At 35.3% G+C, this 1,153,433-nt stretch overlaps 2 non-coding genes and 2 pseudogenes across 2 annotated transcripts; 3 read left to right on the top strand and 1 right to left on the bottom strand.

Annotated features, from left to right (window-relative positions):
• Positions 1 to 39,893: 39,893 nt before the first annotated feature.
• On the bottom strand, positions 39,894 to 40,936 carry LOC150020064 (activator of 90 kDa heat shock protein ATPase homolog 1 pseudogene; annotated as a pseudogene).
• Positions 40,937 to 193,396: 152,460 nt separating this feature from the next.
• On the top strand, positions 193,397 to 193,490 carry LOC150020063 (U6 spliceosomal RNA; annotated as a pseudogene).
• Positions 193,491 to 581,270: 387,780 nt separating this feature from the next.
• LOC150020062 (small nucleolar RNA ACA64) lies at positions 581,271 to 581,394 on the top strand. Its single transcript, XR_016509367.1, has one exon. It is a non-coding gene; the product is annotated as a small nucleolar RNA ACA64 (small nucleolar RNA).
• Positions 581,395 to 813,083: 231,689 nt separating this feature from the next.
• On the top strand, positions 813,084 to 813,193 carry LOC150020061 (U6 spliceosomal RNA). Its single transcript, XR_016509443.1, has one exon. It is a non-coding gene; the product is annotated as a U6 spliceosomal RNA (small nuclear RNA).
• The last annotated feature ends 340,240 nt before the right edge of the window (positions 813,194 to 1,153,433 follow it).

Raw genomic sequence — 1,153,433 nt, 5'->3', positions numbered from 1 at the left:
TATAACATTTTGAAGATCCTTATGAGCAAATGGTACTTAAATATATGTTCATACTTCTCATGTAGAAAACATTATAATAATTTAAAGTTGTTTACTTATGTTCTGACTCTGTCAATATCCAGTAAATTACTGGCAGGACAAAAGCTGTTTGTAAACAGAATTTTCAAGATATCCTCTGCTTTTGAATACATCAGCAACATAAACAAACTTTGACTGGCTTTTTGCTTATCTTTGTCAATTCGTAGGACTGTCTTTATAACTGAAGGAGTATCTGAATGAGCCTTAAGTATGTGGAAATCCCACAATGCCTGTGTTTATCAACCCAGCAAGACCAGTGTTCTTCTGCACCACACCAGCACCCTCAGGTGCTGCCTCTGCTCTGTGCCGCGCCACCAGCTACATCCCACCAGTATGTCCATCATTATCATAGTGAGTAACATTATTCTGTTCCTCTCTGTGGAGTATTTGTCTGCTAGTGAACACCAAACCCAGAGAATGGGAAATCTGAGCACTGATCTGAAGAAAGCAAGAAAATGGTCCTGCTCATGTTATGTGAATGACTTGCCTTTTCTGGCCACATGCTTTTGTACATTTCAGTGATACATCTCTTGATTTAGCCCACAGCATGTCCAGGGCGAGATCCAGGGAGGCTGAAATTTGCTTTGAAGTGCTTTGATAGACATATGTGCACCACACATCTTACACTTATATTGCTTCGATAGTTGGTTAACATTTAAACCACTGTAAACTAACTAGGAGCTCACATTCCAGAAGGAACTACAAAAGGATCTCAGCAATTTTTATCTCTGAACCAGCAGAGGTTTTCTTAATTAGCATAATGATGTTACAAAATGTTTTTATAGGTTTAAAGATTGATTTTTTTAAATGTAGAACGTGGCTGTAACTATTGCACTTTGCACAGAATGAAATGGACAATGTTCTTTGGAATGAGTCTCCTAAATTAGAATTTAATTCAGTTCTGTGTACAGATAGACACTTACCAGAGAATTCTGTTGCCTGACTCTGGCTATATGTTTAGGTGATCGTGCCTGTAGAATATTGATGTATCTGCCTCTAGTGAAACTTTCTAGATACTCTCAGAACACCTAAAAGAACAGAGAGTTGAAATTACAGAACAGGTTGTTTGACTGTTTGTGTACCTGCCTACTAATAGATATTTGTATTCATAGCACAATTTAGTCTGTGACTTGGTTCCATTCTATATAACTGGAAAAGGGGAGGGAATGGGAAAATAAGGAGAGATCATGTGGTCCGTGTGTACGTCTTACTGTTCAAGGTTAATAATTTTTTTTCCCAACAAGAATTCTAAAAACCCTTACTATTGGCAATGGCTCAGGTGAATTTGTACAATGTAACCACCAACAAACACAGCACAAAATCTCTTGAGAGCTGTGTTGCTGGATCTCACTATTTGCACCTATTTCTTATACCCCTGGGATGAATTTTCTGCTGTACCTGGTATATTAAACAGAATTTGACCAATTCAGAAATATATGCTTCAACACATGCCCAGTTTATATGTGCATTCCCCATGGAACAAAGCGTTATCTCATTTCCCTAGCACTTCTGTACTATTTAAATGTTCCTTATAGAGCTCACCAGTTTTCCATATAGGCTCATGCATGACCAAAACCCTAACAGCAGACCCAGCATAAGTAATGTCTTCAACATATAAGAAAATATATAAGTACTATACTCTGTTATGTGTGATTTCTGGTTTAGTATTTATTTAATGTGATATTAAGCTACACAAAATTTGGTGGATTATAAAATTTTAAAGAGAATATATGTTCAATCAGATTCTCAAAAATATTGCTAGTCAGTGATTAGATTCTATACTTGAGGATCTGAGCTAATTTCTGTTAACAGTTTAATTGAAAATAATGCCTTTTTGAAGTCTTTTTTTTTCCACTCTGCTTTTAACTTAGTGCTAGCTCTTAAGCTTGCCATACAGCCCAGACATCAGTAATTATCCTTTGTGGAAAACCAGCTGTGCTTATGAAACCCCTCCAGTTTACAACGCCCCTTCTATCACTGTATCACACACTGCCACTCAGACTCTGTTGGTTTTACTTGGCCCCATCAGATACCCTCTACTGGGCAAAGATCAATCCTCAGCCCATGCTCAGTCAGCAAATTACTATGGGTATAAGATGGACCGTGATCTCAGTTAACCTTGGACAACTTCACCTTCTCTCATTGAGTCCTGGCTGCTGCCACAGTTCTATTACATCTAAAAATAAGATGCCATCCTCAGAATCCATTCTGACCTCAGACCAACTCTTACTCTGTTAGATCCCTGGATTGTCAAATTCCTTTCTCCCAGATATCTTAAGTCTAGCTCACTCTCCCAGACAACATATAAGAACAGCTTGCTAATTGAGGGAGAAAAAGAAATAGCATCTTCATGTTAACACATGTTCCTTTTTATGGATACATCAAAAGACCCAAAACATTAAAAATATCTTGAGCCTGTCCCCTGACATTCAGAAATAGTTTTCTGAGATCCTGTTGAATGTAACACTCATCCCACTACCCAATCCCAACATCTAAATTGTAATTGTGACCCAGAACTATTGTAATTGCTAACAAAAATCCCTGACATCAAGAACTAAATTTGGGCTGTATTTCACAGTTTTGAGGATCATTAGGCCCAGATCCAGATTGGCAGGTCTGCAGTCATCTTTGTGGCTTTCATGGGTTCAATAATCTTTTTTTCTATTTAATAATTTTATTGTATTTTCATTACCATTTAGTCCCCTTATATTCCCCCTGCAGTCACCACACTGTTGTCCATGTCCTTGAGTCCTTTCTCCTTTTTGCTCAGTCCCTTCACTCCCTACCAACCTTGTTAGCTGCCATCCTGCTCTCTATGAGTCTGTTGTCTCTTTGGAGTCTCTGCTTCTTAATAAGCATTTATGTTAATTACAAATAAATAAACATCTTTTTTTCCATAAAGTTTAATTTCTTTCTTTTTACAAAATCACTAGGAAGTGCTGTTTCCTAACATCCATGCCAAGGCTCCATGTTAGGGTGTCAAGTAATACAGGATACCAAATGAATTTGGATTTCAAATAATGTATTATTATAAGTATGTCCCACACAATAGTTGAAACATACTTATATTAAAAAAATTGTAACATCAAAAAATCAAATTTAAGTGAGTATCCTGTATTCTTATTTGTCAAATCTGGCATCCCTACTCTGAATAAAGTTGATAAAATTTATATGAGGAATGGGGTAGTATTATGGGGTTGATTTATTTCAGTAGCAAGCTACCATATGTTTATAATACACATATATTTTTATCTTATATAAATATATATAATACATATGTATAAATACACATATATACAGGGGGTTGGAAAAAGTAGGTTTATAGTTGTGAGTATTCAAAACACAGAGTTTATTTTTGTATTATTATTTAGTAATTAATTATTGTATTTTCCATATGAACAACTGCAAACCTGCCTTTGTTCACCTCTGCATATTAATAGTTTTGGGCAATTTAGGCATAAAATAAACTACATCCACGTTGAAGCAAGTGTCTTTTATATATTTTTCCAATCTATGCAATCTGAAAGCCTGGCTCTCTGCCTGAAAGTGTTGACTATTGCCCCAATGTTGAAGATAAACAGCATACATACCCCTTACCCAATCCCACTCTCCTGGGGTCTTCTAGGTTAACAATACTTTCGCTTCAGAAGCCAGGGTAAAGCTCAAACTAAATCCTTCTCCTGGGCACAGTTGTGAACTAAACTCTAAGCTACCTGGTTTGGAGAGCTCAGCTTGCTATCAGCTAACAAGTCTTCGCTTTCCATTTCATCCTTTCTTCACTTGCTGTATGCTGTATGCTGTATTTTAGGTCCTCGGCTCTCAAATTTGCTAGCTTAGTTCCCAAGAACTGATTTTCCATTTTCCTTTTCTGGATTTTTCTGTGAGATTTCTGGGTCTAACTCCAAATATAGACTGCCCCTAAAATAAAATGTTCTCTGTATTAGATTCCATTTTTTTCTAGTGCTTCTCTACTCACTTTCTTTGGCTTATGTGAGATACTCTATATCCCCATCAATTGTGTTAGGGACCAAAAGAGTCTCAGTGCACTTGTTTTTACTGTGTTGCATTCTGAGAACTTTCTCTAAGGAGCTCAGTGTTTGCAACTAAGATTTTCTATTTAGTTGTCACCACATCTTTGTGAGACTTTGGCTTTCTGCTCTTGTAACTTCCCAAAGATGACATGACCAGAAGGTCACATAGCAAATTTTGAAAACCTCTCCAATCATTGAAAGGAGTACATACAACTTTCTATCATTCCTCTATCCCCCCTTTCACTGTAAGTCCAGATACGCCCCTTTTCTCTCAGCTCCTCCCCCACGTTTCCTGTCTCATTGTCCTAGTTCACACCACCACGTTATTTCACTTTTCAATGTACCTATCTTTGTGATGGCAAGTACTGTGCTTAATTTATAGATTCAAATGTCTGCTCATCAGTTAACTGTGCTACTATGGGCAAGTTATTCAAACATTTTGAGCCTGGCTTTTTCAAATGTGAAAAATACCTTTTTTCAGTTATTATAAGAATATGAAGTAGTGAACATAAAACATCTGACATGTTGCTCAGCATTTAGAAGACATTTAGAAGCAGCCTTTTTGTTGTTCCTAGAATAATTAGATTGGAGCCTGGGTAAACAGTTGCTGTATAGGAAAGCCTTACGGAACTTTTAATAGAAACTCAATGTTGGACTTTCCTCAGTTATTTCCTTAAAAATAACTAAAACGGTAATCCATACTCTACACTTGTAAGAATTAAATGAAAGAAAAATTGAGATGTGCCCAGAATATTATTGGTACATAAGAGGCAACAAACTGTAAGTGAAAATATTAAGAAGAAAATTATTTTTATGGAATTTATTGGGGTGACATTGGTTTGTAAAACCATACAGATTTCAAGTATACAACTCAACAAAACATCATCTGCACACTGCATTCTGTGTCCATTGCCCCAAGAGGGAGAATATCTTTATGAAATTTTAATGGCAGGTTCTCATTTAAAGCTCTTACTGATCTCCATGCCTACTTGTAGATATTAAGGGCACTAATCAGTAAACATTAACAAAAATGTGTTAAGATTCCTTAATTATATAATCCATGTAATTTTAAATGATAACAATTTGTTACAAAATTCAGTTCTCTGGATAATCTTGAGCGCCTAGAGAGATGTGTCTTCATCCAACACAAAAAAATTCCAAAGTGAAATGTGTTCATGCTTTTATCAAAGTTTTCTTCAGTCTGTTAGGTCATTTGGAAATGAATCTGGGTGATCACCTAACAATGAAGCTGGCACTAAGTACAAGTTTAATAATATTAGTTTCCTCTGCTGACTGCAGGGGTCATCTTTAATATATCATTTCTCCTGCTTGTTTTAATGTTCACTACAACATTTAGAGAACTCTAGTGTGCATATTTCATATAAAGCCCATGGATACCAACTTCATTTTGACCTGTCACCTAAGAATTGACATTTTAGTTCATTTTTGTCTTTTAAAGTGACATATGTAAACTAAATATTAATATAAAAATGAAAGGATTTATAGGGCACTTTAATCCTCTATATGTTCCACCTGTCATTTTAAACACTCTAATCTCCTGGTATACTTCAGTAGAATATTTATGCCTAAGGAAACTTTATTAAAGTTTTATTTTTGAATAGCACCCGCTATAAATTACATTGACCCAACGAAATGATTTTGCATCATAAGCATGAAAGATAAAGTCTTTGCTCAACATAAATATACACAAAATGTTTTTAATCACACTCTTCACTGAAGTTATTGGTAAACCTTAAACTCAACCATAAAAATGATGAAAAAATAGGCTGAATTCTGCCCTCAGAATTTCATACAAAAGCCCTATTGAAATTAATTATTAGAGTTTTGTGTGATTTTCTGATGGTAGAAATGGGCTTAACCCTGTTTAAATCACTCCAATATTAGCATGGAATGTGATAGGAAAATTTGTACCTTCACTGGGGAATATAAACGGGAAAACTAGTCCAAAATGGAAAAAATCTATCTTTACTCTCTTACATATTCTTGTTGGACATATAAATGACTTTTTCTGCACTAACTTACATTCATAGCAAATATCTTAATTAAAATTTTCCACTTCTGGTTTGAAGTTCTCTAAATAAAGAACATTCTGCTCTAGGCCATAGACAGACCATCTGTAAACCAGATGACACAGTAAAAATTGAAAATTGTGTAACTCTGGGTGGACCTTTTCTCATATGGTATAAAAGTTAGAAAACTAATGTCTTTATATCCTCTAACTTGACAACTCCCTTACAATTACTACAGAATTCAAACTTCAGGGTATTCACAAAGACAGAGATGCTCCATGTCTTTTTATTGATTCTATATTGTTTTCAGCTAGTATTCATTTTTATTATAGAATTGTTTCTGTGTTTCTCCTCCTCTTTGTTCTTCAAACTCAAGTAAATGCATTAATTCTTATTCTCATTTGTTCCCTTTTCCAATTCTCCAGCTGACTCAGGATAGAAAGAAGGTAGGGGAAACTCATGACAAGTGGAATGAGGAAGAATTGTAGAAACAGATATCACATACCTATAAGCCACTAGGTCTTCTCATAAGAGCCCCCACCTCTATGCATTATTGAAGAGAAACGGTTTATGGTAGGAAACTCCTGGGGGTCGCAGGAGTCAAAAACAGGGACTAGCTAAAACTAAGATAGAAGAAAAAATGATCAGAGATTGACCCCAATGCTCACTATACCATCATTATAATGAAAACTGACTTTACAAGTAGAAGGGGGTCTATAACAAGATGCATCCAAAACAATAAGAGAATTCAGAATTCGATGCTGATGCTGGTAGCCTGGCTAATGCCAGGAGTTCAAGTAGGTGCAGAGAGGAGAGGCCAAGAAGGCAATCCCTCAAGATAGGGGCAGCATTGCCTTGCCCCAGTGAGGATAAATTCCCTCAACCATCCACACCTCCAGCAAGAGGCAAGGTAGGGGTGGAGTGGCCTTTCACAGAGCATGTGCAAGGTTAGTGAGAGTAATTGATTAAGAGAAAATCCCACTTACACCCTTCTGCCCCCATTCGGGTCCCTGGGTGAGGGAGAGAACAGAGAACGCAGCATGAAAGTCAACAAGGCAGAAGGGAAAGATGTTATTCCAGAAAAAAATATTGTCAGTCTAGCCTGGGATAAGGATGGGATTGGCTGTGGGGGCTGGACCCTCCCAGACCACAGGTAATGTTGGTCAGGGAAACTGAAGGGGGGGAGAAATGTCCTGTCTTCTGGACCCACTCAAGGATGTGGAGGCCAGTGCTTGTGAAACAACTGTCCCTGGAAGCCACATGACCAATGGTGGCTCTAAAAAGGAGGGACCCTGAGGAGAGTGGCTGGAATGTGCATGCTTGAACAATGATGACTTCACTGTACTAGCCAGTGGTGCGGTAGACACTTTGAGTGAGTATGTGTTCTGTGTGGCTGCCACACTGAAAAGACTGGGTGAGTAGAGACACAAACCTGCATCAAGTTTTGTGTTAAGCTTGAACATTCCTCTATGGAAACTATTTAGATGATTCAGAAGGCCATAGCTATGGGCAACTGGTGATTGGCAGCTTCATCACAACAACATACCTGCTCACACATCATGTCTCGTGCAGTGTTTTTTGGTGAAACATCAAATCATCCATGTGACTCAGCCCTCTACAGCCCAGATTTGGTGCCCTATGATTTCTGGCTTTTTCCAAAACTAAAATCACCTTTGAAAGGGAAGAGATTTCAGATCACTGAGTAGATTCAGGAAAATTTGATGAGGCAGCTGTTGGCGACTGAGGAAACTGTGTGAGGTCCCAAGATGCCTACTTTGAAGGAGACTAAGGTATCATTGTCCTCTGTACAACATTTCTTGTATCTTGTATGTTTTTCAATAAATGTCTCTTTTTCATAGCACATGGCTGGATACCTTCTGAACAGGCACCATATGTCACAATAATTCTCTGTATAATTGGGCTTGCTTTAACAATCAGAGAATTTATGAAATTAATAATCAATGAATATCACTACTTTCTGGCCAAGCACTGTTTCAGGACCTGAAAGAATAACTAAAAGAATAGTTATTCAAGAAAGATACTCACTTTTGAGCAGTGAAAGAATAAAATTATATAACCTTGTTAACACTTTTGCAATTGGAAAAGCTACTAGTGCTATGAAAACACAAATATGACCTGTATGATCAAGCTGGGTTACTGTGCAGAGTTGTATTCTTTCCTTCGAAAAATAATACTGATTATCTGCTTACATGTCATGTACTGTCTTTGGTTGCTGGAGTACAAAGATAAATGAAGCAGGTTTCCTGTACTTCCATTCTTCATCATCTAAAATCCAAAGGGAATAAATACGTAGAAAAATAAGCGAGTGTTATAATAGGAGGTCTCATAGAAATGTTTGGACCAAAAATGAATATTAAAGCAGAAGTTTAACAAAATAATGTGTGGGGTAATAGAAAAAAGAATATATGTGAAAAATCAAAGTATAAAATACTTGTTCCAGTAGAGCATACCTGCACGGATTGACAACTGGAAAACTAGAGGCATTGACAAGGTTAATTAAGTCAAGCGCAGTAAAAAAATCTAAGAAATTTGGATTTTTTTTTCTTTACACCATTAATGTTTTTTACATCATTTATTCTGAAATGTTCATTTGCATAGGAAGAAATATTCTATTTTTTGGCTTAAGTTATACCTTTGAGAAACATTGACTAAATGATGGGAAGAACTGAAATTAGGTTAGTATTTAAACCAATATATGAAATGATAGAAATCTGAGCCATGACAGTAGGCAGGAGAATCAAATACATAGAATTATTTGAAATAATAAATGTTATTAAAAATTTAGTTTTAAATAAACTGGTGAGGGAGAAAAAAATTAAAATTTAAAAAACAGTTTTAATTACTTTTTCACTACACTTGTGCACAACTATAGTCATGTTGATTTTCCTACGGGTTCCTATGCACAGATACCCTAGGGGTAAATCACAGCTTCTGACCTGCTGTGTGACCCATGTTATGGATTATTTTTTATAGAAAAAAAATGCTTTATGACAATAGATAAATAGTCTCAGGGCAAATTGCACTTTCTCACTTAATGTATGACCCACGTTAGAGATTATTTTATGCAAAACAATGTGCTTTGAGGCATCTGATAAATTTTATTAATTGTTTGTATTGTGTAGGAGAAGCAAAATTTACATTTTCACTGTATTCTTCGCTTTGAGTTTGGATTAAAAGCTTTGAAACACATTTGTAATATTTTTCCAGCTATTAACAATACATGTCTATTTCATTCATTGCTAGTGGAAAGGCACAATATTACCGCCACTTTAGAAAAAAATTTGACAATTTCTTACAAATTATACATGCTCTCACCATATTTCTACCAATTGCAATTCTTGTTTTTTACCCAAAGGAGCTGAAAACCCGCACACAAATTTTCTCTCCAACTGAAATGAAGTACAACTGACAAATACAATTATACAAACTTAAAGTGTACCACATGATGATATGCTATATGTAAGAATTGTGTAATGGTTAACACAATTAAGTTAATACATCCATTAGCTCAAAAAAAAAAAATAAGTGTATAGCTTACTGCTGAATTTGGAGCATATCTTCAAATGTCATTATGATGCACTAGGTCAGGATCACAATAGTGTAATGTTATTAGCAATGGCATTAATGTAGATTAGACATATAACTGAATTTATATTTTTTGTTTAAAATATCCTGATATTTTGCTCTCTTCTGCCATTCCTCCTTGTGTTATTCTATACTCCCTATCACTTATTTTTGCATAAACCTGATAAGTAACCTACTAGTTAAAGATGTCCATGATCAAGAGTATGTGAAGTATATGAAAGAAAATAGAAAACAACATTAATTACTTCACTCAATTCATTTAGTGTATGTGTCAAGTTACTTATTATTTAATAAAATTCAGAATTTAAATGAACCCCAATAGAGTCATTCTGGCTCTGGTACTTGAATGTGATTTATATAGTTCATATTTTCACTTGTTGCTTATTTCTGAGCACATTACAGTCATTCATAATTAAACAAAGAGAAAAATGTCAACATTTCATCACTTAAAAAGTTAAACTTTTGCCTTGGGAAAAAAATTTTTGAAGTGGTTGGTCTAGGACTAAACTTTTCAATTAAATTGGCTCCTGTTTTCTTTCTTTTCTTCCATATGTTTGACTTATATTAACATTTGACACTTTAATCATGAGTGAACTCCAAATGAGATCTGTACCCCATGTACTGAAGTGGTAAAATATAAGAAAAACATCACTTTTTTTCTTCTCAAATTTCAAAAATTCCTTATTTACTACTTCCAGTCTTCATAAACAGCTTGAAGACATGAGATTGGAATCATGTATAATTTAAAATTAGTTCAGCAGTTCTGTGTGATATGGTTTTTAAACAATACACTTTTTTAAATTTATTTTTTAAGTTGCAATACATTCTAGTTGTGAGATATTTTCACATATTACATTACCAAAGTTGAATGACACACACACACAATTCCATCAGTCAACATGTGATCTCCTCAACAAGGAATTTAAGCATTCTTTATTACAACTCTAGTAAATGTCTGGTATGTTTTTTCTCTACCTCATAATGTGTAGCTTACACTGTAACTATATTTGACTTGTTATTCTTTCCCGTATATGCCTAGGACTCTGCTTTCTATCTCCAGTCATACTGTTTCACTGACTGCCATGTTTTCCTCTCCCTCAATTCCTTCTTTCAACCATGTTTCAGCATCTAACCTAGATTTTAAAATTATCCTCTCCCTCTTGAACCACCATAGCATTATATACATTTAAATTATATAGTATTTTAATGACAAAGATTTTTATATGCCTAACTATTTTTAAGTCTCATTGTCAGTTTTTTGTAGTAGTCTGTAAGCTAAACAATGATAATGAAAATGTGTTACTCTTCTTTTAATCTACTTTTACAGTTAAAACACTGGATAAAAATTTTCCATAAATAAATGTTGGAATTGAAATATTCTTCTCTGATAACTTTAATTTTTGTTTTTAATTTGTTGTTTTTATTCTGAGTCTCTTCTCTCCTTTAATATATTATTTATCACTCATTTAACTCTTTTTATACATTGATAATAGTGAGTGTTATGAAATCTGATAATATATCATATATTTTTGGATTCACACCAATGCATAGCACATTACTGAGCATATAATAAATGCTATATAAAATACTGTGGCATACTGGATTTAATTCCTTTGGTCACTATAATTTTATTTAGCACATAAGAAAGCCTATCTGAAATTTAAAAAATTAAATTAAATTAAGACAAATAAAAAGGAAAAGAAAAGCCCATCTGATGCAGAATCAAAGTTCCCTTTGGTATTTTTAAGAGAATGAGAGATTAGTCAAATCATAGACTATCAAAGGATTTAAGAGTAGAATGGCTAAAGGTAAAATTTACATATACAAATTCTGCAATTGTTATAACCAAATTATTAATACAATGCATTTATTCTACTAGGGATTGAATGTTAAGGCTAATAACATGTTTATTAAAGTTATGTGCAATGAAATGTTGTATAGAAAAGATCAAAGTAATTCTGCATCATCCAAGCAAACTCGGTAAAGTGCTAAATTGCTACCATTCCACTGATGGATTTTGAGTTCAAAGTGACAAAATATAATTCATTTAGTTGACTACTGACCACTTTTTTTTTTTAACTTTGGTAAAAGAGAATGAAGAGAGAATAACAATTTAATATTCCTGTGAGCTCCAGAAAGCAAGCAAACTATGAATCCAAATAGTTTCAGGAAGCAACAGGCCTACATTTTTTTGTTGTTGTTGCTGAGGCAAGCTCTTGATTTCTTTGTTTTGAAGCAATGCATTTATGACCTATGGCTTGCCAGCTTAAAAGTAACAGCCTTTTTATTCTTTTTTAACCCGTAGTGTCCTTACTTCTGCAGCATTATGGCTTATTCACACGAGCCTTGCTATAAAACTACAATGAGTCCAACAACATTCCTGCTCAAAAAAAAAAAAAGTGCTATGACTTCTGTGGCTGAGCCTTAAGACATTTTAGAAGCTCTTCTTCTCATGAGAAGAAAGGCACCAAGCCACTATTCACATGCATAAATCTGTCAGTTTTCTAGAATCTGGCACTCAGTTTATGTCACTTAAGGGAAAAAATATGCTGAGAGATTTCAGTTCCAGCACAGAAATTGCTATTTGGTTTCTTCTTGAGGTGTGGGTGGGGGTGGTTTTGTATGTATGAAGTTTGCAATTGAGTCTTTCAAATGGATATGCAAGCATGAAAATCATTCACCTAATATTAATGTGAAAGGAAGCTTTTTAGGGACAGATTATTATCTCCTGAACATGTGAAAAATAAAGTTGAATTCTCAACTATGAATGATGTCTATGAATTGTGCAGTAGATGAAAGCCAACAGTAGTGGATTGGACCTCCACTCTCTTGAACGTTCTCAGCAGTTATTTTCTTCTTTGGAGGCTATTGTCATTTTTAATAAACCTAGGGGTGATTTTGCTAATTAAATAAGGAATGCGTATGTAGGTGGAGGATATAGCTATGGAAGGAGGGGAAGCTAGAGCAGAAGAAATCAGAGCAAGTAAGCTTTAGTATGTAAAATAGTGGATGGAGTGCTATTATTGACGTCAATTGTAACTAAAACTAAAGTTGATCACGTTCTAATTTAGTTACATTTAATCTGACAGGTAGCAACAACCTGCACTGTGAAAGACCCCAACATTCGATCACCGCAGAACATTTTATTCTGTTGTCTCAGTGCTCAGTTGTGTACCTGCATTCCAAATTCAGAGCTCAGTACTTTATATAAATGTAGCTCTTGAGAGTGCTGAAAGATAAAGGCGGCTCAGGCTGCTCAAATGAAGAGAAAAACAAATGTTTCTAAAACAATTACAGCAAATAGAGTTAGCATGGAATGATCAAGATAGACTTTTCAAAACTTTTAGGTGCAAATCAAACCTCCTTAAAGAGCAAGTTAGCAAACTATTCAGAATAAGACTTGGGAGAGTGTAGTCCTAAAGTTGAAATTTAAGATATTTTTCTGCCAACTTCTTCCTGATTTTATCTAGTTTACTTAAATTGCTAGACTGTTAGTGATTTATCCTTGGGTATTTGATCTTAGCAAAACTCCTAACTTTAAAGTAATTTCAAAAGTAAGAATAAAAGCATAATACTGAATTCTCAAGTTCTTTACTAGAAAACATACAAAATGAAATTTAATTCAAATTAAGGTGCTTCTTACCATCCAACACAATGAGGAAGTGATTATGTCAATTTCTTCAACTTCTACCTATGTTTTAATAAACTATTCTAGACTCAAATACACTTTAAAAAAATTTATTATCTACCTTTAGAGCTTTTTCATGCTTTGAACATTTAAGTTAAACCAAATAAGTGATACAGATTATTATCATGACAAAAATATAAAACAAAGAGATATATTAACAATAATTGAAAAAATCAAATCAAGTTTTGATTCATAAAGCAATATCATATATTCTTTATCCAATTTCTACCCATGGTAACATCTTGCACAACTATAGTACAACATCACAATCAGGCTATTAACTGTGATTCTGTAAAGATAAACATGATTTTTATTACCAGGTAATTTCTCATGTTTCTTGTTTATAGCCACACACACTATCACTTCCCATATTATAAAAAACTGCTAAATTGTAGTTTATTTTTATAACATTGTATTTCAAGAATGTAACATATATATATATGCCCCATGGATGCTTGAAAAGAATGTGTATTCTGCTGTTGCTGGATGACAGTGTTATATAAATGTCAGTTATATCCTGTGCATTGACAGGGTGGTTCAGGTCTATATCGTTATTGATTTTCTGTCTAGTTGTTCAATTATTTAGATAGAAATGTAAAATATACAATTATAGTTGTGCATATATCTGTTTTTTTCAATTCTAACAGTTTATGCTTCACATATTATGTACCTCTGTTGCTTGATGCATACATATTTAGGATTGCTATGATTTCTAGATGGATTAATATTTTATTATGTGGTCTCCTCTATCTGTTTTCTCTGCTCTAAAGTATACTTTATCTGACATTAATCTAGCAATTCTTGCTTTCTTTTCATAGTTGCATGATATAAGTTTTTCCATCATTTCACACTTAATGTAGCTATGCATTACATTTGAAGTAAATTTCCTATAAATTGCAAATAATTGGGTCATGTTATTTAAAGTCACTTCTCTTCAAAAGTTTATTTAGACCATTTAGATTAAATGTAGTTATTGGTAAGTTAGGGCTAAAGTCTCCCATTTAATTTTTCATTTTCTGTGTTAAGATTTTTTCCTTCTCTCTCTTTTCTTTTTACTAGCCTTCCTTCAGGTTGTTGAATACTTTTAAGTATTCTTTTTTGGTACATTCTTAGTGTTTTGAACCATATCTCTTTATAGAGATTTTGTAGTGATCACTCTAGGTATTATGTGAGAGATTCAAAACTTATTACAGTCTTCTGGTGTTGATATTTTATCATTCAAGTGAAATGTCAAAACCTTACCTACTTTAATGCTTCCTTACCCTCTTATTTGTAGTATACATATCTAAATGATCAGAGAAGGAAAACTCTGACTCCAAAAAACCTCCACTGCCTTGCAGCATACCTCTTCAGGGGAAAGGCTAAGGGAGTAAACCCCGACAGAAAATCCGGAGCCGGAGTCCCTAAGGCGGTTTGACGTTGTAGTCAATACCGGCAACTCTTGCGGCGCACCTGAGGCCAAGCTGTATTGACTCTGTCTTTCCCTTGGACCCTTCAGCTGCGAAGAGAGGGGGGGTCTGCTGCATGGGCAACAGCAGTCCCTCCATATCACCCTGCCCAGGCTCTGTAGCTTCAGCTTCACTGGAGAGGACACTCCAGCGTCATCGCAAGATGTCGATTCAACACGGGAGGAGACAGATACCGTGTCACTCCCGAGTCGGACTGCACAGCCATTCTCGGCGGTGCAGATAGACTCTTAAGAAGCTACACCATCGTCTCTTGAGACGGACGGCTGCCGACATATCTAAATATTTCTTTCATATATATTTGGAATCATATCAGGCATTTTTATAATTGTTATTATCACTGGAGAAGAATAGCGCTTTTCATTAATGCTGAGTGGAGGTGGGATTTCTGAATGTAGTTACTGCTCCTTAGACCTCCACTGACACCACACGGGAGGGGATAACTTCATTAGTTCTAGGTGGTGGTGAAAGTCTTGACTCTTCACAGCCTTCCACGGACAATACTCTAATAGGCAATGAGAGAGTTGCTTTGTTACTTCCTGGTTGCTGGAAGTTTAGGTTCCCCATGTTGTCTTCAGTGATATGACAAGTTGGTGGGGTATCTCCTTTTAATTCCTTGGGTGTGGAATTCTGTGCTCCCCAGTCAGCCTTTGCTAATGTAAGTGGGAATGGGGCTGCCATTTAGCTCTTGTCTAAATATTTTCTCTCTTGGTAGGCTGTTTATCCCTGGTCTTTTGTGACTTTAAGTCTTTGCTTATTAACATCTCAAGCTCCAAGTCCAGTATGAATGTACTAAAAAGAAAAATCAAGACACTCACTCAACCTGCTACCCCTTGGTACCCAAGTTCCCCATCCTGCTTTCCTCTTCTTCTCGCCTTTCAAAATGTTGTGCTTCTTTTATAATGCTTAGAATTTTTAGTTGTATACAGATGAGGGAATAGAGAAAAGTACATTTACTCCATCTTCCTGGAAGCATAAATCTGATTGAAATGTTTCATTTGTGTTTTTTTCATAAATTCTTTTGAAAATGTAACAGTTATAGTAATTTGTAAGAAAAATACATAGGCCACACACATACACAAAATACTACACTGAATTCAATAGCACCAAAGACACCAACATTTTTTACATAGGCTCCCTGTCAGATTAAGGCTTTCAGTTTTAAATTTTACCCTCATTTAAAAAAATTCACTAACCAGCTGTAACAATTATATTGGACTGTCAACTCTTTTCTAGTCCTTCTGTTCATGTGTTACTGTTATTTCAGTATATCATTCAAATAAAATTTTAAGAGGCAATTATCTTAATTTTAGATGCAAAATGCTTGAGACTTAGATTATGCAGGTTTTCTAAAGAACTGAGAGTGATTCAGAATCTAAATATTAGTATAAAATAATCGAGTTACAACTAATCTAACTAGTATGTCATCTTGGCCATGAAAGTGTACAGCTTTGGAAAGCCATTCTCACGGTTGTCACAGAATACAGTGTGTATACTGTCTTCTGGGGTTACATAACACTAAAGCCTTCTCAAGCATTTATTAGCTGTGTCAAAGCATTCCAGATTTATTATTACTTTTTATACAGTAGACAACACATTTTTACATTTAAGTTTCTTATACTTTTTTATTTAAAGTAGAGCAGATTTTTACAGTCACATATAAAAAAATATGGATTATGTACTGTGTTTTCTTTGAAGAGAAAGGGCATTAGAATTAACACTAGAAGAAATAAAGATGCAGTACCATGAATGTTACCTTTGAATACCTTATCTCTTCTTGGCTCCATTAAGGATGCATTTACAACCTTCATTTCTTTTTAGTTATTATATTCGTAGCTTGTGGGATTACTAATAAAGTAGTTAGAATCAATTGGAAGAAAGGTGTAAGTCTTTTAGGCTCTAGTTACCATAATAATTTGAGATGTTCTGGGCTTCTTGTACTTAATAAATTTTAAATATCTGAGCAATATTAAAATAGTTTGAAGTACTTGCTGCAATTAATTGTGTCATACAATAATTTAATAGCACTTTTATAGCATGTAAAAGAGCAGTCTTAAGAACCATAGAGATCTGAGATTGATAGTTAGCTATATATCACACTACTTACATGAGTTAAAGCAGATCATTAAACAAGCTAAAAAATAAAAACTTTTTGATCTCAGCTCTCATAGAAATTTTTAGCTTTTATGTCACAGAGATTTCCTAAAGATTAAACTGATATATCATTGCTACAGATTATGAAGTACATAAACTCAGAAAATCATATATAGTAGTAGCATAGTAACAATATAAATTGGAGCACTAATGTAACTATACATTAAAACTGTCTCACTTATGTATTATAAATAGTTTAGTTTTTTATTCTCCACTGTGAATGGAACTTTTTGCATCTATTTCATCTAAATACAATAACAAATGATTAAGAAGTAAGTAAAACTTGTACAAATTCTAGAAAGTACCCTATTTTATTTAAATGGAAGTTTTAACAACTCTACAGGAAGAGTACATATCTCAGATTCTCTGTCTAAGAAACAGGACCTATATAAGTGATTCTCAATTCAGTATTGCATTGTAATGCAGATTCCTGGGTCATGCTCCAGGAGATAGTGAATTAACTTATCTGCGATACAATGTGAGTGTTGCAATTTTTAAAATATTATCCAATGATTTTAATGTGATTTCTAGGTTGAAAATCACTGGTCTACAGTACTGCTTCTCAAACTTCAATGTGTGTGTATATCATTGGGAGGGTCTTGTTAAAATGTACAATGTGACAACAGAACTAGGATGGAGCCTAAGATACTGCATTTATACCCAGCTCTTAGATGTTGCTTATGCTGCTGGGTCACACTTTTTAAGTATCATTGACTTAGTCGATTTTAGCTTATTAATTCTTTTAAGTTGTCCAAACTTTGTTCCAAAATATGAAATCGTTTACACACTTAAAAAATCAAAAGAAAGATCACTGAATTTGAAAATGTGTTTTTAAAAAATGAACCTAATTCCATGCTGAGTACATGATCACAAAGTATTCTTTCATATGATTTTTAACACAGTACTTTTACTGTATATCTTTGTGAGATTTGCTCTAAAGATAATGAAACTGCAAAAAATCTTAAACTTCACTCAGCAGCTATATTTTAGGAATACTATTGTCATTTTGAAACTACACAAACTGTATTGTAGGAAAAGCTAACAATTATGTGAATGCTATTAGAAAAAAATGTTTAGTGTAAACAAAATGACACAATATAAAATCAAAGGAGTCTAACAAAACGTAATATTTAACATTGCAATATTAAAGGTGAATCAGAAATATCAGCGTAAACTCATGTTATATATGAGAGGACAATAAAGACAAGGCTGCCACAGCACCAATGAACAAACACTCTTGGTGCCCAGAGTTTGGTTCCTATAGTATCATCACTCATTAAGTCTTCTTAGACACAAAAAGTAACTAAGCCTAATTTCGTGTATGGAGAAGGAAAGTTCAAGGTGAGCAGCCACCAATGAAAGGACATGAGGTATAAGATTTCATTGTACTATCCTGTCAACTTACTATCTTTGAATTTTTCATAGTAAATTTAAATACAAAAGAATATAAAATCAAAAAGAATAACAGAGTGGATAAAGAAAAAGAAAAAAAGACTTACTATTGTTATCACTTGGCCCCTCAGCAAGCTCTGGCTATTACTTGCACATTCTCTGCTTATCACATTTCCTTCTCCCTTGTACTTAGATATCATAGTTCAGTAAGGATGGTGGATTTTAAATGTATACTTCCAAAGATAAGGACAGAACAATATAAAATCTTAACCAAAGACATTTTAGGTAAACCATAGGTGTTATTTCTAATATACATTTGGTAGAATTAATTGTTGAATTTTCCAAGTTTCTTTAACCCAGTTTTTGTTTGTGGCTCTGATATCATGCTGACTGTACTCTTTAGATGTGCCGTTCACCTACACCCTGATTCATATCAATGAAAGAAAATAATAAGTTCTATCAAATACTGGTTCACAGTAATCGCCCCAAAAAACACAGGCTTATGTTTGAATCTTCATTATTTTTCTTTCAAGTTTTGTGACTACAGAGGAGTTATTTAAGTTATACAACTTTCTAGTTCTAAATCTATAAAAATAAGGAAAAGAGTTACTGATAATTTGACAAAATGATGTATGTATTGCTTTTGGTATAATGCTCGGCTTATAATAGTTACTCAATAAAAATTAAATAAACTAAAGAGGTATGGTGACATATAATCTATTCCCAAACTGTGCTCATAATTTGCTGAATGATTCCTAATACTTAACTTTTTGAACAATGACAGAGCAAGCCATCCTATTCATTTATTTTAATGGAACATACATAAATGTGTATACATATTACACTTTATATTCCATGTATGTATTGGTGTTTATGTGCATGTGTTTATATTGGAGGTTATATATCAGAACTGGCCATAGCTCTAAATGATAACTTTTATTAAAAGTTTTTTGGCCTAAGTGAACATAGATGCTTTACTCTTGTTTCCATTTTTCATGGAATAGAAATTCAGATACTTAAATGATTATTTATTTTGTGATTTAACAGATAAAAATCAATTCTGAGATGAGTCTTGATCTTGTTGCTGGTAATCTTTTAGTTTTTTTCTTCGAGTATCCCTCCCCTGTTTTCATAGTATGAATGTGTATTCACCTGCCAATAGACTACTTCACATTAAGGCATTTGTCAAGGAGTAAATCATTTTTAGTTTTTCTTGAATTTAATTGTGGTAAATGCACATACCCTAAACTATACTATCTTAGGCATTTTTAAATATGCATTTCAATAGTATTGCATACATTCATTTGTTATACAATATAATACCATTTCTCTCCAGAACTACTCTTTGCATACAAATAAAACCTTCACACTATTATATGATTCCCAATTTATCCCCCACCTTTTCCAGGCCCATACAAAACCCATTCTGGTTTTTGCCTTTTTGAATCTGACTGTACTAGGTACCGCATATAATTGGATTTATACAGTATTTGTCTTTTTGTGACTGACTAATTTCAACCAGAATAATGACCTCAGTGTCCATCCATATTGCACCAAGTGTCATATTTTTCTCTTTATAAAGACTGTAAAATATGTCATCCTGTGCCTATATTGTATTTTGTTTATCCATTCATCTGTCAGTGAATGTTTGAATTTCTTCCGTTTTATGATTATTGTGAATAATGCTGTTATGAACATTTGTGTACAAATATTCTTTTGAGACACCACTTTCATTTTGGGGGGTTTTATACTGAGAAGTAGAGTTACTAGATTATACAGTAATTCTATTTTTAATTTTTCAAGGAACTGTCTTATTGTTTTCCATAGCAGCTGAACCATTTGGTCTACATATCTGTCTTTATGCCAGTACAGTGTTTTGATTACTATAGTTTTGTCACAAGTTTGAAATCAGAAAATGTAAGACTTTCAACTCTGTTTTTTTCATAATTATTTTGGTTATATGGAGTCTTTTGAAATTTCATAAAAAGTTTAGGATGGATTTTTCTACTTAGGCAAAAAAAAAAAAAAAAAAAGCCATTGAATTTTTTATAGGGATTACATTGAATCTGTCGATGATTGCTGAAGAGTATTTCTTGAGCTCAATGTGGTTCCACAGTCACTAAAAACTCCCCTGAGAAATAAAATACAAATATTAAGCAAGGATTGCTCAAATTATTTTTCATGACATTGCTAGACTGTGCTATATTGCCTTTTCTCCCTTAATTTCTTATTTTCCTCAGCCCAAATCAATTACTGCATCACCTCACTCCTACAAGGGAGTTTTACTCATATATTTGTTGACATTAGGTTGGCTTTTGTGTTGTAACAGCATTAGCTAGAAACCATGCTCTAATGTATTTTTTTTTTACCTAAAATAAGGATATCTCAAATGAATCTCTCAAACACAACCCCCTTTTAGAGTTAAATATAACTGCATATACAAATTTGTTCTCTTTTTGAGCTTTTATATTTGTGTTTGTTCTTCAGTTAACTTTAAAAACACTGCCATAGTTAAATAATAACTATTCTTGAGAGTAATTTTGCATATATGAAATCCATCAAAATGATTTCTGATAGATTCACCACTAATGGAACATTGAACAATGTGTATGCAACTACGTTTATCCATTTTACATGGTTTTGTGTCCTTTTGTTGTATTTATTCAATTTTTGTTTAGAGTTAATAACAACTAAGTAATTAATATGATAATAAGAGAAAACTAAGTTTTCATTTATATACACAGTAATATCCTGGTATAGATTGATAAGGTTTCTTTTTAATTTTTTATTTATTTATTGAATTTAGAGAACAAGGAAGGGAGAGAAACATCGATTTGTTGTTCCACTTACTTTTATGCATTCATTGGTTGGTTCCTGTACTCGGCTTGACCAAAAATCAAACCTACAACCTTGGCATATTGGAACGATGATCTGACCAACAGAGCTACTTGGCAAGTGCTTAATAAAGATTCTCAAATGGACTTGTCACTTACTTACATTAAAGCTTCAATATTCTTGCCTTTTCTTCATAATTCTAAAATGGAAAAAAAAAAGAAACTATAAAGCATTTTTCTTACTTAAGTGTCTTGAAGTGCATGTTGCTCTAAAACTATTGAACACTACCAAAAAAAAGGCGTCTCTGCTTAACATTTTAACATCCTTAGTGACATATGATAACTGTACATGTTTAAATGAGTAATTATACAGTCTTTGTCATATGTGGATCACTATAAAAATCATCATAATAATCAAGAAAATTAATATATCTACCACCCCTAAAATTTACCAGCTGCTGTGCATAGATTCCTATTTCCAGCTGATATAATTCTCTTCTGCTTGAAGGTATTCCTTTAATATTTCTTGTAATATGGTTCTGCAAATACATTTTTTAAGTTATTGTATATATGAGCCACCTTTATTTAATCTTGTTTTTGAGATTTTTTTTTTTTTTTTGCTGGATATATAATTATAAATTTTTTTCTCCATTCAATACTGTCTTTTTGACTTGGGTTGTTTGTAAAAAGAGGTCTGATGTCATTCTATCTTTATTCTTCAACATAAATTTTTTTAAGTTTGTTTTTTTGAAATCTCTATTTAACATGTTATAAGAAATTTAATTACTTTCTGCCTTGGTGCATATTTTTGTCTATAACTTTTCCTAGGTAATTTTTAAACTCTGTGAACTGTAGATTTACATTTTTCTATAAACTTGGAAATTTTTTTATCACCTTTAACTTCTTCAAATATATTTTATTTTCTGTCCACCATTTAATCTATTCTTTAGAATGCTTAAAGTTTCTCCAGTAGGCTGATGTTCTGTTTTGCTTTTGTTTAGTTTTTCAGGCTCTTTTCTTTGGATAGTTTGTTTTCTTTTGCCTTCAAACATTAGTTTACTTTTCCTGAAATGTCTTTAATGTATTTACTCCTACCATAGGCAATATAGTTTTTATTTCTATGAACTTGATATTGTATAGTACCATAGATACCATGTAATTGCTTAACACACTGTATCATCTAGCTATGGAATGGAGCTATAATAACATACCCTGTCTCCTTTTCTGAGTTCAATATTTTGGTATTATTAAGTTGGTTTCAGTTAATTGATTTTTCTAATTTGGGTTTTTTTCATTGCTCTTAGGCATACTTAGTAATTTTGATTAGTCAGGATTATAATAGTAGTCAGCCTTGGACTTATTTCCACTACCATTAAAAATTAATCCTTTTAAAATCTCAACGCAATAGCCTCACTCTCACAAATGAGATTAGGAAATATTACCAGTCCTATGAGAATTTGGAGCAATCTACCTGCTAATCCTTTGGGCTAATTCTTTCACTGGCCTCAGTTAATTTCCTCAAACATATGAGGTCTGTCTAGAAAAAGTTCAGCCAATGTTAATATAATGAGAACAGTTTGCGCAACATCGATGTAACCTGGCAGCCAAGGAGTGTGGACTGGAATGTGCATGTGTGAACAATGACAACATAGATCACTGTGCTAGTCATTGGGGATGGCAAACACCTTTTGTGAGCACAAGTACTGTGTGACCATCACATTCAAAATGACTGAGCAAGTAGAGCAACAAATTTGCATCAAATTTAGTGTTAAGTTTGAACATTTCTCCACGGAAACTATTCAGATGATTCAGAACACTTTCGGGGATGATGCAATGAGTGCAGCACAAATAAAAGTGTGACATAAACACTTCAAAGATGGTTGAGAATCTGTCGAAAGGGACCCACATTCTGGAATGCCTGCAACAAGCAGAACACCTGAGGGTGTTGAACATGTACAGGCTGCAATCAACAAAGATCAGCAACTGACAGTGCAAGAACCAGAAGCTGACCTTAGGATTCCAAAAGCTACTATGTCCAAGATTTTGATGCAGGATCTTTGCATGAAATGTGTTGTGGCAAAATTTGTTTCATGGCTTCTGCTACCAGAGCAGAAGAAACCTTGTGCTCCAGTTGCTAATAATTTGATTCAAATCGTTACCAATGAACCAGATTTCCTAAAGGAGGTCATAATCGGAGATGAAACATGGGTCAACAGGTCTGGTCTGGAAATGAAGACCCAGTGGTCCCAATGGAAGTCACCTGGTTCTCCATGCCCAAAGAAGGCACAGCAAAGTCACAGCAAGATCAAGACCGTGCATGTGTGTGCGCGCGTGCGCGTGTGTTTGATTGGGAAGGTGTTGTTACTCATAAGTATGGCCCTCTAGGCCAAACAATTTAAATAGTACTACCTCAATGTTCTCTGTCAGTTGAGAGATGCAATACAACAAAACGGCCACAGCTATGGGCAACTGGTGAATGGCAATTTTATCACAACAATGTGCCTGCTCATGCATCATGTCTCATGCAGAGATCTTTGGCAAAACATCAAATTACCCAGGTGACTCAGCCCCCTACAGCCCATGTTTGGCACCCTATGACTTCTAGCTTTTCTCCAAACTAAAAATCATATTTGCAAGGGAAGAGATTTCTGACCATCAAACAATCAGGAAAATACATCAAAGCAGCTGATGGCAGTTCCAACAGAGGATTTTGGAGAGTGTTTGAACAATGAAAGTGACACTGGGAGAACTATGTGAGATCCCAATGTGCCTACTTTGAAGGGGGCTGAGACATCATTGTCCTGTGTACAATGTTTCTTGTATCTTCTATCTTCTTCAAGAAATGTCTATTTTTCATAGTATATGGTTGGACATTTCCTGGACAGACCTCATATTCTCCTGTCAGTACTTAGTTGAATGAAGGTTTGGAAGAGATCCTGTAAAGATGCCCAAATATTCACTCACCACCCCCCACCCTGCTCTCTCTCCCAATATCTTTTTCAATCTCTAATATAGCTCCCTATATGTCTCTCTGTCTTCTTCAAACCTTTAGGTTTTTCTCCTCAACTCAAGAAGACTATGAAGTTTTGCCTGTCACCCTCTTTGTGCTCCTGTACAAAGACCCACTCTCCTGACAGTAAGCTAGGGTAATCACAGGGCAGACATCTCATTTGTTCCTACTCCTTTCAGTAGTATGATCCATTATTGTCAGAGTCCAATATCTTTAAAACCACCATTGCATATATTTTGTGTGGAATTTTAGTTGTTTCAGATGGGGGGGGTAAATCCAGTCTTTGTTACTCTATCTTTCCCAGTTCCTTTGCATTTATACTTGTTTATTTTCTATTATTTATATATAATTAATTTGATTTTTATCGCCTTTTTAAAAAACAGAATCATTTAAAGGTAGGGAATTACTATTTATTTTCATAACATTGGCACACAGTGTGCTGAGTAAATCTAATTAAACAGGAAGAAATATGGACTCACAGCAATAATTTGGAGATTATGTACAGGGCAATAGAGGGAGTAAAATATTTTTTCAAATTAAATAAATGTATTCAAAATTATTAAAAAAATGGAATTCAAAAAAATTGTAATGAATGTGGGCAAATATGCCAAACATTGTGTGGTATAATTTAAACATTTTAAATTTAACTTAATTTAATGAAAAGGAAGATGTTATTCAGAAAAAAATATTATCTAAGAATATGTAAAATGTGTTTATTATATTATTTACCATTGGGCCACTGTGATCCCTGAAAACATTCCAAAAGGACAATTTACCTGTATGTAGATTATTTTTAAAATTCATGAAAGTTTACTTTTGAGGGTCAAGAGAGAATACTATTGGTGTTATGGCACATGGAAAGGTGTCTTTTTTTACACACTGGATTTGGCTATCATTTATAATAATTAGAACACTTGAAGGATTACAAAGAGTCATTATAAGGCAATCCTACACATTTCCTCTTACATTTTACCAGAAAGAACTATAAAAACTAAGAGGCATAAGTACATAACTTAAATAATATGCACACGCAGAAAATATTTTTTCTAAATATATCTAGAGTGACAAGAAACATCCATGATAACTTCCAATAATATTATGCCATCATCATTCTACATTTCAAACATTTAAATATTTAAAAAGTTAAAAATCCTGCTCCCACTCTTTTAAAATGAAGTACCTACTTGTTCTGATGGCCTTGATAATGATAGGACATTTCAGTTTTTAACCAGTAGCATTGCTCTGTGTACTAGTTGAAAGCTCTTTGAACTGACAATCCTTTGTGCACTCAAATCCTCAATAGTGAAACCACTGGTAATACCCATACTTAACTACATGGAGAACAAAAAGAAGATAATAATAAGATTTCCTTTGTATAATAATTGGAATGTAGAGAATAAAAATACTGTATTGACAAGAGACTTAGGGCATTTTTCATACTTTCATGTATTGTAAGGCAAATCTATTAAGAAGTACATGTATTTGTGCAAACTAAATGGTTTTGTAATTATACACAGGGCATTTTATTTGATGATAACCATAAAATTAAGTATGGGAAATATACTTTCTTCTTTGTAGCAGAAGAGGTGTTGATTAGTTAAATACCTTATGTAAACATGAATAGTAACAAGTGATTTTTATTTACACACTCTGAAGTTTTAGGTAACATTGTGTCTATAAGCTACATATTTTTTTTTTACTTTATAAAGCTGTGATATCAATTTTTGTTTTTAAATTATGATATTGTCACAGGTTGCATAATTTAAATTATTTTGAAGAGCAACCAATATCTGTATAATTGATAGAGATCTTATGTGCTCCAACTTATACTTTTCACATAAGAATAAAATTATATTTACATTCACACAGAGTATCAATATCTGATGAACCACTTTTGTCATACTATATGCTCTTGAGTCTCAAAAAGATGGTCCATCACTTTGCTGCAACTGATGCTATATATATTTAAAACCTGACTGACGCTAAATCTAACATCTAAGGAAATTCTGCTCCTAGTTACTGTCAGAACTAGAAAAAAATGTGCAACTGAACAGTGACCATCTGTCAAACAAAACTGTACTAAAGTAGTGTGTGGTACCCACATGATAGAATCTCATTTACTGAAATTGAACTGGGAACACTGCATGCATTTCACATAAGGAAAGGTTTCTATATGACCTTGCAGAGATATATAAAAAGAAAAACTCACTCTTCTTGCATCGCTTGTATTGTCCTCATTATCCTACCAAGATGTTTAATGAAAAAAAAAAAAAAAAGAGAGAGAGAGAGAGAGAGATGCAGGCAATCATACAGACAAACCTTAATGCATATAAACACAGTTCTTTAAATATATATAGGGCTTACTGAAATATTTCATATGCGATAAGCTGGAAGGAACACATAATAGTGAGGTTTACTATAAAAGACAGTAAATTCAATATTGTAAAAAATTCTTTGAAACCAATAAGACCACTTCAAGTTTCCTCCCATTTCAATGGTACAATACTATATTGGCTGATTTTTTTTACCACTTCAGTTTAATCTTCAGACTCTGTCAGTTGCATCATTTAGATGAATTCAATGCCCTCTCCATGCCAGATCTATTCTGGTCATTCTGTTATTTAACATTGGCATCCTGCAGAGAAAGTATTAGAAGTCTTAATGTTTTTCCCATTTGTATACATAAAACAAAATCTGTTTTGTTTTTATTTATCCAAATATAGAAGTGGTTAAATAATTTTATTCTTCCTAAATTAATGTTACATAAATCAAAATTGTTTATAGGCAAGGCTAAGCAAAAGTAAGTTAAAAACAAATTATATGCTAGCAACTATCTTATATAACAGTTTTCTACGCATGCTGTATCTATTTAATGTAGCAACCCCAATATTTTGCCTTACATGTTGTTTCTTATTTAGAATTCATGACTGTTATTTTGCCAGAGTGTTTATGACAAAAAGATGAAATATTATTTGATTACATTTCTTTGACATTATGTTTTGACCCCTGCACATACAAAACCCACACATTCTTTGGTACTTCTACTTGGATCACTGACATTTCAATTCCATTTTTCTGAGTTTTTTGTAGTGACTCCATGTTATTCAGAATATTAATTTTACTATCATTCTTGATGTTCATCCTAAAAAGTATAACTCACTCATTCTCCATATGGAAATGCGTTGTTTTTTCTTATCCTATTGCTCAACACTTGTTATGGGTGACTTGTCACCACACTTCAAAACAGTCCCTCCCTTGAGTAAAACTTAAGTCCTTGATATAACTCTCATTCATATATCAACCTGATGTCTGTCCAGCATCATTTCTGGCACAATGTGGACAGCTAATGAATGTTTGTTGAATTAATAAAGTTACAAATAAGCTCATGAGGTGAATGTTACCTTTACTTATCTTTTAATAACTCAATGAAAAATGCCTCATTAGAGCTACTGCTGATCACCTCAGCTTTACCTGCCTCTTGCTCCAGCTTGGAGGGAGGACTGACTGATCTCACCTGACAGCTTGCTAAAATCCTGAAAGGTGAGTGCATCCATTTAAAGTCAGAATAGCCACCCAGCCTGAGAGCTGAACCACAGTCTCATGAGATAAATAAATGATCATTGGTTTATGCCACTAATTTTTGGAGTAATTTGTTGTATGCCATTATTGTGGTGGTTGATAACAGATGTAGGAATTGGTTCAAGTAGTGGGATGCTGCCCTATTAGAAACCTAAAATATGTATGTGGTTTTGCTTTTAGGGCCAGATGAAAGAAGAAAAGAGGTGTTAGTCGAGACTTGGAAGATAGTGAGGATATTGTTAAAGAAGGCTAGAAAAAATAACAAGGAAATTTTTAAGGGGGGTCTGAAAAATGGCCACTTTTGTTATTTTTCTGTAATCATCTGGTAAAAAATATTGCTTCGGGTAACCTGACTTTTTAATATTCTTAGAAAGCTTTTGGATTTGGGAAGAGTTGACTAAGAAAAATATTGAGAGAATATATTAACTTATTTTAGCTGTTTTTAGAAATGTATGAAATAGGTGAACACTTTGGAATTAAAATTATAACAGAATACAGAACTATCAGGACTTGCTAGGTTGCAAAATAAAGATATTTTTGTATCTACCAAGTCAAAGATTCTAAAGTAAGACATAGTGTCAGAATAAAGATAAAATCAATATTGTAGCTATGAAATCCTTCATTAAAATCTCTCAAAGAATTAAGATGGTATCTAGTAAATATTCTTTGCTGGACAAAAGTGCTTTAGGGAACTCAGTCACGAGCCTTAAAATGTCTGAGCTAAGGGACAGCCTGCTGTTGAGAGGTATTTATCATACACTACAATTTGTATGACTTTTGGAACATGGTAAAATGTAGTCAGATACACAGAAAGCCCATAAAGATTTTAGGGGAGTTGTATTTATAAAATCACAGCCTGCCTAAAACTGATACTGTTGAAATTGTAAAATTGTCTGGGAGCTTCTGATTTTCTATGGGAAGCTAGATTAAGAAAACTGTCTTGGATAGGTATTTTACTTATTAAATTGTTTTTCCACAAAGCTATACTGGAATGAGGATAAATTTATCTGGTTTTGTTTTTTCAAAATCTGAATGTGTAACTTCTCTTTTGACTCAGTGTCTATCTGTATAAAGTTTGTGTCTTGGATTCAGTGACTATCCATTTGTGTAAGGTTTGTTGGTAATTTCAAGAAAGGCTATAAGTTAAGGCTAACACTCTCAGATGCAAGGAAGAGGTAAGTGCAATGACTTATACCAGTAACAGAAATTTTTTTCTCTTAAGAGTCAGAGGCATAGGGTCTCTGTCATCACTACTTAACTCTACCTTATATCTGAATTTGTCATAGACACTATGTAAATGAGTAAGACTGTCTATGTTTCTATATAACTTTATTTACTGTCTTATGATCTATAGTTGGCCAAATTCTGATCTATCAGAAGATATGGAAATTGAGAATAAAAGCACATTTGTCCTATAATAGTATTCTATTACATTGAAATAAAATACTCATATAACTTGAATGAAAGTAAATATAATTCTGAGCAATCTTACATTTGAGTATTTGTAGAATTTCTCTGTAAATTCTTAATCTTATATAGATTTATATTTAAACTCATGACTCATGTTGTAAGACCTATGAGGCTTTCATCTAATGTGGCTATTGAATTCCAAGAAAATTACAATATCCCTAAATGCACTCTTACCTATATTTGCCTGCTACATTTTTCTTTTGAAGTTTCTATTTTTCTAAATGGAATGTGTCCCTAAGTATGCATCTGTATGACCACAAAACTAAATTATGGAGATTCAAATCTCCAAATGTATAGTATTGAGACAAGAAATCTTTTGTTCATCTTAAGAAATAATATGTGTGTAATAGATAGAAAAGCTAACTAGTTTTCAAGTTGGTACTAATTTTAATTCTTCCAAACACAATTTATTCTGTTTCAAGTAGGAAAACAAGCCATCTGTCAAATGTGTTTCTCATTCTAATAACATTAACATTGTAATTAGAGGAGCTTAATATAGATACTAAATGTATATTAATGAATGACTTTTTTGGTATAAATGCGAATTTCATTTTCACTGGGTTTTCATTTTCAAAAAAGTTGTAAGAAAGATTTAAAAAGGATTATGAGTAGAACACTGTTTTAGACTAAAACTTCCCTTTTTGTCTTGATTACAAGAATAATTATTTTATAAAAGATTTGTCTTATAATTTTTAGCCATACACTTTTAAAATTATAATTTTTCTATTAATTTGAGCAAAATTTGAACAATAAAAAATTTCTCACCAAAATCAATTAATTGCAGTTTGAAATAAAAGGAGAAAGTTAGATATTTAGAGACACAAATATCCTATAATCAACTGTCAGTTTTCCCTTATTTAGTTTTGTCTTATCTGAATTGATTACCCATTCAATCATATAACTTAATCTTACTTGTGAATTTACCATGAGTGACAATATTGTGCCATTTCCAAGATAGATTTATTAAACTCAAAGATTGCAAATGTATCCAGTGAGAAAAATTGTAAACAAATAAATGTACATGGCATGAAGGAAAATACTATATACAATAAAAACATAAGAATGGGGACCAAAATATCTATAGTCAGCAAAGGAAAGCTCTTCTAAGTAAATTAGTTTGCTGCCTAGATCTGACGAATGAGCAGAAATAAGGCAGTTGAAAGGTTGTGTGAACATCGTTTAAGCAAAAGAAAGAACATAATGCAAAGGATCTCTGGAAAATAAATTTAATTATACTTCAGGTACTGAAAGGAGGTCACTGTGGTTAAAACATGATAATACAGAGCTTACAAAGTAAGTCCAAAAACTTAAATTGCAATTAATTAATGTGGGGCTTGTCACATTTTAAGTATTTTAGTGTTCAATGAGTGAATATTGATATCCATCAAAGGGTTTTAATCAATAAAAGGATGTAATTAGTCTTCTTTTTAGTTTGAGTAATATTCCATTGTGTGGATGTAGCACAGTTTATTTATTCACTCACCTTCTTAAGGACATCTTGGTTGTTTTCAAGTGTTTGCAATTATGAATAAAATGCTATAAATATGTACATACAGGTTTCTGTGTGAACCTAAAGTTTTAATTCCTTTGGATAAATACCAAGGACCATGATTGCTGTATCATACAGCAAGCTTATATTTAGCTTCTGGTGAGAAACTACCATATTATCTTCCAAAGTAACTATCATTTTTTATTCCCACCAGCAATGAATGAGAGTCCCCATTGTTCGATATCCTTGCAAAAATTTGGTGGTGTTAGTGTTCTATATATTGTCCATTATAATTGGTAATAGTGGTATTTCATAGTTTTGATCTGCATTTCCTTGATGGCATATGATATAGAGCATCTTACATATATTTATTTTCATTTTGTATTATCTTATTTGATCAGATGTCTGCTAAAAGTCTTTGGCCCTTTTTGAATTGAATTTTTTTCTTGTTGAGTTTTAAGAGTTATTTGTATTCAACAGTTGCTTATTAAAAACACTTTATGGTTTAACTTTATATTCTTTGGTAATGCAAGTGAGATAATTATACATTTTTGAGAAATACATGATATAATAGATCAGAATTTGTATTTTGAGTGACACAGTGCATGGTGAGAAACAGGAAGATTATTGACAGCCACAACTTAATGCTATTTACTGAATAAAAACATCTAAATTCATGACAATGAAGCAAGATTTATTTCCTTTCCTTTGGGTATAAAACAAAGTGTCCTCGCTATCCAAATTTTTCCTTTCACATACACATGCTGAACTTCCATTTAACAGAGAATGTGACCCTGTTTCTCTGGGTCTGTAACAGGGTGTCATTATAGTATGGAAGATCATCCCTATCCACCGACCATATCAGCTTCACAAAGAGTGGTGTCCTCAGTTGTAATTGGATCCTCTGAGCTATGGCAGTGGCAAGTTGTGACAGAGCATTCTTCTGTTTCTTCCCTTCTTCAGTCATTTATTAATAACAACACAATCTCAAAAGTGTTGCACAATTTCTTTCTTTCTTTTTTCTTTCCTAATCCAGACTATGGAAACCATGATCACAGTGCTTAAGTCACTACATATATGTGAAATGAGAGGAACGAAGTCATCCATTTTACATATACAGATTTATCTTTTCATGGTCTAAGTAGATTTTAAAGAAAGTATTTTATAAATAAATATGGGATACTCAGTCATTTATATTAGTGAATAAAGGGCTAAAAAGAGCCCTAAGATGTTTACCATGAATTCTAATGTAATGCTTTTAAAATTATTAATAATAATTCTTCACAGACGCTAAATGAAAGAACAGAAGTTGTTATATTTACAAAGGAAAATGCTCATCATCTATATTTGAATAATTTAAGAGTGAACATTTCTTTATAGGACATTTTTTAGATCAAAGCAGTGAAAGAAGTAAAAAAAAAAAGTGATTTTAAAAATTGGAATGACATATTGAAAGAAAATTCAGACAATCAAAAGATAGCTGTTATAAGTTTAAAATATCAGCACAAATTAAGAAAAGTAACTATATATAGAAGAATAATATGATAAAATAATGTCCTCAGAAATATGAACAGAAAGACAATAAAATAGAAAATAATTAAATTTTAATTAAAAGGACAGTGCAGAAAGTCCAGCATAATTGGTGTTTAACAAATGGAGAAAAGAAAGCTATCAAAAAAGTTTTAAAAAAATTTTTTGACACAATTAAAGGATATGTTTTTTCCAAAATTAAGGTATCCAGAACAATGAATTAAACAACTACTATGAAATTTCATAACAATATTAATAAAGAAAATATTTTAAGAGCTTTCAAAAAAAACAATAAGAATCTGAATAGCTTTGGTCTTCTAGCAAGGTAATATGGAAAAAAAGGCCTCTACAATTTATTAATAATTAGGAACCTACAAATATTTATTCAGCCACATTTTAGTAATGATAAAGGATAAGAAATATACATATGTATGGATATATACACATACACACATGTGTATATGTGTAGTATATCATAATGTGTCCTCAGGTACACCCCCTTTTGAGAACTGCTAGAAAATATGTTCCACTACATGAGAAAGGAAAGAAAGAAAGTAGAATCCTTGTATCCAGGAAACAAATCAAGGTAAATCTCTTGGATGGCAGTAGAAGATCTTCCAGGATGAAAGCTAGCTCTCTAAAGGTGGAGGGGCAAGATAAGTGTTTTTTTGAGGGTTATATAGAAGCATATAAAAGGAACTGATCAAATAGCTGTTAATTTTAAATATTCTGCAAGAATTTGGGGAAAATGTATATGGTTCTGGTAGAAATTAAGACAAAGGTAATTAACTCAAAGAAACAAAAAACTGTGAGAGCAGCACACTACAGTGGGGGTATCACAAACATCATTTGGTAATGAACACCCTCTATTTACACAAACCAAAACTGACATGGAGAGGAAGGGCACTGGGAGTTTGAGTCTGTGTTGAGATGAGGATGGCGATAAGCCTTTGGTTGTGGAAAACTATAACAAATTAAATCCTTAGCTTATATTACTGGAAGTCAACAAATAATATCTAAAACTAAAGAAAACAATAATAGTTGTAATTTAGACTGAGAATAAGGAATAAAGTACCAGGAGAAAAGACAAGTACAGCTAAAGGTAAAACCTTTTGAACAGGAGTTCATAGATGGGAATTTGGTAACAGAAAATGTTGTTTGTTAGCCTTGTAGAACTTGTTGACATTTAAAAATATGTACATGCGGAGGTGAAGATGGCGGCAGAGTAGGTAGCAGTGTTATCTGCTTGCTCCTATCGCGGAAAGACTTAAAGTACAAACACGGAGATGACTGAGTGAGTGCGAATTTCGGACAATGCAAGCAGGGAAGGGAGTGCGAGAGCAGAGTGGAAAACGGCAAAAGGCTCGCCCATGCTCTCAAGGGGAGTCTCTGGGCGCCCCCAGTCCAGTCGCTGGGCCCACCGAGCCCAGTGCCGCTGCCACACTGCACCCCAGAGGGGCAGCTGCAGACTGGCTCATTGGCCGGGATCTGCCTGGAAACTGTTGCTTGCCATAGGTGCTGGGACCAGTGGAATCCTGTAGGGAGACAATAGGAAGGTCTCCTTGAAACAGCGGGAGGTGCGGGAGGTGCGGGAGGATGGCGAGCAGCCCAGACTGTGGGAAGCTGTGTGAACTAAGTCTGGGTGGGGAACCCCTGGACTGGCAGGCCTGAGCTGGAGGCCCCATGCCCCGGGTGCATATCTCATGGTGCCACTGATTAGAAGGGAGTGGAGCTGGGCTGGGAGAGCTGCGACACAAACACAGGCTTGGTGGGGACCCCAGGCGGGCAGGCAGTGCGCACAGAGGAATGGTGAGACACTATCCACCAGGGACAGACACAGCCCAGTGCTGTGGCTTGGAGCACAGAGACGTCTTGGGAGGAGGAGCTAAGGCAGGATCCAAAGCAGGGCAGGGACTAGGAACATGCACACTGGCTTGCCAATAGAACAGCATTGCTAGAGAAGCCTGAGGACTGCTGAAGGGTGCTGCAGGACAAGTGGGGAGAGACTCAACTCACAGCAGAAGTTACAGCAGGCCTACAAGTGAGAGAAAAGCAGCCACAGACACCAGCCAGATCTCCTCACAGCCAGCCAACCAGCCAGAAAAAATTTGAAACTCATGGAATTTTGACCAGGTATGGATCCAGAAAAAGAAGACAGCACACAAAGGCTGAACTGAGTAAAATCTTTGTTTCTTTATATATATATATATATATATATATATATATATATATATATATATATAATTATTATTTTTTATTTTATTTTATATATATTTTTATTTTATTACTATTACATTTTCTTTTATTTTTATTTTTTTATTTTATTTGATTTTTTTTAAAAAGCTATCTCTTTAATCTGTTTCATACCTTCTCTCCCTCCCATTCTTCCTCAATTTTTGTTTGTTTGTTTATTTTGTTTAGCCTCCCTTTCACACTAAATATATAGCACATAACTGCTATATAAACCTAAAACTATACACTGCCACTTTCGTACCTTATTCTGCATTCTTCCCTCTCTTTTTTTAACATACAATGTAAATATTACTTACTGTCTTGTATAGCCTTGATCCTACTTCCTACTATTATTATATCACCCCCCTCAAAAATCATCTTTTTTTTCATTTAAAACAACTCATATATTTCTCCTATAGTATAACAGTCTTATCCTCACTACATTTATATTAATACTGGTTCATTTGCTGCTGATAGTGGGATAAAGGGTGGGGGATATTTTTGAGGGTGGGGGTTTCTTGCCTGGGCTGTGTTTATGTTTTAACAGCATCTCCACAAAAGAACTCAAGACAAGGTGGGCAGAGTGACTCTCAATCAACTAGCCAGAGGAAAGATCCCACCAAAGAGTAACTGAAATATAACCAGACAGCATAAACAAATGAATTAAAGGGTATCCCAAGCACGTCAGGCTCAGAAGATCAAAAGAGATTGCACCATTGAAACCCCCAGGTCTTCTATAAAGAATCTCACACCACAAAGGCAGGAAATCAAAACAGACAAATCTAATAAACAAAAATGAACAAGAAGAATACAACATGGGAAGACACAGAAACAACCTCCCAATGAAAGGAAAAGAGGAATCCCCAGAAAGAGAGGTAGATGGAATATACATAAGCCAACTATCAGACATGGAATTCAAAATAATGGTGATGAAGAAGCTCAATGTACTTGACAACCTCAAAGATAACTACGACAAACTCCAAAGAAATTACCAAGAGCTCCAAGAAAACTACAGAGAACTTACAGAGAACTACACCAGCATAAAAAAAGACATAGACACTATTAACACAAAAAACTGAAAGTATTTGCCCTGAGATTAGGAACAAAACAAGGATGTCCACTCTCTCCACTCCTATTCAACATAGTGTTGGAAGTTCTATCCACAGCAATCAGACAAGAAAAAGAAATAGAAGGCATCCAAATTGGAAAAGAAGAAATACACTGTCACTATTTGCAGATGATATGCTAGTGTACATAGAAAACCATATAGTCTCCACTAAAAAGCTACTTGGCATAATAAGTGAATTTGGCAAAATAGCAGGGTACAAAGTCAATATTCAGAAATCTAAGATATTTCTGTACACCAACAATAAAAAATCAGAGATAGAAACTAGAAAAAAAATCCCATTTACTATAGCAACAACAACAACAACAACAACAACAACAAAATAAATAAAGTTCCTAGGAATAAACTTAACCAAGGAGGTAAAATACCTGTACTCAGAAACCTACATAACACTGAAGAAAGAAATTAAGGAAGATACAAATAAATGGAAGCATATATCATGTTCATGGATGGGAAGAATCAACATCATCAGAATGTCTATACAACCCAAAGCAATTACAGATTCAATGCAATACCTATTAAAATACCAGTGACATATTTCACAGACCTTGAACAAATACTTCAAAAATTTATATAGAACCAAAATAGACCCCAAATAGCCAAAGCAATCTTGAGACAGAAGAACACAGTATGAGGAATCACAACACCTGATATCAAACTATAATGCAAGGCCACGGTAATCAAAACAGTCTGGTGCTGGCATAAGAACAGACATATAGATCAATGGAACAGAATAGAGAGCCCAGAAATAAACCCATGTCTATATGGTCAACTAATATTTGACAAAAGGGGAAGGAACATCAAATTGAGTGAAAAGAGCCTCTTCAACAAATGGTGTTGGGAAAACTGGACAGGGACATGCAAAAAAATGAAACAAGACCACCAACTTACACCATACACCAGAATAAACTCAAAATGGATCAAAGACTTAAATGTAAGCCATGACACCATAAAAGTCCTAGAGGAAAACACAGGCAGGAAAATTTCAGATATCCCACATAGCAACATTTTCACTGATATATCTCCTAAGGCAAGAAAAATAAAGGAAAGAACAAACAAATGGGACTACATCAAACTAAAAAGTTTCTGCTCAGCTAAAGAAAACATCAGCAAGATGAAAAGGAAACCAACCATATGGGAAAATATATTTGCCAATGATATCTCAGACAAGGGATTGATCTCCAAAATATATAAAGAACTCATATGACTCAACACCAAGAAGACAGACAATCCAATTAAAAAATGGTCAAAGGACCTGAACAAACACCTCTCCAAAGAGGACATACAGAGGGTCCATAGACATATGAAAGAATGCTCAACATCACTAGCCGTCAGAGAGATGCAAATAAAAACCACAATGAGATACCACCTCACACCAGTCAGAATGACCATCATCAACAAATCAACAAACAACTTGTTCTGGAGAGGATGCAGAGAAATGGGAACCCTGGTGCACTGCTGGTGGGAATGCAGATTGGTGCAGCCACTATGGAAAACAGTTTGGAATTTCCTCAAAAAACTAAAAATGGAACTGCCCCTTTTGAACCAGCAATTTCATTGCTAGGATTATATCCAAAAAATCCTGAAACACCAATTCAAAAGAACCTATGCGCTCCAATGTTCATAGCAGCACTATTTACAATAGCCAAGTGCTGGAAACAACCTAAGTGCCCATCTGTAGATGAGTGTATCAAAAAACTGTGGTACATTTACACAATGGAGTACTATGTAGCAGAAAGAAAGAAGGAACTCCTCCCATTTGTGATAACATGGATGGAACTAGAGAGAATTATGCTTAGCGAAATAAGCCAGGCAATGAAAGAAAAATACCTTATGCTATCACCTATTACAGGAAACTAATGAACAACACAAACAAATGAGCAAAATTGAACCAGAGGTATGTAAACAAGAAGTAGACTAACAGTAACAAGGGGGGGGGGGGGCGGGAGGCAGAGAAGGGGGTAAGAAAGGGAAGAATCTAGTCAAATAATATGTATAAATGACCCACAGACATGGGCAACTGAGTGGGGACTGAATGTGGGGGAAGGGAGGAACAGGGTGCAGGGAAGCAAGAGGGGGAAAAAAGTGGGACAACTGTGATGGAAAAAAGAATTTTAGTGGGGGAAAAATAAAAATATGAAGAATGGAAATGCCAGTTCAGTGAATATTAGAAGAACAAGGATTTTCCTTCACGTTGTATATTTTTCTCCCTATCTGATCCCTCCAGAGTTTGGAATTCTGAAGAAGTAAGTAATGACATAAGTTTCTTTGCATAAAACTAATAAGACAGAAAAAAAAATTCATATGGAACCAAAAAAAAAAGACCCCAAATAGCCAAAGCAATCTTGAGACAGAAGAACACAGCAGGAGGAACAAAACTATACTACAAAGCCACTGTGATCAAAACAGTCTGGTACTGGCATAAGAACAGACATATAGATCAATGGAACCGAATAGAGTGTCCAGAAATAAACCCAGGACTATATGGTCAACTAATACTTGACAAAGAGGGAAGGAGAATCAAATGGAGTGAAAAGAGTCTCTTCAACAAATGGTGCTGGGAGAACTGGACAGGGACATGCAAAAAAAATGAAACTAGACCACCAACTTACACCATACACCAGAATAAACTCAAGATGGATAAAATACCTAAATGTAAGCCGTGACACCATAAAAGTCCTGGAGGAAAACATAGGCAGGAAAATCTCATATATCCCACGTAGCAATATTTCCACTGATACGTCTCCTAAGGCAAGAGAAATAAAATAAATAAATAAACAAATGGGACTACATCAAACTACAGAGTTTCTGCTCAGCAAAATAAAACATTAGCAAGATGAAAAAGAAACCAACCACATGGGAAAACATATTTGCCAATGATATCTCAGACAACGGATTGATCTCCAAAATATATAAAGAACTTACATGTCTCAACACCAAGAAGACAGCCCAATTAAAAATGGGCAAAAGACCTGAAAAAACACTTCTCCAAGGAGGATACACAGAAGATCCATAGACACATGAAAGAATGCTCAACATCATTAGCCATCAAGAGATGCAAATTAAAACCACAGTGAGATGCCACTTTACACCTTTCAGAATAGCCATCATCAACAAATCAACAAACAACAAGTGCTGGCGAGGATGTGGAGAAACGGGAACCCTACTGCACTGTTGGTGGGAATGCAGACTGGTGCAGCCGCTATGGAAAACAGTATGAAATTACCTCAAAAAACTAAAAATGGAACTGCCTTTTGAACCAGCGATTCCACTGCTAAGATTATACCCCAAAAATCCTAAAACCCTAATTCAAAAGAACTTATGCACCCCTATGTTCATAGCAGCACTGTTTACAATAGCTAAGTGCTGGAAACAGCCTAAGTGCCCATCTGTAGATGAGTGGATCAAAAAACTGTGGTACATTTACACAATGGAATACTATGCAGCGGAGAGAAAGAAGGAATTCCTGCCATTTGCGACAACATGGACGGAACTAGAGAGAATTATGCTTAGTGAAATAAGCCAGGCAAAGAAAGAAAAATACCATATTATCTCACCTAATACAGGACTCTAAGAAACAACACAAACAAATGAACTAAATAGAACAATGAACAAAATAACAGTTATTAGGGGGGAAGGGGGAGGGAGAGAAGGAGGATAAGTAAGGGAAGGGTTTAGTTAAATAATCTGTATAAATGACTCATGGACATGGACAATGGGGGGATATGATTGAGGGAGAAGAGGTGGGCTGGGTTGGGGGGAAGCAATGGGGGAAAATGGGACAACTGTAATTGAAAAAACAAAACTAATATTTTTTTGTCAAAAAATTAATTAATTAAAAAAAATATGTACATGCATTGCTTAGATGCAAGTAACAATTACACTTAATTTGGCATTAATATTTCCTCATATATTTTTGACCTAAAAAATCTGGAAAAATTAGGTTTCTTTTTTCTTCTTTTTTTTTAAATTACGTTTATTTAGCATATGTACACATAAAAGAGAAATTGCCCTCTAACCCCACCCAGCAGAAAATATGCACAAACCCAAGGTATACGTGGAGGAAAGGGCCCTGGCCCCAAGTTAGTGGTTGGGATGGTGCAATTCTGTGAGTCAAGCCTCAGTCAGGAGAGGGCTGGACTGACGTTTTGGGCTGGCTGAAGTTCCAGCTGCTGGCCCTAAAGTAAGCGGGTGCCATAGCCGAAGGTCTGTTTGATAGCCTCAAAGTAGTAGGGCTTCCAACCCTGCCCTGTCCTCTCCTCCTCAGGGGCAGGGATGCCTCGGCCTTCCATGCACAGTTCTGTCTCTCCGTTCTTGTCAATGAAGATCAAGGTGATGGTGGCAAAGTGCCCTTCCGGCCAAGTTTTAAACATCCACTTTATCACAATATGTTTCTCGGGGACCAGGTCACTGAATTCCCCAGTGACGTTGCCATCCACCAAGTGAAACTTCCCACCTTTGTCTGCTTCTAACACTGCAGGAGCATGGGTAAAGGTCTGAATCAGCTCTTGGGTGGTCAACACTCGATAGAGCTCCTCTGGAGACGTTATAAAGGTGTCTCTAAGGGTGATCTTACAGGTGGGGATTTTGACACCAACAGGTGTGGCCTGGGTTTTGGAAGGGGCAGATTTAGCTTTGTGCTCCTCAGCTTTCAGTGCTGGCCGAGCGGTTGCATCTACTGACTCTCCATTCATTGTGGGCAAGATCTTACCCTGCGTGAACTCTGTTTTGAGGGTGCTGATGTACATTCCCATCGCTTCTCTGAGAAGTTTAACCCCTTCTTTCATTAAGCCCACGAGATTTGAGTCAGGCTCATCTTTGGCAAGGCTCACACTAATCTCTACTTCATCCACGCTGTTTTCATCAGACAAATTGGGGATCTTCACCTGCCCCTTGTACTGCACTCCTGACTTAGGTACCTGTCCAGTTTAGTTTGACACTCCACTCATAAAAGAAGATCAGTTTGCCTTTGCGATTTTTAATGGATGCCTCTCCATCAAGCTTGTTCACCTCTGTCACCTCACACTTGCCTTCCTCATTCTGCACCCGCACTTCCAGGAACAGTGTTTTCAGTTTATCCGTGGACCAATTTGAAGCATCCCTCTCTGTCCAGTGCCAGTTGTTGACGTTGGTGGCATCCGCCCGCTCTCCCACGATCCAGCGTGGGTCACCCTCACCCCACTTGGCCATCGGCTTTCCAATCGCACCGTCAGCAGGTCCCGAGCAGCTACCTCAGTACCGCCTGGTCCCAGTCGCCTTGTCACCAGGTCCGGAGCAACTAAAGCAACCAACTAAGCGCTGCCTGCTTCCAGCCACCCAGCAGCACCTGGAAACTACTAGAAGCAGCTGCAGAACCTTCTGGCTCGCTTTTCTGTCACCCCCACCCCCTCCCCACCTTCAAAAAGAGGTTTCTTTTCTTTCTTTTTTTTTTTTAACTAGTGAGCTTGCCCACAAAAATAGGCCTGTTTTTGTCACTTACATTTTAAATATATCTTTTCCCACTAGGTTAAAATCAATGATGATGGTAGGCCTGAGTTCCAGTTAAATAAAAACATTCATTATTATATCAATAGATGCACCTGCATGTACAACTATTGGATTTAGATGATGTGTACATTTTCTTGTGTATTATAAACTTTTAAAAACATTATTTGTGAATTTTAACCAAACCTTATAAAAATGGTACAGTTTTTGAATGGCCAAAATGTAATCATTTTATTATATATAATTTTATTTCAATATTTATAACTAGGCTATTCTTTCTGCTATTTTTAGAAGAAAAGGAAAGTCTGAAATAGAGAAGACTGGTGAGCTACAAAATGAAAGTACTGACTTTTCCAGACAGATATTAATTAATGGGATCACTTTTTACTTTGTAATAAGCACTATATTTAATTTCAAGCAGTCTTCCATATTTGTAGAGTATTAATTATTTTTCAAGCCAATTCTAGCTCATTTTTTGTTTTCAATAATATTTTTATTTTAATTAAATTTATTGGGATGACATAGGTTAATCAGATCATATAGATTTCAAGTGTACATTTCCATGATACATGATCTGTATATTGCATTGTGTGCCCCCCGCCCAAAGTCAAATCATCGTCTGTCACTGTATGTTTGACCCTCTTCACCCTTTACTACCAGACCACACTATTGTCTGTGTCAATGACTTTTTATTTGTTTTTCTTGTTTGTTCATTTGTTACTTTGTTTTATGTCCCATATATGAGTAAAGTCATGTGGTTCTTAACTTTTTCTGTCTGACATATTTTGCTTAGCATATTTTCAAAATCTATGTTGTCGCAGGTGGCAGTATTTCATTTTCTTACAGCTAAGTAGTATTCCATTGTATATATTACCACATCTTTATCCAGTCATCTGTTGAAGGAAACTTCAGTACTGTTTTTCATATCTAACTCTTTTATTCAAGCCAATTTTATGTAAATTTGTTTTAACTGATGATAGAATTTGAAACAAATAAAAGCAAAGGAAAATCAAGTAGGGTCCTTTAATTTTCTAAAAATTTTGGTACATAATTATTCTGGAGTTATTTGCCATATTTGTTGTATAAAGTGACTTTAAACCAGTAATTCAGTGATCCAAGCATTTGTGACAATGCGTGAATAAATACACACAGTTGAAGGCCTAAACATTACTATAAGTTAAATTTTTGCAGAAACAGAAAGCAATTATTGAGGAAATATTGAAAACAGAGTGATTCTTGACCTTCTTATTTAGTGATTAAAATTTTTGACTGTGTTTTTCTTGACTCAGAAATTAAGGAAAAGAGAATGATTGATAACTTTATTCTCAATCACAGTCTTCAAAGTAACAACTCTTTCTATATTCATGCTTGAATTAACCACAGAAATCTAGTCTCTATTTTACAAAAACATTTCCTTAAGCAAGTAAATCATTGACAGTCATGATGAAAGGCTCATTCTAAGTGTTAATTCATCAGCGAAAGAAACATTAATTCCTATTCCCACATTAACAGTCTTTTAAGGATACAAATCTGTGAAGTACACAATTCCACTCCTCTTATCCGCAATAAAAGAGAAACAGAATGAAGATACTGACTATTGGCCAGCAAGGTGTGACTGCTGTTACACATATTCTAAGCTAAGGAAGTCAGTTTTAGGTCTAGTATGTTGCTGCAGATTTCCACATAAGAAAAGCACTTTGGGAGAGAGCCACCATAACTGAACTTTGCAAAACAGCATTTATGATAGTAACATATATCCTAAGGGAGAAGAGTGGAAAGTAAGATCTTGCTCTCTCAGAGAGACCTAGAAGGGATGGAGCCCCACTACTTCCTATCCTCTTAAAATAACAGCTGGTCAATTCAAGTTTTAATGAATGATTTGACAACTGAAGTGCCTTTTCTTTTCTTTCTTCCTTTAATTTTTCTAGCTAGCTCAGTGAATGCCACATCTGTTCATCTCTTAACACCTAAGCAGCCCAATCTGAAAATTTTGGTCATTTATAATGCATTGCATTTTTTAAATGATTATGAGAGAATCGGAGAAAGTAAGTGTTGGTAATAATTAATTTGTAACAGACTATGGTGGGAAAATTTTGAAATTCAAAATAATTTAGTATGAGAACATTTGCATTACATATTGGCAGACAGTTGTTTGGTTTTATAAAATATCATTAATACTGCCAGGAATCTCAAACTGTAAGGGTGAACTAAGGACAAAAATAAGATCTGTGGCTGGTGATCATAAAATTAAGGCGCTAGCCATTCCAAAATAAGTTGCAACACCTGTGTGTGTCAGTGGCTGAGAAATCAATACTTGTTAGCATTCTCAGCAGAGAAAAAGGCTTTCCTACTATTCATCTGTGAACACATATTGTACAATCATCAGTCACAGGACGGAATCTAATATATGCATGCTGGAGATTCAGCTCTGTATCTGTATTTCTGCATTAGTTCTAGCATGACTGAAAGCAATCCTGCTATTTTGGGGTAAGAAGAAAATTAATGTAGGTGGCATAAACACTATCAGAGGAAAAGCCTATATATCTTTTCTCTCTAATGAGGGGGCAAAACAACAAGATTTTAACTACACCGTGCATTTGCCTATTTTATTTATTTTTCCCTTTAAGGACCATTGGGTGGTGCGGATGAGCAACAGTAGCTGTAACTGCAGAGATGTTCCAGTCCTCACAGCTGTCAGTAAAGCCTTCACTAATGTGTCCTGAAAGAGTGATTAATAGGTTTTGACAATATCATTGCATTGCATATTTAATCAGATTATACATCTGTTAGAAATGGTTTGCTTCTAACATCTGCAGTCAAAATCCACAATCGGTATTCAGATCATCGCTTTAACAGAAGCATGAAAGGATCTATGTCAGTCTTACTGTTGACAAGTTAAAACTGCATGCCAGGAGCAGATGAATCGTGACATTTTCTTGATTCATTTAAGTATTTTCCCAAAAATTTTCTAGAAGTTTATCTGTGTCTAAATTAATGTTCACTGACAAAGACGGAAAAAAACACAGGGTGGGGCAAAAAATAGGTTTACTGTCATTTGTATAAAGAATAATACAATAATTAATAAATAATAATACAAGAATAAATTGTTTCACCACTGACGACTGGAAACCTGCTTTTACCCACCTCGGTGTGTGTGTGTGTATACACACATATATGTGTAAGAAACACTGTCAAGAAATAGATATACAGTGACTTAATGTCATCCTAAAGCTGGTAGTACTTGGTTAAAATTTCAAAAACATTTTAAATGATAATGCTAGTCTAAGAATATAGATATTATGAGATAGAATTCTAGATTAAAAAATTCACAAACCCAAATGAGCACTCTCTAGGTCTCATCTTTCTTGATCTCATTGTACTATTTAGCGATGTTGCTTGCTCCATTGTTGAAATTTCATTTTTTCCACTCTGTGATCTATGCATACCAAATTTTCTTTCAAAATCTCTGGGCATTTCTTCTTGGTTTCTTCCTTATCATCCTCTTTCTCTGACATCCTTAAATATGGTATTCCAAGTACTTTCACTTATCACCTTTTTATTATAAATAAAACTGCTACAAACATATCTGTACACAGTTTCAGGAGAACATATATTTACTTTGATAAATGCATAGGATTGGAATTGTTGGTTCATGGTACTTGCATATATTTTTGAATTATTAGAAACTGAAACTATTGTTTAAAATGTTATACAATTTTACTTTCCAAATAGAAGTGCATTAAATACCCTAGTAACTCTACAATGTCACTAAAATTAGTATTTTTAGTTTTTAAAATTTAAACCTCAGTCTTCCTAGTTTGTGAGTAGTGGTTTCTGGTAGCTCATTTTTTTCTTTTCTAATATAAATTTTTTTAATTTCTAATATTTCCTTTAAGCACTGCTTTAACAGCAAACAAAAATATTGGGTATGTTGTTTTAATTTTCAGTTAATACAAAAATTTTCTAAAATCTCTTCTGAATTTTTAAACCATATATTTTCAAAATGTGTTAATTTTTAAATGAATTTCTGGACTTTATAATGTTATTCCATTTACTAAGAGAAAATATTCTGTACTACTACAGTCATTTTAAATATATTGAGACAATTACTGGTACAACAAATTATCTTTTTTGTGAATGTTCCATTTAAACTTGGAAAAAATGTTATATATGGATGTTATGTTCTATAAATATTATTTATATTTAATTTATATCTTCTATATCTCATTCACTTTCTATCTCCTTTTCTATAGTTGACAGAGAGATATATTGAAACTGCCAAAGTACTTGTAGATTTCTCTATTTCTTATTTGTTTCTGTTTTGGCCTTGTTATTAGATAGGAGTATATGGTAAGGACTGCTATTTCTTCTTGATAAACTGTCCCCCTTTTCAATATGAAATATTCCTCATTATTCTTAAAAATATTTCTTACTCTGAAATCTAAATATTTAAATGTTAAATTAGTCATTCCAACCATATTCATAGTGTTTGCATTGTATATCTTTCTCTCTTTTTTACCTCCCTTTTTCTTGTTATATAAAGTAGTGTTTCTATAAACAATATTCAGTTTTTTTATTACTATTAACCCAGTCTGTTAAGTTTTCTCTTTTAATTGGAGTATTCAGGTAATTTCTATTTAATGCAATTATTTGATTGAAGTCAAATCCTCATAACACTATTTTGTCACATCTGTTGTTGATTCTTACTTTCTTATTTTCCTGCCTTCTTCTGAGCTGAGCACTTCTAGCATTTCAAATTCTCTATTATTAGTTTATTTAGCTATACTCTTTTGACCTGTTTGAATGGATGCTCTATGGTTAAAAAAATGCATCTTTCCATTATCATTGCTTACCTTCAAATAATTTCCAATATAATTTAACTAATTTATCAGAGTATGTACAATAAACCATAGTTTATTATTCTTTCCAATCCTATTGTTGTCATACCTGTTCTTCTGAATATATTACAAACATCACAATACAAATTAGAATTGTTTTACAAAGTCAGAATGTCCCTTATTTACTCACATATTTTCCATTCCATTTTTCTTTAATTCACTGTGCAGATCCAATTTTCCACCTGGTAATTTCTTCCTGCATGAAAAACTGCCTTTAATATTATTTGTACTAAGTGTTTGCTTGCAATAAGTTATCTTTTATTTTTCTTGCTGATATATGCTTATGTACCATTTTGTCTTTTAAAATATTTTTGCTTAGTTTAGATTTTAGTTTTATAGTTTTTATCTTAACATTTTCAAGTTGGTCTATTGCCCTCTTACTTGCACTGTGAGTGAAAGTACAAAGTTGTTTCTTTTCTGTTTATTTGTTTCTCTGTACATATTCCCTGGCCCTCTCCCACCTGGCAACTTTAAAGAGTTTATTTTTTATCAGTGGTTTTCAGCAATATTTTAAAAATTTACTTTGATGTGATTCTCTTTGTGTTTATCTGCATGAGAATGGTTGAGATTATTAGGTCTTTGAATTTATACTATTCATTAAATTTAATGCATTTTAAGCATTATTTATTCAATTTTTTTAAAATGTTATCTCCCTGATGTCTCTCCATTCTTCCTTTGAGTCTAATAGCATATATAATATAATTTGTATCTCAAGGACATTTATGCTATTTTCATTGGTTTTAGTATCTTCTTTTTCTGTATCTTTCATTTTATTGTTATTTTAATATTTAGTGACTTCTTTTTCTCTTCCCATGCATGTCTAGTCAAATGTTACTCCATCAGGTGAAAATTTCAAATTCAATATTGTATTATTAAATTAAGACATTATTTTTGGAGAAGTTTTTAATTCATAGCAAAATTAAGGGTTAGGTATAGAACTTTTTCCATATACCTCCTATCCCCATACATGTATAACCTCCATCATTATTAATATTCCCCCACAAGGTTGGGATGTTTACTACACATCATTATCACTCAAAGTTCATAGTTTCCATTAGAATTCATTCTTGGTGCTGTACATTCTATGGGTATAGATAAATGTATAATGGCATATATCTATTATTATTGTATTATACAGAGTATTTTCACCGCCCTAAAATTCTCCATACTCCACCTAGTCATCTCTTTCCAATTCCCCCAACCCCTGTTAACAACTGGTCTTTTTAATTTCTCCATAGGTTTGGAAACATAGAATGTAGCCTTTCCAGATTGGATTCTTTCATTTAGTAATATGAATTTAAGTTTTCTCCATGACTTTTTATGACTTGATAGCTTATTTCTTTTTAGCACAGAATAATATTCCATTGTCTGAATGCACCGTAGTTTATTTATCTGTTCACCTTCTAAATGACGTCTTGATTGCTTCCAAGTTTTAGCAATTATAAATAAAGCTACCATAAACATCTGTGTTCAGGTTTTGTATGGATATAACTTTTCAAATTCTTTGGGTAAATACCAAGAGGAAATTTCTTCATTTTCTAAGAATACATTTAGTCTCATAAGAAACCAACAAACTGCCATTCAAATTAACTTTTCATGTTTGGATGTTAGATATTGTAAATGCATTCTCTTGAGGAATGCATGTTATGTTACTATAAAGGGCATTGAGTTTTGCTTTGCCTACAGGCTAAATTACATGTAGTTCAGCTAGGTTAATTTGAGGCATTCTTTCAGAATATCTTTATATATATATTTATATATATACATATGCATATATACAAATGCATCTTGTTGGTCTACACATATGTATGCATCTTGAGGGGCTTCATGTGAAACAAAGTGTATCCAGAAAATATCCAGCCATGTGATATGAAAAATAAAGATATTTTTTGAAGAAGATACAAGATGCAAGACATAGGACAATGACGCCTCAGTTTCCTTCAAAGTTGGCACCTTGGGACCTCACACAGTTCTCCCAGTCACCGTCAGCTGCCCTGTCATATTTTCCTGAATCTCATCGACCATCTGAAATCTCTTCCCTTTCAAGGTGATTTTAGTTTCGGGAAAAGTCAGAAGTCATGGGGCATCAAATGGAGCTAAGGAGGGGTTGAGTCATCTGTGTGATTTGATGTCTCATTAAAATCTCTTCATGAGACATGGTGATGCATAAGCAAGCACATTATTGTGATGAAGCTGCCAATCACCAGTTGCCCAGAGCTGTGGTCTTTTGAATCATCTGAATAGTTTCCGTGGAAGAATGTTCAGGCTTAACACAAAATTTGATCCAGATTTATTGCTCTACTTACTCAGTCATTTTGAATGCACTAGCCACACAGTACACATGCTCACTCAACAGCATCCACTGCCCACAGACTAGTAAAGTGAAGTCTTCATTGTTCACATATATGCATTCCAGTCCACTCTCCTTGGCTGCCAGGTTACATTAATGTCACAAAAACTGTTCTCATTATATTAACAATGGCTGGAGTTTTTCTGGACAGACCTTGTATATCTGTTCATATTTTAAAGAGTTATTGGCTATTTCTTGGTGTTGACACATTTTTTAATCTATTTTTATATGATATTTAATGTAAGGAGATTCTTAGTTCTAACAATTTATCAAGTTTTATTTATGTTTATCTTTGTTCTTTTAATAAATTATTTTCTTTGAAAGATAGTCATGGTTACAATCTATGTAATCTTCTCAAAGTATTACTATTTTTGCTACTTGCACTTAGATCAGCATTCTACCTGAACTCACTTTTGTGAATACTGTGATGAAGTAGGGTCATGATGATTTCTATGTCTTTCCATCTGACACCATTAATTAAAAAGAACACTGCTCTGAACTACCTCCTTTGCTATGAACCAAGTGCTCATAAATATATAGACTTGTTTCTTGGCTTTCTGTATTGCACTACTGATTCAGTTGTCTGTTCTTTTATCAAAACAATATATTCATTACTATATTTGTGTAATTGGTAATGTAAGACCTCCCACCTTGTCTTATTTTTTATCATCATCAAACTAAGCTATATTTAACTTTATCTTTTCATATATATATATATATATAATTTAATTAGTTTTAATTATATATAGAAAATGTATAATATTTTGATTGAGATTGTATTGCATCTATATAGCTTAATAAATTATTTTTAGAAAATATATATTTTTACATTTTTGAGTTTTCCAATCCATGTTCACATTGTACTGCTCCAGTTGTTTTGGGACCCTTTTAAACTATCTTAATACTTACTTCGTAGATATATTTCCAGACACGTTACATTTCTTGACTATTCTTTGTAAAACATATGATGAGTCTACAGGAAATATTTGTCACCAGCATTTCATAGTTAATGTTTGAGAAGCATTGTTAAGTAGCTCATTGGTCTTTAAATTGTGCTCCTAGGTGTTTCCTCTGCAGGGAAAGAGAAATAATTTGTGGTGATGTCACGTAAGTCTTCCTTCCTTCACTGAAATCTTAGAACTATCCCGATTTTATGAGCAGTTTTTCACACATCAGCTTCCACATAAGAATCTTTTGAAACAAGTCTAGTTTTTAAAAGCCTAGACAGCATAAAGTTTATTAGCTTTTCAGTCTAGTAAGCCTGAACTTGAATTTCATTTTTTTATTTACTAGTATTTTGTTGCTGAGCCATTGTGCACTTCACCCTTTCAAACTTTAGTTTACTTATACATAAAATGGAGACCATAAAACTACTTGTAAGTTTATTATAAGTGTTAAGTATGAAAGTAGACAAAAACAAAGTAAGTAAAGAAAGTAAGCATGCAGTATACATTCAGTGTGAATGGTAGCTACTTTACTTTTATGATGAGGTATGAAGAGTAGGGACTCCAGAAACCACCTAGTGTGACATTCACTCTATAGATCAAAAACTGAAAACTCATTCAGACATTCACCTAAAAAAATATTCCTGGGCTACTTACTAAATGCTAATGGGGATAAAGAGTGACAGGTAGTGAAGGAGCCATTATAGAAATGGTGCTGAGAGAAGAACCTTAAAAGAAAGAAATATATTAGCAGTGACATCAGTGAAATGCTACAATGAGTCATGCAAATGACAGAAGAAAAATTGGAAAGACAAAGAACCAAGTGTGAAAATATGCTGGGGAAGGAATAAGCTTTATAAGTCTGAGAAACAAGAAAGTAGTGAGCCAATACTGACGTAAGCTGTGTTATGTGGATAGTGGTATAAAATGAATAGGGGGTAGTAAAGGGACAAAACAGTTAAATATATGACAGAAGATAATTTGACTTTGGGTGTTAGGTACACAACACAATATACAGATCATATATCATAAAAATGTACACTTGAAACCTATATTATTAACCAATGTCGCCCCAATAATTTTAATAAAAATAAAATTAAAAAACAAAAAATAAATTTAGATATATAAACTGAGGCCATATAATGAAGTGGAATAGGTTGTGTAGTGGAAGTTATTTTATGTTTAATCAAATAAATTAATGTTCTTACCTCTCCTTTAAAATGTAATGTATAAAATTTATCAAGCCTAAATATGTGGATTTTAATACTAACAACCTTATTTCTTTTAAAAAGGATTTGAATATGAGTTTGTTCAGTGCATTGAAATGACACTTAGACTCCCTAAAATCAACTTTATTAACAATATGTAAAATAATGAACTTGCTTATAAGATCAGCATATTTTCTTTGACTGATATCATAGTTAAAATTTACCTAATTTTCTAATTTCTTATAATTTATCTGAAAAGATGAGCTTAAAATCGTTTTTCATTATGTTTTTCCCCTTAATCAGTATTTCATAGTGTTGGTATATATTGGTACTATTCAGTATTTTCTTTTATTAATTTTATTTTATTTTTGCTTCAAAATTACTATTTTCATCTAAGTAAAATTAATGAGTTTACACTGATGATGTACAGTAATAAAATTGATAGAAATTTTATAATAGATTTAGAACATTGTTAGTTTCCGTACTAGCTAAATTTTGACTAGTCTCACAATAACCTTTAGCTCAGTCTCTACTCAGCGTAATAGTTAATGAAAATATCTAGCTTCAAACATCCTCTATACCAATAATGTATTAAAAGTTATAATGGTAAAGTATGCTTTAAAAACTATAATCTAAAATACTTACTAAAGTCCAAATATTGAAGATAAAGCCTATTCACAACATGCCATAATTTTATAATTAACAATGAATCAAAAGAAACTATTAAGCTTCTGTGGCATATCTATTCTTAATAAACTTCATGCTGTTTAATGCTCAAAATTCCATTGTTCTTAATACATTTATAGATTTTATAAGATCAAATATAATAGTATGTATGAAATGTAATTATTTTCATAAACATTTATAACATTTTTTCAACATTTTTATCTTTTCCTTTCCCATTATAACTATTTAACTTTCTGAGTTCCCGACATGTTATCACAGAAGTGAAGTGTTGTCCAGCAATCAAAAAATAACGCCAGTGTGTATCGTTTTTCCCAATATGCTAATCTACTCGGCATATGTTCAGTTTTCCCAGGTGTTTCTTCACAGGAATGCCTGGTCAATACTTAATTTTGGCAAACTTCATTAGTATTTTTTTTCTATAAAGAATGTCTACATTTACAGGGTAAGCATTTTTCAATCATGCAAAGAAAATATGACTCTATTAAATTTATCCTAATGCTAACAAGTTATTTAAATGCAAATGCTGACACTGTCATCATGCAGTAAAATTTTCTTGGTAAGAAAATAATAGATATTAGAATAGAGTATTTGACTTAAAAGATATAAACAAATGATTATGTCCATTTCTTTGTGCACAAAATTAAGGAAAAGAACATGATAACTCTAAATGTGTGGCATGCTGTGCTTAGATTGTTACATTCTTATACTCTTCATGAGTTTTAAGAACGTTACAAAAACAGAAAAGCAATATGAAACTCATAGATATAATCATTTAGATAGCTTTATTATCTGACCCAGAAATCTCACCTTTGAAAATGTAAGTTAAAAGAATAATTGAACCAAAGTTGAAACAAAAAGGAAATTAAAAAAAAAAAAAAAAGAAAGAGAAGAAAATTTTCTACTCATAGAAAACATGTGGCATTTTTTCTATTGACTAAAATAATGGAAAAAGGGAATGGTTTGTGAAGCACAGATACATGTGAGATTCCATTGGCCAGCCATTGAATTTGTGATTAGACTATATTGTCAGTAACTCTAGTAATATGGATTGAAGGAAAATTAATTAGAAAAAGACATGCTTAATAATGAGCTCAAATACCTTTAACCGAGCATCTATATAGATTCAGATCATATGCTAAAGTATGAAAACTAGAGATAGATGTTTAACATTGAAGATTATTATTGTTTTAAATTATTTAAAAATATTTATTAATATCTGATATAGTATTAATTTAAGTAGTTAAATAGAGTTTCCATGAAAATACTGACAATAATTTGAAATGTTAATAATGTACTTGCTGTATATTTTAACAAGAGAAGTAAAATATATTTTTTTGATGTGGCAAATTGTCATTATCACATAACAAAATGTTATAAATCAATTGTCAAATTAATAAAAAATATGTTCCATTTTATACTTTTACAATCTATAAAAGGTTTTGAGTAAAATTAAGGCAATTTAAAATATAAAATCTATTTATGAGAACAAATTATTTTATAAATGGAAATATAACACTATAGTTTTATGATATGCATACTTCTAATCTGTTTTCCATTTGGACTTCCAATATTTAATGTTATTCTAACTAGCTCAAGATTTCTATTTTTCCTAAAACTTTTTCATTTAAAAAAGATGTTTGCAGCATTAATCACAATAGGAATATGGAAACAAACCAATATAATGTAATATAACTTATAATATTATAGTCGTCGGCAGCCGTCCGTCTCGAGAGACGATGGTGTAGTTTCTTAAGAGTCTATCTGCACCACCGAGAATGGCTGTGCAGTCCGACTCGGGAGTGACATGGTATCTGTCTCCTCCCGTGTTGAATCGACATCTTGCGATGACGCTGAAGCTACAGAGCCTGGGCAGGGTAATATGGAGGGTCTGCTGTTGCCCATGCAGCAGACCCCCCCTCTCTTCGCAGCTGAAGGGTCCAAGGGAAAGACGGAGTCGATACAGCTTGGGTTCAGGTGCGCCGCAGGAGTTCCCGGTGTTGACTACAACGTCAAACCGCCTTAGGGACTCCGGCTCCGGATTTTCTGTCGGGGTTTACTCCCTTAGCCTTTCCCCTGAAAAGGTATGCCGCAAGGCAGCGGAGGTTTTTTGGAGTCAGAGTTTTCCTTCTCTGATGTACCCTGACTGGAAGATCGAACCAGCGACACTTAGCTCGCAGGCCGACGCTCAATCCACTGAGCTAAACCAGCCAGGGCGGAATATTATAGTAATACAATATAATTAACATAATATAATATAACATAACATAATATAATAAATATGCCATATAGAATTCAGACATATCTTAACCCTTAATTCATACTATATTAGATTAAGAAAGCCACAAAAAATAACAGGGAAAATCTACCTATTTAGCTTATCACATACTCAACAAATCTGACCAATTTTTAGATCCAAATGAACCAATAACAAACAGCAAAGCTATAGCCAGGGCAGAATACTTGAATTCACGGGTAGACTGAAGAAACACACTCCAGTCTGATCTTCTAAGAAAAATGCCCAAACTCACAGTGCAGTTCTGTGCTGTCAGGGTTTTGACTGCCTCTTGAACTTCTAGGAAGTGATAGAATCAGGAAGTTACCGCCCTGGCACCATACTGCTTCTGCCACTACTGGGAAACCTTGTGCTAAAATCATGATGTAGTTGCTAGCTCCCAAGCTATGCCTATGCTGCTTTATCATGCAGCAGCAACACAAATGCTCCACTCTGCCTCCTGATGCCCTCACAACCAGAGAATGGACACTAAGACCTCTAAAATAGCTGCAGGATAATAAAGGGGAGAAGGGAAAGGAGGCAAGCGCTGCCACTGATGCAATTGCCGGAGAAGCAAAAGCAACAGATGTGAGCCAGGCTTCTACCTCACTGTTCTATTTCTGCTTCCCAAGTATTTTGCAGATGAAATTAATAGGTGAGACTTCAAATATATCTGTAAATTAAGTCGCATGCTTTCTAGCGTCTGGTGTCTGAGCTATAGAAATGCATGTTAGGAAGAGGTTAGAGTGGATGCTGAATCAGCAGATCGACAGCATCTGTCAAGAAAGAACATACCTCAGGCATTTGCATACTCTGACAGAATTTGTTGAAACATAGTTGAAATTTTTGTATTTATACCAAGCACAGAAGATGCCTAACTGGTTTCATCACCTAAGAATTATCCATCACTCTATGAATGTCTCAGTGAAATATGATTATTGGTTACTTTGCATTATCCAGACATGATAAAAAATTGATATTTTTTTGTATAACACCTTGGCAAATATACTAAATGAATGTCAAATATAAAAAATATTCTATTTAAACAATACTAAACAAGTGAATGTATCTTTGAAGGGTCCATAGTTTACTCCTTCATTATAAACATATTATTATTTCCCATAATCTCAGAATGTCGTTAGTGATATGATAAAGAGAAAGGGAATTAGAGTAATTAAAACATATTTCATATTTCAAGAAACTCATTTTTCACTTTAACATCCCTGTAATTGGTATGCAACTTAAATGCACTTCATGCAAGCAGCATTTATGATATAGATGTCTAAAGACAGTTATTTAAACTATTATTTTTACCTCATTTGAGTTTTATGGACTACTATACTATTAGAATTTTTAAATTTAATTGGCATATACTATGTTTGATAGTATTAGAAGCATATTAATATTTTAGTTGTAATAGTTGTATTATTATGAACTAAATAACAAATATATATTTTAGATATATACATTGAAATACATATATACTGAGCTATAAATAAATTACATGATTTACTTTAAGTATTCCAATGAAAAAGAAAATGAATGAGGGTATAAATTACTTCACAATTATTAAAGCTGAGTGAAAGGTACATTGAGATTCATTATATTTATCTCTCTATTTTTATGTACATCCAAAATTTTCCATATTGGAAAAAATTAAAGTCTTCAAAATTTAGAGGCATGTTTGACATTGAAAGCAAAGTATATTGTGTGCAAAAATTAGAACAAATATAATGGTAAGTCATATGGTAAAAATTAACGTCTACGTAATTGTAAATGTCTTAATAAGTAAAGATAGAAACAAATAAAACAGTAAAATAAATTTGAAGTTATAAGAAATTGTGTCATTTTAACTGGCAACATTTTATTTTTTCCAAATGTTTCTAAAATAATGGTGTTTTACATTATATAAAATAAAGTATATGAACATCATTTCCATGTATTATGTGGCTTTTACCAAGAAGCACAATACTTCACTACCTATCTAGATTTAAATTTACCATAATTAATTAGTACAATAAAAATGTAATGTTAATATATTATCCTTTTATGTTATTAGACATATTTAGTTTATAGACTTTATCAACCTCAAAATATAATCTGGAATTATTACCCTCATTTTATGCATATCAAGGGGACAAATTGCAAACTCAATGACTTCTTAGAGGTTACACAATAAATTTGAGATGGAATTGGATTAAGATATTTTAATTTAGACACCCAAGTCAGCTAAGCTTGAAGGATTTTACTTAACTATTTAGAACAGACTTACTCTACATTTGTATTTTCTTACAGATTAATTTAATTCACATTTTTAACCTTTTTACTACCTTATGAAGTACTAAAACGTCAGTTTCTTTAGAAGAAAAAGCAGTTGCTTTCTTTGGTTTTTATGAATTAATTCACCATAACATCAGCTGTCATCTTAATATAGTTATGTAATAAGCAGAACAAACATATCAACAAATAATTGTATTGCTTTTGAAAAATCCTATTATAGAGTCTTGTTAAAGACTTTTTTTAAAAAAGTACTTTGCAGATGGTAAAGTTTGAAAAAAAATTCTTAAACCAGAAAAATTTGTGATAAAGTATATTTTTCTCTATACATATATTTTCAACTATATAAATGTTATATTTAAGTCATATGAATGTCCTCATAGGAAAACAGATCAATGTCTCATCTTCATTTAGAAAGGACTAGTCTTAGTATTCCAAATAAAGTAAGTATTTTTGGTCATGTGCTCACTGCCCCTTATTAATATTTGGTACTAAATTATTGATGGCTCCATGTATATAGTTTATATTATTTTGTAGTTTCACATGTTTCATAACCTTCATCTGAGGCCACTAACTGACCTTTACTAGAAAATGGCATTTAGTTATGCTTTTTATTTTTTATGTACTCTTTAGCAAATTAATTACATTTTTATATTACCTAAAATATTTCATAAGTTACATGAGAGAAAAACTCATGTGGGTAAGTGTGAAACAACCCACAAGCTGTTCAGAACGAAGCAGAACCTATGGGCTACTCAGTTATGCGGGTCTCTATTGCCTGCCACCAAAAAGCATAACTCCCAATAACAGAGTTTGGTGAAAAAGGGAATTGTTTATTTAAGGTTATACAGATTTAGATTAATGGAGGGTGTCTGCTGTTAAAACATCCACAAACATATAGTTCTGACTCCCCCTGCCAAACAAGGCTAGTTTTAGAATACAAAAGTCAGAGGTACCATTTCTCTTTAGGAAAACGAAGATGTCTGTGATGCAGGCACAGCTTCTTGTAAAATTTTACACAGGCCCTGTAAGCTTTTCATCATCATTCTATGGTCAATGCCCCTCCCATATTCTTGGCATGTGGAATAGCCATAGCTAGTTACATATTAAGAAACTTATGTATTTCTTAGGAAAATGGCTGTGCTACACTAAGTCCCATGCCTCATCCCCAAGCGGCGGGCCCTATGGCATTTTGGGGACCCCACTCTGTAACAAGTGCACACAGCATTCTTTGGCTTGTCACTAGGCTAGAAAAACTCCTGTAGAGACATGAAAACACATGACTAGGAGGGATTCAGGAGATCATATCATCATTTTCTCAGGGAATGGAAAAGCCATTAAAAGTAAACAAGTTAAACATGAATAGCTTTACCAGTGGAATGCATCCCTTTGGTAAACAAGTCAAAATTGTTGTGACTCTTATTTTAAACTTAAGAAAACTGCCTGCTCTCTAAACTAAATCTTATATAGCACTTCAATTGAATTCTCTTTTCACTAGAATTAAACAATTGTTTAGTATCATCTGTCATAAAATGATCTTCCTTTATATATAAGATAACTCTTTCTTATCTGATTCTTTTTCTTCTCTTCAGTCATTCTGAAATTATGTTAGTTATGTTCTGTTGGACCTGTGTTTTCCAATTTAGTTTAACATTCTTCTCTTCATCTTTTAATTCTTCAACAGTAAAACATACAGGTCAGAAAATTTTAAAACTTTAAAATCTATCACAGTAATAAAATAGTTGCCTTACAAACTCAATAAACTTCTACCCAGTTTTTCAGGTCAGGCTATGCAGTTTAGATGATTGTATTCTTTTCAGAGTCAACATTCCTTTTTCATTGTTTCTAATTATCTCTTTTTTTTTTTCTAAATGCTAAAATTAGATTGAGATTAAGATCTCTTAAATAACACAGTACTATTAAAAAGATTATATTCTGAGTCTTAAATTGGAGATTTGTAATATAAAAGAGTTTATATCATAAATTACCTTCTTATCATAAAAAAGACACATACATTATAAGGCCAATAAGGCTCAACTGTAATCTCATTTAATGCATTAATAAACTGCAGATTTAAAATGAAACTCTAGTTAGTCCCAAAGGTATTAATAATTTTCATACAAACATTGTCCAAGAAAATAGTGGCTCTTTTTCAAAGTGAATTTGACTCTTTTATCCCATTGACTAGGAGACTAGGACATGGCCATTGAGAAGCACTATGTGACTTTAAACCTCTAGAATTTTACATAAGCGATTTGGAAAAGGCTTGTCTTTCATAGTTTTTCTTAATCATGTGTATGTTTGAACACATTTTTTATAAAACACTTTGTTGATATCCCTTTCTTGGGTTAGATTTGCATATGTTGTCCCATAATGCCTCAGCCTCTTTGGTCAACACGTTTATTAAAAGATGTTAAGTTTGTATATCTGCCTTTCTTTCAACATAATAGATAGTTCAAAAACTTAACTTTTCTGACTTGATCATTATTCATTCTGTGTTGTGCCATGTGCCATTTCTGAAACACACATAGTGCTGGTCAAATACCTTAATATTTGCTGAAAGAAAACTTTTGTTTATAAACGTACACAGGGCTATTACATGATCTGCTCCTGAGAAAAATTGACGCATGATAGAAAAAGTAAAAGAGGGACAGGAGATTACCAGTCAATAAGGCTGAGATCAAAACCATAAACCATGGTGCATTCACCTAAGCAATGAGGCCATCTTGGGAGAGTACAGAGCCCTTTACCTTGTTCAACACACTAATCACTATGAAGCCATAACAACAACCATTTTTAGACTCTTCATGGAACAATGGATTGTTCTTATTTGTCTTAAATATTTAGGTTTTGAAATTAAGTTAGTGTTATAAACTTTTATAAGTTCATAAATAGTTTAGAAAGTTGTAACAAAGCTTTAGAAATTGTTTAAAGCTTGAGATCCAGAGAATCACAAAGAGACTCAGTGGCAATGATCTTTGCTTACATATATACATTTTGAAATTTTAAGTAAAATGGTATACATACTTTTACTTGTTTATATTTTTTCATACTAACCTAATTTAACATTTTAGAGGGTAAATATATGGACAGATAATGCAAGAGTAAAAAGAAATTATAAAATTTTAAATTAAACAAAGATGTTAACTAAGTAAATCTAGTCTCAAGAAAACTATATTCTTAAAAGTTTAGGGCATGACTAAAAAATGTTTTTACTTATGTTTGTTTGAAATTTGAGATATTTGGATGACATAGTCTCTATTATCCTATCTGCTTTCAAAATAGTCACATATTAGGTTAAGTCTTATATGTTTTACTATTACAAAAGAGAGGATAATAAAAGTGTATGATTCAGAAATTCAAATTCAGAAAGATTATGTCTGTTCTGAATTATATAATAATTTTCCAAGATGCTTTTATTATTAATTTTTTTAAATTACTCAACTAGTTAATAAGCTGGAAATTTTTGAAAAACTATGGAATTGATTTTAAATTAAAGAGGAAAATAATTAATTATAGTTCTGTTCAAATACTCAATTTAACATAATGCTTAAGATGATTTATTAAATTTATTATTTATTGTGTTTATTTATTAGTGATGGATATCAATTGGTCCAGTCAGATTCTCTCATTCAGAGTTTAAGACTGAATGACAAAGAATATATCAGTGGAGAAGTTGGAAGAAAGTTTTAGATTCCATTAAAGGAGGAATGATCATATTTTGGAGCTTATTTTTCCCTTGAGTTCTGGGTTTTCAGACTTTCTTGTTTCATTTTTAGAGCTCATCACAATATCGGACACCTGACTCCTTGTTTTTTCACCAAAAAAATATGAGTGCAGATTATAAAGAAATTGATACCATTAATGATTCAACAAGGTATAGAGCTTTAGCTGGAACATGGAACATTTCAACATGGTTATAATGCACTGAAAGAGTAAGGACCATGAGGATTTCATTCTAGTGAAGAGTTACATAACCTAGTCTCTGGGGCCCATTAGGAACACAGATCATGTGCACATAAGGTGAGGATATCTGGATACATGGTAATATGTGAGATCAGTGCAATGGGCTAGGTGATTGTTCCTGCAGCCTTAAATAGAGTGAAAAAGACACACTTCGATACTGTATATTCTAGCTGTATGCACATAAGCTGTGAAGTTATGACAACCCTACTGAAAGATGGACTTCAGTACCCTCAGACTGATGAAAACCAGATCTCAAAAAGCATTCCATGTGTTCCCAAATTCAACACCAACTGGATTAATTTCCATCAATAAAACTGTACCTCTTGTTATAAAAATTAGAACTATGTATAAGTGAGATCACATACTATGCATCTATCTGTCTGATTTACTTCACTTGGCATTTTAAAAAAGGAAAAAGATGCAAAACTAATAGAAAAAGAGATCAGACTTATGGTTACCAGAGAGAGAAGATGGGGAAGGGGGAATTGGAGGAAGGTGGGTAAAAGATACAAACTTCCAGTTATAAGAAAAATAAGTACTAAGAATGTTATGTACAACATAAGGTCCATAGCTACCATTGCTATAAAATATAATATACAGGAGAGTTGTTGAGAGATTTGTCATCATAAAGGGAGATTATTTTCTTTTTAATTTTATTTTTATCCTATCTATATGAGATGATGGATGTTAGCTAAATTTATTGTGGCCATCATTTCATAATAAATATAAATCAAACTACATGCTATATACCTTAAAATTATACAGAGATGCATATCAATTATTCCTCATTAAAACTTGAAAAAAGTAAATATTGGAAATATATGTAAATATATATTCATATATAAATTTATTGGAATTTAGTAATCAAAAGGGAGCATATATAGGAAATCTAAACAGCTCATCATTGCACTCACACTCTTATTGTATTCATTATGCTTATTTTCTGAAATTATAGAAGAGATAGGTAGATGGTAGGTAGAAACATAGATGCATAGATAGAAAATTTTATGCTGAGAGAGGTAGATGGTAGGTAGATAGGTAGATAGATAAGTGACAGATAGATGAAAAGAAGAAACAAGGAAAGGAAGAAAGAAAGAAAGAAAGAAAGAAAGAAAGAAAGAAAGAAAGAAAGAAAGAAAGAAAGAAAATAAAGAAAAAGATTTCTGCTTATTTTACTATATCCACAGCAGTGCTACATTACAGCAACAAGAACCATGCCTAAAACCTGGCAAAAAACTTAAATGGACATTAAATAAATAGATAATAGATTAAAATTAATCAAGTTGTTGCTGTGGAAAGTACAGAACAATCATCCTACTGGAAAAAGCTTCTCACCATTTTTTAAAATAAACTGAATTTTTAAAAGTTTGCCCCATGACCCATGATTTGGATTCATACAAGATATGTCCAGGAATTATCCAGCCACGTAATATGAAAAATAGAGACATTTATTGAAAAGGATATAAGAAACGTTGCATACAGTACAATGGTACCCCCATCTCCTTCAAAGTAGGCACCTTGGGATCTCACACAGTTCTCCTAATTGCCATCAGTTGCCCCACCATATTTTGCTGAATCTCATCAATGATCTGAAAGCTCTTCCCTTTCAAAGGTGATTTTAGTTTTGGGAATAGCCAGAAGTCATAGGGCACCAAATCTGAGCTCTAGAGGGGCTGAGTCACCTGGGTGATTTGATGTTTCCCCAAAAATCTCTGCACAAGACATGATGTTCAAGTGGATAAATTGTCATGATGAAGCTGTCAGTTACCAATTGCTCATAGCTGTGGGCTTCTAAATCATCCAAGTAGCTTCTGCAGAGGAATGTCCAAGCTTAGCACAAAATTCAATGCAGATTTGCTGCTCTACTTGCTCAGTCATTTTGAATGCAAAGGCTAGAGTACACACGCTCACTCAATGGCATCCATTCCCCCCACAGACTAGTACAGTGAAGTCATCATTGTTCATGCATGCACATTCCAGTTGGTTCTCCTTGGCTACCAGGTTAAATCAATGTCACACAAACAGTTTTTCTTATATTAACAATGGCTGGACTTTTTCCAGACATACACAATGAGCTTGATGGAACTAAGTAAAATTAATTTACATTCAAAATTACAATAACTGCCTAGATGACAGTAGGTATCATAGAATTTAAATTTATATATGTTTGCCTATAAGACACAAGGCATAATTTTTATGCTTGCCATATTGGTTGCCTAGGGAGCATCACATAATTACTAATATATTTTTTAAAAATATGTGGGTTTCAGACTCTGATTCTAGTGGTTAACTGAGTAGGCTGATGCAAACTTGGATCCAGGATTCACATTCAAGTTAATATTATAGAATGTATAGGAAAAGCATTCAAAACAGTGTACAAAAATATTAGTCAAGTTATATTTCGTATGTTCAGATTTTGTTTCTGATAATATTTCTGTCAGTACTCACAGGCACATTTATTTAATGATTGTTGATTAGGAAAGTTTTATATGTGACAAATTTGGCCATACTGCACTTTCCAGAAAGAGATAAGGTCCTCCTTTCCCAAAAAAAGAAGAAGCCAAGAATGGTCTAGCACTGGTTCAAGATTGAGGATACTGACAGATACTCTACACAATTGATATTCATTTTACATGTCAGTAATGTTCTTAGATGATACAGACAAACTAATAACTCCTCCAGATTCTAGTTTATGACCAGAATACGAATGTTAAAATTAGTTAAATTGTTCAAGACATTAATATGTACTATGCCCTTGTATCAAAAAGCCACCATTTATGTAAAATATTGCAATTGGTAATGACATGTTAATGTGTGATCCACATTATCCTGAAAATGAAAAAAAAGAAACCAAAGTCTTATCAAGACACTATATTGGTCATTGTTCAACCAATATTAAAAAATGCAGAGGATTTTCATGTGTATTGTGTAAAGAGGTTAGTGGTAAAATATGATTGGCTCTGGAATAAACCTTTCTCAAATATATCTCTTTCACTTATGCCTACCACTCAGTAAGCAAATATTTATTTCTGAATCCTACATATTGCCTTTTTTCTTACCAAATAGTGTATGCACTGTACTGCTTACACCTGGTATCCTCTTCAGAGAGGTGAATCAAGTTAAATAGTATCAGAATCAACTGGCATGATGTAAAAACAAAAGTATACAGGACTGCCTGTCGAAACTATGTGTGTTATAGTCATGATAATTTTACCCTGGATAAGGGCACTAGCAATATACAACTAGACATCTGAAGACACTATGTACTGATGGAAGGAAGGGCAGAGGACACATGGAGTGATGTCACTGAGGGTGCACCAACATTTGTCTCACCATTGCACGACATTACATTTTGTCTAAAGATGGCAGAGGAGTAAGTGGAAGCTACATTAACCTCCTCCTGGAACCAATATGGAATTACAACTTAATTGTGGAGAAATCATCTGGAAGAACCAACTGAACACTAGCTGGAAATAAGTCTTATAACCACGGAGAGATAGAGAAGGCCACTTCATCACAATGTGACTGGTAGGAAGTGAGGAGTTGTGAAAGGGCTGGCTGGGCTCCCATGAATAGCAGCTGAAGGGACTGAGAAACAGCTCAGTAGCTGGGGGTTTCTGCTGAGAAGGGCAAGGTCTAAACCCCCAGCTGGGCTTCCCAGCCTACAGCAATAGAACAGAAAGTAAAATAGCATCCAGCTGTGAAAAATGAAAAGCCACAGGTTTTTTTTTGTTTGTTTGTTTTTTGTTTTTGCTGACCTGAAATAAACAGCTGGAGACAAAGAACTCTTAAACAGATCACATACAAAAATATTTTGGCACCCACTTACCCTGAGCTCCAGCAGATGGAGGTCAGAGAGGACTAGAGGTCCTTGGGGAGTTGGGGCAGTGGCTTTGAGGAGAGAACTGAGGGAGTACCCAATGGGGTCCTAGTGCTGCCTTATTCCCCATACTGCAGGCAGACCATTTCTCTCCAAGTGGCATCAGCCTGAGGGGAAGCAAAAGCCCCGCCTGCATAAATTAATCTGCCCCACCCATGGAGTTTAAGCCTGATGAATGATCACAGATTGAAATGATTAACAACTAAAGAAGACAGACAAAGGCAGTAGATCCCTGGTAGTCTCCAACGACTTCCTGGGCCCAGACTGGCACACGATCTGACACCATCAGGGGCAGATCCAGGAAGTGGAGATCAATCTAAGTAGCAGCAACAAACAAGGAGAGTCACAAAAGTGGAGAGACAGAGAAACAACCCCCCATCGAAAGGAAAGGAGAAATGCCCAAAGAGAGTAATAAACGAAATAGAGGAAAGCAAACTATCAGACATGGAATTCAAAACATAGATTGTGGGGAAGCTCAATGAGCTCAGGAAGCTCAAAGAAAACTACAAAGACCTCCAAGGAAACTACAAGGAACTTACTGAGAATTACACCAGCATGAAAGAGAACACAGAAGCTATCAATAAGAGCCAGGAGGAAATGAAGAATACAATTTCTGAACGGAAAAACACAATAGAAGGAATTAAAAGCAGGCTAGAGGAAGCAGAAGTTTGGATCAGCAAGCTGGTGGACAATGTAGGGAAACAAACAAACAAACAAACAAACAAACAAACAAAAAAAACCTAGACAGTGCAACAAAACAAATAAAGACTGGAAAAGGAATGAAGAGGTTTTAAGAGCGCTGCAAGACAACATAAAATGTAATAATATACATATCACAGGAATACCAGGAGAAGAAGAAGAGCAAGGGATAGGAAACCTGTTTGAAAAACTAATGACAGAAAACTTCCCTAACTTGATGAGAGAAAAAGCCATACAAGTCCAGGAAGCACAGAGGGTCCCAATGAAGATGAACCTAAACAGGCCCACTCTAAGACATATCATAATTAAAATGGCAACATTCAAAGACAAAGAAAGAATCCTAAAAGCAGCAAGAGAGAAACAGCTAATAACATACAAGGGAGCTCTGATAAGGCTATCGACCGATTTCTCAACAGAAACACTACAAACCAGAAGGAAATGGCAAAAAATATTCCAAGCAATGAAAAACAAAGGCCTACAACCAAGACTACTCTACCCAGCAAGGCTTTCATTCACAATGGAAGGTGAAATAAGGAGTTTCCCAGATAAAAGAAGGCTGAAAGAATACATCTCCACCAAACCAGCATTGCAAGAGACACTAACGGGCGTAAGAAGATTAAGAAACAAAAGAGAGACAGAGATGAACACAGGTACAAAGGGGAAAAATGACAATGAATAAGTGCCTATCAATAATAACAAAAACATTTATGCACCTCTGTGTTCATAGCAGCACTATTTACAATAGCCAAGTGCTGCAAACAACCTAAGTGCCCATCTGTATATGAGTGGATCAAAAAAATGTGGTACTTCTATTCAATGGAGCACTATGTAGCTGAAAGAAAGAAGGAACTACTACCATTTGTGACAACATGGATGGAACTAGAGATAATTATGTTTAGCGAAATAAGCCAGGCAACAAAAGACAAATACCATATGATATCACCTAATACAGAAAACTAATGAACAACACAAACAAATAAGCAAAACTGAACCAGAGGCATGTAAACAAGGAGCAGACTAACAGTGACAAGGGAGGAGGGGGGAGGGAGAGAAGGAGAATAAGAAGGGGAAGGATCTAGTCAAAGAACATGTATAAATGAGCCATGGACATGGACAACTGGATGGGGACTGATTGTAGGAGAAGGGGGCAGGGTGGGAGGGAGAGCAATGGGGAAAAAAGTGGGACAACTGTAATAGAAAAACAAACAAAAAATTTACTGGAAAAATAACGAAAGCAAAATAAATAAATTAACGAGTCAGCAAATACCCCGCACCCCCCCCCCAAAAAAAAAAAACTTCACATGTAGGAAAGTGAACAAAATAAAATGTAAAGTATGGAAACGTAATTTTAGTGAATATTAGAAGAACAAGGATTTTCCTTCACACTGTATATTTTTCTCCCTACCTGATCCCTCCAGAATTTGGCATTCTGAAGAAGTAAGTAATGACATAAGGTTCTTTGCATAAAACTAATAAGACCAGTTGTTAATAGAGGTTTTGTTAACAAAGATTTTGACTGGAATGTCAGCCTAAAGAAGGCATGCCTGGGCTCTGATTGTTATCAAAAAGCCCTGAGGAACTGGGATTGACTTTTGAAGGTAATAAAAGCCCACAAGAAAAAAGCCCTGGTACTTTAGTTGGTTGTGCGGTGAATGGTAATCTTTCCAGGGAAGGAATGAAGGTTGCTTTTCTTAAAGATGGCTAGAAGGAACTTTTAGGCACAATGGAAAACTGGAAGGACTTGGAAAAGACAGGTGTTTACAGGCAAAGCTGAATGGCAGGTATGTAGCTCAGCTTCTGTGCCCTGAAGGGCAAACTGAAGGTCAACCTAAAGGTTCCTTGTGTAAGTTCCAGCAAAGCAGACTTAAAGATCATATGTGATCATTTACTGCTCTTTTGTGTATGCAAACAAACAGGATAAATTAAAACTGGACTTAATGCTATCCCTTTAATGACAAGGAGAGTAATCTTAAGGAGAAAAATCGTGATTCAAGGAAAATCACAATGCTCAGTGGTTGACTATAAACTATTGCAGATAACTGTCTATAAAGTTTATTTTCATTTAGTTTGTTTTCATTTGAAAGTTAAACTAGGTCTGTGACATCATCAAAGATGTTTAATTTACAGGCAAAAAGAATGTCAAATGTCTTACAACTGGATGTCTTCCCAATAACACAGTCTCGCAGATCTAGAGACTAGTTTTGGGTTATATTGTGTAAATTAACATGTGTGTTATTTTTTCATAGGGCATAAGCCTTTGGTCTCATTACCTGAGTGATTGTCTGTACTTATAGTCCTCACTTAATCCTGTCTGCATAGCTGCCTCCTGAGACTCAACAGTTTTGCTGTACTAAGTGTCTGGGTCGGTGAAGAATGGGGTGGTCTGTGGGCTTCACTTTAAAACCAGTTTCTCTTTTCTATCCTAATGGCTTGGACAGAAAGAGCCCAGAGGTCTGAGGGGGGGGAGGGGGACCTAAAATATTCCCCTCAGCCTACACTAAGTATAGTGGGCAAAGGAGCTTTGGACAGGTGTGATGTGCCTTGCACACCTTCCTCCAAAGAAGCCTTTTTTTTTCCCTAATGTGGGACATTGAAAAATTAATCCCTGCCTTTTGTCATCAAGTGATTATGGTTTTAATGACGCCTTTTAACCCTGTTGCCAAATCTGTTGCCTCCAGAACACAACAAGGATGCCAACTTGTTAAATCAAACATGCTGTTGCCTGGGGACCATCAACTGACCTGGAGTCTGCAAGATCCTTTCCCATGTGGGAAGGCTACTCTTCCCTCCACACCCCCACATTTATTAGGGATTTCTTGGCCCTAATTTCATGGTAGGTAGGACAAAAACCATGTCCACCTTGAAGCAGCTAGAGGATCATGAGACCTTTGCCCATTATCCTTTATAAGAATATAAAGTGTCTTAAGACTGAGAGGGGGGAATTATTATAGAGTGAGGGATCCCCAAAAAATGAATAATTAATTAATTTAAAAATTTTTGCCAATTTGGAGTCTCATCAGAAACAATTTAAAAGTAGAGCTATCTGTGTTTATACCAGAAGTGAATTGGGTGAAAGAGAACTGAAATAAAAAATGTAAGTGTTCAAGATATGACATGTATTTATAAAAATGTTATAAGCACATTCTGAAATTAATTTTACTGAAAAGAATTGACAGGATTCTAATTACAAATAGATGCCTCAATTACTGGAGAAATCTCTTTTTCCTGATGTTTGGGAATTTGGAGGCAGATTCCGCAAATCTCATATACTGTCTTTCAAAAGAACCAAAAGGCTTGAAATAAAAACTTCCTCCTAAGTATAGTTCTTATAATCATGTGCATGACATTTGTAATCAATGTCAGTTAGAAATCACAATACATATTTACAGCTGATTTGGAGATCAAACTGTATCTATTGGTGATGTTCCTTGCTAACAGCAGGTATATGATTGAAATAATCTAGTTGTGGTACACAGCATACATTTGATGTTTTATTACAATAAAAAATGAACCAGACTTTCACCCTAAAAAATTGGGGGACAGTTCTCAAATATCAATCTTACAGAGGAAATTGTATCTGAAAACTTTGGATATGTTCAGAGCTCCATTTAAAATTTGGAAGATGATTATTATTATGTTTTTTTCTTGAGTTGCAAATAAAACAAAAATTAACTGTGTAGAAATTATAATATGATTAGAATGACTTCTGTTTAATATTTTAATCTGACATTGTCCTGGAAAGAGACTATCAGTCTGTTATTGATCCAGTTGCATTTAGGTTTATTGTGGAGTTCTCCCATAAAACACACCTGGGAAGGTGTAAAAGCAGAATGAAAGAAAGAGAAGGTGATTCATAATCAAGTGCAAACTGAACCCTCAGCCAGTGCTGTCATCTGGAGAATCCTATTGCCAGCAGCTCATTCCCACTCTGAAGAATGACAAGGAGGGATATATTTGTAACACAAGAAATCACCAGGTGGCTTTTGGGGCTGCCAGTTTAAAGAATAAATAGGGATAGGTGGCAGCCATGGTTTGAGAAAGACATGATAACCAGTTGCTCCTTGATCTTGGCCATCCTATCAGTTCCTAGCCAAGCATGAAGGGATTCTGGAAATGATGGTGAACAATGAGAATGAAGAGAATCTGTTTAAGCATTTAGGCCAAACTGCAGCACAGTTTAATCCATTCCATTAGCCTTTTACTTGTACATTTCCCCAAGAAACAAGAATAGACAAATTTTTAAAGAGGCCAGAATTCTACTACTGCAAGCAAGTTAATCTGAGTAATACAGGGAAGATATCAAAAGACTTTAGTGGATTTTCTGGCATTCAACCAGGACCTAAAATGCATATGTCTATATCCAGTTCATAATCACATCCAAGCTCTTCTTTCTGCATGAGATCCTGTTTGGAGTATATAACAAGGACAAGTTTTATGTAGCAATGGAAATATCATGCTAGTCTGTTGATGATGTAGCTGGAATCTTGTCATCTCTTGCTTTGGCTTGGGAAGTACCAGTTCTCTCTCTCTCTCTCTCTCTCTCTCTCTCTCTCTCTCTCTCTGTATGTATATATATATATGTATATATGTGTGTGTATGTGTATATATACATATACATATATATTATTTTTGCTGTTACAGTTCCCATTTCTCTCCCTTTCCCCACTTCTACCCAGCTCCACCATCTCCCCTTCCAAAGCCAATTGCTATATTTTCGTCCATGTCCATGGGTTGTGCATAAGTGTTCTTTAGTTAATCCTTGCACCATCTTTTATTCTGTACCCATTCTGCCTTCTTTCCTGCAGCTGTCAGTTGGATTTATGTATCTAAGTTTATATTACTATTGTATTAATTGATTTATTGTGTTCATTAGATATGCACCCCTATGTTTACAGCAGCACTAGTTATAATAGCCAAATTTCGAGACAACCTAAATGCCCATCAGTAGATGAGTGGATTAAAAAGCTATGGTACATTCACACATGATGGAAATATTATGCAGTAGTAAAAAAGAATAAATTCTTACATTTTGCAACAGCATGAATGAACCTGAAGAAAATTATGCTAAGTGAATTTAGTCAGTGAAAGTTCTTTCACTTTTTATTGAATAAGTAATGAATTTCTTTTAATTGATGTGATAAGAGGTTGAGATTGTTTCTTTCCCTTTCACAACTGATAAAAATTAAAAATTGTCATACATGTTTCAGGAAGGAGGCAAATATGCCAGATACAAAAAACAGTAACCAATTTTTTACAGATATGTAGGAATTGTCAGATGAGACTAGATTTGAATTTCATCCATCCAAAGTATTTTGAATATATGCAAGCTGTCATAGATTATTTGCTATATGGCAAGTTCTATATTTGCACTGTAAGTATGTTAGATTGAAATAGTCTCATAGCACACTTATGTAGAAGATACAGAAAGTTGTGTATCTCCAAAATGCTGAATAGGTAAGAAATATGAGAAGTCACTCAAATAATTGCCACAGAGACAAGTTTAGCATCAATGTCTTTGATACCAACCCCCATAATTTCTACTGTGTTTCAAGGTTTTATTGTTTATCTTTTGTTGAATTGAAAATTTAGTATTTTTTCTATTAAAATAGTTCAGCTTCTTAAAACATTGTTTTATGAGGAAGTAAAAATAAATACTCTCAATGAAGGAAATGAAATAGTGTTAGAATAAGAACTTGATTATATTAAACATTTTGGTAAATAGAGGAGCAAAAGAAATTTGTATGTTTATATGATTCAACCCTTTTCTTTAAAAAAAAAAAAAAAAACTAAACCCCCAAAAAAACTCAGTGACAAAGATATACTTTATAATAATTGCAGAATTTAGACAAAAATCCAGGTTCTTTGATACTTAATCTAAGTTTCTCTTCTCCAGATTTCCCCAAGAAGGACATTGTTTCAAAATGATGAAGACCTCTGTAATGGTAACATTTTAAAGAAAGCAAATCAAGTTAGGTATGTACTAACATGTATAACCTTCTATATTTTTCTTTTGTTTCTTACAACTTCAATGAACCTATTTTATTTCCTTGTTTATTTTCTTTGGAGTATGGTCATGATAGCACATGTGCATTTTCATAATATAAAAACGACATGTAGAACTCATTCTTTTTATATTATGTAGGTGGAATATGTTGGACAGTATTAAAAAATACTTTTAATTTCTTAAAAATCACTATCAACCTCTATAGCTACAGTGACAAGCTATAGTTTTTATTCAAAATTTACATTTAATAATATGTCCTTATAGAAACGTAAGCAAGTTAAATCAAAACATAAAGAAAGAAAACAATTGGGTTTTGTAATATGTTAAATTATAAGACATGGCATGATCTTCTCTGAGCTCTTCATTCCCAATGCTAACTCAGATCTGCACAGTGAAATATTTTTCTTGGCTCTCTTAGGAGCACATTTTATAATTTCTAAAAATTTGTTGTGGTTTTTGAAAAATTGAGTTACTGCAAGCAACAGAAGACATATGCACCCTTGTTTTCTCTCTGTATCCAAATCTTTGTACATAGAGGCTGCCTTACAACTTACTTACAAGATTTACCAAGTCATCCACTTTGTTATTGCATTATTTCAGGGCTGTGCTTTGCTTCTCATATTTTAATAATTGAAAGCTGGCTAGTTATTTGTTAAGTTATAGATCAATACTATAAGTTAGAATTCAGAACTAAACTACCTTTTAAAAGTGCTACTCAGTTTATTTTTTGATCAGCTTGTTAAGAAATCCAAGGTAGTTGCACTGTTCAAGAGGGAAGTTCTTACTCAGGATTCGACATCCTAAATCACCAAATTTTCTGTTGTTTAGGAGACCAAAAAGGTGAAAATAGAGATTCAATGCCTGCTCTTTATCAACTAACAAGGGTGTCAATACATGTTGTTGAGAGAGAAGAAGACTAAGAGAGTTTAAACAAAAGAAATATTTATGCCACTTTATAATCAATGTAAGAAAGGTTTGAGATATCCCCAGAGTAGTATTTGCATTATATCACTTTTTGAGGTATGTTGTGTAAAACAATAATGCAACATGTAGATATTCCTAAGGTTAACTGCTCTCTGTGTGTCTGTGCAGAAAGTATGTTTTCCTCCTGAGTTTTTACAAATAAAAACAAATTCTCTTTGCCAGCAGAGAAACAACTACAATCAATTTCTCTTTAAGCCTGAGTAAGGGATCCTGATTAAAATAAGGATGATCCAGAGATGGAACATGAAACACACTGTTCCCCCTGGATATTAAAGAACAAACAAAAAGATTCTCTTCAGACATCAATTTTTTTGTTAGAATGATCAGAGAATGTTAACTGAATGACATCTATTAGGGAGAACTCAATGCCAACCACGGCAATAGGTTTCAGTAACTCCCTGAGAGTATCTCACGGGAACTGTGAGATTGACAAAACAAGACTTTTCCTGTCATGTCAGACCTCTGAATGGCGGCCTTTATTTAAGACTGATATTTAGGCAATTAACTATATTTTGAACTTTTGTACTTTCTTTTGCTATGTTCTTATTCTTAGTCAAAGAGAAGTAACACCTTACCTCCTTGATGTAGTATGCAGCATTTTAACATCTGTTCAGGACTTTCTCCTTGACTGTACTTGTCTCTAGGTCAGCGAACATACTAGAGATTTTGTCCAAATTCTGTCTTTTACTATAAATCAAGTGCCAAATCTTAATCACTACTTCTCTAAACATCTCAAGTCTCTCTGTACCTTTTCTTCTCTCCCCTCTTCTATCTCTCTCTTACATTTCCATTGATTTATTCTAGTGCCTAATAACATGTGACGTGAATTTATGCCAAGAGCCTTCTTTCTATCTGGTCTCTCTGCTTCAGGCTGACTCACTTTCAAGAAGTTTGCACACTCTGATCACAATGGTCACTCAAAATGTCAGCTTTAGTTTTGTAACCCCACTGTTTGAGATACTTCAAAGATATTGCATTATTTTTAGTTTCAAATATATTAAAATGATATAAAATTCTTTCTGTTACACCTTTATCTTTATCTCTCACTAATCTTCCTGTACTACCTCTTGCCCTGATTACTGACCTCAATTTCAACAAATGCAACACATCCTCTCTCACCGCTCCTCATGTAGGTATGACGGTCCCTCTACTTGTAAGTGCTTTCTGCTTGGAAACCTCTTATCTACTTCATATTTCTTTTTACATATTATTTCCTGAGGGATAGTTTTTTTTTTTATTTCTGTAAAACTAGTTGGGGTGGCTCTCAAATGGCTACCCAAGCCTGTGTTCTCTGTTTACGCTTATAAAAGTAGCACATATCAAGTTGTACTATAATTGCTTACATTCTTGCTCTCTCATATCTTATCCAATAAATTCCTTCAGAGAAGAAACCTAAGATTGTTAACTCTTACCTACTTAAATCCTTAAAAATTTGGTAGATACATAATAAACATTTATTGGACAAATAGATTTATAAAATTAACATGGTTTTATTTATATGTGTTGAGATTATATTTTCTAATAAATGGCTATTTTCCTTAGCGTATTTGACATTTCTAAGCCAACATGAACTTAGAAGCAACCACAAGAAAACTGACTGGAACAGTCAGAATACATTTTTCCAATCCTTAAAGAAGGCACTATAATATGGAAAATATATTAAACTATAAGAAAAATTAAGCTTTTTGTACAAAAATGAGAAAAGTAAAAATAAGTGACAGTAAGTGTTCTAATTCTATTCAATTTGTTTCTGGCAGAATTCAGAAATAGGTATTCATAGAAACTCAGAGAATTTTATGTCTTTAGAGCTTCTTCAAGCAGGTACTTATGGAATCCTTTCTTAAAGTATATTCCTGTAACCCACTAGTTAACTTGTTTAGGAGAAATTACAGCAGTTACTCTGTAAGCTACACTTCTACACTAAGACCAACCTCTTTACATTTGAGGGAAAAGGAAATGTAACAGGAAAAGGAAAAATTACTCCCGTGACTTATGTTTTCCAGTAAATATTAAAATCCTGTGAAAGTATTGAAAGACATCCATACTTGTATTGGGAATGTTTGATTCCTAACACAAAATCTGCTATTTAGCTGTTATTCTTTAACTAAAGTCAAGTCACAGAAAAGAATTATTAAAAAATTGTGGAAGTTAACATTTTGACCACTGAATTTTAAAATAAGTAATTTATCAGATGAGCAGCAGAATAGAAAAAGGCATAATGACAATTTAATAGTGTGCTAGATCAGTTCTAAAAGCCATCTTTGTAGAAAAAATTCCAGCTGACAATAGAAATCATGTAGAATAGAGAATTACTTGAAAATAATTGATGAACTTCCTCTAATCTAACTTAGACATAACTGTTCAGAACTAAAAGCCAAGAAATCATCAAGTATTCTTTGTCAAATGCTATAGACTGTGATATAATTGTGGATTTAGAAAGCAAAGCAAAGCAAAACAAAACAAAACAAAACAGAAAATGTTGCTCCATTACAGAACTCACAGCCCAGAAGAAATTCACAAATCAGGGTACATGTTTCATACAAAAACTCTTCCTTATACTGTAACTGGCATTTTACATTTCTCATGTGTCCCAGGGAACAATGCAAGCGATTAACCTAATGTTGAATGCTCTTGCAGCAGAGTCAAGGATTTGTTAATCCTCACCTATTGAGGGGAGATACTAGCTCATGTCGGATTAACTCAGGTAGGACTGTTGGCTCATGTGGTTTGGGTCCTACAGGCTGGCAAGTAGTAAAAGAAGAATATTTTGTGAGATCTTTGGAAATTCCATTCACCTATTCATTCAAAAAATAACAAGATTGTATGCTTGCTATTTGCTAAGACCTCTTTTAGGCTAGAGGAATAGTCAAGGAGCAAAATATCACATTCTTGTAGGGACATCAAATAACAGTGTTAAGAAAAAATGGGGAGGGGAATGTTTGTAATAAATTATTTATACCTGCTGATTACACATAGGGATTAGTTTTATGTATATTCTTACATAAAGGACATGAAACCCAGAGTTCACAGAAATTGAAAGCAAAAGAAAGTAATAGAAGATCATGTGAACAAATGGAAGATTGGTCTTTCTGAATAAAAGGGCCTAGCAGGGGTTTTCTTGTATTCTGAATCCTTCTGTGAGAATTATGGCAGACCAATTCCAACTAAAAAACCACAAATAAGATGACAGGTATGTAAGTGCCACTCATGAAGACTAGATGCAAGCATGCTATCTCAGGTACTCACATATATGTATGTGAGTTTGAAATAATCAAATCATCACATCACAGGTAAAAAAGCATTTTGTCCTCAAAAATTTCCTTATAATTTCACCTTCTAAGAATCCAAAGTACTTGACTAAGGAAAATAATAAATATATATGGCTTTTCTGAGACAGCTTCTGAGCAATAAGTCAAACTTTCATAGAAAATTGAGGTTAAATATATTATAATTTTTCTGTAAAAGTTATAATTATTAAATATATAAATAATTTTTTAGTAAATTTCTGTAAGGTAGTCATAAAATTCCAGCAAGAAAAATGCTTACATATCATTAAGACTGAATATTCTAAATTTGTAGAATTTTCACAGATTTAAGTAAAATGCACAGACACTACTAACTATTAGGATATCAAGGAAGTCTGTAAAATTTAGACAGGAAGTCTTTATAGTCTGAATATTCAGTGTTAATTTATCTACAGAGACTGAGTTCTGCTGTTGTCACAACCTGAGTGACAGAATTTGGAATATGAAATGCATACTAAAAGACTTGACCTTCATTCTATAGGCTACGAAATGTTGCAAGCAAGTAGACAACATGATCAGATTTACATTTTGAAAGATCACTATGTTAGCAGTAGAAAGTTAGCAGTGACAAGACTACAGATTAGGACAGATGTCAAATGGGGTCTTGAACCACAATCAGTACATAACAATATCAAATGGGGTCTTGAGCTAAGACACAAATAATTAAGGTAGAATGATTAGAGAGGTAACAAGAAAATATTAAAAAAATAAAATCAATGAAAGTTGCAAATGCAAGACTCAGTCATCATTTGTATTTGGCAGGGGATTGTGTTTGACACCCAGTGGTGGTCTTCTCATTAATAAAACAAGCCTTTGCTTTTTTTAGTAGTAATAATATCCTTTACATTCACATACACACACACACACACACACACACACACACACACACACACACTACATATATATTTGAAAAGTAGAAATGCAAGCATATTGATGGTCACTTTTTTTGACCTTGTCAGAGGGTGACAATGAGAAGTAGTGGGGACTGTGGTCAGTTGCACAGGTTATGACATATCTAAAGGTAGTAACAAGCACTTACCTCCAGCCTATTGTTGTCAGAGAGAAATCATCTAATGCAGGCACTGACAGTATGAAATCTGTAATCAGATGACCTGTCTAGACACCTATTCCTATCCTTTTTTCAGACAGTAAACTCTGGAAAGTCACTGAAACCTTCCAACTCAATTTATCTGTAAAATAGAGATAATAATACTATTTCTTACTCCACAGTGCTTTTATCACTCTCATATTTCTTCATTTAAATATGGTGAAATGAACCTCGCACATAGTGGGCACGCGTTAAAGAAATACCTGATTTTTTGACAAATGATTTTCTTCTTGGTAACCAACACTGAAATGCTGGTTACTGGTAGTGGTTGCTTGGATCGCTGTACTGGCAAGAGCTGGACACTAGCACGGTGTTTGAAGACTAATCATATAAAATTTCAGAACTTGAAGTTTTATGCGTATACAACAGTTCAGATTATGGCCAGTAGAATGATTTTGTGAAGTTAATTATAAGTAAAATGACAAGGAATTTTGGAACTAAATTTTATTTGTCTTCTATTTAGAATCATAAGTCACTCATGATAATAAGTGATGTTTTCTATCAGCAAGTTGGCATGTGGTGTGTATATGTGTGTGCATGTGTGCATGCATAGGTATATGGGTAATAAAAAAAGACAATCAAATAAAAAATAAATAGATATAATTTCTAGAATAATGCAAATTAAAGTTTTAAAAAATATTGAGTGATATATTAGATTGTTTATTAAATGAGACGATTTATTTTCCCAGATTATAAACAAATTCTTAAGAGAAAAGAAGCATAAAAATTCAACTGCAACTCAAACTGTAATTTCACATATGACTCAAAGATAGGTATATGTTCTGACAAAAGTTTCATTAAGCAATTACCTTATTTTGCAAACATCATAGAGTGTACTTACACAAATCTAGATGACATACCCTACTAAAAAGCGTGGCTAAAAGATATAGCCTATTGCTTCTAAGCTATAAGCCTGTACAAGTAATTAAAGTAAGTACAGGAGAAAATAATGCAATGAAGTAACTTAGAAAACATGAGATGTTTGAGGTTATTGCTGGCATAACCCAGCATACCGTTTTACAGCAAGATCTTTAATAAATAAAGAGAATATACCCTAAAATAATGATAAAAAGTATAGTCCAGTGAATATATAAACTACTAACATAGTTAATTGTCATCATTATCAAGCATTATGTACTGTACATAAGCATACATGTTATACATTATTGGACTGGCTATAATAGCCTAACTACAATACATCAGCAATGCATTGTGTAATGACTTTATAGTGGCTATGATGTCAACAGGTAAGAATTTTTCAGCTTCATTATAATCTTATAGAACCACTGTAATATACGATGTTTTATTGACCACAGCATTATTATGCAGCTCATAATGCTGTATCATAGAAACAATGACTTCTTGATATCAAAGTGGTTGAGACTGGTATGGAAATTGAGAGGAAAAAAAGACTTTGGTTTGTCATTCACATTATTGATGCATGTACCACTCTACTATGATGACAAACAATGATCATATTGCCAATGATCTTTGGAAAGATTCATCCTATCCAAGTAATAAATTAATATGAAGTCATACTACAAAAATCCTGGAACAAATAAGTTATGTAATTTCAGAGAAGATTAGCTAAGACTTAGAATATAGCTGAGTTCAAAGAGACTCATGATTGTCCAGGTTTATTTGAAGTAGTTTTAACTTTCTCTGAATATTAATCTCAATTTTTATGAATTTCATTAGTTGACAAGTATAATATTAAATATTGCAATTACAATGTTCCAGAATCAAAGGTAATTCACAAAATGGTTTTAATCTACTCAAAATGATATTCCTCTTTAATTAAATATTTTAGTCTGTTTATTTAACATGTATTTTTAAATATATATTTTTCTAACATAGTCTAGCAAAATGGTTAAAGCATTATAGGATTTTGAAGATTAATGTGCTATATACCCTTAACTGGCCATATTTAGTGAAAGACTGAGTATTGAAATATTTTGTTAAGTTAAATATGCAATCACTACTGGCTACTAACCAGTCTTGAAGCAATGATATAATCATAGCTATTTTGTATTTTCTTGTACTTTAAATTTTAATACAGAGTATAAAATCTTGTTAACTGGCACTTAAACAACATTTGTTGTGGCATTTATTTTTCTCACAAAATTATATACATAAAAACACCTTCTGAAATTTCTTTTGTTTGGTAGATGAAATTCATTATATTAACTGAGCTTCTCAACAAAACTAGTCTCTCCTGAAATTTGTAATTACTTGTCAAATTTAAATGAGCAATCTTCACAATTGAATAATTCTTAGGAAGCAACCTGAACATATCAGAAAAATCTAAATATGAAAATAATAAAAATAATATTTATACCAAAACAGTCTGATAGATGTTAAAACTATGTGTGTGTATATATACATATATATGTATATATATTATATATGTGGGTGTGTGAGTACATATATACATATATAATTATTATTTGTGGAGTATAGAATTGTCTGAGCCTTTTCTTCTCTATGTGTTTCAAAATGCTAGAGTAAATAATACCTCATTTCTATTATGGAGGAATTTAGTGAGGTGTCAAAAAAATTCTGTTTATGGTAAAGGTAAAGCTTTCCACAAAACAAACATGTTTTCTGTGTACCTAGGGTCAGGCAGAAATTGCAGTACTGATTTATGTGAGATTTGTTCATGAAATACTTTCATGAGTAATAGATATGTGGGAAAGTACGTTGCAAAAAACGACAGGATCAAAATATATGTATATTATTTATTTATTTATTATTATTATTATTTCTTTTTACCTCTTTTTTGAAAAAATGGACCAAAAAATTATAGTCTTAATAACCACAGGCCATTGCACAAAGTGTAATTCAAAACTATTAACAGCTAATCTGTAGCAATTGCCTTTTAAAGGGAGCCTGCCTTTTTAACCTATTCAATCTATATGATTTGGTAAGAATTCCATCTTTGGGTCTGTCAGTTGTAACACTAAACTGACCCCATCAGTGCTGACCTGATGCTATGTGGTCCTGGAAGTTGCAAGATTTGTACTATAAAGATCAGAAGGCCATTTATTCCAGGAAGAAGGGTAGACACAGAAAGGTTGGCAGGAGATACCAAGGGTAAGAAGGCTGACAATGTTTCCAAACTCTCCTTCTGGTCATGAATAGATCCCCCTCAAATCCCAATCACAGCACTCTTCTATCGTTCTGACTCCAATCAGTTGGGAGAACTGGTTTTTCTGCTCATGTTCCAGTGGTTACCACAACATCCAAGCTCTCATACTGTGACTAGATCAAGGACGACCTCTGGAACAAGTCTTCACTCATTCATTTCCTATGCTATTTTCTCTGTCATCTTGTTTGCTTTGGTTTTTGACTCCAAATTTAATATGTGAAAAAAATAGATCTGATAAATTTTCAATTATTTGAATCATAGACATTTATTTAAATTGTTAGAAAGAGAGAGTCTTTTCTCTACCATAATTAAACATGGAAATATGCCAGCTGGAATCTACTAGGTAATTTTCAATAAGGAAATCTTGCATGAATCAAACCAATACCAAAAATAGAAAAACCACAGTATAGAGAATGATTTTCTTGAACCACACTGGTTACAGGGAAATTTCTCAAACAGATAAAATTTTCTTCTGGAATGATTACACAATAACATGAGGTGGAACCTGTAAATTTGTGTAAGATGTATATTTTTGAGCTATATTCTCAAAATATGCTAGATTGTGCAAATGTAAAGATTTATTCTCCAACTCCAATGACATCTCTCTTCTCTGCAATGACATAAGAATGCAGGGCAATTCTATCTACTTTGCAACCTCAGCCAATTTTCCCTACTCTTTCCTTACTGGTTTACAATTCTCAACATGAATTGTCACATGCTATTTCTGTTCACATTTAATTGGCTAGAACTGGTAACATGGTTCATCTGGATTTTCAGATGTTGAGATGTCTGCATTTCCTATAAGGATAAGGATAAGGATAAATTGTATTAGTTTGTGTAAGAGTAATTAATGAATGGTTTTTTGATTTACTTACTCTTGGAGAGAAGAAAATAATTCCAAAGTGAAAGCCAATATAGCTCTCTCATTACTCTGACATAAGACCCTTCCACAGTTGAGGTCAAGGTGGAAATTTTGCAAGTTGATTGTGAATACATAAATAAATAAATATATATATATATATATATATATATATATATATATATATATTAGAATAAAAATAAATGCCTCTTTGACTTTAATGTATATAAAAAACACATTTTTCATCAATGAGGAAAAGCCTATTTTTTTGAATGCCTTTAGTATTATAGAAATATATCAATCATATATGAATTTTATTACTGTATATTTAGAAAAAATACATTTAAAATATAATTAACATGTGGACTTATTAATCACTTATGTGAACTTATCACTTTAGAAAAATTTCACATTTAAAATTATGCCTGTTTCTCATATCTTTTTTGACTCCAGTATTGATGAGCTAATTTATTAAAGTAAGACATATTTTGAAATACTAATAATTGTATATTTTTATGAAAAATATTGTTCTTATATTTGGGGATGCTTAGTATGGCATATAATCTATAATTGGGCTAATGATATCCTGGAGAAAATTGGGCCACTAGAATTATTAAGTTTCTTTTAAAATATATATTAAATGGATTGCAAAGAGAATATATGTATATGTATGAAAGCAAATATGCATTAGTGTATGCACATGAACACACACAAACACATATATTTTAATAACTCAGACTGTGCTGCATTCTTCTGTACTGACAATGTGGTTAAATTTATAGATTTAATACATTACCCAGGGGAAAACTTTTAACATAATTCTTGTTGAGTTTGATTTTTTAGCTGCTTTAGACATAAATAGGCATGCTGATTTCAACACTGCACTTAGTTTTCTTCTATCACATCAAGGTTTTTCTGTATAGCTTATCTTAATTCGACCACTCTAGGCTGAATCGAGCCTGGATAGAGGGAAGTACTAGTGCTCTCCAATTGGCTGAGAGCAAACCTCCCTCGAGTGGGGAGGGGTGGGAGATGACCTTGGAAACCAGCGACAGGTTCATACTTGTCTAGGCTATTCAGTTACACATGAGACAGTGTGGTGAGAGGTTGTATGTCGCTCTATAGAGTAAATCGTATTCCAAAATGTAGTCCAAGTTCTTGCCTGCATACAAGGAGTTAGCAGAATTTACTTGTTTATTTACATATGTACTTATTTCCCTTCCTTCAGATAATGTCTGCCTCTGCTATTTCTCATCATAAGTGCCTAAACAACCCTGATTCATTTTGTTATATGTGTGGCAGTTTCACCATTCCCAGTCAAAGGACGAACATCAGCTCATTTGTCAGGCAAGCCTATTTTGCATATTTTAAAGTAAAACTTGGTGATCAAGATAAGTCTTGGGCCCCTCATAAGGTGTGCAAGCAGTGTGTCCACAGTTTACGGATGTGAATGAAGGGAACACATGATAAATTGGCATTTGGTATACCTATGGTTTGGTGAGAGACCAGAGATCATTCAAGTGACTGTTACTTTTGTATAGTGAAAATGTAAGGATATAACAAGAAAAATAAATGTAAAATAGAGTATCCTAGTCTACCATCAGCTATATGCCCAGTGCCTCATTCAGCTGAAATCCCAGTGCCAGTTTTCATTGAACTACCTTATTTTGAAAAACAGGAGTATGATGAAGAACTAAGTGACAGAAATGATGAAGATTTTGAAATTGAAGATTACTCGGTTCATAAGAGATTTGATCAGCATGAGTTGAATGATTTGGCATGAGATTTGAGACTATCCAAAAAAGCTTCAGAACTCCTAGCATCAAGACTGCATGAGAAAAAACTTGCTTGAAAAAGGAGCGAAGGTATCCTACTTTTGATCAAGAGAAAGTGCATTTCTGCAGTACTCTCGAAGTGATGGTGGCTTTGTGTATTGCCATAACATACATGGTTTAGTGGAGGAATTGGGAATTCCAATCTAGAATTTAACTGAATGGTGACTGTTCATCAATAGCTCAAAGCAGAGCTTGAAGTGTGTCCTCCACATTGGCAAATTATTTGGTGCACTCCCAATTAGCCATTCAGTTTGTTTTCATGAAGAATATGAAGATATAAAGAGAGACATTGATCTGTTGCAATATCACAAGCACAATTGGATCACCTGTGTTGACCTTAAAATGGTCTGCTTCCTTCTTGGTCAGCAATGTGGATACACCAAGTATCCCTGTTTTCTGTGTATGTGGGACAGCAGAGCTTGTGAGAAGCACTGGGTGGAGTTGAATTGGCCTCAAAGATCTGACCTCAAACCTGGTGATCCAAACATTCTACATGAACCACTTGTTGACAGAAAGAACATTATATTCCCACCTCTGCATGTAAAACTGGGTCTCATGAAGCAATTTGTTAAAGCTTTGCCAACTGAAGGAGACTGTTTCAAGTATCTCATTTTGGCATTCCATAACCTGTTGTTTGAAAAGATAAAATGCCTTAATATGTATGTTTGGCAGCAGAACTTCACTACTTGTACACAATTTGACTTACAGTAACAATACATAGCCTTTACATGAATAAAATAACTCTAAATAAACATTATAGTTAGGTAGTTTTTTTCTTTATTTTCCTTTGTATGTACATTTTGTATTATTTTGGGGACAAATGGAGGGTATCCTGTATCTTAAAAAGTTGATGTGATGGAGAAAAACTGCAGTCATTTTTGGATTCAGATGCCAAAAGTTAGTCAAAAACAAGTGTCAGATCTAACTCAATGAAAATCGTGTTCCCCAGTGTTATATAGTTGTGTTCCACATTCATGGATTCAACCAACCAAGGACTGAAAATATTTGGAACAAAAATGTTACATGTTGCTAACTATGAAGTTAGGCTTACCATAGTTGCACCTATCCTCAACATGTACATACTATTTTTTGTCATTATTCACTAAACAAAACAATATAACTATTTATATAGTATTTATATTGTATTAAATGTTATAAGCAATCTACAGATAATTTTAAATATACTGAAAGATGTATATTAGTTATATGCAAATTTTATATAAGAGACTTGAGCATCTACAAAGTTGGTACCTGCAAGAGATCCTGGAAGCAATCCCTCCACAGATACAGAGGGATGACTATGTATCCACACACATACATGTGCTTATGTAGTTTTATATATTCTTTTTATAATCCATATATATATATTAATACTGACTTTAGAAAAATCTTGGAATTAGTGGTCTTTAACCTGAATGGTTAAAGATCATTTAGGAGATCAGGAAATCATGTACATTTAATGGCTTTTCACTACTAATATAATATTTAAACTTGTTCAAATAAGTTAAAATAGCGATAAAAAGAGAAGCAAGAATAGAAAAAGTAAATACACAAAAACATTGTAGAAAATGAAGGCTAATATAACTATTTTAAAGAACATGAAGATGTGATATATATATTTATAAAAAATAAATTAGATTTTATATTGGTTTCTGTTACTTCCTAATAATTTACATTCATTAACTTTTGTGTATGTGAAAAGAGTTTTTGTTTGAAGATTAAAATTGATGGAATGATTGCAGAATGACTCATCAATTAATTTTAGAAACAGATTTTTGAAAGTTGACTACTTCTAAGGATTTCTCAAAATGTCCAGATATAAATGAACTCTTGTACAGAAGTTGGAGCTCATTACAGATTGTGCATCACAAGATTTAATACTAAGTCAAAATATATTTAAAATTTTAAGAGTTACAGGAAAGAAATGCTGAAATTACAAAGATAAAGAAAGACCTCCTTAAAACACTTAAACCAATAAGTGGTATAGGGAGAATGCATAAACAAACCTGACCACAAACTTCCAGGAATTGGAATAATTAAAATAAATGGACATCAATAATGTCATTTAATATTTTAACTAAACTTACAGAAATAAATTAGCATAATGTGATGACATACTTCTGATTACATATAATGTAAATATCAGACTAAAATAATTCAAAACTAGGTCCGGTCTCTTGTGACTTGCTCCTATACTTAGTGTTGAATATATATATTTTTTAATTGTATATACATCATTTACCCATTGATAAATTATATTCTGGTATTTTACTTAATTATTTTTGTAAAATGTACTCATAATGTAGTATAATGATATGGGAGATGAAAACTACATAAATTAGCATTATTGTTTTCTCTTTATCCATCACCAATTTAGTCTTTTATAAGCTGAAGAAAAATAAGGAAAATAGGGAGAAAGCTCTTAAGCTTCCCAGGATTAATTGCACAGCCTGTGTTGTTAAGCTCCCCCTATTCAAAAGAGTACAAAAAGAAAGCCCCTAAAACAAAGTTATATAAAAATATAGTCAAAACTCCAAAAACTACTGATAAAGTTATTGATAAAGCCCTAATATTCACTATTCAGTGACAGTTTATAAACAGTTAAACCTCAGAGTATCCCGAGAGGAGGCATTTTTGGAAGCAAGTTTTGGACATCTGGAATCAGTGTTTTGAACTAACAGTGTTAGGTGAAGTGTGGGTGGATGTTAGCATCTCTTTTCTTTAGAAATGTTTTGGACCACTACTGTACAATACCTGGCAGAACAGGCAGATTCCTGTAATTATGCTACATAGCCCTGCCCATTGTAGGCAATAGAAATTGTGCACACAGAGCAAGTGAAAGGCTGTATTTTCAGAAACCATTTCTTTAGTGAGTAACAAGAGTGGTAAAATAATAGGCTCTTTTATTTATAGAGTTCCTTAGTTCAAAGAGCTAAAAGGAAGCAGTAGTCATGATCTCATTAGAAAGCAAAGCAAGCAACTCTGTAAGAAAACATAGAACCAGTAATAATATTCTGAATATAGGGATATTTGGGCTTAGAAAGTTGTAATATCAAATTATGTTTATTTCTTTATGTAATGGGAATACAACACTTTTTCCCTGAACAAAGCAACATTCAACACCTCCCAAGCAGCTGGCTGCTTGATTACACAGAATGGTTGTGAATTGCCTTAGTTTTTCTTTTCCTAGCTTATCTCCTAATCCTCACAAACCCATAGAAGTCCCTTTATATAAACCCTGTCTGGTATGACTCAGTGGATTGAGTGCTGGCCTGCAAACCAAAGGGTTGCTGGTTTGATTCCCAGTCAGGGCACATGCTTGAGTTGCAGGCCAGGTTCCGGGTTGGGGGTGTGTGAGAGGCAACCACACACTGATGTTTCCCTCCCTCTTTTTCTTTTTCCCTTCTGCTGTCTCTAAAAATAAAGAAAATATCCTCTAAAAATTTATCTATGTAAAAATAACACAATCATAATCATAATAACTTTACTAAAAGCGGTTTTCATAAGGGCTTAATTATGATATTTCCATCAAGGTGATGTTTTAGTTTCATATATGCTAACAGAGATGAGTTGATGCCGTGATTTTGACTGGATCAACAAATGGTAGCAGTATTTTGCTGTGGTTATAAGAAATATCAGCTTATGTTAAAGTCAACTACAGCATGCATTTTATTGAGAAAGTCCAGGTTCATTCACTTTCTGAGTACTTAGGAAAATAATTTTGAAATTCCAAGTTAGTGGTATCCATTAGTCCTAAAGATAAAGATTGAAGATGAAGACTATTGATAAGCAATTACATTCCACTACTCTTGGAGAATTATTGAAAAGTGAGTAGATTAACCCATGCTAAATGTTTAATATTTTTTTACATACATTCTCCTGAACTCAATTTTTACTGAGGACTCTTCTTTCAACATCCATCAATATCCTTCCTGGAAAATAGTGAACTATGTAATTATTTAAACATTTCAAAAGGCCAATTCTTATACTTAAGAGATATATGTAATAACAATTGTTTCCATCACTTGAATAAATTGAGAATAATTCTCATATTCATGGTTCAATAGTCAGTATTGATTAAAACATGTTTTGCTAAGGTAAGAGCACTTGAATTTATAGTAAACACATGTCATCAACCAAGACACTTAGATGCTACAGATGAGATTAAGCACTAATTTTAGGGTTCTTTTTCCCTTGAAAACTCACAGCATTCTCCTTTTTTCCTTAAGTTATAGATGGAAATATTTAATAATATTGCTTTATCAATAAGTCAAAATGATTTGAGTAGTTATAAAATACTGACATTTTATGCCTCAGTAATTTCTAATTTTCATAGGTAAAGTCAAGTAATGATTGAGTGACATAAAAAATGATAAAGAATGTTTAAGTAAAAACCTAGTGATGTGAATAAAATTTGGTTCATCAGTTAAATGATGTTCATCTCAAAATAGCCCTTTTTCTTCTACTTTAAAGCCATTGACCAGATACCAGAGCACCACGGCACAGAGGTTAAATGCTTTGTTCATATCAAATGAGGAATCTGATTCCATCCTCTGTAATATTCATCTAGAACTCCATAGTTAACATTCCACTTACAGGTGCAGAAAGTTATTTAAATTTTATTGCAAATAGCATCTCAAACATTACTTTCTGGAATCTCATTTTTTCCTTCATGAGGTGTCAAAATTGTCCTTTCCTTTGTTTTTCACCAAAAAAAAAAAAAAAAAAAAAAAAAAAAACTGAAAATAATTTAAGTTCTATATTTTTATTATGTAATTTTTCTACCAATTACTGTCTATTATTATTTTTTTACAGATGTGAAAATCTTATTGAAATTTCTATTGAGAGGCTTTTTGTATCGAGCAGCCCTATAGGAGCTCCCCCAGTATGTATGGCCTCCATGATCTTCCTCTTATTCTAGTAAGCCAAACCATTCAGTTTAGGATTTTAAAAAATGGGTAATACAGATCTTGCCTGTGTGGCTCAGTTGGTTGGAGCATTGTCCATTACACCAAAAGATTACAGGTTTGATTTCCAATCAGGGCTCATACCTAAGTTGCAGGTTTGATCCCTGGTCTGAGTGTAGTCTGGATGCATACAGGAGGCAACTAATCAATATTTCTCTATCACATTAATGTCTCTCGCTCTCACTCTCTCTTTTCTTATCTTTATAAAAGCAATGAAAAAAATGTCCTCAGTGAGGATTAAAAACAAAAACCAAAACTGAGTAATAAATACAATGTATCCTTTACATTCAAAGTTACTTTTTCTTAAAGGATGTTGTTAATATTAAATAAAACGATATATATACATGTATAAATTGTCTAACACAGCACAGATGTCAATAAATTTTATTTCCCCTCTCCTATTATTTGTAAGAAAAACTGGCACAGTAAATTTTAGTCTAAACAGGTTCATCTTGGATATAAAAGCAAATAAACTACTGTTGTTTATTTAATGTGAAAATCCCCATAAAATAACAAGTGCAAATATTAAATTTATTTCATACATAACTTGTACTAAAACCAAAGTTATGTTTAGAAAATAAGAATAAAGGTATGATGTATGATTTCATCTAAAGTACAAACTGATATCTACTGTATGCCATATTATTTCAAGTAAAATGTAATTTAAAATCTGTACTATCCCAAATTATTATATTTTGAATAAAATTAATGTATGTAAATATATATTTATTTGAATAAGTTTTGTATTGATTATCTGTGGCTGTGTAACAAATTGACACAAAACTTAATCATTTAAAGCAAGACGTATTAATTATCTAGTATTTTCTTTCTGTTGGTTAGAAATCCAGACAGTACTTAGCTACGCCTGTTGCTTTATAGTCACTTGCAAGGCTGTTAATAGAGGTGTAGGCCAAGGATAGGTACATTCATCTGGAGCATTAGTGGGAGGAGAATGTGCTTCCAAACTCACTCAGAAGTTGTTTTCAGCATTCAGTTCCTCAGGATTCTTTGCAGTATGACCTTTCCAAAGTGGCAGTCAAAAGCCAGTAAGAAGGAGTCTTCCAGCAAAATATAAGTCATAACAGTTTGCAACCTAATCATAGAAGATACATTCAATTATCTTTACTATATTTTGTTGGTTACATGTCATTAGGTTTAGCCCCCCCACACACACACACAAAAAAAAAATTTCAGAAGGGAATACTTCTTTGAAGTGATACTTTAAACATTTTCTTAGTATTCAAAAAGTTAAATAAAAATTTAATAATCTGTGTTACATCTAAGAATTATTGTACAAAATGGAGGCATAATCTAGAAAACTAAATGTCAGTGAAACAAATGAGTGGCCAAGACAATTATGACTTGATTCAGACTCATATGAAATAAAAACCATCTAAATCTAGTAGACAGCATAAGATTTAATTGAGATGCCAGAGGATCTGTTGAAGTTTACACATTAAGGATGATCTTTTCCCAGGATGTATGTATGCTTTTTAATCAATTTTTTTTCTGATTGCTGTAAATAAATCCTTGAATTTTTCCATATCTGTGTGTGCATGCTCTGATACCTTCTTCACTTCATATTATATTTTGTCTCCCCTATTCAATAGATACACAGATATTACAACTTCTTTACCTCAATTTCCTCATTATTAAATTATAAGAATGTTTAAAACTCAGTTATTACATGAAATACATATTCAGTACATGATAATAACTATTATAATATACCTGTCCTATACCTGAGATATTCTCATAGATGCTGAACTGATTCATTTATATACTCATCCAATTGATAGCAAAGATTTATTAAGTGCTAACATAGTACATTAGTTGATTATATGCTGTTTTGCACTGTGGGTACAAAGGATGACATAACATTAACATTTTTAACATTATGGTGATTACCATTCTAAAGGCAAAGATAGGATGCACAGACAAGGGCAGCTGGCTTAGTTTAGGGGCTTAGTAAAGGTACTCCTGAACCATATCTAAAATGAAGAGGAATCCAGCCAGTGAGGGGGAAATGGTATTCTTGATAGATAAAATGGCACAGGAATGTATGACCCATTCAGGGAAAATAATTTGCTTCTTATAACTGGTGAATAAGTACTTTTGGAGACCCCATAGCAGGTAAGTGTAGAAGGGTAGAAGAAATGGAACTCATGAAAGGTTTTATGTGCTTATCAAATAATTGTATATTTTATCAAAAAAGACAAAGATAGGAAAAATATATGAGCTTTCATTCAGAAGAAAAAAAAGACATCACTATGTTTAATTAATTTGAATACATGAACTCTGTAGATTGTACCTAATAGGATTTTTCCAATGTTAAAAGAAATATTAAACTACTCTGAATTGGACTTGGTTCTAGTTAGCCTGACCTCTGTATATCTCAAGTAGAAGTTTTAGCTATAATAGGAGGCTAGTTTATAGGATTGGAAATAAGAAATAATTGTATGGGATACTTTCGACCTTAATACAATTTTTGAATATATGTTCAGCTACTCTTCAATCTATGAAAAGTAAAGAGTAAGAAACTTAAAAAAGAGAAATTCTATATTTTAAAATTATTTTAAGTATTAAGTAGATTTATTATCAAGCTAAATTTATAAATGAATGAAAGAAATTATGAACTCTAATTTTAACAATGAATGATAAACTAATATGAATTGGAAGAAAAAGAATTCTAATTCATATTTAAGAAATAAGTAAATATACAAAAATTACCAGTTTTGTAATTAAAGTTGAGATCAAAGCTTTTTAATAAGTATAATCTCTACATGAAATAGAGTATTCAGCAGTTATGTGGGAATTCAGGCAATTAAATGATCAAATTAGTAAATTTTGTTGTAAGTTTGTAGTAGGCAGTCAGACAAGCATGAGCTGACCAGTAAGAATAATATACCAGGCATGGAAAGTCACCAGTGTGGAAAGCTCCAGGTACTTAGCAGCAGGAAAAAACTGGGAAAATGAGGATTTGCTCCCAGAGTGATCTTTATTCTCCTAGCATATCTCTGGTCTTCTGGTTTAGCCCCCCTGATCTTTTATATACCTGGGCATGTGGTTCAGACCCTCCCCTGATTTCTCCTCCCTTGGTATGTCCTAGTCATGTGGTTTAAGACCTCATAGAGGAGGAACAAGGGGCCAGAGAATAGCCTCATATGAATCCCATGCAAGCCCTTGCATGACCACTCACGTAAGCATTGAGCCCTCAAGACAATGAAGTTCTGATGCATCAAATAATCTGAGGAATAAAGCCTTAGCTCTGTTGATCACAGAGACTGAGTTTTGCTCAAACTAGAGATAATATCTAGGCCTCAGTTGTGCTTCAGCTCCAGGTCCAGAAAAGCAGCAAGGTCAGATGGGTGACGTCAAGGCTAACATCAGGACCAGAGTCAGTGGCTAATGACTCCCTCCCCTAGCACTGACCAATCAGTGGAGACCACAGCCCTGAAAAGACTCACCTGAAAAAGCTGATGAATATTCTATTGAGATCCTCTCCTTGGATCTCCCTTCAGATTTTTTGGTTTAGAGAGGGGATAAAAACCTTCAGGGCAGGGAACCCAGCATGGCTTTCCCTATGGAGCAAAGGCATGCCTTTCCCCACCCCCTTTCACCAGGTGTATTCCCCTTGCCTCTCTCTTTCTCCTAAGTTCCAAAGGCCCTTATTTTGCCTCTATAACTTGTTTCCTGAGCCCATTTCTTCTACAGCTCACTTTTTCTACTTCTGTGACTTTCAAAATAAACCTTTCTTACAGTTTTAGTCTTGGCTATGAATTCTTTCTTAGAATTCTTTCTTAGAACCTCAAAGTAGGGAGGTTGTTGGACCAAGGTGCAATGGCTGGTAACATTCTGGTGCCATTTTGCCACCAACATGTTAATTATACCTTAATAAATGTGTTTAAAAATACGTTAAAAGTAAATAAAGCACACCAGTTTTCTCTCAAATTCCCAAAAGACAGGGGAAATAATTTTATCAGGAAGCTAGAAACTTAAAAAAATGAGGAAGGTTTTTCTCTTAACCAATCCCTATGAGATTATGAAATGTCTGAATTTTGGGAAAACAGGGAGAACAACAGAGGGAGATAACAAGAGATAAAGAGAGAAAACTTAAAGACTCATTTACTTTTTTCTGACATCGATTTTAGTTCAGAAATGTATACACCTTTTCTTTTAACTACTCATTTTTCCTACTTTTTGTCTACAGTCTTCTGATGTACTACATTTCAAATTCTCTATTTTTTTTTTGCAAAGGAGCTGAAGCTCTTCTAAGATAATTATACCTAAAATATACTATTCATAAGCAAATGTGTCTATAATAGAGAACATCTATGTAGGGCATGATGGGTAACTGAAAACCGAGAAAATAAAATATTGTTGCAAACTATTTTAGTCAAATTCATGGTGAAATTGCTTTCTATCATGCCATAGAGACCTCATCAGAAAAGAAAATTATTCAGTACTAAAGCAATAAATAAATAAATAAATATATAAATTTGAATATATAAATTTGAAACACTCCTCCCTTTAGAATTAATGTCTTACAAGACAAACTAAACAAAGATGGCTGAAGAAATACCCTTACATTTTGTATTATGATAAATTCATGTGTACACAAAGATAAATCAAACTAAAATGATTAGATTTTATTCTGGAAACTTATTTAATGATTAAAATAACAAATTTTAATGAAGCAAATGTCCTATTAAGATAGAGAATCCATTGTCAGTCCATGGTCAAAATAGTAATAATTCATTATTTCCATAGATGTCTCTGGATATTTGATACCAGCAATACTGGGTAACTATGGGTAGTAAAGCTAAGTCCATTTATGAAATAAGTTTCTTGTCTTCATAAATCTACAACTACTGAAATTATTTCAAAAAATTAGTTAAGGAAGAGAGGAGTTAAAATGTGAGCAAATGAAATCAATCCTAATGTTCCCTGAGTTGTATAGTTAGATAAAAGATGAGGGAACAGACTCAGAAGAAAGACCCTAGTTTGCATGCTATACTAGATCTTCCATAATGTGCTACATGAGTATTACAAGCCACAAGCTTCTATGCAACTTGAAGTCCTCAACTAAAACTCAGGATATTTTCCTACTACCCAATCTCAGCAGACTAGCAGGAAAAATACAGAATAAAAGTAATTGTATTGCAAATGCAATTGTTCATGTAAAACAGTAACCTAAAATATTGGTATACATCATAAGAACAATCCACTTTAAAGGACAATTTAGCTTATCTTCAACTTCCCTGAAGCTCTAGCAAACTTCAAATTCAATGTTAGGTTCTAATATCTTTAAATAGAAAAAGTTCTTTGTAAAATGTGAACTTTAAAACAGAATACTTTTATTATATAGTCCTAGGCCAAGTAGGAGACAGGGACTAATTTCCTGGTATATTTTACTGAATGCACTAAGAATAATAAGTGACCACCATGAGATTTAAAAATCCACTCAGAGCCTCTTCATCAAAGGCCAGAGGAGCAGAAATCAAGATTTTCCAGACATAACCTCCTAAATAAACTTTCCATTAATTAGGAGCCCATGATGAGAACACTACATTGGGGAATAATAAGGGCAGAGGCAGAAAGTGCGTATAAACTTGCCCTAAATTTTAACCAATACTATGGGCAAAAAGAATTTAATGCTCATGAAAGTATGTTTTTCCATTTATGTTAAATCTTTCAAGTCACATATTTAGAATGTGACACAATGCATTTATATTACCATTTAACAACATAATTTAATATAGTTTATGAATATGGTAAAATATTTGTGATAAATAAATAAGTTTGACAGATAGATATGCAGTATTATTTGAGTGCTGGTAGTTTTAGCAAAAGGAAAATAACACTTTTCTTTTTTTTTAATTTCGAAAGCTCTTTTTATAATCTCTGCATTTCTCCAAACTCACACTGTGTTTACATCAATGATAATATGTCTTTACCCTTAATTCAAGTTATGTTTTAAAGAAAGCAATATTTTTTTAAAAAATGACTTACAAAGCATTGTGAGTATTTGTGTGGCAGAGAGTTATTTCAGCCTCTAAATGATCCCAGCTGCAGGAGAGTGGTTGCTGACAAATTCCAACAATCTATGCCGGGTCTGCCTCAGTTTCCTAGTAGATGAGCTTCACTTCTATGGAAACCCCAGACACTGCCTAGCCCTTTTCCCCAACATGGTGTTCCTCTAGTGAACAATCTCTACTATAGAGCTCCTCTCTGGGTTGGTATGTCTGCATAAGTTCCCTACAGACAGATTTTTTTTTAAATCTAAGGGAAATTAACAGACAAATAAAATAACATGTGAGAGTCAGAGAACCTCTTTAGTAACTTAACAAGAAACTCATTTTATGAAGTGGGTAAGGAGAAAATGTGGTATATCAACTCAAGGGTTTAATAGTCATAGTGAACTTAGAAGATAATTAATCCTCAGCCCAAGCAAGTTTATGCCAAGATAAGGTTTCCAACTCAGAAAACCTAATCTGCTAACAAATAGGACAGGCATAACTTTGTGATGGGCCTTTCTCTATGTGGAAAGATAATAAAGAAATCTTTTCACAAAAAGGTAACAAATGTTCCTTTCATGAGCCACTGATACCTTATTTTTGGACTTATGAGCAGAGTTAATTCACATTTCAAAGAAATCTGCATAATCTAGATGTCACGTGAAACAACACATATATACACTATGGCAATGGCATCATGTTGATTGCATAAAATAAGCGAGATGTAGCTACAATACTGGAGGACTTGTGAGACTTGTGTGATTTAAAGAGTGGGGTTAAGCCTTATTGCAGAAGTGCTTCCACTCAGCTCATACCTAGGACATGGCTTAATTGGTGGTTCCAGATGGTCAGATGCATAGAAGAAAACCAGAGCTTGTTTTATGGATTGGTTTCTCAGTAAGTGGATATAAACTAAAAATGGAGAATGACTACATTATATTACTACATATAAATGGACTTGAAAGACAAGATTGGAGTAAAAGTTTTTTCAGTGAGTAGAGAGTTTTGAAAGGTGCACCTGCTCTTCCATATTGAATAGGAGGCAAAGTAGCCTAAGAAAATAATATATAGGGACAAATGGGCAGTGATGAGTAGCCTGGCCATATAGAAGCCTGGAAAGGTCAATATTAAAAAAACAGGGGAAAGAAGGTTCATGTTAGAAGCATGTCATAAATATGTGAAATGGACACAGAGTGTGAAGAATTTTAAATCATATGTTAACACTAACACTACCAGAAAGCATCTACCACATGCAAGTAGAAAAAATGACTTAGCCAGCTGATATTAACCAGCATGTTTCAGTGATCACTCTAGTGCTTAAACAATGGGCACACAAACAAAGGGGTGAGAGTGACAATGATTGAGGGTACATATTGGCCTCCTAGCATGGATTCCAAAATAGTAAGGCCAATTTAGCACCCGTTGTCTCTAATTATCCTGCAACAGGTTACTGATTGCTCATTAAGATAGTATTGCTTATAAAGGCTAACTAGCCACTTGGTGGCAAGATAACTTCATAAAGATTCATCTATCATGAAAGGGACACTGGATTGCTCTCAAAGATATGACCACATATTCTTCAAATGTATAGGTTTGATTTTACTGCCTTCAAGATCCCAGGATACCTTTCTCAGGATGTTCAGAATTCCTGACCCACATAAATGGAACATCCTGCAACATACCTTCTCGTGAGAGAAGCAACTTTAAAGAGGTCTAGATCCATTACTGTGGATCTGACTACAATTTACGATAGTGAGACCAACTCCAGTAATGAACACTAAAGTTTATCCTAATTATCTCCCCTTTCTAAATCTTCCCATATGAAGAATAACTCACCCTGGAAGGACTGGTTTTATAATGTGCATAGAAACATGGATCTGTGTTGTATAATTGAAGTCTCATTTCTCAGCTCTTAGGAATATGCTTAGCTGACAAACTCTAGTTCTTAGTTTCATCAAGAGGTGCTTCAGTATTAAATATCAGGCCAGGCTCTTCCAGGAGCAACCTCTGGCCAATGACCAATCGAGTCAATGGCAGCCAAAGTCAGTCTCTTCTTAGAACAGCACCTATGCAATGCCTGAGCAAGGAGGTGGTGCAGTGCATTGACCATTCCACCTGACACAAAAGTACTCCAATAGGCTCTTTGTTTTTGGAGCTCACAGTAGGGTTGGTAGAGACCCTGGTAGGTGTATAGCTTGGCCTGACAGTCCTTCTATTTGCTGTTGCTGCCTTCTCATTCTTGTTTCATAAGAAACCTTTTGCCCTACTAACTTCATCTCAACATTAGCTTCTCAAAACCTTAACCTCAATGGCCTACTATAATTAACTGAGGTCAACTTTCAGTATCTCTTACAGAGAGCTTTTGATGGTATTTATTTATTCATTCATTGTTTTCTATAAATTATTATTATTATTATTATTATTATTATTATTTTACAATTTAAAGCATGGAGCTAGATTCTGTCTATGAAAGTATGTTAGACACATTGGTTATTTTCAAAAGAATATAGACCTCAAGAAATTAACAGAACAGTACAAGTGATAAAACAGATTCATAAATAAAAATGTGATGGTTATCACCGATAAACATTTAATGAAAAGTTACTGTGAGCATTCAGACAGGCAAGCCATTGTTTTCTGTTGAGAAATAAGAGCAGGTGTCCTAAAGGACTGGGCACCTGATCTGAGCCAGAAAGAAGGAATAAGGTATATTCTGCATACAGTTATGGCAGGATAAAGGTAGGTGAAAGACTCAAGTGTGGTTTCTATTTTTTCACATATCTAGACCAGTTATTTCAACCATTTTCATCTCATGGCATTCATGAACTAATTACTAAAGTTCTGCAGCACACCAAAAATATACATTTTTTGTCAATCTGATTTAAAAAATTAGGTGCGATTTAGATTTACTCACACTGGACAGCAATTGCTTTAATTTTTTATTTGGCAACTGAGGGAAAAGAGGTATGTGCCCCTGACTAAATAGTCAGGTATTGAATTGCATGTTTTAAAAACTGTTGTGTCACATTGGTTGAAAATCACTCATCTAGATGCATAACATTAAATACAATTGGTGTATGGTTTTATTGACTTGAAAATAAAACATAAATTATGTCTTTTAGTATATACAGAGTAATAATTTATTGTTCAAAATAAAAATAAAAATTGAAGGAAGATGTAGAGGAGAGAGTGAAAATATCATGTAAGTCAGACATAGTTGGATTTAAAGCAGGACACCCCGCCTTACATTGTCCAATATCCTCCCATTTGGTCTCCTTCACTACGGTCTGCTTCCTATCATGCTTGTCTTACAGGGCGGCCACAATATCCTTCATGTATCCTGAACACTTTACAGTGTCGAAGAAGGCCTACGCTGCCACCATGTTGCAAACGTTTAGTGTTCTTGCCATAATTATATTGTAATTATTAAATTATACCAGTGTCTGACATTTTACCAACCACTTTTTTTATAGTGTTAATTTCTTAAGGACTAGACTAGTGTTAGAAAAAAGATCACCTGTATTGCCTTTTTCACTTTGCTAACTCTAATTAGCCTTCTAGATTTGCTTTAGTATTATCTTTCTTGAATGAGTCGCCCTTCTCTGTACTTCCATAGTCCTTGCCATACACATAACAATGAACATTACTTATTCTGAAAATTGTATTTTTTTGTCTTCCTGTCATTCTAAGTGACAGAGACTACTTTTCCTCTAATCTTACATGTATTTATTTAAAGGTTTGTAGACTGACATATGTATGCAGCAGAAGCTGTTAGAATCAGTGCTGTAGAGTTTTTAGAATGTCCACATTATAAGTCACAAATGTGCATAAGAAAAAAAGATGAAGAAGAAAAAGAGATACAATCTAAAATTGATTCCTTGACAAATAACATTATTTAAATCTCAGCTATCAGCTGTGGAGCATCTGAAACCTTTCCTATCACTGGAAAATGTTTCAACATGAGTCATGCAAGGCAAACTCCATATCTCATTGTAGAATTTAGAAAGGCCAGATACAAACGTTGTTCACCATTCATCAAAGCAAGGCAAAAGTATAAGACCTGGAGTCAGCTGGTCAGATTTCCATGCCCCCATCCTATTTTCAAACTTGAATCAGGAGCCAGTTCAAGGGAAAGGGGACAATAGAGAAAGCAACCTGGAGGTGATGGCAGAAAAGTGGGAACATCCAGATTCCAGGTTGAGAAGCACAGGAAGCATTTCTTCTCTGGCAGCAGCAGCTACAGCAGCACAAATAGCGGGGTCTTCATGGGCCTAGTTCTCGATTCTAATTTCTATCGGTCTAACAGCTGCTTTGCATGTCGTGTTTTATATCATTCCCGAAGTTGGTTCTTCACCTTTCTAGTGATGGTGTTAGCCACCAAATACTCACTCAATATATTTATATTCTGTGTAAATGGGGCAGAGCTATTTTTTTGCTACTTGCATCAAAGAACACTGACTGATATGGAGAGATGATGTATGAGCAGACACAAATGAATGAGGGAAAATAAAGTGGGTGGCTTTAGAAAAATCAAAAACTTAAGTGGAACCCTGCATTCTTCTCTTGGCTTCACCCTTCACATCCAAACGTCTAGCTAGTCCTACTGTCTTATTTGCTAAAACAAAGACCCCAAATATATTTTGTTTTCCATCTCTATTATGATGGCCTTGCTCCAAGCCATGTCACTCTCTTATTTTAACAAAATGTTTGTGTAAATGCTTTCTCTAGGTCCAAATTAATTAAAAACTTTTAATAAGTCAGTGGCTAAAAGGTTTGAAAATCCAAGAGAGAGATATTAATTAGAAAGTTTTGTCAAAAGCTTTATTGTCTCCTTAAAGTGGTGTTAACTATTTTAGCAGATATTAACTGAAATGGATTTTTGGCCCTCTTTTTTTCAGGCCTGGAAGTTGTAGTTGAATTGCTAAAGCTTCTCCATCCCCCATTCTCATCTATGGAAAGCTAATTATAAATAAGTTAACCTGTTGTCAAATTCTCCAGAAAAAGTTTGGTTATTAATTTTTTCCTCTCCTTAAATTGCATGGTTCACAAAGATATCTTATTAAATTTTTTCTTTATTACTTAGAGCATGTAAAGACTGGCTTCCTATAGTTCTTGGAGAACAGACTGCAATGTAGCAAGCCTGGAAAATTCTCATAACACAGATGAATATATAAAAACTACAGAATACTTCCTATCCTGGTTATTACTTACATAGCTGGTTTACAAGCACAGAAAGTAAGCAACTTAAACTCTTCTCCTATTGCTGTGAGAAAACTTGGACAGTTCACTAGTTTGGAAGAAGCTACAATTGAATCCATATGTGCCTGTGAATTTCAATTTCTTTTTGTTTTCTTTATTTTTATTACACTTTTGTGGAAGATTTTTATAGCAGATTTGATTCTTTTAATAAGGATCAGATATTTCTAATTTTCCATTTCTTCTCCTGTCATCTTTACTAAGTTGTACTTATCTAGAAATTTGTCTTTTTATTCACATTGTTAAATTTTAGCCATGCAATTATTCCTAATGTACTTTCTAGATATTTTTTTGATGTCTGAAAATCTGTAATGATATTATAGTAATATTGTCCCTTATACTAAGACATTTATCTTTTATTCTCTTATTGTATCAATCTTGGTAAATATTCATCAATTTTAATATTGTAATTTCAAATTATCAACATTCAGCTTCTCTCATTTGATGTAGTTCTACTTTTATTTTATTAATTTTTACTTCTATATTTATTTCTTTAGATTTTCCACTTTTATAAAAAGCAAAGGAAAATGCTAATACCCAAACATTAATTTTGAATTCAAGTCTACAAGACAATTGAGTATATCTGTTCTCATTACAAAGACTTCTCTGAATTAACACATACATTTCTGCATACATCTCAGGGGCCAGATATTTATTAAATGACCTTCCCTATGAAGGACAAGTTATAAAATGTGGTCTTTATTTTTTTGGCAATTGGTCCAACTAAACTTAAACTAAAAGATGTTGAGAACACATACTAGAGTAAGCAGTATCTTTGTCAGACATCAAAAGAACATGAAAAATAGTTTAAAAAGATGACCCCTGGGGTAAGGAGTGTATGGGTTGGAGGCAATTGAAGTCATTTACTTTTAATTACAACTTATAACAAATGCTGTATGAAAACATTCAATAACTATTATGTACAATAAGTATATATAACACACTGATAACATGTAGATTTGTAAAATAAAAGCTGTACAGAACAACCAACATAATACTATTAATTTTAAAACTTACATATATGCTGTACATGTATATACATTAATATAAACAGGCAAACATATAAAACCTTTAGAATAAAATATATCAGATGTCTCCTGTGTTTGAGTTTTTTTGCTTATCTGTTCTAAAATATTGTTCATTTTACATATCAGTTTAAAAGTGTGTGTTTGTATTCTATAATCTAATTAGATCATCTAAACTTAATATATAATCTAATATTAATTCTAATTTATGTAAATTTATATAATTTAAGCCAATTATTTGAAAACTTAATGTTCATTGGCATGACTTGAATTCAGATAAAGGATTCTAAGCTGCTATCATTGAAGAATCCTCTACTATTATGCATAATACAGAGATATTACAAACTCATGAAATACAGTTGGAATGACAATAATAGTGAGTGGTTAAGTTTACTATTCAAGAAAACCTTACAAATAAAAAGAATTTTAGTCTCTTTTTGTTATTATTACATCATTAACTCCACCATATCCAAATGGTAATAATTAAAGTATAATAAAAATGATTAATTACCTGTGTTAGTTTTATAGGGAATAATGATTGACTAGATAGGCTAGTGAGGAATAAACCTGGTGAATGGACATTTGTATTTCTGTCCAATGTTTCAAAAGTATTTCTCTTGGCGTCATTATCACAGTGTGTAATAACATGTAACAGAAGCTTTATCATCTATATATCATGTGAGTATTTTAGGCTCTCTTGATGTGCATCTGTTGCCTCTTAAAACTTTCCAGAGCTGTCTTTATTAAGCGTATTTCCATATATACATGTGACCCACAACATGGATTTTTACAAATCTCTGAAAAGTCCAAAACCAAGTCATATATCTAAAAAGCAATAAATAAAAAAATACTGAAATCAATGTTGTTCTCAATATCAAATCAACAATTAATTTGATTGTATTTAAATAGTTTATTATTTGATTCTTAGATGTTTTATGTATTATTATTGAATTATTTCACTTTGTAAGGTCAATCTATTTCAAAAGATTACTTATCTATTAAATGTTTAATATAATAAACCTTGTCAGGTAGCTATTTGCAATTTCAATGATAATTAATGTTTTGCCAATTTTCTCTCCTTCATCTAATTATTTCATTTGTTGATGCTATCCATTACTAGAAGATGTATGTTAAAATATTCCATAAGACTGTAGAGATCTAAATCTGCCAAGTCTAGTTGTACATATTATAGTCTCTTTAATGAATAGCAGAAAGTTTAGAATTGCTTTATCTCCCTAGAAAATTTTTTCTTCTGTTATTCTGTAAAGATCATTTAAACAAATCACAAGTAATACAAATATATTCTGGATAGATAGTTATAAAATAGATTATGATATTAATGTTGCCATTAAATCAGCAATCTAATAATATTCTGGTAGACCTGTTATTTTATTGGAATGACTTGTTTTATCTTTTGAAGTTTAACAGTGTGGCGATTGCTGGGGGGAGGAGTATATAAGAAGACTAATTGGTAATGGGAAAAATACAATAAAGATTAAATTAATAAAAAGTATTTGAGACTTTATATTTTAGTTGTGTAATTTTAAATAGTTTATATTATTATTTATAATTTGTTCTCATCTATAAATTTAAACTTCTAAATTAGTTAAATTAGTTCACATTGTTATTATGATCGCCATTGTATTAAGATTTATTTTTAACACATTTTTGTACTTTCCTTTCATTTAAACTTTGTTTTTCTTTTTCTCCTTTTTACTTTTTCTTGAGGGGGCAGAAGTAAAATTTTTTAAAATTTTTATTCCTTCCTATTTACTGATTATGTGTATACACACACACACACACACACATATACACATATATATTTAATAAATATACTTATTTAAAATTTTTTCAAGATAAAGCTGATATCACCAACCCATCCTGGTCAGGTTCATATTTTATACTGCCTTTACTTCTCTTTGGCTACTTTGAGTGAGACTTTAAAGTCATTTGGTATTTGTTCAATCCTAGTCCACCGCAACTGAAATTTCTAGCTATTGCTCAAAATCATTACCCTTTGGACACTCTTTGCTTTTTTCTTGACTACATTCAAGTCCAAATACTTGTCCTGAAATATAGTATAAAAGAATCTTGCATTTGCATTTAAGACCCTATATAAATTGTTCTTAATTTACATTTTCATATTGATCATCTAGCTTCACCTATAATCACTTTGATTCATGGTAAATACAACATCTAGGTCTCTGTTCCTTTTTTGCTTAAGTCTTTTATTTTATTAATCTGGGATTATAAGATCCATACTGAGGTGTGGTTACGATAGTTTAAAGAATTTAGAACTTTGCTATAAGCAAGGGTAGAAATTCAAGTGTACAGAAGACAAACTTGATTCCTAAGGCAATGGAACTACAACTGAGATGTTTTAATTAAGGAAAGTAATAAAAGACCATATTGTGAAAATTATTCTGAAAAATACTATTCACAATTGGTGTATAAAAAAAATGAGCAGAACAGAGGGATGAAGTTGGGATACTTCAATCAACTGAATGTACAAAGTGACAGAGTCCTGAGCTAAACCTGTAGCACTAGGAATTAAGAGGCAAAAATTATTGTGAGTGATAAAAAAAGATTATTGTCTGGTTCCTGATATCTTCTTTACTATGGGAGATAAAGAAGAGTTAATGATTAAGGAACTATTTAAAGTTTTCTTGTCTGAATGACTGACTAAAATGTGTTGCACTTGAAATAACAGAAAGATAGATATGAATTGGGGAGTAGATGATGAGTTTCATTTTAGACATACCATATTGTACCTCAAAGTTCTAGAAAAACATTCTTATGAACATGTCTTATAGTCAGTTAAAAACGAAATGAAAATTTAGGTTAGAAGTCGACTTTAAAATGTAAGTTTTGAAACTCATGTACATAAATGTCCTGAGAGTGGGAGACAAGAATGAACAGAGTAAAGGTAATGCCTACCCCAAGGAGCTATTTTTGGATGTCTTGTACTTTCATGTAGACACTTCGAGCACATTAGTTAGAAATTTAAATACTATACATGGACATGGCTGACATATTGTCGTAGCCATTTAAGACACAGGCTGAAAGAAAAGGAAGGTACTTAAGAGAGTTAGAAATAGAAACAAGACCATGTGAATCCAAAGGGAGACAATTTCCATGAGTGGACACCTACATTGAAAATTCTGGTGAGAGAATGGTATGAAAAAATAAAAGAGAAAATATTTACTATGGCAATGAGAATTGCATTAGTGACATTTTGACACCAGAGTATAAACATACAAGGTTGGACAAAAGTGAGTTCACAATTGTGAGTATACAAAACCGAGTTTAGTTTTTTGGGGGGTCAGAAAGCAGGCTATATTTATTCAAAAACCATAAAAGGTTACATAATATATCAAATTAAATTAGTTTTTAAAAGTTAAGTAACTCAATAGTGTCAATAATGAAAAAAAATAAAAATAAATAAATGTAAAAAATAAATAAATTTAAGTGACTCATAGTTATATAAATTCTGACCAAATCAAGGCAATAATTCAATGTACAGAAATGTTATTATATAGCCCAAACAGCAAAAGGCAATAAACAGAAACACTTTATCAATATAAGCACTTCAAGAATATACAAATCTACAGTTTTAACATAACATGAACAAATACAAAGTACATTTGTTGGCTCCTTTTTTTTTACATTAAAGTAGTAAATTTTTTATGCTTGGTAAAATCATACAGTGTACAAAACCTATAATGAGGTTTAACATTGTGAACCAAGTAGAACACGACGTTTTCTTATATGAAGATGGACCTTTCAGGAAGAACCCAACTAAAGTAAATCCATTATCACGTGTATTGCAAAAATGGCCCACAAAAACCCTTATCCTTTGCAACTGCACACAGAGAACAAACTGCCTTAAAATTAATATCAGAATTTTACTATGAAGGGTATTATAGTGACCTGGCTGAAAAGACAAATTACTTATTTGGGAACTTAAATAGCAGTGGTCAATGTGAATTAAATAACATCTGAGCTCAATATATATACAATTTACAATTACCAGAGTTTAGAAAATTGAAAAGAACCTGTATAAATGACTCATGGACATGGACAACAGGGAGGGATATAATTGCGGGAGATGGTGTGGGTTGGGTCGGGGAGAGAAATTTGGGGAAAAGGGAACAACTGTAATTGAAAAACCAAAAAGAAAAAAAAAAAAGAAAAAGAAAATTGAGTACTGTGGGAAAGATTCATTAGTTTGTACAAGTTGGTTTTAATGACTACTTGTTACAGTAAATTACCAAGATTTTCATTGCATCAATATTTTCCCACACAAAGTCAGGGGTTTATTCTTTCTTTTTTTATTTTTTTCATTTATTTTATAGTGGGTGGAAGCAGTAGAGTCAGGGAAGCATTGATTTGTTGTTCCACTTATTTATGCATTTATTGATTGTCTTTTGTATGTGCCCTGACCAGGATCAAATCCACAATCTTGGCATATCAGGAAGACACTCTAACCAACTCAGCTATCCTGCCAGGGCCTGCAGTTTATTCTTGTGTCATTATTATTTATTAATTATTGTATTATATTTATACAAACATCTTTAAGCCCCCTTTGCTCCACCCTGTACTTATGCAATATAAACACTAAATGCAACAAAATACTAAAATACTATTTCTAAAATAGTATTTCTAGAATTTGCATCTGTACTTCCAAAAAGTTTATTCCTCTGTTACATTTAAAATTTGGTATGGCATATGTCATTAATTTTTAACCTCTTTTGCTAATAAACTGAGGAAGAGGATCAGGAGACACGTTTTGCAAATGTTGGGTTAAAGACTAGAGTTTTAAACTTGGATTACTGTTCAATGGATATCAAACTTCATGTTCTTTTACTGGCACCATGGTAAACATTTTTTCTTTATGATGTGATCAATTCATGCATGTAGTTAAATGGTATATAAACAGCAATCAATTCCAATTAAATAATTCCATTTTTAAATGTAAAACCTACCAAGGCATATCATAGCCCATAACTGTATAATTCACTTTAATTACATTATTTTTATGTAGTGCTTAAAAATTCATAGGATAACTTAAAAGCCAAGTGACTTAAACATGTCTTAATTTAAAATTCAATGATCACATTACTAATAATAAAATTAGTGCTAAATATTGGAATTGTATTCCCTGGGAAATTTATGAGTTTTCCCTCAAACTACTTTAACAACATTCAGAGGAAACCCCAAGAGGAAATACATTAACAAAATGTTTCTCTGTTAGTCACATAGTTTAATATTTTCTGATTAAATTTATTTTATTTCCAGCATGTTGAGATTATAAGTATATTTGGTCATAAATAACAACAACCTACTTTATAATTAGCCTCATCTTTAATGATTTATATAGTAATAAAATAAGCCAGATTCTGGAACTTTGATCACTTCTTAGGGAGTGAAATCTTGCATTCCAAAGGCTTGAGACTGAATGAAAAAAGTCCAAAGTCCTGCTATCCTGATGCTGCATGTATTACAACTAGTCAGAGGGGACTTTCTAATTAAGTTATAATCCTAAGACTTCAAGGCATGAGTATGACAACTTTGGCTGGCCCACAATATTTTCAAAATAGGTTTTTATTAAAAAAAGAGTTTGAAATGATTGCCTTTCAATACGGAACATAAAGGATTTATTCAAAGAAAAATTGCCCGCAAGACATATGCCTGAAAACAAGGCAGCCAGCCTCTTTAAGAAAGTAAAAGTTATGCCAGCTAGGTTTGTTCACTGAGGAAATTATGTGTGGGGATCAGACAGAGAGCAGTCCTCAAACCCATTGGGGAGCAGTGTACCAACTGGGAATGAAACCAGCAGTAGTGCAAGATTATCATTTTTTTTTAATTGAGAAGTTTCCCACAGATATAACCGCTACATTTTTTCAAGAGATTTTATGTTTTTGTCATAAGAAACAAAAATATATTTTATCTTAAGATTAAATTTAAATATCAACTAAAAAAATTACCTTACTTGATTTGATTTTTTTTTATAGTAAACCTCAAAACCTTAATCATTTCTGGACTCACTATATTTTTATCACCAATAAATGTATCAGTCCCTTGCAAAATTTTTCATTTCTTTCAAATTATCTGAATTCACTCTGTCTCCAAATCTTATTTTTCTTATTTTTTCTACTTACATTATAGAAAATTTCACCTGCATACAAAATCAATATGCAAGTATAATTAATCCTGATTAATCCATTTTATTTTATATAAATAAAAACATCTATCTCTAACATCCTCAGATTTTTTTCTAGGTAAATTTAAGATAGTATATAATTTTTTTCATAAATATTGAAGCATGCATCTGTAAAAATCACTATTTAAAAATATAACCACATGTTAACAACATTGTTAATAAAACACCCAGTTAGTTTTTATTTTTCTTAACCATTTGTTTATATAAATCAGAAAAAAACATTAAGGCTCATGCATTAAAATTTATTCATATTTATTTTAAATATTTAATTTATGTAGTTTTTATTTCCATCTTTCCACATTCCTTCCCTCACCCCACCCCAAATGATCTTCTTCTAACTAGAAATTTAGCTGATTGTGCTGGGGGATTTTCTCAAGCCTAGATTTACTGATTTTATCCTTTTGACTTCACTATTTAATGTTTTCCTTGCTCTTCTCTATTTTCTATAAATAGGTGGGTAGATCAAGAAACTCAATCAGATATGAGTTCAATTTTGTGATGTTTATTTTAAAAGTTATTGTTTATGTCCACTAGCATGTGCATTAGGACTAAATTTACTTTGCGTATGCATTCATTTATTTAGTTTTAAGATGAAGTTTAAAATATGTGAACTAAAATCTTTGGCATAAAGGTAAAACCTGTACTGTTAGTGCTAAACTATTTTATCAGGAAATTTATCCATTATTTCCCTAGAAATGCCCAAATTAGACAACTGGTTTCTAAATATATAGCAAAAAAGTAATTTCATCCTGGTTTTCCTCTAAAAACTGCTTTTATGGTTCTATATTTCTCCCTTTCTACTCCTGCAATATTTTTTGAAAACCTGCAAACCCTAATAAATCTAACAGCTATGGAAGGAAAGTATGAGGAGGCATGAGTGACCCTAGTTTTACCTACAACAGAACGGTGATTGCTGAGCGGGCAGGAGTTTGGGTGGAGGTGGAACAGTATATAGGAGGAATACATGGTAATGGAAAAAATACAATAAAAATAATGTAAAATTTTAAAAGTGTATCTAAAGAAACTTAGTTAATAAACTAAAAATTATAATTTATAATATATAAGTAGATATATCTAAATAAAAAATATTTTATTTTTTCACTGACCAGTGTGGCTCAGTTGGTTGAAGCATTATCTGGTGACCAAAAGGTTGATGGTTTGATTCCTGGTCAGAGCACATACCTAGGTTTCAGGTTCCATCCATGGTCTGGGTCCATTTAGGAGGCCCCCCAGTCAATGCTCTTTGTCACATCAATGTTTCTCTCTCTTCTTCTCTCCCTTCCTCTCTCTAAAAGCAACTTAAAAAAATGTCAATGGTTAAGGAAAAAATAATATTTTAATTTTTGTTCAATATATTTTATACAATTTCAAGAGTCAAACCACCCATAAAAAATGTTAATTTTTCTGTAGAAATTCATGGGTTAAAGAATTTTGAGGCATATGGTTTTATTTATTATTTTTTTATTTTTATAATTTATTTATTTACTTGTTTGTTTGTTTATTTATTTATTTTAGAGAGAGGGGAAAGGAGAAAGAGACGGAGAGTGACATCACTGTGTGGTTGCCTCTCACTCGCGCCCCCAACGGGGGACCTGATGTGTAACCTAGTCATGTGCCCTTACTGGGAATCAAACCAGGGACACTTGGCTCGCAGGCCGATGCTCAATCCACTGAGCCACAGAAGCCAGGCAGGAATATGGTTTTATAACATTTACTTGGATTGAAATTTTGTACTGAATCCTATGACAAAGTATTTCCTGTATATTTGATACTACCTATCATTTTAATGATTGATATATATATATATGGATCAATATATCTATATCCATATCTATAACTGTATTTATATATCCCACAATATGATTCATTCAATGATGTAGATGCAGCTCTCAATCAATAGTTAAATAGTTCTCCTTGACTTACCAGCAATTTTGGGGTTTTGTTTAGAAAAATTTATGACACTAGTGACACTCCTCCTAATACAGCTCGCTAACTACACATACCACAACAGTATTCTGTTTTCATTGCTATTACTGACCAAAACATATCTTTGGAAATTGCCATTCTCTTTCATAAGTGCACATTTCCTACTTACAAATCTTGTATTAGTCATTCATATTTGTAAGGTATTTATAATTCTTAAATATTTGTTAATGTGTAGCAATGCAATGGGAAATCTTAATGATTTACAAAAAGAGAGAAAGTTCAATATAACCTCAGGCAGTGCTTCTTAAACTGTGGAATGCAATGATTTGTCAGGGAATACACCAGACCAAAGGCTAAAAATGATGCATGTACATGCAGTTACATGACTCAAGTGATTGAAAAGTTATGTGTATGTGTCGTTGGTGTTGTTGTTATTTGAAAACTTAAAATTTGGTAATCTTAGTGGGGAGGGATAAATTAGTAAATCACAAGAAAAAATTATTCCATTGTCACCAGTGTGTCCTTAACTGTCATTCTTTGTGAATACAATTAAACATCAAACTGTACACTGTGATATCAAATATTAGGTTTAAACAAATGCTTATGTAAACTATGTAGGATGAGAATATGTAACCAAGACCATTTGGGGCAAAAGTAGATTTACAGTTGTTTGTATGGAAAATAATAAAATAATTAATAAATAAGAATATAAGAATAAACTTTGTGTTTTGTGTACTCGCAATTGTAAATCTACTTGTGCTCCACTGTTTTTAGAATAATAATATCTGTGAAGACAAGTAAATAGCACAATATTTAATATTAAACTAAACGATAAGAATACTTTCAACCAAGTGTTAAAGTTTCGTTTTTTCAAAAGCAACTTATTTTCTTGGTAACATGTCTCTATAATCAGATTACAGAAATGGAAGAAAAACTGCTAGTGTCTTTGAGATGAAAATGATAAAATATGTAGTTAAATTTATTTTATTAACAGTTAACTTCCAACTTGGATAACATTTTTAAGGAACTAGTTCCATGACCCCTAGTTGTAAATGAGAGGCCCTTTGACCTCATAGAAGGAAAACACATTTTTTTATATTTCCTTCAAGAATAAAATCAAAGTGTGCTCTGTATCAATTCTTCAATATCTTTTTGTGCACCTCATTTTAAAAATATCTTAATATAGATCAAAAAATAGGGAGAAATATTTGTCATTTGTATCCACTGAAATCAGGCTCAGGGAATCTCATTCTGGAAAGTAGAGTAGTAGATAAATAAGAATTATATACAATTGTAGAGATTATGCACTCTTTATTATTATAGTAATTAAGTCAATCAGAAATAATATTACAGAGAATATTCGTATTTTGGCCAGGAATTGTTTTTTCTCAAAAAAGTTAAATTATTTGTATGGCTACTTACATTATTAAATATTAATTGCCAAATATGTATTAGTAGCAACAGTTAGTCTGGAAATATTTAAATGAATTTCTGAAATTATAAGTAAATGCCTAGACATTAGTAGACTTAACAATATAATATATCCTTTAAGCATAAGGGATCAAACTACAACTAAGGGGTAATAATAATGCAACCAGTGATCAGACTCACAAAAATTACCAGGTGTTACCAAAGTGTCATCTTGATACCGATAGAGAGTCTGTCTGGACTACTGGGTGTGGGCTGAGGGTGGGGAACAGGAGGAACTGCCAGGAGCGATCCCAACCCACCCAGGGTCATGGCAAGACAGTGCCAGCCAGGTCTCGCGGTCAGTGTCACATCGATCTGTTAACTGAGTACATGCTCCCTCACCCAGGGCAAGATGGAGGCAAGAGGAAGTTGTTGCACTGGGACCACACAAGACTAGCAGGATAATTGGGTGAGAGGGAAAAGGCTCTCCATTACCTTCCAGTACGTGACTAGGGTTGGAATTCATCGCACTTGCTACAATTTGTACAAGTCACGACACTGCCCCACAAGAGAAAATGCTTCATCATTGGGTACCTGGTTTTAGAACTCCTCACAAGTTACCCAGCAAATTAATGATGAATACCAAGGTACCACTGTATAAACCCAGGGGAACAAAAAAATCTCCCTCTGGCTTGTGGCTCACTGCTTCAGACCTGCACTCAAACAGTACACCAGCTTTAGCAGTCACATGGCCCATAGCCTCCAGGACAGAATCTCTCTCTGTGTGTAGCTGTAGCATTCAAAATGACTGGGTGAGTAGAGCAATGAGTCTGCATCAAATTTTGTGTAAAGCTTGAACATTCTTCCACAGAAACTATCTGGATGATTCAGAAGGCTGCAGCTATGGGCAACTGGTAATTGGCAGCTTCACTATGACAATGAACCCACTCATGCATCACATCTTGTGCAGGATTTTTTTGCAAAACATCAAATCACCCAGGTGATTCAGCCCCCCTACAACCCAGATTTGGTGCCCTGCAACTTCTGGCTTTTCCCAAAACTAAAATAATCTTTGAAAGGGAAGAGATTTCAGACCATCAATGAGATTCAGGAAAATACTAGGGGACAGCTGATGGTGATTGGGAGAACTGTGTGAGGTCCCAAGATGCCTATGTTGAATGGGACAGAGGCATCATTGTCCTAAGTACAATGTTTCTTCTATCTTGTATCTTCTTCAATACTGTCTCTATTTTTCATAGTACATGGCGGGATACCTTCTGAAAAGATCTTGTATTTTAAATCTCTCTCTCTCTCTCTCTCTCTCTCTCTCTCTCTCTCTCTCTCTCTCTCTCTCTCTCTCTCTCTCTCTCCTCTCTCTCTCTCTCTCTCTCTCTCTCCTGACAAAACATTCACCAGTGCTTTCCCACACTCTGGGAGACCGAAGTATGGGGACTTCTGGACCTAGAAAACAATAGATGATGGTGGTGCAGGCACCACACCCAGCCTTCAGGAGAGAGCCCAAAGCTGGACTGCAGCTGGGAGAAAATTTAGCTACCTGGATGACCACTCAGTAGCCACCTCAGATTCCAAAGGACGGTGCTTTAAAATGGAGAAGGAATTTTGGGCACTGCCTGTGCTTTTCTTGTTGCAGTAAACAGCTGGATTTTGTCTGGGTTTTTTTCTGAACAGATGGGCTTTGACATTCTCCCAGATTGTGCAGTATCTGAATAAAAAACCTCTTTCCTTTTTCACCAACATCTGGCTATCGAGTTTGCCTTTTCGTGGCAGTGGGAAGCTGAACTCCACTTTGGTTCAGTGACAATTTCATAGAAACCGTTGCCACATTTTGCATATCTGAGGGTCCTCACACTCATTGTCTGTCTGTCTCCCCCTCTCTCTTTGTTGTTCTCCCTGTTTCTCTCTCAACAGTAACAACCCACGTTTAAGAACCAAAAACTATTTTAGAATATGAATGATTTTGAACTTTTGACATAAAGATTTGATAGATATTGTGGTAAACTTATTATGCTTTACTAATATCTGGTAATGATAGTTTAGAATATAAGTATTATTTTACTTTTTGTCATTGGTCAAATTATTTAATATTACTACTAAACAACAATTTGAAACTTTGTGTTTCTTGCTTCTCTTAAATGTTATTTTGTGAACAAATTGAAAACTTTGTTTAAAAAGCTGGCTTGGTTTACTAGTCAAAAGTTTATTTTCTAGAGTAATAATGCAAGAAGAAAATAAACCTTTTATTCAATGATACATTTGTGAAAGTATATAATAAGAATAGAATGGCATAAATCTTTAACATTGAAAAACACTTAGCTAAACAAATATTGAGGCTAAACTTTAAAATATGAATTAAAAACTATAGACACATAAGAATACTGCATTTTGGATATTTTTAGATCTAATGTTGGTGAAACTACAACTAAATCTTGGTAAGACGAGTAAGCAAAGATGGAGTTAGAAGAGGAATCAAAGGAAATTAGCTCACCTTCCAAATGTAGCTACTAGCCAAGAATACAGATAGCTTCCCTCATTTTAGGTGGAGCCAGAATGCTGCAAAAATGTCCCTTTCTTAGGTATAGCTTTTAGACAAGTACATTTCACTAGAAACTGCATTTATATAAATGGGTTTCCCATTGTTCTTCTGAAATTTGAAAGATCACAAAATAATTGTCACTTTTGAGAAAAGTACTTTTATCTTGCTTTATAGGCTTTTCATGATGGTTTTTGTTTTAAATTAACTGAGCTCTGCACATGAGATTTATAGAGTCTAGAGATAGTGGGTATAGTGTCAAATTAATCTGTGTGATTTATTACAAAACTGAGAATGGCCCCTGATCTTGCAGGGTCTGAGAGCATGGCCTTAATGGTTTATGTGCCACTACTTGACTCACTGAACTTTCACCCTTGAGGTTTTAAAATTATTTTGTGGAACTCTTGAGGATGCCATGAACTCTAACCAGCACTGAATTCCTTGCCTTTGGCTTTTATCTTCAGCTGCCTTTTTAAAAAATATTCACACAACTCATGATGCCTAATGAAAACACCTGATGAATAAACAGATTATCTGGAATTTAGTCAAATAAAATAGTTTATACAGAAAATATTAGACTTTAATTATTGTTCAATGGGTAAAGTTACAATAATACAACAGTAAGGGCCAAGATATGCTGTATAAAATAGTGCTTATAGTTAATAAGTATTTTGTACTTAAAATTGGTTAAGAAGGCAGATCTCACATTGTCTTCTTACCACTACCTCCTTAAAACAAAACAAAACAAAACAAAAAAAAAACACCAAACACAAGGAAACTTTTGAAGGTCATAGGTATGTTTATTATCTGAATTGTGGTGATAAGCATACATGTATATGCATATGGCCAATCTCACCAAAGTGTAGAGATTAATTATGTGTAGGACTTTATATACCAATCATACCTTAATAAAGCTAGAGAGAAAAAGAAACAATACTTACAGGTAAAATGCAATCTTTATTGCTTTTTTAGAAAAAAAAAAGTAGGAGCAAAAAGATGTAGAGGATGAAGAAGAGAAAGGGGAAAAGGAGGAAGGGGAGAAAGAGGAAGAGGAGAAAATATTTACAACTTGGGGTCATTATATACAAAGAAACTGAATATTCATAAAACCAAATTACTGTTAGTCAAAGCTCCAAGAGCTGGAACTATCAAACTAGTTATTTAGCATCATATTCATAAAAGAAATATATTTGATTGAATTTTTACATATGTCAGTGCAAAAGACCACTGGAACTATACTTTTAGTCGAACAAGCTGGGCTTATCACTACTGGGTGCAGTGAGAGATGGTGCACCATGGGCAATCATGAAACACTGCAGTAAGAGGTCACTCAAAAGAACTTTCGATATAATATGGGCTTGTGTTACTGAGATTTTGGGGAGGATTTAAGGGAGCAAGGATTTGCATTTGATGTTGCCAAGAATTGGGGGCAATTCTGTGATGGGGTATCTTAATAAATCATATCTAGAAGGAGGGAAAACTAAGCATAAGCTAAAATATTTGAGGATTCAATGAGATAATGGATGCAGCATGATCAATTCTTGCATAATTTAATTTGATTATGATAATTATTATTATAATTATTTACTTTAGCATTCCTAGAATGTTGAAAAGTATCTAATTATTAGTATGTCTCTGCAACTTGTATTTTTAATGTTTTTATATCCTGTTAGTGTATTAATACAATTTATTAATCTTTGTTAATTTTATGTCTCAAATTTGATTCACTTCATAGTATGTTTTTCAAGTTTTTTTAAGAATGGCAGTATATGAACTGACTATAATGATTTAAATTGTCACTGTATTCTTCCCATAAGATATTTTCTATGGCATATAACATACCAAACAAATATGTCATTCTAGAGGTGAAATATAAACTTAGATCCTGAAGCATATCTCAGGGGAATTTTGTATACAGTGCACACATTATTCTTTGGTGGTGCAAAGATCACTTTTAATTTAACCAGTTGTGAAAGTTTAGCTTAGCCATTTACCACGTTTGAGATCTAAAGGAATTATTTCATTCACTAACCTTTATTCCCTGACCTAAAATTAGCATTTTTATAATCTTAGTAATATTTTCTAAGGAATAAATGTATCAGACATTTTCATGTTACTGTTATTTTATTAATAAGGTATTTAACATCAACTGTTTCATAAAGTTAAGATGGTATAGGAAAATGATGGAGATAAGGTTGTGATTTTTCTGTTTCTTTGCTGTGCAGAGATAATACCCTGTCTTGATGGAAGTAGAAATGCATTCTAAGAATTTGACTCAAAGCCACATTAAATCAATGATGGCTCACATTTTAGATTTAAGTTGTTTCATGTTTCACCAAAACTAGAAATTAAATCACAGAAGGAGTAACTTGGTATATCTCATGGTGACTTTTAAAGTAAGCAAATTATACCCATACAACAACAGCCTTAGAGAAGTAATTCAGTAATATAGCTTTAAGTGTAATATTAATAACAAGTATTCTATTTTAATAATAAAGTAGGAAAGAACAAATAACAGATAAATTCATAAAGTTATTTCTTTTTTAGCTTTAGATTAAAATCTGGGATAAAGTTATAAACACACTTATTATAATTAAAATATTTCCTTCTCTATACTTTTAATATTTATTCATTTATTTATCTACATTTTATAAATATACTTGAAAACCTAGTATGTAAAAATAATTAATGTGGGAGTTTCATTTAAGCAAAACTCATGGAGTTCTCACTTAGTAGCCTCAAACCTTATTTGACAACATTGAAAAACTGTTTTATGCTGTGGTGGCTGATTTACAAAGAAAACTAAAATATATACATATATATATATATACACACACAAAAAAAAATTGTAAAGAGTTTCAACTTTATTATGCCCTTTTTTCTTTTTTACTTAAAGTATTTTTTAAAATAATGTATGTTTGTTTTTAAATTACCAGCCTAATCTCATTGGGTTTTCTCAATCTTTGTGTCCATATACATCGTACAGAACTGTAGAGATAGGCCAACATCAGCTGCATCTATTTAAATTATCATCAAAAGTTAACATCATTTTATATACTTACAAGGAGCATATATATTTGAAAATTCTCTAAGAGAATACAATTCTATAGACCACTGTCTTAGATAAGGCCTTCATCTATTATTATTATTATTATCTGCATTATTACAACAATCTATTAATCATTCTCCCTGACACTTATTGAGTTTATCTTCATCCAATCAAATTTTAATGGAAAAAAAAACCAATATCATTGAAATAAGCATGATTGTGTCAACTCCTGCATGAAATTCTACATGAGCTTCCTTAAATTTTCTGAATAATTCAAACATTTTTACCATTTAATTATGCCTTGTCATTTTGCTTTCTCACTCTTTAAGTTCCAATCAGATAGAACTGCTTGAAAGATCAAGCTTTGCTGGATTATCCTTATCTAGTCCTCCACACCCAAGATTTGATCTGACTAAATCCAATTAATGCATATGACCCAATTTAAATTTCAGCTCTACCAAGATAAGTTCCCTGCTTGGAAGATTACAAGGGGCCTCCTCATCATCCATCCCATCTCACATGCTGGGTTAAGTGCTTTCTAAAACTTTCATGATTTCTGTCTAGTACTTGCCATAGTTAAACACACTTCTAATTATATATATGACGGGGGATCCAAAAAAAACTGGAATTATCTTCTGGAAGGTGGGCCCCTAATAGTGCAGGCTTTCCCCACTAGATAAGTGTTCTAGGAACCCACCTGTATCAGCGTAACAGCTGGTGTTGTTGTGAGAGGCTGCATTCTGCTTCAGTGAATTTATTATTTTTTTTTTTTGGAAGACTCAATGCATTTGCCCATTTCATTGTGGGTTATTTACAAGCATACTTTCCCATACCATGATAAGTGTTCAGCAGTTTTTGACCAAAACATCATGACCCTTTTGTCTTCCTCTGCCCCACCCTCACTATTCACCAAATCTTGCCCCAAGCTACTTTTTTTTTGCTTGTTTCCCCAGATAAAAAATGTTCTCAAAGGGAAACACTGTACCAATGTGGAAGAAGTGAAACAAAAAACAGTAGAAGCACTAAAAGGCATCAAAATGGACAAGTTCAAAAACTGTTTTGATCAGTAGAAAAAAACATCTTGATAGGTGTAGCACATCAAATGTGGAGTATTTTGAATGTGATTAAAGTTTAAACATGTAAGAATAAATATACAATTACTTATAAGTAAATTTTGGGAGGGGGATCTCCCCTAGTATTTTCCATTAGCCTCTAAGCTACTTGAAAGCTATCTGTGTTCCGGTGCCTAAACCAGTTTTTGGAATTCAGTTTATATAAAATAAATATTTGTTGAATAAATGAAAAAAAATGACTGAAACAACAAAAACAAATACTATTGTATAATACCACTAACACTGTACAGGTCTATGAGCATATTTTTGAAACCCATATAATCAGAAGTGTTTCAGAATTCAGATCTTTTTAGACAGAAAGGAATATGGTACAGATAGTACAGACTATGAAACAACCCAATGGATAATGGGACAACAATTAAGTAAAAAAAATAGGTTAATATATTTGTTACAAAACTTGAATATTTATACTAAGCAAGGATAAATGAATACCAGTGAATAACCTTATGCCAAAGTGGGATAAATAAATACAAGTAAATAGTCACATTCAGTTGAAGTCAGATTTTACTACCAAGACATTTTAAGAAGTACACAATACAATATACAGGTGATGTATTATATTATACAGTTGTATACCTTAAACTTATAGAATGTTCCTTCAATAAGTTTATTTGTTTTTTAAATGTGTCCTTCCCTAAAGAGTTTATGTTAGATAACTTTGGTTGCCAAATGAGTTACCAAATTTAAAAATATAAATAAATAAGAAAAAGGAAAGAAAGAAAAAAAAAAAAAAGGAAGAAAGGAAGGAAGGAAGAAAGGAAGGAAGGAAGGAAGGAAGGAAGGAAGGAAGAAAGAAAGAAAGAAAGAAAGAAAGAAAGAAAGAAAGAAAGAAAGAAAGAAAGAAAGAAAGAGAAAAAGAAAGAAAGAAAAAAGGAAAGAAATCATTGGTTTCCAAGCCTTTCTGGATTTTAGAATACAGGTTAGGAATTGTAGATCTTCGTGAGCATATAAATTTTAGCAATACTAGGTTGTATGTTCTACATACATTCATTTTCTGGGTATAAAAATGTATCTCAAAATTTCAGACTTTGTATATATTGCTAAGAGATGCATTTTGCTATGAATTACAGGACTAACTGAATTCTTTTCCTAGTTATCCAATAGTAAATTTATATTTTTCCTCAAAATTAAAATGAATTTTCTGTATGTGGTAGAAGAATTAACCACTTTGCATATTAGACAAAAATAGTTTAAATATGTTCTTCTCTCATTTATTGTTATTTTATATGTATATATTTAATAATTTTTATCTCAAAATTTTTATTCTTTTAAAGTCATGTTTCGGTGAGACATTTAAGTAGATTATCTTTCCTTTTTTTTTCGGAAGCCAGTATTTCAAAACCAGACTCTGAATTGCTTTTGGAATAGATCTCTAATTTGTCTAAACCATGTAACTCTTCTTTTCTTCCTTTTATTCATTTATTCACTCATAATTAAAATAAAAGGTAATTTGTCAGACAGATCAATGGGCTTGACATATGCCATTCACTTGGAGTAGTTTGTCTTTACGTAATGTGTTCACAGTGCAACTGTTAACCAGGTTTCCATCACCATACTTATTAAAATTGAATTTAGTCACTAGAGTCATAACTTGCAGATAGGACAAATTTTGTGTGTCTACAGTTTTTGTAAGTTACTTCACTGCTATGTGACATGGTCTTTAACACTTTTTATTATAGTTAAAGATATAAAGTAGATTGCAGTCCATGTCAAACCCTTTCAACAAGAGACTGAAGGAAAGGACTTATATAAGCTGATTCTGCTCACCTCCAATATGGAGTTTCAGACTGCCAGTGTAATAGCTCGGCTTTGTACATGTTGCAATTTGATATAGTAGTTGAAAAGCAGCCAGCTAACAGGGAATTGCAGTAATCAAGTTGTTGGGGGAAAAAAATCAATATACTGAACAGACTTTCAATCTTATTATAAGACCAACTCAAGTAAAGACAGGCAATGGTCCTCTTGTGCCAGCAGCAATGTGGATAGAGAGAACAGGAAAAAAACAACATCACACACACACACACACACACACACACACACATATTTCAAAAGGCCACTAAGCATCTAAATAAATCTTAAATTCATGAAATTGTAATTTGATCAAAAGCTATTTATGTCAAATATCAAATGAAATAACTATGAAATCACTTAAATGAGCTGATATAATTTTATTTATTATTTGTGTGAGCTAAATTATAAGAAATTTTATTATAACTGGTGTTACAAAATTACACAAAAATCAGGGAAAGTAGTATAGTGTATCAGTGCTTTAATATAAGTAAATTCTAGTGAGTTACAGTACATGGCTCAGTCACATAAACCTTTTCAAATGTGAGTATGTGGAGTAGCTTGGATATTGCAAATTAGAACGAACCAGATTTGGAATTTTTCTTTAATTCACTGGCACACTTTGTTTCTAGGAAGAACTCAAGGAGGAGAATTTAAGTAAGGAAAGATCAGAAGACAGAAGAAGAAGGGAGAGAAGGTAAAAAGAATTATACACAAAATGGTGTTGATTACTTTCTTGGGCAGCTAAGGCCTAAATCAATCCGAGGCTGCTCTGCAAATGCAGGCATACATTTTCAAGCATTATATTGAAATTTCATGACCAATAATACTAAAAGCTGCAGAACATATAAGCAAAATAAGTGCAGACAACTCACCAGCATCCAAATTTAATAAAATGTCATTCTCCAGCCTCAGCAATAGTGGCAGGAGGAGATGGCAATCCTGATTAGAATGTGTCAAAGAATCTCCATTTGTCCAGTAATAATAAAATTAGAATAATACCTTTTGTTCTAGGTTGTGTTTACTTCAAAATACAGCAGTCAATTTGTAGTCAAATATAATGTCCCTGTTTTCAACACTGAGTCAACAAATCAAGCAAAGACCTTGATTGTGTGTGTGTGTGTGTGTGTGTGTACCTGGGGGGGAGGAATCCAATATTATTTCCTACTTTGATATTATATGTAGATAATATCTAGATTGCAGGATTAGTCCTTTCTCGGTCTAGCAGGTTTCGTTTCAGGGTCTCTGCAAATGTATTCATTCCCAGACCACTCATCTAGTTTGCCGTGTAGTTTCATCATCTTTGGAGTCTTAACTTGTTACTTGTTAAGAACATGGAAAATATTGTCTTCCATATTTACTAGAAAAGTCAATATTCTGCACGGATTCAGGCACTGAGAGGTAGTTACCTCTTTAGAAAAATCATCAGCTTTCTTTAAGGAAATTCCTATCCATGTGATGCGTGATTCACAATGCCGTATTAAAGCTGAAAGCACCATGGCGATCCAGGATACAAACCACCTAGTCAGCGTGTTAATCCGGACTTTCCTATCTTCCCCCCTAGGGAAATTGCTATCTTCTCTTTCTTTAGAAAATTGATATTTCCCAAGCCTTCAAATTGTAAAGTATTAATAAATTCTTTGTCAAAAAGTGGTCAAACTTGTTAGAAAATATATTACCAGTTCAAGACGGCAATTTATGAAGATTCTGAACTCACTCCATTCCCTGGACACACTGAATCTACAGCTTCTATGCAATAATTTCTTCTTCAAAAGCCTACACGCTGGCTAAATGATGGCCGTATATTGAGCAAACAGAAAGAAAACCACATCCGAGCTGAAGCTGATAGGAAAGGCTGGGGCAGTCACTATAAACCCACTCTTAGTGTGGGTCCCACAACGGGGAGGGAACTCAGAAATCCGGAGCCCCAACCTCAGGAGTGAAGGGTTTTAACCTCACATCAGGCACCCCAACTCCTAAGACACAGCGTTGAGAGATATCTCCCCAAACACCATACTTTGAAAACAGAGGGGCTCACGTCCTGAGGCCGACCTGCTGTAGCTATCTGACAAACAAGTCCTAAAGGGCTCGCATGCTCAGAATCACTCACTCGGGGAGAAGCTCGCTTTAAGTCAATGACACCCAGACTTAAAGTGAAGGAGGACACTTGCTCATATGAAAGTGTTGGCCTTCGCAGCAGGCATCCAAGTTAACACAGACATCGAGGAGCCTGCTGAAACTCTCCTGGGACGGATGCTGGTGGGTACTATCTTGCTCTGCCTTTGCTATGCTGAGAGCACCAATATCTCCAGGAAGGGTGCTTTTACATACGTCAAAGACTAAAAGCTTCAGTAATATACGCTTTTATAGTACTATAAAAATGTTTTCATAATGACAAAACTGTAGAAAAATTCTCCTTCTTCTTAGGGTTTATAGTAGATGTTGTCAAATCACACCATGGAATCAGTTTTTGTTTCTTAATCCAGGCATGCAACTGGATATTTATTTAGTGAAATACCTATTTCAGTTGTAATAGTAAGTTATAGGCTTTATTTGTATACTATCTAATACTGAAGAAAAATAATTAAAGTTTCAAAGGCTAGCAAGAAAGCAACACCCTGTTCTACTTTATTAGCACAACTTTGCTATTGCAATATGCATTTTTCCTAAGGGATAAATCTTAATGGAAATCAAATAGGAAAACCCTTTTCAAATTTCCTCAGCTTCAATTGCAGCTAAGTAAGGCTGGACACATGATGCACATCAGGCTAGTGTGGTTAAACAGGAACCCACTCTGGGGAACTTACGGGAACTGGAAAACAAAATGCTTCAGGAAAAACATTTACATCCTCAAAAAAAAGGAAGGAAGGAAGGAAAGAAGGAAGGAAGGAAGGAAGAAAGGAAGGAAGGAAGGAAAGAGAAAACAGAGAGACATTACTGACCATCTACAGTTTGTGTGCTTTAGCAGCTACGCATGTATTTATTGACTTTTTAATAATTATTTATTGCATGTCAATATGTGCCAAGTACTATGTAACATATTGGTCATAAAAGATGGAAAAGACATTAGACTATACCTTCAAAAAATATATGAGGGAAAAGGGGAGCTTATGCAGTACAGAAGGGACATAGGAAACAAAAAAGAAAAAGATTACATGATAAAACATGATTGACTAGCCCTGGCTGGTATGGCTCAGTTGGTTGGAGCATAGCCCTGAAACTAGAAGGTTGTGAGTTTGACTCCCAGTCAGGGTAGATACCTAGGTTGAGGGTTCCATCCCCTGTCTGAGCACCCATGACCCCCTGTCCAAGTGTATATGGGAAGCAAATAAATCAGTCCTCTCTCTCTTCCCCTTCTTCTCTCTCTAGAAGTACTACAATTGTTTGTTTCTAGTGGATGATGTATGAAGTAAAAAAAAGAAAGGAAGAAGGAAAAAAGAGAGGGAAGGAGGGAGAGACAGAGAGTGAGGAAAAAAGGAAGGAAGAAAAAAGAAACATCATAACTCATTGGAGAGCTGTAAAGAGGCCACGACTACTGCGATACATTTCCAAAATTCCTCCTTTTACATACTTCATTATGCTAACTCAAAAGTGTGCCATGGTCAGGGAAATACTACATGTTATATAATTCTTTTGGAGGCTAACAATGTAAACAAGCAAATTAAAAATTCTAAATTTTACCAGTTGAACCTGTTTAATCAATATTTTTATATTTATGAATCATGAAGCACTTTATTTTGTAATAACACTTGTTTATATGGAACACTAGACTATCAAAGATAGTTGTATTTTATAAAATGCATTTTGATATCAGTTTGAAGGAAGGACTGAAGAAAGGACTGGGGACAAATAGTTCGTTAATAAATGATGCTCTGGTTAAAATTAATTGTAATGTAATAAATTAGAACACTATCTGAGAAGACCATCTAAAGCCAAATGAGGTTGAGATGGAAACTAATTTTAAAAGGTAGAAATATGCATATAAGAGAAGAATATATTAAAATATTAAAATAAAGAATATGGTTTTTATTTTTCCTCTTGTCTGCTTTATTTCATATTATGTTAACATAAGCTGGTTTTCAAGTAAGAAAAAGTAATTCAATATATTTTTGAAAATGAAAGATACTCATTTGAAACAATCGTTTGAGACAAATAAAATAGTAAACATAGGAAACAAATATTATAGATCAATCTTTTTTTATAAATAGGTCAAATATACCAAAATTGAGTGCCAGAAAATAGACATCTTATTAATAATTGAACAATTAAAAATAATAAATTACTGTTTATTGAGAAAAATAAGTGAGAAATAATGTCCCAAAATAACTCAGTGTGGTATCTAGAGATGGAGAAGAGATATCTGAGAAAAGAGAGGAAACACGGGATTAGAAGAATGGATGACATTATCTAGATAATTTCTTCAAAGATCTTTTTGAAAATTATATTGAAGCAAGAAAGACATGTACATCTAGTAGTTATGTTTACTTAAAATAGAACATTAAGATAAATAAATAGTTACCATTGCTTGGCTACTCAATGGAACAAAGGAGTATTTGTCAACGTAAATGATAGAAATGAGCTACATCTATGTAACATCTAATATATAAATATTGTTCAAACTTGACTCAATTAAAATCTAAAAGAGATGATGTATATATGATCACCATCAATAAGAATGATTATCAGGCAATAAGAATGATTGATTATTTACCTAGTGCCTAATAACTTATAGAAAAATTTATAAAATGATTGAAGGAAAATATTATAGAAATGAGAATTTTTTAATTTATTTGAGGAAAATTAACAAGAGCATATCAAATTACACCAAGGGTAAATGAATATTAATAGTATATGAATTAAGTGGAGATAAATTTAATTATTTCAGAACAATAGCTTAACATACATCTGACTGAGGAAAAATCTTATAACTATGTCCTTATGCTTTACTATAGAATATTCAAAACTACTTTTAATATGGTTAATAACTCCATAGTTAGCAGATTGTAATAAGTTCTAAGATTGTTCTTTAGTTTCAAGCTCTCTAAGACATTGCAAAGGTGGCCAGAGTGAAGGGGGTACCAGGGCTGGGGCTGGGTGGGGGGTGAGCAAAGAGGGTTATCAGTAATAGTGTTAACAATAAAAATAAAGATAAAAAGATTAAATGAAGCCATTGCAAAAGGTTCACCACAAAATGAATTAGTGAGACCGTGAGACCTCCCTTGTCTTCTGACTAATGAGAATATTTCTCTGAAACTCTTGGTGAGCTCAGTATCCAATCTCTGCAATATTTACACAAGTCAAGCCTACTATTCTTTTGTCTTTCCAGTACCTATAATAGTAATCAGCACTGCAGCACTTACACAGCTTTTGCTCTTATAAGTAAAAGCTCAATACATAGTTCAAGAAAGTGTCATAGTCTTCAGTGGGCACAAGAGCTGTGCTTCTTTTCACTACTGTGACTATAGCTGGAGTAAAGGAATAAACGGTAGCTCAAGAACAAATGTTCTATTATTAAGTTATAATTTATAAAGGCCATCAATAATCATTTAAATTTGTTGTAATTTTAGTTTTAATGATGCATTTACAAAGTTAAAACATAGGAGACACATCTTAACACTTTTATAGAATTTTACAGTTATTACTATTATTATTATTATTAAATAGTACTTCTTGTGTCTTCATTTTGTTCCTGACCATATGCAATATAACTTACCTGAAAAACTTATTTAATCCTTTCAATAACTCTGTGAGGTAAATAATATTTCCATTATTATTTGGAATTACCAGCTATTATTGTCAAGAAAAAAAAAAAGAAACCACGAGATTTTATAACATGCTGTGTCAAAAACATTAGTGATAGAGCAATAAATAAATGTAAGTTTGACTGATATATCAAAATAAGACCAAAATAATCTATGCTATTGAAGAAGAGGGAGGGAGTAGAAAAATGATTTAAAAAATCAAGATCAAGTCTGCTTTTACATTGTACTGTGAAAAAATAGCCCATTTTTTATAAAACAAATATGCTACAACTTTTTTGGCTTCCATTACTTGTACTTGATTTTGAGCAGAAATTTTGAGATAAAAGAACAATGTTCTTAAGTTGAGCTGCTTCAGATAAAATCAATCATCTATAATCTCTATACATTTTCTAGCAAAACATTTATGCAGTGAAATAAAGTGGTTTAATACTTTAATTTCAACCCTTTATAATTTAAATGAACTTGGAAAAGAAACTAAAATATATTCAAAGCTTATTTAGAAATTTATAAATAGAAATATAGGCAATATGTAAACTGGATTCTGGAGTGAGATTAACAGGGCTCAAAGCACATTTCTGTCACTTCCAGCTGTGTGACCTTAGGCAAGATATTTAACCTCTCTAAAACCAGTGCCCTCATTTGTAATATAGATACCGTCTTATAAGTACTGAGAGTATTACATGAGTGAACACTTATAATGCACCTACAACAGTGCATGACATATAGTAAGCCCTCAAATGAGCATTAACTATTATCATTGTCATATATGTCACTGAAAGTAAGACATGTTTGGAGACCTTTAAATATAAATGTACTCAAATAATTTATCTAATGCACAAATCAACACTTTATCCTTGATTGAAATATAAGCAATTAATACAGGAGAAATATTTTACAGAAGTGATACATGAAGGGTCTAAAGTCACTTAGAAACCCATAGGCAACATTTAGCAGTTTTATGTGTAATATAAAGGCATTTATTTAATATAAAACTTGTATATTTTATACACAAAACACACACATTACAGGAAAAACAAAACCTCAAGTAGCAGATGTCTACCCCTTCTGACCTGAATGGAATGGACCACTAAAAGAATCTGTTGGCCCTTCAGAAGTACATCTACGTCCACTATCACTAAACAGGTACCTGGAGTGGTACTTAACTGCAATTTACTTACTTTCTATGAATGGTTATTAAAAAAAGTATTTTATAATATGTCATTCCCTCTACACTGACTATTTGATAAATGAAGATTGAATACTAATAATAAATTATTAACTTCTAGGCGATTAAGTAGCTCAAATGCTGTTGAATTCTTATAAGCAAGGCTATGGTCTATGTGATTGCTTAATCAGATCTCAGGGGATCATTGAGAATGCCAAGGAAATGGAAATTAACTATGTGTTATATCTTCAAATATACAGCAGTTTCTTCTTAGTGGGACCATTTCAGGCAGAGGTGATTTGTGACTATTAATTAGATAATTGAATATAAATCAGGCCTTATTCCTCCAAAGAGAAAGGCTTATCTTCTAGATATTCAAGGTCTGTTAGCCATTTATTGTATCTGTAGTTTGAGTTGAATTTCCTTCCAATTAGCTGTGTTATCCTTTAATGAAACAACCACTCAAATAGGAGAAAGAAATCAACTAATCACTATCCTTCACAAACTCACAAAACCTTGAAGACCAAAGAGGAGATTTTCATGGTCCTCCATGAAAGTAGCACTCATCTTTTCTCCTCAAATATATTATTCTGAATTCAATCATTAGACCACATCTGCAGTGGTGCCCGGAAAATATAGTAGGGCTGTGTAACCTGACAGTAAAAGACACAGATTTTGATGAAGCACTAGATGGCATTGCTGGCGAATGTACTTATCAAGCAAAATATGCCTATTAAAGAAAGGTAGCATATTGATAAAAAGGATAAAATAAATTCAGGTAAAAGATTGAAGGAGGCATAGTTAGAGGAAGATACACATATTATCATCACCTGGATGTACTTCCCCCTGGCAGGGTCTATAAGTATTTTCTTAATGTCTTAACCTCTACTGTTTTTCTTCTATCACCAAGCTTTATCCAAGTGTAAAAACCAGTAAAAGCAGAATAGGTATTGAACTTTATATAGATACAACCACATTCACTTTGAAATTCTCCATATGCCAAGCATAAATTCAGCTCAGAACCTTACTTTTAATTCTCTGGAAAGTATTTCCTATATTAGAACATAAGAAATATTTATTAAACACACTATGATTACCAGTAAATAACAGGTTTCATGGAAATGTACTGACTTTGAACTCTCATGTAAAGATAAATCCAGACCATCCATCTATGGAAAGAGTCAAGAGACCTCTGATGGGAAAATAAGTTTAATTATAGTTATCTTGAGGAGACTTTGAGTACCATTATGCATGTGTATGTATATGTGTATGTTTGTATATTTAAGATTAAACAAGTGTCTTTATGTTATACATAAAACTCTTTAAATTCCAACTGGCTTGAAACACTTCATTTATCACTCTGTAGAACATTTCTTTTCCATAAATTGTTTGTATTGCAATCAAGGATAAAATGTCAATTTGCTCATTGGATAAATTATTTGAGTATATTTATATATAAAATCTACAGACTTTAGTAAAAGATGAGGGGATAAAAATTTGAATGTTTTCCTTAGACATATATTAGATTAATAACTGATGTTTGGGAGAGCAATGCTCAATTCCTTGAAGTCAATAACAAGAGTGAGCAGAAAAAATTTAAAAATACTCTAAATGAGCTTGCAAAGTAAAATTCTACTCTATGTAAAAATATCAACAAAATCAATAAACATTCTTAGACAAGATGAAGATAATGAAACAATCTGAAAATAGATGAATATCAAGAACCAATTTACAATTAGTTTCTAGTTACCTTATTATTATTACTCTATATCCTATAATGATAGTTTTGTGGACTAGATGAATTTTGAAAACATTTGGGGGGATTGGTATATGTTCATATGGAGGCATTATTTGTTTTTGTCTCATTGAGTATTTCTTCATTTTGCTCTGAAATAATCTTACTTTGTTTTTCTCCAATAAAAATCGGTAACTTTTCTTGATACCAACTGAAGAATTAAGTATTACATGCAATGTCAGGAAATTTGTTACTAAATATGTAACTGAGCAAACAGGGGCTGGGTCACATGGTGACTTAACACACGACCCAACAATGAATGGTGAAAGAAACAGGTTTTTATTTATAGCCTTCCAACCTCAGGGGGTAGGGGAGCAGCTGAGAGCATTCCTGCTCAGAACCTTACTTTCCCCCAAGACTCAGCACTTCCCTTGCTCCCCCGAAAGCTATAAGCCAAAAACCATGCCCAGAAGTTCCCCATATTCTTAACTAAACTCAAGCCTGCGGTTCAAACAGGTCTCTATCCCCTCTGTAATGGGCACTTGTGTATTTCAGATTCGCCATCCTCTCACAGCAGCTCTCCCCTTCAGGATCTGGAGTAACGTTCTCAGCCTCCATGCAGTGTTTTAGGAAAACATGTGCCATGTTACACTGGACCATGATGGAGTCCAGGGAGGCACACATCCCAAGAGAGTGGCTTCTCCATACATCCTTCAGAGAAGCAGAAGGCTGTAGCTCAGCATTCCTGGGCACAGTTCAGCTCCAGGCATCTCCCACAAATCCATGCTTGGTTAGGCAGGTCCCCACATAACTCCATTAGCTTTGCCATGGTCTTCTTTTTCTTTCTCCAGACCTGATAGCTAACTCCTGTCTACACCCTTTCAGGCTGCGTTACTCCTTCTTACACACCAGACCTCATACGCAGCTCCTCCTATGATGTGTTGTTTTGCCAGTTCCCACATATCTTTTACCTTCTTTTGGCTGCCATATTTAGTCAGGGCAAGAGTTCCCTGTGAGGCAGGGAAACCCAGGGTGGACATCCACCTCTCCAGACTATTTTAGGAGTCACTATACGTGCTTAGTCACACACACACCTTTTTGTTTTTAATATGCTTTATTGATTATGCTGTTGCAGTTGTCCCAATTTTCTTTCTTTTTGTTCCCCTCCACCCTGTGACGCCTCTCCCTCTAACTGACCCCTTAGTTCATGCCCATTGGTTGTGCATATAGTTCTCTCAGTATATTCCTGTCCACTCCACTCCCTCCTGCTATGCTTCTAATTCCTGTATCATTTCCCACCCTTTCCCCCTTGCCCCTCCCTGCTGACCTCCCCCCAGAATGTTCCCCATACCTATAATTCTTTTCCCACTCTCGTTGCCTACTTAGTTAGCCTTTGTTTCAGTTCCCTAGCTTCTGTTGTTGGTTGTTGTGATACAGTTTTCATTTTAATTTCATAGTTTTGATCCTCTTTCTCCTAAATAAGTCCCTTTAACATTTCATATAACAGTGGTTTGCATCTGATGAACTCCTTCAGTTTTACTTTGTCCTGGAAGCATTTTCTCTGCCCTTCTATTCTGACAGAAAGCTGTGCAGAATAGAGTAATTGTGGTTGTAGGTTTTGTTTTTTGTTTTTCATTACTTTGAATGTTTCTTGCCAGTCCCTTCTTGCCTGCAGAGTTTCCTTTGAGAAATCAGCTTATAGTCTTATTGGGACCCCTTTGTACACAATTCTCTTCTCTCTTGCTGCCTTTAGGATTTTCTCTTTATCCTTAATTTTTGACATTTTGATTATAATGTGTCTTGGTGTGATTCTCCCTGGGTCCAGTTTTTGGGAACCCTCTGTGCTTCCTGCACCTGTAAGTCTATTTCTTTCCCTAAGTTAGGGAAGTTCTGCTTCATTATTTTTTCACATAATTTTTCAATTTCTAATTCTTCTTCTTCACCTTCTGGCAACCCTATGATTCAGATGTTGACCTGCTTATAGCTGTCCCATAGGTTTCTGAGCCTCTCCTCATATTCCTCACTTTTCATTTCCTCTTTCTGCACTGATTGACTGTTTGTTCCTTCCCTATGTTCTGATTTGTTGATTTGATCCCTGATTTTATTTCCCTCGGCACTAGTTTTGTATGTGTTTTTGTTCATTTCAGCAAAACTAGCCTTCATTCCTTCCCGGTCTTGTTTAAGATATGCTGTTAGGTCTGTAAGCATTTTTATAACCAAAGCTCTGAACTGTGCCTCAGAAAGATTTTCTATCTGCTGCTTCATTAGATTAGATATTTGCTGCCTGGTCAGCTGTTTCACCGGGATCATCTCTATCATGATCTGTGCCATCCTGACAGTTTTGTGTTTACCTTTGCTTCCTGGGCGGGGCTGTCACATCTATGCTATAGGGGGTGGAGCTCCATGCACTAGTCACAACCGGGAGACCATTCTCACCACGTTGTGGCATTTTCTGTGGGGGTTGGAGTCCAAGATGGATTCTTGCCATTCACTCTCTGCTGAGAGACCAGGAGCCTCCTCCTCCATCCCCACTGGCTTCAGACCTCACAGTCCAAGGCAATGAGGGTCTGCCTTCTCCAGTGTTGGGATCGCAAGCTGATGGGTCTGGTCTGCAGCTAGGGGTGCTCCCCAGGCACTTCTCACTTCCCCTTAAATATGTGTATCTGTGCTTACCACTGTCCCACCGCATCGCTGCCGCCACCACCAGCACAGCTTGACCTCTCTGCCCTGGATTTGCTCCTCCCACCTGCCCGAACAAGCACCACTTCTTTATAACTTCATACGTTGGACTTCCAATTATTTTCTGGAGCTTCCGGTTATCCCTGACCCTGTGGCAGCTGTACTCCTTCCTAGCCATGGAGGGAGATAGAGTGTGTAAGTCTAGGCCTCCATCTTGGCCAGAAGTCAGTCACATACATCTTTTTCCCTGTGTGGTCGTCCCCTTCCCTTCAAGAATGGAATGGCTATTAACTTGCCATTCTTATGCAAAGTATCTTAAACACCATATTACCCACTTCCCCCTTTCCCCAACCAAGGGATGTAGGGAATATTTCAGGGGACGCCACCCCTCCACTCTGTACCCTTTACAAATGTACAATTCATTATATTTGGATAGATTGTGATTAATGCTACTGAATTTACTCAAGGAAAATTACTTTTTAATGACATTAAATGAAAATTACAGTCAGTGAATCAAACATATTGAATATCAGTTGCAGCTTGCATTTACAGTGTTAATATAGATGTTACTTATGTAATTAAAGGGATCGGCGGCGGCGGCAGCCGTCCGTCTCGAGAGACGATGGTGTAGCTTCTTAAGAGTCTATCTGCACCACCGAGAATGGTTGTGCAGTCCGACTCGGGAGTGACACGGTATCTGTCTCCTCCCGTGTTGAATCGACATCTTACGATGACGCTGGAGTGTCCTCTCCAGTGAAGCTGAAGCTACAGAGCCTGGGCAGGGTGATATGGAGGGTCTGCTGTTGCCCATGCAGCAGACCCCCCCTCTCTTCGCAGCTGAAGGGTCCAAGGGAAAGACGGAGTCAATACAGCTTGGCTTCAGGTGCGCCGCAGGAGTTGCCGGTGTTGACTACAACGTCAAACCGCCTTAGGGACTCCGGCTCCGGATTTTCTGTCGGGGTTTACTCCCTTAGCCTTTCCCCTGAAGAGGTATGCCGCAAGGCAGCGGAGGTTTATGTAATTAAAGGGATCATGAATAGTGAAAAATACTTTTGTTTGAACATTTAATAAACACGATATCAAATCTTAGTGCTTTAAGATAATCATGTGATTGAACAAATTCTTAAATCTTCTTGTATGTTACTTAAAAAATAAATTTGTCACCTATAAGGTATAAGTGGGGATTGCATGAGATAATTTGTCTTACATGCTTCTTACATTGCCTGGTATTTCTTGGCTGCTTACTAAATAGTTGTATTGATTGTGGTTATTTCATTATCTTTTTGGTAATTATCTTATCTACCACCTCCTTAAATATGTATGTAATTTTATTCTTGGTTTGTTTTTAATATTAAATTATAAATATCTTTAAAAATATGTTTAGTAACCTGTATTCCTCTGAGCATTGACAAAATTTTGAGAGTGTATGTTAGGTAAAGGTGTTGACTACCCCCATATGGCCTGCACTATTTTTTGAAGAAGTGCGTATGTGTGTATGTGTTGGTTGTTATATATACCAGCAGGCACTGGTCTCAAAATGCAGGGCTCACAGTGTTTTTCCCACATGGTAATTTCATATATGCTAGATTTCTTAGTACTGAAGTAGTTTGATATAAGACATATGCTTTCAAATGGGTCTATACCCATAAACAGTAGGTGGATCAATATAATGTCTATCATTGGCTTATTATTAAGAAACATTCATTTAAGAAACATGTAAAATTTTCAAATGCTCCTAAGACCTGTTTACTTATCATTGAAATCTATTCACCTATTGGTACAGTCACATTACTCCAGAAATCTCTGCTCCAATTAAATAGATTTTGGGAGTTATTACTTATTCAAAAACATTATCAGGGCTTATTCTTTATATTAAAACATTTACTTCATAGTAAAACATTGCAGTGATGACAGAGTTATAGTTCTTGTCCTCATGGAGTTTACAGTCCAGAAGGAGAACATGTGAATATAAGGATAATATATTTCAAAAGATAAATTTAGTATGATATGGAACTAGAGCAGGAGAATCTGAATCATATTCTGCAACTTCTCATTTCAAAAGAGTAACATTATTTTCATGTTGTATTCTTTTGGTTACATTTCATTGCAATACATATTTTAAATATTTTATTATTGCCAAAACATTTTTATATTACAGTAGTGCATGGAAAGAAACTTATTGTCTTAGAAATTGACACCAACGAAAATTACTGAATGTGTTTAGGATATATTAAGGGAATATACACCAGTAAGTCTGTACAATTTGTTTATATATCTTACAATTTTAGGTTGGCACAATGGAGCTATTAGGCATGCCTCTGACCAAAATCTGTAAATAGTAATTTCACAAATTTATACTTTGCATGAAAATGATGTCTCAACTATTATAACTTTACTAAAGTTATTGATGATGAGTCCTGACATTTTTACCCATGTTAGGAAACTGAATGACAGGTATTTAACTGTTGTCTGAAATCACCAACTAAAGAAGTCTAGTTGATACCATGTTTCTGAAGCTGGGTCAGTTGGCTCATCCTGAAATTCCAATGGGCTTTTCTAGGTTGGTATGGAGTTATGAAAATCTAGTTAGAATATGTAATATTCAGAGGGAATGAAAATACTTCATAGAACTTCGCAAAGAAAGGCCCATTCTACAATTGCTCTTAAAACACTGATTTCCAGGCAAATCAAGACAAAGCTTTGGGTAATTGCTAGAGTATCTAAAATTCTTTCTTTTAGCACTCAATTGAGCACATTTTACATGGTTTAGTCATTATAATGCAAACTTTTCTAAATATTCCTGATAATTAAAAACAATAGAAACTATTCGTTAGTAGCTTTTGTCTTTGTACTCTTAAACTCACTTCTTATAATTTGCTGAACACTAGCACTGAAAAGAACATTCCTGGTTTGTATGCAAAATTGACTGTTTCAAATTTAACCTGAATTGGGAAGTTTAAAAAATTGGAGATTGTAAATGTGAATCAAAAATTAATGTGTCCACATTTATTTTGACTTCAAATATTAATTACTCTTTCTATGTTCTAAGCAAAAGCCATCAATACCAAAAAATAAATTTAAAGAAAAATACTTTCTTTATGGTTGGAGTTGAGCAGAAGGTGACACTTTCTAAAATAATATGGTATAGAAAATTGCCCAGGTTTCTTCAGTGTTATATGCCTTTATCCATACTATTTATTTATGTACAAAGTCAAATTAAATGCATATTAAATAACAAGATTTTTCAGATTTCTGAGTTATAAATGTGAAAAATACATATAAAAACATAATTTAGTATGAGTAAAATAAAGTTAATTTTTTTCTTCTGGCAGTTTTAAGTGATAAAAACAAAAACAAATACAACAAAACAAAAACAACCTTTTCTACCACCTGGGCAGGTTTCTGAAAGTGTACAGTATTGCTGCTCTTCACATGCTCCACTACTATCACAATAAATCCATTAGAGAGGTTGACTCCTCATTCTTTTAGCAATTAACACAATTTATCACATCATGAATATTCAACAAATAACCTTGGACAGATTTTGCTTCAACCTGGTTCTGAAACCACGCTTCATTTTTCCATATGGCATTCCAACTGCTGGCAAAATTGTTTTATTTCACTTAGCATTGACTGGCTTATTACTGTCTTCCATTGTCTTTTTTATCAGTGTGTGTCCAAATTAACCATTTCTGCCATTTGAAGAAGAATTATTCAATTATTAAATTTTTGAATGACAAGAATTTTTCCGCAATTGGGTTAGTTTTAAATGAAGAACTGAAATTACATGTGGATGTCATTGCATGAAAATTCAACTGAAGCATCATTCTACATTTAATGCCTAATGTACGAGCCCTTTTTTATTGCTACAGCCTCCATCTTGTATTATTAACATACAAAATGAAGTTGAAAGTAAAGAACAAGAAAATTGCAAAAGGAGGTGTACATTTATCCTTAGTACTGTTAAAAGCCTGCCCTCTAAACAGTGATAAGACACACAGCCCCATGTTCCAGTTAATTTAGTCTACAAGGAATGTGTGATGTCTGCTCTTTGTGTACTTACAGCAGAGGAATGAGAAAATCCTGTGAAAACTGCCATGTGAAATACTTCTGACTTCTTGGACACTTGGAATAGCAAAAGCCAGGGATGCTGTGATTATTAGTTTGGTAATGTTTTGATGATAAAAGACCTTCACTATGCTGTTTCTTTTTATTTAGTTTATAACTTAAATTTAAAAGTTAGTACAACTTTAGGGAAAATATAACTGAATCAATTTTTAATCTATTTAAAAGCTCAACCATTCTAATTCTCTCTTCAAGTATTTTAAAGTCATTTTAGGGCATGTTTGCTATCCTGAGGTGGATGACTTTTTGAAATTTTGTTTTATCAACTTTTGGAATATTATTTAATAGTCTTGGCCACAAATTACAAAGGAATATGACATGGGAACTAATTGAAAAAATTAAATAAAAAACTAATGATTGTCCAAAATCTACATATGCATAACACAAATATGTCACAGCTATGGCATAAATATAATACACATGTAAAAAACACATTTAAGAGAGGATATTATGAAAGAAAACAGTATAATCTTAAAATTGGAACATCTCAGTCTTTTGTAGTATTCCCCTGAAATGGCTGTTAAAGCTACTCACTTTGTGCACTAAAGGTTTAGTATACAGAGATACACTCTGTCCACTGAGCCCTGTAACCAGTGAAGATGTGCAAATATTATGCAAGAAGCTGCAACAGAACTTAACTAATATTAAATTGTATAATAAACCACACCTAAAAGTCACTGTCCTTTCTACAGCGTTGTATTCTACATTCACTTGGTATCTGACTTGCTAGCTGCTAAATAGCCATGTTATTTATCACAGCACACAGCAAAGCATGGAATAGTAAATAGTTGGCGTCTGATGGTTCCATGGTACATACAGTTTTCCTAAGTGCTTCCAAATGCCACATTTTGCTTATACTTATTGTGGGTGTTTATTTTGTTCTTTATGTCACACCAGGGTGTGCCCTCCTGAATAAAGATTTACTTTGAAAGGGAGATAAATAGAAAAGGCTCCTACTTTCTTGACAACTTTGCCTCTTTCAGAAAATATAGCCATCTTGAATGTTCTCTCTTGCCTTTTTTTTTTTTTGGTCTCCTTCCCTGCTTGGGTAAAAAGCACCAGGAAAGCAGTTGAGAATGTGACAGACCCACAATAAGTGCTCTCTCCTTACAGCCACTGATGGTTTCCGATATCCCAGACTAAGCTGGAAGCAGCATATCCTCACCTAATTTAAATATTTCCTCCATATTCTCAAACTTAACATTTCCATTAACTAATTGCTTAATTATATTATTTCTTACGATTGCTTAGACTGCCAATCATAATAAATAAATAAACTAAAAAAAATGGGAGAAGGATAAGAGGAATAAATTAATCAGTTAATGATTTGATGGTAACATATATTACTTTAACAAATTCATATGACCTTCATTTTCTTATCTCAAATATAAAATTTGACAGTCTCTTTTTGGTTTAAGAAAAATACTCTTTAATAATTTATCTTTTATTGAATTTATGGGGTTATATTGGTTAATAAATTTATACAAGTTTCAAGTGTACAATTCTATAATACATCATAGGTATACTGTGTGCTCACATCTAAAGCCTAGTCTTCTTCTGTCACCATATATTTATTTTTTAAAAACAACTAATAATGTTAGGACTTAACTATCAAATATTCAAATGAAATTTAGTTTAAAAAGCAAACAAACCGTGTGATGATTTAATAAATCATAAGCACAAAATCTCAGTGTAGTTACAGTCTTAGAGAAACGGATTGGACATTGAACCACAAGCCCACTTGGAAACTGTGAGAATGGGGTCTCCTGAGCTATGTATACGGAAGAGGTGAGGTGAGTTAATTGGAGCAAACTGCAAGCACACCCTTGCTTCAGCATAATTCATAAATCTAATTTGAAATTTCAGCATAGTTCCAATAAAGAGAGAAAAGACCCCATTATCCCATGAAAACATGGATTACATTACAACACATCCCCTACCAAAGGAAAAATTTGTTTCATTACTTAATACTAAAGTGCTGAAACCATTAGCACACTCTCTCAGACTTAAAATACACACGTGTACTATGTGCCTGTACCTCCCAACGGAGATCACAAGTGGTGTCACGTTTCACTGCAGATCCATTAGTAACATAATGGCATCCAACCCCTGGTCTAATGCTTTACATTGGAAAGCAGTTGTTCTTTCTTATTTAAATTAAAAAAATTAGAAAATAAAAGAGAAAGGGAAAAGGAAGGAAGGTAGAGAGAAAGAGAGGAAGGGAGGAAGGAGGGAGAGAGGGAGGTTTATAGGGAAAGAAAAAAAAAAGAAAAGGGAAAGAAAGAGAAAGAAAAATTTCTCTTGCTCTTTTTAAGTATATAATCAGCTTAAAACTGTGTTTCTGTTCTGGAATTCAGGATGAGACACTTCAAACAAATTAATCAATCAGGTGATCCAGTACTTTCAAAAAGCTGTTTAGAATATGCGATAATTAATAAAGGATGTGGCTCATGTAAATTAATTCAACAAGATGTTTTCCTTCCAAGTCAAAGGAGAACTGTAACATTTGAAAGTTGGTCCATGTAACCTAATTTGGGATAGATATCTCAGAACATGCTAAAGCTTGTTTGCATAAATCATGTACACAGATAAGTTAATCAGCACCTCAGTGTGACTTACAATGGAATCCTTATAGCAATATTGCCTCAATTACTAGAAAAAATAGCAGCAGAAAATTTGTAGTCATGAAAGTTTTCAACAACATAATTATTAGAAAAAAAATTTAAATTCTATGGCAAAATTACAAATACTAAAATAACTTGTATTATGAATACTTTTTTCTATGTTTTGGGAGGATATGAAAAATAAGAAGACAGGACACTTGATTAACATGAGTCACACTGTAACTAAAGCATAACTCTCTCTGACTGCTAATATGACAGATGGGATACTTAAAAGGGAATTTGTTGGAGAGATATCTGACTCACAGACTCACAGATATTGTTTATTATTGTAGAAGCCAGAGTTTTTCCAATAAATCTAGCTGTCCTTTTGGTTACTGAATAGTGAGTGTCCTAAGGCCACTAAGCTTTATTAACTATCTCTCTGTCTCTCTGTCTGTCTGTCTCTCTCTCTCTCAGACCCTTGAGAGCATAGTGAGTCTAATCACTTTTTCTCTCTAAGGAAAATACAGGCATATGTTCACTCATTCTGACATGTTGCACTTAAGTGATTAAAAATTCATGTTCCAAGTAAAAAGCTGTTAAGTAGCTAATTATTTATTCTATTTACAAGATATGACCCAACTGGTTAGGGAAAAAGCATTCTGGAGGCTGAAGAAAGCATTCAATTTATTTAGGGTGAGAAGGCCAACCTGCCTCCTGGTGGGTATATTACCAAGTGGTACACATTAAAGGAGTGCCTAAAGAAAACAAACCAACCACTAAATAAATAGAGTATTTACTTTAGAAAGACACGGACTATCTTTTACCTTTTAATAATACCACACACAAAATCTATTTGAAATTCATTGTTAGAGAACTCAGCTCATTATATATCCTAAACTAGCTTGTTGATTATATATCATAGAAATGAGTTTTTCAAAAAAAAGAAGGAACAGAAAAAAAAAATAACTAGACTTAAAAAAAGTGAAATAAATATTATGTTTTACAAATTCTATGCCAAAAATATGTACACTGGGCTATTAAAGAATATAATTAGAATGAAATTAAAGATGGTCACTAAAACACTAATAAAAGACATTTTTATAAGCCCTTAAAATTTGTAATATGGCTATAACTGGGATACTTGACATACACAATATCAAGGAACAAATTTATATTCTGTAAAATTAATTCAGTAACAGTCTGAATTGTCATAGTGCCCTTATAATTTGCATAAAGAATATACAAGCTGTGGAAATAATTATAACAAAAGTGCTGTGGAATACACATGAATACAATATGTTGTGGAAAGTTCGTCACTGGGTTTTCAAGAAACGTGTTCTGTAACAAAAAGTTTCTGAATGGAAATAAGAACTGAAAATGTGATGACCAACAGAATCTGGAAAGACCTGAATTACCATTTTATGGGCTTTCAAATTTTCTTTAAACTTCTTTTAGAATGTTGAATGCTACTGAACTAAGATTTCTTCTCCTATTATGTAGAATTAATATATTAAATGTTTATTGAGAAAATTTAGGGAACAGGTCATTCTTAATAATCAAACTGAATTAATAAACACTTGATTAACAATTTTACAGAGTTTTGTACACTTGCAGAAACTATTTAATAAAACCAAACCTTGATTATATTTTTGATAATTCAAAACATTGTTTCAGGTCAAAATTATGAGCATTAAGTAGCATGAAAACTACATTATCTTTTTTCAGTCAATAGAATAATACAGAAAAGACTGTCACATCTGGTTTTCTTTTGGGTCCTATAAATTAAGGCTGTCGTCTTTTATTATTTCTGAAAATATAATAAATGTCTGTCTAGAAGGTATCCAGCCATGTAATATGAAAAATAGAAACACTTTTTGAAGAAGATACAAGAAACTTTGTACATAAGACAATGGCGCCTCAGTCCCCTTCAAAGTAGGCACCTTGGAACCTTACATAGTTTACCCAGTTGACATTAATGGCCCCATTGTATTTTCCTGAAACCCATTGACAGTCTGAAATATCTTTCCTCTCAAAGGTGATTTTAGTTTTGGGAAAAACCAGAAGTCACAGGGCATCAGTTCTGGGCTTCAATAGAGATGAGTCACCTGGGTGACTTGATATTTCACTAAAAAACTCTGCATGAGACATGATGTATGTGTGGGCATGTTGTTGTGTTGAAGCTGCTAATTACCAGTTACCTATAACTGTGGCCTTCTGAATAGTTTCTGCAGAGCAATGTTTAAGCTTAATGCAAAACTTGATGCAGATTTGTTATTCTACTCTTTCAGTCAATTTTAATGTGATGGCCACATAGTACACATACTCACTCAGTGGCATCTACGGCCCCCACTGACTAGTACAGTGAAGTTGTCATTGTTCATGCATGTACATTCCAGTCCACTCTCCTTGGCTGCCAGTTTACATCAATGCTGTACAAACCATATTAACAATGGCTGGACTTGTTTTGGGACAGATGTCATCATATATATTTTGTTCTTATATGAGTATGGCTCAAAGCATCTGGCACTGGATAGTGGAGGTGATACAGAGTTGGAATTTTACAGAGCCTGAAACTAGTCTATGGGAACTTCCCCAATATTCAGATATTCAAACTTACAAGTGAAGAATTTGGTTCTCATAATAGCCTAGTAAAATGGAAGTTCTTCCTTGTTAGAAATATACTTGATAATTCAGCATATGTAATTATAAATGCTTGATACACTAGTTAATGAATAGTGAATAGATCTAGAAGATTTTACTTTTCCTTTATTGTTTACAAAATTTTAAATTTAATATTGTCGGCAGCCGTCCGTCTCGAGAGACGATGGTGTAGCTTCTTAAGAGTCTATCTGCACCGCCGAGAATGGTTGTGCAGTCCAACTCGGGAGTGACACGGTATCTGTCTCCTCCCGTGTTGAATCGACAACTTGTGATGACGCTGGAGTGTCCTCTCCAGTGAAGCTGAAGCTACAGAGCCTGGGCAGGGTGATATGGAGGGTCTGCTGTTGCCCATGCAGCAGACCCCCCCTCTCTTCGCAGCTGAAGGGTCCAAGGGAAAGACGGAGTCAATACAGCTTGGCTTCAGGTGCGCCGCAGGAGTTGCCGGTGTTGACTACAACGTCAAACCGCCTTAGGGACTCCGGCTCCGGATTTTCTGTCGGGGTTTACTCCCTTAGCCTTTCCCCTGAAGAGGTATGCCGCAAGGCAGCGGAGGTTTTTTGGAGTCAGAGTTTTCCTTCTCTGATGTGCCCTGACTGGAAGATCGAACCAGCAACACTTAGCTCCAAATTTAATATATAAACTGTACATTATATAAGTTGTTGGTTGCATTGTCAGATATTTGGAAGAAGGAGAAGAAGCCATCTCTGTGAGGTTGGCAGAATAAAGAAATACCTGCATGGTGAGAACAGTGTTACTAAAATTAAGCAATCATATATTCACTCATTTGGGTAAGCTCTTCTCCTGCAGTTTTTTTTAAATAGCAGATCTCCCAGGAATAAATGAAAATTTATCATCCATGTCTTGATTTAAATTCTTTTATCAAACCATTTGTTTTATTTATTCACTTATATTTGCTTCTTATGCCAGAAGAAAAAATAGGGCACTGTTAGATCAGTAAGGAAGGAATTGTTAGGAAATAGTGAAAAAGAACAGGTGGAGTGTACTCATCAAAAAAAATAAATTTTACTTGCATAATTGAGCCTAAATTCATTCTTCAGCTTTAGAATGCTGAAACACTTTGACAATATTTTAAATAGCAACCTTTTAAATGGAAAAATATTTACCTATTCTATGCAAAATAACATGTCTTGTATTTCCCTATAGTCATCTCTAATAAAGTCAAATAAATTTGCATCAGTAAAAATCCTATGATTTCAATCAGTTCTTCTTACTTTTACAAATAAAAATTTTGAAGTAAATTAAGTATTTTACTTAGGTTCTTATAGCAAACTGGGGCAGAGCAAGGATAAGAGCTGAAATCTTTCAGTTCTGGGGCTTGAGCTGCAACACTTGGGCTTGGGGCAGGGGTCCTCAACTATTAAATTTACCTAAGACTTAACCTCAATTATATCATACTTTTTCATTTTTTCTCCTTTCACTAAACTGGCACCAACATTTCTCTAAAATTTCTTACACCAATTATTTCTTACATAGTAAAAGTACAAAAAAAAATCTTACTTGCTTTAGACTTATTTTTAACTTTGAACATTAGTAGTGTAGACAAAAAGTTGATGTGGGTTATTGCTATGGACATGGACTTTTTTTTAGGGTAAAAACTGCAGAGTTTATAAGTTCCCTGGAGACATAATAAAAATAGATCAAATTACTTTCCAAGTATCCTAAGGAGAACATCTTTTTCTTTAAAAACTTGTGTTTTTACTTCAATTGTTAAAGGAGAATTTTTGCTTATTAGTTGACACCAGAACCTAGAAAATATTAAAGTGAAGCCTATAATTTTGGTTGAAGAATAATTGCACACATATTCATATGTTACTCTATATTATGGTATCATAAGAATGTCAAACACATCAATGTATTATAAAAACAGAATACTAATCAAGTTATTTTAAGAAGTTGAGTTGGGAAATGATATAGAGAAAAGTAACACTTAAAAATGATTATTTTACATGCATTCCAAAGCAAAACTACATAAAATGTTCTTAGTTTTTAAAATGTTTTTGTTTGAGAGTCTATATTCTTATTCAGAATAATCTTGCTCCACTCAAAAGTGTTCATAAAGTTCCTACAACACTTTTTTTTTAATTTCAAAAATCTATTCTTTTGACCATCCTTAGTGATGAATACTCTACATTCATCAATAATGAATAAGTTTTAGAAGTCATTATAAGAATTTAGAGTCAAGTCAAATGAATGTTTGCTTATTGGGTCTGTAAGACTGAAAAGTTGCTACATTAAAGCAAGATTTTAATGTCAGCTTGGCTGAGAAACAGAACAAACAAAAAGTGATTACATTACAAACATATTTATTTAATAATGCCTATGAATGTCATGGGTCTTATTGTGCCAGTACATGTTGTTCATCCTGTTCATACTATGTATATTTTATTTATACTATATTCCCAACTGAAAACAGAAATATTTACTTTTCCTCACCTTTATAATATACTCACTAAACTTTAGGCATCTAATACAGAAAAAAAATGTAAACAACAAAAATACCAAAAAAAGAAAAGAGAGAGAGGAAATTAATCAAAAATACTATGAACACTACTTATTGAATAGCTTTTTGTTTATTTAATACTAATCAGTCAAAACTAAAATGTGCATAATTATATGTATAGAAATGTTGTATGTGTGGGTAAAAATTATATATGTACACACATACACACACACACACACACACACATATATATATATATATATATATATATATATATATATATATATATATATATATTTTAGTAAATTACTTTAATGGGAGAAATTCATTTATAGACTATTAATAATGTCAGAGATATACACCAAGAATTTAGGTTATTTTCATCTGATGGATCAAATGCTTTACTATGGTCTATTCTTGTTTCCTCACACCTTAGTATATTTGCAGAACTCTTTAAGTGTCTGCAATGTCTTAGCTATAGGTGTCTGCTATTTCTGATATATTTACAGTTCTCTCCAACTGGAGGAGCCTCTTTATCAAAATCATTAGTTAAAATTTTTAAGCAAAGAGAAATAATTCTCATGTTAAAGAGATATACTGAAAAGGAATGTAATGATAGCAAGTTATGTATATTTCAATTAATGGTGAAATGTCTAAGAAACCAATAATTGAGCTAATGTTGCTTACTTTTATATCCTCTAGGATGACTTTCATACCTTGCCTTGTGATTTCATGTGCATGCATGCATTTGTGTTTGTATAATATGTGCATGTGCATTTTTGTTTCTCTTAAAATAGGCATTACTTAAACACTAGTTTATTTATCCTTGACACCCATGCTACATGAATGTCATTGAAGTGGGAGGTGTATGACTTTATTATTCTAGTTAATTCTCATGGGTCAAGATATAGCCAAGAAATTTGACTATTAAAAGTAGATACTCCCCTAGTTTGAACATAGAAAGGAAATAGATGCTTTATTGCAAATGGAAGGTTGGGAGGTGTGGTAATGAATCTTTTTCAGAAGAATGTCATTTAAATATCTTTCTTGCAGTCTGAAACATTATTGCATATACCAGACACATAATAATAATTATTTAATATGACCAGATAGAAACATGGAAAAACCTATTTCGATCTCCCATAATTCTCTATAAGCCACATGAGTAAAAAAGCATTATAAAACAATGAGAAAAAATAACTCAATATTATGGTCTTCACTACAGAATGAATCATACGTTTTCAGAGAGATTTATTGGGTTGCTAATGCATACTAATTTAATTAATTTATTATTAGATTTTTTTCCAAGTTGCCCCACCTTAAAGAGGATTATAACAGTTGATACTGAGTACATACAACGGAATAGTCAGGAAAAAGAAGTGCTAAGTACATGTAATGTTTAACTTTGTTTTTTAACAAAGCCTACAAATTTCATTTTCTTAGCATTTTTTTATTTGCTTCTTTCTTTGTTTAAGTTTTTGCTTTAAGTATTGTTCTGTGTGTGTTTGTGTGTATGTGAGAGAGAAAGAGAGAGAGAATGCGGTTATTTACCTTTTTTATTTTAATTAAGCATCCATCCTAATGATGTGACTTCAGGATGATATATAACATTTTCTCTCTAGCAAACTACTTACTTCTAGTCTTCTGTCATTTTCTTAATGTCCTTAACACTCTCATAGGAAGGCTTATAGGGAGAGACTATCTGCAGATGAGACCTTATTTTTAAAGTTTAATAATAAATTAAACTTTTTAACACAATTTGATTGCCAATAGGGGTTCATTGATTGATTAGTGCACTTTAGAATAGATAGGCAATTATAACCTATGCAATTACCTTTAATTCCTGGTTATTATCAACCTGCTTTTATATATGAAAAAGTAGAAAGAAGACAGAGATGGACACAAAATTTGAAAACAAAATTAGGGTCTCGAATTGCCACTAAGAAAATAATATCTCACATGTTACAGAATTAAAATTCAAGTGTATGGAATTGATCACTTGTACTAGTATGTTACTTAGTTTAACTTGGTGAAAATATTCCATTTAAATAATGCCTCACAGGACTTTTCTGAGCGACACCCTGTTATTGTTAAGGTATTATATGAATAAAAATAATTCTGTGCCTAATTTCTACTTTTAAAGGTTTTACAAATTAACTAAGAAATATGTCCAATCAAAAAATGGTTAAGGAAAAAAGTTAATAAGTACTTTATAAAGTGTAAGAAAACAAGATGATCATAGAGGACATGCAACTCACTGAACAATAAGTAATATCGATGAGGCTACATACTAACTGTGTCTTCTATCTCACTTTCTATGGTATTTTCTCAGTGCCTTTCTCATTATAGATGATAAATAAATATTTAAAAATTGGTTTACTGTCTTAGGATAAATTTGATGATTAGAAGCTAAACTGTATACAATAGTCCCTCTCTATATTGTGGTTCACTTATCACAGCCTCACTATATGACAGGATTTTAAAAAATATTATATTTAATTATTTATCACAGATTTTTTTGCTATATCGTGGGATTTTGCGGTACTGTATATGTCTGTTGTTAAAGTTATGTAGGTTTAAGAGTGTAGAATAAGTGTAAGGTTCCTATTTCATGGGGGGGGGGTGGTCTGGAACGTAATACCTGCAATAAGCGAGGGAATACTGTAATTATTTAAGTGATTGTAGTCTTAAATTGAACTCATTTTCTATTACAATGGAAGCCTGGAGATCATCAACATCAAATCACAAAATGAGTTATGAAAAGATCATTTTGGAATATTTGAAAAATAGTATTTACCCCAAAATTGTATATACCACTCATGAAATTATCCAAATAGACTTTACAAAAGATTAGTGATGGTTTATTTCATGTGTCAATTTGACCAAACCAGTCAATGAATGCCCAGATAGCTGGTTAAATATTATTTTGGGGTGTGTCTGTGAGGGTGTTTCAGGAAGAGGTCAGCATTTAAATTGGTGGGCATGAGTAAAGCAGATGACTCTCCCCAGTGTGGGTAGGCATCATCCTATATATTTAGGGTCTGGATGGAACAAAAAGGCCAAGAAAAAATGGCTTCACTCTCTGCCTGACTTATTCAGCTGAAGCATGGATCTACGCCTGTCCTCACTGATCATAGTTCTTAGGCTTTGAGATCCAAACTAAATTCTACAGTACTCTCTCTCTGGCTCTCAAGCCTTGGAATTACACCACTAGCTTTCCTGGATTTCCAACTTACAGATGGTAAATAATAGAACTTCTCAGCCTCCATAGTTGGATGAGATAATAACTTAATAACAAATTTCTTTATAAATATATATATTCTATTGGTCCCACTTCTCTGGAGAAACCCAACACAAGACTTAAAAGAAAAAGTGATGGAGAGGAATTTATGTTTATATTTTTATTTTATTTTGTTTTGAGTAGAATCCTCTTTTATTTTCTGTTCATGGTATTTTATATTGATGAACCTAAGTAAGGAGGAAAATATATTCATCCCTCCATCATCCCAGGTCTGAACAGTGAAGCTGAAAAGGGGAGTACTTGTAGAACTTATTTGAGTTCTTCGCAGTTAGAGGGGCATGGGGTCAGAAGTTTAATTAACTTGTGTCTGCAGAACCTACTGAATAAGAGAGACATGGCTCACTTGAATAACTAGAATTCCTCAGGTTTATTAGGCTAAAGATTTTTCTAAGGTTCAAACATGCACTACAGGGGCTAGAGGGGCAATGAAGTTGCAAGAAACAGTCTATGCCAAGATACTACCTGACAAATTTATGTCTCTAAATATCTCACCCATTGTTTTTAGTGTTCTAACAAAACTGTCAAGTTACTCATGAAGGTTTTAAGAGCATGCCAAATGTTGACTCTGAGATGCAGGTTTTATCAGTCAGAATGAAAACAAATGCAAGAAAATATTATTTTTACTGAAATTTTTATAAATAACATAATTTCTTCTAGGAAAATATTGGAATTTTCAGTAAGCAACCTAATATCCAGTTTTATAAATGTGGAAATCAATGGCAAATATTGTACTATCTTCTCTTAAATTATTCTAAGAGTGGCCACAGTGTTTTTGTTCAGGTGGACTGGAATACTGGTAGTTGTTTGTATTCTTCAATTTAAAAAAATATTTTAAGCACATGTATGTATTTTTCTAAACATCTATGTAATTAAATATAACAAAAATTATGTTATAATATTTTATTTTAGTATACATCACTTAAATAATTTTATTTTCAATTTACCATAACATTATATAAAAATTTTCAAATATTTTCTAGTAAATTAATTTTAAATGTCTCTTGGAGGACAACTGACAGCAATATATTCAGCTTTACGATTTCTCTAAAGGTATCTGGTTCTTTTGTGACTTTCTGTGTGGTAGCATATTATAAAATCCAATTGATAAGCTAGGAAGGATCACAAACTTCATTCAGACTCCAACATTCTGTTGTTCCAGTTGACAGAAGCATACACCAGCTCCTCCATAGTGACATTGGTCACTGTTTCACTTTTGATGCCTTCCAGGCTGACCACGAGTGCCACGGATCCACATACATGTAACACCATATGACGTTTCTTGCATTTCTGCACACTTTGCAATCAGAGACACTTATTAAATCATAGGCTAATTATTTATTCTAAAAAGTAGGTACTTGTTCCCTAGAAACTTCATATGATTAGCATGAAGACATTGTGATAAATGACAACCACTTTATTAGACCATTCAAACCATCTGTTTTTATCTCTTGAGGAAAACAACGTTTCCAATAGCACAGAATTATAATGTACTAGTTATGAAACAAATTTCACATAAATACCAAGTCACTATATATTTTTTAATATTTCTTGGAAAGTAATGATAATATTATACTTTTGGTTTTTACCATGGCCAGGTTTCCATAATATTCAGTTACATTATTTGAATTACCCATTCATATTTAAAGTTTTCCATGTGGTCAGTGAGAGAGGCGAGGGGAGAGAGAATGAGAATTAAATAAGTAATTGTCTAATAAGTTTTCTCTGTTCCAGATTTTTCTAATAAAGCCTGAAGTCATCACAAGGTTTAGGTGTAAATCTACCTCTCTCCTGTGTGACTTGGTGTTTAATCAACTTCTGCCCAGCACATACAGAAAGAAAGAAAAGAGTAGAACTCCTGGACCTCTAGTGATAATTGACATCAATTATCTATGAATTTTTGGAAAAGAATGAGAAGAGAACCAAAAAATTAGGTGAAGTTGGGGTTTCGCCACTTATGACATGGTGATATGTCTCCTAATATCTCTGTCCTAACCAACATCTGAGATTTTAAGAAAGAACATTAGTATGTTTGTGAAAAGAAGAAGAAACACATTATTTTTCCTGCAAATGGTAAATGGCAAAAAAAAAAAAAAAAGACAAATGGTAAATAATTTATTACTCCTCTGTGATACAAACTTACTGCCATTGGACTCTAAACAAATGTACCTTTTACAATTTCATGATGATGGTTAACCCAACACTTTGTGACCCTAATCTGATATTCTTGAGAAATGAGTAACCTGTATAAGAATTCTTTCTTTTTGTCAATAGTCTTCAAAGAAAGTATACTTTATGTAGTAATGCTGCTCCTTTTTGCCTATAACTTGACTGTAAAGCATCAGGATTCATGTAAAATCCTTGTATGTTGTCATACCCACTTTAGTGATTAAACACACACACACAAGCATTCACATAGACACAATGAAATGTGTTCTCTCTTAACCAAAACAAGAATCGGGTCTTGGCTTAACTCTTTTTCATAACATGGAAATTATATTGTAGTAGATACTGTTCTTAAATATGGAATCGATATTTTTAAATTATGAAGATAACTCTATAAATTAAAAATATAAAATATCTAGCCTAAAACCATATGTTTGGGCTACAATAAACTTTTTGAATCTCCAAACTTTTTAACTATTAAAAAATCTCATAACCTTGCACATTGCCTATTGACACCGTGTTATTTACCCAGAGCATTTTGCAAATTAGCCAACAAACTAGAAAAACAAAATGGAAGCTCATGTTAATGAATGAAAATAGAAAATGGGTTAATAATGTCATTTGTAGCTTATTCATAAATAGACTCAGAGTCATTTGAAATGTGCACAGAAACATTACTATTAGAAATATTTACATTCTCATGTTAAGTGAAAAGTCAGAATATCGAATTACATAATCAAAATACTCTCAGTGATGTAAAATATAGTACAAAGAAAGAGGGAAATTTGCCAGAAGTCAGTTAATTTTGGTCACTGAGTTTGTTGCTTTGGATGGATTTAATGTCTTTAATAAACTTTCCTGTATTTTATAATGTGCATATTTTACTCGTAAAATCAATTGTTTCAAAACTGGTGTTGTAACTATGTTTTGAAAATCAATTTAACTACATGGTTTTCATAAAAAATTACAGGTTAAATAATTAAGCTCTTATAATTTAAATTGATTGTTTTAGGTAACAGTTTACAGTTTTAACAAATTAAACTAACAGAAAAGGGTGAGTGTGAAAACTTTGAAAGAACATTTTAAATTTCTACAAAATTTTGTACAATTTTCTGGCATTTATTCCAGTCTTTCAGTTTGATTTAGCACCTTGTTTTTTTCTAGCTTTTTAGCTAATCAAACAATTGATGGAAAACAGTATAGCCTTTTAAAAAAATGATACTTGATGTATAGATTTGTCAGGGCTACAGCTGTATGGAAGTAAACTCTCTCTTATTAACCATTCTGAAATCTACAGCATCTAGAAATAAGGTTCAGTTCATAACCTTATGATATTTAAGATAAAACTGGAAGTTGCTATATATGCATGTAAAAATCTATTAAAATAAGTGAACAAGGATTAATTTGACAAAACTTAAACAAGTAGATTTGTACTCAAGCTATTGCAGAGGCATGACTGTATCTATTGGTTATAAAAATTTTCCATTAAAAAAAATAAACTGTCATTCAAGTTACCCTCAGTATATGTTTTATTAGATAATTTTTCTGTGATCTGCAACTATATTATTAAATATATACTTATGAAAGTATTACATATTTTGCCACTATATCTCACATATATTTGGGCTTAAGTTCATAGCAAATTGAAAACCACAAGTAACTATAAAAGACTATGTTTTACAAGATCCTCAGGAAAATATATATGAACACAAAGACATCAATTGAGCTTTGATATTGATCAAGTTCAACTTAGAAAGGTATTTAAAACATCTTAAGTAATTGGTGTCTCAGGACAAATATTTTGAATATTTAGCATATTTAAGCACCTGTTGCTTAAAGTAACTGTGAAACAGCCAAGGAGAACTTAAGGTAAACAAATGTATTAGCCAGCATTTTTCTTCATGTGCAAATATGTTATTTAGTATTTGTTTAATGAATATTAATTATGTGCATATATGCTAAGAGCTGGAGAAGCAAAGATCCTGCCTTCCCACTAAGTAAAGTGGTTCTCAAACACAGAACAAAATTTAATGAAAATACTACTATATAGGCTTTTGTGTGAGCAAAAGAGATCATTGCTTAGACTTGTTGAAGATTAAAAGGCATGTTTAAGGAAATGTCTACTTTCAATCACAGAGACTATGTAGAATTGACTTGCAGTCAGAAATAGGACAATTAAACAATTGCTTAAAAATTTCCCTTAGAAGAAAAAGCATAGATGGAGATAGAGGTGAGTTTCATGGAACTCAAAATAGTTAGAAATGCCCAAAATATAGCATAAAAGAAAAATAGTGAGAATTGAATCATCAATTTGTCAATATCGCCTACATGTATGAAGTTGCAAAATATTCAATAATTTAATGTTCTAACATTTACTAAGTTACTTCTCAAAATACACTATTCAACATTTATTTTGTGTTTGTATTAAATACTAAGCAGGATGCTGTATTGCTTCATTTGCTTATAAGATAATTGAAGTTCAGGGAAGGTAACCTCTCATTCTTCACTGGCCCCATATAATTATGCCTAGTAGGTATTTAAACCAGAATTTGAAACCAGATCATCTGACTAAACTGAGCATTGTAACATTAAAATGTCTTCTCTGCCTCAGAAACAAAACAAAACCCAAAATAACACACACACACACAGAACTCTTCATATTCCACCTGAATTAGAGGAACTCAGTATCTTTGTATTAGGTTTAAATTACATATAGTCAAACACTGGAGTCTCCAAAGGCCTAACTCTCTTCACTTCTATAACTGAACCCAACTCAACTTTCAGGCTTTAAGTTCTTTATGAAGTCATGAAACTTATTATTTCCAATTCAAGGTCCTTTGTCATTTCTAGTTTAAATCACAGGATCCCTTGGTTAATATTAATGTTTAAGTTTTACAAAAATATACCTTCCTTTCTTGAATCATGGACACCTAAGCCCAGGGAGGGCTTTACTTATAAACCTGACAAGTGAGGCAATGTTTCTAGAATATGTAGCACCACATGGGCCAGGTGGCCTGCACTGTGGAGTGGAGTCTCTCCTATTTGGAATCGGTTTGTCTAACTCTGAAGCTATTTGCACCCGTAGTTGACACCAAATTTCCACTATGAGCTCTGGTTTTCCTTAACAGGCTTGGAATATTTTTAATATTAAAAGATAAGTTGAGGAATATTAAAATTTTTAAGCATTTATTTGAGCAAAAAATGATTATAATCAGTCAGTGCCAAAGAGGAAGTTTATGGAAGATGACAGAAACAAGGGGAAAGATCTATGCAGAGAACTACAGAAGCAAAGAAAAATTATTTGATTGGCTATTAAAGCCTAGTTGGCTGTTTCTGAATGGTTCTCCTTAGGTCTCAATTTCATAACCTTGAGGTATTTACAGATAGATTTTGGTTTGCTTATATAGGCTGCCAAGGCATTAGAGTCTCCTCAGTCTAATGGCCTTCTTGTTTAATTAATATAACAGGTATGTGGCCTCCCAGTTATTCTTCCCAAAAGTTTCCAAATACCCTCAACATTTTTCAGATGGTGGATATCTTTCAATAGCCTCCAATCCTATAAGTGTAGGTATATCACTCACCTTGTGTACTAACGAACATGAAACCCTGCTAAATAGTTTTCTGTCTCCCTTTCCTATAACCTGGGAAATGAGTTAAATTTGCCCTAAACTTTGGGATTACATCAAATTACCTTTATGGCTTCTGTTGTTCCTAATTCACTGTGGATAAGACCTGAGAGGGTAAAGGGACTGAAAGTCCCCATCAGCGAATACATTTTCTTTTTGCCTCTTTCTTTTTTTAAACTCTTACCCCAAATCCAGAAATGGTTAACATTTTTTTATATCCATTTGGAAGTTAAAAAACAAGCTCTGTTGCAATCATGAATGCATCTTCAATCTGTGTATTAACTGTGTTTTTCATTTCCTAGGATACATGCTCTTGCTATTGAAAATCAAGATTTTTAGATTTTAAATCACTATTTTTATTTGCTCATGAACCTAATTCTTAACATTAAAATGTTAGCCTTTGTAGAGTTTGTCTCAGCAAGGTATTTAAAAAATTCATTTATATATTCAAGTAACTGTTCTAGGTTGGTTGCATCTGACAAACTTCACAGAGCTTCGACATTATTGAATTATTAAGTATAAGGATGAGAGCAACAGGAAAAAGTTTAGGAATAGAAAAATATTATTAGTTAAAAATAGTCTACTCACATGCTTCATCAACATTATAATACATTTTCAATGATTATACCATTATAGAATGTGTGTGCTAAATTACAAAACTATGAAAATTTAAATAATCAATTAACTGTTGTAATGACTGACTAGTCAAGGACATTAGATAAAATATAAAAATACACACAAACACATATGTAAGATATTTTGTATAAAAATAATATAATATAGTTTTAAAAAACAGGCATTTTTCCTATGCCAATAGCTAATCTGAGACATTACAATAAGCAATGCACAATTTTTAAAAATTGGCATAACAAAAATAAGTCAAATAAATTAAGAAAAAGTTCATAGCTTAGAGAAAAATTGGTTCTATATATGGACAGGCAATTTAGGTTAGAGCGAACATAAAATGGAAGTTAAATTAATTGTAAAAATAGCTGGAAGAGGAAGCTGGCTCTGGTCCATTTGATGATAAATTTCTTCATCCTTTATTTCTTTCTTTGTTGATCAATATAGTAATTAAAAACTGCTAGAATCCTAGGAAGAGATGGGGTATTTAACAAATAGGGTTGAATTTAAACATTCTTTAATTAATTTAAGTAATAGTAAGTTAATTTATTCTTCGCTGTTTTATTTTCAAGGTGTTTTCACACACAACAGTGTATGAGCTAGACTGTATAGGGTGATAACTAACAGAAACCCAAGGTTGTCTTTAGTAGACCATCCCTGGCATGGATTTAGAGGTCTACGGATGTTAGGGTAAGTATCTCTTAAATTGTCTTAGCCTGTCTTTATCAGCTATAACCACATGGTTACAGGATATTCACTATTGTTCTAAAAATTACATTTATATTAAATGGCATGCTTATGTGTGATAAAAATATGACTAAGTAAATGCAAACAACATCTCTCTTAAATATCACTAATATTTCAAAACTTTAAAATATTAAAAGTCAACATTTACTTCATAAAGCTAACTAGATTAATAACCCAAGATTATAATTTTATAACTTGACTGAAATAGAATCTTAAATCCACTTAGCATTTATTGAATTTTCTAATACAATTCAACTTATAGTATTATTTTGGCTTCGATAGTAATCCCTGAGTAATTAAGTTAGCATACTTATTTTTGCTTAAGTCTTTCAAAAATCTTTGTAAATTAATTCTCAAGGTCTCCAATTCTTTATTTCCTTTCCAGTGATTCCCTAATCTAGTATTCTTTAGTGATGCAGTTAAAATTATAAGATGCCCTGTATAAACACTGAGTACTATTTGGCTTCATCCACTACAATCCTCACCCAAATCCTAACCTATGTCAGGCCTTTCAAAGGATTAGACCTGTATTTTGCTGGTGTTATTCACTGCAACAAATAGTTCAGTGGTTCGTCCTTAGTGAGGCTTTTTATAAAATCTTAATAAATCACATTTTAATGCTTGCTTTTTTACTCTTCACCATATGTTAGTAAAGTAAGTTAAAATTATATTTAGTACAGTTATCAAATTATAGAAATTATATGCTTTGCTATTTAAATTACATTATATTGCAATAGAAAGCAGACTTTTGAAGACTGTGGTATAACAATGAGTATATATAAATTTGTCATTGGCTCTTATTTCTATCTTCATTAAAAAGAATTTCAAATGAGTAGATTTAGAATTTTTTAATTTATGAATTAATTTCCAAAGTGGAGCTATTAGGAAAGTCTCCCATTCAAGTTCAATTAAAATTAAATTAAACCTATTAAATGTGGCAATTTTTAATGATTAATATAAAACATTTATTTTATGTTTGTTGAGTGCTTTAAAAGGAGAAGCAAGTAGTACACACTGAATCTATTTATCTTCCTTAAGGGTGAAAAAGCTAGAAGCAGAAGGATCAGGTAGCAAAATCACTAAATTAAAATGGGGATACATTAGATCCAAGAAGAAAAAAAAATCAAAAATTGAATTCTGTTACTAAAGAATTTATTAAAGCAGTCTTAGGTAACTAATACGAGGAGTAATATATGCTATCTTGTGACCATTGGCTTTTCAGAGCAACAGGATAGTCTGAGTAATAACAGGTTAATGCCTAAATTGGGAACATCTCGGAAAGGCCCGCATTGGGTGGCCTGAGGCCTTTGTGCAACTGCATCACAATTCAAGTCTTGTCTCTTCACTATCCTACTTCACTACTATCTTACTGATGTTGTGCCTGAGAACATTACTAAGTACACCTTGTGCATCCAAATCTTAATGTCTGTTTCCCAGGTAACCTAGACATTGGGGATTGGTAGAAGTCTTGTTTCTAGGAAGCAGAATCTAAAATGAAAATGTGGAGCTGGATTTCCTGCAGGTAAACTAGTAATGAGGACCCTATCCCTGTGGAAAGTTAAGCATCATAGTCATTCTTCATCTTTTAGTTTTTCATCTGGTTCTCTGTTGGATCACAACTGCTAAAATGTTCAACGGGGATAACTGAGGATTGAATTACTGTGGAAAGGACTACACTGGTGATTATATTATCTCAGGCTTTGAGAGGTGGGGACTGTAATAATTTTAAGGCTATCACATGTAGAATAGTGAATGGTTTTGCTGATTAGTCAGGGGAAGGTAGAAGAAAGATTAAAAATTTGGGACCTAGATCATTGGTAAAGAGGCATTTGTGCAGTAGGTATAACCTTTTGATGGTGCTATGTCCCTAACAGGTAGAATACATATGTCTAGAACTAAAAATGGTGACCATAGGAATTGCCTGATTAGCCTCACTTCCAGTGACTTCTCTGGGTTAGTTGTGCTCCCTGGCCCTGAAACTCTAATTTCTACAGGTCTAGCTGTTGTAGTTTTCGGTTCACAGATAAAAAGTAGGTTTCAAAGGCTTTTGGATTCCTGCTACTGCTTGCATTATTTTTACTGGTTGTGGGTCTACAGTTGCCACAACATATTGTAGTAATGTTAGTAATTAAAAAAATAATAAGAAACCTTTACACAGAGAAAAAATAGTACAGGAAGCAAATAATGAATAAACAATTGCAGCCTTGACATCAGCTTTGGTGATGAGCACATTTTTGTTCACCTTTAGAAAAAAACCAGCCAGAATCTGAGAATATATTCCCAAATGGTGTGAAGTTATTTTACAAAGCAAATAGATCCTAACTGTTCAAAAGGTGTTTCATATAGGATGTTGCAGATTCATCCCAGATCCACCTTCAAGATCAAAACAATCAATACTCTACCTGCCAGAACTGATGGCTGTAATATGACCCAAAACTGAGACTCAGATAATTTTCCAAGGTCAAAGGTAACAGCTTCCCCCACAGTTACAATCTCTCTCAGGAGTAGGTCAGTTCTAAAAATTGTTTCATGCTGGGATAAAGGCCCCAATTTCTTATCTTCATCTAGGATATCACTAAAGTGTTATCAGCTAAGGCCTTTGTGGCAATTGCATTGAAGTTCAAATTCTACCTCAGCCTAATTCTGTTTATTTCGCTCATAAATGGGATGACTAAATGATAGAATGACAGTTTTCAAAGGGTACCTTTTGACCTGAAGCTAGTCTTCATTAGAAATTTGCATGTTCTTTAAATCTATCTTTTCCAGACTATTCCTTAGAAAAATCTTCATGTATTCCCAGGTGTACACATGTCCAGTTTCAAGAAAATGATATATTTCACCCACCACTAAATGTTCTTTACATTTATACTTCTCACTATAACTCATTTATGAAAAATAAGTTAAAACACTAGATAGAATTAGTCCTAGAATAAATACTGCTTATACTTCTTTTAAATATTTTATCAGATATAACCATTTCTTTAGTTGCCTAAGTCTTCCATTAAATGTTAGACATTTGCATTTTATTCAAGGTTTATATTAAAGTATCCCAACACCTGCACTCTAATAATCTGTCAATATGCATTTTAAAATGAACATATGAAAAAAATGTGTATAAAAATACATACTATTAAACTATATGCTCTTTGAAATAAAAATATCCAGAAAAGAATAAAAAGGTGGTATGATTCAATAAACTGACTTTCATAAACTAACTTCTTTGTTCTTGCTTCAGGGGAAAGAGTAAAGTTGTTTTCAACTCAAGCAACAAAGTGATATTATTACTGGAATCTCACTAGGCAGATGTGCAGTCACTGTAAATGCTGCTAATGTTCTTTTTAGTACAGAATGTTTATAATTTCTTGTGTAATCAATGACAACATGTGACAGATTTCTTGCAAATAAAGGTCAAGTTTTGTTCAAGCCTGTCATAATTGATCTTTACACAAAAAGAGAAACAAGAAAGTCCCAAAAAATTCTGAAGAAATATCTTTCAAGACTCTTTCTTTTCTACAAAATGTATTTTACATATAGGTTAAGTATTTAATATTCTCTTATTCTTTCCTAATGCTAAAACAACATCTTTTCAAAATAAGTAATGTTTGTAAGTAAATTTGGCAGAGACATTTTATAGCATCATTTTAGTGAAGATAACTAATGTTTCTGGAGAGTTAATACACAACGAATTGTCATCCAGCTCTGGAAAAAAGTCATAGTTGTAAGAACGGTGTCACTCAGAGAACCGTGAGGAGGCAGCAAGCAGAAGAAAAGAAGTTTATTTGAGGGAACTAGCAAACAGGGAGGAAGCCATGCCGCATGGCCCAACTCCGCGGTCCTAGGGAAGGAGGGGCTGTTTTATAGGGGGAAGGGAAAAGAAACTATTGAAGTCAGTCATTATCTCACAGCTGGGAGTCTAGGGCTGATCAAGGACAGAAGGAGCTCAGGTTGATGTACCCCACTATCATGGGAAACTCCCAGACAGCTGTAGGTGGGCAGGGGGAGAGGGGATGGCGTGGGAAGTGAGGCTGTCAATAATTGTCCTCAAAATTGTAATAATAAATGATTATAGATTACCTGGTATAGCTGTTCATAACTGGGGACAATCCCTGGTAGAGGCAGAGATTCTGTTAAACATCCTACAATGCATATGAGAGTCCCCCACAATGGAGAATCATCCAACTCAAAATGTCAATAGCATCCTGGTTGAGAAACCCTAATCTAGTATAATTTCAGCGTAATAGGTATTATTCAGATACATTTTCAGAAAGATTATTTATGCTTTCAAGTGATTCAGAGATGGGGTTCTAAGGTAACTTTAAAGAGAGTTTCATTACATTTCTCTCCTTAGGGATAAAGAATTTGGGTGGTATATAAATTTTTCATCATTGTTTTAGAAAATAAATTAGAATAAATTTATGATTTTTAAGTTATTTACCTATGTCATTTAATTTGGAAAGAAAAGTAATACAAATATATATATATATATATATATATATATATATATATATATATATATAAAAATGATCTAGCTAGTAACTTAGGAGGCTATTTTTTTTCTAATTCCCTCACAAATTATGCAGATTTATAGTTATCTTCCCATATCTATTCAACCTAAAAAGAGAAATGTAGGATTCTTATGAATTTCTTGATGTCATTATCAATTCTTTTATTTTAAAAAATGTAATTATACTCTAAAATGTTTATTTTCCTTTTTAAACACCTATTACTTTCTTATATTTTAGTATTTACAGTTTTTATGAAAAACATACATGTATGTAGTTTATTTTATAGCCCTCATATTGTCTTCTGTGAACCTCTCTATTTTATAATCCTTTTGTATCTTGTCTAGGTTGTCTTCAGATTTTTTAACTAATTTATAGAATTATTTTCCCTCTACTATATATATATATTCTGTCCAGAAGGTATCCAGCCATGTAATCATTTAATATGAAAAAATAAAGATATTTATTGAACAGGATACATGATATAAGAAACACTGCACATAGGATAATGAAACCTCAGTCCCCTTCAAAAGGTACCTTGGGACCTGACAGTTCTCCCAATCAGCATAATCTGCTTCGTATTTTCCTGAATCTCATCAACGATGTGAAATCTCTTCCCTTTCAAACGTGATTTTAGTTTTGGGAAAAGGCAGAAGTCATAGGGCACCAAATCTAGGCTGTAGTGGGGCTAAGTCACCTGGATGGTTTGATATTTCACCAAAAACTTCTGCATGAGATGTGATGCATGAGTGGGTGCATTGTCACGATGAAGCTGACAATCACCAGTTGCCCATAGCTGCAGCCTTCTGAATCATTCAAATAGTTTCCGTGGAGGAATGGTCAAGCTTAACGCAACATTTGATGCAGATTTAATGTTCTACTTGCTCAGTCATTTTGAATGCGACAGCCACACAGTACACATACTCACTCAATGGCGTCTATGGCCCCCGCTGACTAGCATGGTGAAGTTGTCATTGTTCATGCATGTACATTCCAGTCCACTCTCCTTGGCTGCCAGGTTACATCAATGTCATATGCAAACTGTTTTCATTATATTAACAATGGCTGGACTTCTTTTGGACAGTCCTTTATATGTAGATAGGTAGATAGATGATAGATAGGTCTGATAATATAGATTAGATATAGATATACACAAATATACATATATACACACACACATATGTATATATTTACTATTACCTGATTGAAACTTTTACCTAATTCAGTTTAACAGATTGTTAAATTTTTACTAATACTACCAGAAACTTAGACCATTTGACTCCACTTACTCCTCACTATATTTTGAATTATTATTCTAACAAGTTTTAAAGTTACAAAAAGCTCTTACTTATACCTTCATTTACTTTCCCACTGTTAAGTTATATTCACCCTTTACTTGTGTGTGTGTATGTGTGTGTGTGTGTGTGTGTGTGTGTGTTATGTTCTTTCCTGAACATATGTGTTTCCACATGGGCTCATTTGTCCTCAGTCTTAACAAGTCACCTTACAGTTAATCTTAGTCCAAGTTGTATTGTAAAAAATGCTATCAGATTTTTGTCTGCACCATTTTTATTTCACTTCATTTTGAAGAATCTTTCCTTGTGTATAGAATTCTATTTAGATATTTATTTCCTTTTAGCACTTAAAAAATACCATTCCATTGTACTCAGGTTTCATAATTTCTGTTGTAAGGATTTTTACTCTCTTAATAATATTTCTTTGAAAATAGAGTACATTTTTCTCTGGTTGTTTTTAAAATGCTCAAAGAAAGGAGACAAATTTGACTTGTTAACTCCTACTTCTGTTTCATATTCAGCTTATGAAAGCAATATGATTTCACATCAATTTAATAATCTTGTTCAAAGTCTTCTAAATATAGATGGGCAAACTGAAAACATGACACTAAAGGCACATTACTAAGGATATTTAGTGGTGACATTAATTGTTGGTTCCCATTACACTTGGTTGGTATCATTTTTTTATTGTATTTTTAGAAAAACCTTTAAATCAAGGTAATTACAAGAACATTCTCCTATGTCAGTAACAAAAGTTTTCTGGGATAAACTCTTCCTTGATATTTTTATTTATACAAAGGAGAGTGCTTGTTCTCATATCACTCCCAGGATCTCAATGCCTTATCCATTTCTGGGGACAAATCAGAGAAAAATAGAAGGTCATCTTCAGGTCACTGCTATTCAGTTTGCTGTGCCAAGCTGCAGACCCAGGCCATTAAATATGAAAATCCTCTCATTGTCTCAGGCCTGATTATATCCTGTCTTTCAGCTCAGAGTCACCATAGTCACAGCAACAGTAATGGGTGGCTGTGCATCAAACCACATCATTTGCAGGGTGTCTCTAACTGAGAAAAGTTTTGTTGAAAGTATGTGTAAATAATGCCTTCAAACAGTATCTCTAATTGAACAGACATGAAAGGGACGGTCACTTCATTATCAAAAGCATATTCAATCTTGCTTCTTGTCTTTGGTAACCATAAAATGTTGTTGGAAGGACGTGCAAAATTTGAGTAACTGAAACCACAGCTCCAGTAATCTTCTAGACATGGGTCTAAGACAAAAGGGAAAAGAGGTTAAGTGCTGTGTGGTTTGCATTAGTATTAAGCAGTGGCACTTTATTTTAATGTGTTTATATCAGAGCGATGCATCACCTTAAAATCAGCTGCTACTCAGCAAGATCCATGGAGTTCTTGTATCCATAATATAACAAAAAAGAGAAGATCAATAGAGAGATTCAAACTTTGTTTTATGGCCATGTTCATAAGTGATGTGTTTTCATATTTCTTTCCTGTGATCTTGTAGCCTGGGTTTGGTATAAGGTAACACTGGATTAATAGAGTGAGTTAGAAAGTGCTCCTTTAGTCCCTATTTTCAGGTTTTGATCTTCTCCAAAATATTCCTTTATTATTATTTAAATGTGCTTATTCTTAACTCTGGTCATGTCCTTTCTCTCATTTCTGATATTGATAATGATTTTCTTCTCTCTTTTTTCCCCTTATTTGGGTTAGATTTTTTTTTTTTTCTTATTTTATTGGTCTTTTCAAATACTCAAACTTTGGTTTATTGTTTATCTTTATTTTAATTGTTTTCAGTTTTATGAACTTCTGCAGATTTGTTTCTTTTTTCCTACTTACAATGGTTTTAATTTTATTCTAATTCTTAGAAGCTAATTGGTTTGTTATTGTAACGTTAATATTCAACACATAAATTTCTCCCCGGATGTGTCTTTAACCTCTTTCCACAAACTTTGATGAATGTTTTAATATTTTTCTATTCAAATATTTTCAAATTTTTATGTTATTTATTTTTTAATCCATGGATAATTACTTAAACCTGTGGTTAAATATTCATATATTATTTCCTTTATTTCTTTCTGATTTTTGTGTCTAAATCTGGTGTGGTTAGAGAACAAGTATTATATGATTCAGTCTTTTTAACCTATTGAGAATTATTGGATTGATCAAAAAGTCCATATGGTTTTCTCAGTAAAATAAAAGACACATTTTTTAATTTTCACAAATAACTTTATTGATTTGGATATTTTGAGTATGTCAGCTATCTCCCATGTGGTATAACATTGATTGTTCTCAATTAATGTCGCAGTTTGGTTGCTATCAACTTCATCTACCCAACCATGGAGCATCAGTCCTGTGAGAAATCTCCAGCATGAAACTTCATAAACCACTTTTGACATGTTTGATCAGTCACAGCACCTTCTCCATACACTGTACAAATATTTTTTTTTTTGCATTTCAGTAGCACTTTTACCTTGCTTGAAATAATAAGGCATACTGTGCTAAAAATGTTGCATATTTCTTCCATTTTTAATATTAACATGGCAACTTACCAAAAATTCACCAATTTTGGTGAGTTTTTTTTTTTTTAATGCACAATGATATGACTGCTGTCACAATGCAATCTAACAAAATTATTCCAAATGATGTTAAAGACAACTAAGTGCTAATAGAGCCGTCTTATAGAGAAAACTAAATCAACTTTTTGGCCAATCTAATATTTCTTTACCCAGCATTTTTCTGACTTGGTAAATGTTCAATGTTCTCTCTCAAAACATGTATATGGGTGTAATGTTCTAAAGTTATTGATTTATCAAAGTTGATAACATTTTTCAAGACTTTTACATTCTTACAGATATACTATCTGCTTGCTATATCAATTAGTGAGAGAAGAATATTGAACTATCTAGTTATAATAGTTCCTATTTTTCTTTTCACTTTTATCTGTTTTTGTTTCAGGTATTGTGAAATTTTCTCTTTTTAATTGACCCTATATTTATATTTCTTATATCTTCTTGCTCTCCTAACCCTTTAATCATAATGAAAATATTCTTCTTTGTAGAATATTTCTTTCTTAAAGTCTATTGTGTCTGACATTAGTAGAATCAGTTTAGTTTTCTTATGTTTCCATTTTACATGCTCTATCATCTCCCTTTCATTTTGCTTCCAATCTATTTGCATTTTTAATTTAAATGTTTTCTTTTATGGGCCACTTATGGCTGTATATTTAGTCAGATTAATTCTGATTTATGATCCCAGGGTTCAATCTATTCGCATTTAATATAATTATGCATGTTGGTGATTAGGTTTTACCATTTAACCATTTTCTGTTTGCCTCATTTTTTTCTTTTCTTTTTTTGCATGTTTTAATGATTATGCTGTTACAGTTGTCCCAATTTCATTTCCCTTTGCTACCCTCCACCCAGCAACCTCCTCCCTCCAGCAGTCCACCCCAACCTTAGTCCATGTCCATAGGTTGTGCATATAAGTTTTTTGACTTTACCCTTTACTGTGCTATTCTTAGCACACCCTTGTCTATTCTTCACCCCCCTACTATGCTTCTTGAGTCTGCACAATTTCCCTCCTTCCCCCTCCTTCCCCCTCCCAGCTGACACACCTCCACATGCTCCCCCTACCTATGATTCTGTTCCCATTCTGGTTGTCTGCTTAGTTTGTTTTTATTTTTACTTTTTAGCTTCTGTTGTTGGTAGGTGTGATTTTGTTGTCATTTTAATGTCATAATTTTTATCTTCTCTTTCTTAATTAAGTACCTTTAACGTTTCTTATAATGATGGCTTGGTGATAATTAAGTTCTTCAACTTTGCTTTGTCTGGGAAGCACTTTATCAGCCCTTCCATTATGAATGAAAGCTTTGCTGGATAAAGTAATCTTGGTTTTAGGTCTTTGCTTTTCATCACCTTGAATACTTCTTGCCAGTCCCTTCTAGCCTGCAAATTTTCTTTTGAGAAATCAGTTTATAGTCTTATAGGTACCCCTTTGTAGGTAATTCTTTGCTTTTCTCTTGATGCTTTTAAGATTCTCTCTTTATCCTTAACCTTTAGCATTTTAATTATGATGTGTCTTGGTGTTTTTCTCCCTAGGTCTAGTTCGTTTGGGACTCTTTGTTTCCTGGAATTGTATGTCTCTTTCCTTCCCCAAATTAGGGAAGTTTTCCTTCATTACTTTTTCACATAATTTTTCAATTTCTTGCTCTTCCTCTTCTTCTGGCACCCCTATGATTCAGATGTTGGCATGTTTAAAGCTGTCCCAGAAGTCTCTAAGCCTCTCCTCATTTTTTTCAACTCTTGTTTCCTCCTTCTGTACTGGTTACTTTTTGTTTTGTTTTGTTTTGTTTTCTTTTCTTTTCTTTTTACTTTTGAAGTGGTTCTAAATTCCTTCTTAGTTGTGAGGGAGATGCAGTGTGTCTACTAATGTCTCCATATTGATCTATCTCATGTTATTTTTGTTTCCTTATTTCTACTCTATTGACATCTGTTGTATTAAGTATTTTAGTAAATTATTTTAATACTTATGCTATAATTTAATTTTATGTTGTGCTATTTTGGTACTTGTTCTAAGAATTTTAATGTGCGTATTTTTCTTACCACAATTTATTTTGTTAATTAGGACTTCGTCTTACTTATTTTCCACCTATATGGTTCCATTTTCCCCTTCCTTTGTACTAATGCTGTCATATATATTACATGTATATGTGTTGTAAACTCAACAATACAATGTTGTACATGTTCTTTTAGGCAGTCATATGTTCTCTACAGAAATTAAAACTATATAACATATATCAAATTGAACACTTTAAGCTTTTTATATCTATCCACATTTTTACTATTTACATTGCTATGTTTTGCTTTCTAGAGATCTGAGTTGGTATCTGGTCTCATTTCCCTTCAGACTAAAGGTTTCTTTTTGCATTTCTTATAGCATAATCTGTTAACAATAGATTCTTTCAGTTTTTATGTAATCATATCTATATTTTACATTTAATTTAAAAGATAATCGGCTGATTTTTATCATCAGCACTTTCAATATACCATTCCATGTCTTTTGACATCAATATTTTTGATAAAATAGTTATTAAATATATCACTGCTTACCTGTTGTCATTTTTCTCTTTCTGCTTTCAATATTCTCTCTATTTTTGGTATTCAGAATTTTGGTACATGTGAGGACAGTGGAATCTAGTCAGACTTTCTCACCCAGGATTCCCAGGTGTGGGCTATCTAGAAATAACACTAGATTCGCTTGTGCAGTGCACTCGCAGTTATATAAGCATTGATGTCATCTTTTAGTTAGTGGCCGGCTTTGTTTATACATAATATAAAAGAGGTGGAACTCCCAAAGGAGGGTTTGTTCGCGTTTGGGTTCATGTTCGGGTGCAGTAAGGAGTAAGGTGTGGGCACAGTGAGCCAGTGAGCGGGGCCACCCAGCCCGGGAGCATGGCCAGTGGCCCGCTGATGGTCTAGCGCAAGCCCAAGGGCAGAGGGCAAGAGAGAATACTGCAGTGTCTCCAATAAAGGAACTGTCAGAGATTTCAACCTTGCCTCATATATTTTATCTGACTGCAGAATACAAGGAATCTGCATTCGTTGGCATGACAGTATAATAGAAGTATGTGTGAATTTCTTTGAACTAATCTTACTTGTGTACTTGTGCTTGTAGCTCCCTAGAATTGTACCTTTTTTCAACATTGTGGCCATGTTTTGGGTAAAGATTTTGATCAAACACCATGGGGTTGTATGACATTCACTCTCTGTTGCTTAAGCCACATGTGTGTTAAGCATCGCATTTAAAGGAGCAGCAAATTTAAACTCTTTTTCTTTACATTTTAACTGGACTTCCTAGGGTGTATGCATATCTTAGTAGTAAGCTGGGGTTGTGTGGCATGTAAATATCACAGTGCTTCTATAGTTCTCTCATTTCCAGAATATCTACACCAAATGTCTAGATGTTCTGCCATATGCCCCTAAATTTATCACTTCTGTCTGTATGTTTTACCTCCATTCTCAGGTAAGAAGGCTACAAACTCATAAATCTTTCACAACACAATAGCAGACTTTTATAAATAGATGCAGTCAGTCCTCAATATTCACTGATTACATATTTGTGAGTTTTCTCATTCACTAGAATTTATTTGTAACCCCAAAATCAATACTCATGGGCTTCAGTCCTCATCCACATACATGTGCGAATAGGAAAAGTTTTAATGGCACACATCCCCAACTTAGCTTGAACAAAGTAATGTTTTGCTCTCTTGTTTAGCTTTCAACTATGAACAAGTGTACTTTTCAACATCTCTTCAGTGCCATATTTGTCACATTTTTGTGCTTTCTGTTTGTGATTTAACTGCTTAAAATGTGCCCCAAGAATAGTGCTGAAGTGCTCTCTAGTTTTACTGAGCATGACAAGCTGTAATATATCTTAAGGAGAAAAATACACATGTAGTTAAATAAGCTTCATTCAGGCACATTATAATTCTGTTGGCCATGAGCCCAATGTTAATGAATCAATAATATGTAATAAATAAAAGTATATTTAAACAGAAACAAATAAAATAAGGTTATGTATTGATCAGTTACTGAAACTTGTGATGAGATAATAGCTGGGATCTAACCCCGTATTTCCCCGAAGGACAATGAATGATTCAGTATTTACAAATTCAGTGCTCATGGCAACTTCCTAGAACATAACTACCATGAATAAGAAGAATCAACTATGGTTCACAAGTTCTTGTCTATCTTCAATCATTTTCAGTGTTCTGAAACCACTGTTTATGATCATTTTGTCCAGATATAACTTCTTTTCTGTAGAGTAAATTTACTCAACCTCTCACGTTGCCATTTCTGAAAGTAGAGTCTACTGCTCATTATTTTTAATGTTAATATATGCTTTATTTTACTATATTATTAGCTATGAAAATTTTTATTGAAAATAATGATTCTTGACAGGCTCTGTATACTTAATAATGTGTCAATTAAATATGTATATATTTTTCTTTTAGCTACTTAAAAAATAACCCTAAAATATTTGAGAGTTTCACATTAAAATATTAACATCTCATATCATGTTCTTTAAAATATGATATGTATATGAAGTAAATAGAACATATATTTCCAGTGTAAATAAAATTAATAAAATGAATAATTTTATTTTGGTACATGGAAATATAGAACACTATCAATATTTCAGAACTATTTTCAGAGTAAATTGTTTCATCTATTCCTTTTATGACTAAGTGTCTTGATTATTATTTTCTTTTAGAATCGACTGTCTTTTAATTGTATTCTGGAAAATAATAATCCTACATATATTTTAAGTAGTATTGCATTTAACCCATCATGAATCTTGGAAAAATTTGAAATTTTTACCATATTGAGTTTTCCAGTCAATTTACATGATATATTTCCCCATTTATTTAGTGCTAATTTATATTTTATCTATAAATGTATATAGTTTTGTCTGAGAAATCTCTGTGTAACCTTGAAATTTACTCCATGCCCTCCATTTGTTCATATCAGATAAGTGTACTTTATTCTGTTTGTATATCATGATGTTTATATCTGTATCTTATCATTTCCTACAATAAATGGAAAGTTTTTTTTTTTTTTTAGATTTGTTTATGTCTCACACTAGATTTATAGTCAACTCAGAAGTAGGAATCTGCCACATTCATTTTTGAGTCTAACATAGTTTCTCACATTGGATGCTCAGTAAACATATGTTTATTAAAATGTGGCAAGTCTTAAACCATATGGGAATGATTATGATAATTATGATAAAACCACTCAGCATATTATTTAACAAATGATTATACAAATGGTCAAATTTGGAAAAATATTCATGGAATTTTAAATACAAAAGTTGGAATCATCCTCATCTTTCCTGATTCTCGCATCTCTCATCTATTCCATCAGTAGATCATGTGGCTCAATTCTTAAACTACACATGGAATCCTACCCTTTACCTCCAACTTCCACACTATTGTCCTAATCCAAGCTTCAATTATGGCAACAACCTGTTTAACTTAACCAGTCTATTTTAAGAGCTATAGTAGTAATCATTTAACAAAACAAATCAAACCAAAGAAAACTCTGCTTAAAAATGCTCTACAATACTTTTCACCCCAATCTAAGATATAGAAGTCCAAGTCTTTGCAACAGTCTACAAAGCTCTGCGTGGCCTGGCCTTATCTCCAAGTCCATCTACAGCTTGTGGCATCCCTTAGTATTTTTCATCTGTACGGACCCCCAGATATTCCTTGAACACACTTCTGTTTCAAGTTTTTGTGATTACTCTTCCCTCTAAATTAGATCCTTCCCAGAACATTCAAATAGATTTGTTATGTGTTTCCACTAAGTTTTTGCCTAAATGCTGTATTTTCAGCAAGGCTTTCCGTGACAAGCCTGTGCAAAATGGCATTGTTTCGTCTCCGTCCACATTAACTTTAGTCTTTATGCGAATTTCTTGTTCTACTTTTTTTCACAACTCATAACTATCAAACATCTAATGTGTCTTAGCATCCAACATGTAAAAGATTGTATAAACATTTTGCATGTAATATAATCATTTATATTACTTATTGTCAGTCTTCCCTACTCAAGAATGTAAGTTCCAATAATAGAGAGTTTTTTTTCTCAATTTTGTTCACTTTTTATGACTCTGGTGTTTAGAATAGTTATCTGGCATATGATGGAAATACTAAAATTATGTTGGATAATTTAAACAAAATTATGTAAATGAACAGTATTTAAAAATTATTTTTAAGTGATTTAATATAAAATTATAGAGAGAATGTATCTATGTGTTCTTAAATAATATCCTTGAGATAGAACAGTTTTAATATCCATACTTATTCTATGAGCTATTGAATGGGGTATCTTACAAAATTTCGATTACAAAAAATGTAATAAAAGTTATTGATTTATAAAAATATTATTAATAATGATTCTCACATTGATGTTTCTCTCTCTTTCCCCTTCCCTAAAAAATAAATGAAAACACATCCTTTGGTGAGGATTAAAAAATAAAATGCAAGTGGAGGTAAAGCCAAAGTTTACTTATATACTGAATATATCATAAGTTCAACTGAGCTTTAGTGTGTTGATTAATGAGCAGGATATCGGTGTATAAAGCATAATCACTGCTCACACCGATTTTCTTATCCTTAAGGGAAGGCAATATACAGATAAAAGAAATGGCTCAAACTTACTTTTTAGATGCATAGTGTCATGCTACTAACAGTGCAGCAACCAGAGGATTAGTTACTAGCATTAGCACTCTTATTATATCAGAGACAAGATAAGATATTGTTATTGATAAATACTTAAAATGCTGCTATTTCCACTTTTTTTCCAGTCAATTTTATTTTCTTTAGTTTAGATTATCAGTGTCATCTTGGTACTCTATTTGTCCAGGAAATCTTACAAGGGATAAGATTATTCTTGCCTGATAGTTTCCTTCTTTTTTTAACTTTTTTTTTCTTCTCTTTTCCCTTCTCCTACCACTTTTCTCTTCTTTTGGAAGTTACCAAAAGGGTACAGAAAAATTCTACATAAGTCTACATAAAAAATACTTTCCTTTTACAATAGTGTAAAAGATTTTGTTAAACTATATGTATGTAAGGACATGTGATTATTACCAGATATAATTCAATATACAGATCCTACTTAGATAAACATATTTGTCATTAATACGCTAAGCATTCAAGAATATATTTATAAAGAGAAGATAATTCACTGGGAAAGTATGCTGTTTCCCTTGTTAAAACATGGTAAATAGTTTCATTAATACTGTATTTGAACATATAATTATATGCATTTGTACTATTAAGAAGCATAATATTTATCTATTTCCATTTGAGTCTCCAGTCACTTATAGGTTATGCTTTACTTTGAGTACTTACTCTGTTTTTTTTCTTTTTGAATTCTTAATTAAAACTTCCATTATAGACAGAAATTATTACAAAATTTTTATTTAGCTTATTGTTTTGGCTTCTGCATTCATATAAATAGTTATTTTTTAGAAAATGGTTAATTTTACATAATAACTATTAAAGATAGTATTCAAGCTGGCTGTTAGTTATTTTTTTCATATATGTAATTTGATGAACCATTTCAACAGTTGAAAAAGCTTACAACTCAATGGCATAATCAGGAAATTAATTTTACAACATATAATTAATTTTAAACTTTTAAATATTTGGGACAATGTGCCAGTAGAAGGAATTGTCTTGCTCAGTACAATAATTCAAGAATTTGAAAAATATAGGAAAAGCAGGGCGCATTGCATACAAGGGAAATAAAATTGGTTGGTTGATACTAAGTTGCTTTGACATTCTACAGTGAATGAGAAGCAGAAATGTTAATAAAAAATTGGAAACTAAGTGTGAATATCAAGGGCCTTTTGGTAGCTTATAAAGAGACCCTTATGTGCTTCTGAGGAGAGCAAGAAAATGTGAAACTAAACTCAGAATTTAATGATAATTAAAATCCCTGAACTTCAAAGACTCGTTGCATGCACAGCTGATGAAGTTCCACTGTGCTCAAGTTTGATCCTGGCTCAAAAAGCCAGGAATGGACACATAGAATGGGCCCATCTGAATGGATAGCATCCAACATTTTGATTCCCAGCCTTTTAAAACCTAAGCTTACAGAGGTAACCACCTTTTCTTAATAAGAATTGTCACTTTCCTCAAACAGAAAACCATGGAAGAGGCCTCTCTCCCACACATATGAGGATCTGCTCCAATAGATATTTTCTCAACTCTTTGGCTGCTGCTAATTGTGGCATAATCTAGACAGGCACACGCTAGCCCTAATGAAAAGCAAAACACTCAATACCCTAAAGAAGCTAAAGAATGCTTCTTAAGGAGTTAGGAGAGTGCCAGTGTTACTAGAATAAAAGGGGACTAAAACAGTGTTACTAGCTTAATTAAGGGCACAGAAACATAAGACAGCAAAAGAGATAGAATTTGCTGATTTGGGGACACTTTGAGATTCAGTATATAATACCTTGATAAGGAACCAGGAAAAGTTGTTTATAAGCCCTGGCTGGTGTGGCTCAGTAGATTGAGTATTGACCTGTGAACCAAAAGCTTGCTGGTTCAATTTACTACCAGGGCACATGCCTGGGTTGCGGGCCAGGTCATGCAAAAGGCAACCGATCAATGTTTCTCTCTCACATTGATGTTTCTCTTTCTTTCTCTTTCCTTTCTCCTCTCTCTAAAAATAAAAAGTAAATAAAATATTTAAAAAGATGAGCTGTTTGAATGACTCCTGAAAATCTGGGACTATAGAGTATTATGCTAAGTAAAATAAGCCAGGCAGTAAAATACAAATACTATATGATCTCACTTAAAAGTGGAACCTAATGAACAAAACAAACAAATGAGCAAAATAGAACCAGAGACATGGAAATAAGGAACATACTGACAGCTACTAGAGGGGAGAGGAGAGGCGGTTAATGGAGGAAAGAAGGGGGAGATTCTAGTCAAGGAACTGGGATTTCACAGAGCTAAAAATTTAAAAAAATAAATAATAAAAAATAAATTAAATAAATAAACTGTGACTCAGTGCCACCTACTGGGAAATAAGAGAAATACTTCTTCATGTTAGTCTTCTAGAGATGTAACATACACACTGATGCCTACACAGAGAAGGAATCCATCAAATACCATGGATAACTAAGGTAGCAAGGCAGCTCAAAAAGAAAATGGAAAATCTTCACAAAACAAACAAATCATGGAAATATGTGACATAAGCGACAGGGAATTTAAGAAACACAGTTCTGAAAATACTCAATGAGATGCAAGAAAATATAGACAGGTAATTTAGTGACCTCAGAAAATGACAAATAAAATGAACACTTCACTGAAGAGATTGAAACTTTTAAAAAGGACCAAACAGAAATTCTGGAGATAAAGATTTCATCTAAAGAGATGAAAAATGACCTTGCAAGCATAGGAAACATAGCAAACCAAATGGAGGAAAGGGTTGGTAATATCAAAGATAGAAATTTAAAAATGATGCAGAGATAAGAAGAGATAGACTTGAGTATTAAAAAAATAGAAAAAACTCCACAAGAATTATCAACTATGATAAGCATAATAGGCATACCAGGATATGAAGGTAGGGAGAAGGGGATGGAGAGCATATTCAAACAAATAGTTAATGAGAACTTCCCAAACCTAGGAGAAGAACTAGAACCTGAAATCCAAGAAGCAAACAGAACACCTAGTTATCTCAATCCAAATAGGTCCTCACCAAGGCACATTTTATTAAAACTGTCAAAAATTAATGACAAAGAAAGCATCCTCAAAGCAGCCAGAGAAAAAGAGAAAGTAAAGTATAAAGGATAGTTCATTAGGTTATCATTAAACTTTTTAGCAGAAACTTTACAAGCTAGAAGAGAATGGAACAAAATATTCAAACTACTGAAAGAGAGAAATTACGAGCAAAGGAAAAAATATATATCAAAGTTATCCTTTAAGTATGGAGAAATAAAGACTTTTCTATACACACAGAATCTGAGGGAATTTATCACCAGAAGACCTCCATTGCAGAAAATACTCAAGGAGGTTTTTCTACACCAAACAAAAAACAGAGAGTTACAAATCTACAAGTCAGATCACCAACAAACTTACAGCATAAACAAGGATAATTTGTCACAACCGAAACATAAAAGGGGAGGTGGAAAGGTCTGAATTGACAAAGGAGGATGGAGGCCAGATGCATTCAAAAGAAAAAGGACTACCACAAATATGAAACTTCATTTTTCATAAATCTAATGGTAACCACACACAAAAATAAATTTCTAAAACTGAGAACTTTAGCATAGAAAAATAAAAACAGAGGAAAGAAGTATGAGATATCACCAAACAAAAACAAAACACAAAAACACAATGGAAAAGAACCAATGGAGACCTGAGCTACCAGAAAACAAAGGATGTAATGTCTATAGAAAATAGTTATACATGAATAATTACTTTAAATGTAAATAAACATAATTCACTAGTAAAGAGGCACAGAGTAGCAGTCTGGATTAAAAAGCAAAACTCAACAATATGATGTCTTCAGGAGACTCACCTAAGGTGCAAAGGCTAAGGCAGATTCAAAGGAAAGAGTGGAAAATGATTCTCCAAACAAACGGCATCTACAGAATAGCAGGTATAGCCATACTTATCTCTGGCAAAGTAGATTTCAAGATAACAAAGGTAACAAGAGACAAAGGTGGGCATTTTATAATGATAAAAGGAATACTACAGCAAGAAGACATAACACTTCTTACTATATATGCACCCAATCAGTCAGCACTAAAATATATAAAGCAACTACTAACAGAATTAAAGATAGAAACAGACCAAAACACAATCATAGTTGGGGACCTTATACTCCATTGACAGCTCTAGATGGATTATCTAAAAATAAAATCAACAAAGAAATATTGGCCTTAAATAATATATTAGACCAAGTGGAAATAATTGACATCTATAGAGCCTTTCATTCCAGAACATCAGATCATACATTCTTCTGCAACATACATACAAACAATATTCTCAAGGAGAGACTACATGTTGGGTCACAAATCTGTCCTCAACAAATTTAAGAAGATCAAAATTTTACTAAGGATATTTTAACCATAATGCTTTGAAATTAGAAATCAGTTGCCAAAAGGAATTAAAGAAACCCACAAATATATGGAGACTAAACAACATACTACTAAAAGTGATTGGGTCAAAGAAGAAATAATAGGTGAAATCATAAGATAGATAGAGACTAATGAAAATGACAATATGGTATATAAAAATTTATGGGATACAGGGAAAGCAGTAATAAGAGAGGGGTTTATATCATTTCAGGCTCATCTCAAGAAACAAGAGCTATTTTAAGTTAACAACTTAACATTACATCATAAAGTACTAGGAATAAAAAAGCAACCCAAAGTCAGAAGAAATGATATAATAAATACTAGAGCAGAATTGAATGCAATAGAGGAAAAAAAGACTATACAAAATATTAATACAACAAAAGACCAGTTATTTGAAAAGATTAATAAAATTGACAAACCTCTGGCTAGACTTTAAGGAAAAATAGAGAAAAGACTCACATAAACAAAATAATAAATGAAAGAGAAGTTAGCACAGACACCGTGGATATACAAAAAAAGCATACTAGAATACTACGAAAGACTATATGCCACCAAATTCAATAACCTAAAAGAAATGGATAAGTTCCCAGAAATATATAACCTTGCTAGAGTAAATCATGAAGAAATGGAAACTCTAAATAGACTGATAAACAGTGAGGGAATTGAAAAAATAATCAAAAACCTCCCCCCAAAATAAAGTTTAGAACCAAATGGTTTTATTAGTGAATTTACTAATTGTTCAAAGAAGTCTTGATACCTACTGTTCTCAAACTCTTCTAAAAAAATGAAAAAGAGCCAATATTTACAAACATTTTTTATGAGGGCAACATAACCTGATACTAAAATCTGGGTAGGATAACCATAAAAAAGAAAACTATAGGCCAATATCTCTGATAAATATGGGGGCAAAATTTCTAAGCATGATACCAGCAAATAAATTACAACACATTAAAAAATAAAACATTATGATCATGTCAGGATTATTCAAGGGGCACAAGGATGGTTCAGCATACAGAAATCAATCAATGTAATACACCAGATTAACAAAGCAAAGAATAAAAATATAAATATAATCTTATCAGTAGATGCAGAAAAAGCGTTGATATAATACGGTATCTATTTATGATCAAAATATTCAATAAAATGTATATATAAGGAGACTACCTAACATAATAAAGGCCATAAATGACAACACTCAGGCAACATCATACTCAATGGTGAAAAACTGAAAGCTTTCTCTCTAATATTAGAAACAGAACAAGAATGCCCACTGTCACCACTCTTATTCAACATAGTTCTGAAAATCTTAGCTGGAGCAATCAAGCAAGAGAAAGAAATAAAAGAAATCAAAATTGGGAAAGAAGAAGTAAAAGTATCACTTTTTGCAGATGACATGATTCTGTATACAGAATACCCTAAAGACTCCATCAGAAAACAATTAGAAACAATAAACAAATACAATAAAATTGAAGAATATGAAATCAATGTACAAAAATTTACTGCTTTCCTATATCCTAACAATGAAGTGTCAGAATAAATGAAAAAAATTTATTTTGTAATTGCAACAAAAAGAATAAAATACTTAGGAATAAACTTAACAAAGTATGTGAAAGATCTATACATGAAAAACTACAAAGCATTACTGAAAGAGATTGAAACAGACATGATGATGTGGAAAGATATTTTGTGTTCATGGATTGGAAGAATCAACATAGTTAAAATTGCCAAATTGCCCCAAGCAATATACAAATTTAATGCAATCCCCATCAAAATTCCAATTTTATGTCTTTAAAGAAATAAAACAAAAAATCACCAAATTTGAATGGAACCACAAAAGACCTAATTGCCAAAGCAATCCTGAGAAAAAAAGAACAAAGCTGGAAGTATCACAGTACTTGGCTTTAAATTATACTACAAAGTTATGATAATGAAACAGCATGGTATTGATGGAAGAACAGATGCACAGACCAATAGACATAACTGTGAGCTCAGAAATAAAACCACAGACATATGGGCAAGTAATATTTGACAAAGGAACCAAAAACACATAATGGAGAAAGGAAAGCCTCTTCAATCAATGGTGCTGGGAAAATTGAAAAGTCACCTGCAAAAGAATGAAACTAGGTTACAGTTGATTGCCATTGACACAAATTAACTCAAAAATGTTCAAAGGACTAAATATAAGATCTGAAACAATGAATTACATTAAAGTAAACATATGGACCTTCATCATAGAGAATATTTTATTAATTTGACCTCAAAGTCAAGGTAAGTAAAGACAAAAATGAATAAATGGACTATATCAAGCTAAAAAGCATCTATATAACAAAATTAAATAAATAGATAACTGACAACAAAATGAAAAGACAACCAACCAAATGGGAGATATTATTTGCAAACAACAGCTCAGACAAGGAGCTAATATCTATTTTAGAAAGATCTCATACAACTCAACACCAAACAAACAAACAAAGAATCTTTTTAAAAATAGACAGAGGACCTGAAAAGATACTTTTAAGAAGACATATAAATGGCCAGCTAATGTTTTATGAAAAGGTGTTCAACTTCACTAAGTATAGTATTAGGGAAATGTAAATCACAACTTTAATGAAATACCACCTCTCACCTGTTAGAAAGGCAATTATCAACAAAACAGGTAATAACCGGTGGGATATAAAACAAACTCAGAGACACTGACATAAGTAAAGTGGTTAACAGAGGGACAGGGGTGGGAAGTGGTAGAGGGAAAAGAGGGCCAAAGATGATTTGACTTTGGGTGGTAGGTACACAACATAATATATAGATCATGTATCATAGTAACGTACACTTGAAACCTATATGACCCCATGAACCTCAATAAAGTTAATAAATTTAAAAAAATAAATAATACTTTGTTGCTAAAAATTGCCAACCATCATCTGAGCCTCCAGTGAGCTGTAATCTTTTTGATGGTTGAGGGTCTTATCTTTAATTTGTAAAAAATGCAGAATCTGCCAAGTGCAATAAAACAAGATATGTATACTGATTCCCTAATCTTTCCTCAATGAACCCTAAAGCCATTTGCTCATGTGTACTGAATGTCGAGGAAGGGGGAATAACAGACATTTTAATAAATACTGGAAACGGAGTCTGCGATAGCATTAAAACCCAATATATATTTTACTTATTTTTAAGTAATTAAGATTCAAATTACTATATATATATATTAAGGAGTGAATAGGAAAACATGCAAATATTATAAGGATAAAATGTGAGTCTAAAAGAGGTGTTTTTTTTTTTTTTTCCATCAAAATATTCTGAGCTTTAGGCAATATCCTCAGAGGCGATGTTTTTTATATTATCTCAGCTTACCCATAAGAGGTACTTTAGTTGAGGTGTTTGAAAATATGAGCCCAAAATATAGGTAAAATTTAAAAACTTCAGTTGGCTACAGAAAAACCCCATCCTTAATCCTGAAGGTGCTCACCTCCTACCATATATTGCAGTAACCTAAATTTTATCAAATGTTTTCTAATGTCTAATTTTGTACATTTTTTTTCTGCTTAGAATATTATTCTGTACTAGGTCTTGGTGGAAAAGTGCTTTTCATGATTGTGACATGATTCTCTAAGACTTGCATGAATTCAAAGAATAAATTTGTAGCAGAAAATCTGCAAGTGTTAATTGGCCTGAGATGGGGCAGGATCTCTAAGGACAAGAGATCTTTCTAAAATCTATGCGACCAATAAGCCCCAGGTTGATCCTAAGTGTTTGAAGGGCATTTAGGGGAAAAAAAGTATGAAGGCCAATTTTTGAGTCAGCTTCACTCAGTTCCCAGGTATTCTGAACAATAGATCCTTCTTATCCCCCAAAATTCATGCTTTCTTTAATTATTTTCTTCTATCTTTGAGGTCTCCTCTCTCATATTTATAACTGTATCTAATTTATTTTAATGTAAACCTCACTGTGCCAATATGTACTTCTTTGTTACTGCAATTGGTAACTCATTTTTAGTTGTTCTATGGCTATGGGGAGGAAGAAGAGAGAAACCCGTGGGACTATGAAATAATTCAGAAAATACTACAGAGAAGGAGGTGGGGAAAGAAATACCCAGGTGAATACTTAGACATATTATCATTGGTTCTTTTCTATTCCTGGCATGTTCTCACTTTCTTTCATCCTATCATTACTTCATCCAGTAAAACATATTACCTCCTTGTTAACATCCAGTCTTGTTCGTTATCCTTCATAATCTCTGGTAGCATATGTAGCCTGTCTTCTTTAAAAAACAAGTCAAACTACATCAAATTTTTAGTTGTCTGTCTTTACAGAAAGACTTGAGTTTTTTTGGAGGGAAGTGACTTGACACATTTTCTTATCCTTGGTGTTTAGCACAGCATTTGTCATTTAGTAGATGTACAATAAATATGTAATTGAATAAGAAAATATATTTTACCGCTTCAAAACTACTGAATTGTTACTGTTATTTAAGAAAAGGAAAAATATATTAACCTTAAAAAATTAAATAAAGGCAAACCACAAAATAAAACTTGATACTGATACTTGTCTGAGAAAGCAGTTAACCTACTATATTGAGTCAAGTATTATATAATTCACAGTTACTTTCACCTGAAGATTAATGGAACATTTAAAGTACAGAACTAAACGTCATGTCTCAAGTGTTTTAGTGTATTTTTAAATATGGGAATTATTCAAAGAGAACACAAGAGGAGGAGAAGTTACTGTTGAATGAAAGAGACATAAATCTTAACCATAAAACAAAGACTAATTCAATTGTGGCAAAACTTCTTGTGAGTTATTTCTTTGGATAGCAATCTTGGATATATCTAAATGCTAAGTTTTATGTCAAAATCCATTACATTATGTTTAGCTTTCTTTTTCATAGGGCAATCAAAGTTTCTGTTATGAAAGTGATGAAGGAATGTTGGAAAAAGCCTGCAATATATTAGTCTAGCGAGGATTTTCAGAGCTGAGTTTAGCTTCTAGGGTTGCTCTCTCTTCCAGGATGAAAGAAAAAAATAAAGGGTGTGGTAAAAAGTAGGTTTACAGTTGTGAGTGCGTGAAACAGTTTATTTTTATATTATTAAATATTGTATTATTTTCCATACAAACAACTGTATACCTACTTATGCTCCATCCTGTAAACATATATACATTATTGTAATACCCAAAGGTGGTTAAAAAGGTATTATTAACCAGTTGATTTTTAACAAACAGCTTTTAATGTATTTTGGAAATTTTTTCTTTTATTATTGTCATAGTCAATTTAGGATTTCTTGTATCCTACTTTCAAAATATATGTAAAGTTGAGAGATTAAAAGGGACGTAATGGTGACAGTTACTACAGTTTAGAGTAGTGTAATGACTTGAAAAGTATACTAGTACTCAGCCACTGGTGGAAACTTGGCAAAGAGAGCCCAGGAATTTATGCAGATATAGAATAAATATAAATATAAATATAATGTGAGTATATAAATTAAATTTATGAATTGAAATTCTGAGAATAGTTGGGTAACAATAAGTAACTCAAATTTCCAGTACATGTATTTTTAAAGCATTGCATGTCAATTGATTGATTTCTGGCTGTCTTATACTAAAACTCCACTTATGCACAGAGGGTGTACAGAAAATTTCAACAGAATGCCATATATGAAGATTGTTTCTTTTTGAAACTTTTGAGGAATTTGAAGTGAAAGTGTTAGTAATTGTCACATGCGGGAAAATCTAGCGGTCTGAAAAAAAAAAGAGTAAAAAATATGAGTGTGAAAAATTGACATTTGGACTGAGTGTTTTAGCATAAGGCTTCAACAATCTAGTAGTTATAGGCCTTAAATTCCTTCCATGTAGAATTTCAGATATTAAGGAAGTTTGAGTCTCTCTATATATCATGAAGTCTGTCCAAAAAATGTCCAATCACTGTTAATATAACAAGAATGGTTAGCACATTTTAACGTAACCTGGCAGCCAAGGAGAGTGGACTGTGTGAACAACGACGACTTCACTGTACTACTCAGTGAGGGGAGCAGACACCATTGAGTGAGCATGTGTACTATGTGGCTGTTGCATTCAAAATGACTGAGTAGAGCAATGAATCTGCAACAAATTTTGCATTAAGCTTTAACATTCCTCCATGGAAACTATTTGGATGGTTCAGAAGGCTGCAGCTATGGACAATGGTAATTGGCAGCTTCATCACGACAATGTGTCTGCTCGTACATCACATCTCATGCAGTTTTTAGGTGAAGCATCAAATCACCCAGGTGACTCAGCCCCCCTTCAGCACAGATTTGGTGCCCTTTGACTTCTGGCTTTTCCCAAAACTAAAATCACCTTCAAAAGTGAAGTGATTCCAGACCATTGATGAAATTCAGGAAAATACAACGGGACAGCTGATGGTGATTGGGAGAACTGTGGGAGGTCCCAAGGTTCCTACGTTGAGGGGCGACTGAGGCGTCATTGTTCCATGTACAATGTTTCTTGTATCTTGTGCAGTTCTTCAATAGATGTATAACTGGATACTTTCTGGACAGGCCTCATGTTATTACAAATACAAGTGTGTCTATCCATATTTAAATAGATTTTACATATTATAGAATGTTTATTAAAACTATTGCATACTATAGAATATTTTGTTAAAAATTTTGTCATCTTAATTTAGAAAGGAAAAGATAGTAGTCATGATTCAAACAGAAGATTTATTTTATCTTTGCAATGCCTTTCTCATCATTCCTTTCCCCTCCATTCTCCTCACTATCTCCTTAGCTCAGACCATTAGCATCAGTTGAATATTGCAATATTCTAGTAGCTACTCTCCCTACCCAGGTTTGTAAGAGGTAACTCAGAGACTTTATATACATTGCTATGAGGTCAGAATCACCATACATAAATAGGAATCTGAAACATCAAATCAAGTAACAGAACACGTTTGGATGTAATGTCTGTTCTTTCAAAAGCTACCTACTCCACATCCAATTTTTACTCTCCAAATATCCTTTTCCTTGAGTTTTGTTAGAATAATACCCAGTTTACTCTCTCATGAAATAGACTGCCATGTTTCCATTTATTATTTTTAAAAAAATTCAATTCATTATTTTTTAAATCACAGAATTAAGAACAAATAAACAATAATTTATTTACAACATGCAGATCCCTTTTTATTTTAACTGGGCTCCATCTGCTCCCAGACATTGGATCTGTCTCACCTGCTAAACCCACACTGATTCCTGATTCACAGACTGGCCTTCACTTTACTCAGGCCATTCAAAGAGCCCTGGAATTTGTAAGCATTCTGTTCCTATTACTTAGCCTATATGCAGCTTTTTCCCCCCTAAATTATAGTAGTGATTATGTCACTATCAATCACTCAGCAATATCAACATTGTCAACAACAGCAACATTAAAAAAATCCAAAACAAATTTTCTATGGTGACCATATCTGTAGAAGAAAGTGTGTTAGACCATTACATGGCAGGACAGATCTGAAACCTTCAAGTCAGAGGTGGCAATTCAAATATGCTTCACTGTGAAACCACTTTACTATGGGGATCTGATTTATACACTAAATCCACTTCCTTCTCTTGATGTGTGAGGAATCAGATGAAGTTGACATGAGTTTTGAAAAATAATATACAAACTGGGTTTCTCAAGGTAAACTGCCAAGGGGTCTAAAGAGAGTCACATTAAAACACATTTATGTGGTTCTTGTTACAACATGATATTACAGGTCATTGATTCATGATACAGTATTCACATTTTCTGCAAGGGACCCTTTAGTAAAATGTTCTTTTTCTGTGTTCATAAATTATGCTTTTTCTGAGTCTGTAATTCTTTCTCTCTTTCTCATCCCAATGTAAATTATTCTGCCCCTAGCACTGATCCAAGGCTTCTAGCTTCTGCTAAAGTTTATAAAGATGCCTTGATAGATTTCTTTGGTGCCCACTGAAAAGTCACTTTCACTCAACATTCATTAGTATCTGCTGCCACCTAGTCTAAATATAAGTATTTCCTCCAGGCATCACTGCCACTTCTATCCATAGAGCCACGCTCACTGAGCAGTGACTGCTCCCTGCACTGAATTTTACCACTTGTTTCTGTTTGACCCAGGCTTATCTCCAAGCTATGTCCACCGGGGAATTAAACCCATGTGGCTAACTTGTAGGGTAGAACATCAAGAAGTTTATTTCCACAGGGTATTGACGGACATTCTTCCTTCTATACAATGCCATGTGTCTTCTGAAGTACGCTACTTCTTACAGTAAATGAAGTCTCTTTTTATTACTAACACTAGTTCCATTTTTGATTTCTATATCAGTTTAGATTCCCTTAGAATTATATATCTATATAGATTAGATATGCAAATGTTTTATTGGGGGAAATGCTGTGAAGGGTAAAGTAGAAGGGTGCTAGAGTTGGCAATGAGAACCTTCTGCCCACAAAGCATACTAACTCCTATGAAAGGAGGGAGAGGAGGAAAGATTCGATAGGCAGACTATCCGACTATAGCACAGTTTGAGAAAACCTGGGACAAGCCAATGTGAAGTCCATGAGAGTCCTGAGTTTGGCCTGAGTGAGCCAACTCTAACTCTTCCCACCATGGTCAGTCATTAGCTGAAAGTAGCCCCAAAAGTGTAGCCTCACTGTGACCATTCTAGATGATTCAAAGGGATGGTAGATGGTGGATATAAATGAACTGTTTTCTTAGCATCAGGATGTTTTGAAGGAGATTTGAGCAGGGCTCCTTCATGGCCATGGCTCTTATTAACCTCAGGGGCCATAGCTCTATAGGATTCTACATCAAGTAGAATCCTATAACACGTACATAGTGACTTATCTCCCAATCCCATGTCAAAGTTCATATCAAAATTTTATACTTCCACCTACTACCCTCTCCTTTCTGCAAAACCCAGTCATAAGTCTATGCAGACCTATGTTGAGCACAAATTTGTCTCTACCAACATGGAATACTTATTCCTGATGATATCTGAATCTTATCTGAGGCTAAAAATTCCTGGCCAATTTCATTTCATTTGGAATTAATGCCTTCCTACTTTGCTCCTCAACACCTACTGGAAATAAATTTCTTGATCCTTTACCCTGTACATTAGTCCTACATGCTTAAACTCACCTGATAGAAGTAGTTTGGGGATCAATCTGGGTCCCCTACTATATTATCATAAAGTAGTATAGGGTAAAAATAAAAGAAAAAAAAGCCACCTTTTACATGGATATTGAAGGCCACTCACTTCTTATGTTATATAAATTAATAGTTCTGTTTCAGTATAGGGAATTTGCAAAGCAACTCATTGGATTGCTTTGGTCTCTATTCTAATGACTGTTCTAGTAAATTATTGCTTAGCATATATTCACCCTGCTTCCCCCTCAACTCTGTCTTCAGTTCACATTAGTATTGGCTTTCACAGTGTGGCCAGCTTTGTCCAAAACAATGGGTGAAAATGACAGAGTGGCAGTTCCCAATCTAAATTTTATTGGTCACTCATGCTTTCACTCATCACTCTGAGATTTTTAAGCTTCAGAGAAAAATAAACCTTGGTGGATGCTGTCCCACCATGAGATCTGTACAATTCACCTGATGTCAACAAAAACCTGAAGAAGTGCCACACAGGGTAACCCAGATAAATAACTGCCTACTTTTTCATGATAGTCCAGTTTTATAACATACCAAAAGCTACTCAAGTAAGTATACTATTATCCCCAGTTTCATGAATAAAGGAGCTGATGTTTTTTGTGTGTGACCTTTCCTTTTAGACCCTGAGAACCAATATCTGAACTTTTTTTTTTTAATGAAAAGTAGCTATCCGATTGCCCATTACAGCCTTTTCCGTTTGAGCTGCCACCCTCATTTTGTTGTGATTAGAATGGGTCATAAGAAATACATTAAATAAATTGAAAAAAAAAGATAAAATTAATAAAAGAAAGTGGTATTAGTTTTCAATTTCAAGTGATAAAATTTGGTGTGAAAGAGTTAACCTTTCTCATATAAATATGTGCCATTAAGGTAGAAAGATATCCTAAAACGTAGTATACATAGGGATGAGAGAGCTAACGCATGGCAAATAGCAATTGTCTACTTCTGAGTGCAACATCACTCTCACTTATAGATATTCATTGAACATTTTGTATGGAATTTATAAAAATAGGCAGATTGTTAATGTAGGAAATTAACCAAGCAGGATTAGAAGAGCATAGTTACATTAATTTTTGTTTGCTTTTATTGAAAAAAATACACAAGCTTTAGTAAATATTATCAATTCTTCTGATGCTACCTAGCAAAATGTAAATTATAGGAAACTACAGTGATTTTTGAAGATTGGTAAAATCAATACTAGAGAGAGGTTAGAAGCCTTAGACTGAATCTAATACTTTGTTGATGAACAAACACTTTGTAGCTTAGATATGACCCTTTTCGAGAGCAACTTCAGTGCACCAAGTAATTCTGATCCCAAAGTCGTGTTTAAATGTATAATAGTGGGGCAAAAGTAGGTTTACAGTTGGGAGTATAGGAAAGTTTATTCTTATATTATTATTTATTACTTATTATATTTTTCTTACAAACAACTGTAAACCTACTTTTGCCTCACTATATATATATATATATATATATATATATACACACACACACACACACACACACACACACACATATATGTATGTGTATATACTTTCATTCTGGTGGCAACATGGATCCACCTTAAACATTCCTGTAGTAAAGGTATTCTAGAAATTTTTTTCTACACATCTTATATTAGTTAATTTTTAATTTCATTGGATCACTAATAGTTTAAATTGTAAATTGCTTAGAGAGTTTATGTTTATATCTTTCTACTCACATTCCTTTTCTTTTTTCTCTAGTATTTCCCAGGCCCACACCCTGCATGACTATTGCAAATCTTTTGGTGAGTGGTTAGCCAAGCTGATAAAAACAGCAGACATTTTAGTTGATCTTTTGACTTGAAATCAAATAAATGTTCGAATATATACAAAGAGAAGAAATTATTATGCTAATAACTAAAACTAAGTAAATTATTTGAATACATGAAAATATTTTATTTCTCAGATAGGCAGAATGAACATATGTATGTATTTGTAAAGAAAAAGATCTATTGCTAATTATGTGTTGTATTTCTTTATTAAAAAAATAATATTAAAGCTAAAGATAGATATGGATTTTTATTGACTTATCTCAATATTAGAATTCTTAAGATGTAAATTGGTATTTGATTGCAATCTTTATGAAAGACAAGCTTTGTTTTGGGATTTAAATTTCAAACATTGTCAGTAGAAATTATTTTAAAACAGCATTCTTTTCAGTCTTTTGAAAACATTTAAAAATTAAAATAAAACAGGGCAAACAATGCACATTTTATGTTTAGAATATATTATGTTTAATATTCTGAATTCAAGTTAGAGCTTACATTAGGTATAAAAACACTGTAGTTTTATCTCAGAAACCAGAATTGCCACTTGGGCAAAAAGAAAAGGCATTTACTATTAATTAATACACTTGATCATTTTTTAACAGAGGAAGATTACTTTTCAGACAATATCTTTTAGCCAAATCAAAGAATGTGTAATGTTTGCACAGAAGAAGTATAAAGACACACTTATATACTATTATTTATGTAAAAATACAATCTTATGCAGGGAAAACTTATTTTTTAACCTGTAAATTCCTCCCTATGTCATTTTTTTAAATGTTAAAGTTGACTTGAGTTATACATAATTATGATTATTAAATACATATTATAATTCAGATTTTCTTCCAGAATGAATAACTTGCATTGTGTACATTGATTTAAATAAAATACAGCACAATGTGCTATGAAAAATGGACTTGAATCCCTCTCTTACTTTTTAGAAATTCAGTTGAGTTGTTATTATTTATCATTATTAGTAGTAATTAGAGTAGTAGTATTCAAAAGGAGTTATAAAGCAATTTTATCTGGTCAACAGTAAGAATTTTTAAAGTGAATAATCAAAATCAAGAATATAGGTTTTCCCTTTCCTTCCCTCCCTCCTTCCTTTCTTTCTTTCTTTCTTTCTTTCTTTCTTTCTTTCTTTCTTTCTTTCTTTCTTTCTTCCTTCCTTCCTTCCTTCCTTCCTTCCTTCCTTCCTTCCTTCCTTCCTTCCTTCCTTCCTTCCTTTCTTTCTTTCTTTCTTTCTTTCTTTCTTTCTTTCTTTCTTTCTTTCTTTCTTTCTTTCTTTCTTTCTTTCTTTCTTGTTTTCTTTATTCCTCCTTCAACCTGCCCTCCCATTCTTGTATTTTTCACTTTCAATATCTCTCTTACCTTCTTCCTTTCTGTCTTTTATTTTTCCCCTTTGAAAACTTACTGATTTAATTGGTATAAAATAGTAACTTAATATTATCTTTGTCACAGCAATCATAGAAGTCAAATCCACATTAAATCTTGTGGTTTATTTCATCTTTACTTTAAAACTTATTTTTAAACAATGTAATTTATATTTTGTATGAAGAGACAAAATATACTTAATGATAATAAAGTAATAATATCAATAATAAATTATGATATATCTAACTACCCCCAACTGCACTAGTGTTATATGATACCTATTGCCAGTTTTGTATGTCTTTCCCTATGCATGCATCAGCATATAAATAGATTTATGTTACACTATTCATTAATTTCAGCACCTTTATTTTATCATGTTATGTTTTATCTTTGAACTTTGTACAGAAGGATTTTGTTTTCCAAGAAATAGAGTTGATTTTACGGCTATACCGTAATTGCTGAAACAGTTCCCCTGTTGATGAACTTTTGGATTTTTTAATGTTTTTTAACATTTTTTGTATGTTTCTAGTTACTTAAACATTTTCAGACTGATGGAAACATAAGTTGCCTCCATTTTTCTTTAACTCTAAATAATATTGAAATGAATATGTTCAAATATAGGGTCTACCACAGTTTTGTGCATAAAAGCATGGGCAAATTCTGATACTAGAATTGGTTTGACAAGAGTCATGCATATTTGTAAATTTGATAGATAGTATCATTTAAAACTCTAAATATTTGTATGAAGGTCTCACCTCCCCCACAGTATTAAAAGTATTAAATTGTCAAACTTGAAAATATTTTTGCAGTTCTCAAAAATGAAAAATGCTTTGTCATTGTTTTGTTTTATATTTCTTCTACTATTAGTATCCATGAAGGGCACTAGACATTTTAAATTATTTTTCTGTGAAATGCCATTTATAACAATTTTAGGCTTTTTAAAATTAAAATATGCATTCTAGATTAAACAAATATAGCAATAGAGCAGGCACTAAAATTGAGAAAAAAATATTTAGATTAATTAGAATTTAGATGCACTGGTGAGATAATGCTATAAAACCTAGACATTTTGAGTTCTAAAGAAAGTCTCACTTCCCTTATATTTAGAAAATTCAGTTGAAGAATGATCTAAACAATAATCAACTCCAATAGATATAGTTACTAAAAATCCTTTAAACAAATACATTTAAAGATATAAATATTTTCCTTAAAAGGAGAGAATGCCAAAATTATATAATTACTATCATTCTTTAAATATATTGTTGAATGCATTTTTCCCATTTCAAATAATACAGTCTACTTAAGGAAAACTAGATCCTAACTAAAATAAATCTATTTTTGGAATGTATACACTTTTATATATTAAAATTGATTTCTTTAGTATCAGGTATTTATGGAAGAAATTTTAGATGAAATCTTTCTAGTGCGATACAATGGAGGAATGGATTATAGAACTTTTCCCTTTTAAGTGTCATGGAAGCTATTTCACTGAATAAAGAATGATAGCAACAACCACAAGAACAACACATATCACCTATTATTTCCTCTATTTAATAACTGTGAAGATTATGTGAATTTTAGAAAAATTAAAAATTGAAATGAAAAAAATAAATTCTACACTGTTCTTGTTCCTGATTTATACAAATGAAAGTACTTTTCATGAAGAACTTTAAGCAAAACCTTAGATATTCTGAGGTTTTATAGAGGAATAAGCTCTAGTGCCCAGGCAAAGGATTGCCTTCAGCAGTAACAATAAAAGGTAGGAAAAAAAAAAAGTCCAAAAGGAAGATGAAAGATAATTTGTTCAATAATTTATATTTTCACTGTGAAACAAATATCTGTGGATGTTCATATGATATACTTTCTTTTAAAATAAATTTAGAAGTTTTTCCTCATTATATATTCTTTGGACGAAGGGGGAAAAGGGAAGGGGCAATGGTGTCAACAATAAAAATAAATAAAATTAATATGATTGCGGGAGAGGGGGTGGGCTGGGTGGGGGAGAGAAATTGGGGGAAAAGGGGACAACTGTAATTGAAAAACCAAAATAAAAAAAAAAAAAAAAAAAAAAAAAGGCAAAAAGAGAAAAAAAAAAAAAAAAAAAAAAAAAAAAAAAAAGAAAGCAATAGCAAAATGTAGATGTAAAAATCTAAATTAGTTGCCTTCAAAAAGCAATCCACAGACTATTTCCAGCCCACCACATTTTTTTTCAAATAAAGTTTTATTGCAACAGTCAAAAAAAAAAAAATAATAAATAAATAAAATTAAAAATTAAAATTAAATTAGATTAAAAATAAAAGTTTAGTTCAGTTTTCCTGTGAAAGTATCTGGAGTTGGTGGGTTTGTGGGCCATTTCTTGATAGTCTTCTCTATTTGTTCTAATAAAATTAATGTATTTTAGTTTATTATTTCTATTGTGGTCAAACTGGTAAATTGTGTTTTTTAAATACATTTTTTCTTTTTCACCTGTTTCAACATGTGTTCACATATAATTCTATAACATAGAGACTATGGGAATTTTGTCTTCTCTTCTAATAGTTATTTTTTTCTTTGCCAGTTCTTACATACCTGTGATTTCTACCTCATTAAATGAATTAAATTAGTTGTCAGTTCATTAATCTTGTTAATTTTCCCCTAGAACCAGGATTATGGTTTTTTAGTAGATTTTTTTGCTTACTTCCTATACCATTAACTTTGTCTTCACTATTTTAGTGCTGTCATTCTCAGGCCAGAACCACTGAGGACAATATCCATGATAATAACCTATATGGTGAAGTCATAGCATAAATTTACTTCACTGAGGTTTAAGATGTCTGTGCCCAAGGTTATGGTCCTTATTAGTCTATATTATAGATCTTGGTAATTGGAAAGGGCTTAACTGAAAAGCAATCAGGAAAACTTTATTGTTGGCTTAAGTTTGTATTTTAAAAAATCCCCATTGTGTCTCATACCCTGATATTATTTGAGTTATTATGTAAATTGGATATAAAATATCACTGATCGTAAAGAAACCCTGATCTAGAAAAATTGAGAATGCCAGGAGAAAATATGTGTATAAATTTGGAGTCAGCATGATCAAGAATGACAAAGTATAAAATATCAAATAAATGCCAATAAATTAGCCATCTTTGAGGGAATATATCTAGTTTAGAAATGAGATACACATTCAATGATATGCTCTGAAGTACTAATAGAGCATCTTAAAATATTGAATTTTATTTTTATTATATTTTGTAATGAAGACTAGTGTTTCAATAATATTCCCCACTTTCATAAAGTTATACATTCTTATTTGATTATAGACTTTGATTTTTACATTTTTTTATTTAGATATATTTAACTATATATTCATACTTAAAGTACTCTGACTAAAAAAATGAGAAAGCAATGTTTTGAGAATAATATTTATGCTTTTCCTTGTTTAGTTGTCAGAAGATTTTAAGAGAATTTTTAAAAAATAAGTTGGACACCCATCCCACAATCAAATCCATAGGAATCTTTACATGACTGTATAGAATAGGTTCATTATGATCAATGTGAGTCTTTCTTACACTGAAAAAGTCAAATAAAGTGAATTCAAAGAGAACAACATGAAGGCTTATTCTTTTTTTTTCTTTTTTTTTTTTTTGAACATTAAGCTTTTGTCTTCCACGAAACTAAAATTTCTTACTTATTTAATCTCTCTATTTTCAGCAGAATAATATGAATAAAAAGTAAACTCATTTTAAAGATTTTATTTATTTATTTTTATAGAAAGGGGAGGGGAGGGAGAAAGAGAGAGAGAGAGAGAAACATCAAGGTGTGGTTGCCTTTTGTGTGCCCCCAACTGGAGAACTGGCCCACAACCTAGGCATGAGCCATGACTGGGAGTTGAACAGGTGACCCCTTGGTTCACAGGCCAGTGTTCAATCCACTGAGCCACACTAGCCAGGGCAGAAACTCATTTGAATAAAATTACATATTTAGATACATTTATGGCTGTCCAATATCCAAAAAAACCTCTTTAGTTGTATTTTTTTCAACATCAAATTTTACTCTTTAAATAGAGATAGGGATTTCAATAATGTTTTTAATAATGTCTGTACATTAAAATAAATATTCTCTAACGTTGTACTGATAAATATGTAACCACAAACAATAATAATTTGATTAAACATTTACATAATTACTATCTGCAAAACAGATTATAATGTCCTAAAAGACCTCACCTTACCTAATACTAATCCTCATTAAAAATAAATTATTTCTTAAGCTGGGAATTGGTTTATATTCACAGAGGAGTTAAGTAGCCTGTCATAAGAAGAACTTCTAAGAGACTGAGATTTGAGACATTTATTTATATTTGTTAAACATTTTTTGAGAAGCTAATATGCCTGTGTTAGAGTTTTGCCAAAGTTGGTGGCACAAGATTAATAAATAGCTTATAGTACATTATAGTTTAGTAACACACAAACTAGAAATTAGGAATTAGAAAAGATTTCTTGAGGTGAAGTTTAAACTTGGTGCTAAAGAAATGGTAAGAGATTACCAATGAATTGTGAGAAACAGAAGTAGTCACTAGGCAGAAGAAACAGAAAATATAAAGAGAATAACTTACAAGAAAATAGAAGATAATATAAATAACTGATAATAATACTAATAAACTCAACAAATGTCAGTAATTAGGAGAATTGCAATGTTTCAGCAAAACAAGATACAGTGAATTAGCAAGCAATGAGGACAGAGTTTTAGACAGGATTAGAGAAGGCCTTATCTTTAACAGAGCCGGTAGGACCCACCAGGACATTTTCTTGAGTTTCCTGGTAAGCATACCAGAAGAAAGAGCATCTCCCAAGTAGGCCTATTTTCTTAAGATTGACTGCTATGTTTCGACATCAGGAATAGCCACTGGAAAGATAAGAGGTACCATTCACATTCCTCACTCCCAGGTCAGATGTCTTCTGCTCTACAGGATAACTTACCTGCATGTACCTAAGGCTCTTTGTGACATTCTAGCTCTGTTCATTCTCTTGAACCTTGACTGACCTTTCCCCAGCCTGAGCTGAAGACCCAGAATCCCACCAGAATATACCCTGTCTGATCAGAGGATACGACTGCCTACTGTTTATGGGATTTCACAGGAAAGAGTTTGACTAATATGGAGCTGGAAACTGTAAGTGTGGCTGAGGTCTTTAATTCCAAGGAGATATGTACTCTGGTTAAGGAGGGAAAAAAACCCACTGTTAAAAAGTTGCTTCCCAAACAAATTAACTCTCCTTTAGAATTTTACTAGTGATCATTCATTAAGGGCCTTCTTTTAATGGCCCTCAGGACATGTCTCAAAATGACTCTCTTTCTCAGGGATCCATGCTGGCATCCAGCTTGTGTAGTGGAGTGGTTGAGTGAAATTTCTCACTTAGAGCTTCATGATAAGGGATTCCATCTCACACAGCTTTTTTGTGCTCTTAGAATTTTACTCTCTAATATGGAACTCAGAGAATATGAACTATAATTTAAAATTTATCTAAGGTGTGAAAGAAAGGAAGATTTTGTCTGCTACAAGTAAAAACAAAACAAAAAAAAAAAAAAAACAAGCAAAAGAAACTGTTGTTTTCTGTGCGGGCTCCCAGATTATCAGTGCTGTGTTTGGACCAACCCTTGTGCTTCTTATTGTAATTTCAAGGTGACCTTCAGCAATAACCATCAGGAAACTCTGAAAAAAATAAAGGTTTACTACTTCCAGGACCTGGAAATAAATAGCACACCTGAGGCCACAGAGCGAGGTGGGAGGTAGGAAGGAAAGTAGAGAAAGAAAGAAAATGCACAAGCCCCTGAAGTTCAGCTTTTGTTGGAGTTGAGAACAGGGACCTAGGGTTTTGGAGGCTCCCTCTTTATTGGTGGATTTAAAATATAAGAGTAGGAATTTAAAATGTGAGAAGAGAAAAAAAAAAACAAGTTGCACAAAGGTCAGTTATCGAAATAAACTAAAACCTCTAAAACAAAAGGAATCTCTCTTTATCTAGTCATGTGACTGGCAATGCCTTTATTCTAGAAAGCCATCTTTGAAGTAAATGCCTCTTTGAAAGTGGATGACTTAGCAATCAAAGCTGAAGTCAGGCACTTGGGTTACAAAACACAAACAAAAACTGCCAGGGTTTTTATACACCAGTATATTTGAAAGTTGCTAAGAGAGTAGATCTCATTCCTTAAAAAAAAAAAAAAAAATTGTAACTATGTGTGGTAATGGTTGTTAATGTTGTACACTAGAAACTAATATAATGTTACATGTCAATTATATCTCTTTTAAAAAAAATTAAAAAGTAGAATGCCAGTAGAAGATTTTGATCTTGGAGTTGGTAACATCAACTTTCTTTTTGTCATTTAAGAAGATACTCATTTAACCAATTTACCAGACCAGGGAAAACCTACTCTCAGGGAAAACCATTAGGACTCTTTTGCAACAAACTATAAAGGCATGAGACCCTGAAGTAAGGCAAAATTACTGAATGTAAAGGAGACAGTCAGTAACTGAGACATAGTTCTGAGGTATAATCAGTATACTGTTCTGACTTACTGAAAGTGAAGATCAGTAAAGGAGAACCTAAGGCTGTCTTCAAGATTTCTTGTATTCAGACTAAGTTCTTGGTGCTGTCATCATCCAAGGCTTTAAAAAATGGCAGAAATTGTGGTACGAGAGAAAAAGGCTGTTCTACATATTTTATAGTTAAAATATCTGTAGGAAATCTGAAAGTATATACTACAGAATTAAATACAGGGTTTGGCTTGGGAAGATGGACAAGGCTAGTGATACATATGTATTAGAGCAGTGGTTGAATTTATCTGAGGAAAACACAACAAAATAAAATGAGACTGGACCCTGCTGATTCTAGAATTTAAGAGACATTCAGATTAGGAAACATGGTCTTTAGACGTGAGGAAACATCCACCAGTTATAATGATGGATATGATCTATATACATTTGAAAGATGCAATGTCAACCTTGAAGCATCTTTTATTGTATATTTTTATCAGTTTGCACACAAATCTTAAATTGGGATTGTTAAAAGTGTTTCCTATATGTGCATTTGATTTAGTTCATAATCTTTCTATGTAAATATATTACAATCAAATGAAATTGCCAATATCAAAAGTTTTGACCTAGAAAACATGGCAGTTTCATATGTTTAATCTAATGACTTTAAAGTATAAAATTCTAATTTATCAGTTTTAAATGGGGATTAGGTCAATATTGGTACATGGCTTGACATTTTAAAAAGCCTTGATCAAAAAAAGAATTAAAAATTTCTGAAATGCTAATACATGACACAACAGATTATTGAAATAATGTATTTTTACTGTGCAAACATCTTATTATTTCATAATTTCTCTAGATTGTAAATTTAGCTATTTGTACTGAAAGGCTTGGAATAGAACTAGACTTTTGTACAGATATGTGTTTGATAGGTTATTTCCAGAAGGGCTTAAAAACTATGCTGGAGAACAGGCAAATACAATAATGCCTTTACTTCTCAGTTGGAATAAAAGAAGTTGACAATGCCACTGAGTAACTCATTTGGGCTAAACTACTATAGAAAAGTCTCAAAGATCTCACTTCATTTTCTATAGGCTACTGCTAGCAGGAGGATATAGAGTGGTTAACTCTAATGTAAAATAAAGATAGATACAAAGTTAGACTAAGTAGTATGACTCCAATGTCTGATTTTTCTTTGGAGAAAACTGAGAACCTCCTTTAAACTGAAATTCTTGTCTTTAGGGAAATATTTAATTTGTATAACTCTTTGTCATCTCTAAGAGGTTCTGAGAAAATTGTTGTAGTGTAAGTATTTCATTGGGCTCTAATCTAGATAAACCAGCAAGAAAAAAAAAAGATTTATTTGTAAGACATTAAACTATTTGAAACTAAAGAAAGACAAGACAGATTGATAAAAAAGAAAAGAAAAGAAAACAGTACCTTAGTTCTAGCTACGATCTTGCCTATGGTGGATTTCTGCATTAGCATTCTAGCTTATCGCTCTGCTTCTGGTCTTACCCTCTACACATTATAGACAATTCTTCATACATTTAAAGGCAAAGCTTGATATTTTAAAATATAAATCAAATCAGGAATCTCTTCTGCTCAAAATTCTATAAATATTTTCCCTCCCACTAAGAATAAACCTTAAATTCTGAACCATAGTTTAAAAGGCTTTTTGTGATGCTCTGACTGGTGTGATTCAGTGGGCTGGACATCATCCTGCAAATCAAAAGGTCACCAGTTTGATTCCAGTTGGGGCACATGCCTGGGTTGCAGGCCAGGTCCCAGGTTGGGGATGTGGATGAGGCAACCGATCGACGTTTCTCTCACACATTGACGTTTTTCTCCTTCTCTTCCTCCCTTCCCCTCTTCCTAAAAATAAATAAATAAATAATCTTTAAAAAATTTTAAAAAAGGCATTTTGTGATCTAAAACTTACTAATGATTATTAATATTTTTCCTAATAATTTATATGTTAATTGATATTTTTTTCTAATTATGTGTGATATTTGTCTGTGCTCTCTCTGAACTAGCAAGGTTACAAAAGTTCATTTCTCACTTTAAGGAAAGGAATTCTAAGAAGTTATCTTAAAGCTTATCTATAATATGAACAAAAAATTCAAGTTTTTAGAGGAGAAAAATTGAATGAGAAACATAGAATTAAAGAGGAGACAAAGAGATGAGAGATAGAAAGAGAACAGAGAAAGAAAGTGAAACAGGGAGAGAGAAACACAGAGAGAAAGAGATCTGAATAAGCACAAATAGAAGACTGGAGTGGGAGAATATTTCTTGTATCCATTCAGAAATGTGTGCCTGGTAGAATCATTTAGTGGAGCTGCTAAACAGCTTTGTTAAGGTGTGTATCCTCTTGGTCATAGTGGTGCTTTATTCAGAAATATAAAAACAAATCCAGAATATGCCAAGCACATAAGACAAGGGTTCCTAAGCTGACACAGTGTTGTGACTCACCTGCATAATCTCACCCCACTCAAGAAGAGGAAAGAAAGAGCCATGAATACTGGGAAGTCAGCCCTGACAGCTTTATTACACAGAAGGAGCCACTAGACTACTATACATTCTGGCATCCTTACTTCTAGGCATATTAGATGAACCAAATTAAGAGGATATTTGGGTTAGCTGTTAATTTATTTTTCTCTAAGGTACAAAGGAGAGAGAGTTGAAGATGATCTAGGAACTCACAGGTTCAATTTCCTATTTCTTTTGGTTACCCAAGTCTATGGCAGAAAATGAGATAGAGAAGAATGGACTTTTCTTTTTCTATTTACCATAATCCCCATCACTGCTACTTATCAATACACACTCTGATACTATCAGTACTACTGTGCTTTTTCCTCTCCATGCCCTTCTCTCTCCTTGCCCCCCTTTCTCCTGTCTCCATGCTCCATGGGAAAAATGTTAGACCATTGCCACTTTATTACAAATATAGTTTATATTATAGTAATACAGTCAACCTAAGTTTCTTTCTTCCTTCCTTCCTTCCTTTCTTTCTTCCTTCCTTCCTTCCTTCCTTCCTTCTTTCCTTCCTTCCTTCCTTCCTTCCTTCCTTCTTTCTTTCTTTCTTTCTTTCTTTCTTTCTTTCTTTCTTTCTTTCTTTCTTCCTTTCTTCCTTTCTTTCCTCTCTTTCTTTTATCTTTCTACCTTTCTGTATGTCTATAGTATTTCCACATTAAGAAATAAGTATGTTGGTGTTTTAGTTGAAGAATTTACCTAGGCTTTCTTTTTTTTTTTTTTCCTGAGCCAGAAGTGGGACTAGAAAAAAAAAAAGAAAAACAAGGACATTAAATGCAATTAATTATTATGAATTTTAAAACTCTGAAAAGTGTATGACTAAAAACTAGGGGATTTTTTAATCTATTTTGAAATATGTTTCAAGATTTTATTTTCAGATTAGCTTGTAATCCTCAGTGTTAGGATAGATTAGATCTTTTAGGTTTATGTGAGAGTTTCCAATCCTGCAGATCCCATGGCGTGGATGAAAGAAGTGACCCAGAGATGAATTATCTGGGGAGAGAGAAGGGTGAGTGTCTCTCGGAGGAGATCACTGATCACTATTCTTTCAGTCAGAGTTTTTATTGAGTTGGCTACATGAAGAAATGCATGGGGTAAGCAAGCAATCCTTTACCCAATATCAAAGAAGAATGACAAAAAAGAAATATAAATCAAACATAGGGAGACAGTGAGCCAGACTTTGTGGTGCCAAGGCATATCATAGAAGTCCAGGTGTCTCTTTTTACTTAAACATTCTGTTTCTACATTCTACTGATAAGGATTTGGATCTACACAGAGCAGAGCAGGCTTCATTATCTTCAAAGAGTACATTGCATTCCTATTTACTTCTAAAACCCTCAGGAGCATGGGACCAGCAGTATGGTATGTGAGGCACGTTCACCAGCTGGTCAAGGCTTCTGGGCCCATGCTTTGGCCCTGGCTCACCCAGAGGTCACAGCATCCTGTACCATACATACCAGTCTCCCACAGGTCTACATTATATTAATCGAAGAAGAATATGGTAAGAAAAGTAGACAACTGTCAGAATTAAAATTTTATTGAAAATAGGGTAGAAAATATTGCAGAATATTAACAGAGGAGTGACAAGTTTTAATGTGTTTTTAATAAATATTTAACCGGCTCTGTTAAAGGGAACTATTGTAGAGGTGGGGAGGGGGCCTAACTCAAGTGATCATTATAATAATCCAATTAAATAATGATGGAAGCTTAGACAGAAGTTTCACAGTGGAACCCTGACGTAATTATATTTTAGGTACAGTTTGAAATAAAGTGATCAAGGCTTTCTGATTAATTGACTTGGGACTGTGGTAAAAGGAGGGAAAAAAAAAAGAATAGTAAGGTTGTATTTCAGATAATGTAAATGACTGGTGTTGTTATTTAACGAGACCATAAATAAATAAATGATAAATAAATAAATAAATAAATAAATAAATAAATAAATAACTGGCCGAGTGCTCACTTTGACAGCACATATACTAAAATGGGAATCATATAGAGAAGATTAGCATGGCCTCTGTGCAATTTCACGAAGTGTTCCATATTTTTAGGGTTCACAGTACAGAAGCAGGCTGCTGGAAAGGCCATGCAGCCACTAGCAGCATCTTTGAGGGGCTTTTTATTTTCTGGGGAGACTTTGGGTGGAAACCTGACAGTGACTTAACTAAGCGGCTTGGGAAAGAGGACTGGTCTCCCCCTTCTCTAGCACACAGGCGGTGCCCTGCCCCCACCGTTGGGCCCCTCCTGATGCTGAGTTTGGAGGCACAGCGGAGCCACATGGAACTGGGAATTTTGGGCGCATCATGCAGGATTTGCAGCTGGGACTTTGAATCCCCCCGGCTGAGAGCAGCTGAGTGGGGAAACAAGGGTGCTGAGCAAGGTGGAGACGTTGGGCCCCACTCAGCTTCATTTGGCACAGAGCCAGGGGCCGCACTGAGCCAATAGTTTCAGACTGTGTCTCTTGGAGAGGCTATTGTTAGGAGTTAGATGGGCAAGGGTAGAAATGCTTAGATACTTCGCAGGGAGGAAAAATCAGCCTCAGTCCACTACCCTTGGAAGGGGAAGAAGTGCCCACCCCACTCCTAAAGGTTTGCACCACCCCCAGTGTGAAACTGTTTAAATTATCCATACCAAGTCCTGGATTTTCCCACTGGGTACATTTCTGCAGGGGGAAGGAAGAGCACCTCGGACAGAGCCTTTCAAAGTGTGAGAGCATTTGAGACTATTGCCTGGAGATGGGGTAGAGAGCTTCGCCTCCTTCTGAGGTCTGGGGATGAGACAGAGAGCTTAGCCTCCTCCTGTAGGCTGGTCCAGCAACAACCCAGTTCATATGGGAGATTCTTTTGATTTATCCCCTGGAGTTCGAGGCTGCTGAGCTCATGACTGCAAAGGGGACAGCTGACTGTACCCATTGGGAATTGGTGGTGAGCACCTTCCTCTCTCCTCCTCTCCCCCACCCCACCCACCATACTCCTTTCTTTTAAATCTGTTTCTTTTGCATTCTTTATTATGTCTAAAATTTCTTCTCGGTTACATAAAATTCTGATTATACCAGCGCCATTTGTTGAATTAATATGTTCTGTCCTCATTAATGGTGAAATCTGTCATGTACTAACTGATCTATATATGACCTCTAATACTTATAAAATACATATCTACACAATAGTAAACTTTTGATTATTAGAGCCCTAAAGTAAGTCTTGTTTTAAAGTAAATTAACCACTCTGATTTTCCTCACCAACATTTTACAATTTTTGGCTTTATTGATGTATAGTTGATGAAATTGTACACATGTACTTAAAGTGTACCACATGATTTTTTAATATGCATATACATTGTATTATTAACTATAGTCACCTGTTATATATTAGATCTTCAGGACTTATTGATGTTATAACTGAAAGTTTGTACCTTTTGACCAACATCTCCTCATTTCTCCTAGCTCTGCCTTTGGCAACCAGCACTCTACTCTCCATTTCTATGAATTCACCTTCTTTTATTTCTTATTTTTTTCACTTTCCAAATGCAATATTTATCATTGTCTGGCTTATTTCACTTAGCATAATGCCCACCAGGTTTATATGTTTTGTCACAAGTAGAACGAATTCCTTCTTTTTTATGACTGAATACTGTTTCATTGTATATATACAGCATATTTTCTTTATCTGCTCACTCACATACAGACATTTAGGTTGTTTTCACATTTTGATTATTATAAATAATGCTGCAATGAATGTGGGAGCACGTATAGCTCTTTGAAATTCTGATTCCATTTCCTTTGGATATATAACAGAAGTGAAATGGCTGGATCATATGGTAGTTCTATTTTTAATTTTTAAAATATCTTCCATACTGTTTACCATAATGTTTGGATCAATTTACATCCCTACTAATAGTGTACAAGCATATTCTTTTTTCTATATCAACACCACCATTGATCTTTGTCTTTTTTCTGATAGATGTTCTAACAGGTGTGAGGTGGTATTTCATTGTGGTTTTGATTAGCATTTACCTGATGATTAGCGATGTTGACAACCATTCATGTAATTGTTGAGCATTTATGTGCTTTCTTTAGAAAAATAACTATTGATGTGCTCTATGTATTCTTTAACTGAGTTACTTGTGTTTTACTATCAAGCTCCTAATATATTTTGAATATTAATTTCTTATTAGATATATAATCTACAAAATTATTCTGTAGATTATTTTTTGTTTTTGTTGATTTTTATGTTTTGCTATGCAGAACATTTTACTTTGAAATAGCTCTCAGCTTATTTATTTCTGCTTTTGTTGCCTTTGCCTTATGGGTCAGATCCAAAAAGATCATAGATAAGACCAATGTCAAAAATCCTAAATTTTTTTCTATGATTTTTATGGTTTCAGGTCTTACATTCAAAGATTTTATTTATTTTTAGTTGAGTTGTATGTATACTGTGAGATGAGTCTAATCTCATCATTTTATGTTTAGATATTCAATTTTTCCAGCATCATTTATTGGAGAGATTCCTTTCCCCATTGTATATTCTTGGATCCTTTGTTGTAAATTAATTGATCATATATGCATGGGTTTAATCTGTGTTCTCTATTTTCTTCTATATACATATATATACGCCAATACCATAGTATTTTGAGTACAATAGCTTTATAATATAGTTTGAAATCAGACAGCATGCCATCCCCAGTTTGTTCTCTTTTCTCAAGATTGTTTTGGCTATGTGAGGTCTTTTGTGGTTCTATGCAATTTTTTTTTTAATTCTGTAAAAATGCCATTGTACTTTTGATAGTGATTGTATTGAATCTGTAGATTTCTTTGGGTATATTGGACATATTAATGATATTGCTTCTTTTAATCACAAGCACAGAATATCTATTCATTTATTTGTGTCTTCTTTAATTTCTTTCACCAGTGTTTTATTTTTATCAGTGTACAGTTTACCTCTTGCTAAATTTATTTCTGAGCATTTTATTATTTTTGATGCTGTTATAAATGGGGATGTTTTCTTCATTTTTTATTTAGTTAATTCATTATTAGTGTACAGAAATGCTACTGAGTTTTGTATGTTGATTTTATACTCTGCAACTTGGCTCAATTTATTAGTTCTAACAGTTTTTTGGTACAGTCCTTAGGGTTTTCAGTCTATAGGACCATGTCATTTGCAAATTGATACAATTTTACTCCTTCCTCTAATATTTAAATGCATTTTATTTCTTTTTCTTGCCCACCTGCTTTACCTATGACTTCTAGTACTATATTAAATAGAAGTGATAAAAGAGGGCACTATTGCCATGTTCCTGATTTTAGAGAAAAAGCTTTTAGTTTTTCATCCATGAGTAAGATGTTAGCTGTAGGCTTGACATATATGGCTTTTAAGATATTGAATTACATTTTTTCTAAACATGATTTTTTGAAAGTTTTTATCATGAAAGGATGTTGAAATTTGTGAAATACTTCTGTTTATCTTATTAATGTGATATATGTATTGATATGCATATATATGGAATCACCCTTGCATTGCCGGGATGATTTTATCATGGTTTATTATTCCTTTAATATACTGTTGAATTTGCTTGCTAATATTTTGTCAAGATATTTTTAGTCTTTGTTTATCAGGAATAATTGCCTGTAATCTTCTTTTCTTTCTGACTTTGGTGTCAAGATAGTTCTGACCTTTTTAACATTTTTGAAAAAGTTTGAGACGTATTTGTATTAATTCTTTTGTGTTTGGTACAATTCACCAGTAAAGAATTATACTGAAATAACTAAGCTTAGGCAAATGAACAGAAAATACCTGGTAGGAAAGAAATCCTTAAAATAAAAACATAAGTGAACATATTGCCCAAACTGCCCATAACATTAAGCCTGGAATTTTTAATAATGCTAATTAGAAAATTATCTCTTTGGGGAATTCTTGTACTAGAAATAAAATATCATTTTTGACTCACAGACCTCCAGTTTTATAAGCCTAATCAAAAATTGCAGATAAGAAATGGATATGTTTCTTTATATAAATTATATTTTTTCTGTATTCTCAATAATTATTTAAATATTCAATTTGGTGTAGTTATCAAAATCTGTTTTAAATATGCATAGTTTAATGTTTAATCCTCTGTTCCCTGATAATGCAAACATTCACATTCTCTACTAACTTCTTTTCTAAAACAGAGTTAGGATCATCTCTATTTCAATGCAATGTTTTATTGTACTAATTTATTTTTAAGAAGTTATAAGAAGCTGAATATATGCTCAAAATTAAAACATACTTTCTTATCAGAAAAAAGCAGTAGCCTATTAAAGCACAACAGTGAGACTAAGTTGGGGGTCACAATAAATTTTTAAGAGATTGGACAATTTGAAAGGTATAGTCCAAAGTAGGAGACATAAAAAAAAAAACTTCTTGTGTTAAGATTCAAATAAAGGTATCAGGATAAATGCCATTTTAGTTGTGTGATATTGGGCAAATTGTTCAACTATCTGAACCTGAATTTCTTTAATTCCCCCAGTTGCTTTGAATATCTTTTTTTTTTTTTTTAATGCATAGTATAGTACATGGTACATTTTAGGTATCTACCAATTGTTAATTATCAATATTCTAATACTGTCATTGTACTGCCAAAAATAAAGTCACAAGAGCTGAAACAGAAGGTATACGAATGGCCAACAGCAATAAAGAAGTCTCATTTGTTTGGAGTGGCAGTTCTGGAGATTTTATAGACTTATTAAAAACATAAGACCCTTACTTTATTTTTAAGACATTGATGATTTTCTGTCTAAATTACTGTATCCTAGTCACTAACCTTCAGTCACATATAGTGAGTGCCTACCCATTTCCCACACTGAAAGATTTCTTTCCATGTCCTTGCTTCCTCCTTCCCTAAAGGCTCTGAGGACACCACGAGTCAGGACTACGCCACATTACACCCACGACGTACTGTTTAAATGCATCCAGTTGAAACAACAGAAAGTGTAAGTTTATGAAAATCACTTTATCTTAGCAGGCTACAAACTTCGTTTTGGAACTTTCAATTGTTTTGTGTTAAAATTCTAAAGGTACGGTGTAGGGACTTTTAAATTTTGTCATATAAAGTTAAAAAAAGAGACCTTATGTCAGGTGATGAGAAATTTTCCCCTTGACATTAAAGCTTTTTCAGAAAACAAAATAAAACAACAAAGACAAAACCTTTTACAGAGGTGACCAAATACAATGGCTTTGGTTTTTTTTTCTCTCATTCCTCATGCACAAGATGCTGATAGAAATTAACATAAAATATTTCAAAATTAAATTATATATATACACATACATGTGTGTATATATACAGATATACCTAGATCTCTATATCTATATACTTATAGATATACAGATATATCATTATTGCCATATTGCTTGTGTGTACATTTGCAATTATTGACACATTGTTTAAATAAGTGTTTTTTGGGAGCCTATCAAGTGCCAAGACGGCTCAATATAATTGCCAGGGATATAGAGCTAAAACAGGTTCCTGCTCTCAAGTTCATAGGCAAGTGGGTCAGGGTAGGCATTTCAAAAAATTATGAATGTAAATTACATACAAAAACATAATGAGCACATACCAAAAATTTAAGTCTCTAAGCAGAATCACAAAGCCAGTTTAAAAGAGAACTTGAGTGTCCTGAACAAGTGGCTCATTTGGTTGGAGTGTCATTCCGTACACCGAAAGGTCATGGGTTTGATTCCTGGTTGGGGCTCATCATACAGAAGGCAACCAATCAATGTTTCTCTCACATCAATGTTTCTCTCTCTCTCTCCCTCCCTTTCCCTCTCTCTAAAACATATCCTCAGGTGAGGATTAAGAAAAACAAATGTTGCTTCTTTACGGAAGCTTTCCCTGACTCTTCAACTAGACCAAATTTCTAAAAGTAAATAAGTAAATAAAAATATATAGGGAATTTAAGTGACTGACTTATATAGTCAATAGAGAATATTAAAGTTACTTTGTATAATTGTAAAATATAGTTGCAAAATTGTTTATAAACTATTTTTGAGATTACCTTGCCTACAAATAGAAATTACTAGAATTTCTACCAGACAAAAAAATAATACTTGGAAATTATCAATATTCTTCAAAGTAACATCTAACATTATAGATTTTAGGCTATCATAACAGCAAAAAAAGTTAAGAAGAAATATCTTTGGCTTGAGGTTACTTTAGGCAGACTTTTTAGATGATGTTCTAGTTTGGCTTAGCAATACACAGTGAACCTTTGCCATATTCCTAACTGGATAATTTTTATAAACAGTTGTATGAAGAAGATGAGTAACTAGAGATTTTAAACAGAATCTTGGAATGATTTGAAATTCAGGAAATACTTGCTCAAGATTTTCTTTACCAATGTTTCAAGTTAAAATATGAACTGAGTAAAATAATTTCCAAACATCAACTTTCATCAAGCAGCCAATTTCTTAAAAAATACCATATATGATGCTCTAAAGTTCTTTTGACATAATCTATTGTGGTGAATGCTTGGGATGACTTTCTTGACTATCCTGGTGGCCCTCAGTAATTAACTTTTATTTACATTATAGCTATAATTTTAATCTTCCTAAAAGCCTTTTGAAAGTGGTCAGTTATAACTGCTGATTCCCAAAGTCTTCAAAGCTTGATGTGGCTGTATACCCCTTATCTAATCCATGTGAATAGGGACATTTCCAGTTTCCATGGTTATTATCTCAGCCTACCCTAGAATCAATCAGAAATCTCTAAAGTAAAATCCTCTGCTGAGCCATCTGTTAAAATAGGACAAGTTAAAATATTATTTGCATTTACCTTATCCAGGAAGCCACAGGAAAATTCCCTCTTGGCTAAATCTGTGACATAGATATTAACAATAAATTTTTAAAGCCAATATTTAAAAAAATAACAGAAGACAATGTAACAACCATTAATTCAATTGGGAATATAATTCAGCCCCTAAATCCCCCATCAACTTCTCATCTCCATGAGCAGATGTTAATATAAAAATTAAAATTACAAGACAAAAATCACAAATTATCACTTGAATTAGTGGGCACGTACCTTTACGTTTAAACACACCATCTCCCTTTTCATTTTGAGGTTCTTTGTTGGCAGTTTCCAAAGAAAGTCAGCAGGCTCACATAGCTCCAGATAATAACTTTCCTTAATTGATGGTAGATCTTTATAAATCATTATTTGTTGAATGTCTACTATTTGTGGACACTGTAAATGGATTTCCATCTACTGGGACTTGTATATGTACTGGTGAGTAGTCCTATAGTCCTGGAATAATTAAACAATTACTTTGGGATCTTAACTGTTGGTCTCCTCCCTCTCCTCTCCCATTTTTGTGGCTTATAAATGTACTTCATTATTTAAGAACTTTACTATATGAATCTCTACTCTATTATTTTACTTGTTACTTTATTTAGTCCAATCATTACTTCAATCACTCAAGAGAATGAAAAAGATGCCTCATCTCCTTAAAGGTGTGGAGTCTATACAACTATATATCACTGTATACTGATAGAACAAATGACAATGTGTTAAGAAGCTCCCACATCTGTACCTCCATTTATGTCTATGCATATATATATATATATATATATATAGAGAGAGAGAGAGAGAGAGAGAGAGAGAAAGAGAGAGAGAGAGAGAGAGATATACACTTACATCTACATGTACATCTATATCTACATCTGTTGCTGGTGGAAATTATGTTCTTCCACAGGATAATGGGAAAACATTTCACAGACTCACATAGGAGAGACTGTGATGTGATGAGGTTGATTCAGATGGAAATAGAAGCTGCTATCCTGGGTTTTCAGTGCCCCATCTCTGTGTGCCCTGCCATGGAAAAGGTCTAACCTTTTCTTCAACAAGGCCCAAATGAAGGTCAGTGTCCAGAGTTTTTGTTTCATATTAAAGCTTAGTCCTTTGGAACCACATGGTCTGCTGTGGGCCTACATGGCTGCTAGACCCACATGGTTGTGTGTGTTCCCAGCCAAAAGAGAGAATGCATGACTGAATGGCTGAGTGCAGGTCACTAGTGAGAGAGAGAGCTTCGTTGTTAATCTGGGATTATATCATCTTGGGTTTAGGGAGGACCAGGTTATTTTTCAAAATAATGAATCAACTCCCCAAGCTTCTGCAGGCTTCTGAAAGGTCCAGTCCATAGGTGGACAGGCTTCTGTGGTCCAACACCTCACCCAGCACCCTTCAACAATCTGATACCAAAATAGGGAAGGGAGGGAATATTAATCCACTTGGTGGAGAAATGCTGTAATTCTATGAAGTGTGTGAAGCTGTAGCTTCCTGGCTAAGCAAACAAGGTTATGCTTCCCAATTTATTAAGTTCAATGTCCAATTCCCTTTACTCTATTTCTTATTAATAATTAACTAACTAGCTATGGTAACACATCCATGTTATTTGTGTGATATGGGCTGAATTAAAAATGGGTAATGAGAGCAAATTTTTTTTTTACAAAGAAACTTTATACAGGAAAGTTATATTGCTTCTGCATTCATGTATTTTACAAGACATATGAGAAGCATTAAACTAGATACTGTAACAATATTGAGATTTATTGTTTATACTAAACCACACCATACCCTCTATAATGTCAGCCCCCTCTTTTTTACTACTTTTTGTAGCATGTGAACTTTTACATATATTTATTATTTCATTTTATTTGTTATGCATTATATGTCTGTCCTTGCCAGAATATAACTTAAAAAAATTCAGATTTTTGCTATGTTTACTGATATTTCCTAACCATGTAAAAGAATGCCTGGCATGTATTAAGCTCTCAATAAATATATGTGGAAATAAATTAGATTTCTATGATGTGATTCATTCACTGAAAGCTTATGAGAGATAGTTCAATGGAGTGAGTCAGAGTAATTCCTAGGAAAATAAAAGGCATGGCCAATAATGTCAACTATAACTGAGGGATCAAAGAAGATGTAAAGTAAAATAAGTTTTTGGTTTTAGGATCAGACCATTTGGACAAGTCAAAAAGAGAAGCAGAATCAAGGTTTTAAAAAAAAATTCATAACAGCAAGTATTATTAAGTCCTTATAAAAAATATTTATGAAAATAAAAGAAGAGAAGGGAATGTGGTGACACTGAATGATGTATGTATGGGACAATTCTTAAACTGTTGACAAAAATGTGATATATTTAATGAGCAAAGGTAGAAATTCATAGCCTTTACCTAGTAGAAATAGTATACTTGTACATGTACCTGTTAAGTGGGATGACAATTCACTATTCTTCAGGCTTTGTACAGCTAAAGAGAGAACTTAATGACAAAAAAAATTAAAATGAAATAAAAATGAATCAGTGATAATTTAAAAAATAGATAAACTTCAGTGGACTTCAAATTCACTTCCTTCTGCATAAAAGAAAACAACTCTGCTCACTAGTGACTCTGCCAGAGTTTTAACATTCAGCAATATTCCACCAGTGCACACTAAAGAAAATGGAAAGCAAATGTCATGCCAAGATTAGACGTTTGCAATTCTGTCTGCTTTTCCAACTCTCATCAATCTCAGATATGAGGGGCTGAAACAAAATCATTTTAAACTTAAAAGTAAATTTTGTCATGTGAAAATTACAGATGAAATAACTCCTATGTAATCATGCCCTTCTCTCTCAGGAAAAAAAAAAAAGTTAGGATTATCAGGATCAAATTACCCCACTGCTTTGAGATATGTTCAAATATTCAGTTATGCACTGTGCATGTGCAACCAATGCATTCTTATTACACTCTTGCTTTTGTATGTGATAATGCTGTGTAAACAGATTTCCTGCAAAATTAACTCTACTTAAGAGATGTTAATATTAAGACACATGCATATGAAAGCCAAAAGATGCAAATTAAAGTTGCCTCCTGGTGCTTACTGCCCTGCTTGAGTAAGAAAACACTTTCCCAAATTGAGGAAATGAGATTAAAACTAAAAGTATGCCTAGAAAACTGTCTTTTTCTCATGTTTGCAAAAATTAGAAACATCAACTTCAGTTTGATTTTTTTAGAAAAAATATCTAGTTCTAAACACCCAAATATCAATAGTGAAATACACAAAAGTATATTTTATATGTTTAATTAAAAATACTAAGTAGCCACTATTTTTTTGTGATTTGAAAGTGGTTTTTGCTTTAAAAATGACAGGATGACAATAATGGTAACGCCATTCTATTTTATGTTTCGTTTTTTTGAGAATTACGAAACATGATCAATTCTAAATGTTTTTTTCTGTAGCTGGCTTATTGAAATATAATTCACAGACCATATAATTTATCCATTTAAAATCACAATTCAATATTTTAGTATTAATTTAGAGTTTAGCTTAGCATTAGAATTCAGAACAGTCATAGTTATGCATCCATCAGCACAATTTTAAAATATTTCCATCATCCCAACATCAAACACTGTAGCCTTTAACAATCAACCCCCAGCCATACATAACCACTAATCTACTTCTTGTCTTTATTGATTTCACTCTTCTGGACATTTCAAGTAAATAGAATCCTATGTGTTCTTTGGTGACTGGCTTCATCCTCACTCATGCTGTATTATGCATAGACATTTCATTCTTCATGGTCAAATAACATTATTCTCTATGTATAAACCACATTTTGTTTATAATTTCATTAGTTGCAGGGTATTTGATTTGTTTGTAACTTTTGTGTATTATGAGTAATGTTGCAATGAATATTAGTATACACATTTTTGTGTAGACATATGTTTTTATTTCTCTTGGGTATATGCCAATGAGTGGAATTGCTGAGCCAAACAATAACTATATTTAATATTTTGAGGAACACAAGACTTTGACAAAGCTTTTGCTTCATTTTACATTCACATCAGCAGTGTTTGAAAGTTCTAGTCTTTTTACATACTCACCAATACATTTTGCTATGTAGATTAACAGTCTCCATCAAATTCAGAAGTGTTCAGCCATGAATTCTTTGAATATTTTTGCTTCTGTTTTCTCTTTGACCTCTTCTTTTGGTACTCCTGTTAAGTATATGTTGGTGCATTTAATGGTGCCCCATATTTCTGTTTTTCAGATTACATAATCTCTACCAGTCTATATCCAAGTTCATTCACTATTCTTTCTCCTGTGAGTCCAAATCAATTATTTATGTGCTATAGTAATTTTTTTAATATTAATTATGTAACTTTGAACTGCAGTATTTCCACATGGTCCTTTCTTTTCTTCGATAATTTTTATCTCTTTATTGATAGTCTCTATTAAATAAATCTTTGCCATCATATTTCGCTTTACTTCTTTAAACACCATTTCCTATAGACTTTAAAAGTATTTTTAATGTCTGCTTTGAAGTCCTATTAAATCTGGCTTCTGGTTGCTCTCAAGGCAATTTCTTTTGTTTGATTCCCTCCCAGGTCAGAATTTTCTATTTCTTTGCATGCCTCCCAAATATTTGTTTTAGAAAACATATTGTAGCAAAGCTAAGTACTAGTCACCCTTCACATAGGCTAGTTATTTTTGTTTCCCTATTCTTTTATTTAGTGGCTGGCTGGATTACTGCAGTGCACCATATTTCCCCAGCACCATGGAGCCTCTGATGTTGTTTCTCAAGATGCAACGTTGAACATGCACAGTCTCCTGGGATAACAGTAGTTTTTCCAGAACTTTCCTTGTATCTTTCCCGAATCCTATGAGGCTTGTCTGGAAGTTATCCAGCCATGAAATATGAAAAATAGAGACATTTTTCGGAGAAGATACAAGATACAAGAAACATTGTACATAGGACAATGATGCCTCAGTCCCCTTCAAAGTAGGTACCTTGGGACCTCACACAGTTCTTCCAGTCACCATCTGCTGCCCTGTTATATTTTCCTAAATCTCACTAATGGTCTGAAATCTCTTCTCTTTCAAAGGTTTTATTAGTGCTGGGAAAGCTAGAAGTCATAGGACACCAAATATGGGCTGTACTGGAGCTGAGTTACCTAGGTGATTTGATGTTTTGCCAAAAAATCTCTGCATGAGACATGATGCATGAGAGGGTATGTTGTCATGATGAAGCTGTTAATCATCAGCTGCCCATAGCTACGGCATCGTCAATCACCTGCAAGGTTTCCATGGAGGAATGTTCAAAGTTAACACAAAATGTGATGCAGATTTGTTGCTCTACTCAGTCATTTTGAATGTGATGGCCACATTGTACACATGCTCACTCGTTGCCATCTACTGCCCCAACTGACTAATACAGTGAAGTCATCATTGTTCACACATGTGCATTCCTGTCCACTCTCCTTGGTGCCAGGTTACATCCATGTTGTGTAAATAGGTTTTCTTATAACAACAATGGCTGGTGTTTTTCCAGACAGACCTTGTATTAATATTGATATTTAACTAATTATTAATAAAAGGAGGCACAAAGACTTAGTCACTTAGTTTAATAAACTGGGAAATAGAAGCCTGTTTTCTTCACCAAGGGGATTAACACTCCTCCCTTCCCCCTCTAGTACTAGATTGTTGGGGGCCACCGGGTTAGATCCTGGGCCATAGAGACTTGACAGTCTGACTAGCAGGCGGACCTAACAAAGGCCACAAAAGCCTGGGAAATTGATTGGTCATTTTGAAAAAAGCTTCTGGTCTTTTCCAAACTCAAGCTTCTGGATCCAATCCCAGAGGAACAAAGAAGTGTTCTCTCTCTCTCCCTCTCCCTTTCTTGGGAAACTGCATTCACCCCATGTATTTGCATGTTCTCTCTCTGTAGCCATGTGGCCTTTGTAGCTGCATGGCCAGCAGCAATGTGGACTCCACCACTGAAGCAACTGGGAACAAGCTAGGCTACCTGGATGGGGACTGGGAGCTTAGCAACCACCTGCAGGCTCCAAAAGGACTAAGCTCTCTTTCTACCTCTCTTTGCTCTGAACTGCACTCACCCCATATACTCACGCATCCTTTCTCCATAGCCACATAGCCTTAGCAGCTGTGTGGCAAATGTCCATGTGGACTGTGCACAGGCTTCAGTAGGGAGCCTGAATACTGCAGCACAGCAATGGACTGCAGCTGGAAACACACGCTAAGCTAGCTGGATGCTACACTGGACTGGACTGTAATATGGAGCAGCAATTCTCGCTGGTCACCTTTATCCTGGCCTTACTGAAAACAAGAGTCGACTTTTTTCCATGGTGAGACAGATGGAGATGGGACATTGAGAAGTCAGGACAGAAAACCCCTTCATTTTACATCAGCAATAAAATTTACCACTGAGCCCTATCCTCCCATATGTGTATCAGAAAATTATTTTCCTTGCGATACTGGAAGAATTCATTTTCCACTGATAATATTCTCACACAGAAAATAACCATCATTAATTGCCAGTTAATTGCTCTGTCTTCAACAAGATTCTTGGGCTAAATTGTTCCAAGGACTTATCCGATTTAAATCAGGATCATTTTTAAAGATAGTTTTTGAGATTTGTTCTGACCTCTGGCAGAACTCTACTTAGCTGTCTTTCTCCCTGGTTCTCTTATGAACTAGCTAATCTATGTTTTAGCTTATATCTCCAATACAACAACCCATGTCTTCCTAAATACTCCTCCTCACACCCTCCATTGATTTTGAGAGCATCCTTAAGCTTAAGGTCTTCACAATTTGTTTCCAATAAAGCTATTTTTACTTGGAAAGAGATTTATGCTCTACTACAACCTGCCTCTCTGCCTGGGCAATACCTCTGAGCCATAGCTCTGGAACTGGGAATAGGAATAGTGTTGTACTTCTTTTAGAGTACCATGTCTGCTTTAGGACTTGGGTACCCAATAGAGGGATGGGTAGTAGCCAATACCTCTGGCCTTCTCGGGTTTCTTGTATTGACTTGGAACCTCCATTTCATGAATAAGACAGTGAAGGTGAAAAGGGCTTCTGTATTCTCAGCACATCAAGCACATGCTTAAGCTTCAATCTCCTAAATGGGAGCTGGAGAGAAGGGAGCCCCTGACACTTGACTGGGCCCATTAGGATTTAGCCACTGTGGCAGGTAACTGAGTAACAGACTATGAAATGTTAATGATGCCCTGTGCTCCTGTCTTCTGTCTGGGTTGGAGTTTCCATCACACTAGGCTGGAAGCAGCAGAGAAAGAATACGAAGGCTGTGGTTTAAATTCCACAGACTCACGCTGTCCTTAGAGAGTTTTAGTAGACTTTATTGAATAACTATTTCTTTATTTGTTGCATATGCTTGGGACCATTTCCATATTTTATTTTTTTAATGATTTCATTAGTTTTTTGGGGGAATGTAACCCACATAGCTCCTCATGTTGACATTCTGAAAATGAAAACCTCAATCTTTTTTTATAGAAATGAAAATCATTTCAAACTTTAGTGTTTATAAATTATTAGAGATTTCCAATGATCTTTCTAAAAGCAAAAATACTAAGCTCTAATTTGAAACATATTGATGATCACAGATGGGTCACATATCCAAAGTTATAAACTAACCACAAGGAAGAGTAGCTCTGAAATTGCTGGGTTTCTTCTAGTAATAACAGTAACAACTTTCACCGCATGATGGTTTTCAAAGCCCAGCACATTGTTTTAAATTAAACCTGACAGTAAATGTTTGAGATGCTTATTATAAGTCCTGTTTTACAAATGAAAAAACTTTGGTGATACTGACTGTACATCTCCCTCATAGCTCTCCGTTGCCTTTCTCCTGCACTCTCCTGTATTACAGAGGATGACCTGCCCACTACACTGTCAGCTGGGTTCTTGGTGGGATCAGGCAATGGGATAATAGTGAGAATCGCAGGGGTGGAGAAAAGAGAGTAGCAAGTTATTCCTCCCCTGGTTCTCCACCTCCCCATCCCTTTCCACTGCCTGCTTCATTTCTTATATAGTTCCAACTACCACTGAATAGGCCACTCCGCTGGGACATTTTCTGAGTGATCTGGAACCTGCACTCTAGCAGCAGTTCTCCATCTCTCAGACATTCTGGCCTTGGGTTTCTAGTAGCTTTCTGATGGGTTTCATCCATAAGTTACCTCGCTTTTCTCTTCCTGGCCCCAAATCTCCTTCATCATTCATGTATCCAGGTTCCCAAATTAAAAACCCCTTTGTTTTAAATGCTTATATGACTTCAATTGTGGGTGAAATACTTATTCAAACAGTTATATATTAATAAGGAAAAATGAAACTTGAACCCAGAATATATTAATTTAATCACAAGACTGTTTCCACTCTGTACTAAAAAAGGCTTTCCTGATTAGGAAGGGGGCATTATATTTGATGGAAAGAGACAAAAATCATAACATTTTATGGAATGACAATTCTTAGGAATCTGTATGCTATGAATATCATGAATATTTTTTATTGTCCTGTGATTACTCTGGGGATATTATTAAATATTCACATATGTTTTCTTTATTATTATCAAGTTTAAGTAGCAAATGAGATAATATTAAATTTAATAGAATATGACATATTTGATAAAATATTACTTAATAAAATGTCAAATCAAAAGTATTTAGCCACCTTTGTACCTATATAACCTTGGATTTGTTTCAAATAGATTGACAAGTAAGTTTTTTTAAATTCATTATCACAATTCGTGCATAAGGCATAAAACAAGTCACAAAAAACCTATTTGGAATTAAAAACAATGTTTTCTGTTTATCTTAAAATATACTATACTTTAAAAAAACCATTAACATCCTTTCCCAGCTAAGAAAATCAAATTAAAATCTATATATACAACTGGAGCAAACTGTGAGATAGTGAATAAAATACATATCCCACAAACACAGAGGTGTGCGTAAACACCCACACACTCGCCCACATTAGAAATAAGCAAACATGACAAAAGTCCTAGAAAGTGTACTCAAATGTGTATGCTCAGTATCCCGGAAAAGCAGGCTAAATAAGCGATGACTTCTTATTATAGATTTCCCAATTTAAATAGCTACAATAAAGCCATCTGGGCATATCCACAGAGGCACAGCTTGGCAGCTAGCACAGCAGTTTACAGAAGGTCATATGCTAAGTTTGGACAACCTGGCATTCCCTTCGCACTAAATTTTCAAAGCCAGATTATGAAGAAAAGAGTTATGAATTCAATGCACATGTATAGCTAGCAACATTTTTGCATTTCACATAGTTGAAATCGATTTCAGTTTAAGGACGCAGTTATGCACTTTCTAACCCCATTCTGAACACAGCATGGGAAGTCATTTCAGAGTAATTACTTCCTAAGACATAGTTCTGTAAGTCAAGTTTGTTCCTTAAATATATACTTCAAACTTGCACCTTGACTAATTTTATGATTCAATCTATGATTAGATTTTATTTCTCTTGTTTTTTAAAATAAAGTATTTCCCTTGTGAATATAAAGTTATAAATAGAAGTAAATTAAGTAAAACAAGTTACTATGTTGCGGTGCTCAAACAAGGGTGATTTTATCCCCAGGGGACATTTGATAAGGGAGGGGTTGCTGCAGACATCTAGCACACAGAGGTCAGGTGAGCTGCTAAACTTAACACAATTGCACAGGACAGTCCTCTTGTGACCCAGCCAAAAATATCTATAATACTGAGATGAAATGCTGTGATTGTATAACTTTTTACAATAGCATTTTATTGTCATATCACTATTTCACAAATACATGCATGGCCAATTTCGTGTGTGGTATGCAAGAGCAAGGAGATATCACAGGCCAAAAAAGTATTGGAGAAGGCAAAATAGTCAGTGAACCTGGAGTCTGACTGCCAGAAATTATTCAATTTGAAGAACTGAGGCCAAAATAAAATACGATTAGCAGATAAGTGGCATGTGGGACAATATAAGAAGATCTCACAAATATTCCCAGGTTAAGGGGATGGGTCAGAAAAAATAACTTAAAGATTATAATGGTAAAAATTTTTTTTCCAAATTTGGCGACAGTGATGCACATCAATCTCAAATTTTGAGAAGTTCGCTGAATCTCAATTTTTTTTTCTAAAAAAAAGCATCTAGAAATAGTATAGTCAAACCTTTAAAGTAAAAGTAAATAGAAAAATACTGAAGAACAGGGACAAAAAGAAATTGTAGAGGCCAGAAAGTTAAATAAAATGACACCTTTGAAAATATTTTTTTTTAATTTTAATTTCCCCAAATTCTATAGCCAGTGAAAATATCATTCAAGACTACAGCTGAAATTAAGACATTTTTAGTTACATGAAGGCTAAGATAATTTGTTGATAGCAAATTACCAGAAATTAAAAAAGAACTTAATGAGGTTGAATGTAAATTGTACAAAAATACCTAGAGTAAAACTAGATTAAAAAATAAAGTAAAATTTTGAAATATTTGTCCTATTTCTGTAAAATAAAAGTCCCCACATAGCAACAATGATCCTGAGAAAGAAGAACAAAGCTGAAAGAATCATAATACCTAATATCAAACTATACTATACAGCCATAGTAATCAAAACAGCATGGTACTGGAATAAAAACAGAAACATAGACCAATGGAACAGAATAGAGGGCCCAGAAATAAACCCCCACCTTTATAGTCAATTAATATTCAACAGAGGAAGCAAGCACATACAATGGACTAACAATAGTTTATTTAATAAGTTGTGTTGGGAAAATTGGACAGATATGTGCAGAAAAATGAAATGACCACCTTCTTACACCACACACAATAATAAATTCAAAATGGATTAAATACTTAAATGTTAGACCAGAAACCATAAAATTCCTAGAAGAAAACATAGGAAGTAAAATCCTGGACATTGCTCATAGCAATATTTTATCTGATATTCTCCTCAGGGTGGAAAACAAAAGAAAAACAAAAACAAATGGAACTACATACATCAAACTAAAAACTTTTTGCACAGCAAAGGAGACCATCAATAAAGTAAAGACAACCTACAGAATGGGAGAACAGATTCACTGATACATCTGATAAAGGGTTAATATCCAAAATTTATAAAGAACTTATAAAACTCAGCACCAAAATACAACCCAATTAAAAATGAGCAATGAACCTGCAGAGACACTTCTCCAAAGAGGACATACAGACATATGAAAAGACGCTCAACACCACTAATTATGAGAGAAAGCAAGTTAAAACCACATTGAGATATTACCTCACATTTATCAGAATGACTATCATTAATAAGTCAACAAATAAAAAGGCCTGGGGAGGAAGTATAGAAAGGAGAATGCTTTTGCATTCTTGATGGGAATATAGATTGGTGCAAAATAATCTACCTTTTGACCCAGCAATCCCACTTCTGGAAATATATCTGAAGAAACCCAAAATACTCAATTGAAAGAACATAAGCACCCTTATGTTCATTGCAGCGTTATTTACAGTCACCAAGATATTGAAGCAACCTAAGTGTCCATCAGTAGGCAAGTGGATAAAACAACTATGGGACATTAACACAATGAAATACAACTCAGACATAAAAATGAAGAAAATTTCACACTTTGCAACAGCATAGATGGATCTAAAGAACATTATGCTAAGTGAAATAAACCAATCAGAGAAAGATAAATACCATATAATTTCACTCATACATGGAATGTAATGAACAAACTGAACTAAGATGCAAAATAGGGACTGACTCATAGATAGAGATCAGGATGGCAGCTATGGGTGGGAGGGGTGGGGGTTGGAGGGACTGAGCAAAAAGGAAAAAGGACCAATGGACACGGACTACAGTGTGGTGTTTGCAGGGGTGAGGTAGGTATAACAGGGATAAATGGTAATGGAAAAAAATACAATAAAAAAGGAGTTAATACCAAACATGGACTATAAGCAGTAAATAATATAAGACTACATTTTTCTGTTAAATAACGTAAAAACAAATTACTGTTTAAATCAGAAAATAATGCCATTGTAATTTGAGTTTATATTGCTTGTAAAAGTGAAATACATGACATTAATACTCAATGGTTGGGAAATGATGAATGTAATTATATTATTGCAATGTTCAAATATTTTTAAACTGTGACTATGAAGTAATATAACTTTACATTGGGATAAATAAAAGATGAAATTTATAATTCCTAGAACAACCAATAAAGTGTAATCAAAATATATTTGACTAAAAATCCATATGGAGAATAAAATTTATCCAAAAATATTAGAATAACCCAAAAGATGGCAAGAATAAGCAGGAACAAAAATGAGATGGGTAAAAACACACAAAGTTTATATTTAGACTTCAATACAAGACATTAATAGTTATGCTAAATGGAACAAACAACATTTTGATTTAAAAAAATCACACACAATAAAATAACAAGACCATAGAATTTCTGAAAAAATGCACTTTAAATATAAAGACAGAGTGTAGATAAATGTGTAAAAAAAGATATATTATGCCAATAATAACCCCAAAATATCTACTGTAGCAATATTAATATTAAAGAAATTATATGATAAGAAATATCACAGTTAAAAGAAAGATTTTATATTTATAAAAGTTTTCATTTAACAGGAAAACATGAAATCCCAAATATATCTACATCTAAGAAGATAACTTCAAAATAAATTAAGAAAAACTGACAGCACTAAAGCTCTGCATTTAGTTATCATCATATTGTATCAACCAATTGGTAACAATGATAGAGGTTCAGTGAATATATATCACTTTTATTATTGTACTAATGTAAGCAGAGGAACAGATAAACACAAGAGGACAATCTCAAAACGAACACATTTCTACTTGGTATTTTACCCAGGAAATTAATCCAATTCAAATTATTTGGATCATGTTAAGGACATAAACAATATAAAATGAATTGGCATTCTCTGAACACACAGTGAATGATAGAGGAAAAGAAAAATTTGTTTAGGCCAGTGGTAACTAGAAACCAGCTGGAATTAACCAATCTGCTATGGATAAATCAAAACATTTTATGATACACATAGAGGTCATAGTTAACTGAATTAAAGTGGCCACACAGACTTAGAGCAGAACAATCTGTGTTGTGCTGTTTTTAACCTCAATAACAACTCTGTGTTTTTAACTGTAATTTACATAGCACAAAAATATTGTTTCTGATCTACTATTTTTACAAGACTAACAACAATGAATCTTAGTGCCTTCCAATTTTTTTTGTATGATGTCCCACTGTAATTCACAAACACACACACACGAATCACTCATACAAAAACTAGAATTAAAAAAATGTTTTATAAAATAATATACCTATACTCCCTTACAAAGCACAATGGCAATCTGCTACATTCTGCTCTACCCCACCAGTATTCTATTTTATCCCATTCTAGTCTATTAACTTATACTGGGATAACCCATTACAGTGATATTGATGATATACCAATGAGCCATGAACCACAATTTGAAAATTAACAGATTATGATGAACATATTTTGTTAAATTAAGTCACTGAAATATACTATATAATAAAATGTGAAGTGCACGCAATCATTAGAGTATGTTAAACTATTTAGACAATCATATTGTGAATAGAAGTATTTAACTAGGTTCTATTTAATTAAAAAATTAATAATGTGATTCTTATATTGTTCATAAATGGGGTAATCGTGATTTGTAGTGTTTTACTTAATATCTGTGACCTCTTTTCTTCCTCACATAAATGGGATACACACACACACACATATATGTATACATATATATGGTTTCTTCAGTGAGTCTTGAGATGTCAGTATATAATGAGGTGTGTAAAAGGAAGGAAAAATAAAAATATTAATTAAAGGATTTGGAGTATAATCAAATGAAGAGAAGTAAATCATACAGAAGAATGTAAGCAGAAAAGGAAAAGATAAAATATATATGTCTTACACACATACACACACATATACAGAGGCAGGCAAAAGTAGGTTTACATTTGTTTGTATATAAAATACAATAATTAATTAATAATAATACAAGGATAAACTATTTCATTACTTATAACTGTAAACCTACTTTTGCCCACACATGTATATGCACAGATATCTTAACAAACCACTAAAGGATAAGAAGGTAAGCTGCGATGCTACTGCTGTAAAATGTAGAACATGTAATACCAAGACTCTTTCAAGAGTACCAGTTAATAAAAATGTACTGAGCTCTTCTTACTTGTAAGGTCCTTTTCTAGGTTCTGAACACATGCTGATTTGTTGTCTCATAACAACCCTAGAGGGCAAGTACAATTATTATTCCCATTTCATAGATGTGAAATCCCAGCTAAGGCTTTCAAGATCAAATATTATCTATCCACAAAGTGCCCTGGCTGGTATGGCTCAGTTGGATGAAGCGCTCTCTTGTAGACCAATATGTCGAGGGTTCGATTCCCAAGCACTGTGCATACCTAGGTTGTGGTTCCATCCGACTGGGGCCCGGGGTGTGTATGAGAGGACAGCTGATTGATGTTTCCCTCTTGCACAGATGTTTCTCTCTCTCTCTCCCCCTTCCTCTCTCTCTAAAATGTCCTTGGGTGAGGATTAAATATATACATATATCCCCAAAGCCCACAATAACAATTACCCCCTTCTCCTCCGTTTCTACAATAGATTGTGAGCTAGACAAAACTATATTCATGTTGTAAATTAGGAGCTTTCTTAAATTCACACAATCCAGTAAATGGCAGAACCTCAACAGGGATTTCTACATAATGTTATATTTGCAGTACAGTATTTAAAATCATAGGTATGACATTTTATGGAAACATTTTCAAATGGAGAGAATTAAGGATTATCATAGGGAGGAAAAGTCCCATGCTTGCTGGAGGATCTTTGTATATATTGCATTTAGTAGTGAAAAAAAGAAATGAGGGACATTTAAGTCCCAGTAAGAGTTGTACTAAGTACAATAAAGACCTGCGAGCATAGTTTTGAAGGAGGTTTTTATACATATTAACAGAGAAGACTGGTTATGGGAGATAGTAAAAACCCTCTAAATTTCTCACTTCATACCAAAGAACAAGATAAATCCTGACATATTTCATAGTTAATAAAGAAAATTAATAAAAACAAGAATAATAAAAGAATGAATTTATATTTATGTCTAAGGTATTTTGGAGGCATAGAAGACAGTAAAACTCATTTTTAAATCAATAAAAATATGTAAGTTATAAAAGAACATCTTACTATAGTCAAAAGCAATCAAGTGGAAAGACCTGAAAAAAAACACTAAAATATTTTTGAATTTATGACAAAGAAAGTGTTGCTAAGCTTAATTAATAGAATGGTCATAAAAATCAATATGAAATACACTTAAAATCTGAGTAGGAAAATTTACTACACAAGGAAAAAGAGAAAATAGTACTTTGTGAGTAGGCATAATGACTTTTGATTATGAAAGGACATAATTCAGAAAAGAATGGAGTCCATTATGTGGTTTCAAAGTAATTAAATTTTGGACTTTGAAATCTGACAGACTTGGATTTGAACCCAAGTTCACTCAACCTCACAGAAACTCCTCAGAAACATGACTACTTTCAACAACAGTCCTAGTTATTAAATTGGATATTGTTTGTATCTCTTAGAGAAATAGTTTATGGCAATTTCTGTATGGTTTTCTTACATTACTTTTTATCCATGTGGGTTTGGCTCATATGTTTTTTAATAAGTACCTTGTGTTTCTTCTTACATTCTTCTGTTCTTTTGTCAATCTTTTCCTCTTTTATTGACCTACCCCTGTATCCTGAATATCGTTTAATGGAGAAATAATAGAAAATTAGTGTAATTAATACATATAAAAACAATATAGTGAATAGGAGGGAGAGTTAATTTAAGAAATTTTTGGAGATAGTTTTGAGGAAGATAGGGTTTCCATATAGAATACCAACAATCAGGTAATTTGAATATCAGAAAAATAAGATATTTGGGACATGGTTATAGTTAAAAAATGTTTTTTAGTAAATAAAATGATCATAAAAAAAGGGCATGTACCAAATAAAACCAGTCTAACACTGGAAAATTTATTTTAAAACTGACCTATTTTTGAAGTTGTCTAAAATGACAACCTAGGAGTGTAGGGAGAAATGAAACTTAAGAAAATGCTACAATAAATCAGGCTGCTAAAAGCAGAAGAATATAATATAAAGCATGGAACTAGACTTAGAACTCTTCTTAGGTGAGAAGTTATGAAAATGCCATACAAAGCGGGCAGTTTTGTTTAGTTCAGGTGAAATGGCTGATGCTAAGATATAGCAGAGATATATCAGATGTGTCTTGGAGGATCTGTTGTAAGGATGAGTCACCAAGGGAAAAAAAGATTGGAGTCATAATTACATAAAATTCAGAAATAGAGTTCTAGAAAAATAGTTTTTATGAATGGAACTATATGATGCAATATATCAAGTCAAAGGTATGTCAAATGTATTAGTCAAAATGGATGTATTCTAAAATTCTTTTAGAAGGACAATGTCAGCTATGTGGAAAAGTGGTTTTATCGATTTTTATTAAAACCCATGATGTATCAGGCTTTCTTTTTGTAGGCATAAGAATATTTTTTCCTTTAAAATTGTATGCACAAAATTAATATGTAAAACAAACAACAATGAAACTGCAGTGATGAAAGCAGTTAAGAGGTTCATATTTCCAATAGGACCAGATTAGAAATTTAGCAATCGTAAACACTGAAATAATGATGGCTTTCCTCCTTATGGAATTAACTCATGCATATGTATATTTAAAACTGTAAAATAATTTGAAATCTCAGAGTACTGATTCTAATTGATTCTTATTTTCAAATATAAATTAAATTATTTTTCACATTTTAGAATACTTGTTTTACTAGTAGTTTATAGAAGAGCATAGTATACATCCTGGATAACTCAGCAATAATATAGGTTATGGTATTTCTTCTGTTTCCTCCAAAGGGGGTTTCAAGAACAAGGGGAGATCAATAATATATTTGAGGCAAAGACATGTAAGTTCAGTAAAAATGACAGGAACTATGAGCACAAAGCAATGAAATTTGTGAATTGTTAAGTCAAAGATGCCAGCTTTCTTGAATGTGTAGTGTCATAAGGAAAAATTTATTTTTCCAAAGCTAGAAATCGTACATGGAAATAATCTAGTTATTATAGGAAATTATTATAGAAGAGATAAATAGAGTAATGAGAGGAACCTCATTTCTATTTCAAAGTGGCAATGTATGGGTATTATTTAAATAGAATATAGGCACCTCTCAAATAAAGGAATTATAAAGCTCTGGGATTTAAAGAGCCTAAGTAGATATTTCCAGTTGCAAAATCATTTAACGGAGTTCAAAATCAGAGCGTAGAAATTGACAAAACAATAGGCAATAGAAATATTTCATCTGTGTAAGCCTTTCTAAATATTCTGGTCACAGGCTTTTATTTATTATACTCTCTTCCTGGGCAGTCCCACCTGCTCCCAGGATATAAGGCATCACCTGTATATTGTTAGTGTTCACATTAAACAGATATTTCAACATTTCACAGCAGTTGTACAGAATGTATTTGGTGGTTGGTTGATAGGTTGATTGATAGATTGATAAATAGATAGATGAATGATGAATGACAGGAGATCAACAATTGCAACCCAGAAGCAGCCACCTTGTTCTGAAACATGTAAATGTTTCAGTCTTCACATTTGGTCCTTAATTTGGGGGTAGTTAGTCTGTAAAACAGGAATACCATTTCAGTTTATGTTTTGGAAACCTGGGCTCTTGATCAGGCTGTAATGTTTGCTGTGGTGTGAGCAACTTTGGCAGAGGGAAGTGGAGAGGATTATCTCTCATTCAAGGCACTTAGATCTCATGTAGCAGTTGTCATGACTCAATGGTGAATCGAGAGCTCACCAGTGTACTGTGAAGTATGCGATGACAAGGCAGGAAAGACACTGTCTCTCCTGAGCCAGCAAACACTGAGGGAAACTGCCTGCCTGTGGTTTTTTCTTGTTGGGGATGTAGAGTCAAAAGGCATTTAAGTCAGCTTGAGAGTATTAATGGGTCCTGTCCAATCCAAGAAATATTAATTCACTAGCTATACAAAGCTGAGATCGCAACACTAAAGATGAGCAAAGAACCAGGGACCAGAGGATGCTGAGGACAATGCCAAAGCCCAGTAATGACATCATCTCCCTGTTGCTGCCCCATCTTCACCCTGTCTTTGCCCTTACCCCGACCCATGCCACGGTTTGGAAAGTTATACTCATCCACTACATACATTATGAAAATCAAAAATTTTTAAGTGAGATTGAGCACCACTTAAATAGCCCCTTTACATTCTTACACAGGATTATATTCAATGTTTGTAACTAAAGTTCTTTTTTTTTCACATAAAACAAGGAATGTGAATTCTCATGAAGAGTAATAAATAAAATAAACAAAATTAGGTGATTTAAACTAAGATTACAAAGCAATATATTCTCAACCCATAAGAGTTATGTTATAGATGGATTTTGCCAATTCACCACTAACAATGCTATTCATATTGCTGCATTTGTTAATATTTAATAACAATCACACTAAGTATCTTTTGGTAATGGAGAACTGTAAAGGAGGCAATACTGTAGAAAGGAGGGCTGGGGTCCTATCTTGAAAATCTCTTTGCTCTGAAGACATTCTTTTCACCCAGTGTGAATTATTATTTAGTGTGGTTTTGATGAGATGGTAAGACTTATTCAGTCTTTTCTTTCCCATGTCTGAGTGCCTATCTGAAACTGTTTATTATGCTTTTAGAGCAGATAAATGCAGAAGTTATCACTGGCAGTTATATGTGAAATTTTATTTATCTAGGCAATATGCAAGTTCAGTCTCTGTAAGTTTAAACATATGGGTGTGCATTACCAACTCTTTATATTCAGATTCAAATTATATTTACTGATTGCCACTTACAGACCAGAACTAGTGCTAAGCTCTATATAAACATTTTATCATTGAAAACCCCTGAAAAATCTGTGAGGTAAATATTATTACACCCAGTTTATAGATGAGAAAACTGACTAATGTGGTTTATTAACTTCCCAAGAATAAATAGCTATAAAAATAATAAATCCAAAATTTGAAGTTTGTTTGTACATAAATGTTATTTAGATACCAATGCTTTTGTTGTTGATGCTGCTGCCTTTTTTTTTTTTTTTTTTTTTCTTGTTTTTGTGCATTTCTATTCTGCCTCTCCTAGACACCTTTAGAAAATCAACTTATGTTCTGGGGAGATTCTGATATTCAAACATCTTTCCCTGCTCCCAAACCCCTTCAAATTAAACAGATTGGGGATTTTAAAATAATGTTTCAAAATAAAAGCCAAAGCAAACCCAGTTTAGCTTCATGACAGATGTTCTAGTTCTAGGCTGAATTAGTCATCAAATCTGTCTCTGCTTTGTATGTTTTTATTGTTGTTGATTTTGGAGAATAACACCAAATTAATGAATTGCCTTTCAAATCCCCCTTGAAAATGTGCTTATAGCCAGAGATGGTAGGCCCAGGTGTGGTAGCAGAGTTAATTAGAATGTGCACATTAGATGCATCTCAAAAGGCTGCATATCCAATGCAAATTTTCTACTGCTTAATGTCCATTCAGATGTGTGTAGTGATTGCAGGATTACAGAAGATGAAGCTAGGATGATTTGAGTTTATGAGCTTGGACAGAGCTTTCTCTATGAGCTCAGGAGAAAACTGAATGAGGCAAGGTGGCAAAATATTTTACCAATTCCTTTGAAATTGATTCTTATTCCATTAGTCAGTATGATGCACATCTTGCACAATCATAATTACATCGCTGTAATAGGACATTTATTTTGGCTTGATTCAGAGCATAATACTCAGTGTATGTTTACTGGTCCCTTTTAAGGTACACACTGTCAAATAAAATACTCGTATTATTTGACAAAGATGTCTAACACTCTTGTTTGCCATATAGTGATTACAGTTTATCTTTTAAAAGTCCTATAATTTCTTTTAGGCTTTTATGAATTGGTAAATTATATATTTTTGATACAAATTTGTAAAAAACTGAGTGACATAAGAGTCTCTATCAGACAGATGGGTATCAAAATAGTATTAGTCTTACAGAGTAAGCCAGTTAGAAAGTGGTGCTTTAGATTTATGACAAAATGACTCATTGGTGGCAGAATTAGGTTTGAATTAGGTCGTTACAAGCAGCACTGGACAACTTCAGACTTCCTCTGTCAGGAAGAGGTCTCTTAGTGCACAGAAGAGAAAGTGCAGAATGAATGCATTTTTCAGATAAGAGTTTCCAAAAACTGAATCAAAACAGAGCCAAGCCACGCTTATTTAGTTTGTCTTCCAAATTCACCAATCAAGTAAATATGTTACCGTTTGAAAATGTCAAATGCTCTACCCCATAGCAAAATAAAATCTTGCTTTCTTAAAACAAAACATGAAGAATAAAAACATGCCACCAAATTGTTCCAGGACACTAATTGGAAACTTGAGCAAACAACGAGGAAAGGCTGCTGGTCTATGCATCAGTCAAGCACACAAAGCATTATAAGGATTTAATGTTGGCCATATAAGAAGCCATCACAGTTCTCAACAGGGATGGCCCAAGAGAGTTAAAAATTGTGATAAAAAACATTTTCATGGGTCTGCACTTTTAAGCCGAGATTACCTAAACTATGTCTTAAGCATCTTATGTTTTCATTCTATTCTAATACATTCGTTTCCCATTGTTGCTGTAGGGAATTACCACAAATTTAGTGGCTTGAAAGAACACATATTTGTTATTGATCTGGAGGTAAAAAGTACAAAATGAGTTTCACTCGGCTAAAATCATTGTCAGCAGAGCCCCATTCTATCTGGAGGTCATAAGGGAGAATTTATCCCCTTTCATCTTACAGGGCCTGGAAGCTACCTGCATCTCCTGCCTTCTGTTCCCTGCTTCCATCCTCAAAGCCAGCAGTTTCAATTCAGGAATATAGTCTTTCACTCACTTGCTTGGGTGTTCTTTACTTTCCCTTAATGTCTTTTTCTTGCATTGTTTTCTCAGTAGAAGTGTTATATAACTTAAAATTTCCCAAAATATGTTAGGATTGTGTTGCTATTTTAAATGACATTTTAAAAATTTCTGCAACTACTCATAGTTTAGAATTTTCTTTTCCAATTTGAATTATTCTAATTTATTTGTCTTCCTTATTTTCATTAGCTAGTAACTTCAAGACCTATCAGATGGAGGTGATAATACTGGGTTTTTTTCTGATTCCCAGTCTGTGGGGAAAAACTTTCAGTTCTTGACCATTGTTCAAGGGCTGAAGCTCTTTGCAGATTGTTCTTTGTTACCTATTAATAATTTTATCTTCTAATTTTAATTTGCTAAGATTCCTATTTTGTCATAAGTACTGTTGAATTTATCAAATAATTTTCATTTACTTTGAGAATATAATTTTTATCTCTTATTATTTTAATATGGTGCTATCAATTTTAATATGATAGCCTTAGCTACAGTTTTCTTTGTATTTATCTTGACTGAGATATTCAGGGCTTTTTTATCTATCTTTATCTGTACTTATAAACAGATTTCAAAAATTATTGTATATTATCCATTATAATATTGTTTCTTTCCCATTCTCTCTTTCTGCCTTATATGGGGATCTAATTACATCTGTGTTTCTAACTTTTTTTATTTTTTTATTACAGTTGTCCCAATATTCCCCGTTGTTCTCCCCTCCCCATCCCCCCCCCATAGTCAATCCCCACACACATGGACAACAGGGTGGGAATTAGGGGATCGACTGTGGCAGCGGGGCTGGGGAGTGGATAGCCGGTAGGGCAGGGAAGAGCAATGGGGGAAAAATTGGGACAACTATAATTTAACTCTTTTGTGCATGTCTCTTCTGCACTTGTCCATATTTAGTTTAGTATTTTCCTCTCCATCTTTCAATTCACACATTCCTTCTTGTGAAATTCTCAAGAAGACAAGAGGGACTGAGTTCACTAGAAGCTGGCTTACAGTTTTGTGGAAGTGCATACACTTTTAATGGTATCACCCACCTCTATTTCCAAATAAAATCTGGGCTATTTCTTAGGCTCTTTTCTTTTTGGAAATTTCTGGCAATTTTCTTTCTTTACTTCAGTGCTATGAGACTGTGAAAAACTCCACTGTGTGAGCAGTGGTTCATCATCCACTTTCTGATCCTACTTCCATGTGCATCTCAAGAATCTGGCATGCTTCTGATTGAAAACTGACAGAGATTCAGCATTAGTTTGCTGGGCTTCCCTTCTTACATGGTGAATGAAAATTTCTGTCCTTTCATTCTTGAGAAATTGCCAAAACTTCTGCTTCTTAGAAAAAAGCTCTCTGCCTCCACTTATTCTCTAGACTCTTGGCCTTTCCATGTAGCAATAATAATAGAGGTACTGAGAGGGAAAGGGACTATCGAATTTTACATCATCTCTCTGCAGTTCCTTTGTCTCTGAAATTCAACCCCTCAAGTCTTGTTTGATTCTAGAGTTCTCCAATTCCCCAAACAAACAAACAAACAAAAGCATCTGGTTTTCCTAGTTTGAAGTAATATTGATATTCTACTGCAAAGTACTCCATCATGGGCAGAGGAAGTCATCTTATATGATTTTATTTAAAATTTAAATTATTCGATAACTATCCTCAAGCTAAATGTCAGACTATAGTTCTATATACTACTCAGAAAAGTGATATAAATAAATGAAAATTCTCTACCATTATTCATGTGAGTGAGTGGTGTTTAAAGGGAAGCAATAATATAGTAATGTCTTTATCAGTAACATGCTAGAAATTAGCAATCTGGTTCAGTTCTGACATCACTACTCCACCTGCTTCTCCACACTTCCATACAACAAGTATAAATAAGACTTCTACATGCAAAACCCAGTAGCACTGGCCCAATGGTCATAGCAGAGAAATATATGGAAAGGACTTTTTGTTTCTACTAATATAGTTCTAAGATTAGCATTGTATTTTCCAGTTTTTAAAGTCATGTGAAAATTTGAAATGACAGATAACATACTATTCATTTTTCATGTAGCCTAACTCCATTTATTTTACATAAAAGAGTGTTTTTACATGAATGACAGTGCTATCGAAGATTTAGTAGGTTCATGACATAACTTGGAATTTTGTCTTTTTTTCTTTATTCCCTGCAATCCTTGTGCAAATATGGTCATATTTTTTATTTGTTTAGGAATTTAACTTGTCCTCTTGGAAGACAGTTAAGTCAGATTCAATTGATTCAATAAACATAAGGTTATTCAGATATACTATATTCTTTTGTTATAATTTTAGTAAGTTTTATATTTAAGATGTGTACATTCCATCTTTTTGTTTAGTTTCTGTTATTTTTTTTACATTTTATTCTTGAGGCTCTTTTAGAAAAATGCTGTATTTTAGATTTCATTATATTACCCACTAAATCTGGAAGTTGGGGAGATTCTAGTGTTCCTGGTACATTTTAAATTTGAAGAGACTCATCATACTAGGGGGAAAAAAGTAAAGCAGTAAACCTCTCTAACAAATTTCTGAGCAGTTGACCCCATATCCTTTAAAACTGTTACACTCAATCATCATCGCATAATCAGAACAGCATGAAGTGCTCACATTTTTCTCTGAATAGCCTAACGTGAGTAAATTCTAGTATAGAAGATACAAACAGAATTATGAGAACAGAGAAATAAATGTCCAATTAAGATAAGAAACATTTACATCACTATTTAGGGTACACAAAAGAACAATTATATTTCCTAAAACAGAATTTAAAACATTTAATATCTTAATATTAACCAATAGCATTTGCTCAGTCAGAAAAAAATTTTCTGTATTTATAAGATAGCAGTCGATGTTCTTATTTGTGGGAGTATATAAAGAAGGTGTCATGGTAGGCATAAAAAGTAAAATACTGCCCAGTCATTAATTATTGAAGACGTGTCTCTTAGAAACCATTTGTATGATGTCAGCAAAAAAAAAAGAGGTAAGGAAAAAAACAAGATACAGGGGTATTGAGAGTTCAAAGCTTAAGGAAAAGCTAAGGGAAATTTTTAGATGGAATTATAATTATTAGGAAACGAGGAATTTGAATATATTTTCCAAGAGGAATAGACAGAGCAATCAGAGGATAACAGGTAAAATGGAAAACAAAGAACTGTGTTCAAACGAGGAGAAAATACAATAGATAGCATGGCAGTAACAGCAGCTCCTCATAATCAAACCCATACGTGTGTTCATTCTAATTAGAAGTTTACAAACTTGGTCTGAAAACCTCTCTCTCCCTTTCTCTCTCTCTCTCTCTCTCTCTCTCTCTCTCTCTCTCTCTCTCTCTCTCTCTCTCTCTCTCTCTCTCTCTCTCTTCTCTCTTAGAAAAATTAGGAAAAGTAAAAACTAAGAAACAATAGAATTCTTTTTTGACTTTGGTCCCTATTTGTTTTGGCCTCTAACTTTAATCAGGGCTGTGGGTAACAGAGCTTATAGTAGGGAAAGGAGGCTCGTGAGTCCTTTAGAATACACAATATCTTCCCTGAATACTGCCCATGCAGTTACTGATTTCCAGAAGTAAGGTTGTTTTATTTGAAGACTTGTTAGGGAGAAAAGGGCATGGTTCTGGGATCTCATAAGAAAGCATGTACCCTGGAAATTTTCAGCTCAGTTTTGTAGCTGTGCCATATAATGTCTGTGTAAGGTTGAAGAGTTTATCTGAAATGAGCTCTGAAGCTTTCAAGGTTTCTAACGTAGTTTTGGTACAAAACACATTTTCCTTTGTCACAATCTGGGATGTGAAAATACCCTCTCAGTGAACCAATATCAAATGTGACAGTCAGTCTGGTATTAGCAAAACATTTGTTTTATTTTTTTCTAAAAATCCATCAGTCAAACAAATAAAAGTTAGGGGATTTGATAGACTATACATATATGCCAGTGTGCTAATGGATTTTGTCAATAAGAAATAGAATCATGAATCACTGCATGATATATATACATATAGATATATTCTTTGTAAAGCAAAATTATTTAACTCTTAAATAAAGATGCCCCATGTTTTATTAATTTCATGTTTCCCCTCTTATCAATTAATAATGTTATTTTCCTTAAAGTGAACAAAATATTAGTTTATTTAAAGTCAATTTCATGTTGAAATTATATATTATATTGGAAGATGTGGGTGAAGAATAACTTAATACATAAGAACTATTTTTCCAGTCACCATATATGAGTTATTTATATATTTTCAATATTAACTTCTTAGCCAGTATATGGTTTGCAAATATTTTCTCCCATTCTGTAGGTTGCTTTTTCATTCTGTTGTTTTTTCTTCTGCTCTGCATATGCTTTTTAGTTTTCTATACTACCACCTCTTTGTCTTTGTTATTGTTGTTTGTGCTTTTGGTGTCATATTCAAAAAAAATATTGCCAAGGCTAATGTGAAGGAGCTTCTTCTTACTTCGTGTTTCAGGGTCATGTTGTATTTTCTTTGCCCCAAGCCTTAATTCATTTTAATGGAGAACAGTACTTTGACATCAGTCTGGGGATGGACATGCCCGTTTTTACTATGGCGCCACTGCTTCTTGACCCTCGCAGCTGACAGAGAAACAAATATAAGCATGTATACTAATATACACACACATACATCTACATATACCTGTGGCTATCTATATATCTATCTGTCCATCATCCTTTTTCCATCTATCTATCAACTAACATTCTATGACTCTATAATGATATATCATCTATCCATACGAAAATAAGTATGAGTTAATGTAGCTGCTCTACTCTAACCCAGTACCATGAGGTTTATTTTAGCCTTTTCTACCCACTTGTTTATTTGTAATTCTTTCTCAGACAGTGAAAAACCTGGATCCCATGATCTATAATTTATATAATTATTTGTTTAACCTTGAAAAAATATATATATATACACAAATATATATGCATATATATAATTATTTTTTCAAACTGCGTAACCCATACTGCTATGTGGAAAACAAAGTAGAAACTAGGTAGGGGCTGGTAAATGTTTATTGTAAAGAGCTAGATTGTGTTTTACATTTTAAAATATAGAACTGGTATTAGCTTCCTCATCATATGAAAACAGTTGTGGCCAGATTTTTCTCACAAGCTGATTGTTAACCTTGTTAACCTCCAAAGTAGAGTTATAGAATTTATGTATAATTCTTTTCTTGTTCGTTAAAGACAAAATTTTCTCATAATTAGGCCAGCTTTTTTACCTTATGCTTTCATGGAGATAAAAACATACATTTCCATTAATTTATTTTTAAGAGATCCAATTAGATTTTGTAGTTTAAGTTTGCATTTCAGACAAAAATCAGCAACAGTTCCTTTTTATCAGTGATTTAGACCTGTGAGTATTTTACATATATTTTTCTGATATCCTCAAACTTCTTGAGACATATTACCATTTCTATTTTATAGATGAGTAAAGGAGATGACATATTTTATGTAACTTTTTCAACATTACAATTCTAGTTATAGAGTTTGATCTGTTTCTAAATCCATTGTTTTGGGGTATATCTCTATCACAATTAGATCACATATTCCAAATTTCTACTAATTCCTATTTTTTTTATCTTTTTTTATCTTTGCATGATGGGAGTGGGGTATGGGGGAATGGGTGAAGAGGGGAGGGGATTAAGAAGTACAAATAGTAGTTACAGAATAGCCATTGGGATGTAAAGTACAGTATAGGAAATGGAGAAGCCAAAGAACTTATACACATGACCCATGGACATGAACAACGGTGGGCAGATTGCCCAAGGGAATGGGGGCTGCTGGGTGGAGGGCGGCAAAGCCAGAAAAATCAGGACAGCTGTAATAGTATAATCAATAAAATGTAATTAAAAAGAATCATGTAATTAAAATGCAGATCTCTTTATAAGGCCCTGAGTAGATAAGAGAACCTAAATGACTCATCTCTTTTTTTCTTCTACTCTTTTGTCTTCTATAAAGATTTTTTATTAGTTCCTTCTTATCTCCCTGACCTCTAACCTTGGGCTCAGCCCTGGACATCATCCCTCTACTTTTTAAAAAAAAATGTATAATGCAAACCCTTGCATTGCAATCCAAATTTATTGAGATACTGATGCTATGTTATACAAAATTGCACCCTTTTAATTAAGGTTTTAGTTCATATTTGGCCACCTCTAAGTAGCTGTAACATTAGGTTCGTCAATGTAAATACTAAGGCTCCCTGATAAACACACAAACTTTACACCCACATATTAATGCATATAAAGCAACAAGGCATTGTTAAGGCATTGTTAAATGGAACAGCAATAGTTGATGTAACTTAGACCTTGTGACCAATTACACATGATTAAAATTGTAATACTTCCCACATTCACATCCAGAGGACTCATCCACCACTTGACACATGACATTTTTTTAATTGATGACTTTGAGAAAATCTGATAAGATAGTTCATTGAATGTTCTTCAGTTATGGTTTATCTGATATGTTTCTCAGGGCTAGACTGGAGTGAATGCATTTTTAGAAGGAATACCAGAGAAGTGTCATTCACATCATTACATTAATGGTATAAGCTATTAATGTGATGTATCACTAATTATATTAATCTAGAGCATCTGCTGAGGTAGTGTTTGTCAGGTGACTGTACTGAAATGTTTCTTTCGCTCCCTTCTTCCTCCCTTAATTAGAAAGTAACTATGTAATCTGAAATTAAAGGATGGGGAATAATTCTGCACCTTCTTGAGAAGTAAGTATCTATATCAATAGTTTGAAAATCTTTCATGCTGAAGATCAGTCATTTATTTCCCTCTTATTTATTTAATCATAGATTTATTTAAATAACAATTCATGAATATTTATTTTATATTTTCAATTATGTAATACTTTGTTATTTCTTTAATTTCCCAAATTGTTTCAGATTGGGTTATTGGGAGCCCTTGCAGATGATCCTGTGTCCATTTGACACACCCACATCATTTTGTTTACAGTTCTAGAATCAGCAATTTTTCCCAGGGGGTTCTGCTACTATTGAGTGGCGAATATTATAAACCAATAACGGAGCATTGGGTGTATTTGTTGCTACCAGGGAATCATTTCCTACAGTCTTTCTCAGAGGAAAGCCAGGGAATACTTGAGTATGATAATTCAAGTGCACACACATATGTTCCCAAAACATATATCATAGAGCTATGCAGATTTTGGACATTTTAACCTATACTCCCATATGAAATAATGAGTTAGAATACAGGATATATGTACATTTCCTTTAATCTGTATGTAGTCTTATAGTTACTATTCATTACCTAATTTACTTAGGTCAGCGTCATTGCCCTCATCCTCTTTAGTAAATTTATGCCCAAAATGTGTTATATAGTTACAACTTACATACTTAGTTTAGAATAATGAATGTTAATTAGAATTATTGTTAATGATTATTTTCTAGTATATACAAATATCAAATCATTATGTTGCACACGGCTGGTTTGGCTCAGTGGATTGAGCGTCGGCCTGCGAGCTAAGTGTCGCTGGTTCGATCTTCCAGTCAGGGCACATCAGAGAAGGAAAACTCTGACTCCAAAAAACCTCCGCTGCCTTGCGGCATACCTCTTCAGGGGAAAGGCTAAGGGAGTAAACCCCGACAGAAAATCCGGAGCCGGAGTCCCTAAGGCGGTTTGACGTTGTAGTCAACACCGGCAACTTCTGCGGCGCACCTGAAGCCAAGCTGTATTGACTCCGTCTTTCCCTTGGACCCTTCAGCTGCGAAGAGAGGGGGGGTCTGCTGCATGGGCAACAGCAGACCCTCCATATCACCCTGCCCAGGCTCTGTAGCTTCAGCTTCACTGGAGAGGACACTCCAGCGTCATCGCAAGATGTCGATTCAACACGGGAGGAGACAGATACCGTGTCACTCCCGAGTCGGACTGCACAGCCATTCTCGGCGGTGCAGATAGACTCTTAAGAAGCTACACCATCGTCTCTCGAGACGGACGGCTGCCGACGACGACTTTAAGGTCTATGGGTTTTGAAAAATGCAAGGTGTTGTACATCTGCCAAGACAGTAGTATACCTAATAGTTTCACTAGCCAAAATGTTCCCTGTGCTTCACCTATTCAGCTTGCCCACCTGGACTTCTGAACCCTTGGAAAGTACTAATGGTTTCTATAGTCTGTATTATTTTACCTTTTTCAGGACATCATAAAAATAAATTATATATTATGTTGATTCATCAAGCTGGCTTCTTTCACATTTAAGATTCACCTGCTTCTTTCATAGCGTGATATTTTGTTTCTTTTTATTGATGAGTAATATTCCACTGTATAGATGTACTACTTGTTTTGTTTGTTTGTTTAATCATTCACTTATTGAAGAAGTACTTGGCTGCTTGCTTCTAGTGTGTGGTGATTATGAAAAAGTTTATATTACATTCTTGGGTAGGTTTTTATGTAGACATAAGTGTTTAAATCTGTTGGATAAATACTTGTCTATAATCTTTTTTCTTGTAATGCCTTTATCTGGTTTTGGTACCAGAGTAATACTTGTCTTATAAAATGGTTTTGGAAGTTTTCTCTCTTTTGTTTTCTGAAATAGATTGTACAGAAAGGGCATTTCGTCTAACTTAAATGTTTGGTAGAACTTACCAGTAAACCATCTGGGTCTGATGTTTTCTTTCTGAAGGATAATGTATTTTATCTAAAGAGCTATTCAGGTTATCTATTTTTTCATGAGTGAATTTTGATAGATTTTGTTTTTTAACTAATTTATCCACTTCATAAAGTTATCAAATTTGTTGATAAAGGTGTTCATAATACCTTTAGTATCCTTTTCTTGTCTATGGGAAGAGTAGCAATTTACTGTGTTTCATTTTTTGATATTAAAATTTGTGTCCTCTTTTTTCTTAGTAAACCTGGCTAGAGTTTTATCAGCTTTATTTATTTAGTTTATATTTTATTTTCCTTTTGTCTGCTAGTGTAAGTTTGATTTACATTTATATAATTTCTTTAGGAAAAGGTTAAATTATTGATTTTATTATTTGTTTTCTAATATACACTTTTAAACATAAATATGTCTACACAAAGCTCTCAGTGAATCCCATTTTCATTTAATTTAAAGTTTTTAATGATATTTAATTTTTTATTTGATCTATGAATTATTTTGATGTATGTTGTTTAATTTCCAAATATTTGGGAATTTCCAAAGTATTTTTTGGTTGTTTATTTATACTTGAATTTTGTTGTGGACTATCAACATATCCTGCATGAATTCCATTCTTTTACATTTGTTAAGGTATGATTTTTAACACTATGTTTTATTTTGGTGGACGTTCCATGTGACCTTTAGAAGAACGAGGATTCTGCTGTTGAATGGAATATTCTATAAACATCAATTAAATCAAGTTGACTGGTAATAAATCATCTTTATTCTTATTCTAGTCCACAAAATCTGTTGATTATTATAAGGGAGTGTTGAACTATTATAGTAAATTTATCTATTTCCCTTTCCATTTCTGTCGGTTTGGCCTCATGCATTTTGCCTTATTTTCTTAGGTACATAAACATTTACAGTTGTTTTTATTCCTTTATTTTTATCTTTTTAATAACTATGTAATGTCCCTCTTTATTCCTGATAATCTTTCTTCTGAATGAATGAAGTCTCCTTTGTCAGAAATTGGCATACCTCCTTCAGTTCTCTTATATTGTCTCTCAATATTACACTATTTGAATCTTTATATTTAATACAGGTTTCTGGTAAATAGTATATAATGGGGTCTTTTTTTAATCCAATCTGAAAATCCTTGCCTTTAATTGTTGTATTTAATCCTTTAACATGCTAAGTGGTTATGGGTATATTTAGATTACGAGTCTACGATCTTTGTCACTTTTCTAGTTGTTTCTGGTATCCCATCCCCATTTTTCCTCATTCTCTGTCTTTAACTGAGCATTTTATATGATCTAGTTGTCTCTCCTCTCTTGGAATAATATCCTTAATACTTCTTTTAGAAAAACACTTTTAGTAATTTCTCTAGTGTTTATAATATACATTTTTTAATAATCTAAATCCATCTTCAAATACACTATCTTACTTCATATATAGTGCAGTTATTTTAGAGTATTCCTTAATCCTCCTTCTTGTCCCTTATAATATTGTTGTCATTTATTTCAGTTATTCACATGCTATAATCACGCAATACAATGATATTCATATTGCCTACAGTTCTCTTTTAGAACAGAAACTTCCACCCTTTTTCATTTTATGGAACACATAAAATAATTACTAAAATTCTGTGGTACATCAAAAATATATTTTTTGTTGATCTGACAAAAACAAAGGTCAATTTTTTATTCATTCATACTAAACAGCTATTGTTATGTTGGTTGTTGCAATTTTTTTAAATTTGATTAAATGTCTGGTATTACATGTTTAAAATTTATTGCAGTACACCAGAGTGCTTCTTGCAGCACACCTGTTGAAAATTGTTGATTTATATAAATTAAGAATAAAAAAATGTTTTATGTTTCTTCTTTTGATATTTTTTTGCAGGGAAAGTTTGCTGATGATAAATTCTCTCGGGTTTTGTGTTCCTGAGAAAGTCTGTAGATTAAGGGCCTGGATATTAAACTTGGCTCTGACAGCTTCTATTTATATAATTTTGAGCAAGGCAGTTCATCTCTCTAAGATTTAATTAACTCGTCTGTAAAATGAAGACGCATGCGAAGAATACATGAGTGAATATGGATATGTCACACAGTAAGCATTCAAATGAGAATTATCACCATTATTATTACTATCACATTAAGAAGTGTAAGTTTTTAAAAATGTGAAATGTTAAAATTCCTTATTGGTGTTTTATGTTAAATGTAATTCTACAAAATTGCTCACCAAATTTAAACAAATTTTGTTAACAATAATAGCTCATACATTCTGGGCACTCAATATTTGCCAAACATCTTTAAGCAAGTATTAAACAATGTGATCATCCTCGATGGGTAGGCATGATTCTCTATGAGGTAAGACATGTCATTATTCTCATTTTATAGATGAAGAAATAGAACCAACCATGCAGTAGTAAAGTGACAGTCTCAGAGTTGGGTTACAAACTCAAGCAGTGTAAACACAGAGCCTATTTCTCTCTTAACCACTTTCACTGTATTAACTTGTTTATGTACTGAATAGAGTAAGGTATGTAGATGTGTATATGTAGATATATCATACATATATGTGTATATATGTATATATGTATATATGTGTATATATGTATATATGTGTGTATATGTATATATATACATATATATGTATATATATATGTATATATATATATACATATATATATAGGTTTATATGCATATATCAGCTTTCAGGCTCCAAATTTAATATATCTTTATTCTTTGAGCAGACCTTTTTCCATTCTCACTCCCCAAAGACTAAATATAAGTCAAAGTATTTGAAAATGGAATGGACCTATTTCTGCTAATGTGTCTTCATATACATCTATGTCCTATGTGAAGGAGTACAATAAATATGCTAAAAGTGCAAAGATTATATAATGATAAAGATAGGAAGAGGTTACTCCTTTATTTTATCTCACAAGTTCACTAATCTTTCCTTGGCCATACTGTGTCTACCAAGCTTTTCAAATATTTTCTTGATTTCTATTGCCATGATTTTTTATTTCCCAATTTTTCTTTTTATCCTTTTTCATAGTTTTTATTTCTCTGCTGATATTATCCATTTGATACTATATGTATTCTACTTTTCCATTTTAACCTTAATATATTACCCAAAATTATTTTAAATTCCTGGAATGATAATTCTAACACCTGTGTCATATCTGAACCTAGTTCTGATGCCTGCTTTACCACTTTGGATTGTGCTCCTTCTTGACTTCATTGCATGCCTTGCAATGTTGTCTTGAAAGTGTGAAAGGTGTGTTGGGAAATAGGCACTTAGGTAAATAGGCTTCCAATGACCTGATTTGTATTACTCTGAATATGAATAAGACTGAGTTTATTCTTTGTTTTAGGTACAGGTATAAGAGGCTTCAAATTCCTTTAGAATCCATGTTTTGTTTCCCCTCTCATCTTTCTTGCTTAAACTTTGTACTGCTGCTCTGGGAAGTTGTGTATTAAAGCTCTTCAGCTACACTCCACTGTTCCAGTACTGGAGGCTTGTTAGAGTGGTGGTAGGGAATGGGGGACACATAGCTTCTCCAGTGTTCTGTTCAAGTCTCCATCCATAAGGGGAGTTTGGAGGCCCCCCAGTGACTATAGCCTCTCTGGGAATTTCTCACTCTCATATTATTGTGCACTCAATTTCTAGTAGGTGAACATGAGCATATAAGTAGGCAATTTTGGGGAACTGTATATCTCTAGATTTCTGGGTTTTTTTTTTTTCAAATTTGGAGTGACCGTTTGCCCTGCAGTTTTAGTTCTCTGAGTGCTTCAAGAAGAGTTGTTGGTCTTTCGTTTGCACATTTTGTGTTTTTTTATTTATTTTATTTTTATTATTTTTCTATTATAATTGTCCCACTTTTTCCCTCATTCCTACCCCCCACCCAACCCACACTTTCTCTCACAGTCAACCTCCACGCCGTTGACTCTGTTCATGGGTTATTTAGTTCCTTTATTAAACCTTTTCCCTACTTACCCCATTCCCTTCCTTCGAACTGCCTCCTGATAACTGTTACTGTGTTCCTTGTTCAATTATGTTCACTTGTTTGTGTTGTTCATTAGTCTCCTGTATCAGGTGATATGGTATTTTTCTTTCATTGCCTGGCTTATTTCTCTAAGAATAATTCTCTTAAGTTTCATCCATGTTGTCACAAATGGCAGGAGTTCCTTCTTTCTTTCTGCCGCATAGTATTCCATTTCAGCTGCATAGTATGCCACAGTTTTTTAATTCACTCATCTAAAGATGGGCACTTAGGCTGTTTTCAGCAGTTGGCTATTGTAAACAACACTGTTATGAACATATTGGGGCATAGGTTCTTTTAAATTGGTGTTTCAGGATTCTTCAGCTATAATCCTAGCAGTGGAATCGCTGGTTCAAAAGGCAGTTCCATTTTTAGTTTTTTGAGGTAATTCCATACTGTTTTCCATAGTGGCTGCAGCAGTCTGCATTCCCACCAACAGTGCAGTAGGGTTCGCATTTCTCCACATCCTCATCAGCAATTGTTGTTTGTTGATTTGTTGATGATGGCCATTCTGACTGGTGTAAAGTGATTATCTCTTTGGGGTTATTATTTGCATCTCTCTGGTGACTAGTGATGTTGAGCATTCTTTCATATGCCTATGGACCCTCTGTATATCCTCCTTGGAGAAGTGTGTGTTCAAGTCCTTTGCCCATTTTTTAATTGGGCTGTCTGTCTTCTTTGTTGAGATATATAAGCTTTTTATATATTTTGAAGAACAATCCCTTATCTGAGGTATCATTGGAAAATATGTTTTCCCATATGGTTGGTTGCCTTTTCATCTTGCTGATATTTTCTTTTGCTGAGCAGAAACTATTTAGTTTGATGTAGTCCTATTTATTTATTTTTTTCCTTTATTTCCTTTTCTTAGGAGATGTATCAGTAAAAATATTGTTGTGTGGGATATCTGAAATTTTCCTACCTATGTTTTCCTCTAGGATTTTTATGGTGTCGTTCTTATATTTAAGTCTTTGATCCATCTTGAGTTTATTCTAGTGTGTGGTGTAAGTTGGTGGTCTAATTTCAATTTTTGGCACGTCCCTGTCCAGTTTCCCCAGCACCATTTGTTGAAGAGGTTCTTCTCATACCATTTTATGTTCCTTCCCCCTTTGTCAAATATTAGTTGACCATAGAGGCCTGGGTTTATTTCTGGGTTCTTAATTCTGTTCCATTGATCTTTATGTCTGTTCTTATGCCAGTACTAGGCTGTTTTGATTACAGTGGCCTTGTAGTATAGTTTGATGTCAGGTATTGTAATTCCTCATATCGTGTTCTTCTATATCAAGATTGCTGTGGCTATTTGGGGTGTTTTTGGTTCCATATAAATTTTTGAGGTATTTTTTCTAGGCCTGTGAAATATGTCATTAGTATTTTAATAGAGATTGCATTGAATCTATAAATTTCTTTGGGTAGTATGGACGTTTTAATGATGTTGATTCTTCCCATCCATGAACATGGTACATGTTTCCATTTATTTGTATCTTCCTTAGTTTCTTTCTTCAGGGTTATGTAGTCTTCCAAGTACTAATCTTTTATATCTTTGGTTAAATTTATTCCTAGGTACTTTATTTTTCTTGTTGCTATAGTAATTGGGAATTTTTTCTAGTTTCTATCTCTGATATTTTATTGTTGGTGTAAAGAAATGCCTTCAGTTTCTGAATACTGACTCTGTACCCTGCTATTTTGCCAAATTCGCTTATTAGGTTGAGTGGTTTTTTCATGGATTCTATAGGGTTTTCTATGTATATTATCATGTCATCTGTAAATAATGACAGTTTTACTTATTCTTTTCCAATTTGGATGCCTTATTTCTTTTTCTTATGTGATTGCTGTGGCTAGAACTTCCAAGAATATGTTGAATAGGAATAGAGAGAGCAGACATCCTTGTCTTGTTCCTGATCTCAGGGGGAATGCTTTCAGTTTTTGTCCATTGAGTATGATGTTGGCTTCAGGTTTCTCATACACAGTCTTAATTATGTTGAAGTATGCCCCCTCTATTCCCAGTTTGCTGAGTGTTTTCATCAAATGCCTTTTCCACATCTATTGATATAATCATGTGGTTTTTGTCTTTCATTTTGTTTATGTGGTGTATTACATTATTGATTTGTGAATATTAAACCATCCTTGCATCTATGGGATGAATCCCACTTGATCATGATGTATGATCTTTTTAATGTATTGCTGGATCTGGTTTGCCAATATTTTGTTGAGGATTTTAGCATCTATGTTCATCAGCAATATTGGCCTGTAGTTTTCTTTCTTTGGTGTGTCTTGACCTGGTTTTAGAATTAGGGTAATACTGGTACATAGAAAAAGTTTGGGAGTCTTCCCTCTTCTTGGATTTTTTGGAATAGTTTGAGAGGGGAGGATGTTAATTCTTCCCTAAATGTTTTGTAAAACTCACCTGTGAATCCATCTGGTCCAGGGCTTTTGTGTGCTGGGAGTTTTTTGATTACTATTTCAATTTCATTCTTTGTTATTGGTCTGTTCAGGCTTTCTGCTTCTTCTTGATTTAGTTTTGGAAGATTATATATTTCTAGAAATTTGTCCATTTCATCTAGGTTTTCAAGTTTCTTGCCATGTAATTAATTGTAGTAATTTCTTACAATCCTTTGTATTTCTATGATATCAGTTTGATTTCTCCTCTGTAGTTTCTGATTTTGTGTATTTGGGTCTTCTCTCTTTTTTTCTTGATGAGCCTGGCTAAAGGCTTTTCAACTTTGTTTATCTTTTCAAACAACCAGCTCCTACTTTTGTTGATCTTTTGAATTGTTTGTTTAGTCTCTATGTCATTTAATTCTTCTTTGATCTTGATGATTTCCTTCCTTCTTCTCACTCGGGGCTTTGTTTGTTGTTCTTGTTCTTGTTCTTGTAGCTGTAGGGCTATGTATATATTTTTTGAGGTTCTATTTTTTTTAGGTAGGCCTCTATTGCTATGAACTTTCCTCTCAGGACTGCTTTTGCTGTATCCTATGGGTTTTGGGCTGTTGTGTGCTCATTATCATTTGTTTCCAGAAACTTCTTGATTTCTTCCTTAATGTCATTGTTAACCCATTTATTATTTCATAGCATGTTATTCATTCTTCATGAGTTTGAATATCTTTGAGGTTTTTTCTTGAGGTTGATTTCTAGTTTCAAGCCATTGTGATCTGAGAAGTTGCTTAATATAATTTTAATTTTCTTGAATTTGTTGAGGCTTGTTTTGTGTCTTACCATGTGGTCTATCTTTAGAAATGTCCCATGTGCACTTGAAAAAGAATAATATTTTGCTTCTTTAGGGTAAAAAGCTCTCTCTCTCTCTCTCTCTCTCTCTCTCTCTCTCTCTCTCTCTCTCTCTATCTATATATATATATATATATATATATATATATATATATATATATATATATCATCGTCGGCAGCCGTCCGTCTCGAGAGACGATGGTGTAGCTTCTTAAGAGTCTATCTGCACCGCCGAGAATGGTTGTGCAGTCTGACTCGGGAGTGACAGGGTATCTGTCTCCTCCCGTGTTGAATCGACATCTTGCGATGATGCTGGAGTGTCCTCTCCAGTGAAGCTGAAGCTACAGAGCCTGGGCAGGGTGATATGGAGGGTCTGCTGTTGCCCATGCAGCAGAACCCTCCTCTCTTCGCAGCTGAAGGGTCCAAGGGAAAGACGGAGTCAATACAGCTTGGCTTCAGGTGCGCCGCAGGAGTTGCCGGTGTTGACTACAACGTCAAACCGCCTTAGGGACTCCAGCTCCCGATTTTCTGTCGGGGTTTACTCCCTTAGCCTTTCCATTTGATCTAGAGTGTTGTTCAATGCCTCAATATCCTTGGTGTTTCTTTGCTTTGAAGATCTATCCATTGTTGACAATGGGTTGTTAAAGTCCCTTACTATGAGTGTGTTGCTGTTGATATCTTTTTTGTAGCCTTCCAATATTTTCCTTATATATTTCAGTGCACCTATGTTGGGTGCATATATGTTTATCAGGGTTATATTTTCCTGATGGATTGTTCCCTTAAGTATTATAAAATGTCTTTCTTTGTCTCTTTTTATGGCCTTTGCTGTGAAAACTGTTTTGTCTGTTATAAGTATTGCTAAACCAGCTTTTTTTTCATGTCCATTTGCTTGGAATACTTTTTTCCATCCCTTTATTTTGAGTCTGTGTAAATCTTTTGTTTTGAGGTGTCTCTCTTGTAGACAGCATATATGTGGGTCATGTTTTCATATCCATTCCACTACCCTGTGTCTTTTGATTGAAGCATTTAATCCATTTACATTTAATGTTATTATTGACAGGTATTTATTCATTTCTCTTTGTACCTGTGTTCCTCTCCCTCTCTCTTTTTCTTCTTTTTCTTCCAGAATTCCCTTTAGCATCTCTTGCAATGCTGGTTTGGTGGAGATGTATTCTTTTAGTCTTCCTTTGTCTGGGAAAACTCCTTATTTTACCTTCCATTCTGAAAGACAGCCTTGCTACATAGAGTAGTCTTGATTGCAGGTCTTTGATTTTCATTGCTTGAAATATTTTTGCCATTCCCTTCTGGCTTGTGGTGTTCCTGTTAAGAAATCAGTTGATTGTTTTATCAGAGCTCCCTTATATATTATTTTCTGTTTTCTTCTTGCTCCCTTTAGGATTCTCTCTTTGTCTTTAAATGTTGCCATTTTAATTGTGATGTGCTTTGGAGTAGGCCATTTTGAGTTCATCTTCATTGGAACCCTTGGGCTTGCTGGACTTGCATGACTTTTTCTTTCATCAAGTTAGGAAAATTTCCTGTCATTACTTTTTCAATCAGGTTTTCTGTCCCATGCTCCTCTTATTCTCCTTTTATCCCTATGATATGGATATTGTTTCATTTCATGTTGTCCTACAGTTGTCTTAAACCCTCTTCATTCTTTTGAAGTCTTTTTTCATTTTGTTGCATTAAGAACTTTTTTCTACGTTGTCCTCTAACTCAGTGATCTGATCTTCTGCTTCATTTAGCCTGCTTTTGATTAATTCTTTTGTGTTCTTCAGTTAAGAAATTGTATTCTTCATTTCTTCCTGGTTCTTATTGGTAGTTTCTATGTCCTTTTTTATGCTGGTGTAGTTCTCAGGAAGTTCCTTATAACTTCCCTGCAGTACTTTGTAGTGTCCCTGGAGTTCTTTGTAGTTCCTCTGGAGTTTGTTGTAGTTTTCTTTGAGTTTGTTGAGTTCATTAAGCTTTTGCATTCCTATTGATTTGGATTCCATGTCTTATAGCTTGCTTGCTTCTATTTCATCTATCCCTCCTTTGGGAATTCCTCCTTTCCTTTTGGTGTGGTGTTGTTTCTGTTTGGTGGAGTGTTATTCGGCCTCCCCATTTGGGGCACTGGTCTTGTTTCTGCTTCTTAGATTGATCTGCTTTTATTTTCTGCTTCTGTGGTGTGACCTTCTTGTATACAGTTGTTGAGGTGCTGCCTCCAGCTGACACCACTTGGAGGGGAGCAGTCTGCTTAAGTGATTCTCCCACAGCACTTGGGATGATTCTGTACAGGGACCTATTCCGCTGCCCTCCTAGCTCTTTCTCGGGAGCCAGTACCCAAAACTTATTACAAAGTGCCTCTAGTTCATTTCACCATCCTTTGGCCTCAGCCAGAGGCAAGTGCATTCCCTAGTGCAGGCCAGGGGCGGTTGACCCATTGCACACCTGGGCAGGAGGGTCCAAGGCCGACTGGTTGCTCTCCTGCTCTGGCCTCTGTGTGCTGGCAGCCACCACGTTGGTTTTATACCTGTTGGGGTGTGCCCAGGTAGTGCCTGTGCACGGTGGCTGGCCAGTTGGCCTTGCGCCCATTGGGGCGGGGCCATGGACATGTGTGAGCGGCGGCAGAGGGTGCCCATGTGCAGCGGCTAGCCGCTGGTTTTGCGCCCACTGGAGCATGCCCTGGTGGTGCCTGGGCACAGTGGCTGGGGTGTTGGTTTTGCGCCTATTGGGGTGGGCTGGGGGTGCCTGGGCACAGTGGCAGCATGCGCCTGTGCATGGCGGTTGGCATGCTAGCATCGCACACACTAGGGTGCGCCCAGGTGGCACCCATGCATGGCGGCCAGCTAGTTGGTTGCACGCCTGGGCAAGTAGACTAGGGCACTTTCATGTGCATGCTGGTATGACCCATGGGGAGGGTTGGGGAGTGGGCGAGTAAGCTTCTGTGCCTGTGTTCCTCAAGAATCTCCTCCCACCGCTAGCCTCTCCTCCCCTCTCTGCAAAAAACAAAAGAGAAAAAAAAAAAAAGAAAAACACATTCATACACACACAACAGTACGCTGTTTCTTGCCTCTCAGAGCCAGATGCCACCTGGCCTACTCCTGGCTCTGCCAGTGGGCAGAGCCTTGCTCTCCTCCCAATTCCTCTCTGAGGAAACTTAGGGTCATTAAAAAATCTTTGTGTACTGCCAGCTGCAGCTCGGGGAGCCAACCCAGTCAGAAATCCCACCTTGTCCCTTTCTCCTCCACTATCCTCACCAGACAGGTTGCACCCAGGTGGTCTTCTCTGATCCAGCAGCACCAAGGCTGAACTCCTGCCAGTGTCCAGATATCAACTGAGATGTTCTGTCCGCAATTAGTCTAAACTACAGACAGGTCTTGGGAGCAAGCAATCATTGCCTCCCCTCACGCCTCAGCCATCTTCTCTTTCCTGTGCAGCATTTTCTTGATGTGGGAATTAGGAGTGAGGAGTTCTAGGTTTTTTATATGTTGGAGCTAAATCCAAAATTTCTCATGAATTCATTTTGGTGAAAATAGAGTATTTATGTGAATATGAATTGACAAGACCTCTGTCACTAAAAATTATAACCAGTCATTAGTCTGGTTGCCCTTTATGAGTCATTGCAGGAAGGTATGACACAGGGGGATCAGTATGGGGATCAGTGGATAGAACAATGATAGCCTCAGGGGTGACCATGATCCAGGCACTGAGCCTAGTCAGCAGAATATAGCAATGCCACAGGAGGCTTCAAAATTAGAAAGTGGAGCTTTGTAGGTTCAGTAGTCCAGAGGTAGCAGAGAAACTCATCACTGGAAATAGACTGTGGAAGTTAATATTCAGGTTAATACTCAACATTTTTAAAGAGTTAAAAAAATATTCAGGTTTAGGTCTTTCCATCTCTGAAATTTTTATTTTAAAGAGACCACAATATTATACAATTTGAAGACAGGTCAGTGTAGATGGTTTTTCTCATTTCATAGCATATGCATAAGGCTATGTTATTTGGTTATTAAAAGTATTAACTTTATGGCATATATTTGAGATACAAATCTCTAGGTGTTTTGAAATTTCTCTCTCTATAAGATATACTAATTATCAAAATGAGCTAATTCAGGAATGTTGATTCTCACTTACTTAAAAATGTTACATGTTAACATCTTTGTGTCTTCAAATTTGCCTACATGGGAGACCCATCATAGTTCTATAAACTGCCTGATTAACTTCATTAAAATACAAAATATTTGGGGCCATTGAGTAAGAGAGTGGACAAAAGACTCAGAATTTGGGGGATGGGACTCAGTGGACACTGTCATTTTCCTGAGATATGTCTCTGCATATGTATGGCTGGTAGCTAGTTTCTTAGCTATAAGAATTGTATGGCCAGATGTGGGAGGGGCTTTGACCATAGAATGGTAACAAAAAAGATTACAGGGCCTGTGCAAGATTCTGCAAGTAGCCAGGACTGGTCACCACACTGACTGCATCACATGCCATGGTCAGGATTTAAAAATAAGTCATCAGCCCTGTGGTGCGCTGGACCATGTGGTTTGAAAGACTGCAGAGGGACTCAACGGCCATGAGGGGTGTAAGAAGGTGCCATGCAGTTCTGGATTAAGACCGTGGAGAACACTGCAACACTGGCAAGATCTCCCTCAACCAGGCATGGATGGATGGGAGCTACTGGGAACACTGAACTGTAACTGGGAAATACTGAGCCACAGGCTTCTATTTTCCTAGAGGGAAATGGTACCTCTTACCTGTATAGTCTGACACTGGCCTTGCTTGGCAAAAAGGAAAGCAGGACTGTATACTTGTGGGTGTTTTAAAGGGAGTAGGACTTACCAGCAGAATTTGGCCATTAATCTAAATCTGTATAACCTTTAAATAAACAATTCCTTTCCTTTTCCATCAAACTTTTGTACTTAGAATCACGCTTCTTGGCAGCAGGTAATTGGACCCCATAGCTGTTCCAGTACAGCATAGGTTGGGGTTCTGTAACAATCATTCACTTACATTGTACTTACTTAATTCTTTCCTCAGATTTCTTCTGGTTCAAATTACTCTAAGCTAAATAGTGACTAATACTGAATTGAAAGCAGTATTATTGAAACAAGCAATTTTTACTAGATCTTTTGGAAAAGTACTCCTTGACAACCACTTTGGAAATTAACTTGATTTTCAAAAAAGGAAACAATTTTCAGTAACTGGGAAATACTAAAAATATCATCAAAGTTAGTAAGAAAGTGTGACTAGAAATATAAGTAGATATGTATTAGCTATCATACTCCAAAAGAACATAAAAGAGCAAAAATGCCTAATCAATATTAATCTGATATGAATATCAGATTTTAGCAGCATTTTAGAGCTCTTTTTGGATCTCATTTTTAACAGATAAAGTAGTTTGATATAATTACAAACAAAATTGGTAGAGAAAGTATAACTGAAAAGTGGCAAATGTTTAGTGTCAGCCCTCCACCAATCTTTTGCTATAGACTAATTGGTTTTGTATTATTCCCTAATCAATGTTATTGCTATAATATCCATCTTAATTGAAAAACTGCCTACCTTCTCTTATTCCAGTATAAATCTCACCATTCATTTAAGGCCAAATATCTGCATATTTGGTATGAAAATTCTCTAATGGTCTTTACACAACCTACAGCTATTGCTTACTTCTCTCAGCTATATAACCCTTGTAATATGCTACCTTTTATATGATATATTCTTAGTTGCATGTTTATTAATTCCATGTCCCCTCAAATAGAACTTTTTCAAATATTAAGATTTATTGTACATTTAGGGCTATTAAATACTCATCTGTATATACTCAATAAAGTTATTCCTACTGGTGATGCAATTTATATTTTGTTAAATTTTCTTCCTTTGAATTGTGGCAGTCATTATTTCAGAATTCATTTTTTTATGGGGATATAAAATAAATTCATTCCACCACAGATCTTCAAATATGGAAGAGACGGAAACTTCTAGATGTGAGAAACAACCACAGGAAACAGAACAATTCATCCAGCTGTGAATGTAAATAAACTGTATTTGCCACTTCTTTAATTTCCGTACTCCATTCTACTCCCAAATTCAGTTGCACCTTAGCATTACATGATATAATTTTTATATATTCTTCCTTTTACGATACCCAGAAATGAAGAATTACAGAATCAGTTAAGAATTAATATAGTAATCATCTCATAAAAATAACAAAATAAATGATGTTATCCTTTTCTTTTTCTTTTTGTATTGAATTCAGCCCTACTTTCATTCAGCTTTTCCTTTAATCAGGATATTATCTTCTTTTACTAGTTATTACCACTTGAGAAATCAAGAAAATATTTTCAAATTAATCAAGGAAAATTTTGGAGAGAAACTTTTTTGTGAGGTTAGTATAGGGTTTTGAACAAACATCTATAATTTCTTTATCCACGGGGAAATTTTACACAGCAGTTGCTATTATTACATTATCATCACCCTGTTTTAGAATAAACCCCAAAGTTCTGAATTTATAAAAGAGAATTTTATTCAGGAAACTCAAAAAGTATGTATATGTGAAGTGGAAAGTAAGCTGAATAAACAGAGGAAGTTGAACTCTAACCCAGCCTGTCCAGTCTACAATTTTAAATACAGGCTTTAGTTATGGGCCTCATTTCATAGTGGAATGTGTTTTCATTGGACATTGATTACTATTATTGTGGAGGTAGTTTGGATCAAATCTCACTTCCCACAACCCATTTCCTATCAGAGCTAATAGGTTTGCAGCTCATTTATAATGATCATATTGGCAGGGATTTAGCTGATGTTTTAAAATACTCAATAGGAGAGGTTTTTTCCACTCTCTTGAGTGCCTCTCAGCTGCAGGTAAAGAATGTTACAGCTGGATGAGAGCTAATTAGAGCCAATTATAGCCTAAGTGACCAGCATTGGCATTAAAATGTCTGGCAGAATCTACCTGTCCTTGCAACACAGAGGTTTTGAATCTCCACAAATACCTGTCTTGGAACATTAACATTTTATAGAATAGCAGGTAATGAGCACTTAAATTTAATAATCAAAAGAGCCATTGCCAAATGAATCCTGAAAGTAGGACTTCACTAGACATGATTTTATGCTGACTGACAAAGGCATCTCAAAATTAATAGTAAATATTAGATACTTAATGGGAAACATCGAGGATCTACAATTAAATTGGACTTCATATATGCAGTGACCTATATTTAATTCAACATATACACTCCTTTTTTCTTCTATGAAGTACATCAGATCAGCATTTTAAAAGAACCATTTGCAGACAAACATCACTTTATTTTTATATTATTTTTCTCACTTTGTACAATGCAATTCACAGATCCTTTAGTGAGTGGTATTGTTTGTGTTCAACATCTCCATTCCTATCTACTCTAGTCATAAGACTGTAGGTCCTCAACTGTCCCTTAAAAAGTAGAGAAAAGTTTGTATAGGCAGAAATAGAGACATATAATCACTTTTTTTTTTTTTGCTAGCCTTTAAAAATGTTTGTTTGACAAACAAAATTGTATGACTGAGGAATAGAGTGAAGTAGAATTCTCATCACTAAATGTTAAAGTTTGGAAGAGATCTTAAAGAAATATTTATCTCTCCAACATCTATCTAGTTATCTATCCATCCATTCATCTGTCATGAATATAACTATTTGCCTCAGAAACTATAGTACAATATTCTAAAATATACAGCTGCTTCAAACAATGTTTAGAGGTAAATATAATAAATAATTTTGAAATATTTTTACATGGGTTAAGGATGTAAAATATTATAAGGGGAAACTGTTTTAAAACAATTCATTAAAATGCTTTATGCTTGACAGGCAATTGCTAGTTGTAGGATATTATATGAGAAGTTTCTACTGCTTAATCAGTTTTTAATTTTAAACACATAGCCTACATTTATTACATAATTATGTACATTTATAATGTACTGTTTTCTAATATCTACAGCTACAAAATGTAGCTATAATTTATAAGGGAGTGATCAATAATTTCTGATAGGTTGAACACAACAAAATCAATTAACATCTAATAAAAACAAAAATTGTTCTTCTGGTATGCACTTCTAAACAGCTATAAAAACTATCTGATGAAACCATAGTTCATGGAATTACTTGTCCTTACTCAAATTCAATTCCAGTTATGACCCTGAGATATGATTAGTAAACGTGACCTTTTTAATTAGCATTTTGCATAATTCATTGAAATATTAATGCACTCATGCATTTGATTGTCAAGATGCAGATGGACTAATATGAAGCTATGATTTTCTCATTTAAATAACTCTTTTAGTAACACTAATTTCTTATAATTCTACTGTTTAGGACCTATTATTGTTCATTTAAAAAAATGAGTTCAGAAGTGGATTTTGAAGTCAGCTTGTATCGTTATAATAGATTGTTCCAGATAGTAGGAACCAAAGAAAACCAACATTATTTAAAAGTTTATTTTACTTTAGTGAAATAAACTTGATCATAGTTAAAGTAACTTTTGACTGTAATAAAAAAGGCTTTCTTTTTCAAACCACCCTAAATTGCAGTGCAATAGAACCAGATAGAAATTATCAAATCAAAAAAATGAAGAGAAGGTTTTTTGTGTGTGTGTTTCATTGCACAGAATGCACAGGGACACAAAAATCAGACCGTTTACAAGATGTTCAGGTGACATTGTTAGTGAACATAAAATAAGGGCCTGTATTTGATACTAGGTTTAATGAGATGAGCCTAGGTACTTGAAAAAAATTATGAAAACTAAAAACTAATCTATTGGTATCTCTGTTAAATAGATTTCCAGACTTCCCTCCAAAATATATGCTTCTATTGAAGATTAGTATTTGTTTCCATATAACTGACAAGCTCCTATCAACCAGACAGTTCAACTTGAACTCTGAAAAAAATGAAGGAAAAAGGGAGTAAAATATGGAATGTGATTGCTCAAAAGAAGTGGCAGTGTACAGCATGTTTTTATTTAAAAACTCCCTGTGACTTTGTTTTCCTGTCTATACACTGGAGGGACTGTTAGAGCGAAACAAATGTTTCCAAATGAGGTGCGAGAACTTGGGAACTAGGATTCTTGGCCGTTGGTCCTATTTACAAGTGAGGTAAACGGCAGGGAATCAAACACCCACACACGTGGATAGTTGCTACCTACTTCACCAAAATAGATTTTTGTGCTCTTGTTGCTGAGATCATTGGCCAGTAAAACTGCTATTATTGCAAACATGTGTGGCAAAGCTGAATGAGATTTCTAGGGAGCATTGTGATAGAATCAATATTAGTATTGGGGGCAAAATCTTCCTTAGGACAAAATATAAGAAGCACTGCCTACATTTCCAAGCTCTGCTGTACAGAATTCTTATTACATGAATAACAGCATGAAAAGACCTCTATGTTGCTCCTGGCATAGCCTACTTGGGTCCCTGGTAGGTAATCCCTCCCAGCAATTTTATAGCATCTGGCTCTAAGTGCTCATAAAACAAAGTGAAGCATTGCATTTGTGGCAATGCTGATGAGCTGAGATTGACTCCTTTTGAATTCCACTGTTATGTTTCTAGGTAGCATGACACTGTGTTGTATGACTCTTTCATGCTAAGATACTATTTCCCCTTCACTTACAAATGATTGTATAAAAAATGAAATAACAGGTTCATTTCATAATATATTAACATATATTGAAATGTGAGGATTAAGGTTTGAAAGATCTCAGAAATTGCCAAATATTTGGAAATAATCATGTTAGAATGGTAATGTGGAATTTTATTTTCAGAGGCAAGAATGGTGATTTCCAAATGAGAAAGCAATTAGTAAAAAGTTATGTTTCACTAAGATCTTAAGAGTCAACTTCCAATCCTAAATATTATGTTAGAAGGGCTTTCTAATTGTATTCTTCGTGATTTTCATGTCCATATTGCTTGCACAGGCTGTTACTCAGTGGTCTTTATTTTTAATAATGATATAGAATTCATTAACCCTTAACAGTAAACTATCAAATAATGAAGCTCCTGGAATTCCAAATATATTTAAAGAAAAGCTTTCTGAATACCATACCAATGAAAATATAAAGCCGACCACTTATATGGCCACTTAAAAATTAGGCCCAATGTTATAGACTATTATAGTAATCTTCTTAATACTAATGTTCCCAGAAAGTTTTCAGGGTGATTTAAGAGGTGATTTAATTTTACAGGCAACCTGGCAAAGAAAGAACAGTGAGGAGAAAGTGAAATACACTTGTAGCATTTGTGTTGTAGTGCATATATCATATTTTTAGACATTTCCTACTTTGATAACACTGTCCCTGCTCCCTTATGTTATTATTAACCCAAAATGTTTGAATCATTTTGGTTGCTTGACTACAATATTTCTAAGAAAATTCAACTGCTTTACAGATAAAATCTCACTAGGCATATGGCCCTGGTTGGTGTGGCTCAGTGGACTGAGAGAGTCAGAGCACATGCCTGAGTTTCAGGCCAGGTCCCCATTTGGGAGCGCACGAGAGGCAGGCAACCACACATTGATTTTCCCTTCTCTTTCTCCTTCCCTTCCCCTTGCTCTAAAAATAAATAAATAAATAAGTAATCTTAAAAAAAAAAAAAAGTGAAGATGAAGAAAAGGCATATGTATGCACTAGATTCCACTGGGAGTGTGGCAAGCCTGAGACATTAAGAAGTGAATTACATCGCAGAATCTCAACTTCAATGCTTTTGTGAGGCTGTGCGTAGCAAAGTGGCATTCAGACTGACTTGTGTGTACCTTACCTAATTGTATCAGCTCTGTTCTTAAATTGCAGTTCAGATTTTATTGAAATAAAGAGATGAGGTGATAGCATAATGTTTTTCACTTCGCATGTTGTTTTAGTCTTAGCCGTATCTCATTGAAAGAGACCAATTTTTAGCTCATTTCTTAGACAATTTCAGCAATTTAAAATGAAATAAGAGAATGAACAAAAATTTACAGGAAAATAGATGGAAAATCTTATTACAGAAAGTAATCCTTCATAGAAAGAACTATGTCCAGGAGTCATTGAAGCACTTTACAGGGGAAAGTATTTGGAAGTTATCCTTGAGTAGGTAGAATCACAAAAGTCTCTAAAGCATTGCTTACTAAACCAGGTGATAGATGAGGTTAGTAGGTATTCTATTCATCTATACCAGCATTACCACCACCATCAGTCACATAATTTTTAAAGAATATTTTTTTGAAAATAGCTGATTTAAACACCTCTACCGAGAAAATCAAATATTGGGATAAGATACAGCATAAAAAATCCATATTTAATGTTTAAAGAAATAACATTTAAGAAGAAGATTAGTAAATTAAAACATAGTCCCAAAAAACTTTAGGAAAATAGAAATAAAAATGAAAAACTTGAAAAAAATTAAAAATAGATAACAATGATAATATACATCCAATTAGATGTCTCAGAAGACAAGAAAAGAACATAGTAGAGGCAAGTGTCTTGAGAAATAATATTGATTAATAATTTTCTGAAGTGTTGAAATACATGAATTTATAGTTATATGAAGTATGTTATATACCATGATACAGCAAAACAACAAGAAAAATAAATTCAGAAATAAAAGTATGTAATTACTATGCCATTAAAGGCATTTTCAACAAATTCTAAAAAATTTCTATAGTACAAATCATGTTACCCAACCACAGGAAATGTATTTTGTTTCCTGTGCTGTTTTGAAATGTGTATGCTGAATTACTATTACCTTATAATTCATTTAATGTTTAAAAGATAAATATTAAACTATAACTTTTTCTAGTAAGTGTATTCATTCTTTTGAACTATTGCCTTAGAATACCTATTACACAACTGTCCATTCCAAAAACTGTATCATTTTGTTATGCATTTTTAAACACAATTAAGAAAAATATTACTTTATATTTAATGTTTAGTCAAATTTATTGACTATATATATCAGCATTTGCACTCAGCACTGGTTTTATGCTACACTTTGTGTCATTGTGCAACTTTTTTTCTTTGTGAAATAAATTCTTTAAAATTATTACTATTGAGGGTGGTATACCATACACTCATAGTTATTGTACACATAACATCTTTTGTATATGCTCAACTGTAAATAAAAGAATGGTTAGATATTAAATTATAGGTAAAGAGTTATTTATTTAATATTTTGATCTCCCCTATGCTGGTTTTGCTGATGAAGGCCGAAAGTAACTTTTCACTTGTAAAATTTGTTTCATTATATGGTTTTACTAAGATTATTATCTTTGATTTTTTTGAAATTTTATTGTTATGTCTATATATTGATTTATTTTTAACTTACCCCACACTTGAAGAGTACTTTGTACCTGAGATATCCTATTTTCCTAATTTTCAAAATTTGTCAACAATGTTTTCTGTAAACATGGATTCACAGTAAATCCTTCTGTTTTGTCCATAAGAAACTGCTATTGTATTACTGTGGAAACTTCTTGATTTATTTTCAATGTTTCAAATGTTGCTTCCTATTTTTATACCATTGTCTTTCTGTTCTGATACAGGTATGGTCCTTTCTGTAACCTCTCATTCATGTTTATGTCTTGTTTTTCTATTTATCTCATTTTTATCTCACTGTTTATTTTTAAAATTTATACAGTTCAATTTAATAGACACTTGAGTTTCATTTTTATTTTTCTTTCATAATATCATGTTCTTTAAAAATGTAGTTATATTGTATTTATTGTTTGATACATATATTAACTGTATGTGATATGATACATATATCCAGAGAAGGAAAACTCTGACTCCAAAAAACCTCCGCTGCCTTGCGGCATACCTCTTCAGGGGAAAGGCTAAGGGAGTAAACCCCGACAGAAAATCCGGAGCCGGAGTCCCTAAGGCGGTTTGACGTTGTAGTCAACACCGGCAACTCCTGCGGCGCACCTGAAGCCAAGCTGTATTGACTCCGTCTTTCCCTTGGACCCTTCAGCTGCGAAGAGAGGGGGGGTCTACTGCATGGGCAACAGCAGACCCTCCATATCACCCTGCCCAGGCTCTGTAGCTTCAGCTCCACTGGAGAGGACACTCCAGCGTCATCACAAGATGTCGATTCAACACGGGAGGAGACAGATACCGTGTCACTCCCGAGTCGGACTGCACAGCCATTCTCGGCGGTGCAGATAGACTCTTAAGAAGCTACACCATCGTCTCTCGAGACGGACGGCTGCCGATGATGATGTTGAATAAACTGTTAAATGATTTTCATATCAGAAAATTTCCACTCATTATAAATTATGTTGATAATTTGGGACTGTTGATTTCTTTATATGTCTTTGAATGGTTTGCAGACTTAGATTTGCAAGGTTATTTTGTATGTTTTCTCTCTCTCATTTGCAACTTTTGTGTTAACCTGTGACTGTCTAATTATTTTGTGAATATCTATATCTGAATTCAAGGCTTATATCTTAAAATGTATGTTTATTGATTATACAGAAGGTCATAGTTAGCAAGTGGGTGACTTAAGTCTGTTTTGTTTTATTTTTTAATTACAGCTGACAATCAATAATATTTTATATTAGTTTCAGGTATACAGCATAGTGGTTTGACAATCATATAATTTATCAGTGATCCTCTGATACTTCAAGCACCGCCCTGGCACCATACTTAGTTATTACAATATTATTGACTATATTCCCTAAACAGTACTTAACATTCCCATAACTACCAATTTATCCTTCTTAATTCCTTCACCATGTTTAACCAGTTCCCTAAGGCCCCTCCCCTCTGTCAACCATCAATTTGTTCTCTATATCTTTGTGTCTTTTTCTGTTTTGTTTGTTTATTTTGTTCTTTAGATTCCTCATATAAGTGAAATCATTTGATATGCCATTATCTGTTGTACTTATTCACTTAACATGATACTCTCTAGGTTCATTCATACTGTCATAAATGGTAAGATTTCATTCTTTTTATGGCTGAGTAATATTCCATTGTATACATGTTTTACAATATTTTTATCCATTCATCTGTTGATGAGTACTTGTGTTGCTTCCATATTTTGGCTATTTTTCTTAATAAAGCTACGCTCTTGCCTATCACATACATTATCATTCATTTGAAACTGTGCCTGACTGGTGGCTTAAGACAATACCTCATTGTTGTTTTATCTGATTTCTGGTGAGACTAAGCAACTTTGCGTGCATTTTTTATCCAGTTTAGCTCACTCCTATGTTGATTCCATGTTAAGCTAGTTTGCCTCAAACACTCTTCTCTTAATTTTTACCTAAATAACAGTTGTAACTACCATTTTTACCCCAAGCAACCACATGTTTGATGCTAGCCATCACCATTTTGCTCCCTAAGATTCCAGCCTCCAAGGTCAACTAATACTTTTCCAACATCAATGCTAAAGAAACTCCAGGCTTTTAAATTAAGAATAATGCATGGAAATAAACACTATCAAATGATAAAACAATATGAACGTTTACAGTAATTAAACAGTGTGGTCCTGGTATAAAATTAGAAATATAAAAGGAAGGTTTTAAAAATCCATAAGAATCTTTATACATACAATAATATACACATACATGCTCATCATGCATTCACTCACACAAGGTAAAGAAGCATTGCAAATTAGTGGAGAAGAAAGACTATTTCAAGATTAAAATTAAAACTTAAATTAGGACCCCTAAATCTTACCTTCATTTTTATAACAAAATATATTCCATATATATTTTGAAAAGTCCCTTACAAAAATGATGCATAAAATAAAAAATTATATATTACATACACACACACACACACAGTGAAGCAAAAGTAGGTTTACAGTTGTTCATATGGAAAATAATACAATAATTAACAAATAATATAAGAATAAACTCTGTGTTTTAAGTATTCACAACTATAAACCTACTTTTGCTCCACCCTGTATATATGTGTATATAAACTTAGAATGAGTAAGCATTGTTCAGTGTAACCCTAACCCAAAAATTATAACAAAAACTATAACATTTAAATAAATAAAAATGAAATATTGATTATCAAAATTCATTCTTATTTATACTTAACCAACCACCTGAGTAACAGATTCTTATTTCAATCTCATAATTTCCAGAAAACAATAATTATGAATGTTTAGAAAATAGTAAACTACATATTAGGAAATGTAACATTTTTAATATAGGAAACCCCAAGATAATCAGTTAAAATTCTCTTAGAAATGGTAAAATTGTACACTATACCTGTCAGGTACAAAATATATAAATAACAACAGAATAAATATCTGTTATAATTATTATTACTTAAAAATGAGAAACTTAATATGTTTTACACAAATATATAAAACATTTAAGTAAACATTAGTAGTTTCCATGTCTTTATTAGTAAACTATAAAATATGAAATTGCTAAAATTGTCAAACTTCACAGAATAACATAAAAGAAGTCTTGAATAAATAGATTTGTTTTTGATATCTCTAATGAAAAATTGACATTAAAAATATGTCTGTTCTCCCAAAATTATTATATAAATTTAATGTTTTTGTAATTGATAATGTTGTTGTTGTTATTACTCATTGTTCAGCAGAGAAAAAATAATCATTCTGAAGTTCATTTGAAATAAATATAGCTATAGCAAATTTCTTACACAGGTAATTTCTATCATTGAATATTTATGTGTTATTTAATCAGATAGAGCTTTCTAAATATAATACAAATGGCACAATCCATAAAAGAGAGCAATTATAGGCTTGACTATGCAAATAATAAAAAGTTATGTATGTAAAAATTACTGTGAACAAAATAAAATTGGTTACCACAATGAGGTGAAAAATTCAATATAATTGCCATGCTGTTTTCATATTTTATATTAGCACAACTGGTATGAGGGTAACATGTAATGTTCACTCTGTTATGAGGAAATATCTATTTTAATGCATTGCTGACCAGAGGCAAATTGATACCAACTGTTGAAATATTTGCACTAGGTGACATTGTCACCTAATAATTTTACTTTTAGAAATGTATTATTTCTTAAAGTATATTTTATTAATTATGCTGTTACAGTTGTTCCAATTTATTTTCCTTTTATGCCCCTCTGCCCAATCCCCCCCTCCAACAATCCCACACCCCCTTGGTTCATGTCCATGGGTCATGCATATAATTTCTTTGGCTTTACCCTTTCTTATATTATTCTTAACACCCCCCTGTCTATTTTGTACCAACCAATTATGCTTCTTAGTCCCTGCACCATTTCTCCCCTTTTCTGCTCCCACCTGATAACCCTCCAGATGATCCCCATACCTAAAATTCTGTTCCTATTCTGATTGTTTGTTTAGTTTGTTTTTTTTTTGTTTTTTTTTTTTTGTTTGTTTGTTTTTATTTTTAGGTTCTCTTGTTGCTAGTTGTGAGTTTGTTGTCATTTTAATGATCATAATTCTTATTCTATTTTTTTTACATAAGTCCCTTTACCATTTTGTGTAATAAGAACTTGGTGATGATGAACTCCTTTAGCTTTATGTACCTATAAAGCACTTTATCTGCACTTCCATTCTAAACGATAGCTTTGCTGGATAGAGTAATCTTGGTTGTAGGCTCTTGCTTTTCATCACATTGAATACTTCTTGCCAGTCCCTTCTTGCCTCCAAAGTTTCTTTTGATAAATCAACTGATAGTCTTATAGGAACCCCTTTGTAGGTAACTCTCTTCTTTTCTCTTGATGCTTTTAAGATTCTCTCCTTATCTTTAATCTTTGGCATTTTAATTATGTTGTGTCTTGGTGTGGTCCTCTTTGGGTTTAGCTTGTTTGGGACTCTGTGCTTCCTGGACTTGTATGTTTATTTCCTTTGCTAGATTTGGGAAGTTTTCCTTCATTTTTTTTTTTTTCACATAAGATTTCAATTTATTGCTCTTCCTCTTCTTCTTCTGGAATCCCTATGATTCAGATGTTGGCACGCATTTAGAGTTGTCCAAAGGTTCCTAAGCCTCTCCTCATTTTTTTCAATTATTGTTTCTTCATTCTGTACTGTTTATTTTTTCTTTATGTTCCACATCACTGATTGAACTCCAGTTTCCTTCCCTGCATCATTGGTTTAGTGTGTATTTTCCTTCATTTTGCTTATTCTAGCCTTTACTTCCTCCCTTCTGCATTTGCTGTACTCAAGCATATCTGTTAAGTCTATGAGCATCTTTATCACCAGTGTTTTGAACTTTTCATCTGCTAGGTTGGCTATTTCCTTATTACTTAGTTTTCCCACTATAACCTTAATCTGTTCCCTCTTTTAGGCCATATTTCTCTGTCTCTTCAACTTGACAGGCTCCTGTGCTTGCCTCTGTGTCTTAGGTAGAACTGTTGCACCTTTTATATTGTAAGTGGCAGAGCCTTAGGTATTTATCAATACATGGTGACCCGCTTCACCATCTCGTAGTACTCTATGTGGGGGAGGGGTCTGAAAGGGAAGAATGCTATGTGTTCAGAACTCACCCCTTTTCCAGGCACTTCTCGTGCTTGCCGTATGGAACTGGCACCTCCCTAGCTGTTGCCCAGCCTGTGGTTCCCAGAGTAGGTGGGTCTGCAGACATTCTAGAACTGTGGGGGCCCCTTAAGCTAGCAGACTCTGTCAAGAGACTGGTAGTTTCTTCCTCTGCTCCAGTCCTCACTGGTTTTCAGTCAGAAGCAATGTGGCTTTATTTTCTTCTGTGCTGGAACTGTGAGCTGCATAGTCTGGTCTAGTGTTGGGATCCCTCTCCCGGTGTCCTTCCTGACATTTTTAAATGTGTGACTGCACTTTCTGTGACCTGCCGTTGCTTCCACTGCTGCTGAAACTACACTGCATTCTCTCTGCCCCGGCTCCGACCCTCCTGCCTGTCTGAATGAGTATTTCTTCTTCATATCTTTGTGGAACTTCTGCACAGCTAGATTTTCTGGGTCTTCTGGTTGTCTCTAGTTTTGAGGTAGTTGTATTCCTTCTTAGTTGTGGTGGGAGAGGCAGCGTGTCTACCTATGTCTCCATCTTAGCAAGAAGTCCAGGAATTTATTTTTAAAAAGTGAAAAAAATGGAAAAAAAAAAAAAAAAAGAAAAGAAACCCCACAAGGGTATATGCAAAGATTTAACTGAGATAATGTTTACCCTACAAAGTCATTTTTAAAAAACAAAGTAAAAATTATAGTATATGCCTAAATTATATTTTTGGCAGTAATAATTATTGGATAGTAAAGAATTTTTACAATATTTGTTTAGTGATAACACCAACTTTCATATGTCATGGATAGCGTGATCCCATTTTGTTTAAAAAAAAATTTATAACAGAAAATATAAAGATATGCTGCAAAATGTTTCAAAATAGTTATCTTTGGAGAAGGAATTGTAAGTATTTTTGTTTATTTGTTTAATAAATTTTTATTTGAAATTACTGTTCAATCTGGTAAGTGCATAACTGTGTCAGAATATATTTATATAAAGTTTTACAATGGCTAACCTCTTAATAAAACAGCAAGCAAGATCAAGGAACATAACATTAAGACTAGCATCTCAGAAATCACAATTGTGCTTTCAGTCACTATTCAATGCAAAGGAGCACCCACAATCCTGACTTTTAATAGCAGAAATTAGTGTTGTATGTTTTTGATCTTCATATAAATATAAAAATGAAGTGTATGTTTTTGATTTTTCAGTATTACATGTTGAGATTCACATATGTTGCGGATGTGTTTGGGGTCATGCATCCTCACTGTTCCATAATGACCAGTGCACAATATATTAAAAAATAATCATCCATTCTACAGTTAATTAACATTTAGGCAAATTTTCTTAGCGGATATTATGAATGGTGCTGCAATTAAGTGTCTTATAAATGAGTTTTGTCAAATAGATACATATTTTATATTTATATGTATATACATACATATATAATTCTATTTATTTATATTCATAGATATACATGTGATTTTGCAAATCTAGAGGTAAAATTTTGGTGTTCAGAACAAAAGTATGCATGTTCAGCTCTGTTAAACAAAACTAAATCAGTTTTCACTGTGATGGTAGGTAGTACTTGTATCCATTTTTATGTTCACCATTAGAATATGAGAATTCTGGTTGTGCACTAAAACTCACTATTGTCTCTTCATTTTTAATCATTTTGCAAGTGCCTTTTTTTGTTTTTCTGTTTGGTTTTACCAGTCATGTGGTTTTAAAATACATTTCTTTAATTTTGTGTTATAAAATGTTAAATATTTTTATATGTTTATTGGCCATAAAGGTATTCTCTCCTTTTATGTGTTTTTTTAATTATCTTGCTCAGTTTATATTAGTTTTCTGAATTTTCTTACTGATTTGTAGAAATTACTTTTATAGTATATATTTGAGTTTTTTGTTGAATGCATTGCAAATATCCACTTATGTTTCAAGGCATGTATTTTTTAACTCTCTTATGAATTTCTTTTATAATAGACACTGAAGTCCATGTAACAATGTTTTGTTTTTGCTTATTATTTTTTGTGTCCTATATATGAAATCCATGTTTCCCAGTGTCACTAAATTATACATATTTTAAAGCTGAACTTAGATTCACAATCTATGTGGAGTTCAGTCATGTGAATGTTGTGAGATAGTACATTCAGATTCATTACTATATGTAACTAACCCTAAAGCGTGAAGGGAGACCCCCCAAAATGGAATTATCTTGTAGTACAGGCTTCCCCTGTTAGGTGCATGTTTTAGGAACCCATCTGTATCAGTGTACCATCTGGCATTGTTGTGAGAGATTGTGTGGCTTCAGTAAATTTTTTTGAAGACTCTTTTCAAAGCATTTGTTCATGTCATGATGTGTAATTTATGAGTGCCCCTGACAACACTGCACTGAGTGTTCAGAAGTTTTTGGCTAAAAACTGCATGACCCAGGGCCCCTCCCTCCCAGTTTACCTGATCTCATCCTGAGCCACTTCTTTTTGTTTCACCCAGGTGAAAAATGTCCTCAAGGGAAATGTTTTGCCAATGTGGAAGAGGGGAAACAAAAACAGCAGAAGCAGTAAAAGGCATCAAACTCAGAGTTCAAAACTGTTTTGAGCAGTGGAAAAAATCTCAATGGGTGTATTGCATCAAATGGAGAGTACTTTGAAGGCAACTGAAGTTTAATCATGTAAGAATAAATATACAATTTTTATAAATAAATTATGGGTTTTGGGGGGATCCATCCTCATAAATGATAGAACTACCTTGACAAAATGATTTATTATACTTAAAGAAGTAGACGTGTTAAAATGTTTATATTATGTAATGCTGGGAAACTTGATGAATATATGCACCAAGAGGACTTCAGAAACACTCCACTTAGCATAGACATCAGGAATGTCTTGATGAGAGGGCACTAGCATTACTAAGAAGCTGAGTGGTAGACATCTTTTGTAGTCCAAATCTGTATTACACCACATGTCCATCAGCTCTCTGATTCTCAGACCTTGGAATTATACCATTGACCCTCTTAAGTCTTCCACTTGTAGAAGACAGATTGTGGAACTTCTTAGTCTCCATAATCATGAGAGCAAGTGATTTATAATAACTACATGCATATAATAAATCTTTATATATCTCCTATTGGTTCCGTTTCTCTGTAGAACTCTAATACACTGAGATTGGGCATAAAGAAATTGAAATCAGTATCAAGCCGTTTTTTATACAGCCATCCAATTTTTTTCATTAACATTTTATTCAAACGTATGGAGATTCTCCTTTGGACAATACAATATTCCCTTACTTATTGTGGGTATTACGTTCTAGACCCCCCCCCATGAAGTAAGAACCTTACATTTATTCTACACTCTTAAACCTACGTAACTTTAACAACATATGTACACAGTACCGCAAAATCCTGCGATATAGTGAAAAATCCATGATAAATAATTAAATATAATACTTTTTAAAATTCCACAATACAGTGAGGCTGTGATAAGTGAACCATGATATAGAGAGTGACTACTATAACTATATTTAGCTATTGGACTTTCAAAGTCTTTATATATGACAACATCCGATTATTTTCTTTAGTTTTAATGGTATAATATATACTCCTTGATCCTAAGACAATTTATAATAATGTGTTGTGGATGGTGGAGAATAAATACACAGAAATTTTTTTTGTTTTGCTACATTTTTATAATAAATATTTTTTATTTAATTTGTTTAAATTAATAATAAAAAGGTTTACCTAGTTTTCCTACCTGCTAGATGTCACCTGTAACAACCACTAATCTATTCTCTGTATCAATGAGCTTGTTTTTTTTAAATTCTACATATGAGACATTACACAGTATTTGTTTTTCTCTGTCTTATTTCACATGTCATAATGCCCTTGAGGTCACTCATGTTGTTGCAAATGGCAAGATCTCATTACTTTTTATGGCTGACTGATATTTAATTTTACATGTAGATACGTGTAACACATTTTCTTTTATCCATTCATCTATCAATGGCGCTTGAGTTGTTTCCATATCTTGGCTATTGTAAATAATGCTCCAACACAAAGGGGAGTGCATATATATTTTCAAGTTAGCAGTTTCATTTCCTTTGGATGAAAAAATACTCAGGAATGAATGGAATTACTGGATCAAATGGCACTTCTACATTTCATTTTTTTGAGAAACCTTCATATGTTTTCCATAGTGGCTGCACCAAGTTACATTTCCACCATGAATGCATAAGGCATCCTTTCTCTCCATATCTTACCCCTACTTACTATATTTTGTATTTTTTATGATAGCCATTCTAACATGTGTGAGGTAGTATCTCATTGTGGTTTTGATTTGCATTTCCCTAATTACTAGTGATGTTGAATGTCTTTTCATGTACATGTTGGCCATATCTATGTTAGTTGTTTCTTTGCTATTGAATTGTATCACTATGAATATATATTATAGAACTAGCCTCTTAACTTAGTTATATGATTTGCAACTATTTTCTCTCATTCAATAGGTTGCATTTTCATTGCACTGACATTTTCCTTTACTGTGTAGACTTTTTAGTTTGATGTAGTCCCACTTCTTTATTTTTGCTTGTTTCTTTTGTTTTTTGTGTTAGATTCACAAATTATAGCCAAAAGTTATGTTAATAAGTTTACTGCCTATGTTTTCTTACTGAACTTTTACGGTTTTAGATCTTATGTTTAAGTCTTTTGAGTTAATTTTTGTATATAAGTGTAAGATAGTGGTCCAGTTTCTTTTTTCTTTCTTTCTTTCTCTCTTTCTTTCTTTCTTTCTTTCTTTCTTTCTTCTTTCTTTCTTTCTCTCTCTCTCTTTCTTTATTTCTTTCTTTCTTTCTTCTTTCTTTCTTTCTTTCTTTCTTTCTTTCTTTTTCTTTCTTTCTTTCTCTTTCTTTCTTTCTTTCTTTCTTTCTTTCTTTCTTTCTTTCTTTCTTTCTTTCTTTTTTGTTTTTTTCTGCATGTGGCTGTCCAATTATTTTCCAGCACTGTTATTGGAAAGCCTGTCCTTTCCTGTTTTATATTTTTATCTTTTTTTGTCACAGATTAATTGATCATCTATGTGTAGATTTATTTATGTGTTCTCTATTCATTTTCATTTATTTATGTTTCTGCTTTTATGCCAATACCATATTTTTTTTGTTACAATAGCTTGATAATATAGTTTGAATACAGGAAGCATATTATATTGGCTCAAACTTTGTTATTCTTGTTCAAGATTGCTTTGGTTATTTGGTGTCTTCGGTGGCTTCATAACAATTTTAGAAGTTTGTTCTATTTCTGTGAAAAATACTATTGGAATTTTGATAGGCGTTACATTGACACTTTAATAGTATTAATTCTTCCTATTCATGAGCATGGGTTATATTTCTATTTTTTTGTGTCTTTTTCAATTTCTTTCATCAATGTCTTATGGTTTTTAGTGTGTAGATCATTCCTTCACTTCCTTGGTTATATTTATTCCTAGGTATTTTATTCTTTTTGTTGCAATTATGAAATTGATTTCTTAATTCCTCTAATAGTTTGTTATTAGTGTATAAGTAACACAACAGATTTTTTTGTATATTGATTTTGTAACCTGCAACTTTACTGAATATGCTGATTAGTTTTAACAGTTTTTCTCCTCATAGAATTATTACGGTTTTTTTTTAATATAATCTCATGGTACCTGCAAATAGTGATAGTTTCATTTTTTCTTTTTAAATATGGATTTTTTAATTTCTCTTTCTTGATTGATTGTTCTCTCTAGGTATTCCAGTACTATGCTAAATAAAAGTGGCAAGATTAGGCATTCTTGTCTTGTTCCTGCTTCAGCTTTCAGCAATGAGTATGATATTGGTGGTGGGCTTGTCAAATATGTCCTTTATGTGTTGAGGTACAATCCTACTATACCCACATTTTTTAGAGTTTTTATCATAAATGCAGGTTGAATTTTATCAAATGCTTTATTTTTTTATCAAGATGGTCATATTATTTTTATTTTTCATTATGTTAGTGGGATGTATCACATAGATTGACTTTAGAATGCTGAACTATTCTCGCATCCCTGGAATAAATTTCACTGAATCATGGTGTATGATCCTTCCAACATATTGTTAAATGTGGTTTGCTAACATTTTGTTGAGTATTTTTGCACTCATCTTCATCAGGTATATTGACCTATAATTTTATTTTGTTGTAACATCTTTTTCTGGTTTTAGCATCATGTAATGCTGACCTTGTAAAATGGGTTTGGAAGTGTTCCCTCCTATTCTATTTTTGGGAAGAGTTTGAGATGTATTGGTATTAATTTTTCTATATCTATTTGGTATAATATAATAGTGAAGACTTATGGCCTTCAGCTTTTATTTGTTGGGAGGTTTTGATAAAGAAAAAATTTAAAAGTAAAGTGTAGCTAATTTGTAAATATCATAATCAACTAAAGATTAAGATATGGCACTGTGCAAGACAGAAACAACTGAACTTAAATAACAAGAAGTTTTACTAAGTGCCATAGTTACAGTAATTATTTTTTGTCAGTACAAGTCACCATAGAGAGGACGCAAAGGTTTATTTCTCTATAAAATTAAAATGTGATTGAATGTTTGATGTGATCAAATGTGCTTTGACATTTTTGAGAAATGTATATTTAGCAATTATTGTTTTAAAATCATGAATATGGACTTCTGGCTAAGATGGAGGAATAGGTAGACATACTTCGCCTCCTTGTCCAACCATAACAATTACAACTACATCAAATAAAAATGACAAAAAACCCTGAAATACCAGAAAATTAAACTATATGGAACTCTGACAATTAAATACTTAAAGAAGAAATATTCACCCAATAAGTGGGAGTGACAGAGACAGGGGCTTGGGACAAAGAGGACATACTGTGGTGGAGGTAAGGTGGCGGTGGCAAAGCGGTGGCGGTGGCAAAGCAGCAGCTGTGGCCAGGGGAATAAGCATTTCCAAATTCATGTGTGGAAAATAAAAGCCATGAGGGACACTTAGGGGGGGGCAATCCCAGTCCCAGGCTGGACCATGCAGACCACTGTTCCAGTGCTGGGAAAATAAAGCCTCACTGTTTCTGGCTGTGTAAACCACTGGGGGTTGGAGCAGCAGAAGAAACTGCCTGTCAGGAGAGTCCATTTAGAGGGCCACCATCATCCTAGAACACATGCAAACCCACCCACTCTGGGAACCATCACCAAGGCAACAGCTATAGGGGCACCAGTTGCATATGGGAAGGGTGTGAAATGACTGGAAAATGGGAGAGTCAGAGCAAGTAACATTGCTCCCTTTCCAACCCCTCCCCACATACAGTGCTGCCAAGTGATGAAATGGGTTGCCCACACTGACAAATACCTGAGGCTTTGCGTTTTACAATATAACAGATGTGGCAGCTCTACCTAGTACACAAAGGCAAACACAGGGAGGCTGTCAACTTGAGGAGACAGATCAAAACTTCAGAAAAGGCAAAAAGGAGATCGCCAATCTATCAGATGCAGAGTTCAAAACACTAGTGAAAACAATGATCAGATAAATGACTGAGTAGGGCAAAAGTATAAGGGAAGAAGTGAAGGCTATACTAGCTGAAATAAAGAGAAAAACCACATGGAACCAACAGTGAAGGGAAGTAAGTCAAAGTTCAAATTAAGGAATTCGAACATAAGGAAGAAATAAACAGTCAACCAGTACAAAATGAAGAAACAAGAATTCAAAAAAATGAGGAAAGAATAAGAAGACTGGGACATCTCCAAAAGTGCCAACATCTGAATCATAGAGATGCTAGTATAAAAAGAGAAAAAGTATGAATCTGAAAACTTATTTGAAAAAATAATAAAGGAAAACTTTCTTAAATTGGAGAAGGAAATAGAGATAAAAGTCCACGAAGCATAGGGAGTCCCAAACAAGATGGACCCAAAGAGGACCACACCAATACACATCAAAATTAAAATGCCAAAGGTTAAAGATAAAGAGAGAATCTTAAAAGTAGCAAGAGAAGAGCAGAGAGTTACTTACAAAGGAGTTTCCATGAGACTGTTAGCTGATGTCTCAAAAGAAATTATGAAGGCTAGAAAGGACTGGCAAGAAGTATTCAAAGTGATGAAAAGCAAGTGCCTACAACCAAGATTATTCTATCCTGGAAAGCTATCATTTAGAATGAAAGGGCAGATAAAATACTTCCCAGACAAGATAAAGCTAAAGAAGTTCATTATAACTAAGCCTTTATTATATGAAATGGTAAAGGGATTTATTTAAGAAAAGGAAGATCAAAACTATGAGCAATAAAATGACAACAAACTCATCTATCAACAAATGAATCTAAAAAGCAAATACAAATTAAGCAAACAATTAGAAAGGAAACAGAATTATAGACATGGAGATCGTATGGAGGGTTACTAGCAGGGAGGGGGAAAGGGTGAATGGGAGAAAAGGTACAGGGGTTAAGAGGCATAATGATAGGTATGAAATAGACAAGGGGATGTTAAGAACAGTAAAGGAAATGGAGAAGCCAAAGAACTTATATGCATGGCCCAACCCATGGACATGAACTAAGGGGGTAGATTGCTGGAGGGAAGAGGGATACTGGGTGGAGGAGGGCAAAGGGAAAACAATTGGGACAACTGTAATAGCATAATCAATAAAACATACTTAAAAAAAACTCATGAGTATTTCAATAATAAGTCAGCACTAAGAATAAACATAAAGTAGAATACTTAAAACATAATAAATTAGTCAAATAAATTACTCCAATATTGTTTTCCCCTCTTTCTCTTATAGATATAAATTTTAATTTATATAGGGGGGGTAAAGTTTATATATTTGTGGCAAGAATCCAGATATAAAATGGCAGAGATTTAGAAGTTGTTTAACTTCTCTCATTAACCTAAAGTTACCTGGAGATTCCTACAATAATCTCACTGTCAGTCTATTCATCTTGGCCAAACAATAAGTTTCACTAAACCCAGAATCTCCTGGAAAGAGAATCAAGCACAGTTGGGCAAGTATTAACTATAGAGAATATTTATGTGGATCAGTTGAACAAAAGTATATCTCATATATATTTATGGCCTATATAAAAGATGAGTGAATAAACAAACAGATAAAAAGCAATGCATGGTAAGGGATGTCTTAAAGCAAAAAATACAGAAGTTAAATAGGCATATGATAGATAAATCCACTACAGAGTGGTAAATAAAAAGGAATATTATCGCTGGAAAAGATACATATGTAAATGTAAGTGCCTTTTGACTGTCAATTCTCCATGGGAAATATAAAAGACCTTAATATTTATAAAAGATATCTAGAAATTATTATTTCCTTTTCTTCATTGAAACATTGGCCAACAATATATTGTTTTTCTCCATGGATTTTATAGGGAAATCTGAAACAAAAGTACATTATAGGGTATATACCCACATACATGTTCATATACCTTGCATCTATATATTCATTTATTCATATATTTTGCAATTTTACATTTAGATTGCTCTTAGTGTATACTGATGAACAAATATTGCTTTAAAAATGTAGGTAAGATCACTTATTGGAAAACAAGTTGTTCTGAAAAAAATTAAACTATATTTAAAAGTATATTTCTATGATGTGTTGATAATCAATGCATATAGTCTATAGAATGACTCTTAGATGTTCCTTAAGCATGTGGAGAACTAAAAAGAAAGGGAAGTTATTTGAACGGTATTAATTTGTAGAGTCTAAAAGATAGTTAGGCAGTTAAATAAATAGACATATCTTAAATAAGTAGACAGAATATATTAAGACATATTTGTAAAAACATTTTTTAAAGGTAGAACAGGGAAACAATAATGTAAATATTATTTCAAGTATCAAAGTTATTTTCCTCTCTTCCTCTGCTGTTAGGGGCTTTATATAGTCCACAAGTGGGTGTGGTGATTCTTTCTTGGCAAACAAAGAGCAAATCAAAATGTAAATTTTCCACTGATCCTCTAAGGGAATAAAAGTCAAGTTTCTTTTGCATGCATAAGGAATTACCTCCTTAAGAGTAAAAGAAAAGAGGAAGAAGAGCAAGATTTGCATGTAGTATTTGCTAAAATAGCATTACCTAAACTTTGAATTTTCAGTTTTCCTCAAGAAGCTATTATCCATTTCAAGTTTAAATATACTGCTAAAAATTATAAGTTGTCTGCCACTTTTCATTAAAATCCAGGTGTGCTAGCTGTTATAACCAGAAAATTCAGCACCTTGGAGGTTGTATATTCCTGGGTTCTAAATGCCCTTAAAAATATACATGCTGATCACTTTCTTGATTTAAAATTTTTAAACATCAATACAAGGAAAGAATAATTTATTCCTATTTTTTTAAATTTCAACCATATAATATCTCATCAATTTTTTTGACATAACTTTATAAAAATTGTTTTTTTAATTTATCAAAAACCTATAGTGGGAATGTTCTTGAGTAACTCAAGTCTTGTCCCCGTGGTACAAATAACCAACATTATATTCAGTTTCATTGAATGTAAATTCATTTTGTTCACTTTTATGAAGTTTTTATAAGCACACTCTGATGAACAAATAATTGCTTACCAGAATGGAAAGACTGTTTAGAGGGAATCTAAGAATAATATTATTTGGAGGCATATTTTAAAAATTTTTCCAATAATAAATCTGAAGAACCTAAATACATTGGTTCTTAATGAACCACTGAAAAGAAAGCAAGTTTATTTGGAGCAAAATTAGTTTCAAAAGACTTGAGGCCTCAAGTTTTAATTGAATGTTAATGGTGCATTTAGTATGCAAGTCACCGTCATTTGAACAATCTTGAAAAAGATAAAAAGAAGTCTCTCTGTTCAAGAAATAGCACATTAAAAAGCTGTGTGTAGCCTAGTTATGTCAGTAAACCAGTATTATGTGTGTGTTAGCAGACCACCTTAGTGGTTGCGATGTATTCTAATCAGGATGTTTATCATACATAATTACCAAACAGGAGCTGTGTTATATGGTACCAACAAGCAAGGATCTATAGTTCTGGATTTATGTCCTTTTAGGTTCCTAAGCAGAGCTTGTTATGTATAAACCAGCAGAAGCAGATGGACTTCTCTCCAGAGTACAATAGAACAATGTAAGATTTTACAGAGGAGAAAGATTCCTGTAGTAAAACCACAGAAATACAGGCAGCTAGAGAGGCAAAGCCCACAAATGACCGAAAAGAGCTACTGGTCACACTTAAAATCGAATTGATATATATCAAACCTGACAAGCAGACTACTTAAGGAGGGAGAAAGAGAACATTTTGTTTAAGGACTGGCACAAACCTGTCCATATCGAATGAAAATTGAGAGCACAGAATCAAAAGCCACTTTTTAGTAGATGTGCAACTGTGAAAACATTTGTTTACTAATCTCTTTTCCATTTTTTTTTCCATGAAATAGAAATGATAACTGCACTGCCCACAGAGTCTCCATAAGTATTAAATATGGTGAGGATTAAATAGTAACCTTTATGCAGTTGTTGGCTGTAACTATTATCCTCATTTTGTTCATGAGAAAAATTCTTATAGTTTAAGAGTTTTGCCCAATATTTCCCAGCTAATGAGTAACAGAAAAGAAGGCAAATGAGTGCCTAATTTATCTGTTGTTACATAACACATCACCCCAATATTTAGTGACTTAAAATGAGTACAACATATTATTTCTGATGATTCTGCTGGTCTCACTTGGGCTCACTGTGTAGCTGCATTTCCCTGGGTCAGCTGGGAGCTAGGCTCAGCCAAAGCAAGTGAGATGTGAGACCCTTTCTTCTCAATACTTTCATCCATGTTTTTCTCAGGTTTTCGAGATGCAAGCCATCAGTCTACAAAGACCTTAACACCTCTGCTTGCCTGAGATATATTGAAACGACATCGACAAGCCACAGAAGCAAGACCATAGTCAATACAGGAGAGCACTGCCCAAGAGTATAGACATCACAAGGTGTGATTTATAGGAGGCCATTATCTGTGGATCTGAAATCCTTTGATTTTTATGTGGTATTTTATTAGTTAACTGCAGACAATGAAATTTGTAAAATATAGGATAATTCTTTATATACACTTTTAGAGTGAACAAACTCATTGTTACATGGGGATATTGCTGAAAATCTTTGAAACAGAATAATCCACAAAGAATTGTAAAAATCTGAATAAGTGCTGTTCTAAAAGTTGGTGGCAAACCACATCATCAGAATAATAAACCTGTTAAAGTGTGAATTTATTTAGAAAGCAGGTGCATGGATGTTGAATCTTGTCTGTGCCACCAATTCAATAATCCGTTGCCTATTGATAGATATTTGCTCACATAAGTATGTAAGGCAACAGATGTTAGCTATCATATTGAACATTTTACACCATGGGAAAAATAATCATGAAATAATGTGCATTTTTAGTAAAATATGCCTGTAATAAGTCATGTATATATTTCTCTAGTAAATTCACTTTGGTGTGATGATAACTCCTCATTTACACTGTTAAGTGTTTTGGTGACCACCTCTTCATAAATGCAGATAATGATACCTATAATACCGTTTTCCCCTATTTTTAGAATTAGAGATAAGGCACATCAAAAATCTGCCTTAGTGTTTGGCACTTTGTAGGCACTAAGTAAATCCTAGCAGTTACTCATTTGTTTTGCTACTGACGTGCCTCCTCTTCTGGTGTTCCTTCTTTTTTACCTTCTCTTACCCTTCCTTACATGCCTCCCTTTTTTCTGCTCCTTTCCCCTCTCCTTCCTCTTTTGTTTCTGTTTATTCTGGTTTTCTTCTTCCTTCTTTTAAATTTCTAGTGCCTAATAAACTGCAGCCCCCCATAAGTGTTCAATAAATAGTTGCTTATTGAATAAAAGACTTTATAGAATTTGTGGCGTTTGCATTAATTAAATGCCTTGTTCAAATAACCTTGACAGTGATAATTACATTAGGGGCATGTGCACACCATATTGGCACTACACATACATTTGAAATAAAAGGATTTTATATGGTACCCTTTTTACTTTTTTTCCAAGGACATGCTTATTGATTTTTAGAGAGAGGGGAAGGGAAGGAGAGAAAGAAAGAAACATCAATTAGTTGCCTTGTACACACCCTGACTGGGGACAGAACTGGCAACCCAGGCAGGTGCTCTGACCAGGAATTGAAACCTTGCATTTCAGTTTACTGGACAATACTCCAACCAAACCACATTGGCCAGGGCATAATTTTTTCCTTTTCAATGATAAAGATAAGCATAGTCTCTCTCAGGCTAGACATAATATCTTATGTCTTATATCAGTTAATCAGAGAAGGAAAACTCTGACTCCAAAAAAAAAAAACCTCCGCTGCCTTGCGGCATACCTCTTCAGGGGAAAGGCTAAGGGAGTAAACCCCGACAGAAAATCCGGAGCCGGAGTCCCTAAGGCGGTTTGACGTTGTAGTCAACACCGGCAACTCCTGCGGCGCACCTGAAGCCAAGCTGTATTGACTCCGTCTTTCCCTTGGGCCCTTCAGCTGTGAAGAGAGGGGGGGTCTGCTGCATGGGCAACAGCAGACCCTCCATATCACCCTGCCCAGGCTCTGTAGCTTCAGCTTCACTGGAGAGGACACTCCAGCGTCATCGCAAGATGTCGACTCAACACAGGAGGAGACAGATACCGTGTCACTCCCGAGTCGGACTGCACAACCATTCTCGGCGGTGCAGATAGACTCTTAAGAAGCTACACCATCGTCTCTCGAGACGGACGGCTGCCGATACGATATCAGTTAATACTTCCAAATGTAATAATGTGTCATTGATTAGTCTTTATTCATGACTACACCTAGCAATACTAAGATTTTCAACATTTATAATCCCAAATAATAAAATACTAGACAGTAGATTTAACATTTGGTACATAAATATTTACACCTGGTATTCCATTAAATTCTACTTTATAAGTGAGTATTTATTGTACATGATACTGAGGAAACTCACTCTTTAATTTAATGGGGTCCTATCAGATCATGATTTTTTTCATAACTTGGAGCCAGCTGATGAGAGAATAAAAGCAGAATATTTAAATCAAACTCTGTGGTGGTGATGGTACGTGTGTGTATGTGGTATGTGTATATGGCTCTGTGCATGGATACTTTTATTCCCTCCTTCCTTCTTATCTTCTTTCCTTCCTTCCTTTTAAAATCTTATTGCTGATTTCCTTTGTTATGCATTACTTAAATATTTGTTTAGTAAAATATAGTTATATTTGCTTTTATGACTTCTGGGTTACAACATGCTTGGTAAGTATACAGCCATAAGTTTTCTCATATTTTTAAGTTGTGTATATTTTAAACTCATCATGAATGTTTATGCATATGGTTGGGCATGTCTATTTTAAAGTCAAGCTCTATACCTTTTGTTCTACAAATATGTAGCTAATTATCATACAGCCACTAATTTAATATTGTATTTATCATATACTACTTTAACATTTATACATGCTTTTCTGTCTAGACCTAATCTGTTCCATAAATGCATTTTACTATTCTTACACTGAAAGCACACATTTTTAATTACTATAACTTTGTCATGTTATGACATCTGGTAGGGCATATTTACTTTCTCTAACTCAAGGTACTTACTTCTTAAAATATTCTTGGATATTTTTCTGCATTTTATTTTACATGTAAAATTTAAAATCTTTTTACTTCTTTTCTATTAACTTTAATTATTTGCACCTTCTGTAATTCCAATTAGACACATGTTAAAGTTTTTAACTTCTCAATTTTACATAACCTTTTTCTTATGTTTTCCTTTTTTTATACTTTGTGTATTATATTTTGAGTTATTTTCTTAACTCAAATTCCATATGTTTTTATTTTATTACATGGTACTTTACCAATGAAAAATGTTAGAAATCGTATTTATCAATATATAATCAAATTATATAATCTTTCTTATTCCTTCATATGTTCTAAGCAAAGCTGACTTTCTATTTCCTTTACCTTTTAAAATACTTCTGAAGATACTAAATAAATATTTTTAAGCTTTTTTCTGTTTTCTAATTTGTATGCAATAGATTTGGATTAGTGTTTTTGTTTTTTCATCTTGGTCTTTTTCTCTCATTCTCTTTGTTTACCATCAATGCCTGATAATCCTTGATTGAGTGTTTATAGTTATTAATGAGGAACTTGAATAATTTTCAAAAGTTGTTATTAAAAATAATAATAGCTAATACTTTTATTGCTCTCACTACACCTTAGGTTTTCATAAATATTAGCTTATTTAATTCTATCAAGAATCCTAGTAGGTTGGTACCTTATTATCACCTTTTCTTATATTAGCAAAATTATACAAAGGGCCCAAGACCATGTGACTAGCAGCAGACCCTAGATTTGAATTGATGCATCTGGTTTAAGAATTGAGCTTACCCTGGCCAGCATGGCTTAGTTTTTTGGAGTAGAGCCCATAACCTGAAAGGTCATGGGTTTGATCCCCAGTCAGGGCACATACCTAGGTTGTGGGTTTGATCCCTGGTCAGAGCAAGTACAAGAGGTAGCTGATGGATATTTCTCTCTTACATCTATGTTCCTCTCCCTCCCTCTCTCTCCCTTCCTTCCCCTCTCTAAGCATGTCCTCAGGTGAGGATTCAAGAAAGATCTTAACCATTACACTAATTTCTTCAGTAAGTACTTATCTATTTCTTAAGCAGAGAATGCCAGCTGACCAGCCATTATGTAGGACAATTGTGTAGAAGTCAGACAAGTAGATGGGGATTCCCAACTCTATTCTAACAATGAAAAGCTTTACTGTGGAAGTCAAGTGCGTTTGTCTATTTCTCCACTTGAATTAGTTGCTATATTTTCTTTTTTCTTATATACAAATTATTTCCTTATATCCAATAAGATAGTTTGGGTTATTTTGTGTTTACCCTCATCATCTCTCTAGAGGAGCTCTTTCTAAGAACATGTTACATTTTGCAATACCTGGGGCTTTATTATTATGAAGACAAACATATAAGTACCTGCTTATGTTGAAATATGTCTTTTCTATATTCACTTTGCTGAGATTTTCTATCATAAAAGGATGTTGAATTTTGTCAAGTGTTCTTTCTGCATCTGTTGAGATAATGGTATGGTTTTTTCCTTTTATTTTATTAAAGTATTGTGTTTATTGGTTTATTGATGTTAAACCATCCTTGCATTTGTGGAATGAATCCATATAGTCATGTTATATAATCTAACATATTGTTGAATCTGGTTTGCTAATATTTTGTTGAGAATATTTGAATCTATGTTAATCAAGAATAATGAGCTGTAACTTTCCTACCGATAATATCTTTGTCTAATTTTGGTATCAGGGAATGTTGGCTTTGTGGAATGGGTTTGAAGGCATTCATTTCTCCAGGTTTTTTAAATAACTTAATGATAGGTATTAAATCTTCTTTAGATATTTGGTAATATTCACCAGTAAAGCTGTCTAGTCCTGGACTTTTATTTGTTTGAAGTTTTTTATTACTGCTTCAATTTCATTGTTAGATAAAAGTCTGTTTAGATGTTATATTTCTTCCTGGTTCAGTTCTGGAAGATTATATACTTCTACAAATGTATTAGTTTCTTCTGGATTGTCAAATTTGTTGGCCTTTAATTGTTCATAGTGTGCTTTAATTATTCTTTATATTTCTGTGGTGTGAGTTGTAATTTCTCTTTCACTTATTATTTTATTTATAGGGCTCTCTCTCTTTTACTTGATGAATATGGCTTAAGGTTGGTCAATTTTGTTTATATGTTCAAAGAATCAGCTCATAGTTTTATTTATCTTTTCTATTGCTTTTTAAATTTCTATTTTGTTTATTTCTGCTCATATCTTAACTATTTTCTTCCTCCTGTTTACTTTGGGTTTTGTTTCTTCTTCTTCTAGTTCTTTAGTAGCAGAGTTATACTTCTTTATTTTGGATTTCCTTTTTTTTTTGGCAGTAGGCCTGCCTGTATAGCCCTGAACTTCTGTCTTAGAACTGTAGTCTTTCTTTGACATTTAGCCCTCTCTTTCTTAACCTTCATCTTCCCATTACTACCTGCCCTTCCATGTTCACCGAAAGATATATTGTCCTTACTAGAAGTCTCCATTCTCAGATCTTTTTGTCCAGTTAAATCTTCAGAAAACATGTACTGTTCTCATGAGTATGCCATGTACTAAAGAGAGCCAAAATAAGGGAGAGATAATTATGTCAGTTTCTGTTCTTAAAAAGTTAGGATCATGGAAGAGTTCCCATCACCAACTACACAAGATGAATTTGGCAATCTTTCCAATTCATTTTTTTCAGTATAGTGAAGCTTGTCTATTTGAATTTTTGACCTGGTGTAAAGCATCCCACAGTGAATAAAAACAGTGTCATGCTGTACTACTGAGAAAATGTCCAAGATTTTTTTTTTTAATCTTACTAATGAACCATCAGTAGTTATTAATTTAACAGAAGACTCAAATTTAATAAAACATTATATTTAACTATCCAATAGCCTACAAGAGTACCGGAATTAGATCCAAATATTATATATCCCAAATAACGTTGAATTAATTACAGACAATCATTCAACCACAGATAACCATTTCCTCATCTAGAAGAACAGTGAAATAAGTAGAAAGCATCCTTAACCTAGGAGTATTTTGTGAAGGAAGGTGAGGGTAGGACATCTCATATTGTAAAATGGCTTTCTGATTGGGGTATGAGATAACAGAGCATGCTGGCAGACAAACTTGCTAAACAAAACCATTAAGCAATTCAATAAAAATTTTTACTTTCCCTCAAACATGAATGACAGTAGAGACTGTGAAATAAATTGACTGTAATATGCAGTTGAGGGTGAAGCCCCCGAGACAAGTCTAGTCATTTGGGTGGAGACACATGCCTGGCAACAGCTAGCCTAATGGACACTTCTCCAAGAAAGAATTCAATATGAATTAGAAAAGAGAGAGGGAAAAGACTCAAGAAAGAGAAAAATATGTCTACTGTTCTCATATTTATATTTTTTTCTTTCTGCAAGGCTTCATTTTTTAAAATTTCTGTAAGAAAAACAAATTTTCAAAATACAAAATAGCAAACGGTGCTCTGTGGGTCTCAGCCTGAAGGTTTCTCCGATTGCAGCATCTCACAAAATGGTTAACTTGTAAGACAGGGTAACTTCTTTTGTTGATTTGATTTGATATACCAAGAAATGGAGGAGTAAATAAAATGTTAACAAAAAGTTTTTCTTCCTATATCATTAATTTTCCAAGTTTTTATTAATCCTGAAAGAAGAAAATTGTATATTCTACAAAGTTAAGAACTTGAGAACATTTTCAATCTATTTCTAGATTTAAGAAATCTTCATCCCTCATTTCTCTATCCTCTCATTTTATGCTCTGTCCTTTCATGGAATTCAAGCTCCATGCGTGACAAGATCTGTCTGTTTTATACATTCTTCTGTTGTGAATTTTTAGACCAATAACTGACACAAATATTGTGTTCAGTAATTTTTAGTGAGGATCTTATTATGACTTTAGTAGGGATGTTATTATGAGTTTATTTGCAATATTGTGCAAATATTGGTGTAGAACCAAAAGGTGCACAATTTTTATACTGGGGGAAAAAAAAGACATTCCCCAAGTTAGTTATACAGTCCAGCTATAATAAAAATATTTACAAATTAAAGGATTTTTACTGTCAGAGTTTAATCTTGTTGTCAAGCACATATATTTAATTTTTGTATTTTTAGTTTTGTCTTTGAATAATATGACTTTTTCCTTAATAAAATGATATTTTATCAAGATAAAGAGGAGATTAAATATCAGATATATGGTTAGATTAGATGTGGTTTAGGGTCTTTAACTCTGAGATTTCAAGTTTATTTTGATTTCTTAACAAATCAGAGATATTGAGAACAGACTTGCCAATATGTAATTGCCTAAAACTAGATAGCATATAATTTATTTCACATACTGTGACAATTTTAAAAGTGAAATAACATGCTTTTAATAATTACACCAAGAAAATAGGCATAAAGAATACTGTTTAGGAGGAACTGAAATTTGATTTCACGCTATCTACATGATGGTATTAAGACAGTCAATTAATATAAACTCCCAGAAAGAGCTAAAAAAGTCTTAATGAGTCTGAAGATAAATACATTCTCTCCCTCTCTCTCTCTCTGCCTCCCCCTCTCCTTCTCCTTCTCTCTCTCTTTCTTTCTCTCTCTTACATACAAATGAACAAACATACAGAAATGCTGATGAAAGCTGGAGCTTCCTCAGTAACTGGAGAAATTCTGAGCAAAACACAGTGCTCTTTACTAGCAAAAAAAAAAAAAAAAAAAAAAAATGGGCCGGCCAGAAATGTAGGAAGGAGGCTTAATGACAATATTATATTGATCATCCTACTTTTACCTACCACTTTTTGCCAAAGACTTCAGTGTATTTGTTTTCAGAAAATTATTCAGTAGAACTGAATCTTACCATCACAGAGCCAAGTTCACAGTGTTCAGAAGATTGGCCAAATGAAAAAAGTTCATTTAAAAAACACTGATAACCTAATAAAAGGCAGGAGGGATCAGTAGAAATTGCAACTCAATCCAGACTAAAGAGTAGCAAATGATAATGATAATTGCCTTGTAAACTTGTGACCAAGATAAGATTATCCAAATATTTGTCTTTTGTGTCTGGATTTACTCTCCTAATCCCAGAAGAGTTGGTTTAAATTATGCTTCCTAAAGTAGCTCTGTTTTTTATCTTTGAAATAAGTGTGGTTTGCATCTGGCCACTAATTATACATAACATATTTGCTGTAATGTTACCCAGGTTCGACAGTTGTTTCTACCATAGAGTTGCAGTAATTGAGCTCATAATCCTGTAGTACTATCTGGACGTGCTCTTTCAAAATGGAAAGAACAGATATTGTAAACTTCTCTTTAAGAGTGACACAAATCATGTGAATAACTTCAAGACCAGAGTAAGAGACAGAGAAGGAAAACTCTGACTCCAAAAAACCTCCGCTGCCTTGCGGCATACCTCTTCAGGGGAAAGGCTAAGGGAGTAAACCCCGACAGAAAATCCGGAGCCGGAGTCCCTAAGGCGGTTTGACGTTGTAGTCAACACCGGCAACTCCTGCGGCGCACCTGAAGCCAAGCTGTATTGACTCCGTCTTTCCCTTGGACCCTTCAGCTGCGAAGAGAGGGGGGGTCTGCTGCATGGGCAACAGCAGACCCTCCATATCACCCTGCCCAGGCTCTGTAGCTTCAGCTTCACTGGAGAGGACACTCCAGCGTCATCACAAGATGTCGATTCAACACGGGAGGAGACAGATACCGTGTCACTCCCGAGTCGGACTGCACAACCATTCTCGGCGGTGCAGATAGACTCTTAAGAAGCTACATCATCGTCTCTCGAGACGGACGGCTGCCGACAAGAGTAAGAGAAATGCATTTCTAAGAAATTAGAACTCAGGCTGAAACCTTTAAAATTTTGTTTACCAGTGTCACCCAAAAAAATTCAATAAAAAGGAAAAAGTGAACTTCTCTTTGATAAATATAAAATATCTCAAAGTTTCCCTATCATGAATTCTTAAAAATACCTTTTATATAGTGATGAATAAAAAAGAAGAAAATAAAAAAGAACTCAGGCTACTTCCTGGAAATGCTCAATATAAAAATATTGCTTGTCACAGACTCCAATGTGGATTAACTAGAAGGAGTCTGATAGCCATGATGCCACAAGGAGTGTAAAGATTAGCTGAAAGATTATGTTTGTATGACATCTGCAAGTTTTCCTAAGAGAATAAACAGGTCTTCCAAACAGTAAGTGTTGATATGTTTACACATTTTTTCATGGATAATATTTTACCATTTGTTTTGTGTTCCTTCTGCTTCATACATACTTCTGGTGTAAGAATGTCTATATTCAATATTGAAAATAGTTATTTTTTATGTAGCTTGATTTTGTGAACACAGTGTGCATAAAGGAAAAAATAAGACTTTTGAAAAAAATTATTTTACATCAAAAAATAAATAATGGGATGTAAGAATGTCAGAAACATCCAGGATGGTATCTGGAATGAGTGATGATGGGTCATTTTCTCCCTGCTGCTTGACCCATAATGTGGTATTCAAAAATTATATTCTTAAATTAAATAGCTTAGATAATCAGAAAAAAAGTAACAAAAAAGCCTACAAATTTAAGAAATTGATTTAGTTCCAAATCAATGACCTGGTTATACCTTTAAAAATTTTTAGTATGCTTTTATTTTTATTTTTAAATTTCAAAATGAAAAAAGTTTAGAATTGATTTATTTCATAAGTGATGTAAAAATTAGCTTGTTTTAATAACATTTTATAAAGTGTTTTTAAACAAGCAATAGTCCTTATATTCATATTTGTGATTGTAATAAAGAGGTAAAACAAAAATAAATATTAACAGTAACATATTTACCTATACCCAGGTCATATCAAATAACTATAAAAAATCACAAGGCAAAAACAAAGTTAAACCAAAACAAATATTCTAAATAAAGCTGGGAATATAAAAATAAATCATTAAAAAACAATCTGTTATATTTGAAAATAATATTGGCATTAAAATGTAATAATTATACATTTCAATATGAATGACTAGATATAATTAAACCATCTTTTATAAAGTCAGATGGCAAATGTGGGATATATGAGATTCAAACCCAGGTTTTTCAAATGTATTACCAAACAACTAGGTTTGTTCTCTGTCCTCAACAATTACATATACTAGAAATAGGCAATTTAAAATATAATACAGAAGAACAACTTTCAACGTTTTTCATCTCAAAGCACACATAAATTACTAAAAATCTGCAGCATACCAAAAATATATTTATTGCCAATCTGACAAAAAATAGGAATAATTTTGATTCATTCACAGTGAACAGTTATTGTTGTATTGGCTGTTGTCATTTTTTTATTTTAAAAACTAAGGGAAAAGATGTCAGCATCCCTGACTAAATAGCCAGGTATTGCATGTTTTAAAGATTCTTGTGACACATCAGTTGATATAGAAGGAATAAAACTGAAATCCAGTTGTAATGTCTGATCAGTAAAATACTAATAATCATTTAGCTATATCCTCACAAGAATTTGTTATTTTTATATCTACATGTCTATATATAGTATCTATCTTTAGTTCTTCATATAGAGCTATTTGAACTTTTATAAAGAATTCAAAATAGAATTTGATTTTTTTAATGTGGCTTGTAAAAATGTTCCCTCACCTAATTATATGGTAGACCCAAAGAGAGCAGGGATTACGTCTTTAGATTTTTTTTGTGTTGGTTTCTATGCATTAGGTAAGAGTCACTTCTTCCAGTCTTGCTGGAGTGGTCTTATGTAGTAGATGAAGTTCAACTATTTCCTAGTTTTTTATTGTATCTCAAACATTTGTGATTGTCCAAATAGTCTGTTTTGTTTTTAATGGATCCCAAGAGTTGAGAGTGTGCCAAGACCTGTCAGTGTCTCAAGGAGAAGGACCTCAGTCAGCACCTAAATTAGACTGCTTAGAAGTCAAAGCTTCAGGAAGAGCTTATAATGAATGCAAATATATATAATGTTATATATTTATATATAAATATATATATATATATATATTACACACACACACAGAGTGTTTGGAACTACAAGCATAAGTTCTGCTGGCCACCAGAGCAGAGGCTTCTAGAAGTACCCTCTTGGTGTCAGTTGTAAAAATTGAACCATATTAATGTACGAACCCATTTCTGGGATATGCCATTCACCTGTAGAGACAGAGCTAAAAAATGACATCCACCAGGTCCTGTCCCTGAAGTACACTTCAGCAGCCCTCTAGATGTGTGCTAATCTGAAAATCTGCCCCTTAGGCCAAAGCTGCAGGACAAGCAAATGAACCTTTTTCCCAGACACTTGGGAATAGGAGGTCCGGAAGATGGCAGTCAAGTAGGTGGGCACTGAGTTCTCTTGCTCTTGCACCCAACTTGGATACTTGGCTGATCTTCAGAAAAATAAACTGAACATTCAATGGAATCTTAGCTCATATGAAGTTTGGAAGTTAAGATATCATACTTCACAATGGGCAGTAGGGCTATTTTAGAGGTGGAAGGGGAAATAACTTGGGCATGGTGACTGCAGCCACAGAGAGCCTGGGCAGAGATCACAGCTGTGCAGCTCCCTTCCCTCACGAATTGGGCAACCCCAAGACCCTGGCTGGGAGCAAATTGGGTGCACAGGGTCGGGGAGATCCAGGCTGCATGCACACACAGCGAGCAGCACACCCACAGGTGCAGTGGCAAATGTCAACTGGGAGAGTGCCAGAGAGAGGGGGGAGGGGATTCTATCTGTGTCTGGGTCGGGTGGAGGAGGCAGGCCATGGCCAGCCGTAACTGTGAGAAACTCTTGACTTTATAGAGAGGTGGTGTGTATGGAAAGCCAGACAGTGACTCAGTACTGCAATGGGAGTGTCCAGAGAGACTTTAAAAGGGGAGCTGAGTTGTGCTGGGCAGAGACCCCACACACAGCCGCCCTGCCAGCAAGGGGAACGAATTGAGGGTGCGGTTGGCTCCCTTTCAGTGCCACTGGACAAATTGATCAGAAAGTTGCACCCCAAGGGGATTTCCCGGTCCCAGCTCAGTGAGCTGGCAGGGCCAAGGCTTCACAGAATGGAGAGTGTGGGACCCTGTCTGCTGCAAGGACAGTGGGCTGGGAACTGGGAGGGCAGGAGGTGAGCACCTGAGATTATTTAAAACCATACAGAGCTACCTTCCCTGGCAGAGATCAAACCTCCTGGAAAGGAAGGAGCACCCATCCCCCACATCCTGCAGGATCAAAAACACCTCCAAATTGGAGGATTTTCGAGACAGGCAGGTCAGACTCAAGAACCCCCTGTAGGGTGCATTTTTGCAAGAGAAAGACAGCAAGAGGAACACCTAAAGGGCCCATTTGAACTTCTCCCAAGGAGACAAAATAAACTGGTGCCTAAGGCCCTATTTCATTGAGGCCAACAAAGCAGGGAGATCAGAAATCAGTGCAGCAAGGGAGAAGGAGGGCCCCACCCAGCCTCAGCTGGCACGGGAGCTGTCATCGGCACCAGGCAGGAGAGAGCTGACCCTTTTACACAGATTGGCTTCTCCGATAAAACAGACAGCTAATCCATCAGAAACTATACATTATTTGAAATAAGCTGGGGCAGACCAAGATGGAGGGGGGGGGTGCAAGGAAAGAGAGGGGAACACACCCATAGTTTTCCCAGCAGACTGAACAGTGCCTCCCAGGGGAGACCTAGGGGTCCCACCCTCTGATTGCAACAGGAGCTTCCTCTGGAGGCAGGTGAAGGTGATACAGGAGGTGCTGTCAGAAGTTGAATGACCCACCCCGGGACCTTGAGCTGATAAAAAACCAGAGGTGAATCCACAAAGAGAAGTCAGAAAAAATGAACACCAAACTGCTGAGATGAAGTCCACTTCATTCTTCTTCAAAATTTGCATTTTTCTTCCTTTCACATAGCCTTTTCATATCTTTTGTTTTGTTTCACTTGTATTCCAACTAATTCACTATTGTCTTTTATTTTTATTCTTTTAATTTAGATTTCATATTATTTTTATTTTATTGTTATTTCAAATCTCACATTGTATCCTTCCCCTTATCTTATTTCATGTTGCCTTCTTCCTACCCTTTCTTATTTTCATTTAAAATTTTTTCCCCCGTGTTATACCTTGTTCCTATTCCTCACTTTTATTATTTCCCCTCCCTCTATCTTCTCTAAAGCATTCTTCCTTCTTTTAGTCAGCTCACGTTCTTTGTGATAACCTATTCAATAAATCATATCGGGAGAACTGGACTGGTACATTCCAAAAGAAAAAAAAAAAAAAAAAGAAAAGAATTTAGACCACCAAATTACACCATACACCAGAATAAACTCAAGATGGATAAAAGACTTAAATGTAAGTTGTGACACCATAAAATTCATAGAGGAAAACACAGATAGGAAAATTTCGCATATCCCGTGTAGCAATAATTTTTCCAATATATCTCATAGGGCAGGGGAAATAAAAAAAAGATAAACAAATGGGACCCAATCAAACTAAAAATATTCTGCACGTCTAAAGAAACCATCATCAAAATGAAAAGGGAACTGACTGTATGGGAGAACATATTTGCCAATGATACATCAGAACTCAGATGATACAACACCAGGAAGATAAACAATCCAATTAAAAAATGGGCAAAGGATCTGTACAGACACTTCTCGAGGAGGACATACAAGGGTTCATAAACATATGAAAAGATGCTCAACATCACTAGCCACAAGCGATGAGATACCATCTCACACTTGTCTGAATGGCCATCATTAACAAATCAACAAACAACAACTGCTAGCCAGGATGTGGAGAGGCGGGAACCCTAGTGAACTGTTGGTGGTAATGCAGACTGATACAGCCACTGTGGAAAACAGTATAGAATTTCCTTAAAAAACTGAAGATGGAACTCCTTTTGACCCAGTGATTCTGCTCCTCTGAATATACCCTAAGCATCCTGAAACACCAGTTCAAAAGAACTTATACACCCCTATGTTCATAGTGGCACTATATGCAATAGCCAAGTAATGGAAACATCCTAAAACCCATCAGTTAATGAGTGGATCAAAAAACTGTGGTACATTTACACAGTAGAATACTATGCAGCAGAAAGTAAGAAGGAACTCCCAACTTTTGCCACAGCATGGATGGAACTGGAGAATATCATGCTAAATGAAATAAGCCGGTCAGTGAAAGACCAATACTATATGATCTCATCTGTAAGAGAAATCTAATGAACAAAATAAACTCACAAACAAAATAGAACCAGAGGCATGGAAACATGGAACAGACTAAACATGACCAGAGGGGAAAGGGCAGGGTAATAATGGTGGAAAGAAGGGGAAGGAACTAAACAAAGAATATGTGTGTATGACCCATTGGCATGGACAATAGTGTGGGAATTGACTGGGAGAGGGGACGGGATGGGCAGAGGAGGGCAAAGGAGGAAAAATTGGAACAACTGTAATAAAATAACAATATAAAGTGATTTAATAAAAAAACTTGGGAATGTGTTTAAGTCTACTATATGCATGTTGCATTGGGTATATTAGCCACACGAGAACTGTCACTCCATTTGTTACCACCCCATGGGACTCAGAAATGCAAATCTTGTCTGCCATCAAAACGAGGTGATCAAGAGGTGTCCCTGGGAAGTACCTGCAAAAACTGGGGCACCAAACATGTATAAAAGTGACCCTCTGGGAGATACTTGCACTCTGGAGTGTGGCAGAGAAAGTGCTTAATGATAGCACCAGCCCTCTGAGGTTTCCGGGAAAGATTGCAGCTAGCCCTTAGATGTATGTTTAATTAGAAGCTCGACCCTCCTGCCACAGCTATGAAGATAAACTAATAAGTTTCTTTCACAAGAAGCTAATCTCCTGAGTCCATTGCCTCTCACTGTGCCCTGGGGCTGATAGCTGTGTAAGAACTCAGTGTTCAGTGGTACAGTCCTGTGAGATCTCATGCAATCTGACAGTGTAACCTGGGCAGCCGATGACAAAATCCAGGATGCCTGAGGAGGGCGTAAGCTCCTTTACCAGAAATACCAGCAAGCTGGAATGCAGCAGAGGAAGAGTGCAAAGAAAGTACTCCACCCCCAAAGAGATATTGAGTAGGCCTAGATCCCTGCCCCCCAGGCAGATGCTCAAGGGTAAAAACAATTAGACTCTTTCACATAAAGTCTGAACACCTTTCAATTGGCTGTCTCTGCCCTAAGCCCTGACTGGGGTGGAGGTTTCTGAGTGCATGAGCGCTTTGGTAGCTGTTTCTCAGTTGGTTATAGCCTTGTGGGCCTTGTGAATATTAGCCCTGTTGATTTTCAAAGCTAGATGTTTTGTAGAGTCATCTCTCAGGTGCAGGTCTTAAAAGGTCAGTTGCTCAATATAGGGTTTAAACTTTTCACTCCTTAGGGAAAAGCTCCAAGTTCTGAGTTCTCTCCCAACTGTAGGTCACCACGCCAGGTGGAGGTTTATGGTGACAGTGTGTATCAGCCTCTCTTACCTGCTATATATTGTGTGTGTGTGTGTGTGCATGTGTGTGTGTCTTGTTTGCTCAATATGTAAGAGTCCTTCAGCTTGTTTTTAGATTTTTTTTCAGAGAAAATTGTTCCATATGTAGCTGTAGATTTAGTGTGTCCATGGGTGGATATGAGTTCAGAAGCCTTCTACATTGCCATCTTGAACTGGAACCCCCTTTTTTTTATTGTTTATGTAATGAAGTACTTCCATTTGTATAAATATGAATTATAAACAAAAGTAAAGCAAAAAGTGATTTTCTTAAGTTTTATTTTCAGTCCTAATAACTACAGTTATAGAAGGGTGTGATTTGGTTTTTCTGTGAATATTTTAGAGACACATTCAATACAGTATAATTAGAAATTTAACAGGTCAGTGGAGTGTAAGCCATTATAGATGTAGTACAGTTCCTGAGGCAATAGAATATTATGTAGAAATGTACACTTATTACCTTATTGAGAATATTCAGGTTTGCAGTTTACCAAAATGTAAATAGCCAATGGCTTTTATAAGCTGTGTGTAACTAGATTAGTCAATAATCTATACTAAAGTACACAATAATCCATTTACCACATACAGTTACCCATTCAAGCCCACCATCCATTGAGCTGTGCATAAAAAGATGTTTCCAAGATAGTGTATCCACTTCTTTATTGCAGTATACAAAATTTAGTAATTAGAAATGGGTCTCAGTTCATTTAATGAGAATGAGCAAGATCTCAACTGTACTATATTCTCTTCGGGTATAATAGCTCTTTTGACCTCTACCTAGGAACAAGGCATTTCATGCTCCACCAAGGGACAACGAAAGTGGCAGTGGCTCTTTTTCTCTTCATGGAAATGCAAAGTACCTTTTATATCAAGTTATATTAATGAATGAAGAAAATGTGAAATTACTTTTACTTATCAGACCCAGACTGTAGTAACCATTGTATGAATGCGCATTTTTGGTGGTCCGAGCCACAAACTGAAGTCAACAATAACATTTTTGCCTTTTCTTTATGAATAGAAACTTCAAACATAAAATAAACATTTTAAATTGCTTTTCTCAACATGCAGGAAGAGAAACAATTTTGTGAAGTTAATAACATTTCTGCAAAGGCTGTGGGGAAATCATGCAAAGCTAAACTATATAGCATGGAAGGCTGCTGAATAAAAAACTTTTCAGAACTTCTATAACATTTTGTTCTTTGTTTGGTGAGATTTAGCTGTTTTTTAGAAACTGGATGTCTTATACATCTTGGAAAAGGAAACATTTAAACAATTAGTCACTTTTATGTCTATCACATTTATGCAAGTTATGACTTACTTAGATATGTTTTCTTTGACGATTCTAAAAACATATAAAAGTCCTGTTATTTTTCTATTTAATTTTATTGTATTTTTTTCATTATCATTTGTTGCCTTTATGCCCCCTCCCTCCACAATCACCACACTATTATCCATGTCCATGAGCCCTTCATACTTTTTGCTCAAACTCTCCACCCCTAACCCCATCTCCCAGAGCTGTCAGCCTGCTCTGTCCATGAATCTGTCCCTGTTTTGCTTGTTAGTTCAGTTAGTTCATTAGATTTCATATATAAATGAAATCATATGGTATTTGTCTTTCTCTGACTGGCTTATTTCACTTAGCATAATGTTCTCCAGATCCATCCATGCTGTAACAAAGGGTAAACTTTTCTTCTTTTTTACAGCCAAGTAGAATTCCAGTGTGTAAATGTCCCATAGTTGTTTTATCCACTCATCTACTGATGGGCACTTGGGCTCCTTTCATATCTCGGCAATTATAAATAACACTATAACAAACGTAAGAGTGCTTAGGTTCTTTCAAATTAGATTTAGTATGTCCATGGGTGGATGTGAGTTTCTTCAGATAAATTCCCATAAGTAGAATCACTGGGTCATAAGGCAGTTCCATTTTTAATTTTTTGAGGTATCTCCATACTGCTTTCTACAGTGGCTGTACCAGTCTGCATTCCCACCAAGGGTTCTCCTTTCTCTACATCGTCTCAAACACTTGTTTTTTGATGATAGTCGTTCTGTTATTTTTAATACATTCTTAATACATGAGGAAAATATTGTTTTAATGGGTTACAACTTTTTAAAGATATTAGCTTTCTAAATTATGGCTTGATATGACTATAATTTTACATAATGAAATGGGTATAACACTTTAAAAAATATTTGATACTCAACAATGGAAACTCCTTGGAAAAATATGATGTGGGATTTTAATGTGTTATAAACTACAGAATCATATGCCCAAACTTGCCTTGTTCTTTACTCTCACTATAGCCAGAAATCACACTGTAGTTGATAGCTACCTTGCTAAGTCTAGCATCTTTTATTGATAGAACTAAACATTAAAAACTCTACTATGGCCTCATAGGCTAAAGAGAGAAGTCAGCAAAGTTTTCTTAAAGGGCCAACGAGTAAATACTTTAGACTTGGTAGGCAATATAGTCTCTGTAGCAATCTTCAAGTCTACTTTTATAATGTAAAAACAACCATAGATGATACATAAATAAATGATCATGGCTTTTTACCAATAACATATTTCTTTTGGACACTGAAATTTGAATTTTATATAATTTTCACATGACATCAGGTATTCTTATTTTTTTCAATCATTTAAAACCATAAAATCATTCTAACTTGCAGGTCATTCAAAGACAAGCAATGGATCGATCCAGTTTGGCTTTTATGTCATACTTGGCTGACTTCTGGTTTAAGATGTACCTCTTGTGTGCTGGCTAAAATACTTGTTTGCATTTATGAGATCATGTTTTTCAATTTTCTTGCTTTAATTTTTGATTAGTCCTACCAATCTCAGGCATTCAACATATTGACACATATGTAATCCTTCCTGGATCCTTTAAGCTTTCCTAACTGCCCAGTCTCCTTCTGTATTTCTTTAATTTACTTCTCCTTCATATTGTTACCTTTCATAAATTAGAAAATACAATGCTAACATAATTTTATAGGTTTATAGTACGGTGTGGTTATTTCTCTAGCTTATTTTTTTCAATTCTACCTATTGGATTTTGTTTTTCAAGGTCCAACTTATCATGAATACAATGATGAAAGAAACAAAGGAAACAGCAATGAGTAAATCATTAAAACCTTTGCTCCCACAGAACTGATGAAAAAAAAGAAAAAATGTCATGGTCAAAATTAAGTCCTGACTGGTGTGGCTTAGTTGGAGTATCCTTCCATAAACCAAAAAGTTTTGTGGCTAGGGTGTGTATAGGCAGGGAGTGGGGGAGGACAACCTATAGATGTTTCCCTTCCCCTCTCTCTCCCTCCTCCCCTCCCTTTCCCCTCTCTTTCTCTCTCTTTAGAAGCAATAAAAAAATACCCTTGGTGAGGATTTTTAGAAGTGCTTCAAGTATTTTCCACTTAAATAATGCCACTTGTTGTGGGCCCCAGTGTCAACACACATGGACTGATGTTGTTAGGATTCTTATTAATGATAATACATATACAAAACTTTAAAAAATAGATTCTACAGAATCCACATACTCTATCTGCTATACTTTGACAGTTTGACAATGTTTCATCCTTCTGTGTGTGCATAATTTCAACTTGCTTCACCCCAACTAACTCTCATCTAAGCAACTTTGTACCAGAAGTACTATATCATTTCATGCTATACTTGCATGTTAAAGATTGAAGACAAAATAAATATCCTACATTTTAGTTTTCCTGTTAATTATTTATTTGAATCTCAGATTTCTTAGGAATTTAATGGAAAGCTACAATAGATTGTTTAGTTTTCAATGCATGTATATACGTACAGAGAAATGCCATGAATCAAATTTCAAGGAGAAGCATTTAAAGTGGTCCATGACAATATCAGTTTCTATGCTCTCTCCTTAGAAAATTACAGCAAATGAATATTTTTGTTATATAAAATTCTGACTTTTGAATTATGTAGATTTATTTACTGCTAAAATATATCTTTTAAAACTTCTCAATCCAAATTCATGTTAACATCTTTCTTATTGGCAGTTACTTAAATATTCCATTTTCTCAACCATTGCATGTCAGACAGAATCAATCATTAAGTGAAATTTAATCGTGTAAAACAACATAAATAGGTGCCGAGGAAAAGTGTATTAAACATGACTGATAGTATATGAGTCTAACTGGAACCTATTTCATCATAAATAATTAGGTCATAAATATAATTGAAAAGTATAGAATTGTTATTTAAAATTCTAATTTCTTATAGAAATTTAATAGTACAAATGTGTCATGGAAAGCTAGGATAAATGTTCCTTTACAGTTCAGTTCTGCAAAGTATTATATCTATAATTTCTTGAAAAGGTGCATAAAACTATTGCATTTCAAGAAAATACTTTTTCTGTTAAGTGTAAAGAAATTATTCAAAAACAGACAGTTTTCGCTCAGAAAGTTTACTTAAAAAAAAAAAAAAAAAGAGAGAGAAAATGTGAGCAAGTGAAGTCTAAACCAAATACAGAGAAAAATTAATTCTGGAAAAATATTCTAATTTTAAAACCCAAAAGCTTCTTCAGGCCAAGTTTTTCACTCTGTAAATATATCAGAAGTTCTTAAGTAATCTTTACTTTCTGTAATTTTTACAAAAAAAAAAAAATAGTAATATTTTCTAGATTATTCATATGTGGTTTAGCTACCTACAGAGGCAGAATGGAGGCACTCACAAAATTTGGTCCAGATGTTGAGACTCGTGGTGTCACAAACACAATAAATAGGTATAAAAGGATATGTTACTTACATAATGGGGTATTTTCTGGGGACGGAATGGCAGGTCTTCATGCTGTGTGAATATGGCTTGAAAAAGTGGGAAAAGGGGACTGTACATGGAGTTCTATTATGTTTAGGACATGTGGACAGTGTCAGGGTTTCTGGACACAGCCAAGGGCTTATATGGTTTCAATCTCCCAGCAACATCTGATGACGTAGCATTCAGGCTTTTTATTAGGTTGTCCAAATGTGGGACAGAAAGACAAGGAAATAGAGATGAAGCTTAAAAGATAATGGCAGGGAAACATCAAGAAATGGGGTCAGACTCTTTATTACAATTTTTCTACTTAATGTAGAAAATAAAATTAGAAAAAATTGCAAATCATTTTAGTGCTGTTATTTTAGAAACAGAATCTCACCATGGCAATAAGTCTCTAAGAAGTCAAATTAACAGCAGACAATTATATAATGCCTACTATGTGTAAGACACAGTTCTTCAAATTTTACATACTTAATAATTAAATTTCAAAAGAATATGTGAAGAAGTATTATTATTTTTGTTTTTTTCTAAGAGAAAACAAGTATAGAAAACTCAGTAACACTTCAAATGAGAAGTGCTTAGTTAGAAATTGGTGAAGTAAGGATTTATACCGAGACAGACAAGTGCCAGAATATGTTCTTTACCCATATATCTTGACTCTTGATGATAAGACTGTGTAAGTCAGCAGATTCAGGAAACTTTTTTCTTTTTTCCTCTGTTTTTGATAAATTTAAAAATTATTTTATAAATTTATATCTTAGAAAATACGAGTTATTTTAGATAGCTTTAAAGTTTTACTTGTATATCTATGGTCTTATTACTGGATATTCTTGTGTTATGACCATTACAGTAAACACTAGCTGTAACATTCACTATTTATTTAAAATGGAAAAAAAAAAAACAAACCTTAAGAGTTCTTATTGCATTTATTTAATAAAGATTCATTTTAGTACAGTCTTAACTTTTATGCAAAGCAATTGTAATTTAGGGTGTTTTTCCTGGCAATATAAAAAATAAAATTCTCAAAGATATTTCTATTTTACCTTATCTTTTTAAAATTTTTTCAATTACAATTGACATTTAATATTAATTGAAGATACAAATAAATGCAAGCATTTTTATCTTTAAGAATTTTTATTTTTAAATTACAGTTGACATACAATATTATATTAGTTTTGGCACAGAACAAAGATGAGGCATTTACATAATTTATGAAATGGTCACCTCAATGAGTCGAGTAACCACCTGGCACCACACGTAGTTATTACAATATTATTGGCTATATTTCTTATGCTGTACTTTATATACCTGTGACTATATTTATAATTAGCAATTCATACTTCTTAATCCCTTCACCTTCATCACCCATTCCCAATAACCTCCCTCCCATCTGGCAACCTTCAATGTGTTCTCTGTATCTATAAATGTGTTTCTGTTTTGTCTGTTAATTCTTTTTTTAGATTCCACATATAAGTGAAGTCATGTGGTACTTGTCTTTCTCTATCTGATTTATTCACTAACATAATACCCTCTATGTCCACCCATGTTGTTTCAAATGACAATATTTCATTCTTTTTTATGGTTGAGTAATATTCCATTGTATATGTGTACCACTTCTTTATCTATTTGTCTATTGATAGACACTTAGGTTGCTCCCATAACATGGCTATTTTAAATAATGTCGCAATAAACATAGAAGTGCATATATCTTTTCAAGTGTTTTGGATGTCTTCAGATAAATACCGAGAAGTGGAATTGCTGGGTCATATGGTAGTTCTATCTTTATTTATTTAGTTATTTATTTGAGGAACCTCCATACGGTTTTCCATAGTGACTGAACCAACTTACAATCCTATCATATGAAAATTTTATTTTCTCCACATTCACACTTGTTTGTTTATTTGTTAATGACAGCAATTCCTATAGGTGTGAGGTATTATCTTATTGTGGTTTTAATTTGCATTTCCTTGAAGATTAAAGATGTTGAGTATCTTTTGGAATGTCTAATCGCCAGCTGTATGTCCTCGTTTGATAAGTGTCTATTCAAGTTCTCTGCCCATTTTTTAATAGTGTGTGTGTGTGTGTGTGTGTGTGTGTGTGTTAAATCGTATGATTTTTTTTTTGTTTTAGATATTGGTCCCTTATGGTATGTATCACCAGACAATATTTTCTTCCATTCATTAGGGTTTGTTTTTGGTTGTTGTTGGTGGTGGTGGTTTCCTTTGGTGTGCAAAAAACTTTTCAGTTTGATGTAATCTCATCTGTTTATTTTTTCTTTTGTTTCCCTTGCAGGAGGAGATATACCCCAATATATATAATTACTAAGAGTGATGTCAAAAAGTTTGCCGCCTCTGTTTTTTCTTTTCTTTTGGGGGTTTTATGGTTTTGGGTATTATATTTGTCTTTAATTGATTTTGAGCTTATTCTTGTATATGATGTAAGAAGGTGTCTAGTTTTATTTTTGGCATGGACCCTTCTAATTTTCCTTGCACCATTTGTAGAAAAGGCTATCTTTAACCCATTGTATGTTCTTGCCTCTTTAGTCATACAATGAGTATCCATATAAGCATGGGTTTATTTCTGTTCCACTGATGGTTTGTCTCTTTATGCCAGCACCATGCATGCTATTTTGATTATTATAGACATGTAGTATAGTATAATATCAGGTAGTGAAATGGCTTTAACTTTGTTCTTTTTACTTAAGGTTGCTTTGGGTATTTGGAGGTCTTTTGTGGTTCCATATTAATTTTAGGATTATTTGTTCTATTTCAGTAAAAAATACCATTAGTATTTTGATCAGGATTGCATTAAATCCATGAATTATTTTGGGTAGTATAGACATTTCAAAGAGGTTAATTCTTCCTGTCAACAAGCATAGTATATGCTTCCATTTATTTGTATCTTCAATGTCTTCCTTTAATGTCTTATGATTTTACAAGTACAAATCTTTTACCTCCTTGGTTAAGTTTAGCTCTAGGTATTTTGTTCTTATTGATGCAATTATAAATGGAAATGTTGTCTATTTTCTTTTCCTAATTATGTTTATCGGCATGTTAAAAAGTAACCAATTTCTAAATATTCATTTTGCATCATGTTACTTTTCTGAATTCATATGTTAGTTCTAATAGTATTTTGGTAGATTCTTTAGGATTCTTTATATATAGTATCATGTCATCTTCAATTAATGATGGTTTTTCTTATTAATTTCCAATTTGGATGCCTTTTATATCTTTTTCTTGTATGATTGCTGTGGCTAGAACATCCAATGCTATTTTGAAGAAAAGTGGTGAAACTTGATATTCTTGTCTTGTTCCTGGTGTTTAAAAAAAGTAAATAAACTTTCAGCTTTATATCATTGAGTATGATGTTAGCTATGGGTTGTCATATATAGCCTTTATTTTGTTGTGATTTGTTCCCTGTGTTTCCAGTTTGCTGAGAGTTTTGGAAGAAAGAGTAAAATTATCTTGGGTTGTGTTGCTGTTGACTTCAAAATGGCTTTTAGTAATGGTATCTATTTCCACTTGGAATTTATAAATTCTCTGTACTCTAACCTGGCCAAAACATGTACTCAGCATTTGCATAATACTCATTTGTACATAGCTTTTAAACAAATAGGCATTAACTCATCTATAGTTTTATCTTTTCAACAAAATTGTATTTTAGATACTTTTACAGGCATTAGAGAATATGAAATTAAATAAGCCTCCCTGACTGCCCTAAAGGAGTTAGACTTAGTGTTTTTTTTATCTTTATGGTAAAACCCAATTTCTTCTTTTGATGTGGCAGTGAATCATTATATTTTAGAAGTGCCATTTTCATCATGTTTATTTCTATATGTGCAAATTTCTATATTTTAGTAGTTTCTAGAGGAGTTTATCAGTAAGCAATATCTAACCAAGTTGCCTCTGAATTCCTTCATTGCTGAGCAATCAATGATTCATTAGCAAATTATAAGAAAAATCAAGCTGCTTCAAAATTAAAATAAGAACAATTTTTAAGATGATTTTTTAACTTACGTAACATGTTTCTGTGATAGTTATCATTTATTATGTGCCTACTATGCAACGGGAATTTTAAACGAGTGTATATAATTCTCACAATAACTCTACAAGGGAGATATCATTGTCCAAAGATTATAAAGGTCAGAAATATTGAGTAACTGGCATAATTTCTTATTGCTGGTAACTGGTACCATCATGATGTGTATTTGACTACATAGTGTATTGCTATTACAGATGTCACAATTTTTCACCTTTGTCCCTTTTGTCTCCCTGTACCTAGTAACTCCACTACCTCTAGCAATCTCCCCTCTTAGTTCATGTCCATGGGTCATACATGTAAATTCTTTGACTTCTCCATTTCCTATACTATTCTTAACATTTCCTGTCTATTCTGTACCTACCAATTATGCTTCTTGATCCCTGCACCATTATCCCCCTTCCCCTACCCAGCTGATAATCCTCCAAATGATCTCCATACCTATGATTCTATTTCTGTTCTGGTTGTTTACTTAAGATTGTTTTTTAGATTAAGTTGCTGATAGTTGTGAATTTGTTGCCATCTTAATGTTCATACTTTTGATTTTCTTTTTCTTAAATAAGTCCTTTTAACATTTCATGTAATAATGGTTTAGTAGTGATGAACTCCTTTAGCTTTACTTTGTTTGGAAAGCACTTCACCTGCCCTTCAATTCTAAATAATAGCTTTGCTGGGTAGAATAATCTAGATTGTAGGTCCTTGTTTCTCATCACATTGAATACTTTTTTTTTTAAGTATATTTTATTAATTATGTTGTTACAGTAGTTTCAGTTTTCCTCCCATTTGCTCCCCTCTGCCCCCCTGTGTCCAGTACCCCCCTCTCCTTCCAGCAGTCCCACCCCCCTTAGTTCATATCCATGAGTTGTGCATACAAGTTCTTTGACTTCACCCTTTCCTATATTATTCTTAACTCCCCCCCTGTCTATTTTGTACCAATCAATTATGTTTCTTAATCCCTGCATCATACTCTGTATCCCCATTTATCCCCCTTCCCCATCCCAGCTGATAACTCTCCAAATGATCCCCATACCTATGATTCTGTTCCTATTCTGGTTTGCTTAGTTGGATTTTGTTTTTATTTTTTAGATTCAGTTGTTGATAGTTGTGAATTTGTTGTCATTTTAGTGTTTATAGTTTTGATCTTCTTTTTCTTAAGTCCTTTTGACATTTCATATAATAATGACTTGGTGATGATGAACTCCTTTAGCTTTACCTTGTCTGGAAAGCACTTCATCTGCCCTTCCATTCCAAATGATAACCTTGCTGGAAGGAGTAGTTCTGGTTGCAGGTTGCCTTTCATCACATTGAATACTTCTTGCCAGTCGCTTCTTGCCTGCAAAGTGTCCTCTGAGAAATCAGCTGATAGTCCTATAGGCACCCCCCTGTAGGCAACTCGCCACCTCTCTCTTGTTGCCCCCAGGCCTCTCTCTTTATTGTTCACCTTTAGCATCTCACTCATGATGCGTCCTGGTGTGGTCCCCTCTGGGTCCAGCTTGCCCAGGACCCTCCATGCTTCTGAGACCTGTATGTTCATCTCCTTCACAAAATTTGGGAAGTTTTCCTCATTTTTTTCAATTCTTGCTTCCTCATTCTGTACTGGTTGACTGTTTTTTTCTTCCTTATGTTCCAAATCATTGATTTGAACCCCAGTTTCCTTCCCTTTACCATTGGTTTTCTGTGGATTTTCCTTCATTTCACTTAGCATAGCCTTCACTTCTCTTATGCATTTGCCACACTCAAGCATATCTGTCAAGCCTGTTAGCATCTTTGTATCACCAGTGTTTTTAATTCTACATCTGTTACATCATCTATCTCCTCATCTGTTAGGTTGACTGTCTCCTTATCGCTTAGCGGTCTCCCACTGGAACCTTGATTTGTTCCCTCTTTTGGGCTATACTTCTCTATCTCCTCATTCTGACAGGCTCCTGTGTTTGTTTGCCTCCGTGTCCCAAGTAGAGCTACATTGTAAGGGGCAGAGCCTTAGTGATTCGTCAGTTCGGGGCAACCTGTTTCTCCACGTTGTGGCGCTGTGTGTGGGGAGGGGTCCGAAAGGTATCAATGCCACCTTCCCAGCATGTACCCCTTTTCCAGTCACCTCTCTCACTTCCGCACTGGAGTGGCACCCCTCTAGTGGCTGCCCTGGCCATCGTTACCAGAGTGGGTACCCACCCCCTGGGTACCCCAGGGGCCCTTTAAACAGCGGACTCTGCTGAGAGACCAGCATTTCTGCCTCCACCCCAACCCCCACTGGTCTGCAGAGTCAGAAGCAATGAGGCTGGGTTTTTCCCTGGTGCTGGGACTGTGAGCTGCTAGGTCTGGCGAGGAGCTGGGAATGCTCCTCAGGTGTCTCTCCTGACTTTAAAACATGTGACTGCACTTTGACTGCAGTTTGATTTTCTGGAACTTCTGATTGTTTCTAGTTTTGAGGTAGTTGTATTCCTTCTTAGTTGTGGAGGGAGATGCAGTGTGTCTGTCTACGCTTCCATCTTGGCTGGAAGTCTCCTGAATACTTCTTGCCTGCAAAGTTTCTTTTGAGAAATCAGCTGATAGTCTTATAGGAATCCCTTTGTAGGTAACTCTCCTCTTTTCTCTTGCTGCTTTTAAGATTATCTCTTTATCTTTAACCTTTGGCATTTTAATTATGATATGTGGTCTTCTTTGGATCCAACTTGTTTGGGACTCTCTGTGCTCCCTAGACTTCTATGTCTATTTCCTTGACCAAATTGGGCAAGTTTTCCTTCATTATTTTTTCAAATAAGTTTTCAATATCTTGCTCTTTCTCTTCTTCTGGAATCCCCATGATTCGGATGTTGGTATGTTTGGAGATGTCCCAGAGGCACCTTATACTATCCTCATTTTTTTTTTAATTCTTTTTTCTTCTTTCTGTTCTGGTGGAATGTTTATTTCTTCCTTATGTTTCAAATTGTTGATTTGAATCCAGGCCTCATCTGCTCCATTGATAGTTCTGTGTAGATTTTTCTTTATCTAACTTAGTATAACCTTAATATCTTCTTGGGTCTTTTTAATTTGTTGCCATACTCAATGAGTTCTTTGAGCATCTTTATTACCAGTGTTTTGAATTCTTCATCTGATAGGTGGTTATCTCCATTTCATTTTGTTCTTTTTCTGGGGTTTTGTTCTGTTCTTTCATTTGGGCCATATTTCTTTGTCCCCTCAATTTGTCCACCTCCCTGTGTTAGGTTCTGTATATTAGGTACAGCTCTTTTTTATAAAAGGCACCTGTTAATTATGTGGAGCAGAGCTTTAGGCAATCACCAGAGCAGGGAAAACTGTTTCAGTTCTTTGCAGCTCTGTGTGAGGGGAAGGGATCAGAGATGGGTCAATTCCACTGCCTGGCTTCTGAAGGTTTTTCTGGCACTCAGCCTGTGTGACTGGTCCCTTCCAGCTGTTGCCTGGTGCTGAATCCCAAAGAGGTCTGGATACATGAGCCCTTTAAATGGAGTCTTCTGAAAATCCAGCTGTTTCTTCCAATGCCCCAACTCCCACTGGTTTTTACAGCCAGAAGTTATGGATATTATCTTCCTGGCACTGTACCTCTGGGTTGTCTGATCTGGCCTAGGGCTGAGATCACTTTCTCCTAAGGTATCCTTCCCTATTTTTATCCATCACGTGTGAATGTGAGACCTCTCATTCTTCTGCCACAGCCTTTCTATGGCACACTGCATCTCTGCTCCTCTCTACCCTACCCATCACCAATTCTCCACCCCTCCTCCCCCATCTGGATGAATGTGGCTTCTTTAAATCCTCAGTTGTTGGACTTCCGTACTGCTCGATTTTCTGATGGTTCTGGGTATTATTTGTTTTGTGGTCTAGTTGTAATTCTTTCTGTGGCTGTGTGAGGAAGCAAAGTGTGTTTACCTACACCTTCATCATGACTGGAAGTGCCAGACAATTATCTCTAGAAGCAATTTGAATATTTTAGAGCAAGTAGTATAATGTGAGTTGGAAATATTTGCTTGCATCAAAGAATTCCTTGCAAGAAGGTGTATTTTATGAAACAGGCACCATTACTATAGTACTTAGCTTACTGAAGTTAAAAACCTTAAATTTTATCATGGTGTTCTGAAAGAGCTAATATAGTTCCAAAATGTTCTACATGATTTCCATTGAATCATTTATCTATTGCAGAAATATATTGATGACCAAATTGGTTTATTGTAACTGATGGTGACTCCCAGATTTCATCTTTCCAATCACTGTAATGTACAGATATTTCTGATCCTATTATTTGGGCATATACTAACAAGCAGCAGAATGTGGAAACACATGATTATTGATCACTTGACTCAGCTCTGTAAGTATTCAATAGGGATGATCTATTAGAGTTTTAAAATTATAAGAATGAACTCTCAACAGTAATTCACTAAATTTTCATCTTATCTGGAATCCTAACCTGGAAATCCAGAATATACTGTTTTAGGAGCTGACATTAATATAGTAATTTTTGAACCAGTTATTTCAGCTCTCAGCTCCCTCAAGTTCATCCTTGGTATTTCTAAAGAGTTTAGTAGTTTATTTCTCTTCTTTGTATTTAATAGGAAGAATCATATAATGGTATTAATTATATATATTTTAATGGTGAAACATGCCAAATTCAGTGTAAGAAATTGGATTTTGTGAGTTAAATTTACCTTTTAAATATGCACTTCCCTTATAAGGCTTACTATTCTAGCCTCAACTGCACATTATAATATTTGATTAGACTGCTTCTTGACTAAGATTAAGCAGTTTATAAGAATTTAAATTTTTTGTGATTGCCCATATTGACTTTATTCCGGTTCAGTTTTGTTAGGCTGAGTACTTCCTCCATTTGTCTGTTTTAGATAAATTTTATGGGTGGCATACATTCTGAGACTGCAACTTTGGAAAAGTCTTTCATTTAAACATGAAATAGATATTGGCAGAGTTAATCACACTTATGTTTTTTGTCCTTACTGACAGAGTTCATCACATTTAGGTTTTTGTCCTCTATCCAAGAATATATATCTTTAAGAAGTTAAAATTTTAAAAATAAAAAAGGTCAGATTGTTTCTTCTTAACCTTTTTTCTCTTCATAAGCTTATAAATATTCACTTTGTTCTTATATACAGAAATTTCAGAAGGAATAACAGAAATTATTTAGATGTGTACTTTTCAAAAATTCCTGCTTGGCCTGAGTAAGCTTCTCTGTTGCCAGTGGGCTTCTGTCAACTCCTTCCAGTGTAAAAGAAAGGAATTGGCTCAAGAAGCTGGATTACTGAAAGGTGGTTATTAATTCCCACAGAGCACTTGAGCTAGCACAGTAATCATACCGGTGTTGTTGCATTTTTTCAGAATCTTCCTTGCTTTATACTAGAATCTGATGACTGATTATGGCCTGGAGGTAGGACCCTTTTCTGATTTGCAATAGTATAATTCTGTTTCTAATATGAAAAGAGATCTTACAAAGTATCTTTCTCCCATGTATGCCTCACTTTAGGTACCATGTGCATGCTTTCTTATGTAGCTCAAAAATAAACATGTCTTTAAATTTATAACATATAATGAAGAGTTTCAGTAAAAAAAAAAAAAAAAAAAAAAAAAAAAAGATAACTTTTGTTTCAGTGTACCTTCAGCCAGGAAATGTTACCAAAGATCTCATGTTGGATAAAATATAAAGGCAACATATACGTATCAAGCTAAGATTAAAAAGAAAGAAGAAACAGTAAAGATATTTCAAAGAAAATGATTGAATACAGAAAATTGTTTACACAGGTATTAGAAAACCCAAAGAGGATAAAAAGAATGATGGGGTTCCTAAGAAATTAGCAACTGTAAAAAGAGGCTATCACCCCTAAAACTGAGGAGACTAAAGGGATGAATGGGTTTGTCAGAACCAGAGAGCACAGAGGATGGGTTCCTTATGGCCAGTGCTTGGACTTATGGAGAAAGACTCTATGGAGGGCATATCATGCATTTAACATTCAGACCTATGACCTGTAACTCCAAGCACCAAGGGCAAGATGCTAGTATCTTTGAGGGGCCTCTTTGTGGCTGGTGGCAGGACACACAAAAGAATCTGAATGCTGGAGTTGGCTGCTCTCTTTTGATGACAGGTACTGGCAGAAACTATATGCAGGAAGCAGTCTCTTGTTTCTTTCCCTTAACAACAATGCTAAAAATAACATTGCGTAGGGCAGCAGAGAAGGTAAAATTTGCTAAAGATATTTTATTTTTGTATAGCAGTAGATGTAAGTACATTTATAGCTGAATCTTTATATATTGATAATGAAATAGAAAAGTTCATTATTACTACTAGTAGAATAAAAATTCAATTCTCTAGGTAAAATGAAAATGAGAAATATGATATGAATGCAAATACATATTCATCCTATGAAAATGAATGTTTCTTTTTTTATTTTTTAATTTTTTTTTATTTTTGGTTTTTCAATTACAGTTGTACCCTTTCCCCCCCATTTCTCTCCCCCACCCAATCCACCCCCTCTCCCGCAATCATATCCCTCCCCGTTGTCCATGTCCATGAGTCATTTATACAGGTTCTTTGACTAAACCCTTCCCTTACTTATCCCCCTTTTCTGAATGTTTCTTTTAAACACATAAAATACTAAAAATATTGATTATATGATAGTCTCCACCCCACACACATACTTTTTTAAAGAACAAATCTAACTTTTTAATTATATTTTATTGATTATGCTATTAGAGTTGTCCCAATTTCCCCCCTTTGACCCCTTCACCCAGCACTCTCAGGCAATCCCCACACCATTGTTCATGTACATGAGTCATGCATATAAGTTCTTTGGCTACTCCATTTGCTATACTGTACTTTACATTCACATGGCTATTTGGTAACTACCTGTTTGTATTTCTTAATCCCCTTCCCGCTTCACCCATTCCCACACACCCCCCTCTCATGTGGAAACCATCAAAATGCTCTCCATATCCATGATTCTCTCTCTGTTCTTGTTTGTTTAGTTTGTTCTTTAGATTCAATTGTTGATAGATAGGTATTTATTACCAATTTATTGTTCATAGTTTTGATCTCCTTTGTCTTAAGTTCCCTTAACATTTCATGTAATTGTTTGGTTATGATAAACTCCTTCAGTTTTTTTCTTATTTGGGGAGCCCTTTATCTGCCCTTTGATTCTAAATGATATTGCTCCTGGGTAAAGTAGTCCTTGTTTTTCATGACTTTGAATATTTCTTGCCAATCCCTTCTAGCCTGCAAAGCTTCTTTTGAGAAATCAGTTGACAGCCTTATGGAAACTTCCCTGATGGTAACTAACTTCTTTTCTCTAGCTGTTTTAAGATTCTCTGTTTATCTTTAACCTTTGGCATTTTAATTATGATGTGACTTGGAGTGGGCCTCTTTGTGTTCATCTTATTTGCAACTTTCTGTGCTTCCTGGACTTGTATGCCTATTTCCTACACCAAATCAGGGAACTTTTCTTTCATTATTTTTTCAAATAGATTTCCAGTTCCTCGCTTTTCCTCTTCTCTTTCTGGCAATGTTATGATGTGAATGATGGACTGCTTGAAGTTGTCCAAGAGGCTTCTTATATTATCTTCATTGTTTTTTAATTCTTTTTTTGTGTGTTCTGATTGGTTGGTTTTTGCTTCCTTATGTACGAAATCATTGATGGGATTCTTGGCTTTATTTACTCTATTGTTGTTTCTTTGTAAATTGTTCTTTTTTTAAATTAGTGGATCTTTTGATTCTGATTGGATCTCTTTTATGGTATTGAGGTCCTCACTAAGTTCCTTGAGCATCCTCATAACAAGTGTTTTGAACTCTGCATCTGATAGATTGCTTATATCCATTTTGCTTAGGTTTTTTTTTTTTTTTTTTTTTTTTTTTGGCGTTTTGATCTGCTCTTTCATTTGGCCATGCTTCTTTGTCTCCTCATTTTGGTATCCTCCCTCTGTTTGTTCCTACGTACTAGGTAGAGCTACTATGGCTCCCTGTCTTAGTAGCATGGCCTAATGTTGTAGGTATCCTGTAAGGTCCAGTGTCACAGCCTCTCTTATCATCCAAGCAGAATACTTGAGATGGACCCTTTGTGTGGACTGAGTACACTCTTCTTTTGTATTTGAGCCTTAAGTGCTATTGGCACATCAATGGGAAATACTTACCAAGGCTAGTAAACTGCAAAGACTGGCTGTGACCACTGACCACCAACCTCCACCCACCTTGGAGGATCATTTGTAAAGGGGAAAGGTGGTACCCCAACATGGTCTGTGGCTGTCCACTGAGTGCACATGCTCTGGGGTATCCCAGGGGATGCAGGCTAAGTTCATCACCACCTATGTTCTGCTTGGGGCTAACCAGTATGAGATATAAAGCAATCTGAGATTGCTTGTGCTGGGCTTTGAGATTCCCAGGCAAAGTCAAGATGTGAATCTAGGCTGACTGCTGCAAGTTCTTGGCCTGAGCCTTTTAGCAAGAGGTTTGGGGGCTAAGGGCTCTTGCTTGTTTGATAGGATTTAGGTAGTTGTGAATAATGAGCCTGAACCAGCCATTCATATGGAAAAGTCAAGGTTAAGAGTTGAGTTGTCATAAAAGAAGGATGATGGAGTCTCAGGGGATCTACAGTGTGGTGCAAACATTGTTACCCAGGTTCATGGAGTCTCAGATATGGCTCCTTCATGCCAGCTCTGTGGCTCTGTGGGGAATAGGTCTCAGAAAGGGACAATGGCTTCTGCCTTCCTTTCTGTCTGGGAGAAAGCTATTCCTCAGCTCCTGCCTTGATACCGGACAATTTAGTTCCTCCCTGTATGCCACTGGTGTCTTTCAAGCTAATACCCCAGTAGAGTAGCTCAGAAGGACTGAGTCTGAGTAAGTCCATGTGTGGGTTCTTTAAGAGGTCTGCTTGGGACTCCAGAAGTTTCTTCCACTGACTCAATCACTGCTGGTTTTTGTAGGCAGAAGTTATAGGGACTTATCTCCCTGGCCATGGAACCCTGGGCTGGAGAGCTGGTATGGAGCTGGGATCCCTCACTGGTGACAAGTCCTTCCCAAATTTTTATCCACCACACATGGATATGGGACCAGCCCATTCCCCATACCAACCCCTCTACTCCCGCCTTCTACCAGTCTGGATGGATTTGGTTTCTTTAATTCTGTAGTTGTCAGAGTTCCATTCAACTCAGTTTTTGACAGTTCTGAGTGATAGATGTTCTATATTTTAGTTGTAATTTTAATGTGGTTATATGAGGAGGTGAGCTGTATTTACCCATGCTGCCATCTTGATAAGAAGTAGAAATTTAATTGATTGGGTTCATCTAACATCAACATGATAAAACCTGATGTTATCAAAACAAAATTAAGTTAACAAAATTTTCTGTATATTAATAATCTTTAGATCAAGGCAGAAATGGAAGCATAAATTACTGGCTATTTACAGACATAAAAAAAATCTAAGGGATGCTGTTTAAGCAGTATTCTAAGAAGCTTTCATAGCTTAAATCATACTGAATACAAATATACCTTTTACTCAAAAATTTTGAAAAAATATACTAAAGAAAGTTAATGATCTTAAAAAACTAGCTTAGAAAAGTACAATTATTAGTTATTAGATTTTTTAATATAAGGAAGTAGCCCACCATCATTTTTCAGCAGATGAAGTACATAAGTACAAAACATGCACCTATGATACTGCAAAAAATAAAGGCAATAAGCCACAAATTCAAATGGAATATATCCTAAATAAGAATATAATTTTTGATAAAATGTTTTTGATAATGGTTATGAAAAGATTCCCCACCCCTGTGAAAAAAGGTTAAAAATTGTTATAATTTTCTCAACAATAGTTAGATATACAGACTAATTGCCATGATGAAATTAAAAACTTTATCAATGATATACATCATAGAGTCTAATGATCTCACAGATAGATTATAGCAAAATGTAAGAAGATATTGAAATATTTTGTACAATATAAAAACATAATTATTCTAAATTCAATTCATAAGGGGAACATACAATTCATCAGGTTAGGGATAGATTTAAACTAGGCTTATAGCAACCAAACTGGCAAATGATCCCAACTAAGAGGGGAAAAAATATATCTATATAAACCCATATGTGTATTACATATACAGATGGAGAAGCCCTACAAGAGATCATTGTTAACCAAATCAAATGGTGATGAATATAGATTATGGCCAATTAGGTTTCAATCTAAAAATAGAAGAATGGTTCCACATTAAGAATTTCATTTACAGAGCTCAGTCCATTCATGTGTTATGCTAAGAAGTATAAGGATATCAATAAGTACTATAATGCATTAAATAATAACTATTATTTAAAACAGTCATTTTTGCTTTAAGAAAAAGGACAAAATTCTTATGTGATGCTCCAATTGGATTTACAATATCAAAATTAATTACGTAATTTCCATAAAAACCAAAAATGCCACATTAAACAACTCCACACAATTCTTAGTGGGAAACAAAACAAATTCCTTCAACTATTCAAATTCCTTTGAAAATTTTATCTAGTGCAAGAGAAGGAAAAAGTTGAATAGCACTTCTGGAGAAAAATATCACATAGACACTGGTGCTTGTGCTAGTAAAAGGCACATTATACTCCCATCTGGCTTGTTCTTCAATTCATCTTGAAAATCCTACAATATAACCCAAAATCTTTTGTCACATTATGCTCAGAAGATACCACAGCTCTTTAGTGTTGTTCTGAACCTCCTCTCATGAGCTTCAAGGAAAAATTTTACTACATTTCATCAAAGAAGAAAAGGTAATGATGTGGAAACTGCCTCAACTCACTTTCCTTCCGCACAATTTACTTTTATCCAAGATCATTTCTTTCATCTTTCCTCTGTCACGGTGAAAGAGATCTTTTTATATTCAAAGTTAATATGTTTCTGGAGTGGTGCCTGGAATAGTTGTTTTAAGATGGGAAAAAATTGAATATGTTTATGCACCAGATAGAGAATGTGATTGATTGAGCAAGTATGACAAGGTAGCTGAAGAGGGTGGTATAGAGTCAAGAGACAAGTGTCCTTTTCAAAACTTCATAGAAGCCACCAAACTTAGAGCTCTAAGCTTCACTACTGTTCTCATATAGCACCATGTACTATTTTTATCATATATTGGGTAATATTTGTAGTAGTTATATCTATAATGTATTAGTGGATTAACCTTTTCTCTACTATGTTTTAATTTCTGTCCAAATAAATAACTTCAATTAAAATTAAAGGGAGCTAAATAAAGCTGAAACACTGAGCAGCCTCCCAACTCTGACACATACTTGCTTCTTCATTGATTGTCTCCAGGCTGGAGGCATTCATTTGAGAATGTACCATTCCTCATACAGATAGAAAGCCCATGTCTTCTCTCTCTTGTCTTTTTGGCTTACACAGGTCCCGCAGTGAGGACACAAATGTGGCCTATGGAAAGCCTCCCTCCTTGGAATAGAGACTGCATAAAGGAATCAAATTAAATCTCAACCAAAGATAATCTAAGTGATTTTTTAAGAATATGTATATATTTAATTTTATCAAAAACTTAAGGAAACATCTGCATCTGCCAGATATAAAATATGAGAGAGGGAGCATGCTGATTACAATCATACATTAACTTTATGATGAAACTCAGCAAATATACCGTGGTGTGGTGAGTAATGGGTTGTCACAGCAGATCCAATTTAGATGATATAAACCTCTATTAATTAGCCATAGCAGTAGCCCCTTCCATGTCCCCCCACCAACACTTACTCAGTTATTCTTCAGAGGAGGAGCAAGCTCTGATAAGGTGTAAGCCAATACAGTATAGAGGGCACAAGCTCATTCACACTTTATTGCATTAGGTTTTAAACCCAGCTAATGAGCTATTTGGTGATTTCCACTGACAGTGGCAAACAAAAGAAGCAGCTGCACCTCTAATCTTGCTAGGAACAGTAGTGTCAGAACATAGCCACTGAAAAAATCCTATCATCTTAACTTCAAATTCATATTTTGTCAGTTAAAATTCGTACTTCTAATCCCCTGGCTGTATCACTGCTTCGTTGAAAAGTAGCATCATTTACAATCCTGACAGCAGGGGACTGGGGTGCCGGGGACTGCAGATGAATTATCATCTGACTTCAATAGTAGTTTATAAACCTAAACAATATTGGAACATATTTTCAACAAGAAAAACTTCCTTGAAAAGATAAAACCTCTGCTAAATAGATTTTCATTTGTCCTTTCATATATATTTTTTTCTGATTCTTTCACCAATAAGATTTTAATTGTTTTCTTCCCCTCCATTACAATAGCTATTTTTGTCAAATCTGCAATGACAATATAAGCCTTCAAATAAAAATTCATTAAGCATTTTGCTTAAATTGAGTACTTTTAACTCTTTGTTATTCTAAAGTTTTATTTGTTTTTTAAATGGGAATAGTCTGTTTAAGAAAAATGGTGGGAGACTCAGAAACCCAAACCTGCTATGTTCTGCAGAGCTACACATAAAGTCAATGTATTAATTCATCGATTCTTAAAAGTATAGATGGAGATAGGAATTCTAGACCTTATCTCTTATGTGCATAAGGATGAGAAAAGGCATTCAGATCTTTCCCCTTAACTCTCTTCCAGGACCTTACTATCTGGCCTTTTCTTAAATCGGCTTCTGAACTCATATTTTTCTTTCATCCCACCACCTGTCCAAAAACCAGGGGTTTATATTTAATCTACTATAGGATGGTCTCTCATTCTTAAAATACTATTTCTCCTATGCATTTTGGTTATATCCTAAATTGCCTTTGATACGCTAAATGCTTATGTATTTGTAAACCATGCCATTCTTTTTCTAAAGACAGCCCATACAAAAGTTCCAAATACTTGAGTTAAAGGTGAGGTGCTGTGGGGGAGAAGAAGAGAAAGAACCAAGAAAGAGGGAAATAGTTGATGTTTAAAAAATGTCTTTCCAGCTCTAGCTGATGTCCCTCAGTGGTTGAGTGCCAGTGTGCAGACCAAAAGGTTGCCAGTTTGATTCCCGGTCAGGGTATATGCCTGGGTTTCGGGCCAGTCCTGGATTGGGGGTGTGTGATCTCACACATCGATGTTTCTCTCCTTCTCTTTCTCCCTTCCTCCCCTCTCTCTAAAAATACATAAATAACATTTTTTTAATATTAAAAAAATAAAAATATCTTCCCATGTATTTGGCTATGATTCAAGCAAAAGCTATTCAAGTTGAGGAGAAACAAGATGGCGGAGGAGTAAGTGGAAGCTACACTAACTTCCTCCTAGAACTAGTCTGGATTTACAATGTAATTTTGGAGAAATCATCTGGAATAACGAACCGAACACCAGCTGGAGAGAAGTCTTATAACCACGGAGAGACAGAAAAGGCCGCTACATCACAACGTGACCGGTAGGGAGTGCGGAGACGTGGAAGGGCTGGCTGGGCTCCCACGGGTGGCAGCTGAAGGGGCTGAGAAACAGCTCAGCAGCCGGGGATTCCCCCTGAGAAGGGCAGGGTCTAAACCCCCAGCTGGGCTTCCCAGCCTACAGCGACAGAGTGGAAAGTAAAATAGTATCAGCTGTGAAAAGCGAAAAGCCACAGGCTTTCTTGCTAGCCGGAGAGAAACAGCAGGAGAAAAAGAGCTCTTAAGTGGATCACATACGAAAATATTTTGGCCACCACTTACCCTGGGCTCAAGCAGAGGGAAGGCAGAGAGGACTGGAGACACTTGGGGAGAATTTGGCACGGTGGCTTTGAGGGGAGAACTGGAGGAGCAGCTGACTGGGTCCCAGTGCTGACTCATCCCCAGTACTGCGGGTAGACCATTCCCCTCCAAGTGGCGTCAGCCTGAGGGGAAGCAAAAGCCCTGCCTACAGGAATTAAGCTGCCACACCCACAGTCCTTAAGCCTGACAGCTAATCACAGATTGAATAGATTAACAATCAAAGAAGACAGACAACAGCAGTAGATCCCTGGAAGTCTCCAACAGGCTGCCTAGGGCCAGACTGGTACATGATCTGACGCCACCAGAGGCAGATCCAGGAAGTGCAGATCATTCCAAGAAGCACCAACAAACAATAGGAGTCAAAAAAATGGGGAGACAGAGAAACAACCTCCCATCAAAAGGAAAGGTAGAATCCCCAGAAAGAGTGCTAAATGAAATAGAGGGGAGCGAACTATCAGATATGGAATTCAAAACATGGATTATGGAGAAGCTGAATGAGCTCAGCGGAAACTTCAAAGAACTCCAGAAAAACTACAAGGAACTCACAGAAAATTACGTGAGCATGAAAAAGGACATAGAAGCTATCAATAAGAGCCAGGAGGAAATGAAAAATACGATCTCTGAATTGAAGAACACAGTAGAAGGAATTAAAAGCAGGCTAGAGGAAGCAGAAGATCGGATCAGCGAGCTGGAGGACAACCTACACAAAAACTCCCAGACAATGCAACAAAATGAAAAAAGACTGAACAAGACTGAAGAGGTTCTAAGACAGCTGCAGGACAACATGAAACGTAATAATATCCGTATCATAGGAATTCCAGAAGGAGAAGAAGAAGAGCAAGGGATAGAAAACCTCTTTGAAAAACTAATGACAGAAAACTTTCCTAACATGACGAGAGAAAGAGTCACGCAAGTCCAGGAAGCACAGAGGGTCCCAATGAAGATGAACCCCAACAGGCCCACTTCAAGACACATCATAATTAAAATGCCAACATTCAAAGACAAAGAGAGAATCCTAAAAGCAGCAAGAGAGAAACAACTAATAACATACAAGGGAGCTCCAATAAGGCTATCATCAGATTTCTCAGCAGAAACACTACAAGCCAGAAGGGAATGGCAAAAAATATTCCAAGCAATGAAAAACAAAGGCCTACAACCAAGAATACTCTACCCAGCAAGGCTTTCATTCAAAATGGAAGGTGAAATAAGGAGTTTCCAAGACAAAAGAAGGCTAAAAGAATACATCTCCACCAAACCAGCATTGCAAGAGATGCTAAAGGGTCTGCTTTAAGAAGATGAAGAAACAGAGAGACAGAGAGGAACACGAGTACAAAGGGGGAAAATGACAATGAATAAGTACTGAAAGAAAGAAGGAACTTCTACCATTTGCAACAACATGATTGGAACTAGAGAGAATTATGCTTAGCGAAATAAGCCAGGCAACAAAAGAAAATTACCTTATGCTGTCACCTGTTACAGGAAACTAATGAACAACACAAACAAATGAGCAAAATTGAACCAGAGGTATGTAAACAAGGAATAAACTAACAGTAACAAAGGGGGAGATGGGAGGGAGAGAAGGGGTAAGAAGGGGAAGGGTCTAGTCAAAGAACATGTATGAATGACCCATGGACATGGACAACTGGGTGGGGACTGACTGTGGGGGGGGGCAGGGTGCAGGGAAGCAAGAGGGGGAAAAAAAGTGAGACAACTGTAGTGGAAAAACAAACAAACAGAAAATTTTTTAGTGGGGGGGGAATAAAAATATAAAGAATAGAAATGCAAGTTCAGTGAATATTAGAAGGACAAGGATTTTCCTTCCGATAAGACAGTCCTACAGATTTAGAGACTTGTATGTGGGTTATGTTACATAAATTAACATGTGTTTTCTGTTTTCAAAGGGCATAAGCCTACAATCTCATTACCTGAGTGATTATCTGTATGCATAGGCCTCACTTAATCCTGTCTGCATTGCTGCCTCCTGAGACTCAATGGTTTGGCTGAACTAAGTGGCTGGGTTGGTGAAGAACGGGGTGGTCTGTGGGCTTCACTTTAAAACTGGTTTCTCTTTTCTATCCTAATGGCTTGGACAGAAAAAGCCCAGAGGCCTGAGATGGGGGAAACCTAAAATATTTCCCTCAGTCCAAAATAAGTATAATGGGCAAAAGGGTTTTGGACAGGTGAGATGTACCTGGCACACCTTCCTCCAAAGAAGCCCTTCTTTTCCCTAATGTGGGACATTGAAAAATTAATACCTGTCTTTTGTCATCTAGTGGTTACGGATTAAATGATGTCCTTTAACCCTGTTGCCCCCAGAATACAACAAGGATGCCAGCCTGTCAAACCAAGCATGCCGTTGTCCAGAGACAGCCAACCAACCTGGAGTCTGCACGATCCTTCCCCTTGTGGGAAGGCCACCCTCCCCTCCACATCCCCACTCTTATTAGGGATTTCTTGACCCACGGGTAGGTAGGACGACGACCATGTCCAGCTTGAAGCAGCTAGAGGAGCTCGAGACCTTCATCCATTGTCCTTTATAAGATTGTAAAGGGTCTTAAGTCTGAGAGGGAGGAATTGTTATTTTTTATTGTTAAAATATTTAACTAATTAATTAATTAATTTTGAAAAAAGAAGAAGAAGAATATATGAAAGGGTGAGGCGGGAGAGCTTGTATGTACGACCCATGGGCATGGACTTGGAGAGGGGATTGTTGGGGAAGGGCGGTGCTGGGCGGAGGGGAGCAAAGGGGAAAAAAAATTGGAACTATTGTAACAATATAATCAATAAAATATACTTAAAAAAAAAAAAAAAGCTATTCAAGTTGAGAAAGGGGGAAGTCAGTGCAATGTTTACTTATTTTGTAAAAATGAAATATTTTGCTTACTTACCCTCCTTATTCTCTTTTAACTTTTCTGATATGTCTACTTTTCACTAAACTCAGAATGTTATTTCTGAAATCCTTACCTGACCAACTTTTGGTTAGAGAGTTTTAACCTGGACTCTGTGGATAGAAGTCAGGAAGTCCATGAATTAGGATAGCAAAATATCAGTTATATCTATACTTCCCCTAACCTTTAATTGAAAATTAATATTTTCCTCCATTAAAAATATCGATAAGACTATAGTACTATTACTATCTGTGAAGTTTTAACCAATATAAATTATAGGCATTTTCATGTAACATTTCAGTTTACACAACACTTTAAAATATATTTGCACTTATTACTATAAATTTTAATACATTGATAAAGAAGCATGCCTTGGCCAGTGTGGCTCAGTTGGTTGAAGGGTTCTCCCATAATCCAGAAGGTTGTGGGTTGATGACCTAGGTTGTGGGGTCCTCTTGGTCAAGGCACATATGAGAGTCAACCAATCAATGTTTCTCTCTCACATGATGTTTCTCACCCTCTCTCTCTCCCTTCCTCCTCCCTATCTAAAATCAATAAGCATGTCCTCTGGTGAGGATAAAAAAAGAGAGAGAAGAAGAAATCAATAAGCATGTCCTCTGGTGAGGATAAAAAAAGAGAGAGAAGAAGAAGAAATATTACCCTTTACATCTGTTTTAGTTGTAAGTATTTTGATAACTAAATTTCAATATAACTAATTTTCTTTATAATTACATGCATTTTATTGTTTTCATTTAAAACATTACTTGAAGAAGGGTACAGAATCATCACCAGATGACCAAATGAATACATGGCGCACACACGAAAGTTTATGAACCCATGTGTGACTATGGTTTCTGATGGAATCAGATCTATTTCTGTATTACCCACGTCCCAGTAGAGCAGAATTATGAGGATTTTTAGTTAGACTTGATGTTTTCTGATCCTTGATTTGAAACTTCCTTGTGTATAAACACGATTAAACACACACAAAAAACTGTAAAGCCTATGTATATTTATTTGACCAAAAACAAACAAGCCAAGTACATGGATGGAGTGACACTGGCACTCTTACCAGGTCCATATATTAGATATTCATGTGACAGCGATGTGGAGAATTCCTTAAGGAAGGCTGTGTGATTACAAAGGGTGGAAAGTCATGGGTTCATTTTCTTTCACTGGCAGAATGTTACCCTATATTGCCGGTATTAGGCTATAAGATGTCCCGAATGTTGTTAAATAAATAATACCTTTGTATAGTCAATTCTACAATAATTTGTCATGTGATGGAATTGAGTTTAAAGAAGAGTCACTACTTTTCCACTTTTTTTTCTCTCATTTTTCTCATTTTACAAAGAGATAAGAAAACATTTCAAATTTTCTGACCTTATCTGTAATATGTCAGTAGTTTATAATAAATAAAGATATTAAAAATGACACAATCTGTCATTTCAATATAAAGGTAGCATTAAGGGGAGAAAAGTGACTACTGTTCCAGGTAAAGTTTTCATAAAGAGAGAATAGTTTAAAAAGAGATGCTAGGAAGATTGTCATCTTTATGTGATCTTGTTGCCAAAACTGCTATGTGCCATATATGTTTGACAGTTCAAGACTGTGAAACAAGATATAGAAGCTAAATAGATTCAAAATTAAAAATTTCAGTGGTTTTAACTTGTTTAGTAAAAACATAAAAATACAACATCTTAATCTGTAAGAACTCTCTAGGATCATGAGAAAGGAAAATTTTCTATCTGTATTTCAACAAAAATCTGTATATAATTAGAAAATGAGACATAATCATTATTATAATGGTTTAATAAGTGCTATCAACAAAGTCTTTTTTACATTATTATATTTTTGTAAGGCATTTTTCTTAATATATGAGTAATATTAAAAATATTATAAAAAATAAACTGAACTTTGCAAAAGATTCCCAAATTGGTAGACTTAAAGTTTTAAAAATCATGAAGATATTAATAATTTGCTCTCAACAGAAATATTAATATTAATTTTAGAGAAGCCAAATGTTTTGTACTAGTAGGAAGAGTACTAGATATTTTATATCACATAAATCTTACTCATTCACTTTATATATTTTATACGTATTTTACAATATAAATATTCTACTAGTTCAGTGGTATGTGCATACAAGTTAACAAGGTTAATAAACATACATTAAGATACAAATTTTAAAATGTTTTTACTAATAAGGTACATAATCCCAAAATTTGGCAATTATTATAATAAACATATAAGAATTTCCATGAATGAATGATACTGATTTAATCCTTTGTCAACAGATATTTAAAAAAATTAATTTACTGTTATATTGACTGTTTTGTTTTTAATACCCCAAGTGGTCATTTGAAAACCATTTTCTCTTGAAGGTCACTTGAAATGGCTTGTACTAGCAAGGCTATTTGTTTTATGTTTCGATTAATTCCAGAGTTCTTATAATTATGGGCATATTTTACATGCTCCATGTTCCATAACATGGACGTTCTCTCTTGCATTAGTGTAGTCTCCTGAGTAAATATTTTAGCTGCATGTGGAGTTTTTATTAACCTTTGTTGCTGTCCCATCCTCTCCCCAATATCAATCAATGCCTTACAGTGTGATTGGTGATTCAGATCTCCTGCCCAGACTACTGCAAAAATCTCCTAACAGTCTCCCTATCCTTGCTGCAGGCTGTTGAATGTTGCTGCCAAAATTATATTTCCAAAATTAACCCCACACTTGAAACTCTGCAATGGCTTGCCTCCAGCCTCAAAATAAAACCCCAATTCCTAAGCCTTTTAACAAAGCTTCTGCTTGATTAGACCCCCATCAATCAGCTTCTTTTAGACCACCTGCTCCTCTAGCTGTTGGTCCACTTGTCACCACACTATTGCACATGCAGTTTGTGCTGCAGAAAACCCCTTTTTCTCACACTTAACGCATTCTCCCTTAATTTTGGTATCTTCTTTCCTAGTACGACTGATGTACACCACTCCTCTATTCCATTTCATTTGATTTAACTTCCCTGGTCTGTACTTCCCTTGGTCCCACATCAATGGTATCTATTTATTTATATATTTTAAAATAAGTTATATAAGTAAGGTTTACAAAAAGTACATTTGTTTATTTTTCCTAATTGAACAGTAATTTAGAAGTTTCTTGTCTAAAAAGCCTATGGATTCCTCTTTAAAACTCTCAAAATACTGAAAGTACTTCAAGGACCTGCTTATATGCTATTAGAATATATTTTTGAGATTTTCACAAACCAGGTAGTGGTAATATATAGAAAAGATGCCTTTTCCTGTACTTTAGAAAACACTATTCTAGCAAAATACTTCATACATTTGGGAAAACAGACATTTTGGAACTTCCTTCACATTGTTTTAAAATTATTTTTAAGAAGGGCTATAAAAATTTCATATAGGTTTAAAGATCTGTACCCAAGATTACCAAAAGTAGATTAAAATGTTTTACAGTTTGGAAAAACATATACATCTAACTAGAGATTACTGGTGCTAGAATGATAACTGTATTACTTTTATTTTACTTGCTTTAACATTTTAATTTAACTAGTTTATTTTCTTTAAAAGTGAAATATTCATGGGAAGCATTAAAGATTATTCAGTTAGGCTATAATAATTGAAATGCATTTAAGTCAATTGATAAAAATATATCAATAAATAAACATAATAAAGGTAATACAAGAATATGTCAATAACATGGAAGGTATTACATAAATAACTATAAATTAGAAAATACATTCAATGCCATATGAAATAAAGAAAGTTATTAATATATTTTCTGATTTACAAAGTTCATCTTACTAGTACTTCTCCTCTAACCCAAGTAATCTAATTTACTCTTTTCACAACACATTTTAGAATCATTTTCCTTACCCTTGAGTCTCCATTTTTATTATAATTCCTCTTGTCCCTTCTTCTTTTTTACTATGGAAATAAATATAAAACAAATATACATTTTCTGTCCCTGTTTCTTCAGAAACCACTTCAACTTGCAGAAGCCACTATTTTAAAATACATCAGTGACTTTGTAATAGAATTATGAATACTCATTTAAGTAATTTTGAATTATTCTTTAATCTCCTCCATTCTTCACATATTTATCTCATATCCTGAAGTGGAAACTATAGTGCTTATTAAGTAAATACTGTATTTCCATAATGCACAGAATACTGAATTAGAGTATGTGATCTTAAATTTTAGTCATTGCTTTGCTATTCACTCATGAATAAGTAAATCACCTACTATAGTTATCAATGTCCTTTCCTTCAAAATAAGAGAATTAAATTGTCTCTAATATTATTTTCAGATCTCTACTAGAAGGATATATCTCATTAAAATATTAGCATTATCTAATTTATGCATAATCATTTTACAGGTTCAGGAATTTTCAGCTTAAACCTCCTAATTAGTTTTTGTCTGCCATTTTTTACCCACACTATTTTTATCAGGAATTAGTCAGAAAAATCACTAATAAATATCTGAATCTTGAGGCTTATATATTAGAATCCAAACTTTTTCATAAGTTTGATGCACTTCTCTATCTTCCCAACTAAACTTGGGAGTACCTTAAGGGCATAATCCTTGACTAATTAATAATTGCTATTTTATAGCACATAAAACAAACTATCTTGCATGTTAGATCTTAAAAGTGCTTATTGAATAAAAGAAACAAAACAATTGTTTAGGTTTCTAACACTGTTCACATTGAAAGGCCACATTTTCTGGAGTCCTAAATTCAGAAATATAGTTCAGTTTCATGACAGGTACTGTGAAAAATAATATAAATGCAGCCACTTCAGAGTGGAATTGGAGCTGCCATCCCAGAGGAATTGCCTTGCGCATTTTACTCATCAAAATTTTGGAATATTTGAATGGGACAAAATAATCTTAGGACTGGACCAACCCAACATTTTTTTACAAACAGATGTTTGCCAAGCTTACAGGAAAGCAGACATCCTGACTATAAGACCTGAAAATATAAAAAAGTTCTTCAGAAGTAGCACTACCATGTAGAGCTAAATAATAACTTTGTTTATTTGCAGCCATACAACTTCTTCCCTTCTATTTATGTAAATTATTTCCCTTCCCTGTCTCATAAATACCCCTCGCCTTCATCTAATTGGAACAGTATTTGGGTTTCTGCCTGAATCAGTTCTTTCAGAATAGCTATGCTTTGATCTCAAACTCTTTTTGCCTCTCGCTTTGGCTTTTATTTTTATGTTAATATATATTGAAATTAAAATTGAAAAAATAATTTATAATTTCAACTTTTAGTCTTATTTTCATCAGGTAAAGCCAGACTCTACATTTAGAGAAGGGGAGAACATTTTTTTTTTTTTTAATGGAAAAACACAGGTATTAGAGGTAGGAGGTGATCTAGTTGACACAAGATACTGAACATTTCACTCAGCCACTAAATGATAGAGATTTTTATATTATCTTAGGAATTTTTTCCTATTTCTATAGCAAGTTATTGTTCATGTAGATGATAATTTCAGGTATCCTTATGAAATCGCAGTCCAAGAGTCACTACATATTTCCAGACCCCCTTTCCCACTGCTGCTTCTGTTTTGAATGTGACTGATGTTGGGAGCTTTCACAGCATCATTGCCTCATGTAGTTTGTGTGCATGAAGCCGACATAATCTCAGATGATCAGGTATCTGTCCCTCCTATGAGGAAGTATCTACAACAGGCGATTAATTATGTTACAGATCCCACTTAGTCATTTATAGATGATTAAACAGTACTGTTCATAGACATTCTATTGATCAGGATGTGTGCCTAATTTATCTTCCCTTCCCTATGACTGAAGATAATGTAAAGCACATTTTCTTTTTTCTTGCAACAAAGTTTCACGTACAAGAGGTTTATTTTTCCTACTTAAAATGTGACTGGATTTATTTATAAAATCCAGCATTTATATTATGTGAAAGTCTTGATTCTTACCACATAACGATATTTACAAAAACACAGAAGTGAACCTTATTTAATAAAATAAACAAGTAAAAACAAGCTCCAGTGTCCTTCAAGTTCTCTATGTGCTCAGAGTTGCCCCTCGTGACACAAAGCACAAAGGCTTCAAAGAAAAGCAGCTTTCCCCGCCTTTGCTTTGTGCTCAATACACATAAATACACGCACGAAGGTGCTGCAGAAGATGAAGACTGTGCACTGCTGAGTAGAACAGTGCCTTTCTAGCATTTATCACGGTTTTAGATTATTTTGTGACCAAGAAAAGTAGGGCTACCAAAAGAGGGTAGAGAAGGGGACTGAAGCAGTTATTAACTTTTTTTTCCAAATATATTTACCCTACTTAGAAAATGATGAACAGCCTAAGGGTGAGGGAATCACGAGTTTGCATAAATCCTCTTAAGACTTTTCCTCCAATGGCTGTGGAGAGTATATACATAGAATAGAAACCTCCAGAAAGCAAACATGATCTCCACTATGTAGGAATCATACTTAAAATTTAACTAATTTTTGGAGCATCTGCCAAAATGCATCTTTCTAGTTTTCCTGTGGAATTGTACTCTTCTTAATATACATCACACCAAGTTTTAAAAATAAATACTAATGTATACATATTCATGATAAGAGCAGAAAAAAACAAACAAACAAACAAAAAACCCAGCTTACTTCCCAATTAAGTTATAACTTACATTTTTTGGAGTTTTATGTTATATTCCTCTCTTTTTCCTTATCTTAAAATATACTCCATCTTATTCCAGAAGAACTCAAAGATTTGCATATAAATTTAATTGTATGGTTTCATGCAACACGTTTCAATTGATGACAAGCTATCCACAGATATTAAAATTAATTTGTGAGGAAAGAGCCATTGTGTTCAGAGGAAGAAAGTGTTAAGCCTCCGGCTACTCCTCATTTTATTGCCGCTTGCTGTCCACAGTTTGGATATGTGAACTGCTCAACGTTTACCCAAGAAAAGAGCTCTGTGTCTGAGAAAGGTGTATAAATATACTTGGTCCTGTGTACCTCTGTACTTTTGCATATGTACTTGCTGATTTCATTATTATTGAAGGTAAATGTAAGGCTTTACATAAAATTGAGAGGAGACTGATCTAAATAAGTCACTAAACCTTGTGACAATTGGAAGTTATTTTTATCACTTGCATCATATAGTAAGCCACAAAGCTTTTCAGCAATAGACTAGCTAGTTATTTATTTACTCTGTGTAAATCAATTTTTCTGGCTAAAAAAAAGAACATTGCATTCTTTGATTTTTAAATTAAAAATTTAACTAGCTTGAATTCAGTAGATATATTTATTCATTCAGTTATGTCTTATCATAGGTGTATTGCTTGCTTTCCTACTGATGTCAGTCACAGAGCTCTTGATACATTATGGAAACAGAATATGATATTTTTAGTAAATTTAATGGAACCTTAATATTTTAACAGTGACTTCTTCACTTCCAACTAGCTTTTTCTGATTTTGAAATTCCAAGGCTCAGTGTTTACTTCTTTTGTAGTCTACTGATAATATAGAGAACCATAACATCAAAATTGGAAGAAGAAACTTTTCTAATAAACACATAGGATAAAAAATGTCAAGGCCATCAGTTCTTCTACTCAGAGCTTTCTTGAAGCTATATTTAGGTCCAGATTTTTATCATGATGAAAAAAGAGAGAATTTTAAGACCACAATCCTGTCCATAGCTTAATAGTAGAAGTAATATAATTGATAGCATATTATAATCTTTCCCAACTTCTTCTTAGAGATTTTACAGAATGTGGGCTTATGTCATTCAGTATACCCTATAGGACATACATGATTGTATCCAGTATAATGTAGTTGACACCATAAACAAGGGGGGTAAAAAGAAGAGAGAGTTAGCTTAAAAGTTCAAGTAAAAATTTTAAAAACATCAGTTGACCTTAGAGAAAATCCAACTGTTTAAAAACACTTGACCTTGTCAATTCAAATAGAACTTTAAGAATTTAAAAACTATTTTTAAAAAGCCAGAAAATTTATATCTTGGCATTTCTCTTTCACAGTTAGTCACTTAGAAAAATTACCACAAATCTGAGTCTAAAATAATTATCTGTTATCAAATAAAATTTGGATAGTTTGAAAAGACCCAGAGGAGATATAACACTTGTTACCTAATGAAAATTGCTTTTCAAACTTAAATAGGAACATAGAGGTCTTTGTTACTAACAAAATATATAAATTATAAAAATGTAGAGAAAATGAAATTAATGGATGGCTATAATACACACATAGGCAACTAAAAGCACTGTGTTTATTTCATTCAAACATCCTACTTACAAACTGATAATAACAAATATCAAATCTTCTTTTTTTAAAAAAATTCAGTGAATTGTCTGAAATCAATAGAGTTTTCACATTTCCATTCAAGAATAAAATTTAGTGTTTTGAAATTCAGGATGATAGCCACTTCTTAAATGCTACTTTTACAGATAAAATCTCACTGTGACAGTTACACTGCCACTAAATTTTCTGCTATTGGAGTCACTGAGGGTTCTGTTCACAGAAATGTGACCACAACTGACTTACTCTGACACTATAGATCTTATTACTTAGCTATGAGGCCTCTCTTACTGGCATTAGTAATTGACAAAAGTTTGTGGATGGGAGAATAAATATGTCATATAGATTCCATAATAATTTATGTTATCTTTCTATTCTTCTTTATTTGATGTCTGATGGAAACTTTATGTCTACACTAATTGAGATTTGCATATTAAATCACACTTTTATTTCAAGTGACAAAGCACAGGATTTTAACATATACAGTATTCCCTCACTTATTGTGGGTATTATGTTCTAGACCCCCGTGATAGGTGAAAATCCATTAAGTATGAACCTTACATTTATTTTAGTATTTATATATATTTTAAGGCTTTATAACCCCCTCCCACACACTTATAAATCATTCCCAGTCCCTTATTAACCTTTTCCACACTTTTATAAACACTACTTATGTTCTTAAACATATTCTACACACTTAAACCTACGTAACTTTAACAACATATGTATACAGTACCGCAAAATCCCACAATATCGTGAAAAATCTGCTTTAAATAATTAAATATAATATTTTTAAAAATCCCATGATACAGTGAGGCCACCATAAGTGAACCACAATACAGAGAGGGACTACTGTAGGTCTGTGAAAGGAAATGTATTTTAATACATATTGTACCATGAGGGATTAAGGGAGTATTATAACATAATATTCATCCAAGAAGTAAACCCTAATAGTCATTAAAATAAGAAACCATATAATAGCCAAGAACATTACTTGACTAGTCAGAATTTCAAAAGGTATTGAAGTTCATGTATATACAATTGGATTACCCTAAAATTGGGGGGGTTTTGTTGTTTTTTGTTTTTTGGTATTGTTTGTTTTTTGTTTGTTTTGTTTTTTGTATGGTTGCTTGTTTTGGAAACAAGATAAATATTCAATAAATCAGAGTTTTTATACCCTATATAAAATTTTCAAAAAGTCTTAATGAAAATGCATTAAGACCTAAGCCAAATAATAAAAGAAAAATCTACCTCTTTGTTTTATTCTGGACTGAAACACACAGGAAAAACACATGCAAGTCCACAGATTCATAAAGAGGAAAACAACATACATTATACACCACTGCTAAGAACTGAATCCTTAAAATAAAACTATAAAATAATTCTAATTTACTTCAATTTAGCTGGAAATAACACCAGGGTTTTAATTTCATTAAAGAAACATATTTAGATGATTGCAATGTATAAAAACAACTACAACAAAGCTTGTTTTACTGTAGTTAATAGCGTAATGACAAATATTCAAGTCTTGCCCTTGAGGAATTTGTAGTCTAGAAGATAAGAAAGATATACATAACATAATAGAAGAAATTATATAGCAGTAATAAAAGAAAGAGGACAATGTAGAAAAGTCCTGTGAAGATCAGAGTCACCCATCCCTAGAAACTAAGTAGTAGTAAAAACCCAGGAATTACAAATGAATAGACTTCTCCAAGAGAAATTACTTGAAAGTCCTCCTTTAGAGTTACAAGACTATTCTGCTCCTGACAAAAGTAACTTCCCTGAGAAGGTAAAAAAAAAAAAAAGTTGTTTTTCAGCCACACTAAAAATCAGAATAAATCTGAAAGCGCAGAATGTGCATTTGAAAGTAACAGTGACTGGTATAGTACATTGAAAGTAATTTTAACTTGTATGGACAGGAATTTTGTCTGTGTGTAGGAAGACTGTGTTAAATTCCTAGACTTTTAATTTGCCTGTTTCTAGAATTGTTCAAAAGAAATGAGACGTGACCTGAGGAAACTTATAGTTAAGCAAGATATGTGACAGGAATAAGAACAATTGTTAAAAGGATACTAATTGAATGTCATTAATTTTAATTGAACATAGTTAATACATGATAAAATGTAATACCACACATTCTCATTCAAAACGGTTCCACACAAAAATTTACTTGTGGTAAAAGATAAAAGATATTAGAATAGACATATCTATTGACCTTACTATTAAACTATCACATTAAATTAGAAAAATAAAACACAATAATTTGAGTAAAATATATGGATAAAATGTGATATTGTTCTTTTCATGGAATTAACTGTTTTGTTGCCCTATTGACATGATTGTAAATAAATAAGTCAACATTTTTATAGTAAGAATATTTAAACATTATCCAATATTTCAGTAGATTTCATTCAAGAACTAGTCAGGAAGACTTTTCTCTTCAAAGGAGAAAAGAAAAGAAAGGAAAGAAAAGGAAGGAAGGAAGAGAGAACAAAAGAAAAGAAAAGGAACAAAGAATTTAACATGAAAAGTACTTCATAATATAAATATAAAGTTACTATTAACATGTTGTTCTTTCAGGTTTTTGTACTCCATGTCTATTTAGTAAATAATAGTGAAAATTTCTAGACATATTTGCTAAAAGTGAATGATTTCAGATTCAGTTTTTTTGTTTTGTTTTGTTTTGTTATCTGCTGCCTGAACTGTAAAAGACGTAGGATGCAATTTATTATATTTGAACAAAATTGATATTATAAGGAAATTTGGGGGGAACATGTCTATATTCATCGTCATCGGCAGCCGTCCGTCTCGAGAGACGATGGCGTAGCTTCCTGAGAGTCTATCTGCACCGCCGAGAATGGCTGTGCAGTCCAATTCAGGAGTGACAATCCCTGCCGCACTTGGTACAGGTGAAGGCAGATGGCTGTTGTTGCTGCTGCTGACGCTGCTTCCGCCTCGATCTTTTCTGGATTGCCTCCTCGTTGCGCGCAGCCTCTGCGCGTGACGTACCTTGCCTGACTGCGAGCCTCCAGGCTAGGCGGTCGTCTGCTTGAACTTCCCATGTGTTGAGATTGATGGAGCATTGTGTCATGTCCTTTGTGCAGATGTCTTTGAACCGCAGTTTTGGGCGCCCTGTCATCCTCTGGCCTTCTGCTAGCTCGCCGTAGAGGAGGTCTTTGGGAATACGGCCTGCATCCATTCTTTTGACATGGCCGAGCCACCTGAAGCGTCTCTCACTAAGAACTGCATGCAAACTGCTCATGTTGGCTTGCTTCAGCACCTCGGTGTTGGGGACCTTATCCTGCCAGGCGACATGCAGGACGCGTCGCAGGCACCTCATGTGGAAGCTGTTGAGTTTCCTTTCGTGCCTTGCGTAGGTGGTCCACGTCTCGCTGCCATAGAGGAGAGTGCTGAGTACACAGGCTTGGTAGATGCGCAGTCTGGTTTTCTCAGTGAGGCTGGAATTGTTCCACGCTCGCCGGTTCAGTTTGGCCATAACTGTGGCTGCCCTGGCGATTCTCCGGTTGACCTCCAAGTCAACTGACAGAGAGCTCGATATGGTGGACCCGAGGTAAGTGAAGTCGTTGACAACCTCCAGGGTGTATCCGTCGATGGTGATGCATGGGGGAGTCCCCGTGCCTTGAGCCATAACGTTCGTCTTCGTCAGGCTGATGGCTAGTCCAAACTCCTTGCATGCGTGGGAAAGGCAAGTGACTAGCTGCTGGAGTCCCTCTTTGGAGTGTGATGTCAAGGCTGCATCGTCGGCGAAGAGCATCTCATGGATGAGCACCTCTTTGACTTTGGTTTTGGCTCGTAGACGGGCCAGGTTGTAGAGCTTGCCATCGGATCTGGTGTGAATGAAGACACCCTCGCTGCAGTCCTTAAAGGCGTATTGGAGGAGCATGGAGAAGAAGATTCCGAACAGTGTAGGCGCGAGGACGCAGCCCTGCTTTACTCCGCTGCTGACTGGGAAGGCCTCAGAGGTTGCGCCGTTGTAGGACACCGTGCTGTGCATGTTGTCGTGAAAGGACATGACCACAGCAAGCAGATGTGGTGGACAGCCAATCTTCCGTAGCAAGCTGAAGAGTCCGCTTCGACTGACCAGATCAAACGCCTTCGTGAGGTCGATAAAGGCGAGGTAGAGTGGTTTATGCTGCTCATGACACTTCTCCTGCAGCTGGCGTAGGGAGAAGATCATGTCCACTGTTGATCGGCCAGCTCTGAAGCCACACTGGGACTCTGGGTAGACGCGGGAAGCAAGGGTCTGCAGGCGGGCAAGAGCGACCCGGGCGAATACTTTGCTGACGACGCTGAGGAGAGAGATGCCCCGGTAGTTGTTGCAGTCGCTGCGGTCTCCTTTGTTCTTGTACATGGTGATAATGTTGGCGTCTCTCATATCCTGGGGGATGTAACCCTCCTTCCAGCAGAGACAGAGTAGATGGTGGAGCGGCTGTAGCAGGACTGGTTTCCCGCTCTTTAACATTTCTGGAGGGATTCCGTCGCTTCCTGGTGCTTTCCCGCAAGCAAGGCGGTCGATGGCTTTGCTGAGCTCTGCCGCAGTAGGTGGGGTGTCTAGCTCCTCCATGACTGGTAGGTCTGGGATGGCGTTAAGAGCAGTGTCTGTTACGGTGTTCCTCGTCGCGTACAGCTCGAGGTAGTGCTCAGTCCACCGCCGCATTTGCTGTTCCTGGTCAGTGATGACCTCACCTGTCTTGGACTTAAGGGGGGCGATCTTGGAGGGGATTGGGCCTGTTGCCTTCTTGATACCCTCATACATTCCTCGTGCGTTGCCTATATTGGCGGCTTCCTGGATGGTTCTGCACAGGTTTAGCCAATAGGTGTTGGCACAGTGGCGGGCGGTCTTCTGGACTTTGTTCCTGGCAGCCCGTAGAGCTTGAAGTGTACTGGGAGTGGGCGTGGCCTTGTAAGCCAGTAGGGCCTTCCTCTTAGCCTCGATCACGGGTTCCATTTCTTCCCAGTGAGCCTCATACCAGTCAGCGTTCTTCCGCTCTTTCTTCCCGTAAGCAATAATGGCGGAGTTGTATATGGCGTCGCGGAGACGTGACCAATTGGATTCGATAATGTCGTCTGCCGCCATTCCCTCGCCGAGTGCATCTTCCATCCTGTTGATGAATTGCTGGGTCTTAACTGGGTTGCTGGCACAACTGGTGTTGATGCGTGGGCGACCCTTCATCTTGGAGTGGTGCAACCTCTTCGGCATTATGCGCACCTTGCTTACCACGAGGGCATGGTCCGTGTCGCAGTCTGCACTGTGGTAGCTGCGGGTGAGGAGGGTGCTGCCAATATCCGTTCTTCTGGTGATGACGAGGTCAAGCTGGTGCCAGTGGCGGGAGCGGGGGTGCCTCCATGACACCTGGTGGATCTCTTTGCACTTGAAGAATGTGTTTGTCATGCACAGGCCGTGGTGACACAAAAGCTCAAGCAGTCGCTGACCATTCTCATTGATCTTTCCTCTCCCAAAGTTTCCGAGGCAGGTGGGCCAGGCCATGTGGCCGGCTCCTACTCTTGCGTTGAAGTCTCCAAGGAGATAAAGAGCGTTACTTCTGGGGATCTTGGATAATGCTTCATCCAGTGCATGGTAGAACTGTTCTTTCTCTTCAGTGGTGGCGCAGAGGGTTGGGGCATACGCGCTAAGAATGCTGACTGGGCCAAAAGTTGTTGACAATCGGAGGGTAAGTAATCTCTCTGTGCCTCCTGTGTGTGGCTCTATGGAGTTAACAAGCGTGTTCTTCACAGCGAACCCAACACCGTGCTGTCTTGGTTGGTCCGGAGACTTCCCTTGCCAGTAGAAGGTGTAGTTGGTTTCTCTGATAGTTCCGTTGTCGGCCAACCGGGTCTCCTGTAGAGCTGCAATGTCGATGTTTAGTCGTGCCAGTTCCCTATCGATGACGGCGGTTTTCCTGGCACCATTGATCCACGGAAGGTCTGCAGTAAGTCCTGGACACATGGTCCTGATGTTCCAGCTAGCGAGGCGAAGAGCTGGAGGCTTCTTTCTTGTTGTTTGCTTGGAATTGCCTGGTGCGAGTGTTTTGTGGCCCACTTTTCAAGAGACGCCTCTCTGATCCCCACGCACCCAGTGGGGCAGGTGAGCCATGGCGAGACGGCACCTAATTGGCTGGGGGCTGCCCAGCTTGAGGCGGGCGGTAGCTGTCCAGTGAGGTGCGATGACCTCTCCCACCGTCAGAGGAAACCCCTGGCACTCGTTTCCTTCGGCAATCGGATGAGCTTATAACCGGTAACTGTCTCCTCCCGTGTTAAGTCGACATCTTGCGATGACGCTGGAGTGTCCTCTCCAGTGAAGTTACAAAGCCTGGGCAGGGTGATATGGAGGGCCAGCTGTTGCCCATGCAGCAGACCCCCCCTCTCTTCGCAGCTGAAGGATCCAAGGGGAAAGACAGAGTCAATACAGAGTCATTATGACAGCTGTCATAACAGCTTGCATTAAAAAAAAGACATCAAATTTGGTGAATTTCTGTGTAGCCATTTTAATATTGAAGATGGAAGAAAATACACAACATTTTTGCCATATTATGCTTTATTATTTGAAGAAAGCTAAAAACACAACTGAAATGCAAATATATATATATATATATATATATATATATATATATATATATATATATATATTTGTGCAGTGTGTGGAGAAGGGGCTGTGACTGATCGAATGTGTCTAAAGTGGTTTGCGAGGTTTCATGTTAGAGATTTCCCACTGGATGATGCTCCATGGTTGGGTACACCACTTGAAGTTGATAGCGATGAAATGAAGACATTAACTGAGAACAATTAAAGTTTTACCACAGGAGATAGCTAACATACTCAAAGTATCTGAGTCAATCAAGTTATTGGTGAAAATTTAAAATGTTTCTTCTATTTTTCAGAAAAAAACTAAAAGGACCTTTTGTCCAACCCAATATTTTCTATATTTTATCCTCCAACCAATATGGATAATTATTTCTGAGCTTTCTATTATATAGTATCATAAAAATCAGTAGGACTTAGTTAACATTTTATAGCTACTGAGCTTAGATTTTAGAAAGCCGCAATTATTTTTGACAAAAGTTGATACACATAAAAGGAAAAAAAAGGCCAGTTTTTCATTTACTGCATGGAAGACATTCTCCTATGACAAATACCAACTATTTAATGACTTATAGTTAAATTTATTTATAATTTAGCTTCTATAATTATTTTTGTGTCCTTGAATAACTGGTAAAAGCTTCTCTCCCTCTCTCTACCTCTTTCTCTCTTATATATAATATTATAATATGTATTTATTATATAATGTATATTTAACATATATTATATACTTAAAAATTTGTTTTCACCAGATAGTGTAATGTGACTTTTAACATACATATTACTTTTTTTTAAGCTATCTGTACACACAGGTTGCTAATACATACATTTTTTTGACCTATAACCCATAGAAAGTATCAAAATAAATTGTTCTTTGAAAAACTCCAGATGCATTTTAAAAATCAAAGTCCATGCAAGCAATGTATTGGCAACTATTTTCATTGTCCTCATTCTTTATGTAAAATATGCAACAAAATCAGTTTTAAATTATTATTTTGATTAAAGGATTTCTACTCTTCTATAAGTATTATATAATTGCAAACCACTTCTCTGTAAATATTTTATTGAAAGGGCTCAATTTTCTTGAATATGTTTGAATTCTTTTAAAACAAATAATGGTAATCTCTTTAATGTGCTTGAGATGAGTGAGAATTTACTAGATATACTAAAGAACAGCACTTAGCTACTCTATAAAAATAATGTTTATTAAAAAAAGAATATCCCTGGCTGTGGTGGCTCAGTGGATTGAGTGACAGCCTGAAGACTGAAAGGTCACCAGTTTGATTACTGGTCAGGGTACATGCCTGGGTTTTGCTACAGATTTTCCCCAGTTGGGGGCATGCAAAAGGCAACTAATACATCTTTCTCTCCCTCTCTTTCTTCCTCCTTTCCTTTTTTATAAATAAATAAATACATAAAGATATAAATAAAATATTTTAAAAATATATCATCATTATAAAGTGATCTTTAAGAAAGAATAGAGGGAGAATTTATTTAATAAAAGAAATAAAAATATAGAACTCTGCCTATTTTTAGTTATCATTATTTGACTTTTTGTGTCTATTAATAGACAACACTGAATAGAATTTTGTTGCTTAACAGAATAAAGTGGAAAATAAAACATGAAATGAAAAGTTATAATTTAGATAGAGAAACAAAAGTTTTGATTTAAAAGATAAATATTAACAATGGTAGTTTAACACTCTTGGATGCTTACTTATACCTGAAACTATTCTAAGAACTTTATGTGCATTGACTCACTAAAAACATTAATAACCTAATGAGAAGGTACTATTTAATGCCTATTTTTTAATTAGGTGACTTATACAAAAGAGATTAATAAAATTGCGTAAGGTAACACAGAAGTGGTGGAGCTATGACAGGAATTCAGCCATTTCTACTTTACTGCCCACACTCTTACACTGATCCATACTATCCATACTGAAGAAATTTTGTTTATATAAAATTAGTAAAAATAATATCTTAAAACAGCCCAAAGTCAGCATTGACACCCCAGATTAAAACCTTCCATTTTCTGTTATATATGATAAATAGTTTAGTCTATCACATTTTTACCATTAATTCTGAAATAGAAAGTGTAATTAGACATACTAATATACCTAAAGCTTATAATTAGTTCAAGAAAATATTCATGCATATGAAAATAAATCCTTATAGTAATCAAACTATTCACAAATATTAATAAAAATTGAAAACCTATGCCTATGGCTAACATGTTTAAGAAAAACATTATACAGGAGGAAAGCATCATGCTAAAATTAATTATACCAGAGGAAACAGATAATTAAGGAAACAAACGGGAATTTTAAAATTAGCTTTTTGGCAGTTGACCAGACAGCAAATATCTAATCAATGAAGCAGCAGATAGGAAATCTTTCTGAGGCACAGTTCAGAGCTTTGCTTATAAAAGTGCTTTCAGACCTAACAACAGATCTTAAACAAGACAGGAAAGGAATGAAGCCTAGTCCTACTGAAATGAACAAAAACGCATATGAAACTAGTGGTGAGGGAAAGAAAACCATGGATCAAATCAACAAATCAGAACATAGGGAAGGAACAAACAGTCAACCAGTGCAGAAAGAGGAAACGAGAAGCGAGGAAAATGAGGAGAGGCTCAGAAACTTATCAGACAGCTATAAGCAGGCCAACATCTGAATCATAGAGTTGCCAGAAGGTGAAGAAGAACTAGAGATTGAAAAATTATGTGAAAAAATAATGAAGCAGAACTCCCCTAACTTGGGGAAGGAAATAGATTCACAGGTCCAGGAAGCACAGAGAGTTCCAAAAAAACTGGACCCAGGAAGAACCACACCAAGACACATTATAATCAAAATATCAAAAATTAAGGATAAAGAGAGAATCTTAAAAGCACCAAGAGAGAAGAAGAGAATTACGTACAAAGGTGTCCCAATAAGACTATCAGCTGATTTCTCAAAAGAAACTCTGCAGGCAAGAAGGGACTGGCAAGAAATATTCAAAGTAATGAAAAGCAAAAACCTACGACCACAATTGCTCTATTCAGGGAAGCTGTCATTCAGAATACGAAGCAGAGAAAGTGCTTCCAGGACAAAGGAAAACTGAAGGAGTTCATCAGATGCAAACCACTGTTATATGAAATGTTAAAGGGCCTTGTTTAGAAGAAGAAGGATCAAAACCATGAACATTAAAATAAAAACTGTATCACAGTAACCAACAACAGAAGCTAGGGAACTGGAACAAAGGCAAACTAGGCAGCGAGAGAGGGAAAAGAATTATAGGTATGGGGGACATTCTGGGGGGAGGTCAACAGGGAGGGGGAAGAGGAGAAAGGGAGGGATAGAGTACAGGAATTAAGAAGCATAGTAGGAGGGAGTGGAGTAGACAGGAAGATGTTGAGAAGAACTACATGCACAACCAATGGGCATGGACTAAGGGAGGGGACAACTGGAGGGAAAGGGGTCATTGGGTGGAGGGGAAAAAGGGAAAAGAAATTGGGACAACTGTAACAGCGTAATCAATAAAGCATATTGAAAATGCCTCAGGGATTACTAATTTTTTTCTTCTATATTTACATTATTGAACACATTTATGAATTTGCTATAATAAAAATTATATTGAAACATCTGTAGACAGTCTTTCATAAAGTATAACAGAACAATAAGCCAAGATATTTAAAATGTTGAGAATCATAATGTCCACTGAGTTAGATTTATTTTTGAATAAAAATGGTACTAACTAAAATATGTTAAATTCATACAAACAAATGTTAAAACTTTACATTTGTATGATGTTATTTAATAAATCTTCTAAATCGTACATTTAATGTATTGAATTTTTTTGTGTTTGAATTTGAACTTCAGGTATACATTTTAGAGAAAGTGGTAGGTTCTGGAATTTTTTAAATTCTTTTTTCACTTTATGTTTCTGAGAAATATTAAAATAATTGACCTGGTCAACAAGGTACATGGTAGGTATGAAAGGACATACCTAGATACAAGAAGGTTTTCATGTTAAAAGAAAAAAATACTGTCAAGTCTCTGCTCTCAGCAAATGACATCAACACATTTTTATTTGCAACATGCAATACATTCCCTGACCTCCTCCAGGTACCTTGATTTGTTATAAATGTTCTAATTCCTAGTGAGGACTATTAATGTCACAGGCCTTCTAAGAGCACCAAAGGCAAATATATTAGTTTTAATTTATGTTAATTTCACTCATGATAAAGCATGATGAGATAGTTTGGTGCACCTGGTCTCTATAATAAAATTAAAGTGAGAGAAAGGCAGCTCTGTACCATCATCAGGATAGTACTGATATAAATTGCTAGTGTTAATCCTGTGAATTTTATGGTTAAACACAAACAATGTGCCAAAAGCATAGGAAGTCCATCCAGAAGGTATCCAGCCATGGAACATGAGAAATAGAGACATTTATTTAACAAGGTACAAGAAACATTGTACAGAGGACAATGATACCCCAGTCTCCTTCAAAGTAGGCACCTTGGGACCTCACACAGTTCTCCCAGTCACCATCAGCTACCCCATTATATTTTCCTGAATCTCATCAGTGGTCTGAAATCTTTTCCCTTTAAAAGGTAATTTTAGCTTTGGAAAAAGCCAGAAGTCTCAGGGCACTAAATCTGGGGGCATTGAATCACCTGAGTGATTTGATGTTTCACTAAAAAATTCTGCAGGAGATGAGATGCACAAGCAGGTGCATTGTCATGATGAAGCTGCCAATCACCCGTTGCCCATAGCTGCGTCTGTTTTTGTTGTATTGCATTTGTCAACCAATGAAGAACATTGAGGTAGTGCTCCTTATTAATTATTTGTCCATACTCATGATGGACAACACTTTCCAAATCAAAAAACACAGTTAACATTTAACATTTTCTTGATCTTGCTGTGACATTGCTGTGCCTTCTTTGAGCTTGGAGAACCAGGTGACTGGGCCTTAATTTCCAGATCATAGCTGTAAACCCACAATTCATCTCCAATTATGGCCTTCTGGAGGAAATCTGGTTCATTGGTAGCAGTTTGAATCAAATCATTAGCAACTGTAGCACAATGTTCTTTGTGCTCTGGTAGCAGAAGCCACAGAATGAATTTTGCCATGACACATTTCATACCAAGATCTTGCATCAAAATCTCAGGCACAGTAGTTTTTGGAATCCCCAGATCAGCTTCTAGTTCTCACACTGTCAGTTGCCAATCTTTGTTGGTTACAGCGCATACACATTCAACATTCTCAGGTGTTCTGCTTGTTGCAGGCCTTCCTGAATGTGGATCACTTTCAACAGATTTTTGACCACCTTCGAAGCATTTGTGTCACACTTTTATTTGCGCTGCACTCATTGCATTGTCCCCAAAAACCTTCTGAACCATCTGAATAGTTTCCACTGAGGAATGTTCAAGCTTAATGCAAAATTTGATGCAGATTCATTGCTCTAATCACTCAGTCATTTTCAATGTGATGACCACACAGTACACATGCTCACTGAATGGCATCTACTGCCCCACTGACTAGTGAAGTCATCATTGTTCATGCGTGCCTATTCCATTCGATTCTACTTGGCTGCCAGTTTACACTGATATTATGCAAACTGTTCTTGTTATAGTAACAGTGGCTAGACTTCTTCCAGACAGACCTCATATATTTAAGTCCAAACTTTTGATAAAGTAACAAATACCTTAAAAACACTGGATGTGTTTTACAGACTAGTTCTTGTAAATAATAATATTTCATTAGGTAAAAAGAAAAATTGGCAAAATGGCACTCTTCTAGTACCATTCTGGCAATAGCTGTACAGTGATATATTATTTGTTTTACAGAAAGTGCTGTAAAAGTATAGAAGTAAAAGGTAGAGTCATTTTTTTTTTTTATCTTTTCATTTAGTAAAGTAGGGTAAGTATCTCTCAACATATTTCAAGCCTCTGGCATTTTTAGTTGATTTATTTGCCTAGCACATTTCAGCTTAAAAGCAATATCTGCTTGCTTTCTTGTTTTATTATAATGTTGAGAGGTGAAGAAAAAAATTATTATAAGGCTATCTACCCATATTTCTATATGTCATTTGAGGTATAAAATTTACCTAAAACATGGACTGTATAGATAAAGTTAAAAGAAAAAAGTTCAAAAGTGTGAACATACATAATTGATGCATATATCCATGGAATTAAGCAACAAGATTGTTCGGTAACCAATCTGGGATCTAATATTTCTGCGTTTCAATTGAGTGGAAGAAAAGAAGGGATAGAAAATTGATTAACATACTGAATTCTTTGATGCTGAACCCTAGTAAGAAAATTTAACACATCTAATTTATATGTGTATAAAGATAATTCTGAAATGGACATTCACTTAACCAATACAGACAAACTGTATGCAGGCAATGTTCTAGACAAAACAGACAAAAATCTCTATTATTATGGAGCTAATTGAGATAATATATTGTTTTTCCAAAGGCAATAAGTATTTGAGAAGAAAGGAAAACACAAAAGGGAGGAAATATTGAGTGCAGGCTGAAGCCAAGATGTGTGTAGGGGAGTTATTACAATATTGTGGATGATATTTTAGAAAGACTTTAAAAAGATCTTTAAAAATTTTACAAAAGAATCTGACAGGAATACTCTTGTCCCATGTGTCCTCAAGCCTGCCTTCTTTACCTCCAGATATTTTCATAAATGTCACTTTCTTGGTATTCTTTTCAGACTTCTGTCCTCTTTCCACTCTTTGCCAACTTTTACCTTCTCAATGTGGTTTTCCTCGACTCTCTTATTTAAAATTACAATTCTCCACTCTTACCTTTAACTCTACTTTCCCCATATCTTTTCTTGAATTTATTTTTCTCCATTTTTCACCATCTGAACAAATATATATGTTAATAGTTTATTGTCTGCTTCCCCAAGTATATTCCATGAGGCAGGAATAATTTTTTCTTTTCTTTTTCCATTATTATAGCTCTAGCCTTTGAATAGTGCTCAAATTAAAAAGGCATTCAATAAATATTTATTAAATATATATTTAATTAATCAAGCTATCATCTTTGACACATCCATTCCCTTTTCTTTTTATATCTAACCAAGTATTGTGTCCTATTTACTCTTCCTATTAAATATCTCCTCAATCTTCATGATATATTTTTCCACTTTTATCGGCATTAAGGTGCCTTTATCTCAATGGCTACACCTTCCTCTCTTCTCAAGTTCCACTTTTGCATTTTTCAAATCTAGTATCTTCATTTTGTTAGAAAGAACATGCTAAAATGAATAACTAATGAACATATTTCCACTTCAGAAATCCCTCAGTAGAGTCTCAAATCCGTCAAAGGTGGTTGTGACAACACCTCTGGACTCTTGTTTTGTCAATTTCCCATTCTTTCCTGATATCGGGATCATATTGCCCTTTTCCAGTTGATCAAAGTCATAATTTTTTTTTTCTTTCTCTAGAGTAAGGAACATAAAAAGCCCATTCCCAGAATAGATTCACATGTCTATTGCCCCTTCACCCATTCTTTGCTTTGGGGTCAATTTATTTTCTCAGGAATGCTATTTTTTTCTAACTGCTAATTTTAGGCAGGATAGATAGCAAACCAAGGCAGAGAGGAGGAGGGGAGCCATTGAAATTCTGTATGTATCTTTTCTACTGCCTAGGAAAAAAAGCCTTTGAAACTATATATTAATCCCAAGACCTGGAGAGGTAAAGAGGAAATAAAACCTAGAAGCTGGCTACAAGTATAAAACCCCTAAAATTCCAATAGTTGGGGCCCTTGGACTAGCTAGGTGCCTGCTTGAAGCTTCACTGTATTTTGCAAATAAGCTTACTGTCTCCTTTCCACTGTGTGGTCTTTCACCCAAATTAAGTTCTCGTGAGCAAGACAAGAACTGAGGAGGGGAAGCCCCCTAACTCAGGTCTCCCCAGTAACACTAAAACTTTGGTTTGCATATTATATAGATCTCTAAACTTTTCTTTCATAGTCCCGTCAGCTTGTAAACATATCTTTCAGGGGCTGTTTTATTAATCTCTGTCTCCACTAGGTTGTATGCTTTGTGAAAACAGACACCTTTTTTCTATATTCACTATGGTGTCCCTGTAAACTTGCACACAATAGATGACCAAAAATAAAACCAGAAAAACCAACAAAAATGGATGAATAAAAATGAGTTATCATGAAGACCTCTCACATATAGTGACCTATAATAAAGGAAAAAATGTGATTTAATTGAGAGTGGCCGACTTAAGAATAAATATCCAGCTGAGTCAGTACCTTTTGATATTTTTTCAGTGTGCTGATTCATGCTTTATATAGACTAGCTGAACAAGGCTAGAACACTAAGATCATTTGAAATAAACCAGAAGTAAAGTGTGTGGAACTTATGTAAGTATAAACACAAAGACTTTATACAATAAATCTAATTGAGGACCTATGTATTTCTGTTATTTTTGTTCCATTTTTCATTATGTTTGACATTTTCGAAACTGAGTTTTGCTACAGTTCATTAGACGATTGCTATGTGCTAGTATAATGAGATTGCACTGGAATGCATAACATAACATTTTAGCATGGGTAATTGAAATTACAAGCTTTTTCAGATAGCGTGTTGTGGAGATTGTTTCAGCTTGGCCTGCATGCTGAGTTTGTGAGCAGGTAGCTTGTTGTGATGGAGTAAGACCAAACTGGTGCCTAATCATTGGAGAAAGTTGTAATGATGTATGAAATGAAAATCTCTGCCTGCTCAGTGCAAAGAGAACACAAACCCTCCTTTGCAATCACCGCTGTGTTATTTTTTTAATGTGTCATGTGATTCCAAAGAGTAGAATGCCCATGGCAGAGCCAAAACTTGCAGTTTATTAGAGAAAGTGAGAAATAGGATTCTTTGGGGGATTTGGATAAATGAAGAATTACAAAGCTTCCAATTTTGAGCAATTATTTTTTTGGAATATATATATTTTCTCACATATACAAATAAGCTTTAATATCCTAAACACAACATGCACACATACATCATAGAAAACAGACATTTTAAGCAATTTTTATGTTATTCTCATTCTAATGTTCTAGAAGAGCCTATGATAAGATTCGTTCGTTCATTCATTCATTCAGCAATTATTTAGTGAAAATTATGTGTCATTCACAGTACTTATGACTGGAGATACAGAGTGAGCAAAACACAAACATCTCTGCTTTACTGAAATTTACATTCTCATTCAGACAATCAGGAGAATAAGGAAGGAAAGTAGGTAATGTGTTTACAGTAAGTGCTATTATGGAGAAAAATGAAGTGGAGAGAAAATCAAAAGAGTAGAGTGAAGGTTTCTATTGTAGATAAGTTGGAGAAAGAAAGTCTCACATGTCTTTGAGAACAGTCCTGAAGGAAGCATGGAAGCAAGTATATTTGGAGAGGGTACTAAAAACAAAAGCAAGGATGGAGGTTGGGATAAACCTGATGGTATTGGATTAAAATAGATGTATGACTATAAACTTAAAAAAAAAAAATATATATATATATATTAAAATTGATACATATAAACATACACATACATATTTCCTAGTTTTGTTTTCTTTCCCCTATGAGAAGACATAGAAACAATTACCTCCCTCAGTAACAATGAGCACCCCTTGTGCATAGATGTTGGTATTTAAGTACCACTCTACTCAAAAAAAAAAAAAAAAAAAAAAATCAGGGCTCTGTGGAGAAATGATTCTAAGGCTAGGCAATTAAAGGGAAATGTTGAAGGACTAATGGGAACATGTTGAATGGGTTCCTTCTGACCATTCAAGTTGATCTGAACATCAGACTAAATAATGATAGTAATGCACAAAATTATTTTATTAGTGCACAATAACATAAATATGAAATTAAATAATTTATTAATGGAGAAAAAGAAAAACCATTTCTGTATGATAAACTTCCAATATATAAAATCAGAATATAATTAATTAATCATCACTTGGCAATTATCAAAGTTATAACTAATTCAATCAGGAATCATCAATGCGTGTTAAAAATAGTAAATGAAAGTTTAATGAGGAACGGTGTGTTTACATAGTCTCAGAATATATCCCTACCAATTACTTACTAATTGTGATGGGGAAACGAGTAACTTTATAATGGAGAAACCAGATGACACAATCTTAACCCAGTGACCCACAACATGACCAGTAATAGGACAAACTAACATTATGTACCTCCTTATACCATGCATTGCTAAATTTACAACATCAGAAAATGCTCTATGAGGTATTTCCTGATTTTAAAATTTTATTATACTGTGAAGAAGAGTATAAATTTTAAATGTTTGCATCTGTAAAAGGGTTTATAAAAGGTCTATGTACCACTCTTATAACGTTTCTGGTTTGAAATTAATAAAAATAAAAGTTTTTAAAGCTTTATTAAAATGTTTTCATTTAGAAAGAAATAATATATTTGCAATGTTGAATCTCCTAGTGTAATGATATCTATTTACTATCTTTTCTCTTTTTAAAAATAACCTTTCTCACTCAGTAAATTTTATTTAATTTTTCAGAAAAAATTTTGTTCGTACCACACAAAATTAATTTCTAGTAGGGTTTAGTTGTTAATGCCTTTGTAAATGGAGTTTTTATCAAAAGCTGGGTTTTTATAGCTATTCAATCAAAATATATCATATTCGTTCTAATAGTTTGTCAGTTAACATTTTGATGAGTATACAACAAGGCCTGTCTAGAAAAAGTCCAGCCATTGTCAATTTAATGACAATGGTTTGTGTGACATCGATGTAACCTGGCAGCCAACGAGAATGGATTGGAATGCGCATGTATGAACAATGACTACTTCACTGTACTAGTCAGTGGGGGTCGTAGACACTGTTGAATGAGCATGTGTACTGTGTGGCTGTCACATTCAAAGTGGCTGAGTGAGTAGAACAATGAATCTGCATCAAATTTGTGTTAAGCTTGAACATTCCTCCATGGAAACAATTTGGATGATTCAGAGGCTTTCACAGATGACACAATGAGTGCAGCACAAATAAAAGTGAGGTCTCAAGATTCCTACTTTGAAGGGGACTGAGGTGTCATTGTCCTATGTACAATGCTTCTTGTATCTTGTATGTTCTTTAATAAATGTCTCCATTTTTAAAATATTATATGGCTGGATACTTTTTGGACAAACCTCATATAATCATATTATATAAATATAGAAGAATATTCCATATTTTCTTCTCTTATTCATATATTAACAAAAAATAATCCATAATAATTTATCACAGGAGGATCATACTGCCATTGATTTTAATTGTGGAATATCTAATACTTCTTATAATCACATAGTCACACATAGATGTAGATAATGAAGAACTGAAGTGTCATGAATGTTTTCAGAATTATTGCTATAGTTTCTTTTCCTTAGAAGAAAAACATGGGGATAAATATTCCAGTTTTGATATTTAGTTTATTTTGTTATAGAATATACAGAAATTTGAGTTAACTAAAAAAAAAAAAAATTAGCACTACTTAGCCATATAAACTTTTTAATTCATAATCAGTATAACTATCTTTGTTATTTTATGGAAGATAAAGCAGTTGAACTACAAATTATGAAGTCTTCTGCTTCTTTGAATAGGTGCTAGAATTAAATAAGCCAATGTTTCTGTTGACACCACCATGGAAGAGGTGGGCCAGAGTGTAACTGCTCTTGTTCTGACAAGAACAGGCAGAAGAATCACAATAAAGGCGTTGAGGCTTAATCCAGCTGAGAGGCTCCTAGGGCTGGCACATCCTCCCTTTGGAAAGAAACCCTGATAAACATGGTTGGGTTTTCTCGGCAAGACTTTTTCTTCCCAATAAAAATCACATAAAAAGAAAACTTTTAACCTAATCCCCTGACATCCTTCTCTATTGCTTAGGATTTCTTCATTTTGTGAGGATATTCTTTTAAAAGCTGCTGCAGCCACCTTGGATCCCTGAATGGAATGACAAACCAATCTAGCACTCTGACACCTCAGAACTGCTGCCTAACCACCTCCAGGTTCAGAGGTGATATGACTAAGCCTTCATTAACTAGAAGCACTCCTACTAGAAGCTGACTGCAACCTACCTGATATATACTGTTAATAGTAAAGGTGGAAGAGACCCAGAGCAGTGAAATCACAAACAAATATAGTCATCAACACGGTAGTTACCTTTTACCCACATCCATCCTGAGTAGGAAACTACTAAGATCATGAGAATATTTATTGCTTGAACTGGAAAAACATATGGGAAATGGCATGTCAGAAAACTGATGCATCTTCTTTTATCAACTATTTTATATTTTCTTTTTTAACGATAAGTATATCATTTTGATTTTAAGTGTTTATGTATCTGGAGTGTATGGTTCAAGTTCAACTGATACAACTTGATAGATTAAATAACATGCTGTATTTAATTAATTGTTCTAGCCATATTATGAGGCATCTGTCACAGGAATTGAACTGATTCAGTTATTAAAAGTATCTGATATTGTTACGAGGGAGAAGAAGAGCAAATCTAAGCAAAAAGTAAACAAGAATATCTATATTTTGTTTACTGTAGCACTATCACAGCAATGTGAACAGATTAAGAAAAGAAAGATATTGAGCTACATTTTATCCAGTTATAATTTCATTTAATACTCAAACTAGTTCTAATATAGACATAAGCTTTGTATATTTTATGGATGGGAGAAATCAAGGATTGAGAAGTCATAGAAATGTTTCCAGGCCATACAACTAACAGCTCCTGGAATCAGGACCAGGGACATGATCTCCACAGCATAACTGTCTGCCACACCACAAACAATTACATTTTTTGTTTTCTGATTCCTGGAAAATCCACAAAAAATATTTTCCATGATTTTATTTTACATTGCAGAATTTTCAAATTGAAGGTTGTCTGCTTTGACAATATCTTTGAACTGGTTTATTAAATAAACCTGTTTAAAGTTTTTAGAACTCTAATTCTCAGTTACTTTTAGACTTAATGTCTGTGATTTAATAATAAAATCAGTTTATTGTAGCTATGATTTGTTGTCATTCTTTGGATGAAAGAGACAGACAATAATTATTCTGCAAAATGGTTTTGTCGTTAGGCCTAAAATACCACATGCATGTATAGCAAAATGGACAAGAAGACCAGGACAGAAGATGGAATTTGTCTTTAGGTGAAAATTTAAAAAAAGGGGGGGGGGGTTAAAACTGAGTGTCAGAATATAGAAATGATACGGTATTTTTTAAATCAAAAGTTATTGATGCGATCAAACTCAAGAAAAAAAACAGCTGATCTTTTAGGTTGGCATGAGTTCCATATGAATAAGTGTGGTAGAGCTACTGTTTGATTGAAATAATGTGTATATATATAACATTTCATGATTTTGTTTTTAAAAATTTTGTAAAATTCACTATACAACCCAGAGTACAGGAAACTAGATGGGACTGTACACATACAAAGGTTCTGGATTAAAGGCTCTGACTTTGTACATAATAGATTCAAAATAAAAATCAATCACAGAATTCTAAGAAAAAGAGATCCTAATCTGTTGCAAAACTTGAACCAAGCAGTTAAGAAGTTTAATAAAAGTTTGTGTTGATTTAAAGAGTGATATTCAGAAAAACAAAATAGCTAGTCTAAAATTGTGTGTAACATAAATAACAAAACAGCAACAAAAGATAATTTACAGACCTCCAGCCAAGATGGAGGCATAGACAGACATGCTGCATCTCCCTTCACAACTAAGAGGAAATACAACTACCTCAAAACTATAAACAATCAGAAGTTCCAGAAAATCAAACTGCATGGAAGTCCAGCAAACAAAGATATAAAGAAGAAATATTCATCCAGACAGGTAGGAGGGGCAGAGCCGGGGTGGAGAGGCCATGGTGTGGTGGCGGCAGCAGCGTTGGCAGTGGCAGGCTGGCGGAAAGCACAGTTACACATTTTAAAAAGTCAGGATAGACACCTGGGGGACATTCCCAGCTCCTCATCACACATTGCAGCTCACTGTCCCAGCACCAGAGAAAATCAAGCCTCATTGCTACTGACTGTGCAAACCAGTAGGGGTTAGGGTGGAGGCAAAAACTGCCAGTCTCAGCAGAGTCCGCTTGTTTAAAGGGCCCCCCGCGGTCCTAGAATGACTACAGACCCACCCACTATGGGAACGACGACCAGGGAAGCAGCTAGAGGGGTGCCAGTCCAGTGCAGAAGTGGGAGATATGCCTGGAAAAGGGGCGAGTGCTGGGCACGTGGCATTGTTCCCTCTTGGACCCCTCCCCCACATACAGTGCCACAACATGGTGAAACAAGTCACCCTGTACTGATGAATCCCTAAGACTCCGCCCCTTACAACTTAACAGTAGCAACAACTCTACATAGGATGCCGAGAAAAACAAGCACAGAAGCCTGTCAGAAATAGAAGACAGAGAAGTAGGGCCCAAAAGGGGGAACTAAGTGATGAGAAGATAGCCAACCTCGCAGATGAGTGGATAGACAACCTAACAGATGCAGAATTCAAAACACTGGTGATTAAGATGCTCACAGGCTTGACAGATATGCATGAGTATGGCAGAAGCATAAGAGAAGTGAAGACTATGCTAAGTGAAACGAAAAAAAATCCACACAAAACCAATGGTGAAGGGAAGAAAACCAGGGTTCAAATCAATGACTTGGAACATAAGGAAGAAAAAATAGAGTCATCAATATGGGGATCATTTGGAGGGTTATCAGCTGGGAGGGCGGAGGGGGAGAAATGGGGAAATGGTGCAGGGACTAAGAAGCATAATCAGTTGGTACAAAATAGACAGGGGGGTGTTAAGAATAATATAGGAAAGGGTGAAGCCAAAGAACTTATATGCATGACCTATGGACATGAACTAAGGGCGGTGGGATTGCTGGAGGGGAGGGGGGTACTGGGCAGAGGGGAGCAAAGGGGAAAAAATTGGAACTACTATAACAACATAATCAATAAAATATACTTTAAGAAAAAATAATTTATATACAATTTGAGATATGTAAAAAGATACAGATGGTGACACTGATTTAATATAATCTATGTGAAAGAGGACCCTGGCTGGTTTGGCTCAGTGGATTGAGCGTCGGCCTGTGAGCTAAGTGTCGCTGGTTCGATCTTCCAGTCAGGGCACATCAGAGAAGGAAAACTCTGACTCCAAAAAACCTCCGCTGCCTTGCGGCATACCTCTTCAGGGGAAAGGCTAAGGGAGTAAACCCCGACAGAAAATCCGGAGCCGGAGTCCCTAAGGCGGTTTGACGTTGTAGTCAACACCGGCAACTCCTGCGGCGCACCTGAAGCCAAGCTGTATTGACTCCGTCTTTCCCTTGGACCCTTCAGCTGCGAAGAGAGGGGGGGTCTGCTGCATGGGCAACAGCAGACCCTCCATATCACCCTGCCCAGGCTCTGTAGCTTCAGCTTCACTGGAGAGGACACTCCAGCGTCATCACAAGATGTCGATTCAACACGGGAGGAGACAGATACCGTGTCACTCCCGAGTCGGACTGCACAGCCATTCTCGGCGGTGCAGATAGACTCTTAAGAAGCTACACCATCATCTCTCGAGACGGACGGCTGCCGACGAATGTGAAAGAGGCAAAGGGATTTCAAATATTATATCAAAGTATATCAATATCATAAGCTTTCTCTGCTTTCTATCCAAGTGCCATTGCTCATAATTAAGAGGTCAATGGTACCCTCTTAATTATCAAATTGGTGGGCCTCTTCCCTTCCCTGCAGAGCCCTACATAAATATGGGCGAGATGAAACATTTTTTGTGAGAAATAGGAGAAGGCAAATGCTATATTCTCTGTGTGCTTGGAAGGCCATTGTAGACCACCAGGGAATGATGCAGGTCATATGTATTGTCACTTAATGGTGGAACAGCAGCCAGACTTATGGCTTCTCCAGCTCCTGCTAGATTTCAGATGCCAGTTTCTCCTTCTCTTGGGCCCAGCATGAAAGGCACTATTGTCTCCTTCAAGTCAGTGACATCCTAGAACTCAGTTACTCCAAGGCAGTAAGTAACCAACATGAGTTCCAAAACAAACAAGTGGGCTCCAGATTGTCCTCTCAGGTTCCAATAAACATCTCTTCCCAATTAACAACTATTCTTTCTTACTGACTGCCTGCTCCTCTGACTCTAAACCCCAGGATCATAAGCAGAAAAATCTGATGTACATAGACAGTTTCCCTGGACTAAACATCTTCCAAATGGTGTAAAGGCAAATACATATATATTTACTCTTTGGCTCTTCCCAATGTGTTATTAAGAATATTTATTTGTTTTAATTCTTTAGTACATTTCCAAACACTCAAATTGCTGTTTTAAATTATTATTTTTTTAATCTTTCCTGTATTTTTTCCCATTACCATTAGTCCTCTTACCCTCCTTTCCCCAGCCATCACCGCACTGTTGTCCATGTCCATGAGTCCTTTTTCCCTTTTGCTGGATCCCTCCACCCCTTCAACTTCCCACTCCCCACTAGCTGTCAAATTGCTTTTTTAAAATAGAAATCTTTTTCCAACTCATGGATGCATCATTCTCTGCTATTCTTCTGAGAATTAATTATGCCTGATATACATTATCTTCCATCTAATACTGTTGTGTCTTTGCACCATATTATGAAATTGGTGCTGCATATTCTTTTTTTTTAATTTTTTATTATTGATTAGGCTATTACAGTTATCCCAATTCCCTTCCCCCTTGCTCCCTTCAGTTGTCTCCCCCCTTAGTCCATGCCCATTGTTCCAGTGTATAGTTCTTTTCAACATCTTTCTGTCCACTCCACTCCCTCCCACTATGCTTCCCAATTCCTGCACCATCTCCCTCCCTCTCCCCCTCCCCCTCCCTGCTGACCCCTCCCCTCCATGCTCTCCTTACCTATAATTCTTTTTCCCTTCTCGTTGCCTACTTAAGATTGCCCTTGCCTCAGTTCCCTAGCTTCTGCTGTTGGTTGTTGTGATACAGTTTTCATCTTAATGTTCATTGTCCTGATCTTCCTTCTTCTAAACCAGTCCCTTTAACATCTCATATAACAGTGGTTTGGACCTAACAAACTCCTTCAGTTTTACCTTGTCCTGGAAACACTTTCTCGGTCCTTCTATCCTGAATGAGAGCTTTGCTGGATAGAGTAATCATGGTTGTAGGTTTTTGATTTTCATTACTTTGAATATTTCTTGCCAGTCCCTTCTTGCCTGTAAAGTCTCCCTTGAGAAATCTGCTGATAATCTAATTGGGACCCCTTTGTACATGATTCTTCTCTTCTCTCTTGCTGCTTTTAAGATTCTCTCTTTATCTTTAATTTTTGACATTTTGATGATAATGTGTCTTGGTGTGGTCCTCCCTGGGTCCAGTCTATCTGGAACTCTCTGTGCTTCTTGGACCTGTAAGTTCACCTCCTTCCCCACGTTAGGAAAGTTCTGCTTCATTATTTTTTCACATAATTTTTCTAATTCTTCTTCTTCACCCTCTGGCAGTCCGATAACCCAAATGTTCATTCTCTTATAGCTGTCCCAGAGCTTTCTGAGCCTCTTGTCATATTCCTCACTCATCGTTTCCTCTGTCTGCACTGGTTGACTGTTTGTTCCCTCCTTATGTTCTGATTTGTTGATTTGACCCATGGCTTTCCCTTCCTCACCACTTGTCCTGTACGTATTTTTGTTCATTTCAGCAGGGCTAGCCTCTATTCCTTCCCTGTCTTTATTTAGCCCCACTGTTAGCTCTGTAAACTGTCTTATAACTATGGCTCTAAACTGAGTTTCCGAAATATTTGCTATTTGTTCCTCAGTCAAGGCTTTAATTTGTTTTTTTGTTAGCTGTGTGGTTGGTATTTCAGTCATTAATTCTGCCATTCTGACCATTTTGTTTATCTTTCCCTCTTGGGCGGGGCGCTGTCACACCTCCTACACTATATTGGGCGGAGCCCCATGTGCTCGTCACAACCTGGCGACCTTTCTCACCACCCTGTGGCGCTTTGCGTGGGGGCGGGGGTCCAAGATGGATTCCTGCTGTTACTCTCTGCTGGGGAACAGGGCTGCTTCCCAACAGGGTCTGCCCTCTCTGCTGTTGGAATTGCGAGCCAAAGGTTTTGGTCAGCAGCCAGGGCGGCCCCCAGGCACCTCTCTCCTCCCCCCAAACACAGGCGTCTGCTCACCAGGTCCTGCCCTTTGCCACTGCAGCTCCTGCCTCCAGCATAGTTTGATCTTTCTCAGCTGTGGGCTCGCACTTCCTACACATCTGGATGAGCACCACTTGTTTATGACTGCATACGTTGGACTTCCATGTAGCTTTATTTTCTGGAACTTCTTATTATTTTTAGTTTTGCATTAGCTGTAATCCTTCTTAGTTGTAGAGGGAGACAGAGTGTGTCAGTCTATGCCTCTATCTTGGCCGGAAGTGCATATTCATTTTGATTGCCTATTTATTTTCATTGGTTTCCCTAAATATTTGGTGATTTGTAGTTTTATGTTAGAAATTGTACGTGCATTTCCTATATGCCTAATTGAAGATCCTTTGCGGATGCTTTTTTTTCTTCTTAAATGGTTTTAAAAAAAAAAGGATGGACAGGCTCTGGGCAGGAAATGTGACTATCCTGTTTCCCATGAGGCCTATAGTCTTAACAGTTCATCTCAGCCATGTCTTCTCAGTGACCACTTCAAGCTTTGGCAAATATGTCTCTACCTAATTTTCTATAAAGGGTGGCAATGTGAAGGCAGTTCACCCAGTTGCTCCAAATTATCTCCTCATTGTACCCCCTTTATTTTAGCCACAGGTCTGTCATCCGTTTCTCTACCACCCTCAGACTTGGAACACAGATGCTTTCCACACAGGTTTTGTGCTATAGGGTTTTCCCCAATCCTCTTGCAACTACTTTCTTTCTCTGGGGGTTTTCAATAATTTCTGGACCTTTGATAACATTCTTCTCACTTTTTAGATTTTTGTTTATTTCTTTCCATGTGTTTTAAGGTAAATGATCAATGCCCTGTTTACTTCTTTTATATATATATTTTAAAATATTTTATTTGTTTTTAGAGAGAGGGGAAGGGGGAAGAAACAGAGAGAAAGAGAAACATTGACATGAGAGATAAATATCAATCGATTTACCTTTTGATGGTGCCCCAACTGGGGATGGAACCTGCAACCCAGGCATGTGCTCTGACCAGGAATCAACCCAGCCAGCCACCTTTGCTTTGTGGGATGATGCTCAACCAACTGAGCCATGTTGTCAGGGCTATACATTTTTGTAATTAAGTTATTTCCATAAACCTCCTATCCTGATTGTGGAATAGATCTTTCACTTTTCAGTGCCTTTCGGTGCTTCTCCGGGGCCTGATGCATAACAGATGAAGCACAGCAGAGGCTCATGGAATCATTGGAAGTGCCAGGCAGACCCTGGCTGAGCAGACCCTGGCTGAACATACAACACACTCTGCAGAATGGGTTTCTAAGCTGGGGGAGGATTTAAGTGTCTTGATTCCTCAAGGTCCTTTCAATGGTTGAAGTTTTGATTTGAATCACTCTCTGCATTTCTCAGTATGTAGTGCTTTCAGCTGTCAAGGCAACATCTTCTTTCCTGCTTTGTCTCTTTAAACTTCCTTGATAATTAAATAAAAAAGAAGAACATAAATAAAGAAATACGCCCCCAGACCTTTTCATTATTAATGTTCTATAACTAAATTGGAAATCTGCTACTGTACCTCAAGGGAGTGATTAATATAGCAGAGTAGGAGTTTTGATTTAAAAGGAATGAAATGTCTCACAAGAGTTCTATCAGTTATTATGATATTAAAGCACTCTAATCATTGTGGTGTCTAAATTAAGACTTCACAGCCTAAACACCACTTTATTTTGCTTCTTCTGATTTGGTGATGTTTCATGAGCTTATTATCTATAAATGTGTATACAACTGTGCAAGTGAGTGGCACACATTCTCAGTGATCATTGAAGGAAAATAATGCAGCAAGAAAGCTTCTGGCCTCTAGCTGTGTTCCCTATTTCCCCATGTTCATGAAACATGAGGGCTACATAAAGAAACTTAAAATTTTTAAATTAGCTGGTCTTTCTCCAAATTAAAATGAATTGGTATTAAGCAGACAAAATTTTCATTTATTAGAATTTATAATTTAAGATTTTGTTTCAATAAGAAATTGACTCCACTGGACCCAAATATTAAAATTAAAAGTTAAAAGCCCTGGCTGCTATGGTTCAGTGGATTGAGCGTCGGCCTGCGAGCCACGTGTCACTGGTTCAATTCCCAGTCAGGGCACATGACTAGGTTGCACGTCAGGTCCCCAGTTGGTGACATGAGTGAGAGACAACCACACAGTGATATTTTTCTCCCTCCCTTTCTCCTTTCCCCTTTCTCTAAAAATAAATAAACAAACAAATAAATAAATTATTTTTAAATAATCAGGATAGTATAATGTTAAAAAAATTGAAAGTTAAATGACACCATTGATTCAAATATCACCTCTACTTACGAAATAAACAACATAGAAAAAAAGGAATACAGATTTCTTTTCAGCTAGCATAACTTTAATTATTTTAATCCCATAGAATGTGCAAAAAATTTTATGAGCTAGTAAATGCATAAGATAAATAGTATAATATAATCTGCAATGTTGGTTTTTCTATTTATTAAAATGTTTACCTATTTAAACCTCTTTCTTCCCTTCTTTCCAGATAATTTCACCCCATTCCCATTTGGAAAATTATGTCAAAAATATTTCCTTCACCTCTTTCTCTTCTCTCTCTCTCTCTCTTCTCTCTCTCTCTCTCTCTCTCTCTCTCTCTCTCTCTCTCTCTCTCTCTCTCTCTCTCTCTCTCTCTCTCTCTCTCTCTCTCTCTCTCTCTCTCTCTCTCTCTCTCTCTCTCTCTCTCTCTCTCTTCTCTCCCTTCCTTCTTCCTTGCCTCCCCAGCATGAAGCTACATCCAGTCTTTTTTAAAAACTTAATCTATGCAACTTTCAAAACATGACCTAAGTGAGAGTATTTGATGGGGTTAGTCTTTCTCAATCTTATCTCTATACCATTCTTTAAAGTTTTATTGGCCTCAGACCTGGGACAAGCAGGTTACACTTGGATAAATAATGATCCAGTTTTCTCCCCTCCTTTCTACTCCAATCCATATTAAAAAAAAATAATTAATATCTTGAGCTGAAGAAAGAAAGCAGTGAGACCCTAGAATAGAAATAAGATAATCACAAAAGGACCTCTTAGCCTGAAACTCTATTCAACCCTTTACTGACCCAAATTTCCAAGGTCACTCAAAATGCTCAAGTGAAAAATAAAGCTAAGCTGTATACCCCATCAGATCTTGGTGCTGTAAGAGGGAAAATACCCCAACCCTGAAAACTGTCAAAAGATAACTACACAAAAAACAACCAAGACCTCTGAACAATTCAGGACAGAGATGGAAACATCTTCCAATTCCCTTTCTACCCGATGAAATAAAGTTCATTTGGATTTTTCACTTTGAAAACTAAATAAAATTATATTACATCTATATACCACATATTAAAAATTCATTCATCCATCAATAAACTTTTAGGTTTTTTCTATATCTTAGGTATTGCAAATAATGCTGCAATGAAGAAAGACATACAGATAGCTCTTAGAGATCCTGATTTCAGTTTTTTTTTTTTTATATATATACTTATATCTGAGGTTGTTGGGTCATATAGCAATTGTATTTATAATTTTTTGAGGAAACTACATGCTGTCCTCTAGAGTAGCTGTAATATTTTATATTTTTGCCAACAGTATACAGTGTCCCGATTTATCTATCTCTTTGCCAACATTTGGTATTGTTTTTATTTATTTATTTTTATTTTTTATGATAGCTATTCTAATATGTGGGAGGTGATATCTCATTGTGATTTTGATTTTCATCTTCCTTGATGATCAGTGGTGTTGAGCACCTTTTCCTGTACCTGTTGGTCATTTACATGTGTTCTTTGGAAAAATATCTATTCACATCCTTTCCCCTTTCATATACAACATGAATGCACCTGGAGGACATTACGCTAAGAGAAATAAGTCAGTTACAAAAGCATGAATACTATGAGTCCAGTTTATATGAGGTATATAAATTATTCAAATTCATAAAAGGGAGTAGAAAGATACTTGCCAGGCACTAAGGGGATGGAAAAATGGGGAGATGTTCAACAGGTATAATGTTTCAGTTATGCAAGATGAGTAAGTTCTATAGATCTGTTTCACAACATTGCACTTACAACTAACAATTCAATATGGTACTTAAAAGTTAAGAGGGTATAGCTCATGTTAAGTGTTCTAACATATCGTCAAAGTGGGGTGACACGGGAGACTTTTGGAGATGATGGATATATTTATTAGTTTGTGATAATGTTTTCATAGGTGTATAAATGTCTCCAAATTAATCAAATTATACACATTACATATGTCCAGCATTTTTTTTTGAATATTGATAATATCTCAGTAAAGCTATTTAAAATAAGTCATTTGGGGAACAACAAAAATTTTGAAAATTACAATAATATAGCAATCAGGATCAATTAATATATCACTGTACTATATGAGGCACAATAATAAACACTTTATACTTTTTTATTATCAAATTTTAAAAACATTCTTAAGGTAGAAAATGTCACTGCCTTAATTTTATATTGTATTTTGGTTTTATACACTATCCTGGATTAGAAAACTAGTAAGTGGAAGAGTTTGAGGTCCTACCACCAACACCCAGGTTCTTAATTGCTACAGAAAATGATATGCTGAATACTAGTAGCTGCAATTTGACTCTATATGTAGAATTCTCTCAAGTATTTGTTCAAAATGTGCTGCTACTATTCTGAGATTGATCCATAACACAAAAATCATAGACTACATAGCAGATAAAAGATTTATTCCTCATAACAGATATCTCACATCTGCCTTGCTTGCCTTCCCTCTATTCACTTGTCAGAGATGGACTCTTGATTAATGTAGCATGAGGGTGGCAAGAGGACAAACTTTGGAGTTCTATAAACCTGAGGATGAATCACTTCATTCACACAAATTAGCTACTTGAGACTTCACCCAGTCACTTAAGCCTTCTTTGAGTTTAGTTTCCTTTTATCCAAAAAAAAGAATGTAAGGTAACTGTTTTTTGGGTTGATCTGTGAACATATGAGATAATGAATGTAAGAAGGCTGGTACTGATTCATTACGACAATGTCATCAAGACAGTAGGTACTTTACTAAGATTTCCAGTTTCTGAGTTATTGATGGGAATATCAGCCCCTTAACTTGCTCTGCTTCTTTAACTCTGATTCTAGCTAAAATCTTAGTCTAGCTACATTGACATGTTTTCACTTTTAAAGTTCACAAGAGGATGAGAATGATGTTAGATAAAGAGAAAGATGAGGCTTAAAGAACTTGTGTGATTAAGTTAAAAATTAAAAGCCCTCAGATCTGTTTCATGTGTACCCCGTTTGTACTTCAGAGTGTCTGCCGGTGTTCATTGGCCTTATGCCACTCCACACTGAAAATCTTCATCAGCATTCCAAGACAGTCCTAGCTCATTAGCTCTCTCAATAGCTGCTGAGTTGCTCATGATAGAAAGAGGTTTAAAAACTGCAGACTTGGACACTGAGTATCCTAAAAGCAATCTCAATTCTTGGCTCCAATTTCAACATCACTCCCCCCTTCCCCAGCAGATAGGAAAAAAAGCCTTCATTGACCCAAGATAGGTCATTTACCTTTAATTTAGCATGTATTAAATTTGTATTTAGTCCTTGTCACTGGACAACTTAAGTGTGGTTATATAGCAGACCTTGTCACATCAAGTAAAATTCATTTGGAATTAGGTGTTTCTATTTTTTTCCTCCTAATTTTTCTTTTTTAAAAAAGCCTGTGACAATTTCTCACCATAGTAAGTATTAGGTTGGCCAAAAGGTTCATTTAGTTTTAACATCATTCAAAATAATTTTGTTAGATAGTTTTGTCACAGATGTAATACCATGATGCACTTTAAAAATGTCAAAATTGGTGAGTTTCTGTGTAGCCATTTAATACTGAAGATGGAAGAAAATATACAACATTTTTGGTATATTATGCTTTATTATTTTAAGAAAGGTATAAGTGCAACTGAAATGCAAAAAAAAAAAAAAAAAAAAGATGTGTGCTGTATATAGAGAAGGTGTTGTGACTGATTAAATATTGAAAGTGGTTTGCTAAGTTTCCTGCTAGAGACTTCTCACTGGATGGTGCTCCTCCATCAGTAGACTAGTTGAAATTGACAGCAATCAAATTGAGACATCAATTGAGAACAACCAATATTATACCACGTGGGAGATAGCTGACATGCTCAAAATATCCAAATCAATAATTATTGGTGAAAATAAAAAATGTGTCCTTTAGTTTACAGAAAAAAAAACTTAAACTTTTTGGCCAGCGCAATAAAACTAATTAGTTTACACACACACACACACACACACAACATAGGTGGTGCTGAAAAACATTTAATGTGTTACAACCATATCTAGAACAAATAAAAGAAGAAATTTTGCAATAGTTAAGGGAAAAAGAGAAGCAGTGTCATTCTGTATTATTGCCAGATTCTGGATTTCAGAAGTAAGCCTAAATGGCCCAATCTTGGGAGATACATTTTTAAGTAGAATTGCAGAGAGCTGGTTCAAAGTAAACCAGACCGAGAACATTCTCTTGACCCCAGGGAGGAAGTATAGTACATAAAGCGTGAAGGCTGGGGGAGGTAATCTGTAAAGATTATTTATTTGAAAAGGAAGGAACTCTGATTTGAGAATACCTACCATGGACAGGCAGAGGCTAACTGTGGTTCCAAAGTGGGCTTTCTGTTTTAAAACTATAATAATTATTTTCAGGGAATTCTGAGTTCTTCCCACTTTAAGGGTCCCCTGGGTTTATTTGCATCATTAATTGAAACCATAAAGTTAAGGCAGTAATTCAAAGTGTATGTTATTCTCCAAAGAAATGAGAGAGAGAGAGAGAGAGAGAGAGAGAGAGAAAGAGACCAGTTACCCTCCTTGCCCTTTTTCTTTCACCCTCATTGGGGTCAGCAGAATGGGCATGGATTGCTTGTGGTCTTCTTGCATTTCTGTGCCTGCTAGATCAGAATGTGTAGTGAAGCCAAGAGTGACAATAGTCTTGCATTGAAATTGACCAGGGATTTAACTCCTACAAGCATATTGCCATTTCACGTTCATTCAACACACAGAGAGTTTGGCACTTCGAGTTAGTGTTGGAATAGTGTGGTAAGGATCATGTTAACAAACACCAGGTTTTCAGCTACTTATATATGAATGAGACATTAAACCACCCCAATTGTGGATTTTATGCTTAGACAATTTTTTTTTAAGTTTCTTTTCCTCATTCTCATTTTTCTCTTTGCTAAGAGCAATGTTGCAGGGAAGAGGAACATACATATCCTCAAAACAAATTAGTGAACATTTGATGGGATATGCAGTTGGAACAAAATGAAAGTGAAGTCACTTATTGTATGTGGCTAGAAAAAAGTAGACAAGTATAACACACAAAAGTAAGTATGATAGCACTAATGGGAAATAGGAGAAAGGATGTCAAGAATAATCAGAAAAATAAAGTTGTTTCTGGCTAAAAATTGAATTATGATCATTTGAGTATTTGAAGACAGAAACGATGTTGAATTGGATAGCACTAATAGTATGTCTCCTGTTCTAACTCCACCCGTAACAGCTTACCCTGTTTTGTAAACAGGGTGTTTGGTTCCCCGTGGAATAGACATGAGCAGACAATAGTGCTTTCTGTAAAATTGTTTTACTGTCATCATATTGCTTTTTATGAAGCATGCTGTCCCTTCTCTGGACTACTCTGGAGAAAAGTACTAGGAGATTACAGTAATCTCTGTTGACAGGGGCAGCAGGAGCACCTGCAATGGTTTGTCTTTCTCCTACCTATTTAAATTTGATGTTACTAGGTAAAAATCTATAGCATTGGCTATATATATATTCCCTTACATAATGATCACTCAATTTTTATAATTAATGTTAACAATCATTTTTAGCAATTTGTGGATGTTGAGCCTTTTTCTCCATTCTAACTTAATCTAAGGCTCAAGTCCCAAACCAGTTGTGTCTCTGCCTTCATTCCGAGCATGCCTGGACCAGAGTTTGCATTTTTCTCAACATTTGTAATATTTCAGCATTCTAATGTCATACATGTCTGTATTTTTGTGTGTGATTCTGAAAAAACACCAGCCCTTCACTTATCCAGGAAATGAAATCAACAGAAAAAATTAAAGCAGTGGATTAAGTATCAGTGATAAATTTATTTCAAGGTTTCTTGCAAACCTTTCCTCTATTTCTTCAAATCTGGCAATTTATGTAGCTATATTTTCCTTGGATATCATATTCACTGTAAGATTCTTAATGGATAAGCATTTATGTATTTCAAGGGTTTGTTCTATTTTTCCCCAGAATCATTTTATTTGTGTTTTAATTTATGTAATAAATGGAATAAAAATTCTGAGATAGAGTTCTTATGTTGATAACAATATCATAGCAAGCAATAATCAGCTCTGTCTCTGGCATGTGAGTTAGAAACAGACTCACAAAGCTCATGGAGATGGACATCTGTGGAAAGTTTTTTAAGAGATAAATATTTCCCTTTGCCATGATTCACACTGATGCTACTAAACAGATCTGCATTTTGCCCAACTGCCAATACAGCTGTAACATTTGATGTGGGATCCTGACTTCAAGTGACAATGTAATTAATATACCAGATTAATTCCAAATGCACAATTACAGCCTTCATTGAGTTATTCTGCTTCTTAGGTGACCCTGAAAGCAATTTTAAATCTGCGTGAATTTGTGCCTATTGTCCAGTGGATCCAAGTGGGTATATCTCCATTTGAACCAGGCTCTCAAATTTAATAGGGAGTTTTTGAGACACATAAAGGAATGTTTTCATTTTCCTCATACACAAAAATGGGAAATAATAATTAAAAGTATTTATTACATAAGGTCTTCTACATATATACACCTCATAATTTAGAGGCATCCTAGATGAATGAATAGATTTATTATAGATACACAGAGAGATGTATACATAGAGAAACACATACATGGATAAATATATGGAAATATAAACATGTAGAGAAACACTGAAATAGATGCATAGATGATACATATAGATAGTATATAGATACATGACTGACACACACATATATACACAAGGATAAATAGATGTAGATATACACAAACACAATATCAAAAACATTATGCAGCTCCTTCTATACTTATTAAGAAATATGTTATGTGCTTAAAACTACTCAATGGCTACACACAACTAATTACCAGTCCCAAAAGAGAATACATTATTTTCTTTTTAACCAATAAAAAAGTGATTTTAAGATATCCCCATTACACCCTTATATCTGTCCTTCCATTCTACACTCAGAGAATTCTTTGCATTTGCCCTTGAGTGACACAGTGCTATTTCAACTGCCAGCTAATACATTCAGTTTTAAATACACCAGTGGTCTTATACATGTATTACTCTTTGAAAGTTTTTTTTTTACTTATTTGAAATGCTATACTGTATGTTCTCTGTTTAGTGTGCCTTTGTCTTTTTACTTTCTAGTAGGTAATGACAGCTTCTGCCCTCTCCTTATTTTACACATACTCATATTAAGTCACAGCGGCCAACTCAAACCAAATTTTAAAAGCAGACCTTGTTTAAACCAGGGAACGGCTATGTGATACTGCTTATACTTTCCCTTGTGTTTTACTACCAGCTGTTTTATAATTTGAGTTCTGCTCATAGGGAGTAAACTTTGATTAAACACCATAAATTTCTGTCCAGGTATACCTTAGGACAAGCAGGTGTGGGACCAGTAAGTCATTTGTCTTTTTCTGTGCAAACAGATCCTCAATACAATTTTTGGTATACATTTCTTCTGACCAAGAAGAGCTTACAAATATATTTGCCTTGTTTATTATGATTCTTCACTAAACAGGTTCATAAGAATTTTACTCAACACACAGGGTCTTGTTGTAAAATTAGACTCACATGAATCAGGCATCTTACCCAGTATCAAGCTTTAGAAATTAATTCAAGAAGACAGTCAATGGAAAGATTTAGATTAAGTAGAGTGAGGCCTGTAGCTTTAGGAAGCTCTCTAGGTCCTTCCTTTTTACATTGGACATGCATCACCCAGTCCAGAACAGATGAGGCCTTTATATTGTGTTTGTGGGGTTCTTCACAGAATATAAGCACTTAAAGTATGAAACATCTTTATTTCGTATATCAGTGAGTTGTATGACTTAAGTGACATTCTTTAAGTAGCCAACTTTTATGTGATTTTATTTACTGTAAGTAATCTTTAGCCAGGGATATTCTACTGAGGACATTGTAGAGATAAAATCTCTTCCCTTGAGAAAATATTATTAGTTTATTAATACTAAGATCCAGTTGGTGAAGAAATTAAAAGAGATCAATTGTCTTGTTTCCCCACTATGAATGTCAGTTGGGTGTGTTCAACAGGTGAAATGGAATAAACAAATTTTAGGCAAGTTACCTTAACCCCACCTTCCCAAGGTACCACAGGAAAGATTCAGTATTACCAAAGGCCAGTTTTGCACTTAAGGGCATGTTTTATTATCAAAAGCTTGAGTATTGTATGATGAAAGAATTACAGGTAATCACAACCTTTTAATCAATTGAGAAGATTTTTAGAATTAGCAGAATATTATAGGCAATAGATCCCAGAATTTTCAACCCTTTCTAAACCCTTTATGACTGCATCAAGTTAATTGTTCTTATATATAACCATGAAATTCAGAAGTAGAAAATGTTTTTATATCCCACAAGTAAGCTTGGCATAAATATTCTTATGATTTTTTTGACTTGCATGCACACAGAAACAGAAACCACGCATTAGTAGCACTTCTGCAATGACATGGTCACACTACATCAGATAGCATAACCTCCAAAACCTTTCTTTAGACCCTGTAACTACAGTACATCTTCTCTCTTTCAAAGATGCTGTTAAAAAAGTAATGGCATCATTGAATGTAATTTTAGGTAACCCCTTTGCTTGATAATGCCTTCCATGGTATAATATGATAGTAACTTTTCTATCATTTCTCTACTCATTATCCAATCCACCATGAAATTTTGCATTCATGTACAATGGCCCATTGCTGCAACACCCACCTCCATACCAGCGCATTATTCCAACTGGAGAAAAGAAACTCACAAGTTAATAATTATCAGCGACACTAACCAATGTTTTAGTTTCAGCACTTGAATATCCACATTTAATTTATTTTTTAAAATTTATTTTTTTCATGTTTATTGTATTTTTTTCCATTACCCTTAAACTCCCCTACCATCAGCAATCACCACACTGCTGTCCATGTCAATGAGTCCTTGAGTCCTTTTTCCTTTGATGGCTTGTATTTAAAGACTGAACTAGGAGTCTTTAATGCAAGATACCAAGGGTGGGGGAGGCAAAAAACAAAACAAAACAGACTTTATTTATTAAAAAATTGTGCACTGATTCTAACATGTTTAAACTCCAGTCACCTTCAAAGTACTCTTCATTTGATGCAATACAGCTATTGAGATGTTTTTCCACTGTTCAAAACAGTTTTTGAACTCATTGATTTTGATGCCTTTTAGTGATTCTGCTATTTTTTGTTTCACCTCTTCCACATCAGCAAAATGTCTTTCTTTGAGGACACTTTTCATCCAGAGAAGTAAACAAAGAAGTCACTTGCAATGAGATTGGGTGAACAGAGAGGGTGGGGTACAAGGGTCATGCCATTTTTACTCAAAAACTGCTGAACACTCAACATGGTGTGGGTCAGTGCACTCACAAATCACCCATCATGAAATGGGCAAATGCATTGAAAGAATCTTCAAGAAAAATTTACTGAAGCCTAATGCAGCCTCGCACAACAATGCCAGATAGCACGCTGTTATAGATGGGCTCCTGAAACACACACGTGGTGGCGGAAGCCTGTAGTATAAAGGGCCCACCCTCCAGAAGATAATTCCATTTGGGGGAGGGTTCCTCTCGTATCTTTTTCTCACCAATGTTTTTGATAGAACCTACTTCTATGTTAAGTCATTTTAGCCAAGAGCATGCCAGAAAATTCAAAATAATATAAGCAATAATTATACAACTGGTAAATATGCTTGTTATGTATTATAAGAAATTTAAAATGCTATGAAAATTAACATGCAAGCAAACCAATTCTCCTATGAAAAGTTAACCAATCCTCCCCCTTGCCTTCATGCTTCATCTCTATGTCATCCCATGCTATGCTAAAGAAATAAAGTGCAAGCCACAAACTTAAAGCCTCATATGTAGCTGCATTATAAAAGTGAAATAAATCAAGTAGAACCATATATCTCATTTACTCTAATGTATCCAACATATTTTCAATATGCAATCATATAAAATTATAAATGAGATATTTTACATTATTTTGTTCTTACTAAGCTTTCAAAATCTACTGTGTATTTTACACTTACTAAACATCTTAATTAAAACAAGCCACATTGAAAGTGCTCAATAGCCACTTGTAGCTAGTAGCTGCTGTATTATTCTATATTGCATAATTGCTTAATTATCGCAGGTCATTTTCTTAAGCCATCAACTAAGAATGAAAATAGCTGCTATACTAGTAAACAGGAATAAATGTACCATAATGATATTTTGAAACCTCACTACAAAAAAATAAATAAATAACAACTTCCAGAAATAAAACAACTATCCTCTGAAACCATATTCTGTGGTAAAAAAAAAAAAAAAAAAAAAAAAAAAAAACTCCCTGATGGCATAATTAAGATTACAAAAATCAACTGCACTTTAATTCAGTAAGTATTGAGTTCCTGTGGGGTATAAATGGAAAGTATTAATTAATTAATTAAGGGACTATATCTTGAAGACCTATTAAGTAGAATGTACTTTTCTGTTGTGAGAATTTAAACAATGAACAAGGGACAAAATTCACCCCTATAAGAAGTTTTGGCAACATAAAGGCAATTATGCCATGGGAATTGCAAAAGAAATGAGATATTATGCAAGCATGCAAAAAGTTAGTATCTATTTAAAGAAAAGCACAACATGAGGTTCTACAGGATGGTGTAAAAATGTCATAGTAAGAGTACACTGAGATAACAGATTGAAAATAAAATGTCAGCTAGATAATAAAAAGTGCAATGAAAAAATTAAAAGTGGATGGTTTGTTAGATAATAGTGTGATAAAAGGGTATAACCTATTTTAAACAGCGTAATCAGAAGAGTCAATTTTGATAAAACTACATAAATAAATAAAGGATAAGTAATGCAAATATTTGAGGGAAGGACGCTTTAGGCCAAGGAAAATGCAAATGTCAACTAATTTCCTCTGCAGAGGAAATGACACCCTCTCCATATTTTTAAGGTATTCGGGGCCTGATCATTCAGATATATCATGGTAACAACTTTGGCTTTTTTTTTTTTTTTTTCTGACTATGATGAAAGCTACTGGAGCATTTTGAATTCTAAAAAAATGATGTGTTCCTACAGTTACTTGTGAAAATTAGAAAATAAGGGAGAATATTGAGTTGGGACAATACTGAGAAAATAGTGAATATTAAGTTGAATGCAGGGGCAGTTGTTTATAATCTACTTTGGTTGTCCACAGAAATATGATAGCTGCTTTTCTAGGGTGATGGAGATAACAAAATGGTATAGAGTTGAGATACATTTAGAAACTGGATAAAATAGGGTACTTTTAATGGCTTGATATGGATTGCTTAATAAACAGGAAAGTAAAAGTTGGAAAAGCAGTGATACAAAGAAAACAAATTACAGACAGAAGTATTTCAAAATTGAGCATGGAGCCAAAGTATTGAGTTAGCTAAAAAGTCTGTATGGTTTTCTTTCCATAAAATAAGAGACACATTTTTCATTTTCACCAATAACTATTGATTTGGATGTCTTGAGTATGTCAGCTATCTCCCGAGTGGTAGAAGGTTGATTGTTCTCAATTAATGTCTCAATTTCATCGCTATCAACTTCAAATGGTCTACCCCACCATGGAACATTGTCCAGTGAGAAATCTCTAGCACAAAACTTCACAAACCACTTTTGACACATTTGATCAGTCATAGCACTTTCCCCATACACTGCACAAATCTTTTTTTTTTTTTTTTGCATTTCAGTCGTGTTTTTACCTTTTTTGAAATAATAAAGCATAATGTGCCAAAAATGTTGTGTATTTTCTTCCATCTTCAATATTAAAATGGCTACACAAAAATTCACCAATTTTGATGTTTTTTTTAATGCATGCTGATATGACAGCTGTCATAATGAAATCTAACAAAATTGTTTTGAATGAAGTTAAAGATAACTAAGTACTACTGGAGCCATCTTACGGGGAAAAAAAAACATAGAAGACTCTTTGGCCAAACCGATAGCATCCATACCTGGATGTGAGGACCTAGTACAATTGAAATAGCAGAGCAGTTAGTTGGCCTAACAAAGATTTTACAGGGTCATGAGAAAATTGAAAAATTCGTTTATGACAGGATAAGTGAAAGGATAGGCTAGAATTGGGAAGACTCTAAATATAAAATTATTTAGTTCTATAAAACATCCTTTCCCCACACCAGAATTTCATGAGTAAGCAAAATGGAGTTTTTAAAAGTAGAGAATTCATAAAATCTTGAACATTCTTACAGGATTGCATTCTGATTCTGCAAAACTATAAATAAGGCAATATCTGAAACCAAATTACCTCCTTGCTCAACCAATAACTTGATAAGAACCTCACCCCTTTGTAATGGTAGTGCAAAAATTGGCAGCTAAATTATCCAAGAGTGATCTCAACCTTATTAAATCCATAACTTCTTCACCTCAAACTTCTACACAATAGAAAGAGTGTGCATTTTCTGGAAAATACAAAACAAAGCAAATAATGAGATTTTATATTTATGTATTATGTATATCACATACATACACATATATGTGTGTATATACTTCAGTATATGTATTATTTTAAATAGTTACATTTATCTGTCATTAGTGTATTATATAAATAATATATATATTTATATTATATAGATTATTTTATATATTTATGTTATATATAAAATGAGAATAGAAGTCATACAAATAGCCAGAAAAATGTAACACAATTAAAGTACAGATGAATCAGTGGAAGTATACTTACTGATAACTTAGATATTATACTTAGCAAACAAGAACCTCCCTCCCAAAAGCTTTCATTACAAATATGACATTTTTGGATGGCATTACAGGAATTAACGGCACAGAAATATAAATAAAGAATAATATAAATAACTTTAAGCCAACCAATACATACAACTTAAGTGAGTATATAATTCTATGATGCCAGCATTGTTCTGAGATAATAAGTCCAAATGTGCCATTATTTTGAGGTTGTTTTGAGTACTATAGGTCATTTGAAATTCTACACAAATATAGAATCAGCTTGGAATATTTACAACATGTCAGCAGAAATTTGGTTTATAATTGCATTAAATTTACAGACCAATTTTTAGACAATTTTCATTTTATATTTTGAGCTCTTCTAGCCATACATATGGTCCATCTCTCCATTTACTTATACATTCCTTAATTTTTCTCTGCCTTGTTTTCTATTTTTAGTATGTGGGTATTACAGATTTTTGTAAGACAACTCCAAATTATTTTGTTTTATTTTATTCTGTTACACATTATATTTATAAATTTTATTTTCTAATTATTATTTATCGAGTACAGAAAAAATTATTTTATATACAGTACACTTTATCCATTCACTAATTATTTTAGTATTTTTTAAAAATTAATACAATTTTCTACATGTAAATCAAGTAACTTGCAAATAAGGTCATCTCTTTTTCAAAACCGTATGGCTTTATTTAGTATTTTCTTTCATTATGATAGTGCTTGGCCCTCTAATTAAATGTTGAATAAAAGTGGTAAGAAAGGAAATTATTGCCATGTCGACTTCTTTCTGAGCCTAAAAAATAATGTCTTGTATTGTGGTGAATATAATTTTAACCTGTAGCTTTTTCAAAAGTTAAACCTTGTATTTGTGGGATAAGTTCCTCTTGGTCATAATACATGTCTTTTTTTTTTTTTTTTTTTTACATATTGCTGAATTCTATTTACTGATATATTCTCCACACTTTTGAAGCTATATTAATGAGCTCTGCAACAGATTCAGGTTGCTGTGCAAATTAGTTTGACATTTAGGCCTTATGATCTAGCAGAATGAATGTTATTTGAAGTATTATATTTGTGGCAGATAAGGAGGCTCTATGGAAACTTTGACCCATTCTTAATGGAAAATGACAGAACAGACCCTTATGATATTAAAGCAAAGATATGCCATCTATTGTGGCTAACTATTCTCCATTGAAAAATAGTTTCTGGTTTGCTAATGATCTCTAAGTAGAGACTGAAAATTAAGCATATGAATATAGAGTTATGTAAGCCAACAAGCAATACATTTGGGCATTTGCAGTAGTACTCATCAAGGGAAATTCAATATGGAGATTGAATCGGGTTTGAGCATGTCTTGAAGGCAAAGCTAGCATGAAAAAATGGCACAGTCTCATGAGCCTCTATACCCTCTGCATTAGTCAGTTTTCCTTTAATCCAAACATAAAGCCACTTGAGAAAATTGTCTATAATGAGTTGACTTGACTAAGGAAGAACAAATAGGGGAATGGTTTAGGGAAGATCACATATAACTATATCATAAAATCTGAAACAACTGATACTGATTTTCCAGAGGAAACAAGGCTGTTACTAAACACTGTTTATGCTGCAATCATGGGAAATTTCAGATTAGCATATTAGTATACCTTTGTCCCACTGCATAATTTAATGGAAAGCTACAATAACAAAAGGTCATTTATAAGACAGACCTGTAATAGAGGTTTGGGTTACAGATTCAAGTCAATAGTCATATAAACATTTGTTTGGGTATTCTTTGTTCCTTTAAAATAATTATGTTCTCTAATTCTGGTTATAAACATGCTTAGGAACTTTAAATTTATCAGATCATTTTGTATCCTGGTGACCTTTTATGGAGTGTCTTAGAAATGAAGACTTTTTTAAACTTTGGAGTAAGCACAAAAATCCTCTGGGTGGATAATGACCAAATTCAATGAAAACAAAAAATAATTGTTAAAAACGTGAAAATTTTCGGTAGGATAGTTGGTGGAGCGCATGCAAATCTAGGCACCAACAAAGGGAAAACACATTTTTTGGGTACTGAGAACTGTGACAGTAAGTATCATCTGACATTCCTATCACTCTCCTTGGCATGAAGGGTAAAGTGTATCATAATATCAAATGAAAATATTCTAAATACCTCCCTTGTTATTATCAGTAATAGATCATCCTTTAAACAAAGAATTCTGAAGACCAAAGAGAGTGAGAGAGAAAATCCTATGTGCTAAATTAACTTTGTTTCTCCTGAATTAATTTTCCAGTTTTCTTTATTTTTAAAGTAGATCTGATAAGGTAGATTTTTATTTTCTAGGTTCACAGAATTTTGATGGGAAATTTATCTAAATTATGTTTTTATATATTCACAATACTAAAATGCATGAAAATAAAACACAAATGAAAGTGAGTGGGAAGATTTTGATATTACTTATAGAAATATCTACTACATATGCAGCCTTCTGTTATGAATGATTCAACTCTGAAACATGTAACAAAATAGGAAATGCTGGTGTTAGAAAATGTGCATTTCCCCAATAGGGACACCTCTGGTTTGGTTTTGTTTTTTAACATAAATATTTCATTTTATTCAATTCTATTTTATTTTTTATCCCCACCCAAGGACATGCTTATTGATTTTTAGAGAAAGGGGAAGGAAGGGAGAGAGAGAAGGAGAAAACCTCAATGTGAGACAGAAACATCAATCTGTTGCCTCTCAGACATGCCCCAACCAGGTACTGAACCTGTAATATAGGTATGTGTCCTGACCTGGAATTGAACCAGAGGCCTTTCTAATTATAGGATAATGCTCCAACCAACTAAGCCATACCCGCTAAGGTTATTCTATTTCATTATTTGAATATATGTAAAGTGTAATTTTATAGATTGAGGATTAAAGACTGTTTAGATTTCTTAGGACATTTTAGTTAGATTTAATAATTCCTTCTGTTCATTTTCAGTCTATTATTCATCACTTCATTTATTCAGATTTCTATTCTAATTAATATATTTTTAACATTTGAAAACAGGATTAAATAAAAGTATTTTGAACTTCATGAGTAGCAATGCCCAATATGAACGGTTTTAAACTTAAGTTTATCCCTGCTTTCAGATGAGCATATCTATTGCTTTCTATTTATGACATACTCAAGACTGGAGGTAAAAGAATCTAGAGAATTAAAATGTAAGGTGGTGGAAAAAGACTAGCAGGAATTTAAGAGACCTAGTTTCTAAGATTAGTTGTGTTTTCATTTAGTTAAATTCTACAGACTTCAATTTTTTCATAGAAACTTGGGAAAAATGGAATATTTTTAATCCTCAGCCTTTTTCAATTCTGAATTTATTTGTTACTGATTCTATTTCATGTAGTGGAGATAATCCAGGAAAGCTACTGAGGAATACAGAGTAGTATTAAATAAAGTTGGCACAGGAAAGAACACCTTAGGTGATTGGCTCAAATTGGGAAGCTACTTTAGTTGTTAAACCTTCAAGTAAATTATAGATATTTTGAACATAAACTGTTATTTTTCTGAGAGCCACAGCTGAAAAAAGATGTGTCACTTGTGTGTGTGTTTTGTTGTTGTTATTTGTTTGTTTTTAACACAAAATCTGAACTTCTCAATTTAAAAAGCCTGCATGCTACATTTTCTCAAAATGTCGTCGGCAGCCGTCCGTCTCGAGAGACGATGGTGTAGCTTCTTAAGAGTCTATCTGCACCGCCGAGAATGGCTGTGCAGTCTGACTCGGGAGTGACACGGTATCTGTCTCCTCCCGTGTTGAATCGACATCTTGCGATGACGCTGGAGTGTCCTCTCCAGTGGAGCTGAAGCTACAGAGCCTGGGCAGGGTGATATGGAGGGTCTGCTGTTGCCCATGCAGCAGACCCCCCCTCTCTTCGCAGCTGAAGGGTCCAAGGGAAAGACGGAGTCAATACAGCTTGGCTTCAGGTGCGCCGCAGGAGTTGCCGGTGTTGACTACAACGTCAAACCGCCTTAGGGACTCCAGCTCCAGATTTTCTGTCGGGGTTTACTCCCTTAGCCTTTCCCCTGAAGAGGTATGCCGCAAGGCAGCGGAGGTTTTTTGGAGTCAGAGTTTTCCTTCTCTGATGTACCCTGACTGGAAGATCGAACCAGCGACACTTAGCTCGCAGGCCGATGCTCAATCCACTGAGCTAAACCAGCCAGGGCCCTTCTCAAAATGTACAGTTTAGGAAATTAAAGTAAGAGTTGAACCCTTTATGGATATTGAATTCAGTTTATATAGAGAGATTAAAATCAAACATCTTAAATGTATTCAGCTTAAAGGAAAGAGAAAAATGTCTTGGTGTTTGAGGTTTTTAAAAACAGTGAACAGACCTACTTCAGATATTTTTCCATCTCTATGCATACACACACTCACTATACACACCCAAGTAGCAAGTATTGTGCATGAAATGGACATCGCTTATGTAACAAGGCCAGTGTAAAAGCAACATAACATAAACTAAGTGTGATAAGACTAAGCTATACTTAGTAAAGGAAAAGTAAATTCCTTAGAAGTATCTAAAACAAAGATAAAAATAAGGAATGTGTTCAATACCAAACAGTTGTTATTTTAATACCATAAACTGATAATATTGTCCTTCACATAAAAAAAAAAAAAAAAAAATCAGGACCTGCTGTTTTATGAAGTGGTACTTGGACTTCCAGCCACTAGCTTTCTCCTTTAAACACAGTAGGGGGCTTTTTCTATTATTAGTAAATGAAACAAGACTCACATGAATAAGCAAACAGAGAAGTGTCTTAGAAGTAGTTTCTAATAACTTAATATAACATATTTATTCAAAGTACTTCATCTTCTTTGTGTATGTTTGTACTTTTGAGTAACTAGGAGGGAGGCAGAAAGACAAGATAATGGACTTCACTATTCCCACCCTTTATATTCTCTCTAATGTATGGCTTTCAGTAGACTCCTGGTACATAATGTGTTTGTAGGACAAAGTGGTATACCAAACAAAGATTTCTCTTAACAGACTTTTTCCATTTTGTTTTGGAGTCTGTTGGTGGGAATCATACTCTTGGCAGTGGATTATAGTTATTTGGAAAGTACTACAGAAGAAAATAAGCCATGTCTCATAAAAAATTACATGTAGTATATTGTTTTAAATATGATGTAATAAGTAGTGTCAAAAATGGTCATCCTGGATGTAGTATTTCTTGAAGAATCATAGAAATACAAACACTATGGATTTGCAAGAACCTTAGATATTGTATCATGACCTAAATTACCAACACATCAGAAACTGAACATGCAGAAATCTCTGGCTTGGATTGGACAGGGAAATACATGCTGGCAAAATGTCATCTACAAGTGGAATTATTAAAATTCAATCTTACAGTTTTCCTGTAAGTTTAGAGTTCTTTCCAGATGTTTGTATTTTGGCTTTTTAAAAACTATAGGCTATAAAATGTGGATATTGGACTTAACTGTATTGTAACTATTATATATTAGAGTATTATACAAATCTGTTCTTTAATCATTTTTGTTCTTTCATATATGTGCAAACTCATACAAATAAAAGAGAAATTTTAGGTAACTGTTGATAAGACATCATATAATTTTATTAATAACAAATAGACTTCCGGCCAAGATGAAGGTGTAGATAAACACGCTGTGTCTCCCTCCACAAGTAAGAAGGAATACAACTATCTCAAAACTAGAAACTACCAGAAGTTCCAGAAAACCAAACTGCATTGAATCCAGCAAACGGAGATATAAAGAAGAAACACTCATCCAGACAGGTAGAAGGGGTGGAGCCGGGGCTGAGAGGATGTGGTGTGGTGTCCGAAGCAGTGGCAGCAGCGTCAGGTTGGCAGAAAGCACAGTCACACATTTTGAAAATTCAGGAGGGACTCCTGGGGAGTGTTCCCAGCTCCTCATCAGACCTCACAGCTCACAATCCCAGCACTGGGGAAAACCAAGCCTCCTTGTTTCTAACTGTGCAGACTAGTGGGGGGTGGGGTGGAGGAAAAAACTGCCAGTCTCAGCTGAGTCTGCTTGTTTAAAGGGCCCCCACAGTCCTAGAATGTCAGCAGACCCACCCACTCTGGGAATGATGACCAGGGCAGAAGCTAGAGGGGCACCAGTCTGGTGCAAAAGTGGGAAAGGTTACTTGAAAAGGGGCGAGTGCTGTGCAGGTGGCATTGTTTCCTCTCGGACACCTCCCCCACATACAGCACCACAACGTGGTGAAACAGGTCGCCCTGTACTGATGAATCCCTAAAAGTCTTCCCCTTACAATGTAACAGGAATGACAGCTCTACCTGGGACTGGGACACAGAGGCAAACAAACACAGGAGCCTGTCAAAATGAGGAGACAGAGAAGTATGGCCCAAAAGGGGGAATGGATCAAGGTTCCAGTGGGAGAACTAAGTGACGAAGAGATAGCTAACCTCACAGATGAGAAGATAGACAACCTAACAGATGCAGAGTTCAAAACACTGGTGATTAAGATGCTCACAGGCTTGACAGATATTCTTGAGCATGGCGAACACATAAGAGAAGAAGTGAAGGCTATGCTGAGTGAAATGAAGGAAAACCCACACAAAACCAATGGTGAAGGGAAGGAAACCAGGGTTCAAATAAATGATTTGGAACATAAGAAAGAAAAAAAAAACAGTCAACCAGTGCAGAATGAGGAAGCAAGAATTGAAAAAAATGAGAAAAACTTCCCAAATTTTACAAAGGAAATGGACATACAGGTTCGGGAAGCACGGAGGGTCCCGGGTGAGCTGGACCCACAGGGGACCACACACCAGGATGCATCATGAGTGAGATGCTAAAGGTGAAAGATAAAGACAGAATCCTGGGGGCAGCAAGACAGAGATAGAGAGCTGCCTACAGTGGGGTGCGTATAGGACTATCAGCTGATTTCTCAGAGGACACTTTGCAAGCATGAAGGGACTGGCAAGAAGTATCCAATGTGATGAAAAGCAACCTACAACCAAGATTACTCTATCCAGCAAAGCTATCATTTGGAATGGAAGGGCAGATGAAGTGCTTCTCAGACAAGGTGAAGCTAAAGGAGTTCATCATTACCAAGCCATTATTGTATGAAATGTCAAAGGGACTTATTTAAGAAAAAGAAGATCAAAACTATGAACACTAAAATGACAACAAACTCACAACTATCAACAACTGAATCTAAAAAATAAAAACAAAATCCAACTAAGCAAACCAGAATAGGAACAGAATCATAGGTATGAGGATCATTTGGAGGATTATCAGCTGGGAGGGGGGAGGGGGAGAAATGGGGAAATGATCCAGGGACTCAGAAGCATAATTGGTTAGGACAAAAGAGACAGGGGGAAGTTAATAATATAGGAAAGGGTGAAGCCAAATAACTTATATGCACTACCCATGGACATGAACTAATGGGGGTGGGATTGCTGGAGGGAAGGGGGTACTGGGCAGAGGGGAGCAAAGGGGAAAAAATTGGAACTACTGTAACAACATAATCAATAAAATATACTAAAAAAAAGAGAGAGAAATATACCAAAGTAACTAAAAACAAATGTTCACATATGCATAATGATTCAGTACTGATTTTGAAAGAACTGGTACTTCTTTTTCTAATTTTCTTGAGATGCACATATATTTGATCTTATCTCTTCATTTAAACTGGTCTTTTGTCATAACTAAGTATATTTATTGTCTTTTCTTTAGCTCTTTTAGATCCTTAATGTCTGACTCTAGTTATTATTGTTATTGGTCACGGCCCTGATTATCACAATATATGTGAAATGTAAGGAAAATGTTTTGCTTAACTGTAAAAACACTGGTATATTGTCTTTAAAAATGTCTGCTTTTATAAAACAATATTTGCAGATAAACATCATTCTGCTTGAAAACATCCATTATACCAAAGAGCCAGCTGGAAAGAAAACTAATCAACATAAGTGATTATGACCATTAAACTAATCTGCTTTCTACAGAATTAAAGAAAATATAACAATATAACATGATTAAAATTTCCTCATAAGGCTCAAAACCCTACATCTACAATCAGCCTGTCATATACTATCAAGTTTTTCTTTTCAGGTGTCATTGTAACACTTATCAGTATGTATCATCTAAAGTTCTAATATCTACACTTATTAGTAATAACATCTTTTCTTGGGAGGAATTTAAAAAATTTTTATTATGCCATCCCCTTAGTTGTTCTTCTTTCACTCTCCCCTTTACAATGTTGAAGAACATAAAGTATATTTTTAAAGGTAAAGAGGCATATAGGCTTTCTACTGAAAAGTGTTACAAATAAAAATGCTGGAAGTGTTAAGAATAGAAATATATCTATATCTATCTATCTATCTGTTAGATAAGAAAGGGAGATAAGAAAGCCATTTTATTGGAAGATAAAAAAGGGATTTTACTGTAAATATCATTTTTCAAGTCTCTATGAGAACCAAGTGTATATTTTCAGGTATTACATCTAAAATTAAAATAAAATTCCTTATAGATAAGCATTCTTTCATATATAAAGTTTTAGTTCAGACTCAGTTATTTTTTGTTTGGGGGGAGATAGAGTATCAACAGTAAATAAAGTAGACAAACATTTTGGTCTGACAGATTTTTCTTTTTCAGTACAGCAAGACAGATAATAAACAGAGATGTTAGTTATTACCACCAGTGTAAGAAAAATATTAGATAAGAGTTTTTCAAATAATAGTTTGCTATATACTGACTAAGAGACTATACTGGAGTAATATAAGGGAAGCCTCTATGAAAAGGTGACAGGTATTCTCAGATCTGAATGACAAGAAAGGTCCACAATGTAAATATTAGAGGAAAGAGTTCCCAAGCAACTAGAACAGGGTGAAGATGCTCTATAACAGGAAGAGGCTTGGCAGATTCAAGAGAAAGTGACTGGCAGGTGGATAGCAAAGAGGAGAGAAGCTGGAGATATAGGTAGTTTTAGATCATGGAAAATTTTTGGCGGTAAAGAAACATTAAGAATTTACTGAAGTTTAACCAAGAAATTCTAAATAAATGGAAAATAAATCAAGTTTACGGAGGAGAAAAATTACATGATATGAAGTTTTAATCTTACTCATATTAGTTAATTCAATAAAATCTCAGTTTTTAAAATTTTGAACAGTCTTTTGGGGACTTGTCTCAAAATCTAAAAATTAATTTGCGATAATATGTATGCACAGATGGCCAAGACAATGTTAAAAAAATGAGAACAATAATAAGAACAAAGATGAAATTTGCCTCTTCTGATTAAATATATTACAAAGCTACATTATGAAAAATAAGTGGTACTGGCAGAAGAATATGAAAGTTTAGTGGCATAAACATATATTCTAAAATAGATTCTATAATATGTGGTAATAATAGAGATGACTGATGATAAAATTATTCTTTCATTAGATGGTTTGTAATGTAATTCAAATTATGTATTTGCTAGGTAGAGTTGAAAAATTAATGCAATAAGATTACTAGCTTAACATTTTCATGAAAGTATTAAGCAGCATAAAAATTAAAACATATATAATTTCCACAGAAGTGTTGGCTAACTCCTTTTGATAAAAGTTAAGACCTATTACCCTGGCTGCTGTGGCTCAGTGGATTGAGCATCAGCCTGTGAACCAAGTGTTGCTGGTTCAATTCCCAGTCAGGGCACATTACTAGGTTGCACGTCAGGTTCCCAGTTGGGTGCATGTGAGAGGCAACCACACAGTAATGTTTCTCTCCCTCTCTTTCTCCTTCCCCCTCTCTCTAAAAACAAACAAATAAATAAATAAAATTGTTTTAAAAAAAGGTAAGGCCTCTTCATCATAAAAATGCTTGATAAAATAGGATTTGACTATATGTATATGTATGTATTGATTAATATGCATACATGTAACACATGTATGTATATACATGTATATATAAAAAAAGAACCAATGAAAAAAGACTACTATAGATAAGATACTTTAATAAATTAAAATTACCATATTGCAATTTAAGAAAATTAACGTTTAGATGCCACATATAAAAAATAAGCATTTAGGTTATATAACAAAATGAAGATCCCATTTGCAATAGCAACAACACAGCTAAAATATCTAGGCATAAAGTTAACAAGAAATTAGTAAAAACTCTATGATTCTGTGAGGTCAAACTTTAAAATACTTCTAAAGCACACAAAAGAAGAGATAAACAAATGAAAGAGATACCACATACTTGGACAAGACACCTTACATCTTAAAAATTTCATTTTCTCTTGTTAGTTTGTAAAAGTACCATGATCACATAAAAAATAGTCACTTTAGGAAAATAAGAAAAATAAGATTATAAATTTTGATGGCAATTTAAACCATTTTGATTAACCAGAAAAGCTGAGGAAAAAAACAATAATAGGGAGTAGGTATATCAGAGATTGAAACATTTTACAAAGCCTCCATTATTAAGCTCACATGGAATTTGTGTATAGATAAATGGAACACCTAATAAAACAGAATGGGAACTCCAAAAAGATACCCAAGATTTATAGAAATTTAATACTTAATAAAAGTAGAATGTCAAATTATTAGTGAAAATATGGATGATGTAGCAATAATTAATTAGCCTTGGAAGAAAAAGACTATTGGTCTATTTTTGAAGGCAAAGTAAAATGTTATCACAAACTAAGTCAAAGTGACATAACAAAATAGTAAAAATTATTGCAAGCTATAATAATTAAAATGAAATCTCTGTAAAAAATTGAAATAAAATGCCAAAAAAATAAAAATAAAAATGGTTAAAATGTATGAACAATCAAGCTACAGTAATGGAAATTCAGATAAAATAAATATATAATTAGGCACTTTAAATCTTTCATAGAAAAAAACTTCAACTTAAAACTAAACTGAAATATCATCCTTCACCTATTATATTTGTAAAAATCCAACATCGTGATGAGATACCTGCTAGCAAGGCTGTGAGGATACAGATTCTCATACATTGCAGTGGAGGCCAAAATGGTCATTATCCATAAGGAGGAAAAATTATCAAAATATAACCAACTACATATTGACTATATTACATGACCACCAAATTTCTAGTAATCGATATCAAATGTAAACTTGGAAAAATATGAAATTATGTAACTGTAACATTGTTGATGACGATGATAATTATTAAAATTAAAATTAGAAATAATCCAAATTCCCATCCATAAGCTCTACGGAGTAGCTGATGGTGAATCAACACACTCTAGTATTGTGCAGATTTATAGAAGTGAAGTGATTCCTAGACAAAGAGTGTAAAATGTTATTAAAAAGCAAACAAACTGAAAAAATAAAGAGGTGTACTATGTTCATAGATGGGAAAATAAGTATGATAAATATATCAATTTTTAAAGTAACTAAGAATTGTTTATATCAATAATAATCAACAAAATTTCCCACAAAAATTTGCAGAATATTGATTCTAAATTTTATATGACTGAATAAAGTCACAGAATAGACAATAAGATTTTAAAAACCAAACAAGAAGGGATAGTTCCCTTTTATAATGCTATAAAAATATAACATACAAAGAAACACAGTTATTAATTAAAACATTGCTTGAATGGACATTTAATAGTTTATATGACACTAAAATAAAAGTAATGTTATACAAGTAATTGCTTTTCCATATAAAAATATAAAATAACTACATCACATGTAGGTAATAATCAATTATTGGTAAAGAACATACCTAAAAGGAAAAAGTTTAAAACAAAATTTAGGATATAATTTTTATAATTCTGTCATAAACTGGATAGGTTCTTTTTCAATAATATATTAAAAAATAAAATATTTAAATAAAATGTTAGGAAATTGGACTTTTGTAAAATAAAAAAAACATAAACATTGTGCAAATAAAGGCATTTTAAAATTAGAAGATACCAAAATACTGGAAGAAGACATTTTCTATATATGTAAAATGAAGATTTGTATCCAGGTTATTAAAATATTCATACAGATTGAGAAAAATGTAAAAGTTCAATAGAAAGGATGGACTGACAAACAGATATAATCTTGAAAGAATTATGAAGTGCTTGCATATTTTTATTTTCAAAAATATTAAAGAAGTTTATATCTTAGTTCTATCTTAGTAAAGCAATTGCCTCAGCTTTGGAAAGTCATTAAGGTTGCCTGAATCTTCCCATTTTTCAATTATCAGTAGTTTAACCAAGAAAGTTTACAACTTCCATAATGGTGACTCTAGGACCCTGACCACAAAAAGTTATCTCATTCGTATGATAAAAAAAAAAAAAAAAATCTTCCACATACTCCACCCATGGAAAAAAATTCTTTTCTTTTAAAATGTCCCAAGAGTGTGTTCTTTTTCTTTTATATAAAGGTTGAAAATTATGTTTCCTTAATTGGAACAAATGTTTCATGGCTATCCTCTTGAAAACCAATGACTCGTGTGATATAGGAATATATCATATTCTATAACTATATCTTGAAAAATGTTTTTAAAATATGATTAACAAATTTGTTTGTGATAAGGTTGATATTTTTTATAGCTGTTAAAATTTCTTTTAGAGCCACTGTAAATTAAAAAGCCTTGAGTGATGGTTGACTAAAGCAATGACAGATATATTACCAAGCATCAAAAATCAAAACCATTCATGCAAAGAAAAGAATATAAAATATTTCTTTCCAGCTGTTTCATTTTCTTATAACTAACTATACTAATTACAAAAATTTAGTCACTTAAAACCACAAAAATGTATTTTCTTATAGTTCTAACAGCCAAAATCCTGAAATTAGCATCACCATGCTAAAATCAAAGCAGTAGCAAGAACACACTCCCTCCAGAGCAGCGGTTCTCAACCTGTAGGTCACGACCCCTTTGGGGGTCGAACGATCCTTTCACAGGGGTTGCCTAAGACCATCGGAAAACACATATATAATTACATATTGTTTTTGTGATTAATCACTATGCTTTAATTATGTTCAATTTGTAACAATGAAAATACACCCTGCATATCAGATATTTACATTACGATTCATAACAGTAGCAAAATTACAGTTATGAAGTAGCAACAAAAATAATTTTATGGTTGGGGGTCACCACAACATGAGGAACTGTATTAAAAGCTCGCGGCACTGGGAAGGTTGAGAACCACTGCTCCAGAGGCTCTGGGTAGAATTTATACCTTGTTATCGCTTCCAGTTTTTAGTGGTCTCAGCCTACCTTGGCCTTGACTGTGTTATTCTGATTTTCAAAGCCAAGAAATTGATATTTCTTTTTGCTCTATCTTTACGTTGCCTTCTCTGTGTACATGCCAAATCTCCCTGTTCTGATCTCTTATAAGAACAGGTGATTTCATGTAGAGCCCTCCAGACAACCCAAGGTATTTTCCTCATATGTCAATCCTTACATTAATCATATCTGCAAAGACCTTTTTTTCTTTAGAGATTAGACCTAATATCTTTGTAGTGGAGTTCAGAGGAGGGTTATTATTATTCAATTATTCTGCCTACCACACATCATCCATATACTTATTTGGAAGAAAAAGAACCTTTTCTATTTCTTAAATAATAACTTTTTTTTTAGTTTAGTTTTCAAAAGTGATTCACAATCACAACTTAATTCGTTCTTCTTTGATTGTCACTACAGGATAAGAGGTAGGTATTTATTCCTTCTTTAGCTTAACTCAAGCAAGAGATTTAAGATAAAAACTAGGATAGATTAATTACTGTCTCTTGAAATTATAGGGGCTCAGTGGACAGGCATATGACTCCTCTCTAAAAACTCTCAAGAACAAGCAACTCAAAGAGGAAAGTGAAGAAGTTGTTTGCTACTAGGTAGTATTATCAGGCACAGTCAGAGTATTTAAGGAAGACAATGAAGAAAGAGTTTTTCACTCACAAAATAGCTTTCCATGTGGACCTTATCTACAGGATGGCTGACTGATGGCACCCCAAGAACCAGAGACCAAAGGACAACTCCTAAGGTCTCATAAAGAAGAATGCATCACTTATCTCAAGTAGGGGTGGTGAGGGAGTTATGTTAGAAGAATTTACAATAATATTTCTTCAGAAAAAGAGTCAAAATTTAACAACACTCAAGACCAGAAAGTGCAACATCAGCTCCTGAAAGCCTAAACTTGGAAGGGATTTCTATGTTCCTTTAGTTGCTTTCCTTTCCTTCAAACTCCAACCCAGGAAAGGTTGGAATTTGAGGGCAACAGGAGTACAGGGAAAAAATAAATGAAAAAATAAAAACCCAAACAGTTCACAAAAGATAAGCTAATTGAGTAAGTAATTTGGCTGACTTCTATGACACTAAAGAGAAAACTAAACAATTAGATTTAATACATACTTTCCACTTTCTAGTGAGAGAAAAACACATTTGTAGGCATGGATGATGTATTTTTAAGAAAAAGAACTTGTTAATAGGTTAAATTCTGAGTAAAAGGAAGATATGTTTGTGTTAAAAAGCAGTCTTTTTATAACGGTCGATATATTATTATTTTCATTATCATGGCAACTAATCCCTTAAAAATCAGCATTTTTCTTCACATGTATTGTTTCCTATGCCTCTTTCATTCTCTACAGTATCCAATTAATAAAAATATCACTGTTTGCATTTTTGACTAGCCATTTTTAATCAGCTAGGAATACCAGAATTATACAGCTTAGAGCTGTGAAGTAAATTTGAACACTGATGCATTTGAAATTTTCATAAAACTAATACATACACTCTTCAAGATGAAAAGTTTGTTAATTTCTGAGCAAAAGTTGTTGTAGTTACTTTACAAATAAGATCATAGACGAACATGACCAAGTGCTTTTCTATTTGTATTCCTTCTCAAAGACATCATGTATTTCCATAAATAACCATGTGAAAATAATACCACAGCACATCACTGTGTTAACCATCACACACCCAGAGGCTCAGGCTCTTTAACTCAGTGGCTGCCCAGATGCTAATTTGAAAATCCATAATGTATCTATATATCTATATCTATATCTATATATTGGAGATCTCAAAATGCAGTTACTATTGGTGGTAATTTTTCTTTTTTTTTGGCACTGTATTATATAGAATAGCTCTTGTTTTGTACTTAAGAAGGTGCAGCGACATTCCATTATCAAAGACATATTTTTTAAAACATACATACAAAAGGATTTGTAATTGAAGCACAGCTTTGATATATTTAATAGTATGTAAAACTGCCATCCTATTTTAATAGGCAATATTTTATGTGCATTAGCAGTAATATAATAATGCCTCTTCCATGTGCTTTTGTCATTAGCACCTTTCCCCTCCCTTTCTTTTAGTTATTCTTAATACTTTAATGTAATCCAAACACATTAACATATTTTTCTCCCCTTACCAGTTAGGAACAAGAGGGAGTTTTGGAATGAACTTTCCTTAACTGAAGGATAGTAACTATACAACTTGATCTTCAGTATTTTTTCTTCAATTTTGCCTGCTCATTGATTCATGTACGCACAAACTTTCTAGTCTTGAAAACTTTTTTGGTCATTGAAAGAGATCAAGGTGAGTTAAAGAGATGAAAATAAACAGGGAATGAATTTTACGTATTTAAAAAACAACTGCATTCTCTTACATGCTATTAGGCCATGCTACTTCTAATGGCCTTGAATTAAAATGAGGAAATAGTGAGTGAACCATTTATGACTTAAGGATGGCAGAGTTATTGGCATTATTACAAAAACCCACTGGTATTATCTCACATTTTTAAAAAATTGTCTCTGATTCACAAGATTCAGACTGTATTATTTTTATTATGGTATCTAAGTATGATTCTTAATATTGTCCTTGAAGAATGTGGCATGTAGGAATATGTCAAGAAAAATTAATCGAACTAATGGAAATTACCTAACTAAATTTCAAGGCAGGTTTATCTGGATTGCAGCTAATTATACACACACCCAGCTCAGTAGCAGCAGTACAGAAGGAAGCAGCAGGAGAAATCTGTGTGTCTAACTGTTACAGTTGAATGAGCAGCAGAGGGGAAATAAAGGCAGGACGCTCACCACTGCAATCTGAAAAAGAACTTCACAGAGGAGGCTAGAAGCAGGGGGAGACATGTTTCACCCACTAACTCAACATCCCTGGGCCTGATCTGATAATATGGCCAGGTGTTCCTACATCACAAGAAACACTATGTTAGCATAGGAGGAGGGAAGTCCTTGGAATTCTATGTATGCTTTCCATTACCTGGGAAGGAAAACCTTTGAAACTGTGCTTTTATCTCAAGGCAGGAAAGGCAGAAGAGGGTCCATGGTGTCCAAAGGGAAGAGACCCATAAACCAACTTTGGTTAATTGCCTACCTCTGGTCACTATCTGTTTTACAGAGAGTCCCTAATGCTTACAGAAAGAGCATATAAATAACTTTGGGTAGCTGCCCCAACTTCAATTAATCACCAACCCTTCACTTATGTGTTTTACAACAAGATGAACAAATGGAGTCTGGAGCAAGATAAGAATTTAGGCTAAGAGACCCCCACACATACCTAAGTTTGGGTAGTCACATCCCCCCAAGAAAAGCTGGTACCACGTTTATCTGCCAATCAAGATGTTAACTTCTTCACCCCATTCTACCAACTATATATGTCCTCATAATGAAGGACTTGCTCTCTTGGCATTCTTTCCCTTCTGGCTGTAGGGCCTCTGGACATACTAGGATGAGCTTGCCACCCCAGCCTTTGGAACTCATACTTTTGCTCTCTCATTCACTAATAAACTTTGCATGCATGCTGATAGGTTCACTGATCTGTAATTCTTTATGAGATCGTGAAAAGAACCAGGGTTTTGCCAATAACATAACAGTCTTGTACTGTTAACTTTAACATACTGTATTTCAAATTTAATACTTTCACATCCTTTCAGCAGTAATTTTTGATGTGTATTCAATTATTTTCAGTTTATAGAAACTGGATATGCTGAACTCAAAAACAATTGGGTGGGTTCTCCTATTCAACTTCATCAAAGCTTTGGTGGCTTGGAGATTCTGGGACAAGATTAGGTTAATCTAAAATTCTTACAGAAGTTAGACAAGATCTCGCACCTCAGTATTGAGACTGTTTAAGGGGACCTAATAATATACTTGAAAATACCAAAGACACTTGAGTGTTTTTGCTACTCTAGAAGTTTCCTGTATCAGGAACTTAGTAAAGTATAAGGCAACATTTCAACCTAGCCAGTTGCCTCTTGAATTTTCTATTAAGTTGCAGTTGCTTATATAAGATTAAGTTGTTAATAATCAGTATCACCCAAAAATTGAAAGTTAGAAGCTACTTAATCTAGATCTTACATAAGTGAGCTTTATGGAATGAATGTCTAACTTCATTAATTAAATGAATTTTGAGTGTCTATTACATAGATGTATATTTCTCACAGTCATATTTTAGACAGAGATATAATTAAAGAGCTGTCTTAATTCTCTTTAGAATGTTGCAGGTTTGTATCTTTTAAAGTACATATCACAAACCTTTCACAAGACTAACATTGGCTTTTAATCAAAAGATACCTCTCCGATGCATTGACCTCATTTCAGGGGTTAATCACTTAATTCACTTGTTTCAATGTCCTGGGTATAAACAATGTCTCGTGCATTTGCCATTCTATAGTCTCTTATTAATAGTTTGTGGATGCTCATAAAGAATTACAAGAAACTTCTTTTGCTATGAAAATTGTACTTTACCTACACTGGTGATATTTCAGTGATTGCCTGGGGCTCTTTTCAAGGAGTAATATTTAGGGACAACCTGTCAAATGGTTTTAAATCCCATTTTGTTGACAAACATGCATATTCTCTTCTATACTTAAGCCAGCCTGAATAATAGATACATACTACTTGATAGTCGTTATATCAAAGGTCTAAGTTGCAGATGTTAATAAAAATCTTATAAATAAATAACATTATTATTAAAATGATTAGGCTGTGATTGTTTCCTATTTCTCAAAAACTTGCCAGAAAAACAATTCAAATTCATGAAATATCTGTGAGCTTTAGCAATTTGGAAAGTTATATCTTTCAAGTAATCAGACTATGCTAATTCTATGACTGTGTTACTTTCCTGTGTGACAGATATTATGAAAGTGCTGAACAGAATAGATTGCAATTAGGGCAACAATGACTTTAATGGGAATAAGGTCAGCAGCCGAATAAATAGAACAATGCCAGATGAGGCAATGAGGCCAGAGGTGATACACCTTCGAGCATGAGGATAGTTTGTCTAATGATGGGGCCAGACAAGATGAAGCAGGGTGCTCTGGCCCAGGTCCTCCACCCATCTTTGCTATTACCTGAAGAAGGCAATATTCAACTGCCACACTGCTTTAGTGCTCAATTATAAAAATTAAGTAATTAACTGTCTAGAGTATCAACTCATGCCTGAATCACACTACAAGCTTTACAAGCCACCCTTCCTTTCCTGAGATTCCACACCCCTAAGGCATTATGTTTAGGTTTCATTCAATTTGTAAATTTGCAGGGGAAAAAAAAAACTCAAGAGACACTATTATCTCTGAGACCTTGTGTCTCTCATGAAACTACTGCTTGCCTTCCCTGGCACTTCTGTCTCCTCTAGCTCCCAGATAAACGTAACCACAAAGATGCTCTTTGTTTTCTTTCACATATTGTTGCAATCTCTTCCTTTCTATAACCCTGAAAGTATTCCTTCTGAAAGCACTGACTTTCAATGCTTTGTAGATATCCCATAATATGGATGAAGAGCATAGTCATATTTTCTTAATTCTATTCATACATTTCACCTAGAGTTTTCTATATGCCTCCATATCAAGACTTCCAAATTTATAACTGTAACATATTAAAAAATAGGTTTTATTATTTTCCTTTTCATACATATCTGTAAGTCACTTTACCAATTTCTTGTCATTGTAGGTCAAGTCCTTGATTTTTTCTCTCTTGCTACATTCAGTGAACTGATATGTTCTTTCAATGTGATTTCCTCCATCACTGTTGCAATTGTATTATCTCTCCATTCTGACAATGGCCACACTGTTAATGATGTATAAAAACCTCTCTCTAATATTGTTCAGAGTTCCTAAGATAATCTTCATTAAACACAAATCTTCTTGTCATTTAGTTACATATATATTTTCAACACCATCTATTGCCTACAAGCTTTAGAGTAAAGCACACACTCTATGCTAATGCCATAGTCAAATTTTTTTTTGTTTTAAAACTTAGTACCCACAGATCCTCTTGAGTACTTATTATTTTCCAGTTTTCATTACTTCTCTACGTTTCTCTTCTTTTGTTTTCTAGGACAACCCTCTTTGCACATACCAAATCTTGTTCCTTCCACATTTGCCACTAACAGATTAATGCCATTTTATATTCCTCAGATTGGTCTAATCCCTTTGAATGATAACTCATCAAAGCATTTTACCTATGAACCTCTTTTGGCATGGTTACCATTTTTTGGATACTTCTGGAAACCCCTTAGACAAGTACAAGTATGTTTCATCCTTCAGTGAGTTTTAGAAACATATAGTAATTTCTCAACTACGTTTAAACATAGAAAAATCTGTTGTGCCTCAGTAGATATCCTGTGCCCTTAACAACAACAAAAAGAACTAACAAAAACTGTCTCTGTGTCAAACCATTTAAGGAAACTGCTGGGAGAATTACTTCCATGTCTGCCATCAGTTTTTAGTCCTTTGTTCTTACAGAAACCTACTTCCTGGAGAGTTTAGAATAAGCAAACAAATAACCAGTATGGCTGCTAGTCTAGAAGGTAGGACTGAGCACAGGCACTGCCTGGCCTCTCCTCTCTGAACCCCACTGATACGATCGCAATGAGTGCTGGTGATGTGAAGAAGTGAGAACATTACTAGATAATATACTTTGAAAAATTGGGGAAGAAAGAAATGGATGAAATCTTACTTATATGTAGATCTAATGAGCAAAATAAACTGATGAACAAAATAGAAACAGAATCATGGACACATAGAACAGAGTGACATCTGTCAGAGGGGAGGGAGCGGGAGACTAGATGAAAGAAGGTGGAGGGATTAGCCAAAGAACATATATGCATAATGTATGTGTTACAGAGCAGGGACTCAAGGAGACAGGAGGGACTTTGACTGTAGAATGGTGGGGAAAAGCTTATGGGGTCTGTATGAGATGTCGTGGGTGGCTGCAATTGGTCGCTCTGCCTGCTGTGTCACAGGCCACAATAGGGATTTAAAAATAAGGTAGCAGAGAGAGAACCATTTGGTTTTTAAAGGGAAAAGGGAACTCCACACAGTTTGCAAGAAGGTAGAAAGGAGAACCACACAGTTCTGCATTAAAATCTGGAGAACACCGCAACATGGGCAAAACCTCCCCAATCAGCCTCGAATGATTGGGAGCTGCTGGTAAAGCTGAACTGTGTCTGGGAAGTAGGGAAATGTTTTCTCTGACTTTTCTAAAACTAGCCTGGTTTGGCAGGGGGAGGCAGAACTATGTGTTTGTGGATATTTTAAAGAAAATAAGACTTAACAGCAGAAATCTTCCAATAATCTAAATCTGTATAACCTTTAAATAAATTATTCCTTTTCTTTTCACCAAACTCTGGTATTAGGAGTTATGCTTTTTGGCGGTGGGCAATCAGGCCCCTCATAACTGAACAACCCTTGGGTTCTGCTTCAATGGGGCAGCCATGGGTTCTGTTTCACAGGGACAGGGACAACAGTGTGGCGATGGCTGAGGGGAAGGGGAGACGAGCGCATGGGGGAGGTGGGCAAAGGGTGGAAATTGGGGACATCTGTAATAGTGTAAACAATAAAAATAGTCAAAATATGTATTTTAGGGAAAAAAAGAATACACAGAGGAGAAAGCAGTAGTAAAAGCAGACATCATTTTTCTAAGAGAAGTTTTTGAGAGAATTCTAATGCAGAATCTTTAGTATCACAGTACTGAAAAGGGGAGTGAAGCAAAATCCATGTGAATAATTGAAGGACAGCTATAAAGAGAACATTTTCAATTGGATTCCTCAGTCTCCTTCACCTCCCACATTCGTAAACCTGGCAACTATGACATTTGCATCAAGCTAAACTTTAAATTATTTTTTAAAGATTTCATAATTATGGTGGTGATATAATTTAAAGGTGTTACAAAGAAGGCATAAGCTTCCTGCCTTGTGAAAAATATATCAAAGCTACTTGAAATTTCAGAAAAACTTATAATATACCTTAGAAAACCCATTTACATCATTCAGCTATTGCTCTTACTTTAATTACCGAAAACTTACATATGAAAACAAGCCAAAATTATGAGCCATTCAAAGAAAAAACATACCAGGAAAGGAGAGAACCACAAAAGGAACAAAAGAAAATACATTCTTCATTTTTTCAATTACAAAGAACACAGGGGAAAAAGAACATTTGGACATTAAAATTGAGAACACATTTCAGAAAGTTGATGAAAACAAAAAAAAAAAGTTAAAAACCACGGGATTAATCTAAACAGCCCAATATTTTCATAATAGGAGATTCTGAAAAAATAAGTTAAATAGTGGGAGAAAAGTTACCAAAGAAGTACAATATCATTCCACAGAACCAAAACAACATGTCTTCTAGATTAACAATATCTGCTGAGTGTTCAGTTTAATGAATTTTAAAATTCTCATGCTGAGACAGACTGTAGCAATAAGTAAAATCTTATAGAAAAAAAAATCAAGTTTCATCAAAATATTCAGAATCAGGTGCATCAGACTCCTGAGCTGCAATACTGGACTAATGTCTATGACAGAGCAAAGCACTGGAAAACTGACCAAAGGTAATTTTCAAGAAACAATTCTATGCCCAGTCAAAAGGCATAAGGATAAAATTATTGATTTCTAATATGAAAGGTCTTAATACTTTTACCATCATGCACCCATTATTAAAAAGCTAAACCTACATCCATGTTTTATAAAGTACAAAAAGATAAAGGAAATTGTAGCAGAATATAAGTTGAGCAACTAGTAACAAAATCTTGATCATATTTGGAATTCCAAATACTAACCTAATACACATGTTCCAGTTGCCTATTGTGTAATAATAAACCACTCTAAAACTTAGTGGCATGAAACAATCATTTTATTGGGCTCATGGATTCTGAAAGCCATTAATCTCAATAAAGTACAGTGAAGCAGTCCTGTCTGTTCTGTGTGATCTGGTGCCTCACCTAGGCTGGAGGCTGTTATTACCTGGAGACATTTTACTCACATGTCTGATGTTTAATACTGGCTTTCAACTGAAACATCAGCAAGGGCTACTGTCTGAATATCTAGCCATGTTCTTTTAGTACAGCTTGGGATTTTCCATAGCAAACCTACCAAAGGACATGTAATGACATTATGTTGCCATTTACAAGCTAGATTTAAACTTTTCAAAATAGCACTTCTGCTGTAATGACAAGATTCCTTAACTTCAAGGAGGAGAGTCATCGATGTTGTTTATAGATAGAAGGAGTGACCATGATATGAAAGTGCATGCTTTTCAGTTAAATATTTTGGAGAGTTCCTTTAAATAAGAACAGTCATTGTGCAAAGGCCTATATTTCATTCCTTTTTTTTAATTCTTGTTCTTTTTCAAGTCTAGCATATGAATGTGATGATTTGAGCAATAACAGCTATTTTACACCACAAGGCAACCTGAAGATGCACGTGAAACTTGCATTCATTTACATAACAAAAACAAATGAAGCACTCATTATGTGCAAAACACTGCTCTAGCCCCTGGAGAGAACAAGAGAAGCAAGCAAAGGATTGACATAATATACATGATCTTTTAAGAAAAATGTTATTAGCTTTCATATTGAGAATAGGCTATGGGGGGAAGAAAATCTGGAGGAAGGGAAAACAGTAAAGAATTGGTAGGTGGTGATAATGTTAGAATTAGTATTAGTAGTAGTGGAGGTAGCAAGAATGTTATAATTCTGTATATAATTTTGAAGGCAAAGCAAAGAAACTTGTTGAAAAATCTAACATAGATGTAGGAAAGCAATAAAAAAGTTAAAGATGACTTCGAACAAACACTTCTCTAAAGAGGACATACAGAGGGTCCATAGGCATATGAAAGAAGGCTCAACATCACTAGTCATCTGAGAGATGCAAATAAAAACCACAATGAGATACCACTTCATTCCTTCAGAATGGCCATCATCAGCAAATCAATAAACAACGAGTGTTGGTGAGGATGTAGAGAAATGGGAACCATAGTGCACTGTTGGTGGGAATGCAGATTCGTGTAGCCACTATGGAAAACAGTATGGAATTTCCTCAAAAAAACTAAAAATGCCTTTTGAACCAGCGATTCCACTGCTAGGACTATAACCGAAGAATCCTGAAACTCCAAATCAAAATAACCTATGCACCCCTATGTTCATAGCAGCACTTTTTATAATAGTCAAGGGCAGGAAACAGCCTAAGTGCCCATCTGTAGATGAGTGAATCAAAAAACTGTGGTATATTTATGCAATGGAGTACTATGCAGAAGAAAGAAAGAAGGAACTCCTACCATTTGCAATAACATGGATGGAACAAGAGAGAATTATGCTTAGCAATATAAGCCAGGCAATGAAAGACAAATACCAAATAAACAACACAAACAAATGAGTGAAATTGAACCAGAGGCATGTAAACAAAGAACAGACTAACAGTTACAAGGGGGGAGGGTGGAAGGAAGAGAAGTTGGGTAAGTATGCGAAGGGTTTAATAAGGAACTAGTATGAATAACCCATAAACATGGACAATGAGGTGGAAATTGACTGTGGGAGAAGGGGTGGTCTGGGTGGGTGGGGGACCAATGGGGGAAAAATGAGACAACTGTAATAGAAAAACAATATGTAAATCAAAAATTTTTTTAAATATTTTTGATTTAAGCAACTAAGAATATAAGGATTGCCATTTCTACAATGGAGAAGATTATAGGAGGAGCAGAGCATTTCCTTACTAGAAAACATATATTAGAAAGAAAAGTTTATGTTAAAAAGAAAAATTGAGGACTTCCCGCCAAGATGGAGGCATAGACAGACACGCTATGTCTCCCTCAACAACTAGGAAGGAATATGACTGCCTCAAAACTAGAAACAACCAGAAGTTCCAGAAAATCAAACTGCATGGAAATCCAGCAAACAGAGATATAAAAAAGAAACACTCATCCAGACAGGTAGGAGGGGCAGAGAGGATGCAGTGTGGTGGTGGTGGCAGCAGCAGCGGCAGCAGCGGGCTGGCAGAAAGTGCAGTCACACATTTTAAAAAGTTCAGGAGGGACTCCTGGGGAGCGTTCCAAGCTCCTCACCAGATCTAAGAGCCCATGGTCCCAGGACCAGGAAAAATCAAGCCTCATTGCTTCCCACTATGCAGACCAGTGGGGGTTGGGGTGGAAGAAGAAACTGCTGGTCCCAGCAGAGTCCGCTTGTTTAAAGGACCCCCACGGTCCCGGAATGTCCACAGCCTCACCCACCCTGGGAACAACGGCCAGAAGAGTAGCTAGGGGGGCACCAGTCCAGTGAAAAAGTGGGAAAGGTACCTGGAAAAAGGGCGAGTGCTGGGCAGGCGGCACTGTTTCCTCTCAGACCCCTCCCCCACATACAGTGCCACAAGGTGGTGAAACAGGTCTCCTTGTACTGACGAATCCCTAAGGCTCTGCCCCTTACAACTTAACAAGAGCAACAGCTCTACCTGGGACATGGAGGCAAACAAACACAGGAGCCTGTCAGAATGAGGAGGCAGAGAAGTATGGCCCAAAAGGGGAAACGGATCAAGGTCCCAGTGGGAGAACTAAGCGATGAGGAGATATCCAACCTAAGAGATGAGGAGCTAGACAACCTAACAGATGCAGAATTCAAAATATTGGTGATAAAGATGCTCATAGGCTTAACAGATATGCTTGAGTATGGCAAATGCATAAGAGAAGTGAAGGCTATGCTAAGTGAAATGAAGGAAAATCCACACAAAACCAATGGTGAAGGGAAGGAAACCAGGGTTCAAATAAATGATTTGGAACATAAGGAAGAAAAAAACAGTCAACCAGTGCAGAATGAGGAAGCAAGAATTGAAAAAAATGAGAAAAACTTTCCAAATTTTGCGAAGGAGATGGACATACAGGTCTGGGAAACACAGAAGATTCTGGGTGATCTGGACCCAGAGGAGACCACACCAGGATGCATCATGATTGAGATGCCAATGATGAAAGATAAAGACAGAGTCCTGGGGGCAGCAAGAAAGAGGTGGAGAGTTGCCTACAGGGGGGTGCCTACAGGACTATCAGCTGATTTCTCAGAGGACACTTTGCAAGCATGAAGGCACTGGCAAGAAGTATTCAATGTGATGAAAAGCAACCTACAACCAAGATTACTCTATCCAGCAAAGCTAGCATTTGGAATGGAAGGGCAGATGAAGTGCTTCTCAGACAAGGTAAAGCTAAAGGAGTTCATCATCACCAAGCCATTATTATATGAAATGTCAAAGGGACTTAAGAAAAAGATCAAAACTATGAACACTAAAATGACAACAAACTCACAACTATCAACAACTGATTCTAAAAAATAAAAGCAGAATCCAACTAAGCAAACCAGAACAGGAACAGAATCATAGGTATGAGGATCATTTGAAGGGTTATCAGCTGGGAGTGGGGAGGGGGAGAAATGGGAAAATGGTGCAGGTATTAAGAAGCATAATTGGTTGGTACAAAATAGACAGGGGGAAGTTAAGAATAATATAGGAAAGGGTGTAGCCAAAGAACTTATATGCACGACTTATATGAACATGAACTAAAGGGGGTGGGATTGCTGGAGGGAAGGGGGATACTGGGCAGAGGGAAGCAAATGGGAAAAAAGTGGAACTACTGTAACAACATAATCCATAAATATACCTAAAAAAAATAAGAAAAATATATGTTAGAAAGGAAATTTTCTAACAATTTTTATATTAGAACTTTTAAATTTGAAAGGCTTATTAGATTTCAGGAGAGACTAATTTATTCTTGGGTATATTAATCAGGTTTTAAGAGAGGGAGTTGTAAATAAGGAATTCACCAGTTATATGTTATTTAAATGTAAGAAATAGAATAAGTTATTAAGGAACTGAACGTCAATAGAGAAGAGTGTATCTCAGTTTATTCCAACATTCAGAAGTTGGGATAATGAGAAAAACAAGCAAAGAAGACTGAAGAAGTGTAGCATGTAAAGTTGAAGAAAATTGTTGTATCCTTGAAGCCAAGTAAAGAATATATTTCAAGAAGGAGGAAGTAACAAAGTTTGTCCAATATTAATGATTCCTTAGGAAAATGAAGAGAGTTTTTCATTGTGTTAAGTAATGCTAAAAGATCATTAGAGATAAAATCGATTCCAGTGAAATGATAAAGGCCAGAGCCAGATTGGAGACAACAGGTATAGGAAAACTTTTCAAAACTTTTACTGTCGTGGGAATGCAGATTGGTGCGACCACTGTAGAAAGCAGTATGGAGCTACCTCAAAAAATTAAAAATGGAACTACATCATGACCCAGAGAGTCCACTTGTGGGAATTTATCTGGAGAAATCCAAAACATTGATTCAAAAGAATATCTGCAACCTTATGTTCACTGCAACATTATTTACAATAGCCAACATTGGGAAGCAGCCCAAGTGCCCATCAGTAGGTGACTGGATAAAACAACTATGGTACACACAATGGGATACTCAGCCACACACACACACACACACACACACACACAAATTTATCCTTTGCAACAACATGAATGGACATGGAGAACATTATATTAAGTGAAATAAGTCAGTTAGAGAAAAACAAATACTATATGATTTCACTCATATAGTGAATTCATATGTGGAATCTAATGAGCAAACTAAACTAACAAGCAAAATAGAGACAGACTCATAAACAGAGAGCAGGCTGACAGCTCTGGGGAGGGGGTTAAGGGGTGGTGGGACTGAGTTAAAAAGGAAAAAGAATTTATGGACATGGACAACAGTGTGGTGATTGGGGGGGTGGAAGTGGAAGAGGGTATAATGGGAAAAATACAATAAAAATAAACTATTAAAATATTTTTTTTAATAGTGATTCAGAGAGATTTTTTAAAAGTAACAGAAAAAGGTGGTGTCCTGAGGATTCTTCTATAATGGGAAATTACAAACTGTTTCTATGCTGAATGGAATAACTGACTAAAAAAGTAAAAAGTAATTATGTAGGAGATAGTACAACTATTGTACACTATGCATAAGTATGTTAGGAAGTGATGGGATTAATAAAAGAGGAAACAGTCAGCCTCGAGAGCATGAAAAGTTCATCCATAGTAACAAAAGGAAGACAGGATATGTGTGAATGTTGTTGAGTAGGTGGTGGTATATATGTACTGTGGAACATCTCTTTTATCTCAGGAAAATAAAAACTAGTCATTAACTGAGTGTGAGGTAGTGTAACAGAACCCATGGGCTGTTCAGTTATGCGGGGCCTGATTGCCCACTGACAGAAGCATAACGCTCAATACCAGAGTTTGGTGAAAAGAAAAGAAATTGTTTATTTAAAGGTTATACAGATTTAGATTATTGGCGGATTTCTGCCATTAAGTCTTATTTTCTTTAAAACACCCACAAACACATAGTTCTGCCTCCCCCTGACAAAGCAGGCTAGTTTTAGAAAAGTCAGAGATACAGTTTTCCTACTTCCCAGACACAGTTCAACTTTACCAGCAGCTCCCAATCATTGGAAGCTGATTGGGGAGGTTTTGCCTGTGTTGCTGTGCCCTCCAGCTCTTAATGAAAAACCATTTGGAGTTCCCAGCCTCCTTGTAAACTGCTTGGAGTTTTCCCTTTTCTTTCAAAGCCACATGGTATTCCATCTCCAAAATAACTGATGCCTTATTTTTAAATCCCTGACTTCGTCCTGTGATGCAGTGGGCAAGGTGACTAATTGCAGCCACTATTTTATGGTTAAAGTCCCTTCCATTTCATTGGGGACCCTGCTCTGTAACAATAGGAGAAGAAATTGGGAGAAGAATGAAAACAAAAATGGAAGTATGAATTATACATCTATAAGGGCAGAGGAGTGCAAGGACCAACAAGATATGATAGAATGGGGGCAGTACCACACTCCACATTGAGGTTCAAAATAAAAAATTTTAAGTGAGAAAAGTCCCATGAGTTGTTGTTTTTTATCCTTGTTCAGCAGCATGGGTACTATCAAAGAGCTGAATTTAACCAGTTAGAGCTTTGCATGTAATAGAGTAAAGAGAAAGGGAGTTGAACAATGAGGTTGGTATGGCAGATGATCTTGAGCATTATTTTATTATCAATGGAAACTTTCTGATATTGATGGAGCTGAAAAGTTAAAAACTATATTCCGCAGATGCCCTTGGCTCAAAGTTACAGATGCAAATTAGGATCTAAATTGCAGCTTTCTATCTGCTCCTTTTTTTCTGTTCATTTTTGGCAGAATAAGGTTGTGGAGTATGGAGATTTTCAGCAACAATATTCTAGGGTTCAGTAAGGACTGTGTGAGGAAGTTTCAGCAGATCTGGTGGCCAGCTTTGTGTTAATGCATCCACTTAACAAATGTGTATATGTGTTGAGAGATATGTGCAAGAGCAGAAGAGGTTTTCTGATTCTGGATTTCTAAACTTTTGTTCACAATTATAAATCACAGTTTTGTTCTTTTTTATTTTAAACACAGAATTGTCATTGATTTTTTCCCCATATTGTTTTGTTTTTTGTTGTTTTTTTAAATTTTATTTACTTATTAGTTTATTTATTTATTTATTTTTAGAAAGAAGGAAAAGGAGAAAAAGACAGAGAGAAACATCACTGTGTGGTTGCCTCTCACGTGCCCCCAACTGGGGACCTGACATGCAACCTAGTCATGTGCCCTGACTGGGAATCAAACCAGCAACACTTGGCTCGCAGGCTGATGCTCAATCCACTGAGCCACAGCAGCCAGGGCACAGTTTTGTTCTAGAACTACACAGTACAATATTGCCTCCTAATTCCCTTCTTTCCTAATCGCAGAAATGTTAGCAGCTCTCCAGTTGATCAGTCAGTTGTTACTTTCTAATATGAGCCACTGTGTAGTAGTGCCTGTGACCAGTCAGGGAGCACCGTCCAGAAGAGTTCTATTGTAGATTATTTTCTTGTTTATTACTAGCATCTCAGTTTACTCTCAAAGTATTTTGATACAGATGATACATTTTATAGTCAGCCCAGTTCTAGACAATATGAATAATGTCTTAATCAATGCCTCAATCAAGAATATGAAGATCCATTTTAGATCTAAAATACAATAAAAATAATATTGAAATCATTTTTCCAATATTGCTGCAATTTTCTCATTGATTTTGTAAACCTCTTGAGTAAAAAATAATATATAAATTTATGTTCTATATAATGCCATGATTGATAAGATAATACTGGCAATTTTTAGTTACATAGCACATTTGAATACCTTTACTATATTTTGGGTTTACTTCATTTAGGAACCTCAGTGGACTACAGAAATTGTGATCAGAAGAAAGACAGCTTTCCCAGCCTCCTTGTTTCTAAGGTGAATTTGTCAGGCTCCACTAATCGGCAGTATTTATCTAATATCTTTAAATCTTTGGTAATTGAGTAACAAACAAGTAACTCATGAAATCAGTTTCAGGGAGAATGCACCCACATTGAAGGTTTGCAGAAGCACTGGTGACATTCCACTGGACTGCACTGGCTTTAGGGGTCCATTCCTAGCTCTAGCTGTCCATTTAGGTTTGTATCAACTTCAAGAGCGTAAAAATTAAACCCTATTTTTTATTTATGTTTACATGTTAAGATATTTAATTTTTTTAATTTCAAATAATTTTAGTTTATATAAATGGTCTTCCTTAAATTGTTTATCAACTATTTAAACTACATGCATGTGACAAGTTACCTCTTGTTATCAGATGCCTCACATAAGCAAATCTGGACCTGGCTATTTGAACATACATACTCAGTTAAGTTAAAGAGAAGAAAGAAGTCTTTATGGATCTATTTCACATTTTGAACTTTTCCCTCCCCTTTCTCCTTCTACAGAATGTTATAAATTGAAGAAAATACACCAAAAATATAATTAAATGTTAGATTTTTTCCCGAATAACAAGTTAACTCATCAATTCATAATGCTATTTCCTCAACTCAAAATAACTGTTTCTGGTTAAATTCATCAAATGCATATAGGTAGATTTCAAATACAAATGTACTTATATTGTGATTTTCAACTAAACTTGTTCAGTTTAATTTTAGTTATATGAACACATTCAAGGGACTTTGTGATCATGTGTGTGGTGAATTTTAAATATGAAAGTAATCTGAATTTAAGGCATTATAGCTTGAGCATTTATCTATTAAAATATTGAATATAATTAAAAGATTGTAAGGTTTAATAAGTAAATCAGGCAATTAGAATTTTGTAGATTAAATTTGAGAAAAGCAATTTTTCCTAAAAATTAATTTCATAAGCCAATTTTTAAAGATTAATCACTAGATAATTTTTTTAAGCACAAAGTCTAAAATCTCAAGTAAAAGAAACTTGATGCAAGAAATAGATACATAGGCAACTGTTCCAGCACCAGCCAATTTGAGACGTAACAACACAGAATATGAATAGACTCTACTTCCAAAGCCCTCAGAAAATGGAGGAAGATTAAACCAGAAATATTCTGTAATTCTTACTGGATAAGATTCATTACCAATGTCTGAGTAATGAAGTAAGAATCCTTTTTATTTCTTCTGAGGTTTATTTTATGCAATTATTCATAGCAAACTGTATGAAACTCTAATGAGAGTATGTGTTCATTCATTCTTAACACATTCACTAAGGACTTTACAAAGTCTCCAATTAGATACATCTCCACTCTTTAAGTACATATGAAATCTGGTAGAAACCGGGTGTGACAGATTTCAGGGGGCTTTTGGTCATTCTAGACTGTGCTGGGATGCAAACATCCATTTAGAGGCAAACATCCATTTAGAACTGCAGATCCATTTAGAATTGGCATATGTCCATGTTTAAAGTTCAGTACAGACTAAGTATCATTTGAAAATTATGGAAGTTTGTTTCCCTATAGTAGTCAAATAAGTGGGTTTTTTTTTTCCCTCATTTGTGTCCTGTTACAGTTCTTTTGAATTTTATCTCCTGTTGCTCTTTGTCTTATGCAGTATTCTGCAACTTAATATTCTAAGTGCTATGAATATTCCCATAAGAAAGTACTATTGTATCCCTCTTCTTTACAGAAACAGCAATTTCCAAAATAGGGAAAAATCTATGAATGGAGCTGACTTATCTGACTGTGTTGAAACACAGATCTTGACTTTCTTCTACAAAACTATCATTCTTTGGGGAGTAGCATTTCTTTTTTCTCTAATTCTCTTATGGCTACATTGTTCATCGCTCAGAGAGAATGCATTCATTTAGTACTTTTATCTGTATCAGTTTCCTCATCTACAAATTGGGTAGAATAATGTATTCAATGAATTGAACATACTTTAATTGTAAGATGCATCCTTATGTAACACAGAGAAAGAAGAATGATGAATTAGATTATTACATTACCCATCAGCAACAGTACTAGATAACATGTTAACCAATCCCACAATCTACAGTTGTTACAGAATTTTTTGAAACGCTCAAGGCTTTTGGCAATTTCTCCAGCCTTCGGTAGTATTGCTTTATTCTTTATAGGAATCCTTATGTATGTGTTTTAGGAATGTAGTGATTCTCAAATTTTAAGCATAAAAGTATCCCAGGGAGCTTGTTAAAAGTAGACTCTAATATAATAGATCTGGAATGAAGCCTAGGACTCCTCGTTTCTAATAAGCATCCAGCTCTTCAGGACCACACTTTGAGTAGAAAAGGCTTACAACACTCGGTTGAGGCTTCTAAGGAAATATGAAACTGTGTCATTTTTCAAATGGCAGATTCTTGCTTCACTGTTATCCACAAATTGTTTTATTTCTGTACCTTTCTGGATATAAAGTAACTTTCTGTCTCAACATTAAACCAAAGGTTATTGTTTATAGAGACACTTTAAATAAATAGAGTACTGATAACATACTTAGCTCAATTAAAATGAAGACACTTTGAAGAAAGTTGTTCATGGAAAAACAATGTTGAACTGAACTTGAGCCTTGTGTGCCTTGAAAGCAGTGACAGTTGAAAATTCCCTGACCTATTTGTGTTCTAAAAATCATGCTAATGATAAGGGACCAGTCTACCCTCTCTTATTCCAGGATGAAACCTGCCTCCATTCTTCCCCAGGACTCCTTTGTTTCCCTGCCTCTGTAAGACACCAAGCCCTCTTCCTTTACTTTGAGGCTTTCCTCAATAATGAATATTTTCTCTTATTGCACTAGGTGGAATAAAATAATATGCTTAATCATTCAGATCATACTGCCTTTCACAGTAGGCAGTGTCTATATTCAAGGTATAACATAGTGGATAAATAAATGTATGGACCTTAGCTCTTCTCTTATAAGCTATGTGATCTTAGAAAAGAAATTAAAATTTCCAGATCCTCCAATCCTTCATTTCAACATAACTAAAATTAGGTATAGTAAGTATTTTTATACAATTATATCACTTCCCTTTCCAAAAACTTGGGCATTTCCTTCCCACTGAGCTGACAATTGAAAACCTATTCCTAGGGCTTCCCTGCTCCTTGAAATTAGCCCTCTCCCCTACTCTTTCCTCCCCCCACCCCCTCTTCTATCAGTCTGCTACTGCTTACCCTGCTCAGGCCACAATAAACTTTTTGTTTTGCTTTTTGTTATTTTGTCTTTTCATCATTTCTGGAACTCATGAAGCTGGTTCCCATATCTAGGCTTTTCCTTATGCTGTGGCCTCCTTCCTAGGTTTTCCACAGTATTACCATGTCTGACTCCTTTCCTTTATGCAGGTCTCTGTAGTAATGTCACCTTCTCAAAAAGGTGAAATCCCTTTCCTGGAATCCTTATCTGAAATACCCCTTCCCTTCACCACTATCTTTTTCCTTTCTTGTTAGAACACTTCAACATCTCTCACATTAATGGTTTGTTTACTGTCCGTTTCCACATGAGAATGTAAGTTACATAAAGGGCAAGCTACAAAATGTACAGGCCCAGTGAAAAATGAAAATGTGAGGCTCTTTGTTCAAAAACAGGTATAAAAGATAAAGCATTTTTCTCCTGGGGTCTCTCTCGCTCTCAACTTGTCATGGTGGGTTTTTTTTTTTTTTTTTTTTTACTAATTAATGTAATTGTAAGTAAAAAGAAAAAAAATAATTTTAAAGTATTAGCAATGGCTTTGACCATGCCCCTTTTTATTATGCAATGTATTTAAATAAAAATGTGAGAGAATTTAACTTAAGCAAAAATCACAGAAATTATACAATTTATGCACATCGTCCTAATCAGAACTGTTGGAACCGGTGCAAATTCCACTTTTTGTTTGACTCCTTGATATATGCACTCCTACCAATACTCTCTACCTTTGGATTTCTGATGAGTAAGGAAGAGCTGAAAGAAAAAGGAACTATGGTTTACCTACCTTCTTCTGTCCATCTATGTAATGATTTTCTGTATAGGTGATTGGCAGCTTCCATAAGTTATTTATCTTGTATTTGCTTTGAGTGTCACTGAATTCTCATGCATCAATGGCCCAACAGAATTCTGTGGTCCTGGAGGACCATAAATGAAGAAAACAGCCATATTGTATGTACCTCTTTTGGTCATGCTCTTTTGCTATTATCTCAACAGCCTTTACATACAAAACAAAAGTTTAAAATAAAATTTAAAAATCAAGACAGTAAATGCAGAGTATTAATCCAAGAAAGGAACTCTAAGTATGGGACACAGATCACATGACCATGAAGTGAACCTGGCTCTTTCAGCTCAGAAATTCTAAGACTGGTTCATTTATGTACTACTAATGATCAGAACAAAACCTGAGCATGCAGAAAATGAGAGATTATTCTTTAATAAATAGAAGAATACATGAATATTTATGATGAGAGTTACATATTATATGAATCACTTGCAAAATACATAATACACAGAAAGTTATCCAGTAATAGTGGTATTATTATTATTAACATTATTACATGTTAATAATTTTGAAGTTACTTATGAAGAATTAACACTATTTTGTGGGCCCAATTTCTACTTGTGCATTCATTTTAATTATAGTTAGTTAATGTGGACTAAATGAGGAAAAATACAAATGAATTAATTTGTCTTCCGCTTAGCTTCTCAAATAAAAGTTTTAATTAAGTAGTAGGTTGAATTTAATGGTAAAAATAACTTTAACTTTTGGGTTAAACACAATTCAATTATCTATATCTACATTGTATTCAATGGCCATAAATAAATGTGATAGTTTAGGTATATTTGGTTTCTGAAAAATGCTACCATTTCTATTTTACTACATAATTCATGGCTTAGAATAAGCAATGGTAGCTTATTGCCAGATCATCTTCCAGCTCTTTTCCCAAATGGCTTTTGCTCTGAAGAGACATCAAAAATCTTCTTATGGAAATTTCTGAAAATTCAAAGCACTAGTGTAGTTAGTGTTAGCATTGGATCAAGACGAGTTAGGCTGGCATCTTCTATTTTTAAATAATTCAAGAACCTAGATTCCTTTATAAGTGTATTCCATAGAAGATGGAGTTAAGTATGTATCTAGATCTCCCTGGTCAGTCTTTTTTTTTTTCCTTAGAATAATGTCAAATTAGGTTCTAAGTAATAGATCTACAAATATTTGCCAAATGTCTCTATGGATGAGTCAGAGTAATTGTAGTGAGGAGTAAAGAAGAAATAAGACATTTTAACTTTGTTAACATATTTTAAAGGACTTCAATGAGATATTTCAAGACAGTATATATTAAATAACCAGTGAATAGTATTTAGCTTGAGATTGGCCATTGCACAAAGTTATATACTGTAGAAATAATGAAAAAAAGATGTTCCCATGGAAAATTATACACTATCTATATATAGTTCATCCTTTAGAGCTATCTGATTTTAAATCTGTGGGAGCTATTTTGTAACTGTTAATTATAGATAATTGATATCAATGCAAAATTATATATATATATATATATATATATATATATATATATATATATATATAAATGAATTCAGCATCAAGAGACAAACCTGACTCTCCCACTTTGACTCTATTTTCACATTCACCACAAAAGTCTGGATCCATAAATATTCTGTTTTTCAAATTCTCCTTTGAACTGATCATTAACACCTTATCAATTTCCTTCATTAATGATTAAGATAAAATATTTAACACATGCTAATTTTTATACCTGTAGGAGAGCCATAATTTTACCCTTAAAAATATTAGCTTTTAACAGGACTCAGGACCTTGCTATCATTTAACAACATGCCTTCCACAACATGCAACTTCCATGTTGTAATTTAAGATGTCTACTCTAACCCCTGCTATCTAGTCTGCATTCCATCTAGTAGGGCATGAACAAGGCAAAGTGGAGACCAAGCCTCTTTCTTTTCTGAAGTTAGCACACTTCAAGTCCACTCACTTCTCATCATCCACAATTATGTCAAATGCCTATTTACTGGCAATAGAGGCTGGGATATGTTATATTTACCAAGTCAGTCATGTGCCTAGCATCAAACTTTGAATTCTAACTTATAAAGTAAAAAGGGATCAATAGACACTGACCAATAACCAGCAGTCTCTGTCACAACTGCCTTATTCTTCCCCTCAGCTTGATTAAATTTTAGACAGTTTTCTTCCTAACTCTAAGCACCTGATCTCCCTTTTATTAGAGTATTTACTTTGGAAAACTTACCATTGTAAATTATTTCTCTGCCCCTTTGAGATGTGAGCCTGTTTAGAAGCATCTTGGCTGATTTACAACCCAGAACTGTCTTTCTCAATGGGCCAGTGCCAATGGCCAAACATAGACAACCTAAGCATGGAGCAAAACATTGGCAAACCGAGAAATAACTCAATGGGATTCACATGACCCATTGATCAATCTTTCTCCCCTATTATTCTCCAGTAGCTTTGCACTAGCTCAACCTCTCTCTTGTTTAGTGGAGATGAGCTCACGATGGTGTTCTGGTCTTTTCCCACTATTGCAATAGCCTTGAATAAAGTCTTCCTTTACTGTTTAACATCGTCCAATGTAAATTTTGCTTTGATAAGAGATGTGGAGACAGCAAACATAACAATGTGCTACAATTATATGGGAAGACATTTGCATGGGGAAGGGACTGATTTGTGTCACAGAAGATTTCATTTCACAAATAGAGGGGCACAGAGATTCGTGTTCCAGTTAAAAGAATTAGTGTGCAATCCAGTGAAGAGAAAATCTGATCACAGAGATTGAACTAGATAATAAGTTGCACGTTTATCTCTGGTCAGGGCGCAGAGGAGAGGCAACAGATCCATGTGTCTCTCTCACAATGATGTTTCTCCCACATCTCTTCCCCTCCATTCCCCTCTCTCTAAAATCAATAAGCATGTCCTTGGGTGAGAATTACATAGATAGATAGATAGGTAGAAAGAAAGATGATAGATAGATAGATAGATAGACACACTAGGTAAGATTCAGCTGGACTCAGCTGCAGACAAGTTAATGAGTAATGTAGTCCTACTGTAAAATAAATGGAATGGTGGGAACTGTAAACAAAACAGCACATGTCCCTTCTGAGGAGGCAGCCCCATTCAGGTCCACCTGGTTGCTACTGTATGGTCAGATTTCTTAATTTTTCTACATAAAATGGAATGTGGAATTTCATTTTAAACTTCAATTTCATCTACATATAACCAATTGAAAGTTAGAAAAATATGTGGAACTACAACAAACCACTGGTTTACACAACATTTTTTAGGCATTAAGTAATAGAAAGAGTGGTGGGTTTAGTTGGGAAGTGAATTACTTCCTAATTTTGACATTGTGACAAATTAATTTTCTGAATCTTGGTTTCCTCATCTGAAATACTAATAATACCTATTATGTAGGATTTTTTTATAATACTGAGACAATGTACATAAAAGTGTTTGGAGAATGGTAAAATGTAATACAAAGTATGAGATACAGAAGAGTTTATATCATAGAAATTAAACATGGAGGCATAGCCACTTGTCCAATGGCCTTACAAAAGCCACATAACATCCTATTTGCAAAATGAATTTAAAATACTGATTATTTCATAAGACTATGCTGAAATTAAACAAGTAACCCATAGAAGGTTTTCAGCATTGTTTGTATTATGTACATAATAAAAACCTGTGATTATCAGTGTGAATAGGAGTAGAACATATCATAAGCCCTGATCCCTCTCAGTCAACCAGGAATAATAGCACCTTCTTGAGAATAGCTAAAGTAGGAGAAAAAACAAACAAACAAAAAAATCACACCACAAAGGTTGCCAATTATCCTGTGGAATATTAATGCTCATTTTATGCTGATGCTGCTTTAATGTTAATTGGAAATTCAGAGCCTTCCCTTATGTGCATAATGAATATTCTTTCTCATGCTCTACTTATCCATCCCTGACAATTACTAAATTAATTACTTCAAATCTAAGCTCATACCAGTTTTTAACCCTTTCAATCTCGATACACTGTGGAATTTAAATGTGGTCCTTCAAAGTAATTTCATTATTGACTTAAGTACATAAATAAAATGTCTATAAAATATTATTAAATATATTTTGAACATAATTATGTAGCAGAGATAGGAAGATCTGAAAATGCAGGTCCTACCAAAAGCTTAGTTTAATCAAAAGCTGTTAATGTGATTTACTTGATATTGACATCATTTAGCCTCTGTATGCACACACCATACACACTTGAAATAAAATATAACTCTGAGGAATATTAAATCTACAATTTATTTGACTGAAAACTAGTAGGAATTGATTAAATTAATATAAAGATATAAAACAATATGCAGACATATATTTTGGCATTACTTAGTGACTCTCATCTTGGGTATCAACTGAGCAGAAAGAAATATATGTAAGAACACATAAATGGCAATTAAAGTAAAATACCAGAAGTTTTGATGGTTAATAGTAAAATCAGCAGAAAATTTTAATAACCTTGTTAAAAAATAAAAATCAAACAATATCTCCAAAATAGTTAGGTTAATAATTTTTTTACTCTCCAACTAAATATGTTGATGCTGACTATAAATATTAAATATTACTTTTTTACTTATTGATGCTTAGTGATTTTATTTATGTTTTGGAGTAAAACAGTTTCTGCTTTTGTGCTTTGATGTTGTTACAGACTGGGATAAATATATTTTACTTGGTAAATTACTACATTGAATCTCTGTTTTGCTGACGTAGAGAGCATAATTACAGGCATTAACAACACAGCATCACAAAAGGCTATGCACCACCATGAGTGCTAAACAAAAACATAGAGAAGTTAGCTATTTAAAAAAACACATTTCATACAATGGAATATTATTTAGTTTAAAACGGAGTAAAAGCCTGACACATCTACAACAGATGAATCTTAAAGACATTATGTTAAGTGAAGTAAGATAGACACAAAAGGACAAAAAGGATGTATGAATTTATTTTCCTGTGGTATCCACAGTAATCAAATCCACAGAGACAGAAAGTAGAATGGTGGTTGCCAGGGGGTGGGATGGAGAAATGGGAAGTGGTTTAGTGAGTACAGAATTTCATTTTTGGGGTTATGAAAATTTTCTACATTTTCTAAGTGAGGAAATAAACTCCCTAACTTGAAACAACTTTTTTAAATTGGGAAAAATAAGTAAATATAAAGCCAAATATAAAATTCCTAAAGGAACTTTAGTACTCACACAAATTCCATTTAAATGTGGTGATATTGGAAAAGCTGTGTAAGAACAACTTAGATTTTATTAAAAATTTGTTCATTGATGTAATGGTCTTCAAAGAATCAAGATTATCATCTGAAGTTTCTTTGGTCTCTAGTAGAAACACAATGCATTTTCAGAATCACCAGATTATATTGTACTTATGTGTATGATATCTAGCAGCAATGTATGCTAATTTTTGGTATTTTTCTTCTCATTGTCACAATTATATTGATTCAAAAAACAAATTAATATGACTAGCCAATATCTAGAGGACTTTGATAACACACATAAGACTAGAATAAAAATCTAACTTTTGGCCTGTGCTTTCCTCACTATAATACTAAATATTTTCTTAATTATTTTTCATCCCAGATCTACTCAGCAAACATTTATTTAATTATATAAGATAGCTTTAATATTACATATCCAGCCAAGTAATATAAAAATAGAGACATTTATTGAAGAAGATACAAGATACAAGAAACATTGTACATAGGACAATGATGCCTCAGTCCCCTTTAAAGTAGGTACCTTGGGACCTCACACAGTTCCCCCAGTTGCCATCAGCTGCCCAGTCATATTTTCCTGAATCTCATCAATGGTCTGAAATCTCTTGTCTTTCAAAGGTGATTTTAGTTTTTGGAAAAGCTAAAAGTCACAGGGCGCCAAATCTGGGCTGAAAGGGGCTGAGTCACCTGAGTGATTGGATGTTTTGCGAAAAAAACACAAGATGTGATGCATGAATGGGTGCATTGTTGTGATGAAGCTGCCAATCACCAGTTGTCCATAGGTATGACCTTCTGCATCATCCAAGTAGTTTCCATGGAGGAATGTTCAAGCTTATCGCAAAATTTGATACAGATTTGTTGCTCTACTCAGTCATTTTGAATGGGGCTGCCCATAGTACACATGCTCACTCAACAGTGTCTACTGTCCCCACTGACTAGTAATGTGGGTGCAGTTGTCATTGTTCACACATACTCATTGTGTATATTAAACTAAATTGAGTTTTTAAATACTTTATCAACAATTCCATTAAAAAATCTCTGAAAATCAAGTTTCTTTTCAGATGTTTACAATAAAGTTTTTGTTGCCAAATCCTGATATGAAATGAAAAGAAGCTATTTATAATCTCACATATTGCACTTATTTATATCTTTCACTGCATAAATATGATTATGGGGTGCTGCTCCGGATTCTGATTGGAGTGTTATGTAAGAAAGATATACACCATTTTATCTTTCTCAAAGAAAAATGGAATTTTGAAATACATTTAATTCTATGTGTTTTGAATAAAGAATTTTGGATATGTACTAAAACCAATTTCTAAATATCAGTGGTTATCAAAAAAAAATTACATTCATAGGAGTAGAGCCACACAAGTTGTAACTGAGTATATAATCATTTATTTTAGCTGAGAGATGAAATTATGTTCTGTTTATTGTATAAACAATGTATTATTTCTAGATTGTTGTGCTTTTTATGTAAGTATTTATTTTGTTTTTTATTTTAGTACTGGTTTTGTTTTGACAATGTGAGGAAATTCAATTTCTTAGTTCATTTGTATTCTCAAATGGCTATACGCACACACACACACACACACACACACACACATATATTACAGAAGTGTAGTCTAGTCTAAATGAAAAGAAAGAACTAGCTTGTTGTTCCAACTACAATCAAGACAATAGATTAAAATTAAAAGTGTTATGAAAATATAGCATGGTATTAACAAAAGACTGTAATAGTCCTCATTTCCCAGTTACTTGAATAAAAAGACAGGAGTAACTAAAGTTAATAGGACCATTATAGAACATCATTTTTTTTTCATTTTTTAAAGTACTTTCTCATGTTTTACATCTCTCAAAAGAATACCATCTTTATTATGTTCCACGAAGATATCGAACAGGTAAATAAACGGAATCATGTGTTCAGGTTCACAGAGCCATCCTGAGACCTCTTGGGGAAATGTGCCCTTGTAATAGATATCCTTCCTCCCATTTACAGACAGGCCATCAATTTTCTAAAATTGATTAAATTAAAGAAGTATGTTCCCACATGATGACTACTGAAATATAATCAAGGAAAACCCACTTGGATATATTAATTATGAATGTTTCCCACATTAAAGAAGCAGTAGAATGGACAATATACTAGCAGTAATCTCTCTGATTTTGAGGAAAACATTTGTTCTCTTACACAAACCTATTGATTTACCAGGACAGCACTGGGGTAGAAGGAGCAGGGACCTATTGAAATGGATGGGAAATAGGCTCATGTGGATATAGACAATGTCAATAAAAGGATTAAAGAGCAAGCAAACAACCTTTGTTTCCCTTCCCCCTCCTCCCAAAAATCTTGAGAGCAGAGGACATCTAAGGAGAAGAGGCAGTTTTAGGTAGAACCATCTTTGCTATTATTTGACTTTGAAAAACACCTTAAAAAAAGAAACGTACAAAACAATCAAATTAAATAAAAATATTGGTTATATGTTCATATTGCCATTTTATATTTAAATTTTACATGTACAGTTTTTTTTTTTAATTTAGGTAATTTCTCCCAATTGTTTTATAAGAAATTAATTGACAGAATTTAACACTTAACACTTAAAATGTTTTTGTGTATCATGATGTTTTAAATAGGAATAATCAGGAAATCCCCCTTAAAAGCAGCTACAACACCAAGAAAATATATTTTCTTACCTGAAGTTCCCAAATTTATCATGATTCCCAAATGTAATTTGATCAGCAATTTAGTAATTTGATCAAAGACCAAGATCCTTTTTATCTCCCTATTTTAAAAGTCTCATCATCATCCATTTCTTTCTTTCTAAGACTTTTCCTTCATGGTTGACCATCTGCCATAGTTCTGGGGGTAACAATCAGATAAATGCAGCAGGTATCCTAATAGTGCAGAAGCCATCCCTTCCTGTGTTTTTGTATTAAGAATTTAAAAAATGTATGCAAACATCACGCATATTTTAATTTATGATGCCTTGGACATAACTAGAACACACATCCATTTCTACCACAGTCGACTATCAAGAAATTTGTCACTGGAAAACAAAAATAGTCCAGGATTTACATTTTATGTTTCTATATTCTTATTCAGCTGAATCATTTTGTTTTTTCTGTTTTTAATCAACACTTAACTCTATGATAGCCTCTGTGCTGACACAGTAAGCATTTTTTAGTCTGACAGTTTTCTTTGCAATTCTATACTCCAATTTGACTTTTTCTTTATGTAACCCCAATTCTTCCTACATTTTTAACTTTGCAGAATCACGTCTATAAGGACTTTTTAAACTTATACCCAAAAAGTAAAGCATTCTATATAAAAACTACATTCTTTATAAAAATCATTTTGTATGTATACCAAGAATGTATTCCAAATGAAGCTACAGGAAAGTTCAGAAAGTACAGATTTAGTATTATAATATTTTCCCTAATTAGTCCTACTTACATTTACTCTTTCTGATATTTTGGAGAAATAAAATGTTTTGCATCTGCAGATTTAGCTATTATCAATGATTAACAAGAGAAATTGCCTTACAATTGCAACTATCCTTCCTACTTTCTATGTACTTTTATGGGGATCCCTGATTTTTCATTTGTTTCTAAAAAGTAATGCTTTGGGGGCCTCACATAACATACAGCATACTCATTATGTACTTTATGTGAATTTATTAAAGTTATCATTTACTTCAAAAAAAGTAAGAATTTCCCTATAAAAATAGAGAATCTGGGATTAGCACTGAATAATTCTTGACATCTAGACATATGCTTTTGGGTCTGGTTTTTCAGTGTCTCTTGTGAAGACAGTAAAGCTGCTATTCAATCTTGTGTCCTTACTTAATGCAAGGCTGATATAGGAAGAGCTACTATTAAATTATAAAGCAGTATACCAGGTAAAGGATCTATGAATCTTACTGAGGTCTGTCAAAACTGAGCAGCTAATAATCCCATAGACAGTCTGGAAAGCATAGTGTATGTGAGCCCAGGGTGAAGAGTTTATCTTTATTATCTTTTTTAAAGTACCTCTGTATCTTGTTGAATTGTACAAGTCAGATAACCCTGTGGCTACATGATCTATGCTCAGGATAGAGAAAAATAAGTAGAATTTGTGAGAATATATGTTGCTGTTGACAAAGCTAAACTTCCCATGACAGCAGTTATTTTAGTGTAAAGAACACAGAAGTAGGAATCAAAATGCCTGAATTTTGAGAACAGTCTTTCCATTTGCACACTTTGTGACTGTGTTATGTATATTGGCCAGATATTAATTGGTTTCAAAGAATAGAAACTTAGGCAGATAAGCTTAGGAAGAGAAAAGTCTATTAGTGGAAACAAGATGTAGCCAAGCCTTCTAAATTATTGGCATTATTCTTTTTCTTAATACCTAAAAAACATAACTCCAGTTTCCTTCTCAAGTCCTGTGGGAAGCCCAACACTAAAGCCACAAATAGAGCATATGGATTCATGGGCAAAGTTGTTTTTGTTTGTGTGCGTGTGTGTGTGGGGGGGGGGGCTTATTATTTATCATCAAGTATGCTGTTCCTGGATAATTTCACACCTCTCATTATAAGGAAAAGGTAGCAAGGTTGTTGTGATTTACAGTGGCATGGCTCCTTGAAACCTGTTTATAATGAAACAATATAGATCTTCTTGCCTCTAAAATATCCTAATTTTATGCGTTCATGCTGGTTACATTACTGCTTCATCCATCATCATGAATCTTGACTTTGACTGATGACTTCAAAGGCTGTTACTGGGCTTCATTAATGATAACCTCAAATACAAATCTTCAGAGCAGGCAAAAAAAAAAAAAAAAAAAAAAAGTAAAAAATAATCTGTTTCTGGTCACCTTGTATTTACCATTTCAAATTTTGTAGTATAAACAGTGAACCATGCATCTTCCAACCATGTTCCTCTTGAACTTGTTAAACTTGTTTTGTTTTTGTTTCTTTCAGATTTAAGCTCTTACACTACTATTTAGTTGTTTGGAGAAAATATTAAATTCAAACTAACATGTTATTTAATCTGAAGAACAAAGAGAATAATAATCTTATTGTGTTTAGTATAGTCATTGCTTTTTTAGAACTACATCTAAATTTAACTCTTATGAGATAATACTTTATGACATAGGAATTTTATTCCCATTTTCTAAAGGATAAACTGGAGGTTAGAGATTCTTAAGGAAAAAATGATTTCATAAAAATAGAATGACCTTAATTTTTCTAATAATAATTTATATGAAGGTAATTTAAGGTAAAGTATATGATACTGAATTTCAAAATTTGTCTTGAAAATATCAGATGCCAATATCTATGATTTAAAAATTCAGCATATTTCACCAAATACTATATAACATTGGTAGTTGAGAAGAAACATGTTAAATCTGACAATGTTAATAACTGAAATGTTTCTTCTAAAATTTCAAATAGTGAAGCTCTAACCCCCATTGTGACCCTTTTTGGAGACAGGTTCTTAAAGAAAGTCGTCAAGGTTAAATAGGGTCATAAGAGTTTGGCCCTAATCTAGTATGAATACTATTCATATAAGAAAAAGAAAGGTCATGTGAGGACACAACAAGAAGGCAGTCAGGAAGAAAGATTTCATCATAAACCAACCCTGTGAGCATTTTGATGTTGGACTTCTAGACTCCAGAACTATGAGAAAAAAAATTTCTGTTGTTTAAGCCACCCAGTTTGTGGTATTTTGTTATGCAGCCTGAGCAAATACAAACAATAAAATTATGTTACAATATTTATTAAAGACCATATATAAATAAATTTAAGGTTTCAATTTTTAGTGAACTATTTCAAATTTATTGTACTTATTAATGAGTTCAATATTCATGGTAATTATGAGCTATATGTTGACAATAAAACTACTATGATCTCTGGCCAGGAACCTCAGTTGGTTAAAGTGTTGTCCCAGTTTGCCGGGGTTATGGGTTCCATTTCTGGTCAAGCACATAGAGGAATCAACCAATGAATGCACAAGTAAGTGGAGCAACAAATTGGAATTTCCCTCTCTCTCTCTCTCACTCTCTCTCTCTCTCTCTCTCTCTCTCTCTCTCCCCACCTCCCCCCAGATCAATAAATAAAAAATAATAATATGAGTAAAAACAGATGAAAACAATATTCTTATTTTTTAGAATATTTTTAATATCTTACTATGTCTAAATAAAATCATGCTTTCTCTAATTCTGTACTGTTTGTTATAGTTATTGATTTGAAATAGCTTTAGAGATATCTAGTCAATCTGGCTAATTAGTTATTTTATAATTTTTTAAATTTATCAATTTGAGAGTCAGAGGGAGGGAGGAGGAGAGAGAGAGACATCGACCTGTTTTTCCACCTACCCATGTACCCATTGCTTGATTCCTGTATGCACCCTGACTGGGGATCAACCCACAACCTTGGTGTATCAGGAGGATGCTCCAACCATCTGAGTTACCAGCCAGTGCAATCTGGTCAACATTTATGTTGACCAGAGAAAGGTTCAGAGAAATTAAGTGATTTATTAAAGGTCACACTTAAGTCCTGGCAAATATGGGATCATTGCCTGTCTGCTATAACCAGTTAGTATTTCTTCCTGAAACTTTCTTAAATACTTTATCCCATATAGAATGTATTTTATGCAAGAACTGAGAAAACTTAGCTAATATTTATGTAGATTCAAAAGAAGAAGAAAACCAAATACGGCTTTTAAGATGATTAATGGTTAAATTAGCAAATATCAATGTTATTACATTTTTATCATGCAATGTGTTGCACTGTAAATGATATTTACTCACCCCTTCCTCCAATTTGAACTACATCATTTGAAATATGTGGCCTCTGAGTTCACCACAGCAGGATAAAAGAGATTAGAGAAAAAAACAATAGCTCTTAATCACCTTGACCCACATATCACTTTTAATCTCAGTATATTGACAAGAATCAGTCAAACAACTCCAACCTAATCATAAAGGTGTCTGTTGTAGGTGCCCATAGGCAGATACTATAGACTGAATTGTATCACCCAGAATCCATCTGTTGAAAACCTGACTCCCAATGTGTCTGTAATTGGATATAAGGTCTATAAGAAGGTAATTAAGGTTAAATAAAGTCATAAAGGTAGGGCCTTGATTCAATAGGAATGGTGTTCTTATAAGACAAACACCAGACTTCCGGCCAAGATGGAGACTTAGCAGGACACGCTCGGTCTCCCTCTACAACTAGAGAGGAATACAACTACTTCAAAACAAAGGATAACTAGAAATTCCAGAAAATAAAACTACACAGAAGCCCAACGTACGAAGTTATAAACCAGCGGCGCCCTTTGGGCAGGTAAGGGGAGTGAAAGGGGGCTGGAGCTGCTTGAGGTAGCACCAGGGACAGCGGCAGGGAGAACAATCCCAGCGGCAGGGAGAACAATCCCGGCTGCAGTCAAACCCCGGCAGCTTGCAACCCCAACGCTGGGGAAAGCAGCCACCACATCACCTTGAACAGTGAGGCCCAGAGGGAGGGAGGACGGATCCCAGTCTCCTAGCGGAATAACTGTGTGAATCCATCTTGGACCCCCGCCCCCACAGAAAGTGCCACAGGGCTGCGAAATGGGTTGCAGATTGGCGCCGGTCACTGGGTTGTGATGAGTACACAGGCACCGCCCCCTATAGCTGGCCCAAGAAAACAAAACGCATCTGTCAAAATGAGGCAGACAACTATAGAAATCCCGGTGGCACAGCTCACCAGGCAACAGATGAAGAACCTGACAGATGAACAAATAAGAAACCTGTCAGAGGCTCAGTTCAGGGCCATTATTATCAGGTGGCTTACAGAATTAACAAAAGATCTGGAAAAAGATGAGAAGGAATCGAAAAACACTCATAATGAAAGGAACAAAACCACATACGAGACAGATGGTGAGGAAAAAAAATCCAGAGTTCAAACCAACAAACCAGAACATAGAGAAGGAACAAACAGTCAACCAGTGCAGAGAGAGGAAACGGGAAGCAAGGATGGAGAGGATCAGAAACCTCTGGGACAGCTATAAAAGGCCCAACATAAGAATCATTGGTTTGCCAGAAGGCGAAGAGGATGAAATAGAAATTGAGAAATTGAGTGAAAATATAATAAAGCAGAACTTCCCAAATTTGGGAAAGGAAATAGACTTACAGGTCCAGGAAGCACAGAGAGTTCCAAAAAAACTGGACCCAGGGAGAACCACTCCAAGACACATTATAATCAAAATGTCAAAAGTTAAAGACAAAGAGAGAATCTTAAAAGCAGCAAGAGAGAAGAAAAGAATCATGTACAAAGGGGGTCCCAATTAGACTATCAGCTGACTTCTCAAGGGAGACCCTGCAGGCAAGAAGGGACTGGCAAGAAATATTCAAAGTAATGAAAAGCAAAAACCTACAACCACGAATTCTCTATCCAGCGAAATTGTCATTCAGAATAGAAGGGCAGAGAAAGTGTTTCCAGGACAAAACAAAACTGAAAGAGTTCATTAGATCCAAACCACTGTTATATGAGATGTTAAAGGGACTGGTTTAGAAAAAGGAGGATCAAAACTATGAACACTGAAATGAAAACTGCATCACAAGAAACAACAACAGAAGCTAGGGAATTGAAACAAAGGCAAACTAAACAGGCAACGAGAGTGGAAAAAGAACTATAGGTATGGGGAACATATTGGGGGGAGGTCAACAGGGAGGGGGAACGGGGAGAGGGAGGGAGATGATATAGGAATTAAGGATCATGGTAGGAGGGAATGGAATAGACAGAGAGAGGTTGAGAAGAACTATATACACAACTAATGGACATGGTCTAAAAGGTGGGGGGACAACTGGAGGGAGGGGGGCCACCGGGTGGAGGGGAGCAGAGGGAAGGGAAATTGGGACAAATGTAACATTATAATCAATAAAACACATTAAAATAAAAAAAAAGACAAACACCAGACAGCTTGTTCTTTCAGTCTCTCTCTCAGTCTCTCTCTCTCTCTCTCTCTCTCTCTCTCTCTCTCTCTCTCTCTCTCTCTCTCTCTCTCTCTCTCTCTCTCTCTCTCTCTCTCTCTCTCTCTCACTCTCTCTCTCTCTCCTCTCTCTCTCTCTCTCTCTCTCTCTCTCTCTCCTCTCTCTCTCTCTCTCTCTCCTCTCTCTCTCTCTCTCTCCTCTCTCAAAATGAGATGATGGATGCCTACAAGCCAACAGGAGAGGCTTCAGAATAAGACTTACTGTGCAGCACCTTGATCTTTGACTTTCCAGCCTCCACAACTGTGAGAAATAAATTTCTGCTGTTAGCCAGGTAATTTGTGGTATCCTGTTACAGCAGCCAGAACTGACTAATACAGGTAAAAATGAACACTTGGATAAGTTCTCATTCTTTTTTTAAAAAAATTATTATTGTTGTTATTATTGATTTGGTTTACAGTGTCCTCCATCTTGGAAATCAGAAACAAAGTAGACCATACTTGTGATTAGAAGTTTCATTTCCTTTGTTAAGAGCAAAAGTGTCAGAGATAAGCACACTTTCACATTAGAGACATTTTGCATCTCATGAATTTGATATTGAGTCGGAAGAGCCAGTACAGCTTACTGGTTAAGATAATAAACTCTGACAGCAATTTGTCTGGATGTGGATTCTAGCATTATGATCTTGTAGCTGAATGAATTGGAAAAATCAACTTCTTAGTTGCATCAGTTCTCTCATGTTGTAAAATATGGATAAAAATTCACCAAAGTCATAAGACTATCATGCAAGTTAAATAAGTTAATATTTTAAAAGCATGTAGAACAAGGCCCAGCACAGATTGCTATTTATGTATTAGCTACTGAATAACAATTAATAAATAATGGATATGTATGAAATTTAGAGTTAGAACTGCTTTATAGATTGACTAAAAATACAAAGGCAACTCATATTTTAATATTAAAGTCTTATTAACTTGATTTTTAATTTCATTTTCCTGAATGTTTATGACACCTTAGAGAACAGTCAAGTCCCATAATGTGCTCCACATAAACACCTGTTTGACAGCCTAGTGAGCTTGAGAAATTCTGCATATTAATCAGTTGACAAGTCATTCAGAGGAGAAGCTGTTTAAATTTGTTTATCTGAGACTTTCTAACTTATTTTAAATATGGATACATTTATCAACACTCTTGAATATCCTGATAAATTAATGCTCTATGGAAACACAATGGGAAATCTTGTCATACAAAAATCCTAGCCTTTTACAAAAAACAATGAAACATGATCCAGTTAACTGGAATGACGTAAAGTAAACAGTAAATTCCTGGGACCTGAAGCTATACTATCACTGTGTCTAGAGTTGTGTGCGTAAAAGCAGTAGAAGTAAGTCCTTACTAGTGACAGATGTTTAGAGAAATCTCATTCTGTAACTTATCATAACTGAAGCATGTTGTCAGAAGTCAGATTAGATATAAAGGTGAATTAAGATATTGAGTTGGAAGGTTGGGTTACTGTATTTTAAATACAGCCTGCATGAAGTGAATAGTGCCCTAGGAATCAGAATAAGACCACAAATGGAGCTTCGAGACCTTGAGCACTAGCACAGTTCATGGCAAACTTTTTTCATGGGTCAGATACTAAACACTGTTGGCTTTGTGGCTATACAGTTTTTGTCACAACTGCCCCAAATTGCTGTTGTAGCAGTGAAAGCAGTCATAGATAATAAATACATAAACAAATGAGAAAGACTGTGTTTGAATAAAATTTTATTTATGATCACTGAAGTTTGAATTGCATGTAATTTCCCATGTAACAAAGCATTATACCTTTTTGAATTTTTTTCCTAAAAATTATAAGTATAAAAAAAATCCTTATCTCTCAGAATGTACAAAAAAAGAAAGAAAAAAAAAAGAATGGCCAAGATTTATCACATAATTTGCTTACCTCTCTTTTTAGAAGTTAAATTTGTTTTGACATTATGGAATAGTTTTGTTTTTTAACCAGAAACTAATTTTAATATTAAAGGGGCTCTAGCCCTGGCTGGTGTATCTCAGTTGGGGTGTCATCCATAAACCTAAAGGTTGTGGGTTCAGGGCACAAGCTGAGGTGTGGATTCAGTCCATGGCTGGGGCATGTACAAAAGATAACCAGTCAGTATTTCTTTTTCTCCCCCCCTTCCCCTCTCTCTAAATCAATAAGCATATCCTGGGGTGAGGATAAAAAGAAAGGAAGGAAGGGAGGGAGGGATAGAGGGAGGGAGGGAAGGAGGGAGGGAAGGTGGGAGAGAGAAAGGGGATCTACTTTGAAGTGAACAATGTAACTGGCTTAAGATCAGGTTACTGAAAGCTTGGCTTCACAGCATGAATATCAGATACAATTCAGTTATTTTTTGAAGAGGAGAAAGCTCTTATGTATGAGAACTGTATTCATACTCATACAACTAATGGCTAAATTAAAAATAAATTTAAGAAGATAATGAGGTATATGGAATGTAATACGAAAAGAACACTCTAGTTCCTGTATGTATAAAGTTTACTGGAATTTCCAGAAGACAATATGCCAATTGGGAAAAACTTATCCCATAAAAAGAGTTGTTTATGATTGAAAAGTGCTCTGTAAATATCCCTTGGGACCACTAAACATGAACTTGAAATATGCATGGCTGTTGTGCATCTTAATGGGCTTAATTGAAAAAGTTTAATAAATTTAGATCCTGCAGAAGTAATTTAAAAAGTGATTGATAATGCTAATAGTATGTCAAAAGCATTAAAGATCTTGAAGTAGCTAATTCTATGGATATCTTGGGAGGTTGTAAGTAATTATGACAGTGGTTATGCCAGCTCAAAGCAAAACATCTGAATACAGAGAGAAAAGTTTAGCCAATTATTCCAAAGCTTTCACATTCATGGCAAATATCAGAGTGATTCAGTGAATACTCACTTTCTACTTGAATTAGTAATACCTATGAATTACATTACAATGGAGGCCCTACTAAAGGTACAAAAATGAGTTAGATTTTTCTTCCCTGCCTTTTGTGATATAAATAAATCAATTTCATCCTAAAAACATAGTAGTTTGTATATTAATAACAATGATGAATATAATATAAACTAGAAGTAGCAACATTGATGAAACAAATTGACACACTAAACTGCATGTCCTGCTCTGTGTTCTCCAACCCACAACCTTGATCTAGGTGGGTCAACATTGCAAGTTGAAAACTGATCCATCAAGTAGTTCTTTCAATGTCACACTAAATAAGAGGCAGAGGAAGAATTAGTCTTTAATTTTCTGTTGCCTACATGCAGCATATTCTCTCAATATTTGCATTGATATCATGGCTTGGAGAATAACATTATATTATCAACTGTTATTTTACAGAATTTTTGATACCAAATGACAGATGAGGGAATTTAGAGAAACTGAGTAATTCAATGTTACAGAACTAGTAAATGACAGGTGTTAGACTCAAACCAGGTTTTTATGACCCTTATTTAAAATGCCATTTTATGTAAAATATTTGAAGAAAGTATGTGACCAGAATAGATGTGCTTAATCTGTATTTAAATAAAACTCTGAATTCAAACATAAAAACAATAAAACTTTATAACAATTAATATATTCAATAACTCCACAAATGACTGAATATAAAGACATAAAGTTATATATGGCCTATATTTAGAAACAATGAAAACACTATAAAATGTTAAACGTAAATAGTTTTCAATCAATGTATGATTTCCAATCATTAGAGCAACATTTATGTTTTCAAAAGAATATTATCTTGAACACTGGTACAGTTATTCTATCAGTCAAATATCTGTAAGAACTTTTATTTAAATTTGAGTTTATATTTAACATTTAGCAAGTCATCTGGTATAGTGTAGGTCTTTAATACATGCTTATTGAAATCAACCAGTAATAAGTCATTCAGGGAAATCCGTCATTTTTTAAGGAATATTGTTCTTTATCTTTATAAATATATATTTATCACTTTTGTAGAACAAATATTTTAATCTAATTTTTCAATCTTACCTTATTTAATTTAAAATAGTAACCAAATTAGATTAACTAGTATATTAATCAGAAAAAAAAACTCAGTCTCTAAAATCAATTCCATCTTCACACAAGTATTTGCCACCATCAAAAAGATGTGACTCTTGCAGATCAAGAGACTATGTCATCTATGATGATTAGATGATTACTCTGATATAAAAAAGAAAAAAACACTTTGTCACTTTCAAGAATATTGTTAGAAAAATACCTGTAGGACCACTACATTTTTCTCTTGAACCATGAATAGATGTATAGACAATAAATGAAAAGAGAAGACTATCCTCGTAAAGGATACATCAACTGCATAAACTCTGTACTAAAAATTAGTATGAAAATGTCTTTGTTTAAGATTTATTTATTGATTTATATTTTAGTTTAGATTGATAAGTAAAGATTATTGGTATTTTTGTAACTTTTTAAATCACACATACAAGGATTTACTTTAAAAAATTAAACATGAAATCAAAATAAAAATAAGAAATATATGTTAAACATCTCTTGCATAATCTGCTGAGATATTAATAGTCTATTTAATGTAGTTCTCAGTCCTCATCTTAACTGACCTTTCAGAACCATATGAGACTGTTGATTGCTCACTTCTCACAGATCCATATTCTTCAATTGGCTCAAAGGACATAACTTTCTCTTGTCCCCCGCAACGCCTTTTATATATAACTGATTGCTACTAATCAGTATCTTCTGCAGCTTCCTCCTTTTCCCTAAACCTCTTAATGCTGAACTGTCCCGACTCAATCTTTTTTTCCTTCTCCTCCCTTTCTGCATTAATTCTATTAGTGATCTAATGCAATCCCGTATCTTTAAAAATCATTAATATGATAATGCTCTCAACTTCATTTCTCCACAGACTTCTTTCCCAAATTTTTATTTTTATACATCCAGCTGCCATAACAGGTATTATAATTTTCATATACACAATGTTGAACAATTAATATCAACCCAAACATTCTCCTCCAAGAGTTTACCTCACCTTAATTAATGGGCCCTGTATTCTTCCAGTTACCAAATCTAAAAACCTATGGTCATCTTTGATTTCTTTTATTATTTCACATGTTACAGTTAATTCATCAGTAAATCCAATTAGATCTATTTTCAGAATAGGATTGAACTATTTCTCTTTAAATGAATGCTTACAACTCTTATCTGAGCTATCACTACTCCTCACATAGGCCAACATTTTAGCCTTCTAAAGGTCTGCTTTTTTTTATTTTCTACCACTACAGTCCAACTTCAACCAAAATGATCTCTCAGGATAATGGAGTAAACAATAGCAAAGGATTTTTGTACCTGAGATGGTCAAACAAAACAGCACATTGAAATATTTCAATTTAACCCTGTAACATGTTATCGTTAATCCTGAGATCAATGATTAATGATAAGACATTGTGCTATAAGCTATGATGGAAAACCACTTATGAGTAACAGAAAACCTGCCAAGAACAGAAAATGGGAATCAGATTATGCATAAGACAAAAATGGACAACCTGGAAGAATCCCATTGACATCCCAAATATTGATCTGCTGATATTATGGCAAGTTAATAAATTGTGGTTTTATTGTAATTTTTAAAATATCATTGGGAGAATGAAAAATAATAAGGCAATCACTCTCTTTTTCCACCTTCAACCACTGTGAAAGAAATTCTTTATTAAGCAGGGGTTTGGGTCCCACAGAACTGGGATTCCTAAAGTTCCCAGGGTAAAAATAGAAGGCTTTCTTTCCTAAAAGAGGAGGAAAGCTAAGCATTTGTATATCATGGTTGGACTTGGATAGTATTATGCTGAGTGAAACAAGCCAGTGGAGAGACACAAATGCCATATGATTTCACTTATATGTGAAATCTAATTAACAAAATAAACAAACAAACAAAATAGAAACAGACTCATAAATACAAAGAAGAAACTGAAAGCTGTTAGAAGGGAGAAGGTTTGAGCACTGGGGGAAAAAATGAAGGGATTAAGCAAAAAAAATAAAAATAAAAAAATAAAAACAACTCATAGACACAGCCAACAGTATGGTGATTACCAAAGGAAAAGAAGGTGAGGAAAGGTAAAAGAAGGTAAAGTGGGGATAAATAGTGATAGAAGGAGACTTGACTTTGGGTCTCTATTCCTTTTAGGGGAACTCTGAAGACTTGGATAAAAAATATATGTGGCCCATTAAATATAGAAATTTAGATTCCCATTCACACGTGAAGTGGAGATTCAAGATAATTTAAATTTGTTTTAAAATAATAAAATAAATACAGCTTTTCCTTCACCTCAATATTATAGTAAAAGATTATAAAAACTTCCATAGAGCCAGGCTATGCAGAAAAGATTAACATCCAAAGGACTGCATCAGTTTTGGACATATGAAATGGGACCCATCATAAATAAATAAATAAATAAAGTAAGTAAGTAAGAATGTGCTCAAGATCTAAGAATTTGCTTTCTCAATGACTATCTCTGCAACCACAATATCCATAGCAATGTTTTAGTACAAGTTTCAGTGGGAAAATGTAAGGAAAGCAAGCAAGCAAGTATATATAGCTATCAGAAAAATGACACCAGCCTTTAATTAGAGAATTGTCATTAGAATAAAAAAAAAAATAATCGTGGAATCTTAGTTGTTGAGTTTCTAACCATTTTGTACAAGTGTGTTTCATGGAAAATTTCATTCCAATTTAGAAATAAATATTTCAATTGATATAAAATTCAAGTTAAATGAAGCTAAATACCCATTTTCAGCATACTTGAAAATATTTCCATTGATATAAAAGTCAAGTTAAATGAAGCTAAATAAATAACCATTTTCAGCATACTTGACAGTATTCATGTTAAAAAGATACAATTTATCTGAATAGTTAAATGGACTTCAAACTACTGTTTTAATTATCAAGGAATTAGTTTAAAAACACACTTGCTCAGATTGAATAGTATCCTATGAAGCATCCATGCAAGATAGTTTTGTTTGTGTGTTTTATCCAATTTTCTGCAGTAATGCCATAATGTAAAGCTTTATTAGCAAAGCTTTTTTCATTGTGGAAGTTTTAGTTGTTTGTCATATCATGAATCCAAAACACAATAAATCTAATCCTGTATTACATTGTTTTCCAATTAGCCTCAAACTGGTGTAAATGTAAAAATGGTACCAAAGAGGAAAACTTTTTATTTATTTATTATTAATAAAACTAATTTTGGTAACATCAGAAAGATAGCAGAATGAGAAGTCCTGGCCTTAATTCTTTCACAAAGAAACCATCTTAACAATTATATATGGTCCAAAAAAACCCTTAGAAGAACTCCAGAAACAAGTTAAGTTGTAGTACTCTAGGCAAGTTGAAAGCTAAGAACACGTGCATTGAGACAGCTAAGAAAAATCCTTTCATCACAACTGTGATAGACCTTCCCACAAGATAGCACAGATTGGTGCAATTGGAAAGAAAAACTCAAATCACAGCTCCTCCCCTGGAAGGAAACAATGAGAACAGTGAAATGTACATCCAATGTTACTGCTTTTGGAAGGAGCCCCCATGGGATCCGTCTCTGTGATCCTGCTCTGGAGTGCTGATGCGGAACTGGCATGCTTTTGATGTATGGGGGCCCCTGAGAATAAGAGAGAGCTCAGTTTATTCAGTGCTTTAGAACTGCAGCAAGGTAGACAGATACTAGAAGTTGCAAAAGGTTACAAATTATTCAAAAAGATACTGGCAAGCCTCTCTAATTAGGAAATTACATACACACATCCAGGGAAGACACTGCCTCAGAAAAGGTTTGAGAGTACATGAGAATACTTAGCTGGGCTGATTGGTGAAGGTCTTTTCCTATAAAAAGCCATCTTGTAAAGACTGGGAGGGGTTGTCTGTTTTTCAAATGTACATTTCAAAGCACAAAATAAAGCTCATGAGGAAATTGAGAAATATGGCCCCCCAAAAAACAAAATAAATCTCCAGAAACTAACCCTAAATATACAAAGATCTATATATTGCCTTACAAATAATTAAAAATGATTTTTAACTTTATTTTTTAAATTTTTGTGAGTTTAATTTGTAATGATATTTTATTGATTATGCTATTATAGTTGTTCCAGTTTTTCCCCTTCCCCCTTCCCTCTCCTCCCCCCCATACCCAGCGGCCACTCCTCAGGCAATTCCTACACCATTGTTAATGTCCATGGGTCATGTATATAAGTTCTTTAACTACTCCATTTCCTATACTGTACTTTACATTCCCATGGCTCTTCTGTAACTACCTATTTGTACTTCTTAATCCCTTCACTTCTTCACCCATTCCCACACACACCCCCTCCCATCTGGCAACCATCAAAAGGCTCACTCTAACCACAGTTCTGTCTGTGTTCTTGTTTGCTTAGTTTGCTTTCAGGTTCAATTGTTGATTTATTTTTATTTTTTGCTATTTTATTGTTTATAGTTTTTATCTTCTTTTTCTTAAATAAGTTATTTTATCATTTCATATAATAATGGTTTGGTGATGATGAACTCCTTTAATTATTTCATGTCTTTATCTGCCCTTCAATTCTAAGTAATATCTTTGCTAGGTAGAGCAATTTTGGCTGTAGGTCCCTGCTATTCATGACTTTGAATATTTTTTGCCAATTCCTTCTAGCCTGCAAAGTTTCATTTGAGAAATTAGCTGACAGTCTTATAGGAACTCCCCTGGAGGTAATAAACTGCTTTTCTCTTGCTGCTTTTAAGATTCTCCCTTTATCTTTAACCTCTGATATTTTAATTATGATATGTCTTGGAGTGGGCCTCTTTGTGTCCATCTTGCTTGGGACGCTCTGTACTTCCTAGACTTGCATGTGTGTTTCTTCACTAAATTGGGGGGAGGGGGGAGTCTTTCATTATTTTTTCAAATAGATTTCCAATTTCTTGTTTTTTCTCTTCTCCTCTTGCCAACCCTATGATGCAAATATTAGAATGCTTGTAGTTGTCCCAGAGGATCCTTACACTGTCCTCATTTTTTTGTATTTTATTTCCTTCTCGTTGTTCTGATTGGTTGTTTTTTGCTTCCTTATGTTCCAAATCATTGCTCTGATTCACTCTACTGTTGCTTCCTATAAATTGTTCTTTATTTCACTTAGTGTATCCTTTGTTTCTGACTGGATTTGTTTTATGCTGTTAAGGTTCTCACTAAGTTCTTGAGCATCCTTATAACCAGTGTTTTTGAACTCTGCATCTGATATATTACTTATCTCCATTTGTTTAGTTATTTTCTTGGAGTTTCAATCTGTTCTCTCATTTGGGTCATGTTTCTTTGTCTCCTTATTTTTGAAGCATCTCTGTGTTTGTCTCTATGTATTAGGTAGAGCTTCCATGACACCCTGTCTTGGTAGCATGGCCTTATGTATTAAGTGTCCTGTAGGGTCCAGTGCCACAGCCTCCCCTAACACCCAAACTGGGTATTTAAGGCATGCCTACCATGTGAGCTGAGTACACCCTCCTCTTGTAGTTCAGCCTTGATAGTTGTTGACAGGTCAATGGGAGGGATTTACCCAGGCCTGTCAGTTGCAAGCCTGCCTGTGATCACTGACCACCAATCTCCACTTTCCATGGAGGATCAGCTATGCAGAGGCAGGGTGGTTTTGCTCCAACATGGTCTGTAGCTATCATTGGGTGTGAAGACTCTGGGATATGCTGTGTCATCCAGGCCAAGGTCAGTACCTACCTGTGTTTTATGTGGACCAACCTGCAAGAGCCATAAAACAATGTGAAAAGGCCATTACTTGTGCTGGGCTTGTAGATTTCCGGTGAAGCCAAGCTGTGAATTTAGTCTGTCTGTCTGCTGCTGCTGGGCCAGGGGTCTTTTAGCAAGAGGTATGTGGCTGGGGGCTGATTGAGGCTGGCTCTTGCTTGTTTCATAGGAGTTAGGGAGTTGTAGCGTGAGCTAAGACCAGCCATTCATATGGAAAAGTCATGGTTAACAGTTTGAGTGGGCCCATAAGTTGTGTGGGAAGAAGTCTCAGGGGAAATCCAGGGCAAGGCAAACAGTATTAGCCAAATTGATGGAGTCTCAGATATGGCACCTGCCTGCTGGCTCTGTTGGGGGCAGGCTTAGAAAAGGGATAATGGCCTCTCTCTTCCTTTCTGTCTGGGAGAATGCTGTCCCTCAGCTCCCATCTTGATGTCAGATACTTCAGTTCCTCCATGGATGCCACTGTTGCCTTTCAAGCAGCTACATTAGTGCTGGAGCTCAAGGGATCAAGTCTAAGTAAGTCCATGTGTGGGTTCTCTAAGGGGAACTGCTTGGGACTCCAGAAGTTTCTTCCACTAAAACAATCCCCGCTGTTTTTTTTTTTTTCAGTTAGAAGTTATGGAGACTTATCTTTCTGGTCTTGGAACCCTAGGCTGGGAGCCTTGTGAGGGTCTTGGACTCCTTGCTCCTACTATATCCTTCTCAAAATTTTATTCACCACATATGGATGTGGGACCAGCCTGTTCCATATCTCTTTCTCTCCTACCAGTCTGGATGGTTGTGGTTTCTTAAATTCCATAGTTTTCTGGCTTCCATTCAAGTCAGTTTCTGATGGTTGTGCATGATGATTGGTCTACATTTTAGCTGTAATTTTGATGTGGTTGTGCAAGGAGGTGTGTGGTGGTGCTGTGTTTACTTATGCTGCCCTGTTGCCTAAAAGTTCCCAAATGTTTTCTTAAGCCTTACTCAAGGATATGTTCATTGATTTGAAAGATAGAGAAAGAGAGAGAGAGAGAGAGAGAGAGAGAGAGAGAGAGAGAGAGAGAGAGAGAGAGAGAGAGAGAGAGAGAAACATCAATTGGTTGTCTCAGTTACGTGCCCTGACTATGGATCAAAACAACAACCTAGTTATGTGCCCTGACTGGGACTCAAACTTGCAACTCTTTCAGTGTATGGCACAATGTTTCAGCCAACTGCAGCACTTGGCCAGGGTTAAAAATAGTTTTAAATAAACTCAGTGTACTAAAGAAAACACAGAGAGAAAACCCAAATAAAATTAGGAAAATAATGCATGAGCAAAATGAGAATAACAAGAAAAGGATAGAAACTATAAAGAAGACAAATTCTAGAGCTGATGAACATAGTAAATGAATTGAATAATTCACTAGAGGGGTTCAATAGCAGACTCAATAAATCGAAAGTAAGAATCAACAAATTTCAAGACAATTTATTTGCAAGTACTCAGTCAGAGGAGTATTTTTTTTTTTTTTTTTTTTTTTTTTTAATGAAGAGAAGTGAAGAAGGCCTCAGGGTGGATTATCATGCAGACCAATAGTCACATTATGGGAGTTCCAGAAGGATAAAAAAGAGAAAAGGTCAAGGAGTTTATCTGAAGAAATACGGCCCCCAAATCCCCAAATATGAGGAAGAAAATGGACTTCCAAAGTCAAAAAGTTCAAAGGATTACTATTAAGGTAACCTATATAGGCCCACACTGAGACACATCAAAACCAAACTGTCAAAAATCTAAGACAAAGAGAGTATCTTAAAATCACCAGAAAGAGAGCAAATCATTATATATAAGTAAGTTTCCATATGTTATAATCATCAGTGGATTTCTCAGAAGAAATATTTCAGACAAAAATAGAGTTGAAGAATATATTCAAAATGCTGAAACAGAAAAACAAACAAACAAGGATACGATATCTGGCAAAGCTACTCTCCAATGTGAAGAAAAAGTAAATGCCTTCCCAGGTAAACAAAACTGGGAGTTGTTACCATTAGAACTGCTTTACAAAAAATTATTACAGAGCATTTTCCAATTGAAGCTAAAAGAGGCTAGACATCAAAATGAAGCATATGAAAATGTAAAGTTCTGGTAAAGTTAAAATAGACAAATACAGAATCCTATAATAATGTAATGATGATACACAAATCAATCATCATATAGGCTTTTAAAAATAAAAGCATTAATATATAACTGTAAAATTATATTAATAGATACAAAATATAAAAAGTTATAATGTGTAACTAGACATAAAGTTGGGGAGGGGGAGATGTAATGGGATATAATTTTTTATATAAGATCTAAGATAAGTTGTTATCAGTTTACAATAGTTATAGTAGAGTCACATGAGCAAAGTGATAAAGTAGGAGAAGCCCAGCCTCCATCCCCCCCCAAAGACAACAATAATTAGACATATACCTACTGACAAAAATAACTCAAGAAGAGTTCAAAAATCCACTTAAGAAGCTTCAGCAACATAGTGACGCAAAAACCCTGAGAATAACTCCACAAAATAAGCAAAAAGAACAGTTTTATTTTGCTTATATCATTTCATCCCTCAGACCAGCAGCTCAGTGACAAGAGGAAATTTCCCAACCCAAGAGAATTCCTCTCACTGGGAAAAGGCGAGCTAGGTAAATGACCAGCTTCTCCAGTCTTTCAGGGTGCTGCGTGAAAATCCCACCTCAGTTTCACCCCCACACAGAGGCTGGTATGGCTGAGATGTCTGTAAGTATCTAGAATATGAAAAAGGAGAAGGGTCACCAATATTAGCTACACAGCAGAAAAGAGTGCCATTCCCAGTGGCCTGATCTGCAGCGGATTCCAACAGCCTTCACTGCCAAAGACCGCAACAGCCCTTGCAGACATCACAGAGCATCTGCGACTTTTCACAGAGGACCCTGTCATGAACCTCAACACACTACTCCTGAGAGGACTGTCTTCACCACTGAGGAAACCAGTGGCCAACACAGCCACCATGGACCACCTGCAGCTTTTGCTGTGGAGAGCTGCATAAATTTTTGATTACAGACTCCAGCTGCCTCAGTTCTTCCCTGTCCCCCACCCACTGGAGCTACACTAGCTAGTGCCACTAGACATCCCGGGCCCCAGGATCCAGTGTGACACCATGCCTGAAGCCAGGCTTAGCCTCCGTGGCAGTGCGTGTCAATGATGCCTGCCAGACCCACATAGCTGACTCCCACTACCCTGTGCACGCCCACTGCTAGTCCCAGCAGCTGCACAAATGCATTCTAACAGCTCAGACTCCTGCAGATGCTTGGGACCCTGGAGAAAGCCTCAACTCCAATCACTGGCCTTCAGTGCTGTTTACAGCCACAACTAGACCCAGCCGTGCACATGTACTCTTTTATCCCTGACTCCAATAATCAGCACTGTTACCATGTGGGTGCATATGATTAGCCAGCCCCAGCAATTGCTCATGTACCACAGCAGCCCTAGCCCTGACCACTGTGTGTGTGCCTATAGAAGGTCCATGACATCGGCATGTGCAAACCACTGGCCTTGATACCACTGCTACCTGTGCTGGTCCCTTGTCACTGGAACTTGCAGTGCTTCTGAGGACCACAAAGGCCCTAGCAGCCACTGTGGACCCCCATCACCTCTTGTCACCAAGGACCACACAGCTGTCAATGTGATGGAACACAGCAGCCTCTGCTAAGACATTATACCCCCAAACCTGGAGCCATCACACAATCCCTCCAATTGGTATAGCACACCACTAGTCCCAGGGACACAGATGCTCCAATGTGTCCCACCTACAGGTAAATATTTGCTTCCTAAAAGGTGCAAATACTTATGAAGGGCTACAGGGATGTTGATGAAGCAGGAAAACATGACCCCACCAGTGGAATACAATAAACTTCTAGTATCTGACCCCAAAGAAATGGACATTTACAGAAAATGTTCTAAAGTTGATCAGAGAGATACAAGAAAACAAAGATAAATAATTGAACAGAATCAGAAAACTCTCAAGAACCAAGTGAGAAATTCAGGAAAGAGAATGAAAACATTAAAAAAGGAGGAACAAGAAATTCTGGAACTGAAAAATACAATGATAACTAAACAATGCAATGGATTTTCATGCTTTGAATTTTGTCTGCCTCTTCTTCTATCTTCACAGCTCTCTGAATCACTCTTCTGCTTTTGACCCAACATGTTTGAAATGGACCCACCCAAATAACATGGAATAATCTCCTCTTAATCACATCTACAATACCCCTTTTCCATGTAAAGCAACATACTCACAAATTCTGGAGATTAGGACATGGACATCTTTGGGATCATTACTTTACCTATAACACCATGTTAGTAAATTTGAACTTTATATATCATAAAAGCAAAGGGAAGTTACTAAAGATTTTCAGTAGGAAAATTGGGTGATCAACTCTATGTCTTTAAAAAGTCCCTCTGGATGGTTTATGGAAACTGGGTTAGAAAGAAACTATTGTCATCTAGGAGAGATGTAATGTTAGTACAGACCAGAGACATGTCTATACTAAATGAGATGAAGGATGGATAGACTTGGGAATCATTTAGGAGACTGTAAACCTCAGGCTTCCATGGTTGGTTATACCTGGGAGATAAGCACAGGTGATACAGGAAAAGACAAGAGACACCCACTTCTCTAGTTAGGGTAAAATGGAAGATCTGTTTATTGAGATTGAGAATGCCAAGGGGAGAAACAGCTTTTAGGAAAGAGGAAAAATAAAGAATTTGTTTGAGATGCATTGAGTTCTATGAGCCACAAAGACATTCTAGTGCAGATGTCAAATTGGGAGTTATATCCCCAAGTTTAAAATTCGGAAAAGATGTCTGGACTGCAGACTTATCTCTGGGTGATATTAACATTAAAAAAATAAATGGAGCAGAAACAATCAGAGTAAAGCAATCAGAAAAAAAAGTCTTCTCCCTGAGTGAACTAAAAGGTGGGTGATTTGAAATTATCTAGTAGGAGGAGAGAAAATATTCTTCAGAATCAAAGAAAATGTAAAAATATTCTCAGATAAACAAAAGCTGAAGGAATTCAGTAACATTAGACCTGCCTTACAAGAAATGTTAAAAGGAGCTCTAAAGCTGAAACTAAAGAATACTGGCTAGGACTTTAGGCCAAGATGGAGGCCTAGACTGACACTGTCCATCTCCCTCCACAACTAAGAAGGAATACACTACTGCAAAACCAGGAATAACCAGAAGTTCCAGAAAATAAAGCCACATAGAAGTCCAACACATAAAGTTATAAATAAGTGGTGTTCGTCTGGACGAGTAGGATGGGTGAAGCTGGGGTGGAGAGGTCAAGCTGTGCTGGAAGTGGCAGCTGCAGAGATGAGCGACGGGACCTGGTAAGCACGGACACCCTTATTTAAGGGGAGGAGAGAAGCACCTGGGAACCAACCCTGGCTGCAGACTAAACCTGTCAGCTTGCGATTCCAACACCAGGGAAGGCAGACTCCCATTGCCTCGAACTGTGAGGCCCAGAGGGCATGGGGATGGAGGAGGAGGCTCCTGGTCTCTCAGCAGAGAGTGAATGGCAGGAATCCATCTTGGACCTCTGCCCCTACACAAAATGCTAAGTATGGTGAGAAGGGTCACCCGGTAGTGACGAGTGCACAGGGCTCTTCCCCCAATAGCATAAGAGGGGTGACAGCCCCACCCAAGAAGGAAAGATAAATGAAAACAGCCAGGATGACAGGAATCATGATTGAAATACCAACCACGCAGCTAACCAAAAAGCAAATATGTGAATTAACCAATGAACAAATAGAAAATCTTTCTGAGGCTTAGTTCAGAGCTATAGTCATAAGGCAGCTTACAGAATTAACAAAAGATATTGAACAAGATGGGGAAGGAATGAAGGCTAGTTCTGCTGAAATGAATGAAAACACATACAAAACTAGTGGTGAGAGAAAGAAAACCAGGGATCAAATCAACAAATCAGAACATAGGGAAGGAACAAAGTCAACCAGTGCAGAAAGAGGAAAAAAAGTGAGAACTATGAGGAGAGGCTCAGAAATCTCTGGAACAGCTATAAGTGAGTGAACATTCAAATTATAGGGCTGCCAGAGGGTGAAGAAGAAGAACTCGAAATTGAAAAAGTATGTGAAAAAATAATAAAGCAGAATTTCCCTAACTTGGGAAAGGAAAAAGACTTACAGGTCCAGGAAGCACAGAGAGTTTTAGATAAACTGGACCCAGGGAGAACCACACCAAGACACATTATAATCAAAATGTCAAAAATTAAAGATAAAGAGAGGATCTTAAAAGCAGCAAGAGAGAAGAAAAGAATTATATACTAAAGGGCCAAATTAGACTATAAGCTGATTTCTCAAAGGAGACTTTACAGGCAAGAAGGGACTGGCAAGAAATATTCAAAGTAATAAAAATCAAAAACCTACAACCACGATTACTCTATCCAGCAGAGCTGTCATTCATAATAGAAGGGCAGAGGAAGTGCTTCCAGGACAAAGTAAAACTGAAAGAGTTCATTAGATCCAAACCACTGTTATATGAGATGTTAAAGGGACATGTTTAGAAGAAGGAGGATCAAAACTATGAACATTAAAACAAAAAGTGTATCACAACAACCAACAACAGAGCTAGGGAATTGAAACAAAGGCAAACTAAGTAGGCAACGAGAGGGGAAAAAGAATTATAGGTATGGGGAACAAATTGGGGGGAGGTCAGCGGGGAGGGGGAAGGGTGAAAAGGGAGGGAGATGATGCAGGAATTAAGAAGCATAGTAGGAGGGAATGGAGTAGACAGGAAGATGCTGAGAAGAACTATATGTACAACCAATGGACATGGACTAAGAGGGGGACAAATGGAGGGAGAGAGTGTCACAGGGTGGAGGGAGCAGAGGGAAAATAAATTTGGACAACTCTAAGAGCATAATCAATAAAATATATTTTTTAAAAAAGAACACTGACTAGTAAAATGAACTCATATGAAACTATAAATTCACTTATAAAGTCAAATATTTAGCCGAATTTAAAATACTCTAATATTGTAATGGTGGTATATAAATCACTTATAAAGGTTAAAAACTGAAACAATTAAAAATAATTATAGAAAAAATAATTTGCTTATAGACATACAATACAAAATAAAAAATTTGGTGGAGATATTAAAAATGAGCTTTTCTATGTGAACGACATTATGTGGTTATCTGCTTAAAATATAGTTATAATGATAAGATGTGTTATGTAGGCCTCAAGGTCCCACAAAGCAAAACCTATAATAAATACACAAAATAATAAAGAAAAAGAAATCAAAGCATAGTACTATGAAAAGCACCCCTTCAAAAAGGAAGACAGCAAAAGAATAAGCAATGACTTTACAAAACATTCAGAAAAAAAATTAACAAAATGGCAATAGTAAGCTCTTATGTACCAATAATTACTTTAAATGTAAATATACTAAATTCTCTAATGAAAAGACATAGAATGGCTAAATAGATAAAACAAAACAAAACCCAACTACATGCTGCCCACAAAGATTTCACTGTAGTTTTAAACTCACACTTAGGTTGAAAGTGTAGTGATAGATAAAGATAGTCCATGTAAGTGAAAACCAAAAGAGAGCAGAGGAAGCATACTTATTATATCAGACAAAATAGACATTAAGTCAAAACTGTAATAAGAAAAAAAGGAAGTCACTATATAATGATAAAAGGGTCAATTCATCAAGAGGAAATATCAGTAATGAAAAAATATGCACCCAACATGGAGCACCTAAATATATCAGGCAAATATTAACAGGTAAAAAGGGAGAAATAGCATACAATAATAGTAGGAGAATTCCATATCTCACTTCCAACAAGGAATAATCATCTAGACAGAAATCAGTGAGCAAACATTGCACCTGAACTAACTTTAGACCAAATGGACCTAACAGACACACATAAAACATTCCACCCCAGAGCAGCAGCACATACATTCTCCTCAAATGCACAGAAAATATTTTCTAGGATAGGTCATATGTTAGAAGACAAAACAGGCCTTAATAATAAATTTAAGGAGATTAAAATCATATGAAGCATCTTTTCTGACCACAACAGTATGAAACTATATATCAGTAATAGGAGGAAACATGGAAATTTTACAAATATGTGGAAATTGAACAATACTGTACATTTCTGGAATAGTCAAAGGCTTAAAGAAGATATCAAAGGGGAAATAAAAATATCTTAAATAAAAATAAATAAAAACATAACATATCAAAACTTATGGTATTCAAAACTTATACAAACGCAGTTCAAGAGGAAAGTTTGGTGATAAATGCCTACATCAAGTAAAAGAAAGATCTCAAATGAACAACATAACTTTATACCTTACGGAATTAAGTATAAGAACAAATGAAGGAAGGACACAAATATCACAGTAAAAATATATGAAATAGAGATTAAGAAGACAATGGAAAAAGTCAACCAATGAAACTGTGTTTTATTTTTTTGTAAAGAGAAAACAATAGACAAACCTTTAGTTACTCTTGCCAAGAAAAAAAAGAGAAGACTCAAATAAACAATATCATAAATAAATGAGAGTCATGAAAACTGATACCACAGAAATAAATTATGATTATCCTAAACAATTACATGCCAATGAATTGAATAACCTAGAAGAAACTGCTATTAGAATCATGCCACCTACCAATACTTAAACATGAATAAATAAAAATTTTGAACAGAAAAATAACAAATAAAAAGATTGAATTATTAATTAAAATCTCCTACATAAGGTTTAAGACTAAAGGGCTTTATTGGTGAACTCAACTAAATATTTAAAAATGAATTAATACCAATATTTTTCAAACTCTTTGGAAATATTAAATAGGAGGGGATAATTTCAAACTAATTTACTAATTAGCCCTGATACTGAAGCCAGATAAGGACACTACAGGAAGAAAAAACCACAGGCAATATCCTCCGTGAATACCGATTCTAGCAAATTGAATTCAACAACTCATTAAAATGATTACACACCATGATCGAATGGGATTTATCTCTGGATCACAAGGATGATTTAACATACAAAAATTAATCAACATGATGCACCAAAATTAACTGAAAAGAAGACACAGAAACATTTTTTATACCACATTTGATGCAAAAAAAAAAAAAAAATAGGTACCTCGATAAAATTCAACAACCTTTCATGTTTAAAACCCTCTACAAACTAGAATAAAAGGAAATTACTCAACATAATACAAACTATATATTAAAAGCCAATCCATTACACTTTTTCTTGAAAAGTATTCTTTCTAAGATTAGGAAGAAGGCAAGACTGAGCTCTCTCACACTTCTATTCAATATAGCAGTGGAAGTACTATCCAGAGCAATTAGTCAAGAAAAAGTTACAAGAAGGGAAGAAGTAAAATTATCTCTGCAGTTTATATTATCTTATATGTAGAAAAACCTGAAAATTCCACACAAAAAGTATTAGAACTACTTTAAAAAATCAGCAAAATGGCTCTATAAAATCAACACACAAAATAAGTCATATTTTCCTATACTAACAATGAACAATCTGAAAAAGATGTTAAGATAATGATCTCATTTACAATAGCATTACAAAGAATAACATACTTCAGAATAAACTTAATGAAGATTTATGTTAAGAATTGAGCTAACTACTCCATAATATTGCTGACTTGGCATTCATTTTGTGTGGCTAAGAGTCTTGTGGGGACTTTGAAATGACACTAGCCCCTCCCTGAAATACCTGATCTAGATAAGAGCATTTAGAGTCATAGTAAATATAGGTGCTTGATATGATTTTCTCAACAACTTTGTAATAAAGTGTCTTTAGCCTTCCACCTTCTCCCCTTGTGCACATCTTAGATAAGACCTCTGTGGAGCTTACTAAAACCCACTATTTTTGGTCTGAATTTACCAATCCAGCCTTAGCCCAGGAATCCCACTAAAGCACTACTCCTGAGCACCATAGCAAAGGCATATGCCTCAGGCCCTGCTGCTCACTCTCTGTGTGCACCTTGCCTTGACGTCCTTATGCGGCTCCTTGAGAGATGTTTATACCCCTTCCAGGACCTGTGAGTAATGAACTTTTCTATTTCACTTTCCCTTGTGATGTTTTTTTGAACCATGGTTCACCATCAAACACTCTGAGGCTCTATTTGACAGATGCTAATTTAACAACAAAAATCACAAGGCAAAAAACTTGTACATTGAAAACTAAAAAATTTTTTCTGAAAGAAATTAAAGAAGATAACAACAAATACAAAGGCATCTAGTGTCCATGAATTGGAATACTTAATGTTAAAATATTCACATTACCCAAAGTGATATAGATACAATGTATATAACCCTTATCAAAAACTCAATGGCAGTTGTTCTGCAGAAATTGAAATAAAATTCTAAAATTCATATGTAATCCCAAAGGATTCCAAATAACAAAAAATAAATCTTGAGAAAAGACACACAAAATCAGGCATACTATAAATCTACAGTAATTAAAACATTATAGTACTGGTATAAAGACAGATAGACATATAGACCTATGCAACAGACTAGAAAACCTTCACTTATATGATCAAAATATCTTTGACAAGGTTGCCAAAAATGAGTATAGGATATTCTCTTGAACAAATGGTATTTGGGAAATGGAATGTCCACATGCAATAAAACAAAGTTGTACCCTATGTTATACCATACATAAAAAAAGTAAGTGAAATAGATGAGTGAACTAAACATAATATTTAAAACCATAACATTTCTAGAAAAAAAATACGGGGAAAGCTCCCTGACATTTGATTTGGAAAATATTTCTTGGCTATTACACTAAGAGCACAGACAACAAAAGCAATTATACACTAGTGAGACTATATCAATTTTAAAAACTTCTGTGAAGCAAAGGAAATAACAAACAAAGTGAAAAGGCAACTGATTGAATAAAAGGAAATATATGCAAACCATAAAGCTGCTAAAAAGTTACTATCGAGACTATATTATTCAACTCAACAACAAAAATAATGTCATTTAAAAATGGGCAAAGAACTTGAGTGGACATTTCTCCAAGTAAGATATAAAAATTGCCAAAAAAGCTATGAAAGATGTTCAACATGACTATATATATATATATATATATATATATATATATATATATATATATCTGGGCAATGCAAATCAAGCCACAGTGAGATGCCACCTCAAAATTGTTATGACAGCCACTATTCCATAAATAGAAAATAAAAGTGTTGGCAACATCATAGAAAAAGTGGAACTCTTGTGTCCTGTTGGTAGGTATGTAAAATGGTGAAGCAACCAAGGAAATTAATATTTTCCTTCAAAGAATTAAAATTAAAACTATTATGACTCACCAATCCTAATTCTGGGTGTATATATAAAAAGAAACTGAAATCAATATCTCGAAGAAAAAATTTTACTCCCATGTTTATTGCAACATTATTCACAATAGCTAAGACACGAAAGCAACCGAAATGTCTTTTTATAGACAAATGGGTAAAAAAAATGTGGTACAAATACACAGTGGAAAATTATTCAGTCTTAAAAATATAAGGAAATAATTTCATACTATATAACATAGATGAACTTTGACTATGTGAGGTATGTCTGGAAAAAGTCTAGCCATTGTCAATATAACAAGAATGGTTTACACAACATACATGTGTACTCTGTGGCCACCGTATTCAAAATGACTGGATTAGTAGAGCAATGGATCTGCAACAAATTTTACATTAGGCTTGAACATGCCTGTATGGAAACTATTCAGATGATTCAGAAGACCACAGCTATGGGCAGCTGGTGACTGGCAGCTTCATCATGACAATGTGCCCACCCATGTATTGCATCTCATGCAGTTTTTTTGTGAAACATTAAATTATCCAGGTGACTCAACTGCCCCTGCAGCACAGATTTTATACCCTACAATTTCTGGCTTTTTCTAAAACTAAGGTCATCTTCGAAAAGCAAGAGATTTTAGACTGTCTATGGGATTCAGGAAAATACAACGGAGTAGCTGATGGTGATTCCAACAAAGGATTTTAGAGAGTGTTTTGAACACTGGAAGAGAGCCTAGGAGACCTGTGTGAGGTCCCAAGGTGCCTACATTGAAGGAGAGTGAGGCATCATTGTCCTATGTACAATGTTTCTTGCATCTTTTATCTTCTTCAATAAATGTTTCTATTTTTCATATTATATGGCTGAATGCATTCTGGACAGACCCCATATAATATTAAGTGAAATAAACTAATCTCAAAAAGGTAAATGTTGCATGATTTTACTTATGTGGGTTATCTAAAATAGTCCAGTCCTTGGGAATAGAAAGTAGGATGTTTGCCATGAGCTAATGGAAGAGGGAAAAGGGGAGTTGATATTCAATGGGTATGGAGTTTCAATTTTAAAAAATAAAAAAGTTCTAAGAATTTATTTCACCACAAGGTATATACACTAAACATACTGTTCTGTATGCTCAAGAATTGTAAAGATGATAAATTTCAGGCTACCTGTTTTTTTTTACCACAAGAAAACAAAGAATGAAAGAGCCCTGTATGTAACCATTTGGAATATTTTCCAACATGTATACTTTAAGTGAATGTGAAAAAGAATAGAACATGCTATTCTTCAAGTTAAAGATCAGGGAAAGATCATGAATTACCTTTGTATGTATATACATTGAGAAAATATCTAAAGGATTTAAAAAGATGAAAAATATTTCCCTGGATAGGAAATAAAATTGTTACTTATTATATTGAAATGAAAAGGTTTAGGGAAACAAATATTTTGGCACAAGCTACAAAGCTTCTTATGCATGAGAATAAGATAATATTTCTTTCTTCACGAGAGAAATGGAAAAAGAAAAAGCTGGGGTCTGGAGATCACAGAAAAACGAAACAGTATCAGTTACATGAGTATTAGTAACAAAGAAGCAGCAAAAATACAACTATTGAGGTGAGTTATTTTTGTCTCTTTTAAGCTGAGTCTCTATTCACTTCACCTTTTAGTCACATTTCCCTAAATCATCTGTAATGAAGTTGGCAGTCACGGCATTTTGAAAAAAGTATATGAAGGGGCACATCAGGCTTACTTGGTCTTCTTTCCTACAGTTTTTATTCTCTGTGAATGTATCTCTCAAATATTGCTTTAGTTATAGCACTAAAAACATCACAGAAAGACTGGCTTGGTAAAATATCTGCTTTTTGTTCCAGACAAAAATGGAAAGATCAGGTGGTCATAAATCTGTGAATACAATTTAGTGAATACATTTTTCAAGTCACTGCAGTGAGGCAGACCAAATTGAAATGAGTCTATATGCATGTCTGTTTTATTCTATTTTATGTGAAAAGGGCTTGCCCTGAACTGGGTCCAAATTGACAGAAGAGCTTTAGAAGAGTGATAAATTTTAATACATCTTTTCCCTGATAATGATTAATGGCCATTTCTCAACCTCTTTAAGAAGTTTGAGATTTAAAGTGTCTCACCACTTTGAGTAGATTTATCAGAGACTGTTAGCTGATGTTTCCACAAGGAAAATTACCAATACTAAAGACTTCCTGTGAGAAGTAGACTAGAGACATAACTAGCAGAATAAAGATTTTTCTCATTATCCAGTGCTTAAGGAAAACACTAGTTTACATGAAATATAATTTTATTAGTTTAACATAATGATCAAGGTAATAAAAATTAATTTAATTTAATTGGCAAACTTATTAAATTGTGTAATTCAGATTTATTTTATCTGGTGAGGTTAGTAGAGAAGTATTGACTTTCTGAAAGTCACCACTGTAGCTTTAAGAAAGTTTTACATTTAACCCGACCTTCTCCAAAGTAATGGTATATCTGCAGACCAAAATCTCCAATAACAAATAAAGGTATATAGATTAATGTTACTTCTGTAGAATGATAGATACCATCATAATTTATGTTAAATGCTTTTCCTCAAGCTATCTTTGTAGTAGTGGGCAGTTACTAAGTTTTGTAAAAATAATGTATGATTACAAACAAGATTAACTTGTATTCAACTTGAAATGTTAGTAAACATAGAATAACTTAAACATGATAGCATTATTTAATCTACAATTTTATATGCCCATAGCTATTTATAATAAGTTCCCTTGAGTGTAGGAACTTTCCTAAACACCAGTTATAATCTTGATCAATCAATATTTTCATCTTGGAAGCACCTGCCAAGTACTTTACATTTCACTGATTATAATCATGTTGATTTTTTCCACTTAAAAATGTAGTTAGGATGATAAGGTAACTTTTTGCTAAAGATGTTAAAATAACACAATGGCAAAAAAAAGAGTCTGTTTAGAAAAAAAAAATGCCTTGATTCTAACAAAAATCCACTATTCTGAATTTAATTCAGAATTATCAAATATTTTCTCAGGCCATATAATAACTAATATCCCCAGTATTTATGAACATGTTAAGGTTATTTTCAATGTAAAACTATTGAGAATCATATTAAAATTCTTATCAGTGTATTACCAAATAAATAGAAAATATCTCTCTCCCTTCAGCTTACTGGACACTGTTCTCTTTATTTTTGTCTAATTTTTTGTCTCATTTTTTTCTCTTAGTCCCCCAAAGCCTTGACTTTCTTTTTTTCTCTATTCACCTGCCCCATCAAAAGATTTACCCTTTCATAACTTTCATTATCTTCTCTCTACTGAGAAATTTGAAGCTAAATAATTAATGTCAAGATTGGTAATTTTTGCCGGTTCAGACAAAAACTTGACAAAAATTCAGGGGCTTATTTTAGAATAGTAAATATTATTAAATGTAAAAGATTAAAAAATCATCTAATAGAAATGTGTATGTGTTGAATCAATAATTTGATTTAACAACAGTATGCAAAAGATGTCAAAGTAAATTAGGTTTGTCTTTGAAGAACTATTTCTAATTGAACACAATATTGTGAAGACACTGCACTGCTATTAACATGTTCAATATAGCAATAACATTCACTATTGTGAAAAAGTATATTTTAAATAATTTTAGGAAAGAAATGAAACTTGGTTATTATTAAAATCTTAGTATGGCTGTCTTAAGATGCAGTGCAACGTCAAAAAATACTATTATCATAATGATAGATCTAATAATACAAACTTGAATTTTAAATTTATTCTGCATGTTTATAATCATAAGGCTCTTTTAGAAGAGAACAAAAAAAGGAGTGAAGTAAATTGAGGTTGAAAATAACCCAAAGCAATAGTTCCCAAAACATAATCAAAATTTCTTACTTTGTCCAAATATTTGCCTATCTCTATTTGTAACTGAAAGCAAAGTATTAGTCACAACATATATACCCTAGGCATAGAAAGTACAATAAAATAAAGCTCTTGATCATTCTTATGCGGAGGGAATCATGAATTCAAAAGACTTAATCTCTAAGGTAGAAAGGGAGTGATTATTATTACATTTATTTATCTGATGCATAAGAACATAATATAGATTTTTATAAACTAGACCAGTGACATCAGAAGTATTACATGCTATAGAATGTTTGGTATATAAGAAGAATGAAGAATAGTCTAGGTTATAAGAAATAAATTATAAGTTTTATATTAAAAATGAAAATAAATGTCCACCTTAGTTCATTCATAAATGTCAAAAATTATTTGTAGAAAGTCAATAAAATTATTTTTGACACTTAAAATATGGTAAATTACAAGATAAAATGTTAAAGGCAAAATAGTGTTTGTTATTTGAGGGATGTGTGTGTGAGAAAGAGAGAGAAAGAGAGGGAGGAATCTAAAGAAATGAGAAGTGCAGAAAAAGTCTAACCTCAACAATTTAATTTTTTCCTATACTATTAGAGAAAGAAATAGGATGGAAAATTGAGCTAAATCTGTAACTCAAAAATTCAAATAAAACATTAAATAAAAACAGAGATCTTAGGGTAGCAATTACTTTTCTTGTTCATGTGTTACAGGACAGGAATTGGCCGAGGCAGGTCAGCCTCAGGCTGGCTTGTAGTGTGTGGCTTCTTGACTTCATGCAGGAAGGATTTTACAGATGAGTCCAGGTGATTTTGAGAGTATGGGTCAGGGTCAGTGAAATGAAGAAAAGACTTAGGGTGGAAGAAATAATAGGAGAGAGCCTAGGCAGTGCTCTTCTTTAGTTGCCTTGAAAAGTTATAGAAAAGGAGTGAGCCAAGTCAGAGCTGCTCTCAGCTCACTGAGACATCAGAAAAAGGGGGCCCTAGAGACAGGATCAGGGGGTAGCCCAGGTCAAGCTGCTGTTGCCCGCTGCTCCCCTGGCTGCAAGTCACCTTGGGAACTTTAGAGTTTAGGAGGAAATAAAAGTTTCATGTCCAGGAAGGGGCATGGGTGTGCTCTAGAGCTTTTTATCTTTCTGATGAGGATCAATATCCTAGGGGAGTATTTCAGCAGAATATTCATCAACTTTCCAGGTGCATTTTTAATATGCTATTGTGTCAAAATGAGCAAGTAGGGCATTTGGGAATATTCTTTGGTCTGTTATACTGTTTTACTTTTATCTTGGGTCTATCTAGCTTTTAATGTTTTTTGTTTGTTTGTTTTTGCTATTTGTTCCCTTGACTTCATCTGTCCTTGGCTTTAGCTGGCACAAATGACATTAATTGGGTCTCTGTTATATATTTCCCAGACCAGAAATATTTAAGTTATGTATTCTCTGATTAGGGAGGAGGGGTATGAACCATTTGCTCTCAAGTGTCCTTGGTTAGGAATGATAACATCCTGTAGTTCACCAGCTGGCTGTAAGTTGCTCAAACTGTTTGGCCTTATTTAGTGTTCTTGTCTCCATTTCCTCATTCCACTTTCCCAGGAATTTTCCTAGCTTCTTACTATTCTGTCACATATGCATACCGAATCTTCTAAAAATTCAAAATTTATCTCTTACGTAGTCTCCTAATGCTATTTCAACACTTCAGGTTAAGTTGCTAATGAACTATAAAATGAATAGTTAGTCCCAGAGATAAATAAAACTCATGAAATGTCCCAAACTGGAATAATCAGCTATCAAAATCACTGAGATGATTTTACATAATAAAGAGGTAGAAAAATTCTATGTTAAGATTACAAGCTTAGGAACAGAATGAAAATGATTCAGATATTGGTTTTAAAATTATTTGTTATAAATAAGAGATAATATATAAATATAATCATTTAATAACATTTTTATGGATTTTACAAAAGAATTTCAGAAAGGGATACTAAAGTAGGTTTCTTTTTAATGATATGGAATAATATATGCAATGTTCCTAGCGTAGATCTAGTATATAGTAAGTATTCAAGGAAAATTTTTATTAGACATGCACATTTATGTTACATTTATAGCTCAGAATCACAAGCTCTTTATAATACAGTATCATTTTACCATTATATAAAATCCCAGAACTTACTTTTCCTTTTCATCATTTTCTTTATCTTACTTTTATTGTTTCTCATCGAAAAGTATCTTATTGAGCAAGAAGAATCAATAGTGGAGGGAGAATGAGTCATATTACAAAAGTAATTTACTTTCCATTCAATATTTTGATCTAGTGGATATTACAGTGTTATTAATCATTACAGGATTTCCTAACACTTGTTAGACTCATAGGCTTATATTAGAGCTCACAAAATTTGTCATTACATTTTGAAATTTGCATTATTAAATCAGATCAACAAAGACTCATCTCACCTTAGCTCTATATAGATTTTTTTTTAAGTCTACAGTTTGAGAGAAGTAATTCAGAAGCACCAAAATCTTTACTTTTCATGTTTCAGCTTGCTCAATCTTTCTTTTTTCACAAGCAGAAAAAATGTTTCCATAATCACCTACAATTATACTTTAAATACTTTAAAATAAAAATGTTAGTGTGATGCATGAAAACATTTTTGGTGCTGACAAAAAAATAGGGAAGTATAAATAGAGTGTAAGCAAATTAATATTTAATAAAAATATTTTTTTATATTTTAAAGATTTTACTTAATTATAGAAGAGGGGAAGGGAGGGAGAAAGAGAAGGAAACATCAATATGTGGTTGCCTCTCATGCACCCCCAACTGGGGGCCTGGACCACAACCCAGGCATGTGCCCTTACTAGGACCGGAAACAATAACCCTTGGGTTCTCAGGCCAGTAATCAACCCACTGAGCCAAAACAGCATGGCAGAAACATTATATATTTTAAAAACACATGCCAAGGACATTGGTTATCCTCATTACTTTAAGAGTGAATGTTGTATGCTATTCATTTTTAGATTGGCATCGTTAGCATCAGTGGTTTAACTTTGAATTTTAAATAAAATCATAAAGATAATTCAGTAAAAAATATAACGTCCAAAACTTTGAAGAAAAACTTTTGTCTACCATGAATTTCCTAGGGAAAAAAATAAAGTCCAAAGTAAATAAAGTCCAAACATCTTCTAAATCTTGTCTATTAAAGTTGTTTCTTTTTCTTCTCCTTTCTTCTTCTCCTTCTTCTCCTTCTCCTGCTTTTCATTCTCCTTCTTCTTCTTTTAAAGCTGGGCATTCACCATCCTTACATCTTACCCTGTTTGGTCAGACTTAGTTATAGGAGTCCCTTGATGACCAGAATAGGTCTAGGCAGGAAAATAAATAAATTTACTTTAAGGTCACTCTACAGTTTTTTAGTTCCATTAGATTTCCAGTCAGTCTACAGTGAACAAAGGAAAGCCTACTCCATTGATGGGGTATTTTTCCCATTTAATTATAGATCATCACATGCTATCTGTGTTTTTTTTTTTTTTCTTCTTTCCATTCTAGCACATTGGAAAGCTTGAATTTTATTTGAAAGTAAGTGTGCTTCTTGTTGCTGAAGCTGAGAGTCAGACACTTTGGTTCACTGTATTAGTTTCCCAGGGCTGCCATAAAAAGGTGCCACAAACTGGGTGGCTTCAAACAATGGAAATACGTGGTCTCTCACTCTGGGGGTCAGAAATCTAACGTCAGTATGTGGTGGGGCATGTTCCCTCAGAGATCTCTAGATCTCTAGAGAATGGTTGATTCCATGCCTCTCTCCTACCTTCAGAAGTCCCAGAAGTTCCTTGGTCTGTAGATATAGCCTTCCAATCTTCCACTTTCACTTGATAGTGTATCTGTGTGTCTCTCTATCCTTTGTGTATCTGTCTCTGTACCTAACTTTCTCTTTTCATAAGAACATCACTCATACTGAAGTAGGGCCCACCCCAATGACCTCATTTTAACTTGATTATCTCTGTAAAGACCCCATTTCCAAATAAGATCACATTCTGAGGTATTAAGGTGGTAAGGACCTCAACATCTTTGTTTTCAGGGGATACAGTTCAACTCCTATCCTCATCCATCAGAAGTAATACTGAAATATCATATATAAAACTTGGATGATAGAAAACAGAACATATACAGATAGAATGTGTTAGGTTAGTTCCTAAAGCAGAAATGAGTAAGAGGCTGGGATATACTCTTCTTCCCTGTGTAGTAAGGATTTGGGCAAAATACCAAAAATGTTTATTTAAATTAAACTTTTTCTATGTTTCTATGATGTAGAAACATCCCACTAATTACTATCTGAAATGTTTTTTACTTCTTTACTTTTCTGAAGCTTTTCTAACACACAAAAAGATTTCATATTACCTGTCTTGCTGCTGCACTTCCAGTCTTTAGCACATAATATATACTCAATAAACAGTTGCCAGTTATTGGATGAATCTTTATGTCTGAATGATGGGGCATTGAGAACTTTAAAGCTATTTTATATAATTTAACATTTTTATCTATTCTATTCACTGAAAACATAACACATAGCTAAATTATGGATTTTTGCATGTAGAGATGTTTGAAAATATTAAGCCATTAACCGCCTCAACATGTCATGTATTTTAAAGAAAATTATAATGTTGACAATTAATTGAGACTGAGCTGTCTTCAATGTCCCAGCTCGGATGGAAACTTCTCTGTCCAGCAGAGGTTTCAGGACCACAGTGGAACAAATTTATCCAGGACATTGTACTTTGTCTGGGTGGAATGGGAGGTGGCTCTTCCCTCTAATGGAGAAAACGCAAGATCTCCATTCCCCATGCCTTTTATTGAGAAAGGTAAGTGTGGGAGATACAAGATTAAAATTAATAAATCATCAATTAGCTTTTAGGTGCCTGGATTATAGTTGACAATTACTGATTATAGATATCAATATAGAGGACACAGTGACCAGGCTGTGTCAGGGTCTACTAAACATTTTAATGCCACACTGGCATTAGGTACAAGGTTTCATACATTCTTTGCTACAAATTGTTTATAGGTAACTAAGAGATAAGAAAAACAGAGCAAGCTCTAAAAGCATAGTAGACATTATTTAAACCCAATTCCCATGGGAACCCTCTGACTGGGCCTTCAGTCCTGTCTGCCATAAAGCTTTTCGGTTTTCTGCTGAGACTTAGAGGCTTCAGGGGAACCTGCCTGGCTCACAGCTTGGGCTACAATTTCCAAAACCACAAGGAGCAGTCCCCCAAAATTAAGATTTCTGGAAACTGAGCTGTGAATGTAAAGTACACTTAACTGATAAAAAATCATCTTTTATCAAAAAGGGATAAAAAAACCTTATTTATAAAATAAAAAGTTATGCTCTGAAAATCCAACCCTTAAATAATTTGCACACTTAAACTATGCCAAATATTAAAAATTACCAAAGATTTCTCCATTATATTGGGAAAGAGCATAAAAGAGGAAACTAATAATATTCACCTGGGTTTATCACATTAAATAATTCACCTAAATTCTAAATAGTACACATTTTCAGAATTAGAAGTTGTTGGCTTTAATTTCAAAAGTTCTACTAAAGTGTTTTAAAGTTTTAAAGATTTATTTGTCTTATTAAAAAAAAAAAAAGTCTGAATGTAGGTATCCAGGGTTGGCACCATCGTTTATCAGGATACCTTTTTGTTCTAGCAGAGGTTTTCAATCTTTTCTTTTTCAATGTATTCATTTATATGTTTTCAATTACAGATTACACTCAATGTTTTTCTGTATTAGTTTCAGATGTATAGAAAAGTGGTTAGAAAATCATGTACTTTTCAGAGTGGTGGCCCCACTGCTTCCGGTAACCACCTGGCCTCATACACAGTTATCATAATATTATTGACTATGTGTAATTTTTAATCTTATGCTTGTAAACATGAAGATCTATGAGCGCTGCAAGTCGAACTATAAAGGGGAAAGAAGAAAAGGACAAGGAGCAAACGGAAGATAGGTAAAAGACCTTTTTTAAAAGTGAATCTCTGCATTTTTATTAGGAAGAAACACATTCTCTATGAATATTAAAATGTTATTTTAAAAACCAACGCACCAGACGCCGTGCACAGGCACCACCCAGGCCCGCCCCAACAATCGCAAAACCAACCTGCCGGCCGCCCCAACAGGCACACAACAAACCTGCCTACTGGTGTGCAGATGCCACCCCCTCCACCAGAAGAGGCGGGCAACCAGTCTGCCTTGGATCCATTTGCCCTGGTGTGCAATGGGTCAACCCTGCCCCAGCCTGTGCTAGGGAGTGCAATCATCCCTGGCTCAGACCAAAGGATGATAAAGTGAACTGGAGGCCCTTTGTAATAAGTTTTGGGTTCTGCGAGAGCGGCAGACTAGGTCCAGTACAGAATCATCCCAAGTGCTACTGGAGAAATCACTTAAGAAGACTGCTCCCCTCCAAGTCGTGTAAGCTAGAGGCAGCAGCTCAACAACTGTATACAAGACGGTCACACCATAAAGGCAGAAAATAAAACCAGATCAATCTAAGAAGCAGAAACAAGACCAATGCCCGAAAAGGGGAGGCGGACTATAATACCCCACCAAACAGAAACAACGCCCCACCAAAAGGAAAGGAGAAATTCCCAGAAGTAGGGATAGATTAAATAGAAGCAAGCAAACTATCAGACATGGAATTCAAAACAAGTAATGAGGAAGCTCAATGAACTCCACAAACTCAAAGAAAACTACAGTGAACTCCAGGGAAATTATAAAGAACTATAGGGAAGCGACGAGGAACTTCCTGAGAACTATACCAGCATAAAAAAGGACATACAAACTATCAATAAGAAACAGGAAGAAATGAAGGATACAATTTCTGAACTGAAGACGACAGTAGAATCAATCAAGAGCAGGCTAAATGAAGCAGAGGATCAGATCAGTGAGTTAGAGGACAACATAGAAAAAAATTCCCAAACAATGCAACGAAATAAAAAAAGACTTCAAAAGAATGAAGAGGGTTTTAGAAGAAGTGCAGGACAACATGAAGCAAAATATATCCATATCATAGGGATAAAAGAAGGAGAAGAAGAGAGGCATGGGATAGAAAACCTGACTGAAAAAGTAATGACAGAAAATGTTCCCAACTTATTGAGAGAAAAAGTCATGCAAATCCAGCAAGCACAGAGGGTCCCAATGAAGATGAACTCAAAAAGGCCTACTCCAAGGCACATCATAATTAAAATGGCAACATTCAAAGACAAAGAGAGAATCCTAAAAGCAGCAAGAGAAAAACAGCAAATAACATACAAGGGAGCTCCGATAAAACAGTCAACTGACTTATTAACAGAAACACTATAAGCCAGAAGAGAATGGCAAAAAATATTTCAAAGAATTAAAAACTAAAGCCTACAACCAAGACTACTCTATCCATCAAGGCTGTCTTTCAAAATGGAAGGTGAAATAAGGAGTTTCCCCAGACAAAGGAAGACTAACAGAATACATCTCCACCAAACCAGCATTGCAAGAGATGCTAAAGGGAATGTTGTAAGAAAAAAAAGAAAAAGAGAGAGGGAAAGAAACACAGGTACAAAGGGAAATGAATAAATACCTGTCAATAATAACCTCAAATGTAAATGGATTAAATGCTCCAATCAAAAGACATAGGGTAGCAGAATGTATACAAAAACATGACCCACATTAATGCTGTCTACAAGAGACACACATCAAAACAAAAGATTTACACAGACTAAAAGTGAAGGGATGGAAAAAAGTATTCCAAGCACATGGACATGAAAAAAAAAGCTGGAGTAGCAATACTTATATCAGACAAAACAGATTCCATAGCAAAGGCCAAAAAAAGAGACAAAGAAGGACATTTCATAATACTTAAGGGAAAAATCCATCAAGAACATATAACTCTGGTAAACATATATGCACCCAAAATAGGTGCACCCAAATATATAAGGAAAATCTTGGAAGACTACAAGAAGGACATTAACGGCAACTCACTCATAGCAGCGGACTTTAACACTCCATTATCAACAATAGACAGATCTTCGGAGCAAAGAAACACCAAGGATATTGAAGCATTGAACAACACTCTAGATCAAATGGACTTATTTTATATATATATATAGAACTTTTCTCCCCCCAAAAGCAAAATATACACTATTTTCAAATGCACATCAGACATTTTGAAAGATAGACCACATGGTAGAACATAAAACAAGCCTTGACAAATTCAAGAAAATTGAAATTATATCAAGCATCTTTTCAGATCACAATGCCTTGAAACTAGAAATAAACCTCAAGGAAAAAAATAAAAGACATCCAAACTCATGGAGAATGAATAACATGCTATGAGATAATGAATGGGTTAACAATGACATCAAGGAAGAAATCAAAAAGTTTCTGGAAACAAATGATAATGAGCACACAACAGCCCAAAACCTGTAGGACACAGCAAAAGTAGTCCTGAGAGGAAAGTTCATAGCAATAGAGGCCTACCTAAAAAGGACAGAAGAATCTCAAATAAAAAATATAACCCTACAGCTACAAGAACTAGAATAATAAGAACAAACAAAGCCCAGATCAAGTAGAAGGAAGGAAATCATCAAGATCAGAGCAGAATTAAATGACAGGGACTAAACAAACAATTCAAAAGATCAACAAAAATAGGATCTGGTTCTTTGAAAAGATAAACAAAATTGATGAGCCTTTAGCCAGGCTCATCAAGAAAAAAACCCAGAGGACCCAAATAAACAAAATCAGAAATGAAAGAGGAGAAATCACATGCAATAACAAAGAAATACAAAGATTATAAGAAATTACTATGTAAAACTGTATCACAAGAAATTTGACAACTTAGATGAAATGGACAAATTTCTAGAAATATATAATCTTCCAAAACTAAATCAATAAAAAACAGAAAGTCTGAACAGCCCAATAACAGAGTGAACTTGAAACAGTAATCAAAAAACTCCTGGCACACAAAGACCCTGGACTGGATGGCTTCACAGGGAAATTTTACAAAACATTTAGGGAAGAACTAATGCCTACCCTTCTCAAACTATTCCAAAAATTCCAAGAAGAGGAAAGACTCCCAAACTCTTTCTATGAAGCCAGTATTACCCTAATTCCAAAACCAGGTCAAGACACAACAAAGAAAGAAAACTACAGGCCAATATCACTGATGAACATAGATACTAAAATCCTCAACAAAATATTGGCAAACCAAATCCAGCAACACGTTAAAAAGATTATACATCCTGATCAAGTGGGATACATCCCAGGGATGCAAGGATGGTTTAATATTTGCAAATCAATAAATTTAATACACCACATAAACAAAATGAAAGACAAAAACCACATGACCATATCAATAGATGCTAAAAAGGCATTTGATAAAGTGCAACACTCATTTATGATGAAAATACCACCAAAATGGAAATAGAGGGAGCACACCTCAACATAATAAAGGACATATAAGAGAAATCCAAAGCCAACATCATACTCAATGAACAAAAACTGAAAACATTCCCCCTGAGATCAGGAACAAGACAAGGATGTCCACTCTCTCCACTCCTATTCAACATAGTATTGGAAGTTCTAGCCACAACAATCAGACAAGAAAAAGAAATAAAAAGCATCTAAATTGGAAAAGAAGAAGTAAAACTGTCATTATTTGTAGATGACATGAAAGTGTACATAGAAAACCCTATAGACTCCATGAGAAAAATACTCGACCTAATAAGTGATTTGGCAAAATAGCAGGGTACAAAGTCAATATTCAAAAATAAAGGCATTTCGATTCTAAGAAGTACCAACAAACAATAGGAGTCACAAAAATGGTGAGACAGAGAAACAACCCCCCATCGAAAGGAAAGGTAGAGTCCCCGGATAGAATGCTAAATGAAATAGAGGGGAGCCAACTATCAGATATGGAATTGAAAGCATGTATTATGGAGAAGCTCAATGAGCTCGGCGGAAACTACAAAGAACTCCAGAAAAACTACAGTGAACTCCAGAAGAACTATAAGGAACTTACTGAGAATTATACCAGCATCAAAAAGGACATGGAAGCTATCAATAAGAGCCAGGAGGAAATGAAGAATACGATCTCTGAACTGAAGAACACAGTAGAAGGAATTAAAAACAGGCTAGAGGAAGCAGAAAGTCAGATCAGCGAGCTGGAGGACAATGTAGACAAAAACTCACAGACAGTGCAACAAAATGAAAAAAGGCTGAACAAGACTGAAGAGGCTCTAAGACAGCTGCAGGACAACATGAAACGTAATAATATCCGTATCATAGGAATTCCAGAAGGAGAAGAAGAAGAGCAAGGGATAGAAAACCTCTTTGAAAAACTAATGACAGAAAACTTCCCTAACATGAAGAGAGAAAGAATCATGCAAGTCCAGGAAGCACAGAGGGTCCCAATGAAGATGAACCCCAACAGGCTCACTTCAAGACACATCATAATTAAAATGGCAACATTCAAAGACAAAGAGAGAATCCTAAAAGCAGCAAGAGAGAAACAACTAACAACATACAAGGGAGCTCCAATAAGGCTATCATCAGACTTCTCAGCAGAAACACTACAAGCCAGAAGGGAATGGCAAAATATATTCCAAGTAATGAAAAAGAAAGGCCTACAACCAAGAATACTCTACCCAGCAAGGCTCTCATTCAAAATGGAAGGTGAAATAAGGAGTTTCCAAGACAAAAGAAGGTTAAAAGAATACATCTCCACCAAACCAGTATTGCAAGAGATGCTAAAGGGTCTGCTTTAAGAAGATGAAGAAACAGAGAGAGACAGAGAGGAACACGAGTACAAAGGGGGAAAAATGACAATGAATAAGTACTGAAAGAAAGAAGGAACTTCTACCATTTGCAACAACATGATTGGAACTAGAGAGAATTACGCTCAGCGAAATAAGCCAGGCAACAAAAGAAAATTACCTTATGATATCACCTGTTAAAGGAAACTAATGAACAACACAAACAAATGAGCAAAATAGAACCAGAGGTATGTAAACGAGGAATAAACTAACAGTAACAAAGGGGGAGATGGGAGGGAGAGAAGTGGTAAGAAGGGGAAGGGTCTAGTCAAAGAACATGTATAAATGACCCATGGACATGGACAACTGGGTGGGGACTGAATGTGGGAGAAGGGAGGGACAGGGTGCAGAGAAGCAAGAAGGGGAAAAAAGTGAGACAACTATAATGGAAAAACAAACAAACAGAAAAATTTTTAGTGGGGGGAAAAAATAAAAATAAAAAGAATAGAAATGCAAGTTCAGTGAATATTAGAAGGACAAGGATTTTCCTTCACACTGTATATATTTTCTCCCTATCTGATCCCTCCAGAATTTGGCATTCTAAAGAAGTAAGTAATGACCTAAGTTTCTTTGCATAAAACTAATAAGACCAGTTGTTAATAACGATTTTTTTGACTAAGACTTTGACTGGAATGTCATGCCTAAAGGAGACATGCTTGGGCTTTGGTTGTTACCAAAAAGCCCTGAGCAACTGGGACTGACCTTCAAAGGTAATAAAAGTCCATGAGATAAAAGGCCTGGTACCTTGGATGGATGAGCGGTCCATAGCAATCTTTCCAGGGAAGGAACAAAGGTTGTTTTCCTGAAAGATGGCTAGAAGGGACCTTTAAGGCACAATGGAAAACCAGAAGGACCTGGAAAAGACAGGTGTTTACAGGCAAGGCTGAATGCCAGGTATGTGGCTCAGCTTCTGTGTCCTGAAGGGCAGACTGAAGGTCACCCTAAATGTTCCTTGCGTAAGTTCCAGCAAAGCAGAACTAAAGATCATAAGTGATCATTTGCTGCTCTTGTTGTGTTTATGCAAATGAACAGGATAAATTAAAAATGAACTTAATGCAGTCCTTTTAATGACAAGGAGGGTAATCTTAGGGAGAAAAATCAAGATTCAAGGAAGATCACAATGCCCAGTGGTAGACTATAAAGTAGTGCAGCTAACCGTCTTTAAAGTTTCTTTTCATTTAAAATTTGTTTTCATTTGAAAGTTAAACTATGTCTGTGGCATTATCAAAGATGTTTAATTTACAGGCAAGAAGAACGTCAAATGCCTTGCAACTGGATGTCTTTCCGATAAGACAATCCTACAGATCTATAAACTTGTGTGGGGGTTATGTTACATAAATTAACATGTGTTTTCTGTTTTCAAAGGGCATAAGCCTACAATCTCATTACCTGAGTGATTGTCTGTACGTATAGGCCTCACTTAATCCTGTCTGCATTGCTGCCTCCTGAGACTCAATGGTTTGGCTGAACTAAGTGGCTGGGTTGGTGAAGAATGGGGTGGTCTGTGGGCTTCACTTTAAAACTGGTTTCTCTTTTCTATCCTAATGGCTTGGACAGAAAGAGCCCAGAGGCCTGAGAGGGGGGATACCTAAAATATTTCCCTCAGTCCAAACTAAGTATAATGGGCAAAAGGGTTTTGGACAGGTGAGATGTACCTGGCATACCTTCCTCCAAAGAAACCCTTCTTTTCCCTAATGTGGGACATTGAAAAATTAATACCTGTCTTTTGTCATCTAGTGGTTACGGATTGAATGATGTCCTTTAACCCTGTTGCCCCCAGAATACAACAAGGATGCCAGCCTGTTAAACCAAGCATGCCGTTGTCCAGAGACAGCCAACCAACCTGGAGTCTGCACGATCCTTCCCCTTGTGGGAAGGCCACCCTCCCCTCCACACCCCCACTCTTATTAGGGATTTCTTGACCCAAGGGTAGGTAGGACGATGACCATGTTCAGCTTGAAGCAGCTAGAGGAGCTCGAGACCTTCGTCATTGTCCTTTATAAGATTGTAAAGGGTCTCAAGTCTTAGAGGGAGGGATTGTTTTTTTTATTGTTAAAATATTTAACTAATTAATTAATTATTTTTTTTAAGAAAAGAAGAAGAATATATGAAAGGGTGAGCCATGGGCATGGACTTGAGGAGGGGATTGTCGGGGAAGGGGGGTGCTGGGTGGAGGGGAGCAAAGGGGAAAACATTGGAACTATTGTAACAATATAATCAATAAAATATACTTTAAAAAAATAAAGGCATTTCTGTACACAAACAATAAAATATCAGAGCTAGAAACAAGAAAAAATTCTATTTACTATAGCAACAAGAAAAATAAAGTACCTAGGAATAAATTTAACTGAAGTGGTAAAAGAGCTATACTCGGAAAACTACATAACACTGAAGAAAGAAATTAAGAAAGACACAAATAAATGGAAGCATATACCACGTTTATGGATGGGAAGAATCAACATCATTAAAATGTCCCTACTACCCAAAGCAATTTATAGATTCAATGCAATCCCTATTAAAATACCAGCGACATATTTCACAATCCTAGAACAAATACTTCAAAAATTTATATGGAACCAAAAAAGATCCTGAATAGTCACAGCAATCTTGAGACAGAAGAGTACAATAGGAGGAATCACAATACCTGACAAGACCACTGTAATCAAAACATCCTGGTACTGGCACAAGAACAGACATATAGATCAATGTAACAAAATAGAGAGCCCAGAAATAAACCCAGGTCTATTTGATTAACTAATATTTGACAAAGGGAGAAGGAACATAAGATGAAATGAGAAGAGCCTCTTCAAGAAATGGTGCTGGGAGAACTGGACAGGGATGTGCAAAAAAAATGAAACTAGACCACCAACTTACACCACACACCAGAATAAACTCAAGATGGATCAGAAAGACTTAAATGTAAGACATGACACCATAAAAGTCCTAGAGGAAAACATAAGAAGGAAAATTTCAGATATCCCACATAGCAACATTTTCAGTGATACATCTCCTAAGGCAAGGGAAATAAAGGAAAGAATAAACAAATGGGACTACATCAAACTAAAGTGTTTCTTCTCAGCAAAAGAAAACATTAGCAATATGAAAAGGGAACCAACCATATGGGAAAACATATTTGCCAATGATACCTCAGACAAGGGTTTGATCTCCAAAATATATAAAGAACTTATATATCTCAACACAAAGCAGACAGCCCAATTAAAAAATGGGCAAAGGACCTGAACAAACACTTCTCCAAGGAGGATATACAGAGGGTCCACAGGCATATGAAATAATACTCAACATCACTAGCCATCAGAGAAATGCAAATAAAAACCACAAGGAGACACCACTTTGCACCAGTCAGAATGGCCATCATCAACAAATCAACAAACAACAGGTGCTGGCGTGGATATGGAGAAAAGGGAACCCTAGTGCACTGGTGCAGTCACTATGGAAAACAGTATGGAATTTCCTCAAAAAACTAAAAATGCAACTGCCTTTTGAACCAGTGATTCACTGCTAGGATTGTATCAGTAGAATCCTGAAACATCGATTCAAAAGAACGTAAGCATCCCTATGTTAATAGCAGTGCTGTTCACAATAGCTAAGTGCTGGAAACAGCCTAAGTGCTCATCAGTGGATGAGTGGACTAAAAAACTGTGGTACATTTACACAATGGAGTACTCTGCAGCAGAGAGAAAGAAGGAACTCCTGCCATTTATGACAACATGAATGGAACTAAAGAGAATTATGCTTAGTGAAATAAACCAGGCAAAGAAAGAAAAATACCATATGATGCCACCTGATACAGGAGACTAATGAACAACACAAACAAATGAACAAAATTGAAAAAGGGATAGAATAACAGTTATCAGGGGGGAGGGGGGAGAGAGGGAAGGGGGTAAGTAGTGGAAGAGTTTAGTAAAGGAGCTAGTATAAATAACCCATGAACACAGACAACTAGGTAGGGATCGACTGTGGGAAAAGGGGTGGGCTGGGTGGTGGGTAGCAATGAGGGAAAAAGTGGGACAATTATAATAGAAAAACAATCAAAATAAATAAATAAATAAATAAACAAATGAAAATACTCAAAAAATGTTATTTTAAAAGAATAGTGTTACATATGGACACCTGGTAGCAAAGGTTTTGGGGGCACTGATGTAAAAGCACTTAAAGGAAAAAGATACTGGGAATGAAGTTTGGGCCAACCATCAGAGAAAGTCAGAAATATGTTAATAATTAATGATTCAAAATAGAATTGATGTGCTGTCAAAGCAGTTATGTTTCTGACAGAAGATCTTTGCTGTGCAAAAATGTTTTAAAAATCTCTACTTTAAAACTTAAAGAGTGAAATTATAAAAAGCATAGATAACAAGGCAATTTTGAATTAGCCAAATAGAAAAAGCAGATTATTTTCAAAAAAGCAGCCATTATTCAACACCTGACTTCTCAGTAGCCACAAAGAAAACCTAAAGACAGTGGGAAATATCTTCAAAATATTGAGAAACATGTGTGTCTTATAAGTTAGATACAATGAGAAAATATTTCAGGAATTAGAGTAATGTAAGAAAACTTCAAGACAAAAAAAGCATTTGTAATTAATGAATCCTCTCTAGGAAAATTTCTAAGGAAGGTAAAAGGATAGCTTTCTGAGGTGCAAGTTCATTGGTGGAACAGAAAATAATGAAAGAAGTAGATATTAGAAAAAAAATTAGTTGAGGGGGAAAAGTGAAATGAAAATGAAATCTCTATTTAAAAGAAAAAATTGAAGGGAAAAGAATAGGATCAACAAAACCAAATAAAGTCATAGAAATTAATCCAAATATACCAGTAGTAATGATAAATGGAAATAATGTACATACTCTAGTCAAAGAAAATGTTACACTGGATGAAATACAAAATTCAGCTTGATGTTGCTTACATGAAACAGAATAAAAATGTAAGTAAACAGAAAGAATGAAAGAAAAACAGTGGGGAAAATACCAAGTAAATTGCAATAGTTACATTAATTTTAAATAAAATAAATGTTATAAAACATTTCTAGAAATAAAGAGGGTATTTCCCTAATGAAAACTGCTTATTTCATCATATTATACAATAATTTCTTAACATGTACACTCTCTAAGAAATTTTACACACACATCACAACTTTGAGGAGCAAGAATAAAATTCATATAATATTAAAAGATTTTTAAAATATATTATCTTTAAAATATGACAGATTAGGCAGCTAAAATTTTTCAGTAAGTATATAGACTATTTGGACAAGCCTACGAATATAAGCTTCATCTATTAGACACACTAGAACACTCTACTGTCTATCAGTTGTGGGTAATGATTTTGGACAGTGGAATGTGGAGATGATTTATTTTTGCTCCAAAAGGTTTGAGGCCTCACCTAGAAGATCAACCCTACACAACCATCCCAATGTTCTGTTCTTTCCCTGGTATGGTCTTTCCCGGCAGGAAGAAACCTGGGGGCTGAAATTATTTGAATGCTCTTCACTCAAATCTTGACATTGATTTTATCTTGAGGTCCAGTGGCACCTCTCAGAGGGAAGACCCACATATGTCATCTCCATGTAGTTAGTTTTGTTAAAACATGGTGGTTGGGTTAAAGATAAATTGCAGAGAGAGAGAGAGACAGAGACAGAGACAGAGGCAGAGAGAGATGGGTTGTCTTTTATGATCTAGCCTAAGCATTGTTTTTACCAAACAAAGACTGCCTAGATTCAAGGAGATGGAACATAAAGCCAGCTTTGATGAAAGAATGCCAATATTACATGAATTATATGTCATATATATATATATATATATATATATATATATATATATAGAGAGAGAGAGAGAGAGAGAGAGAGAGAGAGAGAGAGAGAGAGAGTCTGTCCAGTAGGATCTAGCCATGTAATATGGAAAATAGAGACATTTATTAAAGAAGATACAAGAAATATTGTACATAGGACAATGATGCCTCAGTCCCCTTCAGAGTAGGCACCTTGGAAGCTCACACAGTTTTCCCAGCATCTCTTCCATTGTTCAAAACATTCTAAAAAATCCTTTGTTGTAACCACAATCAGCTGCCCCATCATATTTTTCTGAATCTCGTCAATGGTCTGAAATCACTTCCCTTTCAAAAGTGATTTTAGTTTTAGGAAAGGCCAGAAATTGCAGAGTACCAAATCTGGGTTGTTTGGGGGCTGAGTCACCTGGGTGATTTGATGTTTTGACAAAAAACTTTGCAGGCCTTCCAGAAATGGATCACTTTCAATAGATTCTTGACCATCTTTGGAGTATCTGTGCCCACTCTTTTATTTGTGGTGCACTAATTGCATCATCCCCAAAAGCCTTCTGAATCATCTGAATAGTTTCCATGGAGCACTGTTCAAATTTAACACAAAAGTTGATGAAGATTCAATGCTGTACTCAGTCATTTTGAATGCAATGGCCACACAGTCTACAGCACCTGCTGTCTAGTACAGTGAAGTCATCATTGTTCACACATGTACATTCCAGTTCATTCTCCTTGGTTGCCAGATTACATCGATGTCTTTCAAACTGTTCTCATTATATTAACAATGATTGGACTTTTTCTGGACAGACCTAATACATACATACATACATGCATACATATATATATATCAGTGTGGTTGATAACAAGGGAAAATTAAAAAGAAAAAAACTAATGAAACCACAAGTTTTGAATATAAGTAAAATAATTTCAAATATTTTTATGGGAAGAAGTAATCATTTTTAATGTAAGAAACTTTGTAGACTTGATTTACAATAAAATATTACCTCTTGGTATAACTGTACAATAAACACAGCAATACCCTCCCTAGACATATCTGTTTTTTATGTCACTCTAATTCAGTTTTCAGTGGTTTCCATGCCTAGGAAAAAAAATGAAACCTCTATTTCTCATCAAAATCAAGTATTTCATAATTTTGACTTAACCTCTTTTTTAAAACATGATTTCTCTCCCACTCCCACAGGTCAAACTTTCTTATTGTTAAGTTTCTGCTCACACCCTTCTGTCTATGGAATATCTATATATCTATATATCTCTCCACCATATACATCTACTGAATCTGTATCTCCTGCAAGGTCTTTCTCAAATAGCATCTCTTTGATAAAATGCTCTATGTTTCCTCCAACCTTCAGAAAAAAAATTATTTTATTCTTCCTTTTACATAAACAAAAATACATAATTTGAAAAACAAGTTCAATAGCATATATCACTTTCTACCTGGTTTTATTGTTGTTGTTTGTCTTTGATGTCACTGTTTCAAGATCAGAGAACATGTGCTATTCAATTTACATTTTCATAACATATATCATCCATTAGAAGTTCAGGTATATAAGACAGGATCAATTAATATTTGTTAAATTAAACTTAGTTTACTTTATACTCAATATGTACTCTCAGAACTTATAAATAAAAGCAATGCTTTTTACAAGGTACAATTCGCACTTCCCCAAGAACAGAACATAATAGATCTATTTAGCTTGAAGAATTTATCACTCTCCCTTCTCCTTTTTTCTTCCATTATGAAACAATTTGAGAAATAGCATATTCACTGTTGTCTTTTGATGTTGTTACTGTACATTAATGTATAATGTAACACCATAACAGGCCTAAGCAACATTTGTAACATATTGTGTATGTAACTTATGAGTAGTTTACAGAAATATATGATACATCTTATAGGGTCAATAACTGTCTCTGATACACAAAACTTATAAGAATGGTAAAACTGGAAGGGTTCAGGTTTGACCAATTAAATTTATAATTAGCACTTAAGTGACTCACTCATGTCCATCTTTTGAAACTCTGTACCTGTTGCTGCTAGATTATTTCCTGCAGTGGCATATGAAACTACATAGAATAAGTGATGAAGAATATTAAACAATGCAAAAGTTTCAGCCATATTCTTTGTAAAAATGTTCTGCAACATTCAATTTTCCTCTAGGAAGGAAAGTTATATTTAGCCCTACACAGACATCCTAATGTTTTGCTCTTTGCCTAGTATGGTCTCTTTCAGCAGGCAGAAAAAACTGCGATGTCTAGTAGGAGGCATTAATTTCAGAAGTTTCCAGTAGGATTCCCACAGTAACTGGAAGAAAGAAACCCATTTGTTTTCTATAGGCATGATCCAATCTCAGACTCTGTGAGGTGCAGCATCTGAGGGTGTCAAGTCAGATGAAAGGACTTGAACACTATGTATCTTTTTATACAAATACAGAGTACAATTATTCCCTTAGGTTAAAAGATCTCTTTTTATTTTAACCTTCATTGATTCAGCATTAGCTGTGGAAATCCAAAGCAGGATATATGGCTGCCTGTTTTTAAAGCAATGCATTCTCAGTTTCCATTATGCTGTTTTTAAAAAGTTATTCTCTAGTGTGCTGTTGTCTTTAAGGATGTGCAAAAACATATAAGTTAATACCCCATATTAGTATTGAACCACACTTAGTGCAATTACATTATAGTGCGCTGCTGAATTTGGTATATTCTATTATTGTGATTATTTACAATGTAAAATAACACATTGCATAAACAATAGTTATATATTTATTATCAGTTATTTTATCAACTATTAAATGGGATGCACATAAGAAAAGGAAGTGGCAGGCAGTTGGGCCTACAACTCAGATGACAGAAATCTTACATGTTTTTTCTGACTTTTGGTAGAAGCAACTATTATTCATTTTATCAATAAATACATAAGTGTAAGTTGTGTGTATAAATGGAATACAAAGGATAACCTAAAATTATTTTTTTCAAGTCTCCATTCTAAGGAATTTACACATATTAATTAATTCATAGAAATGTTAGAATATAGGGGTTATCACCAATGTCTCCATCATCATTTCCAGATGAGAAAATGAAATGATATAATTGTTAAGCAATTTCCCCAAAATTCATACATATAATAGGTGGGTAGCAACTAAGATGCAAACCCAGTTGATCTATCTCTAGAGCTGATGCTCTTGACCTCTGCCTTCTCCTGAGTCCTTCTGTCTCTTCCTCTCATGTTTCACTTAACTACATAGTTGGGTAAACCTTTTCTTATCATTTTCAGTGATGCCTCCATATGAAAAATTATAAACTGATTAGTTTCACTGACTGGTAAGAATTCTATAACTTGACTACATGGAGCAAAGAATCATTAGAATAGGAACCTGTTATATCTTTGAATATATATATATTCAATATATATATATTCAGAGAAGGAAAACTCTGACTCCAAAAAACCTCCGCTGCCTTGCGGCATACCTCTTCAGGGGAAAGGCTAAGGGAGTAAACCCTGACAGAAAATCTGGAGCCGGAGTCCCTAAGGCGGTTTGACGTTGTAGTCAACACCGGCAACTCCTGCGGCGCACCTGAAGCCAAGCTGTATTGACTCCGTCTTTCCCTTGGACCCTTCAGCTGCGAAGAGAGGGGGGGTCTGCTGCATGGGCAACAGCAGACCCTCCATATCACCCTGCCCAGGCTCTGTAGCTTCAGCGTCATCGCAAGATGTCGATTCAACACGGGAGGAGACAGATACGATGTCACTCCCGAGTCGGACTGCACAGCCATTCTCGGCGGTGCAGATAGACTCTTAAGAAGCTACACCATCGTCTCTCGAGACGGACGGCTGCCGACGACGACGATATATATATATACTGAAGTCAAGAATAAAATTTTATGGACTGAAACATGAAATATCTTTACTCAGAAAATCATATTTGTTTACCAGTAATACAAATGGAAAAGCTTTTGTGGTAGATAGCAATGTGCACATCACAATATAGATATTGAACTACTTGAACCTGATACTAGATCAATTTATTTTTCTTTAATTTACTTTAAGGTGAGATTCATCTTTATTCACAATTACTGTAATATATATATATATATATATATATATATATATATATATTCCTACATATTTGTATGGCATATATTTGTCTGGCAATGTTTTTTTATTAAAATAGTTTTCTTTTTATAGACTTAATTGATAATACACTATTAGGAAGCACAAGAAAAAATGATAAGCTCAAAAATTAGGATTAATCTCCATTGATTGTTGTTGTTGTTTTAATTGTTGGGTGGAAAAACTTAGGAAATTAGTGTGCAGCAGGAACCTCTCATTTTTGTTGCTGGGAAACAGTCATTTGTGATTATTTCAAGGCATTGCCACCCAGAGTAGAAAATACCTTTCTGTGCCAAGATGCCAGATTAGACAGATCACATCATTTCAAGTCCAAACATCTGCTAAGACAAGGTTGAGTGTACTATAAATTCTATTGGCTGCATTTTCAAGAACATGCATTTTCAAGAACATGCATTTCAAAATTTCATGTTCCAATTTATCTATAAAGTATTTATTGAGTCTCTAATATATTCAGAACACTGTAATTTTCACTGTGGGCAAGCAAAATGTAATAGATAGTTTACCATCTTTCTACCTCTCTAAAGAGTTATTTATAATCTGAGGCTAGAAATAGTTTCAAACATAAACCAGATGTGACCTTGTCCCTAAGGCACTTACAAGATAGGTGCTTCAGAGGCAGAGGCTGAGTAAAGTACAGAATGACAGATCCAATGGTGTTGTTCCTTCTGCAATGTTATTTAAATTCTGCTTGAATAAACTCAATAATATCTATCTATCTATCATCTATCTATGCAGCAACTGTCTTATTAATTTTAAGAGGTCTAATTATTACGAATTATTTATACCATCTGCCCTGATTGGTCCAATCATAGCAAGAAAGAAGAGAGAACATCTCTTCAAACATATGAAGAGTCAGAGTCCTTGTTCCTAAAAATGTGCCATTTATCTATTCTGTAAGCCCAGCTACCTAATTCTATCATATAACCCTTTGACGTGGCTTTTCAGTTCATCTTGATTTTACTTTTATTCAATTCTCTTCAAACCATTAGGCCAATTAATGCTCAATCTATCTAACACATATCATGTATATTTTACCTCTCCAGCTTTCTCACTTTTAGAGAGATAAATTCAAGATTCATGAGTCAACTAGAATTCACTTTGTTGAATATTTTTCTTCCTGAGATGTGTTTTCCGAATTAGGATACTTTATATAAATAAACCTGGAGGCACACACAAAGATTTTGCTCAATTCTCAAAAAAGAGAATAGGAGCCACTAAGCTTCTTAAAATAATTTGAAGTCAAATAAACCTTCCTTGTGGAAAAGCTAGGAGAATGAAGTAAACTTGGGCTTGCAAGAAAATTAGAACTAACAAGCCATGATCAAGTTTTTGATAGTTTTGGCCATGCTGTGGCTTGAGATGCTGCTTTAAAAAAGAAGCAGGGATTACAAGTGGTGGGTAAGATGCGAAGTTAACTAAAATAAAAGAATTCAGCTAATGTAATTCAGGCTATTTTTTGCACCTTACCTTATAGATTAAGTTACAGTTTAGTAGGATTGATGACCACCACCATACTCACGAGGAACAGTCTCAAAGAATTAGACAGCTTGCTTAGACAGAATAGGAGGCTATTATTCCTCTCTAACTTGCAATGAACAAGTGTAAACAACTCTTGGTGCTCTGAAAAATCATTGTTCCAATGATCAATTGCTTTCTGATGCAGCTTGTCATTGCCCTATACAGATATGAGAAAAAATATATATAAGGCTTAGATCTGTAAATTCATTTTTCTATGATGAAATGCTTAACAGTTATTGATGTGATTTTCAAAGACTCACAGCATCAACAAATTTTTAAGTGATTTCTTTTTTATTGAATTCTACTGCTTTCCACTTCAATATTTAACTGCTACCATTTAATATTATGAATTACATTTTCTGAAAGTCACTACTTCATCACTGATTCCTAACTTTAAATATGTTTTCAACTTTTAGCATTTTATCATACTTTTTCTTAAGTTTTGTGATGTCATTTTTTCACTTTTAGAAAGAACAAAATATGTTATCATCATAAAAATTTATTAAGTTTCTTATGGTTTCATTCAGCTTAAGAATGATAGACAATACCTCATGATATAGGAAACAAAAGATACAGTATTTTGATCTGAATCTATATCTGAAAATCTGATACTGTTTTTATTCTCTCTGAATGTTTTCTTCTTGAGAAAAGAGACTGACAGTGCCATTTAATCTTTTATATTGGTCACAGAGGAAACTTCCTTTTAAATATTTTATATTGTTTTACTGATAAAGAACATAAAATGTTATGCAAAACTTGGCTCAAACATGATATAGGAGTGCATCTACTGAAAAATAAAACATTTGAGAGCTTGTGCTCCTGAGAAGACAAGCCAGACAACCCATGTATTCGGGGATGTCACTGTGGGTTTCTGTAATGATATTCTGCTCTTATCCTTATAGCGAAACTTTGTGTCTCGGCTGCTGGGAGATGCTAGAGTGATATGGCAAATTGCCCACAAATCTGTCCTAAGGACATTGTTGCATTTATAGCTACTAATAAATAGATAAATAGTTTCTCATACTTAGTCTCAGGACATCAAAGGAAATCAACTTTTAAATGTTTATCAAGCACTCTCATAACAGGTCTAACACATCATATTTCTATTATAGTGGAACAAAATTAATTGGGAAAAAATTATCTTGCTGCATAAATGTGATTTTCACCCACACTAAAATATAGTCTTTGAAATAAGTTAGACATTCATAAAGGCGTCACTTCTACCTGAAGATCCAAAAACTACTTCATGATGATTCTTCATCATTCGGAGATGGCAAAAGTTAATGAGCTGAGTGTTTGGTTTAAAAACTGAAAATTACATTGCAAATCTCTTGTAGTACATTGTCGTCTTCTAAATTTGTTTTTTATAGAGCCTTTTACAGGTTCCTTTATTAGAGAAAACCTTCATTTAAGGTGAGCTGAGCTCATTCTTCTGGTACAATATCTTCCTCTTTATGAACACATGATAATAAAGTTACCTTTTCCCTTAAAAATTTTGAGGTAGGCATAGTCTAAATATTAATTTGGTCAGTTTTTCTCATTAAACTAGGAAATCATAAAATGGACAAAAAATATTGAACACAGACTATGATGCAATAAAATGTGCTCCATAAAGAAAAATGTAAGTTAAGTATGGAAACAACCAATTACCAGAATGAGAATAAAAAAGAATAGTGTGTTGAAATTAAAAATTTTCACATAGATGGAACAAACTTGATACTTATTAAAGTTGAGATAGATTTCTAGAGAGAGTACACATGTAAGAGGATTATACTTATTATTCAGGGATACACTCAAAATAGAGGGTAAGAGAAAGTTTCAATTCTTTAAAGATCCACTTAGTAATTTTATATATAATACATATAAAAACAAATACAGGTTAAAAGAAAATTTTCATCTGATTTACCAAAGAAAAATAATGATCAGTTAACCAAATAATGTTTCTTATATATTCAATAAAGCTTAGACTTAGGCACTGAATATATTGTTAGCATCTTCAATGCCTCCAAAATTACCTCACAGACCATGTGCTGTGCAATCAGACAGCCCTGCCTCTTCCTCAGAGTGCAGTTTTACCTAATGGGAATTCAATTTCCTTACCTGCAAAATGACAAAAATTATATAGAGCAATATGCTTGACAATTTTTTTTCCAATGCACTCTATTTAGTGCCAAAGTAGGTGACTATAAATTATCATAATTAAATGATCATGAATTTCATGGTGTTTTACATATTTCAACATGTACTTCTGGCTATCAGCTTTGTCTGTATTTCTACTTAAATATGTACAAATATAATATTTTTTTATATATGCAAAGGTTGAAATAATGATTTATAGTGATACTATTTCAGTGGAATTTTAAAATTATTAACTCCTCATAGCTTTTCACAAAATCCATTTCACAGCTTAAATTTCTTGGAAATAAATAAAACTGGTTTTAATAAGAAGAAAAATATATATACTATAATTATCAGCATTTTCTGTCTAAAGAGTAGGTAGATGAAATTAGCAACCTCAACTTATTAAACGAAATCAACTAAACCAAGTGTTGGTCTCTAATGAGAACTGGGCTGAGTAAATCTTGGCTTTATATCTTAGAATTTAAATAAATATATGTATATATATATATATATTTATACATCAACAGATTTCTATTTTCAGATGTCTTGAATTTATTATACATTTTAATAAAGGTTATCAATTTTAATCACCCCAATTGTCATTTAACCTTGAATGTGTGAATTCATTTTATCTATAAAGAAATAAAGAGGACTAAGACTTTATAATGTGAAGAACAAATTTTACTGTTAGTTTAGATTGAGTAAATATTCAGTGAAATTTTTATGGACCAAGAGGCTAAGAAATAAATTAATGAGGCTTGTGCTTACAAAACTCTGTTCTGGGAATTATGTTTTCATAAATAATCAATGATCAGTTCATAGGAAAATAAAAAACTTGAAATGGTGAGAAAACAGGAAAAAATAACAAAGAAATGCATACTGATGATGATGGACAATAAGAAGGATTCCCTAAAGTCGAAAACTTTGAGGCCTACCCTGATAGATATGAAGGAGAAATAGATGTAACACGACCAACAGCGCTTTTAAATGGGACCAGATAATGGGGAAATAGTCATTTCTGGGCCATAAAGGACTACAGTAAATTAAATTGAACAGAAGGAGATAACAGAACTCTCAAAAACAAAACAGAAATGAATTTTTTTAGGACAAAACCCAGGTACAAGAAACAGGTGAAAGCCCTCCTCTTACAATGACAGGTAAACAGTCAATAAATATTTTGGAACCACCCACTAAAGACTAGGACAGCTTAGTTAATTAACATGTAATTAAGTTTGATGATAAGGATGAGGAGAGTGAGTGGAGCAGCAGAGTTTAATTCAAGCATTATCAGAGGAGTTTCAATATGACAGTGGAATTGGGGTGTTGCAGGTTGTCTATGAAGTAAAGGAATGCACTATGTAATATTATAAAACTATGTCATACCAGGTAATTTAAAAGAAAGTGAGGCTAAATGGTGGTTGGAAGGAAAACAATGTACAGATTAAGTTCAAGGAGGTGTAAGTATTGACCCCATCAAAACTCATCTTTGAAGTGGCAGTACCCAACACTGAGTGAGCTGCTCTATCTCAGTGTATTTTGTTCATCCACTAGCAAGATGTGTCTCAAGGTAATTGCTTCTTTGCCTTATGGCATTTTGACTTAGGAAAGGTTTCATAGTAATGCTTGAGCTTTGAATGGGTTGAGGAACCTGTATTCAACTTTATAGATTATATACTGGAATATGTGAAACAAACTATTCTCTATTTTTGTGAGCAACTGAAGAAGGACAGAAGACAAGATTTTTTTTTAAACATTTTATTTTAGTTTTTATTTTAGAGAGTGGGGAAAGAAGGGAAAGAAAGGGCAAGAAACATGGATGTGAGAGAGAAACATTCATCGGTTGCCTTTGGTAGACATCCCAGGGGACCAAACCTGCAACTCAGGCATGTGCCCTGACCAGGAATCAAACCAGCAACCTTTAGGTTCATTGGATGATGCCCAACCAACTGAGGCACACCAGCTGAGGCCAGAAGACAACATCTTTAGAGGAGAGGATCTTATCACAGAATTGAGAGGATACACTATTAGACCAATTATCTATACAAACACTGAAATCAGTAAATTGGGTCATGAGATGTTTTAGGCTAAGTGACAGTGATTAAAATGCTGAGCCTTCATGGAATGAGGGAGAGTGCTTCCAGGTTTGGAATCTGTCCGCAGCAAGAAGAGGTGGTCAGTAGTAAAGTCTGATGAGATGATGACCAGAATCAATGCTTCATAGTAGGAAGAAGGGGGATTAACCTAAAAGCAGCAATAGAAAGCAATAGGTGTCACACTCCAACTCCAGCCCCAGTGGTTCTAAAGAATGGGAGCAAAAAAAAACAAAACAGGCGTCTCTTGAAAGAGCTGCAGAACACATAGAAAAGAACCAGACTTCACTTAAAGGAAGGAGAAGGAAAACTCAATGAGGTTGAGATAGAGGTATTGTGTTGGCAAATGACTAATCATGTATTCCAGAGAGAAATTTTGAAGAGTTTCAGAAAACAGAGAGGAGTTTGTTAGTTAACATTACTATTTTTGACATGGAGTGGGTCTGAGGATTAGAGCCTGTGGGATGAGAAATGAACTGGGAGACTCCTCTATCTTCTGGTGACCAACAGAACTAATGGCATGACGGTTAGTACTGATGGTCCTGGTGCAACACTGAGTGTGACACTGGGAGCGTTAGAGGAAGAGGAGCTGGTGAAGGTGCAGGTATTTCAAAGAGCATGCAAGATTCTGGTTTTCCACTTGACCTTTGCTAAAGGAAGCCTGCAGATAGGTGTCTGATACATGGATTCTTTAAACTCTGTAAATATAATCCTATGTGTAATCAGTTATGACACTTTGGCAAGTTATATTTCATGTAAAAGAGAAAATAGAGAGTACATTTTTGGCCTAAGGTGAAGTGTGGTCCTAGAATTACTGTTTTGTTCCTTCAGCTCCATTTCAGAGTCTTCTTCAGCCCTAGGTGAGCCTTCTTCCAGCTTTTCAAAGATGAGATACAAAGGAGCAGTAGTTGACTTAAGAATCCTTGACAAGGAGGAAGTAATACCGTTCTCATAGCTAAGGCAACCACCGGCTTAGAAACTAAGCTCAATGGGATAGAAAGCCAAAATTAGAAAATCTAAAGAGAAAGTTTATTTGTCCTTTGCTCATATTCTTACCTCAGTCAATAAAAGAGGAACTTGTACCATTTTACTGCTAATGAGGTGATTTCCCTTCTGTCCAGTTCTCACTCACTCCTCTACAAAGGAGAAGTTTCTCTTTATAATGATAAGAAATGGTCCTGCGTGTTCATGGCCTTTGATCTGTTTTGGCACCTGACTGCCTATATGCCTCATGCTTTCTTCTCTCTTCCTTGTGATACCAAGCAATATATATGGCATTTGGTGTCCCACCTGATTGTCCATCTGTCATTTGCTTCAAATATTGAGAAGAGGCAAAGATAATCAACTGGCTTACAATCCACCCCACATCCCAATCTAAAAATCATACTCACTTTTTTAGGTAAGAGAACTGAGATAGTATAATGCAGAAGTTAAAGGTTAAATTAATATCCTTTTTTATTTCAAATTAATTGCTCTCTCCACTGTATTTTTATATTTTCAGCAGTGAAAAAGAATCTGTTAAATAATTATGTATCATGTTAAGTGACTGTCCACATCTTTCATAGTGTTACTAGTGAATAATCCCAGGAGTAGAGTAGAGATAGAAGTAGAGAGACAACTTTTTATATTTCCTGCTATTATATCCCCTATTTTCTATTCCCATCAAAACACAATTTGTTCTGAAGATACTTAAGTAATTATTCTAGTAACTACTTTTATGCAGGCCCAGTTACTGCCATGAGATCAGATTCAATATTATGAATTACCAGTAAGGCTTTTAGTTGTATTGCTGCCAGGATTCATTTTTTTCCATATGAAGTCTCAAAGAATTTAATTTGTATCTTATTGGTAAAGGGAAGATTCTGGAACCAACTAGATTCACATTCCAGATTGATCAAGGGATAGCTGGATAACCTCAGGCAAGTCATAATCTCTCCATGCCTCATTTTTTATCTAAAAAAATAGTATTAATGATATTTTTCATCTTAGAGAATTTTAGAGGAGAGTAAATGAGTTAAGCATCTATAAAATGTTTAGAAAACTACCTGGCACACAAAAACCACAGTGGGAATATTGCTATTATCACTATCTTCCTTGCAAATTTTACCTTAATTTTTTTGGATATACACAGGTTGCATTTCTCTTACCAGTTTACACAAGTCCTTTGCTATTGGAATTTTAGCATTCCTGGTTGAGACTAAATTTATCATCTCAGTTAGGTGTCATTAATACATTTATTAACTGAGCAAATATTTGTTAAGTACCCCCATTTGCCATAATTTATATTACTGGTGAACAAGACTGTGTCTATCCTCATGCAGTTTATATTCAAGCAAGGAAGATGATTAGTAATATGTAAGTTTTGAAAATAGAAATTTGAATTACATGGATGATGATGTAGATGCATAAAAGCTTAATTAGAAGTCAAATGACTGACATATTTATTTAAATTTCATTTTTTTTAATGTTGACACTCAATATTGCTTAACTACTTTATGAAAAAATATACGATGTAGTGGTCATTCTGAATTTGGGTTTTATTCAAATTCTCATTGTTTGATTTAATAAGAACTTATTGAATTCTGTCCTTGTTCTCTGCTTTTTTTTTTTTTTTTTGCTTCCAAAATTGTCACTGGTCAGTAAACACACATTAAATAAATAAATAGTTATTTTGCTTGTCTTATTAGCATTGTGGAGTCTACATGGAAAATAGCAATTAGCTGTTACAATGAGTTTAACTAAACCAACTTTCTCCATTGCAATTATAGGACCCAGAGTAGACAGGGACTCCTAAGGCACTTTCCATACTCAGAAGAGTAAACAGTATTCATTTTTTCTTTGCTTCTCTGGTAGTGATAAAGAACTTAGAAGTGAGAGAGAAAAAAACAAACCAAATCTACAACAACACTTGTCTGAAATAACCATTGTGTGATGAGCACAGAAGAATTGTCTTTAGCTGCAAAAGTATCTACTATATTAACAGTATTATAATAAAATATTAATGCTCTACTCTTAAATAGCAATACAATTCTCAGTTTAATATGATTAGAATATATGTAAATCTATGACGTATGTCTTATCTTTTTCTAGAAAAATCTCACCAAATGTCCCACATTCTAAAGAGGTTTCTGAAAATCTTTGAGGACACTTCAAGTCAAAGAAGGACTCTGAATGTGCAAAATTAGTACTGTTAGATTCCATTAAGGATGGTGGTTTGGGAGCAGAGTTGGAGAGTTTATGAAGTCTACATAATAGATGTCATAACCAAAAGTTTATGCAGACATTTGGGGGCCTAGTTAGATTTTTCTTGGACTCTATGACTTCTGTGAAGGAGTCTTACTTCTTCAGGTATGATTCAGAACAGACACTGATTGCCACACTCCACCCCCATTCCAAAAGTCAGGTGGAAAAGCCATTCAGTAACCACAGCACAAGTCAGAGAGAGACCAAGAAGTATCAAAAAATGAGCAGCAGAAAGAGAAGTCTGTGTAATGTAAGGTTGCAGTCATTCTGTAGAAGATGCTCGGGGAAAAACAAACAAAATATCTCTTTAGGAATACCACTGATGAAGAGAGATTACATTGTAAATTTCAATCAGTTGTTAACTAACAGAATATTTCCAAAACTTGATCTAAGAGCCCGTAGACAAGGAGACAGTATCTGATGCACCAGTTACGGGTAAGCTGGGCAGGGACTGAAGAAAATAAGAAATAGCTAAAATTATCATAATCAAGGATTTTTTATTTTAATTATTTATGATATAATCACCATAATTATTAAAAATTGAGTTATAAATACATGTATTTTTATAAGACAAAATTTCACTAATAATACAAATACTTTAAATTTTATAATGCTCTACATGTAATCTTTTAAAATATTTCAACATCCATAAGAAGTTCACATTTTGTCATTTCCAAATGAATACTTATTTTTGTTTTGTTTTCTATTTGTTAAAAAAACCACAAACCCTTTGCATTTTGCTTCCAATTCCTTTCATTGGAATTTAAAATACAGAGAGAAATTAGTCATCCCGGAGAAAAGGGCATTTATCAAAAGGCCTTTCAAATTTCTGTTAATAGGAATTGGCGTTGCTATATGTACTTTTAGTTAGTCAATAGCTTCCTGGATATTTCCTCTTTTATACCTTTATGTGCTATGCCAAAGCCTATTCCAGAGGATGTATGTGGTTGAGAACAAGAGATCCACAGAAAGGAGTTTAATTTTTTTTATATTCATAATGTTATTTTTAGTATATAAAAGTCACTCTCATACATGTATGTATGCTTAGAAATTTTTCAAAGGTACCAGTTACACATTACTATGAATATTTTCTTGAAATAATAAATCCTTTCGTAACCAGAATTTTTTCTCTGCAAGTTAAATAGTCTCAATCATAAAATTTATCATTTATTTTTATATTTACTGAAGTAGATCAAAAGATCTCATTCTTACTCCTCACACCTATGTCATGACTTTGTCATGGAAAAAGTATACTTTCCTGTTTCTTGATTTTGGGGCTTGGTCATGTGACCTATTTGGACCAAGCAGATATCAGTGGACATGATATGAACAGCGGTCTGAATCGAGACTATGGTGCAGCTTGGCTTCTTGAACTCCAAGAGGCCAGGTATGTATCACAGAAGCAGAGAGGGGTTTACCAGAAAAGAAGCATAGGCCCCCAAAAATCTTGTTGGACTAAGGTTTCAAATCATTACTGCAGTTATCATCAGCCATAAGAAAGCAGACTAAGCTATATGCATTCCTTTCGAAAGTAAATTCATAATTTTTCAGGGTCATTCAACCTCACTTCAGGAGCAATCCACATCTCCAGCAACACATATCCCCTGCTTCTAACCAGGAGATTGTATTTAAAAGATAGTTTTATGGTGAGTATCAAGATGTAGAAACAGAACTTGAGTTACTTTACTTTATCCATTTTAAGTGACCACCTAGAGCTTGCATTTATGTTTAAAAAGTTTTAAAGTAAATAAAAAGCAAATTTTGGGGAAGGGGATTTTTTTTTTGCTTTGCAAATCCTGTTTAGCTTTAATATGAAATTTCTTAAAGAATTTTAATATAATCTAATCAGTTTGTATAATAAAGTAGTTATTACCACTGATTAATATGTGTTTACCTCATAGTTATTACTAAAATTTTTTTCTGTAATTTAAGGGAAGGAGTATGTTAATAAAATATCTTTTTGGTTTATCAAACATGGCGGTTAGGTTCCTTAGAAGAGGACTCGCTGGCACAGAGCTCCTTCAGGTGGGCGCCAGTCTGAGGCACTTTTAGAACTGACCTAACCTTAGACGGAGCAAATCTGGACTAAGTCACTGCCTGAAGTGGAAAGACAGTCAATTCACATAACAGTGTGTGAGAACAGAGGCTTAACTTTGCAAGCCCTGAGTGTCGTGGTGCTGTGTTATTTAGAATTGTTGTGGCATTAGTGTACTGAGACGTGTACTATCTTTTGAAGCTTTCATTTATTTATTGCCCAGATTTTTTATCCACCATTTCACCTTACAGTCTCAATCATAGAAAGGTATCAGTGATTATCTGTTGATTGATTGATTCTCAGTTTTAGACTAAAGGAATTTACAATCTCACAGAAAAGAAAAAAGCCCACGTGAAAGTTATAGTAACAGAGGATGCTATGTGACTGTGCAAGTGATGTGCAGATAATCAATGCTGTATAAGGGTTGAAGGGAGAAAAGAAAATATTGTGGCATTGGTGACTTCTGTTTAGTGGTTTATTAAAAAACAAATTTCCAGCCCTATTTAAAGAATTGATTGAATTTAGTATGCTTAGAGAACAGAGAAAGGTATGTCAGGAAATGAAGCCTCTAACAAAGGCACGATTGAACCTAGCATTCTTAAGGATAAATGTGTCGTGGAGGAGGTGTCTTTGGAAACAGGCAGCACTATGTTCAAGTCTTGGCTCCTGCCCAATTGAATAATTGAAGGAATATTATTTAACATTCAGACCCTTGGTTCTCTTCTCTACAAGTGAGCTCAATAATACTCAGTGGGACTATTCTGATGATCAGAGAAGTAGATTAGAAACTGACAAGCCTATTAAGAAATTATTAATTCCCATCCCTCACTTTATCTTTTCTCATGTTCTCATATATTCTTTTCTTTTTTTAATTTTTTGCTCAATTGTCTTATTTCCATTTCTGTGCTAAAACATGCCTACATTTCTAATTTTCAGTTTAAGTTTGGGATTCTGAAAATGGAATAAATAGACCCATAAAGCTAGGAGATCAATACCAGCATAACTTAGTCTATTTTGCTTTGCTTTACTGCACTTTGCAGATTTTTTTTTAACTTGAAAGTCTGTGGCCACCCTGCAAATCTATTGACATCGTTTTTTTCAACTGCATTTGCTCACTTCATGTTTCCATGTCACATATTGGTAATTCTCACAATATTTCAAACATTTTCATAATTTTTATATTTGTTATGGTGATCTATGATCAGTGACCTTTGGTGTTACTACTGTAATTGCTTTGAAACGCCATGAAACACATCCGTATAGGACAGCAAATAGGACTCTTAAAACTTGTGCATTCTGACTGCTCTACCAACTGACTGTTCCTTCATCTTTCTTTCTCTCCCCAGGCCTCCCTGCTCCCTGAAACACAACAATATTTAAAACAGATTAATTTATAAGCCTACAATGGCCTCAAAGTGCTCAAGTCAAAGGTAGAGTCACAGGTCTGCTACTCTAAATCAAAAGCTAGAAATGATACAGCTTTGTGATGAAGTATGTCAAAAGCTGAGAGAGGCCAAAAGGTAGGCCTCTAGCATCAAACAACCAAGTTGTGAATGCAAAGAAAAAGTTCTTGAAGGAAATTAAAAGTGCTATTCTAGTGAACATATAAATGATAAAAAAGCAAAACAGCCTTATTGCTAATAACAGAGAAAGTTGTAGTTGTCTGCAAAGAAGATCAAATAGTCACAACATTCCCTTAAGCCAAAGCCTAATCCAGAGCAAGACCGTAACTCTCTTCAATTCTCTGAAGTCTGACAGAGGTGAGGAAGATGCAGGAGGAAAGTTTGAGGCTAGCAGAGGTTGGTTCATGAGGCTTAAGGAAGGAAGCCGTCTCCATAACAAAAGTACAAGGTAAAGCACTGATGTAGAAGTCCAGATGTAGAAGCTGCAGCAAATTATCCAGAAGATCTAGCTAAGAGAATTAATGCAGGAAGCTACATTAAACAACAAATTTCCCATATAGACAAAATGCTCTTAGATTGGAAGAAGACACCATTTAGGACTTTCATAACTAGAAAGGAGAAGTCAAGGTCTAGCTTCAAAGCTTCCAAGGACAGGCTGACTGGATCTTGTTAGGGACTCATGCAGCTGGTGATTTTTAAGTTGAAGCCAGTGCTCATGTCCTCTTCCAAAATTCCTAGGGCCCTTAAGAATTATACTAACTCTACTCAGCCTGAGCACTATAAATGCAACAACAGAGGGTGTTTGACAGCACATCTATTTACAACATGGACTACTGAATATTTTAAGCCCACTGTGGATATCTGCTTAGAAAAAAAGATTTTTTTCAAAATAAATCTGCTCATTGACAATGCACCTAGTCAGCCAAGAGCTCTAATGAAGATGTACCATGAGATTCATGTTGTTTTAATGCCTGCTAATGCAGTCTCCCTTCTACAGCCCATGAATCAAGGAATGAATTTGACTTTTATGTCTTATTATTTAAAAAATACATTTTGTAAGGATATTGTCGCTATAGATAGTAATTCCTCTGATGGATCTGGGCAAAATCAATTGAAAACCTTCTGGAAAAAAGTTACTATTGTAGATGCCATTAAAAACATTTTTTGATTCATGGAAAGAGATCAAAATATCAACATTAACAAAAGTTTGGAAGATCTTACCCTCATGGGCTACATTGATGGGTTCAAAACTTCACTGGAGGAAGTAAGTGCAGATGTGATGGAAACAGCAAGTGAAGTAGAATTAGCCATGAAGCCTGCAGATGTGACAGAATTGCTACAATCTCATGATAAAATTTCAACAAATGAAGAGTTGCTTCTCATAAATAAGTAAAAAAGGGGTTGGTTCTTGAGATAGAATCTACTACTGGTGAATATGCGATGCAAATTATTGGCATAACAACAAATCATTGAGAATATTTCATAAATCATTCCTGAAAGAAATTATCAGTCAATGCAGCAAACTTCATCATTGCCTTATTTTAAGAAATTGCCACATCCCATCTTCAGCAACCACCACCCTGATTGGTCAGCAGCCATCAATGTGGAGGCAAGTCTCTCCACCAGCAGAAAGATTATAACTCAATGAAGGCTCAGATGATGGTTAGGATTTTATAGCAATACAATATTTTAATAAAGGTATGTATGTGGCTTTTTAAGACATAATACTATTACACATTCAATAGACTACAGTACAGTATAGTGTAAATCTAATTTTTGTATGTCCTAGGAAACCAAAAAATTCATATGATTTGTTTTATTGCAATATTTGTTTTTTTGTAGTAGTCTGGAACTGAACCTGCAGTATCTCTGAGGTATGCCTATAGATAGAATGATATTCTAGCATTCTTTTTAAAAATGTGACCACTGTAGCTAATAACTAATCTAAGCAGTCATACCAAGTCAGAGTGTATGAATTTTCATGTTTTCTCAGGTGTGAATGATTAAGAATGGTTAATCATGGGCAAGAAATGTAAAAGCCCTCTGTGTAGCAAAATATTTCTTCTTTGAGAAGCTCGGTAAACAAAGATAAGTAGAAATAAAGACAGCAGTAGTGAGTTAAGAGAGATTAGGCAACAGATGCATGCATGCACATGGACCCTCACACTGGCTCTGTATCTCATCACAAGGTGTTTTTTAGATTTAAAGGCATAGTGCTAAGGTATGTTCAATGTTGCACTAAACAAAACTATTGCACAGAATATGTTCTTAGAGACAGACACACAGCATGATTTCTAGAAAAAGAGCAAATGTTTTGAAAGAAGAGTTTCTCCATCCATATTTTTATCATGATGGTTATTGTTATTGTGTATTACTATAAAATATATGTATAAAATATTTTATAATAATTTATTAATGTTTAAGGTTTTTTTTAGGCTTCGCTTTTTTTATTTAAGAAATTTATGAAGAGACATTCAAATCTTCTCTCAAGAACTCATCTACTATACAGATCAGATAGATATACAAGTAGAACATACTCATCTGAAACTACTTGGTGCACTTCAATGGTCTCTCCACATCTAGTGGTGATGTACCAGGCATATAACAAGCCTCCAATGCTATATACTATATGTTAGCTCCTTAGAAGTTTTTGCTAGGATCCCTCCTATCCTGAGCCCTGAAATCTGAAATCTAATTTGTTCTGTTCTCTCTCTCTCTCTCTCTCTCTCTCTCTCTCTCTCTCTCTCTCTCTCTCTCTCTCTCTCTCTCTCTTTCTCTCTCTACTGCTGCTTTGTTTCCATTTTTTCTCTCCAAATGCAAGTTCACTTAGATTAGTCTCTTGGCTTCTGATGTCTATGACCCCTAGTCTTTTTTTTCCTTGATGACATGCAAACTGAGAGCTACCAAAATCCTGCCCACGTGCCAAACTCACTGCCTTCAGTCCCTCATCCCACCCAGATCATTGGCTCCAAGCATCTATTTATATATGGAAGAGTAGTTCAAACACACACACAAAAACACCATATTAGGAAGATCCTAATTAATGAAGATATACAATGCTTGTCTAATGTTTCTCAAACACTCTAAAATCAACTGTTGAAATGAAAATAAAAACTTTTCTAAGTCACTACAATAAATAGAAAGCTTTCTGTAGGCAGGTACTTTGTTTTTTCACCAGCACTTAATACAGAGCCCAGCCAATAGGTACACATAGGCAGAATTTAGCAAGAATTTGACTGACTTATTGACTGATGTAATGAATGAATGGAACCAAATACCTTCTTGGAGATCTTAAACAACATATATGAAACATCTAACTCAGAGAAAGTGGAGGTCATAGGAGTTTGGTGACAGTGACAGCAATACATGCACCATTAAATTTCTCCAGATAAGGTCTGTGAAAGCCAACTCTGATTGCATTTTATCCTAAGTCTTTCCAATACAGACATTTCTTTTGGCAGTGAAACTCCACAGGTATCTAAAGAATAACTAAAAACATATTAACATATATCCTGTGGTATCACCTAAATGTAAACTTCACATTTTTCATTGAAAGTTCCATTTTAAACCACAGCACTTTGAGAACTGATATCTAGTAGTTGATACTGCTGAATTTTCCAGTCTGTTTTCCTCCTTCGAATTCTAACCATGGAACCAGAAACCTTAATTTATCACTGACATCATCACTTATTAAAAGCCTACACCTAACAGTGCATCTCCTTTTAGTGTCCTTTCTTTTTACTTATTTATTTTGATGGCCTGCTTAGCTCTGACTTTGCCTTGCATTCCCAATTTGCCTTTCAGCCAAGTGGCTAGTGCCAACGGAAGGGCTATCACCATCCATCACCATCGGCAGCAGACTGCACATTACTCACTGCATTTCAAATGTATGGTGCACTTCAGTTTTTATATCCCCAATGTCTATGGTTTCTCTGCCAATAATTCTACTTTAATACTTAAAAGCACCACAAAGTTTGAATGTCTGAATATCTGGCTTCACAAGTAAGCAGGGTGCAGCAAGAAAAGAAAAAAAATTTATTCAATTTTTGCCCTGACTGGTGTGGCTCAGTGGGTTGAGCACTGGCCTGTGAACCAGTGGGTTGGTCACTGGTTTGATTCCCAGTCAGGGCACATACAAAATTGCAGGCCAGGCCCCTGGTTTGGGGCATGCAAGAGGCAACCTATTGATGTTTCTCTTGCACATTGATACTTCTCTCCCTCTCTTTCTCCCTCCCTTCCGCTTTCTCTAAAATAATAAATAAAATATTTTCAAAAATTATATTTTCACCTATTTATTAGTTACATTTATTTTTATACTAGTCTTCTATGACATTTCATTGGCCTTTTACTTTAAGAGTGGGTCAAGCTGCATAATCTCAACATGATTTGGGGCTTTTTTAGAAAAGATAAATAATTTTGTATTGTTTATGCCATTACAGTTGTCCCAATTTTCACCCTTTCCTCCCTCTTCGCAGCATCTACCCAGTCAATCTCCACACTGTTGTCATGTCCAAGGGTCATGCATAATGTTCTTTGTCTAATCCCTTCACCTTCTTTCATCCAGCCCCCACCGCCCACCCCCTCAGGAGAACAAACTCTAACTCTGTGTCTCTTCTCCCTTCAGTGGATGAGTGCAGGCATGGGTAGAAAATTCTTCGTCGTCCAGTAGTGAAGTGAATTACCAACACTGCACAGACATTCACCTCCTTAGTGTGAAAACTTGTATTTTTATAAAGATGCAAAGTTCTACATCTGTCAGGTGAAAGGAGTTTTAGGTCTTATTAATTACTTCGTTCATTTATACACAACATAGCTGAAGTGCAAGTTATTCTCACAATGTGATCATGTTTTATATCTAGAATTTCCAGAGTTCAGATTGTAAAATACACATTAATTATTTTAAACATATGGTGCTTTCTGTATTTATTTTTGCTACAAATACCTGAATCTATGTTCACTTTTACAATCCCAGTCATAAATAAATTTAAAGAGAGGAAAAAGTACATTTAATTTTTTCTGTAACATAAAAGATATATTTTTCATTTTCACCAATATCTTTATTTATTTGGATATTTTGGATATGTCAGCTATCTCCTGCATGGTATTACACTGATTATTCTCAATTAATGTCTCGATTTGATCGCTATCAACTTCAACTGGTTTACCCAACTATGGAGCATCATCCAGCGAGAAATCTCCTGCACAAAACTTCACAAACCAATTTTTACACATTTGATCAGTCACAGTCCTTCTCCATATACTGCACAGATCACTTTTCTGTGTTTCAGTTGTGTTTTCACAATACAATCTCATGGAATTGTTACAAATTAAGTTAAAGGCAACTAAGCGCTACTAGAGCCATCATCTTACAGAAAAAAAAAAAAAAAAACTTCATGGCCAACTCAATAGAATACTTAAGAAAAGCATATGATTTTAAGAGAGCATGCATTGAATATTGGGAGAACTAATTTTAATTGACAAAGATTGACATGTAATAATTGCTTCCTAATAGTTATTTTTAAACTAAATATTCTAGTGCAAGAAAAAACTATTTTCAAATACATATTAGAGGCCATTTTTTAGAGTTGTTTGTGTATGTCCTAAATCAATAGAATAATTGCATAATTAACTGTACGAACACTTTTAATAATAGAAAGATCACCACAAATAGTAAAAATTACTATTTTTTCTAAATACTTATTTATCTAGTTAATTGATTATAATTTAAGAAATAGCTCTATTTAAAATTTAATTCTAAAATTAAAATTTTTTAATGATAGTAAATTCATTAATGTCCATGTACATATTTAAAAATTACTAAATCTTCAAATAAATTGTGATAACATTAAAAATAATCTAGAACAAAAGTTATTCTAGTTACATATTCAAACACATATCAATTTCTTAGTCATAGTTTTCTCTAATGTTATCAGTTTTAAAAAAAATTTCTGAAAAATATAGCACATTTTTTTGGTAAGTGAGTTTTTATGGTCTTTCTTTTAAAAATAAAAAACATGTCTGCAATCTTCTTTGAAGTTGCATTTAATGGGTAACCAAATGTACACATCTTCAATTACCATTTCTCTGTAAATCATAACATTTTAAATTAAAAACATATTGCTTATCTAGGAGCCAACATACCTGATAAGCTCAGCAAACTAGGATAAATGAAGAATTTTCTGAAAGTCTAATTTATTTGAAATAAAAATATTTAACTATTTTATCTCAAACACTTATGCAAGTATTGTATTCTATCTACATTGAGTATATTTCTTTGATAAATAATTTACTAATAAAAGTATCCAAAATTTATCTGTATTTATGATACATTTATTGTTACATCAAATTTGGATGCTGCTAAGTTATAGGCCTTCTTAATTTATTACCTTTCGGGTTAGTAAAAGCGTTTTAACAGTGCCTCTCAAAAAAAACTTTCTCTTTTATATCACTGAATAAAGAAACACTTTTTGTTTAGGTTGTAAGATATCTTCTTAATTAATTTCACATATATTTATTTCTAATGATATAAGAACTATTAATTCACTTACTCTATTAACAGATAAGAAACTCTACAGTTTCAAATGATACATCCATTTATCAGTGCTTTGAAATAGAAATTTACCGAGATTGGTTTGATATTTTCCCCCTAAAAAGTAAAGCTCTGGGAGTTGGTTTCCAACCCCTCTTGTTTTCATGTGTCACCAAAGGGGTGGAGCAGGACTAAGAAATACTAGCGACTGTCACAGCCCAGGAATACGAGCCCACTAAAAGGTCGATATTTAATGCAATAAATGCAAACCACTGCTGCTTCTCTTTGCTTTACCACTATACCAGTAAGACTCCAGTATAAGAATAGTAAATGATGGCTGAAAGAATTACAAGACACAGATGCTCCTTGAGGAGTATTTAAAGAAGCTTATATCTACTTTTTAAAAAATGAATACATAACAATGTGGAAAATCATAAAGTGAGCCCAAATGACTTCATAGGTAAATTTTACCAAACTTTTAAGAAAAAATTATACCAATTTTTCATAGTCTTTTTTAAATATTGAAGAAGAGAAAATACTTCCTAACTTTTTTATGAGGCTTTCATTACCCTTTTATCAAAATTAGATAAATATATTACGGAAAGGGAAAATATAGATATATCTCTCATAAGCAGAGAAGGAACAATCCTCAAAAAACATAAGCAAATAAGTCTAACAATATGTAAAATGAATTGTACACTATAACCAAGTACCAAGTGGGATTTTTTCCAGATATATAAGCCTGGTTCAACATTAAAAAACAAGTCAATGCAGTGCAACCTTGCCAGAGAATAAGGATTTTTTTCTTTAAGTGATCACATCAATTGATGGAGAAAGAGCATTAAACAAAGCACAACACCCAATTTTAATTTTAAAGCTTTATCAAACTAGAAAGTAAAGGGTACCTTTCAACTTGTTGAAGGACATCTGCAAAAAAAGTATTGACAGCTAATATCACACTCAATACTGAGAGACTTACATTTTTCTTGGAGACTGGGAACAGGCAAAGATTTCTCTCACTGCTCATGTTCAACATCATATCCAAAGTCCTTTGTTTCTGAAACAAGACAAGGAAAAAAAAATTATACACAAATTGGAAATAAAAAATACCAATATATTTGTAGATGACATAATTGTCTACATAAAAAAATCCTAAAAAGTTTACAAAGGAACTCAAAATAATAAGGGATTATAATATTGTTGTAAGATACAAAATTAATATAGAGAAATCAGTCACTTTAATATACGCAAGCAATGAAAAATTGGAATTTGAAATAAAAAGAAAACATGTATGAGTACCAAAAAACTAAGTAATTAGGTATAAATCTAACAAAATATAGGAACTTTATGAAGAAAACTACAAAGCACTGATAAAACAAATCAATGATCTAGATAAAAAGGTGGATATTTTATGTTCATGAATTGGAACTCCTGACATTGTGAATATGTCAGTTCTTCCAACTTGATTCAAACAAAATCCCAGCAAGCTATTTTATACATATCAACAAAGTTTATATGAAAGGCAAAAACTCAAAAGTTAACACAATACTGAATAAGTAGAACAAAGTTCTTCATACTACCTGGCTTTCAAACTTACTACTAACTTAAACTAGACAGCATGCTATTGGCAAAAGAATAATCAAATATTGAAGTAACAGAATAAATTCCTGTAGACAAACATGCACAAATATAGTCAACTGGTTTTTCACATAAGTGCAATGGCAAGTCAATGGAATAAAAATAATTTTTTCACCAAATGGTGATGGAATAATTGTATGTCTATAAACAAAAGACATGAAACTAGACACACAATTAACTCCCTACCATAAAAATTAACTAAAAAATAGATCGTAGATATACATTAGAATGCAAAAATATAAAACTTTGAAAATATAGAAAAAAATCTAGTTTATCTGTGTTTTATGATATTTTAGAGATGACATCAGATGCATGATCCATGAAAGAAAAATAAAAACAATAGGTTGGACTTCATTAAAATTAAGCATTCTGCTGTTACTTAATTAAAATTAAGCATTCTGCTGTTCTGGATAAAATACTGTGACAGTATGAAAAGACAAGCCACACGTTGGGACAATATTTGCAAAACACATATCTAAGAAAAGAATCATATCCAAAATATGCAAAGAACTCTTCAAATTAAAAATTAAAGAATTTATTTGAAAATGAGCAACACAACTGAATAACTCAACAAAAAGATAAAAGGCAGCAAGTAAGCATATAAAAACCTGCTCAACATAATTTGTCATTTGAGAACTACAAATCAAAACAATGAAATATCACTACACACCCATTAGAATGGCTAAAATCCAAACACTTGACAATTCTAATTGCTGGGGGCAAGGGTGAAATGCAGAGATATAGAAACTTTCATTCACTGCTGATGAGACCCCAAAATTGTTTATACTTTGGAAGACAATTCAGCCACTTCTTACAAAGTGAAGCATTGTCATCCCGACCTCCTGTCTGATGTGGTTCAGTTGGTTATGCATCATCCTACAAAGTGAAATGTCACTGGTTTGATTCTCAGTCAAGTCTCATGCCTGGGCTGCAGGTTCAGTTCCCAGGTGGGGCACATACCAAAGGTAACCGATCCATGTTTCTCTCTCACATTGATGTTTCTCTCCCTCTTGTCCTCCCTCCCTTTTCCTTTCTCAAAGAATAAATAAAATAAAATCTTCAGAGTAAAACATTGTCTTACTGTATGATCCAGCAATCACACATATATATCCAATTAAATTTTATGTCCATACAAAAATGCATGTGAATGTCTATAGCAGCTTTATTCATAGTCTCCAAAAATTAGAAGTAAGCAGATATTCATAATAGGTAAATGAAAAAATAAGCTATTGTTCCTCTATATCAGTGATTTTCAACCATTTTCATCTCATGGCACACATAAACTAATTACTAAAATTCTATGGCACACCAAAACATATATATTTTTTTGCCGATCTAACAAAAGAAATAGATATAATTTTGATTAATTTTCATCAAACATCTATTATTAAATTGGCTGTTGTCTTCTTTTGTTTTTTAATTTGACAATCTAAGGGAAAAGAGACCAGTGACCCTGACTGTATAGTAAGGTATTGTAGGTTTTAAAAGCTCTTGCAGCACACCCGTTGAAAATTGCTACCCTATACAATGGAAAACTATTCACTTACACAAAGGAATTGAGCTATCAAGCCATACAAAGATGTAGATGCATCTTAAACACATAATGCTAAGTGAAAGAAGCTAGTTTGAGTAGACTACATGCTTACCAAGGCAAAACTGTGTAGAAAATAAACAGATGAGTGTTTGTCAGTTGGTGGGGAGTGAGGAGTTGGTTGAATTGGTGAGGCACAAGGGAAGTTTTAGGACAATGAAACTATTCTGTATAATACATGAACACATGACACTATACATGTGTCAAAACCCACAAAATTCCACAGCAGAAAAAAGAAACATTAATACATACAAATTTAAAAAGTCATTTAGGAGGTTAGGGTATCCCAGGATTGAAATCAGACAGTGACAAAAAAATTTGACCATATCGTGATTGTATGAAATAGTTTTACTGAAGGGATGAGGAGCAAAAGTGCTAACCCAAGTAACTTTGGAAGTGAGTGGAGTCTGTAAGACTAAAGGCAATAGAGCTTCACATAATAAGTGCATTCTTGTTGATAGTTTTTTCCATTGGGTTGCGAGCTAATAATTTGGAAGTCACTCTATCTGTATACTAAAACTTAAAATTAAGTAAATTAATGGTGAACGGTGGGAGTAAGATTTTGTACCGCTACAGTGGGAAGTTAGAGACAATCAAGAAGAATGATCTATGATGGTTATGGAATAAAGTTGAAGACATCAGTATAAATTCATGTTTATCTTTTTTTTTTATTTTTTTATTTTTTTTGGTTTTTCAATTACAGTTGTCCCATTTTTTTCCTCATTGCTCCACCCTCACCCAGCCCATCCCTTCTCCCATAATCATATCCAAAGCATATATTTTCTTACTCTTTCCTCTGAGAATACTAGAAGCAATGATACTGCAGATGCAATGAACATACCTAGCACCTAAATCTTGGTTTCTAATACTGTTTTCCAACATAAGGATTCAGAAATCTTTGGAGAAAAGTTATATTCCAATACAGGCCTAGAAAATGGATAAGATGATCTTATAGGGCCAAAAAGTTAACGCTATAATGGGGGTATGCCATAGGGGGATAAAAAACTCTCAGTGGCCAAAGATAGAACAATTTGAGCCACTAAGTAAAGAAAGTAGTGTAGAATTATAACTCAACACATAAATTGAATATGCATGAACTCATACCAATAAGAATAAAGGAAGGAAGGAAGGAAGGAAGGAAGGAAGGAAGGAAGGAAGGAAGGAAGGAAGGAAGAAAGAAAGAAAGAGAAAGAAAGAAAGAAAGAAAGAAAGAAAGAAAGAAAGAAAGAAAGAAAGAAAGAAAGAAAGAAAGAAAGAAACGAATGGGGGAGAATAGATAATGCAGAAGAATCCCTCCAAAATGATATATTCTGTCCTCAAGATGGTAGAGCATAACTTTTCACTCATTAAATGTGTGCTGTGCACAGTAATTTCCTTCTACAGAGAAGAGTATAGAAATGGAGAAAGAGGAGAAACTTGACAGTGGATAAACCAGATATAAGCTAGCTTATGATCATGATTAATATGAACAAAATAAAGTCTGCTGATAATATGTATTCCTATATGATGTTATGAAAATGGCATTTTTTAGTCTTCACCTCACAAATTCATACCTCCAATCTAATCAAGAGACAAAAACACCAGCTATATCCCAATTAAGGAATATTCTATAGAATATTAGTACTGTACTAATACAAGATGTTGATAATAGGGGAAGCTGACTTTCAGGACTAACTTTACAACTTTTGTGTAAATCTAAATCTACCTGAAAATAAATGTTTGCTTTAAAAATAAAATATAACAAAAACCCAAATAGTACAGTGTCACCAAACAAGAAAATGAACAGAGCTGAGACGCTCACTGTGCAAACATTGGTAAAAGCACTGCAGCAAAATCTTTCAGACCATACATTCTAAGGCAAGACTGCTTAGCTTCTATGTCACACACATATTGTATTCACCTTTAGCATAACTGTCTACAGTTCCAATGACCCTACCAAGAAATGCCCTGGTGGCTTTTGTATCTTGCAGGCCTTAGCAGATAGCACAGCTGGCTTGCAGTTCAAGTGGCTGACAGAGGCCATGGTGTCCTATTACTAGCCAAAACTTTTCATATGACACAGAAAGCACTTATTTGAAAGCAGAGCAAGCACCTGCACTGCTAATCTTGAAGAAGAGGGTTCAATTACCTTGCCTCGAACACTTGAGAAAATAGAGCCAGGCTGTGGTTTGTTCTTTTTCCTATTTATTCATGTGGTGAAAATAAAATCTCTGTCCAGAGCACAGGTATCATACATACTACCAGATAAGACTATGCAGAACCTGTAATGGAGATCTACTTCAGTTAATTAAAACAAATCCAGGCAAATGCTAAGCCAGAGGAGACACCAGGATTGAGATATGAATAAAATCTGTCTGCAAAACCCAGGATATGTGGTCACTTAACTGTATAAACTTCCCCAGAATTCTCCATTGCAAGGGGTTTTGTTGCTGTAGCTTTCTTCACATATTAACAGTTTAAAATTCAGATGCTTTTGGTTTCTTTTATTCATAACTAAAATTGCCAAACTGAGCCTGAGCAAGACTGTGGTAAGCAACCTCATCCTTTGTGTTGATTTTACCGAAGAAGACACAAAACAAGACAGGAGAAGTGGTGGAGACATTCACAAAGATCACTTATATCAAAGTCATAATTCCAACCTGAGTTTTGGACCTCAGGTTTGCCCTTTTATTTCACTATCCTGATAGTTTAAGCTGATACTTCATTTTTCTTCCTCTTAATACTGATGTTCCTTCAGTGCTTTTTTTTTTTTTTTTTTTCAGAGTAGCATGAATGGCAGTTACAGAAATAAAAGCATTTATGGCAAACTTTTTAAACACTTCTTTTGGTAACAAGATTCACTGAATAAGAAATCAAAGGTATAATTCAATCTGGTCAACCTCCTTGTTCCTTAATGAGATGATTCCCAGGATATAATAATTTCAATGATTCAATCAACATCTCTTCAAGGAGCATCAACCACTATGCTAGATACCAGAATAAGGGGTTAGGAGTAGGGCAAAGAATTAAATGTTCAATCAACTTATCTAGCATGGAAGATTTATGAGTAGGTATAATTCAAGATAACATATGAGGTCTATCCAGAAGGTAGGCAGCCATGTCATATGAAAAATAGAGACATTTATTGAAGAAGAAACAAGATACAAAAAAAAAAAACATTGTATATAGGACAATGAGGCCTTAGTCCCCTTCAAAGTGGGCACCTTGAGACCTCACACAGTTCTCCCAATCACCATCAGCTGCCCCATTATACTTCCCTAAATCTCATTAATGGTCTGAAATCTCTTCTCTTTCAAATGTAATTTTAGGTTTGGGAAAAGGCAGAAGTTGCAGCGCTCCAAATCTGAACCGCAGGGGACTGAGTCACCTGGGTGATTTGATGTTTCACTAAAAAACTCTGCATGAGACGTGATGCATGAGAGGGTGCATTGTTGTAAAGAAGCTTCCAATTACCAGTTGCCCATAGCTGCGATCTTCTAAATCACCTAAATAGTTTCTGTGGAGGAACGTTCAAGTTTAACACAGAATTTAATGCAGATTTGTTGTTCTATTTGCTCAGTCATTTTGACTGTGACAGCCACATAGTACACATGCTCACTCAAGGTGTCTATTGTCCCCACTGACTAATATAGTGAAGTTGTCATTGTTCACCCATGTGTATTCCAGTCCACTCTCCTTGGCTGCCAGGTTACATAGATGTTGCCTAAACCATTCTCATATTAACAATAGCTGGACTTCTTCTGGAAAGACCTTGTACATTATAGTGTATTTATGGGAACACTAACTAAAGTAATATTATTTCTAATTGTTGATAAGGTACAGAATCATAAACATTACTATTTGAACTTCCTAGTTGAAGTCATGAAAGAAAAATCATGAGTGTTAATGGTGACTGCAGAATGAAAACTATCCTTATTGTTTGTCATTTAAGATTTTTAAGGCCATTATTTAGGGTTTTATGGAAGGATATATTGGATACAGATAATACAGTTTCCCCAAAGTCATCTAAGAGTGCAGGTATATGTGTTGAATGCCATTTAACTATTCTGTAACATATATTAGGTAGTTATAGATACCACCTCAGAAGTGAGAAATACTGACTTTTATCTGTGGTGCTCTGTATGAAAGCACCATAGGTCATTAGTATGAAAACCTAAAAGGAAATAAATGTCAGGATGATCACTGAGGGTCAAAAGTAAAAGTAAGCAATGGTGAGCACTGGCAAAGTTCCAGCTGGTAGAATAGCATGGTGATAACAGCCACAGTAAGTACATCCTGGAAGCTGCAAAAAGGGTTTTACATCAATAATGGGACATCTCTGGCTTTGCTTAGTTTAGTCATTTGGGCCCTTGCTGAGATTGTGGGATCCTGCCTGCCTCCCTGAGGCCAATGAATTCTGTCTAACAGAGATTTTCAATTAAGCCAACTTTACTTTGTAGTCACTGAAAGTAATATGTCTTATATAAACTACAATTTAATACTTATATAGAAAAATTTTATTTCAAGGATAAGAATTTGTTATATTACAAATGTGCAATAAAGCATTAGGGCCCTGGTGATGAGGAAGAGGATTACAAAATCATTCATATGTGATTCCTACAAACATTTGGTCAATATATAGTCTTATTTTTATATGTTATTGGTAATATCAATCTACACATAGATTTTTAAGCTTTGTTAATTATCTAGAAATAGCAAGAAATATTGATTTTACTAAACAAGCTCTCCTATTCAATATACTGTTTTAAGGAGAAAAATTGCACAGAAGATAAATTCATTTCTTTTAAATGTAAATAACCAATAATGTAAACTTTTATTACTCAGTTACAGCAGTAAATTGTCAGAGTAAATCAGCCAAAGAAAATTGAAATTTAAAAGTAATTATAAATCATGTAAACTTAACCATTGTTTATAATGTATAAAAATGTTTTAAACATTTGAATTATTTCTGTAAATTAAGTATTATAATGTATAAAAATGTTTTAAACATTTGAATTATTTCTGTAAATTAAGTATAAACTTTTGTAACTATTCTTTGCCTTAAAATTATTAATCTACTAACATAATATAAAATAATATTGTATATTAAAATAAATAAGAAATGATATTTATAAGATAACATACAATTACAATTATAGAGCATATAATTTTTAATATGCTATATATGCCATATGTGCCAGTTCTGGGAGAATATGTCACAGAATACAAATACTATTTTATTAGTCTTAGATAATGCAATTAGTGACAGGAGAAAAATTTTATTTGAAACTAAATCTTAATTGAGAGTTTTAGGAATGTTTCAATAAAATGGATATTTTCAGACTTTCCTAATTGTAGGGTTCTGTTCAAGGTGGAAGCATAGTTAGACACACTGCATGTCTCTACACAACTAAGAAGGAATTACAGCTACCTTAAAACTGAAAAAACAACAACAACCAGAACTACCAGAAAATCAAACTGCATGGAAGACAAAGAAAGAAAGAAAGGAAGAAAGAAAGAAAGAAAGAAAGAAAGAAAGAAAGAAAGAAAGAAAGAAAGAAAGAAAGAAAGAAAGAAAGAAAGAAAGAAAGAGATCTTCATTCAGACATGTAGAAGGGGTAAAGACAGGGCAGAGAGAACATGGAGCAGTGGTAGCAGTGGGAGGGCAGTGGCTGTGGCCTGCAGCAGGAAGTGCAGTTATACATTTTAAAAGTTGGGAGGAACACCTGGGTAATGATACCAGCCTCAGACCAGACAGTGCAGCTCAGGGTTCCAGTGCTGGGGAAAATAAAGCCTCATAGCTTCTCACTGTGAAAACCATTGGATGTTGGGGTGGAGGAAAAACTGCAGGTCTCTCAGTAGAGCCTGCTTGTTTATAGGGCCAGCAGGGTCCTAGAACATCCTCAAACCCACCCACTTGGGGAATCATCACCAAGCAACAGCTAGAGGGGCGCCAGTCGAAAACAGGAATTGGGAGAAGTGCCTGGAAAAGGGGTGCCACAAAGTGGTGAGATGGGTTGTTCCATACTGTACTGATGAATAGTTAAGGCTCTGCCCCTCACAACACAACAGGCGTGACAGCTCTACTTAAGACACAAAGGGAAACACAGAAAGCTCTCAAGTTGAGGAGACAGAGAAGTTTGGTCCAAAATTGGGAGCAAATCAAGATTCCAATGGGAAAACAAAGTGACAAGGAGGTAGACAACCTAACAGATGCAGAGTTCAAAACACTGCTCACAGACTTGATGGACAAGATTAATTACAGCAAACACATAAGAAAAGACATGAAGGCTATACTAAGTGAAACGAAGAAAAATCCACATGAAACCAATGGTGAAGGGATGGAAACCAGGATTCAAATGAATAAAACATAAAGAAGAAATAAACAGTCAACCAGTACAGAATGAAGAAACAAGAATTGAAAAAAAAAAATGAGGAAAGGCTTAGGAACATAAGGGACAACTTTAAATGCACCAACATATGACTTATAGGGATGCCAGAAGGAGAAGAGGAAGAGCAAGAAATTGAAAACTTATGTGAAAAAATAATGAAGGAACACTCCCCAAATTTGGTATAGGAAATAGACATACAAGTCCAGGAAACACAGAGTATCCTGCTAGACTCAAATAGGACCACACCAAGACACATGGAAATTAAAATGCTAAAGGTTAAAGATAAAGAGATAAAGAGATAATCTTAAAAGCAGCAAGAGAAAAGCAGAGAATTACGTACAAAGGGGTTCCCATAAGACTATCAGCTGATTTCTCAAAAGAAACTTTGCAGTTAAGAAGAATTCAAAGTGATGAAAAGCAAGGACCTACAATCAAGATTACTCTATCCAGCAAAGCTATCATTTAGAATGGAAGGGCAGATACAGTGTTTCCCAGACAAGGTAAAACTAACAGAGTTCATCATCACCAAACCATTACTATATAAAATGTTAAAGGAACTTATTTAAGAAAAAGAAGATCAAGACTATGAAAATTAAAATGACAACAAACTCACAACTATCAACAGCAGAATCTAAAAAATAAAAATAAAAACAAACTAAGCAAACAACCAGAACAGGACCAGAATCATAGGTATAGGGATCATTTGGAGGGTTAAAAGCTGAGAGGGGGAAGGGGGAGAAAGGAAGAAAAAGTGCAGGGATCAAGAAACATAATTGGTAGGTACAAAACAATCAGGGGGTGATAAGAATAGTATAGATAAGGGTAAAGCCAAAGGACTTATATACACCACCCATGGACATGAACTAAGTGGGGTAGGATTGCTGGAGGGCAGGGGAGTACTGGGTGGAGGGGAGCAAAGGGAAGATAAATTGGGGCAACTATAACAGCACAATCAATAAAATATACTTTTAAAAAAGAATTAATTGTAATATCCAGGTATGTATGAAGTTTTAGAAATTTTAGATATTTGCAAATTCAAAGCAACACAAGCTGCAGGGAATAAATAATAAACTTGTGGAAAAAGAACTATAGGTATGGGGATCATATTGGGGGGAGGTCAGCAGGGAAGGGGAAGGGGGAGAGGGAGGGAGATGGTATAGGAATTAAGAAACATCGTAGGAGGGAATGGAATAGACAGAGAGAGGTTGAGAAGAACTATATGCACAACCAATGGACATGGACTAAAAGGGGGGGACGAGGGGAGGGAGGGGGGCCACCGGGTGAAGGGGAGCAGAGGGAAGGGAAATTGGAACAAATGTAACACTGTAATCAGTAAAACACATTAAAAAAAAAAAAAGAATTGGATTGGAATCTCTGCTTGCTTATAAGCTGAGTGATCTTGGGACATTATCTTAACACCTCTAAACCTCAATTTCCCCACTTGTAAAAAAAAAAAAAAAAAAAAAAACAAAGCAACACAAGCTGCAGGGAATAAATAATAAACTTGTACTTTAGCTCCAGGGCAGAAATTGCTTCTTTTTCTGTATGTGGTTCATTGATCATAGATAGAATAAAAATTTAAGGAAATATGTACATGTTTCTTAATGTTGCCATGGCTGCCAAAAACAAAACAAAACAAAAGGAATTGTGTAAACTATCTGCATGCAAAATGCTGGAAGAAGAAAATAATATCACAATGGAGACCTCCAGGGTTACAAAGCTATAATAATCATAATGAAAAGCCCATCTCACCCTACCAATACCCCCCACCCACCCACACATTCACACACAGCAAATTCTCAGTTTCCCATAGACCTCTCTCCTTCATAACTTTTGAACAGAGCTCCTTTGGACTGATTGTTGAACCACCAAGGAAATATCCCATTTACTCTGGAAATTTTCTGGTTGGCAAATTCTTCTATAATTGCAGGAAGGCCCAGTGAGAACCGGTGTGTTGCCTTCAGTTTTCTCCTAACTTAGCTCTGAAATTGGTCAGCATTTCTAGTTTTCAGAGTAGTTAGTTCGTTAAATTTCTGCAGTATTTTTTCTTTCACCAAATAAAAATTATACTTCTTTCTGAAGTGGCTAATGTTGTTGAAGTGAATGACTCTAGGAAATAAAAGTGTTTTACTTATTTTTCTTCTCAAAAGCATTTTTTTAACATTTACATGCTTATTTGGGAGGTGGATGCCAATTCCTAAGTAATTTCACCTCTCTTATTAAAAAATAATTTTACTATAATTATAAAATGATATCTGTATATCTGCCAGTATAATATATAATCAGAGTTGTCACATATATGGGACCAGAAACCTCCCTTATAAAAAATATACATGATATTTTCAAGTTTTCATAAAAATATTATTTTTTTGTTAATTCCTTACTGTTATTTAACTTACTGGTTGAGGTGTGCATTACTCCTTCATTCCCTGGTTCGTCTAATTTATTTCCAAAAGGCCTTAAAGTTTTTCAAATCTCTTAGTACTAGAAATGTAGTTCTTAGCAAGCAAAAGTTTGCCTATATCATTCTATGGACAGTTAAAGTAAATTATTGTTAGGAGGTATATAAATTATAAGTCCTAAGTATTTGCTCCTGTCAGTTAAACTTTCCTGGATTCTGTTTAGACTACTAAAATCGATATAAAAATAAAAAAAACATATATGAGTTCTTATGTATATATTAACTGCATATTTTCTATTTAATTTTTAAAGTAGAGAAACATTGGTAAACAATTGTCAAAAAACTAGTTTCAACTCTACTTATCAATATTGTGAAATTTCTGTCACAAATATGCTAAAAGTGATTTCTGATATCCTTTCCAATTCTAAGATAATTATATTTTAATAATACTTTAGTTATATAAATAAATTTAACTAAAGTAATATATAAATATAGATGTTCATAAAATTATAAGCACCAAAAAATAGGCAAAATAACACTAAAACTTCCTGATTACTACCCAAATTCTCTCCTCCTGAGATTTTTCTGTAATATTTTTATTCCTTTGAGCATTTTATATATTATATGCACAATCACATCAACATGAAATTTTATAATTATATATTTATCAATATTCAAATTTTATTTAACTTTATAGGAGAGATAAAACAACTGCCTTGGAAAAATGACAGAAGGCTTAAGTATCAAAACAGAAGAGTGGTAATCATTTTATTTTGAATACCTACAGACATAAAGGGAAACAGCATCAGTGACCCTACAATCAGTATATTTTATATTTACTGTATCCTCAGATTTGGGCTCTGACAGTTTCTCTGGAATTTGGTCTCTCTGAGAAGGTTATCTTGATGTTAGAGTTGATTATATTATAACTGATGACCCCCAATGCTGTATAATATTCTTCACTTCATGAGTGACTCAGAGTTATGTGATGGATGTAATTTTAAACAACCTTCTTAAATAAATATGCCATATATGCTTTGAAACATAAATACAGAAATGAACCTATAACCCAAAGTAGACTCTAGGATATTGTCAAGCCTAATGCTAATACTAAAATAAGTTTTTCAAAAATTCAAAAGACCCTCCCCCCAACACTTTCAGTTAGGACGTTGGTATGTTTCAAAGATAAACTAAGGTCGGGTTTCAACCTGCACCTCAGAAATGTTTGTATGAGCAAAGATTTCCAGTAAATCCAAAGAACAGAGTCTTTTATTTTCCAATTGGGAAGTACTTCCACCAAGAGAAACTAATAAATAAAATGCAGTAGAAAAATATATAAAAGTTGTAGTTTAGTACTTTATCTAGTGACCAGAGATAAAGTAAAGGGCAAATATGATACCAAGGTCAAGATCCAGCTAAAAGATAAGAAAAGGAGTAGTTAAAATTTATCGAGGATCAGTGAACATGGTCAATTTTTCTGACTTTTCCTTTAGGGCCACAATATTTTTTATCCACTTTTTCTGCACTTAGGAAGGTATTGAAAATCAATTTTGGTGAGATATGTAATCTAGTACTTTGGGGCTGTGGTAAAATCACTTTATATCTTCATATATCTTTGTGTTTTAAGTGTGTTTAAAATGTGGTAAGAGGAGATATTTGGTTCTGCCTCTAAATCCATATGAGGGACAGGTTATATAAACTAATGAGTAAATTTTAATTCTGCTTTCATAGGTAAGAAAACTAAAGTTAAAACAAATGGGGAAAAGGGCATTAATTATTGAAAACAATTCAGAGGCAATACATATGTATGTCCACTTTCAGGATTTTCATGGTTCAGAAACTCAGATTCTTGATAACAGAGTACTGCTGAAAAGATAGAGACTGGGAACATTAAGCAAATGGGCTAGTGTGAGACATCAAGACAAGAAAGAAGAAAGAAAGGAAGGAAAGAGAGGAAGAAACAAAAGAGAAAGAGGAAAAGAGAGGGTGGAAGATAACCTTAGAAAGCAAAAGCCTTTAAAAAGATAATGACAATTGCAGGTTTATCCTCATTGAACCTATTCAAGGGCAGAAATTATGCACAAAAATTCTTTAATATCAAAGAAGACTAATCCACATGTGATCAGTTTTATTCATGTTTTGGGATAAACTGGGTCTGTTCATACTCTCATTAATTGACTGATTTATTTAAAAATGTTTATTTAAATTCATCTGTGTTTTAAATCATTTAAGAGGCCCTGGGGATATTTTGAGCAAGATAGAAGTGAACCCTCCTTTCACGGATTGTACAGTCTGTCAGGTTTAGTAATCTAGAATTTGATAATCCAAAAATAACAGTCCATGTTTAAAGCATAATGTTTTTCCTTAGTATTAAATACTTTTAATATGGGCAACTAAGTGGAACTACAAACTATCTTAAATTTCATATATCATAAAATCTGAAATTATAACTTTAGAAAATAAGGTTTAGATTAATCAAATTCTTTAGACACTTAATGTATTGTGTTCTTCCAAAGAACTTCTGAAATATAAATCACTTAGGAAGATATAAGTTAAGGATCATATTTCACTGTGAGTAAAGATCCCTAAAAGAGAGTAACTCAAACAAAATTAATGATGAATCTGTCACATAAAAAATCAGGGACAGACAACCCAGGGCTGATGAAGTCTCTAAGATTCCAATAACACTCCAACCTCCTTTTGTCTTTCTGTAGCCTCTGAATCGCTTAGAGGAATACATCTTAAAAATGACAGTTGATAGTTGAATGAAGGCAAGGAAATAATCTGATGAAATATGGTAACCTAAAAGTGCATTCTTTTCCTAGGATTCTCTAGAATATTATAGAAACACACACTCTTCTACACACACATGAAACAGGGTACAGATCTTCCCCACAGCCCTTTGTTTTGGGGATGGGGGAAGGAGACAATACAACTTTTAAGGTACTTTGCATATCTATGGCAAACTGATAGCTAGATAATAGCTGTCCTACCACCCAGGGGCAAAAGCTATATATGACTTTCAATATTTAAAAGAAGGGCAGGCAGCCTTGAGGAAAGGGTGCCATGATGGAGGAGCAGGTTGAAGGGAAGCATGAGGAAAGAGCATGTTGTAGAAGCATGATGGAGGTGTGCCATGATGTAGAAGGATATTACAGCAGCCATGTGGGAAGCAGCAAGCAGCTATGCAGTTTTTAGTCAGGATTCGGCCATGCAGCCTGGGCCAGTAAGAAAGCAGGCATGCTGCTGCTTTGATCATGCCCATTCCAGCTGACTCTGAGGCTACCAAGAACTCTACCTTGCAGGCCCAGACTCTCACTGGACTCTTGGAACTCGGGGTATAAAGAGAAGACACTCTTAGGACTTGTGCCTTTCCTGGACTTCACCATGATCCAGGGTAACATGGTACATGCTTTCCTGGACTATTAGACAGAGGCTGAAGACAGCATACCCCAGATCCTGAAGAAGAGAGCTGACAGATAAGGGATGGGGAACTATTGGGCTTGGTTTTAGTTTATAGTCTTTTGAGGAGCAATGGAAATACTGGGTCTTGTGGAAGAACAGGGCTCTGAACAGGAGTGCTCCCAGCCCCTCCAGGGTTGGAATATTGTAAATGAAGACCTGTTTTTCTCAACACTAATTGTTGGGTCATACACCAACGCAACATGTGAATGAGCCCCATTTTGCTCGGTAACACACACACATACACACTCACACACAGATTGACGTGTTCAATCATTATGCAGTATTGTAGTCACCTCTCAAGGAGTCTATAAAAAGTGCTACAGTAAAAAAAAATACAAAAGGCATTTCATAACTATCTTGAGAGCAGAAAAGAAAATGAGTGAAATACTTCCAAACCAATAGTGTTAATGGTTTTAAGTTATATTTAGCTTATTTTTGTTACCAAATTAAAAGTCAAGGTACAAAATGGGAAAGAGGTAAGGGGATGAAAAAAAATACAGAGTGTGATTACTGTCTGACGCAGTGGAAAATGATGAGATTCATTGTAGCGAATGCTTTGGGCATCTCCACTGAGCAACAGATTACTCATAAATAATCCAACACTCAGTGTAATATTGGTTACCATCATTTTAGTTAAAAGATGTTAAAGGCTTATTAGGTAACAGTCTATTTCTCAGTTTTTGCAGACTAGAGTCCCTAGAGACAACATATAACACTTGATCTTAGCTAAAAGGCCAAGATGAAACAGTTGTGATACACTGGAAAACATATTATGGATCTACGGCACTTACTCAATTACCAGGAGATAGATAGAATAACATGAAAGCTTAAATATATAAAACTGAAATTTATTTTAATATTTGTAGGAGAATAAAAACCACTAGGTTTATGCTTTATTTCTAAATTTTATTTTCTTGTGTTCTTCAATGACCTTATTGTTTACTACATAGTTCAGTAAATAAGATCTCATTTCTCTTGCATTATATTATCATCTTTATAAACTTAGATGTTTCTAATAAAGTCTGATTTCTATGTTGTTATTACTTTAATTTTTAAAGAACTATAATTTTTAAAAGGTTTATGGATAAAAACGTATAATTAGTTTTTGCTTTCTTTCTAGAAGCAAATGTTTATGAATTTCAAAAGTATCAGTGACAAGCCTTGAGAAGGATATTTTAATTTTTTAAAATACAACAAAGGCTAATTTTAGCTACACTTTGTATTTTCTAAGCCTTCCAGAGATTTAGCTTTGATTTCCAAGTGACTTCTTTCTCATTTATAAAAGTATGTGTACATCCTTTTATTTTGGTAAAATAGCTGTACTATGTAAAACGCTACCCTTGTTTAGCTGAGGGAACAAAGACAGAACCAGAGCTGGAGCTGAATTTCTCAGGAAGAACACATTGTCTTCTCCAGCTTCACCATGCAGTGGGCATTGTGTTTGATTTGATTCATCCTAAGAATACATTTTCCTTTCACTTGCATAATTCTTATCTACAGAGGAAAATATTATTCCTGCTCTTCATACAAGCCTGGCATACATGTTGGCTTTTGTTGATGAGCAGTAAAAGCAATTGTAATAATAGATTAAGAAACAATATCTATGTGACAGCTACTATTCAAAGCCCTTTATATCTAGTCTCTCATTTAAATCATTCATCAAGCCTGTGAAGAAGGTATAGTTACTGTAAAATTATTATTGTTATGTCACAGATGGGAAACTGAGGCACCAAGAGGTTAGGTAACTCATCTTAGTAACACAAGGCTATGATGAAGCTAGGTAAGCTCTGAAACTTGGAAATGTGACTAAAGAGCCTCGGTTCTCAGTCAACATGCAATACTACCTCCTAAAAGTTAACTCCAGTCCAATTTAGTAAATCTTGTGCATAAGTTTTTAATGTGAAAAATATTCCTTTAAAGAGCACTGACACTTCAATACTGATTTAGAGAAAGCAATTTCTTTTGAAACTAACAATAAAAGGTATAAGAAGATGAACACTGATAAGTAAGGTACAATAGTAAAGTATTCTGCAGCCATGTTTAAGAGAAATATCAGTTAGAATGAAGAGGCATACTAAATTTATTTGAAGCAGATATGAGTAATGGAATTAATTCTTGACAAGGATTTAGAAGACCTAAATTCAAATTTCACTTCTGACATTATTTCATAATTTTAGAAATGTTATTTATCCTCTTGGAATCTTGGCTTCCTATAAGACTTAGATTATATAATATTTTAGTGGGAATAATAAGAATTAAATGTTTAATGCATGAATATTTTATGCTGGGGAAAAGTTATAAAAAGGTATTAAAAGTATTATCTTTCAAGCATATTTCACCCATTATTTTATTTCCCACAATAACGTGTGAGTTAAATATTCTTTCTATTTTACATATGAAGTTGAATTTGAAAGAAGTAATAAGTGCAGACAAGAATCAAATAAATGTCTTTTGCTGGGAAATTTCAAGATTTATAAGCTACCTAGAAAAGTCAGAATAGGGATTTGACACACCATCCTACATTTTCACACTTGAAAATAATCTATTTTTATCTAATTTCAAAGAGATAATTTTTCTACATAAACAAAATAATGTATGATTTTTTTCTATCTAGACTTCTGAATAAAATGGCCACCCATATGACATACAAATCAATTTGTTTTTCTCCCTCTTTAAAAATGGCTTATTCACTAAAATACTGTATCTTCACTTAAGATTAATGAAGTTTAGTTCTGCTATTACTTCTATGAATACTTCTTTTTAAATACAGCATAAAAGAAGAATTTTATGAATCAAAGATGCAAACTCTGCCTTATGAGCAAAATTATAAAACCCTATAAATTACAAAACTGTTAAGAGTGTGGAATAATCACATTAGACAGAAACACTTCATTATTTAGTTGTTTTGTACTACTGCTATATAAAGCAAGTTGATTGACCTACCATGAATATTGAATCATCCCTGTCTTCACTAGGGAATTTGAGTCTTATACTTCCCAGTTGTTGAGACCAGAAAGGCATTGCAAAGAAGCTTGGACATGTATACTTTTTAATTTTTGAAAAATTTGTCAGGCCTTGATCTGTGTGGCTCAGTTGGTTGAGTATCGCTTGCAAAGCAGAAGGTTGGCAGTTTGATTCCCGGTCAGGGAACATGCCTAGGTTGCAGTTCGGTTCCTAGTCAGGAGTCTACAAGAGGCAATGGATTGATGTTTCTCTCTCATATTGATGTTTCCCTCCCTCTCTATGCTCTTTCCCCCTCCTTTCCCTTCTCTCTCTCTCTCAAAAAATAAGTAAGGGTCATTGGTTCATTATGCAGCCCCAAAAGATCAGATGTTGTAATACTGATCATAGATAAGTCCTTGATCATGATAGATGAGTCATCTTCCTCATTTTGGATTTGCCAACCTGATTATTTCTATAATTATGCCAGTTTATTTGCCTCTAACAACAAATACACATTTTTCTACTTGATTTACATGTTTATACCTCACCATGACTAACAAACTTTCAAGTCTTAAAACAAAATAAAACAAGAAGAAACATATTTTTCAATCCGATGAAAAACAGCAACACAAAATATACCGCATGTTGTCAGCCCTCATTCTGACAACTGGAAATGGATCTTCTGTTAGTGAAGATTTAGGCCTTGTTATATCATACATAATAGGTTTGGGTACATAGGGTATAAAGTTTGAAAGGATCTCAGAACTTGTTTGATTGATTTAAATTGAAGAGAATAAAGAGTCAGTTGCCAAAGAAAAATTATAAATGTGAAGGGAAGGAAGGGGAAATGAGAAATGTGATAGCTGGCAGAGACTAAGTAGTAGAGCATTAGAGAGAAGAATAGGAAATAGTACCATGATGTCATGGATGTGCCTATAAAGAGAAAAAAAAGATAAGAAATATACTTCAAAAGTATTATTTGATGCTATGGATGGGAGTATCCCTTTCAAGTTTCTTAAGATATATCAGTTAAGATTTAGACCTTTTTACAGTTTATTGAAGGTATTTTTCATCTGCAAGACAAAGATATATGTTACCTCAATATAATGAAAGAGACTTGTCTATAACTTCTTTCAAAAAAGAAAAAACACAGATATAAAGAAAATATTTTAATAAACATGAATCGTCGTCGTCGGCAGCCGTCCGTCTCGAGAGACGATGGTGTAGCTTCCTAAGAGTCTATCTGCACCGCCGAGAATGGCTGTGCAGTCCGACTCGGGAGTGACATGGTATCTGTCTCCTCCCGTGTTGAATCGACATCTTGCGATGACGCTGAAGCTACAGAGCCTGGGCAGGGTAATATGGAGGGTCTGCTGTTGCCCATGCAGCAGACCCCCCCTCTCTTTGCAGCTGAAGGGTCCAAGGGAAAGACGGAGTCGATACAGCTTGGGTTCAGGTGCACCGCAGGAGTTGCCGGTGTTGACTACAACGTCAAACCGCCTTAGGGACTCCGGCTCCGGATTTTCTGTCGGGGTTTACTCCCTTAGCCTTTCCCCTGAAGAGGTATGCCGCAAGGCAGCGGAGGTTTTTTGGAGTCAGAGTTTTCCTTCTCTGATGTACCCTGACTGGAAGATCGAACCAGCGACACTTAGCTCGCAGGCCGACGCTCAATCCACTGAGCTAAACCAGCCAGGGCAAATAAAATGAATACAGTACTGTCAAAATGACAAGAAAATACATCAGGACTCAATACTTCAAAATTTGTAACAAATATTCTTTCCTCAAAGTAATTTTCTCTCCTCCTTCTCCATGATATTGTATTTAACAATTACATTTGATGTTTAATATTTGTTTTTTGTAGATAGCTAAGTTATCATCTTATTTGTATTTTGAAGAAAGCCTAGGCACAATATAATAACTATGATGTTTCTTCAGTTTATTCACATGAAATGATGTCGCTGCCTACTCCTTTATATTAAAAATTATTCAGAATCTATGAGTGTTTAGAAATATTGGCACTTTGGGCCATGTCTCAAGAAAAAGGTGGTCCAGCAGTCAACATTTTTCTTTTGTATTTTCATATTCCTCACTGATTTCTTTCCCACATATAATTCCTCTTCTACTATTTGGGCACACAACCTACATGTTCTCTTCCCTCAACCCAGGTAAATCTCAGTTGTAGTTTGTTTGATTGTTTGTTTGTTTGTTAGTCCCATAAGTTATAAAACTTATTCTCTTGACATATATTAAGAACATATTCTGGTTCATCAATATTCAATAACCCCATTCTTCCCAGTACTCATTCCTACAATAAAAAAAAATCCCTGGGCATTACAGATCAAATAAGCAATGAAAAACTCTGCAAGATAGAGAGCCTGGAGGTCTCAGGGCTTGAGAGAGACACAGTGGTGAGTCCCCTGAGTATCCTCACTGCTCCATATGTCCAGAGAGGGCACTGCAGAAACAACCAGCTTGGAAGTGTCAAAATGCATAGGCCAAAAGAAGCTCCAAGAAAAGTTTGTTCTCCCTAGTAAAAGCATCAGAAGAGAGTGGCATAACAACAGGATATCTATTTGTCAGTATTTGTTCTATTCCAACCAAACACTAACAGAAAAGCCATACTGTAGACTTACAAGATGTTACCATTGGAGGGAACTAGCCAAAGGTACTCAGGATCACTCTATGGTATTATCTAGAACTGCATGTGAGTACAATTTTTCCATATAAAATTTTAATTAAAACTATATTCTACATACAATATTTTGAATTAGTGTTTCTGTTTTCTTAAAAAAAAATGCCCAAAGGTAGAATTGATGGGTTGTATGATAGTTCTATTTTTAATTTTTATGAAAATACTCCATACTGTAATTCCATAAAGGCTGTACCAATTTACAACCCCAACAGTGCACAAGAGTTCTCTTTTCTCTACAGCCTAGCCAACAGTTGTTATTTGTTGACTTTTTTTATAATCAGCATTATAATAAGCATGAGGTGATATCTTATTATGGTTTTGGTTTTTATTTCCTTGATGATTAGTGATGCTGAGCATCTTTTTATGTGCCTGTTGGACAATTGCATGTCTATGAACCCCTATATTCACTGCAATATTACTCACAATAGCCAAAATATTGAGGCAGCCTACATGTCCATCAACAGATGAATAAATAAAAAAGTGATATATTTATAGATAATAGATATAATGGAATATGACTGCGCAGTTAAAAAGAAGAAACTATTGCCATTGGTGACAACGTGGATGAACCTAGAGGTTATTATACTAGGTAAAATAAGTCACACAGAGAAAGATAAATACCATATGATTTCACTTATATGTAAAACCAAAAAGAAAAAAGAAAAAAAAAGGAATACACAAAAAACAGAAACAAACTCATAGATACAAAGAAAAAACTAACTGATGCCTGCTAGAGGGGTGGGGATGGGATGACAGGAGAGAAAAGGTGAAGTGAATAGGAAATACAAATTTCCAGTTATAAAATAAATAATACACAGTCATGTAATGTACATGACAGGAAATATAGTCAATTATATCATAAGTTCAGTGCTATTTGCAGATTAACACGTTCTATCTAAGTGTCTTTTGCATTTCAACAAATACCTAAGTTTTAGAATAAAATTTTAAAGTGCTCATAGAAGCTCTACTATCAACCAACAGCTCAGGGAGACCCCTGTTCACACAGAGCCAAGTTACTTCTGAAATCCTACAATATACAGGGGATGGCAAAAGTAGCTTTACAGTAGTGAGTATGCAAAACACAGAGCTTATTCTTGTTTTATTATTTATTACTTAATGTATTACTTTCCATACAAACAACTGTAAATCTACTTTTGCCCCATCTTGTACTTATTCATTCAATGAACTTTTTATGAGTTTATATTATGTGTGAGGCTCCAGGAGTACAGGAATAACTATATGGTCACTCATATATTAAGCACTTAGAACCTTGTAATGAATACACACATAACCCAAAACTATATTATGCCGTGACAAATACAAGTGCATGTGAAGAAAAAAAACTGTGAGAACACAGTACACAGAAGGAATGACACAGATAGCAGCCAATTGTACTAATAGATTGTTGACTTTAACCAACAAATTTGTACAAGGTCAACAGTTTATTCTATGGTTTTTGCACAATTCTTCTGCTAAACTTATGCTGCACCCAAGGTACCTATTCAACAGGACTATAATGGTGCCTCGTAGCATTTTTAAATGGTGCAGATATTACTAGTGGCACATATTAGCCATTTCTAACCTTGCTATCATTCCATCTTACAGATATTTTTTCAAATGATGCCTGGAAGTCTTTAAACTAAAACATTAACAATTGCTTTCTTTTTTAAAGATGTGGGAATAATTTGAAAGATACTAACACTGAACATAATTATGGGAAAAACTAAAGTATACTTTGCAGAAGAATGAAATACCTATAAGCTTAAGATCTGGAAAGTGAGAAAGCCATAGGTATTAAAATAAATAATTATAAATTAGGGAACCAATATAAAAATAACTCTTCTCACTTTCACCACATTCAGGTATTTTCAGTTTTCATCAACTTTCTGCAGCTATTGTACTCAACCAAACTTTCCTCACTTTATTGACCTTTAGATATTTTATATACTTTGCCCATATTAGCCTATTATTTATATCTGGTCATTTTTATGGATGTTAGTTATTATAGATAATGTTTTGTAGAGTGTCTAGATTTTCTGTTGTCCTTAAGAGAGTTGATTTTTATTCCAGCCAGTATTATTATGGCCCATAGCTAGTGATGGTTTTAGCTTTATATGGCAAGTCTGGAGAAACCTTTAATTGAGGGTGAGTTTAGTTCTCCATTGATGGCAGAAACTTTTCTGGGTCTCAATTGACTTAGTTAAGTATTCAGTGAAGTTTCTCCACTCTGGCTCATTGGAATCCTAGTAAGTCTCAACCCTGTTTTAACTCTACAAGTTTTTGAAATTATATTTCCCCATTAGTTGCAGTTTGTCTTTACAGATTATATATATATATATATATATATATATATATATATATATATATATATAGCCATTTACTCAAGGCATTCCTTTGCATGTATGAATTTTCCCTGAGGAGCTTCATTTTATCTAGTACACCTCCCTGAGAATTTCAGTTTTCTCAGCCTTCCCTGACTCATACGTCAGTTTCCTCATCCCACTGAAACTCAGTTTCTGCTTGAATTTCCCCTTGTTGAACTGTATTCCAGAGAGTCCCTCCAGGCCAAAATCCTGTGAAAACAAGGCTCATATACCATAATTTTTGCACTATAAGACACACCTGTCCATAAGATGCACCTAGGTTTGGAGGAGAAAAAAAAATATTCTGAACCAAATGGTGTACAAAAATATTTAATAAAATAGAATAATATTTCAACTATGTGAAGTGAACAGCAGTCAACAGTGGTATTAAGAACCATCATCACTGTCATTAAAAAATGAAGAGAGACTTTAAGGTTTAAGTACTCTTCTAGTTTTCTGGGAATCTCAAGAACTCATCATTGCTAGTGTCAGAATTTATGGGGACCTTTAATAACAGGCATTGAGGGAGTTAAGAGGTATCACTAGTTGTAACAGTCACTGAGAGTATCACTATCCTAGTTACAGGTTCTGGTGGATTACCCCCAGTGCCTGTTATGGCTAGTAATACGCCTTAATTCCCTCCGTGCCTGTGTTACTACTAGAATAGTGACCTCACCATAACTCCCTTTATATACTACAAACTTCAGCATTTATGGCTGCTCACCCAGTTACTACTAGTCTCCTCACACAGAAATCTGGTGTGAACTGGAAACAGCATGGCGGTAGACGAGACAGCTGTAGCATCTAACAGAGCCAGTAGCCAGCCAAGAACATGTTACTTCAGCTCCACCCATCTGCCTCTCGTGATTGACAGAGCTTAAGACACAGTGATTGGTGATTGGAGGCAGTTCTACTGACACAGACCCCACCCAGTGTCAAAGACAATTGGCAATTGGCACTGTGCCTCATACTCATTACTAGCTAGCTGATTTGACAGGTCAGCAGTTATAGCTGGGAGTGTCAGGCAGCTCTCTGCACTCTCCCAGGCCCTGAGTGATGGGCAGAGGCAGATGGCAACTGACCAGATGCCCTGAGATTCAGTAGTAAAGTGGGACATTTAAGTGTCCCCAGGGGGTTTGTGTGGGCCCACCACTTTCTCTTCTAACAGCTGTCACCACCATTGACAGGTCAGTTAATACACATCACGGTCTGTGATGCAATATTTGCTCCATAATAAACACAGACATTTCCCCCCACTTTAGGAGAAAAGAAGTGTGTCTTATGGAGTGAGAAATACGGTAACTTGTTTCTTTTTTAATAAGAGATACATTCCTACAGTCTCTATTTTCCAATGTTTGAAATAGTTATGTCATGTATTTTGTCCAGTGTTCAAATGTTTTTGCGCAGGGATGTCTAATCCTACACAAGTATCTCTGTCATGGTCAGAGGCAAGAGTTTCTGGATTCCTTTTGAAGGAAGAGCTACCATGATCTCTCTCATGGATTGGACATGAGAGGTAAAGAGGAATGACTGTAAGATATTTATGTTGTTTAATTAGAATGATAAGGTTACCATGAAGGCGGTATATATCATTGTGGGAGGAACGGGTTGTTTGTATGTTTGCTTCTATTATGAGGAAGGGTAAAGTACCCAGGAATAAACTTTCGGACATTTCAGTTTTAAGACACCTATTAGATTCCATAGAGTTATACTAAATAGATAATTAGATATAATAAGTCTAAATTTCAAGAAAGTGAAAAGGCCAAAATTCTGCCCTCTGCAGTTGCTTTTTTTGGATATTAATTTTAAGCTGTTCATTCAAAATCATAAGACATAAAAAGAACTTTTGATGCTCCTCCCATTCTTGCCCAGGAGATTCAGAAGGAGAAACCTGCTTCAGGAAGGAGATCTTAGGTTGCAGCCTTAGCATAACTTGAATTAAGTACAGTGATAAACAAAAGGGTTTCAGGCAGATGCCTGTTAGCTGCTGAATACCCAGTGTGCCATTGTTTCTGAGTGCCTAGCAAGGATTTTCCTGCTGCATATGTTCCACTCTTCCTCAGCTGCTTGTAAACTGTGCATTCTCACTTCTGGGATCTAATACCTGGTCCCCCACTCTTTCCTTGGTCCAGAAATGTCCTATATGCCCAATGTTGCCTCACTGTTTGGGAAAATTGTCATGGTTTTATCATGTCTGTATTCATTTTCCATGTGTATGTATTAAACTTTTTTATTTTCTCCTGTTATTCTGTCTCTGTTAATTGGCTGTTAATGCAGTCAGGAAAATTTAGAATGTGGGAGGTAAAGTGCCAATATTTTTTAGCCCCCACAAAAGAGATATAGGATAATTATTTAACTAGGGAGTTCTCAGTGTGTAGAAGATTTTTTAAAAAGCTCTCAAGACTCGGTAACATTCTCTTGGGCATCAAATGCATATAGAAAAAGAGATGGCAAGTAGACCTCCGACCTTAGACTTACTTAGTTCCTCTTTAATGAAAAATGAATTCTTAGTTGAGTAATTTTTAGTAAGAAGTTATTTCTTTTCTTTTTTTTTTTCTATTCAAATAGGACACAGCGGTAGAACTTTCTTGTTTTTGTTTGAACTTGGTGTTCAAAGGAACACAAAGGATACATATGGGGAGTAAGAAAATATCAAAAAGATTTAAACAGATGTTATTGAGAAAGTCTGTTCAGATGTGTATTTTTCTGCCACTGTTGCTGGTGGAAATTGGATTCTTCCACAGAGTCATGAAAAGCATTTTTGGGACTAATGCATAGAAGAAAGTGAGCAATAATGACAAGGTTTATTGGAGTTGAAACGAAGGACTTCTACCTGGTGCCCAATGTCTCATTCATGACCAGGTGGCTCAGCTCTGTCTTACTGTGGAAGAAGTCCACCTTCTGAGGCCTCAGATTCGCATCCCTGCCCATCAGGCCCTGGAGGGCCAGGACCTAGAGAGGCAGAACTTCTCTGTGTCTCATTTCCCCATCTGTATATGGGCCACCAAGGCCCAATGATACCAAGGCCATGACTGGCACTAAACTAGGGCCCACACTTCAGCCTGTATGGTTTCCAGACTCACATGGCTGCTACGGAGAGAGAGCACATGAATGAACAAGCCCCAGGCCTTTGTTAAGCTTTGATTATATCGCCTTGGGTTTGGGAAAAGCTATGCTTTCTTTCAAACAAACTGATCTTCCTAATTCTTTATGGACTTATGTTGGGCTCTCCCTGTATCCAATCCCTTTCCTGCATCTTCTGGAGTTTTGTGCCCTTATCCTCTCCAATTCTTTTCCCAGATTATCCAGGCCAGACTCCTCCTCTTTAGGTTGCCATTTTGGCTACTACTGTACAGGTCTCAGCAGAGGAATTTCCCCTTTACTGGTTCTTCCTTCCCCTGGTAAACTATAGGAAAGGGCCAGTTGTTTCCTGGGAAGATTAGTAAACCAGTATTTTCTTCCTGTTTGGTGAGGGAGTGATGCTAATCTCCTTGGTGGAGCAATGTGGATATTCCCTGGAGTGTCTGGAAGCTGTACCTTCCAAACTTAATCAGGCTTGATGTCTGATTCCATTTGCTCCCTTCTTTTGTTAATAACTAACTAACTACTGTAACACTACCATACTAGAGTATAAGGCCCTCAGGGGGAAACGGCATTTTTATCTATTTTATTTGTCTTTTTGTATGCCAATCTATAATTAGTAAATGGTAACAGCTAGGTGTTTATTCGAAGTGCTTTGCTGTAACATATTTCATCACACAAAGAGGAGACTTATCATGAGACTTATCCACTAGGAAGGAAACATTACAATTATAATTAACATTATAATTAATTTAAAGTTAATTATGATGTTAATAAGTTAAGAATGCATCTTAGCATTTACATACAATTATATATTGTTTAAACATCTGGTCACTCTATGGAGGAAGTGAAGGAAAACATGAAGAGAAAGAGAAATGTAAAAAGAAACCTAAACATATGTTTGGAACAGTACATATCACATAGGAGGTCCTCAACAAAATGTATTAATTGAACAAATGAATGCTTCACCCTTTCATTTCCATCTAAAATAAAAACTTATGAGAGGAGACTTCCTGAAAATGTCCCAAGTGAAACTAGTATAATTTTGAATTCAGTAAAATATGACTCTTAAAATACATTGATAAGAATAAAGTTATTCAATTTAATTGCATTTTGCTCCATATTGGTTTCAAGTTATTTCATACTGTGGATAATGTTACTTTTAAACCATACAAAAAAAGTGATTTTCTGTTTGGTTTCATACCAACCTAATGTTAGTATTTTAGTAATTAAATATGAAATTGCTTTATTTTGTTTACTGAAGCAGTGGTGCTTACATCACAAGAATGTAAATCACTCTGGCAGTAATAAAGATGCTTCTGCAGTTTTGTTATACAAGACCTACAGTATTATCTGTGCATTCTGTGAAAACAAAGGCCATTTAAAGTTTAACTTAATTCAATATATAATTAATTTAATTAAAGCATATAATTAATTATAAATAAAATAAATAATATATGATTAATTGTATTTTAAATGTATAGTAAAGTAATTTTAATTTATATATCATCTTTGGAAAAATTATATTTTTGTACAATTCCAGGTAGTTAACAACTAAATATTTGTGTCCTGCCAAAATTCATATTGAAGCCTTAACTCCGAAGTGATGATATTTGGAGGTAGGGCCCTTGGAAGGTTTTACATGAGATCTTAAGAGGATGATCTTCAAAGTGGGAATAGTGTCCTCATAAGAATAGGGAGCCCTTTCTTTTTCCCTTTCTCTTTTCTTTTTTCTTCACTTTCTTTTTCTCTGTCTTTCCTCCTATCTTTCTTTCTCTCTCTCTCTCTCTCTCTCTCTCTCTCTCTCTCTCTCTCTGTCAATTTAGCACTGTAATTGGCAAATAGTTGGAGCTCCATACAAGAATAGTTTTTATTATGATAATGACAACTTAGAGATGGATACTAAGGTTAAATGACACAATAGAAAATATATACCTGGGTTCCTCTTAATGGGCTTCAAGGATATATACTTAATATAGAGTAAGTGAAAAGGACTAGATGGTAGTCAATAAATTTTCATTTATTCATTTAGTCAGTAATTCAAAGTTGGAGAAGTACCTTGGAATAATGATATAATAAAAATACATATTTTAAAATATCAAGTCATGTCAAATTACACTTAACATGTGTATTTAAAATTCATCGCGCTGTGACATTTTTATTCTCACATTTAACTAATATCTTTAATAATGCTGAGGCAAAGTGTTATAGAGTATTTTGATTCAATAAAGAATAATTATTTTATTTCTAGTGTCATTATCAAGAGACTTAACAGATCATTGATAGACTTAAATGTAACAGCTGTCTGAGTGTTCTTACACACATAAAGTACCTTTCAGAGTAAGAATATACAGATGATTTTGTTTCAGAGTTCTTCCATATTATTTCATGGAAATGTATATACTGTAATGTGCTTTATAAATGAGGGAAATGGTAGAGGTGGGATAAGGTAGAATGTGTGAGTAAATCCTACAGAGATAAATAAGCTTGTTTTAAATCATACATTGTCCTTATTCCTAAATGTTTAGGAAACTATGTATATAGTATAACAATTTATGTTATTTAAAAGAATAAATCTGCCTCATCATACCATTTTTTATTTTCAACTGAGCATGACTGCTGTTAATTGCCCCATCATTATTTTCCCCTAATTTACATTACCAGTGTTCCTATTAGAATGTCACTTCCTTAACAGAGGAAGCTAGGTGGGTTTTGTTAATCCCCAATGTGTAGCAAACTGCCTTGCAATAATAATGGCATATTATTTCTTACATATACAAAAAAGTTTAATAAATACATAATATTTAATGAAACAATAGAATCAAAAGCATTAGAAAAGGGAAGAAACTTAAGGATAATCTACTCTATCCAACTCAGTTTGTAAATAAGAGAACTACAGCCAAGAGAAGACAGATACAAAATTTAAGATTATAGAGCAAATCTACTATAGATATTATATATACGGTCTGAGAATATTGATAATTTAACTTTTTTAAGCATTAATTATTTCAATATCCATTCTCTGTTTATTTCTTTTGGCAATGGAACATGCACATGGAATATTTCAAATCGCTTTCCGCCTTTGATGATAAAGAGTAGTCTCCTTAATGAGAATGGGCCATTGGTAAAATAAATGAGCAGAAGCAAAGAGTAACTTTTCTTGTCACCATACGTTTCCTAAAACATGCAATGGATAATATTTCAAAATTAACTCAGTGAATATTGATAGCATTTTCACAAATTCTAGTTTCAGTTATGAAAAATAAAGCTCAGAAAATGTCACATAAGAAATTCAAAATTGTTTAAATTTTGTGCTAGGGTATAATCTTGGAACTCTTTGGTTCAAGTATGGAATTTCCTACTAAGTAACTGGATAACTATATGTTACATTAACATAACTTTAGAATAATTAATAAATAAGTATAGGAAATACTATTGATTGTTTTTTAGTTTCTGTTCTCTTTATCTCCCTTCAGAAAGTCTTCCTAAAGACTACATTTCACAATCTCCCGTGCAGTTTGTCATGGTCTTATGGTTGTGTCCATAGCAATGAGATATAAAAAGTGGTGTTATGTGCAGCTTTTGACATATCATTGCATTGCACTGTTTTCTCTGGTCTAAAGGTTAGAACACAGACCTGGTAGTACTTTATCTTGGACCAGGCAGACCAGAAAATGCCATGCAGATGGTAGATATATAAGCTATCTTGGATCCTGTATGACATCGTAGATCTGAGCCAACATAGCCTTAGGTGTATATGAAAAATAGGCAAGCATTGATCTTATTTTAGCTACTGAATGTCCAGGTTCTGTAACTATATAGATAACCTTATATAGCCTATATTTTAACTTACATTAAGCAAGAAACCAAGAGAGACAGAAGGGATACAACTCTAACTTAAGCAGTAGATTAGAATTCAGCCCTAGAACCCAAAAGAAATAGGCGGCTAATAGAAGATTAAGAATTTGATAGGGGAATCAATTGAAAACATTTATGAGAACTGCAGACTGAATGACACACACTGCATACAGACACAAATTACCCAGCTTGAATAAGATTAAGAATAGGAAAAAAGGAACTGTAAAAGGTCTGTTCTTTTTTACATTAGCTTAGAGGAATTATGGCGGAAATAAGGTTAACAAGTAGTAATAAGAAAGAATGTCTTCTTAGGGAGATAAGCAAATAGATGATAAGCAGCAGAGCTCAATGAACAAAGTACAGCGAGCAGAATTGATATATATATATATATATATATATATATATATATATATATATATATGAAGAATTCTTTACAAATCCACTCATTCAAGAGCTCATTTATTAAAAGAGCTTTTTAAAATGTTGACTAAGTGGTAGGGCCTCTGCTTATATTATCTTGGCTGAATTAAGTACTTTCTGAACCTCAGCTCTATCACCTGAAAAAAGAGTGGCTTTAAGAATTTGATAGAATCATGATGGGAGTCATATAAAAGGCTGTGATTATTCTTGTTGATATCATTGTTAGAAAAAATGAGACAACTAATTCTCTGTAGGATCTGACATTATCAAAGTAGAATATGATTATTTATACTTTAAAAAATAAGTACATATTTTTCAGGCAGAGAGCAAGATGGCATTATTTTTTGCACAGAAGAAAGAATATAGCTAAAGGTGAAGAGTCATGTAAGATCACCATTTATAAAGGAAATTATTAGAGATTTACTAAGCTTGGAACATGGATCATAAAATAGGAAATAATTGAACTGTTAAGTAGGGAAAAGTCTCAGAAGATTTGATTACCTAGTAAAGATATTAGAAATGATCTTATATGTTAAATAAGCATATTTTAACCATGAATGATGCTAAATATGTTTTATACAAAAAAAAAAATACAAGCTTCATTATGGCAGGTGGAAGGGTAAAGAGAAAGGCCAGCTACACATAGACTGGATAAAAGGATATTGCAAATAATTTGGCAAGAGAAAATTCATGTCTAAGCTAAGTCAGTGAAAGCAGGTATACAAGAATGGTTGAACTGAAGAGTTAATCTTAAAATATAATTCCTATCACTGGGTGAACAACTAGATGTGGGATCTTATGTTTATAGCTTGAGAATTTGTGATTCTAGTGACTAGAATTTCAAAAACTGGAGAAGGAATAGATTTATGGAAGAAAAATGAGTTGAGGAAGTTTCATAATATCAAGTTGTTGCCAAGAGTATAGGGATATGTATATATCCTTACATATAGGTTTTATTTATATGTCCTTAATATAAAGTACAGCATTTTAAAATAATGTTTCTCTTGTATTTTTGCTATGTCTGTCAGCTCATATATCTGCATACAGCTTTATAAGGAGTTTATTTATTTATAGAACAGCTGCTCAGTCCCAAGAGAGTATCTGAATTTCAGTGGGAAGGAGTTCATTGCATGAAAAGGAGTAGCTCTGGCAGTGTGCTAGGCACAGACTTAGGAATTCATTGATCACATTCCCTGAGTTCATGGAGCTGAGTCTTACTGGGGAAGCAAAAACATTGTGATGGTTATTTTTCACATCACCTTGACTGGGTAAAGGGACATGTTCGTGAGGGTGTTTCTGGGTGATATTAACATTAGAATAAGTAAACTTGGGAAAATAGATATAGCCCTCTTAATGTGGGTGGGCACTATCTCATCTTTGAGGGCCTGAATAGAACCAAAAAGTAGATGAAAGAAAAATTCACCCCATGTTGATTCTTGCCTTCTTGCTTGATATGGACTGTGTTTTATACCACCTGTTCCTTTGGTTGTCAGGTCTTTGGACCTTGGAATGAATTCTGGCTTTTCTGGGTCTCCATCTTGCAAATGGCAGATCCTGGGACTTCTCTCTGCCTCCATAATTCCTCATGTGAATGAGCAATTCCTTATTGTAAATCTCTTCATATATGTCTCCTATTGATTTCTGTTTCTCTGGAGAACCCTGACTAAAAGATAAACTAAGAGGAACTCGTCTATCCATGTACCATCACCATCAATATAGGCTTAGTTAAAGTAAAGACTGACATTTGTCAGGGAAAGTACCAGCTTAGGATATGAATAACCACCATGACTCACTTTTAGTTAGAAAGTTCTAATTTCAAACAACCTTATGTGATTACTTTGCAGGTCTCCCCTGAATTGTCAGGTTTAGTATGTGGCCACTTTTTTATCTATACATGATAGAATGTACCTAGTTACATAGCTTTGGTTTAGAATATATATGTTTTACATATTCACAAAAGAAATTTAAATTCATAGAACCCTCCCCAGCATTGAAAAGAAGTATAAACAAATAAATATTACTCACTACTCTAAGTGTTAGAATATAATTAGTACTACTATTTTAAAATAATGCATTGTGTAAAATAGTACAAGTAAGTAACTATGTTAATGTTATGAAGCAAAATTTTCAGTAAAAAGGAATAAGATCAGCATCAAACAAGTTAACTTTAAATCTTACAATATTGAGTTTGATTTAAAGATATTATTAGGCACATAATTTTTCTTATCAAAAATACATATTTGGAGATCAATTTAAGAAGCAGCAACAAATAAGAAGAGTCACAAAAATGGGGAGACAGAGAAACAACCCCCATCGAAAGGAAAGGAAGAATCCCCAGAATTAGTGCTAAATGAAACAGAGATAAGCAAACTACCAGACATGGAATTGAAAACATGGATTATAGGGAAGTTTATTGAACGACTGCAAAAAAAAAAAAAAAACCTCCCAAGAACTCCAGGGAAACTACAAGGAACTTACTGATAATTACACTAGCATGCAAAAGGGCATAGAAGCTATCAATAAGAGCCAGGAATAAATGAAGAATACAATTTCTGAATTGAACAACACAGTAGAAGGAATTAAAAGCAGGCTAGAGGAAGCAGAAGATCGGATCAATGAGCTGGAGGACAACATAGAAAAAAATTCCCAGACAGTGCAACAAAATGAAAAAAGATTAAAAAAGAATGAAGTGGTTTTAAGAGAGCTGCAGGACAACATGAAATGTAATAATATCCATATCATAGGAATACCAAAAAAAGGAGAATAGTAGCAAGAGACAGAAAACCTGTTTGAAAAAGTAATTACAGAAAACTTTCCTAATTTGATGAGAGAAAATGTCACACAAGTCCAGGAATCACAGAGGGTCCCAGTGAAGATGAACCCAAACAAGACCATTCCAAGACACATCATAAGTAAAATGGCAAAACTTAAGACAAAGAGAGAATCCTAAAAGCAGCAAGAGAGAAACAGCTAATAACATACCAGGGAGCTTCAATAAGACTGTCATCAGATTTCTCACAAAAAACACTACAAGTCAGAAGGGAATGGCAAAAAAATATTCTAAGCAATGAAAAACAAAAGCCTACAACCAAGAATACTTACCCAGCAAGGCTTTCATTCACAATGGAAGGTGAAATAAGGAGTTTCCCAGATAAAAGAAGGCTACACCAAACCAGCATTATGAGAGATGCTAAAGGGTCTTCTTTAAGAAGGTAAAGAAAGAGAGAGAGACGGAGAGAAACATGAGTACAAAGGGAAAAGAATAAATACCTATCAATAATTACCTCAAATGTAAATGGATTAAATGCTCCAATTAAAAGACATAGGGTAGCTGAATGGATACAAAAACATAACCCACATATATGCTGTCTACAAGAGACACACCTCAAAACAAAAGATTTACACAGACTGAAAGTGAAGGGATGGGAAAAAATATTTCAAGCAAATGGACATGGAAAAAAGCTGGGGTAGCAATACTTATATCACACAAAACAGATTTCACAGCAAAGAACATAAAAAGAGACAAAGAAGGACATTTCATAATACTATAGGGAAAAATTCATCAAGATGATATAAACCTTGTAACACAAAGCACACAACATAGGAGCTTCCAAATGTATAAGGAAAATCTTGAAAGACTTCAGGAAGGGTATAGACAGCAACACACTCATAGTAGGGGACTTTAACACCCTATTGTCAACAATGGATAGATCTTCAAAGCAAAGAAACACCAAGGACATTGAGGCATTGAACAACATTTTAGATCAAATTGACTTAGTTCATATATATAGAACTTTTTGCCCCCAAAAAGCAAAATGTACATTTTACTCAAGATCGCATGGAACATTTTCAAAGATAGACCACATGGTAGAACATAAAACAAGCCTCAACAAATTCAAGAAAATTGAAATTATATCAAGCATCTTCTCAGATCACAATGCCTTAAAACTAGAAATCAACCTCAAGGAAAACACTCAAAAACATGCAAATGCATGGAGACTGAATAACATGGTATTAAATAATGAATGGGTTAACAATGACATCAAGGAAGAAATCAAGAAGTTTCTGGAAACAAATGATAATGAACACACAACAACCCAAAATCTATGGGATACAACAAAAGCAGTCCTGAGAGAAAAGTTCATAGCAATACAGGCCTACCTAAATGGAATAGAAGAATCTCAAATAAAAAATATAACCCTACAGCTACAAGAACTAGAACAACAACAACAACAAAACAACAACAACAAAAAAAAAAAACCTAGAGTGAGTAGAAGGAAGGAAATCATCAAGATCAGAGCAGAATTAAATGACATAGAGATTAAAAAAACAATTCAAAGGTTTAATAAAATCAGGAGCTCATTCTTTGAAAAAATAAACAAAGTTGGCAAGCCTTTAACCAGGCTCATCAAGAGAAAAAAGAGAGAGGGCTCAAATTAATAAAATCAGAAATGAAAGAGGAGAAATCACAACCAATACCACAGAAATACAAAGGATTATAAGAAGTTACCATGAATTACTGTATTACAAGAAATTTGACTACCTAGATGAAATGGACAAATTTCTGGAAACATATAATCTTCCAAAACTGAATCAAGAAGAAGCAGAAAGCCTGAACAGACCAATAACAATTAGTGAAATCAAAGTGGTAATCAAAAAACTCCTGGCACACAAAGGCTCTGGACCAGATGGCTTCACAGGTAAATTTAAAAAAACATTTTTGGAAAGAACTAACTCCTATCCTTCTCAAACTATTCCAAAAAAATCAAAGAAGAGAGAAGACTCCCAAACTCTTTCTATGAAGCCAGTATTACTCTAATTCCAAAACCAGGTCAAGACAGAACAAAGAAAAGAAAAAAAACAACAGGCCAAAATTACTGATGAACATAGATGCTAAAATCCTCAACAGAATATTGGCAAACCAGATCCAGCAACACATTAGAAAGATCATACAATGCAATCAAGTAGGATTCATCCCAGGGATGCAAGGTTGGTTTAATATTCACAAATCAATAAACATAATACACCCCATAAACAAAGTGAAAAACAAAAATCACATTACCATATCAATAGATGCTGAAAAAGCATTTGATAAAGTACAACACCCATTTATGATTAAAACACTCAGCAAAATGGGAATAGAGGAAGCATACCTCAACATAATAAAGGCTATATATAAGAAACCTGAATCCAACATCATACTTGATGGGCAAAAATTGAAAGCCTTCCGCCTAAGATCAGAAACAAGACAAGAATGTCCACTCTCTCCACTCCTATTCAACATAGTATTGGAAGTTCTAGCCACAGCAATAAGACAAGAAAGAGAAATAAAAGGCATCCAAATTGGAAAAGAGGAAGTAAAACTATCATTATTTGCTGATGACATGATAGTGTACATAAAAAACTCCATAGACTCCACAAAAAAAAAACTACTCAAACTAATAAATGAATTTAGCAAAATAGCAGGGTACAAAGTCAATATTCAGAAATTGAAAGCATTTCTGTACACAAACAATAAAATATCAGAGATAGAAACCAGAAAAAAAAACTCATTTACTATAGCAATGAGAAAAATAAAGTACCTAGAAATAAACTTAACCAAGGATGTAAAAGACCTGTACTTGGAAGACTACATAACATTGAAGAATGAAATTAAGGAAGATACAAATAAATGGAAGCATATACCATGCTCATGGATGGGAAAAATCAACATCATTAAAATGTCCATACTACCCAAAGCAATTTATAGATTCAATGCAGTCCCTATTAAAATATCAATGACATATTTCATAGACCTAGAACAAATACTTCAAAAACTTATATTGGACCAAAAAAGACCCCGAATAGCCACAGCAATCTTGAGGAAGAAGAACACAGTAGGATGAATCACAATACCTGATATCAAACTATACTACAAGGCCACGGTAATCAAAACAGTCTGATACTGGCATAAGAACAGACATATAGATCAATGGAACAGAATAGAGAGCCCAGAAATAAACCCAGGTCTATATGGTCAACTAATATTCTACAAAAGGGGAAGGAACATAAAATGGAGTGAAAAGAACCTGTTCAACAAATGGTGTTGGGGGAACAGGACAGGGACATGCAAAAAAAAATGAAACTAGACCACCAACTTACACCACACACCAGAATAAACTCAAGATAGATCAAAGACTTAAATGTAAGCAGTGATACCATAAAAATCCTAGAAGAAAACATAGGTAGGAAAATTTCAGATATCCCACGTAGCAATATTTTCACCAATATATTGCCAAGGGAAATAAAGGAAAGAATAAACAAATGGGACTACATCAAACTAAAGATTTTCTGCTCAGTAAAAGAAAATATCAGCAATATGAAAAGAGAACCAACCATATGGGAAAATATATTTGGCAATGATACCTCAGACAAGGGATTGATCTCCAAAATATATAAAGAACTTACACAACTCAACACCAAGAAACAGACAACCCAATTAAAAAATGGGCAATGAACCTAAATAGACACCTCTCCAAGGAGGACATAAGATTGATTAATTAATTGAATACATACTTTTTAAGTCAATTAGAAGTTTGCAAACATAAAGCATTTCAAAACTCTTTTAAAAAAGTTATTTTAAAATTCCCAGATAAGTTTTATTCAACACTTCAAGAGTGAATAAGTCATAAAGAGATAAAACACAGTTAATTTCTTAATATTTTTTCTCAATTGTTTTACAAACGTAGTTTAATTTGTCTTTATTTTTATTTTTAACAAATAAATTACATTAATCTTTCTTCTACTAGAAATAATGATGTTTTGTAAACAGTATTCACAGTGTCATTTTGCATATTATTATAATACTATTAGATTTATTTTATTCAATTTATAAAGAATATGTGGTCTTTATTCCTAAAACATTCCTATTTTTAAGGTTAAAAAAGGTAAGATTGTATGTGCAAAAATGTAATGGCTAAAGAAATAATGTATTTCTATTAATATGCTCCTTGTATAATAACTGAGCATGTCAGAAACACAGAATGCTTATTTATATTCAGCTGGGAGATCATGAATATCAGAGTTCCATTTCAATTTAAGCATTGTTGACAGGTAATTGGTAATTGGGTTTTTTTGGGGGGGGGTGAGGGGTTACTATAGTAGCAAATACACTTAGCAGAATATAGGATGATTTTCAGTATGTCTCTCATACGATTTTGGCAATTCCTGTGAACTGCAGGCATCTGTGAAGCAATCTTTTTGCTTTTACTCTATTTCCAATTCATTTTGTTTAAAATGACTTGATACAACATAAATTTACTTTATTTCACTTACAGATATAAAAGTCTTTTTATTTTATGTAATAATTTTCTTCCATATATCTTTCCAACTGACAAAAAAAAATGCATTTCAGAGTCAATGGAGTCACACATACCTCTAAACTTTTAGTCAGGTAAACATAAAATCTGCATATTACAATTACTGCAGACTTTAAAGGTTAATCTGGACATAATTTTTCAATGGATCATCTGCTAGACTTGGAATGCAATGGTAATTTTACATTGTCTCATGTTCTCTCTCCAAAAATCTCCTACCAAAAAATTTTCAAATTCTGCCTCCCAGAAATCAGGCAATTTTAAGCTCTACTCATACACTTGATATATATTTAAAATTAATCATTTTACATCACAAAATAGGCTTATTCTTACTATTCTTAAACAAGCTTTGATAACACTTTCATTATTGTAGTATGTTTACATATTACCTACCTTTTTCCCCTTATTTTACAAAAAGAGCTTATAAACACTCCCTAAAGATTTAACTTAACTAAAAATATGTTAAATTATTTGAAAAATATTTATGTCTTTGTGGCTACATTCATGTTTGCTATTATAAAAATTTATAAGGCACAGTGCTGTATTTTCAACCTATTAAAGCAGTATTGTTATGATATCACAAGTCACAATTTCTCCAAATTTTCATTTTCACAAATTAAAAATAAGTTTGACTGGATAATATCTAAGTTTTAGGGAATGTTGCAATTCTAGAAAATTATAATTTTGTTGGTATGAGCTGCTTTATTATGCTGAGTGAACATTATAATATTGGACTTCAGTTTAAATATTATAATAATTATACATCAATTTATTTACCTACTTTTCAGACATTTCATTATTATCCTACAAATTAATCAAAATAAAATTCTGTTTCTTTGACACAGGTATCAAAAGGGTTTAAGGTGACACTTTTTGCTATTTCTTTTTAAAAACTGAATATTACTATTCTTTTTTTCTTATTATTGAAAGTGATATTAGTGAATATGGTTGGGACAGGTATACTATGTGTTTTAAAATAATCATCATTAAGAAAATATTAAAATATTAATAGCACTTAGAGAAAAACAGAAAAACATAAGTATTACTTTTAGAACAATATTTTCTTTTTTCTATTAATGCTATTACTGTTCATTACTTATCTTCTCTAAGAAAGAGTATATACATCTGACTCATAACTTCCGGTTGCACAGCACTCATGGCAGACACTAAATGCATGCTTAATAAATGATATAATTAATTTGATATTGCTTACTTCTCTTGCATCTTATGTTTTTTTTTAAAAAAAACCTCTCAGATATCTTCAAACTCTTTTGTTTTCCTCAAGTGAAGTTATTTTTAAACTGGGAAAACTAACAAAACAAAATATATCCTCCCTCTGCATATTGCTCTCCGTGCTGACTCCTTCTCAGTCTTCTCTGTCTGGCTCTACACATAGTCTTGCCAAGGCTCAGGGCCTACAGAGCAAGCAAGCATGGTTGAAGAATCCCCACTAGTGTGGTCCTTCCCCAGCCTCCAGTCACATCCATCCTAAAGGAGACCAGACTAGTGCATCAAAGGAAGAAGATAGGTGATGTGTCCATGCCATCACTCTTCTCTTTATTGAACTTCTCTCTCAAGAGTTTGCACTTAACATTTAGTTTCTGTCATCCTCTGTGGGGAGGATAGTTAGAGACTAGGAAAATAATGCTCTTCAACAGTGCTCTAGTTCAGTGGTTCTCAACTCTGGTCGTCATATTAAAATCACCTGGGGAGCTTTAAACAAATGCCACCTCTAAGCCTTGCGTGAGCGCACACACGAAATTTTTATAAAATTGACCCAGGAAGGAGCACCAGTATTCTCATATGTAGCCATAGTTATAATCACTGTCTAAACTGCAAGCTATGTGGAATAACTGCTAAAAAAAATATTACCTGAAGACAACAAAAAGAGCCATATCTAAAGCTCGTTACCTTCCTTCTTGCCTTATTCTAGTATGAATGGGCATAGTTTTATCTTTTATAATGACCCATTATAAAAGTTTGGCAACTGTTATCAATACGACGTTGGAAGTTGTGAATTTCGACAGCAATAATTCCCTGAACTACTACAAGAAAAATGGCTATTTGTGGGATGTTACGCATGGTTATACAAGTAAAATCTCATATGTATACTTTATACAATGAGAATTTATTTTCACCTCACTTTTTTAAATTGAAATAAACCCAATATTTTCTTCCCCATCATTGTTTTATGGTTAAAAGGCAGAATATAAAACATTGGAGAATACAGTAAGTCCTCACTTAACATTGTCAGTTGGTTCTCTGACTTTACATGAAACCACATATAATAAAACAAATTTTATCATAGGCTAATTGACAGAAACATGACTAGAGTTCCTATGCATCTTATCAATGTTATAACAAAACAACACTGAACAAAATGACTTTATTTGAGGGCCTGTTGTATGTTGTCCTGTGCTTGAAAAAAAATAGAGTAAATACACAAATATACTTTCCTTCCTTATCTTTTCTACTGCATGTTTTTTTAAAAGTACATACACCTACATAGATTTACCTTAGTCTTTCCACTCCTACTTTTAACATAAGATCTGTTCTCCAACTGAATATTTTCCAACCATGCAAGTTTAAGATTACAGTCTCATAATTGTATAGTGGCTAGTATAATATAATACATAACACCCCCCCCAATTTTTTTTTCAAAGTCATGTTTGCTTGTGTAACCATGATTGTTAAACCCAAAACTTAATCCATTCTTTCTTAAATATGATATATAACCATTTTATTAAAAGAAAAAAAACCGGCATTTTTCTGTACAGCATTCAGCTGAAAAGTTTTGTTTGTATTCCCATGACTTCTTTTTTTCATTTTTTAAAAAAATTGATTGTTGTTCAGTTATAGTTGTCCCAGTTTTTCCCTCGTTGCTCTCCCCCTGCCTAGCCCACCCTACCCCCAAGTCAATCCCCACCCTGTTGTCCATGTCCATGGGTCCTTTATATTAGTTCCCTGACTAAACCCTTCCCCTTCTTTCTGCCATTATCCCTAGCCCCTTCCCCTCTGGTAGATGTTAGTTTATTCCTTATTTCCATGTCTCTGGTTCTATTTTGTTTGTTTGTTTATTTTGTTCATTAGGTTCTTCTTATAGGTGAGATCATATGGTATTTGTCTTTCACCACCTGGCTTATTTCACTTAGCATAATGCTCTCCAGTTCCATCCATTCTGTCACAAAATGTAGGAATTTCTTCTTTCTTTATGCTGCATAGTATTCCATTGTGTAAATGTACCACAATGTTTTGATCCACTCATCTACAGATGGGCACTTAGGCTGTTTCCAGCACTTAGCTATTGTATATAGCACTGCTATTAACATAAGGATACATAGGTTCTTTTGAATTGGCATTTCAGGATTCTTAGGGTATAATCCCAGCAATGGCATTACTGTATCAAAAGGCAGTTCCATTTTTAGATTTTTGAGGGAATTCCATACTGTTTTCCATAGTGGCTGCACCAGTCTGCATTCCCACCAACAGTGCAGTAGGGTTCCCTTTTCTCCACATCCTTGCCAGCACTTGTTTTTTGTCCCATGGCTTTTTTAAAAAGAAATACTTCTGACTCTGACAAGTGTGGCTCAGTTTGCTGGGCATCATCCCACAAAGTGAAAGGTCACCAGTTCAGTTCCCTGTGAGGGCACATGCCAGGTTGCGGATTCTGTGCCAGTTAGGAGTATGAGAGGCAATTGATTGATGTTTCTCACATCAGTGTTTCTCTCCTTCTCGTTCTCCCTCTCTTTCCTTCTCTCTAAAAATAAATAACTAAAATCTTTAAAAAGAAAAATACTTCTGTCAGTATGTGTTGACTATATTCCCTGTTTACTTAAGTTAATCTATAGGATTATCACTACAGTTTTATTAGTAAAACCTCTTTCTCAAAAAGGTAGAAAATGTTACCAATGTCACCTCAATAAATTCAATAAAAAAGTTTTAAAAAGTTGAAAAATATTATAGATGAACAGATTTATCACCGGATTCTAATAAAATAAAAGAGCTCAAATTTGTCTTGTAAATGCACTGAGTTTATCCATTAATTTAATTAATCAGTCAGTCAGTTAGTCAATAAAGGTTAATTGAGCACAAGACTCTGCATATGATTAGGTTTGGTGCCAGAAAAACTAACACTAACAATACATTCAGGAATGCAGTAAAGTAGTGAAATTTCTATACCTAATGTAATTGTATACTGTTAAACTTAAGGCCTAATTAATCAAATATTTTAAATTAGTAAATAACTCAAGCTCTCCCTTCTATTAGTAAAAGTCAAGTAAACAAAACCCATTTTCCTCTACAGCATACCATTTAACAATATTCAGTTATGCTTATAAATTCATATAATATATATCTCCCTTTGATTCTGTAGAGAAATGAGAGATCAATTCTCCCAATGCACATAAGTCAAAATCACTTTTACCATAAAAATATTTCAAAATTATTTTCTATTACTGAGTGTATACTTTATAAACTATGTACATTAAGCTTTCAAAATGTCAAAACCCTCACATATTCATTGTTTAAAACAAGACAACAGGCCAAATTGAGTTGCTTATGCTAAGCCCCATGTCACCAAACTAAGAATTAAAGTTTTGACACTCCCAGAAATAGCATCTTCAGTCAGTCTTTCAGGAATAGTCTAATGAGCACTAGTTAGGTAATCTGCCTGATAAACCTTTGCTGTTCCCTAAAAGAAAGCTTCTTGTTTCTGCTCCCTTCTGATACCTTATTCACAAATTGTTGAATCAGTCCAATATGATCTTTAAAATTTATTCAGTTGATTTTTGTTACTTAACAACTAACAAATAGGTATATAAAAAAAATCTGTCTTCCCAAATACAGGATTGATTGTATCTGGAAACCAGAGAAGGAGTGGGAGAAATATGTTTCAATGTATTAGGTAACTCAGAAATAATTTTCACAAGGCTAACATATCAGTGTGCTAAAAATTCTCTCACTTCTAAAATTAAAAATAAAGGGCCTATATCCTGAGCAAGGGGGGTTATATTTCTAGAATTTAATCTTTTATAAGTATATTTTGGCCAAAGACAAAAGTAAGGCTAGTAGGTTATGCAAGGCTTTTACATTTAGTCTCCTACTCTACTTTCATTCAAAGAGATGCGGTTGAAAGAGTTGGCTCCTGACTAAAGTCACCATCTAATTTATCATCCAAAAGAGATCATTTTGACAGCAAAAAAGGAACAACTGATCATCAGGCTGGACAATACACAAAAACGAGAACTCACCCTGTGCCTACCTACTTACCATATGGTCCTTCCTACTGCAGACATACATGAAGTTCTTTTTGTGTATATTTTATTTTATTTTTTTCCTTTTTATTGAATTGATTGGGGCAACACTGGTTAACAAAATTATACAGGTTACAGGTGCACAACTCCACAACACATTATCCGTCCATCACCATTTATCCCTCCCATATCCTTTTCCACTTCCCCACACCCTCCCCCCAATAATCACTGCACTCACTGTTGTTGTCTCTAATTACTAGTTACAAACATTTGTGGGAATTGTCTAACACAACTTGCATCTCATATTTCCACGTAGACAAAAAGGGGTCTACAAAAAATAACCTCACAGATTATTGGATCGTAAATTCCTAACTCGGCAGATCTTGGTGAGTAGTCATGTCCAAGGCATATAATAGTTTTTTAGTAAAGGTTTATATTTGCCTTAAGCAAGCCCTGTCTGCTGTTCTTGTGCATCTAGTTTAACTCACCTTCGAACTATACATAATCACCCTCAAGGGAGCACATAATCTTGTTAAGTGTCCTGTAATCCAGTCCTCACTTTGCTTTCTCCCTCCTTCACATAATTTTCTTTAACTTCCCTTCCTTAATTTCAAACGCATAAAAGAAACTGCAAAACTATCATTCTCCAAAGCATTTGAGATCTTGCTTCCCAGAAACTGTCATCAGTTAGGCTCAAATGAATGCTTATAAAAATGGTCTACAGGTTTAGACACTCAGTTATAAAAAATGAATTTAAATGTCTAGAATTAAACTAGAAAATATATTCAAGGTGTCTGTCACTTAATAAGCAATCAAAAATGGTAGTTATTCCAGGAAAATATATATTTTTTAAATCTTTGATCCTAATTCTATAAGGCATAAGCTATTTCAAATTTTTCAACTGCCAAAAAGTTCTCTGTGTGTATTCTAGAATATCTTCACAATACACAAATTACAAATATTCACCTCTCTATCTTTTACATGTCATTGCCATGAGAAGAATATGCCATTAGATTCAAGAAAAAGATAAAAGAAGCATATGAAGAACAGCCATCCAGCAAGCTCAAGCTAAATCAGACAACTTTTAGCTCAAGTGCCTGAGAACTTCCTTTCCATAAAGGAAAAGATAGCAAATATTTTCAACTTTGAGGTTATAGGGTCTCTGCACCAATTACCAACTCTGTCATTGTAACACAAAAGCAGCCACAGATAACACAAACCTATAGTCATGGCTATATTCTAATAAGACTTTACTCTTGGAGACTGAAATTTGAATATAACATTATTTTTATGTGTCACAAAATATTCATTTTCCTTTTTTTAACCACTTCAAAATGTAAAAACCAATCTTAGCTCAATAAATGTAGAAAAATATGTTGCAAGCCTTATTTGGCCATCAGGACACAGTTAGCCACCTCCTATATTAGCATAGTTTATTTTTTGATAACAACCAACTTTTAATTTGGTGGCTGCTCAGTCAACCTAACTCTTTAAGTGACCATTTTTGAGATCCCTCATCTCTGTCTCCTGATGGGCATATAGTATGAATGAGGATTATTTAATTAAACAAGGAGGCCATTAGAATGAGGTGGTTTTAATGCCTTATTACCTACATAAGCAAACCCAAACCTAAGTCCTATAAATGCCTTAAGGTTAAAAGAGTCAAAACCTCAGGACAACTAATCACAAACAGCCAAAAGGGCTTTTCCAAACAAAGCAAAATTTTAAGATATTGCCAGTCAAATCATTTCCTGGCTTTGCTTCTGCATGTTTTCTATAAAAGTCTTTACCTTAGCTCCTGACCAGGGAAAGCTCCTAACCACTTCCAGATTGGTGCTGTTAGACAATCAGTATTTGCTCAAATTAACTGTTAAAACTTTAAATATGCCTCAGTTTACCTTTTAACTTTAAAACTTGTTTAGCAACATGGTTTGGGGTTGCTTGTTGTCACCATGTAAACTGATATGATGTGTGTATATATAAACACTTAAGATTTGGTTTCCAGTGTTGCATTTAACTTTTAAGATAAACATATTGCCAAATAATGGTTGCAATATAATTGTAAAAGTCATTATGTGGTCTTCACTGTTTATCTTTTATGATCATATCACTGACCTACAAATTTTACAGGGCCTAAATTTTTCTCTATGCGAGGTGAAATATAAAACTCCTGAAAATAAATATAAACATCAAATATATTTAGGCAGATATGTTTGGCTGACAATATCAAACTTTAAAACTGCTGATGTGAACCAAAGCAATTTCATTATACACACTAAGCTTCAATCAGAAAGTCAATTATGATCTGTAAAGAAATACCATAAATTTTTCTCTCATACAAACAAATGCAAATAAATAACACTTCAGATGAATTTTTCTTATCTTCAAGTAATTCTTATATTGCTGTAAAAGACTTGAGGTCTGGAAGCCTTGAAGTAATGCAATTGTTAGTCTATGAGTTGTTTTTCATTTTTTGTTGCCCTAAATTGTTGCTCAAAGTACACTGACATAGATTTGCATTGCTAGGATGCTCTCTTGATTTAATGAAATGAAAGGGCAAACAAGTAACCCACACACACTTTTCTTACCTTTTACAACACAAGCAATTGCATTCAATCTGTTGCTAGAAATTCTCCAGTTCTGCTTAACCCTAAATCACTAGTATTCAAAGGTTTATTGCACATTCACACTCATTTGTCATTTGCAGGAAGTCTAATTGAGAGAATTTACAGTTGGTTGAGTGCTTCATTTAAATTGTACATGTTTAATAAAAGCTTTTTAAGTTACTAATCTCAGCTCAGGAAACAACAAAAGTGCTTGAGGGTTAAAGAATAAAACATAGCAGGTAAATGTTATGGTGTGACATTTCCTTATAATGCTCCCAAGTAACTGCATTTACTGGCTTTGAATTGTTTTTACACAGCTAACATGCTCTGCTGGAAAATTTTAGCCTATTAGTTATAGCATGTGACAGAAATGTGATGGTAGAATTACTCCTCAGTCAGTACGCTGTGGTTAGCTGAAAATAGTGTCAATAATTATTACATTGCAGGAAAAATGCCTAAAATAATATCTCAAGAGAAATAATCTTGAGCATAGTCTCATAAAATAAATCTAATTAAATAGTAGGGACTGACTTTCATCTGTTACTGTGCAGTCATTTTAAAACGTGATTCTGATTTTCACTTGATTGTTAAACCATATGTATTGTTTATGGGATGGTACTGCACAGAGGGAACTCCTTTTACAAAAATAACCATTTTGCTATTTAACTGTATATCTCTAAGAAAATGTGAAACTATCTAGAAAAGGAGACCAAAATGTTAACGTTCAAAATGTGGCGAGAATAAACTTCAAAGCACCCAGATATGTCAGCATGTGAATTCTTTCCTCTGGCTTGATGTGCCAGAACTATTTAGCCACATAGCAGTAAGAAAATCTAGACACTAATGCTACAGGAGAAAAATGGAATCTGGGAACCAGCTCTTTTAGGAGAAAGTTGATACGAACCTGCCTGCCTTCTCATTACTCAGCAGATGCTAGTGCCTCACCATTTTCCTTCACCTGGTAGACTAAAAGCTAGTCCTACTGTATGACACAGCTTTTTAAGCGCCTTTGCTTCAAAATAAACTCTTTGCTTCCATCAGAGTGTTAATTCACTGTTAACACCTACCTCATTTGAACTAGAAATTGAGTTAAAAAAATATGTACGAGTTCCTTGGAAATAAGGATAAAGTGAGGCATGAAACACATTAGTGTATTTTGACAGAACCATCTGTTCATTCCTTGGAATTGAATTTACAATGGACAAAACAAAGGAAAGCATTCCCAAAACGGATGGACAAAATTACTAACATGAACATCTTTGACGAAAATATTCTCCCTGATTAGACCGTCAGACAAAATTTCTCTAAATAAAATATTAAGTTGAGATTTTAATGAGTGTGATTCACAGTCCCTTGTCCCATCCCATGTTGGAAAGCTTGGAGAGGAAGGAGTAACGGAAGTACTCTGGCCACATAGAATATTCCCAATAGGGATCAAATGTTTGGATTTCTCTTTCATTCATTTAACAAATAATCATTAAGCATCTTATATAATTTTCTAAATGCTAGAGATAGAGCAGTGAACTAACATGCTTTCTGTATTCATGAAGCATAGATTCAGGTGGGAGAAAGATAATTAACAAATAAGTAAATGTTTTCTTCATGAGTTTTATAGCAGAAAATAAATAAAACTTACAAAGAGAGGTCTGAAGTAGAACGTGGGAGAATATTTTACCCTTTTGTAGAGTTTCAGAAAAGGTCTCACTGACCATGTGATATTTGAACAGAAACTAGGAGAAGTGACAGAATGAACCATATGGATCACCAGGAAGAAAAATGATCAACACTTTAAATGTAAGTCAAAATTACCTTCAGCTACACAAGCAGCAATGTATGGCAAAATTATTTCTTACGTCATTAATTCCTCCCTTGAAAGATTTATTCAATACAGCACCCAATTTGCAGTCTTTATGCCCATTTACCATTCCTGTCACTTCTTCTCTGACTGGGCTTCATCTCTCACCTTGGCTCTCATAACACAAGGCCCTCAATGCAATCTGCCTGCCTACTACTAGGACATATCTAGTAGCTTGCACAACTGAATTTTCATCCCTACCCCTGTTTTTGGTTTGTATAATCATTGCAAGTTGAAAAGAGATAATAAATTCACTCACTTTCTCTGAAAACTAAGTTTAACATTTTTTCCCATTTTATTATTCTAGCAATAGTTTCTTCAATATTTGTGTATGATCTTATGATGCATTCATTTCTTTATTGTTTGTGTATCATTCATATTAGTTAGTAAAGGCATCCTTGTACCCAGTGATAGTACACTTGCCATTACTCCTGCTTAGAAAATACATGCATACTCATTTTCTATTGCTGTCGTAAGAAATTACTACAAACTTAGTAGATTGAACAACACCCATTTTTTATCTCACATTTGTTGAGGGTCTAAAGTTCATGTAAAGTGCTATTCAGCTTACAGTTCTCCACTTACAGTCTCACAAGACTGAATCAATATATTGGAAGGGCTGCTTTCTTTTCAGGAGTTTCTGGGGGTGAATCTGCTTTCAAAGCTCATTCATGTGGCCTCCTTGCAGCTAGAGGGAAAATATCCCTGTTTGATTGCTGACTGTCAGATCTGGGCACTGTCTTTGCTCTTAGAGGCTGCCTACATTTTCTGTCATGTTCTACCTGTGGCCAACTCCAACTACAGCAGGGCTAGTCCACATACTTGAAGTCTTTCTGACATCCGCTTCACCCTCATCTCTCTTCTGCCACCTCCTTCCCCACATCTGTTGCATTTCAGTGACCACAAGTAGAGAAATGTTTCTACTTTAAAGGACTCAAGTGTTTAGTGGGCCTGCTCAGATAGGAAGAATATCTCCCTATTTTAAAGTCAGTTTAATATTAATTTTGATTCCAATTCTGTAGTCCTTTCATGGTAGCACCTAGACTACTGACTGTGTTCATAATCAAGTGATAAGAGTATTGGGGGAACATCTTTAGAATTCTGTTTATCATTAAGTGCTAAGACCTTACGTCAGTACGCATTGTCATAAAGAGTCATTTAATCATAATAATTTTATAAAGGGCTATAATTATGTTCATGCTATAGATGAAAAAAATTGAATGTGGTTTGAGTAACTTACCCCACATTCTTTATCTAGAAAGACATGGAACGTCTGGGTTTTATGTCTATATCTGTATGATTCCAGTACACATCCTCTTCCTCAAATACAGACATACTCAGAAATGTTGTGGGTTCAGTTCCAAACCACCACAACAAAGTGACCATTTCATAAAGCAAACTGTAATCTTTTTGCAGGTGGAGGCTCTTGCCTTGCATTTGTAAAAACACATACACACACACACACACACACACACACACACACACACACACACACACAGCCTCTGTGAAGCACAGTAAAGTGCAGGGCAATAAAATGAGGTCTGCCTGTAATGACATGAATTGCAATGTCAGATGATGTTATCCCTTGGTGAGCAGGCATCAAGACAATGGTTCTAATTTAACCTTGTTAAGCAACTATTTTTGAGTTCAGATTATGAATAAGGTACCTGAACCAGTCCCCTACAGAACATTCAATATTAGTCTTCCACATGGAAATGTATTACATTTGAAACTATAGCTATTCCTCTAAAAATACAATATTCTTTTGCTGTTTAGATAACAAAATAATCAATTATCAATTTAAAAGAGAAATAACAAAGTAAATTTATATTTAGATATATATCAAATAGATTTTAAAGAATTCATTAGCAGGAAAAAAAGTTTTCCAATACCAGAATTACAATTTTATGATTCTTTAAAAGGTATATATTATTTTAATAATTAAATGACAATTAGAAAGATAACCACTTTAATGATGCTACATCAAGTAGTTTTTAAGGCAATTTTATATTTGTAATAGTGTCAAACATTAACTTCAGCTTGTACATAGTATTTGTTTATTCTAGAAATTATAATAAGATATGAACAAATTAAAACACAGAATGAGGAATCTCATAGATAAGAATCTCCAAACACAAAGTAAAAAGAGAGTTTTGCAATGTGTCTAATTAACATAGTTAAAGTACAAAATGCACTAACATATTTGCATAAATAGGCAACCTATATAATTCATGATCATAAAAATTTGAAACATTCTAGTATCTAACTTCTATGATTTGATGAATATATTGAATATTGTAGAAAGTGTTCCCTATGGATTATTGATTATAGATGTATAGTCTTTAGAATAATTCAAAATCCAGGATTCCAAAAATTTTCTGAGAAAATAAAAACTCAACATGTTGTTTAACTTTTAAAATTCTGAGCAGACTATATGTATAGATTTTTTCACCCAAATCTTTGTACTATAATTTTAAAAGAGAAAAATAGTAAAAGTTTGTTCACTTTTTCAGATTAAAATCCTAGATAGATTTAATATATAAAATCCATTGATCAACATGCTATCTGTCATTATTTGCTATATAAAAATTTTATCCCTGCTCTTTTAAAGCACAGGTGTTTTAAATTCAAGGGGAAAAAAAAATCTGCAGCTTAGGCAAATAATTTACAAAAAATAGAGGTAAATTATATTAATGAATATTAAACACACTAAAAATTCTAATTATTGACAGATTGAATTTTTAACTGCTATTAATTCACAAGAAAGGTACTTTTTGTATTTAATAGTATTTTAGGTACAAGATATAAAATTGGGAGGTTTTTCTAGAACATTATAAACCTAATGTATTTGGATTTTAAGACCTGTTATAACTTTAAGGATATGGCATTTTTCTTTACTCAAAAAAAAAAAAAAATCATCACAGGAAAATCAGCTGAGGCAAAGTCAAACCTAAATATGAGCCGAAACCTCTCTATTTCAGACGACTGTGATTTTTAAGTTATTTCCAGGCCACCCATCTAGTTTTCTGACTAGTGAGATTTTTTCCGCACTAAGCTAGAGCCAGAGGAAGTAATCAAAGACCTTAACTCTGGGATTCTGCTTGGCATGCACAGGGTTACCCAGAGGAGCAATGCTGCAGTGTTTTCATAACACAGCACAGCAATGAAGGTTTGCATGTATCGAATCCTCCACAAATGTTCCGGCAGTTAAGTAGAACTTTGTTTATATTGCGTGCCTCTCAACAGAAATTAAGAACTGTGGAAATAATTCGCACAAGTAGTTGGCAATCTTCTCTCGTTCTCTCTCAGTGAATATGACAAGCTAACCTGCTGTGGGAGGCTGAAAATAAAAGGACAATCTCACCACATTAATAAAACATGAGCCACAACTGACTCTGAGGCCAGCTAAACCACCGGAGACCTGATGTGACGCTTACTTTTGTCAATGATGGAAGTACTTGAACCGAGCTAACTTTCATGGCGGCCATATTTGCGTGCAAAACTTCACTTAAAGCACCACAGCCAAGCAGAGTTAATGTTCCTGAGAGTGTAAACTTATAGTAAAAGACAGGAACCACATAAGATGTTACATCAGTCAAGCCAATCAACTTTGGTAGTGGTCTAATGTTTTATTGAAGCTCCATCTCCTCACAGGAGATCTGAAAACCCACTTAGTGCCCTCGGAAATTTGTCTGTTTTGGCTGCATGGACTGGTTCCTAATAACAGAAAGATAAAAACATCAAAATAAGCTAATAGGTTTTGCCATGAAATATAGTCCCAAGAGAACTAGAAGTAAAAGGGAGAGATTTCTTAGAGACCTTTTAAGTTCAAGGTTTTACTGAAGTCAAGGTAACATACATAAGTGAAAAGAAAGAGTGAATAGAGAGAACAAACGAGAAAAAAATGAAGAAAGAAAAAGAAAGAAAATTCTTGAATAGAAAATGAAAGAAGCAAGACCCAACAAACTGAGTAAAAACTATCCTTAAATTGTATATGTCAGTATTTTAAAATGATGCTGAGGCACTGAAAAAGAATTATGGAAATGGCTCATGAAAAATATTCCTTGAAACATTGTTTAAATAATATCTCAAAATGAAATGTCACAGAGAAAAGACATTTTGTGAAAGAGAATTTTTTCTTCTGTCAGTTATATAATCTCAGGCAAAGATTTCAAAATTATGTTTTCATTTATTTCCATGCTTATTTCCTGAGACTGAAAAGGTCTGATTTTCTAAAAATTAATAGTAATAACTTACTATTTTAAACAGGGTATTTCAAAATGAGGATACAAAGAGAAACCATATAAAACTATTGGTTATCGGAGATCCTTGGGATTTATTGTTTGTTTGATTTCAGTTACTTGTGTGGTTTCAACCAAAGGCTTAGAGAAAAAAGTCTATGAAGGAAATAGTGCAACTTGCAGAAGCATTCATTTTCCCCTAGTCACAGTATGCTTCAGTTTATCATGAGCAGAGTTAACACCATGGTTTAGAAAATGAGAGTTTTATCAACTTTTGTGCAACTGTGAAATTGTATATCTAATAATTCATAGAGATTCATTATGGGAAGCAATGGTGCCCACTAACTGGTTCTTAAACTTGTATCATAGGGCACTGATTTTTTGTAAAGAACACATTTGTTTTCAAGATTTTATTTATTTATTTTTAGAGAGAGGGGAAGGGAGGGAGAAAGGGAGGGAGAGAAACATCGATGTGTGGTTGCCTCTTGTGCACTCCCAGCTGAGAACCTAGCCTGCAACCCAGACATTTTTTCCTGACTGGGAATAGAACTGGCAACCCTTTGGTTCACAGGCCGGTACTCAATCCACTGAGACACACCAGCTGGGGCAGAGAACAAATTTTGAACCTTATATTCTTATATTTGCAAGAGCATCTATGTTATTCTCTGCTCTTTCCTATTTCTACAGCAAGAAAAGTTTTAAGAAAGCAATAGATTATATGAATGTGTGTTACCTTGACAGTTCTTGTCTTATAGTGTGTTAACTGTGAACCTAAGTCATTCAGGTAAAACTTACTACTATTCTTTCAAACCCTAACAAAACTTTACCTCAGGGAGTAGTTGCAAATCATTTCCTTCTCTATCTGAATTCAGCCAGCATATGTATTTTGTGTGGTCCAGACACATTTTTTTTCAGTTTTTAATAACTTGATCCAAGTATTTTAAATTCAAAGCTGGAATTCCAGCTTCTCTTGAAAGACAAAAGCTCCGACACTCTTTGGCCCACAGTATCTGTTGGCAGCTATCAGCAGGAGCATTGCCAACACTGGGCCTCGGGGTCAGCCTTCTCCACTCACATTATCTCCATCCACCGTCTGGTTTTTTTTAACACTAACACAAACATTCTTTGCCATTTATTGTCATACTTACCCTATTTTTAACTTTTTTCAACTATAGATCTCTGTATCCCTGCCTGTTTCAAAAGTTGAAAAATATGTATAAATTCAAGTGCCTATTATAGTTCAAGAATATAGAAGAATGTTGTTTTTTGGGGGGGGAGGTATGAAAAATGTACCTGTATTTAATATACACTGTATGCCAGTATCTTCCACTTGGACTACTTCACTCATTTACCTTATCTACCTGTCCCCCAAAACATTTACATTTCAACCTCCTCTCCCCTTTTTTTCTACTTTATTAGGATGTTAAACCCTGTCCTGTGAACCTTTAAAGCATTTCTTATGAAACCTAACTCTGCCTACTTGGTATTTAATAATATACATGCTTCTTCTTTCTTAGTAGACTCAAGGATCTATGAGGACAAGCCTCATAGATATTTCGGTTTTGTGCCCCTCAAAATATTTGGAATAACACTCTTCAGTGACCTTAACTATTTTGCCAAAACTAATGAATGTATAAAAATGAAACTAGTTAATAAGCAATACATTTATTTAAATGTAAAGGTACATTAAAGGGTTACTATCTAAAAAATTCTGAAATCTGGAAGAGACTAGTTTGCCTATTGAATAAAATCACATCTCTTCTTCCTTTAAATGCAATAAGTAAAAGTTTTTATGGACCTTCTTTGATTTAGTTTTGCACACTGTGACATTTGCTGGAGATGTTTTTTGATTTGCCAAATATATGTCATAATTTGAAAGTGGAATAGGACATAAAATAGCATTCATTATGTTCTCTCCATTCTAGATGAGACAAACATTTTATGACTATTGCTATTTATTTTTTATGAGTACCTTTACCAATGCTTATTATTGAATGAGAGAGTTATTTATTAATTGACCTAAAGGTATGTGGTAGAGTCATTTAGTATTTGATGGGTTATATGTAAGAATGGTTTTCTATTAATTAACTTAATTAGTGTTAAATAGCTAGGATTTTCCCAAATTCAAAGAGAAATTTTAATAGCTATAGCATACTACAGCTATCACTATAGTCCTATTTAGAGAGCACTCTAGAGAATACTTTTTATCTTGCAAGATGCAATGTGTTATTATCCTAAATTTTTTTTCTATATTGGGTCCTTTTGCACATGTTTATAACGTTTACTTTGTTAACAAATTAGATGTGGAACTATGTAATAATAATCTTCAATTAAAAATTACAGATGAACTCATTTCTAGATGCCAGTTACTATAACAAGACTTTAGGTGTAGAAATCTAATGCTCACAACAACCCTCGCTGTACTGATGAGTAAACTGAGACACATAGAGATTACATAATTTGCTCAGGGTCACCCAGCCAACAAGTGGCAGAACTTGGTTTCCACCCAACCTGGCTAACTGCCAGGCCTCTGCTTTGAAGCACCAAACAATACTCTCTGTATTTACTGTGCTATCATGTAAAATAATTGTGAGTTTTGAAAGTTAATTTTGCCTCATTTTAAAGACATATCCTGGATATAATATTTCATGAAAAGAAAATAGATACTTTGTTAAATTTGGAAATGGATGTTACTATACAATTATTTTTACATGCAAAAAGGGACTGTTTGGTGATTCCTCAAGTCTCTGTCAATTGGTACCAGACTGGTTAGTGTTTAAAGTACAAATTTAAAACAATAATAAAATACCCTTATGCACCGTCATTTATGAAAAATCAGACATATCCTTGAGCACATTTATAAGAGGTATTAAATATTTCCTCCCATAATATGCCTTTGCACATCCCTGAACTAAATTTTCTCAGAGGATTTATCTAAACTCATTCTCGCTTACATGTTTGTGTATATGTATATTATTTCTTTCACAAATTATAAGATAAACTTCAACAAGGTGGAAACCACCTGCACTGCATTCCCTGGGACATATCTGTTACCTAACACAGGGACTGGTATAAAGACATATACTATATAAAAGAGTTGCAATGAGTTGTAATTAGCTTGGTACTAAAATATAAATGGCTGACAGTTGAGAATTAGTGTGAGCCTGATAAGAAGTGAATTGGAGAAAAAGCCAAATGTATTTCCTAGATTCTTTTATACTATAAATAGTCTCACCCATACCCTTTAGCACTTTCTAAACTACTTTTCTTATACATCCCAATCAATAAAACTCTTGGAGCATACCCTCCCAATGTAAAAAGTCATCTATTTAAAATACAATTTCACCTCCACTGCTTTAACCTTAGCTCAAGCCACCATCATGTCTCACTTAGACTCCAGCAGTACAACCCTAACTGGTCTTACTCTCTTACACTATCTCAACACTGAAGCCAGACCAAGTCAGATCGTATGCCTCCTCTGACCAAACATTGCCATGGTTCTTTGACTCACTTACCACCTAAAACAGAGCCCCCCACCCACAGCCCCTGGAGCAAGAAAAATAAATCTTATTGTTATAGCAACACGTTATGCATTATTATTGATTGTTATAGCAACATGTTATGCATTATTATCATGGCAATATATAGAATGTATTTATGAATTTTATTCCTTATCTCTTTCCCTCTACCAGAACATAAATTCCATGAAAATAGGGGGGTTGGTTAGTTTTTCACCCCAAATGCCTAAAACAGGGTATGATGCATAGTATGCAGTTACTTAATACTTGTATTATATTGTTATACTACTTGTATATATCATTAGCTCAGAAGGATATCAGTTAAGGAAAACCAAGAGCTGGCACCAGCCCGCCACCCTCCCCAGGTTCCCAAGGACACCAGACGGACAGAAAAAAACACTAGATAAGCCCACTACAAGAATGTAACCACCTCTCCACTCCCTATGAAAAATGTCTCTTTTAACTTCTTGCTTCTCATATGGTTAGAAAGGACATGGAAAATTCCACAAGAATGCTTTTTCCTGCCAAAAGCCTGCCTTTTCACACAAGCCTGTTTTGTCTCTAGTATATATAAGCAGCCAAGCAGAGCCAGCCCCTGAACCAGTTCTGAGGACCTTCCTTCCCTCTGTGCTGCCTTCCTTGTGCTTGAGCATAAGCTTAATAAAATACCTAAGAATTTCTCTGGAGTTCCCTCTTAATTTCTATCTCAGGGAATCCAAGAATCCCAATGAGGAAGAATCCTTGATTTATACACATAATGATGCATTTTGTATTTTGAAAAGTAGCTAAAATCCCAACTGGAATTATCGTTATTTTTATTTGGAAATGTCAAAATTAATCTACAATGTATTTTTAAGATTAACATATAAGAATAACAAGAAAATCTAGAACCACTGAATCATGGTCCAAAGTATCAATTTTACTAAATATTATATCATATTATAAAGCTACTGTATTTGAAACACTGGAACACGAATGAGCAAAAATCCCATGCAGGAAAAAATATAAACAAGGAGAATGATATCACCAAGTTAGTGAAGCTGTGAACAATTAGACAGATATCTACAAACCAAAAATACCTCTAGGAGAGCTCAGAAGTCCAATTTCAGCAACACAATAGAATAAGACCCCTCAAAATAACAGCAGAGAAAGAAGGACGAACAGCTTCATTCTGCCTTTGAGAGGGAACTACCCAGATAGAAAGAGGTCTCCTCATAGGAAAGGAAGAGCAGGGTGAGCTACAAGCTTCCTCACATTTCAGGGCACTGCAGAAAGAACCTGCTTAGGTTTTACCTACTCAGGGACCAAGAAAGCTGAGATTTACCAAGATAGCTAGGAACAAGGAAGCACAGAGGCTTTGGGGGCTCCCAGTATCAGCCACACAGTAAGACAGACCACATTTTCCAGTGACCTCTGTGGAGGATCCAGCAGCTTTTGCCAGTAAAGAAACCAAGAGCCAGCAAAGCTGCCACTGAACTCCTGAAGATTTTACCACTTTTAGCCCCATGTATTCATGCTCACAGATGCCACCACCTGAGGCTTTCCCCACACACTCTCCCCATCTCTCCACCAAAGCCCGAGAGCTTCACTGGCAGCCAGCCCACGCCTCTGTGGCTGGGTGAATGCAAGACATCAGCCTAGACACACACAGCTGAGAACCACCACCGTGGGCAGACTTAGGGCTCTGCACCTGGCCTTCCTGCTCTCACCGCTGTCCATTACCTGTGGCAAATCCCGCAGCCACAGAAGTCCATGAATACTGCCAAGGCCCTTGCACTGCTGTCACCTGTAATCACCTGCAATCACTCACTAAGCTACACCACTGGACTCACCTGCAGCTAGCCCCTTCAGCTGTGTACCTTCTTAACCCCCATAAAGCTACCAGCAGATTTCTCAGCTGAGATTTTGAAGGCCAGGTAAATGGAAAGATATATTCAAAGTGCTGAAAGAAATAAAACTGCCAAGATACTTTATCCATAAAAAATGTCTTTCATCATTGAAAGCAATATAAAGACTTTCTTAAAAAAAAAAAAAAGAGACTGAGGTGTTCACCACCACTAAACCTACCATACAAGAAATGCTTTAAACAACTTTAAAGTCAAAATGAAAAGATATCAATTAGTAGCATAAAAACATATAAAAATATATAACATCGGTAGTCAGATAAAGAATACTCTAATACTAAAATGTGGTGTGTTAACCACTTAATTCTATTACAAAAACTAAAGAACAAAAATATTTAAAATATCAATAGCTATAATAACTTTAATGGTATGCAATATTAAAAGATAATTTTGACATCAAATAAAATGTAGGGGATGGGGAAGGGTAAAGGTTTTGTATGAAATCAAAGTTATCAGCTTAAATAAACTGTTATATCAGTAATAATGTTTCAAGTAAATCTCCGCATAACAAAGAAATGAAAACACTACAGTAGATACAAGATAAAAAGAAAAAATCAACGTGCAGTTGGCTCAGTCATTAAAATGGGTGCTGAGTCTGTGAATTCAACCAACCACAATGTTTTTTAGAACATTTTCTAAAATAGTCTAAAAAAGTTATATTGTTGCTGACATACTGTATGAAGTTAGACCTACAATGGTTGCATCTGTACGGAATAGGTATAAAACTTGTTTCATATCATTACTCCCTAAACAATATAGTATAATAACTACTTATATAGCATTTACATTTTATTAGGCATTGTAATTAATCTGGAAATTATTTAAATATATTTGGAGGAAAGGTATAAGTTATATGAAGGACTTGAGCATCCACAGATTTTGATATTTGCAGGGAGTCCTGGAACCAATTCCCAGTCAATATTGAGGAATAACTATTTACCACTAAGGAAAATCATCAACTCACAATAGAGACAAGAGGAGGCAAAGGGCAAAGGCACTACAGATTAGCCAGAAAACAATGCATGGCATTAGTAATTCCTTACCTAACAATAATTATTTTAAATGTTAATGAAGTTAATTCTCCAACCAACAGGCAGAGTGGCTGAATGGATTATAAAGCAAGACTCAATCATATACTGCCCATATAAGACTCACTTGAGCTTTAAGGACAGAATAAGCTCAAAGTAAAAAGATGGAAAAAGACACTCCATGCAAACAAAAACAAAAAGAGAGCAGGGGTAGTTATATTTACTTAAAATATATTTTAAGTCAAAAAAAGTAACAATAGAAAAAGGTAATTTTATTTTTAAAAATATTTTATATATTTATTTATTTATTTGTTTGTTTGTTTTTAAGAGGGGGGAAGTGAGGGAGAAAGAGAAGGAGAGAAACATTGATGTGAGAGAGGAATATCACATTGATCAATTGCCTCCCATATGTGCCTCAGCCAGGGACTAAACCTGCAACCTGGGCATGTGCCCTGACTACTCATCTAACTGGTGGCCTTTTGCTTTGTGGGATGACACCCAGCTAACTGAGACACACTGGTCATAGCAAGAATGACATTTTACAATGATAAAAAATTAATTCATCAAGAGGATATAACAATTGTAAATATACATGCACTTAATATTGAATCACTTAAATATATTTAGTAAATAATAACAGATATAAGGGACAGATAACAATATATTAATAGTAGGACACTTCAATACCCCACTTTCGATAATAAATAGATTGTCCATAAAGAAAAGTAACAGGTAAACACTGGACATAAATCATACTTTGGACTAAATGGACTTAATCATACTTTAATCAAATGGATCTAATAGAGATTATAAAGAACATTTCAACTGATATTAGTAGAATACACATTCTTCTCAAGTTCACATAAACATTCTCTAAGATAAATCATAAGTTACATAACAAAACAAGTCAGCAAAATTAAGAAAAATGAAATTATATAAAGTATGTTTTCTGGCCACAATGGTATAAACCTAGAACTCAATTACAGGAGGAAGCTAGAAATTAACAGACTCTTGAACAACTAATGATTCAAAGAGAAAAATCTAAATGGGAATAAAAAATAGAAACAAAACATATCCAAATTTATGGGATGCAGAAGGAAGTTTATAGTGCAAACACCTATACTAAAAAAATAAAAGTCTCAAATAAACAACTTGACTTTATACCTTGAGTAACTAGAAAAACAAGAACAAACTAAGTCTGAGGATTGCAGAAGGAAGGAGTTAAAAATTAGAGCAGAAATAAATAAAAGAGACTATCAAGACAATAGAAAAGATTAATGAAACTAAGACATTATTTTTTACAAGAGAAACAAAATTCACAAAATTAAAAAAAAAAAAAGTTTATCCTCACCTGAGGACATTTTTTCATTTCTTTTAGAGAGAAACTAAGGAAAAGAGAAAGGGAGAGAAAGAAATATCGATGTGAGAGAGAAGCATCAATTTGTTGCCTCCCATATGCACTTGCACTTGGGACAGTATGCACCAACAGTGGGGATTGAACCCACAACCTAGGTTTGTGCTGTGACTGGGAATTGAACCAGCAACTTTTCAGTTATGGGATGGCATTCAAACCAACTGGGCCACACTGGCAAGGGTCAAAATTAATTAAACTTTATCTTGACTTACTGAGAAAAAAAAAAGTGTATTGAAATAAATACAATTACAAATGAAGGACACATTGCAACTGATACCACAGAAATGCAAAGGATCATAAGAGAATACATGAAAATTTATATGCCAACAGTAGGAACCAACCTAGAAGAAATGAATAAATTCCTAGAAATGGTGACATGCCATGTGCAGTCAGTTCTCTGAGAGTTCTGTTTTATTCTTGTCCTTCATCTTCATGATTACAAGATGTCTTCACAAATATCTCCTTGTTATAATATGTGTGCCTTACATAAATTATTCACTGTATTGGTTTCCTACTGCTGGCAAAACAAATTACCACAAAGTTAGCAGTTTAAACAGCACAAATGTATTATCTTACATTTCTGTAGGTTAGAAGTCCCATACAGATCTCAGGATGTTGACAAGGCTGTGTTCTCTCCTGATTGCTCTATGGGAGAATCTGTTTCCTTGCCTTTTCCAGGTTCTAGAGGTCGTCCACATCCTCAACCTCTCCCCCTCTTCAAGCCAGCACCATTGCATTTCATGGACCCTTCAACATCATCACATCCATCTCTTACCTCAGCAAGAAAGGTTCTTATGATTAGATTTGGCCCACCTAGATAACCCAAGATAATTTCCTGTCTCAAAATTCTTATCCCCATGAACATTTCCATGATCGTTTGACCCTTTTCCATGTAAGATAACAATACTCAATTTTTAGCAATTGTGTTTAAACATTTTAAGGGTTTATTATTCTGCCTACAACATTCACTATGAAATCTTCTCTCAAATATGAAAATTTAGTATGTGAAATCTCTAGTAATATAAAAACCAGATGCAGAATTCCACACATGCATTACAAAAAAGTCTTTAATCATACTGAACGTCTATGTTTATTAATAATCTCATAAAATTCTATGCACCAGTATAACAAACTTCCCTCTGATCAATATTCACTCAATATAACTTAATACTTGACTTAAAATAAAGCATAAATATTTTATAAGAAATGTAGAGGTTGTTCAACTGATATTTTAAAAATGAAATATTTGGAAACAAATAGATCTATATCCTCATTGTATAAATCATTATAATGAATGAAGATGTAAATTATAATAAAATGATCAAAGGGAAGGCTGATTGCATCTGACTCTCTGCTTTGGAAGCTCAGGGATGCCATCTTTCTATTTTCAGGGATAATCACTCCCTGAGGGACTATCTTATGCTAACTAAACAGTAAAGAATGAAGGGAAAAAACAGACTGTAATTTTATTAATTAAAGTGAGAAATAAAGTTGTCACAAGACCTTAAATTTAGAACTTACATCAAATCAAGCAGTAGGTCTTCATACTGAAGCTATACTACCTGGAAGTTATTACTATCAGTTGTCACTTCATTGTAGCAATTTAAGAAATAATTGTCCTAAAGGTGTAAATGCTCACAAACTATGTAAGCAGCCCTTCTTAGTTTTGTTTAAGGCAAATGGCAACAGATGTTAGAAGTTAGACCTTGGTCCTTGAGTTCAGCTAAGAATTCAGAACCAACAACTCTCTAACGTAAAAAGTTTATTTAGAAAGTCCCAGAAGTAGAAGTGAGCCATCTGGGTTCATTGGGCTCTGAAAACAAGTTATAGAGGCAAAAGAAAGGTCCTTGGAGCTCAGGAGAAAGCAAGCAAAGGTACACACCTGTGTGAAGAAAGGGGGTGGGGAAAAGTGTGGGTGTGCCTGAGAGAGAGAGAGAGTGCACACTAGCATACACTGGGTCCTTCAGCTTAAGAGTTTTTAAAGGTGGGGAATTTAGGGGAGCTCTCAGGGGAGGATCTCAATAGAATAGTCATCAGCTTCCCAGGTGTGTCCTTTCAGAGTTCGAACCTTTATTGATCAGTAGGTGCTATCATAGGGGTTCATTACTCATTGCACCTGATGGTCCTGATGGCATTGCCTTATCTGGTTTTGCTGCTTTTCTGAGCCTGGAACTGAAACACAACTGAGACCTAGATATCATCTCTAGTTGGACCAAAGACCTCTGTGGTCAACAGATCCGAGGCTTCATTCATAAGATTACTTGATGCGGGTCAGAACCTCATTGTCCTGAGGGATTAATGCTTAAAGTAGTGGTCATGCAAGGGTTTTTATGGGAGTTGTATGAAGCTATTCTCCAGCCATCTTGTTCTTTCTCTACAGGGGTCTACCATATGACTAGGGACGTGCCAGGGAAGAAAGAGTCAGGAGAGGGTCTGAGCCGCATGACCAGTGATATGAAAAGTCAGGAGATCTAAACCACATGACCAGCATATGCTGGGGGAGAAAAGGTCACCCTAGGGGTGAGGTCCCACTCTACAATACTTGTTCTTCTAGTTTTCCTGGTGCTAAGTCTCCAGGGATTTCTACCCTGATAACCTTCTGTACCTGGTCTATCAGTCCTACTCTGTTCATATCTGTCAACTATAGGGTACCCACCTAGGATCTAGGTGAGTGTCAAGCCAACATGGGTGAGCTTCATATGAAAAGAGACTTGAAAATGATATCTCTAACCCCAAAGTGTCATAGATTCTTTTATTAAATTCTTCTTAATGAGAAATATTCAAATGCTCTCACTTATATGTGCAGAGGTATAAGAAAATTAAGCCTTGGTTGGAACAGCATGTTAGAGCCAACATGGACAAAGGGGAATGTGGAAGAAATATGTATACATTAGTCAAATCAGAGTCTCTCTGAAAAACATGCTTATAATATTAATTTTTTTGATCATCTGCCTTACTGTCAGTCATACTGAGGAGTTGAGGACCTCTTTGCCATATCACGTCCCACATAAACGTTCCTAAGGTTTGCAGTGGCACATGTCAATACATAATACTGTACTTGAAATTTGTGGGGAAGGACCCAAAAAACCCAAAATTTATTTATAAAAGATTGTGTATTGACTGTTACATGTTTAAACTTCAGTCACCTTCAAAATACTCTCCATTTGATGTAATACATCTATTGAGACACTTTTTCCATTGATCAAAACAGTTTTTGAACTCATCAATTTTGATGCCTTTTAACACTTCTGCCATTTTTTGTTTCACCTCATCCACATCAGCAAAACACTTCCTTTGAGGTTTTTTTTTTTTTTTTTTTTTTTTTTTCCCATTCACAGAAACAAACCAAAACAAATGTCACCTGGGGTTGAGATCAGGTGAAGAGGGCGGGTGGGGCACGGAGGTCATGTCATTTTTGATCAAAAACTGCTGAACTCTCAGCATGGTGTGGAGAGCTGTGCTCGTAAATCACCCATCATGAAATGGGCAAACACCTTGAAAGAGTCTTCAAAAATAAATTTACCGCAGCTGAACACAGCCTCTTTCAATACCACTAGCTAGTAGTATTCTGATACAGATGGCTTTCTAGAACAGTCACCTAGCTGGGAAAGCCTGTACTACAAGCAGCCCGCCTTCCCGAAGATAGTTCTGGTTTTATGGGGGGGTTTCCCCCTTAAAAACTAGATGGTTGAGATACAATTTTAATTTTTAATCTTCTAATTTTTCCTAAAAACCAACTCTCACTTTCCTCTCTCTCACACACATACACACAGTCAGTAAGAAAATGAAAATAACTTAGCCACTCATCTATCTCTGTTACTGAGATTACTGCTTAATTGACTTACTAGTATTTATTAGTGTAAAAAGAAAACCACAGTCCCAAGATGGCATCACTCATGCTACAAGCCCATAATACCTTTTCTAGACATCAAATCTGATCTAATTGCAGTTTCAACTTCTCCCAGAAACAAAATTGTAATCAAAAAGACTGGATTTTCCAGTAAGGTCATCTGTCTCATGGGCCTTTTCCATCCCTTATAGAAAGAAGAGGCAATCTGTAGAAAAACCCTTCTCTCTCTCCTCCCCTAAAGAAAATATGTGGGCCCCAAATATCCTTTCTTTTCTTTTGTTAATAGCTCCCATGCTCCACCTTTTTTCCAAAAAACCCTTCCATTCTGTACAACTCCTTGGGGCACACTTCCAGTTGCTTATGGGATGCTGCTTGATTCAGAAATCACTTAATAAAACCAATTAGATCACCAAATTTACTTGGTTGAAGTTTGTTTTTTAACACAAGGAAGAAAACTGAGAAATGTTTTCCATGTTTAGAAGAAAGTTGAGAAATGTTTTCCATGTTTAAATACCCACAGATTTTAGAATGTTTCTTTAGTTTTCTTGGTATGCAGCTCCTTTAGTTGTTAAAAACTGCTACTATTAGCAAAGTTTTCAATACAGGTTTAGGCAGGTCTCTAATTTTTGCAAAGTATTGTGCTATGTGAGATTAAAAAATGCCCAGATATTTTTTTAAATATATGCATTTTTCTTAATTAGTTTGTGCATTCTTTTGGAAAAAGATCTGAACATGTGAGAGGCACTGGGGAAATTTAATGGTCATACCTAAGAAAATCTAGAATAGTGTAGGGCAGAGAAAAATTGTTTTTAATCTTACTTTGGGGAATATGCATACATACTTGGGAAGCTAAGTAGAAAAGGGAAATGTTTCAGATGATGGTGTGCTTCTCTATTCAGCATTACTGCTTGGGGGAATAAGTTATTTGAAAAACATAAAGGCATCATTATATCTAAACCTGAACAATTTCTAAAAATAAATGACCATTATATGTGGTTCAGATGCTCATCTTAAGCAATAAAATTGGATTTGAAACTTTCAATAGTGTTTAAATAAAGTAATTTTTGATTTTTTTTTTTTTATTGTCCTCTTTCTTCACGCCAAAATGTCTTCTGGAATCTTAGTTAATTCTCATTATTAAGCAAGAAACAATCTTATCTTTGTTCCTAGTGTCTTCAGCTTTCCATACATTCTGTTTCTTCAGCATTACCTACAGTCCGTTTTAGAAATGAATAGAAAGGTGGAAGAAGTATGAGTCAAACAGTAAAAGTCATAATGTAAGAGGAAATGAGATGATTTTGAACTTCCTGAATCTAAAAGCAGTTTATAGCTTTTTCTATTGTAACAGCCTGAATCTGATCACTAAGCTATAATGGAATGTTCTTATAAAAAGTACATTAACCAAAAGAGGAAAACCAAAAGAATCTGAGTAGTGTTTATTGAAAACTTTAGAAGGATAATTAAAATGAATGAGTCACCATAAATCATTCTAACCCAAAGTTTCTCAGATCCTTCTCTTGACATATTAACAGAGTGACAGTAAAAATAGCCTGTTTCTAAAGATAGTTTTTCCTCTTCCCCTTAGGTTTTCTATTTACGTTCTCACATTTAACTTGTCAAATCAAATAGATTAGAATTAAATTGTAAATGAGCCTTTTTTTATTTCCCTCCTAAAAAAGGATGAGCATAGTTTAAAACATGTTTACTTCTTTAGCACATTATGCAATAAAATTGGTTTAAAACTAAATTAACGTGTATTCTCTAAATAAATGTTTTAGACTAGAAAAAAAATGTTCTTTCTCTAGTAAAATTCTTAATTTTTAAAATATTTCTTCCAATTTATGTTCCTCAGGTTAGTTTGTACAATAAAGAATGGAGCTGCAGCCCTCGCCAATGTGGTTCAGTTGGTCGGAGTGTCATCCCATAGGCCAAAAGGCTGCAGGTTAATTTCAAAGCACATGCCCAGGTTGACAGTTCAATCCCCAGTCAGGGCACGTACAAGAAGACAACCAATAAATGTTTCTCTCTCACATCAATATTTCTCTCTTTCTTAAAGCAATAAAACAAAAGGCCCTCTTGAAAGGAAAAAAAAAAAAAAAAGAATGGAGCTGCATGTGCTCAGAAAACATCTATAATAATTGATCAATTTCCTTTGGAAACATAGATATAATGATGAACTAACAAACAAAATATTAATATAGTATTTTATCCACATTCTTCACTAACATAACAATTTACACTTAGAATTATTATTGAGCTTTTTCATAAAATGAAGTATTTGTTTATAATGAACCCAGAAACCTTAGACTGATATTCCAAAGAATTAAGCATTTCTTTACTATAGTTTAACAGTAACAGAAACTGTTGTATCAGGAACAAAAGTAATTTGAAATATAATAACAAATATTTGGAATATTCATGGTTGTTATTTTTAATTTAATAAAGTGTTGTCTACACAGACTGGAAAATGATAATGATGACTGTCACTCCACACCTACTGGGATAAATTGTAAAAGCAGACCTCCTTTTAAACTTAATGCAAGTATACCAAAACAGATACTAACATGTTAGTGTTTAAGAGTACCTTACTAAAGGAGCATCTTCATTTTAAAGATAATAACACAACAGGTCAGAAATTTAATGATTCTACCAAAATGATAAAATTTAATTAGATATCAAGTCTCTTACTCCTTACCAAGAATTAAAACATTTAGCTGCTATGCTTTAACACCCCTTAGGAAACTGAAAATAACATTTGTACTCCTTACATTATGTTTTCTTGTGCCTTCTATAAGTTTGGCAAACTAGACATAGGTAACCACCTATGAGGTGATGACAATGATGGGTAACACTACCCCTCTAGGACCTGAGGAATAAAAAAAACTATTGACAATAGAAAGAACAACAACAACAAAAATGTTTGAATGGCAACGCCATTACGTTCCCATTTCTCATGCTTTAGCTTTCTCACTGCAAAGAATGCCCTGACCAAGATAAAGGTCCATGCCTATCAGAGTAATATTATTTCATACAAGAAGTGGGAAATACCCGGTAAATAACTGTCTTTTCCCATCAAATAGTATGTATTATAATAAACTAAAACAGTTTGATCAGAACTTCAGTTTGGGATAAGAGGACTTAACCAGACCTGATTTCTCTAACCACACGAAAAATATTTGTTATGCTAGCTACACATATAATTTAATATACACTCAGTGCTTACTAAGTGGCAGACATTTTTCTAAGAACTATCTTTGTATTACCTCATTTCATCTTAACAATCTTATGAAGTAAGACTATTATTGCCTATATTTTATAAATTAGAGGAAACTGAGACACAATTAGCTGAAGCTCACATATCACACTGTAGCAATGGTCTTGGACGCAGCTTAAACTCTGAATATTTGTTGAACAAATAAATTAACAATATAACTGACAATAATCACATCAATTTAGCCACCATTTATAATGAGCAACAATATTAATAAGCATGATATAAATATGCTGATGCTGATTGATTAGTAAACCCTGGCTGGTTTGGCTCAGTGGATTGAGCGTCGGCCTGCGAGCTAAGTGTCGCTGGTTCGATCTTCCAGTCAGGGCACATCAGAGAAGGAAAACTCTGAATCCAAAAAACCTCCACTGCCTTGTGGCATACCTCTTCAGGGGAAAGGCTAAGGGAGTAAACCCCGACAGAAAATCCGGAGCCGGAGTCCCTAAGGCGGTTTGACTTTGTAGTCAACACCGGCAACTCCTGCGGCGCACCTGAAGTCAAGCTGTATTGACTCCGTCTTTCCCTTGGACCCTTCAGCTGCGAAGAGAGGGGGGGGTCTGCTGCATGGGCAACAGCAGACCCTCCATATCACCCTGCCCAGGCTCTGTAGCTTCAGCTTCACTGGAGATGACACTCCAGCATCATCGCAAGATGTCGATTCAACAAGGGAGGAGACAGATACTGTGTCACTCCCGAGTCGGACTGCACAGCCATTCTCGGCGGTGCAGATAGACTCTTAAGAAGCTACACCATCGTCTCTCGAGACGGACAGCTGCCGAACGAACGATTGATTAGTGGTGCTTGGGGGATAATAAACATTTTTCTTCTTAATGAATAAAAAAGGAAAGAAACAGAAAGGCTGCATCCAGTGTACCCAGCCTAATTAATTCTATTTAGAAGATCTCAACTTTTGAAAAATACATATAGAAATATCTATAGTTATTTATATAGATAGGTATTTCCACATAGATACATTTTTATATATAGATATTTTTGTGTGTATATATGGAAAGACAGATAGAAACTCAAAATAATCTCTATCCCAGCCTTAGAAGTAAGTTATAATACTGTGCTCTTTCCCTCTATGTCTGCATAATCTGCATTATTGAATAAGAAATTGATTTGGCTGAAGTTAGACAAGCCCAGGTGGCTCCCTGATGCTTATCATGTGCACATACTGCCTAGCACCTGCTGAATATTACTTCTTTTCTGAAATAGCACTTTAACCACAAAATTAATAGTGTACACATAGGTAGACAGATGGAAACTGAGGATATATTATTCCATATTGTTTTTATTTCTCTCAGATTGGAACGAAGGCACTTCACCATTTTGGGACCTAGAATTATCCATTTGTCTAGTAACACATGGTCAAGCAGAGTCACAATTTTCTCTGTAGTATCTGGTATGGTTACAGTTTCTCTATAAAATATGCATATCTTTGAGTGGAGAGATTCTATACAGTAAATGTCAATGAGTTTTTTGTGTGATTTACCCTTTTTTTAGTGATTCTTTTAAAGTGCTCTATTAACATGGATTCTCTAATAACGTATGAGTTGGATCCACAGAAATGAGACTTGACTACAGTGTAGAATAAAAAGAAAAATATTATGAAAAATGTAATCATTTTTTTGTATGTGTTTTTGTGTATAATTCACAGAGAATCCACAGAAATGTAGGATATATAACACATTCTGTGTAAGGAATTAAAATATATTTGGAAGTGTGACACAAAAAGAAAAAGACATACATAAGATTCAATTTATATAATTTGTTAATTATAAATTACAATAGTGTAAGTAAAATTATAAGTTGAATTAAGCAATTTGTAATTAATGTATGTAATCTGTTATTAGTAGTTTTAAAATATTTAATGAATTTCTTTGATAATTATTTGGATTCTGGTGATAGACATAAACATAAAATATAGTGGTCCTCAAGAAGAACTTAGTGTAGTGAAAAGGTAGAAGTGTAGAAGCAGATGAAAAGGAAAACACAAACAGATTAAAATCTTCTCTACTATCAGCACAACTATAACTCAGATTATTCAGCCTATCAAAAAGAAGAGTCAACAAAGAACTAATGATATCCAGACTAAGCTAACTACACAATATATGACCACTTTAATGACATGATTGGAAATCTAGAAGAGCAGGTCTCTCAGATTTACTTTGGGTTGCTTCTTGTAAGATAGATTTTGTATCTTTGTTTCTCATATATGTTACTTCGGCTCATTTTAAGTGAAAATTTGGAAGAAATAAAGACAGCACTTGTGTGGGTTAATACTACCTTCATTAATAAATACTTGCATGCTACTCCAGTGTTATCTCATGCTAATTTCCCTAAACACTGAATATCAAATTATTCAAGTTAATAACCAATCATCCAGCATGATCCTAGTTATTCTGTGAACCTACCTACAACAGAGATATAACACTTGGGATGGAAGCACCTGCTGAACCCTGTGATGAGGAGGTATCTGTTTTGGCAGATCTCCAATGTTTAATTAACCTGTCATCTTTTATTATGCTTCTGCAAGGCATCTAAATCTTGTACAAGTTAAACATGCTAAAAGTATTTTTTCTTTTTCTTTTTTAAATTTTTAAATTATTTATTCATTTATTGTTTTTCTATTACAGTTATCCCACTTTGTCCCCCATTGTTCCCCTCACCCAGCCCACCCCTTCTCCCACAATCAATCTCCACCCCATTGTCCATGTCCATGGGTTATTTATACTAGTTCCTTGACTAGACCCTTCCCTTACTTACCCACTCCTCTCCCTCTCCCTGCTCACCTGCTGTTAGTCTGTTACTTGTTTACGTGTCTCTGGTTCAGTTTAGCTCATTTGTTTGTGTTGTTCATTAGTTTCCTATATTAGGTGATATCATATGGTATTTGTCTTTCATTGCCTGGCTTATTTCGCTAAGCATAATCCTCTCTAGTTCCATCCATGTTGTTGCAAATGGCAGGAGTTCCTTCTTTCTTTCTGCTACATAGTATTCCATTGTGTAAATGTACCACAGTTTTTTGATCCACTCATCTACAGATGGGCACTTAGGCTGTTTCCAGCACTTGGCTATTGTAAATGGTGCTGCTATGAACACAGGGGTGCATAGGTTTTTTTTTTTTAAATTGGTGTTTCAAAAAGTATTTTTAGGTCAAACCTATGATTAATTTAAAGTTAGTCAAATATGGACACCATATAATTTTTGTAGCTTATGTATTTCAGCTTGTGAGGGTGTTTATTCCTTTTATGGTTAAAGTTCAGTTAAGTCCAACTCATAGTAATATTAAATAGGTTAAGTTAGGCAACACTCAGAGGGATGTGGTTTGGTTTCACCTATGCATCACATTTGTAATCACTTCTTTCAGTTGGGCCCAAAATTTTAAAAATTAAGTACTTTGACCAATGCTATGTCCACAAGAGCCAGAACTAAAATGTAAGTATATTCAGTATTGCATACTGTAATTATGTAATTGTGGTCCTGTATAGAGTTCTGTTTCACTAAACTCTTTACCACTATTTTGTGTGTATGTGTGTATAATTACCAGTTATTACAACTCTATTTCAGGAGTTGTTCATGAGTATAGAACCCTAAGGTAAGCTTGGATTCAGGCTTTTCTATTCTAAATGATAGGGTGCTTAATTCAGGACACTTTTGACTAATTTTAAATTTACAAAACACATCTATAGGTAATATTTATTAACATCTCTTAATGTGTTTACTTGTTTATGAATATGTTTTCTATGAAGCTTAGTATTTAGAACAATATATATATAATATTTTCTTAGCCACTACATATTTTTGGCCAATGGTCTTTTTTATTTATTTAAATTCTATCAATTGTTCTATGGTAATAGTCCTTTGAAAAGAATTTCTGCTTGCTATTCCAAACTGTGTGGTGACAAAGAGAGTAAACTGGTTGTAGCATTTTCTGCAAGATGAGACAGGCAGCCTCAACATTTCATAGGAGACTTGTATATAACTCATAAATGTGCAAATTTTCCCACTGCAGAATACACTTGTGTTAAGTAGAGCACTTGTAGATGACATTTGTGGCAGTTAAAAAGCTCATAATGCTTTTTCAAAATGTAATAGGTCCTATTATAATTTGAATTTCTAAACATATATTGTTCATTTTTCCCTTTTGTAAGGCTAAAGTAATAACTGTTATATAATTAAAAGTACACTTAAACATGTAGTTTCGTTTTTGTTGATATTACCTATAAAAGGAAAATGATAGAAGAGAATGAATAAATCTCTTACTTGTGCAAATTGTACAAGAATATAAAATTTCCTAAATCCCATAAACACAGTACCAAAATATGGTAAACATGATGCAGAAATGTATCTCTGGCTTAAAAGGAGTCTGTCTTTTCCAGTTGTGAGATGTGACTCTGTAGGACTGGTAGTCCCAGAAGTTATACACTTCAATATTTAAGCAGTAAATTGTTGGATTCCTACTCTAAAATGACTGGAAAGTTATGGAAATTGTCCAACTAACTTGCCACTACAATGAACAGTATGCAGCGTCAAAAACTTGAACTTTTTGCAAGATTTAAACTGTAAATTTACTGCCACTTGTCTGAAATTACTATCTTTATTTACAATACCTTTTGTCTAGGGGAGAGTATGAATGAAATGCCACTACAAATTAGTACAATGCTCTGCTCATCAGCATTTCTCAATGCAGAGTGTTTTTACAAACCAAAATAAATGATACAATACATGAATAAACAATACAAAGTATGCGGCACTAAATGATACATAAGTTACATATAATTCAGTTTATTAAAATTCTATATTTTCTATATGATAATAAATAACTGATGTGGATCTTTAACAGGGTGAATCTATTAGTCATCAGTTCCTTTCTGAGACACTTAATTGCTCAGTAGACTTTTAAAGTTTCAATAGCTCAAGGCTGAATGCAATATATATAAAAGATGAATAATAAATATATTATTAAATGCAAGAATTAATGATAAATGTACATTCAGGGTTTACATTCACTTCAGTAAAACCTATACCAGGCTATTTCATTACAAATGATGGAATATACTTTTCTTATTTTGAGGTAACAACTTTTTCACTTTGTTATAGGAATTCAAGAAACGTAATATAGTACAAATCAAAGTTATGCTAAAACATCTGTAGTTTTATCAGATTTTCTCACTTTATAACAATAGATCTTAAAATAGACACAATTGCTTATATATTTTAGCAGTCCAGAATGCAATCAAAACAATTATGATTGAAAATCACAATGAAGTTTTAATTCCCATATTGGGTTTGTAAAATTCCCAAGAATAAATTCACAGTTTATATGTCCTGCTATAATACAGTAGTTTCCCCAATTTTTGTTCCAATGAAATATTCCTCAGGTAGAAAACAATAATTCATGTTATTAAATATAATATTTATAATTAATACTATTAATATTGAGATATAAATAATATTTGATATGTTTTTATCATAGGTTTCAAATTCCATATGCATCATCAGATCAAAGCAACATAATGAAATGCATTTTTAAGATAATATTTAATTAACCAAATAATATTTGAGGACAAAAACACCTATAATTAAGGGAAAAAATCACTTTGCAATGATCCAATTTAATGTTATTTGGTTATTCACTATACCATGAATTTGAAATCCTTTTCAAAATGCCAGCATTAAGTTCACATTCACATCTATAGCTATCCGTATATGTATATTTCCATACAAATTGCTGAAACTAATTTATTAAACACTTAAGTAGAACTATTTTTGTGTTAAAAGATTTTAATGTTTAAAAAAAAATGACACTGCCTTTACACAGGAAGCTAAGTCATGGCTATTAGTTAAATAAAAGACCAATAAACTTTTCTAACTTAGTTAATAGAGCCAATTGGGTGCTTTGGTGTATTGCCACATACTTGCTTTAGGGACCACTGTATTTATTCCTGCATTGCCAAGAATACTGACATCTCAATTCAATCTCTTCCAGGGAATGCCCTTGAAAGGTAAAAGGGAAACACCTTGACAAAGTTCACACACTTCCCTTGTGATAGCATTCACCCAATGACCTGTCAGGAGTGAAAGGAAAAAGCTCCAGGCTTGTGCCTCAGTTTGAGACATTTCTCATGGGTCGTCTCAACTTCAGAGTTCCTTTGGGATATGCTAAGGCAGTTATTGGACCTGCATTGCTGTTCACCTCCCTTCCTACAATCCTGCTTCCTTCTGACTCCTCACAGATTTATTCTCGATAGTATCCCCCATAAACTTTCTGTATACAGCTCTCTGCCTCAGAATCTATTCCCAGCTAACCCAATCTAAGCTGTCATCTGTGTTGAAAGAGGAAAATAGGAGCAGACATAGGGCAGATATCTGATCCTCAGACAGCTTTCCTTACAGGATAAATGAGTGTGAGGAGAAATGCTTCCATTGTTGTCCTGAGGCAGGGCAATTAAGTTAGAACCAGTCACAGACAATAGGTAAAGTTATCTCACTTTAATCTATAACAGCGAGAATGTAAATCAGCATTCTGGAGCTAAGAAAATTCGAGGCAAAGGAAGAGACTGAGGAAGTGTCAAATCAAAAGCTTTGTATTTCCCGTCACTGTAGTGTAGTGTGAACAAATGTGTATAGTTCAAAGGTCTTTGTGTTCACATCTTAAAATTAGGTAATGACCTCATGTTTCAAATTTGAATTAATTTTTAATTTTATTTTATACAGTGTGCAGACAGTTCTCTGTTCTCTGCATTTAGAAGTATAAATAACATAAATCTGTTAATTCTGTAATTTTATAATTATGATATAACTCTATCCTGTCTTTAAAACATTTAAAATAAACCCTTTGTTTAAAAAAAAAAAAAAAAAAAAAGCTTAGTGCAGAAAGTCTCTGTTCGTGTGGTTAAGCATTTGAAAGGAAAATTGCTCTTTTCTGAACACCAGAAAATACTGATATCTTAGATTTCATCATTCAAGATAGAAATCATTTTTACCAGCAGAAAGTGCCTATATTGCAATAAGAGCAAATGGAAATCACACTTGGTTTAACAAAATTCTCTATAGTTATGAGCCTGCTTTCAGTTTTTTCTACTTGTGTTTGTCACTCTATTATTGGTTACATAATTGCAAGTTCTCAGAGCAGACTACATCTTATTTTATTAACTTCTCCATGAATTTAGAAAAACACCTCCCCGTGTAAATTTAATAGTACATATATGTAGCAGAAGCAGAGTTTGAAGCCTCTCATTGAGTGTATACAAACTTCCAAATGAGGAAAAGTGATGAGAAGCGTTAAAATATCTTAGATGTATAATTTATAAATTACGAGGTAGAAGACTTCAAGTTCATAGATTCTATTCCAATTATTCACAGAGTAGATGGCATATCTATATATATACATACATGCCAACACACATTCAAATTTCTCAATTGAATTGTTTTTAACTGTGATGACTAGTTTTACCACACATCTAAATTTATGTATATTTGTGCTATTCGACTGTACAATCTTTATAAATAATATTAAAAGGGCCATTTGCCAAATAATTATTCATAGTAAGAAATGTCCTCATGCAAACTGCTAATGAGAAACTAAACAAAAAAGAAAAATAGTTCAGAAAAATTGATCACATTTTTCTCATATTTGGCAGAAAGCTCTAAAAACCATCATCATCATCAAATACATGTTTTGTCTCTCCTCGTTTCAAGAGGATAAGTTTAGTACTCCTTTGAATTATGTATTACATGCCAGGTGAACATGCTGGCAATTTAAATTACAATTTCCATGGTAGTAACCAGGAACTTTTGGTAGGTTTAATCATGACTCTTAAAAAAAAAAATGTTTTCAGTATGTAATGCTGTCATTCCTTAAATACTTCTTACAACATACTGTAAATACTTTTAAAATGGTTACCCCGACTGGTCCCCTTTTAATAAATTCCTTTTGCTGTTGAAACTGTCAATATACTATTTTATGGCTGTGTCATTTAATAGATAGTTTCCAGTAAGAATATAATAGTATCTGTTACTATTTTGTTTTATCTAAGTCCATCTTACTTACAGGTTATTTTTTAATTTGTTCTTGATGCTTTTTTAACTTTCAACAAGAGAGAAGATAATAACTAGACCATAAAAGCAATAACCTTAGAATTAAATCATAGAAATATTTTGTAAATTTGACCCAAATGATTTATTAATTGCAAAATGATCTTGTATTAGTATAAGTTTTATATTACAAACATCTCTTCAAAATAAAAACTTTTGATTGTTTTCTTAAATAAAGCATATAAAAATATTGATGAAGAAGTTAAATGGAGAACATTTACATATGGGTTGCAAACTACTGAAAAATAACATTCTAAATGCAACACTTTTAGAGACATTCAGTTTATCCCGCTTATTGACTGATAATTTAGAAGAAAACCATGAATATACATAACAAATACAAGAGCAGAAAATATTTTTCTATAACCACACACTAAGCACTAAAGTACTTCAATTTACTATTGGGTTTCTATCCAAATTCCTTCTATACTCATTTTAGAATATACGATGACCATTTACTTGAAAAAGAAATGCCACATCACCAAAATAACACAGAGAATGGTGCTTTTAGGCCTCATTTAATGATGCATCAACATGTTCTACAGACAGATTCACACACACTGAAAAAATGAAATTACTTTCAAAACTCTATTATAAATAACTGAACTTTATATTTTCTATTACATTGTATCATAAATGTATAAGCCGATCAGAAGTTAGGAAATTAGGAGGAACCTGTGTTTCCTGAGTGAGTTGGGGTTATTTTATGAAAGTCCTGTACAAACATGTCTCAAATTGAGGATCATGGCATGCAGGTGACAGAGTGCTAAGGGGCATATGTAGGGTAAATTGGGGACACAAGAAGTAACTAATTGAGTAGAGAACAGCAGATCTTATGAAGGGGAGAAGGATCCTTTGCCTCCTATTTGAATTATTTCTCTTCCTGAAAAAACACACTGAAAATTTAATAGGGACCACCATAATGTTAAAAGATCACATAAAGCATTATTTTTTGGCAGTTACTTAAAAAAATGATATACAATTAATTTGCCACAGCTATTTTGTTTTATGCTAATTAAATGCCTAGACATTTGTTCCTGTATGAGATGAGACTACCAGTACTACTTCAACTTAATTCTAGAAGACTGCAATATGGTGTTTATTACTTATGTAAATTTGGTTAATTACACAGAGACTCAGTTATCTTATTTATTGCATTTCAATTAGTATCCTTTTAATAGTCACTAACCCTTTAATTAACTCACAAGAATAAGAGGTGTCTTGTTAAACGTAAATTAAATAGATTTAAGTAGACAATAGATTGCAAATGGTAGATTTACTGCTAATGCTACAGAGAACTGTTGCTGGAAGAACTGAACGTACTTGATACCATCTGCCTTCATATCTAGGCAAGAAGACAATTTTATTTCCCTTGGAATTATTTTTAGCACAACAGTAAGAGTAAGGCAAACCAAAAGTATTACAGACTTCTGTTCTGTTTTTGCAAGAGTGGGTTAAACGTAACTTAGAGCTCTGTTTTATTGTCAATGAAAAATTCTAACAATACAGAGAAATATAAAGTAAAATCTTTCTTGAGTGTGGAATTACTTCTGAAATGAATTTGTAAAAGATTTAAAAGTAATGCATAATCACTGATCTGTCTGTTCAGGGTGTAAAGGAGCAAACCATTACAGCTCTTTCCTAAATGTTCCCTCGTGACCTAACCAGGAAATTAATTAGCAGGGAGCCTCTATGTAGCAGCTAGCATGACTGCACGGGAGGCTGAATGTCAATGGGCTGGTACTGTAACCCAGTTTTATTGGATAAATGATTCTGCTTTCACCAGTTTATTTCTCAGAGGTCAAATAAATGCTTAGCTAATATGTAGAGAGAATCTACTTCGGTGCAATAGTGAGCATTCCTTGCAAAGGGAGTGAAGAGCATTTGTGGGTTCTGTTATTTATTTTGGGGAACTGGCAGTGTCTGTTCCTGAAAACACGGAAATAGATGAAATGGGGGTTTGTTCATAATACATATATTCTCTGCTATAGCCTCCACAGTTTAGCCTTGCAAGGGTTTCTCATAGAAGGAAATGGGTTTTAAAATATTTTGTGCCAAAGTTCGGGGTACTTATCGTAAGAGAATAACACAATACACTGCTACATTGCTATAAAAACCTGAAATTTAAAAACCAAGTGTTTAGCTTTCTCTTTCAAGATTACAGTAGTCCCTCTTATCTGTGGATGTTACATTCCAAGGTTTTTAGTGTATGCCTGAAACTGCAGATAGTACCAAAGCCTATATATGCTTGCAAAAAAAAAAAACCTGTTTTTTTTTCCTATACATACATTTCTATGATAAAGTTTAACTTATAAATTAGGCACAGTAAGAGATTAACAATAATAAATAATAAAATAAAAATAGTTATAACAATACATTATAATAAAAGTTATGTAAATGTGCTCGCTTACGCTCTCTCTCTCTCTCTCTCTTTGTATGTGTGTGATAACCAGTCTGATAATGAAGATGGCTACTAAGTGACTAAGGGCAGGAAGCATACACAGTGTGAACGTGCTGGATAAAGGGGATAATTCATGTCCCAGGTGGGACGGGGCAGGAAATGAAGAGATTTTATCATTGCTTATTTCTGAAATTTCCCATTTAATATTTTCAGAGCATGGCTCTCCACGGGTAACTGAAACCGCAGAAAGTGAAACAGTGCATAAAATGAGACTATGTATAATATTTCAGAATTAATGATAAGAAATTAAACTTTTAAAGCAATAAAAATATCATGAAAATGTAAAATAAAAAATGACTATTAGAATACATTTTCATAACTTTGGCAGGCCCCAAATTATATTTATTTAACTTATTACTCTCAACGTGATAACCTCATCTTTTTCCCCCTTTTCTTTTGAACTTGAGGAATGAATGAGCTGGAATGACATCCACAGTTTAAAAAGAAAAAAAAATTTCTGACTGCAAGCAATGTTTTCCTGTGAATATAATGTGAGACTATTTAATGCATTATACCTTTTTCTTTTTATTATAATTATTAAGTCATGTCATTTCAATATTTCCAGCAAAGATTTCCATATTGTGTATTAATTTAAAGCTTTTCTTAAAAAAAAAAAAAAAGTTCTCTATTCAAATTCCTTTGAGGAGCTCAGAGTATCTGTAGAAAATCTCTGAACATTTCCTTAAGTAATTAATCTTGGCAGTACTGAAAATAATATGAATATTGCTTTATCCTGAAACTCAGTGTCTCTAGAAAAGCATCCTATGTCTATTCCTGGCAGAACTGTTCTAACTGGCAGAGCAAATGATACGGTGCTCGCATTCTGAAATGAGGGCCTAAGTTTGGGTCTTGGCTCAAACATTCAGCAGCTACATTACCTGGGTAAATTTCTTAATCCCTCCAAACTCCAATCCTTTATTTTTTTTTTTTATGGCAATAATAATTCTTAACATACTAAGCTTTATATGACTTTTGATTGATGTTTTATATATGTTATATGAAACATGTTTAATAGAGCATCTGATACTTAGTGATTACTAAATAAGTGGTAGTTGTACCTATTAAAATATGAAAAGGTTATGTTTGCTTCAGGGACAGAAACGTGTTGCTAGATGCCAATGATAAAACATATGTCATCATGTTTTGTAAATTAAGAAATAGGTCCAGGTTGAAAGTAAAATTATTTGAATGTTGGGTTTTTATCTTTTAGATCATGTATCAACAAAAAATGATAAGTGCTTATGTTATAGAAACTCTACCTACAATTTTTTCTTTCAAAGATATTTTTTTTAATTTATTTATTTTTGTTTATTCTATTACAGTTGTCCCCACTTATTCTCCTTTTCCCTACCCCACACCCCACACTCTTCCCTCAAGTCAACCCCCATATTGTTGTCTGTGTCCATGGGTTATGCACAAATTTCTTGATTTAATCCCTTCACCTTCTTTCATCCCCCCCGTCCCCATTTCTGTCAGCTCTCAGTCTGTTTCATGTATCTAAGTTTCTGTTAGTATTTTGTTCATTAGCTTATTGTGTTCATTAGATTCCACATATAAGTGAGAGCATGTGGTATTTCTCTTTCACTGACTAACTTAATTCACTTAGCATAATATTCTCCAGGTCCAGCCATGCTGTCACAAAATGTAAGAGTTTCTTCTTTCTACACTGCTATGTAGTACTCCATTGTGCAAATGTAGCACAGCTTTTTTTCCACTCAGCTACTGATGGGCACTTCAGCTGTTTTCAAACCTTGGCTATTGTAAATAGTGCTGCAATGGACATAGGGGTGCTTATATTCTTTTGAATGAGTGTTTTGGGTTTCTTCAGGTAAATTCCCAAATGTGGAAATGTAAGTCACAAAACCATAAAAATCCTACAAGAAAACATAGGCAGTAAAATCTCAGATATCCCACGTAGCAATATTTTTGCTGATATATCTCCTAAGGCACTGGAAACAAAGGGAAAATTAACAAATGGGACTACAGCAAATTAAAAAGTTTTTGAACAGCTAAAGAAACCATCAGCTAGACAAATAGGGAACCCACTGAATGAAAGAACAATTTCACCAATGATATATCTAATAAGGGTTTAATCTCCAAAATATACAAAGAACTAATACAACTCAATGCCAGGAAGACAAACAACACAATTAACAAATGGGCAAAGGACCTGAATAGACACTACTCTGAAGAGGACATACAGAGTGCCCATATATATATGAAAAAATGCTCAACATCACTAATCATCGGAGAAATGCAAATTAAAACCTTGATGAGGTATCACCTTACACCTGTCAGAATGGCTATGATCAAAAACCCAACAAACAGCAAGTGTTGGAGAGGATGTGGAGAAAAGAGAACTCATGCACAGTTGGTGGGAACAGAGAGTAGTGTAGTCATGTGGAAAGCAGTATGGAGATACCTCAAAAAATTAAAAATGGAACTGCCTTATGATTCAGTGATTCCACTTTTGGAAATTTATTTGAAGAAACCTGAAACACTAATTCAAAGATCATTATAAGTTATTCATATTATTAACACAGATGACTTCAACAGGTCATGTAGGCAGTTCAAAAGTTTCACTTCCTTGATATCATCACTGTGTATATATATTTTAGCTAACCACACCACAGAAGGACTCTAGACCCAATCTTCTACAATGGCTCTACCTCTGGAACCCTAAAATCCTTTCCTCACAGGACATATTCCAGACCAGTACCATTCTTCTTAAAGCACCCGAAAAGCCCCTGTCCCTGATCTCTGACTCATATAAGTCATGGAATTTCACATATAAGTCATGGAGCCCTTTAACCTCCCACTTACACAATTTAGAATATTTCTGTATCTCTTCTCATCCTTTTTTTTTTTTTTTGCTAATTTTGCAATTTTAATGTAAGTCTGAATTTTAAAAAATTATTTTATTGCTGACACTATTGCAGATGCCCCCCATGATCCCTCTTTACTCACCTCATCCCCTCTTCCCCCACATGCACCAGATTATCGTCTGTGTCAATGGGCTTTGCGTGTATGCTTTTGTGTCTTCTGTTTCAAAGGCTGAGAAATAATTTAGCCTGTTCATGTATAATCCTACCACTTGATCTGTGATTCCTTTCTGGGACCTTATTTCATTTCTTATACCTAAACAAACAAAGAAATAAATCCATTATCTGTCTAGGGCCTACGTTCCTCATCTAGCTTGTTATATCTCTTTCTTTCCTTTTAAGGTTATGAATGAAATCACCACCAAGGGTAATATCAACTTTGTTAAATCCCTTATTTAGGTAAGTAATCTTGAAGTCACCACTTCTCAGAATCCTCTGGACAAGTTCACCAGTATCCTCATTGTTACTTAATTTCTGACCAATCCTTTAGGAACTTGGAATCTCCACTTGCAGTGGACACGGTGGCCATTTCTCTTTCTTGGAAACATCTCCTTTTCACCTCTCATGACAGCATTTCTCTCTGGTTCTTATCTGAGTCCTCTTTTTACCCCTACTCAAGATTATTTGCTAGCTCCACTAGCAAATGTTTTAGACAAGCCTTAAATTATAATGTTTCCAATGATGCAGTTCTTGGTTTACTTTCCTCCTGACTTTCCTATATCCCTGTCTTCCCACCCATCCTTTTAATTCAGCTACCGCCCCCATACTAAAAATTAGCACAGGTATGTCTCCAGAGTTTTCCTGAAATCAATATCACTATGCATTGCCACGCAGACAAACAATACTTTGTCAGACTACAAAATTAAAACACCCATCTTCTCCAAACTTCTCTACTAGTAAACAGTGAGACTCCTAAAAGCACAAAAGTCAATGCACCATGTGCACATTATTTAAAATATGTCCACAAATATATAAAATGCATTTCTTCATCAATTTGAAAACTATATTCAAGGTGATTTTCATTTAGTGACAAATATTAATTCAAATGCCTCAAGCAAAATATTGAAATAGAAATCTTAGCATTTACTCCTGATAGGACTTTCTGTTGTGACCTGGAAACACTTAAAGAACTTCATTACAGAATCATTGAGCAGAGGGTTCAAATGAAAGGGTTTACCTGTTAATACTTTCTATGCTAAAAATGCATTTTATTTTATTTTATTTTAATTACTGAGGACATTTTTTCATTGCTTTGAGAGAGAGAGGAAGGGAGAAAGAGAAAAATATTGACGTGAGAGAGAAACATTGATCAGTTGTGTCCCATATGTGCTAGGACCGGGGGTCAAACTTGCAACCTAGGTATATGTCCTCACAGGGAATTGAACACACAACACTTCAGTTATGGAACAACAGTCCAACAAACTGAGCCACACCAACCAGGGCTAAAAATGCATTTTAAAATGTTTTAATGTATTAATAAAAAATTGATGTTAAATTTACTTAAACATCAAATTACTTAACAAAATTACTTAACAACACTTAAAAAATACTGTGTTAATTTTTTCCATGTCAGAATGAACCACTTATTTTAAAGCAGATTCCCTAATAAGAGGGTGATACATGACTAAGGACAAATTTTACCCAAGAATTTATTTTTTTAAATTTTACTTGTAATTTTTGACAATACAGACAAAATAATGGTGTTTGAAAGTCTTACAATTTATATCACACCATCCTAAGACTTTTTTTGCAGAAAATCTTTATGAAGCGTTATTTTCCTAACATTTTTTACCTGAATTTATTCTCTAAATTTTCAATACTATGACTGCCAGTGAAATGGAAGAGTGATTTCTGTAACTTATGCAGCCAAAAGTCCTGCTAGAAAAGGAGAAAATACGTCATATTGTCTTGCTCAGCCCAGTGTAGGATGGAGAAGAGAGCTGGACAATCAGGAAAAATTATTACACAGGCAATATTTGATACTTCTTTACATAACCCTTTTAAGAAAAGAGGGCACAAATTTATTCTATGTTTTATGTAATTATATAGTATATTATATAGCTATATAATTATATAGCTATATATTCATGCTATCTTTGCAGGGTCTGAAAAAACTAAGTAGCACAGAGAGTTACAAAACCACCTCAATTTGTAAAATGACAAACCCTTTAAACACTTGCTCAATATGTTTCCCTCTTTTGAAGTTTAATGGATAGAATGAAATAGTGGATTTAATAATAAATTTAACAAGCCACCTTTCCTTTCCATTCACTTTAGTTGAATCTCAGTATTTTTTTTGAGTATCTTGGGAATAGAAATGATAGAAAAATTTGGCTGAGTATCTAGTCGTTTTATTGACTGCCAGCCATTGATTCACCTGCTTTGGTGAATAGGTAGGCTTCTTTCTTTTTACAAATGTATCCCTGCCAAAGCTGTGGGCTCCATATGTTGCAAGGATGAATTTTTGAGGTGGTAGGAAAAGAGGATGCTGACAATCACATATATGTGATGAAGATGATTAGAGTGTAATCATGGATAATAATTTTGCTAAAATATATTTTACAAATATAATTATCACTAGCAGTCAGGGTAGTACATTCCCCTGGACAAGATCACTACAGTGCATTTAAAAAATCTACTATTTTCTTAGTCTCCCACTTAACTCTACACACATTAAGAGGACCTTATATTGGCCTCAGTTTTCTCAACAATGAAGTAGATAATTATCAATCAAAGATTTAGAGGTAAAGGTTAGAAATTTTATATACATGATATATATATACATATATATTCATAAGTCATTTTCTTTTCATAATATTTATCATCATTTATTTAGCTTGTACGCTTGATTTGTTTCTTTTTTCTGTTAGTCTCCATGGAGACAACAAGAGACAAAGGTCATAGTTCCACAAAGCATTTCCTCAGGTAATTGCTCAATTTTCATAGCTCTCAAGGTGTTGCTAGTGAATAGTTAGGTTATGTGCCCTTAGGCTAGCTATCATAGATATTTGCTAACTTGCCCATTTCAAAATGACCTTCTTGGCATCAGAAATTGGAAGCTATTGAGACTTCTGTAGTTTCACTGGTTCATATATGAGTGAAATAGAACAATGGAATTTCTTTAGCATATTGTTCGTTATGGAAATAAAAATAATAGTAGTAATGGTGAGGCCCATTGACTATTTCAGCAAATAGTTAGTTAACTGCAGAAACTAATGGTGTTATACCAACTCAAGGTAGCCTAATCATGCATGGATCTCTTTTAGTGGAGAGGTGTCATAAATTTAGTTCTGGCAAAGAAACTGTGATACAGAGATTCCTCAAAATCATTTTCTTATCTCTGCAAGAGATCATTTTTACACAGTCACCTAGTTCCCTTAAGTTTTCTATATTAAGGTACAGGCCACAATTTCTAATTCACCTTCAGGAATGTAAGACTTTCTATACTTTAATGGAACATTTATTTATGGAGAAGAAACACTTATCTGTTCAACCTAGTGTAGTGGCAGTGTCACCGTACAGCCACGTGGGGTTCTGCTGCCTGCTGCCAATAAACTCCAGACGTAGACAGACGTTCTTGAAAGGAAAGAGGTTGTTTATTTAAAGGCTATAAAATATTGAAAGAAAAATGGGCTTCTGCCTCAAAGTTTATTTCCTTTAAAACACCCAAAAGCAAATAACCCCTCCACCCCTTGCTACCTCAGTTCAAGGATGCGCCTGGAATCCTTTCTCCCACCTAAAAACACACCGCCCTTTGGGAAATCCAGGCAGCTTAGCTGGTTCCCGGTTACAGTTCAGTTCCAGGCATATTTTGGAGTCTGTACACGTTGGAATCCTTCTTGCCGTGCACTGCCCTTTCCTCTGGCTGCTGCCCTCCTCTTCTCATGCTTGTAGAGGGACGTGGGGCTTGTCAGACCATGCAGTCTCTAGGGCCCCCAACCCCTGACTGGGCACACAAGGGAGAAGAACGAGAGCTTCCATGCACATCTCATTTTAATCTTTTGCCCCCAAACCCTATGTGCTGTTGGAGGGTCCAGCCTGTTAGCCAACTCGGGCTAACGCCCACTGTGCCCAACAGCCTGCACCATGTCCTTGTCCCTCCTCATGCCGCCATGATCTGGAAGCGGGTAGGAGGGTTTTCCAGCGATGCAGCAGCACCACATCTCTCCCCAGGACGGGGCGTTACCTTGTTACACTTGTATGGTGACCTTTTCAGCCCCACCCAGGGTCTTTGGGCAAGCTGCCTCCAGCTGTGTCATGCCATGCCGCACTGCTGAGTCGCGCCAGGAGGGTGTGGAAAGGCTGTCCTATGGTTTTGGTGCAACTTCAATCTGCACTTCCTGACACCTCCCCAGGGGGTCGCACAAGTGCAGGCTCTTGTACCACCTCAGGGTTGCTTTCCACTCCCCAGCGATCTGGCCAGACCCCTCTCTATTACAGTAGAACCACCTCAAAATGCTCCTATCATGTTTCTAACAAGATACTGAGTTGCTTTTCAAGTAAAAAGACCAAAACCTCAAAAAATACGACTGAATCATGCGCAAAAGAGAGAATTTTGACCTCTATTTGCACCTGGAACCAAAGTCTCACCTAATCCCTTTCTCCCAGGAAACCAAAGGACTGGTGCATGACCAGAATTTGAACACCAGAAGCCTTTCAGAAGCAAAGGGTCCATTGTCCAGGAAGATCTGGAGCTGAAGCCCCTTACTGTATATATGTTCAAATTCCCCAAACCCTCAAACTGAAATTCACCCACCAGCACTTCTACAGTGCCTGTGCCCCCTAACCTCTTAAAACTCACCCCAAAACCCTGGATCAAGATGACAGATATGAGCTTTGCCTCCTGTTGTAACCTTGCAGAAACTATGTTTCTTTAATATGACCTTTGCTCCAGTCTTTCCTTTTGACTCAAACTGGCCTCTTCCAGCACTTTGACTCACCCCTCTCCCCCTCCATTGCAAGACCTACTCCCTTAATCATTAAGCCCTCAGGACAATGAGGTGCTGACTACATCAGATAATCTCAGGAACAAAGCCTAGGATCTGTTAGCCACAGAGTTTCAGTCAAACTAGAGATAATATCTAGGCCTCAGTTGCACTTCAGCTCCAGATTCAGAAAAGCAGAATGGCCCCCGTGACAACACCCTTTCTAAGCCGGACAAAGTAATGCCATGGTTGATATCAGGACGAGATACAATGACCAACTACCACCTACCCTTGTACCAGCCAGTCAAGAGACCGAAAGCCTAACCCGTCGTCGTCGTCGGCAGCCGTCCGTCTGGAGAGACGATGGTGTAGCTTCTTAAGAGTCTATCTGCACCGCCGAGAATGGCTGTGCAGTCCAACTCGGGAGTGACACGGTATCTGTCACCTCCCGTGTTGAATCGACATCTTGCGATGACGCTGGAGTGTCCTCTCCAGTGAAGCTGAAGCTACAGAGCCTGGGCAGGGTGATATGGAGGGTCTGCTGTTGCCCATGCAGCAGACTCCCCCTCTCTTCGCAGCTGAAGGGTCCAAGGGAAAGACGGAGTCAATACAGCTTGGCTTCAGGTGCGCCGCAGGAGTTGCCGGTGTTGACTACAATGTCAAACCGCCTTAGGGACTCCGGCTCCGGATTTTCTGTCGGGGTTTACTCCCTTAGCCTTTCCCCTGAAGAGGTATGCCGCAAGGCAGTGGAGGTTTTTTGGAGTCAGAGTTTTCCTTCTCTGATGTGCCCTGACTGGAAGATCGACCACCAGAGATTACTGTTTAAGTAATAATGTAAAAGCCTAACCACAACCCTATAAAAACCCATTCCCTAGAAACCATCAGGGAGCCAGGTTTAAAAATACTGGTCCACTTGTGCCTCTGGGTTTGGTGCCATTTTCTCAAATAAACCTTAATTGTTTTTGCTGCAAAACCCTGTTTGCCTCTTACTGGGCTTTGATAAGTGCAGGCAAATGAACCCCTTTAGTTTGGTAACACTGTCTCCATGTTGGTCTACTTTGTAATGAAAGACCTTTCTTTTCTCAAAAGCCAGTGCCAGAATATTGACTTGTATGGGTGATGGGCAGCAAGCTCTAGCTGAATAACACTTACATATCCCTGGACTTTCTTTACCCTAATGTGTAACCAACATAAGAAATATTCCCAGGTCACTTCTCAAGATCAGAAAGGTCCTTAATTAGTAGTTAAATCAATTAGTGATTTACTGATGACTTTTCATTAAGTGAATTAACTAAGAAGGTCAATAAATAAATAAATATAAATATAAATATATATATATATATATACCAATCTCATTTGTTTAAAAATAAGCTTGTATTTGAAAAAAAAAATTATGTGATGAAACATTTCCTTCATGCTATGAAAATCACTTCAGTATAGCCTCTGGCTATGATTTTGTGTACCATTGTTTATATTTAAAATTACCTGAAGTAAGGAAACAATCATTTTTAACTGAGAAAGGTAAAGCCACATCTTTTCATGTCACAAATTTAATTTTTAACACCTGACAAATCAAACTTCTTTGAAAAATTGTTATCCAAACTTATAGTAACATAATAAAATATGCTATAAATATATGGAGAAAAGTATTTTTAACATCTGATGAAATGCTTTTTACTATTAAATTTTGATACACTTTGATACAATTAGTGTGGCTAATCCATTTGACCAATGAATCAGATATTGTTACAGAGCTTATTATTCATTTATACCTTTCCCTTTAAGTAATTCTTTTAACTAGAGGTTTATTTTTATGATTTGTGGTATTTTTCTTTGAATTTAACAATGTAAACCATTTATCTTTAAACTATGTGAATAAAGTTATAAAATATTTTAAAGTGAAGATAAGATTTACATTTGTCTCATAAAGAAAAAACTTGCTATATTTATACTTTTTGTTCCTAAATTTTCGATTAAATGTTTTAGGATACATAAATGGCTATAGTGCTTTCCTTTGGTTTTTGTCAATTAAAAAATTCCATTACAATTTTAGACTAAATTCTCTCTCTCAAATTTAAAGTGAAAAAAAAAAAACATAGAAGTTTTTGTCTTCTCAGTTAATTAGATAGAAATTATATTACTGAATCAGCTTGACACAGAAATCTACCCATTAGCATCCCCCGCCAACCCCAATGATAAGAGAATCTGTCAGACTATTCACCTTCAATGTCCTCAACCCTGGCAAGAGAAAATCACCTACTTTCAAATTACATTTAGCCTTTTGGAGCATTAATTATTTACACAACAATTTCCTTTCTGAGTGTTCAAGTATAGTATTACTCATATGCTTTGACTTTCATGACAATGAATAATTGCAAAATGAGGGCTGAAGGAATTGAATCCTCTTGTTGGAACTGGTTTTAGGGAGCTTCAATTTTGGTTCTTTTACCTACATGGCACTAACAAAAAGTCATGTTTTCAGCATTAGAAATTTCTAATCAAATGAGTTTTTGCATGAAAATTATAATGATAATGTAAAATGACAATGATTTCTGAAATGTTAATCTTTATTTAATATTCACATGCAGGGTAATAAAATTAAACTTAATACATGTAAAGTTCAAATGTGAAGAAAAGCATAATAGCTTTTATGAAGTAAACTATTTCTGTCATTTGTTTAGAATCCTTATAGTTTACTCAACTTACTGAAGCTAATTTTTGTATTGTCCCAGAATGGAACAGCTCAGTGAGAAAAGTATGAGACATGGTAATTTGCTGTCTTAATTACAAAATCCTGATGTCAACTAATCCCTATTATGGGGTCTTATCACAAAAGATTCTGAATAAATTAGGGAGGGAGGGAGAGAGTCAGACATGATACACCATCAAAGCTCCCAGGTAATTCTAAGGTGCAATCTGTGCTTGAAGTTCCTAGCCTTGTTGCACTTTGGAAAGATCTGGGAAACTTTAAAAAAATATGGATGTCTGGGTTCTACATCCAGATATTCTGATTTAATTGTAATGAGCTGTGGCCTGAGCATCATGGTTTTGAAACCCCTAGATGATTTCATAGGCTGAAATGGCTGCCTGCATTAGTCACCACCAAGTTGTAGCACACTCTTTGTGCTTGTGGTTCAGAAACAAGCCAACTGTTCCAGTCTGCCATTGCTCTCACAGCTGAATGTTGCTGCTCAATCTGTTTAGTATCACCTCCATCCTTTGCCTTTCCTTCACATTTTCATTTTGGCACCTCTCAAGTTTGACTCGTTCTCCCCTTGAAATCTTGGGAAACATCTTGTCCACGTGGGGCTCTCTTGCATGTGACTCTTGCCTCCCACATGACTGAATAGGCAGTCCAGGCACACCTCAGAGATATCACAAGTTTGGTTCCAGACCACCTCTATAAAATGAGCATCACAATAAAGTGAACATAATAATAAAGGGAGTAGTGTCATTCTACTGGTGGAGGGTCTTCCCTTCAATTTGGAAAGAAAGAAAGAAAGAAAGAAAGAAAGAAAGAAAGAAAGAAAGAAAGAAAGAAAGAAAGAAAGAAAGAAAGAAAGAAAGAAAGAAAGAAAGAAGAAAGGAAGGAAGGAAGGAAGGAAGGAAGGAAGGAAGGAAGGAAGGAAGGAAGGAAGGAAGGAAGGAAGGAAGAGAAGGGAAAAAAGCAACATCTGTGAAGTTCAAAAAAGTGAATTTCTATAAAACGAGGTCTGCCTGTATGCCATCAGTTTCTGCAGGTTCCCGCCCATCATGAACAGGACAAAATACAGGCTGGTCCTGAATCATGGAAATTCAGTGGGTCAGGTTTGAAGCAAGGCTGGGAACCCCTATATCAACTCAGCTCCCCAGAATAGTACCTGAATTTATCTAAATTCCTGAACCAAAGTCATTAATTTCTCAGCAAAACTTGACAAATGCATCCATGGATCCCTGTAGACAATCCTTCAATTACCAGTTCTATTACCTCCACTAATATGTAGGAAAAAAAATTACTCAATTTGGTAAATTTTTCTTGAACTGTCCAGCGTCTCCAGCTGTTTCCTTCTCTTCACTGATGTTCTCTATCCAGCTGTTTCCTTCTCTTCACTGATGTTCTCTATCAATCCCAGCACCTATAACAGTTCATTTTATAGCTACAGTTTCCTTAAAAAATACATTACCCAGTTGCTTTTAGTTTTTGTTGTTTTCAACTTTTTCTTTTGTTACATTCTGTAGCTATCGCTAAAAATACTGAAATTTACTTTCATTAAAGTATCAAAACCTAATTTGTGAAATCTATTATAGAATAGCATACTCACAACTGAACTGCAAGGGAGTCATTCAACAACTGAAATACTCATCATGTAAGCTTTGTAAATTCACGCTGAATAGAAAGCGCTTTGAAATGCTGAATTATACAGCACTAGATTGTGGTCTAGTTCCTTCTATTTCTTTCAATGAATGTGAAATTATTGACTCCACCGGGATTCCTAACAAGTTTAAAAAAGTATTTCAGTCTTTATAACGAAAAGGTATTAATAAGGTGATTTTTGTTTGTGAAAAATGAAAAGAATAATTCCTTACTACTTGATTACAGAGGAGTTGTTCATTGCTTTTTACATAAAACCACACACTAAACAGTGACTTTCAGGCTATTTTTATTTTTCATGTTACCCATTAATGATTAAATAAAAAAGTAAATAGAGTGTGTGATGATTCTTAGGGGGAAAAACGGGGTTTAAATGGCTGCTTTTCCATAAACAAGTGGACCAAATATTGACAGTGTATCACAATCAGTAATATGATTTTTCTATACAATTGCAATGGGTGGAATATATTCTTCCTGTGTATGGATTTTTTCGATATTTTAATTCCAAATTTTTAAACTCTTCAAATAGCTTCAATTTGAAAGACATCAAACTCATGTATGACCAATTTTGAAAATTATTTGGTGATGAATACAAAAATAATTACTGCATAATAAAACTACACATTATATTACATATTAGTATAGTACCTATCATTGTATAATTGTGTAATACTTAATGTAATCAGATATCTCTAAAGTGGTGATAAGGCAAATAAAGGCACACAGCTTTGAGTGATAAATGGCTAACACTGGCTCTTCAGAAAGACATGCACATATGCATATGTACTTATTATAATTTTACAGATAAAAAAGTTTGCAGCACACAATATACAAATAATAAAACATACAGTAACCCTGGCTGGTTTGGCTCAGTGGATTGAGCGTCGGCCTGCGAGCTAAGTGTCACTGGTTCGATCTTCCAGTCAGGGCACATCAGAGAAGGAAAACTCTGACTCCAAAAAACCTCCGCTGCCTTGCGGCATACCTCTTCTGGGGAAAGGCTAAGGGAGTAAACCCGGACAGAAAATCCGGAGCTGGAGTCCCTAAGGTGGTTTGACGTTGTAGTCAACACCGGCAACTCCTGCGGCGCACCTGAAGCCAAACTGTATTGACTCCGTCTTTCCCTTGGACCCTTCAGCTGCGAAGAGAGGGGGGGTCTGCTGCATGGGCAACAGCAGACCCTCCATATCACCCTGCCCAGGCTCTGTAGCTTCAGCTTCACTGGAGAGGACACTCCAGCGTCATCGCAAGATGTCGATTCAACACGGGAGGAGACAGATACCGTGTCACTCCCGAGTCGGACTGCACAGCCATTCTCGGCGGTGCAGATAGACTCTTAAGAAGCTACACCATCGTCTCTCGAGACGGACGGCTGCCGACGATGAAAACATACAGTATTCTTTATTATAAATTCCATAGAGTCAATTGATTTCCCCGATAGGCTTTTGATATTTGCTGAACTCTTATATCCATAGCCACTATATTTGCAAGTGATTAATGAATACAATTTTGACAAATGCTGATGGGTATTTTTATTTACCTTAATGAACAAGATGAAAGTGAAACAAAGAAGACATGCATTGGAACTTCACTCTTTTCTCAATAATGTTAGGGACATCTCTGCTGAAATGGTAATGGATTTTGACTAATGGAAGAAGAGTTTCTTATTCTTGTGTGCTCTTCATAATATAATGGCCACAATCACAACACAAATTCCAACTGTATTATTGACAGTTTTTCCATTGCTTTCTGAAGTCCAGACCAAAGTTTTGCAAACTTCTTAAAGAGCCAGACAGTACAAAATTCAGGACTACAGGCCATATGGTCTTTTTTTGTAACTAGTCAACTCTGTCATTAGAGTGCACAAAAGCAGCCAGCCATGCTCATTCCCATAACACTCTTCATAAAAACAGTAAGCTAACCCACAGGTGATAGTTTACTAATCCCGGGTTTAGACAATGAATAAAACAATATATTAAGCTCAATTTGTAGAACTGGCTGATTTTCATGCTGTAAATATTCTCACCATGGCTAATTTCAAGCCACCAAAATAACTTTACTGAGTGAAAAATCTGGGATATATGCTTGGTAGCAGAATGTCATATACTATTTCAAGCATACAGGTATAAAAGGTATAAGAGTAAAGTAAGTTTATTATAGAATGCATTCAAACGTATGATATATTTATGCATTCTATACTATAACCAGCTTGTAAAATTTTAATAATATTCTCTCTGAGCCAGTGTAGCCTACTCCAAAATACATTGGTTATAAACTTTATAATGTATAGTTTAAAAAGTGTTTAGTCCAATCTTTATAAAAAAAATTATAAACATTTCTTAAAGACTGTCCTTAAAATTTTTGACAAGGCATCTGTTCACTCGTTTACCTTTAACAGCTTTTATGTAAAAAACAAAAACAAAAAAACTATTATTAGTGCTACTTTGAACGAATGGTATCAGTAGATAGAGTTATTGTGAATACAAACAAAAAATGTATATATATATGCATACAGAGTCAGACATTAAACATCATGTATGGATTCTGATCTTTTCCCCTCCAAAATGAAACACAACTGTAGGGAAAGAGCATTGATCATAAATGAATATTCTCATGAATTATATTTTCATTTTTGCCAGTGATAAAATTGGAGTCCTCTCATCTTTGATACTTCCTCTATTCACAAAGTAAGGATTATGAGCTTTTCCACTTGCCATCTTCACAAGAATATCCTAAGTGACATGCAAAGAACATGCTTAGCTCTTTAGTGGGAAGTTGGGTTCTTTTGCTTAAAAAAAAAAATTAGAGAGTTTTAAACTTTATGCACACTTTGACCTGCATTACAGTTAAACTGTAGCATCGACTAGGCCAGTTGGTTCATTTTGAATACACAGCAGGTATGTTAGATCCTGACCTATGCTGCCAATTCCATTAACTCTACCCCAGCCTCTTAAAGTCACCCCTTTGAGTACAGCCTTATGATGACAGTAAACATGGTTTGACTGAGTGTCCCAGCAGGGAAGTTGCATGATCTTTGCCTCCTATATGCTAAGCTTTCCTTTAGATAATCCTTCATGGACTGACCTTTGAGATTAACTGTTGTAACTTTGACTTTACAGTGCAAATATAAACATGCTAACAATAGTCTGAAGTAGGATAACATTCAGTTTACATGTGTGGAGAAAATGAAAAGATAAACACAAAGCCCATGTCTGTGAACTGAAGAAATGAAAACTGCAATCCAATAGTGTCTATAAAATGATTTCTAGTTTATTTGAAAATACATTTCATGTAAGAAATACAATATAGGATATGTAACTTTCAGAAGTGAAGTGCTTGGTAGAGAAGCCTTTACTAAGAAAAAAGGCTGAAACATTTTAGCTTCTAAATAATTTTGAATTAGCTTTTATGAACAATTCCCTCAATTCCAAATTCTAGTAGGCTTCCCAGGAGAACGTGAAAAAAAGCAAAGCAGGGAGCCTGGGAGGAATTAGAACTCCAAGAAAAAATTGTGCATGGAATCATCTCTTTTTAACATTCTTTTCTTGTTCTTAATCTTGAGGCCCCTGCTAGAAAAACCTAACCTATAATCTGTTTTATAATGAATTTCTTATACCAGCATTGCCAACCCAAGAAATAAAGTATTGCTTGAAGGAGAGTTAATATATTAAATAGAATCATTAAGTAGTCCCATTTATTAAAAAATAAAGTTTATAATATATTAGTAGAATGGAGGATGCTTTCAAAAAGACCTTTTTAAAATAAGTGCTGAGAATAATGTCATGAGCTGTCTATCTTTCTATCACCTGGGAAAAGAAGTTCTGGTAGAAATGTATGATAAATATCATGGAGCATTGAATTAAAAATATTTAACCATTTTGGTTGGGGTATATGTATGTTACTTCTTTATCAGTGATAACAAAATAAAACTGCTTAATCATGTTATCAGTGTTTGAAATAAAGTTTTGATCTTTTGTAGAACTTCCATAAGATTAAAATCTAAACTTTTGTTTTTAATTGGTGTGTGTCTTATTCTGTTTGGGCTTCTGTAACAAAATACCACAGACCAGTAGCTCATAAAAAACAAAATTTCTCACATTTCTAGGGACTGGAAAACCTAGGAGAAGGACGCTAGTATAGCCACATTTTGATGAGGGCTGCCTTTCTAGTTCATTGCCAGAGCTTTTTTATTGTGTATTAACATAAGGGAAAAGACTGGAGATCTTTCTGGAGCATATTTTAAAAAGCACTAATCCCATTAATAAAGGTTTCACCCTTATAATTCAAGTACTTTCCAAAGGCCTCTTCTATAAAAACCATCATATTTGGGTGTTAAAAATTTCAACATAAGAATTTAGTGATGGTGCGACACAAACATTTAGGCCATAGTATGTTTAGAAAATATAAGAGCATAGCACTTAATTGTTGATTCTTCAAATTAAAAATGTTTTTACCTCTGGATAAATACCTTTCATATGTTTTCATGAAGGTTTCTTGTAGTATAGATGGATGGATACTGCCTAGAACATCTGGGTTACATGCCTTCCCTTACACTGGATCTCTTTTAAGGTGATTGTCTTGGACGAAATATGTTGGAGCAACTGTACATGTGCAGAGATGTTGTCTAAGTAGTTCTTTATTTGTAGAATAAAAATGTGGAAAAACTAGGATACTACTCACTTAGATGAGAATATTGCCTCTTCATTCAAGCTGGATAAGCCCAATTAATTTAGAAAATCAAAAATCTAGGATAGTTTTTATAATACATCATATTTCATGCCTCTGTGAGAGATTTTGTGTGTGTATATATATTGTGTATCTCTAAAATAGTTAGGTCATTGGTTAATGCAATATTATTTCATCAAGAGGCAAAATAATTTATTTATATTGCTATTCTGAATACATATCAGATCTATCTCATAATATTCACTTCATGCCTTAAATTACAAATTATTATTATAGCTTACTATCTGTTGGCAATTATTTTATGTCTCTCAATATAGTTGAATGGCATCATATTGATAAGGTCTAATTAGAGCAAAGAGTGTCTACAAGTATCATTCCCTTCCACATATGTCCACATGTTATAATCATACCCTCAAATTTACATGGTAAAAGTGATGATGAATAGCACAAATTTTTACAACACACTCAACATTTGTATTTAATTGTTCTTTTCCAACTGTACATTAATATTTGTTCTTCAGGTACCAATATGAAACCACACCCCACTAAACTAAAGCAAAATCTCTGATGGAGAGGCTCAGACATCTACTTTTTCTAAAATCCTCCACAGACAAAAAATATATATACAAAAAAATCATAAAGTAATTAATAAAATGGCCAGATATATATTTATTACTAATTAACTTAAATACAAATGGACTAAATTATCTAATCAAAATACATAAAGTGGCTGAATGGATGAAAAACAAAAATCATCTATATGCTGTCTATTAAATATTTTCTTTAGCTAAGGACAAAGACTGACAGGGAAAAAAATAGAAAAATATTCCATGTATATGAAAAAAAAAAAATCTGGGCTAGCCATACTATATCAAACAAAATGGGCTTAACTATAAAGACTAATGCAAGATCAAAAAAAGGTCATTATATGTAATAGGCCAATCTAACAAGAGAATATAGCATTGTAAATATTTATACACACAACATAGGAGCACCTCAATATATAAAGCAAATATTAACAGGTGTAAAGTGAGAAATAGCAATACAATAATAGTAGGGGACTTCATAATGCAATTTCATCAATGAATAGAACAACCAGGAAGAAAATCAATAAGAAAACATTGGAATTCATGGGCATATTATAGCAGACAGACTTAATAGACCTTTATAGAACTTTCCATTCAAAAGCAGAATAATCCACTTTTTTCTCAACTGCATATAGATTATTCTCCAGTGTAGGTCATAAGTCAGGCCACAAAATAGGTCTTAATAAATTTCAGAAGACTGAAATTATATCAAGTATTATTTTCTGGTATGAAACTAGAAATCAAATAAAAGAAGAAAAACAAAAATATACAAATATGTGGAGATCAAACAGCGTGTTACTGAACAATCAATGGGACAAAGAAGAAATTTAAAATATAAACATTCATACAAATAAAATTGAAAACAATGTATCAAAATTTATGGGCTGTACCAAAAGCAGTTCTAAGAGGGAAGTTTATAGCAATAAATACCTACTCAAGAAACAAGAACAGATGAATAACTTAACTTTACATGTGAAAGAAGTAGAAAAAAACAAAGACTAAAGTTAATAGGAGGAAAAAAATAACAGAGTAGAACAGAAATAAAGAAAATAGAAAACAAGGAGACACTAGAAGAACTTAATGAACTAAGAGCTGATTCTTTGAAAAAATAAAATCGGCAAGCCTTTAACTAGACTTAAAAAAGAGAAAGGAGATAGAGAGAGAGGTTTCAGATTATAATGTCAGAAATGATATCAGAAATGAAATGAGGAGATGTTACAACTGACATGCGACTACTATGAACAATATATTCCAACAAATTGTAAAATCTAGAAGAAATGAATACATTTCTAAAAACATACAACTTACCAACATTGAATTATGATGAAATAGAAAATTTAAACATACTAATTTCCAGTAAATAGATTGAATCAGTAATCAAAAACTTCCCCCTCAAAAACCAAAGTCCAGGACCAGACAACTTCAGTGATGAATTTTACCAAACATTCATAGAAGAATTAATACCGATTCTTCTGAAACTCTTTCAAAAATTAAAGAGGCAGGAACTCTTCCTAACTTATTTATGAGGACAGCATTACTCTGATACCAAAACCAAAAGGGCGCATGCCTGGGTTGCAGGCCAAGTCCCCTTTTGGGGGCCTGTAAGAAGCAATAAATGGATGTTTCTCCCATGTATCAATGTTTCTCCCCTTCTCTTTCTCCCTCCCTTCCTGTCTCTCTAAAAATAAATAAATAAAATTTTAAAAGAAAAGAAAGAAAGAAAATAATCCCATTTATAATAGCATCAAAAAGAATAAAAAATACTTAAGGATAAATTTAACCAAGGAGGTGAAAACAACAGGCCATTAAAGAAATTGAAGATGACACAAATAGAAACATATTCTCTGTTCATGGATTGGTAGAATTAATGTCGTTAAATTATCCATAGTACCCAAAGCAACCTACAGAAATCAGTGCAATCTTTATCAAAATGTCAATGGCACTTTTTACAGAAATAAAAGAAATAATCCTAAAATTTGTATGAAACCACAAAAAACTGCTAAATAGCCAAAAAAATCTTGACAAAGAAGAACAAATAAAGGCATCACACTCCTTGATATCAAGCTGTATTACAAACATAATAATCAAAACATTATGGTATTAGCATAAAAACAAACACACAAGTTTATAGTAAGTAGACAGCCCATACATAAGTCTATGCATATATGGTCAATTGATTTATGACAAAGAAGCAAGCATATACAACAGGGAAAGGACACTATCTTCAATAAGTGGTTTTGGGAAAACTCAACAATCACATGCAAAACAGTGAAAAAGTACCACAGTCTTATACCATACACAAAATTAACTTAAAATGAATTAAAGGCTTGAATGTAATACCTGAAACCATAAAACTCATAGAAACAAACTTAGGAAGTATACTTCTTGACATCAGTCTTGGCAAAGATTTTTGGATTTGACAATAAGGTCAAACACAATAAAAGTGAAAATAATCAGTTAAGACCACCTCGAACTAAAAATCTTTTGTAAGTAAAGAAAACCATAAATAAAACAAAAGGAAACATATTTGCAAGTCATTTATCCGATAAAGCAATAATACCCAAAATGTATAAGGAACGGATACAAGTCATTAGTAAAAAAAAATATGTGATTAAAAAATGGGCAGAGAATGAGAATTGATAATTTTTTCAAAGGAGACATACAAATGGTAAACAGGTACGTGAAATTATGCTCAACATTACCAATATCAGGGAAATGCAAATCAAAACCACAATGAGACACTACTTCACACCTGTTAGAATGGTTACTATCAAAACGATTAAAAATTAGCAAGTCTTGGCAAGGATGTGGAGAAAATTGAACTCTTGTGTACTTTTGATGAGGAATGTAACTGGGAGCTGCCACTATGAAAAACAGTATGGAGTTTCCTCAAAATAATTCAAAATCGAACTACCACTTGATCCACCAATACCACTTCTGGGTAGTTATCCAAAAATTAAAAAGAATTATTTGAAAATATATTTGCATCCGCATGTTCTTTGTAGCATTATCTCTAATATTCAAGAGACAGAAACAACCTAAGTATCCACTGACAGATGAATGGATAAAAAAATCATGATACATATATACAATGGGATATTATTCAGCCGTAATAGAATAAAATTCTCCCATTTGCAACAACATAGATGGATATTATGCTATGTGAAATAAGTCAGGCAGCAAAAGACAAATGCTGTCTGATGTCACTTATATGTAGAAACTTTAAAAAATTAGAAAAAGAAAAAAACATAGATACAGAGAACAGATTGGTGGTTGCCAGAGGCAGGGGGGCAGAAAGTTGGTGAAATAAGTAAATGTGCTGAATATGTAAGGCTCCTTCCCCCAAAAAAGGAATGCCAATTTTATTTACGAGTGTAATTACAGGGGGGAAAATGAAGAAACTTTAACGTGTAGAATGAAGAAAATCATTGAGTTAGTATAAAAGAAGTTGGAATGGTAAGAAAAAGAAAATATAAGATATGGGGCAAATATTTTATTTATACTTATATAATTCTTATTTGGACCAGGAACTTATCCAGAAACTCTACAAACATAAAAATAGAAAATAAGGTAGCCAATATAGATCCAAATATACCAATAATTTGAATAAGTGTTCATAAACTAAATGCTTCCATTAAGATATCACCTCTGTTCAGAGAGTTAAAATTACTTCTAAATAATACATGGTTCAAGAAAAAACAGAAAACATTTAGAAATAAACTATTATAAAGATATAATATGTCACCATGTGAGTTGGTGCTAAAGTGCTGCCTTCAGGAATATTTATGCCTCAAATACTTTCTCTGCAAAAGAACAGAGGGTAAACAGTGAAAAACAGTACATCATGACAAATTAGAACAAGTAGAGCTAAAGAAGCTCAAAGAATATAAGATATAAGAAATGATGAGAGTAGGAGCAGAAATTTGTGATTTTGTTGTTTAAAAAATGAAACTTAGAGAGGATCAGCAAAGCCAAAACTTGTTTCTTTGATGAGACCAATAAGTGACAAATCTTATTTAAATCTGATAATTCAGAGAAGAGAGGAGACATCATATCAGAGTGAAAAAGGAGATAGCATTGCTGGTGCAAGCAAAATTGGAAAGAATAAAAATTATTTATAGTTTCATGACCAAAATTTGACGATTTAGATGAACTGTAGGGGAAAAATAACAATATTTACTCAAAAAGAAATAGGCCAACTGATTATTCACAATCATACGTTTTCACTCAATAGTCAAAAATTTTCCCTGAAAGAAAGTGACAGAGCCTTCCTCGGCCTTGCCTTCCCTTGTAGCGGACCCTCGATGGTCCTGAACTCACACGGCGTTCTAGAGGATTGAGGGTGGCTGTCAAGTAGCACTGGAATTTATGAGAAAATTCCATTTTTATTTCATTAAGTCACTAAGATTTGGGACTTTATTTATTAGAAAAATAAACTCGAATTTTGCTTAAGCTACTGGTATTTAGGTTTCTATTTCATACAGCAATTCAACCTCTTAGTGATACAACAGTAGTACTGGTGACCACATGGTGACACAGAAGCTCAACATTATTTTCAGGGACCCACATTCCTTGTTAGATTTCTGCTTTTAAGTGGTTCTCATTCTCATGTTTGCAAGATGGCAGCTGGTGTTCTAGCTGACACATCTTCATCTCAGACATAAAGAAGAGGAAATACACAGGGGAAAAGACCACAGAGACAAGCCAAAGAGTCGATTCTCCTTTTAAAGAGACTTTGAGGGAAGTTCATACAATGATTTCCATCTAACATACAATGGCCTGTCATGTATCTGTGTGAGAGACATAGAAGTGCTCTATTTTAGTTGGGCCTATTGTACATGCAAGGAAAATTGTGGTTATTAATATAAAGTTAATATGAAGAAGGAGAGGATGAATTCTAGACAGGCCAATTAACAGTCTGTTCCAAATGATACTTTCTAACATATTCCAAAATGTGTGAAGGAAGTCCTTTAAAAAAGAGGAACTATGTGTTAATCTAATCAACTTTCTATCATCAGCAATTGGCACACACTAAAAACAAAACATGGGATGATCTTATCTATTGTATTAAGTTAACAGAAGCACCTGCACTGAAAATACTATAACCATGTCCTCAATTCATGACATTTCTTTATTTTCTACTATTTCTCTCTCAGAGAGAATCAAAGATGGTATCAGAAAGATCTGTCTACAGATTTTCTATTCTGGATTTTAATACATTTCATATTTATTCTTAGCTGAGCAACATAAGGCAAGCTACAGAAACTGAGCTTTATCTTTTCACCTACAAGCCAGTGTGATAAGATCTAACTAAAAGGGCTGCTGAAATGATTAAATAGGACAATATGTGTAAAGTGCTTAACAATGCCTGACACATGGTCATGCTAAGTAACAGAGACAATTTATTTTAAGCATTATTCCCATATCAGAAAGCAGTAGACAGCTTTCTGTATTCATTTTATATGAAAAATACAATACTTAACTATTATCATTATAAAAATATATATAGATGATTAAAATATCCATTTTTCATTTTTGATAAAGATTTTTTATATTAAAATAAAGACTAGTATTGAGAGTCCACATTTCTTCCTCTAGACAGAAGCCAATTAAATACCAGAAACTGAGAGTAAAATAGATGATATATATAATCATTCAGATAACAAAATCACAGAAAAATCATATCTTTAACAGTGTCTACTGTGAGAAAAATTCATATTTATTTTTAATTTGTATCCCACATACTACATTTAAGCTTATTTGTTCTTTGTATATTCTCAGTGGAGGTAGTAAGCAGGTGCTCTCACTGCCTAGAGAGAAAAACAAAAACAAAAACACCATTTGGATAAAGCAAGAAATATTTGTATTATAATGACCTTAATTTTGTATATAAAAGTTGAATAACATATTAGTAGAAATAAAATAGCTATCTGACAATTATATTTAAATTTTTAAAAAGGTTTATTATATCTCTGTACAGCAGTCAGAGGGCAGGGGGGTTGGGAGGTTGAGTGAAGGGATTAAACAAAAAAGAAAACTCATAGATGCACACAACAGTATGGTGATTACCAGAGAGAAAGGAGTTGGGGGAGGTAGAGGAGCGTAAAGGGGGGATAAATGGCAATGGAAGGAGACTTGACTTGGGTTGATGAACACACAATACAATATACATATCATGTATTATAGAATTGTACACCTTAAACCTATATAATTTTAAAATCAATATCTCAATAAATTCAATTAAAAATTATTTTCCCAGTGGCTTCCCAAGAATTTGCGATCAACATTTACAAGTAATGCAATTCCATTGTCAGATAATCCTATATCACTTTATGTGTGGTGTTTCCCTGTAGGGAACTGCTCCTTGTGGTTTAGCAAATTGTAGTCCCAGCCTGAGCATGACCTGCCGCTGGCACCTCAGCTGTGCCTGTCTTTAAGTCTCAACATAAGGCTGCGTGGGAGACATAACCAAAAGCCACTCAGAGGGTTTCTGTGGGAATCATATTTAAAGAATGCTTATTATGCTTTAGAACTTGCTCTTCTTTTCTTATCTTTTAATGTAACATAAGCAATCTCTAGCAAGGAATGTAAGAAACCTTGCATCTAATGCCAGTGCGGCGTCTAAATATTTGATAGACCCTGACACAGACTGGTCACTGTACCCTCTTTACTGGTACTTGTTATCTGTTATTGTCAACTGTTATCCAAATGCCTAAAAGCTTTTGATGATTCATGAATTTTGACCTTGTATCTCCCATGTGTATCCTCCTCAATAAAAGGCATGAGGAACTGAAGTCTGATTGATGTTCTCCCCTAGAGAGAGCAGCCACCTTCCTTCCCCCCAGACAAAATACAAAATACAGTGTCCTGGATAGATTTGTTCCACCATTGTCATGAAACCTCTGCTGGACAGAGCAGTTTCCAACTGAGCCTAAGGTGTTGGAGGCACCTCCGCCTCATCTGGCGCCCAAACATGGGGCAGGTCAGCCTCATCTGGCGCCCGGACATGGGGCCTCATTTCCCATATTAACAAAATAATTTTAATTTCTCCCTTTCATCCCTAGTATCATTGCTGTTGTTTATTTCACATATATAAGCATAAAGAAGCATATATATGTATACATACACATATATACATATATATAAAAAAATAAAAAATAAGGTGGATCCAAATACACCAATAATTTCAGTGAGTTCTCATGAAGTAAGTGTTCCATTAAGAGATCATCTATGTTCAGAAATTAAAAATCACATCTAAAAAATATATGAGTTAAGAAAAAATAGAAAATATATATTACATATATGTATATATGCACACACATATATGCATGCAGGAAGTAGTACATTGATGCCATTATTATTTTGAACAGATTGTTATCTGTTAGATCAAATAATAAGAAAAATAAAACTTTTTATCTTATTTCACTTCTAGAAAGAGACTTATTAATTGACTTCATAAAAATTCTAAAGTTGCTAAACAAACACCAATAAAAATAGGTTCATGTAGTGGAATGAGAAGACACAATCATTCTTAACAAGGTAAGAGAGTCAGCAATCTTTGAAAAGTTATTCATCCTCTTGGACCCAGGAGAGACTCAGGAAATTGAAAAAGAACACAATAATACTGAGTTTCTAATGGCTCAGCAATGCTGCATACATGAAAACATTGAAACTGTACTTAAGTAATTACGGTACACTGCTTAGTGAGCATAAACATAATGGCAGTGCTTCACAGCTTCTAAAGATTTTTTGTCATGTTTTTACATAAAATAAAGAAGAATTTTATATATAGTTTGGGAATTATGATTCACCATTTAATTTATATATTTGTCTACTGCCATAAAATCAAGGCAATCAATTTAGCTTTTGACAATATAATCTATTTTCCATATTCTTGCATAATTTTTCCAGAATTCATTTTATATTAATTGAAATCCACATGATTAATCACAAGAGATTCCTGGACACTTGCTGGCTTTTGCAACATTCTCCAGCAAAACAACAAGCTCATTCTTGGGTGTTTGTTTCTAAACAGAGTAGGTATTTTCAGTCCAAATGCTTTTAAATGGAATTAGTGAAACTAAAATCACTAGTATCCAATTAAAGATGAGACAAAAAATGAGAAGGTTTTTAGTGATGCCTATACTACAAAAATGAAGAACCAGTAAGTGAAAAAGAGAAGAAACCATGAAAAAGCAAGATGCAAAACTGTGGAAGCAGAAATGGCAAACTATCTAGAAAAGGTGTTGACTATAGGCTATGAAGAAGCAGCAGTACCATTAAAAAAAATGACTAAAGAGAAACATACAGAAAAATTACATTGAATATTGTTCTCTGAGTTAAGGCTTCATGCACAGAATTTAGAGTTTTAGAATGAAAAAAATACACAGAATTAAATATGAGTAAATTATTAAACTTGCTTTGAGTATACAAGAATAGAGTATATAAGAATAGAGTATGGGCATGAGTAAAGTTCAGGGAAGAATAAACTGGGGCTGTTCGAAGAATCCTAGAGGTGATGGTCACAGACAAGTAGAGGCTTGAAAGGGAAGCTGAAGTCAGAGCACTGATGACAGCTGTAGGGAGGCATTGAAAAAACAGAATTTTTACCAAGATGGAAAGAAGTGGAAAAGTTTACCTGCTTATCAATGAATTTTGTTCTTTGACACTCAGCAGTAAAAACAGCATTTTTTAAAATAAATATAATTGCACAAACATATCTTAATATATCACATTACTTTACTCTGAAAAGTATTTTAAAAATAAATATTCTAGAGACATCAATAAGGCAAGAAGTCATGTTTGAAATTTGAAAAGAAACAACAGAGTACATAAGGCCTAATTAATGAATTCTTTATATATGTGTGTATATATATATACACATGCACATACACATACCATACACAAATATATGCAAGGGGGGACCCCTCATAAAACCAGAATTATCTTCTGGAGGATGGGCTCCTTGTAGTACAGGCTTCCTCCACTAAGAAACTGTTATAGGAACCCATCTGTATCAGTGAACCAGTTGGTGTTGTGAGAAGCCAAGTTTGGCTTCAGAGAAAAATTTTTTGAAGACTCTTTTCAATGTATTTGCCAGTTTCATGATGGGTGATTTAGAAGCATACCTGCCCACACCACACTGAGTTTTCAGCAGTTTTGACCAAAAACAGCATGATCCTATGTTCTACCCTCCCTATTCACCTGATCTCACCCCAAGTGACTTTTTTGTCTCCCCAGATGAAAGAAATCCTCAAAAGAAAATGTTTTGTCAACGTGGAAGAGGTGAAACAAAAAACAGCATCAGCACTAAAAAGCATCAAAATTAATGAGCCAAAAACTGTTTTGCCCAGTGGAAAAAAATCTCAATAGGTGTATAGCATCAATGGGAAAGTACTTTGAAGGTGACTGAACCCTAAACATGTAAGAATAAACATACAATTTTTAATAAATAAATTCTGAGTTTTGGGGGGCCCCCTTGTATGCTTCCCTACATTCTCATTTGAACCATTGCTGAATGTGCTCAATCATTTTACTTGCTGAAATGTTTAACCTTAAATTTCAAGCGTGATAATTTGGAGAAAGCATAGTAGCCTGAAATAGTAGTTCTGGTTCTGTTGCCACTTAGCTATGTAACCTTAATTAATTTAACTAAAGGATCTCTAGATTTCTACTTGTAAAGCTGATTATAGAATTAGAGATCCATTTTACATATCAAATTGCATTCTATTCTCAGAGTTTTGCTTTAAAATGTCACAAAAAAGTAAGGATTACATTCAAAGTTGCCTTTGTACTTAGCAGAGTCAGTAAAATGTGTATTTTTAAACTCACAATAACCTTTCTTAATCATCCACTTTAAGGAAGCCTTCAAAAGTGATGACAGATCACACTGCCTTTTAAATTTATTGGATATAAAGTTGTAGCCTGCATTAAACATTCTTAATGGCATTAATGCATGCATAGCATTTTTTTCAATGTGTCACATATAATTTTTGTGCAGTGGATAATATATGTAGCAACTAAAAATACAGACCACCTGTTGTTCAGATTTTCACTGCTGAGAGTACTGCATTGTATAGCTTTTTCCACAGTGTGCTGTGTGTGTCAATATTGATTTCAGAAAAAGTAATAAAGGATCCTGTCAAAATAAAATTAAAACCTAAGGCAATTTACTTTGCTGGAGGGGGTCAGCTTTAATAACCATCACCATCTTACCAGAACTGCTGTGAAATTTCATTAACACTGTACTCCAGTCACATATCAGCTAGGTTTACAATTACTACTTGATTATATGTCTGTATAGATCATTAGGCACAAGTCTCCTTTTTGTGCCCTGTATTGTTCTGTGCATGGGGTTTCTTTTCAATTCAGTGGAAACTCTATTCAAAGAAAGAAAATGATAAAGAAACGTTGGTACTGAAACTGTTCCTCAAGTCTGCACAAAATTACTGAACACATTGCAATTTCAAGACATTTGCCATTTTAACGCATCCATCCTTCTTAAGTTTAGCATCTAACTTCAGACCAAAGCAGAATAATTGTATATGTAAAAGTAAAGAAAAGAAAAAATATGCACGAGTTTGGGAGACCCAAGTTAATGTACCAGAAAGCACATGTAACTGCCTCTTTTCCTAGCTCTGACATGGAGAATACCCTCAGCCCCACATATTATTTATCAGTACATGTTGATCCATCCAATGCACTAGAGAACTAATCTGAAAGGACATAGAACTACAAAGGCCAAAATAGTGAGAAATGCAAACATGTGATCCTGTTCATTCAGTAGGTTGATGTCTCTATGTACTTCTTTTCAACTATAGACTGGAATTCGTTTTAAATTATATGTTATTGATTATCCTATTACGGTTGTCCTGATTTTTTCCCCCTTTGGTCTTCTCAACCCCTCACCCCATTCTTTCAGGCAATCCCCACACCATTGATAATGTCTATGGGTCATGAGAATAAGTTCTTTAGCTACTCCATTTCCTATACTGTACTTTACACCCTCATGGCTATTCTGTAACTACCAATTTGTGCTTCTTAATCCCCTCACCTCTTCACCCATTACCCCACACTCCACTCCCATCTGGCAGCCATCAAAATGCTGTCTGTATCCATGATTCCATCTCTGTTCTTGTTTGCTTCATTTGTTTTTTAGATTCAGTTGTTGATAGATTTGTAATTTTTGCCATTTTATTGTTAATAACTTGGATTTTCTTCTTTTTCTTAAATAAGTCCCCTAACATTTCATATAATAATGGTTTGGCAATGGTGAACTCCTTTACTTTTTTCTTGTCTGGGAAGCTCTTTATCTGCCCTTCAATTCTAAATGCTATCTTTTCTGGGTAGAGTAATCTTAGGTTCCAGCTTTTCATAACCTTAAATATTTCTTGCCATTTCCTTCTAGCCTGCAAAGCTTCTTTTGAGAAATCAGCTGACAGTCTTATGGAAACATCCCTGTAGATAACTAACTTCTTTCCTTTAGCTGTTTTAAGATTCTCTCTTTATCTTTGACCTTTGGTATTTTAATTCTGATGTGTCTTGGAGTGGGCCTCTTTGCATTCTTCTTGTTTGGGACTCTGTGCTTCCTGAACTTGTATGTCTATTTCTTTCACCAAATACAGAAAATTTTCTTTCATTATGTTTTATATAGATTTCCAATTTCTTTCTCTTCTTCTTCTGGAACCCCTATGATGCAAATCTTGGACCTCTTGAAATTATCCCAGAGGCTGCTTATACTATCCTCATTTTTCTGGATCTTTTTCTTCTTCTTGTTCTAATTGGTTGTTTTGCTTTCTTATGTTTCAAATCATTGATTCAGTTCTCAGCTTCATCCACTCTACTGTTGTTTCCATGTAAATTGTTCTTTATATTAGTGTACCCTTCATTTCTGACTGGATCTTTTTTATGCTGTTGAGGTCTTCACTAAGTTCATGAGCATCCTTATAACCAGGGTTATAGCTCTTTTTCTGGAGTTTTGATTTGTTCTTTCATTTGGACCATGTTTCTTTGTCTCCTTGTTTTGGCAGTCTTTTTGTATTTGTTTCTATGTATTAGATAGAGTTGCTTTAACTCTGTGTCTTGGTAATGTGGCCTAATATTATAGGTGTCTTATAGGGTCCAGTGGAATAGCCTTCCCTGTCACCCAAGCTTATTACTCAAAGTGCACCCTTCATGTGGGCTGAGTATACTCTCCTCTTGTAGTTGAGCCTTGGTTGCTGTTGGCAGATCAATGGGAGAGATTTACCCAGGCCAGTCAGCTGCAAGGATTGGCTGTGACCACTGACCACCAACCTCCACCCTCCATGGAGGATCAGCTGTGCAGGGGCAGGGTGGTGGTGCTCCAACGTGGTCTGTAGCTGTCCACTGGGTGCGCTAGTCCTGGTGTTTTCCAGGTGGTGTAGACCAAGGTCAGCCCCCACCTGTGTTTTGCCTGGGGCCACCCTGCATGAGCTATAAAGCAATCCAAGATGGCTGCTACCTGTGTTGGGCTTGGAGATTCCCAGGCAAAGCCCAGTTGTAAATTTAGGCTGGCTGGTGAGAGTGCCAGGCCTGGGGCTCACTGAGGCCAGCTTTTGCTGGATTAAGGAAGTTGTGAAGCTGAGCCCAAACCAGCCATTCATATGGAAAAGCCACTTGGGTACACCATAAGTTGGGTAGGGTGGAGTCTCTGGGGATCTACAAGGTAGGTCAAACAGTGTAAGCCAGGTTGATGGCATCTAAGATATGGCAATAGTTTGCCACCTCTATGGGTAGAGGGTTTACAAAAGGGACAATGGCCTTTTATTGCCTTGATGCCAAACACTTCAGTTTCTTCCTGTGTATCACTGGTACCTTCCAAGCTGCTACCCTGGTGGTTGTAGCTCAATGGGAATGAGTCTGATTAGGTGAGACTGTGTGTGGGTTCTTTCAGAGGAACAGTTTGGAGCTCTAGCAGTCCTCCACTAACTCAGTCCTCACTGGTTTTTGCAGCCAGAAGTTGTGGGGACTATCTTCCTATCACTGGAAACCTGAGCTGGGGGACCTGGTGTGGGGCTGGGATTCCTCACTCCCTGAGATACCCTTTCCATTAAATCTAATGCCTAGTGTCCATCGGACCTCACAAAATCTCTGAGGAACAATGTTTCTCATTAATCCTGTTGTGAATCTCATTCGGTTTTAATTTATACTTTACCTTTTCTCTATGACGGATTTTGCATTGGTCCTCATGCCTAAGGTTAAGCCCTTCTCAGCCCTTGGTCTGGTAGCTTCAGCCCTGGTCCCACCTAATCTCTTCTGCTTCAGCTGGAGGTCAGTTACAAGCAGTTGAATCACCTTCCTTTGGTCCTAGAACCATTTGGCTACATTTGTTCTATAATTATTATTATTGCCACCTAGAGGTTATTTGAGTGTATTGATTGAAAGCTTTAAATTCAAAGTAAAATAGATCTTGTTTCAAATCTGGGCCTGGTCTCCTTTTAACTATAGGTTATTTTATTCCTCTGACTCTCAGATTTCTTGCTATAATAGAGGTAATAGCTTCTACCTCATAGAAATTTTTCAATAATTTGAATAGACAATGTTTCTAAATAGTTCAAGTATCATACCATGTAGTGAATACTTAGTAACTGTTAGAAAATCATACTATGTTCCCTCATCTTATCAGGCACATAGATTACTAGGACTATTTCAGACTAATACAAAAGCTGGGTTCCTCCTTGGATATTGTAAAATAAATAAGCAAACATCCTTGACAGTTTCAGTTTTAACAGCTGGACCCAATTGTGTTTCCTTGTCCTTGAGAGCTGACACTAACAAGAATCATGGTATTTCTCTACCCTAAGAGTTTTGCCTGCCTCAAACATTTTCTTGGTGGCTCCAGGGGGAAAATACCTATTCTGTGGCTTAACATGTACAATCTGCAAGAGTTGCCTCTGTTACTACTACCATTTTAATATGGAGATATGGGTGTTGATGGAGGCATAAATACTGATGTTTACTTCACCCAGCCACTCATGCTGTGTACAACAGACTTAGAGATAAACATAGATCTCTCAAGTATTAAAATTAAATTAAGTTTCCTAAAGGGTGAAATTATCCTTTTAGTTTTGGGATCAGTCTCTTTTCAGGAAACAACATATTAGGAGCTGGATTATATTTGAATAGTACAATTTTAGTATCCTATATATAGAACTCTCACTCTGGTGCTTTCTCTCTAATATGAGGCAGCCAGTGACCACATTAGAGGCCAGGTACTTCTGCAATCTTGCTTTAAGTGGATCCCCCAACTAGCCAGGAAGTCCATCATATTTTTTCTGAAAAACAGGATTTGTGGGGGTTCATCCCTAGTATTACAGAAATTCTGAGGTGGGCATAGATTTAGGAATGCCCTGGACTTTATGACATTTGTACTTTATAAATGAAATCTGTTTTCCTCTTTCCCATGCTTGAAGTACCTGATTCTCTTTCCATTCTGTCTCAGGATAAGAGATGTTAACTTCTTTTCAAGAAATTAAGAGTTTGGAAACACATTGCCTATAATGAAATCCTAGACTATTATTTATTAGTTGGTTCAGTTTGCATAAGCTCCTTAGCTTCTCTGAACCTAAATGGTCTAATCATCAAAATGGGGATAAACCATTTTTGCCATTACATGACATAATGTTATATATTACTTGTCCCAAAGCCTGAAATATATATCTAAGAAATATCAGCTAGCATTATCACTATTATTAATATTATTATTACTCTTAATACCTTGGTTTTATTTAGTATATATCCCAGGCAATGTGATTCATTGCTAAGCAAAATCCTGTACCATAACTTAATACCCTAGACTTTTCCTGGTTTATGAGAAAACAATAAGGAAGGAGTTGTTGACACACTATCTGTGATTTCTTATTTCCCATCTAATTTTTAACACAAACATCTTGTCTTTCATTCCTAAATTGTTCTGAATTACCAAATAAAATAATTCATTTAATCCTTATCCAATTTGAGATTCCTGTACCCTATAACAGACTTTGAATGTTGGTCATTAGTATGGTATTCTAATAACCAGGATTCCAAATCCTTAACTTACCATTGAGCATTCCACAGGCTTTTTATTGTACACCCTGAGCAAATTCTTGTTACCACAAATATAAGCATTAATTTGAACCCAAGCAACTCACAAGATGAAAGCAACATCTTTTTTTCCTCATGACTGCATTTTCATATGCGTTTTGTATCCTGCTTCCTCACCATTCCCTGGGATGAATCAAGGTTAGGCCCTGGAACTCATGGTCATTCTCACATACTGAAACACCTCAGGTCACATTAATCCCCAAAGAGGTCAGTAACAAAATATTCAGTCTTATGAAATAATTTTTAAAAATCTTTCTTCCCAATTTTACTCAAAGTTAAACTTCTTCCTTCCTTCAGTTTTGGAAGCCTGGATTTATCCAGAAAAGGGTACTGAGGTTGTTGGTTTTTTAACTCTTTACAGTGCTAGCACTCATATCACTCTGGATACACCTTCAGAATTGAAAAAGGGGAGAAGGAAGGAGTGTTACTGGGAAGTATTTTTCCTGAAAGGTACTTTGATAAGTTGGCTTTAGAGATCTCCTGGGCTGGACAGCTGTTGAAAGCTGATTTTTGGCCCCCATGGTTATTTTGATAAACTTTACAAGTTAAGTTATTCATAGTTCATTTGGTTTGGACAAATGCATTACTTCTTGGTACTCTTTTCTCTCCATCACCATTTAGCCCCCCTATACCTTCTTCCACCTTCACCGACTCCACCTCCCTCAACTCCTTGGAGTCACCATGCTTAATTCCTCACTTAGCACCTGGGTATTTGGGGCTACTATGGAACCAGCTTCTGTCAAGTGTTCCAAATCTCACGTGGGGTCCTCCAGGATGGAGCTTTAAAACAACTGTTGTTTCTAACACTTGTGTTCTATGCACGATCCACAGAAAAAGCAGTTTTTGATGCAGCATTTGTAGGAATTAATCAATAGTCAAGTGCAGCCTCACTCTGTCTGGTTGCTACGCAGGGTGCTTCAGCCACAGCCTGTTGTTCTTCAGATATTCCAGGCATGCATTTGAATCCCCCTGGGTGTAAGGGTGGAGGCTCCAGAGGTGGCACTCTCAGAATAACAAAAACTCCCAAAAGAATACATTTCTCTAATTGCTCACTGACCTTTTTAACTTTACCATTGAATGCCCATTTTTGGATGTGTGGCTCACCATTTACTCTGCATTGTGGGACTGGTTGAAGAACTTTAAGACTCCAAAGAAATTAAAAATAAAAGTCTTCTTTTTAATATTTCATTAACCTAGCCACGGTTATATCACAAATCTCTATATATTCTAGTAGCATATAAACAAGTTAGGCACACACAAAAAAATTGACTCCTTTAAGAATAAGTGCAGAGGCTGGCTTAGTAGTCTTTTTTTTTTTTTTTTTGCACTTTATAGACTGAAGCACTAATAGGGCTTCTAATTGATTTTCGAAAAGAAAGGCAAATTGTGTCCATTTTAGTAAACCAAACTTCTAGGAAAGGAGAGGTAGAAGGGAACATCCAAAATAGGTTACTCACTTGGAGGAAAGCACTGCCTGTTTACTCCAGCCATAATGCACCGAGCCACTCTGCTAACTCAGTGAGGGCTCTCATTTATCTCAGCCTTTGTTCACACAGCTCTTCAGGGATTTCGTCCCCTACTGTTTTGTCTGGAGAAACTTTATTTGTTCAGGCAGGAGCTACATGTATCTTTTCTATATTTCTTTTTTTTCTTAAATGAAAACTTTCTCCCAGATCATGTGTAATACCTGTTTGCTTTTCTAATTGCCATCACATTGTCTAGCATATCACAAATGTTTACTGGGACATTTGGGTGTTTAAATCATTTAACTTTTTTGAAAGGTATATAATAATATTAAGTGATTTTCTAAAAATTGTGTTTCACTCTAAAATAATAAGATGAGCATTCATAAATAACTTGAGTATAATTTGGTTTAGTATACTTGAAATAGGCTCTTTTGACATTCACTCGCCTTTTTAATCCAACAAATGCCTACAAGCTAATAACCATTCATGATTCTCACTATTGAGTGAGTCATTAAAGTGTATTAGAAAAAAAAAATGTATCCACTGATTTTCATTGTTTTTACCCTAAAAAAGGCAATCCCTTTCTTAAAGTAGATTGACAATGGCTAAGGCACTGTACCAATACTGGTAGTTCACTATGCTCTGAATGCCTGGAGTCAGAAGAGAGATATTCCAAGATGCACTCATTTTTATTGCAGAAGAAATAAGCTGCAGGGGACTCTTTATTGTAATGGTTCTAGTTTACTAAAGAAAGACTATGGTCATTAGTGAGTACGTTTTATTGAAAACAGTCATTATGTTGAATCAGACATTCTACTTAAGAGTTTATGTCAGATGTTATGTTTGGTAAAGGCTTTTTAGAAGTCAAATAAAAAGATGTATCTAGAAAAAATACACATTTATGTTTATAATTTATAACACCATGTATGTAAAGGACCACAATAAATTAGCTTAATCTTTTGCCTCAGATATCTTTTGAAACAATTTTGTAGCTTTCAAAGTCTTTATTTTGGCCTCAATAATTTCAACAAAGTAGTGTTTATTACATTCCTAGTATACAATAAAACAAATTTGTCATGCTCTGTAGAGTCAATAGGATAAAATATAAAATAAAGTCTTTGCTTTTGAGACTTCCTGGTGGTGGAGAAATATATAAATGCACAAAATAAAGTTAAATAAAATTGATAATTAATAAATGAAAAACTTACAGGTGTGAAGGGAGAGTAAATATAAAGTAAAGGATTACTTCAATGATAGAGTGAAGGTTGAGTTAGAAACTAAAAGAATAATTTAAACAGAATAGAGAAGTGTGAAGAATACCTTGTATATAACCACAAATGAATGTTTTAATCGTCTAAGGAAAATTCAAAAAACTTAATCATTCAAAAGAAAATTAATTCATCTTGCCACTTGAGAGGTAAAACACTTCTATAAGTAACTGGTAGCATTTTAACTTTTAACAATTTAAAATCTGTTTAAATTAACATGTTGTTGTTTTTTAAAAGTCTCACATGATCTACATACTACAGAATTCTTCCATGGCTTTTATTATCAGAATTCTAGCACCATCAACTTGCCTGTCATGCCCATAATCCTCCTAAAGAAAACTGCTCCTCCTACAGCCCTGCTTCAGGATTTAGCCTTAAGAACTAGACTCCCAATAATGTCCACTGAGTCTTCTTCATCTCTCCTACTTTCTCCTTAATTACAATTTCTGTGAGCAAGGAAGGCATCTGATCCAAGGGCAGCCAATACAAATTCAGGACTTGGATTGCTCCAAAAGCTACAACTGGGGCTTTGCTTATACTTAAACAATCACACCTCTTTTCTTGAAAGACCTGTAAGAAGAATTGGCCAGGATGTATAAAGAAGAGAATTATCGGCGTTGGTTGAAAATCACCTTCGTCTTTGCCTGTGACCGTGGGTGAGATTCGGCGCCCAGAGCCACCAGGGGCCTCAGCTCACCACCTACTCGGTGTGGGGAGGTGAAACCCAGGCCCCGACACGCAAAAAAAAAAAAAAAAAAAAAAAAAAGAATTAAACAGGCAGAAAGACTAGGAAATGTAGTAAAGTAGAATTATTGCAGAGCATCGGATTGAGTCATCATATATTTCAGCCACTAGGCCTCTGGAATTGACTTGTGCTACAAATGATGCCTCTTATTTTACAATCAATGGGGTCTTTCCATATGAGGGTTCCTATACTTGGACTTCCATTAAGTAGACTTCATCTACTCTCCCATGTATACATACCTTAACACCTTAACTTAAGTGGGCTTTATGGTATCTGTTCATTATATTCCAAGAGTTTAGTAAAGCATGCATAAGAGGTTCTTGAGGGCCTTTTATATGGTTTTCTCTCTGCCTAAAATACTTTCTACTCTCCTAAACTTACCTTCGATTAGCTGATATGTATTTACCTTTTAAGACTTAGCTCAGATGGACAATTCTAGTGAAGTTTTTCTAACCACTTCAATGATGCTTAACATGACTTCTAATAAACTCCTATTTTACTCTAGGTCACATCCATTCTGTCATATTTATCACATTATTATATCATGCAGTAAATATCTTTCTCCACCACACAGCAAGCATTTTCTAGAACAAGTATACTACTAAACTAATTTTTATGCCTCTACAACTTATAAAACAATGACTGGTTCATTGTAGAGACTCCAAAGCTATTGAGTGAATAAAAATGACAATGTTTTTAAGCATTTAAATATTTGAAAGCTGAGAAGTATGTTTCAAGACATGACAAATAGTTTTTATTATTCTACTGGAAAGAATTACTTTCATCTAGAGGAGTTTGACAATAAAAAGAGTGATTAATACCAACATATATAAAATTATTAAAATAATTCATTGCACAAAAATTGTCAAATAAGTACTAAGTTAAAGTGGTGGATTACATAAATTGCTGAAGGAACTAGAAAAATTCAGTGGTAGTGTTAATGTAGAGATAATATGGCTAATGTTATTTTGAGTTGTGTTTTAAAAGTTATTTTGAGTTGTGTTGTATCTACAAATTTACATTCTGCTAGAATTTATGAAAGTGTAAATTAAATTTATGACAAGAAAATAATAGGTAACAGATTCATTAGATTTTCTCAGGTGATATAGAGATCTTTGCCCATTTTGAAATTATTCTAAAAATAGCATATTTCTGAATCAGTCTCAAAATGTTTTGCCTATAAGTATTTTCTGAAAATATCAGTTGACTTAAGCTGTTAATGTGGCTGAAGTATTTATTTTATATATTGAGAGAAATTATTTTAACAATTTATAAACTGTCTTTAATACCAAATATAGCATTTATGGCTACAATATAGAGACTTTTGTGCTCTCTGGTATTTTTTTCCCTAAATTTTAGGAAATCAAAATGCTAAACAGTGAAGTTAACATGTGCCTAAAATTCCTTAACTGCTCAGTCTTTTCAAATATTCTCAGAAGCCTTCTTCATCTAACCCTGTTTCATATTTCATTGCAATGCTTGCCAATCAGTTACAGTCTTTGGCCCCATGTCACTTTTATCCCATTGGATGACTGTCATGGGAGCTGCCCAATGGTGCGCTGCTAATGAGGCAGCTTAAAGAGCAGCTGGGGATGTGCAATTGCTGGATTAGGGTCAAGGCCAAGAGAGAAAATGGATGAGAGAGATAGCGTCTGAATGACTGCCAGTAAGCAAGGGTTCTATTATCCTGCTAGAGTAGGACATTCATTACCATCTATTGTAACATAATTTGGGTTCAGTCAAGCTGTCTCTCCCTCTCGTTGGATTTACAATTCATAAACGACAAATGGTCCAAAGGGTGCATTGTCCCTTGTGGCCATGTAACCCTGGGTTACATGGGAGAAGCATGGCAGAAATGAATGAGCTATGAAGTCCCTAGTGTGAGCCCCATCAGGAATGACACCTTGTTCCTTGGAGCTGTGACATAAGTTTTAGGCACAATGCCAAAACAGATTTGCATCTCTCTGGAGCCAGTTTGTTCATTAAGCAAAGATAAAATTAAAAAGTCCTTATTTATCCTTTGCAAAAGTCAAATCCTAATGTTAATAGCCAGTATCTCCCTGCTAATTTCTAATTTCCTTTAGTTCCTGGTAAGACTACTGCACAGGAACAGAAAAGAAGTTTGTTTTTTCCATAAGGATACAGACCTTTGGTTTTTTTAGACCAACTTCTTCCAAGACTCAGGACAGTCTTCTAGTTTTCAGTAGATTTGTGTTGTTTCTCTACTTGAAAAGCAGCATGTACTACAAAATTGTCTCATATATCTTTCTTTTTACTTTAATCACAAAGCTTCCTTTTCAGTAGGATAAATGGGCCTTTCCTTCTTCCTCTTCCCTTCTCCTTGTGTTCTTACTGATCTTTTTCAATTATACTACTTATTACCATTTGGATTCAGTGCTAAAGCCCACCTGCCATCTAAACTAATGGGACAAAAGTGTTATTGTCTAGGTGTCTTACTCAGTTAGGAAGGCAAATGAATTTGATGAAAAGAGAGCAAGCACAGTAATTCAGAGCAAATTAACCAAGGCATAGTGAAAATAATTAATCACTGTAGCGAAGGGGAAAAAACTATTAATCATCTTTGTTCTAGTCTGATTGATCATGGGACACTAGTTACCTCAGTTGTGTGATGAAAGTACTGAAACTACAACTGTAGTTCTTACATGTATTTTTAATATGGCCTTAACAAAGATAATTTTTAAATTGTTCTTGAATTTCATGGGATGTACATGATTCAACCCAGGCTGACTGTCTTTCCTCGGGGGCTAAAATTTCATCTTATATATTTTGACTGTTTCACATGTTATTATTGCCTGATGTAAATTTGCTATAATTCATCTTTATTTCTATGTATATCTTATTGAAATTTTTGTGTCTTCAATTTTAATGCTCACCAGCATAGGTATTTAAAAGGGCCTATACAGACCATGGTAAATGACCCATTAGCAAAGAAGCCACTTGGTCTTCCAAAACTTACTTTATAAATGTGTTTACAAATTTCAAAATACACATTGCCTTACTCAATTCTTAGAAACACAGAGAATTGCCTTTTAATGATTTCAGGTCTTTTAATATTATGGTTTAACATATTATCATAATATCAACTCTGATACCTAACAGTAAAAAGCCATGTCCCGACCAATAATACCTGAAAACGCTTAACAAAGCCCTCTTTACTGAAGGCATAAAGTGCTAAAAACTGATTTTTTTTTTCTTGTGTGTGGAAATGTATTAACATCCCTGGTAATTTAATACAGTTGATTAATTATAGCTATTTTACTGAGTATAAATGTGGTTTATCAGGGTATCATTGGTCTAATAAAATATCTATTTCTGGTGTTAATGCAGCCTATATGAATGAATGTGTTAGTAGATCTTTTGAGAATGTGAATGAAGATGCTAGATGCTCAAATATGTGAAATCTAATTTTATATTGAATGATACATATGGACATGAGTAATATTTTTATCCAATATTTTAGAAATAGTATTTATGTCAGCTTTATTGTTTTATTGAGGTGAAGTTTCCATTCTTAATTTGTTCATGAAACAAATTCCTACCCTGATTGTAGTTTAATTGTTCCTCTAAAACATGTGGAGTCTGTGAATTAAAGGTTGGGGACATAATATTCTCAGGAAATATTTGCCTAGAGTATTTGACAGAAGTGGAAGGGCAGGAGGGAGGAAAGGAGAATGGGAGAGAGAGTTGTAAGAGAAAGATGTTTTTTTATCTGTGAGCAAATTCTAAATGATTCTGCCATTATAAGGTTCTTTTCTTTGCGGTGAAATAATTGGTAATGGAAATGTGAAAGTAGAAACTGGATCTAGTCTTATTCTGTGTAATGAAATGTGGAGGAGATTCTGGTTCTCGGTGTGGGGGCAGGGGTAAGTTCAAGGGGAAGAAGAATGTTGCCAGTGATGCTGATATGCATTAACCTTTCCTGCAGGAAATGGGCGAAGATAGGCTTGGAGAAAAGGTAAGCGGAGTTTTTAAATGATTCCTCCACAGGACATTTAAAATCTTCAATAATTACAAAAACCATGGTATGCTTAGTAGCGTTGTAGACTTTGAGTGAAGGGGCTGAACTCAGCAAAAGGCACAAACAAAATCAGCTCTAGATGAGAAAATACATGGGTTACACCACAGCTCTCAGGTGCAGTAAAATGCCTGATGAGATCATGTACCCTTTAAAGGTCACCAAGACTCTTAAAACTTAGACAGATTTGCCACATGTCATTATATTTTGGTAATAATAATGGGTCACATTTATTTAGTTTTTACTGTGAGACAGGTAGTATGCTAAGTGTTTTAATCCTTACCACATACCTCTTCAATAAAGAAAGTATTTTCCAATTTTTTTTTCCTGAATGCTTAGACAGTTTAAGTAATTTGCCTTAAATCACCCTGCTATTAAGTTGTGAAGTTGAAATTCAAATCCAGGCAGTCTGGCTCCACAGCCCATGCTCTTAAGCACTGAACTAGACTAGTAGGGAAGGAAATGCTAATGTGTTCCCCTAAGCATTGCATTTTTGCCAGGGAATGACTTTAATACCAAGAAAGAATCAGTCTTTGGAATGAAGTGCTAAGGGCTAAAGAACAAATAGAAATTTTGAAATAAAGAGAATGATGACCACAAACAGAAGCATGTTTTAACATTATAATTTTTTCATCAAATACATTTACCCACTTAGCTTCTAGGGGAGTAACTGTACTACTCCATGGACTTTCTGGAAAATATGTTTATTAATGTAGCATATATTTAGACTGATCTAATATTCCTTTTTGCAGCCCTTCCCCTTCACTTATTTCTAGTGGGCTATAAAAGAATAAATACATAGACTAAATATTTTTCTAAAGAGTTTAGAATCTTCTAGAAATTAATGGTCAGGTTTTCTGTCCTCTACACAGCTATTAATCAAACATATTTTCATTTGAAACTTATTAGCAGACAGATATAGGTATAAATAAAATATTTGGCCTTAAAATTTTAACATCATACTATGGTTCAGATGATACTTAATGGATCAGGAAGATGTGTGTGTGAACACAAATACCCTTAGTTTTATCACCATCCTACTCCCCACACCTGTGAATAAAATGATCATTTTTGTAGGTGAATGCAAAAATTATTATTCTTAAAATAGTTAATACATGAGTATAAATAGCTATGAACCCCAACGGCCTAAAAACATGTGTCTTCTAATTCTATCAGTGAAAAATAAAATATTTTAATAAATAATCAGAATCCATGTCATATTTGTGAAGCCTCCCACAAAGCCTCTCAAATGGTGACATTAGTGGCACTGGCAATCAGCTGGAATGGCAAACATAAATGAAAAGTGCTGTATAAGTCAGCCTTCAGCCTTCATATTGTTCTGCTGCTTTATCTGTCCACTGTGGGTTGGGTTCATTGCTGTGGAAGCTCATCTTGGCTGGGTAAAAACCACAATCAAGTTGCAAATGAAAACAAATGGCTCACAAAGGAATGTTGGCAAAAAAATGGAAATTACAGAAACTTCTGCAGGTTATGTGTGTGCACAAGTCCATAATCACAGTCACACACTTGGTGGCACATACGTTTCTATTTTGGTAAATGCTAGGTCTACACCGCAGTTCAGAGTTCTCCTGAAATAACTGCCACTCAGCAAGTTAATGTCAGCACTCTCTGGTTGGCTGGATTCCCCTACACCTACTTACTTGTTCTTCCTTTTTGGCTACAAAGGTTTATCTTTCCCTTCTTGTTCTTGGCAAGTTTCTCAGATGTAAGAATGCAGTATGATTATCACAATCATGAAGGAAAAAAGTATTTTGAAATGTCACCGGAAAGAGTATATAAAATCCAACTTTTCTGAAAGATCATCATGTTAAAAAGCCCATTTTGCCTTTGAACTTAAAAACTAGTGTTTTGTTTTATTTAAATCAATGGAATGAACATGTTTCTTAGGGATTAGTCTTTTCTTTGTAAAATATATAAAAAGATGTAAACTATATACATTATATATGTAATATATCATATATACATTATGTCAATTTTGATCTGTCAACAAGTTTTAACCTTGGGGGAAAAGAATTTAAAATATTACCTGTTTCCAAATTTGTGTATAGTAAAATTTTTTTTGTCCTGGCAGGATAGCTCAGTTGGTTAGATCATCATCCCAATAGGCCAAGGTTGTGGGTTCGATCCCTGGTCGGAGCACATATAAGAATTGACCAATAAATGCATCAATAAGTGTAACAACAACTTGATGTTTCTCTTTCTCTCTCTTCCTTCCCCCTCTCTCTCTAAAATCAATAAATTAAAAATAAATAATATATATACCTTATTCATATATATAAGATCTTATTTATATATACCCTGTCTGAAAATGCGTACATATATATATCTTATTTATATATATGATATATATCTTATTTATTTTTATTTTATATTTTATATATATAGTATCCTGATACAGTAGATCACTGACATTTATCTGCAATTCTTTGAACATAGAGAAAGGATAAAATAGATAATCCTGAAGAAGAAAAGTTCTATTATCCTTATTTTTATATGAGTTTAAAAAATTAGAAAAATTGCCTAGGGTCCCACCATGATTTCAGATCCAGCTGCCTGAATCTAGACCTTTACCACCAGGCTAAAAGTGACATAGAATCTATAAAACTCTGGTCAAGTGAGGCATCAAGAAAACAGTTAATAATAATAATAATAAAATAAAATAGTTAATAATAAGAAAAGAAAGCTGTTAATGAAAAGTAATCACATCAGTTGTTTTACTTAAAAAATTGCTTCCACAGAAATAGCCAATAAATTGAGCCCTAACAGTCAGTCTCACAGCTCCATGTTCTAACAAAAGAAATCATAGCTTCTTTCAAAATTCAGTTAAAGCAAGCATGAAATGCCAAGAAAAGCAAAACAAAAAATGAGAATATAACAGCATTTATATTAATTCATAATTTTCATGGCTGTTTTCAATCTTATTAACTGAGATATTTTATTAACGCAAAATAGAGAAATTTTTCTCAATCGATTTAATGAAAAGTATCTGTTGAGCACCCTTTATGTGGTCAGTAGACACCAATACAGAAATATTAAAATGTGAAGATATGGCAACCACATCAACCTCTAATGAAGGAGTATAACGGGGGGATTTGTAAAATAAATGAAAGAATTTAGAGATCATAAATTAGAAAATGAAGACAGGCTAATAGGGTTGGAATTAGTACTTAATAAGCTGAGTCGTATGGAAGTGTGGCAGGCAAATTGCCAAGTGAAGGTGACAGAGCTAGTAGCTATGAAGCTGTTGCAGTAATTTGGGTGAGACACCGTAAGGGCTTGGATTATCATAGTGACACCATGCTGCTCTAACTTGATCTTAATTCTATTATTTATTATTGCTTTGTTGTTCTTTTTAAACACTTTAGGCCTTATTCCACTTCCACTGTTACTTTGTTACTTAATACAATTGTAATGGGAAGCAAAACAGGACATATGCTTATAAATTATCCAGTCTAATTCTAATCAAAGCTTTGGTACTGATTTGTGTGACTTCAGGATGAAACACTACACACTGTGGGCTCTAAAAGTCAGGTTTCTCAGCTTTCCAATGGAGATGAGCAGTTTCCTTACAGGCTGCAAAGGTTCTTCAGGCAATAAAACTGAATGAAATTGTGCAATTAATTACTACTTCTACACATCTTGTTCCTCCAATATTGCCAAGGAAACCTCTCTATTTTTTATTATTTCCCCCTAAGTAATTATTATGTACATCATTCGGAGTTGCTTCTAGATGCAGTACTTTACAAAACCCTCACAATCATGTGATGGCGACAATATCAGTTGACCCATATTCTATAGGAATCTTAATTCCCTCATTTGTTAACATTTGCTGCTCTCTCACTAGTTTCTAAGAATACAAATTCAATATGTCATGTAACTGACACACCTACTCCAGAATTCCAAGTCTCATGCAGACTTACAAAAGGGTTAATGAGAAAAAAAGATGATACAGTTTTCAGACAGACTAAGCCAGAGAAAGAAGGCAACACTAGATATATAAGCAATTTAACACAAGAATGCTTAAATAATAGCATAATCATATTTATCTTTTATCTCTTCCTTTTTCTCATTGCCCATAACTAATCAGCTACTTTTCTTGTGTTTTATCCTTTCAAATGCCTTGTACACCTACACATTCTTTCAGGCCACTCCAATAATCAAAAATCAAATTCAATTCTGAGCTCTATTATGATATTCATATTATTTACAAGCTCTTAAATTTCAATGTATTTCCATTAAGTAAAGAAAGAGTTCAGTCTCCTAAATTGTGAAATTTAAGCATGTCTCCAATCTGATCCAGGATTTGGTTCCATAGAGTGCTGGAGACAATGGTATAGGTGAAGATCTAATTATGTGCATCTCTTCCTTCCTCCATGTTCAGTGATATCATTGGTAGCTTATATCTATCATGGTAGGAATATTTATAGCACGGAAATTGGCAAACATTATAAATCATGGTTGCTTTCACCAGAGAGCCTATTGTTAAACATTTATCTGCAATTCCATGGTTCCATTCCAAATCCCACTATCACTATGTTTGTTACATACATTTGATACTTCCTAAATTTGTCCTAACCAAGTGTGGCCTCTTCCATTATTCTGTGATACACTTCTTCCCCATTTTGACTAAGTGAAAAATCACGGTTTTTGATATAATAACAGTATTTTTTCTAGGTGGAATTTTTTCCTATTTAGAGATTTCTTTGAGTAGCATGTCCTAAACCTCTAAGAAAAAATAAAAATAATACCTATCTTTCCAAGCCAAGCTATAACACCATCTCCTGCCAAGGCATGTCTTACAATTTTTAAGCAAAAACTTAACTTTTTAGAGCAGTTTCAGGTTCAAAGCAACATCCGTGAAGCACGATAAAGTGAAGCTCAATCAAATGAGGTACACCTTAAGCTTCCTGTTTCTACACATGCTTAAACTTCCCCATTGTCAATGTCCCCCACCAGTACCTTTATTACAACTGATGAACCAACATTGACACATTATAGTCACTTGAAGTCCATAATCTACATTAGGATTCATTCTTGGTGTTGTACATTCTATGGGTTTGGACATATTTAGAATAATGTGTATCCATCATTTTATTATCATACATAGTAGTCTTATTGCCCTAAAAATCCTCCCTGCTCTGCCTATTCATCCCTTCACACCCCCAAACTTGGAAACCTCTGATCATTTTATCATTTCCATAGTTTTGCCTTTTCCAGAATGTCATTTAGTTGAAATCATACAGTATATAGTCCTTTCAAATTAACTTCTTTCACTTAGAAATGTGCCTTTAATAGTCCTCCATGTCTTTTCACGATTTTATAGCTCATTTCTTTTTAGCACTAAATAATATTCTATTGTCTGGATGTGCTACAGTTTACCTATTTACCTAGTGAAAAGTACATGCCTTCTTTTTCACAGCTGAAAACTAATTCTACTTTTCTCTGTTTTATATTAAGGTTTTATTTACACTTTCTTTATAATACTTAAAATCTTACTAAGCATTATTTACATTTTCATCTTTCTTATTGTATTATATGTTCGAGGGCAACATTTTCATCTTTCCATGTCTATTCCCATATTGCCTGCCTTAATGTGTTTCAGTAAATAAATGTTAATAGATAAATAACAGTGAACATTTTACTGGCCTCTTATTTCCACAGTTCTGCCATCTATTCCCAGTAAATCTCATAACTTTTATTAAATAACTATTGAAAAGACTTTAAAAGAGAAACAGAAACCTGCCCCTCTTAACATCACTTCATAATCAAACATAAACATGCTAAATGCCAAATGAGTCACAGGCTCTTAAGAAGGCAATAAATTGAGAGCAAAATGCTAAAATAGCTATTGCATTTTATGTATTTTTCTAAGAAAATAATGCAAAGTAACATGGTTTTTGTAACATGTTTACTTAAAGGTCAGTGGGAGAAAAAAATAGCAGTTGGAGAAACACGTTCTTTAGAAATATTTACTTAAATGTTATTTGTGGTGAAGGGAAGAACTATTTGCATGATACAATTGCTTTATTAACAGCATACCAGGCCTCATTCTTTCTGGGATTGAAAACAAGCTGAGGATTCCCAATTCTATTTTTGTTTTGTTTTCCAGTAGGATAAATATAGACAACTTCAGAATTTAATGAAAAATTCTATTACTCCCCCAAATGCTCAAACACATTTGCTCAGGTTTAGAAAGCTACCTGAGTCAGCTCAATTTCAGTAGTTGTAAAGCTATAAAATGCATACCCTTTCTTCACTGTTTCCCTATGCATGAAGATTTTTGTCACTTCCAACATATTGATTTCCTTTTAATATATTCCATAAACATATTCAGTCAGCAGCCAATTGAAAGATTAATTCATGGGGCAGCAGAGTAAGTAATGCTGACTTCCCATTTGGAAGCAGCTGGCTGTTTTTATTAAAATGATCTTGGTTAGCTCCACTGTTAAGAAGTGTGCCAGCATACCGTGGTCAAGGCTTTGATTTCGCCCTGCTTTGTCCAGTTCCCTGGCCACACATTACCCTAAACCTTCATAAACTATATGCATTACACAGCCTATGCTGACAAAGAAAACAAACTAAGGTAGATTCCAGCTGGACCTGCACAAAACCATCAATGTTAATGGAAAAAAATCAATCTGAAATGTATACACATAACTAACCGTATTTTGTAATACCATTCTTGCACAGAAAGAACAGTAGTGACAACACTTAAGATTTTCCATAATTAATATTACTAGACAAGTACCCGTGTGTTGCTTTTAGGAGAGGGAAGGGTAGACTTTGAAATTTAGGTAAAGAATGTTGATATCTGGTTGATGTAATTACAGAAGAAAAAATTAATTTCTAGAGGCCTGTTTTTTTACTGAAAAGAACAGTCTCCTTAGAACCACCCCAGATTGCAAGAGTCAGTGGATGCTAGCTTCATATCATGGAAAACCAGCCTGGGAAAAAGTCACTCCCTACAACAATACAAAGCAAAGGGAATCTATAGAATTGCACATTCTACAGAACACAGAGAGAATAGCTTAGGTAATTAGTATTCTGTATTCTGTTCCATAGTTGAATGTTAATAATTTCAGAGAGGTGATTTACATTAAATATAAATATATAATTTATATTTAAGGAGGTTTATATATAAATTATACCTATAATATATAAATACATATAAATTATATTTATAATATATATGAATGTATATTATAAAATAGGAAGTGACAATACAAGTACTATAAATTGAGACAGTAGCAATATTTTAATAGAATGTATCAATAGAAATAGTTAAATTTTCTGAAGAATTTTCATGTCAGGCATTAAACACTACATAGTTCTTCTATTATCTCATTTATCTTCAGAACTGCTACAAAGAAATAGATATTATTGCTCCTCTATTTTACAACTGAGGAAACCTGGAACAAAGAGACTTAGTATTTTTCTCCTAATTTCATAACTAGTAACTAGTGTCACCAGGGCTTGAAACCCAGAGATTTCTACCACCAAATCTTTGTTTCTTGACTATTATAGTAAATTAAGTATGCTAAAATATTAAGATATTAGAAATTAAAGTAGCACAAGTTATCTATTAAAATTCTAATAAACTTACCTACATATCTATGCAATACAGACATTCATTCACTTTTTTCATTTTATATTCAGACATTTAAATATTATTTAGATCACCATTTTTCAAACTGTGCTTTTTCAAGTAATAATTATGCATGTTGTTAATAAATATCTCATTAAAAACTTGTATCATAGTTAAATGAGCCTGGGTCATACAAGTGTAAGTAGAGTGATCTTACTGTAGGATTCACTTCTCAGATCAATGTGCATTTTTTTAGCTTTCCAAGCAGGAATTATATTTTTTAATTCTATTTTATTGATTATGCTATTACAGTTGTACTGATTTTCCCTTTTTTGTTGCCCCCTTCACCCAGCACCCCCTCCCTCAGGAAATTCCAACACCATTGATAGTGTCCATGGGTTATACGTGTAAGTTCTTTGGCTACTCCATTTCCTATACTGTACTTTACAGCCCCATGGCTATTCTGTAACTACCTATTTGTACTTCTTAATCCCCTCACCTCTTCACCTATTCCCTCACACCCCACTCCCATTGGCACCCAACAAAATACAGTAATCCCTCTTTATATCGCAGTTCACTTATTGTGGCCTCACTGTATCACGGGATTTTTAAAAATATTATATTTAATTATTTATTGCGGATTTTTCGCTATGTCATGAGATTTTGCAGTAGTGTATACGTATGTTGTTAAAGTTATGTAGGTTTAAGAGTGTAGAATAAATGTAAGGTTCCTACTTCACGGTGGGGGGCGGGGGGTGTCTAGAATGTAATACCCATGATGAGTGAGGGAATACTGTAATCTTCATATCCACGCTTCTCTCTCTGTTCTTCTTGTTGTTTAGTTGTTTTTTAGATTCAATTGTTGACATATATGTATTCATTGCCATTTTGTTGTTCATAGTTTTGATCTTTTTTATCTTAAATAAGGTGATGATGAACTCCTTTAGTTTTTTTCTTGTCTAGGAAGCTCTTTATCTGGTGGTCAAATCTAAATGATAGCTTTTATGAGTAAGAGCAATCTTGGCTGTAGGTCCCTGTTTTTTTATGAGTTTGAATACTTCTTGCCAGCCCCTTCTAACCTGCAAATTTTCTTTTGAGAAATCAGCTGACAGTCTTATGGGAATTCCCCTGTAGGTAACTACTTTTCTCTTCCTGCATTTAAGGTTCTCTCTTTATCTTTAACCTTTGGCATTTTAATTATAATGTGTCTTGGCCTGGTCCTCTTTGTGTCCATCTTGTTTGGAGCTCTCTCTTCTTCCTGGCCATGCATGTGCATTTTGATTCTCCAAAAAGAAGAATAACACAGAGCTGCCAATTTTTATTGCCAGCATATGTTTCAAGAACAAGCATTACTTCATTTAATTCTAGCAGGCTTGAGTTTAGTTTATTATCATTTAACAGATGAGGAAGCTCAGGCTTATCAATGTGAAATAGATTGTTCAGGGTCCCAAAACTAGATTGAAACAGGAGACCCTAGTGACTGTAATGACTATGATATGCTATATTGTTGCTTTTTCTATTGATTAAGAGTTTAATTTTTTTTCTTTTCTGTTCTAGAACAGACCTGAAATCACCAATTACTATAATACATAGTTAAAATACAGTCTTGCAACTGCGGCCACCCTGTGTATAATTGTCATTTTGTCCAAATCTGCTCCCTCTTCCCGTGGTTTGAGAGCTGGGCTCCTTGGAGATAGGAACTGAGAATACATATATTATGGATCCTAAGAAGAGTACTTGGCATATAGGCATTCACTGGGCATTCAATAAATAGTTATTGGATTAATTTTTTCTGTAGATTGATTGGTTTTACTCTTCTAGATTGCCAAATCTATGTAGACAATGGTGTTGTTAATCCTCTTATAGTTGGAAATAAAAGTGGTAAGTAGAAGGAAATCATAGTTTTATCAATATCAGAATCTTGAGAATATAATATATTTAATGGAATACAAATCAATAGCTAACATCTTATCAGCTGGAACTGGATACATAATTAAAAATATACATTGTAATTCATATCAATTACCATTGTTTAAAATTCAATTTATGGTCAAAGTAAATAAATCATTTTTTTAATTATTATTAAAATGTAAGATAATGAGGAGGTAGTGTTAAACACAGAATGAGTTACGATAGAAGCTGGAATTCTACCTTTTCAATATTCCCTCTTAGGGCAGTAAATACAAATTATTGAACCTCACTTTCCTGATTGCCAGAGGTTCTCTTTCTTAGAGATAAACTGAGATAAACCATCCAGAGTAGTATCCAGAACTTTACAATCACCAAATAAACAGTAACAATGATTTTTACTCCAGCTGACTTAAAATCAATTCAGATTATTGATTTTTGAAGAACCCATTTACTTATAAGGGAATTGGACCCATGTTAAGTAGCTTGGTAATAACATGCTTACACTGAGTTTACTTCTGAACCTGTCTAAGAGGTTCATTTCTTATTTTTTAAATATGCTGATAGTAGAGAAAGAATATAGATGTATTTTCAGACAGGGTTATGGTACCATACCATCCATCAGAATAACTCACCAATTTCTCTAACAATCTGAAAATGGATTTTGGAAGTTTCCTTCATCCAGATATAAACTTAAGCATTTTGAGACATGTTACATTGTCATATATGGGACAAAAGAGATCGGCAATTCTACATAAACCTGATAAATGCTGGCATAAATCTGCTGCTATTTCTAATAGAGCATAGGCCTTTCTGACATGTCATTGCTAAATGTTCTACTTTACAAGATTGAAATTGTCCAAAATCACTCACTATTCTAAACAGGATCAATACTAAAAGGGATTTACTCGTCAACTCAGTGCATAAATCTACTATGATTAAAGCTGGTTCTACAGACTATAGTACTAACACTGGCAATTTTCCTTTTCTTGTTCAGAGGAAGCAGTTAAATACATTCATTTAAAGGGTGACATAGAAAGTAATTTGTTTTTTTTACCGTAATTATCAATGCTATTCAGTCACTCATTTATTCACTGATTCATTTCTCAAATATGTTTGGAGTGTTTAGTGTACATGTATTTTGAGAGATACAAAATTAGGTTACACATATTATAGATCCTTCCCTTGAGGAGCTTACAATCTATCAGAGAAAAAATAAACATGAACAAAATTAATTAATTTCAGTGTTGAAACAAGTAGGTATCATAAGTACTTTGAGATACTTCTAGAGAGGGAGAATATACACTTGGTTTGGAAATGATAAAAGGCTTTATAGAAATTTTGTTGTATTAAAATTGTAATTTGAAGAAGGGACAAATTTGGACATATAGAAATAAGGTAGACACTGCATATTTTTAACTTTTTGTAATACACTTTAAGCTTTTACAATAGAATAAGTGATAGGAGATGAGCATTAAGTCATTTAATGAGATTTTTCAGTTCAATTTAAAAAACATATTAAATGCCCAGGAAGAAGGCATTATGTTTGATTCTAGAGAGGTATCAGAGCACAGTGTTGAAAACCATAGGGTTTGGAGTAAGACTGTGTGGATTCTAGGTCAGATACTTTTAATCAAGTTACTTATTCTCTCTGTGCCTTAGTTTCCTCATCCATAATGGAGATGATGATCCAATAATCAATCTACACCCTGTAAGGTTATGAGGACTAAACAACTAAATAAACATGAAGTTCTTAAAATCATTTCATCCACATAGTGAGTATTACACATGAATTAGCTAATGTAATAGTCATCATAATACAGTAATTTAAAAAACATCTTTACATCCTTATAAGCTAAAAATTTATTAAACATTCATATCCAAGGTTGTAATTGTGTTTTAATTATTTACCAGCTGTGCTTCTTTGAATGGTGTTTTTAATTTCTCTGAACTTTATTTTTCTCATTTGTTATATTGGGGAAGGGGGTGATAATGACTTCAATTATGCTGGTAACTGTACCTTTGCTTTTCCCATTGACTTCCCTTTAAAACAGAAATAATTATCTTCATAAAACTGGAACTTTGGTCCTTCTTACTAGACTTAGCCTTCAGTGGGATTTAGTCTTACCTTATCAAATCAGACAAATATATAAGATTATTTAATTCTCAGTTTCAGAATCAAGACCTCTGGCCCCACAATATAACATTCTTTGAAACCTTTTTCTTATATTTTTTTAATAAGAAAAATTACATCAAAACAATTTTGACTGCCAGACAGACAATTCCTTTAAAAAAATAACGGTTTTGAGATGTAATTATCATATAATTTACTCTGTTAAAATGTATAATTCAGTGATTTTTGGTGTGTTCAGGGTTGTGCAATCACCAACACTGCCTATTTAAGGACATTTTTATCACTCCTAAAAGAAACTCTATACCTATTATAATTATCAATCACTAATAATTCCACTCCACCTCAGTCCCTGGCAAACACTAACCTACTCTCTGTCTCTATATAGTTACCTATTCTGGGTATTTTATGTAGATTGAATCATATAGTATGTGATCTTTTTAACTGGTTTTACTCAGTATAATGTTTTCAAGGTTCAAACAGGTTGTAGTATATATCAATGCTGCATTCCTTTTTATTGTCAAACACTATTCATTGTATAGATATACCACATTCTGTTTAAAGATTCATCAGTTGATGGGTATTTGCATTGTTTTTACTTCATGAATAATGCTGCTATGAATGCATTGTTACAGATTTTTGCATGGATATATGCTTTCAATTCTCTTGGTTATATATCAAGAGATGGAATTTCTGAGGCATAGAGTAACATTACATTTAACATTTTCAGTAACTGCTAAATATTTTCCAATATGGCTACACCATTAAAAAAAATAGTAATATATGAAGGTTCCAATTTCTCCACATTCTCGCTAACACTTGATGTCTGTCTTTAGTCATCCTAATGAGTGTGAAATGGTATCTTTTTGTGGTTTCAGACAATTCATATAGGACTGAAAATATAAATAAACCCGGGGGGGGTAGCTATCATCAATAATGTAACTATAATGCAGAATGAGAAAAAAAGGAATTAAAAATCTTGTCAATCACTAGCCATAAGTACATTATCCTTTTGATAAATGATCAAGATTATAGTCAATTCCTTAAAGACATACTCTACTCTAAACTGTAGGGAACTATAGAAAGCTCTGAAATGTTATTTTTCTCATTTTAGAAACTCTAGAGGAACTATGATCTATTTCAGTAAAACCAAGCTTTTCAATACACTTAAAAATATGAATCTTTTAATAAAATATCAGTTTTACATTGGAGGTAACTTCAGAAACAAATAAGTACTTTGATTACACTTAGGAATTTTACATTTTTTAAAAAGTTTATGTGAACAATCTTTAAGACACTACTTCTTATACACTTTGTAGAGTATACAAAATTTTATTTACCCTTATTTGTAATAGTTTCCTATGGCTGCTGTAACAAATAACCAAACTTGGTAGTTTAAAACACACATTTACTCTCTTAAAGCTCTGTAGTTCAGAGTCTGAAGTCAGTTTCATTGGGTGAAAATTAAGGTGTCAGTGAGGCCGTATTTCTTCCAGAGACTCTAGAGGATAATTTGCTTCTTGCCTCATCCAGCACCTGGCTGCTGCCAGCATTCCTTGCTTTATGGCCACATCACTCTAATCTCTGCCTCTGTGGCTACATATAACTATATGCATGACTGTAAATTCAGATACACTATTTTGTACCTAAAGATACAAATGTTTTGTTTTAAACTTCATCAAATTGTAATAATAAATCATTTCATATTTTTGTGACCTGGTTTACTTAGTCTTACAAAATCTCCCAGTAGATCTAATGTAAATTATTGTCTGTGAAAGTTACTATGAAACCTTTGAGACAAAACGGTAGTAATTATAATATTATTTCAGGAAATAATTATTGCACACCTATGCTGTGCCAAATATTATGGTCAGTGATGATGATGTAAAGATCACTAGTGAATTAGTGTTCAATGGAGACACAGATATGGAAACAGGAATGCAGACAATAATGTAACAAGGAATCTCTGGGTAGAGTTGAAAGAGGCTCACAGAAGCTTAACTGGGTGTTAGAAGCTGGTACCAGGCCTACACACTTAAATAAGCCATAAATATTTTTTGAGTGACTGAATGGACAATTTATACAAAAATATTTTTATTTTTAAGAGTATGATTTTAGCTCATTGAGCAACTGAAGATAAAATTTCTTTAAAATAAAAACACTGGCAAAATCGATTATAGTTTCTTGATTTAAATAGAAGATATATGTCTATGGATTAAACTGTTTGATATAATTAGGAAACCTTAAGATCCTTAAAAAATTATTCAGAGCCCCAAAGAGCTTTCATTTTTGTGGGTCATAGCTATTAATAGTTACCTTACCAGGAATTCAAATTAAGAACTCTAAAAAAATATTTACTCATTCATCTTAAACAATAAAACAATTGCCTATTAACATAAATAACATTTTTATTAAAAGGACATTTTCCAAAACAAAGTAACTGAGAAGAGTAAGTCTCTTTAATGTATGACTTGAGGGAAGATACCTTGAGTTCTCATAACTGCTTCTGCATTTAAACTACTGTGATTTCTTTTTCTATTAAAGTAGATGAGAAAAATCCATACAGATATTTAATTGGAAAATAATTATAAAATGTTATTTAAAACAGTTATGGTCATCCTTGATAGTACACTAAAACATGCAACTGAGAGTTTCTTAAGGAGTAGTTGTCAACCTAGTGGCTGATCCAGCTTGCAAATTAAACAACTGCCCAAGTGCCCTTCTTCCAGACAACCCTTGCACTTCAGCAGAAGTGCTTTGATGTGTCCTTTCCACTTCATTATATAGGATATTAGAAAGAAGTATATTTGAGTGTTAGGATTTCACAAAATAAATTTTTAGCACCTTACCAAGGACCTACTTGAGTGTTTTTTTTTTTCTCACCTGTGAGCATGCAGCAGTGAAGAATGGTGCCACATAATGGTCTTGGAGTTCTCCTAGGATGTATTTACTCCCAGTTTAATTTAATTGACTGAATGGTTGCCATGGATATTTCTCAAAAACTGTTCTTTTAGTTATAAATCTTCATCTCTTATAATATGAAGACAACAGTAACAACATGACATTTCTTGCTCATGTGATGTAGACTAAATTTTTGTATTTTGAGGACTAGCAGGAACAGGTATTCCCAAAATTGAAAATTGCTGCTCCCCAAGTCATCATTAAAATCGAGCCTCACAAATAGCCCTGTGGAACACACACTCAATGTTCTTCTCAGGGGACACTGAAGCCAAGGCTTGGGTGTACTTTAATCACCTCAGCAGTGATGTGTAAAGTGTGTGGTCTCAATGAGTGTGTCATCAGCAAAAAGTAGTTCAAAAGCCTTCCACACAAGTTTCCCAAACATCACAATTTGTAGATTATTGGTAAGAACATTCAAGGTGACTTTCACTGAGGAGCTACTTGGAATGCAAGAAGTGGCAGGAGAAGCTCAGCAAGAGTGTTCCAGCCTGAAGTGTTCAATTCTTGAAGCACATTAGAAAGAGCAGATACAAGTATTCCACTGAGGCAGGTGCTTTTTCTCTCCTCTGTTCCTGAGAATAAAAGGCCATGTTCTCTGACTGTCAGGCAGAATTGTTAGATACTCAACAGTCATATAAAAGTGTGTTCTGTAGTCAGGAAGAAACCCAGTAACAACTTTTGAGACCAGCTTAACCTACCATTATCTTCAATGTTAAGAATCCTAAAATTAAGAACCACATTGTTTTTTACTCTAAAATGCTATTGTTGATGATACCTGGAAATCATTGAGAGCTTAAAATGCCTTGAGCACTTTGACAGTTGTTTCTTAATTGAATTTTTTCTTTACCTATTCCCTAACATAAACAATGATAGCAATAAAATTATAATCACTTTCTTAAAAAATAAAATATACTCTGAGGCTCAGGGTTTAAACTATATATATATATAAGTTCTAAGAACTAACAAAATATTTTAATGCCTAAAAAGAATATCGACCCTGTGCATTCTATAATGGACCAATATGAATTTGGTGATTAGGATCTATTATGAACTAACAAAGGTTGAGAATATGTACATCATAAAAGTGATAAGTCAACTGTTTGATATAGTATCAAGTTACAGTAATCATCTACTAGAGAATTAATAAAATCATGTTTATGGATTGGGATTTAATAATTAAATAGAAAGTATTCTCTCTGTGCCAGGCATAGTGTTCTTTGCTGAGAACACACTGGTAAGCAATATAGGGAGAATCTTTGCACTCATGGATCTGTTCTCCAGAGAAGACCTTCATGGGGCACATGAGCTGTGATAAAAAGAACTTAAAAACAGGATATCTGTGGGTTAGCAGAAGAGGCAAGTTTCCACATTCTCAAATTTGCTAGTTTCCTGGAACAATATACCGTGTATGTATAACTGCTATTGATCAGTAATTGCCCCAGTTTCAGTAAATTCCCTTGGATTGCAGGACCAATTTTCCAATTTATATATCAGGAGAACCAATTTATTCTTCACTCTGCAACTACCTGTCTTTGGGCTATTTTTCTGATAATGTTTACCACGAAAGTAAAATTGAAGGTCAATCTACAAAATTGTCTCCTTTTTTGACAGTGCTGGTGAAACACTGATGAAAAAGAAAATTAAAATATTGCTTGAAAGAGTTCGAGAATTTTTAATGTTTTCATAGATTGTACTTTTCCATGATATCATTGTTTCTCTTGCTACTATTAAGAAAGTATTGGATAAAGACAGTAAGCATTCCCTATCCAAGGTAAAGGACGGTGTGCTCAATTCTGTGATACTCAAAAGATCAAATAAAGATTAGGATCTAATTTCTAGCTATATAAACTACTTGAAGAAAATGGGCACTCAGAACAATGCCAGGTAGCATAACCAGACCAATCTTGAATCACCAGACATCACTATATGTTGTGCTCATTCAACAGTTCTGGTCATGGCAACTAATAGGTGTCTGATGGGTACCCAGACTACTAAGGGAAAAAACCAACAACAATTCATATTTGCTTAAAAGATAAATATGTGGTCATGACATAAAACATGGAATAAATACCAAATGAGACAAAAGTGTTACAGTGTCTAAAACTTTTCCTGATGGTATCATACTGGCACGGGTAGTGCTTAAAACTGTGCTGGTGATAAACATAGTTCACACACTTCCCTGTATTTAAACTGTAATTCCTTCTATAATAGCTATAATTTTGAGCACATCAAGTGCTATTTAAGTGGCAAGGGGACTGTGAGGGGTAGCATGTACTTTTCTAAAATGATGCCAGTTTAACCTTTATAGTTTTTAAATATTTAGGAGCACATAGTGTTTATAAACCTACTGAAATAAGTTAAATACTTTAATTGCTCTTGAAAACATTTGTTTCTGAAGCACCAACCATATCTGTCATATATTCCTCCCAGCACAGTTTCCTCAGCAACAGCACATAGGATTAGAATATGACATATTTAGGGGAAAAAATAAAATAAAAAGTGTCTGAAACCAGTAAGGTCTAAAACTTTTCCAACAAAACACTATGAAAACATTTGGGGTTGGGGAAAAAACACTCATTAATCTCCTAAGACTTTTTGAAATGGAAGGATATTACTCATTTTAGATTTCTGAGAGAACAACATGCATCTCAAAGTGGATATTCCTTTACTATCATCAATAAATTGGCATTTATGTAGTTAATTCATTTTCAACATAAATAAAATGCTAGATTTACATTTGCTTTTACTAAAAGTTAATATTATTGAGTCAAATTATAGTTAAAGTATACTCATCCACCAGAAAGAATTCTTGATTCTTCCCACACTCACACCCTGCAATCAATCTATCAAGTCTTGTCTATTCTACCTCCAAATGATGTCTCTCATCTTCCTCTTTCTCCACTTCTAATTCCAGTCCCCCCATCGCCACCAGTCTAAGCTACTGAACACACCTAAATATCAGGGTAACACCTCAGTCATAGCTATCTTTTTATTCTTGCCTGACTCCTAGACAGTTATCATATCAGTAAGAGCAAAGACAAAGAAAATCATATTATGAACCCCTGCTTAAAACCTTTCATTTTCTCCCTTATATCTAGAATAAATACAAATTCATTCCATAACATATAAATAAATCCCTGGATTTTTGTCTCTCGACTTTTTTTTACAAAACTCCTATCATTGCACAATTCTCCAACTCATTATATTCCAGAACAATGGACTTCTAAAATGTCTTAGAATAAGCATTCTACCCCAGATTAAGGTATATGCTCTTGTTGCTCCAAGCTTTCTTCCTTTATTTATTAGCATAGTATTTCTATTCATCTTTTATAAATAAGTTTAATTGTTAATTTCTCAGAATCTTTATTTCAGAATACAATGTCTTAAATTCTAACCTAAAATGATTTGATCTAAAATAATCTCTTCTTACTATTTAAAATACTATTTTATTTGTCTTATTTCCCTTGATAGAATAAACATCTCCCTGAAAGGAAAAAAACATATCCATGTTTTCCACTCTGTTGCAAAACTGTATCTGGAATAGTGATTAATATATATTATGCACCCAATAAGTATTTATTAAATTAATAAATTAATGGGTGAACCACCTACTACTCACAGCCCTCAAGTACTGTGTTTTTCTTTTTAAACAAACAGAAAAAGTATACATGTTATTATTTTAATGCTAAAAATCAAAAGAACAAAAATAAAATGTTAGAAAGATATTATTACCGCTCACATCTTGTAGAGGAGAAAAGTAAGGTCCCCAAAAGGTCTCATAACATGCCCAAAGTCATAGGATCAGTAAGTATTGAAATCAGTCCTAAAATCTAGGTTAATATCAATACCTCCATTCTCAAGATTTTTTCAAAAGTAAATGACTTAATTTTTATTACATTGACACCTTTTTTTCACGAATGGTTATAATTTGTTTTAGAGAAGGCCTCTTGATCATTTAAAAGTCTCTAATGCCCAACAATATACATGGATATGTTTTATTTTATAAAACTTTTTTTTTATATTTACTGTTCATTTTATGTGTAATCAACAGTCTAAATGAAAGAAGACAGCTTATTTTCTAACAAAATATTAAATGTATATATATCCTACATATAGATCTTATCTTACATCTTATCATACATATATATGAGCTCAAATTAAGAGTTTTAACTATTCTGTTGGGCATTATACTCTGAATATTTATGTCACATTAACAATCCAAAATTATAGAAAAAGAGACCGAAAAACTTTGTTTTGTAGCAATTTTACACATCACGAATATCAAAAATATACTCACAAGATTGATTTCAACAAAGCTTATAAAAATACAAGCACCAGTTTTTTAAAATTACCTTTATAAATTAGTGTAATATATATTTATGTACATATATATCTTAATAAAATTGTTTTTCTATAAGAGACTTTTAAAATGTTATTGTTTCATGAATTGAGTCTACTGTCCACAACTAATCTCACCATAAAATTACATGGAGACTAACTGCAGACCCCGGATAACAACTGAGGTATTTCCCTGTGTTATCTGTATTTACTTCACAGGTAAAAAAGGACTTTGGGGAAATTTATTGGCAGCTTTACCATGAAGGACTCCTCTGGGTTGTTTTATTCTGGACAATAAAATAAATTAAGACACTAATTATCTGTGCAAACCTCAGGTGGTGATGTGACCATACAGAAGAGAGCACACTATAGTCCTCTGAAATGTGTTTACAGTTTTGGAATGCAATAAAAATCAATTATCATTTCCCTTAAATTAATTACAGCTCCAAGATTAGTTACATTAGCTCTTTAAATAAAAATGTTAATGAAATTGACTTAGTTTATTTATCTTTACAGCTAAACCCACGACTTCTACCAGGTATATTTTTCCCTTGACCAGTGAGCCATTAACCTGCCAGCCAGTGGCCAGAAGGTTAAAAGCAAAGGGTATTTCTAGGAAATATCTGTCTACTATTAATGCAAGAGCGACTTTGTTTTTGCCAATAAATAAAATCAATTCTCTACCTTGTCTGCCACTGGTATGGATGGAGTCGCTGCATCCATTTAGTCAATCAACTGCTTATCTCACAGGAGTGCTGGATTAAATGCTTTTGTTCACAAGAAAATAAGAAATAAAACCACAGCCAGTAAAGTCTGAGGTTTTAACATGCTGAAATTAGCCTTAAGTAAAGCTGATAAAGAGACTACTCATTTTAAGATACCTCATTGATTTAATTATTGACACAGATCTTTCTGGATGTTTTGAAAGTCTAGCTACTCCTTCAGGGAGGGTGAATCAAGTGTAATGAGGAACCTCCCCCTAAATCCATGTGATATGTGTTAGTTTATATGGGGTTACTTAAATAATTACTTTTTTACATCAACTCAATTCTTATTCAAGAGGGAAAAGTTTCACTTCTCCTTTCATTTGTATTTCAAGTATATAATGCAATACAAATTAAGATTAATATGACCTGTTCCATCTGTCTTGTTTTTCTTTATTTATTGATGAGAGAGAGAGAGAGAGAGAGAGAGAGAGAGAGAGATTGTTTTGTTGTTCCATTTATTTATGCATTCGTTGGTTGTTTCTTGTATGTGCCCTGACTGGAGACTGAGCCCACAACCATGGTGTATCGGGATGATGCTCTAACCTACTGAGCTAGCCAGCTAGCTAGGGCTTAACTGTACTGATTTTAAATAAAAGAAAAGATCAGAGTTAACCTCTTTCACTCAATTTGTTGTATATTGGTGATTGTTTCTGTCTTTGTCAGTGTAGTGAGAATTTAATAGATCTAAAAAGACCTGGTTCAGAAAAGTCCCACCAGAATTTCCTGAATTGCATCACTTCATTTATGTCTTAGTAGCCTTACATAAACAAAAATCCAGTCATAATAGATGAGCAGAAAGGGGAATTCACTGGAAAGCTTAAGAAGTATAGCAATCAGGAGGGGAGCATCACCTGTAACCTGGGCAATTCTGCTTTATATAATTCTTATTTGCATACCACATGGTGCAGGGTGTTGTTTTTTTTTTTTTTTTCCAGTTTCTCTCTACTGTTGTATTTTTTTATTTTCTAAGTGCAGCTACAACTTACTGATAATTTCCCCCAAAATGTTGTTCTTACCACTTAAGTCTTCACCATGTAACACAGTTCAGTTACAAATAATAAAATCCATGTTCTACTTTAAAATTTCCAAAAAAGAAAATATGATGATCTCAGTCAAAGCTTGGGATCTTTCAAGGTTTGTAAAACAGAGCAAGACAGAAATAAATACATACATACATACATACATACAAAAGCACTCTTTGGTCAATTGTCAACTCTCACCCAATTAGCTTGGCCTTTTAGTGGACTTGGGATATCAAGAACATTCCATCCAATAAGATTCTTACAATTACAAGATGAACATAACTATATATTATATGCTTAAAAAATGGAATACACATTTATGGTAAGATTTTTGTCAGTATTCCATCTTAAATTAAGAAACGATTGGCTATAAACTTTAAAATTCTGTTTGGAGGACCGTAAATAATGGAAGAACTTTTATTCAGAGTGAAAGGTTATATCCTATAAAACCAATTTATTTTGGCTAAGTGGCCTTTTGGCATGGTAGAGACAAAATTCCATATCTATTACTTAATGAAGAGGCATAAAAACTACCAAAATATAAAAAATGCTGACATGTATACTTACATGGAAATGTTATGTTTTTAAATATGACCTCCAAAGGATTTAACTCATCTCAAATTATTCAACTACCAATATCAAAAACGTATGTTAAAATGTAATCATTATAGCAAATGCATTAAAATATAAAGTGAAGTTTACTAACAAAATATTGTTCAAAATCTTTGACAAGAATGAATTATAAATATATATAAACATATATATATTTATAGCTTCTTGATTTAGAACATACATAAAATTACAAATATGCTAGTTACTCTAGGAAAGCATCACTATTCCCTGGATCCTAAAAAATTATTTCCTTGCATTCTCAGAAAACAGGATACATATCAGTATAATAAATACCCTCAAAAATGGTCTTTATAGTGCCTAAGAGAAACTGGGACTGTTTTTTCTCACACATCTCCACTCAGACTGATACATTACACCAAGGGGCAATTCATTAAAAGAAATTGTATCTGGGGGAAAGTCAGAGGCGAGTAAAGGGTCTCAAGAACAAAAGATTATGATTAAGTTCTGAAGCTATGTGATGGGCAAAGTAAATCCAAAAATAGATAGATTGGGGGGTATTAAAGAACTGACTGCATAACTCCTAGATCATTTGCCATAACTCATTGTTTAGTGGCTTTCACATTTAAGTGTAATGTATAAGTAGATCTGAGGCCTTATTTTCAGAAGAAAAATACCTGTTGAGAAGAAAATATATAATATGCTATATTATTTGTCAAATATAGGGCCATATGCTTCTACTCTCAGATCAGGAAGGAATATGGTTTGCTTCCTTTATTGAAGGATCAGAAACCTGATGAAGGCACATTGCTTGAAAGAGTGTTTCTGCATAGAGATTGGCCCAGCTTAAAAAAATTAGGTTCTATTCCAAAGTAACTAAATGATAGCAAATTGACCACAAGTTTTACCAGCTATAATAACCTATCTCGATTATGAAATATCTGCTGCTATATTTTATACTAGTTCACTCACAATTTTAGGTCTTATATTTAGACTGAGCATACCTCCATAAATAATTTATTGTTATTGCCTTGAAGTAATGCTACTTTTGAACTACATTTACAATATTTTTATTTTTCCTGATTTATCACATGATTGGACCATGAGTACAATGCTGAATAATATGTAACAGCTTTGCTTCTACCTTGGTAATGCTTGTTGTACTGTACAATATATTTGGTGATATTTTCTAATACATTTTATTAGTTGAGGAAGTTGTCATTGCTGAGTATTTAAAATTCAAGAGTATATTTCAAAATTTGTTTAGACTCAGTAATAAAATTCTGTATCACATATTCTTTTATAAAAATAACTAACATGTATTCAGTTTATTCTATTGTATAGTTAGTTTATGCTATTACTTTTACATAGGTCAATATTATAAACTTGTAACTTCATTTACAATTTTGAAGTATCACTAGATAATTTTACATAATGTTATAAAAAAATAAGTATCATAACATAGTTTTAAAAAATTAAACTCCTCTTTATAAATCTTTTTCTTTATTGTTTTATTCAACCTTCTACTATCATCTTGTGCTGCAGACACTACAATCAACAAGCTTTATTTACCCAGAGTAAAGAGATAGTTTCTGATTGAAACACTGCTGTATATTTAAGAGCCAAATCATAGTCTTAAACACTAGCAAATAAAACCTCTTCTTGACCAGTCAGAATTAGAGCTCCAGTATCAATTTTGAAATTTGTATTACTTGATTTTTCTAATGCTCCATTTATATCACAAATATTGACATAAAATTGAAATAGAGCTATGTGGAGGACTCCTCAGTGGGTGGAGGATGGGTGCTATCTCTGGGAGGATGGGAAGATTACAATCGCAGAGTAAAATGAGAATGCAGTCGGTTATGTTCATACCAGTCCTCACTACAATCTTTGTCAACGCAATGCATTCACGGCACATCATTTTCCATCCTTGTTATATTTTTTGTCAGAAACATGAGACATCATTCATGCCATATGCCCTTCTTCAGCACACCCCTCCTAGATACTTTATCATATTTTTCACAGATTACATTAGAGGAATAAATTATGGAACTCATACAAAGTCCATGGAAGAGTCTCAATACCAGAACACAGTCCTGAATCATGCATCCACAGGCCACAGAATAGAACTGTAAAACAAAATACAATAATTAGAGATAAATACACTATGCTGAGATAAAAGTACATGCAAATGTATTCCTTGCTTCTGTGACATAAGTAAGGAAAATCGCTATAAGACACTGTAGTATCTGGGAATGAGAATATTATGAATATAATTAACAAATCATTCCAATTCCTATGCTTCTATATCTCTGCATTTCCCAATCATTTCCATAGGCAGGTAGGCTGGTAAAGAAATGTGTGTGTGTTTTCACTGTGTGTATTTGATCAAAGTAAAAACCTGCTGCTGGAAATTTGGAGGAACCAAACAGTTATCTCTAAAATCTTATTAAAAAAATAAATAAAAAAAGTCCCACTGAAGCTCTTTGAAACTTTATTTCCCAGAAAATATCCAAATTTGCAGGGACAGTTTCATTTTTGCTTATTACTCTGACAATTATGACTATCCCTTCTTTTCACTTTCATACATTTTTCTGTTAAACAATTACAGAGTCACTCTATTTATAGGCCCTCATGAGCCCACCTCCCCCCAAAAACCTACTTCCTCCCCAATCAAAAACACCTTTCATATTTATACTCATACACTCCTTTCTCCTTAACTCAACACATTGTTCCTAAGTGCTTGCAATGAAGTGGGCCCATGTGTGTCAGCCTCGTCTTCACAGCCGGAGAGCAGACATCTAGCACTTCAGTCTTTCCTTTGGACAACCCAGGTATTGTAACTTTAATAAAACCATTTTACAAGGGAAGGAGTAATTAAGTGAATTGTTTTGATTGCAATAATTATTTATATTCATTTTGCCTGAGCTTCTCATACCTACTGCATTTGGTAGAAACGTAATAATTTTAAGTAGCCACTTCCCCACTCCAATCTTCAAATGGGTAAGATCACTAATGACCTAGAATCTAGATACAGGCATACCTCATTTTATTGAGTGTCACTTTATTGCACTTCACAGATGCTAGAAGTTTTTACAAATTGAAGGCAGACCCACCAACCAGCAAAAAGATTATGACTCACTTTATTGCAATAATTGCTTTATTGTGGCAGTCTGGAACTGAATCCACAATATGTATCTTCAAGATATGCCTGTACTGGCAATTTTGTTATGTTATACAGGCAAGTGTGGTACTCTGAGGTAAAAATATCCCTTCACCAAATAAAGTCAACCTTACTTTTTAGAATTTTAGAACGAGTATTGAAATATTAAAATATAGGTAAATTCTGTAGTAAAGAAACCTGTTTAATACAGTAAACACGATGCTATCGTCGGCAGCCGTCCGTCTCGAGAGACAATGGTGTAGCTTCTTAAGAGTCTATCTGCACCGCCGAGAATGGCTGTGCAGTCCGACTCGGGAGTGACACGGTATCTGTCTCCTCCCGTGTTGAATTGACATCTTGCGATGACGCTGGAGTGTCCTCTCCAGTGAAGCTGAAGCTACAGAGCCTGGGCAGGGTGATATGGAGGGTCTGCTGTTGGCCATGCAGCAGACTCCCCCTCTCTTCGCAGCTGAAGGGTCCAAGGGAAAGACGGAGTCAATACAGCTTGGCTTCAGGTGCGCCGCAGGAGTTGCCGGTATTGACTACAACGTCAAACCGCCTTAGGGACTCCGGCTCCGGATTTTCTGTCGGGGTTTACTCCCTTAGCCTTTCCCCTGAAGAGGTATGCCGCAAGGCGGCGGAGGTTTTTTGGAGTCAGAGTTTTCCTTCTCTGATGTGCCCTGACTGGAAGATCGAACCAGCGACACTTAGCTCACAGGCCGACGCTCAATCCACTGAGCCAAACCAGCCAGGGCTCAAACACGATGCTATATAACACCTATTATCAGCCCATAGAGGCAGACCTTGGAAGCGTAGCTTGAAATATGCTGAAATAACAATTAAATAGTACTTGTTCTAATAACTACATGAAAAAGAACGTGAAGCTACTATTAAGGAAAAAATCCACATACTAAATCATCCTTATGGTTACCCTTAGATATATACTCCTTGTTAAAACAGAGGCAATAGGTACCCTCAGCCCTTAGGTCAGAGAGATAATTTTCAATCCAAGTAAGCATACAGAATATAATTAATTTTTAGGTCAGATCCATTTCTGAGTCATCTTTAGAACTAGGTCAGCTGCAGAGCTGTTCTAAACAGCTGAGTCTATCATAGAAAAGTCCTGAATAGAAAGGATATTCTGTGAGTAAAATCAGAAAGATGGCAGAATAGGAGGAGGCTTTGCACTCCCCCCTTACCCACAGACACAACAAATAATCAGCTACACATGGATCAATTCCCTCTGTGACAAAACCAGAAACTAGTTAAGAGACTTAGCAACTAACACCAAGCAACTGAGAAAACCCATACTAAAAAGCTGAGACTCACTTCTTTCATAAACCTCATCCCCAGAACAGCACCATTTAATCAGGAAGGAATTCTCCACTTACAGCTCCTCCTTTATTTTAAGGAGCAAAGGATTTGGACCAAATATCTAGTACTCCAACTTTTAGGGTTGTTGCCGAAAGACTGGCTTCTAATGCATCCATCTCTGGCACCTGAGGGGCCCCTGCATTCGCTAGTCCTTTGGACCTCTGAGAATAAAGAGGCAGTTTTAAATGACCACACAACCACCTCCCATGGCTCTTCCCCCTGGCTTAGTGCAGAGCAAACAGGCAAAAAAGCCCAGCTCTAAGCTTTTCCTTGGAGATAACACACTTCTTGATTTCAAACTTGATTACAAAGCTATAGTAATTAAAACAATTGCAGTACTGGCATCAAAACAGACAGAGACCAATGGAAAAGGATCCAGGCGCCAGAAATGAATTTGCAGAATTATGGTCAACCGATCTTGGACAAGAGTGCCAAGAACACACTATGGGGAAAAGATAATCTTTTAAGTAAATTGTGCTGGGAAAACTAGATATACCCAATACAGAAGAATAAAGTCAGATCCTTATCTCACACCATAAACTAGCTTCAATCTGGAGCCACTACTTAGCTCTCCTGTGTCAATAAGAAGCACTGATTACTCAGCTGAATTCACTACTATGTGCTGGTTTATCCTTCACTTCCTTTAGTTTTTTCCCAGTCAACAACTGAACACAGCTGAGAGAATTAGTGTTGGCTCATTCCTGCAATATGAGGGAATCCCTTTTTCAATGGGCAGCCTTGGTTCAAGGACTTACCAATAACCTTACCAAAACTGTTTTTGGACCCATGCCCCAGTCTGATTTGGCATTCAGTTCTTCTCGTTACCCATACCATCTCTTCACATTTGTCAGGCTTGAAATGTAGTCTGAAAGCTCTTCTTGCATATTTATCTTTTAACAGAATTTCCTCCAACAAATCTTTTGCATATCTAATCTTGTCTTGGCTCTGCTCCTTAGAGTCCCCAGACTGGCACAGATAGTAACCACTGTCTTAAATGTTAAATTATTTTAGACCATCATCAGAAACAATAAAAATTTTAACTCTTCTATCACAAAAGAATTATTATATTAATAATCAGGATACAGTTTATTTTACAGTTACTATGAGGCAGCTATGACCTTAAGCACTTCACATGCTTTATCTTACTCTATTCTCATAATAATTTTAAGATGTGAAAACAAATGAAGAAGAGGCTTTTCTTCTGGCAGAAAACAGACCACATGCTTGAAAAGTACAACTGAAGAGTTTAATGAAGGGACAATTTATAAATGTGTTGGCAGGTTAAAAAAAACAACAACAATAAGACATAGACACACCCTGGAGCTAATGACTACAGTAGCCTCAGGACCCTCACCCAGCTCCAAGCAATATTGGGGGAAGGGAGAGATAGCCAAACACAGTGAGGGAATGAAGGGAAAGACACCACGGGATGGGACCTTTGTCCTTAGGCAGGAGAATACAGAGTCTGCCAGGAGAGAAATGGAGAATAGCTGAACAGAACTCTCTGTGTCCCCCAGTCTCCTACCAGTTCTCCTATTAGCCAACTCCCAGAAGCTAGAAGGTTATAGAACCCACTGATGCAGCCCATACAGGTCAGCTACCTGAAACACAGAGAAGGTAGAGAGCGGTAGAAAACACATCTGAGTGGAAATAAACAAAATACAGTAAGGGTAAGAAGGTAATCATTTAGTCACATTACCAGTATACCTCATAAAAGTCAGTACTGGAAATTGAGTTAAAATTTATCCCAATCCATAGGCTCAATTCTACCATGTATTATTCAGGGTTCTAGAGACCAGAGAAACAAAACTGAAAAGAGAGAGAAAGAGAGACATGAGGGGAGGGAGGGAGGAAGAAATAGGGTGGGGTGAGAGACTGAGAGAGAGAGAGAGATTGAGACAGACTGACATATTACAAGATACTAGTTTATATAATCATGGAGGCTGAGAAGTCTCGTGACCTACTGTTTGAAAGCTGCAAACCCAGGAAAGCTGGTCTAGTTCAAAGGCCTGAGGGCTGAAGAACTGATGGTGTCAATGCCAATGTTGGTCTGAAAGCCTGAGAAGCAGAGGTTTTGAGGGCAGGAGATCAATGTCCCAGCTCAGGTGGACAGGCAGAGTCAAACTAAGCCTCCTCTGCCGTTTGCTTTTATCCAGTCTCTCAAGGGATTAGGTGATGCTCACCCACACTGGGGAGAACCAACTGATTTATTCAGTCTACCAATACAAATGCTAATATCTTCCAGGTTCATCCTCATAGACATACCTAGAAATACTCTTTTATGAGGTATTTGGGCATCCCATGGCCCAATGTCATATTGACACATAAAGTTAATGATCACATACAATTATGTAATCATGCCTTCCTCAAAAGGAGATAGTGTTATAATGAGTTCCATTAATTATTTCTTTTTTTCCCACCAATAAAACAAATAATTAGATTCCATTAATCATTTCTGAAGTAAAGCAGCAGCTAATAGAGGAACAACTTCACATTGTTTAATCTGATGAATATCAATAAAATTGTGACCTCAGAAACAGTTCCTAAGCCAGACATTGCTGAGGGTCTGGTGTTATGTTACTGACCCACAAAAAGTGACCGTCTTCATATTCAGTTGGGCTTCTGAATACTTAGCTGTATTCTTTTCCCCTTTTACATATTCCAAGTCCAAGAGCTGTTCAGTAACTTGAGCAAAGTAGGATGAAAACAAGGAATAACACCTTGCTTTCAACTGATTGCAGCATAGAGAAAAAGCTCAGGTTGACAAAGAACTGTCGAGACCAAGCCAAGTCACAGAGAGAAATAAACAGTACAGAAAATGTCAACATCTCTGGTGTCAATCACGGAAAATATTTTGGTAGCACAAGGTCGTCTTTAACCAGCAATGACACAACTGAAATAGATCATTTAGGTAAGGGAAAGTGTTGCAATTATTTGGCCCTCACCACTCATTTTCAGTTTCAAGGAAAAAAGTAGAATACTAGGAAGCCAAAATTCAAATTTATTTTACAATAAAATTGTTTTACCTGAACATAATTTTTTATTCTCCTAGTTTAACCAGTTGAAATTCCTCTTTGAAATACGCTATTAGTAAAAGTTTTAAGATAAACAATATAAGTGGGAAATCTACATTCCATCAAAACTATGGAACACAGACATTTCTCCAAATAGGGTTTTTTCCCCTAGAGTAAAATAATTTTTTAAGTATATAAAATTTATACACACACACACACACACACACACAAAAAAAAAATCAATCTAGAAGGTGAGTGAAGGAAATACACTGGAAACAGGAAAGATGTAACTTGACTTCGGGATGCTGATATAATTGTAATGAGGACTCCTGCAGAAACTGAACTGTAGTATGTCTGAAAAGGAAAAGGAAATAAAGCCAGAAGACTAAAATATACTTTCAAGCTACCAGCCCTACGTGTCCTCTTTGGTTAACTTCCAGGTGCCCACACATAGTTCTAGGGAAACACGTAATAGTAGTTTGGAATTAATGAGTGTTTTAGGCTTAGATGTGCAGAGTGAGTGGAGATAAGCATTATCTCCCTACACACACCTCTGCATTCAAGTGTTTATGTAGGTGCTTATGTAGCTGAAAGGTGACTGAGACTAGGATCCTGGCCTTTGAAATTCCAGAAATGCCAGAGGTCAAGGTCCTAATATCTGGGAAAAAGAATCAGACTCTGAAATAGAAGAAGATTGAGGTCTGGGGAAAACTGAATGTATGCGCACATATGTGTGAATGTAAGGAGCAGGAACACATTAGAGAAATGGCGTTGGACAATTTTGCTCTAAGTACTGACCTTGACATGGAGTGAGGCAGTGTCACCAGGAGCCTGGGCATTGAGCCCAATAGGATAAGGAGTCTGAGTAAGAACCCAAGTGGCCAGCAGCTTTAGCATGGCTCTCAGGATCATTGCAGCTTCCCCAGAAGTCATGATGAAGCTGTTCCACAGATGCTCAAACACTGGGACAGTATGAAGATTCATGTCCTCAAGGACTTAGCCTGTCTGTACTCCATCTTGCCTGGCAGAGGGCAGCAAATGAGCAATAAATACAACTGAGTCATGACAAAATGTAAAAACTCGGATTATTCGCTACTACAATTGCAGGAAATAAAGACAGCCAGAAAGTGGTGAATTGTTGAAGAAATTTTAAAGTACTACAAACTGGAAGGCATTTCTGTGAAATACTTTGTCCAAAGCTGTAATATCTTTTTGTTCTTTTCCTCCATCACATATGTTTTATTTCAGGATTAATATCATCTATATGAAAAGTGTGAACATTTAAGTTTCACCCATTCATCCACTTTTTAAATTTTACTCATTTACTATTTCTCTCATTTGTCCACCATTACTACTATGGCAAGAAGCCTTTGCTATAAGTGAACAAAGGTTTGCAAAGTCAGATTTTTCATAGATTCTAGTACATGCTTCGCAAATGGGGACCTGCAGATATCTGTTAAGGTCTAAATTCCTTATTCAGGAGTTCAAACATTAGGTTTCACATTGGGAGTTCTGGAATTTGGAATATTGACAAGATCTGTGTTCAGTGTCTCAATTGTTCAAATTCTAACATGAAAGAAATATTTTCCATTTCCATTTCCATCCTCATAGGTGTGTTTTAGGACTAATGAGATAATATTTATAATCTTAGGAAGTAGATTGCTTTCTTTCTCAAGACATTAGTGTGCAATTTAGTGCTTATGGAGAAGCAATTTACTGAATGGCACCCTAGTGGTATAAGAAATATTTCAAGGACTATTTCATTTTGAGAAAAATTGGTGGATTCTGCATAGCAGAAATTGACAATACTTCTCGTTAAGAAGTTTTAAGTGATTTAAAAAAAGAAAAACTAATCAGTACAGCTTCTCTGGAATATATTTCTTGATTTTATACTTTTTTTTGTTTTCATTTTCTTTTCTAAAGACAAACATTTTCTTATACTTAATTCATAATTTCTCCTTGTCCTCTTTACCTTTCCATATATTTACTTTCATTAACATTCTTTTCTGAAAAAAAGTCACCTTTTAAGTTTATATTTAACCCATTCTTATTGTTTTAATACTTTATTGATTTATCTTATCCATTTACTATTTCTCTTACATGTCCACATTACAATAAAATGCAAACATATGTTTAATTATTTTTTAATCAATGAGAGAGAGAAGTATTTCAAATACAGAACCTTTACTCACACTCATATTATACATTGATAATGTTTGAAAACCGGAAACAATACATTTTCTCAGAGTGAGCTGGTTGACAGTATTCATTTTCCTGTGCTACAGGTACCCTGGGACACTTAGGCTTTAGATTGTACTTGTTTTAAAGTTAGTTTTTATTTTTAATTATTTTTATATACACCTTATTTATTTTCAAATTCAATTTTAAAGAACAAAAATTAACAAAGAAAAAAATCCAGACATTTTTTCATAAATTGATTATAATAAAGAATTCCACTAGTATAAATACATGGCAGGATGTGAATAAATGTTTAGCATTTTGGGTAGATTTCTTATAATTTATAAAATTCTGAAATCAGTTTCAATAACTAAAATGTACCAAAAAGGTTATAAGAAGACATGCTATTAGTTATTACAAGAAAGTTGGGAGCAAGAAAGAAAATAAATTCTTTAAAAATCAGCAAATGAAATGTATGTAGTTTATCTAAAATAATAATAATAAAAAATGCCAGACCATTCTATTAATATGGTAAAATAAATTTCTCTTAGAACAGGCATAATTTGAAACTATTCTAAGCAGAGCACTTGAGAGACCAACAAGATATCTTGAACCATCACACAAAAGCATTAGAGCTGGTTAAGTTTTTGAGCCTGCAAACTTCATCTGTACTACCGCTGCTATTATTATTACTATTATTATTATTAAACACAGCCATCTGGAGCTGTGAAACTGGGATCAGAAACTATATTTACAAAGCCAATCTAGACAGAGAAAAAACAGAATTTGTTATCCCTTTTCTTGTGAGCCTAATTAAACTTATAAACAGGAAGCCTCTAAGATATTAATGTCTTAAATTTTACCCTTACAATATTTTTTATATTGTCAAAAATTGTGTTTTAACTTTATTCTTGCAAATCATGTACAAAATCTAGATATCTTACTTGGGTAAAAAGTAAAGGTATTTTTTGTTAGAGAAAAGTGGTAATCATTATTGTCATTCACCCAACTTCTGGTTTTTCTGCATTCTAGAAATACAGTGGATTGATATTTCAAGCAAGCTCCCATGTGGTAGAGCAGGGCTGTGTGCATAAATCTGGGCAAAATGCATAATGCTGATGTGACACCCTTCACAGCTCTCTTTTCCCCTTTCCATGTTCAGAGCCAATGATCAAGACAGAGGTGCTCAGGCAAGCTGATACAAGAGTGAGAAGGATGTCTGAAGGGAGCAGCACTCTAAGCTAACTCACATCAGAAAGGGAGCAGGAGCAAGAAATAAAACTGTGGGTTTTATTTAAGCTATTGAAATTTTGGAATTGTTTGTTACTGCAGCATAACCTATACTTCAGTGACTGCCTGGGCCATCTGGATTGATATAGGAGACTATTGTTTTGCAAATCATTTTGAAAGGTATAACTAACTTCTTATAATTCCAAAACCTGTAAATCTGCAGGTAATTTTCTTTATAAGATCGGCTTCTTAAACTAAATGACACAGTGGTTTTGACTTTTATATTTTGCATTGTAGGTTAAAGACAAATTTAATAAGTACTGAATTTCTAGAAAGTAAACATCAAGGAATGAAGCATTAAAATCAGACCTCAGGGGGGAAAAAATGATAATTAAAAAAATAGATATCAGAAGTTCCACCAGCAGTCAGAGCTTTTTTGGTACCTGCTTGTTGGTGATTTTCCTCCCAATATAATTTCACTGCTAAGTAGTTTAACTCTCAATGGAAAAGTAAAACTTTAGGATACCAACCAAGGCAGAGATAAAGAAGAGACTCTTCAGTTTTTTTTTTTAATGTTTTTTATTGATTATATTGTTACAACAGTTCCAATTTTCTCCCCCTTGTTCCCCTCCACCCAGCACCCCCCTCCCCCAGCAATCCCCCCCAAGTCCATACCCCTGGTTCGTAAAAATTAACTATCCCCCCCCTCTCAAATATTAGGACCCTTTGTAATCTTGTAAAGGACAATGGGCGAAGGTCTCAAGCTCCTCTAGCTGCTTCAAGCTGGACATGGTCGTCGTCCTACCTATCCTTGGGTCCAGAAAACCCTAATAAGAGTGGGGGTGTGGAGGAGAGGGTGGCCTTCCCACATGGGGAAGGATCGTGCAGACTCCAGGTCAGTTGGCTGTCTCCGGTTAACGGCATGCTTGGTTTAACAGGCTGGTGTCCTTGTTGTGTTCTGGGGGCAACAGATTTGAGGGGGGGAAAAACCTAAACTATTTACCTCAGCCCAAACTAAATATAATGGGCAGAAGGGTTTTGGACAGGCGAGATGTGCCTAGCACACCTTCTTACAAAGAAGCCTTTTTTTTTTTTTTCCCTAATATGGAACATTGAAAAATTAATCCCTGCCTTTTGTCATCTAGTAGTTATGGATTGAATGATGTCTTTTAACCCTTTTCACCAAATCTGTTGCCCTCAGAACACAACAAGGACACCAGCCTGTTAAACCAAGCACGCCGTTGACTGGAGGCAGCCAACTGACCTGGAGTCTGCACGATCCTTCCCCATGTGGGAAGGCCACCCTCCCCTCCACACCCCCACTCTTATTAGGGTTTTCTGGACCCAAAGGTAGGTAGGATGACAACCATGTCCAGCTTGAAGCAGCTAGAGGAGCTTGAGACCTTCACCCATTGTCCTTTACAAGATTACAAAGGGTCCTAATATTAATTTTTACGAACCAGGGGTATGGTCTTCAGTTTTTTTTAAGGCTCCAGTAACACTTTATTCCTCCTCCAGCATCCACAAGTGTTTCAAAAAGAGGTGCTTACAAAGTATTGAATGAATCAACACATGCATAATTCTACCATTATCTTTAACAAGTTTCTTTAAAGGCCCCCCACCATTTCCGGAGAATCATGAAATAGATACACTTTAGTTTTCAGCTCCAAATTATGTTAATATGCTTCATGCATTGAAATCAAACCCAGGATTGCTGTTTTTAAATGAGCCTAATTAATGTTTACATATCAGAATGTTACAATCCATAGATTTTACAAGCAACATCAACTTGGATAATGTTTCTTTCCATGTAGATTGTTAGACCAGTAAAATAAGAGGAGACTTAGCAGTTTTAAATAAATGTGAAGCTTATATGTCCCATTTCTGGGGAGATGCCTAACACCTTACTGTTCTCCTGAGATGGCATCTATCTACAGAAGGCAGAGAAGCACAGCAGTTAAGACTACAGAGTCTGGACTCATTGCTTGGATTTGTGGCTCAGCTCCGCCACTAACTTAATTTCTCAAATATCAGTTTACACATGTATAGTGCATATGATGATAGCTCTAATTCCATAAATTCATTGTGACGATTAAATGAAATAATAAAACATTTTGCCTAGCACATATTAAGTGCTTTAAAAATTAACTGAAAATTATCTGCCTGCTATATTTTAAACAATAGTATTCAATTATAATCATTTAAAGATAAAAATTGCTTCTTTTAGAATGTTTCAGTTCAAAACATGAAGTTCTGTTTTCACTATGTTAAGTTTCTCTACCTCCATATCTTTATTTTCCCCTTAGTTCTATCTGTTTCTAAAAATCTGTTGGAGACAGAAAATTAGTCCAATACATTTATTTTTTATTCATCCATAATTGTGTCCAATTTTCCTCCAAAATTGATTTATAATATTTCATCATTCCCTTTTGCACTGTTGGTGGAAATGCAGATTGGTGCAGCCACTGTGGAAAGCAGTAGGAGATACCTCAGAAAATTAAAAATGGATCTGCCTTTTGACCCAGCGATCACACTTCTGGGGATATATCCAAAGGAACCCAAAACACTAATTCAAAAGAACCAACGCATTCCTATGTTCATTGCAGCATTATTTACAATTTCCAAAATATGGAAGCAGCTCAAGTGTCCATCAGTAGATGAGTGGATAAAAAAAGAACAACAACAACAAAAAAAACATTTTACGTTTTGCAACAGTTATGAATGGACCTGGAGGACATTATGCTAAGTGAAATAAGCCAGCCAAGAGAAACACAATTACCTCTGATTTCACTCATATGTGGAATCTAATGAACAAACTGAACTAACAAACAAAGCGGAGACAGACTCATAGATGTAGAGCAGATGACAATGATGACAACTGGGGATGGGGGAGGATAGGAGGTAGAAGGACTGAGCAAAAAGGAAAAAGGACTCATGGACATGGACACCAGTGTGGTAATTGCTGGGGGAAACGGGGTTAAAAGGGACTAAATGGTAATGGAAAAAATACAATAAAGATTATATTAAAAGAGTAAACTATAGACAAAAATAAAAATAAAAACCCAAATATCGATACAACAAAACATCACTATGTAGATATATGAATGTGAAAAAAATTTATAGTAAATGTGAACATCTGAGCCATGTCTCCTAAGGTGTAATTTATTTTTCTTGATTGAAAAGGTGGTCAATTACTGGCTCTTTCCCCAATAGAAGATTCCTTCATGTTTTTAAAATCTAAACAATGATGAGATGGGCCCATACAATACAATATGAAGAACCAATCTAACCAGGCCACACTACACAGAGAACAGAGATTCTGCCGTCCTTCTGTAATTGATGTACATTTGATAAATAGAAAAGCACTATATTTTTCATGACTTTGTTTCATACTCTGCATGATTGTGTATAAACCTTTAGAGGGTAATGGCTATGTCTACTTTATTGTTTTTCAAAAATTATGAGAAAAACCTTAGTTTATTTAGTAGGTTTTTCTACTGAAAAACTGGTTACTGATGGTTTCATGTAATTATCTAAATTAACTAACGATGTTAGCAGTAATTATAGCCTCAGTTATTTTTTTTAAAATCTTTCTGAAGTCTGCCAGTTTTGGCTCTGCTTTCACTCCCTGTATGAGCACAAACAATTCTATGATATGTGATCTTAAAGGAATAGTTTATGTTGCCCTCTAGTGATTCACACGAACATTGGAAAAATGACATAGACTTTTTCAGCTATTCAGAACTGTAGAGACTTCTTATGTTATCATGTAGAATCTATATACTGTTTTTCATTATTTAAGTCCTTTAACAGCTTCAGTTTTTTCTATTTTATCTTAGTATTATACAAGTCCAAACTAAACTCTGTTCTTTATTCTTCTTAAAAAACAAAAACATGGTAAAATACATCCAAACTAGAACAAGAAGTATTTCTTTATCAGTTAGCGCTAACTAAAAATTTTGGAGTGTTTTTAACTAGAGAAGTCATTAACCTAAGTGCATAATTAAAAGTTAATCACTTTTCTTTTTTATTATTTCCTGCAAATAAGAAATGACAGGTAGACTTCTATACCTCTGAAAAGGTCTAAAGCAATATATATTGATGGTACATATGCACTATCTCTGGAATAATTTCCTGAGATGCATGTTAAAATACAGATTCTTTGTCCTCAAATCTGACTCAGAATATTTGAGAATGGTCCCAAGGATGCTGCATTTTTATTTGGCTTCCAAGTTATTCTTAACAATTTAAAAATAATGTCCCGATCAGAGTCCAAATCCTTCCCACATAATTTCAGGTTTCCTTTTGCTAGATTAATCTTCCTATATATTAGTTTCTCATAAATGACCTCCAAGCACAATTATTTACTTCTGACATTTTATCTTCCATCTTGATTTTTCTTAGGCAACATTGCCTCTTGCAATTTTATCTTGATTTGATTTTATATAACAATTTAGTCCAAACATTAAGAAAATTCTCCTTCAAGTAATTTGATTTCTAAAATAATAGTCAGCAGAACTTCATATCTTATAGCATATCAGAATTTATTTTATTTTTTTTACAAATGTTAAATTGTAAGCTTGTTTCAATTTACTGATTTTTAAAGCACCTAGTACATTATTATTTACAGTACATGTATTTTCATATTGGTTTGTTCATGAAACAGTCACAACAGTGTCTTTAGATATTACTATTACTCTATTTAGAGCAGAAGACTCAGGACAATAAAGTTTAGATTACTTGACTCAGTAATTGAGCACCAAAGTGAACTGGAATTCAAATGTTTTTTCTACTATACAAACTAAGACAATATTTGAAAAGAAATATTTTAATTGTGGCTATTTTCCTTGTTTTGGCATGGGGAAATGAGAAATGCAAAACATTTCAGGGTAGTTTTTTTTTTTTAAGTTTTTGTTTCGGTAGTATCTGTTTTTTATTGTTAAATTGTTTTTGAAAACATTATTGATAAAGTGGCTGACCTAGAAAAATCATTAGAGGGCAACAAAAACTTTCTTGCCATTTAAATTAAGAATAAAATGTCTTAAATAGCTGAGCTTGACTAAAACCAAATCAGAATTGAACACTGTATCTGCAAGTTTTTGAACTAAAAATAAAAATATTAAATCATATTTCCCATAGCAATTTGCCACTGTTTTTCTCTGGTGTTTTAAAAATATCTTCTAGTTTAGCCCTGTCTGTGTGGCTAGGTTGGTGAAATGTCATCCCACGCCAAAAGGCGGTGGGGTTCCATCCCCAGGTTTCAGGTCCGCAGGTTCCATCCCTGGTTGACACGTGTACAGGATGCAAGGGATCCATGTTTCTCACATCTCTCTCTCATGCACACAGGTCAAATCATATGTATGTGTGTGTTCAAATAGTAAAAGAAATGTGTTTTAAAGGTGAATCTAAAATTTAAATTCCCATCATGTTCACAGGGACTTGTAAACCATTTAAGAAACTTTGTGATTAAGTAACCTCAGCAATTTCACCTCAAAATAGGGCAATTGGAAATGGACTAAGAAGGAAGAGGTGGACATTAACAACTGGAGATAGAAAGGATTTTTAGGATGAGCTCAAGAAATATCAGTGAAGTTACAGAATCAGGAATGTGTGGGCAGGTCCAGGAAACATGCTTCAGTTTCCCTTTCTTAGTGTTTCCTTTTCACCAAGTATCTGGGACTTGCAGCCGCCTACTTTGCCTACTTCTCTAGTCGCTTCTGGATCTTCATTTGTTACTCTTCCTTTGCTCCATAGAGCTCTCTGCTTCTTATGTGTGCGAACTATATAATCTCATCCATGATTTCAATCTATGGTTTTACTACTGTGAGAAATGCTCACAGTAAAAACATTGGGACACAGGACTTCAGCAGTAGCTGAGGCTTTATTCACAGGTCTGCAGAGCTGGGTGCACAGCAAAGGTATACACACCCAAATAAAAAAACAAGCTGGTTTTATACTAATGTCAGTAGCCCCCCTCCCCCACTTCCCTTTCCTCCTCTGTTTCTCCATGCTTGGATACTCCAGAGTTACAATCTTACACGTTTAACTAAATTAACTGAGGGTGGTAATTTCTTACATTGTTTGCTGCGCTGTCTAGCTACATTTTTCTGTTTCCCTGTGTTTGGTGCTGAATATCTTTCCCCTTTAATCTCAGATGCATTTGTGCTAAACTGCGGAAATATCACTTCCTGATTTGTAGGTGTGCTAATTCTATCGACTCTGACCCAGAGATCCCCTAATTCAGGATTTAATTAAAATTGTTCTTTGCTGCTAATTATTTCCTATCCTGGTTTGAGAGTCACCAGTTCTTTGTACCTTACACTACTACTTATATGACCACATCTACCAAATCCAAATCTTTAACCCCCAACAACCTACCCAGAGTGGATATTCTAGTGTGCCGCTCAAACACCTTTTTGTAAACTGAGGCACACTTTCACCCAGGTGCTCTGAGTGTTGCTCAGCTGAATTCTCTCTAGGAGCTGCATTCATCAGAAGAAAGCTTTTTCTTAAAAAAAAAAAAAAAATTCAGCATATAAGTGAGATCATACCCTTTTTTTTTTTTTTCTGATTTATATCACTTAGCATAATGCCCTCAAGGTGCAACTGGGTAGTCACAAAAGGCATAATTTTCCAGTTACAATAAAAAAGCACTCAGAATGCAATGTGCAATTTGATGACTACAGTTAACACTGCTGTTTGGTATATTTGAAAGTTGCTAAGACAGAAAAGCCAAAAAGTTCACATCACAAGAAAAACATTTCTTTTTTTATGTATCTGTATTAACTAAACTTACAGTGCTAATCATTTCATAATATACGTAAATTAAATCATTATGCAGTATACTTTAAACTTATATACAGTGTTATGCGTCAATTACCTCTCAATACAACTGAAAACAAAAAGAACTGCCTTGCCCAAAGTCATGTCCCCTCCTCCAAGATGCCCATATCAATAACTGTTAAACTGTCCCCATTGCGGGTCAATGCAGATCCACCCAAGATCTAGAGTCTTCCTGAGACAGGCCTATTTTAGAAATGCATCTCAGTTCAGCCCTTCTTGTTGTTTAATTCTGCTGCCTTCAAGCTCACCCAACTTCCAGTAGATTTTAATCCTGAGGGTACTGCTCAATAACTCTTCTCTATGAAAACCTTCATATCAGAGTCCATTTGGGAGGTAATGTGACCTTATACAGTATTCAGCTGTATTAGATCATCTCTACTTGGACGAAAAAGGCTTTTTAAAGTAAAGATACTAAATAAAAATTAAGCTCTTTATATTTTTCCCCAAAACATGGTTACTTGTTTATGTTTTCTTTGGGAATATTCTATACGATACAACCCAATGGTGCCCTCCTCGTCTATACTGTGTACTTCAGACACTACTACTAATTCAGCCAGGGGTGGTCACTTGATTCTACCAATCAGTAATTTGGAATAGGACATAGGACAGATACTGAGCTAGTTCTTCGATTCTAGACTGGGAAATTAGGGCTAAATTTTATTTTATACTAAACTGAAATCAAGCAGAATCTGGCATCATAAAATGGAAAAAAAATACTCTGGCCTTTGTAGAAGAATCCACGTTGCAGAGAGCAATAGCATAAATTTGTAGAAGAAAACATAAATGAGAACTCATTTAGCCAAAGACAGGGACAGACAATGGACACAATACATGCCTAATCACCTCCTAGTTTCCTTGTATTCAGACTATTGCTTTTTGGAACTTGTTTTTGTAATATTACTCTGAAACCTAATAATAAGTATTATATTAACCACCAAGTAAAACATTATACGAAACATCTCCTGCTTTTTAAACACCACAATTTATCCTTTTGTTTGAATCAGTAATCTGAGAGACATTAAGGCCATCATTTCTTTATCCCCCAGAGAGAAATAATTCTTCCATTTTGTTGCCACTGTCTGCCTCTCTTTCTTCAGCCCCACAGAAGGTATCTAAGCTGAGAACTTCCCTGTTCCTTGTCTGTCAATATGTATACGTTGCCCATGGTTCAGACTCTAGTCTTGACCTTCTCCAGTCAATCCTTCATATTTATTTATGAGTGTTGTCACTAACATACTAATCTGATAGTGTCATTCCTTGTTACAGATTCTTCAATGATGCCACATCCATAAAGGTTGATAAAACAGTAACTGCTGTGGTAACACACAATATACTTTATTCTACAGCCCTATCCCACCTGACCAGCTACATTTTCTGTCGCAAGCATTGCTTGATTTTTATAATCGACTATTACCTTTCCCACAGTTTCATAAACTTGCCATAATTTCTTGTTTTTCTTTTTTTGCACATTCCTTCCAATGCTTAGAACATTATCTTTCATTCTTGTGGAAAAGCCTATTCACCCTTAATCTATCAGTATAAAAGTCACTGTTCTTAGCTAACTAGGTTATAAACTTCATCAGGAAAAGAATCATGCTTCCCTTAGTCATTGCTGCTTCTCCACATAGCAGAGGACCTTACATGCGGCAGAGCTATCTCATGTTTTATGAATCAACTAAAGCCTTTCCTAAAATTAGGCAGATTTAGGCATTCTTTTTCTCTTAAAGAGTTTTGTGCATTATTCCATTATCACAATTTATATTGCCATTTTTGTGTGCCTAACTCTCTCTTCACACGGATAAAAACTATTTTGAGGTAATATTCCATAAATTTTCATTCTGTCAAATGTTGCCCAGAAACTAACAATGTGCTTGGCATGTTACACTCAGGAATATTTGCTATATGAATGAGTGAATATTCACAGGATAGAAATAAAAGATAAGGCTGCAGATTTAGAGAAAGCTTTCAGTTCTCAGTAGGAAGACAAAACTCTGAGGAATAAAGTCTAGCAATTCCTTTTTCAGAACAACAGAAATAATATGGGTGGACTGAGGGTGAGAATTTCCCCTGAAACCAGATTGTATGAAGAAGTGAGGAATGCCACAAACAAGCTATATTTACAGAAAGCAGTCTGTTGATTCAGGAGGCAGGAGTAAAAGAGACTGCTTTATCAGCAGCTGTGCAAATGCTAAACTCAAGGCTCTGGGAGTAAGAAAATGCTCAAATAATGTCTTTCACACTCAACCTTATGCCATGGGAATAATTCCTGCAACCTGGTGATAGAGGTCTGGTTTTCCTCTACCCACTGAAGCCCCCACCCCATATGCACCCACACACAAACACCTCTTACACACCATATGCTTAAGAGAAAATGAAAGATGAGCAATTTAAAAGAAAAGGCAAGGAAGCTATACAGAAACAAGGCAAATTAAAAAGAAAAGAAAGAAGAAGAAGAAGAAGAGCAACAGGAAAAACAAGAGGCAGATAAGAGATAAGAAGACTTAATGAAGAAAGTATGTTTAAAGACATTGTCATGACTTCAATAAATTTAATGAAACAACTCTATAAAATAAGAACCCAAAGGGAAAGATACAGTGAGAAAATGGAGTGAGATGATAGAATGTGAGCTGGAGAAAATCAGGAAAAAGAAACTCTCCACACAAATGATAACCATGTTTGATGTCGCAGAAAGGAGAGAAGATATGACTCAAAACACTAAGTTATATAGGGCTAAGTGCAAAGCAAATAGTTAAGCAAACATTGTTTAAAATATATTTTTCTAATAGCAACAAAAACATGAGCTACATAAGAATAAAGCTAACAAAAGACACTCATGACCTTTCCACAGAAAATAAAACCTCTTAAAGAACATAACTAAGTAAATGGAGATCCTGAGTTCATGAATAGAAGGCTTAGTAACAGGTAAACTCTTCTAAACTCTTCTAAGATAACAAACACATACTATACAATTCAGATTAAAATAAAAATGGCTTTTAGGGAATCTATCAATATTATTTCAAATAACTGTGGAAGATCAAAAGGCTATGTATAGCCAAATGAGTAAGATTAAAAGTGAGTTAAAGTGACCTGACAAAATGTCTGGATTTATACAGCTATTTTAATTAAGTCTGTGTGGTACTTTTATAGAAACAATTATTAATAATTAAAATGATATAACTTATACATATGGCTCTTTATGTAAGACATATAACCTTATATGATCATATTTATTTTATAAATGAGGAATTTGAGATACAAGGGAAGTTAAGCAACTTGCCCAAGGCTACAAGTAGCAGATTGCGCTTTCTAACGCATGCTTTCTATTCTGGATTTCAAATGGCCATGCTTTTAACTATTACTACTACTACTACTACTACTACTACTACTACTACTGCTTCTGCTGCTGCTGCTGCTGCTGCTGATACTATTACTACTACTACTACTACTACTACAAACCCAAAACAAAAATAAATAAATAATTCACAAAAAATAAACAATAAAAAATCAAAGCAGACCTATGCATGTGTGGAAATCATATCTAGAGATGGCATTGCCGAAACTGGAAAAAACCATGACTATTTAGTAAATAATGCTATTGTAATCATATATTCCTAAGGCAAACAAAGAAAATTAGATCCACACCTCACACTACATGTTAAATTAAATTCCAGGTGTAATAGTATAACCAAATATAAAGGGCAAACATATAAAAAATTACAGTGAACTTCCTATAACTTTATGATGGGGATGGTTTTCTTCAACAAAGTGCCACAAAAATACCCAGAAACCTGTAAAATATCACACAAATTCACCTATATTAAAATAAGAATTTTTGCTCTTCAAAAGATACTATAAAAATGTCATATGCTCAATTTAGACATATATAACCAAAAAAAGAACCTTTATAAATCAATTCAACAAAGGAACAAAACTGTAGGAAAATGGCAGAGGTGATATAGGGGGAAAACAACGGAAACTTCACAAAAAAGGAAACCCAAATGGCCAATAAGTGTATGAAAACTGCTCAAAAATTTTGGGTGTCAAACAAATGCACATTAAATGAGAAACACCATTTGCATCAAACCAACACATTTTAAATGTCTGACAGTATCAAGCTTTGGTGAACACATAGAGCAACAACACTTTTGTGGGAGCCTCAATTATTTTAAACACTTACAAAAATACTGTGCCATTGTGTGACAAGCAAAAAATCTCAGACTATAAATTTAGAAATGCTGAGTACCTGGAAGCTATATTCCAGGATGCTTCTAGCAGTATCCTCAGAACTTCTTGCAGGTAAGTTTCTGACATGTCCATCCCATAAGTTTACCACATTTGTCCTGAACCTCAAAGGTGAACATAGTTTACTTCAATTATGGGATCCCTGCTGCACTATAATGGCCTCCACTTGTCTTGGTAGCACATGAAAATTTCTTAATGTGAAACTTTTCCCATAACTAAAGTCAGTTTATGTTCAACTCTGAACACCAACTGAACAGACCTCACTCCATTTTATATTCCTCTTAAATCTTGTGGAACACCACAGTAGTTCTCTAGCCCCATAACTTTCCATTTGGTTAGTTGATAGACACATCAAGAATTATAGAGCAAGTTCGGCCTCCAACAGAAGGAATGTACAGTGACCAACCATCAGGGGATTCAGTTAGAGATCAGTGTTTCCCCTAACCTGGCTTTAATCTGGAATTCATTCAAAATTGTTTTCTGAGCACCTGCTGCATGCAATGTATTATGTAAAGTGCTAATGATAGAGCAGAGTTTACTAAGATAGACATATCTCGGCCCACACAGAGGTCAAAGCAAAAAAAAGCAAGCTTTGACAAGGGAAATAAAAGTTTGATGTAGGATATAAAGGGGGGAAATTCTACGAGACGTTACACAGTCCAAATTTAGTAAAATTGTGATAAATGGGTTTGGCAGAAAGATAGGGGAAAGGGGGGAAATAAGCATCTTCCGAACCTATATAACCAAGTTCACTTACGCATTAGGGGGAAAATAAGGTTAGTATGCTAGAAGTATTTTTAAAAAATAGGGTAGAGGCATGTAGCTAGAGAAGTAAACATAAATCATACTAGGCTTGTATGCCACAGAAAGGGAATTGTGTTTCAAGGCAGTGTAAAATAAATAAAGAGTTTTATATCATATTTGCATCTTCAACAGACATGATTAATAAACCATCATGACTACTCCATGGAAAACAGACTGATCTAAGAAAGAAGAAAGAAGGAAGGAGCTGAATCTTATGAGGAAACTGGCAATGTAAATGCCGAGACTTTGATGCATTCAAGTGCTATTTACAAGACTAAATTCATAGGCTTGTTGTTAATTGGATATAGTGGGTGAAGAGAAAGTCGAAGTCCAGGATGGCACTCAGATTTCTGGTTGAGTAGCTAAGCAGAGTGTGGTACAAACATGGAAGAAAAATTTGGGACATAGTACAATTGAGGTGCCTAGAATAGATATATCGTGTGGGGCTGCTTGCAGATCTTAGCTTCTCTCACTCTGTTCATCAGAATAATGGCAGCAGCTAGTTTTTAAAAATATTTTTTAAATTTATTTTTAAAGAGAGGGGAAGGGAGGGAGAAATAGGGGGAGAGAAACATCAATGTGTGGTTGCCTCTCATGCGCCCCCAACTGGGGACCTGGCCTGCAACCCAGGCATGTGCCCTGAGTGGGAATTGAGCCTGCAACCCTTTGGAGCTCAATTAGCAGGCTGGCACTAATCCACTGAGCCACACCAGCCAGGGCAGCAGCTATTTTTCAGGGAGCACTTCTATGTGCCTCTCAAAGTCGTCGTCGGCAGCTGTCCGTCTTGAGAGACGATGGTGTAGCTTCTTAAGAGTCTATCTGCACCGCCGAGAATGGCTGTGCAGTCCGACTCGGGAGTGACACGGTATCTGTCTCCTCCCGTGTTGAATTGACATCTTGCGATGACGCTGGAGTGTCCTCTCCAGTGGAGCTGAAGCTACAGAGCCTGGGCAGGGTGATATGGAGGGTCTTCTGTTGCCCATGCAGCAGACTCCCCCTCTCTTCGCAGCTGAAGGATCCAAGGGAAAGACGGAGTCAATACAGCTTGGCTTCAGGTGCGCCGCAGGAGTTGCCGGTGTTGACTACAACGTCAAACCGCCTTAGGGACTCCGGCTCCGGATTTTTTGTCGGGGTTTACTCCCTTAGCCTTTCCCCTGAAGAGGTATGCCGCAAGGCAGCGGAGGTTTTTTGGAATCAGAGTTTTCCTTCTCTGATGTGCCCTGACTGGAAGATCGAACCAGCGACACTTAGCTCGCAGGCCGACGCTCAATCCACTGAGCCAAACCAGCCAGGGTGTACTCCATTTGTATTAAGTTAATTATTTCTATGACATATAAGCCATTATTTTTCTTACTTGGCAGATGTTAAGTGACACTGGAAAGCTTAGGAATTCACCCATAGTCACACACCTAAAGAATAGTATCACTGAAGTAGGAACCCAAGATGACTTCAGAGCCAAAGCTTGTAAAGACTACGACCCTAGAGCAAATTGTTAATTAGGTAAACCTTCATTCAGGGGCAGTCTCCCAATGTAAACAAATGCTAATTACTGGAGAAATGTTTTTCCTTTGGATCCTCATGTCTTCCTCATGGAATAAGCAAAGAAATGTGAAGTGCTAAGAGTATAAATGAGCTTACATAAAGAAGGGGCTCTAAGGGGACTACATGAGTTGAAGACTATGAGGATGAAGTAGCAAAGCAGGCAGTACTGTGCGTCCTCTATTAAAGACCTCTCAGAAAGCCAAGAAATCAGTAGACTGTACTTTGAAGATCAGATTACAAAGTAAATAAAAATGAATGGTGTGTTTCCAGGAAATTTCATTTTTGAATAAAAGTAATAATTCTACCAACGTTGCCATCTGGGATGAGCATAAATGCTATTTTCTTCATTCTGAGGGGTATGGAGCAGAGTTCCTTCCTTAGGATTCTCAAGAGTGATGAAGGCTTTCTAACATTCGGTCACACATAATTCTGGAAGAGGGTGGGAAGAAAAACAACCAACTGTCTTACCCTACATTCTTTTGGCAATGTACGTATTGTTACAGTGCCCACTCAGTGACAACACGTGGCATTACTTAGGTAAGCAATACATGTTTCCTTTCACTGTACTGAAGAATTCTGTTATTTTTACTAACATATATAATACACATACTCATAAATACACATAAATGTATATAAATGTCTGTGTGTCTGTATAGATATATGTACACATGGAGAATATTGGTTACTGACCATGATTAGAAACAGAATTGCTCTAGCTAATTAAAACAGAAAAACAAATTGAAAGTTGACTCACAGAATCACTGAAGCCTGGATAAGTATGTAGAGGCAAGCCTTCCAGGGACACAACCACATCCCAGAATCTGTGTGGTAAAGTAACTGTCACTCAGCAGCTGCAGTCACCCAGCACCAAACGCCAGACACTTACAACTGCACTGCCAGCAAGCGGCCACACCTGTGAAAGCACCTTAGCCCATGTACCCACTGCCAGCCCAAAGAAGGAAGCCTCATCTAAATTGAGATTTATATGATTACATGTTCATTGCATCAAAAAACATACTATATATTTGAGTTCTTAATTCTAGATGAGATGAATTAATGCTATATTGTGAGAAATCCCTCAATTATTAAAAAAAGGTGATGTTAAAAAAACGCAAAGGTAGCCACAGTTTGACAAATGTCTATATTCATATATACACATACACTAAGTTGTAAAGATTACACTATTTCTTGTATGTAAAGTTTTCAGAAACATGTCTGGCACATTGCATGATGTAAATGTTTGCTATTCTTCACTTCTTTCCCTTTCCCCTGTTGTCTTTTCTTCCCTCTTCTTTTTTTGCTTATACCAATAATGTAAATGGGTAAATATTATTAAGAAATGTATATAATTAGGATTATAATTGAGATATTCTAACTTGTAGAATCTTTTATAACTTTAGTCTTCAGTTCATTTGAATATTGAAACTTCCTTAAAAATCACCAGTATTAAAATCCAATAGTAAACCAACTAATGTTTTAGAAGGAGGTAAATTCAACTTTCTTTTTCTTGCCAGATGCTCCAGAGAAACTGTAGACAAAAGGTCTTATTATAATTTCTCAGAAAACAAAACTATATGGGAGTTTAAAAGTTCTCTCATTCCTACCTGCCTAAAACCAACAAAAAAAAAAAAAAAAAAAAAAAAAAATGCCATACACATACGTCGGCAGCCATCCGTCTCGAGAGACGATGGTGTAGCTTCTTAAGAGTCTATCTGCACCGCTGAGAATGGTTGTGCAGTCCGACTCGGGAGTGACACAGTATCTGTCTCCTCCTGTGTTGAATCGACATCTTGCGATGACGCTGGAGTGTCCTCTCCAGTGAAGCTGAAGCTACAGAGCCTGGGCAGGGTGATATGAAGGGTCTGCTGTTGCCCATGCAGCAGACCCCCCCTCTCTTCGCAGCTGAAGGGTCCAAGGGAAAGACGGAGTCAATACAGCTTGGCTTCAGGTGCGCCGCAGGAGTTGCCGGTGTTGACTACAACATCAAACCGCCTTAGGGACTCCGGCTCCGGATTTTCTGTCAGGGTTTACTCCCTTAGCCTTTCCCCTGAAGAGGTATGCCGCAAGGCAGCGGAGGTTTTTTGGAATCAGAGTTTTCCTTCTCTGATGTGCCCTGACTGGAAGATCGAACCAGCGACACTTAGCTCGCAGGCCGATGCTCAATCCACTGAGCCAAACCAGCCAGGGTGCATACACATACACACACACAAAAACACCCAACTGAATCAGGATCCTCACTGCGCTTTACTATGGGCATAATGTAATAAGAATGTGTTGGAGCTAGAGAGACTGGAGGTGTAGTCCTGTTGTGAGCAATTATCTGTCTTAATCTCGGTTTCCTTGAAGGTAAAATGGTAATCATAAAATACTGCAAATTAAAAAAAAAAAAAAAAAAACAGAGAATATACGTGTGCAAAGTGGCTGGCTTTGTAACCTCGCGTATCAGATGCATATAACGGCATTGGTTTCATGTCCTGTGATTATTATGATGGCTGTCTTACACTGCCCACAATTTTCCTCATCGAGTTTGCTGCAATTGCCTGAGATGTTACTGCAGCGCAATATCATACCTTAGAAAAGTCAGAGATATTTAGAGAAATGTTCACCTGAGTGCCCCTAGACCAGGATTCTATAGTATTCTGCCTTGCTAGGTGACAATGGCAAATTGAAAATTCATAGAGCTGGAAGGGACCTTCAAATACCATCTAACAAATTCACCGCTTTTCACAAATGAGGACTCACAATCTGGCATGTTTATGCGAATACAAACTAAATCCTATACCCTGGCTTTCACATTTCCATTCTTACTCATTAGATTTTCATTATAAAATGGAGAGAACCTCAGATATAAATTGTGTTTTTCCTTTATTTGTATACTTGTTTATGTACATATTTATTTTCCTAAGGTTTATTGAAATTCTACTATATGTCTGCAGACAGAGGGAAACAAAAGTATTTTATTCTCAAACTCATTACCAAGTAGTTAATATAACACAGCTGAAGAAAAACAATGCAAACCAAATGTCATAAACATTACAATAGTGAGAGAATAAATATGTAATATAACTTAATGTGAATTTTCTTTGAAAATGCCAATAAGAGTGGCATATAAAATGTAGATCTTCATTAGCTAGCATTATTAAATATTGTGAATATAATAACAATAAATATATTTTTCAAAAATGTGTTTTGTAGTTTTGTGACATCTCATACAAGTAAAAACACGTTAGCTAAAGACATCTCAATCTTGATACTATACTTTCATTTTGTGAAGTTTTATAATATTCATATTCATTAAGCTACTCCTGCCCCCAGTGAGCTAACATGTATGGTAGAGGAACATATGCTTTATAGGTTTAGTTTATAATAGCTTTATTTAGACTGACTAGTACTAATTAAAAACACCCTGGTGGGAAGAAAAAGTTATAAATGTGTATATAAAAATTAGGCCATTTTCCTTTCATTTAAGGCACAAGCTTCCTGGGGATGTTTATTCCTGAACTTTTATTTTAACTATGTATTTTAAAAAAGGAAAATAGTTAGGTGTTTTATGCAACCAAAATTAAATTCATTACCAATATATGTCTCAGAAGACTAAAATAGACATATTACAAAATAGTATTAATAACACTTCTTTTACCCTTCAAAATTGAATATCTTAAGTGAAATTTTAAGAAAATTAATTTAACATAGGAGAAAATTTGTTTGGTTAAGTACATATGGACCATATGTCAATATTAAGATGAAAAAATTAAAAGTCAGCTCAACATATTTACCATAAAGTTAGAGCCAGTAGAAATTCCTCTGCAATTTTTGGGAGAAATGTATTGCTTAAATTTTACATGCATAAAGTTTTGATTTAATATTGGCATGATATATATGTATATATATAATTCATTACTTTTTGGTGTTTGGCTATGTTATGTAACAATTAGGCATTTTTAGTATGTATTAAAAATTTAGAATACTAAGATTGCATTGATTAAATTATTTGTGGGTACTCATTTCTCCTTCGTGTTGGGAGAAAAATGTATGTTTTAATGAGATGACTTATTTTTATTCATTCAAAAGAAAAGGCATTCTAGTCTGATGCTGAAATCATGGGCACATTCATCAGTATAGGTTCCTAAGTTAACATTCAAATTGCAAAATCCAGTAGATAGTTTCTTTTGCTTCTTAATTTGACATCTACAATGTTTGACCTGTGACCTCATCCTACTTTGAAAGTTCTTTTTATATTTCAAGTACTTTGAAAGTCCTCTTTGGTCTAAGCCATCCCTGGCATTTTCTTCACAGACCAATTTTAAGATCATCTTCTCTGTATCCCTTAACATTTTCCCCTCCAAGCTTCTTCCTTTTCCTTTTCCTTTTCTTTCTCCTTCTTCTTCACTCATTTATTCATTCCAAAAATTCCATACTTTTGTGTACCAACACCAAAATGTACTAGGTTTTTAGGATAAGACAGTAAGAAAAATAAGAACTCAAGTCTTACAGCTTAGAGTCTTTGGGGAATACAGACAAGATAACATGCACAATTAAATTGCAAAATAGAAGAGTATTGTGTGCTGTGGAAGCAAATAGGAGGTTTCAGTAACTCAAACGCGTGTAGGGGTGGGGGTGAAGATTGTCAACCAATATACGCCAGGTGAAATAATATTTAGATGGAGGATTGACGGATGAGTGGTCATAATCAATTTAAAAGGAGAAAGAAAAATATTCAGAAGAGATAAAAGACTATGTGTGAATACTCAAAGGAGAGAGAGGAGATATTATATTGAAGTAACAATAAGAAAATATTTCAGAAAGGCTAAAGGTCCTCTTAGGATTATGGCTAAAGAGTGGGGCTGGGGGTAGAGTTGCTTCTTGGAATGAATATTGCTGAGATTTGAAACAGGAACCATAAGCAGTGTTAAGATCAATGCAGGGCTATTAAGGGCCATGAGTATTATCCAAAGAAAAATAAACATACCTTTTATAAAATTTTATTTTTATTTGTATTGTATTTTTCCATTACCATTTATCCCCCTTATACCTTCTTCCACCTCCCCCTTATCCCCACCCCCCTACAGTCACGACACTGTTGTCCATGTCCATGAATCCTTTTTCTTTTTCGCTTGATCCTCCATGCTAACAACCCCACCCCCAGAGCTGACAGCCTGCTCTCTGAGTCTGTCTCTATTTGCTTGTTAGTTCAGTTTGTTCATTACATTCCACATACGAGTGAAATCATATAGTATTTGTTTTTCTCTGACTGGCTTATTTCACTTAGCATAATGTTCTCCAGTTCCAATTGCTGGCGAGGATGTGGAGAAAGGGGAACGCTTTTGCACTGTTGGTAGGAATGCAGATGGTGCAGCCACTGTGGAAAGCAGTATGGATGTAACTCCATCATCTTTCTCATGCCACCAAACCATCTCTCTCTTCTTTACTAAGTTCCTTGCCTTGGGGAAGACTGTCATCCTTCACTCAGATATCACATTCACATGTGCTTGTCAACTTCTGACTTTCTCTTAGCCTTACTTCCAATCAGTTGTTAAATGCTATTAATTTTGCTTCCTCAAAACATTTAAAACCTGCTCAGTCTTTTCCACATCAACTGCAGTTGCCTTTAGGTAAGAGCATGACTAAATTTCACACTGATTATTGCGATATCCTCTAACTTGTATCCATTTTTTTTTTCCTTTTTCCTGCATTAGTTCATCATTCACACAGTCATCCTTCAAAAATGATAAACCCACTTGTACCAGGACAGAATCGTGTTGAAGCAAGCTGTCTATTGATTCAGATGGTCTGACTTCTAGGACTGTGAAATTTTTCAGCCTCTCCCTCTCTCTTTCTATCTGTATATATGTGAAAAGAAAAGAAAAAAAAAAAAACAATAATACTTTATTTTAGAAAAGAATTAAATAAGACAATATAAGTACAATTCTTATCATAGTATCTGAAACATACAGTTAATTGTTATTATCCTGCATGCCCTAGGAACCTCTCTTAAAATAATCCAACTGCTTTGATTCATGGGCTACAATAAATATAGCATATACAATATATTATTATTTGAAACCTGTGTCATCACACTCTATTTCCACTCTGTGTGAAAGCAATCCAAACTGCTAACAGTTCTCCAAATGCAGCACACATGTTCATACCTGTGTCTTTATACATAGTTCTCTACGCCTGGTTTAGCAGAGGTTCCTGAATTTTCTCTTCCTGGCTAACTCGTAATTATCTTCTTTGATTCCAGTCAAATGTAAACGTTACCATAGCTCATATGGCATAGGTGTCTCACCATAGGGCTCCATCACAGTACTTACCGCATTATAACGACTTGTAATATTTTCCATTCTGTATCCTTGATTACAAGCAGAGTTTCTGACATAAGTACTTTATAAATTCTCATGAAAAGAGGAAAGAAAGGAAGGAAGAACAGACCATAGCTTTCATTATATAGATGATTCATTGTTTTAAGAAGTTTTTGCTGAGCATTTACTAGGTCTTCTTGGTCCCAAATACCTCATCATCACAACTCAATAATTAATAATATTATAAAGTTTATGAAATCATTGAGAAATTATTTTTAAGTATATTTTATTGATTGTGTTGTTACAGTAGTTTCAATTTTTTCCCCTTTGCTCCTCTCTGCCCAGTAAGCCCCCTTCCCTCCAGCAATCCCACCCCCCCTTAGTTCATGTTCATGGGTTGTGCATATAAGTTCTTTGACTTCACCCTTTCCTATATTATTCTTAACATCCCTCTGTTTATTTTGTACCAATCAATTATGCTTCTTACTCCTTGCACCATATCCCCATTGCTTCCCCTCCCCTCTCCCAGATTATAACCCTCAAAATGATCTCTATACCTATGATTCTGTTCCTATTCTGGTTTGCTTAGTTGGATTCTGTTTTTATTTTTTAGAATCAGTTGTTGATAGTTGTGAGTTTGTTGTCATTTGAGTGTTCATAGTTTTGATCTTCTTTTTCTTAAGTAAGTCCCTTTGACATTTCATATAATAACGACTTGGTGATGATGAACTCCTTTAGCTTCTCCTTTTCTGGGAAGCACTTCATTTACCCTTCCATTCTAAATTATAGTTTGCTGGATAGAGTAATCTTGGTTGTAGGTTGGTTTCCATCACATCGAATACTGCTTGCCAGTCCTTTCCTGCCTGCAAAGTGTCTTCTGAGAAATCAGCTGATAGTCCTATAGGCAGCCCCCTGGAGGCAACTCTCCACCTCTCTCTTGCTGTCCCCAGGACTCTGTCTTTATCTTTCACCTTTGGCATCTCAGTCATGATGTGTCCTAGTGTGGTCCCCTCTGGGTTCAGCTTGCCCAGACCCTCTGTACTTCCTGGATCTGTATGTCCATCTCCTTCACAAAATTTGGGAAGTTTTCCTCATTTTTTTCAATTCTTGCTTACTCATTCTGCACTGGTTGACTGTTTTCTTTTTCCTTATGTTCCAAATCATTGATTTGAATCCCGGTTTCCTTCCCTTCACCATTGGTTTTGTGTGGATTTTCCTTCGTTTCACTTAGCATAGCCTTCAATTCTTCTCTTATGTGTTTGCCGTACTCAAGCATATCTGTCAAGCTTGTGAGCATCTTTATCACCAGTGTTTTGAATTCTGCATCTGTTAGGTTGTCTATCTCCTCATCGCTTAGTTCTCCCACTGGAATCTTGATCCATTTCCCCTTTTGGGCCATACTTCTCTGTCTCCTCATTCTGACAGGCTCCTGTGTTTGTTTGCCTCTGCATCCCAGGTAGAGCTGTCACTCCTTTTACGTTGCAAGGGGTAGAGCCTTAGGGATTCGTCAGTACAGGGCAACCTGTTTCACTGTGTTGTGGCACTGTATATGGGGGAGGGGTCCGAGAGGGAACAATGTGGCCTGCCCAGCCCTCGCCTCTTTTCCAGGCACCTCTCCCACTTCTGCGCCACACTGGCGCCCCTCTAGCTCCTGCCCTGGCCATCATTCCCAGCGTGGTTAGGTCTGCCGATGTTCTAGGACCATGGGGGCCCTTTAAACAAGCGGACTCTGCTGAGACCCACAGTTTCTTTCTCTACCCCAAACCCCACTGGTCTGCAGTCAGAAGCAATGAAGCCTGATTTTCCCCGGTGCTGGAACCATGGGCTGCAAGGTCCAGTGAGGAGCTGGTAACATTCCCCACATGTACCTCCTGCCTTTTAAAATGTGTGACTTTGCTTTCTGCCAACCTGCCACTGCTGCCACTGCTGCCACTACCACACCATGTCCTCTCGGCCCCAGCTCCACCCCTCCTACCTGTCTGGATGAGTATTTCTTCTTTATATCTTTGTTTGCTGGACTTCCATGCAGTTTGATTTTCTGGAACTTCTGGTCGTTTCTAGTTTTGAGGTAGTTGTAGTCCTTCTTAATTATGGAAGGAGATGCAGCGTGTCTGTCTATGCCTCCCTTTGGCCGGAAGTCTGAGAAATTATTTTTAAATGTACATGTATAACTTATATTTTATATCCTCGTTATTCCAATCTACTGTAATTATCTGAACACACGTTGTCTTACTCCTTACCCCCTTTTTTGCATATATACAGTATTTTTCGCTCCATGAGATGCACTTTCCCCCCCCCCAAAATTGGTGGGAAAATGTGCATCTGATGTTCTTAATACTGCTGTTGACTGCTGTTCACTTTGCATGATTGAAATATTATTCTGTTATATTTTATTAAATATTTTAGTAAACCATTTGGTTCAGAATTTTTTTTTTCTTACTTCCCTCCTCTAAACCTAGGTGCATCTTATGGTCAAGTGCGTCTTATAGTGTGAAAAATACTGTACTTTCCTCTGACAGAAACACTGTCATACACCTGTTATAATCTTCCTCTCCCTCTCCCCTTCTCCTTCTCTCTCTCGCCCCTCTCTCTCCCTCTCCTTCTCTTTATTCCTCCCTTCCTCCCTCTCATTCTTCCTGTCCCTCTACCCGCCCCCTTCCCCCTCTCTCTTACACACCATGCATGCAAACACATACACACACATACACTAGCCAACTTCCAGAGAGGTCACCCCCTAAATTTCAGATGGGTTCTTACTTTGTAAACATCCTGTGTTTCCCTTAGCACTTCAGTTATCACTTTCTCTGACTGTCTCAAACTCAGCTAACAAAAAGTCTATGTTCTTCCTCTTTCATCATAGTCCTTAAAAAATATAATGTGTGTCTTTCTTGATAATGTTTACAATAGCAAAGATGCTAGAGTTCACATGACATATCCCAGGATAAGTAACCTCACTATTTTAAACATAATTTCTGTTGTTTTTTTTTTAAGTTCAAACACTAATCATGTCTATACTTTCAACATACAGCACTTAGCACTTCCTCCTGACAAAAAGTACATAATTCTGTAGTCCACTAAACTAAACCAATGGTCTGTACCTTAAAGGATTCAGCATCTCTAGCCATTTTTTTCTTGTTAGTGACTCACTAAGTAGAGAAGTTACTCACACCTAACCTCAGCATGTTTTAAATACCCCTTCCAACTTGCAGAGGGAGATTATTAAATATAATATTCACAACTAATTTTACAAATTTACTAACCTATATTCTAGGTTTTAGGGCTAATGAAAATATATATTTGTTATATTGCTACTATATACTCATTGTTTGAGAGAGGTAGTAAATGAATTATATGTACTGCAAGCTCTTATTTAGAATTAATTACAATATTTGTATTATTTCTTTATCTAAATATTTTACTTATTTATTTTTAGAGAGAGGAGAGGGAGGAAGAAAGGCAGGGAGAGAAGCATAGATGTGTGAGATAAATATCAGTTGCCTCTCACACACCCCCTGCCAAGGACCTGGCCAGCAACCTAAGCATGTGTCCTGACCAGGAATTGAACTGGTGACCTTTCATTTTAAGGGATGACACCCAACCCACTGAGCCACACTAGTCTGGGCTGATTGCTTCTTGATTGGGTGCCTACTGATATAATGAAAGGTAACAAAGAAAATTTTTTATTTAATAATTCTGCCTCAGGGTAGGAAAAACCTACTTAAGTTATTTTTCCTCAAAACTCCTAAACTAAAGAGAAGACATTAATATGCCTACCACAACTGTGTATTCTACATAATGTTTTGCCATTGGCTGATTTTGAACATTAATCTGAGAAGTTAGTACAATCTTAATAAAACATAAATTTTTGTATTTGTTATTTTAGTGACTAGTTAAGTTAAATAATTCACCTCCATAAGCGGTTCTTATATTTTTATTTACATGTTTTGAACATTATGCAACCAAAAATATTAATATTATACATTACCTTAGAATGAGTTTCATCCATTACTGAATACTAACTAAAGTCAACTATTTTATGAAAATTATGATGCCCATTGGTTAAATAAATGCTTACAATGTACTTTGATATAATATGAATTATAATTTTTAGTATTTGTTTATATTGTTAGATAAATATCTATAGACCTGGTTCTTGAATCTAGAATTAAGCATAAAATAATTTCACTCTTAATCAAGTTTCATATAAACTAAATATGATTTAAAATAACCTGTCTCAATCTCTTGGGAAGATATTTAGCTCAATATACATACCCCCTTTTGTCAGGATATGAGCTAATGGTGCTTACTGAAGTTCTCAGTCAAACTGAGTAGAGTTTTTGAGCACAGAAATTGGAGTCTGGAAAATTTCTTATCCCTCAGTACTGCCACTAGCCTCTAAGGCTTTTAGTGACTATACCCATAAAAATGAGAAGGTTACATTGCAAGAACACTTCTAATTTTCTATAACTACAGTTACTTTCAAGTCACTTCATACAGGTGAAAGTAAGAAACAAACACATTAACAGAAACTGTTGTTTCCAGTACAAAGAGAAAAATATATACACCAAAAAAGCTCATAAGTTTAAAATTGAGAAAAAAATGTTGATTTCATGTTATTGTTATTAGTGCAGTTAATACCTAGAGACCAACTCTAAATCTTACAGTTTTCAAAGACTTCTCAGTTTTACAGTTTGTCTGGATTCATTTGATGCTTGCCTTTACCTTTCTTCTATTATTTTTTCCACATGGGCTACTTTATTGATAAATCAAAAGAAAAAGGATCAAATAGACAAAGCAACAAAGCAGTAAAGTGCTCACTTCAAGAGTTGCAGCCAATCTAATTAATTTTTCATCTGGTTCTCATGTATTAGAGACCAATCAATTTGGGATTATGTTTACAGAGTTATAAAAGAAGAAGAGACCTGGCCCTCAACTTGTTGTCTATTCTGTCCAAATTAGTCAGTTAAATGATCCCAGGGGGATACCATAAAGTATATAAATAGGTTCCTGTAACTACCTTTTCTTTTAATTACAGATCAACTTGTCAACACTTTCTGCAGACCTTGACTGTGATAGTAGGGCAAAATCAAACAATGGGGCTTTATTTTTCAGATTTTTTTTTCTTTGCTTATCACTGACATACTTTAGTTAAAATGTCTTCAGAGAGCTATTTTAACAGGTAAGGGTTTAGCGTGCAAGTATTGACTATCACTCAATGAAAGGAGTTTTCAGTCATAGAAAAAAGTGATATTAAGATTAATGGCCTTTATCCTATAAGAATTTGTCACTCTCAGGGATTTACTGAATAACTCCAGAAAATGAAATTGTATGAAATAGTAGGAAGGGACACTATATTTCATGAAAATAAAGAACCTGGAAAAATAGTATCTTCTAAAATGAAGTTTCCAGAATATTAAGGTGGAATAAAAATAAAATTTATGTGTTGATTAAAATTTGGTGGTACACCTGTGCAAGGTTTGGGGTACATTAAGTTGCTTTAAAGCCAGTGTTAAAAATCACTGCTCTAGGACCTGGCATTTTAAGGTAACTGACTTGAGACTATCTAGTAACCTTTAGAATCATCTCTAAATTCTCTTTCTCTCTAGTCAATCGATTACCAAGTCCCCATGATCTTTGCTTAACTCTATTCTCCCTGACTTTGCATCATTGCTCTCCTGACCTATTGCAATACATCCTAACCACTCTACCTAACTCCCATCAATACCCTTCCAATATCCCCCCAATACCCCCTGCGCTGTGTTAACACACGTTTTATATAACACATCCTCTACACAACTGTTAGAGTTACTTTTAAAAATGTAATCAATATTCTTTTATCAATTCTGATATTTTTATAACTCAGAGTTTAAAAATATTCTCTGTCTCTCTTAAGATCTTTGGAAACCTCGTTTGTTTCATTGAACACAGGGAATCAGGAAATGTTATACAAATAGTCACTTCATACCACAGGCTGACAATAAATATCACCATGACTCATTCCAAAATCCTGCCCAGATTCTCAGTTTCTGGGTCAGGAGAACTTAATAGACTTTAGGGTGACACCTATTGGACTACTTTATGACAGAAAAAATGTTTTTGATATAAAGTAAAAATACTGGAGAAAGTGGTGAAATGAGTATTTAAAAATATACCAATATATTTTGTGTAAACCTTAAACAAAGCCACTATACAGAATTCCTAACCCTTAATATGATATAAAATGAATTTTAATAATTTTCAAGTAATTTTACTTTAAAAATCAGTTTATTGTCTTTACTAGAGATAAACATCTTCTCCCCTTAACAGAATTTTTAATTGTGAGATACCTTGGGAAAGGAAATAAACTTATCCTTTAAAACCAGTTGGAATCACAGAATGCCAGGATAAATTCTGAGGTTCATTTACAACATCCTGGGACTTTTTTTCCTCACTTTGGGGAAGATTAGTTGGGGCAGGATACTTTTTACCTGTATGCAAATAATGACCTGAAATTCATGACTCCCTCACAATGTAGTTTAAAAATTGGATCAGAGTTGAGTCCCTGCAGAGCCTCATGAGAATTTGTATTATGTTATTTTCATTGGGGTTTTATGGCTTAATTAGTACTCAGGAATCAACTGAGAGAAGTTGCTTTCTATTCCTTTCCCTCAGATTCATTAGCTCAGTGTTTCCTAAATCATGTGAGAGCATTGTAGTTGTTTGACCTAAAAGTACATCCCACTTTTAACTAATTTGTGAAGTACTAAGAGAGACACAGTTAAAATAGATTTTATATTTTCTTAAGCCAGGTTTACTAAGGTATAAGTTACATATAGTAAAATTTACCCTCTTTAACTATAAAGTTCAACAAGTTTTGAAATACATATATATTGTCTTATAACTACTACTACTACAATAAAGGTATGGAACATTTTCATCATTCTGCAGAGTCCCTTCACCACTCTGCCACCCATTCCCTCCCTCAACTCAATCCCCTCCCTCAGCTCCCAGCCTCTGGCAATTTTGATCTGATTTCTGTCCCTTTTTAAACATTCTTCCTTTTTTCAAAATATCATATAAGTAGAGATATACCATATATTGCCTAATTTACTTAGCACTAATGATTTTGGCATTCATACATGTCACTATACTTATAAGTATTTGTAACTTTTTATGTCTGAGAAGTATTTTGTTGTATGAGTGTATTAAAATTGATGCATGTAGGAGATGATGGACATTTGTGTTTCCAAAGGCTAAACCATCTCCCTAAGTTACTGTTCCATTTTTCACCTCCATTAGAATCCTAATCTAGAACTTCTGAATCAGAAATTCTTGAGGTAGAAACCAGGAATTAACACTTAAAAGCAAAAACCAAGTTGATTCTTATGCACATAAAAGTATGAGATACTATTAGTGGGAATGAGACTGGTGCAGCTACTTTGGAAAACAGTTTGGAATTTCCTCAAAAAACTAAAAATGGAATTGACTTTTGACCCAGCAATTCCATTGCTAGGATTATACCCGAAGAATCCTGAAACACCAATTCAAAAGAACCTCTGTACCCCCATCTTCATAGCAGTGCTATATACAATAGCCAAGTGCTAGAAACAGCCTAAGTGCCCATTTGTAGATGAGTGGATCAAAACACTGTGGTACATTTACACAATGGAATACTATACAGCTGAAAGAAAGAAGGAGCTCCTGCCATTTGTGACAACATGGATGGAACTAGAGAGAATCATGCTTAGTGAAATAAGCCAGGCAAAGAAAGCAAAATACCCTATGATATCACCTAAAACAGGAAACTAAAGAACAGCACAAACAAATGAGCAAAATAGAACCAGAGGCATGTAAACAAGGAGGAGACTAACAGTTACCAAGGAGGAGGGGAGAAGGGAGAGAAGGGAGAGAAGGAGGGGAAGGGTATAGTCAAGTAATTAGTGTAAATCACCCATGGACATGGACAACGGGGTGGGGATTGACTGTAGGAGAAGGGGTGAGCTGGGTGGGGGGGAACAATGGGGGAAAGTGGGACAACTGTAATAGAAAAACAACACATAATTTTTTTTTTTTAAAGCATGAGGTAGCAGCATGCTTATCTCCAAGTCTGGTATGATTTCTCCTAACTAAAACTATTGTCGGAATTATTATCAAGAAATATTTATTGATTGATAATAATGACAAAAATGATAGCTGTCTGGCCAAAATGCAAAACACATTATTTTTCCATTGCTACTGTAAAAAGTCACCACTAACTTGACAACACAAAATTTTCTCTCATAGTTCTGCAGGTCAGAAGTCCAATACAGGTCTTATCAGGCTAAAAATCAAGAAACTGTCAGGGTTATAGTCCTTCCTGGATAATCTAGGGGAGAGTTTGTTTCCTTACCTTTATCATCCTCTAGATGTTGCCCATATCCCTGGGCTCAGGACCCTGTTCCCCAACTTCAAAGCCAGCAGTCTTGTGTCTCTCTGACTGTTCTTCCACCTTAGTATTTCCTTCTGACTCCAGCTAGAAAAGGTTCTCCTCTTTTAGACTCATATGATTGATGGGGCCCACCTGGCTGGCTAATCCAGGATACTCTCATCCTCTCAAAGTCCTTAATATAATTCACATACCAAATGCCTTCTGCCATGTACAGCAACATATTCTCGGCTTCCAAGGATCAGGATGCACATTTCAGGGCCATTGTTCTGCCTACTAAAGACTGTAAGATTTTCATGAAATTATTTGACAACATTGACAGTTTTACTTGCTCACTAAAAATCTGAACTTTGTTTCCAACTCATTGATTTAATAAAATATGAAATATAAAATTACCTAATTCTTGAGAGTTTCTATTTTTCTATCTACAATAAAAGGCATAAAACTAGGTGTTTATAATATGAAAAATTGATATCTGTAAATATTGAATAATCTCAGGAACTTTGTTCATAGACTTTTGGTGCACATTTTCAAACACTGGGAATAGCAAACAATATTTACATGATTATTGCCTTCAGTCTTTCCTTGTTGAATACAAGCAGTGCACAGTGTACTGATGAGACTTGGAACCATACAGTGAAGAGAGAGCATGCCTGCACCTTGTCCCATTGGTTAAAAGCAAATTGTTACTTATTTTAAGACAAACTATACTCCATGTTAAAAATATAGTATGTATGTTTTACATTTCTCAAAGCATTTAGACCACTAACGTATGCAACCTAAAGAATTTGTTGAATGTAAAAATATATATTTAAGATGCTTTTGAAAATGATTACCCAAATTATTTCATTTATATTTACATCAATTTAGGAGTTACAATAAATAAAAAGAACCAGAGATTAGAATTTTGAAAATTCAGGTTTCTGTCCCGATATACCGAGAGACTTAAAATAAGCATCTAACCTCTTTAAACCTCAGTTTCCTATTCTGTAAAGAGTAAATAATAACGCCTTCTCCCAAGATTGTAATGTATATCAAAGGAGAAAATAATTGTGAATGCTATAGTCATTATCATTATTATCATTATTTTTACAGTATATACCTCATAGCATTTTTTAATCATAAATGAGATTTTATATCAAGTAATTCAGGTCTGGAGTCTGGAAAAGTAACACTGACAATAAATATACCATCACTAACACTGGAAACATATTTAAAAATATAAAGTTTCCCCTTCCATTCCAAACATTGGCCAATTAATGATTAATAGACATGGTACATGCCACTCACAACATAGCAATTTCACTCCTAGATGTATATCTGGAGAAACTCAAATATCTGCATGAGAAAACATGGGATAATGTTCACAGTGGCATTGTTTGTAATTGCAAAAATTTAGAAACAGGTTCTTTGTCCACCATATTAACTTGTAGAAAAGTAATTCAATGGAATACTATGTAATATTAAAAATGAATCAAATAGAGCTGCATACAAAATGGATAACTCAATATTATTACTAGGTGAATAAAAAAGTTTAAAAGCTATACTTTCAGGGTGAGGCAAAAGTAGGTTTGCAATTGTTCATAAGGAAAATAATACAATAAATAATAAACTCTGTTTTTCATTCTCACAACTGTTAACTTATTTTCACCCCACCCTGTATAATAAGATATATACTGAGATAAATTTATGTAAACTTTTAAATCATTAGATGCATAGTGGAAGTATGAAAAAATACATGCAGAGATGGGAGTAGCATTGCTAGATAAAGTAGAGTATGCTCAGTGAAATCTGTATTTCAGAATAACAACTTTTTAGTGTAAGGATATCCCATGCAATATCTGGGACAACTAAAACATTTTTGGTTGTTTATCTGAAATTTTATTGTACTGGTGGTCTATATCTTTGCTAAATCTGGCAACCCAATGAAGGAAGAGAAATGCACATAGGCTTCAGCTGTACTGCTGATGTTTTATTTCTTAAGCTTGGTGATGGGTAAATGGGTATATGTTGCTTTGGTCTTTATGCCATTTCCAAAGTCTCAAATACTTTATAGTATGTTAAAATTTTAATAGGCAAAACTGAAACATTCATCAGAAGAAAATCTCTGTTAACAGATAAAACTAAGAGCCAGGGCCAACAATAAAGAATCAGGAAGGATGACTGAAAAATAGTAAAAAAAAAAACAACAAAAAAACGAAAACATATAAAATAAAAATAAAATTATAAAAGATAAAGCAATAGAGTAAAATCATGCTCTATTTTGGTGTTATTAAGATCTTTTATTTTATGGCATTTATTTTTTTCCAGATCACCGACCTGAGATGGAATGCTTAATTAACTATAGAATTCAACCTAGAAACAAAAACTTGGATCTTAAGTATTTTTGTGAACTCTGTATTAATTTTACTCATATTTCAATCAATGAAAACATATTTGGCCAGAGGTAAGAAGCATAATAAATGAAACATTTAAATCTATAGAACGAGTTGCAAAGAGTTGGCCATCACTTAATTATTTTAAGCACAGAAGAGAAAAAAATAAGAATAGATTAAACAAAATAACGAGATACACATCTACTTCTCTTGTCAAATTTAGAAAACAGTGGCTCCCAATCATGGAGAGGGAGCATAATAAAATCACCTGGAAAGTTTTAATAATATGAATGCCTGACACTCACAGTGAGCAAATCTGACTTCAATGGTCTGCAGGAGGAAGCAATCACTGGCAGTCTTTAAAAACTCCCAGGTGATTCTAACGTACATGGTCAGGGTTCAGATTCATTACCCTAAACTTTGAAAAGCCCATACTGTGTGGAAGATAGTGTAAAAGCAAAATGCTTGCACTGTGGATGTAAGAGCTGGCTCCTCAGAGAACAAATTCAAATATCACCCGACTTCATTGACTTTATACCTAGGGTTTAATATAACTGATAGCAAAACAGGCGTTGTGGAAGTACAATACCTCTACAGTGCTGAATAAACAGATCTTCACTGAAATACTTGAAGTGTGTAAATAGTACCCTAAAGGATAATGACACTTGTAGTTTACATAATAAGTCTTGAGAACTCTCAGTGAAATCCTAAGAAAATGGGAAAAGGTCTAATTTCAAAATGTGGAGAATGAACACTTACAAACTTTTATCTTAGAATGAAAATAGTTCAGTGTCTCCCAGCAGCCCCCTGCCTTGACCACAATGAGATGGATTTAACACAGTCAGTTTTTATTTCTAGTTTAGTAACATGAGCTCTGGTTTATGGCCCTTTTTCCCCAGCCTCCTAATTAAATGACTAAATCCCATCCACAGCATTATCTACAGAACATGATTGGAGAAAGATTAGCCATTAAAGAGAGAAGGGAAAGCTATTATGGCTTTTGAGGCCTATAACCACCCACTCTCTTAGGAATCCTATTATGGCTGAGCATTTGTGTTATTGGTATTGCAACTCAATTCACATATATCAAGCTGTAAACTCCATTTACAGTCAATCCATATTTCTAGTTCTTCTCTAGTAACTTATTTATTTATATGTTTCACTTTGGAAGAAGTTATGTGCTTCAAACTATCTTCATCTGTTGCCAGTGATGATGGAGTTGCTGTTTGTGGTACAAAAAAAAAAAAAGCATCCTGTCCCTATTAACTAAAATCCAAACATCTTCTTTTTATCTGTGGTTTTAGAGATTCATAAAAATTTGTCATGTTGCTTTATGTGATTTAGATCTACTTTAAGTCCAAAAGAGCAGGAATAATATAAGTAATTGTTTCCTTTGGTGAAGAATACTGATCAAGACCAATTTCACAAATTGGGGTAAACAGACACCATGTACAAATGAATTGCATACATAGTCCTTTTATAATTTAAAACAATTACACAATAATGCATTCGTGTCTTTAAATTCAACTCTTTAGAAATGAAGAACTGGCCCACATCTGTTAAGCAGGTAACCACATCTATCACCAAACTATAGGGATCGATTAACTCTAAAATGCATCTCTTTGACAGAATAGCTTGAAATGTTTGGTGAGCCTCCATTTTCTTCTCCATTATGTTTACCTAAGTGAAGGATTTCTTCTTTTTCCATGTTTAAATTCATTTCATTGACAATAGACATTGCAAACTCCTCAATGATTTCTCTGTGCCAAATGAATTTCTGTCAAAAGGCTCAGATGAAATCTGTCTATGCCTGGTGACCAAATTGATCCAGCTGCAGCACAAGATGAAACAGATTATTCATCTAAGTTTAGCTGTGCCAAAGCCTGCTCCCTCCTACACACCCACGGTGGCTGGAAAGGAGCAAATAACTTGATCTTACAACCAGAGCTTAGAGTAGTTGAGTGTTTTCATTACCTGTGGACATCAATGGCTTTGGGACATAATTCATCATGCTGAAATCACTTCATTATTTTAATAAGGTTTTCCCTCTTTCCTTCAACTATGATAAAAAGTATAGGGGAGAGAAATGTTACCTCATTATTTCTGAAACTAAAGAAGAGTGAAGGAAGTGGAATAGAGATGCACAGAAACCCTATCAAATAGAGGCAGCCATGTCCACTGCTGCTGATCTCACCTTCTGCCTCAGCAACAACCAAGGAAATGTGATGACCAGGCTTTGCAGGCCCTCTGAGCTCAAAGGCAACATGGCTGCCGGGGTCTGGGAATGTGAAGCCAAGTGATTTTATCTCAGAGTTTTCAAAAGCTGCTAACCCTGAAGAGACCATATTTTTGAAAAGGGAGAATACATGTATCTAAGCTAACACTACATAAAAATAAATGACCTCACTGCTCTTCAAATAAATAACTTCACTGTTGTTCTCTAATAAAAGTATAGTCATTGCTATGTTTAGAAATTGGAAGAATAAAAGACATTTTTTGAGCATGTGCACTTGTATACATAATATGTATTAAATATTGAAATAACTTTTGTTTTATGGGAAAGAACTTCATTGAGATTAATTCTGAATAGCAGATAAACCAAGTTTTAGAAGATTGGTCAGCATTTAAGATTTTTTTATTTTTTTTAAGCAGTGATTTTCAAACTTAAATATAAATCAGAATCATCAGAATCATGGCTCCCTGCGCTCCACCTACACAGTTGCTGATTCAAAGGTCTGGGCTGGGGCCTGAAAATTGTCATTTCTAACAAGTTTCCAGTTGCTGCTAATGATGCTGGTCCAGGGACCACATTTTGAGAACCACTGTCTTAAAATCACCAGATGGTTCAGCAACTGTGTATTATTTTGCAGAAGTAGCCAAGGCATGTTCTTGCAACCTAAGGCCTCAGAAACCTTTCCCTGTGAAGGGAGTCCTCAGAGGAAGATACTGACTTTTAGTAAGCCTTAAATGTTGGATTGATATTTTACTGTCTTGTTTTCCATTATCTAAACTTAGTCACTTGTCATTAAACAGGTGAATAAAGCCATTGTAGTGGATATGGCTCAAGGACCTCTTACTCTTTTGCATTTGTTCTTACCATATAATGCTAGAGAAAAACATGTATGTTCTATTACTAACCATAGCACTTTTGTGTTGCTGACAGGTAAAATTCCATATACCTCAAAAGCTTTAAATATGCTCAACATCACTAATCATCAGAGAAATGCAAATTAAAACCACAATGAGATACCATCTCACACCTGCCAAAATGGCCATAATTAATAAATCAGCAAACAGCAAGTGCTGACGAGGATACAAAGAAAAGGAAACCCTAATGCACTGTTGGTGGGAATGCAGACATGTGCAGCCACTCTGGAGAACAGCATGACATTTTTTCACAAAATTAAAAATGGAATTGCCTTTTGACCTAGCGATTCTGTGGCTAGGAATATACCCTATGAATCCCGAAATACCAATTCAAAAGTACTTATGCACCCCTATGTTCATAGCAGTGTTATTTACAATACCCAGGATTTGGAAACAGCCTAACTGCCCATAAGTAAATAAGTGCATAAAAAAGCTGTGGTACATGTTTACAATGGAATAATACACAACAGTAGAAGAGAAGGAATTCTTACCTTTTGCAACAGCATGAATGAAACTGGAAACTATTATGCTAAGTGAAATAAACTAGGCAATGAAAGACAAATATCATATGATCTCACTTATAATTGGAATCAAAGGAACAAACTGAACTAATGAGCAAAATAGAATCAGAGGCATAGAAACATGAACAGACTGGCAGCTGTAAGGAGGGAGGGGGACTGGTTCAAAGAAGGTGAAGGATTAAATAAAGAACACATATGCATCACTCATAAATGTGAAAAATGATGTGGGGATTGACTGTGAGTTGGGTGGCTTGGGGGAGGTGAAGGGGGAAATTGGAACAACTGTAATAATATAAACAATAAATTTTAAAAAGCTTTAAATCATGACAAAACCTCATGATTTGTGTCCTAAAGATTAAATCTAGAATACATTATATATTATGTAGTCCATCCAACTCAATTCCTCCTTTCCAATGACAGAACTGGGATCCAGAGGACAGAAGTGCATTCTCAAGGTCACACAGCCACATGGTTAAAAGCAGAGGCAGATTAGAACCAAAATTTCTGGGCTCATCCAGTACTCTATTTTTGCCCACACATTCATACACTTATCTACAGCCTCCCTCATTCATTAAACAATGATATTACACATATGAAATATGAGTCAGAAATTGCGAGGTACTGGCCATGCAAATGAAGAAAAGAAAGGGTAGAACTAACATCTTACCGAACACTCTGTGTCAAGCACTGTGCCAAGTGACTTCAATAAAATGCCTATTGCAGTTTTCTGCTTAATCCTCACAGCTATTTTGAGAAGTATTGCCATACCATCTTTACTAGGAAAAGTCTTATATTGGTTGAACCCAAATTTAACGATCTTAGTATCATAAGACATAGTCCCTATCCAAGAAAAAAACAAGACCTAAACAGACTTGAAAACAAATAATTTTAATAAAATGTTGTAAGAACCATCAAAGGGGTAGAAATGAAGAAAGGAGTAGTGAACACTGCCCATGAAGAAAGGTTAGCGAACCTGACCTTTATTGGTCATGTATTACATGGCAGGAAATTAATTTACACCAAGCTGATTTGATCTTTCCAACAATACTGTGCAGAAAATACTATTATCCCCATTTTACAGATGGAAAATGGAAATAGAAAGAAATGTGTCCAAATTCAAAGCAGAGCTGTGCTTTAAAATAAGTGTATCCAACTCCAAAGCCCATGCCTTTTCCATATTCTCTTCTTTACATCATGTATGGTATAACAAGTTCTGGCTCTCTCTCTCGTCTTGAAATGCACAATTTCTCTGATATGCGGGTTGCTCTGCTTTTTACCTACATATTGTCAACAAACGTTCACTCTCCTCTAGGAATGAGTCCTGTGCCTCCAAAAAAGTAGCTTTAGTGCACACAACAGTGCAAGCTGAAAAAGTGCCTGCACAATAGTACTAGCAGTTTTACCAGCAAATTTTCACCCTTCTTAGATATTTCAGTCCACATTATCTTAGGACATCTTCCTTTCCTTGTGGCAATCATATTATGAGCTTCACCCTTAAATGGAGCAAAAGAGGCAGAGAAAGAAAGCTCCCTCCTTGGAGAACCACAAGCAAAGAGCATTCCAAGAGTATTATTTTCATAAAGAAATTTATTCACGCATAAGATAAATAAAGCTGAATTGATAAGCTTGGTGTCACAAAAGACTTTCCCAAACTTGCACTTTCAAAAAACTAATAATATCAAGGGGAGTGGTTGAAGAAATGAGTGGTACACTAACCACTCTCTATTTTATTAGAGAAAGATAGGCTTCCTTCCCAGGGTAACAAGGGTTTTCACAGCTATCAGCCATGCAGTCTGATTAGATAGAGTTAAACCCATCAGGGCCACACCGAGTCCGTTAATCCTTGGACGGATCATGGGACTCTGGAGACAAACAGTCCTGTGCCCTGGGGAGAGCATTATCCTGGGCAGCTGAAGGATGTCTGACTGTGTCCCGCTTCTGTTTCTCTTTGCTATTCTGTCAATGCCATGAGGGGCTCTGAGCTTTAAGAACCTCCAGAGACTAATAATGCAAGTGCTAATCGTTAGCATCTTCCAGAATTCTTGTAGTTCTCATCTCCTCCAGATTCTCTGGCTGCTGTTTGTGTAATTGAAGAAAGCAACACAGCCAAAGGGAGGCAATTTATCTTGTGAGCCTCCCTGGAGCAGAGCAACCTAACTGGGTTGCATAAAAAATCAGGCAGAGGAAGTAATTGATCATCAGGGGCCTGTGGGTGTGGTCTCTCCTCTTTAAAAAGAGCTAAATTGAAAGATAGGGGGGGAAAAGTAGTTTTAAAAGGAATTAAAAATCTTTAGACTTTAAAGCAATCTCCAAAAGGCATCTTTCCACAGGAGGGAAAAATGTTCAGAAGAGAGGCATGCAGAAACAGTATTTGCTATTCAAAACTAGTAAATATTGGGGAATGACACGTTAGGCTTAACAGGTTTATCCTGTGCTCACTGTCTTTGAATCACCAAGCTGAAAGTGTGGTCAGAGATTATTAGTCTAGCACAACCAGTTAGAACTACAAAATATAATACAAGTGTCCTGACACCCTCTCAATATCGATTCTGCTATCCTTATGTAGCCTAGTATAATAAGCTCTAGAGTGTGATATTATTATCACACTCTAGAGAACAAGTCGTGTAACTGCTGGACTGAAGAACACCTACACATTTACGTATCAGACACTTTTTTGAGCAAACTCTCTAGGTATACAAATATAAATATAACTGATCCAGAAATATTTCTATGTTTTTCAGTGTATCAGTGTATCTGATAGCTCAGGAGGCACTAGTAGATAAATAAAAGCAGAAAAGAAAGACTGGGACTATGTATTAGCAATGAACAGTTTCAACGTCATCTGGACAATTGTTAGAAACAGAAGGTCTGGCCCATCCCCAGGTCTGCTGAATCTGAGTTTGCATTTTAACCTGATAATTATTATGTTAATAATCTTTTGTTTTTTAGTTAGCCTTTAAAACTCCGCTTCATTTATACCAGCTGCACCAAAATATTTTAATACTTCAGGGAAACATATGTAAAGAAAAAAAGAAAGAAAGAAAGGAATCAAGGGGAAATAAGGATAACTAGGGGCTGAAAAAGAGTAGGACATTAGAAAATCGCTTATTCATGATAAGAGTTTACCTTCAATTTTTCTTTTTTATTTTTTTAAATCTTATCCCAGATTTATTTTTACCTTTCATTTTTCCTTCTAATTCTGGACGAAATTCTGGCAACACCATCCCAACCTGTTCCTTCTTGTATCAAGGGACATGACTCATGCCTGGGGCATGACTGCTTCATGGTTCTAAGCTTCTGCTGATGGAGTTACACTTCACCATGAACCACTTACCATCTGGGCTTCAACAAATCTTCCTTCACCTGCTATTACTTCAAATCAACTTTCTCACTGGTATTTACTTCCCTGTCATTTTATTTATAGGTCTGCTGATAGAAGAAGGGGATCCTCCAGGACAAAGCTCCAGCAGCGTGATTAAAGTAATCATGCTGGGCTGAATAAGTGCAGAGAAAGAACATGGGCTTCAGAAAGTGAAAATTATCAAGACTATGAAAGTGCTAGATATTTTATCTCCATCTCCACTAGATCCTTCTCAAAAGAAAAAAGAAAAAAAAATTTAAATAGTAGAAAATCTCAAAGCTTATTTTCAACCAATTGGTATTAACATACTTATGCATATATAGGGTTAAAAATATCAAATAAAAGCCTAAAGTTAAGGTACTGAAAATTATTACAGTGTTCTTTATGAGATTTGTTTTCTCATGAATTTCAAAAGGAAATAATAAAAAATATTAATAACCCAGAAAAATATGACTATATGACAAGCCCCACTAATCCATATTTCAGTGAGCTATTTGGGTAAAGTAAGATGGTCTCAGCTCTAAACAACATAAATTAAATAAATGAATATGAAAACAAAGCGAGAAATGCAATATAACAGGGACGAGATCTAAAAGATGAAAGCTCTTGTGGCACTAGTTTATTGGACCAAGAAAAAAACATTTACTGGCAAAATTTGCAAGAAACTGATGAATTTTTGCCTTTTTAAAAAACTTCTAATTTTTGTCCATATTTATGCATTTTTCTGTACTACTGAAACTTACTATATTGCAGAATGTTCAAATCAAGTCCTATCGCCAATCCCCAACCATGACTAAACCCTAGCACCATTTTGATTGAAGCAGTGAGGTCACCCACCAGTGCCTTGAATTTAGTAAGATGTCAATAATTGCTGGTTTGTTTTGTTCTTACCTCCTTATCTACTTACTACTCCTATTCGAGACCTGAAAAAGTAGGAAACTCACAAAACTGGTCTGGATTGAACCGTTACAATCCATGTTTGTCTCCTCTCAGCCAGATCCTCAGAATTCTTAGAAATAACTGCATTTTTCTCACTTTGACTTTTCTGTTGTCTGACAGAAGCTAGTTCTATTTCATTCATTCTTTAAACTCCCTACATTCATTTCCCTTGGTGCGCCTCACTTTGCGCTCTTCCTTTGCATTTATTTCACAGGCACTCCTTTGGGCTCCTCCAGTTTCTTCCTTTAAATACTGCTCTTTGTCTTCACAAACCTTCCATTGCCTCCTTCGCAAAGCTCATCCCTCTCCTTGTTCCTTAAGATCCTACCTCCTGCGTCTCTGGTACCCGCTTCCTTCCATTGTCTCGTTCTTATACCTTCAACTCTTCTTTGTATTGATCTTTGCTCTCTCCTGACCTCAAAGGATTATTTATTCTCCTGTCACCTCCAAAGAGCACAAATTTATTTTATATCAGTATCTCACAGCCATTTCTCTCAGAAGAATCACATACTCTTGCCTGTGTATATGTACTTTTTGTATATGCTGTTGCAGTTTGTTTGTTTTCTGATTTAAGCTAAGCATATGAATTAATTGGATTAAGCAATTAAGAAAGTGGTGGGACTCACTGTAACTTGGACAAATCTCAGAAATAATTCAGGTTGCTAGCAAAGGCTAAAAAACAGTGCTCTGAGAGGAAATTGAAGGGCCCAGACAGGAAGGTATAAGAAATCCAGATTTGTTTCTGGGCTCTCTCTTCTGTTCCATTGATCTATAGTGTGTTTCTATGCTAGCACCAAAGAAACCTAAGGACAAGGGTCAAGCTGAGCCTCTAAGTGCTACTTTTCCAATTTCTTAGTACCTAATTTGTACTAGGGATAACTGTAAAGAAAGATTTTTTTTAAAATACCTTAGGAAGTCTCCTTTCTTGAAATTGCTTCCTTACATATTTGACCACAGAAGTTCGAGCTAAATGAAAGTTTAATATATAATTATATTTAATACATAAAATTATGTAAGGCTTTATATTAATTTCTTAAAATAAAAATATTTAGATAGCCATCAGTTCATATCAAGAATGGCCAATATGGAACCAATGAAATGAAACATTTTATTTTTCTTTGTATGTTTTGAAACATTCTGTTTATTTTTCTATTTGTATGGGTTTGTTTGTTTGACAAAGCAACTTAACTAAATAAATGTTGTTTGAAATAAAATTGGGCTATTTCCATTGCAAACATGATCTTCAGAGCCCATTAAAAAAAATAGTATAGCTCATTTAAAAAACATACTAGAAATAGAGAAAATCAAAAATAGAAATTTAAACTTAAAGTAATAAGCAATCTGTGCAAAGGCCTTTATTTCTTGAGACTATTTCTGATAATGGTAACATATGTTAGGAAGCTTCCACATTGTGTGATAACAGTTTACTGTGACATCTTCCAAAACAACCACATCTCTCCTATTGAGCTTTAGCAAAATATGGGTAGAGAACATATCCATCAGCCTTCTGTTTTGGGACTGATAATATAGAAGCACCTTCGCACACAGTTTTTCTCATAGCATTCAATACTGTCCAAATGAGTAAGCTTCTTGATTTTTGCTACATGCAGAAATTCTAATTTCAGGCTACACCTCAGTTATTTACTATTCTGAAAGACAAAATGATTTCCATGTTCGGGTTTTTATTCTTGGTTCCAAGGATGACCACAGAACTAGATAGCTCTTACACAATCTTCAACTATGAAAATTTCATGAAAATTTAGGAGGGACTCACACTTCTTACACTGTGTTATCTATCTGCTATCCTTCAGGCAACTGCTATATACATTACCTCTCCCTATTTTGACTATAAAACATTTTAAGCTCCAGGTGATCTTTGAGGTAAACATGTAAAATTTTTATTTTTAAGAATAAAAATTAGGTTTTAGAATAGAATGGCTGCGAAGAGGAAACCCAGCTGAAATGATTTTTTCATGCTATAGACACCAATGCCCCAAGTACATAGGTGAAATAAGGTGTAGACTCTCAGACTGGACAGAATGAGTATTCTTGTTTTAAGAAAGCACAGAAAGGCTGGTTTTATCGCGATCATCCCATATGTAAAAATAAAGTATTTTTCCTTACTTCAGTGGGCTTCTAAGTTGATGAGCTGCTTAAAGCAGCAATACTAACTACACATATGTTAAAATAGCTGCCAGATGATGGCTGTTCCAAGGATACCACAGGACACCCCAACAGTGTGCAGGAGAAGGGTAGGAGAGAGAGGGACTGATGCAGAACTGACAATCCTGATAGGAGCAGATGGTGGTGAATACTCACAAAGCTCTTTAATACACACAATTCCTTATTCCAAGCCATTGTATGGGGACTTCCTGCTTGCCAGAATTTTCAAAGCTAATTGCTTTTGTACCTGCTGCCATAACTGTGTTTGTCCAAGGGGGAAAGCTTGGGGGTGAGGGGACAGAAGAGAGCATAGCGTGGACTTTCTGGCATTCTACTACTTACTTATTAAACTATCTATTAATTATGTAATTTCATGGTTCATAGATTTCAGAAGGTACAGCCAAGAATAGATCAGATGTCTTTTGAGGCTGGAGAGTGGAAAAGACAGAAAAAATAGGAGAGGACAAGGATTGGAAAAAGGTATGTTTAACTGCATGAGAAAGCCCTAAAGTCAAGCTCAGTGTTGAAAAAAGAAGTTATCTTGATAAAAAAGCTTCAGAGTGTATCCACAGAAGAGTTAGGAGAGACTAGGGGTTTCTCCTGAGCCTGGGTGAGAGTTCCTGAGGAGATGCACCGCCTGTATGTTTTCTGTGGGAGAGATTCTCTTTCCACGTGTCATCTCTAAAGCTCTTGCTGTGCACATTTCTACTTTCTGAGCATCCACTGTGTGCTGCTGACAGCGATAAAGGTTGCAATGTACAGTGTATTAGTCATGTTTCTTTAGAGAAACAGAGCCAATAATATGTGTAAATAGATAGAGATTTATTTTAAGTAATTAAATCATGTGATTTTAGAGGCTTGGATGTTCGAAATACACAGAGTAGGCCAACAGGCTGGGGATGTAGCTCAAGTCTGACAGCAATATGGAGGAACAATTTCCTCTTTCAAGTAGGACCTCAGTCTTCTTTCTCTTAAGGCCTTCCACTGATTGGATGAGGCCCACCCCGATTATGGAGAACAATATGCTTTTCTCAATCTTCTAATTTAAATCTTCATCACATCTAAAAACTACCATTACAATGACATCTAGACTGGTGTTTGACAAAATATTGGAGTAATGTGGCCTAACCAAGTTAACAAATAAAATGAATCATTGCAAACAATCACCTTCTTCATTTAACTTAAATGGAATAAAACTCCACAGAAATTTTCCTCAAAGACCCATATCCATTTATATGAAAGTGCCTGTCATTTGTGAAGATCTGTTCAGGAAAAGTAAACTTTATGAACTCTGTTTCCCAGAGATATTTTTAAAATATTGTTTTATATTAAAATATAAAAAATTAATATAAAAATATTTTTTGATATTTTAAATAACCTTTCCCAACAAACTTTTCAGTTATAAGAAATTAACTAAAATGAAAGCAAGTGATTTTGCTTTTTTATAAACTTGGGGACTTTCAAAAATCTTCTTAGCCTGAGATTTAATATTCTAGCCCTGGTTATTTAAAAAGTCGATATGATTGGTATAGTGTGTATGACAGAGGTAGAAGAAACAGAAGAGGCAGGTGAATTTCTTGATTATTCCAATCCATGAAACTGAAATTGCCATTGGGTATAATACACTGAGATTTCTTCTATCTTTAGAGATTCTGAGTGAGGAAAAAAATACGTGCATTCTTTAACAAAACAAGTATGAACAATTGGTATAAAATTATAAATTATTGTAAGTGGTAGTTTATTTATTTATTTATTTATCTACAGTGCATTGTCTAGTTATGATTTATCCACTAGGCCTCACCAAATTTTTCTAAGCCATGCAGGGCAGGACCGCTACTGTTAGACCCTGCTCCAGAATTGTTAGATAAGGTTTAAAGCAACTGTGAACTTAACTTGGGCTAATTAACTAGTAAATGGCAAAAACAGGATTTAAATTATGATGATCTCTTCTTAAATCTAAGGAACTTAAGTGTTAGGCAACTATATATTAAGCTTCATGTATGCGCCTCAGTTCATTCATTTTTCAAATGGGAATAAGATAACACTTCTCAGAATTGTGTTAAAGATTCTATAAGACAGTGCAAGGAAAGTGGTAAGCACAGGGCTTGTCATGTGTGGGAAATAATTCTTGCTAGCCTGTAGAATTATTAATCATGAACAACTCTAAGACTTCTTAGCCCCAGCACCTAGAAAAGAGACTGTTACTCTATACTGCAGTGTTCCTCAATTGCAGGGGTTCCCAACTGTGCAGAACATAATATATTCAGTGAGAAAGGTACCCCTTGGCATTGAGCAATCTCTCTGCTTATTATTGCAGTACAGAACCAGATGCCACTCTATTGTCAGTGGCCACAATGTAAGCAATGGCCAAAATAACAGCCCTGAAAAACAGAAACTGGGGAAGAGGTGGCCAGTGGAGCCGTAGCCACCAGAGCTGAACACGGAGCTATGGGTGGCTAACAGCAAGGAAAGCTGTATGAAATTTTGTAAAATTCCTTACCCCACTACAGCCCAGTAACATGATGTCTACCATATAGTTTATTACTATCTCTCGTCAGAATTTTAGAGATAGAAATATATAATAAAAATTAAATTTTCACTACTTCAAACTGGTGGTTGGTTAAGTAATCAAATCATATTGGACATTATTTTCTGGCAAATCATCTCATGAATCTTTTAATCACATATTTTAAAATGGAAGGTAAATAGTATGCCTCCACTTGGCATACAGAGAAACTGAGACACGCAAAACTTAATTAGATTGTACTTAGATTTATAAATCAGTGAAAAACCCAGAATAGAGTCCAAGTGATGTTTTTATTCATATTATTTATCTATTTATAGAACCAAATGGCATCACTTACACCTTAGAAAGAGCAATAAATTAACTTAAATTTCCTTCACAAACACTGAAAAATATAAATTCAGTATCTGAAAATGAAAAAGCACCTTAGAATAAAATATCAATATAACTGTCTTCAGAGGAATCAAATGAAATATTAAATCTAAAATAAGTTTGTGTATACCGATAGGCTCAGTGGCAAATATAAAAATCAGTTTGTATAAGCAATAAACCTATGAAAATTAAGTTACCAGACATAAGTGCTTATGAGTGATATTGTCTATTATTATGTTCCTAAAAAAATATTGATGACAACTAGACAATACATTTAGAGCACGAATTGCAATGATTCAGCATACTATTTTTCTACTAGCTTTCTAAAACATATTGTTTTAATAGTAAAAATAATGAAGGCAGGCTCTTGATAAAGAGGCCAGTCTTGATTTACAACTTACTTGTTCAATAAGGGGCTAACAATTCTTGCTATTTTTTTTTTCACCTTTTCCATGCCAGATCTCAAATATGCCAGCTTTAGAAATGGCTAATGCTAAGAAAAGGTATTTATTTTTTGTATATGACTTATATTAGGTTCTCCCTAAACTCAACTTGTGATTTATGTGCAAGTAGCGTATGGGGGGTGATAATCTTAAGAGAGTGGAGAAATGAGGTAAGGAAGGGAAAGAAGCCAATACAGGGTGTTTCATAAGCAGGTTAAAACACTATGGACAACCAGGATTCAATCTGGCTGGGTGCTTTTGGTAGACGGTGAGAAATATACCCTAGAGGTTTATAATAGGAGAGAAGAGAGAGTTGGGACATTTATGCACCAATTTCCATTTGTTAGTTGTGGGCTGCTGGTGGGGAGAGGTCATTGGTAGCTAACTCCCTAGCACTTTCAGCCTGCTCTGCCTCAAACCTCTGCAGTCAGCAAAAGCTCTTAAATGTAAACCTGAGGATTCTTGCATTAACAAGGCAGTGAGTGCCAAAAGGAATATAGTTTGGAAACCCATGGCATCTGTCACTGTTCTTGTCCCCAGATATAGATGGGATTCATGTGTGGTCATCAGTCTGTAATACTTTATCTCCTACACTCTTTGATGCACAGTCCCTCTAATGTTTACCTAGTGATAGCCTAGGGCAAGGACTCTTGATGGCTCTGCTTGCACCATATGTCATGGTCCACTGTGAGACGTGCTGCACCAATGTAATTACGAATGAGAGTTCAGGTACCAACATTGAAAATAATTAACCTTTTTAATGAATTTAAGTAAACCCTAGGTTATTCTTTTTAATGCACCCAACTCCCTGGATTGATATGTTTGTTAAATGAAAGAAAAAGATTGTATAAAAATTTGTACTCTGAAATGCTTATAACAAAGATTCTATCTTTCTCTCATATGTTTTATGGCCACAAAGTATTGGGAACCACTGGTAAAGGCAGAAGTCTATCTCATATATATCCCTTCTGAGTAACAGACTTGCAAAGGATATACCAAAAGCAATTCCTCCAAGAGTTTAAGGCATATTCGTTCTTTTTGTGGAAAATTTTAACTTTTATGAGATATTTAGTTAGACATCTGATCAAGTAGTATATAAAGGACATGCAATTATCCACATTGCAAATAACATTCAAAATTGGAAAAGATTGGCATATTTTAACATGCAGGTTTAAAACTTGTCATAGAGAAGTAATGAGCATTATAATTTTAGCCAACCAGAAGATCAAAGAAGACAGAATGTGCATCGTTTACAATATTTACTAAAATGTTATCAAAGCAGAATTTGTAAAATTTTTTAGGATGTCAAAGAAATGCTATAACAATGCCAAGTATGTATTTCAATGCAGTTTTAGAAAAGAAATGAGAGTGGAATTTTCCCAAGAGACCATTATTAGAAGATATGTTAATTATTAATTCAATACTTTGAACATTGAGTACAATGCTAATAAAAAGAACTTGCTATTACATAAATTAATTATGAAAAGAGATAATATTCATATCAAAATTTAAATACTAGAAAAGGCATTAGATAACTATATAATTATCTTGAAATGACAACTTGAGACATTAAGTATTAGAAATTTAAAAGAGAGCCCCATCATTACTGAAGACTTGGTCGGGTAGATCGGGTTGAACTGGACCTGAAAGACTGGTAAAGTTTGGATAAGATCAAATAGCCATTTAGGGTGAGAATGGAGAAAGAAACAATGAGTAGAGAGATTTTACAAAGTACTAATTAGAACAGTAACTCATATAATTATTTATATAGTAGCTGCTCAATGAATAATTCAGTATTCAATAGCTCATTCAACAGTTCATTATTTAATAACTCAATATCTCAATATTATTTTAAGCACTTATAAAAACCATCAAAAGGATAGAGCTGTGAGTTTAAGATCCATTTCATCTCTTCATTCTGTTTAATATTTATATCAGTTTCTTTTCCAGCATCAGGTGGTAGGTCACCAATGATAGGAATTAATGCCACTAAATTTTGAAAACTATTTCTTAAAGACCATTAGGGGGAAAAAAGAATTTCTTAAAGACAACTGTGAATTATTTCTTTTTGTATTATTAAAGGCTTAATTTTCAAGTCAACCCAGGTTTTGGTTCTTCTGAATAATAAAGAAATGACAGAGACAGCAATAAGAATCTTGCCTCTTCTATCATCAGTTTTGCCAATTCAGTAATAAACAAAATGGAGAAAAAATACTATGTATAGGGGCAGTGTGAGACCACTCAGATGAGATAACTTGGGCAAAATTATCCCAAAAGAAATTATTTCAAAAGGTCATTCATTCATAACTTTGCAAAAATGCCACACTGAGGTCCCTGAAACCTTCCTTGATAACCTGAGTTTCTTGAACTACAAATGTAGCTAAAATTTAATGTATTTTTAAAAGCACATTTTTAGAGCTTTATTTATGTATTCGTTTATTCCTTACAACAATCCTATGGGATAGGAAATATTATTATTCCCATTTTACAAGTAAGAAAAATCTAAGCTATAAAAAAGTTATGAAATTTGCCCAAGGTTTTAATGATAAGCAACTCCAAACACAAGATGTTTGAGAAATATGCCTGTGTCTAATATTAACTTTTTAATTCTAACTAATTTTCTCTGCCTTTTTCCTTTCATTGATTAATGTGACAAAAATCCCCAACAACAATCATACATTTTTTCCTAAAACTTTATCATACCTATCACGAGGTGTTTGCATTTTCCCTTCCTTGCTCTTATCTCCTTCAGGGATGTCTGTGGCTGAGTCCTCTGCTACCCAAGAAACCTAAAAAGGGCACCTCAATATAAACATTGTTGATATTGTTCACCGTTGTGATTGACACTAAATGAAGCTGCTCTATCTGAATTTATTTTCACTCTGTAAGAATCCAGCAGAAGTAGTGACTCTGCTATGGCCCCAACACCCTGGACTCTGGATGTCACTGCATTCACTACCAGGCACCAAACCAGTTACCAGTACATGCTACTCTCTAGGAGTAGAGGATCCTAGTAATATTATCAGCTGCCAAAGCACTAAAGTCATGTCGTAGGCTTTGGCTAAGTGAATTCTTGTTGTTTCTATTGTTATTTGCATTGGCTCCAAAGCAAAACATTTTTTTAAGTGTCCCTATAGATTTATGTAAAAGTAGCTCTCTGAATATGGGCCTCAATGAGAGTCCATGTATCCTGAGCTGGAAACCAGATTTGTGTGACTGATGCAGTGTAGAATTCAAAATGTCTTTTCTTCTTCAGAGACTTGAGCACATAGGTCTTCTTTAGAAGAAGTTCTTTCCCAGGGGCTCTTTATTCTTTCAGACCAATCTAGCTGAGCATCTGAAACCCCAGTGTTAAATGCTATATGCCTAAATGCATTGAAAAATGTAGAAACTAGCCAAGTCTGACAGAGAAAAAGGCATAGATGTCTTGTATTTCAATTTCATTATTGAAAGATATTTTTCTAGGCATAGAATTTGAGGTTGGCGGCAGTTTTTTTCCCCCTTGAATGAAAGATATTGCTCCACTGCCGTAAGTTTGCATTGTTTCTAATGAAAGGGCTCCTGTCATGCTCATTTCTGTTTATTTGTACATGAGTCATTTTCCTCTGTTTTAAGATATTTATTTTTTCTCACTGGCTTTAACCAATTTGATTGTAATACGCCTTGGTGTATTTTTAATTCAGATCTATTGAGCTTCTTTGATCTGCAGGTTTACATTTTTCTTTAAATTTGGAAAACATTCAGCCATTATTTCTTCAAATACTTTTTCTGCCTTCCCTACTCTAGGGTTCCAAATGCATAGTAGTAGGCTGCTTGAAATTGCCCCACAGCTCACTAATGTTTTGTTTTAAGTCACTTTTCTCTGTGTATTTTATTTTGATTAGATCCTATTGCAATATCTTCAAACTCAGTAATATCTTTCTGAAGTTTCCAATCTGCTATTAAGGTCACCAGTGTAATTGTTATCTCACATGGAAAAATTCAATCCCTAGATGTTTGATTGGGCCATTTGTTTTTATACATGTTTTCCTTAACATACTTATGCTTTTTCCATCTCTGTGAACACATAAAATTTAGTTATAATAACTGTTTTAATATCATTGCCTATTAATTATAACATTTGTGTCATTTCTAGATTTTTTTTATTTTCCTCCTCATTATGGATTATATATTTCTGCTTCTTTTTATGACTGATCATTTTATATTGACTATCACACACTGTAAATTTTGCCTTGATAGAGGTTTCTTTATTCCTTTAATTCTTGAGCCTTGTTTCTTGGAAATTATTTAAGCCTCTTGAGGCTTACTTTGTTAGACAGGATCAGAACAGTCTTTAATCTAGTGCTAATTTGCCCCAATGCTGATGCAATGCCCTTCCTTGGGAGTACTCTGTCCCAGCCCATGTATTATAAGAATGTTTTTATTATGAACATTATTTAGAAAAAGCAATAAGGAATGATATAGTATTCCAAGATTAGTAATAGCACAGAAACTGTTGCTACCCTAGGCCTGAATGTTGAAGAAGGATTCCTTTCAGAACACAAAGAATTATCCTTGAGAGCAGCTGTAGACTGCAATAAAAAAATGTGGCCAAACTAATATCATCTAGAAAAAAAGACTAGGTCAATATAAACCCTGAGCTCAAAATAATCTTATCTTTAAGATATCTTGCCAATATCTCCTATTGATCCTATCAGAAGCTATAGGTCAAAGGAGTGACTTAATCTACTCTATGGATTAATGTCCAGATAATTGGTGCAGAATGGAGAAGTGTAGAGAGTTGACCTGGAAGGACAAATGGGAGATTTTCAAGACACTCTACCAAAGTAAACTGAAAAATATGATGTATATATTATTACCAACTCTAAGAACTGATGAGGATGAGCTGAATGGAATAAAATATTTCTATCACTTTGAAAATAACCATGGTAAAAACTGATGGCCATGTCAGCAAGTCTATATAGATATCTTTACAAAATACCCACAACAGTTTGATAATTATACACACCGGTAATCTGAATAAGCATCATATCTACTCAGAACCAATGTAACCACTCGTCGGCAGCCGTCCGTCTCGAGAGACGATGGTGTAGCTTCTTAAGAGTCTATCTGCACCGCCGAAAATGGTTGTGCAGTCCGACTCGGGAGTGACACGGTATCTGTCTCCTCCCGTGTTGAATCGACATCTTGCGATGATGCTGGAGTGTCCTCTCCAGTGAAGCTGAAGCTACAGAGCCTGGGCAGGGTGATATGGAGGGTCTGCTGTTGCCCATGCAGCAGACCCCCCCTCTCTTCGCAGCTGAAGGGTCCAAGGGAAAGACAGAGTCAATACAGCTTGGCTTCAGGTGTAACCACTAATCATTGTTTTAATAGTGGTTTAGTGACTAGTTGTTAATCTATCATTCATCAAGTATGTTTAAGAGCTTAGCATTATACCAGTATAAAGAAAAGCAAAATATATGGTTTCTGTGGTCAAATATTTTATATTACTCTTGAAAAAAAATGCCTGTAACTAAATAACCAGGTAAATATGCACACAAATGATTTTTCTCTCTCAGTAATAAATGATTTAAAGATTCAGAATTATATAAGCTTTACAAGGGACTTCAGGCCAAGATGGAGGCCTAGACAGACACCCTGGGTCTCCCTGCACAACTAAGAATTAATACAACTACCTCAAAACTAGAGATAACCAGAAGTTCCAGAAAATCAAGCTGCATGGAAGTCTGACAAAGATATAAAGAAGAAATACTCATCCAGACAGGTAGGAGGGGCAGATCCTGGGCAGAGAGAACACAGTGAGGTGGTGGCAGCAGCGGCGGTGGCGGCAGGCCATCAGAAAGCTGAGTTACATGTTTTAAAAAGTCTGGAGGGACACCTGGGGAGCATTCCCAGCCCCAGACCAGACCATGCAGCTCACAGTCCTAGCACCAGGGAAAATCAAACCTCATTGCTTCTGACTGTGCAAACCAGTGGGCGTTGGGGTGGAGAAAGAAACTGCTGGTCTCTCAGCAGAGTCTGCTTATTTAAAGGGCCCCCACAGTCCTAGAACATCTGCAGACCCACCACTCTTGGAACAAAGGTCAAGACAACAGCTAGAGAGGTGCCAGTCCTATACAGAAGTGGGAGAAGTGCCTGGAAAAGGGGCGAGTGCTGAGCAAACAGCATTGTTCCCTCTCAGACCGCTTCCCCACATACAGCACCACAACACAGTGAAACTGGTTGCCTGTACTGATGAATACCTAAGGCTCTGCCCCCTTACAATGTAACAGGAGTGACAGCTCTACCTAAGACACAGAGGCTAACAAACACAGGAGACTGTCAAGATAAGAAGAGAGAGAAGTATGGCCCAAAAGAGGAAATGAATCAAGGTTCCAGTGGGAGAACTAAGTGACGAGGAGATAGCCAACCTAACAGATGAGGAGATAAACAACCTAACAGATGCAGAATTCAAAACAACTGGTGATAAACATGTTCACAGGCTTCACAGATATGCTTGAGTACAGCAAATGCATAAGGGAAGAAGTAAAGGCTATGCTAAGGAAATGAAGGGAAATCCACACAAAACCAATGGTGAAGGGAAGGAAACCAGGGTTCAAATCAATGATTTGGAACATAAGGAAGAAAAAACAGTCAATCAGTATAGAATGAAGAAACAAGAACTGAAAAAAATGAGGAGAGGCTTAGGAACCTCTGGGACAACTTTAAACATCCCAACATCTGAATCATAGGGGTGCCAGAAGGAGAAGAGGAAGAGCAAGAAATTGAAAAGTTATGTAAGAAAATAATGAAGGAAAACTTCCCAAATTTGGTGAAGGAAATAGACATACAAGTCCAAGAAGCAGAGAGTCCCAAACAAGCTAGACCCAAAAAGGACCACACCAAGACACATCATAATTAAAATGCCAAAGGTGAAAGATAAAGAGAGAATCTTAAAAGCAGCAAGAGAAAAGTGGAGAGTTACCTACAAAGGGGTGCCTATAAGACTGTCAGCTGATTTCTCAAAAGAAATTTTGCAGGCAAGAAGGGACTGACAAGCTGTATTTAAGGTGATGAAAAGCAAGGACCCACAACCAAGATTACTCTGTCCAGCAAAGCTATCATTTAGAATGGAAGGGCAGATGAAGTGATTCCTAGACAAGGTAAAGCTAAAGGATTTCATGATCATCAAGCCATTATTATATAAAATGTTAAAGGGACTTATTTAAGAAAAAGAAGATGAAAACTATGAATAGTAAAATGACAGCAAACTCACAACTATCAACAACTGAATCTAAAAAAATAAAAACAAAATCCAACTAAGCAAACCAGAATAGGAATAGAATCATAGGTATGCGAGTCATTTTGAGGGTTATCAGCTGGGAGGGGGAAGGGGGAGACATGGGGAAATGGTGCAGAGATGGGGGAAGTTAAGAATAATATATGAAAGGGTGAAGCCAAATAACTTATATGCATGACCCAAGGACATGAACTAAGCAGGTGGGATTGCTAGAGGGAAGGGGGATACTGGACAGAGGGGAGCAAGGGGGTGGTGGTCGAAACTACTGTAACAACATAATCAATAAAATATACTTTAAAACAATTCTGAATTATAGCAAAAAATATAGAGTGAAATATGTGTAGATCATTAAATTACAATTCAGAAAAATTTGTCAATTTATATACTGCTTTCTTATAAAATGTAGAATTTTTTAAAATTGGTTTTGCTATTTGTTATTGGAGTTCTATTAATGATGACCTTCAATTTCCTGACATCTTTTCTACTCAATAACCATGTCCTATTACCTGGCTATTATAAGAAAAAATATTAACAATAGATACCAACCAGTACTGTTCACTCAAAGAGCTGCTATGATGCAAACTGAAGTTCCAAAAGAAAAAATCGAAGGATATTAGATCACTTATCAGTTTTCATCAGGGAGAATATATTTGATATAAAAACAAACATAATATAAACTAGGAAATTAAGACCCAGGTGTCCTTAGTTTTGAAAATAATTCAGGGGAAAATTGAATTAAAAACAAGTTTCAAACTTGCCTTTCTATTGAAGGATCCCCAAAGGACAAATTGATATAGCATATAACAATTTCTCTATCAAATAGCTGTTCTAATTTACTTGGCATAAGGTAGGAACCTGGTCTCCACATAGGTGTTTCAGAACAATACAGTCATCAGTTAGACATGGAAATGTGATTTGTATAACAAATGGAGAGGCAAATGGCCCTTCTGATATTTTATTATCTGCAGAATATTAATGCCATATGTGTTTTATTCACATCATAACCTAGCAACTGCCTTCTGAGTTACCTCTTTCTTTAGTGTCTTGGAGTTTAGTTCATTTCTATCATCTCTACTTGATATTTTTATTAATAATTTAAGTAGCTAAGTCACTTCACAAGTTCTTTGAATCTACCCACAGCTATTAAATTGTCATTCTACTTTCTCTTTATTTACACTGAGTAGATGTGTTTCTTTTGGAATTATTTTTTCAGTCAAGCATAATATAAACATCGGGTACTTTCTATAGGAAGGAACATTTCAGAAATGCTCAGCTGGTACCAACTTAGAAATTTCAACCTAATTCATTGCAGTGTTAAATTTTTTAATTATATTTTATTGATTATGCTATTACAGTTGTCTTAATGTTTCTCCCTTTGCTCACCTCCACCCAGCACCCGCCACTCCCTCAGGCAATCTCCGTATCATTACTCAGGTCCATGGGTCATGCATTAAGTTCTTTGACTAGTCCATTTCCAATACTGTACCTTACATCCCTCTGGCTATTTTGTAACTACCTATCTGAAATTTGGATGAAGAGATACTATTATTAAATTCCCAAATTTCCCAGGTGCTTCACAGACACAATGAAACTGAAGATTCACCTTCAAATAGCTTACAACTTGACCTTCACAGATATTTGACTTAAAGGATTTATCAGTTTGTAATATCTGCATTTCTATCCCACAGAATTAGAAAAACCAGAAGAATTCTACCTTGAACCAAATAATTTTGCTTTTGAGTTGCACAAAATATAAGCAGCTGGCTCATGAAGAGTGCCATTAAAGAATCAGAAAAAAAAAAAAATCTTGTTTCCTAGTCTAAATTGTTTTCTGGAATTTTCTATTGTCTCCCTCTAGTAAGTATAGAGTGGATGTAATGGATATAATCTCTCCTTATACACACGTCACACAGAAATCTTAACAATATAAACTAAGTAACAAAAGAGAAATAGAGAAAATACTCTACCACAATTTTAAGTTTTACCTAACATTTCCTATACTTTAAATAACTTAGATTTCTTAACTAAGAAAGTATTAAAAATATGGTTAGTGAGTCTTAGCAATTTTTAATGGAATTAGATATAAACATTTTCTAGTGGTAGTTTTATTTACAAGATACAAATAGTCCATTGGATCTGACTTAAGTGGATCAAAAACTTCCTAAATAATTGAAATTTTCCTGTTTATCCTTTAAAATTAGAGTGGATTTCTGTAATGGCAATCGATTTTTTTCCATCCATACTTTTGTACATATAAGAAATGTATTAGAAAGTGGTAGAAAAAATTTACGATTGGAGGCAATAAAGATACTTAATCTGTTTTCAATTACTGCAGCCCTCTGAAGAGGGTAATTATAGAAAGTGAGACCACATGAATTTTTTTTAAAGCATTCACTTCATTTTATATAGAGCTTTACGTTCCACCAAAAAGTGAAAGCCATACACACCATAAGACTAAAAGCAAGTGGTAAGTGTTTCAATGTCACTATAACTGATCTCTTTAAGGGGGAAAAGATGGTAAAAGAGAAAAAAAAAAAGAAAATACAACTAAGCAATGAGCTTGAATAATGGACTCTTAGAAAGGGAAAATCAGACTCTAGTTAAAACTATAAGTTGATATTCTGCATATTCACTTTCTAGGCAAGCACATATAAACTTCAACTCATTTTTAAGTGGGTGGTTTCACAGTGAAACAGTATAATGTGCAAAGATATTTAAGCAATTTATCAGTGATATTAAGAAATATTATTTAATCTGTTGCGGAATACTATAAATTGTATATAATAACACTCTCATAAATTGGACTTAGAATAATAATCTGTGTACTAATGGGGCAAAGATTTTCTAAGAAAAGCAGACTACTTAGAAAACTTCATTGGTCCTGAGACCATGCTGAATTTCAGCCTCCACAGAAGACTGAATACTACTTTAAAGTTATTTGTATGATGTTGAAACAATTGTAAGCAAGCATAGAAGAAAAGCAGCAAATGTGAAATAAAGTTTGAAATCTATACTACGAAAACACAAACAGATATCATTTGTCAAAATCTGGAGGTGTGGAATTCTCAGCATATTTCCCAAAGGTGAGCCAGCAAACAGGAGAGCCAATCAAATTACCTTTCTGCTTTGAAAAGATAGTCCGACCTATGCCTTTTATAGTTCCTTTATTCCCCCATCCTATTGTCTTTAAAATCTTTCTCACCCAAACAATGTTCCAGGGTTTTAGGGGGTGCCAGTGATTATTTTCACAATGGTATTTCCCAGTGAGTTGTGAACAAAAAAATCCACAGAGAAAGGTGTGCTTAGAAGGCGCAATGTGCCACAGCACAAGATGACATTGAAAGAACAGGCAGTTTGAGTAGATTTTATGCAGATACTGTATTCACATTATACTTTTTTTGAGCAGTTAACTAACATTTGTCTGAAAAGCCAACTGAACTGGGAGAGTAGCTTTTTCATTTTATTTTATTTTTTATTTTTTTGTTAGAAAAGAAAAAAAATGCAGTTTACAGACTATCTAGTAAAGTGTTACTCTTCTGAGCCTTTTCAAAGAAAACCTTATAAGAAAGTAAATATAATATTTACACATGCCTAGAATATCTGTTTATCTATCACTTACTTATCTATTATCTATCTGTGCACCTACTTGCCTATCATCTTATCTATTTATCAGCATAAAAGGAAGATCAGAGAGCATAGCAACTGTGGGAAGAATATGATTTGAGTGAAATTAATTTAATAAAAGCTATGAATACACATATTGAATGATCTTCATAATTTTCATGTGTCATAAATTTTTTATGTAAAACTCTAACTCCTTAAACACTAAAATTCTTGGGAACAAGAGTTCAGTAGAACAATGTTCCAAAGTTATACTTTGGTGAGCCATTTAAATGCATAAAGCTGATGATATCATTCTTTAATGTTACCAACAAAAGTATATTTAACCAAGTTATAACTAAGGTAGAATTTGAGATGAAATTGCTGAAGGAATTTGCTCTTTATAAGGAAGAGTTAGATGAGTGAGTCTCTTTTTGCTTTGATGACCAGCGCTGAAGATGCCATGTTGAAAAGGCATGGATCAGAAGCCGAAGACCATACAAATCAGCCTGAGCAGTAAAATTTGGCCTAATTCACCAGGTTTAACTGCTTCCCATTTTCATTGCAAATTGAATGACATAAGTACTATTAGAAGAAACTCCTTTCTCCTGTTTCAGTTTGGAAGAACATCCCTTGTCATTTCACTACCCCATCGTTCAATCCTTCCAAGGGAAGGACTACATTTCATTTGGGTAAACTTGGGAATAGATTCTGGGAATGCCAAGGTTAACCTGTCTCCTTCTTCTACCTCTGGAATAACTGTCTGCCCCTGGAGAACATTTCTCTGGTGTACTCCAAACTACAGGAAGTGTTCAGCTGAAAGGCTTTCCTCCTACCTGGGAGGCCTGGGGGTTACCCCGCACAGCTTTGGATGAGTCTGTCTGCTAATGTGGGTCAGCATTAGGAAACACATATTTGTCACTCACATAAGCCATTTTCTTCAACATGTCTAAAGCAACAAAGTTGACGCCCCCACCCAATCTATTCATCTCTTTTGTTCATCTATCAATTTTTAAGAATTTATATGAAAAATAAAAGATGATTTTTTATTGCCTTTCTCAAACTCCAATAAATACACTCTCTTAAAACTAATTTAAACACTGAAATAGATATAGCCCCAGAGAGAAGAAACTTTGAGCTTTTAAAAACCTATTCAAGGTAAATTTTAAACAAGGCACCTAAACTTTTAGAAGAAATAATAGAAATGTTTAAAGATAAGATATATTTATGAAGTAATTCAAACTGAAATGATCTGCAAGATGACACCAGTAATTGTGCTTGCTTACTCACTATAACTTCAAGATTTTTTTTATTCAAAAGCAAATTTCCGTTTCTCATAATTAGGGTGCCTAAGTATAAGGGATATATTTAGCATTCAGTGGACATGCAAGCAATGAGAGCAGATGACAAAAGAACTCTGACTGGGAAACCTGATTTGCTACGGTTCTGTTCATAATGATGAGTTCTCAGAGGCTACCACTAACACTATTATCAAGATTAGATTCAAGGTGAATCTAGACTTATCACGATAAACCAGATTTGAAATCAACATGTCTGCTCTGCTCATCTTTAAAAATCTGTTCAATTTTAACAATGTCTCCAACTGCAGATTTGCTCATGTGACTGAGCGAATTCAACAGGTATCTAATAGATACAACCCTCCACTTTAGCAACAAAATATTGCTTAATATTTTCAAAATGTTCAAAACACATTGCCCACTCAGGAAAAGTTTTGGCATAAACATGAACAATAATAGTTAGACCAATAATAGTAATAATGAGATAACAGTTACAGCAGCCCAAGAAAGAAAAAAATATCAGATAATTTTTTATTTTTATAAGGTGATAGCTTTTTTAATATGTCATGAGATAAAAATCTGGCTTTGGGTATAGACTCAGCAATATATATCTATTAAATAATCAAATACTTTAAAGGAGATACCATAATAATTATTTTATGTTGGACATATATGCATATGTAAATAATTAAAATGTTAATAAAATTTTATTAACTTTATTACATAAAATTTTGTTTGGTGATTCTGCGTTTCTGTGGAAAAATTATATATACACATATATATTACATATATATATATAATACATATTGCAAAATATTATGGAATACAGAGGAGAAACAATAATTATAAAAGGAGAAAAAGTTGACAGGAAACTACATATAAACTAGATTATAAAAGATAAGTTAAATCATCTTTGTTGACTGGTTTATATGCTAAAGTGCACTTAAATGGCGAAAAGTCAAAGAAGAGTCATTCTAGATATAATGTCATGGTCAAAGACATGCATACATAAAATTTCAATGACTCTTAAGAAAGCATTAGATATTGTTGAAAAGTAAAAGTTATTGGAGCTCATGATATGAGCCTATACAAGTAGGATGGCAGCACAAAGTTAATATTTTGGCTTGGATGAATAGAAGTTCATCAAAGTTTTCTCATATGGGCAGTGACATGACCAAATTTATAATTTAGGTACATAATAATAGCATAATGTATAACCTTGACTGCGTGAGTTAAAAGTATGATTATAGCCTTGTCTCTCTAACCCATACTCGCTAAGCTCCTTCTTTAATTTCTCTAAGCATAAAAGAAAAATGATATTTTATTGAAGTAACTTAACTTCCTAGTCTTTTCCTCCTTCATACAAAAATATAAATCTCTACCCCACCAAATTCAGAGAACCAACTGACATCTTGTTTGTAAAACCATTTTATGAACTTTAAATCATTATATGATCATTAGGACTTATTATTATTATCTGAAAAAAATTCTCCCAAAGTTCAGTGGCAATATTTGTAGAAAAAACGATGCGAAAGAAACTTAAAAATAAATGCAGGTGTAATAGAGAAATTTTTCTATTAATCATAGATTTTTTCACATATTTTTTAATTTTTTAATTTTTAATTTTAAATTTTCTAAAAAATGTTTTTCTATTACAGTTGTCCCATTTTCTCCCCCATAATTCTGCGCTGCCCTATCCACCTCTCTGCTCTCCCACAATCAATCCCCACCCTGTTGTCCATATCCATGGGTCATTTATACTAGTTCCTCAACTAGGCCCTTCCCCTTCTTTACCCCCCTTTTTCCCCTCTCCCCTGCCCTCTGATCACTGTCAGTCTGTTCCTTGTTTACATGCCTCTGGTTCTATTTTGCTCATTTGTTCGTTTTGTTCTTTAGTTTCCTGCATTAGGTGATATCATGTGGTATTTTTCTTTTGTTGCCTGGCTTACTTTGCTAAGCATAATTCTCTCCAGTTCCATCCATGTTGTCGCAAGTGGTAGGAGTTTCTTCTTTCTTTCTGCTGCATAGTATTCCATTATGTAAATATACCACAGTTTTTTTTTTTATCCACTCATCCACTGACAGCCACTAAAGCTGTTTCCAGAACTTGGCTCTTGTAAATAGTGCTGCTATGAACATAGAAGTGCATAAGTTCTTTTGAATTAGGGTTTTAGGATTCTTTGGGTATAATCCCAGCATTGGAATTTCTGAATCAAAAGGCAGTTCTATTTTTAGCGTTTTGAGGAAATTTCATATATTTTCCATAGTGGCTGCACCAGCCTGAATTCCCCCAACAGTGCACTAGGGTTCCCTTTTCTCCACATCCTCGCCAGCATTTGTTGTTTGTTGATTTGTTAATGATGGCCATTCTGACTTGTGTGAGGTGATATCTCATTGTGGTTTTAATTTTCATCTCTTTGATGGCTAATGATGTTGAGTATTCTTTCATATGCTTATGGGTTCTCTGTATGTCCTCTTTGGAGAAGTGTCTGTTCAGATTCTTTGCCCATTTTTTAATTGGACTGTCTGTCTTCTTGGTGTTTAGTTGTATAAGTTCTCTACATATATTTTGAGATCAAATCCTTGTCTAAAGTATCATTGGCAAATGTGTTTTTCCATGTGGTTGGTTCCCTTTGCATCTTGCTAATGTTTTCTTTTGCTGAGAAGAAACTTTTTAGTTTGATGTGGTCCCATTTGTTTATTCTTTTCTTTATTTCCCTTGCCTTAGAAGATATATCAGCAAAAAGACTGCTACATGGGATATCTGAAATTTTCCTGCCTATGTTTTCCTGTAGGAGTTTTATGGTGTCACGGCTTACATTTAAGTATTTTATTCATCCTGAGTTTATTCTGCTGAATGGTATAAGCTGGTGCTCTAGTTTCATTTTTTTGCATGTTCCTGTCCAGTCCTCCCAACACCATTTGTTGAAGAGGCTATTTTCACTCCATTTTATGCTGCTTCCTTTTTGTTAAGTATTAATTAACCACAGAGACCTGGGTTTATTTCTGTGCTCTATATTATGTTCCATTGATTAATATGTTTGTTCTTATGCCAGTACCAGATCGTTTTGATTACAGTGGCCTTGTATTATAGTATTGTAGTATCTATAGTATTATAGATATAAGGTATTGTAATTCCTCCTACTTTGTTCCTTTTTCTCAAGTTTGCTGGGGCTATTTGGGGTCTTTTTTGGTTCCATATAAATTTTTGAAGTATTTGTTTTAGTTCTATGAAATATGCCATTGGTATTTTAATAGGGATTCTGTTGAATCTATAAATTGCTTTGGGTAGTATGGACATTTTAATGATGTTAATTCATCCCATCCATGAACATGGTATATGCTTCAATTTATTTGTACCTCCCTAAATTTCTTTCTTTAATGTTATGTACTTTTCCAGGTACAGGTCATTTACCTTCTTGGTTAAGTTTATTCCTAGGTACCTTATTTTTTATGTTTCTATAGTAAATAGGATTTTTTTTTCTAGTTTCATCTCTGATGTTATATTGATAGTGTACAGAAATGCCTTTGATTTCTGAATATTGACTTTGTATCCTGCTATTCTGCCAAATTCACTTATTAGGTTGAGTAGGGTTTTCTATGTACACTATCATGTCATCTGCAGATAATGACAGCTTTACTTTCTCTTTTCCAATCTGGATGCTTTTTATGTCTTTGTCTTGTCTGATTGCTATGGCTAGAACTTCCAAAACTATGTTTAACAGAAGTGAACATGTTCTTCTTTTTCCTGATATTAGGGGTAAAGCTTTCAGGTTTTGCCAATTGAGTATGATGTTGGCTGCAGGTTTCTCATATGTGGCCTTTATTATGTTGATGTATGCTCCCTCTATTCCCATTTTGCTAAGTGTTTTTATCATAAATGGATGTTGTACTTTATCAAATGTTTTTTCAGCATTATTGATATGATCATGTGATTTTTGTCTTTCATTTTGTTTATGTGGTGTATTACATTTATTTTTTTGAGAATATTTAACTATCCTTGTATCCCTGGGAAGTGTTGCTGGATCCAGTTTTCCAATATTTTGTTGAGGATTTTAGCATCTATGTTCATCAACAATATTGGCTTATAGTTTTCTTTCTTTCTTGTGTCTTGACCAGGTTTTGGGATTAGGATAATACAGAACTCATTGAAAGAGTTTGGGAGTCTTCCCTCTTCTTCGGTGTTCTGGAATACAGTAGTCCCTCTCTATATCACGGTTCACTTATCACGGCCTCACTGTATCATGGAATTTTTAAAAATATTATATTTAATTACTTATCTCAGATTTTTTGCTATATCGTGGGATTTTGTGGTACTGTGTACATATGTTGTTAAAGTTACATTGGTTTAAAAGTGTAGAATATGTTTAAAAACATAAGTAGTGTTTATAAAAGTGTGGAAAAGATTAATAAGGGAGTGGGAAATGTTAATAAGAGACTGGGAACAGTTTATAAGTGTGTAAGAAGGGTTTATAAAGCCTTAAAATATATATAAATACTAAAATAAATGTAAGGTTCCTACTTCATGGATTTTTACGTATCGTGGGGAGGTCTAGAACGTAATATCAATGATAAGTGAGGGAATACTGTAGTGTGAGAAAGATAGGAGTTAGTTCTTTCCTAAATGTTTGGTAAAACTTGCCTGTCAGGCCATCCGGTCCAGGGCTTTTGTGTGCCAGGAGTTTTTTGATACTGCTTCAATTTCACTAGTTGTTATCAGTTTATTCAGGTTTTCTGCTTCTTCTTGATTCAGTTTTGGAAGATTATGTTTCCAGAAGTCTGTCCATTTCATCTAGGTAGTCAAATTTTTTGTCATATAGTTGTTCGTAGTAATTTCACAGAATCCTTTGTATTTCGGTGGTATCATTTCTGATTTCTCCTCTTTCATTTCTGATTTTATTAATCTGAGTCCTCTCTCTTTTTTTCTTGAGGAGTCTGGTTAAAAGCTTAGCAATTTTGTTTATCTTTTCAAAGAACCAGATCCTGGTTTTATTGATCCTTTTAGTTGTTCTTTTAATCTCTATGTCATTTAATTCTGCTCTCATCTTGATTTCCTTCCTTGCACTCATTTTGGGCTTTGTTGTTGTTCCTCTAATTCTTATAGATGTAGGGTTGGGTTGTTTATCTGAGAGTCTTCTATCCTTTTTAGATAGGTCTGTATTACTATGAACTTCCCTCCCAAGACTTCCTTCTCTGTGCCCATTGTTTTGGGGTTTAATCATAGATTATTAATGAGAAAACTGATAGGGAATCCTCAAATGAAGCTCCATTCTAATACTTTGACAAAAACTTCTCTGTTCTTCCATTTTTTTGGTCAGTGGTTTATGGAAAATAATTTTATTTGATTTCAAGAAGAATATATTTTAAATAATATTTTCAATAACAATAATAGGGTAACATTAGGTTATATTGATGAGAACTTTACTTTGCTAACAAACAATGAACACAGAGCCACAATGCATAACATGACATTATTGATAAAAATAATTTCAGCAAAACCAGAAAAGCCAAGCAACTATTTGGGGTTTGTATCTTTCTGATACCAAAGAATCTATAAAAATCAGCCGAGCACTAAAAAGCAATGAAACTTTAAAGAAACTGTTTTTCAAGTATACTCACAGAAAAATGGTGGATATCAAAATTACATAGAAACATGTACAATTTAATCAGAAACATTTCAATTGGAGGCTACATTTTCAACAAATTACATTTTATGAAGAAAGGCTAAAATTATCTGTAGACACGGTGTTAATATCATTCTATCCAAAAAATGGTGGGATCGACTCTGTGAGTGATTATCTTTTTTTTCTTTTCTTTTGTTTATTGATTTAGTTTCTTCCCAGAACAAAATTAGTTTCTATAGAATAAAGCAGTTATATGAAACAGAATAGATAACATACTAGCAAAAAACTGATTTTCTATGCATGAAAAAGAGAGAAGCCTATGTATTATTTTCTTCTTCACTAACAATCAGTTCAACCTTCCACAAATGCATAGAAAACCCAATGTGCAAGACACATAAGCAATAATAAAAGTTTTGCTTGCCTTATATTTCAAAGTATCTTGTGACAAACAATGCAAAATTATAATCTATACTGTCAATATGCAACAATTAGCTGTTATTACAAAAATATTTCTATAAATTTGTCCACTTAATGCTTTAAACATACCTATTTGAACTTCATTGCCACCTAGTTTATTTATGTCTTCAGTGTGTGGAATGATTCATTTTTATGATAGCATTACCAAGGAATATTTGTTCTGCCCTGTTTCTATCACTTCATTTATACAAATCATCCATCAAAGGGGGACTTGGAAGACAGGTTTTCCACTGCATCTTTAAATCTAAGGTGCCCTTTATACTGCCAGTTAGCAAAAAGATACACTGAATAAATAAGCAGATGCACAAAGTCAATACAAAACTTTTACTACAGTATTTAAAATATTTGATAAACGGAAAAATACCTCCCAAATTAATTTAGAGATTTAATGTAATTCTAATCAAATTTCCACTGAAAACTTTAAAACATAATTTGGCAAAATGTTTCTAAAATTATATGAATAGAGAACATTAAGAATAGCAAAGAATTTTTTGAAAAATACTATCGATTATATATTTTATTATATCTTAAAACACAAGTTAATTTAGAATGATAAAAGTTGTGCTAGACTTCCAGCCAAGATGGAAACATAAGTAGACACGTTTTGCCTCCTTGCATGACCATAAGAAGGATAACAATTACCAAAAAACAAAAACAACCAGAATGACCAGAAAATTGAACTTCAGTCTACCAGAATAGAATAAAGAAATAAAAATTGAAAAACATGAGAAAAGGCTTAGGAACCTCTGGGAGAACTTTAAACGTACCAACATGTGAATCACTGTGGTGCCAGAAGAAGAGGAAAAGCAAGAAATGGAAAATTTATTTGAAAAAACAATAAAAGAAAAGTTCTCTAATTTGGTGAAGGAAATATACATACAAGTCCAGGAAGCACAGAGTCCCAAACAAGCTAGACCCAAAAAGGACCACACCAAGATACACCATAAATGCCAAATGTTAAAGATAAGAAGAGAATCTTAAAAGCATCAAGAGAAAAGAAGATGGTTACCTACAAAGGAGTTCCCATAACACTGTCAGTTGATTTCTCAAAAGAAATTTTGCAGGCAAGAAGGGACTGGCAAGAAGTATTCAAAGTGATGAAAAGCAAATACCTACAACCAAGATTACTCTATCCAGCAAAGTTTAGATTTAGAATAGAAGGGCAGATAAAGTGCTTCTCAGACAAAGTAAAGCTAAAGGAGTCCATCATCACCAAACCCTTATTATATGTAATGTTAAAGGGGCACATTTGAGAAAAAGAAGATGAAAACTATGAACAGTAAAATGACAACAAACTCATAACTATCAACAAATTAATCTAAAAAAACAAAAATTAAGCAAAACACTAGAACAGGATCAGAATCATAGATATGGAGATCATATGGTGGATTATCAGTGGGGAGGGGGAAGGGGAGGTTGGGGTGAAAGATACAGGGATTAAGAAGCATAAATGATAGGACATAATAGACAGTGTGATGTTAAGAATAGAAGCCAAAGAACTTATATGCATGACTCATGGACATAAACTAAGGGGGGGTGTTGCTGGAGGGAAGAGGTGTACCTGGCAGAAGGGGGCAAAAGGGAAATAAAATTGGGACAATTGTAATAGCATAATCAATAAAATATACCTTAAAAGTTATGCTAGACATTTAGTTAATAGCATATGATAGGTAGCATAATATATTAGAAATTCATTAATAATAAATGTAGCATCACTAATAAGAGTTAAATAAAAACAATTTTCAACATATGGTATTGGAACAATGAGTCAACCCTTTAGAAAAAATAAATATTTTCTTTATACCTTATCCCAAAATAAATTTCAAGTGGATAACACAAACGCAATACATATAAATATTAAAACCTGTGAGTATTTGCTAAACACCAAGAATAAGGACTTTCTGAGAATATAGCAATAGACTGAATTATAATGAAAAAATTCAATTTATTTGACTAAATACAATTTTAACACATGTATGTTTAAAACTAATAAAATTAAAATCTAATGACAAAAAGAGGTAACTGCAAAAATATGCAAATTAATAGATGAGCATGCTTAAAAATGAAGATATGCTAATTAACCCAGCGAATCAACAATTATCATAAATAAATCACTCTCAAGTGACATTTAGAATACGAAGAAAACTGGAAATATCCAACCTCATTAATGAAAAGGTGAAATAAACAGACACTATTTTTCCACCTATCAACTTTACAAATACCTTTGTTATATGATAATATTCCATTGTTTTATCACATCAGTTCTAAAGGCAATCTTATATCCTGCTGGTAAAGAGGATACATTGACCTAACCTTTTGAAAAAGCAATTTTGACAGGTAGTAAGAAACGAGTGATAGATCTTTCCTTTAAAAATGTGCAAAGCTTATGAAACCATGATGCTCATATTCCAGTTTTAGAACACTGTCACAGCCAAAAAAGTACTAAGTCTGCAACTAAGAGATAGCTTCAAAATAATTTATTTTATTTTTGTAATGCTCTTATTGAGTTTCTTAGCACAGATTAATAGTTCTTAAAGGTTCTCCCCACCTTTTTTTTTTCTATTTACTCTCTTACTCTGTGAAACAGCCCTCTTTCAACACTCCTTGAGAAAACTTCTCCCACCAGACTAGCCCAAGGGCATTATGTTCCTCTAAATTTCCTTCATGGCTCTTCAACTCTGAACCAACAAAATAAAAACAAGTGGATCTGGCAAACTAAGACCTTGCAGGAACATAAGCAGGTCAAGAGAAACAAAGAAATAAGTTGAGAGAATCAAGATGGAATTTCCTTTTATAAGCAAGGTAAATGAAACACTCCTAAATTAAGACTTTGTCACACAAGAAAAACATTGTCAAAGAGTGTGGTTCAAAAAAAAGATTCACATGCAGCATTTATATAGTAGCAAAAAAAAAATTCAACTTCTATGTCCATTAATAGGTTAAAGATTAAGTTAATCATTCATAGACAAAATAGTATGCGATTATGAAAATAATGTACTTAAAGAATGACATATGAAAATCCTAAGTGAAAAAAAGCAGAGTAGAAAATGTATTTCCAATAAGACAATATTTTTACGTGAAGACAACTAAAGAAAGTGCACCAAAATGGTTGCTATTGATATTCTACACTTTTTGTTCTGTTTTAATGTATTATGTGTTTTCTAAAGTTCTGTCAGTAGGCATGTTTTATTTTAATGAATTTTTAAAGATACAGAGAAAGGGTGGGAAAACAACCCTTTGGAATATTTGGTTTCATTTTAATCTCTGTATTTACACTGATATGAAAGAAGTGGCTAATTGCCAGTCAGTCCCAGATACTAAGAGGTTAAAGCAGTAAATTTTCTTCCATTAGATACAGTTAAGGTTAAGCATTAACATTTCAGTAGTCTCTCTCTTGCTATCATTACAAAGCCAGAGGAAATTGGGTAATCATGAATCTAAACCTGGGATGGTCACTGACAGTGTGTTGGTAAAAGAAACTCCCTTTACCCAGGTCAAGTCTAAAGAGGGAGCACAGAACTAATTTATCTTATGATATACAGTAGGCCCAATTCTAAAGGAGAGAAGATAAGGCACTGCATCTATATCTCAATGTCACAGTTCTAATTTAACATGTTACTGAGAAGATAAATCTTTGAATATGTCCTACATAAATAACATGTTATGATTTTGTTAATAAAGCATTCATTCTTATTAAATTTTGAGAATAGACAAATATTTATAGAGTATATTTAAGTTATAAAAAAAGAATCAACCAAATTATCTCTCGGTTTAAGAAAGAACATTATCCACACATTTAAGTCTCTACATAACCTTTACTACTTAGCTGTAACTATTCTTCTAATTTTGTATTTATGATATTCTTATCTTTTTTCTTAGGTTTACTAGATGTTATTATCTCTAAGATTGTACTGCTCAGTTCTGCAAGTTTTCAACCTTTATATAATTAAATTATACTACATATATCCTTCTGTAACTGCTTTTTGATTCAATCTTAAATTCCAAAGGGGCTTCTTGGTTTATATGTTGATAAAATTAATGAAATTATTCTTTTTATCAGCTATATAATATTTCTTTAAAACACTATAGCACATATGTATAATGCATCTATTGTTAATAACTGATAGATTTGATTTGTGGATTTGGGCGGTTTACATTTATTTATTTACTTATTTATTTACTAGCACAATGTTACTCTAACATCTTTCATCTTTTTCATGTTTCACGGCACCTGTGTACAAAAGACTTTAGCAAGCATATTTAGAAGTGGAATTATTGGGCCATAAGATAATTAGAATCAAAATTACTATATAATGCAAAACTATTTCTAAAGGATGTTTTCTAGAGGATATAATTTTTCTAAAAAATACTTTATTTTGTGCCTTGCTGGATTTTATTTGCTAATACTGTTTTTGCATTTTTTATTCTAGCTTTATGTCTAAAATTAGCCTGTATTTTATTTGCCTCTAATGTTAATGTTGCAAAAATGACCTAGGAAATAGTCCCATTTTTTGTTTTCCCTAAAAAATAGCACTTCAGATTACCTTCATTTGTTCTTAAACATTTGGTAGATGGCTTTTTTTTTAATATGCTTTATTGATTATGCTGTTACAGTTGTCCCAATTTCTCTTCCCCTTTTTTCCCCTCCACCCAGTGACACCCCCTCCCTCCAGTTGTCCCCCAATTAGTCCATGTCCATTGGTTGTGCATATAGTTCTTCTCAACATCTTCCTATCTGCTCCTCTCCCTCCTACTATGCTTCTTAATTCCTGTACCATCTCCCTCCCTTTTCCCCTCCTCACTGACCTCCCCCCAAAATGTTCCCCATACCTATAATTCTTTTCCCACTCTCATTGCCTACTTAGTTTGCCTTTGTTTCAGTTACCTAGCTTCTGTTGTTGGTTGCTATGATACACTTTTCATTTTAATGTTCATAGTTTTGATCCTCTTTCTCCTAAACAAGTCCCTTTAACATTTCATATAACAGTGGTTTGGATCTGATGAACTCCTTCAGTTTTACTTTGTCCTGGAAGCACTTTCTCTGGCCTTCTGTTCTGAATGACAACTTTGCTGGATAGAGTAATCATAGTTGTAGGTTTTTGCTTTTCATGACTTTGAATATTTCTTGCCAGACCCTTCTTGCCTGCAGAGTTTCTTTTGAGAAATCAGCTGATAGTCTAATTGGGACCTCTTTGTATGTAATTCTCTTCTCTCTTGCTGCTTTTAAGATTCTCTGTTTATCCTTAATTTTTGACATTTTGATTATAATGTGTCTTGGTGTGGTTCTCCCCGGGTCTAGATTTTTTTTTTTTTTTTTTTTTTTGAACTCTCTGTGCTTCCTGGACCTGTAAGTCTATTTCCTTCCCCAAGTTAGGGAAGTTCTGCTTCATTATTTTTTCACATGATTTTTCAATTTCTAGTTCTTCTTCTTCACCCTCTAGCAGCCCTATAATTCGGATGTTGGCCCGCTTATAGCTGTCCCATAGGTTTCTGAGCCTGTACTCATTTTCCTCACTTTTCATTTTCTCTTTCTGCACTGGTTGACTTTGGTCCTTCCCTATGTTCTGATTTGTTGATTTGATCCCTGGTTTTCTCTTCCTCACCACTAGTTTCATATGTGTTTTCATTCATTTCAGCAGGACTAGCCTTCATTCCTTCCCTGTCTTGTTTAAGGTTTGCTGTTAGGTCTGTAAGCATTTTTATAACCAAAGCTCTGAACTGTGCCTCAGAAAGATTTCCTATCTGCTGCTTCATTAGATTAGATATTTGCTGTCTGGTCAGCTGCGTCACCTGAATCTCTATCATGATCTGAGCCATCCTGACAGTTTTGTGTTTAACTTTGTTTCTTGGGCAGGGCTGTTACACCTCCTTTATTATAGGGGGCAGAGCTCCATGCACTCGTCACAATCGAGTGACCCTTCTCACCACGCTGTGGCATTTTCTGTGGTGGCAGTGGTCCAAGGTGGATTCCTGCTGTTCACTCTCTGCTGAGAGACTGGGAGCCTCCTCCTCTGACCCCACCCCTTCTGGGTTTCACAGTCCAAGGCAACGGGGGTCTGCCTTCCCTGGCGTTGGAATCACAAGCTGACGGGTCTGGTCTGCAGCGGCGCATGCTCATCAGGCGCTTCTCGCCTCCCCTTAAATATGGGTTTCTGTGCTTACTGCCATCCCACCACTGTTGCCGCTGCTACGGCCTCCAGCACAGCTTGACCTCTCCGCCCAGTCTTCGCCCCTCCTGCCCATCTGAATGAGCACCACTTCTTTATAACTTCATACGTGAGACTTCCATTTATCTTCTGGAAATTCTGGTTATTTCTGGTTTTGTGGTAGTTCTATTCCTTCTTAGTTGTGGAGGGAGATGGAGCATTGTCCATCTAAGCCTTCATCTTGGCTGGAAGTCTGGTAGATGGTTTTAATAAAACTAAATGGACCTAGAGAGATTTTAGTTTGAAAATTTTAAATTAGTGGTTAAAATTGAACTACAGGAATATTAGACAAATCAGGTACAATATTTTATTGTTATAGGAGTATTTAATTATAGAATTTAACTTATTGTTATACAATTAATATGGTTTATGTTTCTTCAAACACTGTTTTTAAATTATGTTAATCTTTTAGTAGCTCACAAATTTTAATAAACTATTACTTACACATTTTCATTCTGAATGTTTTTGTACCCTCTTTGTATTTCCTGTGATCAAACTTTCTGGAGTATGGTATCTTTTAAAAACTAATACTTGTAATGATAACTTCTACTGTATTTATGTTTTAAATTTTTTCTATATTTCTACTTCATTCTTCCTTTCTTCCACTACTTTTGGGTTTACACCTTTATTCTTTTCACATTTTTTTATAAATACATATTTTATTTATTTTCACCTTACATTTGTTCTTAATAGATGCACTGAATGCTTTAATGTACATTTCCTCTAAAGTGCTGTTTAGATAAATTACATGAGTTTTGGTACTATGTGATATATACATTCATATATTTACAGTTTAAAATATTTTGCTTAATTTACATTTTCAGGGTTTTTTTCTCTGATTCATTATTTATTTATTTTCTGACATATAACATTTTCCAAATATTTCTTTGTTACATATCTCTAATTTAAATACATTATGGTAGAAATCTGCTCTTTATAACAAACCTTTGAAAATTTTTTGAGATTTGTTCTATTTTTCAGTACATTGTCAACCTTCATAAATATGCTATATGTCCTTGAAAAGAATATGTATTCTGAGATGTTGGCTCAATGGTATACATACATCTATTAACCAAATGTTTAATTAGTATTGGGTAAACCTATGTCATTAAAATTTATTATCTGCTTTACCTATAGAAATGTATTTTAAAATCATCAAAATAATTTTACTTTTGTAAATATATTTTTATAGTTCTACCAAAAGTTACTTTAATTATTTTTGAAATCATCATTATTCGTTGATTTTTTTCAGGTGATTTAGACATTTTGTCATTATCTGGAGACCTCTTCATACTTTATACTGCTTAATATATTTTTCTTTAAAGCCCACTTTGATCATTATATAGTCACACCAGCTTTGCTTTTTCAGTATTTATTTTGTACATCTTGTACTATTTTTTTTTTTACTTACAGTCTTTCTGTAGTCTCATTAGCTTAGATATAAACAGTACTTTTAATATAATCAGTGTTCATCTTTTTTAATAAAGAATTTACTCATTTTACACCTACTACAATAACTATATTATGGGAATATTTTCAACATCTTATTTATGACTTCAATTTCTTTAATCTTTTCTATAGAGCAGTTAGCAAAACTAGGTTTACAGTTGTGAGTACTGCACATGAAATGAAGTTAATAATGTTACTGTAATAATAATAATCTGCATCCATTCTTCCATACAAACAACTGCAAACCTACTTTTGCCCACACTGTATTTATTTTTTCCCTTTTCCTTTATTAGGAATATTCTTTTTTATTTATTTATTTGTTTGTTTTGGTTTTTTAATTAGCTGTCCCATTTTTCCCCCATCCAGCCCACCCTTTCCCCCACAATCATATCCCTCCACATTGTCCATGTCCATGAGTCATTTATACATGTTCTTTGACTAAACCCTTCCATTACTTATCCCCCTTCTCTCCTCCTCCTCTCCCCTCTTGACTGTTATTCAGCTCCTTGTCCTATTAAGTTCATTTGTTTATGTTGTTCTTTAGTTTCCTGTATTAGGAGATATCATGTGGTATTTTTCTTTCTTTGCCTGGCTTATTTCACTAAGCATAATTCTCTCTACTTCCATCCATGTTGTCCCAAATGGCAGGAGTTCCTTCTTTCTCTCTGCTGCATAGTATTCCATTGTGTAAATGTACCACCGTTTTTTGATCCACTCATCTACAGATGGACATTTAGGCTGTTTCCAACACTTATCTATTGTAAACAGTGCTGCAATGAACATAAGAATACATAAGTTCTTTTGAATTAGGGTTTTAGGATTTTTTGGGTATAATCCTAGCAGTGAAATCGCTGGTTCAAAAGGCAGTTCCATTTTTAGTTTTTTGAGGTAATTCCATACTGTTTTCCATAGTGGCTTCACCAGTCTGCATTCCCAACAGTGCAGTAGGGTTGCCGTTTCTCCACATCCTTGCCAGCACTTGTTGTTTGTTGATTTGTTGATGATGGACATTCTGACTGGTGTAAATTGGTATCTCATTGTGGTTTTTATTTGCATCTCTCTGACGGCTAGTGATGTTGAGCATTTTTTCATGTGTCTATGGACCTTCTGTATGTCCTCTTCAGAGAAGTGTTTGTTCATGTCCTTTGCCCATTTTTTAATTTGGTTGTCTGTTTTCTTAATGTTGAATCGTATAAGCTCTTTATATATTTTGGAGATCAGTCCCTTGTCTGAGATATCATTGGCAAATATGTTTTCCCATATGGTTGGCTTCCTTTACATCTTGCTGATGTTATGTTTTGCTGAGCAGAAACTCTTTAGTTTGATGTACTCCCATTTGCTTATTTTTTCCTTTATTTCTCTTGCCTTAGGAGATGTATCTGTGAAAATATTGTTACGTGAGATATCTGAAGTTTTCCTGCCTATGTTTTCCTCTAGGACTTTTATGGTGTCATGGCTTACATTTAAGTCTTTTATCCATCATGTGTGGTGTAAGTTGGTGGTCTAGTTTCATTTTTTTGCACATCCCTGTCCAGTTCTCCCAGCACCATTTGTTGAAGAGGCTCTTCTCACTCCATTTTATGCTCCTTCTTCCTTTATCAAGTATTAGTTGATTGTATAGCCCTGGATTTATTTCTGGACTCTCTATTCTGTTCCATCGATCTATATGTCTGTTCTTATTCCAGTACCAGACTGTTTTGGTTACAGTTGCTTTGTAGTATTGTTTGATGTCTGGTATTGTGATTTCTTCTGCTGTGTACTTCTGTCTCAAGATTGCTTTTGCTATTTGCTATTCGGGGTCTTTTTTGGTTCCATATGAATTTTTGGAGTATTTGTTCTAGGTCTGTGAAATATGTCATTGGTATTTTAATAGGGATTGCATTGAATCTGTAAATTGCTTTGTGTAGTATGGTCACTTTGATGATGTTGATTCTTCCCATCCAACAACATGGTTTTTGATTCCATTTATTTGTATCTTTCTTAATTTCTTTCTTCAATGTTATGTAATTTTCAGAGTACAGGTCTTTTATCTCTTTGGTTAAGTTTACTCCTAGGTACTTTATTTTTCTTGTTGCTGAAGTAAATTGTATTTTCTTTTTTGTCTGTGTCTCTGATATTTTATTGTTGGTGTATAGAAATGCCTTAGATTTCTGTATATTTATTTTGTACCCTGCTATTTTGCCAAATTCACTTATTATATCAAGTAGTCTTTTAGTGGAGTTTATAGGGTTTTCTAGGTATACTATCATGTCATCTGCATATAATGATAGTTTTACTTCTTCTTTCCCAATTTGGATGCCTTTTATTTCTTTTTCTTCTTTCATCACTGTGGCTAGAACTTCCAACACTATGTTGACCAGGAGTGGAGAGAGTGGACAGCCTTGTCTTGTTCCTGATTTCAGGAGAAATGCTTTCAGTTTTTGTCCATTGAGTATGATGTTGGCTTCAGGTTTCTCATAGATAGCCATAATTATGTTAAGGTATGCTCCCTCTATTCCCATTTTGCCGAATGTTTTCATCATAAGTGGGTGTTGTAATTTATCAAATGCTTTTTCTGCATCTATTGATATGATCATGTGATTTTTGTCTTTCATTTTGTTTAGGTGATGTATTATATTTATTGATTTGCGAATTTTAAACCATCCTTGCATCCCTGGGATGAATCCCACTTGATCGTGGTGTATGATATTTTTAATGTATTGCTGGATCCTGTTTGCCAATATTTTGTTGAGGATTTTAGCATCTATGTTCATCAGTGATATTGGCCTGTAGTTTTCTTTCTTTGCTGTGTCTTGACCTGGTTTTGGGATTAGGGTAATAATGGCTTCATAGAAAGAGTTTGGGATGTTTCCCTCTTCTTGGATTTTTTGGAGTAGTTTGAGGAGGGTAGGAGTTAGTTCTTCCCTGAATGTTTTGTAAAATTTGCCTGTGAAGTCATCCGGTCCAGGTCTTTTGTGTGCAGAAAGATTTTTTATTACTGTTTCAATTTCCTTCTTTGTTATTGGTCTGTTGAGACTTTCTACTCCTTCTTGATTCAGTTTTGGAAGATTATCTGTTTCTAGAAATTTGCCCATTTCTTCTAGGTTGTCAAATTTCTTGCCATACAGTTGTTTGTAGTAATTTATTAAAATCCTTTGCATTTCTGTGCTATCAGTCTTGATTTCTCCTTTTTCATTTCTGGTTTTGTTTGTTTGGGTCTTCTCTCTTTTTTCTTGATGAGCCTGGCTAAAGGCTTGTTGATTTTGTTTATTTTCTCAAAGAACCAGCTCCTAGTTTTGTTGATTTTTTGAATTGTTTGTTTGGTCTCTATGTCATCTAATTCTGCTCTGATCTTAATGATTTCCTTCCTTCTTCTTGCCCTAGGCTTTGTTTGTTGTTGTTGTTCTGGCTATTGTAGCTTTAGGGTTAGATTTTTTATTTGAGATTCTTCTGTACTTTTCAGATATGCCTGTATTGCTATGAACTTCCCTCTTAGGACTGCTTTTGCTGTGTCCCATATGTTTTAGGCTGTTGTGTGTTCATTATCATTAGTTTCTAGAAATTTCTTGAATTCTTCTTTTTTTTTTTTTAAGATTTTATTTATTTATTTTTAGAGAGAGGGGAAGGGAGGGAGAAAGAGAGGGAGAGAAACATCAATGTATGGTTGCCTCTCTCATGCCCCCAACCGGGGACCTGGCCCACAACCCAGGCATGTGCCCTGATGTGGGAATCGAACCTGTGACCTTTCAGTTTGCAGGCCTGCACTCAGTCCACTGAGCCACACCAGTCAGGGCTCTTGATTTCTTCTTTGATGTCATTGTTAATCCATTCATTATTTAATAGCATGTTACTCATTCTTCATGAGTTTGGGTGTCTTTGATTTTTTTCTCTGAGGTTGACTTTTAGTTTCAAGGCATTGTGGTCTGAAAAGATGCTTGACATAACTTCAATTTTCTTGAATTTGTTGAGACTTGTTTTGTGTCCTATCTTGTGGTTTATCTTTGAAAATGTCCCATGTGCATTTGAAAAGAATGTATATTTTGTTCTTTGGGGTGAAAAGTTCTATATATATATATATATATATATATATATATATATATATATATATATATATATATATATATAATCAGTTAAGTCCACTGGTTTAGTGTGTTGTTCAATGCCTGTATATCCTTGGTGTTTTTTTTGCTTCGAAGATCTGTCTATTGTTGATAATGGAGTGTTAAAGTCCCCTACTATGAGTGTGTTGCTGTTAATATCCTTCTTGTGTTCTTCTAGTACTTTCTTTATGTATTTGGGTGCTCCTATGTTGGGTGCATATATGTTTATCAGTGTTATGTCTTCTTGATGGATTGTTCTCTTAATATTATGAAATGTCCTTCTTTATCTCTTTTATTGCCCTTGCTTTGAAATCCGTTTTGTCTGTTATTAGTACTGCTACCCCAGCTTTTTTTTTTTTTTTTTTCATGTGTTTGCTTGGAATATTTTTTTATATCCTTTTACTTTCAGTTTGTGTAAATCTTTTGTTTTGAGGTGGGTTTCTTGTAGACAGTAAACACATGGGTCCTGTTTTCTTATCCATTCTGTTACCCTATGTATTTTAATTGGAGCATTTAATCCATTTACATTTAAGGTTATTATTGACATGTATTTATTCATTTCCCATTGTACCTGTGTTCCTCTCCTATTTTTTTCTTTTCTTCCTTAAAAACATTTTTTTTCTTAAAACATTCCCTTTAGCATCTCTTGCAATGCTGGTTTGGTGGAGATGTATTCTTTTATTCTTCCTTTGACTGGGAAACTCCTTATTTCACCTTCCATTTTGAATAAGAGCCTTGCTGGGTAGTGTATTCTTGGTTGTAGGCCTTTGTTTTTCATTGCTTGAAATATTTTTGACCATTCCCTTCTGACGTCTAGTGTTTCTGTTGAGAAATCGGTCGATAGCCTTATCGGAGCTCCCGTGTATGTTATTTGCTGTTTTTCTCTTGCTGCTTTTAGGATTGTCTCTTTGTCTTTGAATGTTGGCATTTAAATTATGATGTGCCTTAGAGAGGGATTTTGGGGTTCCTCCTCATTGGGACTCTCTGTGCTTCTTGAACTTGCATAAGTTTTTCTCTCATCAGGTTGGGAAATTTTTGTCATTACTTCTCCTATCAGCTTCTCTAATCCTCATTCCTCTTCTTCTCCCTCTTTTATTCTAATGATCTGGATATTATTTTGTCTCATGCTATCCTGTAATTCCCTTCCATCATCTTCATACTTTTTTAATCTTTTTTCATTTTGTTGTATTGTCTGGAATTTTTTTCTACATTGTCCTCTAACTCACTGATCCAATCCTCTGCTTTGTTTAACCTGTTTTTGGTTGATTCTACTGTGTTTTTCAGTTCAGAGATTGTATTCTTCATTTCTTCCTGGTTCTGGTTAATAGTTTCTATGTCCTTTTTTATGCTGGTGTAGTTCTCCGTAAGTTCCCTGTAATTTTCTTGGAGCTGTTGCTAACTTCCTTGGAGGTTGTCATAGTTGTTTTTGAGGTTGTTGAGTATATTGAGCTTCTTCACCATCATTATTTTGAATTCCATGTCTGACATTTGGGCTATGTCTGTTCCATCTACTTCTCTTTCTGGGGATTCCTCTTTTCTTTTCATTGAGAGGTTGTTTCTGCGTCTTACCATGTTGGATTCTTCTTGTTTGTTTTTGTTTTTTGGATTTGTCTGCTTTGGCTTCCCACCTTTGCTATGAGATTCTTTATAGGAGATCTGGGGTTTTCAGTGGTGCAGTCTCTTTGATCTCCTGAGCCTGATGTTCTTGGGTTACCCTTTATGTCTATTGTTTATGCTGTCTCATTGTATTTCAGATGCTCTTTGGTGGGATCTTCCCTCTGGTTAGTTGATTGAGTCACTCTGTCCATTTTGTCTTGAGTTCTTTTGTAGAGATGCTGTTAAAAACATAAACACACAGCCCAGGGAGAAAACCCACACCCTCAAAAATATCCCCCATCTTCTATCCCGCTATTGTCAGCAAATGAGCCAGTATTAATGTAAATGTAGAGAGGTTAGGGCTTTTATACTATATGAAGAATAGATAAGAGTTGTTTTTAAAGAGGAAAAATATGATTTTTGAGAGAGGGGATGATAGATTAATAATAGTAGCAAATAGTGTCGAGACTATGAAAGACAGTAGGTAATATTTACATTGCATGTTAATAATAATAAAAGAAAAAGAGTGGAGAATGCAGAATATAGTAAGAAAGTGGAATTGTATTGTATTAGATTTATATAGTAGTTATATTCTATTTATTTAGTGTGAAAGGGAGGCTAAACAAAACAGACAGACAAATAAACCAAAATTAAAGAGGACAGATGAGCAGGAGAGATGGTATAAAACAAATTAAAGAGAGCTTTTTTAAAAATTTTAGTATAAGTAAAAATTAAAATTAAAATTAAGAAATTAAAATAAAATAAAATACAAATAAGAACACTATAATTGAAATAAAAATTTTAAAAAACAACAAAAATACAAAAGGAAAGTTTTTACTCAGTTCAGCCTTTGTGTGTTGGTCGGGGTGGTTGGTTGTGCACACCGCTAGGCAGGCCTGTGCTCTAGCCTCAGGCCTGCCAAGCTGCGCCTGGGGAGTCGGTCTCTGACCCCTTGGGGTGGGGCCCTGGACACTTGTGCACGGTGGAAGTGAGTGTCTGTGAGTCGCTGCCACCCGCTGTTCCCACGCCGCAGCTGCCCACCTTTGCGCACCCGCCTGGGCGGGCATGAGCAGAGCTTGTGCAAGTGGGCTGTGCTCTGGCCTGGTGCCCACTGGGGCTGGCCAGGGGTATCTGCACACAGTTTTCTACATGCCCAGTGGGCCCTCCCTGCACCCGTTTGGACACTGATCTTATGTCTGTTGGGGTGTGTCCATGGGGCACCCGGACGTGTGACCAGCAACCTGGCTGCGCTTCTGGGACAGTGGATGAGGGCACTTCCCTGTGTGCACCCATGAGATCCAAGAGGAGGGTTGGAGAGTGAGTGAGTGCACTTCTGCGCCTGCGCTCCTCAAGAATGTCCTTCACCCCCAACCTTTCCTCCCCTCTCTGCAGTACACAAGAGAAAAATATAAAGAAAATCACATTCTCACATGCACAGCAGTATGTTCTTTCTTGTCTTTCAGCACCAGATGCCACCTGGCCCATTCCTGGCTCTGCCAGCGGGCAGAGATCCAACCACTCTCCTCCCGATTCCTCTCTGGGGAAGCCTGTGGTCGCCAAAAAGCCTTTGTGTACTTCCAGCCGCAGCTCGGGGAGCCAACCCAGTCAGAAATCCCATCTCATCAATTTTCTCTCCACTATCCTCACCAAACAGGTCGTTCCCAGATGGTTTTCTCTAATCCAGCAGTGCCAAGGCTCGACTCCTGCCAGTGTCCAGCTGCTCACTGAGATGTTCTGTCTGCAATTAGTTCAAATGACAGACAGGTCTCGGGAGCCAGAAAGCGCAGCCTCCCCTCACTCCTCTGCCATCTTCTCCTTAAAAACCATTTAAAATATTCTTAAAGAAAAATTTCCTTTTTCAGTTGTATTCTTATACCAGTTTAGTGAAGATGATGTAGTTAAAGTTTTTTTAAATGATGGATGATTTGAGAATCCCATGTTTCCCATCTTTTTCCTGAGGAGGTGAAGCTTGGTTTCCAGCCTCTCCGGGGTGCTGGAGTGGCTTCATCTTTATGAGGAGCTTGAGGTTGGGGAGGATGAAGAGGGAGGTGACAAGGAGGGAGGGAAGCTGCAGCTCCTGCTACTGCTACTGCTACTGCAGCCACCGCCACTGCTGCCCTGGAATATTCTTCTTCTTCCATGTATATTTATCTACTTTATTTGATATTATATAATCTGTTTTTAATTTTTACTGATTAGCTAAAACATGTTAATGTGAACAAAAATCTAAAGCCCTGAGTGCAGAAAATAATAAGGAAAAACAAAAAGTAACCATTAGCCTATGTAAATAAACATTAATAATACTTTATGTTAAGTTTTATGATATACTATAAAAATAAAATACAGGAAAACAATAGTATGCAAGTTGGGAAAAAGGGATTATATTGGAGTTAGATGATATTCTAATTATAACACCCATATTATGAATCATATGTTATTTAAATATATAACAGTATAACTATAAGTCCATAAATAAAAATAAAAAACAAATTGCATTTTACAAGGTTTAAACCCATATGTTCTAAATACACAAATTGAAAAACAAAAATAAGTCGATATATATAGAAGTTTTCACCCCAAAGAAGCAAAATATACATACTTCTCAAGTGCACATGGAACATTTTCAAAGATAGACCACATGGTAGGACACAAAACAAGCCTTAACAAATTCAAGAAAATTGAAATTATATCAAGCATCTTCTCAGATCACAATGGCTTAAAATTGGAAATCAACCTCAAGGAAAAAACTCAAAAACATTCAAACTCATGGAGAATGAATAACATGCTATTAAATAATGAATGGGTTAACAATGACATCAAGGAAGAAATCAAAAAGTTTCTGGAAACTAATGATAATGAACACACAACAACCCAAAACCTATGGGATACAGCGAAAGCAGTCCTAAGAGGAAAGTTCATAGCAATACAGGCCTACCTAAAAAAGCTAGAGGAATATCTAATAAAAAATTTAACCCTACAGCTACAAGATCTAGAGGAAGAACAACAAGCAAAGCCCAGATCAAGTAGAAGGAAGGAAATCATCAAGATCAGAGCAGAATTAAATGACATAGAGTCTAAACTAACAATTCAAAAGATCAACAAAAGTAGGAGCTGGTTCTTTGAAAAAATAAACAAAATTGACAAGCCTTTAAGCAGGCTCATCAAGAAAAAAAGAGAGAGGACCCAAATAAATAAAATCAGAAATGAAAGAGGAGAAATCACAACTGATACCACAGAAATACAAAGGATTATAAGAAATTATTATGAACAACTGTATGGCAAGAAATTTGACAACCTAGAGGAAATGGACAGATTCCTGGAAACCTATAGTCTTCCCAAACTGAATCAAGAAGAAGCAGAAAGTCTGAATAGACCAATAACAGCTAGTGAAATTGAAGCAGTAATCAAAAAACTCCCAGCACACAAAAGCCCTGGACCGGATGGCTTCACAAGTGAATTCTACAAAACATTTAGGAAAGAACTAACTCCTATCCTTCTCAGACTATTCCAAAAGATACAAGAAGAGGGAAGACTGCCAAACTCATTCTATGAAGCCAGTATAACCCTAATTCCAAAACCAGGTCAAGACACAACAAAGAAAGAAAACTACAGGCCAATATCGCTGATGAACATAGATGCTAAAATCCTCAACAAAATATTGGCAAACCGGATCCAGCAACACATTAGAAAGATCATACACCACGATCAAGTAGGATTCATTCCAGGGATGCAAGGATGGTTTAACATTCGTAAATCAATAAACGTAATACACCACATAAACAAAATGAAAGACAAAAACCACATGATAATATCAATAGATGCAGAAAAAGCATTTGATAAAGTACAACACCCATTTATGATAAAAACTCTCAGCAAAATGGGAATAGAGGGAGCATACCTCAACATAATAAAGGCCATATATGAGAAACCTGAAGCCAACATCATACTCAATGGGCAAAAACTGAGAGCATTCCCCCTGAGATCAGGAACAAGACAAGGATGTCCGCTCTCCCCACTCCTATTCAACATAGTCTTGGAAGTTCTAGCCACCGCAATCAGACAAGAAAGAGAAATAAAAGGCATCCAAATTGGAAAAGAGGAAGTAAAACTGTCATTATTTGCAGATGACATGATAGTGTACATAGAAAACCCTATAGACTCCACAAAAAAACTACTCGACCTAATAAGTGAATTCGGCAAAATAGCAGGATACAAAGTCAATATTAAGAAATCAAAGGCATTTTTATACACCAACAATAAAAACTCAGAGATAGAAACTGAAAGAAAAATTCAATTTACCATAGCAACAAGAAAAATAAAATACCTAGGAATAAACTTAACCAAGGAGGTAAAAGACCTGTACTCAGAAAACTACATAACATTGAAGAAAGAAATTAAAGAAGATACAAATAAATGGAAGCATATACCATGCTCATGGATGGGAAGAATCAACATCATTAAAATGTCCATACTACCCAAAGCAATTTATAGATTCAATGCAATCCCTATTAAAATACCAGCAACATATTTCACAGACCTAGAACAAATACTTCAAAAATTTATATGGAACCAAAAAAGAGCCCGAATAGCCACAGCAATTTTGAGGAAGAAGAACACAGTAGGAGGAATCACAATACCTGATATCAAACTATACTACAAGGCCACGGTAATCAAAACAGTCTGGTACTGGCATAAAAACAGACATATAGATCAATGGAACAGAATAGAGAGCCCAGAAATAAACCCAGGTTCATATGGTCAACTAATATTTGACAAAGGGGGAAAGAACATCAAATGGAGTGAAAAGAGCCTCTTCAACAAATGGTGTTGGGAGAACTGGACAGGGACATGCAAAAAAATGAAACTAGACCACCAACTTACACCATACACCAGAATAAACTCAAAATGGATCAAAGACTTAAATGTAAGCCGTGATACCATAAAAGTCCTAGAGGAAAAAATAGGCAGGAAAATTTCAGATATCCCACGTAGCAACATTTTCACTGATATATCTCCTAAGGCAAGGGAAATAAAGGAAAGAATAAACAAATGGGACTACATCAAACTAAAAAGTTTCTGCTCAGCTAAAGAAAACATCAGCAAGATGAAAAGGAAACCAACCATATGGGAAAATATATTCGCCAATGACATCTCAGACAAGGGATTGATCTCCAAAATATATAAAGAACTCATACGACTCAACACCAAGAAGACAGACAACCCAATTAAAAAATGGGCAAAGGACCTGAACAAACACTTCTCCAAAGAAGACATACAGAGGGCCCATAGACATATGAAAATATGCTCAACATCACTAGCCATCAGAGAGATGCAAATAAAAACCACAATGAGATACCACCTCACACCAGTCAGAATGGCCATAATCAACAAATCAACAAACAACTTGTGCTGGAGAGGATGCGGAGAAACGGGAACCCTGGTGCATTGCTGGTGGGAATGCAGACTGGTGCAGCCACTATGGAAAACAGTTTGGAATTTCCTCAAAAAACTAAAAATGGAACTGTCTTTTGAACCAGCAATTCCATTACTGGGATTATATCCGAAAAATCCTGAAACACCAATTCAAAAGAACCTATGCACTCCAATGTTCATAGCAGCACTATTTACAATAGCCAAGTGCTGGAAACAACCTAAATGCCCATCTGTAGATGAGTGGATCAAAAAACTGTGGTACATTTACACAATGGAGTTCTATGTAGCAGAAAGAAAGAAGGAACTTCTACCATTTGCAACAACATGGATGGAACTAGAGAGAATTATGCTTAGCGAAATAAGCCAGGCAACGAAAGAAAAATACGTTATGCTGTCACCTATTACAGGAAACTAATGAACAACACAAACAAATGAGCAAAATTGAACCAGAGGGCATAAGCCTATGACCGCATTACCTGAGTGATTGTCTGTACGCATAAGCCTCACTTAATCCTCTCTGCAGCGCTGCCTCCGGAGACTCAACAGTTTGGCTGAACTAAATGGCTGAGTTGGTGAAGAATGGGGTGGTCTGTGGGCTTCACTTTAAAACTGAATTCTCTTTTCTATCCTAATGGCTTGGACAGAAAGGGCCCAGAGGTCTGAGAGGGGGGAAACATAAACTATTTCCCTCAGCCCAAACTAAATAAAATGGGCAAAAGGGTTTTGGACAGGAGAGATGTGCCTAGCACACCTTCCTCCAAAGAAGCCCTTTTTTTTTTTTTTTTTTTTCCTCCTAATGTGGAACATTGAAAAATTAATCCCTGCCTTTTGCCACCTAGTAGTTATGGATTGAATGATGCTTTTTAACCCTTTTTGCCAAATCTGTTGCCCCCAGAACACAACAAGGATGCCAGCCTGCTAAACCAAGCACGCCGTTGTCCGGAGACAGCCAACTGACCTGGAGTCTGCATGATCCTTCCCCATGTGGGAAGGCCACCCTCCCCTCCACACCCCCACTCTTATTAGGGATTTCTGGACCCAAGGGTAGGTAGGACGACGACCATGTCCAGCTTGAAGCAGCTAGAGGAGCTTGAGACCTTCGCCCATTGTCCTTTACAAGATTACAAAGGGTCTTAATATCTGAGAGGGAGGGATAGTTATTTTTTACGAACCATGGGTATGGACTTTGGGGGAGATGCTGGGGGAGGGAGATACTGGGTGGAGGGGAGTAAAGGGGAAAAAATTGGAACTACTGTAACAGCATAATCAATAAAATATATTTAAAAAAAAAAAAAAAAAGAAAAAAAAAATAACAAGACTAGATTTAAAAGAAAACTTACAGGCTCCTTACAATGGACAAACCTAAAATGTAACATCTTATTTGTTACTAGGATAGATGTGTTTTTTTAACCACCTGCTATGATTACAGATTTGGTTATTTCTTCTTTTAGTTCTGTTATTTGTTTGCTGTATAATTTTGAAGCCTTCTGGCCTTCTGCTAGCTCGCCATAGAGGAGGTCTTTGGGAATACGGCCTGCATCCATTCTTTTGACATGGCCGAGCCACCTGAGGCGTCTCTCACTAAGAACTGCATGCAAACTGCTCATGTTGGCTCGCTTCAGCACCTCGGTGTTGGGGACCTTATCCTGCCAGGCGACATGCAGGACGCGTCGCAGGCACCTCATGTGGAAGCTGTTGAGTTTCCTTTCGTGCCTTGCGTAGGTGGTCCACGTCTCGCTGCCATAGAGGAGAGTGCTGAGTACGCAGGCTTGGTAGATGCGCAGTCTGGTTTTCTCAGTGAGGCTGGAATTGTTCCACGCTCGCCGGTTCAGTTTGGCCATAACTGTGGCTGCCCTGGCGATTCTCCGGTTGACCTCCAAGTCAACTGACAGAGAGCTCAAGATGGTGGACCTGAGGTAAGTGAAGTTGTTGACAACCTCCAGGGTGTATCCGTCGATGGTGATGCATGGGGGAGTCCCCGTGCCTTGAGCCATAACATTCGTCTTCGTCAGGCTGATGGCTAGTCCGAACTCCTTGCATGCGTGGGAAAGGCAAGTGACTAGCTGCTGGAGTCCCTCTTCGGAGTGTGATGTCAAGGCTGCGTCGTCGGCGAAGAGCATCTCACGGATGAGCACCTCTTTGACTTTGGTCTTGGCTCGTAGATGGGCCAGGTTAGAGGAGGACAGGGCGCCCAAAACTGCGGTTCAAAGGCATCTGCAAAAAGGACATGACACAATGCTCCATCAATCTCAACACATGGGAAGTTCAAGCAGACGACCGCCTAGCCTGGAGGCTCGCGGTCAGGCAAGGTACGTCACACGCAGAGGCTGCGCGCAACGAGGAGGCGGTCCAGAAAAGATCGAGGCGGAAGCAGTGTCAACAGCAGCAACAACAGCCATCTGCCTTCACCTGTAACAAGTGCGGCAGGGATTGTCACTCCCGAGTCGGACAGCACAGCCATTCTCGGCGGTGCAGATAGACTCTCGGGAAGCTACGCCATCGTCTCTCGAGACGGACGGCTGCTGATGATGATGAATTTTGATGCAATTATATTATTAATTACATGAGAATTTAAAATTGTTGTGTATTCTGGTAAATTAAACTTTTATCAATATGAAATGTATCTATTGATTTCTAATAATACTTTCTAATAATAATAATAATTTCTTTTTTTTTCAGATTTAATGTGTTTTATTGATTAAAATATTACATTTGTGCCAATTTCCCTTCCCTCTGCTCCCCTCCACCCGGTGGCCCCCCTCCCTCCAGTTGTCCCCCCCTTTTAGATTATGTCCATTAGTTGTGCATACAGTTCCTCCCAACCTCTCTCCGTCTATTCCATTCCCTCCTACCATGATCCCCAATTCCTATATCATCTCCCTCCCTCTCCCCACTCCCCCTCCCTGTTGTCCTCCCCCCAATATGCTTCCCGTACCCACAGTTCCTTTTCCACTCTCGTTGCCTGTTTAGTTTGCCTTTGTTTCATCTCCCTAGCTTCTGTTTTTTAAACCAGTCCCTTTAACATCTCATATAACAGTAGTTTGGATCTAATGAACTCTTTCAGTTTTATTTTGTCCTGGAAACACTTTCTCTGTCCTTCTATTCTGAATGACAATTTCGCTGGATAGAGTATTCGTGGTTGTAGGTTTTGGATTTTCATTACTTTGAATATTTCTTGCCAGTCCCTTCTTGCCTGTAGGGTCTCCCTTGAGAAGTCAGCTGATAGTCTAATTGGGACCTCTTTGTACATAATTCTTTTCTTCTCTCTTGCTGCTTTTAAGATTCTCTCTTTATCTTTAATTTTTGACATTTTGATTATAATGTGTCTTGGAGTGGTTCTCCCTGGGTCCAGTCTCTTGGGAACTCTCCTTGCTTCCTGGACCTGCAAGTCTATTCCCTTCCCCAAGTCTGGGAAGTTCTCCTTTATTATATTTTCACTCAATTTTTCAAGTTCTACTTCATCTTCCTCACTCTCTGGCAAACCAATGATTCTTATGTTGGGCCTTTTATAGCTGTCCCAGAGGTTTCTGATCCTCTGATTGTTGCTTCCCATTTCCTCTCTCTGCATTGGTTGACTGCTTGTTCCTTCTCCATATTCCAGTTTGTTGAAATGAACTCTGGATTTTTTTTCCTCACCATCTGTCTCGTATGTGGTTTTGTTCCTTTCGTTATGAAAGTTTTTCGCTTCTTTCTTATCTTTTTCCTGCTCTTTTGTGAATTCTGTAAGCCACCTGATAACAATGGCCCAGAACTGAGCCTCTGACAGGTTTCTTGTCTGTTCATCTGTCAGGTTCTCTATCTGTTGCCTGGTGAGCTGTGCTACCAGGATTTCTATAGTTGTCTGCCTCATTTTGACAGATGCGTGTTGTTTCCTTGGGCCGGCTGTAGGGGGCAGTGCCTGTGTATGCGTCACAAGTCAGCGATCGGCGCCTGCCTGTCTGCGACCTATTTCGCAGCCCTGTGGTGCTTTCTTTGGGGGCAGGGGTCCAAGATGGATTCACACAGTTATTCAGCTAGGAGACCGGGATCCGTCCTCCCGCCCCCCTGGGCCTCAACTGTTCAAGGCGATGCGGTGGCTGCTCTCTCCAGCGCTGGGGTCGCGCACTGCCACGGGCCCGACCGCAGCTGGGATTTCTTGCCGCCCCGCCGCGGTCTCAGGTGCCATCGCAAACAGCGCTGCCCTCTTTAACTCTTACCTGCCCAAATGGCACCGCTGGTTTATAACTTCATATGTTGGGCTTCCGTGTAGTTTTATTTTCTGGAATTTCTAGTTATCCTTTGTTTTGAAGTAGTTGTATTCCTCTCTAGTTGTAGAGGGAGACCTAGCGTGTCCGTCTAAGCCTCCATCTTGGCCGGAATATATAATAATTTCTAATAATACCTTTTGTCCTAACATGTACTTTGTCTGATATTAAGATAGCCACCCAAATTTTCTTTGTTAGTGTTTGCATAGTACATTCTTTTTATCCTTTTACTGTAATTCTTCCTGTATCCTTAACCTAGTAGAGGAGAAATCACAATGTTGATTAAAAATTATTCATAACCTAATGACAATGAAAATGGGGCATATCAAATATTATGAGGTTCAAGTAAAGCCATTGTGCAAGGATAAATTATAGCATTGGTGCATACATTAGGAGAAAGGTTTAAGATCAATGAATTAAGCATCAATCTGAAGTAATGTTTAAAAATTAAAGCAAAGCAAAACCCCTAAAATTTTATAGAATGAAAGAATTAACAATTAAAGTAATAGTAGAAATTAAAGAAAAACAACATAAACATATAATAACCTGGGCCATGAAAGCAAAAGTAGTTTTTTTAAAGATTTACACCACTCTTTTCCAGGAGTAAATTCTGATAAATGCATATCTATGTAACTACCACCTTGTTTTCTTAACCCTAAAAAGTTTCCTTATGCCCATTTGTGGTCTTTGAACTCATTCTGCAACTAAAATCTGATGGGACAATGAAACATGGGCTTGAGCCAAGGCAGCACATGCAATATGTCTATGTACCATTCCTTGATATCCCATTCACACATAGTGTTTGCAATATCCAATCAATACAGAATGCTCCACTTGGGCCAGGATGCATGAGGATCAGTAGACTCAAAGCAAATACAAGCAATTGTCTTACATAGAATAATATAACATGTTCAAGGACCAGCAGGCTCAATAGTATACTGACATCAATTCTTTGTAGTATGTTTATTTGTTTTCTGTTGCTGAGTAACAGATTATCAAAAACTTAAGACAACACCAATTTATTATCTCACAGTCTTTTATTAAGTGAGAAGTTTGGGCAGAGCTCAACTACGTTCCCTGCTTAAGATATATCAAGGCCTAAATTAAATTGTCAGTCAGATGTTCAGTCTCTTCTGAAGATCACATGAGCTTAATGTTGACAGATTTCAGATCCTTGTGGTTGTAGGATTGAGGTCCATATTTTCCTGCTGGCCATTGGCCAGAGTTGCTCTTAGTTTCTATAGACAATCCTCAGGTTCCAACAATGTGGTCTTATTGAAAGATGTCAGTTTACTTGTTCAAATCCATCAATTTATTCTGCACAATGGAGCCTTTTAAACATTTTTATTGAATTCATTGTAGTAACATTGGTTAATAAAATTATATAGGATTCAAGCATACAATTCTATAATACATCCTCTGTATATTGTATTGTGTGTTCATGACTCAAAGTCAAATCTCCATCTGTTACCATTTACTATCCATTAACCCTCTTTTACCTCCCCCAAACCCATTCCCTCTGGTAATCACCATACTACTGTCTGTGTCTATGAAATTGTTTTATAATTTTTTGCTTAATCTTTTCACCTTTTTCACCCATCTTCCCAACTCTCATTCCTTCTAACAACTGTAAGTCTGTTTTTTTGCATCAATGAGTCTGTTTCTACTTTTTGTTAGTTTATTTTGTTCTTTTGATTCCACTTATTTCACTTAGCATAATGGCTTATTTCACTTAGCATAATGTTCTCCAGATCCATCCATGCTGTTGCAAAAAGTAAGATTTTCTTATATTTTTACACCCAAGTAATATTACATTGTGTAAATATACCAAAGCTCTTTATCCAGTCATCTACTGATGGGCACTTGGGCTGAGTTTTTGCACAGCAAAAGAAACCATCAAGAAAATAAAAAAACAACCCACTGAATAGGAGAATCCCCAACATTTTATAGAATGAAAGAATTAACTAATCGTCGGCGGCGGCGGCAGCCGTCCGTCTCGAGAGACGATGGTGTAGCTTCTCAAGAGTCTATCTGCACCGCCGAGAATGGCTGTGCAGTCCGACTCGGGAGTGACACGGTATCTGTCTCCTCCCATGTTGAATCGACATCTTGCGATGACGCTGGAGTGTCCTCTCCAGTGAAGCTGAAGCTACAGAGCCTGGGCAGGGTGATATGGAGGGTCTGCTGTTGCCCATGCAGCAGACCCCCCCTCTCTTCGCAGCTGAAGGATCCAAGGGAAAGACGGAGTCAATACAGCTTGGGTTCAGGTGCGCCGCAGGAGTTGCCGGTGTTGACTACAACGTCAAACCGCCTTAGGGACTCCGGCTCCGGATTTTCTGTCGGGGTTTACTCCCTTAGCCTTTCCCCTGAAGAGGTATGCCGCAAGGCAGCGGAGGTTTTTTGGAGTCAGAGTTTTCCTTCTCTGATGTACCCTGACTGGAAGATCGAACCAGAGACACTTAGCTCGCAGGCCGACGCTCAATCCACTGAGCCAAACCAGCCAGGATGTGTATATATATATATATATATATATATATATATAATAAAATAAAATAATCCATTTAAAAATGGGTAAAGGACCTAAATGTCCAAAGAGAACACTCAGATGGCCAATAGACATATGATAAGATGTTCAACATCAATAATCACCAGAGAAATGCAAAGTAAAACAACAATGAGCTATAACCTCACACTTGTCAGAATGGCTATCATCAATAAATCAACTAAAATGTGTTGTCGAGGATGTGGAGAAAAGGGAACCCTCATGCACTGTTGGTGGGAATGTGGGTTGGTGCAGCCACTGTGGAAAACAGTATTGAGTTTCCTCAAAAAATTAAAATGAAACTGCCTTATGACTGAGCAATTCCTTTTCTGGGAATATATCCAAAGAAATCTGAAACACTGATTCAAAAGAATATGTGCACCCCCTATGATAATTGTAGCATTATTTACAAAAGAGTCATATAATGCAATGTAATCACAGTTGTGACTATCCTATTATATGGCTCATGAAACATAACCACATTAAGGAGCAATGTAGCATAATATTAACAGGTCCTACCCACAATTTTGAGAAGCAAATTATACAAGGCATGTACACCAGGAATTGGTTACCTAGGGGAGCCATCAGGGACTCATGAAGCTAAGACTTCTGCCTATGTCAGTATGGAATACCAATCTAAATAACAACAGTTTTATAATGAAAAGTTGAAAACAAAGTCTAAATTTAATGTGGAAATTAATAGGCCAAGAAAAGAAAAGAAACTTGTGAAAAAGAGACATAAATGATAGGACTATACTCCATGGAAGGACATTCATGTACTAAAGTTATATGAAGAATGTAGTGGTAGTAGGCACACCAGCATCATCAGGAATCTCAGTGCTGACTTCCCTCTATCATCCATGATTAATGATGTAAGATATAATATTACAGAATCAGGTTTCCAAATAGTAAGGGAGAAGAGAATTCTTAAATAAAGTTGACATGGTGTACTTAATCAGAAGCAAAACTGGTATGATTATTTTAATGAGTGTTAAGGATGGATTGACAGCCAGAGGGACTTAATTCACAGGCAGCTATAGAGATGGTTGGTAGAATATGGATTGCTCTCACCGTGGCAAAAAAAGATGGGTGGCTAACAAGGCCTTAATCTACAGAAATAAAGATGAATAGTTATGGTCCCGAGGCAATCACTCCAATAAAGTTAAAATTTCCTGCCCAGTTTTCATACTTGATACACTTCTTAGACCCAAATTCCATTGACTGAGAGATTGAAAGAGACCCAATAGAGGGACATAACAACACTATGCCAATTGTATCAGATAATAGTTTCAGCAGACCTTCCCAAAGGTACTGATAGCCTTTCACTTTTATAAAACACTACCCAGAGGAAAGTTGAATACTTAAATATCTGAGGACAGTCCAAATTTTCACTAGCACCTGGGACCTAAACATTATAACCCCTTGTTAGAATGGGAGCATAAGGATGCAGGAAATAAATAGAAACCTGGACCATATTTAGCTCATTGTAAGTCCACTGGGTCCACAGACACATCTGTTGGTCTATTCCCTGGTCCCCAAATGTGTAATTGGAATAAATAATACTAGCAGTTGACAGAAACTCCACATTGTTTACTTGGCCTGTGGTACAAAAATGATTATAGAAAGGAGCCCAAACTGAATCATCAAAAATGCCATTTGAGTTCAAGATAATAATTCTAAAGTAATATTGCATCCTAGGTGGTGGTAGTAAACCAGTGCTACCCTTAAAGACCTTAATGGTGATGATTTGCTCATACTATTTAATCCATTTAATCCTCTAGTACAGACCTCAAAATAACCAGATGGATCCTGGAGGAGAACCAAATATTCTAATAAAGAGTGATCCCCAATGCAACTGCTGTACCCAATGAGGTATCTCTGCCATAGCAGATTAAGCCTTGGGTTTGGAATGAGGCCATTGACTTGGCGAATGCATGGTCTTCCATTACTCTGAAGAAGCTGGATCAGAAAGAAGCAGTTCACATTCATAAAGGACATAAAATATAAGCAGTTATGGTCTTGTCCCAAGCCATGTTAACTTTTTCACCTTCTGTTTAATATACTTCTAGCAGACTTAGACCATTGCTCATCTCACAGAAGATCACATGAGTGGTCTCTAAATAGTTTCTGTTACTTATACTTTTCTTCTTAATAGACTTTACTTTCTTGTCAACTTATCAATGTATTTTGTATTTTATGCATTGTTATTGAGATAAATAAAAGGATTTTTTTCTGCCACACTACTAAAATTGGAATGCTAGCTTCAATAAGTCATTATTTCAATGAAAGTTATTGTTTATATATGTTATATAATGCTAAAATATATATACTAGTTAGGATATCATGATAATTTTGCTAGGCTAATCTAGCACAGTTGACAAACTAGTATTATTTATATCATTTCATTTTCTTCTCAATTTAGCCCTTCAGTCTACAGTACTGACAATATTGAAAGATGAAAGACATGGAAATACACGATGATATTTAAGGGAAAAAAGAGAAAGAATAGCTGAAGAAGATTAATCTATTCTCATTTCAAAGCTCAAGATCCAAAAGAATCAAGCACCCTGGCGAGAATGAAATCTTTCAAATTAAGTCTTACAGACATAGTTGAAATAAACTATTAAACATATCAGATCTTTTGCTTTAATTTCTATATGAAATATGGCAAAGTCATGGCAAAAGTTAATAAAAATGAAATGGTCATTTCATATTGTAAATCCATATCTGGAAATAATAAAACATTAAGATATATATGCACATGCTTTCATATTTGTATACATTTTATAACCAAAATATGAGACTTCAACTGTCTACTTTGAAATTCCTAAGAAAAGGTATGTGACAGGAAATCCAAAGCAAAACTTAAAATACTTTTTTCCCGATTTTAATAACATTTACAACAGACTTATATTTTATACTACAAATAAAATTATCATATAAAGAAAGCATTTATATTTAATATGTTTCTAAGTGCTTTCTAATTATTTTTATTCTGGCAATATATCATATATAAATAATAGGATAACAACATAAATCATCAAATACTGGACTTCGGCCAAGATGGAGGCTTAGACGGACATGCTAGGTCTCCCTCTACAACTAGAGAGGAATACAACTACTTCAAAACAAAGGATAACTAGAAATTCCAGAAAATAAAACTACACGGAAGCCCAACATATGAAGTTATAAACCAGCGGTGCCATTTGGGCAGGTAAGAGTTAAAGAAGGCAGCGCTGTTTGCGGTCGCACCTGGAGCAGCGGGGCGGCGAGGAATCCCGGCTGCGGTCAAGCCCCTGGCAGTGCGCGACCCCGGCGCTGGGGAAAGCAGCCACCGCATCGCCTTGAACAGTGAGGCCCAGGGGGGCGGGAGGACGGATCCCGGTCTCCTAGCTGAATAACTGTGTGAATCCATCTTGGACCCCCGCCCCCAAAGAAAGCACCACAGGGTTGCGAAATAGGTCGCAGACAGGCACCAGTCGCTGAATTGTGACGCGTACACAGGCACTGCCCCCTACAGCCGGCCCAAGAAAACAAAACGCATCTGTCAAAATGAGGCAGACAACTATAGAAATCCTGGTAGCACAGCTCACCAGGCAACAGATAGAGAACCTGACAGATGAACAGACAAGAAACCTGTCAGAGGCTCAGTTCTGGGCCATTGTTATCAGGTGGCTTACAGAATTCACAAAAGAGCAGGAAAAAGATAAGAAAGAAGCGAAAAACATTCATAACGAAAGGAACAAAACCACATACGAGACAGATGGTGAGGAAAAAAAATCCAGAGTTCATTTCAACAAACTGGAATATGGAGAAGGAACAAGCAGTCAACCAATGCAGAGAGAGGAAATGGGAAGCAACAATCAGAGGATCAGAAACCTCTGGGACAGCTATAAAAGGCCCAACATAAGAATCATTGGTTTGCCAGAGAGTGAGGAAGATGAAGTAGAACTTGAAAAATTGAGTGAAAATATAATAAAGGAGAACTTCCCAGACTTGGGGAAGGGAATAGACTTGCAGGTCCAGGAAGCAAGGAGAGTTCCCAAGAGACTGGACCCAGGGAGAACCACTCCAAGACACATTATAATCAAAATGTCAAAAATTAAAGATAAAGAGAGAATCTTAAAAGCAGCAAGAGAGAAGAAAAGAATTATGTACAAAGAGGTCCCAATTAGACTATCAGCTGACTTCTCAAGGGAGACCCTACAGGCAAGAAGGGACTGGCAAGAAATATTCAAAGTAATGAAAATCCAAAACCTACAACCACGAATACTCTATCCAGCGAAATTGTCATTCAGAATAGAAGGACAGAGAAAGTGTTTCCAGGACAAAATAAAACTGAAAGAGTTCATTAGATCCAAACTACTGTTATATGAGATGTTAAAGGGACTGGTTTAAAAAACAGAAGCTAGGGAGATGAAACAAAGGCAAACTAAACAGGCAACGAGAGTGGAAAAGGAACTGTGGGTACGGGAAGCATATTGGGGGGAGGACAACAGGGAGGGGGAGTGGGGAGAGGGAGGGAGATGATATAGGAATTGGGGATCATGGTAGGAGGGAATGGAATAGACGGAGAGAGGTTGGGAGGAACTGTATGCACAACTAATGGACATAATCTAAAAGGGGGGGACAACTGGAGGGAGGGGGGCCACCAGGTGGAGGGGAGCAGAGGGAAGGGAAATTGGCACAAATGTAATATTTTAATCAATAAAACACATTAAATCTGAAAAAAAAATAATAAATCATCAAATACTGTATTACAAATTAATGAGAGGGCAAAAAATAACCAAAATCCCAATTCACTAAATGTGCTTTCTATATTATTATGGATGCTAGATTTAACAAATGAATGTCTTTTTTAAAGTTTAATTAAGAAAAGAGCTGAAATCAGATCTATGAAGACAGAAGTGATGCAATCAAATAGATTCTTCATGCTCCATAAAACAATTATGAATGCTCTGTAAAAAAAAAAAAAAAAAAAAAAAGCCGTGTAGAGTTGAACCAACTGAGATTGTGTCTGAATGAAAATGTCCATTTCACAGTATTGATAATTTAAATAAATCAAATGTGCATATACCTAGTCAATCCTCATTACCTGGATTTTGTGAACTTTCCAACTTGCTAAAATTTATTAGAAGACCCAAACTCAATGCTCACAGCACTTTTGAGTTATTCCCAAACATGCTTATAAACCAGAAATTTTTAACCTTCTGATGTACATGTCCCCAGCTGAGGTCTACCAAGGTGACCCTCTGCCTTGTTTCAGCTCTCGCACGAAGATGACCCAAGGATAGGACGACAGTAATGGTGGAAGTGGAGTGAAGTGAATGAGGCTCTGGCTCTGGGACCAGCTGGATGGGTATGAATCCTAACTCAGGCACCTTTTCATGAGGCAGCCCCGGTAAGTCACTTAACATTTTTAAACTTCATTGTCTCTTTTGTAACATTAAAAAAAATATCTACCAGGATGATTTATTTTTGGACTTAAGATCATAATCTAAATGAGATGGTGAATATATATACTCATACATATACTTTTCTGTAGGAGCAAAGGTTTAGTATTTGTAAATTTAGTGTTCATTGCAAATTTATATTATATTTAACTACCACAAATAATGAGACTTTACTGGTTACACACACACACACCCCACATATAATTGTATAGAATTTAACTCTGACATGGTCTGACATATTCTTAAATTGTATTTTCACTTGCAAGAGTCATGAAGACATGCTCTTATATCTAGCTCTGCTTAAGAGCTAGAAATGATGAAATGGTTATATTATTTAGTGTTTGGGAGAATAAAATCATATACAGATAAAATAAATCACAGACATGTTTAATAATAGTCTGCTGAAATAAAATGTAAAACAAACAAAATTAAGTACCTTCTAATATGTGGAAAGAATACTAGAGAAATATACTTTCTACCATAACACTTTACTAATCATGACTCTAAATAAGTTGCTGAGCAATTACCTTCATGAAACAAAAGGATAAGATTAAGTCCCAGACTTCCAATCAAGAGGAAGTGTGGGTAGATATGCTTCGCCTCCTTATGCAACCATAGAAAGAACTACAGACAGGTCTCAAAATAATAACACCCAGAACTTTCAGAAAATCAAGCTGTATGGAAGTCCAGCAACCAAGAATTTAAAGAAGACACATTCATCCAGGTGGGTAGGAGGGGCAGAGTCATGGAGATGGCAGAGAGGTGACATGGCATGGAGAGGTTGCATGGAGAGGTGGTGACAGTGACAGTGGTGATGGTGGAACAGACAGGAGAAATAATTTGGGAGCAAGTGATCCTTGCCCCAGGCCAGACAGCACAGCCCAGGGTTCCAGCACTGGGAATATAAACCCCCATTTTTCTGGCTATAAAAACCTGTGAGGGTTGAGACAGTGGAAGAAACTACGGGGTTTTCACCATTTAAAGGGCCAGCACAGACTTAGAACATGTGTAAACCTACCCACTCTGGGATTCACCACTGGGGAAGCAGCTGGAAGGGAACCAGTTGCACATGAGAAGTGGGCAAAGTGACTGGAAATGGAGTTGGCACCAGAAGAAGAGCCAGAGGCCAGGTGGCAACATTGTCCCCTCTCCAAGCCCTCACCATGCAGCCAAAAAATGGTGAATTGGGTTGCCCCATCCTGGCAATAACCTAAAGCTCTGTCCCACACAATTTGCAGGTGCCTTTTCTACACAGGCCATGCTACTAAGACAAGGAGTAAAATCTCTACCTAATTCATAGAAACAAACACAGGGAGGCTGCTAAATTGAGGAGACAAAGAAATATGGCCCAAATAAAAGAACAGAACAAAACCCAGAAAAAGAACTAAATGAAATGAAAATAGCCAACCTATCAGATACAGAGTTCAAAACACTGGTGATAAGGATGCACAGAGAATTTCTTGAGAATGGCAAGAAAAATAAAAGGAGAAATACAATTTACACTAAGTGAAATAAAGAATAATCCAGAGGAAAATAACAGAGAATGGACGGAAGCTGGGATTCAGACCAATGATTTGGACCATAAGAAGGAAATAAACATTTAACCAGAACAAAAAGAAGAAACAAGAATGTTTTTAATAAACAGGATAGGCTTAGGAACCTCTGGGACATCACGAAACATGCCAATATCTGAATCATAGGGATGCCAGAAGAAAAGGAAGAGCAAGAAATTAAAACCTTACATGAAAAAATAATAAAAGAAAACTTCCCTAATTTTCAAAGGAAATAAACATATAAGTCCAAGAAGCACAGAGAGTCCCAAACAAGATGGACCCAAAGAGGACCATACAAAGACACATCATAATTAAAACTCCAAAGATTAAAGATAAAGAGAGAATCTTAAAAGCAGCAAGAGAAAAGCAATTTGTAACCTACAAAGGAGTTCAAATAAGACCACTAGCAGATTTCTGAAAAGAAACTTTGCAGGAAGAAGAGACTGGAAAGAAGTATTCAAAGTGATGAAAAGCAAGGACCTACAACCAAGATTACTCTATCCAGCAAAGCTGTCATTTAGAATGGAAGGGCAGATAAAGGGCTCCCCAGACAAGGTACAGCTAAAGCTAAAGGCGTTCATCACCACCAAGCCATTATTACGGGAAATGTTAAAAGGACTTACTTAAGAAAAAGAAGAAAATCAAAACCATGAACACTAAAAAGGCAACAAATCACAACTATCAAAAACTGAATCTTAAAAAAAAAAAAAAACAAAACCTAAGCAAATAATTAGAACAGGAATAGAATCATAGATATAGAAATCACATGAAGGGTTATCAGAGAGGGGAGAATGGGGGAATGGTGCAGGGATTAAGAAGCATAATTGGTAGAAACAAAATAGACAGGAGGAAATTAAGAATTATATAGGAAATGGAGAATCTAAAGAACTTATATGCATGACCCATGAACATGAACTCAGGGGGGGACTGCTGGAGTAGGGGGGCACTGGGCTGAAAGAGGCAAAGGGGAAAAAATTGGGACAACTGTAATAGCATAATCAATAAATTATACTTAAAAAAATTAAGTTCCAATGAATTTAGTTTCTAATTTAACAAAAATTATGCTTTTCAGTTTTTATTTTCATATAACTAAGGAGGTTATATTTTTATCTTGTATTTATAGATGCAGTTAATTTCTTAATCTACTGTTTATAATAGACAGCAATGATAAAAGACATTATGGAACTACATTCCAGGGATATGACATAAAACAATTTATGTTTTATGTTCTACCTCCATTGACAGTATATACTACCTTATGGTCTTTTGATGTTTTCTGGGGGAAAAAAATCCTCTCAGTTTCTTTTAGAGTATACTTATTAAATTTCATAGTTTTGGCTAAGAATAGCAGATAATATTTCTAAAACTGGTTTAAAAAATCATTATTATTTAAAATTGTGTCAATGTCTGCTTCTTAGGATGATGCTTCAGTATTGAAATTACCTTTCAATAGGCTCCTTTTTGTCCCAGAAAACAACATGCAGAATATTTTATAGTTATATTAATACAGACTAAGTCTGGGGGAATAACTGAATATAGTTGTTTCAACATGAAAAGTTGAGTAGTAGTTTTTGCTCTACTGTTCAACACTTGGAAATGGTTAAAAGTATAGCGGTGCGATGAGCAGTTTCCAGTGACCCCCTTTGGATATTGCCTGATTCTTAAATGATGCACACCTTTCACTGAATTTTTATTGACTATACTATTGTTCTGCCCATGGCAGTGCAAATTATTCTTGTTTTTAGCAACACAGTATTTTTAATCTATTAGAGAATATATATCTATATTAAATTCTAATTTGAACAGTTTTTGACATCTTACAATCTTTCCCATCAATTAAGAAGTTGAATATGTTAATTATATATTTTACAAGAGTTTTATGCCATAAAACCTGAAACTATGAATAGGATATTTATGCAGACATATGCAGCAATAACTTTACTGGTTTTTTCTTAAGTAGAATTAGACTACTCGATACTTAAAGTATATTGTTGATTCTCACAGAGAATGCACAGGATATCTGGAAATACAACATAGAAAAGAGCAATAAGGAAATACAGATGTGCTCGTTCTCTTCCAGTAACACAAGAAATGAATTTGAAAACAAAAACCAAAAAACAAATAAACAAAACAAACAAACTGAGTTTGACTTTCTCATTAGCATATTACCAGCTACTTTAAGTTTGCAATTAATTAATTTTTGAAATGGAAACAGGAAATTATCAAAGATAGTAAAAACCAAAAAGTAACAGAAGCAGGCTATGCACTTAAAAAAAAAAAAAAAGTTAGGTGGAAAAGTAGATGAAAAAGTTTTGAAGGTGGCCTAGTATTACAGACTAACCCGGACTAATCTGCAAACAACAGAAAGTTGTTTCATATTAGAAGTATCAGAGAGAAAGAAGCATAATTGTTATCAAACAAAAAAAATATGAGTTCAGCTCTCAGTTCCACCCTTTATTTGCTGTGTCACCCGAGGAATGCCCTGGCTGGTTTAGCTCAGTGGATTGAGCGTCGGCCTGCGAGCTAAGTGTCGCTGGTTCGATCTTCCAGTCAGGGTACATCAGAGAAGGAAAACTCTGACTCCAAAAAACCTCCGCTGCCTTGCGGCATACCTCTTCAGGGGAAAGGCTAAGGGAGTAAACCCCGACAGAAAATCCGGAGCCGGAGTCCCTAAGGCGGTTCGACGTTGTAGTCAACACCGGCAACTCCTGCGGCGCACCTGAAGCCAAGCTGTATTGACTCAGTCTTTCCCTTGGATCCTTCAGCTGCGAAGAGAGGGGGGGTCTGCTGCATGGGCAACAGCTGGCCCTCCATATCACCCTGCCCAGGCTCTGTAGCTTCAGCATCATCGCAAGTTGTCGATTCAACACGGGAGGAGACAGATACCATGTCACTCCCGAGTCGGACTGCACAGCCATTCTCGGCCGTGCAGATAGACTCTTAAGAAGCTACACCATCGTCTCTCGAGACGGACGGCTGCCGACGACACCCGAGGAAGTCAACTAATACCTCTGAGCTATGAAGGCCCTTCATTTCTACCTCTTGGGATCACTGTGAGAATTAAATCAGAAAGAGAACAGAAAAACACTTTGTGAATGCATTAGCACCATGAACGTATTGATCGTGTTCATAAAGACTATAAGAATAGCTCTTTCATCTAAAACAAACAAACAAACAAACAAAACCCTGTTCTTTCTGATGGTAGATTTTCGAGATGTTCTCACTATCCCTTCAGTTACACAGAGGCTAAAATTATATAATGCCTTTGTGTATTTCTACTCTTTCCATAAATTTATTTGAAACATTTTCAATAATACTATTCTATTTTTCTGTTAACTTTGAGAATAGCCTATTCCAAGAGTAGTTTCTTCTCTTACCAAATAACATCCAGCAAAGACTTTCAGTTCCAAATAATCTATGTCACTATAGCTACCCTATACTTTTCAGCTTTAGTGATATTTTTCTTAGTTTACTAAATCACTTTGATTTTTTGGCATAAAACAAAAGCAAGCTTTTATATTTTCACATATTGAGTTTCATATTCAGAAGAAAAACATTTGAACATGAAAGACATTGATATATAGATATCTATATATCTATCTCCAACTCATTTTTTTTTCTGAGTGAACTGAGATAACTAATGCCTACTTTGAAAATACTAGATCTTCATATTAAAGAGTGTTGGAGATCTTGACAGATGTCTGTTCCTTAACCAAAACTCCATTCTATCTTTTCCTCCCAAGGAGGATTTCTCTGCAACTGAAACAATTGGCAACTGTTGGGTTTATAGCCCTTTGAGGGTCTATAAATGGTTTGATGTGATTGTCTGTCTTTGTCTTTGATGAATTGCAAGCCTTAGATATTTTCAAAAGAAGTTGCTTTCCCAGAAAAGTGTTAACTTGAATGTACGTTTTTTCCTTCCACAGCAGCATTGTTATTATATGGCTTATAAGGTCTTTGTCCACAGTTACGCTGCAGTTTCCATCACATGATGGTGGTGTATTCTTTCTGTTCTCTTTCCTTAAAATGCATTTTCTAAGAGTAATGCAACAGAATAAATTTAATATCCCTTTATTTTATTTGGTAGTGTTTACATTAACTATTCATTTAAGAAGAAAATGTAAACATTTTTGTCAGGTTTTTCTCCTGACTTTCTAATCTCCTTTTAACTTATTTTAGTCAGTGGTGATTAAAGTATTATCATATTGTTGTTCAAAAGTCCCACCCTACTAGTAATTACTGAATTCATATACATATTGCAAAGTAGCATTTTCTAGACAATGCCTCATTTCTATGTCCTGAAAAGTACTTTCTATGGAGAGCTGATGACAATATCTTAGCCAGCTGCACAAACAAAACTTCTACACTAAGTACTAAGCAAGTCTCTATGCTATAGACTTAGCTGTGGGGGCTGTGGTTTCAGATACATAGTTTTCATCTTAGTTTATGTGGAAAAGCCTAATAAAATTGTGTCCATTTATATTTAGCTCACATAATTATTCTTTTATAGCCTTGAGTTTATAACTCCTTTGTTAAGCAACTCTTTGGGCCTGAACATTTTGAATTTGAATTACAACTCCATTTTGTTTGTGATTTTGACTAAATTATATATATAAGTTCTCTGTTTCTTAATTTAGAAATTAAGGATTATAATAATGGCTGCATTGTAGAGTTTTGGAAAGAGTCAAAGAGATGATACCTATGAGAACATTATAAATAGTATAGTATTGCGAGAATATGCGCTCATTCCTTTATGTCAGTTCCAGTCATAACACACTCACATTCAGGTTTTGGTAGCATGGCATCAAACAGATAAAGGCTGAAAGAAGTAAGGAGTCCTGTATTTCTTAATATATGGTCACCAGATTAACAAAATTAAATACGAAAAAAAAAACAATTTAGGAATAATATGTTAGACAAATATATATATATTATCTGACATAAGTTCTTGTGACATAAATATTTTAATATAATTATTTTAAATATAAAATTTCTTATGAGAAGCAATATTGTTACCAAACACGGGTCCAGAGCCTGATGCACACAGAAGCCAAAACTATGACACTGCTTTTATGAAAAAATAAAAGGTGATTTTTAAAAATGCTGAGTCGGCTCACAGGAGACAGGAGCTATAGCTCTAACCTGTCTCCCTGATCCAGGCTTCAGGGCAGGTTTTTAAGGATTTGGGGGGAACAGGGATGTGGAAGCTCTGGTGGGGAAAGTTTTAAATAAAGGATCTTAGAACTTGGCCATGTATGGTAAGGGGCTTCAATGCCAGATCTTCCTGGACAATGGACCCTTTGGTTTCTGAAGAGATCCAGTCTTAAAGTTCTGGTTATGTCCCGGTGCTAGGGTTCCACAAGTGGGTGTGAGACTTCAGTTCTGGGAGCAGCGGGAGGTTCAAGTTCCCTCCTCTGCTCATGCCTTGAGGGCATGATTAGTGGTTTTGGTCTCTGGTCTCTGAAAAGCAACTCAATACCTTGTTAGAAACAGGATAGGAAAATTTTGAGCTGGTTCTGCAGTTATAATATTTTCTTGTCACTGTCAGTTCATAAATATTTAAAAGTTTAGTTTTATATGAGCATTGTTTTACAGTATTATATTTTAAAGTTAAAAGAACACATTAAATGTAGCATGACTTTTCTTTACCAAATAAGGCTTTGGTTTACTTTTATTGCCATAGGCTGCTACTCTCTCCCACTTCACTCGTCCTGCTTGCAAGGTTTCCAATGAAAGTCAGAATTCGTACCTTCGTTTCTCTGTAGGTAAGGTGTTTTTTTCCCTCCGGTTTTCTTCCAAACTTTCTCTTTGTCACTGGTTTTATATAGTTTGAATATGATATGGCTGTCTTTTTGTTTGTTTACTACTTGTTCTTTTTTTATATGTTTGTTTTTGTTTTATCGATATTTTACATTTTTTGGTGTTCTCTGAGCATCCTGAATCAGTGGTTGGCTATCTGTCATAACTTTTGGAAAGTAGTCAGACAGTATTTCTTCAAATATTTCTTCTGTCTCATTCTCTCTTCCTTCTCCTTCTGGTATTTCAATTATAAACATACTACATATTTTGATATTTCCTCATAGTTTTCAGGTGTTCCTTTTTTAAAAAATTCTTTGCTCTTTACATTTCTTTTTGGGGAATTTCTATTGACCTACCTTCAAGTTCATTGATTCTTTCCTTGGCTGAGTTCAGCCCATTGAAGGCATTCTTTATTTTTGCTAGTGTGGTTTTCATTTCTGGCATTTCTTTTTTATTCTGTTTTTATAGTTTCCATCTATCTGATGACTTTGCCTTTAGGTCTTGTACATTTTCTATTTTGTGTACTAGAATGCTTACCATATTAATCATAGTTATTTTATATTCTTTATCTGATAATACAATTGATGTCTTATTTGAGTATGGTTCTGATTCAAACTTTATCTCTTCAGACTGTTTTTTCCTGACTCTGACATTTGTTCTATATTTCTGTTTAAATTAGCATATTGTATTGAGATAAATAGGCCTGTAATGAAAGGATTTGTTTTCAGGTGGCTAGGAGTTGAGCTGTGTTTAATGTTTATTGTAGTTGTAGGTACTAGAGGTTTCAAAATCCTCTAATGTCTTTGTTTTTGTCTTCAGTCTTGGCTTTGGGACTTCCCTATGCACTGTTGCTCAGAGACCCATGCCTTAACAACTCATAGTTGAAACCCACTATTATAATACTGAAGTTATACTAGTATGGTGGTAGGGTGTGGAGAAAGAAAGGCCTTCCATCATCTTCTGATTGAAGTTCAGTCTTTTAGTAGGTCTGGCCTTGAGGTTGGGGGGTGTTTCATACTTCACGGGTGTTTTTGTCTTTCCTCCAGGGATACAGTTTTTTTGTTTCCTTGTTGTCCCATTTACTTACTTCCTGGAGTGTTCTCAATTTATGTCATTGACATACTGCCTTCTGAGGACTGCGTTTCTGTGTTTCTTCCCTACTCTCCACCCTCTAAATGTGACAGGAAGAGTCAAGGAACTAAAGTTATTTCAGCATTGCTTCCTCCCTGGAGAGGAAGACTTTTGGCATGGAGAAGAACCTGGGGGTGTCATATGTTTCCTCTTCTTCCTCTTCCCCCTTGCCATGGCCTTGAGAGCATTTTTCATCAATCTTCATTGTGACAATCTGTTGGGGTTCCTGGAGAAAAAGTCTGTTAAAAATGAGGAGATCCCTGTGATTTCAGTCCCCAGAATTTTCTCACTTTCACTGTTGTTCATGCTCAGCCTCCAGCAGCAATTCATTCAAATTACTAGCAAAGTTTTTTGCCTCTAAAGCTTCCAGGGGCTTCTGCTCCATCAGGCACTGTATCTCTCTGCATGTGCCCATCTCTTCAGAGTTTGTCACATCAGTATTTTTTAGTTCTTTAGGAGTATAAGAAAAATCGTTAATTTTCAGTTTCTCTAGTTTATATTTGTTGTAACCCATTTCTGTTCACACCATCTGATTCTCTGTGCTATATGATTTCAAGTATAAGATATTATGGAGTCAAGTACTTTTTATTAATGAAATTATCACTAGCAATTTAATTCTTTGAATCATTCAAAGCTTAATTTTGTAGTATACAAACCATTAACAGGTCATTGAACAGAAGAAATTCTCACTATTCCCACTTTACCTCCTCACATCTTTCAACATTAAAAAAAAAATGTGCCAGTCGATTCCTGTTACTCCTAAATCTTTCAGTTTCTTAAAGGAAAATGATGTATTCTATTATTTCCATTGAGGTGAGCGATAAATACAAAATTGGTTTTGAAACTGATGTCTGGTCAGCATAATCATTGGAAATGCAAAGGCATTATTATGATATGTGGCTTGTGCTGCAAGCTCATCCACGATAGCACATTCCCAAGCACAAGTTAGAGAAGACTACGCGGGCACTGTCTTCATAATTCATCATATTGTCCTGTGCAATTAAAGGAGACTTCTGCTATTCTTTGCTTCCTGCATTAAGATGCAAGACAACTAGTCTTTTTTCTCTGGAGCGCTTTCTGATAAATCTTCCCCAACAGTTTCAATTTACTTCTTGCCACTAAGCCAGACAAATATATACAATCCAGAGAACTTGAGGCATTATAAAGATGGTGGGTAAAATGGTCCACGGGCAATACTTCTAAGTGCAGAACTAACAGGAATTAATTCTGCTCTCTGTGGTGTAATAACGATTGGATTTGAGGGATGGGAAGTTGAGAATAATTAGCAGGGAAGTGACAAGGAGAAAATTCCGAGCTATCCTAAATTAAATTACAGCAGAGGGTGTAAGGAAGAGGCAAGAGATGTTAATCAGTTAATAGCTACAGGACAAAAAATAATAATAATACTGCTTGCATTTCCTGAATGTATATTAAAACTTTGAATTAACTTCCAGGTGGCTATTTCCACAATTATCTATAGAGAATAGCTAAATACTGGACCACCAGGCTCCATCAATCTTGCTTACCCATGAAGTTTCTGGACTACTGCCCACACCCAATCCAAAAGAGCTCACTCTTCTCCCTTAGGGACTATGAACTTACCCCAGAACTAGCCTTGCTTCACCTTCTCTCACCCCCTTTATCTATAGCCAATATATATTCTTTCAAAACAGCTTACATCTTTCTTCCCTAAACTTAATGTATAAAAGAGCCCCACCAGCTCCAGGACAACAGACATGCTATCTTCCCCACACAGCCCTGGTGGTTTAGATTTGCATGCCCTGGGACCCGGTCCTTTTTCTGGCTAGTATGTGGCTCAACAAATCCTTTCTTTAAGAGAAGCTTGTGGTTGTGATGGGGTTTTGGTGTTGTTTAACAGAAGCCAGACTGGTAGGTTTTGAATATGACCTCCTCCTCAGCAAGAGATTTAAGTTGATTAAAAATCATTGAGTAACTTGAAAGTGACTTTTAGAAACAATCCCACTACAGCGCTGAACAGTTTTCATAATGTCTCCAACTTTCTAGTTTGGTAGTTGACAGTCATGTCTTCTTTTCATTCCTTGTTGGGTAAATCGAGCATAGTCATTATTTTCATATTGTGCTCTGGTCTTTTCATTTGAGTCAATGTACTTTGTTTTCAGAAAACTGAAAGATAACAGGAGCATATTATTTAAGACATGCATAAACATTGTAAAGTGAACATATAGGTTTAGAAAACGTTCTTGATTTATGACTCAGCCAGTTTATTCCTGAGTATCCACAGAAGGTTCCCATCTGAATAAGCCCACTATGGTTAAAGGATATGTGATATCATATTAAGGAAAGTCTGGCAATTAACTAGCAAACTTAAGTTAGGGAAATAGCACATTTAAACAGATATGATGTAAAACCCGTTTAGTTTTTAGATTATCAAATTAAAGTACAAGCTTACATATTAAGCTTCAATTATAAGATTCTTCTCTTATGTAAAATTAATACTTAGATCAAATTCTAATATAGAGAATAAGATCTTTCATTTTTATTAACCACCTCTAATATTATCCACTCCTAAAATAATTGCCTTCTTTCTAACATTCCAAATTAGTCCAAACTTCTATATAGTTATGTCCACAGGCTAAATTTGTGAAAATTAATTTTATTAGTTTAATTGACCTACTATGTCCTAGGTAATTATAATAACATACTTTAGCTCATTTAAGTTTTACCACCATTAGCTTATTGATAAAATGAGAAACAGAAATGTTGCATAACTTAAATTAGGGCCATACCTAAGCAGCAGCTTATCTAAGATTAGAAATTGAGTTATTTTGCCATATCACGATAACCTTATGCAAACTTCCGAAGGTATCCTGTTTTATAGATGATACTCAGGATGTAGAAAGTCATAAACCAATAAGGAAACTAAGTTTCTGTGAAATTTCTTACTTCATATAGTAAGAGAGTTATAAGAAATTCTGTTTGGATAAAGTATAGCACTGGATTTCTTTATATGGTGAAATAGGAGGTGTTAGTAAGAAATTGCATGTTTGTTTAAAAATATATGAGGAAACCAAAAAATGCTGTGACAACTCCATAATCCTTGCAAATCTTTTGCTGGAAGCCTCTCTACATTGCATATTATGGTAAAAGTGACCTAGGTAAACATAGAAGCATATCGATAGCATTAAGATATGAATAAACATGAGTGATAGATTGAGTTGTCTAACAGCCAGCCTCAAGCAGAAAAACCAACTGACTTGAACAAAGAATCTCAACAGAGGGAGATTTATGTTCTTCAGCTGAATTACATTTCTTTATAGACTGCTGCAGATGGGTTGCAGGAAAAGCCGCCATCTATCCGATTTAAGTAGACTGCATGCTGGTACTATAGATATATGCTTAATTCATCGTCAGGGTTGCTGTAGGCACAGAACTGGCTTTGTTCTCTGATGGGCTCCTCCAGTTTAAATAGAAATGCCATTTACCAGAGTGTCAAATAAGTAGGAACCATATAACACTATAATCAAGTTGCACAGACATCATATATTTTAGCCTCAATATGAAAGTGGTTATGTCAGCAGAGACTTACAATCTACAGAACTGTGCTGACCTCTGAGAGGCACTCATAATTTGTCAAGTAGTTGTTGTCTTCTATGTGTCAATAATAGTACTGGTATCTCTAATTTGTGCTGCATATTATAGTTCCGATGCTGATATTCTTTTCTGTAGACTTTCTCCTTCAATTTTTACAAGTTTCTGAAATATTATTATCTTAGATTTATGTATAATAAAATTGCACAGGAGAGATTAAATGTGTCTCTCAAGTTTATACAACTGGAAAGCAATAAACCTAGAATTTAAATACAGATACCCTGACTCTGATGCCACTATGCTTTGCATAGCACTGTGTTAGGCATTCTGGAATGGAGTTAGAATAAATGAAGTATATTATGGAGTATATTATGTTCTAAATTGTGGGTAAGGTATGCATATAAACAACTATAATAGGAAAAAAATGACTGCAGGCATTAAGTATCACTACTTTCTTGAAACACAAGTAGTGTCTCAGTTATTCGTCAAGTCACAGTACAGGCAAAGCTGCCTTAAAATAACCCAGAGGCAGACTTCCCTCAATAGCTTGAAATAATTAGAAACCAAGCTTTAATTCTCAATATTAATAGAAATTTCTGTGTTAAATCCTGTGTTACTAAATATATACAGGTAGGCCATGCAATCTATATGAAAGCATTTTAGATCTCTTTTACACATACACAGTCTGAGGCAAGTAGAAACATATTTAATTAATGTGCTCAGGCATTTGAGTTACTAGTTTGGAATACTTTTAAGACAAAAACAAACAAAAAAAAACTTAAATAGGTTTAATGTGAGATGGAGTTTACTGAAATGTTTTTAAAGAGTAAGAGAGTCTGATATTCATAAAAGTGTACATTTCCTAAAATTAGACAGATCAGTTACTTTACATTTTAAACCATTAATGATTCAGTATGTGCATTTCCAATTCAATTGGCAGCACACTGTATTCACTCCACTCTCCCATTAAAGGAAGGTTATCTGTCAACATTTAATGCCACATGCAGACATGATTCCACCTGCAATTTCAGCCTCAAATGACTCCATATTAATGACGAAGCATCAACACTTGAATGCAAAACCTCATTTAGGATGTACAATGACCAGAATGATGAAATAATTCTTTTGTAGCCAGTCAGTGGATTGAATAGAAAAAAATACTTGTTCTGCCCTGTTAAGCCAGAATCTCAAGGTAACCAGATGCTTAGTATATCACTAGACTTTCTAGTGCCTAATAAAAACATATAGCCTGGTTAGAATTTCATGGGAATAACTTCATTTTAAACAGAGGCAATTAGAACAAGTTTTAAAATAGGTTTATCGGAGGGCAGAAAGACTTTAGTTTTCTCTATTTCCCCCTAGTATTCCTACATGTAGCTCATTGCATAACATTATATACAACTTTGATATGCTCTCAAATGTCTGAAAGCAAATTGCAGGACTTTGATTACTACAAATAAGTTAAAAATACACATCTTATTCTCTTTCATTTTAACTGACCTCTGTAATCTCTTTAACTCTGACTATGCCTAAAGTCAGACCCAAACAATTTGCTTATGTGTTCTATAATTTTTAAACAAGTATTAATCAAATATTTTTATATACCTAGCACTGTGTCAAGTATTTGAGAAAATATTTTAAAACTAGAACTTCCCCTAGGCCCTTAAGTTCACTATTTTATTATAAGACATATGCTCATCATATAATACAAGAAGAAAAAATGTGGTCAAATTTGTTAGAGAAAGAGTAAGTGCAGTGATAATTACCAGATAGAAGATGAGATTTAAAAACATTAAAATCCAATTTTATTCCTAAATTGATTTCTCTTTACTATTTTTATTTCCTCTGAAATTTTTCTTTGCTATCCATATTATGCAAGCATTCAAGAAAGTAAAGATCTATAGTGTTTCTCTAAGCTGTAATAGATTGGGCCTTGAATGGCGTGGCTCAGTTGGTTGGGGTGTCATCCTGCACACCAAAAGATTGGGGATTTGACTCCCAGCCAGGGCACATACCTAGATGCAGGTGCCATCCTCAGTGGGGTCATGTATGTGAGGCAACCAATCTCTCTCTCTCTCTCTCTCTCTCTCCCCTTCCTTCTCTCCCCTCCTCTCTCTGTTTCTCTCTTCCTCTCTCACTAAAATCAATAAACATATATTTTTTAAAAAGGTAACAGACACATACATACACATCATTATACAATTGTATATGTATGATTAGGTGATCATTGCTAAAGTATATTAAATCCATACAAATCAATGCTTCTATTTATTAAATATGATCAAAGTTTCCTGATAATGTGCAAGATATATAATTTTTAATTATAATGAAATATAGGCTGACAATTACTTTATTTTATGATATCTCTGAATATGCACATACATAAATGTGTAAAACTAATGTATGTGTGGACATACATAACATATACATATATGTATATAGGTATCTGTGTGGGTATCTTATTTTTTTTCTGAGAGTCTAATTCTTCACTTAAACTTAGAGACTAAAACTTTATCTAGAGTCTTGATAAAACTTAAACCAAAAAGCATAACAAAGTGGTAGTAAATTAATGATGGGCAAAGTTATGGTTAATCTTTTACAATAATTATTTTTCAATTACCATAACAATTGTAACTATCAGTACCATTGTCCATATCAACTTTACTGAAATGATCCTCAGAAATAAAAAGAAAATTGTTTTTCCTCTGATATAAGTAACTCTTTGAAAGTGAATTAAGTAAACATGAGCCTTGTGTATTTGATAAATATGTATGTCTTCTTTCTCCTTTCCCACTGCTTTTCCTCCAGCTGCAGCTGGGAACCAAGCAATAAATACTATTTATTTATTTTAATAGTATGCTTAGTGGAAGTATTACCAATATTTCCTAAGCTTAAAAACATCCCAAATGCATTTTACTGTTAGGCTCAGCATTTTCACAGTAATTTATAACTTAAAAAGGGTAAACTTTATTACTCTATGTCAAACCAACAACTGGGTAAGTGCAGAATGTTACCCTATGAAGTATGACCAAATTTATTGCTGCAGTCATTAGTACATATTGATTCCGTTCATAACAGCCCAAAGGGAATAAATAGTAAAGCTGCTATGCTGGAATTTGGTCATCCCTCTGAGAAGAGCCAGGTTGGGCTCTGCCAAGTTTCCAACAGTGTCCAGTTAGTTCAGCAATCAATACTGATCTTTTTCTTTTGATTATTGTTAATAAGACTAGTCAGTGCCACAAACTTCAAGATCTTGTATCTTCCAATCAAATATGAGCAAAATGATTGCTTTTTCAAAGGCAGCTTCAGTCTATCACCCTTTGAAGTCAGACGTTTTCTATGTGGAAGCATGTATTTTAGTTTTGCTTCTGTAAGAAATGGCACTCAAATTTACAATACTGTGATGCACTATATACTTTCTTGTTGGCTCTTTTATTTCTATATCCTAGGCCCCAACAATTTACATCCATGTTAACTTGGATGGGTGCCATTAAATCCTGATATACATATTTAAATAGTCAATTTTTAGAAACTAAGTTTTTTCTTTTTAATAGGAAATCCTTGTACATGTTCAATATATACAATTTATTTGTCAATTATACCTCAATAATACTTCAAAAATCTCAAGAAAAACACACAAATAAAAATAAATTTAAAGAGACCATGTGGCTAAGACTTCAGATCTATGCCATGAGAGGGTAGTTGACCCTCAAAAGGCATGTGTTAAAGTCCCAACTCCTGTACTTCAGAATGTAACTGTACTTGGAGATATGGTCTTTATGCAGTATTTAGATTAAAAGTAGGCCCTTAAGGTTGGGCACCTATTCCAATATCTCTGGTATGGCATGGGTGTGTATACAGGGGGACGACCATATGAAGAGGCAGAAAGAAGGCAACATCACAAGCCAAGGAAAGAGGCCTCAGAGGAAACCACCTCTGCTGGTATATTGGTCTTGGAATTCAGGCTTGAGAATTGAGAGACAATAAATCTCTGATGTTTTTATACATACATATATATATATATATATATACACACACACACACACACACACACACACATATATTTATATATATATGTGTGTGTATTATATATTATATATAAATTATAGGCTTTAAAGAGGACAGCTCTTGCTATTTCCACACCAAGAAGTATTTTTTCTACCAATCTCTTGTTTGTTCTTCCCAAGAGGGAGAATACTTTTCTTATTAGTAAGATTTAAGAATACTGGTTCACCTTTATTAGTGGGCAAGTTCATAGAACTGGGTTTGCTTAGTTGTGCCTAAATGTGTATTTTACTCTTTGCCTGGGAGAAAATAAACAATATTAATTAGGTTTGGACCTTAGGGGACACAATGTCACTCATTTTCCTTTGGGCTGAAACATCTGCATCAAATCCAGTCTCACAGAGCTCGGCACTGGAGCAATTAAGTACACTCCCACCTACGTATGTGCTGGCATTATTCCTTGTATGTAACAAACCCAAAGATTCTCATAACAAATGAGTGACTAGACCAAGGCAGGATTTAGCCATGTTGGAGTTCCTTGTCACATAATTCATTTCATATCATATAATCAAAATCTAATGTCCACCCCCTCAGCAAAACAAAACTCCAAACTAATAACTTAGATAATAATTTGAATGTAGGTAATGTAGTACCTTTTATCCAGAGCAAGACAATGTTTTGAATTACTGTCAATTAGAATAAACAGGGATTGGCAAACTATGGCCTACAGAGCAAATTCTGACCTCACCTGTTTCATAAATAAAGTTTTATTTGAACACAGCCATGCTTATTAGTTTCTATAGTTTATGTACTATAAAGGCACAGTTAAGTAGTTGATACAGAAACCATATATCCACAAAGCCAAAACATTTACCATCTTCTCCTTAACAATAAAATTTAACTGAATATGTCACACTTTATATAATGGTACATATTAAAATTCCTGGAATGGTCCCTAATATATAGTAGGTACCCAGTAAAAGTTTAGTTAACTGAATTATGAATCAAATATAAATCTTTCATGTAAATTTTATAGATGGCTGTACATTTATCTTTCTTTTCTCTCCCCTCCCTTCCTTCCTTCCTTCCTTCCTTCCTTCCTTCCTTCCTTCCTTCCTTCCTTCCTTCCTTCCTTCCTTCTTTCTCTTCTCCTAAGTGAAAACAGAGAAAAGATAGTAGTAGCAGTGACTATTTTTCTTGAAATGTAGAGATGGATGCCACTACAGGTAGAGACTACCTACCTCAAGTAAGTCAACAAATTAGCCTCACTAGGAATACCAGAGGGACCTCGTCTTGGATGGAGCAATAATATACTATTTTATACTACCCAGTATATGCTCCTATATACCCTTTTCTTAGCACTCTAGTCACTCTACAATTTGTACAATAAAATGGCTAAATAAAAGCTTGTGTAAGCAGGAGTCACTGCCTTTGTCATTTATGGACTCATGAGATGACAAATTTGTTAATTTAAATGTTGTGTAGATGGTCATACTGGAGTGCAAAATGTGCCTCATGTATGAGTTATCATTTCATGTTACATGGCCTTCATATTTTTCATGGGAAAAACAATTAAAGATAAAGAGAGCCAAGAGGAATAAGTAGGATGAAAGGTGGAAAGAATGAGATTAATAAGAATGTTACAACTATAGTTTATTTTTTTAGGAAATTGTCTGCAAATATAGAAGAAATAATTACTTCTTCCCAAGATACTGCATCATTTATTTTTTATTTTTTAAAATAAATTAAGTCACAAACAATTTCCCTTTTCTCTACTGCATCATTTGGGTGTTTATTTTCCTACATGGTTATATTAAGTTCTTGAATCATTTAATTTTCAATAAACCCATTATGTCAGTTTTCATTACAGTGCTGTATATGCATAACAAATTGAACTTAAAATCAGACTAAAGAATCAAAAGAGATAAACACAGACATGATGCCAAGTAATAGCCCCAACTGAGTTGACTGGCAGTTTCGCCACAAGCATTTCCAATATTAAAGAGCAGGGAATCACAGGCTACATAAATGCATAATAAAATCTGACATATTTAACTATACTTTCCTTACTTACATAGTCTGATTTTTACAATACTGAATGAAAATTTTTCTATGTGTAAAAATTGTCTCTAGAGTATCTTTATCTGTTATAACCTGTTATAAGTCATAGTAGTTGGTTCAATAGCTTCTAATCTAAAGATAGTATCCCTATTCTTAAGTTTAAAGTTGTGTGGGAAGTGTTTAAATGCTACTCTTAACAGCTCTTTGAAAATTGATGCATGACTATTATAATTCAAAGCATTCTCTATTGCACAGCCAAACATGCCTCTGTGACCATGTTTATCATGTAAGTCACAAAAGGCATTTACATTGCTTTGAATTTACTTATAGGCTTCCAAAAGGACTGGAATGGGGGAGGAATTATTTTAATTGACTCTGAATAGCTTTGATTAATAAGAAAATGTTGAAATTCAAGGTCAACTCACTCCCACTGTGCATATTGCTTTTGGTCAGTATATTTTCAATACAAAAAAAAAAAAAAAAAGGTGGGTATTATTGACAAAAATTAAAAAATATATCCCATCTGAGTTCTTTTCCCAATTTTTTTCCATTATACCTTTACTATATACTATGTATGGGGAAAAATAAAAACAATATTTATTAGTATATTGTTCACGACTCATTTTAAAATAAAATATGAATTTACAAATAAACCTTTGTTGTCAAAAAATGTAAAAATTCTAAAAAGTTCTCAAATGTAATTTTTTAGAAGTCACTACTTTAAGCATCTTTTAAAAAATTTTACCCATCTTTTGGTTCAACAAAACCTCTTCTAGGTCTCTTGGATAACATTTACATCATTTTAATTTTATATCTAAATATGTTGATGGTGGCCATAAAAGGATACCTATATAACAATGTAACTGACACCACACGTCAGGAATCCAGACAGCTTTCCTATCACCCCATTTCCAGACACTTTAAATCATCTTTAGTTCTAACAGCATTCTTAAAGTTGATGCCATACTGAGCCAAAGGAAACACATACCATAATAGCCCATTTATGTTCTCTTTGAAACAAATAGATTTCTGCTAATGCTACATATATGAGCATATGGATATTTCTCTATTCAGGCAAGTGAGAAAAGGTATAAGTTTCTTGATTTCAGTTGTCCAATGCCAAAAAGAAAGTTTTTTACTAAATCACTGAATCAGTTCCTGTTAGATTTTAGATTGTACAATTTTGATGAATAGTTACCACTAAAAAATACACTTAACTTATTCTTTACTTTCTTCTCTCAGGAGTAATTGAAATATAGCTGATACAATATACATGGCTACCAGATGTAAATTTCTCAGATATTATCTAATATAATTGCAAGACCACCATTATTAATTTCATGACTACCATAGCACAGAACAGAGTAGGAAGAGATGAGGTTTATATGTTGACAAACAGCACCTAAAACTACTTTAGGTAGTCCAAGTCGACTGAGAAAAAACAACAAATGAACAAAGAAAATCAAATATTAAATCAAGTTCTCAAACTTCCTGAAATGCATTAGAGAAACCACGGAGTTTGTTAGATTCTTCCTTCAACTTTCAAACCACTTTTCATGACTCCCAAATCTGTCAGCTTTAACTGACCCAACACCTTAATCCACGGAAAAATTTTTTTTAAAGTCTCCAAGACATTAATTAAGTCTGTACCAGAATCTTAGTACAGCAATCCTTGGCAACACAGGATAGTACAGTTGACCCTTGAATAACATGAGGGTTAGGGGTGCTGAACCCTTACAGTCAAAAATTTACATATAATTAAATTACTAATAGGCTACTATTAATTGGAAGCCTTACTAATAATATAAAGTTTACTAACACATATTTTGCATGTTATATATATTATGTACTGTATTTTTACTACAAAGTAAGCTAGAGAAAAGAAAATGTTACTAAGGAAGTCAGAAGGAAGAAAACTTGAGTAAAATTGATCATTTGGTATGCATTAGCAAACACTCCTAACATTTTAAATAAACCTGTCTGTACTGTTATATGTCCTTAAGAGCTCAAAATTCTTAGTTTGCAAAGCATAACTGTATGGAATTGTGGTAGGTAGTTTATATTACAGAGTCTTGTACCAGCTGTGACAGACTGAATGTACGTGTCCATTAAAACTCATATGTCATGGATTCTAGCTTCCAGTCGAGGTGGCAAAGTGGGTATACACTGTGCTCACATCCTCGCATGACCACATCAAAATTACAACTAAACTATGGAATAACCATCAGGGAGAACCACCTAAATTCTGACTGAACAGAACTCATATAACTAAGGATATATTCATTGCAGCGTCATTAACAGTAGCCAAGATATGGAAACAACCTACGTGCCCATCATCAATAGATGAATGGGTAAGGAAAAACTGGTACATATACACAATGGAATATTACTCAGCCATAAAAAAGGACTAAAATATTGCCAGTTGTGATAATATGAAAGTACCCACAGGGTATTGTGCTAAGTGAAATAAGTCAGACAGAGAAAGACAAATGCCATATGATTTCACTTACAAGTGAAATCTAAAAGCAAAATAAGTGAATAAACAAAACAGAAACAGACTCACAGATACAAGGAACACACTGATGGTTGCCAGAAGGGAGGAGGTTTGAAGGGAGGCCTGGGTAAAAGAGGTGAAGGGATTAAGAAACAAACTGGTAATTACAAAATACTCACAGGGATGTAAAGTATAGCATAGAGAATATAGTCAATAATATTGTACTAACTATGTATGTGGTGTCAGATAGGTACTATATTTCTCAGGGTGATCACTTCATAAGTTATATAAATGTCTACTTACTGAGTTTTACACCTGAAACTAATATATTATACATCAACTATAACTAAAAAATAAAAAAAATGTAAAAAAACTCATATGTTGAAATCAATTCCCACAGTGTTCACTTGTATTTGGAGGTGGGGCCTTTGGAAGGTGATATGAGTATGCCACCCTCATAAGTTGGATTATTGCTTTTTAAGAGACTCTAGAGAGCTCACTTGTCCCTTCTGCCATTTAAAAACACAGTGAGAAGACAGCTGTCTGTGAACCAGAAATCAGGCTTCACCAGACTCTAAATCTGGAAGCACCCATTACTTCCCAGCTTCCAAAACAGTAAGAAATTAATTTCTGTGGTTTATAAGCCATCCAATTTATGATATCTTGTTATAGGACCCAAAATGACTAAGAAATCTGCTTTTATGGATTCCTACCTTGCTTTACTTTTTTTTTAATCTATTTTTTTCTGCTTGGATTCCAATCCTCAGAAAATTTATGACTTGTGATTACCAGATCCTTTGATGACTTACTTGTTTTATTTATTTGGTCTTCCAAGTCCCAACAAATGTTTATGGAGGATCTACTTCATTCAAGGCAGTGTTTTAGACACTGAGAACAGAAATAAATAAATCCAATCAGTATAGTGAAGTAGAGACATGCACTATATCATCATTATCCTCATGCAGAGAGTTAAGAGTAAAAATTAGAACAGGATGAAAGATGAGTGTATAACTTTTTTTGTTCTGTTCCTTTCCAAGCTAGTGTCTCAAATTTATCTCTGTTGAAAGAACCCTTCTGACACTGCTAAATAGCAAATCTTAGGCCTATCATAACTTATTCCTTTAAATCTCCAAACTTACTGTATTTTGGGTAAGGTAAATGGCCAATAAATATTCATTGTTTCTCACATTTATTTAAATGACTTTTATACACTGTTAATAAATAAAGATGCATCAGAATAAGAAATAAACAATATATGAAAGAATTGCTCAGGCCTCACTGCCTTTATAGACTCTATCATTATCTTCATGGATCATACGATGTATCAGCTTTTCCTGCCCAACTAGACGCTTCTTGTCCTGTCTTCAGTTGGCCAGATCTGCTCTGCTGGTGTGTTTCAGTTCCTCTTCAGTTTGCAAGCAAGTTACTGGCATCCTTGAATAGTAACTTGAAGTTATATGTGTCTTGAAATTGAAAGATAAGACTTTTGTAGGATATTTAAGTAAATTCCATTTATGTCCTGCCAGTTGAAAGTTCAAATAACTCTAAATTAACATCTTATTTGGAAGAGCTGTAATCATAGAGAAAAATCAGCTTTCAAAATCATTAACCTTAGAAATGTACCTCCAACTTGACTTGAGAAAGTACAAAGTGCTGAGCTGTCCTTGAATCTCAGTGAAAATTTCTCTCAGCACTGGCATGAAGACAACGATGTGTGCCCTGAGATGGAACTGCCACAATTACTAATCTGCCTGACTTTCTGATCAAGCAAAATATAAATCATTTAATCAGCTCCCAACTGAGCATCAGGTACAACTAGTATAAATTTTCCTTCATAAAAGTTTCATCAAAGCTGGGAATGACTGCACTGACTTATATTTTGCTTGAGAAAGTGCAGCCTGTGAAGATTGGCTAACAGTCATATGTGATTGATAGGTTTAGGGTGGATGGCCTTTATGATGAGGAGTTCAAGTTTAAATGGTTTGTGCAACACTTCCATCTTCCCCTTAAAATAATGCTTTACTTCATTTATTGCAAAAAAAACTAACATTTTTTTTCTGAAAACACTTATTTCCATAAATTTATAGCTAGAAAAATAATTGGCAGGCACAATCTTCATTATGGTTATTGTTTCTTATAAGCCAACACATCTGCATGAATAGCTAGAAGACAAGAGAATCATAAAGCTCTACATAGCTTCAAAACTGATGTTTAAAAAATAAACAATATTAAATTATGTGTATTGTTATTGGGTATTTTATGTTCCTGAGATAACATCTGTGGAACTGAAGGTGGAAAATACCTCCAATTAAATGAAGAAAATGTAGATTACATAAGGCCACTAACAGTTTCATTTTTCATTTTTGTGATGTTGAACTGATACCATACAGGTGGAAAAATAATCTAAACTAACATACAGAATGAGAGGGCATAGTGGGAAACTCCAAAAACAATGACAAAAGAGTCCTAATTGTGAAATATTTGTAAGACAAGTGATATATCTGTCAAATACTGGTTACATCAAGAACTAAGACATAAATCAGGATTAACAAGAAAACAGGTAAGTTAATTTTAAGAGATATAATTTGCAGTATCCTCACTTCACTTTAAATGTATTTCAACTTAAAAGCTCCATCATTTCATATTCTCAAGTCAGTATGTACATTAGACCCCACTTATCCATGGGGGAATATGTTCCAAGACCTCTGGTAGATGCCTGAAACTACAGATAATACTGAACTCTATGTGTGTATGTGTGTGCATGTGTGTATACACTATGTTTTTATTTCTATACATACATACATTTTCACTTAAAGGAAACAATTTACAGCTTCATTTTGGCATATACAAATGGTCAGCATCCCTTCTCTTGCAATTTGGGGCCATTATTAAGTGAAATAATGGTACTTTGAACACAAGCCCTTCCTCAATCAATCTGCTAACTGAGATGTCTTCTAACTGACTAATGGGCATGTAGCCTGTACAGTGTGTATATGCTGTAAAAGGGATATTCATATCCAGGGCAGGATGGAGGGAAACAGCATAACACTGCATCACACTACGCAGAACGGCACACAATTTAAAACTTATGAATTGTTTATTTCTGGAGTTTTTCATTTAATATTTTTGGACTGCAGTTGACCACCAGTAACTAAAACTATAGAAAGCAAAATCACAGATAAAGGGAAGACTACTGTATATGAATCACTTTACATTCCAATCCCACATAATTTAATTTAATGTCTTCACTGAATTACACTAAAATTCAAAGCAGGGCAAATAGTTATAGAAATTTGATTCAAATACTTAAAATTTCAGTTGAGAAGACTGAAATAAGGTAAATGTTAAACAGTATATGCCCCAGGAAGTAAGATTGATATATATTCTGAAAACTGTCAACATAAAATCAATTAAAATTCCTTAACACAAATGTAAAAGCAATTCATGTATTGCTGGCTACAGATGAACTGTCTTCAAAGAACCATCATTCTAGTTGATAACAGAGTAAACCTTCTCTTCAAATAGAAAAGTGGAATATCAGGTTCTTATACAGGTGACAGAGGGGGGAAATGAATCTATAATTCAATGTTTAACAGATAGGATTGCCAAGCAAAATTTCTCTCAAAACCAAGAACAGGGCAAGTTCTAATAACCTAAATATCTTCAGTCGCTCATAATCAACTTCCCAATCATGAAATTCAATCAATGGTAGAGTAGCTGCTGCCTTCGCATTCTGTGCCTCACAAATCTACTATGAAACGTTGTTAACTTATAAGAAAAACAGAATTCTGAAAACTACCGGGTCTCAAGTGTGAGGAGTCACTTCGCTGAGGACCCCATAACCTGCAAAACCCAGATTCCAACATTTCTACACAGGTTATTTTGCAGGTTTTTCTAACTTTCTACACAGGAATTACCTTGATTAATTCAAGGTAAATTCAAATGTTTTTCTAGATTTGAGCTTCTTCCCAGAAATTTGAATCAGTTGGCCTGGTCTGGAACCTGGTTTTCTCCATTTGTCACATGAGTCTTCAAGGAAACCTGATGGAGATTTATTATCGCTGTTGTAAATCTACATAAACACTATACTTCAGAAAAATAAAGTAAAGGACCCTCAAGTAACAAAATACAAAATGGTCATTCTTGTTGACTGGGTGAATAGGAAAAAAGAGTGAACCCAGAACTATAAAAACAATAGATGTCAAAACCTATTTGAGCTTGATTTATGTTCCTATTTCAGAAGGAGAAAATGACTCTTTTATTGAGATTGATGTTATTGGGCTGTTGATCTTTCTTAGCCTGAAGTTTACTGTTCATCATCTTCATTTTTCACTGTAGAGCTGTAAGCCATATGTGACAGCCCCAAGGAACTGTCCTTTTCTTGGATGTTCTGGGCCTGTATTGGTCAGTGCTTTCCCTTCTTCTCAGGTGAAATGTTTCACCATCCAGACAGGTGCATAGTCAGAAATCTCTAAGTGCAATCAATTTCTAAAATTCTTAAATGCATGAGTTAATGAAAGGATATCTGTTCATAGTCCTATCATCCTTTCCCATCTTATCCTTTGAAATGCTACACTGATTTTGCACCTAAACATTTCTGCATTTCTTGAAAACTATCACCCTTGTTCAAACTTCATTATCTCACAGTTGTGCTCATTTACATACCCCAAATCAAATCATGGAACCAAAATAAGACCTGCTGGTGACCCCTTACCCCATTTAAACATTTTGTTGGCATCACATTGCTCTTAGAATTCAAGAAAAATTCCTTATTGTGCACATACAGCCTTTTATGATTTGGTTCCTCCCTCCTGGCTTGCATGTCTTCTTCTGATTCCATCCACCCTACTATAATTGTGTTTGTACCCCAGTGATCTGAGTCTTTCACGCCCATTGTGTTCTTTCCTGCCTCCTCCTTCCATAGGGCCTTTGCATATGTTATTTCTCTCTCTGTGATGCCCTTTTCACTGAGCATTCTATAAATGTTAGGGACCCTTTTTATTTCAGCTCAAATATAACTTCCCAGGGGATGTTTCCTGTCCTTCCCTCTAAGGTCAAATAAAAATATTATAGGAAGACATAAACCACATAGCTTTTTTTTGTAGTTTGCCACAGATGAATTTTACATTTTTTAATGCTCACCTGATTAAATTATTTTCTATATAATAAATTCTTTTAATTTACTTTATTATTCCCAGCTTTCAGCACAATCACAGAGCCATAGTATTTCTTGAATGCATGAACTACTGATAGGAAGACTGCTCATATCTGAAAAAGTTAAGTTATATAACTTAAAAGATAAAACTGAAATAAATCCAGACTGGTCATTAAAGGAAAATATTATAGTAACAGAATTTTCAAATATTTAGCCTCAGGACCCCTTAACACTCTTAACTATTGGTACTATGGAGGGCCTCAAAGGATTTGTGCTTATATACGTTATATTTACAGACATTTATCACATTAGACATTAAAAATGAGATTAAAAAATATGTATACTTACACATTTATTAAAAAATAATACTATTAGTGAAATAAACACAGTACATGTTGTCATAAATAACATACTTTAATAAAAAATAAATATATTTTACCAAACAAAACAACTAGTAAGAAAATGGCTTTATTTTGCATTTATGAAAAATTTTAAATATTTAGCTTAGCAAAGGACAGCTGAATTCTCAAATCTGCTTCTGCATTTAATCTGCTACAATATCACACATCATGTAGCTATGGAAAACTCCCCTTACAAAAATGAGATCAACACTGTAAAAGAATTTTATAGTATATTATGAAAATAATTTTGATCTTGCAAACCCCATAATAGCATCTTGGGTTTCCCACCAGATTTACCTAAACTACACTTTGAGAACTGCTGGTATAATTTATCCTCCAAACTAGTACACTTTTGAAATGTAAAAAATAAAAAAGTGCACTATAAATATTCATGCTAGAATTTTAGGCATAAACAGGGATTATTGTTAATATGTGTTAATGAATGATTATAGAAATATTTTTATTAAAATATTTTATAATTCAAAACAACTATAGACTATATGGCATAGAATATTTCACTACAAGATTGTAAGCTTTTTTAAAGTTTGATACGTTTGTGTATACTCACAAGAAGTAACATAGTGCCTTTTACAAAATAGGCCTTCAAGAAATATCTAATGAATAATGAATAAATTATTGTGTAAAGAAACAACTAAGTGATAACTCTGCATGTTTACTAGGCCTTATAGTCAGTATTAAAATGTACAGGTGAGAAGCAATTTATACTGTAGCCATGGTTCTATCATAATATGCCCTACTTCTTCAAAGTCACTCAATTTTTCAGGCTATTACAAACCTATAAACATAGAATCTATAAAGCAAAATACAAAGTCTCTTATATGGCATGACAGGAGAGGCACAGAGCCCTTCATCCTGGAAAATTATTTCTAACTCTAGTTTTACTTAAAATATATTGACCATCATTACTATGAATTATCTTTGTCCTTTGTCTACATCAGTTTTTAAATAGAAGTATGCTTGAAAGAAACTTTTCATCCCTCATTAGGGTTAAGAAACATAACCCTATCTTTATATATTAAATAGGATTTTCTCAGAAACTGTCCAAACACACACACACACAGCACATACCACATAAAAAAGGATATTCAATCCTGTACTTAATCAAGATAGAAAACCTCCTGAGTGTGAGATGGCCTTAGATAATTTCACTTCCACAGAGATAACCTTAAACATAAAAGCATTCTTGGGTGCAATATAAATTCAAGATAATAAGAAATGTTGAGCATAGAGATAGGTGATGTAGAAAGTTGATAAGAACTAACTCGCCAAACACAAAACTTATTTTTTACCATGAAAAAGCTTAACAAGTAAGATTTAAGATTAATGATAAAATTTCCAAACATTTTATAAGATTGTTTCACTTATATTACGAAAACCATTACTGTAATCCTTTTGTAGTTAAAATTCAATGGAAAGAAAAGTTAATGTCTCTTCTAATTATTGAGTGCTTTTAATTTATTTCTGGCCATTGCTATGTCATAAAAATTGACTAGGATGATTTTCAACTGTCCACAAGTTATACTAAAACAAAACACTAATAACTGAAAATGATCTTTTTAAAAAGATACAATTTGTTATATGATTAACTTAACTCATTTATTTCATACTGGTGAAAATGGTTTATTCATACTCTTTCTGAATATCAAGTGGGCATATTAATATCCCTTTGGCTACAAGGGATTCAAATGAACAAAAAGGCCAGATTTAAATATAAGTGACATGAGAGATGTACACAAATAACTAAAATATAAGCGGCAATACAAAGTTTGGGTGATTCTTAAAGAAAGAGGATATTACTTTTGTTTTTGATCATGGAGGGAAAAGAAATATAGATTTAGACCTTTGTTACGTACTAAAGAGATAAAGGGGTTAAAGTAGCAATGAACCAGGTAAAAGAATTATCCTCACAGTAATACATGAATACAAATCAAATGAAAGTCTGACTTCTACGGTGAGGATAGAGTCAAAGTTAGTTTTCAATTGTATTGTCAGGAAATAGACGCAGAAACGTAGCTGATAGTATTAAAAGTTACAAGGAAAGGCCATAAAATGAAATGTGAGCCCTGGCTGGTGTGGCTCAGAGGATTGAGCACCAGCTTGTGAACCAAAGGGTCGCTGGTTCGATTCCCAGTCAGGGCATATGCCTGCGTTGCAGGCCAGGTCCCCAGCTGGTGGCATGGAACAGGCAACCATGCATTGATGTTTCTCTCCCTTTATTTCTCCCTCTCTTCCTCTCTCTCTAGAAATAGATAAATAAAATCATTTTTTAAAATGGAATGTGAAAGCCTAAGAAAATAATTCACAGAGATGCTGATGGTCAGAATAACAGGGAGACAGGAAGAGCAAGGAAAGTATCCACCTCTGGATCCATGTGAGAATATAATGTACGAGTAACCAAAATTTCAACTAAGAATATAAGATGTAAAAATGTAGTAGAGGGAAAAATATACTTTACTCATGTTTCTATCTCTGGAAACTAACAATTTCAGTTACTTAGCATGTGCTTGAGAAACAGTTAACTGAGGACTGAATGTAAGTGCGCATCCCTGTCTTGCCCTGGGTAGCAGTGGATGAAGGCCTGTAAAAAACAACTTAGAGATAGACTACAGGACCTTGACCATCCAAACAGATTATGCTCTATTATATTTCAATACAGTGTCATAAAGTATTTTTGAAAAATGCGTAAAATTTAAATAAATATTTCAGGAATGTATTTTCAATGCCAAGTTGCATCCAGGGAAGATGGGAACAAGAATTTTCAAATTATCAGTGTCATTTCTATCAGGAAAAACCACTCATGTGGGGAAAAAACACAAGGAAGGGACTAGAGAACTGAAATTTACTGATTTTTTTTTTTTTTTTTTATGCCAGGCACTACCTTACATACATTTAGGAGATTTTCTGATTGTCTTCCCTTTCTCAAAAATAGTTCATCCACATTTTTATACAAGAAAGCTGAGGCTTGGACATATTAAATAATGAAAGTTACATAGAGATTAACAAGGAGATGGGATTCAACCCCAACTTTAAAGGTCATACTGTTTCTACTATAATAAAGTTAACGTTCTGAGAATCACTGACTTCAAGAAGGCTGATTAGAAGACTTTATGGAAGAGCAAGAGTTTGAGCATCAGTGCTGCAGATGAAAAGTGTCACAAATTCTTGGCTACATTTCCCATAGAGATGTGGAGTCTCCTTTTCTCTCCCCTGGAATCTGCACTGGGTCTGCAACTCCTGTTGACCAATGGTGTGTGAAAGAAGTGACACTGCATATGTTCACTGTGAGGGAAGCCAGCCACCATGTAAAAAACTTGACTCTCCTGAGACCACCACACTTCAAGGACCCCTAGTCACTTGGAGAGACACTGCAGAGTGAGAGGCCATGAGCAGAGAGCCCAAGTAGCAAGACTCCAGACATGTCACTGAAGAGGCATTCTCACAAGTGAATTTCCAGCTCCAGCCACCCCAGCTGGCGCCATGAAGCTAAGGTATACACTGCCTGACTGAGTCCTTCCTCACATCCTGATTCCCCAAACTGCAATCAAAATAAAATAGTTTTGAGCTACTACATTTGGGAGTAACTTGTTGAGCAGTAATAGATAATTGGAACAGCCAAGGACCACAAAAGCCACAATGCAACTCTTGACTGTTTTTAAAATGACATTATCAAATGGTGCTGAAGATGCTTATAAGCTGTGAGCCCTACATGGATAATACAATGATTGATGATATGTTAAATTAGATTATTTTTCATAAAGTAACATTACATGCACACATACAAAACAGACACGCAAGCACACACATCAAGCAAGCTTTTTAAAAAAGGATGAAAATAAAATGAAATTGTAAGAGAGAGAAAATATGTAGTAGTCAGCACTGATCTGTCTAATAGGATTCATTCTGATATTCACAGTGCTTTATTTCAAAGGGTCATTTTTTTAAATCCTCCTCACCTCCGTGGGAATCTTTTAGACCCAGGGACCCATCTTCAGTGGCAGACCCCACAGATAGGTCAGTTAAAATCAATTCTCAGTTAAAATTTAACCAATAAGGAAAGACTTCGAGGAAAAGAGAGAAAGATTTGACATTGTTTTTATCAGAACCGCCCTGCACTTCATACATTTACGGCCTTGATATGTAATTAGCATTTGGTAGTCATCCTGGGAGATGCTCTTTTCTCTCTTTCCCCTAGACCAAAGAATGAGGCTAAAATGCTTTGTCTGAAAATCGCCTTTTTCAGAGTAATTAATATTAGACTGTAAACCAAAAAAGGTACTGTGCTTTCACCAGATTCATTGCTTCATCCCCTAGATAATTCTGAGGAAGTGTGCTCATTGATTAATGTCAGTTCTAAAAGCCTTGACTCTCCTGAATTATGCCAGTGGATTTCAAGATCATCATTCTAATTCATTTATTTAATCTATGGACTGCATAAGAAATTTTCAGTCATTTCAATAGAATTTTTCAAATGTATAAAACACATTTTTAAATGCTCATATATACTCTAAATATTGCCTATTTCAAAATGATCTGTTGATGGGTGCCGTGGTACATTAAATTGAGTTAAATATATGTGCATTTGGCTCATAGAGTGTGATCTATCAAGGACCTTCAGTGTCTCTGACAGAACTTTCCAGTTTGATCTTGGCATTTGTTTCTTAGTTGTCTTCAGTGGTGACACTCAATCAGCATAAGATTGTAGTAAACACTTGGCTTTAGATAATAATAGGTATAAATCATTATTGCTCTGTGGGCTGGGAAATGCAGTGTTCTTTAAATAGGCATGATTCCTCTTATTTTCTTTTCTTAAAGTTTATTGTAAATACCAGAAATGACAGGCTTTGCTTTTCCACAGATATCCTACAGCAAATAGTTAAATATGATGACCCCTAAAACATTCCTGGAAGTGATATAGCACAATAATTCAAATAGACAGCTTTCATAATTCTTTACTTCTGCCCCTTTATATATTACATGTAACTGAATTTATCATGTTAAAAAATCTCAATTCCATAAGTTCAGCCTGCTTGGAAAAAGAACTGACTTTTTTACTTATGCCAAACCAAGAAAATTAGGCAAAGATAAGACATGATCTCAGGCTGATTTGTACCCATGTATCTCGTGCAGTTTAATAATATCTGGCTCATAGTGGGTAACTATAAACAGTTGTTTAATTAGTTAAGAATTAAGTAGACATTTTAATTTTCACAATTATTAGAAGACAGATTTAAATAATCTAATGATCTAGAATGCACCCTCCATTTCTCAGCAGATAGTCAAGAAAGTTTAACTTCTGCTTTTCATCCCTGGAATATTTAGGATCTATAATTGAGGTAAACAATCTATTTGGACAATCTATTTTGTAGTTGAAATGATACATGTATTTATCAAGATAATTTATATATAATTATAGGGATCTATTTTTGGAAAAAAATTTAAGGTTCATCTGCTTCTTTATTTTAAAGGTAAGGTAAATGCTCCAAAAGCTTTAGAGCCTCTTATATAAACACAAGGCTGAGTCTAGAAAATATGCCTCACTTCCCCATCCAGTGCTCTCCTTATCCAGACTTGCCTAGCTCCCTTCTTCCAGACTGGGATTCCCCCTCCACCCTGTCCATCAAGACACTTTATGTTCAAAGTGGGTGGGAGGGAGAGGAAGGCCAGGGCTGATACTCCTCTCTTTTTAAGGTGGAACTCCTTTTCTCTTCCCATCTGTATACAACCTCTAGCATATCTTCTGGTGGTGTTGGTGGGTTTTAGAACAAATCAAGAGAAGCTTCTTTTAAATCCTGAGATTATATTTTTTGAGGGAAAAATACTGTCTTTTAAAGCAAGTAGTTAATTTTATGAGCTGTGAACAGGACACTGAAAAAGCCTTTAAATTGGTCTTTCCCTTGCTGCAGCATTCAGAAGCTGTGTAATCAGACTGAGCATATTTTAAAGAATCGTTCCTGGCCTTATCTGGCAATATTTGTCATGACTAACCTGGCAGTAAAAATAATAAGTATAGCTGAAGCTTTTTCTCTTTGTTGGTATTACCCTTTATGTTCTTATCCTCATTGCCCGTCCTTTCTCTGTTCTGCTCTTAGCAAAGCTTCCTCGGTTTGAACCGATGGCTGACTAATCTCAGCTATAGTGGCAACTGATATTAATTTACCTTCGCAGGAGTATTCCTACTTTCTAGTGAAATTCTTAGGGTCAAGCACTTCCTTGAATTAAGTAAAATCTGACCCAGACCACTTCTGTAAAAATCGCATTCCCTTTCATCACACCCAACTGTTGTTACCATGTTCTATTCCCTTTCTTTCAAAACATTTTTTCTAACCTGCAATGAATATATTTATATATTGTGTTTATATTTTATTAACTCCTCACTAGAATGTAGTAAGCTAAAAAGAGAAGGGATCTTTGTTTATTTCACTGATATATCTTAAACATCTAGAACAGCACATGGTATTGAAGGTATTCAATATATACGTGGTGAAAATGTAACAGTTACCTATCTACATACCTCTCTCCATAGTTATAGAAATAAAGACACATATGAACACTATCAGTTTTATTTTATTTTAATAAGAGAAATGGAAGTGTGTTTTATTTTGTGTACTATTCCTGAAATCATCCAATGTTTTTAGTCATTGATTATATATTGTGTCTGTGTGTTTCTGAAAAATTCTTGCCATGCCATACAGTCAGATTTGTCCAAGATCATGGAACCAAGTAATAAAAAATAAGATTCATGTAATATTTTAACAATGTGTAATATATTAAAAAATACTGGATGTTAAGAGCAAAATAATATTTATGAGTAGATTACAAAAATGTATAAAGTTTGAAAAATAAAAATAAGCATCCATATATTCTCCACTAGCTTAAGAAGCAGATTATTAGAATTGAAATTCCATATGTGCCCCTCCCAAATTCCATCTTGTTTTGCTTCTGTGTTCCAAATGACATCAAATCCAAACTTACTGTTGTTTTTACAGTTTTATTGCATGTATTTGTATTTCTCATTAAAATACTGCCTTATTTTGCCTGCTTTTGACCTTTACATGATTGGAATTGTGAAGTATATATTCTTCAGGAACTCTGAAAAATATTTTTCCATTGTGTTGTTAAGGATCTCTATGATCCTTAATTTTCACCACTCTGTGATATTTTATTGTATGGATATCATACAATTTATACACCCAGTCTTCTATTCATAGCATTTGCACTGTTTACTTCCTTTTAACTTAAAAAAAAAAGGTCTGTTAGAAATACTCTTTTCAATATTCCTCTTTCCTGCTAGCCATGTGCAATAGTTTCTCAAGGTTATATATACAAGTCCTTTTAAAGGGCATATTGCTGGTAGTAGAACTGTGGATTGTATATTGTGCCTATCTGCTAATGCCATGTTTTCCAGAGTGGCTCTATAAATATACATTCTTAACACCAATGTGTAAAAGTTCCAGGTGCTCCCATCCTCACCAACATTTGATATGCTAATATTTTAAGTAAAATATTTTTTATGAAATACTGAGCCAGTATTGAGGAGATAAGAAACAAACTAAAGACCAACTCTTACTCCCTAGGAAGGCAAAAATAGCCAATTCACAAGAAAAAGTCCTACGCACTTTTCGTGAATGAGTAAATGGTATTATTTTCAGTACATACATAGTCAAATACCATGTAATAGCCAAGCATGTAATACACTCATTCAGATTACAGATCGAGTTCTTTTTTTAGGTCCCCATTCCAGACAATTATTCTTTTTATCGATATGCACTAAATTAATCATTCAACACCCCTCAACTATACTATATGGTTATTTCTAGGGTAGACCAGACAAGGATTTCATATTTCAAAATTTATTCTATGGAATATTTGAATTATGATATGTTACAGAAGGAAAGGATTCTGTGTACCACTGAGTCTTGGAAATACTGAGTTTAACTTGGTTCCAATGTATTTATTTATTGTAGACCATTTTAGTCTTCATTACTTTAATGTACATTTTGAATCTCCAAAAAGAACTCCTAATATGTATTGCTTTCCAAACTTTTTAGATCATAAACCCTTTTCTATATAGTGGTTCGTGAAACAGGTTTGCAATTGTCTCATAATATTTATATAAACTCATTTTTAAAAGCCCCATAATGCAAAACTTTGCCTTTCATAAATTTTATTTCCCATTTTATATAATTAAATTTAAAAAGGAAACTAATGAACTAATTAACAATACAAACAAATGAGAAAAACTGAACCAGAGGCAAGTAAACAAGGAAGAGACTAATAGTTACCAGGGGAGAGGAGGAGGGTATCTAGGGGAAGGGTTTAGTAAACGAACTAGTATAAATAACCCTTGGACATGTTCAACGAGGTGGAGATTGACTGTTGGAGAAGGGGTGGGCTGAGTGAGGAGGAGAAATGTGGGAAAAAGTGGGACAGCTGTAATAGAAAAACAATAAATAAATGAAAAATTTTTAAAAATCAATCATGCTTCATTGGGAGGGATGTAAATTTATAAACTTTTTCTGAAAGGCAAAATTATAATATACAAAGTTGACAAAAGAGGTTTACAATTGTGAGTATGAAAAAGTTTATTCTTGTATTATTATTAATCAATATTGTATCACTTATTTGTATTAAAAATGTAAACCTACTTTTCCTCATTCCTGTATATAAAAACTCTAAGTATTTTTCCTTTGATATTCTATTTTTAGATTGCTGTACTTTTGGACAACATTTTGGATCTTGTATTTTTCAGCACTAGAAGTTATCCTTATAATATAACATGAGATTCATTATAAAACAAATTAAATTTACAGTAATAAACAAGCTTAGTTACACCAAAGTATATTAATAAGATAGGAAATATGCAAGGAGTAAAAATTCTAAAAAAATCCATAATTATTTAATAATACCAGGAAATATTCATGAAATGCAAGATGCAGTTAAAATATGTGAATATTTTAAGGCACACATGTGCATATATTAAAATAGGAATAAAGGTAAAAAGAAAACATCAAAATCTTTACAGTAGTAGTTACTGGTTGGTGGAACTATGATTCATTAAATTTTATTTACAAAATTTTGCATTTTTTCCTATGTGGTCTATACTTAACAACTATAGTTTTACCAGTAAGAAGAGGTAGTCACATATTACTTAATTTAATAATAGTCTTTGAAATTCATCACTAAAATCAATGAACAAAAAAAATTCTCTAAGCAATATTTAAAAAGATCTTTAAATTTTTTTTTTCCTGGAGAAACTATTCAAAGTACAAGGTACCTTGAAGGAGGTAGCTTAAGACAATCTATTTCCAAATGGTCTTAGCTGCTTCACAAAAATAGAGATTCCCACCACTAGATAATCTTATTCTAAGTATGAAAAATCTCCATTTCCTTAAGCAAAGTTAAAAGACCTGGTTCCTATTCTGAGATATACCACTTAATTTTAGTATTATCTTATCATGTAAGTGCTCTGAGATTCACTTTCCTCATCTTCATGTAGAGGGACACTTCAGTTACACTAGAACTCCGTACCCATTGTTCCCCTGGTGACCAGAAACCAGCCGGCTTCCAGTCCCAGCCGCTATGCCCTGTACACATAGCCATTTCCCTTGGAGCCCCATATTTGTTGCCGTGGGTACTTGTCGATACTCCGAACTCTCTGTATCAATTTTCTTTTTGCAAAGTTACAGAAGGACAAAGAAGTTTCCTGGATAAAAAGAGGGACAAGACACTGATATCTCATATTGAGAAAATATAAAATAAAATTATATATATATATATATATATATATATATATATATATATATATATATATATATATATAAATACCTGTGTGCCACACACAGGTATGAGGGGAGATGGGACTGGACTGGAGGCAAAGCTGCTGGACCATGGACTCTGCAGGGATAAGGGGCTCCACTGAATCCTTATATCTCTGGGTGCTATATAAATATTACTCTGTAATAAATATGCCAAGATGTGAAAAAGGTGAGAAAGCTCTGGATCATAGGAAAAGACAACAAGGACTCAGATAGGAACTTTATTATATGAAATATTCAATGCTTATTCTAAGGGAGAAAACAGGTCTCGTCTGTTTTCCTGTAAAGCAGAATCAACTTTAATATATCAGAGATAAGAAATGTAGGTTATTCTCAGTACAGCATGCAGTAAATTCTGAAAACTATACTGAAGCAGCCACTTGGGTATCACAAGAGTCCCTCAGAAAATACAGCTGCATGTGTGCACCTGCAAACTATCACAGGTAGAACTGTGTCCCTCAAAAAGATATGTTGAATACTGAAGCCCCAGTACCAATGAATGAGAAATTTGGAAAGTCTTTTATAGATAAAATCAGGTTAACATGAGGTTATACTGAACTAGGCTGGGTGCTTGATCCAATGACTTTTGTTTTTACGAGAAGAAAATTTGGAAACAAACACAGAAGAAAGAAAGCCATATGCGAACAGAGGTGGAGATTGGAGATAAGCAGCTACAAGCCACAGAGGGCTAAGGAAAAGCCATGGGACAAAGCCTAAGAGCCTCCAGAGGCAACCACCTGCTGACACCTTGATTTCATACTTCCAGAGTTCAGAACTGTGAGAGAATAACTTCCTGTTGTTCAAAGCTACCCAGTCTGTGACACTTTGTTATGCAGCCCTAGAAAACTAATACAGGTGGAAATCAACAACCCCAAAACCATGGAAGAGTTATAGTCAGTGCACTTTGTACCATTAAGGACATCGAAACTGGTCACTCCTAGAAGCAGCAATGTGGAGGAAGATTGAAATTATTACAACACCATGGAGAAGCATGTCACAATTTTGAACTTGAAGTTTTATCAGAAATTGAAATTTTGGGGATTTCCTTTATAAAACCCAAGCAGAAACAGGGCATATGCTAAACACTATATCTCATTCATTATATACTGCATACTAGGTATTATGCATTCTGCATTATGTACTTTATGCACTATGCATATAACTTAGCATGGTTGTCAGAAGGCCGCACCAGCACTTTACTTGGGCCCAGCATGGGAACGGCCCTGGCTCTGTACATTGGTGAGCTGATTTCCATATGGACAGAAGCAGCCTTTCAGATTTACAGTAGCATATTCTCTGCTTCCTTGTCACTTCCCAATGTGTGCATGTTAATTCATAGTAATTTATTTTGAAATTGTGAGAACTATGTATTAGGGGAGCTCTTTACATCAGAAAAAAGGATATGGGAAAATAGAATGTGGAAAAACAGAGAAATGCATTAATATGTTTATAAGTATTTTATCTTATATTTACATTTTTGTGAGATTCATTTTTAGTTTGCAGTTGATGGAAGGCAGGAGGGAGAATAAGAAGAGTGGTAACTATATATTATTATTTGAATATGTGTATATTTATTCACCTGTGAAAATGAACCTTTCATTCCTGTGATCTCACCTCAAGTTTTTCTTTCTATCTATGATGGGTTAAAAAATGTTCTATGTGCCTAGTAACAAAAGAGCAGTGAAGAAATGGAGCACCAATCTACAGGATTTTACAAATGTTTAAAAGTAGCACAATAATTGCAGTTAAGTTTATGACTACTATAACCAGTCCTATACTCTACAGTACTCGTGTATTTCCCCATTTGGATCCACTTCAGATGATAAGATATTGAAAATCTTGTAAAAAGTCTTAAAGAATATGAACCACTGAGTAATAAGGAGGTGAATCTATGGCATTTCCCTATCTGTATGTATGCCTTTCTCATCCGACTTTAAATAGACACATTTATGTATTGCAATACTTACAAAAATTAATTGGTGTCCTGTTTTCCCAATAGCTAGTCACCCAGAAGCAAAATGTACCTCATGAACTCTTTTTGTTTTCAGACTCTAAGAAAATTATTATATCAGGATACCTTCCTATAGTACCAACCAGCAGCACAAGATCTTTAAGGAAGAATTTATAAATGGATTTAAAATTATTTAGGTCCCTCTAAAAGATAATTTCTGACAACCTAAGCAGAAAATGTCTGACATCTCAAATATATACCAAGGAAGACAGACAAAGAGATGAAGAGATAGGTAGGCAGAAAAATGGTAAGAGGATAGAACAAAAAATAGATAAACAAATAATATGTGGCATATTATGTGTGAGATCTGTGGGATCTGTGACATGTTTATTATCAGTTCTCCCATCAGAATTAGAAATTTAACTAATAAATTCAAGGCGAGAGCTCTTCTACAAAATGTGAAACATAAATACTGAGGGATTCAGAGAGTTAGAATTTTTTTTAGCTTTATAATTTGTAGCACTTTCCAGCCCTGTCTCAGATTACAGAAAAATGATAGCTGCTTTTTAACTTTTTTAAGGACTTCATTTTTCCTCCCACTCATGAAGTTATCCACTGAAATAACAAAAACATAATTAAATATAATGATTTATGGTTGATTAGACTTATTCATTTATTTTTAACAGGTGACATAGCCAATGATGGATCAGATCTTCATCAAAAGGAAAATAATTTATATCATCCCTGATTATATATAATTTTAGATACTCAGCCTAATGGCTTTTCCATATAAAAACAAGATAACTTTTATTCAGTCCAAACTCTTGAGTTAATCTGAAAATAGTACATATTCATATTGATATATTTTTAAAACATCATCTAGTATTACAACCATGGAGTAAAGATCATTTGCTGGGAGTCAGTTAAAAATGTCCCCATTAAAAAAATATTGATTACCCTCGAATAGTCCATTGACATTTGACACAGTCTTATTTATAATATTCAACTCAGCAGCGCTATAACTTAGAAACTGGCCACTAGTCATGTGCAAGTAATGAATACAATCCATGTTTGATTCAAACTCATTGGCAAAAAAATACATTTAAATGGCATTAATATTGTGATGACCAGAAAAAAACCAAGGAATTTAATGTCAAAGCTGCCATTATTTCTTTAATTTAGATATTTTCTTCAGAAGAGAAAATGATAAAGTATTTTGAGTGATATAGAGATTTTTGAACTGGAAAGAAAAGTATATTGTATTAGAAATTTGTTTAATTAATTGACTTTTTTGACATATTGATAGAGGAGGCCTAGAGTAAGCTAAATTTCTGACAAGATATAAAATATGGCTTCATTGAATCCCATCATAGTAGCCTCAGACATTTTCCAATGGGAAAATCTCCTTAATATCTGCAAAATAAGTATTTTTATTTTGAAGAAGTCCAAATGTCATTAGGTATCTTAAATAGTAGTTATGGAACATGGAAATTCAAATCACAATAGCAAGTGAACATGCTGCATTCTTTTGATTTTGAGAAGGGATCAATCATAAGGGTGGCCCACTAGAAAAAGCATGAACACTACTGTGCTAAATGTTTGCTTAAAAAATCCAAAATCTTTTTTTTTTAGGTATTAGAATATTACTGACTATATTCTCTGTACTGCACTTTACATCTCCATGACTACTCTGTAACAAATAACTTGTACTTCTTAATCCCTTCACCTTTTTCAGCAACCCCCCAACACCCTTCCCATCTGGCAACCATCAAAGTGTTTTCTGTATCTGAGTCTGTTTCTGTTCTGCTTGTTATTTTATTTTATTTTATTAGATTTAATTGTTGATCCATATGTATTTATTGCCATTTTATTGTTTATATTTTCAATCTTTTTTTCCTTTTTTTTTTCTTAAAGAAGACAGTTTAACATTTCATCTTATAATGGTGTGGTGATGATGAACTCCTTTAGCTTTACCTTGTCTGGGAAGTTCTTTATCTGTCCTTCCATTCTAAATGATAGTTTGCTGGGTAGAGTGATCTAAGTTGTAGGTCCTTGCTTTTCATCACTTTGCATGTTTCTTGCAACAACCTTCTGGCCTGCAAAGTTTCTGTTGAAAAGTCACCTGATAGTCTTATGGAAACTCTCTTATAGGCAATTAACTGCTTTACTCTTTCTGCTTTTAAGATTCTCTCTTTGTGCCCTGACAACTATGGCTCAGTTGGTTGAGTATTGTCCACAAAGTGAAAGGTTGCCAGTTCTATTCTGGTCAGGGCACATGCCTGGGTTGTAAATTCAGTCCTTGGTTGGGGTATGTATGAGGGGCATCTGATGGATGTTTCTCTATCACATTGATGTTTCTCTCCCTATCTTTTTCTTTCCTCTATCTTCTCTCTAAAAATAAATAAATAACATCTTTACAAAAATGATTCTCTCTCTTTAACCTTTGGCATTTTAATTATGATGTGTCTGGGTGTGGGCCTCTTTGGGTTCATCTTATTTGGGACTGTGCTTCCTGGACATGTACGTCTATTTCTTTTATCAGATTAGGGAAGTATTCTGTCATTTTTTCAAATATGTTTTCAGTTTCTTGCTCTCTCTCTTCTCCTTCCAGCACTCCCATGATGCAAATGGTATCACACTTGAAGTTGTCCCAGAGGCTCCTTACACTTTCCTCATTTTTGTGGATTCTTTCTTCTTTTTGCTATTCTGATTAGATGTCTTTTGCTTCCTTATGTTCTAAATTGCTGATTTTATTCCCAGCTTCATCTACTCTAATGTTTGTTTCTTGTAAATTTTTCTTCACTTCAGTTAGTGTATACTTTATTTCTGACTGGTCATTTTTATGCTTTTGAGGTTCTTACTACATTTGTTGAGCATCCTTATAACCAGTATTTTGAATTCTGCATCTAGTAGATTTCTTGTTTCCATTTTGTTTAATTCGTTTTCTGGAATTTTGTTCTGTCTTTTCATTTGGGACATGTTTATTGGTCTTTTCATTTTGGCAGCCTTCCTGTGTTTGTTTCTATGTATCAAGTAGAGATATTACATCTCCCAGGTTTAGTAGAGTGGCCTGATGTAGTGGGTGTTCTTAGGGTCCAGATGCACAGCCTCCTCAATCACCCAAGCTGGACACTCACATTGAGCCCCCTGTGTGGGTTGTACACAAGTACACACACTCTTATAGTTGATCTTTGACTTTTGTTGGTATGTCAATGGGAGTGATTTACCCTCAGGTCGATGAGCTGCAAGGACTGGCTACAACCACCAACTGACCATCTCTGACCAAGGTGGAAGATCATCTGTGTCAGGGTTCACACCACAATGCAGGACTTACTTCAGCAGGGATCTGGTGCCCACTGAGTCCGTACCTTAGTTGTGTTGCTTGTGGAGGTGATTGGGTGGTGTTACTGTGACATGGTCTGAAGCTGTCCATTGGGTGCACATGTTCTGGGGCCTCCTAGGAGGTGTAGGCCAAGGTCAGCTACCACCTATGTTCTCTCTGGAGCCATCTGGCATAAGTTACAAAGCGATCTGCAAATGGCTGCTAGTTGTGCTGGGCTTTGAGTACCTAGGTGAAGACCATCTGTAAACCAAGGCCAGCTGCTGCTAATGCCAGGCCTGGGCCATTTAGCAAGTGGTACAGGGCTTTGTGAGGCCCTATTCTGTTTGTTTGAGAGATTTTAGGAAAATTTGAAGCATGAGCCAAAACAGGCCTTTCCTATAAAAATGTTACTGGAAAAAGCTTGGATGGGGGAATCACCAGGGCAGGGCAAACAGTGTGAGTCAGGTTGATGGAGTCTCAGATATGGTGCCCACCTGCTGGATCTGTGGGGAGAGGGCTCAGAAAAAGAAAAATGGTCACTGCCACACTTCTGTCTGGGTGAAAGCTGCCCCCACCCCCACAGTTCTTGTCCTGATGACAGACAATTCAGTTCCTCTCTATATGTCCTTGGTTCCTTTCAAGCTGCTGCTGCTGAGGTGGAGCTCAGAGGGAGTGAGTACAAGTAAGTCCATGTGCAGGGCCTTTAATAGGAACTACCTGGGACTCAAAAAGTCCTCTGTCTCCCTCAAATTTAATCCCCAGTGTTTTTATAGCCAGAAGTTATGGAGACTTCTCTTTCTGGCACTGGATCCCTGGGTTGGGGAGCCTGATGTGGGGCTGGAACCCTTTGTTTCTCAGGGGATACTTCTGCAGCTGAGATATCCCTTCCTATTTTTATCTGCCACAGGTGGGTGCAACCAGCCCATTCTGCATCTCTACCGCTCCTACGAGTCTTGATGCAGTTTCCCCTTTAATTCCCTAGTTGTAGGAGTTCCATTCAGCCAGATTTCAGGTGGTTCTGAATGATGGTTGTTCTGTAGTTTAGTTTTAATTTTGATGTGGTTGTGTGGGGAAGTGAGTACTGCATTTACCTCTGCTGCCATCTTGACTAGAAGTCCTAAAAATATCTACTAAAATGGTCATTTAAATAAACTTAATATAATAAAAAGGACAATTAAAATAGATAAAATAAAAAATAGATATAAGATAATAGGTTCTGGTTCAAAGTTTCCCACTGACCAGCTGTGTTTTGGACAAGTCACTTCAAGTTCTATATTTACTCCATTAAATGAGGAAGTGGGGCTCCAAGGACCTTTCAAGTTCTAAAATTCTGTGAAAAGCATAGACTTCAAAAGCAGCATTGAAAAGCAGCAATTATGTGTAAATTGGGGCTCAGTTTCTTTATCAAACTTGTCCTACTCACCTGTCACACAAATATAATGTTAAGAACAAAAAGCAAAGGCACTTTCAAATGTAATATCATGTTGCCCTTCACATATAAATAACCTAAATCTCACTCATAGGAGCATCTATCTCTAGTTTTTATACAAGCAATGATAGTTCTTGCTTATTCCCCTACCTCTTCTTTTGTCTTCTGTCAACCTTAGGGAGAAATTCAGGTATAGAACAAAGGAAGTTATTTAGCTTATAAGAGCAAACTACTACAACTTTGCATTGCTGAGTAAGCTTTCCTCTATGCTCCCCTCAGGACAAGAAGGATGCTTATCTATGTTCAAACCTGGTCAGTTAAGTGGCAAGTAGATGCACACTATGTGTACAATGGTTAAATGTGCTTATGAAAAACCTGGAGAGTTAATTTCGAGAATCTCCTTAATTAACAATGTATCACTAATGAGACCGCTTTCCAATTTCCTAGTTCTAAAGCAGACATTTTGAAATTGATAAAAAACAATGGGCTGAAATTCAGTCTGCTTCCCCAAGTGATGTTTTGGTAATGTTACATTAAAATGTCCTGCAGAGAATGTGATAATGTGATACACTGCAGAGAGTCCATCCCGTTAGTCTTTATATGTGTATGTTTAACTACGACAACTTTTCAAAAGAGCAATATAGAAAATTAAAAAAATAAACAGACCTTATTATGTGAAGAAATTGTCGGAATCTCTATCTTCTTATTCCAGATCAATTTATAGCCTCTATCCTATAAATCCAGATCGATTTGTGCCCTCTAGCCTATACTCTAGTATTACTTTCCAGGAGATACTAAAAATCAGGAAAATAATACTGAAAGTCATTCTTGATTTCATACTCAGAACAGAGTTCTATATTTGAGTTTCTTATCAATTTAACAATACTTTACCAACTAAAGCATACAGTGCTAGTCACCTGGTGCCATAACTGAATTACATGCACTTTACATTAACTTATCACAGAGATTGAGTACCAACACTGTCACTGTACAAGATTGTGTTTGCTTCCCTGAGTCCATTAACTCAAATTGTTGTTTCTCTGTTTTGAAAGAACACAAAGCACTACTAAATAAGTATACAATTATTCATTGGTATTGAAGAACAAGGCAGTTAATTGCATCTGTCACATAGAAGGTGAGAGAACCAGAAGATCATAGTTCAACATGAATAATCACTTCTCTTAATAAAACAACAAACCTTGAATTTAGTATTTTGTGGAATATTGTCATATGGCTCCAGAACAGCAAAAGTTTTTGCAAATGAAGTGACTTGTAGTATTTTTTTTAATCTTCTCCCAAACAAGAATTTTTAGAGACTTTTTATATCGCTTTGTGCACATTTAAAAATCATATGTATTCCAAAGAGGTTAATTTTTCTCTACTTACAGCAAAACACCTAATTAAATTATAAAGCAAATATTTTATTCTTTGTGAATATACCTTCATGTTATGTTGTTCAATATAATTTGAATGTACATATAATGTCTTGATTACAAGAAGGATTGACCCTGGCTGGTTTAGCTCAGTGGATTGAGCGTCGGCCTGCGAGCTAAGTGTCGCTGGTTCGATCTTCCAGTCAGGGCACATCAGAGAAGGAAAACTCTGACTCCAAAAAACCTCCGCTGCCTTGCGGCATACCTCTTCAGGGGAAAGGCTAAGGGAGTAAACCCTGACAGAAAATCCGGAGCCGGAGTCCCTAAGGCGGTTTGACGTTGTAGTCAACACCGGCAACTCCTGCGGCGCACCTGAAGCCAAGCTGTATCGACTCCGTCTTTCCCTTGGACCCTTCAGCTGTGAAGAGAGGGTGGGTCTGCTGCATGGGCAACAGCAGACCCTCCATATCACCCTGCCCAGGCTCTGTAGCTTCAGCGTCATCGCAAGATGTCGATTCAACATGGGAGGAGACAGATACGATGTCACTCCCGAGTCGGACTGCACAGCCATTCTCGGCGGTGCAGATAGACTCTTAAGAAGCTACACCATCGTCTCTCGAGACGGACGGCTGCCGACGACGACAAGAAGGATTTCTTTCTTAATTAAGCAAAGCCCAAAATGTATCCTCCTGTTTGATGGGCAGCTCTCTTCCAAATGGTAATTCTGAGGCCTGGGCTCATTCTGTATTATACATCTCCCATGTTCTCCACCTGGCTTGAGTGGTCACCCTGATTTTCTGCATGAAGTCAATGGAGAAGAAAAGAACATGTGGAGAACGATACATGCCTTTAAATCACTCCATTAGTGAGAACTAGTCATGTGGCCCCACAAAGATGCAAAGAATACTGGGAAATCCTTGTTATTCCTGATTGAACAGTGTCTTCTCAGCTATAAGTCTGTTTGTACTATAAAAAAGAGACCACAATTGCTCACTAGAAAACCAATTGTGAGAAGTCTTTATTCTGTTGCTAAATATTGTATGTTCAACCAAGAGAAATGAAAACTTGCTTTTGTTCCTTATTTCATCAGGTAAGTGTCCTAACATAATACAATATATAAAAAATATTCTCTAACACATTTGGAGGTATAAAAATTTTATCTGTGAAATTTTTCATGAATTCTCTCCCCAGATTATTAAAGACATGGACTCTTCCTTCTTTTTACCAGTCCAAGGAATCTCTAAAATATAGGAAAAGCATACAGATATATGAAGACATTTAATTATTAGAAATATACTATATAGCACATAGAACCAATATTGAGGAATCAGATTGCTAATGGAAACTGAACTTCTGAGACATTTTAGTGGGAAAACTTAGTTCCATAACCACTGACATTTGTTTCTTTTCCCAAAGGTCCATAGGAGCTTAGATGAAATGCAACTGACTTGGTGCTCTTTCAAACAATTTTACTCTTTTCCTGAGCATAAGTAATTCACTGGACTGAATCATCCCCCACCCCGAATTTATGTCCACCTGTAACCTCATAATGTTCTCTTATTTGAAAAGACGGTCTTGGTAGATGTAATGAGTTAATTTAAGATGAGATCACAGTGGATTAAGATGAGCCCTAAATCAAATGACTGATGTCCTTAAAAAGAAAAGGGGATGCATAGACACATACAGAGAAGGCCATATGAAGATACAGAGGGAATAAGGCCATGTGACAAGAAAGGTAGGGATTGGAGTAATGCAGTTGTAAGGCAAAGAATCCCAAGGATTTCCAGCAACCAGGAGAAGCTAGGAGAAGGGCATGGAACATATTCTTCCTTAAAGTATCCAGAGGGGAGCAACTATTTTGACACCTTGATTTTTCACTCTAGCCTCCAGAATTACAAAATAATAAATTTCTATTGTTTTAAATTACCCAAATAGTAATTTGTTACTAGCAACACTAGTAAACTAATATAGGGAATATTCCAATATTACATCTCAGGGTTATCTTTGTTGAACATTCATGACCCTTTCAATAGGCATTGGATTACTTTCCTGTGTATTGGCCTATAGCACTTTCACTTCTTACCTTCAAGGGGTCATAGACTAGAAGCAGCACAAGAATCAAGAAAACACCTCTGGAGCAAAGAAAAAAAAATTGTACAAGCATTTACCCTCTCACTCCTTAATTTCTCTCTCTGATTTCACTTGATTTGGCAACATGGCAATTTTCTCTCCCCACTGCATAATACAAACGTCCTTATTAATCCCACTCAGTCATCCAACCCCCTTGCTTTCATGTGACATACTTTTGATGAGTTCCTTTTTGGTGAATGTGTCTTAGAATCCTCCAGGGGCCTTTAACAACAATAGTAATGACAATTCCTTCAATTTTTCCTATATTTTGGGCACTGTGTTACTTTTATTATACTCAACCAAAGATTCTAACACTCTTCATCAAGTCAATAAAGAATAATCAAAATGATAATCAACGGCATACAAAATTTAAAAAGTTAAATAAAAAATTTAAAAAGAGAATAATAATGACATAAGTTATAGCAATCTCTCTTACTTGTTCCCTTAATATTTATTTGTGGTTTCTTATTCCATACCTCTTTGGCCATAAATAACTGATGTTCAGTGAGTTATGAAAAAATGACCAATCAATCATGAAAATTTTATTACTATAAAGAATTGTGCCTATAGGTCTGATACTACCACCATCACTATTTCAAATTCTTGAACATTTAAAACACCACCTTAAGAAAAATGCCCCTAAAAGAGCAAGTTACCTTGATCTACAAAGTATTTATTCCCATTGATTGATACAGATATCTGTCTTTATCCTTTCAATCTTTCATTGACTGCTACAAAATACTATTTTGGAGAGTCCTGCAGCTGCTATCATGAACCCAACTTGAGGTATTTGGTGATCATATCTTTGCAATAATATTTTGGGGAATCTCATTTCTACAGAATACTTTTTATTTATTACCAACTACAGAAGACACATGCTTTATTATATAATCATATAAGTTTAGACCTTTGAAGTGGAATTTCAACTACTCATAATATACTATGAAAACTTTATTCAGAATTTCCGGTCAAGATGGAGGCCTAGACCGACATGCTCTGTCTCCCTCCACAACTAAGAAGGAATACAACTACTGCCAAACCGGAAATACCAGAAGTTCCAGAAAATAAAGCTACATGGAAGTCCAACATATGAAGTTATAAACAAGTGGTGCACATAAGGACAGATAGGAGGGGCGAAGCCAGGGCGGAGAGGTCAAGCTGTGCTGCCGATGGCAGCTGCAGAGATAAGTGGCAGGACTGCAATAAGCACAGACACCCATATTTAAGGGGAGGCAAGAAGCCAGGGGAGCACCCCCAGCTGCAGTCCAGACCTGTCAGCTCGCGATTCCAATGCTGGGGAAGGCAGACCCCCATTGCCTCAGACTGTGAGGCCCAGAGGGTGTGGGGATGGAGGAGGAGGCTCCCAGTCTCTCAGAGGAGAGTGAACAGCATGACTCCATCTTGGTCCCCTGCCCCCACACAAAGCGCCACAGTGTGGTGAGAAGCGTCACCCAGTAGTGATGAATGCATGGGGCTCCACCCCCTATAGCGTAGGAGGTGTGACAGCCCTGCCCAGGAAGCAAAAACCTGACAGGATGGCAGGGATAATGATAGAGATCCCAATCAAACAGCTGACCAGAAAGCAAATACATGGATTAACGGATGAACAGATAGATAAACTTTAGGGGCTTAGTTCAGAGCTATAGTTATAAGACAGCTTACAGAAATAACAGCGGGACTTAATCAAGATGGGGAAGGAATGAAGACTAGTCCTGCTGAACTGAATGAAAACACATATGAAACAAGTGGTGAGGGAAGGAAAACCAGGAATCAAATTAACAAATTGGAACATAGTGAAGGAACAAACAGTCAACCAGTGCAGAAAGAGGAAACAAAAAGTGAGAGAAAAGAGAAGCTTGGAAATCTATGGGACAACTATAAGATAGCAAATATCCAAATTATAGGGTTGCCAGAAGGTGAAGAAAAAGAACTAGAAATTGAAAAATTATGTGAAAAAATAAAGAAGCAGAACTTCCCGAACTTGGGGAAGGAAATAGACTTACAGGTCCAGGAAGCACAGAGAGTTCCAAATAAACTGGGCCCAGAGACAACCATACCAAGACACATTACAAGCAAAATGTCAAAAATTAAGGATAAAGAGAGAATCTTAAAAGCAGCAAGAGAGAAGAAGAGAATCATGTACAAAGGGGTCCCAATTAGACTATCACCTGATCTCTCAAGGGAAACTCTGCAGGGAAGAAGGGATTGGCAAGAAATATTCAAAGTAATAAAAATCAAAAACCTACAGCCATGATTATTCTATCCAGTGAAGCTGTCATTCAGAATAGAAGGGCAGAGAAAGTGCTTCCAGGACAAAATAAAAATGAAGGAGTTCATCAGATCCAAACCACTGTTATATGAAATGTTAAAGGGACTTGTTTAGGAGAAGGAGGATCAAAACTATGAACATTAAAATGAAAACTGTATCACAACAAGCAACAACAGAAGTTAGGGAATCGAAACAAAGGCAAACTAAGTAGGCAATGAGAGTGGAAAAAGAATAATAGTTATGTGGAACATATTGGGGGGAGGTCAGCGGGGAAGGGGGAGGAGGGAAAGGGAGGGAGATGGTACAGGAATTAAGAAGCATAGTAGGAGGGAATGGCGTAGACAGGAAGATGTTGAAAAGAACTATATGCACAACCAATGGGCATGGACTAAGGAGGGGCAACTGGAGGGAGGGGGGTCACTGGGTGTAGGAGAGAAGAGGGAAAAGAATTGGGACAACTATAACAGCATAATCAATAAAACATTTTTTAAAAAAAAACTTTATTCAGTGCTCTAATTATCAGTATTTAATACTATATACCACTAGAGGGATAATAACTTACAGGAAAATCTAGGCTTTATACCTACAATTAATCATAATTAATTTTGCAAGACCTAAAAAGAATAAAATCAGTCAAATGTATTCTTAGGGGTTGTAAGTGCCTTTCAGATTATTAGCAGAAAGAAATTTATCTCTTGCTCATAACAGCGAAAAAAGAAAAAAGTGACAAATAAGCAAATACGTTTTTAACTTAGCAAGAAAAGGGAACTAAGATTATAATTTGTAGGAATCTCTTTGGTTCTGTGTAAAATAAATGGTTATACTTCTAAACTCTAAAAAATTATGTTTCAGGCAATGTATAAAGATATTTCATAAATAATATAGTTATGACATTGTGAAATAGTGAATTAATATCTATAGTTTTGAGGAATATTAGCTGCCTCTAAGAAAAATTGTGTATTCTCATTCTACATTCTGTTTTATTATTTCTTATTTAAATAAGAATATTATTATTTTAAATTTAATACCAATTAGATATTATTTTTATTACACTTAACTAATATAAAAAGAAATAGATGGTTTTACAGGTTGAAATCAAGTGAGAATCTTTGAAATGATCACTAAATAGCTTGCAGGTCAAATAAAATTATACTAGCATGAATTATTTCTAAAAAATGGATTAAATAGTAACTTAATACATTATTCTTAATAAAACTAAATTTTAATGATTTCCAATATAATAAATATTTATTACAATGTAATCAATATTTTGAGGAATCTCAATACTTCAAAGGTCGACATGACTCCAGACATGCAAAATAATTTAAGTGGCATGTTTTTCAAGAATATTTTTTGAAGAATTCTGTATCGATTTTGTCTTTGGCTATTTCTGTATTCTTAAGCAAGTCATTTAATTTCTGTGAGTCTTGGGTTCTTTCTTTGTAAATTAAAATTAATTATAATATATATTGCAAAGGAGTAGGCATTAAATAAATTTAATTAAGGAAAAAATTATTTAATACTATGCCCTTGCTGGATTTTATGTAATGCTTAATTCATAAGAGGTTCTCAATGTATTCATAAAAAGACGAAAAGGACAGAAGCAAGAAAGAAAGAATGGAAGGAATAAGGGAGGGAGGGAGAGAGGGAGCGAGTGGGTGGTCAAAAGAAAGAAGGGTGTTTTCTTAATTATGAGCAGCTAGGAGAAATGACATATATCTAAAATAGCGTGTTGCATCCACAATAAAGAAATTGAAGAAATCAGAGGTGTTTAGTATGTGAGAGAAGGTACAAATGAGTTTTTTAAAAAGGGAAATTTAGAGAAAAACAGGTAGAGAACAACACGGAATAAGAATGACAGTGACCAGAGGTGAGGGGGGTGGAGATAATGGTGGACAGAAGGGGAAGGGACTAGACAAAGAACATGTGTGAATGACCCATGGACTTGGTCAACAGTGTGGGAACTGATTAGGGGAGGCCGGGGAGATAGGCAGAAGAGGGCAAAGGGGGAAAATTGGGACAACTGTAATACAATAACAACTTTAAAAATCTTAAAAAATAAACAAACAAAAAAAAGGCTTGCTGTTGAGATGCTGAATTTTTAGATTATCTTCTCCCAGTTTATCAATTAAGTGACCATAATACTTATAATGTAATAAATGTAATAATAACTATAGAGTAAAACAGGAAGCTCTGTCAATAGATGGCCATTGGGAAATAACAGAAAAAGAGGAGTGGAAATGTGTTGCCAAGCAAAATGGAGCATATTTTTTCTACATTTTTCCTGGGTGTTTCCCCAGCACCTAACACAAAGTCTGGCACATAGCAGATATTCAATAAATAAATGGTGGATTCAAAATTGAATAAATAATAGAATAAAATCATTTTTATTTACCTCACTGAACATAATATAGTATTGAATTCTAAATGGTTTTATGAACTTGCTCAGGGCCCATAAAATAAATAAGGAAAAGGATATATATCTATCAACAACGAATTGTAGATTTTATTTGGAATGTGTATGTCACTTTAAATATCCAACCACCACATCGCATAACAGTTTATTGGTACACTTTTCATCTATAGTGATAACAAATCTTGCCAAGAGGAAAGTGTTCATTTCAGGTCCAGTAAAACAATACTTGAAAGAAACATATCAGAAAGAAAAAAAAAGGAACATATGAGAATTTAAGATGTTAAAAGTAACTGTACAAATAAACTGCCTATACTTTTATAGAATCAATAAATGAAAATGTTAATTAGCCCATTAAAATGTTTCTCTTAATACTGAACCTGCATTTCTTCAGGCTGTTAAGAATGCAATCATTGCAAGGTATTGGTCATAGAAGAGTCACACTAGTAAAAAGATTTGTGAATCAAGAGACATTTAAATCATTGCAAAAGGCTCATCATAATAGGAGTAACGAAACTAAAATCAGCAAAAACAAATGTAATATTTTAGCCATATGTTGTGCTAAAATGGGTCTTACAATATGATAAATTTGGTACTATAATAAGGAAGAATTTTATATGAAAACATTGGCAACATGTATGCTAGTAACAACAAAACACATGATACAGGTTTCCTGGAATCCTGGAATCATTCTCAAGTTCCTTCTACATTTTTGTATGGTGTTCACAGCCCACACATGTTATTAAAATCAATTAGTATTTATTGAACAGCCACAGGTCACACGACACTAAATGAGGTGTTTTGGGTGCAGGACACATCACGGTTATGTTAGCTACGTGATATTTTGCTTGGGAACGGAGGATGTAAAAGCAAGCATTTGAAGCTGGCTTTTGCCTCTGGTCCCAGGGTGAATTACATAATATCAGTTGACATCTTCTTCCTGTTCCAAGAACTACATCTAAAATTCTGACTTCTGAGAAATATGTCTTAGAAAAAAAATCTATCAGAAGGCTTTGATCCATGTCCAGGAGGCACTCATGCAAAAGTTCAGATTTATTTGCTCTTTCTATGAAATATGACAGTTTTATTAAGAAAAATATTTTAGCATTATTACCACCACCTAATAATGTATTCTCACAGTATAATGTGTTATAGAATTGAAGAAAAAAGATGAAGAAAATTGGTAACCATCTCAGAAATATCAGAAAGTAATATCCATTAAGATATCACAAAGGGTTATGCACACTTTTGTTGCAAAATAATTTTGTGAGTTTCTATCACCTGAAATATTCATTTTGGGCTTTCCAATGAAATTATACTTTAGGTCATTCTCTGTACGCTCAACTGCTTTCACGAAACATGATAAAAAAATAATGCATCAGAAAAATAATAAAATTAGGAAATAGTTTGTAACTGTGGAATTTGTAACTTTCTAATTTTGTTTTTTAAAAATAATGACTTTTGGCAATTTGTGAAATCTGACAGATAAAAACTTAAATTAGTCATCACAATTGGAGAATATTGATTTAAGTTTTTTTTTCCTTAGTGACTTTGGTACATATTGGTATGTCTTGTGGTGGTTGGTGTTTAATCAACTGCAGAAAAACCCAAGTGAAATGTGAACGCCCAAGCCAGTCCAAAGTTATATTACAGATAAATGTCATTTATTAATTTGAGTTCCTGAGAACAAAATGTGTTTATGGGGTTACTTAATAAGTTCCATATTTCAACCTGTGTACCATGTAATGTTATACTTTAAAAATTAAAAAAATAAAAGAATTATCTATTTCTTTTAGGGAAGTTTTTATCTTCAGCATTAGAGTAAAAATTTATTAAAATGAAAGCCTTATGATTACCCTATTTTAACCAATATTTATTTCCTTTTGGATACATATAAATATTGACAGAAAAAAGTGTTCTAAAATCATAGTATTATTTTATACTATATAAAAAAATTAAAACATTAATAGATTTAAGTTAAATAGATCTATTCAAAATCTGCTTTATTGCTTACTTTCTACAGCTGCACTTCAGTAAAGCAGAGTCGTCGTCGTCGGCAGCCGTCCGTCTCTAGAGACGATGGTGTAGCTTCTTAAGAGTCTATCTGCACCGCCGAGAATGATTGTGCAGTCCGACTCGGGAGTGACACGGTATCTGTCTCCTCCTGTGTTGAATCGACATCTTGCGATGACGCTGGAGTGTCCTCTCCAGTGAAGCTGAAGCTACAGAGCCTGGGCAGGGTGATATGGAGGGTCTGCTGTTGCCCATGCAGCAGACCCCCCCTCTCTTCGCAGCTGAAGGATCCAAGGGAAAGACGGAGTCAATACAGCTTGGCTTCAGGTGCGCCGCAGGAGTTGCCGGTGTTGACTACAATGTCAAACCGCCTTAGGGACTCCGGCTCCGGATTTTCTGTCGGGGTTTACTCCCTTAGCCTTTCCCCTGAAGAGGTATGCCGCAAGGCAGCGGAGGTTTTTTGGAGTCAGAGTTTTCCTTCTCTGATGTGCCCTGACTGGAAGAGTAACTGTGATAAATATTGCCTAAGTCCTGACTCTGAAAGACATGGGTTCAAGTCCTGGCTCACCTATCCCTTTGGTAGGTAAGCAGGGAAAAGTTACTATAAATCTTAGTGCCCATTTCTGGCACTAAACCTTCACCCTGGTTTCAGTGAAGGAGGATTTTCCCTGCACACACTTTTGCCCTCCTTCCCTGTTGTCCCCGCCCCCCACCATGGGTAACTTGCTCCCTCAATTCAACTCAAACCTTTTCTCTATTGAGATCTGAACGCCTGCAAGTGGTCCATTTCTCCATGCAGGCATGCAAAGGGTTTCCCTGGCCTGTTCTGAAACTAGATGCTTAATTCCCCCTAAGGGTGCACTTTTAGCAAATCTATGTGGCTAACAGACCTAGAGCCACATCCTGCAACCTGGGCTCCATCAATTAAAAAGAAAAATGTCAAATATTGTTCTCCATGCTTATTTTTTGCTCTATTTCTCCACTTATGAACCCAAGAATGAAATAAGCAGGATATTATCTGCAGGGCCTCTTGAATATTCATTTTTATCTTGTTTCGCTTGTTTGTTTTGTTGTTGTGGTTGTTGTTGATCACCTGGAGCTCACCAGCCATTACCACAGCTGTGTTTCAGGCTCATTTCATTCTCCCATCTACCCTAGCTGGCAGACACATTGAGCCTTATTTTTTTTTTTTTAAATGTGGAAATGAAGCTTATCAAAGTTTACTAACTTGTTCAAGGTAATAAAGTTAATAATTGGACAGGTAGATTTAACCTTCCCCTTTAGAGAAGGAAAACTCTGACTCCAAAAAACCTCCGCTGCCTTGCGGCATACCTCTTCAGGGGAAAGGCTAAGGGAGTAAACCCCGACAGAAAATCCGGAGCCGGAGTCCCTAAGGCGGTTTGACGTTGTAGTCAACACCGGCAACTCCTGCGGCGCACCTGAAGCCAAGCTGTATCGACTCCGTCTTTCCCTTGGACCCTTCAGCTGCGAAGAGAGGGGGGGTCTGCTGCATGGGCAACAGCAGACCCTCCATATCACCCTGCCCAGGCTCTGTAGCTTCAGCTTCACTGGAGAGGACACTCCAGCGTCATCGCAAGATGTCAATTCAACACGGGAGGAGACAGATACCGTGTCACTCCCGAGTCGGACTGCACAACCATTCTCGGCGGTGCAGATAGACTCTTAAGAAGCTACACCATCGTCTCTCGAGACGGACGGCTGCCGACGAAGATTTAACCTGGATTTGTTTAACTTCAAACCCCACTCTGTCCTTCTTGCTATACTGCATTTCATAGCGTCTGGGTGGCACTCTGCAATGCTTGGTATTAAGGGGTGGTCCATAAACTTTAGAGTTCTGAATTAATTTATATTGTGAAGCAATGTATTGCCACAAAATTAGTAATTTCAAACAACACGCATTTATTATCTCATGGTTCTGTAGGTCAGAAGTCTGGGAAAGTTGGGCTGAGTTCTATGCTCATAGTACCACAAGATTTCAGCTAGGATGAGCTTTCTGTTGAGGCTCAAAGAAGAATCTGCTTTCAAGTTTACACAGCTGTGCCAGAATTCCGTTTCCTGAAGCTCTAGTTCAGCTGGCTGTCAGCTTGGGACTGATTTCAGATTCTAGAGATCATCCACGCTCCTTCTCACATGGCCCACTCTTCTATCACTGAGCACAAAAAAAGTTCTCTGCTTTTAAGAACATTGAGTAATTGACTAGGTCTACCTAAGTAACCTAGGACAATTACCCTACTTCTTAAAGTTAACTGATTAGTAATCTTAATCACACCTGCAGAGCCTCCTTTGCTCTAGGCAACCTAACATATTCAAGGGCGTAATAACTCATCATATTTAGAGCCCCAGGGATTTGGGAGGGAAATCTTTTGGTGAGGGAGATCCTTCTTAGAATTCTTCCTACCACAAATTCTCTGTTATGAGAAATAATGTGTTAATTTTCTATCACTGCCATGACAAATTACCACAGGTTCAGTGTGTGAGAGTAGCACAAATTTATTATCTTCCAGTTCTGTACATTAGAAGTGTAACATGGGTCTCAATGGGTTCATGCCAAGGTATTATCAAGGTAACAATCTCTCCTGGATGCTCTCAGGAAAAAGCTATTTCCTTATCTTTTAAGAATCTCAGAGCCACCCATTCCTTGGCTCTGGCCTTCTTTCTCCATCTTCAAAGCCAGAAAATTTGCATTTCTGTGGCAAGTCTTCTTTAGTTATATATGCTTCTCCTTTTGACCACAACCAGAAAAGATTGGGCCTAACCTATTAGTCCAGGATAATCTCTGCATTTTAAGGTTCTTCATTTAATCACATTGCAAATTCCATTCTGTAGCGTATGGGGATAAGGATGTAGACATTTTGGGGGAGAAAGATGAGTACTTTCTGCCTACCATAAATGATGTTGGTACAGATAAATTCTAATCCAAGATCCTGAGTTTGAATGAGATCAAATTATGTTTATTACCAAATTGTTCAATTTGTTATTACCAACATAAAAATACTCATATTTTAAAGACTTTAAATCTTTAGTAAGCCTTAATGACTTTATGAATTAATTAAAATACATTTTCTTCAAGAATCATTGTTTATATGCTCATATTGTTCCACCCAAAGAGTAACTCTATTTAAGTTCAGAATCTGAGTTTCAGATCATTCCCTTCATCTGCAATTATGAGGTCTATCATAACTAACACCTGAAATTTGAATTAGTCATGCACTTAATTATTCTTTCCTTTTTTACTGCCTTTTATACTATTTATAATAATTCTTAAAATTGCCCTTTCTTTGTCTCTATAGTGCAAACAAGATTCAAGCAGCAATTTAACAGCATGCTGGGGCCAGAAATTGTTTTTTATATTGAAACCACTCAGACTTCCTCACAACTCTTATATCAAACTTACATTCAGTAAAAAAAAAGTAAACTCACAACCAGTCAAAATGGAATAAAGCATTGCACTTGTCATGTTTTAAGCATGGTTGAAAGTTAAAGCCTATCTGGCTATTAACATCCTTCAACTCACACCTCCTCTAACCTCACTGAGCACACCCTCTGCCCTTAATTCCTCCAAATGTCCTGCCACTTCTGTTCATTCAGTCCTTATTCTCGACTGCATGACCTTTAGCTACCCTTTACATTGATGTCTTCCCTTTTCTAATATGGTGCACACTCTTCTTTTCTATTATGATGTCCCAGCCAGAAATCTACAGTCATCATTGCTGTAGTAATTGTTTAATTTTCTTGACTAATTAATTGAAAGCCCATGTATGTGAAAGATACTAATAGTTTATTTAATTTAAGTTATTGGAATTCTAATGTATAATGATGGTAGTATGTTTTAATGGCAAAATGTAAGGAATTCATAGACATCATTGAGAAATTCTGAATCAGTTTTTTCCAGTGTTGAGTATACTAGGCATCGTTAGCCTATTGAGGCTGTTAGTCTTAGCATAATGTTATTCTGTGGAAAAGCACCTTACCAGCATTTTTATGTGCTTCTTGTATTAAATAGGGGTATGAGATAATCATGTTTAAAAAATAATGACTTGTTTTGCTCATTAGCTGAATAAATGTGGAAAATGACTCATCAGTTCATGAATTTCTCATAATGCTGTCTTTCGTGACAGCCAGCAGTAAGGTCCAGATTACTAGAGTCATAGCAGGAGGCCCAAAAGATTACAGAAAATTGCTGTTAAAAATGACTTGAAAACATTTTAAGTTTGTTATTCTTTGGCAAAACAATGAAGTCAGCCAATTGCTGAATTGTCTGCATGCTGATAGCCTCTTCTTGAATTATATTCAGTTTATAGAAACATGACGCATTTTTGTTTTACATGGACAGGACAGAAGGCTTACCAGCTTGAACTGGTTTTTCTAGGAAAAACTGTCCAGCACCCCACTGATGTTAAATGTGTCATTAACCTTCTACCTGGGGTGTTTATTACCTTAACTTAGACAATATTCTCAAATGCCCTTATCAACATAATGAGGTCAAGACAGCAATCAATGTCTGCTGAGCTGTCTCTTGTATCTTGAAAGTACAACTGCCTTTTAAACCAAAATCTGTCCTCTAAGTTAAAAAGAAACAGAGAGCTACAGAGCCAAATTGTACCAAAAATCAGTACTATCAGTACTTATCTTTCTCAAAAAAAGGATACAAAAATTGGGTGACCATATAATTTATCTGTCAAGGATATATTTTAGAATAAAAGGGAGTACACCTAACAGTGACACTGGGAATTATGTGCAAACAGGGACCTTCTTGAACAAACTGGGATATATGGTTACCCTTTGCTAAAAAAAAAAATATATATATCAGAGACAGTATTCCCTTCTTAGCAGTTTGATGATGATTAAAAGTTTCAAATAAGAGTTATAGTTAAACCTTTGAGTCTAATGAACCTCCTGAAACTTATCCAAGCCACTCACATTGGTACATATTGCTTTTAATAACTTCAGAATTTTTAATCCTACTATACACCAAAACAATCAAGTAACTTGGAAGGATGGGAATTTTTTCCTTTGTTTTTCTTATTTTTAAATGTATTGTCATTTTTTCAAAAGATTTTATTTATTGATTCTTATAGAGAGGGGAAGGGAGGGAGAGAGAGAAAGAGAGCAACATTGATGTGTGAGAGAGACATTGATCAGTTACCTCCTGCATGCACCCCAAGGGGGACAGGGCCTGCACCCCATCGGGGACAGGGCTTGCAACCCAGGCATGAACCCTGACTGGAAATTGAACCAGTGACCTTTCCCTTTTTGGGCTGATGCCCAACCAACTGAGCTACACTGGTCAGAGCAAACTTATTACCATTTTTAATCAAATTTCCTTTTTTTGGATTTGCAAGAGGTATCCCAAAGACTAGGAATATTTCTATATCATAACTTGATTTCAGTAAACTGGGCAGTACATCATCTTTTACTACTTAGAACTCTGAATGATTTCATTTTGGAAGCAAAATATCTGATATATCTTATCCACAGGTACATTTAAAAGAAAATATTTTTCATTTAAGGTTACACAGCCATGACTCTTGTTCTATATCTTGATTTGGGTGCTGGATGCATGGAGATTATATATATACTTCATATACATATATAATTTGGCAACTTTTCTAACTGTGCACTTGGGATTTGTGCCATAACAACATATAATTATACCTCCTTTAAAAGTTACTGTTACCCTGCAAAGACTTACAAAAGTTAATTGCTAGCAAACATTTTGGGATTTCTGTGTGTTTTAATCTCAGTGCCAGGCTTTATTCTAGGCACTAGGGAGAGAGTGGAGGACATGGGAGTCAAAGGCCTTGCTTCAAAGAACTTAAATTATAGTGGGATGAAAGAAAAAATAAACACAAAGGAAATAAGTAATAACATAATATCACATAGTAATTAATCCTAGGAGGAAAATCCCTGAAGAGGTGACATTGGAATGAAGAGCTGAATAAACAGAAATAGAGTAGCAGTCTGAACAGTTGGAGAATGGAGCTCTTGGATATGGTAACGCATATAGTATTTTCAAGAGGCACAAAGTATATTGATTGGGACAAAGGAGATGGAGGAAGGTGATGTTGGAGAGATGGGCAGGTGCCAAATAATGTAGAGCTGAGCATGGTCTATAATTCAGGAGCCTATAATTTATTGCTTTTTAAGTATAGGGCTTATACCTCTGCCCTCATATGCTCTACAAATAGACTAAATTTGTATCCTGTAATTCTTTTAAATACACTACAAAATAAATTCTTTCCCAAAAGAAATATGTACCAAGAGAAAACTAGTAATCTTTTTGTATTTTTCTAATATAGAGTTCAAGTCAGAGTAAAAAAGGAACAACTAAATGGTGACTGTGGTTTAGATGTCTTATTTCCATATTTCTTACCTCTCAATTAAAGCTTATAAGTATTATTTTTTAGATGGGTTCCCTTTGCAAACCCCAAAGAATCATGAATTCAGGGGGTACATATGAATTCAGGATGTAAGCCACTTTATTGCTTCACACTTTTAACAATAACTAAAAATGAATCCTGAACAATAATAAAATGCATGTATTCCTTTAAAGAGATGGTAAAACATAACTTGGCAGGTGACTTATGTTTCCTACATGATTATTTGAAAGGATAAATGTTACATCAAAGTTAACACTTTCCTTTGAGCAGAATTTTAAGGAGCATTTAAAAAATATTCAGTACATTTAAAAATTAATAGTATGGGAAACTGCATTTTTTAAATTTTTGTTTCATTCTATGTATCTATGTGTCAGGCTGTGACAGTCTAATATTCAAATGAAGATTTAAGAACTGAGTATCTACCACCCCATTTCAGGAAAATGATAATACCATATTCCCTTCTTTAAAAAATGTCAACATGTTAATGTCTACACACATTACAGATGTTCAGTATCTGCACGGATATAATATGACAATATTTACTGAATGACCGAATGAATGGATGGATATGGCAGGAGAAAATGTCTGGGAGGGCTAGTACTTTGGGCAGGTTTGTTTACCAGTGTGGGCCAAAATGGTTCTTTACACCTGAAGGCACAGCAAATTGTCCTGTGGGATTATCCTTCTCAATAGTAATAAGTAATTTTCAATGCAAATGCTCCACAAAGAAGGCGATTGCTGTTCTATCTGCTGTTTAGATTTTACCATTTGGGGCTGCCAAGACTATTTAAAGCCTCACAGGATCCTGCTTATGATAGGCCAATGCAAATTTGATGATCCATCCAAATATATAGAGATGTCGTTTTAATGGTGCCATCATTATTGGAGCTGTCCTCTAAACAGAAATTCGTAGCCACCAGTAGTAAATGACAGATGTGTTAATTAAGAGACCGAGGCAAAGCCAAGGTTGATGTTCTAATAAACAGGTCATTAACTTTGGTAATGACCAATTTGAGAAGATGATTGTTATTACAAACTATTTTCCATGAGTTATGAGAGCAACAGTATAACTCTGGAGTACATTCAGTCGTCTGATTATTATAATAGAAAGTCTTCTAAAACAATCGATATTTCTAATACGTCACCTTGCCTATTTATAACTTTACACATTTGCTAAAAGTGGTGGTTTTACATAAAGCAAACTTACTAAATGCTTAATTGATTACATTCACATAAATAATTGGCCTTTCTTTTGAGAGTCAGATGTAAAGCTATGTAAATGTAAATTTAAAATTATGCCTACATAAACTTGCTACTATGTTAGAATAGCAACTCTTTTCAGAGTCCACAAATGATATTTAAATAGAGTGAAGAGATGTAATGGAGATTAGAATCATATGATAAATATATTAAAAAGAAATTTAGAAGTAAAATTTTCCTTTCCTTGAACTATTGTAAGAATTCCCTCCACAATATCTATTGTAAATTGTTAAAAATATTCTGCCTGAACTTCAAATATCAGCGTTTTTCCTCAGAAGGGATCCATTCAATGTGAAATAGCTTTTCATTTAAAGTTTTTCTAGACATATAACTAAATTCTGCAGAAAATGTGAATGATCTTCATTTCAAAAAACAAATTTAAAGGTATGGAAACACTTTTATGTCTTTGCTAAATCCTCCCTTTTCTAATTAAATAGGCTTGGCATTTGCAACCATTTCTCATGTGACACAGCTTACAGATCCCTCGCTGTTTTTTGTCGTCTGTTTCCATGACAGAAATTAGAAAAGCTAGATATCCACATTGCCTCCCAACTTTGCAACTACAAGTGCCCATTCTCAATCAGCTTGAGCAATGAGATGTAAATAAAAGTCTACTAAGAATTTCTGGGAGATATATGTTTCCTTAGACAAGGTTCTCAGTCTTCCTTCTTAACTGTGCCCAGGACAGCTGTATCTGAAGATGCTATGCTACAACCCAGAAGTGCTGCCTAAGGACAGAGTAGCAATGTGCTAAGCATGGCATACTGGAAAGACAGAAAGACCATAGGTCTTTGAAAGTATTAGTGAGTGGATAAGCCATGCAAAAACCTCACAATTTTATAATGTCAAAAAATCCATATACACATATACTTAAGACACTGTTCATTGAGTTTTAAGTCCTTTTCATGGTGGTTGATGTATTTGAGTAGCTTTTCTTCTTGGTACTTTCTTTGGCTTCTCTCCAGTCTTTATTCACTCACAACAGAAAGAATTACACTTTGTTATAAGCCACAAAGCATTCCCAGAAAGCCACAGGTGGATTGGCCCTTCCGTGTAAGTAGAACATCCTACAAGCATTTCCTTTACCATTCTCTTTAGTCTCACAGTGCCTTTCTTTAATGGGAACAATGGTTTGAAAGTCTATCCCACTTATACACTATATGAATTACCTACTGGAGGTCTTTGTAGGCTCTCTTGAATTTTCACACTCACGAGACTAGTATAGGCAACATTTGATACCTGTTAATTCAGAAAGACATAGGACAGGAACAAATCATATGATTTGCTGGGATTCATCTCCAGCGAATGTCCACATCGCAGTTCAACTACCAGTTCCAGGTGTCATGAGACAAGATCCTCATGAAAGAGATGCTACCCTAGCTTAAAAGCTTCCACTTACATGACCTTTCTAGAAAGAAGAAGGTTAAAGTGTGAATAGTTGAGCTTTTCTGAAAAGTTGCCTCAGGACCATATAGTTCAATCTATACTTAATCACATGAGAAAAATAAGGCATAAGGATATTAAATGACTTTCCCAAGAACATAAGGTTACTTAAAGAAGGAGCTAGACTATAGTACAGGCCTCTTAATTCCTAACCAGTGTTCTAAATAGCCATGTTTCTTACGATATAGTAAATAATTTTATGTCACTTTTACTTGTATTTGATTGGTTGATTGTTTTTTTCTTCTCCAAAGTTTAATCCAAAAATATAAACACAATAAATTGGTTTCCAAGTTATTAATAACATAACCAACCAATACCCTATATTAGAATTCTAATATTTTAGAGTAATTAGAAAGCAATGTACACTGTCATTAATTAATTAACTAAGAATAAAAAGAATAAAGTCATATCTGCATACAAATATTGCTTAAAACACTTTTAGAAGTATTTTGTTTTCTATTTATAAACAATTAATAGTTCAGATATTCAAATGGCAAAACTACACACAGTGTAGCAATTATTACAAAATTTACCTTTGAAGGTATCATGATTCAAAATAAAAAAATTTGTGCTCATTTCTAGTATCAGGCAAAGGCTAAAGAGAATAATTACTAATATGCATAAGGAATCAGAAAGACCTAAGGAGTGTGATTATTAATAAGTATAATTATATTTATTATTTTCTAATGAATGCTTATTATGGGCCAATAACCATTTGAAAAATCTTTCCATGCCTGAAACTATTCAATCCTCACAAATAGTTAAAATTGTGACCTTCATTTTTGAGATGAAAACGCTCACAAGGAAATGATAAGCTGGTCCACAACTAGAGACAAGATTGAAATAAACGCACTTTATAAAAGTGACAAAAAAATGCATCCCTCAGATTCCTACAACGAAAAGTGCCACCATCAACTCAGACAAATAAATATATTTTGATGAAAATCATTTAGAATTAGATAATTTCAGTGCTGCTGTTAGAACTGTGTTTCTGACATTTCATATCTATTAAAGTGACAGTCAATAATAGATGCCGTTAACAAATGGGAGAGCAGAGTGTTGGCAACAAAATTAGAGTCTCGCTTCCAAGACACTCAAATATGTGGTCTTTGGTTTATTTTCAAACAGCATTAGATGTAATCCAATAAAAATGTCCTGTTTTCTTGAAGCTACCATTATATGTATAAAACACCACAGCAACAAAATTCTAAATGTAACAGGTTATAGTTTTTATTTTCCTTAGCCTCTCTCTCTGTCTCTACAGTGTCACATCAGCGTTGAGTGAAACCATTCCATCACTTAACCAGTTGCTTTTTGACATGATTCTAAAATATTCATGTGTATAACTATTTAGCTAAATTGTCCATTTTAATTAAATTGGCTGAATATTTTGTTTTATGAATTTGTGTGTCTGTGCACAAGTTTTCAGTATCACTGGAAAATATTGGGTAATGTATTCCAAGTATGAAAGATGCTCTTTTGAATGATATGAGATGCATAAAAATCATTTAGAAATCATCTTTTTAACCAAAGACTAATAGCATATATAGGAGAGAGAAAAATATCTACATAAATAACTACAATAATATAGAATATGATCATTTATATTAGAATGGTATTAAATGAGAAGGAAATTCAAAAAAGATAAAGATTAATTCTAAATGGTGTAAGGGATTGGGGCTGCCCTTCAAAATAGAGCAAAGACTTTTATTGGAAAAGTGAAGAACAGCATGATGTTTGGAAATGCATAATGAGATGAAATGAGGAGTCCACATAAAAATACAAATGAGTGAAGTAAAATAATGAAAGAAAAAGTTGGAAAAATATATTAGTAAAAAAACACAAAAGGTTCATTTATAGTAGAGTTAGATAAATTAAACTATGTCTTATTCATTAAATTATGTATATTTGTACATTACAGCACTTAATAGGTCAGTTGAAAAATGAGATTACTGTTGCAAATAGTCCAGGTGGGAAATGGTTAGGGAAGAGCCAAAGTGTTATCAGAAGAAATGAAAGATTAAGATGGTAGGGTGTGTGTGTGTGTGTGTGTGTGTGTGTGTGTGTGTGTGTGTGTGTGTGTGTGTGTGTGTGTGTGTGTGTGTGAGAGAGAGAGAGAGAGAGAGAGAGAGAGAGAGTGAGTGTTGATAAAAGTACAGCTACTAAACTTTCTTACAAAGGAATAATCAATGGGACTTAGTGTTTGTTAGATATTATGGGAGAAGAGAGTTAGACACAGAGGGAAAAGTTAATAATCTTGATAGGTGAGCTCTGGTTTTCTGTAGGTGTTGGGACCAATAATACCAAGGAGTACGTAGATATCAGGATGAACCCAGGATGAGTGCCTAGTTTATTAGGAAAGGATGAAGATTTGTTTTTTGGTTTTTGGGTTTTTTTGCATATTTAGTGCATTCTGGTACAGATGTCATATTAGTAATTGTAAATGTAAATCTAGATTTTTGGAAGGCAGTTAATGCTAAGAAGAATATTTCCTTGAAGCTCTTCTCATGGCAAAGAAACTTGAAATTCTGTTAGATGAAATTGCAAAAACCTCACATTCATTAAGAAAAATAAGAACTTTGCATAACAGTTGCTTTAGGGGATGAGAAGGAAGGAGATATGCCTTCGATAAAGGAAAAAAGGTTATTTATGTTTATGTTAAGGTTATTTTCATCCTTTATGTAAGGAGCACAATGAAATGTCTAAGGAGTAAAATATACCATTTAGTCCCAGCTCACAAGACCCTACCTAATCTAAGAAGAATTGATTCTAGAGCAAAGCCTGAATCTCTGTGAGAAACCAAACTTTAATGAGAAATTAAGGTATAGAAAGTTCTTTTAAAAGTAAGCATGGAATAGAGTGGCAATAAAATAAATTTAGAACGAATTGTTGAGCAGCAATGAGGGTCCACCTAGGGTTAAATACTCTGCTGTTCTATCATTAGCACTATCTATCAAGAACTGGATTTCATAAAGCAAACAGGGTTCTCTTCATAAGTTTGGAACAAATAAGGGATATGTATAGGAAAGTCAATATGGCCAGATGTTCTAGGACCATGAGGATAAAAGAATCAGAACCGAATGTCCTTTCTAGTATAGTCTCATTTATACAAATGAGAATATATATATTATATACACATGTAATACAAATGAGAAAACTAGAAAAATATAAACACATTAAGGAAAAAAATAAACATAAAGCAAGCAGCCAGGACCATCCAGAAGGGTCTTAGAGGCTTTGTAAACACAGTTATAGGCTAATAAAAAATGGTTTCAACAGATGTATAATATGCTATTTGGCCTACAAGATATCTGTGGCCATTTCAAACAAAAACAATTAGACAGTATCAGGGATAACTGCAGAATTAAAACAAGAAATAAATCTTAAAGCAGCTAATAATCTTTGCACACCTTTAAGATATATTATAAAAAGTTTTGTTTAATGTATTACACATATAACTTTATTCTAAGCATTCTTTATTTTTAATTATAATAATCAGAGGTAATTTAAAAGTTAACAACTGATGTAGCTCAGCATCAGCACATTAGAAAATAGTTTTACAGGTCCTGCTGTGCCAGTGAATCCTTTAGTTCTTAGATTATCCCTAAATCCAGAGGGGTGGGGGAGGGGTGGTGGCACCTGGAATAGTGAAAGAGTCTGAGAGTGAAGTTTTAGCAATCAGTATGCGATTAGTTGAATATTATAACTGTGTCAATATGTACCAGCCAAATATCAACCTGGTAATAATTACAGTATTTACTGAAATACTACTTCAAATACATGTGCAGTTCTTCCAAGACAGTCAAAATATAATATGTGTATTGACAATAATCATTGTATACAATTGATTTTTAAAAGTAATATCTTTTAGCACTTTGTAACTGAAAAAGAGGAGGTAGGAGTTAACTTCATCTAAATCCTTAAATTTAGACAGTGGGTTAAAAAATAATTGATGGATGAGTTCTGTGTGTGTGTGCGTGTGTGTGTGTACCAACTCAATACATATATATGTACATGTGTGGTGGCTGTATATATTTAATATACATATAATATATACATACATATATAGAGAGAGCTGTTTTAAAACAAAATTGTAATTATCACATAGGTTTCTGCCAGAACTAACAAACTTTAAAAAAAAAAGATCAGGTTTTCCACCTCTGATTTCCTATTTTCACTTTTAATAATTTTTCATTTAAAACTAGCCAGAACCTGTTGGGAGGAAAAAATAAATTCAAATACATTTATTAGCATGCTTTATAGCAAAGATGTACAGTAAACACTACTTTAAAGTTTCTCAAATATAAAACATGTCGATGAAATTTTATTAGTGATAGAATAATACTAAGAAAACATAAGAGGGAAAAACAAGATTTTGTCTAAGCAAGAAAAGGCAAGATGTAGCAAAAAATAATATTTACTTAACAATATTCTTAGTAATTTGAGCACTGAAGCAAGTGAAACATACATGAAGATAAAAGTTTTTCTACATACACAAAATTATATTTTATATGGTAGAATGTATATTATTTTTAAAGAATTACAAATAAATAAAAATATTTTGTATCATGTTATATAAAAGCACCATAGGCCTTGGATCACATTATATATTTTGTCCCTGTCTCTCAGACACCAGATACTTTTGTTGATTCTATCAATACGACTAAAATAGGTTAATTTTATTATGCTTAATAATCTCTAAAATGCAGTGAGATTTTTCCCCATTATTTCTTATTTTCCTTCATTCTCAATCAGTGCCTTAATTCTGTGCTTAAGTTACATAAATATTTATGTAATTAGTGTTTTGACCACACAACAGGCACAATGTGATCAAATGCAAGTACAAATTTACCTCCCATTCACTCTTTAAATTTTATTCAGTGGAGTAATCTTCCCTTGGCCTAAAATAGAAACTAGGGTCAATGTCATTAGTTTTATTTCCATTCTTAGATAATAGAAGTTTCTAATCAACTTTAATCCATTAATTCTAATATTAGGTATTCATGATGCAATTTTCATTCAAAGGTAAGACCTCTTGTCCCCATGCACTTTGTCCTGTAGATGACTATAACCTGCATTGGGGAAAGTGGTAAGCTCCTGCTTCTATCCCACTAACTTTTTTTCCTTATTCACTTGCTGATATTTTAGATCCCATCACAGTCAAATCAGGGGGAAGGAATAAATATACGGATAGACTGTTCTGATTTGGAAGGGTACTTTTGAACTTTCTAGGTCTGAAAGATGGTTAAAGTTGACACTGTCATGAAGAACTTTTTGAGGTTCTTTAGATAGACCAATTACCAAAGTCTTTCATTGGCTATTTCATGGCACAGGCAAAGTATTGCTTTACCAACCTGGCCATGCCCCTCTGTTGCATACTCCCTGATTCACTGGTTGTACCATCTACTAGTTAAGACCATACCTTTTGAGGTTAAATAAACTTGATCTTAAATCTTGTTTCCATTACTTTACAACTAGAATCCTTAGGCAAATTATTTTATTTACTAAAATAAATTGTGTGCATGTTAGGTATATTCCAGCAAGAGTGAACACTAAATTCTTCCCTTGAGATTTGAAGCTTAGAAAATGCATTTCCCAGACCCACTTGCCAATGGAGGTCAGGTTCAAATTTCAAACAATGAAAGAACTTGTACAAGAATTAGGAGAATGAAAAGCCATCATTCTGTTCTAATGGCAACAACCGTATATGGGGTGGGGCATAAGGCATCTAAGAAGAGTGTAGGTCCTTCAGGAGAACTCCTGAAAAATTATCTGCTCTGGCATTACAAGCAATAGAGATCACCAATATCTTCCTCTTATTTTAACAATTCCTCATTTCCTCACATCCAGTAGTGGTTTTCTCTGGACTTTATTTCCAGCCCTACAAAAGTTCTGTAAGTTTATTATCTATCAAGTCCTTTTTCTGCTAAAATATCTAAACAGTAGCTATTATCTAATTTGACTAATAAGTGAATAAATTCTTAAAACAATGTTATTTATTTTATATGATTGTACTGGGAAATATATGAGATAAACTATTTAGTGCTATTTTGTTACCACTGATTGAATGCCCTACCTGCATCCAACCTCCCTGACTAGACATATAATCAGCCATTGTATCCAACAGAAATAGCTGACATCTTAGATTCAGGATTTCCAAAGGGTTCTCATTATCTGCATAGGAAACCATCTTGACATAGCACCATTTAGAACTTTGGACTTGAAGTTTCAGAATTATCTTTGACTGAAAATTTTTCATAACATATCACAGTCAATTATGTTCATTTTCTCTCTGCAGCATCCCTCTCATATATTTGTCTTCATTTCTAAGGGCACTACCGTTAACCCAGGAATAATAAAATGTAAATGATATAATATATTTATTCATTCAGATACCCAGAAAAGTGCTGGTTCATAGTAGACTTTCAATTCTAATTACTTTCTCTTTCCTATAAGGCTTTTCACATTAATCTAAGCATCTCTAATTGGTGTCCTTGTAAGAATGTCTGGTTGGTAACTTTGCTTCTGGTATTTCCCACTTCTCATCTATATTGCATTCTATTGTCAAATTCATTTTTCTAAAAGAGCCTTCTGAGTTAGGCATTCCAATTGTCAGAAAAATTCAAATACTTACAGAATAAATTTTTGCCTGTCTCCCTAATATCAAAGTTCTCCATACTCTATGTCTGTCTAATGTTACCTCTCATGGCTTCTCTCTTTATTATTCATTTTCTAGTACAACTGGACTAGTCGCTGTTCCCCAGTAAGCACCACATTTTGTATATCTGCTTTTACTGTTTGTCCTTCTGCCTAAAATGCCTTTCTTCCCATCTTTATTTGCTGTAATTATACTCATCTTCCAAAGTTATTCAAAGCTTAAGTTGCTAATAAAGCCACAGCCAAAGTGAACCCTCTTTCCTTTTAGCCTTTCCTATGGTTATTGACTATAGTCTGCCTTATGTTATGGTAATTTATTTGTTTTCATGTGTTCTAGTCAATTATTTTGACTTTTCTACCATAGGACTGAATGACAACTACATTAAAATCCTGGTACAAAAGATGCAAGATAATTAAAAATTATTAAGATCATTAGCTAAATATTCAAACCTGGGTTAAACTTTCACCTTTTCTACTTCCTAGCAGCGTGACTATATATATCATAGGTTTATTTAAGCTTTGTTTTTATCTTTAAAATAGGTAAAATTATATTATGCTCAAAACACTATATTTTACTTGATCAATCAGTAAGTAATTCCTTTCATTTTCCTAACCTATTGTTTTTTAAAAAAATTATATTACAAATACACATCTGTTTTCATTTGGAGTCCACTTTATAACTCACAAGATGCTTTTACACAATAAGCTCTTAATATTTTGCCTTAATAGATATAAATTGCAGCCACTATAATACATCTACAATGAGTTTCAAAATAGCTAAACCACTTAGAGCAGAATGATTTCCTCAGTCTTTGTAAGATTTAAGGATTTCCTGTTTCCATAATAGTTTTCTGACTTCCTTCTTTTCTTCCTCAATTCTTTCTTTCCCTCTCTTTTCCCCCTTCCTTTAGTTGTTTGTAAATTTATTTTAACATTGGTCTCTGGTTATTTCTATTTTTCCAATGAAAATCTGTCTTTTGGACTTCATAGGTCAAAAGCCTACTCATGTCTCACCTTTAATATTTCCTGTGTCTCACATAATCCTATCACGCTGCTCACTTTCTTATATGCAGAGCAGTGATCTCATTAGTCTGGTTGACCAAAGGATAGCCTTGGAACATGTTGGCCCAACAGAGCATTAAACATGGTTTCAAAAAGAAAAGAACAACATTCCCCTAACGGGAAGAGGTGCATTCACTCACACATGAACAATCTAGATTTTGCTTGGTTAAGAATTTTATGTCCAGAGTAATCTTAAAGGGCAAAGTATTTCTCATGGCAAACTTTATAGGACACCACTGACCAATTTAAAAAAGGGGGAGTCAGCATTTGTGCGTTTCTTCAGGAGGCATCATGTCAGCAACTTATTCTTCATTGCAAAGTTTTAACACACCATTAGGCAGCACTCGTAGCCAAACCGATGTTACTGTCACTTTCCTTTGCTGTTCCCAGCACCTTTGAACCATAGATCAGCAAAAGAACACCAACTGTCCTTGTAATAATCATAGAAAGCAACAAGGAAGAGCAGTGGGCCTGGAATTAGATTACTTATTCAATATTTCAAAGTTATTGATCTTACTGTATGATAGCTTCTGAGAATATTCCAATTCAGGAATGTATAATAGATAGTACTAATTCAGAGGAAAGGAAGTGACAGACACAAAAAACAAGTATGACAACTGAATGCAGAAAGAGAGATAATGGCAAAGTACTACAAATTACCCAGATGTCAGGGGCATTCACTGGCCTATTCTCTATCTGACTCATTATTGAAGTTTTTCCACTTACTTAACCATTATTACTCTAGAGCTTATCTACTAGATGTCAACAGATCAAGGTCCTCTTTATGTCAGCTCATACCATCACTTACAAAGCATTCATCTTCATTGTATTATAGCACTACTATGAATTATGTTATTACAGTAGGTCTTTAGAGACCAATTTTAGCTAGCTGAATTGTTATCTGAAGCCATTTTCTAGTCAGATTTCAAATACATAGTAATTATAAATACAAAGCTCTACCATAGAATGAAACAGAACCACATTTTATATCCACTTGAGTTCAGACTCAAAGAACAAAATCCTCTTACAATATTCCATAATTGGCCCCCAAAACAATCTAGTTGTTGCTATTCCTAATAAAGACACTACAGATTAATCACTATAAAAAATGAACAGAAGAGTAATATCCAAATAGAACAATTGGCAAAAGACATTAAAAATAAAATTTCAAAATAACTAATATAAGAAGCCAATAAAGATAAATTTTTAAATCCCACCAGAGGTTTAAAAAAAAAGTAAATCAAATAAAATGCCAGTTTTTACTTGCAATGTTAGCAAATATGTATTCTTCAGAATAATGTTTACTATGTGTGAGTATATACTTCTTCTGGGAGCATTGGTACTTCCCTAGGGAATCTTCATGTACCAAAATTCTGATTGTAGGAATTTATTAAAAATAAAAATAACAGATGCAGAAAGTGTGTTGGATAGGAATGCTGTTTAATAATGTTATTTTAATAATAATAGTATAATAATGACAGATAACATCTACTGGAGGCATCTGGCACTATACAATATAAAAACTGAAAACCAAGTATAGGTAAGCAAATATAAGCATAAAAGGGGTGTGCCACATATAGAAAATTTAAGAACAAAAGTAACACCTGCTAAAATCGATCCTTTTTTTAACCGCTGCATTGTCAATTCTAAATGTCAAGTATAAAATGCTCCTCCACAAAAATCTTTTGTTAGTTTAAGTTTCAAGCAACTGTTGTGATTACTATTGAGCTTTAATAATAGAGATGTTAAATTAAGATTTTTTAAGCAATCATTTATCTTTGAATAAACATTTTTTCTATATCAAGTTATTTTTTCAAGCTCCCAGCTATACAGTAAGCTTCCAACACACATGGACTTAGCCATGAGCATTTATTTAGAGAACAACCACTTAATAATTTCAAATCATTGAGCTCAATTCAGATATAGGTTGTGTCTCCAACCCTTGGGGTGCTACCTATTCCTATAACTATATTTGAAATAAACAACAATAGCACAGCACTTATAAAGAAGAAAACACAGAACAAGAGTTACTTCAATTCTGACATATTATTTGTCTGTTGTAAGATAGGTTACATTCTGAAGTCTCCTCTTGGCTTTTAGACAGCAACCATATCCCACTGTGCTCATCAACCTCTAATCTCATCATGAGTGCCCCGCTCTCATGACTTCATCTAGCTCATTATCTATGCTAAGGGCCCTACCTCCCAATACCATTACATTAAGGGTTAGGACTTCAACACTTGAATTTGGAAGGTACACAAACACTCAATTTATAACAAAAACTAGTTCAGGAGAAATGGATTTATAATCTACTTGTTCTGTATTCAAGTGTATTTTCAGCATCAGTGAAGTGAATTAATATGTAATCCATTGTTCTTTGCCTAGATCATTGCTGATTAAAAAGAGTACGTATAACTTTTTCTCTGTCTATCAGTTTTCTGTGATCATAATGTCTGTATTACATTGCCTTTTCACCCTGTTGTCTGAGGATATTGATGATACATGTCATTATATTGAGGTTGAATTAAAAACTATGTCTGAAAATGACACAGCACATCACATATTCTCTTGCATATGGTCAAGTATACACGAGAACTTGTTCTTCACAGGTAATGTCCAAGGACTTTGACAGAAGGGAATTGGATCACTGATGTTTTTCTCATTGTAGGTTGAATTGCGATTGAAGCTGATGAAGAAAACCACATTAGTCATAAAGAACTTCAGTTCCTAGGACAGCCTATATCAGAAGATGTATAAGACATATATTACTAAAGATATTTAGAGTACCTATCACAGCATGAAATTTAAACAAAATATAAGAATCAAAGCTTTTAGCAAAGGAGATATTCTGTGACATCACTTTTGTATGACTAATTTTGACAGTTCCGAACTTTCTGAAACCAAACACAGCTGATCACGAAGAAAAGCCCAAAGGCTTTCGAATCAAATGACATTAAGCCTCAACAATGCTGGGAAATAGATGCGAGTTAATCTTTTAGATTAGAAAAAGAGTAAAATGGAGGATAAAACATGTTAAATGAATTGCTCAAGGCCACTCATTAAAAGCATCACTGGCCTTTCTGAAGTATTTTATCAGATGAAAGCCAGACTAATTCCATGATTTTATTATACCTATTATGCTTTGCTGGTTAGTAGATACTTTGTTTTATCTGGAAAAACTACAGATTTATTATTCTTTTGTTTACAGTCTTGAGGGATGAAGAGTGACAAAGGGCACAAATTTTTGCTTTACAATATTTGAAATGTCTAGAAACCACAGATCTTGTCTGGCTTTTCCCGATACCCATAACATGTTTTCCAAGTTAATATACTTATGTTTATTGAAAATAAAATTCTGCTACATCAACTAGAAAAATTATTCACTGTGTCCTATTACTTTGTTGTTCTTTCCCCCATACTTTGAAGAGACATTAGCTCTTTCCCATAAGAAACAGAATGTTTTATATATTATATATATATATATATATATTTCCTACAGGCAGCATTTGTAATGATGTGATTATGTGCCCAGAATTCAAGCTGAGAAAAAAAGAAAAAACCCATGAGCTGAGTTGCCTTATGCTTTATTGAGATTAGGAGATAATGGGTTCACTGGCAACTATTATTTGCTACAGATAATAATAAAAAGACCCTTGTGTGCCATCCTAGGGGTGAAAATAAAGAGGAGGAAAGTGTAATTAAATCAATAGGCCAAACTTAAAAAACAAACCTTCTGCAATATATCACCTCAAGCATTGAAAAGAAATAATACACCATAGAAAAATAACAAAATTAAAGTTACAGGACACCAGATCCATTCATCAGCATTAAGAAATAGGTAATTGCACTCTTCTGTTAATATTAATTTTTAGAAAAATCAATGCCATGTTTTTATAATAGCATAAATACTTTGAGATATGCATGGTAATAATTGATTCTTAAATATACATTTCTTTAAAAAACTTTCTTTTTTATTTCAATCTCTAAGTTCATTAATATCGCTATTTTATTTTTATTTTTTTCACATCCTTGGAATGAAATTGGCCATGTTGTATATCTTTAAGCACTTAAGAAAAATACAGTTGAGTGTGAATCTTGTCTCAGGCACTTAGAAATGAATTACCTTGCTTAAAACATATGAATAAGTCCAAAATTTAGTTTTTCTTCTAAAATGCAGACAAGAATAGTTTTAGGGAAGTTAATTACTTTAACATCCTCACTTTCCCATATATACCACCAAAATATTAGCTATCATTATTATTAGCTAGTATTATATAATAATAATAATATTATTATTATTATTGCCCTGGCTGGTTTGGCTCAGTGGATTGAGCGTCGGCCTGCGAGCTAAGTGTCGCTGGTTCGATCTTCCAGTCAGAGCACATCAGAGAAGGAAAACTCTGACTCCAAAAAACCTCCGCTGCCTTGCGGCATACCTCTTCAGGGGAAAGGCTAAGGGAGTAAACCCCGACAGAAAATCCGGAGCCGGAGTCCCTAAGGCAGTTTGAGGTTGTAGTCAACACCGGCAACTCCTGCGGCGCACCTGAAGCCAAGCTGTATTGACTTCGTCTTTCCCTTGGACCCTTCAGCTGCGAAGAGAGGGAGGGTCTGCTGCATGGGCAACAGCAGACCCTCCATATCACCCTGCCCAGGCTCTGTAGCTTCAGCTTCACTGGAGAGGACACTCCAGCGTCATCGCAAGATGTCGATTCAACACGGGAGGAGACAGATACCGTGTCACTCCCGAGTCGGACTGCACAGCCATTCTCGGCGGTGCAGATAGACTCTTAAGAAGCTACACCATTGTCTCTCGAGACGGACGGCTGCCGATGACGATATATAATCAGGCAGGCCTGGTTAAATTTTCATGTTTCTATTTAAGGGTACTTTAAGTATGTCATTAGACAGCTTTAATGTAATTCCACAGAATATATTCTATGCCTTAAAATGAATTACTGCAGTTTATTCATTATGGTTTACTGTAAAAAGAACTTCAGTGTTACACTTTACAGAGGCATCCTAGGATAAACTGGTACTTACAAGACAGACTAAATACCATGGATTATATTAGGAAACAATTTTTTATTACCGTGAAATGTTTCTGTTATTTAAAGGATTATTAAAATAATCATCAGAGTTCTTCCAAATTACTTTTTTAAGACTTTCAAATAGTTCCAAATAGAATATTTATAATAATTTGGATTGTTATATTTTTATATTATTAGCATCTGAATGTGAACAAACTTATTCAATCATCACTGCCTTACTATAAGTAATAATGTTTACTTGGAATATATCCCAAATAGAAACTTCCAGTGAAACATCAAGCATTTATACTGATATACCCAATCCATTGTAACATTATTATTAAACAGACAGAAAGTTATCTTTTTGTAGCAATGTAGTAGCAGTAAGTTTCAGTTCCTACCAAACCTATTTTACTAATTCTTGCCTAATTCTCAGGGGTACACTAATTATTTTTCCCATAGAGCAATTAATGATACAGATATGAGGGAATCTGAAATCAGAAATTTTACAAGAATCAATATAATTAACAAGTGATTGCCACATGTTTATATATCTCTATATCTGTCTCATACTATTCATAGGGCATATATCAGTCAAGCAAACTGACGTATAACTGATTTCCATTTTGAGTCACATATTTCCATCTGCACCCCCCAAATTACCCTGAAAGCATTTTTGTAGCATAATCAGCATGCAAAAATGTCATATGTCAGTATTTTTACTCATAATAAATAAGATTTATTACCTTATCAGATTCCATCTTCAGTTTGTTATTATTCTACCATAGTAAATATCAAAATTTAAATATTTAACATATCATACCAACTAATCATCTCCATTTAGCAAATGCCTTTTTATGTCAAAGAAAATACAAAGCCTTCTTCAAGTAACACTTATAAGAAATATAATATTTTCATAAATATGACATAGTTTGAATTAATAAAAGTAATTTATTTAATTAATAAAATTAATATGTACAGTTAAAATTTTAGTTACATTTTTATATTTTTGAATCATGTAGTGTTGAAATATCATGATATGCAATATCAATAAAGTATTGTGATCTAGATGGAAAATTATTTTCAAGCATTCATTATAAAATCAGTGGGCCAAATGATATGCAAGCCATGTTTAAACTATAACAATTTGGCAAAGCAGTTTAGAAATTAAACAGAAGTAATCTCATCCTTTGTCAGTCTTATAAACCATATTTTGGTTATACAGTGAATTACAGTCATTTGTTGTTATATTCTATAAAGTCACCATGAACACTGAATTAGCCAATACTAGAATCATTCTCAAAGAGGAAATATAGGGTTAGGTCCCTGTGAGCCTCTGGTCATAACACATCATTAATCAAGCAATACAGAACCTTGTTTTATGTGTATTTCTGTGTAATGACACCTCATTTAATATATATTGTTGATTCATTAACCTTGAACTTATGGCCAACAGCACTATAACTCATTCCTGAACAAAATTTATCTGACCCGTGCATTTTCTCCACAGAACATATCACAGCATTTTTATGCTTAGGAACAATAAACAGTACTTCACCACTATGCTTGGGCCCCATTTCAAACATAAAATCACCAATAAAAGGCACAAAATACAGAATACATCGCACTCAATAGATCACAAAGAAGAGTGTTTTCAGTATGAGAGCTGAAGCCAGATGGCAGAGTGTCAACTTATTGGACATTGGGTGGAATATGTGCCATCAGGTAACTGGAATTTTTGCCACTCTTTGCATGCACATGTTCACAAATGATTGGCCAAGGCCATGCAAATATTTATTTTAGGGTTACAAATAACATTAAGTATCATAAGTAGGCAAATTCTAAACATAGAACCTGCACATAATGAAGGTCATTGTATATACATTGGAAATTGTGCAAGTGATTTAAGTGATTTTTGCACTTTTTTTAGCACTTAAGTATAGGATAATAAAAAATATTTTTATATTCTATAATGATGTCCTTCAAGCATTTACAAAGTACTCATGCTAATGCTAGTGCTAGCACTAAAAAGTCCTATCCCACAACAAGTAACTTTGGAATAGATGCTAACTGCAATAAAACACAAGGCCAAAAGCACCCTGCTGCTCATTTAAAAGAAGGCACTTTAAAAATATTAGAGACAATAATGAGAACATTTAAAAAGTATTTCAATAACCACTTGCTATTACAGTTGTATTTTATGTGCCCTGAGATGACACCAACCCAAGTTTATGTTTATTTACATTTGAAAATTAGTCTTGAATAATTCACTTTTTTTAATTATGGAAGGTCTCCAGGAGCTCATGCCTAACATAAAATGTAACTGTCTTGTAAATGTGTAAATAAATCATTTCTACATTTTACGATGAATAAATTTGATCATTTTTCCATTTATCCCACTCAATAAATTTTGGGAATACAATTGCAAATAAGACAACATACCTGTATTTTTGAAGCACATAATCTAGTGGTAAAGTCAAATAAGTAGAATATAATAAAAAGGTGTTATTGACATATATGCACAGGGATCCATTGAAGAGATATGTGTTTCAGACATTGTAGGGGTAGAATGTGAAAAGCAGTGGTAGTGGTTTTGTAACTGTTTCCAGAAGAATGGACATCTCAGCTGAGTTCTGAATAATGAGTGGGACTTAGAGAGGCAATGGTGGGAAAGTAGAATATTAAGGGACAGCAGAACATAAATTCCTGTAACTAGAACATAGACAAGAATGGGGGGGGCATATGTTCAAAACATGAAAGTAGAAAACAAAATGAGGCTGCAGAATAAACTGTATAAACAGTATTAAGAACTGTGCTTCTTTTGTCAAAATACTTGAATGAAATAATAGAGAGAGACTCTGCTGAATTTCAAACAGAGAAGTGATAACGTTGAGTATGGCAGGTTTAAAACATGGCCCAAAATTCTTTCACACTAGTCCTGTTGAGTAAAGGCTCAATGACTGCTTGACCAATAGAACACAGCAAAAGTGAGGCTTTGCCAGTTTCCAGGAATTTGCCTCTCCAAGTAACCTCTATTTCCTGTCTCAGTGCCCTTAAAAATGAGCCACCACCTTGAAGGAACCCCAAGCAGCCCAGAAATGCCCATGCAGAGAGGAACTACAATCTCTGGCCTTCAGCTAAGCTTCCGGCCAGAACCAGCTTGCCATCCACATGAATTAACCATCTCAGAAGTTAGTCTCCAACCTTCGATTAAGTACTCCCCTGATATTCTTTGAAGCAGAGGCCTTTCCCTCCAATCCCTGCCCAAATTTCAGATTTATGAGCGAAGTAAATTATTATACTGATTTCAATCCCTGAATTGATGTGATTTATGATATAGCAATGAATGGATAACTAGAACATTACTTGTTTTTACAAAAATGACTTATTTGCAGTATGGAAGTAAGATTGGTAAAGACAAAAAGAGAAATAGGAAAGTAACCTGGAAGACCACCCAAAGATCCAGATAAGAACAGTACAGTGGTTGCCAGAGGGAAGAGGTTAGACGTAATAAAAAGTAAAGGGGGCCAAATATATGGTGACAGAAGATGATTTGACCTTGGGTGGGGGGCACAAATGCAATATACAGATCATGTATCATAGAAATGTACACTTGAAACTTATATGACCTCATTAGCCAATGTCACCCCAATAAATTTAATTTTAAAAACATACTACAAATACTTGTTGATTCAAAATAATAAACATTTATAGTGAATTATTACACTTAAAAAATTGATGATGGCCAAAACTTAGGTAACTAGAGTGGGGATCACTTACAATAGTGAACTATATATTTACCATGGCTGAATTTTATGTAGGTAAATCATACATTAAAAATTTTTTTTGAAAGAATAAAACCAGTGTTCAGGTTTTTGACTTTGGTACTTATGTGGATAATGTTGATGTTCATGGAGAAATTGTATTAACGACTGCCATCCTTCCTTGCACTTTTATTTATTTCCATGCCAATGTAAATGATTATCTTGCCAGTAAAAATTTTAATTAGTCTCATTAATTACCAATGTGATGTACAATATTCCCAACCAAAATACCTGCACTTCAGACATACCACACCACACAGTTTTGAATTGTCTTATGTTTTATTTTTAACAAAATACCAGTTTGAGACAATTTCTACTGGTGAGAGGTAATTTGAAGTATATGCAAGCCATTCACTGCTCTTTTTATTCTAGATCTCATTTTATAGCCAAGCTGCTAACATGTGCTAACTTGTTGATTGTACTAACCTCTCAATTTCTTTCAGTTAGTTAACTCACTTTGTTATATCCTCACCTTACATTGAAAGGCTGAATCACTTGAAAAAAACATAATATTGTGTTTATTTTAAAGATTTTTTTAAAAGACATTCCAGTATTCCCTATTTTAAAAAGGAAACTTCTTATAAGTCAAGAAATGTTATTGACCTAATAAAGCAGTTCATATTTTGCTTCTTATGTATATATGTAATGTATTTGGTTAGATTTCCTGTTTCTCTTTGGTCATCAAGAAGTTTAGAGTGAATTTGTGGCTCAAATTCAATAATTATATGGAAACTTCATGATTTGCGTATCTATGTCCTCACTTTCACTTTAGTCTTGAGCTGTCATTATAGGTATTATTTCTCTGATTTTTGCTTACTTTTCTTCATGTAATTATGTTTATGTTAGAATTATGTTCATGTTAGAATTCTGTTATTTTTTATTAGAAAACAAATCTTGTCAGCACCGATAAAAAAGAGAATGTATAATAAGAATCTCAGGTATGTGTGGAACCAGGAATTTAAATTTACCAGGTTTTCTTTTTGTCTCTTACTCTGCTTCTCTCTGTACATTTGCTTCATTTTACCTGCATGAAGATAGAATATGCCCAACTCATAGATCTAAAACTTTGAATGGCAATGTTTTATTTAGTGTATTAAAAAATGTTGCAGTTCACAAACTGTTCTCTCTCTCTCTCTCTCTCTCTCTCTCTCTCTCTTCTCCCTGTTCACACTCAGTTATTCACTACCGGTCTCTCTACCAATTTTAGATTTTTAAGAAAGATAATCCAATTGGATTAGTTTGGTTGAAATGCCCACTTCAACTGGGCATAAATATGGAAGCCAGAAGGTTGTTGTAGGCCACCTTACATAACTTATCTTCCAGGAAAGCCCAATAAGCAGAAGGGCATTCCTGAGACAGACAGACATTACAGATGATGTTTACCTCAGCATTCAAGTAAGGTCCTTTCAACCCTCTGTAGAAATGCATATAATAGTAATGCCCATATTGAATCATTGGTCTTCACAGAACCTTTTATTATTTCCATCTTACAGATGAGGAAACAGACACAGGGAGTTCAAGTGACTCAACCAACTGCTACAGGAACTAAGTAGCAGACCTGGGATTTTAACTGAGACCATCGAGCTCCAGAGTCTGGGATGTTATAGCCACTTAGAAGTCCACCTCCTTGGGTGGAAGGGAATAAGAGTGAGAAAGTTCTGTCACCACAACACGTTACTTAGGAAATTAAGTCCCATTTAGTAGGTGAAATATCTGACACAAGACTTTTATACAGCTATTACTGCAACACTTCCACTGGCCTAAGAAAATGGATTTAATATATAAAATTATTTTGAAAGATGTGCTCATTTTTTTTTGAAATTTTGTATCTTTTGCAAAATGCATTAAGAATCAACATTATTCATCCTCTCATCTTCCTAATTAAAGGAATATTTTTAAAAAATTATTACTTAAAGTGTATTTGCATGGTATTTGGGTAACAAATTATTAATAAATAAAAATAAAAGAAACATTCAAAACTAATGTGCAGCCTTTAATTTAAATAGAGCATTTGAGATGGTTGATACCTCATGACACAGGTCTATATAACAAATGAGAAAGAATCAGTTATTTTATTTTAGTTCCTTTCTACTTTGAGTTGAAAGAAATGATTCAAAAATATAATTATTTATTCAGAAATTCATTCAGAATTTATAGAAAATTGAGAGCTTAGTATGTGCCAGATACAAAGCTAAGAGCAAGATTATTACACATTATACTTTTTGAAATAAGAAATAATCATTCAAAGTAAAAAAATATTAATATCCACTTTTTTCAGATGAGAATATTTATGTGTGGTAGATTTGAGATTTGAGGTTCTTTCTGAAAATCACACACTCAAAGCTAGGATTCCTTCATCTTAATAAACATTCTGTTACACAGTGTTCCGTGAATATTTAAAAGCTACATTTTCTTTATATTATTAGTAATTAGAGCTTGATCAAAATTATTAATATAAACTGTCTACCTTTCAAAAGAACAATATATGCATGAACGCTGCCCAACTGTTCACTACTTCACTTAGGGCAGGCTAGGTGAAAACTATGATGACAGATAGCTATAGGGTGACACTACACACCTAATGGAAATGTTAAACACAAGGCAAATTCTGTCAATGTAACTGATTGGCTCTTTAAATGTCAACACAGTTTAAGAATGACATCCTGAATCAATTCTTAACTAATTGGAAAATTAATTAGTGCTTGTCATTTTAGCCCTGAGTATTTTTAAGCTTGAGTTTGATTGCAGTTAACTAGCTGCCTGAAAGAAGCTAGTTTGTAAGTTCAATAAAACTGTTGCCTGAATTTTTCACAAGACAAGATGTCATCCTTCATGGGCTTGGTGTATGTTAATGCTTAAAAATCCATCAGCCCACTAATGTACATCAATGATTGGCAAATTAGTAAACTCTGTCTTGTCTAATATTATCTCTTTCATTGCATGCCTTGTAAATTTAGCTATTGCTGCTCTTTTCATCTGGTTCTACTACAACACTAAAATTATGCTTGCTAATTCTAGAAAAGAAACATAATGTGTTTATGTGTACTCTTTCCCCTCAGGCCAATTGTTGAGTTTTTTTAAAACTTTGAATATGCTAAAGAGCCTAAAAACCATAACATAGGTACATAAGCATAAAAATTAACAATGAATTGCTTAGCAGACATGGTCAATCCACCTGTTGTTATAATAGTTCTTTTAGTAGATATGAAAGCGAAGTCAAGAAGTAATGTCATTAGAAAAAAAAAAAGTCAACATTTACTGAGTATTTCCTAGTTGTTGTTGTGCTGGGCATTTATATGTTATGTGGCTGACCTTTAATATGTTTTTATAAAGTATATATTTTTATTTTTATCCTGAAGATAAGGAAATGAGAATCAAAGAAGCTAAGTTATCTGTTAAGGCCACAAAGCTGATAGGATGTTAAATTACATTGAGGTTTACTAAACCTATCTTCTTACCACATCACTATGCTCCATCTCATTATGGATGAAATATGAGAACAGAAAATTCAAAAACATGGAAACATAACTTATAAATGATGAACATAGAGAAAAATATCCACTTATAGAAATAAAGGAAATGTAAATCTAAATAATCATAATGTATCATGTTCATCTGTAAAAAAAGTATTGACTTAAAATGTTAAAGTATGGTAGTGTTTGCCCACTCCTACTTTGCTTTAAGAATGGTAAAGTAGTGCTCTATTCCATAGAAGTTTTGGGAATTATACACAACAAATCAAAACATGATCATTCCATTTAATTCAATGAACTATTTCTGAGAATCTAGCCTGAGAACATTATAAAAAATTAGAAATATGTTTTTATATAAAGATATCCATTACTACAGATGGAAAAGGTTGGATAAATTATTATACATCCATTAGATAAAGTATTATGAGGGCCTTGTGATTATTATAAAACTATTTTATTAACATTTTTAAAATTTTTATGGAATATATTATTGACATTGATTAATAAAATTATATATATTTCAGATGTACAATTATATAATAAACTTTAATATAAAGTAAAACTATCCAGATGAAGTATTATGTAAGCAACGTTATAACAACTGCACAAATATAGAAAATGACTGCGTGAAAGTACACAAAAGTCCTAAGAGGGCTGATACTGCCATGTGTTGAATGTTTCTTTTATCTACCAAATACTCTATAGAGACAATACTTAAAGAAATACCACAATTCTATAATTTTATCTGCATATTGAGGTGTGAATGATAATTGGGTACAATCAGTTCCTTAAAATCAACAAAAGAATATTGACTGTTTTGGAGGATGTATGTGTTTCGCATCATCGGAGATGATTTCCCTCTTTTCTAATGATAAAGTTTGGCATGATCAACCTACAAGGAAGATTTCCACAAGTAAGTAGATCCCCTTTGCCAGAAAATTTCTACTAAGATCATGTAAGGTATACCTTTTGATATCTAAGGTGAGATAAGTTAAATATTCTTCACTTTTTAGAATTAATTTCAGGATCTGTACCTATTCAAATCCGTGTGATCAGAGCCCCATCTTTAATCTTCTTTAAAGCTTAAATCACCATCAGTGGACACATGCCCTTTTAAAGTTGATACCAAAATTTTCCCCTCCACTGTACATTTTGCTTGAAATGATCAAACCAAGAAAAATAAAAATATTTTTTTGTGAAACTTCAAATACTATGGATAATGAAAAAAGGCAAGAAAATATACACGATTAGATAGTGGAATAATAAATATTAATGACATTATATAAAATAAAGTAATAATATAGGGTGTTCACTTAAAAATAAGTTCAGACTGCAGTCACATCTATACTTTAAATATTATGTTCAATGGTTGCCAGATGTGAGGGGGTTTAGCAGGTGAGTGATAAAGGTAAATGGATTAAGAAGTACAAATTGGCAGTTATAGAATAGTCAGGGGGATGTAAAGTACAGCTTAGGAAATATAGACAATAATAGTGTAATAATTATGTATGGTGTCACGTGGTACCAGACTTATCAAGCAGATTAGCTCATAAGTTTTATAAATGTCTAACTATTGTGCAGTACACCTAAAAATAATATCATATTGAATGTAAAAATTTTAAAAATGAATTACACAGAAAAATAAATAAATAAGCATTATGTCTAATTAAAATACAATTTTAAATCACTATACAAAATGTTTACCATATGACTACTATTTACTGATATATACCTCTGTATTGTTCTGAAACATATATATAAGGTCAAAATTATCACCTTTAAGCATAAAAATTAGTGTTTCAAATATTTTTGTTGAGATCCAGGAAACTGACAAGCTTTTAACAAACAGAAGGCAATAGATAGAAGAGAATGATATTCCAATAAAACATAAAATTGGGAGATGTTCTCCATAGCTTTATTGTACATTCCACAATGTGTATCACCTTTTCCTAATTGTTTTTCCATCATTTATTTAAACCTTTTAGGTGAGTAAATTTTGTCCTTCAAACCCATAGCCCACCTCTGATATCTCTAGACATCCCAATATCTTTCCCTACTTTATCTTCCTTTGTACAAAGAATGAGTAGGCTTCTTGGAGAGATACTTTGTAGGGAAAATAGGTTTAAATATTAAAAGGAAACTGGAATAAGCCATTTTATTTGGAATATGTTGGTTTTTAAATATTTCAAGGTGGAAAGCAGAAAAATCTAGCACTTTCAGAGAAAAAGTAAAGGAGAAGGATCTCTGTAGATGTGTGTAATTCTTTGTGTAATTTTGAGTTTTTCTATTTTGCACACTTTACAAGGCTCTTAAATTTTTACATGATTGTCTTTTTATGGCTTTTGTTGCAGCCCAAAGTAGTGTTCATTGTTAACTTGGTAAATAACATTCTTGATAACTCTTTAGAGATACATCATTTCAGGAGGAATCAGTTACCATTGGACACCAATAAGCATGTAACAGTCTGAAACAGAGGAATATTCATACAGCAGCTTAGAAATGTAAGGCACCTATGACTCAAAATGTATCTGATTTGAGCTACCAATGCATAATGAGCACAAAAAAATCTGTGTCCTTAACTCTTAAAAGCAGACCCTGAAAAAACCCTTTCAAACAGGGAAAGGGAAAAAAAAAAAGAAACAAAACATGCTGTCACTTTTCTCATACATATATGAAGACTGGGAAGATGTTTAAGAAGGTAGGAGAGTAATACCTGGAAATTATGTGTATAACTATATGTCCTACTGTTAATCTACTCATGAAAGGTAAAAGAGGTGTTTTAGATAAACAAAGTCCACAGATAAATAAATTAAGTAATGGGATATGTCTCCTTTCCCATCATGTTTCTACTCAACTAATGCATGTCAAGCATTCAGAACAATTCTTGGCACACAGCAAGCATTTAATTAATATCTAGTGCTGCTTCTGCTTCTGCTGCTACTGCTACTACTTCCATTGCTACACTACTCCTACTGGCCATGAACTTAGTAAAATTTTGGAGAATACAAAATTTTCTCCAACAGGGCAGAGCTATAAAATAATCCACATTTGAAATCAGGAGATTCAAATCTGACTTTTATCTTTATCATTTCCTAGTTTTGTGACCTTAGAAAAGCCAACATCTGCAACTTCCCTTTCTTTGCTTTAAAAATATAGGTATTAATAATAATAGTCACAGGATTATTTTTATAAGGATGTCATGAAATTACATGTGATATATAACACTATTAGTTATGAACACTCTGCCTAGAATGTTGTAGATTTAGGATTAAAGTGGATTTTCCTATCTTTATAATGGTTTATTTTGAAGTCATAGTTTCTAAATGGTTAGCACAATAAGATTTAGTCACAGAATACAATATAGTCAAACTAGCATCATATTATATCTACTTTAGACAAAATAGATAAAGATATTCCATCTGTTTCTCCCCCACCCTCTCAAAAAATGTACTTACTGTAACTGGTATTTGTGCTATTTACTGCTTGGTTATCAGAACACAGATGTGTCAGCAACAACAGATCTGGTTAAAATCCTTCCCTCCTCAGAGAAAGTACTAATAAATCTGCATAGAAGTGGAATCTGCACAATAACCTTTCTCAGGGAGACAAAATACACTGTTTCTTAGGTCCTTACTTCACTTAGACCAGTAAAACAGGGAGATCAGAAATTGGTGCAATAGGGTTGGGATTAACTGGAAGTGGTGGGGGCATAGGGGCAGGGGAGAGCAACAGGGAAAAACTGGGACAACTGTAATAGAAAAACAATAAAAGGTGATAAAAAAAAGAAAGAAAGAAAGAAAGGAAGAAAGGAAGAAAGAGAAAGGAAGAAAGAAAGAAAGAAAGAAAGAGAGAGAGAGAAAGGAAGGAAGGAAGGAAGGAAGAAAGAAAGGAAGGAAGGAAGGAAGGAAGGAAGGAAGGAAGGAAGGAAGGAAGGAAGGAAGGAAGGAAGGAAGGAAGGAAGGAGAGAGAAAGAAAGAAAGAAGAAAAGAAAGAAAGAAAGAAAGAAAGAAAGAAAGAAAGAAAGAAAGAAAGAAAGAAAGGAAAGAAAGAAAGAGAAAGAAAGAAAGAAAGAAAGAAAGAAAGAAAGAAAGAAAGAAAGAAAGAAAGAAAGAAAGAAAGAAAGAAAGAAAGAAAGAAAAAGAAAGAAAGAAGAAAGAAAAGAAAGAAAAAGAAATGGGTGCAGCAAGGGGGAATCAGGGCCCAGCCTAGCCTCAGCTCATACAAGAGCTGCTGTTCAACACCAAGCAGGAGAGAGCTGACCCTCTTACACAGAGTGGCTGCTCCCTTGAAACAGACAGCTAATCCATCTGAAACTGCACATTATTGGAAATAAGCTAGGACAGACCAAGATGGATGGTTCAGGGGACAGGGGAACACACCCACACTTTTCCCAGCAGACTGAACAGGACCTCCCAGGCTACACTTAGGAGTCACACCCTCCTGATCACAACAGAAGCTCCCTCTAGAGGCAGGTGAAGGTGATACAGGTGGTGCTGCCAGAAATTGAATGACCCACCCCAGGAAGTTGAGCTGATAAAAAACCAGAGGTGGATCCAGAAAGGGAAATCAGAAGGCGAACACCAACTACTGAGAACAAATTTCACCTTGTTCTTCTTCAGAATTTGCATTTTTTCCCTTTCACACAGCCTTTTAATATTTCTTTTGCTTCAATTGTATTCCAACTAATTCACTTTTATTTTTATTGTCTTTAATTTTTTATTTATATTTTATATTACTTTTTATTTTATTGTTATTTCAAATCTCACATTACACCGTTCCCTTGTCCTACTCCATTTTGCCTTCTTCCTGCCCTTTCTTATTTTTATTGCAGATTTTATTTCTCCTACACACTACACCTTGTTCCTATTCCTTACTCTTAATTGTTCTTCCTTCCTCTATCCTCTCAAAAGGATTCTTCCTTTAGTCAGCTCACATTTTTCTCCCTCTTATAATATTCTTATTTCCTTTCCACTTTTACAAATGGTGGCTTGTTTGGTGTGAATATTACAGTTTTTATTGTTCTTCTTCAACAGTATTCCTATTTGTTACTATATTTTAAAAATTTTAAATCTTATAGGTTACTCCATTTTGCCTTTCTCCTGCCCTTGCTTATTTGAGTTAGAAATTGTATCATTTTTCCTTTTCTTAGCCTGGATTCTATTCTTATTTCTTATTCTTTATTATTTTTCCTCCCCCTATCCTCTCAAAATCACTTGTCTGTACTGTAGACATCTCATATTCTCTTTTCTATTTTGTATAATATTCTCATCACCTTTCCAACTTTAATATTGTTTGCTCAGCTGTCATTGTTATTGACCCTGTTATGGATTTTCTGCAATTTTATTCTCTTTGTTTTACTATCTTTTTAGTTTTATTTCAAATTTCATTGTATACTCTTCCCTTTTCTAACTCTATCACCCTTTCCTATTTTACTTACACTTAAAATTTTATTTTCTCTATCTCTTCACCTTGTTTCTGTTCCCTACTCATTATCTCTCCTCTCTCTTCCCACAGAAAGTCATTTTTCTCCCCTTTAGTCATTTTATATTCCCTTTTTCCTATAATATCTTTAATCTCTTTATTCCTTTATTAATTTTTTTTAATTACTGTTGATATTGCTGATAGGGTGGGAGGGATATTTTTACTGGTATGGGTTTGATCTTGTTAACCAGCACCTGTACAACAGCATACAAGATATGGTGGAGGTTGTGATTCCCAGTCTGCCAGCTTCAGGGGAGAACCCAGCAATGAATAATTCATCACTAATCAAAGCCCAAGTAAAACAAGAGAGCCAACATACTGAATAAAGGACACACTAGAACATCCTAACCAGGGTCAAAGGGACACTACCACTGAGTCCCACAGAACTTCTAGCACAGGTGTCCATGTCATGAAGAAAGACAGGCAAAGCAGAGCAACCAGAGATGCAGAAACAAAAAAAGAGTCACCTATAGTGGGAAGACAAAGAAAGAACCCCCAAACGAAAGGAACAGAGGAATCCCCAGAAAGAGTGCTAAGTGAAATTGAGGCAAGCGAACTATCAGACATTGAGATCAAAATAATGGTTATAAGGATGCCCGAGGAGCTCAGTAAGAACTACAAGGAACTCCATGGAAGCTACAAGGAACTTACTGGGAACTACACCAGCATGAAAAAAGACATAGAAACCATCAATAAGAACCAGAAGGAAATGAAGAACACAATATCTGAAATGAAGAATACATTAGAAGGAATTAAAAACAGGCTATATGAAGCAGAGGATTGAGTCAGTGAGCTGGAAGACAAGGTAGGAAAGAACTTGCACATAGAGAAAAAAAATTTTAAAAAGACTGAAAAAGAAAAAAGAGAGCTTAAGGGAGCTGTAAGACAGCATGAAACATAATAATATTAATATCATAGGGATATCAGAAGGAGAAAAGGTAATGAGAGAAAATATATTTGCCAATAATATGTCGGACAAGTGTTTTACGTCCAAAATATATCAGGAACTCATATGACTCAACACCAGGAAGAAAGACAATAAGTAAAAAATGGGCAAAGGATCTGAATAGACACTTCTCCAAGGAGGACATACAGATAGCTTATAGACATATGAAAAGATGCTCAACATCACTAGCCATCAGAGATGTAAATTAAAACCACAATGAGATATCACCTCACACCTGACTGAGTGGCCATCATTAACTGACCAACAAACAATAAGTACTGGCAAAGATGTGGAGAAAAGGGAACCATAGTGCCCTGTTGGTGGGAATACAGACTGGTACAGCCACTGTGGAAAACAGTATGGGATCTCCTCAAAACACTAAAAATAGAACTGCCTTTGACTTAGCAATTCCACTGCTGGGATTCTACCCTAAGAATTCTGAAACACCAATTCAAAAGAACTTATGAACTCTTATGTTCACAGCAGTATTATTTACAATAGCCAAGTGCTGGAAATAGCCTAAGTGCCCATTAGTAAATGAGTGGATCAGAAAAACTGGTACATTTACACAGTGGAATACTATGCAGCAGAGAAAAAGAAGAAACTCATACTTTTTGCAACAACATGGATGGAACTGGAGAATATTATGCTAAGTGGAATAAGTCAGTCAAAGAAAGACAAATACTATATGATCTAACCTACAAGAGGAATTTAATGAACAAAATACACTAACAAACAAAATAGAATTATAGGCATGGAAACATGGAATAGACAAAAACTGACCAGAAGGAAAGGGGGAGGGGGATAATGGTGGAACAAGGGGGAAGGGACTAGACAAAGAACTTGTATGAATGGCCCATGAACATGGACAGTGTTGTGGGAATTGACTGTGAGAGCAGGGGATGGGGTGGGAGGAGGAGGGCAAAGGGGGAAAATTGGGACAGCTGAAACAGAATGACAATAAAAAATAATTCAATCAAAATTTAAAAAGAAATGGAAATACAATAACCTTTCTTCTGTTCTGTCCTCGTAGATTGTGTTTAGAGGTCATTGCCTTGCAATCAGTAATGTCACCTGTCAATCCCTCGGACAATGTTCATTATCTGTACACCTAATATATGTTCAAACATTGTTTTAGAAACTGTAAAAATATGAAAGTAAAATGTCTCTAATTTTGAGGATCCTACAATTCCATTAGGAAGGCAAGGTATGCATTCACAAAAAAACAACCAAAGAAACCTTTAAATAAATTTTATTAGTTGCAAAGAGCACTGAGTGCTGAAGTTGTCTAAAGCAGAGTCAATTATGTGGATTGACAGACAAGTGCAGATGAAGCAGAATGAATTAGAAGTGTTGTGAAAGCAGGTTCTGAAAATATTCAAAGATCTATGTCTAAATGTATAGCCTGAATTGCTATTTTGAAAAGTGTTTTTTGTCTCCTTCTTGTTCATTTTGACCACTTTATGTAAAGGACACCACCACTAGGCAACTGCTAGAACTGAATAAATAAATATAGGTATACTTAATATGTGGCCCCAAAATGTTTTTCTCTAATTCCTGGATTAAGTAATTTATGTGAGTGAGTGATCACTCAATGAGACCTGGCATTTGATTTACAGTGAGAACTGACAGTAAAACTCTCAGTCAAGAGCACACAGAAAACTATATTCACTGATGTATAAATGATTTTATATATATAGGCTCTTTATATGTAACCCTATGGCTAGACATCATCTTAGTATTAACAGTTATCTTTATGATTTCCCCTCTTTGAGGATTTTTTGCTTATTTAATGTCCCATAACACTTCCTTGGGATTTGTTGTCAGTAAATAATGATGCTCAAATACTCTTAAGTGGGAAGTTAATTATTAATTGGAAATTATTTACTCTCTGTGGCCAAGTATTATACCTCAGGGCTGATGTGAAAGGAAGACTTTTTTCCCTGTTCTTTCCAAACCATTGTGATTTTTCACTTCTCCCAGGAACCTTTGTTTTGAGGCGCATGCCATCTTAGCTCACCCTCGCCACAATTCTGTATATTATCCAACTTTAGATCACACTTGACCATTTAGGAAAGTTTTGTCAATTAATTCACACCCTTGCTTTTACTACAACTTCTAGCTAATTCCAAAATATAAATGGATTATGCCTCTTGCAGCCTAGCCAGGTAATTACTGGTCTTTTACCTAAATAACCCAACCTCCATTCCTCTTCAGCAATTCTCCTACAGTCCTCCATGGACTATCATCATCCATACCTACTTAATTGACTTCTGAAATTCTCAAAAAGGAAAAACATTTAACTTCAATCCATCCTCATAATGACTTTCTCCTAAACTTTCCTATTTATCCCTTCAGAACACCCATTAGCAATAATTCTTTTTTAACTAGTGAAGACTTCCAATCCTTTGATTGAGTCCTTCATAAGACCCTGTAGAATTGAAGTAATACTAAAGTCACTCAACATAAAAGGAATATTTAATATAAGATGCTAGCATATCTTATGGAATCAAATGAATGGCAGAAATAGAGCTGAGCTTTAAAAGGTATCAGAATTGGAAATCACAAAGGTATAAGGGTCCTAAGCAGTGTTTTCTTTGTGGTTCATCTTTGTTCTTTCAGTGCATTTCTTTTGTTATTGGATACCAACTTCCTCTGCTTAGCAGAATCGGTTCCAGCTAAACCAAGATTTAATGACTGTTAATGAATTCTAATTTATGGAAGAAGAAAACATACTTCTCAGCAATCTGCTATTGACTCCCAGATTGTGAAAACCCTCAACGGTTATCCTCTGGGCCAATTAACTATAGCTAGGGAGTGAATACACAGCTAGATAAAAATGGCTGCTAAGTACCAAGGGAAGGGATTTTATGATTAGTATCAACATGATATAAAAGCATAGATATGTTCTATTGTTCCAGTCTAGTAGCATCCTCAGAGATTCATTCTTCTCATTTTACACTCAACTTTCAGATCTCTCTTCAATGATATTCTAGGTTGTTCTATTATATTCACACCCTCTATTCCTTGATAAAATTTAACCCTGGGTCAAAGTAATAGCTTTATCTACTTCTACTTACTTGCTATTGAGCACTATGAAAGAAAATGTAATCATCTAAGTTTGCATTATTTAAAGGTATGTTTTTAACAATATCCTGGTACTGAATACATTCCAATCGTCCTTTTGCTGATCCCTGATAAATTATTTATAGTTTGATGCTTTGGTTTTTCCATATTTGTCCACTGTTATCACTGAACACAACATTTCCCCTTACACACATATGGATAGAATTTGAATATCTGGTATTATCTTCAAATTTTTAGTAGAAAGAGGCCTTCATGCCACAACTACCCAGTTCCCTAACCTTCCAAAGTCATCTATGATCTGATATCTGGTCTAGTCTTAGGATAGATTTTAATGACCACTTATAGGCTAATTACCCCTAATTCCATAATCTAGCACCCTTCTTTCTCCTGAATTCAAGAATAATTCCTTCTCCTATATCCATCCATTGCAATGTACTCTGTAATGCTAACAATCATCACACTCATTTTTAAAATTTTTTATTTATTAATTTTTTACAGAGATGGGAAAGGAGGGAGAAAGAAAGAGAGAAAGAAACATCAGTGTGTGGTTGCCTCTCACATACCCTGAACGAGGGACCTGACCCACAGCCCAGGCATGTGCCCTGACTTGGAATTGAATCAGTGACCCTTTGGTTTGCAGGTCAGTGCTCAATCTACTGAGTCACATCAGCCAGGGCTCACACTCACTTCTTGTATCTTTCTTCTTATCTATGTGTTTCTCTCATCCATAGCATATAAATATTGATCAATTTTCTCCCACCCCTCAATAAAAATAATTTCTGTAGCCTCCCTCTATCACAAGCTATTTTCTTCTGTCTTATTTACAAGAACTTCTTTAAGAAACCAATTTCTACATCTACTTTCTCACCATTCATTCACTGAACACATTGAGATTTGGCTCCTAATAGGGAACTCCACTGAAATTTCTAGATTAAATGTCCACAAGACTCCTCTTTGCGAAATCCACAACGTCAACTTTAATGCTGCTTCCCCTTTCTTTTCAACTCTCAAATATTAACTTTACCCAAGTGCAGTTAATCATTATTGGTTGCTAATTAAACAGCCATTTCTGCCCCTTTTCCTTCACTAGCAAACCCTAATGCCTACACCAAATACTGAAAATAAATACCATTTCCTTTCTCAAACTGTTTTAAAATTTTTGATGTCTATATGGTCAGTCCTCTCCAATTAGACAGGAAGAAACTCTTCTATGGGTCTTCACAGAAAGACTAAATTCGCAAATAAGAAGAGAGATGAAAGAGTAAAACTCTCTTCCCTTTCTCTTTGCTTTATATGGACTAGTTATAAAAGCAGACAATGATTATAGAGTTGGGAGACATTTTTGACAATAAAGACATAAGATAAAAATGAAAGATGAAAATATTATTGGTCCTTATAACAGTGTGAACCCCTAAATTAACCTTGGTGTTGTCAATCTGCTGATTTCTCTTCTGTATGAATTAACATTCATTTTCTTAGGAGACTTTTATCCTTCTATTATCAATGATCTATTCTTACTCATTTAATTACCCAACTTGTTTAACATTTTGGCTCCAATAATAATATACTATATGGCACACTAAAAAAGCACATGGTAGCCTGGTAGACAGTAGATGAGTAATCAATATTATTTTGAGTGTACCCTAGTATTTCTCCCTATTTTTCAGGATAAAGTTCAACTCTTTGGCATCATAGGAAAGCTATTTCTCAAACTGACCTTATATCCACTCAAACTTTATGTATATTTGCCTATGCTAATACCTTCAAATTATTTTTTTCTCCTACCCCTTCTTTTTTAATTTTGTGAAGACTTGTTACAAGTCATATAACTAGCTACTTTGATAGCCCTTGCTTTCTGCTGGAGGCACTTAAATATTCTCTCTTCTATGTCTGTGACATCTGTTTATACTTTTATTATAGCATTTATCAACTTATATGGCAATGATTTGTTTACCTGTCTCTCCTACACTGTGAGTACCATCAGAAAAAAAACCACTTCTTATCTAAGTGAGCCCAGATCCCAGCTCACTGTCTGGCATGGAGTAGAAACCCAATTAATTATTCTGTTATGAGTAATGACTCTTGCTCATTAGTTCCTCAGGAACAAAAGTCAGATAACAGCCTGATTTTTATTTCCTTTGTAAATTCTAAAAAAGATGACAGTCCTAAAAAGCATATGTTGTGAGATTAGATAACAAGAACACTAGTTGAAATTGTGCCATATGTGTATTAGAAAACACTGAACTTTATCAGTGTTTAATATATCATCTTAATGAATTACAACACCTGCATTTTTACAATGCCACTAAAAAATATTGCTCACACTTGACTACTTCACTGAAATATATAAGCAAGGCCAACATCTATCAAAGAACAATTTCAATTCTATCATTAACTTTCTATGTTTATATAGTTTTTCTCTAGAAATTTATACTTCAGCCAAAATCACTAACTCATCTCTGGTCAAACCAGAAAGCATCCCCTTTGCTTTGGGTCCTTTGTAATATGTCACTGGCAGAAAGAGGAAGTCATCATTTTTCCCCTGTCTAGTCATAAGGTATACCCATCATGTGTGTGCCTCTCACTTTTCCTTTCAGATGTCTCCTCTGATTAAGAGGGGAGAAGAGAGCAGGATGAAAGGAAAGAGGCTTTCCTTAGCTCAAGTACCATGTTCTATGGGTGAAGTGAAGGGTAGAGCCAACGTCTATGGTTCAGATGACAGTCCTTTCATGCTTATCTCTCTGATCCCCTGACAGTTTTGCAGTTAGGCTTTTATCATCTAACCCCTGTTTTGGGGTAAGTTTTTGTACATATTCTAAAAAAGTCAGAATGTTTCTCATAAAGCCAACTGATTTACCTTTCTCAACTTCATTGTCTAAAGTGAAAAAGATTTTAACTCCCATACAATTGTCACTCCTCAGTATTGTTCATTTGAGCAAGATGAGGTGCTTTTCAAGCTGTGGCTAACCTGAATCTGCTTTCATCACATTTGTAGACACAGAGCTAGTAGGAGCAGTTTTTCCCCTCTTTTTCCAAGTGAGATGAAAACAGATGAAATATCTGGTGATAGATTATATTGACATGTCATTGCAGCATAGAGATCTAGAACAGGCATCACAACTATTAGCTCAAAATATTCACAAAAAAAATTTCTTTTAATTAAAAATAAATTAAAAACAAATCAGTCTAGGTAAAAATAAGTACATCCAAAAACAAAATTTGAAGAATGTTGCAACAAACCTGAAACATAAATTATCAGTAATAAATGCTTGTTGAAAGAATAAATGAATATATTATGTTAGTTTACCCTTTGTTAAAATCATGGTTAAATCTATAAGGTAAATGGTATCATCCCAAATGTACTTAATTTTAAGAAATATTCAACTTGAATATCTAAAAAACATGCACCCAGGATTATATCGTCTAACAATCTGCATACCAGGTTAAATACTTGAGACTATTTCCATGAGTCTATTTTTTATTAATAATAGAGCTTGAGATAAATCCAGAAACACCATATCTCTTATTCCATTGCTTGTGTCTAATAAGCAACTACATAATGATTTCTGCCTCAGCCCCCATGTCTGTGTATGGAATTTGGAATAAAAAACAATATGCAAGCCTTTCCTTATTTCTTGTATCCACATCTACATAGGCATCTCAAAGAGAAATAAATAAATAACTGAAATTTAAAGTCTATTTTTCTCCCTTCAAAGGAATTCAAATTCATTTTTGAGGAAAAATAAGATTGGAGAAAATTTGGGATCACAAGTAAATTTGGTGGCACAAGGAAACAATTCTCTGTTCATTACAATGATTATACTAATAAATAAAGTAGACAAAAATCAATGTAAACTTTTAAAATATAATGAATGAAGAATATTTTTCTATTATTATTGCTAAAGAAAAATCCAGGTTAGCATTAGAAGTCTGTTCATAGTACATAAGAACTTAGGCACGGAAGAGGGGAGACATTCTCTTAAAAGAACATGAATTTACTTTCTTCTTAAAAAAAAAAAAGATAGTTTATCAGGATAGGCCGACAGAAAAGAGATTTCAATTTTATGAACATTTAGAGTTCTTTTTTTATTCCTATCTTCCCACCATAGCGACTTGACAGAAAAAGCTTCCCTGTTTTAAATCATGGTTCCTTACTCCATAAAAGCAAGGTAATAGGGCTTTAGTAAATCATGTGGAGATAGCTTTTTATCTGCAGGGACTGAGATGAAAGACCACCATAACAGCTTATTTTTATGAGCATACACAGTCTTCCAAGCAAGTGCAGATTTTCATTTTTTTACCTCCCAATTTGAGTCATTTCACAGCACTCTGTTACCTGCATAAGATCTCTCTTGTCTAGAAATGGCCACCACTAATGCCATGAATAGGCCAACAGTCTCCTATAGCGTGCGACTACCTCCCCACCTTAAAAAAAAAGAACTTTCTCTCAGTGCAATGCTTTCCTTTTTAGTCTTTTAAAAAATATTTCTATCATATTAATAAAACTGTCCTTTAAAATACTTGAAACTTGATTGTTTGAAGAAAAATATGACTAGATGGAGGTGGTTTTCTTTTCCCCCAACAAATTACTCTAGCAGAGAGAAATATGACACTGAAAACTCTATCACTAAAAAAAAGCCATTAACAAGTTTAGTAACTAGTAGTTTTTAACTTTAGTGTATTTACATATATATATATATATATATATATATATATACATATATATATATATATATGCATACATCTTGCAACTCATTGATTATTAAAAAGCACTTACTGAGGGTAGTCAACAGTTGCCATGTAATTAAAGCTACATGTTGAAAATCTACACAGGAAAGAGGATTCTGGAAGATGGCAGTGGCGGCTGTGCAGTTTTTAATGTTGCCAAATCTCCATGCAGAAACAGAGCATTTAGACAGCAAAGCCAGTAAACTGGGGGCAGCACTAAACACATGGGGTAGGGATCAACCACCAACAGCTTCAAACTACATGAAACTGACTTCTGGTAAAGGTATAGGAATAGGTAGACATGCTTCATCTCTTTTCACAAACATAGGAAGAATTACAACCAGATCTCAAAAACAAAAAACAACCAGAACTGTCAGAAAAATTGAGCTATATGGAACTCCAACAACGAAGGATTTAAAGAAGCCACATTCATCCAGATGGGTAGAAGGGGTAGAGTCATGGAGATGAGGTGGAGAGGAGGTGTAGTTTGGATAGGCAGCAGCAGCAGAACTGACAGTCCCACATTCACTTGTGGCAGATAAAAATTGGGAGAGATACCCTGGTAGCAAGTGATCTCAGCCCCAGACCAACCACACAGCCCAGGGTTCCAGCACCAGAAAGATAAACTCGCATTACCTCTGGCTGTAAAAACCAGTGGAGGTTGGGGCAGCGGAAGAAACTGCTGAATTTTTGCCACGTAAGGGCTCTCATGGTCTTAGAGTGTGTGCATTTCCAAGGGCAGCAACTGCAAGGGTGCCAATAGCATATAAGAGGTAGGTGAAGTGACTGGAAACAGGGCGAGTGCCCTACAAATCACCAGAAGCCAGGCAGCAGCATTGTACCCTCTCTGAGTCACCAACTACAAAAAGAGCCATAAAGCAGTGAAGCAGGGGGTCCTGCCCTGACAATTACCTAAGGCCCTGCTCCCCAAATTTACAGGTGCCTTTACTACATAGGCCACACTACTAAGACAGGGAGTCAAAGCAGCACTACCTAATACACAGAAACAAACACAAGGAGGCTGCCAAATTGAGGAAGCAAAGAAATATGGCCCAAATGAAACAACAGAACAGAACCCCAGAAAAAAACACTAAACAAAATAGTTATAGCCAACCTATCAGATGTAGAGTTCAAAACACTGGTGGTAAGGATGCTCAGAGAACTCCTTGAGTATGGCAAAAAACAAATAAAGGAAAAAAATGAAAGTTACACTAAGTGAAATAAAGAATAATCCACAGGAAACCAAGAGAGAAGAGAAGAAAACCAGGATTCAAACCAACAATTTGGACCATAAGGAAGAGATTAACATTCAGCCAGAACAAAAAGAAGAAATGAGAATTCAAAAAACAAAAACATAAAACAGGATAGGCTTAGGACCTCTGGGACATCTCCAAACATGTCAACATCTCAATCATAGAGATGACAAAAGGAGAAGAGGAAAAGAAAGAAATTGAAAATCTACTTGAAAAAATAATGAAAGAAAATTTCCCCAATCTGGTGAGGGATGTAGACATACAAGTCCAGGAAGCACAGAGCATCCCAAACAAGTTGGACCCAAAGAGAACCACACCAAGATGCATCATAATTAAAATGCCAAATGTTAAAGATAAAGAATCTTAAAAGTAGCTAGAGAAGAGAGTTACCTACAAAGATACATGAAATGTTAAAGGGATTTATTTAAGAAAAAGATCAAAACTATGAACATGAAAATGACAACAAACACAACTCTCAACAACTGAATATAAAAAAAAAAAAAACCTAAGCAAACAATCAGAACAGAAATAGAATCATAGGTATGGAGATCGTTTGGAGTGGTAACAGCTGGGAGGGGGAAGGAGGAGAATGGAGGAAAAGGTAATACAGGGATTAAGAAGTATAATTGGTAGGGACAAAATAGACAGGGGGATGTTAAGAACGGTATGTGAAAGGGAGAAGCCAAAGAACTTAAATGCGCAACCCATGGATGTAAAGTAAGGAGGGGATTGCTGGAGGGAAGGGATTACCAGGCAGAAAGGGGCAAAGGGGAAAAAACTGGGACAACAGTAACAGCATAATCAATAAAATATACTTTAAAATTACTACATAAAACCTACATCTCTGTAGGAGGGTAAGGAGGAAATCAATAGAGGAATGAATTAAGAGCCAAAGAACAAGAGAACACTAAAATCTACAATAGCTATACACTGGAAAGCAAGAATTGGTGTGGGAGCAGCAGCTAAAACTGGCAGGATTTCATATGATCCCTCTCCCTGAGAAGACTAAACAACCTAGAACAGAGAACATCTGTAGCCTCTGTCAATTGACCCCTTTCAGAACAGGAACCCAAACTGAGGAGAAACTGCTGTATGGGGCATCAAAATTGAACAAGACAGAAACAACAGAGAGAAGAGGAAAATGAGGTCCAGATCAAATCCCCAGAAAGCACAATACCAAATTTTTTAACAACATAAAAACAACAAAAAGAATGAGCTCTGTGAAGTTATATAAGCTTTCCTAAACCCCACCTTAGAAAGTTAATTTTTATGGAAAATTAATTTCACAAAAACGTGAACATAAAAATATCAAGACCATACTCCATAGAGAGTTATCATAATAAGAAAGAGGGGGGAAAGCTGAATAACATAGAGAAAAAACATGTCCATAAAATGGTAACCTGCCTTTCAAAACTAGCTAGGACACATTAAAAAATGCCATAAGACATGAAAGAAACAATATAAATCAGACCTAGAAATGCTCAGAAATGATCTTTCTTAACTCTGGAAATAATTAGAAATAAGAGAAAAAAGGTTTCCAAAAATGCAGAAATAAATGAGAAATAACATAATAAGAAGTAAACACAATGGATGATAGCTTAGGAAGAATAAAAAGAGGGAAAAAAACTTCAAAATTCATAAAGTAGTGAGGGTAAAAAGAAAGGATTCAAGAGAAAATTAAAGATATAAAAGACATGCAAAAAAATTCAGTGTAGGGGTAGTAGGAAAAGAAAGGTGATAAAACTTCAAGAAGGAATATAGAACAAATACTGAATCCAGTAATTGCAGAAAATTTTTCTAAAATAAAAGATTTTTAGATGCACATTGAAAGTACACATAGTATCATTGATAAAATGATCCATAACAACACAAAAATATATTCCAGTAATATGAGGGAAGGAAGGAAGGAAGGAAATAAAGAGCAAAAGAGCTATAAGGGAAGGAAAATTACATCATCATCAAACTTTTCAGCCACAACACTTTACACCAAAAGAAAATGCAGTGACATATTTAAGTGCAAAGAATTATTTTAATTAAACAAAACAGATTTTCAAGTTCAAAGGATACAGGCAAACTTTTATAAACATTCAGTATTCCATGAATATTCTTTCCTAAGCCCTTACTAACAAATTTACTAGAAAAAAAACACAGACATGGAAAATGATTAGAGAAAGACATGACTGGGGTATACAAATACATAGTTACCTATAGCACCAAAGCTAAATGAGGGACGAAGGGGAGAGAATATGATATGAATTGACCATATTCTCAGACAACATAGATATACAACAATGATAAAAATGGGAAATAATGGGGAGAGACAACAAAAGCAAAAGAATACTAATGCTTTCAGTAATTATATAGGTGGTATTAGCATTGCTAGTATAAGACCGTATTAGATGGAAAAATGGGCACTTATGAGGTTTTCTATTATTCTCCATGCCCTTGAGAACAACTATTCTCAGTGATAAAGAAAGAAGATACAGATGTAATGAAGAAGAGATTAAATAAAAACCCCATGGTCTTGAATATGAATTAGAAGTATCAATCTGAACTTAGGTTAGGGGTCATTAATATAAAGGAGAAAAATAAAACCGAATCAGGGTAGAAAATGAAGGAAGGATTTTTAGTTTAAAAGGACAATTTAGGAAGATGACTCTTAAAAAGAGACCGACTGATGTGAGGGTGTGAGCGCATCATATCTGAGGACAGAGGACTCTCAGGCAGAGAGCCACAGGTGCAATAATCCTGAAGCATAATGTTGACACCTTGGCCTTTGTCTATAGGTCCCATTTCCCTTTGGCCTACTAGAAAATTGTTCCAATTTTTTTAAAAATTCAGCTATTTTATTAAATGAAGACTTGTGAATCCAAAAATATAAAAATTTAGATATAGACATGTTAACGTGGAAAAAGATTCATTATTAGAATGTAGTTTGCAAAACACATAGAAAAACCTGTCCAAAGAGTAATGGAAATTTTTCCTTCCCATGTTTCCTTTTGCCTCCTTCTACTCCACAAGGATAGTTCTAACAGGGATTCTGGTCTTAGTTTTTTTTTTCCCTTGGAGAAGAGTGGATATTAAGGGAGGTAATGTGAAACAAATGTAACAGTGGACTTGAGAACTAGCCTCTCACATCGCAACCTATCATTTTTATGACCTTGGGCAGGATGCCTAAACTTGCTGTGCCATTTACCCACCACTGAAAATAATAATGTTTTCCTCAATGGAGTTCTTATAAGTACTCCATGAAATACCAATGTAGAGAACCTAGAATGGCTCACATGAGACTTCAATAAGTATTAGTTCTTACTACTGCAACTAATGGATTATGACCAGATATACCAAGGTGATGAGTCAGCAGATGTAAAATCAGACCCTAGCTCCAAAATGTACCAGTCTCATTCCTCAGTTGTCCCTTAACCCTGCTGAAATTCCTTCCTTCACCTTAAAAATAGAGATAACAATTACATCCTAAAATTAAAATGAAGCCTTATTAAAATTTAATTGAATCTGAATACAGTAGTCCCTCTCTATATCGCGGTTCATTGATCGTGGCCTCAAGTATCGCGGGATTTTTAAAAATACTATATTTAATTATTTATTATGGATTTTTCACTATATCACGGGATTTTGCAGTACTGTATACATATGTTGTTAAAGTTACGTAGGTTTAAGAGTGTAGAATATGTTTAAGAACATAAATAGTGTTTATAAAAGTGTGAAAAAGGTTAATAAGGGAGTGGGAACGGTAAATAAGGGACTGGGAATAGTTTATAAGTGTATGGGAAAGATTTACAAAGCCTTAAAATATATATAAATACTAAAATAAGTGTAAGGTTTGTACTTCGTGGATTTTCACCTATTGCAGGGGGGTCTAGAACGTCAGCAGCCGTCCGTCTGGAGAGACGATGGTGTAGCTTCTTAAGAGTCTATCTGCACCGCCGAGAATGGCTGTGCAGTCCAACTCGGGAGTGACACGGTATCTGTCTCCTCCCGTGTTGAATCGACATCTTGTGATGACGCTGGAGTGTCCTCTCCAGTGAAGCTGAAGCTACAGAGCCTGGGCAGGGTGATATGGAGGGTCTGCTGTTGCCCATGCAGCAGACCCCCCCTCTCTTCACAGCTGAAGGGTCCAAGGGAAAGACGGAGTCAATACAGCTTGGCTTCAGGTGCGCCGCAGGAGTTGCCGGTGTTGACTACAACGTCAAACCGCCTTTGGGACCCCGGCTCCGGATTTTCTGTCGGGGTTTACTCCCTTAGCCTTTCCCCTGAAGAGGTATGCCGCAAGGCAGCGGAGGTTTTTTGGAGTCAGAGTTTTCCTTCTCTGATGTACCCTGACTGGAAGATCGAACCAGCGACACTTAGCTCGCAGGCCGACGCTCAATCCACTGAGCCAAACTAGCCATAAGTGAGGGAATACTGTATTTATATATTATCTTAAATTCTTTCAAAACAAATATTAGATATACACAACATGCCTTATAAAAATTAGTACAGAAGTATTCTTCTCCATATTTTCTGAATAAAAATATTAAGTGGTAAATTTCTGCCACAAAATAAAAATGACAAGAGTGCTTGACTTGGCAGCACATAGTGGAATGAAAATTGCAAAAACCTGGTGAAGATTAGCATGGCCCAGCACAAAGACGACATGCAAATTCATCAAGTGTTCCTGTTTTTAACAGTCATCAAACTGTATACTTACAATAGGAAAATTTCATATTGTGTCAATTATGTCTCAAAAAACCTGTTTTGAAGACTTTTTAAGTTACTAGAACCTGAGAAAAACTTTATGTTGCTGTTGTTGATTTGCCAGACCAATGATTTTCCCCTAGGTCTGTTACCTACTCCCCCAAATGTCCACAGTTTCTCAAGGGTGGTATGCATGTAATTGTGGGTACATTTTCTTCATTAAGAATCCACTATGGACAGCTAATACAGTGGTGATCTAAGTCTAATCCAATGAGGCAATCTTCCACTTTATTTAATATCTACAAAAGCACTACACATGCAATCTTCAGTGGCTACTTGACTGGGTATGTACAGGGACATGTAGAAACCTTCCGTTCCTATCACCTTCCTGAGTTGAACATGAAGAGAATGCCAGATTCCACCTGCCATCTTTCTCATTAGTGTAAGGAAGTAAACGTAATAAGGTATGTTTTAAAGTTCACCAACTTAAAATGATTCCCTGTATTTTAAAGCTTACTACTATAGCATGAAAAATAAATGAGCACATTTTCACGAGAAGATAATTATAGAAGCCTCAGACAAATTTGTAGAACTTTGCAAAGACAGTTCTCATTCTGCACAATATTTCAGTTACTCTGGTTTAATTAAATAACACCAACCCCCAACAATACCATTGAGATTTCAGTTACCAGTTCATATTAACTGTGAGTGATTGTATAAAAAAGTCTGCTACTGTCACTTCAACCCACAAATCACAACATAAATAACAGGTGTATATCATGATCAGTGACAAATCATGTCATTTCTTTCAAAATCTGTCAATGACTGATGACTGTATATCTGTTACTCATGCATAGAACAACAAAACATGTAGTCGTTTTTGCCTCTTTATCTCCCAGCAATACAGAGATACTATAGGCAAAATGATCTAACTTTTAAAGCACTACAATAGTGGGTAATACTCCAGATAAGTATAATTTTCTTTGGTACTTGAATGGAAATGTGAAACTTGCTTTTTACCACCAAATACAATTTCATCAATCCAGCCACTGGACCAAGGATGTATTTCAACTTTTAAAGCTTACTTTCTAGATGGACTTCAAACAAGCTATTGATGCTACAACTGGAGACAATGCCATTTCTTCAGCTGAATTCAAGGACAAATAAGACCTTAAGTATGCAAGTGAAAACATTTAACCATCATGGAGGGAGGAAAATGTGTGCGATATGGTGGGAACTTTTAGCTCACTGTGCAAATGACTTTGCAGGAATTGAATTGTACATAAATAGAATTTGAAATGAAATATCTGATCATGGAAATGTTCACACTGGATGCTAACAGAGGGATTCTATATATACAACCAGAGAAACTTAGTAAAGGTGAACTTAATGTCATAAATGAGGAAAGTGCTTGTGATGAAAAAAATAAAAGTGTCCCAGAAGAAGTGACACTGGCAAGAAAAATTAAAAACCTATTTAAAGAAACTCAGAGATATTTCATGACATTAAAAATGCAAAGGATATTATGTTAAAAGCCAATCCAATCTTAGAAAATAACATAAAAATTTACCAAGCCATAGAAAAAATGCTCACTGTATAACATGTTGTATACACAACAAAATTATTCTTGATAAAATTAAACAAAAGACTTTAATTTTCTATTTTTCTGACTTTTAAATAACATTAGATAGACTATTTTGTCCATTTCCCTATATAATCAAGAAAGTTGAGATATTTGTAAAAACAACTAAAAGTTATGAAACACTCATAATGTTTCCCATTTATAATTAGGATCACTTCCACGGTTTCAACTTGTACAATCATTTCTTTATGGTTCTACACTGCTGTGCAAAGTGAGGCCCACCTACATATCTTACAAGTACAAAATACACAGAAGTAGATATTTGTATTCAGGATTAATATCATCTAAACAAAGCTAACTGATGGGTCATCAAGATATCAAAGCATTTTGCATAATTTTGGAAGCCTAGGAAAATAACAAATAGAAAGCTACTAACATGGAAACAGGTTCCACCAATGAAGAATCCCTTCGTTTTTGTTCTGAATTTCACCAAACAAGGTTAATTAAATAAACTTTCCCAAATTTCACTACCAAGCATTTTGTGCTCCCTGACACACAGTAGACTTAATGGGCCTTGCTTTTTGTTTCTTTTTTTTTTTCTACCAAGAGGTTCAAATGTAGCTATGTAATATAATGTGTTAGTATGAATTAAAACTGTTTCTAAAGACTACTTACTAACAGAGTTATTCCCATTCAGTTTATTGAGAACTAGCCACTTTAGGAATATTTCACATTTTCTTTGATATTTAAATCCTAAAATGTCCTTCTGGTAAAAATGGTGAGTGGATAGGTTCCTACTACATAGGATCAAATGAGTTGAGGTTAGCAGAATTTAAACCAAGTCAGGAGGCTTTTTAAAAAGAGTAAAAGAAATATAGAAAAATATCAGTGTTTTAAACATTGGAAGAATTTATGAAAGAAATATCTCTGGATATGCTTAAAGAAAATTCCCCAAAATATTTTTATTTGTTGATCAATGAACTTGTATTCACTAACTCAGCATCAAGTATCATGTTTAGAAACTTCTGGTATGAAGTGTTGTTAAAAGATAAACTGAGGTTAGGGTTTCTCTACCCACAGAAGCAAGAGGAGAGAATTTTACAGAGAAAATATGGAAGCAAAGTAAGGAAATGATCTGATTGGCTATAGTTTAAGTGGTTGCCTTAACTGAGAGAGCCTAATTGGCTGTGATTTAGATGGTCTTACATTTCATTTTCTTGGATTCCAGTTTATTGATTCTGACTTAGGTTTTGCTTTATTTTCATAGTCTAACAAAGCATTAGAGCTACCTCAGTCTAAGAGCCTTCTTGTTTTGTTACTTTTACAGCTATAACTTCTAAAAACTGATAAATAGTTAAATCAAATGCAATAAACTTAAGATACATCTAGCAACAAGATTTAAAATTGTAATTACCTTTTGGAAGTCAAGCATCCTGATTTTACTTCCTTGCATTAACTATAAAGAGTTTGCTCATTTCCAGAGCTAAATGTGGAGATCACCAGAATAACAAGAATATAATATTTCTATCTATTCAAAGGGTGGAGAGGGGAATAACCTCTTTAATCTCTTTCAATCACTTAAAATTGTATGGCCAGAGAGCACTGTCTTTCATGTTTGATTGAATCGGGCCTGATTATTTAGGAACTATAGTTGCACACCTGTTACTAACATAAACTAGTTAGAATAATAATCAAAAGTGAAAAATATCTATTACTACTATGCATGTCTGTGCATGTGCACACATGTGTGTGAATGTGTGTTTGGGGAGTACAGTTTCAAACAATTACATAACTGAATGAATCAGTGTTTCTGCTATTGTCTTGATCCTGTTGCTGCTCTGTTTTATGAGAAAAGTATCAGAGCATTGGTTGACAGTTGTTTCCTTTGACAATGCTGAAAGAAGTGGATGAAATTAAAAAATCTCTATATATGTGAACTTTGCTCTATAGCAGAAAGTGAAAGTAATGCTTATGTTCTTAGCAAACATATTACATGTGACTTAGTTTTATTTCATCCATTGGTTCTTTTATTTCCAAATTCAGTGCTCGCATACATATTCCTGACTTAAAATCTAAAATCAAGATGAAGGAAAATTATTTTTATGGTACGTCTATTTACACCTGGTCAATATCCAAAAGAAACTGAGACAACTGTTTTTAAATTAATCTCTATGCTAAGACATCACCACAATTTGAACCAATGTCCAAATGAACCCATTTGAACCAACTTGAACCAAGTTCAAATAAATATTTGTCACTAATAAGGTAATAAGGAATAGCAAAATGTCTTTCATTACCACTATCAATTAAGTTAACTAACTGAACTCCTGAGTATGAGGTGCTGTATGCATCAGAATCACTGGTGGCGCAGCAGATAGACTGAATGGAAATCTGTAGAGATAGGGTCTGGACACGTGTGTATTTTAACAAAAGTCCATAGTGTTGATCTGATGTATTCCAAAAGACATTATGCAAGATGAAAATGAAATAAATGACACAGGATTAACCTCAAGAAGTTTAGAATTTTGCTGGAGAAATAAATTTAAAAATAAAAGACCTGTAAATGTGCTATATTCTCTCAATAAGAGCTTAATTCTAAAGCTATACTGCTATCCTGTATACTGCAAAATATTAAAAGAAAATTGGTGGCATATAGTGAGTACCTTGATATTTTTCATTTCTTTAATTCAATTCCACTCTAAAAATATTATGAGGAAATAATTAGATATGTAAAAATACTTAAAACACAATGTAACTTTTTTCATAATAACTTTCTCCCTGATTATGAAAAAATAATTGTTATTTAAATGTGTAAATAGATTAAATAAATCAATAAACAAATACAATAGCACTGGAATAAAGTACTTTAGTACACTGTCCTTCAGTTAAGTATTTCTGTAAATACATATGTGATAGGTTAGTTTGTTGGAAAAAAGTTTCTCCCTTAACATTATAGTGTCATATCAAGAAAATTTCCTTTGCTATCAATTAGTCTTTAAAAATATTATTTATAAAAACAGGATTTCTCTATTATGTGAAAGAACTGATTAATCAAAAAGTTTCATAATTATTTATATTTCTAAGTTTAAATAACACTACGATGTATCTTTTTTCATGAGAATTTGTATATATAGGATTATTTTCTCATAAGGTTTTTTGAATGAAATTGAATAAAAGAAATGAAATATCAAGGTGCTCACTATATGCCGCCAAATTGCCTTTTAAATATTTTGCCAATCTGACTCACATTAGCAGTGTTTGAAAATGCCAACACTGATTATTATCTTTTTATATCAGTGACAATTTGGAAAAATGGAATAGTATTTGATTGATGCTTTAGTTTGCATTTTTTCTTACTGATGAGGATTAATCTTCTCAAGATTCCTTAACTAAAATCATCCTTACAGTCATTAGTAAAAGTAAATTTAAAGAAAAGCATTAAAGAAAATCAATCAAAATCATAAAGTGTGTTTCAGTTTGGCAAAGCTTACAACACAGCTGATAGGTATAGATCGGTTTTTCTAAATAGAAATCAAATAGAATATAAAATTTTAGATAATGTGTTTGGTATTTGTAAGGTTAAAAGAAATTAATACATTAGTTTTCATAAGGCGTTAAAAGTCTCTTCAACTGGTTAAAAAGACATCACAGAATTTTAAAATTTATGTGGCACCTATAACAGAACATTTTAATTAGTCAAGCCTAAATGACACAGAAACATATGGAACTGGCAGTAATCTGGTTGCAGAATGATTGAGCAGTTGTGGGTGAAATAAGTTAAAGAGGATAATCAACATTAATGTTAATTTTTTTCTTAGCATTAATGACTTCTTAGTTCAAAGCTTCACAGCTTCCAGGTGTCCATCCAGATGCCACACATTAAAATGGTCCTTAGGTGCACACTGAGTCACTCATGCGGGGCACAGAATAGCAACCAGCATGGAAAATTATTCTGAAAATGAAGGCGCTGATGGGACTTGCTTCAATTTCCACATCTTTGACACTCATAAAGATGAGTCCCAGCTCCAACTTTAGAATCTTTAAAATTTGAAAGCCCATTTAGTATGATAAAGTCTTGTTTTAAGAAATAAACACTTGTGTATTCCACAATCTTCTTCAAACCTTCATTATTACACACACACATAATGTAGCACATTATTACATACACACTTACACATTCTGTAAAGCAAATCACACTTCCTCACCACTGAAAGCTATAAACATAGAGCAACTTTTATACTAAGCTGAATCGGTTTTAGTTCTGTCCTCAACAGACCAGAACTGGAAGTGGGGATTCAAATGTAGGTCAAAATGGAAGAATTTGAGTTGATTGGCCTAACAGCCTCACTATACAAGCATTAGGGTCCCTCAATTATCATCAAACAGAGATAGGCATGTAACCATGTAACAAGTACTTCAAAGAGCAGAGATTTTCAATTTTGGCGAAGTCCAATTTATCAATTTTTAATACTATCCTGTACACTGCAAACTATTAAAAAGACAAATTGGTAGCATATAAGCGAGCACCTTGATATTTTTCATTTCTTTAATTCAATTCCACTCTAAAACTATTATGAGGAAATAATCATATATGTGCAAATACTTATGAAAAAAGACTTATTCCACTGCATATTTAAATTCATATGAAATAAATTTCAAAATTAGCAGCTATGGTAAGCAGAATGGAAACAATACTTTTGGACATGCGGGTGTCAACTTTACAGGGTATATTTTCATCTAACTATTTTAGAAATGGCCTATTTATGACCAAATTCTAAAGTGAATGAGTAACAAAGAGTATCTACCGGAGAAAAACTTTTTAAAAAATTCCATATAGAAGTTCAGACTAAAAATATGTGTACTAAGAAGCTTTTCGGAAACTTATGATGCCACTGTCAAATTCCCAGGCTTATTTATAGCCAGTTCTGACAGAACTGTGCATAAAATGTTTAAGAAACATTGAATGGTATCATTTTTATTTATACCACTTAAGTTTCTGAACTGGAAATTTGTGTTGGCTTCTGATATAACTGACTCAGCTTTGTTTCCTATATCTTATAATAATTTTTAAAAACACTTATATTCTTTGACAACCCTCAGTTCAATTTATGCTTTAATCAGAATGGCTTGCATGCCTTTCAGTGACCCTTTTTCTTCTCTTAAAACCCAAATGTCCAGTTATCCCTTCACTACCATGGCCTCACAAATCCCCCCATTCACTATGCTCAGACATGCTCACCTTCCTCCTCTTATCGGGCATGGCCATTCCTTGGGGAACATGGGTCTGTGTTGTACTTCCTCTCCCTGTGACTAGAACACTATTCACCACATGTGACTGACAGAATTTTATTTAGGCTTCAGCGCTTTAGAAAAGACATCTTTGATCATTCACCTTTAAGAGCACCTTTCCCCACTTTGTACTAATCTTTCTTTATCCCACTACTGCCATACATTCAAATTAACTTATTTATTTGTCCCCCTGGTTATTCCATTTCAGATTTTATTAATATTCCAACTTATTTTTTTAATTATTTATTTATTTATTTATTTATTTATTTATTTATTATTAGAGAGAGGGGAAGGAGAAAGAGAGGGACAGAAACATCACTGTGTGATTGCCTCTCACTTGCGCCCCCAACTGGGGACCTGACGTGCAACCTAGTTATGTGCCCTGACTGGGAATCGAACCAGCGACACTTGGTTCGCAGGCCAACGCTCAATCCACTGAGCCACACCAGCCAGGGTTTCCAACTTATTTAAGAACAGTGATTTTTGTGAGACTTTGAACCTGTAGGGGTAATCTGCATACATAGTATCTGTTGCTACTTTTCAGGTGATAATAAAACTTCTTTTTATAATCCCATAGAATACATGTCAGATGAAATTTAAGGAGAATGATGTCCATGAAGTAGAAAATATTTTCCAAAGTACACTATATATTTTGGGCTCTATAAAGCAAAGGGAAATATGCTTGTTATCAATAATGTGCATCCTCTGAATTCTTATTCAAAAGAAGCAAAAGAAAAAAGTATTATCGATGGAACATGGTGTACTGGAAAGGACAGAAAGCAATTCACAACACAGTTAGAAGCCCTGGTCTTGGAAACCACCAAGATATATTTCTTTAGGACCAAGAGATAAAGAAGGAGCAAAAATTGTTCAGGAACAGGAAACATCCAGAGGCAGAGATAGGCGTGTGACAGGGTGGCCAAAGGAGAAACAGAGGAAGCTAAGGAGACTTGAGAGATGGAAATTGAGAGAGAAGAGAGATGTTGAAACATGTAGGCCTTATGATTGTTGCAAATAAAATATCACACTCAACACTTAGTTACTGACTGTTTAGAGGCACAGTGTCCCTGTTAAAGAATTGTTCTTATATTATTTGATTACATAGCTGTTCTTTTTTCTTTTCAATTTATTTATTTATTTGTTTGTTAGTTTGTTTATTTATTTATTTATTTTTAGAGAGAGGGGAAAGGAGAAAGAGAGGGAGAGAAACATCACTGTGTGGTTGCCTTTCACTTGCGCCCCCAACTGGGGACCTGACGTGCAACCTAGTCATGTGCCCTGACTGGGAATTGAACCAGCAACACTTGGTTCACAGGCCAATGCTCAATTCACTGAGCCACAGCAGTCAGGGTTGTGATCACATAGCTATTCTAAATCATAAAAGGAACCAAAATAATTTGAAGCCAATATTGAGTTTACCTTTTAAATTTCTTTTTTTTTTAATTGTTATTCTATTATAGTTGTCCCAATTTCTCCTCCATTGCTCTCCCCTGCCCCGCCCCCAACTCCCACAGTCAATCCTCCTCATTGTCCTTGTCCATGGGTCATTTATTGAGTTTACTCTTTTTGAGTGAATTTACTTTTATTTTCTTTTTTATAATATTACAACCTGTTATGGCATAAAGAATCCCTTAGATTAGTTATTTATGCTATAATATTTACATTAAAAGGTTACACAGGGCAAACTAACTATATGCAAATACAAGTGTATGCATTTTATCTCAAAGACGGCAGTATCCAAAAACTGGATTAATCTCTAAAAGGTACTTAAATTAGTCAAACGTGCAGCCATTAGGACTTAAAGAGTCGCAGTATGAAATAGCCGGCATCCAATAAGCTCCTTTGTAAATTTACCGTACTTAAAAGAGCCAGCCAATGTCTCATCTGTTATCACATTTGTCTTTACAGTCACACATAGCATAGCTGTCCCTATTAAACCTTGAGGTACACTGAGACGTAGAGAGTTAAATGGCCTTCCTCGGGTTTTGGAGTAACTCACGAGTGATGTTGAACTAGAAGCCGGCATCCTACCTCTTCAACGGGTGCTTTTGGGACATGCCTATGTTTTGTGACTATTTAATCAGCGTGTTTCATTTACTGTTGCAATTTGTTCTTGTTAAAGTTCAATCAAAGGGGAAAGAAACACACTTAAAGAAAAAAAATTACAGAATTCTTTTGCTTATGATATACTTGCTCTTGTGAGAAAAACATGTTTATTAAAACTTAAATGTTATAAACATTAAAGTTGAAAATGTCATTGGTTACAACATATATAATCCTAAATAGTTTTGTTTTACACTTGACCATCAGAACAAAATAAAATCTTTCAAATTCAAACATTATTTTTTAATTTATTTTTAATTTTTTAATCTTAACCCAAGGACATTTTTTCATTGCTTTTAGAGAGGGAGATAAAGGGAAAAAGAGAGAGAGAGAGAGAGAGAGAGAGAGAGAGAGAGAGAGAGAGAGTCAAACATAGATTTGAGAGAGAAACGTAGATTGGCTGCCTTCTCATACGCACCCCAACCTGGGATCAAATTCACAACCTGGGTATGTGCCCTGATTGGGAATCAAGCCTGTGACCTTTTGGTGTACAGGACTTGCTCCAACCACTAAGCCACACCAGCCAGGGCTCAAACATCAGTTTTAATAGTATATAATAATTAACATGCAGTAATATTAATGTATACAGTATCATACTGTACATATTTCAAGTCTACAGCTGGATCAGATTTGATGTGTATACACCAGTGAATTCATCACCACAATCAAGAAAATTAATATATTCACCATCCCAAAATGTTTCCTGCACCCTTTTGTTGTTACAGTAGTTCCAATTTTTTCCCCTTTGCTCCCCTGTGCTCAGTACCCACTTTCCCTCCAGCAATCCTACCCCACTTAGTTCATGTCCATGGGTTGTGCATATAAGTTCATTGACTTCACCCTTTCCTATATTATTCTTAACATCCCCTTGTCTATTTTGTACCAATCGATTATGCTTCTTAATCCTTGCACCATATCCCCATTGCTCCCCCTCCCCTCTCCCAGATGATAACCCTCAAAATGATCTCCATACCTACGATTCTGTTCCTATTCTGGTTTGTTTAGTTGGATTCTGTTTTTATTTTTTAGAATCAGTTGTTGATAGTTGTGAGTTTGTTGTCATTTGAGTGTTCATAGTTTCGATCTTCTTTTTCTGAAGTCCCTTTAACATTTCGTATAATAATGACTTGGTGATGATGAACTCCTTTAGCTTCAGCTTGTCTGGGAGGCACTTCATCTGCCCTTCCATTCCAAATGATAGCTCTGCTGGATAGAGTAATCTTGGTTGCAGGTTGCCTTTCATCACATTGAATACTGCTTGCCAGTCCCGTCCTGCCTGCAAACTGTCCTCTGAGAAATCAGCTGATAGTCCTGTAGGCACCCTCCTGTAGGCAACTCTCTGCCTCTCTCTTGTTGCCCCCAGACTCTATCTTTCTCTGGATCTAGCTCGCCAGGGACCCGCCATGCTTCCTGGACCTATATGTCCATCTCCTTCACAAAATTTGGGAAGTTTTCCTCATTTTTTTCAATTCCTGCTTCCTCATTCTACACTGGTTGACTGTTTTTTTCTTTCTTGTTCCGAATCATTGATTTGAACCCTGGTTTCCTTCCCTTCACCATTGGTTTTGTGTGGATTTTCCTTTGTTTCACTTAGCATAGCCTTCACTTCTTTTCTTATGCATTTGCCATACTCAAGCATATCCGTCAAGCCTGTGAGCATCTTTATCACTAGTGTTTTGAATTCTGCGTCTGTTAGGTTGTCTATCTCCTCATCTATTAGGTTGGCTATCTCCTTGCTGCTTAGTTCTCCCACTGGAACCTTGATCTGTTTCCCCTTTTGGGCCATACTTCTCTGTCTCCTCATTCTGACAGGCTCCTGTGTGTGTTTGCCTCCATGTCCCAGGTAGAGCTGTTGCTCCTGTTATGTTGTAAGGGGCAGAGCCTTAGGGATTCGTCAGTATGGGGCAACCTGTTTCACCACGTTGTGGCGCTGTATGTGGAAAAGGGGTCTGAGAGGGAACAATGCCACCAGCCCAGCACTCGTCCCTTTTCCAGGTACCTCTCCCACCTCTGCACTGGACTGGCGCCCCTGTAGCTGCTGCCCTGGCCATCATTCCCAGAGTGGGTGCATCTGTGAATGTTCTAGGACCGTGGGGGCCCTTTAAACAAGCGGATTCTGCTGAGAGACTGTCAGTTTCTGCCTCCACCCTTACCCCCACTGGTCTGCACAGTCAGAAACAATGAGGCTTGATTTTCCCTGGTGCTGGGACAGTGAGCTGCAAGGTCCAGTGAGGAGCTGGGAACACTCCCCCGGCGTCCTTCCTGACTTTTTAAAACATGTGACTATGCTTTCTGCTGGCCCGCCGCTGCTGCCACTGCAGCCACCACCACACTGCATCCTCTCCGCCCTGGCTCTGCCCCTCCTAGCTGTCTGGATGAGCATTTCTTCTTTATATCTTTGTTTGCTGGACTTCCATGCAGTTTGATGTTCTGGAACTTCTGGTTGTTTCTAGTTTTGAGGTAGTTGTATTCTTTCTTAGTTGTGCAGGGAGATGAAGCATGTCTGTCTATGCCTCCATCTTGGCCGGAAGTCCCCCATCCTGCCATTCTTGATCTGACTCCCATTTCTAGCCAATCTTGAACCTACTTCATGCCAGTGCAGATTTGCATTTTATACAATTTTATGTAAATGCAATAATGAGTAACATGTACTTTTTTATCTGCATTTTTTATTCTGAATAGTTATTTTGAGATTCATCTATACATTTGCATGTATCAATAATTTATCCTTTTTATTGCTGAGTTGTAGCCCATTGTATGAAAATACCACAACTCCTTAAGCCTTCATTTGTTGATAAACATTTGGGTTGCCTCCATATTTTTGTCTATGATAAGTGAAGTTTCTGTGAATAGTCATGTACATGTATTTGGATGGACATATGTCTTCATTTTTCTTAGGTAAATATCTAGAATTAACAAGACTGGTATATATGATAGGTACATGTTTAACTTTTAAAAAGTACCAAGGTACTTCAATCTGAGTCAGTGAGACATGAACTCATATAATTAGTGGTGGGCCAAATTGTGTTTAGGTCATCATAAAAAATGTTAACTTTTACTTTGAGAAATATAGGAACTCTTTGTGTGGTTCTTTAGAAGAAAAGTACATGATCTGTCTATGTTTTAAAACATTCATTCTATAGCTCTTGAGAGACTATACTATGGAGTGAAATGATATAATAGTGGGCAAAGAAAGGTAGGTTAAATTATCGGCCATCATTATCTAAAAGATAAATCATAAGTAAGGATACAAAATAAAAACAGTAAGAAGAAAATAAATAATATAATTAAATAATAAAGTAATAAATAAATTACAATACAAGAATAAAATCTGTGTTTTGTGTTCTCATAACTGTAAACCTACTCTGCCCACCCCTGTATGGACAGGCAACTAGGGAGGTTAATATAATAATAATCTAGATAAGAGATGATGGGGCTTGGACTAGGGTGTAACAATGGATGAGTGAGACATAGATCCTTATTAAATGTTCAAAGCAGAGCTGACAATATTGTTTGTGAAGAGGGTGTAGGATATAAGAAGAATACAGAAGGCAAAGGTGGGTTCACTGTTTGTAACTTAAGCGGTTAGAATAAAGTAGCTACTGTTAAGTTTCTGGGGAAGTATGCAGAAGGAGCAGGTTGTGACATGTTATGATTGAGATTCTTACTCAATATCAATTGGTGACATCAAGTACACAGTTAACTAACTATAAGTATCTGCAGTTCAGGCCCTGACCTGTGTGGCTCAGTTGGTTGGTTAGGCATTGTGCCATGAAGCAAAATGTGGACTTTTCCATTTCTAGTCAGGACATGTGCCTGGACGGTGGGTTCAGTTCCCGGTTGAGGTACATGTGTGAAGCAATCGATCAATGTTTCTCTCTCACATTGCTATTTCTCTCCTTTTCTTTCTCCCTCCCTTTCCTTCTCTCTAAAAATAAATAAATAAAACCTAGTTTAAAAGAAAGAATCTGAAGTTCAGGACTTAGATCTCATCCAAGCTATACATATGATTTTTAGCCTGTAGATGGTACTTAAGGCAATAAAACTGTACAAGGTTACCTAGAGTGTGAGTATAAACAGAGGAAAGACTTCTGAGGATCCATCCCTGATGTTTACAAGAGTCCAAACACATTGTGAAAATTTTTTCATATGTTATTTTGTGTCCATTAGTAGTAGTTCAATATGTAGCTTGAGACTGCATTAACAATACATCAAAGTTGACTCAGAATATACCAAAGAAACATGTCAGCACATAACATTTTTGGTATCTATTCTTTCTTCCAGAATCATTCTTACTTGTAGCTGCAGTGTGTATATGTCATTCATTACATTTAGATTCCCAACACCTGGCATTGTTGTCTGACTATCAAGTGAAGATTTTTTTAACTTCTGACTCAAGATGTTTCTAATTAAATGTGATTTTTCCTTCTTCTAGTCATGATGGCAATTGTGTTTTCCAGTTTCTTATTACCAGTGCCATGATAGGTAACTGAACAAGATAAGTAAATCTGGCAGATAAAATGAAAACAGGAGTACCATTCCATTTAAATAAATATTCTCTGAATTATATATAAGCATGATAACAATATAGGTTGCCTCACTCTCTGAAAGAAGAGCTTTCTTGTGAAGTCTTTTGTAAACTGAAATGGCATAAAGTGAAGAAGCAATTTCTGTTACCTTATATGGATTTTTTTTTAGTGTTCCAAGACCCAAAAATTAACCTACCCAATATGCTTAAATACATCCAGTTTTACACAAAGTGTAACACCTACAATCTTTTTTAGGCTTTTCTGATACCTTAGGATACATTTTACTAATGGATGCAAAAAATAAATCAAAATAATTATAATGATAGTAATAATAATAAATCATAGCTGCTCACTGATGTAGTTCAAAGCTATGATGGCTTGATGTTGAGATGCAGGGTGGCTCCTGGGGAAGGAGCTTGCTAGGGCCCCTCTCACTACTGGGTGGCTCACTGCCAAACAAATGCTGAACGCTGTTTTCATTTTTTGCCTTTCTTCATAACAGCAACATCCTCTCTGGACTTCTTTCAGTTTGTGAAAACTGGTACTAATACAGGTCTTTTACAAAAGCAAAGTGAACTTGCAAAAATGAGAAATACCTGTACCTACCTTGGTGAACAAATTTCAGTACATCATAATGAAATATAGAGAACAGAATTCTCAGATTTCAGGCATTCTTCTTTTTGCTTCATCAGTTTAAAAGACAAAACAAGCATATGATCTTTATCACTTACATGCCCGACTGAGAAAAGACCTTTTCTTTAAAAAGTTTTAATTCACTTGACATGAATTCTAATATTTATCAAAGTATTAATAATTTCAAAAGAACAACATTCACACTATAATCTAAATAAATGGAGACATGGGGAGACTTATTTACAAATAGATAAATGAACACTTTAAAGAAAGTATATGGGTAATAATATTTAAAATAGAAATAATAATATTTATTAGTCAGAGATGACTACAGGAAAAATTATTGATAGCCACAAAGTTCTACTTCGCTATATTTTCATTATCTTTCTAGGTCAATTGTTCTCAGAATGTTGTCCCTTAACCCAACATGACCTGGTAACTTCTTAGACAGTCTCAGTCCACTCTAGACCTACTGCATCATTAGCTGTGGGGGCAAGGCCCAGTGATCTGTGTTTTAACAAGCCCTTTAAATGATTTTGATTTAAAGTTTGAGAATCATTAATATAGATCAAGCGTGAAAGAAGGAGGTGATGGAGGAGGAGGTAACCTAGTATTAATAAAAACGTGTATACTTGATAACTGTATTATGGTATTTCACACATATTTTTAATTTTACAATCACTTTGCATGTTAGCTATTGTTATCCCAATTTAACAATGAAGAAATTAAATCTCATAGTGGTTTTTTTAAATTGACTCACCATTCTAAAAATAATGTTTTTCTGATTTTAAAGTTCATTAAATTTCAGGGGGAAAATTGAAAAATGACCTTCAAGTCTCTAAAAGATAAGAAAACAGAAGCATTTGCTGATGCTAATAAGTTCTCAGAAGGATTTCTCTAGGGTGTTAATTTTTTGTAAACACGTGTCAACTTAATAGTATACCATTTTAAAGGATTCTATTAAAATTAAGAATCAAACTGATACAATTTATGAAAATCAGATGCCAAGAGCAATAATATTTGCCTGATGTGATCATCTTCACTCCAGGGAAAGGAAAACAATTGAAAGGAAGTGAGAATATAAAACAAATTTATTAGGTAAAAGAAAATAAACTTAATGACTTTTTAAGCATAGCTTTTTTTTTTTCCAGAACAAGCATAGTAGATGCAGGTTAACTTTTCCTTTGAAAAAGTGTGTGAAGAAAAAGTATTAAAACTGTACTTATGAAAAAAACAGTCACTTGGAATAGAAACAGAGAAAATTAGGGTACAAAATGTCCGTTGCATCTAAAATTGCCACAAACATTCAAAAATAATTTTTGCTCCAATCTATCAATGTCATTTTTGACTTGACCCTCAGTAAAAATGAGGACATAATCTCTTTCAAAAATACAATCTTATTGTAAATATTCTGCTGATGAAATACTTTCTGGTATTTCACAACTGATTCTCCCCTGGGTGGGACAGATTTCCATATGTGCTACTGTAACTACAAGGCTATGAGGCTGGGAAGCTCTTTGAAAGAAAAAAAAAAAAAGCATTTGATTATGCCTGGCACTAGTATGACGTTTCTTTTCTGATTGATTTTAATAATAATAATAATAATAGTAATAACATAAATTATCATTAGGGGTTTCCTTGCTCACCACCTGCTACTGAGAATATCACACAAAAATGCAGATCATGATTTGAAGTTGAATGCTGAAATAAAAATCAAGCAAACTATTTCGGAGGATGTACATCAAAGGAAAAGAAACATTTTGGCAGAAAAGCCCTAATAGGTTGTTTCAGAAATATTTGGAAGCATTCTCCACCGTTTTCTGACTTACTTACATTGGTTTAGAGAAATAGTGTGAATCAAATATTCTCAAATACATCAAAATGCACTGAGGAAACCAACCCTTCATTACAGGTTAAACATGTTTTTCTATTATGTCTTCGTTTTTGTGTTCTCAACTTGGAACCAATCCTCAAGACCATGAAATAAATCTATGGAAGAAGAATTGGTAAATGAATCTCGATAATCCTCTGTTCATCAGTTTCAGTCTTCTGAAAAGTAACTCAAGGGGCTGGAGGGATAAGCAGACAGCACAGAGAATTTTTCGGGCAATGTAACTATTCTCTATGATACCATAATGATATAGATACATGCTATTAACATTTGCCCAAACCTATAGAATGTGAACCCTAATGTAAACTATGGAATTGGGTGATAATGATATCTCAGTTCAGGATCAACTGTTCCCTTGCAGTGCAGGGCATCCATAATAGGAGAGGTTGTGCATGTGTAGGGACAGGGAAATATGGGAACTCTGCACCTGCCACTCAATTTTGCTGTGAACCTGATACTGCTCTAAAAAATAAATTTATTAATTTAAAAGAAAAAAAAGAGGGAAAAACAAGTATTTAAAAACAAAAGTGTGGAGTTAAAATATTTTCATGTAAAATGTTTTGATAATGTCAACATTTTTTAACTCTGTTTTCTAACTTTATTTTAAAGTGTGTGTATGAGTATAAACTCAACAATCTTAAATAACCTGTTTAAAAGAAAAAAAAACTTACACATATTCTGTGTCAAGTACCATCCAAGTTACTAAAGATACACTGATGAATAAGATGTGGCCACAGCTACAAGGAAGCAATTATATCAATCAAAGAAATATGAATAGTGGGTAAATGATGACTCCATTAGCTTTTGGCTTTGTTTGAAGCATATTGAAGGCATGTCTCTTGGGTATATTAGCCACACAAAGGTAGCAGACATTGTCTTACACAGATTTCTCTTTCTCTGTGTTCCTCCTCAAACTTCAGTATTTTACAGATTTCTATCCTAGACCCTGTGAATGACTTCATTATACAGTATTAATTTTATCTTTTAAATGTTGATGACTTTCAGAACATCTCTCTAGACAAGATCTAACTGACATTAAGAAAATGTGTTAGTACTTCCATATCTGTCACTTTTGGCACAGCTTCTTACTGCCAGGATCTGTGGTACTCTGCCTGTGAGATAGGAGCATACTAGAGTTCTCCAAGCAGGTTAGGCCATGAATGTGGTGAGCTAGCTCCCAGGAAGCTGCCTCAACCAATAAAAAACCAGAGTTAGTGGGCAAATAGCCCAGCAGCCTCGTGTTTCAGGTAGAACTACTCTGAGGCAAGTTCTACACAGTCATCATAGGATCCCAGTGGGACAAAACCTCAGTTGTGCCACACAGGTAACTTGCTAATAGCACACTGTATTAACTTATTTGCTTTTCCTTTCTCATTTCTCAATTTCTCTATTTCATGGGAGTAACTCCCAAACAGAGTATTTGTACTGAAACAGAAGTCTCAATTAAATATCTATTGGGCCTCTATATATGGATGTTCATGGGCAACTAAGATTCAAAATGTACAAAACCAAACTCGTCTTCTCCAAATATCTAGCTTCAATACTCCTAATATCAGCAAATAGTGCCCACATTCACACTGGGAAACAAAAGCTCAAGTAGTATTTTAAATTTTACTCTTTCCCTTATCCTCCATGTCCTGTCACCAAAACCTCATAATTCCAACATTTCAAGATCTCCCGAAATCTGCCCATTTTCTGCATTACTATGACCTATACCTTATTTTAGGATCTAATCATTATTGGGCAAATTACAGCAATTGATCTTCTGTAAACCATATCTCCTTCAATCTAACACAACCCCAATATAAACATCCTAGCATGACATTGGTCATTAAAAAGAAAGAAAAGAAAGGAAAAAAAAAAAGAAAGAAAGACAAAAGGGAAGGAAGAAAGGAAGGGAGAGGGGAGGAAAAGAGGGAGAGAGGGTGGGGGAGGGAAGGGGAGAGGGAGGCTGGGTGGGAAGCAAGGAATGAAAGAGGAAGGAGGGAGGGAGGTAAAGAAAAAAGGAAGGAAGGAAAGAAGGGATGGAAGGAGGGAGGAAGGAAGGATAAAGAAAGAAAGCTTATCACCAATCTGCTTAAAACTGAACAGTGATTGGCCCTGACTGGTGTGGCCCAGTTGTTGGGCATTGTGTCACAAAGCAAAACATCACCAGTTTGATTCCCCATTGTGACCTCTTACGAGAAACAACCAATCAATTTCCCTCTTTCACATCAATGTTTCTCTCCCTCTCTTTCTCCCTCCCTTCTCCTCTCTCTTTAAATATTTAAAAAAACAAACAGTGATTGTACATTGCTTTCGGGATAAAATCCATGTTCCCTGAACATGGCATAGAAGTTGTCTGCAATCTTTCCTCAATGAATATTTCAAGGCCCATCCATCTACTTGACACTATAATCATACTCAGAATACTCCATGCTCTCCTTTACCTTAATGCTTTCAAACAGTTTGTTCAAAGTACTTAAAATAGCTTCCCACACTCTCTCCCTTTAAGCTAACTTATTAAGATTCAATTCTAGTGTGACCTACTCAAGGACATCTTTTCTGATCCACTTCAAATCCAAAATGTGGTTTGGGTGTGCTTTCTATGTTTTCTCATATTGTGTCATGTGCCAGACACCAAGCAAAACATTGGGGAAAATGTTAGGAATAAAACACCGTTTCTACTTCTACAGAACTCAGAGTCTTATATACAGTCTAGAATACAAGTTCAAGACATTTATTTAAAATGAATAGAGGGGGAAAAAATGACAAAAAAAATAAAGTACAAAATGCCATTATTTCTCACTACTGAAATCTAGACATTTCCAAGCTGATATAAGAAAAGTGATTTTGGAATTACAACCTGACATTAGAGCAATCCCAATAATTAATTGTTCATGTAAATATAAGCCATTAATGTATAACGCTCTCCCTTAAAATAAAGAGAGGGAAATTTGGGAAATTAATTCATTTTCAACTGAAGAACAATATTTTAAGTCCCAAATTATTAAATATTGAAGAATGCCAACAGTATAGATTAAAATTATAAGCAAAGAAATTACTTTAGGGAGGGAAATTCATTTTTTGTTTTATATTTATTTAACATTTTAAAAGAGAAAATAATAGACCATGAAACAAGTACAGTACTGCAGAGAATAAATTTAGGAAATGGAGGGGGGAAATGGTAATTCCTCCGAACTATAGTAGAAGGAATGGTTGGTAAAGGAAAATTTGTGTATGAGGTACTCTGGAGAAATCAATTGACAGAACTAAAATTATAATTTCTCATGGTTCCAAGCACTGAATAGAAGTTGACCTTGGTGCCCTCAATTGTCTCTGTCCCCATCTTTCCATTTGAGTTAATGAAGATCTGTAGAAATCTGCCAACAGGAGCTGCAGCCCAAAGCCCTAGGGTAATTAGTTGATGTATTAATTTGCCAGCTAGATGTGAATTGAGCATTTACTATTGTGTATTATGATGCCAAACCCTAGAAGTAAAAGCCTGAAAGGAGATAAAGAATATAGGTCATTTCCCATCTCAAACTACTCACTGAATATTTAACACAATCAACAAACGATTTTCACCAAGGAGAATCAAGCCTCTGTTCTCAGCAGAACAGGTATCCAACAGCATAAACAAACATTCGTGAAGAATTAGAAGTCAGCAACACCATTACTATCACAAAGAAAAGGAGAAAATGCTAACAATAAAGCTATCCCACAATAATTTAACTCTAATATTCAGTGTGTTACTAACTAATGTATTATTAAAATTCCATTTAGCTAAACGTTAAATCTGCAAAGGCAGACCATCTGAACTACTGCATTTGATTTATGTTTTTTCTTAATGCTTGTATCTTTCTACAATGAAAGTATGGTTTTATGTAGATCAGAAAAAATAAATATAGCCATTAATATTAAAAATGATATTTTAGATAGATAAATGCAAGTCATAAATAACCTCATTGTGAATCGTCGGCAGCCGTCCGTCTCGAGAGACGATGGTGTAGCTTCTCAAGAGTCCATCTGCACCGCCGAGAATGGCTGTGCAGTCCGACTCGGGAGTGACATGGTATCTGTCTCCTCCCGTGTTGAATCGACATCTTGTGATGACGCTGGAGTGTCCTCTCCAGTGAAGCTGAAGCTACAGAGCCTGGGCAGGGTGATATGGAGGGTCTGCTGTTGCCCATGCAGCAGACCCCCCCTCTCTTCGCAGCTGAAGGGTCCAAGGGAAAGACGGAGTCGATACAGCTTGGGTTCAGGTGCGCCGCAGGAGTTGCCGGTGTTGACTACAACGTCAAACCGCCTTAGGGACTCCGGCTCCGGATTTTCTGTCGGGGTTTACTCCCTTAGCCTTTCCCCTGAAGAGGTATTCCGCAAGGCAGCGGAGGTTTTTTGGAGTCAGAGTTTTCCTTCTCTGATGTACCCTGACTGGAAGATCGAACCAGCGACACTTAGCTCGATTTATTGTGAATAAAATGTTGAATTAACAATCAACAAACACCATTTGGAAGATCCCTTCATGGGAAAATGGATGAGAAAATTCATTAATCTATTTCTTTTCTTATTTACTTCTGTGTTTTCAGTATTTCACCTTAATTTTGTATTATGATATAGGCATGAATAAGGCATATGTGACCCCGGCAATATGGCACTAAGTTTAGTGCCTCAGATAAGGAGGTACATAATAAATATTTGTGGAAAAAATACTTAAATGAATTAAAATAGAGTTTCAGTATTGTTTATAAGAAGCCAAAGCAATGATACAGTAATACAATAAGTGCAAATAGGTGAGTCGATAAATGGGTTGTTTGAACTCATTGTCAGGAAAAGAATTAATGCTTTATTTCAAGCTATATAATTAATACACACACTTGAAAAGCCCAAAGTAAAAACTGCAAGTCTGGACTGACAAAACCCAACAGAAAAATATTCTGCCTTCACTTCACGCCAACCTGCCAAGCCAAAAAAAAAGTAATTAAGGAAAAAAAATTCAAGTCTTTTTTTAGTCAAAGTTTAACAAACAGTTTGAGAATCTACAAATACAGACACAAAATATCCATAATAATCAGCTTCTAACAAGTCTCTTGATTTTCTTTTTAACTTTTGTATTAAATCATTTGCCACTGCGAATATGGTCTGTGAATCTAACTGATTTTCTAGTTCTAAGTGTATTTTTATTTTCTTACTTAAAAATAAACAAAAATTGTTTATAAATACTGACTCAAATTTATAAATGAATATAGTATCTAATAACAGCTGTAACACTTATGTAACCTGGAATCATGTTAGGTAAGTGAAATTCTAACCCACAATTTGCCAACCCGTAAGGTTCCAGAACCCAAACCATAATTTTGGTTTGTTCCCTGTACCTAAATTTCTTACAGTTTCATCTCTCTCAACATCTGCATCTGCAAATTCTTATCTACCTAGTGCTAACCTAGTTGTAAGGCTCAATCTTGTCAGAGTAATACAGGAATGGTCCCCTAATACAAAAAAAAAAAAAAAAAAATGGGAATTTCATAGTTTATTAAAAATTTGAGGAGGTATGGCAAAAGGTGAGACTGGACATTGTACGGTCTTTCACTATTTCTTTGGTTCTAATCCCTTTCTTTTTCTCTCCATTTCCTTACCATTACAAAGTGTAGCAAATAAATAATCTGCTTTATTTTACATATAAATTTTACTGATTTCCTTTTATTTTTTTCCCAAGCCATAAAAAGTCAAAAGAAAAAATAGATTTTTTATTGATAATTTTTTTCCTATCAAGAAATAGTAGTAAAATAACCTATTATTCTGATTACTGTTAGTCTGCCATTCCCTGACCACAAATCCTTTTTCAATTTTTAGTTGTTGTTCCTTTCTCCTATTCTTCTCCTTTTGGTGTTGCCATCACGAACATGTTACACCTTTGTAATTGTCCCACAGTTCTTCAATATCCTGTTCTTGTGTTTTTGCAGTCTCTTTGCTTTTCAGATTTGGCGGTTTCTATTGGCATATCCTCAAGCTCAGAGACTCTTTCCTCAGCTATGCCTACTCTACGAATTTGCCCATCAAGCCAGCCTTTATTTCTGTTACGGTGTTTTTGATCTCTAGCATTTCTTTTTTTTTTTGTTCTTTCTTTAAATTTCCATCTCTCTGTTGCTTACTTTTTCCTCTAAAGCCTTTAGCATATAAATTGTACTTGTTTTAAAATCTTGGTGTAATAATTCTAACATTCCTTTCATATCTGCATTTGGTTCTGATGCTTGTTATGTCTCTTCAAAATATATATTCTGCCTTTTAATATTCTTTGCAATATGTTGTTAAAAGGTGGACATGGTGCACTGGGTAAAAGGAACAGCAATAAATAGGCATTTAGTAATCTGGCTGTAAGTTGTGGGGAGAAGAATACCATTCTTTACTCCTTTGATTAGGTCTAAGTCTTTTAGTGAACTTGTGCCCCTGGATGGTGAACTTCAGCAGTGCTTCCCAGTTTTCCCCAAATCCTTACATAAAATAGAATGACTAGAAAAGGCTAGAGTTGGACATTTCTCTTTACCCATGTGGAAGGCAAGAGGAAGTCAGAATTGAGTATTTCCTTGCTCCTAGGTCAGTTAGGCTCTGATAAAATTACAATAGATTAGACTCTGATATAATAGTTTCTCTTGAAGACAGGCTATGTTAAGAACAGAATTCTCTGACATATTTTGAATCATTACCTTAATGTTCTATTCAAATGCCTCAAATCTCAAATGTAAAATACCCCAAAGAGAACTTTATATTCTTCCCTTCTTAAAACCTAACCCTAAATATTCTCCCAATTTTGTAATTCATGTCAAATTTCAACGTGACAAGTCTGAAGCTTAAATCACCCCTAGTCCCTGCTCTGTGACACCATCCCCTGTGCATCGCACTAAAGATGTCAACAATTCCTATTTATCATTCTGATTCTATCTAGAGAGTATAATAAGCCAGTTGAAGAAAGACAAGTACCATATGATTTCACTTACATGTGGAATCTAATGAACAAAATAAACTAACAAACACAATAGAAACAGACTTGTAGATACAGAGAACAGACTTACAGCTGTCAGAGGGGAGAGGGCGGGAGCTGGATGACAAAGGTGTAGGGATTAAGAAAAAAACAACAACTCATAGACACAGACAACGGTATGGTTATTACAATAGGAAAAGGAGAGTGGAGGAAGGTAGAAGAGGGTAAAGAGGATAAATAGTGATAGAAAGAGAGTTGACATGGGTTGGTGAACACACAATACAATATACAGATGATGTGTTATAGAATCATACACCTGAAACCTATATGATCTTATTGACCACTGTCATTCCAATAAATTAAGAAAGAGAAACCAACAAAAAATAAAACATATCTCAATTTTATACTCTTGTCTTTATCTCCCATTATCAACATCTCTGACCAAGCTTCAGTAAATGACTCTAAGGTAAAATTTGTACTTCCATTCTTATTTCCCTAGAATTTATTTTCAAAAAGAATGTTATTAAAACTCAACTTGCATAATGTTATGTCCTTTTAAAACTTTTGCATTGCACTTATATTAAAACCCAAAGCCTCCTCTTTGGCCTGTAGGACCTGTCTGTTCTAATCACTACCCTGTCTTTTGTCTCCAACCTGCTAGAACGTCCCATTTTTCTTTTCACTTCAGATACATGCTTTTTCTCTCTCTTTCTGAAACACTCCAAAAGCTCTTTTTAGCCTTGGAGTCTGAATACAATGTTCGTTATGCCAAAAATACTTCCCTCTTCACTTTGCACAAAGAGTTCCATTTCACCTCTTGATCTTTTGTGAAATGTCACTGCCAAAGACATATCTTCTTGTCCTTGTTGAAAGTCAGGGTCAGATTTTAAGAAAGGAGGAATTAAAAATTCCTCCCCATTACCATCCATTTCAGTGCCATTTTTTCTTCTTACTGGCAACTGATGATAATTTGCAATTCATTAATTTTTTGACTCCTTATTTTATTATCTGCTTCTTCCAACTAGAATATGACCCAAAAGGATCAGAGATCACATCTATTTTGTTTACCATTTGAGCCATAGCAGAATGACTAGTACTAGATTGTCATAATTAAATATTTTAAATGAATTTTCAATATTTAGAAAATTCTCCCTATGTTTAATGTGTTTATGTATTAATATGTCATCTTAGATTTTTCTTATTAAATACAGCTTTTGATCTCCTCCCTCAGAAAAATCTACTCAGTGCTGACACCAACATAACAAGGCTTTACCCATCTAGTTATTCAGTATGAATGATGAATGATACACTTGGTTAACATTTTGGGGCAATTGGCTTTGAGGATGTTTAAATAGCTCCCTTTAACTATTTTATTCTTCCTTCAATAAATTTAGTTTATTGAAATTATAAAATATGTACCAACTACACTCAAATATAAAGTTTGGTTCTAATCTAATATCTGATCAATCATTTTGCTTTTACTGTGCTTTTCAGGTAACCCAATTAAAATATCTTGACAATATGTAAGCGTATGTAATAATCAGAACTATGTTCTTTAGTATATTCTTTACTGAAGAAACAAAATTAGTTTGCTTTCTTAAATAAAATAGAATCTATACCAATGACTTTATAATAGAAAGCTATAAACATGATGGAATTCTAATAGAATAATGAGTTAGTTACCCATTTAAAAATATTGTATGCTGTATCAGAGGTGTAAAAGAAAGGCTTAGCAATGCAGAATCAATCCAAGCACACATACTTGATCACTTTTCGTAAAATAAAAATTTTAAAAGAAAAGGAAGAGAATCTAGTATTTCCAAGCAAATGATGGGTTCTTGTTTTTTGTAACAGATATTTTTTTCTAAGCAGGTTCCAATGTCTTTTGTAACATTTCCAACAGTTTTAATCACCTGAGGAATTCATATAGCCCATAGCAGAAGACATCTATACTTCATAATTTTCATCCAATTAGTTTTTACCTGTAACTCATATACTCAACAATCAAAAAAATTAAACAGCTGTATAGAGCCCTGCTCTAAAAGACCATTAAGACTACCAGGGGAAATACAAGATTTATTTTGAATTGTATTATTTGAAAATAAATTCAAAGTGTTAGTTGGTTTAATTTGTCATTTAATAGTTTTACATGTTATGTTGCACATTCCTAGGAAAACAATGAACATATTTTGTGCTAAAAACATTGTTAAATCAGAATTTATTGAGTTCTAGTTATCTCTAAAGAATAACTGAACTTTGGATATATTGTGTCATATAGGTTCATTTTAAAATATCAATCTAAACAGTTTTATAGCTTAATTAAACAACCATTATAAAAATAATGGCTATATCCTCATATATGGTGGGAAGCACTGCAACCTCATCTCTGTAACATTATGTGAAGCAAACTGGATGTGTTTCATCCCAAGGAAAGTTCACCCGAAACCTGTGAATTAATAATTCTAATCAAAATCATAATGACCAAAATACTCTCCTCCCCAAGAAATATCTTTATGTTCAACCAAGTCTACAAAAAACAATTGAGCATTATCTGTATTTAAGTTATGTATTGGCAAACACTGGTAGTGAGATATTTTAATGATGCACATATGAGTGTCTTTTGTTTGATGGTTCATTGCATACCTAAAAGCATTATTCTATATAAAGATAATAGGAGTGATGCTATTTTTAGGACAGAACTAATTTTACCCAACTCACATATAAAGCTCATATTGTACCTTGCATATACCATTCTAGAAAGAGTGTTTCAGTGTTTAGAGGCATGCCTTATCCAATAAAATATATTTTTATTATTTTGTAATTTGTGAAATGATTTCTAATTAAATGAAATTTTAGTTTCTGCATTTCTCCCTTTAATGTCTAAGATTAAAAAAATTATAAAATCACTGTTTCCATGTTAATAAGTTCTATCATATAAAAAATAGGAACTATAAAGGCAGGTAGAACTACAATCAGAAAAAATTGGGGGATTTTTTTCATTGATTAATTTTAGAGAGAGAGAGGAAGGGGGAGAGAGAGACAGACAGACAGAGAGAGAGAGAGACATCAATTTGTTGTTATGTTTATTTATGCATTCATTGGTTGATTATTGTATGTGCCCTGACCAGGAAGCAAACCTGCAACCTTGGTATATCAGGATGACATTCCAATCAACTGAACATCCACCCTGGGTGGAGCATTTTCTAAGATATTCAGTTGCCCTGATTATGATTGTTTTAGTTAAGTTAAAATTTCATTTGGTTAGAACCAGCGACTTGGCTTAGAATCCTGGTGCTGGGGCCAGAGGTATTTTTATTTTTTTATTACTAGTAATTTTATTGTATTTTTTCATTACCATTTATGCTCCTTATATCCTCCTCCATCTCCACTCCCACAATCACTACACTTTTGTTCATTTCCATGTAATTCTCCATTCCAGGCATTTAGATTTCCCCTTTCTTACATCAGTGAAGTCAGTTACCATTTGTCCTCTGTTTTCTCTCTTCCATAATTTTACTTACACCTCTATCATCTTATGTCATTCATATTGCCCATGTGGATTTATTTTTCTTTTCTATTACTCTCAGACATCATAAGCAAATACATATGTTTAACCAAAGGTCTATAGATGGTTTTAAAAGTATGGAAATATAGGTAGCATCATTTTCAATCTATCCACAAACACCCTTATAAAATGTTATGGTTAATAAGTTCTTAAATATATTTTTAAATAGTACATACTGGGGGAAAGGTATATGGGAATATACTTTATAGGTTTGGTTGGTCCAAATCTCCCCCTTTGGTGAGGACTCAAGTCATATTGGGTTAGGGTCCACCATGATGACCAAATCTTAACTTATACATCTGAAAAATCCCTATTTCTGATAAGTAATGTTCACAGATACTGGGGGTTAGTACTTGAATACTTTTGGGTAACCAAATTCAACCCAAAACACCATGTTAATGTCAAAAATTCTTGGGAATACTAAAATTCTGTTTACTGCATCCAGCTAGATATCATGTTGATGATCTTAACTGTATATGGTGCTAAAAAATATCTGTCTAGAGCAATGAATCCCATACAAAGCAGCTAGCAGACTCACTGAGAAGTGCTTACAAAATGAATAAACCAGTGCCTTCCCATCTCAATTAGAAATTCCAATTCAGTCAGTATGGAAAGGGAAACAGGCAATATACAATTTTAAAATGTCTCTAGACTCTTCTAATGATCAATAAGACATAGAAATCACTCATCTCCAAAGTGTGTGCCTCTGGGTATGCAGAATATAATCTACTGAAGTGCAAGAAAAGCAGCAGAATTTCTATTTCTATTCATCCCATTGCAGACTTTTAAATATTCATTTATATGTATTTTCATAATGGGCCTTATATTATAGTAGTAATCATATGTTACATATATAAAGGTCTATAATTTATAAATTAAAACACAGGGTGGGAAAAAGTAGGTTTATAATTGTTCATATAGAAAGTATTATAATTAATAAGTAGTTATACAGAAATAAACTTTTGTGTACTCATGACTATAAACCTTCTTTTGCCCACCCTGTATATATCACAGGTACACTTTCAAAAGCTTTAACTGATAGCAGACTACAAGCCAAGGCTTTTGGAAACCATTATTCTAAAATACTGACATAGATGGTATCTGGTCTTCTTTATCATGTAGATATTCACTAAAATTAAAAAAACAAGTGATGAAGATGACAATGATAAGCAAGATTCCCATGGTACTTGTAATAAAAATATGTTTATGAGGCATTGTAATAGATAACTTTGTACTTGTTATGGTGCCTTTAATTTATACCACTGAAAAGTTCTGTACACCAGCCTCATTATATAATGTGGACATTTATTGCCAAACAATGCACAAACTGTGTACATAAATCTGCTTATGCATAAATCAGTGTTTCACTGGTGCATTTTAAAGCAAGAGAAATACATCGAGATGAGGGATTTTTTTATTTTACCTTGAGAAAATAAGTAAAAATAGATCCAAAAAGTATAAAACATTAGAAGTCGGGAATTCAGTACAGGATAGATTTTTATATAGCTTGAAGGAAGACAGAGAAAAAAAGAGAAGAAAAAGGAGGTTTGTATTTTTTTTAAAATAGAAGAAATATAAAAAGATTCCAGGTATTAATTAGAGGAAAAATGCCTTCTCTATAAACAAGAAAGTCCTGCCAATTGCTGAGAGAGAATGAGGTGGAATTGATTGTGCCAGAATTAGATAAAGCACTAGCTAAACAAAGAGCTTCTGGCATCCTGAGAAAGGAGCCAGAAAGTACAAAAAAAGATCAGCTCAGTGGCAGTCATTATTAGATACCAATGAAGCTAATCCATACCACAAACTTGTGAACGGAGCAGATTTTCCTACGTGTCTGTTCTCACAAATAATCATTATTTCAAGTGCAGTTTGGGCAGGTGTGCAGAGGGTCCCTACTGTTTTGACATTGTGTTGGAGAGTTTCCAAGCAGCAAGCTGGTATAGTCCTTGAGTTCCTTCCACTTCACTGCTTCTCAAATTCACTTACATCTACAGACAGCCAGTCTCCTACCTGCAACATGCAGGGGCAGATCAGCTACTCTAGCATCCAGAGAGGTTCATTTTCAAAACCCTGGAGCCAAAACATCCATAAACTTACTCAGCAAGTGGCAGCAAGAGCAGCCAGTCACTAGTATGAACTGTCTAGAATGAGTCTATTCAGGTAATATGCTTGTGGATTATCTGCCTATTAGATCAGTGGCTATTGACTAAATTTCTGACATCTTTATGCTTAAGGAGATGGGCTATGTACTCTCACATCACTTAAAAGCAATGCAAGTCATATATGAGTTTATACTGGACTTAATATGAGAAAGCGTTGAAAAGCAAAGGGCCTTAACTTCTCAAAGTCTAAACTTGCACCACTCAGTTGCCATTCTACATTCTACAGTACCCAAGACTAGAGGTCTTGTTACTTTGCTCACCCACTTTGTTTTTATCCGTTTGGAGGAGGTAAAGGAGAAATGAGAGAGAGAAAAACTAGAAGCTATTTCATATACCTCTTTTCTCCCCTTCTCAAAGTCCCAAATAAAGAGAAATTTTCCTACAAAGAACATTAGCAAGTATGTTCATGCTTATAGTTCATTAAATAAAAGCAGATATCACAAAGGGATTACAAAACCTAGAGAAAATGTGTCCTCACTGTACACATGGCACTCCCCCAATGCCAAAGGTTTACAGACTCTGCCACCTGTCTTGCTGACAGATCCACTGTGTCCACTGCAAGCTTTCCAGGTGGTGAGCAGAGAGTGAAGCCACATGAGGAACCATCTGTAACATAAAGACATATGCCAACTCTCCTCAAGATTCACTGAGGACCTATGACATATATATATAGATCAATTCAAGTTCCTTAGAAGGAAGGTCCTGTGAAATAAAAGTACATTAATTTTTCCTAGGCCTTAGCAGGTGGCTGATGATCCTACCCACAATATGTGGATCTAGCTATTGACACATAGATAGAGTAGATGGATTGTCTGCTAACATGAAAGGAAAAAAAAAAATAACAAGGTAAAAGAAAAATACAAAACAGCATTGTCTCCTAATACAAGAAATCGATGCTGCATTCACTGGAGGGAAGATGTATATGAATATCAAGGTACAAAAATTTTGAGTTTCTTCTTTAAATTCCACATACTAGAAAATAACTGTCATAAAGCACACTAGATAAAGATCATATGGTATGTGAAAAATATATTTTAAAAAGGAAGTGGGACTTGGCAAATTAGAAGTCTGTGAAGAGTGCAATAAAATCTCATTTTTAAGACATCAATGAGAAAATAAAACAATAAACCAAAAACTGATTTTTAAAATATCACTCTGATTTTGACTCAAACTCAGACATTTTTTAAAATAAATTTTGAGACTATTATGTTTAAAAATAAAGTTACATTCTTTAAAATGGAAACCTGAGAGATTATGAATGCCTTACTTAAAGATATTCATGTCTTGAATTTTAATCCTAGTCATACAGCTTGCAAGCTAACCCCAGAATGGACTTGTTTTCCTCACTATTTAGAAAAGGGAGGAGGGAAGGGAAAACTACACATGGCATCACTGGACACAAGCCAAGTTGCAGAGTGCTGGGGAAGGAATTGGCAGCCACATTATGTGAGAGATTAAAATGGCAACAGCTTTCAATGCATTTCAAAAAATATGATATTGCACAGTATGACAAGTATAGATGTTTTTATAAATGAAGTAAAAATTGTTTTGTCCCCACCCCAATTTATTTATTTATTTATTTATTTATTTATTTATTTTTGCAATTATCATTATATCTTTCTAAATATTCCCACTTGATTCCACCTACATTGCTATTTTGGTATAAGTGTCAAGAAAATCTTAAAGACTATATTTTTCTAATCTTGAAAAATGCCTAAATTTTTTGAAGAAAACAAGCTCCTAACAAAGGGAATTTGGAGGTAACTTCAGACTGATTAAAAATGGAACATATCCGAAGGAATCAAGGCTAAAAAAAAACTGGCTATTAAAATTATAAGCATTCTGCAAGACCCATAATCTAGTTCATGATACCTGGATATAATGGCCCCTTTTATTTGATGGCCTTGGAACATTTCCAAGACAGTTACCTTCTTTAATCTCCAAACTACTGCTGCAAGATAGAGTAATGCTGTCCATCAAACCTCCATTTTTCAAATAATAACTTCTCCAGTACGAGAAATTTAAATCTTACATAATGATCCAGGAAAAAAAAAAGTGGTTGGGGGGAAGGTGCAGCTTGCTAGGTCTAAAGTATGTCAGCGAGACTGATAGAGATCCTTCCATTTCACTTTCTAATGAAGGGATGGACCTTATACTGCCCAGGAGGGAGCAGTATTGGAGAAAATGTATCTGGTTACTCTTTCCAGCCCCATCTTCTCATTCACTCTTTGCCTAGAGAAGAGGAATGGCTCACTTTAGGAATGAGACTGGGAGAAAGAACGGCTCTGAGTTGGTGTAGCTCAAATCAATTTGGGTCACCCTCCTACCTAGCCTACCTATGAATACAAACACTCTCTTATGTTCCAAGGTGAAAATGATATCAGGGCAGGCTTTGCCTAGAAAGGATAGAACCTGATGTTTAAGGTAGGGTGATTGATTCATTTGGAGAAAAAGCAGAAAAACTGGTTTTGGTTGCAGATTTAAGCAGGGTCCTCAAACCCAGCTTTATTAGTTATGAAGCTGTTGTTCTGATCATTTTCTATAGTTATCCTTCAATTGATTCAGAATAACTAAGAAGTATGAGTGGCACTTCAATCGCCTCCATCACAGCGTCCTCTCAAGAAGTTTAAATAAATCCAAAAAAAAAAGCCTGTTTCACAAGGGTTTAGCCTAGTGATAAAAATGTTAGTAATGACAATAATAGTAATAATGAAAATAACTAGCATGTTTTGATGCTTATCATATACCAAATACTACACTACCTATAACTGATTTACATATTTACATATTAACTCACAAAATTTTCTCGTTAAGTCTATGAGGTAGAGACTACAATTATAATATCACATAAAAAATTGAGGCAATTCAGGCTTAACCTTTTCAAAGTCACAGAGCACTTGTCACCATCATTCTCATTGTCACTAATAACCTCAGATATTATCTAATCATCATCTTAAAATTATCTGTCATTTTATTATTAGTATTGTTTTAAATCTTATTTTGATTATTTGATATAATATGTTTATGTATCTTTTGTTGTTTTTTATGGTGATTTTCAAAAAAGCTAAGAATAACAACAATAAGGACAATACCTATCATTTATGTGTCAGGAACTATATAAAGCACTTAATACATTCTTCGATAAAATCTCCAAAACAATTGAATGAGGAAATGGTATTATCTCTATTTTTCAGGTGAGGTTTGAAAACTTGGGCTGCCTTTACCAAGGTTACTGAGGCAGTTTTCAATGTATATGTGTCAGACTCTGACATCCATGATCTCATCTCTATGTCAGGTAGATGAAATTGGAAATGAATAAATGTATCAAAACATCTTTAATCATTGATCAGTTTGTAATGCTCCCAAAATTAACCCATAAAACTTTGAGAACACATATCCTAACAGTAGACTATTTAAATACAACCAACAGGTTTATTATTTATATTTAAATGTTAAGTCATAATTATGAAGTGTTCATATTTTACAATAAAAAAAAATCCCAAAGCTAAGTTTAAGGCACCTAATGTAAACCCTGAGCTCATCGTAAACAGCTGTGTAGATGCTTTTATGTAGGAAATCTATCATTTGCTTCTTTACCATAATAGTTTTGGTAATTCTGACTCATTAAACACACTTCTGCTTTTTCCATAAAAAAAATCTTATATTTACTATTTGTTTTTGAACAGTTTATTAGCAACATCTAAAGCTTCTTATCATTAAATGGCAAGTTAGGATACCATTGAGGAGACCCTAGAATGCAGCCAGTCAGACTGCACTGAAACTTGGTAAACGTAGCCACCTCTCTGTGTCTTGCACATAATGGGAATTCAATAAAAACAGACTTCTTTGTTCATCCACTGAGTTGGATAGGTGAGTGATGGATATGCATGGGATATTCATTCAGTTTATGGATGAGGAGCAAAGCAGGGTACCTACAAACAAGTAGATTAGGAGCAAAATGCTTTTAAAGATACCCTGAAGCATAATTTCAAACACTGTCATAGCTGTAAGCCACTGGGATTCTTGCTGCAGCAGATGGCTCAAGCTAATGTCCAGCTAAAATGAAATGGCTGCTTTGACAAAGATACCAGCCTTCCTCTGATGAGAGAAAATAGTCTCAAATGTGGGACAGTCTGCATGTGTGTATGGTAGAGAATGGATTACAACATACAGAAGAAACATTTCCAGCTCAAATGTCTTCAAAAACACTCTCCCTAAAAAGTATATTATTTTAGCATTTTATGTTAAATAAATAGTCTCATGTCTCTTTTAGTCCAATTAAATTTGAAACAAAAAATATAACATACATAATTATATGCCTCATTTGGCTATATGCATTTTTATATTAAATCACTTTTATCACATTGTTGACTCACCATTATTCACAATAACTGATATCTAAAGTTGCCCATATCACCCTGCTTCTTAACTTTTCCATGGTGTTTTCATATAGCTGGATTTAAAATAAAAATAATTTAATGTCACAAAAATTGGCCCTCAGGCAAAATAGTAGGCGCTCTCAGCAGAATCTCTCTCATTTCATCTTACAGTTTCTTTCCAATTTTTATTGTCAACGCCTTTTTCATGTCAGATATTCTTTTTATCTACGGTGACCTCTTGTTCTCTCTATTCTGTGTTTAACAAAGCTTTCCTTCTCTGTTAAATAAACTGGATGGGAGGACCCCCTGCTCCCTCCACACATATGAGGGGCACCATGAGAGGATAGGAGTCAGAACTGAGTGCAGCAGGACAAAAGGAGGTCCATGGAGCTAGAACATGAGCATTGTCTTGAACCAAGAGGAAAATGGTGCCTGGTTCCTGGTGCAGATATGCTACAGAGGTGATAGTATGCTTGCTGGGTGGGCATTGTGAGGGACCACACTGGGAAGGAACTAAGAAATTAATTAAAATCAATATATGACTGAGTTACAGTAAATTCATGTTTTACCCTGTAAGGGTTATATAGAGTTCAAAGAGGACAAAGTAATTGGGGATGAAGAGGGGGGCCTTATTTGACAACTTTTGTTTCTGATGAGAAAGGATTTTATCTGAACACTCCTGACATCTTGCCTGCCCCTACTCTTCACCATGAGCATAGAATGTGGAATGGTCATCCATATTATTCCACTTTTCGCAAATGGGTTAAAATAATTCATGACAAGCTCTTAAGGCAAGGACTTTCAGGTACCTTCTGTCCTCTTCTCCCTTGGTGAATAGAAGGGCAATCTGTCTGGACAAAGATGTCTGTCTGCAGACCCAAAATTTCCCTGAAAAGCCTGGAACAGTGAGACAGAAAGTAGTACCAGATCCATCCAGCTCATACCAGGCCACAGTTACATTGGTAAACCTAAACTGTTCCCCATATCTCTCACTTGTGCATATATTTCTCAATGCTCTCTAATGACAGAGATGTCATTTATGAAGCCTGATAATAATTTTTAATCTCTAACTAGAATTTGAGTTGTCCATAACAGAAAGGCAAGAATTATCCTGACACTCTTTGAATCATATTCCCTAACTAGCCATTGACTTTAAGTGCCCATATATTCATTCTGCAATTCAATATATAATCAAATGTATAAATTATTTGTCTGAATTATAATATCTTCCATAGAAATTAGAGATTATTTTGTTATTCAATCTACAGTAAAAATCTATGTCACCTACTTTCATCCAATTCACTATTTAAACCCCAGCTCATGTTCCATCATTTTCTTTACCTAATCTCCCAATCACTTACCCATTCTATTTTTCCAATTGACGTGTTATGTGTGCCATACAATTTTTTCTTTTTCCTATTGTAGAGTCTAGATATCAGCAGTGGTTTTCATCCAAACTTAAGATCTAGGTAAGATTTTACTTCCTCTGCACTGCAGAAAACACAGTGCCTTCCATAAGATTTCTGTCAATTTGTGGGTTTCTTGAACTTCTGGTCCCTTTTGACTCCCTCTTCTTTTTCTGATTTCAAATTTGTGCTGAATTTTTGTTCTCTGCTCTTTTACTCTCCTTTATCTCTATCCTTTTATTGTATTTCCATAAAAACAACTCAAGAAACTTTCATGTGTCTAGCACATTTATAAAGGTACTGAGAGATAAAATGCATTTAGATAAAAGAAATACAAGATACCAATTAAAATTTAATATTAAATAGCGTTAATCTTAAAAGCCCACTTTGTCATTGTTCTATGATGCTTGGTCACCCCCGTTCTTATTTTCCTTATTCCATTTCTTTCTCTCTCTCATTCTCTCTATCTCTTTTTTTTCTTTCAGTCCTCTACTTTGCTAGGAGAGGAAAAACTAAGAAGAAAAAAGGTAAATATTTCCTGCAGCCTCTTTCCTCAAACTCAGGTCAAGACTCTGAATTCTCAAGAACTCAGCAGAAGCCTTGAAAGCACTACTTATGAGTGGAGTATCACATAATGATGGTTTCATTCTCCTGGTTACATTGCCAGTACTTACTTTATTAGAATTTCATGATAATAAATCTTTACTAATTCACTGAATGAGACTCCTAGTCAAAGAAATATTTGTATTTCACAACTCCTCAGCACCCATCATCATGTCAATGTATAGTGTTTTCTTACAGCAAAAGAAGTGCTACCTGACTAAGGAGATACTCGGCTTTAAGCTCAGATCAGGCTAAGGAATAAATAGATGCTTAAGAGTTCTAATACCATCTATTTTCATGGGTAGTTACCTTTGTCTGAATTATCAATTGACTTCATTTTTTTTTTATATCTTTGATATTTTCTTAACTGTTACTTCAGCTTGGGAGTTGGTCCCTGATTTCCACAGTCCTTATTTTGAACCTTAAGCTCTACAAAGATTAACCCTCATTTTGCCCCTAAACAGGAAGAAACAAAAACATTCTCTTTAAATACTAAGAGGAAATGAAGTAACCTATGGAAAAAAAAATGCTTTAATTGTTCTTTCTACTTTGTCTCTTTTTATTATCACACTAAAAACATGTTCATGATGCATAAAAAGACAAGAAAAAAAGTGCTAAATATTACACCCAATCTCTAAAAATCTTATAGGCAACAACAAAAAAATTAGGAACAGGTAAAATTATTAATGCCATTGAAATTTTATTTCCTTCCATTGTACAAGTATCTAAAAAATAAATTTCTAAGTATATATTACTTCTTGACCATCTGTATAATTTTTTAATTGACCTTAAGTACAATTTTGAATATTTAAATCCTAGTTCACCAAAAACAATTTTAAAAATCATTTGCCCTTTCTTTATTTCTCTGCTATTAGGGACTATTTACTCATTAAATGTTTATTAGTGGTATACACTGTGCACTTTGGAAGGTGTTAAAATAGAAAAATGAATAGTCTTCTGTGACAAACCAATAATAATAACAACAAAAATAATAACATACTAGTAAAGTCATCAAATTTTTTGTTATGAATACTATTTTATACCTCTGCTTCAGTAACAAGAAAAGCAATTTTTTTCCAATGACTTCAATTAAGACTGTCAGGCAACTAATATTGGAATTTAGGAAGAACTGGACTTCCAGCCAAGATGGAAGCATAGATAGACATGCTGCATCTTCCACACAACTAAGAAGGAATTTACAACCATTTCAAAACTAAAAAAAAACAAAACATAAAATCCAGAAAATTGAAACTATAGGGAAGTTCAGCAAAGAAATAAAGAAGAAATATTCAGCCATAAAGGTAGGAGGAGCAGAGCTGGGATAGAGAGAACAGCAGTGCAGTGGCTGTGGGGGCGGTGCTTGGTGGCAGCAAGTGGGGGCCAACAGTACAGCGACGGTAGCCTCAGCGAAAAGCACAGTCATACATTTTAAACCCCGGAAGCATTCCCAGCCCCAAACCAGATGAATCCCAACTTCAGACCAGACTGCACAGCTTACAGTTTTAGTGCTGGGGAAAATAGAGCCACATTGTTTCTGACTGTGAATGCCAGTGGGGGTTGAGATGAAGGAAGAAACTGCCCATCTCTCAACAGAGGCAGCTTGTTTAGGATGGGAAGGGGGAGAAATGCCTGGAAAAGGGGAGAGAGCAGGGCAAGCCCTCTCAGATGCCTCCCCCCACAACAGTGCCACAATGTGGTGAAAAGGCTTACCAACACTGATGAATACCTAAGGCTCTATTCCCTAAATGTTATAGGTGTAACAGCTCTAAGACACAGAGGCAAACACAGAAAGCTGTCAAGATGAGGAAACAGAGAAGTATGACACAAAATGGGGGAGGGGTAGATCAAGGTTCCAGTGGGAGAACTGAGCGATGAGGAGATAGTCAATAAATGTGCAGTTTAAAGCACTGGTGATAAAGATGCTCACAGACTTGACAGAAAAGATTAAGCATGCCAGTGAAGAAATGAAGGCTATACTAAGTGAAATAGAGGAAAACCCACATGAAACTAGTGGTGAAGGAAAGGAAACCAGGGTTCAAATCAATGAATTGAAACATAAGGAAAAAATAAACAGTCAACCAGCCAACCAGTCAATCAGTACTGAAGGAAAGGGTATAATAAAAGAACTTATATGCACAACCCATGGACATGAACTAAGGGACATAGGAACTGCTGAAGGGAGGGGGGGTACTGGGCAGAGGGGAGCAAAGGGAAAAGAAATTGGGACAATCATGGCAGCATAATCAATAAAACTTTTTTTTTTAAATTAAGAAGGATTGTTATTCATTTTAAAGCATGGGTATCTACTACAAGAAATATTTCTACAATTCAGGAAACACCATAGTTTCCTTTGTGAAACAGATCACCTGAGAGAGATTACAGAAATATTTCTTACTTGTCCCACATCTGTCCACTAACCATAAAATTCAAGCCCTGAACTGACCATAAAACTGAGCATTTATTCTCCATGTACAAAAAAAGCATTTAGAAGACCTAGAACAAAGACATATCTTTGAAATAGCTACTAAAAACAGTCATGAGAAGAGGACTTGCTCAGTTGAAAATGCAATAAGATGAGAAGAAAATGCAAATAGATAAAATAAAAAGAATTATAAAGAGGTTAAAAATACAATAAAGAAATATAAATGAACTATAATACAAAAAAAGCAGAAATGGTGCTGAATACAATAAAATCCCTGACAAGGACCCATATTAGAGGTCATATTCTGACCATTAGTAATGTTTTTATCAAATGAATAATTTTGTAAAGGACTAGTCACTCAGAGAAATCATCTCTTTGGTAAAAGGACAATGTAACCAAGATTATAGGATACTTAGAAATTAATAACAAAAGAATATAGCCAAAACTAGTGCTATATGCTTCAAAGTTAAACAAAAGAGTAATAAAAGCAATTGATCTAAGTATTCAATTCAATATGTTAGAAAAAGAACAATGCAACAACCATGAAAAGTAAAATTATTAAAGACTAGAAATTAATAAATTAAGAAGCATGTCTCCAGAGCTAATTATTTGGACATATCAATAAAACAGGCTGATGGTATTCATAAGTGAGAGAGATGAAGGGGGGGGAAGAGAAAGGAAGAAGGAGAGGGGTTGGGGGAGAGAATGAGGAGAGAAAAGAGTAAGAGATTTGTAGGAAGGAGAAAAACTGAAAAAGGTATATACTATTCATCATGAAATATAAGTATTTAAGACTAGTTAATATAAAAGATTTGAAAGTAAAAAATAATATAAGAAGCCTTATCTTATGATATATTAAAACTTAAATAATTAAATGAATGAATAAATAAATAATAAAACAAATGTATTAATAACTTATTATGTCAGTGAGGAAAGGTAAATATTTAAAAAAACAAATACTATTGAGAACATTGAAAAATATAATAGAATTTCTCCTGTTACATTTTCTCTAAAGTTAATTCAGAATGAATTAATTTTTTCAGTAAAAAAATAACCATAAGTGTATTAGAATGAGAAATTACTTATAATTACTTATTTCAAAAAATAAAACATAAAGTTTGATAATGTTGAATATATAAAAATTTTAAATATGTCGTCGGTGGCGGCGGCGGCGGCAGCCGTCCGTCTCAAGAGACGATGATGTAGCTTCTTAAGAGTCTATCTGCACCGCCGAGAATGGCTGTGCAGTCCGACTCGGGGGTGACACGGTATCTGTTTCCTCCCGTGTTGAATCGACATCTTGCGATGACGCTGGAGGTGATATGGAGGGTCTGCTGTTGCCCATGCAGCAGACTCCCCCTCTCTTCGCAGCTGAAGGGTCCAAGGGAAAGATGGAGTCAATACAGCTTGGCTTCAGGTGCGCCGCAGGAGTTGCCAGTGTTGACTACAACGTCAAACCGCCTTAGGGACTCCGGCTCCGGATTTTCTGTCGGGGTTTACTCCCTTAGCCTTTCCCCTGAAGAGGTATGCCGCAAGGCAGCGGAGGTTTTTTGGAGTCAGAGTTTTCCTTCTCTGATGTGCCCTGACTGGAAGATCGAACCAGCGACACTTAGCTCGCAGGCCAACGCTCAATCCACTGAGCCAAACCAAAACTTTGAAAGAAAATTCACTTGTTGCCATTATATTTATATTGAAGATATTGAACATTTGATTTCCACGTAGGCTGTGTGTGAGGAATCACACTACCTGATATCAAACTATACTACAAGGCCATAGTAATCAAAACAGCATGGTACTATCATAGAAATGGACATATAAATGAATGGAACAAAATAGTTCAAAAATAAACCCATAACTTTATGATTAATTAGTGAGAGACGCCTCAGGTGGCTCGGCCATGTCAAAAGAATGGACGCAGGCTGTATTCCCAAAGACCTCCTCTACGGCGAGCTAGCAGAAGGCCAGAGGATGACAGGGCGCCCAAAACTGAGGTTCAAAGACATCTGCAAAAAGGACATGACACAATGCTCCATCAATCTCAACACATGGGAAGTTCAAGCAGACGACCGCTTAGCCTGGAGGCTCGCGGTCAGGCAAGGTACGTCACGCGCAGAGGCTGCGCGCAACGAGGAGGCGGTCCAGAAAAGATCGAGGCGGAAGCAGCGTCAACAGCAGCAACAACAGCCATCTGCCTTCACCTGTACCAAGTGCGGCAGGGATTGTCACTCCCGAGTCGGACTGCACAGCCATTCTCGGCGGTGCAGATAGACTCTCAGGAAGCTACGCCATCGTCTCTCGAGATGGACGGCTGCCGATGACGATGAATATTTGACAAAGGAGGTAAGAACATACAATTGTGTAAAGATCGTCTATTCAATAAATGGTGTTAAGAAACTTGGACAGACACATGCAAAAAATTAAACTAGACCACCTCACATTAAACACAAAAATAAACTCAAAATGAATTAAAGACTTATATTAGACTCAAAACCATAAAAATCCTAGAAGAAAACATAGGCAGTAAAATCTCAGATATTTCTCATAGCAATATTGTTTCTGATATATATGCTCAGACCAGGGAAACAAAAGAAAAAAATAAACAAATGTGGCTATATCAAACTAAAAAGTTTTGAACAGCAAAGGAAGCCATCAACAAAGTGAAAAGACAACCCACTGAAGGGGAGAACATATTCACCAATGATACATCTGATAAGGGGTTAATATCAATAATTTATTTTTTAAAAAACATATAAAACTGAAAACCAAAAGAAAAAATACAAATAAAAAATGGACAAAGACAACTCTTCAAATAAGATATACTGATGGCCAATAGACATGAAAAAATGCTCAATATCACTAATCATCAGAGAAATGCAAATTAAAACCACAATGAGATATTACTTCACACCTTTCAGAATGGCCATCATCAATAAACCAACAAACAACAAGTACTGACAAGAATGCGGAGAAATGAGAACTCTCATGCATTGTTTGTGGGACTGCAGACTGCTGCAGCCAGTATGCAAAACAGCATAGAGCTACATCAAAAAATTTAAAAATGGAACGGTCTTATGACCCAGCAATTCCATTTCTGGGAATACATCCAAAGAAACCTGAAATGGTAATTGAAAGAATATACACATGCTCTATGTTCCTTGCAGTGTTATTTCATAATAATCAAGATTTGGGAGCAGCCAAAGTGCCTATCAGTAGAGGAGTGGATGAAAATGCTGTAGTGCACTTACACAATAGAATACTACTCAGCCATAAAAAAGAAGCAATTCTTATCCTTTGTAATAGCATGGATGAACTTGGATGACATTATTCTAAGTGAAAGAAGCCAGTCAGAGAAAGATAAATACCATATGACTTCACTTTTATGTGAGTTCTAATAAACAAAATAAACTATTATAGCAAACAAAATAGAAACAGATTGATAATTATAGAGAACAGACTGACAACTGTCAGAGGAGGTGGGGGGTGGGAATTAGATGAAAAAGGTGAAGGGATAAAGAAAAAAATTCCTCATAGACTACCAGAGGGAAAAGGAGATAGGTGACAGTGACAATCCAATATACAGATGACGTATTATAGAATTATACACCTGAAATCTATATGTTATTAACCAATGTCATCCCAATAAATTCAATAAAAATAAATAAATAAAAATTCTAAAAAAACAAAAACAAAGAAGAAGAAACAAATAATTAGCTTTCATACAAGCCTCACTCTCTTCCCAGTTGATAAATACAGCAGAGCAGGGAAACTGAGTTTATCAGAGGGTATCTTGAGTGTGTTTTCTATACAGAGAGCTGTGTCTTGCTCCATTCCTAAAGCTAAATAACAAAGCTCTGAGAGAATCAATAAACGAGACTGGCATCTTATTCACTAGTTGGGGGTCTTCTTCCACAGCAAAACTGAGGGATCTTCACACAGGAGTATTTGAACAGCAGAGGAAATGAGAAATTGAAAGAGGAAAAACAGAAGAAGGGGTAGGGCAGAGCAGTCTTTTCTCAGCCATTTTTGTCTTGGAGAAGGTGAACATCGCAGAAAGTACCAAAGCTTCAAACATTTTGCTTGTCTCACAATCATGAAGGCAGACTACCAGACAAGGGAAACCCAGAAATAAAACACGGTGTTGACATCCAGAGAGATGAACTGAGGGGTGTTTGACAGAGTTATCCATGCAGCAGATCTCCTATGTCAAAGAACTGGGCACTGAGGGGATCCCCAATAGGGTCACAGAAGCACCCCAAGAGACCCGGCATATGAATGCCTGCCACAGGAAAAAAACAATCGGCAGATGCCAAGAGAGGACCTAACCAGAAATAAGACACATTTTCCACTCCAGCTCTCTCTTTTAAATTTTTATCATATCTTCCCATACTACTAGCTGGAAAAGAAGAGATGCGTAAGAGGGAAAACAGAGGTAGAAAAGATATCTTAGGAGCAGACATTGTTTTATCTCTATCCCCAGTCCCCCAGGCCTAGCTGGCACAGAGAGAAAAGGAAATGTGCAATAAATTGGATAGGCAATGGGACTTTTAAATTGTACTTGAAGTTACTGAACTTTTTAAAAATAAATACCTGAATGTATCAAAAAAGCTGAGGGAACTTCTAAGTTGTGCCTAAGGAATGGAAAAAGGAAATCTGAGAGAGCATCGAGAAAGGTAGTTTGACCCTACCAAGTTTAGACTGTTCAGTAAACCGGTTATATGTTCCACAGTGTCTAAAACAGAAGAATTCCACTTCTGGAATTTATCTGTGGTGACACAAAGTATTGTATTGTCAAATCAAACTACATAAGTCATAGATGTTACCCAATATCAAATTTCACCAATGACTTAAATGATATAGGTGAAGAATTTTTCCCTTGGAGGAATCTGTTACCCTCAGATACAGCTTCAAAAAAAAGGACTTTCTTCTTTCGAAATAGGACATTGCTTTTGTTCGGCTCCAGATTAAGAGATGAAGCAGTTGAGCAATGTAGCAGACACATCACTTGCACTGAGGATGCCATTTGGGTTAACTTACTTGATTACAATGTCCTGGCTGGTTTGGCTCAGTGGATTGAGCGTCGGCCTGCGAGCTAAGTGTCGCTGGTTCGATCTTCCAGTCAGGGCACATCAGAGAAGGAAAACTCTGACTCCAAAAAACCTCCGCTGCCTTGCGGCATACCTCTTCAGGGGAAAGGCTAAGGGAGTAAACCCCGACAGAAAATCCGGAGCCGGAGTCCCTAAGGCGGTTTGACGCTGTAGTCAACACCGGCAACTCCTGCGGCGCACCTGAACCCAAGCTGTATTGACTCCGTCTTTCCCTTGGATCCTTCAGCTGCGAAGAGAGGGGGGGTCTGCTGCATGGGCAACAGCAGACCCTCCATATCACCCTGCCCAGGCTCTGTAGCTTCAGCTCCACTGGAGAGGACACTCCAGTGTCATCGCAAGATGTCGATTCAACACGGGAGGAGACAGATACCGTGTCACTCCCGAGTCGGACTGCACAACCATTCTCGGCGGTGCAGATAGACTCTTAAGAAGCTACACCATCGTCTCTCGAGACGGACGGCTGCCGCCGCCGCCGACGACGACGACTTGATTACACAGTTTATGTGAACTTCCTCAGCAAGCCACACCCCATGAAAATGTAAACTGCAGATGTATTTACAATAAGCAACTTCAACAGTATAGATCTTTCCTGCTAAAGATTCTTTCATAGATAACGTTACCATTGTCCTTCTGCTAATAAATATAATTAGTGGGTTTGTCAGGCCATTAGCATGTTTGTCAGGAGGACATCAGCATGTTTGCCAGAAGAAATAATGCAATCATTCTCTTTTCCCCTGTACACTTTAGGGGAGAGTAAATTGGTTAAAAAAAATGCTGCAAATTCTTTTTTTCCGAAGCCCTAGTGAAATAAAAGTGCATTTTCTAGGTACAAGGTTGTTCATTCAAATAATTGTGAACAACCTAAATATATGATAAATTATCATATGTTGCTCCTATACTCATATTATGAAACTGTCTATATTTGTTATGAATGATAACAGATATTTATAGATATCTATATGTTTTGTCATGAAATTATGGTTATGAGAAATAGCTTAATAAACAGGCAGGTTACAGGACAATACGTACCACATGATACTGTATAAATGCGAATTTTATAACACATACACAGACACATAGAAAAAATTGGAATGCTTCATAAAATACATTAACAAGATCTATGTACATCATTTCTCCTGTTAAATAGATTTGATTCTAACCTTGGATTCTTCAGTAGTTCCCTGAGATTCATTGAAATACATCACATCAAAAAATAGTCTGACCCCCTTATGCATACTTTACCAAAAGAAATGTTCTTAACTTTGTAACTTATTTCAAAAAAATCTTAAAATTATTACAACCCTTTTTTCTTTCCATCATTAGATATAGCTCCTTTCTTTAATATTTTCCTGTTTACATATATATAACATGTCAGATGTATGCTAATTCTTTTGTTTGTCTGTCCTACTAAACTGTGAAATTCCCTCAGGCACAGGCTACCTCTATTCTCTTTATATCTTTATTACAATACCTAGCATGCAGAATGTATTATCAGTAGGTTTTGTTTTCTTATCTGGACAGGAGGAAAGAAGAGAAAGGGCAAGAGTATTGCAGGACATTGCACTTTGTGTTAATGGAGAATAAAGACAAAGATACAGTAATTGCTTTCATTCTTAAGTATTTAAGTTGGAAAAATAAGATATAATAACAACTTTGTTCCCAAATTTTGGGCAGAATTTCTATAGGGGCAGAGTAACTTCTACCAGACTTTTCTTTTCCCACCCCCTTCCTATTTTACTCTATCTGCTCTAGGGGAGGAGGACTGCATTCCTTAGGAGTATCCCTGAGGACTGCTTCCCTTCAGAGTAACAGAAAATCTGACCAAGTAGTTTAAACCAACAGAGATTCATTATTCATATAGTATTACTAGAAGGCTGGAGATTAACAGTGGCTGATTTGGGTTCTTCTTTTCAATAAGAAACCAAAAGCTTTCTATTTTTCTTTCTTCCATGTTTAGTCCATTGGTTTGGGGCCTCATAGTTGCAACTTCAGATACTACATCTACATTTTAGGGAGGAAGAGGTGAAAGGAACAGATGTAAAGGAGTGGTCCAAGTGAATATGTCATATTTTATCAGGAATTTAAAAGCATTCCAGGGAGCTCCACTCGGCTGACAGCCATTTATATCTCACTGGATACAAAACAGTCAAAAGACCATGACTTGTTGGATAAAAGCTAAAAAGAAGAACACTGTGTTAGTCAGAAAACATGGCAGCCACCTTTGTTAAGCTGTTTAATTATTGCTTGGGACATTACTTGGACTATAAATATTGTGAGCAATGTTATCATGTTTAAAAAGTCACAAACCCATATCAGGCTTCTTCTCTTTAAATTATTGACTCCTACATTAATGTGATAAGCAGAATTGGCCAAAACAATCCTCCTCTAGTGCTTAGCCATGCCTCTCTTTTTTTTTTTTACTTCTTTGATTTGATATAGTTATATGGTTAAACAAACTTTAAAACCTGCCTCTTCATAGGTCTAGCAGTTGTTCTATTTTCACCTTATTTCTTCCATGTAGATAATCAAGAGGAGCAGTTTTAAAGATTGCATTAAAGTAGATGAGATATGCAAGAAGAACTCTCTTAAACTTAAACATAATCCTTTTTCACTCTCTTAGCCTTTGCCGACATTTTCATTGGGGACAACAGGTACTAAGTCATTAAATAGAAAGCAGTATTTCCAGGTCCATTTCTATGATTTGGGGGGAAACCTGTGAGTATCAAGGGGGAATTGGAAGTTTCAATTATTTTAACATGATCTCCCCATAACTCCAGCAATGGCTCTCATATACCAATTTCTAAAACACCCATAATAGGCTGCAGCAATTAGATTCATGAGTGCATAGACATATTCAGTTGTTTTCAACTAACAGAGGCTAAAACTATAACTATTACCGCATGAAGAATGCTGATGCTATAAATGGATTCTTGTGTGCAGAAAAAGTTGAAATGTCCTAAACTGGGGCAAGACTGATGTTTTAAAAATCAAAGAAGCACCCATGTTCTCATGGCCTGGCATTCTAAAATGTTAGAGAGAATTAGGAAATATATTAGACCATAACACCAACTATGAAAACCAAATCATATTGGTGATGTAAAAAGAAGATATATTCCCCTCGGAAGAAACAAATGTGGCAATACATGACAACATTCGAACTTAGATTTTAAGAGTAATATATAATATATCTAATATTCATGCATACAAATGATATTACAGCAGAATAAAGAAAAAATTCACAAAAGTTGAGATTTTTGAAATTTGTTATGACAGAACATTTTTCAGTTTATACACTATTACAAAAAAGAAGGTGTTTACAGAAGTTGGAGAACACCTTATTGTTACTTTCAGAAAGAAAATTAGTCTTACATTCTATTTTATTGCTCATTTTATGTTCAAGTAGAACATTTGTTAGAATGGGAAGGATAAGAAAAACAATGGTAAGAGGATTAAAACCAGGATAAATGACACCATCAGAAAAGAGCTCTTTAGGCTCTTACTGGTGGCTCCCAAATGCAAACCCACAGACTGGCTACAGAGGAAACAGTGGAGGAACTGTTTACATGCAGATGCTTCATCTGCCTTTGAAGAGAATGATTCAATAGGTCTAAAGTACAGCCTAGAATTCTGTATTTTTTGAAAAACTCCATGAGTGGTTTTGATGTGCAAAAAGAGAGCACAGGCCCTGAAAGAATTCTAGTCTCATGACCTGGATAACTATGTACCTTGGTTTTGAAGGATGTCTTCTGTCATCTTTGAAGAATCTAGAAAATAGTGAAATGAAAGCATTAAATGAAAGCTGAAAATGGATAGGGATGTTCAATGCAAAAAAATAAATAAATAATAAGTTCGAAGGTCCAGAAAAAAGAAGGAATTTGCCAGGATCGGAAAAAAAAAAAAAAGCAAGAGGGCCACAGGGGCTAGAAAGGTGTAAGTTTGGGGAGCAGCAGAAAATGAGGGAGGAAAGATGGATGGTGACCAGCATGTGTGGGAACAAACATGTGGGTTATAATATGGACACCGCATTTATTCTGAATACATTGAAAAGCCATTTAAGGATTATGAGCAAACAATTTGTTTTAATTAGGTTTTTAAAGATAACTTAAAAAGTAGGATGGACAAAATTTATTGTCTATCCAAATAAATTACTGTTAGTGTAACATACATTTGTTAGAATGGCAGCAGTGGAGATAGTGACAATTTGACCAATTCTGGATATATTTTAAAGGTATAACTGCAAGGGTTTTGGATGAATAGGTTATGGAGGACGAGGCAAAGAGAGAACTCAAGGAATAGTCCTACACATTTGAACAGCCCTTGAGTAAATGATGGTGTCTTTCTTTAAAATAAGGAAATCAGAGAAATAATCATGTTTGCAGAGGTAAGGAAAGCAATAATAGAATTCTATTTGGACATATTAAATTTGCTATGCCTATTTAACAACTATGTGGAGATGTCAAAGAGGTAATGAGACATATGAATCCAGAGCACAGGCAGAATATAAGACTAGAACTGCAAACTGGGGTGTCTTCACTGAGACAAGTAATTTAAGGCCAGAGAACAGGAGCAGATATTTTGTAGCACATGTGCAGTTGAGAACTAGGAGAGGGTTGAGGAATGAACCCTGGTGCATTCCAACTTCAACAGATCAGGGAAGCAAAAGAGAGGAACATAAACCACCAAAAAAAAAAAAAAAAAGAGAGAGAGACACCAAGGCTTGGGAAATCATACGAGAAAGATTTTCCAAGAGGAGACGTGAGTAATCAATTGTATCAAATATTGTGACGTCATGAAGTCAAATGAGAATTAACTATTAGACTTGAAAAATGGATGACTTTGTCAATAGCATTTTAGTGCAGAGGCAGATATGAAATCTAATTCAGAAAAATGACAGTAAGAAAATGAGCGATGAAAAACTCTTAAAAATTCAATAAAAGAGAATAAATGTTTACAGGTAGGGAGGCATAGGAACATAGGGTTTTTGTTTTTCTTTTTAATGGATGCCTTTGCAATACATTTGTACATGGATGGTAATACTTTGGTAGCAAAGAACATATTCACTAACTTATGTGGCAGATTTATTTTCAAAAAATGACAGCAATATTTCCCATCCCATATGCTATTCTGCAATGCGTCCTTAACACTCCTCTTATTAACAAGTGGGGCTCATATTCCTTCCCCTCAAATCTGTATAGTTTGTGACTGGGTTATAATCAAAAGGATCAGAATAGATGCTATGTGAAACATCTTACCATTCTGAGGCTAGGACAGAAAAGACAATAAAACATATTCCTAAATCACTTGAACACCCCTACTATAGCCCTAAACTGCTACGTACACATTTTGACTTCCCTAAAGTTACTGGGCTGTAAGGAAGGAATCCAAAAGCAGCTCAGGCAGAGATACCATAGAAAGAAGTTCTGAGTCTATATGAAGGGAAACAGCTGGTCAGTCCCCAGGTTCTCCTGAATCTGTGCTCCATTTGTGTTGGTTTCAACCATGATCTGACTGCTATCACATGAGGAACCCTTGGTCTAAACCACCCAGCTGAGCACTTCCTGATCCATAGGATCTTATAGGAGATAACAAAACACTTAGACACTATCTTTTGGAGGGATTTGTTATACAGCAATAGTATTCAAAACAAAAAAGGAAAAGAGAAAACTGTAGGAATAATTTTATTAAATAAGTCGGAAGGACTGAAATTCAATGCACAAATGTAGAATTCATGCATGGGAGAAGGTAGATAAGCAATAAACATATATTAATGCATGGAGTGGGCAGATTTCATGGTGAGAAAATGAGATATTGGTCCTCTGATTATTTCTATTTTCTCGGTGCTATAAAAATAGAGTCATCAGCTCAGAGTGAGAAGGTGAAAGGGATGTTGAAACCCTAAGAAAAGAGGTAAAGATATGAAATAATCTTTTTAAAAAGTGAGAAGCTAAACTGATTGAGGAAATGGAGTAGGATGGAAAGGCAGTCCTGAGGAAACACATGAGGCTGTGATTGTGATTCTAAAACAAAAGCAGGAGAGCATTTGTGTTTGCCCTCCAGCTGTGTTTGGCTGCTATGCTGCACATACACCTGGAAGGAGGGCTGACTCCATGTTGGCATCTTACTAAGCAAAGTGGAAAAGGAGAAGGAAATAGTTAAAATTAATTCAAGAAACTATTGTAGTGATAAACAGTTCAATGTAATCTGAATAAGAAGATTTGTGAGGTTATACTGGTAGGTTAAAAACAGCTTGTCAGAGGTACCTATGAAGTAAAGGAATCATAGGAAGCATAAAAAAATAACTGAGCCAGAAATATTTGACAAAGAGTGAGTGGAATCCATGAAATCCAAATTTTGTGAAAAATGAAGTTCTTTGTAATAAAAAGTTCAGAGTATGACCAAGATGTGTGGTTGAGTATAAGTGAAAGACATATTCACTGGGGATAAAGCAGTCAAGAAACTGAGGGTCTCAGGTGTTAGAGCTCTTATCTGGATGTTTCAGATACTAAGAAAAACAACAGGCATAATGAAATCAATTACTCATGTCTCCGGGAATCAGTGGATATAATTGAGAATTTTGAAAATGAGAGTCCAAGAGTGTAAAGGATGCTATGATCATGTGCTCCACACAAACTGAGGGTTTTGATGAAAAAGTACAGACAGTGTCTGGAAAAGACAACAAGAAACAAGAAGGACACCCAGTCCACTTCTGGGCCTTGTGGAATATGGAAGATCAGATATTACCATTCAGAGAGCTATTTCCTAAGAGGATATCTGGGTTTCCTTTAGCACAAAAGGTGATGAAATATTAAGAGCAAACAACATAGGGAATTTTGTAGAGAGCATAGGGAGAAAGTCTGGGCAAATGGGGAAGACAGATATTCCAATTAATGAACACACTAAGCCACGTGGTGCTAAAATCACAATGGACATCCCAAGAGGCTTGGGTTTGAGTTTGTGCCCAAGGTAGGGTATGATAAAATTAATCCTGATGTTGATGGGGATAGAGAGCAACAGTCTTACCAAAAGCATCTGGAGCTCTGGAGCTTCCTAAAATCCTGCTCTAGGCAGTGTCAAAGCTGTGGAATCACAGTCTTACCAGAAGCACAAGGACTTCTTCGGGACTGCCTTAAATCCTGCTACACCTGCTATTATGACAATATGAGGGCCAATTTTATCATAGACAAATGGAGCTGTAGGGCTTAAAGAAATTTGGAGAAGACAGAGTCAAGCCCATGGGTGGAGAATATTAGCCTGGAATAAAAAAGTTATTTCTATTTATAAAGCAGGGAGAAATAAGTAAAGATTAGTTTAAAATTTATAGAAACTTTGATGTTAAGAATTGAGAGTTTCAACTGAGAGTCAGACAATCTCATTAAAGCAGTGTCACAATGTGTAATTAAATATAAATTTATGAGATTAAATTGTTTAAAAATTGTTGTGGGATATAGAAAGATAAAGGAAAGGTATGCAAATATTGTCAAGTAGCCCATAGAGTTAAGTATGAACATACAGGTGGCAGGGAGAATGTTTTCCCTGATCCTCCATCCTAAGCTAAGGCATAAAATTACCTAAGAAACTATACTTAAAGAGAAAAAGGTGGCTATTGACATTTTATCTTTATACCTTTCACCTGACTATAAATGTGATATTGCCTTCTAGTTCCAAAGCTTACCCAGGTTGGAAGATATTTACTATATATTCTTTTTTTAGTTAAATCATTTTTATTGTTATTCTATTACAGTTGCCCCAGTTTTTCCCCCTTTGCCCTCCTCCACCCATCCCATCCCCCACTCCCACAGTCAATTTCCACAGTGTTGTCCATACCCATGGGTCATTCATACTCAAGTTATGTCATTTGATATTCTAGAATATGAACTCCCTGTGGTGAGGAAGTATATCTTATTCATTTTTATAGCACCAACTATTACAGTAGCTTTGAATACCCAATAGGCATGCACAAATATTGAACAGAAATACATATACATTTGAGATACCTTCTAAGAGAATAATGTACATTTATGATTTAATAAGAAAGTCTAAGACAAACTTGTCCTTTTTGTGTTGTGAATATTCTAGTACATTTCTATTTGCTATATATGTGTAATATATAAAATATAATATGTATTAGTGAAAAATCTCATCTAACAGCCAACTTTTACCACTATCTGTACCTTAACAGCAAGAAACTAATGTGAAGGGGAAATGGTATTGTCAATGTCCTTTAAAAATAAAAACCTATTGTATTGCAAGATGTTAATGCCCAGGTGTTACCTAAAGTGATGTAAATATGGACATCAGATAACATCAGAACAAGCTATTGTATTTCCACAGTAACAGCAGGGCCACAATGAAGGGTGCTGGTAAAAAATGGATTCTTTTCATTAGGACCACACAACAGGAGGGGACAATTAGCAGACTGAATAGAGCAAACATACAATAAAGCTGTCTCTCTCTTTTTACTGTAAACATTAAGAAACCAAGAATAAACATAAAATGCCTTGTTTGATACATTCCAGCCTATTTCAAGAAATAATTCTACAACTCTTGGATTTCAAATGTTGCATTAAGTATTTTATGATTTCCTGACTGGACTGAATAAAAAAAGGGGGGTGGGTGGGAGGACAACGTTCAGTTTTGATTGTTGGAGATGAATTATTCCATCTAGCAAACAAAATTGTGAATCGTAATCACTGTTCAGTGGAAGAAAACCAGAAAATTCAAATGGGCCAATTAAAATTTAAATAATTACAATATATGATTAATAAGTCTGACCATAAAACACAAATTTTTCCATGAGACTGCTATTGAGATTAGAAGAATTCTTTTCAAAATCATGCATTTATTTGCCAGATATTCTGCCACTGTCCAGCACCAAAGAATGTTATTCAAAGTGAAAACTATCAGTTATTCAGAGGTTTTGCCTACACAAGGCTACACATCTACATATTTGGATGACTGCCTGGCTTTGTAACTCACTAGTTGAGAGGAGATGCACCGTTATTATCCTAAGCATCAAGAATGCTAATTCAATATGCCTATCAGACATCAGTGTACTTCTTGTCTGGGGTACATCTTATCATCTAAGATTAAGTTGATTTTATTAAGATTATACCCACAAATAAAGGATAAGTATACTACTATGTGACAGGAAAGCATCCACTGTCACAGAAATCTGCTCAGGCTAAACTGACTCCCTGGATGACCTTCATTCAGTGTTATGGGGAAGAGAGTATAAAAACAAGAAAGAGGCCTATATCAAACCTCTCCCACCTATAAATAGCATGTGGATCCGTGCCTCAGTTTCCTCATGTATAATAAAGATATAAAAATTCTTGATTTATATATCTCTAGATAAAGTGATAAGATAGTGATAGATTAATGTGTAAGAGTTTTAGCTCAATAAACCTGCTTTGAATCCTAATTATCACTAACATTATAAATTCAGGCAAGCTTCAGTATCCTCAACCACAAATTATTGACAATCACAGTATCTGGGCAATAAGAGTAAATAGAACTCCTGAATGCTTACTTAGCACAGTGCCTAGAACATTGTTAGCAGCCTATAAATGTGAATTTGGAAGAACCAAAAAGAAAACATGTTTAAAGAGGCATGGAAAATGAAGACTCCATCACTCTTCCAATTTGAAATGCCAGATCATATAAGGCACACCCCACTTTGTAAACTTCCAGAGATTTAAATAAAGAAACTATCATTAATAATGGAATAAATAACATATAAAATTCAACCAAACAAAAAGTACATGTATGTTCCTTCTTGCCTCTACTTATTTTTGTTTCTTTTCTTAAATTTTTTCAAGACCTGACCAGAGATAGTCCACAAGTGCCCAGAAATCGACCCACTTGCCCTCACCAAAGGGATCAAACTGGAGGTCAGATCTGACCTACAGAAACCATTCTTCTCATGTCACAATACTCAAAGAGATTAACCCAAAATTGAAAATTTGAAGTTTTCAAATAAAATCAAGACTTCTGCCTTAACTATTGTATGCGGGCGTTTTGTGCCAATGCATTATGGTGGGAGCAGGTGATTATTTTGAAATCTATGCACAAATTTTGTTGATAAGTAATATCACCATAAATTGAAAGCTACTTTGAATTTTCTTTATGAAACTTTGATTTTCTTACCTTAGAATTTATTTTTCATTGTTATTATGAAAGATAAAGGCACTCCATGCAGTTTGAGGAAAATGTAATTTTATGTGTCCCGCATACAATGTGTTAACATTAGGAAACCTGATAGGCCTCAGCACACATATCCACATAGCCCATCTGCTGAAATATAAATGCAGATGCCTCTGAAGAAAGGCATGGACCCTCCTGTTCTCATGGTCTTTCTCCCTCATTATTTATTTCTTTTGACACCAAGACCCAATACCGGTAACCATTTACTGTCGTAATGTAACACAGTATTTTTTCTATGGCAAAGAAACAGTTCTCCGTATTCATACCAGTATCAAGTTAGAATAAGAAAATTAAACCTTTAGGCTGCAAGTTTCAAAAAGAGAGTGACAAGTATTTTATGGATTTGAAGACTTGTACGGACATATTTTTTAAACTTCTTACTGAAGTAAGACATACAGACTGAAAAGGATGCCAATCATATGTATATAGCTCAGTGAATAGTCTAAATTGAATTATTCTATGCAACACCCAGATCAAGAAATAATATTAGCAATGCCCCAGAAGCCCCTTTGTCCCTCCTTTCATCCACTATTCCCATACAGGAACTGCTATCTTTACTTCTAATGCCATAGACTTGCTTTTCCTATTGGAACTTTATGAAAATGAAAGCATTCCGAATATATTCTTTCTTGTATGTATGCCATCTTTTGCTCACAACATCTTGTTTGTGAGATCCATTCATATGGTTACACGAAGTTGTAATTCTATTGCTGTATTTTTAATGTGCAAAGAAAACTTGTTCATACTCCCACTAACATATTACTGCCTAGCCCTTATTGGCAACTGAGTTTGGCACCCTAATCTAGACATAAATCTTTAAGAAATCTTTCTCTTTACAATTCCCTAAACATCTCAAAATCCATTCGCCTTTCCACAACCATTTAACTCCCTGCCTACTGATTTAAATTTTCAAATGCCCTCCTTGCTTATGCACAGATAAAATTACAATAATTACTTATGGATTTGAGCTCTTATCATTACCAAACTCACTCCCCTCCATTTCAAAGATACCTAACACATCTTGAATTGCCAAAAAGAGAAATATGATTTTCTGTTACCTTCTTGCTGTGCTGCTGCTTGAAAAAGAGAAAGTGGTATAGAATCAGCACTTAGTGAGCAAAAGAATTAGATACCTTAACCTTTTTGATCAATTCTAAATGATAAATATTTTGCATCTAATATCTAGACATCTTCAGTGATTTATACCACATCATTACTCAAGACTTTTCAGAAGGAGAATAAAACCAGTGATTTCCTAACCTCAAATTTAAAATCTGTCCAGATGTTTAATAGGTAACAAAAAATCTCATTCTTAAAACATCTACACTATGTATATATGTGTACTTTACAGTGCTTCTTTGGAAAAAGTTATGTGTTACGATTTGAAATATTATTTGAGCAACAAAGAGAAAATGATTGCTTTTGCTACGGACCAAGACTAATTTCACTGTGAGTCCTCCATTCATATTTTCTCTTGAGATTTTCAATAGGCATTTAAAACAGATGCTGAGCTGGAAACTAATCCAAGAAATAAAAAAAGCCAAGGGGAAAAATAATAATAATGGAAAGTTATACTTGATTGTTTCCATGGTCAGGGCATCCTCCTGAGTGACAGATAATTCATCTTCTGTCAGTTTCCATTGCCTAGAGATCATTCTGAGCCTTGTTATCAGCAAAACCTCCACAAAGTGAGGGGCTTTCAAACAGGAAGCCAGATGTGATGGGGTCAGGCCCTGCATGTGATGGGGATATTTGGGTTAATGATGATTGATGCCATATCACATTTCATAAAGTTCACACTTGCCAAATCAGGTATTTCTGACATCACATAGAAGCAGTTACTTTGCCTTTACAGCAAAGCACCAAGGTCAAAAGGAAAGGAGTGAATAGAAAAGATCCCACTGTCCTTACTTAGAAGGCAGCCTAATAAAATTAGAATAACCATGTTGGATACTGCATAGAGTTTGCAAGACAATCCTTTGTAAATGTCTGCTATTTACTTGGGAAATCTAAAATATCCAAACTTTTCCATACCTATAATATCTGCATTGTTGTTTTGTTTGAGGGGTATATTTTTACTTTGCTTCTCTAAATTACTATATTAAGTAAACCCTTAATGTCATGACTTTATATAAACCAATGATTAAAATTGTGAACTACTAATTTTTTAGTAATTGAGTGATTTGGGACAAAAATATCACATAAAATATAAATGTATACCAAACAGTACTCTCTTCTACTAGATGGTACATATAAAGGGAGTAATTTTATTACCACTCCTGCTTTAGTAAGAAAAAGGTTTTTGTTTGAGTTGTATGATATTTCAATATGGGCACATATTTACAGACTGAAAAAGAATGATTTCCAAACATGTTCATGGGAAGAAGAACCTTCACCATTTAATTTTAGAAATAAATATTTGCAAAACCATATGCTATTATTTTAGAGTTTGATATTTTCAAGGGAAGTATAATGAATCCCCTAAAATATTCCTGAAAAAACTTAATGGTTATTATTAAGTTGATGCTTTTATAAGTCTTCTAAAGCATTCTTGGTTTTCTACAGCTATTAGTATGGTATCAACTTTTCTAAAATAAGCATAATATTTTTTAAAAGTTTATAGTCAGGATTGGTATAGAATCTTACATGGTTGACTTTACAATTTCTTTTCTACAATCAAGGCCTGCTTGGTGGAAAGAAATTAGGAAAATTAATAGTTCTGAAAGCCTAGGTGCTAAATAAAAAACAAAATCTCATTGTCAATGGTAGATTGTTAATTATGTGACCCAGTAAAATATATAGATGTGATGATTAATTTTAAGTCAACTGGATATTAGTTAAATATTATTTCTTGGTGTGTCTGTGAGGATGTTGTTAGATGAAATTAGCATTTGAATCCACAGACTGAGTGATGCAGCTTACCCTCTCCAATATGGGTGGGTCTCATCAGGTCCTTTAGGCCCTGAATAGAACAAGAAATGCAGAGGAAGGAAGAATTTACATTCATTCATTCTCTCTCTCTCTCTCTCTCTCTCTCTCTCTCTCTCTCTCTCTCTCTCTCTCTCTCTCTCTCTCTCTCTCTCTCCCTCTCTTTCTGACTCCACTTCCCCTCACCCACCCTAAATATTTGAACTGGAACATTAGTCTTCTCTTGCCCTTGGGAGTAGGACTTATACCATCTGCTTTCTTGGTGCTCAGATCTTCAGACTCATAATGAAATTATGTCACCAATTCTCCTGCTTCTTAGACCTTTGGACTCAGATTAGAATGATACCACTGTCTCTCCTGGGTTTTCAATTAGTGTGGATGTGAACCATGGCCATTTCACTGTGGGCAGACACAGTGATCCTTGGGTTCCAACATAAAACCAAAGCCTCTCTTGCCCTCTTCCTGCCACAAGGCACCCCCCCTACCCCTAATTCCTATACTAGTTTTACTAGTAATTAGGCTTCATAAACCATCTCAACAGCAGCCAGAAACCGAGACAGGATTGTACCAAAGAAACACAGTTGAGATTAAAGGAAATTGAAAAAATGTGATAAAATGAAGGAAGGCTCCAAATATTGTTACCCTTCAAGGAAAGAAGGATGCCAAAAATGATTCTGAGACCATCAAAGATACTATTCCCACCCCAGGCTCAGGACAGCAAGGCTATCTCCACCTTGATTTCAAAGGGTAGGACTCACCCTGACTTGTGTGGATCAGTGGGTTGGGCATCGTCCCAAACACCAGGAGATTGCCGGTTTGATTCCTGGTCAGGGCACTTGCCTGGGTTATGGGCTGGGGCCCCAGTTTGGGGAATGCAGGAGGCAGCCGATCAATGTATCCCTTGTACATCGATGTTTTTCTCCCTCTATTTCTCCCTCCCTTCCCTTCTCTCTAAAAATAAATAAATTCTTTTCAAACAAAGGGGAGGGCAAGACTCACTGAGCCAAAGAGGCAAGACTACTCCATTTGCACCATTGAACCAAGGAGGTGATATTGCCATCCCAGTGGGTCTGGACTGGAGAGCATCAAACCAAAGAGGATTATTCTCAGAACTTAATATCCAATGGTATTTTCTTTGTTGCATTTTGAACTTGCTTAGGACCCATTACCCCTTCTTTCTTTCCTGTTTGTTCTTTTTGAAATGAGAATATCTGTCCTGTACCTATCCCATCACTATATTTAAGAGTACATAACCTATCTGGTTTCACAGGTTCAAAGCTAGAGAGAAATTGTGCCTCAGATTGAATCATATTGATAGATAGGGGAATTCAAGAGTTAAATATTTTAGCCTTAGTTGATAGTCTTAAGTTATTCCAGGAACAGGAATGCATGACCACATGACTCCGGGAGGTTGACAAGCAATTCAACCTTTGTGGTCCAGGGAGCCTGCAAGTGATGGAGATGGTTTCTGAGCCATTGTGTTCCAGGGAAGGAATGTCTGTGACACAGGTAAAAAACTGTTGATCCTCAGATAAAGAAATACTAGAAAAATCACCAGCAGACTGTAACTGTTATCCAATTAACCTTTTTTCTAAACCCCTTACCTACCCTTTCTTCTCCTTATATAAAGGTTGGTTTGAAATGAGATGTTAAGACAGTTTTTGAGGGTGCATAACCCACCACTTCTCAGATTGCCAGCCATCTGAATAAAACACCCATAAAGATTCAATCCTTATCTCTACGTATTGGTTCTGGATGTGACAGGCAGCAAAAACACTGATTTTTCTGGTTTCAATATCTATATTCTCATCTACGTCTGATTTAGATGATATTTAGATCAGTCCTGGACTCTCACCAAACACTAAATCTCTTGGTCTCTTCATCTTGGACTTCCCAGCCTCCAGAACTGTGAGAAGTAAATTTCTGTTATTAATAAGACTACGGTATTTTGTTATAGTATCCTGAATGGACTACAACCCAAGGTGACTAAGACAAAAGGAAAAATCCCACATAGAATATTGATAACAAATAGGGGTTATCAACCCCCTACCCAGATGATTAGACTAGATGAGGAGAATTAAAGGCATAGGAGATTCATAAGATCACAAAGATTAAAAATCAAAATTGTCAAATCCCTTTGAGGCATCATCCTTTGGTGCTTCCTTACATGTTGAAAAATAATAATCATTAAACATTTAATGTATTTGAATCCTTCAAGCTAAGGATTACATGTAAATACAGAAAGGAACTTCAATGAGGGTAAGTGAAAGCAGATAACAACACAGAAGTAGACTGCATTTACTCATGAGAACTATTTAAGGCTCTGTGAATTTCTCTCTTGGAGATCTTAGTTTTGGGATATACTGATCAATTAAAAACAGATTTACCTATCACTATCTTGATTCAAGAAGTGTCTAACCAACTAACCTGCTCTATAAAATGCAAATAGAATTTATTCTCTCTTTAGGATAGTGATAATCCAAATTGTACCTTTATCATATACTGCACAAGAATATTTTGGTGACAAGTGACATTTTTAAGGGAATATCTGCACACTGAGTGCCAGAACTGAAAGTACAGAAAACAAAGTCTTTCAAATATGCTCTCACAAATCTCTGATGGACAGAAATCTAAGGTACAAAAGCAGCAAAGAAGAGTGTTCATAGTCTTCTGCCAGAAGCATGGGGGGTGGTAATGAGATTTTTACTTTCTCATTGCTCAGGGTAAAATTGTTCCATTCTGAAGGTAACATGAAAAATGGAGAGAAGGGTCAGCATAGAACAGTAACCCTGTGAATCATTCGCTCCTGAAGCCTTCCCTTTTTCACAATGACATCTTGGCAAGAATAAAACTGGCAAGCCTGATAGACACTAGCACAGCAGACATTAGCTGAAGAGCTGATTTTTTTCTTCCTAGCCATTCTGAACCAAGAAGAGCTCTGCATAACTGTGTGCAAAATCTAGTAGTCTGGTATTTATAGTCCTACTGCTATCTAAAATATACACTGCTTGCACCGCTACCTTTGTTTAGCATTCCACAGGAAGAGTACAGGATATGCATGTGAAAGGCAATCTTTCAGTGTTTTCAATAATAGATCCAAACTAACATAAAAGGGAACTATAGATGATGAGCTTTGCAATTCTGCGAAATGAGGAACAAGAACAAGAAAGTATTCTATTAGCATAGCTTTTATACCATTCACACAAGCATATAAAAACCTCCCAACAATATTCCAGAGAAAGGACTACATATCTATGAAATATATAAAAAAAAAATCAAATAGTTTGTGCATATTACACACAAGTTTTGTATAATAATTTCAAATTGAGACACTTAACAGCAACTCATAACAAAATCAGTCACTTAATAAAAGTTTATAATGCTTTTAACTTTTGGTTTTCTTTTTAAATCTAAAATTCTTTTTTATTAAATTACTGGGCATACATGAAAAAAATAAAAATATGCAAAAGAAGTTATGATTAAAAGTATTGCTTTTATTCTTACTTATCCTAAGTTTAATTTTACTACTTATAATACACCATTTTAAATAATTTTCATTGTTACTGATTTTTTATCTTTTGTGTGGGAACCATATTTATAAATAATACATTTATGCAACAAGTTTTTGTTTAATTTATCAAATTCAGACCTTAATCATTATCTTGCTACTGAGCTATGTGAGGACATAACACATTTGTGTTATTGCTATTAACTTTCACCTTACCCTCCCCAATATGGTAATATTACTAGATCCTATATTTGGTTCATTTTACAATTAAATAATCTGCTTATAACTTTATTTAATTCAAAATATAGACAGTTGCTCTTGAACAAGACTATGTGTGTCTCTATCCTCTCCTCGATTTATCCTTCCCTAATTCCTAGTTTCTAATTTTGATCATCTCTACTTTCATATTTCTCATTGATAATGTTTATAGTTGTTCCTCTAATTATAATTTATTCCTTATAATTGAAGAATCTATGCATAGATTGATTCTAAAGGCTGAAAATTGTTTTTGCTGGAAGTTTTGTTCACTATCCTTGGCTACAATAAGAATTTTCTCTTGTATAGCTTTTTTGTGATTCTACTTTTTTCTACAAGACCATTGTAATCAAAGCAGTCTGGTACTGTCATAAGAACAGACACATATATCAATGGAACAGAATAGAGAGCCCAGAAATAAATCCATGTCTCCATGGTCAATTAATATTTGACAAAGGGGGCACAAGCATAAAATGGAGTAAAAATATCTTCTTCAATAAATGGTGTTGGGAGAACTGGACTGGTACAGGCAAAAAAAAAAAAAAAAATGAGACTAGACCACCAACTTACACCATACACCAAAATAAGCACAAAATGAATAAAAGACTTAAATATAAGTCATGACACCATAAAAGTCATAAAGCAGTGGTTCTCAGCCTCTGTAATGCCATGACCCTTTAATACAGTTCCTCATGTTGTGGTGACCCCCAACCATAAAATTATTTTTGTTGCTACTTCATAACTGTAATTTTGCTACTATTATGAATCGTAATGTAAATATTGGATATGCAGAATGTATTTTCATTGTTACAAATTGAACATAATTAAAGCATAGTGATTAATCACAAAAAGAGTATGTAATTATATATGTGTTTTCCGATGGTCTTAGGTGACCACTGTGAAAGGGTCGTTCAACCCCCAAAGCAGTAGCAACCCACAGGTTGAGAACTGCTGTCCTAAAGGAAAACATAGGCAGTAAAATTTCAGATTTTCCGTGCAGCAATATTTTTGCTGATAGATCTCTTGGAGCAAGGGAGATAAAGAAAAAACATATACAAATGGGACTACATCAAATTAAAAAGCTTCTGCACAGCTAAAGAAAACATCCTCAAAATAAAAATGGATCCAACCATATAGGAAAACACTTTTGCCACTTATACATTGGACAAGGGTTTGATCTCAAAATTATATAAAGAACCCACATGTCTCAACACCAGGAAGAAAAACAATCCAATTAAAAAATAGGCAAAGGACCTAAATAGGCACTTCTCCAAGGAGGACATATAGAGGGCTCATAGAGATATGAAACGATGCTCAACATCACTAACCATCAGAGAGATGCAAATTAAGACCATCATGAGATACCACCTCACATCTGTCAGAATGGCTATCATTAATAAATCACCAAACAAATGCTGACAAGGATATGGAGGAAGAGGAGCCTTTTGCACTACTGTTTGGAATGCAGACTGGTGCAGCCACTGTGGAAAAAAATATGGAATTTCCTCAAAACACTAAAAATAGAACTACCTTTTGACCTAGCAATTCCATTGCTGGGATTTTACTCTAAGAATCCTGAAACACCAATTCAAAAGAACCTATGCACCCTTATATTCATAGTAGTGTTAGTTACAATAACCAAGTGTTGGAAATAGCCTGGGTGCCCATCAGTAAATAAGCAGATCAAAAAACTGTGATATCAGACTGGTGCAAAAGTAATATCTGACTTTTGTAAAATAAAGCTTTAGATAGTATTTATTAAATTTGTGCCTCTTATAATTTTTTGATATCTCAGTAACTAATTTATACCTTATTTTTTCAGATTATTGAAGTATTGTTCATAATCATCTGCAACATTTGCACCCATGTTAGTCCCATCTAAAGACCACATTAGAATGTTTTACTCTATGAGTTTCATAAAGGTGCCAATCCAAGTACAGCAGCAAAGTCTATTCAGAGCACTTATGAGGATGGTGCAGTGACTGAAAGAAGTTGCAGGAGACGGTTTTCCCATTTCTGAAGTGGGAATTTCAGTTTGAAAAATGAGCCAAAAAGGGTCATTCAAAAAACCTTGATTCTGACGTGTTGGAAGCTGTTGTCACAGAAAACCCCACCATTACCTCTAGAGAACTTGCAGAACAATTGAACATAGCCCATACAATCATGCTATGCCAACTGAAAAGGACCAGAAAGGTTTCAGTAGTTGGAAAATGGGTCCCACATGAACTGTCTCCAGAGAATCTGCAACAGCATGTTGCTTGTTGTGAATCATTGCTTTCGTGACTCCTTCAGGCATCATTTTTAGGTAGGCTTGTTACAGGTGTTGAGAAGTGGATCCTTTACCATAATGTTAAACACCACTGATCGTAAATCAGTCAAGGAGGAAGAAGAATTCAACAACCAAGAGGAGGACTTCATCCCAAAAAAATCATGTTAAGTGTATGGTGGAATATGGAAGGAATTGTCCATTATGAACTATTAGACAACAATCAAACAATTACTGCTAATCTTTACTGTTAACAACTTCATCTTTTGAAAGCAGCTTTGAACAAAAAGCGACCCTCCTTAGTCAACAGAAATGGTGTCATCTTCCATCATGATAATGCCCATCCTCACACAGCTCAGCTCACCAAAACTTTCTTGAAAGAGCTTGGTTGGGAAATGTTGTTTCATCCCCCATATTCTCCTGACCTTGCTTCTTCTGATTATCACTTGTTTTGGGGACTACAGAACCATTTTGATGGTCTTAGGTTGACATCAAGAGAAGAGGTTGAATATGAGTTGGACTCATATTTTGCTTCAAAACCTAAATAATTTCACAAGTGTGGCATTTATAAGCTAGTTGACAGATGGAATGAGGTTCTAGAAAGCAAAGGAGGTTATGTTAACAAAAAAATATTTTCATAATCATGTCCTTTTTCATTTTTAAAATAGACCTCAAAATTGGACATTATTTTTGCATCAACCTTCATTTACACAATGAAATACATACAGCAGAAGAAAAGATGAAACTCCTACCTTTCACAACAGCATGGATGGAACTGGAGAATATTATGCTAAGTTAAATAAGCCAGTCAGTGAGAGATAAATGCTATATAATCTCACCTATAAGAGGAACCTAATAAACAAAACAAACAGACAAGCAAAATAGAACCAGAGGCATGGAAACAAGGAACAGGCTGACAGCAACCAGAGGAAGGTTATGGAGGGGGATAAGGTGGAAATAAGGGAAAGGGACTAGTTAGGAACATGGACGTGGACATGGACAACAGGGTGGGATTGACTGTGGGAGCAGGGAGTAGGCTGAGTGGAGGAGGGCAAGGGGGAAAATTTGGGACAACTGTAATAGAACAACAATAATATATTTTTAAAAAAGAATATTAGTCATTCTTATGAAAGAAAAAGAAGTATAAACTGGTGTTACAGAACAGTAATTGGGATGTACAGTGCAGCACAGGCTATAAAGTAGCCAAAGAATACATGTGCATGACCCATGGACATGGACAATGGTGTGCGGACTACCTGAGGGAGTGGGTGGTTCTGGGTGGAGGGGCAAAAAGAGGGAAATATTGGGACAACTGCTATAGCATATACAGTAAAATATAATTTAAGTTAAAAAAAGAAAAGAAAATGTCTGCTAAAAACGTTGGTTTTAGGGAGGCGGAGAAATGCATCAGTACCCAGAGGGATGTGGAAGTTAAGGAAGTAATATTTAAGCAAGAATACACACCAAGAGGTCAGCAGAGACTGCACAGCAGTGCTCAGAGCAAGCTAAACAGATCCTATAAGGCAGCATTGGCCAAGCAAATACCAAACACAGTGTGGCTTTATAGCTGGAGGAGACAATAAGATAAATCCACTGGCAAAGGACAGCATTATGGGCTTTAGGATTTGGGGCTTGGAAAACGTCCTCTAAAAGCCTGAGGTAACTTTGAGTCATACATTCTTTGGGGGCACTTAAGTATCTTGTGAAATATTATGAGAAATTAAGAGACCAGAGAACTATGTGTAAAACCTTTAGCTACTCTAGTATTTCTGCTACTGACATTATTATTATTATTATTGTTATTATTATTATTTATTTTATTATTCCTCTCTGTCTGATTTTGTTTATATAGTCTCACCATGGGCTTGGAACTATCCTAAGTACATCACAAATATTAAATCATTTAGTCCTCATTACCTCATATGTTCTGAATTCTCTTCTCCTTAAGCCAGACTTCTAAACACCAAGCTACGTAAACATGACAATAATATAAATTGATGATGCTACAAGCCTTGGACATCACACATCAATCCATTTAGATGGCTCAAGAGATGAACTGGACTCTGTCTGACTCAATTTTAGCAGCACATTACAGAGAAGAAAGAGTAAAGTACTTCATTCCAATTCTCACCATCACTAGCACCTTCTTCCCCATGTGAAAGAAAGAATCATGGCTTCTCTTTTCCATGGTATTTCTTTCATAGATGTTTTATATCTCACCCATCCCAGGATTTCTTCAATAGCTTACTTCAACCATTATCTAATTTTAACTATTAAAAAGAAAGTAGGAAACACACACAGGAGACTTCTGGCCAAGATGGAGGCCTAGACTGACATGCTCCATCTCCCTCCACAACTAAGAGGGAACACAACTACTGCAAAACCAAAAATAACCAGAAGTTCCAGAAAAAAAATGGAAGTCTAACGTATAAAGTTATAAAGACATGGTGCGCATCCAGATGCATAGGAGGGGCAAAGCTGGGGTGAAGAGGTCAAGCTGTGTTGGCAATGGCAGCAGTGGCAATAGTGGCAGGACAGCGGTAAGCACAGACATCCGTATTTAAGGGGAGGTGAAAAGTGCCTGGGGAGCACCCTTGGCTGCAGACCAGACCTGTCAGCTTGCGATTGCAATGCCGGGGAAGGCAGATCCGCTTTGCCTTGGACTGTGAGGCCCAGAGGGTGTGGGGACAGAGAAGGAGGCTCCTGGTCTCTCAGTGGAGAGTGAACAGCAAGAATCCATCTTGTACCAATGCCACCATGCAAAATGCCAGTGTGGTGAGAAGGGTTGCCCGGTTGTGACAAGTGCGCAGGGCTCCACCCGCTATAGCATAGGAGGTGTGACAGCCCTGCCCAGGAAGCAAAGGTAAACACAAAACAGTCAGGATGACACAGATCATGATAGAGATCCCAGTGATGCAGCTGACCAGACAGCAAATATCTAATCTAACGAAGCAGCAGATAGGAAATATTTCTGAGACACAGTTCAGAGCTTTGGTTATAAAAATGCTTACAGACCTAACAACAGATCTTAAACAAGACAGGGAAGGAATGAAGGGTAGTCCTGCTGAAATGAACAAAAACACATACAAAACTAGTGGTGAGGGAAAGGAAACCAGGGATCAAATCAACAAATCGGAACATAGGGAAGGAACAAACAGTCAACCAGTGCAGAAAGAGGAAACGACAGGTGAGGAAAATGAGGAGAGGCTCAGAAACCTATGGGACAGCTAAAAGTGGGCCAAATCCAAATCATAGGGTTGCCAGAAGGTGAAGAAGAAGAACTAGAAATTGAAAAAGTATATGAAAAATAATAAAGCAGAAGTTCCCTAACTTGGGGGAAAAAATAGACTTACGGGTGCAGGAAGCACAGAGAGTTCCAAAGAAACTGGACCCTGGGAGAAACACACCAAGACACATTATAATCAAAATGTCAAAAATTAAAGATAAAGAGAGAATCTTAAAAGCAGCAAGAGAGAAGAAGAGAATTATGTACAATGGGGTCCCAATAAGACTATCAGCTGATTTCTCAAAAGAAACTCTGCAGGCAAGAAGGGACTGGCAAGAAATATTCAAAGTAATGAAAAGCAAAAATCTACAACCACAATTACTCCATCCAGCGAAGCTGTCATTCAGAATAGAAGGGCAGAGAAAGTGCTTCCAAGACAAAGTAAAACTGAAGGAGTTCAGCAGATCCAAACCACTATTATATGAAATGTTGAAGGGACTTGTTTAGGAGAAAGAGGATCAAAACTATGAACATTAGAATGAGAACTATATCACAACAACCAACAACAGAAGCTAGGGAACCGGAACAAAGGCAAACTAACTAGGCAACGAGAGTGAGAAAAGATTATAGGTATGGGGCACATTATGGGGGAGGTTAGCAGGGAGAGGGAAGCGGGGAAAGGGAGGGAGATGGTACAGGAATTAAGAAGCATAGTAGGAGGGAGTAAAGTAGACAGGAAGATGTTGAGAAGAACTATATGCACAACCAATGGGCATGGACTAAGGGGGGGGCAACTGGAGGGAGGGATGTCACTGGGTGGAGGGGAACAAAAGGAAAAGAAATTGGGACAACTGTAACAGCATAATCAATAAAGCATATTTAAAAAAAACAAGTAGGAGTATTATTTTTAAATTTAAAATATTTAAATAAATCTAAAATTTTAATTTTAAAAGTTAAGTAAATCTTATTAAATATTTTATAGAAATGCAATTTATCACAATTTTGCATTTAATATCTTTCTAGTTGCCAAAGTAATGCATCAGTAATATCATGCTTCATGAAATTTATATCTAAATCCAGATAAATAAAAATTTAAGAGAAATATGAATTATTGGACATTGTAAAATATTTTATGTTCTGCAACCTAGTATGATATCTAATCATTGTGATATCTTTGGAAAGAGAAATTGGAACATTAAGTAGATGCTTAGTACTACCTAGAAATGATACTGCTTTCTACAAGAACCTATTGTGTTTATGTTATTTGAGAAGAGGCATTTGACAGATCGATTAATCTGTCTTACTCTTTCCTAAGTTCTTTCCCTGTTCTGATCCTCCCCTCACTCTGAAGCAATGCCTATTCCAAAGTCATTAGTAGCATAGCACACAACTTTCACAGCATTTGGACACAATTGCCTTTCTAAGAGTAGAAGAAAAATACTACCCTAGGAAGAAGTAATAATAGTCAGAAGAGTAGATATTGGGGATATTAGGGGTACACACATTAAATGCTAAATTCCAAGGGAAAGAAAAACCTGTGTGTTCTTTACAATTGATGTGTACATGTATTTAAGATTAATTATAGTATTCTGAAGTACAGGGTTCTAGGAAAGGGTCATTTGGGCTGGCTCTGAGGGAGTCTTGTTCAAGACAGAAACTATAGTGTAGAAAAATTGAAGAAATATACATTTTTTCCATGGTTAAATTCATGGCTTGGCAATATATATAGTGTACACTGCTATAAATTATACATATTTTACAAACTTTATGGCTAAAATGTTTACTTATAAATTGGATGCTTACTAAAACCTGGAATTAGGTCTCCATTGATGATTGTGGTCTTAATAAAAAGTCTGTCTCTGACACATAACAAGAAATAATGCCTGAAATGGTGCATTGTTTCTGTTAGGGCTAGAAGCCAACATGTTGCCTACCCCATGACCTGCCACCTGAGTCAGACCTTGCAAAACAGGCTATGGCCAGTGGTCACTGTGTTCTCAGGGAACTATGGCCTGCAGTCACGCAGGACCTGAGCCACCTGTGCTGAAACAAAGACCATGCACCTGAGCATGAGGTTCCCTATTACCAGAGGCAACTGAGAGGTTCCCCATTAATAGAGGCAACTGAGGCATAGCTGCCAGCATCCCGCTGAGAACTAGTTACACCCCCATTGCCCCTTCCCTTCTCCCTTAATCATTTCCCAGAAACAAGGACCATAAGTCTCCTGACAGCCATCCCTAATCAGAGGGCATTGTTCTTTCACAAACACATATAGCCTGGTCTCTGGAGCCAAGCAGCAAAGTGACCCATCCCCCTGAAGGTCTGCTCCATGCCCTTAAAAATCCCTCTATCCCTTCCCTTGGGGCTGCAGTCTGCTTGGACTCAGCCTACCTGCTTGAATATCCTTCAATAAAGGCTTTGAACTTGTCCACCCAACTCCTCCCTTCTTTTGAGAACAAACCTAACAGTCTCTAAGAAGCTTACTCTGCGATCAAGCACATGTATGTGATTACATGCTGAGGGCAAAAATACCCTCAAGTGATTTAAAAGAGAGTATTTCAAAAGATAATTAGATACAAATAGCAAAACCAAAGATTATAACTAATATAATATGTGCATTTTTTTCCTTTTCTTTTCTCATTTTCTCTTCTTTGGATGAACAATTCCCAACAGTAACTATACAAAGCCCAAAGCTCTTTAACCATTAAGTTTTCTGGTGGCTATTACTTGTATGCAGTTAATATACAAGGAAAAATGTTGCTATTAAACTAAATTTTAAGTAAAAGCACATTATAGTAGAAATAAGACCCTCCAGAGAATAATTTTATGAGACCATTATTGCACGGTAGCTTGGGCAGTTGAACTTGCATGAAACAAATGGCTCTATAAAACAAGTCCCTAAGTGGCCTATTGTTTAATTAAATTCATATAGAAAGCATCTCTCTGCCTTGACATGTGTACATTCATATATTAAATGTACTTTAAAATTCAGTATGAAAAATATGACCTCATAAAGATGCAAAGGTTTCGACACCACTTCAAAGCCAAAGAACTTCTTGAAGCATTTTTTACATAGAACTGTGACTTGTAAAATAACTTTTTTCCTTAACATAGTAAGAACATTTGATGAATACAGTATGTTTAAGTTCTCTGTCTATAAAGATATGCCACGGTCTACATGAAATGTTTGCATTAATGCAAGTCCTGCTAATTCTTTCATCTCCCATTTCATCAAAATGGAAACATTTCTCAAGAAGCCTGGGTGTGCACAGGAAGAAATGACAAGATCCATAGCCCAGTCCTTCCACTGACATGTGTCTACTTAAAAGAATGTTAATTTAATAAACGCAAAGAAAGCAAAACATGTTTTTTGCCTTGAATATAAAATTGTTTTACTACAATGTATCATTCTATGCTTGTTTCATGAACCACCTACATGTGGTTAACAGCCCTCCAGGAACAGAACGCAGTCCAGTCTGTTCGATATCCTAAAAAAAAATCCAAAAGCCATCTGGTATTAAATGTGTTCAGGGAAGATGAAAGCAAAAGAATAAATGAAGAGGCATTACTCAAAGCAGATTACCAATTAATTTTAAGATTTTGGGTCTGCAAATGTTCTGTAAGTATCAAAATTTCACACTAACTTAGAATGAATAATTTTAGCCTCTTTATTTTCACCTACTCTTTTGGGAAATTCCTTAATAATTTCTATTTAACTCACACCCTGAAGAGGAAAAGAAAACAGTGTATAAAATCTAGACAAGTACAAGTGACTTTAAAACATAGAAATTAAATTAGATCAATTTTTAAATGTGTTCTAAATTTGGGTGAAATTCTCTGGACTTACAAACAGAAAAATGAGAAAAGCTGTAACAATTTAAAGAATCTTTGCTCCCAGAATCTAGAAATGTCCTGCTTAAGAACAGTAATCAATATAATGACCTTTACTTGTTAAGTACTCACTGGGTCCCAGGCACTATGTGAAGCATTTTTACACTGTTTATCTTATTATAATCCTCATGACAATCCCTGAAGGTGTTCTTAGTTTAAAGGTAAAGAAACTAAGGCACCCAGACATAAAACAGCTTGCTTAAAATTACAGTTAGATAGTGAATGGCAGAATTAAAATTCAACATTTTTTTTTTCACTGACATGAAAGCCATCTTTTTAACCCCTATCTCCTGCCGCCAACTTTTAAATCAAGCCATGCACCTTGATCTGGCCACAGGGAGAGCCTTGGCAGTGTACCTAGAACCTCACAGAGATGACTAAATTTTGGTCACTTCAAAAAAAAAAAAAAAAAAAAAAAATCAGGTTAAAGATACATCCTGATCATTCACCTCACCAAAGGTAACTATGTAATCCAAAAACGTCCAACCCTGCAGTTGTAAAGAAATATTTATATAACAGAAGAGGTTTGTGTTTAGAATGGGTGTCTGCCTGAGTCATTTATATTCATAGAGAGATTAAACACAGGACCTTTCCTCCCAGCCAGACCTCTGAAGGTGCATGATAACTAAGGAGGCGTCACAGAACCACCAACCCTTCATGCTACCCATGTACAATCCTGAGCAGATGGTATGAGACTCCAATAGCAGAAAGTCTCTGTGAGCTCCCTTGTCTGATGGAAGCATATGTGTGACTGTCACGACTCTGTTATCACTTCCACCTCAGTCACCCTCTTCTGGAATGCCATAGCTGAAGAGTAAGGGGCAGACCGAGTGTGTGAGAGCAGATATTACTATTGACTTGCCAAAGGAAAGCACCCCATATCCAAAAGCACAGCATAGAGAGCTCTTGGATAATGTTTGCCAAGAACTCATGGGACTTTACTGGTACTTTACAAGGACATTCAATGTTTACACTGGATGAATAATCACAATGAGGCCAGAGGATCTTTATGTGGGGCCCACAGCTAAATGTCACACTCCAACAGATACAGACATATCATATTATCCTGGTGGTTATGAGCAGCCATGATGAGATAAAAAACAAAAAGTTTGGATGCACATTTCTCAAAAAAGAATCCACAGCTCTCCTAACAACTACTTTCACAGAAAATTCAGGGAGGAGGGATCAATCTTTGTCTTTGCACATGGAAAATGCTACTCAACCTAGTTATAACAAGAATATCTAAGAGAGGATACCTGGACTCTTGCTCCTCCACATCATCATTTTTATGCCTCTATTTTGTCACTTTTAGTGAAACACAGGACAGATATGATATTCCCCACAGCACATGGTTTGTGGAATGGGAAGGAGTTAACATAGTTTTTAAGGTACTTTGCATATCTATGGCAAGTTGATAGCTAGATAATAGCTGTGCTACCACCCTGGGCAAAAGGTGTATACAACTTTCAGGATTGAAAAAGAGGGGCAGGCAGCCTTGAGAGAAGGAGGGTGTCATGATGTAGGAGGATGTTGTAGTAGCCATGTGGCAAGCCACAAGCAGCTATGTGGTTTATAGTCAGGCTCCGGTCATGCGGCCTGGGCTAGTAAGAAAGCAGGCAGGCTGCTGCTTTGATTCTACCTGTTCTAGCTGACTCCAAAGCCACCAAGGACTCTGCCTTGCAGACCCGAACTCTATCTGGACTCTTGGAATTAGGGACACGTGGAGAGGACACTCTCTTGGGATTTGTGCCTTTCCTGGACTTCCCCATGATCCAGTGTAATATGGCACATGCTTTCCTGGACTATTATATGAAGGCTGATGACATCGTACCCCAGATCCTGAAGGAGAGAGCTGACAGATAAGGAATGGGGAACTCTCGGTCTTGGTTTTGGGTTTATAGTCTTTTGGGGAGCAAGGGAAGTGCTGGGTCTCATGGGAAAACAGGGCTCTGAGCAGGAGTGCTCCCAGCAGCCCCGAGGTTGGAATATTGTAAATAAAGACTTGTTGTAAATAAGTGTTGGGTCATATACCAAGGTGCCATGTGAATGAGCCCCGGTTTGCTTGGTAACATTAGCACGAAAAGAAACCATGAGACACGGTAAGGTTATGTATGCACTTCAGAAATGTAAATTAACCTTACCGTAAAGTTTAAATCCTTTAAGGCCTCAACTGAAGACACGAGGCACTGATGCTTTAAGGAATTTTGTTCTGCCACTGTCCCATAGTAATGAGATTTTAAAGATGTATTAAATATTTTTAAATAAAAATCTTTCCTGATATGTAGTGCACTTCAGTTTTACCCCTTGAATTTTTTCAAAGAAACTCATTTTAGCATTCATATATTCAATGAATATATATCAAATGCCCACAAAATAAATATAAGGCATTTTTCTGTGGTGTGTCAGAAGACATCAATATATATATAAGAAGCAGATATTCTTGATCTCAAAGAAAACTTAGTGTTCAGTAGCAAAGATAAAACAAATAACCAAAGCTAAGATGCTAAACAGCCCAAAAGAAATATTATTTGAATGACAGAAACTAAGTACTTAAGAGAATTTCAGAGTTTCAGTTTGGCTTCAGAATGTCTTAGCGACATTAAAAACCCTCGACTGTGACCAAATCCAAGGCACTTGAGATAAGGCAGGCTTTTTGTTTTAAAGGTCCCAGAATGTAACTTTCTTGGTATTTCTGGGCTACAGGGATCTTCCCCAGCACAAGCCACATGATAATGAAAGAAACCATCCCTTAAACTGTTTACTGTTAAATAACTTGGACTCAGTTTTATTGCAATGTATCGTTGTTCTATGCTAAAACACCAAATATACAAATATATTAAGAGAAAAGTTCTCTTAATATGTTAAATGTATGTCAAAAGCAAACCTATATGAAATTTTGCTTTGATCATTTTGGGGTTTTTTTTTGTTTGTTTGTTTGTTTGCTTGTTTTTTAATTAAAATTGTTTTTCGAGTCATGTATCTATGTATGGAACAGAAACACTTCAGTATTGAATTCTGAAAGTCAGTAAAAGGATAAAGTCACTTGACATAAAACAAGAAATAACTGCTTTTGACACACATTTTAAAAAGCACTTTGGATGAAAAAATAGATTCTATCGAAAGTAACCTCACAAGGTGATCTGATCGCGAACTTCTGACTGGTAGGTCTGTTACTGAGCAAAGCAGGGCTTGTTCATGTGGCGCCTTGGCGTGTGACCCAATAATTAGTGTTGAGAAAAACAGGTCTTTACTCCCACTCAGAGCCCTGTTTTCCCACAAGACCCAGCCCTTCCCTTGCTCCCCAAGAGGCTATAAACCAAAACTAAGCTCAATAATTCCCCATCCCTTATCTGTCAGCTCTCTCCTTCAGGATCTGGGGTATGATGTCATCAGCCTCCGTATAACAGTCCAGGAAAGCATGGGCCCTGTTACACTATATCATACGGAAGTGCCGGAAAGGCACAAGTCCTAAGAGAGTGTCCTCTCTGTATGTCCCAAGTTTCAAGAGTCCAGAGAGAGTCCAGGTCTACAAGATGGAGTCCTTGGTGGCTTCAGGGTCAGCTACAGCAGGCACAATCAAAGCGGCAGCATGCCTACTTTCTTACTAGCCCAGGCCTCATTGCTGGGTCCTGACTACAAACTGCATGGCTACTTCTTCTCACATGGCTGCTACAACCTGCTGATCTATCATGCTCCTCTTACATGCTTCTTCCACAATGCTTCTTTTTATGGCAAACAGGGGCCCTTCTTCATCCTATAAAACCGCATGGCCCTTCTTTCACATCAGACTTCATGGCAGATGGCGGGGCCCTTCTTCACCCTTTCAGATGGCATAACCCCCTCCCTTATGGCTCTCCCTTATTTTAAATGCTGACCAGGAGCCCCATACCTAATGTCATGGCCAGTATCTTAGGCTGTATCACCTGCCCTTTTTACTTAAATACCATTGTAGATTTAAGGAAATCATATCAGACTTAAGGAAATCAATGTAATTAAGGAGAAATATTAATGTTAGGCCTATTAAATATGTGAATCCTCCTTTTGCCTCTTGTCATCTCATATTTAATCCTTATTTTCTTCTTCAAAGAGAAAAGCTTCAGCTTCCTATTTGCCACCAACAAAGTTATTGGCATTTTCCATTCATGACACGCCATCCATCCCTCCCTGTTACACATTTCAGCTCTGGTTTTATTTATAAAACAAAACTAAGTTAAATCTTCTTTAGGTCTCTCTTTACCCACTGTCTAATTATTCTTCTCCCCCCCTCAGGCAAGCGTCTAAGAAAAGAAAGAAAAGAAAAAGCCTTGCTCCCCATTTATTCTTCTATTTGCTGCCCTGTTACTGTGCCTCCAATCTTCCAAAGAAACTGTTCTTGGAGAAGGTGCAATGATCTCAGCTCCTCCCATTAGTTCTCATTTATTTCACCTTATTTATGCCTCTGTACTAAATAACTTCCTCACAGAGGCCTTTCTTGTGCCACTTGCTCTGCTCCCTTACCCTGCCTTACTGTTCTTCAAATTGCCCATCCTTCACTAAAATCATATGACTCAGTTACTCAGCTGAGTGTGACTCCCCACCAGAATGTTACATCCAGGACGGCAGGACTAGGCTTGCTCCTGTCTGGATCCCAAGGTGCAAAGCCATCCACATCCAATCCCAGCAGATGCTCACCAAATATGTGTTGAATTGTTATTAGTATTCAGTTGAAACTCTTCAGCTTTGACCTACTTTAGTACAAATTAATACCTTCTTTCTGTTTCCAACATGCTTCTCCCATGACTTTAGTGACACTATTCCTCAATGCTTTTTCTCCCACATCTTTGTCCCATCCTTCCCATCCTAATGCAGGGGCCTATTTCTAAACAGCTCCCTGTAGGGTTTGGGTCTCAGTCATCTTCATTATTTATTCTCTTGACCCTCTTCCCATTTGGTATTATTTGCTTCTATGACTTCAGATACTACATGTCCTATGAGAATTTTAAAATGATGTCTCCACTCTATAGACTTCTCTCTTGGGTTCCAAACAAACATGTCAGGTGGTTACTGATGCCTCCCATGGAAACATGGGACACTAAACAATGCATCTTTTTTCCTCTCCCAGGTACATCTCCTGTCCTTAATTTACATTTACGGATTCCTAATTTATGTCACCACCCATTTTTTTAGCAACTATGGGCATTACACCTTTTCAATTCCACCTTCTCACTGGCTCCCAACTGCAGACATTTTTCTCTCCTCTACTGAAATGTCTATACCTCAGGCTTTCATTATTTCTCACCTAGATTCTTGCCACAGACTTCTAATTGGTCTCTTTGCCTGTAGTCATGCCCACAGTCCTAATCAATTTGGCATATTTGTGATGAGAGTGAGAATTTAAAAATTCAAGACCTCACCATATAAAAGCCCTGTTGCGGTATCTTCCTTATACATCACCTGCATTGCTGTTAAGCACAAGTCCAGTGCTTTTTTTCACCCATGTGCCTTTATACCTGCTGCTTCCTCTCTCTCTAACATTTTACCCATCATTTCCTCTTTGCCTGACTAACTCTAGTCTTTAACACTGAAGCTGAAATATTGCTTTCTGCAAGTTTCTTCTTCTGACTGCTCACCTGTTCCCAATAACCAAAGAGCATTAGGCAGCACTCTTATTCCTACAGCTTCCTTCCCTTCTTGTCAAATGTTCTTTGTGCTCAGATCAACACTATATTAAAATTATGATTTACTTGCCTGTCATCCTGTATTGGTAAGATAATGTTAGTTATTGAGAGAAATCAGCCTCAAGTTTTAGTATTTTAACACAATAAAGGTTTATTTCTCATTCATAAAAGCCCTGTCAAAGAAGAAAAGAAAAGAAAAGAAACTAAGTCAGGACAAAAGTAACCAAGGCTGTTTATGCATAAACTTGGGCAGGAGAATCCATTTCAAAGGTGTCAGAAAGAAAAGTAGGTTGTAAAGATATAAAGAAAAATACTGAGAGAATTTCTGTTTGGCAAATGTTTTAGTAAAATGATAACTTTGGCAGTGGAGGAGACGCTCTGATTGTCTTCAAATATGTTTGGCAGCCTATGTTGGCTGGAGGGGGTAGGAAGTGGTTTATGGGTATCACAAAAGAGGAAAGGTTGCTCTGTGTTAGATCTGTAGGGTTTTTTTTGTGCTTGGTCATTTCTTGTAACAAGTGGAGGTTGATGGGGTGCTTTTTGTGGCTGTACTGTCATCGTGGTCCTTAAGGGTGTGGCTGTCACGGCAGAAAAGTTCTCAGTCCAAGTACAGGTTTCCTCTTATGTGGGTGGCTCTCTTCTACTGTGCTGACCTGTGCATCTCAGCTCTTCCCTTTTATGGTGCTGCCATCCTCAAGATTCAATGAGCAGTTGAGGAAAACGGAACTGCATATCTATGAATCCCACATAGGAACTAATGCACATAATTTCTGTTCATGTTCCATAGGCAAAATCTAGTTCTGTGGCAATACCTGGATCCTAAGGGTGCTGAGAAGCATTGCCCTCATTGGGCAGCTGCCTCCTGGGAGCCCCTTCACACTATGGAAGGAGGACATAAATTGTGAATGAACAGCTCCTGGTACCATCTCTACCACACACCAGATTTTGAGTTATAAAGAGAGATACTATGTATTTCTTTTGCTTCACAAAGGGATAATGTTCAGTATTAATTGCTTTTAAAAATGGCTCTATCATCTGAAAACTCAGAATCACTAAAATTGGTTCTTCCTATTCCTGAAGATTTACTGAAGGAAACTATGGTTAATTATGAAATTAAAAAAGAAAAAAACAAAACCCATAATCTACAAATATAAGACATCATTCTGAAAACTAATAATAAATACCCCTCTACCTGCAGAAAATGAAAATGAATCTAAGAAGCACTACAGATAGTAAATATCAAATAAACCAAGAGTAATAGTTTAAATAGTAAAAATAAATATTATAAAATAACTTAAAGGAAAAAGGACTGAAAACCCGTGCCAAAGGAATCACCCTAATATTTTAAGAAAGGAATTCAGAAAGGCCATAGATTTTATTTTAATCATCAACTAACTTTAAGTTTTTACTTAGAATTTTGAGCTAATTTAAGATCATTTTTAAAAATCTTTTCTATTTGTCACTTGAAGGTATTTCTAAAATAAAATTGCCAAAAATAAAGTATGAAATATTGGCACATCATCTAGTGAAAAATATAATAAATAACTTTCCAATTAGTTTTACAAGTATTCAGGAATGAATTATCCTCTGCTTTCAGGTTTTCATGATTAATTCAGTTCTCTTGTCAGCAGACCTAATTAATAATTATCCAAACTATTTCTAAATTATCTGGTTTAAAGCTACCTGTTTGCCACTAGATTTATTTCTGATATAATTATTAAGCCCATCTTTCTGCTGCTGATAATGAAACAGGCATCTCCAGATAGCAGAGAAACCTAGAGATTCAGTTTATTAGTGTATCATTACCAGCTGACCCCTCTGGTGCTAAGAAACTGACAGCATATACCCACAGAAATGCTTGCCTCACATTCTATGGATTTAACTATATAACTGAAGGAAGAGAAAGCTGGCTTTAAAAGATAAGAATAAAATCTAGAGTATACCTGAAGGAAGGATAGTGAGGCAAAAGAATTTACTCAGGGATAGAGTGAAACATATTCAAGTCATTCTGCAGACCCCACACACTGGACACTCTTACCCATCTGAACCATGAAAGTAACAAGGGTCACATTCAGAAGCAACATGGTAGGAGAAAGAAAATTTCACTAAGCTCAAATTTAATACTAGGTTATAGTGCTAGAGATTATGTATTCTTTGTATTTTTCATCATAGTGCATCTCATGGTGTGTATTCCTTAACAACACTACTTAGACTTACAGTATCACTGCTCCTGCCCAAAATAAGTCTACAAAATAACTTTTACATCCTTACCCCAACAAAATCTGAAACCTTAAAATTCCTAACGAGTCTTGAGATGAAACAAAACATAAAGTAAAATTATAATTGTGGCAAGCACGTCTCATCAACACTGAGATGGAAGGGAAACCTGCCCTCTCCGCACGGGGTCACCTGCCCACATGGGTGACAGGGTCCAGACTCCATAACTGAGTCCATGAAATATGAAACAATTTACCAACTTTGTTTCTGGAATGATATAACAATTCCATACTGAAATGATGCTTCGAGGATTCCAGCCCAACGCTGCTTTAGAAGAATCAGCTAAGAACCTCCCTGTTCCAGTCTTGGATCCCATTCCCTTGTCTCCCTTAGATCAGGCAGGGAGAGACTTCCATAGTCTATGCAGGCAGGGCCCACTGTCTTTCTCAGCAGGAAGCAGCTTAAGGCATATGCTCTTCCCTCAACACTCCTAAAAGATCTCAGGGACAACAGAAGTCTCTGCAGTGGGGAATGAGACAGGCTAGTAAGCCCAGACAAATAGAACAGAGAAACTGAGACAGATAGTTAAATGGCCGAGCAGTTTACAGCCATCTAGTAAATCACAAAACTGATCTTCCCTAACTGAAGACACTTAAAAAGTTTATAGTTCTCCTCCCCAACCAGAGGGTAAATAGCTTAAGTCATTCTACTCAAAGAGATAGATGACAAAAATCCAATTAGTGACATTTATGCCAACCACACCCAAGGAGGAATGAAATCAGGAGAGTAAGTCTCGTTTTGGTACCTCAGCATAAAGCAGATGAATATTCTTTTGAGATCCTCCCCTAAGCCCTCCTCTGAACTCCCAGCCTTTAAAATCCTCAAGATGAGGACACAGCACAGATATCTATCTCCTAAGAGCATCGCCACACCTTCCCCCTACCCTTCCTTTTCTCCCCAGGTGTGTTAACTTTACCTTTACCTTCACCTTTCTCCTTCAGCTCCAGAGGCCCCTCGCTTACCTCTGTAACTTGTTCTCTGAGCCCATTTCTTCTACGGCCCACTACTTTTGCTTCTGTAACTTTCTAAATAACCGTTCTCTTGCAGTTTGAAAAATGTTATAATTGTGGTGCAAAATATACCTTACCCATAGTTCCAAGGAAATCAAACTCTGGAATAAAATTTTTAATTAATCACGCACATATTCCCTGACTTCATTCAAATTGTTCCTCTAACGAGGTTTAAGATGAAACTGTATTACCTGCCTGTTCTTCTTAAGTTTTTTTTGTTTTGTTTTTTTTTCTGGAAGCTTTTAGAGATATAACACTCTATGTGATTCTTTCAAAAATATTCAGAAGCAATTTAGTTCTCACCCACAGGAGTACATCATTAAATTTTATTTTACAACTGCTATTTTTCCCCAGTAATAGCTTTGTCTATTATCATCACTAAGAGCTTCCTCCATTTACATACACATTCACAAATAAATAAAAAAATCTTCATATCCTTTTTTATGCTTTTTTAAATCCAGATTTTACCGACAACTGAGAAGAATAAAAGAGGTAATAGACATGTGGTCATTCCTTGAGTCTGTGCCTGCTCAACATTTTTACTTTATAGTGTTTTTCTCTCTGTTTTGTTCTTTCTCTTGGATGTATTTATAGAAACTTTTCTTATTTCCTTTGAGTCCCTTAGCTACATTATTTCATTTTGCTTTCTTGCCTCTCGTATTGTGTGCCTCTGTTCCTTGATGGTTGGCTTATATCTATTCCTTTCAATCTTCACTCTTTTTCTTTTCCTACACAATTCTATTTTGTATTTCAATGCTTAGAGAAACCCACCCTCACCCACAGATATTTTCTAATCTTTTCTGTATTTTTAACCTACATTGGAATAGCTACTGAGCTTTCCATGCTGAGTTCATCTTAAAATTCATTTCTTCCCCTATCTCCTTATCCTTAGCAGTCTGCCCCTAACTTCATTTGCACTAATTATTTTACTCAACACCCTAATAACAAACTCTTCAATTTTAGTCACTATTCATATCATTAGAAACACTTAACAGGTATTGAACAATCATAAGGGACATACTGGTCTGAAAACAAAATGAGACATTACATACATCTCTACAATGTTGAGCAAATAAGTAAATGGGTGATACAGTATTCTTGTATGCTAAGTTCTTCTGAGTCAGTGAGATAGGATTGACCTCCCAGAGCTAGAACAAGAGAAAGTCTGAATGACCTCTTTGTAGTCAACTATTGTTGATCAGCTGACAGATTTAATAAACAAAACTGTGACAGCTGGCACTACGGCCAGGACCAAACCCATGTTCACTTATCCTGGAACTACTCTGTATCCAATTCCAACTTGGACTCAGTAAATTTGTCAAAGCAACCTTGGAAACAAAGTATTAGTTCTGAACCTTCAAATTGTTTATTATCTCTGTAAATACAAACATGAATCCCTAGGCAATGACATCATAAGAAGAGCTTAACCTAAAAATAAGCTTCAGGTAAAAGACCTTTTAGTTAAACCTAAAGATATACATTTTCAGACAAAAATCTACGAAGTGCCCGTGACTAGTTTTGAAAATCTAAAAAATGACCTGGAACCCTGGCAAGTTTCATTAACCAAATCTACCTTCGTATTTGTTCCAGCCCAGATATTTAATGACGTTGTCCCAGTAATTCACCATGTGCTCTTAAACGAAAGAGCTAAATTCAAGGATATTAAACTAGAAGCTCTGCCCTCCAAAAACAAAAGAAATATAGAGAAGATATAAAAGACACTAGCTATAAATTGCCCGTGAATCACCACAGTGGCACATTGATGAGCAAGGTCAAATATTATTCAAATATTATTCAAATTACCTCATTTCATTTGACCAGCATCATGAAAAAGACACAGAAATTAAATATTAGTTTCAGTGTGGCTATTTAGGTACATCGTATCTAAATGAATCAGCTCACATTTTAGTATCTGTCATTTAACAATATCAACACTTCTAAATCTGATCATTTGTAAAACAGATTAATATTCATTAGTGACTGATGGTTCTCCCAATTATTCTGAATGATTGTTTTCAACACAAGAAAATTATTATGCTCTAGATATTGTGAAGCCTATAAAATTAAAATTAAAATTAATCTTTCTCCTTTTCTCAAGATACTTTCAAATTAATCACAATCTGGATAAAAATACTCATTTTCACAAGTCTTTACACTCATCCTTTTAAATATATGTGTGTGTGTATATTTATTATACAGTATATAGACCCTTTATATCCCTGGTCACAAGTGTCTAGATAACAAAAAACAAATGATTAAGCATAAAACCAAGCAGTTTCTCACAGGAGGTGAAAAATTAAAAATCAGCTTTCAGAACCTGGAAATAGATGCCTGCTAAAGGGTCAGCCCCTCCCCACTCCACCCAAGTGAAAAGCAGGGCATTCGCCATACATGTTTGTAAATAAATGACATATAAACTTGGTCATGAATAAATGAAAAAGGACAACTTTTTGTACCATAAAGAAAGGGTAAAAGTAAAATACAATCAACATTAAGTGGCCTTTTTCTTTTTTATAGATTTTACATTTTAAACACATATGTCATGACATTTTAATGTAGCAGTTCTAAAATGGAGAAATAGCACATTGATTTTGTGCCCCAGATAAAAATAAACAATAGCACTTTCAAAAAAGGCTTTGGCCTCAGAGTCCCTTGAACAATATAAAGAACATGTATCTCCAAACTCAATGACATTGGTAATGATTGCACTTCCTTGACTACCCTTTCCATCTAAATATTCTGGTTTGGTTCTATCAATGTCACCATGATATCCAGGCTATAATATAATGTGCTGATGAAAAAGTACTATGAATTCAGAATGACATAAAGAATACCACCAATCTCCAGAATAAACTGCCTCAAGATAGGATGAATTAGAAAAGATTGACTGATATCCTTCATATATTTACCTATATAATCAGCTATTTTCAGATAAAATTTTACTGAGAGGCACTTAAAAAATTAAAATGGAGATCCGAGAAGCTTATGTTTTAAGTAATTTTTCTACCTGAAATTATTTTCCTTTCTATTTTAGTTCATCGGAGATATATTTTGTGTGGTGATTCCTACTAGTTTTGAAGTGAAATAGAAGAAAATACTTTTATCATGATTAAACCAAATGTTACAGAGGTTTTAAGAAAACATATTCTATTTTTGACACAGGTAAAATAGATTAATGGTGATATGAGTTACATTTGGCCACAGAGAAATTATTTAACTTCTCCTAACTTTAAATACTCTCATCTTAAGATTCTTCTTATTATATAATTTTTTACTTTTCTTTCTTTTTATTGACCCTGGTTAACAAAATTATATAGATTTCTTAAGATTCTTATATGACACATGCTATTTGAAGTTTATCAGGTATAGAGAAAGTAAAATAATATTACTATACTTTTTTTTGTATGAAAAACATTACTAACTCCACCAAAAGATATCACTGGAATCTCATTAAAATACCCTAATTAGGATGTATGACACAAGACTAATCATTAGACAAAATTATTCTTCTGATAATATTTAAAAATTTTGTTCAATCTGGCCTCCTTCACAAGAAACCAAATTTACAGAATGGAGTGTAAAATAAGCCTACAACACGAATAAATAAGTTAATTTACTTAGAAAAATCAACTCACATGCCACTGTGCCAATGGAAAACTCCCATTTACCATTTTTTAAGTTACAAATAAATAGTCATCTTTAATCACCTCTATATTTTTCTAATAGTAGAAATCCCAAGTGTGAAAAGCTTAAAAAAAAAAGAAAAAAAACCCAGGATAACACATCTTCTTAACCTCTTGGAAAAGTGGGAAGCTTCATTGTCACCTGACATTGGAAGAGAAGGGGCAAATAAAAACAAGAAAACTGTCAAAGAAATTAAGAAGGTGTTTGTTTGTTTTTGTCTTGTTTTGTTTTGTTTTTCATTTCTGACATTCAATAGTACTTCAATATAGTGCTTTAAAAGACAGAAGGGTCTGATGGGTCTCTCTACCATTACCAATGTTGTTCTTTGCTCTAGATTCTACCCATTTTCAATGAGTGTATAATCTCTACAGATAGTCATTTCTAACTGAGTACTATGCCATAATCTGATGTCACAGAGGCCACCTCCAGAAACATTGTGTATTTTCATTTCTATTTTTATAAGACTACTTGGGAAACCTCACATGGTAATTTAAAATTTCTTATTACAGGATGCTTTAGAGTTTAATCAAGACAATGACAACTTAATTCCGCTGACATTAGAGCTATTCAAAATTATTTTTAGACTTTTTGAAAACAAACTACTTGGTTCAAATTTGTTAGTCTTACACCCCTACTGAGGCTTATTTAAAAAAAAAAAAAAAGCATTACTCTAAACTAAAAGACATACATTAGTTATCAAAATAGCTAATGAAAAATTATGCCCACCAAGGCATATCTACAAGAGGTTCTGAGCTTTAGAGATAGACAAGATATCCTAAAATCCTCAGGGAATAACACAGAAGAGCAAAAGGAGTAGAAATAAAGACACAAACAAAGATATAGGAATAAGGTTGGTATTGATTTTCTCAGAAGTTTTCCATTCTAAAGTTTCCCCCAAATCATTAGTCAAGTAGTAAGGTTAAAAAAAAAAAAAGACATTTTTCAACACCTGCTCAAATAGTTTACACCTCTCATACTATAACTAAGACAGATAAAAGGTGGTCCAAATGGTGACTGGAGATATATAAAAGAGGACACAGGAAGCAGGAAACAATGGTTCTATCTTAAGGGAGAGGTAAAGGAAATTCCTACTGATGAGGGGAAGGAAATGCCACATTGACAGTTGGACAACAGGCCAAGACACTAAACAGTCTCCAGTGGACCAGGAGCATGAAGGGCACCAGAAACATATCTCCAACAGAGGGAAAAAAAACTACTGGTAGATTACAGAATATGTCTGGCTTCAGTAAAAAGCATTTTTCTTTTAGACAAACTTTATATTTAAGCATGATTTTAGATTTATAGACAAGTTTGCAAAGATAGTTGATAGATTTCCCATACATGGCTCACTTAACGCCCTCATGATAGCATCTTGAATTATCATAATATATTTGCCAAAATTTAGAAACTGACTTTAGTACTTACAAACAAATAAAGATTGTTTTTCATTGATATGCTCATTGTCTTCCAGGATCCAATCAGGCTACCGCACTGCACTGAGTTGTGGCATTGCCCCAGTCTCTTCTAGTCTTTGTCAGTTTCTTAGATTTTCCTTATATTTAATGAGACAATCCTGAGAGTGCTAGCCAGGTATCTGGGGTTTTCTGATGTTTTCCTCATGATTAGACTGGGGTTAAACTTTATCTCCTAAAAGAAGTAGGATCTACTTATGGTATTTGAAAATTTTTTTATGAAGAAGATGTGTCTCTTCTCCCCCTTAATTTCGTATTTAACCATGTATTTCTATGAGCATATAGGTGCATTTATAATTATTTTTTCTTGAGGTTATAATCCAGTACTCCTCAAAGTGTTCCAGCTTTGGCCATTAGAAAATCTTTTCCATTATTTCCTGTGTCCCTCTGACATGACCCCATCCTTCCACTTTCAGAGTAGTTCACTGCTTTCTCATACTATAAGATGCTCCAGGATAATGTAGCATTTGCCCTGCTGCAGCCCAAGAGTCAGTCACTTCTCCAGGAAATACTTATTCCTTTTATTAAAAAGTGGTATTTAAAAATCAGAACTGTGTTTGGTGTATTTATTGCTAGTAGCATTCATTCCTTCTGGGGAAGTAAGAAGAATTTTATAGCTTGTCAGAGGATTGGTGGAAGATAAGTAATGGGTAAAATAGAGAAGAAAACAAACTAAGAGAGGCAATTTTCAATTCTAGTTTAAGGAAAATTTTCAAAAGAAAGCAAATATAATATGATATTGTGGTATTTTGCTTAGTTTTAATAATTACATATCCATCGTGATGTAAATTCTTAATATTATTTTATTTAACCAAAATATATGGCATAATTATACATGAAGAATGGGCATACTAGAGTGCTTGTGAGTTTAATTGGAAGTGGGTAGTCTCTGAACACAAATCTCCATCTACCATAGCAGAACAATCATTAGGTACCAAAAACTGAAAATCAAGAAATGGCAATATATGTGTTTTATTTAGAAACATGGGTATAAATGGTTGGAGACATAGCTAAAGTGTTGAAAGTGCTTATTCCTGGGGTGTGGCATCTTATAGGTGGAGCATGTAACTATTTTTATCTATTATATTGTTGTATTTTAAACTAAGTACATATAGCTCAAATAGGAAAAAAAAAAATCTTTAAAAATCAGTTACCCAGTGCTAGCTTTATGTAAATTATGAATACCCTTCTTGGCTTGTAGTTTCCAAATTTTGCAAAAATACATATGAAATTTTATTGATGACTGAAAAAAAATTGCACAATTAAAAAAAACAAGCGTACAGAGCAGCAGCTAATCTTTTGTTAAAAGTAATAATGATAGAGCAAACTGAATTTTTTAAAAAATATGATCAGCAATGTTAGAAATAGAAATTCACCTTGGGGAAAAATCCTTTGTTATGGAATATGAATGTACGGAGGAGAAAAGAGAAAGCTGAATATCATGTTTCAGGTGTAAAGTTAAAAGGAAGTCTTTATACCACACAGAAATACAATTAATACAAGGAGAAATAAAAGACTTAAAATATCCGTATCTGTATCTATGTGTATGAACCAATTTGGCTACTTCTGTGTATTTTGATAGAAGAATGCCTAAAAATGCCAGACCTGCAAATTGGAAAGAATGTTGTTATCTTCTTCTCTTCCATTTCACAGACTGGAGAAATTCTCAATGAGGGAGAAACTGAATAGTTCATGAAACCAACACTGTGCTCATTCCCAAATGCCTTGTGTACCCATGCAGTACTGCTCCAAGATTCTAGAAAGGACTTTTCAAGACACACAAAGTGAAGTAAAGAAAATATTAGAGTATCAACATAGACCTACCTAACCGAATACTCGAATAGAAACATATTTCCTAGAGATGGTAACGGTATATGCCTAGGACGCATGCCCTGGTTTTCTAACAGCCTCAGACTCCTCAGCAATAAAATGGGCAGCTACCTTATAAAGATTCAGTAAAGATTAAGCAAGGCATTAAGTCCAGAATACTTAAAATCCTGCCTAGAAAATATTTAGAGACCCATAAATTATAGCATTTGTTTTCATGTGCATAATGGTATTATAAACTCATTCATCTCACTGCTCTTTAAATCAAGGGGATTAGTATAAATGTTAGATGCAGTGAAGAAAAGCTGAAGTGGGTACTTAGGTGCGGCATTATACAGCCCACTAAGACATTAGGGCTAGGTAGGCTCAGATACCCCAAATGTTTCCTTTATCCCCTCTTCCAATCTATGCACTGGGTCATCTGTTCAATGCAGCAAGTTCAGAAGCACAAATATGTTATCACAATAAAGGTTAAATAATAGTTTCTTAAATATTAATGATATCAAAAATTAATAAAAACTAAATTCCTTAGAAAGATTACTTTTAAAAGAAATAAGATCTATTTGTCATAGTTTAGTTTAACTAAGTCCAAAGAGGTTTTTTTTTTTTTTTTATGAGGGATGCTCTGGTTTGTCTAAAACCTGGTTATTTAACATTTTACCTTAACTATGGGGAAGTTTCTCTTTGGAAACACTCTCCAGAAATGATCATTTTTGGTACTTGACTTGGGACTTTCTATGTATAGGAAACAGATAACTGCACAATAAATAATTTTCTTCCAGACAGTTGAGGTTAATTTAATCGATCAGCTAAATCATAAAATTAACATTAACATCGCCACTGGTTAGATACCAAGTTTGTGTTCTAGAAAATCATGAAAATACAAAACTCCAACTGCTGTTAAGAATTAAAAATTTCGTCTCTGAAATAGATGTAGCCGTTGTAATCTTGCCATTAATGCAGTATGGATAATGGTTAAGACTCATTTTTGAGCTGGGATCTATTTTTTTGTCTTGAAAAGTTGTGTGGCCCCATGAACCTTACTTTAGGTGTGTAGGTGTAATAATGTTACAGTAGAATGAGTAGCAAAGGGGACATAAAGGCAGGACTCTCACCATTGCAATCTAACAAACAACTTAATAGAGGAGGCTAGAAACAGGGCGAGACATGTCTCACCTGCTAACTCAGCAGCCGTGAGCCTGGTCTGATAATATTGCCAGGTGTTCCAACATCATAAAAACTGTTAGGATGGGAAGAGGGAAGTCCTTGAATTCTATGTGTCCTTTCCACTATCTGGGAAAGAGAATCTTTGAAACTGTGTTTATATCCCAAGGCCAGAAAAGCAGGAGAGGGTTCACTGTGCCCAAAGAAAAACCCCATAAAGCAACTTTGGTTGATTGCCTTCTTCTGGTCACTATGTGTTTTAGAAGGAGTCCCTAATCCTTATAGAAAGAGCCTATAAATAACTTTGGGTAACTGCCCCAACTTTAAGTAGCTGCCTCCTGTCACACATCTGTTTTACAACAAGATGAACAAATGGAGTCTGGAGCAAGATAAGAATTCAGGCTAATAGAACCTCACCCATACTTAAAGTTTAGGTAGTCACATTTCCCAAGAAAAGCTGGCATCACCTTTATCCATCAACCAATATGTAACTTTTTCACCCCCAGCCCAACTATATATGTCCTCAGAACAAAGGACTTGCTCTCTTGGCTTTCCAGCCACTGGGCCTCTGGCCACCCTAGGGTGAGCTTGCCACTCTGGCCTGCGGCCACCCGTGCTTTTGCTCTCCCATTCACTAATAAACTTTCCATGCATGCTGATAGGTTCACTGATCCGTAATTCTTTATCATGTCAGCAAGAACCAGAGTTTCTCCAGTAGCAATAAGATAATGCCTTTTAAAGCACTTAACATAAGATCTGACTTAAAGTAAGTGTTCAATAGATTATTAATTGTATCATTTCCATCTTTTAATGGTGTAGTATTAGGCTATTTTCCTGAATGCACATATTTAGTAAGAAAATAAATTAATACATTATTTTACTTTTTACATTTGATTTCTAAGCCCCAAAATATTGTTTTTCCTGTTGGCAATAATTCAAGTGGAAGAACTGAGATATTATCCCAGAAATCCCAACTCATTCTTAGTTTCATCTCTCAAAGTCATAAATTGCTGAAGAATTATTTGCTAAGACATAAACTTTACCCTCCTTCCCTTTCTTCCTTCTTTTTTTTGCCTTAGTTATTAAAGCTATAGCTAGAGGAATAAAAATAAAAATGTTTATTGTGTTCCATAAATGGTTGAAATGGTTCAAACATCCAGCACAAGCCCACATTAAAAGTTTATAATTTTTTTTTTCAGTCTCTAAAGGAAAAACCACAATAGATGTGACTTGCTGTAGGGCAACAGCATTTTATAACATGTACAATTGATTGAAGCACCAAGGTTGTCTCAAATTTCAATAGTGAAAAGAGGATTTTTATGATGAGTCAAGGGAAAAGGATTCATGTAAAGGCCTACCTGGCCTTACTCTCTCCATGGACTATATACTGGGGATCATTTGGTTAAATAAAGATCAGTAACATTTTTCTTTTTTTTTTCCTTTTTATATTTTAAACTCCAGAACTTCTCAGAGCCTTTAATATGCTAAAATATGTTGTGAATTGCAAATATGGAACAACAGACTGCCTTATATTTCAAGCTTTTGTGACCAGAGATTTTATTTTTTCCTAACAGTACACTTATGAAGTGGTTCTTTTAAACAATGTTTAGGGGGGAAATGCTAATGTAGTCTAAAAGAGTATGCATAGAATAAAACTATAAGCCAAAGAATCAGGCTGTCTTCTCAAGAACAACCAACTAATTAGTAATATACTGGAGATGGAACTTGGTCTTCTGATCTCAGTCCAGGATATGTCCCACTCCACCATTTTAAGTGTTACAGACCTCTCTTGAGACCAATATATATATATATATTCAGTTTTCAGCTAGAGAAATTATGAGTTTTGATATTAAGTTAAATCAGGTTATGTGTCTCAAATGTAATATTTGATGACAGGAATGGTAATGTCATTAATAAGAAGTTGGGACTCAGTAACAGTTTTAGTAACTGCTAATTCAAGTGCCTTCATCTCACTCGGGAAAATGAAGACCATCTTTCATCATCTATATCATAAGATTATTATGAAGATAAAATAAAATAATAGGCTTAAAATAGAGCCATAAAGTGATATACAAAGATAGGGTGTTGTAATTGGTAATAAACATCATCCCTGTTATCTCTATTTTCAGAACTTACAATACTTTAGGCAACTACTCTGTTTCATCTTTTGATGTGATGTCTCAGGATGTTTGGTAAAGGGCAGTTAACTAGTCTCCAAAAATAATGAAGAAATTATTGATCATCTTATACCATTTAATCTCAGGGCAAGAAAAAGTATCCTGAAAGTGCAGAAGATAGATAACTGGTCAAAGAATTATTAGAATGTAAGGCATTTAGGATATAAAATCATCATTTTCAACATTGCAGTAATCTTGTAGAATGTATAACTATGAGATACTGTATACTTAAGAATTTTCTAGTAGAATATCATGAGTTTCAGTCTAAGCCCAGGTTTTGATATGTTCAGCATACATATGTGAGAGAAAGGGGACATTTTAGAAATGAGCAACTGGAAAAATATACACAGAGGATTCCTTCTGTTATTTCATTGAAGGATGATCTTTCCATATATTTGTTCTTTCATGTGACAGTATCTTGGCCACTCAGAATGTGCCTGAAATTACTTTACCTCTAGGAGGTATATTGGTAAACAAAACAAGCAAGGTTCTTGTTCTTATGAAATTTACATTCATGTGGATTAAATGAACAAGAAGAAAAATAGATCAGTGCCACAAGAAACTTTGAAGATAATAAAACAGGCTAATAAGATACAGAAGGCAGGGAAGGGAGAGTGATTCCAAGGTGCAGAGAAAATATTTGAATAGGGCGGGCAGGGAAGCACAGTCTGAGAAGGGACAAGTGAGCTGATACCTGAACGATGAGAATGCACTTGACAGCCATGAGAAAATCTGGGGGAAAGAGCTATTGTTGAATGGGAGTTTTTCAGTATTAAGGGAGTTTTAAGAACCAGATTAAAAACCCCATAGGGAGAAATAAAGAAGGATCATACAAAAATACAAAATTGAAGGGAAATAGAGAAGTATGAGGATCAAAGAGACTGTAACACTAACAATGCAGCTAGAGTAGTGTGTAGAGACAAGAGATGGAAATGGTGAAAATCTTTTGTTCCACAGACAAGGGACCTCTCAAAAACTAAAAAAAATATTTTTAAAAAGCCCTGAGATTATTAAGGTTCACTTGACAGATGATAACTCACAAATTAGAAAGAAAGTTAAAAAAGAAAAAAACAGACTTCCGGCCAAGATGGAGGCTTAGACGGACACGCTAGGTCTCCCTCTACAACTATAGAGGAATACAACTACTTCAAAACAAAGGATAACTAGAAATTCCAGAAAATAAAACTACACGGAAGTCCAACATATGAAGTTATAAACCAGCGGTGCCATTTGGGCAGGTAAGAGTTAAAGTGGGCAGTGCTGTTTGCGGTCGCACCCGGAGCGGCTGGCGGCGAGGAGTCCGGGCAACGCAAGCCCCTGGCGGTGCGCGACCCCGGCGAGGAGTCCCGGCGGCCAAGCCCCTGACGGTGCGCGACCCCGGAGCTGGGGAGAGCGGCCGCCGCATCGCCTTGAACAGTGAGGCCCAGGGGGGCGGGAGGACGGATCCCGGTCTCCTAGCTGAATAACTGTGTGAATCCATCTTGGACCCCCACCCCCAAAGAAAGCACCACAGGGCTGCAAAATAGGTCTCGGACAAGCAGGCGCCAGTCGCTAATTTGTGACGCGTACACAGGCACTGCCCCCGACAGCCAGCCCAAGAAAACAAAAAGCATCTGTCAAAATGAGGCAGGCAACTTTAGAAATACCGGTAACACAACTCACCAGGCAGCAGATAGAGAACCTGACAGATGAACAGATAAGAAACCTGTCAGAGGCTCAGTTCTGGGCCATTGTTATCAGGTGGCTTACAGAATTCACAAAAGAGCAGGAAAAAGATATGAAAGAAGCGAAAAACTTTCATAACGAAAGGAACAAAACAGCATACGAGACAGAAGGAAAGGAAATAAAATCCAGAGTTCATTTCAACAAACTGGAATATGGAGAAGGAACAAGCAGTCAACCAATGCAGCGAGAGGAAATGGGAAGCAACAATGAAAGGATCAGAAACCTCTGGGACAGCTATAAAAGGCCCAACATAAGAATCATTGGTTTGCCAGAGAATGAGGAAGATGAACTAGAACTTGAAAAATTGAGTGAAAATATAATAAAGGAGAACTTCCCAGACTTGGGGAAGGGAATAGACCTGCAGGTCCAGGAAGCAAGGAGAGTCCCCAAGAGACTGGACCCAGGGAGAACCACTCCAAGACACATTATAATCAAAATGTCAAAAATTAAAGATAAAGAGAGAATCTTAAAAGCAGCAAGAGAGAAGAAAAGAATTATGTACAAAGGGGTCCCAATTAGACTATCAGCTGACTTCTCAAGGGAAACCCTACAAGCAAGAAGAGACTGGCAAGAAATATTCAAAGTAATGAAAATCCAAAACCTACAACCACAAATACTCTATCCAGCAAAATTGTCATTCAGAATAGAAGGACAGAGAAAGTGTTTCCAGGACAAAATAAAACTGAAAGAGTTCATTAGATCCAAACCACTGTTATATGAGATGTTAAAGGGACTGGTTTAAAAAAAAACAGAAGCTAGGGAGATGAAACAAAGGCAAACTAAATAGGCAACGAGAGGGGAAGAGGAACTGTGGGTACGGGAAGCATATTGGGGGGAGGTCAACAGGGAGGGGGTATGGGGAAAGGGAGGGAGATGATATAGGAATTGGGGATCAAGGTAGGAGGGAATGGAATAGACGGAGAGAGGTTGGGAGGAACTGTATGCACAACTAATGGACATAATCTAAAAGGGGGGGACAACTGGAGGGAGGGGGGCCACCGGGTGGAGGGGAGCAGAGGGAAGGGAAATTGGCACAAATGTAATAATTTAATCAATAAAACACATTAAATCTGAAAAAAAAAAAAAAAGAAAGTCTGAAAAAAAAAAAAAAAAAGAAAAAAACAGTTCAGCCCAGCAGTGAGCATTACAGAAAAACAACAAAGCCTGAGAAGAATGAATACAATCTTCCATATGTGAAAACAGCAGCTGTAGATGGGATACAAATACCTCCTGCACAGCACTGTGGTGCAATGGTAGGAGATGGAAATGAATAAATAAAAAAATCAAAGCATATGGGTAAAATTTAGATATTAAGAAAAGTGGTTTCTAAATTGGATTTAGGAATGTGATGAGTCTAAGGCACCTGCAAGATCAGAATGCTTCTAGGGATGTTCAATCCAGTGTCACCTCAAAGAAGTTTGAGACCATAAAGAGATGACAATCAAGGTGAAGATGGACATTTTGCCTCCTATTTCTAAGTGGATATGCCTTACTTAGGAAATGTACTAAAAGAGACTCACATTCATTCGTCGTCGGCAGCCGTCCGTCTCGAGAGACGATGGTGTAGCTTCTTAAGAGTCTATCTGCACCGCTGAGAATGGCTGTGCAGTCCGACTCGGGAGTGACACGGTATCTGTCTCCTCCCGTGTTGAATCGACATCTTGCGATGACGCTGGAGTGTCCTCTCCAGTGAAGCTGAAGCTACAGAGCCTGGGCAGGGTGATATGGAGGGTCTGCTATTGCCCATGCAGCAGACGCCCCCTCTCTTCGCAGCTGAAGGGTCCAAGGGAAAGACGGAGTCAATACAGCTTGGCTTCAGGTGCGCCGCAGGAGTTGCCGGTGTTGACTACAACGTCAAACCGCCTTAGGGACTCCGGCTCCGGATTTTCTGTCGGGGTTTACTCCCTTAGCCTTTCCCCTGAAGAGGTATGCCGCAAGGCAGCGGAGGTTTTTTGGAGTCAGAGTTTTCCTTCTCTGATGTGCCCTGACTGGAAGATCGAACCAGCGACACTTAGCTCGCAGGCCGACGCTCAATCCACTGAGCCAAACCAGCCAGGGCGTACTCACATTCATTATATACGTTGTATTTAGTGCATTCTGCATCTTTTTGTTCTTCTCTTCCCAACCCCTACCCTCCAGCTCATATTAGCACAGTGACCCATGATTCATATAGATGGCAAATAAATACTGGCATTATTTTAGCATAAAGTGCAAGGACTTTGGAAGCACATGAATCTGGTGGTACTTTAACTTCTTGGGCCATAAGAAAGAGATACTGCCTTCTCTAAAAACAGAAATTTGAAGTAAAATATTTTTCCCATTTTCAGTCACTCTTCCTCTTATTCTTCCTCAAACATAAGTCAAAATCCAAATGTTTTATTTTACCATCAAGGATATTTTGCTGTCAATTTATTCAAGTTTAAGAATACTATTCAGGCTAAATTTACTAGGAGGTAGAAATTTGGAGGAGGGTGTATTCATCTGCTCTGTCTGCCATAACAATATACCACTGATTGGTGGCTTAAACAACAGAAATTTATTTTTTTCATATTTCTAGAGGCTAAAAGTTCAGGATCAAGGTGTCATTAGGGTTGGCTTATAGATGGCTGCCTTCTGCTGTGTTCTCACATGGTTTATTGTGTGTGTGTGTGTGTGTGTGTGTGTGTGTGTGTGTGTGTGTTGGGTGTGTGTGTAAGAGAGAAATCACTGTGTTTCTTCCACTTCTTATAAGGATACCAAGATTAGGGCCCCATCTGTATAACCTTATTTAACTTAATCATCTCTGTAAAGGTGTTTTCTCCAAATACTGTCCCATTGAGGGTTAGCATAGTAATTTTACAGGACACAATTCAGTACATAACAGCGTTTTAAAAAAGGATGTACTTCATATGTAGTTTATCTATCTCTTATATCTTCTTTTGCTTCTTAATAGTATATGTACTTATTAGCTACTGCCACAAACTTGCTGAGTTGCAAACCTCTAAATATAATGGCTGAAACAACAATCCTCTGTTCTCACAGATCTACCCATAGACAGAGGCTGCTGAGGCCTGGGCTCAGTGGCCCTACTGATTTCACCAGTGTATTTTCTAAACATGAGTGGGAGGGGGTGAATCCTGGATAATATTCTAGCCTGGGCTGTGATGGCCTCTGTTCCATGTAACCCTCCTCCTGGGACCAACAGATAGACCATGTCTTGTTCATCTTAGAGCAATAGCAGAAACTCAAGAAAGCATATCTCACATCCAGGGGCCTTGCTTTTGTTAACTCTGACAACATCCAATTGTGCAAACAAGTTATTTGGCTACACTTTGACTCAAGGGAGAGGCATACACTGTATCCATGGAAGTAGGGAAAGAGAGTGAATAATATTATAAATTAATTTAATTTAGCATTATACATACAACCTTTTCTTGTATTCAAATGTTGAGTTTCAAGATTCCGGTATAAATTTTGGGGTATAAACTGAACATGACATTAGGCATACCAGTAGTTTTGTTCTAAACCTGAGAAATGAGGACTCAATAAATTACAGCTTAATAAATTAAAATTCTATATTGAGATTTGAGGACCCAGCAATTATTAATTTGTCTTCCTTAATTATGTATGCCTACCTTTCAAACCTCTCCCCAATCCATACTAACCCTTCTTTAAAATGCTCTTAAGAACCTAGTGAGATAAAATGTGACAAAATTAACAATGCCTGACAAAAAGTAGCTGCCCATTTATGTTTTCTTCTATACTTTGTGTCTGCCTATTATAAAAATGTAACTCAAATTGGCTCATGAACAACAGTTTCTTCTTAATGCCTTAGCTTGCAACATTCAAGTTGAAAAACTCCTTTAAGATTTTAAAAGAGAAACACCTAAAATCAGTTTAATTGAATGGACAATTGGATCTCCATATTAATGCCTAGGCAGGAAAACAATCCTAATTGAGTTTGCCAAATAGATTTCCCAGAACCTAATTATAAAACCAATACCCTTTGGGATTATCCCCAATGGGAGAAACCAAACCCATAATCTGTTTAGTCAAACAGATGTTATAACTTGTAACATTCACAAGGGGTATGTCAAAAGAGCATTGCAAATTCCCACATGTGTAAATGTCACTACAGCATATAATTTCTCACATAAATCTGTTGAATGTAATGATGCATTTAAATAACCCCTCCAGGCCTCTGTTGAGGGCTTCTGCATACCTGATGACAAGCTGAGAACAACAGAGCCACACTGAAATTGAGGAACAGTGGTTGACGAGGCTCTGAGAGCCTCGTGTTTTCTTCCCCTCAGATTGGCCTCAGTGACACAGTGTTTTCATCATAAGCCTCATACACTTAACAAATACTGCAAGTCATGAACTCTCCAGGTTTCCTGTGTCTCATCAAAACCACAAATGCTAAATCTGTGATAGGCAAGGGTCCACTCACCATGAGAGCAATTCAGGGGAATACAGGGAGGTAAAAGATACTTGCTAGAATAGGAAATGAAATCAAGCACATAAACCCCCTGCAGTGGCACAAATGAGAGATAACATGTACCCAACTCTGCCTTTACATGATCAAGTAAGGTGTGTAACAACTTAGTACAGATAGGAACCAACAACCTGAGTAACAAGCTCTGCCATCAGAAATAAATATCCCCATGCTCCCATTATGCAATGAACATCCATTAGTATATAACCCTCGACTTACAAGGGCACATGGGAATTTTGCCAACAGGATACTATATGTTGAAGATGATTAAATCAGCATTACAGAGAAGAGAGCACAAAAGGAGACCTTTTAAACAATTTAATTGCAAGACCCACATTTACTGGAAGACAGAGTTGGGAATCTCTTAACTCCAGTTATTTGTAAGCTGAAATTTCAGACTAGTAGGAGAAAGAAAATATCAGATGCTCTTTATTACCATCTAACTCTGTTGTTCTGTTACAAATGTCCTTCTGCTTTAGCATTGGGTGTTCATATAAATACTAAATTCCATTAAGCAGTGATGAAGATAATGATGATAAGGTTGAAGATAATGATGATAAGGTTGATGATGATGGTGGTTATAATATTTATTGAATGCTTTCTATCTACCAGACTCCATTCTATGTACTAAACATGCTTTAAGACATTAAACCATCTCAAAAATTCTGTAAGATAAATCTTATTGTTTCCCCATTTTATAGTAAGAAAAAAGATGAATAAAACTAGTAAGCATAACAGTAAATACAGAACTCAAAATAAGGTGTTTTGGTTCCAGAATCAGAGCTCTTTATCAGTTTACTGACTGTAGTGCTAGAGTGACTAATAGCCCTTCCAGGCCACCTTCTCCATAATACCTCCTGGAGTTAGCTCAGCCTCACAAATTGGCTACAGGCACAAGGTATTACAAGACATTTGGTCCATTTTCCATCCAGTTCAGGGCCATTGTTACAAGATCCTTAATAGCCGATAATCAGCCCACCACTTCCAGGACATGCAATGCAGTACCCTGACCTCTCCACCTTGCATTGTTGGACCTCTCTTTTTTTTTTTTTTATATATAATTGACAGATAACACTGTATTAGTTTCAGGTGTCCAACATAATAATTAGATATATGCATATACTTTTGCTTTCCCACTATCCAAAATGGCTATTCCATCAACTTCTCAGTGAAATCTAATTGCCATATTTTGTCAGTTTTAAGGCTTTTTTTCCAAATTTTAAAATCTCTGAACTTTTACCATTGCTACCAGCTATCTGGTAAATTATGTTATCACATGTTTATTTTTGAACCATAAAATTATCATGCTCAAAACATGCATTAGTGTCAATATCTTAAACAATAAAATGTGGCTTTAGCTAATTATATTTGTTGAATGAGTGAAAAAAAGAATGCTTTAACAATTCTATAGCAAATGAGATATCTATGTCTTAATCTAGAAATAAACTCTACTTCATTTGAGAATTGCTGATTACAGGGGAGCAGAAAAAAAATCAACAGTTTCTTACAAAAGGGAAAAAATAACATAATTCTGCCATGAGTAAAAATTGGATCTGATCATGAAGATCAGATCTCTCTCTTAAATTTGATCCACAATAAAATATAAGATATTGGCCAGTAGATCAAGTGTCATTTTATGTCAACATGGGCTACAGAGATTATAGTTATGAAGGCAACTATATAATTAATGCACCCAAAGTCTTTCTACCCTTTCCTTTTAAAAAAGTTATGTCTACTCACAGTATGCTCAAATATATGGGGCACATGTGTAATTCAATGCTAGGTCACTGTGCAATGGGCATTTACTATCATCTAGCTATATTTCTTCATTTATTATATAGTCACTTCTCAACTGTTGTATGCCAAACACTTTGACAAGCACTAGGAATATAAAGATAGACAAAATGTGTTCCTACTTTGAAGAAGACTACATGGCAGCAAATAAGGCAATTGGTAAGAATACTGAAAATGGCTTTCATTTTTACCTGGATTACAGATAGGACTAAACCTTCATACCCATTGAACACTGGAAGAGAAGGAATATCTGACCCAAACTGGTCCAATTATCTTTTTTCTGCTGTCTCTCAAAAATTTAAATTGAGAGCTATAGACACAACATTGGCAGCTGGATCAAACTAATGGTGAAGAGCAAGGTTAAATTTCCAGGAAGTACTGCCCCTAAAATCCCCTAATTGTTGCCCATTTTCAACTATGTCAAAATTTCCCTGTATTACATGAGATTGGAACCCAAATATTTACCTTTTTTTACTAGGCATTTTGGGTCCTTTCAAACAAGAAGGAAAAAGGCATCTCAAGAAGAATGATATATGAAAAAATATAAATGATAAAACTTAAATGATAAACATGAGAAATAAAAATTTAAGATTAAAAATGAAATATATGTTTTCTTTCCAAAGTAGAATCTAATACACCCCTCTTTTTTTTTGCAAAATAAAAATCTGGTGCCTTCAATTTAGTCTTCTACTTTCTAATTTAAGGGTTCTGTAAAATGTGACTACAAAGCATGAAGAAAATAAAAATACATTTTTTCCCATGAGAAAGTTATATTTCCCTGATTCTGAATGTATAGTAATGGTGTTAAAGTCAATATAGTTCAATTTGGACACCAGTGAAATGAATTCACCCAATTCTTGACCTGTAATATTATGTATATTTAACAAAGTGTTTAATCTATTTCCCAAAATGTTACTTATAAAATTAATCTTTACTAGTCCAGGTCAATATATAAAATTTCAGACAGAAAACAATCTAAAAGATAAAAGGCAAAAATGAAAATCCAACAGTACTTAAGAATAGGGAATTATGTGCTGTGTTCAGGCATTATTATAAGAACAAGCTGTACAGAGTCTGTTAGTAAAATTATATACATTTATTACATATATAATCATATATAAAATTATATAGTATATACATTATATATTTATACTTATATAAATATAAAATGTGCATATTATAACACTGATATGCATATATATTATAAATAATTATATTTATGTAAATATATATATTACATTTGTATTTTTAAGTTATTTAAACAAGGAGGCCATTAGGTGGCTCTGATGTCATGGCAGCCTATGTAAGCAAACAAAATATTAGCTTGTAAATGCTTAAAAGTTATAAAACTAAAACCTAAGGACAATCAAGCACAGCCAACTAGGCTTTAAACTATAGTCAATCAAAAATTTACTTACTTTATTCCTGCCTTTTCTCTATAAAAGTCTATCTCCCAGCTCCTCTGGGTGGAACACTCCAAATCATTTATTTGGCACTGACCAATTCAAATAAATTTTTGTTCAAATAACTTAAAAAGTTTAATATGGCTCAGTTTACCTTATAACAGTTCATACAAAAATATTATATATAACATGTATACATATATACACACATACACATTGTATGTATGTATGCATGTGTATATTGGGCTAGCCAAAAAGTTCATTCAGTTTTTTCCATAAACTGGCTTAGTGGCATTTAATTGTCTTTAACTTCATTCAAAGCAATTTTGTTAGACTGTATTGTGACAGCTGTCATTAAAAAAAAAAAAAAGACTAAATTGGTGAATGTTTGTGTAGTCATTTTAGTATTGAAAATGGAAGAAAAAAAGCACACATAATATGCTTTTTTATTTCAAGAAAGGTAAGAATATAACTGAAACACATATACACACACACAAAGAGTGTGCAGTGTATGGAGAAGGTCGTCGTCGGCAGCCGTCCGTCTCGAGAGACGATGGTGTAGCTTCTTAAGAGTCTATCTGCACCGCCGAGAATGGCTGTGCAGTCCGACTCGGGAGTGACACGGTATCTGTCTCCTCCCGTGTTGAATCGACATCTTGTGATGACGCTGGAGTGTCCTCTCCAGTGAAGCTGAAGCTACAGAGCCTGGGCAGGGTGATATGGAGGGTCTGCTGTTGCCCATGCAGCAGACCCCCCCTCTCTTCGCAGCTGAAGGGTCCAAGGGAAAGACGGAGTCAATACAGTTTGGCTTCAGGTGCGCCGCAGGAGTTGCCGGTGTTGACTACAACGTCAAACCGCCTTAGGGACTCCGGCTCCGGATTTTCTGTCGGGGTTTACTCCCTTAGCCTTTCCCCTGAAGAGGTATGCCGCAAGGCAGCGGAGGTTTTTTGGAGTCAGAGTTTTCCTTCTCTGATGTGCCCTGACTGGAAGATCGAACCAGCGACACTTAGCTCGCAGGCCGACGCTCAATCCACTGAGCCAAACCAGTCAGGGGCAATGGAGAAGGTACTGACTGATCAAATGTGTCCACAGTGGTTTGCAAAATTTTGTGCTGGAGATTTCTCATGGGAGGATGCTCCATGGTCGGGTACACCGATTGAACTTGATAGCAATCAAATGGAGATATTAACTGAGAACAATCAATGTTATATCACGCAGGAGATAGCCAGGACATTCAAAATATAAGGGTCAAATAAAAATAACATATAGAGGGTAGAATTCAGTAGAGGGAAAGATTATTATGAGTCTAGGTTATCAGAAAAAGCTCCAAGGAAGAGATTAAATAAGTCACAGGTCTTAAAAGATAGGCAAGATATGGGCATTTGTAAATTATTTCCAAGACTGGTGCAGGCCAAAGTAAGAACAAAATCATAACATGAAGGAAAGGGACTTAGAGCACTCAGGAAATGGTGAGTAGTACATCTGGACTGCAGTAGAGCATGTAAGAAATAGAAAGTAGAACAAATTAGAAACTAGGGTTAGAATAACAAGATTCTGATTATGGAATATCCTGGAAACAGACTAAGTAATGCAGATTTCACATTTCTATATGCTGTGAAGAACTGAACTTTCTGAGCTTTTAATGAATATGAAATGATAGGAATAAAATTTAAAACCCTTAGGATGTTATACCTGCAGTTACTGGAAACATTGGCAATAGTGGGCCTTCCTTTATAAAGCAAAAAATTACATATATTCATAATATTTAATTTTTCTTGTTTCCTATAGATATATTGAAGATAATAATTATGAATCTCAAATATTTACTGTACTTAGAAGTGTGCTGGGTGCTAGGAAAATATGAAGGGAGCATAAAATACTACCTTTGCCTTAAATAGCCCCTTTATCTAGTTAAGAACACAAAACTAAGTCATGCAAAGCAATAAGCAATTAGAATATGACTAAATAATTCATGTTAGGTCAAATTAATATGCAGTTTCAGTGAATGAAAAAATCAGGGAGGGCTGGTTTAATTAAGGAAGGTTAGTGAGAGAGTCAATGTAGATTAGTGGTTAAGGAAACATGCTCTGGAATTAGAATAAATTGTGTTCAAATCCCTGCTGTGTAATTAACTGAGTGATTTGGGGCAAGTAACTTAACTACTTGGGATGTTTCTTGCTCTATAAAATTGGGAGGATTCTAGAAAAATTTATGTCAAGTCGTAAAATTGTACCATGTGCACATTTAGAAACTCAACATATAGTAGTTAGTTCCTGTCTCTCCCCTTCCTTTTCCCTAAGAATAAATCAGAAATATCAGGAAAAATCAAAATATACTATATATTTTTGGCTTAAGATAATAAATAAGTTTTAAAAATTTTTAAAAATAAACATAAAAAACAAGATACTGGAAAAAAGCACCTGTAATTCTACTTCACAAAATAAATACACTTAGATTTTATTTTCTATGCAAAAAAGAGAAAACGATCCTATTTTATTGACTGATAATATAAGGACTGCTTTTCCACATGTTACTAAGAATTCTGGAGTTTTTAAAAGGTATTATCATCATTATTATTTGTTCTGTTGAGTTCTCTCTCCTGTGAAAATCTCAAGGCTCCCAAAAGGACCTATTAGTTCAAGAAGATATCAGTACCAGTAGCTACTGGCTTTGTTAGCCAACAAGTCTTTTATTTTTGGTTGGTGTGGCTCCAACAAGGTATAACTCAAGTGATCTGGTGGTCCACATGCTCATCTAGGGGTATACATATTAATTCTGAAAATGGTAACCTAGCAGTATGACAGAATTCATGTCCACTAAAGAAAAGTGTTAAGGTAATCTGGCTTCCAATCCAGGCAAAATCAATAATTTCTTCCTCTGTCAACAATGCATGTATATACCTTGTGATTATTTTTAATGATTATGTGATTGCTTACAATAAAGATTCAACATAAAGTCATTAAACAGTTATTTATTGAATGTCTCTTACATGCTGGGCACTTTTCTGAGCAAAGATAGACAAAATCTTTGCTAATGGTTTCCAATAGTTTAAAATCATAATTGCTTCTAATTTTTCATTATAGTAAGCCACATAGAAACAAATATATCTGTACCTAAAGGTTTTCCAACATCTCATTTATTCCCTTAAGGAAGTTCTAGAAGTAAAAATAACAACATAAATTTCAGAAAGATTCCTGAAATATATAGTAAGCAAGATTTCTAGACAAGCTGAGCCAGTTTTATTTTGACCAAACATATGAGAATACCCAATTAATCACACTCATGCTAGAGTATTTCTTCATATCACACACACACATACATACATACAGAGAGACATATATTCTATTATCTTCATTATTCAACAAAAAACATCTAGGCTTATAATTATACTAAACGTCAATCATATTGTCAAGCAGGCTAATGTCCTAATATCAAAGGCCATGTCAACTACTTGTAACCAGAGACACTATATCCAAGTAGATAAAACCTAGAAGAGGCATTTATTTATCAGCTGGCCAGAAGGCCTATGGGATGATTTGGCATAAAGGAATTTAGTCCAAAGCTTAGCCAATTATTTAGAATTTGAAATTAAAATATATAGAAATACTTTATTAGCTTGCATGATTGAAATTAAAGAGATGTGTTAGAAAAGACATGTGGCTATGAAAAGATCATGCAGAAAACAAACCTATTCAGGAAATAAAACCTTAGGGCTAAAAGAAGCTATGAAATAAAAAGCTAAGTACAGAGCAAGAATTAGATATGAGAAAAAAATTAAAAAGATTCACAGAGTGAACAAGAGATATTCTGAAAGAAGAGAGCCCAAAACAATCACATTTTTGGCAGAGCTATGTTGTAAATTATCCTTCAGCCTGTTCACTGGCCCACAAGACAGAGAGCTAGAGTGCCAATGGCAGAGGTACACAGAATGCACAAAGAAACAAGAGGATGTGACTGGCAGTGAAAGCATTAGATACACTGCGAAAGGCAGAGAGAAAGGCTCTGTGGAGACAAACTACTGATAACACTTAGCTTAGCCCTGGAGTAGAACTTCAGTTTGTGGTGCCCTTTCCATGACACCATTCTTGGAAGTTACCTAAATATCCCTACTCCTTGCAACTTAAAATAAATTAAAACAATAATATTTTGCCATTTATAAAATATTTTCTCCTAGATTGTCTCATCTAAAATCCCTCAAAACTCATAATGTTCAAAGCAACTATTGCTCTCTCTTTATTGTTATTTTAACAGATAGGACTCAGAGTTTAAACAATTCATTGCATTATGTCTTTTGATTCTGAATCATCTCATTCAGAAAAATGTATTAAGAAATAGCAAAGTAGCAGAAATCACTAGCCAATGGGCATGCACACATGCACACATGCACACACACACACATAAACACATTACAAAGATACAATTCCTGCCATTGACAAGCTCACAGTCTAACAGAAGAGACAAATGAGAAAACCATAAGTTATGATACAGTTAACTGCAATGATACTTATGTGCATAGGATTTTAATTACAGATGAGAGAATGCAAATCCAATTTCAATGGATAGCAGTGAGTATTGAGTGCTATTCAGTGGACAGCCAGAAACAATAGGACCTGGAAGCCAAGGAATAAAGAGCAACTAGATACACGAGGCTTCATGAAGAAAGAGATAAAGTATCTGCAAATCAAAGAGAGTCCATTTTGATTGAATGAAGAAATGAGCTAATAATAACCCCAGAACTTATTATTGAAGCATTGGTAGGGGTTAGTCAAGACAGAAGATTATGTTTAGGGAGATAAAAAGATTATGGAATCTTTTAAGAAGTTTACATTATTTGACATTGTTGGAGGGATGGGAGCATGAGTTAGAATTTAAATATTGAGAGACAGTGAGGTGTCATATCATGCAGGGCTTTTTAAAATGCTACTTTAAGAAATTTGGTCTCTATCCTGAGGTCCCTGAAGAGTAAGAGTAGTGGTATAATCATATTTGCATCTTAGAAATTGTACTTGGTGTCCACATGAAGAATGAATTGGAAGAAGACAAAAATAGAACAAATAGATAAGAAAGGAGACTCTCATAGCAGCCAAGGGGTGTCATGTATGGGTAATATAAGACAGAGAAAGTCAAACTGAATAAGAAGGCACTAATTAAACAACAAATTCAACAGTTTATTAGTTCAGATGTCAGTTACTATTTGGTTGAATAGAGTGATGAACAAAGGGGATGATGCATTGACTTTCCAGGTCACCTTTGGCACTTTCAGGTGCCATTAAGTAGATATTGAATGAAACAATAAAACACATTAAGAAGAAACTTAAAAATAGAAGAAAAACTAAGAGACAGTAGTGTCAGGCGCTGAGAGAATTTAAATAAGAAGGGAATGACCACAATGTCAAATGGCAAAGTAACATTAAATAAAATATGGACAGACACATGTCTATGAGATTTGGCAATTAGAGCATTGGTGGCCGGTGCCACAACTGTTTCAGTGGAATAGTGGAGACAGATGGCAAGAGCAGCTGGTGGAAGGACTGAGAATGGGAAACAAGAGGAAGAAACCAAAAGCCCAGAGACTTTTTCCCTACAACTTGCTAGAAATAGCTTGAAAAGTTATACACGTTGAGAAAATATTAGGGTATTAAGATTCAGCTAGTCATTCAAAGGTCATGTAATTATCATCAGTGCAAAATATGCAGCACGTACTTAGAATCCTTTACTAGATGAAGTGCATTACAGTTTCACTGTGAATCGTCCCTGCTAGACTATAAATTCCAAAGCATCAGGAACTGTGCCTGTCTTGTTTCCCATCACACAATGCCTGACGATCATTAAGTATGCAGTAGATAACTTCCTTCTCTCTATTTTTGTTCCATTATCATGCCAGTAGAAATTCCCCTACATTACGTATTTTTAAATCCCTGGGAGTCTCTCTTTCTCTCTTCCTCCCTCTCTCTCTCCCACCCTCCCTTTCCTGCCCTCTGCTTCATCTTCACTCTCCTGTTCTTGTAATATGATAGAATCTGTTATATCTATGTACATAATACTTTATAGTTACTTTTATACATGTGTATCTTTCTGACTAGAATATTTATGAGACATCTTCCCTCAGAGTAGCAGAACCTCTATGGGCAATTTTTAGCAATTATTTACTTCAGGTCCATCTGTTACTCCTACATACAGTGCTAGGCTTAAAGTAACCTGGGACAGCAGTGGGAAAGGGAAGATAATTATAAATAAAAGGAGAACAAGAACTAATTGGAATCCATGAGAATGAACTTTAACCTACAAAAATAAAGAAACCTGCATCTGTCTCTCTCCAGCACCTTCCTTGTCTTGCACCTCCTGCAAGCCTCTAACCTCCAACTTTAGTGGTGCAGCTTTCCTGCAGATCTGCTGCACGTCACTGTGGAGCTGTGTAGGAAGCTTTCCCAGGATTTGTAGAAATTAAGGAAGAGATCTAACAAGACTTGGAGGTGAGCCTGCAGATTCACAACAATGTGCATGAGGTGCGACTGTACCTGTGCCTACACTAACCTTCTGACTGTATGTGTGGCTACTGGTCCTCTTCTAGCTATCCTAGATCACACGAACTTCTCTTGTGGTCAATCACAACACAGAAGCATAGAAGAAAAAGAACCCAGTGGAAACCTTACAAAGTCACCACAATCAACCCTTTATTAATATGGCATTACACGCATCTCTTTTCACCATATTTAACTTCCAAATAAAAACAATAGCTAAACCATGTATTCACTTAACATGATACAACTATCCCTTGCACAACCAAAACTCTGCTAACCCTACCTCCAGGAAAGGATGCAAAGTCACTCTATCCACCTTTGGATTTGCTCATTTACCATCTAGCTAAGTCATGTTCCTCCTATTACCCTATAACTTAAGTACTATGTTAGGAAGTCAGCTATTGGCATCACATGTTATGTTTAGATTATAGCAGAATTGGAGAAGGAAAATAAATGGTTAAATATACACAAATAAATTTATATCAAATCAATAAAGAAATATTAATGGTTATTACAGTCCTCATTTCTTCAACTGGGTGCATAACAGTTGATATTCATAGTGTCTTTCTTTCACTACCTATTTCATGTATGCATTGCTCTCAGCAAGCATCTTGGTGATGGGATGATAAAAATCTTCATTCCTGAATGTCATCAGTCATTTTACCATATAGACTTACATTTTTTCCAGTGAATTTAATCACAGAAATGGAAAGCATTAAGAAGTGTCCCAGAGGGGCTATGGAACCATTCCTGTACCACCAGGTGGAGGAACTTCTCTCTTGGAAACTAGGATCTCAAGAACAGCAGAACCCGGTCAACCAGAGAGATGGAGAAATTGCATTAGCTGATCACTGAAAGTAATAGAATAATAAGTCACTCAAATTTTCATATCTTGATTTTGGTACCCATGAATCTTGCTGTGGGGAAAACATCACCATTTTTAGAGTATGTATCACATCCTGATAGCCATTACCCCAACTTAAGAGATGTTGCTCAAACTGGCAACAAAATTGAATCTTCAAAACACCACTGCACACACCTATCAAATGAGATACCTCAAGGTGATGAAGAATATGATAAGACCAGTGGATTCCACAATCATAGCCCATTGTCACATTTTATTTGCTCTCTTGCTCAGAAATACTATGGGGAATGCCAGAACAATGAGTAAGTTATCTATCTGAAGGTCAATGTGTGATGGTTTTAGAAGAATAATAGAGGGAAAGGAAGGCAAATCCATATCCAGAGTAATATCTATTCCAATGATAAAAAATCCTGGCCCTTTCATCAGAGAAGTGATTCAATGTAACCCATCTGTCACAGTTGTCTGGCTGATCATCTCAGAGAATGGAGCCATATTAAGGACTGAGTGTTGGTCTCTGCTCTTGACATACTGAGCACTCAACAGTGGCTGTAGCCATTCATCCTTGGTGAAAGTCAATTTGTTGAATCCATGCATAACCTCCATTCTCACCATGATGGAGCAAGCACAAGAATGGCTGAGGATAGAATGTATTATCTCATCTATATTATTATTAAGCTCCTCCTCTGCTGAGTTTTCTCTCTGGTGAGCATTCACATGGGAGACAAATGACTTCCACACTCTGTGCCCATTCCGGGTGATGTATCAGTAGACCTCTACCCCTTGGCACTTTGTCACCAATTTCTTGTGTTCCTTCCAAGTTCATGAACATCTAATCTAACCAAGAGCCACTGGTGAAACAGTTCTCTGCATATTTCTGCCTCAGGGTTTAAACTTCTACTAACTAGGGATATTTCTTTTCACTACTGTCTTTCAGAGCCACCCCAGAATGTAATTGTACTACTATAGATGTGGACTTTTGGATAGGGTTAGCACCTTGTTCAGAGTCCACTTTGAGTTTTTTTCAAACTCCTTTAAGGCTGATGTGAAAGTCACTCAACAAATAATTGTTCACATGAACTTAAAATGCCTCATCTTAACTAATAATTCAGTTGTCTCTTAGGAGGGAAAAACTGAACAGCTAGGAGAGATGAATGGGACAGAAATTTCTCCCTTTTAATCCAAATATATTGCTTATTTTTAATTAGTTTACATTGGGACAATAAGCTCAACAAACGTGAATCTTCTTAAAAAATGATTTCACGCTTCATAGTTAAAATTTTTTAAGTGTACTTTCAATATATTTCAACTGCTTTGTACTAGAATTTTTACATGAGTATTGATATAATGGAGGCTGACTTTCTTTTTTATTTCTTGGGCAAATTTTCCACAGCTTTAAAATAAGCCATGCTTACATAATACACGCATTAACCTTTTGAAAAAATGTCATTATGCATGCATGTTCACATACTGACAGTGAATATCAGATGTTCCTCAAATCCACTCTACCATTTCTAATCATGTCAAACAAATTTCTCCTGGCTTCTTTCACTCAATAATTAATTGTTTTATACAAACTGTCAATATGGCTTCAGGGAAGAGCTACAATGTAAAACATTGAAATAGTAGCTTCTTTTCTTCCTCTTAGTAAAGAAAATTCCAGAGAATGTGCAGGTCAATTCTTTCACAGACAGTAGTGGTGAATCAAATTTCTCTGCTGATGCAGGAACACAGATGATACAACCGTACTTTAAGATTGATTAGGAGATCTCTATTTATTTCCTGTTCTATGTGTTTTCTTCATATTTGAATTAGGGTTCTCATACTAGTACTTCACAAGTTTCTCAACTGCATTCTTGGAATGAATGAATGAATGAATGGTAAAGTTTCATTTAAAATATGATCAAGTCTCAGTTCTCATCATAATTTATTAATAGCAGTTGACTTATTTCACCATTTCCTCCTTAGAATACTATTTTTCTCTTGGCACTTTTGATTCTCTATATACATTATTGCCCATTTTTCCTCAGGTTCCGTTGTTGGATTCTCCTTATCTCCACAATCTCTAAATATTTAAGTCTTTAAACCTTGGTATTTTCTTACCTACTTTTATTCTTAGATGATCTACTGCCTCATGATTTTTAAATACCTTGGATAACAAATTCCCAAATTTATGCTATCCCAAAACTCTGTGCTAAATTTCAGACTCACATTTAACTACCAATTCAACATTTGCACTTGGATGTCTAATAGATATCTAAAATTTAACATGTCAAAACCCAACTCCTGATTCCCAAGTACACCTAAAATTCACATATCCCATAGTCATTAAATCAGGTCAAAATTTTTGACACCTCTTGTTCATACCCACAGCACTTAACCATCGCCTACCTATCATTAAATCCTATCAATTACTTTTCTTTCACCTCTCCCATAACCATTTAAACCAACACCACATCTCACCAAGTTTATAGCAAGAGCCAGTTTTTTATCTTACATCCCATACACAGCTTCTATAGTGATCATTTATAACTATGACAGATCCTGTTAGTCCTCAGAATCCTCCAGTGGAACTAATCTCATTACTATTATTATCATTATTAAAATGACAAGATTTCTAGCTGTAATGAATTCATAATGCAGCATAAAATGGAGTACAAGAGATTAAATAAATTAACAAATACTGTGCTGGTAAAAAGAAGAAAAAGAATAATTCTGGGAGGGAGAGAAGGGCAGGAAAGATCTTATAAAAAGATGATGTTCAAACTAGATCTTATATAATGAATAAAAGAAGGCCCTTAAAGCAAATCTAAAAAAGGAAATAACACATATAAAGGAAAGAGCATGAGGAAAAACAACCTATCTGAGAAATTGAAAGACATTCATTCAGATTGGGCTTCTGGGTTCAAGGTAGAGGAGAAGTAAAGACAAGATTGAATAAATAAGTAGATATAAAGTGATACTTTTTGTGTGTGTCATACAAAAGAATCTAGACTATAACTTCCAAGTTATACAAAGCTACTGAAATATCTTAACTTAAGAGTGATGTGGTCATATTAACAATTTTTAATGATGATTATGGGTAGATTAATTAGGGGAAATTAGGAAGCTGCTGAAATAAGATAGATATAAATTTATAAGAATTTTTCCCAAGAAAACGAATAAAAATGGTGCATTATGAAGGAAAAAGATTGGAATAACAGCAGGAGGAATCACAATACCAGATATCAAACAATACTACAAAGCCACTGTAATCAAAACAGTCTGGTACTGGCATAAGAACAGACATATAGATCAGTGGAACAGAATAGAGAGTCCAGAAATAAACCCAGGCCTCTATGGTCAACTAATATTTGATAAAGGAGGAAGGAACATAAAATGGAGTGAGAAGAGCCTCTTTAACAAATGGTGCTGGGAGAACTGGACAGGGACGTGCAAAAAAATGAAACTAGACCACCAACTTACACCACACACGAGAATAAACTCAAGATGGATCAAAGACTTAAATGTAAGCCGTGACGCCATAAAAGTCCTAGAGGAAAACATAGGCAAGAAAATATCAGATATCTCACGTAACAATCTCTTCACGGATACATCTCCTAAAGCAAGAGAAATAAAGGAAAAAATAAATAAATGGGGTTACATCAAACTAAAGAGTTTCTGCTCAGCAAAAGAAAACATCAGCAAGATGAAAAGGAAACCAACCATATGGGAAAACATATTTGCCAATGACATCACAGACAGGGGACTGATTTCCAAAATATATAAAGAGCTGATACGACTCAACATCAAGAAAACAAACAACCCAATTAAAAAATGGGCAAAGGACCTGAACAAACACTTCTCCAAAGAGGACATACAGAAGGTCCATAGACACATGAAAAAATGCTCAACATCATTAGCCATCAGGGAGATGCAAATAAAAACCACAATGAGATACCATTTTACACCTGTCAGAATGGCCATCATCAACAAATCAACAAGCAACAAGTGCTGGCGAGGATGTGCAGAAAAGGGAACCCTACTGCACTGTTGGTGGGAATGCAGACTGGTGCAGCCACTATGGAGAACAGTATGGAATTACCTCAAAAGATTAAAAATGGAACTGCCTTTTGAACCAGTGACTCCACTACTAGGATTATACCTGAAGAATCTTGAAACACCAATTCAAAAGAACTTATGCACCCCTATGTTCATTGCAGCACTGTTTACAATAGCTAAGTGCTGGATACAACCTAAGTGCCCATCTGTAGATGAGTGGATCAAAAAACAGTGGTACATTTACACAATGGAATACTATGTAGCAGAAAGAAAGAAGGAATTCCTGCCATTTGCAACAACATGGATGGAACCAGAGAGAATTATGCTTAGTGAAATAAGCCAGGCAAGGAAAGAAAAATACCTTATGATATCACCTAATACAGGAAACTAAAGAACAACACAAAGGAACTAAATAGGACAAAGAGCAGAATAGCAGTCAATAGGGGGTAGGGGAGAGGGAGAGAAGGGGGATAAGTAAGGGAAGGGTTTAGTCAAAGAACCCGTATAAATGACTCATGGACATGGACAACGGGGAGGAATATGATTGCAGGAGAGGGGGTGGGTTGGGTGGGGGAGAGAAATTGGGGGAAAAGGGGACAACTGTAATTGAAAAACCAAAAATAAAAAAATTAATAATACAGTTATTCATTTATCTAAAAAAAAAAAAAGATTGGAATAAGTTTGAACCAGAAAAATGTTTAGGTCATTTTGAGCAAAAGGGAAAATTTATAATAGGATTCCCAGATTTCCAGGTTAAACAAGTAGGAAGACTTTGATACCTTGTAAACTGGAAGGGGAATAAGTTGAAAATGAAGTTGATTACATATTTCCATTCTGAACATATTGTATTTAAGGTAAATACCCAGTTTTAAACCCCTGAATATAGCTGTGGGATATTCCAATGGAACATTCAATAAGATTAGGCAGTTCAGAAGAAATCTGAATTGCAAGTGGAAGTTTGGAGATTATAAAACTATGTGTGTTTATTAAAAACCATGACTATTAGTGGATCCATCCATGAAATTTGGAGATCATAAATATGAGTCTATGAAAACTATTTTTCTCTCTGAGAAAGAAACAACATCAAGATCCAAACCAAGATCTAAAACACAAGCTGGAGGGAGGGTCAGATGGAGGAAAGACAGCCTAAGTAAAAGAAAGGAAACAATAGGGAGTCAGAAGGAGAATCAGGAGTGTAAACTACTAAAGAAGTAAAGAGGGAAAAATCAACAGATGACTGGCCAAGAGTGTCACAGCCTAAGGAAAATCAAAGAGGTTGAATGGTAATGTGTAGAAGTTAATAATTTGGTAATCACACAACTGCTTAACACAATTCACCACATAGTAGAAATTTTTCTTCACTAGATGCCAACGGGAAAGCAATTTTATTTCCATTTCCTTAATATGCATTTACATGTCTCTGTTATTTCATGGCTAATATATAGGCTCTTGGATTAAAATAGATGATCCAAAACAAAGCCCCTTTCCCACATCATAGAAAGTCTTTGGTCCCTAGGATCAGTCAAAGTTCTGCCCATTTCCCTTGATCAATACATCTATCCTGCAACTCAACAAATATGTCAAATTTTCAAACATTAATCATATTAGTCTTTAAATGGGCATATATGTACTGTCTTTCAGTCTTTTATCTCTTACACAAAAATGGCAGCACCTTTATGTTTTATTTTTCAACCTTCATCAAAAGATTTAGATTTTATAGAAGCTGCCATTGGCCACTGTCTGAGTTACGGCCTTTATCCCTCCTTGCTTGCAGCTCACTCATTTTATAAGCCAAAGAGATAGCAGAAAGATGAAAGTGAGCATAAGATGAAAGTGAGCAAGATAAAAGAAGTGAAGCTGAAAATGTTGGCTTCTAGAATTCCTGTGAACAATAAGAGAACCTCATTCATAATAAGGAGGCACTTTGCTGGAAGCATTCTTTCAAGAATGGAGTAAGGCGCATAATCTTGGAGAGATAAGGTGAAGTCACCCTACTATGGAGAACAGTTATTTTCCTCCAACCTCCTATAAGACAAAGTTTACTTCCCTTATTGGAATACTCAGTGGTGAAGTGACAACACTCATTCTGAACTAATCCAAAACTTCCATCTGAATTAAAAAAAGAGGAAAACTATGGCCACGAAACAGGTTTAGATTAGCAGGACACTGAACTCTTTTTAAAAGGCCGAGAATAGCACAACAGCTTTCATTTACACCTAAACCACACTGTCCTCACACAGAACATCTGGTAACTTGCAGTTGCAAATTCTCAAAGGATTTCACACTTATTAAATTCTTATTAAAATTAATAGTGCGCCTGCAAGGCATGGTGATATTAGAATAGCCCTTTATCAGGAAAATAAAATCAGCTGAGGTAATAAAGCTACTTTCCACTGTAAGAAAATCAAGGCCAAATACTTTATGTAGGAAATTAGTTAAATTTATTACTGAAAAATGTTATTCTTTTCCACACAATATTCACACACTGATTATTTACCCATAATGCAATGTCATTAATATTAAAATTAAATACCTCTAAATGACTAACATTGATATTCCCACAAGTCGCAAATTCTAAGTATGGCCCTTCATATATTCTCTAAATTGATAATTAAATGGCTTAAGTAACTGAAATGTCATTTTACATATTGTGTTGTTGCCACACTCTAATAAATGTCACCTTTAATAAAGGTCACCTCCCATATAGCCTAAATCTGTTTTGGGGGACCTGTCAATCTTGCCAAATTAATTTATTTAGAAATTCAGGTACTTATTCACCTTGATTTCATCATTTTTCAACATAATCTTTTCTACCCCACTTCAACTCTAGTGCCTGTGCATTCTGTCTCTCTTTTCCTTTCTGTGTCTCTGTGTATCTGTCTATGATTATGTCTCTTCCTCTCATTTTCTGTGCATATCTCTCTATACATGTTTGTGTGGATAAGTTTTGTTTTTTCTTTTGTGTGTGTTGTATGTGGCTACTATAGCCTTCTTTCTCTGATGTTTGTGTGTGGGAGATATGATTTTCTTTCATTTTTCATGAGATAAAATTCATGTAATATAAAATTCACCATTTTAAACAGCTTAATTCAGTTGTTTTTAGTATATTCACAATGTTGTGCAATGATCACCACTGAATGCAGAACATTTTCATTACTTTAAAGAGAAAGACAGTACCCATTAAGCAATCAACCCCTATTTCCCCTCCAACCAGCCCCTGGAACTACTAATCTTCCTGTCTCTTTGGCTATCGAGGATAATTAAAGATCCAAAGTGTTCAGTCCTAGAAGAAGAGGAATCACACCCTCTGGCATGGGAAGTTCCTCCCATATGAGTCAACACAAAAGGCCTGCCCATTAACAAGTACAAAATTACCTGTGCGGGACACCAAAAAATTAAAATAAAAGTCACATGTCATAAAAGATGGAATTTAAAAAGCTTTGCAAAGGTCCAAATTAAAGTATCTTCTACATATTATATTAGAGTTGTTCTTCACCATACTCTCTGAAATTACAGTTGTAAGTCACAGATCATATATGTCATTATCTTCATGGTCTCCTTTTGTTCCCAATGGACTACCAAAAAAAAAAGAAAAAAAAATCACAAACTCCTTAATACAACTCACCAGCAGCTATATAACTACAGATTACCCGCAGATATATAATCTATCCACAGACTACAATTTTAAGATTATTTATTGCTTTTTTCTACTCTACCCTAGCCCTCAGTAGCTCACCTTGAATTCATCATGTCTCTTGCCGGTGCTAGTTCCTCTACTTGAGGTATCATCATTTTTCTGGTCTACAGGTCCTCCTTTAAGTAACAGGTCCAACTTAATTACCATGTTCTAGTTTCTCCCTCTATTCTTGTCACTCAATGAAAGTAATCTAACTCAATGATACACCCACATTTTAAAAACAACTCTTTTCTGGGACTGATCATATTTTTTTATAGTTATATATTTACTTTTCTATTACTGTTTCATCTAAAGTATTATATTCTTGAATATTTTACTCATTTGTGGATACCCAGTGTTTAACGCAATGGCTGGCACACACTAGGTTCTGAATACATTTCAGTAGAATTAAATAATTTTAAAAATTACTTTAGGTTATATGAAATTCACACTGCTTAATAAAAGCTGAAACTAAGAGGATAAAATCAAACAAAATACAAATAAGCCCAACCATAGAGAAAGAATACCTGGACACAAGCCCATCTGTCATCTTTGTGACTGGTGAGCCAAGCAGAGAGCTCCTGTGTGTTCAGCTGGTGAACAGACCACATCAGTGATAACAGAGGACAGGCATTTGGGGAAAGTTGCTGAGTAACATGGACCACTGAAGCAGCAATCCTCAAATCAATTTCAGTTTCTCAAATGCTGACTGTGTAGTGATATTTCAAAGCAATCTCCAGAGAAGCACTCAAGCATCAGCAGGAGATCCCAAGCTATTACTCCACTTCCACAGATGATCCATACCCGTGTTGTTTTACAGTTTTTTTAAAAAAGAAAAGAAGACATAAAAACTTCAGCGAAGGCATAAATCAACACTTTCTGGTCAAGTATAATTCTACCCCTATTTCACTTGAGCCGCCCACAGATTATCACCCCCAATATCCAATCCTAAACAGCCAACCAACTTAACTCACTAAGTGTGTTAATTAGGAGATATTTTTAGGTTATTATACTTAACATTTCTGTACAAATGGATTAACTAGCTCTATATTTTTTAGATAAGCAAAGAATGTCTCTTTCCTCTCAGCTGAGATGAAAGAATAAAATATTAGAAAATAATTGTATGTGTTGAGCTGTATTCTTAATATTTTCTAATGTCAAATAATTCAGCTATTTATGTAAGCTGGAGAAAGAAAAAATGTATCTCATGCAGTCATATCTAGGAACTAAAAATATGCAAGCTTCTTAAGTAGGCAAGAAGTGACTGAAGTAGTAGGAGGAGGAGGAGGAAGAGGAGGAGGAGGGGTAGAAGTAGAAAAGGAAGATGAAGATGAAGAAGGAAGAGAAGAAGAGGGAAGAGGAGGAAAAGTAGGAGTGGGGGTAGAGGAAAGGGGAATAATAAAACCATACAGGCTTGTTGGAAATAGCAAGGCACGAATTTTGAGTGACCTAAATAATCTTTGGGAACAAACTGTGTGTTGATATTAATCATTAAAGAGTTGATGAGTCTTTTGAGAAGTTCCTGTAATGAACAATCATACCATTTGCTTAAGCAGGAAAGCCCTGGAAGAGTAAATAAATGCTAATTAATTTCAAAGTCATTAATGTAGACAGCAGTTATGGTTTCAGTTTCCAGTGTCCAGGCTGAGTGTGGAAGAAGGTTCTGGTTCTTACGTAAATGGTTCCTATTTATGCCTAAAATTTTTTAATAGATGATTACAGAGAGCTCACTCTAGTTTAGGATATTTTACTCTCTCATAGAGATGCTTTTTCTCAAAATGATTATCTAAATGTTCCCTAAATTATTTTCCAAAGAACCTCCATTTCTTCAAGATAACAAAAAAAAATTGGTGAAAATATTGCAATAGTTGAATAAGATTGACAAATTCTTCTAGATCCTTCTCTCATTCATACGCATTGCACTTGAACACAATAAAATACAAGAAGTGAAGCATTCAAGACTACTCTTTAACTCTAACTCAGCAGCTTTGAGTGTAAATGGTTTATTTAAACCATTAGAGGGCTGGGGGAAGTGAGAAAGGAAAGAGAAGAAAATAGCCAATAGTATGTATACTGATAAACAGTCTGCTGCTGCAGACACCTGGGAATCAGTCCTGCTGGAAGCTCTGGGAGACAGTGTGAAAGGAGCTTCAGAGTTGTCCCATCTAAAGGTCATTATAATCTATAAGTATGCTCAACTTCCTGTTCCTGTTTGGTTGAGAGCTATTTTTATAGACATTAACTCCCCCAGCACTTCTGGCAAGCCCTGGGCAAGGCCTAATAGAAAGCCCTCAGGCAGAGAACTGTAGGATTTTAAAATGGATCATCATCAACATGTTCTTGTACCAGAACAGCAAGCGCTATTGCAACAGTGAACGTTGAATGGGGTATGCCTAGGGCTCCAATAGCAGCTGCTACAGTTGACCAGTTGTAATGCATGGATGCACTCCTCCCAAGGTAAGTTCAATTTTTCCATCACTACTTCTTTAATTTGATGGTTCATAACAACCTCTAAAAAAATAATAAGATTTACAATGAGAATGTTAATGGGAACTTAAAGCTGGAAATATACAGGGGTAGGCTACAGTACTCAATAATTGTGGTTGATATGGAGGCTGTATTTGACATTGTACATCTGCTATCACTCACTCTATTCACTCTAAGTGCCTTAGCCAGTACTTCTACTTGCCCCTGAGAAGTCGAAGCCCTGCTTATTATATCTTTGTGTTGTGATGAAAGCCTCAAGCCTCAAGAAGAATCCCAGGGAATTTGTGGGTTTCAAACATACTCCGCCTGTCGTCATTATACAGCAGCAACCTCGTCTTGTTTTAATAGGGGTTAATTACTTGTTAGTATAGTAACTCCTCTCTTTATTTGTTAATCTAGAAGTATAAGAGCCTCAAAGGACCTGGCAGCAGCTATTTAGTGAGACAATTACTGTGTCCCCTGGTAGAAATGCCCAATTTTCCCCTCAGATATCAGGACCTTTAATCCAGCAGAGGTCACAGGAAGCAAAAATTCCCCAAATAGGTCATTAGAATAGTGAAAGAGGCCCTCTCCAACCTTCACCTCTGTTCCTAGATCCATGTATTCTGTCACAAACATAGTATCATATAATAGTCATTGGTTGAAAGTGATATACATCTTAAAGGGTAGCCCCCCAATTGTGCAGGGCTATACTTCACTGTCCTTTTAAAAGCTATCCCAAAGTTCCATTAGGCCAGCTACTTCTAGGTTAAACAATCTATATGGTAGAACCAGTGAAATTCATGATCATTTGCCTCTGCCAAAAAGCAAGTCCCTGCATCCAAAGCAATATTATGAGATGCCATGTATCGATATGTGAGTTCTCAAATAATGGTGCCAATTGAGAATGTGGCAGAGAAAGAAAACTGATAACCAGAATACATATAAATTCCAGTAAGGAAAAAATCACTGTTCCCTCCAGAGTTCAGTGCCACCTCCTGGTTTTTGTCTAGCCTGTTTTATTTGGATAATCCCAAGAAGCATTGGCTGGAAAGAGATGAAATGATACAGGAAACCAATACAGGGTGTGTTAATGAGCAAGATACCACTATGGACAACTGGGGCTTACTCAGTCCTGCTGAGGGTCTCTCAGAGACAGCGTAGACTATGCCTCAGATTCCCCATCCAGAGGATGAGAACACCTGGGTATTTATACTCCAACTACTACTCATTATTTCTCTGGTGGCATTAATTCTCCAGAACTCACTGTACCTCTTGTGCAAAGGCTAATAAGAAAGCCCTCAGGCAAAGAGATAGTAGGGCACTTGGGCATGTAATGAAATGCTGAGTACAGAGGAAATACTGAATACAGAAGTAGGCACTCAGCATTTGACAAGATAATCCTACCTTAAGAGCAGAGATGATATCCAGCTGGTTTTCTCTGCCCAGCTGTTCAGTTGTTTACAGCTGGTGTTTCTTCTGATGGGTCAGTAGCATATCACCTTCCTTAAGGGTATGCAGTAATACCCTAATTAGAAAGAGACTAAAAGTGTAGGATGAGCTATGATTCAAAACCCAAGGGTAAGGAAAAAACGCTAAATACTTGACAAACACAGGAAGTTGCCAGCACCCTAGACACTTTGTGAACACAACCCGTTTACCTGGTCAGCTGGTCTTGGTGAGAAAAGCTAATTGTTGATGGTGACTTCAAGCACCAAGGGTAGGTTTTCTTAAACAAGCTGAGACCATATTTGAGTCTGGGCCCTTAACACAGAGATATTTCTGTCACTCTCAGCGACGAAGTATTCTCTACATCCTGAATTTGTTCAAAGTTCCTCTAAGTGGGTTAATTAGCAATCCTGTGTCAGGCTTATATGCTTTTTCAGTCTTGTGTAGATAAAGCTCTGAAATGATCATCTACAAAAATACCAAGTTAGTTCTATTTTGCAGTGGGCAACATCCTTAAAATGTAAGTAGCATGCCAAATACTCTACAATATACATATAAATAAAGTCCATCACAGAGTTCTACCTAGTAAATAACCTTGCCTCCTATTTAAACCTTGTCAGTGATAAGATTGTTTTTAAGTCATTTTCAAAAGGACAAGCCTAGCATGAAACTCAAGCCAATACCATATGGAACAGAGGATAAATTTAATTAGCATATTATTAATTGCATACTGTTAATTTTCAAGAACAATTGCAAATTAGACCAACTCATTCACTTTTAAAAAGTAGCTTATGTATGGGGAATATCTTCATGTCTCAATCTCAGTTCTCTAAAGGGTACCACAAAAGGAGGACAGATGTTGAATGGGAAGTGTGAGGATTTGTGAGCTGTAGCCTAGCATTATAAATAAGGGACAAAAAAAAAAAAAAAAAGGCTGGCAAATAGCAGAAAGGACAAGGAAGCCCCTTCTGCTGTAGTCCAGACACCCAGTCCAGACACACACAGAAAAGGAAAAACTATTTCAATGATATCAGTAAAGAGAAACTAAAAACCTTATAGCAAGAACCTATTCCACCCCACCCTTTTTGCTGTTGCCTTCATTATTCAGCTGATGTCAGTAAGGCAAGGCTCCACAGTTTAACTCCTGAGTCGTTTGTGGCACACTAACAGTGCATTGCCTTAGAAGAGGACCCGATCTCTGCTCCAGACTTCTACAATCTTTTCAAAATCATCACAGTAATTCAAACATAAAAATCCCACCTGAGAACGGGATTTAATCTCAAGGTGCAAGGGTGCATGTAAGATTATTAGAACATCACATAGTTGACAAATAAGCATTATGCTACCCTCAGCAACCCATATCTAAAGGCCAATATTTAAGTCAACTTATGACCATAATGTGACTTGCCAAACTCCTAACATTGCACATCAGTAATTTTTAAAAAATTAAGTAATCAGAGTTTAATGTTGCATATTTACATTATCTCTTGATATTTTAGAACCAAAACACATGGTGTTTTAGACTGTGAAACCATTTTTTAGGTGATCCCAAAACAGGAATATAGAAGTGTAGAAACTACCCTGGACTTGAATACACTCATCTGACATGGCCATTAGCTAAATCTCACCCTGTAGGTAAATTTATGAAGAATGGTTGAGTAAAACAATAATATATTCATGATATTATGCAATTGTGGGAGATTCAATCTATACTTAAACATCAGTGAAGTTGGTTCCCCTCTGCATAAGTCAAAGAAAATCTGTGTTATTATTTAACTGAAATATATTTCCACATCACAAAGCATCATAATTAATTATGTGGTCAGAATAATCTCTTAGCTCATAATGTCCTCAAGCAGGCTCCATCATTCTGCATGTATATATTGTGCTAAGATCCTATTTCAGTTCCATGAACTTGCTGCATCTTAAGGTGATGGGAGGCTGATTATTTTTTCTAAAATTTTATCCTTCCCAGCCTTTCCTCAACTCTGTAACATAAATAAATAAGATGTTAATTTTCAGGATTCTGTGGATAAACTTGGTAATTCTGAGTGTTTGGTTTTTTGTTTTTTTTTTTTTTTTAACAAAGAAACTACTTACAGAGGATTAAGTAGATTCAAGGGAATATTAAGCAAACAATAGTGAAGTACCCTGGAACTGAAAAACAATAGAAAGCCATTACAATCCCCAGAATTTAAAGAACCAGGGAAAAGAAAGGTGTTTGTGAGGCCCAGAGAGGTCTTCAGGTTGTGAAAGAAAAGCCACCTGTCAGAAGCTTTAAATGCAGGTCCAATCACTGACAGAGTCACAGCAAGGCAGGGAAAAGGATGAAAATCTCTTTCTTGTGCCTCCCATTGGTTAGAATCAACCAGAAGGCAAGAAAATCAAGGTGATGTAAAGGGTAGATGCCAGCCTGCTGGGGAATAAGCAGGACAGAAAAGGGTGAAGAATATATATAACATAATAATTAGGTAGAGTAAATATAGTTAACTATTCTATTTTGCATATGACCAGTAAATATTTGTTTATTAAACATATAGTCTGTGGTCTCATCTAATAAAACTATAAAATTTATTTTCTATCTTATGTCTTTTTTCTTGCAGTAATTTATTTCTATTTCAAGAGAAAATAATTTGAAAACAAATTTTAAGCTATAATTAAGTACATCCACTAAATGTTACTTATTCAACATAGGACTCATCTATAGAATACCATATGTTCATTAAAATTTGCTTTCTTATCTACTAGAGACAAGTTCAACCATAACCTTCCCCTAGGAGTACAATATTGATAAGCACAGATAAGACACTTAAATGACCTTAAAAACCAGTAAAGATAGAAAAGGAGGCTATAGACAGAGGCAGGTGGCAGAGTCTAGATCTCAGAGGTAGAGCATACATTCTAATGACTAAGTTCATACAGGTGTTTTGTAGAGGTAGAGTAGAAATGAAGGTTAGTGATTTAAGGAAGGAGAGGAACTATTCAATTAAGAAATGTAATGAACCATCAACAGAAATAAAAGTAGGAGGGAGTTATAAAGGGGAACGACATAAGGCATGCTTGTAGCTTCCTCTGCAATTCTTTCTCAATCAATTAATGTTGAAATGTTGACCTCACATACTTATAGGAATCTTAATTTTTTCTGTTTTTCAAAGTATGCTTCTCAAATGTATGTAGGTATGTTAATTAGTCCACTTATGTAACCCCACCAAACTGTAATTCTATATTTGGTCAACTGATCAGGCATGATGAAAAACTTTCATAATTCCTCAAAATTAAGAGAAAGGTTTAATCTACTTGACTAACCACAGTAAACACAGTCTTTCCAGGTGGAAATAAGTCATACTTACTCTACTTTTCAATATATTTTTTAATCAAGCTGGAATCCAGAACCCATGTTATTTTTGGCACTATTGTGTCTCTCTTCATGAGGATGTGTCCTGTTTCCCAAAATAAGGGAAACACTAATCACCAAATTTAATTGGAAACACTAGACTTGTGATTCCTGGTAGCATACAGTGCAGAGAAAATTGTTGAAACTCAACAAATTTTTGTTAAATTGAAATTAATTCATTTTTCTGCCTATCAATTTTCACAACTGAAAGGCTCATACTTTTAATTTTTCTTTAATTATACAACTAATAACCTAAAGCAGACCGCATGCTAACAAATGATGAACTGTTGTGAATTATATTGATCCCTATTCTTTGGGGCTTTAAGGCTTTCAAATAGGCTTTATAGTACTTCTAAAGGCATAATTGTATTTTGTATTGACTTTATAACACAATATGGATTTATTATCATTTTTGTTTCTTTACATAAATTAAAACCTCACTCTATGCTCTTACTGTATCAGATATATAATAAAACATGTTTTTATACCATAAAAAGCCAAAAGTAGACGGTAAACTTCTCTACTGTTGTATGAGTTTCTCCTAGCTTAAAACATAAATTTTCTTGATAAACTCCATACTTTTTCAATGATAGCACAAATTTAAAAAATCAAATCTTGGGATCAGGTAGGACATTAAAAGACACTTAAATATGTCTCACCAACCCCAAAATGGAATTTAGTTATCCAAATCCAATGTAGTTTCTGCACTGCTGTATTATTTTGCTGAGATGACATGAAAAATGGTTTTACAGTCTAAAAATCACCATGTGTTTTGGTTCTAAAATATCAAGAGATCACATAAATCTGCAGCATTCAACTCTGATTATTTAAAACTTATTTGAATTACTAATGTACAGTGTTAAGGATTTAGCAAATCATAAGTCACATCAAGGTCACAGGTAACTATTACATCTGAGTTTGGTCATCAACCTCTTGTACTCTACCACTCTACCATTCTACCTCTCTTGGAAAATACTCCACAGTTACCACCAATGAAAGTGTTAACAATTAGGCCACTATTGTGTCCCAAAAATAGGGTTCTTGGAGCAGGGATACTGCCTGGAATAGGATCCTTGTTGCCAACAAGATGTTGAGCAATCCAGACCTTAAATTCCATCTAACTGGCTGTTTTATTGAACCTCTTTTAGTTCCACTATGTCAACTAAATTTTCCAGGAAGCAAGTCCTGAGACAGATTCAGGAGTAAAAAGTTTTACTGGAAAGCAAAATCTATTAAAGGAAAGAAGAAAAAGCAGAACTGAGCAGGAGGTGTCTGTCAGCCAACAGGGAACTCTGGCATAACAACTGCCTGTTAGAGAAGTCCCATATTGTGTATAGTAAAGTCTGGACTAGTCATTGGTTAAGGCCACCCTGAGAAAAACATGGTCTTGGCTGAGGTGGAAATGAAAGACTTAACAGAGCCTATCTACTGACCATATTGGTCCAAAGGTATATGTCATTGTCTGTCAGTTTTACTGCCAAGCCCTTGTCAAAAGCCATTCAAGATTTTGAATTTCGGATCCTCTAGGATATTGACCTGATGGTTCTGAGTAATAACATTACCAAAATAACCTCTGTTTAAGGTCAACTCCTTAGCTAAAAAACAATGTAGTTCTTGGCCCTCCTGGTCCTCTATTAGAGATCAAGTACAAGTAGTGTGACAGGTATTTTTCTTTAGCAAAGTGTGCTGATTGTTTTTAGACACTTGCTTTCATGAAGGTGTTGAAAATTGATTTTGTTATAGCTGTTCTTGATGCTTCTTTTGCAGCAAGTCTTATCTCAGCTAATCTATTACCTTATATATTGCTATGACCATAACTCAGATGAAACATAACACATTTTCATCTTGTCACTCCATTATTTTTTCAGTAAGTCAATATAATCTGAGGTGAAGCATGCTTTGCTCAGCATTTATTGATCTGTTGGTGTGTTCATTGTTTACATCAAAACACCACTTGTCAGTTCTGGCCCTATTACAATTATCTTTTCATAGGGGAAATGACAGCTTCAAAGCCCAAATATGAGTCAATTTCCAAGGCAGGTTACTATCAAGATGCTGGTACAAAATGTGTACCCTACTTCCTCTCTCTGGGCATGAATGATGAATAACTTGTATATTCTAGCTGAAAAAGAAAAAAAAAAGCATATATCTATCTGAACAAGATAGTACTGCCTCCAATACAACAGAAATGTATTTTAATTTGCATTACCATGCAAGAGCACACAGTATTAGTGTAGGTAGTTAGATATTAATAAATAAAGGAAGCAAAGGAAATAAGACATTATTAAGCAAAATCAACTAGGGAGCATAGCCTGCTTATTTTGCTAGGAAGTTACAGACTCACACATTCCTCAGGGAACCACAGTGCTGTTCCCCACAGATCACTGAGGGAAGATATAGAACAATAAAGGGGGAGATAAGTACATGCACTATAGGAGCCAAGATAGTGACCATAGAGGTCTGTAAGTCTAGCTGGGGAAAGAATGGATTAATTGAAAGGCAAACCCATCAGAAGCCTGGAAAGCATGGGAAGTTGACTAGTTATTTTGAAAAAGCACCTCGTCTGTCCCAAGTCTGAATAATACAACCTGAGCCTATAAAGGACAAATGTCTCTGTCTCTGTCTCTCTCTGTAACACACACTCACCCCATTGGTTCACTTATTCTCTTCATAGCAGTCTTTTGGGACTAGAAGGACTAGCAATGGACTGAGTCCCAGTGGCCACAGACTCAGAGCAGAGGGCCCCAGGCAAGGCATAGCTGGAAAAACAAGCTAAGCTAGCTGGATGGTAAAAAGAGCTGAACTGGACTAGCCTTGGCATGGTGTACAGTAGGGACAGTGACCCTATTTCTGAGCCGAATGAAGGCAAGATTGGACTTTTTCCATGGCATGAGGGATGGAGACAGTACATTGGAAACCAGGGGAATTCCTTTGCTTTTGCTTTTGGCATCACAAATACGTCTTATCACCAGGCCTCATCCTGCCTTGTGGGACTCCTGGAATGCTTTCTTTGTGACATTGAAAGGCTCCCACTTCCACTGGCAACAACAGATGTTCTATCAATGCCAATAATTATTAATATTGGTCATTAACAGGAATCAATTTGGGTGAGGCAGGGTGGCAAATGATGAGGTAAGGGAGACAAGTGGGAGCAACTTTTCCAACACCCATACAAGTCAAGTTGGTCTTTCAAACTTCTCACTATGCCAATGACAAACAATGCCGAGCTTGACTTCTCAGGTGTTTAAGCTTCTTTCTGTTTTTTTTATAAGTTTTTTTATAAGTTTTCTGAAACCACATTAACTCTCTAAAGTCATGGAAATATTAATATTGGATGCTGCACTAACATTTTTACTCACTAATACTTTTTTCTAATTAATTTTTTTTTACTATTCACTCTTACTTCTAGAAATCAAGTTACCCTCTATTCCAGTCACAACATTGACCCAAGCATACATTAACCCCATGCCTAACTATAGAGAACTCTGCTTCTGACATCCCCTTTTAATAAAAGTACCCTATTTTTTCCCTTGCATATGGAAGTGATAGTAAACCTTTCTTGGGCTCAGCTCAAAACCTACAATGGACTCTCACTTAGGAAAACTACCTACATATATTTCTGTTACCTCCTATAACATGTTTGATTATTTTATATGCTTTTCGTGTCACTGCCATTCATTAAATCACTTTTTAAATGCAATTCTGGGAACACACATTGCAGCCTATCAGGCTAACGGGATTTGAGTGATCTTTGGTTAGTCCCTGTGATGCTCTGAAGCTTGGTTTAGAAACTCTAAGGTCCTTTCCAACTCTATAATTCTGTAATTTTATGAGTTTGGCTTTATTTCTTAGCCTTGTATTTTATTCTACACAATTCTAGTGTCCTTCAATTAGTTAATTTTGTACATATAGAAACATAATAAATACATGCTAAATCAATGAACAAATGAATTCATTAATTTAAGGCTTCACTGATTTAGAAAGTATTATTTGGGTAGAGAAATTTAGTTATAGCATCCACTGATTGCTTATGTTCCACTTAGGTTTAAAAGTGACTCACTAACTTATTCTTATTTCAAAACAGTTTTTAATAAACAACAGAGTTTCTGTTAGATATGCACTTACAAACCTGAATGACATATTTTTTTAATTGAACATTCACTTTCATAGGCAATAATTGTTTTAAATAAGTTAATAATTTGCATTTTTTTAAATTCTTTTTGGTCAAATTATTGTTAAGGCAACTTTTACTAATTGTGTTCAAAACCATTTAAAAAGCTAAAGGAGCTCAAAGTATGCATTTGTGTGCATTATGCATATATATATATATATATATATATATATATATATAATTATTGAAAATGGCTGAAAGAGACAGAATAGCCTAAATTCATCCAAATTTTTAAATAGTGTCAAAATTTGCCACTATTTTAAAGTTTATACATTAAAATAAAAGTGGAATTAGGTTAATGATAAGGAACAGATCTTAAATCTGACTAAAATCCAGCAGTATATGATGTCTGTTCTTATTCTGTGAGAATAGAAATGAGATGTTTCTGATCTATTCCTATTTGCCTCATTAGTGAGGGAAGCATCCCCTACCCTAAATACTACAGAATGACTGAACACATGGTACTCAACATTCACACATGAGCTTGAGAGATGTTTGTTAGTCACACGTACTCATAGCTCATGGGGTAAAAGACACCTCACACGATGCAGGACAACCTAGGGGTGAACCAACACTGGCAAGCTCTGTAGAAACAAGAGGGTAGTGAGGTGACTGACTCCTTGTTTCTGCTGTAAGATGCTACTGGCTTGTTTGAATAATCTCATGGGCTGGAAGGGAAGTGAAATCCATTCTGTTGAGGACCAGGTAGAATGCAGCTAGTCCAGTTGTTAGTGAAACTAGCTGGGTGGGAGCCTTTCCAGCTGCTGAGAAGTATATGTGTCTAGAACACGGAACTCTCAGATAGACCTTTATGGCCCTATGAGACTCAAAGATGTTAAGACAACAGTTGAAATTTTAGCCCTTACATTATGTGAGCAGATTTCAGTATGAAACCAGGATTAGTTTATATGAAAGGGGGGGGGGAATTGTTCAACATTTATAATTTCTTTTAAAAAGCTTCATCATAGATTAGGCTTTTATTAAGCACCTTATATATGTACTTGGCAATTCACATATTCATACAACAAAATACAATATCCAAATGGGTGTTAGTGACACCTGAAAGTTACTGAATGTTTGGTATCAATAGATATACAATTCAGTAGACTTCTTTAAGTAATTTTGTTAATTTATGGAGCAATCTAATCAATAAAATTATCTAAACTGAACATTTAATTTAGCTAATGTGTAAATTGTAAAGAATAAATAGGAACAGGGGAGTAAGAAGCAAATAAATGAAAAAGAAGATGATGAAAAAGAAGTAGAACAAGGAAGAGAAAAAGGAGAAAAGATCACATGTCCCTCATGCCAGTATACCTTCAAATGTAAATATGATACAGAGATCTCACCACAGTCTTTCACTCCAGGAGTGGTCAAAAAACATTATACAATGCAACTGAAATTGTCAAGAGCTTGGAAAATTACTATTAGTATTGTGAAAATACAAATATTAAGAACCCATAAGATATAGCTTGAATATATCTATCAAGCTGTCAGAGCTACAGCATATGCTTTTATTCTGAGTTTCAATTCTAACTACTTCAGAGAGTACAAATATCAAGCTTTCCCCCAGGAATTACCTTTGCCATTCAATGAGCCCTAGGGAAAACATTTCAGACAGATATTGGCTGTGTCCCTGTAAACATCAGATTGGGCTAGGGACAACTCCAAGCAATTATACTGCATCTTGTAAAATTTCCACTTATTCTTTAGGAAATAAATTGTTTCATACTCAATTTATTTTTATCATGACATGTACAGTACTACTTATTCCCTATAAAATAAATCATAGCCACTTTCCCCAAATGCTTATAATGTCCTCTAGATCAGTCTCCAAAGCAAAAAGTGCTATAAGCTGTTAAGGAGATTCTGGAAATGCTTTTGGATGGGGGGATCAGGAGGTTCTGGTGCTTAGAGGTATAGGGCAGGGCAGGGCATGCATAAATGAATATAATCAGCAGACTTTGCTTAAAGGATCAATCACTTTGTCTGACTTACAAAGACAAGAAATTTCCAGCACCTTCTAGAATTTGACCTGGGTATCTTAAAAGAAAAGAATTTTATAAATTGAAGTAGAATTACCCTATAAATCTGAATGAGGCAGAGAGAAAGCTAATAGGATATTTTTAACCAAATTTAGTTTTTTGGACTGAGGGTATGCATAAGAAACTGTACCTAATGCTTACATTCTAAAATGAAGTTAAAAAATCGAGCTGAAGATTAGTTTCTAAAATGTAAATATTTTTAAGAGATTTACCTTTGCTTAGAAATGCAAGTTCTCATCTGTTCTTTCTTCCCTCCTGTTGAAGCACAGATTCTATCAGATTCCAGTCTATACACTTTTTCTTCCTCTCCCCTTCTAAGAGGGTATACTGCAGTCATTCATATTCTCCCTCTCGCTCTCTCTCTTTCTTTCTCCCTCTCCTGAATCATCCATGCCAATATGTTGATGTGCTTTAATTCCATCTATCTCTGGAATCTAGATATATGGCAAGATCTTTTCTGACTCAGAAACTTTGTAAATACTGTTCTTTCTCCTGGTTACCCTTCTCCTCCTCACTGCCCTCATCTTCATCTAGCTAACTGCTATTTACCTCTTCATCTAAGCTAAAGATCACTTCATTAAGAGATCTTCCTTGGGAACTCAAACTGATATTATTTCAAGCACCATATTTTCTTGCATCACACTTTAAAAACTGGGTATTGCATCAGTTTCCTAGAGATGCTGTAACGAAGTGCCACAAACTGGGCTTAAAATAAAATAAATTTATTCTCTCACAGATGAGAGGGCTAGGAGTCTAACATCAAAGTGGTGAAAGGGACATGGCCTCACTGAGAGTTCTATGAAGAGAGACTCTCTTGCTTCTTCCTTTTTTTGGAGGGTTGCTGACAATTTTTGACATTCCTTGGCTTATAGATATATCACTTCATTCTTTGCCTCCATCTTCACATGGCTGCCTTCCTTGTGTGTCACGCTGTCTTCCTTCTGTGCATGTCCCTATACCAGTCACTGAAGTAGGGCCCACCATAATCCAGTATGACCTTATCTTAACTTGATTACATTTGCAAAACTATTTTTGCATAAGATCACATTCACAGGTTCTGGAGAAACACAAGTATGCAGGGAAGGGATATTATTCAATTCAGTACAAATATGTATACATGCATATTTCTTGCTTCACATATACAAGGCACATTGTATATTTTGTGGTACATTATACAGTGGTACCTCAATACTCGCCATTAATTTGTTTCGGAACTTGTGATGAATGCCGAAACAGATGAGTACTAAACAACGATGGAGTGTTTTCTCTTGCAGGGCAGCATTGTGACTCATACAAATTCTAACAAGTATGACAAGTCCCACGTAAACACCTAGTACTGAAATATTTTTTGTCTCGTCAAAATGTGATGAGTACAGGGTTTGACAAGTTCTGAAGCTGAGTAGTACGGAAGCATGACTGCATTTGTTCAATTAACATTTGTAGAATGAATTTGTGAATATCTAAATTGGTAGTTTAGAAAAAAATTGAAGGGCATTTTGAAGAGACAAGATGATATATCCACTATAACCACTACCACAATTAAGATATATGATATCTGCATTACTCCAAAATATTTTCTCATGCGCTTTTGCAGTTAAGCCCCCACAAACCTACCCTCACTCCAGCTATAAACAGCCACCAATCTGTTCTCTGTCACTATAAACTAACTTTGCCTAATCTAGAACTTCATATGAATGGAATCGTAAAATACACGTGTTTTTATATCTTGCTTCAAGGCACTCAGAGTAGCATTTTAGAGATTCATCCATATTGCTACTTGTAATAATAGCTTATCCTTTTTATTGCTAATTAGTTATCTTTATATAGATATACTACAATTTGTTTATCTATACATTTGTTGATGAACATTGAGGTTGTTTCCAGTTTTTTAGCTATTAGAAATAAAGCTGTGGAGTGTTTTATATTACACAAGTCTTCTATGGATATATTTTTTAAATTATTCATGAGTAAATACCTATGAGTAGAGTTGTTGAATCATATAGATTTTGAATGCTTAATATTATAAGAAACTGTCAAATAGTTTCCTAAAGGGGCTGCAACATTTTACACTCCCTCAGGAATGTATGAGAGTTCCAGTCTGGTCCACATCTTCACCAACACTTTGTTCTGCAGTCTTTCTAATTTTAGCTATTCTTGTGGATGTGCAGTGAAATCTCACTGTGGTTTCAGTTTATATTTTCTTAATGATTAATGATGTTGAGCATTGAGTTATTTGACTTATTCGATTGTAAGAACCTATTATATATTCTACATGCCAATGAAAACATTTTCTCACAACCTATTAGCTTGCCTTTTCATATTTGTAAGTCTTTTAAAGAATAGGTTTATTAATTCTGGTAGAATCTAATACATTAATTTTTGTTATTAATGATTCATGTTTTTTGTGTCGTATGAAAAGATCAAGATTTTATTCATTGTTGACTTCTAGGATTATAAGTTTTGCTTTCACCTAAGTCCTTAATTAACTTAGAGTTTATATTTATGTAAGCTAAATAGTTCACTTTTTATAGCAATTGTTTTAATGATTATCCTTTTCTAAGTTTCTTTGGCACTCTAGTTAAATAGCCTTAAATTATATGTGTCTATATTTTTATGGACACTCCATCTGGTCATTGATTCGAATATATGTCTTTTCTTATACCAATAGCACATGTCTTGATTTCTATAATTTATAATAACTCTTGAAATCAGATAGTATACATTTTCCAAAATTTTGTTTTAGCTTTTGTATAGCCTTTTTAATTTTAAAAACTGCCTGCTAATTTTTTTTTTGTTTTTCAATTACAGTTGTCCCATTTTCCCGCATTGCTCTCCCCCACCCAGCCCACCCATTCTCCCACAATCATATCCTTCCCCGTTGTCCATGTCCATGAGTCATTTATACACGTTCCTTGACTAGACCCTTCCCTTACTTATCCCCCTTCTCTCCCTCCCCCCTCCCCCCTATTGACTGCTATTCTGCTCTTTGTCCTATTCAGTTCATTTGTTTATGTTGTTCTTTAGTTTCCTGTATTAGGTGATATCATATGGTATTTTTCTTTCTTTGCCTGGCTTATTTCACTATGCATAATTCTCTCTAGTTCCATCCATGTTGTTGCAAATGGCAGGAGTTCCTTCTTTCTTTCTGCTGCATAGCATTCCATTGTGTAAATGTACCACCATTTTTTGATCCACTCATCTAAGGATGGGCACTTAGGCTGTTTCCAGAACTTAGCTATTGTAAACAGTGCTGCTATGAACATAAGGGTGCATAAGTTCTTTTGAATTAGTGTTTTAGGATTTTTCGAGTATAATCCTAGCAGTGGAATCTCTAGTTCAAAAGGCAGTTCCATTTTTAGTTTTTTGAGATAATTCCATACTGTTTTCCATAGTGGCTGCACCAGTCTACATTCCCACCAACAGTGCAGTAGGGTTCCCGTTTCTCCACATCCTCGCCAGCACTTGTTGTTTGTTGATTTGTTGATGATGGCCATTCTGACAGGTGTAAAGTGGTATCTCATTGTGGTTTTTTTTTTTTTTTTTTTTTTGCATCTCCCTGATGGCTAATGATGTTGAGCATTTTTTCATGTGTCTATGGACCTTCTGTATGTCCTCTTCGGAGAAGTGTTTGTTCAGGTCCTTTTCCCATTTTTTAATTGGGTTGTTTGTTTTCTTGATGTTGAGTCGTATAAGCTCTTTATATATTTTGGAGATCAGCCCCCTGTCTGTGATGTCATTGGCAAATATGTTTTCCCATATGGTTGGTTTCCTTTTCATCTTGCTGATGTTTTCTTTTGCTGAGCAGAAACTCTTTACTGTCTGCTAATTTCTACCACCAAAAAAAAAAAAAAAAAAAAAAAAGTCCACTGGAATTCTGCATGAGATTATTTTGTACATATGTATTGCAATGTGGACTCATTTTTATCTTAAAAATATACAATTTTCTAATTCATGAACATAGTCTCTTTCCATTTACTTAGACCCTTAATTTCTCTCAGTATTATATTGTAGTTTTTGGTATATAGAATTTGAATATATTTTTAAGTTTATCTCCAAATATTTTATATTTTTACACCTGTGTAAATGGCATTTTATTAATTTCTCAATCGTTTGTTGCATATGTATATTGTAGTTTTGAAATGGACCCTTGTATGCTGACCATGTATCCTACAACTTGTCTAAATTAACTTATTAGCTCTTGCAGCATTTTTGTAGATTCCATTGTATTTTCTATATCTGTATAAACCTGCTCTCTGTAAATAAAAATATTTCACTTCTTATTAAATCTGTTATTCATTTATTTTTCTTTCATTATTACACTAGCTTGAATACTACAATGTTGAATAGAAGTGATAAAAGTAGACATCTTTGTCTTGTTCCTTACTTTAGGAGTAGTCAGTCTGTCAGCATAATAATAACCTTCACTTTACATTTTTCATAATATCCTTTATCAGATTGAGAAAGATGTTGTTTATTTCCAGTCTGTTGAGAGTTTTTTAAATAAAGAGTTATGTAATTTTGTTGAATAATTTTTCTGCATTTCTTGAGATAATATTGTTACTTTTCCTTTTTTTATTAACATAGTGAATTACACTCATTGATTTTTAAATGTTTAAACAACCTTGCATTCCTAAGATAAATCTCACCTTCTCATGATATATTTCCTTATCATATATTGTTTGAATTGATTTTATTAAGGATTTTTTTTCATTTATGTTCATAAGAGATAGTCTTCATTACTTGTTTGTTTTTTTTGTTGTTGTTGTTTTGTTTTGCTTTTTTTTTATTGTTGCAGCCTAGTTTTAGTATTAGGATAATTTTGACCTCATAAAATGAGTTTAGAAAGTGTTCCTTTCTTATCTATGTTCTGAAATATTTGTGTAGGAATGGTATTTCTTTTTTCATATAGTTAGTAGAAGTCACCATAGAAGTCATTCAGACTGTGACCAAGTTATTAATTATGGATTTAATTTCTTTAAAACATATAGGAAATATATTGATTCCTACTGCTTATTTAGTAAGTTTTGAAATCTCTCCATTACATCTAGTCAAATTTATTGGCATAAAGTTGTTCATTATAGCTCCTAACTATTGTTTTAATGTTTGTAGGACTTGGATTGATGTCTCTTTTACCATTTCTGATGTTGGCCATTTGTTCTTTTTTTTTTTTTATTTAAGTCTATCTACATTATTAATTCATTAATGACTTCAAACAACCAGCTTTCAGTGTTATAAATTGTTTTTATTTCACTGATTTCCTCTCTTTATTTTCTACCTTAGGGCATTAATTTTAGACATTTTCCTTTATATAAACATTTAAAGTTTAAATTCCCACTAAGCACTATTTTGGCTTTATGAAAAATTATATTGTGTTTTCATTATCTTTTGGTTGAAAAGATTTCCTAATTCTATTTGTGACTTTTTTCCTTTTCGAGGATCTTTATAAATATGTAAAATTAATTCCTTTTCATTATTAAAAATTTTAATTAATTTTTTGTGGTCAAAGAAATATGTAAATTTCAAATACTTTAAGTGCATATTAACTGTATTAAGAGTCCTATTATGCTTAGTATGTGGTATTATAGTGAATGTTCCATGTGCACTTGAAAAGCATCTATATACTGCTGCCAATGAGTATAGCATTTCATAATTATCAATTAGGTCAAGTTTCTTTATAGTATTCTTTATAGTATTGTTCAAATATTCTATCCCCTTAATGATTTTCTCCCTTTTTATTTTATTGATTAATCAAAGAAAAGGGTTAAAATCTCCAACTACACTGTGATTTATCTATTTCTTATTTCATATCTTCAGTTTTTGTTTCATGTACTTAAAAATTTTGTTATAAGCTGCATACAGTTTTAAGATTTTTATGTCTTCTTAATAAATCAATGCTTTTATTGTTATGAACAATCATTAGAAATATTTTTGTACTAAACTCTATTTTATCTATTATTAACACAGAAATTTCAGTTTTCTTATATTTAGGTTTTATACAGTGTAACTTTTCCATCATTTATTTTTGACTTATCTCAGTTTTTACATATACAGTAGTTCCACTCTATATCATGGTTCACTTATCATGGCCTCACTGTATTGTGGGATTTTTTTTTAAATATTATATTTAATTATTTATCGTGGATCTTTCACTATATTGCAGGATTTTGCGGTACCGTATACATATATTGTTAAAGTTACATAGGTTTAAGAGTGTAGAATAAATATAAGGTTCCTACTTCATGGGGGGGGGGCTCGAACGTAATACCTGCGATAAGTGAGGGAATACTGTAAAGTGCTTTCCTTTTTTGTATAAAGTATATAGTTTTCTTTTTTTAATCCAGTCTGATCATCTCAGACTTTTAACTGGAATGTCTAAACTACCTATGTCTAAAATAATTATTAATATGGTTAAATTTAAGACCATCATCTCGATCTCTTTTCTGTTTGGATCCTCTGCTCTTTGTTCTCTTTTTGTCTTTTCCTACCTTCATTATATTAATCTTTGTGTCATTGGATTATAAAATTTTGCTCCTACATCTTTCTCCTTCTGTACTTATATCTCCTCCATCAAGATTCATTCCTCTTTATTGATGTCTTTTCCAAACAACATCCCTAAGAAGAACAATTGCCTTAGTTTAGAGATTAACATTCTACTACTTGCCATATACAAGTCATAATGATAAAATAAGATAATATACTCAAAAACACCTTTACTCTTTAAAAGAATTACATATTAGTCTTCATGTTTCCACAAGTATTTTTATAAGTAACATATGCAGTTCTCAACAGAAACAGAACAAGGCATCTATATAAGTTCAGTACTTTGAAACATGTGATCTGTGAATGAACAAGAATGCAATTCAGGATGCTGAGCTACAATTTACTCCTGTCCTTTCTGTAAAGTGGAATTTGATCAACAAAAAATGTTGTAAACATGGCAAATACTTAGCATATTTAACTGTGAAGGACATCAAACTATTTTTAAAGCACCACAGCATCACTATCTTTACATTAAAAGGGTTAAGGTGGGTAAAATCTCTTGGAAAATCACAAATGGATACCTTCAAATAAATATTCTGCTCTATCCTCTCTGTCTCAGTCAGCAGTTAGTCATTATAGCCCAAAGTTAGAAAGCTATATTTCTTTTGAAATATACTATAATTCAGATTGCACATCAAGCTGTAGTGCCCTTCCTTTCAGTTACTGTGAGTTAGTAGGGCTTTAAACTTTTTTTTTTCTTTATCACATAAATACTGTAAATAGCAGTTGTACAGTCAGCCCTCCACATTTGAGAATTACTTGCTGGAGGGGTCCAGAGAGAGAAGAATTACTTCTATTGTACAATCTTTTCACCTCCTTAAATTTTTTTTTACCATGAATATAAATTACTTTTTTCAATTAAAAAAGCTGGCTAATAAAACCATTAAGTAATACAATTTCATAATTTTATTGTGCATGGTCCTCTATGAATTATAAACTGCCAGTATGTATGAATAGCTTTTATTACCATTATATCTGAAAGGGTGCTTGTTCATAATTGACTACTGTTTATTACACATTAGTAATTATAAATACAAAGTAGTTATATACTAAATATAAATAATTAGTAATGAATAAAAACATTTTTCTTGACAGTGTTAAATACCTAAAAAAAATCAAAATTTCATTGATTCCCATTAAAACTAAAATTTAATTAATGGGCTCACACTGAAGGCCACCACACAAATGCTTCAAAGGGTCTTTGGAAACCAGATAATGATGCAGTGAATTCTTCTTTCAAATGCCCTATGCCCCATACCTTTTTCTTAGAATATTAAAAATGATAAACAGTGGTGTAATGAAGTGGAACTTCCCATTATTTTGGCATGATTCATCATTATATCACTGAAACAAGGACAAGCCTTGTAAAATCTATTCACGCTCCCTCCAATTTATGTTTAGAATTACAAAAAAATTAAGTAAAAGATGTAATTAAGTTGTTCTTATGGGGAAATCCAAGAAGCACAGGTTTCTAGTGCCTCCCTTCACAAAAGTGAATGCTTCATTCTTTGAACACATTGTCCCTGGCCTACATCAGATTGGGAGCTGGAAGAATTTGATAAGTTGGCACAAAGGTAGACATTTCAAAAATGAGATCAGCTCCAAGAACCTGGCACACTATATAGAAAATTCCATTTTTCTCTTACCTATTTCTTTCCATTTAACTTTGGCAGCTATTTTAGAATACCAACTCTTTTAAAACAGCTAAGGAGAAAATTATTCTCATTCTGTATAGGGTCCTGTCATGCTCTGTCTTCAGTAAGCATTTCTGTAATTGGCAGGTAGTTGTGTGTTTGTTGATTATTGACATATAGGTTCAAAGCATTACTATCAAAGTCCTAGCAAGAATATTTTTTTGTAGCAGTAGAAAAGGTTATTCACAAACTTATATGGAAAATAAAAGGAACTAACATAACTAAAGCAATTTTTAAAAAGAAAAATAAAATGGGAGGAATCAATCTGTCACAATTTAAGACATTTTATATAATAAGATTGTATGGTTTTGGTGGAGGGATAGACACATAAATCACTTTAAAAAAAAAAGATAAAGAAATAATTGGTGAGTAGGGTCAGCAGTCAGAGGGAAAGCCCAGAGGAGAGATCCCATGCCCTCCAGGGTATGGGCATGATGGAGGCAGCAGCAGACATGTGCAGGATTCAGGGACCAGCCAGAGGAGGAGAGGAGGAAGGCTGATTGCTGGATGTTCTCCTTCTCCTACTGATCCCTAATGATTACTCTAGACTCACAGAAAAGCCTTACTCCCCAACGTTTACAAAATCTTCCTTAAATATTGCCATTTCTACCCCTACTTTGAAGAGAAGAAAACAAAGGCTCACAAGAAGGCTGTGTTGGGGCCACAGCCAAAGGGAGAGAAAGAGCCAAGCCAAAATGGAGGTTGAAGGTAACTACAAGTTGTGGGTCCCTCAGCCATGTGCAGCTTCCATATTAACCTTGAGAAAACTCACTTGCCTCTGGATTTGCATGTGCATGTATGACTGTATTTTGAGGGTTGAATAAAGTAAATTACCTGAATCATGATTATATGTTCTATTAAAATCACTTATAAACTGAAAAAAAAAAAAAACACTATGTATTCTTTCTCTCAATTTTACTTTTAAGCCCATAATTCTCAGTTTTTCCAAAAGAGATTGGGCCTGAATAAGTGAAATTTTATTAAAATATTTACATTTTATTTCAATTTATAACAGTCAGAATGAATAGTTACAAACAAGAATCTAAAAGCAATACAACTCATTAAATGTTTCTCCATATACTTATGCTACACCTTAAGTGGTAGAGAAAGTTGAAGTTTTCCAAGGTATCAGCTTCCTTCTTCCCTTTCAGGAGGGTATGCTGTGTTTAACATAATCACCTTGCATTTAGTGGCATTGGTGGTTTCAGTGGGTGCAACCTTCTTTAAGTATGTTAATCAATAGACTCTTTCTACTACTTTCTCATGTTTTTTTCCTTTTAGTTCAAGTGACCCTGTATTGGCTAAAAATTAAACAAAACTCCTAACCTCAAGTTTGAAGACGTATCACAACTGATACATTGCTAATCCTTATTTAAGGTACCGACTCCTGTTCCAGGTTATCATATCACATCCTTCCTCTTCAACTTTTGGGTTAAGATTGAACCATCTACTCCAGGTTAAACACAACCCCAAGCAATTTTAATATTTACCAACCATGTCGCTTAAAACATTTCAGAGCAGCCCATTAATCTTAGAATGAAAGACAAAATTCTTGACCATGATCTCCAAGACCATAGAGGAAATGGTTTCCCTCTCTGATCTCAACCCCCACTAATTTCTTCCTTGCTCCAGACACGCGAGCGAGATAGGATTTCTTCCCATTTTTTGAGCACACCATGGTTTCTACCATCTCTAGGTTTTCCCATCTGCCCTTAGCTTTGTCTGCTTTTTCCTTCTTCTGCCACTTATACATTATATCCACAGAAAAGCCTTTCCTGATGCCTTTATGGTAGGACCGCCAAATTGGGAAATATACAAATAGCAATGGTAACAACATTAACAATAGCAGCAACATTCACAATAATACTTAATATATTGAATATTCTTTTTGTACTAGACTCTATTCTAGACATTCCACACATATTTATCTATTTATCTTTAAAATAACCCTAAAAAATAGATACCATTATCATCACATTCTAAAAACAAGGAAACAAGTCAATGAACAACTCACCCCAGGTCCCTTTGCTAGGAATTTAGAAGCTGAGCTTCAACACAGGTGGCCTGACTCCATGTCCCATGCTCTTAACTGGTGACACACTATGTTATTTCATCAATCTAAGGCAGAAAATACAGAAACTTCAGCACACCAAAAGATGAAAATTCATTAGATTTCATACGCCTTTAACCCTTGTTAAATACAATACCAAATCCAAATATTGTTTGCACTGCTTCCAGTCTTCTGTCTGAAACTGGGTATTCTCAATGACCCAGTTTCAAGTGTTCTTACAGTTGGTGTGATGCACTGGTTCTTAGGGTGGGTCACAGAGAGGTTCTTTGGGTCCTAGAAAGTGCCAGGCAGCACTTCCAGCAAAGGGCAAGGAGCACTGTGACCATATTATTACTTTCCTGGGGACTGGGGACAGAAATTAGGGGCCAAAGTTGAAATTCAATTTAAAAGGGTTCTGGCCCTATTTGAGCTACAGACAAACAAGTTACTTGCAAATTATATATATCCAAAAAGACAAGCAAGTAGGATTTCATACAAATTTTATATAAATTTGCTTTAAACACAGTGCCGATGCCACTTTTTCTGCTTCAGTGTAAATGTCCAGACGTTGCAGTGATGTTAACATCTTATTTTAAAACCATGGTAATTGCACAATTGCACATTAGTCTTATTTAGTATCCTAAGAAGGAAAGACACTTCCACAGCTGTACCTGTGGCTTGAGACCAGTTAAGAGAATTCCTCTTGGAATGCACCATTGTGCTCTCCACTTCCTGAGGGCCTTCCCCCACCCTCCCTCACTTCACTTTGCATGTCTCTTTTTCTTCAATACGCTGCACCTTTGTCTTTCTGTACCTTCCTCCTCACAGCCTATGAACACAGGGACCATTTCAGACTGGTTCATGAACACTTTGTGTATTGGCCCAGAAAATTTGTTGACTGACTGGTTACATTGTGAATATGTTGACTCAACAAATTATTTCATTTATTACTTCAATGTATTTAACAAATATTCTCTAACATATAGGAAGGGGTAAAAATTGACAAGACACAGATCTTAAGCATTTTCTAGTCTAATGAAGGAAACAGAGGAGGCCACAGGCTGGTTCACTACTGTAGTAGTTTTATGATGCAATGGGTGTAAGTGGGCAGGGAGGGGTGCCTTCTTACAAAAGAGGGAAATGCACAGTCTTAAGGCATTAAAATAGATTGAACAACAGAAGCTCATTTTGACATCTTAAGAAGGACTTGAAGCAAAGGAGGTTAGAAGGGACTTCCATAAAAATGCGCAGAAATAAAAGCATGGTGATTCAGGGACTTGTGAATGGTAAACCATAGAGTAGGGAAGATAAATCTCAGAGATAAGCAGAGGACAAATAATGGAGGAGCTGGTCTGATCTGCTAAGAAGTTAGATTTCATTCTAAGGGCATCAGAGAGACAGGAAAGTGTTTCAAGTGAAAAAGCAACAAGATCAAATGTGCACGTTTAAGAAGCTCCTCCAGCTGTAGTGTGCACAAGGGGTTGGATGGAAGGAGGGGGTCGCTAGCTGGCCAGAGTTAGGAGATTATTATTATTGGAAGATTCAATTTGATACTTTTTAAAGATCCCATTACTAAGCTCCTATTTGGCCTTTTTTCCAAGTTTGCCTCCTGCATTTTTAATAACTTCCAATCCTTCACCTTCTATATGAAGGTAAAATGAACCCAACATCACTGGTCCATTATAATCTGAAAATACAGGTCGAATATAAAGAGAAGTCCTCTGAAATTAAATTGATTTCAAAAAAATAATTATCTTTCCCCTTATTATCAACATTTAATATTGCTTTCAGAAAAGAATTCTGCTCACTTCTCTAGTATTTTGGTATCCCACTATTTTTTTTTAAATAATAGTTGAATGTTTCATATACTGTACAGCCAGAGGGGAAATTAAGGCTGAGTAAGCACCAGAAGAAACATGAGAGAATCAGCAGAGTGAAGGCCAGTCCTTTACAAATTTTGGGACATAAATCAAGACTAGGCAAAGTATGTTTCCACTGGTCCTTCGAACAGTACTGGCATACCCTATAACATTCGGATAGCTGAATGCTGAAAGGAATAGAGTCCTAAATTTTTACCAATGAAATGAGTGAAAAAAAAGAGCTGTCTAGTGGGATTTTTATTTTTGTTGTCTATGTTCCACACGACTTGCATTACAAATCAAATGCAAGGCATGAAAGCCAAATCTGATGAGGAAACAGCTTCTTCCGATTCCTGCCCAACATTTCCCCTGATCTGTATAATAGGCACTTGAGTTCCACACAGAGCTTCCTCAAGATGCTCTTTTTACAGAATAACGAAGCACACACCATGCTTTTAGTACAATAGTTTTGCAGAAACCAATGTGCCAGTTATCCTTTTCCTAAGGGTATTCTAGTTTCAACCATGATGATTGGCATTAGGACCCTTTAATCAAAAGAGTTTTTAATTACAGTAGAGAGAATGTTCTCCTACAGATAAGGGTATTTCACAATCTCCCATTGCAGTACCTCCTTTGTGGTCCATAATGAAAGGAATTTCTGTTTTGGCAGGATTGTGCCACATTTGATGGCATATGGTGAAGATATTTATTTGACGAATGACTTGGCAGCAGTACTTCTACATTATATTCAGTCTAATGTTTTAGAAAACCTCTTTATCTTAAGTAGGGCCAGCAGAGTCTGCCAAAATGCAATACTTACATACTTTGGGTATAGTTTAGTAGTCTAAGGGAACAATGATATAAAATTAGCCTTAGCTTTTAAGAATGTGCATTAATTTTTGGAATTGTTTTTATCTTAAAAGCTCTCTTTTACTGTACAGTCTCTCTTCTGTGGTTGGAAACATTTAAAATATTTTGTTATCACGTAGAATACTATAAGTGGTAGGAGAAAAGTGAAAGTACAGCCTACACGATGTTGGATATGAAATGGCTAATCAGGCATATCGCACAGATCTTAAGGCACAAGGATACATTGAACTGATGCAGCCAAGAATGTAAATTTAATGGTTTAATCTGGAAATGTTGCAGACACCATACTTTTATGGCAGTTGGGAAAGGGGAAGGGTGACACTTGATTTTTACATAAAAACTTCCGTTAGGAAGCTACTCATTCTCCACAAAAGGTACTTAAGCACCCCTCTTTTTGTTGTCAGGCAGCAGAGAACAAAGGAACTGAATGCTTAGGCAACCAGCTAGGAGCTTCCTTTAAAGGACAAAGATGAAGCTTCAAAAAAATAAAAATAAAATAACAAAAATACATGATGAAACAGCTGACAATATGTGAGAAGTGATTCTCCTTATTAATATAAGTGATAAATGCCTTACTTAAGGGAAACACTGAGCATATGTAAATAAAAACGTAGTTGTAATAATGGCTCTAATCTAAATCATAACAAATCAGCACAGGTCAGTTTTATATAAGAACCACTAAAAAGAGTCAGTGAAACTTGGAAATTTTAAGAATAATTTAAAATATCAATAACTACAGAAATAAAAGTTATTATTTTGAATATTCACTATTTTCCAGAAACCTTGCTAAACACTTTACATACATTGCATTACTTAATCCTCACAATAAACCTATGCAGGAAGTGCTTACTTTAATATCCATTTTTTAAATAAAGAAATTAATGCGTGGTATGGTCAAAGAATTTGTGAAGGATAGGTGCTAAAAACAAGATTCTGACACAGTCAGAATGACTCCTGTTATGCTCTTTAACGCACTTTAGGACAAAATAGTGTCCAGATAAAGCAGATTTCTCTCCTATGGCTTTCACTAGTTCCTTAATAAGAATAAATTATACAAATTAATTCAAAGGAATAAATAAGAAGGATTCCAACTTACATGGGAAACTCAGTAAATAACATTTGCCATTTTATATAACCTTAAGCTCAACTTTCTAAAAATATTTGTGTGCTCCTAATTACAGAGTGAGAATTTAGTCATTGTCAAAGAATTTTTCAAAATTTTCTTGGACTTTGCAATTAAAGTATTAATTTCATTCCAGATCCCACGTGGGAAACAGCATACCATATGAAATATTTTTATAAGGCATAATTCAATTTGGAAGTGTTCCATGTTATAGAAATACTGACCATAGCTACAATTGATGTCATTTTTTTTTTATTGGTGGCAAAGTTACATGAGCTTTATAAGGCAATTTTTTAGTAATAATTTATCTTCTTTTGAAGTTCTTGTGCTTTGTATATGAAGATCATTATCCCCACATATATTTTTCTACAAAAAACTATTTGCACACACTTGCATAAATGCATACATTCATACTTACAGGCTTTACATATATGTATTAAGCATCACAACTACAGATTTTTTTTTTTTAATTTCAAGGCTATTGTCGTTGAGCCACTACTTTGATAGCTTAGCAGTTATATTAATGCAGTGTCAGCAACTGCCCAGGCTATGTTGATATAAGAGTGCTAATGATATTATATTCACTGAGCTGCCATAATAAGTTTCCAGAGAAAGATAACTTAATTGGCAGCCTATTATCAGAGTACATATATGGGTGCTCTGGCATTTGGAATGTGCTCATTGAAGCCAAGGTAATTGAGGCATCAGGTGATTTGAATAATGGTGATTAGAATCATCTGTGTGCAATGTGCAGTGAGTAAGAACATGTGTAGGAAAAAATCATTTTTATGAGCCATTTAACTGTTGAGACCCCTGAATAACCTTGCTATTCTTTTACTCTCCTCACTGCTAAATCTACTATTAATGCAAATTGGAAATATTTTAGAGAAATATTCCTGAGATCAATTTTTGTAACAATAGCTAGATCTTGGAGTAAAAAAACAATTTATTTTTAAGGTAAACTTTCCCTAATACTTACTCTCCTAAGCATACATTTATACACATCCAATAATCTGTACCACAGTTACAGGAACCAGAAATGATTTTTAATATTTTTATAAGTCTAACATGATGATTGTTTCTGAGTGAACCCATACAGAATTCTATATTTGTTACTGTTGAGGGAAAAAAATGTGCATAATATATCAGTTTGAGTATGTAAAATATTTAAAGAGCTAAATGAATAACCAATAACAACTTCCTACTCATTAATAAAAATAATCCTGATTTAAATATTAAAGAACACATTCATTTGTTCTGTATTAGATTATATAAATTCTAAGTTTTATTCTTGCTTCTATTAGGTCTGGATTTCCTAATATTGGTGTAAAAAATATTATAATACACAAAGAAAGCAAAAACCTGTAGTATTTGTTGTATAAACTACTAGTAAAAGTTAATATTCTAAACAGAAAAAGCCAGAGAGAGATAAAAAGTTTACTTAGTATTTTTTATTCTCCAATGGGTGCTCACAGATACTTGTTGAATTACTAAATTAATAATCGGGAAACAGAGTTTGATAATCTGAATAAAGTCATAGTAACTTACTTACGATCATTTTCCAATAGCAATTCAACCACATTTGCCATGAAACAGTGTGGAATTTTAAACACTATGTCAAATCACAAAAAAAACCCATACGATGTGTTACTCCAAATATTATTGTTAAATTTTACTAAATAAGAGTCAGTTTGACCATGACTGAATTATCATAGAGTCCTTGTGTAAAGAACCATTTTCCAAAATTGAGGGAAATGGTGATAATTATCATATATAAAGGTAATGTTATTGAGGCATTGGAAATAATCATTACCATGTCTTAAATAGACAATGTGGAAGCATCAGAACTAACTCTATCGCAGGTCATGAGATCCTGGAGACCCCTTCTCTTTCTGGGTCCCACAGAATCTAGGTCACAGCCCTGTCTATGGTCTTTCTATATCATTTGTATTTATAAAAATGAATTATATCAGTAATTCTTAATTCTTCAACAAAATAAGCTTGGCCAAAAAGTAGCATTATCTACTACCTAATGAAAGATTTAAACTTGAAGATAACCTTCCTTTTCCTTTAAGTCAGGTCTGTAGTTTTCCTATGTCTCTAGTTTTCCTATAAAAGTGGTATCACAACTACTTTATATTTAATGAAAAAACTTTCATGTGGTTAGAGTCTAATTAGGTAGTGACATTATGGGTGAACTCTGAAGAATAGATATTTAGAAAAGTAGAGCAAGAGGTCATGTCTGCAGAGCACATCTCCTTGCAATAAAACTCCTAATGTGTTCTAATAACTGGCATCAGAATAACCTACCTAATAGGTTCATTAGTGCTACCCATAAAGAAAGAAAACAAAATTGTTACCTAACATGAGTTCTTTCAACTAATATTTTCTATAATGGTTCTGATAAAAAGAGGTTGGAAGTTACAAGGCAGCCATTAATTTCATGAAAAGACATTCCTTGTCAATCAGTCAAATAGATCACTGAAGAAAGGGATCATTAAAAACCTTTAAAGCTTTTATTAAATTTTAACTAAGAGGTTTAGTTGCTAGGATTTATCAGTCTCAAAGCTAGCATGGAGTCTTTTATAATTTTTCTCAATGTTCACATTTATTTTTAATTATCTTCCCTGAAAAATGAACTCACTTTCCTGATTCCCATGTTTCTGTCAATATTGCTATCATCCTTTTAGTCGCCAAGAATGAAAAACTTAATATCCAGATCCTTTCATTAATCAAATCCTATCATTGTTTCCCTTGGGATCTTTCTCAGATCCAAGCTCCTCCTCTGAATTTTAGCAATAGTAGAGTTAGATCCAGGAATTCCTGGAACCTAGAGACTTGACACACACTAGTAAACAAAATTAAAAACATAAAGAAATATGTTGTGTGAACATCCATTTGTCCTTCTTTAGTATTTATCTCTTCCATAATCAAAGGGCTTCAGAGTGTATGAAAGTTTACTGAATTGGATCTTACGGAGAAAGTCAGGGAAAGCTTCCCTGAGGAACTTAATCTGAAGCTGAGCTATGAAAAATGGGTAGGAAAAGCTAAGCAATGAAGAGAAGGAAGGGTGATCCAGGTTGAGGGAGTATCATGTACAGGGTTCTGGAATGGTGAACACAACAAGGGATGAAAAGAAGGCTCATTCTGCTCCAGCAGGGAGCAATGAGCACCACGGTCACTGGAATGAGTCTGGAATAGAAGGGAGGGAAAGAATCATGCAGTCTTAAAGGTCATGTTCAAGAACCACCTCTATCCAATAAATCACTGATATTTCAGGAAACCTCAAATGCGACATACTGAAAAAAGAAAGTCTTCACCTTGGACCCAAATTTCTCCTCCTTTATTTCCTACTTTTTAGTGAATGGTGTCATCCATCCAGGATCTAAAACAGAAACATGGAGGCTTCCATCTTCTACAACATTCAATTGGTTCCTGTGGTGACTCTATTGTACCTCCTACATATGCCTCAAATTTATGCCACATCTATCACTGCTGTTTAATTCAGACCTCATTATTTTTTTATTTATTTACATTACATAATTAGATTTCTCCCTGTTCTCTAGCCCAGCCTCACTCCAATTTTTTCTCCTAACTGCTTCCAAAGTAACATTTAACATTATTAATATAATCACATTAAACTCCTGACTTTAGGTACAGGCTTTAGTTTACAAATCACTACCTAAATCTTTATCCACAATCTTGCAACCACACTAATTGATTTCTTGATATCATTACTGGGCTTCTTACAACATGAGTGAGACCATTGTTCATGCCTACATGCTTCTGAGCATGATTTTCTCTTAACTTGAGTTCCCTTCTCCAGCCATATCATCACCTTGACTTCTAGACTTCAACTAAAGCATCACCTCCTTAAGTAGAACCCTCGTTTGCTCATCCTTTCTTTGGCTCTATCAACTTTTAATAGAGTACTTATAGATTGTTTACTTGTCGGCAGCCGTCCGTCTCGATAGACGATGGTGTAGCTTCTTAAGAGTCTATCTGCACCGCCGAGAATGGCTGTGCAGTCCGACTCGGGAGTGACACGGTATCTGTCTCCTCCCGTGTTGAATCGACATCTTGTGATGACGCTGAAGCTACAGAGCCTGGGCAGGGTGATATGGAGGGTCTGCTGTTGCCCATGCAGCAGACCCCCCCTCTCTTCGCAGCTGAAGGGTCCAAGGGAAAGACGGAGTCAATACAGCTTGGCTTCAGGTGCGCCGCAGGAGTTGCCGGTGTTGACTACAACGTCAAACCGCCTTAGGGACTCCGGCTCCGGATTTTCTGTCGGGGTTTACTCCCTTAGCCTTTCCCCTGAAGAGGTATGCCGCAAGGCAGCGGAGGTTTTTTGGAGTCAGAGTTTTCCTTCTCTGATGTACCCTGACTGGAAGATCGAACCAGCGACACAGCTCGCAGGCCGACGCTCAATCCACTGAGCTAAACCAGCCAGGGCTGATTGTTTACTAATGATTGGTTTTAAGGTTTGTTGCCTCAACAGATAACAATCTAATTGAGTACAGGTGATACCTTACCCATCATCATATCCCCAGCACTTAGAGTAATGCTTTAAAATCATCAAGAGCTTAATAATTCTTTGTCAAACTAGATTTTACATGACATGTTTTATAATATCATGCAGTAAACTACTTTAAAGCTATTAAAATTAAAACTATTACTCAAAGAGAGTAAGTTATCTTGCTCAAGCAATAGTTCTTCAATTAATAAGATGCTCTCTGCCCTGTGAACTAAAAAGCCAATATTTGTATGAAAGATGACTCTTTAATTTCTGAGACATGATTTAGCCTAACTTTTTACTGTCTACTCATGGGCCATTATTAACATTAAATGTAACTCACTCAAGAGATTCCACTTGAGGGCTTCATTGTGAAAAGTCTATGTCTACAATATATGTAACATATGGTATTACAATTATAATATTCCAAAGGTAATAACAATGTCAACAATAATCTAAGAAATCCCCACAATTTCAGGCCAATATAATTTTTCTATAATGTAAAAACAGTGCTCCTAACATCATTAAATGATTTTGTGCAGTTTAAAACTCTAAGCAGCAGTTAATGATGAAAGGGAGAAATATAAGTTAGAGAGTTTCAGAGAAGGAGGAGTTTGCAATTTTTATCGGGGAAGTCCTCACCAAAAGAATAACATCTGAGCAAACACCTGAAAAAGTGAAGACCACTTAGCAGCCTGAAAAAGAAAAATCATCTGGTAGAGATTATCATACCAAGAGAAACTAAGATCCACGCAGGGTCAGGAGAGAAAAGTGTTTAAAGAAGAAAGGATAGACAGTGGCAAATGTTACAAGGCAGTCATATATGATCAAGGCTGAAGAATAAAAACAAAAACAGAAACAAACAGAAAGAAAACCCAAAATGAAGCAAGTGAAAGAGTGATTAAAAAGGGGAGAATCCAGCATATATAAACAACTTTTTTCAGTCCAATGGCACTTGCATCCCTCCACATTGAGTCCATCAAGAAGCCATGTGTCTGTTCTCTCTTGAAAATGTATCCATTTCTTACCACAATTCACCCCCTCCAATGTTTTCCTAATCTAAGCCATCACTGCCTCTTATCTAGTCAGTTCACATAGCCCCCAATTGGCCATTCTGCTTACACCCTTGCCTCTCCAGAGTCTTTTTGATACACAATGGCAAGAATATTTCAGTTAAAATATCACTTCTCAAATCAAAACCCATCAATAGCTTCCCTTTCAAAGTTCTCATTTGACAATGGTGACAATACCCTACAAGATCCGTGCCTACTAATACCTTGATGACCTGAAATTCTGCAATTGCCTACTCCCTTCACTCAGTGTCAGTCATACTGGGCTCATCATATTCCTCAAATTAGTCAAATATGGTCTTGCCCCAGGGCCTTTGTGTATGCTTTTCCTGATGCATGAAATGCTGTTCCCTTCAGAAACTTCTATAATTTGTTCCTTCCTTTCCTTCAGGTCTTTGTACCCTTTTGTCGTGGACCTCTGACCAGCAGGGTTCACAGCATTGTGGATGAGGGAATAAATGCACATGGATTGCAAGAACCCTGTGGAGAAGAGGGGACAGAACTGGCCACTTTCTAGAGGAGAAAGCGTGCCCTGCTCCTGCCTTAATAGGTTTTATTGATTTCTTAGGTGGATTACATCCAAGAAAATTGTGAATCATAGTGCCGATCATTGCCTTATGTGATTATTACTTTTACATATAAGAGAAAAGAATGTTACACATGCATACATGATAAGGATTACTTGTCTAGCCACATCCTGTTCTTAGAAATGAGCCCAGAATAGGCTCTAAGAGACCAGTACAAGGTTACACACTGAACATCTGTTGTTCTTAGCCCAGGATGAGGGGGTCCTTTAGCAGAAAGCAAGCTTTTTAAATATTATATAAATGCAGGCCTGATTGCCCACAGGAAAACCGGTGTGTGGAATGGTCCTGCGTGCCACCACGCTCCCAGTGGTTTTCCATTCTGGGGCTGAGCTACATTTGCCACCACCAAGAACCCTGGCTTCCCATACCCTTTCAGTGAGATCTTCCCTGAACAACAAATACAAAATTGGAAACTCCTCTCCCTGATCTCTCTCTACACATTCCCTACTTTTCTCATTTTCCATAGCATTTACCTTCATACAAAATTCCATTTTATTTACTTCCTATTTTATCATATAGCTCCACTCACTATAACATTAGCGTTACCAGAGCAGGAATTAGTATTTATTGGTGGTTGTATCTCCAGCACCTAGAACATGCCAGTCATATAATAGGTACTGAATAAGTATTTGTTGAATAAATGAAGGAGTGGATGTCAAGAGAAAGAGATTAGTCAGAGGAAGCAAAGGCTCGTGGAAGGATTTTAAAAATAAGGACAATACTATAGATACTGATGAAAACAAAAGACAAAAGAAAGTAAAATATTGAAGATATAGGAAAGCAAGGAAATTATTGACAGAACAGTCCCTGTCAATAAGCAACAGGAAAGCATGAGTTTTAACAAAATATAGAATTAAAAGTGCTTAAATTTATGTTTACTGTGGTTTTATGTTCATTGCTCTTAATATTAATTCTCAGAAATTAAATTAAAAAATAGAAGTTAAAACAACTTAAGGTGTGTCAAAAACAAGTTAAGATGGTTTTCATTGTATTTTTATGAAAAGAAACTGTCATATAAACTGATACAGTAGTCACTCTATATCACTGTTCACTTATTGTGGCCTCATTGTATTGCAGGGTTTTTAAAAATATTATATTTAATTATTTATCACGGATCTTTCACTATATTGTGGGATTTTGTGGTACTGTATACGTATGTTGTTAAAGTTATGTAGGTTTAAGAGTGTAGAATAAATGTAAGGTTCCTACTTCAAGGAGGGGTCCAGAACATACTACCCGTGATAAGTGAGGGAATACTGTATTGTTATACATTGTTCTTAAGAATTAAACTAATCATTAGTTGATGTCACTGTAGCATTTGAATATGCTGTAAGGTTTCTATAAAAATACCATTTTTATTCATGATTTTAAAAAAGAATTCAGATCACCATCAAACCATGTCCAAGTTATTAAGCCATTAAGAAAGTCCCACTGTTGGAAATGATCAACACATTTTTAAAGATATTTATTAGGTAATGGGAGATTAAACAGGACCCATTATTTTCCACCTGGATTCAACATTGCACAAATTAACATAAAAGCTAAGATAAAATTGATTTCCTTTTTTACTATCTGGGAAATAAAATCAAAGAACATCTCACATCACATCAAACAAAATATCCTCAAACCACTTTCACATGCCTAGTGGGCCTGATTAGTTTTGACAGCATGTAAAGAAGGGACTTGTTGAGGATTCACATGCTTAGCATCAGACTTGACTCTTTTGCCTGCCTTGTCTATTTCCATTTTCCAATAGTACTTCCAAGAATTTTATATTTCTTTTTGAAAGTATATTCCATCCCCTCTAATATCACTTCCACTGTTCTATACCAAGCTCTTGTCACCTCTCTCAGGGACCATTAAGGCAGCCTCCTTACCAAATACTTCACTTTTCAGTACTGAGGATCAAACGGCTGCATGAAGATGGCTAAGTGATTGCCCTATAGATCTCACACAGTCACAGTATCTTCTGTGGAACTTTTAATGACGACAGTGCTCTAAGTAGGGCAAACTCCACAAGTGCCTTGCAGAATCCCAAATTAACCTTAAATTGTCTGTAGATAAAATGTCCTGTAGAGAAACCCTTAGATTAGTTAAGATCTATTGTAAGCCATATATCAAAGTAATTTGATGATATATTTTCTAAGGGAAAACTTAACATTATTCCAGAAGATAAATAGCATTGTATCTTGATATATACATCCTTACATACATAGGTGGGACATCTTTTCCCCCAGAACTATTTTTCTACAGCATTTCCATAGACTATCACCACATATCTGATTGACTAATAAGGACTACGAGTGTCATTATGTCACTTAAGATGCTATTGGCTGAAACTATTAAAAATCCTGACTAAAACTTACTCAGATAATAAAAAAATGTTTCTCACATAACACCTGTCTTTTAATAGCCCTTCTCTCTACAGCTTTCTTGGAATTGTCTCCTTTTGCATGTTGGCTTCATCCCCAGACTGAGAGGAACATGGTGGCAGCAAGTTCAGACATCACTTCCAGACATGGCAATATCCAGAGGTGAAAAAATGACTGTGTCTTCTAGCATCTCCTACTCAGGAATGAGAAAACTCTCCAGAAGATCCCTGTAGTGGATTGAATTGTATCCATCAAAAAAATATCTGTGTTTGGGACCTCATTTGGAAAGAGGATCTTTGTAGATATAATTAGTTAAGATAATGTCATGTTCAATCCATGAAAAACAAAGTATCGATACTTTTTTTAAGACAGCCCCTGTACTATTTTTAATTAAAAACAGGATTCTTGGTCAGGGTGGGCCCCAAAACTATGACAGGTGTCTTATAAAAACATCATGTGAACACACAGACAAACAAAGGAGACACACAGGAGAGAAGGGCATGTGAAGACAGAGGCAAAGAAAGGAGTGATCCAGCTGCAAACCAAGAAATGACAAGGGTTGAGGGCAACAACCAGAAGAGAAGCAGGGAACAGATTCTCCCTCAGAGCCTCCAGAAGGAACCAACTCTGTAAACACCTTGATTTCATATTTCTAGCCTCCAGAACTGTGAGTGAATAAATTTCTGTTGTCTTAAGCCACTCAGTTTGTGGTAATTTGTTACAGCAGCCATAGGAAACTAATACAATTTCTAAACCTGTCTTCCTATGGGTCATGTTTGTCAGGATTGGAATCAAGTCCATCCTAAACAAACCACTGGCAAGAAGAATGGATTAGGACTAGTTGTTTGTGTTGGAGTGGATTGTGGGGACTCGATCACAAGAACCACTATAGTCACCTTTACTTCTCCCTCTTCCTTACCAACCTCACATTCAACCACGAAGTGTCATAAATTGTGCTTTGTGGATATCTCTTTTGTCTGCATGCCTTAAATTTGTATCTTGTCATTCTACTCCCATTAATACAGATCAAAAATAAAAAGGATATTACAAAAGAAAATACACACACACACCCATAAGTTTCCTTCCCACCCATGCCCCAGTCACTGTTCTCCAACCATCCTCCACACACTCAGGTAGCCACTTTTATTAGTTTCAGGTATATATTTCCAGTGTTTCCTTATGCAAATATTAAAAAGATGAATGTATTGTCCTTAAACAAATGCTTGTACTTTGGTTTTGGGTTTTTATAGCCTATACCCTAGACACCTTTTCCCTAAATATCTTGAATATCCTTCTACATTTCCCATCTTTTTTGACACTCTCTCACACTAAGTCCCAGTATTTATCTTCTCAGGGAGTAGTACAACTGTCTCCAAATGGTAATGCTGCATTTGTGTTGGCCCCAACCAAATAGCAGTGACAGTGATCTTCTTAAACGTTCATCTGTTCTTTTCATTTTACTTGAGAGGCCCTAATGATAAAGTCTACATAAGTCCACTACATAAATTGAATATCCCAGGACAAAGTGAAAACATGGGACCCCTGGTTCAAAATATACTAAGAATTTCAAGACGGTAATAACAGCACGGAAACAAGCATGGGGTTCTTCTAAACAGGGAGCCCTGTCCAACTGCACAGGTCAAGCACATATGGGACCATCCCTGAGTCTATATATTACTTGTAAACTACCATTGATTTGGCCCTAAATATTCTTCCTAATCCTATATTCAGGTACCCATGGCATTCTGTGCCACTGCCATACTAGATCATTTCTTATGTCTTAGATTTTTATGGTCAATTGGGTTTTTGTTGGGTATTATGGTCAGTGTCTTAGGTCCCAGATTTTTCTTTCCGATCACCTTTATGTGTTATTCTATTTTCATCTTTCCTGTTTCTTCACCTAAATCTATGTATCCTTCAGGTCTTGGCTAGTATTTTACTTTCCCTGGGAGACCTTCTATAAATCCTTATACTAAGTAAGAGTTCTCCTATTGTGTGTTCACAAAGGCCCCTGTAATCCAACTCATAATTCACACTTATAAATAATTAATCTTGGCCTGCTTGACATAATGTTTATGTTTTCTAGTATTTATTGAACATTTACCATGTGATTAACAGTTGGCAGGGACAAGTATGAGGTGAGTGAGGCACTTGTCTGAGGCATAAAATTTAAGGAGGTACCAAAAGACTGTAAGATGCCTAATATTTTGATGTGATATTTCAAAAAAAATCAAAATTAATACATAAAATTCATAATGAACAAAATATTAACATTTTAATTAAAGACAAATTCTTTATTGCCTCTAATTAAAGACAGTATTGCTGATTTTTCTTTTTGCCTCAAGCTACAATATGACACTGTACTGATGCCTAGCTGTGTGATAAGCCCTCTCTACATGCTTCAACTAAATTAATTCTCAAAACAGTTCGGTTGCAAAGAGATCATCATTATCTTCCTCTTACAAATGAGATGTCCTTAGGCATAAAGAGGTTAAGCAAATATGTCAGTGCCAGGGCTAAGGAGTGGCATTGAGATTCACACTCTAGCCAGTGTGCCTCCAAGGTCCCTGCTCTTAATCACTGCTAAATTACCCCCTGGTAGATGGATAACTGGAAATTTAGCCATCTACTTTCTATTTGAAATACATGTTTAGACACAGTATAAATTACTTGACCCCAAAGCACTTCTTGGGGGAGGAAAGAAATGACATAAGAAAAACATTTATAAAAATAAAAACAAAAATTGATGTCTTAAGTTACAATGTATCAAAGACTAGCAAATTTAGTCATTGCTGGACTTCAAATTTCAACATCTTCCTTCTTTTTTTCAATTTATTTATTGTTTTTCTATTACAGTTGTTCCACTTTTTCCCCCATTGCTCCCCCCACACCACCCAGCCCACCCCTTTTCCCACAGTCAATCCCCAACCGGTTGTCCATGTCCATGGGTCATTTATACTAGTTCCTTGACACCTTCATTCTTAATAGAAATATATTCTTAAGAATCTTAACAATCTTCATGTAAGTAATAGTCATTTAGTCAATAAAGACATGTCTATATTAGAAAAATATAGGAGGGGCAAAAGTAGATTTAGAGTGGTAAGTATGCAAAATACACGGTTTATTCTTTGTATTGTTATTTATAGTATTATTTTCCATATGAACAACTATAAACCTACTCTTGCCTCCCCCTGTATATCCATTTCAGCTAACATATTAGTCAAATCAAATTCATGTGCTAATTTGTGTTTAGGAGCTGAAACATGTTAAATCGAGTTTTTTCGTATTTTGTGCTGTGATTGTCCTTCTATCATAATCAGTCATGTGATTTAGTGAAAAGAAATAATACAAATGAGATTTTGCTAAACAACATTGCTAATTTTTCAGCTTTTCATCTCACTCTTTGCACATCTTATTTTTCAAGTAATTCTATTCTTTTTTGTTGTTCTCTTAATGTTGCAAAATAAATAGAATAACAATAATTTTATTAATGATATAACCACTCCAAAGTGTTTGAGAAGTGGCTCTGCGAATGATTGTTTTGTTCTTTTCAAAGATCATTATGGAGTAAGAAGAGAGCAAATGTTTCTATTTGCATTTTACACTTGATGAAATACATACACCAATAGGCTCAGTCACTTACCTCCAGGTGACTCAGAAATCAACATTATATTGGGATATTATGGCCAGATCCTCATATTGTAATCTGATTCTGGAACTCAGGTAGGTGAAGAAGTGAAAGGGTTTCTGATTAAGAGAAGAGAGAATATGTGACAAGCTAGGAGTGAGAGGAGACAGAGTAAAACTGGGACACCTAAAGTAATGCAAATTCTATACACAAAACTATTTGCATAGTAACTTTACATGCAATGTGTTTATATTACTATATGTTTACTACCACACACCTCCGCTGCCTTGCGGCATACCTCTTCAGGGGAAAGGCTAAGGGAGTAAACCCCGACAGAAAATCCGGAGCCGGAGTCCCTAAGGCGGTTTGACGTTGTAGTCAACACCGGCAACTCCTGCGGCGCACCTGAAGCCAAGCTGTATTGACTCCGTCTTTCCCTTGGAAAGGGGGGGTCTGCTGCATGGGCAACAGCAGACCCTCCATATCACCCTGCCCAGGCTCTGTAGCTTCATCGCAAGATGTCGATTCAACACGGGAGGAGACAGATACCATGTCACTCCCGAGTCGGACTGCACAGCCATTCTCGGCGGTGCAGATAGACTCTTAAGAAGCTACACCATCGTCTCTCGAGACGGACGGCTGCCGCCGCCGACGACGACTACCACACACTTAAACAGGCAATATCCATAGGAATAAAGAGAAAATCAATGTCGTACAATTACTAAATGATAAAACTGGAAGTCATATCCATGTCTTTGACCTCAAGATTCTTTTCTCTTTAATCTTTTCATAAAAATAAAGAAAGACTTAACTGAAGCGTAGCTAAGTAACTGATGAAATTTCTAGGTACTAAAAATCAATTTAAAAATTTGTTTTTAATTATTTAGATATTAGTATGAAAATGAATTAAAATTTTAAATTCAATAGAAATGTATTTATTAAAATTTAGCTAAGATATTTAGGTAATTTTTATCTGTTTATGTTAGGTGAGATATACATTATTAATTTTATCTATTCTAATTTCCTTTTTTGACATCAGAATGCTTACCAATCAATGAAGTAGTCCATGGGGCCTAATTCTGAGGGAAACAGAGATTGAAACTATAATGTCTAAATGTTTCTTAATTCAGAACTCTAGAAAATGGACATTGAAGCAAGGATTAAATACTAGTGCTTCACCTGGAGGAAGAGGGAAATCCAAGGCAGTGAGACTGAGGGAAGTAGAGTTAGGCATGAAGTTGTCAAACAATGCCACAGCGCCATGAGGGGCCATAAATAGACACATCCAGGCTGTCAGCAGATACACATGCACAGCCATGCAGAAGATCTCCAGAGAGTTGCAAAAAAAGGAAAAAAAAATGTTCCTCAGCACAGTGCAACAGAAGGACTAAATAAAGTATGAGTTTTCACAAGTCCCACCCATCTCCTGTTTTCCACTGCTCAAAGTTGCCCCCACTAGAACCTGCTTCCTCCCATTTCTGGGTTACATCCTAGCCTCTAGCAACCTCTTGAGAAGTATCATCCCACTGCCCACAGTATGGCCAGTCAGCCCTAGGCAGCTGAACCACGCAGGTGTACCTGGAGCAGGTTGATCATGGCAGTGGCTGAAGGAGAACGAGAAGTCTCTTAAGCTATCTTTACTCGCTCCTCAGATTGGATGAATGCTACTGCCCTGCAGTTAAATTGGCTGATTCTTCCTTTTATTTGAGCCCCTCTATGGAATTTTTCAGTATTGTTATTGCATTCTTCAGTTTCATGAGTTGTTTGGTACTTTTTAGTAATTTCTGTGTCTTTGTTTAAATTCTTGCTTTGGTCATGCTTTGATTGCTCTGCTGACCTCAGTCAGGATCTTGATGACTGTTAATTTGAACTCTCTATCAGGTAAATTATTTATATCCACTTCACTAGGATTGGTTTCTGGAGATTTATCTTTTTCTTTTGTTTGTAACATGTATCTTTATTTCCTCAATTTCCTTGATTTTCTGTGCTGGTTTCTACATATTAGATAAAATAGCCATCTTCCCAATACTGACATGCTGGTTTCATGTACGAGAGGAACTTTGTCAATCAGCCTGGTCTCAGCTCTTGGTTTCCTCTCAAACTTTTGTGACTGTCCAAGCTACCACCTTTGTTCTTAGCAGTTCCCAGTAGTGGAGGGTGTGTCAAGACCCCTGAGTGTCCATTGTAGAAGATCTCAGTTAGCATCTAGATGCTGGCCCATTAGAAACTGGACCCTCAGACAGCAGCTTGTAAAGTCTGCAGTTAGCCCCTTCCAGAGAAAGACTGCAGACAGGTGATTTTGCCTGTGGCTCCCGCTGCATAGAGCCTTGGGGGGATTACCTGTGTGAGTGCTGGTGCACTTGTTAAAAACTGCTTCTTTGTTTTCTCTAGTCCTTTGGGTCTCATATACACAAACCTCACTATCTTTCAGAGTTGGGTGCTTTGGGGGTCTGTCCTTCAGATGGAATTCTTAAAAGTTGAGGTGATAAATTTGCAGGTCAAACTCTTTGCTCCTCAGAAAGAATATGGAAATTGGGGATTCCCTCCTGATTACATGGCACCATGTCAGGGGTTGGGTTTATGGTGAGAGTGTGTCTCGGCCTTTCCCAATTGCTTCGATGTGGGTACTTTCTCATATGCCCAATGTATAGACTCACTCAGTTAGTTTTTGGATTTCTCACATAGGGAATTGCTCGAGGTGTAACTGTACATTCAGTGTGTCCATGGCAGAAAGGAAATTCAGGTGCCTGCTGTGTCACCATCTTGGTGTCGAGTCAAATGTTACTAATTTGAATTAACTTAGCTTTATTGTTTAGTTGGTATTTAATTGTAAATTAATTTTTGGTTAATAATTGTCTTAAGATCTATAATCATAGGGATTTATACTTAATTTATACTGGCACACATTTATGTAATATTTAAAAAAATTTCATCCATACCAGGAATCCAAGAGAATCACAGTAGTTTCTTTAAAAGTGTTCTGTACAAAATTTCTGTTTGACATATACTGCATTCCACCATTACCAGGTTGATTTTCCTAAAACAAAGCTCCCAATTATACTATTCTGCTAAACAAAATATTTCAGTTACTCATAACTTTAAAATTAAGTCCAGATATATGAATCTAGCATTCCCATATATATGTTCTCCTCCCCTGTACCAGGACTCATCTGTGTTTTCTAAACTTTACCTGACCACCTGACCACTCAGTCATCCCATCTTCATTCATATTCTTTTTTGCCACTATTGCCTCATGACCAATCCCATCGATACATTGAGATCCATGACACCTTGTCTGACCCTTCAAGCACTTGGGCCTGATGCTCCATTATTCCTGTGATGTTTTATGCATATCATTCTATGCAATTAACATATTTGCTTTTTATTATGGTTACTTGTATATATATCTTAACAAAGTCCTCTTATTTTCATCTGGGTATTCTTTAATGGGCCTATATTAGTATTTTGAACAGAATATCTGTTCAAGAAATATTTGTTAAGCTAATGTAAAACACAAAACAAAATCAGCTGCTCACACTTTTGAAAATGCCTATGTACTGTGAAAGTCATCACCATTAAATTATTAATGGCTGAATATAAAGCAAGTAAGGAAAATTCCAGAGGAGCAAATTTGTCTGTAATTTGTTGAATACCTAGCAAATAATGACATTCTAAATGTAGCATCTTTATAAGGTGGGACGAACATTGGAATCTAGGGTTGTTTGACGGTATTGATTAAAATCACTAATGAAGAAAAAACAGCAAGTAAAGGCCAAAATAGCTCTTCGCTGGATACAAATTAACTGCTAATCTGTTTGCTCTAATAGTCCACTATAAGAGGAAATGATAAAATGAGCTATACACATGAGAAACATTTATTGCCTACATATTACTTTTGCCCTGAGATCAGTGTAATTCAGCAGACTTGTACAATAAAATTGCCTCTAAAACAGTTTAAAGTAACTCAAACTTTTAACCCAACTTGCTTAAAATAAGTTGTAGTTTTTTTCAATACCAAAAAACCCCAACATTTCAGGAAGAGAGAAAAGCTGTTTCTTCAAGTGATTTTAGAATACTCCTACTTTTTAAATTTTTGATTTGCTTTTTGCATCTAGAATGCTATCTAAATCCCTGCTGATTTATCCTTACACTTTTGACTGGATTTTTTTTTCTTGGGCACTAGATGGTTTTGTTAATAATGGCAAATCCTTTCAGTCTCTGTGGTGAAGGTGGGGCTTTGATTGACAAGGTTATAAAACTGTTAATGAGACAGAGTGGCACAGACAGAGATCAATAGCTGCCAATAAGAAAAACAATTCTGATACTTAATTTTGTTGAATTCCCTTAATTCAGTTAAAAACCTTTTGCACTGAAAACTTTCCACTTTATAATTGACTTTTAAAATATCTGTCAAAGCTGTCATACATATTGCATTAAACCATAACCACGCCTAGAATGGATATTGTTCTCAGCCTGAATTACTCAGCTTGCATTTCACAGATCTAGGGGTCTTCAGATAGTGTGTTGTCACAGACGACTGCGGTAAGAAGTGACCTTTCCTCTTCACTCAACAGTTGGGTGACCTAGGACAAGTTTCTAAACTTCTCTGACTCTATATCTGTCCAAGGACTTTATAAACACCTCCCTTGCAAGACACTCATGAGGGCCAAATGATATTAAATATGTAAAAAAGTAAACATAATCGTTCATAGAAGATATGTCAGAAATAATAGCTATTATTACCTTTAATTGAATGTAGGAATTTTCCCCTAGTTAAGACTGATTTAAAGCTGAAGTAAAGATTTGGGGGATTTTTTCCCCATATTTCATCTTGGACATCTGTGATATTTTGAATTTATAAAACAACTACTAAATTTAGGAGGTGTAAATGGAGATCTACAATTGCTTTGTGGTGTTTTATTTTGACTTTATCTTTGTTCTATTTTTATTTCAGTTCTTATCCCTTTGATTTGGTTAGCATTTGCTTTATAACAAATCATTTATAAAATCAGTGGTTTTTATAAACATGTATTATTTCTCACAATTCTATTGGTCAACTGCACGTATTTCTTGTGTAGGGTATCCTAGTTGTACCTAGATGACATATGGTGACCTCTTCATGTCTAGCTATTGGTATGATGACAGTGGAAGCCACGGAGATGATCTGGCCTCAAGCATCTCATCTCTCAGACTCGTCCAGGTGTGTGCACCTGCTGAAATCATAGGGGTCTCAGAAACAAGGAAAGCCCACTAAGCTTGCACTTTTCAAGTCAGCTTCTGTCCCATCTGCTATCATCACACTGATCAAAGCAAGTCACATTTTCAAGCCCAGAGTAAGAGTGGAAACAACTACCCCTGAGCATATGTATAAAGAAATGAATTATTGAGGCCATTTAAGCAACAAATTGCCACACTCTCACATTCTATTTACTCATATGTCCCCAAGAAGCATATAAATACAGTATTCCTATAGAATAATAATTGTCTTCAGATGTAATACAGTCAGAGTTAAATATATCCAAAGCTCCTTATATGCTCTCATTTTTTCCCTCACTGAATGTCTGATTGACTTTTAATTATGCATTGCACTGAGAATTGTGTTTGAAAAAAAAAATAAACTGCTCATACTATATGTCACCTTTTCGTCGCATGCTTTTTGTCCCACAGGGAAAAGAAACATTAGTTTTTATCTCCAGTTTAGAAAGCATGGCTTTGCCTTTGCTTTGGCTCCTTTTTTCTTAAGTATATTACTCTGGTGTTAATTACGTTTCACTTTTAGAAAGGAACCAATGTATCTGAAAATCGGATTTGTTCATTTAGGACTTTGTGTTGTACCCAGTCTTTCAGTTGTCAGTTTTATGGCTCCGCAACAAAATGTATCTAACCTGAAAAATAGCAAAAAGGGCAGGGGAATGTTTAGTTTGTAGGGCTACCATAACAAAACATCACAAACTGAGTGGCTTAAACAACAGAAATTTCTTTTTTTACAGTTCTAGATGCTAGAAGTCCAAGATCAAGGTGCTGGTTTCTGCTGAAAGCTCCCTCCCCAGCTGACTTTTTTTTGCTGTGTCCTCACAGGGTGGGGAGAGAACGAGCTCTCTGATCTCTCTTCTCAGAAGGATATAAGTGATACTAATCATTCATATCAGGACCCCACCATTATAACCTCATTTAAGCTTTATCACTTCTTTACAGGCCTTGTCTCTGAATATAGTCACATTGGGGGTTAGCACCTCAACATAAGAATTTGAGAGAGGGACACAATTTAGTCCATAGAAGGAATATTGAAAAATAGTAAAGGTCCAAAGCTTAAAATTTTGTGAATCTCACCAATTTAATTAAGGTAGGCTTAATCTACATAGTGTGTGGTAATTACACAAATGTCTATGCCTCTCTGTGCAGCACTGACTAGTCACAATACAGTTGAAAAAAGCAAACAAACCTAAAATTTGATCAAGAAAGGCCATATGTAACTGTATGTAAAATTTGACAGGTATGGCTTGATGGAGCACTTAAGAAATCCTGTAAAAAGCAACTTGAAGAATCACAAACAATATAAACTATTTCTTTTTTCTTTTAATTAACAATATGCAGGGTTGGGCAAAATTAAGTTTACAGTTGTTTGTATGGAAAATAATACTATCAATAAATAATAAAAGAATAAACTGTTTTGTGTACTCACAACTGTAGAACTACTTTTGCCCACCCCCTTATGACCATTCCTTCGTGAGTGTGTGTGTGTGTGTGTGTAAAACTTTGTAAAACTATTTCCTGTAATACTTTTTCTTTTTCACATAGTCTCAATGTGTACCTGGTGTCAATAAGAACTGTTTTGGAAATATTTAATAAGACTGGAATGTACATGTAAGATTGCAGTCCTAAATTAATTTATTCCCAAAAGGAGTAATTGTTTAAAAACCTGAAAGTATAAATTTTATTTTATAAATGTGTGACCCTTCCTTAGAATCATATAACAGATAAATTTGGAGAGTCAAAAATATTTAAAGTATTTTTAAATGCCTTTACACAATCTTGGTGAAATAATTATGGGCACTTATCATTCCTGAGAGTGGAGCTAATTCTTTATTAGTGCTAAGAGACTGGGGACCTGCAGGTCAGCCATAACATCTGGTGGAAAGGGAGTCAGTTTCATCTATCTCTGCCTCCTTCCCATTCTTTCCTTATACCTTCACATCCTCAGCATATTCTACAATATAAAAGCAAAGGCAGAAATGGGAATTTCTCTATTTGCTTTGTACTTATTCATTTGTAATTTTATTCAACAAAGATGTATTAAGTATTCACTAGTGTCAGATGTTGTACAATAAACTAGGGGTACAAATAGAATTTTTTTGTCCCTTCAATAAATATCTAATGAGCACAGTTATATTAAAAATAAAATGAGGTATATCTACACACACTGATTTAGAACAATATTAATTTTACATTGTTAAATAAAAATAGCAGAATAATTTAAATAGTATGATCCTGTTTTATAACAAAAGAAAATATTTGTATGTTCAGATATATATTTTTACTGATATTTACATAAAAGCATTTGGAGGTAATAGTATAGGGATTGACAGGGGGAATTTCAGTATATTATAACTTCTCCCCTAAACTTTAAATTTTTAAAATAATAAAGTCAGAAAAAAGTTGAGAAATTCAACAAGGATTCCATCAACCAAAATCTTTTCCATTAGCTTAAAAACAAACAAACAAAAGAAATAGTTACCCCAAAATCACTGTTTTCTTTCTTACTTTACTCTTGGAAATGTAGTTTTAGTTTTCCACCTATAAGAAGAGTGACACCAAGTATTAGGCTATTTCTAAACTTGTTCCAAATTCCATTCATGTCTCCAAAATACAGCCTCCTATCTGCACTTCATGTTTTATACAATTTTCTGCCACCTCATTAATTGGCAATTACGAAAGTAAAGGATTCCCCTATCCACACATACAACTAAGAGAATTGGAGTGACTTTGCTTTCAAGACCTTCAAGCCATCATACCCAGATATGTGAGAGAGCACTGTTCCAGTCTTTCATCACTTTAATACCAAAACAATGAAATGTATAGCACAAAAAGAGCTTAACTGCACATTTGCTCTGAACAAGGCCATAAATAAAGAGTAGCCATAAAAAAAGAGGTCTATATAACTTAATTTCTTGGGGGAACAAAATACATTCTTTTTTATGAGAAATTCTTATGCCTTGGAGCCCAATTGTAAGGACTGCATTTCAACTCTTTCAACTCTTATTACTGGGGAAAAAAATGGAAGATGGATTACTCTCTGCTCTAACTAAACTTAAATGGCTAGCAGATTGAGCTCTGATACCTTCGCTCCATTTTTTGAAATATTTGCAATGCAAATAACTGTTCGAGATTCCTTTGGCTACACTAACATTTATGTGTGTCATGCCAAAGAAAATAGCTATTTATGTGTTTAAAGGAGACCATTTCTTGTTCTGTAGGTACACACCTGTGCTCACTTCCCTTGAGAAGATGCCTCAATAATGCTAGTATAACAAGACAATAACAGCAAAATAAGAGATTTATAGTGATTGTCCAGAAGTCAACAGGGGATGGCTCACACAGTGAGCATACCATAACAAGTGTCAGTTTTTTCAAGCAGAAAACAAAAGCAGAGCCATTTGATGCAATCTAATGTTTCAGCCATAAAGCCACACTGAATCTACAGACTAATCGTAGCATGCTCCTGTTCCCAGAATGAAGAGGGAAAAAAAATAAAATAAAATCATAAAATATTAAACTGTAAACCCTACAACCCTAATTGCATATAAAACTCTCATTTTTTATGATAGTAGTATGGCTTTTCATTGTTAAATTCCTTCCTAAAAGTCTAAACTAGGCCACAGATGTGTTTTGCTTGACCTACACAGCAATAAGGAAACCAGGATACTTCCACATGTAAAAGTCTGGATTTCCAGCTTCTTTGAACTATCAGAGGATTTGGAAAATTCAGAATGACAATCCCACATGGTAGTAATCAGATCTGCTGAGTAACAGATCCCCCTTTTGTTAGCCACTTCTTTTCTTGCTGAGCACATTTCCCACTACTCCCTATTGTCTTTCAGCTCCTACTCTTTCACTAATTTATAAACAGTCATTAATTGTCTGGTACCTCTTGGCATTTGAGTTTGCATTCTGAATACAAATAAATCCTTCTCTATTACTGTTCCAGAGTCAGCATTTATCATCAAGGACTTTATACCCTAGGAAAGCTTTGAGATAGGTATTACAGTATGAAAAAGATTGTAAAGAACCTAGTTGAGCCTTGGAGGTTCTAAAATGACTTCCCGAGATCCAAGATGGCGGAGGAGTAACTGGAAGCTACACTAACCTCCTCCCAGAACTAGTCTGGATTTACAACGTAATTTTGGAGAAATCATCTGGAATAACCAATGGAACACTAGCTGGAAAGAAGTCTTATAACCACGGAGAGACAGAAAAGGCCGCTACATCACAACTTGACTGGTAGGGAGTGCGGAGATGCGGAAGGGCTGGCTGGGCTCAAATGGGTGGCATCTGAAGGGACTGAGAAACAGCTCAGCAGCCGGGGGTTCCCCCTGAGAAGGGCAGGGTCTAAACCCCCAGCTGGGCTTCCCAGCCTACAGCAACAGAGTGGAAAGTAAAATAGTATCAGCTGTGAAAAGCGAAAAGCCACAGGCTTTCTTGCTAGCCGGAGAGAAACAGCAGGAGAAAAAGAGCTCTTAAGTGGATCACATACGAAAATATTTTGGCCACCACTTACCCTGGGCTCAAGCAGAGGGAAGGCAGAGAGGACTGGAGACACTTGGGGAGAATTTGGCACGGTGGCTTTGAGGGGAGAACTGGAGGAGCAGCCGACTGGGTCCCAGTGCTGACTCATCCCCAGTACTGGAGGTAGACCATTCCCCTCTAAGTGGCGTCAGCCTGAGGGGAAGCAAAAGCCCTGCCTACAGGAATTAAGCTGCCACACCCATAGTCCTTAAGCCTGACAGCTAATCACAGATTGAATAGATTAACAATCAAAGAAGACAGACAACAGCAGTAGATCCCTGGAAGTCTCCAACAGGCTGCCTAGGGCCAGACTGGTACATGATCTGACGCCACCAGAGGCAGATCCAGGAAGTGCAGATCATTCCAAGAAGCACCAACAAAAAATAGGGGTCAAAAAAATGGGGAGACAGAGAAACAACCTCCCATCAAAAGGAAAGGTAGAATCCCCAGAAAGAGTGCTAAATGAAATAGAGGGGAGCGAACTATCAGATATGGTATTCAAAACATGGATTATGGAGAAGCTGAATGAGCTCAGTGGAAACTACAAAGAACTCCAGAAAAACTACAAGGAACTCACAGAAAATTACGTGAGCATGAAAAAGGACATAGAAGCTATCGATAAGAACCAGGAGGAAATGAAGAATACGATCTCTGAATTGAAGAACACAGTAGAAGGAATTAAAAGCAGGCTAGAGGAAGCAGAAGATCAGATCAGCAAGCTGGAGGACAACCTACACAAAAACTCCCAGACAATGCAACAAAATGAAAAAAGACTGAACAAGACTGAAGAGGCTCTAAGACAGCTGCAGGACAACATGAAACGTAATAATATCCGTATCACAGGAATTCCAGAAGGAGAAGAAGAAGAGCAAGGGATAGAAAACCTCTTTGAAAAACTAATGACAGAAAACTTTCCTAACATGACGAGAGAAAGAGTCACGCAAGTCCAGGAAGCACAGAGGGTCCCAATGAAGATGAACCCCAACAGGCCCACCTCAAGACACGTCATAATTAAAATGGCAACATTCAAAGACAAAGAGAGGATCCTAAAAGCAGCAAGAGAAAAACAACTAATAACATACAAGGTACTCCAATAAGGCTATCATCAGATTTCTCAGCAGAAACACTACAAGCCAGAAGGGAATGGCAAAAAATATTCCAAGCAATGAAAAACAAAGGCCTACAACCTAGAATACTATACCCAGCAAAGCTCTCATTCAAAATGGAGGGTGAAATAAGGAGCTTCCAAGACAAAAGAAGGCTAAAAGAATACATCTCCACCAAACCAGCAATGCAAGAGATGCTAAAGGGTCTGCTCTAAGAAGATAAAGAAACAGAGAGAGACAGAGAAGAACACGAGTTCAAAGGGGAAAAATGACAATGAATAAGTACTTATCGGTAATAACCTTAAATGTAAATGGATTAAACGCTCCAATTAAAAGACATAGGGTAGCTGAATGGATTAGAAAGAATGACCCACATATATGCTGTCTACAAGAGACCCACCTTAGAACAAAAGATCTACACAGACTGAAAGTAAAGGGATGGAAAAAAGTATTTCAAGCAAATGGGCATGAAAAAAAAGCCGGGGTAGCAATACTTATATCAGACAAAACAGATTTCACAGCAAAGTCCATAAAAAGAGACAAAGAAGGGCATTTCATAATACTTAAGGGAAAAATCCACCAAGAAGATATAACCCTTATAAATATATATGCACCCAACTTAGGAGCACCCAAATATATAAGGAAACTTTTGAAAGACTCCAAGAAAGATATAGACAACAACACACTCATAGTAGGGGACTTTAACACCCCATTGTCAACAATGGACAGATCTTCGAAGCAAAGAAACACCAAAGATATGGAGGCACTGAACAACACTCTAGATCAAATGGACTTAGTCGATATATATAGAAGTTTTCACCCCAAAGAAGCAAAATATACATACTTCTCAAGTGCACATGGAACATTTTCAAAGATAGACCACATGGTAGGACACAAAACAAGCCTTAACAAATTCAAGAAAATTGAAATTATATCAAGCATCTTCTCAGATCACAATGGCTTAAAATTGGAAATCAACCTCAAGGAAAAAACTCAAAAACATTCAAACTCATGGAGAATGAATAACATGCTATTAAATAATGAATGGGTTAACAATGACATCAAGGAAGAAATCAAAAAGTTTCTGGAAACTAATGATAATGAACACACAACAACCCAAAACCTATGGGATACAGCGAAAGCAGTCCTAAGAGGAAAGTTCATAGCAATACAGGCCTACCTAAAAAAGCTAGAGGAATATCTAATAAAAAATTTAACCCTACAGCTACAAGATCTAGAGGAAGAACAACAAGCAAAGCCCAGATCAAGTAGAAGGAAGGAAATCATCAAGATCAGAGCAGAATTAAATGACATAGAGTCTAAACTAACAATTCAAAAGATCAACAAAAGTAGGAGCTGGTTCTTCGAAAAAAAATCAACAAAATTGACAAGCCTTTAACCAGGCTCATCAAGAAAAAAAGAGAGAGGACCCAAATAAATAAAATCAGAAACGAAAGAGGAGAAATCACAACTGATACCACAGAAATACAAAGGATTATAAGAAATTATTACGAACAACTGTATGGCAAGAAATTTGACAACCTAGAGGAAATGGACAAATTCCTGGAAACCTATAGTCTTCCCAAACTGAATCAAGAAGAAGCAGAAAGTCTGAATAGACCAATAACAGCTAGTGAAATTGAAGCAGTAATCAAAAAACTCCCAGCACACAAAAGCCCTGGACCGGATGGCTTCACAAGTGAATTCTACAAAACATTTAGGAAAGAACTAACTCCTATCCTTCTCAGACTATTCCAAAAGATACAAGAAGAGGGAAGACTGCCAAACTCATTCTATGAAGCCAGTATAACCCTAATTCCAAAACCAGGTCAAGACACAACAAAGAAAGAAAACTACAGGCCAATATCGCTGATGAACATAGATGCTAAAATCCTCAACAAAATATTGGCAAACCGGATCCAGCAACACATTAGAAAGATCATACACCACGATCAAGTAGGATTCATCCCAGGGATGCAAGGATGGTTTAACATTCACAAATCAATAAACGTAATACACCACATAAACAAAATGAAAGACAAAAACCACATGATCATATCAATAGATGCAGAAAAAGCATTTGATAAAGTACAACACCCATTTATGATAAAAACTCTCAGCAAAATGGGAATAGAGGGAGCATACCTCAACATAATAAAGGCCATATATGAGAAACCTGAAGCCAACATCATACTCAATGGGCAAAAACTGAGAGCATTCCCCCTGAGATCAGGAACAAGACAAGGATGTCTGCTCTCTCCACTCCTATTCAACATAGTCTTGGAAGTTCTAGCCACCGCAATCAGACAAGAAAGAGAAATAAAAGGCATCCAAATTGGAAAAGAGGAAATAAACTGTCATTATTTGCACATGGCATGATAGTGTACATAGAAAACCCTATAGACTCCACAAAAAAACTACTCGACCTAATAAGTGAATTTGGCAAAATAGCAGGATACAAAGTCAATATTAAGAAATCAAAGGCATTTTTATACACCAACAATAAAAACTCAGAGATAGAAACTGAAAGAAAAATTCAATTTACCATAGCAACAAGAAAAATAAAATACCTAGGAATAAACTTAACCAAGGAGGTAAAAGACCTGTACTCAGAAAACTACATAACACTGAAGAAAGAAATTAAAGAAGATACAAATAAATGGAAGCATATACCATGCTCATGGATGGGAAGAATCAACATCATTAAAATGTCCATACTACCCAAAGCAATTTATAGATTCAATGCAATCCCTATTAAAATACCAGCAACATATTTCACAGACCTAGAACAAATACTTCAAAAATTTATATGGAACCAAAAAAGAGCCCGAATAGCCACAGCAATTTTGAGGAAGAACACAGTAGGAGGAATCACAATACCTGATATCAAACTATACTACAAGGCCACGGTAATCAAAACAGTCCGGTACTGGCATAAAAACAGACATATAGATCAATGGGACAGAATAGAGAGCCCAGAAATAAACCCAGGTTCATATGGTCAACTAATATTTGACAAAGGGGGAAAGAACATCAAATGGAGTGAAAAGAGCCTCTTCAACAAATGGTGTTGGGAGAACTGGACAGGGACATGCAAAAAAATGAAACTAGACCACCAACTTACACCATACACCAGGATAAACTCAAAATGGATCAAAGACTTAAATGTAAGCCGTGATACCATAAAAGTCCTAGAGGAAAAAATAGGCAGGAAAATTTCAGATATCCTACATAGCAACATTTTCACTGATATATCTCCTAAGGCAAGGGAAATAAAGGAAAGAATAAACAAATGGGACTACATCAAACTAAAAAGTTTCTGCTCAGCTAAAGAAAACATCAGCAAGATGAAAAGGAAACCAACCATATGGGAAAATATATTCGCCAATGACATCTCAGACAAGGGATTGATCTCCAAAATATATAAAGAACTCATACGACTCAACAGCAAGAAGACAGACAACCCAATTAAAAAATGGGCAAAGGACCTGAACAAACACTTCCTCAAAGAAGACATACAGAGGGCCCATAGACATATGAAAATATGCTCAACATCACTAGCCATCAGAGAGATGCAAATAAAAACCACAATGAGATACCACCTCACACCAGTCAGAATGGCCATAATCAACAAATCAACAAACAACTTGTGCTAGAGAGGATGCGGAGAAACGGGAACCCTGGTGCATTGCTGGTGGGAATGCAGACTGGTGCAGCCACTATGGAAAACAGTTTGGAATTTCCTCAAAAAACTAAAAATGGAACTGTCTTTTGAACCAGCAATTCCATTACTGGGATTATATCCGAAAAACCCTGAAACACCAATTCAAAAGAACCTATGCACTCCAATGTTCATAGCAGCACTATTTACAATAGCCAAGTGCTGGAAACAACCTAAATGCCCATCTGTAGATGAGTGGATCAAAAAACTGTGGTACATTTACACAATGGAGTTCTATGTAGCAGAAAGAAAGAAGGACCTTCTACCATTTGCAACAACATGGATGGAACTATAGAGAATTATGCTTAGCGAAATAAGCCAGGCAACGAAAGAAAAATACGTTATGCTGTCACCTATTACATGAAACTAATGAACAACACAAACAAATCAGCAAAATTGAACCAGAGGTATGTAAACAAGGAGTAGACTAACAGTAACAAGGGGGGAGGTGGGAGGGAGAAAAGGGGGTAAGAAGGGGAAGTGTAAAATCAAAGAACATGTATAAATGACCCACAGACATGGGCAACAGAGTGGGGACTGAATGTGGGGGAAGGGAGGGGCAGGATACAGGGAAGCAAGAGGGGGAAAAAAAAGTGAGACAACTGTAATGGAAAAACAAACAAAAAATTTTTTTTAGTGGGGGAAAATGAAAATATGAAGAATGGAAATGCCAGTTCAGTGAATATTAGGACAAAGATTTTCCTTCACGTTGTATATTTTTCTCCCTATTTGATCTCTCCAGAGTTTGGCATTCTAAACAAGTAAGTAATGACTTAAGTTTCTTTGCATAGACCTAATAAGACCAGTTGTTAATAGAGGTTCCTTTTTCTGACCAAGCCTTTGACTGGAATGTCAAGCCTAAAGGAGACATGCTTGGGCTCAGGTTGTTACCAAAAAGCCCTAAGGAACTGGGAATGACTTTCAAAGGTAATAAAAGCCCGCGAAATAGAAGGCCTGCTGCCATGGTTGGTTGTGCGGTCCACAGCAATCTCTCCAGGGAAGGAACGAAGGTTGTTTTCCTGAAAGATGGCTAGAAGGGACCTTAAGGCACAATGGAAAACCAGAAAGACTTGGAAAGGACAGGTGTGTACAGGCAAGGATGAATGCCAGGTATGTGGCCCAGCTTCTGTGCCCTGAAGAGCAGACTGAGGGCCACCCTAAATGTTCCTTGGGTAAGTTCCAGCAAAACAGAACTAAAGATCATAAGTGATCATTTGCTGCTCTTGTTATGTTTATGCAAATGAACAGGATAAATTAAAAATGGACTTAATGTAGTCCCTTTAAAGACAAGGAGAGTAATCTTAGGGAGAAAAATCATTATTCAAGGAAAATCACAATGATCAGTGGCAGACTGTAAAGTAGGGCAGCTAACCTTCTTAAAAGTTTCTTCTCATTTAAAAAATGGTTTCACTTGAAAATTAAACCATATCTGTGATATCACCAAAGAGATTCAAGTTGCAGGCAAGTAGAATGTCAAGTGCCTTGCAACTGGATGTCTTCCCAATAAGACAGTCTTACAGATTTAGAGACTTGTTTGTTGGTTATGTTACATAAATTAACATGTGTTTTCTGTTTTCAAAGGGCATAAGCCTATGACCGCATTACCTGAGTGATTGTCTGTACGCATAAGCCTCACTTTATCCTCTCTGCAGCGCTGCCTCCTGAGACTCAACAGTTTGGCTGAACTAAATGGCTGGGTTGGTGAAGAATGGGGTGATCTGTGGGCTTCACTTTAAAACTGAATTCTCTTTTCTATCCTAACGGCTTGGACAGAAAGGGCCCAGAGGTCTGAGAGGGGGGAAACATAAACTATTTCCCTCAGCCCAAACTAAATATAATGGGCAAAAGGGTTTTGGACAGGCGAGATGTGCCTAGCACACCTTCCTCCAAAGAAGCCCTTTTTTTTTTTTTTTTTCTCCTAATGTGGAACATTGAAAAATTAATCCCTGCCTTTTGTCACCTAGTAGTTATGGATTGAATGATGTCTTTTAACCCTTTTCGCCAAATCTGTTGCCCCCAGAACACAACAAGGATGCCAGCCTGCTAAACCAAGCACGCCGTTGTCCGGAGACAGCCAACTGACCTGGAGTCTGCACAATCCTTCCCCATGTGGGAAGGCCACCCTCCCCTCCACACCCCCACTATTATTAGGGATTTCTGGACCCAAGGGTAGGTAGGACGACGACCATGTCCAGCTTGAAGCAGCTAGAGGAGCTTGAGACCTTCGCCCATTGTCCTTTACAAGATTACAAAGGGTCTTAATATCTGAGAGGGAGGGATAGTTATTTTTTACGAACCATGGGTATGGACTTGGTGGGGGATGCTGGGGGAGGGAGATACTGGGTGGAGGGGAGTAAAGGGGAAAAAATTGGAACTACTGTAACAACATAATCAATAAAATATACTTTAAAAAAATAGAAAATAAATCCCCACTTATGAATAAAAATAAATAAATAAAATAAAATGACTTCCCCATGGGAACTAAGAAATACCTTTGGAGGGAAACTCCAGATAAGAGGATAATAAGGTTCACTCTTCATAACAAGTGAATTTTCCAAGCCATGAATTTGGAAGAGAATGTCATGATGGTATAATGGAAGAATTCAAAGCCCATTTCTAGCTCTAGCTCTGACTCTGCTTTGGGCAGATTATTCTATCTGGGTCTCAGTTTTCTCATTCCTAAAGTGAAGGAATTGTGCCCAATGATAAGAAGGGCCCCTTCTAACAATATTCTTTTTCTTTATCTTCCCTGGCACTGTTACCATCAGCGCTCTCTCTCTCTCTCTCTCTCTCTCTCTGTATGTGTGTGTGTGTGTGTTGTGTGTGTGACCCACACTCACATGGTACACGTACTTGTTCTCTCCGGGGCCTCCAGGAGGCAGCCTGAATACCAAAGCACAGCCATGGGCTACCACTGAAAGCACACACTAATAAGCCAAGTGAGTGCTGGACAGGACTGTACTTTAATACGGAGCACAAACCCTGGGCCATGGCCTTCATCCTGGCCCTACTAAAAACAAGATTGGACTTTTTCCATGACAAGATGGACAGAGACGGGACATTAGGAAGTCAGCAGGGGAACCCTCTTCATTGTACATCATCAATAAACCATACCACAGCGGCACATCTTCCCATGCAGGTCTCAGGAAATCATTTTCCGTAAGACACCACAAGAACCCCACTTCCACCAATAACAGCTCCAGGGAGCAAGTGTAGAGAAGGGAACATGTTTATGTCTGTCTTCTGGTTGTTGGTAGACTTTGTAAAGGAAAAGTTATATTTAATCGGTATTTTCCAATAAAATAAAATAATTTCTCCTTTGCTTTAATCATCTTGAATTCTCATCACCTTGCACAAGGCAACATGCACTAAGACATGTTGAAGATCTGACAAACTGTCCTATAACATTTACATTTCTGGGATTTTTCTGATGATTATAGATATTCCAACTATAACTTTCTAAAACTACAGTAACAGCTATTGTTTACTGACTCTCTACTAAGGTTTCTGGCAAGTACTTCACATGCATTATTTTATTTAATTCAGATCATTTCACTAACACAGGGGCCATTCATTTCTAAGGATCCCTATATAGACCCTCTCAAATAAAATTTTCAGCACCACATTAAGGAGGTTCAATCACTGAGGTTCAGAAATGGGAAAACATGAATCCAGAATGGGACAAAAAGCCTTCACACTGCATTGAGCACCTAACCATGAATCTTAGTGAGTGGTTATGGACTTAAGAGTTCACATCTGTTCGTTCCATCTCCATTTTATGTCTTACATTCTCCAGTTTTTCCTCTTTGTGTCAATATATACTTCTCTCTCATATGCACAAATACACACGCAAAAAAAAAACTTCTAAATTCTAACATTTAATATTTTAAAAGTACACTTAGTTCTCTCAGAGAAGGAAAACTCTGACTCCAAAAAACCTCCGCTGCCTTGCAGCATACCTCTTCAGGGGAAAGGCTAAGGGAGTAAACCCCGACAGAAAATCCGGAGCCGGAGTCCCTAAGGCGGTTTGATGTTGTGATCAACACCGGCAACTCCTGCGGCGCACCTGAACCCAAGCTGTATCGACTCCGTCTTTCCCTTGGACCCTTCAGCTGCGAAGAGAGGGGGGGTCTGCTGCATGGGCAACAGCAGACCCTCCATATTACCCTGCCCAGGCTCTGTAGCTTCAGCGTCATCGCAAGATGTAGATTCAACACGGGAGGAGACAGATACCATGTCACTCCCGAGTCGGACTGCACAGCCATTCTTGGCGGTGCAGATGGACTCTTAAGAAGCTACACCATCGTCTCTCGAGACGGACGGCTGCCGACGACGACGACGACACTTAGTTCTCTTATTTCCAACTTCTCTTTACATATATTAATACTTAGCTTAATATAAAATTATTTATAATATAAAAGGAACAAGTTAACAGAGAAATTATTATTTGTCAAAAACCTAAGGTTTCTTGAAGAAATCATTTAAAAATGTGAAGCCTCACTTTCATCTGCTTTAGCAGGGGGTGGCAAACTTCTTTCTGTAAAGGAAAGTATAATAAATATTTGAACCTTATATACTCTACGGTCTCTGTTGCAACTGCTCAATTCTTTTATGAAGCAGTCAGCAATAACAGATAAATAAATGAGTATAGTGTTCCAAAGACTTTCTCAGGGAAATTTTAGTTTCATGTAATTTTCAAATGTTGTGAAATATTGTTTTTTTTCCCTCAACCACTTGAAACTGTAAAATCCACTCTGAACTCACTGGATTTGGCCATATCAAGCCATGTTTGCTGACCCCTGAAATACAGAATAGAGATCAAAAGAATTATCTTAGAGTGTTATTGTGAAGTATATGAATATTAATCTATGTAAACTATTTTAGGTAGTGTCTCTAACATAATAGACCCTCGATATACAGCTATTATTATATGATATTTTTTGTTTAATAGTCATTCTTAATTCTAGTAGAATTAGAAAAATTAAATATCATGTTTCACTATTGCTTATTATAATAAAAACTGTATTAGACAGGTTTTTTTCTTTTATAGTTCCAGCTTAGACAATCTATAATCACAATTTTTACATTAGTTCTGTGAAATTTATTTCTTAAGCATCTTCAGTATTCAATATAGCTTTGCTACATCATCATGGATTGTCACAGTAAAACAAAAAGAAAGCCTCAGGATTTTACAGAGAGTTAAAAATCCCAAAATATGGCTATCCAAGTACCATATTTAAAAGCAAAGTCACAGTAAGCACAGTCCCATTATACTCTATCAATAATCTATACGTATTGCTGTACTCAGCAATTCAGGCTATTGAAGGATGTCTGAGATGGTTGTATACACAAAAGGGCGCTCAGATGCAGTGTTGATGTTCTCAGTCTTTCCTGCTAAGCACAATCAGAAATAATTGGTAGATGTTTCCCTAAAAGGAACTATTTCAATCAAATCAACTTTATAATCATTAAAATGAAGAAAGCCCATTGTTCTTACACGTGTGAGAAGACACACAACTCTGTTGTTGCTGTCAAATTTGTAAGTGACATAAAGCTGGTGGTAAGAAGAAATACCTTAAATTGTACAATCAAAATGAAAAAATACACATGTGATCATTTGGGACTGACTATAACAAAAAATTTAAATGAAATGCAATTTACAGGGGAGAAAAGGTTAGTAGGCTCTGCTCAAACCTGGTCAGACACTTCTTAAAGTTGTGTTCAATTCTTGGCAAAGTGCTCTAAGAACAACTTAGAGACAATGGACCATAATTGGGTTAGCACGAAGTAAAACAGCTTTGATGACAAGAGACCTAAAGCCACAATATGGATCAATAAGGGAAATGGATATGTTTCATTCCTTTAAAAAATGAGAGACTGCAATGAAATAGGGCAACCATCTTTAAACAGAGAACTCCTGTGTGCAACTTCCCTGTTTAATCTAAATATCTAAAGAGAGAGGATGAGTCCAGTATAGAGACTGGAGGCTACAAAGAGACTGATTTCTGCACAACACAAGAAAAAGCATTGAACAGAGTCACTGAAAGATGGAATAGCTGCCTTAGAAGTTGGAGTCTGCGTTTCTGCAGCTGTAAAATTTGGACTGGATGACTACTTGGTGGGAATGTTATAAGGGGGATTCAAATATCACTTTGATGCTTAGAACAAAATACTTTAAAGAATTATTCTAACATTGGCAGGCTATGTTTCTGTTTCTAAAACGACCTTGAAATGGTTCGCTGTCTATGCTGCTGGTTTATGAACAACTGATATTCTTCAGATAAGTCTCCCACCTAGGAAGAGGATCCTTCTAGGATCTAAAAAATTGATTATAATATTTGATCAGCCTGAATAAAAATACATAGATGAGAGAATTCTACAACAACAAAATTGTCAGTAAGCTTCATACAATAAAACACAGCACAAAATTTTAAGAGTCTTACTTTTCAAAATGTAACTTCCAAGTTTTATAATTAACATGTTTCTCTCCTACTATACACCCTGCATCAAATCATTTTTAAGTTTTGTTTTTTTTTCCTGAAAAGTGTTGTATATATGCTTGGCTAGTGGCAGTTCTTCTCAATAATAATGAGAGCAGCTCTTTGCTGTGGTACAGCTTCCTGATAAACGTACTTTTCTTTAAATTTCTGAGAGTTGTCCTTTGAAGTTTTCTGTGAATATGTAGGTAAATGGACATAATTTTTTCTAACAGAGTTAAGCTGGAGGAAGACTATTGTGTGGTGTGCAACCCAATTACAGTTCAGCCACCAAGAGGACCTTCAACAGTCATAATTCGGCAAGTGTTTAATTTGGAGAATAAATGCTAAAGTGGGATCCCTGCACAGGAAAAGGTGATTTGTCCCTGAGTGGAATAAGATGCTGACCTTCTGGGAACTTTAAACAATTAATTCCTATTTCTCCACTGAGTAATTAATGAGTGGTGTTTGTAGTCATCGACTTATGGAGAAAAACATTATGACAAGATGCTGAATGTAAAACTGTGAGGAAGGGGTGGCATATTGCCTCTCCGCTGTGTACAAGATGACTCAGGTTTTGCTAAATTTAAACACAACAGAGTTTAAAATCTCTGCCATCACAAGTCCAGGACAATTTCTTCCTTCCCCTACCTTTTTGCTCCAAGTATTCTAGTGAACACATTGAATTTTCAAGAGACAAGAATAATGCTACTTAAGGGGCCTTATATCTACAGTTTCTTCCTCCTGGGCAGCGTCCACATTACCTCCTTTCATTCTTACCTACAGCACTCAAATGTTATAATGTACATGCTGCCTTCTCTCACTAGACTATAAAACCCTTGAAATAAATAATCAGGCACACTTGGCCTTGGACAAAGCTCTATGTACAGAGCTATGTCCAAAAATTGTAATTTATAATGAATAAATGTAAAAGCTCATAAATATAAAAATATGTCAGATGGCAGAAACCATCTTACCTATCTTTTCACACATCACATCCATGCACTGCTAACATTAAGAAAAATCTCTATTCCTAAAGGGTGAATACCTTTTGAGGGCTCTTTTTATTCTCAAATGAGAGAAAATTATTTTAAACCTTCTGGCCAAAAAATTACATATTAATTTTTTGAAAAATATTTATATTTGTATAGTACAGAGACCTCTTTAGAATAATGGGGGAAATCATTAAATTAGAGAAAGGACTTATTTTCTCCGTGTTTTGGAACCCACGCTCTGGCAGACAATATGGGCATTCTAACTGTAACTCAGTATTTAGCATATGGTATCACAGCACTTGCTAAGCATTTCCGATTATGCTAAAGTCATGGGACAGTCAAATTTCTAAATTTCCAGGTATGAATTTAATTGTATGCTGGACTGGTGGTAAATACTTTCATTACTCTGCCTCTCAAAACAATGCGATTAACTTCGACAGAAACAATGACTATTCAACCCTGGAGCAATGTCCACTTTCTACTCCTTCGATGAGAATTATTGGAACGAAAAAAAAGAAATAGCCCAGGAGCCTTTAAGCATCCTTATTTTTTTCTGTCACATCATTAAAGGTTCAATGAATCTCCAATTAAGTTTCCCTGACTGCTGTCACCAATTTGATTGATAGATGTCCTTGGCTCGCCCTCCACAGGACATGCCAGTACACGAGGCCCCCACCTGCTACCATCAATTATCGCTCTCTTGTCATCAGTGCCCTCACTTGTCAATTTATTTGCCACAAATCCAGTGAAGCCCTCTAATCAGGGCGAGAAAAGGAAAGCTATTCTTCTTTACTTTTAATGGTGGGATTTAAAAAAAAAAGTTCTTAACAAACACATAGTGTTTAATCGTAGAGGAAACTTTGCTTTAGGCTTTTCTGTTTTCTTTCTCCTGCCACTCACCAAACTGGCATAAAAATCGGTATCACAGGAGCTTACTTGTGAATATGTTAACTAAAGATAATAGGAAAAATATTAATATGCTTAGAATTTCCAGAATTACAGACTTTTGACCCTTGGAGCACCAAATATTTGTCAGGGATAAAAAGAAAAAAGGAATAATTCCTTTTTTTACCAAAAAAAAAAAAAAACTGATAGCAGGAAGCACAAATTAGAACTGACTTAAAAGAATAAGCAGTTCTTTGTTGTTGGCAAACCTAGTAAACATGATAAATTTTACTTGTCTCCTGCCCCACCTGTTTAATGTTTAAATGTGAACTGATTGCGGTGCTTGATAACTGATTACCTGTCTAGGACACCGCAATCTTCTGTCTGTCGACAGGAAAATATAACCTCCCCTGGAGTGCCGATATCCATTTCTGCCTTTGACCATGAACTGCTATGCACAGATCCTCAGGAGGCTCAGGTGCATCTGACAGGATCTGTGAAGGAGAGATTGATTCCATTTGGATGTCTGTTGGATAATGACCTTTGACTTCTGTACCCAAAGTGACAACAAAAAATGCCAACTCTTATTAATCTCATATCCCAGGAAAGACAATTTGTTTTTCTAAAAGAGTTCAGAGGATTTTGTGGGGTTTGTTTTTGTTTTTTGTTTCTTTCCCTTTTATTGAAGAAGGAGAAGTAGAAGAGAGAAAAAATAAAAAGGACATGTCATGAGATAAGGAAAGGCTATAGGAAGTCATTTTCCTGGTTAAAGATCTCCCAGGGATGACTGATCCTCTCCCTAGACCATCTGTTTTGCCACTTTGGGAGTGCATTATTTACTATGTCATTAAATATATATTCTGAAAAGATGGATTTTACTCTCTTAAAAAGGCATGAAATGATCAGGGGAAGGGAGGTATCTCTTTATTCTTTATTTTTTATTCTATATTTAAAATTGTCCCCTCCTGTTGTGATCAAATCACAAAATATGAGCAAGAACCTATAATGTCAAAATGTTTGTGCTGCAGTACCAAGTACCTACGTGAGCATGTAGATACTGAACCAGTGTTTATAGACTATAGTCTGCTCCTATTTGATGTGCATTGTACCTTACAGTGTCACTGTATCAGTTCTTCTGTGGTCAGTCTTTCCTGAGAAAAAGTGACAATGGCTAATTGTTTTAATAGTTGTTGCTTTTGTTTTTTTTCAACATTTTTGTTTTACTTACTAATGACCTGTCTAGAGACTTACTTTTTAATGTTTTAAAACATTTGTCACCTTAATGGCCCCTGTTAAGAAGAGGAATTCACTAAAAGGCAAAATTACCTGTAAATGAAACCATATTGTAAATATCCTTAAATATTTATTACTAAATTTTGCACAGTAGCCAATATTCCAACCCTACATGTTAAGTCATGAAATTAGGTTGAGGACAGATGGGCATGAAGTTGTTTGGGCTCAGTGATTACAAGCCTGATTTATAAAGCCATGCTTCACTCCTCCCATAGGCATTTCTGCACAAGAGAGGGCAAATTAATCCGTACTTCAGTCGGAGCCTAATCCAGGTAATTTGGCTGCATGGACACTAGTAATGACATTGCCCAGTGTATGCAACCTAAGCAGTTTGGAAATAGAATAAAATTTCCATATTAGGATATATTTAGCCCACCACCAATTCAAAGCAACTGACTTTCCAGTTCATATTTGAGTAATTCCAAGGAGTTCTCCTATTTACCTTGGGGGACTCTGACACTTGTTCTTAGACCTCAATGTTAGTAGAGATATTTGTCTTCAGTAACACAAATATCTTAGACCATATTATTCATTCTCATTACATATTATATTTCAAAACTATTTTATTTATCATTTGCCTCCAAAGTCCTCTCTTTACTATACCAGATAAAAAATAACTTATAAAAAGTATTTTCACTCTCCTTTTATCAACATAAATTCAGTGATTCCATTATACATTTACTCTTTTCCCCTTACCAAGCTTTAAGCACACAGGCGCCCCCACGACCTGTGACTTTTCCATATTTAACATGCATTAACTTCTCCACAATAGGAAAGAAAGTCCTTTTTATTTTATTATTGTTTTATAAAAGATTTTATTTATTTTGAGAGAGAGAGAGGTAGGGAGGGAGAAAGAGAGGGAGAGAAGCATCAATGTGTGGTTGCCTCTCCTGTGCCCCCAGCTGGGGACCTGGTCCGCAACACAGGCATGTGCCCTGATGGGGAATCGAACACGTGACCCTTTGGTTCTCAGGTCAGCACTCAATCCACTGAGCCCCACCAGCCAAAGCAAGAAATTCCTCTTTAAAAATTTTAAAAAATAATCATTTGAATGACTGTACCTATGTTTCTGTGGCACCACTGCTGATTTCTGCTCAGATGTTACTAATTTAGATAGTGAATGCTGCAGTCATTAAACATCAACCATACTAACATTCAAGGGTCCATTGTTTGTCCCTTAGTTTTTATAAGGACCATCTGGTAACTGTATTTTTCAATTTTTTAACCAAAAAAGAAATCCTCCTGTATAAGCAGTTCTAGGAACTAGCTGTTTCTTCAAGCAGTGCTTCTGGAAGTTAAAGTGCACACCAATCACCTGGGCAACTTGTTAAAATGCAGATTCCAAGTCAGTGAATTGAGTGTGGGACCTGAGGCTCTGTATTTCTAAAAAGCTCCCAGGTAATATTGCTGCTACTGGTCCATGGAGCACACTTTGAGATGCAATATGTTAGAACATGCCAGTACACTTTTCTCACTGTTTTTGCAAGCTAAACAGTACCCCTGCCCTATGTGATTGCTTTGCTAAATTTTCTTGATTAATCTGAACATTGAATACTCAGACCTCAGATACTTTTTAAAATTCTAAACAACAAAGAGTAAAAATAATTTTTTTTTAAGATTTTATTTATTTATACAGAGAGGGGAAGGTAGGGAGAAAGAGAGGGAGAGAAACTTCAATGTATGGTTCCCTCTCATGTGCCCCCAACTGGGGACCTGGCCCACAACCCAGGCATGTGCCCTGACTGGGAATAGAATTGGCTACCCTTTGGTTCACAGGCCAGTGCTCAATCCACTGAACCACACCAGCCAGAGTGAGTAAAATTACTTTTGGTGCATCTAAGGTTAACGTTTTTAAATGAAAAACTTGGAGATACACTGCAAGTACCATAGTGGCTGCTAAACTGCTATCTGTTGACAAAATAAGTTTGACCTTTTTTCCTGTTCACCATATTAGTGTTTCTCAAATATCAGTATACATAAGAATCTCCTGAGGAATTTATTAAATGTGCAGATTACAGAGCCCCAATCTCTAAGACTGATGCAGTAGGATGGGGAGAGCCTGAGAACCTGGATTTTCAACAAGAACTTCAATGTGATCCTTCCATAGGCAGTGAGCAGACTACTCTGAGAAAAACTGCCAGGTGATAATAAAATGCTTTTTGACCCTCTGAAAGGCATTTTAATTTGGGTGTAAAACAGACTACACATATCATTTGATCTTTAAGATTTGGGACAGAAACATTGTCTGTCCTAAGTTGTAGGGAACCCTTTTGTTCGAATGGGTGAAAGAAGCTATTAATGTGCATATTACTGTTGCAGGCTGCTTGAGGGTAGAATAAGTACTTAATTTGACCTCATAACTATATCTTAAAATTGTTAGTTATTCAACCTTAAATTTTATTATGACATTATATTATAAAAGAAGCTCATAAGAGACAATGAGCTGAAGGCATCAGAGGACTCTTCTGATAGTCTGTCTTAATTAGAAAAAGGTAGTCAAATATTATGCTAAAAGATAAACAGGATTTCCAGACTATTTTCAACTCATAATTTCTTTTATTTGACTTCAGGAGGGAGAAGACATATCTAAAATACAATACGAGGTAAATAATACAATACCAGGTAAAAATATAGGACATTCCTCAGTTTGTTAGGTGAGCCTGGGAATAACACAAATAAAGTCAATGACTATCTACTATGCATAATAATCTAATAAAGGAGTAAAAGAAAACATATATTTAGACTATACTTGAACCCTGGGGAAAATTATAGAAATAAATAAAGCCAGCAAAATGTTGAGAAAATAAGTTACAGTAATATTAATAATTAACTTATCCATAGGTCATTTAATCTAATATTTCAAATATCTCACATACAGCCAGGAACCCAGGTAGAATAAAATGAGGCCTCTGAGAAATCAAAATAACTGATAAAGGCTACATGGTATTGTTTATACCTTATATGTGAGAGTAAGAACATTACATCCTCATTCAAACTTTATTTATTCTTATACTCTTATTTTAGGGACAATGCTAACAAGCTACCTATCAGGATTTCTCAAACTTGGATATTAACATTCAACCATTGAAAATATGGTAGTGTTTCATAAATTGAGTGCCCTAATGTAGTTAACTTACAATCACAAATCAAGAATAGAACAATGCTTAAATAATAATAGAGATATACAAAGATAAAGACATACACACACATTATTACATGTGTATAATATTAAATTTCAGAGAAGGAAAACTCTGATTCCAAAAAACCTCCGCTGCCTTGCGGCATACCTCTTCAGGGGAAAGGCTAAGGGAGTAAACCCCGACAGAAAATCCGGAGCCGGAGTCCCTAAGGCGGTTTGACGTTGTAGTCAACACTGGCAACTCCTGCGGCGCACCTGAAGCCAAGCTGTATTGACTCCGTCTTTCCCTTGGATCCTTCAGCTGCGAAGAGAGGGGGGGGTCTGCTGCATGGGCAACAGCAGACCCTCCATATCACCCTGCCCAGGCTCTGTAGCTTCATCGAGGCTCTGTAGCTTCAGCTTCACTGGAGAGTGCAGATAGACTCTTAAGAAGCTACACCATCGTCTCTCGAGACGGACGGCTGCCGACGACGATAATATTAAATTTAAGACTCTATATCACTTACATATTCTGAAAGGGAATCTAGGAAAATTAAATAAGTTGATTATTTTTAAGAGCTAGGAATGGCACCTGGCTTACTACTATTATCATCATCATTGTTCTTATTACTTAGTAGTAATAAGAGTTGGAACTTTGGTCCTCATGTAATTGGGCTCACTTTCAGATTCCATGACATACTAAATGTTTGACCTTGGGCAAGCTGGCTAATTTCCTTAGTTCTTAGTTTCCTCCTCTATAGAATCATAGCATTCATTTTAAAGGTTTGTGACAAGGTTTAAATATCATAATGCATAGTTCTTTGCCCTGAGGCTGGCACATAAGAAGCAATAACTATTACTGTTGTTGGATTTGTGGCTGAGAGGAAGATATTAAAATTCCATTTACAGATAAGAACAACAAAGCTCAAAGATGTTCAATAACATGCCCAAATTTACACAGATACTAACAGAATGAATCAGGCATCAAATAAAGGTCTATCAGACATCAAAATTCATACTATTTTCACTGTATTAGGCTCTCTCTCATCAGTCCCAACTGCATTTTGAAAATGGATATTCATTAATTACCAGTTTTTAAAGTGTAGAATGCACTCAATAAATATTTGTGAATTGGTCTTAATTTTTCCAATCATACTTGGAAGTCAGCAATAGAAAGATCTGATTTCCAAGACCCCAATAAATTCTTTCCTCCACACATAAAATCTAAATTCACCCTTCACCTGACATTCAATTAGAGACGCTTTCTTTTGTTTCTATAAAAATATAAATATATAAATAATTTGTACTTTAGTGTAAAATAAGCTTATCATATTTGGTTTTTGTTTTGTGTATGGTTATTATTGTTGCTGTTGTTGACTTCTGTTGAAACTCAAAGCAGATTTTATGTAAGACACTTAGGATCTAATAGCAAGTGGAGAAAGGAGTAATAAATTGAGCCTAAATTCTTTAATATAACCTATAAAACTTTACATAACCTAACTCTTGCTTATTTCCAAAACTTCATGTCTTGCTATTCCTTTCCCTTCACTCTTACGTGGTAGAACATATTATTACTCCCCATTAGCCTCTGTCCTCCCTTTAAAAGGAATATAACAACCCTGTCCATTGCCACGTGAATTACAGTGCCACATGCTTGCTTAACTAATGGAATATGAGCTAATAGGATTGTGATTTGATCATTTATATCTTTTCCCTCTGTCATGAGAATGTTATGTCCCAATTAGGAGTTGTTCCTCCAGCCCTGGTCTTAAATGGAGGCTCAATAAGTTACACCACAACTCAATAGGAGGTCACCTGTAACACACATAAGAAATCTTTGTTGTAATAGCCAACTGAGATGGTGGGGCAGTTATTGCATCATAAAAGTGAAAGCTGACTAATTCAACATTCCAGCCACACTAAGCTATTTTTAATTCTCAGATAGTATGTCATGTCCCCTCACTTTTGGCATTTGTACTGCCATCGCTACGTCATATTTGTTCTCTGTTTTTTGATGGTATAACTCTTAGCTCTTATGTCTCAGCTTGTAATCCTTCCCCCATAACCCCAGACTTTGTTAAGTAGCCTCCTTTATGCTCCCATAGTAACCAGGCCTTTCCTATGATAACACTCACCATGCTGAATTGCAAACACCTCTCTATTGATCTATAGCCCTCTTGAGGCTTCTAGCTTCATGAGAGAAGAGACAGCATCTGTTGTGTCTCTATTGTTCCCTCACCACCAAGCCTAGTTGCTGGTTTATAATACACTCATGATATAATTTACAGAATGAATAAATAAGTGAATGAACATGTAAAAATAAAATGAAATGTGGTGAAAACTTTAAGCATAATCTTAATGTTTTTAAGTCTTTAGATGACCTGGATTCAAATCCAGGTTCTTTCACTTCCTAACAGAACTAGATACATAATTTGTGGACCCCAACACATATGATAATATGGGGCCCCTAGTTGAAAAGCAATTAAGAATTTGAACATGGCAACAGCTGACCATTAAACCTAGCATCAGGCCCTTCTAAACCTAAACCTGAACAACTGTGCAGGTCCTCTGCCTATGAAGCAGCCCTGCCATGTAAACTTGGGCAGCTAGCCTCTCCATAGCTCTGTTTTCTTATGTGAAGAATGATATTAAAATAGAATTTATGTAAGAATGAAATAATTTAATATACAGAAAGCCTTTATACTGGAAATTCCTATGTACGTGCTGTTATTACAGATTAAAAAACTGTGTCAAAGCAAATTTTAACTATTTCAGATTTTGCCTAAGGTTTCCTATAGACTGCAGGAAATTGTCCGTGCTCACCAATCTAGATCAGGCGTTCTCACTGGAGGCAATTTTGCCCCTGAGGGAACATATTTCAATGTGTGGAGAGATTTTGATTGTTACAACTGGGAGAAGCTTCTGGCATCTAGTGGATAGAGACAGAATACTACTAAAATCCTACAATGTACAGGACAGCCACACAACAAAGAATTATCTGGTCAAAAATGTCAAGAGTGCCACAGTTGACAAACGTTGATCTAAAGATTAATTTCTGGGCTTCCAAGGAAAAATTGCTAAATTTTCAGGCTCTTGGTTTCTTCATCCATAAAAGATGGCCAATAACATCTAAGCCTACCTAGGTTGCAAGGCTGTTGTAAATATAAATTTAAAAACAGATTCCAGCTCTCAGAAGGGGAAGGGTACTATTTATTCAGTCCAATGTATTATCAAAATGTGCAGCCACTTTCACTCTCAGGAAATGATAATTTCCCTCCACTAAATGAGCATTTTACTTCCCAGAGGGAGTCATTTTATTTACCTTTTGCCGTCATTGGATTGAGCCCATTACAGCTGCCGTTCTTCTCTTATTTGAAATTTCATAACACATACAACAACAGAACCTCTCCTGAAGGAACACACAGCCCTACAGTCGTCGTCGGCAGCCGTCCGTCTCGAGAGACAATGGTGTAGCTTCTTAAGAGTCTATCTGCACCGCCGAGAATGGCTGTGCAGTCCGACTCGGGAGTGACATGGTATCTGTCTCCTCCCGTGTTGAATCGACATCTTGTGATGACGCTGAAGCTACAGAGCCTGGGCAGGGTAATATGGAGGGTCTGCTGTTGCCCATGCAGCAGACCCCCCCTCTCTTCGCAGCTGAAGGGTCCAAGGGAAAGACGGAGTCGATACAGCTTGGCTTCAGGTGCGCCGCAGGAGTTGCCGGTGTTGACTACAACGTCAAACCGCCTTAGGGACTCCGGCTCCGGATTTTCTGTCGGGGTTTACTCCCTTAGCCTTTCCCCTGAAGAGGTATGCCGCAAGGCAGCGGAGGTTTTTTGGAGTCAGAGTTTTCCTTCTCTGATGTACCCTGACTGGAAGATCGAACCAGCGACACTTAGCTCGTAGGCCGACGCTCAATCCACTGAGCTAAACCAGCCAGGGCAAACAGCCCTACAGTAACTAGCCACATATGTGTGCCCACGTGCAAACGATCAGCTAACCTAGCCAGCTGTGTGTGCATTAACACTATGCTCATACCTAAATGTTCCTCAAAGAGACTATTCAGCAGAAAAGAGAAAATAATGTTCTTCTGAGTTATCACTCACACCAGCCACTCTCCCAAATCCCAATGTGAGTTAACAGATAAATGGTAAAGCACCATTCTGATTTTCTATCTATAAAGTGAATGCTTTAGAGACTAATTGGAATGGCAATCAGTGATAGGGAGGCAAAGGAACAAGGGAAAGTTCAGACACAGAAAATAAAGGAGAAAATCCTAGGGAACCACAAATGCACTCAACCAATACTCTCTAATGCCTTAAACGTGTAATTAATCACTAGTTTGTGCGTGAAGATTGCACTGCTTGCATGAAATCATAATGGAACTGCATTATTGCAATTAGAAGGACTTAATGTTGGTGCATGAACCCCCAGATGTTCAGATCGATCGTTTCTAACAAAATCTGTGTTCACAAAATAATCCCAGGACAGAAAATACTAGCTGGGGAAAGATTTAACTGATATGAATATTGTGTCCACATCTTGCTTTTTTCTCTCCTTTGGTCTGGCAGCAGATTAGCAGAGCTGCCACAGGCGTGCTTTGGAGGATGTTGAAGGTGAAAACTGAGAGGAAGAGAGCTACTTGCTGTAAAGAGAACTACAGAGTGTGAATCAACTTAAAGTTCCGTCGGTGCCTGTATAGGGGAACTCATGAGCATGATAACATCTTTCTATGGCTACCTCTGTGACCAGCAGAGGTAGAGTGGGCAGACAATAAAAAAAGTGATGGTAGCAAGCACTATTGAAGGCGCTGGGTGCTCTACGGTCAGGAAAGAGGTCTTACTTTTTGACTTTTCAGTGCTTCTCTTTGGATGTTGTGAGAACAAGCTACCATGGTGCAATGGAAATAGAAGGGAGATGGGGCGACAAGAGACAATATCTAGCCTCCAATTTCCATCCCTCCCCAGCTATTGGACCTAGACACTGAATATCCGAGCCTTAATTCCCTGCTTTATAAAATGAGATGTGTAATCCTTATTTGATAGGACTATTGCAAAGATTAAGGGTTGGTAAATAGAAAAACTCATAACAACATGTAGTTATCACTCAATGATACTTATTTACCCATTTATTGGAAAGCAATTTTTTCCTACTTAGGATTGCCAACCCTCCTATGAAACACTACTTAAAATGAACTCCTTTCTCCAAACTAGCCTTGATTGGCTATGCAGCATTCACAGCTCTCCTCTACATCACATTCTTTCACCCCTGAGTTACTCAGTTGAAGTCATTGTACTTCCCTCCACTTGGTGATACATCTATGAAGTCCGTCAGTTCTGTCATTTGCATGTGTTCCATCTATGCAACAAGCAATACTGACTTTATGTTGAATGTAACTGACCTTTATGTGTCTGGAAACTGTAAAGAGAAGAACATAAATGAATGCAGTCAATTGGGTCAGCTTTTGCATAACCACATTACTTGGTTTGGTTGAGGATAACCAAAGACTGAATTGGTTCCATCTTATCACAGGTCTCTCTCATGTGAACAGACTCTAGAGCATGGGGCCATATTGGACTAAGGTTAGAATGAGGAGTGAAGAAATTGAAGGTATTCTGCCAATTTAGATTCCTCTCGCCCAAATCTATGGAGGATAGTAAGTTTACATCTCTACCTGTGGAGGAGAGACTATTCCATGATGTGACCAAAACAGATGTCTTCTTCTGACATAAATCAGCACCCCTTCCCTATCTCCAACCAAGTGCTGGTTCCTGGAACAAGCCTTTGTCCTGACCTGGTTAAGTATGTAATTTCCTGACCTGGTAGCATTCACATAATAGTAACTATGACTATGCCCTCCTCCCCATCTTACCTATATAATTCTTTCACACTTGTAAAGTGAGGGGGAAGAAATTCTTGTCTTGAAGCTGCCAAAGATGCAGCTCATGTGTAAGTTTCCCTTAATAAACTCTGTTAATTGTCTGACTACAGTGGCCTGCCTCTTTCTTAGGTCTTTCCCTGCCCTCTGCTTATACAGCTAGATTTTCAGCCTCAGGGTTTTCCCCCGGGTCTGTGTATACTAACACTACTATATATCTATCCCTTTGCCCTACTTTTATTGTAAATTAATGTTTTAATAACCAACAGTGCCTTTTAGGTACATTACCCTGAACATTGATTCAATTGCAATAGATTCACAAATTAATGGTACTTAATTTTGCATAAACTTTATTTCTCAAGCATTTGATATGCAAAATCAAGTAAATAAATACACAATGCAAACAAATGGGAATATTTATTATTTTTCCAGACAAGTAAAACTTACTACTTCTGTCAAATAAATTAAGTTAAACTACCAAATGGCATTCAAAATCTAAATTGCTGAACACATGATATTGAGTCCCTGACTTGTGGATGTGGCCTTTTTAACTCTCATAAGCAGCTGAAGAGCCCTATTCCAGCCTCACTGTCTTTTTCTTAAATTTCATGCTTTCAGTGATTAGATTCAATTTTTCATTTGCTTCAGAAATAATACTTAAACATTCCATCCAACAATGGCCATATCAACCTCTCTCAGATGTTGACAACCGACTGTTGCTATTGCTTTTACTAACTGATTCTGTTTTAATATTGAACCATAACATTTTTTAAAATATGAAAGTAAAAGAACAAATTTTCAGTCTTACATGTGAGCTATGAGCTGATTTGTTGGAGTCTTACTTTTTCTGGAGCCTCCTGATGTCTTTCCTCCCCTGTGTTCAGATGTAGAACTGGATAGATCTGCAGCAAGAACAGTTCTAAAATTAGCAGCAATTAACCCTGAGTGGAATTTGACAAAGGCAACACAATGCTCAATTTTGCCCCCTATCCCCAACAATTTAGACAGAACTCTAGTTCATTAATGCCAAGAAAGCTAAAACAAGGACTACCATCAAAACTGACATAGAGCACATTAACAGGGAAAACTCAGATTTGATTCAAGGCATAAGCAGATTGTTATTTGAAAAATACTTTATCCACTGCTAATAAAAGCAATGCTTCAGTGACTTTTGTAGATCAGTTGTCTAATGACAAGTTTAAAGTCAAAGATATCAGGGTTATAAAAAGAATTGGGTTGCTTTTTTTTGTTGTTTGTTTGTTTTTTTTAATCTGTCCTTGTTGCCATTTTGGTCATAAGTGGCTAACTCATCTGTAACTAATGCTCAACAACAGATGCTGAGTGCCAGGCATGTCCTGCTAACACACAGCACTCAGAGTTCACCTGGCTCCCCCAGAGATCATGGCAGTAATATGCTGTCCTGATGCCCCTCTCAGTTTCCACCTCTCACACTCACCGCCAAAACAGTGAGGATGCTAGAAAAGCTCCCATCCAATCAACAGAGTCCATGCCAGATGGTAAATTTTGCTGCAGGGGAAGCTAATGGCCTCGTGATAGTGAGATCATCCTTTAGCCTTTCAGGGAGAGGAGATGATGCTATTGAATTAGCTTCACAAAGGATCCTCTTTCAGCTTAATCAACATTTGTGGAACAAGGAATTAGATTAGATTGTACAGTCTGTAAATGCAGCCAGCCACCTTCCACAGTCAGATGTTACTGCTCCTGAGCACTATGGAAAATGGACTTTATGTATCTTCATACCCAGGTCTGGTCTGAGTGCATGTTTATCAGCAATAATGATGGCTCCTTTCAAGTTCTCAGCATGTTTGCTTTGAGAAAAACAAACCAGGTAATCCCACCACCAGCACCACCAATTAAACCATAACACTGCCTTCTTATTACAGACTCAGATTAATAGCTACAAGTTAAATACAGGTCTTTCCTGGTTGACCTTGAAATTCTTGGTTGTTGAAATCTGTAGAATCTTATGAAATTTGTGAAATATGTGGAGTTTTTTCCTCTTCTAATCAAAGAACATATTTTTTATAAAGTCTGAGATTGTTTAGCTCAGTTGGTTATAACACAGTATTAATATCAGCCCTAAGAATAAATGCCTTTGTCCCATCTCTTCCATGGCAATGAACTCCACTCCTGTACCTGGCCCAGGAAATGCCCACTGCTGTTCATAAGTAGTTTGGATGGAATAGCTCAAACCTGTGGTTACTTCTAGGAGAGAAAAAAGAATAAAGTAAATGCTAGAGAACTGCTCTGCCATAGGCAGCAGTTTTGCATGTTGTGTAGAATGGAACAAAGCATCTTACCATATATATAGAAAAGAAAGCACTAGATCCATTCGAGATCTCTTGAAAAATTGACTTTTAAGTTGTCTTAAGTGAATTCTGATTTTCACATGCAAATACCAACACACAGTTTAGTGGTTAACAAATGTGTATTGAGTAAATAAGTGAAAGAATTTGCCAGTTCTGTGCAAAGTCATGCAGAAAAAAATAGAGGAGGCATGTTTTATTTAAATCTATCTAACCATCCATATATATATATATATATATATATATATATATATATATAGCACAAGTGAAGCATATGGTATTAACTCCAGATATTTGAAACTATTTAAGGGCACTTAGTCTTAAAGAGAAGTATAATAGTCTCCTCTTCAGTACAATTTATGTCCTTATAAATCAGGATAATCTACTGCTCATAGAAATTTAAAATCTGAATCAAAATCACATTTTTTCTTCCTCTTTCCTGCATCCTCAGACCACGTGGGGACCCAGCAAGCAGCATTCAGAGCACTGCCCCACTGTTCATGCATGATCTTTCCTTCAGCTCTATCCTCCTCTGGCCTTCTACATCTTATTTAAATGAACAGAGTCAAATGTACATTAATCCTTGACCCATGTCAAACTTAGATAATGGGGATTCACTGGAATAAAAATGTAGAAGATTCTAAATCTCAGGAAGCATGAATTGTGTTAATAACAAGTAAAAAAGCCTTTTAACTCAATAGTAGAGGTTCAATTCTGGTAAAATTTGGGGTGCCTAATTCCTTCCTAACCTTTGCAATATACAACTATTAATATGGACAAGATATAAGTGAGAAAAATATGTGCACAAGAAATTCACAAAGAATTCAAAATGAAGACTGAAACATAGCTCACATTGTAAATAAAGAGTTATCTATTAAATAAAATGAAAATTAGCCCTGACTGGTAGGGCTCAGTTGGTTGGGCATTGCCTGCAAATTGAAAGGTCGCCAGTTCCATTCCCAGTCAGAGCACATACCTGGGTTGTGAGTTTGGTCCCCAGTTGGGGCACATACAGAAGGCAACCCATCAATGTTTCTCTCACACACTAATGCTTCCCTCCCTCTCTTTCTCCCTCTCTTCCCATCCCTCTAAAATTAAATAAATAAAATCTTATAAGAAAGAAAAGAAAATTAAATTAAAATTGTGAGAATATTTTCACGTATAAACATTTTTACTCAAATCAAAAGACAAACTTCTCAGACATATGATTGTCTCCTTTAAAATCTAAATTAGTACAAATTATAAAATAATGATTAGTTTAAATTATGATATTGTTAGAACCAAATTGTTCACTTTAGGCTCTTATTTCAGATAAAAGAATATATCTAATTTTATTGAATAAACAGATCCCTGATACTTAATTCACTACTTAGTCACCATTACTTATTTTCTTCTATTTACAATTGCAGATTTATAAAAAATAGAAGTGTATCCTCATTATTGTCATTTTTATCATCATAGACATCATTAATCATCATCATCATCATCATAAAAGCCAATATTTATTAAGTACTTTTAAGTGCTGAGCACTATGCTTCTATAATCCCTATAGATGTGGTTTTTATTGTAAATGACCGAAAGTCACAGAGCTTGAATTGGAGTCATAGAATCAAAATTTAATTCAAGTCTGTCTTATTCCAAAGTCCATGGTTATGCTGATAATTAAAACATACAGCATACTTTAAAATTCAAGAAAACATAAAAGGCAAAGGGAAGATATATTCTTTATTTAAAATAGCAACAGAATCAGTGGGATACAATTGGTTGTTTTTCCTATTTGTGTGTATACTAAAGTAGGATAAATGGAAAAACTTCTGTCATTTATTTCTAAATAAGTGAACTCTATTCCCCCTTAAGTGTTGATAATATTGTAATAGTCTTTGCTGGTGGTACTTGTATTTAAAAATATTCAAAACAATTGATTAGGGCTCTGAGGGTTGATGATAGACTTAATGGGTTACCAGGTCCCTCCGAGAGGGCAACCATAGATATGTCATATAAGTAAATAAAAAAATTTAAAAAAAAAAAGCAGGAAAATCTGAAAACCTAAAGATCCTAAAGACTCCCTGGAAACATAGAAGGTTGTTGTGACACATATGGAAAGGAAAATGAAGTCCAGGCAGATGGCAGCTAGATACCACAGGAGAAGGATAGTTACAATGATAAAAGAACAACAAACCAAACATACTCAACTGAGATCAAAGTACTGTAAATGTAACACAAATATAAAATAAAGACAAATATATTTTAAAAGATTTAAGAAAGAATAAGATCAACCTACAGTAGCAGAAAAGTTATAAAAATAGAACAAAGTGGAATTACAAGTTGAAAAACAGTTAACTATGAGAAAAAGTGGAAACTGGGTAAAGTGATCACAGACAGAAAGTGGTCATAAATATATTTTGTTGTATAGATTTGATTTTGACACAGTGCACATAATTCTGTAACAAACATAAGTAATAAAAAAGCAATCTAAAATTTTTAAAGCAAAATTAAACAAATGTACCTAAACCTGTATCCATTCATGACAATCAGAATGAGAGAAGCTCTTCCTAATGATACTAAAAGAGAAACATTTGACTATACATCCTTGGAGCAATATATCATAAGGACAGAAAGAATTGAAAATAAGAGATCCAAGATGGCAGAGAAGTGGAAGCTACAGTAAACTCTTCCCAGGACCAATCTAGAATTACAACTTAATTGTGGAGAAATCATCTGGAATAACTGAGCAGTAGCTGGAGAGAAGCCTAATAACCACAGACAGACAGAAAATGCTGCTTCATCACAACGTGACCTGTAGGGAGTGCAGAGACGCGGAAGGGCTGGCTGGGCTCCCACAGGTGGCAGCTGAAGGGACTGAGAAACAGCTCAGCTGCCAAGGATTACCCCTGAGAACGGTGGGGTCTAAACCCCCACCTGGGCTTCCCAGCCTACAGCAACAGAACGGAAAGGAAGATAGCATCCAGCTTTGAAAAATGAAAAGCCATAGGGTAATTTTTTTTTTTTTTTTTTTTTTCTGGGCTGAAAGAAACAGCTGAAGACAAAGAGCTCTTAAAGAGACCATGTTCAAAAATATATTGGCACCCACTTACCCTGGGCTCCAGCAGAGAGGGGGAAGAGAGGACTAGAGACACTTAGAGGCCACAGCAGAGACAATTATGATTCAGCATGGTAAGTGATAGGGCAGTAGCAAGCACAGAGATCTCTGAAAACGCCAAGGAGAGCACTTAATGTTGCCTGGCATTGATAGTTAAACTGTGGAAATGAGAATAGTCCTGCAAATAAGTGAAAGAAGAATGTTCCAGACAGATGAGGTTGTAAGTGCAAAGGCACGGTAATGAGAGGCAATGTGGACTATTCAGTGAAAAGTGAGGACTATGTATGACCTAGAAGTGAGTAGGGTATATTCATCTCTTATGTGAGGCAAGAATCTATTTCCACTTAAAAGTCAGCATGACTGAAAACAATGTTTTTCACTACATATGATAGTGCAGTTTTAGAACTGTTTAGCTTGATATGTTTGCCTTAGATCTCTAATTACCAAAGAAATAGAGATACTGAAGTTGGACCAGAAACTGATGGAGCACACACAAACAACCCCAGCCTTTAGGTCCTTACTTCTAGACATTGCTAAGTCAGTCCTTAGAACCATTTGAGAACCGGGGACTAAATTATGATGACCTGACTTGAGTGGATTCAGCTCTAAAACATACTAGAATTTCAGCAGTTGAATATGTGCCACACAATTGTGACTCTGCTCTATATACTGTGTCATACCAAAATAATTTGCAAGGACCTCCCCAAAGATGAAAAACAGGCTGCCAAGAAAAGAATAAGACTGACTCACCGCCTACTCGTGGAAATTCATTTTTAATTATTTTATAGTGTCTTTGTGTTAAAACAGCATTTTTACATTAATTCTGAAAAAATAAGAGTGAGCAACAGGATTATTAAAAATAAATAAATGTATAATCTATCAAAGATCATTCTCACTGAGTTTCAAAAAAAAAATGTTTTACCCATTTAAAATTTCTGACTGAGGCAGCATTTTCAACTCTATAAAAGGATATACACAATTTGGAAATGACAAAACCACCCAACAGAAATCTCTTTCTGAATACTTGTTCCATGGGCAGCCACTCATTGAGTAAGAAAAAGGAAGCTTAGGAGTATAATTATCTTGCCTTATAGAGAAGGTGATCCTGAAGCCTTTGAGTATGTACTGTTAGTCCATTGAATACAAGTGAATCTATTTCTCTTTATCTTATCTTTGCAATAAAGAAACATTAATATTGTAAAAACAGGAATAGAAGAAAACATTTTTGGAATGAGATATGAAGACTACTATCTAGTTTATTTTAAGAACATGAATACAATTTAGAGAACTATTAAAAAACTGCAGCTACAAAGGAAATGAAAAATGTGAATTGTATGTATTCCTGTCATCTCCTCATCTATCCATCTTATAATAGCCTATTGCAACTAGACATGGGGTGATGAATGCAGAAATGTCAGGCAAAAAGGAACGTGTAAAGATAAAAGACTAGATGGTAAAAATTTAAAAAATTTAAAAATCCACACAATAAAGAAGTGACTGCATGTTGCTTTTGTTATCATTTTGTTTCCAAAAGCTACCTGGGTGCTAGTTAAAAGCCAGAATTTCATGAAGATAGAAGCAATCCACAAAAGAACCCTGATGTTTCTGAAAAAATTTATAATACAGAAAAAAACGGATAAGGCTACCACCAAAAGGTTCTCTCTAAAATAAAGCTCAAAATTCACACACTGAACACTTTTTATTTAAGGATCTCAAAGTACTTTGCCAGCAAGTAATTATCGTACCATTTGTATTATCAGTTGAGGGCTTAGAAAACTTGAGAGTTAAGTTCAGCAGGAGCTTTTAAGTCCTATTATGCAGAAATAAGAGAGTATAAGTAACTTACCTGAGAGCCACAACCATAAATAAGAGAACCAGTGTTGCTTCCTTCTGTTTTAACCACTCTCTCTTCTTCCCAGACTGCTTATTGCAATCTGCCAGACATAAAAAAAACCACCTCGGAAAGAATCTCTTCTCTATCACCAAATATGTATCATTTCCTCTACAATAGAATACATTTAGTTAAACCAAGTTGCATGTAGAAAAATTCCTCATTTAACAAAAAAACCTAAAATCCATCATCAATTCATTTGTAAGGACTGCTTTTTCCAAATTTCTGTTGAGTTGTGATACAAATATTTAAATGGGCTTTCTTCCCCAATTATACTCCTCCTCATTACACATACAAATTATCTTATAAAAATGAGACTATTCCATTATTTTCCTAGATGGCATCATCGATCCTCTTAAAGAGAAAATTTTTTAGGAAAGATTTATTCATTTGTAATAAGAAGAGAGGGGCTTCCCCCAAGAGACTGAGTATTATTAATGAAGTAAAGGTTCAACAATAAGGGAATACATCTCTGCACAATAGAAAGAGAAGTCTTTGGAGCTTCTGGAGAATATCTACAACTGAGAGAGTGACAAGGGAAAAGAAAAAGGGAAGAAGGAGAAAAAAACAGGTGAGTGACAATAGTAGGTGGGTAGTACCCATTCCAATAATCTCACTTCTCAAAATAATTTCACTAAAGTCAATTAAATTGTCCACTGTAGAATGTAAATTATGGCCCTTGTGAAAGATCCCCCTCCTCTGCACCAAACTCTCCAGATGAAGAGTCAGAATAAAGGTGAGGCATGGCTTGGGGGGGATGGGGAGAAAAGTAGGAAGGGGGGGATGGATTTAAAAATGAAAGTGAATTGAGGTTTTTACCTCCTATTAATAGAAAAAGAAGTGCAACTATGGGTCTTAATTACTGGTACAAAATACACAAATAAAAATAGAATAACACTTCCCAATGTAGGAGCCAGAAAATAAATAAAATTTGAACAAAAAAAAATTTTATTTCAATTGAAAGTGGAAAATAAAATAAAATAATCATGGTAAGTATAAATACAAAATAGAGTGTTGGAAATGAGTCCTTATTTATAGTAATTACAGTAAATAAATTGAGTTCAAATCACCTCATATGAGACATAAACTCTCAAAATTTTATTCCAATAAATTCAATACTGTTATTTTAGAGGCCTAAGTAACAAAAAATATACACAAAAATATGAAAAGCAAAGAGATTAAAATATATGTTAAGCAATATATACCAATCTAAAACATAATTTAAAATAAAAAATGCCATAAAAGATAAAAATTAGAATGTCACAGTGAAAATAGAAATGACACACTAATAGCATATAATAATCATGAATATATACTCCCAGTAAACAGAGTCTCAAAACAAAAACTGAAATAATTACCAGGAAATAAAATAATTAATATTTAGTTCTAGTAAAGATTCTAATATATCTATGTAAAAATTGATACATCAAGCAAAAAGGACATAGAACATTATATTTTTAACAAACCTGACCTAATGATATCAAAAAATGTATGTCTAGTAAACATAGAATGTACATTCTTTATACAAACACATATTATATTCAGAAATCTACCATAAATTAGATTAAAAAGTTAATCCGATGAGTCAAGAATTGCCCTAATACTGAAATCAGACAAAGATGTTACAAGACAACTACAGATCAACATTTCTCATAGACAGAGTTGCAAAAATCCTCAACAAAATATTAGTAAATTGAATCCAACAATGAATAAAAAGAATTATACACTTTAAAAAATGTGGGATTTATCCAAGGTATGCAAAGGTGGTTCAACACTTACATTCAATTAATATAACCCATCACATCAACAGAAATAAAAAGAAAAATAGCATGATCATATCAACAAATACAGAAAAACATTTGACAAAATCCAGTACCCATTCTTCATAAAAACACTCAGTAAAATAGGAATAGAAGGGAAATTTCCTCAACTTTATAAAGGCACTATAGCTAAGGTCATACTTAATGGTGAGAAACTTGGAGCTTTCTCATTAAGGTCAGGAATAAGGAAAGAATATCTTCTCTCATCCCTCCTTTTCAACATCATACTGGAAGTACTAGCTAATTCAATAAGACAACAAAAGGAAATAAAAAATATACATGTTGGAAAGAAAGAAATAAAATTGTCTTTGCAGATGACATGATCATCTATGTAGAAAATATGGAAGAATTAACAAAATATTAGAACTAATAAGATATTATAATAAAGATGAAGGATACAAGATTAATATACAAAAGTCAATCTTTTCTTATTTACCAGCAATAACAAGTGGTTATTTGAAATTAAAACAATACCATTCACATTAGCACCCCCAAAAATGAAATACTTAGGTGTAAATCTAAGAAAATATGTATAAAATCTCTACAAGAAAAACTACAAAATCTGATGAACAAAATCAAAGAACTAAATAAATGGAGGGTTATTCCATATTCATGTACAGGAAGACTCAATATTGTCAAGATGTGAGTTCTTCCCAACTTCATATATAAATTCAATACAATCCCAACCAAAATCCTAGCAAGTTATTCTGTGGGTATTGACACACTGAGTCTAAAGTTTATATGGAGAGGCAAAAGATCTAGAATCATCAACACAATGTTAAAGGGGGAAAAAAGTTGGAGAACTGACACCACCTGACTCCAAAATTACAATACAGCTATAGTAGTCAAGACAGTGGTTTTGGTGAAAGAATAGACAAATAGAGCAATAGAACAGAACAGAGAGCCCAGAAACAGACTCACATTGAATACAGACAAATGATCTGTAAAAAAAAATGCAATTAAAAAAAAAGGGTAGTCTTTTAGATAGCCTTTTCAAAAGTGGTGCTGGAACAATTGGACATCCTAATGCAAAAAAAATATTGATTCTAGACATAGACCTTACATTCTTCACAAAATTAACTCAGAATTGATCAAAGGGTTAAATGTAAAATGCAAAACTATAAAACTTCTAGAAAACTACATACGAGAAAACCTAGATAGCCTTGGGTATGGCAGTGATTTTTAGACATGACAGCCAAGGCATGATGCATGAAAGAAATAATTAATGTTAGACTTTATTAAAAATAAAAGCTCTGTGAAAGACATTGTAAAGAAAATGAAAAACCAAGCCACAGGCTGGGAGAAAATATTTGCAAATGACATATCTGACAAAGGACTGTTATCCAAAATATACAAAGAACTCTTAAAATGCAACAATAGGTAAACAAATAACCCAATTAAAATAGGCCAAAAATCTTAGCAGTCAACTCACCGAAGAAGATATACAAATGGAAAATGAACATATAAAGAGAAGCTCTATTTCCCCAGAGAGGAATCAGGAGAAGAGCGGGTCTCTGCCCACTGGCAGGGCCAGGAGTGGGCCAGGTGGCATCTGGTGCTGAGAGACAAGAAACAGCACACTGCTGTGCATGTGAGAACATGATTTTCGTTTATATTTTTCTCTTGTATTCTGTGGAGAGGGGAGGAAAGGTCAGGGGTGATAGGACATTCTTGAGGAGCGCAGGCACAGAACTGTGCTCGCCAACTCCCCAACGCTCCCCTTGGGTCATGCAGGTGCACACAGGGAGGTGCCATCCTCCGCTGGACCGGGCGTGCAGCCAGGTCGTTGGCCGCGCATCCCGGTGCCCCTCGGACCCACCCCAACAGGCATAAGATCAACGCGCCAATGGGCGCAAAATCGGCCCACTAGGCACACAGGAGACTGTGCATGGACACCCCTGGCCCACCCCAATAGGCACCAAACCAGTGCGCAGCCCACTTGCGCAATCTCTACTCATGCCCGCCCAGGCGGGTGCAGGAACAGCGGGCAGCTGCAACTCACAAATGCCTACTTCCACCGTGCACAAGTGTCCAAGGCCCTGCTCCAAGGGTCAAGAGACGAACTCCCCGTGCGCCGCTGGGCAGGCCTGAGGCTAGCGCGTGCACGTGCGCTCGCGCACAAGCACCCAGGCTGGCTCCAACAGGCGCCAAACAAATGCGCCGGCCACCGCTGACACGTGGGTGATACCCGGGCGCACGACCCAGCGAGTGTGAGGCTAGTGTGACCAACACCACACGCAGGTGCACACCGCTGCCACCAGGATCAGGAACCTATGGCTCGCCTCAATAGACCAGCTGTGGATCCAGAAAAAGAAGACTGCACACAAAGGCTGAAGTGACATCTCCACAAAAGAACTCATGACAAAGTGGGCAGAGTGACTCTCAATCAACTAAACAGAGGGAAGGTCCCACCAAAGGGCATCTGAAATATTACCAGACAGCATAAACAAATGACATAAAGGGTATCTCAAGAACATCGGGCTCAGGAGATCAAAGAGACTGCACAACTGAAACCCCCAGATCTCCGATAAAGAATCTCATACCACAAAGGCGGGAAGTCAAAGCAGGGAAATCCAAAAAAACAAAAACAAACAAGAAGAATCCAACATGGTAACATGCAGAAACAACCTCCCAATGAAAAGAAAAGAGGAAGCCCCAGAAAGAGCGGTAGATGGAATAGACATAACCCAAATGTCAGACATGGAATTCAAAATAATGGTGATGAAGAAGTTCAATATACTCGACAACCTCAAAAATAACTATGACAACCTCCAAGGAAGTTACCAACAGCTCCAAGAAAATTACAAGGAACTTACGGAGAACTACACCAGCATAAAAAAGGACATAGAAACTATTAACAAGAACCAGGAAGAAATAAAGAATACAATCTCTGAACTGAAAATACAGTAGAATCAATCAAAAGAAGGCTAAATAAAGCAGAAGATTGGATCAGTGAGTTAGAGGACAATGTAGAAAAAAATTCCCAGACAATACAACAAAAAGAAAAAAACATTGAAAAAGCATGAAGAAGGTCTAAGGGAATTACAGGATAACATGAGACAAAATAATATCCAGATCATTGGAATAAAAGATGGAGAAGAAAAAGAACAAGGGATAGAGAAGTTGATAGGAGAAGTAATGACAGAAAATTTTCCTAACCTGATGAGAGAAAAGTCATGCAAGTCTAAGAAACACATAGAGTCCCAATGAAGAAGAACCCCAAAAGGCCCACTCCAAGGCACATCATAATTAAAATGGCAACATTCAAAGACAAAGAGAGAATCCTAAAAGCAGCAAGAGAAAAACAGCAAATAACATAAAAGGGAGGTCCGATAAGGCTATCGACCGATTTCTCAACAGAAACACTACAGGCCAGAAGGGAATGGTCAAAAATATTTCAAGCAATGAAAAACAAAGGCCTACAACCAAGAATACTCTACCCAGCAAGGCTCTCATTCAAAATAAAGGTGGAATAAATAGTTTTCCAGACAAAGAAAGACTAAAAGAATACATCTCCACAAAACCAGCATTGCAAGAGATGCTAAAGGGAATGTTTTAAGAAAAAGAAGAAAAAAAGAGGAGAGGAACACAGGTACAAAGGGAAATGAATAAATACATGTCAATAATAACCTTATATAAATGGATTAAATGCTCCAATTAAAAGACATAGGGTAACGGAATGGATAAAAAAACAGGACCCACATATTTGCTGTCTACAAGAAACACACCTCCAAACAAAAGATTTACACAGACTGAAAGTAAAGGGATATAAAAAAGTATTCCAAGCAAATGGACATGAAAAAAAAGCTGGGGTAGCAGTACTCATATCAGACAAAACGGATTTCAAAGCAAGGGCAATAAAAAGAGATAAAGAAGGACATTTCGTAATATTAAGGGAACAATCCATCAAGAAGATATAACACTGATAAACATATATGCACCCAACATAGGAGCACCCAAATACATAAAGACAATACTAGAAGACCACAAGAAGGATATAAACAGCAACACGCTCATAGTAGGAGACTTTAACACTCCATTATCAACAATTTACAGATCTTCGAAACAAAGAAACACAGGCATTGAACAACACACTAAACTACATGGACTTAACTAATATATATATATACATATATATAGAACTTTTCACCCCAAAGAAGCAAAATATACATTCTTTTCAAATGCATATGGGACATTTTCAAAGATAGACCACATGATAGGACACAAAACAAGCCTCAACAAATCAAGAAAATTGAAATCATATCAAGCATCTTTTCAGACCACAATGCCTTGAAACTAAAAGTCAACTTCAGAGAAAAAAATCAAAGACACCCAAACCCATGGAGAATGAATAACATGCTATTAAATAATGAATGGGTAAACAATGACATCAAAGAAGAAATCAAGAAATTTCTGGAAACTAATGATAATGAGCAAACAACAGCCCAAAACCTGTGGGACACAGCAAAAGCAGTCCTGAGAGGGAGAGAAGAATTTCAAATAAAAAAATCTAACCCTAAAACTACAAGAACTAAAACAACAACAACAAACAAAGCCTAGGGAAAGAAGAAGGAAGGAAATAATCAAGATTAGAGCAGAATTAAATGACATAGAGACTAAACAAACAATTCAAAAGATCAACAAAACTAGGAGCTGGTTCTTTGAAAAAATAAACAAAATCGACAAGCCTTTAGCCAGGCTCATCAAGAAAAAAAGAGAGAAGACATAAATAAACAAAATCAGAAATGAAAAAGGAGGAATCATAACTGATATCATAGAAATACAAAGGATTGTAAGAAATTACTACCAACAACTGTGTGACAAGAAATTTGACAACCTAGAAGAAATGGACAAATTTCTAGAAACAGATAACCTACCAAAACTGAATCAAGAAGAAGTAGAAAGTCTCAATAGACCAATAACAAAGAAGAAAATTGAAACTGTAATCAAAAATCTCTCAGCACACAAAAGCCCTGGACTGGATGGCTTCACAGGTGAATTTTACAAAATATTCAGGGAAGAACGAACTCCTATCCTCCTCAAATTATTCCAAAAAAAAACAAACAAAAAGAGGGAAAAATCCCAAACTCTTTCTATGAAGCCAGTATTACCCTAATTCCAAAACCAGGTTAAGACACAACAAAGAAAGAAAACTACAGACCAATATCACTAATGAACATAGATGCTAAAATCCTCAACAAAATATTGGCAAACAGGAACCAGCAATACATTAAAAAGATCATACACTGTCCTGGCTGCTATGGCTCAGTGGATTGAGCGTCGGCCTGCGAGCAAAGTGACACTGGTTTGATACCCAGTCAGGGCACATTACTAGGTTGCACGTCAGGTCCCCAGTTGGGGACGCAAGTGAGAGGCAACCACACAGTGATGTTTCTCTCCCTCTCTTTCTCATTTCCCCTCTCTCTAAAAATAAAATAAATAAACAAACAAATAAATAAATTATTTAAAAAAAAAGAGATCATACACCACGATCAAGTGAAATTCATCCCAGGGATGCAAGGATGGTTTAATATTCGCAAATCAATAAATATAATACATCACTGAAACAAAATGAAAGACAAAAACCACATGATCATATCAATAGATGCAGAAAAAGCATTTGATAAAGTACAACACCCATTTATGATGAAAACACTCAGCAAAATGCGAATAGAGGGAGCATACCTTAACATAGTTAAGGCTATATATGAGGAACCTGAAGCCAAGATCATACTTAATGGACAAAAACTGAAAGCATTCCGCCTGAAATCAGGAACAAGACAAGGCAGTCCACTCTCTCCACTCCTATTCAACATAGTGTTGGAAGTCCTAGCCACAGCAATCAGACAGAAGAAGAAATAAAAGGCATCCAAATTGGGAAAGAAGAAGTAAAACTATTATTATTTGCAGATGACATGATAGTATACATAGAAAACTCTGTAAACTCCACTAAACGACTACTCGATATAATAAGTGAATTTGGCAAAATAGCAGGGTACAAAATAAATATACAGAAATCTAAGGCATTTCTGTACACCAACAATAAAATATCAGAGACAGAGACAAAAAATAAAATCCCATTTACTATAGCAACAAGAAAATTAAAGTACCTAGGAATAAACTTAACCAAAGAGATAAAAGACCTGTACTGTGAAAATTAAGTAACATTGAAGAAAGAAATTAAGGAAGATACAAATAAATGGAAGCAAATACCATGTTCTTGGATGGGGAGAATCAACATCATCAAAATGGTCATATTACCCAAAGCAATTTACAGATTCAATGCAAACCCTATTAAAATACCAATGACACATTTCACAGACCTAAAACAAATACTCCAAAAATTCATATGGAACCAAAAAAGACCCCGAATAGCCAAAGCAATCGTGAGACAGAAGAACACAGCAGGAGGAATCACAATACCAGACATCAAACAATACTACAAAGCCACTGTGATCAAAACAGTCTGGTACTGGCATAAGAACAGACATATAGATCAATGGAACAGAATAGAGAGTCCAGAAATAAATCCAGGACTATACAGTCAACTAATATTTGATAAAGGAGGAAGGAACATAAAATGGAGTGAGAAGAGCCTCTTCAACAAATGGTGCTGGGAGAATTGGACAGGCACATGCAAAAAAATGAAACTAGACCACCAACTTACACCACACATGAGAATAAACTCAAGATGGATCAAAGATTTAAATGTAAGCCGTAACACCATAAAAGTCCTAGAGGAAAACATAGGCAGTAAAATTTAGATATCCCATGTAACAATATGTTCACAGATACATCTCTTAAGGCAAGAGAAATAAAGGAAAAAAATAAACAAATGGGACTACATCAAACTAAAGAGTTTCTGCTCAACAAAAGAAAACATCAGCAAGATGAAAAGGAAACCAACCATATGGGAAAACATATTTGCCAATGATATCACAGACAGGGGACTGATCTCCAAAATACATAAAGAGCTTATACGACTCAACATCAAGAAAACAGACAACCCAATTAAAAAATGGGCAAAGGAACTGAACAAACACTTCTCTGAAGAGGACATACAGAAGGTCCATAGACACATGAAAAAATGCTCAACATCACTAGCTATCAGAGAGATGCAAATAAAAACCACAATGAGATACCACTTTACACCTGTCAGAATGGCCATCATCAACAAATCAACAAACAACAAGTGCTGGTGAGGATGTGGAGAAACAGGAACCCTACTGCACTGTTGGTGGGAATGCAGACTGGTGCAGCCACTATGGAAAACAGTATGGAATTATCTCAAAAAACTAAAAATGGAACTGCCTTTTGAACAATGATTCCACTGCTAGGATTACACTCGAAAAATCCTAAAACCCTAATTCAAAATAACATATGCACCCCTATGTTCATAGCAGCACTGTTTACAATAGCTAAGTGCTGGAAACAGCCCAAGTGCCCATCTGTAGATGAGTGGATCAAAAAACGGTGGTACATTTACACAATGGAATACTATGCAGCAGAGAGAAAGAAGGAACTCCTGCCATTTGTGACAACATGTATGGTATTAGAGAGAATTATGCTTAGTGAAATAAGCCAGGCAAAGAAAGAAAAATACCATATGATATCACCTAATACAGGAAACTAAAGAACAACATAAACAAATGAACTAAATAGAACAAGGAGCAGAATAACAGTCAATAGGGGGGAGAGGGGAGGGAGAGAAGGGGGATAAGTAAGGGAAGAGTTTAGTCAAGGAACGTGTATAAATGACTCATGGACATGGACAATGGGGAGGGATATGATTGTGGGAGAAGGGGTGTGCTGGGTGAGGGGGAGCAATGGGGAAAAAATAGGACAACTGTAATTGAAAAACCAAAAAATTAAAATTAAAATAAATAAATAAATAAATAATACAAATTAAAATCCTTAAAAATAAATAAATAAATAAAATTGTGTTGTTTAAAACCAAAAAAAAAAAGAGAGAGTGAGAGAGAGAAGGTCTATATCATATGTCATCAGAAAAATGCAAATTAAAATGAGCTATTACTACACACCTATTAGAATGTCCAAAATGTGGAATAGTTGCAATATCAAATGCTGAGGAGAATGTAGAAAAATAGGAATTCTCATTCATTGCTGGTGGGAATACAAAATGGTATGGTCACTTTGGAAACTAAACATACTCATTTGGTCCAGTAATTATGCCCCTTGGTATTTACTCAAAGGAAATGAAAATTTATGTCCATACAAAAACCTACTCAGAGATGCTTATAGCAGCTTTATTCATAACTCCCAGAACTTGGAGCCAATCATGATGTTCTTTAGTAGGTGAAGGGATAAATAAACTGTGCTACACCCAGATAATGGACTATTAAGTGCTAAAGGGGAATAAGCTATAAAACAAGGAAAACACATGGAGGAAACTTAAATGTATATTACTAAGTGAAAAAAGAGAATCTGAGCAGTTTGCATACTTTATGAATCCAACTCCATGACATTTCTGGAAAAGGTTAAACTGTGGACACAGTAAAAAAGATCAGTGGTTGACAGGGGCTGGGGTTAGAGGAATAAATAGGTGCAGCACAGAGAATTTCTAGGGTAATGAAAATATTCTGTATGATACTGTAATGATGGATACCTGTCATTACACATTTGTCCAAACCCATAGGATGTACAACACCAAGAGTGAACCCGAATGTAAACTATGGCCTTCAGGCGATAATGATATATCAGTGTAGGTTCATTAGTTCTAACAAACGTAGCACTCTTGGTGAACCCTGAGGCCCCAGTCCCGCATCTGCCAAGGTCCAAGGATGCAACAACCTGAACGTGCTCAGTTCCATTCTATACGCAGAAAGTAAGGTGTATTGGGCCAGCAGAGGACTGAATGGGAGCTCACCTGGTAAGACCCGGTGCTGTCAGGTTTGGCCGCCTTCCACTGCTTGTCTCTAGCTACCCTCCTCTTCCTCTTCCTCTTCCTGCAGACCTAAGCGCGGTGCTCACCAAACACCACTTTCTTCGGCATTCACGCAGTTCGCAGCCCGTGGAAGCAGGTCGTGGCCTGGGCCTTGCCCCAGTGGTTGGAGTGTAGGATTTCCCAGGAAGGCAGAAAGGGAGCAAGCAGTTGGAGCCCGCAGGGTGTGCTTTGTGGTGTCGAGTGTGTGAAGGGAGGCAAGTGCAGTCCCAGATAGAATGGCAGGGAGAGGATGGGCTGGAAATGCACTCAGAGCATCCCAGGGGCTCAGAAGACAGAGGAATCAAGCCCAAAGCCCTGGCGCTGTGACCATGCTTCCCAAAGGTAGCACAATTTAGTGGGATCTCGCGAGATCTACAGGAGCATCAAGGGAGTCCCGAGTGCCGAGGATACCAGAGACCCTCATCCCAGACTCATCCTTAAGGAATCTGGCACATGCCAATAGCCTATCAAGCAAACCCCAGTCCTCACCGATGCCTCCCCTGACTCCCCAGTCAGAGTCACAGTATAGAAGGGGCCAAGCTTGACAGGGGACTACGAAGCTCTGCCCAAAGGCTGCTGTACTGGGTCAGGGCCAGCCAAGGTCAGAGCAGGGGAGTATACTGCCCATGCTTGGGCTGTATAAATGCATCTCCTTCCTGCAAGGTAAGGGCCACAGGGTAGCAAGCCAGACTTCTGGCACAGGGCAGAAATCAATGAAATAGAAAAAGTAAACAAAGATTAACAAAACTAGATCTGTTTTTAAAAGACAAGTAACATAGGCAATCTCTAGTAAGATTCATTAAGAAATAAAATAATAAATTCAGAATGAGAGATGGAAACCCACTACTTACTGAGCAGGGCTTTATTTTTATTGTAATTGCATCTTTTGATTGCCAAAATTGGCCAGTAAGAAATAGAAAACTGCAATAGTTCAACAACCATTAAAAATAATAGAGTAATAGGTGAAAACTTCTTTCCAAAAGAAGTCACTGCCCACACAGTTCATTAAGGCAGTTTTTGCCAACCATCTAGGGAGCATAAAATAACCCTCAGCATCTATAATGTGTCCTAGAGAACAGAAATATAGACAAAGCTGCCTCTAATTTTTATAAGACCAGCATAAGATATGTGACAAAATTAGACATTCAAAAAATTAACATTATCAATTTTCCACCATTTGTGAGTATATTCACAAAAATTTTATGTTAAGGAATATCTCAATGAGTCCAACAGTATTTTTCAGAAAAGCATCATAAATTCTACATATCAGTCACAATAGAGTATCTAGAAATTAACCTAATAAAAACTCTACAAAGCCATTCTGGAAAACCTATAAACATCATTAAATGATATTTAATGGACATCCAAATATAACAAAATAGGTGGAGAGATATTCCATACACATGAATGAATGAACAGGTGGATAGAAAATCTTATTTATGTATTCAGCAATTATTTATTGAGTTCCTGTGATGTCAGACTCTCATCTAGGTTATATTGTTACCACGGTGAAGAAAAGAAACAAAAATTTGAGCCTTATAGAGTATATACAAAAATTACATGAGCCCATAATAACATTATAAATATGTCAATATTTGCCAAATTAGCCTACATATTCAATGGCAAAGGCAGTCAAAACATTTTAAGGATTGTTTAAAGGAATTTATCACAGGACCACAATGCTGCAGTTTGTATTTTACATGAACGGTGTCTTTTGGACTTAGGCAGTGTGGCAGTCCTAACATGCAAATATTAAAATTAATATGTAATAAAATTCTAAAACTACCTATGATAACCCTGAAAAATAACCTCATCTTACAGATATGGAATCTAAAAAACAAAATAAACAAACAGAAACAAACTTATAAATACAACAAATTTATGGCTGCTGGGTGGGAGGGGCTTGAAGGTGGGTGAACAAGGTGACGAGATGAAGAAGTACAAATTCCCAGTTATAAAATAGTCATGGGAATGTAAAGTGCAACATAGAAAATGTAGTCAATAACATTGTAATAACTATGTATGACGTCAGATGGGTACTAGACTTATGAGGGTGATCAGTCTATAAGTTATAGAAATGTCATCACTGTGTTGTATAACTGAATCTAATTGGAAAAAAAATTAAGACCAAAGGTTAGAACAAAAGATACTCCCAGAACCTCTATCACCTGGGAAACCACAGGGGTTTTAAGAGCTCTGGCCAGGACCTGAAGACATAGACTAAATATATAATTCTTTTTATTATTATTATATCTTACTGATCACACTATTACAGTTGTCCTGATTCTTCCCTCTTTTTCCCCCTCCACCCAGCACCTCAGGCTCCCTCAGGCAATCCCCACACCATTGTTCATGTCCATGAGTCATGCATAGAAGTTCTTTGGCTTCTGCATTTCTTATACTGTACTGTATATTCCCATGGCTATTCTGTAACTACCTATTTGTACTTCTTGATCTCCTCACCTCTTCACCCATTCTCCCACACCTTCATCCCATCTGGCCACTATCAAAATGCTCTCCATATCCATGATTCTATCTCTGTTCTTCTTGTTTGCTTAGGGTTTTTTTTTTTTTTTTTTTTTAGATTCAGTTGTTGATAAATATGGATTTATTGACATTCCACAAATTCACAAATGAGTTTATGTCATGTACTAATTTATAAAACTGACATTAGGCTGTGACTCTTACTCCGTTCCTTTTCTTTGCTTTATCAGTATGTTTGAGATTTGTATTTACACCTAGCTCATTGTTTCTAATTGTTTTGTGATTGTTCCTTACTATGATCTGCCACAGTTTACTTATTAACTCTCCCAGTGATAGAAACCTACTCTGTCTTCATCTCCCCGCTGCCACAAATAAACCCCTAAACATGTTTTTTTAATGATCTGTGAAAATTTTCCTGGCATATATCCATGGGTTAGAGAGGTCAGAGGCATACATATTTTTAATTTCACTAAGGATTGGCAGTCTGCCTCCCAGACAGAAAAAAAAAAATTTACATTCTCACTAGTAAAGCATAAAAGTTGTAGTCTCTCACACCCCCTTGAACCTTGGTAGCATGTTTCTTTCTAATTATGACTAATCTGATGTATGTAAAATTAACTTCCACTTCTTGGACTACTACTTTATATACTCGTTGGCAAATCAGTTTTTTCCCTATCTAAACTACTAACTCATATCCTTTGCCTGTTTTATCATTTGATTTTCTGCCTTTTTCTTGTTCTCTTTTATTGAATTTATTGGGGTGACACTGGTTAACAACATGATATAGGTTTCAAGTGCACAATTCCACATCACCTATACACTGTATTATGTGTTCACCACCCCAAGCCAAGTCTCCTTCCATCACCATTTATCCCCCTTTACTCTCCTCCACCTCTCCACCTTCCCCTGGAAATCACCACGCTGTTGTCAGTATCCATGAGTTTTCTCTTTTTTCTTGTTTTTTTCCTTAATACCTAACGAATTGCTTTATATTTAGAAACTGATGACTTCTTAATTTTACAAAACTCAAATACTATCTTCCAAGGGAGTCCTTTTTATCACCTTACTTTGTCTATGGCATCCTTTATTAAACAAAAATGTTTCAACTTAATATAGCCATATATAGTCATCTATCATCTTAGAATTTGTGCTTTTGAAATCTCACTTTTAAAAATTTTTATTGAATTCCATTTGGTTGACATTGGTTAATAAAATTATATAGATTTAAGGTGTATAATTCTATAACACATAAACTCTATATTGTATTGTGTGTTCACCAACTTCCATCATCATTTATTCCCCCTTTACTCTCTTTCCCTCCCTCCAACCCCCTTTCCCTCTGGTACTCACAGTACTGTGGTCTGTGTCTATGAGTTTTGTTTTTGTTTTTCTTTTCTCTTCTTTTCTCTCCTTTTCTTTTCTTTTCTTTTCTTTTTTTGCTTAATCCCTTCAACTTTTCCACCCAGCCACCCAACTCCCTCCCCTCTGACAGTTAGTTCTTTGTTCTCTGTATCTATGAGACTGTTTCTATTTTGTTTGTTAGTTTATTTTGTTCATTAGATTCCACATATAAGTGAAATCATATGGTATTTTTCTTTCTCTGACTATTTCACTTAACATAATACTCTCCAGGTCCACCCAAGCTATCACAAAAGGTAAGATTTCCACCCTGACAGACATGGCTCAGTTGGTTGGGCATTGTCCCACAAAGTGAAAGGTGGCCAGTTCAATCCCTAACTGGCACAAGCCTGGGTTGCAGGCCAGTGTGTGAGAGAGGCAGCCAATTCATCTTTCCCTCTCACATTGATGTTACCTTCCCTCTCTTTCTCTCACCATTCTCCTCTCTCTCTCTCCCTTCTCCTGTCTCTAAAAATAAATAAATAATTTTTTTAAAGGTAGGGTTTTCTTCATTTTTATGGCTAACCAGTATTCCATCATATAAATGTACAACAGCTTTTTTTTCCCACTCATCAACTACTAAGCTCCAGGGCTGCTTCCAAATCTTGGCTATGGTAAAAAACACTGCAATGAACACGGGAGTGCATATACAGTATTCTTTTGAATTAGTGTTTTGGGTTTCTTTGTGTATATTCCTAGAAATGGAATCACTAGGTCATACGGCAGTTTCATTTTTAATTTTTTGAAGTAACTCTATACTGTTTTGCACAGTGGCTGCACCAATCTGCATTTCCACCAACAGTTCACAAGGGTTCCCTTTTCTCCACATCCTCGCCAGCACTTGTTGTTTGTTGATTTATTGATGATAGCCATTCTGACAGATGTGGAGTGATATCCCATTGTGGTTTTAATTTTCAAGCAATCTTTAGATTCAACCCAATTCCTGTCAATGTGGTAAAGATAGTTTACTCAATAAATGGTATTGGGAAAACTAGACAGATACATTTAAAAAAATGAAACTAGACCACCTTCTTACATTTTACAAAAGACTAAACTCAAACTGGATTAAAGACTTAAACGTTAGACTCAAAACCATAAAAATCCTAGAAGAAAATATAGATGTAAAATTTAAGACATTTCTTGTAGCAATATATTTTCTGTTATATCTTCTTGGGTAAGGAAAGCAAATGAAGAAATAAACATAAGGGACTACATCAAACTAAATAGTTTTTTTTTTTTTTGGACAGCAAAGGAAACCACCAACAAAATAAAAAGACAATCCACTGAATGGGAGAAAATATTACCCAATGATACATCTGATTAAGGGTTAATATACAAAATTCATAAAGAACTTACAAAACTTAGCACAAAAAAGCCCAAATAATCCAATTTGAAGAAATGGGCGAAGGACAAGAACAGACACTTCTCCAAAAGGGACATACAGATGACCAATAGACATATGAAAACAAGCTTAACATCACTAATCATCAGAGAAATGGAATCTCAGTTAAGTTTTTCTCCTCCCCTAAGTTATAAAATATACCCTATGTTTCTTCTATCTGTGATATTTGACCTTTCACAATAAGGTCTTTAATGCATTGAGTCTACTGTTAGATTAGTTAAAATAGAGATCAACTTTCTTACTGTCCATGTAGAAGCCAGACTTTTCTAGTGCCATACACTAACCTGTCCTTTCCCCTTGCTTTGCGGTTATTTTTATTACGTATCATATTCTCAGAACACGAACAGATTTCATAGGAGGGCATCATGATGGTAAAAGTTTTTCACGTGGACACACTCTAGTTATTGAATCATATGTAAAAGAAATGAATTATCCCATGTTCCCCTTCTGTTGTTTGGGACTCAACCTCTTCTTATGCTTAAGAACTACATTTTATCATGTAGTATATAATTAGTAGCTTCATGCTCCACTCTTTTTAATTTGTGCACCTTTTCAAACCTCCAAACATCTTCTTTGTAAGCGCTTCCCCTTACAACACACTGGTCTGCCCAGTACTTCAGGGCTTCCTAAAACCCTATACATTTCTTGGCAGAGCTTGTGACTAACTTGCTCTGCCTATGCAAAATATTGGTCTTCTTGAGCTGAATTGTGAAACTTTTTTTAGAAGAGCTGCATAAAGTGATAGTCAAAAATATTATGCATCATGCATAATAATACATTGGTAATCAAATCTCATGCTTCAAGAAATAAAGTAATTACTGCAGGATTTAGGAACCAGAGCCTGCTTCTTCCATAAATAGCATTGTCCAAATCACTGGAGGCTTTGTGTGTGTGTGTATGTTTAAGTCTGAGTGTTTATGTGTGTTTGTGTGAGGGAGAGAGACAAAACTTGCATATTAATCGAAGCCTTGAAGTAAGACCCTCCTATACTTCCCAGTATCGCCAGTAGAAGAAATTAGAGACTAGGCTATGAAGGATTATAGTCTACATGGGCATAATCAGAAAATCAGATTTTCATTTTTCATCCATGCTGTGTAGCTCACTAGAGAATAATCTTCCCTGAGGCCGTGCCCAAGTCAGAAATGTCAACCAGCATTCATAAAAGAGATTGCTTCTAGAATGCCTCTTGCAAAACAGTTGTTTCTCCCTCTTGTGGTTTGGGTACATTTGACAGGTTGGGAGCAAATCTAACATTTTCTACTGTATCATCACTACATGGAAAACAAACCAGTAAAAAACACTTTTGCTAATACTGTCCCCATAATGTAAACCTACTTTATCTAATGCTAATTCAGCTATATACAGAAATCACTGAAATGCCAAAAGCCCTTTCTGGAGCAGTCATTACTTTGAACTCTGATCCTAACACTGTGAGTGCCTTTTACTATCACAGCTTGGGCTACTAATAACCCACTCAGAAACAGACATGAAAATTTTCACTAATTTCAAAAAGTTTAATAAAAATCGTATTTGTCTAATAAAAGGCTATAGGACAGCTTATCATTCAAATGATTTTTCTTTCTTTGGGATTATATTGTGAACTCAGTATATTGATGTACATCTTTCCCACTGACTATAAACTCCTTGAAGGCAAAAACTATGTTTTCTTCACCTTCATATTTTCAGTGCCTGACATGCTCAGATAATCAATAAATTAAACTGTTATTCATTCTACTATTAATATTGATCAGGAGCTCTGACTGGTAGTTTGATTAAAAAAATATGTGACTGTAAATTATTATTTTATAAAGAAAATCTTTCTGAGAGCTAGAATCCACAGAAGAGGATTAATTTTTTTCTACTTGAGTCATGCAAGTATACTAATTACTATATCTTTCCAAATTTAGATTTATCTAATGTGAGAAATTAATGTTAAATGACACAAAAACATAAAATGGATTCAAGAGTAAAACTATAACAAACATGGTTACTTAAATATGTGGTTTTGTTTTCTTGTCAATTCATCTTTAATATATTTATGAGGATATGTGTAGAAATTGTGAGGTAATGATGTAATAAGAAAATAAAATGCAGTCCTGAGCAGAACTACTTGCACCCAGAAATACGCCACCAAGAAAAAAATGTGTTTTCTCCCATGACGAATATGCTGCTGGACTTTTTAATTGCTACCAAAGAGCCAGAGATATTCAGGGAAAAGTGAATGTACATGACAGCCCGGGCAAGATGGCAAAAACAAGAGAATATGCTAGGGTCAATTTTATAAATAAATTCAGGAAGAAAATAGTATAATATATAGTAGAAAAGTTACTCCACTTCATGGGAGATAATCTTTTAGATAGTAATCCAGGCTTTTCCAATAGCTAGGTAGTATGCACTCATGCTATCTATCTATCTCTATGTATGTATAAATATATTTTATATATATGTATGTGTATCTATCTATCTATATATGTGTGTATATATATATATATATATATATATATACACACATATACCCACACCCCATACACATACACACACACACACACACACACACACATAATATAACATTCCTGAACCTTTTTTCTTATTCCTGTATTCCTCATCTAAACTTTCAGTTCCACCAAGGTTAAGAGAGTAGAATCCATCAATATTAAAAAATCAATATTAATTTGCTAATCTTAGCTGCCAGGCATTAGAAAATGTCAGAAAGCAGAAATCAAATGGATAAAACATCTTGATCATTTTGAAAGTAGTCTTCACAAATTCTCTAAACAAAACACAGTAATTGATATATGAAAGCTGGTCAACAAAAGTTTATTAAACACGCAAGAACAAAGTTGACAAAGTTCTCATCTGACAGCAGTGTGTCCTCCCTTTACCTGAATTTGTAAAAATAACATGCTGTTTGCAAAATGGAGGGGAAAAAATGGGGTGAAGGCCATAATAAGTAAGAGAATGAAGGTACCTATCTTCCAAACCATCACTGATCTCTACCCTTTCCTACCTTCTCTCAGTGAATTACTTCTAGACGGAGTTTCCTCCAGACTCAGAATTTTTGATATTTAGACTTCATCAGATAAATAATTTTTCTCTATATATGTCAGATTTAAAATCTGATTAAATGAGGAGTAATAAATATGATTATTACTAGACTTTGCATACAAAAATTTATAGGAAAATGCTGCATGTGAGTTTTTAAATGCTTCTGACTTGTAAAGAGATAGACTGTAAGTATAATAGCATTTATTCTCCTTTAAAACTTTCTTACTAGTATTTCTAAGAAAAAAAAATTTATCTTTGAGATGACTAGGTTAACACATGGACTGGTAAGACATGGACCATTCAGCTCACATCTTGAGCTCTTTATTCTAGAAACTCAGAACTGACTCCATGGCAAGAAAGGAAAAAGAGCCTTCATAAACATTCAACATTGACAGAATTAACTATTAGAAAAATAGAAAATTCCTTCATACCAATAGGTAGCAGTTTAAAGGCCTAATGGAAGGTAGTGCTATACAAACCTTATTCCTATGTTGGCTAAAATAAAACATTCACAGCCTACAAGTGAGTGGATTCACTTAAGTTGCTAAAATAAAACATTCACAGCCTACAAGTGTGTGGATTCACTTAAGTTTGCAAACTAATGCCTTACATGGGCTCAGAGACTATATTTTTCTTATAAACCAGAACAAACCAGACTCAAGAATTTTGTGCAGTTCCCTGATGAAATAGAAAGTATATCAAGTGCTATCTGGATGCTTAGGACATTTTAGTGAAGTGTGAAACTGCACAGAGAAATTGGGACAGTCCCTGAAAGTCTGGATAGATGATCTCTGTAACAATGGAAATTACAAAATTATAATGCAGGGAGAAGCAAAAAGAAAAAGAAAATTCAGAAGTCCGACAAACTGCCTATGAAAATGATGCTAGTTTAAATGGAAAGCTTTGGAACATCAAGATTGAGATAGAAAGTCTTCTAATGTACTGCAAATGTGTTACCTGTGAAACCTGCAATTAACCAATTACTGAAATATCACATGTGTCACAAGTGAGCAGAGAAATTTTCATCTGGGAACACTGACATATTTTTATGAATGAAACATTTGTCTAACTAATCCACTAACGCAAGGTTGTGTCACCTTAGGGAAGAAAAGAAAATGACAGAAAAAGGAAAAGCTAATGACAGAAAATGTAAACTAGCTAAAATGAAGCTTAAAATGGAATTTGCACATTCCCAAACAAAATACATCTTTTCTCTCTGCTCTTTCTCCCTGCCAAAAATAAACAAATAGAAAAAATAAATTATTTAAAAAAGGTATCCTAGCAGGCTTGCTTGTGTATGAGCAGCCAAATAGTTATTGGCCATCAATGTCATTTCAGTCATTCTGCCAATATATGCTTTCTCTTCCTCACACCGATTGGAAGGTTTTTCTAATTTCAGTTGCTGGTTACTCTGCTCATTCAGGCATTGCCTTTCATAGCAAATTCTTCCTTACTACAAGGTCATGTTCACCTTACATCTCTGTCATCTATTTGGATGTGAAATATCCAGGTGTTCTGGATTATTAAAACACACACACAGCTTACCCTGCTTGAGAAAGATTATATTCATTTTTCATGGGGTTTTACATTTCATAATAAGCTACTTGTGTGATGAACCATTTTCATTTTTAATTACGATGCCCTTTGAATTCCCTTTTTGCTCCTAAAGACAAAAAAGTAATCAAGAAATATCGTTGTGAGCTCAGAAACAATTAAAATGCAATTCTTGTAGAGGTGTTATCGAATCAAGAGAATCTGGAATTAGTTGCTTGGTGTTATCATAATCAAAGCCAAACTCTCACTCTAAATATAAAATATGTCTGATAAGCTTTACTACAAAAAGTTAAAATAGTGGTTTTAAGAAAGAAAATGGATCCCTGAATCTGGTTATGGATATCTAGTATCAACTTAACAGAGTGTCTATTATCAAGGAGTGATTATGATAAGTGCTGTCTTGGAAGGGAGCAAATCCCAGGAAGTAATTGGATTTGCTAAATCCAGACTTGCTTTGGCTTTGGTTCTGGCACCTGCAACAAAAAAAGGACAGCTGTTCTGGACACCCACCAAGTAAATACTATTAAGCTCATTAACACAAACCTTTGACTATGATCAAGTGAAATATCAGTTTAATCCATTATATGTCTTCTGTCCAGGGACTCACTTAGTCTTGCCCTGCTATTTAGAGAGGCTGAAGGGTAGGATTTGGCAAGCCAACAAAATTCTTTTTGTTTTTATCAGGTATGAGTTTTATTTATGATCCAAGTGAAATGGCATGATAATTATGATGACAATAATAACTTGGATGGATAAACACCTCAATACTAAGGAGCTCAGAGGGCTCTGCTGATATTTATCTAATTAATCCATACCACATGCTTTGTGAGTAGGCATGTGGCATTATCCTTGGTTTACAAATGAGAAAAATGGAGCAAAAGTGACTAGCTTGGGATCACCAAGTAAGCTACTTTAGCAAAAATAATATAGCCAAGACTTCTTATCTCTCAATACAATCCTGTGATTAAAAAAGCAATTGTTAAAATTTTAAGATTTCTAGTAATAAATGTATAGTCTGTAACTGTGAATTATTACTACTTGGTAATTGCATGAGATTTCTCAGGGAGCATTAATCAAGGGGAGTCAACTAATAGACAAGATAATTGGGAATGTGGATGTATTATATCTTCAAATGATCTATAAATTCATTTTATCCACCTACGTTGACCATAGTTTTTGGACCAAATTCCAACTGAATTCAAAGGGAGAAATGGGGCAATAATTTAGGAAAGCTTTTGAGCATTAATCCAAAAGAACTGAGAGATGACAAATAAACTATACATTCTGTGACCTGTTTCATGCTTATTGCTTAAGCCTCAGGATTTTACCACTTTAAAACCACATGGAGTAAAACAATGATTTTGTCCATATTACTAAAATACTATCATAAATAAAACAATCTGACAGGTGTTGTGTCTAATATTTTTTGAAATCTCAACTTAAGGAAAAAATAACCATTGTAGATTGAGCTCTGAAAATCAGATACATAAAATATCAAGGTGTCTGTCCTATGAATCAACCTTTCCTCATCCTCATAGGGTCAACTGAGTGTTTAGTAACAGCCATTAGAGCTAATCAACTGAACATTCAACACGATACTGACAGCCTTTTAAAAAACTGAAATTTGGCTAGTTGCAAACTGTAAGAAACCTATGCATAGTTTTTTGGAGCTGTTTGTTCTTTCTTTTTGCATCAATGAAGGTATCTCAGTTTTTACTTTCTTGCAGCCAGCATATCTCTCCAACAATACCATAAAATGAGCAGAAAGAGCAGAATTGGGTTGAAGCTCAGAAAGCAGATTTTGTTCATAGTCCAAAAGCCAGGCAGGTCACAATTTAACTACATTGAAGGCCTCTGTCCCTGAATAAGTGACAGTAAAGAAGAAACAAAGTGAAAAAAAAAAAGACATATGTCTGTAACAGAAAATGTAGTATCCAGTATAGAATCAGTAGCTGATTCATCTTCTACAAGAGTATTTTTAGTTGGAAAAACTAAATTCCTGCATTGCCCACTCTGCATACATTTAAATCATAGAATACAACTCTTAATGAGATAATTATTAATTAAATGTTGATTATTTTTGTATGCCAACATTATGCAAATATGTAGCACTTGTCATATTCCAGACATTGTATTAGGCACTTTCACATTCCTGAGTTATTTAATCCTCCCAACAAACCTATTCTTCTCATAGATAAATAGGCAAATTTTCAATAAATGTTGGTAGGATAAATGAATGAGAGAGAGAGAAATGTTATCCCATTTTGAAAACAGAGGTTCATAACAATACAGTGATTTGCCTGATGTCATACTAAATAGCCAGGCCAGTATTCAAATCCTGACTCTTGCAATGAGTGCAAAAGCTCTCTAATGAATGTATAATTGAAGAATCCCAATTATGCAATAGTCTCCCCAAACAGGGGACTAGTTTTTTGTAAATGCCTGAGACTCTTTGGGATTTTATATGATGTGTTATTTCAAGCTTCTAACAATTATAAATGGAAGACAAGTGATATGCAATCTCATATGCTTGTAGATAAAACTAAGTCCCCAAAAATGAAATTCAATTAATAACTTAATTCCTGTCTCCCTTATTCCTTTTAAAATAAATATCTTTTCATATATGTCTGATCTTAGAAAAGCAAAAATGAAAATATGTATTCCCAGACCTTCCATGGTCATTAGAGAATGACTAAAGTTCCTCATACCTCCTCCTGTCCCCTGGAACTGTTCAGAAAATGTAAATGCTTCCTATAAAGTCACTCCAATCAATGAACAGAAAAGAACCATTGATGAAAGAAGCAAAATGAAGACTTAAGAAAGTGAATGAACAAGATTGGTGTTTTGTTTTAAACCATCATCATAAGATAACTCATTCATAAGTGGTCTTTGAAAAACCAAAGACAAAAATGTTTGAATGGTAGACTCTGGGAGTTCTATATCTAAACCTGAGACAGAATGTTCAGGGTTTGGTGTGCACTGTTATTTTATCAATACACTATATGCAAGCAATTTCAGAAGCAAACTTCAAAACATTTTGCATATGACTAATGAAAGACTTGGAAAATATTCAAATATCATAATCACATTGAACTTGGAAAGATAGCTTAATATAAGTTTAATTAGAAATATGAACTGCTTTGACATAGTTATCGTCGTCGTCGGCAGCCGTCCGTCTCGAGAGACGATGGTGTAGCTTCTTCAGAGTCTATCTGCACCGCCAAGAATGGCTGTGCAGTCCGACTCGGGAGTGACATGGTATCTGTCTCCTCCCGTGTTGAATCTACATCTTGCGATGATGCTGAAGCTACAGAGCCTGGGCAGGGTAATATGGAGGGTCTGCTGTTGCCCATGCAGCAGACCCCCCCTCTCTTCGCAGCTGAAGGGTCCAAGGGAAAGACGGAGTCGATACAGCTTGGGTTCAGGTGCGCCGCAGGAGTTGCCGGTGTTGACTACAACGTCAAACCGCCTTAGGGACTCCGGCTCCGGATTTTCTGTCGGGGTTTACTCCCTTAGCCTTTCCCCTGAAGAGGTATGCCGCAAGGCAGCGGAGGTTTTTTGGAGTCAGAGTTTTCCTTCTCTGATGTACCCTGACTGGAAGATCGAACCAGCGACACTTAGCTCGCAGGCCGACGCTCAATCCACTGAGCTAAACCAGCCAGGGCAAGACATAGTTATAGAACTACTATATAGGCCTACTAAGCATCGTCATTATAATTCACATAGAGATATTTACAATTGAACAAATTTTGTGTTCAGTCATCTTCACATATTAAATTTATACTCTAGTAGTACTGCACTGCCTTGGTCCTTTTTGATAAAAGCCTGTACTCACATGATAGGGTCTTATATGGTGCTAAAAATCTCCATGAACTCATTGTGTAGTCCTGGAGCACAGTCAGTTCTCCAGCGTGTGGTCTTCATGTCCACAAGTGAATCCCTTAGGTATAGAGACTTCTAGATTTTAATAAACTTCTGAGTGATGACAATGGACACAGCAGTAATATTAGAACTAAATTATGTAAGCTTTTTAAATATGACATTGATGTGGACTATCATCCTGTGAATTTTTAAACCATTATCTAAACAGAATCCTTACAAAATACCATAGACTAGGTGATTTAAACAACAGAAATTTATTTTTCCCATCAGTTTGAGGCTGCACATCTAATTAGGGTGCCAACATGCTCAGTTTCTGGTGACAGCCCTCTTCCTGGCTTGCAGATGGCCACCTGCTCACGGTGTTTTAATATGGTGAGGACAGAGAGCAAGAGAAAGCTTTCTGATATCTCTTACAAGGGCCCGCTAATCTCATCATAAGGGCCCACCCTCACCTAAATATAATTACCTTCCAAAGGCCATATATCCAAATACCATCACATTGAATGTTAAAGCTTCAACATATAAATTTGGATGAGGACACAATTTATTATATAGCAGAGACCTGAATAATGTCAGTGAGTGACAACAAGGTGGAAGAAATATTCCAGTTAGAAAGCGTAGTATGTGCAACCGTTTTGAAGCAAGAACCAGCTTAGAGTGTATGAGGAACAAGAAGGCCAGTACAGGTTAAACAAAATGAGAAAGTGAGTGATGCAAATGAGTTCGGAGTCAAGACAGGAGCTAGTGCATATAAGATATTACAAAAGCAACAAGAAAGTTAAAGATGAATCTGAACATAATATAAAGACATAGAGGGGTTTTAAGGAAGAGAATTATCTGATCTAATTCATATTTAAAAGAAAATCAGCCTACCTGATATGTGGAGAATTGACTGAAGGGACAAAGGTGAAAACATCCTAAATTGGGGCTCTTAGAAAAGATTAAGTTAAAAAATATATAGTCTTAGTTTAATAGTGGTGGAAATAGTATGAGGTGGTGGGACTCTACATATTTTGAAGGTAGAACCAGCAGTATTTGCTGACAGATTAGATGTCTAAAGTAAAAAAGAAAAATAAGAGAGAGAAATGAAGACTTACTACTAAATTTTGGCCTCAGAAACTACATGAATGTAGGTGTCATTTACAGAGATTGATTAGACATGGAGAGGGGAAGTGATAAGGGGGGAATTAATAATTCAATTTAACATATGAAGTTTCAGACACCAATTAGACATCCAAGTAAAGGCTGGATGTTGGGAAGGCCAAAGGAAAAGTTGAGGATAAACATCTAACTTGGAAGTCATCAATAGAAAGGCAGTATTTAAAGCTATAAAACTGAATGAGATAACCTAGGAGAGAATCTAGGAAAAGAAGAGACCAATACCTGAAGTCTGGCACTGCACATTTAGAGTCTGGTAGCAGGGAGAAAAGTCAACAAAGAGGTTGAGGGAATGCTGGCACAGCTATGAAAAAAAATGCAGAGTGTGGTTCCATGTATTTAATAGAAGAAAGTATTTGGCTGTGTTACATCCTTCTGGGAGCTTAATAGGAAAAGAATAAAGAATGGATCATTGGGCTTGATAAGATGGAGGTCAATAGCTACATCCATTTTTTAGAGAAGTTTTAATGGAGACCAAAGACTAATTTTAATGGAGTAAAAAGAGAATTGGAAATTAGGAAAGTAAGTAGAAACTATTCTTTCAAGGACTTCTGCTTTAAAGGAGATTAGAGAAGTAGGCAACAGCTGAGGAAGGATAATGGGTCAAGGGAGAACGTCCTTAATGGGAGATAATACCAAGTGTGCTTATAAGAATTATTCAGGAGAGGAGAAATTAATTAAAGCAGAAGAAAATGAGAATAACTACCAGAGTAAAGACCTTGCATAAGCAACAGTGAAGAAATCCTGTGCTTAAGTAAGGAGGTTGCCACACTAAATAACAGAGAATTTATTGAAGTCAATATAAGGAAAGTCATGTAGTGAGCTTATATCAGGTATGTTTTGGAAATTTGTTAGAGGAGATATGCGGTAGTAATCTTCTGAGTAAAGAAAAGGGGATAGAATTGGAGATTTGAAGACAGAGAGGGTGTGAGGTCATTACCACAGTGAATAAAAATAAATAAAAGTTTATTTTATGATATAATAAAAGTGAGTTGCTCTTAAGAGTTTTATTCCCACTTGCAATATTGTTTGTATGGATAATTATTTCAAATAATTCCATTTATAATAAAGTCTACATTTTCAGGAAATATGTCCAGTATTATTTAAGTATGTGAAGTATTCCCTTCTCACAAAACTAATAATACTACACTAATGAAATTTTGTTAACAAAGCCCACCAAGTTGCTCATTACCTCCTATTAAAAAAGATATTATATCTAATATTCTCTTTTTTATTAAGAAACTAAAACTAAAACCTATTAAACCATGTTTAGCTTCTATTTTGGATAAAGAAACTTTTGATTTTTCAAATGAGGTAGCTTCTTCACAGAAAATAAGCTGGCAATAAAAGATCTCAAAAAGGTAAAAAACAACTTTTTATTGTGTCCTAATATGACAGAGAGAGAGAGAAATAGAGAGAAAGCTATGTGATGTCTCTTGTCACTGTATTTTCTGGAAAACACATTTAGCATGAATGTTAGGGAACAAAATACTCTGGGTGTATTTCCCTAAAAGTTTTTATAAAAGATTCAGATATACACATGGAGAGTTCAATTTATGTTTAGAAAGTCATTATTTTCATTATAGTAATAATAAAAGTTTACTAGCGAACACAAAACAAAATAAATTATACACTTTCATAAATAAATGTAAGTATTCTATGAAGAATATTATGTTAAAATATTATTTAGTTAGAACCTTTTATCTATAGCTCTAGTTTTTTTTAACCATTGTGAGTGAGTGTGTGTGTGTGTATTAATGTCTTGTCACCTTAGAATTATTTGAACTGGAAAATATTTAGTCAACTCTCTATATGCACACTCAGAAAGTGCAAAATCTGAGATAATCCACATGTTCAGTTAGAACTCTTAAGCATAAACTGTTGCTGCACTCAGGTTTCCTGGATAGTAAACTCTGAGATAAGGTTTAGCCTGAAGGAAACTCTCAAAGGAGTGGTCTAGAGAGAGAGGTTTGGCTGCAGTAGGTTGTCAAAAAAGAACACCTGCTTCAGCTGAAACCACAGGATCTCTGAGCTAGATCAGGCATTAAGCATAAATTGGTCCTGGGAAAGGAACATAATTTGAACAAGGCAGCTGCTGGAAGTGCTGCTGTGAGGGAATGGTGCTCAGCCATCATTGCCAGCATAGCAGCACTCCCAGCAGCTGGAGAAAAGTCCTCCAGGCCTGAAGGGGGTGCAGGTGTGGCACATGGTCCACTAAAAGACCAAAGATAATCTTATTCCCTTTGTAAACTGAGAATATAAAGTTATAAATGATAGTTTCAAAGATTGCCTTTGAAAACACAGTCAAATTAGTTTTCCCTATAGCTACAATATGTTCTGTGGGAATAGATGTGAGCAGACGATTTCTTTAGTCTGAATATATACTGACTTCAAAGAGTCCAGAGAGGTACTGAGCACTCTAACATGCACAAAATTCACTATGCTTACATGAAAAAACTTGGATGGAACATGTGATGTGCCACCTTTGTCTTTGAGGACAAGTATTTAAAGGTCAATGCAGCAACCTGCTAAATGGGAGGAGATATTTGCAAATGATACCTCCAATAAAGTGTTAATATCCAAAATATAAAAGAACTCATCCACTTTAACACCAAAAAAAAAAAAAAAGTTATTTAAAAATGGGCAGAAACTTGAATAGACATTTCTCCAAAGAGAACATACTGATAGTCAAGAGACATATGAAAAGATGCTCAATATCACTAATCACCAAAGAAAATAAAAATTAAAAGCACAATGAAATATCACCTCACACTTGTCAGAATGGCTATTATCAATAAATCTACAAATAATAAGTGTTGACGAGGGTATGAGGAAAGGGAACCTATGTGCACTGTTGAGATTGCAAATGTGTGCAGCCCCTATGGAAGACAGTACAAAGATTCCTCAAAAGATTAAAAGCAGACTTGTCCTATGATCCACCAATTCCACTTCTGGATATTTATCCAAAGAAAACGAAAATAAAAACCATATATGTGCCACTACGTTCATTGTAGCATTACTAGTAATATCCAAGATATGAACACAACTTTGATGTTCATCCATCCATAAGTGATTAAAAAGTTCTTTTATATATTATATACATATAGTAATATTATTCAGCAACTTAAAAAGAATAAAATATTATCATTTGTGAGAAAGAATATGGATGGACCTAAAGAGTATTATGCTAAGTGAAGTAAGTAAGAAAAAGACAAATACCTTATGGTCTCACTTATATGTGGAATCTAAAATAAATAAATAAATGAATAAACAAAACCAAAAAAGACCCATAGATATAGAGAACAAGCTGATGGATGCCAAAAGGAAGGAGGTAGGGGTATGAGAATTAATGAATGAATAAATAAATAAACATCAGTGCAAGGCATTAACTATAAGTTTGAGGATGACCAGGCTAACACCCCTTCTGAATGCAGCAAGAGTCAATAACCGGTGCTTCTCTTCCACCCTGGAAGAGAGAACATTAAAAATTACCAGGGAGAGCAAACAAACACAGGAGACTTCCAGCCAAGATGAAGGTCTAGACTGACATGCTCCATCTCCCTCCACAACTAAGAAGAACTACAACTACCACAAAACCATAAATACCAGAAGTTCCAGAAAATAAATGGAAGTCCATCGTATAAGTTATAAAGAAGTGGTGCTTGTCCAGACGGGTAAGAGGGGCAAAGCTGGGGAGGAGAGGTCAAGCTGTGCAGGTGGCAGCAGCAGCAGCAGCAATGGCAGCAGGACAGTAGTAAGCACAGACACCCATACTTAAGGAGAGGCAAGAAGCGCCTGGGGAGCACTCTCGGCTGCAGACCAGACCCGTCAGCTTGCAATTCCAAAGCCGGGGAAGGCAGACCTCCATTGCCTTGGACTGTGAAGCCCAGAGGGGGTGGGATGGAGGAGGAGGCTCCTGGTCTCTCAGCAGAGAGTGAATAACAGGAATCCATCTTGGACCCCCACCCCCACAGTAAATGCCACAGCGTGGTGAGAAGGGTCTCCCGGTTGTGATGAGTGCATGGGGCTCCACCCCCTATAGCATAGGAAGTGTGACAGCCCTGCCCAAGAAGCAAAGCTAAACACAAAATGATCAGGATGGCACAGATCATGATAGAGATCCCAGTGACACAGCTGACCAGACAGCAAAAATCTAATCTAATGAAGCAGTAGATAGGAAATATTTCTGAGGCACAGTTCAGAACTTTGGTTATAAAAATGCTTACAGATATAACAGCAGATCTTAAACAAGATGGGGAATGAATGAAGGCTAGTCCTGCTGAAATGAACAAAAACACATATGAAACTAGTGGTGAGGGCAAGAAAACCAGGGATCAAGTCAACAAATTAGAACATAGGGAAGGAACAACGAGTCAATCAGTGCAGAAAGAGGAAATGAGAAGTGAGGAAAATGAGGAGAGGCTCAGAAACTTATCGGACAGCTATAAGCAGGCCAACATACAAATCATAGGGTCACCAGAAGGTGAAGAAGAAGAACTAGAAATTGAAAAATTATGTGAAAAAATAATGAAGCAGAACTTCCCGAACTTGGGGAAGGAAATAGACTTACAAGTCCAGGTAGCACAGAGAGTTCCAAAAAAAATGGACCCAGGGAGAACCACACCAAGACACATTATAATCAAAATGTCAAAAATTAAGGATAAACAGAGAATCTTAAAAGCAGCAAGAGAGAAGAAGAGAATTATGTACAATGGGGTCCCAATAAGACTATCAGCTGATTTCTCAAAAGAAACTCTTAATCCAATAAGAGACTGGCAAGAAATATTCGAAGTAATGAAAATCAAAAACCTACAACCACGATTACTCTATCCAGTGAAGCTGTCATTCAGAATAGAAGAGCAGAGAAAGTGCTTCCAGGATTAAGAAAAACTCAAGTTCATCAGATCCAAACCACTGTTATATGAAATGTTAAAGGGACTTGTTTAAGTGAAAGAGGATCAAAAGTATGAACATAAAAATGAAAACTGTATCACAACAACCAACAACAGAAGCTAGGGAACCAAAACGAAGGCAAACTAAGTAGGCAACGAGAGTGGGAAAAGAATTATAGGTATGGGGAACATTATGGGGGGAGGTCAGCAGGGAGGAGGAAGTGGGGAAAGGGAGAGAGATGGTACAGGAATAAAGAAGCATAGTAGGAGGGAGTGGAGTAGACAGGAAGATGTTGAGAACTATATGCACAACCAATGGGCAGCGACTAAGGAGGGGGACAACTGGAGGGAGGGATGTCACTGGGCGGAGGGGAACAAAGGGAAAAGAAATTCGGACAACTGTAACAGCATAATCAATAAAGCATATTAAAATATATATATAAAAAAAAAGAATTACCAGGGAAGTCCTCCTGAATGTGACCCCAATAGAAACAGTGATGGTGACAGCAGTAATCGTCGGCAGCCGTCCGTCTCGAGAGACGATGGTGTAGCTTCTTAAGAGTCTATCTGCACCGCCAAGAATGGCTGTGCAGTCCGACTCGGGAGTGACACGGTATCTGTCTCCTCCCGTGTTCAATCGACATCTTGCAATGACGCTGGAGTGTCCTCTCCTGTGAAGCTGAAGCTACAGAGCCTGGGCAGGGTGATATGGAGGGTCTGCTGTTGCCCATGCAGCAGACCCCCCCTCTCTTCGCAGCTGAAGGATCCAAGGGAAAGACGGAGTCAATACAACTTGGCTTCAGGTGCGCCGCAGGAGTTGCCGGTGTTGACTACAACGTCGAACCGCCTTAGGGACTCCGGCTCCGGATTTTCTGTCGGGGTTTACTCCCTTAGCCTTTCCCCTGAAGAGGTATGCCGCAAGGCAGCGGAGGTTTTTTGGAATCAGAGTTTTCCTTCTCTGACAGCAGTAATATGACAGTTGTAATAGCAGAGGCAGCAAAACCACTTATCAAGTAGTAAATACTTTCTTTGTGCCAGATAATGAATGAGAAGCCCCAATTTAATTACAAGAAGTACAATAATTTTCAAGCCTCCTGCTAATAAAGAACAAAGCCTAGATTTGTATACCTAACTCCAAAATATTATTTTTGTTAGAAATTAGGAGTAGGAATTGACAACTGGGGTGTTGCCCTTTGAGTTAAAACAATCAGGCTGGAAGATCCTGGAGCAGCTGCCATTTAGAAACTTCATTGAGCAACCTCACATAAGGAGACAGAGCCTGGGCTTTGAACCAAGATAAATACCAGCTGGTCATAGCTAGCTTACAGAATAGTTAGAGGGTTAAAAACCAATGTGTGTAAAGCTCCTTGAATAGAGCTTGAACACAGGCTAGCACTTGGACAGAATTCAGTAAGTGTTATAACATGAGGTACATGACAGGGAAAAAAGAAAAACCCTCCTGAGCAGGAACAGAGGGACAGAAGTATTTTCACTGACTCATACCTCAAGATCTGAAAGTATCATTTCAGAGAAGAGACAGATACATTTTAAGTCAGAATGATGGCCAAGAGGTAAGGTTTTTGCCCTGGAGTAGGAGGTTCTAATCATTCTGGTTACATTATAAGGACACTAGAAATTTGGGTTTAATGAGGGAATAGAGGAAGTTTGAAAAACTTAAAGAAGTGAGGGCACCAGTGGCCCACCTTGCATACTAATAATATTGCCCAGGGATAGGCCAAATCAAATAATCCCTTTCAATAAACACAGTCAGTAGATCAAAGAGTGCATAAATCACCCAGAAATATCTCATCATTTTTAAGAAACTCTACTTCTCAAAGATATACTGGCATATAATGGAGACAACTCTGGACTGAAAACGAAGATAGCTGGATTCTAGTCCTACTGCCCAGAATCTCATTAATCATGTGATCTTGGGCAACTAGAATAATCACTTGGTCCTCAGTATCTTTTTACGTAAAAATTAAGGGAACAGCACCTGCTTGCTTTTCTCACAAGTTATTAATGAGAATTTTGTTAAATAATAAATTCAAATACCTTGGGAAACCATAAATACCTGTACCAGTAGATCATTCTAACAGTTATGTTCCTTAAAAATCTATTTTCTTTGATACTGTCACTCATAAGTCATACATTCAAGGACTATCTATTTCTAGAGAAGAAAAACATCTTGAACAGCCCAAGTATTTTTTGTTGTTGTTGTTTGGCTCTAACTATTCACTTCTGAATTCTCCATGGTAGTAAACAAATCTTATATTGTTCTGACCTAGTGTTTTTACTCAATCTATACTGATTCCAGAAAAAAAATTGATTTAACTCAGTTTTGCCTGTCTCCTCAGATGAACTCAGTCCATAATGATTTCTTTACATGTGAAGACCAACATCCCTTACTGTTGATATTAATTTAGTAATTAATAGTATTCTAGCTTTTTATCATTTTTCTAATGGTGTTGTACACTTTTACCTCATACATAAGTAAAATATCCCTCTATTTATGTTTATCTCTCCAAGTAGACTACCCTTCAAGGGAAGAAAGCAAGGACCAGACCTTCAACAACTTTGCAATTCCTTCATCACTGAATAGTAGAGGCTATCAAATGACTGAATCTGTTTCACTGCTAATACTGTGATCACTACACAGCTGTAAATCTGTCTTGAATCGCAAGCACTCTCAGCTTCACAGTCACCACACATTGCAGCTGAGCTTGGCCTCCCAAAGGTGAAAAAAAAAAAAAAATTACGATAACATTCTGAAGGGGTTATTCCAGAATTCACTTAACTCATTGTGGCTCTGTGTATTGCAGCCCTCTGCACACAGTTAGGAATGTAGGTTTATGCACAATCATTGAGCTGAGCTTCATCACTAATGTCCCTGCTTCCACCCTCCAGAAAGGAGCTCTCGAGGTAGAAAGTCTGGCCTGAGTAACAAATATGGCTATACAATTTGACTTTTCTTACCATCGCTTTCAACATTTGATTGATCCATATGGTTATCAAGAAACAAGCACTTATTGTCCTCTCTTTTCTGTTCCATGATTAGGAAAAGTAGAACAGAGACAAGTTTGCAGCTAAGATTTTAATGAGAGTAAGCAGGTGAGGGCTCAAGTCTATAGACTGGGCACTTACTTCATTTTGCACCATTTTTCTAGCCCTGTGATGTCAATACCACTACCTATTAGTCACATATGGCTTGAAATGTGGCTAGTGCAACTAAAATACTAAACTCTTCCTTTTATTTTATTAAATTTATAAACTGAAGCAGGGTAAAATAATTTTTCATTAAACGTGACTTTATTGTTTTGTCAGGACTAAGTTTCACTTTATCCATTGATAATTTAGCATTCAACTTCAGGTGTGCTGTAAGTATACAATACACACTGGATTTTGAAGACTTAGTAATGAGTAAAAAAATGTAAAACACTTCTGTAATAATTTTTATATCAATTACATGTTGAAATGACATCTGGAAACAGTGAAGTGCATAAAATATATTATTAAAATTAATTCCATCTATTTCTCTTACTTTTTTAATGTGGCTATTATAAATTTTTTAATTAGATATGTGGCTTATATTATATTCTTATTGAACAGAAATGTTCTAGCCCTTCACCTAGTATGTTGTAAAATATTAAGTAATAACTAAGAATATTAAATACACTATTTCATTGCACACTCGCTACAGATTCTTTAAATATTATCCCTGTTTTATAGATAATGTAGCAATATTAAAAGACTTGTCCAATATCTATAGCTAGTGTGTGAAGAGTTGGGATTCATACTTAGATCTGACACACAACAAAGCACATTTTCTAAAGAATATTTTATTGATTATATTGTTACAATAGTTCTAATTTTTCCCTTTGCTCTGCTCTGCCCAGTACCCCTCTTCCCCTAGCAATCCCACCCCCCTTAGTTCATGTCCATGGGCCGTGCATATAAGTTCTTTGGATTCGCCCTTTCCTATATTATTCTTTTAATTAATTAACTAATTAATTAATTTTTATAACAATAAAAAATAACAATTTCCCACTCTCAGACTTAAGACCCTTTATAATCTTACAAGGACAATGGGAAAAGTCTCGTGCTTCTCTAGCTGCTTCAAGCTGGACATGGTCATTGTCCTACCTACCCTTGGATCCATAAATCCCTAATAATAGTGGGGGTTTGGAGGGGATGGTGGCCTTCCCACATGGGGAAGGATCTTGCAGACTCCAGGTCAGGTGGCTGTCCCCAGACAATGGCGTGGTTGGTTTAACAGGCTGGCATCATTGTTGTATTCTGGGGACAACAGATTTGGCAATAGGGTTAAAAGGCATCATTCAATCCATAACCACTAGATGACAAAAGGCAGGGATTAATTTTTCAATGTCCCATATTAGAGAAAAAAAGGGCTTCTTTGGAAGAAGGTGTGCAAGGCACATCACACTTGTCCAAAATCCTTTTGCCCACTATACTTAGTTTGGGTTGAGGGGAATATTTTAGGTTTACCCACTCTCAGACCTCTGGACTCATTCTGTCCAAGCCATTAGGATAGAAAAGGGGAACCAGTTTTAAAGTGAAGTACAGAGACCACCCCTTGCTTCACCAACCCAGCCACTTAGTTCAGCCAAAACATTGAGTCTCAGGAGGCAGTGGTGCAGACAGAATTAAGTGAGGCCTATACATACAGACAATCACTCAGGTAATGAGATCATGGACTTATGCCAAATGAAAACACAACACACATGTTAATTTATGCAACATAATCCACAAACCAGTCTCTAAGTCTGCGAGACTGTCTTATTGGGAAGACATCCAGTTGCAAGGCATTTGACATTCTTCTTGCCTGCAAATTAAGCATCTTTGATTATGTCACAGACCTAGTTTAACTTTCAAATGAAAACAAACTTTAAATAAAAAGCAACTTTAAAGACAATTAGATGCACTACTTTATAGTCTACCACTGAGCATTGTGATTTTCCTTGAATCATGATTTTTCTCCTTAAGATTACCCTCCTTGTCATTAAAGGGACTGCATTAAGTTCAGTTTTAATTTACTCTAGTTAATTTGCATAAACACAACAAGAGCAGCAAATGATCACATATCATCTTTATGTCTGCTTTGCTGCAACTTACACCAGGAACCTTTAGGGTGACTTTCAGCCTGCCCTTCAGGGCACAGGAGTTGAGCCACACACCTGCCATTCAGCCTTGCTTGTAAACACCTGTCTTTTCCAAGTCCTTCGGGTTTTCCATTGTGCCTCAAGGTCCCTTCTAGCCATGTTTCAGGAAAGCAACCGTCGTTCCTTCCCTAGAAAGATTGCCATGGACCGCACAACCAACCAAGGTACCAGGCCTTTTTTCTCATGGGCTTTTATTACCTTTGAAAGTCAATCCCAGTTCTTCAGGGCTTTTTGGTAACAACCAGAGCCCAAGAATGTCTCCTTTAGGCATGACATTCCAGTCAAAGTCATAGTCAACATAACCTCTATTAACAACTGGTCTCATTAGTTTTATATAAAGAACCTCATGTCATTACTTACTTCTTCAGAATGGCAAATTCTGGAGGGATCAGGTAGGGAGAAAAATATCCAGTGTGAAGGAAAATCCTTGTCCTTCTAATATTCACTAAAGTTGCATTTCCATACTTTACATTTTCTTTTGTTCACTGTCCTACATGTGAGGTTTTCTTTGTGAGGGCAGGGGTTATTTGCTGGCTCAGTTGTTAATTTAAATTTCTTTCACTTTTTCCCCCTCTAAAAATTTTTGTTTGTTTTTCTATTAACAAAGCACATTTTAAATATTGACTAATTGGAATATTTAGTTACCTTGAATTATAGAAGCATTGATCAACTATGCTTAGAAATGTATTTTTTAAACAACCTAAATCATCTAGCCAATTACAAACACTGAGAAAAGTCAGGCATAAGTTGGACAAAATCCAGTCTAGTCATTTCCAAAACAGAATCCAAACTGTGTCAGCCAAAAGTCTGATAATGACAAAGCAATGAGAGACAACTGACTGGGGCACAGAGCAACTCAAACTAAAATTAAGCATAGTTTTAAATATTTCCCAGCACACCACCTCAAACATGTATCAAAAAAATGAATAGAAATTAATCACTTGTCCCGGTTTTATCATTTTATTCCTGAAGAAACTTTTCTAGACAATTCAAACTCTTGCTCAATTGGCTTTCATCAAAATAACAGGGAGAGTATTGGGATATTCCTTGATGGTGAAGAATTGCTCCACAGGAGACTAATTACTTGAAGTGTAAATTTACATTCACTGTGCATTAATTTCTGCACCTTACCAGTCTTTCAAAGTGCCTTTAGAAAATAATAGTGATGGTGAAATCCAAACAGATTTCTTGATGCTGCTTCAGAGACACCTTAGCATCTAGAAATAAAATATAATTCTGCCCTCGATTTTGTAAATCCAAATATTTTTCTATAACTATTAAAAGGTAAGAATAAGACTGAAAAATGAGACTGGCTGTATAGTTCATCATGTCATTGGAGGTGCTGATTCACCAAGTTAATTTCCTGAGTAAATAATATAATAACACTGGAAATCTATGTTAGTTCTTTGAATTATTGGAGAACAATAAATAAGCTCAAAGAAACTTCTCTGAACTAACTTCCTTCACAACTACAAATACACATACACACACACATACATTTGCATGTATATTTTTGCATATATGTGTGCCTTTGCTTCTATGGGTGCACTTTGCATTAGGACAAAAATAATTCTATGGAATAAATGAAGTGTGCCATTTAAAATCAGGTTACATGTCACTTTACATAGTGATGCTAGGTGATACATAGTGTTGTTTGTGCTGACTCTATCCAGAACTGTAAAATAGAAAAAAGGAGCTGCTCTTAACTCTTTTGAATGGGTTGAAATTAATTTTCTTCCTGAAATCTAGAGTGTACCTATCAAGATACCTGGTCTGTGTCCCTTCCCAAAATGGCTCTGTGCTTAATTAGTTGTCAACTGAACTGTAAGTCAAACATATAGTTAAGGTGTATTTCCTCAGAAGAAGTATTTATATTTTCATAAGAAATTCTTGAAGCCTGAAAAGATTCATGACACTTGGGATGAATATGTAACAGTATAAATTTCACAGACAGGTGTTGGGGAGAAAATAAGGAAACATTTATTTCTTCAAATGTTGCAATTTCCCCTGCTACCTACTCAACAGCGCCAGTCTGATTCATAGGATTGCCACTTAGTTGGAAATTTACATGTAAGTTTTACCCTCCAATCAGTTTTTCCTCCCACTTTCCTTTTTTCCTTCTTTTAATAAATATTCATGGAGAATGACAAGCATTTATTACCTATGCCAGGCCCATGTAAATACAAGTGCTTTATATGTGGCTTAAGGTGGCATATATAAGAATAAGGAATAGTCAGACTTGGCTAACTTTAAGCCCTTTAAAAATAATGACAGAACTTCTGGTCAAGATGGAGGCATACTCAGACATGGCTCTCCTCTTCACACAACCACATCACAATTACAACTAAAATATAGAACAACCATCACTCAGAACCATCAGAAATCAAGTTGAAAGAAAATCTGATAACCATGGAATTAAAAAAATAACCACGTCCATTGAGACGGGTAGGAGGGACGCAGATCTGGAACGGGCTGGTCCCTCACCCACACATGGTGAATAAAAATTTGGGAGAGATACCTCTAAAGTGAAGAGTCCTAGCCCCACACCAGGTCCCCCAGCCCAGGGTTCCTGTACCAGGAAGATAAGTCCCCACAACTTCTGGCTGCAAAAACCAGTGGGCATTGAGTCAATGGAAGAAACTGCTGGAGCCCCAAGCAGTTTCTCTTAAAGAACACACACATGGTCTCACCTACTCAGACTCACTCCCTCTGAGTTCCAGCACCAGTGTAGCAGCTTGAGAGCCACCAATGGCATATAGGGGGAAACAGAGGTGCCTGGTATCAAGGTGAGTAGAGATCATTGTCCCTTTTCTAAACACTCCCCCAACAGAGCTGGCACCCTGGTGCCATATCTGAGACTCCATCAACCTGGCTTACACTGTTTGACTCACCTTGGAGATCCCTAGACTCCATCCCACTGAACTTATGGGCCCACCCAAGATGCTTTTCCATATGAATGGCTGGTCTTGATTCATGCTTCCCAAATCCTTTCAAACAAGCAATAGCTGGCCTCAGTGAGCCCCAGGCCTGGCTCTAGCAGTAGCCATCTCAGATTGCTTTATAGCCCAGGCAGGGTGGCCCTGGGTAAAACAAAGATGGGGGCTGACCTTGGTCTGCACCACCTGGGAAGCCCCAGGGCCAGCATACCAGTGGACAGCTACTGACCATGTCAGAGCACCACTACCCTGCTCATGCTCAGCTGACCCTCCACAGAGGACGAGGGTTGGTGATAAGTGGTCATAGCCAGCCCTTGCAGCTGACTGGCCTGGGTAAATCCCTACCATTGATCTGAAAACAGCAACCAAGGCTCAACTACAAGAGGAGGGTGTACTCAGCTCACACAGTGCCTCAGAACACCTCTAATACCCAGCTAGGGTGATAGGAGAGGCTTTGCCACTGGACCCTACAGGACGTCTACTACACTAGGCCACACTATCAAGACAGAGAGTCATAGCAGCCCATCTAATACATAGAAACAAACACAGGGAGGCTGCCAGAATGAAAAAACAAAGAAACATGGCCCAAATGAAAGAACAGATAAAAACTTCAGGAAAAGGGCTAAATGAAATGGTGATAAGCAATCTATCAGGTGCAGAGTTCAAAACTCTGGTTATAAGGATGTTCAAGGAATTTAGTGAGGACCTCAAGAGCATAAAAAAGATCCAGTCAGAAATGAAAGATACACTAATTGAAATGAAGAGCAATTTACAGGGAAACCACAGTAGAGTAGATGAAGCTGAGACTCAAATCAATAATGTTTTATTTTTACTTGTTAAAAATTATTTAATGTAGTGGTTTATTGGAAAAAACAATAAGGCAAAAAACATATATATATATATATATATATATATATATATATATATATATATATATATATAGTTTTGTTTTGTTTTCATCTGACTTTGTCTCACCTGAAGGACTTGAAGCTTCTTCCATTAGCAGGAATCTGACCAGGGATTAGACTGGAAATGTAGTGCATATGGTGGAGGAAGAAAGGGAGCAGGGAGCAGGGAAGTTCATTTTAGTTGGGGAATCCTCACTCTGTCTAAAGCCCCCTGAGTCATCAGGCCTTCACTTTTCTGGGCCTCCTTGGAAGAAACCCCAGGACAATCCCTTGCTTCTGTTGGGAATCAGATTCTTAGGAGGTAATTCCCCAGCAGTTGTCCCTCTCAAGTCCGTCACAGCTGGGAAGGCAGGAGGGATGGACCAAGAGTACTAGTTCGCCCAGTAGCAAAAAACAACCAGTCATAACAATAAGAAGAAGAAAGTGTCCAAAAAAAAATGAGGATAGTATAAGCAGCCTCTGGGAAAACTTCAAGCGTGCCAACATTTGCATCATAGGGATGCCAGAAGGAGAAGAGAAAAAGCAAGAAATTGGAAATCTATTTGAAAAAATAATGAAAGAAAACTTACCTAATTTGGTAAATGAAAAATACATGCAAGTCCAGGAAGTACAGAGAGTCACAAACAAGATGGACACAAAAAGGATCATGCCAATACACATAATGATTAAAATGCCAAAGGTTAATGATAAAAAGAGAATCTTAAAAGCAGCAAGAGAAAAAAAGTTAGTTACTTTAGGGGAGTTCCCATAAGAGTGTCAGCTGATTTCTCAGAAGAAACTTTGCAGGCTAGAAGGGATTGGTAAAAAATATTCAAAGTCATGAAAAGCAGAGACCTACAGCCAAAATTGCTCTACCTAGCAAAGATATCATATAGAATCAAAGGGCAGATAAAGAGCTTCCCAGACAAGAAACAACTAAAGGAGTTCATCATCACCAAACTATTATTATATGAAATGTTAAAGGGACATATTTAAGAAAAAGAAGATCAAAACTATGAACAATAAAATGGCAAAAAATACAAACCTATCAACAATTGAATCTAAAAAACAAACTAAGCAAACAAGAACAGAGACAGAATCATGGATACAGACAGCATTTCAATGGTTGCCAGATGGCAGGGGGAGTGGTGGGGGGGAGGTGAAAGGATTAAGAAGTCCTAATAGGTAGTTACAGAATAGCCATGGGAATGTAAAGTACAGTATAGGAAATGCAAAAGCCAAAGAACTTATATGCATGGCCCATGGAAATGAACAATGGTGGAGGGTTGCCTGAGGGAGTGAGGGGTGCTGGGTGGAGGGAGACCAAGGGGGGAAAATTAGGGCAACTGTAATAGCATAATCAATAAAATATAATTTAAGTAAAATAAAACTAATGGCCGAGACAGAAAAATAAATGTCCAAACCTCTTCTCTCTGATAATTTTCTAAATATCAGTGACCTAAAGCTGGAATCTTTGAGCTGTCTTTGAAGCTACTGATGCTTGTTTTGTTCCTGGAGCTTTCTCCAGCTGCTGTCACATCTGTCTGAGATCACAGCTAGCTTGGCTGCTTTAATACCTTAGTATCTGTTATGTTAACTCCTGCCAGAACCTGGCACCTCAACTCTTCTATCAGCTCAGATCATCATCATTACTATCTAGGCTGACCTCAGTCCAGCCAGTGTCTCTCATGTGACTCCCATTAGAGGCACACCTCAGGCAGCAGACAGTCACAAACCACTCCCCACAGCTGTGTGAAGAGGTGATGAGCCGCTGCGCTCAGTCATATTTTATGAAAGGCTTCGATCTCTGGTTTGATCTTTGCCAAGATCTATGACAGAAACAGCTCTCTGCTCACATGGCAACTGGTGCTTACTAACTCAGTTTTCCCTCTTCACTTTGAGCATCTTGCTGCCTATCTATTAACACTGTCTAACAAAACAAAAGGTCAAAATAAAAATGGGCACTTCGTAGTAAAGAACATTTTTCTCTTCACCCTATTGGCTCATTCCAGAGCCCTGCACTTTTGCAAGGCTTTTATTTGTACCTGTCTGGAGGGCATAATTAGATCATTTTCTGCCAGTTCCTTTTGGTCTTGGAATAGCAACCTTTTAAGGGGGCCATGATATAAAATAATTAGGAGTGTTGCACATTAACTTTATTAGATAAATATTTAATTTTAAACATGTATCATGACTAATTGAACTATAGCAAAAAATCTCAAAAATAGTTTTGTTTTTCTTATATTTTTAATGGCTCTTTAAAAGGATGGATCCAATTAAAAGAAACTTTGAAACAATTGTCAACAAGAGAATTCTGAAAACCTAGAAAAAGTGGAAGTCAGACATATTGGATGTTATTAAAAATTAAAATCATTTAGAGCTTGAAGACCTGACATGGACAAGAATTGTGAACTTGATTCTGTAGGAAATGAGAACCCATGTGGGATTGAAGAATAAGAATGGAGTAACCAGAACTTCAGAAAGAACCATTTGAACAGTGGCAGTCAGCAGAAATGGAACAGATGGACTGCTTACAGGCAAAGTATTTCAATAAAGAGAGTCATTCAGGTAAAGACTAAAGCAGCAGTGGAGGGGGAGAAAAAAGCCGCAAATATAAAGTGAAGCAGCAAGATTTGGCAATCGATGCAACAAGTAAAGGGCAAAGATATATAAAGCTTGTACTGTGGTTTGGGGCTTGATATCAGAGAGAAAGACTGAAACTCGAAACTGCTGCCTCCTGTGAAATACTATTAAGGAGATAATTATAGTAGAAAGGACACGAACAAGAAAAAAAAAAAAAACATCTTATCCTGGTTCCAAACATCACCAGATTGACCATCACCAGGCCTTAATAGGCACATTAAACAGAGACCAGAAGGCATTGTAAATTACAGAAAGCTGCAGTTTCAAACACGAGTACATGAGAAAAATATGACCGAGGAAAGACCAAAACAAAGTCAAACAGGCAAATCAGGCAGTATCACCAGACAGGAGATTAACTTAAAAACTTAGCCACTGATCCAGCTTTTCACTTTTTATTTTCAAGTAAAATATGAGCCATAAGTAAGAAAAGATAAGCAGCATGGATTATAAATATTACAAATAGATCTTATCTAGGAGATGGGTAACCTGGACCTCCTGGCTTCCTTGGCATAACCTGAACAGGTTTTCTTTCTACTAGTGGCTGTTGCTTCTTAGTCTTCATTCCTAGCTATTCCTCAGCTCAATTTCTTAATTTTGCAGGGCCCCAGGACTTAGCCTTCAATCATTTTCTCTATCTGCTCTCCCTCCCTAAGGTGACTTCAAATACTATCAATATGCAGATGATTCCCCAATTTTTATCTCTAGCACTCACCTCCTCATTCAGCTCCAGACTCATAATCCAACAGCTCAATACCCCACTGGACATCTCTATGATGATATCCTACAGGCATTTCATAGTTCATACATTCAGCACAGAATTTTTTATTTCTCTCCCAACCCACCTACTCTTTCCCCAGTGTCCCATCTCAGCTTAACAGCATTACCATCAACCTAGATAATGAAGCAAAAACTTGGAGGCAACCTAATTCTTTTTGTCAAACCCTTGATATTCAAAACATGTCTTACAATCGTCTTTTCTCTCAAATTGGCTTCTACCACATAGTCCACAATGTCATCACCTTTTACTTGATTGTAATAGCCTAAGTGATTTCCCTTCTGCCAGAATGATCTTTCAAAAATATACATTGGGTGTTATCATTTTCATGCCATGTATTTGTGTACAGACACAGGCTGTGAATAATATGTGATAAGTGTAAGTATAAATGTATTTCCACAGAACTTAGAATGAAAAACAAACTACTTACCAAGACTTAAAAGCCCTCTGTGACCTGTATCCTCCCTCTTCTTCAACCTCATCTGGTTACTCATGACACTCCAGAGACACAGGCCTTATTTCTGTTTTTCCTGCATGGCAAACTTTAGTCTTTACACTTGCTGTTCCTCTGATTAACATGTTCTGCCTCATATCTTTGTAAGCCTAGCTTCTCATTTTCATTCAGATTGCAGATTAATGTCACCTCCTAAAGTGGACTTCCTTAACACCAGCTCTAAAGTGGCCAATCCTCAGCCATAGTCACTCTATCGCATCCAAGTATTTCCTCATTTTGGCCCTCGTGACTATCCGAAGTCTTGTTTTCTTAGTTATTTTCTCTCTCTGTGTTCTTCGATGTACATTCCCTGAGAGGAGGGATATTACATTTTATATATTCACCACTCTATCCCTGACCCCTAAGAAGTACTTAGCACATAGTTGATGCCCAATAAATATTTGTCATTTAATCAGTCTGGGTGTCAGTTTCTTCATTTGTAAAATTAAAATGCTTTATTAGTTGATCCTTACAAATTTTTCTCCATCTCTATCATTTATTTTAAATAAAATTGAGTATATAATGGGAAAAGTTTAATAAGTGGACTCCCAGGTTAACACATAGAAATTTAATAAGTGTTTATTAAATTAAACAAATCATTTCTAAACTGTTTCTCTGTATGTATGCAACGACATACTTACTCCTCTGTGTGATAAAGGGGGGTTTGATTTACCTCCCATTAATCTAATCTCTTCTAATTCTCCAGAGCAAATGCCACCTCAAGCAAAAATCTCAAAAACACCAGACAATGAGAGCTGACATCCATCTGGAATGTACCAGTACTGCCACATTCATTGTTTCTAGGTAGCAATGAATATGATTGTTGAATATTTTGACGCTTACACATCTTGCTGTTGTCTGATCCAAGGCTTTATTTAAGCAGGTAAATAAACAAGGGTCTTAGTTAAGGACTTTCAATTAATATTATATTAGGCAACAACAGACACTAAGTCAATTTACTATACTAAATCAAGGACCAGAAAGAATGCATGCAGAATATTTGTTTGTAAACACATTCAATGATAAAACTGGCATATAAGCTTTCCCAAAAGTTGTTAAATTCTTCATTGATTGATTTGGACTTTGTGGGTTTTATTTGTCTTTTGCTTTGTTTTGTATTTTTCTGAATTGAATTTTGATGAGCCAGTTCTGCCTCTTGGAAATACTTTCCCCAGCGATTACAGTCAGTGGTATGGCATGTATTCATCGAAGCTGCAACTGAGACGCACTTGAGAAAGTGACTTAAAAATGTTACTGCTGCCATTTGTTTATGTGTTTACTGAGGGAAGCCTGGGTGTTGTAGGGATTTCTGACATATCAAGAATTACTTTATCTTTAAAAAGTTCAAATGATATAGTTGCACAATGAACCATTTTTGTGTGGTCTTTTCTCAGTATCCTCAAGAGCTACTGAAAATAAATAAAATCTAATTAGAACAAAAAGACCAAGCTGATACTTGGGCTCAGCTTTTCAGTATAGCAATTAGTCAGCTTTGTACTTATTTTAAAGTGTCAGAACAACCTGTCTTCATTTTATTAAAATAATTTGACAATTCATTAGTGTTCATTGGTCACTTTCTATCTCTCTAAAATCTTATCATAAGTAAAAATTATGTTTCAGAATAAAATTTCTACTACCTGAATTTACTAAAATAAAATAGAGAAGGGCCTTTAATAATATAATAGAAGCTGACCAATTTTTCAAATGAAGTTTGAAGTTCTAAGTTCTCAATACTCTTTCTATTCAAGCCCAGAAAAATATTGAAAAATTTTCAAAATCACTCATAATCCATGATTTCCTTCTGATGTTATTTTCTGGTGAACCACAAAAATATAAGGTATCACCTTCCACTGGAAGGAACTGTCTATCTCATCACACTCAGTTGATTGTGAGTTTGGGGGGATAAAGTCTTTGGTTTTGTGTCCCCCATAGTGCACAGTAACTTGCACATGGTAGGCACTGAATTTGAATGAAATTCAAATTTCACAATACTTTTCATTGGTTTGGGCTAGCAAAAAAAATGAAACTGCTTTAATTAGCTTTTTTTCCAGCTATGACTTTCAAAAGAATTTGTCCAAACAAGCCCATGTCCCTAATGGGTATTCATATTTCTGGAATTGTTGCTGTTATGGGCTGCAAGAATTTCACAAACATCAGAAACCAATTGCAGTAAGGCCAACAACTCAGATGCAGATTAGATCGATGAGTCTACATGTGGTCCGAAAAAACTTTTCTTAGTTTAAATTGACCCCAAATTGGCCAACTTCCCCCAGTAGTTTAAGTTAGCATCTAACGAGACTTCTCATAATCTCTTCAGACAAGTGTTGACTCCCAGGCTCAATAACAGACCCAATGGGTTGCTCCCCTATTATGAAATACTAATGGAAAGCTCTACAAAGTGCTCATTTTATAATGTTATATGAATAAAGCAGGATACATTCTAAATAGAATATATAATGCAAATGTAGTTTGTAAAACAAAGCATTGTGCCTTTATATACTTAGAAGACAAACTAGAGAGATATATACCAATATGCTAATAATAATTATCTCTAGGTGGAAAAATATCAGTGATTTTTATTTTCCTCTTATGTTTTTCTATTTCTCTAAAAATATATCTGTAAACTTTATTTGTAGATTATTTGTGAATAAACATATATGCTTTTGTAAAATATATGCATGAGCTATCTGTAATGCACAAGTTATCTGTAATGTGATAGCCAAATTGAAAAGTGAATATGTAGATATATGTGCTTATTTGCATAGCATATTAGTTTGAAGAAAATAATCCAAAAAATTAAACAATGTTCTAACCTATTTTCCAAGCACTTTTACATAAATCTTAGCCCACACAATAACATATATATGTGCATATATATACATACACATATATATATACATATATTCAATCTACATTATAACTTTCCAGGTAGACTATTATTAACCCTTTTACACATGAGAAAACTGATTATTTTAATCAAGTTCATACTACATTTTGGTAGCAAAATTCAGCTAAAACTCTCTCAAAATCCTCCTCTGCCTTCTTTCTAGTACCACTTGTCCCTTACACTGTTGAATATCCATTAGTAGATTGAAAGGAAGACCCAAAGTCAATTTCACACAGAAATTCCCCCAAGCACTTTTCCTGGTGCTTATTTTAACTTAATATTTTGCTCATATCTACTTTACAGGCTTTACCTCAAGCATTATGGCCTTTCTGATTTCCTCCTTAGCACTTTACTTCACCCCACAAAAAAAAAATTTTTTTGAACTACAGCATAATCTATACAACCAACTAGTTAGAGATCATTAATTTAGTAAAAGTAAGTTTAAATAGAAGTAACTTATTTAATAAAATTCTGGATTCAGTTGAATTACTAACTTGAATTCATTATGAGTAAACAAAATAACATTTTCACACTTATCCCAATTCTACTTCTAGTTAGCCCTTCCTTCTACTTCCAGCTCTAGGAAATTTGTCATTAAACATTTCTTTATTTATTTACTGTGAAATTAAGATTCTTTCTTTCTATACGAGTCATAAGTTTTTCCCTGATTTTGAAATCAAAACTCTTCACAACTGAACACATTCTAACTCAGTAATTTCCTGAATTTTTCTCAATGAATGTCTTAATTTTAAATCTCCCTTTGCCATTATAACAAAGAAAAACATTCAAAAGAGGTTATGTTCTCCCTCATGCTTTCTCTGTTGCTTAAGTATCATATGACATTCCTCTTTAATTAGGTGATTTCTGGTTCTTCTAAATATTTCTATCACTATTTCTATAAATCAGCTTTCTTTTTAATTATTATTAACTCCCTTCTTCTCCCACATGCATAGTCTAAATTTTCTAATCTCTAGGAATGTGGACACTCACCCACATTCCTTCAGCAGTTTGCTTACACTGCTTATTACAAGCTACTGCTCTGATTCTCATGGGAGGGGCTGGTTCTCAGGAGGACTTGGAGACTATTTCAAACCTCCAGAACCATCTATCTACCATCATTTCTCAAACATCATGTAATATTAATTTCAGTCCATAAAAAATGAAAATAAATTATGAGCATAATAAGGAATAAACTAAGCACTATTTCAAAGGAACTAGGAATTATTCTTAGCAGGTTGTTATTTTTCCTTCATGTTTCTGATTTTTATGCCAATTTAAATTGCCCTGCATTTTCTTCAGGTTTCCAAGAGTAGCAAATCATATTTTCCAACTAATTTAGGCCAAACTGACTTAGAAATACTTTTTCTTTAATTGTAGAAAATCAAGAAGAATAAGTAATTACCTTCACTTCAAAATGTTTTTAAAAAATGTAAAACCAACCAAACAAACAAAAACAGAGAACAAAAAAACCATTGTGAGATATTGGAATAAAGAAGGAATGACAAAAGAAGAAATATGTTATCTTTTTAAAAGCCAGTAGTGAGGGTTAGGCAGAGAGAAAAGAGAAAAATATTTATTAAGGAATGAGGTGACATATTCCAAAGGTAAGAAATTAGTAGACCTTTAAAAATATTAATGTGGTTTACAATTTAAAAAACAAGCTGAAGGAATTTCCAAAGGCCATTAAATAACTTAGAGAAGAAAATACACTTTAAAATACATAGTTAATGCAAAATATGAAGTTAAAATATTTTTATAGAAATTCTCCATTAATTTAGGAAACAAATGCATATCTATAGCTATACATATATAATAGATTAAAATTAAACAGAACATGGAGCTATCATTTATAAAGTAGATTTAAATTTTTATTTGGTTTAATTAAGGCAATGCAAATTTAAAACTACAATGAGATACCACTATACCCATGTGAACAGATGAAATTCAAAAGACTAATAATACCAAAGTTTGGCAAGAATAACCAGAATTCTAACCCTGGCTGGTTTGGCTCAGTGGATTGAGCGTCGGCCTGCGAGCTAAGTGTCGCTGGTTCGATCTTCCAGTCAGGGCACATCAGAGAAGGAAAACTCTGACTCCAAAAAACCTCCGCTGCCTTGCGGCATACCTCTTCAGGGGAAAGGCTAAGGGAGTAAACCCCGACAGAAAATCTGGAGCCGGAGTCTCTAAGGCGGTTTGACGTTGTAGTCAACACCGGCAACTCCTGCGGCGCACCTGAAGCCAAGCTGTATTGACTCCGTCTTTCCCTTGGATCCTTCAGCTGCGAAGAGAGGGGGGGTCTGCTGCATGGGCAACAGCAGACCCTCCATATCACCCTGCCCAGGCTCTGTAGCTTCAGCTTCACTGGAGAGGACACTCCAGCGTCATCGCAAGATGTCGATTCAACACAGGAGGAGACAGATACCGTGTCACTCCCGAGTCGGACTGCACAACCATTCTCGGTGGTGCAGATAGACTCTTAAGAAGCTACACCATCGTCTCTAGAGACGGACGGCTGCCGATACGAATACATTGCAGAAGAGTATGCAAAATAGTACAGCCACTTTGGAAAACAGTTTGGCAATTTCTTATAAAGTTACTATAAAACCCCATAATCCCTAAGTGCCCATCAATGGATAAAAAGGTTGTGATATGTCTATGAGGTCTTCCCAGAAGGTATCCAGCCATGTAATATGAAAAATAGAGACGTTTATTGAAGAAAATACAGAAACATTATACATAGGACAATGATGTCTCAGTCTCCTTCAACGTAGGCACCTTGGGACCTCACACAGTTCTCCCAATAGCCATCAACTGTCCTGTTGTATTTTTCTGAATCTCATCAGTGGTCTGAAATCTCTTCCCTTTCAAAGGTGATTTTAGTTTTGAGAAAAGCCAGAAGTCACAGGGCGCCAAATCTGGGCTGAAGGGGTGCTGAGTCACCTGGGTGATTTGATACTTCACCAAAAACTGCACAAACTATGATGCATGAGTGGGCACATTGTCCTGATGAAGCTGCTAATCACCAGATGTCCATAGCTGTGGCCTTCTGCATCATCCAAATAGTTTCTGTGGAGGAATGTTCAATTTTAACAGAAAATTTGATGCAGGTTCATTGCTCTACTTGCTCATTTTAAATGCAACAGCCACACTGTACACATGCTCACTCAATGGCATTTACAGCCTAAATTGACTAGTGCAGTGAAGTCATCATTGTTCACACATTTGCAGTCCAGTCCACTCGCTTTGGCTGCCAGGTTATACCAATGTCCTGCAAGCTGTTCTCATTGTATTAACAATGGCTGCTTTTTATCCAGCCATTGTTAATGGCTTGTGTGTGTTTGTATGTGTGTGTGTGTGTGCACATATTACATAATATATTATATATTATAGGTGTAATATGTATAATAAAATACTATTCTGCCATAGAAATGAAGGAAATCCTGTCATTTGTGACAATATTGATGGACCTTGAGAACATTATGCTATGCAAAATAAGTCAGGCAGAGAAATACAAATATTCCATGATCATATGTATATGTTTGATGTAAAAAGAAAAAAGAAAAAAACCAAAGTCATAGAAGATGAGATCATATTTTTAGTTACCAGAGACAGAAGGTGGTGGAGGAGGAACTGGATGAAGATGATCAAAAGGTAAAAACTTCCATTTATAAGATAAATAAGTACTAGGGATGTAATGTACAGCATTACCATGACTTTGAGCCAAATAGTTTTATGAGAATACTACTATAAAATTTATAATAAAAAATAATAGGAAAACAAAAATTTACATTTAATTTCTACTTTACAAACCTCTCAAATATATCTAATACAAAAAACACATTATAAATATAGTCTTAGTGATTTTTTAAAAAGGGAAAAAGGTAGCAAAATATTAAATAAACAAGCAAAAAATAAAATAATGGAAGACAAGAAAACGGTAACATGATTATATATAAGTATCCAGGATGAGGAGGCCTGATTTCAATTCACTTTTGCCAACATTTACTGAGATCCCCTAGGTGCTAGGCACCATGCCAGCTTAGAAGGAAATACTAAGATAAGTAAGAAATAGCTGTGCTTGCCCAGGTTGCACCATTTTGTGGAGATTTATTTTCTACCCATTCTAATTTCTCTAACTCAGGATGCATAAAGAGTATCTGCTTCTAATGAGTATCTGGCCCTCCCTGCATATTACTGGATTATTTGAGAGTTAATGAGAGGTTTAAGAGGAGAAATTAAAACACTCACAAGAGTCCTCCTTTGGTCAGACCCACTCGAAGAGTGATTGAGCTTTTCTGTTGTGTTTTCATGGCAGTGTCTCTCTGGGTTGTTTGTGAGTTCATCTCATCAGTAGGAAGAATCTCATTGTGCCACCCACCAAGCATGCACTTGCTAATCACTGTTAATTGTCTACAATTGAGATCAACCGACTGTTCACAGAGTACAATGATGGGTACTTTACTTGTTGGCACTGAGGTTTCCTGTGTGCCCATTTCCACTAATGGATCGTTTGTCCTGGAAATTGGAAGTTCCATCATCAATCACATAAACCAGACTCAGCAGGAAGAAGTGTTTTCCTCCCTCTTCATCCCTAGGAAGAGGAAAATGCAGACAGGTGCTCACCAGGAGGTGGGTAGCCTTTGTGGAGAGTCAAAGTCCCTTGCTCCACTGGGAGATCTGGAAAAAAAAATTCCCAGAGAAACAAAGCATTCTGAATCAGAGAGGATGGTAAGAAGCAGAATCTTTCGCGGCCATCCTTTCGTTTACAGACTGACTGTCAACATGCCACGGCACCACAGGAGAAGTCAAAGGCTGCCTTTGGAGGGCTTCTTCATAATTGCCTCTACAGCTGCTTCCTTTTAAGAGGTCGCTATCACTATAAATATGGAGACAAAAATCATGGTGATCAGAGACTAACATATGACAGCATTTGCTCCTGTTGCAGAAGGAATGAGGAAGCCATGCCCTCTATCACCAATCCTTAGGCCCATACATCTTTCTCCAGTGGTCAGAAAAGGTACAACAGCACTTGTGTATAATGTAATTCATCTTTCCTTACAGTCATGTTCAATTCTCAACATTATTACATTGGAATTCTAAATAGAATTTCATTATACTTATAGATTAATTTGGGAAGAACTGACATCCTTAAATGTTAAGCTTTCTTATTCATGAATGTGGTAATTTTCTTTTCCTCCAAATAGAGATAGGAAATATCCCGCGTTCACCTCCAAAAATCCTTAGATAATGACAAAATGGTCTAGTGAGCTTTTACATAAGTGTTGGATACTTGAATAAAAATTTATTTGGAGGCCATTAAGACCTATATCAGTTTATATCCTCATTTATAAATCAAAGGGTATTGATTATATCAGTGCTAGTCAAAGTAATTGGTTTGTTTATATCATGCACCAGGAGATAAGGAACGAAGACCAGAAAGTTCTTACTTCATCAAGAAAGACCTCTAGAAGAAAAAAAAAAAAAAGTCAGTATGATCAATGGAGATGATTTCTAGATTCCCTTTTAACTCTAAATGTTATCATGTAACAGTGGAAAATTGTAATGGGAAATTGTAACCTACCCCACCATTCTTTTGACATTGTGTCTGTAAGTCCTGACACTTACTAACATGGGACTTATAGATGAACAGCATGTTTGTATAACAATCCTATGATCTAACTTCAAAAGACACAGAATCCAACCCACACGCATCCCAGCTCCAAGAGATTTGCTGACCTTGAACTGTGGAGACAGGATGATGTGAAGCAGGGATGACTAAACCAGGAGGATGCACAGCAGACCATCACTTGCCTTATCAGAATGGACTGTGCTCGTCTGCACATAGAGAACATTTCAACCCCCTCCCTTGATCTCTTTGTTCTGTTCCCTTCTCCCTCCTTATAAAAAAACCTCTTCTTCCACTGAGAGGGAGAGTTGGGCTGTGAGACATGAGTCCCCCATCTTCCAGGTGGCCAGCATCTTCAAATAAACCACATGCCCCTACATTAGCACCTGACTCTCAAGTATTGGCTTTGGTAGTGATAGGCAGCTAGACATGCTTTCAGTTACAGTAATCTGATTGATAATAGTTTATAAAACTTTCTAATTTTGTAAAATTTCTAAATATCAAAAAATTATTTTATAATTCACAAAGTTCTTCAGTGTATAAAAGTTGTTCCTATTAAATTTTAAATTTTTTAAAAATTGTTTTGATTCTTCATGGGTTATTTTAAACAATTTTGTTTCCTCTAGTCTTTTACATGTCAGCACTTTCATTAAGTCATCTTTACAGAAGGGGAAAGCAGAGAGAAGACATAAATTAGAGTAGAGACAATAAAGTACATCATCATCTCTGTGCCCCAATGGCACAGGGCAGCCAGTTGGAAAAACACTAGATTAGTTGATAAATTGTAGAACCTAGAAAGTCAGCACAGCTCCACTTTACTTAATTAGGCACATTGTTGTAATATGTGCTTCCAGGGAAAACACTTCACAGGGAAAGAAAGTTTGTCCTAAAGATATCTTCTTCATATAATCTTCTGAACGCCTTTTTTCTTTCTCTTAGACAATTTCAGTAGTTGATCTTTTCTTCTCAATTCAAGCTTCTTTGTTCGGATGAATGTTCCATTACAGTCTTCTGTTGGGAAGAATTGGAGTCAACTCATAATTACAGATTTACCATGAAAGTAAGAGAGAGGAAATAAGATAAAATAATAAATGGTGTGTATTTCAATACCATGGCAAGAATAAAGAAAGTGCAAAACATTTTTTAAATGTTCCTTTGTACTCCTCTCCAGCCAACTCTGCTCTTAAATTTAACTGTGAAATTTATGTAAACTGTAGAAAGAATTCTACAGAAATAATGTATAGAATTATATTGATTACACAATAGGGCTGAAGTAGAACATAGATGTATAGAACCTTTCTAAAACTCCACAGATAATAGTGACATGAAATTGCTAGTCATGGTTTATGAAGGGCCCCTTTGTGCCCTTGTTCAGCCCAGCTGCATACTCAATTCTTGAACTTATCAGTAGCACACTATCAAGTTGTCCAACATATTACTGAACTCCCTCAATGGCAGTGGACACACTTTCAAAAGCAAATTATTCCAACTTCACAGTTTAAAGTACAAGAGATTCCTTCACAATCAGTCTCATGCCTTTCCAACTGGTCCCACGTCTTTCCAGCAAAGCTATTTAAAACAAATCCAATTCACTTCACCCAAGACAGCCTTTTGAATATTTCAAGTAGATTCCCTACTGAAACACAATTTTCCTGACCCAACACCTTCATCTCCTCAACCTTTTCCTCTCTCACAGTTTTCAATCCCTTCCACCAGCTCTGTTCTTGCCCCCTGGATATGTTGCTGCATGTCTATATCTGCTCTTAAAAGGCATTCCTAGAACAGAAGAAATCCTTCATACAATATCTTCTCAGAATCCAGGAGATCAAAACTAGTTTTGTCTAAATCTAGATGCTATGCTTCAAGAAATGTATTTTAATGTTTTATTTGTACTATTCTCTGTGGCATCCATTTAAAAAAATTGCTCACATTTAACCCAAATAACTTAAAATTTCTAAATTAACAAGCCATTTTCCACAAATTTATACTTGTCACCAACTTTTGGCCTAAGAGAAGGATATTCCATTTATCACTGTATGTACCTACTGTATTAATTTGATCTGTTGCTACAACATCCCCATTTTGGATTTTGCTTCTCTCATCTTTTGTAATCACCATTCCTCTCAACTTCTTTGCCATCTCTATTCACTCACATCATTGATGATAGTGTTCAGTGGGAACAAGAAAGGGATCAAGCTCTGTCCTGACAACAGGGGTGATCTGCCAGGCTGACCTGGGTTCAATGGTTGAGCAGTGCTCATTGGTCTCCTTTGATCATCTTTCTTTCACTAGAAGTTAATTTCTTCAGTTGTACCAAATCCCAGTCTACAGTGATCCATTATTTTCAAATGGACATAATAAGAGCTTCTTTCCAAATATTTTGGTTTAAACATTCTAAGTCTACTATGATTATCCTGATAATCATTTTTGTGAAAAAAAGCAAATGAGGCATTGTGTGGTCTTAGTGCCACCAAGCTTTGATGGGTTTCAGTAAATGCTGTTTCCGCACTTACAGTATACCAAACCATCCCCCTAGCACTCTCTCCTACAATCACGCCCAAATAGGATGAAAACCTACCCCTGTCTACATCAGGCACACCTAGTCTCTCCAGATGTTTCTTAAACAGTTTACTATATTTTATTATAATTATTTATATATCTGTCTCTAAAGGACAATGCCTGGCATATGGCACATGAAGTAATCATTGAACGCACAAGTGACAAACTATAACTCACTTTTGGCAATTAAAATTAGAGGCATTGAAAGGATTTTAGGTAACAGGTGTAGCGGACTGACTCTAAGGTCTGTCCTGCCTTCTGGTATTTACACTTGCTTATTCCCCTCCCTTGAGTGTGAATGGGATTTACAACTTGCTTCTAACCAATCAATACAGCAAAGGTACCAAGATGTATTTGTTTATAAATATACAACACATTACATAAAATTGTAATGCCCATCTTCTGAGGAGACTTCCTCTTTCTTGAGGGTTTTCAGGAAGTAAGAAGCCATGTGGGTCTTCCCCACATGGCAAAGAACTGATGGCAGCTCCTGACCTATAGTTAGCAAGAAACTGAGACCCTCAGTCCAACAACCCAAAAAGACTGAATGCTGCCAACACCACATGAGGTTGAAAGCCAATCTTTCCCCAGTGAAGCCTCAAATAAAACCAAACCAGTTGGTCCCTTGATCAAAGCCTTTGGAAATGACTCAGCTAAGCCATCATGCCTGGACTTCTTCCCCACAGAAACTACATATCCAAATTGTTTAGAAAGCTTTATAAATATACACATGCTCCAAGCTCAAACTTCAGAATATTTCAAAAAATGATCCCATGTGATTCTGATATCTATCCCTTGCTACAAACACTTGACCTAAACTAACAACCCATTTTAACATAAAAATTAAAAATAAAATACATGAGAATTAGTATCTTTCTTATTGTCATAGAACTAACGATTGGCAGACTCAGGAATTACTTTTCCCCTTTCACACTAACACCTTTATCCAACCCTACGAACAGGCTTCTCTGTCCTCAAACATGCAAAGGATTTCATGCCTTAAAAAAAAAAAAAAAAAAAATTATCTTTTGCACGTCCTCTCTGTATCTCTATTCTAGTCACACTTTTCAAATTAAATCTAACTCTATATCTGTTATTTGACTACTTACTTACTTCTATACTCTATGACTCCTGACCATTAAATCTATTTACTGCAATATCCATAACCTCTTATAATCCACAAGATAGCTAGCATGCCTATTTTGCTATTTTCCCTACTATGGAGGTACAGCCCTAAGTGATAATAAAGACAGGACAGAGGCAAAAATAAAGAACAGAAGTTACTTCCTTAGACCTACCTTGGTTTTAGCTAGTTTGTATCTTCTCGGTTCTACCAATAGAAGCCACTGAAGCCAGCAGTAACTGCCATTAATCCCAGGGTTTACTTAATAACTGACCTTACCACCCAGCCCCCTTGCCTCCTAGTGGTTAAAAAAGACTTCCAGACTTCACTAAAAAATAACTAGGCCCTGTCCAGGTATCACAGTTGGTTAGAGTACCATCTAATATACCAAGGTTGAGGGCTCAATCCCCTATAACTGCATAAATAAGTGGAACAAATCAATATTTCTCTCTCCCCACACCCTTCAATAAATAAATAAATGAATAAATAAACAAACAAATAAATATTTTAAAAATAATAATAACTAGCTGGTAGATATTTGGGTGTCAGGCTTCTAACCCTAAGAAACTATAAATACTATAAAAACAGTACAGGTTGGACGGGCTGGGCCAGGGACAGGTAATTACATAAAACTCTTCCCCAACAGACAAGACCTCTTATTTTCCTGTTGTTAAGCATCCTTGTGATCTGCGGCCTCCAGCAGTAAGAGATAAGGAATGGTTCAAACGCACCTGGCTAATCACTGAAGCCATGTAAACACAGTATTCTTGTTGATACAATTTCTTTCTTCACCTAAAAATTTTTTTTAAAAAGTAACAAATCTCTTTTTTTTTAAATAGACAAGTGGTAGAAGTTGTTAATTCACATGAATTGGAAGGAAAGAAATAAATCAAATGTGAGGTTATAACCTGTTTCCTCCACAGCCAGGCAGAAGCCAGGAGAGAAAGCACTGCCTAATGAATAAGATTCCAGACATGCCCAAGGAGGCTGTTCAAGGTGTGATTTATTCCTAACCAATTGTGCATTCAATTTTTGTTTGACCCTAAATATTCTGCACGTCCTATTGAAGTATGCCTATCAGTATTCCACTAACGGACACGTCTCTCACCTTTTGCTATTTTGTTCACATTTATCTTAAGAAATTGTGGTCTCCTAGGGCCATTTTTGACCTCTTGGCCTTGTTTCCAGAACCACCATACTTATCTGAGATTATAGATTTTGAGAGCATCTAGGTCATCCTTGCTTATCACACAATATCATTGCCTCTGGCATGCATCTGCCTTTCTTATAAAACAATCTTTTCTATACCTTCTCTTAGGTACTTTTTACATTTCTCCTTTTTTAAACACATTCATGCTATGTATATTAAGCCCTTTTTACCACCTCTGTCAACACTCTTCAAGGAATACTCTGTGAAAGCACCTTTCTTATCCTGAAGCAAGAGGCTCAGAAGTTACACATGAATAGTCTGTGTTATATCACTAAGCCTCCAACTGCAAAGATCCAGGGAGCATGTTTATTTATTTATGCCATGCCGCCCTCCAAATAGGATTTGAGGCAGGTCAGTGAGCATGTTAATAATGCTTATTCTCCAGACACTGTTTACTGTGTTGTGCCACAGTGGTTATCGTTATTTCTGCTTGCTCTCGGGAGAATTATTTGTTCGTGGAATTTTCTGAAATTCAGAAGGAACACTGAGAGCTAACTTCCTCTACTTCCACAGGATTATAAGCATGGAGGAGAGAACCCAAACATTGGGGTGAAGACACCTTGGAGGTAAGATGAGCACATATCTAGGATCCTCAGATGTGTTAATACAGAGTTGAGTGACCATAAGAGGTCCCCGTCTGAAAATGGGACTTTGAGAATTATTGAATGCTCCTGTTCCTGACACCAGAGGATGGTGCCTGTTTACAGGGTTATCAAATATTCTTCTTGATATTTGTGATTAAGGCACTGTGGAGTTTGGAAACCTCTGCTGTTTAGAACTGACTGTTTCTCGTGTTTCTGTACAGGAACTCAGATCAAGAGAAAAAAAAAAGCATGACTGAGAGCTCACTGGGTATCTAGCACTGTTTTTGTCATTTGATATATAAAGTTTCAACTGACCTCTCTAGAAAATCTGCCAGATTGGAGCTATTGTTCCCCTTTAGTAGGTGAGGAAACTGATGCAGAGAAAGAGAGCTACTTTGTCAAAGAAGAGGCAGCTGTAAGTAAAGAGAATGGAAGTGGAGCTTGGATCTATTTATGACTTGTAGATGTCTTACTTTTATACTAGACTGATAGCCAACGCTATGTTTAGCATATGGTAGACACTTTGTGCTAGAGTGATACGCAACCCTGCACTTGCATATAGTAGGTGCAAGGCTATTTACTTACAAGAATGTGACAAACTATAACAGCTCATTCAATATTGACTGAGTACCTACTATGTGCCAGACATTATGAATCAGCATAGTATAAATTCTGCACTAAAATTGCTATTCAAATGTAAATCAGCTTTAATCTATGAAAATGAAATTAGGCCAGCAGGGAAGCCATAAATGAGCCTATTAGAATACATCCCATAAGAGAAAGAACTGGCAGGAAAAATGAGGTGAAGGGATGATGAGATAATGTAATTTTAAATTTGGCCCCTGTTCTCATGAAACACTTTAAGATTTTACTGCAAAATTACACAGTCATCAAGAACATGCCATTTTTAAAAGACTTTCTCATTTGGGTCAGTGCATAAATAATAATACACATTTAAAAATGCATGACTATTCATTAAACCATTGACCACTTCCAGCCTACTGAGTACATAAGTATTTTAAAAATTACTTTAATACATATTTACCCAATAGACCAGAAAAGTTCCTTCAGTACATGATGTGCATTTTAAAAGCTGCCTGCATGAGGAGTTATCCCATCTGAACCAGAGTCTGCTGCCAACTACATAATATGCATTTTAAAGAACAACCTAGTTATGTGCTTACCCAAAAGAACAAAGTTAATACTGAGGGTTAATAATTATTACCTTCCTTTACTACCTTTTATTCTTTTCTGTCAAATAAAATGGAAGAAAAAGGTTTATATCTGCCTTCTTGTCTATTTGATTTTGACAACTAGTATCTCAGTACCTCAGCCACTCTATCTTCAAAAAAACAGAGACAAGGATGAAGAGTGGGAGGGAGAAAGAAAGGAATTTTTAAAAAGAAGGAAACTATGTGTAATTAAAATTAAATGCATATTTTTTTAAATGTTTAAGGTCAAAAATACATTCTTTATATTACTTCCTCCCTTTATGTCTAGTAATAGTTTTAACCTACACATACTTGAGTTCCAAGACTTTCTCATCTCCTCTGTTTATGTTAAGTTTCTAGAACTATGATTACCTTTCCCTCCTTCTCCTCAGTAAGACATGAGAATATAGGCTCCTTTCTCTACTTGCACAAAAGCATAAAGGTCCTCCATTACCTAGTCATTGGGTCTATTTCCATTGGCATGATGGGGGCGGGAGTTCTCAGGAGAAAAATCCATTCCTGTTCACACAAATTAAAATAAAAGACCGTATTTTAACAGATAGACTAATTTACTAGTTTCTCTACCCACTATCCTCATTTTTCTACACTGTCAGCTGTGATATCACCCCACCTGTGAGGAACACCTGAGAGACCAGGGAGCAACCTTGACAACCCCTCTATAAAATGGCTTCTCCCTTAATTTCTGGTGATGTATAACCAACCACCCATGTAGGTCTAAAGAACACACCCAAAATGGAAACACCACTTAGTATCTAAGCATTAGATGTCAGCTAGTTGCAGAACAATAGGTTATACTATGTCTGTGAGTACAGATGCATGTTGTCTCCACTACTCCTAAGTGCTAATCTCTGTCACTCCATGACAGCAGACTTAAGGTGCTATTTATTTTATTTTTAAATACTCATTTTGAACAGAGTTTTACTTCCTCTCTTTACCATTACTTCCAAATGTTAAAACAATTACATTTTATCTACAAAAAGAAAAAAAAATAAAGCTATCACAATTTTGCAAAAATTCTCTTTTGAAACTTAAGAATTGTCTGCCTTCTATTCTAAATGTGTTTATTTCAATCTAGACAGATGAATTCACGTTTGTTAAGGATGGATAAAAAAGAACAAATTCAAGTGTTTCCTATCACTCCTTGTTAAGCATAGAATCAGAAAGGTGGAGGAGAGTTCATGCACTCTTCATATGCCAAAATAACATACTTAAACTTAGTGTAATTATCCATTATCCAATGTGTGCACCCATCAAAACATTGTATTTTAATTGTCAGAAACAACATGAAACTTAAAAAAAAACATGAAATTCACTATATAAAATCATACACTATGTCATATTCTATCTTTTCTGCAACAAAACTATGTTTTCACCCAAACAGAAAATTAAAAAAGGCTTCCATAATCAACTAATGTAGACCTACCTATAATTATTACATCCAACTTTTTAAGCTTCATTTTATAAACTTTTCCATGCATGTCTATGCTTCAAACCACTCCATTCTCATTTCTGCCCTCACCATCTTATTGAAGCTACTCTCAGTTAATGGTATTCATCTCTTCTTGTTCCTATATAAAAGGGACACACTGCCTTTACCTTGCATGCTCTGAAATCACTGATATAATTGAACACTGTACTTCCTCATTCATGAAATCCTCTTTTCTGTTGACATATGAAGACACTCTTTTCTGTTCATTCTCATACTTATTCAACACTTCTTAGGCACCATTGCCTGCTCCTTAAATATGTGTGCTCCTTTACATTCTATATATTTCTGTGGACAAGCCCCTCAATTCTATGGTTTCAACTGCCATTTACATGTTGATGACTTCCAAATATCTATCTCTAATACTAAGTCTACTCATGATTTCCTTCTTGACATGTCATTATTTTAAAATCTTTCCCTTTATTTTTATTGTTGACACTAATAAAGATGTCCCCATTTCCCCCCTTTGCCCACCTCCACTTAACCCCTGCTCCTGCTGTCCCTCTGGCCATCACCACGTTGTTGTCTATATCTATGAGTTATACATATATGTTCTTTGGTTAATCCCTTCACCTGGATAGTCCATAAATTCAAAAAAAATCAAAAACAAACTCATTTTTAAACCTAAATCTGCCCTTCTTCTTTTATTTCATCTTCTAGAAAAGATATCTATTTAGGCACTAAAGTCAAGAACATCTAGCCAAGTGAAGTAACAGATTAAGCACCTCTTTCTTATAATAGTATTTGTCTTACAATAATTTGTTTGTGTTAATTTTTTTCTCACATTATACAGTAATTTTATCATTTATTTCATAGAATGGCATCCAATAAAGGTTGTGTGAATGAATAAGGAAAATTGAATTTATCTAAGAAAACACTGATAATTGCAAAAGTCTTGCTTTGGGGTTAAGTAGATCATGCCCACTCTACAGGGACTTGTGTCTATGTGAACATTGCTGCATCCAGCATCTAAAACTACCTGGTACATAATAGATGCTTAATAAACATTTGTTAAATGAAGGAATAAAAGTCACTTTTGAGAGAGACAATATTTTCCATATTTTTCATAAGAAATCTAAAATCCTAATTATAGCATGCATTAGTTATTTATTACTACATAATAAATTACTGTAAAAACTTAGTGACTCTAAACATTAATTATCTCATGGATTCTGTGATTCAAGAATCTGGGGATGAATATCTGGGTTCTCTGGCTCTCTGAGTATCTCACAAGGCTGCAGTCATCTCAAGCCTCAATTCAATCCCTTCTTCCTCAATCTCTTACATGGTTGCTAGGATTCAGTTACTTATAGTTTTTCCTGAGCTCTTGGCCAAGGCCTCCCTTGTTGTTCATCTTGTTGTTTTTGGTTTGCCACGTGGGCAATACGGCAGCTTGCTTCATCAGGCTAAGCAAGTGAGAGAGCAAGAGAGAGTGCCAGCAGAATGAAAGTCACAGTCTTTTGTAATCTAATCACAGAAGTGACATCCATCACTTTTGCAACATCCTCATCGTTAGAAGCAAGTCACTAGACCCAAACACACTAAAGGGGAGGGGATTACGTGAAGCCTTGAACACCAGAAGGACAAGGTGATTTCAGAAATTAGTTGGGAGAATATCTCAGCGTGATGTGGTGGGAAGCTTGTGACATAGCTCTCCTAGGAATTAGGAAGCCATCTGAGCAGAAATACTGGGGTGATAGGCACAGCTAGAACTACACTTCTATAACTGTCCCAATCCTGTGAGATAATAGACACCCCTTTCCACCATTACTAATTAATTTTTTTACTAGGGCAAAGAAAAATTCTACCTTCCCTTTTCTGTATCCCCAAAAATATCTTTAAGAATAACATTAGATTAAGTTGCAAGCATTTTTTGAAACCCTGTAATCCACATCTAGACTTTTTCATTCCCTTCTCTGTACAGGCCAACCATCTATATAAAATGACAATGGTGTGCTAGACCCCCTTGTCAATTTGTTAAATCTGATTTTGAGCTGGACTCAAAATTGAAGACCAGATACAGATGCAAAAGTCAATATTGGTCTAGCTACAACTACCTGTAACTAACTCACAGGTAAATATCCATCAATAGTTTCAAACTCCACATAGCTTCAAAAGACATTAAATCTACTTATTTCTCTCTTGCTTAGTATCCACAGTAGATAAATGAGAATTTATAGACCTAATTACATGAATGGTGGTTGGTTGTAGACATCAACTCAATTATTTGTTTGGTAGAATGTGGACAAGACATTAGACTTGGAAATTAGAATGTGGAGGCATGGATACATGGGACAGACTGACAGCTGTCAGAGGGGAGGGAGAAGGGGGACCTGGATGAAAGAAGGTGAAACATTAGTCAAATACATATCTGCATAACCCATAGACACAAACAATAGTGTGGTGATGGCCAGAGGGAAGGAAGGTCAATGGAAGGGTGGCACGGGAGGCAAATGGGACATCTGTAATAGTGTCAACAACAAAAATAAAGTGAAAAAAAAACTGCTTGGTTAAAAAGATTTCATAGGCTTCCATATATAGCTGCTAAAGCAAAAGATGATTTTCTGTATATTTAGAACTGGTCGTCGTCGGCAGCCGTCCGTCTCGAGAGACGATGGTGTAGCTTCTTAAGAGTCTATCTGCACCGCCGAGAATGGCTGTGCAGTCCAACTCGGGAGTGACACGGTATCTGTCTCCTCCCGTGTTGAATCGACATCTTGTGATGAAGCTACAGAGCCTGGGCAGGGTAACTGGTACAATCTATTTATCGTTTTCTGTTCATACTCCAAAATCAAAGCCTTGCCAGAAAATGAGAACAAAAAAGTCAGAGTTCTTGTAGGAAGACAGTGAATTTGAGATGGCTGACTGTGAGTTAATTGCCTCTGAGCATTTGTGGAATTGCTGCTGGTGCACTTTCTTACTGCTGACAGGATCCCTAATACTGACCATGGGAACTGTTTCAAGCAAGATCATGCAATTTAGTTTTGCATTCTTTTTTCTAGACCTGCAAGTGTGGCAATAATTGATTCTCTTCTGCATGGTTCTTGGGCTAAAGTTTAAAATTGGAGAATCATAAAAAGGAGGGGGGGAGAATTAGAAACTAAAGAGCAGTTCAGTGCTTCTATTGTCAAAGAATCCTTGAAGAGGCACATGGCTCAGGCTCCAGAACAAAGAAGTAGGGTGAGTGCATTAAGATTCAAAGACAATGACTTGACCACAACCACATGGGAGTGGCTCTGGTCTGAGCATTGTAATCCTACCTCTACCTCCATCTTGCTATGTGATCTTGAAGCTAGGCTTTGTAATCTACAAAATAAGAATATTAAAGTGCTTGATCTAGAAGGACAACACTGGCTATAAAATTCTCTACCATGACCTGGTAGAGAACACTCCATCAAATAGTGAAGTACGTAAATGTCTGGCCTACAACCTCCCAATCAGTTTATATTTCTTTCCTCTCGGCACATTTCCCCAAGAATTCTCTCCAAGCTCGAGATCTTATCCTGGGTGAATATGTTCACTCCTCAGGCAAACTGTCTAGTAATTAATGCTATGTAGTTGACTTGTAATAAAGATGTTAGCTGATAATGGCTGAATGAATGACCCTTCCACAAGTAAAAGCATTTTAAAACTAAATGGATTCTCAAAGACTAAAACATTATGACCCAAAAGGATGAAATTATAATGATGAACTGAAAGGAAGTAGAGTTAATTTCTGGAGCACAAGTAATCATAAACCCTGCTTACTTATGAAGCTGTCCTACATGATTTGTCTAGAAAGAGAAGTTCAAAGCAAAAAGAGTTGAAAGAATGTGATATTAGCAGACTTTGAAATCACACAAACTTGGTGTTAAGTACCTACTTTACCATTTGCTAGCTGTTTGAGTTTGAGTAATTTACTAATCTGTCTGACCTTAATTTTTCTTAACTGTAAAATTTGATTAATAATGCCTATGCCTCAGAATAACTTTAAAAAATAAAAGACACAATATATCTGGCACATATACCCATGTTACAACTGCTAACTATCATATCATTATTATTATCTCTTCTCTGGGAACATAGTGATGAACCCCATTTTAAAAATCAAATAATGTTCTTTTCATTCTACATGGAGACTCACGTAAAACTTAGTTATTTTACAAAATTAATATATACTATAAGGTCTCTGACAATAAAATTACACTGGCTCAGCATAAAAATATTATTTTGATTATTTTATAGTTACTTCTAAATAATGAAGTATTTTAAAAACTGTTTTACCTTATAAATCAAACCTTTTTACTTTTAGTGGATAACTTGTAGTACCTCATTAATGATAGAAAGTTTCCCTAAGTCTGCAAAATTATTTCTCCTGTTTAGATAAATGATGGAAATCAATTTAATTGAAATGGAAAGGGTTGGGCCCCATGCTATGAATCAGATAAGTACAAATGAGAAACTAATCCAAAACAGAAGCTCCCTGGAAATGCACACTTCAAATTAGCCCGGGGACACTGATTACTCGATATTACTACTGTCACTTTACTATTTAAATCCCTTTATGTTTTATTCATGTCTATAGATTTTGCCCTAAAAATCCAAGTACGGAGGAACTATAGGGCAATGGGCTGGGGGAAGGTTCCCTCCAATAAGGACCAAGAGAAAACTTCACACAGGGAGGCCTAAGTGTTCAAAGAAAGATCATCACTCTCTGCCCTCCTCCAGCTTTTCATTGCAGGGTCCAGAGGGACCCAAGTTCTAAAAGTAAGCCTAACCCTTGTCCTTCACATCCTTATTGCCTAATGTCACACCCCTGCTTTGCAACTCCGGGTAAGACTGCCATCCTCTTGTCCTGCCTCAACATGAATGGTCTGGTCTAGCCTTGGGACCACCGGGACTAATTTCATAATGCCTTTTATTACTGCTTATGTTTTTAGGAAAGATAATCCAGGACAGCCTGGTCGTCCCTCTTTCCTAAACTTTATTCTTATTTTCCCTGATAAAAATGAAATGATCAGATGGCTTTCACAAGTTTTACTATTATACCCACCCACCTATCTGCCTATGTTCTCTTCCTTCTCTCTTGTTACTATAAATCAACTAAGCTAATTGTTAATACATTCCTAGCTAAGGTTAACTCCTTTACTTTGCATGTTTGAAAATATTGGTCCATCTGTTTTCTTCTCTTTTTTTTTTCATCATTACGTTTACTTTTCCCAGTACCTCTCTTCCATCACCACACAGGTGTGGTATTATTTCTTCCATTAAAACAAACAAAAAATGTATGCTTTCATCTCCTCTGCCAACTATAGACCATTTTCTCTCCTTTGCATTATAGTAAACACCTCGAAAGATGTTCCTGTGCCTACTATCTCCAATTTCTCTCTCTTTATTTTCTTTTTAAATTCATTCCAATAAGGTTTTTGCCTCCATGACTCCACTGAAACCCTTCTTAACTCTTGTTGTCAACATGATTTTACCATTACTAACTCAGTTCTCAATTCCCATCCTACTTAACCTATCAGCAACATTTGACACATTTGATTATTTACTTCTCCTTGTTGTGGTTTCTAAAACTCCTCAGTCCCCTGACTTTCTCATACTCACCAAATACTTCTTTCAGTCTGTGGGCTCGTTTTTCCTCAGCTCACCAAACTCTTAATAATGGAATAACCTAGGACTTGGTCTCTAAACCTCATCTATTTTCTCTCTACTTACTCCTTGGTGATTTCACTCCAGGCTTTAAACGCTGTCTCTACTTTCAGCCAAGTTGGAGGCGTAGACAGACACACCGTGTCTCCCTCCACAACTAAGAAAGAATACAACTACCTCAAAACTAGAAACAACCAGAAGTTGCAGAAAATCAAACTGCATGAAAGTCCAGCAAACAAAGATATAAAGAAGAAATACTCATCTAGACAGGTAGGAGGGGCAGAGCTGGGGTGAAGAGGACATGGTGTGGTGGTGGCAGAAGCAGTTGCAGGCCGGCAGAAAGAGCAGTCACACATTTTAAAGTCAGGAGGGACACCTGGGAAGTGTTCCCAGCTCCTTATCAGACCTAGCAGCTCATGATCCCAACACAGGGGAAAATCAAGCCTCATTGCTTCTGACTGTGCAGACCAGTGGGGGTTGGGGTGGAGGCAGAAACTGACAGTCTCTCAGCAGAATCTGCTTGTTTAAAGGGCCCCCACGGTCCTAGAATGTCTGCAGACCCACCCACTCTGGGAACAACAGCCAGGGCAAAAGCTAGAGAGGTGCCTGTCTGGTGCGGAAGTGGGAGAAGTGCCTGGATAAGGGGCAAGTGCTGGGCAGATGGCATTGTTCCCTCTCAGACCCCTCCCCCACATACAGCGCCACAACGTGGTGAAACAGGTTACCCTGTACTGATGAATCCGTAAAGCTCCACCCCTTACAATGTAACAGAAATGACAGCTCTAACTGGGATGCAGAGGCAAACGAACAAAACAGCCTGTCAGAATGAGGAGACAGAGAAGTATGGCCCAAAAGGGGAATAGATCAAGGTTCCAGTGGGAGAACTAAGCGACGAGGAAATAACCAACCTAACAGATGAGGAAATAGACAACCTAACAGATGAAAAATTCAAAATGCTGGTGATAAAGATGCTCACAGGTTTGACAGATATACTTTAGTATGGCAAATGCAAAAAAGAAGAAGTGAAGGCTATGCTAAGTGAAATGAAAAGAAATCCACAGAAAACTAATGGTGAAGGGAAGGAAACCAGGATTCAAATCAACGATTTGGAACATAAGGAAGAAAAAAACTGTCAACCAGTGCAGAATGAGGAAGGAAGAATTGAAAAAAAAATGAGGAAAACTTCCCAAATTGTGAAGGAGATGAACATACAGGTCCAGGAGGCACGAAGGATACCAGATGAACTGGACCCAGAGGGGACCACACCAGGACACATCATGACTGAGATGCCAAGGGTGAAAGATAAAGAGAGAGTCCTGGTGGCAGCAAGAGAGAGGCGGAGAGTGGCCTGCAGTGGGCTGCCTATAGGACTATCAGCTGATTTCTCAGAGGACACTTTGCAGGCAGGAAGGGACTGGCAAGCAGTATTCAATGTGATGAAAGGCAACCTGCAACCAAGATTACTCTATCCAGCAAAGCTATCATTTGGAATGGAAGGGCAGATGAAATGCTTTCCAGACAAGATAAAACTAAAGGAGCTCATCATCGCCAAGCCATTATTATATGAAATATCAAAGGGACTTACTTAAGAAAAAGAAGATCAAAACTATGAACACTAAAATAACAACAAACTCACAACTATCAACAACTGAATCTAAAAAATAAAAACAAAATTCAACTAAGCAAACCAGAATAGGAACAGAATCATAGGTATGGGGATCCTTTGGAGAGTTATCAGCTGGGAGGGGGGAGGGGAAGAAATAGGAATACGGTACAGGGATTTGGTACAAAATAGACAGAGGTAAGTTAAGAATAATATAGGAAAGGGTGAAGCCCAAGAACTTATGTGCATGACCCATGGACATGAACTAAGGGGGTGTGGGATTGCTGGAGGGAAGGGGGGTATTGGGCAGAGGGGAGCAAAGGGGAAAAAATTGGAACTACTGTAACAACATAATCATTAAAATATACTTAAAAAATACTGCCTCTATATCGATGAGTCACAAATTTAATATTCATCCAGGGCCTCACCTCTCAACTTCAAACTGCTACTCAGCACCTCCACATGCATGTCTAATAGGCATGTTAAGCATAAAACACCTCAACTGCACTCCCAAATTGATTCTTCTTCCCAAACGTTCTACCACAGTCTTTATTAGTGAAAACAACTTCATTTTTCCAGTTGCTCAGGACAGGAACCTTGGAGTCATGCTTGACTCTTCTGTTCTACACACATGCACACTTACTTAAATCCTATCCTGTCTTACTTAACATCAAATCCTAACAACTCCATCTTCAAACTATATCCAGAGTTCAAGCATTTTCACCACCTCCACCACTCCTATTCTGACGCAAGCCATCGCTACATCTTTTTTTTTTAATGTGTTTTATTGATTATAATATTACATTTGTGTCAATTTCCCTTCCCTCTACTCCCCTCCACCCGGTGGCCCCCCTCCCTCCAGTTGTCCCCCCCTTTTAGATCATGTCCATTAGTTGTGCATACAGTTCTTCTCAACCTCTCTCTGTCTATTCCATTCCCTCCTACCATGATCCTTAATTCCTATATCATCTCCCTCCCTCTTCCCATTCCCCCTCCCCGTTGACCTCCCCCCAACATGTTCCCCATACCCATAGCTCTCTTTCCAGTCTCGTTGCCTGTTTAGTTTGCCTTTGTTTCAATTCCCTAGCTTCTGTTGTTTCTTGTGATGCAGTTTTCATTTTAGATTTCATTGTCTTGATCCTCCTTTTTCTAAACCAGTCCCTTTAACATCTCATATAACAGTGGTTTGGATCTAATGAACTCTTTCAGTTTTATTTTGTCCTGGAAACACTTTCTCTGTCCTTCTATTCTGAATGACAGCTTCGCTGGATAGAGTATTCGTGGTTGTAGGTTTTGGATTTTCATTACTTTGAATATTTCTTGCCAGTCTCTTCTTGCTTGTAGGGTTTCCCTTGAGAAGTCAGCTGATAGTCTAATTGGGACCCCTTTGTACATAATTCTTTTCTTTTCTCTTGCTGCTTTTAAGATTCTCTCCTTATCTTTAATCCTTGACATTTTGATTATAATGTGTCTTGGAGTGGTTCTCCCTGGGTCCAGCTTCTTTGGAACTCTCTGTGCCCCCTGGACCTGCAAGTCCATTTCCCTCCCCAAGTCTGGGAAGTTCTCCTTTATTATATTTTCACTCAATTTTTCAAGTTCTAGTTCATCTTCCTCGCTCTCTGGCAAACCAATGATTCTTATGTTGGGCCTTTTATAGCTGTCCCAGAGGTTTCTGATCCTCTCATTGTTGCTTGCCATTTCCTCTCGCTGCATTGGTTGACTGCTTGTTCCTTCTCCATATTCCAGTTTGTTGAAATGAACTCTGGATTTTATTTCCTTTCTTTCTGTCTCGTATGCAGTTTTGTTCCTTTCGTTATGAAAGTTTTTCGCTTCTTTCATATCTTTTTCCTGCTCTTTTGTGAATTCTGTAAGCCACCTGATAACAATGGCCCAGAACTGAGCCTCTGACAGGTTTCTTATCTGTTCATCTGTCAGGTTCTCCATCTGTTGCCTGGTGAGCTGTGCCACCGGGATCTCTATAGTTGTCTGCCTCATTTTGACAGATGCGTTTTGTTTTCTTGGGCCGGCTGTAGGGGGCAGTGCCTGTGTACGCGTCACAATCCAGCGACCGGCGCCTGTCCGCGACCTATTTCGCAGCCCTGTGGCGCTTTCTTTGGGGGCAGGGGTCCAAGGTGGATTCACACAGTTATTCCGCTAGGAGACCGGGATCCGTCCTCCCGCCCCCCTGGGCCTCACTGTTCAAGGCGATGTGGTGGCTGCTTTCCCCAGCGTTGGGGTCGCGAGCTGCCGGGGGTTCGACTGCAGCCGGGGTTGTTCTCCCCGCCGCTGTCCCAGGTGCGACCGCAAACAGCTCTGCCCCCTTTCTCTCATCCTACCTGCCCAAAGAGCGCCACTGGTTTATAACTTAATATGTTGGGCTTCCGTGTAGTTTTATTTTCTGGAATTTCTAGTTATCCTTTGTTTTGAAGTAGTTGTATTCCTCTCTAGTTGTAGAGGGAGACCTAGCGCGTCCGTCTAAGCCTCCATCTTGGCCAGAAGTCCGCCATCGCTACATCTTGCCTAGATTACTGCACTAGCCTCTCAAGTGGCCTCTCCCTGTCTCTTTCTGTGAAGTCTCAACACTGTAGCCACAGGATTCCTAGAAAAACTTTAGTCAGCTCTTATCATTCTTTTACTCAAAAATCTCTAATATCTCCCTCTCACTTAAGATTAAGAGGCAATGATTTTACAATGACCTCCCAAGCCCTATAGGACCCCATGCATGGGGTCCTCTGATGACTCTCATCTCCTATAATCGCACTCTCCTACATTCCTGCTGGGCATCTTCCTCTGCCTCAGACCTGTCAGGACTTCTTCACATTCGAGTTTTCATGCTCTCCGTAATGGCCGGGATGCTCTTCCCCCAGACATCCGCACAACTCAGTCCTTCACCTCACCTCCTTATGTTTAGTCTTTGTGCACATGTTCTCCTGCTCTCAGAAAGGTTTTCCCTGACCACCATATTTAAAAACAGAAACCTCAATTCTGACCTTCTGTCACTTTTCACTGCTTTGGTTTTCTCTTTTGAACTTTCACTATATAACATACTACATATTTTACTTATATTCTTTATTAACTGTCTATCCCTATTAGGATGGAAGCTTTATGAGAACAAGGACTTTTAGTTTCATTTCATTCTCTGCTATCTCAGGTACCTAAAGCAAAGCAATTTTAAAAACTGAAAAATTGTTAAACATTCAGAAAATAGACAACATCATCAACTATAGTGCTGTAATACTAATAAAGACCACCTTGCCATGACTACTGAGTCAAGCACTGTTTTAATGATTTCATATATATGTCTGCCTATTTATGTAATTGACTAATTATATATTCACAACTGAAATATGAGTAAATAATACTTCTGTGTTCATTTTAGAGATGAAGAATTGAGGCCCAAAGAGGTTAAGAAATTCCCCCAAGAATATACCAGGAGTATGGGAGGGATCAGAATTTGAATCTAGAATTTACATTTAACTTCTCTAGGTTCTGTTTTCTCTGTTTAAATTGGGAAAATAAGATCTTTCTTGCAGAGGTGTATGGATAATATATACAAAGACGTAAAAAGACAACAGCACCGTGTCGAACTCTGACATGTCAGTACACAGAAGCAATAATTATGCAGCAACTGCTGAACATACAGAGTAAAATTTAGTACAAGGAATCTGAAAACACCTTTATAAATGCTATGTTATGCAATCTCTCAATTTGTGTTTTGATTGGCAGCACCATTTTTGAGTCCTTCAAAACCACACAAATGAAAATTAGTCTTTTCTGTTTATGGAAAAAATAAATTGAAGTTTTGTTTTTGTTTTCTTCATTTAGCAGCTATGTTATGCACACCTGTATCAATATACACACAATCTAACAAAGCAGGCATATTTAGTTTTCAATTCAAAGAGGGAAGACTTTATAAGCCCCTCGGTATTTGTTTTGTCCAAGGCTCTAATCTATTCTTCATTTAAGCTTGCAGAGCTCCAGATGAAGAAATCTTTAAACCCTAGGCCTGCTGACTGGCTTGAGTTCTGCTACAGGACAACAGAGAAGCCAGAAATAATTCTCCATGCAGAGGCTCTGAAAGAAAGTGGGTAGAGTGACATATCCATTAGCATTCCAGTGCCCCCAAATTACCTTCACAGCATGTACAGCAGCATGGGGGCTCTACTTAATTCTTATTCTAGAAAACAAACTTAAAGGTCAACATGCATGTATATTTATAATGGAATTGGTATTTACTAATCAATGCAGGGAAAGTTTCTTCCTTTACAGCAATATCTCAAACTTTTCTGGGAAGAGCCTACAGCCAGCCTTAGAAAGCACTTACAAATTGTATTTCAATTTTTTCTAAGATACTTGGGACAAAGAGTGGTAAACTAATAGTCTACTGACTTCACAATTTCAATACTAAGGCTAAGATGAAATATTAAAGTAACACATCTTGCATGTTCATTAAAAGGGAAAATATACTATGGAGTACCTGGAGTAAAAAGCATCAAAAAAAAAAAAATAGAATGCTTGTTTTAAAACTACACTGTAGCATAAAATCCTTAGACTGAAAAAATTATTTCACTGAAATCCATAGGTGGAGCATGTCATTTTCATCTTTTATAAAAATAGAGATCATATCTTTATACATCTTCTTCCAGTAAGAATGGGTAATACAGTCTTCCACCCCTAATTCCCAATTCTATAGACCTATACTTTATTAGTCGTTTTATCCTGATTCACTAGTTCTGAAAATATTTGTTTGCATTACTCATTAAGAGATCTAGAAAAATGCATTAATAATCAAAGTATCACTTTTGGAATAAAAAATCAGTTTCTCAGTACACCTCCATTTGGTTTATCAGGCTATATTGTCTGATAGGACCATTTCTCTGGAATCCATATCCTCCATATCAGGTGACTCCCATCACCAAACATAGCACCTGCACCAGGAAGAGTGGTGGAAATGCTGGAACACAAGCTCTTCTGCCTCTGTTAGCGCCACTCTGCTTCATCATTTACATCATCTATCTCAGCCAACCCACTCTCATAACTCTTCGCAATTTCACCATTAAAGATTACTTTGTATAGTTTATAGTTCCAATTCTCTGAGTTCTACCAACATAGAATAGAATCCCTAAATGTCATTAATCACATAATCTAAACCACAGTCCCACTTCTAGGAACATCTGATCGCCTCCATGATTTATGGCTTCTCGCAAAGCTTAATTACACAAGTCAGCACTTCTGCACCTGACCTCAGCTCCTGCTCATGTATTTATTCTTCTTCAGGTAATACTTAGCATCCACTACTTTACATATGTTATTCAGCAAATATCAATTAAATCAGGCTTTATTATTTTCTTTATTATTTTTAGTAACTTTGGATTATTAGTGAAATTCTGGATTTTAAATAGGTTTTATTTTCTGATGTGAGTGGCTTGGATAATATAATAGTTGATGGTGCAATTAGCAGAAAATTTGGGTTAATGGAGAAAAACTAGACTAGGTGAGTGAAGGTAAAAATTAAAAAGTGACCCCCGCAAAAAAGCACCCACTTAAGATCAAGCTGATACTGGGATGTATCTGGGAGAGATTTTTTTTTTTTTTTTTTTTTTTTGGTTTTTCAATTACAGTTGTCCCCTTTTCCCCTAATTTCTCTCCCCCACCCAACCCACCCCCTCCTGGGAGAGATTTATAACTCACACGAGTATAATATTGGGTTGGCCACAAAGTCCATATGGTTTTTTCTTTAAAATAAACACATTTAAAATTTTCACCAAGAACTTTATTGATTTAGATATTTTGAGTATGCTGGCTATCTCCTGCCTGGTAGGATATTGATTGTTCTCAATTTGATCGCTATCAACTTCAATTGGTCTACCCCATGGTGGAGCAGCGTCCAGCGAGAAATCTCCAGTACAAAACTTCACAAACCACTTTTGATATGTTTGATCAGTCACAGCATTTTCTCCATACACTACACAAATCTTTTTTTTTCTTTTGCTGTTTCAGTTGTGTTTTCACCTTTCTGAAAATAATCAAGCATAATATGCTGCAAATGTTGCATATTTTCTTCCATCTTCAATATTAAAATGGTTACACAAAAATTCACCAATTTTAATGTTTTTGTAAATGCACACTGATATAACAACTGTCACAATACAATCTAACAAAATCATTTCATGTAAAGTTAAAGACAACTAAGAGTTATTAGAGCCCTCTTATGGAAAAAACCAAACCAACTTTTTGGCCAACCCAATAATAATAATAAATATAAAAGTTTAGCTTGTACATATGTGTGAAATGTGAATTATAGTTGATGAATGTTGATAAGCAGTGGTAAGGTATTGTGAAAATATGGGCAAAAGATAAGTTGTAAAAGGGGATTTTTATAAGGTTACAGATGCAATTAACATGTTAACCAGATATAATGACATTTTGTCATGAGGGAGACGTAAGTTTAAATTTTTCATACTCAATAAGATGTTTTAATTAACAAATGATAACTGTTTTTTGTTTCAAATGAGGGGTTGATATTCAGAGCATATTTTTATTCAGTAATGTATCAATATATGTTGATTGCCTTCATCATATATTCCTACTTATTTGGGGGAAATGAGAGAAATAGTCATCCCATCTCTCAGATTGACCAAAAAGGTCAAGAAAAAAAAATCTTCCTTGGAATTTGTGCAAACAGAGTTTAAATGGAAGTTAGACAGTTATTTGTGTGCATTATTTTAACAATCATATTGGGAGTCAGCTTTGTATAGCTTTTTTAAGCATAGACTTTGGTGTCAAACTAACCTGGGTACCAACCATTGCTCCACTGTTCACCAGCCATGTACCTGTAGGAGAGTAATGACACCTCTCTGGCCCTCAGTTTTCTTACACGTAAAATGAGGGTAGCCCTTATGCTACAGAGTTATTTTGGAAATTAAATGATGTGATGCCTGTCAGATAGCTGCTACATAAATTGAATTATTTATGACCATAACAATAATTAAGACAATATCATATTTGGAAGTATATAAAATTTAAACCTACATAAACAGCAGGTCACAGACTTTGTCTTCCAGGATCCACATAGGGAATGCTCCCCTAACTGAGGGCAGTGTAGGGTTTGGTATGTAGGCATTCAGGTAGCACTACTCAGAGGTTCTACCTCCCTTACATCTTAGACTTTTGCTACCTTACATGAGTGTGTGAGAGCAGGAGTAGAGATCCTGAGGCTTCCAGATGAGTCTTGGAAGAAGAAAAGAAACCCTTCTACAAAAGTACTTGTCCTTAAAACTCTGCACACTTGATATCTCACACATGTGTGCACACATGCATGCATATACATATACACATGTATATAGCTGAGTCCTGGCCAGACTTCACCTGCCTGAGGCCTCAGAATCCAATTGCTAACCCACAAAGGGTGTTGTAAAGCGGGTAGCAGAGGGGTTGTCAAGAATGTGTGCGGTGCTAGTGGTGTGTACACTGCAGATACAGAGGTGTGAGTGGGCGAGAGAGGGGTGTGTGCACACAGCCGGCACTGCTGCCACATATGCCTTTCCAGGTTGTAAAATCATGTAAAAATATTTGACTTGAGGAAGGAAGTCTTTTCTAACTCAAACAAATGTGTTAAATGGATGAGTAGAGGCCTTAGTCCTGAGGCCAGACCCAGAGGTACCATATGACACAAAAAGGAGGGGGCAGGAAAAAAACATAGGCTAAGAGGAGCCAGCAAACAAAGTACCAGATGGTAAAATGGACTCAGAGCAGCAGGGCATGAAAAGGCAAAAACCAAGAAGCTCAGAAGGGGTGCTTGGGTGTCTCTGAGGAATGTTGTATTCTGCTATCACTTTCCCTGAGTGCCTATGTTCAAATCCCCATGCAGCCACTTACTATGTGGTGACTATGGATAAGTGCCTCAATTTTCTCATCTGCAAAATGGAGATACTATATTTATCCTGAGGTTTGTGTATGTGTGACATGCATGTGTTAAATAAATTAATATATGAAAAGAAAGAATAAACATTCCAAACATACTATTATCATCAGTCTCTCTCTCTTTTTTTAATTCACAAATGTTTGTTGACAAGTTCTCAAAGCCATGGACTGCTTTGCACCAAAGCTAGTCCCCCATCTTGGCTCACATTCACTCCATAAGAAATCAGAATAAGTACCACCACATCCCTTCCAAACATTTATGTCCTAGGGGATCTTCAAGCAGGACCAGAGAGCAATGGAAAAAGAGAGGGCCTAATGGTCAACTAGGGCCCAGAAGAAAATTCTCTGATCTTTATCATCTTCTCCATTTTCCAAGTCAGCAGACAAAAGCCCATCATCTAAGAAGGTGGCCAGGTGCCCAAAAGTGAGCATATGGTGGGCTGTTATTCATACAGAGACTTGCAGAGTTAAATACAGTACTATGAACTGCGAAGAACTCTGCCAATTATGTATTAATACCAGAAGAGATTAAAGAAATTGTCCATGGAACATAACATTTTCATTAAAACACAATGCAAAAAAAAAAAAAAAAACTGTCCCTAAATTCTGCAAAACTCTCCAATGGTATTATGATAACAGAAGGAAGGGAGGACGGAAGAAAAAGGCCTTTGTTAAGAAGCTAATCGGGTAGCATCGGTGTATCTAAAACTGAACCTAAGCCAGTATTTCCTATTTAGGGAATTTGGATCTAACATAAATAACACAAAAACTCCTTCAAGTCATAATGAACCTAAAGTAGAAGCACAGGATTATGAGTAATAAACAAGCTTACTAGGACAAATGTGATACACATCAGAGCAAAACCCTGATGGCATCAAAAACGATGATAAAGTATCACATATCTGAGTGGGGTGCTGCAGCAGCTGTCATAGCAGCATGGTGTATAGACATAAGCCACAGAGTAATTGTATTTAAGTGTAGTCACCGGGCCCACCATGCACCTGGGAATGTGGCAGGCAGTCTAGATAGCATCTTTAATGGCTATTCAAATGAAGATAAGATGATTAATGATATCCTTTTTCATTGTTTTAAGTACCAAATATGAAGCCAGTTCTACATAAATTCCTTTACCTTGCAGACTGAGCAACAATCTCTTGTTGTAATATACTCCCATAAATCACTCAGGATTGGATGGTAGAAACAGCAGAGTTCTGCCTTTAGTTTTGTTTCTGTGCATAAATGTGTGTGTGTTGTGTATGTGTGTGTGAGAGAGACAGACAGAGAGATAGAAAGAAATGGAGCTGCCATCTACCTTAAAATCCTTACAACTAAAAATGGTGTCATAAATGTTTAATGATATATTTTTTATTCAGAATTAAATGCAATATTCATAAGCTTACACAATGTCTAGCACAGAGTACTTGTTCAATAAATATTTTTAGAATAAAAGGAGAAAGAGAATCAAAAGACAAGAAAGGGAAAAGTAAGAAAAAAGGGAAAAGATAATCATAAATGCTTTCAAATCCCTCTGACCAGCAGAAGGGCCAGCTTCATGTGTGTTTCACCTGGGTTAGAAGCACAAAGAGTATTGCTGAAAAGGCTGAAGCTATTATCACATGGCTCCCTAGTGAGATATATAAAGATCCAACAAGTCCCCTAACTGGTCAGTGGCAGAGCTAGAACTGAATGCCAAGTATCCTAGCTCCTAAACGTTTTGAAATACATAAGGGAAAGTTTATGTATTATGTGCTATCTGATCCTTTACCAAAAGGCTCTCCCCAATTTGATGTGGTATCAGAGGGCAAGACACCAACTGTCAATTCTAGTAGTTTTCATTTAGGCAGTCATATGAAGTTGATTCCAAATCTAAAAAACAAAAGTACAAACAAACAAAAAAACACTGAACTATTTCTCTGTCTTCAATTAATTTCAACCATATTTTCTCTTGTAACTTCAGGCGCCTCATGAGAAGGCAAGTTTCTTTAGAAAAGATAACAATGCTTCTGTTTAGAAGGCAGCAGGAAAAGAGGAAGATCAAATATAGATAGATTGATTCTATCAAAGAAGACTTAGGCATGAGTTATAGAAGCTGAGCAGGGTTGCTGAGGACAGGACTTTGTGGACATCACTCATTCATAGGGTTACTAGGAGTCAGAGCTGACTCAGTGGCATATGACACATACACACACAATTTAGAAAACTTTCTAACTTTACAGACTTTAAGCTGTTGGGCAGGAAATAGTTATATCCTTTATTAGGTACTTTACTAAACTGTCTTCTTCTCAGTTTCACTGTTCACTGCCAACCATAATGTTGTCCCCAATCAGCAGAACTTTTTAATGCGTTGAACCATTAGGGTGACTGATATGGGTTACAGAGAATGAACGAAAGTGAATATAGAAAAAAATTAGTGTCACAAGTCATTAGCATCCATTATTCTAATGGATTTTAAAATAAATCATTTTTTTATCAAGGCATATTAAATTCTGTACAGTTTAGAAGCCTTTTGATTTTCACATACTCATTTATAGTTTAACATTTAACAATGTAACAGTCTCAAAATGGCACTTTGTCACAGCTAAAAATCACTTTAGAAATTCTGAAGAACCACATTAAGTATAGGGTCGGCCGTATACAATTATCTTTGGGATATTGGTTCTCAAGGACTTAGATGACAATATCATGATCCCATGACCCATATAACTTTTCTCACATTACTTTCCTTAAAGAATGAACTTATCATGAAATGTATTTTCAAACCCAAAAGCTTAGAGTTGAGGCTAGATTAATTTAAATGAGTAATATCATATATTTTAAATTATTATTTAACTCTCCTACATGATTCAAGACTTCTTTATTTTCAAAACTGTTTATCTTGTCAAAGTGAGACTTGCCAACATAACTTGCTCTTCACAAACTCAAGAAATGGAACTTCCCCAAGGTCCTTGAAAAGAGAAAAAATCCACTCTAGAAAGCAGGACCAAGTGATACAAGAAAACTCAATACAGGAAAGATCAAAATAGAGAAAAATAGAGAAAATTTAAGGTAGAAGTAAAAATTACAAAAGTGAAAGGTTGAATTTAAAAATAATAAAGCTTAAAAAACTAAATGTTAGTTTGATTTTAAATATATTTTTAAATAAATTTAAAAGTAAATTTTGAAATACACAATAGAAATAAATACTTGGGAAAAATTATAAGAATAAACTATGGCGGAGCTACCAGTTATATCACTGCTGTTGTGAACTATATTGAAAACTTTCTACCCAAACCCCTATGCATTACAACATTTGCAATAGATCTTCCCACCTCTTGATAATCTTGATGCCAGCCTCAGTGCACAAATTTGAGGACCCATAATATTTATTATTTAGATACAGCTGTCCTAAAGAATCGTTCAACCTCACAGTGACTTTTCTGTGTTAAGCTTTTGGTGTGCATACCCCTGAGATCTAGTTCAGTTTGTTTCAGTAGGTTAATGGCACCCCAGAATAACATTTCTTACTGAGCACTCTCATGAGTAGTGTGTTTATTTATTCATTCAAATATGCCTCAGAATCTGGATCCCAGGTCTATCATATTCTCTCTCCCTAATAAACCATTACACATTTGCGGAGCATGCCATTTGATGATACAACTCCTGAAACTTCTTCTTTTCTTAAATGGCCTACCATCAACCTGGATGCTCTTAATTTTCACATGTCTGATCAACTCACGCACCTATCCAATCAATTATTTCAATATCTCCCCTCAGTTATTTCAACACCACTTCAGTCCCTCATTCCATAAGCACACATACATATTTTTATGACCTGGATCAGTTTCTCCTCTGAAATAATGGATTCACTCATCTCACTTCCTGAACACAGCCTTTTATCTTCCAAATTCATTTGTTTAATCATTCCTTACTATACCAATTCTTCAACCTCATGAGGACCCCTAGGATAATCACCCTTCTACTTTATCTCTTTTTATAATAATGACTATTGATCTCATTGTTTTTTGATCCGTAGTATTCTCAGTGTTCATTCTTCATTTTTCTTTCCTTCCCTATACTCAACAAAACCTTACTTTGGATGAACAAAAATGCCTATCTCCCTCTGAAATTTCATCTTATAAAATATTTACAACTATATAGACTGATCAAACCAAAAAGGGCTCACAAACATCAGCTATACTCCCTGGAAATTCTGATAGTCTTCTTAACTTACTCTCTTATCCTTCACAAAACTTCCCATTGTTCCTAAATCTCAACCTGACTCACTCTTTTTTTATCATAGAAATAAGGGAACCCCTTTTAACTTCCAAGCACAAACCTACAAAGCTACACACATTAATAACCATTCTTTTCTTTGTAATTAACCCACTCTGGGAATGACAGCCAGGGCAATAGCTAGAGAGGCGCCAGTCTCATATGGAAGTGGGAGAAGTGCCTGGAAAAGGGGCGAGTGCTGAGCAAGAGGCATTGTTTCCTCTCAGACCCCTCCCCCACACACAGCGCTACAATGTGGTAAAATGGGTTTCCCTATATTAATATAAATAGCTAAGGCTCTGCCCCTTACAATGTAACAGCTGTGACAGCTCCACCTAAGACACAGAGGCAAACAAACACAGGAACCTGTCAAGATGAGGAGACAGAGAAGTATGGCCCCAAAGAAGAAATGGATCAAGGTTCCAGTGGGACAACTAAGTGACAAGGAGAAAGCTAACCTAACAGATGAGGAGATAGCCAGCCTAACAAACGTAGAGTTCAAAACACTGATGATAAAGATGCTCACAGGCTTGACAGATATGCTTAAGTATAGCAAACACATAAGGGAAGAAGTGAAGGCTATGTATGCTAAATGAAACAAAGGAAAATCCACACAAAACCAATGGTGAAGGGAAGGAAACTTGGGTTCAAATAAATGATTTGGAACATAAGGAAGAAAAAACAGTCAACCAGCATAGAATGAGGAAACAAGAATTGAAAAAAATGAGGAGAGGATTAGGAACCTCTGGGACAACTTTAAACATGCCAACATCCGAATCATAGGGGTGCCAGAAGGAGAAGAGAAAGAGCAAGAAATTGAAAGCTTAAGTGAGAAAATAATGAAGGAAAACTCCCAAATTTGGTAATAAAAATAGACATACAAGTCCAGGAAGCACAGAGAGTTCCAAACAAGCTAGGCTCAAAAAGGATCACACCAAGACACATCCTAATTAAAATGGCAAAAGTTAAAGATAAAGAGAGAGTCTTAAAGGGAGCAAGAGAAAAGCAGAGAGTTACCACAAAGGGGTACGTATAAGACTATCAGCTGATTTCTCATAAGAATCTTCGCAGGAAAGAAGGAGCTGGCAAGAAGTATTCAAAGTGATGAAAAGCAAGGAGTTACAACCAAGATTACTCTGTTCAACAAAGGTGTCATTTAAAATGGAAGGGCAGATAAAGTTCTTGCCAGACAAGGTAAAGCTAAAGGAGTTCATCATCACCAAGCCATTATTATATGAAATGTCAAAGGGACTTACTTAAGAAAAACAAGATCAAAATTATGAACATTGAAATGACAACAAACACAACTATCAACAACCAAATCTAAAAAATAAAAATAAAATTCAACTAAGCAAACCAAAATAGGAACAGAATCATAAGTATGGAGATCATTTGGAGGGTTATCAGCTGGGAGGGGGAAAGAGGTGCAGGGATTAAGAAGCATAATCAGTTGGTACAAAGTAGACAGGGGGAAGTTAAGAATAATATAGGAAAGGGTGAAGCCTAAGAACTTATATGCATGACCCATGAACATGAACTGAGAGGGTGGGATTGCTAGAGGAAAGGGAGGTATTGGGTGGAGGGGAGCAAAGGAAAAAAAATTGTGACTACTGTAACAACATAATAAAATATACTTGAAAAAAAAAAAGATCATACACCATGATTAAGTGGGATTTATTCCAGGAATGCAAGGTTGGTATAACATTCACAAATCAATGTGATTAACCATGTAAAAAAAAAAAAAAGAAGGATACAAACCACATGGTCATATCAATAGATGCAGAAAAAGCTTATGATAAAATCCAGTATCGATTTATGATAAAAACTCTCAGCAAAGTGGGAATAGAGAGAACATAGCTAAACATAATAAAGGTCATATATGACAAACCCACTGCCAGCATCATACTCAATGGGAAAAACTATAAGCATTCCCCTTAAGATCAGGAATAAGGCAGGGATGTCTGCTTTCACCTCTCTTATTTAATACAGTACTGGAAGAAAAAAATTAAGCATTTTTTTCTTTGTAATTAACTCCATTGATTTTTTCCACTCTTCCTGTATCTCCAAACTCCTCCTTTTCTAACTCCTCATTAACATTTAAGTACAATCATGATTTTATTCTTTCCTATTTTTTAATTATCTAGCCACTAAAATCATCCTTCATAATTTGGCGACTTGCATCCTACTAAATACAACAAACTTCATCATCTAACAGCACTTTTATTTAGATAACCACTTTCTCCTTCTTGGCTTTAGTTGCCCAGAAGTTTCTTGATTTTCTTTTAATACTTCTGCCTGGGTTATCTCAGCTTAATTTACAGATCTTCTACTTCTAGTTCCTTAACTATCAGTATACATTTAGATTTCATCCTCGGTGCAAAATCGCTTCTTCATCCATACATTCTTTCTCAGTGATTGCACAAACACTCATGACCTCTACTATCTACACATAGATTATATATTAATAATAAGCAAATACTTACCTAGAGAACAGACCTCACACTTAAGGTAATACATGAAACTAATTAACAACACAAACAAAAGAGCAAAATTGAACCAGAGGCATGTAAACAAGGAACAGACTAACAGTTACCAGTGGGGAAGGGAGGGAGGGAGAGAAGGGGGTAAGTAGGGGGAGGGTTTTGTAAATAACCTACAGACATGTACAATGAGGTGGGAATTGACTGTGGGAGAAGGAGTGGGCTGGGGGGGAGAAATAGGGGAAAAGTGGGACAATTGTAATAGAAAAACAATAAAAATCAAAAGTTAAAACTAAATAAAAAATAATAATAAGTAAATACTTTAGCAAAATATGTGGAAAGCAGATGAAACGACATTTGGAATAAACTTTAATAATGCTGATGAATCCCCTATGATGTTAAATGAAAACTTATTTTCTGAATATGGAGAATAAACTAGGGTTGCTCTATAAAATAAAGAATGCCCTGGTGAATTTTAATTTCAGCTAAACAACAGATTTTACATATGGTTGTCCCAAAGACTGTATAAAACTTACTTATAATAATAAAAACTATTCATTATTTCTTTAAAATTCAAATTTAACTACAATCCTATATTCCTATTTGCTAAGTCAGGCAACCCAGGAATAAATCAATTGTTAAAGACCTAAAAGATAAATACAGATACAAACATTCTGGTCAAGAGTAAGAAATTATAATATATGGATCTTTAAAGTTTATTTAAGAACCTGAAAATAAAGAGCAGAGTGATGAATATTCTAAAGGAAGAACCCTGAACTAAGAGCTCTCTTTCTCAGAAAGTATTTGCTTTTGTATAGTGATCATGCTAGCTTTCCTAAGTAGATGAACATCATCATGTAGTCACTCCCCTGTCCTATAGTCAAAGAAATCAATAATTCTCCTGATAAACACATCTAAGAGCAACTCAGAATAGGGTGAAGTCCATGAAGTCCAAGCAAATTAAACTCTAAAGTAGGCTGGCAAATTATGATCTACTGACATGTTTTTATAAATAAAGTTTTATTAGAACACAGCCATGCCCATTTTTTTATAGACTGTCTATAGTTGCTTTTACATTATAAAGGCAGAGTTGAGTAGTTACCATGAAGATCCTCTGTCCCAGAAAGCTAAAAACAATTTACTATTGGATCTTTATAGAAAAAAGTTTGCCAACTGTTACTCTAAAAACTACCTTGACCAGAAGGACCTAGCAGAATCAGGCAAGGAGAAGCACTAAACAGGACTAAAACTGAACCTTCTTCTCAACAGCCAGAAATTCAGAATGAGTTCTGATCAGACTGAGGAGAAACCAGGCTCAGTTAAGCAGTGATTATTTTAAAAAATTTCAGATTAAAGGTGGTTTCTTTTTAGTCACCTTTCTTCAAATCATAATTTCCCTTATTTTTAATATCTACTATTTTAATTGGTAGATTTTATTTAAAATGTAATCAACTAGATCATATGTATTCTCTTCAAATCTTCAACTGGTCTTGCTTGACAAAGAGCCCCTTTTGAGTTTATATTCAAGACACTTTCATCTGGCAGTCATGACTGGAAATGAAAGGTAAAAATTAAAGGAATTAACTTTGTGAATTCAGCATTTTTCAATAATAGCAAGCAACATATTACATCAGAATTATAATTTAGATTTTCATTTTTAATTGTTAGTCAATTTGAGCTTTGTCAAAACAATCTTGGAATTGAAAATAAATTATAAAGTTGCTCATAGGATGAAAAACTACTCATTTTCTCAAAAAATGTTTAATAAATCTGTTCAATAAAATGTCATAGGTAATAAAATCTGTTTCTACCAAGTTGCACAGATATAGATTCCATTTTAAATTTTTCTATATAATAAAAATAGATTTATTTTTCTTCCATATGTTAACATGGACTTACTTCCTCATTAAAATATGAAGTATGCAAAGGAGAGAATCTATTAGGTTTTAAATTAATTTATTTAAGTTAAATAGTTTAATCACTTAAAATTCTTTATGGAGACAAGAATCATCTTTGAATGAAAAATTGATATTTGCCTTTCTCCTTGTGGGTAAGATAAATACAATTATCAAAGTACATCAATATTAAAAGCTTAAGTGTTTCACATAAATTTATAATGCCAGCAATTTTACTCATTTGGAAAGCTTTCTTGAAATAAAATTAACAAACATATAATTCATCCACCTACTATATTTACAGGGTTATGAAACCATCATCATAATCTAATTTTAGAACATTTCAGTACTGAAGGAGGAGGAGGAGGAGGAGGAGGAGGAGGAGGAGGAGGAGGAGGAGGAGGAGGAGGAGGAGAAGGAGAAGGAGAAGAAGAAGAAGAAGAAGAAGAAGAAGAAGAAGAAGAAGGAGAAGGAGAAGGAGAAGGAGAAGGAGAAGGAGAAGGAGAAGGAGAAGGAGAAGGAGAAGCCGATACCCTCCGTCCTTTCTACTTTAGCCCCAGCCTTAGACAACCACTAATCTATTTTCATTCTCTGTAAATTTGCCTCTTTTGGACAATTCATATAAATGAAATCATACAATATGTGGTCTTTTGTGACTGTCTCTTTTAATTTAGCATGTTTTTAAGTTTTATCTACTTTATAGAATGTAATAGTACCCCATTTCTTTTTATTGTTGAAAAATATTCCATTGTATGGTTATATTACATTTTATTTCTCCATTCATCAGTGAATGGACATTTGAGTTGCTTCTATTTTCTGTCTATTATGAATAATGTTACTCTAAACATTCTTGTACAAATATTTTTGTGCAGATATGTGTTTTCATTTATCTTGGGTAGATACTTAGAAATATAATTACTAGATCATATGGGAACTCTGTGCTTAACATTTTGAGGACATGCCAGACTGTTTCCAAAGAGATACACCATTTTAAAATTCCACTAGCACTGTGTAAGTTTCAATTTTTCCACATTGTCAACAATACTTGCAATTGTCTTGTTTTTATCAGATCCATCTATTGAATATGAAGAGTTCTCTCATTGGGGTTTTGATTTGCTTTTCTCTAATGACTAATGATGTTGAGCATCATTTCAAGCGCTTACTGGCCATGAATCTTCTTTGGAGAAATGCCTATTCAGATCCTGTTTGTTTTTTTTAATTTGGTTATTGGGTGTTTCTATTGTTGAATATGAGTTCTACATATTTAATGGATACAAGTCCCTTATCAGATGTATGATTTGAAAAAAAAAAATTCTATTGTGTGGACCATCTTTTCACTTTCTTGTTGGCACTGTTTTCAGCACAAAAGTTTTAAATTTTGAAATAGTTCAATTGATCTGTTTTTTCTTTTGTCACTTAATGCTTTTGTTGTTGCATTTAAGAAACTATTGCTTAACCTGAGGTCATGAAGATTTTCTCCTCTAAGATTTTTCTAGCTTTAATTCCTGCATTTAGAGCTATAATCCATTTGTGTTATTTTTGTATATGGTATGATGTGCGTGTCTGACTTCATTCTCTGCATGTGGATATCCAGTTTCTCAGCACTATACACTGAAAGATTGCTTTTCCCTGATTGAATTGTCTTAGCACGCTTGTCAAAAATCAATTCACTGTAAATGTCAGAGTTTATTTCTGGATTCTCAATTCTATTCCATTGATCTATATGTCTATCCTTCTGCCAATACAACATTGTCTTGATTACTGTAGATCTGTGGTAAAAATATTTTTTTATTGTTAGCGGTTATTTATTTATTTGTTTGTTTACTTATTTATTTTTAGAGAGAGGGGAAAGGAGAAAGAGAGGGAGAGAAACATCACTGTGTTGTTGCCTCTCACTCGTGCCCCCAACTGGGGACCTGACATGCAACCTAGTCATGTGCCCTGACTGGGAATCGAACCAGCGACACTTGGCTCGCAAGCCGACGCTCAATCCACTCAGCCTCAACAGCCAGAGTATGGTAAATTTTTAAATCATGAATTGTGAATACTCCAATACTCCTTTTCAAAATTATTTTGGCTGTTCCAGGTCTCTTGCATTTTCATAACAATATTACGATCAGGCTAGAGTAAAGCTGTTGCCCATTAAGCAGTGGCTAGATGCGGGAAGGAAAAACCAGTGCACTTACCTGCAGCCTGCCCTGTGAGAGATGAAAAATGACAGCCTGTCCCTCCAGGGGAAAACTTTAGCCCCAGACGAGGAGGCAGATAAAAAGGGAACCCATATTTTTGTCTGTACACACCTGGGATGGAGTTTCTGTAACATGGACCTGGGAAGCAGATACGGAAAAAGTCATGACTTAAATGCTACAACTCTATCTTTTCTTACTGAGATTTATTAAAATTTCTTGAATGGATGTTTTTCCATTCTGTGTATGCCTTTGGGACAATTTTAAACCCTTAAATATTTTTTATAATTATGAAATTGTTGTGTGCTAAGGAGTCAACCAAGCTCCTTAATCTACTAAGCAAAAGTGTCTGACACTTTTTCATAAACTTTTAAAAATCTACTTAATTACTATAACATCACTGTAAGTTGAGGAGTAGCATATGTTATTTCCATTATTTAAATATGGTGAAACAGGTTAGTGTAGAAATGGAAACTGTATGCCAGGAAACAGAACATATGCTGCCCAGCCAACAGGTCTCATGAGTTCAAGCTGTCTCTGTAGTGAAATAAGTCTGGAGAAAAAGTTCCATGAACTTAATTTACCTTCTAAAATAGACATGATTCTGTAATCCTGTGTTTTTATTCTGTCATGGAAATGTTCAAGAACTTTTCAAAGACAGCCAGAACTAGCCAGGTAGCAATTCTGTCAAATGTTAGTAAATGTTAGTACTACTTTTCTGTGTGTAGTAGGACTCCTCATTAACAGAAAACATGCCAGAAACAGATAAATTGGTGGTAGTAGACTAAATTTAAAAATATAGGTATATTTTCTAATTGTTTTTCTGTTGGTTACACATTACACAACTCGAAGAAAGCAAGAACAAAACCACAGATGCATGCAGACAACTAAACTCAGAGTGCAATATACTCCTCAGACAAAAATCATAGGATAAATCCCAAACAAAATGATGACGTAGGCAGTTTCTTCTTCTTCAATGCACTTTTCCCCTACTCTGATAACAATTGCATTTTCCCAGCTGCAGGTGTCTGATGGGTTTATATTCTCCATTATTTCAAAAACCTGATTCATGGCCACTTGATCTTAACATGGTATTCATTCAAGTTGTCTGCATCTTTACTTGGGTTTGAGTTAAAAACCACAGTTTCACCTGTATAATTTTGGGCATCCACAAAAAAGAAATAAAGAGACTTTAACACACCGAGCCTGTCTTCCTTTATACCCTGAGACCACTGATATGTGTTTGGTTTTCCACTCTACTTATGCATAAGGATTTTCTTACAAAAAGATACTATTTCCACTTGTATAACTGAATCTTTCTCCTGAATTTACAGCTTCAATCCCCCTATCAGTCACTGTGACAGCACCTCACAGCAACACAACAGGAGAGATTGAAGACAAGACAACTGGTCTGCCTACCAGTCGGATGTGATTATAGCTGTACACATCACTGTTCAGACTACAAGGCAGTATGTATCATCTTTATCATAAGGTTGGGTCAGATGAGCTATTTGCTGTTCTTCATTTTCTGTGGAAAGCCTGGAGAGAACATATAGCACCAGCCATATTATATGCAACCCTTCTACAGAAAAGTAAAATTGGAGGACAGAAATGAAAATTAAACAGTTCCAGGATTCAGAACACCACTTCATTTTGCAATTTAACAGAGACCTATCACATTTCTACTTTAGCTCTTTGAATATAAAATGTCCCTAAGAATACAGGAGAAGTGGATATTTACAATGCCTCTGAATTTGTTTTTATTTTGGCCAAGTGCAATATAAATTGGAAATGTTGAGCTACAATAGGAAACTGTCTTGTCTTAGGTTGAATTATCCAGAGAGAATAATTAAATGCTAACAAGGTCCTATTTGAAATAGAGTTGCCTGATTATGTAAAAGTTCCAAAAAGAAAAATATAAACTTAGTGCAGGACAGAAACAAAGACCATAATGTCATCTTTGTCAATCCCATTGCCCATATATTTAGGAGTCTGTCTTAATTGTGTCACCAGCCGAAGGATTAAAAGAAAGCATGGTGGTCTTTTCAAGCTCAAATGATCTACTTAAGTATTCTAATGATATACTTTTAATGTCAAATGCAGGATAATTAATTGACCATACATTGTATCCCTACCTGGCTTTTTAAAGTAATGGTATTAAATAACAATGTGATCTTTTCCATGTTTTAATAATTTTGAGTCAATTAAATTTTTAATCTGGGTCTATAATCAATTAGTGCCACATTTTATATATTTGCTCAAGCTCATTTTATATATTTGTTCAAGTCATCTTGCTCATTCTCATGTTTTTGCATGCACGTCAAATCTATCAGTAAGTCCTGAGAGTTCTATCTTTAAAAATATGCCAAATCCAGCACACCTGGCTACATACCACCTTCACGAATCAGGTTATTCCAGGAGCTTCCTATCACTTCTCTTTGCTTCCACTTTGGTTTCACTTCAGGTAGTTTCCTACACAGTAGCCAGAGTGAACATTTTAAAATAAAAATCAGATCATTTTCCTTCCTTGCTCAAAACCTACCAGTGTTTTCCCTTTTCTCATCTTACTCAGAAGAAATTTCAAACTCCTAACCATGGTTTAAATGCCTTATGTATCCTAACCTCTACTACTCATTCTGTTCAAGCCACACTGGCTTTCTTGCTTCTCTTTGAACATAGTCTTTCATTAACAAAATGATATTTGTTTTTCTACAATGATTTTGTGTATAGTCTTATGTGATATTGAATTCTTCCGAATGATATTCCCTTTGAACAACATCAACTATGCAATAAGCAGTGCATAAAAAAGTGAAAGATCCTCTAATTAGGTGATAGAAATATGAATATGAATATTCTACACATCAATGAAATCATCAAATAGCAAAATAAGTTATCAAATCAAATTCAAAGCAAAAATGTTTATAGTCACTGGATACAACTGGATCATAAAATTTTTTTCAGAATCAATGTTTAATTTATCACTGATCAATTGGCTAACATAATCCAATTTAAAGAAAATGGCTTAATTTTTTATAAAAGCCATCCAAATCTAACAATCATACTGTAAAATATTTTGCTTAAATGTTGAACAGATAAGAAAGACATTCATCTTAATCTTACATCAGAAAAAAAATTATTTTTTTATTAAGTGTATTGGGGTGAAATTGGTTAATAAAATTATATTGGTTTTGAGTGTACATTATTTGTATATATTATCTGTATATTGCATTATGTTTTAACCACCCAAAGTCAAATCTCCTTTAGTCATCACACACTTGATCTCATTTACCACTCACCCTCTATCCCTCTTCTCTCTGGTAACCACCAGACTGTTGTCTGTGTCTATAATTTTTGTTTGTTTGCTTATCTTGTTTGTTCATTTGTTGCTTTCAATTTTATATCTTACATATGAATAAAATTATATGGGTCTTGACTTTTTCTATGTGACTTATTTTGCTTACAATGTTATTCTCATGAACCACCCATGTTGTTGCAAATGGCAGTATTTCATCTTTTCCTATTGCTGAGTAGTGTTCCATAATATATACATATACCACATTTTCTTTATCTATTCATCTATGAAACGACTCTTAGTGTTGTTTCTATGTCTTGGCCACCATGCAGAATGCTGCAATGAACATGGGGGTACATATAACTTTATAAATAAATGTTTTCAAATTTTTGGGGAAGACACTCAGGAGAGGGGTTGCTGGGTCATATGGTAACTCTCTTCTTACTTTTTCTAGAAACCTCCATATTGTTTTCCTTGGTAACTCTACCAGTTTACATTTCTACCAGAAGTGAATGGGTTTCCCTTTTTCTCCACAACCTCTCCAATACTTGTTATTACCTGTCTTGTTGATGGTAGACACTCTAACAGGTGTGAGGTGGTATCTCATTGTAGTTTTGATTTGCATTTCCTCAATAGCTAGTGAAGTTGAGAACCCTTTCATATATCTGTTGTCTGGTCATGTCATCTGCCTATTTTTTAAATTGGGATTTGTTTGTTTGTTGTTGAGTTGTGTGAGTGCTTTATATATTTTGGATATTCACCCTTATCAGAGCTATCGTTTGCAAATACCTTCTCCCATTTGGTTGGTTGCCTTTTTGTTTTGTTGATGGTTCTTTTTGCTGTGTAGGAGCTTTTTAGTTTGATATAGTTTTATTCATTTGTTTTTGCTTTTACTTCCCTTGCCTTTTGGATCAAATTTACAAAATCCTCTCTGAGACCCAGGTCAATAAGTTTAGTACCTATGTTTTCTATGTAATCAACTTATACTACAAAGCAACAATAATTAAAACAGCATGGTATTAGCCACGGTGGGGGGGAAGACACACAAACCAATGGAGAATTCAGAAATAAACCCATGCATATATGGCAAATGATTTTTAACGAAGGAGCTAAAAACATGCAATGGAGAAAAGAAAGCCTCTTCAATAAATGGTGCTGGGAAAATTGGAAATCCACATGCAAAAGAATGAAACTAGACTGCTGTTGTCTTCATACACAAAAATTAACTCAAAATGGATCAAAAACCTAAATATAAGACATGAAAAATAAATTGCATAGATGAAGATATCTTTATTACACATTTGAGCAAATACTTTGAAGTACAATGGAGTTTCTGTGAATAAGGAAATTATTATCTTGTAAGTATTAAACAGAAGCTGCTTAAATTCTACTTCATGATACATGTGAATAAAATGCTTAACATTTTAATCTGTGGACTTTTTATCATAACAATAAACCCTTTTTGTGTATTATTCTAAAATGCAACCTAACTATTATAGTTCTGTTCCCACTCTAACATCTTAAGAATAGAGTAAAATGGTAACTTTACAACTAAATAAGTCAGGCTTAAAAATCTTTAAGTATACTATGTAGTATTTCTCAGAGAGAACTGTAATTCTGGAGTTGATAGGAACTGGGGAGATTTAGTGATACTCGATCCAGCTTAAAATAAAGTTGATGTCTTGTCCTTTCCTAGAGCTCATGTCTCTGACAGCAAACATAATTAAAGCTAGAGACAGAGAAATGGCCACTTGTTCTAAATCAGTGAGACTTGAAACCAAGCTAATAACACTGTTTTGTTTTGTTTTTTCATCTCAAGTACTGACTCTGCCTACAGTCCCCTTTCTTTTTGTGTTGTTCTTAACAGCAGATATAAATACAGAACAAACATGAATCAATAGAAATGACTAGTGAGAGGGAGAACAATTTAGGGAATTTTTTTGATGTTTTATAGTTTACGCACACACACAATCATCCATCCCACAAACATAGCATCCTTCACAGCTCTGAGCTGCTGGTACCTGGTTCACTCTTCTAATCAGCCCTGTCATTTCTATCTCATTTTCCCTCCCATACTGAATGTCAGTGCTAATGACAGAAAGGATAGGGTTAATAGCTCAATATCTGTTTCCTCTATTTCCTACTGAAGCTACAGGAATCTTTTACCAATTGCCTACTCTTTTTGCCTTGCTAGTAAAAGGTGACTACAAGGGAGAAGACTGATATAATGAGAAGAGACCCTTAAATTTCTGCCATCATTATTAAATATGCTTTTTCCCAAAATGTCCTGTGGGGGGGTATTTTTAACCAAATTCTCTCTTGCTAGAATGTTTCTGATTTGCTACTACTACCCTTCTACATGCCAGGGATATGCCAACTTTAAAGGAATTACAGAGTTATCATTGTGAATTCAGACTGTTACTATTCAACTTATATAATATGTATGTTTGAAATCACTATAAAGACTGTGATTTTCCTGAGGCTGGCTTCAGCTGCCTGCATGACACCTTGGCATTCTCTAAGAAGCAATGCAGAAACCACCAGTGTGATTCTGCCACAGGCTCTTAAGCTCTGAAGTGGGCAATTGGCTACTGCTAACATTAGAAAGCCTTGCATGTTCAGTGGGTTTGCTCTCAGCTGTGCATTTTTTAGAAGACTCATGCTAGTGAGCTCAATTATTATTAAATACAATTAATTCAAACATCATGCTACCTTGTCACCTTTTTGGCTAACCATTCCTCATAAAAACAAACTACAGAGAGCCTAAATAGTGCCTGTTGTACCAATTATACCTACGATAAGGACTGAAATTATGCCAATTAGTTTTTTTTCTTTTTATTAAATTTATTGGGATGACACTGGTTAACAAAGTTATACAGGTTTCAGGTGCATAATTCTATGATATATCATCTGTACACTGTATTTATTGTGTGTTTGCCACCCCAAGGCAAGTCTTCTTCCATCACCATTTATCCCCCTTACAACCTCCTCCACCTCCCTCTACACCCCCTCGCCCAGCAATCACCACATTCTTGTCCATGTCCATGAGTTTTCTTTCTTTTTTCTTTTGCTCAATTCCTCCACCCCCACACCAAGCTCTCACACCACTGACAGCTGTCAGCCTGCTTTCTATATATGAGCCTCTATTTTGCTTGTTAGTTTATTTTGTTTATTAGAGTCCACATATGAGTGAATCATATGGTATCTGTCTTTCTCTGACTGGCTTATTTTACTTAGGCTCAATGTCACTAATCAACAGAGAAATGCAAATTAAAACCACAATGAGATATCACCTCACACCTGTAAGAATGGCTATCATCAATAAATCAGCAAACAAGTGCTGGCAAGGACTTGTGCATTGTTGATGGGAATGCAGATTGGTGCAGCCACTGTGGAAAACAGTATGGAGTTAATTCATAATATTAAAGTGGAACTGCCTTATGACCCAGTGATTCCAGTCCTGAGAATTTATCCAAAGAAAAGTGAAATACTAATTCAAAAGAATATATGCACCTCTATGTTCATTGTAGCATTATTTACAATCGCCAAGATATGGAAGCAGCCCAAGTATCCATCAGTAGATGAGTGGATAAAACAACTATGGGATATTTACACAATGGAATACTACTTGGATGTAAAAAAAGAAGGAAATCTTACCCTTTGCAATGGCATAGATGGACTGGAGAGTATAATACTATGACAATTATTTTTATTTTCATTTTTTAAAGCTATGCGACACTATAGATACTTTTTCCTACCAGTAGACAACATAAGTCCAAATATTTTCCTCTACATATCAATGCCAGAAATTATTTGTTTTATTCACTTTGATTTGCTTTATTGTGTTTGTGTCTCTGGTGGAAAAAAGAGTAAAAATTGAACTCCTAGGCTTTGGTCTTTCACTTCCTTACCATGTACCTTTCCATAAACCAGCCGACCTTTTCTTTCACCTGTGAAATGGAAATAACAATCCCCATTCTACTTATAACACTGAAAGTAAAATTGTAACTGCTAAATAAATGTAAGGTGTTTGCATTGAGTTTAAGTGAATGAAAATGTTTATAAAATATTCATTTTTAGGAAAAGAAGTGTTTTGGCAAGAAAACTGGCTGTTGACCAAAGACTCATGTTTTGAATTGCCAGTGCCAGGTGGTTTGGGAAATAGTCCAGACGGAAATCACACACCTCCTTGTGATGATTAATTTATGTGTCAACTTGGCTGGGCCATGGTGCCCTGATATTTGGTTAAACATTATTCTGGATGTTTGTGTGAAAGTGATTTTTAGAAGAAATTATCATTTATACAGGTGGACTTGGAGTCAAGACGATGGCTCTCCTTAATGTAGGTGGGCCTCATCCAATCAATAGAGGGCCTGAATAGAGCAAATATTGACCTCCCTGAGCAGGAAGGAATTCTGCCAGCAGATAACCTTAAAACTTCTACTGAAACATGAGCTCTTCTTTGAGTGTCCAGAATGTTGGCCTGCAGATTTTGGACTTACCAGGCTCTATAATCATGTGAGCCAATTCCTTAAAATAAAACAAACACTAGCACTCTCTATACAGACAGATATACATACACATGCACACACCTGTTGATTCTGTTTCTCTTGAGAACACTAATACACCCCCTCCAATCTAAATGGGGTGATATGACTAAAACTGGCCAATGAAATATAAGGAAAGGAAAGTGTGTCACTGCTGCAATGAGGTACTTAATTATCTGGTGTGCTTTCTCCATTTTCCTCATCTTCCTGTGGCAAATTTGGAAGCAACATGGGGAGGATGGTCATAGGTGCTGCACAAAATATGGATGAAGCCTGAAGACTGGCCCAATAAGCAATCTGTACTGGATCTTTTGTGCATGAGAAACTATTACTGTGATAAGCACCTGAGATTTGGGGAACTTGTTACTCTTACTAATAAAGGTATATTGTGTGAAACTGAACAAAAAATAAAAAATCCTTCATTATTTAGAATGAAAAAGGAAAAAGCAGTCCCTGATACCTGGAAACTATACTGAACACTTTGTCATAGAACATCAAGATCAGACAAAACACTCTCTGGCCATTATAGCAAGACAGAAACAAGACCACTGTATAATCATGTCTGAATACAGGGAAAAGTGTAAGATTGCCTAAACCAGAAAAATGATCAGGCACCTCCCTGTCTTGAGTAAAATGAGTGGAGGCTGCTAAATAGCTTCAGCTGATCTCTAGTCTTCTCTCCTCCTAGATAAAATTTGTTAATAAATACAATTATAGAATAATCTCTATTTTTTAAGCACATCAAATTCCAGAACAGAGTCTCAGAACAAAGATTTAAGATTCCTTAAATATTCCCCCCAATCACATACCAATACTAAAAGCCTATTTAAAAATTTTAGCATTCTTAATGAGATGCCCCATGGTTTCCTGAGGCCAGGTTTGTGTCTTTCACAGTCCCTCATTATAGTGCAGGTAAATCCAAATTGTTCAACAAGTGTGTTCTCATGGTCTTTAGCCAGAGGACATCAATATGGGCAATGATTTTACCCTCAGAAAACACAGAAATTTGACAAAATGATGTCTACGTTCATTTATTTGACTCTGTCAGTCAGGCAGATAAAACTAGCTTTACTTTAAATCACACAGTAAAATTCTGTAATCAGCAAAAATATTACATCTGGATTAAATTCTTACATTAAAAAAAAAAAAACTTGTTTTTCTGGATTTTTAGCTTGAAGTACATCCTGATACTTATTTTTTTTTTATTTTTATAATCCTCAAATCCATTGATTTTAGATAGAAAGAAAGGGAGAGGGGGGAGAGAGAGAGGGAGAGAAAAACACCTTTGTGCCTTGACCAGGAATTGAACCCAACGCACAAACTTCTGTTGTTCAGAATGACATTCCAAACAACTGAACCACCTGGCCAGGACACATCCTAATAATTTACTAAAAGTATGTTAATTTAATAGTCAATCTTCATTTATTAAAAAGTCTATAATGGAACATACAGGGAATTAAAATATATTTTGATAAACTAATTTTTAAACATATTTTTCTTCAAGAGCCTGAGAGAATATTACTCTCCAGAAATTTTTGAATTGTCAAATTTAAAATTAGAAGTATAAGAGAATTTAAAAAGATTTGAAGGATAATAAATTTGGGCTCCAACTAAATATATAGTAATTTTTATCTCATTATTCCTGACTTTTTTGAGTTTTTGTGTGCCAATGTATTTTGTACCCCTAAAATATACATCTATATATGTATATTTTGAACAATACAGGGTGAGGGATGTCAACCTCCACCACCCAGACAAAAATCTGCATATGACTTTTGACTCCTCAAAAACTTAAGTACTAATGGCCTACAGAAGCCTTGTCAATAACATAGTCAGTTAACACATATTTTGTATGTGATATAAATTATATAGAAGTAAGCTTCAAGTAAGCTTAGAGAAAATAAAATATTATTTTTAAATTATAATGAAAATATATTTACAGTATTTATTTAAAACATTCATCTATAAGTAGACCCACACTGTCCAAACCCATATTGTTCAAGGGTCAGCTACACACACATGCAAATGTACATACACAGTTTTATAAGATAAAAAGGATTCTGAAGATAGATAATGGTGATGGCAGCACATTATGAATGTATTTAATACCATTGAACTGTACACTTAAAAATGGTTAAGATGGTAAGTTTTATGTTTGTGTATTCTATCACAATAAAAAAAAATTAAGGTGGGAAAACTGTTTTAATGGAATACAATTTTCAATAAAAGAAGAGAGATTCACATATAAAAACAATATATTTCTTGTAATTTCACAATTAAACTTCTTAATATCTATACAAATGTGATGTTTGTTGTCTTTTCAAAAGGAAATCTTTCCAGCTTTTTCTTCTGCAAAGTCTTCGGAGCATGACCACTTAATTGAATGAGACCATCTAGTGTCAAACTGTAGTATCTAAATATGATTTCCACTAAAGGAGCCAGAGCTCCTTGAAAGAATAGCTAAATCCATATTTGAGACATGAAATATTTAAGATGAATTTGGAACATATTATTGTTCCAGAAAGCAAAGAATGTATTGATGATTAACAGTCTTATCAAACAGATCCAGAATTCAGCCAACAAAAAAAGGCTCCCATTGTCCAATATTCAAATATAGAACAATTTGAGTATCACAAAGACATTCAAAAAGTAATGACTGTAATTCATTAAAGCATATTTAACATATTTTTAAGCATGACAACACATATATGTTTCTATTTACATAAAATACAAAACTAATCTGTGGTGTTTGGAGCGATGGTTGATACTGAAGATACTTCACAAATAAATGTAATGTGTGAACTTTGTTTTAATCTTAATTACAATAAAGCAGCAAAAAAGACATTTTTAGGCTAAGAAAAAAAATTAATATATATGGGCTATGTCGTGAATTTTAATTTCGTCAAATGTAAAAATGTCATGGCTTTATGTAAAAAGATTACTGTTTTTAAAGGAATTCATATTCATGTATGTCTTGATAAAATGACATAATTCCTGGTATTTACTTTTAAATGTTTTTGATTTTTAAAATGTGTATTAATTTTTTTTTAGCAAAATAGCTCTGGCTGGTGTGGCTCAGTGGATTGAGCACCAGCTTGCAAACCAAAGGGTCACCGGCTCGATTCCCAGTCAGGGTACCTGCCTGGGTTGGTCTCAGTTGGGGGGCGTGCGAGAGGCAACCACACATTGATGTTTCTTTTGTTTTTTTTCTCCCTCCCTTCCTCTCTCTCTAAAAATACATAAATAAAATCTTTAAAAGAAATAAAAAATAAATTTTTTTCAGCAAAATAAAAAAGAAATGCAGATGAAGCTAGAATGGCAAAATAGTGGTCATTCTAACTCTTAATAGCATATATCATGGTACATCATAATACTTTCTCTACTTTAGTGTATGTTTGAAATGTTTCTAATAGAAAAACTTTTTAAAAAATTTAATATACCATGAGATACTCAAACAAATTTAGTCAAAGGAACAAAAGCAGAAGAAGGGGAGGCAAAATGGAAGGGAAAGAGAAAGAGAAAGGAATGAAGGGCGAGAAGGAGGCATAGAGAAAGGAATTGCCTACAGGGAGTTTGGGATTCTGATGTAATATGTCACAAGTCAGGCAGAGGTGTTTGCATTTTTAATCAACATTCCCAGGTGCTTCTGATGCAGGTGGTCCTTGAAGACCATATTTTGAGAAATATTAACCTAGATTTGAGCTTAGTGTGGTCTGACTGAATTGTCAATGGGGCAATGGAAAGAGGCCAGACTTCAGAGATGAGAGGCTTCAGCAAACCTAAGCTCAGTCAATTACAGGCTTTAAATATTGGTAAAGGTGCTTTACCTTTACCTTTAAAACGGAGATAATAATACATACCATGCCAGATTACTGTAAGAATTAAAAGATAAATACATAAAGAACCTTCTAGAATCTAATAAGTTATCCAAAAAAAAGAGAACCAACTCAATCCTTTAGCGTCAATCTATTAGTGGGTATAAGCACAATCAATGCATTCATAGGCCCATCTGCAAAATTAAATCAATTTGTAGACTGAGGGATAAGAGTGGCCAATAACAGAGGAATTCTTTATTCAGAGATATACATACACAAAATAAATTAGAGAAATAAGACACCTCTTTATTATTATCAAACTGCCACCACCACACCCCCCACCAAAAAATAGAGCTTTTGTTGTTGTTATTATTTTGGTTACATTTTTTTTTCAGTTAAGTTTAGAATTCCACATGACAAAATAAATGACAAGACTTTCCCTTGTAAACCTTATGTTCAATAGATTTGTATAAAACATAAGTTACACCTAACCCAATAAAATAACTTTGTGTGTGTGTTTACATCATTTACCTAATGTACTTGAACTGGCCTCCAGTTTAATTCACAAGATCAAAGGCTAATCTGATGTCCCATCCCAGACAAACAGAGGACTCAGAGTGGAATCTTAGGAGCCATTAGTAAAGGCAGAATGGCCCAAATTCTGTAGAGTATGGCGATAAGGATGATCCAAAAGAAATGTCCAGGGAATAAAACAAAACCAAAATAGCTCACAAAATTGCGCCACCCATCTCAAGAGGTTAGGCAAAGAGTGAAATCTAAGTGGGAAGGAACAAAAGGCAAGGCCAGGAACACAAAGCAGAACAAAGAGTTTGAAATAAAAGGAGAGCAGCTGTGGGCGGAGCCACATGCACGGACAAAGACTGGAATTCTGGTTATGATTGGGGAAGAATCCTTCAAGGGTGTGGCTAAACTGGCTCAGAAAAATCAAGAAATAGAAAGTGTATTTTTACTTAAATGGGAAAGTTAGTATTAACTAGATCTTTGTCCAACGTCAGAATTTAATCTATATCTGAATACTCATTTTTAACTGTTTTGTTGTGTTTTTCTAATGAGTTCCTAACTACTTCCATTGCACAGTGTTAGTGACTGAGGCTACATAAACTACATAAAGTAGTATAAAACTACATAAAGTCCAGGGACAATCCTTACCCAGAGGAAATTACAGCCTCATCCAGGAGATGACTGATCAATAAAATCAATAATGTGGCATCAGTATGAGTGAATACGAGACTATCAGTCCACAAGGGTCAGATGTGAGACATATTATGATACTTCACTTTATCTACATTACATAAATCTAGTCTTAGCCCACATTTTCCTATATAGCAGGAAATAAAAATATCAATAATATTGGGAGGAACTATCCTTTCTCAGAGCCACACAAAAATTGATAGCCTTATGCAATCCAAAACATTCAAGAAAGGGTTCTTGGGTCTTCAACCCACACTGTGCACTGAACAATTCTGAAGAGACATTAATTCATGAGACACTACTCATTCTGGGTGAAATTTGGGCAAGGAGACTGACTGTACAGCTCCCTTGGTGTGGCCCAGCCTCTGCTGCAGGAAGCTCCAGAGGGAAAAGACTAGTCTTCACTGCTAATGGAACCTGGAAGAAATCTTCTAAGTCTTGGATAACACTCTCAAAGCCTCTCTCCTCTCCAGCTTCACCTTCTTCTTCCTTTCCTGATTCTTGGACCCAATTCTTCTCTAAATCAGTCCTTGTGCAGAGCCTCTGTGCTTTTGAAAACCTGAGTGAAGGCATCTTCTGGGGACCCAGCAAATTTCCTATCAAACCTGAAACACTAATGCTATTAGCAGAACTCTAAGTCAAGAAATCTAAAGGCCTGGCTACATCCTTGTTATAGAGAAGGAAAAATATGTACAACAATCAGCATGAAGCCCAAATCAATACATCAATGCACATAATTTAACTAAATGACCCAGCACTAAATGCATTTTGAGATGGTAGCATTGTAAGTGGCAAGAACACTGAGTGTGGAATTATCATACACGGGTTTGAATCCCAGCCCTATCATATATCAGCACTGTGACCTAAAGCAAACACTCATTCTTTCTTACTCTTGGGCTTCTCTACTATAAAGTGGAAGTAATAATACTTGTTTTCACCAAATTATGAAATAGTTTGAGGATACAATCCCAGAAGGTAGTGAAGATAGTTTGTCAACTGAAAAGCATTTAAACGAATGTAGGGAATTTAAATACTGTAGAAATAAAATTACGTAAGAAATCTGTGTTTGCTAGAGTTGCCAGAAAAAACTTCATGGAGGAAACAGAGCTGAGTTCAAATTTTTCCTGAGTAACAGAATTTAGACAGAAATGAAAGAGCATATTTTGGGAATAAATGCAATGGCAGCAGTGACTAGAGCCTGAGTGAAAGGCAGGCCAGTCGCCAACCTATAATGGGCCTCTACATCTACCACTTCTGACTGGTCACAGGAAAATGGCTTCCTCTAGGGCTGGGTTGAGAACTAAGGCATGGAGTCATTCTTTGCCTAGATGGGAGCATTTCTGCAGAGGGATTCATTGTGAGTGATTAACTCCAGGGAATGGGGGATCTGGGACAGTTAGTGCAGCACCCACCATGAGCACACTTCAGTGAAAGGCATCATTGGGCCTACCACTCTGGTATCCTGAACCTGAGAAAATATTGTTTTCATTGTGTGTGTGTGCATGTTTTAAAAGGAATAAAAAAAAAAGTTCCAAATTACCAAAACAATACATAAGCGCTCCTTTAAGTTCTGTTACGAAGGTACTCTTTATCAATAGTAAAAATAATAATGACACAAAAGTAAAATAAAAAATATTGATAGTACTAGTATAAGAGTAAATGAAGAGGGGAAAAATATAAATGTGTGATTTCTTTCCCTCAGAATTTTCATGAATCTAGACAAGCATGGTTGGCATCAGTTGCTTTTTTTAAAGTATATTTTATTGGTTATGTTATTATAGTAGTTCCAGTTCTTTTCCCCTCTGCTCCCCTCTGCCCAGTACCCCCCCACCCCTCCAGCAATCCCACCCCCCTTAGTTCATGTCCATGGGTTGCACATATAAGTTCTTTGGCTTCACCCTTTCCTATATTATTCTTAATTTACCCCTGTCTATTTTGTACCAACCGACTATGATTCTTAATCCCTGCACCATATCCCCATTTCTCCCCATCTCTCCTCCTAGCTGATAACCCTCCAAATGATCCCCATACCTATGATTCTGTTCCTATTCTGGTTTGCTTAGTTGAAATTTGTTTTTATTTTTTAGATTCAGTTGTTGATAGTTGTGAGTTTGTTGTCATTTTAGTGTTCATAGTTTTTATCTTTTTCTTAAGTAAGTCCTTTTGACATTTCATATAATAATGGCTTGGTGATGATAAGCTCCTTTAGCTTTACCTTGTTTGGAAAGCACTTCTTCTGCCCTTGATTCCAAATGATAGCTTCGCTGGATAGAGTAATCTTGGTTGCAGGTTGCCTTTCATCACATTGAATACTGCTTGCCAGTCCCTTCCTGCCTGCAAAGTGTCCTCTGAGAAATCAGCTGATAGTCCTATAGGCAGCCCACTGCAGACCACTCTCTGCCTCTCTCTTGCTGTCCCCAGGACTCTCTCTTTATCTTTCACCTTTGACATCTCAATCATGATGCATCCTGGTGTGGTCTCCTCTGGGCCCATCTCGTCTGAGACCCTTCGTACTTCCCAGACATGTATGTCCATCTCCTTCACAAAATTTGGGAAGTTTTCCTCATTTTTTTCAATTCTTGCTTCCTCATTCTGCACTGGTTGACTGTTTTTTCTTCCTTATGTTCCAAATCATTGATTTGAACTCCAGTTTTCTTCTCTTCACCATTGGTTTTGTGTGGATTTTCCTTCGTTTCACTTAGCATAACCTTCACTTCTTCTCTTATGCGTTTGCCATATTTAAGTATATCTGTCAAGCCTGTGAACATCTTTATCACCAGTGTTTTGAATTCTGCATCTGTTAGGTTGTCTATTTCCTCATCTCTTAGGTTGGCTATCTCCTCATCGCTTAGTTCTCCCACTGAAACCTTGACCCATTCCCCCCTTTTGGTCATACTTCTCTGTCTCCTCATTCTGACAGGCTCCTGTGTTTGTTTACCTCAGTATCCCAGGTAGAGCTGTCACACGTGTTACGTTGTAAAGGGCAGAGCCTTAGTGATTTGTCAGTACAGAGCAAGCTGTTTCACCACGTTGTGGCACTATATGTGGGGGAGGGGTCCAAGAGGGAACAATGCCACCTGCCCAGCACTCACCCCTTTTCCAGGCACTTCTCCCACTTCCACACCAGACTAGTGCCCCTCTAGCTGCTGCCCTGGCCATCATTCCCAGAGTGGGTGGGTCTGCAAACATTCCAGAACCGTGGGAGCCCTTTAAACAAATGGACTCTGCTGAGACTGGCAGTTTATGCTTCCACCCCAACCCCAACTGGTTGCACAGTCAGAAGCAATGAGGTTTGATTTCCCCCGGTGCTGGGACAGTGAGCTGCAAGATACGGTGAGGAGCTGGGAATGCTCCCCAGGTGTGTAGGGAACCGATCCTTGTGGTTTAGGGAATTGTAGCCCTGGCCCAAGCATGACTTGCCACTGGCACTCCAGCTGTGTTTGTCTTTAAGTCTCAACATAAGGCTGCACGTAGAACATAATCAAAAATCACTCAGAGGGTTTCCATGGAAATTGGATTTAAAGAATGCTTATTATGCTTTAGAACTTGCTCTGCTTATCTTTTAATGTAACATAAACAATCTCTAGCAAGAAATGTATGAAAAATTGCACCTAATGCCAGTGTGGCATCAAGATGTTTGATAGACCCTGACATAGACTGGTCACTATGCCCTCTGTACTGGTGCATGTAATCTGTTATTGTCAACTGTAATCTAAATCCCTAAAAGCTATTGATGACTCATGAATTTTGACCTTGTATCTCCCATGTGTATCCTTCTCAATAAAAGGTATGAGGGAAGAAGGTCTGATTGCTGTTCTTCCCTAGAGCGAGCAGCCACCTTCCTTCCCCCAGACATAATAAAATGTCCTGGGTAAATTTGTTCTGCTGTGGTCATGAAGCCTCTGCTGAACAGAGTAGTTTCCAACCAAGTCTAGGTTGTTGGAGGCACCTTCGTCTCACAGGTGTCCCTTCCTAGTTTTTAAAAGGTGTGACTGTGCTTTCTGCCAGCATGCTGATACTGCCACCTGTGCTGCCACCACCACACTGCATCCTCTCTGTCCCGTCTCCGCCCCTCCTACCTGTCTGGATGAATGTTCCTTCTTTATATCTTTGTTTGCTGGACTTTCATGCAGTTTGAATTTCTGGAACTTCTGGTTGTTTCTAGTTTTGACGTAGTTGTATTCTTTCTTAGCTGTGAAGGGAGACACAGCGTGTCTGTCTATGCCTCCATCTTGGCCATTGTTTGAGTGCCATAGAAAAGTAAGAGGCATGGAAGATTTTTGCTGTTGTTTTTACAGCCTGTTCTCTCACTTGCTATTTATTTGTTTTACAGAGAAGCATCAACAGCTTATGCATCAACTTAAGACTACTGTTTGTTCAATTTTAATAAAAATAAATGTCACCCAGCAGTCTGACTCTCTTTGCCAGGACAGGTAAAGCCCAGAAATCAGCTTTCATTAACAAAATGCTGCTTAAATCTTGTTCATGTTGGCTCATTTGTTGGGCATCTGTCTTGATGTGTCTCTCATACATTCCACTATATTATAAACTGAAAGTGATGATGGTGATCACATAAGTGATGGGGGAGGGGGAGGGTATATGTCATTGGGTAAAGTCCCAACTAAAATTTAAGAAAAGAAAATATTGTCAGAGTTACTGTTTCAACATTTGTGAAGATATCTGTAGTACATAGGATAAGAACAGACTTGTTTTAAGGAATATCTGTATTTACTTTCTGTGGGACTGCCTCACTTGAGATGGTTTAATCAGTGAAAAAGTAATCCAATAGGGTAGGCTTAAGAAGGAAGTTCTGAATTGCGGGATAGAATGTTAAAACATCCTCATCGATCTACTAAGATATTTCCCAGAGATTTTCCTACCATTGTTTTCCACTATATAAAATATTTGTGGTCTTATTTTAGTCTTTGAAATACATCACATTACTATACATTAAATTTTGTACTATTATATTACATGAGCCTCCATTCATATATGTTCCCACATTGGCTACCAATTAGTTCCTTCTAAAAATGACTTTTCATAAATCTGGGACAAGAGAAATGAGTTCAAGTAAATAACCAACAGAAGTAAAACAGTGTGTTGACATTTTTCATTCTGAAGATACTTTTTACTTTGCAATTTGACAGCGCACTCCTATAGGCACATATGCACATACCCATGTGAATACACTTAGGTATGCATAGATGCCACTTGCATCTTCTCCCTTTGGATTAATAGCGAACTTGCTCCATAAAGTGAGGAAGTCAGCAAGTGATTTTAGTTCTATTGAGATACTTAATAGGAAATCAAAAAGAGCAGGTATCAATAAATAATTTTGAAACAACATTAGCACTTAAAATCAAGAAACTGCCCTGGAAAATCATCATAGATTGTCTTTTAGAAGTCATCATTTTGCAGAAGAAGGAATGAGACCACATAAAATTAAGTGACTTGTTTTACTTACTTAATTTCTGCATCAGAACAAGAACCCAGGTTTTTTTACTCCCTGTCACATTTACACAATCCACCCATGGATCAGGCAGGCGTGGTCATAACCCACTGACTCTACTCCAGGACAAGAGCTGCTTATCCTTCCAGTCCCTCCCAATGGGAAAGGCCTACCTGAAGCTCTACATTTAAGTAGGCCAAGTTTGTAGGTGATCATAGAGCACTAGTTCTAAAAAATGATATATTTTACCTGGATATGGAAAACAGCATAGCTATAAATAGTAAGACACTTCCTACCACCAATAATAATGCTGCTGCCACAACATATATCAAAACATATTAAGCTACTTTGAGGTACCTAATATTTTAAGATTATCCAATCACAAAGAGACCAATTATAAAATTAATTACATAGTGCTTTGCAATTTATAGTTCATATATTATCTTATGAAACGATGTCATGTGAAATTTTAACTTCTTTTTATATAGTTATTAGTTTAGAAACTGTGTCATCTAGGAAGTCCTCCCTAATCTCTATAGATGGAATTAGGTGACCCTGTCATGTGTTTCTCTAGTACTTAGCTTTCCATCTCCATCTGAGTTTGGTTTCTATCTCACTCACCAGCGTAGACTTAAAATCTAGTAGAGTGCCTGGCACATATTAAATACTAAATAAATATTTGTGAATGAATGAATGAATGAACCAAGGAAATACTCTGACAGCTTGGCGGTGAAAGCAATAAAGGGATCTGGAATGTTGAAAGTGTGCTATAGAAGACTGCTCTGTAAGCTAAGGGTTAGGTCCTCTAAGTGGTTCTCTCTTTCATCCATTTCTGCATGAACAAATTTTCTGAAACCTCCATACATTCTTATAATGGCTCCTGCAGTTGCAGCTCTAACAGGGCAATGAGAACCAGACTGGAATGTTGATGTCCTATTTTTTTTTTTTTTTTTTTAATATCTGGTCCAGCTACAAAATGTTTTTAAGTCAGAAACTGCCTGAAAGCTTCCTTTCTAGTTAATGGTACTGTTGCCATTCAATAGGAACACAGTTTGCTTTGGGTACCTTTTGTACCATAGTCATACACATTAGCTCTCTTTATCAATGAAAAGAAAGATGACAGAGATTAGCTCCTTCCTATGCTTTTGTAAGACTCACATAAGGGCTTGAAGGTCTGGGAAGTGACAGATAGGGGATTTTATCTTTCACAAAATAATCACACATGTAGTTAAACCAACTACACTCTGGAGGCCCACAAAGATTTGTAATGGGAAATAAAAATCACATGGCCTTGGCCATAATGGGGGTTTTTCAATCCCAGGATGACTGATCAATAAAATAATTTTGGCACCACTTAGTCTAGAACAAAATGGCTAACAAATGTGGACTATAACTAACATTCAAATTTCTACATCAAATAAATGATACTATTTCCTCAATTTTCTCCATTTTCCACTCCATCCCTCTTCCTGTTTAAGCCCTCCTGGCAATCATATGTCATCCCTGCAAACCCAAATGGCTAACTTCAAAAATATATGTTTAAAAAATACTCATAGTATGTTTTGCCTCTTAGACTCCTTGAAATAAAGCAGCCATGGTCTCTGTGGCAGTTGCCACCATTAATGCTGATCATAAAAGCTGGAAAAGAGGTAGAGATTCTGATTTACCATTCATTGCTATGCTCGTATTCCCTCTTTTTAATAAAAATCAGGAAAATTATTACTTTTTGAAAGCTTAGCACTTCAACATTTGTATTTTGAATCTCCTCTACTGTATGATTTCAATGTTCCCATGCTATTTTTTCTCCCCAAGGAGTTGCCAATGTAAATGTGCCACACTTCAGTTCCATAGTTTACTGAGCTAAAACAGCATATGTCTTATATCTATAGTGCAAAATTTGGTGTTCAGGGAGCAATGAAGTGAGATCTAACTCAGACTTAGAGATAAATTCTGTTTGAGACTCCAGTTCCATTTGTGGATACAACATAATTTCAAACGCTTAGGTGTCTTTCCTGTAAGAATTTTTACTCCCAAGACTTAGGTAAAAATAGTGGTGTTAGCATGTTTCTATCTATCTTGTCACACTCACTTCACCTCATCACATAGGCATCGTATCATCATCTCCCATCCTCACAAGACAAAGGAGCTGGAAGTAACTTCGAAAAATTTAACCACTCCCAAATTTTACAATTCAAGAAAGAAAACTGAACCCCTGAGAAGATTGTGTTTTAGGCCGTGGGGGAGATTCATCAACTTACAAGATAGGCAAGGTCTCCTCTCCTGCAGTTGACCTCCTTGAGCAGGAGCCAGGCGATACACAATAACCAGGAAGATGTGAGAGCGATCTTTACTCCTGTAAAGGAGGAAAGAGGAAGGACATCTCTAAAATCAGAGAAGGAAAACTCTGACTCCAAAAAACCTCCGCTGCCTTGCGGCATACCTCTTCAGGGGAAAGGCTAAGGGAGTAAACCCCGACAGAAAATCCGGAGCCGGAGTCCCTAAGGCGGTTTCACATTGTAGTCAACACCGGCAACTCCTGCGGCGCACCTGAAGCCAAGCTGTATTGACTTTGTCTTTCCCTTGGACCCTTCAGCTGCGAAGAGAGGGGGGGTCTGCTGCATGGGCAACAGCAGACCCTCCATATCACCCTGCCCAGGCTCTGTAGCTTCAGTTTCACTGGAGAGGACACTCCAGCGTCATCGCAAGATGTCGACTCAACACGGGAGGAGACAGATACCGGTTATAAGCTCATCCGATTGGCAAAGGAAACGAGCGCCAGGGGTCTCCTCTGACGGTGGGAGAGGTCATCGAACCTCACTGGACAGCTACCGCCCGCCTCAAGCTGGGCAGCCCCAGCCAATTAGGTGCCGTCTCGCCATGGCTCGCCTGCCCCACTGGGTGCGTGGGGATCAGAGAGGCGCCTCTCGAAAAGTGGGCCACAAAACACCCGCACCAGTTAATTCCAAGCAAACAACAAGAAAGAAGCCTCCGGCTCTTCGCCTCGCTAGCTGGAACATCAGGACCATGTGCCCCGGACTTACTGCAGACATTCCATGGATCAAGGGTGCCAGGAAAACCGCTGTCATCGATAGGAAACTGGCACGACTAAACATCGACATTGCGGCTCTACGGGAGACCCGGTTGGCCGACAACGGAACTATCAGAGAAACCAATTATACCTTCTACTGGCAAGGGAAGTCTCCGGACCAACCAAGACAGCACGGTGTTGGGTTCGCTGTGAAGAACACGCTTGTTAACTCCATAGAGCCACCCACAGGAGGCACAGAGAGATTACTTACCCTCCAATTGTCAACAACTTTCGGCCCAGTCAGCATTCTTAGCGCGTACGCCCCAACCCTCTGCGCCACCATCGAAGAGAAAGAACAGTTCTACCATGCACTGGACGAAGCGTTATCCAAGATCCCCAGAAGTAACGCTCTCTATCTCCTTGGAGACTTCAACGCAAGAGTAGGAGCCGACCACATGGCCTGGCCCACCTGCCTTGGAAACTTTGGGAGAGGAAAGATCAATGAGAATGGTCAGCGACTGCTTAAGCTTTCGTGTCACCACGGCCTGTGCGTGACAAACACATTCTTCAAGTGCAAAGAGATCCACCAGGTGTCATGGAGGCACCCCCGCTCCCGCCATTGGCACCAGCTTGACCTCGTCATCACCAGAAGAACGGATATTGGCAGCACCCTCCTCACCCGCAGCTACCACAGTGCAGACTGCGACACGGACCATGCCCTCGTGGTAAGCAAGGTGCGCATAATGCCGAAGAGGTTGCACCACTCCAAGATGAAGGGTCGCCCACGCATCAACACCAGTTGTGCCAGCAACCCAGTTAAGACCCAGCAATTCATCAACAAGATGGAAGATGCACTCGGCGAGGGAGTGGCGGCAGATGACATTATCAAATCCAATTGGCCACGTCTCCGCGACGCCATATACAACTCCGCCATTATTGCTTACGGGAAGAAAGAGCGGAAGAACGCTGACTGGTACGAGGCTCACTGGGAAGAAATGGAACCCGTGATCGAGGCTAAGAGGAAGGCCCTACTGGCTTACAAGGCCACGCCCACTCCCAGTACACTTCAAGCTCTACGGGCTGCCAGGAACAAAGTCCAGAAGACCGCCCGCCACTGTGCCAACACCTATTGGCTAAACCTGTGCAGAAGCATTCAGGAAGCCGCCGATATAGGCAATGCACGAGGAATGTATGAGGGTATCAAGAAGGCAACAGGCCCAATCCCCTCCAAGATCGCCCCCCTTAAGTCCAAGACAGGTGAGGTCATCACTGACCAAGAACAGCAAATGCGGCGGTGTACCGAGCACTACCTCGAGCTGTACGCAATGAAGAACATCGTAACAGACACTGCTCTTAACGCCATCCCAGACCTACCAGTCATGGAGGAGCTAGACACCCCACCTACTATGGCAGAGCTCAGCAAAGCCATCGACCGCCTCGCTTGCGGGAAAGCACCAGGAAGCGACGGAATCCCTCCAGAAATCCTAAAGAGCGGGAAACCAGTCCTGCTACAGCCGCTCCACCATCTACTCTGTCGCTGCTGGAAGGAGGGTTACATCCCCCAGGATATGAGAGACGCCAACATTATCACCATGTACAAGAACAAAGGAGACCGCAGCGACTGCAACAACTACCGGGGCATCTCTCTCCTCAGCGTCGTCGGCAAAGTATTCGCCCGGGTCGCTCTTGCCCGCCTGCAGACCCTTGCTTCCCGCGTCTACCCAGAGTCCCAGTGTGGCTTCAGAGCTGGCCGATCAACAGTGGACATGATCTTCTCCCTACGCCAGCTGCAGGAGAAGTGTCACGAGCAGCATAAACCACTCTACCTCGCCTTTATCGACCTTACGAAGGCGTTTGATCTGGTCAGTCGAAGCGGTCTCTTCAGCTTGCTACGGAAGATTGGCTGTCCACCACATCTGCTTGCTGTGGTCATGTCCTTTCACGACAACATGCACAGCACGGTGTCCTACAATGGCGCAACCTCTGAGGCCTTCCCAGTCAGCAGCGGAGTAAAGCAGGGCTGCGTCCTCGCGCCTACGCTGTTCAGAATCTTCTTCTCCATGCTCCTCCAATACGCCTTTAAGGACTGCAGCGAGGGTGTCTTCATTCACACCAGATCCGACGGCAAGCTCTACAACCTGGCCCGTCTACGAGCCAAGAACAAAGTTAAAGAGGTGCTCATCCATGAGATGCTCTTCGCCGATGACGCAGCTTTGACATCACACTCCGAAGAGGGACTCCAGCAGCTAGTCACTTGCCTTTCCCACGCATGCAAGGAGTTCGGACTAGCCATCAGCCTGACGAAGACGAATGTTATGGCTCAAGGCACGGGGACTCCCCCATGCATCACCATCGACGGGTACACCCTGGAGGTTGTCAACGACTTCACTTACCTCGGGTCCACCATCTCGAGCTCTCTGTCAGTCGACTTGGAGGTCAACCGGAGAATCGCCAGGGCAGCCACAGTTATGGCCAGACTGAACCGGCGAGCGTGGAACAATTCCAGCCTCACTGAGAAAACCAGACTGCGCATCTACCAAGCCTGCGTACTCAGCACTCTCCTCTATGGCAGCGAGACGTGGACCACCTACGCAAGGCACGAAAGGAAACTCAACAGCTTCCACATGAGGTGCCTGCGACGCGTCCTGCATGTCGCCTGGCAGGATAAGATCCCCAACACCGAGGTGTTGAAGCGAGCCAATATGAGCAGTTTGCATGCAGTTCTTAGCGAGAGACGCCTCAGGTGGCTCGGCCATGTCAAAAGAATGGATGCAGGCCGTATTCCCAAAGACCTCCTCTACGGCGAGCTAGCAGAAGGCAAGAGGATGACAGGGCGCCCAAAACTGCGGTTCAAAGACATCTGCAAAAAGGACATGACACAATGCTCCATCAATCTCAACACATGGGAAGTTCAAGCAGACGACCGCCTAGCCTGGAGGCTCGCGGTCAGGCAAGGTACATCACGTGCAGAGGCTGCGCGCAACGAGGAGGCGGTCCAGAAAAGATCGAGGCGGAAGCAGCGTCAACAGCAGCAACAACGGCCATCTGCCTTCACCTGTAACAAGTGCGGCAGGGATTGTCACTCCCGAGTCGGACTGCACAGCCATTCTCGGCGGTGCAGATAGACTCTGAAGAAGCTACGCCATCGTCTCTCGAGACGGACGGCTGCCGACGACGACGACGACGACGACGACGACTCTAATGTCTTATTTTTAATTTTTCTTCATTGAAGTTTTGTCTAACATAGTAATATAAATGAAGTCAAACAGCACTAAAAGTTTACAGCAATAAGGTATAGCATATGCTGAAATCATTGGCACATACGAGGTCTGTCCAGAAAAAGTCCAGTCATTGTTAATGTAACAAGAACAGTTTGGAGAAATAATATGGCAGAAGAGTAAGTGGAAGCTACACTAACCTCCTCCCAGAACTAGTCTGGATTTACAACTTAATTTTGGAGAAATCAACTGGAATAACCAACCGAACACTAGCTGGAGAGAAGTCTCATAACCATGAAGAGACAGAAACGGCCGCTACATCATAACGTGACTGGTAGGGAGTGTGGAGATGCAGAAGGGCTGGCTGGGCTCACACAGGTGGCAGCTGAAGGGACTGAGAAACAGCTTAGCAGCCGGGGGTTCCCCCTGAGAAGGGCAGGATCTAAACCCCCAGCTGGGCTTCCCAGCCTACAGCAACAGAGTGGAAAGTAAAATAGTATCAGCTGTGAAAAGCGAAAAGCCACAGGGTCTCTTGCTAGCCGGAGAAAAACAGTTGGAGAAAAAGAGCTCTTAACCAGATCACATACAAAAATATTTTGGCCCCCACTTACCCTGGGCTCGAGCGGAGAGAAGGCAGAGGACTGGAGATGCTTGGGGAGAGTTTGGTGTGGTGGCTTTGAGGGGAGAACTGGGGAAGCAGCCGGCCGGGTCTCAGTGCTGACTCATCCCCAGTACTGCAGGCAGACCATTACCCCCCCCTAAGTGGTGTCAGCCTGAGGGGAAGCAAAAGCCCAGCCTACAGGAATTAAGCTGCCACACCCACGGTCCTTAAGACTGACGCCTAGTCACAGATTGAATAGATTAACAATTAAAGAAGTCAGACAAAGGCAGTAGATCCTGGAAGTCTCCAACAGGCTGCCTAGGCCCAGACTGGTAAAGGATATGATGCCACCAGGGGCAGATCCAGGAAGTGCAGATTCTTCTAAGAAGCACCAACAAACAATAGGAGTCACAAAAATGGGGAGACAGAGAAACAACACCCCCATCAAAAGGAAAGGTAGAATCCCCAGAAAGAGTGCTAAATTAAATAGAGGGGAGCCAACTATCAAATATGGAATTGAAAGCATGGATTATGGAGAAGCTCAATGAGCTCAGTGGAAACTACAAGGAACTCCAGAAAAACTACAAGGAACTTACTGAGAATTACACCAGCATGAAAAAGGACATAGAAGCTACAATAAGAGCCATGAGGAAATGAAAAATATGATCTTTGAATTGAAGAACACAATAGAAGGAATTAAAAGCAGGCTGGAGGAAGCAGAATATCAGATCAGCAAGCTGGAGGACAATGTAGACAAAAACTCCCAGACAGTGCAACAAAATGAAAAAAGACTGAACAAGACTGAAGTGGCTCTAAGACAGCTGCAGGGCAACATGAAATGTAATAATATCCATATCATATGAATTCCAGAAGGAGAAGAAGAAGAGCAAGGGATAGAAAACCTCTTTGAAAAACTAATGACAGAAAACTTCCCTAACATGAGGAAAGAAAGAGTCACGCAAGTCCAGGAAGCACAAAGGGTCCCAGTGAAGATGAACCCCAACAGGTCCACTTCAAGACACATCATAATTAAAATGTCAACATTCAAAGACAAAGAGAGAATCCTAAAAGCAGCAAGAGAGAAACAACTAATAACATACAAGGGAGCTCCAATAAGGCTATCATCAGATTTCTCAGCAGTAACACTACAAGCCAGAAGGGAATGGCAAAAAATATTTCAAGCAATGGAAAACAAAGGCCTACAACCAAGAATACTCTACCCAGCAAGGCTCTCATTCAAAATGGAAGGCAAAATAAGGAGTTTCCAAGACAAAAGAAGGCTAAAAGAATACATCTCCACCAAACCAGCATTGCAAGAGATGCTAAAGGGTCTGCTTTAAGAAGATGAAGAAACAGAGAGAGACAGACAGAGAGGAAAATGAGTACAAAGGGGGAAAATGACAATGAATAAGTACTGAAAGAAAGAAGGAACTTCTACCATTTGCAACAGCATGATTGGAACTAGAGAGAATTATGCTTAGTGAAATAAGCCAGACAATGAAAGAAAAATACCTTATGCTATCACCTATTACAGGAAACTAATGAACAACACAAACAAATGAGCAAAATTGAACCAGAGGTATGTAAACAAGGAATAAACTAACAGTAACAAAGTGGGAGATGGGAGGGAGAGAAGGGGGTAAGAAGGGGAAGGGTCTAGTCAAAGAACATGTATAAATTACCCATGGACATGGAGAACTGAGTGGGGACTGAATGTGGGAGAAGGGAGGGCATGGTGCAGGGAAGCAGGAGGGGGAAAAAGTGGGACAACTGTAATGGAAAAACAAAAACAAAAAATTTTAGTGGGGGAAAAATGAAAATATAAAGAATGGAAATGCAAGATCAGTGAATATTAGAAGGACAAGGATTTTTCTTCACATTGTATATTTTTCTCCCTGTCTGATCCCTCCAGAGTTTGGCATTCTAAAGAAGTAAGTAATGACATAAGTTTCTTTGCATAAAACTAATAAGACCGGTTGTTAATAGAGGTTATTTTGACTAAGACTTTGACTGGAATGTCATGCCTAAAGGAGACATGCTTGGGCTCTGGTTGTTAGCAAAAAGCCCTGAGGAACTGGGATTGACTTTCAAAGGTAATAAAAGCCTACGAGATAAAAGGCCTGGTATTTTGGTTGGATGTGCCATCCATGGCAATCTTTCCAGGGAAGGAATGAAGGTTGTTTTCCTGAAACATGGCTAGAAGGGACCTTGAGGCACAATGGAAAACCAGAAGGTGTGTACGGGCAAGGCTGAATGCCAGGTATGTTGTTCTGCTTCTGTGCCCTGAAGGGCAGACTGAAGGTCATCCTAAATGTTCCTTGTGTAAGTTCCAGCAAAGCAGAACTAAAGATCATAAGTGATCTTGTTGTGTTTATGCAAATGAATAGGATAAATTAATGCAGTCCCTTTAATGACAAGGAGGGTAATCTTAAGGAGAAAAATTATGATTCAAGGAAAATCACAATGCTCAGTGATAGACTATAAAGTAGTGCAACCATCTTTAAAGTTTATCTTCATTTAAAGTTTGTTTTGATTTGAAAATTAAACTATGTCTGTGGTATTATCAAAATGTTTAATTTACAGGCAAGAAGAATGTCAAATGCCTTGCAACTGGGTGTCTTTCCAATAAGACAGTCTTACAGATTTAGAGACTTGTTTGTGGGTTACGTTACATAAATTAACATGTGTTTTCTGTTTTCAAAGGGCATAAGCCTATGATCTCATTACCTGAGTGATTGTACATATAGGCCTCACTTAATCCTGTCTGCATCACTGCCTCCTGAGACTCAATGGTTTGGCTAAACTAAGTGGCTGGGTTGGTGAAGAATGGGATGGTCTGTGGGCTTCACTTTAAAACTGGTTTCTCTTTTCTGTCCTAAAGGCTTGGACAGAAAGAGCCCAGAGGTCTGAGAGGGGGGAAAACCTAACATATTCCCCTCAGCCCAAACTAAGTATAATGGGCAAAAGGGTTTTGGAAAGGTGAGATGTACCTGGCACACCTTCCTCCAAAGAAGCCCTTCTTTTTCCTAATGTGGGACATTGAAAAATTAATCCCTGCCTTTTGTCATCTAGTGGTTATGGATTGAATGATGTCTTTTAACCCTGTTGCCAAATCTGTTGCCTCCAGAATACAACAAGTATGCCAGCCTGTCAAATCAAGCATGCCATTGTCCAGGGACAGCCAACCACCTGGAGTCTGCACGATCCTTCCCCATGTGGAAAGGTCACCCTCCTCTCCACACCCCTACTCTTATTAGGGATTTCTGGACCCAACAGTAGGTAGGACAATGACCATGTCCAGCTTAAGGCAGCTAGAGGAGCTTGAGATTATAAAGGGTCTTAAGTCTGAGAGGGAGGGATTGTTTTTTATTTTTTTTAATTGTTAAAATATTTATTTATTTATTTATTTATTTAAAAAAAGAAGAATATATGAAAGGGTGAGGCAGGAGAACTTGTATGTATGACCCATGGGCATGGACTTGCGGGTGGGATTGTTGTGGGAGGTGGGTGCTGGGCGGAGGGGAGGAAAGGGGAAAAAATTGGAACTATTGTAACAATATAATAAATAAAATATACTTAGGAAGAAAAAAAAAGAACAGTTTGTACAACATCAATGTAGCCTAGTAGCCAAAGAGAATAGACTGGAATGTGCATGTGTGAACAATGACGTCTTCACTGTACTAATCAGGGGAAGTAGTAGATGGCATTGAGTGAGCATGAGTACTATGCGGCTGCTGGATTCAAAATGACCAAGCAAGTAGAGCAATGAATCTGTATCAAATTGTACATTAAGCTTGAATATTCCTCTATGGAAACTATTTGGCTGATTCAGAAGGCCACAGCTAAGGGCAATTGGTTGTTAGTAGCTTCATCACAACAATGTGCCACTCATGCATCACATCTCGTGTAGAGTTCTTTTGGTAAATCATCAAATCACCAAGGTGACTTAGCCCTACTAAAGCCCAGATTTGGCAACCTGCAACTTTGGCTTTTCCAAAAAATAAAATCACCTTTGAAAGGGAAGAGATTTCAGATCATCAATGAGATTCAGGAAAATATGATGGGGCAGCTGATGGTGACTGGGAGAACTGTGTGAAGTCCCAGGGTGCCTACTTTGAAGGGGACTGGGGCATCATTGTCCTATGTACAAAGTTTCTTGTATCTTCTATCTTCTTCAATAAATATCTGTATTTTTCATATTACATAGCTGGACACCTTCTGGACAGACCCTGTATATCTGGATAAGATGTAGGATTTCAAAAATATATGTTATTAATTTTATTTAGCCTAATGCTTTATATGGTACTTTCACTTAACTCAAAATTATATTGTAAAAACACTAAGAGTTTTTAAATGACCTTTTGACCTAGCCATATTACCAAGTTTGAAATTATATCCCCTCCAGAAAACCAAAAAGTCATTCAATGTAAAGCTGTCACCAAGCTACCCCGTGCCCCCACCCTCCTCCACACACACACATTGCATTGCGCATAAGCACTCCTGCCTTAGATAAAATGCAGTGGTTCAAACTAAGACTAAGCTATTCTAATAAAGCTTTATAGTTAACTCTGTCTCAAATACTCTTGGAAGGGAGTTGGACAGAAAAACTAAAGAGTTATAGAAGTAGACTCAAGAAATAAGATTGTGAGCTCTTTGAGGGGACAGGAGTGAGTCTTGAGTGGTGTCAAGCATAGTGGATGACCTGGATGGATGGATGGATGGATGGATGGATAGATGGATGGACAAACAAACTGATGGACAAGAACCTCAGAAAAGTGAAGGAAGTGTTCTTAATTTCAACACAAATAACAAATATTTACTGAGTATCTACCTGTGTTACAGGTACAAAGTTAGAGTTTAAGGATATATAATTAATAGTAATAGTTAAAACTTATTGAGCACTTACAAAGTGCCAAGCACTATGCTAAGAAATTTTATGTATGTGGGAGAGGGGTGGAGGAGGGTGGGTCATGGGAGAACGATGAGGAAAAGTAGGGCAACTGTAATAGAATAACAATAAAAAAGAAATTAAAAATAATGAAAAGGCTTTCATAAAGTAAAAAAAAAGAGCTTTTACATACATAGTTTGTTTATGTTCACAAAAACTAATGTTGTTGTTGTTGTTATTATTATTTAACACATAACAAATTATAAAGAATTTTTTTAAATTTCCTTGCCTAAGGTCAAATAAGGGTTCTAGGATTAATATCTGGGTATCCTCACTCTATTCTCCTATTTCTTATTTGAAATATTGTCCCATTTAGATAGATCAGCTTATAACCTGTAGAAGGGGAGGGTTATCAATAACTATGTTAACAAAATGTAAGTTGAACACCATGAGGCACTATAAATAAAGTCATATGTTTTCTCAGAAAAGTAAATATTGCATCCAGCTAGTGCCCAAAGACCAATGATCACACTTAGCAATATATTCCAGGTCCTATGAGGAACTTTCTTTGAAACAACTTACTCTGCTAATTTCTATCACTATTTCAACTATTTATCCATTTAAATTTCAGAGTTAATCCCTCCATTCTCTGTTTCTAAAGTACTTTGTACATAGTTTTTTATTATCATCATTTAATTAGAGATCTGCTTCCCCCAGCAGACAAACTTCCCTGAAGGTAAGAATTCTCTCCACACTTTCACCCTAACTTCACCACTCAACTGGAGTGTAGAGAATGTCCAATAATTGTTCATTCAATGAACTATAATGTACCTTAGTGGCCACACAGATGTAATACAGTAGTATGGCTTCAATTTAAATGCAATAATTGTATTAAATTATTACATTTAGATTAAATGAGTTCTTATGGTTCAAGATGACAAGTATCCAGGCATTATTTTCTTACAGTTTCAACTTCACTATTATTGTGCTATAATAAATGAAGATAACATTAGAGAAGTTAAAACCACTAATATTTCTCTAACATTATGCATATATATCTATAAGGAGCCAGACTAAAAATGGCAAGTGCACACCACATGTGCCACCACACTTCTTTGATACTGAAAAGACACTGTTAATAATGATGACATTCATTTCTCCTGACCTTGGACTCATTCTTAGCATCCTTTTCAGCATGACTTTCTAGCAGTCACTGCCAATTGATGGGTGCTTCATTATCACTTAACACTTGTCATGCTAACCCAGATCAAGTCACGTAATTTTCCTACCTGTAACATTTTACCATTTAGTCTTCTTCCAGTCAGGAAAGAAAGTATATGGGCAACTCAGGGAAATCTTAGATAATCAGGGATCTAAATTTTATTTGAGCCAACTGGGTCCCAAGAGCCAGCCTTATAGACCATTGCTGATGTGCAATCAATTTTTCCCCACTTCATGGGGAAAATAAAAAGATAAAAAAAAATGCTCCACATACTAATCTGAATGGTTGCATTAGAATCACTTGGGGAGCTTTTTAATATATAGATCCCAGTCTTGAATCAACATCTCTAAGAATAATGTCTTGAAACTACATGAATATATGTATATTGTGATGTATAGTCAGATTTAGGTACTGTTGAATGTATGTGTCTGTAGGTGTATTTTCAAATGTATGTTTTTGAAACAGAATACTTTTCTCTAAAACTATGTTACTTTTACCATTCTTAATTCCTAAGTTTTATATCTTCAATTTATGAAATAATGAAAATAGTAAATAGTAATAGTAAGAGTATGGATTACTTCTTTTAGTGCCATAGTAGGCAAAATAGAGTTGGAGCTCCTGTATCAGGCTCCTTTTTCTTTTTCTCTTCTTTTTTTTTTTTTTTTGAAATTTTTTTGTTCTTTTAAGCCCAAGAACCTGAAAACCACAGATCTAGTGATACCTTCAGACAAGATAAGTCTGTACATTCAGGGTGAGATGGTGGGGGGCTTGTCAGAAATCTATTCTCAGCCAAAAATGAGGAACCTCCTGGGAGGTAACTCAGCCCAAGAGGAAAAAATGTCAAAAGAGAACAAACTGGGTTAAACAGCAAATTCCTCTTTCAGGTAACAGTGGAGACTGATTCTGATGTTTGTCATACATCTGGCCCTGGCACAGCCCCATGCATGGTCTTTAAGTCTGGATGCCATGCAGTGGGGTTGTGAAGGGAAAGGAGAAGAGGAAGGGGCAGGTTAAAATGTAAGAAATAAGAAGAGCCAAGCTCTTCATTAATACCTCTGTAAGACATTGTGGTTTAGAAACACCCTTGACAGTGTAACATGAAAAGGGGGCAGAGTTATACCCCCAAGTTTTCCATGGGTGGTTTGGGCACCTCAGAGCCTTCAACAAATGCATGGCAGTGGTAGTCTGGTGGGAGACAAAGAGGGAACTGCCATGGGCAGAGAGAACCACAGAACTTGGCCTAACAGAACAGCAGAGCTTAGAGAGGGGATCAGCAGTGTCTAAGAGAGCAGTTCCAAGCAGAGGCAGTCTGTCCAGCAGCAGCAATGACCTGCAGCAGGTACCATGGAGCCCAGCATCCAGCCATGTCCAGTGCACACTGGTACTCAGACACTGCTGTGTGGCTCTCTGCGAGCATTTATAAGAGGTGTCCCAGAAGCACTAGAGATGAAGAGGAAGAGTTCTTTACAGGAAGCCCAGGACCAGCATTAATAGGCTCTGGCAAGAGCCCAAGAAATATTGATACATAATCTGACTGTTACCCCATTTCCAATCTCAGTATAGAGTATCCTGTCCCTGGCTGGTCTGGCTCAGTGAATTGAGCGTCGGCCTGCGAGCTAAGTGTCGCTGGTTCGATCTTCCAGTCAGGGCACATCAGAGAAGGAAAACTCTGACTCCAAAAAACCTCCGCTGCCTTGCGGCATACCTCTTCAGGGGAAAGGCTAAGGGAGTAAACCGCGACAGAAAATCCGGAGCCGGAGTCCCTAAGGCGGTTTGATGTTGTAGTCAACACCGGCAACTCCTGCGGCGCACCTGAACCCAAGCTGTATCGACTCCGTCTTTCCCTTGGATCCTTCAGCTGCGAAGAGAGGGGGGGTCTGCTGCATGGGCAACAGCAGACCCTCCATATCACCCTGCCCAGGCTCTGTAGCTTCAGCTTCACTGGAGAGGACACTCCAGCGTCATCGCAAGATGTCGATTCAACACGGGAGGAGACAGATACCGTGTCACTCCCGAGTCGGACTGCACAACCATTCTCGGCGGTGCAGATAGACTCTTAAGAAGCTACACCATCGTCTCTCGAGACGGACGGCTGCCGACGATAGAGTATCCTGTAGAGCAAGCAGCCTCTATAAAATGAGAAGGTAAGGCACATTACAAATTCTACAGAATCCCTCCCTCACAATACTCCAGGTTCTGGGTTTCTCTTTTGGTCACATAGACACAAGGACAAAGTAGTCCAGAGAAAGGAAAAAGATGACCCTAGTAGAGATGGCGTCAAAACAAATTCAAACTATAACCCAAATAGCCCCAGGGAAAAGTATTTTTCACAGCTATTAAATTTTATACTATAGATAAATAGAATGGCTTCCAGTCTCTTTTTAATTCTTCATCCAGCATATGTGTATTATCCCAGCTGGTCCAGCAGAAAGAGACCTCACTCCCCTCATAAAAGCAATGCACTTTTCTACACACACACACAGACACACACACCCGGCTGCAGCAAATGGTGCAAGAATTAAATTAGCATGCTTTCCTAGCTCTTTTTCAAACAAGAGTTAAGTAGATAACACTGTTTTTTATTTTGTTTTGTTTTTTTCTAATTTGACAACCATACCACCAGAAAAAAAAGTTCATGCATAGTAGAAACAAATGAGGTTGAGACAGAAAGAGGCAGAGAGAAGAGATGAACAGAGAAGTACAAAACGGTGTTCAAGACCCTACTTTCCATCTCTGAGGTCCTTAGAACTACTGTGGTTCTTATAGAAACTCATTTAACTGCAAGAACTAGTCTCAGTGCCTCAACAAACTCCCTAATTTGAGATGGATTTCTGATACTTGCAACCAAAAGAATCTATGGCTGAACTATCAGTTAGGATGTTTCCAGCTGTAAGTACAAAAACTTTACTAATGGCCTCTTAAAGTTTAAAAATATTTATTTTTAACAAATATAGAGGTGGTCCCATAATTTTAAAATGCCATCAGAACCAAGTTCCTTTTTCTCCTTCTGCTCTGTTACTCAGAGTATAGGATTTTGCCTTAGGCTTGTAGCCTCATGGTTACAAGATGGCTGCCATACCACTTGGCATCATATCTTCAGATCACAGCATCCAAAATAGAAAAAAAGACAAGGATACAAATCAACTCTGTTAACTTAACAGGAAGGAAAATATTTCCCAGAAAGTCCCCGTCAGGTTTCCTATTATATCTCATTGGCTAGAACTGTAAGAACCATTACTGACTTACACTGCACAACTTATCACAGTCACAGGGTACTTTGCTAACAGTATTCTGTTAACAAGGAAAAAAGGGAAATTGATGTTGGAGTGAGTCTCCAACAATGTCCATCCTGATTTTACAGGGATCTGGGGTTCAAGAAATATAACTGTGACCATATTTGAATCTGGATTTTCCTGAATGATGATAGTGATGATGATAGTGGTGGTGATAATGATAATGACGATTATGTATTTCTACCTCAAATATTTAATTATTCATTAAAACAAATTACTGCAACCTCACCACGTCCAATGAAGTAGATCCTATTATCACAACCATTATATTAGACATGCGGAAAGAGACATCTAGGAACTAAGTAGCTCATACAGAACCACTTGCCTAAAAAATATGATGTTGAGACTTGAACTCAGGATATTGGGCCCTGGGAATGAAGATTTGTTATACTGTATTATGCCAGAATTTTCTTTCTCCAAAATCAAATGAGATAACAGTAGGAAGGAAATATAAAGTTTTATGCACAGGAAAAGATTGCTGTTAAAGTATTATTTTTCCCTAAGCTGACCTCAAAATTATAGATTCTGTGTTTCCAAAAATAATACTTAATTCCAAAATGTAGATCATTCCCACTAACCTTTCTGGTTCTTCCTATGCATACAAATAACAGGGGATAGGATTAGAAAATCCTTTGTATGGGGAAGTACAGAAAAATTCAATTAATAATTTCAATTTCATTTGGCATTAAAGGTGTTTTAAAAATAGATATCTTCATCTCAATGACAAGAACACCATTAAATGAAAAGAATTTACCCTGAAGACTGAGAACTCAATGGTACTAAATTACTCAATGGTTTTAAAATTACAAAGACTTAAAGCTCAGGGAACATTTTATAGGATCTTTACTCAATGAATTTGGATACTAGACCTTGAGAGAAAGAAAAAAAATTATCCTAAAGAGGTGTCAGAAACTAAAACTTAAAAAAATGTATTCTTACATCTGTAAAAAGGCAGATGACATTAAATAGTAAAATAACATTTTCCAAGAAAGGTGCATTAAAAAGAGGGGAACAAAGTAAATTTAGAGTAAGCCAATCTAAAAGCTAAGTAAACAGAAATTATTAGATTTTAGGAATCTAACTTTCTGTTCTCATTCTTAATGATTTCCATTGTTAGTCATAGAGGCAAACTTTTAAAAAATAAATATAATTCTTGCCTCAACAGTTTCCCTTTAATTAACTCCCTGGTCTAATGTCAGCCAATTGTTTCCAAATTGTGATTAACTTTGCTCCACTCTGTGAACAGTAACCAAGCTGTGTGTCTCTGTAGCAGCTGCCATTTCATACCTGAAGAGGCAAAGAGATGACTGCCTGCTGGATTGGTATAATAACTGGGGAACATAAAAATGAAAATGCCCTTGAAATCTTCAATAGAAAACATTAATAACTTCTACTTAGCCAATTAGATGATTCTCCCCCTCTATCTTTAATAGAAAATGATAAAAGAAGAATAAGATTATCAACATAATACTATACATTAAATAAAATAAATTAGAAACCTAATGTTCAATTACCAAGGTTTCTTAAGCCATGCTTACTATATACAACAAATAATTCAGATCAGGTCAGTTATTAGAAAGTTGAGAAAGGAAGTTTGCTTAATGTATCAATTTATTCATTTATATTAAGCACCTTCATTTATCCAACCACTGGACTCGAACCAGAGACAGAAATAAGGTAGACTTGGACCTTGACATTAAATTAACCATAGAATCTACCAAAGATCAAGAAACTAGAAATCCATCAGTTTCCTAAAGCTGATACAAAATGTTACCCTAAATTCAAGAATTTGTTTATCCCATGGATCATGCATATGATCTTTTCTATCATAGTTTTTCTTGGATCTTAAAAATAGACATTTTCATACATTCATAAGGTTTCAAAATTTTTTTAATCACTGAAACCAGCTCCCTAACATTTTCAGCAGGAATCCCCCAAACAAGAGATCTTTACTGAGTCTTCTAAGACCTTGGTTCTGCTCAATACTAAAAGATACAGATACACAATTAATTAACCCACCTAGTAATCACCTGCCTATCATCTGACAGTCCCACCTATTGTGTGATAGTTTCTAATGAATACAGAGGTAGCTAAATGCTTGGCATCCAATCAGTAAAGTAATTGTCATCTCAATATTTTAGTTTAGAGAAGAAATTAAATACCAAAAAATTCCTTTACCTTAAATCCCTCACGCTTTACCTTGATTCCCTTCTTTCCTTCCTATTTTGTTGTGATGCAGAGAGAATAATGCTTATAATTTCTATGCCCTGCTCTTAAGAGAAAACAGTGGTTTACTGATTAACATTGATAATGTTTTAAAAGTTATGATAGATGCTAATTCTATCATGTCACTGACATTAATATATTTTATTCAATAATTATTCAGTATCTATGTGGACCAGATTCGATGTTACAGACTGCAGATAGAGTAGGGAGACACAGTTCTATTCTCTTGAAACTTCTGGTCTTATGGGAGAGACAGAAACATAATCATACTGACATACATTGAACTGTGACAAATAATTCTAAACGGGAAGGACCCAGCATTACAAAAGCCTAAAGCAACAGGATATGACCTTTGGGAGAAATGAGATAAGGCTTCCATAGGCAAATGACCTTCAATCTCAGAAAGAAAGAATAGGTAAAGAGAAAGAAGGGTCCTGGTCACAAGTGAAAGAACAGACATACATCGGTACTCAAAGGCTTCAGAACTTGCCAAACCCTGTACTCATCACATTTTGATGAGAAAAAAAAAAATGTTGCAGCATTTGGTCCCTGTCAGGACTCCTTGTACTTGCTAGAACTGGTATGAGTCACAACACCACCCTGCAAGAGAAAATGCTTCATCCTTTAGTACTCTTTGGTTTCAGCATTCATTATGAGTTCTGGAATGAATTAATGAAGAGTTTCGGGGTACCACTTTATATGCAAAGACCCTGTGGCAAGAGAAAGCATGTTGTCAGGCAGAGGTTCTCCTAGTGCAGTCAGGGACCCCGATAAAAATAGTCAAAAGTATTTTCATAATATCTTACTTGCATTTCCCAATAGGATTTTTCTCATGAATATGTTGTGAAATTTTCCAGAGAAATCATGCTGTGTGATATTGCAACAGATTAAATGCAAGAACCATTATGAGAATCTATATATCTTTTATTAAGCCAGATATTAAAGAAATTTGCAGAAATATAAGGCAAAGCCACTCTTCTTACTAGTTTTTTATTTGAAAAAATGTAGTTAATTTTTATTTTAAAATAACAGGTAATAGCCCATCAATGCTATTTTTAATGAATTAATAAGTAAGTGCTTTAAAATTTTTATTTTTTAGTTTTCAGGTCTAATTATGGTAAACATCAATAAATAAAACAAAAAATAAAAGCTCATTGTTACCCTCAATAAATTTTAAGATAATAAAGGGAAGGGTTCCTGAGACCAAAACATTTGAAAAATGCTTAAATGAAGAAACCATAAAAAGGACAGTGTGGCTGAAACAGAGAGAATGAAGGAGAAAATCCCTCATCAGAATACTGCTTCCTCTGTTTCTGCTCCGCTCCTACCAGCATCCCACTTATTTCCTCTCAATTTAGAGAAAGCAACTCACTTTATCACAAATACATAGATATGCATATACATGTGTGTGTGCATGTGTATTAAATAAGGAAGATGAACAGCAGTTCTTTGGTTACCAGAATCAGAGCTGGCCACATACTTTGCAGGAAAAGAAGAGCTGTTAAAGGTATTAAAATATAACTTTTTTTTCCTTTCTTCAATATTCTCTCTCTTTCCCTCTCCCTCTTTCTCATGCACACACACACACACACACACACACATCTGGTATTTGTTATTTGCTATTTAATATTCTAAAATAAGAAAAATCTTAAAGTATTAACATGAATTTTACTGTACATTTTATATTGTGCAGTGCCAGTTTTAAATGAAAACATAAGAGCATATAACTCATCTCTGGAGTCACCAAAATTACACAGTGTATTTTGCAGCACATAAATGCATAAGTATTCTGTTTCACCAGAATATTGAAAATATTACTGTTGTTTCTATTTTGACTCTTGACATACACACATTCTACATGAGTAAGAAATGATAGGGTTGCTTGGTCACCTGTGTTTCTTAGAAACTCCATGGGCTATTTTCTGTGTTTTAAGCAAGTTTAAGTTCAAAAAGAAAGCATGATATCCTCGCTAGGTGTGATAGGCTAAAAAAGACACCACCCCCAGAGATGTCCACCTCCTAATCACCAAGACCAGTGACTATGTTACCTTACATAGTGAAGGGACTTTGCAGGTGTGATTTGGTTAAGGACCTTGTGATGGGGACCTTATCCTGAACTAGCCAGGTAGACCCAGTGTAATCCTGGTAAGGGGAAGGCAGGAGAATCAGAGTCCAAGAAGGCAATGTGACAATAGAAGCACAGAAAGAAATTGGAAAGTGCTATACCTCTGGCTTTAAAAATAGCATAGGATGTGACCATGAGGCAAAGAATGAAGGCAATGTCCAGGAGTTAGAAAAGGCAAGGAAATAGATAGTGAAGCTGACATAAACCAGGTATAAGTTGGCATGTTGGCAGGGGCGAAGTGGGGGTCAGGATGTTGGATAAAGGGGATTTTTTTTAATTTGAGGGAAAGAAAAGATTATTTTAGAAAACTCAGAGAATGAGCAAAGCCTGAGCCAAAGGAAAAATTTCAGAAAACTTTATGGTACTTTCAGTAGATTGTGAATCTAAGACAAATAAGACAATAAAATGGAAGGACAATTCAATGAGAACACACAAACACAACAAAAAAAGATTTAAAGGGAGATCAAATCAAAAGATGTTTCAAGGAAACCCAAATTATAATAGCCAAACTTTTTAAAGAGCACAACTGACAATAAAGAAGGAAAATGAAAATTATGAGAGGGATCATTAGATGTAGGGGCAAAGAATTAGAATCAACCCAACAATTATGAATATGTTCAAGAAATGAACATATTTGAAGAAAGTAATAACCAAGACTTAATTCAAAAAATAATGTAAATCAAGAAAAATAATAAAATTAGACCATTTTTCAGAGCTATTCTGGCAATTTTTTTTTTTAAGTAACACAATCAAGGAAAACAGAGAAAACTAAACTGATTAACCACTAAAGAATAAAAACCATGTGGACTCTGACATCTCTAAAATTACATAACAGAAAAATAATGAAGAGATATACATAAAATTTTCAAAGAAACAGAACTCTTACCTAATAATTAGGCCTGGCAAAATGGTAGTCATTTTTAAAAAGACTCTCAGATATACAAGAGTTCAAAAATATAACCTCTCTGTGTTCTTTGTAAAAATTTCCCAGAGATATCAAAATTAAGAGTTCAAATACTGCACTTTGAGAATAGCTCACCAAAGTTAAATTTAAGCAACTGTTGCTGTTTTGAGTAAAATGTCAAAAATAACTTTGAAAGAAGAGATATGAAAAGTAGCATGTATTCAGTTAGAAATGGTTGTTTCAGATTATATTAGCATTGATGAGGCCTACAGCTTTCAATTACTAGAGAGGGCAAAACTAAAGGAAACAGCTACATATTATAAGACTAGGAAAATACAAAATAAAAAAATGGACTTAAAATATTTAAGTAGCACAAAAGGCTTATATATTTCTATTACAATGCAGAGATTCTCAAATGTAATTGAGAGAATCTAAATATATGCTGCTTCCAAGACACATATCTAAATTAAAATGGCATTAAACTGTTTTTAAAAGATAGACAAAGATTTATCAAATTGAGAACTAACTGCCTGTAACCACAAATTTAATAGGATTATGAACTGGCTGTCTTACATTAACACAATTCTACTATTCCAGTAAGTTCTTGTCCAGGAAAATAAAGTTTCAAATAACATAACTGTTTGTTTCATGAACTCCTTAAAATCCATTTAATTCAAATAATAGACTTCTCAACTTGCCTCTGCCTTGAGAATTAGGGTGAATAGCCCCCTTTTAAGGAAAAGAGATTTTTTAAGAATAAAATTTTCTGTTTTTAAAAAATGGTTTACTCATAAAAACTTTCCAAAAATTGCTTCAAAACTCTCATTTGCTGTGTCTAGGAACACTAAACTGTAATGTCAAAAACTTTGCAAAATCCTACCAAAATCTCCACATTGAAATTCCACCTTAAACCAAAACACAAAACTTCTCAAATCTCTGCCCATAGGTGGTTTTCTTCCTTACTCCAAGAAGTAATAAACTCATTTTCTCTTAAACAATGTGCCATATGAGTGTCTTTTTTTGCATTGGCAGTCAACAATATAACCTCACAATAGTTAACATCAATCATCAAATAAACTAAGGGATAATTAAAAACAAAGCTACATGTTATTTTATGTTGAAAAAAGATACAATCCACCACAAAGATACAACAGTCATAAACCTTTAAGTGCTAAATAACATATTGTCAAATATAAATACAGTTCAAACTTCTAGTGGGAGAACTTACCTTTCCACAGATCAAGTAGTCAAAAAAGAAAGGATGACAAATGCAAAACGAAAGTTGGAATGATAATAATTTCAGATAAAATCAATTTGGGGGCAAAAACAATAAACTCATAATTATCATTTTTTATTGAGAATTAGATTAATTCAACTAATGATTCTAAATCTCCAACTATAGATTAAACTCCATAGCCTACAAATATATATATTATTCCACATGTATTGGAACAAGGATTTTTTTTAAAACTGTCACATAATCACTTCACAATAGATAATCTCAAATTCTTAATGCAAATAATATTTAAAACATAGTCAATGGTCACAGTGTCATAAAACAAGAAATTAATAATTCCCTTTAACTAGTCAAAATGAAAATGTAAAACATCCACCTACCTAGCTTTTGGCTTAAAGAGCAAATTAAAACAATTATACATCATGTAGAAAAAAATTAAGAGAAATACTTATCAAAGCTTATGGGTCATAGCCAAAGCTATTTTCATCATAATAATAGCTCACTATTTTCCAGGAATGGCAATTAAACACATTACATGCATACTCTTATTTAATTTTAACATCTCTTTGAGAGTAGTATCATTATTCTTTTTACTTTACACACACACATCCGTCATCGTCGGCAGCTGTCCCTCTCGAGAGACGATGGTGTAGCTTCTTAAGAGTCTATCTGCACCGCCGAGAATGGCTGTGCAGTCCGACTCGGGAGTGACACGGTATCTGTCTCCTCCCGTGTTGAATCCACATCTTGCGATGGCGCTGGAGTGTCCTCTCCAGTGAAGCTGAAGCTACAGAGCCTGGGCAGGGTGATATGGAGGGTCTGCTGTTGCCCATGCAGCAGACCCCCCCTCTCTTCGCAGCTGAAGGGCCCAAGGGAAAGACGGAGTCAATACAGCTTGGCTTCAGGTGCACCGCAGGAGTTGCCGGTGTTGACTACAACGTCAAACCGCCTTAGGGACTCCGGCTCCGGATTTTCTGTCGGGGTTTACTCCCTTAGCCTTTCCCCTGAAGAGGTATGCCGCAAGGCAGCGGAGGTTTTTTGGAGTCAGAGTTTTCCTTCTCTGATGTGCCCTGACTGGAGGATTGAACCAGCGACACTTAGCTCGCAGGTCGACGCTCAATCCACTGAGCCAAACCAGCCAGGGTGACACACACATACACACACAAGAAAACAGGCTTAGAAAGCATAAGCTAATAAAGTAAAATCGGATCTATACTCAGGAATCTATTAACAGATCAGATAGATCAAAGTAAAAACACCATATATATAATCATTGTAATAGATGCCCATAAAACACACGGTAAAATTCACATTTGTTCCTGATTTAAAAAATTTAAAACAGCTTCATGAACTAGAAATAGTATTTTTTTTTGTTAGCATTATTAGACTCCATTATCTTTGTAAGCCAGGAGCAACATCATGCTTAAAGGTGAAACGCAAAAGAGGTATTTCTCCAAGTATATTTCAAAAGAATTTTTTGAAAAATAGGCTTTTGCACTCACGTAAGTTTGGAAAACTTGAATGCTGTAAACCTTCCTTGTGCATGTCACAATACATGGGCCTATGAAAGGCCCTGGGAGTTCCTGCAGTTAAAGAAAAGTGAATTTTGTTTAACTTTAGGTTTCTCTAGTTTAGGTGACTACAAAACACTTATCACATATATCACCTATTAATATTCTACTGAGCACTGTGAGAAAGGCATTCCTATTAAACCAGGAAGCTAACAAGGATGCCTAGAATCACCACATTTAACAGAATTCTAGATCTGTGGCCCATAAAATGAAATAAAACAGAAATGAGTCAGGTCAGGTCATATACAATGAATACCCTCATTAAACATGCACACAAAAATGACCAGAAGAAAATACACCAAAATGATTATAGTGGTTATTTCTATGTAATCATTTGACAGTTGATTTTATTTTCTCTTTTGTATTTTCTGTATTCTCTACAAGTATGTATTATTTTATACTAAAAATATTATTTTATTAAAACAGCATATTTAAAACCCTGGCTACTGTGGCTCAGTGGATTGAGTGTCGTCCTGCAAACCAAGTGTCGCTGGTTCAATTCCCAGTCAGGGCACATTACTAGGTTGCACATCAGGTCCCCGGTTGGGGGCGTGAGTGAGAGGCAACCACACAGTGATGTTTCTCTCTCTCTCTTTCTCTTTCCCCTCTCTCTAAAAATAAACAAATAATTGTTTTTAAACTGCTCAAAAAAAAAAAAACAGCATATTTAGACTTTGTTTGACACATAGACAGTAAGGTTCCTTAAAACAATTAATGAAGCTAAAGATAAATACAGTCTATAAACTACTGATAAAAGTGGTGTTAAGCACTTCTGTGGTTCTTAACTGAAACCTATTCAGTTGGTCTCCTATTCTTAGTTCATTCTATGTATAAGAAAACACAGAATTATCAGCAAAGAGAAGTTAGTACAAATAATAGAAAAATAATCTGACACAAATAATCAAGAGTTAATCCAAGTAGAAAGACAAAGCAAAGTCAGCTGAAAAAGGGCTAATATCTAAGCAAAGAACAAACCTAGATTAGTCAAATGATTTGAAATTTCAAAAATAAAAGCTATATCTGAAAATACAAAAACTAAAAGATGTGCCAAATTCGATGCTTCATGTTTTTATTTTCATTTTGCTTTTTTTTTTTAATTGTCAAATGGATTTTTGTTGAAACTCTAACTAAAGAAATATGCATTGATTCTTTTTCTCTACTGCTGGATAGGGTTGTCAATTCTAAAATTAATCAACCACAAATTACTTATTTAGAACTAAGTGACATGGCAGAATGAAAGGCAGAGTAGGGTAGAAGGGATGGCCTGGTTTATTTTAAAAATATCTAATAATATGATGCTTGATTTTAATGAATTATAATTGATTTTGAGTAGAAAAAAAATCCTTAAAACAACTAGAAAAATGTTAAAAAAAATGTAAGTATGGCTAAAACTGGAAGTTAAAAAAAGTACATTTTTCTGTCTTTATTTTATCTGAAACCCAAAAGATCTACAAAATAATAGATGGCAAGTAGCCCCACATTCTAAATCAAGTGCTAGATCAACTACATGAAAATTACAAAAGATCACTGAAAAACAATTTTGCAAACCATAGCATTTCAGCCTCCTGAAATGTATAAAAAGAATTCAAGTTAAAGCAGGAAGAAAAATGATAATTTCTTTGGAAAAAATTAAAATTCTACTGCATTTTCCCTCCATCATCCCTCACCACCAGGGTGAAATGGAGGAAGGCCTTTGAGCACCACTTGTCCTCTCGGGTTCAAGAAGACAGAAGACTTTAGTGTTTGACATCTTTCTGAGAAATGTTAGGGCAAAAACCACTGCAGTAATCCAGGCTTGAGGTGCTATAGAAATTAGTTATTACTGTCTTACAAAGCAAGAAAAATCCCTATAGCAGTCTAGTAATTTCACTCCACTGCTCTGTCCCTGTATTTATTCATCAATTGATCTTGACCCATCTTGTCCTCCTGTTCATCTCCTTCACCTACTTACCCAAATTAAATTCAATCCTTTGCCTCTTTCACTCTCAGGCTTTTGCCCAAAGTTATTTCAAATGAGCAAGAGAAGTTCTCTTCTTTCATGTTTTATGTCAATTCCTGACTGCCATTTTGCATGCTTATCCAATAAAATTGAACTTGCTTTCTATAATTTAAAAGCTGAAGAATATCATTTATACTCATCAAATGCTTCTTCCAAGGCTTCTGATACAAATGACATTTTCCACTGAGGGACATAAAGGTATTTCTCCCATACAAAATATGAAAATGGCTGTGATTTCATATTGACTTTAAAATCTACTCCTCCATTGGATCATGGTTCAAATAAGATATTCAACCACATAAAGAAAAAAACGTAAATAAAGAGCATCTTGTCCTATTTCCTTTCTTCATTTCAGTTTCTCAAATAACCTTGTCTGTAAAGACAAAGGATAACTAACAATCAGAAGCATGATTATAAGAGCCCCCCAAATTCAAAGTTAAGTAACCAGGTCATGAAAAACATACCTTTTTATCCCCATGGTTTGATTTTGTCCAGTGTAATGCCAAGAAGAGATCAGGAAAAGAAAAAAAAATGGTTCTAATAAAATTTTATTTCAACCCATTTACATTAAGAAATTAAATTGAAGAATTAATTAGAACTGCAGTTTCATTAAAACAATAAATATAAATTAGGGATCTATATGATAAAAACATAAGTTGAGAGGTACACTGGTTCATTTGTGAGGTTTTTGGTGTGCTTTTTTTTTTTTTTTTTGTACGTGTTATTGATTATGCTGTTACAGTTGTCCCAATTTTATTTCCCTTTGCTCCCCTCTGCCCAAGACCCCCTCCCTCCAGCAGTCCCATCCTCCTTAGTCCATGTCCATGGACCATACATATAAGCTCTTTGACTTTACACTTTCCTATTCTCAACATCCCCCTCTCTATTCTGCACCTTCCTACTATGCTTCTTAATCCCTGCACCATTTCCCTCCTTCTTCCCCCTTCCCCCTCCCAGCTGACACCCCTCCACATGTTCCCCATACCTATGATTCTGTTCCCACTCTGGCTATCTGCTTAGTTTGTTTTTGCTTTCATTTTTTAGATTCTGTTATTGGTAGTTGTGATTTTATTGTCATTTTGATGTTTATAGATTTGATCTTCTTTTTCTTAAATAAGTCCATTTAACATTTCATATAATAATGGCTTAGTGATCATGTACTCCTTTAGCTTTACCTTGTCTGGGAAGCATTTTGTCTGCCCTTCTGTTCTAAATGATAGCTCTGCTGGATACAGTAGTATTGGTTACAGGTCATTGCCTCTCATCACTTTGGATATTTCCTGCCAGTCCCTTCTTGCCTAGCAGTTTCTTTTGAGAAATCAGCTGACCCCTTTGTAGGTAATTCTCCTCTTTTCTCTTGCTGCTTTTAAGATTCTCTCTTTATCCTTAAACTTTAACATTTTAATTATGGTGTGTTTTGGTGTGGTCCTCCCTGGTCAATTTTGTTTGGGACTCTCTGTGCTTCCTGGACCTGTATTTCATTTCCTTCCCCAAATTAGGCAAGTTTTCCTTCATTGTTTTTTCACATAAGTTTTCAATTTCTTGCTCTTTCTCTTTTCCTTCTGGCACCCGTATGATTCAGATGTTGGCTTGATTAAAGCTATCCCAGAGGTTTCTAAGCCTCTCCTCCTTTTTTAAAATTCTTGTTTCCTCCTTCTGTACTGGTTGACTGTTTATTTCTTCATTATGTTCCAATTTGTTGATTTGAACCCTGGTTTCCTTCCCATCACCACTATTTTCATATGGATTTTCCTTAATTTCATTTATTATAGCCTTCATTTCTTCCCTGTCATGCTTAATCTTTTCTGTTAAGTCTGTGAGCATCTTTATTACCAGTACTTTGAAGTGTGCATCTGTTAAGTTGGCTATCTCTTCATCTGTTAGGTTCACGCTCTCCTTGTCACTTAGCTCTCCCACTGGAACATTGATCAGCACTCCCCCTTTGGGCTGTATTTGTATGTCTCCTCATCTTAACAGCTTTCTGTGTTTGCCTCTGTGTCTTAGGTAGAACTGTCGCACCTGCTACATTGTAAGGGGTGGAGCCATAAGTATCTATTAGTGCTGGTGACCCGCTTCACCACATTGTGGTGCTGTATGTGGTGGAGGGGTGTCTGAGAGGGAATAGTGCTGCTTGCCCAGCACTTACCCTTTTTCCAGGCACTTCTCCCCTTTCCTGTACTAAACAAGCTGCCTCGTTGAAAGACCATCAGTTTCTTCCTCCAACTCAATCCCCACTGGCTTTCATAGTCAGAAACAATGTCGCTCTATTTTCCGCTGGAACCGCAAACTGTGTGGTCTGGTCTGGGGGTGGGATCAGTCTGATTTGGGGCTAGGATCACTTCCCAGATTTAAAATGCATGACTGCACTTTTTGCTGCGGCTACAGTTCCTGTGCCACTGCCATTGCCACCAGCTCTGCTGCCGTTAGCCATACAGACAGCTGCCACCACCAAGCACCTCCCCTAAAGTCGCTGCCAATGCACTGCACTGCACCTCGTTCTCTCAGTCCCAGCTCTGCCCCTCCTACCCTCTGGTTGAATATGTCTTCTACATTTCTTTGCTGAACTCCCATGTAGTTTTTATTTTCTGGATTTTCTGGGTTTTTTTAGTTTTGAAGTGGTTGTAAATTCCTTCTTAGTTGTGAGAGAGACACAGCATGTCTACCTATGCCTCCATCTTGGCTGGAAGTCCTGGTGTGGCTTTTTTGTTCATTTCTTTGTTTTTTCATGTTTTTTTAACCATGAAGATTTCATGATCTATATTTCAGTTGCCAAACCAGAAACATGCTGCAAAATATAACCACCAGAAACTTTATAACTGGATTTTGGCATCATATAGGTCATCATGTTAAACAATTAGAGCTTCAGAAATTTTTGTTTTTCCACAAATCTATGAACAGTGCATTTCTCCAGTATAAGGTTGAAAGAAATGACTTTGATCCATTAACCATTCCAGAAATACAAATAGCACATTTTAGAGAAGAGGAGCAGATGCTAGAATGTGTAAACACTGAGCACACTGTAACTGAACTGCCTCCAGTACTCATTATCTTGACAATTTCAAAGCAGTTTAAAAGCATTCTATATGCTGGAGACCAAAAAGGTTTCAAGAAGAAAAAAAACAAAAAACACTTTAAATCTTTATGATTTTATTAATGAATGTCACCCCCAATAAATTTAATTAAAAAATCACTTTAACCACTTTTGTATTTACAATGAGGGTTATAAAGATAGGTTCACTCAAAAACCAAAGTAATTATTTAAAATACTTTAACCTTTCCCTGTCTGGGTGGCTTATGAGGTTGGAGTGTTGTCTTGTACACCAAGAAAAGGTTGTGGGTTCGATTCCCAGTTGGGACACATACCTAGGCTGCAGTTTCAACCTCCGGTCAAGGTGCATATGGGAGGCAACCAATCAATGTTTCTCTCACACATCAATGTTTTTCTCTCTCTCCCTTCCTCCCTCTCTAAAAAAAAAAAAATCAATAAAATATATCCTTAGATGAGGATTTAAAAAATACTTCAACCTCTAAAAAGATACAGCACACAACAATATTGCATGAGAGAACAAAGGAGGGTTATAGGCCAAATAAATAGGTGGGAACAGAATGAGGTGATATGCTACAGGACACAATATCTATTAGTAAAGTCTATGTAAGGCACGGTCATCTGGTGCCACAAAACCCTGGCCTTAATTAATGATAATCCTATGTTAGATAGAGAGCTAATAGTTCTCTATCTTCTTCCCCAGAGTAGAGCAGAAGAAAGACTTAATAGAGCCCAATTGTACTGCCCTTTATATACATTCAGGGGCAGCCACAGCCAAAGGAGTCCTAACTAATCCTGAACCTCCTCTAGTCAGAAACTTTGTTCCTCTTTTGAGAAATCAATCCCTTCCTTTTCAAGTCTCTCAGTATCTTCAGATATCGCCACCCTTCTTGCTTGTTGGGGATTTTTAAAAATCTGATTAACTTTGTAGTGTGATGATAGTAGTAACACTATTATAACTTCTCTTACTGCTTACAAAGTGCTTTCACTCACTGTAGCTCATTGGATCCTTAACTCAGAAGGATATTAGAATCTCTACTATACAGGGGAAACACTTAGTAAATGTGGATGAATAATTTTCTAAGTGCAAGAGGTAAGAATGGAGGCCCATTTTCTAAATTTAAAGCAGAACGATATTGTGGTTAGATTATAGGTTTTGGAATTGGACTCTCTAGGTGTGAGTCCTGACACCACTCAACTTAATTGTATTAATCTCAAGCAAGTCATTCAGTATCTTTTAGATTCAGTTTTCTTCCACAACAACAACAAAAATACGAGCACAATTTCAAGATCCTACCTGACAAAATTGCTTTTATTATTAACTAATGCATGTAACATGCTTAGTATAATGCCTTGAATTTATTAAGTACTCAGTAAGTGTTACATATTATAGTCATTATTATCTCCTCAACATTTTGTTACCTCAGGTTTGAATTAGTCTCAAATTTCTATAAAAAAAATAAATAAAGCTTTCACCTCATGAAAACTGTCTCGCTTGTAGCATTATCAAACAGAATAAAGATAGTTGATTTGAGACTTGTTTTACATCCTGTTTGTTTTGGTTTTTGCTGGAATTAAGGAGGGGAAAGGCAAGGAGTTAAAAGCCTTTCCAGTATCTCTGAAAGTTTAAGGTGCAGAGAATAGCATAGAACCAGAAAACTTCCACACACACAGATTTCTATGCAAATAGGAAAACCTAGTCTAGGTATTTTAAACAAAGATAACTTAATGCAAAGAATCAGATATTCACAAAACCTTTAGAAGGGCTGGAGGGATGTGAGTATAAAAATGATCAAATTCAAGAGCTTACTTCTAGAGCTGTAATAAAAAATCAGGAAGCTGCTCCTTCTTTTACAATTGCTGGTCACACTCAGGACACTGCTGACTAGGTCCATAACTTAAATTCATCTATCCTGCCTCAGTCACTGCCCTCCAGACTCCATGAGTCTATGAATGACAATTAGATCTCTGAATCTAGCCACTACTACTACCTCACATTTCCACAATCTTGCCTACCTCTGTAACAGAACATCTGGGCTGCTCTGATTGAAACAGAACCCACAAGCCATTTAGTTAGGGGCCCAACTGCCTGCCGCCAGAATTACAACTCTCAGTACTAGAGTTTAGTGAAAAGAAAAAAAGAACCGTTTATTTAGCAGTTAAATAGATTTAGATTATTTGCGGATTTCTGCTGTTGAGTCTTATGTTCTCTAAAATACCCACAAACACATAGTTCTGCCTCCCCCTACCAAATCAGTCCAGCCTTAGAAAAGCCGGAAACACCATTTCCCTATTTTCTAGGCACAGTTCAGCTTTACCAGTAGCTTCCAATCACTCAAATTTGATTGGGGAGGTCCTTTCTATGCTGTGGTGCCCTCCAGCTCTCAATGCAGAACCGCCTGGATTCTTAGCCTCTTTGTAAACTGCCTTCTTCCTGCAAACTGCACAGCGAGAGTCTCTTATAGCGGCCTGGAGAGTCCTCTCAAAACAGCATGGAGAATTCAGCTTCTTTAATCTGCATGGAGAAGGCCCCTTCACCAAGCCGCATGGAGGGGGCGTGAGAGAGAAAGAGCGCGAGGGAGAGCGAGAGCAAGTGAGAGAGAGAGGGAGAGCACGAGACCCCACGAGAGAGAGAGAGAGCCAGAGAAAGCGTGAGACCCAGCTAAAAAGTCCGCAGCTGCTTATATATCCCTGACTGCGTCCTCTGATACAGTGGGTGTTGCAAACACTTCTGACCATTCACAGAACCCTATGCAGGCTCTGTAGGCTCCTTCCGCACCATCCCACAGTTCAAGACTCCTCCCATCTTCTTGGGCCTTGGAAGTATTAAAGCCATTTTGCATAACAAAGACACTAGCAACTAGCCCCAGGCATGCAAAGGCATCTTAAAAGCTGATTCCTTTTCCCATCCCCCAGCCGCAAACTCTGGGGTTTGTTTTAGGACACCCCTGTTTCTGTAACACCTCCACAAACAGCATCAGGAAGAATTATCTATCTCGTATATACAGTCATAATTAGTGGAACTTTACTTGCATCTGGAATTCTGGAGGAAAACAGGACTGGGGGTTGTAGTTTTAAGGTTTACATCCCCATTTAGGTAGGTAGAAGGGGTTGGAAATTATATCCAACACAGTCTCTCTCTTTGACTTCTCCATATCCATATATATCATTTGATGCGAAATCAAAATTCCAGGTAACAATAGTCGTCGTCGGCAGCCGTCCGTCTCGAGAGACGATGGTGTAGCTTCTTAAGAGTCTATCTGCACCGCCGAGAATGGCTGTGCAGTCCGACTTGGGAGTGACACGGTATCTGTCTCCTCCCGTGTTGAATCGACATCTTGCGATGTCGCTGGAGTGTCCTCTCCAGTGAAGCTGAAGCTACAGAGCCTGGGCAGGGTGATATGGAGGGTCTGCTGTTGCCCATGCAGCAGACCCAGTAACAATAGTAAAAAGTGCATATTTCCACCTAGTGTAATGTTAACATTGCTCATAAAAACACAAAAATGGTCACCCTTTCCTCAAAAGAAGAATCTGAAGACTTTCAGTCATTGGATCCATCTTCCATCTTGGATGACGTTTCTTCCTGTTATAGGTCATTTACAGCCCAACTTTGATATTCTGTCATTTAAAGGCTATAGTATAAATTTAATTCTCACCAACATACTTTATGTAAAGTAGTAAAGGAAAGGGATTGGGAAGGATGCTTATTACTAAATATAGACATGATTAGAGTCTTGTTTTGTGAAGCTGGTTGTAAGGCATACCTGTGATCTATAATTTTCCACCTCAACTACACATTCCATGGACAATTTTGCCCTCAACCAGATCTTACCTAGTGTATTTTATAGCTGCCAAGGACATGCAAACCTTTAATATTGAGGTGGCTCAACAATGAAGGGCCCTGGTATTGGTGAGTGGGTGAGTGGTAACAATCTTCCGTTAACTCTTCTACTTGGCAGAGGAGCATTCGAGACACTGCAAAGAATGCTGGGTTCCACATAATTTCTCTTTGCCCTCATAGGGTGGCAACCACCCAATAAACCCATAATAGTCAGGATCACTTAACTAACACAGAAATTTATTTTATTTTATTTTTTTAATTTTTTGTCTTTTGGTTCAGTGGCATCAGAATCTAAAATGGCCAGGTGGCAATCTCAGTCTTCAAGTTAAATGGTATCATTTCTTGTGTTTCCAGGTGGAAGCATGTATCTATACTAAGACCTCAAAACCCTCAGAGTTCAGGGTTTCCAGGATATTTACTAGGTGTAAAATGCCCAAATATTTTGGATTTGATCAGATAAGATAAATTTCAAGATGAGACTCTCTAGTCACAGGATGACTTGCTTCCCATTTCTGGCACTTATTTTCTCCATCAAGGCCCAGTAGTAATGAACTGTTTTGCAGGAAAATAGTTATTTGTGAAACAGGGTGGGATCATCAGCTTGGCTGACTTGGCTAGGCTATAGTGCCCAGTTTTGGCGGTTTGACGTTGTAGTCAACACCGGCAACTCCTGCGGCGCACCTGAAGCCAAGCTGTATTGACTCCGTCTTTCCCTTGGATCCTTCAGCTGCGAAGAGGGGGGGGGTCTGCTGCATGGGCAACAGCAGACCCTCCATATCACCCTGCCCAGGCTCTGTAGCTTCAGCTTCACTGGAGAGGACACTCCAGCGACATCGCAAGATGTCGATTCAACACGGGAGGAGACAGATACCGTGTCACTCCCGAGTCGGACTGCACAGCCATTCTCAGCGGTGCAGATAGACTCTTAAGAAGCTACACCATCGTCTCTCGAGACGGACGGCTGCCGCCGAGTGCCCAGTTACTCAATCAAACACTAATCTAGGCTTTGTAGATGTGGATAACATCTACAGTCAGTTGACTTTAAGTAAAGGAGATTATCTTTGATAATGGGTAATTATCTTGTCTAATCAATTGACAACCCATTAGAGAAAAACTGAGGTTTCCATGAGAGGGGGAGAAAATCTGCTTCAGAGTGTGAGAAACACTCACAGTAAAACATTGGGACACAGGATTTCAGCAGCAAAACAAGGCGTTTATTCATGAGTCTTCAGAGTCGGGCACACAGCCAGCCAGGGGCATGCACACCCAAGGTAGATAAAGAAAACTGGTTTTATACTAATGTGATTAGCTCACCCTATCTAACTTGATTAGATCCCCTTCCCTTCTCCCCCATTTCTCCTTTCCTGGTTAATCCAGGTTCATAATCTAATGCAATTAACCCTGGCTGGTTTGGCTCAGTGGATTGAGCGTCGGCCTGCGAGCTAAGTGTCGCTGGTTCGATCTTCCAGTCAGGGCACATCAGAGAAGGAAAACTCTGACTCCAAAAAACCTCCGCTGCCTTGCGGCATACCTCTTCAGGGGATAGGCTAAGGGAGTAAACCCCGACAGAAAATCCGGAGCCGGAGTCCCTAAGGCAGTTTGACGTTGTAGTCAACACCGGCAACTCCTGCGGCGCACCTGAAGCCAAGCTGTATTGACTCCGTCTTTCCCTTGGATCCTTCAGCTGCGAAGAGAGGGGGGGTCTGCTGCATGGGCAACAGCAGACCCTCCATATCACCCTGCCCAGGCTCTGTAGCTTCAGCTTCACTGGAGAGGACACTCCAGCGTCATCACAAGATGTCGATTCAACACGGGAGGAGACAGATACCGTGTCACTCCTGAGTCGGACTGCACAGCCATTCTCGGCGGTGCAGATAGACTCTTAAGAAGCTACACCATCGTCTCTCGAGATGGACGGCTGCCGACGAATCTAATGCAATTAACTACTTAACTAAGGGTGTGATTAATTAAGAGTAATTTAGTTATAAGTCTGTCTCCAACTTATTTGCAAGTTACCTACTTACATCTTCCTATTTCTTGTGTTTGGTGATGATAATCTTTCTCCTTTTGATCCCAGAGATATGTGTGAGGAGCTGCGGAATGTCATTTCCTCGCCCCTTTTCCATGATTTATCTATTAATTATCTCCTACTAGTTTGAGAGTCAGTGGCTTTTTTATCCCTTACAAGAGTGATAGCATTAGCACCTGTTCAAGAGTTTGTAGCCTGCTGGTTTGCCCTGCAAACTTCATAATTGCCAGCTCCAACAATCATTTGAGCCAATTCCTTGCATTAAGTTTACCTACATATCTACCTATGTATCTATCTATCTACCTACCTATGTACCTACCTATCAACCAAAGTATCTACCTACCCAACTTAATGGTTCTGTTTCTCTGGAGAATCCTCCCTAATACAGAGGCCAGACTTTCTTCAAAATCCTAGAGGACTGCATTAGAATTCTCTATGGGGTAGATCATGACAGAGAGTCATAAAGCTTACCTAGCCCTGAAGTAAGATGTGTACTCTTGTTCTCATTAGGTTAAGAGCAAACTGCTCCCGGTTCTCCCTGTTCAGGGAGAAAGAGAAAAAAAGTGCTTACCAGGATTATAGCTGGATGCCAAGAATTGTGTTGAGTTATTCTAGCAAAGAGACTAATTGGAATTACCACTTGATTAAACTTATTTGCTTTCATTCTCTAAAACCAATCCACATCCATCCCATCTTTAGTGGTAACACTAATCTCTGCAATTATCTTCCCCAGGGTTACATACTGCTTTTGATTAACTACTTTGAAAAGGAGAAACAGTTCCAGTAGTCTTCACTTGGCTTCTAATAACAAAATAGCCCTTAACCTATTCATCATCTGATCCTCAATAAGACCCACTCTGACTTGAGGACCACAGTGTTTTCTAGATCTCTAGGGAGTATCATTATTTTAGAGTCACTGATTAGTAATCCTTACAAGAACTAGTCTTTTTCCCTGCAGGGTTCAAATGTCATGGCAAATGGAAAATCACTTGGGGAAGGCTCATAAAAAGATTTACTTACAAAAGCATTGCAGATACTTTTTTAAAAGGGACCATGAGTCAAGCAGCTGTGGATATGAGATCTCAAATCTGTGATTTGAATAAAGACTCTTGATTCTATATTATACAAAATTCAAGTCACTTTCCATTAACCATATCTAAAAATTTTGTTTCAGTTATAAAGATTTTTAAAAGGTGCCGTGCTAACCTCTGGGACACTGGAGAGAAGTATCCTTTGCCTTTTGCTCACTTCTGGTAATTGCCATCAGTCTTTAGTACTTCTTCACTCATAGCTTCATCAATTCAATCTCTGCCTCTGCAATTTCATGATGTGCTACCTGGGAGCCTGTTCTTCTTTTTTTATAAGAGCCCCCCACCCTAATTCAGTATGACCTCATTAAATTGATGTAAAGACCTTATTTTCAAATAAGGTCACATTCATGGGTGGCAGGGGTTAACACCTGAACATCTCTTTAGGTAGAAACAATTCAAACCATAAGAGGCAAAATATAATTCTCTAAAAAAAAATCAGGGTAGGGTCAGAATAATCAATAGCATGAACTTCCCCTACAATTTTAAGGACAATGGCAGGTGATGGTATGCCAGGGTTTCAAGTGCGATCATGAGCCTGGATATATACATTCATATATACAATCACACAAATAGAAAACACAGGTGTAAAAGATATCAAAAATGTAAATTGATTTAAAAAGAGATTATTCCTAAGGAAAAAATAACTTCATCTAAATAATATAACACTTTTCATAGCACTGATTTTATCCAAGATAACTATAAATTTTTTTCTGATGCTGATTAATTATTTGGACATGGACATCCAAAATGATAAGATACTATATTTTTGTACAAATCTCTTTTTTATTTCCTGAGCTTTCAAATCTAGCCTCCATTTTGAGCTACTAAAAAAGGTGCAAAGTCTGTGATTCACTAATCAAATATTTATTGAACACCTACTATGTGTCAAGTGTTGGATGCTGGGGATTCAGGTGAACTAAAAGCACAGTCTCAGCTCCCAAGACACCTCTTATAAGTCTAACAGGAAAAATAATGAGTCAATCAATATATAATTGGAGTGTCATATTATAAATGCTACACAGATGTTAAGTACAAGGCATTACAGAGTCATGAGAATACCTAAATAACCCTTAGAGGGGATGAGATAGCAAAATCTTTGCACCCAGAGGAAGCAATTCTAGAACTGAATATAAAGAGTGCAAAAAATTTCAGGCAAAGGAAACCATATATATAGATACAAAGTTGTGAGAGACAGTACAGCACATTCGGGTAACTGCAAGATTAGTATGACTGGATTTAAATGAGAGGTGGGAATGGCTGGGGATGGGGGCAGGCATGGCAAGGAAAGGAAGAGAGTTTATGAAAAACTTCCATAAGAAGGGCAATGGAGAAGGTAATAAACTTAACCAATGCTCACCAATATCTGTTCTCATCTCCTGGGCATATGAAAGATTATACTTTCCACAACCTGAAGTTAAAGGGGATGGTGGGGGTATATATATGACTAGTTCTGGGCATCAGGCTGGGGTAGAAGTGCTATATGTCACCTCTGGTCCAAAGCATAGAAAAGCACTGTGCCCCATACCTTTGCTGTAGCAAGCAGCAATATCTAGATGGTAGAGCCCCCACCATTCTGAATCTTCAGGTAACAGTATCAGGCAGAGCATCCACCCCATGCTCCTGAACCATAGGAAACATGTAAAATGAACAAGACTTAACCATTCGCTTTACAAGACCATTGCTATTTTCAGTTAATTTGCTATCACAGCATAATCCAGGTTTAACCTGACTAAACCAGGGCACAAGAAAACTTAATCAGGAGAACCACTTAACAAGACTTGTATTTTAGAAAGATCATAATGACTATAAGGTACAATGTAGAATAGCAGGGTCAGTGATGAATACAGGGAGACAAATTAAAGACCATGCCAATAATTCAGAATCAATGGGTGCTGTTTGCCACACTAACCAAACTTACCTCCTTCCAACTAAACCTCCCCACACGAAGCACTGGGCCACAGCATGACAAATGAGGCTTCCTTGGGCTCAGCTCTCTTATTACAGAGTGGGTGTCTCCAAAAATCCCCAGAGCCTGATGGTTGGAGGATGAGGAAAAGGGAACAGCATTTAAGATGCCTTTGCATGACTATGGCTAATAGCTAGTGTTTTAGTTATGCAATTTGCTTTGGTTCTTCCAAGGCCCCAAGGAGATGGGAGGGGCCTTAACCATAGAATGGTGAGGAAAGAGCATACAGAGCCTGTGCAAGGTTCTGTGAATGGTCAGCACTGGTTACCACGCCCGCTGCATCACAGAACACAGTCGGGGATTTAAAAATAGGTGGCAACCATTTTAGAGGAAGAAGAGAGGAGGTCTGTCCAGTTTGCAAGGAGGACAAGAGAGAACTCCATGCAGCCTAGAAAGGAAGAGGAGAACTCCATGTGACTTTGAAAGGGCAAAGTACATGTTTTCCTGGACTGTTATACAAGAGCTAATGACATCTTACCCCAGATCCTGAAGGAGACAGCTGACAGATAAGGGATGGGGAACTTCTGGGCATGTTTCTGGTTTCTAGCCATTTGGGGAGCAAGGGAAGTGCTTGGTCTCGTGGGAGAACAGGGCTCTGAGCTGAAGTGCTCACTGCCCTCCCCAGGTTGGAATACTATAAATAAAGACCTGTTTTCCTCAACACTGGTTGTTGGATTTTACACCAAGGCGCGACGTGAAAGAACCCCTGTTCCCTCTATCCCAGATGGGACTAATGGGACCTGTAGCCAGGTTGCTTCTGTAATATTCTTCCAGAATCAATGCAAGCAGTTTCCCTGCCAAACCATTTCACTCACACAAAGAGCCTAAGACCACTGAAAGAGTCTGGATCTTCAGTTAGGATAAGAAAATCTGTGCTAGCAGAAAAAGTGCATATAACAACTTGCCTTAAATTACTCTGAAAAATTCCTTTTTTGTGCAGCATTCACTCTGAACATGTAGCATTCTGAAATTCAGAATAGAAAAACCAGAAGGAAGTAAACCCTTGGGTACCATTCACCATCTGCTGGCCACAAATCATTCAAAAAATCTGACTGAGATTTCCCTGAACATCACATGGAACATGAAGTTACTGAGATGAAGACACGAGAAGCCAATATAAAATGATGGGCATGTTGGGGTGTTTGGTACTAACAAATAATAAAAGTGCACTGCAGCGAGACCCACCATAGTTAGTGAGCCAGTTGTGTTACAGAGTGGGGTTGTTCAAAAATCCCCAGAGCCTGCAGGTTGGGGGATGGGGAAAAGGGAACAGCTTTTAAGATGCCTCTGCATGACTATGGCTAGAAGCTTAGTGTCTCAGTTATGCAAATGGATTTGGTTCTTCCAAGGCCCCAAGAAGATGGGAGGGGTTTTGACCATGGCATGATATGGAAAGAGCATACAGAGCCTGCCCAAGGTTCTGTGAATGGTCAGAACTGGTTGCCACACCCAGTGCGTCAGAGGACACAGTCAGGGGTTTAAAAATAGGCAGCAGACATTTTAGTGAAGTTCTCCATGCAGTTTTGAGAAGGAAGTTCTCCATGCGGTTTTGAGAAGAGAAGATCTCCATGCGGCTTTGAAAGGGCAAAGGGAGAACCATGTGTGATCCAGTGCAACATGGCACATGTTTTCCTGGACTGTTATATGGAGGCTGATGACATCGTACCTCAGATCCTGAAGGAGACAGCTGACAGATAAGGGATGGGGAACTTCTGGGCATGTTTTTGGCTTCTAGCCTTTTGGGGAGCAAGGGAAGTGCTGGGTCCCATGAGAGAACAGGGCTCTGAGCTGAAGTGCTCACTGCCCTCCTCAGCTTGCAATATTGTAAATAAAGACCTGTTTTCCTCAACACTAGTTGTTGGGTTTTACACTAAGGCGCCATGTGAAAGAACCCCCTTTTCCTCTGTAACAGCTGGAAATAGAACAAACTTTCAGATAACCCTGGTCTGGGATTTAGATCTCTGGCTCCTTAGCTAGTCTGATTTTGATTCCCTTAGTGAACTTGGGCAGGCCATGGCCCTTAAATGTCACCATTTCCCTTCACTAGGCATAACAATGAGAAGATTACTTTTCCCCTCAGAGGAATCATGTGAGAGATTATAACAGAAGCATTTATTAAGCACTTTAGATATCTTTCATACACGGAGCCTGAAGTTCAAAGCAGTTCTATATATGCCCAGATAGGGACCCATAAATGCATTCAATATATACCAAGGGATGACTCTGCCATGTGTTACTGTTGAGAAATGGAGGATTTGTATTAAAAATGCATAATTTAATCAAGAGAAAACCACTAGTCAGTAGGAAATATGCAACCTTGATGTTATGGGAATTTTTTTAATGTCATGTTATTAGAGCTGCTATAATTTTTCATGGAGCTATTGAAATGACAATTAATGTAAAGAAAAAGTTTTTAAAGATAAAATGAGATCAAACCGTGAGGTCTTCAGGAGCATCTGGCACTCCTCTGGGGCAAATGCTGAGAAGCAAAAGCAGCATGACAGCCACCAAGGCTGACACTGTTCCTCCTTCCAGACAAAAATTACAAATTCAGAAGCTAAGTTTTGCACTCTTTTGTTATGGTAGAATGAGTGACCAGAGGGGAAACAAAGGCAGAGCCCTCACCATTACAATCTAACAAAGAACTTAACACAGGAGCCTAAAAGCAAAGAAAGACATGTCTCACCTATTGACCCAATAGTCCTGAGCCTGGTTTGATAAGTCTTCCAGGCATTCCTAACAACAAGCAAAACTATGATAGTGGAAAAGGGTGCGGAGGAGGCCTTGAAAGCCTGTGTGTATCATCTCCACTAGCTGGGAAGATAAAAACCTTGAGACTGTGTATTCATCCCAAGGCCTGGAAGGAGAAAGGGGAGGAGGTTTACAATGCCCAGAGAAAAGCCCATAATGTTACAGAAACAGGGGTATCCAAAAACAAACCCTAGAGTTTGCAGCTGGGGAATGAGGAAAAGGAAGCAGCTTTTAAGATGCCTTTGCATGCCTAGGGCTAGTTGCTAGTGTCTTTGTTATGCAAAATGGCTTTGATACTTCTGAGGCCTAAGAAGATGGGAGGAGTCTTGAACTGTGGGATGGTACAGAAGGAGCCTACAGAGCCTGCATAGGGTGCTGTGAATGGTCAGAACTGGTTGCAACGCCCACTACATCAGAGGACACAGTCAGGGATATATAAGCAGCTGCGGACATTTTAGTTGGGGCTCTCGCTCGCTCGCTCTTGCACTCTCGCTCCATGTGGTTTGGAGGAGGGGGCTCTCCAGGTTGCTCTCTCTTTCATGCTCCCTCCATGCAGCTTGGTGAAGGGGCCTTCTCCATGCGGTTTTGAGAAGCTAGGTTCTCCATGCGGTTTTGAGAGGGCTCTCCAGGATGCTTTAAGAGGCTTAAGAGGCTCTTGCTATACAGTTTTGAGAAGGAGGGGAGATCCACAGAGTTTGTAGGAAGAAGGCAGTTTACAAGGAGGCTGAGAATCCACGCGGTTCTGCATTAAAAGCTGGAGGGCACCACGGTGCAGAAAGGACCTCCCCAATAAGATTTAAGTGATTGGCAGCTACCGGTAAAGCTAGGGGGAGGCAGAACTATGTGTTTGTAGGTATTTTAAAGAACGTAAGACTCAACAGCAGAAATCCGCAAATAATCTAAATCTATTTAACTGTTAAATAAATAGTTCTTTTTCTTTTCACTAAACTCTAGTACTGAGAGTTGTAATTCTGGAGGCGGGCAATTTGGCCCCTAATTAAACAGCCTGTGGGTTCTGTTTCAATTGGAGCAGCCCAGAGGTTCTGTTACAATAAGAAAACTTTGGTTAACTGACTGCCTTTCATCATATATGCAAAATGAACAAATAGAATCCAGAGAAAGATACCCACACACATACCTAAGTTTGGATAGTCACATCTCTCCAGAAAAGCTGGCACCATCTTTACACATCAATCAATATGTAATTCCCTCACCCCCATCCCAGCAACTATATGCCCTCAAAACAAAGGACTCATTCTCTTCTCTTGGCCTTTTCTTGCCACACGGGATCTCTGGCCACACTAGGGCATGCTTGCCACCCAGCCTTTAGCCACCCTTGCTTTTGCTCTCTCATTCACTAATGAACTTTGTTTGCACACTAACAGATTTGCTGATCTGTAATTCTTTACATGTGTCAGCAAGAAGAAGCAGATCTCCCCTGTTGACACCTTTGGAGTTCAATGAGCTGAACCAAGGCCTAGACAGGGGTCAGATATATAGGCCCTCAATAATATAGCATCAGTATGTCATGCACTCTCTGACTTGTATGTAGAGCTGGCAAAATCTCTGAAAAAATCAAAGTGGGTCAATAATTACAATCTTCTAAACAAGAGATTTCTTAAAATCTCTAAATT

The sequence above is a fragment of the Furipterus horrens genome, unplaced genomic scaffold, assembly GCF_987537825.1.
Source record: "Furipterus horrens unplaced genomic scaffold, mFurHor1.1.pri manual_scaffold_2, whole genome shotgun sequence".
NCBI lineage: Eukaryota > Metazoa > Chordata > Mammalia > Chiroptera > Furipteridae > Furipterus > Furipterus horrens.
Note: the sequence above shows the minus strand (reverse complement) of the source record. Positions and strands in the feature narration are given on the sequence as shown.